General features: G+C 45.2%; 3 protein-coding genes, 9 long non-coding RNA genes and 2 pseudogenes across 39 annotated transcripts in view; 7 read left to right on the top strand and 7 right to left on the bottom strand.

Annotated features, from left to right (window-relative positions):
* Window positions 1-134,736: 134,736 nt before the first annotated feature.
* LOC140605547 (uncharacterized) lies at window positions 134,737-135,710 on the bottom strand. Its single transcript, XR_012008196.1, has 3 exons — window positions 135,610-135,710; window positions 135,399-135,517; window positions 134,737-135,100 (listed from the first exon to the last, which is right to left on the bottom strand). It is a non-coding gene; the product is annotated as an uncharacterized lncRNA (long non-coding RNA).
* An 88,479-nt stretch (window positions 135,711-224,189) lies between these two features.
* On the top strand, window positions 224,190-1,050,418 carry DPP6 (dipeptidyl peptidase like 6). Of its 4 annotated transcripts, none has more exons than XM_072776861.1 (26): window positions 224,190-224,521; window positions 702,543-702,657; window positions 725,052-725,150; window positions 777,083-777,177; window positions 796,557-796,631; window positions 860,091-860,143; window positions 889,600-889,681; window positions 928,356-928,476; window positions 955,014-955,168; window positions 957,646-957,743; window positions 971,932-972,055; window positions 973,694-973,732; window positions 978,518-978,625; window positions 980,582-980,673; window positions 981,459-981,506; window positions 983,149-983,267; window positions 1,015,430-1,015,477; window positions 1,027,651-1,027,749; window positions 1,031,610-1,031,679; window positions 1,033,929-1,034,123; window positions 1,041,493-1,041,547; window positions 1,043,799-1,043,910; window positions 1,045,528-1,045,586; window positions 1,046,253-1,046,325; window positions 1,046,425-1,046,498; window positions 1,048,526-1,050,418. In XM_072776861.1, the coding sequence occupies exons 1-26, from the start codon at window positions 224,471-224,473 to the stop codon at window positions 1,048,670-1,048,672; spliced, it is 2,406 nt and encodes an 801-aa protein (XP_072632962.1). In that variant the 5' UTR covers window positions 224,190-224,470; the 3' UTR covers window positions 1,048,673-1,050,418. The 4 variants fall into 4 exon arrangements, with proteins under 4 accessions (XP_072632962.1, XP_072632960.1, XP_072632959.1 ...); XM_072776859.1 differs by lacking the exon at window positions 224,190-224,521 and adding an exon at window positions 363,631-363,959 and having other exon boundaries at window positions 1,048,574-1,050,418; XM_072776858.1 differs by lacking the exon at window positions 224,190-224,521 and adding an exon at window positions 363,639-363,959.
* LOC140605003 (uncharacterized) lies at window positions 283,506-284,228 on the bottom strand. Its single transcript, XR_012007803.1, has 2 exons — window positions 284,045-284,228; window positions 283,506-283,896 (listed from the first exon to the last, which is right to left on the bottom strand). It is a non-coding gene; the product is annotated as an uncharacterized lncRNA (long non-coding RNA).
* Window positions 359,229-363,017, bottom strand: LOC140605001 (uncharacterized). Its single transcript, XR_012007801.1, has 3 exons — window positions 361,730-363,017; window positions 359,594-359,769; window positions 359,229-359,378 (listed from the first exon to the last, which is right to left on the bottom strand). It is a non-coding gene; the product is annotated as an uncharacterized lncRNA (long non-coding RNA).
* LOC140605366 (rRNA-processing protein FCF1 homolog pseudogene) lies at window positions 372,941-374,699 on the bottom strand (annotated as a pseudogene).
* Window positions 384,067-397,666, top strand: LOC140605002 (uncharacterized). The gene is made up of 2 exons (XR_012007802.1): window positions 384,067-385,091; window positions 387,233-397,666. It is a non-coding gene; the product is annotated as an uncharacterized lncRNA (long non-coding RNA).
* Window positions 584,873-690,411, top strand: LOC140604997 (uncharacterized). 6 transcript variants are annotated; one of them, XR_012007789.1, is made up of 7 exons: window positions 584,873-584,927; window positions 608,644-608,755; window positions 610,196-610,560; window positions 684,340-684,426; window positions 686,777-686,978; window positions 688,065-688,173; window positions 690,165-690,406. It is a non-coding gene; the product is annotated as an uncharacterized lncRNA (long non-coding RNA). The 6 variants fall into 6 exon arrangements; XR_012007793.1 differs by having other exon boundaries at window positions 584,881-584,995; window positions 690,165-690,410; XR_012007794.1 differs by lacking the exon at window positions 584,873-584,927 and adding an exon at window positions 604,616-604,815 and having other exon boundaries at window positions 690,165-690,411.
* LOC140604996 (swi5-dependent recombination DNA repair protein 1 homolog pseudogene) lies at window positions 1,011,405-1,012,101 on the bottom strand (annotated as a pseudogene).
* On the bottom strand, window positions 1,015,773-1,043,062 carry LOC140604999 (uncharacterized). 4 transcript variants are annotated; one of them, XR_012007797.1, is made up of 8 exons: window positions 1,042,958-1,043,062; window positions 1,040,491-1,040,550; window positions 1,031,202-1,031,311; window positions 1,029,744-1,029,888; window positions 1,028,607-1,028,720; window positions 1,019,785-1,019,873; window positions 1,019,273-1,019,407; window positions 1,015,773-1,019,099 (listed from the first exon to the last, which is right to left on the bottom strand). It is a non-coding gene; the product is annotated as an uncharacterized lncRNA (long non-coding RNA). The 4 variants fall into 4 exon arrangements; XR_012007796.1 differs by lacking the exon at window positions 1,042,958-1,043,062 and having other exon boundaries at window positions 1,040,491-1,040,740; XR_012007798.1 differs by lacking the exons at window positions 1,040,491-1,040,550; window positions 1,042,958-1,043,062 and adding an exon at window positions 1,032,581-1,033,782.
* Window positions 1,034,484-1,041,486, top strand: LOC140605000 (uncharacterized). Of its 2 annotated transcripts, none has more exons than XR_012007799.1 (3): window positions 1,034,484-1,036,858; window positions 1,037,900-1,038,038; window positions 1,038,435-1,041,486. It is a non-coding gene; the product is annotated as an uncharacterized lncRNA (long non-coding RNA). The 2 variants fall into 2 exon arrangements; XR_012007800.1 differs by lacking the exon at window positions 1,034,484-1,036,858 and adding an exon at window positions 1,037,037-1,037,788.
* Window positions 1,050,419-1,056,724: 6,306 nt separating the features above from the next.
* Window positions 1,056,725-1,076,410, top strand: LOC140604994 (uncharacterized). Of its 9 annotated transcripts, XR_012007785.1 has the most exons (7): window positions 1,056,734-1,056,855; window positions 1,057,267-1,057,425; window positions 1,057,776-1,057,863; window positions 1,070,170-1,070,321; window positions 1,071,862-1,071,940; window positions 1,072,634-1,072,745; window positions 1,073,432-1,076,410. It is a non-coding gene; the product is annotated as an uncharacterized lncRNA (long non-coding RNA). The 9 variants fall into 9 exon arrangements; XR_012007781.1 differs by lacking the exon at window positions 1,057,776-1,057,863; XR_012007782.1 differs by lacking the exons at window positions 1,056,734-1,056,855; window positions 1,057,267-1,057,425; window positions 1,057,776-1,057,863 and adding exons at window positions 1,057,031-1,057,266; window positions 1,070,843-1,071,005.
* Window positions 1,072,835-1,122,812, bottom strand: PAXIP1 (PAX interacting protein 1). Of its 6 annotated transcripts, none has more exons than XM_072776853.1 (22): window positions 1,120,084-1,121,596; window positions 1,118,653-1,118,787; window positions 1,114,214-1,114,257; window positions 1,111,903-1,111,966; window positions 1,107,392-1,107,554; window positions 1,104,419-1,104,532; window positions 1,099,313-1,099,951; window positions 1,093,449-1,094,106; window positions 1,092,906-1,093,000; window positions 1,090,022-1,090,117; window positions 1,088,980-1,089,117; window positions 1,088,200-1,088,321; window positions 1,087,628-1,087,812; window positions 1,086,541-1,086,584; window positions 1,084,603-1,084,673; window positions 1,083,261-1,083,363; window positions 1,082,124-1,082,292; window positions 1,075,359-1,075,459; window positions 1,074,262-1,074,396; window positions 1,074,100-1,074,175; window positions 1,073,954-1,074,013; window positions 1,072,835-1,073,293 (listed from the first exon to the last, which is right to left on the bottom strand). In XM_072776853.1, the coding sequence occupies exons 5-22, from the start codon at window positions 1,107,398-1,107,400 to the stop codon at window positions 1,073,277-1,073,279; spliced, it is 2,832 nt and encodes a 943-aa protein (XP_072632954.1). In that variant the 5' UTR covers window positions 1,107,401-1,107,554; window positions 1,111,903-1,111,966; window positions 1,114,214-1,114,257; window positions 1,118,653-1,118,787; window positions 1,120,084-1,121,596; the 3' UTR covers window positions 1,072,835-1,073,276. The 6 variants fall into 6 exon arrangements, 5 of the variants coding, with proteins under 5 accessions (XP_072632954.1, XP_072632955.1, XP_072632957.1 ...); XM_072776854.1 differs by having other exon boundaries at window positions 1,120,098-1,121,596; XM_072776856.1 differs by having other exon boundaries at window positions 1,121,138-1,121,596.
* A 495-nt stretch (window positions 1,122,813-1,123,307) lies between these two features.
* On the top strand, window positions 1,123,308-1,125,324 carry LOC140604992 (uncharacterized). Of its 3 annotated transcripts, none has more exons than XR_012007776.1 (3): window positions 1,123,308-1,123,684; window positions 1,124,321-1,124,351; window positions 1,124,606-1,125,324. It is a non-coding gene; the product is annotated as an uncharacterized lncRNA (long non-coding RNA). The 3 variants fall into 3 exon arrangements; XR_012007775.1 differs by having other exon boundaries at window positions 1,123,310-1,123,639; XR_012007774.1 differs by lacking the exon at window positions 1,123,308-1,123,684 and having other exon boundaries at window positions 1,123,950-1,124,351.
* Window positions 1,125,325-1,148,460: 23,136 nt separating this feature from the next.
* Window positions 1,148,461-1,153,433, top strand: part of HTR5A (5-hydroxytryptamine receptor 5A) — a 9,791-nt gene continuing 4,818 nt past the window's right edge. The window contains exon 1 of the mRNA XM_072776850.1: window positions 1,148,461-1,149,964. Coding sequence (XP_072632951.1) covers window positions 1,149,215-1,149,964 — 750 coding nt within the window. The 5' untranslated portion in view covers window positions 1,148,461-1,149,214. The remainder of the gene's footprint in view (window positions 1,149,965-1,153,433) is intronic.

Raw genomic sequence — 1,153,433 nt, 5'->3', positions numbered from 1 at the left:
ATGTCACTGGACCGGATGATGGCTTTGTATACCATTCTGGCCTCAGAATTCCATTTATTGTCGGTCCTCCTACACACATCACTAGGTATAGGTGGGTAGGGTACTATATACCTTTGGGACCCTCTGTCCAACAGTTCTCAAAATATGTAGTATTCTCTTTCCCCAGGGTGTGTTATCTACAAAAATGATCATAATCCCTTCTGGGGAAAGCCTGGGTAAATCATTATTGTATACAGTGGTTATGGTGTTCAAGATCCTTTTACCTGGACAGCAGTCCTCCCCATCAGTCAATCGACTTGGGTCTGAAAAGTGAGCAAAATTAACTTGGCCACAGCAACTTCTTGCAAGATACATCTATGAAGGCAAGGGAAACAAAAGCAAAAATGAACTATTGGGACTTAATCAAGATAAAAAGTTTCTGCACAGCAAAAGCAACAGTCAACAAAACAAAAAGACAACCTACAGAATGAGAGAAGATATTTGCAAATGACTTATCAGATAAAGGGCTAGCATCCAAGATCTATAAAGAACTTATTAAACTCAGTAGCAAAGACACAAACAATCCAATCATGAAATGGGCAAAAGACATGAAGAGAAATCTCACAGAGGAAGACATAGACATGACCAACATGCACATGAGAAAATGCTCCTCATCACTGGCCATCAGGGAAATACAAATCAAGACCACAATGAGATACCTCCTCACACCAGTGAGAATGGCGAAAATTAACAAGGCAGGAAACAACAAATGTTGGAGAGGTTGTGGAGAAAAGGGAACCCTCTTGCACTGTTCAGGTGGGAATGTGAACTGGTGCAGCCACTCTGGAAAACTGTGTGGAGGTTCCTCAAAGAGTTAAAAATAGACCTGCCCTATGACCCAGCAATTGCACTGTTGGGGATTTACCCCAAAGATACAGATGCAGTGAAACAGCAGGACACCTGCACCCCGATGTTTATAGCAGCAATGTCCACAACAGCCACACTGCGGAAGAAGTCTCGGTGTCCATTGAAAGATGATGGATAAAGAAGATGTGGTTTATGTATACAATGGAATATTACTCAGCCATTAGAAACGATGAATACCCACCATTTGCTTCAACGTGGATGGAACTGGAGGGTATTATGCTGAGTAAAGTAAGTCAATCGGAGAAGGACAAACATTATATGGTCTCATTCATTTGGGGAATATAAAAAAATAGTGAAAGAGAATAAAGGGGAAAGGAGAGAAAATGAGTGGGAAATATCAGAGAGGGTGACCACACATGAGATACTCCTAACTCTGGGAAACAAACAAGGAGTAGTGGAAGGGGAGGTGGGCAGGGGGGATGGGGTGACTGGGTGATGGGCACTGAGGGGGGCACTTGATGGGATGAGCAATGGGTGTTATACTATATGTTGGCAAACTGAACTCCAATTAAAAATATAAAGAAAAATAGAAACTGGGCCATGGATCACATTTTTAAAAAGATTTTGTTTATTTATTCATGAAAGACACAGAGAGACAGAGACATAGGCAGAGGCTGAAGCAGGCTCCCTGTGGGGAACCTGATGTGGAACTCAATTCAGGGACCCCAGGATCATGCTCTGAGCCTAAGGCAGAGCTCAATCACTGAACTACCCAGGCATTCCCCATCGATCACATTTTTTTGTTAGGGTGGCTTCTTTCAGCCTTTTGGTCATTAATCCTTGATTTCTGGCTTGATAAACCCTTGTTGGCTGCTGATCAATCTTGATCTGATGTATACTGTGTTCTAGTAACTACATCAATAGCTCTTTTGGTATCAGAAACTCTGACTGCCTCTCCGATCTTGCTACTACTTAAATAAAGGTCCCATCCTGCCCCTCGTGGTTATGCATTGTCACCTTGTTTCTATTATTTAGGGATCTCATCATCCCCATGAAAAATACTGAGCTTAGTTCTACCATCAGCTCTGTCTGACAGAAGATGATCACCACTGAGCTTCTTCATAATCCTAATGTCCTTATCACTGCACAGCTTATTGCTTGGACCTTTATGGTCATATATCCACGTTAAAATACCAACTTCTCTGAGTCTTTTATCCCTTCTGCTACCATCTGTCATGGGAGTTCTGGCATTAATGTCTAACTTGGTGTTAGAACTGTCTTACCAGCACATCAGCATGCACTCTTCGGTGTGCTGCTAGGATGCTAAACTCTGTGTCATGGTAGCATTCTCTCATAAAGAAACTTTCAGTGTCTAGCCCTATATTCTGGGCCTTGATTCAGCATCCTCAGGATTCTGACCTATACACATTCTGCTGGCACTTGCCAGCACCTGCTGACTAATTCCTATAGCTTACTCAGGATATAGTCCCTTTCTCTCTTGGCAGAACCAGAACTTTTCCAGCCATTGATCTATCCCTTACTATGGGTCTAGTGACCAGGAAGGAAAGTGTGTGTCAATCTGCAGATGGGAAGGAATGGAGGGGTCAGGGAGAGAATGTGTCACTTAACAAGGCAAAATCTTCTACATCATTTTTTAAGCAAATGCAGAACACTAGACTTAGCTGGAAAGATTTGGCTCTTTCTATAGACCCAGGGAGTCTAGAATTCAAGGTTTTTTCCATTTCATGCTCCCAGATTTCCCTATCCCAAGCCTCAGGGTCCCACCCTTCTCAATCATGGCCTTGACCTTGGCAGAACATTCTTCCTACAGTTGAAAATTAACCTTCTCTGGAGCTCTATTTATCTTATGAGTAAGTTCTGGTCCTGATACACAGATTTGTTTTCTGCCCTTCAGCTCATCAGAAGATGAAAGCCTTTTTTATATACTTCTAAAGAAGTCCTCTTGTTTTCACACTGAGTCTCTAATTGATGATTAATGACTCTCAGCCTCTTTAGTTTTTCTCCCATTCATCTGTCATCTCATTCCATGATCTCTGCAATTGCTCTTTCCTCGATACTTCTCTAATAACCGAGAAGCTGCATGTTGTGCCAGCCAGTACATTTCCTTCCTCTGGTATCCCATCCTGTTTTCACACAGATGATGGTTTTAGCAATTGCATTGCTATTGCAAACCAGGAGCTTCCTATGCTCTACCCTACCATAAATATAGTGCTTATTGCCAGCCCACTGGCAGATGATCCAGATGATCCCAAATTCCATTTTAGAGTCTGTTTCTTCAGACCACTCCAGGTATTAGATGTCATAGATCAGGCAATCTATAAAACAGATCATGAGATAGAGATTTTTATGAAAGGAATCTATTGGGTTATGCCCTTGAGATCAATACCCACAGAGGAGTGATGGATGCAGGAATGATAGCAGCAGAAGCTGAACAGTGACCCACATACAAAAGGGCCTCAGCACTCTGTGGGGAGCTCTGGAGATAGGATTGTTCCTCAGGGTTGCCCTAAAGGAAGGATAGAAAGTCAAGTGTCATTGGATGTAGGCTGTTCCCAGAAAGAGCCATGTCCTTACGTTAGAAGATGATGTTCATTTGAGAACAATTTCCAGAGACAGAGAGATTCAGGTAACAGCTGTCTATAGCCAACATTTCCAGAATCTGGATAAATTAATTATTCAGTACTAGGGGTGATAGATAGGACCTGAGAATTGCACCACAGAATCCAGAGTGAAATTTTAGGGAAGGGCTATCCAAGCAGCTCAATGGGTTCTAAAATTACTTTAAAAGTGGAAGAAGTAAAGGGGCAGAGATTTTAAGGGGAGGTTAATTCCAAATTTGGGGAGCATTCTAGGTTCTAGCTTAAATGTAAATATGACATTGGAGAAGTATGAGATTAGGCAATGCTTCAGCTCCCTGCAGACTAAAAAAATGTTAAAGGAAATCCTTCAGATGGAAGAAAACTGATGCCAGGTGAGAAGGTGAATCTACATGAAGAGATGAAGAACATCAGATATTGTAGATATATTAGCAAATACAAATTTAAAAGTCTTTTTCTTTCAAAAAATTCTTTAAAAATAAGTGTTTAAAGAAAAAAATGATAATATTTTGGGCAGTTTATGCAGAAATAAAATGTGTAAAAATAATAGCACAAAAGACGAGGAGAAGCAAATTAAAATATACCATTATGAGGTATTTACATTAAATCTGAAATGGCATATTATTTTTTGAAGGTAGACTCTGAGAAGCAAAAGACACATCTTTAAACTGTAGAACAATACTAAAAAAAGTGTAGTGTATAAGTCTATATTGGCAAAAAATTGACAAAAAATACTAAACTCAAGATTATAAAAGAAAAAGGAAAATATGGACAATGAACAGATAGACAGCAGCTTTAAATCCAACATTGTTTGCATTGCATGTGGGTGGTCTAAATACTCCATTTATAGGGCCGCCTGGGTGGCTCAGCAGCTGAGCATCTGTGTTTGGCTCAGGGTGTAATCTTGGGGTCCTGGGATTGAGTCCTGCATCGGGATCCCTGCAGTGAGCCTGCTTCTCCCTCTGCCTGTGTTTTTACCTCTCTCTCTCTCTCTCTCTCTGTGTCTCTCATGAATACATAAATGCTCCATTTACAAAGCAGAAGGCTGAGAGGTTAGATTAACAAGGAAGCATGGCAAATTATACGTCCTCTACAAGATACACTTCATGAAGAAACAGATATAAGTAAACAAAAGATGGAAACAAGACTGTCCCAATATGAATTATGAGACTACCAGAGAGCACTAATAATTGTATCACACAAAGTAGACTTGAAAGCAAGGGACACTGCCACAGGTCAGGAAAGACACTGAATAATAACACATATGTGCACATCCATTAAGAAGACTTAACACTCCTAAATGTCTATGCATGTAACACAACTTCAAAATCCACCGAGCAGAAACTAAGAAAACTGAAAAGAGAAATAAATAAATCTCCTATGGTAGCTGGAAATTCTAACTTTTCTGTCAGTGACTGATAGAGTAAATATACAGAAGAACAATAAAAATATGGAACACATGAACAGCGCTGTCAACCAACTGATCTAATTGATATTCATGCTACATGCCACCTACTAGAGGCAAAATACACATAACTTCAATCGTACGTTAAATATTCAGTAAGATAGGCTGTCTTCCAGGACACCAAACACCTCTCAATAATCTTTAAATGAATCATATCACCAAAAATACAAACTCTGAATCACAGGGAATTGCAGTAGAATAACAAGGATATATTTGGCAAACTCCTCCAATGTTTGGAAATTAAACAAGATACATTTAAATAACCCATAGGTTTGAAAAGAAAAAGAAAACACAAGAAAATAGTTTGAATTAAGTGAAGATGAAAAAAGCAAAATAAGAAATTTTGGGGGGTGGCCATGCAGGGAAAACAGTGTTTATAAAAGATTTATAACTTGTAAACAAAAGATTTAAAAATAAGTAATTGAATATTTCAACTTGAAAAGGTAAGAAGAGAGAGAGAGGAGGGAAAAATCAAGCAGAAGTACATATAATGAAGAACATGATAAATGAGTCCCAGCTAGTAGAAGACAACGGCAATAGCCTTCGTCCCTATCTGCCCAGTTTTCATCCAGAAGGGATGGAAAACAGGAAGTAAGAAAGAATAAAAGCACACAAAAACCACACCCTCAGGATAACAGAAAATGCTCATGCTTCAAAATCCCTATATTTAAAAGCAGGGAGGGTGCTAAATTCTGGGGTGCAGCCTCTTGCGCTCCTTCCCCATGCACACCTTGCCCCAAGGCCGACAAATCCTAAGGGTAGGGAGAGAAAAGAAAGGGGCTAGCCCCAGACCCAGACTGACCCCAAACGACAGTCATAAAGACTGACTCAGCCCTCAATCTGAAACTGCTAGAAAGCATCTGGAGTATCAGAAGGGACTTGAAAATATGCATACACTGAAGGGACAGTCTTCAAAATGAATGACTTTCCCAGGTAGGAAAGAACAGGCAAAGAAGGGAGACACAACCTTGGCAATTGGGTGGTGAAGGGGAAAAGGCGAAAGGGGCATTCCAAGGTCCTCTGCAAAAAAAAAGAAGAAACACAGCTCCTCTCCCTCACCACACACCGCTAAAAACAAATCCTCTGAACTCCCCAAACTTTGCTTCACTAAAAAAGAGGGCATTGTGAAACTTGGAATTTGGAAAACAACTTTAGTCCCACAAAGACAAACAATGGAAGTTTAACGTCCCTACAGGTTGCTGCAAAAAAACAAAACAAAAAAACCCCAAAGTTAAATTCAACACTCACCCACTAAGGTAGATTACCACCTGACAAATCATCACGGAGCAGAAGAAACTCCAAGTGGAGTTGCATGGACCCACATGAGCATTTGAGGACATGAATAAGAACCCTGAAAACTATGAACAGAAATGAACAAAACAAACAAAAAACTCCCAAAGAAAAATAAAACAAAAGAGGTTCATTCAACTTAGGAAATAAATGAAAGAAAAGACAAAGTTATCTCAAATTTTAGTAACGAGTTACAAGAGGTAGACTCAAATGAGAATTTAATGAGAACCATTGAAAAAAGGCACAAAAATGATAAAAATAATTTTTAAATGAGGTTTAAAAAATAAAAGCATCAAAAAATGTAGTAGAATGGAAGAACAGGCAAAGTAGGAAAATCATTTCTATTTGGGGGGCTAAGGAAGAAAATAGACAAGAGGACGAATTTTTAAAACTATAACCCATGAAAACCTTCCAGAAAAAAAAAAAAGTAAAGATTACTTCAATCTGTACCTTGAAAGAATTTATCAGGTACCTGGGAGCATTAATTCAGAATGATCAACTCTGAGACACATCCCAGGGAGATGTTTAGATTTCAAAGATAAAAAGTTTCTCAGCAAAAGATCAAATAATTTACAAAGATAAAAGAATTAGACTGCCATCTGATTCTTCAAAAAGGAACATAAAGGAAGACAAAAAAAAAAAAGCAGCATTTTTTAAAAAGTACCAAGACTACTGGAAACCTGCTTTCAACATACAGAGAGGTAAGGGAACTCTGTCTGTCAGTGCTTCTTGAAGACTTTATACAGAGTACAAGCTTCATATATCATCACAGCAACCGAATCCGGAACAATTTGTGGGAGAAAGTAAATGGTGATAGTCAAGAATAATAAGCTATAGAATAAATATCTATGAATCTGCAGTAATATAAATGAACAGAGAAGGGTCAGCTTTCTCTTGTACTGGAATTCTAATTAATACAATTTATTTCGTGGAATGATACAAAAGAAAATCAGCATTGAGCAAATACAGCAGCAAAAATTGTTACAGTCAAGAGTGATGAAGATGCTAAAATTAGTGGAGAAACCAGATATCTGCACTGATTTAAGGCACTTCCCCACAAAATAGTCACCCGTGACAACAGGAAAGATAGTAACTTTACTGTGGAGAAATCCGGCATCAGCCACATGACCAAAGTGAACATCACCAGTGAGAAGGCACCTTGATGCCTCTTCATATGAGGCACAGAAATTAGGAGAAGACATTGATATTAATATCAAAAAATGAAATGTTCAGGAATACATTTAACAAAATGCATATACTATGTATACACTGAAAACTACCAAAGGTTTTTTGTTTTTTTTTTTAAGATAAAGTTAAGAATAAACAAATAAATGGAGAAATATACCATGTCCCTGAGTTGGAAGACTCAATATTGTTTAGATAGAAATTGTCTCCAAAATTGATATATGGATTCAACACATTCCTAATCAAAATTCCATCTGGCTATTTTATACATTTGATAGGCTGATTCCAAATTTATATGAATATGCAAAGAATCCTAAATTGCCAAAACGATCTTGCAGGGGGAGGACAAAGTTGGAGGAGTTACCATAACTGATTTCAAGACTTACTGGAAAGCCACAGTAATCAAGATAGGGTAGCGTTGTTATAGAAACAGACATTCAGATCCATGGAACAGAGTAGGGACCAGAAAAAAGCAAACCTAAATAGTACATGAATTTTCAATGAAGCTGTCAAGGTAATGAAATGGAGGGAAAAAGGAGATTTTCAACATGTGATGTTGAGACAAACTGGATATCCTAATAAAAAAGAATAACCTCTAAGGAGGAAGCTAAAGCTATAAAATCTCTAGAAGAAAATACAGAAGTTCTTAGTGGCAGCAAAGATTTCTTATGTAGGACACAAAAGGACTGTTTTGAAAGCCCTGGCCCCGGATTTTCTTTTTGTAAAGCAGGTGCCTGGGCTAAGCTTCGATCGTGGGGGGTCTGCTCTTGGAAGGGGGCTTTCTCCAGTAGGCCTGCTGCCTGCCCTTGGCTAGATGGAGAGCCAGGCCACCCCTGCCCCCCATCCCAGGCTCCTTAGTAATCTTGGTTGTTTTTGATAACTGACCTTTGGGTCTTTTGTTTTGTTTTGTTTTTTTCTTCCCATGCTTTAAATTCCTGCTCTTATGTTTTAAATTCACCAAGACAGAGTAAGCCCATGATATTTTAAGCCTCTACGCCCCTGGACCCCAATAAAGAGCAGAATGTTAGGGCTTTGCTCGCCCTTTTTCTGAAACCTTGATTATGGCCCCAGATGTGCTGTGTAATTTCCAGATATTATAAGTAAAAAACCTTTTCCTTCAAAGTTTCCTGAAGGTTATTGTTGAGGGAGTCTTGCAATTATAATAAGAACCACAAGGGTATACACTTTATAGAAAAGAAAATTGATAACTTGGATTTCATCAAAATTAAATACTTATTGTAACTCATATATATAAGTATACATATATACACATATATTTCATATATATTTCATATATGTGTGTGTGTATATATATATACACACACACATAGGCTGATACCGACAATATATAAAAAACTCTTACAACTCAATAATAAAAAGCAAAGCAATACAATTAAAAATAGTCAGTAGATCTCTAGGATTTATTCATCTTGCATAACTAGCATCTGCTTTGTATGCTTCGGCCAATACACCCCATTTTGTCCGCCTTCCTCAACGAACATTTCACCGTTTCTCTGAGTTTGACTCGTTTAGATTCCTCATATAAGTGGAATTACACAGAATTTGTTCTGGGACTGATTTCACTTAGGATAATTTGTGTTCATTTGTGCTGCAGCAAATGGCAGAATTTCCTTCTTTCTAATGGCTGAATAATATTCCATTGTACGTAAATACATATTTTCTTTATCCATGTATATGTCGATGGACATGCAGGTTGTTTCCATGTGTTAGTTATTGTGGATGATGTTGGAAGGAACATGGCAGAGTGAGAATCTCTTTAAGATCCCGATTTCAATTCCTTTGGATATATACCCAGAAGTGAGATTGCTGGATCATATGCTAGCTCTATTTTTAATTTTAATTAACACCACTTATTTGCTTATGTTAATATGAATTTGCTTCTGTTAAGTGTTCTTATCACATAAAGAGAAAAATAAGGAGTGCAGGAGGAAATTTTTGGAGATGATGGATCTGTTTATAGCATTGATTGTGATGATGGTTTCATGGGTGTATGCTTATCTCCAAACTCATCAAATTGTATGTATTCAATAAATATGCACAGCTTTTTGTATGTTAATCATACCACAATAAAGTGATTTTTGGAGGCACCTGAGTGGCTCAGTGGTTGAGCGTCTGCCTTTGGGCCAGGTTGTGATCCCAGGTGCTGGGATGGAGCCCCACATTGGGCTCCCTGCAGGGAGCCTGCTTCTCCCTCTGCCTATGTCTCTGCCTCTCTTGCTCTCTCTCATGAATAAATAAATAAAATCTTTAAAAAAATAAAGTGATTTTTTAAAGTTAAAAGATTCATACACTTTGCAAAAGAAGATGTCTATACAATATTATATATTATGTATTCTACATATGTGGTCCATGTGTACTTTAGGAGGAGATGTTCAACATTATTAGACACCAGGAGAATGAAAATTAAAACCACGAGACTAACCAGAATTTAAAAGACTGACAGAACTAAGTGTTGACAAAGATGGAAAGCAAATGAAAACAAAGATGTGTAGCAACCAGTAGAGATGCAAAATGGTATATCTATGTCGGGAAACATTTTGACAGGTTTTTCGACAGTTTCTCATAAATTTAAGTGTGTATTTACCATATCACCCAGGAATTCCACCCCTGGGTATTTATCCAAGAGAAAAACATATGTCCACACAAAGATGGTGCCGTTGCTTTATTCGAGCTCATTGAGAACTAGCGAGAACCATCAACAGGTGAAGGATGAGCAGACTGTGTGACATCCCCGTGATGGGATACGGAATTCCTGCTCTGATCAGCAGTAAGAAATACACTACTGATGTACAGGAAATAATGATTATCAGAGGTTATATGCTGAATGGAAGGGGGCTGACACAAAGAACTACGTACTGTGCGATTCTATTTCTTGGACATCCTAAGAAAGGTCCAACTAACCCAGAATGGCAGGAGATACTTTGGCTTTTGCCAATTCCTGAAAGGAAAGGGTGGGAGTTTGGGGAAGTGGTGATGATTACATGGGTGTACCCATTTGTCAAAGCTTGTTGAAGTGCACACTTAAAATTAATGTATTTTATTGTTATGTAAATAGATCTCAACAGAATTGATTTAAAAAATCACACTTTTGAGGCAAGTTCAAAGCATGGCATTGAGTCTCACCCATGTGATTAGGTTGCATGAGAATAATAAAATCTTGAAAAATTCTGCAAGTCCAACTGATTTTTTTTGTTGTTGTTACCTTAAAAGGGCAATGAAACGACTTTGAAAATTTTCAGCCTCACCTGTGCTGAGAGCTGCTGTTAGAGATCTGACATAGCAAATGGAGATCAGCAGAGAAAGCCATTGGCTCATGGCAGAGCCACACCTTGGACCCAGGACTCAGGGCCAGGGTGACCATGCTGAGCGAGTGGAGGATGACAGTCCCCCCCGAGCCCACAAATGCAGGAAGTCTGACTTGGGAACAGAAGGTGTCCCTCCTTGATCATACAGGGGCTGGTGTTAGAAGTGGGGTGTATGTCTGAGCTAGCCTCACTGCAGAGATGGCCTGGCACTGAGCTGGCTTTCTCCTAGTGTCTGAGCCCTCGGCCAGCGCGGTGTTAAAATTCCTCTACCAAGAAGACTTCTGGATGCAGGAGCCAGACATTCATGGAGAGGCCAGATTTGCCTGCAGGGAACTGGGCAGGGCTGATGGCATAGAGTGGCCAGCCTGCAGGTGCCTGATAACCATCTGTCCCCTTCCTGACACTCTTCCCTGCCCACAGCAGGGTCAATTCTTCATCACTACTTGAGGAAGGACCATGTACCTGCCAGCTACATGCCGTAGCAGAGCCATAGCTGGGCCCAGGCTGTCTGGTTCCCACTGCACCATGACTTGTGGCCACCATGCTAGGCACCGGTCATGGCATTACATAGACAGTAGTCAGGAGGTCACAGTCTTATATCAAATGCATGGAGGTTCCCTGGTCACCTTCTGCCTTTATCAGATGCAGGTAAGGCTGGGGGCAGCAAAGCCTGGGAGACAAACGTGAGCAGATAGCTACATGGGGTGAGTGGCTGGCAGGTTTGTTGACCTGCAGTGCACCTGGGCCACACTGCTTTCCTAATTGACAGTTGGTAGCCAAACTCCTTAAAACAGAGTTTTAATTATTTCAGAAAGGACATCTGTTCTACTAACTCCAAAATTCATTGGGATGTGATAAGCCTGGATTTCACCTAATCATGTACATTATGCAGACAAAGAACTAACCCGAATGGTTTACTTTTCTTCTTCACTCAACTCCTGACACAGTGGCCAGTTCCACTCTGACGTTGTGGCAGTGGGCAGAGAACTGGTGAAGGTCAATTTCCTGGCCTTGGATGAGGGCAATCTAAAATCCATCGTGTGGCCAAGATGGGGAGGAGATGTTCTCTGAGCTATTACTTGTGTTTGTTGAGTACATAAGTACTCTGCTAGGATTTAGGGACTCGGTGCTAGCAAACATACTCAGCCCTCACCAATAAGCACTTGTAAAATTGGAATGCCAGCATTTTCTCTTTCAGACAATCCCCTCTAAACCAGGAGACAAATTGGGCCTATCAACTAAATTACCGGGAGGAATACTTCCACCACCCTTGTGACCCATCTACTAAACTCAGTATGGTAGAAGCCCACAGACTAACTTTGGGCAAAACTCTATCCCTAATGCCCATAACATAGCAGCTGCAGAGTCCCAGACTCTGCTCTTGAGTTGCACCTTTTGCACCACCCATAACCCAACAGCAGGTCAGTATTTATTTGAATGACCTACAGATCTGCAGAAGGCCCAGAGATGCTTCCAGAATATTAGAGAATTTACATTTGTGACAATGACTAAATTTAGTATAGCATCTAAGGACTTTTTAAATATGTGTTTGGTACCACAATTGGTGTTGAGATGCATTAGCTCATAGAGACCAAGTAATATATTCAAGGTTACTAAGCTGTTAAGTTGCACAAGTGAATTTGGCTCCAGCCGCACCTTTAATCATGGTGGTTTGAGAGAAAGGATGTTCAGTGGCATGGGCTGGGACAGAGACCACCAATGGCCTGCCTCTCACCCCTGCAAATTCACTCTGCCCACCTCATTTAGGGGATGGATGCTTATGATCAGACCATCAGGTAATGCTATGGATTTTCTTGGCAGATGACAAGTAGAATGATGAACTTCACCCTCCACCACACCTGGCTCTGTCTCAAGATCTGCCCCATTATTCTGTGTCCCAGGGGAATGCTCAGTTACTCTCAGAAATGTCACTCAAAGAGAAAATGCTGGCATTCCAATTTTGCAAGTGCTTATTGGTGAGGGTTGAGTATGTTTGCTAGCACCGAGTCCCTAAATCCTAGCAGAGTGCTTATGTACTCAACAAACACAAGTAATAGCTCAGAGAACATCTCCTCCCCATCTTGGCCACACGATGGATTTTAGATTGCCCTCATAAAAATGTGCAATAAACCAATATAATACAAATAAAAAATAATAATGTAGAACTGAAAGCCCGCTGTAGGGCAGAAACTATGTTGACTGGGCCATGGATTTGGCTGTAGACTTGAAAAATCCTCAAGTTCCTGTTTGTGCCTTTCTTTAATATTTTCTCTCTCATCTCTGTTTGTATTTTGTAGGCGAGCTTATGATTGCATTGATTCTTACTACATAAGGTGCTATTCCTCAGTGTGGACACATCTGGGTCATTCTCTTTCTACACAGCTTATATGAGTGGCTGTTTTTGTGCAAAGTATAGTTCCAGGCTTTCTCCAATTCCTCACCTGCTATCTGCCATTTTCATCATTATTATCATTGGCACCAACTTAACTCCCTAACATGATTTACTAAATACATATGTGTAGATAGCCAGAGAAAATCAGTAGTTATTCATGACGCATTGGCATATACAGATGATCATTAACTAATCACATTTATGCTCTGCTAGGGTCTTGATTGATTGAAACAAATAGTTTCTTGCTGAAGAATAAATACTATGAATGAGACTGTGCTGTTTAATAATGTAGGATCCCATGGTAGCACAAGATATGCATACATGGTTGATTAATATTTGCAGTTGCTAGTTTCATCCAGGGATCACATTTAAACTTCAGTGAACAATAAATGATTTACTCTGGGAAACTCTCATGGAGCAGGAAATTGGTTCCATATTTTGCAGATTTTTTTCTTCTCTTAGAGGTCTGCAGGAACATTCTGTATGCTCAATATTTTAGAATAGAATGTCTTTTGATTACTTTATACCCTTTATACCTAATAGTTCAGCAGTTCTCATCCACAGCCAACATTGTTAAGATATCATTTTGCTTCCAACGGCTATGGTGTTGCACTGATGGATTGCTTAGGCGATGTATGAGCAGATGTAAATTAACTATCAAGAGCAAAATGAAAGATTAACTTCATTGCTTCCCAGAGACAATATATTATGAGCATTTTCTTGATTTAATGTATTTGTCTGGGTCTTCTGTCTACAAAATTTTAAAAAATGAATATACAGTAACATATCATCTGTCTGGCATCACGAAATGAGTTATGTCATTAGCAGTAGCAGATTATTTCTTTCCTAATTACAAGGACAACCTTTAATCATTTTTTAAAAATGGAGAATGCAACAAAGAACAATATGAACATAAAAATCATCTATAATACCATAATTCTAGTAACTAAGGCAACAGTCTTTAACCATCCTAATATAAATTATTTTGATTTTTTTCCCTAGGCGGGCTACATATATGCACACCTGTGCATATAATTTACACAGAGACCTATTGTACATTCTACTTTATAACATACTTTGTGATTTAATACATTATAACTATTTTTCAATGTCATTCAATATTTTTTCCTCTCTTGAACATTTAAAGGAATACACAGAATTCTATCTTTGGAACTATCCTAACTTATTTAGTTAATAGCACATTGTTAAATATTCAGGTTGTTTTCAATGTTAGGTTGTTTGTATTTATATAATTATAAGCAACTACTCACTGAGCAGCACTCTGGTATATTTCTACACAAAAAATTTGATTATTTCTTTAGATGAATTATTATAAGCAGAATTATTATATTAAAGAGAAAATACATTTTAAGTCTTTGTTTAATGCATATTACAAACTTTCTTTCTGAAAGATTGCTCTGATTTACATTCAAACTAGCAGTGCCATTCCTTAAACCTTCTCTAAAGCTAGTTATATGATTTATTATGCCTGTCCTGGCAAACTGTAAAATATTTTTGCATCTTAACATTAGTTTAATTTCTATTTTTTATTACCAATGATGTTAATTTTACTTCTAATGTATATTCCCTTTGCTTTTAGCTTTTTTTTTTTTTTTTTTGAGGGAGCCTTCCTAAGAAGTATTATTTACCTATTTCTGTGTAACAGATTACCATATGCTTAGTGGCTTAAAACAACACACAGTCATTGTCTTGTAGTTCCCATGGGTCAGGAATCTGGCATGACTAAGTTAGGTCCTCTGTGAAGGTGAGCCAGGGCTGAGGTCTCATTTGATGAGACTCAGTTGAGGAAGGATCAACTTCCTACTCACTTGTGTGGTTTTTGACAGGATTTAGTTCCTTTCAGGCTATTGGACTAAGGGCCTCTGTTTCTAGTTGGCTGTTAGCCAGAGGCCTCCCTCAATGCTTCATCACATGGGCCATCTCAACATGGCAATCTGCTTCATCAAAGGGAGACAGTTCACTAGCAAGATGGAAGTTAGACATTTTATAATCTAACCATGAAAGCAACATCCCCTCATCATTGGGGAAGAGATTGACTAAGGCCAAGGATACCAGAGGCAGAGATCATCAGGGACCATATAGAAGATACCCAGCATAATGCACTACTCTGTTTTCTTGGAGGTATATAAAAACATAACTGGCTTTTAACTGGTACCTCAAACCTCTATATCTCATATTCTTAATCTGCAAAATTGAGATAAAAATATTAATCAACCCATGAAGCTATTATAAAGATTAAATGAAGTAATTCAAAAATCCTTAGAATAATCTCTGGCACTTAGCAAGTGCCATATCATACTTGTAGTTATTTTCATCATCATAATCATCATATCATCATCACCACCATTACCTTCATCATCACCGTCACTATCATCATCACATCCTCATCACCACCATCAACAACCTCATTCTCATCACATCCCCACTGTGTTATCACGTCCTCAAGGACAAAAGGTTATTGTAAGGTTATTAACTTCTTCAGAAATACTTAAAAAATACTTGCTAAATGTATTAAATAATGAGTGAATAAATGGGTGAAAACAAAAATCACTGTCATCTGGGGCTTTACAGGCAAATTCTACCATTTAAAGAAGAGTAACACCTATTGTTCTCAAACTATTCCAAAACATAGAAAGGGAAGAAAAATTCCCAGATTCATTCTATGAAGCCAGCATTACTCTGCTACTAAAACCAGATAGAATCCTCTAAAAAGGAGAACTACATCATCCTGATGAACATGGATGCAAAAATTCTCAATAAAATATTAGCAAACCCAATCGAACAATACATTAAAAAAATTATTCACCATGATCAAGTGAGATTTATTCCAAGAATGCAAGGAGGTTTAATATTCACAAATCAATCAACATGATATATCACATTAATAAAAGAAAGGATAAGAACCATATGATCTTTTCAATAGAGGCAGAAAAAGCATTTGACATAGTACAGCATCTATTCATGATAAAAACCCTCAACAGTGTAGGTTTAGAGGGAAGATTCCTCAACAAAATAAAGGCCATATAAAATAACCCATAGCTAATATCATCCTCAAGGGAGAAAAAATAGAGCTCTTCTTCTATGGCCAGTAACAAGAAAGGGACATCCACTCTCACCGCTGTTATTCAGTATAGTAATGTTAAGTCCTAGCCATGGCAGATAACAAAAAGAAGTAAAAGGTATCCAAATTGGGAAGGAAGGAGTAAAGCTTTCACTATTTACAGATGACGATACCATATACAGAAAACCCAAAAGACTGCACCAAGAAATTGCTAGAACTGACATACAAATCAGTAAAGTCACAGGATATGAAATCAACATACAGAAATCTGTTGCATTTCTATACACCAATAATGAAGCAGCAGAAAGAGAAATCAAGGAATTGATTTCATTTACATCTGCACCAGAAACAGTAAGATACTTGGGAATAAATGTAACCAAAGAGGTAAAAGACCTGTACTTTGGAACTATGAAACACTGATGAAAGAAGCTGAAGATGACAAAGAAATGGAAAGACATTCCATGTTCATGGATTGGAAGAACAAATATTGTTTAGCTGTCTATCCTATCTAAAGCCATCTAGACATTTAATGCAATCCTTATCAAAACACCAATGGCATTTTTTTGTACAGAACTAGAATGAACAATCCTAAAATTTGTGTAAGACTGCAAATAGCCGAAGAAATTTTGAAAAAGAAAAACAAAGCTGGAGGCATCGCATTTCCAGATTTCAAGTTATACTACAAACTGTAGTCATCAAAACAGCATGGTACTGGCACAAGAATAGACACATAGATCAATAGAGCAGAATAGAAAGCCAAAAATAAACCCACAATCATATGGTTAATTAATCTTCAACAAAGCAGGAAAGAATATCCGATGGGAAAAAGACAGTCTCTTTAACAAATGATGTTGGGAAAACTGGACAGCCACATGCAAAAGAATGAAACTGGACCACTTTCTTATACTATGCATAAAAATAAATTCAAAATGGATCAAAGACCCAAATGTGAGACCTGAAACCATAAAAATTCTAGAAGAGAACACAGGCAATTCTTCTCTGATGTCAGCTATAGCAACTTCTTTCTAGATAGATCTCCTGAGGCAAGGGAAGTAGAAGCAAAAATAAACTATTGGGATTTTGTCCAAATAAAAAGCTTCTGCACAGTGAAGGAAACAATCAACAAAACTGAAAGGCAACTACAGAATGGGAGAAGATATTTGCAAATGACATATCCAATAAAGGGTTAGTATCCAAAATGTACAAAGAACTTCCAAAATTCAACACCTAAAAAATGAATAAACCACTTAAAAAATGGGCAGAAGATATGAATGGGCATTTTCCCAAAGAAGATATACAGTTGGCCAACAGACACAGGAGAAGATACTCAACATCACTCATCATTAGGAAGTGTATTATTTAGATTGCCCATTTTCCTGCACTGGCCTTGTTGGGAAGGCCAATGGAGAGGCTAAGGCCCCTCAACCCATGCCTGGGTAGCTCCATTTTATAGGTACAAACTTTCACAGTCACAGCAAATACACAACATGACCAAGATCACACGGCTAGGTTGTGGCTTGGGGGTTTATGGCAGATCTGGTGCTAGACTTAGGATGCCTTCTAGGAAATAACATCTGAATGCCACTGGTAGGGACACCTGGGTGGCTCAGCAGTTGAGCATCTGCCTTAGGCTCAGGGCCTGATCCTGGGGTCCCAGGATCAAGTCCCACATTGGGCTCCCTGCATGGGGCCTGCTTCTCCCTCTGCCTGTGTCTCTGACTATCTCTTTCTGTGTCTCTCATGAATAAATAAATAAAATCTTTAAAAAAAAAGAGTGCCACTGGTAGCTGCTGGACAAGCAGAAAGAGAGGATGCAGCATTGCTGAAATCTTGCTATTTACCCTAAATATATCCAGCAAGGATCTTTACATTCAAGGATTCTCAATGTTTCTGTTTTCATAGACAGAATGGCCATTTAAGGACCCTGAGTTCTAGTTTTGACATTAAGTAGTTCTGCGGAAAAAAAAAAAAATTCCCCTAATTATTTGCCTCATGTCCATTTCCCCTTCTTTCTTATTTACAACCCTCCTTTTCAGTTACTTTTCTGTTTTTGTCTTGTTTTCATGTGTGGGTGTAGACATGTGTGTACATGTGCGTGTGTGCATGCTCCAAATGTGTTCAGCTAACCAGATGCCATTTCTCAGACCAAACTTGTCCATGAATGGTCAGGCCACTGCTGTGACCAGTGAGATACTCTTGGCTGGGAAGTGGAGAGAGGCTCCTTCAGGGAGGAACCGAGTTTGAGTGCATCTCTTCTGCTCTTTCATCTTCAGGCTTTTTGCTGCCTGGCAGGGGGATGAAATGCTGTAGTCCCTGCCCAGGGCACATGTGGGAGACCACGAAAGTACACACAGCTTAGATTTTTAAGGAAAATGGGACTATCACACCAGTCCCGAATTGCCCACCTCAGATTTATTTTATGTGGGACAAAATATGTCCTTATGTGTTCAAGGCATTATTAATAGAAGGTTTGTCTTCTATATACCCAGACCCTAACTCATCAATCGTGTGATCTCGATCAAGTGAATTCCCACTCCTACCCCTAAGTTTCCATGTCTGTAAAACGGGCTCTGTGAAGGGTGGAAAGAGGAAGCTGGCATTATGATTAGGTGATTTCAAAAGCACTCCTAGTCTATTATTTCATGGTTCTATTCAGATCCCTGGTATCCTATCTATTCTGAAGCCTCAGAATATTGATTCTTAGGCCTTTCCTTAACTCCCTCAAAGGTCCAAGTTTTAAGATAAATCATATTATTGTTATTATTAAAGATTTTATTTATTTATTCATGAGAGACACAGAGAGAGGCAGAGACACAGGCAGAGGGAGAAGCAAGCTTCCTGCAGGGAGCCCGATGTGGGACTCAATCCTAGAACTCTGGGATCATGACATGAGCCAAAGGCAGATGGTCAACTGCTGAGCCACCCAGGCATGCTGATAAATCATCATTGAAATAAACATGAGAAGAGATCTACTCCTTTAAAGAGCTTTTTTTTGCTAGGTGTTATTTTTAAGTGTGTGTGTGTGTGTGTGTGTGTCTTTCCAGAAAACTTTATTTTTTTTTAAAGATTTTATTTACTTATTCATGAGAGACACACACAGAGAGAGAGAGAGAGAGGCAGAGACACAGGCAAGGGGGGAGAAGCAGGCTCCACGCAGGGAGCCTGACGCGGGACTCGATCCTGGGTCTTGAGGATCACACCCTGGGCTGAAGGCGGCTCTAAACCGCTGAGCCACCTGGGCTGCCCACTTTTCAGAAAACTTTAATTCTTAGCATAATAAAACCTTATTCAATTGGATTCTACTAGATAAATTGTGTGGTAACTTAGAGTCTCAGCCAAAGATGACTTCAATTGTAAAACAAATTACTTTTTTGGGGGGGAAAAAGAAAGGATGCCCCAAGTAAATCAGCTATAAATAAGGCAAATTTATCTCTGCTCAGAACTGTTCTCAACTACTGTGGAGAATTTATTCACATAACTAATTAATGTACTAATTAGAAACCATTCTCATCCAGCTCATTACATTTTGCTCACTGACAGAATTTTGCGGGTGGGTCTCCATTCAGCGTTGGAAGGGAGCTGGAAGTAGGAAGGCCTCGTTCCTTTTGAGGTATGGAATTCACACCTCACCGCCCCATCTACCTGAGTCAGTGACATTGGCTCCTGGTTAATTCCTATGTCTCAGGTAAAAGATGAAATGCCACCCCTTTTTCCTTAAATTATTGGTATTTCAGAGTTTTCATTTCCTCCAGGTTATGACACTCTGAGGGTTTCTTGGGGACAAGAATCCAATAGTGACACCAAAAAGATACCAGAAGCCCTGGTTTCTTAATGTAAATGGTTTTCTTTTATATATATATATATATATATATATAAATTTATTTTTTATTGGTGTTCAATTTGCCAATATAGAATAACACCCAGTGTTTTCTTTCTCTTTTTGTGTTGCAGCCAGGAGGAAGAGAAACTGACAGGAGTACTGAAAAGCCAAGAGGCCTGTGAGCCACAGAAGTTTCTTCTCAGACATAGAAGTCCACTGGGGACAAGACAAATGCCAAGATTTCTCTGACATTCATCAGCCAGTCTCTTGGTTGTGCAAGACTCTAGGCACATCCCCCGAGAGTGAGAAACAGGTGTTCAGTCTACCTGAAAAAATGCTACACGAATGAGGGTTATTTTTTTTCTTGAAACTCCCTAAGCTCTGCGCCCAAACCCTAACTCATGAATTGTGTGATCTTCGTGTATTGTGCACAATGACAGGTTGTATTCAACAGGAGCTGGTGGAGATAGAGTGAGTGTAGGCGGGGGAGGTGGATCCAGTTGCCTGACCAGTCTATACCTTTGCTTCCCAGGTGCCGCTACTGGAGTTCAGTGATACCAAATTCTGAGGGTTGTGGGAAGCAGACAGATCTGCCATTTCCCATTTCAACCTGTGTTCTAGATCTTCTGAGGAGTGAAGTCTTAAAGCCAACAACTTGTCTCAATTTCTGCTTGTTTTTATTGGCTCATATATTGTATCTTGCTGTGCATCCTCTCCTACCCTTCTCAGACTTGGAGGTATCTGGTGACTCTTTGAAGGTCACATATAAGATTTCATCCTTCTTGTCGCTCCTTTCAACAGCCCTCTCTTCCCTTTGGGTGATTGCTGCCTTTCCCCCTCATTATAATTCATGCCAAGATCTGTCCGTCCCAAGTCCTATGGTCAACATCTTCCAGCTCGTACCTCAAACTTCCAGTTTCATATTCTAGCTACTGAGGCAGGAAGAATTGATCCTTCCTAAGACATTACTGACAGGCAGACCTTGTCTACCTTTCTCAGAAAACTCATTTATATTTTAGCAGAGCTCTCCAGTGCCACAGAGGAATGACTATGACATTTTAAGCAGGTTGAGTAGATGATTCTCAGGGTGAGAGCAGAGGGGCTATCTCTGCTTCTCAATACTCACCTGATCAATGACTGTGTACACTTTCCCTGCTTGTTAGCAGTGCTGACGATACAGCAAGATTGTCAATGTGAGTTCAGAGTTGATGTCTGCTGGGGCATTTGGGCCTCAGAGATCCTTTCATCTCCTCTTCCCATTCTTGAAATGGGTAAATGAGGGGTAGGGGTAGGGCTTACTAGGTTCCAGAAGCAGATGCCCCTGGGAGGACAACAGCTCCCCATTCTTGCCTGTTTTGTGGTATTTTTGACAGTGCAGAGAAGTTACTAGGGTCGTCCTGTTTTACCTCCTTTTTGCTGCATTGAGAAACATCTGAAATAAACCAAAGGTAGACCTTGAATATTCAGACACCCCAGTAGAACCCACTCTTTCAGGCCTGATTTATGCCTCCCTTCCTCCCAAGCACACATTCTAATTGCTCCATGCTTCAGGGACCGTCATCTCCCTGGAGCATCGTTGAAATGTATACAGTGACTTCCACAGAAGACATAACTTAAGAATTACAAAGTGTTCAACTAGTTGTTAGTCTTGTCTTGTCAATTAGATGGTAACCTTTTTTAAGGGCAGAGAGCTTTATCAGCCCCACTCTTCCTGGGTGTGGTAGTGCTGAGCTTAGCTCTGGGTCACCAGCTCAGTTCCACATGGTACCTGCTAGGGTCATGCTGCTCGAGCATGAACGGATGTGCCCCCTACCCCCATCTTCAAGTCTCAGAATGGGGCTGATTTGAGATTTCATTCTTTCACTGATATTGGGAGTTTCTTAGTGGAGAAATGGGGACCCTTTAGGAAGTGCTACAGAAAGAACGCGTGGTGGAAGGACTGTTTCCTACAAGCGAGGCCCACCGTGGCCTTTTGATGGGGGGAAAGAGAAAGCAAAAAAGACTTTCATCCTCGAGCTGCATTTAGATGCCTTTGGAGTATGGGGAAGTGTTGTGAGCTATTTCAATCCCAGAAAGCAGGCTTAAAAAGTGAAATAAATAATTGACCATTTTAAATCATTTAAACCACTGGTTCTTAACCTCTTTGGAATACGGAGCCCCTTGGAGAGTGTGATGGGTACTACTCATCCTATGTTGAAATAAATGCACATATATACACATAAACTTCTGCAAATAAATTCAAGAGATTCAACAGCCCACCAAATGACCATCCTCAGCCCCCCCGGCTCTGATGGCATCAGCACTAGTCTCACTATCCTCCCTGACTGTGCTCCCAGCAGAATTAAGCCAGTCAGACTGAACCCAAAGCCTCATAGGCAGTTTCTCATGGGAAAATGTTAATGTTCTTCAGCAGAGCATGGGGCTGGAAGAAGTAGCCTGTATTTTTCAGGTGCCAAAGTCCCATATGGGGATCTGAATAGCGTACTCATTTCTCTCAAGGACTATAGCAAGTCAAATAAAACAAATTGAAGCCAACCTGTGACACGTTTATGTGTGTTCATGCATGGACAGGTTTCACTTCCCCTGGAGAATCAGGCTCCGTACAATCAGTGTGATTTCAACCTCAAAATCCTTTGTCATGCTCTCCTCTCACATATTTCTGGTTTCTAGTTGACAAAGGAATAAGAATCTATTTTTTTCATTGTGGGGGAATGAATAGGGCTGGGAAAATGAGGTCAAGGATGTCAGTGGAATTGAAAGAGGGAGACAGGGACATCTTTTGTGTTAAGTAAATGACCTTCCAAGTCAATGGAAGCCTCCGGGAGTGAAATGAGGGAGTTTCCCCATCAGGAGCCATGACCTCTGATGAAACAGCACGGGCCACCATCCCATCCTGAGCAGGAACACCCTTCCCATTTCCAGGGCTTTCCGTGAAGATATTCAGTTGCAAGTCAGACTCGGATGCAAGTGGTCCTTTAACAAATGCATTGTGCAGTCTCAGCAGACCTCAAAGCCCTTCAGATGAAAATGTACCTTTACCTGAAGCCCTAACTTCCAAAGATGTGTTGCTGAGAATTGGGAAGTGCTGGGACACCACAGAGAGGCACTGACACCAGGACTCTGTCATTCAGAGCACTAGCTCCATGAAGTGCGGTTAGGGGATTGCTCTGGACTACACTCTGGCCCCCGACAGTGTTGGTGGTGGCCGAGCTGGTAGGGGGAGCTGCTTCTGCCTCGATGGTTAAATAAAGATGCCGGAATGAGGGTGTGAACATTAGGGAGTGGAATGCTACCAGCTCCAGAGGAAAGGAACATAGAAGAAGAAAAGAGGACAGCAGGCAATGATGTGCAGAGCCTCCTTCCGCAGGCTTCATCATCATCGAGATTGTCCTTCAGTTCATTCGTCCATTTCCTCATAGAAAAATGTCTCTTGATCTCCTGTTTTGTCTGGGTCATGCTGGTTTGCAGGGGAATTGCCATCTTCAACAGAGAGAAGAGATTTCCTGTTTCATGGAGACAACACTCCAGCGGGAGAGGAAGCTCTTAAGCGGCAAACTGCATAATTAGTCTTTCCTTCAGAATTTTCTCCGCCAGAAAAGCAATAAGAAAATTGGCAGAAAGTGTCAGAATGAACTTTTCTAGAACTCTAAAAATTAATCAAGGGCTTGCAGCAATCCTGGGAGCATTTATTCAAGAAAAATAGCCAAGCCTCTGTATAATCAGCAATCTGTATTTTAGCTTACTCTGTTCCACGCCCCCTCTCCCCGGCTCTGCAGTGGGCTAGAAAACCATCAGCTCTCCCCGGTGAGAATCAGTGGCCCCTAGAGTGGGCTCCATGAAGGGGGAAGCCCATCACAGTCTCGCCCCAGGATGTAAGAATCATTACTGTTGGACCACAGTGTGGTTTTCTGAAAGACACCACTGGGAGGGCTGCTTCGGTTTCACCTGATTCAGAACCTGCTTGGCACACCAAGCCTTTTCCCAGGTCCATTTGTCAAAAACATTTAGAGGCCGTTGTTTACCTATGAAGCTGATGGTGGCTGGGCAAACAACACACTAATCAGAACACTCAGAAGGAAAATCTGGAAAAAGAGATGTTCACAGAGAGCCCTGGCAGGGTCTTGGGAATCAAGAAACACAGGGTGGGAGTGAACAGCCTAGGGCTGTGAGCGCACTCTGGAAAGTTCTTAGGTCTGGGCTGACCTTGAGCCTCTCCCTTACTTTCTTGTTTCTTCACATGACTCATGGTTTCCTGTTGAAAATGGAGTTTTTCAAGTACTATGACATGGCAACTCTGGGAACCAGACTATCCTTACTCTTTATAGTCATTTTGTTCCATTCTTGCTTAGAGACTTTTCCACATACAGCCATTGGAGCCCATGTTCAGGTAGCTTGCTGGTCAGCTAATGGTTGCACAGATATTTTGTTAAAAGTTTGGAAACTGCAAGTCTGTTGGGCTCTGCTGAGTGTGTGTGTGTGTGTGTGTGCATGTGCACACATGCATGCCCCTGGGCACCTGTTGCACACCTAGCCAGGCAGTCAATAACTCTGTCTCAGTCTACGTTTCTTAGTGTGGAAGGGGCCCACCCAGAGATCACATATGCTGGAATGGGTTTATACTTGCCAAATCTAGAGAGATAGGAAGTGGATTAATGGTTGCCAGGGGCAGTAAGGAGGATGGGATGGGATGACCCCTGAGGATTATGGTATTTCTCTTCATGCTGATGAAAATATGCTGGGATTAAATAGGGATGATAGGGAATATATTAAATATGCTTGTGAATATACTTAAAATAATTTAATTGCACACTCAAAAAGGGTGAATTTTATGGTTTGTAAATTATATCTCAATTCAAAAAAGGCTATATGGGGCAATCTGGACTTGGTCAATGAGATATCTGCTCTGACCATGGTGATTTCATAGAGACTGGATTTATCATCCAGACTGGGAGACTGAAAACCAGTAAAAAATCCCATGGACAATGGGTTTAATCCCTGGGACATGAGGTGGTAGAGATGCATGATCTCTGAGGGGCAAGAAACAAAGTCTCACAAGTGCCCTAGATTCTTGCCCCAAGAGCTGTCCTGCCGTAGTGTGGGAAGTGGTGTAGCAGTCATAGACCAGAATCTTGCAGAGCTGAGGAGTTGGTGCAGGAGTTGGTGCAGGACCTTGGAGAGGTACTTTGGTAGATTACCAGAAATGGCAAAGCTGCAAATGGAGAGTAACCAGAGATCTACAAAAGACTCCTCTCAAATATTCACCAAAGAGCTAACCTGCACACGCACATGAGGAAGCTCTCAAGGGCTTGGATGGAAGCCATATGACTGGAAGTCACAGCACCCAGCACTCACACAGGACCACACTAGTGCCCATTTCCACCAAGGAGACTGGAAAGCTTCACAATACATCCGATATTGGGTGCACTACTCAGAAGGGTGTCCTTCAGTAGTATGAGATCACTAGCCCCATACTCACATACCCAACAAGTTTTCAAAACAAGACCTAAAAAGATCAAACTGCTTCCAAGGAACTTAATGCATTCTGGGGTGGGGGTGGGGGACTAAAAATATTTTTAGATAATTCTAACAAATTTTTAAATTATTTAATAAAAATATAATAAAACTTTTTAAAAACTTAAGTTATAAATAAAAATGTTCAGCTTCTTACAAGCTAAAATTCACAAAGCCTGGCATTCAAAGATTGTTAAGCATTAAAAATCAGAAAATCACATAATAATACAGATAATAATCAATCGAAACTAACCCAGAAAGGCATGAATGTTTGAGATAGCAGAAGGAGACATGAAAATCATATTTATAACTACATACCACGTATCCAAAAAGCTAAGCAGGAGCATAGAAATCACTTTTAAAAAACCCACTTAAATTTCAAGGAATGAAAACTCCAATATCAAAATGAAAAATACATAGAAAGGAATTAATGGCAGACTAGGCATTGCAAAAAAGATAAGAGACATTGAAAACACAGCAGCAGAAACCACTCAAAATGAAACTTAGAGAAAAACTCAAAAGAAGAAAATCAACAAGGCATCTGAGAGTTGCAGCACCAGCTCAGGCTGCCCAGTGTGTGTATTATGGGAGTGCCTGAAAGAAAGGGGCTGGGGGAGAAGCCTAGCTGGAAAGTGTTCAGGATAAGTCGGCAACATGGCGTCCAGGCTTGGTGGGTCCAGCTCTCCTATAGGACCTGTGAGCTCCAGCTCTCCTGCAGGCCAGAGCTCAGACCCAGCACCTCCAGACAGAGCTTCCTTCCCTGCCGCCCTGAGTCTCCTCTTCTCTCAGTTGCTGATTTAGGAAGGTTTGCCCAGACCAGCCTCTGAACTGATCCATGAGGTGCCTGAGTCTACTCCATATTTGTCTCCTTTCAGGGAATACCATCCTTCATGCTGAGCCCCTTTGGCCTGTGCTCACTTGCCAAAGGCACTGGCACTCTGCTCCTCTTCTGTCCTTCCTTTCTCTGTGCTTCCCCCCCCCCCCCCACCTAGTGAGCAACAGCCCTCTCTGCCTCTTCCAGCTCTTTGGCTTGGTGCTGGCCAGGGGGCTTGGGTACCTTGCAGCTAGGCATCAGGGGTAGACAGTCCCATGGAAGTCCTCAGCTAAGCCCCTTCCCTAGCTCACTCCCCACTACCCATGATTGTCATAGATTTGCTCTTGCAGAAATGGCCCTGGAGCCTCAGTTTCCATGTGATGACCTGGCATCACCTAGCCCTCTTCTGGCTACAGCCCTCTCTGGGAATGTGGCAGCTCCTCCCCCGAGTCATTGATTATTCCAGGGACAGATTATTAATTAGTAATTCTTACTCAGTAGTTATAACTTCAACACAACTCTGACTTGCTGGAAGAAGTACAGGATGTGGGCAGCACTTAGAGCAGAAAGATCTGACCCAGTCTGAGGACCATGGCCTGGGAGGTGATGCTGAAATGAGACACTTGGGACCACTGAAGGAAATAAATGAAAAAGGGATTTAGGAAAGGAAATGGAAGAGTCTGCAGCTTGGCTTTTCTGAGTAACTGGGACTGTGTGGCTGGAGGGGAGGAAAGGGGAGCCAACGTGAGAGGTCACATGAACTGGGCTCCTTGTGATAGACCAGAGTGCCAGGACTTTATCCTCAGAGCAATGGGACACGCTCTGAAAAGTTTTGGTTGACAGGGGGCAGTGGGGTCAAACAATTTGGACTGAACTGTAACAAGCTAACTGGAGAATGGATTAGGGATGGACAGCACTGTTTGTGACACCAGCACAGGATTCTACACGTCTGTACCAGAGCTACAGCCATGGAGAACAAGGAGGAGGGCCCATTTTGGAGCTAATTATAGGGGCCATCACCAAGATGGTCCCACCTCTTCTTTCTTCCTCACGATTGGAAATTCAGCTCAACAAAAGTGACAGTTCCCTGTGTAATGGTGCAGGGGTATGAATGAGACATGGGAATAGTACAGGCACCAGGAGTGAGCTTACAAAATGAAACTATTTCCAGAACTTTCCTGTTTGGGATTACTAATACATGAGAAAAACTGGAGACACCAAAGATCTTTAGAATCAAATGTCAAGGTAAGGGGGCCAACCCGAGTTCTAGAAACACTGACCTTCACTGCAGACAGTGTGGCCTTGGGTCAGAGAAAGTTTCCTGGAAGTTTTGCCTGAGTGTGGTCTGGATGGAGACAGGTATTTACATAATCTCAGGAAAGTAGAGCTTTGGTATTGAAAGCTTTATGGTATGGAAAGAATTTGGTATTTTATAGGACCACAGCCATCAGCCCATCCCAGGAAATCAGTATAGACAGAAGAGATTCTCGTTGAAATAAACATAATTTCTCACCTGTGAAGGGCAATAACATTTCAGAGGCAGGTGAACAAGAAGTTTAATGAAGCTATAAGTGTTTAAAAAGTCATAAAATCACCATTTCCTCTTCCCCCTTCACGGATGAGTTCAACTAGGGTTCAACCGCCAGGTGTACATGTGAGCACCAGGCCCCGGCCATGTGCCAGGAGTCACAGCTAACTGGGTCTGCATGCCTCCTGTTCCCTGGGGGTTTGGGTGTGGAGATTTCAAAGACCCTTCCAGAGGCTGATAGCTCTTCTCAGTTGAGCATTTCCTTGTTCCCTTGTGTAAAATCTACACATAGAGCTGGAGGATATTAAATTAAACTCTCACTTGATGGGGTCCACTCACCTATTTCAGAATATATGGTCAGTGCCCATGACCCAAAACATCTGTGACAGTTCATGTGTCAACTTGACTGGGGCCACAGGGTGCCCAGTTATTTGGTCAGACATTATTCTGAATGTATTTGGGAGGATGCTTTTTGCATGAGATTAACATTTGAGTTGGTGGACAGAGTAAAACAGATTGCCTCCCCTAGAGTGGATGGGCCTCATCCAATCAGTTAAAGGCCTGAATAGGACAAAAGGCTGAAACACACACAAAAACAAAGAATTCCTCCTGCCTGACTTCCTTGAACAAGGACATCGGCTTTTCCTGCCCTCACATATGAACTAAAACTTCAGCTCCTCCTAGGTCTCCAGCCTGTTGACCTTCCAACTAGAAGCCAACATTATTGGCTCTCCTTACTCTCCAGCTTGCACACCCACCCTGTAGATTTTAAGGCTTGCCAGCCTCCCTAAACCTGTAAGCGGATTCTTTATAATAAATCTCTTTCTATGTATATATAGGCTACTGGTTTTGTTTCCCTGGAAAACCCTAACACAGATTCCTGCCCTTGCCTTCTAGGGACTCTGAAGATCTGCTTCCAAAAAGCCTGGGATAGCATCCTTCAGCCTTCTCTCCATCTTGTCCCTAAGGGGAATGTGTTACTCAGTAGTACAGCCTGACCTTCAGCAATTCTTGCACTTCTGCATTTCTCTCTAATGTCAGGATGGGATTCTCCCTCCACCTTCCACACTCCCTGCACTGCCTCTTGGCACCAGCAGAGCCAACAAAGGAAACCAGAGCCAGCTGTGTCTTCTCTCAGCTGATTTTCCCCCTGGAATACTGAAGGATGCACTTTCCTCTCCATCCCTCTCCACTGAATGTTTTTATTTAAAAAGTACTTTTACTTCTTCCCCAAACATGAACCGGAGCAGCTTCCTACTGGCCCCAGAGTGAGACCTACTTGGCTTTAGTGGAGCAGCCTGAGAGCAGCCATAGCTAAGACCCCTTCCCATCTATGGCTTAGGTCTAAAAGGACACCTCCAGCCTGAAAATGAGAGGTTGGAGAACCATTTATCATTCAAATGGTCCTCAAAAGAAAGCTGGGGTAACAATCCTCATATTAGATCAATTAAAGTTTATCCCAAAGACTGTAGTAAGAGATGAAGAGGGACACTATATTATACTTAAAGGGTCTATCCAACAAGACCTAAAAATCATGAATATTTATGTCCTAATGTGGGAGCTGCCAAGTGTATCAATCAATTAATGACCAAAGTAAAGAGATACTTAAGTAATACACGAATAGGAGGAGACTTCAACACAGCACTTTCTGCAAATGACATATTCAAAGCACAACATCACCAAAGAAAAAAGAGCTTTAAATGGTACACTGGACCAGATGGATTTCACAGATATATACAGAACTTTGCATCCGAACACAACTGAATATACATTCTTCTCAAGTGCACGTGGAACTTTCTCCAGAATAGACCACATATTGGGTCACAAATCAGGTCTCCACTGATAGCAAAGATTGGGATTGTCCCCTGCCTATTTTCAGACCACAATATTTTGAAACTATAACTCAATTACAAGAAGAAATTTGGAAGAAACTCAAACACGTAGAGGTTAAAGAGCATCCTGCTAAAAGATGAATGGGTCAACCATCTATGACTTAGGAACAGGTAGAATCCAGGATGGGGTTTCTCTATTTTAATTGCTCTCTTGTTTCTTTCTTTTTTAAGCTATTCCTATGTAGAGACCTGTTGGAGCTGGTGTAGCCTCTGTCCTTGGAGAGGCCAGGGTTTTATTAAGGGGTACACATATAAGAGAAAATGAGAGGATTCATGCTCACGGCTGCCAGAGACCTATTGAAAGATCACATTTAGGAGAGCTTCTTGTGTTGACCCAGTGCCTTATTGGGATGGAAGGCACCCAGAGAAATTTAACCTGTTAAGTGTGTCCCTCTTCATACCCAACTTGGAATTCATTTATACTCTTAGTCATGCTCATCCTTCTTTGAAGGTGCCATGTTCTTCTTGAGACCATGGCTTCTGTTGTACTGTAGATTCCACCATAATTCCCTTCTTTCTCATCTTTTCCACATGGATTATTCTGGCATCTTGAAAATTAGTTGAAAATAAGGTCCCTCTGTTCAGTTTCATTGATTTCTATGTCTGTCCTCCATCCCATGTAGTCTTGATAGGACAGCTTCACAGTAAGCTTACAAGTCATATAGCATTCCCCAAGCTTCTTTTTATTCTTCAAAATTGTTTTGGCTCTTTTAGGTTCCTCTATTCCCAACATTTTAGAAATCCCTGAGTATTTTTTTATTTTGTATGATATTTTGTTTTTTGGCCTGTATGATCTCTATATCTTTAGTTGCCTGCCAAAAATCTTAGTGAAACTATTCAAAGCTTTAGCTTAAAAATATTAGGTGATTTGCTCAAAGTTAAGCTATTAGTTGACCATGTCCCTAGTCAGGTCATGACTAAGGTCACATTTATTTCGGGTACTGCAAGTATCAGTAGCAGAGACTAGCAGTTCAACTGTGTTAGGACCTCATTGCAAACATATTAGAGCGCTGAGATACTATTAGGGTTGCATTGTAACTTTTCCCCCACTTCTGCCAATATCCACCAGAAAAATAGAGCTGAATGACAGGTATATTAAAAAAAACTTATTCATAAATTGGTTTCCATTTTTGTGCCAGTGAGGGTATTATTAACTTTTATAAAATGGATAGGAGTAGCTGGACCATTTGATTGGTCAATAATAGCACTAAGCCTGGTGCATAAATCTTTATGAGCATGCAGGTAGAAATTCATTAGCCACATTATCCTCCTTCATACTGTTTCCCATAAAAAAGACAGAAAAGGTACTTAGGGAAAAGCTTGAACACTATTCCTATAACCTTTTTTTTCTCTCCTTTAACTCAATGTAAATATACTACGGGCTGTCAGCTCCTTATTGGAAAAAGAGGCTTAATAGCAGTTGCAATGTCAGGAAAAATAAAGCAGTGGGTTTCAGACTTGAATGTCACCATATCTTTGGAGGCAAGAGCAGGAAAGGAATTGGTGTTGGGCCAAATTGAAAATGTTCAGCTTCAGCTTCAAGTATACACCAGAAATGAAACAAGGGCTTATTAAGGAGTTAAACTCTCTGAGCAAAAATGTCTTTTATTTTGCTTATGAAAAATGATATGCAACTAGCATGGTGTTGGTTGCTAGGGCTAGGGGGCTGGTAAATGGGGCCATTGCTAAAGAAGCAGAAGGCAGAGTCCTCATACCAAGCTCATTCTCGTTAAAGGTATATTTCTCTCATGGAAATATCTCAGAAACAACACAGGAGAACAACACAGCTGCCACACAGCTGAGTGGACGGTCAGCTGGTATGGCATATACAACACATTGAATAAAATTCAGAGAATTGAGAGATGATTGAAAATCCATTTGAACAAAATTGGCTTCCTGGGTTGAGTATTAGACTCGACCTTACTTATAAGACAGCAGTGTTGAGGTAGACAGGTGGAAAGAGGGCCCAAGTTTTCACAGGTAGGTCAAGAGAAAAGATGGAAGGTGAATCCTGTTCCTTCATCTGTAAAATAAATGGAGCTAATGTTACAAGGTAGTGAGGCAGCATAGCAGTAGGGACAGCCCGAGGATGCTGCAGCCAAATAACCATCCAAATTCTCATGGGTTAAAGTGTAGTTTTATTCCTCATTATCCTACATGTCCACTGTGGTTCAGGAGGGGAGACGAGTCAGCATGGTCACTCAGGGACCCACACCGATGGTGCAGCTGCCACCTTGAACACTTTTATCTTTGGGCCCCAAAGACAAGAGAGCCTTGGAGGAGGATTTCCTATCAGCGATTCAGTGTTTCAGCCTGTCCTCACAGTGATGGGCTTGTAACTCATGGAGCAGGACTTATCACTCACCACAGTGGGGCCAGGAATAGAATACCATGTTTCTGGAATGTGGGAAAATAAAAAATATTTCAACAAAATTAGTGTTTGCCACAACTAGGTTCTGTGAGGATTGAGTAAGATAATACCTGTCAAGGGCTTAGCACCATGCCTGAACCATACTGAGTCCTCAGTAAATAACAGCTTTTATAGTTATTAAGGTGTGAGCCTGTGAATTTTTTTGGCAAATACTAAACCAGATGCTCTTTAATAACTATTTTACCATATTATTTTTTAATCTGTACAACTCTGAAGTATTATCATCATTCTCTTACAGATGAGGACACAGAGTATGAGCCCTTAAGCAATATCCCTGATGTTATACAGCTTTTACTGGCTAAGTATGGACTGGTGTCCAGGTAAGTTGGACTCCAAATGCTATTTTCACTATGTGACATAGTCTTTATAAAAGATCCTTTCAGTACTATGGTTTGTAGGGAATAGAAGTGTTTTGAGTTCTATAAGTGCATTCACTTTGTGTAAAAATAAAATTCCAACATCTATTCATTAAATATATATTCTATGTTACTAAATCTTCTCTTAGGTTCCGAGGCTTAAGACACAAAAGATCTCTGCCTGCAAGTTATCCAAATATTGATGGGAAAGATAAATAAGTAAACAGACACTTGCAATATTATGTAGCAAGTACCCTACCAGAGATGTTATTGATAATGTGCAGAGGAGGAACAATTAGCCCAGAATGGAGGCAGGACAGGGAAAGCTTCTTAGCTAGGTGACATATGGGCTGAGTCCGCAAAGTCTAGCACAAAGATAATTGGGTAAAGGACATGGGTTGGAAGCACACATTCCAGGCTGAAGCAGCCACGTGTGAAAGCATGGAACTTAGACAGCATAGCACAACCAGGATGTTAAGTGGTTGTTCATGGCTGTGGGACAGAAAGGGAGTGTTGGTGGCAGTGCCAAGAATTAAATCTACATAGATAGACTCTGACTGGATCTTGAAGGGCTTTCAGGGATGCGCTGAGAGATGTGGATTCTATTCTGAATCAGTAAGGATCCTTTCAATGATTTGAAACAGGAAGGTGACATTATTAGACTGGCATTTTAGAAAGAGCGTTCTACCAAAAGAGAGGACTTTGGATTAGAGGGTTCTGAGCCCGGATGCCTGGGTGGCTCAGTTGGTTAAATATCTGCCTTTGGTTTGGGTCATGATCTCAGGGTCCTGGGACTGAGCCCCACATCAGACTCCCTGCTCAATGAGCAGTCTGCTTCTTCCTCTCCCTCTGCCCCTTCTCTTGCTTGTGCTCTTTGATCTATCTAAAAATAAATCTAAAAAAATAATAAAATAAAAACAAAGGGGCTGGACTTGGATACAGTGAAATCCTGTATCCAAGCAAGAGCTAGGAGGCTTTGCAAATTAGTCTTGGTGAGATTTGATTTAGGTTTGAACTTAAGCAGTAGATTCAAAGACAGAATAAAGGGAACATATAGGAAGGTATAGCTCTGCAGCTGGATGGCCCTTCAGAGATGTTCCCAACCGAGGTGAGCTAGTCAGGCCTTTGTACTTCCTGCACGAGCCAGTCATCGGATGTGGGCAGGGTCACCCAAGAGAGGCAGTTTCCTTTGAGCAAGGACTGTTTAGCCATGCCACTTCTGCACACATACTCCTAGCAGCTGAAGGGACACACTGGAGGGATGAGAACCTATGGAGCACAGCATGGCATCCACCACGGCCATGGGATATTCTAGGCCTTGCTCCACATGCATTTTCACAATGCAATTCACTTGATCCTTACAACAAACAATGAGATAGGTGCTACTAGTCCTCTTATTTACAGCTGAAGAAGCTGAAGCAGGGGCAGGCTGAACTACTTCCTCATGGTTGTAGAGAACCAGCACTCACAACCAGTACTCAGGCATCCAGCTTGCACTCTTTCCCGCTCTCTGCTGAGCCAGGGGATACAGCTCTTGTGTCTGTCACCCACGTGAATGGCTGTGCAGTGTGGTCCTGACTCGAGTGGCAATTTTGCATCCCTCCCTCCCCCTATATCTTACTATGAAGTCAGCTCCTCTTGGATAGCACACACCATTTGCAGATTTTGTACTTGATGTTTCAGAGAATCTTGTGCCATTTTCTAAATGTCTAGTTAATTATGCATTTGTCAATATGCAAGCATTCAGTCTGAAGAAAATAATTGACAAAATAATAATTGACAAATCAACACATAACAGCAAGAATTTGAAATTACAGGAACATGTGAAAATGTAGACTTTCTGGACATTGAAGTAGGTTGGAAATAGATCCTAGGCATTTTCAAAGATGGAGGACGCAGCCACCAGGTGCCTAAAATAAAGTCTGATGACACTCGTACTAATACTGGGGAGGCTATGAAGTGGATTTCCCACATCTCTGTTGGTGGGAGTAAAGAGTGGCACCATTACTCTGAAAAAGTCTGGTTGTAACTCAGTAGATAAATCCCCGAAACACCGCACTGAGGGAAAAAGCCTCACACAAAGAAAAACAGACTGCATCATTCCATTTATGTGAAGTTCCTGAACAGATAAAACTAATCCATTGGGAAAACACAGACTGAATAGTAGTTGCCACACATAGAGGGTGTAGCTACTGAGCAGGAGGGATGTGGGAACTTTGCATGGTGGTGATAATGTTCTCTCCTCTTGATAGCAGTGTTCTGTATCACAAGTGTATGCATTTTGGAAAACAGAGAAAACACTATCAATATTTATACCTGCTTTTATATGGATACTTTGCTCCAATGGGAAAAATGTTTAATTCTACTTAGTGATAAGCATGTTGAAGTACTAGGGGAAGTGTGCAGATGTCTATTACAAACATATTAATATAATAAGATGATAATGGATAGAGAAATGGCTGGATAGATATGTGGTAAGGTGAGTATAATGATATGCAAAATTGGTATAACACTAGATGGATGTTTAATATGAAATTCCTTCAATTTTATTGTGTTTGATATTTTTATAATAAAATATCAGAGGAAAGGATGGAGGATGCAAGTGATTTAGGTTTGATATGCAGGTTTGTAAGACTTTTTTTCTGGGTAAAATGTCCTAGTAAATCTTCCACTACCATTCTTTAATAATCTGAGTAAGACAAGAATACCAAGCACCCACTGGATGCCCTCTACATGCTCGGCCTCCGTCAGGTGCATGGTACATACAATTATAAGATGAAGTGGTTACAGTCTTGCTTATCAATCAAGACCATTCAGTACCATAGCTTCTCTAACAGAGGGGAGGCCACGGTGCTATGGTAACAGAGAATGGCATTGTAGCCAAACTAATGAGTTTTATTTTGGACTGTGGTGTGAAGAATAAAAAAGAATTAAACTGGATGGGGAAGCAGACAGGAGAACAATTAGGAAAGAAAAGTCATTCCAGAGGAATAGTATGTGAGGAAGCATGAATTGTGTAAATGTGGAACAATGGAACGTGCAAAAACTTAAGATGATTTGGGACGATTGCTGAGAAATGGGATTTGAAGGGTAGGAAATGACCATATGGTTAAAGACTCACAGAAAGACAATGACATTTGCGTTTTCAGGAAGACATTGGTGAATGTCAAGAAAGATCACATGTGAATCACCTATTGCTTGAAGATTGCCAATATTCAGTAGCGTAAGGTAGCTGACCTCTTTCTTTGATAAATAAAGAAGGGAAAGCCTTCTCTATGGGGAGAGAAAAGTTTTAAAAAGCATGTGAATCCTTCCCACACATGAACTTTATTTTCATGAATTTCAAAGAAGCGGGGTGGTTGTACCACAGGCATAAGATATCATTTTGATGTATGAAACCTTGCTTCAAAGAAAATCACATCAGACTGCAAAACATGAGCAACCTGAAGTTGTATGTGTGAAGTCTCACAGATCCAAAACTCCCGTCTGAAGGAGAGATACTCGTTGCATTACCTCTCTATCAAGATTTGCTGAGTTGAGCAATTGAATGTTTTATTTGAATAAACATTCTAGTAATGTCAAGATGATCAATTTTAGATCAATCAGAGATGAAAATCAGAGAAAAATTTTAATACTAAGACTATAGGGAAACTTTTTTCCTCTCTACATTCTAGTTATGAACATCAAGTTTCATAACAAGACGAGCTGTGAAATCATGTTTTATTTTTGCTTTGTTTTTGTTGGTGGTACTACAGAAGCACTAAACCACCAGTAAATAGGCTTCCATTTGATGGATTGCCCCGTAAACTAGAGTTTACTATATTTGGAAAACATGAATAAAATCACTACAAGTAAGTTTTATGTTGTAGAATTTAAATATCTTTTTAATGCTTCTGAGAAAGAATGAAGTAATTTTAGATACATCCTGTCCCTCCCTGCCATAGTGCTTTCACTTCCTTAATGCAAGAACAGAAAACATTCTGAAAAATATATGAGCAGTTATGGTTTCCTGCATATTTAAAAGGAAACTGCTCAATCCATCAATGTATTCTTCCTAGGAGAATTGCCTGGAAGGGACAGCCCATGTCCTTTGCTTTTGAGAGAAGCCAGACTGGTTTTGTAAATTGACACTTACTTTCTAAGTCGTCTCTTTGGAAAGGAGTTTTGGTGACTTAGTGGGGACACTTAGTGGTTTTCCATTCTAGGAGGTTTTTACCTCTGATCCCACTGCTGCTTTCCTCTACTTGTCCATTCGCATCTAAATGTAATCTCATCAGCGCCAAAGGTATGATTGGTACCCTGGTCCAAATACTCTTCCATTCTCTGCTTTGAGGATCTGCCATTTCAGAAGTGAATTTCTACTATGAAAGTGACCTGATCCATCTAGACAGGTACAAATCTCCATGTGAAAGGGAGCCTTGAAACAAAAACTCCAAGAAGACTAAAGTATGAGGGATTTTTATATTCTTTAAACCACCCTATTTGCCACTATCTGAAAATCTCTAGTGAATGCAACATTCCTCCTAAAATGCAGACTCGAGAACTAGAACCCTGATATCCATGGGGGTATGAGACATGGACATTAAAATATCTATTTAAAAATTGCAAGATGGATCTGGCATGTCTTTTGAAGTCAAAAAGTAAGAAAGCGGGGGGAAAAAAACAAACAAGCAAGGATGTGGCTTGTCAAAAGGTCACAGGAACCAAAGTAGAAGAGCTCCCAATCATCAAACTAGAAATAAACTAAGAAACAAAATACTGATAGTATTTAATTAAAACTGAAAGTATAAAACCAACATTCGTGATCCCATTCTGACATAAGTAAATGATTGAATAAATAAGTATATGAAGAAGAGAAAACTCTTTCTTATAGAATTTCAATTAACAAGGAAGGAATTAAGGCAAAAGAAAATCATCATTACAACACTAGAATAATAATGGCTGAAGCAAGAGTCCCCATAAATGCTGAAATTAGTGAGAAGAAGTTTAAGGTGAAGTGGGATATTTGTAGTTTCATAGTACAGTAATCCCTAGCTCCTCCATGCACTACTTTGCTTTTTATGATTTACAAATCCTCCACAGTCAGCTTCAGTCTGGAAGCAGATGATTTTCCTTCCAATGAATCACCAGAAGGTCAGTTAGCAATGGCCTCACACTACGTCACATGCATACATCACTCAACTCCCTTTATCTCATCTCATAGGCATTTTATTATCTCATCATCAGAAGAGTGAATGCAGTACAATTAGATATTCAAAAGAGAGACCACATTCACATAACTTACATTACAATCATCATTGTAATTATTCTAGTATTAGAAGCTGCTAGTGTCCTACTATGCCTAATTTATAAATCAAACTATCATTGGTATGCACATAATTTGTCTAGTATACATAGGGCTCATTACTATGTCTGGTTTTAGGCATCCACTAGGGGTTTTTGGAATATATTCTCAGTGAATAAGGGAGGACTACTGTAACTCTCCCCAAAATTTGTTAATTATAAAAAGAAAAATAGTAACATTACAGTGGCATAACCTGAAAGATAACCCTCTCCCAACTGATCAACTTACTTAATTAGTAATAAGATGCATCAACATCATGTACCCCTCACATGATGCATCTATAAGCACATCATGGTAATGGCATATCAGCTTTGTGACATTTTCCCCCAAATCTATAACCTCAATGTAATCATGAAAAAAAATCATTTGAAACCCAATGCAGGAACATGCTATACACTATTTGATCATTCGTCTTTAACAGTGTCAAGGATTTCAAAGAAAGTTAAGGAGAGGATGAGGAACTATCACAGATTGGAGGGGATTATGGGGCATAACAACTAATTGTAATGTAAGACCCTGGATTAGAATAAGCACATTAGTGGGAAGGCTGATAGAATGGAATACAGTTCCAAGTTTAGTTAAAAATGCACCACAGTTAATTTCCTATCTCTGACAAGTGTACCACGCCCCTGGGAGACACAATAGGAAAAGCCGAGTAAAAGGTATATAGGAAGTCTTGTACTAGCTTCAAAACTTTCCGGTAAATTTAGAATTTGTTCAAAATGAAAACGTTTTTTCAAAAATTTAAAGCTCTGCCTAACACTAGGATGCTGTTTCTAACATCCATGTAACATGGATGGCTCATAATGACCTTAAAGCTAGTCATATCAACTTGGTGTTTGTTGCATGAAGAAGGCTCCTGATTCATATTTGTCAACTGTTTTTTTTTTTAAATTAAGTGCAAAAACTTTAATCAATCCTTGTTTTTAAAATACTAATTGGTTTAGTCCTCTATTTTAACCAAAACAGCTCTTTTTAAGTTCTGAGTTTATCATTCACTGTATTACTCCTTCTAACACATAAAATTAGGGAAATTTCAAATTATACCACTGGATTTTTATCTCATGAATATCATAAATATATATTATTCATGAGAATATAGTATATTATTATATGATGTGCATATTATATTGTAAATATCACATGCAGATTTTAAAACTTGGTACTTTCATTGGTTGGTTTGAGAAGGCAACACTAATGCTTACCTTGTCAGCCATTGTGTTTATGAAGCATGTTGTGATTACAGTGTTTTCACACATATTGTGTTATTTGATACAGAACTATGATATTGTGAGAGAAGCATGATAGGATGATCCACTTGAGAGCTGTGTTGGTCTAATACCATGATGGGCCTCCTAGGCATGCCCTCCAGATAAGTCCCTACATTTGTGTCCAGGAGAGCCCTGAGAAGCAACACTGCCATCATAGAATCCACACTTCTGATTGCATAAGAAAGAGTAAGCCCCTTAATTATGAAAACATCAAACTACAAATCGAGATCTGGAAGGGACCTTAATGTGGGATCCAATTTCTCACTAAGGAAAGATGAAAAGACAAAAGCATGGGATTGCTAATGAGCAGTTACTTCTGTCCATGTTTCCGCTCATGGGCAGCTCTCTGCTCCACAAGAGTCCAGATCATTTTTAACATGTCTAGCCATTGACTCAAAATGTGATTTCCTATCAGTATTACCCACTGGTTTTAAATTTCCTTTCTGGAGCTCTACAGTATGTTTAGTTCCCATTCCATGTTCAACCTTTAAGATATGAAGACAGCTAATATTTCTTCCCTTGTTTCCATATATTTCTTTTTCAGAGGGAATATCTCCAGATTCTTCAACCAATACCTTATCTGATATGGTTTCTAGACTTTTAAACTATACTACTTCACCTCTCAAAAACTCTCAAACACATGCAAAGCTTCTCTCAAAATGTGGCAGCTAGAAACAAATCTCAAAATTCTGTTTGTATTCTTATGGGCAATGTGGCTTCCCAAGACTGAAATATATTTCTATTTCCAGTAATCACATCATACTATTGAGTCAGACTGAGCTTGCAATCAACTTTATCTCCATGATCTTTTTCATAGGAATCAAGTCTTCTTCCCCTCCTTCCATACTCTTTCACTTGAACCCATGAGTTAAAAATCCATCAATATGAACTGGATTCAGTTGGATCAGTTCTCTATTGCTGTATAATAAATTGTCCTCAAATCTAGTAGCTTAAAACAATAATAAACACTTACTATTACAGTTTCTGTGGTACAGAAATTTAGAAGTGACTCAGCTAGTTAGTTATGGCTTAGCATCTTTCATAAAGTTGTAGTTAAGATGTTGCAAAGGGCTGAGTGATCTGAAGAGTGGCTGGGACTAAAAGGTCCACTTCCAAGATGGCGCCCTCACATATCTGGAAAGCTGGTATTCTACTGGTAGGAGGTGTCACCTCATCTCCCCTGTGATGCTTGAGTGTCTTCATGACATGGAAACTAGGTTTCCCCAGAGAAAATGTCCTAAGAGGATGACAGAAAAGCTGCCTAGCCATGGAAGTCCCACAGTCTCATCTTCACCATACTTTTTGTCCCACAGATCAGCCCTGTGAAAGAAGTCTGCACAACAGTATGAATAAGGGGAAGCAAGGACTGTTGGGGCCATTTTGGAAGATGGCTACCACAGTGACCCACTGAGTTCTTTTTTGAACCTATATACGTCATGAAACATACTTGTTACCTTTCTTAGACTGTTCATCAATTTGCAAATAACACAAAATTATGTATAACCTAAACTAGTGCTTTTAAAATTGTGCCCAATGAGCATCAAGGGCTATCTACAGGAATCTCCAGAGGTACTCCATGTCCACCACCAGGGAGAGGAGAAGTCAGGATACAAGCTCCAGACACAAGTGTCTGGCTCAACTTAAGCTATATTACTTCTATTCCTTTCCTATGTGAGAGTGTTATATAAAAACACGTCACCAGCAAACAGAGGTGACCTCTTTCTCTCTAATTTGGATGACTTTTATTTCTTTTCTTGCTTAATTGTTCTGTCTGGGACTTTTAGTGCTACGCTGAATAGAAGTGGCAAGAGTGAGTGAGCATCCTTGTCCTATTCCTGATCTTATAGTTTTTAACCATTGAGTATTATGTTACCTACAGGCTTCTCACTTTGTTGAGGTATATTCCTTCTATACATATTTTGTCTAGTGTTTTATCATGAAAGGATATTGGATTTTGTTAAATACTTTTTTTCTGCATCTATTGAATTGATCTTGTTCTTCATTCTGTTCATGGGATGTATCGTATTTATTGGTATGCAGATGTTGAAACAGCCTTGCATCCAGGGATAAATTCCACTTGATCATGATGTAAGATTCTTTGGGTGTGTTGTTGAATTTAGCATGCTACAGGTTTGGGGGATGCTACAGGTTTGGGGGTTTTTTTGAGGATTTTTGCATCTATGTTCATCAGGGTGACTGGCCTGTCATTTTCTTTTCTTGTCTGGCTTTGGTATCAGGGCAATGCTGGCCTTATAAGATAAATTTGGAAGTATTACCTGTTCTTAAATTACTTGGAAATGTTTGAGAAGGCCTGATGTTAATTCTTCTTTAAATGTTTGGTAGAATTCACTTGGGAAGCCATCCGGTCCTGGGCTTTACCTTGTTGAGATTTCTGATTACTGATTGAGTCATCTCAATACATTATCAGTCTATACACAATATCAATATGTTCATATTTCCTATTTCTTCATGATTCAGTCTCAGTATATTGTATATTTCTAAGAATTTATCCATTTTTTCTAAGTTATCCAATCTATTGGTGTATAAATGGTCATAGTTTTCTCTTATAATCCTTCTTATTTTTGTAGTATTGGTTATAATGTCTCCTCTTTCATTTCTAATTGTATTTGAGTCTACTTTTTTTCTTAATCTAACTATATTTTGTCAATTTTTTAAATCTTAAAAAACCAACTTCAGTTTTGCTGAACTTTTCTACTGTTGTTCTAGTTTATATTTCACTTATTTCTGCTCTAATCTTTATTACTTCCTTCCTTATACTAACTTTGGGCCTACTCTGTTTTTCTAGTTTCTTAAGGTATAAATTTAGGTTTTTGTTTTTGTTCTTTTTTTTTGAGTTGCTTGTTTCTTACTATAGGACTTTATTGCTATAAAGTTTCCTCTAAGAACTGCTTTTACTACATCCCAAAAGTTTTGGTATGTTGTGTCCATTTTCATTTGTCTCAAGGTATTTTTTGATTTCCCACTTTGTTTAGAAGAAAACCTACCGAGAAAACTTTTTGATATTGGTCTTGGCAATGATTTCTTGGATATGATATTAAAATCAATGGCAACAAAACCCAAAATAGACAAATGGGATTACATAAAACTAGAAAGCTGCACAGCAAAGGAAACAACCTACAGAGTGAAAAGGTATTCTTATGTAATGGAAGAAAATATTTGCAAACCATCTGCTGATGAGGGATTAAAACTCAAAATATTTAATTATCTCATGATCCAATAGCAAAAACCTAAAAAACTTGGTTAATAAGCAGGCAAAGGACTTAACATATTTCTCCAAAGAACACATGCAAGTGGCTACCAGGCATATGAAAAAGTGCTCAGTATCACTAATCATCAGGGAAATACAAATCAAAAGCACAATGAGTTAGCACCTTCCACCTGTTAGGATGGCTATTAGCAAATAAATAAGTAGATAAATAAATAAACAAATAAAATAAACAAAAGTGAGTATTGTTGAGGATGTGGAGAAACTGGAATCCTTATACACTGTTGGTGAGAAGTGTCCAACTCTTGATCTTTGCTCACTCAGGTCTTGCTCTCAGGGCCATGACCCCTTCATTGGACTCCACAGTGGGAGCAGACCCTAACTTTAAAAAATGCAAAAATGAACTATAAAAGAACACAAGGAAATGTGTTGGATGGATATGTTTGGTACCTTGCTTGTGGTGATGGTATCACAGGTAACATATATGTCCAAACTCATCAATACCAATATGTATATATTGAATGTGTGTAATTTTTTGTATATCAGTTATACTTCAATAAAGCTAACAAACCACAAGAAACCCACCTTAGATTAAAGGGCCGTTATGTAAAAATCTGCCTGAGAACCACTTTTGCAAAATTGTAAAAATACTGAGGCAGAATCAGATCAAGTACAAAGTGTAGAAATATGTCACAGAGTTTAATTCAAATTGAAATTGATTTATTGAATCAAGAGTCTCCATTTTTCTACCCATATTACTAGATTAAATCCACTTCTCTACATTTTAGTCACATTTACATCTTCAGGAACTTTTCCCTATAGCTGTAATGTATTTGAATTTTAAAAGTATTTTGAGAGAAGCTGGGCTTAACTACAAATCCTAGGTATACTACTCACCTAGATGTGAGGTCATCAGCAGGTGACTTCATCTCCTTTTCACTTTGTCTATTCTGTGTAATGTATGTGATAAGCACTCACACACATGTGCCCTAATTGCTTCTTAAACCCCCTGGAGAAGCAACTAGTTGTGAAACCGGTGTGTAGTGCACAAACATACTCCTCCACCACCCATCCCTTTATGACTTTCCTGGGTCTTGGACTCCTTTCAGAATTTTACTGAGGTCATGATTGGCTTTCCACTGAAAAATGCGGCTATGCACATGCAGAAGACCTGCACTTTATTTTAGAAAGTTTGGGGATCCCTGGGTGGCGCAGCGGTTTGGTGCCTGCCTTTGGCCCAGGGCATGATCCTGGAGACCCGGGATCGAATCCCACATTGGGCTCCTGGTGCATGGAGCCTGCTTCTCCCTCTGCCTGTGTCTCTGCCTCTCTCTCTCTCTCTGTATCTGTCATAAATAAATAAAATATTAAAAAAAAAAAGAAAAGAAAGTTTGTGGGCCAACACCAATGTCTGTGCTGGGAAACCCCACAGTGTGTGTGTGTGTGAGAGAGAGAGAGAGAGAGAGAGAGGGAAGGGGCGGGGGGAATCCCTGGGTGGCTCAGCGGTTTAGCACCTGCTTTTGGCCCCGGGGCACAATCCTGGAGTCCCGGGTCAGGTTCCTGGCATGGAGCCTGCTTCTCCCTCTGCCTGTGTCTCTGCCTCTCTCTCTCTCTCTCTGTCTATCATGAATAAATAAATAAATAAATCTTTAAAAGAGAGAGAGAGAGAGAGCTATAGTGTTTTGTTTGCCATGATTTGTCCTTGGTGAATCCATTCTGCTCTTCCATCATCACATTCTCTTGAAGTGCTCACAATTTCTTAAGTAACCTGTTCCCAAACAGTATAGATGTTAGGATCTACCCTTCCCTTTTAAAAATAATCAGAACACCATCACATCCTATACCTCAGTGTCTCTCCTCTCTCAGCTGCCAGCTTGTCCGAGGAAGCTCTACCCTACCTGTCTGTCCTGCCTCAATCCCTCTCAGCGATGTGGCTGGCCATCGTCTATCTGGCTCTGATGATTCCAACTCATTTGAGGCAACCAACCAGGTGTTTTCCTACCAGCACACCGTTCATGTTTGATCTCTAATTATTTATTCTACCTTTCAGCTTGAAATCTTTCTGCTACACAGATGGAAAAGCAACGCAAAATTGAGAGTCTGGATGTCATTTGTTAACTTTACAATGTAAACATTAAGTATGTCTCCTCCCTCCCTCCCGCCCTCCTTCCTTCTCCCTCTCTTCCAAGTATTGCTTCCCATTTTCAAAATCTCACTCAGTGGAGGTTAAGGGTTGGAATGAGGTGGGTGAGGGCAGAGAGCTCAGGGTTGGGGTTGCCTGCCTTCTCTTATTACAGACTCTTTTGGCCCTTTACTAGTGCACAGGGGTCCATCTTGCAGCTTTGTGATTTCATTGCCAAACAACAACAACAACAACAAACCTTGAGAAAAAGAGACCGTCAATGCAAAAACAAAGAGACAAAAAAAAGAGACTGTCAATGCAAAAACAGCAAAGAGGTTTTTGCTGTTTTTGCATCCATGGTTACATGCCATGTCAAATAAGCTGTGAAACCCCCCTCTCGCCTGCTTTACTGTCCCCCTGAGCCCCAGCCTTGAGGTGTCTCTCGGCATCCCGAAGAGCACCTCCCACGTGTTTATTCGCCAGGAGGAGCTCCTGATTCTCCACAACACAGCCTGGCTGTGCGTTCACTTCCCAGCATCTCTATCCCCAGTGCCCTGACTGAGCTGGTCCTGGACCTGCTGATGGCCCAGCCCGGCAGCTGGGGGTTCCCGTGCCCGAAAGCCACCTCAGGAGGACCCGAGTCCCTGTTCACAGACAGCTCAGCCTGGTTCCTGGACAAACCAGAAGGGTCCTGCCTCCCTGCCTGGGCCCCGGCTCTCCTGAGTGACGCTCCCTGAGGACTTGGGTTCCTGCGTCTCCTCTGTCAGCTGCTGGTTCTGCTCTTTCTCCCTCAGAAAGTTGAAAGTTTAGAAGGCCCCTGCTGTCCACGTCCCTTTGGTACTTTGTTTCCAGGGCTCCTGTCTCTGGCCTGTCAGCTGGGCCATGTCCCCACCCCCCACTTTACCTGCAAGGAGCATCTCCCAAAGACTCATCCTTTACCCAAACTTCAGAAACAAGCAAACACAGAGGAAAGCCTCCATGCTCCATACTACTTCACACAAGTGAGTATCTAGAAGGTTCACCTACTTAAAACTTATAAATAACCTACTTCTGGACCCCAACACAGACTAAGGAGACATGGGCAGCCCGGGGTGTTCCAGCAGGATCTCTGGCTCTGTCCTCCATACATGAAGCCCTGCCTTTTCCCAGCCTAGCTGAAATAGGATATTTGAAATGCAATCGATTGAAGGTCCAGCTCAACCCAAATTCCAGGACAGCCCCAGTGACCAAGGAAAGCAAGGAGGACTTTAGGAGGTGCAGTCCCATCAGGAAATGAAATATCAAGTCGGCACTGTTGCTTTTGAAGGCTTCCAGTACACAGTGGCTTTGCTGAGTCCTGGGCTTGCCTGCATGACCTCATCTCCTTTGGTCCACATGACTGGATGTCTGCTTTGCTTTTCTGATTCTAGGGGAGGGAGTGTCTGTGCCACTCCTCCTTGTCCCTTACCCAGGACAGAAGCCAGGGCATGGGTTCACTGCTCAGCCAGCCTGTTAAATCCTGCCTCCCAGGGGTGTTAAACCTGGAACCATAAGAGTGCTTTCAGCTCCCAGAAGTGGAAGGCCTGAAGCCACTCTGGACCCCAGCACCCCTCCCTCCCCTGCTGCTCTGCAGGTGGATCCTACTTTGCCCATCCACACTCCCTAACTCCCTTCTGCCTCACAGTTCTATGACCAGTAAAATGCACCACCTCCCAGTGAGATTCCAAGTGCTTCATGCATGGAACTGCCCTTTCTCTGCACCCTCTGGATCCTACTCTGAGTGACACTGAAAAATCCAAGGCCCTTCAGGGACGGTTTATGGGCTAGTTCTGGGTGTGTGAGCCTGGCCTACTGCAGCCCCACAGCACAGCACAGCTCACCTGCTGCTCTGGATTTTTCTGCTTGTCACAGGACGGGGCTCTGGTAATCTGCAGCCCTGCCAGCACAGAGCTTGCAAGCATGCTGGGCTCAGAACACCCGCGATGTTTCATAAATGCTGGCAGCAGTTGTTTGTACAGTGATCAGAAACCCACACTTTAAAAATAGTTTTGGGGATCAGAAATTCCAAATGCTTTGTCAATTTAAATTCCCTCATACTCTCGGGACACCTGGATGGTTCAGTTGGCTGAGCTTACGACTTCAGATTTCAGCTCAGGGTCGTGAAGTCAAGCCCCGAATCTGCTTGAGATCCTTTCCCTCCGCTCCTCCTCCTGCTCATATGCACATGCTCTCTCTCTAAAAATAAATCAATAAAACCTTTAAAATATATTTCCTGGTACTCTCAGGAATCAAAGAGAATTGAGGCAGAAAGGGTGAGAAGGCGTGGACAGTCACCATGTGCTGTTTTCCATCTCATGTTATCACAGATGGCCAGAGATTCCAGTCTGTTCTTTGACCCTCTCTTCTCCTCACTTCCTCTCACAGCTGGTTTCTGAGGCTGTTCCTAAATGGTAATGAAATAGCATGTCAAATAATTAAGCACAATTCCATCCAACTCAACCTACATGTAAGCACGGTAAGTTTAAAGCATAAGAAAAAAATAAATTATCTTTAACTCAAATTTATGAAAATTATAAAGAAATCTTTCAAAAATTTTTAGAGAAATTATATTTACCTTGTGATATGAGTGTGTTTTTATATGTTTGAAATGATATTAAGTGGGTGCCTCCAAACTTTAGAATATGGGTGACCAAGAAGGTCTCATAACGAACATGGACCTGCTTGCTAATATCTAAAAAGAGCAGGGTGTCTCAGAGAACAAGAATCAATCAGAAGATAAACTATCTCCATGTATATTACTATCAATAAATAGTATCCTAAGATAGTAAAATGCATATATATAATGTTGGACATTAAATATAAGACATTATATCAATATTTCAGATGGCTGGGTTTTTCAAAATTTTTATACAAGAAATATAGAATCAAGACTTTAGCTATAATATATATGCCACTAGTATATAATCCTGTCCCTTGAGTTTATTTTTGATGTTATAACAAGATGTATCTGGCAGTTCTGAAAACTAGACCCAATAAATATTTACTTGATAAAAAAAAAAAAAAGATGTCATTTGTTCAAATAAAGGTGCTAATAGGTGGTTAATTGGTGCATTGCCCTTTCTGGAAAACCACTGCCTTTACTTGTGACTTTCATGTCCAACATCCAAAAAGGGACTGACGTCCATTTTAATGGTCGACACACAGCCCGACCTTTAATTTTCCGCTCCCAAGGCATTTGAAAAAGGAACTCTTGGTGTCAAGAGATCTTCAAGATAGCTACAGGTCCAATCCAGGGGGAGCAAGGATTTCCAGTTAGGTTGCATTAAATTAAACCTTGTCAATTATTTGTCAGGTGGACTGTGCTTTCTGTGCAGCGGTGACATTTCTGTACTTCCGATGGCTTCTCAACAAGTCATGTATTTCAAAGGCAATTGGTCAGTGTAAGGGAAGGAATACTTCTAGGAGTAGCCTTGGAACACTGTTGAGATCAAGCCTAGAATGTTGACAGATGAGAAGAGAAAGAGAGACAGAAAGGATTCAGTTCCACATCACTTGGGATCTTGGAGCTGGGGGACCCCTCTCTTCCTGTAGGCAATCACTACCCTAGAGAGGCCACCCCAGCCCTGATGCCCCCACTCTAGCTTCCCAGGGTGTGGACACAGCTTTCCAGGCACTGGCTTCGGAGGCATTTTAATGTCCCCCAAACCACAGTAGGTCCCCACTAGAGCCCCGGCCTTCAGGCTGTTGGAAAGCAAGCGGGAAGAATAAGAGAGACATAAATGTCTGAAATGTTTGCAATGTTCAAGGAGCTTCGGAAGAAAGAGAAGGGGAATCCGAAAACTGTGTATAAGATCTACCTCCACGCCCCAATCCAGACCTGGGGAATGAGCAAACCAATCAAATTATTACCCAGAAACATCCTTCCCTCATCCCTCATCCCCCATCCCATCAGAACTCTCAGGCCCCATTTTCCATCAGGAATCTGCTGTGTTCTAGACCTAATATGGTAAATCAATCAAGTCCCTGAAATGTTACAGTGATCATGGCTCGTTGTATTTATGTTTCCTGCTAGCACTGCTTTTTTTTCTTAATGTTTTACTTATAATTTATTTGTGTTTTAATCCAGTGGTTTCAGTGATTTAGGTCAGTGGCTGTCAAACATCAGCTCGTTCCAGGATTGCCTGCAAGGCTTGCTTAACGCAGATTTCTCAACATCACCCCCAGAGTTTCTGCTTCTGGGATAAGGTCCAAGAATTTTGCATTCCAACACATTTTCAGGTGATGCTAAAGCTGCCCGTCTGGGTGCCATACTTTAAAACAAAACAACCCAACACTTCTTTACATCAAGTGAGGTCTATAGGTTGTGGAAGAATGCAGCAGATGATTATTTTAAGGGGAAATAAGCAAATATGAGAACTGGATATGATCCATTAATAAAACAGCATAATGCTAATTACTGGGCATTTGTTGTCAATTTTCATGCTAAGTGCTGGGCAGTTAACCAAAACCAACATATGGTTCTCCCATAAAAAACATCCAAACGGAAAGTGAGGGACCCCAGCTTTGGCACAGTTTCTCTGATCAAGCCCCCTCCAGCTTTCCAATGCCTTTCCTCTACCACGTGACCCGCACTTGCACCCCCACCCAGGGAGGGCCCCACAGCAGCAATCTATGCTCACTCTTCCCCTTTATTTTAATTTTTAAAAATTAAACCAGGTGTAGAATCTGGTGATTGATCAGTTCCATACATCACCCAGTGCTCATCACAGGTGCCCTCCTTCATCCCCATCACTCATCCCCCTTCCCTCTGATAAGCATCGCTCTGTTCTCTCTAGTTAAGAGTCTATTTCTTACCGTGTCTCTCTCTCTTTATACCTTTGTTTATTTGATCTGTTTCTTAAATTCCACATATGAGTGAAATCGTATAGTATTTGTCTTTCTCTGACTTATTTTGCTCAGTATTATACACTCTTGCTCCCAACTCCTCCCCTTCTGACAGCAGGGAAGCTAAGGCTCAAAGGCACCTGGGAGCCAGGTGGACCTGTGCCATCCCCCCCAAAAGCAACCTGGTATAATGTGTGCATGGTGTGCAAAATGGGTGGTGACACAGCAGGACAAAGGGCAAGACCACATTCTCACCCACACATTAATCACCTAAGATAAAGACTAGAGCAGTGTAGACTGACGAGGTCTTCCTCCCCAGGGAAGGAGGTCCTGGAGTGTGTGTGTGTGTTGTGTGTGCAGGTGCCCACATACATGGGTATATGCACTGGTGGAGTCCTTGAGTACTCGGGAGGCCAGTTCTGGGAAGACAGAACCACCCTGCAGAGCTCCTGCACTACAGGGTAGTGGGCTGCAGACAGTGGGGGAGGCGGTATCAACAGAGTGCAGAGAACCCACGGCCCACGGAGGCAGGACGTGGACCTCCGGTTGTGGGCCTCATTGCTGATTTTATTTTGTATGTTCTTAGTTTATACGTTTGAGAGAGGAGACTCATTGTCCTCTGCCCACTCTTCACTGTCTCAGTTTTAAAAGCCAACTTTATTGATCTTGGCTGGGGGCAGTGGTCTTCAAAGTGGTATAGTGCCTCTGGGCTCCTCTAGGGGCCTGTGGAGTCCGCACAATTGCCACAGGAGTACATGATGTCATTAGTCTGTGCTCTCATCCCATGAGTCTATTCATCAAGGTCCATTGCCAGGATTTCAAGTTCTATGTTGCAACTAACCTTTAAGGACTTACTGCTTGTCTCTTTTTGGGATAACATCAAGGGGAAAATACTCTCCATTTTCTTAGATGCTTAGTTCCCTCTTATCCTAATTTCGTATCCCTAAGTGGCCAGGCTTTCTTCAGTTTCCTCAACTGAAATACCATACTGTAAGAGACTGAATGTAGAAGCAGATATGGGAATCTGCTTATCCCTGGTAAGCCAGCTATTTAAAAATATTTTTTAAAGATTTTATTTATTTATTAAAAATATTTACAGAAATATAAAACTAGGGGATTCTTGGGTGGCTCAGTGGTTTAGCACCTGCCTTTGGCTCAGGGCGTGATCCTGGAGTCCCAGGATCGAGTCCCGTGTCGGGCTCCCTGCATGGAGCCCACTTCTCCCTCTGCCTGTGTCTCTGCCTCTCTCTCTCTCTCTATCATGAATGAATAAATAAAATCTTTAAAAAAAAGAAATATAAAACTCTACCACTCCTCTCACTATTTTGTTTTGGGAGATATAATTATTTTTTTCATAAAATAATTTGTTTATATTGATGTGGAATGGCTTTATCTTTATCATTGTTATTTTAATTAATTAATTTTTACTTTACTTTTTTTTTTTCAGAGAGGTAAGGGGGGAAAAGGCAGAGGGAGAGAATTCCAAGCAGACTCCCCACTGAGCCTAGAGCAGAACACAGGGCTCGCTCTCATGACCCTGAGATCATGACCTAAGCCTAAATCAAGAGTTGGATGCTCAACAGACTGAGTCACCCAGGCGCCCCTCTAATTTAAATTCTAATATATTAAATGCAATGGATTTAACCTAAATGAGCAAAACCTATTTGTTGCTGTGAGCCCCTATCCCTTCATGATCCACACCCTCACTGACATTAGAATGACTTCTCTTGCTGAGATTCACAATCATGTAAGGTCAGTGGAGTATTGTCATCCTTCAGCTTTTTGACTTTTGCTTCACCTCAGTATATATAAATGTGTAAGACCCATCCTAAAATGAAAATTACCCATGAGTTCCTCTTTCTAGCAAGATGGGGAGATACCACAGTTGTATCTCCACGTGGCAGCTGGGGAGACGGAGGGTCTCATGAGCCCTCCTGTCTTATGATGGGTGGCACTGCCCAGTTAAATCTGAATTTCAACAAAGAACAAAATATTTCATTCATTGTATGTTTAAATGTTGCGTGCGCCATACTTACACTAAAACACGATTTGCTGTTTTTCTGAAACTCAATTTTAACTGGATGTCCTGTATTTTTATTCGCTAAATCTGAAATCCTAGCTGCTTGAGAAGAGACATTTTATGGCTCAATAAGCACTTTTTGTTTATTCATTGTTTTTCCAAGTATCACTTCCATTGAGTGCTTCACACCTTCTAAGAAAATACAGAAACCAGTTTATTTTTAAGGGATCATGTGAAAGAATGCTTTGAAAAGCATGTCACGGATGGAGACTTTCTAGCACCTTTTTTTTTTTTAATCCTAGCGCAATTTGTTGTCAGGTGACGTGTCTCATATATTTATTTAGTTGCTCTGCCCTTAAAAACACGGTTCACCCTCTTGCTCATCCATATGTCTCTCACTTTTATTTTTTGCAAAGTTTCCACATCCCTTTGGCTTCAATTATGTAAATAGAGAGCATATATTTTGTAACTCATGCATTCATTCAATTTGAGGCAACAGGCATGGAACAGTGTGTGCCAGGCGCTTGGCTTGGGGCTGGAAATGTCAGCGTCAAACTAATGTTTGACACATTCTGTGAGTGGACATCACTTCCTGGCTCTCATCTGTGGGGAGACAGACTACAGAAATATCACAGGTCAGGTGGGGTAAATACTGCCAAGGAACATAAAGGTGGCTTCAGTCCTTGGCAATGCGAGGGCAGGAGCAGAGTCGGTACTTCAGACAGGGCAACTGAGGAAGGTCTCACCAACAGCATGAGAAGTAAGAGGATGGGCACCAGGACATGTAGGGAAGCTGCCCTGTAGGGAGAAGAGGGAACAGTAGGTGCGAGGGCCTAGACGGGAAAATGGTCATGGGCTTGAGAAAGGGCCAGGAGGCCAGGGGGCTGGCCCAGTGTCCAATAGGAAATGCAGTGAGTCAGCAGAGAAGGAAGAATGCATGGTGGGCGGCACGTATGGTGTGTCTTGGACCAGAATAAGGACGTGGCCTTTGCTGTGAGCCAGACGGGGGGGCACCTGCCAGTGGTGCTGAGTGACCATGCTCTGGCTGGGTGCGCCTGGGTGGAAGGCATGCTCTGGGCCCTGAGAGTGAAGACAGCGAGGCCAAGCAGCAGGTGGTTTCGACAGGAAACCACCCAGAAGAGGAGGAAGCGTGGTCTGGGAGGGAGCAGGGGACGGAGGAGTGGTGCCCAGCTCTGGCTGGCACCCAGAGAAAGGGGGGCATCACACGGGACTCTGGGTTCTCAGCGTCCACATCTGCAAGGATGGATGGAGCCGCATTTCCCGAGATGAGGAAGCTGAGACGAGGAGGTGGCTTGGTCTGGGGGTGGAGGGGGTCACCGGTGCAGGTTATACATGACAAATCAGAGATACTGGCGATGCTGGGCCCAGCGGGAGGCACGAGTTGGGAGTGCACCAGAGAGTGAGAAGGGGAGGCTACAGCGGGAGGAAGGACACCAGGAGGAGGAGTGCCTGACAACCACGCCCGGAAAGTGTTTCAGGGAAGAGCGAGGGAGCAAAGGTTACACGTCACATGCTGATGTCAGACTGAGTAACATGAGAACCGGAATAACCGCTGGATGTGGCAACAGGAGACCCAGTGTCCTTGACCAGAGCTGCACCACGGGGACTGCGGACAGATTGGGGCAAATTCAGGAGAGAATGGAGGGGAGCAGGTGGGCACAGGGACTCCAGACGGGGGTCTCGGAGTTTTGCTGCCCTGGGAGACCATGGCAATGGGGCCCTTACCTGGACCAGGGTATGTTAGGACTTCCCGAGGGACCTGCACAATTGTCAGCACAGGCACCCAGCTTGTTTCCGCTTGGGCTTCCTTCTCCCATTTTGCTTGGGGTGTCAGCTTTACATGGGTCTACTTATGGCCTCTCTGGCTCCCTCCTTATTTTTCTATCATAGAAGTTTCCTCTGATAAAATATTTGCACATTTTTAAAAAAAGATTTTATTTATTTATTCATGAGAGACACACAGAGAGAGAGGCAGAGACAAAGGCAGAGAGAGAAGCAGGCTCCATGCAGGGAGCCTGATGTGGGACTCGATCTTGGGACTCCAGGACCATGCCCTGGGCCGAAGGCAGGCCATTTAGGGATCCTCAATATTTACACATTTATTTGCATGTCTGCATCCACTTCTTGGAGGACCCAGACTAGCACGAGTGGTACCACTTCTTGACATGGTCCTGGAAGGCGAGACCGGATTCAGGATGGGTTCCCCTCCTCTGGGCAGGTGAAGAAAGGACTGTCCTAGTTTGTGGATGCAACACAGAGAGTCTCTGGCCCAAGGCTGCAGACTGCATTCTAATTGTGCAGTTTATGGTGATTTGGGAAAATGTCTTGCTGGAGGGAAATGCTGGGACAGACACAACCATGCAGGCATTTCAAAAGTATGGGTGGGAGACAGTGCCTACAGAGACAGAGGAGCTGGCTGGTGACCAATACCTTGTGGTGAGTCGCCATAGAAGGGTGATGGGAGATCAAGAGCTGCTACCAAGAAGTTCCTGGCTCCGTGCAAAGCCAGACAGCCCCTCTGCTAACTTATAAAGAGAAGGACAGACCGGAATGGATGGCAGGCTGTAGATTGCACAGCCTGGGCAGGCCTGTCATAGGAACCTCAGGGCTCTGGTGGGGAAAATCTGGAATTTAGAAATATGGGGCAGCATATGAGGATGGAGATACTGACTAAGCATCTGTTCCTGCAGAGAGACAGCCCTTCTGTTGTGTTGACCATGGCCACAGAAGCCCCTCTCTTTCTCAAGGCAACCGGAATCCCCCCCAGCAGCTGCCCCAACTCCTCTGCAGATTGCCCAAATAATAACCAAGTTAAATCTCAGGTTAACCCAGTTAGGGACATTCCGTGCCTGATAAGAGAAAGGCTATATGCTCAAGACATTGCAAAATTTAGTAGGTATAACTGCATGGGTCTAATTATATTTGGACTTTTTTTATGAATACAGTACACTCCTATAAATAAATCTTCTCTCATGATTTTCATAATAACATTTGCTTTCTTCTGGCTTCCTATATTGTAAGACTACAGTATAGAACACATGTAACATACAAAGTATGTGTTAATTGACTGTTTATATTATCAGTAGAGCTTCTGGTCAACAGTAGGCTCTGAGTAATTAAGTTTGGGGGCGGGGGGATCCAAAACTTATACTCAGAATTTTGACAGTGCAAGGGTCATCGTCCCTAACTCTGTGTTATTGAAAGGTCAGCTGTATATCCTGGCTGGTTGGTTCCTTCTGAGAACTCTCTCTTTGGTGTGTAGATGTCCATCTTCTCCCTGCGTCCTCACATGGTCAATCCTCTGTGTGTGTCTATGTTCTAATATTCTCTTCTTATGGACACCAGTCATATTGGATTAGGGCTCACCCTGATGTAACCTCTAATTGATGCAACCTCAAATACCCTTGAAAAGGCCCAGTGTCCAAATATAGTCATATTTTGAGATACTGGGGATTAAGACGTCAGCATGTAAATTTAGGGGGAACACAATTCAGCCCATTACCTAATTAGAACTTGTCTGCCATTGGGTTTTAGGAGAAACTAGCAGAACTTGCTTGATTTCCTTAAGCATATATCAGAAATTTAATTTTTCTCTTCATGTCTTTTGCCCATTTCAGGATTGGATTGTTTGTTTCTTTGGTGTTGAGTTTAATAAGTTCTTTATAGATCTTGGAAACTAGCCCTTTATCTGATACGTCATTTGCAAATATCTTCTCCCATTTTGTAGGTTGTCTTTTAGTTTTGTTGACTGTATGTATCCTTTGCTGTGCAAAAGCTTCTTATCTTGATGAAGTCCCAATAGTTCATTTTTGCTTTTGTTTCTTTTGCCTTCGTGGATGTATCTTGCAAGAAGTTACTGTGGCCGAGTTCAAAAAGGGTGTTGCCTGTGTTCTCCTCTAGGATTTTGAGGGAATCTTGTCTCACATTTAGATCTTTCATCCATTTTGAGTTTACCTTTGTGTATGGTGAAAGAGAGTGGTCTAGTTTCATTCTTCTGCATGTGGATGTCCAATTTTCCCGGCACCATTTATTGAAGAGACTGGCTTTCTTACAGAGGAAGACATAGACATGGCCAACATGCACATGAGAAAATGCTCTGCATCACTTGCCACCAGGGAAATACAAATCAAAACCACAATGAGATACCACCTCACACCAGTGAGAATGGGGAACATTAACAAGGCAGGAAACCACAAATGTTGGAGAGGATGCGGAGAAAAGGGAACCCTCTCACACTGTTGGTGGGAATGTGAACTGGTGCAGCCACTCTGGAAACCTGTGTGGAGGTTCCTCAAAGAGTTAAAAATAGACCTGCCCTACGACCCAGCAATTGCACTGTTGGGGATTTACCCCAAAGATACAGATGCAATGAAACTCCGGGACACCTGCACCCCGATGTTTCTAGCAGCAATGTCCACGATAGCCAAACTGTGGAAGGAGCCTCGGTGTCCATCGAAAGATGATGGATAAAGAAGATGTGGTCTATGTATACAATGGAATATTCCTCAGCCATTAGAAACGACAAATACCCACCATTTTCTTCGACGTGAATGGAACTAGAGGGTATTACACTGAGGGAAATAAGTCAATCGGAGAAGGACAAACATTATATGTTCTCATTCATGTGGGGAATATAAATAATAGTGAAAGGGAATATAAGGGAAGGGAGAAGAAATGTGTGGGAAATATCAGAAAGGGAGACAGAACATAAAGACTAATTCTGGGAAACGAACTAGGGGTGATGGAAGGGGAGGAGGGCGGGGGGTGGGGGTGAATGGGTGACGGGCACTGAGGGGGGCACTTGAGGGGATGAGCACTGGGTGTTATTCTGTATGTTGGTAAATTGAACACCAATAAAAAATAAATTTATTAAAAATAATAATAAAATAAAAAATAAAAGGCAAAAAAAGAATTTTAATTTTTAAGAGCTTTATAATATATGTAATTGTGTCAAGACAGACTCCGTTCACTATTTCACACATTTGTGGCTTGCAAGGTTTGTAACTCACTTGAGCCTAGAGAAAGATTAGATTAGTACACTGAAGATCAGTATTCATGGGCAGCAGAGAAATGACTGCAGAACGTGCTGGGAGTAGAGAGCATTGTACTAGATCTTAAATGGAAGAGCAGCTCCTTGGGAAAAGGCCACTTATGGAGGGGACAGGTGATAGGACAAATCCTTTTCATCACATCCGCTAACGGTGCCAGACTCTTCTTCCGTACATGCCTCTGTCCCTGTGCCAATAGTCTTCAATGTCACCGATGGTCTTCAATGTCACAAATGGTGGACATCTTCCCTTGCTCCTACCCTCATGCCTACAAAAACTTTGAGGGCATGATTTGAGTGATTAAATCATGAAAACAAACTAAAATATTAAATGTCTTGAACAACCTTAGCTAGTTTTTCAAGGAGGCAGGCACATATCTGAGCATCTCACCCATTTGTTTCCTGTTTAATAGTTGGCTACATTCTCCAGAGAATTATTCTATCCTTGGACTGTAAGTAGCAGATCCTATAACCAAGGGAGGGAAACCAGGCCATGGTGTAGTCAAAGCAGACTTTTCAAGGACAACTAGGACATTGGCTCAGGTATCGAGAGTATGCCAGTTATCCACTATGGTGTGCAGCTATGGTGTGTGCTGACCTGGGCTGTTCTTCACCATGAGGGCTGGCAATCAGGACTAATGAAAACAGAGCTAGGAGGGGTCCAAAGGCAAACAGCTCAGAAGTCATTAGAGCCTCCAATTACGATAATTAAGGCTGGAAATTGTAGCCATTTTTTCCTCAATGGCAAATCTGTTTAAAAAAAAAAAAAAAAAAAACAGCACTCCAGGGCTATTTAAAGTGATTTCCACAAAATGCTCACACCATATAGAATCCGATGTCATCAGGTCTGAGCTGAATGAGCTCCTGATGAGGTATAAGCCCAGAAACTCTGCAAAATTCAGGTAATTCTGTGTCTAACAGAAGAAACTAGGTTAAAATGTTGAGCTTCTATCTCTCACAAACTCATGTGATTTTATACATGTAAGATGTAAATTCAGGATTGAGGGAATTAATTTTTTCCCATATATTTTCTAGCAATTAAGAGTGGGTTTCAGGCATATGATAATGCGAGTTACATATATATTTAAACTGAGAGATATTTAAGGAACATCCCTATAGGGAGATATACTGTCATTGCCTATCAGTAGCTGTGTATTTGGACTCTGTTAGGTACTTCCCACTAGGCCACTGCAGATGCCGTATGAAGGTATACAATACCTATCATTATGACCATTTTAAATCTAATTCATGAAGACACACACACACAGATGCACAGACACACACTCAGACATACAGAGACACACACACATACCTATACGGACACAAACATGCCCAGAGACATACACACATCATATTTTGTATAATAATCTATTTCTAACACTCCAGTTCATAAATCAATAGTGTAAATGCTTTAGGAGTTCTCGAGGATAGAGGCTGTAACTAGGTGATCCTAAAAAAGAAACTGCTCTGTCTGGATGATGAGATGAGATTCTCTGGATGCAATTTCAGCCAGAATGCTTTTCCGTAGTAAGAGCTTTATTTACTGTGCCATGTGGAAGCTGGAATTTCCCAGCAAGAAACTGATTCCCAGCTCTGGACTTACTGGCTGGTCTTGGCTACTTCATTTAACCTGCATCAGAGAACAGTTAACTTGACAGCCCACAGAAGCCAAGAGAAGTTACTATTCGCTGACAGTTTTCAGCGAATAGTAACTTCTGGAAAGAAGAAATCAGAAGGATTTTTATTGCCCCTTGGCCAAAGCCCAAATACAGTGGTTTGGATTCTGTGGTATAAAGAAAGTGGGGAGAAGGTTAGCCTGGAGAGGAAGAGGAGGAAGGCAGGAGGAACAAGAAACCAGAACGAAGAGGAGCCTCCTCTCCAAGCTAGGCCATGGTCTGCATCTCCTAAACTGTCATGCCAGCCTTGGATGACTTCCAAAACTAGACCCCAGTGACAGCCTGTGGTTAGATCACTTACTTTGCAGTCCACACAGGTCACAGAGGGTCAAGAAGGTTTCCATAAATTAATGAGTATCATAGAAGACTATAAAGCCAGCCCCACGAGACAGGACCCCTACTATTTTCTTTGATAAGAGTACTGAGAACAATGGGAAGACAGGCAATCATCTTGCTTATGTCTAGAAACTCATATTTTTTTTAAAAAAATATTTTATTTATTTATGAGAGAGAAAAAGCTAGCGAGAGAGCACACATGAAGGAGGGGAGCAGCAGAGGGAGAATTAGAAGCAGGTTCCCCACTGAACAAGGAGCCTGGCACAGGGGGCTTGATCCCCAGACCCCGGGACCATGAACTGAGCTGAAGGCAGATGCTTCACAGACTGAGCCACCCGGACACCCAGTGAAACTTAGATATTAAATTTTTTCTCATTTATGAAGAGAACCATTAATGACATTGGCCTTGGACTTTGGAGATGCTTGACTTCATGGCTTTACTGCTATGCTTCTTAAGCTCCTGGAGTTCCTGTGTTCTTACCTAGATGCCCAGGAGCCTTGCTATGGGATAGGACCCAAATCGGTTTCTCTTTGGCAGGACTCAGTTTCTCTTGTTCTCCCCCCTCACACCACATAAAATCTCTAAGAAGCCCTACAAACATCCTTGTGGAGATGCCAAATTTAAGGTACCAGAGAGCAGAAACTAGACCTACTATATAGTCAGCGGTCATGAGTATATGATAGTAACTGAATTGCAACAACAGTAACTGGATTGGTCTAACGTACTGCTCCACGCCAGCACAGTGCTAGCCACTTTTCATAGCTTCTATCACGTAGCACTCACGAAACCGGCTTGACGTAGGGACCATACTTCTCTGTTTCACACGTGGAGGCGCCCGAGACATGACTAAACACTCAAGTGCATATTCTCAATCACGCACTTCAAACATACTTCACCAGGGTAATATCTCCTCATTAGAGAGACTTGAAGTCAAGAGCTGAATGAATAAATTAATGCATCTTTCTTGTCCCAATTAGGAGTTCCCTGCTAGAAAATGACTGTTTGAGCAACTCACACGAAGATTTAACAGTTCAAAATCCACGAGCCAACTATTATCTGGGAAGAATGTAATAGAGACAACAAATTGGTACGCCGATATTTAACTATTGGTGTGAATTTCAGACCTCAGAAAGACCTCGTTTTTAATATGCTTTTGAATCTTACCCCAAACCTCTGCCTACACAGCAACAGCTTTGACAAGGAGAGAACCCAGTGGGAGGAAGAGAAAGTCATAACGGGGAGTGTTTGTGCAAACTCCGACAAACGGTCCCACTCCGGCACTCACTTACCCACTCAGCAAACCGAAGGAAGCTTTTCCGGAATCTCTACTGTAATAATATTTCTCTCCCCTTTCATTAGAATTGAAAAAGTGAAAGCCAAATTGCAAAGGGATGCCAGCACATCTGATGCAGAGGTATCATTCAGGCTTCAGAATAACACGATGACTTTAAGAAGGTCGCAAGACAGCCTGGCCCCAAATGAGGGTGGTCTGAGAAGTAGGAGGCTCCTGTAAATCATAGTAATCACATAATTTGCCTACCTTAAGTATGATGCAATTAAATGACAAAAACCCCAAATATCAGCGGGGTTCTGCAAATGCCAGGAGAACCATGTAAGAGTTAGTGGAATTTAATAGCTATCTGCAAATCTATGCCGAGGATAAGAAAGAACAACTGTGCTTTCCCTCTAGAGCAACAGTCAATAAACATTATTGATAGTGCGGCCCCTCAGTTAGAATGCCTGAGCCTGCCTGCACCCCCATTCATGTGTGTGCACTTATTGAAAGAAATATGCCCTGTTTATGAGAGTTTCTCACATAGATTCTGGAGCAAGAATCTACATCTGGGTTGGGTCCCAGATCTGCCACCTATTTGCTGTCGACCGTGGTGGTTCATTAATCCAATCGTTGCCTTCCTTGCAGCATCTATAAGATGAGGACAACAATGATGATAGCACTAATATTTGACGTGAGAATTAAATTAATTAACACATTGAAATCTCCTTGAGCAGTGCCTGGCACAAAACGAATGGTACAGAATTTTAGCAATTATTGGAACTGTGTTATATAATTAGTCATATAATTATAATTATATATTTATATGTAACAATACAGTAGCAATTAAGAGTGGGTTTAAATATAGTTACAATAATTGCTGTTATATAATTAATTACTACATATTAATTAATACATCACATATTAATACAGTATAATAATTGCTAAAACTCCACAGCACTTATTCTGTACCAGGCACTGCTTAAAGTAATACATATACATGAATTATAATATTTAAATATGGTTGATCCTTGAGTACACGAGTTTGAATGGCGTGGGTCTACTTATACATGGATTTGTAAAAAATATAGTACAGTACTACATGTGTATTTTTTCTCTTATGATTTTCTTTTCTCTTACCTAAAGAATACAGTATATAATACATATAATTTACAAAATATATATTAATCAACTGTTCATATGATGACTAAGGCTTCCACTCAACAATAGGCTATTAGTTAAACTTTAGGAGAGTCAAAAGTTACATGCAGATTTTTCACTACTTGGGGGTCAATGCCTCTAACCCCTCACATTGTTCAAGGGTCAATCATATATTATATATTATAATATTTAAATATTTATGTTTTTTACATATTTATATATATACATACATGAAGGAAGAGACTTTTAAAGGATGCATTAAACCTAAATAGGAACACAGCTTATATGTTTTTCTCTAGCACTGCAATGGATGACTTGGATGCTCATTGGTGAGTGCACATTCTAGTCTGGAAACCATTTTTTTAGGTCAGGAACCTGCAAATGTTTTCTAGAAGAGGCTAGGTAGTAAATATTTTAACATCTACAGGTCACACAGTCTTCGTAGCAAATATTCAACTCTGCCATTGTAGCACAAGAGTAGCAACAGGCAATTTATAAATGAATGGGCTCAGGTATGTTCCAGTAAAACGTTATTTACAAAAACAGGTATCAAGCCACATTTGGCCCAAGGGCCACAGTCTTCCCATCCCTACCTGAGAGGAAAGAATTAAGACAAATATATGAAGGTTATAGGGAGTCAGGTTTCAGCGTATCATGAACAAAAATAACGCATCAATTATCAGCTCTGTTGCTAATGAACTTCCCAATACTGAAATTATTTAAGTAGAGGCTGGAGGAGAAACTCCCATGGGTCATTTTGTAGGGATTCTGAGTTATATGGGTGAAGTTAGACACAGAGACTTTTACAGACCCTTCTAAACCTAAGACTAATTATTTGTATTCTGATTAATGGTTGCCTTTTCACAAATCCAAGCATATAGAGTCAACTGATGTTTGATAAGGGCACCAAGAATACATTACAGGTAAAAGTTATTTTCTTCAATAACTGGTGTTGGGAACACTGGGTATCCACACGCAAAAGAAAAAAATTGGACCCTTATCTTGCACCGTATACAAAAATCAACTCAAAGTTTAAAGACTTAAATCTAAGACCTGAAACTAAAACTCCTAGAAAAAAAAAAAAAAAAACATAGGGAAAAAGCTCCTTGACATTGGCTGTGGCAATGATATTTTTGATAAGACACCAAGAGCTCAGGCAACAAAGGCAGAAATAAACAAGTGGGACTACATCAAACTGAAATGTTTCTGCACAGTAAAGGAAGTAATCAATAGTGACTCTTCAATTTGCACTCTCTTCTCTGTCTTCCTCTCAGTGGATATCTGAGATGAGCAGATATTCATGTATTCTATAGAAGCCTCAGATTTTTACTTTTTTTATTAGAAAAAAAAAAAACATTGAATTTCTTCAGGGCTACAGAAGCTAACTCTGCTTCCTTCTGTGCCCCCAAAACAGGCCTGGGCACTCTGTCCATAGTGTCAACTTTTGTTCTCTTGCTTTTACCTTTTCCTTTACCATTTCACTCTTGGGGTGGGAACCAATGTTCATCTCCAAAGATATAACCGTGCTGATAAGAATGTGGGATTCATGCTCCAAATCCTTATGAAGAGGTCTCTACTTTCTCTGTATCTGGCTGTCCAGGTGTCATTCTGATTGGTCTGAAAACATGTGAAGCTGTCTCAATGGAGGATGAGAATGCTCTTCATGTCAGAGTGTTTTATGAACTGTCAATGCTATAGGCTACATGTCTTTCAAGCTACATGTCTCCCGTACCTCAACCTCCACCTCAAATAAGACTATTGAGAAATATCATGTTTAATTACCTTGTAGTTTCTAGATGATGCATGTTCCATCTATGAACATTAAGTAGGTGAATGTTCCACTTCTGATGATAAACTTTTATATTATTGAGGCACAGTAAAAAGACAACATGGATGTCCTCTGATAATTATTAACCACCAAAAATATCATTTGCAATTGATTAATTGCCAAGTGTCTGCCAAACATTAGTTTTTGTCTGTCCCATAATATTTCAAAAAATGTGTTTCAATCCCTGATTTACTGATGAGAAAGTTGAGGTTTAGGAGATTAAGTGATTTCTCCAAGGTGACACAGCTGATAAAGGGCAGAGCTGCAATCTTTACTGTTATGCCTAAAAGGTGTCTTATTAAATCTTCAATCCAGAGAGAAGAAAAAAAAAAAAAAAAAGAAGATAGGCAGGCAGAGGAAAGCCATCATCTGTGATGTAGGAGTTAAGGAATGTGTTGGGATGTGAGAAATTATCTTTCCTCACCTAATCCTTTATGTCAAGTGCTGAATGTAATGCCTTACCATGGGTTGAAAATGATGATATATAGGATTTACTCTCTGATATAAGTCTGATAATTACAGTCCCAATTTTACCATAAAGAAAATGGGTTTCTAAAGAGATCAAGTAATTGTTTCAAACTCACAATCCTTATACATTAGAAAGCCAGAATTAGAAACTGCAGCTACAACCCAGACAGTGGGTTTCAACTTGCTTCATTTGTAATAATTTTTTAAAGGACTTTATCTAAGTTTACAGACCCTAAGCTCTAAGGAGATTATGATATGCCATCCTCTATCCAAATTAACTCACATTCAAACACTGCTAAAATACAGAGAGGCTGATAAAGTTCTGGTTTGACATTCATTTTCTTGAAACATCAAATAATGAATTATTTTAAATACTTTCAATCCCTTTTTCTGTTTTGTCATTTCCTTCCATATTTGTGCAGTTAGCCTCTTCAGAAATCCAGGTCCACCCCTACAGTCCTCAACCTCAGTTCATCATCATCCTGTTTGGAGTGAAACACACTGAAGGTGCACCAGAGTCATGGTGACACCTGCTAGTACCCACCACAAGTGGCTTCCAGACCACATCTGTCATGGTGCCATGTGAGTTGTGTGGAGTATGCAGTGGCTTTGCTGACTTCTCCTGTGGTCTCTGCTCTCCTGCCTTTGACTTTTGTCTTCTTATGACTTGTTGGCCCATATCTTCTTCCAGACCACTATGGGAGCATGAATTTGGGAGGCTGACCACTCCCCAATTAACTTAATTAGCATCTCACCATTTGCCATCTGCATATATGGTCTCTCATTTGCCCTCCAGTATCTTCTGTCACCCCTCCTATTTCTAGAGTGGCTTTGTCCCAGGTTTGCCATCTGCAGCCTCCTGGGGCATCCCAGGAAGTTACTTACCTACCAGCTGTCCTCGTCTGCTCCCATAAGGGTGAGCCAAATGGGCTCCGACAACTTTTTCCAACACTGGAATTCATGGTCCCAGATGAAATACATTTACATCTTGTAGGTTTATTTTGTTTGATTGTTTAGAGATCAATCATTATTGACTATGTTTTGGCAGTGCTTGGGCCCACTGTGTCTACTTGGTGCCACAGGCTGCCCGTCCAGGGAAGCGAGACAAGAACAAACAGCAGGTAGCTACGGGTTGTCAAAGCTGGGAGAAAGGTTAGATGGTTTAACAAGTTCCCTGTTTTAATAGCTGAGAAAAATAGGGATGCCTTGTCCAGATGTACACAACTACATTTTAGGAAGCTTAACTCCAACATTGACGTTCTGAATTTCAGTCAAGCAGAATTTATACAAAATAACACAGACTATATTTCCTTTGGCAAGATGGTGATACAGCTGTTGCCTGTATCTGGTGTCTGTCCTTTCTACTTTTGGAAACCCTAACATATTTTTAGTTCCCCAAAGACCCCACTTCTGACCCTTCAAACAACATATCAGCCTTTCATACCCCTTTTTTCAACCCTCTCTCCTTGCTAGAATGAAATCACAATATAGCAATACTGCAGTTTAAATTTGGGTTCCAGAAAAACCTTTGGCCAGCTCCTTTGTAATCCATTCCAAGGAATATAATGCTTAATCTCTTTCATGGTAGAAATATCAGACAGTGTGACCAGTCTGTGAAGATGAACTCTTTGTCAGAGAAGCCTTCCAATCACAATTTATAATTGACCGCACCATTTACATATCCTCATTAACATAGTTACTAACCCATGTGCACAGAGCTCTCCATCAGCATCTGGTAATAGCAAATATGCCACATGGAGAGATATAGGAGCAACTAGATGAAAACATTACCTAAACTTCAGCTCTGCCATATGGGCACGATCTCACTCTAACTGGAAAGGAAGGGAAATGTCATATCAGTAATAAAACATATAACTCTTGTCCTCCCTGTTGCTTCCTCCACGATGACACCACCATATGAGTAAAGCTCAGTTTGTAAGTATATCTTCCAAGTGTCATCAGGGCAATTAGCAGGAAAGACCTTGAGAGAAGACAAATTTGCCCTTTATTCAGGACTTAAAAAAAAGACCAAAACCCTTTCTTTGACTTGGACATGATAAAGAGATGAGGGTAGAGGTGTCAGGCTCTCTATTTCCTCAGCCTTTACATTAAAATAGAGGGACTTTGGGACCAGTTATTAAATCAGCCTTTGGAGAAAAGACAATGAATTCTAGAAGCCTCATCTCAGCAACCAGTGTGATTTCACGAAGAAAGGGTTATGCTTCACTAGCTTGTTAAGAATTCTTTGAGTTTCACTGTCACTTAATCAAAGCAACTGTAATGAAATTGCATACAATACAGCAGCAGAGCAATCATACTGCTTTCTAACAAGTTTCTCTGTGTCAAATTAAACTTCATTCAAAGGACAAAAGCATGTGATATTAGCCAAGTGCAAGAAATTTGAATAATGCTGCAAAAGGCACACTATTACAGAACCTAGAAGCTAAACTTCCCAAATCTGGAAAAGACCTTCAAGATTACATATTCAGAACTCCATATTTTATAGTAAAAAATTCCAGAAAGTCTGATTCACATCCTTAGGACACAGAGGCAGGTCTAGAAATCAGACGCTAACTCCAAGGACTCTTCCTCCTGCCCATGGTTGTCTTTCCCTTTCTAAATAAGAGCACATTTCCCCCAGGTTCTGTGGGAGTCTTGGTACAGGATGACACAATGTCGTCCTTCATACTAATGAGGTGAATAATGATACTGAAAATGATATTCTTCAGTTTGGTTGATTATACTAAATAGTGTAACCTCAGCAAAGAATGATAACAAGAAATTGATAACTCTGGATGTTAATTATATATATATAGTTGTTTGTTTGTTTGTTTGTTTTTTTCCAGCAAAACAATGAATGTTTTCTTCACTGAGGGTTCTCTTTTTGCTAGCAACACCATCATTGGGAGGTCATTTCAAATCTTTCTGCCTCAAATTTTCAATCATATTATCCTTCAACTCCAAATCATAGTAAGGACTCTGTGATCAAAATCCTTACTTTATGGATGGCAATGGAGGCCTCAGCTGGCTGTGACTCACCCAGGGTCTCATGGCTGTTACCATGTGTGTCTGAGCAGGTGACACATTTAGGACAAGGACATGGGTAAATAGACACAGAGATAGACTTTTCTGAGAATTACCTGCTTCTCAAGGACTGGGCTTCTCTAAACTTGCTCAAATAAATCGCAGGCTAGCACCTCATGGAGAATCACTGCTATACCGTCCAACTGACCCTTCTGTTCGGCCTCAATCCCGATGACCATCAGGATTTAATCATCCCTGGTTATTTAAACACCCAATGCTAAGGGTTACCATGGCAAACAGACTCCCCATAAGGATGGCCAGGATATTATTTCTTCCCAGAGCTAGCACAGTGCCCTTCCTACTGTGACAAGCTCTCTTGTACCAATACCCCCCAACACCTGCATGAATTTCCCAGGGCTAATGCACCCAGGTTCCACAAACTGGGTGTCTTAGTAAACAGGACTTTATTGTCTCACAGTTCTGGAGGCTAGAGATTAGAAATCAATGTGTCACCAGAGTCATGCTCCCCTGAAGCCTGGAGGGGAGAGCCCTTCTCCTCTTCTCACATTCAGTGTTTGCCAACTGTCCCTGGCCCTCGGCTGCAACCTCTGCCTCTTCCATCTGCGCTCACAGTCTCTCTCCCCTCCTGAGTTCCCAAACTGGAGTAAAGACCCACCCTTATCCAAGGTGCTCCTTTCTTAACTTCATGGACCATATCTGCAACAACCCTATTTCCCAATAAGGCCACATACTGAGATTCTGGAGTTAGGACTTCACTATATCTATTTGAGGGGGTACAGCTGGGTGTCGCTATGCAGAAAGGTGCCATCTCCATGCACCCTGTCTTCACAAGACACTGTTTTCCAGCCAGGCCAGCACTTCCTGTCACTCTCAGGCAGATCTTTGCCTTGAGAAATCCATAGTCACAAAGTGCCGCCTCAAGAGGGCAGTGCAGAGAAGAATCCAGAAAGTTTTTAAATCCAAGCTTGTGCAAATTGGCAGCTCATTTAGCAGCCGCTCTTCTAAGAAATGTGTTTAGGTCTGCTGCAGTCATGTGACAGAGGCCACCATGTTCCCTGCCGGTTTGCTGTGCCTTCTGAGTAGGGCACCTGCCAGGAGCTCCTCTTACATTGGCTGGGTGCACCACAGCTCACACTGGCAGCCCACATGTGATGGGATTGCACTGGGGTGGAAACTGAACAATGGTCTGACTCAGGCATTACCCCCAGGGAGCCTTCAGTGTAGAAGAGAACTCACATAAGGATCTGTGATAGGTTACGTTCACATGTACGTGCCTATGTTTTTGTTTTGTTTTGTTTTGTTTTGTTTTTGCCTATGGCTTTTATAGACAAAGTACTGTGGGGCCCAGAACACTGAAGGATTAATTCTGCATTCAGAGTAAGAAAGAAAACTAGAGAAATGCATTTTATCTGGATCTCAAAGGCAGGGGATGGTAGCAGAGGAATGTTCATTTTGGTCATGATGGGCAGGCCATTGTCCAACTGGACAAAATAGGTAAGATGGCTCTTTCAGGATGTGGGCCACACCCAACACAGGGCTGCAATCCTGGTGAGAAAGGAAGCACAGGGAGGGAGCCCCACATTCACGCCAGATTCCTGGTGTGGAGGAAGAGGGCCTGGGAAGGAAAGTGCTGTGTCACACTGGGTGGAGGGAAATGTGTGTGAAGCATGCTAAGGTGGCTGGACATGGTGGCAGGGACCAGATGAGGGATAAGCAGAGAGGGAATGCTAGATGTCTGCACACATATTCCCCGAGATCCTCAGTGAGCCCCAAGCTGTGCACGGGTCTACAGAAAGAGTAGCAAGGACAGTTATGTGGAACCTAAGTGCTGGGCAGAAATTAAAGACCACAGGATGTGAGGAGAAGTTGGAATTGGTACTTAGCACAAGAGTAGAGACCTTGGTGAGTTCTCTAGTGGTGACCCTAAAAAAGCCACTCCATAATAAAATGAGAAAAAATGGAATTAAACACTCCTTAACTAAGCCTAAGACCAAGCCCTAGCAAGAGAAAAGTGATCCACTTTTAAGGAATTTAACTGCCTCCAAACATAAAACCCAACACTCTTCAGAGGAAGATAACATCATACAGATGTACTACAATATATAACCTACAATCTCCAGCTGACAGCAAAGAAAACCTTCACTGGATATTATGATACACAGGAAAAAGTGAATTAAAGTAGAATGATGAGTTACTATAAATAGATAAAAATTTGATAGCTTGTGTATTTTTTGTTGATTTGCTAATCTTTTCGTCTGCTATTAAGCCCATCCAATAAGTCTTCATTTCCAGTATTTTGAAATTTGATTCTAAGCTTTTAAGTGTGACAGTTTCCTTTTTTCTTTTCTTCCTCCCTCCCTTCCTTTTCTCCTTCCTTCTCTCCTTTCTTCTTTCTTTCCTTTCTTTTTTTTCTTGCTGAAATGTTCCATCTTTTTACCTAATTCGACTATTCTTTCATTAAGTCCTTTAAAATATTTTATATAGCTATTATCGTTCTTGTCTGCCAATTCCAAAATCTGTGTCATTTCTGAATCTGCTTCTACTGTCAAATTTTTCTTTTGATTATAGGTCACATTTTTCTCCTTCTTCATGTCACACAATTATTTTTTTCTCTTGCGTGCTGGATATTGTGCAAAAAGAGCAGTAGAAACTGAGGTTGAGGACATTCTTCCCTAGTAAAGGCTCACTGTTTGCTCGGTCAGGCAACTAGGGTAAGGCTCTGCTTTCTTCAAGCTAATGAGGAGATGATCTGGGTTGGAGCTGGGCAGTCTCTAATGATTTTTGCTCATCTCCAGTGTCTTTAGAGTGGGATCAGACATCACGCTCCCTCCATAGGCACCTTTGTATCTCTACATCATACAGTTATGAGATCCTTCTCCCTGTTCCAATCCAACTTCCACTTCCTGCATCATTTCATTCAGTGAAAATCCCAAGGTGCAGAATTTTTGGGCCATAGTGCTTGCTCTGTGTTGTGGATCCTTCCCCTGCAGGGTCATTAAAAATTCAGCTATTTTCTCCTGAGCCTGCAATGTACCACTGCCTACTCAGTGCTCTTCCTTGGCTGTGTTTCCAGACTTGGCAAATAGCCTGCAGAAATAAAGTGACTGCTTACCTGGGAAGGCTTTGTTCCTGTCTGGAAGATAGTTTATTCTATTTCTTGGTATTCAATGCTCTTTTATCTGAAATTTGAAAATTTAACCTATGTTTCATCAATGTTACAGCAAGATCTTTTTTTTTATTTTTATTTATTTATGATAGTCACAGAGAGAGAGAGAGAGAGAGAGAGAGAGAGGCAGAGACACAAGCAGGCTCCATGCACCGGGAGCCCGACGTGGGATTCGATCCAGGGTCTCCAGGATTGCGCCCTGGGCCAAAGGCAGGCGCTAAACCGCTGCGCCACCCAGGGTTCCCCACAGCAAGATCTTTTACGAATTTCTCTATCCTTGCTAGATGCAGTACTCACGTGGTAGTGTCTTAACTAATGAATATCCAAGGTCCCCGAATTTGTCTTCAAATGTCCCCCAGTTCAATGACCATATAAGGAAGATGAGCTAAAATTGTATTTTCAGAAATCTTATCCTTGTGTCCTCATACATATGATTAGCAGATTTGGAGTTGAAAACAAGACTGGAAGGTATCGTAGTTTCTTAGTTTCATCCACCTCTGGGCCCTCTGCTGCTTGCTTTACCAGTTAACTGTGAGCCATCACCGTGTCACAGGACATGACAGGTCCAAATCCTTCACCACCTGCTAGTCTTCTAGCGACTGCTCCTAGGGCAGGTTAGTGACCAGCAAGACTGCTTCCTCCCACCGCCTATGGCCAGCTCTCTGTGGGCACAGGCCACAGCCACAGCATGGCCCAAGATGCAGAGCATGGATGGACTTCTTCAGTAGTGCTCAAGTGGTGAGTTATGCCACCTGGAAGTACTTCGGGCAATGGCGGGGAACAAATAGATACACATCTTCTTGCTACTTCTGATGGACTTTTCCAAAGCGTGATTTTCTGGGAAGCCTTCGACAGACATGCTGGATTTCTGTGTGAATGCACCTGTGAAGTTCCCAGCAGTGACTCTGCGTGTACCTACCAATGAGGTGGTGAGTGCATCCATGCCTTACCTGTACTTCTGCCCTTCCTGCTTCACATTCCTTTTCTCTCTCTGGAACTGCTTCTTGGAAACAAAACTTCTCCAGCTGATTGTTTCTTTTAGCTCTGGTTTCTGGAGAAGCTAGGTTAAGATCATCTGACTCATGCATTTTAAAGTCATGGCAGGGAAAGGAGGGAGTAAAAACAAATTGCACCACTCTTGATGTTGCAGCAAATATCTTCTCGAACAAGTGAGATACTGTTAGCTGCCAAGAGTTGTCTCAACCCATTCATGTGGCAAGAGCTCCTTCCGTCTCTAGGGGAGTAAGAAACACATTCCATTTATACACATCTTTGTTTTTAAGGTTTACAACAATGACATAGGTGAAAATCCAAAATTGGTATGCATCAGGGAGCAGAATTTGTTTCTCTTCTCTTTTTTTCTGATCCATTGACTTTCTGGATTTCTACCCCCATTCATTGAAAAGTTAGCAAAAAAGTGATAGGACAATATCTTAACAACTGAATCCAGAAGAAAGGCTTTCACTCATGAAACTGCCATGAGTAGCTGAATTAACATGCATCACGCATAATCTTTCTGAGCCTTGATTTCCTCATCAGATTAAATAAAGAGTGAATGAAATAGGTGTGTGAAAACTCCTCTCAGCACATAGTAGGCACTCAGCAGTGTCAACCTAATTTGAATCCCTGTGTTTATTTCAAACAAATTGCTTTGCTTTATGTGGCTTTTGGAAGGATGTCCTATTCCACCTCTGGGTACTAATTGCCTTTTCAGATTACGTATCTCATTAAGCTTTGTATATCTTCATTTCTAGCACCGGTAATAATGGAGTGCTCAGTCATTGTTATATTCACTATCCTGACAACATTTATTAAAATGAAGCAATTAAGTATTGTCTTAAATGGAGTTTAGAGGTAGGGCTCATTAGACTCAGGCTCATTACAATTAACTTAAATGATAAATGCAAAATTATTTCATCCCAGCTCAACCCTGAAAATTGGTTCAACTGTATTTCTCTGGAGCTGGCTTTCCTGCCTCACATAAGAGCAAAACTAGTTTGAAACATTTCAGTGAAACACAGTATTCATTAAAAGGATATTATTAAAAATGTAAAGCCCCAAATTGGCTCACAGGGGTTCCTGCACTGTTAACATCTGAACCCTGGCATACCTTACTTTGCAGGCTGCCACATAATTGGGCTCGGGGGCTCCCTTAAGTGGAGGTAAAGAAGGAAACAGGCCCAGCTTTAAATGGCCTGAGTGTTCATTTGCATTCGGCTGCACAGGCAATGAGTCCCCTTTGCAGGCAGTGGTAAGAGTGACAGGGCATAAGAGACGTCCCTCCTCCTGTGGATCTGCTTCGAGGAAGTCAGGGTTCTCTACCTTAATCGGTCATCGTGGAGAATTGCTCCCTTGCCAGGCTGCAGACATCGGGCCGAGTGTTTAGAGAGTTTTATTCTGTTCAGTTTATTCTGAACAGTTCTTGTGAAAGGAAATACAAGTAGAGAGGGATCCCATCCAAATTCTCCTCCCCACCCCAACTCAGCACATAGGAAACTTCTGGAAAGACATCATTCCAGAGTGACAGTGTGGATGTTAGGGTCAGATGGACTGTACGTTATTTCTGGAGGTGCCAATGGTTTCCTGTGTGATCTTCTAGACATTTACAGCTTCACAAAGCCTCAAAGCTTTTTGTGGTCTGAAAATGGAAATAATGTATAATCTTCCCAAATGTGGGAATAGATAAGATAATGAATAAAAACCCTTACTTAGCACAGTCTCTAGCACATACTACATGATAGACAAATGTTTCTTCTTCCCTTGACTTCTATGGGTTATATCAAACATTCATTATGGTTTGGAAGATATAATGTGGGTGCTTTGTATACTGGATGGTGTGTGTATTGGGCATTGTATGCATTGGATGCTGTATTGTATGCACTGGGTGCTGTAATATATGCACTGGGTGCTGTACTGTATGTACGAGATGCTGTATGCACTGGGTGCTGTATGTACAGGATGCTATGTGCCCTGGGTGCTGTATGTGCTGGATGCTATATGTACAGGATGCTGTATGCACTGGATGCTCTATTGGATGTATGGATGCTGTATGCATTGGATGGGTATTTATTGGATGTTGTATATACTGGATGCTGTATGCACTAGACACTGTATGCACTAGATACAGTATGACTGGATGCTGTATTGTATGTATGGGATGCTCTATCTGCTGGATGCTGTATGTACAGGATGCTGCCTTGGATGTACTGAACATTGTATGCATTGGACGTTGTACACTGCTGGATGCTGTATTGGGTATACTGGATCCTGTATGCACTAAATGCTGTATTGTGTGTACTGGATGCTGTATTCACTAGACATTGAATGCACTGGGTGCTCTATATACTGGATGCTATATGCACTGGATGCTCTATTGGATGTATGGATGCTGTATACATTGGGTATTGTATGCACTGGATGCTGTATGCACTGGATGCTGTATTGGATGTATGGATGCTGTATGCACTGCATGTTGTATTGTATGTACTGGATGCTGTATTACTGTATGCTTTATGCACTGGATGTTTTATGCGCTGGATGCTGTGTATTGGATGTACTAGAGTGTCTGGCACATGTGAATCTTGTATATTATATTTTATCTTTGCTTCTCTCATCTGGATGACTATGTGCTTTGGTTTTTGATTCAGATCATAAAGCCTCCCTCATATGGTCCCTGAAATCTCTCTAATAATCAGATGACAAATTAAAATATTTTTGCCTCTCAGGGATCATGATTTGAATGTGACCTAAGAAAAAAAATTATAGAAAATCTTGCTTTCTGACAACAAAACTGAATATGAAATAGGTTGTGTGGCATTCGGGTGCTGAGATGGGAGAAGAATGCATCAGCTAACAGAAAACCAGATATATCATAGTTTAAAATAATCAGGTTTAGTATTTTCTTTCCCATTAAAACCATCTGCTATTCAGTAGTCTAGGGTTTTGAATGAAATGGTTCAATAATGCTATTAGGGTCTCAGGGTCTTTGTATCTTTCTTCTCTGCTGTTATTAGCTGGCTGCCTTTTATCCTGATGTTTGCTGCCTCATTGTTACAATGATTGGTGGAGCCTGGGGAAGAAGCCTGTGCGTTAGCTCCAAGACAGGATGGGAAGGCAAGAATAAAACATTTATATCTCCCTAAAAAGGGGCAGTCTTTTTCCTCCACCAAGATTTGTTAAATGGATAATCTCTAAGCATCAAAAAGGGAATACTATATGGCCATACATATGAGACACATGTCCACACTATGGATCTGAGGAGTGACTGGCTCCTTGCAGTGGTGGCAGTGGCACCTGGCAGTCTGTGCTCAGTGGTGACAGCCCAGGGATACACCAGCTATGCTCTTTCATTTTGCATTTCATGTTCTTTGCATTTTGCAGTTGGAGGATCTAGCTGAGGAGAGGAAATGGAGGGAACACTCAGGGTATGGCAAAGTGTGCAAAGCCTAGGCTCAATGTCTGTGAGCATGTTGTGATTCAGCACAGAAACAGAGATTAAGCAGCTTCAGCCGGTGCCTTTGGACAATGGACCTGAATTCTTCATCAACACCCAACTGGGGGTGCCAGGAAAGAAAGCTGCTGCTGTAAAGAGAAGGAACAATATCCTCAAACCTGAGACCTTGGAAGAGGAAGCATATTCAGAATGCTGGAATAAGGATCTCTGAGAACCTGTGCCCCCCTAATGCAAACAAGAACACCGACAAAAATTGTCCAAAGAAACATTTTTAAAGCTCTGGACAATCCAAGGAGTGCTCATCCAAGAAAATGATGGGCTTTCACTCACTAAGAACAGCAACCCTGTGTGTTTAACTTGCACTGTACCACCCACCTCAACCAACAGCCCGAAATAGCACTATGTGTGGAAACCAGGAGCTCCCCAAGAAGCCCTTCTCAGAGAAGTGCCATCGTTTGGCCCAACTGGCAGCTTCCTTCAATATGTCCCCCAGGAGGACTTGTCTTATCTGGCCTGAGTCAGAGCTTGCTCAGTGCAAACAATGCTTTCTCTGGAGACCTCTGCCGAAAATATTCCAGCAATGTTTGACATTATAGCTGCTTGAGGCAGTGACAATAGTTAGAATAAACAAGTGGTTGGTGGAAAAACTAAAGGTAAAGCTGGGGAGTGGGATGGGAAGGCTTTGAAAAGGTCCGACATACCCCTGGGGATCAGGAAGGCCACACACATGCTCAAGGAAGGTCTGAGAGACTCTGATTTCCAGGGTGTGAGCCAGCAGGAAATGAAGGCTAAGGCGGGGCTGTGGGTGCCTGAGTATGGAAGGTGCTGAGGTGCAAAAGTGGAGAGACATGTTGGTTCAAGGTGTTCAAGGACATGATGGCATCTAAGGAAACCTCTGGCCAGTCATTAGCTGACCACTAAGTCCACAGCAGAGACTTCCAAGGCAACACATGACAAAGAATGCTGATGTCTTTGAATTAATTCCAAAGGTCCCCAAACAATGACGAACGACAACCCCTAGGATAAGACATCAATGACATATTTCCAGAGTTACCACATTATAATACTTAAATTGATCAGCATTAAATAAGAAATTAGAGAAAAGTGGTGGCAGGGACAAAAGAGGGCATGTTGCATACACAGGAAAATAAGCAGTCAGGGAACCTGCCCCCGAGGAAGCCCAGATGTTGGACTTCTTGAATGAAAAACTCACATCACTTATTTTAAATATTTTCAAAAAATGAAATGCAGCCATATCTAAAGAACTAAGGAAAATTATGAGAATACCTTATGAAGTAACTACAAATAGATACATAGAGATGTATTTCTTTTTTTAAAAGATTTATTTATTTATTCACGAGAGATACGGAGAGAGAGGCAGAGGCACAGGCAGAGGGAGAAGCAGGCTCCCTGTGAGGAGCCCGATGCAGGACTCAATCCCAGGACCCCATGATCACACCCTGAGCTGAAGGCAGAGGCTCAACCGCTGAGCCACCCAGGTGATCCCAGAGATGTATTTCTAAATGGGAATTCTAGAGTAAAACCCACGACAAAGGAGCCACCACAGGGGCCCAGCGATATGCACTGTTGGTGGGCTCACAGCTGCTTTATAAAATGGTCTGGCAGTTCTTCAAAATGTTAAACATAGAGTCACCATATGACCCCCAATTCCACTACTGCGTATGCACCTGCTTTGGCTCCATAATGAATTAGCTCCGGCTCTGTCACATAAACCAATACAGATCTGTTCTCTATTGTCACTGTAAGCCAGAAGCCCAGCACAGGTCTCTGCGGGCTCGCGGCACGCTGTCACCAGGGCTGTGCCCCTTCTCAGGGCTCCAGGTGACAGTCGCCTCTCCTCTTCCCCACACTTCCCTGACTCTGGCCGCGTCCCCTTCACCTTCCGAGCCAGACACAGCAGTTGCGTCTTTCTCATTTCATCTCACTCTGATTTCCTGCTCTCCCTCCTTCTTCCACTACTGAGGACCCTTGTGATTACACTGCACCTACATGGATAATCCAGGGCAAACTCAGCATTTTATATTCAGCTGATTTGGCAACTTTCGTTCCCCTTTGCTAGGTAGCAAAACATAGTCAGGGATAAGAACACACATGGTTTTTGCAGGTTCGGGGGCGGACATTGTTCTGCCTACCACAACACCCAAGATAATTGAAAACATGTATTCGTGCAAAAAATCCGTACAAGAGTGTTCATAGCAGAATTATTTGTAATAGCCAAAAGTTGGAAACAACCCAAATGTCTGTCAACTAATAAACGGATAAATGAAATGTGGAATTTTATTCACAGAATTGAAGGAAGTACTTACAGGTGCTACTGCACGGATATAACTCAAAAACGGTATCTATTTAAAGGAGCCAGTCACAAAAGGCCACATCCTGTACAATATACGGATTGTTCAGAATAGACAAGTCCTTTGGAGGAGGAAATGTAATAGTGACGGCCAGGTATTGGGAGAAGGGCAGCACTGGGGAGTGCTAGTCGATGAGCACGGGGTTTCTTTTTGGGCTGATCAAAATGTTCTGAGATTAGATAGTGGTGATGTTTGCATAACTCCGCAAATGCACTAAACGACACTGAATTCTACCCATTAAAGGAGTGTGATTTACGGTATGCTAATTGCATCGCAATAAAGCTGTTAATAAAATGTATGAAATCTCTGAGAGGACTTCCAGACCACACTGAATTCTGAGTCTCCCGGACAGATGCTCGCGGAGTAACTAGAAATGCCACTAAGCACTTGCTTGGCTCACATCCGCTGGGACTTGGCACTTGTGACTTGCTTCTCACACTCAAGGATGGGGGCAGGGCCCACACTGCACAGAGTTCAAGAGCATACGTTTTATTGTTGCTGTTGCTGTTTTATGTTTTGTTTGAAATCAGGCGAGCTAAAGTTCAGATCCCAGCTCAACTATTTCTAACTCGGGGACTCTAGCAAGTTATTTCACTTTTAGGTTTTCCCTCATCGTGAGATTGAAATCACTGCAAGACCTTCACGAAGCTGCAGTGTGGAGGAAAAGTCTGTACTTGTAGCATACACTCTCAGAAGAGGTGGCATGGCCCCCCAGGAGTGAGAAGGATTCTCAGAAGGACACGGAATCTCAGACATTACAATGGTGTGTGTCCCACTGAAACTCAGCACCCCCCCTGCCCCCGACGAAATCCTAGGCCTTAGCCATGTCATAAGGCTGGGAAGGCCAATCAGGGAATAAATGTCTAAAAAGGCGTCATTGAGAGTTGAAGGCTCAATGGAATCATTGAAATCAATGAAAATCATGATGGAGTCTCCTTCTCCATTCTTAGGCCAAGACGAACTATTGTATCCAAGTTACAGGCTGCGGGGCCACCTGGAGAACGAAGGGGCTTCTGCCTGCAGCCCAAATCCTGCATTTCCAGGAACATGCCATTTGACTTGAAATATAGAAACAGCAACAGAGAAAACAAATTCATCCAATGAGCATTCCTCTCCTTGTAGCACATCAATGAGCCTGTGGTTTCTTCTACTAAGAGGGGGACTGCGAGTGCTTATTGTCCCTCCACCATCCCTGGCTTCAGCGAGATGGGACAGGTGATCGATGGTGAAATCCTCCTCCACTTTATGGACCATGCAGGCTGGGTGGAGGTGACCTGTGGGGCACCCCTCCCTCCGAAGTCCTCATGGGACCCTCTGCTACATTCGGTGTCCTCTCTCTGTCCCAGGTCCCCAGGGCTGCCTCTCTCTCCCCATACCCCACTCAGCCAAGCGGATCCCAAAGGTCAGGTTGTAAATGCCAAAGATGGAACGTATCCATCAAACATAAAGAAAGTTAAATATTTTATTAAGAATCGGATGGCTGTACCTAGTGGGCATTCACATGTGTAAACCTAAATCTTCAGAGGTGTTTTTAGAGCCAAAATCTTCACTGTCCATTGATTATTTCATTTCTCTCTAACAACTTACCTCCAAGAATACCAGCGATTTGTGTAAAAAATTGAATGCAGTGTAAGAAGATGTGTCCTTTAATGATGTCATGTTTCCTTTAACAAATATTTGTTGAGTCTTAGGTGTGTGCAGGCATTGTCCTCGGTGTTGGGGTTACAGAGGTGAGCCTGATAAATACATCCTTGACTTTATGAGACTTGGATTCCTATGTGTGTGTTGGGGGGATGGGGGGTCAGAAATGAATGAATAAATATATATCACTAATCATGAGGTAAACAAATACTGTGAAGAAAACTACAACAATGGCCAGAATGAAACTTGGGCTCTACTTAAAATGTTCATACACAGCATCTCTAAAAAAGGTAACATTTGAGAGATGAGAGAACCAAGGAGTGTCTTCAAGGAAATGGTGCTCCAAGAAGGGGGAAGCAGGCATAAAAGCCCTGAGCTGGAGATGTATGGCTGGCGGGTCTGTAGGGTCTTCTGGAGGCCAGTGTAGGCTACAGCTCAAGGTATATACAAAAACTTACACCCCCACCCCAACATGCACGTCATTTCAGCTAATATGAAGTTATAGTCGATAGCATTTTATTTCACGGAATGGAGTCTTTTACTTGGTTTCTTTCCAACTCTCCAATTACTTTTTTTTTTTTTCTTTTAAGAGAGAGACAGAGTGGAGGCAAAGGGAGAGTGAGAATCTGAAGCAGGATCCACAACCACCACGGAGCCTGACACAGGGCTCAATCTCATGATCTTGAGATCATGACCTGAGTGGAAACCAAGAGTTAGACACTCAACCATGAACCACCCAGGCATCCCTCTCCAATTCCTTTTTAATGTCCCAGAATAGGGGTTCTCCAGAACACTGTAAGAACTCTGCATTCACACGTTGGAGACTCTGAAAATTCAGTGCCAGGTGACATGTGCATATGACATTTTAGGCTACCCACATAGAATGTACATACTCACCTACTTTTGGAAATCCTGAATTTGGTCTGGGAGGTCTCTTTCCGCCTGTGCAATTAGCCATACAATTTATGATTTCTCCATTAGTTCCTGCTTTCCCCACCTCATAAGAGATAATCTGATGTGTAATATGTATACTCAGCTCTGCCCTGGTGATTCTTGTCCTTCCAGTTAAAGGATACAGAGTTTTCTGGGATGATAACAACAAAATGTGCCATTTATAGTGTATATCGAGTGCAGAGCCCTATGCTAGCTGCTTTAAATGTCTTATTTTAGTAATTATCTTAGCAGTTTGTATCCTAGATATATTTTTAAATTATTATTTACATGTTACAGTTGCTAAAATGCTAACTAGGGATCCCTGGGTGGCGCAGCGGTTTGGCGCCTGCCTTTGGCCCAGGGCGCGATCCTGAAGACCCGGGATCGAATCCCACGTCGGGCTCCCGGTGCATGGAGCCTGCTTCTCCCTCTGCCTGTGTCTCTGTGCCTCTCTCTCTCTCTCTGTGACTATCATAAATAAATAAAAATTAAAAAAAAATGCTAACTAACTAACAAAGGTGAAGGACCAAGTGGGAGGCCAAACTAGATTGGATATTTGGGCGTCTCAGTCTTGAGCACTGTCTGAACATTGGCACGAAGCCTCCATGGGGTGGCAGGAATCGAAATGAGAGAAGCATCACCACCATCCTGATGCCCATGTGCCTCCCCCGAGTCTCAGACGGCCAGAGGCTGGCAGGTCTTATCTTGGGCATTTGCTCAACAGGTGAGCAGAACCTGGATATCCCCACAGAGCCGGGAGCAGAGGCTGGATGTACAGCAGCCACAGAGCCCAGGAAGGCTAGATGGTCCCCGCTGTACCCTGTCTGCTTATATGTGACACAAGTAAACTTTCTTTGACTTTAATTGTACCTGACAGGCAGTGACAAATATGTTTACTTTTGCTTTAGCAACACTTCAGTGGTATCGGGGAACCTTCGAATATGGCAGTTAAAGGATTCTCCACCCAGTTGCTATGAGAGGGAAGTCAGCTTCCTCCCATTGGTTTCTCTCTGACTCTGTCTCTCCTTGCATCTCTCTCTCTCTCTTTCTGTGTGTGTGTGTGTGTGTGTGTGTGTGTATCCTTCAACATCTCTAAGAGAGTCATTTTCTACTATTTTTCTTGTGTAATTAAAATACAACAGGTACTAATTAAATTCAAAAGTTCCATATGCTTGGCATGTAGCTATGTAATCTTCATCAAAATAGCATGTAAAACATTTCCATCACCTCAGGGACTATCCTTGTCACTGTTTCTGGTCAATCTCCCTCAGCTCCTAGAAACGACCACTTTCTGATTTCCATCATAAACAGTTTCTGCTGGTTCTTGGGACACAATATCAATAGAATCATGCAATTTTGTGTCTGACTTTCTTGGCTCAGTAGAATGCTTTTGAGATTCACCCCAGTGTTGCCCATGTCAATAGTTTTTGTTCCTTTTGTTTGTCACGATATATTTTATTACATAAAGATTCAACATTTTAAAAAAATTCTATTTTCCTGTGGATGGGTGAATGAGTTGTTTACCTATTTGGTCCTCTTTTGACTAAAACTACTCTTGGCCTTCTTATATTAAGAGTTATTTGAGGACATATGTTTTCAACAGTTTTTTTTTAATTTATTTTTTATTGGTGTTCAATTTACTAACATACAGAATAACCCCCAGTGCCCATCACCCATTCACTCCCACCCCCACCCTCCTCCCCTTCCACCACCCCTAGTTCATTTCCCAGAGTTAGGAGTCTTTACGTTCTGTCTCCCTTTCTGATATTTCCCACACATTTCTTCTCCCTTCCCTTATATTCCCTTTCACTATTATTTATATTCCCCAAATGAATGAGAACATATAATGTTTGTCCTTCTCCGACTGACTTACTTCACTCAGCATAATACCCTCCAGTTCCATCCACGTTGAAGCAAATGGTGGGTATTTGTCATTTCTAATGGCTGAGGAATATTCCATTGTATACATAAACCACATCTTCTTTATCCATTCATCTTTCGTTGGACACCGAGGCTCCTTCCACAGTTTGACTATCGTGGCCATTGCTGCTATAAACATCGGGGTGCAGGTGTCCCGACGTTTCATTGCATCTGTATCTTTGGGGTAAATCCCCAACAGTGCAATTGCTGGGTCGTAGGGCAGGTCTATTTTTAACTGTTTGAGGAACCTCCACACAGTTTTCCAGAGTGGCTGCACCAGTTCACATTCCCACCAACAGTGTAAGAGGGTTCCCTTTTCTCCACATCCTCTCCAACATTTGTTGTTTCCTGCCTTGTTAATTTGCCCCATTCTAACTGATATAATAAAATGCAGTATTTAAGGTGTATAATGAGATCATTTTGGCCAAGAAAACCACCAATACCACCACAATCAAAATGATGAACACATCCATCTCCTCAAAATTCTCTATAGCTGCTTGTAATCGCAGCTCCCTGCTGCCCCATCGCCATCCACAACCAATCACTGAAGGACTTTCTGTCTTTATAGATTAGTTTGAACTCCCTAGATTATGAAAAGGGAATCATAGATAATCATTTTATAATTTTCAATGATGGTGTTTTATAAACAGCCCTAATAATTACCCATAACTGTCAAGGCTCTACTCACTTAATTCCACACCCGATCATTCTAAGGCATTAGAACTCTAAACTACCCATAGAGAGTGGACTTCCTGCCATCACAACATGGGCTTCGTTGGGTCTAGACGTTGAGATGTTCACTCTTCTGTTATAGACTTGTCTCGTAGGGGAAAAAAGAAAAGAAAACAAATGTTTGTTCTTGCTTTCTTGGTACTTCCTGGCCAAACATTAAAAATGCAAAATGAAATTGCTATCGTCACATTATTCCCTTGCACGTTATTTACTAAATGGAGTAAGCATTTATCTCCTGGCAACTGTTTGGAAATGCTTTCTCTGTCCCCATTCCATCCCCTTTCTATTACATGGCATTTGTAGCTTGAAGAGCCTCTGTCTTTCAACATCACAAAGCACATGCTTCCCAGAGAACAATGTGTGTCTTGGCTCAGTGGACAGTGGCCAGAGTGTGAAGAAAGGGAAACTGCAGAAGGAGGCCACCTTTGAGAATCCCCGCGTTGTTGCTGTGTGCTGTGATGGGCCCCTCTTCCGCTCCTCTTCGCAGGCTTGTCTGTCCTCCTGTTCATCTGTCAACTAGCCCATGGTCCTCTACTGATTCTTAGTTCCTACAAGTTTTTGCACATGCGAGAGGCACAGCAAGAGAACCAAAACAAAACATAATAATCCTTCCATGACTTAGTATCAGCTTCATGACGAGGGGCAGACATATATAGCCTAGAGGTGGATGGAGACAGGTTCTATGGTGCTACAGGAATGAAGGAGATGCAATGATGAGATCATGGTCCTTAGGACTTTATGACCCCACATGAAATCTGACGAAATACCAAGAGATCATAGAATTGCAGGTGACGGACCAACATTACACAAACTCAAAAAAGATGGATGTAGAAAAGTCAGAATAACAGCTTATGAGGAGGTTACAGTGTATCAAGCGGGTGTCTACCTGCACAGATCAGGACCAACGTGTACCACGTTTGTGCAGGACCAATGTGTACCATGTTCTGGGGGAGTCAAAAGGAATGTCACTGGCTGATATCATCGCTCTGAAGGTTATGGAAGAGGATGAACCTGCTGTTCCAACCTCTGACCTTTGAGTGTGAGATGCCCCGGGCAGTATTCAGATGGACGCCCGGAGTGGCTGTCTTTGGACATGATGTTTTCATATTTGCATGAATGATTCCCACATGAATACAGTTACTGACGTAAGAAAAATGTATTACTTACAACTGAAACTGTGACAAATAAGAGACAATATTATTGGGGTGCCTGGGTGGCTCAGTGGTTGAGCATCTGCCTTTGGCTCAGGGCGTGATCCTGGGGTCCTGGGATCAAGCCCTGCATTGGGGTCCCCGCAGAAAGTCTGCTTCTTCCTCTGCCTGTGTCTCTGCCTCTCTCTCTGTGTCTCTAATGAATAAATAAATGAAATCTTTAAAAAAAAAAGAGAGAGAATGTTATTGGACATTTATTACACCAGATACTGTTCAAAGTGCTTTATGTATATTGACTTATAATTCTCATGACAATGTAATTCTCCTGACAAACTCGTCGGGAGACTGAGGCACAGAGAAACCGTTTCTCCAGCCTGCAGGAGCTGGAATTGATACCCACACAGTGCGTGTCCATCCGGAGCCCCAGCCCACACTCACCACGTATCAATCAGACTCCAGTTCAGATCTCAGCCTGCAAGCCTTTTAAGGTAATGCTGTATTTTCATAATTGATTGTAAATTGATTTTCTAGATTAGTTCCCAGGAGTGGTTCCCAGCTACACAGAAGGTATTTACCGTTGCCACCGTATATTCCCAGACCCTTTGTGTGGTTTCCATATTAAAAGGGAGTAATTTTAAATTGCCTCTGACGTTATTATATAGCAGACCGTAGTTTATCATCCCTGCTTTTCCACTTAGGTTTCAGTATTGTTCTACTTAAAAACCCAAGATTTCAACACTCCCGGATTTCATCCGCCTGGCACGAGGTCCCAGGAACATTTTACAAAGGCATAGCTGGACTGAGGAAGCTGGTCTCCCACAGGACTCAGGAGCATGGTCAAGTCCATGAGGATGACTTGCAGAAAGATGACCAACTTCCAGGAAAATAAAAGTTTGTGTTTCTTCCAGGATGATTTTGTAAGAACCTGCACCATTGCCTTGAGAAGTTTGGGAGCTTCCCTCATAGAAAATTGTGCAAGGGGCAATGTTTATTTTTGCAGGTTGCAAAGTAACCAGAAAAAGATCTTATTCAGGACTAACTTCTTTCCAGGGCAGCTCCAGTATTCACAGGGTAGCATCCATATACAGTTGACAGTTGGGGAAAATATCTTTCCCATATAAAAGTACCACCGACATTGGTCCTGCTGCATTGTCCACAATGTTCTCACTTAGACTTTGTTTTAAGCTTTTTAGGATCTAGGATCCTCTTGGGAGTCTGGTGAAAGTTACACACGATTTCCCTCTAAAATTCTTGTGTTCGTGTATCTAAACGCAAACGTGCACAGGGCTCTGTATTCAAATCCAAGAGTTTCAGCCCCAAGCTGAGAACCCTGTGATGGAGAGATCTTCCCTTCTATTAAAATTTTACTGTTTCTAGAAACAGGCTTTTCAAATGAAATCCCTCTGGCATGCCCTTCTGGCAGGAATTCAAAACCTCACACCTATCAGGGTAACTGAAATAAAAAACACAAGAAATAACAGGTGTTGGAGAGGATGCAAAGAAAGGGAAAGAAACCCTCTTACACTGTTGGTGGGAATGCAAACTGGTATAGCCACTGTGGAAAACAGTATGGAGGGTCCTCAAAAAATTAAAAATTGAATTATCTTATGATCCAGCAGTCACACTACTATTTACCCAAAGAATACAAGAACAGCAATTCAAAGGGATACACGTACCACTATTCTTATTGCAGCATTATTTACAATAGACAAACTATGGAAGCAGCTTAAGTGTCCATCGATAGATGAAAGGATAAAGAAGATGTGATATATATATATATATATATATATAATTGATAATATAATAGATGCATAGTATATATATCTAATAGATATATATATAATGGAATATTATTCAGTCATAGAAAAGCATGAAATCTTGCCATTTGCAATGCCATGGATGGAGCTGGAGGGTATTATGCTAAGCAAAATAAATCAATCAGAGAAGGACAATTGCCATATGATCTCACTCATATGTGGAATTTAAGAAACAAAACAAATAAGCAAAGGAAAAAAAGGAGGTAAACCAAGAAACAGACTCTTAACTCTAGAGAACAAACTGATGGTCGCCAAAGGGGAGGTGGGCGGGGGATAGGAGGAGATGGGTGAAGGGGATTAAGAGCACACTTAACATGAGGAGCACTGAGTAGTGTGCAGAATTGCTGAATCACTATACTGCACTCCTGAAACTAATATTAACACTGCATGTTAACTGTATTGGAACTAAAATAACAATTTAAAAAATAAAATAGAAAAGTCAAAAACAAATAAAAAATAAATAAAATGTAACCCCTGCAATGAGTAATACTCCAAAGTCTTTCTATGCACCACTGTGTCAGAGATTGGCAAACCAGGCACTGCTTGATTCTGGTGATGAAGAGTTGCTTCAGGGACAGGAAGATTACCTTCAGTCACATCATGAGAAAGGAGATGTCACTTAGAGTCAGACCCAGGTCAGCTTTTTATGATGGGGTCAGAGCAGAGGGCATCTAAGTCTGATCACTTTCCTTCACTTCCCTGTTGTCTTTCTTACTAATCTCTGAATTCACTGAGGTTGGAAGCTGTGTTTCCATAGTTCTTAAACCCAGAGTCTGATTCTATGTGCCTGCCGGGTGCTGATAATTCTTACAAGAGTTCTGTGAGATACCGTTCCACTTTTACATGTCAGTAAACTGAGGCCCAAAAAGATTAAATGGCTTGTCCAAGGTCACCTAATTCATAAATTAGGACCAATCCCACCCTGGTCCTTCTGATAACCCACCTCAGGTGTGCTCTGTCGACCTTAGAGACTCAAGAACAGGTAACAAAACGAAACCAACATCATGAAGCAGATATGATGTAGTGATGATATAATACACAGAGTTAGGGCAGATATAATACACAGATTTTCAGACTCACCTGTGGCTGCTGTGATGGGCCAAGACATTTTTCAAAAAACTATGTAAATATTATCTAGAATTACCAGTAAAACATTCAATTCTAAGCACTGTTATTTTTGCCTAAGACTAAAAGCTTTTACAGCTTTTAGTTACCTAAAGAGTCGATTATTAAGGGTTATTAAAATTAACATTCATAAATGAAAATGAGCCCAGTGGTGGGTCCCCCAATACCCTTATTCAGTATTCTACAAAGAAGCGTGGTTTCCATGAAATGTCTAGCGCTTCCAGAAAGCAGATATACCTATGGAAAGTTACGTTTCTCTACTTTCAGGAAGGACTCTGTAATCATTACAACAGTGTTGGGTTAATTATGATGTCCAATTGCTGTTATGTTTGCTTTGGTGTTACAAATTCCTATTACTTTACATTTTTATCAGTTCCATTTTTTAATAGTGTCTAATTCCCATAAAATGAGTAGAGATGAATGTCTGCATCAGCAATATTTGTGCCTGGATTTTACAATAAATAGACCTTAAGTGCATCCATATTGTAACTCAAATATTAATCACCATCCTCAAACTGTCAATAACAAATAATCCATGGAAATATTCAGGTTCAGTGGTTTATCATTATCTTTATTTTTTCCCCCCACAGAAAGTTGGATCTGCACTGGTTAGTCAACTGTCCCCACTAAACTGATGGGCTACGAGGAAAAAACATTTGGTTACTGCTGCATTAGAATATATGACAATGTATATACATATATTATTATTATTTAAATATTTTATTCATTTATCCATGAGAGGCACAGAGACAGAGGCAGAGGGAAAAGCAGGCTCCCTGTGGGGAGCTCGATGCAGGACTTGATCCCGGGACCCCGGGACCCTGGGACCACGTGCTGAGCCAAAGGCAGAGGCTCAACCACTGAGCCACCCAGGCGCCCCCATATACACATATTAAATGTCAGACTAAATGTACATGTGGTGCTGAGATCAATGTAGATCTGAATCATCTGAGTTTCATTGAGGCAGTAGATTTTGAGTGTTCTGCATTTAGGAACAGGCTGTTGGGTCGCTGACTAAGTGAGTGACTGGCAGGGAGGGGACCTTGCCAGAGGGTTAGGTGTGGCCCGAACCCAGAGCAGAGTGGAGACTTTCAGCCAAGGCAGTGGGCTGAGCAAAGGCTTTGGCTGGAAAGTGAGGTGTCTGCAGCACAGTAAGAGCATGGGCCCAGGGGAGAGATATGGAGCCCAGAGGGCCGTGGGGGTAAGATGAGGTCAGGAGGGCGCGGTCCCGCTGTCACATTCTGGAAGCTGCAAGTAGTCTAGAAGGGCCGGAGCAGCAGCCAAGGCTGCTCCCTCAAGCACCACCTTGTGCCATTCCTGCTTCCCGCCTGGACTCCCCACAGCCCTGAACCAGGGGGACACTCAGCATCTTCATGAACGACTGGCTCATTTGGGAAGAAAGTGATTCCTAGTGAAGTGAGCAGACACATCCCAGCTCATCTGAATGCCACAGGGCTCCTGGGGTGGGGTCTGAGCTCCGGGAGGCAGTTCTCTCTTTCTGGTGCTGGATCCAATCAGAAAAGAACACTCTCGTAAGGAAACTGCTGGATTTTCCATTTTTCACTGGAATCAGGCTCTGGAGATTACTTTCCCTGTGAACTCCAAATTCCACTGTGGCTCTGGTTGCAGCATGTTTAATTAATTGGAATGAACAAATGGTTAATAAGGCTTAGAGCCATATTGTTTATGAATTAGTTTTGAAAGTTCATAAAATATAAAGGAACATGAGCTACTAAAGATAAAAGGCCCATGTGTAAACCACTGAACCCAAGAAAAAGAGTTTGATTTAAAAAAAATTCATGAACAAGTGTTTGAATCTCTCCTCCATTGCCTCTCTTTCTCCTTCAAAATTAAGCATCAGTGGTAAATTTTGTGTTTATTTTTCCTTGTTTTTCTTTGCAATTTTACTAAATACATGTGTTCCCAAAACACATCAGCTTTATTTGTTTTGGAGCTTTTAAAATGATTTGATGGTATATGATGAAATCATATCACTTGCTTTTTAAAAATGTCTCATTTTTAATTTTTAAAAAGTAGGCTTTATGTCCAATGTGAGGCTTGGACCCTTGACCCTGAGATCAAGGGGTAGCATGCTTGACTGACTGAGCCAGCCATGTGCCCCGCTTGCTTTTTTCAAAAAAATTTTTTATTTGAATTCAATTTAGTTAACATATAGTGTATTCTTAGCTTCAGGGGTAAAAATTTTTTTTTAAGATTTTATTTATTTATTTGACAGAGAGAGAGCACAAGCAGGGAGAGTAGCAGAGAGAGAGGGAGAAGCAGGCTCCCTGCTGAGCAGGGATCCTGATGCGGAGCTCGATCCCAGGACCTCGGGATTATGACCTGAGCCACAGGCAGATGCTTAACCCACTGAGCCACCCAGGTACCAGGGTTAGAATTTAGTGATTCATTAGTTGCATATAACAGCCAGTGCTCATCACATCAAGCGCTCTCCTTCCATGCCCATCACCTAGTTACCCCATACCCCCAACCCTCCTCCCTAGATTATTCACCACAACCAAGTGGTATTTATTCCTGGGCTTCAGGGGTTCAACATTTGCATATCAATCAGCATGATACACCACATTAATAGAAGAAAATATAAGAACCATATGATCCTCTCCACAGATGCATAAAAAGAATGACAAAATACAATATCCTTTCTGGATAAAAACCCTGCACCATACAGGGATAGAGGGAACATACATCAACATCATGAAAGCCAAATAGGAGAGACCCACAGCGAGTATCATCCTCAGTGGAGAAGAATTGAGAGCTTTTCCCCTGAGGTCAGGTCCACGGCAGGGATGCCCACTCTCACTACTGTTGTTCAACATCACTGGAGTCCTAGCCTCAGCAATCAGACCACGAAAAGAAATAAAAGGCATCCAAATCAGCAAAGAAGATGTCATACTTTCATTCTTTGCAGATAATGTGATACTCTATGAAGAAAACCCAAAAGATCCCACCGAAAAATTGCTAGAATTGATACAGGAATATATAAAATCAACACATACAAGTCAGTTGCTTTTCTATACACTAACAATGAAGCAGCAGAGAGATAAGTCAAGGAACCGATCCCATTTACAATTGTACCAAAAACCATAAGATACATAGGAAAAAACCCAACCACAGAAATAACAGATCTGTGCTTTTTTTTTTTCCAAAAGGAATTTATATATGAAAGAATCACTCATGTGGCCACATATTGCTCAGATTTATTAATTTTTACTGTTTCATATCATCCTTCTGTATGAATATGAGTAAACCATGGGATATTTATTCATTATTGATGAACACTTAGATTTTTCCAGTTTTGGGGTTTTCCTGTTGTGTTGATCTTGCCATCACGGCCCATGCAGCTTGTCTCCTGGGCAATGGGAGTGTCTTTCTAGAAGCCATAACTAAAAACCTCAGCGCTCAGGAGAGAACTTGTCCATTCTGTCCTTTCCTCCTGAGAATAGTCCTTTGGGTCTCGATGCTCCTGGGGAAACCATGTGAGAAAGCACAGAACACATCCAGCACAAACATCTGAAAGCTTATCCTATAAGGACCCGTCCTGCAGATGACAAGGCTCTTCAGAGGCGCTAACATAGGAGACTATTGAGAAGTCACTTGGGAGGCCTATCTCACTGGAATTTTACTCTTAGAGATTCATTCCTTTGCATCAAGCAGCACCTTCTGCACTGCTCTTCCTTCAGCCCATCCAATTGGGGTGAGGGCAGCTGAAGAAATGCTAGGGTAGCAGGGAGGGCAGGGAGGAGGAAGAGAAGCACAGGGGAATCAGGCTTCAGCCGGACCTTCATGAGGACAAGTTTGTCAATAAGAGATTAATCATGGACATAAGCTCAGCGGCAGACATACAGACGTGTGACTCTTTGAGGCCAGAGAACAAGGGGTGTGGGTTGTGTCACCCTTCAGTCTGCATTTCCCGGTTATGGCGCATTCCATGTTAAGGCCTCCTTTGTCCTGAGTAAGAATGACGGACTGCCACACTCCTGGTCACTCCCTGCTCTGAGGAATGTGATTCTAATCTCTTCTCCAGGTTTGCAGGAATGTCTGCTTCTCAGCCTTTACATCTAGCTTGGGTGTCCCCTCTTCCTGGGGGTGCATCCTCTGATGTCACCTGCAATCTGCCCCCCACCTACCTCCCCCCCGCCACCACTTGCCACCTTCACGGACTGTGTCCTCCCCATAGTCGTCTTGTTCTGTCTCCCCCGTGTGCCTGGCCCCTGGTTGTGGGAGTTCAACTACCTTGCTGCCGCTTTGCACACGTACGGGATTTGGATAAATACGTGTTGAATAAATACATTTTTAAATTCTTGCTCTTGGGAGACCCACAGATAGCAGATAGGAGACCTCAATTTTTACATGATTGTTTGTACTGCAGTGTCCTGGGGAGCAGCAGGCCGTATCTACAGAATCCAAACTGAACCATGTGGTTTTTACACAAATGTGGAAATGTGGATTGCTGAAAACTGGTAACGAAGCAGGCTGCTCCCGTTTTCTGGAAAACTATGGATAATGATAAAACATGCTTCTCTGCTTCCGCACTTTGTATTATTTTTAGCCAAACCCTGACAACATGCAGATAAAATTGGCATTGTGTCAAAAGAGAGAGAGAGAGAGAGAGACAGAGAGAGAGAGAGAGACAGAGAACTCTGTTCTCTTGCAATTACTTGGAACAGATTTAGATACTAATGGAGACGAACATTGCTAGCAGGTACACAAGGCATACTGCCAAGAGAAGTCCATGCCTAAGAAACATTAGCAGCATCATTAAGAAGCCTGCTTTAAATATTTATGTAATTTCTTATTTTTAATAGAGGCAAAAGAATTCACAATAACCCAGACTACTCTCCTTTCTCAATACAGATAAATTTGTGGGCTTGTATATTAGAATAATGTAAAAAAGCTTTTATATTTACTTTATGCATGCAACCCCTATGTGCATCCATATGTATCCAGCTTCTAAAAATTATCATCTTGTGTGTGTCCTCTGAATAGTTGGCTTAGAGAATATCACTAGCTCTGATTTGGCCCCAATTTATGCACAGGGATGGATTTTTCCTAGGGCCAGTCTTAACGAGTGCCCCACGTAGGTGACTACCTGTGTGGTCCTAAATAGTCGATGGGCCCAAATACCCTTCCATTAGAAGAGCATCTTCCTTTAGATCTTGAGTTTCCAGCCTGTGACATATGGCAGGTAACATCATGATAGAATAATTCCATATATGTATTATAGGGAGATGAAACCAGGGAGGAGGGTTGGGGCAACACTGATAAATTTTACAAGAGCTGCTGCATGGTGCAGAGGTGCCTAAGCCACACTTTTGCAGAAGCAGAAATGGTTCTTACGTGTGAGATGAGAGCCCTAAATCTGACTCATCTGTGGGCTGCACCAAAATTATGCTACCATGAAAGGAAAAAAACATTACCCCTTTAAGAACGATTTCCCCTCCAAAAAGCATTGCTAGAGTTCAGAAACTTCCAGTGGAAGCTCTGGTTCTGGGAATAAACTTGGATAAATGATTTGTCTTCTAGCATCTTCTCTCTATATTTTCCTTTGAAGAGTCTGATGTGTGGATACATGTTGTATTTTTGTTTCTTATATGTCAAAGCAGAATAAGATTCCTTTCATCTGATTTACTTGTCTTTAGTGCAGAGTCACTTCTACCTGATTCAAGGTAGAAGAAAGAAATACTGAAATTCAGGGCGATCCCATTGCGTCTATATGCACTATCCTGTGTTACTGTTTCTTGTCCCTGCGCCCCCGTGCTGTGTCAGGGACTCTGTCTGGCATCATGCATCTCAAGCAGCCAAAAAAAGTTTCTCTTTGTGACTTTCCTCAATTACCCTGTTTTCTTGAGATTGTGAAGTTTCGTGGGTAAAATATGAAGCAATTAGCAAATTCATGATGGTGCCATTGTTTTCTGAAATTGCGAGGTCAAGTAGCCACTGTGAAAGGAGGGGGCTTTATTTAAAGGTTCATGAAAGGACTGAGGGCAACTATTCACATTGTACCCTTTGCCCACCATCTGGCTTGCCCATTATTCACTCAGAGCAGCAGAACGGCCTCCTGGGGAGCTAGGTCAGGCAGGGCCATGAAGAGGAAGGAAGTTATGGTAGACTTTCATGGTGTTCTGGGAATACCAGGATGTCTAAACAAACATCAGGACATCACGTTTAATATACAGATAGATCTATCCTCGGACACATGGCCAAAGAACTACCCAGTACTCCACAAGTCGTGAGCAAGAGAAAGAAGGAAGAGAAAGAGAAAGAAATAAAGAATTTTAAGTCATATTTTCAAATGTCAAAAGATATTTAAATTTTCTGGAGGGCTTGGAAAAATAGACTGTTGGGTCCTATACCCAGAATTTCTGGCTCAGTCTGAAATGGCTTCAAGAATTGGGATTTATAACAAGTTCCAAGGTGCTGGTAATACTGCTGGTCCAAGGCCCCCTCTGAAAACCTCTGATGTGACATATATGAACGTAAGGCTCTTTTCCCACAAAAAGATATGGCCAGTATCACTGCTAATGTGAAAGACTGAATGTTTCTGAGATTGGAAACAGACAAGGATGTCCACCCTCCCCGTGTGTGAGTGTGTGTGTGTGTGTCTGTGTATGTATGTGTGTGTATGTTTGTGAGAGAGGGAGGGAGGGAGAGAGAGAGAGTCTACTTAGAAAATCCCAAGGAATCCACAAATTACCAACTATTGATAGCAGGTGAGTTCAACAAAGCTGTAGGACACAAGGGCACTTCTACGTATTACCAACGAGCAATTGGAAACTAAAATTTAAAGATAATATCACTCAAATATTATTCTGATAAAATTACCAAAATATGTGCATTTCCCACACACTAAAAATTATAAAACGTTGCTGAAATTGTAGACAACCTACATAAATTAGATTTACCACATTTATGAAATGAAAAACTCAATGTTGTTTAAGATGTCATTTCTCCCAAATTGATTTATGAATAATCCCAATCAAAACCTCTCAGGACTTTGCTGACTTTGAGACTTTAATGGTATCCACAGTAAGCAAGACAAGGTGGTATTGCCATACCACCATATATGGGCAGCCATATATATATCATGGAACAGAGAAACAAGTCCCCAAATGTCTTAACATCCATATAATCAATGGATTTTGGGAGGCAGAAGTCCCAAAGTATTCTAATGGGGGAAAAGGTTGTCTCTTCAATAGATTCTGCCGCGAAAAAAAATAGATAAGCATATGGATGAAGATGATCCTTAATATCTACTTGACACCATTCACAAGAGTTACCTTGTAATCAATCATATCTCTAAATGTAGAAACTAAAACATGAAACTTGAGAAAGAAACCATGAGAGATGTCTTACTGAACTTGGATTAGGCAACGACTTTTTTTAAAAATTTTTTATTTATTTATGATAGTCACACAGAGAGAGAGAGAGAGAGGCAGAGACACAGGCAGAGGGAGAAGCAGGCTCCATGCACCGGGAGCCTGACGTGGGATTCGATCCCGGGTCTCCAGGATCCCGCCCTGGGCCAAAGGCAGGCGCCAAACCGCTGCGCCACCCAGGGATCCCAGGCAACGACTTTTCAAATAGGATTGATAAAATCATAGCCACACAACAAGGAAAGAGAAATTAGGTCTTACCGGAATGCACAATGCGGGTCCGACGGCCCGACTGGCTGCGGAGCCTGCAACTCAGCCGCCAGGGCCGGGCTGCCTGAAGCCAGGGAGCCCTTCTGAAGCCTCCCAGACACTCATTCGGTGGCCCCTGGAGAGGATGCGACTGCGCGGGGAGCCAGGTAAGGGCAAAGTGGGGCCCAGCAGGTAGGTTTTGTGAAGTCCCACAACTTAGTCCTCAGTGCTGGACTTCCTTGGCCCTTGGATTATTGCAAATTGTTGCTGCTGTTTAATAAGCAGGAAGATGTCTTATGTCCCTGTGGAATGTCCTCTCGCACAGGGCCCTGGGGACGGGTGGTATCAAGTCCTACCCGTACACCTGTGGCTATCGGGTGTGCGGACTTTGTTGTCATTGACTTCACACTGACGAAACCGGACTTTGTCCCGCACGCACAGAATACACAGGAGAGCCAGCAGTTTACAAACCGCTGTCCCAGGAAGAACTGCAAAGGATAAAGAATAAGAAAAACCAGAAGCACGATGAGCAAAACCAGAAAACGCCAGAATGGTGCAAACATTTGGCTAGCGTACGTGCTGTACAAGAAAACACCTTGTCCTTGCTGTAGGTCTGTCTCAGCACTACCAGCCCCAGAGGTTTAAAAATGACCGAGTATTTGGGAGAAGTTTGGTAAAATGCATGAAGTCGTCATCAATCGCAGCATGTCCCGGGCAAGCTCAGGAAACCCACACCTGCTCAGAAGGGGCTCTCGGAGCCATACAGCGTGTCACCAATGCGGCAGTAGGTGGCGGGACATCTACAGCATCTCAGGGACAAGTAAAGACTGCAGTTACTCCCCAGAGGATTGGCCTCCAAAGCCTGACCGTGTGTATCTACACACGCTAATTGGGGACAAGGAGGCCAGCTTCACCAAAGGGGACATGCAGGTCAGTGAGTATTGAGAATATGGACAGAAGCTACTCTGGGAGCTTTACACGTTAAACGCCAGCCATCTTCCACTACACATGGGTCCCGTGGATAAGAATCAGAGCAGGTGACACCACTGCAGAGGTAGATCCCCACCGACGAAGCTCAGGTTTTCCCAGAGTGGGGAAAGCTGGGAATTCACAGTGGATGTCTACACCATGCACATAGTTTGTCCAGATTCAGCGCAGAGCAAGCACACTGGCTCCTCTAGGTCGTGGTCTCCTGGGTCACAGTTGTCATTCTGATGACTTCTGCTGTCCCAGTGCTTCCCAGGTGAGCTCCCTCCTTCCCCAGCTCCACACTGCCCTGGGGACCGGCCCACAGAAGCAATCCCAGTGCCATCCCCGGAGCTGGCAGGCAGCGTTTGGTGTCGGTTCATCTAAACAACCAACTTGGGTATTGATCCCTTGGGTGGCGCTCGGAAAGCCTTCGCAGACCCGGCTGCCAGGAGCTGCCAGTCCAAGACCAGCCTTCCCTTTTGCCCTCACCTCTTCACACGCTAACCACCAGGGTCGGGCGCTGGGTCTCGCATCCCCAGGCACCCACAAGCCCAACTCTCAGGAGTATGCTGTCAGTCTTGCCGCAGAGCTTCCCACAATGTCAGCAGCAGCAACGAGAGTGAATAATTCATCCGGTTTTGCAGGCTGGGCAGCCCGCTATCTCTGGGGGGCCTTTCCACCCAAGTGCATTACGTACTTGAAGCACAGAGCAAACCCCACCTCAAATGATAATTCCTGGACTTGAATCTCCCTCCGTGCAGGATGCTCCAGGTGGGGAAGAAGGGGTGAAGTTTTCCACCATGCCACTGTCAGCCTCTTCCTGTTCATCACAGAGAGGACAGCAGCTTGCCAGTGTCCACAGCACAACAGAGTGGGAGGATGGGCCTCTGGGGTGCTTGCAGGGCAGTGGATTTCCACGCGATTCCTCCTGAACTACACCCCAAAGGTCCCTTATGAACTTTCCTCATGCCTCCAACTACTGTTAGCTTCTGGTGGTTAAAATATTTCTTCATTAGGCCCATAATGCACTGTATCAGCCTAGTAATTTTGGCATTGTTTCTCCTGAATGATACTATTTTTAACTTGAAAAATTAAACATATAGTACTAATTAAGATCCCAGATGAGATTGGCTAGAATTGTTCTGATTTTGGCTCTCTTACTGCAAATGTGCAAAGATAATGATAGCTCCTTTGTTTTCTGATTTGTTGGGGGGGGAAATGGTAATATCCTAATATATTCATGAAAAATTTGAAAATTAAGAAGATAATGTCTATTTCATTCTATGAATACTGGAGAAGAAGGAATATATATATATAGCAAAATTGGTGGTGTCGCTTAATGCCCAGAGAGACATGGTCAGCATTATTTTTGGTTGTATGGATTTTAGTTGTATGCATTTTAGTTGATGCCTATATTAGGCATCACACATTTAGAAACTGTTTTTGAAAAAAATAAAAAAGAAACTGTTTTTGTTGTCTCTCATTTGCACATCTGCACTTTCTTTCTGAATGGCTATTAATTATACAGGAAAGGTTCAAAGATGACTATTATAGGACCAAATGCAATATCTCTTATTGTACTCCCTAGCATAATAGCAGATGCCTTGTAAAGAGAATTTTATCCTACAGTTGGCTTACTGGAAAGCTGAAAGGACTGTAACATTTTTATGGAACAAACAGAGGTTCTATGAGATGTCTGCTTGGAAACTTCATTGTTTAATAATTGAAATTTGATAATAAAACGATATGACAAGTACTGGGCCAGGATGAGACTTGGGTGGAGAAGAGATTGGGGATCCTCTAAAATCAGACCATGTACATTGTCATAAATCATTTTAGTTGGTCACAGAGCAGAGTGGAGTACTTTATTAGGACATAATGTGAAGTGACGCTTTGGGATACCATGCAATTTCTTGAAACAGTTTTAAGACTGATAATGAAATAAAACAAATCAGTTCTGAGCTGGACAAAAGTCGATTCAGAACATACAATGGTGTTCTGCCTAAATGAAGCCTCTGGGGACAAAGGGGAAAGTCAAATCTTCTCTAGGGATTTTCAAAAAACAATTGTGATAGAAGATATGCCTTTTTTAGATTTTATTTTATTTACTTTTAATATTTTATTTAAATTTGGGGCACCTGGGTGGTTCAGTGGTTGAACATCTGCCTTTGCAAAGCTCAGGGGGTGATCCTGGAGTCCTGGGATCGAGTTGCACATCGGGCTCCCCGCATGGAGCCTCCTTCTCCCTCTGCCTGTGTCTCTGCCTCTCTCTCTCTGTGTCTTCATGAATAAATAAAATATTTTTTTAAGAAAAGAAAATAAACAATTTGACTTTAAAAATAGGCAAGAAATTTGGAATAGACACTTTATCAAAAATGATGACTGCCAAAAAGCACAGGGTGCTCCATATCTTTAAGTTGTGAAGGAAGTTTTTAGACTCTAATGACATACTATCATATAATTACCAGAAGGGCTATATGTTAGGAAAGCAACAAGTTTTGGTGAAGACGTGGAGCAATTTGAATGCTCAGGAACACAGCTGTTTCCATTTCTCGAAATACTGGCAGGAATATGAAATGGCACAAACCGTGTGACGGTTTCTTATGAAGTTAAACATATACTTACCCTAAAACTCAGTGGTCCCTGTCTTCGGCACTTTCCCCAAAGAGATGAAAATATGTTCACACAAATACGCATACTCAAATGTTCATGACACGTTTATTCATGTTAGCCCCAGATTAAATGCAACCCCAAAGCCATTAACCAGTAAGAAGATAAACTGGGATATTCCTCAAGTAGACTACTCCTTGTCAGTAAAATCAAACCAACTGCTGATACATGCAACAACAGGAATGAGTACCTAAAGCATCATATGAGGAAGCCAGTGTGTATACACATACACACACACACACACACACACACTCAATGATTCCATTTATATGAAGTAACAGAAAAGGCAAAACTCTTAAGATGGCTGAGCACCAAGCATTAAGGGAAGACTTTCCAGGGTGATGGAAATGTTCTTTCTCACGATTGTGGTGACAGTTATATGACTCCCTGCATTTATCAAAACTCATCAAACTCTACCCTCAAAATTGCCGAATTTCATATCTATTTTAATTCAGTAAGTCTGATTTTATTTAATTTTTTAAAGATTTTATTTATTCATGAGAGAGACAGAGAGAGAGAGCCAGAGACATAGGCAGAAGGAGAAGCAGACTCCATGCAGGGAGCCCGATGTGGGACTTGATCCTGGGACTCCAGAATCACATGCTGAGTCAAAGGCAGACGCTTAACCACTGAGCCACCCAGGCATCCCAGTAAGTCTGATTTAAAAAGTAATTAGCCTGGCTTGGTTATGCAGTTCATGAAATAAAACTGTTAAGCTCGTAGTTTTACAAGGCACTTCGCATGTCTCTACAAGGGAAGAAAGGAGGAAATGTGTCCTCAACATGCATAACAACCCCATCCGGTGTATTTAGGCAATCTGTATAAATTCCAAGCCCTTCTTTACCCCCCACCTTTGCTGTCTTCTAGTGCTGAGCCACCATGGGCAGTGGTGTGTCAGTGAGGGGCGGGTGCACGGATCAAACCTCCTCCCAGGAGAGCCTGCCTCTTGGCTCCCAGGATGTGGGCAGCATCCAGTGGCAGCACGTCCTACTGCAGGTAAACCTTCAGCACACATGCCCAGGCTGGGCAAGGGCCACAGGGCTGGGGGGCTCCTGCCCTCTCCTTGATGCATAGTCTACACTCCAAGTCTCTCCATCTGGGTTGTCTGAGACTTTTCAGACCTTTATTATGGTCTGAGTGCCTCATTGTCCAGTTCTGCTTCATCATTTTTATTTTTCACAGTATTACCCCCCAGGCACCCTCCGGTATTGCAAACCCCACCACCTGACTGCTTCAGAGCACCTGACCTGATGCACTTCCAGAGTAACATGGCTGTTTTTATTAGGAAGCGCTTGGTCTTATAAAAACCATGGGGTTCAGCAACCATCCTGGGATATCCGATGTGCTTACCCTGTCATGATACTTTGTGTGTGCGTGTGCACGTGTGTGTGTGCGCCTGTTTACAGGCAGGCACACAGGCTGCTGTTCATGCTGTGCATCTGAAAAAAGGAGCAACCCTCTTCCCCTCATAGGTACTTACATAATACTAAATGTCTGGAGTCAAAATGCCATTCTGTTGAAAGAAGTTTATGTATTTATTTATTTTTAAGATTTTATGTATTTATTCATGAGAGACACAGAGAGAGAGGCAGAGACACAGGAAGAGGGAGAAACAGGCTCCCTGCAGGGAGGCCGATATGGGACTCGATCCCAGGACCCCGGGCTCACACCTTGAGCCAAAGGCAGATGCTCAGCCACTGAGCCACCCCGGTGTAAAAGAAGTTTATTTTAAGCTATGGCCAAGTAGTCATAGAAAAGTCATCTGAAGAGAGGAAGAATGGTTAATGGGATGTCAAACAAAGAGAAGTCAGAGAGTCTGCCCAAAGTCAAATACCTCTTCCCTAAATCAGCTGCCTGTGAACTAAAAGAAAACCTCGTATCCACCACCCTATAGCAAGTGGCACTGTCTGGCTTTGGTCCCCTCCAGCCATCTTCTCTGCCATCGATTAGGTACTTATGTCATAGGACAAGCAGAGCTACTCGCCCCAGGCCAACTGCTTCCTCACTCTCTCTGGAAAGCTATGGGGATGAGAATGAATCCCCAAATGGCTCACCGAGATCCAACACCAGCTTGTGTGCGGGTGAGAGTGTACATGCAGGAAGACAGACACACAAATGCAAACTACCGCCTCAGCACCATATTGCCAGGCTAACAGCTCCCAAGGATTTGCTGAAATCCTGATTCTTCAGATTCTTCATCGTGTGAGACAGGACGGGACTTCTTGGGAAGAAAATTCACACTTGAGATAAAACGTATGCCTCTGACAAACCTAATGATGTTATCCCAACAGTCTTCTGCAAATGTGAGGATCAAGACGGAGCCCATAGCCATTCCTGGAAGGACGAATGAACCAGAAGCACAAGCCTGAATCACGGGAAGTGCCTGGAGAGGCAGCTGAAGCCAGATGGAATGCAGGAGACAGAGCAAGGGAGGGGGAAGGACGCAGGGGCGTCCCTGGGTGTACACTGTCCCCCACACCACCCTGCTCTCCGCTGGATGCAGGGGAGGCCAATGGAAGTTCAAACACCCAGGCCTCCTCTCCGCCTGGCTCTTGGTTCTGAACCAGTCACGACTGAGGAGGTTCAAGGAAAAGTGGTATGCCCGACCTAAACCAGGTTCCAAAAGTAGGCTTTGGCTCAGATGACTGAAAACTCCGAGGCTTGGGCTGCCATCAGGCATGACACGGTGATGCCATATGATGCCACCCCAACCTCGCGATGGGGCAGGTCCACCAGCCTTTCCACATGCTGTCCTCTCTGCACGGGTTCACTCCCTGCCCACCACCCCAGCCTGGCCTCCCTCTCAGCTTCACCCCAACAGGGAAGGGTGCATTTCTCTCCCCATGTTAAAAATATATGCATGTTCTGGGCCCACCACTGGTTTAAGTTAGATAATGTACCCATCCTTGGATCAAAGGTTTGAAGGAAGGTTTGATTCGTGTGAACGGGCTGATCCCAGGTGCAGAGGAAGGGTCACAGTTGACCTTGTCGCAGGGCCTGGAGGTGGGAGGCTGGCCCTCCAGAAGCTCCCAGGTAGTGGTTTATCAGACAAAGGTTGCATGGATGGTGGATCAGGTAAGTGGATGTTGTGACAAAAAGAACTGTCTAGAATATTCCACTGGTCTCTCAGTAAAAGAGGAGCTAAGGGCAGCCTCAGAGTTCCCAGGGTGATGGGGTGGCTCTGTACAAGGTAGGGCTCAGGCGGGATGGGGCCCCAGAGGTGGGGGGCCAGAGAGCGGAGTCAGAAGCAGCTGTGGTCTTTGTGATTCCAGAGCCACCGAACAGTAAGACACACCACTAATATTAGCTGGAAATGGGAGTCCCTCCCCCAGCACACACACAGGCACTGTGGCTTCCCTACAGCAGAGCCTTCAGGAACTAATGAACAAATTTCTGACCCTACAGGACAGAAAAGCCGTAAATACACACATAGACACAGATACATACACATGGACACACATACTGTACATACACTACACATATACACAGACACACAAACATACACACCCCATACATACACCACCTGCATACTGCACACACATCATACATACACCACGTGCATACTACATACAACCTATATACATATACCACACACACCACACACACACCTCCATACACACCCCCCCCACACACACACACCTCCATACACCACCACTGCCCTTTAAGACATAGCACCCGAAGCCTCTTGTCACCAGGACATTTGCAGGCAGCTGTGACTCCCAGATGGGCCTGTGATCACCCTGATATGTTCTTCGTGGGCACCCAGCTCCCCTGGGCCACAGAGCCTCTGGAGTGGAGACTTCAGGGATCCCCTGTTCTCCCCCTGACACGGCAGCCCAGCTGAAGAGAAGCCAGCCATCTGGGGGAACCGTCAGACAAGAGGGCTATTTTGCAGCAGCCCCCAGGCCCCAGAGACTCTGCACCCTTGGCCGCAGTGTAAGCCCATGGGATCGTCTCATGCAAAGGGAGAGTGTGACGGGCACGAGGGATTTCTGGCTGGTGATGTTACAGGTGAGACGGGAGAGACCTTCATGTTGATGCTGGGGTGGGGGAGAAGTATTGCACCAGTGCCCAGGAAGCTGTAGGCCCAAAAGGAAAAGAGCCTGACGTGGGAGGAGGTGGGGGGTTCCCCACAGGAGGCCAGAGGGAGTGGTCGGCTCCATGGGTGGGCGGATGGTGGAGGGGACAGGGCCTCGGTCTGGCTCCTTAGAAGGAGGCTGAGCATGGGCCCCGGACCTTGCCGTGGAGCCTCATCCACATGGGTTAGAGGGCCCCCCCTGTACACCCCCACTGCTTCCAGTCCTAGCTCTGAGCCAAGTGTTGTCACCTTACAGAAATGATTCCGGAAGTGGGGCTCATGAGCCAATGGCCAGAGTGGGAGGACCAGGAGCTGTGGGAGCCCGGGACTCTGCACTGAGAGCACATGCACTTCAAATCTTGGGTGAAGTTTATTTTCCATTGTAAAATCAATATATGCTCACTGTCCACTGCCTAGGAAGTACAGAAAGGGTGAAGAACAGAAGCACATATTAATTCCATCACTGAAAGGCAATTATTATTAATAATATATTTAAAAGACGATCATGATTAATAATACATTTATTTCCTTCTGGTTCTTATCCTATGCAAAGGGGAGATCACATTACCCCAAAAGTGCAGGATATGAACTTGTGCCTTTAACGAATTGCAAGTGGTACAATTCATTCAGAGGGGGAAAAAAAAAGGTATGTTTCTTTAATTCCAAAATTGGAGGTCTTTCCAGCTCAGGAGCATCGTAACTTCTTACATAGAAACACAACATCAGACACTCAACGACTTTCTAGAAGAGCCTGTGCCCTCAATTTATTACTGCCTACACAAGCAAAAAAATCTGCAAATGTAATAAACAACTCCTTCTTTTTAAATACGACTTAGCCCAGGATAATTACCCATGAAGCGATTCATTTTGAATTTGCCACAACCAGGGACAAAAGGAGGAATTACGCGAGTGTCCACTGCACTAAGTATTTACATTGCGAAGAGTTCCAGAACAATCCTGAGAACTTCCTCTGGCAGGGACTCCGGTGACAATCCTTTCAGAGATGGAAATCCCCCATGCTTCCTTGATCTAGGCCGTACCATGTTCATCAAAGCACTTTTCACCTGGTCTCCTATCGTGTATTTAGCTGCCCGCTGTCTGGTAGAGGCCTACCATGAGGAATAGTCAGATTCTTCGTCTGCTCATCCCCATTTGCAATCCCAGCACCAGGAAAGTGTCTGGCACACACAAAGCATTCTCAGTAGATACTATGCTGAGTGTTGAGTTTTTAAAATGATTTAACCTCCCTAGAGAATATTGCAGGGAGAGCAGGGAGGACGACCCAAGATTTTAGCATCATCTAGTACTCAGTTGGATCCACTACTTTAAGCAATTTCTTATGGAAAATACTATCTCCCCAGATGAGGCAGTCTTTTGGGCTTCTCTCCCTACCCCCCAGTGCCCCTGTTCTTCCTTGAAATGCCATTTAGATGGATGGGTGTGTGTGTGGGTTATTCTGTTGAGTTCCCCTCCCAGAGCCAGTCTCCATCCTTTCCCACAGGTCTGTGCTCCCAGGAGGAGGACACTACAAACTACATACCTGGGACCCCTTGAACTCTGTCTTCTGGTTGGGATTGGCCAATGGAGGGAGATTGGTAGGAGATAAAAAACACAGGAGGATGATGTGTTTACATATTTTCCTCCCATTTCTTCCTTTCTTGGCCACGTGGTTTTTCTGACAGTAGCCACATAGTTCTACCTCTTCTCTTGTTGGGCATCCCCTCTTCCATGGCTCCAGCCCCACTAGGTTCCAACAATTTCCTCCCCTCATCCTTTCCAGTCTAGGCTTGGTAACCATTTCCTGCTCTTGCTGCCCTGAAAGAGATTCCACTTCTTTTGTTGGATCTCTTAAATCTGCTCACCCCCTGAAAGAGACACATCTTGAAATTCTCTTCAAATCCTGAGCTTCCTGTAGCTTCTGTCTCCAGCTTCTGGATCCTCTCCTGGACACATAAGGAGCCTGGATGTCCTCATGGCATGAAGAGGAAGGTGTGTCCCCAGGCTCATGTTGTCTCAGACTGTAAGTACTGAGGAACCCTGGGACACACTTACTGTGCCTCTGCTACCTCAGCTGAGGCTGTGGTTGCTGTAACACATGGCCCCTTGCTGTCTTAACAAGCCCAGCACATGGTGGTCTTTCCTGCTGCTCGGACAGCCTGCCCTTCCTCCAAATGAGGCTGTTTTCCATGCAATTCCAGGTGGATTCACAGCCACCAACCCAGCTCCTCCTGGAGATCAACAGAAGCCTCGAGCCCCCCCCCACACACACACATCATGGGGAGTCATATTTTGTTTTGCTTTGTCCCCTCCCTACACCCAAATCCCACAAGTCTGTCTTCTCTCACATTTTCAGATGGGGAATGGAGTGAAGGCTCTTGGGCTTTCAAATATTTCTCAACCACTTGAGCACAGCATAAACTTCCAGGTCTTTGGTCTGGTCAGGGAGGTCTTGCTTACTTCCAGGTCTTAACCTTTTCCTCTCAGGGCTGAAGAGACAGGATTCATCCTTCCCACCCCTGTCTTGTTAGTGACTCAGTTTTCTATGCCCCATTCTTTACTCTCCTGGAGGTCCAATCAATCTCACCCTCTTCTTCCTTCAAGGAATTTTCTTACACAGTTATGGGAACTGCCACATCCCAAATCTGTGGGGCAGACTGGAGATTTAGGCAAGAGTTGATATTGCATTCCTGAGTCTGACTCCCCAGGTCAGCAGGTGGGAAACTTGAGCAGAGTTTTCTGAAGAATTTGTTAAGACAATTCCTTCTGCAGGAAACCCCAATTCTTAGTCTGGAAGCCATCTACTGATGGGGTGAGGCCCACCTCCTATACGGAGATAATCACCTTGACTCAAAGTCTGCTGATTTAAATGTTAATCACATCTTTAAAAATGCCTTTACAGCAACATCTAGAACAATGTTTGACCAAACAACTGGGCACCACAGCCCAGCCATGCTGACATATAGCGTTAGCTATCATGCTGACTTATTTAATGGTTTTATTTTTATTTATTCGTTGGGCAGGGGGGAGCACAAGCAGGGGGAGGAGCAGAAGATGAGGGAAAAGTAGACTCCCCTGCTGAGCAGGGAGCCGGATGTGGGGCTCGATCTCAAGACCCTGAGATCATAACCTGAGCTGAAACCAAGACCCAAACGGTTAACCAACTGAGCCACTCGGCTGTCCCTAGATTTCAGTTTTAAAAAGAAATCTCTACACCCAATATGGGGCTTGAACTCACAACCCCAAGTCCAAGAGTCACAGACTCCACTGAGCCAGCCAGGCACCCCCCTGATCCATGCATGTAGAGGAATTCCTTAACATAGAAATAGAGGACGATTTAGTAGGAAAAGAAAAGAGTGACTTTGATGGGGCTCCATAAAGACTGTTTTAGTTGGGGAGTTATTTTTTACAGGTTAAAAGAATAAAAATAACTTTCAAATTGATGTTTGTCTCTCTATATATATGTGAGAAATTCTTAGCTGTGAAAGGAGATCAAAGGGCAAGCCAAAAAAGAGATTTTTGTACTGTTATATTTTATTCTGCGTTTTCCCACTGGTTAGATTTACGTTCCTGAGATATGAAAAGGAGATGAATGTGTTCTTATTCATGTATGGGCATGGGTGTTGTCTAAAGGTACAGATGAAATGAGATGGAGCTTATTATCTGAAGAGGTGGAAGTATGTGTTTTGATAAAACTCTTGACTGTGATTTTTCCTTGTAATTATCAGATCAATATAAAGAAGTTGTGCAGCTAGGGTAATGAGAAGAAATGAATTTGTCAGAATGTATTGGGTTTATATAAAAAAATAAATAAATATTCACTTAGAACACTAGAGACTTTAGTTTGGTAAGCAATTATACAATACATTCTATGCTGCATTAATTTATTTGTTTATATTTTCTGGAACATTTATAAAGACTGTAAAATGATCTAAAGTATTATTTTGATAATACTTCTGATAAGTATTGGAAACTAAAACACAAAACCTGGAGAAAACATTCAAATACTCATATCCTACCAATTCTACCGAAACGTAAGAGCAATATGTCTTCTGGACCCAGTTCCGCTTTTAGTTCTCATCCACTCTTAGACATACTCATACTCAAGGACCACTGAAGGCCAAACTGCCTTATGAGGTTGTGTATCAACATTGTGAATGTGTGTGTGCATATAGGCACATGCTCACGTGCATGCATGCAGGTCATGGCAGGGACAAGAGACAGCTGGAGGAGGGCTGTAAGGATAGATAAGACATAGGGTGGGTACTAGGTCCAACATGGTTTTCATCCCCATTTCCTTCATTCTTTCAGGGAGACAGTATAATCTTCTTCTTAAGTGAAGATTATACTGACACATCCAAACCTGGGACGTCCTATGGTGACTTTGAAGCCAATTCTTTAGACAAGACCCATTAACCAGCTAGATCTTTGAGATAAACCCTTGAGCTCATATTACTTCTGAGAGAAGCATGATCGCTGAACTCAACTTTCCAATCTTCAAGCACTTGAACTCAATTAAGCAGCGGTGTACAAGATGTGCCAGACAATACTGATGTGAGCACTTCAAAATTGCATGTCACTGGGAAGTGTAAACCACACTTGAGTTGTAAAACAACAATAGCAACAAAGGGGGAGAGTGTTCTATCCACGTCATACAAGGAATGAATGACCTCAATGAGTGAACCCCACTTTTCACCTACTTAGTTTTACTCTTTCCATTGGGAACATTTTCCAAGCAGCTAATTATGAGCCTGGAGCCAAGGGAGCCTCAGACCTCCTCATTATATTTAGATGCACTTCTCCCTCATCTAGGTGAAAACGTGATTTTCACATAAAATAGAAAAACAGGGAGGATATTAAATTGTATGCACTCTGTAATTACAACCAGTATCATTGGGAAATGCTTATGGAGCACTTTGCATGACCATTATTGCAGTGACAGCACAGTGTTTTATTGAATAGATGTACTATCCTCAGTTTAGTTATTGGAGAAAATCTAAACTGATTTTTAATGAGTTCAGCTGATGTGGTAAATTTCCTATATTAAATATATAATTATCATATCCATTTATGCTGCATATTAAGCATGTCTGTCGTTATGCCATATTTCCATACATGTACCTATAATTTTCCATTAATACTAAAGTTAGCACCAATTTAACGTTAATAGTAAATCCTCAAAGAATTTGTTTTTCCAGTACTGTTCATGTCAACTCCTTTCTGTATTTCTCCATACTTCCACAGTCATTACTACTCTGTCGAAAAGATGAAATGAGTCACATTTGTTTTGACTTCAAAGTCCATGCTTTTTTTTCAACCACTTAAATTCTTTTTCATCCTACCCAATACCCTCCTGAGACTCCCAAGCACCCACTGGCCCCATCTTTCCCTTAACGATTAAAAATGCTAGTTAAAAAAAATGCTAGTTAATTTATAGGCTACCTATCCAGTAACCACCTACAATTCCAAAAGAATATCAATCAACAAACACTGAGCTTATTATTGTGTTATTAGAAAACACTTATTATTGAAAGCTACTAAACTCCTCTGGGAGATACTGAAAGGAAGAAATACACAGGACTCGTTCAGCATTCTCTCTTTCTGGATTGGACAGTTCACTGCACAGGATCCAGCGCTAGACCTTGAAGCCTAGGATCCAGGGTATCACAAGAAGGAAGGAGCCAAGACTTCTGACTTGCCATTTGGAGCAGATCTAAGAAGGAATGTCTGTGCTGGAATCCACATGAATGGGAAACACTTTTACTGTACTAAGCCACAGATTTAGGATGGTTGGTGACAGCAATTATTTTACCCTAATATGTAAATTTGAATCAGAAGTGGGGTTTTGCAGAAAGAAATGAAGGGAGGAAGGGAGGAAGGGAGGAAGGAAGGAAGGAAGGAAGGAAGGAAGGAAGGAAGGAAGGAAGAGACAGAGGGGCAACATAAACATCTAACATATGAGACCACGGCTTCATGATGCTCTGTCTGCATGAGGGAAGAAACACTTCTCTAGAGACATGGGTGTGTAACAAATACTCATCAAACTGCTGCCTGTAACAGCTAGGGAAGCAGATCACAAACCCACTGAGTCAGAGGCTTAGGGGAAATGAAGGGGAAAGAACTGGAGCCCTGGTGTGTGGGATTATCACTGGATACATTTATCAACGTGCTACCAGAAAAGCTTAGTTCAAGAGAAAATAAGAGTAGCAACAGCCTTGTCTGTGGAGGCCTGAAAAGACTCCATGGCTTCTGAACCCAAACAGTAAGGAGCAGGTCTGAGAGGTCTCTGAGTGCAATGATTCGGCCCCAGCCTTCCAGCAAAGACCAGAATAAGGGGCGGCCTTCCTTAAGCCCAAGCAGCACAAGGGAGCAGGAGCTAAGCCCAGAGAGGACAGAGAGACAACAAAGCAAAGCAATGTGGAAAACTTGAAAATGAGGTTGGGCTCCCCCCACAGTTTGGCTACTGGGGACATTGCTGCTATAAACATTGGGGTGCAGGTGCCCCTTCAGATCGTATGTGGAATATAAGAAACAGCACAGAGGATCATAGGGGGAAGGGAGGGAAAACTGAATGGGAAGAAATTAGAGAGGGAGACAAACCATGAGAGACTCTTAACTCTGGGAAAAAAAAAACCTGAGGATTGCTGGAGGGGAAGGGGTGGGGAGACAGGGTAACTGGGTTACGGACATGAAGGACAGCATGTGCTGTGATGCGCACTGGGTGTTGTACGCAACTGATGAATCACCGACCTCTACATCTGATGCACTATATGTTGGCTAATTGAATTAAAGTTTTTTAAAAAAGAAAATAAGGTTGGGGTGATTGCTGTGGGTACGGTTGCTGGTTCAAGGAACTGCTGAAACAAAGGGGTTGGAAGTTTAAGTATGGTTGGACTGAAGCATAGAAGAGTCTGAATAGTTAGGGATTTTGACCATTAAAACCAAATGAATAGCTAGTTCTGAAACTCAGCAAAGGAAAAGAAAGAATTCTCCAAAAAAAAAAGAAAAAAAAAAAAAAGAAAAAAAAAGAAAGAAAGAATTCTCCAGAGGATAGAGAGAAAGAGCATGGAGCACAATGGACAAGGGCTTCTCTGGAAGAAAGCAGGACTGAGGTCTAATCAAAGGAGACCCCCCCACACCCTGCTCAGGACCATGGTGCTCACGGTGCTGTCCCCGGCATTCGCACATTACCTGGACCAGTGACAGCTGTGAACCCCTCCTCCATGCACTCCCATTCCAGAACCATTAAGAATGCCTCAAGAGGGCAATATTTAACTCAGAATAAAGAATCAGAAAATCTTGGATCCTCTGTGACCTGTGCAAGGAGCACCACATTCTATAGTCTCACAACCCGATACTTCATGTGAGGCTGGTCTGCACAGCAGCAATATTGCGCGCTCGTCTCCAAATACGAGCAATGGGTTTGGAAACTGTCCACATCAGAGTCCTGGAAGGACTTGCTGGGTCCAGGACCTCGATGAGTAAACCACAAGTTGTTAGAACAACTAAGGACAGCCAACATAAGGGATGCCACACAGAGGGGGAGAAGATACAGGGATTGAGCATTGGCATTTGCAGAAGTCATTTCCAATTCGCTCTAAGACTACTCCCCTTCTCTGGCCTTGCTCCTTCTCCCAGTGGAGGAGGCCGGGTCTCTGGTCCAGCTCACTGTTCTCCTGCATGGTACCGTATGGCTCTGTGCATGATACTACCCAGGAGAACCAGGTACCATTTTTTTCCATTTCTGTCCTGTAACTCATTTTAAGATACTTTCATATAAGCATGATTATGCATGGGTTCAAGTTAGCTCCAATCTACACCTAGAAGAAGTGACTGGGTACCTGCCAGTGTTTGTCAGGAATCACCTGTCTGGGACTGAGACCGGCTGTGCTTTATAGTGACCTCAACGGTCAGGTTGTCAGACCAAGGCCCTTAACCTGAAGAAATGGAGGTTTGTGATGGTGGATTATTTTCTCTTTCCACAAAATCTGGCTTTCAAAACAATTTTCTCACTACAGAGAAAACAAGTCAGCTTTGAGGCTCTAAAGTCCCATCCTGGATGTCAAAAGCCAAACCCTGCATTTTTCTTCCTCTTTGCATTTTGGCTATAACAATCCTAAATCTCCATGAGGCAAATGGGTTCCTCTGGCCTGACACAGGAGGTCACAAATAAGGAAACATCAAGGGGAAAGCATGTGAATATTTCGAGTAGTATTATTCCTGCCATATAACTGGGGCATGCTCCTTCCTTCCCTCCACAGTGGAGCTTCTTGAGTTATTTTTCTGATTGACTAGCACCCAGTTATGTCCTCATCATTACTCTGAAATTGCTCCCACCAAATGTCACCAGCAGACTGCCAGACTGCTTGTTGCTAAAGCCGGTGTAGACTACAGGAGTCAGAATATGTCCACACTCATACTTGGGTGGCCTCAGGCAGCTGGAGGCCTTCTGAAGGCTTCTTAATAATGTCACAGTCCAAGGGGGTTGGGGGCTTTGCTGCACAGTCAGGGACCAGGCCCTTTCTATCTCGTGAAGTCCCCATGCTCGTCCTCCAAGGTCACTACAGATTAGGGACAGAGAGTAGGGGTGACACCTGGGACAATGACATGGGGTCAGGTGTCTAAGTGGAAAGCATCACCACATCTCCTGGTGTGGGACCCAGGAAATTTAACAAAAATCCCCTACCCCTGGACAAGCAGAGCAGGACTAACTCCATTTTGTGCTGCACCCGCCACCTCCTGTATGACCCCCACATGACCTGCTTATTGCTTAGGGCGCTGCCCCACTCTAGTCAAGCCGCTGGGCACACCCGAATCGGAAATCGGCTCAGTGATAGGCCAGTTCAAATGGATACTTTAGGGAAAAATGTAATTCAATCGGCCACCTGAGTGTGGACCGACAGGACTGTGCAACTTTCTGCGTATCCCATGGGCCACTGACCCCTATAAAGCTGCTACGCTTCTTAGTCTCGGGGTCCAAGTCCCTGCTCCGCAGTGTCGGGTATACTTGGACCCAAGCTCCAGCTTGTAATAAACCCTCGTGTGTTTGCATCGGTGTCGGCTCCTCGGTGGTTTCTCGGATTCGCGATCTTGAGCACGACCCTGGTGCAGGCGCCTGATGATCACGTGGCTCCCATCTAAAGGCAACGAGCTGGGAAACGCCGCTTGGTGAGCCCAGGAGAAGAGCAGATGTGCAGGTATCCACCAGCAGCCACGTTCACGGCCAGCTTTGTCTCGGGTCCTCATACTCCTGGACTTCTTTGCAGTCTTCTGATTCTGTTGATCTGATTCTCCTGAAATGCTCTCTTCCTGAAGGGTTTCGAAGGCTCCATACACCCTTGGGCTCTCTGCCTCCCCTCTGGCCATGCTCCATGGAGGTCCTCCTCGGGGTCCAGCACGTAAATGACACACTGCTCCTTTGCTCTGTCTCCCTTGGTGACCAAACCCACTCCCACAGCAGCTGCTGTGAGGAAGGGTCCTGAGCATGGCCCCAGCTCTGACCCCCCTCAAACCACAGACCCATACTTCCCATCACTCGGTGAGCACTTTCCCAAACCACACACACACTGTTCGCCCTCCTCGCCCTCCTCACCCTCCTTACTTAGTGACTGGCGCCTCATCCATGCAGCACCCGCAGTCACCTTTGATTTCGTCTTCTTGGCTTGATGCTTCTAATCACAAAGTCCTGATGATCCTGTCATATTAATATCTCTCTCCTCAATCTTTCCATATCCTGCCCTCTCAGAATCCTGGCTCAGGAACTAAGGCCATTTGCTGTGTTTATTTCAGTTTTCTCCTAGGGGACTCTTGGCTCGTGGTCTTCCTCCCCTCGCCCCCCCCCATTGTTCCCCACAATGCAGAGAGGTCCCATCAACCTTAGTCCTTAGCCCTGAGGATAAAATCCTGCCCTCTGATCAGGTCTGTCTGTAGGGCTTTGATTCCATCCCTATGCAGGGGGTTCCTTATAATCTCCAAGTACACTTGGGCCACAGAATTCTCTTCCCTGGCCAGACTTTGGTTGTTCTGAGGCTCATGTGCCCAGCAACTATCCTCCTTCTGCGGTCATTTTCTTTGATTGATTCCTGTTTGTACTTGGGGAGGCTGTCCCTGATCTTCCAGGGCTGGCCACGTGCTTCCTCTCCCACCCCCAGGTCCTCACATGGCTTTATAATCCTCATAACATCTCTAAGATCACTATCCTACATGTCTACCGGTTATGGCAGGTGTACTCAATAACATTTAACTGAATAAATGAACAAATCATAGCAAGAAGACAAGGGAGGAAGGAGAGAAGGTAGGAAGGAAAAATTAGGCGTTTAATAATCTGGGGCACATCCTGGTATAGTAAATCCTCATTATACTAAAAACCAACATAATACTGAACTACAAATCCTCCTGTAAGTAAACTTACAAATAAATTATGTGTAATTAGCATTAAAGAGCTTTATAGAGTGGTCCTGGGAATGTTCTTAAAGTGTATCTAAGCTCTAAATTCATTATTTCTGGATTATCTGTAAATGAAGAGACCCTCAAAAATCCAGGAATAAAGCCCTCTAATAATAGCCGCACCAAATTGGTATTTAACTCTTCCATTGAAGGCTGTTTTCCTAACACACAATTATCTATTTCATTAGTATTTGAACAGTGTCCTCTTTTTTTTAATCACAAAGATGGCTACAATAAGCAAATGTTATTCTTTTTAATCATAAGAAATGATCTAGAATAAAAAACAAATTAGAAAACTCATTTTCTTTTTTTTTTTTTTTCATCAAATGAACTCAGTGGTGACAGTCTTTCTGTTTGGTATGCCTGCATTACTAAAGAAACACAAGCATACAGACCGTATTTTAATCACCAAATAACATCATAATTGGCAACAAACAACTACGAGAATGCTACGTTTTTCTTTTATACATGGTCAGTAGGCAACTAGGATTCTTTCTGGTGAGTGAAATAAACAACATCACCATAATTATGGTGACTGATTCTCGCCCAGGGTAGAAGCAATGCTGAAACCAGCCTGAGGAGTAGCTAGTGTTCGGTGCACAAAGAGCCAGGGTTGCACAGCAAACCACCTGGGATGTGAGGGGCCCCTATAGGAGGCTGGGGGCAAATCCCGGGACCAGGAGAGGTACACACTCCAAGACAAGTGAGGGAAATAGAGAATCTGGGGTCATGGCACTGGGTAACAGGATACAGGAGTGCATGTGTGTGAAAAATAGAGAGATACAGAGAGAGACAGAACGTGTGCTCCTGTCCTGTTGCCAACCCTGCTTGGCTCTGGGATAGTCCCTCTGAAGGCTTTGTCCCAAGTGTGCATGTGTCCCATACTTCACAGGTGCAAGGCCTTGTCTGGTGGAGAATTTAATTTGGCACAATAGTCTTGTCAGTTAAAGTGGGTACTGATTGGTAGCCCATTTCACAGATGAGAAAATTTAGAATTAGGAAAGATAAAAAGTGACTTATTTACTTGATGAGGTTCACAGTGAAGACTAGAACCCAGAGATCTGAGCATCTTGCTTGGGGCTTTTCCCAATTTCCCCTACAGTACTCTCTTCGATACAACTGCCTAGGGCTCAAGCAGAGAGAGACCCAATGGTCATGTATAGGGTATAATTCGACAGAGATATAATAAGGACTCCATCATCCACCCAATAACACCTCCATCAATTAAGAAACTTCATATCAAGTCAAAAGACCACTGGGTATAGTGGTCAAGTGTACCCCCTTGTGTCTCATTAGCTCACTGTCCTGCTCCAGATTGGAGAATGGGGAAGAGAGAATCCATAAAATGCTTTTATCTTCATCCTTTCTCCAAACAAGTGGCATGATAACAGGGTAGCCCATGTGCATAAATATACATGCCAGGGTGCTATTACCAGACAGATGATTAGATAGGTAGATAGATAGCCAGATAGAGAGACAGAGAGACAGATAGACAGATGTTGATGAGGATTAGCTGGCTCTGTGGTGGGCTGGGTCCTGGACCAGCTGTGTGTGGCTAACCCAGAGGTCATGGGCAGAAGACCCAGAATCAATGTATAATTGACTCCACAAGTGGTCGGGCATCTGGGAGGACAAGGGCGACATTAGCCATCAGCCCTCAGGAGCAGCTAAGAGAAGTTAAGTGGGTGCTGAGATGATTTTTATCATATTTATAAAGAGCTCCCTCTGTGCTCTAAAGTAGCCAAATTATCCCTAGATTCTTTTCCTCCAGGAGTCTTCATTTTAAACAAGATTTCAAGGTACCTGGGATGTGATTGTTGGTCCTCTTGTCGATAGCTCCTGATGAGTTCATTTACATTTCCCCACGGTGATATCTGGGAAGCTCTATTAGGCTTCAGCTCAAAGGCATTTTTCTTATTGTTTGTTCCTTCCGTTCATCTAATTGACACATGGCATTTGTTCTGTATTGTGTTTTGGTCCCTGAGGGTAAAATGTCCACATTTCTCATCCAGTTAACCCAAAGTGTTTCTCATGAGCAAAGGAGGAGCAATTTTCCAAGCCTTTCCAAATCTCTGTGCCTGTGTTAACATGCCTGGATCACTGGACAGAAGGGACCTCAAAGTCAATAGTGAGGATGATCTGGAAAACTAAGTAAGAAGCTTGGAGAATTGAGAACAAATCTATTCTCATGAAGTTAGTAGTGGATCTTCCCTGGTGAAAGTGAATAGACTATTTTCACAAAGACTTAAACACTACATACCTTGGAAGCTATACTGGAGTTTAAGAAATAGCTATAGAATTAAATCATTTCAAAATAAATTTCAAAATTCACCTTTTTGAAATTCAGATGTTTCATCATAAAATAACCAAATTTCCAAGCTGTAAGAATCCAAGGGATATGCTCTAACTCACTTTGGTGTCTCCACCAATCCAACAGTGAATCAATCAATGAACATCTTTCCCTGTGGATGCTATAATGAAAGTATTAAACATGAATCCTGCTCTGAAACTTGGCCCCAGGACTTAGGAAGCTAGGGAGTCCTGACTTCTACGTACCTGTGGATGGTACGTAGATTCAGTGAAGGGAGATTCTACTGGAGCCGGAGACTGCATGGAAGAGATAGACTTTAACACAGGCTTACAAAACTGCACAACATTTGGCAAGGCAGAAAGAAATTGGTGAGGATTTGAGGCATTGGGGCTTGCCAGGCAAGTCATCAAGGTAGGAGCAAGCACAGTCAGTGACCAGGGGGTATATATGGTGGCCCCATATGGGATGGAGCTCACCTTTCAGCTCTCTGGCACATGATCATAATAAACCTTAATCTAAATAGTCAAGTATTGACAAAAGTATCGATTACTTGAGACAGAATCAAAGGCAAGGAGAAATCCCTATACCAATGAATCACTAATGAAATATGAGAGACACTCCTGTGGCCATGGATTGTTCCCTGATTTCAAGGCACTGCATATGCTTGAGATTTTTCCTGCTTTTTCCTTTTATCCTGACCGCTGGAAGTTTTGCACCCTGTGTGCACCACCCTCATCAATTTTATTCATCTGTGTCATTCTGTTGACATCTGATCATTTCTTGATCCATAACCACTCCCAGGAGTTGCTGAAATTAAAAATGGTATGATGTTCTAGAAATACAGATATGAGCACAGTGGTGCAGGTCAGGAAACTGGGAGTCATGGAAACTTCTTTCCCAGGGCCTGCTGTGCATACATAGGTGGTGACTATCCTCAGAGATGAGACTTAAGGAAGACAGAATGAGGCTGCTATTCCTACACCTCAAATTCTGCATCCCTGTCCAAGCAGGAAAGGGCAGCTGCTCCTGTTTTCTTCAGGGTGGCTGCCCCTTTCTCTGTGTGCCTCTCCCCGCAAAGAACATCTATGCATTTGGTGCACACACACACTTACTATACACACATGGAGGCTGCCATCCTCCGTCTATCCATCACCAGCTGCTCGGAAAGTTTGATCTACTGGTGGACTGTCACTACCCTCTTGTTGTGCTGAAATTTTGTCTCTGTACATAGTCACATTTTCCGTATTTTGAAGTTTTAGAATTAGGCGGATACACATTTTAAATGGCTGTGTCTTCTTAGTAAAGAGGTTCATCAACATATAATTAATATCTTTACTTTTAAAATGCCCTTTCTCCCTTACAGTATATATTTTTCTGCTTCCCCAAATGTATGCATTATTATTTTATTAGCTTTTCCTAAATAAAAATAAATTAGTGTTTGTCTGACATCTCTCTTCCCATCCTTTGGTTTCAGGTTTTTATGGATTCTTATGTTTTGTCTTTTTAACTTGAGAGTTGGGAGTCAATACTGTGATCACTTATATGTTTCAATTCATTTCTTCCATATTGGTTTTTTCTTTTTCCTACCTTTTCTGTATCTTTCCTTTTCTCTCGTGTTTTTCCTCCTGGGAATGATTGAGGTCTGTTTTTGTTGCTTGTATTTCTTCATTCAATTTCTTGCTTACAGGTTTGGATGCTATTCTTTCTAGATCTTTTGGAAGCCCTAAGAATTTTAGCATGCATATTTACTTTGAAAAAGTTTAAAGGGCAACCAGTATATTTGCAAATTAATCCAATTATAATGCTTTATTTATTTATTTTTAGATTTTATTTGCTTATTCATAACACAGAGAGAGAGAGAGAGAGAGAGAGAGGCAGAGACACAGGCAGAGGGAGAAGCAGGCTCCATGCAGGGAGCCTGACGTGGGACTCGATCCCAGGACTCCAGGACCATGCCCCGGGCCGAAGGCAGGCTCTAAACTGCTGAGCCACCGAGGGATCCCCCCAATTATAATGCTTTAACTTTGCCCATTCCTGACCAAGTTTCCAACATCAATGATTAGTTTCAAACTATACTTATTGCTCATTTTAGATTTATGTATTTTCCTACCATTTTCTTTCCTCAATTGGTCTTACTTGCCAGATCTTTCCTGAAGCACATCCTTTTGAACACTGCCATTCACGTTATGGCACGTAACGTGGTCTGCATGTTAGCACTGGTGTGCAAGCTGTTAAGTTACTGGTTGTAGCCTAAGAAGGAGCTTGATCCAGAATGCAAATCAACTGTGTCATTAACAACTCTGGTTATGGCTGTCAGCACATTCTTTTTTTTGGCAAAACTCTGGATGAAAGACACAGGTTGTTGATTGACACCCTGAAGCAAGCTCCTCACCTGTTCCTGGACTGACCTGTGCTTTGCAGCACTACTCTGGGAGTTCCACCAGTAAGTATCTATTAAGTGTTAAATACCTTCAGTTTTTTGTTTGTTTGTTTGTTTTTCTTTTACTAAGAGTTTATTTTTGTCTTCATTCTGGAAAAATAGTTTTGTTATAGAAAGAGTTGTCGACTGGGAGAATTTCTCTATTTGCTGCTTACGCTATTGAGAGACCAGCTTTCAGCCTAGAATCACCCTCTGTGGACAATCTGCCTTTTCTGAAAGGCGCACCTGCAGCCTCAACTGCTCTGCATGTCAGGCTGATGTACCTTAGCAAAGATTCCTTCTTACTTGTCCTGGTCTGAGTTTTTTGGGCCTCCTGCATTGGAAGAATGGCCTTCAGCAATTATAGAAATGCTACTTCCATGATCTTTTTAGATAATATCTATTTTCCATATTTTTTGTTGTCTCTGATACTTTGATGGCACGAATGTTAGGCCTTCTTAGTTAACGTTTTGATACGGCTCTCTATGTAGCAACAGGGCACTTTCTGTAGATCCAGCTTCCAAGTCAATATTTCTCTGTCAGTATCATTTAGCATAATGCTTGCTGTTAAGTTCATAGACAGATGAGAGTGGGTGGATTCTGAGGGGAAATATGAGGTCTCTGGTCAGAGAACAGCGTGTTTATCACTCACAGAGCATCTTGGCCCAAGCTCCCCAGAGCCCAATAGGATGAAACAGGTGTTCACCAGAATATTGGTCATATTGGACTATGTGTTGTTTCTTTAATATGCCCTTCCTCACTCCCCTTGCTGGTGTTTCTCAGTAGAAAACTTCTCTGCCTCTCATGTGGGTGGTGTCTTCTAGTTCATTTTAACTCCCATCAGGTACCAGACACTCGAGGAAGCCTGGTGCAGACTTCTTTATGGCTTTAGCACCTATACTTATGTCTTCCGCAGCACTCATCACAGTTTTCTAATAAACAGATGGTCTGTCTGCCACATTACAGTGTAGACTCACTGAGGGCTGGAGACAGCTTCTCCATCTTTGCACTCCTCATGCCTGTCCCAGAGCCTGGCACATAGAGCCTCCAGGTGTCTCCACTGCCCTCTTGCAATGATCATCGTTCTCCCACTGTATGTTCTTTATTATTATTTTGTGAGACTGTGGAAGAACCATAAAATGTTACATGTAAAAGAATATCTATTTTTCATTGTATCAATTTGTTATGTTCAGAGTTCATTTCATTTTGGCTCTAAGGACTGATACCAACTAGAATACTCTAGCCCCACATCCCCTTAATATCATGAGCCAGGACATGGTCAAGTGCCTAAGATTTCATTTCTTGGGAGGAAGGAAAGGAAAGGTAGTATCTGCCAGCAAGAAAGAAAGGGGAGGGAAGTACCAGTTGGGCAAGTGAAACACAGGTTTGTCATTCTGCTCTCCCAGAAGCAGCTCAGTAGGGAGAAGGAAAATAAGACAGACATTTCTTCCTTTCTGTCTGTGTTTTCCATAACTTCCATTGGTGAGTTCCATGAGTTCTGACTAAGTTGACAGAGCAGCAACTTAAGCTCATTTACTCAAGTGCACTGTGATTTACATAGTTTGATAACCTGTTGGCGCCTGCTCATTGATAATTCTAAGCCTGTACGTTCCTGCTGATTTTTACTGCAGAGGTGGAAAAGCATTAAATGGCAATTTGTTCCTTTAATTTTCCTGTGCAAACAAAGTTAGGGAACAAAGAAAGATGCACAGTGACTGCAAAATATCATTATTATTTTATCAACAATAATAATACAATACTCCATTAGAACAACCTCTTAGTAATAAATGCACCTAAAAGCCAGATAGTGAAGCAATGCAAGAGACAAATTTCCATAATGCTACATGAATTATTTTGCATGGGGCCAACTGCAGCCTACTGTTGCCTAACAGATTCAATGCAAATTTGGCAATTCTACATCTATTTCACCAGCTTTCAGAATGCGCACTAGCTATGACCAAACTGAGTAATACAAATGCAGGCTAATTACAGGCCTAAGTAGAATTCCTAGTACAACGGTACTAAGACTTCAGGTGTTCTTGCTGAAGATCTCTTGAAAAGGAAAGAATATCTCTCTTCTGATTGAGAGGTACAGTTTAAAGGGTATCTCTCTTTCTTTGATAAAATGCATGGACTTAAATTCACTCTAAGGTTAAGGTGATGAAAGGTGAGGTCTCCTTTCTCAGAGAAGGAACAGACTGGAGGGTGCACAAGAAGACCACGCTTGAAGTTTGAAGGTGAAATGTCCATGAAAGAATAAGGATGAAAAATTATGTCTTTATTGCCTACAAGCACTAACTGAAATTTAGCTATTCCTTCTACTGTGAATGTAGGCAACAGCCACAGTCCCATTAGCAACACCTCTGACTTCTTTACCACTCAGTGATTTTTTATATCACATTGCAGTTGCAAATATCTTCAGATGTTGTTCACTCTCAGTGCGACTTTGAAATTGTTACCCACAAGTTTTAATAAAAAAATCACATATGGTACCATATCAAATTTATTTTTGTTAAGTTTTGATAGCAGCAATTTCAATATAATGCATTGCCTTTGTAACTATATGGTTTTCTTTCTTTTTCTCCATCTTTTTTGCATTTAAAAACTTCATTCTTAGGAGGGTCTACAGACTTCACCAGATGGCCAGTAGCTCCACATCTCAAAAACATGGTAAGAACTCTGCCTTTGAGGTCATAGAAGAAAGGAAAAGGCAAAGATTCTGTTGATTAAGTTTTTCAACTTCACAATTTTGCTCTTGGCAAAAAAAAGCAGATGCTCCCTTATGAATACGCTAATGCACCATTTAAAAATCAATTCCAGGGTAATGATGGTGAGCACAATTTCCAAACAGAACCCCTTCTGTGTGGCCAGCTAACAATCAGCCAGAACCTAGACCTTAGGGGATGCCAGAGGCCTGAACATCTGCTTAGGGAAAATCACCTTTCACAAAGCAATAAAAGAACCCCATTTGGGCACTTGACAGGATGAGCACTGGGTGTTATACTATATGTTGGCAAATCGAATCCAATAAGAAATGTAAAAAAAAAAAAAAAAAAAAAAGAAAAGAACCCAATTTCCTAAGTAGGGATGATTATTTTGGTTGGTATTAAATGAGGATGAAAAACAAGCACAAAAATTCAGTGGGCAGCAAAAAAGACAATGACACCTCCCTTAGAATCCTTTTTCATTCTTCCATAAGAGGTATATGAAGGTAAAGAAACCACTTGCTCTTCCTACCTGCCATCTTAGCGAATCGCACTCAGTCTGTTTGGATGACTGTTTTGCATTATGAGTTCCCAGGGGTCTCCTTCTGATTTGGCCAAACTCACTTTTCATCAAACCAAATATAACATTTATCATTTGTGAGTGCTCACTTTGTGGTAGACACACTGCTGAATACATGAATGAATATTTATTGAACATATACTATGTGCCAGTAACTTTTCTAGACTGAGGATCTACAAGAATGTCAAGGCTGTGGGCTCCTCGACTAGGCTCACAGAAATCCCGGATGTAGGGAATATTATGGAGGAGATATTAACCAGAGAGAGGGGGACACCTTGGGCTTATGATACTTAAAAAAACATCTTGTTTGTTATCAAGATGGTTACAAGTCCACCATGTTTGTTCTAAATATCCACTCTGATGTTGACAAGAGATGTACCAAGTTCCCTGGTCAGTTTCCTATAAAAGACAGACCCTATAAGCCCTCAAGGGCAGCCCTGTCAGGACCCCCTCTCACTTCTGAGAGCTTTCTCTGTATCTCTGTTTAATAAACCTCTATCGCTTTGCTCATTTGTCGGCGAGATCCATTCTTCGACTCTGTGAGACTAGAACCAAGCTCTCCCATATCAAAATGATGAAGTGAACCTCAGCAGCTTAAACACATATTCTCTAATGATGTGATTTTTCTTCAGAGAATCCCTTGGGCAATGTGGCTGACACACTTATTTAAATGTCACGTAAGTCAACTCCTTAAGGTTGTAGGGTCACTGCCCAGCTCGATGCTCTGTGACAAGTAGATAGGAAAGGTAATGGAGTAAAACCTACGTCCTCTGGGAGATGGCTTTATCTCAAAGGACTACCAACATGGCATTGAGCACTTAAAAAATTCATTTTGGAATTATTATGTGTATATCTTCCTAATTATACCATAGGAACAGGGTTTCAATGTGCACCTGAAGAGGTCACTGCAAACACCCACTGGTTATGGGAGTCATTCCTGAGGATGGCACTCTTGTCATGATGGTGCATCCCCGAAGACGGGGGACTCCTCCCTCTCTCCAAAACCTGACACTCAACACGTGTTCTTGAGTTCGAGAAAGAGACAGCTAGTGCTTCACCATGAAAATGTTGTTTACCCATAGCTTAGCTGTGACATTTCTGGTGTAAATGGTACAGTGAGACATTAAGTTGGGGATATTCAAAGGAACATGGAAATTCTCAAGTTTTCAAGCTCAGACTTCTATGGACCCTACAGACTCTGAATCTGTAGCCACAAATATCCATGAAAACCCCAAGGAAGGAGCTAGTCAGCTACTCTGCAATGGCAAGTTGAGGTACATTGTAGCTTAACTTCCTTCTGGCTGATGTATGCTTCATTACACAACATATTGTCTCAATTATTATTAACAGCCAATACTATTTGGTGGTTTGCCTCTAAAAAGTATCAACACATAATTTAGAAAAATGGCATAAACCATAAGTAAAACCTTATCCTCTGTCTTGCTGCCCCAAATTACTGATTTTTACTTTGACTATTATTGTTAATATTTGGTACCTTCAAGTCACTTGGTGCCATGGACTGAATTGTGTCCACCTTCTTCCCCAAATTCCTATGTTGAAGCCCTAGCCACCGTTGCCATGGCACTTGAAGACGGAGCCTTTGGGAGGTGATTCGAGTTAGATGAGTTTCGATGGGATTAGCGCCAACATAAGAAGAGATACCAAAGAGCTTCTTCCCCTTCCTCTCTCTGCCAGAGGAGGAGAGCTACGAACACCTGCAGGAGTTGGTTGGCTGACCCTGGGCTAGCAGACCAGTGTGGTCAAAGGGTCAAAGGGTCAAAGGTTCGTAGCTCTATGACCATATTGCATCCCTGAGATGTTTGTGTGTGGTGTACACTGTATTAGAATGCACTTTTAGGTTCCAGGATAATGGATACTTGATACATCAGGTTCTCCAAGAGCTTAAGAAAGTGCTGATGCAAAGCAAGAGCTTTAGAAACATGGGTTGATTAAGTAACGCGAAGCAATTTGGATGAATGAGCAGGTTTTCTTAATTGTGCACACGTGCACACGCACACACGCACACACACACGTGCGCGGGGAATTGCATATTTAAGCCAAACCCCAAATGTGCACTTTAAAGCAGTCAAAGAGGCACAGTCAGTTCTTGTCATTCTAGAGTCGTCACAAACACCAAATTAGTGAACACTGGACTGTTCTTCCTACAGAAAACACAGGCTTAGATTCTGTGAGCCACTGGTCACATTTTTCACCAACAAATCAATATATAACCTTGTGTTATGTGTGATTCTGTTTAAAGAAACCTTGGTTAATAGCTGTTGTTGCTTCATTAACATCGAACTCATGGCCAATGACGCAGTAACTCAGCCTGAATGAAGTTCCTCTAACACACGTATTTTCCCCATAAGGCACATTTCAGCCTTCTTGCGTTTAGGAACTCAAGAAAGCACTTCAGAACAAGAATTAGGGGCCATTTTAAACGACAAAATCAGCAACAGCAAGCGCAAAAATGCAGAAAACATGTCACTAAACAGACGGTGAAAAACAAACACACGCATGTTCACAGGCTGAGAGCTGAAGTAGCGACCTGGTGGGGACTCACGCCTCCAGTCACTCAGTGTTGGTGGCTCTGTGTGCGTGTGCAAACATCCACAAAGGTACAGGGCATAATGATCGGGGGTTACTGATCCATGTCAGTGAATAGGCAGTTTCGCAAAACCGGAATCCGCAAAGAACAAAGGTCAGCTCTGGATGAATCACCTTCTTGGAGGTGAGGACCTGGAGGGGGGTTCCTTAGGCCATGTTTCCCTAAAAACCCATCCACACCTGTAACAGGGCGACCCAGGGCAAGCAGGGGGCTCTGCATTATGAGGCTTCTGCTCCAGCCCAAGCTCTGCCAATAATAATACACTGTACACTGTGAACCTCCGTGTCTTCACTTATAAAATACACCTGGACAGGGTGAGAACAGCATTTTGCATTTTTGTTGGTGTTCAATGACACATGCGCTTCTGACGCATGTTAATTCAGGCTTAAGATAGTGTGGTTCCTTCATCAAATGAGTTTGTTGATTCCCGGGATGCCTCACACAGTGGGATTTGCCACAAACACTGAGCCCCTGCAGGGACCCAGATCTCTACGCGGGAAGTGCAGAAACCCGTGGGAAGAATAGAATGACCTCAATCCACCCAGCTAGCAGGTGCTCCATCACAACCAGTAATTAAACGTTGGCCCCAATGGATGGTGGCTCTGCAAGGGGACAACTCTAGAAAAACAAAACAAAAATGGTACCAAGGACGACGATGATAAACATGGGCAGAGATCTGTTTTGAAAAATAAGAACAAAACACAAAGGAAGGGCAACTCAAAGGACTGTGTAAGCCACTCAGTAACAGAGGGTGCTTACAGGATGTTGTAGAACCTGCTGAAAACCGGCAGGGAGCAGCTGGGCCAGTGACAGCCAAGCCAGGACATGGAAATCAAATCTTTGTATGTAGATTTTTTACCATTTTTAAAAATTTTCCTTGACATGGTTTAGATTATCCTTGCCTACTAATAAATTACCCAATTTTATGTATGTATATTTTTTTCTTTTAAATATTTTATTTGAGAGACAGAGAGAGCACAAGCAGGGGGAGAGGCAGAGGGAGAAGCAGGCTCCCTGCTAAGCAGAGAGCCATGGGGCTCGATCCCAGGACCCCAAAATCATGACCTGAGCCGACGGCAGATGCTTCACCAACGGAGCCACCCAGGCGCCCCTGTACTTATTTATAATTACCTATTTTTTAAAGGAAAAGTTCTTGGCCCCTGCCATTGTGAACTGCAGCGTCCAGGGCTGCTGCTGCTTTCCACTCGCAAACACGTTATACTTAAACAGTTGCTTATTACGTGGCCCAGAAAAAGCATCACTAATCATTTGATGCTGCTTAGACCAGTGACGTCATAACCAGGAGGAGGAAACTAGGGACCTCCAGATGTTCCTTGATCTTTACAGTGGTGATGGGAACATCACATGTGGTTGGAAGACCCAAGTACTGGGGTGTAAAAGTGAAATGAGCAACGCTTTGATGAAGTTTTGTGCTGAGGAACTGGAAGGCCCTCACAAGGCTCACGAACGCGAACAGGTGTTTTGGAACCTGGTAGACTCCCTGCCTCCCTAACAGGTGGCTCTGGATCCTGGAAGTCAGGCTCTGTGTGGTCAGGAATGTGGAGTCTCGAGGCAGCTGCCAGACGCTCCCTCCACATGTCCTTCGCTGCACTAAGGGCTCCCCTCAGTCCGACCCAGTTCTTTCTGAGGTAGAGCAACGAACTGGACAAACAATTATTCGTGGCATGTGAGAGATGGGCCAGCCATCCCGCCCTCACTTAGGCTGTCTTGTGAATACTTGACACGTGTGCTTTCAACTTGGGGAGCTGGTCTGGTCTGAAATATCCAGTTGCCTTTCATAAAAATTGTGTGATAGCTGAAGTCTCTAGCACTCATTTCTTTTCCTGTAAGCCGCTTCACGTCTCCTTATGACCCCCCTCCTTTTCTGCCCACTGTCAGGAAACTGGATGCCGCCATTTTTTTCTCCGACTGTTGATTTGTTTATATGTTTTCTATTTGAGAAAAAACAATCTGTGAAGTCACAGGATGTGCACACATCATTATAAGGTGATATCTTTCCTGGAAAAATGTTGCTTTAGATTTTGTTATCTTTCAGATTGCAAAGGAATACATCTCTAATGGGGAAATACCAGGGAGAGAGAGAGAGAGAGAGAGAGAGATTCACAGGCAGAGCCCTACCCCTCACAGCTTCCCTTCTTGGAAGTTTCCAGTATGGCTACTCATGGTTTTCGGCTTCACTCAGGCCCCAGGGGGACTTCCTTCTTCCCGAAGAAGCCCAATTCGGGTGCTCACTAGACCTGTCACAGCAAAGCTCACTGTGCTGGCATCTTAGGTCAGATTTATGCACCTGCAGTGCTCGCTCAAGTGTCTACATTCATCAAGGCAAATGTGGGTAGAAAAGCAGGATTGTTTTGAGGAAGAAGCTCCCATCTTTGTAGGCTATCCCCCTCCCAAGAAGGGAGAAAATAGTGGAGATTCCAGGATCCCTGGGAGACAGGAGGATGAGGGATAGGGAGGTGAGGCAGCCAGATATCACTCCCCCAGAGGAAAGCCAGAATGAGGACAATAAGCCAAAACTTATGGCTTTTGTGTGTTAGCAATTTTGAGTATATAGTTACTCTCCTCAAAGTGAGAAAGTATTCCTGTAGGTCAGTGCTGATAAAAACATTCATTTGGAATGAATCTAATCTTAAATTTAACTTAACCTGTATTTAGGAGAATGCACATTATATTATCAATGCATTCCCTATCCCTATTATTCCTTTTCATTATAAAATTTATCTGACACAAATCATGATGGATCTTTATGTTTTCTAGGTTTTTAAGCATCTAATACAGCATGTAATCTCTTACGGTATAGAGAGAATCTATAATAACCACATTAACAAGGTTTGACTATTGTTATAATTCAATGAAATAGGTAAAAAGCATTTTTATTAAATTTTAAAAAATTTAGTCTCACTTTTAAAATCTGATTCACCAAGAAAATGATTCCACATCTTCATTTTCTCTTAAAATGGAAAAAAATACAGGTGGCTTTAGTTTCAAAGGCAATGTAAATTTAAGAAAGAATTATGAAAAATTAACACTGTCAAACTGCAATTTAATAAAGGAATTAGAAAAGAAGTGTCAAGGGCATTAGTGTTTATTGTGAGCAAAATAATGAGAATTGAATTTGGTGGTGTTGGTGGTAGCGATTAGGGCCCATAGAAGACTATTAGACTAGAAATGGGGATATTTCAATTCTTGCCCCTGATTTAACATTGGCTAGATCATGGTGGATAGATCTACAGACCACTGCTCATGAGCACCTGCTATATGGCAGGAAATGTATGGAGAATTTGGGTCCATCCATGAAAAGCAGTGATGGAACCCAAAACTTAGTGTGCCTACATTAGGGCCCCTTGTCTCAGATTCACATCTGTATGGTTCTAGAGTACAGCTAGACATACCCCCTTAGTAATGTCCAATCTCACATTTCTACGCACTCTCCACACAAACTACTTCGCATTTCTTATCTCCAGGTGTGTCCCCCTCCCCTGAAATCCGGATTTATATAACCCACTGCTTGGATGGTTAATAGGCATCTCAAACCTAACCAGACCCCTGATCTTTTATCGCCACCTGTTCCTTGCACACCCAACTGGGAGCCTGGCTTCAGGGTTTCTGCCAGAACATCCTTTAGCTCTTTGTTAAAAATACTGTGTCCTTGTGGCAACTGGGTGGCTCAGTCCATTAAGCCTCCAACTATTGATCTTGGCCCAGGTCATGATCTCAGGTCATGAGATCTCAAGCTCCATGCTCTTCGAGGAGTCTGCTTGAGATTCTCACTTTCCCTCTGGCTCTCCCTCTACACACATGCACTATTTCTCTCTAAAATAAATAAATAAATAACATCTTAAAAAAATACTATGCCCTCAGAATCCATGGATTTCTCCCCATCTACACCACTGTGACCCCAAGGCTTTGCCTGGATTCCTGCAACAGCCTCCTGATAGGTTATAATACAATTGCTCTTGAACCCCTACACCTAAATCTTAACACAGCAGCCAAAGTGACTTTAAAAAAAATACCAGATCTTGTCACTCACTGCTCAATACAACCAATAACTTAGCATCTCACCCAGAGAAAATCCAATAACTACTTGGTGGCCCTCATGGTCCTACATACCCACCCATCACCTCCCAACCTGATCACTCTCTTCACTCACTCTGTGCCACTTCCACCGACCCCTCACATTCCTTGGAGAGACAATGTGGTGCTGCCTCGGGGCCTTTGCACCTGCTGCCATTGCCATGGGCTCACTCCTTCTTGCCTTTTGGGTCTATGCTCAACCAGCATTTTCTCAGTGGGATCTCCTACCCAACTCCATTCATATCCCATGCCCTTTCCTCGTGCTGTTTTCCTTTACAATGTTTACCATGGTCTGACATAGAGAACACTACATGTATTTTTATGGTCTGTCTCTCCCTACTAACATGTAAACTATATGAGGACAGAGATTTTGGTCTGTTTTTTTCACTATTGCATCTCCAATGCCTAACACATAATAAATTCTTGATAATTATTTATTGAATTAGCAGACAATAAATGTATTGAAAAAAAATCAGTGTAGTTATATATTATCTTCACATAATATGTGTGTGTGAGACAAAGAGAGACAGAAATAGAAAGAGACATAGGATAGCTTAGACTTGCACAGGACAGTCAACATGAATTTTGAAAACTTGATTTGTACCAGAAAGCTTTAGGTATTATGATGATAGAGATGGTTAACAATCAAATAGGAGAGAGAATTTAACATATCTGTAGCGTTACATAATCTTGTTCCCAGGGGGCTGGGATGAGTGTGGCCGGGTGTACCTTCCATGACTCCTCAGAGGTAAGAATCTATCTTTTTCCCGAAGTAAGTATAATAATGTTCAGAGGTATGAGTGAAGGCCTGCTGGGCCAGCATGAGCAAAGTTCCTGTGTTATAACCACGTGTCACACATTGTCTGGACACAGAGTCAACCCACCTGCCCAGAAAGGAGAGTCTTGAAGCCATAGTGCAGACATCTGATTATGTTATGTGGGCCATACTGCAGGAGGTATTTGAGAACTACTGGTCAATTTAATATCATCTTAGTTTTTCAGTCATGAAATCCTCTTATTAAACAAGACATGTCACTAGGCCTAAATGTATAAAACAGTACAGGTGGGCATTAGAGTAGAAGTGGGAGCCCAGGGCTCACTCCTGCAGCTTCCCCTCACCCACTGCCCTGGTTTTGAAGGGCCTCATGGAAACCAGGGGCCCTTTGGATTGTCGTTGAAAATCACTGATGTAGATAGCTGGGGTTTTCAGTTCATTCATAATTTTCATATGTCTGATGTCATCTGGAAATGTCATTACTATGACAGAGTTAACAGCTGACTATGCCTGGAGGACTCCCCCTATGCTGGAGACCAACAGATAACCTGTCTAAATGACTTGGGCCCAGCCTGGCCATCTTAAGTGTTCATTCGGCCATTCACTCAACAAATACACCTAGACCTGCTGTGCACCAGGCATTTTGGTAAGTTGTTAGGGTATAAAGTAAAACCCCTGGAAGCTAATTGTATTACCTCTTGTTAAGGAAACAAATGGGCTGCTGTAGTAGAGCATGATGGACAGGGACTAACCCAATTTATACAGGTTGGTCAGAAAAGGCCTTCTTGAGGATGCATTCTTAATTCTGAGACTCAAGGTGAGGAAGGAGCCAGCTTTTGGGAGGGAGAAAAGAGCTTTGCCTTCTAGTTGGAGGGGCTGCATAGACAAAGTCCTCATGGCAGGAAGTGTCTGGTGCACATAAGGAACTGAAAGATGGTCCCTAGGCTTGGAGATCACTTAGTCTTTGACTACAGTAGAGGGGGGATCCTCACTATTATATGTTGGCAAAGATTGCAAAACTCCTTATCCTGGTATGTCCTAGATGTCTTTTTAAAAAATATTATTGTGTGGGAAATATCAGAAAGGGAGACAGAACATAGAGACTCCTAACTCTGGGAAACGAACTAGGGGTGGTGGAAGGGGAGGAGGGCGGGGGGTGGGGGTGAATGGGTGACGGGCACTGAGGGGGGCACTTGACGGGATGAGCACTGGGTGTTATTCTGTATGTTGGCAAAGTGAACACCAATAAAAAATAAATTTATTATAAAAAATATTTATTTATTTATTTATTTATTTATTTGAGAAACAGAGAGATATTGAGAGAGAGAGAGAGAGATATGTAGATGTGCTACACTTAAAAGAGGTCTGGATGGGAGGTGCCTGGGTGGCTCAGTTGGTTAAGCATCTGACTTTGGCTCAGGTCATGTTCTCAGAGCCCTAGGATCTATTCTCCAGTCAGGCTCCTTGCTCAGTGGGTGTAGGCTTCTCCCTCTGTCCCTCTTCCCACTCATGTGAGCCTCGGGGGAAGAAGGCTGTGATGTGCCTTATGGAGAAAACACACGCCCAGTGAGCTTGGTTCAGGCTGAATTACGGTGCCATTGGCCACGAATTCAAATTGATTGTGCATATTCAACATGGTGTCTTTAAACAGAAACACACACACACAAATGTTACTGACTGGTTAATGAAAATGTTGTGCCCAGAGGCTCATAGAAAACTCACCCTGTAGTTCTCCCAGGAGTGCGGTTTGGTGCACACTTAGGTCAGTGTCTAGAGACTTCATAGAACATCTTACTGAGGATTATAAGAGTCAACTGTAGAAGACTTGGCTTCATTGTATGTACCTGGGAAGAGCAGTATGCAGGTGGTGAGGAACAAAGCCAGGAAGACAGGAGAGGGCACACATTTAAGTGCATTAGATGTTTACATTTCTGTACCATTTTTCTGTATTTTTCCAATCACTTGAAATAACCCCTAGATGTGTAGATAAGGCAAAGTTAGAGTCAATGTCTTTTCAGTGAGTCGATGAAAAATCACAGCTCTCTGCACATGTGCCCTTATCCTGCTGCTATTGGAATTTTAAGCTGGAATATGATTATCTGCAGCAACCAAGCTCATAAAAGAACAGAAAATAAAATATGAACTGCCCCTAGACTTAGGAAGAACTGACTCTCCATGGGACTGATGTGAAGGATTTGAGAAATACCACTTTGGATATAATGTTCCTTAAGCTCACACTTTCCTGTGCAGTTGCTTAAAAATATAATTTCTTAGTTAAGATGAGCACCTACTATTTCAGAAGCCATATTATTACCTTGCCCACCCAACTATATTTATATAAATCAAAACTCCTAATAGTGGTCTATAAGACTTGTGGTTTAATCACTGCTTTACAACTCTCCTCTTAATCATAAATTATTTCAAACAAATGGAAGAGTTCAGATAACAATAGGCATCCAACCAGATATTGATCCACTCTTAATCACATTTTGTCATGTTTGCTTCTGTTTCTTCTAAGGAGATAATGTCATACAGTTAAACCTGAGCCCGTTCTCTCTGCTTGCCCTGCTGCCCCTTCCCAGGTGCAAGAGCCTCACGCTGGTGTGTATCTCATGACCTGGTTTGACATCTTTACTGCTTCTACATGAGATCATGAAGAACATGTAGCATGGTTCTGGTGTTTAAATCCTTACATAGATGGTACCATTCTCTACATTTCTCTCTGTTAATTTTTTTTTTTAACAAGCAACATTTTTAATCCACTCTGATAATTTCTGTCTTTTAATTAGTATACAGAGACCATTTACATTTAAGGTAATTATTGATATGTTAGCAATGGATTTGCCATTCTATGTGTTTCCCCTATTTCTCATTTTTCTATTTCTCTTTCCCTACCTTCCTAGGAGTTAGATGACACTTTTAAAGATTTCCTCCTATGGGGTGATTGGGTGATGGGCACTGAGGGGGGCACTTGACGGGATGAGCACTGGGTGTTATGCTATATGTTGGCAAATCGAACTCCAATAAAAAATATACAAAAAAAAAAAAAGATTTCCTCTTGGTGGGGCACCTGAATGTTAAGCATCTGCCTTCTGCTCAGGTCGTGATCCTAGGGTTCTGAGATTGAGCCCTATATGGGGCTCCTTGCTCAGCAGGGAGCCTGCTTCTTCCTCTCCCTCTGCCCCTCCTCCTTGTTTGTGCATACGCTCTCTCTCTGAAATAAAGAAATAAAATTTAAAAAGAAAGATTTATTCACAGTATATTTGAGTATATTACTCCCCATAGTTTCCATGGAGGTGGTTCTGGGTATTACAACATACGCACAAAACTCGTTGCAGTCAGAGTGCCCACGTCTTCCCACTGGGCGTGGAGCATAGGGGTCTCATTTCCCTTCAAGCCCCTCCCTCTCTTCATCTTTCAAATCGACTTGTCATAAGTATTTCCTCTATGTGCACTGAGCTCCACATCACATGCTATTACAGCTTTTGCTTTCATCATCAAATGGGATTTTAAAAACCTGCTGAGGAATAAGCAGGTCCGTTCTGCTACCCCTGGGTCTGCCCACACCTGTGTACTTTGTTCCTTTCTGGAATTAAAAGCCCATCTTCTGTTAGCAATCCCTTTCTACTTAGAAAACTTCCCCTCGCCATTTTTTAAAGGTGGATTTGGCTTTCCTGTGTCTGACTGTGCCTTATTTCCCCTTCATTCTTGGAGTATGTTTTCTATGGGCAGAGAACTGGCAGTGGACTTTTTTTTTTTTTTTAATCAGTGCTTGGAAAGTTGCTGATTCCTTCTGGCTCCAGCAGTTTGAGAGGGGAACTCTGCTCCCGCGGGAAGTGGTGTCCACCTGTAGGCAATGTGTCATTTCTCTCTGGTCACTCTCAAGGTGTTCTTTTGTCTTGGACTCCAAGGATGTAAATGTTAGCTCTTCTGTGGTTGTCCCAGGAGGCCTCAGCTCTGTTCATTTCATTTCCATTTCTGTCTGTTGTCCAGGTGGGGTAAATTCTATTGATGTTTAAATCAGGTTCTCTGAGTCAATCCTCTGTTATCTCTGCCCTATATCTGAGCCCATCTAGGGGGTGCTGGTTGGTTTGCGGGAGAGGTAATTGTATTTTTCAGTTACATATTTGTCATTTGTTTTTTTCATTCTAACGTTTTTTCATTCTGAGATTTTGGATCAACGTTTTGGATATCGTATTAAGAGACTGAATCCTAGTTCATATTTTGTTTTTGTTAGTGAACAGTTTCCCTGTTGTGGTGCATGCTGCCCAGGGCCCAGGGAGTGGGTATGTTCACCTTCCCACTGCCAACCCCCCAACATGAGGAGGGTGAAGGGGGAAAGCCGAGTGTCGATGGCCCTGCCCCCACCACTTCCTGCCTCTCACTGAAGCAGGTGCAGGCGCAGGGTCAGGCTCATGTACCCTGCTGAGCCGCTCTCACAGGGACTCAGAGTCTGATGCCCACTTTCCTGGGCAGGGTGTAGGGCGGACGAGCAACCTCCCTGCTGAAACCATGGCCAGGGCTGGTTCTGTTTTTTTTTTGTTTTTTTTTTTTTAAGATGTGGTGAATGGTTGGGGGGGACGGTGTCTCTCCCATTCACTGACCTTGTCAGATTTATTTATTTTTTTTTAAATTTTTATTTATTTATGATAGTCACAGAGAGAGAAAGAGAGAGAGGCAGAGACACAGGCAGAGGGAGAAGCAGGCTCCATGCACCGGGAGCCCGATATGGGACTCGATCTCGGGTCTCCAGGATCGCGCCCTGGGCCAAAGGCAGGCGCCAAACCGCTGCGCCACCCAGGGATCCCTGTTTTGTTTTGTTTTTAAATTCACAAGAGACACAGAGACACAGAGAGGCAGAGACCTAGGCAGAGGGACAAGTAGGCTCCCTGCGGGGATCCTGATGCGGAACTAGATCCCAGGACCCCGGGATGACGCCCTGAGCCAAAGGCAGATGCTCAACCACTGAGCCACCCAGGTGCCCTGGGTTCTGTTCTTTTTTTGACTGGAGCAGCACAGGCATTGCTAAAAAAGTTGTATTGTTCGGCCACCCTCTTCCAGGTCATTGGCTGGGGGACCAGGCTTTCCTTGGTGCTGTGTTGGTCTCTGCCTTTGGGGATTCCAGGTGCGGGAGCTGCAGCATCCTGTGTGCGGTCTATGGGTAGGGGCAGGAGAACCCAGGGATCGCCCTGCCCTGTCTTTCATTCCTCAGCTCTGGAGGTCCCGAGACAGCCCACTTTCCTCCTCCTGCCTTTCAGTCTCCTGTGCTTGTTTGCTGTGTGTTAGTGGGAAGGGGGGAGCCTGGGAGCTACGCGGCTGCTCCATCCCGATGGGAACTGTCAACAACGTCCCTGAGATTGGTGCTCACTATTACACATATAGGCTTATTCTTTCAGTTTAAAAACCAGTGGCAGTCTGTTCTATAAACACAGGGTTTTGTTTGTTTGTTTTTTGGTCTTTTTCCTATTCGTAGAGGTTTGCTTCCATTCCCCCAATTATTTCCTTTTGTGAACAGGGATAGAATGCATATGCTAGTAACAGGTGTCCTAAATGCATGCAAAGACTTTCTTGGGAGGGACGCAGGGAGTAGAATTACTGGTCAGTAATTTCCCCTTCTTCTCTGTCCATCTCTTTACTTGGTGGCTTTGTGATTGCCTCTACTCAGTCCCAGTGGCCCCGATCAGAGGAAGTTTTATATCAGTGCTCTAATTCCTATTCTTGGTGGGGGGTGTCAGGGATCTTATATATCCAGCCACTGAGCCCAGGGGAAGCCTAGCCCAGATTCTGATGAGCAGGAAATGTCAAATCCCTCCAGCTCCCTGCACGGGTAAGGAATCTGTGACTTTTTAAAAATCACTTGGTCACGGGAAGGGACCACGCCCACCCAAGTCCTTGGTGTAAAGCACTGAGCCTGTGAACACCCCACCTGCAGCCATGCTTCCCACTTTAGTTCCTTGATAGAGACTGAGCTCCCAGCTGCCTTTGCTTAGAGACCAGCAAGATGGTACTTTTGGCCTTAATTAAAGCTCCTATCTCTCGTTTGCTTCTGGTCCACAGAGATGTATATTTTGCCTAAAACTAGCTATGTCTCTTCCCTTTTCTCTGTTTATGTTTTATCTATTGTTGCCATGTTAGAAACAGAGGATGGGTTTGGGAGAGGAGACTCAAAGCATGAAGTTACAGAGCTCTCCTCCCCGCAAATACCCAACCTATCCCTCTCGTGTGTGATTCTCTTCTTTGCTCCCAGCGTGGTCACAACTCTGCCTGCTGGTCAGTTCCTAACTGTGCCAAACTTTCACACTTTTTGGTCCCTCATACATATTGTTCCCTCAGTCTCAACCTAAACTTAAGTCAGAGATCTTCTTTTTTCATATATATTTTATTTATTTATTCATGAGAGACATAGAGAGACAAAGACACAGGCAGAGGGAGAAGCAGGTTCCCTGCAGAGAGCCCAATGTGGGACTTGATCCGAGGACCCCAGAATCACGACCTGAGCCAAAGGCAGATGCCCAACCACTGAGCCACCCAAACACTCCGAGATCTTTTTTGACTACATCTAAATTAGGTAACTACCTATTACATCCAATATAAGGTCCTTGTTGTTTCTTTCTCATCCCTTGTGTTGACTTGTATCACTTGTTGCTGTTTAAATGTGTCATCCACTATGAAAGGAGCTTCATGATGGCAAGGGACATACCTCTCGACATCATTACGTCCTTAGAGCCTCACATGGGCCTGGCACATAATATGCACTCAATATATATTTCCTGCACAAATGCTGAGTGGGCTACCCTGGGCCATTACAAATCCATTACAATAATTTGTCTTTAATCATCATTAGTAGTAATTTTGATTGAAATGTGCTCCACGCACAGTGTTATTTTCAAATTTGTTCATGTGCAAAGTAAAGGCGGAAACATTAAGAATTAATGCTCCAAACCTGAATGCTTTAGATTGTGAAGTCACGAAACTTTATATAATGTTTCTCTCCCTTTTCCATTTTATGTCTGCTTTTCAGATTCTCAAGGCCATCAATGTTCTTTTCCTCTCCCTTTTTCTTCTACTAAAAAAAAAAATCCATTCTAAAGCTCTCTCAGTTGTTACACGTGACTGTGACAAAGACAGTAAAAGAACTTCTCCCTGAAGAACTGGGGGCGGCGCTGCATCTCTGACCACATGCGAGACAGGACACATGGGTGGAATTACACATGTTCCCAAGAGGGACGACACTGGTTCATGTACCTGCTGAACACGTTTGCCACATCTTGTGGCTCCCACCCATGCAACTTCACTGCAGACAGGGAAACAGGGTGAAACAAAGGGATACTGAGGTCACCAAAGTGATAATTACTGTTTTCTTTAGGACTGGCCAGGGTAGCAATAAAAAAAATTGCTTGCTTGTGGGGCACCTGGGTACTCAGTCTAAGCATCTGACTTCGGCTCAGGTCATGATCCCAGGATCCTGGAGTCAGGCTCCCTGCTCAGCGGGTATCTGCTTCTCCTTCTCCCTCTGACCCTCCTCCCCCCTGCTTGTGCTCTTTCCCTCCCTCTCCCTCATTCTCTCAAATAAATACATAAAATCTTTTAAAAATTGCTTGCTCCTTTAAGACTTCATGCTGTCCTTATTGGGTTATTCAAAATGCCAGTGCAGAAGAGCAAAAATTGTATGGTGTCAACATCCAACTAGTGTGCTTTCATTTAACCCCTTATAATTTCTAGGAGCTTTAGTTCTATCCCAAGTATACACAGGGTAATTTAACAATGATCACTCACATCCTACTCATTTACTTGCCTTTAAAATACATGCATATTGTCTTGAAAGGTGAAGTTCCATTAAATACACTGTATTTGGTGACATTTCAAGTTTATTTTGTCTATTGTCGGGGACAGTGCTGCTGGAGACAGTGGCCCACCACTGCACCTCAAAGCGATGGCTCCATGTCCGTCGTGCCACACAGAAAGGGCCTGGGTAGCTGGGAGGACAGGCACCACCGAGCTCCATTCCATCCATAATGCTCTCTCTCCCAATCAGGGTCTGCAGCCCTGACATCACTCACAGAGACAGTCGTGCTGCTGGCTTTCCCGTGTCCTCCACAGTGAGGAGCACAGGGTATTATGGAATCCACTGGACGGTTAGTCTCAGAAAACCTGAGACACAAATGTACAGCCAACTGTCTCCTGAGTGCTTGCTTTTGAACTTTTGGAACATGAGAAAATGGTATTGAAGCTGAATCTGCAAGTACAAATGGAGAGTGAAATTGGTTCTCCAGAGTCCAAATAGCACACTCTTCCTTCCTGCTAAGAACTAGTGGCTATTGAGCCATTCCTGCCTATTAACCGTGAGATAAAGTCCCAGCTCTGTAGCCAAGCATTCAGCGACCCAACCTGCCTTTTCTCCACATAATCATTTTTCTAGAATAAGATTGACCTGCCTGGTTTACCAAGACAGGCTGGGAGAAGTCTCTACCTGTCCCCCACCTCAACTTAAACGGTGCCCATGGCTTTGTCATAACCAGAACCACTTTCCTTACTTTTCAAAATCCTCCTCAATCCTCAAGGTAAAGCCCAAGTGCTGCTCCTCCAAGCGACCCTCTTGACCCCCACAGGACATGCTCATCTCCTGCTCCCTGGCATGGACAGCTTGGACGGTCTGCACCACAATATGACAGCAAACACACATGCTGATGGATATGTACCAAAAAGTGGCTCGATTAAACAGGGAGAATCCCAGATTAGATTTACCATTCCTCTCCTAGGAGCTCTCCCCCAGTGTCACCAGTATGCAGTTGTTTCCTTGCTGGGCACACAGAGATGACAATTCCTAACCCTCTACCATCGGTTCCTACCACATGACTAATTCCTGCCAGTGAAATTGCAACAGAGGTGAAGACGCCCCTCTATGAGGGCACAAGAGCCCCATGCATATGTAACCCTCCAACTTCCTGTCCCCAAGCAGTGGCAGCCTGGAAGCTACACATTAAAATGACAGAGCAGCAAAGTGAAAGTGGCTGAGTCTCTGAGTCATCGTGTGGCTCACAGAAGACCTTGAAGGAATTTAGAAAACCTCTATTGCTAAACTCCTTTTTTAGCAATAATTTGCAACCATAGTACTGCCTCAGGCTCTGGTCCTGCATCAGCCATTAACTAGATAACTTGGACCAGCCTTTGATCAAGTAACCCCAAATCCCTACTGCACAGCATTCCCTGTGTAGCCCCATATTTTCCTTACCTACTCTCCCAGGAAAGAACACACAGATTGCTCTCAGCTTCCCATCATCACAAACAATGCTGTCATGGGCACCTTTGTGGGTTTGGAAACAAGAGTCTTTATGACAAGAAGGATGGGATTTCCAATTGGTGGGATCACTTCTGGGGTGTTTGGTCTACATCGTGAATGCACTTAATGCCATTGAGTGGTACTTTTAGATTTTAAAATGGTGAATTTTGTGTTATATGTGAGGTGACTGATATGCTAAGTTACTTGACAATAATTTTTTCTCTTAAGGACTTGTTTTTTTTGTACTAGTGATTTGCTTAGTTAACTCCCTCCCTGTAACGAACCCAAAAGTAAACCAGCCCAGATTTTGCCAAATTAGGAAGGTTCCATCTAATGAAGCTTTTAGAATATAATTAAAAAATCATTAACCGGATTAGGAGTCTAGCAAGATTCCACCAATATCAAAAGAAAGTACAATGACTTTAATAAATGAAATAATTCATTTATTTTCTTGAAAAGTATATATGATGTAGAGCAGCTTTTTATGTCTCTGCACTGAAATATTCCAGTTTTTCCAATGAGTAGAGTGGCAATTACTTTAAGATAAACAGATTCTTTCATCTGAAGTCATAAGTGACCTATATATGTTGACCACCAACATCATATTTTGATATAAATTTCTGGGGAATTCACATACTGGAGTCAATAGAACTGTCTGCCCTGAGTATGCATGTCATACTGGGGAACCAGGTATGCATCTGGGTTTTCAAAAAGAGGGGGAATAAGACGATTGCCAGGGTGGATGAAGGAAGCTGTGGCAAATGTGGGAAGCAGCATGCCTGAAACACAGAGTCAGGGAGAGGGAAAGCGTGAGGGAAAGTCAGGAGAAATATGTGAGCTGGCATATATAAGGGGCAGAGAAAGAGGGTAGATGAAGAAAAATAAGTTCAAAAAAATTGGCACTACTCAATGTCACTTTGCTGAATTTAACTGGCATGGTTTCCACATCTAATTAAAATAGTAAAACCTAGAGAATGGACTTTGTCATATGAATATTTTATAGAATTTTACAAATAATAATTTGGTACACTGAGTTAAGTATACACAATCAATTAAAAAGGCACCTATATATTTTCAGGAGTGCCACATAATCAGACCAATGCAGCTGAATTATGACTGGGGATTTTATTAGTCAAGGAAAAAGGCAGTAGGGAGGTATTCATTTAATCACAGCTGCATGGTTTATTTAAGGCAGAGAAATGGAACAGATCATCATTTTCCAAAATTTCTTATTATATCCTCTGTGCAAATGTCAAGACAATTCACACGGCCTTACTGTGGAATAGATGAAGTAGTGGTGGTACACTTGCCAGAGCAAACACATACTGATTCCTTTTGCAGAGCATTCCCAGCAGCTTCTGAACACATTCTGAAAACAGTGGTGCAGAGCTGAGCACACTCTACCCCAGGCCGACTCCAGACCCTAGCACACATATCAGGGACTATAGTCCCGCAGCCCCGTGTGCCTGGGACTTGCTTCTTACTTTGTCAAGATTGATCAATGCTATTGCAAAAGAGCTACCAATTCAAATTGCCTTTTTTTTTTTTTAAATCAGTTGTTTGGAATGATCCCTTTCATACACAGAGCATCAATCTATCATACTTAAGCTATCAATAATTATCTGAAACAATCCTCTTTGGCTGTGCATCGACTGAGAGGTGAACTCACTGCTCTCGTTCTTCACGTGCAACATGAGTGCGTTGGGCTGCATCCCTTCAGAGGCCTCTTCTAGTTACAACTGTCATGTGATTTCATAATATGATAAAGTTACACTAAGGCTGTGGTTGTTAGGTAGTACCTCTTGATGAGTCTTAGCTCAGGGTTCCCCACAGAAATAGACTCTAAATCGAGGCTTACTGTGCACAAGTAGTCTGGGTGGAAGATGATGCTGGAAACACCATAAGCATGTGTCCGCCCTATTCCTCAAGAAACAGACTCCATGTTGGTGATAAACATGAGAGGAGAATATGTAGAAGATGTTCCGGAAGCCACCAGACCACCATGTGTGTCTGTTCCTGGTGAAGAAATGAGGGAGAGAAGCATGGAGGTGTTCAGGGTCTAAGGACATCCTTCAGGGAGCCCTTGACTGAAGGCTGGCCATCAGTGAGGCCCCACGTCTCCAAGAGCAGTCACCATCCCCATGGCAGTCCTTATGGGCTGGGAGGAGGTGGCATGAACGACCACACAAGTGCCAGGCTAGATTCCAAAGCATGGCTCAGGGGCCTGTCAGTGTTGCTCCCTGTAGCTGGAGGTCAGCCAGGGCTTTCTCATGGCTGTGGCATGAGACAGAAGCAAAGGATGCACTTAGTCTAGTTGCCAGCACAGGGAACTCCAGAACACAGGATAGAACATGTACCTCAAAGTTATCTTATCCTAGGTCGTGGGCTGGATATTTATCTGCAAGTCCCCAGCAGGCACATGGACCCCATGGCATATCCAGCCTGCTACACACCCAGAGTGCAGCCAACACAGGTACTTGCAGGTGGAAGGTAGGGACAGAAATGGCCAATGAGATATAGGCAGGGCACCAATGGAGCCGGCTGCCATTGCTACATGGATGTGGCAAAGGAGATCTGCCTGGCCTCACCCTGGATCCCCAACTCCAGCATCAAGGCCACTTAGAATAACCTTCTAAAGACAGCACAGGGGTAGCCCCTGTGGCCCAGTGGTTTAGCAGCTCCTTCGCCCCGGGGTGTGATCCTGGAGACCCGGGATCGAGTCCCAGGTCAGGCTCCCTGCCTGTATCTCTGCCTCTCTCTCTCTCTCTCTCTCTGTCTGTCATGAATAAATGAATAAAATCTTAAAAAAAAAAAAAAAAGCACAGACAGGATTTGTTACGTGTGGCAGTTTTAACAAAGTGAAAATACTGTGGATTTCACATTCCCCCAGCCGCTGACTTTTCCAACAAGATACAGACACCTTGGGATAACCCTCTTTCTTTGCAGCCAAGGGATTGCATTTATTCTGATCAGTGCCTACTGCAAGATTTTAATTGCCTCTTTTCCTTTCTTTATGAAGTGCATTGAGAAGACTATTTAAAAGTTAAAATAACAGGGGTGCCTGGGTGGCTCAGTGGGTGAGCGTCTGCCTTCGGCTCAGGTTGTGATCCCGGGGTCCTGGGATCGAGTCCTGCATTGGGCTCCCTGCAGGGAGCCTACTTCTCTCTCTGCCTGTGTCTCTGCCTCTCTCTCTATGTCTCTCATGAATAAATAAATAAATAATCTTTGAAAAAGTTCAAATAACAGGACTATCAATTGGGAAGACCCAATACAACTGGATGAGAAAACAAGGTACAGGACAGTTCAGTCTCCACGGGGAGCAGAGCCAGCATCACAGGAAGCCCAGGGAGCCCCAAGAGCCAGTGTGGGGCACACTCTAGGCACAGGGCATGGGTGCAAAGACATGAGTCTTCCACTGAAGAACCGATTCTGGACAGCAGCGTGTTTACAACAGCCTCTAATTGATAGTCATTATTTGCCAAAAGCAATCTTGGACTACTTCACAGTTAGCCTAGGCTTATATAATCAACTGGTTTTTAATAAATGGCTGATGGTGCCAAAGCAATTAAATGACAAGTTTGGCTGGATGGATTTGCAAACGCAAGACATACCTGCAGATGTAGCAATATCAGGCAGAGAGCTTTCAAACTATGTGCCTAGAGTTGCCGGAAATGTTCTCACGATATTATTGAATTTAGGAGTATTCCAGAACTGTCCTAGATGCCAGAGTGACAAATATGTGCTTGGGATGAATGTTCTGTAGAATGTTCTGTAGAAATATCAGCTCCATAGAATGCCCACTGAGAGTTCAGTAGGTGCCCAATAAATATTAATGAATGTTAAAACTAAATTAATCATGGAAACGGTGGCTGTTCACCATAGGAGAAGCTTCATTACCCCGAATGCATTTCTTTCAGTCGTGCTCCCAGACTGATGAGAATGATCTACACAGTAAGTTCACTTCACCCTTCCCTCAGATCCAGGGCTGAAGGCGAGACAGCCAGCATTTTAGTCACACGTTAAAAATGTCCCTGGCTTTTGTTCCCGCCTCCTTCTACTGTAAACTGGATGTGAATCTGCATCAAATGCAATTAAACTAATACTACCCTACTTTTCCGAGAGATATTACTATAGATATGAATTTTAATCAATAGAAATATAAAGCACAAACTGTAACTTTTTTGTTGTCATCATTCTGCCGCCTTCTTACTGTAGTGTGAAGAGTGGACAGTTGAAAGACTGTGCGAGATCAGAAAACTTTCAATCTTACTATCAGAAATGAGCAATTGTCATTCTAAGCCTTTTGTTTTTTTTTTTAAGATTCTACTTATTTATTCATGAGAGACACACACAGAGAGGCAAAAACCCAGGCAGAGGGAAAAGCAGGCTCCTCGCAGGGAGCCCAATGTGGGACTCGATTCCGGGACCCCTGATCACAACCTGACCCAAAGCCAGACATTCAATCGCTGAGCCATCCAGGTGCCCCAGCAATAACCATTATAATCTGATGGACCAACTCACAGCACTGGTGGCCCAACAGTGACATTACAGCTTCTTCGGAGCAAGTTAGCAGAAACCTGAGTGTCAGTCCCAGGTTAGACCTTCCTCCCTCAGATATCAGGTGTCAGCACTTGTGTGTTTTTACATCCCTAAAGTCATAAAAAGAGCAAAATATGCAATTGTTAAACACAGAAACAATAGCTGAATGGAGCCCACAGGTGCTACTGAGTTTAACTTTGCCAAACCTACATCATGTTTGACCTGATTTCCTCGTTCCTGGGAGGAAGGAAGCTGGAAAGCACGACCGAATTGTTCAGCTTTCACTTTTGAGAACTCCTCTATCACACTAACCTGGGTAGTCAGTGGTCGCATTATCTACCCCTCAGATTAGTCATTAAAAAATCGGGATGTGAATTGGGGACCCTACCCTTCCGCCATCTTGCCAGGGAGGGTATTATACTGAGTGAAATAAGTCAATCGGAGAAGGACAAACATTATGTGGTCTCATTTGTTTGGGGAATATAAAAAATAGTGAAAGGGAATAAAGGGGAAAGGAGAAAAAATGAGTGGGAAATATCAGTGAGGGTGACAGCACATGAGAGACTCCTAACTCTGGGAGATGAACTAGGAGTGGTGGAAGGGGAGGTGGGTGGGGGGATGGGGTGACTGGGTGGCGGGCACTGAGGGGGGGCACTTGACGGGATGAGCACGGAGTGATATGCTATATGTTGGCAAATTGAACTCCAATAAAAAAAAAAAGAAAAAAAATCGGGATGTGGGTTACAGCAGACTGCTTCTGGAATGACTCCCACCAATCCCACTGGGAGTGCGATGTTTATTGCAAAATGGTGGGATGTTTTGTGACAGTGCAGGCTGCAGCTATTCCACAACACAAGAGCCTAATAAACTCGATTATTTAGCTAAAGGGATTTCTGAGCCGTGCGGAAGGTACCACCAGGGTTTTCTTGATACTCACAGTATCATATGAGAGGAAAGAGATAAACTGAGGGAATAATTATTACACAAGAAGGAAACAGGAAAACCAGGACCAAAAAAAAAAAACAACAAAACAGACTTCTGGTTTCAGCGGCAACATGTAAAGAGCGTAAAAGCCATTGTTCCCAGCCTCACAGCAAGAAACACCTGAACACACTGAAAATCAATGACGCTTCTTGGGCCCAGAAGAGAGCTGAGCACAGCCAGCATGCAGCTGCCGGGGATCTGCAGAGAAGGGGGGGATCTGCTGACGCGGAGCAGGAACGCTGGACACACAAACAGGGAGGAACACATCCAGGGTAACTCTGATGAACAGCTAGAGGCCGAGAGTGGAGGAGCATGAGGAGTCGAAACTCCTAGGGGCCTACTCTCAGGATGCTCACACTTGTGGATTCCACATCCAGAAAAGATGGAGTTGACAACAGTGTCTGTGAGCTGCTAAGACGTGTTCCCAATGTTCCAGGCTGTGAATGACACCTGCCATCTGGTGAATGCCGGCTCCTGTGCTAAGCACCTTCCACCACCACTACTTTGGGGTTTCAGCATCTGTACCCGGAACTTGGCACTATAATGCCTACCTCAGAGCTTTAAAATAAATAAGGAAGAATCTTCCCAAAGATGTGTGCTAGAAAGTGCAAGGCCATGACTTAGGCAGCATCTGCCTTCACCACCAGGCTCTGTCCACTGCAGCACACACAGAGGCCCAAAACGCGCTTTCACATTCCTACAACATGACTGTCCTGAGCTGCTCTTGAAACTTCTCCCAGGGGCAAAACCCAGGAAAGAGGATAAGGGGCTTTACAAAGTGGACATCATTCCTGTTTGGATTTGGAGATACTGAAGAAACAAGGACCATCAGCCTGGGAACAAAATCTTTTAACTTTTAAAGGGGGCACCACCTGGGCCTGTGCTTTGATTAAGAACCCAGCGTAAGTTGGTGGGACAGGTGAAAAGACATGAACAGAAATTTCACAGGGGAAGACAAAGACATGGCCAACATGCACATGAGAAAATGCTCCGCGTCACTGGCCATCAGGGAAATACAAATCAAAACCACAATGAGATACCACTTCACACCAGTGAGAATGGGGAACATTAACAAGGCAGGAAACCACAAATGTCGGAGAGGATGTGGAGAAAGGGGAACCCTCCTGCACTTGGTGGGAATGTGAACTGGTGCAGCCACTCTGGAAAATGTGTGGAGGTTCCTCAAAGAGTTAAAAATAGACCTGCCCTAGGACCCAGCAATTGCACTGCTGGGGATTTACCCCAAAGATACAGATGCAATGAAACGCCGGGACACCTGCACCCCGATGTTTCTAGCAGCAATGTCCACAATAGCCACACTGTGGAAGGAGCCTTGGTGTCCATCGAAAGATGATGGATAAAGAAGATGTGGTTTATGGAATATTACTCAGCCATTAGGAAGGCCAAATACCCACCATTTGCTTCGATGTGGATGGAACTGGAGGGTATTATACTGAGTAAAGTAAGTCAGTCGGAGAAGGACAAACATTATATGGTGTCATTTGTTTGAGGAATTTAAAAAATAGTGAAAGGGAATAAAGGGGAAAGGGAGAAAATGAGTGGGAAATATCAGAGAGGGTGACAACACATGAGAGACACCTAACTCAGAGACGAACAAGGGGTGGTAGAAAGGGAGGTGGGCGGGGGGTGGGGGTGACTGAGTGAGGGGCACCGAGGGGGTCACTTGACAGGATGAGCACTGGGTGATGCGCTATATGTTGGCAAATTGAACTCCATTAAAAAAATAAATAAAAATAAAGAAAAAATTTGGAACATGTGTGAAACATTCAGTAAATGTTCATTATTTCTTTGTTAAAAAAAAGAAAAAAGAACCCAGCGTGATGGGAAGAGTAAGTGCACGTGCTCACGGGACGCCAACTGCTACCCTCACTTTGGGGATGATAAAACTGAAGTTGCGTGTATGTGTGTGGACAAACAAACTGAATTATGCAGATTTTCCGTCCAGACTATTCCCACTGAAACACCTCTATCTGGATAAGCCTAGACAACACACGGTTTGGCTCCGCAACGCAGCCGTGTTCCCCTGTGCTCCCGGGCGGCTATCAGACTCGGGATGCTAAGATGTTGCAATGCGGTCTCCGAGGAGCGGTGGCTCTTGCCGGATCCGTCTTCCTTAGTTCCCAGGGGTCAGGTTTCCACCTCTATCCCAAAGCTGCCTGATTCGGTCACGACTTCGTAGGCGCCAAAGGAAAAGAGCGCAGGAGCGGGAGACGGAAAGAGACAGGAGCGGGCCGCAGCGCGCGCGGAGAGGCGTGGACGCGCGGGCCGCCCCCCACCCCCACCCGCACCCGCACCCCCACCCCCCGCCCCGGCCGGCTTCCAGCGGCCCCGGGCGGGGCTGCAGCCGCTGGGGCCCGAGCCCGGCAGCCTGCGTCCGAGCGGTGGCGCCTGGCGGAGCCTCGCGTGCCACCTCCCGACCATCCCGGGAAGACTGGGCGGCGCGAGCGGGCGCCGGCCCTCCGAGGTGCGGGGTGCGCCCGGGGCCGGCTGCAGCCGGAGCGAGCGGGGGGCGCCACCCCGAGGTGCCCGCCGCGAGGCTCCGCCGGGGGCCGCGCTCCTGCCGTCCCACCGCGGGACGCGTACCTCGGCGCCCGTCCTCGGCGCGCCCGCGGCTCGCTCGGCCTCCCGCTGCGGGTCGCCGAGCCCCCCTCCGGGGCCGGCAGCTGCCTCTCGGGCCTGGGGTGGGCGTGGGGTGGGCGTCCCGCGCGCCCCCTGCGCCCCCTGCGCACACCTGCGGCCCGAGGACTCGCCGCGGGCGCCCGACCCCCTCGCCTCCGCCCTCGGCGCCAGGGAAGTTTGGAACGCGGAGCCGCGGGCCCCCAACTTCGGCGGACATGAACCAAACAGCGGGAGCCTCCAATAACGTCAGGTGTCCCCCGGGGAAGGGCCACAAGGTAAGGGCCCGCGGCGGGGGCGCGCGCGGGACGCGGGGTGCGGGGCGCGGGCTGAGGCCACGGGGCCCCTCGGCAGCCGGGCCGCGGGCCGGGGACGCTCCTGGAGAGCCGCTGTGAGAACAGGTGGCGCGCCCCGGACCGGAGCCCACAGTCGGCCGGGCCGGTGCACCTGCTCGGGCTCCCCGGGGCCCGAGAGCCTGCGGCGCTGGCCGGGGCTGCGTGGTCCCGCAGGCACAGGCGGGATTCCCCCGGTGGGCTGCAGGAGAGCGGGGAAGGTCTGCGGCCATCAGAGTGTGACCCTGGGGCCAGAGCTCCCCGAGGAGCGCTTCCCGGGCACGCGCTCTCCTAGGTGTCACGGACGCGTGCGTAATTAACTTTAATGGGCCACGCGTGCCTGGAATGATGTCCAGAAAAGTACCGACGTTCGGCCGCGGTGAGAGACTGCCGCAGAACCTCCAGGGTAGCCCAGAGTGTGTGGGGCCAAGACGTGGGAAATGTGTGCTTCACGTGCCCCCTGCTCCACGCGGAGTGTGTGTGCAGCACGGCCTGCCCGCTGCGGCCAGTGGGACCCTTCTCTCCCGAGGCTCACCTCAGGTTGCAGTCAGCTTGCAAGGAAATCCCTTGCTTGGGTCACACGGGGAAGCTGTGCAGCAGTGTGTGCATCCGTACGGTACTTTTAAAATATTTTTGAGTATTTCTAACTAAAAACAACAAAGAAGGCAAGTACTTTGGATCTTAGATATAGTATATAGCCTGAATCTCTGGTCTTTTGCAGAGGCTCGTGTTTATTAGCATGTTAGTAGAAGCTGGTTCTATTCGTTGCCAATTGCTCATATGTGGAGTTGGATCTAGTGATGATACTGGATTCGTTTGGTGAATGAGGGAGCCCCTGGTCTGTTGAGTTATGTAAGATGAGGATTTACACCGAATGCCTTTATATCAACTGGGTAATATTCAACATTTTCCACTGCAGTCAGACCTGGGTGAAATACTTCCATCAGCCAGCCGTATCTCTGATCTCTGTGCTCATTAAGTATGATTCGAGCAGTTACGCTTTTCACATTTACTTTATTTAATATCCATAGGAAATGTCTTTTTAATATGTAGTAGCTGATATTATAAGGTTTTAAATTAAAAATAATAAAGTTTCATGCATCGGCGAGTATGTGGTAGAGACATCTGTGGAGTTCAGATCATTCAATCATTTCTTTTAGAAAGTGCCTTGGCTTCCAGTGTTAAAGTGGCTTCTTGGCAGAATTGGCCTGCAGGGTATTGACACCGATAAAACTTTCTGGGAAGTATTCAACATTGGGAAGTGGGCAACAAATTCAGAAGGTACCAGGGAACCGGTTAGTCAGGAGTAGGCACCTAGCAGGTGTGCAACAAATGCTTAGTCTGTTGAATTCTACTGATACTGTGAATGATCACTGTCATTCATTTAACAAACATTAGAAACTCTCCTTAAGTTCCAAGAGCTGAGAACCCAAATAGTAACTTCGAGATTGCCTTCACTCTCTACAACGAAGCTCTGGTCATAGCCACCCCTCATGCTTTAACATTTTTGATGACCCTCTGTTGCCTGCAGTGAGATTATTACGATCCATCTGTTGGAGGAAGGACATTCCAATCTCTTTCCTTAAAGAAGAATTCACCGATGACGTTATAGTATGTGCTGGAAGTTTGTGGATTTGTGGTGCGTGGTTGTATAGAAGTTGGCATGGTGATGTGGCCGTGCTGGGGAGGGAATCCTGGGGAGACGAGTGAGCGAGCGTGAAGTGAACGGGGCACATGCACGTAGGAGGGGGGTTGGCAGTCAGTGCCACAAAGTAGGACACACCATGTGAGGCTTAGGTTACGATGGTTTCTAATGAAATATAAAACTCAATAATATCAGTTTATTAGAAGTTTGAACTAAGCTTGTTTCCATTTTACGTGAGGGTTCTCTGTGGGAGACTATCTGGGAAGAAGGACCTCACCCTCTCAGGAGAAGGGTCACTGCACCCACCTGCGTGTTGTCTCATTCACTTTTCCACTGCAGTGACAGTAACTGATGTTTGGCACATTGTTGTGATTTGTTCTTGGGAAGCCTTCACTGTCCTCGTCTTTTAGCGTGGCCACTCAGTGGTTGGGTTCAGCCATCACTGCTGCTTCCTGCCAGGTGCGCTGTAGGGTCCATGATCCTGATGATAGGGGTGGGTGAGGCTGCTAAGGATCACAGGGGTAACCCCTCCACTGTGTGCCCAGTGTGGGCAAGAGCTGGTGCTCCTGGGTAGGTAGGTAGTTCCAGGAGCCATGGTTACAGGGGTTGGAAAATTAAAATGCCCCTATGGGATTATGCATATTTACCATGTTGGTCTGGGGTTGGGGACAGTGGCTGGTGTTCACCAAGTTCTAGTATAGCGCTACGGGCTGTTCTGTAAACCCTTGAGGCCTACCAGTTGGAAGCTGCCCATAGACCAGTCAAGCCACCTACGTGGACTGTTTGCACACTGGTAGGCTCTGTCCACAGGGGCTTGCTGGCTTCTGACAGCATACTAGAGTATGGTGCTTTCTAGAAATTTATAAAGTGTCTTCCTTCTTTTCTTTCTTGATACAAAAATGGTATACATTTTATGATACTAATTATATAGATATACATGTCTGGTAAGGAAGAGAAAAGATGGTAAGAAAGTATAACCAAACTACTAAGTGTGATTAACATGGAAATAGGAGAAAGAATGACTCTTATTTTTAATATATTTTCTACTTAAGTTTTCTATAGTCATGATGTATTGTGGGTTTTTTTTTTTTTAGTGAGTGCTTAATGGATATATTCTGTGATAATATTACTAAAACAATATGAATGTTTAAAATTTTGATTTTTAAAAGTTAGGGACCATTGTATAAGGACTTATCAAAATCCAATATAACCTTTATAAGAAGAAGAGCTGCAGTTTTATTATTTACACAAAATGTTTGCCTTTCTTTTTTTCATATTCTAAGAGATACTGAAGTCTTCCATGGTGAGAGGTGCTGGGTGCTCAGTTGTGCAGATTAGACCATTTAAACTCCAATATGCCATACTTCACGTATCCCAGAATTACTCTTGAATCTGTTGTTTAAAAAAATATATTTTCATTAAATCTCTCCCAGAGTTGTTAACTTACGACTTTATCAGCACGTACACTTCCCTTCAGTGCTTTTTTGCAACTTGAAAGTAATGGCACATAAAAGCCGTTGCTACGGATACGGGGTAAATTAAAGTTTTAAGGTCATGCATAATTCCAGGACAGTCAACTTTCATATTTACAGCGTTGATCTGCTGATAAACTAGATTCCCTGTTGTGTGCCAAGCTCCAGTTTTGACTGTTTCAGGTGGGGCGTGTGTGTCACTGTTGCAGGGGGGGTCGGTGAGAGGGTGAGACCTCAGGCTGATCCCGAAGCCTGAGCCCTCCCCTGTCCTGGGAACGTGAGCTCTGCCTGCCTTTGCCACCAAGAAGCAGTTCCTGGGTCTCTGCCGTGATGCAGGGAGGTGGCCTGGAGATGCTCAGGGTGCTGTATGCGACTCTGCCTTGCGAAGGCTTCTGTGAACCTGGAGAGTTCCAGCGGGAAGGTGTGGCGGCCCCTTGCTCAGCGCTAGGCTGGCCTGCCACTGCCATCTGGCCTGCCTGCCTTCTGTCCCTGCCGGCCCTCCCGGTGGGGTACCTGGCCAGCTCCTGAGGTTCCCGACTAACAATAATCCAAGTACTTTAAGTTCTTTTTGACAAATTTCAAATTTTCTACTCCCCGCTTACTTGTCCTTTCTGTTCTTGTGCTGCCCTCACCATAAGGACGGGATAGCACACTTTGGCCCGTGGGCTCCAGTCATTTGGCCTGGGTCTCTGCCATTTTTCCTTTAGGATGAAAGAAAGAAAGAGAGAGAGAGAGAGAGAGAGAGAAAGAGAGAGAAAGAGAGAGAAAGAAAGAAAAGAAAGAAAAAGAAAAGAAAAGAAAAGAAAAGAAAAGAAAAGAAAAGAAAAGAGAAAGACTATTACCTGAACCCTTTTAGTTCAATGGGAATGCTTTTTTGTGAAGTAATCCTGGCTAGACCCTCCTGCCTTTTTACATTGACTTCATTCTTAAACGTTTATTTTTTCTTGGTCGTAGCATCCCAAGTTGGTAAGATTCTGGTTTCTCAGTCCTTTATAAATGGTGTTTCCACTGAATCCTGTCCTGATTGTTTTTTTCTCCCGAGAAGCACACAGTTATTGGATTCATCATTCCTTGAGTGAAATGTGCCCCTTTTCTCTGTCTACTTTCACCATTTTCTCCTTATCTTTGGTTTTCAGTGTTTGTGCATTAGATGCCTTGACGTGGCTTGCTTCATATTTATCTTAGGACTTTATAGATTATCTTGAATCTGTAGATTCACCGTGTTTGGTGAAATCAGATGTTTCTTCTGTTCACAAGCTCTTGGTGAAGCAGGAGAGCGAGATTCTTATCTCATGGAATTGAGGAATGAATCTCGAGGACAAAGGAGAGTAAGTAAAGTGTTAGAGTTGTATTAAGTGAGGATACAGGAAGAGCTCTCAGGAGTGAGAGGGCTCCTGACAGGGTTGCCACTGAGGGCTTTTGGGCCTGGTTTTTTTATTGACAACTTGGTGGGGGAGCCTGGGACCTGGAGACTCTTGCACCATCTGGGTTTGAGCCAGGGCTATTGATAACCACACCCTCAGTGACTGACTCCTTTGAGGTCTGGTCATTTGCTGTGATGGCATCTTAGCCACCAAAGAAAAATTGTCCCTAACATCCAGGGCAGGTTGGTCTGGTCTATTCCCTTTTCTCTTGTTCACTCTGGCTTAGCACTTCTGCCTGCCAGGAATAGTTTTAGAGCCTCCTCAGAGGTCCCCTGTCCCTCCCTGCCTAGACCTTGACTCTTTCCTTACTCGTTGGGATGACATTCACATCAGAGCCTTATGGTCCTCCGGATCTCGGAGATGCTCATGCTTTCAGACTTGTTTCCTCGGACTTCTTTGGATGCGCTCATTTCTCTTGCTCTGTTATCACATTCAGCCACCCTTCCCTGGCTTCTCCATCCTACTTTTGTCACATCTGGCCATTTATTTCAGATGTTGTGTTTTTAATTCTAGAAAGATTACTTCGTCCTCTCTTCATAGTTTCCATTTTTCCTGTTTAGATTGCTGTGTTTTCATTCTTTATAAGTACCTTTCCCCAGTAAGTAACAGGTTCCATTACAATAACCACTTTAAAATCTATGTCTTCGGGGATGCCTGGGTGGCTCAGCGGTTAAGCGTCTACCTTTGGCTCGGTGTGATCCTGGGGTCCTGGGGTCGAGTCCCCCATCAGGCTCCCTGCATGGAGCCTGCTTCTCTCTATGCCTACGTCTCTGCCTCTCTCTGTGTGTCTCTTATGAATAAATAAAATCTTAAAAAAAAAAGTAAAATCTGTATCTTCAAATTCTGACATCTCGGTCATCTTGGGATTGGTCTGTGTTAATTGTGCCACTTCCTTGAGGTCATATTTTCATATTTCTTTGTATGTTGATTGATCTTGAGTTTTATCCTTGGTGTTGTGAATGTTGAATGGAGGGATTCTGTTATGTTTTCCTGAAGATTGTTTATTAATTTTAGTGAGCCGGTAGGTAGAGTGGCAGTTTCCATGTATGTTGTATTCTTTTATCCTCATCTAGGCCACCTGGAATCTCCCCAGTACTTGCATGGCTCAGGAGCTACCAGAGATGTGGGCACCATTTGTAGCCAGAATTTCAGGCTCTCTTACTGATGTTCTTTTTTTTTTTTTAAGATTTATTTATTTATTTATTCATGTGAGACACAGAGAGAGACAGAGACACAGGCAGAGGGAAAAGCAGGCTCCATGCAGGGAGCCCGATGTGGGACTTGATCCCAGGACCCCGGGATCACCTGAGCCAAAGGCAGAAGCTCAACCACTGAGCCACCCAGATGCCCCATATGTAGTATTTTAAAACAGGATCTAGCTTCAGAGGTAAACTGAGCTCTAAGAGGCTACAGCTAGTTAATGAGACAGCTGAGACACTGACTATCATTCCCTGGCTCCCTGTCCCTGGCACATTCAATCATGCTGAGCTCTTTCCTGCTCTAACTCTGCTGGAGCACAGAGTTGGGGCATGTCTGCTATACTGTTGTACATTATGCAGGTTAGTGACTCAGCCAAGAGGGCACTTCACTAATATTTAACATCAGTAAGAGCACATCCAGGTCACAGTTTCTCTCGCCCACCTTAGCTCTTCATACCAAACAGGGGGCTTACTTGTTTGGCCTGTCATTTCTGAAAGAAATAGGAAAGGGAACCCATATAAATAAAAAATGTAAATTCTTTATACTGCCCAGAACTTAAATCATTCCAAGGAATTTGAGAATGTTTAATGTAATGCGTAAAATATAAATTGCTTTAATGACTTCCAGGATATTAGTGAAAACCTATTTATGTTATTTTGGTTTTACATTCTATTGATTTAAAAAAAATTTTAATTGTCCTCGCTTTCTCAGTAAAATACATAAAATGAGCATAAGCTCATGCATAAGTTAAGTTTCCAAGAATAGAGGGCAGTAAATGAGTAGTAATTGCTTTTCTGGGTAAACTTGCCAGATTACTACTTTTTAAGTCAAAAACTGTTCCTCAAATGCTGTATTTTAATTATCTGACATCTTGAAGGAAATAGACTGATTGGAATTTTGTAAACCCCCATGCTCATCTGATTTTTTTTAAAGATTTTATTTATTTATTCATGGGAGACAGACAGAGAGAGAGGGGGGGAGAGAGAGAGAGAGAGAGAGAGAGAGAGAGAGGCAGAGACACAGGCAGAGGGAGAAGCAGGCTCCATGCAGGGAGCCTGATGCGAGACTCGATCCTGAGACCTCAGGATCACACCCTGGGCCAAAGGCAGGCGCCAAACTGCTGAGCCACCCAGGGATCCTCTGCTGATCTGATTTTTAAGTGCCTGGAAATCTGTTTAGTTAGCAGAAATGGAGGAAAGCTCTCCGGCTCCTTGCTGGTCCTGTCCCCATGTCCATAGGGCCAGAGAGGGTCTGCATTGTTTTCACACCGCATATAATGTGCCTGCTCTTTCAGCATCTGTATCTGTCTGTTTTATGAAAATTTCAAATGGAGCATTCAGAGATCATCAGACATTTAGACATTCCTGTATGATTAAAAATTGTATCTGGCATAATGTGCATACAACAGGACAAGTTCACATTTTTCATAAAGGAAAAAAAGATGAAGATGTCCTGGGGCTTTGTTAAAATAGCTTTAAATGTATGAGTTCACATGTGGAAAAGCCCACCCACTGGAGGATTATTTACTGAGGTAGCAAGAATATAAAGTAGGAGGACGTGGTGACCACTCTCTGGACCTCTCGCCTACCCCCTCAGCCGCCACCCCACTCTGAAAACTAAGCCTTCAAGACCCTGTCAAGCTCTTCCTGGAGTTACGAAGGCATTTTAGGGCATAGGTATTACAACCAATTCTATAATAAAATGTATTTAATGTAGCCCTAAGCCAGGGGGGAGTCCTTCACACTTTAGTACAAAACAGACCTATACGACACGTATCTGAGATAAACTTGCAGCCTGAAGATGGAGGGTACTGTATGAAATGAGGAGATGATCGACAATTTGTGTGCCTTTCTCCATTCCCTACTTGTCATAAGTTTTTCGTGAGTGTTCTTACCTTCACGACAGCTGCCAAAGTAGCTGGATATGTTTTTATTTCTCCTTTTATTTTTTAACTGAGGAAACTAAGCTACATGATTGTATGCAAGTCACTTCTGGGGACAGGGCTAGTAAGACTGAGAAAATGTTTCAAACTGCAAATGTGTCAGTAATGAATAGTATGGATCTTTTATTCAGTAAGCTTCAACCTATTAATTTCCTTGATGCTAAGTATTATTTATGTATTTTGTAAGCATTGGCTCCTTGCTTACTATTTGGGGGAAAAAAGGGAACTGCCACTTTGATAGGCAGGGCATCACAGATGAGACAGGAAACGACAGAATAAAATACCCAGAGTGTTAGAAAATAAACAAAGCCAAATTTGGGATTGTGGTCAGAGAAAAGAGTGGTCAGTTCAGGTTAGTTGGGGAAGACTTTCATAGACTCATAGCTTCCTATTCTTACTATGTCTGTATGGTCTAGAAATAGCATGAAACTAAAGGCTTCATGCAACAACCTTTTTCTGCTCCTCCAAATGATAACCATGATCCTTGGCAACCAACAGACCCATAGAGCTACCACGTAGCATTTGCTGTATTTGCTTCCGGTGATTTTTATTTGAGACTGCCAAGAGTAGTTTCTAGTGTCTTCCAGTATATGGCCTCTGCAGCTCAACCTTATCTGTATACTTGTCAAAAGTCTGAGAAATCATAGAAGGACATGATCTAAGAAAAACGATAATAAAGCCATGCTTATCATCATATTTTCCCACGCTGTATTGGCTTTTGTAGTGTGCAGTGTTTCTTTCTTAATCCTATTCATCAACTGCCAGTTGGACATTTGTATAATGGAGATGCTATTCATTGCCTCATGGGCTATGTCTCTTCTAAAAGAAAGACCCTGCCCATAGCCTTGCCTCTCCCGTTTAAACATGGGACTTTGCCTTCTCTATCCAGCTGATTAGACCAGGGCCAAACATGTGCTCTGGGGGAAGAAATCCACTGGCTGAACTGAGCCAATCAAACAGTGTCTTTGGAAATTTGAACTACGACTTAGTCGTCAGAGGATGGAGGGCACTATATGGAAGGTCACTTAAACTCTGACAACCATGGATGGTCATGGGAAGCTAAGAATGACCATTGAGAAAAGGAGGATGGGGAGCGAGCAGGGGGTTGGACCTGATGGGCCCCTGAAGTATGCACATGGCCTCCCTTCCAGACTCTCTGGTTGCACTTCACCTGAAGCCCATCTGTACTTCCTTTTACTTCCCTTAGGCTCCTTTGGTGTTCTGAGATGCGCCACTATGTAAGATTGATAGAAAATAAAGAAACCTCTTTAATTCCTGACAAGAGTTCCTATGTTTGTTCTCATTCCCCATTACCACCAAAGAAAACTTTTTATTGTTGTTGAACAAACTTTTTGGTAAGGTACTTTGCATTTGAACTTTGCATCCCAAGAGGAATAAGTGAGAATAATAATAATAAAAAAAAAAGTCACTGAATTGCTTTCTAAGCAGGAGTGGGAGTGATGGCTCCTTTCCAGGTTATTATTGGACAGAGCTCGCCAGAGCTGAATTTATCAGAAAAATAGAGGATATCTGTGAGGCTTGTGGCAAGAGATAAAAGGGAACAAGACAAAAAGGATGATGTTGCTGGCGGCCAGGAGACATACTTTGGGGAACAGAATAGAAATGTTGCTGTGTTGTATCTTGCTTTTCAGAGAAGTGTCAATAAATACCTTTTGGGTTCACTAATATGTTATATAGCTAGACCTGGGGTTTTGTGGCAATTGGAATCAGGTAGCATTGACTATAGGTTCAAGAGAAGGGTAGGACAAGAGTCATCTGCCCAAGGGGAGCTCTGAAAATATCCATTTCGTCTATAATACGTTTGTTTGTTGTTGTTTTGTTTATTTGAACTACTTTTTATGGATTTGCTTTTTTTTTTCCTGCAACCAAGTAAGCTCTAACAAAAATGATGTATAATGTGTAAGGCATCTGCAGGCTTCAGTAAGCATTAGACATGATCCCTTCTTTCCCCTGAATGAGTTTCTCAGTGTTAGACTTAATGTGGTAGACTCATGGGACAATTGTGAAGCACCTTTATTATTTTTTTCCTTCTGACTGTGACTTGGAAACAAATATTGAGCTGGTTATGTTTTTACCTAGATTGTGAAGATACTGTAGTCCTTTCTGGTTCTTTTGTGTTACAAATAGAGTGATTTTAGAAGTTAAAATGCCCAGCGCAGGCTAATATATTATCAACTCCAAAACTGACTCCAAGACCGGCTTCCTTCTCTGCCAGGTTGGGTGTGCTCCAGGCCCAGCCCCTGCCCTGTGGAGGTGAGGATCATCTTCTTGTCTTTTTCCTAGTATGCCTAGTCTTCTCTGTACCCAATACCCCCATTTCTCTCTGCTCCAAGGATGGGTTCAGGAGGAGGAGGAGAAATGAGGGTGAAGGCAGAGTGTAACGTGATGCATGCCTTTGTGAGCTGGTGATAGGTCTCTCTGGATGTGACGCTTGCACAAAGCTGACCCTTTGCTCACAGGGGGCTTTTAGGGAGTTTCTTTGTATACCATCCCACAAGATATTGAAAGATGACCATGTTTTTTTCTTCAGCTGTGATGCTGTCCCTCGTCCTCAGGCTTCCTGTTGTCAGCCTCTGCTCTTACTTTGCTCTGTTGGGTCAGTTGGCTCTTGACCTTTTCATTCCTGTGGTCCATTTCTGTCATGAGACACACATTTTCCGCCAGCACCATCACCTACACCTACTGTGTCTACGCACTCCACTCATCACATGTGGCTGCTCAGAAGGTTCTGGTTTCAGCCTCTCCATTGAAAATTTTTCCAGGTGGGGTCCAGGTAAATACTGCTTATGCTTCCAAGGTCCCATCTCAAGCCCCCTAAGAGTTCTGTGACCCCCTCTCACTTGGTGTGTGCTGAGAGACAGCCTGCATCCTCTTGCACTTCCCTTTGACTCCCACCCAAAAGATGGAGATGCCGGGGAATGCCACCAACCTCTGTCCTGGGTGGAGGCTTCTCTCCGGTGGGTGATGGCCAATGCATGGCGATTTCACACCCTTCCATCATTTCCCTTACTAATAGTCTGAAGGCCACTTTCAGGTGTAGGGACACTTGGCATCCATTTTGCACACCCAAGTGTGGTGCCTGGGTTGGAACTGATAGAAGGAAGAGACTGTGAAACTTGGTCCTGTCTACTTGTGACTATCCGCACCTCTGAGAGTATGGGTCAGCCGATGAGGTGTGTAAGGAGTGAGCCCTGTCTAAGCTCAGTGCCTGCACTGGAAGAATGTATTTTGGCTTCTGTGATTTGAAAAGGATTCGTGGAAGAGCTGGGATTTCAGCGAGGCCACAGGGGGCAAAGCATTTTACACAAGACCATGTTTTTAGATGTTTTATCTAAAGAACACATCCAGGCTCATCAAAGTTGAATGTTTTCATTTTCTTTACATGTTACATGCTGCAGCTGCTTTTGTGCTCATGTGCATCCAAGGACAGAGGGGATTTCTAGGTGAGGTGGCCCTCTCCTCACTAAGATTCCCCTGTTAGGGTGCTTCTCCAACGGTCCCAGGCCTGCTAGCCACCTGGGAGTTCTTGTTAACACGCAGGTTGTGATTGTGTAGTTGTGGGGTGGAGCTCTAGATTCTGTATATCTTGAAAAACCCTCAACTGCTGCTAATGCTGCTCCTCCTCAGACCACACTTTGAATAGCAAGGTTCTGTTGCTTTTGCTGAGTATCACATACCTTACTACTACATAATCCATTTTGTTATATAGTCGTGCCAGATCATTACAAGTCTTTCATTTTGGGAAAATGGTCTTAGTTGTAGCTTGCACATAATGGTCTCTCATGTCTTTGAATTTGTGGTTAGAAATTTCAGTGCCATTTACCTGAGAAGGGCTAAAATAGGAAAAAAGAGGATGGGTCTCCCATTGCCAGCTATGCCATCCACTGGCTTTGGGCCATTATCAAGTTATCCACATCTCCAGAGTTAGGCATTCCTGTTAAACTTTGTTGTGTTAGGTGGTCTCCCGGAGTACAGCAAATACTAACATTATATTTCTAAACATGTTTTATACTTATCTACTTAGCTATATTATTTTCTAAAAAAAAAACATGGGATCTAAGTCTAATTTTTACACATGTCTTTTTATTCATGGAACAGAAGATGGAACCTTGCCTATAGCACACGCTCAGTAAGTATGAGTGATGATGCAGAATTTTGACAGTAGAGATATGAGAGTAGATCCACAGAGGGAGGAATCCATGAGGTTTTTAAAAGTCTCTAGCAAATTTTTGATACCAAATGGTGTTGACTTCCTTAAGTGGGAATATCCAATTCCATGGTAGTCATGCAAGTTGAGTTTCTCAGCCCTGACTTTGATTAGGGCTATCGGGGCAACCCTTGCAAGGTCCAACAGGATCAGCAGAGTGAAAGAGTTTAAAATGTTCTCATTATAAATACAATAAAGATTTTTGAAGAAACAAAACCTTTCTCTCTTTGCTCATACACTTCAGTGATTGTGTATTACTAAAACCTCCTGTTCTCTCTTTTTTTAAAAAAGATTTTATTTATTCATGAGAGACACACAGTGAGAGAGAAATAGAGAGAGAGAGAGAGAGAGAGAGAGAGAGGCAGAGACACAGGCAGAGGGAGAACAGGCTCCATGCAGGGAGCCGGATGTGGGACTCTATCCCAGGATTCCAGGATCACTCCCTGAGCCAAAGGCAGACGCTCAACTGCTGAGCCACCCAGGCATCCCCTTCCTGTTCTCTTTAAAATAAAATTCACTGAGACAGTATCCTACCACTTAATCTTTCTGAAATAGGTGCTATATTCTCACTTCAGGAAGTATCTAGTTTGATTCTTCCCATAGCAGAGTCCACTTAATAATTTGAAAAATCATCATCAAGCCATGAGTTCTAACATTATAGATTCCACTGGGTGATGGAGCCATAGTTGAGAAGAGTCAAGAAAAAAGATTGATGTAAAAGGCAAAATGAGCCAGTCATAGTCTTCAAATGATGGGTTATTACAAACAAAGAAATGTCACTCTGACATTTGCTAGCTAGAAAGAATACAGAGGACAGCTGGCAGGGCGGAGGAGCTGTACATACCTTCTGAAGTCCAGAAATTCCTACTTGATATCTTAGAGCAATGCAGTCAGCCAAGAATTCCAATTTGTCAAGGAGGGCAGATGGATCCTCATTTTCCTCTACCTGGGAAACTATAGCTCTTATTTTAAGGGATAGATTGAGTAAATTGCTGCACTAAATGTATCATTGCAGACAGGACTTTCAAGTGTAAACCTTACATCTTATCCAGCTTTGAAAACAGCGTGAAAGGTCTCCATCTATGTATTGAAAATTATGGGAAACTTTGAAGTCTTATTCTAGATGAATCTATCAGCTACTACACAACTTTGGGTTTACATCACTCCATTTGCAGCACTGTTGCTTCGATGGCTCCACAGGCACCCATTTTTTGTGGTATGTCTTGTAAAGTGGGTACCTGGAACAGATGTGTTGCTGAGGTTTGTGAAGGCAGCACCTGGAGGGCAAAAAAATGTGGAGATGAGTCAAAATTGAGGCCAGTGGAGCTCCTTCAGCATCATCTAAACATATTTCAACTTTTAGACTTTAAAGTAGGAGAATCAATAATGGGATTAGGGCTGCGGGAGGAAAGAAGTTATATGGGTTTGGGTGTGGTGTTATGGGAAATAAACTAGAAAATTAATAAAGGCTCGATAAAGCAATATCTAGACAGCAGTGACAATGTAGTTAGAAATAAATAATATACATTTGTTGTGGAACAGGAGTTCTGAACTTGCTTTGGGAAAGTGCTGTGACCTGCAAAAGGAAAAAGTATTCCTTGGAAGTAATTGAGGAAGAAAGTGATTAGGGGAGACAGTTTATCTCTTGATTAAGGGGTAGAGTGCTGTGTCTGCCAGGAAAGTATTTCACTTTGCTTAACCCTTGCTGTAGTCCTAGGAGGTGCTTTTGTAAATAAGATTAAGTAACTTGCCTAAGGTCCAATGTCCTATGAGAGGCGATCTGGGCTTCAGAGCTCACTGCTTCGTTCCAACACAACAATGGATAGTAAATGGTGGAAAAGAAGTAAATTAATCAAAATGGTCATTTAACAATTTGGTTGTTAATGGAATTGGCCTTTGAGTAAATAAAATTCTTTTACACTACAGGAAGAGTATCTATCATGCAGTAGCTGCAACCTAGAAATTGTAGCCCTGGTTTATTTGCTGAAAGACCATTTATTTTCAGAAATTGACCTCGTGTCCATTGATCTTACAACTCTTGTTAGTTCTAATAATTGGTTTTGCTGATTCCTGTGTATTTGATCATACCATGCACAGATGACAACAGTGGTATCTCCTGCTTTCCATACCTGATTATTCCTATTTATCTCCTCTAGTGTTCTTGCTGAGGTCCCCTATATGTTAGGAGGAGGGTTCCCGGTGAGAACTGCTCAGTATTCCAGCATGATTGGGGTACATAATGGTGTCCCTACCAAGGTAGAGAGGAATGAGAGAGGAGCAATGTGGGCACACACATCGTCATCCTTGTGATATGCTCATGTCCGTAGAAACGCCTTGTGCTCTGGGAGGAGATAATTTGGAGATTTCGATGTGGCAATCATCAGCTTATGGGTGCTAATTTGAATTGTGAGACAACCCTCCCGTTTCTGCTCAGGGATGTTAAGGGTAGGAAGGAGTGTCATATCAACACAAGAAAAGTCAGTCAACTTGCAAGTTCATGACTCTGCTCCATGAGAGAGATGAAGTTTCAGGAACACCATCTTGATCGAGCTCTAGGAAGAGATAGGGGACCGCAGGCTAGATGGAGGGTGAACACTTGCTTGCTTGAGTCAGGCATTGTCAGACAACAGTAGGAAAACTTCAGCTGGAATAGTTGGTGAATTGATGGAGGTCAAGTGCAGGCTGGTGGGAGGGCATGAAGCCCCTGGCGGCTGCTAATATGGGGAAAGGAGAAGGTTCCTGTCCTAATGAGTGAGACTGACTTGTATCATAAATAACTCAATGCCGTATGGAATTCAGGATTGGATCCTGCAACAGGAAGATGGACAGTGGTGGAATAACTGGGGAAATCCACACACATTCTTTAGTTAAGAGTACTGGAACAACATTAATTTCTTGACTTTGCTACTTGTACTATTGTACAAGATGTTAACATGAGGGAAGGTGCGTGCATGAAGGGTATTCAGGAATTCTCTCCTATGTTTGCGGTTATTTTGTTAAGTCTGAGACTATTCTAAAAGCTTTTTCAAAGCAGGAGCTTAAGAATTACAGAGAAGATGGGGCATTTGGGTGGCTCAGTCAGCATCTGCCTTTGGATCAAGGTCGTGATCTCAGGGTCCTGGGATTGATCCCCATGTCGGGCTCCCTGCTCAACAGGCACCTGCTGCTCCCCCTGCTTGTGTGTGTGCTCTCTCTGCCTCCTCAAATAAATAAATAAAATATTAAAAAAATAATTACAGAGGAGAGTGTACAAAGGAAATGGTGATACTGGTTATCATTACAAAAAAGTGCAAGCAGGAAGGAATATTCATGGAAAGTGGGAATGAGTGTTTAGAGAAGTAAAGCAGTGACTCCAAAGAAAATCATGTCTTGCAAACCAAAAAACAGCATTCTCAAAATGCATTCTTGCAGAGTTCTCCCATGACATAACTTTGTAAAATCAGGACTGAGGTCTCCTTGGTGCCAGTTATACCAATTCACAGCACATAATAGGCACGTAATCATAAGTCCTTATTACACACCTGTTACCACCCCCTTAGAGCTTGGGTTCTGAAGAATACTCTTGGGCAAAGCTTGAACAGACACAATAATGACAAGAGGGTAGTGACTTTAGGACCAGGAGCAAATAACCTTGAGAATATTGGGGTGGAAAAATAAGAGGCAGTTCTCTCTGTAGCTTGCTGATACAATAGATGAAGTGAGAATCTAGATTGGGAGTGAGCCCAGAATATGATTTTTTAGGTTGATTAATTCTACCTTCTGGTCCTCTGGGTTTCCATTTGGATTTTGATGGAAAGGTGTAGACTTTCAAAAAAGATGTTTCCATGGGATGGATCATAACCTGATGTCTCCCCATAACCTTGGATTCGGAGGAAAAGAAATAAATATTTCTATTCCTACTGCTACAGTAGGAATAAAAAAGAAAAAAATGAAAAATGATTGCCGTTATAAATTTCCTTGACATATTTATTACAATTCTTTCTTGAAACATTTGTGAGGGAGACATTGATGAAGCCTGGACCATTTTATATACTTAGGCATTTTCTCTGAATTGTTTTAGAAGAGAGAGTTTTTAGTGCAGATTAATGAATTATCTGTGCAAGTCAGGATAATGAAGCATTATGATTACTTCTGGGTCCATTTCTCATCCTGCCTGTGCAGATTGAAGTCTTCCACGGGCTCTGCATTGGCTACCCATTGCATTAGATTCCTGAAGTTTCCATCCAAGATAAGAAATAGCCCAATGATTTACCTGGAGCCTTCATTTACCAGGGAATTCTGGATCAGAATTCCCAGGGCCTCGGGACATTGTTTCTGCACCACGGAGGCAGGTATGGACTGGGACAGTGTTCTTGTGAGGTTCTTGTGAGAGTGAGACTCACTTGCTGTTCGGCTGGGCTGACTGTGTGAGAAAGGACACATAGTACAGCTACCCTGGGACTGGCCGTAGGTCAGGTGCAGACTCCTTACAGAAATCTTTTCCCCTTTTCTTTAGTCAGTCCATTTGAGAAAAGCCGGACATTGGAGGCTTGTTGGCCTCCATGAAGACTTCTCTGCTCTTTCCAGAGGATCTCTTAGAGACAGTAAATTTCTCCCCACATTCCCTGGTCCTCATGGAAAAGTCCCCCTGGGTCAGTGAGATGTGTGGAGGCAGGATAGGACTTGAGAGGACAGGAAAGGGTCATGATAGGATTAGATTAACTTTGCCTACAGTCTCAGGGTTACACTGCATCATACTTCTGCTGAGATATGGATGACACTTGTTGAAAATAACTTAAGCTCGGCCATCTTGTGGATATTTGAATTTCAGCCCATTTCTCAGATGTTATTAATGTTCTTTTTCAAATATTGAGATACCTAATCAGGTGATAAAACAGTAATTATTAACTATTTGAAAGTCATAAGCTACCAAAATAATCTGAAGAAAGATATGGATCGTCTTCCCAGAGAAGTTTGCCCATGTACTGATTAACACATATTTTACATCTAATATTGACTATTCATTCTAGAAGGAACAATCAGGATTTTTATTGATACTACTTTTCTTCCTAAAATCTGCACCACCTTTTCTCTTTCATGGGCACTGTGATATTTGGGAGAGGTTAGTCTCAACCCCATTTTTGGGAGAGGGGGTTCCATGATTCCTCTTAACCAATGAGAATCCTACTAGTCACCCAAAGTGACAAGTTCATGCCCGACCATTAGTCTGTGACATTCCCCTAGTCACGGTCAGCATGGCCCAAAGATCTTGAATGGTGAGGATCTAAGACACAGCTGCTCCCTCCTTTTGTTCACTGTGGAGGGTACATGGGACACTTACAATAACCTAGACTAAAGGGTTCTCTTTGTGATCATGAGGAAACTAACCATGGCACCATGATAATAAAGTTGTCAACCAGAGATAGAGGCTGGCAGAAGGAAGGGCCCCCCAGGAAATAGAACCTACAGCCTTGAACAAAACATGAGCAAACTCACCAGTAGGTTGGGACTTAAGCAGTTGCTTACATGAGCTCGAACTATCTCTAGCATGTAGGCCCTGGCATGTTGTGTTTACTCCTATTGGCAACAAAATTAGTTCCAAGAGACACCGTCATCCAGGGCTGCCTCCTCATGATCAAGGGTGCTACGAGTGTGTTCCCAAGAGGAGAGGGTGGATAGGGAGGGAAGCATGGCTGCAGAAGCTCCTGGTATGCCTTCCAGCTGGCCGTCCTGATTCCAGAGGGTGGAGCTGTCTGCAAGTGCCCTTAGTGGTAGGTTAGGGTCACTCTGGTCATTGACGGTTCTCCACCCAGTCTTGTGACTGACCTCTGTCTCTGGTCCCCGATGGTTGGGTCAAGGTCTTGAGACACCAGAGAGCAAAAACAGCTGAGCCTGAGTGCAGTCTGGCTTCCTCCACACCATGTAGATACCCAGGTAGACAGCCTCACTGTCGCTGTGCTCTCTGTAACTCACCATAATGTGGAGTGTGCCCCACAGGTGATGTGCTGGCAGTTTCATAAAGCGTTTGCCTCTCGTTACCTTCCTGAGCTAAACTTCACTGAAGAAAAAGCTGGGAAACCAAGAAAACCTTTTATGCAGTACATGTCAAGTGTGGTATGTGGCATGTTACAGACTCATAGAGCACAAAGCAAGGCACGTTTGGGTGTTTCTAACTGATATGCTTATTTATTTATTAATTTTTAAAAAGATTTATTTATTTATCTATTCATGAGAATATGAGACCAAGAGAGGCAGAGACACAGGCAGAAGGGGAAGCAGGCTCCATGCAGGGAGCCCGATGTGGGACTTGATTCCAAGACCACAGCATCATGTCCTGAGCTGAAGGCAGATGCTCAACCACTGAGGCACCAGGTATCCTGATTTTGTTTTTAAACTACATCCAGTCTATATTGAATGCAAAGATATGGACGTTGACAGTATACATTTATCACCTTTAACTCCTCAAACCCTATCAAAGACTTAAACTGGCAACAGAAACGTACATACTCTGATGATAGGAGTGTAAACAGAACAGCTGTTGTGGAAAACTATTATATTCTAAAGCCCAGCATGACCATACCCTCCCTATCCCAGTTTCACACAAAGGCACCAAAAGACACATACAAGAATATTCTTAGCAGCATTGTTAGAAGAGTACCAAATTGGGAACAATTTTTATGCTTATCAGAATAGGCTGGATAAATAATACATTGTGGTCTTTGACATAGGGGAAATAGTATAAAACAGTGTAAAAGAGTGAACCACAGCTACATGTAGCAGCATCCATGGATCTCACTGATCATATGACCATATGTTTCTAAGGAAAAGAATCCATAAGGTAGGTGTACACATACAATACAGGGCCTGGAAGATAGTAGTTATTCTATAAATGTTATTTTGTCATTTCTCTTGAAATTTAAAAGAATATGATAAGAAGGAATTAATGCTCAGTAAGTAAATTAAATGGGTTGTCCTAGATTTGTCTGTGTATCCAGCATGGCATTTATAATTAAAGCACGCCAACAAATGTTAACAAATGTATAATCAGTATTTTGCAAAGAAAATTGCCATCATGTAATCTAGCTTGTTTTGCAGATCCTAATCATCAGTCTCAATCTGGAAACAAAAATATGAATTCCCTAGATTTATCATAAATTTAATTGTAGAATATGGGGGTTCTGAATATAGAATTATATGATAGTAAAGATGACAAAGGATATTATTTTTTAATTTCCAGGGTTGATTCTACCTTGTTCATTAATATTTAGCTAGCATTCAGCTTGTAGTCTTTTATATCATTGAGAAGAATCAAATTGTTTGAAAGGTAGATATTTGACAATTCTGAATGCTTTAGTTCTACTTGTTTTTGAAGAGAATTAGTTTTGGATGATATATTGTGATAAAAATGACTTAATTTCAGGTAAAGATATGCCTTATGACTCCCATTTTAAATCTTAAACACCCACAGAGTTAAATTGCAGTGAAGCTCATAAAAATCACTGTCTATAATTGATGGGACACTGGGGTTCTAATGATATGCTTTAGGAGTCTGAAAAGATCTAGTGGTCCATTATTAATAGGCCACTCAAAAAAGGTCTGTGGGTTTTTCTTTTTCTGAAATGCTGAATTTCATAGGGAACAGGCAAGTGGAGAATGGTGGGAAGGAGAAATAAATTTTATTTACATTTTCTAGATTTTAATAAAATAATTTTAAGTCAGCCCTTAAAATAACAGGTCAAAATGGAAAACTGAATAAGCATCCTTAATTATTGGAAGATAAAATGTTTGTAGCATATAACTAATTCTCAGTCACCAGGGTGCAAGGATGAGAATGAAGTTATAGCTCTAATTCACAGGTGATCCAGAAATCTAAATAACAAATCCACAATAATCAGAAATAGACCTTTCACCATGGTTGCTCTTGTTTTGTTTTTGTTTTTTGCTCTTTAATCTGTGGAAAACATAGCTGGGAACTGGAATGAGCTTAGATCCTCAGCAGAATAGAGGGAACCTTGAAGAGTAAAGAGCTGGTTACCATGGATCATCATAAATCCAAATCCCTCTATACCTGGGTCTTTCTCTGCACTTTCTCCTCCCTCCTCTTTTCCATTTAAAGCCATTACTTTAATGGTTTTGCAGTTTATCAGCTCTAGTGCTCCTCTTTTGTCTGTCGTTGGGCTATAACATCCATGAGGGCTTGTGGATCCATCCGCATTGCCTAGAACAGGGTCTGGATTCAGTATATATTTGTTGATTTAATTAATCATGCACAGTTTTAGTATTTTTCCTATTCATTAATACCTTTCAAACATTTAGCAGGTGTCTTTTCATTTTTTCATTTCTAAAAAATTGCCATGCTCTGTATTTTTTAATTTTGAAAAATTGAATGTTATACTTGTAGTGCCCTGCAAATAAATCTATAATTCTAACGCAATTCTAATTTTGAGTTCTCTCATTAAGAAATGGGGGCAATATCCCTTCATTTTTAAAAGTGTTTCTTCTATCTTGAGTGGACCTTGATTGTTTTCTTCATATAGGACTAAACAACCAATATGTAGGATTGGTATCTAAGTCTTTATTATTATTTCAATGCAAAGTAGTATCTATGTCATATTCTAACTGAATATATTTGCTAAGACAACATTGACTTTTGTACATTTATTTTGTAATTGGCTATATAACGAAGTGACCTAGACCATGACTAATAGGTTTTCAGTTGGTTCGCTTTAGTGTTCTTGGTAGACATTTATCATTTTTACTTCTCTTTTGCAAAATTTATACTTCAATCTTTTTACATTAACCCTTTCCTTAGTAGTAGTGATGGTACATGGCTAGAAATACTAGTTAAAAGTATTAATCTAAGTAAATGAGCAATTACATACCAGTACAAATATGAACAAAGTATGCAGACATTGGGAACTAATTTGCAAAATAACATTTCAGATGACAAAAACACTATAAAAATGTTCACATCTCTAGTACTTAAAATATGTATGAATCAAAAGGACACTACTATTTTGGTCCATCAACTGGGCAGATCATACTTTTCATCCATACCAATGCTTTTCTCTGCGAAGGAAACAAAGCGTCACCACCATTTAGAGAAGTAAAATGTGTGCAAACAGTCTAGAAAAGTGTTTGATACTCTATGTAAATAAATAAATAAATAAATAAATAAATAAATAAAACTCTGGGAAGGGGAAAACATTTTGCCTTTTAGAATGTGTCTTGAAAAAACATTTGGGTCAATATACAAAAATGTTTATAAAAAGATGTTCATTACAGTAAGAAAAACAGCAAACGATACTCAAACAGCCATATTCCAGAGACAGTGTTCTTTATACAGTCAACATAGTCCATTGAGAAAAACATTAATTTTCATGTAAAAAATCATACATTAAGGGGATCCCTGGGTGGCTCAGCGGTATAGAGCCTGCCTTTGGCCCAGGGTGTGATCCTGGAGTCCCGGAATTGAGTCCCGCGTCGGGCTCCCTGCATGGAGCCTGCTTCTTTTTCTCTCTTTCTCTCTCTCTGTGTCTCCTGTAAATAAATAAAGAAAATCTTTTTAAAAAAATCATACATTAAGATATAAAAATTGCATCAGAAAAAGTTGATTTACTGTGGTTGTATTTATATGTTGTGTTTAGGAATAATTTATACTTTTTGTTTTCCTATGTGTTTACTTATTTTTTCTAATTTTTCTGTGTGTGATGATGATCTGAATTGAAAATGTGTTTTTATGGGAACCTCTCATGCATCTTGGGAGCCAGAGCAGGGCAGGAAGAAAAATACTTTTGATACATTAATGGCTGGTCTTCCTTAGGCTGATGAGATTCAAAGGGCCAACTCTTCTCTACCTTCATTAGATTTTCTTTTATGACAGGAAAAAGAAATTCTAAACGCTTCAAGTCTTGGAGAATAATTTCATCAAATCTACCTTCTAGACGTTCAATCTGAAAACTCCAAAGCTGTGTTACCACATTACAGTTTATGAGTGTAGTTCAGGGGATTTTTCATTCCCTTCTTTCTTATACTTTGGAACAGCCAGCCACTTTTCAGAAAAGCTCCTAGGAGAATTCTTTGACTCCCCTTTAGAATTCTTTTTAACTATTTTAAAGCATGGATCCACTGACCTTTGTCTAGTGTATAGTGAGCTATAATTTATAGCTGCCAATCGAATGACCTGTTCAAAATAGGACAGACATGAAGACTTTTCACCCATCATGGTGGTCTGTAGACTTCCTGGACAAAATTATTTTAAGTGCAAAAACTTTGCTAGAAAACAAGCCAGATGAGAAGAATTCCATTACTTTAGTGGTTTTGCAGTTTATCAGCTCTAGTGCTCCCTTTATGTGAGACCCTATTTCATTGTTTCACATGTTAACATGTCTGAAATCACATGCACTTTACAGTGATGGCATCTCATATGATGAACACTGGCCTGAGACAGTTGCCATTGCCTCATCAGGGTCCCGTGCTGTCCTAACTTTGAGTGCTGTGGATTATTGTAGCTGTTTGAGTTGGATTCAATTCACATGGAAAATGTCTTTGTGGTTTTTTTTTTAAATTTTTTTATTTATTTATGATAGTCACAGAGAGAGAGAGAGAGAGGCAGAGACACAGGCAGAGGGAGAAGCAGGCTCCATGCACCGGGAGCCCCATGTGGGATTCGATCCTGGGTCTCCAGGATCGCGCCCTGGGCCAAAGGCAGGCGCCAAACCGCTGCGCCACCCAGGGATCCCTCTTTGTGTCTTTTTAATGAAAACCTTCAAATGATACCTGGGGTAAGAACAAGAAAATGCCAGTGTTGTGCGTGGAGCTTGGAATAGAAGAATCTGGTTGTCCATAGTGGAGCAACCTTTGAAGAAATACTGCATCACCAATGCTCTGATGGTGCAGAAGATGATGCTTTGTCAGAAATCACAGGTAATGGTAGGGCATTGTGTCATAGCTTAATTGCCATGTTTTTGTGTTTAGTGTTTTTGTAAATGTCAACATAAAATGGTGTTGTGTCTTATAATCCGTGCTGTCCTAGATTCAGTCTAATGAAGAACATACTTTGTAACCACGCTTTTACTATCCTGAAATAAAATTCAAAGATAATAACGCTACCTATGTACGTAATTTAAAAAAATCAGTATAATCCTCTATCTTCAATATGACAGACAAACAAAAGGATATTAATATGCATTCTCAGTAGAAATGATTTGGCACAGCGTTTCCTGAATACATAATGAAGTAGTCAGATGTTTCTATCTACCTGTGGCGAACAACATTGGAGTTAGGAGAAATGAAATAATCAGAAGCTATTCTTTACAAGAGGCACAAGAAAATAAAAGGCGTAGGTACAGGTGGATGCTACAGTAAACAGTAATGCTATGATAAATAATAACAAGTAGAAATTATTTGTATTGATAAGACAAAGAAGAAAATTACCTTAATTGAGACGGAGATAGCACACCTTGGAAAATTATGAACTGTTGAAGTGGAAATAATGAGGGAGTGTTTTCACAGAGGAGCTGGGACTTATTTACGATTGTAATGTCAACATAATTGTCTTTGTTATGACATGGGGTGGGCTACTGACAATTATCATTGAAAATATATTTACCCTTCTGAAATTCTGAAAGTACAGGTGTGCATCCAGTTCTTTAGAACTTAAAAAGATCTTGGAAACAGTACACAATAGTCTTCAGAGATTAACTGGAAAAAATGATAATAGCGGAGCCTGAAGAGAATTTGTGTATAGACTCCTGTGGCTATCATCTGAGTGGGATGGGAAAAATAACAGCCAACTGCAAAAGAAATAACTTCAGTAGCTAATTTTCAAAAAAGAAATTTCTGTCACTGTGCTATATAATTTTAAAAATGTATAAGTAGGCAATAATATGGAATATTTTGAAAAACACATTATTCATGACATTTAATGAGATCCCTGCCTTTTGTGTCACTTCATCAATGTAATCCTATGGTTCCGAGTCTCCCAAAGGGAGTCTCAGATCTTGATGACCTCATTGCAATCCAGTCCATAAGCTTTGGTCCAGCATGCCCTAAATTATGCACTTTCCTACTAATTATGACACTGGAAACTTTGCTACTATGCTGAATTCAATGTATGGTGTGAATAAGTTACTCCACTGCTCGAGACAGTATCTTTAATCAGTTTAATCACCTCTGCCCATGGTAATGTTCTCTCAAATATTTGTACTTTATGCAACTTCTTGTAAAACATTTGCAAGAGGATTATGTGCTTGTCTCAGTCTTTTTGGGCTGCTATAACAAAAAGTACCATAGACTGGGTGACTTTTAAACAACAGAAATTTATTTCTCACAATTCTGGAAGGTGGGAAGTCGAAGATCAAGGTACCGGTAGATTTTGTGTCTGGTGAGGGACAGCTGCTTTGTTCCCAAAATGTTGTCTCTGTGTTCTCACGTGGCAGGAAGGGAGAGGGAGCCCCGTAGGGTCTCTTAAAATGGCACTGATCCCATTCATGCGGGTTCCATCCTCATGACCTCATCACCTCCCAAAGCCTCCACCTCCAAACACCATCACCTTGGGCATTAGGTTTCACTATGTGAATCCGGGGAGACATGAGTCATTGAGTTCATGGCAGTACTGAAGTATTGGCAATATGCCAACCACCGCGGTTTTTATTTATGGAGGCATTTGAAATTCATAGGGGATGTGGGGCAATTTCATTTTGTAGGATTAGTGCATCAGTTACAGAATAGCTATCATGATTCTTACCAATGTATTGAAAGCTAGTAGCAGCCCTAATCAAAGGTACTCTCACAGGTTTTCAAAACACCCTTATCGGAGAGCTACTGTGGTTACTAACCCCAGGGAACACAGAGTAGAAGGTAAGTAGGAAGTAGACAACCTGAGACCCCACTCCCCATCCATACAGGGCTGTGGCTAGGGTAATGTGGTTTTACAGGTTTTGATATCAGTGGGAGAGGGGATTGTGACCCAGGTTGTACCTTTCAATTCATTAGGTAATGAAACTTTGGGGAAAAACAAAACTAGACTTTAAAGTAGGATACCCCTCACTATAAATTAGGACCTGCAGCTTAGTCAGAGACTTAGGTCCATCCAAAATGTCAAGCTGCTGTTCTTGAAGAGTCTGGACAGAAAAGTTAAGGGACCCATCCCACAACCTTCTCTCTATACTCCGGGGAATGTTCCTTGGAATCAGCAGGTGAAAGTGACCTCTCATTTTTCTCATTATTTACTTCAGCATCTTAATCTGACCTGGATTGCCCAGGAAAATTTTTATTATTTGTTTTGGATGGCAACACAGCCAAGTATCTGCTAATTCTAATGGAAAATCACCAGGGGAGTGATAGCCAGTGTCTCCATAGATAACATGATGGGAAAGAATTATGGAAACACACACATACCACACACACACACAGAGCCATGAGCTCTACTTTCATCTGCCCGGAGAGAATGTAAGTCAAATTAGAAATATGTGATAGACAGACATATGTGGGAAAGATTCTAGAAGCCTTGCTTTTAAGTCACTTTTTATTAGTCTTATCAGGTCTAACACAAAAATGATTTATTATTAAAGTCAAGTCAAAAGCACTGCTTTAAGCTCCTTTCTAAAAAACAAGTTTGAAAAACTAGAATTATTAGGACAAAAAAATTATAAAACGATGTACATGTTTAAATGATCTAATTTAGCTTTGTTATATTTAGGAATGCTTCATTTGCTTTAAGCAGAGAAAGCAAGCATTACTCAGCAAGTGATGCTGCAACAATTAGCTTTCTGGAAGAAAATCAATTTAAAAGCTGTATAACATGTACACATAATGTTAAGTTCCAGATATATTAGGAAGAAAGCCATATAGAATTATAATGAAAATGGTGAATGAAAAATATATACTAGTCCCGAAGAGCAATGAGAGCTTTCAATTCATAATTTAAAAGAAATCCATGACAACAGAACAGAAATCAAAACATGAAAAATATTTAGAGCAAATATAGCAGCAATTTCATTCAACTAATGACTAAAGAAATGAAGTTTCAATTGATGCCAGTTTAACAATATTGAAATGAGAATAGTCAGTGCTGATGGCATTAAGTGTATGTGTAAGCATACAAATATATATATATATATACACACACACACATTCATACATATATATATGGCTATATGAGTGTATGTGCATACATATATATACACACAGACACGCACATATATATAACTATATGAGTATATATAGGTTTAATATTTATTACATATACCATATAGCATTTTATATACACACACACACATACGTATACCTATATGTACATATGACAAAATTTTGGAAATGACTGTGTATTAGTTGAACAAAAGACTGAAATATTATTTATTGTGAGATAAATATAAGACACAGGGACCATTCATATATATGACAAAAATTATAAATAACTTTTTCTCCAGTTCTCTTTTCATTCTTCTTGAGGTGTCAAAGACACATAATAACATCAGCACTCAGCCAGTGGGTGACTGAATCCTTCAGAGAATGTTGGAGTAGAAGTAGCAAGAAAAATGGAAGAACTTTTGCAAAGACATTGGGAATCGCTGCATTCCTGAGGACACGCATGAAGACTTTTTCCTCTCTGTATGTATATAGATATCCATATAGAATACAGATATAGGGATCCCTGGGTGGCGCAGCGGTTTGGCGCCTGCCTTTGGCCCAGGGCGCGATCCTGGAGACCCGGGATCGAATCCCACGTCAGGCTCCCGGTGCATGGAGCCTGCTTCTCCCTCTGCCTGTGTCTCTGCGCCTCTCTCTCTCTCTGTGTGTGTGTAACTATCATAAATAAATAAAAAAAAAAAAAAAATTTTTTTTAAAAAAAAAAAAAAAAAAAAAAAAAAAAAAAAAAAAAAAAAAAAAAGAATACAGATATAGACATAGATACAGATGTAGATCTATCTGCCTAGTGATGAGATGAAAACATAATAAAAGCTCAGAAACATTTGTCATTATTTATGTATTTCTGAACTTTATTTGATGTACTTCACTGTATTTATGCCTGCATCTGATTTTATTTGAAATCTTTTATTAGCTTAACATTTTTAAATAGATTTTGTGTGTGTGTTTTTTTTTTTTTTTTATCATTGTAACTCTCCTCAAAGTGAGGAGTCATGATGTGAGGACAAAGTGAGGACATCAAAAGAGTCATGATGACCTTCAAATTATGATCTATTCATTTATCGTAACTTTTGGGAGATGACCTTTGTCATTGTGATGTTGGGAAACACTCTTACTTTCGGCCTGTGTGGGAGTCTGTCACTCTATATTTAATTCAGTCTTCCAAATTTGTGGTTTGTAATCTAAATCTGTAGTCTGACGGTAACAAGAAAGTGAAGAGTGAATGATGTTAAGTGGGTGTTTCTGCATAAACATTCTTGAGAACCTCTTAGGTTCTCAATCTTAGGCCAATCTTAGGCCAATGAGGGGTGCTTGGGTGGCTCAGTCTGTTAAGCATCCAACTCTTGGTTTTGACTCAGGTCGTGATCTCAGGGTTGTGGGATCAAGCCCTGCCTTGGGCTCTCCACTCAGCGAGGAGTTGGCTTGAAGATTCTCTTTCTCTGTCCTTCCCCTGACTCCTGATCTCTTTCATTCTCTCTCTCTTAAATACATAAGTAAATATTTTTAAAAAACACTACAGGCCAACAAATGCTTAATGCCTTCTGTTTGCTGAGTCTGTGCTGACATGTGCCAGCAGGACACACTCACGAGGCCTTTGTGGAGCTCTGTGGTCTTGTGAAGATGGCTGTACATGCAACAATGAGAGGAATGCTCAAAAGAATATAGACTAAGTGAATAAAAGAAGATTGAAAGGGTTACCTGTTATATAAATTTTTATAAAATGCAGGTACAGTAACAAAGTGTGCATTGAAACTCAGAGAACCCTTATGTCTGCTTCTGGCCTCAGGCTGGCCATGGTTTATTGAAGGTTGTCCTGACTCTTTCCCTCCAAGACTTTTTTCTTACTTTCTGAAGCTCTCACACATCTAGCATGTCACTTGATTTTCAAAAAAAATTCTGTTAGGGAGGAAGGGCAGGTATTGATCTATCTCCTCCTCTCTAAAACAGAGGGGAAGTGCATGGAAAAATTTAAGCCACCTGCCTGAGGTCACATAGTTCCGTGGTAGCAATGCTGAGATACTGGCTTGCATGGACCTGGAGTTCAGAATTTGCTCTGTTGCAGGTGGCTTGGTGGGGCCACCGGAGTCCAGGTTTTAGAGTGGGGCATGCCAAATCTAAATGCCTCCTCTGCATATCAGGTTGCCCACCAGCACCTCTGCTTCCTCTCCTGTGATGAGATGTCAGAACCCTCCACACAGAGGTCACAGTGATGGGTCAGTGAGATGAAAAGGAATAATGGGGAGCTCCAGGTCCAAGCTCAGGGCTCCTGGATGCCTTCTGGTAGGGAATTCTTCCTGTAATGAGTCAGCTTGGACTTTATTTAATGGGTTTCATTGTTGAAATATCAAAATGGTATTGAGGCTCTGATGCAGGTAATGTTTCCAAGTAAGAATTCTATCTGTATTCCAGAAGTTTGACAGAAAAGAAGAAAAGAAAAGACAAGCAAACAGAAACACTGGCTTCTGGGTGATCTCTGAAATCAGCTCATATCCTGGCCCAGAGCATGACATCTGATTATCTCTCTTTCAGCTCAAGTTATTACAGCCCTTTACTCAATTATTGATGCTGGAAAATGCACTCAAATGTTCTATGATGGTGCTGCCTGCAGTTCCCTTGCCTGAGCAGAAAACAGGAGAGAACATCTTAACTCCTATTTCTGAAGATGAAACCAGGGTTTAAAGTTTAAAAAGTGTGCTAGCAATTGCATAAGAAGCCCCCCAGCCCTACCCCGACACACACACACACCTCTTTCATTCTAAATAATCTGGAAAGAAGCATTTTTCTGCGGCTGGAAATCCCACTGGCTCCACGTTTGAGATGCATGCAGAATCTGACCTCTCCCATCACAACATTGCTATTGTCCAGGCCAGAGCTACCAACACCTGCCACCCAGGTCAGTGTGGCAGTCCTGTGACCGGTCATCTGCCCCTCACCTCGTCCCTCTGTCATGCTCAGCAGGGCAGACAGAGTGGTCCCAGCAGAGTGGAGGTTGGTCCCACCACTCATCTGCTCCAAATCCTGCAAGGACAGAGGACCAGATGTCTCGCTCAGAGTAACCCAATCCCAGCAACAGTTCATGAGGCTCTCCTGGCCCCTTGGCCTTCACCTCTCCGCTTGCCCCACTGGCTTCCTCATCCCAGACACATCAGCCCTGTGACATTCCTCCTCCTAAGCCAGCGTGCTCTAGCCCAGGATACTTATCTGCTCATGCCCACCATAGGCAGACTCTTCATCCAGAGGCCTGAGCCCCTTACTCCCTAGTTATTTCCAGTCTTTACTCAGATGTTAACTTCTCTGCCCACTTGACTGGAAACTGCACTCCATTCCATGACATTCCTGTTTCCTCTCATCTAGCTCTACTTGTATTATTTTTCATAATACCATGTTTTTTTTCCATTTTTAATGCAGGGATTATGTTCCAAATTTAATATCTCTAAAATTGGAGTGCATCTGAACAATCTCTGCTGTCAGGGAAAGGTGGTGTGATATTGTTCTCGCTGCTCATCCATTTACAACAAAATTTGCAGCAAGATGGGGAGTTGGAGGATGGGCACAATAGGTGAGGGGAGTGGAAGGTACAGGCTTCCAGTTATAGGATGAGTTGGTCACAGGGATGAAAGCTACAGCACAGGGAATATAGTCAGTGGTATCATAGTAGTCTTGTATGGTGACAGATGGCAGCTAAACATGTGAACATGGGGTAAGGTAGAGATTGTCCAGTCACTATGTCGTACACTTGAAACTAATGCTCACGTTGTGTGTCAACTATCCTTCAACTAAAAATAAAACTCACCTCAAGAATGTCAGAGAAAATTCTGAGAAAATCCCACAGACATTAATGAAACATTCCTGACGGCACAGAAGATGATAACTCAGTAGAGATTAAAATGATTACCAATTTGGTCTGCATTAAAACGTGATTTAGAAGTGTCAATCTTGAATGTGAAGACATTTTAGGAATACCTTAACCAATTCGTTTCTTTGGTATTTTCCTTTTTAATGATTGGCAAGAAGGATAGATTGCAGTCATGTATAAGTGAGTCTGAAGTATTATTTCAATAAAATAAATCATTAGTGGAAATTAGTGCTTCTCATGTAACATATCACAGTGTTGTTTTTTTCTCAGTGGTTTTATAAAGCCATGGTCCACCTCCGTCAGTGATGTTTTAGACTTCATAAAATATATGATTTCCGTATTTTCTTTCTTTTGTTAAAGATTTTATTTATTTATTTATTTATTTGACAGAGAGATCGAGTGCCTAAGCAAGGGAAGGTGCAGGCAGAGGGAGAGGGAAAAGCAGGCTCCACGCCAAGCAGGCAGCTGGATGTGGGGCTTGATCCTAGGTCCCTGGGATCATGACCTGAGCCAAAGGCAGACGCTTAACTGACAGAGCCACTCAGGGGCCCCTATTTTCTTGACTATAATCTATCAATTTGATCATCATGAGTTAAGAGCCTAGCATATGAATAAGCCCCGGGAAAGAAGAACGGATGCTGTTGCTGTTGGAACACGGAGGCCGTACATCCAAATCAGACTTTCAGGGGAAGGCGATTCCCACGTGGGGTCTTGAGAGAGTTGCAGGGTTTGTTTGGAATGTCTTTCCCCCCCTTTCTTGTAGCTGAGACAAGCACATGTATTTGAGGTGTGGGAAGAATGATGTGTTTAGTTCCTCGCAAACAGTTTTTATGATTGAACAACAAAGTTCCTGGGTGTGTGTGTGTGTGAGAGATGGCCCTTCCTTGCCTTTGGTGATTCCAATCCATGCCACTAGAATCCTGGCCTGGCCCCTACCCCATCCCCACCTCGCCTGCCCTTGGAAGGCCTGTGGATTGGTTGCTTCCATCCCCAGGGCTACCTCCACCATCAGACCCTCCTGGAGGTGCCCTCAGGAGATGTACCTTTTCTGTCCTCTGAATTCCAAACACTCCCTGCCCTCCCCCAGGAACTTTGTTGTTCAATCCTAAACACTCCCTGCCCCACCCCCCACCGTCACAAAATGTAAATCATGCATTCATTCTCTCTGGGTCTGGCACTATTCAAGGCACTGGGGATGGATGCAGGGCGAATGAGGTAGACTGTATGACTCACGTCCCAGCCTGGTTCTGAGTTTCTCCAAGTTAGGGATGCGGCCTTACATATGTTTTTTAATTCCTACATTAATGCCCTCCATGCAGATGATGGCTTACCGGTCTTTATTCATTACCTGCAATTTCTGCACAACTGTAGCGAACATAAAAATCAGAGTGCCTCTAAATTATTTTTCTGTTTCGGGGGGAGGGGGTTGTTTTACTTATTATTTTTAGAATCCCTTGTGCTATCACGCATTGTTTTTTTAATTGAGAGATAACTGACACGTAGCATTGTATTAGTTTCAGGTGTATGACATAATGACTCAATATCTGTACGTATTACAAAATGATAACCACAGTAAATTTAGTTAACTTTCATAACTATGTCTAGTCACAAATTTTTTTTGCTTGTGATGAGGACTTTTAAGATCTACTCTCTTGGCAACTTTCAAATATACACGACAGTATTATTTACTATGGTCCGCATGCTGTATGCAATATCCCCAATCTCATTTATCTTATAACTGGGATCCTGGACCTTTAGACTCCCTGCACCTGTCCTACCCGCCCCCCACTGCCAACCCCCAGCAGCCACGAGTCTGTTCTCTGTATTTATGAGCCTTTCTCTCTCTCCTTTTTTTTCTGTTTAAATCCTCTTTTCCTCATAAAATCGGTTTTCTACTTCTGATCTTTTTAGAACTGCCATGAGTTTTGCTCTCATGGCCTTTTAGGAATGAAATGACTGCTCCTCTTTGTCGTGGTGATGTAATGTGGGTGGTGAGCACCCTAGTTTGGGGGCGGATATGGGGAAAGGAGGGAGAAAAGGTGGATAAAAACAGACAGAGATGGGAGCAAGTTTCCTTTGACTATGAATAAATACCACCATGGAAATACGATTTACTCCAACGAGCTGGGAGTTAGACTTGTCGTGATGAAATGTGACTTAGCTGAGAATTCCTACGGGCTTTTGATTTCCATCTTTTTGTACCAGAACTCTTTGTCCAATGGTGGAATCCTCTTGCCCCTCTCTCAGTAAGTAAGGATGGATGTCATGTGTCACATTCAGGAAATGGAAAGTTCTGTTAGCATTTGGCAAGCACCACTATTTCTTACCTTCGTGGGCAATAGAGGTACGGTTTAAAGGTCTAGAAGGGTTGTTGGAATATGCGCTGATGCGAGGCCTAGCATGAGAAATAAAGTGTCTGTCTTACATCCTAAATCAGCTTGCTTTCTGGGGGTTTGCGGCTTTTTCCTGAAAGTGCAAAATAGAGGAAAGGTTACTTCTTCAAGGCTTTAGCTGTTTTCAGAGGAATGGATGTGATGAATTCTTCCTCAAATGCTCCAAGGTGGAGCTTGCGTTCTCCTCCGGATGCCTCCAGCCTAGCAACAGGAGGAGAGGGGCTTCAGCCCCCCACCACTGTGTGCCCAGCTAACTCCCCTCGGCTCCGGGCCACTTTATTTCCAAATACCGATATTGATTCCTTCCCTGGTGCAGATCGATCCCGTGGCTTGAAAGAAGCCTCTGCCTGGAAGCTGGGGGGGAAGTGCAAGGAAGCATCTAACCCACCAGCAGCAGCAGCCAGGTGGCCTGAGACACCAGCTGCCACCTGCGGAAGAGCAGACACCTCCCTGAATGCTCATCTTTGTTCTTCTCCTTCCCTTTGAGTATTAACTCTGCTTCCTGGGGGCTCGAAGTCTCCCTCGTCTGCCCCACCCATGGCTACCACGCGTTTGGCCTTTACAGAGCTCTCCCCACTGTCTGCATCCCCTCCGGCGTGGCGCATGCCTAGTATGGGGCTGCGGTTCCCCAACTAATGACAAGCGACAGGTGCCTGCCCTTGAGCAGTCCGTAGCCCTGTGAAGGCTCAGTGCGCTGCTCCTGCGGCTCCATCCATGTCCTGCTGTGGACTCTTGCTGAGGCCGTGTGGGTGGCTCTTGGCTTTCCTGCTCAGGGAGTCGGGGCCCCTGAGGACAGTGTGCTCACCTCCGGGTAATGCGGTGATGGGAGTGCGTGGGGTGACACCACGAGCTGTGTTCTAGGCTGGGATCTGCGTCCTCTGGAGGCCGTGAGCTCTGCCGAGTGGAGTGACCTCTCGGAGCCACGCTTTCCCATCCCCTGCAGGTGCATGTTTGTTATTCTCTGCCTTCTCGGGGCTCTCATATGGATCACAGGAGTTCAGGGATGTGAGATCTTTCAACGAAAGCATTTCAGATGCAGGCATTCTTCCCATGTTGGGGCTTGTTAGCATGCAGGCTCTTCACTCCCGGGGAACATGTTTGCATCTCAGGAGAAATCCCTGGTGCCTTGTAGGAGTTGCCTTCACGGCGTCCCAGGCGGAGCACTGAGGAAGTGGATTGGTCTCCTCTTGGGGCCTTGGGTCACCTGTTCAGCCACCTTGTAGCTGGCTCACTGCACGACCAGAGCTAGACAGGTGCCACGTGTGTCATCTCCAGGCTGCAAGGCCCGGGCTGCATGCTATGCTTACTTCAGTGTGCGACGAACATGCCACCATTGCCTATGGGGACTCCCAGGCTTCTCACGTTGCAGGATGACGCAGAGAGGGCAAGACTGAGCCATGTGTGGTTAACCAGCCCCTCAGTGAGCCATGTAAGTTTTAATAAATCACATAAAATTCTAGACATGGATAAATCCGTTTTTCCTACACTTATTTTTTTCCCCTGAGAGTGATTCTGATACACAATAGAGCAAGAGGTGACTATCTTGGCCAAAAGGAATATAATTCTGGTGGTGTGAGGGGCAGTGGGAGTGGGGGGAGTGCACAGTGTGTGTGGCTCCTGTGTGGGCTCTGGGAGGAGGGAGTGCTCGTCCACTAGTGCTTGTCCCAGAATCCGCTGGACTGTAAATGGGACAGTCTGACTTTTTCTCACCCAGTAGCCTTTTCTCCTGTTTCTTCTCCAGAATAATCCACATGTCCGCCTGTCTTTGTTCAGCAGTGGGACATCTATCCTGGGCACATTTCTGATCTCTGACCAGGATACAGAACTACTAAGTGCTAATCACCTTTTCTGTTGAGAGTTTAAAAATTAACTTATGATATCATTAACGACAACAATGGAATGGTGGGAAGTTGGGCTGATGGCACAAATCACACGATATAAATGTGCACATCAGATCCAAGATGCCCTCTTTGGGTGAAGGGCTCCCCTGGCACATGGTGGGAAGATGGACAGCGCAGTGCCCCAGACAGGAGTCTCGTTCACTGGGCCTCAGCTGTGACTCAGGGCCACCATCTGTCCTCTAGCAAGGATAATAGGGCACCCTGAGCAGGTGGCTCCTGGTGAGTCAGGATGCCGGGCAGTCACTAGAATGGCCCGCAGTTACCCTCAGAAGGAGGCATGTTGCCAGCACTGGCTGATCCAGGGACCATGTGCAAAGCTGAGGGACAGGAGGCCCAGCGGGTTTCTTCTCGGCATGTGATAGTTCATGTGAGCTGTGCTGCTTTGCCCTCTCCAACACCCCCATTAAAATACAAATACACTTGCCGTGTGACACTCTGAGGGATTACTGGGGCAGACAGGTTCTTCTCCACCTGAGAAAACCCCATGCCTGGAGTGAGAAGGGGGCGTAGGAGGGCCAAGTTAGGAGGGTCAGAGAGGAGGCAGAGGCGGCCTCAGCTGCCGCTGGCCAGACACCCTTGTCACCTCTCCAGGGCCCCCTCTGGGGGGAGGCAGGTGTTCTCGGAGATGGGACCATGGAGGCCTGGGGTGTTTGAAGTGAGGACAGAGACACTGAGATGATTCGAACCAATCAGTGGTTTCCCAGACTTAGATACTAGAGGTGCCGAAACTATGGACGTTGCAAGCTTTCTACAGATGTGTGACAGCCACCTTGGTGCTTGTGCGGCTGCCCTGTTTGCTGGCTCCTTCTGCGGCCCCACCAGGACTCCCACCCAGGGACCATGGATGTCCTTGGGACTCAAGCCCCAGGACCCCAAGTGCGGATTGGACTCTGGAATCAGGACCCTGGGTGTGCACGGGCCTCCTGCCCCAGGACCCTGGGTGCGCACAGGACTCTGGCCCCAGGACCCCGGGTGCGCACAGCTGGGCACTTTGCAGCATCCTTGGGCATTGCCACTCTCGCCGGCGCTGGTTTTGAGTGCGTGCAGTGACCGCAGGAGTGACCGGCTCCAGGGGCAGCAGGGGAGGCGCAGAGGTCCGCCGATGTCCTGTGGGCGCCCGCATGCGGCTCTTCTGGCGTCTTTCCTGCCCCAGAGGCATAGCCCTATCCCCAGGCCTGGACTTCATTTCTCTCTCCTCATCTTCCCCTGGACTCTCCGCAGACACTGTTTTCTCTTCTCTCTGTACATCTTTCCTTGTACTCAGCAAAATGCTCATAAAAGAGCAACCGTGGTATTGATTCTATTTGTCTTCCAGAAGGAAACTGTTTGGTTTCTGCCATCCCCTCTCCTAATTCGATTTGGCTTTTCCAGCCAGGTCGATTCTTCCTAGGGCTGTGTTCAACTTTTAAAAACTGGGCCAGGGAGGGAAGAGGATCTTTAAAATATTTTAGCTATTTCCATGTTTGAAGAAGTTTACAGGGTTTTTTGTAGATTTGATTAATATTATTTCTGTCCTAGTCCTTTGCCCAGGCAACTCACTATAACCTTGAAGTTCAGCAAGGTTGTGGATGTGCGTGGGGTCTGAAGAGGATCCCAAGCTGACACTAGGTGGGGCTGGATTACTCACGCATAGGCGCCCATGGGAGAGTCTTCCGACTGGCGATTTGGGAAACTGAGGTTTCTAGTACTAAGCTCTGGAAAGAACCAGAAGAGCCCCTCGAAAATTAGGTTTTAGGAACAAATGAGTTGTGGCTCTGTTATTTTTTGCTGGATGCCAAAGCCAGAAGCCTGACTCCACCAAGAGAGGTCTGGGGTTAGGGCCAGAGGAGTGGTATGGGTTTGGGGTTCTTGGCATCAGCGTGGCCTCACTCAAAGAGGTGAGAAACCCTTCAGGTTGTGTTACTTCCAGCCGTTCACTCTGTATTATCAGCCTGCAGTGCATTTCAAGAAAGCCTCACGTGCACGGAAATATATAATATATTGCAAACAAAACAAAGATTTTTTTTTTTAAATACGGGAAAAAGTCCTTGTGTGAACCACTAATGGTAATGAAGATGAATCTTTGAAGGTTATACAATGTTGGGATCCTGGACCAAAGCCTAATAAAGATCTATTTTAAATCAAAACCGTCATTTCTACTGCTACCAAAGTTAGCTTTTCTGACATAAAAATCCCAAAGCACCCCAGTGACACTTCAGCAGAGGCTATAGAAATTAATCTCCAATCAGAACAAGGTAAACATGGGATCACTTGCAGAGCTTTCCCAAGAGCAGGCCAGAGTGAGTCACAACATCTGTTTCAACTTGAAGATGGATCATCTGTGTATCGCAAATGCTCTGTATTTCGCTTATCGTGGAGCTTATCACCACAAATGGGCATTCCAAGTTATTACTTGTTATTCTATATATTTTATTAAAAGGTATTTGTGGAAGGAAATTAATATACTAAAAGAACATCACAAATTCCTAGAATAAGGAGTGGCCCTTTTTTTCCCACAGACCTAGCTAATTTCTTCAATGTTACTTATAAAAATTAATTCTCATCACATATCATACCCCAAACTTAATTCTAGATAGATTTAAGTAGCTAAATATAAAAATAGAAAACAATACTAACCATGAAATTAAGAAAAATGGGAATAAGTTATTACCTGTTGTCTCAATAAAGAAGAACATTTTCAGATTAAAAGTAATAAAATGATCACAAGGAAAAATATTCTTAGATTTTTTTTCTAAAAAACACACATTTAAAATACCCAGCAGAAATAAAAGGAAAACAAACATCTGGTAAAATACAACAAATTCTGTATGCTAACACACTTAATATACAAAGAGATCAGATACAGTCATTAGTAAAATAGTCAAGATGTTAAAAAAGTTTAAAATCCTTATTAGTTAATGTTATGTTACTTGTAATACTGAAAAATCAGAAACAACTATTTCTCCCTGGAGTTAATGTTGACAACAGTATGCAAATCACAACACATTCACATATTTATGGTCTTGCTTCAAGACAAAGCTTACATAATGAAATCCCTTCTCTTCCCCCGAAGCTTGAAATAAGAATGAAGAAGCACAAAAGGGACCGCGTTTATAAGACACTGGGGAGCCAGGAGGGGACCAGCAGACACAGATCTTGGCAAATTTCTGTGAGATAGAAAGAAGATGGGATCATATTAGCAGACTTAGTAAAGGAAGTCATGGCCAGAGCAGGTGTAAGAGAGGCTTTCAGCAGAGGAGACTCATTTGTGGGGGAAGGCACTCTTTTTCCCTAACACCCCTGAAGGCCCAGCAGCTGCAGAGAGAGCATGCATGTGCACTAAATGACTGATGTGTATGGTGGACACAATGCAGTGCTCACCAAGCTATGCCCCGTCTCCCACCTGTGGACCAGAGGTCAGCTGCCCCCCTGAGAAGGTGGTATGTAGAGTGTGGAAGAGAACCAGCCACCCCATAGTAAGTGATGTGGACCAGCGGCTTCCTTGTGGGGCAGGGTGGGATCTGCAGCTTCTCTTGGTTCTCCCCCTGCATCCACGAAGCCCAGGTGAATCAAAGGTACAAATACACAAGACAAAACTACAACTTTTTGAAAATACATCAATGGTGTCTTTATGACCCCACAGGGGGAGGAGAAGGCTTCACAAACAAGACGCATTACAAATCACACGCATCGCAAAAGGTAGACATCACTGCATTGCGTTTAAAGGCATCAGTGTGTCATAAGAAATCATTTTTTTATGTGTGGGTGGAGGAAGCCACATACTAGAGAAGGTATTCATAACCCCTCTGACCGAGGTTTGCCAATCCAGCATATCTAAAATGCTTCTGCAAATCAATAAGTTAAAAGATACACAACTAAATAGACAAATGGACAAGTGGCATAATCTAGCAGTTCAAAGAGAGAAAACCTAAATGGCCAAAAAATATATCTGTGTGACCTCAAATGTTATTCATAGTCAGGAAAATAAAAGTTAAATGGAGGGTGGTGGCTTCTACTCTGGCCCATGATGTGCTGGAGTGAGCGGGAGCAGCAACTGTCGTACACGACAGGTGGAGGGGGGCGACCCCTGGCCAAGTCGGTGGTGGGGCGGCTCCAGAGCAGGTGTCATCTCAGGAAGAACTGGTTCCAGGACCCAGGGATGCAAAAACGGAGGTCTATGAAAGAATGTTTATGGAGGCATTGTTTGTAAAAGTAAAAATTTGGGAACAATTTCTAAACATATTAGTAGAGGACTGGATACATAAATGGTGGTAGCATTCAGGGAAATTCTCCAGTGAGAGAGAAAAGCTTCATAAATCGATATGGGTGAACCTACAAACACAGTATTGAGTGAAAGTAACGTTGCAAGGCCCACACTGTATTGTGCCATTCATAGAGTGTAAAACATGAAACAGTGGTATGCACTTAACCAACTAGATATAGGTTAAGGCAGCTAAATCTTTTTTTTTTTCTTTCAGTGTGTAGGTGAAATAAGCAGTGAATTTAGAATTGTGATGAGCTCTGCTTGGGAAGGCAGGCAGGGTACTCAGCTACACTTGTAATGCCTTATTTTTTAATGTGGGTGATGGGAGCAAGGCCCCTGTGATCTTTTCTGCTTGTCTGAAATAGTTCATACTTCAAAAAGAAAAATAAAGCAGAAGATAAAAAAATAATCAAAGAAATTAGAATATTTCCCAGAGCTGGGAAATGACACCTGTTTTCAAATTGGAATGGCCAACAAAATACAACAAATTAAAGAAGATTCATACTGCCCATAATATTCATATTTAATGTTAAATTATGGAAAAATATGAAGACATGATCTTAAAAGCCCAAGGAGGGAGGGAGGAGGGCCAGGTTGGGGGTTGGGGGAAGACGAGAGGGTGCCGAGAGAAATGCTTCATGAGAAAACAAGTTACCTCTACAGAAATTAAAATTTGGTGTTTGCTTATTAAAAGACTTCAATCAGAAGATAAGAGGTAAATGTCTTCAAGGCTGTGAGAGAAAATCCAGAACTGATGAATTGAGAATTTAAAACCTAACCAAACTTCCATTTGTGTGAAGGTGAAATGCACACATTTTCAGCCTTGTGACACGGGAAACATTTATCTCACTGTGAACCAATTGAAGTAAAGATGATTACGATCATAGTCCAGCAAAACAAAACAGAAATCTGAGAAGAGAGAGCAAGATATTTGGAGAGTAAGCCAGGAATACAGTAAAACAAAACAAAACAAAACAAAACAAAACAAAAAACCCCTGCAACACCCAGGATAACGATACAGAGTAACAGGTGGGCAACCTGGAAAGTAAATCAGGGCCTTTAACAAATCTTTTTTTTTTTATTTTTTATTTTTATAAATTTTTATTTATTTATGATAGTCACACACAGAGAGAGAGAGAGAGAGAGGCAGAGACACAGGCAGAGGGAGAAGCAGGCTCCAAGCACCGGGAGCCCGATGTGGGATTTGATCCCGGGTCTCCAGGATCGCGCCCTGGGCCAAAGGCAGGCGCCAAACCGCTGCGCCACCCAGGGATCCCCCTTTAACAAATCTTAAAATTAAGAAATCACATGTACGATCTTGGGGATTGATGAAAAGACCTATCTACTCCTTCTGGTTAAAAAGACGAGATGAGTTAACTTCATCAGTTCAAAGTCGTGCCGCATTTTACTGTTTCACGGACTCTGCCACCCTGTTGGTTGTAAGGCAAACCTTGAGTTCTGTGCCTGAAGACAAAAAAGTGCTGCCAGTCATATATGCGATTAAATTAATTTTAATTTCATATTTACTGAAATAATTGAGAATTATGAGCATTAAAAAATCATAGCTCAACAGGAAGAAGCATAATTAAAAAGGAAAATGAAGTACACTGGTTGAGTACCGTGGAAACTGTCACAGCAGGTAGCTCGTCCACGTGGCGGCGTCCACGCCGACCTTGTCTGCACAGCATCCTCTGTGCTGTGAGCGGCAGAGACTGTGCAGTGTGAGGGGACAGGGTGCTCCGTGCCTGCATTCGGAATATTTTCCCAGTTTTTTCTTTATCATCCAGACGATGTCCGTAGACAAACTCCCAATAGCAACTGGCAGCTTGTTGCTTTCTGGACCAGCGTCTTGTGACCTGGGTCACAGGGAGCTGGGGTTGCAGGGCTGATCCCCTCGCTGGTGCGGGTCGTGGCGACTGCACAGCACTGCCTTGTGTCAGGGATGTCAAAATGTTAAAAAAAAAAAAAAAAAAAAAAAAAGAAAGAAAGAAAGAAAAAATAAGAAAATGCATCTTAAAAATCGCTGAAGTGAATGTACTTGGATCCCTGTTGGTTGCAGGAGTATTCATCCAGCTTTGCTTTTGCTTTTGCTTATTATGTTTGATTCTTTACATTTGTCCCTCCACCCTGTTGTTTACATAAAAAGAGAATCCATTTGATCTTAAGGCTGGGAACATTTTTCTTCAAGTGGTACAAGTTTAATGATCCAAGATTCCATCTTCTCTGTGGTTCTAATCGTATCGTACCACTTGAGACCAGGAATAATTCCCATAATCCTAATATTTTAAAGGCTTTTAATTGATTTTGAAATACTCAAGTATACCAGAAGAAGGTTTATTTGTAATTTCAGAGCAGGATGTCATTAGTATGAGGAGCCGCTGAGTGGGATGGCAGGTTTCATTCGGGAGTGAACGGAAGAGTAAATGGAAGAGTGCTGTGCTCTTCTTTCAGGCGGGTAGCCAGGAGATCCTGTCTAGAATCGACAGGCACAGAACATAAGGTGATTCCAGCTACTATAGCAAATAAACCCTGAAGTGCTGATCTTTTAATGAAATATGGCTTCTTCTCCGGTCACTAAAAGTTAAATTATTTCTTTAGCACGAGGCCTTCGAGATGGCAAGTTGAGGACCCAGGTCCTCCCACCTTGCAGATTTGTCATCTCCTATTATTTGAGAATATTTTAATTCTTACCTTACAGAGGGAAAGGACCGGAGAGTTCTCAAAATGTGTCCCAGTCTGCTCTTCTGGGCCATGCCTGAGGATGGCTGAGACTCCTGCCCTATTCCAGCTCAAACTGAGCCCCGTAGCAAAGGTGGCTGGAAAGACCATGTGGCTGTGTGACCAGCAGGAAAAGGAAAACCAGTCTGGTGCCATCATACATGAGTTTCCTCCAAAATAGATAAAGAAACCATGATTCAAATTTATTATTAAAATGATAGTGGTGATAAAAATAAATCAGAAAATAGAAGAAAAGTTGGTAAGAGGAGGGGAAGGGTACCATTGGGGAGAAATATGTAGAATTCTCTACCGTCTATAGCTAGTGGTGGAGAGATTCTGTGTGAAGTGAATAAATCAAGAAACAGATGCACACGGTGGTCCCCCAGCTCAGGGAGGGGATGCTGGGGACACCAGCAGTGATGCCATCCACAGCAATTCTCTTTGAGAGCTTGGACAGAGGACGGTGTTGATGCTGGTTTTGGTGGTGATTCTGGTCAAGAGCGAGAACTTACCCTTCATTGTTAATTTTCAGTACTACTTTGAATTTTTATTTGCATGTAGCCAGATAACTTTTGTAATTATACAGTTAATCATAGCAACAGTGGTAAACACACAATCTAAAAAGTTAAAGCCAAGGGCATAGATCCACTTGAATCACAAGCAACTATAGACAAGGATTAAGAAAGACTATTTTTTCATAACTTTTATTATTACATTAAGAAATCATAATACTAAGGTGGGGAAAAACAGGATACAAAATTATGGCTAGACATAATCCCTTTTACATAAATATGATGCACTGGAGAAACTAGAAGGAAACTGCTATTGTTTTCATTTTTATTTATGATGAATTAAGAGTATTTCCTTTTGTCTGTATATCGCATGCACTTTGTGTCTAGAAAATTGAAATTGAATATGTTTTATTCCCAAAAGATAGATGAGCCTTGAAAGGAAATATGCTAACTTAAAAGTGGAGCTGTCTGCAGGGCACTCTGAGCTCTAGCTGGCTTTGTCTAACGACGGAATAATCGTTAGAACAAGGAACCCCAGATACATTGCTATAACTAAGTGTGTGATCCCACGTAAGCCACTTTAATGGGACCTCAGCTCCTCATTTGCAAATGATATTTCCATTCACAGTGCCCACAGCTCGAACATAATTTTTGTGTGACTGAAACACTGGTGCTGCTGCTTGATGTCAAGTAGCCCAACAACCACGAGGCCCTGGGATTGGAAAGGTTTTTCCACCTGCAGTGACAAGGTGCCTGCGAGATGAGAAAAGTCTTTCTCTGATTCAGTGGCGACTTTCTGTGGCTTTGATCCCTCAGCCCCATTTCTGTAGCTAGAGGCCCCTGTGAAACCCACCTCTATGGCAGGCACTTTGCTTTCCTTGTAATCTCCAACTAAAGACCCCAACTCGTTGTTGAATGCCACCACTTCCCCATCAGGATGGTTTGTGGCCACATGAACGTGCTTACTATATTCCATGTCATTTGTCCCCAGGCCCCATTCTTCTACTTAGTTATTTGTGTAGGGAGCTATTCGAGGAATAAGTGTGGGGGAGAATCATTTTTGTTATGAAGAAATTTCAGCTATAAGGTAGTACCCCTTGGTGGATACGATGTGTCTCCCCAGAATTCACATGTTGAAATCCTAAGGCCCAAGGTGATGGCCTACGGGAGAGGATTAGGTCATGGGGCTGGAACCCCCACAGATGGATTTTTGCCCAGATAAAAAGGACCTCCAAAGAGCTCACCCAGGCTTTCTCCACCATGTCAGGAAACCATGAAAGTATGCATGAGAGTCTTCACTCACCGGGACCCTCCTGTGCTGGGACTCTGATCTCGGACTCGGAGTCTCTAGAGCTGGGAACCAAAGCTGTGTTATTTGCAGGCTACTCGGGCTCTGGGGTTCTGGCATCACAGCCTGAATGGACCACCTCATAGAACCTTCCCTGAACTGCAGAACTGCTTCCAGTTCTCCAGTGTTGCCTAAAACTGGGTGCCACCTTGCCTACATGCCGTAGAGTTGGCATGATTATTAAACAGTAAACATTTAGAAAGCATTCCAGAAATAAAATCAGTGTATAAATATGCATAATGTGACCAGAGTGATTCAATATCTACGGTGGTGGAGAGAAAGTGCTGTTTTTTGCTTATTTGTATCTATTTAGCCAATGGAACAAAAATATGTTTGTAAGCTCTCCTACTCAGAAATATTGCCTTGTAATAAAATAGAAATTATAGTGTTCCTTTATGGATTACCTACTTTCTCACCCTCTTAACATTCAGAAAAATTACCTTTTATGTGTATCTTTAATATCAGGCTTTCTGAGGAGCTTACCACAAATCTTAGCAGGACTGAGTTGAAATGTATGTCCAACATGGTATTTTTTCTAGTCTTTAGGAAAGCTTCATTCAAGTGCTTTTTCAAAGGTTTTTTGAAGATGAAATCTTCGGAGAGGGCTTCCTTGCATTACCATTGAATTTAATAATTCTCAACACTAACACCGGAATCCCTCCACTCTGCAGCCAGACTCCTTCCCCGCATCTGTCCTAGAACTGCCCTCCTCCTTCAAAGCCTACTTAGCTCCTCTGCAGAAATGACAACTCAGATTTCAGTGAACACAGGTAGATTTAATTTGGGGACTCTGTGGTCTTTGCTCTGCTCCATGGAATTCTTGACGAAGGTAAGAAGCCAGACTAGAGGCCTGAAGGGTTTTGCCCAAAGACAAATTTGATTTATTTCTCTTCCTGCAACTATTCTGAGATTCCACCTCCCCTGCTGGTTCACGGGGGCTTTCCTGCCAGGCTTATGGTTGAGTTCAGTTGGTGGGAGGTGGAGAGACAGGTGGGTGCCATAGGTAGGGAGGCACTGCCTTTCTCTGTCTCCGGCTCCCTGCAAGCAGCCCTGGGCTGCAGCTGCAGGATGATATGCAAGCAACACAATTCTCCAGTCCCTGGAAACCATTGATTTACTTTCTGTTATTATAGCTTGTCTTTCCTAGAATGTCATATAAATGGGATCCATAGGATATACTCATGGAGGGGTGGGGAAAAGGGTTGGCTGCAGAGGAGCATGTGGGACCCTTTGGGAGTGGTATCTTGATTGTGGTAGCTGTTACGTGATTATGCACAATTGTTAACGCTCCCTAAACTTTTCCATACAAGGGCCAATCCTACTCTATGTAACTGGCACTTCCATATAGCCAACTTTGAAAAGTGAGAAATGACTTAAGTAATAATTACGCATGTTATCGCTGCAATAAGTTCCCCACTACAAGTAGAATGACTTTCAGAAGATGCTTCGATATCCCTGTTGCACGTCATGCAGGTTTGTAACCGTCATTAATATTTATAGGCTGAATCACTTCATCCCTCTTTATTTTGATTATGCAAGGAGATATTGAACAGAATGCGTTTGAAGAGAAACTCAACACATGCTTGTTTTCCACGACATTGTCCAACCTCTGCGTGGTTTCTCCTTCTTGAGTGTCCTCTTTGCTCACATCTGTAGCCGGTGTTGGGATGGATGACATCTGCAGGGCTTCCATGACCAAATTCCCACTCAGGGAGTCTTTGTCTTAAGGCCCAGCTAGTCAAAAGGCTTGTGATTTCTTTGGCAATACAATTCCTCAAAAATTTAACAGATGCCTGATGTATTTGTTTTCCTATCAACCTGTGTACTCATCTCCAGACCCGAAGTTCTGTCTTCACCTTCTGCAGTCCACCTTATCTCCATACTTCGTACCTCCCAGACTCTCTTGGTCTGTGGCAGTTGGCTGGAGATGGTGTAGAAGAGCAGGAAAGCAATACCTTGGATTAGACCTCTGGCTCAAGTCATTTTCTTCAGCTGAATAGCTTTATTAGGCTTTTAATGTGTGATGCCTTTTAGAACCTCATCTCTCCCCACGGGGTTCGAGACACAGGTGGCTTTTCCAAACCTTGAGGTCCCAAATTTCATGGTATTCTTATCTCCTTTTAATTTTGTTTGCAAAGCGTCTCTTTTCTGCACTCATCTACCTCCTGTATTAATTTACACTATTTTGTAGTAGATAAAAGATGTTGTTTTCTTGTGTTAGAGGGACTGCTTTTAAGAAAGCTCCTGTTTATGACTTATGTCTGAAGGCCCTTCCCTACATTAAGCACTGCTTCCCCCTCCACTTTGACTCCTCATCCTCTGGGGTCTCCTCTGACTTCCAGATATGCTCAGCAAGCAGAGCTGATAAAATAATTAGTATAGAATTTGTACACAGATATATCACATATGATTATGGTAAGTATGGTCCCACGATCCCACCAAACAATGCCCTTAAGAACTCACACATTATCCTGCTCATTTTTTTTAATCCCTTGTGACTCGTTTGCTGCCAGGACTGTAGCAGGTGCATAGTCAATGTTTGCTGAATGAAATTGTCTTTATTTTAAAAAACAAAACAAAACAACTTTGCCAATATGTGTAAATTGTTAAGCATGCATGCTTGGAACTGCAAAAAGAAAAAAAATGCAAATGCTGTGGTCCTCCTAGGAAGAGGCGGGCATCTAAAGCAGCAAACAGAAGGTGGTCGTACACCAAGTGCCCCAGTGTGTACGTCAGACTACCCATCTGAAGATGAGAATATCCTGGGAAATTGAAGTGCACAGTCATCTTCAATGAAGAACAAAGCCTCAGATCGTGTATGGGATTTGAGTGGGGAATTGGATACAGAGCGTTTTACGCTAAAGGAAAAAAAAAAAAACAGAGAAAAGTCATATTTGCAGATGAGCCCAGAAACTTTGGGGGAGGGATGGTAAAGCAAACTGCCCAACCAAAGTGGACATGCATTTGGGGGTGGAACTTAAGTTGCCTGAACTGCTCTACATTTTTCTAGGTATGGAAAATAGGCTGTCCTTTCTATTATTCTGTGTGGCCCCCTAACTCCAGTAGTTGAAACTATGTTTGTTGAAACATGGTCTCCCTTTGACCTTGGGTTTCTTTCTCTTGTTCAGTTTGGTCCCAGACTTTTAAAAAATTTTACAATTTCTTGTTCTTGAGTGCAGATTCTGAAAAGCTGCATTGCTATTAGGGATTAGATATGAAAGGTTTCTTCTAATAGACTTTCCCTGCTATGGAATTGATTTGTTTTTTACATTGGTCTGGAAAGGGTGTAAGTATCCTCAACTTCATTAAAAGTTCATCTAAAAGCTCCTGCCTATCTATTCTGCATATAAGAACGGCTTCCATATGCCATGTAAAATAGGAGAGAAAAATAGATTAAGCAGCCCACTATGTTCACAATAGATGTACAATTTATGGTTTCTGGTGATCCTTGTTTAAAAAAATTATATTCAGCAAAGAGAAGCATATGCCTCTTCTTCTTTTTTTTAAAAAAAAAAGATTTTATTATTTTTTTTAAATTTTACTTATTTATTCATAGAGACAGAGAGAGAGAGAGGCAGAGACACAGGCAGAGGGAGAAGCAGGCTCCATGCAGGGAACCCAATATGGGACTCGATCCCGGGTCTCCAGGATCACACCCCGGGCTGCAGGCGGCACTAAACCGCTGCGCCACCGGGGCTGCCCGCATATGCCTCTTCTATATGTACACACACACTAACACAAAACTTGAATTTTGATATACATGTGTTTGTTAAAATGACAAGGTAACTCATCAGTTGCTCAAGTGTATAAAATGTATACATTAGAGGCATTTGGAAAAACAGAATTCTAAAAAAGAAGGAAAATGAACGACTTCTATGATATTTACTGAGAAATTTGTGACTACGTAGTACTGAAGGCAAGTCTTGAATAGAAACAATCAGGAGACACAAATGAAAAAATCGTCAAATGATAGAACACCGTGAAGTCCTGAAGGCGAGGGACGGAATGTAGGTGTGGCGACTTTCCTGTCTGACAGAAGAAAACACAGACATTTAGGTCATGTGGATTTATAATTTTAACAAGTCAGGGAGGCCTGGGTGGCTCAGCCATTGAGTGTCTGCCTTCGGCTCAGGTCGTGATCCCAGGGTCCTTGGATCGAGTCTTGCATCAGGGTCCGCACAGGAAGCCTGCTTCTCCCTCTGCTTGTGTCTCTGCCTCTCCCTCTGTGTCTCTCATGAATTAAAAAAATTTTTTTTCTGAAGAACATGTAACAGTTTATGATAATATCCAAAATACTGGAAAGAAACACACCCACATCCACACCAAAAAGAATCTAAAATTGCGGGTCCGCCTTTAGCCTTTTGCTTCTGGAAAGCAGTGGGCATACTTCTCTGGATCCTGCCATGAGCCATGGCTGGGAATCCTGGACATTTAGGGAAACCAAGCATGGGGAGGCAGAAAGGAGCCGAGAAGTAGGCCAGCCCAGGACCTGGAGCCAAGCGGAGTGCCCAGTGTGAGTTCCTGGGGCTTTCCCTTTGCCCATACCTCCCTGACGAGGTCGTGGAGAGGCTGGCAACCTGGAAACAGCAATGGTGACACTCAGAATGCCCCCAGAACAGCCTGATGTCTTGAGTGGGACCAGAAAGGGGCAGAATTTGCGTGGTATGTAAGGGCTGCTGTGCTCCAGCAAATGCACATACACCTGCATCCCATCCCAAGTAAAGGCCACCCTGCGGTGAGACACCCCCAAATCTCACCACAGTGGTGGCAGAGAGGGCTTATGGGGAGCTGGGACCTTCCCAGTGAAGGGGCCATTGAGATCCCGTGCAGACTGGCCTCCACTGGGAGGGTGGCCCTCCTCTTCCCAGCCGGGAGGGAGGAGGCCCAGCGCAGAGCCAGGACTCTCATCGATGCCAGGAATGGGGAGACCCCACCCCAAGCGTCAGTGATAATCCCACGAGGAGCAGCAGAGAGTTGCTCCCTCCCTGGCCGGGCATCTTGGTGGCAGTGTGGAGGAGAGCCTGAACCCCAGCAGCCGTGCAGGTGCCACAGAGGCCAAGTGTGGAACCTGCCGTCTCCCTGCAGCCAGACAGTGACGGGGAGAGGGGGCGGGGGGCACGTCCTCTGCCCCCGAAACACGACTTTAATAAGATCCACTGTCTTGAAACCTAATACCCAGGGGTTAGGGATGGTGGAGAAGAGGGTGTGACCATAAAGGTATAGCAGGAGATGGAGTCGTCTGCATCTTGACCCTAGTGGTGGTTACAGGAATCCACACATGAGATTAAGTGACATTGCACCAATGTCCAGTTCCTGCTTTTGATACTGTGCTGTGTAGTGATTTAAGAGGTAACATTGGGAGAAAGTGAGCAAAGGGTATGTAGGACTGCTCTGGACCACCACTGCAATTTCCTGTGAATCTACAGTTATTTTAAAGTTAAAAACTTTTAAAAAGTACATGCTCAATATACATAAAAATAAAATAAAGATAGCTTATTGTTATTATATCACTAAATGTGATTAGGATAAAAATTTCCAATTATGAGAAGATTATATCCAATTTGAGGATATATTCATGTACAAAAATGGGAATATATATGAATGTGTATGTATGCATATTAAGTTTCCGGAAGGATACACAGAAACTTTGGGTATTGGGACTGATAACTGGGAAGAGGCTGGGAATCTGTATTTTATTTCTGCCTTTCTGTACAATTTGAGAATTTTCCCATGTGAACTGATTACTTTCATAATTGAAATGTATTACCCAAAGACCATAAAAGATGAAATGATCTTGAAAATGTATAATATTTAAAAGACTTGGTTGAAAATAATACTAAAACAAAATTGAATTCAAGCCATAGGAATCCCCATTTGGGGATAATTCTAACACAGGGTGTGTGGAACCCTTACATATCTTTATTCCACAACATACAGTTCCTTGGATTTTTTTTTTTTCAAGTCATCCCCAGTGTGTGGTGTTTTTATGTAGCTGCATTATGGTTGTGCATTTATCTTTATCTTTGTTATTTCCATGACTGAGTGATTAGCTCAACCAAACCGCAGGACCTTGAGCATTATAAATAATATTTTACTACTGGGGAGGCAGGAGTATGTCAAGCAAAGCCCTGTAAGGACCTGAGCCTTTCCCCGGGCTGTATTCTGGTGATTGGGTCTGTGCAGTTGCTTCTACCCCCGTTTCACTCACTCTGCTGGATTTCTCCCCTTCCTTTCATTGATATTTGCTATCTCCAGGTTCCTTTCCTTGTTAATGCTACTCTATATTCATTCCACAGAGCATTTACTGAGCATCTCTTGTGTGACAGCAGCATTCTGGGCATTGAGAGCACAGCCGTGGGAGAGGAACATCTCTGTTGGAAGGGGCGGATGTACCAGCTTGTGAACTGGGCTCCGAGGGCCACCACTCCCATGTCACCAGGTCTTGTTCCTGCCGACTGCAGCCCCAGTCAGAGTAGGAGCAGGAATCCGGCAGACCAAACGTGTTGACCATTTGCTTGGGTCATTCCTTCCAGGAAGTGGGAACTACTTCCTACAGCTTCCAGGAAGCCCATGCTTCCAGGAGCTGCCTGCTGTGCCACCCCGTGTGTTCCCCTTCAGGCAGTCCCCAAGAAGGGAGGCAGCACAGAATTATATTTTGGAACTTGCGCTCCATTTCATTGTATGTTTATGGGAAACTGAAATAGAACAAGGGAATAGGTTTGGGCTCCACGCTAGTGTGCTTGTCTCCTGGTTACAGCTTTAATCATCTATTAAATTGTATAAATTCTTTTCAAATATATTAATTTAACTCACCGTCAATGGATTGATGTCAGGAACTTTTTCAGTTTAAGCTGTTAGCCAAGAGCCCTCAGTGAAGTAAACAACTTAGAAATATCAAACTTTTCGCTGAGGCGGGCTTGGAAGGATTTCAAAGCTTTAGTCATTGGATGTCAGTCTTTTACTACAGCAAAAGCTGCTGCAAGAGCATCTCATGCTACATCATTCTTCTCTCTCATGAAAATAATGTGTGGCCACAACATTTTGTTTGTAATGAACAGTGGCACGAGCTTATGCCGGACTTTGATTAACATTTTTGAGATTTTTACAGGTTTTCTTGCATTTCCAAGAGCAGTTTGAGCCATAAAAGTCAAACCTGGGTAAACTATCTGCCCTTCAAGTCTTCCACCAAATTCAGTGAGAAGGCAGCCCAGGTGAGGAATAAGGAGAGAAGTGCAGGGCAGAGAGTTGGCAGGAGCACCTGCTCTTCTCATGCTGGTTTCCAGGTTGGGCGCCATGTGGATGTTCTTGTGCATGTGCTTGGGCACAGTGATTTGGGAAATCTGGAATGCATTGTGTTCAATGTGTCCACCATAGGGAGCATTTTACCTCATCCCAAAGTTAATGTCCTTATGACATAAGAAATAGTTTTGCATGATGATGGAACAATAGTTTCAGATACATTTCACATGCTTTGGCCAGAGAGTTTCAGGCAAAAGAGAAAATACAAGTCATTTCATTAAATACTGACTACTTTACTTCCATGAAATGAAGAATTGATTAGCATTTTTTAAGTAAGCTGTTCCGCATTCCTTTGATCACTTAGTGTCTGTAAATAAAACTGATTCAGATTTAACATTCTTTCTGCATTTTTGCAAACCATATTAAAGAAAAAAACTTTTATGGAATGATTTAACCCAACCTAGAAATAATTTGAACACAGGAACATTAACATTGAGCAGGGGCCAGGGGTCCAGAAATAAGTTGTGAAGCAATGACCCAGAGTGAAAGATTAAATTTGACCAATGGGATGCCATAAAAATATGGGGTGTATGGGGCAGATGTAGAGTCCTGTATTTAGTAATGATTGATTTTCTCCTAATAAGTGCATCACTGTTATTCCAAAGATAATATACATTTATGAGCATAAATGACTTTATTTCATTATACTGTCTTTTTGAATCATTTTTATTCTTCTGTTTCCGGGAGACTTCTATACTGGGGCAAAGGAAGCAGTTCACCATAGAACTATCCTAATCCCAAAGCCCTTTCTCCTTAGGTCCCTGAAGGCTCGTGGCAGATGTGGGGTGGCATTAGAGGTATGTGTTTGCTTAATTATCGACATGACACAGCAAAGGAGCATTTAGTCTTCCCTTGCCTGGTATGGAAAGCTTAGAACTCATCTTGGACCCTTGGCTAGAGATTTGAGCTATGGTTTTTCTGGTGGAGGCCTGGCATCTCTCAAGGTAATATAAAAAAAAATTGGTTTAATGATCTCCTAAGGTATTCCTCCCTCACAAATGCTTTAATGGAAGTGTGTCCATATTGCAAAATGGGGTTCACCAGAGTTGTTGATGGAAATGATCTCCTGATCGGATCCCTGTGTCTGTCCTTCATCCCTGACCCTACCCGTGTCATATACTACCTAAAAATTAACCTTCCTTTTGTAGAGGTGAGAGCACAATATTTATGTATGCTTAAGGTTTAACCTGAAATATATCTAAGAGGAAGAAAGGAGTCGTGCTCTCTAGTCTGGCCCAGAGATCCATGTGGCACACTCAGGGCTCTGTCTGCATTATACATCTGTCTTATAAGTAAGTCAACTAAGACGAGAATGCTACCCGAAATTCGCACTCAGTGAAATTCCCAGCATTCCATCTTACGTCTGGACTCACATATCTCCCACCAGCTGGACCTCAGGACACGGTGCCCGTTCTCTTTGTTTCTTACTTCAAGACCCGGTGGACCTCATCAGACCGCAGAGATTTCTAAGCCACACATTGTCTTAAGATATCTATTGTGCTTTCACCTTGTATCTCAAACTCTGGGTTTATTGGTTAATAACGTATTTCCCATCTCCTCAGAAATATGAAAAGGATATTGAAGAAAATAATAGCCAGTTAATCTCTTTCTGTGATAATAATGTCCACAGTGCTGCAGAAACTGAGCGACATGTTCAGTGCCACCCCCCGCCCCCGCCCCGAGATTCACTGTCCTGAGCCAGCGTTTCCTGAGTCGGTAAGAACATCCACTCTACTTGGTTATTCTAAAGATTTAATGATTAAAATAAAGAGCCTGACAGCATGTCTCTCATATGGAATTACTTGGATTGCTCATCACCTTTGGGTTAAGAGAGTTTCACAAACATTATCATGTCGGATTCTGAAGACAGTGTTAAGAACTGGCTAGAACAGGTGTATTTTATTTGCCTTTGTCAGTTGAGTAAATTGGAGTTCAATAATATTAAGGGCTATCTTTGGGGTGACTCATGAGCTACTGGTATTTACTAGAACTTTAGAACTTTAACCACCCTTTGGTACCTTTGCCTATTGAATAATTGTTGAAGACATAAATAACTCAGAGCAAGAAAAAGAAAGTGTGTCTTTTCATAGAGAGAGATGACATGGCAAACAAATAAGCAAATCGAGTCAAATGAAGTAGCTACATTTTAATGCTAAATTTTAATGGTTTTGTTATTCAGGTAGTAAAGGTGGAACATTTGTGTTTTCATCCTAATGAAAACCAATAGTAAGTGCTCTACAAAATGTCCCAGTGACCCAGTACAGTGCAGCGTCCTTGTTGGGTAGTGCCTTTGGGATCAAGAGATTGGTAAGGGCAGGGACTGCCTTCCCTTTGCTAAAGGGACGTGGAAGTGCCCCCCATTCTTGTTATGTCTTAGAAAACAGACTGTAAATAGTTAACGATGGTCATGAATCCAGAGGTGAACTAATGGAAGAAGAATGAATTTATTTCTGTCTAAAAATATTGCTTCTTGTCAATTTCCTTCCTTTATAATATAATTTTTAAGAAAATGCCTGACAAATAATTTAGTGACAAGTATGATTAATACTGATGCAGCTTTTAAGGAGTGGTGGACAGTATAGGAAACATTGTTTTAAATAATAACAGCCGTCTTCCCAATGTAATGAAAATACCTAGAAAACTGAAAGACTAAGCTTGCCCTCTACTGGAATTCAGAATTACACCACTGGCAGTTTGTCGAGTGTAGAGGAACAGGATCTATGTATTTTTGCTTCGCACGTTTTAAATTTAAGCCTCCTTTCACCAAATTGGTTGGTTCGCTTTATTATGTATTCTATGCATAGATGCGACTATATGAGCCAAATGCTTTCCAGGTAGAATTTCACTTCCAACACGTGATCAGGTGGTCCGCAGAGTCATCACAGCAGCGACTTCTGCTCTCTTGCTGATTTTGCAAAATAGAAGTAATCAGCTAACACATAATTAGGAGTCCTGGTAGTTTTGGATGGGTGTGAGGTGCTTAGTATAACCCCAGGAATAAAATCATGCCAGAAAACCAAAATATCAGCCAACAGTTGCTGTGAGCGTAGCCCTGACAGTTGAAAGGGCAAAGTGGGATTAGGGGATCAAGATGCTGGTCATATGCCTTTGGGAGAAGCGGCTCTCCCAGTCCATTGGCTCTGAGCATCACTGTTCCAGCCATTGGGGAGGTGATGATACCCTGGCACCTGCTACTGGGCCACTGCCAGTGGTGGCTGCAGGCTGAGAGACCCCAGGGGAGGTAGAGATCAGAAATGTGGATGGGCTGGCAGTCGACTTTAGGCACAGGCAAGCAAGCCTCTTATGTATCCTCTCCTTCCAACTCAGCACCATCGTATCCTCCTCTTTCCATATAGTCTCCAGCAGCCACTAGCTGATGCCCACATTCTGTTGTCATGCGAACGTTAATGTCTGTACCCGTCATCGTGTATGGACTTCGGAACATGGGAAATAGAAGTTTGCCATGCTGGAGACTAATACAAATCACCAAATCAAATATTTGCATTTGTGCCCCTGGCTCAAGGCTATTTCATATTTATTGCATTTGGCCAAAGGTTTAGAGAGAAAATATGTGCAATGTTATCTATCAAAGCTAGAGTGAGCATTTGGGGGTGGCAGGGGGAGGAATAGCATATATATATATATATATATATATATATATATATATATATATATATACATATACATCACCCTGCTATTTAGACCTCAGTATCTAAACTAGCAGTTTGCTCTGATTTTAAAGCAGCCAGAGTAAAGTGGGTTTAGAAGTTACAGGTGCCTCCATAAAGGACATTCTATAGCTTAACCTTTTCTAGTTTTCTTTAATAGTAGAAACTGACTCCTAATCTTTACATCAAGGTGGTTTTTTTTTTTTAAAAGATTTTATTTATTTATTCATGAGAGACACACAGAGAGAGGCAGAGACACAGGCAAAGGGAGAAGCAGGCTCCTTGGGGGGGGGCAGTGTAGGACTCTATCCCAGGACCCCCGGATCTCACCCTGAACCAAAGGCAGATGCTCAATGGCTGAGCCACCCAGGCATCCCTACATCAAGGTGTTTTTTTGTTGTTTTTTTTTTTTGTTTTTTTTTTTTTTTACATCAAGGTGTTTTATTGCAAAAATAGAATACTGGCATTTTCCCCAATTTATAGCAAAATAGTGAATTAAATTTGATAAACTGTTTGATTTTCTCTTAATACTTTTCATAAAATTTTGGCACTTGCCACTGCTTTGGTGTATGCCAGGACTCATCCCTGCTAGAATGTAGCATATCACAGTCTCAGTGAGGCAAAGTGCAAGTGTAGATGGGATGCTTTAAGCTTATCAGTGTTTTTTACTCAGGTCATGAATTCCAGAGCTCTGCTAGGTGAACACATCTTAGAATCACTCTGAATTCTAGCTCAACTATTCTTAAAGTTCAAATAGGTTGTGAAAATAAACAGTGTTTGGCTTTCTCTTTGCCTTGATGCTGCTGGATAGCCCCTGATCCACCTAGAGGGCAAGCATGGCTTTGGACGTGGCCATGGACGTGTCTGTGTAGCCCGGTAGAGAGACATAGTATGGCCATCATTGTTATTATTCCAGACCACCAGGGAAGAATCTGTTGATAAACAATGAGGTCAGAAGACAGGGGTGGATAGGGTTTCTTTTAGAGGATAATCACTTCTAAGCATTGGGAGGTTAAACAGGATTCCACCTCAAGGAAAATGAGAATGTTTGAGATATTTTCTTTCCCAAAATATGGAAGTTGTCAGTTATAAATAAATGGTACATAATTTTATATCTACAAAGAAGGTGTTTTTTTAAAAAAAATCCAGGTATTCATAGTAACTATCAATTGTTGACTGTCAGCTGTGTGCCATGTGTGCTACAAAGATTAATTTAGTATTGCTACAAACCTGCAAAGTAGATTATTACCTCAAGGTTTATTTTTTTGAAAAAGAATGCTCAGACTACATAAACAGCTTGGCTGCATTTACTTGGCCAAAAAATAGAAGACACAGGATTTTGACTCAGGTTTGTGAAATAGCCAACTTCATATTTGTGCCCCGCTATCCCTCCAGGAAATTGATTAATTTAAAACACTCTTTCTGCTCAGAATAAATAAATTTCAGCACCAATACAGAACCAGCTTTCTGCTGTCTTATTCAATGTATACAAGGCCAATGATAATCTCTCTCAATAACATGCACTTTCATAGCTCTTTGTAATTCTCATCTGATTCCACTAGCTGCATCCCAGGTGGGTATTAACGAAGCTAGCTTTGGAAGGGAGCTACTTGGAAGAAGAAAGGCAAGAGTAATCTGGAGCTTGAAATAAATAGGGCCAGCATGTGGACCCCAAAATGATCCCAGGACTTGAGAATCATGCCCCAGGCTAAAGGCAGGCACCAAACTGCTGAGCCACCCAGGGATCCCCAAGTCCCCACTCTTGAAACATTTTTTATTATATTGCTTCTACAGGGATATGCATTATTATCTCAAAAGTCAGAATATCACTTAATTTGTCACTTAATCATACTAGTAACATCCCTGACGTTTCACAGTGAAAGCCTCAATTCGCACATGACAAAGGATCTGAATAATTGAGGTGCTCTTCTTCCAGCTTTAAACCATCTTGTCTTGTTGACTGCCCACTCTGCTTCCTCACCCCCATTCAGATGCTAAGTTCACACTGCTCAAACTCATTTTTCTTGTGCTGAATGAGGCATTGAATTAAATTCTCTAAATACAAATTAAAGAGTATCTCTGTATTACCAGGAAGATTTGTGTCTTATTAAACAATACAATGGTTTGAGTCCAATGAGTGTGCAAGAACTACTCAACCCAAATTGGTTTTGCTCATATTTTAAAATCTTTTCACATGGCGCTTATGTATTCCACACAAATGCATAAATCTTGAGGCAACTAGAGTCAGCTGAAAAAAGAAACGTTCTAAGCATTTCCTGTGAATAAAAGATATTTGAGAAAGTAGGCTGAGAAAGAATGGGAAGGAACTAAAATGAGTAGCAGTAACTGATGAGCTGATTTAACACACTGCAAGAAAGGAGTGGACTAGCAATCACTTGTCATGTTTCCCAGCCCCCCTTTCTGTGAAAAATATTTACCTCGCTAAAGAAACTTCCAAATACAAAGTAACTGCTAGTGTATGTTCTTAACTGTATCTGTTCCTGTATGATTCCTTAGTTTCATGTGTATCCACGTTTTTCTTGGCTTCTGGTTGATGGCCCAGTGGGATGGACAATGAAGGATACTGGGAAAGGGAATTAATCATGAGATGCAGACAGGTGCAAGCAAGAGCTTAGTGCCTAAGCAGGGGGTCTCTGCAAATGAACGTCATACACAAATCTAAGTCTTCTGGTCACTACTGCAAATATGCCCTCCAAAAAGGTTAGTCCCAGAAGTGCCACTCAACCTGACCCATCCCGAAACAAGTTAGTATTGCTTCAAGGAGTATTTTATTAGTGGTTTAATTTGCATTATTTTCATTGTGCAGTGTTGTTCTTTTTTCTAATTTATCATACTTATTCTTTGCCAGTCATTTTGACTGAGAAATTGATCAGTAATTATAATTTGGTATTCTTGTGGCTAATCTTATTGTCTGTCTCTAGGTTTTTTTAATTGAAATACAGAGGTATTTTGAGAAATTTTTGTGTTTTCCATTCAGTCTTTTCCTTTTTGGTTTATGTCTGTTTACTCATGTTTAGAACTGCCTCTCTATTCTAAAATTATATACATTTTTAATCTTAATTTTCTTGTCATCCTTTAAGGACTTCATTTAAAATTTTTTTGTTCTTTGTTTATTTATTTATTTATTATTGGAGTTTAATTTGCCAACATATAGCATAACACTCAGTGCTCATCCTGCCAAGTGCTCATCCTGCCTCAGTGCCCATCACCCAGTCACCCCAACCCCCGTCCACGTCCCTTTCCACTACCCCTTGTTCAATTCCCAGAGTTAGTAGTCTCTCATGTTTTGTCACCCTCACTGAGTCTCTCATGTTCTGTCTCCCTTTCTGATATTTCCCACTCATTTTCTCTCCTTTCCCCTTTATTCCCTTTCACTATTTTTTATATTCCCCAAATGAATGAGACCATATGTTTGTCCTTCTCCGATTGACTTATTTCCCTCAGTGTAATACCCTCCAGTTCCATCCACGTCGAAGCAAATGGTGGGTATTTGTCGTTTCTAATGGCTGAGTAATATTCCATTGTATACATAAACCACATCTTCTTTATCCATCATCTTTTGATGGACACCAAGGCTCCTTCCACAGTTTGGCTATTGTGGACATTACTGCTATAAATATTGGGGTGCAGGTGTCCCAGTGTTTCATTGCATCTGTATCTTTGGGGTAAATCCCCAGCAGTGCAATTGCTGGGTTGTAGGGCAGATCTATTTTTAACTCTCTGAGGAACCTCCACGCAGTTTTCCAGAGTGGCTGTACCAGTTCACATTCCCACCAACAGTGCAAGAGGGTTCCCCTTTCTCCACATCCTCTCCAACATTTGTCGTTTCCTGTCTTATTAATTTTCCCCATTCTCACTGGTGTGAGGTGGTATCTCATTGTGGTTTTGATTTGTATTTCCCTGATGGCCAGTGATGTGGAGCATTTTCTCATGTGCATGTTGGCCATGTCTATGTCTTCCTCTGTGAGATTTCTGTTCATGTCTTTTGCCCATTTCATGATTGGATTGTTTGTTTCTTTGCTGTAAAGTTTAATAAGTTCTTTATAGATATTGGATACTAGCCCTTTATCTGATAGGTCATTTGCAAATATCTTCTCCCATTCTGTAGGTTGTCTTTTAGTTTTGTTGACTGTTTCTTTGCTGTGCAGAAGCTTTTTATCTTGATTAAGTCCCAATAATTCATTTTTGCTTTTCTTTCCCTTGACTTTATGGATGTGTCTTACAAGAAGTTGCTGTGGCCAAGTTCAAAAAGGGTGTTGCCTGTGTTCTCCTCTAGGATTCTGATGGATTAGGACTTCATTTAAAAATTTTAAACCATCTGGGTTTTACCTGTTAGTGCAGAATAAGGAAGAGATTTACCTTAATTCTCCCCCCCACCCCCAGTTGTCACAAAACCTTTTGAAGCAATGTTTTCTTCTTTGATTGGAAATTAACTTTAATTGTAAATTATTATTTATATTTATAGGGCTATGACTCAGAGACAAATCTTAGTTCATAGATAGAAATTTAGTTCCAAAAATTCCACCCCCAGTTGTCACAAAACCTTTTGAAGCAATGTTTTCTTCTTTGATTGGAAATTGACTTTAATTGTAAATTATTATTTATATTTATAGGGCTATGACTCAGAGACAAATCTTAGTTCATAGATAGAAATTTAGTTCCAAAAATTGGAAGAAATTTTAGGACACATAAGGTATTCTTGTAATATCCCAACCTCCTCTAAGAATTTTTTACAGATACCATTCATTAATTCAAGTATTTCTAAAATTTTGATAGAGAGGGCCTTTTATTGAATCAAAATTGACACCCCAAACCCCACAATTCTTACTTCTTACTCCTCTAAATCAGAGGTCAACAAATTTCTTTTGTGCATATTTTAGGCTTTAAGGCCTAATGGTCTTGGTGGCAAGTGCTTACTTGTTGTGCCCAAGATTGTGAATCCAAGAAACCACTGAGGAGCCGACACCGATGCAAGTACACGAGGGTTTATTAACAAGCTCGAGCTTGGATCCTAGTATACCCAACACAGCGGAGCAGGGACTTGGACCATGAGGTGGGTTCCAGCTGGGTTTTTATAGGCTGGTCTAGGGAACCTCCAGAAGCGGTAGAGGAATTCCTCAAGTTCTGTTTACATTCTGATATGGGGCTTTCAAGGGCATTGAGCTCTGTTCTCATTCTAATATGGGGCTTAACTGAAGTAAGGTAAAGTTCAGCTCTTATTCACAGGGGCCTGAGATGGCCGTACTTGTGCACTGAACTTAAGGTGGAATGGCCTTAATTTTCCCCGCCTCCACATACTAACATCTGTTACACAATAGAACAGCTGTGGATGGTATCTGAGTGCAGGAATGCAATTCTCTCCAACAACCTTTATTTATGGACACTGCAGTTTGAATCGTGAATAATTTTCACAAAGAAGTCTTCTTCTGATTTTTTTTTCAACAATGTAAAAAATTAAAAAACATTCTTAGCTTGTGAGTCCTACAAAAATAGGTGGTGGGTCAGATTGGGTCTGTGGGGTGTCATCTGCCAAACTTTGTTCTATATGATAGCACTTCACATATTTAGAGACAGTTGTAATAGACTTTCAAATAGTTTCTAGTTGGCAATAAGTATTCTTTTTTTTCAAGAATGTAATGTTTCAAGAATATAATGTTATATTTTCCAAAAAATATAATGTTTTGAATTGGCATGGGTATTAGTTCGTTGAGGTGACTTATCACACAGTTATATAAGCAACTGAACCATAAATAATAATATGAGCTCAAGAGTATTGTAGAACTCAACGAAAAATGTTTAAGTATTTATGTGTAATGTAGCATTACATTTTAGTCTGAAGTTTTTGTCAGTCAAGGCATAAAGAGTAATAGAATGAGGTGCTTAACTCTTATTTTTTTTTTTTATTAAAGTAGGCAATTCATCAGAAGAAAGTTTAGTACCACAAAAATTTTAAGAATTTAGTTTTGACACATAGATTCTTTTGGGAGAAGATACTTATAAATGTAATAGACAATGTATTAGGGATTTGTTTATTGTACAACTTGTTTTTTTTCCTTAAAATATGGTATATTGGAGATATTTTAATTATTAAAGTATGGATTTCAGCTGAAAAAAAAGGGTGATAAGATCTTCCTATAATATTTCCCCCATTCTTTTTTTGATGAACACATTTTAAGTTATGTTAATAGGAGTAAACAAGTGAATTCCTTTACCATGTGTAACTCTATGTATTGTTAATAATACTTTTTGCTCTAATACCTGTTGTCTCAGCTACTGTGTATGGCTACAGACTTCTTTTGACCAGTGTATTCTATAATCTTTTATTCTATACCTTTAATCTTTCCTTGTGGTTATGTTTTAATTATGCCATTTGTTTTATTTTTTATACTGTATATTTCTCTCCTGAGATTACTCATCTCTTCACTCCTTAGAACTATTTTTTCCTTTAGGCCCTTGACCCTGTGTTACAACAGCTGTGTTGGATTCATCGTCTGCTAATTCTAAGATGTTGATGATTTCAAGGTCAGTTTCTGTTGACTCCTATTCTCTTGAATATGCATGATATTTGACTATTTTATTGCATGTCTAGTAATTCTGTATTGTATACTAGACATTAGTTTGGTGCATTCTGAAACTACGGCTTTTGTTGTCTTCTGAGGATTATTGAATTTTAGTGTGGCAGGCAATTACACTCAGGGTTGATTACCTTGAACTTATAGAAGTTTGGTTTTGTACTTTATTAGGGTGCAAGCCTCTAGATGTGGACCTTTGGGGATTGCAATAGACACCTGAGATGTTTACCAAGTCTCTAAGTGTGGAAGTGTAAATTTAAATTCTGTTTTCCAAAAAATAAAAAATAAAAAATAAATTCTGTTTTCCTTCTGGTGAGCAATAACTGAAATCTAAGTTCAGCTTTTTCAGCCTTCTGAGTGCTGCTTTTCTACAGGGCTGTGTGGTGTCTTTTGCAGATATATGCAATTCACAATTTAGTTAATATATGTGGGGATTTATATGTAGTCTCTGGCCCTTCTCTATTGTGGCTCCTTCATTTGTGAGATTTTCCACCTCAATTTTCAGCTACCCTGGCATCTAAAGCCAGTAAGCCTGTTTTTTGTTGTTTGTTTTCCTAACCGTGCTGCATCCCATGTACTGGAGAATATCAGTGGGAGAAAGCTGTATGAACCTTGATCTAATTAAGTGAGGTTCTTTCCTTCTAGGGTTATCAGCTTATCTTTACTTTTAAGAAGCCTTGAGAATCATGAAATTGTATTACTTTTAAATTTTTCCTAGAGTTAACCAGGTTAGTCTGATGTATTTCTTTACCATTATTAGAATCAGAATTATCCAAACCAATATTTAGTTCTGAACTAAATTTAGTTCATGAACTCTCTCTTGAGCTGTTTCATAGTGTCGTTACGTCTGTCCTTTAAAGTTCTATCTTTGCTTTTTATATTTTATTTCTATATGTTCTTTGTGGATATTTATCTAATTTGGCTTTTCAGTTTTGACTGTCTCTTATTCTCTTGTCATGCTTTCAATTATCTTTTAAAACACATTAAGTCTAGTCATTTCATTTGATAATTCCATTCTCTTTCATATCCTGGGATATGATTATATAAGGGGAGGTGTTTCTTTTTATTTTAATTTATGACGGTTTATTTCTTTATGTTTATTTGAGTTTTTTATTGCATTCCACCCCACCTTTGGAACTTTTACTGTAGGAATCCTTTCAGCATGGATATTAAAGCACATTCCTGAAGTGAAGAATCTGTTATTCTATCAAAATATGGGGGGGCATATCCAAAATTGGATTGCCTTAAGTTAATGTTTGGCTTGATGTTTACGGGACACACAGTTAATGTGAATGGAAGCTCTAAACCCAGAGGTGTTTAGGAATCATTAGTAGAGATACACTTTTTCTTTTTTGGAATGCCATGAGAGTGAGGTTTCTTCCAGAGGTCTGTTTACTCATTTTGTTGGACATGGAAGCTTTCCCATCAGCTTTTATCTCAGGCATTTCAGACCGTGTTTTTAGGTGTATACAGGCTCTGACTTCTTTTCCTATGTTCTTGGAGAATTGTTCTCATCAGCTTATGAAACATCCTTCCTTGTGTATTGCACTGCTGTTCACTTTGCATTCCATTTTGTCTCATGGCAACACTGCCACGCCCCTCTTCTCCATTTTTGCATCTGCTCTTGTCTTCTTTACAGACCTTTATTTTCATCTCCCTTAAACCACTTAAATTGTCTATTATATTGGGTGAAAAGTCACAGTTAATTTGTTTTCCATTTACAAGAACTCCTCTGTATTTGATGGACCCATTGGGGGTCCATTGGTATGGACCCATTGATAATTACTGGAGTGTTAATATTTTGGACACATACCTCCTTTATTATTTTTGTGCTTCCTCCTTTTAATACTTCTCAGATGGTTATTTTTTCTCTTCTTGTATTATTATCTATTGCCCTATAACAATATCATCATATTTAGTGGCTGAAACAGTGCATACTTATTTTTCCAGTTTTCGTGGGTCTGGGGTTCTCACAGCTTACCGGCTCTTGTGCTCCGGCTCTCTCACAGGCCCGCAGTCCACATGTCTACTGTTGCCAGGGCCCTCATCCAAGGCTTCACAGGAGAAGGACCCATCCCTCAATCTCACGTGGTCACTGATGACACTCTGTTCCTGGTGGGTTGTTGGACTGCTGGGCTGTTTCTTGCTGGTTGTCATCTGGAAACCACCTTCCTTGCAGTGCAGGGTCACAACATAGTAGCTTCTTCAAAGCCAACAGGGAGCAGATCTCCTAGGAGGCCTAGTAGCACAACCTCATCTAATGAAGTCGCAAATGTGTAGTCACATACATCCCATTGCCTGCGCTGTATTTGAGTGTTAGAAAAAAATCCCACATCCTTTGCATTCAAAGAGAAGGAATCACACAAATGCATGAATACCGGGAGCTGACCATCGTGGTGACCACCTTAACGTCTGTCCATCATGTTCTCCATGCCCTTTTCTGAATTATTGTTTTCTTTGTCACTTTTTTAAAATGCTTTGGATTATATATATTTTGCCTTCCTGCTGGCACCCATATTTCCCCAACAGTGTCTAGAGCTGATCAGATGATTCATTCTTTTCCCAAATAAGTCAAGGTTATTTAATTCATACTATTACATAGGAAAAAGAATATTAGTGCAGATCTGGGGTATCAGATGTGATCAAGAGGTGCACTGACTGAAGAAAAGTTATTCACTATGGATTCCTATCTGAACCTACCCTAGGAGCAGCATACCACACATTTTATCACTTACCTCTGAGTCCACATATAAACATACCTGCCCTGTACCCCATTCTCAGAGGACCTCTGTTTGCTAATTATTGGAATAATTAATTTAAGTTCAAGTGTTAATGACTAATAATGGCACTTTATGTAATCATCCAAACCCCATTTTCAAAATAACTGAGGCCTCTGTGCCTTAATCCAAGGGAGCGAGCAATGGGAGGATTATTGACTCCTTAAGAGGATCAATCTGCCACACATAGAGTGCATTCTAAGGAAGGTGATTAGCCCCAGACAAGTCATGATATATAGAGTTGGAACTTCTTTAATTGAAAATGCCAAAACACAATTGTTTTCAAAACATCTAACCTACTTTGGACTTTCTATCACCTAATTCGTTGCCTCTCCATTTACTTTGCAAGTATAGGAAATAGTGATGAAAGTTATAATACATGCTCCAAATTAAGTCTTTTTCTGTTGCAAGGAAGATTTAAAAAAATGGAAATGATTTGTCTCTTACAAGACCACATTTTTAGGTTACAAACTAGACCAAAGCTTTCATTAAAAATTTTAATTGTTCTCTTTTCAAACTGGTTAAGCAAAATCCTTAGTATGTAGTTTTTTAGAAAACATTGTATACATAATTCCAATTTATGCTTATTAGTATGTGTGTCCTTAGAATTCAGAAATTCCCTCTCTTTGCTTATAGGTGTGTGTACGTGTGTGTATATGAAATTGCTGGCACTAGTTGTTATAGTCAATATTTAAAGTGCTAAGCTCAACATAAAATCTAAAATTCTATCAGAAAAGAGCTATTTCTACCACTTGAAAAATGTCCTATCTGCTCAGCCCCTGCTCACAGCTTTCTAGCTGTGACTTTGGAACAAAGCCATGATTCTTCTACCGGAAAATGTTTGGGGATAGACTTTGAATGTTAAGTCATTTGGGATGATGGTTTGTTTTTTTCTCTTGATGCTAGCTAGCATCCACTGTTCGTGCAGTATTAAGACATCAGTTAAACCAAAGCGAATGCAAAGTAGATATTATAGCTAGGCTAATGCTGATACTTAGCACATAAGCACATCTCTAGAATACTTTCTTATAAAGATGTGGCCGTGAAGATTTAGCAGTGTTGGATTTGCCTGGTAAAGTTCAGATCAGATCCGCACTGTACTAAACCTCACCGAGGACGATACCACATATTTGAAATCTGTGATCATTCAGATGTAGTCAAGGTAGATTGTCCTTTGTATAAATGGTGAACCGGTTCATGAAGTAATGAATTGTATGAAAATATCCTAGATTGGTTCCCAGTTAACTCCAGGGTTCTCTCTGGCTCTAAAATTATGGGGATGTGAAATTTTTTTTTTCAAGCACCATTTACATACAGATGTGCTTGTCCCACCTCATTCTAATCAGTCATTAACATATACCTGCGGAGGACAGCATCGGAGACACTCTGCCAGCCTCGCTCAAGCTGTGGGTTTTTCTGGGGTTTTTCACTTTTTGTTGCTTCTTCTTCCCCTCCCCCTTCTTGCTTGAAAATGACAAGATAATTTTCTGTGTGATCAGTTGAAAGAGACTCGTTTGGTTGGGAGTGAACTGATTTACTGTAGATGTGTGGTCATGATGTTGAGAGGAAGACAGGACACAGATGACCATCTGGGAAAGCCACTCCAAGGGGGTGGTCCTGCTGCAGCCAGGTGTGGGGGACGGTCTCTGTGTAGGGGGAGGACAGCAATGCTGGTGCCGGTGGAAGCATGGATTTCTGCAGAGTAGGTTGGCCATGGCTCAAGACTGGACACGTGCCCTCACCTCCTCCTTCCTGCCTTTCTTCCATAATTGCACCTCCATCCCTTCCTCCCCCAGCTTGCACCAAAGGCTCCAAATGACTGGATGAGTCATGTATCGGTATTTCCAAGAAATGTTCGCATCCTCTGGAAGCCCTCTCTGTGAGGACATGTCCAATGTGCTGTGTGAGGAACACATTGCACCGCTTCCATTCACAGTGATTCTCCATATGCTGCTTTGTAGGCCTTGGGTTTTTTTTTTTTTCCCTTCAGCTTTAAGCAGAAATGTTTAATGAAGATGAGATTTTTATTTCCTTTTCCGTATCCAGGAGTCGCTGAATGTGAGTGGGAAAGAACATGGCTTGATATGGTGGAGTTAATGGAGGCAGTATATAATTATCATTATCTGCGACAATTAAGGCAGTATCAGGCTGTGTTGTGACAGTTTATTGTGGTGTGTGGTGATGCAGTAAAGTGATATTTATACCCCCATGGCTGCTCTGCCATTCAGAATTTCATAACTATATAAATGCATTCCGTGGATAAAGCATATGTCTTCAGCATTTCCCTTACTGGCTGCGTCTTTAAACTGGGAATGTGGCCCACAAAAGGAGAATACATCCATAGAATAGATCAGAAAATGAAAAGTTGCACGGTGATGAATGAAATCCCCCGGTACCGTCGGGGTGTTGGAATCTGTAAGTACAGGACCTGAGGCCGGCGTGGCTGAGGCCCAGACACACAGAGGCTGGGCTGGGAAGAGAAGAGGGAGCAGGCACATAAGGAAGGGGCTCTGTTGTGGGGTGAATGTATCCCCTCAAAATTCCCATGTGGAAACCCTACTTCTGAGGGCACAGCCTTTGGGAGCCGAGTAGGATCAGATGCCTCCAAGGTGGAGCCCATGTCAATATGTTGGAGCCCAGGGAGCTCACCCCCTGCCATGTGAGGCTGCAACAAGGTGGAGAAATCTGAAGTCCGCAGCTCAGAAGCAGCCCTCCCCAGACACCAAATCTGGTGGCTCCTTCTTCTTGGACTTCCAGCCTCCAGAACGAGAAGAAATCATTTTCTCTTGTCTATAAGCTACCCAGCCCATGGTATTTTGTTACAGCAGCCTGAACAGTCTAAGACTTTACCTGACTCTTCCTCCAATTCAGACTCTGGAAACCTATCCCAACCTTGACTCAAAGCTGGAATCAGACAAGAAGTCAGGGAGGCTAGCATCCAAGGGAGCCCAGTGAGGCTGATGATCAGACGTCAGTGACAGGGGTGAAGAACCATGGGTTCCACAGGAGATGGCCTTCTAGACCATGGCACGCAGGAGAACGTGAGACACAAGAGGTAAAATCGGTGTTCTGAGCTGCATGGGGTAGAAACTCAGGGCCACACAGAGGATACTGGAGTTGTGTCTCTGCCATTGACAAGTGGGGCCACCCTGATTCCTGTCCCCACCAGGGAGACATGCTGGCCCCCGGTGATAGGGCTATTCTAGAGTTAAGCTGGCTAGGTATGAAAGCTGGCAGGGCATATGTGTTCCATAGTTACCACTATGTCAGGGTTGCTGTTGGTATTGTCATTGTCATCATACAAGTCAGTATTGTTATTCCAGGACACCGAGGTTTGCACCGTCTTCTGCAGTATATTTGGATTTTTAGAATTGGACCACTGTCTCAGTCTTAAGGAGTGACTCACAGAAAACCAAATTTCAAGGACTTTAGCGTTTGGAGGAATCTCCACCGCATTGGGGGATGTGGGGCTGTCCAAGGACCCCCCTCTTCCCCTCCTACTACCTCTTCACTCTCCTCCACCCTCTCCGTGTCCCAGGAGGCTGACGTGCATGGATGGCATCCTTGCCCTGTGGCTTCTCATGGGTTTGGGCTGAAGGAAGGTACTGACAGGAGGTGGAGGGCAGGGGAACCAGGGCAGAACACTTTTGCCCATACCCTCCCACCAATTCCCTGAAGACTAGCTCCCCAGCTACTAGCACTGTGCTTGGGTGGCTTTCCTAATCTTGCCTACACCTTTAAAAACTCTATTAAGCTTTGTCTCTTTTCTGGTGAGAGTGTGCCTTCTGCTTCCTGCAGTAGGTGCGGCTTTGGTCCTTGAAACCACATCCTGTCATTGTTTCACTGGCTTCCAAGCCATTGGGGTGATATTCCACTTCATTCTCTTCTTTCCTCATCACCAGAGACAGCTGACAGTTTAACCTTTGGCATTTGGATACTCAGACACACCCCTAATATACAAAGGAAGGGAAGAGAAATTAATGTGCTGTGCCTACGTATCCCTGTTTAATTATGGAGAATATGTTAATTTTTAAAAGCATTGCTGAGATGCTTAGTAAAGTAGCAGGTGTTACGAAATTGCATTTTTATTATCCTTCCCCGTATCAGACATGGAAATTATGGTCTCTCCCGCAATATCACCACTTGCTAAATGTTCCTCGTCAGTTATCACAGATAAATGCTTCTTTTTAAATCATATGTAGACAATTAGAAAGTTTTAGGTTAATTAATTTTCTATATTAGAAGAAAATATTTTATATAAATTAAAGGCAGTGGGATTAATGAGTTGCTGTGATAGGACTACTTTTTTTTTTTATTGAATTCTTCAAGATAGGCAGATGGCATAACCCAAAGGACAATTTGGTGGTAGCAGTTCTTTAGAGGAAAAGCTCTAAAAGAAAGCAATTTTTTTCCCTACACACAGAACAGTTCTAACACCAAATGTAGGGAAAGGGGTACTTTCCACAGCAACCAGTTCTTTCAAAGTCTGGATATGAGCAAGGTGTCCTACCACTCAATTCAGCTGGAGTCAGTGCAGACCCCACCAGTGAAGGGCTCAGTCCCATAAGTCCTTGCTCCCACAACAGACACCAGTTGCAAATCCCTAGGCTAGCCATATGTACTTCTCTCCAACTTGATCACAAATTGAGGGACTGTGACCCCCTTCTCAGGCTCAGTGATATAATGTAATGCCTCAGAGAATTCAGTGAAATACTTTACTTACATTTACTTATTTCTTACAAAGGATATAATAGAGGATACAAATGGACAGTCAGATGAAGGGCTGCGTAGGGCAAGGTTTGGGGGAAGGACAATGGCTTCCACGCCCCCTCCAGACATGCCACCCTCCCTGGACCTCCATGTATTCATCACCTTGGAGACTCTCCAAACCCCTATGGCCAGAGCTTTTTTTTTTTTTTTTTAAGATTTTATTTATTTATTCATGAGAAACAGAGAGAGAGAGGCAGAGACACAGGCAGAGGGAGAAGCAGGCTCCATGCAGTAGCCTGACGTGGAACTTGATCCCGGGTCTCCAGGATCACACCCTGGGCTGAAGGCGGCGCTAAACCGCTGAGCCACCGGGGCTGCCCTGGCCAGAGCTTTTTATGGAGTCCAATAATCAATAATGATTATTTTTAAATTGTGGCATAATTGATCTACAGCATGATGTTTCAGGTGTACAACACAATGACAAATATTTGTAGATATTTCAAAATGATCGCCCCCATAGGTTCAGTTAACATTCGTCACCATATACAGTTAGAGAATTTTTTCTTTATGTTGAGAACTTTTAATATTTATTCTCTTAGCAACTTTCAAACATGCAATTCAGTATTATCATTTATAGCTGCCATGCTTTACACTATATCCCCATGACTTATTTATCTTGTACCTGGAAGTTCGTACCTTATGACTCTTTCAGCCATTCTACCCACTTCTGATCCCCTACTTTTGCAACCTCCAATCTGTTCTCTGTATCTTTGAGCTTTTTAAAAATTTTTATGTTTTTAAGATTCCACATATAAGATCATACAGTGTTTGTCTCTCTCTGATTTATTTTCTTTAGCATTCTTTATCCATTCATCTTTCAGTGGACGTTTTGGTTGTTTCTATATCTTGGCTATTGTGAATAATGCTGCAGGGGTAAGGGGTGTGAGTATATTTTCCAGTTAGTGGTTCTGTTTTCTTTGGGTAAGTACCCAGAAGTGGAATTCCTGGATCATATGGTAGTTCTATCTTTAATTTTTTGAGGAACTTTCATACTATTTTTCATAGCAGCTGCACCAATTTACATTCCCTCCAGTGGTGTGTTAGGGTCCCGTTTTCTCCACAGCTTTGCCAGTACTTGTTCTCTTGTTACTTCTTATCTTTTCAATAATGCCTTGGTAGCAGGTGTAAGGTAGTATTCTCAGTGTGATTTTGATTTGCATTCCCCTGATGATTAGGGATGTTGAACACCTTTTCATGTAGCTGTGGGCCATCTATATGCCTTCTTGGGAAAACGCCTATTCAGATCCTCTCAAATACATGAAGTATTTTTTTAAAAATATTGTTTTGGCTATTTGGGTCCACTGCAGTTCCATCAAAATTTAAAATTTGTTGTCTTTCTATGGAAGAATGCCATTGAGATTTTGATAGGGATTGCATTGAATACACATGTTGCTTTGGAGAGTGTGAACAGTTTAATAATATTAATTCTCCCAATGGAATCCATGAGTGTGGAATATTTTTCCATTTCTTTATGTCTTCTTCAGTTTCTTTTATCATTGTCATAGTTTTCAGTGTATAACTCTTGTACCTCCTTGGTTAAATTTATTCCTATTTTATTATTTTTGATGAGATTGTAAGTAGGATTGTATTTTTAATTTCTTTTTGCTAGTTCAATGTTGGTATGTAGAAATGCAACATATTTCTGTATATTAATTTTGTATTTGCAAACTTACTGATTTAATTTTTTAGGTTCTAACAGTTTTTTGGTAGAACCTCTAGGGTTTTCTATATATAGTAGGATGTCATCTGCAAATAGTAAGTTTTATTTCTTCCTTTTCAATTTGGATGCATTTTATTTCTTTTTCTTCTCTAATTGCTGTGGCTTGGACTTCAAAACTATGTTGAGTAAAAGCGGAAAGAGAGCGCATCTTGGTTTCATTTCTGATCTTATAGGAAAAGCTTTCTTCTTTTCACCATTGAGTATGATGTTAGCTATGGGGTTGTCGTATTTGACCTTTATTATGTTGAGGTACGTTATCTCCATTCACACTTTGTTGAGAGTCATTCATTTTGGACTTGAGAAATACAGGGAAAGAGAAAGATGAAAAGAAGGGGCAGAAAAATTACTTAAAAATAGGATGGAGTTAATAGATGCAGTTGGGAAAGATGAAATAAAATTTTGAAATAAACAAGACGGGAGAAAGAAAGAAAGAAAGAAAGAAAGAAAGAAAGAAAGAAAGAGGGAGGGAGGGAGGGAGGAAGGAAGGAAGGAAGGAAGGAAGGAAGGAAGGAAGGAAAGAAAGAAAGGAAAGAAAAAAAAGAAAGAAAGAAAGAAAAAGAAAGAAAGAAAGGAGGGAGTGAGGGAGGGAGGAAGGAAATGCCTCTACCTTTAACAACTCTTGCTGACCTGCTGAAGCTGAGAGAATACAAAAAGGCTGTGATCACTTGCTCATAGCCTTGGCATTAATGTTGCATCTGATATGGGTTCTACTCCATCATCTCAACTCTACATTTCTGATTATGTGTCTGCCATCTTTCACAACAACCACTGACATGTCAAGTGTTACCTTCACTTCTGTCAGAGTGGGCTGACCTCACAAACCCAGGACTTCTCAGCTTTAAGTCTGGGGTTTTATCTTGTTTTGTTTTTACAAGTTATACCTAAATAATGCCTAAATGTTTTCTCTTAGGCTTTTTTCCCCCTAACTGTAATTATAATTACAAACTCAGGCTATGCTTATACTTGCAAAGGAAAACAAGCTAGCTTTGGTGGCCTTAACATTGTTTTATGTATTTTAGGTTTCTCCAAATATCCTAGCAAGTCATAAGTCAGTATTAATGCATTAGAACTGTTTGAAATATATTTATAAAACTTACACAATTAAAGAAGTTGAAAGCTAAACAACAAATGAGTAACATGCTACTTAAAATACTTATCCTCAAGGGTCAATGTTCTTAATGTTAAAAAATACAAATTAATATGAGAAAAAAATAAATAGCTGGACTGGGGGAAAACGAGCAAATATGATAAGTAAACAACTCATAGAAAAATACATATTTAAGAAGAGGAGTTTATCTTAATAATATTTAAGTAAGATTTTACCTCAAATGTTTTACTTCTACTTAAAACAAAGTTTTGTTAGCCAATCTTTTAACACAATTGGCATTTCATATTTTATTATATAGCCATTCCCATATGCGATTGCCTTTTATTTCCAATTTTTGTCTCTAAGTTAAAACTTCAAAACCTTCTAAGTGAAGAATCTTCCTAGGCTTTTCTTTTTCTTCACTCGTAGTCTTTTTAAAAACGATTTTAATGAGATAATTTTTGTACAAGAAAATCCACCCTTTGGAAATGTACAACTCAGTAACTTTTAGTATGTTTACTGGATTGTGCAACCATCACCTTAATCTTAGAGTATTTCATCACTCCAGGAAGAGTCTTTATATCCATTTGCAATGACTCTGGATCCATGGTCACCACAACCCTTCCCCTCCAACACACCTTTCATATCCAGTCCAGTAACCACTTCTCCCTGTCTGTAGATTTCCCTATTTTAGATCTTTCATGTGAATGGAATCATACAATATGTAGTCTTTCGTGCCTGGCTTTTTTCACTTAGCATAAAATGCTTATAAGATTCCTTTCTGCTGTAATATGAATCAGTACTTAATTCCTTTTCTGTCTGAATAATATTACACTGTATAGAAACGTGCCATTTCCTTTATCCATTAATTAGTTGATGGACTTTCTGGTTTTTCTCTCGTACTATAAATAATGCTGCTCTGAACATTTATGTGTAAGTTTTTGTGGACATATGTTTTCACTCCTCTTGAGTATATACCGAGTTGGAACTGGTGGGTCAAGTGGTAACTCTATATCTGACATTTTGAGGAACTGCCAGATTGTTTTCTATGGCAGTGGCGCCATTTTACATTCCCACCAGTAATATACAGGCTTTCCAATTTCTCCACATTCTTACCAACACTTACCATCTGACATTTTTATTGTAGCAATTTTTGTGGGCATGAAATGACAATTCATTGTATGGCTTTGAGTTAATATTATTTTTGTTGAAAAATGAAACAGTCAAACTTATTTTTAAATGTATCTGCCTGTGGCATTTTTAGCAGGGAAGAAATAATGTGTGTTGTATATATGCTTCTGCCATAGATCTGCAATGAGACTGGAAACTCCAAAACATGCAGGACTGACTTTCCTTGATGACTGAGACAGATGTCAGCTTACTTACAATTTTTCAGGTTTTCATTTCTTTTTGGGCACGTATAATCTCAGGCTCAGTGAAAAGAATCCTGGCAGGAGTCAAGAGATCTGTGTGTTCTCAGATCTGTAACTGGCTGCAAGATCTTATAAGCAAATCAAAACCCCTCTCTTTGCCCTAAATATACTTTCTGTGCCCATTACTCAGTTCTTAAGTGTTAGGCCATTTCTCTTCCACAGGAATTCTAAAATATAGTCTGCTCTGCTGGTTCCACAAAATAGATGTTACGTAAAGGAATTTCACGTTGCCTAAGGATAATAGGATTCTCATACATTTAACTGCTTTTATTTTCCAATCATTTGCTCATCTGCAAAGCTGCTTTATACAGATATTCTTAACATATAACAGAACTCTCAATAGTTTAAAACTTTTTACTCTTCCTCCATAAGGTATTTAATGCCAACAAAATACTGTACGAGTCACGAGGTCTTAACTATAATTGTGTAAGGAGTCAATATTAGCTGAGGGGTTGAAATGTGGGAGGGGGACTTGGTCTAGAATGTTGGGGAAGTGTGGCATGACAACAGATGGAAAATGCACGTTCTCTATCCTCTATTCCTCCAGTCATTATTGAGGGGTACACAGTAGAACACAAGCATTATCGTTCAGAGACAAGTGTGAGGAGGAAAAAGAGACTCTGAACTCTGTATTTTACTCCATTCAAGTCTATGACCTGACATAGAAGACCACCATGGCCTATCTAATATAAAGGATGGGGTCAGAATTTTTTTTTTCCTGAGAAGTTTGTGATTTCAGTAGATCCAGTAAATAACTCTGTTGAATTAAGCAAGGCCAGAGATAGAGGTTAACTTAAATAATTTCCTTGACACTTGGTCTATTTTGGCAAAATGAAACATTGCCAGAGATAAAGGTCTTCTAATTAAATTTGGAGGGTTGTTTATCGATATGCTTGGGATTTCTCAGATATCTTTTCCATCAATAGAGTAATGGAACCAAGTTGAAAAAAAAAGATTTATTTAAAAATTGTGTGATGTCAGCTCTTCGTTAAGAGTGCAGTTGAAGAGAGACAGGGGCATAGATGCTCCTTCATTCCTTGTTAATTTGTTCTAGAAACATGTAGTGAACACCTGCTTTTTAAAATTAAGATGTATTTATTTATTTTAGAGAGAGAAAGAGAGTGCACAGTGGCAGAGAGAGGAGAGTGGGAAGCAGACTCCCTGCCGCGTGCAGAGCCTGACCACGCAGAGCTGGATGCAGGGCTGGGTCTCTGACCCTGAGATCATGACCTGAGCGGAGACCAAGAGTCAGATGATTAATAGACTGAGCCACTCAGGTGCCCCCTTGAACACCTGCCCTTTATCAGTCACAGTTTGAGAGCAAGAGGATGTAAAGAAAAGTGTGACATAAGACACCCTGAATGTGGTACTGAGAGGCAGACATGTAAATGGAGACCTGTGATAAGTTGTAACTGCTATTCGAGCTATCAGCAAGAGAGGTGGTTAACTGGCCAACATAGCAATTTTAGTCTTATCTTATCACTGAGTTGATACGATGTGTAGTTTCCACACCTTGGTAACGTGCCAATGCATGGTTGTAAAGGAACAGGTGGGAAATGTGTCAGGTGTGAGATGAGGTGACGTCGGACCTGCCAGTTTTAGAAGGTTGTTCCACAAATGACACTTCTCTCTTCCAAACTACTTGCCACAATGTCTACATCCTTACTGTTCCTACTCAAAATTTGGGCGGGATTTCTGCATTGCCTTGCTGCTTTGCCTTTATAGGGCACCTTAGAGGAGGCTCATCCTGGACCTGGCAGTGTCATTCTCTGCTCGAGGACCTGGGCCTCGGCACCACAGTTCCCAAGAGCACTGGTTCATGTGGCTTTCACAGCTGGTCTAAAAGTGTCTCTCCACCTGCATCCCCATCATCCACCCCTGCTTCCATGTGTTGGCTTTCTGAATGCAGGTCTTCTGCTGGCGCTCCCTTCCCTTGATCCCAGGTCCCTGATGTCTACCTTTATATTGCTTGTTTGAGAGCTTTTCAGCAGTCCCCTCTAGTTTTATTTTTCCCTGGTATTTGCCTAAACACCCCACCCCCAAAGCCCTATATTTTATATCCCTTTATAAAAAAGATTTTATCCATTTATTTGAGAGAGCGAGAAGGAGCAGGGGACAGAAGGAGTGGGAGAGGCAGACTCCCGGCTCAGCAGGGAGCCCTATGCGGGGCTTGATCCCAGGACCCTGGATGGTGACCTGAGCCAAAGGCAGACGCTTAACCAGCTGGGCCACCCTGGGGCCCCTGTATTTTATATATATATATATATATATATATATATATATATATATATATATATATACATACATATGTACATATATATTTAATATGTATATATTTAGTATATATTTAAAGATTTTATTTACTCATGAGAGACACAGAGAGGCTGAGACACAGGCAGAGGGAGAAGCAGGCTCCAAGCCCAGTATGGGACTTGATCCCAGGACCCTGGGATGACGACCTGAACCAAAGGCAGATGCTCGACCACTGAGCGACCCAGGTGCCTCTATTCTTATATTATTTTATATTCTTTTATATTCTAATTAAATTTGGAGGGTTGTTTATGGATACGCTTGGGATTTCTCAGATATCTTTTCCATCATATTTGTATTCTTAATATTGTTTTGTCAATATTGTTAATTTTGATGTCTCCCACCAGATGCTGTAAAGATTTTGAAGACAAGGACTATTTCCTGTAATAAAATCAGTGTGCTTGGTATATCATTAGTGTTGCTACGTACCTTCAGTTACTTTTTAATTCCTAAATGCTTTCTCGAATCCATTGTTACAACTTTTTTTTTGTGTTTAAAATTAATACTGACAGATCTTTTTTTCCCCCCAGAATATTCCTTCCTGAAAATTTAAGGGTAAATCAAATTATATAGAATTAATGATATTTTTAATGCAGTAAGAAAGCTCATATTATAAAGAACATCAGCAATGACTTAATCTGTGAGTAAAAGAGCAGCTTGTGATAATCATAGTCACTCCCTTTTCCCTTGTACTAGGCTGGTTAATTTTATTAGTCAACAACTGGGCCATAAGGAGCATAGTTATTTGGTCAAACATTATTCTGGGTGTTTCTGGATAAGATTACCATTGGGAGTCAGTAGATTGAGTAAAGCAAATTACTTTCCTTGATGTGGGGGCGGGGGGCTCATGCAGGTAGCTGAAGGCCTGAATAGAACCAAAAAAGCTGATTAAGGGAGCATTCCTTTTTTCCTGACTGTTTTGAGCTTGGACATCAGTTTTTTCCTGTCTTTAGACTCAGATGGAAACATCAATTCCTCTTGAGCTTTTTTTTTTTTTTAAGATTTTATTTATTTATTCATGAGAGATACAGAGACAGAGGCAGAGACACAGGCAGAGAGAGAAGCAGGCTCCCTGCGGGGAGTCTGATGTGGGACTCGATCCCAGGACCCCGGGGTTACGACCTGAACCAAAGGCAGATGCCCAACCACTGAGCCACTCAGGTGCACCTCTTCTTGAGTCTTGAGTCTGTTGACTTGTGGACTGGAACTTACACCATTCGTTCTCCTGGGACTGCAGATCTTGGGACATATCAATTCATGTGACACGATTCATGTGAGCCAATTCCTTAATACACATTTATGTGTATATGTGTACACATCCTATTGCTTCTGTCTCTTTATTAGTCTGGAGCCAGACTAATAAAGCTGCCACGGCTTCCACTTTCATACACTGGGGATTTCATATGTTGGGTTTCCTGATGGGGGAATTCACCTGGGTGCAGTCAAACCTCTTGTAAGAAGTAACAAGAAAAGAACACTGATCACACGACATGACGAATCTGTTCTGTTGTATTACCTGATGTCAATTGTGATAATAAGTATTTTGCTGAAGTCTCAACTTAAAGCTACTTTAATCAAAGCAGTTGCTAATGCAAACTATACGTGAATTAAGAATGAAGCAGAAAGATGGACGAATCCAATGGCTGCACTTAGCAGGTTTGGAGAGAGCCTGCCAGGGTTACATAGATGTCCATGAATCAGCCGTAAGCAAAGGTAAATGGGATGTGGGCATTATGAAATACAGCAGGTCTATCTTCTGTAACCTAACAGAAATGTCGTGATGAAAATGGGACAAGCGTGCTCTTCTAGTAGAGTGGAAAGGAAACAGGAAATAAACTACAGAAAGTGAAGCTACGAGCCAATGTTGGGAGAGAGGTCAGGCCACCTCAAGTATTCCCTCATTTAATTTTTTCATAAAATTATTATCTGAAACTATTATGACAATGAGAATCTTCCCATTTTAAGCATTTTTTCCCTTACACTCTTGGCTTCTTTTCTTCTTCAAAATCCTTATTTATCTGCCCAGCTTTCCACAAGTCAACGGCTCAAGGCAGATGAGTTGCAAAGAGTGAATAATCGCCACCGGTTACTCAGCGTTGCTTTGCTCTTTTATTCTGCACAGCGCTCCCCCTTAATGCCTGCTTTTAGCTCCAATCATTTCCGTGGGCCTCTCTGCCAGAGGCAGGGCTCGGATAGGACGCAGGTGCCCCACATAAGTGATTTTGGCTGACAGTTTGGTGGGTTCTGGGAAGACATTCAGTCTGCTTCTAGATTTATTATTAACTTAAAATTTTATCCATGTTATTCCGCTTCCCATTTCCAGAGATAACTTCAAGGAAGTTATAACAATGGCAGTTTAAAAATATTTTGGGGGGCAGCCCGGGTGGCTCAGCAGTTTGGTGCTGCCTTCAGCCCAGGGTGTGGTCCTGGAGTCCCAGGATCGAGTCCCATGTCGGGCTCCCTGTGTGGAGCCTGCTTCTCCCTCTGCCTGTGTCTCTGCCTCTCTCTGTGTCTTTCATGAATAAGTAAATAAAATCTTAAAAAAACCATTTTTGTCCTGTTCTCTTGGTTTTCCTTCCCTTACTCCAGCATGTGGTGTTGGGCCAGGAAAAGGCAGGTGGTAGGGGAACAGTCCCAGCTGGCCGGTTCTCATTGGGAAAGAGGGAAGAAGGTTCCACATGAAAGAATGCCGCCTCACGGGAAGAGAAGGAGCCAACCTTTTTTTTTTTTTTTTAAGATTTTATTTATTCATTCATGAGAGAGAGAGAGAGGCAGAGACACAGGCAGAGGGAGAAGCAGGCTCCAAGCAGGGAGCCTGACGTAGGACTTGATCCCGGGTCTCCAGGATCAGGCCCTGGGCCAAAGGCAGGCGCCAAACCGCTGAGCCGCCCAGGGATCCCATGGGAGCCAACTTAATGTTGCTTCAAACCTGTTTAGGTTGGTGGTAATTTTTGTCAAAGGTGGGCTGGGTTTAGTGTAAAGTTCAGTAGTACTAAGATCCGTGTGGGTGCTCGTTTCTGGAGAAAAGCTGTCATTAAGAATCCTGACACAGAAGGTGAGTGCTTCTTAAACCCACAGGCTAGAATGTTCTTTTGCCTTCCACGTTCCTGGCAAACACCAACCCACGTTCTTTAAAAGCTCTTTCCAAGCATTCCAGCTTTGGTTCGCCTATTTCTTCCACCTAATTCTTAAGCCAAATCATCAGTAATAGGTAGTTCCCACGGGAAAACCAACTGCTTGTGTGTGTGCTTATTTATACACTATATATGATGTCTACTAAGTGCATGCTTGAAAGCATTGTGGGTAATTTACATACAATTAAATTCCAACTGAGCTGTTGCAATAGCTCAGAATTTTCTGCCTCACTGTGGGTTCAAAACTGGCATCTTATTCATTCCTAAACGCGATGTGTGTGTGTGTGTGTGTGTGTGTGTGTGTGAATATGAAAGAAAAAAAAAAAAAAAGAAAGGAAAAGCCTCTCAGACCCCTCCCAGCCTCTCACCGTCGCCAGGGCCCCTAGGCGAGGGCGCGCGCGCGCGTTGGGGGAGGCGCGCACCGCCCCCCACGTGTGTTCAGGCCTGATGCTCCCACGTCCTTCGAGGCAGCTCCAGCCCCGGCGTGTGGGGCGCCCTGGCTCCCCGTGGAGGAATGCCGCGGCGTGGGGAGGCATCCTCTGTCTGTTCTTGGCAGCGGCCCGGCTGGGCCAGCACTTGAACTTGACCACCTCTGCGTGCGCGCTCTCGGGGGCGCGCGTCCGTGTGTGGCCCGGGGGCGAGCCCCAGGTGGTGATGGATTCGTTCGGGCAGTGCCCGGGGTGGGGATGGGGGCCCCAGGGCGCATCCCGGGCAGGCTGGCTCTCGAGGCGGAGGAAGGGGGGCTGGCTGTGGGCGCGGGCAGGCCCGGGGGCGCCGGGCTGGCTGTGGGGAGCCGATGGGATCGGACGCGAAGACGCACGGACGCCCGAGGGGCCGCGCTGGGCGGAGGCCGGGGGCCAGGTGTGCGGCCGGCGCGGGGAGCGGCCCTGCGGGGCGAGGCGTCCGGTGCCAGGGAGCCGCGGCGGCGGCGCATTCGGACGCAGACCCGGGCGCAGCCATGGCGACGCACCGTGTGTCCCCAGGAACTCGCAGCAACATAATTCATCAGCGGCCACCGCAGCCCGCCCTCCGCCTGCCCCTCCGCTTCGCCGCGCCGGCGGCCGACGGGCTCGGCCTCCGCCTCCCGGCTCTGCCCTGCGGCCGCGGCGGCTCTCGCGGGGGGCGGGCGGCGGCGGCGGCGGCGGCGGCGGCGGCGGCTGCACCCGCGGGAACCACCTTGCGCACGTTAGTGGCAGCGAGCGCGCCGGCCACGCGCACCCCGGCCCCGCGGGAGGGGGCGTCGCCCGGAGGGGCCCCGGCTCTGCCCAAGCAGTGCGGGTCCGCGTCGCCTTGCCGCCGCCCGGGGCTGGCGGGTGCAGCCCAGTCCTGGCAGGGCGGCCGGTGTGAGCGCGCGCACACGCACACGCACACGCACACTCACTCACACACACACGCGCACTCACACACGCTCGCCCGCCCCTGGCGCCGCCGCCCGCCGGGGCCCCCGCCCTCGGGGACAAGTGCGGCCACCGGCGCGGCGCGCTGCCTGCGGGAGGAGCCCCGGGCCCCGCCCGCCGGGTCCCCGCGTGCGCCCCTCGGGTCCGCGCCGCTGTCGCTGGCGGAGCGCGGACGCCGACCGCCGGACTCGCACGCTGCCGGAGCCCGCCCCCGCCGCCCCCGCCCGCGCCCCGCCCGCGCCCGCTCCGGCTCCCGCTCCGGCTCCGGCTCCGGCTCCCGCGCCCGCTCCGCTCGCAGCCCGCCCTCCCCCCGGCCCCCGCCCTCCGCCCTCCCCTCGGCCCCGGCCCCGGCCCCGGCTGTCGTTGCGAGCGCGGCGACCCGCACGCCCTCCGCGCCCGCGTCCTCTGCCCCCCTCGCGGCGGCCGAAAAGAGTTGCTCGCTCTTGTGATCCGCCTGGGAGAGGCGGGGCGGGCCGGGCGGGGCTGGGGGGCCGGAGCCCGGGCCCCCGGCAGGTCGGCTTCTTCCCAGCCAAGTCCACCCTCCGCGGCCGCCGGCGCAGCCTGCCCTCCCCGCCGGGACAATGGATTAAGTTACTCTTCCCGGGGCCACAAGTCGGTGCAGACTTCGGGAGAGATGAAGGAGAAGGCGATGATCAAGACCGCCAAAATGCAGGGCAACGTGATGGTGAGTGCGGCGGGCGGGGCGCGCGGCGGGGAGCGCCCGCGGGAGGAGCTGCGGGGGCAGGTCCCGAGCCGCCGGGCCCCCCGCGACCCCCGCGACCCGCCCCCCCCCCAGCCCGCCCGGCGGCCGCGGAGCGCCCAGGGCCCGCCGCCCGCTCGCACCGCGCAACTTTGCGGCGTCGCCGTCCTCTCCCGCGGGCGCGGGGCTCGGGGCGCGGGGCTCGGGGCGCGGAAGGGGCGGCGGCCCGGGGAGGGCCCGGGACCTGTTGGGGTCAGCGAGCCTCGGGCACAGTCGGGGCGGCGCCGCCCGCTCCGCCCGCGCCCGCCCCCGCCCCCGCGGCCGCCGCGGCCCTGCTCCCCCGGGGCTGCCGGTGCCCCCCGCGGTGACCCCCGGGCGGCGGGGGCGGGGGCGGGGGCGGGGGCGGGAGCGGCGGGGGCTGCGCGAGCGGGCACGACTCTGCCAACTCGAGGACCCCGGGAGCCGCCCCCCGCCGCGCCCCCGCCGCGCCCCCGCGGGGCTCCCTCCGCCCCGGGCCATGGCCGAGGGGTCCGGGCGCAGGCACCTCCCGGCGAGGCCGCGGAGGTTGCCATCTTGTTCTGTGCACATCGTGCGTGTGTGTGTGTGTGTGTGTGTGTGTGTGTGTGTGTGCGTGTGTGCCTGTGCCTGTGCGTGTGTATTTGGGTGATGTTTTAACCCCTTCCGTGTTGCTGTGCGATGATTGGGAGAGGGTCTCGGTTTTCCTAGGACTCGCTGGTACTTTTTTTTTTTGGTGAGAGGGGGACCACGAGGTGGGGACTGGCATGCTACTTTTGAGGCTACAGCTGGAAATGCAGGCAGGCTGTCAGGGGCAGGGTCGGGAGTTGTTTGGGAAGGTGGTTTGGGTCCAGGGGACAGGGGGGAGGCGTGCGGTGGCCCGGAGGTGTGTTGGGGATGACCCAGTCAGTGATCCGTTTGGAGGTCTTGCTTTAAACAAAAAGAGGCGAGAAATGAAAAATTGATTGCAATTGAACAAATATCCAGCTGGCTTAACCACACCCACAGCAAGACACCTGTTGCCTGGCTGAGGAAGGAGCGCCGTCTGTTCGGGACTTGACTTCTGGCCTGAGGTGTGCATCACTCCATCCAGAGTAGCTCTGGGAGGGTAGTGACAGCACCGAGGAGCTTATTTTGCAAGACCTCCTCCCCTCCATCCCCAGAAGATAGGCCCCTCGTTCCAGGCACTTTGTCCACTGTGGGTTCTGCTGCTAACCTATTGCTTGTTGGTGAAAATACATATTTTTCCCTCATTTTCCTCTTCTTTTTTTAGTCATTGTGGTATTCAGCATATATATATATATATATATACACACACACATATATATATATATGCATATATATATTGGTATACACAGGGCAGAAATGTGTATGGAGTAACGTATTCCAATTAAATTCCCACCTGTACCTGTAATGCCCCTTTTCTGTTATGCCACACTGTGCTAGGTAAAGCCTACACGTTTAGGACTGGAGCAGAAGAATGAATCTGAATTAATTTTATTGGTAATATAATGACATATTACTAATTCATTACCTAAATCTGTTGTCAAACAGGTGTTTCTTCTCATGACTTAGGTGGTATGTTGGGACGTAGCAACATCTTTATATTACATCCAAAAACAAAAAAAACTTTTGACATTTTCCCTCCCACTGCACCCTCTCTGGGTTTGCTTCAGAAAATGAAGGCTGGAAGGAAGTTTTCACTCAAACTCTGAATAAGCAGAGTTCCTCGTTCTCACGGCATACCTTTCTCAGTGTCTACTCTAAGTATATTTGAACAAGTTGAACTGAGCCTAGTGAATTGTACAGCAGCCGGTCATATTTTTAGGCCCATCATTGGCCTAAAAGAAAATGATGTACAGGCTTTGTCACCTTTTCCATGTTCTGTCAAGTGTGGCATTGGTAATTCTCACTCTGTGGTCTGGTTTGTATCTTTCTCAAATTTCATGCTCCAACTTAAATGCACAGAGCTTTAATCGAGTGATCATTTCTCAATTAAATTGTGGTTTGGGGACTTACCGATTCTTAGTTGCTGGTCAGTGATTTTGAAAGACAGCCTGTCTTGGATTGGGTGACTGGCAAACTCTTTTCACTGGCAACTTGATGGGAATTGAGGTGATACTTTACGTCCCGGATGAGGACAGGGTGATTCACTTCTAGTGCTGGCAGCCGAGTTGCTGTACATTTGACTGTGATGGAGAGAATGTTTTACGGCCTGCAGAGCCAGTGCACGGATGTGCACACGGCCGCCCAGACACGAACTGCAGCTCAGTCTGAAGCTCTCTGGGCTCTCTGGATACACACGTGAGGTCTGAGGTTTAAAAGGCAGACACTTGGTACTGCCAGCACGGTCAGAGGTGCGCCCTGTCCAGCTGCAGCCGGTGGCAGAGGATGCTGGCTTCAGTCTCTTGTCACTTATGTTCACATGGCATGGCCATCGGGCACCTGTGACTTTTTCTAAAATCTTACTGGAGGCTTTGTTCTTCACACATCGCTTTAGAAGTTTCTCCTGCTGCCAGATGATTAAGAGGAGGCAAACTTATCGGCATACTATCCATTCCCATTTGGTGTGCAAAAACAAGTTAGGAAGAACCTAAGTGGAACCAGTTCATACCTTCTGTTTTAATTTCAGAGAAGAGTCTGTTTCATAAATTTTATTTCTAACATCGTAAAAATAAAATAAAAAAAAAATCCCGGACTAAGCATGGCACTTTCTAGCTGCAGTTTAATACTCAGGGATCAACATTTTTTCCCATCCTCTCAGAACAAAAAGTATTTTTTAAAAATAACCATATTTTCACAGCATTGACGTTTGAAGATCCGTGGGGAGGGGGGACTTGTGTATTTTCTCAGCCCAACCTTCTTTTGTTACTTATGTGTTGATACGGTGCTTGATCACTGTTTAAAGCACACTGGTTCTTTTGGAGAAGCATATCCTCTTGTGATAGGTTCTAAGACCAGTAGAAGATTTTATTATCAGGAGGATATTATTTCACGCTAAATTCCTCTACTTCATCCACAGGAGCTCTTCCCAGACATGGAGTTGCTCAGCAGGAAGTAAAGGGTGGTTAAAAATGAAAGCCTTGGGGACTGCCCTGTGCCCTGTGGGACAGTCTCCTCCTCCTTCCTTGGTATGTTGGTGGCTCTTCAAGTAGATGCTGGGTAAATGAGGCTTGGGTGGGCCTTTGGTGACCAGACTTGTGCCAGAGGAGGTTCAGAAACTAGATGCAGAGGATCAGAGGTCTGCAAGCCACGGGGACACTTGAGAGTCTCATGGTTGGTTGGTTTTGGTTTTAAATGAAAGTTGCAGCCTGGAAATGAACTCCCTGTATGGGGAAAGCTGCTGATTTTCCTTTGGTCCCTGGCACCAGTTTTAGGTCTTTGGTCACTGATTTGGAGAGATACCTGTGATACTAGGAGCTGAGGATCTCTTCAGATATTGCTGTCCTCTTCCTACTTTGAGTAAAAACTCTGGATCAGAACCATGTAAAAAGAGCTTTCTTTCAGGCCATGTGAGTAGTTCACTGATTGATTAGATTAAACGAATGACTTCCCAGCATGGTCGCCGTACTTGTAATAAGCCCAGGTGAGCAGAGAAAACTCTCTGACGTTTTTAGATAATTTAGAGGGATTTGTGTGGGACACAAGCCTCTGTGGCTGAGTGCTTCTTGGGAACAGCAGTACACGTTTGTGAGTTGATTTGCCAGGGTACAGCCTTTAATGATGCAGAAAACCCTCTGTCTGAGGGTTGTTGGAACACTGCTCCTCCTCCTTCGATGGACTGGCACCCTGGTGACCTAAAGGCTGTGGCATTGCTTCTAACGGTGAGCATTGTCATGTATGTTCCGGGCGGAGTTTGCCTTCCTGAAATGGGTTCCAAAAATTACTTCCAAGGTCTCAAGTTTTTGAGAATTCTCACTGCGTATCCCAGCCCTCCAGTGCCGAGGCTGACCTTTCTCCACTCCTTAGTTGTTCAGCATCCCCTATAGAATCATCAACCCTATAACCAGATTGGTCTTGGGATCTCGATGAATCCCCTGTGCAAGAAGAACATGGGTCCATTTCATGCGCCCCTCTTAGCAGATTTACAAGATTGGGAAGACTGCACATGTTAACTGCCAACTAGAGATACTCAGAGTTGGTGACGTTTCCAGGGAGCAGTCCCCAACCCCAGAGCGGGGTGGTCAGCTCAGAGTGTCTTAGGAAACACCTTGAGGAAAACTAGGGAGCAGGTCTGTGCCTTGTGGCACACTGGGACTTGGCTTTGGAGCGTGTAGATATGCTAAGCAGACCTCTCGTCTACCTCAGTCATTTCTCTTTTCTCTGCCCCGTCCTCACACTAATGACATTACTCAAAGTGTGTTCATCTTTTGCACTTTGAACTCCCTGTGTTGTTATTGCCAAGAGGTGGTGCATTTCCAAGCGTTAACATCTGTTGTCTCTCTGTGGTCAGTTGCTGTGTGCCGTAAGAACCGGGGGGATGCTTGTGTGACATGCACGGACAGGTGCACATTTTTACGCCTGGCACAGCTGCTTTTGTGAGAAGGGTCCCTGATTTTAGTCCTGCTTTTTTTTTTTCCTTTTGTTTTAAGAATTTCTTCAAGTTCTAATGCATCGGATGACACAAGAGAGAATTCCATGTGTGCAGTATTTTCCATTTAGAGCTACAATAAAATCAAAGCTTATGCTCACTTTAGGGGTTACCATATGTGGTTTTTACAATACCACTAAGCAATTCTCTGACACCAGCTGGATGTCCTGTAATCCAATTCAGTTCCATTGCTGCTAGCTAGCGGTAACATCACATCCCACAGGTTGAGGACTCAGTGCCAAGACTGCCACCATCTAAGACATGAATCTTAGGTTCAGGTACATCTGTGTTTCTGACAGATTGGGTAGAAATCAGAGGTTCCCATGACCCCCTCATTGGGTTCCATTAATTTGGTAGGGTAGCTTACAGAACTCAGGTCACCATCGTATTTACTAGATCACTGGTAAAACACTGATTTACTGGATCACACATCTACAAAGGGTGTGATAGAAAAGGAATGAATAGCCCAATGAAGAGATTACAGAAGCTGAGGTTTGGAAGAGTCTCAAACACAGGAGCTCATCTGTCCTCTTGGAGTTTGGGGTGCAAGTGCCTTGGCTGTGTTCTGGTTCCCCATCCTGGAAGTTCTCCAGACTCTGTCCTTTGGGTTTTTAGGAAGGTCCCATTACATAGGCATGACTCATTGAGTCATTGGTCATTGGTGATGGATTCCATCTATAGTTCCTCTCACTTGCCCAGAGGTCAGGGTGGGAGTGATTGGCTTCCCTGGCAACCAGCCCCCAACCCTAGGGGACTTTCTAAAGACCAAAGCTCCTGTGTGGGATCCTGCCAGACCTCGCCCTCTGTATCCCTTCACCTGGCTGGACATTGGTATATCCTTTAATATCGTTTGTGGTCAACCGGGAACAGAAGCTCATAGTTGAAAGGGACTGGTTATGAATAACAAGACACCTGTTCCCCCTTTATGGTTCTAAAGAGATTTCAGGAACTAAGGACAAAAGATCAAATATTATGGCAGAAAGGGATCTCATTGCTCTTACTACTCAGGAAATTCCAAGGGTTTTGGGAGCTGTGAACTCTGCATGCAGACCAAACTCCAGCTGACCCTTGAACAACTTGGGCCTCAGCTGCATGGGTCCACTTACACGTGGAATTTTTTTCCAATAATACAGCAGAGTGCTATAAATGTATTTTCCTCATGATTTTCTTAATAACATGTTCTTTAGCTTTATCGTAAGCATATAATGAATAATCCATATAACATACAAAATACATGTTAACCAGCCATGTCATCAGTAAGGCTCCTGGTCAAAAGCAGGCTCCTAGTAGTTAAGTTTTTGGAGAGTCAAAGGTCATAGGTAGATTTTGACAGTACAGGCAGTGGAACGCCTACCCCCTATGTTGTTTAGGGATTAACAGTATGTATTTTTTTTTTTATAAATCACAATATCATAGTTAAATAACTACTCAATATCCTTTTTTTTTTTTTTTTTTTTTGTGGGGAGAGAAGTAAGTTTACTCCAGACTTGTTTTTTCTTTTCCTTTTATTACTTTTAATTCAGCAATGAGGAGAATTTTGTGACCTCTTTTGGTTATAGAAGCCAATTTTCTTTGATTAATGGGACTGCATTTTAGAGCTCAAGAAAGAGCATGTCCCAGACCTTGTAGGACACATACATCCTGAGCCAAGAGTACAGAGGTGAACAAAACCACTCAGAATTCTCTTTTATTCAGTGGCTTCTCCTGAGGATGGGAAAGGGGGTCCATTCCAGAGGTGGAAGGTCTGAAAATCCATCTGGGTCCATAGGTCTTTGCATTGGCTGGAGGATACAATCCTCAGGGAGGTTTTGACAAATCCAAGGGCATCAGGTGGTCCTACAGGCAGGTGGTATTGAGGATGCTGGTTTGAGGGCAGGGGTTCTGAACCTTGCTGCACATTTAAATCACCAGAGGAACCCTAGCAACTACTGAAGGGTAGCTTTGGGCTTTCCACATCCCCACCCACACATACACACATGCTCACAGGGTGATCTGATGAAGTTGCTGTTCATTGTACCCTGGGTATTGATATGCTTAACAGTTTGGTGCAGCCAAGAGGGAGGCCCGCTGGACTAGATTCGAACTTTAAAATAAACAATGTCCTCAATGTCTAAGGAATTAATGCTACCATTTATAGGAAACCATTTTGGTTTGTGGAAAGGCACAATCAAGTCTGGTTTCTTCCGTTGTAAAACAGAGGAATGGGGAGAGAGGCACAGACCACAGAATAAGAAGGTGCAATGACACATGGGGAGAGAGAAAAGAGTAGTCACCAGGGGAAAAGCTGAGGGAACGCCCTGTGTCTTTGTTTTGCATCTCTCGCCTGGGGATGGGGAGTAATGAATGATGGAAGAAACTTCTTTTTTTCACATGCAGAGATAACAGCCCTTTTCACTGCAAGATTCTCTATGATTTGTCTGTGATCCACCTGGAGATGTATTTCAAACCAAATAGAACAAGTAGAACAAGAAGGGTAAAAGAGAGAACATAGCTTCTGGGCCAGCAGGTGGAATTCTAGCTTTTTCCATGAGCTAGAGAGTGGCCTCTGCAGGCAGCTCCCTGGACCTCTGTGTCCTCCTGTTTTAGATCAGGGAATTTGAAGAGATTGACTATTCCTCAAGTCCCTTTTCTACTCCCTCTCTCCAGCCAGGGTAGCCTTGTCTCCTCAACACTGACCTAAGGACGTGCTTGAAAAGTAACCATCCACGCCAGAACAAATATTTTGTTGGTGTTATCATTTCTTCAGCACGGACTTCTCTGGCATCTTCCGGGTCAGTTCACCCCTTGTCACTCTTGCAGTGTGTCCGTTTGTAAACCAGGAAAATAGATGGCATAGATTTATACCTATAAGTCACAAAATCTAGAGCGGTAATGCACACACTGTGACCACTCAGGCCGAACTATGTGTGTGCGCCTGTGGGTGTATACCTGTGCACGCGGGCGTGCCGTGCACACTTCTCAGATGTACAGTGCTCGCGGCACTCTTAAGGTGGAGCCAGGGATGTGGGGTGAGAACTGCTGTGGGCAGTCACTTTGATTGCTTGACTTCCTCAGCTATTAAGAGAACATCACCGCATGGTAATAGAACAGTGGTGCCAAGGATGTTCTGGTTTCCAGTTTGGTGTTACTCATCTGTGAAAATAGAAAGGGAACTGCCGACGAGCCAGGCCGGACAGTAGACCTGGTTGGCAGGGCACCAGCCATGGGTGGGGTGGGATTGGGTCTTGCCATGGGGTAGAACTAGGGCTGATCACATTTCCTTCATGATAATGATATTTGAAAAGTAAGATTTGCACAGAGAGGGAGGCAAACCAGAACAGATTCTTAACTCTAGGGAACAGGCTGAGGGTTGCTGGAGGGGAGTGGAATGGGGGGATGGGGTCACTGGGTGATGGGCGTGAAGGAGGGTGCGTGATGGGCTGAGCTCTGGGTGTTATACGCAACGGATGAATCACTAAATTATACCCCCGAAGCTAATGATACACTATATGTTAACTAATTTGAACTTAAATTAAAAATAAAAAAAAAGAAAAGTAAGATTTTCCTTTCTCTCCCTTTTTGCCCCACCTACTAGACTAATGCCCCTTGTGTTATTATTTTGGTTATGTATGAAAAACACGTGGTAAAACCTCTACGAAATGGGAACCCAGCTATGAACCTGGAATGACACCAACACCTGTTTATGGTTAGCTCTGGAAGCTAAGATTGAGTTTCCAGCGTGCATCCTTGACTCTGCACATCCAGCCCGATTTTCTATACCTTCTTATTCAGTTTTTTTTTTTTTTTTTTGAGGAATGAGAATTCGTGAACTTCAAGCCAAAAATCTCCCATTTTTACAAAAGGGATTCAGCTACAGACTAGATTCTCCATGCTCAGGCATGCACACACAAACAACACATTTTATAAAAGCTATAATTATTTATAACAGAAAACCAAAGATTTTTTTTTCTGGCTAAATACTGGTTTCCCAGAAATTTCTGTTCATTAGACCAAATCACATCCTGAGTAAACTTTTTATAAGAAGATTTTTTTTTTTGGCTCTTCTTTCTAGGACTCTAAATTATGCATGTGTTTTTTAAAAGAACCATTCGACTTCAAAACTAAGTGATAACAGTTTGCATAGCACCCTTGCAGATTATACAGTAATTTCACATACTCTGTTTTATGATGTTAGAACAACCCATTGTGCTAGCAGGACAAATATTTTTGTTTCATGGTTGGAAGAGCCAAGGCATGACAAGATTATTCAGAAGCAGAGGGATCAAGGGCTCAGCTGCTGACTGCTCCAGGCCAGATACTTCAGTCTACAGCATTTTCCTTCAGAAACCTCCTTCCCCACCACAAATGAAAAGAAACACAGAGCCTGAAAGCTGGAAGAGGGTCTGGAGATCATTGAGAACACCATCTCCTCTAATGCTCTGCTTTGTAGAATTTCCAGCCCTTTCTGGAACACATCCAGGGACTGGATTCGGGCTTTGTTGATGGCTTGTGTCTGTTGGAAGGGTGTTTTCTTACGGTCCTATGAAACCTGCCTTCATGTGACTTCCCATGGTCCTAGCTAAAGCTCTTGAACTGGGATCCCTGGGTGGCGCAGCGGTTTGGCGCCTGCCTTTGGCCCAGGGCGCGATCCTGGAGACCCGGGATCGAATCCCACGTCGGGCTCCCGGTGCATGGAGCCTGCTTCTCCCTCTGCCTGTGTCTCTGCCTCATTCTCTCTCTCTCTGTGACTATCACAAATAAATAAAAATTAAAAAAAAATAAAGCTCTTGAACTATATAAAGTCAGTTAACCCCTGCTTCACATGAGAGCCCGAGCTTTCTGAGAAGTTCACACAGCTGTCATGTGGTCCCTCATGGTGTCTTTGCCAGGAAAAATACCTCTCTTTCCTTCAACTCACTTAAAATCTTGATTGAAATAACTGTGCCTTTAATATATCAGTTAGAGACACCTTCTTTTTATCCAACTATTGCTGTTTTTTCCATTTCTCAGCTTCCATGAGTTTCTTCCTATTTTGTTATTTGTCTTCTCCTGTTTAAGGATGCCACAAGCAAAGGTTAGAGATTAATTTGCAGAGCTGTGAGTAAATCCGAGGTATATTCAACACACACAGACTTTTCAGAATGAAGCATGGTCTTTTATGAATATTTCCAGAGAGGGAAGGCTGAGGTTTAACCGGTGGAAAGCCAGGGTGCTCATGACCAGCTCAGGTTTGCTTACAGAAGATAGGAGCACCTCCTGCAAAACTTGATGACAACGGCACACCTTTTGCAAAGCAAGTATTATGTCCGTCTAGCTACTAGACAATGTCATCTTTGAAAGTCTCTCTCTCTCTGTTTGATATGGATGAAGTGGTTCAACCTTACCCAGAAGCAGTAAACTCCAGCTACTTATAATTAACCTCCTTGTTCCCTTGAGAAAAATAGGATACCCTGACAAAAGGTTATGTGTCCTAGGACCTGCTTGTGTGGGAGGGAAGAGGAACCTGTCAGCACACAGCAATATCAGGAAATGAGAGCTACCTACATTTTGGATTGCCACGCAAGCCACGGGGCAGCCCTAATCCAACCACCTGCAGACACATCAGCTTTCCTGAGAGCTCTAGAGCAGAGCAGCCCAGTCCTCACTGCAACATCGGTCTGATATGTGGAGCAGTACTTCTCTGGGCTCAGGGAATATTATGAAAATGCACTGAGCACCTCAACTATATTAGCATAACCAGGGGAAGGCAAATTACAATCACAATGGGAAAGCGCTCAATGAATAGTCTCACATCTTTTAGAGTTGTGTAACACTAAATTCTGGCAAAGACACGAAACAGTGAGAACGCTGAGCACAGGGGTCAGGGAGGGCAAGGACAGGCCCTAGCTGCCAACGTTGACGATGTACTGGCCCTTGTGACCCTGCGACAGCACTGCTGGGTTCATGCCCACAGGAGATCATGCCAGTGTGGATCAAGAGACGCGTACAGGGATGTTCAGGACTTCAGACTGGAAGCCGGTCAAGTTCCCGTCAGCACTAAGGACGTGTGACTGTGTTTGTGTGTTGATATAGTGAGGTCCTGGACAGTGACAGAGAGGAGGGACATCGTGCTCAAAAACACAGGGACTTTCTCAAGCATACCACTGAAGTGAGTACAAGATCCCAGGTCTAGAAGAATATAAACTGTATGGTTTACATGAGGTTTGGCGCAGGGAAACTGAGATGTCGTGGTCGGGGATACGGATGGAGGGTCCCTGCTAGACATGCTAATAGTCTGAGGAAAAGCAAGGGGACTCTTCCCATACATGTCATGTACTGTTACTGTGGTGGGGGTAGGGGCATGATTAGGAGGCGCGAGGTGAGGGGGTGCTTCTGGAGTGTGACAAGGAGTCTGGTGCTTGCCCAGAGTTACACAAGCTGCTTCGTGATGACATTTTTATGTCTATGTTCCCGTTGGACACGTTTTTCTCTACCTGCATGGCATCTTACAATGCTTGGGGACAGATTTTAGAGTGCATTTTGCACCTACTGGGTGAACGCACCGTGCTACAGTGGCAGACATAGACTACTGCTTCCTGTCGAATAAATTGGCAGCTGCTGGAGGGGGAAGGGGCTTGACACTCAGTGCCCTCACCTGCAGAGGTCCGTCGTGTCCCCGCATACAGTGGCAATCCTGCACGCTGCTGTGCGAGCCTCTAGCAGACCAGTAGGCAGCAGCATGGAGGGAAAAATGCGAGGTCTCCAGAAGTTGGGTGGGCCAGGAAGGATGAATGGAAGGATGCCAAGGCCAGTCCCTGGAGGAGAAGCCGCGGGCAGTGGAACGTGGGATCTGCCCAGGAAGCTGAAACACGCTGGAAAATACTAATAAGAGCCTTTGGGAACTGCTGATCGCTGACCCTGGGAGGAAGGACAGTGCTGTCCTCCGTGGGGCGTGTTGAGGCCCTTCACCGCAGCAGTACGATGTGCAGACAGGCTATGGGAAAACACGGTAATGAAAACTGCTCTGGCTTCTGCGAGAATCCAGGGTCTGACCTAACACGCCTCCTAGGTGTGCAGTCACCTCTGGCCATGTGGTCATGGTGTGTGGGCTTTGCTGCCTCTGTGTGTATTTTACTCAGATGCCCTCACTCGAGAGGAGTAGTTTTCTGCATTCTGAGTAGCTGGCTTTATGAAACCTCGGTGATGATTCATTAATTTACAAGCAGGGAGATGCAGAGCGACAAAGGCACTGGGCCTCCATGAATGTTCAGAGTTGCAGCGTGCAGAAGCTCAAGGAGGGGTGGAAAGAAGTGTCTTCTCCGGGGGCTGCTCCCCTACACCAAATCGGTATTCCCACCCGAGACTGTGATGTGCCGCCTTTGTGCTTACTAAGGGGAACTGCAGGCCAAGCTCCCAGGACAGGTCTGTCCCCTCCAGCCTTACCTCCCTCCAGAGCCTCAGCCTGGAAGGAACTTTCCTTGGCTGACCAAGAAATGGGACGGGTCCCCTCTCTTCTCACTCCACTGTTTACTTGTTTGTTTTCTCCCGAATGTTTTCCTCTGAAGGTGTAAGTTTGGGTTGATAAGTCTGCGGATGAAGGAGTGATTGATGAGTCACTGGTTTGGGGGAAGAAAAGGAGGCTGAAGTGGTCAATCTGGCAGACGGTATGGCAAATGCCATTTTCAATGCAGACTTACTTGAAAAATGGATCCGCCTCTGTCTTGGCTTTTGAAAAATCCTTCAAGTTCTCCAGGAACCTTGCAAGTAGCGGCTTTACAGTGTAATATAGTGTGGTGCCTCGCTGCTGGTCTGCTTCTGAGACACGTGCTGGGCTCAGAGCGCTCGAACAGTCATTAAAACCGAGGGTATTAAAATCATTATCATCACACGGACTCTGCCCAAAGCGTGTGCATGTGAGCGTGAATGTGGGTGAGTGGGCAAGCACGCGTGTGCTCCTGTGGACACGAATACTCAGGAAGCTGAACTTTGCATTTTTCTCATCGTGATAGTTGAAGACCATCCGTCATCATCAGACCACGAAAACAAATGAGACTAACCTGATGTGACTCTCTGTTCCATTCGTGAAGGTGAGCCCGACTCATCGCTCCCTGGAAAGACTCCCTAGGGAGGGGTTCTCGAAGTGTGGTGCCTGGGCGGGCAGCACCAATCACAGCGGCATCGCCTGGCAACCAGACACACCTCTGGGTCCACCCAGAGCTACCAAACTGGAAACTGGGAGCGTGGGGCCGGCATCTGACTCTCGCTGGTGATTCTGGTGCATGCCAGCATGTAGTTCTCAACTTACCCATTCCCAGGCTCTCTGGGGAAGGGACATTCATTTTGTTTTTGTTCTTAAAGTGTTCATTTCATCACGGATCAGTACCTTTATAAAATGCAATATAAGAATGGAAAAAAAATGAAAAAATAGAAGACAGACAGGGGCACCTGGGTGGCTCAGCAGTTGAGCATCTGCCTTCAGCTCAGGTTCTGATCCCAGGGTCTTGGGATCAAGTCCCACATCGGGCTCCCTGCATGGAGCCTGCTCCTCCCTCTGCCTGTGTCTCTGTGTCTCTCTCGGTGTCTCTCATGGATAAATAAATAAAATCTTTAAGACAGAAATAGAGGATAGACAAAACATAAACCCAAATTTTTTATTATTGGATCTAAACATGCAAAATCACTGTTAAAATTGCTATAACGCTTTCTAAATGGCACACTCTCAATTTCTGTACTTATCTCTGAGGGAACCAGTGGCTGGCAGTTCGACCCCAGGCTGCGGCCTGCAGACCATGCTCAGAGCAACCTTGCTAGCAGGCCCCGGAAAGCCTTCCTTACCGGTTCCTAATGTGGCCTGTTGTATGTCACGGCCCCTGGTGAGGAAATACAATTACAAACAGACTTTCCTCCTGACCCAGAAAAGCTCACCACAGAGTCAGAAAAGAAAGAAATTAGTTTTATTATTGAATAAACATTTGATCATACTGTGCGGACGGAAATCTCAACATCTGTCAGGTCAGGTTTGCAGCGTGGAGTGTGGGGACCAGTCAGGCTCATCTCCCCCCTGGAAACTGGGAGGAGGTGCTTATCTTTGCTCCATGATTACTTTCCAGAGATGTGGCTCCGGGGTCCTTGAGGAAGCATTTCTGGGTGAAGAGACTGGCCAGAGGCTTGGTTAGCCATTAAGAAGTTTTACATACCAGCAAGATTTGAAAAGGACTGGCAAAGTCTCTCATGAGTAAATAAATAAAATTTTTTTTTACAAAATGAAAGAAATTCTGAAGGAAAAAGGAGAGAGTGTCTCTTCCCTTGTGTTCCACGGGGGAGGCTTAATTTGTATTTGTCTTCATGCCACCCATCCCATTTTATCTTTTCTTCTCAGCCTCACCTATGGTTCGCTTTTGGGGAGCAAGCAGGTCTGTGAGTTATGACCACAAATAATTTTGCTTCCTAGTTTCATTCTAAATTTGACTCACAACTGAGTGCCCACACAGGTGGAATCGGGGTTAGAGAGATGGCTTTCATTTTTGACTTCGGTTATTAAAGAAAAATTGAGTATTTTCCTACTTTGTTCTAAAGTTTATTTTTGGCTATGATTTCTTAAAGTGGTTCTTTTTTTAGACATCTAGGAAATGTTAATTACTGCAGATAAGACTATTCTAAAGCCTACTACAAAGGCTTCCCTCCCTTCTGCTTTAGTACATATAAAGAGATAATGTTAAAATGCTCTTATGCAAATTTAAAATTTTTCCTGTTACATTAACAATGCTAATGACAGTTAATGCATTCTCAAAGCTTCTGTGTGATCCAAACTATTAAAGTGCTCAGAAATGTTTCAGGACCACCCTGCAGATATCTGAGAAGTAGAATTTTCCATGGAGATTAGTTCCTTGACAATGGATTCAGTTCGAACTTAAGGGATGAAGAAGAGCCGCAAAGCCAGTGTAGTGCCTTGGAGAGGTCTCTGTGGACAGAGGCCGAAAACCCTCTTTCCCCAGATCTCAGTCATGGGGGATGAACAGTCACTGCAGTACAGTTAGGAGGGGAAATTGTCCTTCACAAAGCAAGACAGAGGAAGGGGTGGAAAGGGCTATCATGGGGTGTGAGGAAGGGCTCTCTGAGGAAGGTGAGGGAGGGCTCATAGATCCATCATTGATCTATGGATGATAATGAAGAACCATCCTCTTGATGAGATCACCTTGCAGTTGTGCCAGGACCAGCTGGATCCAGCCCAGGAATGGCATTGTTGGGCTCAGTTGTGCTTTTGGGCCAATTAACGGAGGACACACCTCTGTGTTCTGGTCCTGACCTAGGAGTTTTCCTGCAATGCTTTGACAAACAACAGTTCAGACTGTGTGCAGATAGCTGTACTGGTCGCCACAGGGTCTTGGCATAAGTGCGGCTTACTGTGGAAGCTTTTCTGACCACTTCCACCTATCTCTTCCCTCCTTTCTTCCTCGAGCTCCTTAACAATAAACACAAACAAGGGGAGGCATGCCCAACTTAGATGACAGGGTAGTCCTCACAAGAATGCCATTCAGGTGACTTCCAGAAGTTCCCACATGGAGCATGTAGGGGGAACTAGAATTAAATACGGATTTCTCCCAACCCAGACGTCTTGTCCCCAAAAGAAGCAGAGAAGGAAACCACTGAATAAGCATGAGGCCAGAGTATGTGGTGCGAATTACGGGCCATCTAAGACATCACAAAGGAGAACCCTCACCTCACAGTCCAGCAGATGCTCCCTGTGTCACACGTTTCCTGATAAATGGTAACTCGTCCTCAAGTCAGAGGCTTCACAGCACCATTGGTCACACCCGGTTCATGCTCACGTCACCTGGTCACCGGGGTGACCGTTCGTGTCAGCTGGGTGGCTGTGCCTAGAGGAAACGTAGTCTCCTGTCTTCATGACAGGAGGTAGCTCTGCATGAGGAGGGAGCCTTCCACCGATTAACATGAGGCGCCTGCTCCCACAGAACCAGGAGGTGGAAGCTCTCGCTTGATGTTTGCATTTCAGAAGGCTGGCTCCCAGGCTCCTAGGGAAGCAGTCCCGGGTCATTAAGCAGCAAAAGGCCTCTCTGGTTCTCAGAAGGATACGTTTCAGAGAGATGAAAAAGTGCTTCCAAGGACACGTTTTTCTAAGGTGAGCGCTGTCAGAAAAAGGAGCGGAGGCGAGGCTTTCCCTCGTAGTTGACCCTTGAACAACAGGGGTTGGAACTGCATGGGCCCACTTCCGGGCAGATTTTTTTTCTATAAAATACAGTGCAGTCCTGTAGATGCGTTTTCTCTTCCTCAGGATTTTCGTAGTAACCTTTTCTCTAGCTTTCTTTGTAAGAGTACAGTATGTGTAATGCGTATAACATACAAAATACAGATTCATCAACTGTTTATTTTTTTTTAAGATTTTATTTATTTATTCATGAGAGACACAGAGAGAGAGAGGCCGAGACTTAGGCAGAGGGAGAAGCAGGCTCCCTGCAGGAAGCCCAATATGGGACTCCATTCCAGGACCCCAGGATCACGCCCTGAGCCAAAGGCCCATGCTCAACCACTGAGCCACCCAGGCATCCCTAATGAACTGTTTATGATATTGGTAAGGCAACTGGTCACCAGTAGACTATTAGTAGTTAAGTCTTTGGAGACTCAAGAGTTATACGTGGAGTTTTGATGCACAGGGCCTCCGCCATGGCCCCTCACCCCTGTGTTGTTCAAGGGTCAATTGTATTTTCAACTAGGAGAATTAGGCATCTTATTTTTAATTTGTGTTTGTCCTTTAAGCCAGAACATTGAAATGAGTAAGCTGTCCACCAGCCAGCAGAGCCACAGACACTCACTGAGAGTGACTGGATCCTGTCCCAGGCTTACAGAGGCTGAGTGCTTGAGATGTCAACATGATTTAGGCAAAATTGAGGATCAGGAGACGGCCAAGGATGCTGGCGCTTGATGGAACCATTCCTCCTCCAAGAATTTGAGAGCAAGAGACACACTCAACAGAGCGGCCTGTGCGGGCTTTCCACCTGTGGCCTGGAAGCACGGAGGGAGGGGCAGAGTCTGTCAGGGGCTGGGGAGCAAGGATGTGACAGGGCCCCACACCCTGTTGTTCCACCAGCATCACTTCCGAGCGCGATCACGTATTCAGTGCTTAGCACGTGGCCCGTAGTAAGGTAGGCACTTCACCTGCTTCGTCTCACTGAATTCCCATCACCGCCCTGGATGGAAGAGATATTACCTCCATTTGTCAAATGAGGCTCAGAGACGTGCAGCAGGAAAGCTGCCTCTGTCCCTGGGGTAGGAGGGTGAAAGCCAGTGAGCATCCAAATCAGATGTCATCTTAAGAGAAAGGTCAAGCTTCGGGTGTCACAGGCAAAGGGGCCCCTTCTCAATCTAAATAAAAAAGGAATCATTCAGTAAAATATTAATGCCTTGTTTACTGAGGCCACATGAAAGGCATTTGGAAATGCCTTTCTCTAATAATTCAGTTCTGTTGGCTATAATCCTACCTTTACTTTGCACTCGATTGCCTTAGCCTCTCACTGCATCATCTTTTGATTATTTATCCATTCGGTTAGGTTCCATGATTAAGGGTTTGTGTTACTGTTGGGGCATCCAGTACTTTAAAGTCTTTTTCTATTGCAGGAGTTCCCCAGCGGTGCCACAGCTGCTACTTCCTGGGGGAGAACCTTGGTCAGCAGGGTTCTTGGCCACTTTGAGAAGTTGTCAGGTGCCGTCTCTGGGATGAGCAGAGGGTTTCCTGTGGCTGCACATGGAAGGAAGTAAAAGGGCAAATATTTTGCTAAGCAGAGCACTGAATCAAAGTCATTCTTCACTCTGGTTCTTCTCCACCTGCTTTCAATTCTTTATACTTGGGTAGTTTGCGTGTTCCTGGTGTTCTCATCGGTGTAGACTCTGGCCCAGAGGGTAGGATGGAACTGAACTCCAGTGCTAGTGATTTCATTAAAAGGCTTGGTGGGTGTAGCAGGGGGGCTGGTGGTGACCATGACGGTGAGCATCTTAATTCTTACCCTAATCTTTGCTTGAACAACTGAGGGAGTGAGGCCCATACGCTCAGGATCTGTTGAGCATCACATATGCAGGCGTTGTGGCCAACAGGGGGATGCTTCAGTGAACAAAACCTGCCTTTCCCTCTTGGGGTTTCCGTTCCAGTGGCAAAATGGGTGTACAGCTGATTACATAATGAATTATTTAATTATGAGTCTAATAGATTCTGCAAAAAAAAAAAAAAGATCGAGACTGTTGGTGTTTCAGTGTAGGTATTATAGTCTGATATTGGATGATTGCACAAATGAGAGATTTTGAAACTAGTATCTATGATGTTAGTTATGATAGATGAGAAAGGTGATTCTCCTAAATTGTTGATCCCAGGCACAATGAAAATGTCACGATTAAGAGTATTTCTTAAAGGGAATTAAATCACTATGTATTGGCAATTTGCTTTGACAGGAAGTAGTTTACAGAGCAAGACATTTAAATGAGATTTTAAGAGGAGCTTGGGTATGTGTTGTCTGTGGGTCTTGTGACAGCGGTGTAAGACCTTTACTTGGGGAGAGGCATCAGGGCTCGCCGGACTCGGTGGGGCAGCTGCGAGAGGCTACAGGGGAGCAGGATCAACTCTGCAAAGTAGAGATTGAATCGTGACCTGGCCCTGGGACCAGACACTGGAGAGCTTAGAAAAGCTAATAATAGTGAAAGAACAGAGAGAAAAGCAATGGTGAAGCTTGGGTGGTGGAGGAACTTAATTCATAAAATGGGTAACAAACTAAGAAGATGAAAGGAAGGGTAATACATGCATTTCCATGTATAAATGGCATGTATTTTAGGAGCACCAAGGGCACTCAATCTCATTTTGTATGAAGAAATCTGTATCAAGGTAGAAGAAAAATACCATAGGCTTTTCTTAAATTAGTATCAAATCTCATTAGCTGTGACAAAAGCTAATATTTAAGAGCCCAGCAATCTGATGCCTTCTGTGAGCAGATCACAGCTGGAACTTGAGCTCTGGGTTCTCACGTAAAGAGGAACAGACAGCCAAGCAAACATCCAGAAGAGAGGCAGCCCAAGCATGAAACAGGAGAAATTGTGTTGGCAAGGAAAATTTGAAGCAAATGATGTTTACCCTCGGTGTATTGGTTAATTCCGTGTGTCCACTTGCCTGGACTACAATACCCAGATATTTGGCCAAACAGTATTCTGGTTGTTTCTTTGAGGGTTGTTTTGGATTACATTAAGATTTAAATTCGTGGGCTTTGAGTAAAGCAAAATGCTTTTCAAAATGTGGGTGGGCTTTGTCTGATCAGTTGAAAGCCTGGCTAGACTAGATAACTCATCACCCCTGAGCAAGAGGAATTTTGCTGAAGATGGACTTCAGACTTGAATTATAACATTGGCTCCTTCCTGGGTCTTTACATATACGTCTGTATTTCTAGGTATTTAGATATATATGTAAAAATGTTTATATACACAAAGATATAGATCTATATAGATCTACATATAAAGATCTATATATCCTCTTGGTTCTGTTTCTTTGGAAGCCCCTGACTAGTGTGCTAGGAAAATAGATATGGAGTAGAGGGCAAGGCAGGTGTTCATAAATATCTGGAAGACTTCATGGAAATAGATTCAGATTTATTTTTGTGTGACTTTTGAAAGATTCAGATGGCTCGATTGAAATCATAATCTGGCAGCATTTAGTCAAATAGAAGATAACAAATATGGATACGTCAATATAAATTTTTTTTGAAGTGTGAATGGACATGCGAGATGGCAAAATTTAGAACATTTATTTTACTGTTTATACGCTTATCAGTTGCACAAGCTGCTATAGAATCGATTCAGTGAGTCCATTGGGAGTTAGAATTATAAAGAATTTTGGAAGCTTCTTGTCTAGTAGTCTGTATTGTGAATGGCACAGAAACATCTGTTTTTTCTATAGAGGATGGAACAGCAGACTTACTAAAAAAACTGAAGGTAAAGTTATGGGTTTTAAATGGAAAAATCCAGACCACCTATATTGTGTGAAACCAGTAAGCACAGCTAGAGAAGAGACAATTTCTCGGATTAGTGACAGATTCAGTGTCTGGTTGCCTTAATCCTACTTACTTGTGGACATGGGTAGAAAAATGCAGATAGAGCATCATTCAAGATCTCCTTGAAGTGCAGAGGGAGTGGTACCAGACACAATTTTTGTGTGACTGCAGTTGCATAGTAAAGGCACAGAGCTTCTTACAGACAGATAATTTTATGCAATTCTTTTTTAAGAACATTGTATTTTTAAAAAAATAATTTTTTTAATAATAAATTTATTTTTTATTGGTGTTCAGTTTGCCAACATAAAACATAAATTCAACATATTTCAGATGAACTCAAATCCTGCACATCTTCAAGGATTTCAGTACAGGACTCCTTACAAATGCAGCCAGTCAAGTTGCTCATTTTTGGTGTGTGAATAAAAATGTGGATGGATGAAGATGCCTGCGTGGCTCAGTGGTTGAGCATCTGCTTTTGGCTCAGAGCGTGATCCCGGGGTCCTGGGATCGAGTTCTGCATTGGGCTCCCTGCAAGGAGCCTGCTTCTCCCTCTGCCTATGTCTCTGCTTCTCTCATGAATGAATAAATAAAATCTTAAAAAAAATATGGATGGATGAATATACTTGAAATAGATTACGTGTGTGTTGGTTAAAAAGCATCAAGGAATGCATTATATTTTGTTGTTGTTTTAATTCATTTGGGACTGGTATATGGTATGGATATTGCTTTATTTTTTGCCCCAGTGGTTTACCTAGAGATCTTAGATGATCAGGGGTCTTGCATGGACATGGTGGGGGGGCTGTCTCTGGGTCCTGTCGTGGCTCCTGCAAAAATCAGGCCCGAAGGGCAGCTGGGTGGCTCAGTAGGTTAAACATCTGTCTCGGACTCAGGTCATGATCTCAGGGTCCTGTGATTGAGCCTCATGTCAGGCTCCCTTCTCAGTGAGGAGCCTGCTTCTCCCCCTCCCTCTGCCCATGCTCCTGCACTTTCTCTCTTTCTCTCAAATAAATAAATAAAATCATAAAAAAAATCAGGCCTGAGTCAGTGCTAGCGCACCCCTCCATACATAACCAGTAGGGGCTCCTCATTGTGGGCAGGGCATCACAATGCATCCCGTCTGGGGCACCCATTTTCTCTCATTTGCTGTCTTGTTCTCATCGGAGGGATAGATGTGCTGGTATATTTTTCTGTCTTACAAAACTAATCTAAAATCTCATAAACAACTTGATGCTATGTACCCCTCCAGCCACCAGTCCTTCTCTTGTACAACTTAATAGCAAAATGTAGCTATTTCCATTCTCATTCCTTCTCCATATCTTCTCCGGTCAGGCTGCAGTCCCTAGCCCTCCAGGGACATCTTAACCTGTTAACATCACAGCCAGATCCAAAAGCCAGTTCTCACCTACCACAGGGGATGGCATCTTCTCTTTTTTTGGTCACTTTCTTTACTTTGCTCCTGGGCTGTGGATCTCTACATCTCTGGCTGCTCATTTTCTTACCCTGCCTGGCTTTTCCTCTTGCTCAGAGCTCAGGAATCCCACTTTTGCCTTTTTGTAGATGGTATCACTCAGTCCACATGGCTCTGAGCAGAATCTGTGTGCTGAAGGCTCTCAGGTTTCTAGCCCAGCCTCCGCAACTCAGATTCTTATACCAAACTTTTCCCTCTCACATGCCTACTGGGCTTTTCAAAGATGGCACAGCTGAAACAGAACTCTTGATTTGCCAACCTTAAACCTTTTTTCTTAGGCTTCCTGATCTCAGTGGAAAGATGTAGAATGATGGAACCATCATACAATCTGACATTTCCAGGTTGAACAGTTGGAGGGATCCTTTGTGCCTTCCTGCCCTTCGCACCTCACAGCCAGGCACTCGGTCAGCAGACTGCCCAGGCTGCAGGTGCATCCCGCATCTGACCCCACTCCTCCTCCTCTGGGACTTTGGCCTCAGGCAATGCCACCATCCTCCCTCCCTGGGCTAAACCCAGCCTCCTCCTTGGTCTCCCTGTCTCCACTTGGGTCAGACACAGATTACTGTCTTTACGGCCTCCAGAGTGGTCTTTTAGGCATAGATCAGACAACTTAACTAAGTAGCCTCTACATGCTAGGATAAAGTCCATATTCCTACTGGGACACACTTGTTTGCTGTAAATCTGTGACCCCACTTGCTTCCCGAGCCTTGCACAATCTTAAAAATAGGTGTCAAAACATAATACCACAGAAACTGAACTGGTGACAGTCACGTAACAAGACAGTATTTCTCTTTCTGTATTCTGTGCCTACAGAAAGAACTTCCTTGGACCTCAGCTTATGAATCTGCATGTTATCACGTTGGCCACTGCAAGTGAGGATCAACACAGACCACCTTTTGTTTATAGCATGACAGCCAGCCCAGGATCTTTTCAGTAACATAGTTGCACTGCTCTCACCTCCCTGTCGTGTCTCCTATTTGTGACCCTGGCTTCGCTGGGGACCCTGGAAGAATCAGCCTTCCTTAGCCTCACCTTTGTTCACCTGCTTTTTCACCCCCTGAAACTCTGTCCCTCTTCATGCTGGCTCCCTTTTTCTGGAATGTTCTTCCTCTAGATTTCCACACTAAAATCATTCTTTACCCTTACTGCCTGGCCCCCATACCATGACTCCTCCCTAGATGCTTGCTAACCCGGACCCAGTACTTTTCTTGAAATCCTACTAGTCATCGACAGGTTAGTTTTACATCCCAGAGCTGGAGTATAAGCTCCCCGGATGAGCTCTCCCTGTTTGCCTTCCATGTCCTTAGTGCTGGCACACAGTAGGTGCTCCACTGAATGTAGACGGGGTGAATAAATGTGGGCTTGGGGTTGTTCCAAATATGACATTTTAAAAAGTCTTTTGGACGTCTCTTTACTTTTTGTAAGTTTGCAGTTCCAGGGCAAAGAAAGTAAAAATTAGCGATGAGTTTGAACTTGAGGGAGGTGAGAGCAGTGCAGCTATGTTACTGAAAAGATCCTGGGCTGGCTGTCATGCTATAAACAAAAGGTGGTCTGTGTTGATCCTCACTTGCAGTGGCAACGTGATAACATGCAGATTCATAAGCTGAGGTCCAAGGAAGTTCTTTCTGTAGGCACAGAATACAGAATGAGAAATACTGTCTTGTTACGTGACTGTCACCAGTTCAGTTTCTGTGGTATTATGTTTTGACACCTATTTTTAAGTAATTGTCGTGTCGTGTCTCCTATTTGGATCAGACACCACTGAGTGTACTTGGTGTAATCATATCTATTAAACGCTTATTAAGGCGATCATGCCAAGCTGGATGCTGAACAGCCTATCCTGGGGCAGGTCCAGAGCCACTTATCTGAGAACCTTGGGTTCAGTTAGGAATTCAGAGCTTTTTGGGATTTAAGAAACTAACTCAGTGCTTGATTTTCTAAGAGTTAACACCATCAACAGTATCTGTGGTACCGCCTGTGAACAGACCATTATAATTGCCGCCAAAAAAACCCCACAGAAAACAAAAAACACTACACTTAGTCATTAAGTAGAATAATTAAAATTGTCAGTTGCTTCACATCAGTTCCAGTAACTTTTTCCCCCAAATGAGTTCAAGTCAGATAGCATTTTGTTCTCAAATGAGTTTCAAAGAGCTTTACAGATTTTGAAATTGTGACCTATATATCCTGTGATCATTGCAAAGTCAAGACACATACGCACTGGACTGAGATGAATAGATACCCACGTGTAGGAAGCAGGAGGAGGTGGCGTGGCCTCCGCCAGGAGGGGGTCTGTTGGGAACCCAGGGAGCCGGCCCTTCCGGAAAGAGATGCACTTGGACTTGCTCCCTCGCTGGAGGACCCCTCTGCAAAAAGCCAAATCCTCCCCAGCCTGGATCCAAATTCTCTTTCCCATTACATTTGGGCTGCCAAAATAGCTCTTTGAATTTGGTGCTTAGAAGGATTTAGAGATACTAAAAATTGCAGCATTTCCCACAGAGCTATTTGTAAGAAGAGAGCGGTGGGGGGAGAGAAGTGGGTTGTTGAAAATAATAGGGTGAACTTGAAAAGGAAAAAAAAAAACCACGAGGATTAAAATCAGGGCAGTCTTCCTCGTATCGAAATTCCTAAAGCTCTGAATTCTCCAGGGGGTTTTACTCTCATTTTTCTCAAGCAGTAGACAATGACATTTTAACAGTTATACATGTGTACACATGTGTGCACGTCGGTGTCCATGTGTATACCTACATGTATGTCTTATTTTGCAGGGAGGAGTAGCTGAGCTGCGAAAGCGCTCCTCCGCAGGTGCTCTCCGCGGCCTCTCCCTTGTGACTGTAAGCAGCCCCTTTGCTCCTGTTCTGAGGAAAAATACTCAACCTGTTAAATGACTTGAGAACAGATGAGGGTAAACATCCACAGTCCAGCTTTTGAGCATCAAGGTGTGTGTGGAAACCCCTGCTGTGTTAGCTGGTGGCCTCTGTTCTGGCGGGTGATGGTTTACTAAGGTTTTTTTTTGTTTTTTTTTGTTTTTTTTAAAGATTTATTTATTTATTTATTTATCCATGACAGAGAGAGAGAGAGAGAGGGAGGCAGAGACACAGGAGGAGGGAGAAGTAGGCTCTGTGCCGGGAGCCCGATGTGGGACTTGATCCCAGGACTCCAGGATCGCGCCCTGGGCCAAAGGCAGGCACCAAACCGCTGAGCCACCCAGGGATCCCTGGTTTACTAAGGTTTTTCTTTTGTACAGCTGTGTTTGGGAGTCATGGTCCATCTTCTCTTCAGATAATGGGTTTCAGCTAAACCCCTTGGTTCTTTCTTTCTTTTTTTTTTTCCTTGGTTCTTTCTAGTTTGTAACCTATCAGTTCTTCAATTTGATCCAGAGTGTATCAAAATAAAACAGATCCATTGTTTTCGCATGTTTTTATAAGATACGTTCCAGAGCCGTAGCCTCTCAAAATTGGGATGCATGCTGGTTGGAGGTTATTTGATACTGCTTCCCCTCAATTGTAAAAAGACTTTTATTGACCTTAATTCCTACATCCCTGTATCTCTACGCATTGGCCGTAGAGCTGTGGTTTGGACGAGTGCAAAGTGTGTGTTACCTCCCATCACTGGATAGCCATCTGTATTTAATATCTGGGAATATTATCCTAATATTATCCTAATAACATAAGGAATAATATCCTATCTCCCTTGAGCATTCTTTCCCCAGGGAAGAGACCGGCAAATTCAGTTTTGGGGGCCACTGTTACATTTTACTGTTTTAGACCTTTAGGAACATTTTGCAGCTTCTCAGGGGAGCCCTTTGCTACTGTGTGACTCGGAGTGATCTGAACTGCAGAACATAGTGAATATTCCATGGCAGTCTCTGAGTAATGGTGGCACAAGGGTTCAGCTCCTTCTGCAGGGTTATTATTTGCAGTATTACCGACATTTTCACATGTGAGAGTTAGGTCTCTGGAATATGGAGTTTCTTATGAATGCCAGGGACTATTGTGTCTCTTATCGTCTGAGCAGCCAGGGAGAAGGCCTGGATTCGGTATTCGCTGCAAACTGACTTCCTTGGCAGGGCCAGTCCTTGATCCTGGGGACTCACCAGTGGCCCTCACCTCCCCAGCTGGCTGCAGGTGTATCACAATGGCTCCATCAGGAGGGAGACTTTCTAAGTGGCAGAAGGGCCTTCTCCCCACCACAGGATTTTTCCTAACAGCTCTGCGGCGTTGTAACTTGCTGAGCATACATATGTGTGCGGTTCCATGAATTTAGTGTGGGTACAGGGCTGTGCTTCCATCAACACAGTCTAACTGAGGGCGTTTTCCTTACCCCCAAAAGAGACCTCATCCCATTTCATAGGCTTCTTTTTGAAAGTGCATCTTGGAGAAGTCACTTGTTCCTGTTCTTTATAGATAAAGACATCAAGCTCCAGAGACCACCTTTGTTGCTTCTTTCACAGGGTCTGTGGGTATGTCAGTTGAGGAAGCTAGGGACGTGCCTTGTGAGCTCTCATCCATTCCACGAATGTTAGGTTAGTATCAGGTTATGTTTTGTGTGCTGTGGCTCTCTTTTTTCTCTCCCGGCTCACCAGTGGTTGGGTCTGGACTCTTGCTTTTGCTTATGGTTTAAGGTGTTAAATTATGTTTGATATTGTCTAGCTAAAGTGGCTAATACTCCCTTTTAAATTAATAAATAAAATTATTTTAACTAATTCATTTACTGAGTTAATTAAATTATTGTATTATTTAATTGGTAAAGTGATTTAACTCTTCAACAGTGGAACCTTTCCTGTTTTACCTCTGTATTCTCCTAGAGCAGATGCATCGGTCCTTAGAAAGCTAGCCAGTAAATGTGTCGAGAGGAAAATACAAAAAATCCGGCTCAAGGCTCAAGTTGGGACCCCAAAATTTCAATTGCATCTTGTGAAGGATGCTCCCTCCCCCACCGCAGTAAGAACCTCCTGGGCATATGGTAATTGTGTTCAAGGTGACTCCATTGTAGAGGGTTGGAGATCAAGTTTTTGACCCATTTTTTGGTATTCTTAGGGGTGTCTAAGATGCCTGGGAATGACCCAGCCCCTATGCCTGATGCTGAACGCACCCCTCAAACCTGTCTTACCGGTGAGAGGTCAAGGTGGCCTGACTGTTCTGGGAGCTGTTTGATTGTGGGGTTCTAGTCTGAATGACAGATTGTTTTAACAAGATTTCTTTTTTTAAAGCTTTTATTTATTTATTCATGAGAGGCACAGAGAAAGAGGCAGAGACATAGGCAAGTGGGAGAGACAGGCTTTGGGTGGGGAGCCCGATGCGGGACTCGATCCCAGGGCCCTGGGATCACGACCTGAGCCAAAGGCAGATGCTCAACTGCTGAGCCACCCAGGTGCCCCTTTAGCAAGATTTCTGGTCAGAACATTTCATAGCTCTTTCTAACATTGAAGTTAGACTGGTGGAAACTAAGGGAGAAGCATCAAGAGTGAAGCTTGGGATGAGATCATCTGGAGCGCTTTGTGGAGGGTCGCTTCCCGGGGACAAGACTCAGGTCTGGGATGAAGGCAGCAGAAAATGGCTCCAGGTCACATGGAAGATCCTCTCCAGCCCCCGACCTGCTGGTGTCTGTGCTGCTTGGCATTCAGGGTTCTTCTGCTGTTTCGTGTATTGGTGGTAAGAAGGTGGTAAATGATAGGATTTAAGACTACAGACAATAATATATTTAGGCATGTGTTTAAAGGATCAATCCTTTAAAATTTTGGAAAGCAAAATGAGTAAACAAGAATAAATCCCTTACACAGGCCAGCAGCTGGAACTCAAAGATAAATTACATCTTTATTTATGTTCCCAAAAATATGTTATTGGATCAAGAGAAGCCTGGACAGTCTTCTCTCTCTTTTCCTCTGTTTTTTGAATAACCATCAGGGTTAGGAGGCAGCCTTTGGGCCACATTGGCTCTTACTTTCAAAGCTATAAAACATCATGCACAAATTTACCTTTTATTTTATAAATTTTATTACCATGTGTTAGAAAAAACTCCCAGTGAAATTTCTATTCTTCATTATGCATCTTTTGCTGACTGCGGTGACTTGTTTTGACATGATTCTTGTAGCTAAAGTAACCTGTGGATATGGGATTACTGACAGTTGCTGTCAGAGTTGAGCACATAGCTACTATCACTTTTCTTTTTTTTCTTTCTTTTTAAAAAGTTTTCATTTATTTATTCATGAGAGACACAGGGAGAGAGGCAGAGACATACGTAGGCAGAGGGAGAAGCAGGCTCCATGCAGGGAGCCTGATGCGGGACTTGATCCCAGGACCTCGGGATCACAACTTGAGCTGAAGGTTGATGCTCAGCCAGTGAGCCACCCAGGCATCCCTATTGCGTTGCTCTTCAAACTGGAATGGGCATATGGATCATCTGGAAATCTTGTTCAAATGTAGGTTCTGTTCATTCGGTTGGCTGCAGCCTGAAATTTTGCATTTCTAAGAAGTCCAGAGTGATGGGGATGCTGCATCTTCATGCCATTAAGTAGCATGGTCTACTTTAAGTAGCAAGGTCTGGTGGCACCTGGGGAAGGGGGAGACAGCAAGCCAGAGATAGAGACAGGACTCATTAATGCAGGGTTTCCTGCTCTTCCTTCCTCTCTTCCTGGGGATTAGGGCACATTGCCATCAGAGTTGGATGGGGGAATATATTCTGGGAGGAAAGACCTCGTTGGATTTGTCTTTCCTGCATTTTACCAATTTTTACACTGACTGAGCATGTGAATGTACATATAGTAAGAAATGTACGTGACCTTCAGGAAATTCTAAGCCCCTGGATATTGTACAAACAGAAGGCTGAGTCCAGCCGTGTTGGTGACCACATAGTCCCTCCAACTGCTGTCCTAGGGCCACTGAGCACATGGACTCCAGGTGTGGATACCATCTTCCTCCTGGACACATAGCTTCCATTCCAGTTATCTGAAGCTTCCAGGAAGACAGAAATAAAGCACTTCCATTAAAAAATCCTTATGAAACCTAGTGCACATTGTAATTCCTTTGTGGATTATGTGGGATTGTCCTGACCCCATGGGCTGAGCCTCCTGTTCCCTGGTGGGGTGGTACTTTTGTTTCGATCTGAATGTTACCATCATCTCCAATTGCATTGGGCTTCCGTCTGAGCAAAAGTCTTATTTACTTTGATCATTCCATGATGGCAAAATAAAGGAAAAATCTCCAAGGTCTTTCCAAAATGATTTGATCTCAGTTCTGACACGTTTCGTCACATGATTCAGAAAATTGCAGATTTCTTTACTAACAGCTCGTTTGATCATTTATGATGTTTTCTGTTTTCCTGGAAGAGTTATCTAAGACTAGGATGTATTTTTGACATTTCATTTGTTAGTTTTAAATGCATGAGAACAAACTACATCCAGTGCACTTGGCCCTCATGAGCAGAAGTACTCTGTGCACTGCTGCATTTTGGTTGATCCCCAAGACTTTGTGGCAAGAAATAACAGAATCCTGAACTCTTTTGCCTTATTTGTCTCTACAACATGATCCCAGGTACTTTGATTGCTGTGGAGACTGACAGGTAAAATAGAAGGAAATATCATTTCTAATTGCCTGTTTGAAGATTTCTTCATTATTTCTTGTTATAAGCTGTGGAAATAATGTATTGGTAAAGACTGCTTTCAGCAAAGATTTGCTTTCAGCAAAATACCCTTTGCTGTCTTAAAATGATCATAATCACTTTGGACATTTCTAAGTCAAAAAGAAGTGATAATTTAAGAAAAAATGTGAGTAAGTGATGTCTCTGTGTAACCAAGCAAACTGCTGCAGATCATTGTCTTCTCCACCAAGGATTGAGTGGTTGAAATCAGAACTAGTATGTGTCACAGGGAGGGTCTCAGGCTGGTCCCCATGTGGGACAGCTGCAGAATTCTTGGATTAAAAATAACATCTAAACCACAGATGGATTTCCTTGGTCTTACCCACCAACTGTCTGGGGTTGGCAAGGAAGCTGTAGGTCTGGCTGGGGGAGAAGGTGCTGCGTGACAACACTGTCATCCAGGAGCCAGGTGATCTGATCTCACATCCATCCCTTCTCCATCAGTGGAGAGCTGAGGGACGTGTTTCTCTGGCATGCTCCTCATGCAGTCTCCTGACTTTCATTTGCAGGATGCCTAGCTGGGGCAAATAAGCGCAAAGAGCATTAGCATAAGCTAGCTTCCATGAGAAGCCCAGCCTCCTCCTTAACCTTATTCATATGAGTTCTTCCCCACCATGGCCTACACATTTAATTCTAGGGTGAACTCTTACCTATGTGAACTCTTACTCTTATGCCTGAGTTGCATAGTTGTCTATGTTGATGGGAAAAATGTATTTAATATAAGGTTTTGTGATAGCAAATTATAAATGGTAATTTTCAGACGATTAGCACTGACATGAAATGCACTTCATTCAAAGAAATATACTCTCAGGGATTGGATGGCAGAGGCCAGCAGTCCAAACCCTTTTTCTTTTTTTTTTTTTTTAAAGACTTTACTTATTTATTCATGAGAGACACAGAGAGAGGGAGACAGAGGCAGAGACACAGGCAGAGGGAGAAGCAGGCTCCCTGCAGGGAGCCCAATGTGGGACTTGATCCCAGGTCTCCAGGATCAGACCCTGGGATGAAGGCGGTGCTAAACTGCTGAGCCACCCAGGCTGTCCCCAAACCCTTTTATTTACAAATGGAACCTTCATTCCCAGTCAAGGTTTTCCAGAGAAACAGAACCAATAGGAGATATATATATATATATATATATATATATATATATATATATATATATATATAAACAGATATATAACTGTGTGTGTGAGATTTAGGAGCTGTTGTTTCATATATTTTAGGTCAGAGATATCAAGCAGGGCTGTTTTTTTTAATGAATTTATTTTTTATTGGTGTTCAGTTTATCAACATACAGAATAACACCCAGTGCTCATCCTGTCAAGTGCCCACTTCAGTGCCGGCCACCCAGTCACCCCCACCCCCTGCCCACCTCCCCTTCCATCACCCCTAGTTCGTTTCCCAGAGTTTGGAGTCTTTCATGTTCTGTCTCCCTTTCTGATATTTCCCACTTATTTTTTCTCCTTTCCCCTTTATTCCCTTTCACTATTTTTTAATTCCCCAAATGAATGAGAACATACACTGTTTGTCCTTCTCCGATTGACTTACTTCACTCAGCATAATACCCTCCAGTTCCATCCACGTCGAAGCAAATGGTGGGTATTTGTCATTTCTAATGGCTGAGTAATATTCCATTGTATACATAAACCACATCTTCTTTATCCATTCATCTTTTGATGGGCACCGAGGCTCCTTCCACAGTTTGGCTATTGTGGACATTCAAGCAGGGCTGTTGATGTTGTAATTGCCTTTATTTGTAGATTGTTTGCACAGGTTACTCTAAAGCTGGCCACAGAATGGATGGGCTTTTTAAGACATAGATACACGTGCATAGAAAATAATATCTCTGGCTGGCAGAGGAGACTCTTCCCAGTAGTAATGGTGTCTGGAAGTAACACGATCTTATTAATACATATTTACCTCCTGCTGGAGGCCAAAATTCCTATCAGATATTCTACAGTGATCATGATTCACCTGCATCTCACAGAGGTCAAGTGGGGTCACATAAGGTGTAGGAAATCTGCACGCTTTGCTGACATTGGTGGCATCCTTTGGCCACCAGTGATAGCCAGTAGGCCTTCCTGTTATCACTGGTCATTAGCTTCCCTAAAAGAGGTTTAGAAGGGTGAATAACTGTGGCCTTGTCAGTGGGTTCATGGTGTTTGTGTTTTTTTTTTTTTCGGTTTTCTGTGAAGCAAATTTCTTTCCTCTGTGGGGTCTCCACAGGATCGGCCAAGAGAACCGTGAGGCAGCCAGCTTGCTCTACTGAGCACGAACAAATATCCTAGTGCCATTTGGAAATAATCCTGTCATATTTCGGTTGCTGGTAGAACTGATTTAAAAGGAAGAATCAAAGAAGGAAGGCAGGAGAGAGAGAAGAAGAGAAGGGAGAGGAAGGCGAGTGAGATCTGTGTCCTCTGAGGTAATGTGTGCTTCCAGAATGGGCCGAAAGGTCAGAGCTGGTGGTCCTTACCTCGGTTCATATCTAGATAGTCAGTCTTTTTTAGTCATTATTAACATTATGACAGGTGGAATCACCAATGTTGCTGACTAGGAGTCCCTTCGTAGATGAAAAGCCTAAGGCTTAGAAGGCTGCAGCAGTGGTGGTTGCTGCCAGGGTTTTGGAGGACCTCTGCTAGGCTGTGTCTTTCACAATTACTCAGTTCCCTGCTCTAGAGGTAAGATTTGGCCAGTATGTCTTGTATTGACACAAAATGTAGGAGAAAGTGATGTACTTCACATGCCAATGGAAGTGTTAGGAGCCCGCTCATGCTTTTCTGTGCAGGCGCACTTTTCTGTGTCTCTTTCTTCTGTCGAGAGAACAGAGATCAGTGTAAGCTCTCGATAGAGGCTGTGCCATCAGCCTGGGCCCCAGGGTCCCAGCCAGAGCACCTGCTGACCCGTGGCAGACATTGAGTGGGAGCAAGATGCCAACCTTGGTCCTGGCAAGCCTCTGGGATCCTGGAGCTGATTGTTCCTACAGCCAACCATGACTGATTCGAGACATCTCAGGGACCAACAGTCTGCCATCCTAAACTTAATTCTTATTGAAACATCTATATGGTCACATTTTTCCATTTCCAGTGATAAAGTGCAACTTACAAAACATAATGCAACTCAGTGGAATTAAAATTTATAAATTATAACACACACACACACACACACACACACACAGACTTGAGTCAAAAAATGAGGGCAGGGATCCCTGGGTGGCACAGCGGTTTAGCGCCTGCCTTTGGCCCAGGGCGCAGTCCTGGAGACCCGGGATCGAGTCCCACGTCGGGCTCCCAGTGCATGGAGCCTGCTTCTCCCTCCTCCTGTCTCTTTCTCTCTCTCTCTCTCTCTCTGTGTCTATCATAAATAAATAAAAATTAAAAAAATTAGGGCAGAAAAATCAATTGAGGGCAAGCCCAGTATCATTTCATCGAACGCGTTCTGAGAGGCATTTCCCCAAGGTGAGCAGCATGTGGGCTTGGCTTTCTGGAAGCCATTGTGAAGAGGGTACACATTGTTCAAGCTTATTAAACTAGTTGTTTTGGGCTCAAATGAGCTCCTCATGCAGTGGACAAAAGTAGTGAGAATGAAAGTATTCCACATACTTTATTAGTAGTGGAGCAGGCTCGCAACAGCCCCTGGGACCAAGGACTGGATTTGGGTGCATCACTTAGGTCTGCAGGCTCAGGAGAGCCTCTCCCCACCCTCCTCCCCACCCCGTTGCTTTTGGACCCCCCACATCTAAATCTTGGTTCCAGCTGGCTCTGACATGCCTGCAAGGGGAGAAGGAGAGCCATGTCTGAGGAGCAGGCTCTGGCCAGGCTTACACACCCAGCTGTATCCTTGGAGAGTAAACGTGAAAAAGCAAAGTGATGACAGGACCTCCCCTCCTCTCTGCCTACGTATGGCAGGAAACAGGAAGCCTAGAAGAAGGGGTGGTGCTGACAGCTTTGCCTTGCGGGCACTGCAACTCCAGGCACTGTTAATCCGGTTCAATTAATATCTTGGTCTCCAGTGGGAATCTCAAGTCATGGATGATTGCGATGAGCTGGGGCACCCCCAGCCCCACACAAACTGCAGACCCATGTGGGTTTCCTTTTTCACTGTTGACAATAAAAGCCACAATCCCAGCCAGCTGCCACTGACTTTACACTATATTTGTTCAGGTCTAAGATGCAAATTATTTACATGTTTCTCTATCTTTAATAGCATGGTGTGTCTTATAAAGAATGGCATGTCATATTTTAATTGGAAGTAATTTTTCTCTGTAAGTGGTCCATGCCATAATGTGGAGGATTACAGTCAATGATCCCAAAGATGTGATGAAATATGATAAAAGGACATTTGTCATAGCAGAAATGTCACCCAGTGTCAGAGAAGAAAGAATTCTGCAGGGTTTTTGGAGGGGTGTCAGCCAGACCCCGGCATGCCCTGGTGTGTCTGGCATCCAGCCTTTGGAATACAGCTAGGAATGGAAAGTCCACAGCTGGTACTCCAGGAATGAGGCAAGCCAGAAATCTCCAGTCCCCGACATCAGTGATTCTAAATGGTTGGGGACTCTTTTATCATTTTGACTAAACTGGAAGCTGCTGCTTAGAATGGCCCAAGCCACTTAATTATAGAAGCAGGTGCTGCAGATGGTCTTTGAATCCTCAGCAAGCAGAGGACAGGACGTCAAAGCCAGATGCTATCAACCAGCCAGAGAAGTGAGGGCATCCCAAATGGCAAAGGGACAGACAGGAATTGAAGATTGCCAGGCACAGAGCACTTAGGGGGCCAGAACTTGGAATCTAGTGTCTGTGTTGAAAAACATGGCCTTTTAAAAAGACCAGCTTCCTGAGACAAAGAGCAAGGTGAACATAGCATCTGAATACAGATACGGATTTATATATGTGTGTGTGTGTGTGTGTGTGTTTAGATGTAGATTTAGATATATATTTAAATATATACATGTATCTCCTATGTGTATGTGTCTCATATATATATACATATATATGTGTGTGTGTGTGTGCGCGCACACACACACACATGCTTTTCTCCTCCTTGGAAATCTTATTCAAAATTCAACTCTCTGGGCTCTTTCCAGCTTCTTCTTCCTCTTTAATAAGTCACTACATTGAGTGTGTGACTCTGATTTTGAATCCATGCTTTGGGAAGAAGGAGGACAGCTAGGGCCATGGCTGGTTGGTCTCTGATGCTGACGAATAATGGACCATCTGCCTGGTTGTTGGTCTGAGTCATCAAAGCCAGATCCAAAGAGCAGAGGGCTCCTGGGGCCAGGCGTTTCAGGATACTTCAAGTGTCCAGAAGCTGGTAGCATGGTGAAGGCAGAGCAGCAGAGAGGGCACTCCGTTGGCTAAAGGAACACCCAGGAGGTCTGCTGAGAAGTCAGCATCCTGGCCATCAGGATTTGGCAGGAGGCTGCCACAAGCTCGTGGTGTGGCAGTCAAGACTGGATGAGGGTGCCATCACTTTTGCCTGCTGAGATGGTTGGTCATCAGCAGTGTATTTCCAGGGCTAGGATGAACCCTGCTGACGAGCCCGGGCTGGCGGTGGAGCCTCTGGGGCAGGGTTGAGGGTAGGGAGAAAGGAGCCATTTACTGGGACTCTGAGAGAGCTCAGAAGCCCTGAGAAGACCCATCCAAGACCCTGCTAGCAAGTCCTGGTTCTGGTGTAGGTAGCAGTCTGGCATGTGGATCTAGCCTGGCAGGTTTCTTAATCCTTCTAGTTCTACAGACTCTGAAATGTGTCCTCATGAAGGGTAATGAAATGTTTTTTGGATATTTATGTTTGCTGCATTGTGTAAGTGCCTGGTATATGTCCACCTATATCAAAAGTATTCCTCGTGTGATGTGATGGTGTGGGTGGTGGCCATGGCATCTGTGGTCCACCGCTGACTACAGCAGGTGCGGTCTCTGCTTTCCCAAGGGTAAGCCCCTGACACCCATCGGACAGCCATTCATTACGGCATCTGTCTGCCCGCAGCCTCTCCAGGGGACCTTGGGCATCGGTTCATTCAGCAAAGTGGTTACCAGTTCCTGTGGAGCAGCAGCCATTCTTCTGGGTTTTTGACATTCACAGACCACATTCATTGCTTCTTGATCCCAACGTAATCTGTTACCTGTCACTGATCACATCCATGTTTCTATCTTGGGCTCATTTGTATGAGTAAATCACATCACAACAGAAACTGCTTAATGTGTGAGATTCTATTACAAATTGCTTGAAATCACATTTCTATCCTAATAGGAGATTAAAAGAGAATAAAACCACCCAAAACCCAACTTCTGTGTAAGAAATTGGATGCATAATAGAGGTGCCTTCAGCAGGGGGAGGGCGGTATCTGCCCTATGTCACCCGGTGGGCTGGGGTTCTCTCCACTGTGTTCGTGGTGTTTTCGGATGATGGTGTGTTTTATTTAGGTGGTTCAGATGTCTGGAATGGGGAGTTGGTGGAAGTTGATAGGTAATTGGTATTTAATCAAAGGACAAATGAAGTGTAAAACAGTTAGCTACACATTTTTCCTCCTAATCTTTTCCTTACCTATGATGCAAAACAAACAAAAAAAGCCCCAAAAACCAAAAACCAAACTACCCTGATGCTATTGTTTATTACAGAAATTGGTTATTATATGGACAGGGATTAGAAAAATAATTTTCTGTTTAGAATTTCTCCTTATACAGCATTCAACTCCATCAACTCAGAGCTGTTCCTAGGTCCATTGGAAAAATGCAGATTAAAAAAATTGTATTTGTTACAAAAATGTTTCCAAAACATTTGGAAACAAAAGTGTTTGCAGAAATGTTTTTATAGGAAAAAAATCATGTATTTTACTTAAAGCTCTCATTACAAAAAATAAATACGTGCATGTGCACATTTTAAGAAATTCCACTGTGAAAGTTTGTGCGGACCTCTGTCATGCTGATATGTGTCATATTCAATATCTCAGTGGGCACCTTCTGGTTTATCTCTGGTGCTGGTATACTTAGAATTTTGCATATCATGAATGAGATCATAAATTCTACTTCAGTTTTGTTCATTATAACATGTACTGGGAATGATGGGTGCCCCAGAGATTGGCAACTAGGTTACTGAGTGTGTGAGCAAGAACGACATCCTGTGGACTTAAAAATGATTATGTTCTTACATATTTTTATTGTGGATCAGGTGAGAAGTCTGGAGAGATGCAGAGCACAGAAAGGAAAAGTCACAACACTGTAATCCTACCACCCAGGAAAGACTTACCATAAATACCATATTATACTTTTTCCTGGGCTTTCTCTCTTATATATAAAAACCCTCCTTAGAAGGTCATGGTTGACAGGCCAGCCTGGTGGGTGAGTCTACAGCTAGAGGAGCTGTGGGAAAGAACAGAGGGCCTTTCATGAGGGCCCCATTGTCTTATAAAGACTGGCTTTTCCTCTAGTGAGTTAGGTGACGGGAAGGTTTGAGCAAGGGATGTGGTGACCAGACCTAGTTCGGGAAGAGACCATAGGTGGGCAAGGGTGGGAGCAGAGAGACCTCTCAGGAGTCCCTTTCTGCAATTTGGCCAAGACACAATTGATGGGGGCTCAGAGCAGGGAGATGGTGCTCAGGTGTGGGAGCAGGATCTCTAGTCAGCTTAGCTGTGGGGCTGAGATTTGGAGAGGGCCAGGATGACATGGAGATTTGGGCTGGAACCTGGAAGGAATAAGTGCATTTGGTTGGGGTTCCGTGTGGCACATGCTGAGTTGGGGTGACTGCCAGCCTTCGGGAATGAGATGTTGCAAACAGGTGGGGGCCGGGGGACCTCCTTTCAGGGACCGTCAGCAGGTAGAGGAGGTGCACAGTCTTGAAATAGATAAGCTGATGAAGGGAGTGGCTATGGATGGAGAAAGGCAGAGAGAATAGGACAGTAGGAAGGCTGTTGCGACATTTGCAAAGGGCTGTGGGGAAAGGCGCTGCGACGCTTTCCTGTGGCAGCAAGCGGGAATGATGATGGCCACAGTGCACCCTTGTCTGGTCTCTCAATTACTATTTTTTTAAATCATGGCCAACTGGAATTTTTTTTTCTGAATTATTGTTTGAGCTGTAATTAACTTGATTGTTAGACAATCAGTTATTAGGGTGAATTTTCATTGAATGTACTAGTCATTGGCATTACTTCTACTAAAGTGAATTATCTGTTCATTTTCTATAGTTCTGTGTCAAAGAGATGGTGTTTTAGTCTATCACAGTGGAAACCATGAGACATCTGTAAAGAACACAGCATGATGGGGGTGGCTATTTGGGAATATTGATAGAGTTCCTATCCTTGCATCATCTCTTGTAATTCTGCAATGAATGATTCAGGCTCCAGAACTTCAGTTTCTGGAAAGTGGAAATTTAGTGTTGAATAACTTAGTCAACTGTGAGTAAGCTGAGTGTTAATGGAAGGGAAGCAGTACATCTCTTGTTGGTCCCAGTGTGGAGCAACCAGTTAGGGTCACTGGCCAGCCTTGAAGTTAGGACTCTTGAGTGTAGGAGACAGTTCTATTTCCTTGTTACCCTTTTTCCTTAAAGCCAACTACCCTTCCCATCCCTTACCCGACTCCTCTGTCAGCAATACAACAAAGTGATAGCATCATTCGTATCCAGCATATGAAATACATAGTGACAGTTGTCACTTGGGAGTCATTGTCTTTAGGGAAGATGACATAGTTTCCATGCTTGGCCACCATTGCCTCTCCCTGCAAGGGCCTCGGTAGGATATGGTCCCAGAAGACATCTTTTAAAGTATGAAACATTATGATTCACCTGCCAGCTCTCACTAAATCCTCTAATATGATCAGCTCAGAAACCATTTGGTAGGCGGCTCAGGGAGGCACATGTTAGCATCTGGAATTGCCTTTAGAGCCTCGGGTATATCCTCGGCATATATTCTCTTGAATATCTTAAATCCTCAAAAAAAAAAAAAAAAACCTTCGAAAGTCATTCACTGCTGGCAATTGGGGTGAGCTTGATTTGGGGAAATATTTGCTGAAGTTGGCTTAGGATAAGCCAGCAATGGCAGCCGTGTTCTGCACACACAGCCTGTTCCAGAACAATGTGACTGATTTTCTTGTATGATGCAGAAAGCAGTTTTCAAAATGGAATTCCAAAGATAGTTTGAATGGTGGCGGCAGTAGCATCATGAGAATGAGCTTGTTCTGTCCCAAGGTCACTCTTACGCAGGAAAGGACATTCACCTGGATGTGCGCCTTGGTTCCCTTGAAAAGTCAGCAAGACCGGAGTCACAGTCATGAACTCTGGACCTTGCCGCGGAACCAAGAACACCGATTACTTACCGGACACTGTTTAAAATCACCACGGATGCATCCCATTGGACAAAAGATTATGTTCCTCAGTCTCTAAAAGAAAGTAGAATTCAGCATTTGAATGGATAAGACTGTCCATGTCACGGAGGAAAAAGGTCTCCACCCACTCAGTGCCTCCCAGGAGCCGTGACAGTGGCCACCCTAGTGAGCAAGAACATTGTTCTTTGTAGAACAAAGTAGTTAAAGTATTTCATGGTGGGGGGGATTCCTGTTTCAGTTTCCAGTGCGGTCAGCCATGGCAGAGGCCCTTCTGCACCTGAGCACACAAATTCTTTGTGCAAATGACTTTTTGCTGGACAACAATGGGTCAGAGCGCCACCCAGCTCGTGGGCTCTGCAGCCCACTGTGCCTTCATCTGCCAGTGCCTGGCCTGCTGGTCCTCGGCCACCAGGTCTCCCCAGGCTGGCTGGCGGTGGTACTGTGGGGTGGTTGATCTCACAACAGCTAGCCAGCAACTCTTTCTCCTGGTGTGGCTTCTGGTCGGACCCATACAAGGAACTCTGGGTCATTTATAGGGGACACGAATGGGAGCTGGAGAGGAAATCTTCTCCTTACTTTGTTGCTACTTGCCTTTGGTGGATCATTTCATTTATAGAAAGTATCGACCACCGACACCCAAGAGGGAAATGTCTTCTGATTGATGCGGGTTTTTTTTTTGCTTTGTCATGAGCACATTGAGAGAATGTCAGGGGCTGAAGGGACAACAGGTCGCTTTGTCTTCTCTCCTCTTGCATGAGATTGAGAATAACCCAGATGGAGGATCTGCCATCAGAAAAGAAGCATTGTTCATTAGATGTGCTCCGGAGCCAGGGGAGAGGTGCCTGGTTCCCTAAACATATAGCAAGCAGGAGATTGTCATGGTTTAAGGAACATTGGATGGGATCCCAGAAGCCTGGTTTCTAGTCCAAGATTTGCCATCACGGTCTTTGTCCTCGGGATGTACCTGTGTAAGCTCTCAGCTTCCTCAACTGTGAACAGGATTTTTTTTTTTTTTTTTTTTTTTTGGCGATGTGGCGGGAGGGTATTGGCTGGTGATCTGCAAAATCCCATTCAGCTTTAACGTTCTCTGATTCCATGAGAATTGCTACTCAGTTTGTCTTATGGCACATTCCTCTCCTTGCTCTATTTCTGCTTAGAACAGAGAACATTTTGGGAATTTCCAAAAAGGTAAGTGTGTTCACTTCTAGCCCTGGCCAATTCAAAGAAACCTTTGTCCAGGTTGAAAATCTAAGTTCCTAATAATTAGAAGGAAAAACAATACAAAAACATCCTTAGTGTCTTTATCAGCACAGGGAACCTTTTACCATCTTAAGTTAGTTTCTTCAGATGCTTCACTGAGTATCTGGCATCGAACCAGCCTCCCTGTCACACATTGGTCAGCAAAGAGGAAATGAGAATGTGATCCTTTCAGATAATGTGGAAAGCTTTTCTCTCCACCACCCCATGCCTACCTTTTGTTAAAATATTTTTAATGTCCCACATTCCCATTCTCTGTCTGGAACACATGCACATACACATTCTTGCGCACACGTACACACTCACAGTCGGGGTCTTGAAGGAGAGAATCTCTATGACAGTGCAGGTGGCAATACAGACACTGATTTGCTAAAGCCCCATTTTTAAAAGGAAACAGAGCATAGCCTAGGTGGCTTTCGGAAGCCAGGGAGGCAGGAGGACCCAGAACACTGTGCCTTTCAATGGATACTGGTCATCAAATCAGATGAGCCAAACCCTGGCAGCCCTGGGGATGGGATGCGTGATCATTCAAAAATGAAAGTTTTGCCATTTTGGCAAAGGTGCAGGAGACTGAGAGAAAGCCCTCAGAGGAGCACCAGAGACGGTGGGTGGGTGACTGGCCAGTGGCCAAGTCTGTCCTGGTGGATGGTATGGAAACTCCCAAGGAAGGGCTGACTTTGAAGACAGAGATAGCTGAATAAACTCATCACTTGCTGGGTTCAGTGGACAAGTGACGGGGCAGGCAAAGGAGAGAAGCTGACAATCCGTTTGGGGGACCCTGCGGGGGAGAATGGGCCAGGAATCCTGTGTCTGGGAAATGGTCCCATGGGGAAGACCATGTTGGCTTGGTAGGAGGAAGAGTGAATCAGAGGTCCTGAGGGGGCAGCCCTGTTGCCATGCCAGGCCACGAATCATGGCTGTAATTGTGTGATTCATCTGCCTAGAATAGACCACTGTCTGTAATATCAGTGCTGAACACCTGGCATCACAGCCCTTCCCATATCAGCCCGAGCCCACCCAGCCTGCTCTCCCAACTCACAGCCCAGACTAGACCCTGCCCTGGCCGGCCACTCTCACGAACACCCCGCTCATTCTCCAGGTACAAACAACAATAGTGAAATCTCACATGTTTTTGTTGAGTCTCCAAGGCCACCCTGGGAAATATGTGATAGTAGCTCCACTGTACAGATGAGAAAATCCTGAAACCCATGTGGCAAAGCCCCAGACTGGCCCGGGCCTACACCCTGGCTCTGGACTGCTCTGCAGCCCTAGCACCATGCCACGCTGTTCTCGGGTTCCCATAACTTCTGGCTTCTGCTAGAAGGCTGATCCTGGAAGACCTGTGGTGGGCCAGGCCACCTGCCCCTCCTGCACTGCACTCAAGCCTGCCATCCAGAGACAGCCTGATGTGTGGTTACAGGGCAGCCTCTGTCGGGATGGTGTGCTCACTGCATTGTCCCATGCTGCCCTCCAAGGACCTGATGCTGAGTGATGTTCATAGCCACCAACCTGCATGTGACAAATAACTAATGTGTAGGCTGAAATGTTACTTCATTTGCTCTTATTTGCAAGGACTCTTGTGCCACAGGATGCCCTCAGGTGAGGACGGGGCTAGGTACAGTGGAGGGGAAGGTAGGTGAAGCTGGTCTGACAATCCTGGCTTCCAGTTTTTTCCAGAAAATATGTAGGTATCACAACCAAGCACAGTAGGATGCAAGTTTTCTTTGGAAGCTTATCAACCACTGAGTGAAGACAATACCTAAATATGAAGATAAGCCATATTGTAGGCAGTGCAGAAGGAATCACCTAGCCATATAGGAAATACATTTTGTTTTCTTTTTTTTTTTTTACATTTTTAAATTCAAATTCAATTTGCCAACATAGAGTATAACCTCCAGTGTTCATCCCATCAAGTGCCCTCCTCATTGCCCATCACACAGTCATGCCAGCCCTCCACCAACCTCCCCCTTCCCAACCGTTTGTGTGTTTCCTAGAGTTAGGAATCTCTCATGGTTTCTCCCTCTCTAATTTTTCCCACTCAGTTCCCTTCTCTCCCCTTATAATCCCTTTCACTATTTCTTATATACTTTAAATGAGGTCAGATGACTCATGTTATGAATGGAGCATCAGTAAGGGGCATGGGCAGAAGAGGTGGTTGGCAGGCTCAGGATGGAGAACTTAGGCCAGATGCTGTGATGCAGACAAACTTCTCACCTGATTGCCTCCAGCTCCCCCAGGGAGCACAGCTGTGTGACAGTGCCCATCTCCTGCAGCTGGCTGTAGCCCCTATAACTGAGCAAGTGTCTCTAAGATGGGGGAGGAGGTGACATATGTCACTTCCAGTCCTGCCTCCAGAATCAGGAGAGAACACCTTTCTGTCATTCAGGCCCCTGCCTGTGGTAGCCTGAGCAAACTAATGCACCATCCAGAAGACAGTGCGATTCCTCAGGAAGAGGAGGATGCCTGGAAACATTGGGACTGAGGTTGACCTTAGGTTGGCTTTCAGGCACAGAGTGATTGGTGGTGGACCAGGACTCCCACGTGAGAGGCCCTAGGGAGGCTCTCATGAGTGATACCAGCTTTTGGGAACCATTTTGGAGGGTGCGACATGCTTGATGTCAAAGTATCTTGCCTCAAATTCTGGGGCCACTGAGGATAGACAGGAAGTCTAGAACGTCTCATGAGCCCCATGCTACTGGCTACCAAATAGTGAGGAGATGTGGGATTGTCAGGTTCTAGCTAATGGATGCCTCAAATGAATTTATTACATAAGAGCAGCCCTATTCCCTCTTAAATGATTGCTATAACGAAGGAGCTATGCTATCCAGGTCTTTGAGACGCCTCCTTTCTTCAGTGTGCTCTTTCATGTTTTTCCCCCTTCATTGCTGCCCTTGATCTGCATTTTAATTTGATTCAATCTGGTAGGAGGGTTCACCAGGAAATGTGCTCCTGGAGTGGCCTTACCGGGGGTTCCTGAGCTGCCTATTAGAGAGGGCTTCAGGTGGAGCAAGAGTGTACCTCCTCTGGTTAGGACAGGAGGGCATTTCCACAGGCTCCCTTTCTCTCTGACCTCCCTGGCTAGAGTGGCAAGTAGATCCTGAAGACTGTGGCATGTGCCTTGTGCCTGGTATCCGATCGACCTCCCTGTCTCCTCTTGTCTTTTACCTTCATCCTGTTCATACATTTGGCTTGGATGAGCAGCTAAGCCTTTCAGATCTGGGGAACAGGGACCTCCCCTTCTGTACTGAACTTTGTCATAGGGTCAGCTAACAACACGCATAAGGAACCGCTGGATTTATTCCTGGAAGTTTATTTTTTTATTTTTATTAAAAAATTTTTTTTTAAAATTTATTTATGATAGTCACACACAGAGAGAGAGAGAGAGAGGCAGAGACACAGGCAGAGGGAGAAGCAGGCTCCATGCACCGGGAGCCCGACGTTGGATTCAATACCGGGTCTCCAGGATCGCGCCCTGGGCCAAAGGCAGGCGCCAAACCACTGCACCACCCAGGGATCCCTATCCCTGGAAGTTTAGAGCAGGCATTCACATCCTTCTAGGATGAACGAAGGTTTCCAGGGTAGAGAACCAAGCCTCTAAGCCTCAACAGAGAAAAGCAAGGAAAACGACATTTGATCTTCCAGAAAACCACAGGAGTCTTTGTCTGTAGGTGACAGGATGCTAGAAAAAGCCTAATAGATGAGTTGAGAAAATGCAGCATTAATCAGAATGGGTGATAAGTTCATCACATGTGTGCATATAGTATCCATGGGCAGCCCCGTGGTGAGAACAACAGTGTGACTGGTTAGCATGACTTCCCCAACATCTGTCTCTCCTCTCCTGGAAATTCACTTTTTAGAGTCCTGTTTTCAGGTCCTATCCCTTGAAGAAGGAAAGCAAAGAATGGTGGGAAAATCCACACACACACACACCCAGACGCGAGTGTTCCTGAGGACAGGGAGCTCTGCTAGGTCCTCTGAATTGTCATGTTGCGGAGTGCACAGAATGCCTGATTGAATCTCATCACTGTGATGGTGGCTAGACATACTCAATTTGGCCAACCAAATCCTTTAATTAAAAATTCTCAGGCCGTACACACAAAAGCACTGTTTTCTGCTTACATCAATGCCAACATAAAAGTAGGTTTTCATTCATTTGTGTGCTCTTATCCTTCAAAGGTAGTTCCCCCACTCCCCCCAACTTTTACCAAATGAAATGCATTTTCCTGGGCTATCACTATAATTCTCTACAACCAGAATAAAAATACTCAGTAAGAGGAACAATGATGTCATTTTTGATAAAATGATAGTTCTATTTTTTATTGCCTAGAAGAAGGTACACTAAGATCATCATCCATTAAATTAGAAACGGAGCCATCACTCTCACACTTTATATATAGTACAAACTCATTATTATCAGTTAATATTGACTCAATGCTTAAAATGTTCTAGGTACTACAGAGTCTACAACTGTTAAGTTTTAGCTTTGTGTAATTCTCTTCTGACAGCCAAGAATTATTGTCTTATTTATTCAGCAAATATTTATTAAGTGCTGCTCTGTGCCAGAGCTGCGAGCAAAACAGACATGGCCCCAGGGCTCGTAGAGTACACAGGTTCACAGTCTAGTCTAGCAGTGAAGGCAGGCATTTAACAAACAATCACTGAAATTAGTCTTAAATTATAGCTGTGATGGGGACTCAGAGGTATGTACGGGATGATGAGAGGATGGCAATGAGGGAGGTAGATCCAGCTGTCGTTTGGGGAGCTCCTGAAGCCCTGGGTCTCTGAATGGCTCCGTTCATTGACTTGGCGTTTATTTGAAAGTACTGAGCCCTGTGCTAGATTCAGGTAGAGAGGAGATGGACAAGACCACGTGTTTATTCTCAGGGAGCTCCCCACCCAATGAGAAAGACAGGTATGAAAGCTAATAAGCACAGAGAAGTCTGTGACATCACTGCCCACCCCGCTGTGAGAGGTCATGGGCTGGCGCTCCTTGTGGAAGAAGCCCCAAGTGACAGCGACACAGGCAGATGAGCCGGTGGGATCTCCGAGGACGAGTTGATGACAACGTGAAGGTTTCTCTTCCTAAGCTAGAGGAAAGAAACATTACCATCATCCTATAACAAGGAGCATCATCAAAGCAGAGAACTTGACTTACAGAATTTATGGAAAGTAGAGAAATCTGGTACCTATTTTGACCTCCTGGCGAGGTAGCCAGGATGAGAGATGGAATGGCTTCTTCCCACAAATAAGGTCACGCTAACTATGAGTCAGGGCACCCTAGCTTCTTTCTAGTTCTTTCCATTTGGCTTACCAAGAGGAGCCTGAGCCAGTTATTGCTGGTGGAATGTAGAGCACCCATAGGAGGAAATGGGGGGAAGAGCACCCGGCTGTGCCACTTCAAGCTGACATGGACCCATCTTCCATGCTGACTGGAGGGTCAGCCTGAGTATTGGCAGAGGATAGGGAACACGGATTTCCATTTGCAAATGAACCCTAGGCCTTGGCCCCAGTAGGATTAATGCTAATTACACAAACAGTAACTTCTGTGTCCGGGCTGAGTAGACCAGTGCTGTGCAGTGATGTGGAGTCCGCAGGATGCTAAGAATTAGTGGTGCATGGCCATGCACTGAAATAACCTGTATGGGATTGTGGGACATGACCCAAGAAAGGTGAAGGGGTTTACTCCGTATTTGATTAGCTGTCAGTCAGCAGAGGAAGGGGACCATGGTCTGCAGCCCGACTGCAGAGTCTGTGTATCCATTTCCTCTTAGGCTCCATAGGACGCATCCGAGCTTTAGTGTGCAGACACGCCGAGGGCCATCCCCAGCACTCCGCCTTTAGAGAAGAGTGCCTGCCTGGCAGGGGCTGGTTGTCATCCCAGCTGCCACTGGAAGCAAGCTTCATGTCCACTTCCCTGCATCCCCAGCACACGTAGGATCTAAATAAAAGCCGTGTATTTGCTAAGCATATGCTGCTTCAAGACAGGTTATCTGGTGTCTTCTTTCAACCAGGTCGTTGCTCCTAAAAGTCTCCCAGAGAGAAGTTCTAGAGCTTCTACAGTCGTTATGGGTCAGGATTTCTGCATGTGGGAGAGATTCAGGGGTGCCAAAGATAGGTATGGTTTCTCTTCCGTGAGTGGGCAGATGGCATCAAGAACTTTCCTATTGCAGGCCAGAAAGTTATCCATGGGTGAAATAACCGTTCCACATGGATTTCACGCAGTGAGGTTTTGTGCACACTCAGAAGTGGGCCCCAGGAAATAGGTTTCTTCTGGGAAGGAAGTGAGCTGGTGTATATTAGGCGCGTCACACACAGCGGTGGTGAGCATGGAAATGAGAACTTGGAGTGTTGGAGCATGTTGTTGTCATAAACCAGCTGCTGTCGGTGCCAGATCTAGTCCAGTTGCTGAAGTACCTGTGGCCCCTGGATGCCAGGTGGACACACCTGGACAGAAGTGGTGTTTTCCCTCAGGCCAGCACATAAGCTCTTCAGCCCCCTGGCTTTCCCTGCTGAGGCTGGTCGTGAGGGGTGGTGGGTTCTGTAATGGAGCAAAGACTGGAAGTTGGGTGGGTGAGCTACTCTCTGTCATCCAGGCCAGAATGAATCTCAGGGTGGACGCTGCTGGACACAGAGAGCCCCAGGGAGCTCCATCCCTTGAGTGAATTTTTGCATAAAAGAAAGAGGAAAGGAGGAAATATGAGCTTACCACCTTCCTCTGCCCCAGCCCGAGTGCCTCTCCCAGCCTCGGCTGCCCATGTGTGCCACTCTGGGTGTTTTCCAGAAATGTGCCTTTCAAGGATAAGGTTTTCAAATTGTGTCAACCCTACAACTGGAGACATATTAGGCACTCAGAACGAGATGAGAAATGAAAACCTTTTCAAGATAAGATAGATTTTTGCCACTGCAGCCTCTGAATGAATAATCAGAGGAGTTTCCAGAATATGTTAAATAAGAATCAGTCTCTTCCTCTCTGTATCTCTCTTTTCTGTTTCTCCTTAACCACCTTCCCTCATGTTCTGAGGAAAACCCAGTTTCCATGAAGCCTTGACACCTCATATCTCGCCTATGACAGTGAGAAAAGGGGAGTGTAGCGATGCCGGGTACCTCTGAACAATACTGTGCTGGTAACAAAGTCCTCTGGTGGGAAGATGTTGATGCCACCGCAGTGCTTGTTTCCATAAAAGGAAAGCGTGGATGGCGACCCATCCCTGCCGTCCCCCGACACCCCCTTTATTAAATATCTTCATGCCAGGTGTCGCCCCGTGTCCTGGCCTCCCTACCCTCCCATCCTTCCCGGGCGGGCCTCTGTGTCTTCTCTGAGACTTACAAGCACCCTCCCTCACACCGCACACCTCACCTGCTGGTCAATGCCGAATCCCTAAGAGGCCCCTAAGCCTTTTCATGACACTGTGTGACAGAAAGCGCCAGTGCCCTGGAGAGCCAGAGAGTGTGGCACCTGACCCCCGGAGGCCCAGGCCCTCACTGAGTCTCTGGTGGGAGCCGCGCGTGAGGAGTGGACAGAGGAGTGAGTGTAGGGGTGCAGCTGCCCGAGGCCCCAGGGAGGGCAGTGGTGGGGCGCTGGGTGAAGGGCAGGCCAGGAACACAGTCTCTAACGTCAGCATCTGTGTCAGGGGGCGGTCCTGATCTGCCCAAGGGCAGGTCCTAGCTGCCTCCGTGACCTCTCTTGAGGCCACATCCCTGGGCCTGTGGGTGCCTGCCCCCAGCCTGGCTCAGCGGGACCAGCTCGGGGTGCTCCTGGTTCTGCCTCTCCCCTCCACCTCACAGACTTTATCTTTTGCCTGCTGCCCTGTGCAGTAATCACAGAGCACATGATGGACTGGCCCTGGGCTGGCGGTCAGACAGCCACTGGATGGATGGGCTCACAGCTGACCTGCTGGCAGGACATCATTCCCAGGCAGGGCTGGCCTGATGCTGAACTGGGAGCCAACCCTGAGTGAGACCTTGGCATGATTTCATAGCCCCTCCCTCCTTCCTCATATTGGCCTTCTGGTTCCCTTTTAGTCTCCCCCTTTTTATGTAAGAGCCTGGTTCTGCCCCCAACGTCCACATATCCCTTGTAAAGTTCTATGTAAAAAAGCCCAACGGTGATGATTTTATTAGTTTTGGAACCAAATATGAAAAGCTAAAACTCCAAAGAAGTGAATCTCTAATGGCTAATTTGTGGCACCCGACCTGGCAGCTGGGGAGATACTTTGAGGCAAAGAGACCTTCGTCATTCCCTCAGATTTGAGAAACAGATGTCTGCTGATGTTGAAAGTACAACCTGTTCAAAAGGTTGGAGCGATCATGGAAAGTTCAGACGTGTGCTCTGGACCCGGGTCAGGAAGCTCTCAGGGATTCTGAGGCCCAGGTCACGGCACTCAACGCAGGGGCCCCGGGCAGGGCTGGCCTCTGGCGCCTCTTGTTTCATTTACTTTCTAATGACTTGCCTCTGTTTTCCTTCCTTCCTGGTGTGGATCTCAGTTGCACCGCCCCCACCCGGGAAACCACACGCTCCATCCAGCTCCTGCCGTGGTGTGAATGAGCAAGGAACCCAGAAGCTTTTTTCCACGCGTTATTGCCAGAACCATGTGTCTGCCAGCCCCAGTGTTTATAAAAAAACAAAAACAAAAACAGAAAAGAATTGTGCTTCCCCATAAGCCAGCAGTTTTTATTAGGCACATAACAGAGTTTATATTTAATAATCTGAACACCTCCATACCCCTCGTCCAAGGGTTGCTGGACTGCAATTTTTTTTTACATTTTTTTAAATGTAGATTTAACTTGCCAACATATAGTATAACGCCCTGTGCTCCATCCCATCAGGTGCCCTCCTCAGTGCCTGTCACCCAGGCACCCCATCCCTCACCCCCCTCTCCTTCCGTAACCCTGTGTTTCCCAGAATTGGGGGTCTCTCATGGTTTGTCTCCCTCTTTGATTTTTTAAGAAAGAGAATTTAAAGGCGTGATGCGTGCTGGCTGGGGCCTGAGCCAAAGGCAGCCCCGGTCAAGACTGCCGCATCCTGCTCCTGGCCCTCGCCCTCTTCTCTGCAGACACTGGTCCAGGGCTCCCTGTTTAGGCAGATGAGCATCTGCTGTGTACGTGGACCGCGAGCCAAGTGGAGTAAAAGAGGATGCTGCTCCCAGCGTGTGAACAGTCCCCGGAATTATCAATTGAAACAAGATCGCAGGATAAAGCCCTGCCGTAATGAGCTTTGCCATTGCTTGGATTCCAGAACACCCCAGGCTCGGCTGTCTGGCCATGCTCCTGCCTGCTGGCGGCGGGGCTGGAGGAGGGGACCCGGCCCCCGCCTGGTTCAGTGACATGGAAGCGGAGTCCTGGAGGACCAGCGGCTGTGAGAAGGGCAGGGAGCAGGCCGTTCCGTCAGGGAGAGGAGAGCAGTGGTGAGAAGGTCTGCAGGCGTGTCCAAGGAGCAGAGTAGAGACGTGTCTCACTGTCATGTGGGCAGGGGCTCGGCAGTAGATGTGAAATGAGGCGGAGGACCAGGAGGCTGCAGATGGCACGGGTTCCTGGGGATGCTAACTGCATGGGGGTGACTGTCTCTTGTTTCTGGGAGATCACATGCTATGAGGCTGCGGACACAGGAACCTCCTTTGTGTCCTGGAGGAAACCAGGTGTGTTTCACCGCAGGCCCTTTTCCTTTGCTGTGTCTGCTGCCTGGGGCACAGCCCATGCCTGCTCTGCCCGTGACGGGTTCTTCTCTGATCACAGGCTCTGAAGGAGCATTGGGATGTTGCTCACACTGCCGGTCTGTGCTGCGCCAGTGACTGCGTGGTTACCATGTGCTCCCTTCTGACTGCTACGTTGCCATCTCCTTGTATGTCTGCTTGGGTGTCCTGGGTCCATCTCCTCCCTTCTCTGTTTTGCAGTTTCTGTGAGAGGACAGACGTCTCCCTAGGCTTCCTTCTCCCCCCACAATGAACCATGCCCCACACACTATTGCCACTGACAGATACACATAAGCATGTGAGAAGGCGGGAGACAGTGTCAGCATGGACCCCAACAGGGCAGTGGGGGTGGAGTGAACACAGCAGACATGTTTGGAGAGGGAATGGGTGATGGAGTGTTCATGTCCCCCCCCCCCATGTTCATGTTCTGAAGTCTAACCCTTCCCCCCATGTGATGCTCTGGAGTTGAGGCCTTGGGGAGGTGGTGCTAGGTTGTGAGACCCCAGGGGTCCCCCGGCCCTGCACCTGGTGCAGACTCAGCCGGGAGACAGCATGTATGTGCCCCGGGTCTGAGGCTTCTCAGGAACCACCCTCGCATGACCTTGACCTCACCCTGCAGGACCGTGAGAAGGAGGTGTCCATTGTCCATAGGCCGCCATCTGTGTGGTTTGTGCTGGCAGCCTGTGCTAGGCAGGTGTCTTGTGACACTCGGGACTTCTAGAAGAATGGAGACAGCCAGGGGGTCTGGAGATCCCGTTGAGCAGTGGGATGTGCTGGGCAGTGGGGTGGAAGGCAGAGGCCCTTGGAGGCAGGACCCAGGAGCCTCCCCGATTCTTCTTGACTTGGGGTAGCTGTGCCCTGAGGAAAGTTACGGAGCCTTGCTCCTGCTGGTGATGTTGCCGGAGTGAAGGCCTAAGGGTGGCTTGACAGCTGGTGAGCATGAAGGTCACAGCCCGTGTGACACAAGGGGAGTGACTGGTGACCTTGTGATGTCTGTCCTCCCCCACCCCCCTGCCCTGGCCTGCATTCCCTGTTGACCAAGCATTGAATTTTTATCAAATCCTTGTTCTTATTGACATACTGAAGTATCGATTCTCCATAAGGTTAGCACCTTCTAAACAGGGCACATCTGGATTTCGTGTTTCCCGGGCCTGTGAGATGGACCCCAGAGTCCAAGGTAGGACTTCTGCATCCAGCGAGCCTCATGTCAGAGATTCCAGACGGGAGTGAGGTCACCTAGGGCTGTGGCCGTGGCTGCAGTTCAGGGTTAAGCAAGCACCAGAGGAGTTGCGGTTCATAAGGCTGTGTTAGCAGGCAGGCTCTCAAGAAGGGGTGGGGAGTCAAGGCTGGTGGGTCTGGGCAGCCCCAGGGAGATGGGGAGAATTTGGGGCAGAGAAAGGGAGCCTTTGGGGCATGTGTGGAGGCTGGATTGTGGAGGAGTTGAATTTTTCCTGAAGAAAATGCTAATTTCCAGACAGGTGATGAGCAGATAGCAAGGCTGGCGGATTTCCCCCCCATGGGTCCAGTATCGGCCGTGTCTGTGCTGAACGTGTGCCACCCGGCCGGGGGACCCACATTGGCATGTAGGGAGTCTCTTCCGCAGAAGCAGCTTAGACCCTGCGCCTCTCCTGGGCACCCTGTCAGCCGGAGGAATTGGGAAGAAGCCATCCACACCATCCTCTGGAAGTAACCACGGCCCATTTGATGGATGACGCCCTTCAGGCCCACGTGGCCTATTGTGTCCATTGGCTCTTGTTCGGGCTGTTGTGGAAAGTGCCACAAACCTGGTGATGTTTGTAACAGAAGCGCCAAGCCTCGCAGTCGCAGAGGCCAGAGGTGGGGAGTGACGGCGTTGACAGGGTTGCCGCTGGGCCTGACAGGGAGGATCTGTGCCCGGCTGCCCCCATGGCTTGTGGTCCTGGGAGTTAAGGCTGCAGCATGTGACCAGTGGAGATGCAGTTCAACCCGTAGCACTCGCCACGTTTTTGTCAAACGAGCCACTCTTGACTGAGAGCACAGCCTAGTTCCTATGCTGTGGCCACACTATCTCCTGTCACCATCAGGTAGCACTTCTGTGGTCCAGCGATGACAAAGGAAGAGGACAGAGGCCATTGCTTCCGTCTTGTTTTGTTTGGAAACAGAAGCATCGCTATGTTGATGTGTGTGTGTGTGCACTCGTGTACCCGTGTGGCTGCGTTGATGACGCACAGACTGTCTCCGTGAATTTTGGGCATGTCACAGGAAGACCAGCAAGCCTACAACAGTTGATTCTAGGTGAGACTTCATGGCTTTGAGAAAACCACTCCAAAATATGAAGATTGACATTGAGGTGGATAAATGTGGCCCAGAGAGATTTTCTACTCTGTCTTCCTTACTGGGTTTCTTAAGGGTAAAATATGCACACTTACTAAAGAATATGTAAATTGTGACTCAAGGTGAAAGAAGCCTCCACCTGACAGTCATCTGTAAGACAGACCCTTTTGGCGCCGCTAAGCCCTCTGTGAGAGTGGGAATTGGGGCCGCCTAGAAAGAGCAGGGGCTTCATGTGCTCAAGCAGTATTCGAGACTGTCCAGGAAGACGTTAGGGGGCTTAAGGAAGTGGGTGTCATCAAAGACCACTGAATGAGTTATTTCAGTTCGTACTTGGAGCATGTCGTTGGATCAAGCAAAGTTCGAAGAGGATAACGTGTGGTCTGTACTCTTAAAAAGCTCACAGCTCACTTTCCATGTTTGTTTTTTTTTAAGATTTTATTTATTCATTTGTAAGAGACACGCAGAGAGAGGCAGAGACACAGGCAGAGGGAGAAGCAAGCTCCTTGCAGGGATCCCAATGAGGGACTCGATCCCAGGACCCCGGGATCACGCCCTTAGCTGAAGGCAGATGCTCAACCACTGAGCCACTCAGGCGCCCCATCTCTTCATGTTTTTAAAGATAAATTCAAAATATGTACAACGAAAAGAGTAATGTTTGAAGGAATGAGTTACAAGCATTAGCCGGAACTCATTTATGACCTGGTGCCATCCTGGCACTTGGAGATGCTGCTGCTCTGAGGCTTGTTCTCCGGGCTCCTGGAGCAAGTGACCCCCGCCCTGCACGCTTGCACCAGGAGCGGGGTGTGCTTAGACTCCTCATCATTCTTGCACACACCGATGGATATTTTGGAAATGCAGCTGTTAAGCACAGCAGCAGAGATTCAATAGGATAGCTTGGGGTCCTTTACTATGAGGACTGGAGGCTGTGAGGACGAAGCCCCAATGTGTGGCCTCTGCGGGCCATTTTCCCTGATGCTCCTGCTGTAAGGCCTAAGTGGACCCAGCCCTCACTTCCCTGCAGCTCGGCTCCTTATTCTCCAGGCACCAGGAGAGGGGTTCTTAGGACTCAGGAAAGGACTTGTGTGGCCTGCGGTCTCTGCTCTGCTGTGAAAGCCTGTTTGACAAAGGTATTTCCTAGACCGTGCGCTGGCCGTGTAGCCCACCGCGTGCTCGTGTAGATGTCTGCGGGTACAGAGCCGCGGGGGGAGGCGGGGGGAGACTGGTTTGGTGTTTCCTCCAGAGTGAGTGAGCTGATTTCTCCACTCATCTAAGGGTTAGAGACTCTTTTTGTTATTCCAGCTCTGGACTGTAACTCCCTAAACTCTGTTCCTTATAAGCCTTACTTTCCTATAATCACTTAGAAGAAGAATTCAGCGTCATCTGGCTAACTGGGGGAGGGGTGCGAGCAAACGCCCGAGTGTAGAAGCAGACCGCTCCTCTTGTGTGGAGCCGAAACTGTCTTGCAGTCGGGACGGCAGATGAGAGGAAACCGCACCATTTGGAGGGTTTCCGCAGGGTCTAGAGGATGCATGGCCAGCTCTGATCGCGGGGTTCGGTGCTGGATTGTTGCTAAAATGCAGTCACCCAGCTAGCCAGTCCTTCGTGCTCTGCCCCCGTGGGCCAGTTCTGAGAACTCCAGTGGCTGAGCACGAAAGCAGCCGTGTGGCCCCGCGGGGACACAGCGGAACAGTCATGACAACAGATTTGTTATGGAGACTTGTGATTTAGTCTCGACTCAGGTGGGAGAGGCGTTCCCAGGAAGTGTACCTGAGTTGACCTGGGAGTGAGGCCTAGGCTCTCATGGGGGAGGGAGAATTTAAGAAATTACAAAGAGAAGCTGAGGCTGGTAAGTTGCCAGGAGTTTGTGGGTAGCCAGGGGTGGCAGGGCCTCTGGGCTGGGGTGGCAGGGGCTCCGGGGCAGGCGGCAGCACACATGAAGGCAGAAGGCCCAAGAGAGCCACTGGCGGAACCAGCTGGAGGCGAAAGTGTGGGACGAGTGGCAGGTCAGAGTCGGACCAGGGCCCAGAGCCTGGATGTACAGACCATCCCACCTGATATAAAGGGATTTTGCAGGGCTGGGGAGCCACGGGGTGACTCTGAGTGAGGCGGTAACAGGATCTTGTCTGTTTGTCAGGATGTTGCTGTGGGTGCAGAGCAGACCTACGAGAAGTAGAGCTGGCAAGAAGTTTGGGAGCTTGGCTGCCCCCAGGAAGGTATGTCCAGAGTGCAGGTGGACAGGGGAGCAGAGGTGCTCTTTAGTGATAGACTTAAGGCTACAATTGCCTGCTGGCAGAGACATCTGGGCAGCTAAGCTTCCTATTTCCTGCTTTGACAGCTGGCAGGGTGCCGGCCTTGTTCCCTGAGAACAGCGAATGGAGATGGGGCAGGGGATGCAGGGACGGGAGGGCCAGACCCAGGCAGGTGACACTGACAGGATGCATCAGTAGTGGGATGGGAGGCAGCTGGTGGGATGGATGGAGTGGAACCTACAGAGACATGACCCCTGAAGACGCTGTTGGGGATGTTGGTGTGGGCACGCACGTGACCTTGTGGACAGCCTGGAGGCATGAGCCAGGGGACCCAGGGCACGACCATCACCAGGCAGGTGACACATCAGGGGAAGAAAAGGGCAATGGGATGTGATCAAAGTGAGTGTGGTCACAGGGAAGATTTAGGAGGAAGGAATGGTCCAAAATGCAGAGGTCAAGGAAGGCTAATGAAGATGCCTGTTGTGGCAAGAGCCTCAGAGGACAAGGTGGTGTGGATACCACCAACCAACACAGCGACTGAGCCAGCAGGATTGTGGCTAGCCACAGAAGCGTGAGAGGAACCATTGAGAAGGGGTGTGTTCGAGGGTGAGATGCTGTTGGATAGCTGAGCGAGCAGCCAGGCAGGAGGAGGGCATGTAGGACATGGTAGGAATCGTGTTTGAATACAGTGAGTGCTCCAGTGATGCCAGATTAAATCCAGTTTTCTGCCACTTGCGTTACTTCTGTGTAGCTACCATTCACCAGTAACCGGCATTGATGTTGTGAAATAGATATTATTGTCCCCACTTTACAGAGGATTTAAAGTAAGTCCCAGAAAGATTAAGCAACTGATTCAGTCATATGGGCAGTTGCTGTATCATTGGGTGAGTCTTCCTGGGATTCAAATCCAGATTTTAATTCTCCTTAGTATACAGAAATCAAATCAAATGTTTATTTATTTATTTTTTCCTTGAGAGGACTCTATCAAGAAGGGCAATTTGTTTTTGGCAAATCCTGGCTGGGATGTGCCCGGAATTTATTCATAGCTGCCGACCCCTGGAAGGGCTGGAATGTAGGGAACCGAGAGTCTGCGTGCCTCTCATGGGCATATTGACTCCATCTAGTGAAGAAAGGACATCTTGAAAGGCATATTTATTCCCTTACTACACTCCATACTTATTTTATTAATAGTTTATAAGTCTCAGCTAAATCTCTAGGGCATGATAAATCATATCCTTCACCATGAGAACTTGAAATGAAAATAAGCATTCAGTTATAACAATTTATGGCGAATGCTTAAAATTTGTATACCCCGCAATCTTTCAAGGTCTTGTCAAGTACAGAAGTCAGTCAGATACAATTTTGAAAGGCTTACTGTAGAAAGCTCTAAATCTTTGCATAGTCAAGTGTATCTTAATACAGGAGAAAATTATTTTTGTGAATCTTTTCCTAGAAGAATTTTCATGTTCTCTTTTATAATCTTACAATGCGGTGAGGTGGGGTAGAGATAAAAGCCCATGTTTATCTGTAGCTTGCAGCACTGAAACGTGGTCGTTCAGAAGCCATTCTTTGAAAAAAATAAAACCTAAAATATAAAAACTAAAATATAAAAAACTAAAAATAAATATTAATATTGCCATCATCGTGTCTCTATTTGGTGGTCTCACCTACTTCTCAAAACATTTGTTCATCTTCCTTTAAATTTCCAGAGTGCCCTCAAATCTCTATTTCATTTTATCCTCAAAACCTGCAAGAATTAATAAGGATTTGTGTTATCACTGCCACTTTTCAGATAAGGAAACTGAAAACAAAAAATTTGGGGTAATTTGTCTAAGGTCACACAGCTGGTTAGAGATAGAGAACTTGGGCAATGACAAAGATCTCCCCACATCTTTTCCCCCCTAAATAAAAGATGTCTAATCCCTCTGCTCTTTATCCTCAAAACACCATGTGTTTTCACAGAAGCTGGTTCAGCTGTGGTGGCTCAGAAGATATTTGGTGTCTAGGAGGAGATGGGTCTTGAGGAGGGTCCTCACTTTGCCTCCTCTGCTAACTTACTGCACCATCCAGGCAAGTCTCTGATTTTTTTCAGAGTCCCAGTTACCTCCTGTACAAAAGGACAGACCTGGGCTGGGAGTGGTCCGCTGATCACCTGGATTAAATTCTGGGATTTGAGATTTGTTGTTGTTCTGTGATTTATCAATCATAGTTCCTCAGACAAACAGAACCAAGAGGGTGTGGGTGCGTGTATGTACATAGATTAGAAATTTAGATGTTAGTTTTGCAATTTGATCTCCAAGAAAGGAAATTCTTAAAAAGAAAGATTTCTTTTAAGGAGCTGGCTCACACTGTGGTGGGTCTGGGGCCAGCCAGCGGCCTGGGAAGCCAGCACTGGTTTCTACGTTACGGACTGGAGACAGAATTCCTTCTTTTGGAAACTTGAGGTTTTGCTCTTTAGACCATTGGTGTATCCGATGAGACCCACTTACGCTCTCGAAGGTCATCGCCTTTATTTAAAAGTGAAATAGTCGTAGATGTTAAGCACATCTGCAGATTCCCTCCACAAAAACATCTAGACCAGTGTTTGACCACACAGCTGGCTACCAAGGCCCGGACGGCAGGGGGGTGGTAGTGGTGGTGGGGGGTGCATATCCCATTAATCAGCAGGGCTATGATGTGTGTCTGTAACATTTAACTGTCAGAACTACAGTGTGTGTCTCTTTGGGCGAAAGATACATAACTTGCACGGCACGCTGTCACCAAAGATGCTCAATCCTGGAGAATTTCCTTTCTTGAATGTCAAACTGCAAAGCTAACAAAATGGAAATTTCTGGCAAATTTAGTGTGTGCCTTCCTATGCCTGTTAGTGCTCATGTTTTGAACTTGAGGGGGTCTAGGCTTCTGCTTATAGAACAGATATTCCTAACTATTCAAGAAGGCCGAGCAGGTTGATATATGACAGAAATGATGTCAATCAAAGGCTGAATACCCGCAGCCTCCCCTGGGTCGGGCAGGTAACAAACACGAGAGCAAGGAGTCGAGAGTGGTAGGGGATGCAGCCTGGGGCTGTGGTGACCTGGAGATCACCAGCCTTCAGAGAAAATTCTACCCAAATGTCGCAGTGTGGGGGTGGGGGCCCCCAAGTGACTGGAACTCCGAATACTTTAAGAGAAGCTGTTATATGGATTCTTATGTGAAATTTAAGCACTTAAATGTTGGCAGATGATTTAGAAAACTTAGTTTGGGCCCAGTGCCTTCTGTAGCCTGCAGGACACTAGAGGTGGCATTGCCAGGGTTCAGCAGGGTGTGATCACATTCCTGGTGTCGGTGGGGTTGAGAAGGAGAACCACGTGCTGGGAAATAAGGCAGTGGGGTGTGGATGAACAGCAGAAACCCATCACAGACCTCTGTTCTTCATCGTGCTCTAGTGAGCAGTGGTATAAATGGCCCTGGTGGGCAAATACAATCTTGCAGGAATGAGTCATCACCACTGTCATCCTTGTCGATACATGTGGGTGCCTAGTACAGCCTACTTAGCACCCTCCATGCATTATTTTATTCAATGGCAAGACAGTCATGAGAGTAGGTGCCATTCCTGTTGTTTTTTCAGAGCAGAGAAAATGAGGCACAGATGATGTTCAGTGACTTGGCAAAGTCTACACAAGCGGTAAGTGGGATCTGCTCCCAGGAACTGTGGTTTCAGAGCCTATGCCCTTAACTAGTGTTCACTCTCAGATGTGGTCATTACATCAGAGGATAACCAGGGAGAGGGTAGTGCTGTTGAATGACAGATTCAGCTCTTCATTCTGTCCTGTCGAGGTCCCTCCAGACCGTGATCCCTCGAGGTGGCAGGTATCATTGTCCTGTGAGGATCTGCGGAGTCCAGCCAGGCTCAGCAGGATGGGGGATGGGCTGACGTAGCTGCTGGGGAGGGTGCTGCACTTTCAGCCTGTGGGGTGCCTGTTTCACAAAAGCACCTTTGCTGCAGCCCCAGTCTCAGTGTGGGGAGCTTGGGGGCTCCCTGGCAGGCGTAGACCTCCCTCTGCTTCTACAAGTCTCTCTGTCTGCAGCACTATGGCTGTCCACTGTGCCTATTACCTGTGTCATTACCTGTGTCTTTAAGGCCCCATTGAGGCCTTAAAGCTGCCGTATTATGAGAGCTCATGGGGTTTTCATGGTGCTAGAAAATAAAACAAATGAAAACTAGATGTTGTCTTAGTTCCAGGTTCTGACCAAGAAGTGAGAAGACAGCAGACTTTGGACAAGTCTGCTCGTAGGTTCTTGCTCATCCTGTGCCTAAATGGAGCAGGTGAACAGAGGAGGGAATGAGTTCCCAATGCTAGTGACATTCAATCAGAGAGACCACTGAACTGAGCCAGTCCAAGGATAAGAGGAGGAAACATGGTGATAATCATGATTTTGAGGGTCAGAGAACGAGGATTGGATTTGAGGGTCTTGTATGCCCCTTGCACTTGTGAATCCTCCCAGATCACCTCAAAAGCAACAGGCCGTCCAGCAGAAAGAGGCCAAAACTGCAGTGCCCTAGAGTAGGTGAGCAAGCTCGGGGCCAGGGAGGGGAGGACAGGCTTTTGTGGCTGTTCCCAGGGCCCAGTGGAGCCAGTCCCTGCCATTTGGAGATGATGAAAAACTCACGATTACCTGATTCCCAGCTGAGGATGTGGGAATTGGAGGGGTGGCCTGGTGAGATGTCCCCGTTCCTGCTGTCACACCCCTCGGTTTACAGAAGAGAGTGTGGGGCTGAGTAAGAGAGATGTGGTTTCTCACATGTAGCTCATTCAGGGAACTGCCAGCCAGCACCCAAAATCCATGGTTCTAACCAAGCTGGGCTTAGTCTTCCTACTGTCCTCTCTGTCTGGTGTATAGAAATAAAGAATTCAAAACAGCCTAATTTTATTTTCCATTCCTCTTTCACTGGGAGTAGTGTGTTAATTTACTTTGTCAACAAGTTCACAAACTCTTTGGTTAATAATCGTGGACTGGCTCTGTGCCTCACTGTAGTCAGGGCACTGCGGTAGCACAGAGGCCCCAAAGAAATAATGGTTCAAACACACTATGCGTTTCCTTCAAGCCCGTGTGATAGGTCAGCGGGGCAGTGGGCAGGTGCCTCGACATCACCTCTGCCATGTTCATCGCGTTTCTTCTGGTGTCCTGAAGGGTCACTTCATTCCACCACCTGCAGGTAAAGAGCTGGGATGACCCCACATAGGAGGGTGTGATGATCTGGGCACGCATCCTCTTCTGTTGGGCAGGTTCAGTCCTGTGACCATGGCTGGCTGCAAGGCCGGCTGGAAACTGAAGGGGTGGGGAGCCGAGGAAGGAGGGAGGGCTTGCCTGTGCCCAGCTACAACTCAGGGCCAGCCAAAGGCTGAGGGCTTTTGCATGATGCTGGGTACTTCTGTTTCCTTTGGGCACACTGCCTAATTTCTTTTTATTTATTTTTTTGTTTTTTTAAAGATTTTATTTATTTATTCATGAGAGACACAGAGAGAGGCAGAGACACAGGCAGAGGGAGAAGCAGGCTCACCTCAGAAAGCCCAATGCAAGACTCGATCCCGGGACCCCAGGATCACACCCTGAGCCAAAGGCAACGTTCAAATGCCGAGCCACCCAGGCATCCCCTGATTTCTTTCTGAACCCTAGAATCATCGGATGCAGCTCGGTGCAATCATCTTCATCCTTCCCACGCATGCATGGCTCCTCTCCATGCCTCCATCCCAGCCCCCATGTCTGGGGGGGTGCACATCAGCTGGATCCTTTGCTAGAGTGTGTAGAGAGAGAGGCCCTGTGCCCCTTTAGGGCCTCAGCTCAGCACCTGTGAACATGGGCAAATTAAAACAAAACAAAACAAAACAAAAACAAAACAAAACAAAAAACAACAGAAACTGCTTCCCAAGCATTTGGAATGCAGTCTGCCCTGTGCATGCACTCCCGCTCCCGCTGCTTGTAATAATAATATTTACCTGGTTGGCAGAGAGAGCCGTTGAGGGAATACATGCGCTCACCTGCTGCAGTGAGTTCAGAGATCCTCTAATGAAAGGCATTTGGTGGCAAAAATTAATTATGGCAATTATTTCAAAGTCAAGCCAAGAGCTTGGCCTCCTTTCTGTCCTGCTCGGGGCCCCTCTGATGCTGATGGTCAGGCTGAGAGAGTGTTAATAAGTTATGGCAGGGTTTTTTCTTGCTGTAGTATAAATAGCAGGCTCCTGACCTCAGCTTACTGGCACTTTATTGCAATGCCTTTTGTTCTCCTGGCACACAGCACGCTTGTTGTTACGGGTCCTGACCAAATCCAGGTGTTCCAGGGCTCGCTGGCGGGTGGAACCACAAACACTCAGCTAGGGTGGGATCATTCCTGTGACCATATCTTGGGGTGGGCGAAAATTGTTGCCTTTTTTTTACAGCAGCATGCTGAGGAGACAGGTGTGATTTGTCGAGACAATAAAAGAAACACAATACCTCCGACACTTGGGGTGGAAAGCCAGCTTGTGAACTTTGTCCCCTAGTTAATTCCCACCATGAGACCATTATTATATAGAGTTCATTTCCGACTGTTTTGGTGTCGGGGAGCTGACTGCAGTGAGATTGATGCTAACGTCCATGACAAATCGTGCTTCTGGGTATAATTACTATGCAATGTGGTATTTATTCCTTCACTTTCTTTTTTGTTATTTTTTACAATCCCCCTGTTCTACTTCTTTCTCTCTCTCTCTCTTTACGTGTATATTTAAGGCCTGAAATTGTGCTCTGTAAACTCCCTGGCATTGTTGGTGTCCAACGAGTTATACAAGTGCTTGGCTTGTTACACAAGTTATGCTGGGGAGGAAATAGATTGGACTGTCTTCATGGAGGCCTTCTGTCCTTAAAAAATCCTGTGTGCTTGACTGTGTGTGCACTTGACTGTGTGTGTACTTGAGTGTGTGTGTGCACTTGACTGTGTGTGTGTGCACTTGACTGTGCATGTGTGCATGACTGTGTGTATGTGTTTTGAGGGGTAGATACGGACAGTGGGCAGATATAAGGTATGTGGACAGATATAAATTACATGTATTTTAAATTGAAAATGACAAATCATGTCCCCAAATTTAAAAATTATAATTATTCTTTTATCTTCTGACTCTGTTAATTCTGCTTTGGTTTCTCTGAGTACCTTTTCCTAGGAGTAGATACTAAATGGGTGAAATAAGGCAATTATTTGTGTAATGTTATTCCAAGCTGCTCATAGGTACCTATAATTTTAGTTTAAGTATATGAGAAATATACTAATACATTATACTAATAATATATTAACAAAATATAAGATGTGAAGTGATTTTCATCATCCCCGCAGTCTTTGTCTCAGGAATTCCTAGAAGAAATTGCTGCCGTTATTTTGGTATGTAAATTTATGGCCTTTATGTGTATAGAATATTAATATAATATTTAAGTACATAGCAATATACTAAGAGATATTAATGTTTATACAAGTACATGAAAAATTTATATGCATATTTACATATATGCACATTTACATGCATATATATAATGCATATGCACATTTGGATATATAGAAGATATATAGGTCTAACTTTGTATGAGTATGATATTTTTACATAAATAGTAGTATACTGAAGTATTTTTCCCTCCACTTAAGTATCACCCAACAGCATGACTTGGTAATATCCATTTATTGACTTAGAGTTGAGGACTCACACGCACGCACCCTCATTCGTGCAACCTGCTGTGTAGTATTCTATAATATGGGGGTACATAGCCAGTAAAACTGTTCCCTTATGGATAGACATGCAGGTGGTTTCTGGATTTTTGCTTTGACCAACAATGCCACACTGGTCATCTTTGTATATTCTTGCTATAGATGTGTTGGTGTTCCTCCTGCAGGGACGCTGAGAAAGGTAGCAGCTGGAATATAAGTTAATATACTTGATATTTCAATGGAAGATGACATCATATTCCAAAGTGGTGGCACCAGTTGACAGTCTCAGCAGCAGAGTATGAATTCAGATGCACATTTTCCCTCACGTTTTCTGTAGGATATATTTTTGAAGTACCTGCTATGTTAAGGTAAAAATCTGGGAACACAGGTCAGCACTTGCGATTTTTTTCAGTCCATGGGTACCCCTTCTCACATACATGGAAGTAAGAGGGTATTGTAATGAAACTTCCTTCCTTCCTGTCACCTTTATTGTAAGTAGTGATTCTCACCAGAGCTGCTCTCCTTGGCATATGGGCAGTCATTGGGTGAACAGTTTTGTACATCTTCTTTGGAACTCTGTGACAGATTCTTTTGACTCTCTTCAGAAATTGGGGGCAGCAACTGATTCCTGGAAGATGGGTGTTTGGTTTTTGAAAACAATCAAAGCCACTTGGAGCCAAATCTGTCAAATGAGTTGCGTGATGGAGTTCTAACCACCAAAGATCTGGTGTCCTACAGATATGGGGCCGGCTTCTGGGTGTGTGTATAGTCTACCATTTGGAGGCATGGTTTTAATTTGTCAAGACAAATTGGTCACATTCTTTAGAGTCACACACCATCCGAGTCAGGCAAAATTCTGGGGGAAAAGCTGTAGGCATTTGCTCTTTGTGTCACTGTAAAAGATCAGTAATGGTTGGTGTGTGAGGGAAAGCAGAATTTGAAAAGTGTGAGCAATACTGAATTTTATTTTGTCACAGGAAAAAACAAGAGCAGTGTCTTCTCCATTGAGCTTAATGATTGATTGCTGGTACCTTAGGCAAAACACCATAGCCCAGCTCCCCCCCCCAGTAGCTCATTTCCATCTCCAGGGAATGGTGTGTGTGTGTGTCAGCTGTCCAGGTACCTAGTTCCAGGTAGGGGTCACTGGGTTTATGACCTACTTCCAGTGAGTCATGGGGTGATCTGAGAGCACATCATTGCCCGAGGACGTACATGGCTTTTCCCTTTTGTATGCCTCCAGGAAAAAGACCTGCGTTGTCATGAATGCGTTCCAGGGGGTGAGCACTACAGCCTCCTGGTTGGGCATGGCGGCATATTAATGAGGTAGCTGGAAAATTGTGCTGTGCTTTGAATTTCCATAGATGAGATTATCTCCAACATCCCTTTGATGACAATGAGCCTTTGAACATGGCTCAGAGCTATTTCTAAAAAGTCCCAGACTAAAAAGCGATTCTCCGAGAAGGAGAGGAACAGCTGCTCTAGGGCTGCTGAGAACAGTGCTGTTTGGCACTCAGGCAAGCCCTTTGTCCGCCAGGTTCAGGTACAAACCCAATTAGCGCGGCTAAATGTGCATCAGGAATCCCAAGGCTGAGTGCAGACCTCCTCGCAGCTCCTTTTAGACAAGAGGTGTTGGAGGAGTACACTGTGGCCCATGGAACGAGACTGGCCCATAACGGAGGATGCTTCTTTTGGGGATGTGCCCTCACTTTGTCTGAGTGTATCCCCACCTGCCCAGAGCATGTGGGCAGCCACTGTGTGCCATATCTCAAGGCTGGTCTGCTCTTTGTATGCCACACACTCAATAGGAGAGGTGCTTGTAGCCAGGGAGGAAAGAAAGAGGTACCAGGGCCTTCTCTCTGGGGACAGCTGCGCCCTGACCTTCTGAAGGTAGTTTAAAGGCAGCGCAGATGGGTCTTCATGAAACTTTATTTAAAAGAGTCTGTATGGATGACTCTAGGTCTCCAAAAAGAAAAGAGCCACGAGGAGCAGTGTGGGCACTGAGGATGAACGTCTTCCACATGGTGATAGTTTTGAAGACTAGCTCCGTGTGTTTTTTTTTTTAACCCAAAAGTTTATCTTCAATCCTTGTTCTGTTTGTTTTTTCCTACAGAATGTGATGCTAATGCCCACTTGTTCCTCTCTGAAGCTTGGCTCTCCCTCTCGTGGTCTCTTGCCTTTTCTGCAAACTGTCTGAGTCTCTTGTGCTTCTGAGTGCTTCTCTTCCTCTGCCTGAATTTCAAATGCTGGTGTTGCTACCTGCCTGTGCTCCATCCTCTTTTTTTTTTTTATAAAATATTTTATTTATTTATTCATGAGAGACACAGAGGCAGAGACCTAGGCAGAGGGAGAAGCAGGCTCCATGCAGGTAGCCCAATGCGGGACTCCATCCCAGGACCCTGGGATCACAACCTGAGCTGACGACAGATGCTCAATCACTGAGCCACCCAGGCGTCTCCTGCTCCACCTTCTTCATTATATTACATAACGCCTCCTTGTCATCTCTGTGGTTTTGCGTGTCCTTTGGTCTCATACCACCTCCACCATCCGTATGTCCAACACAACCCCTCAAGTGAGCTTGATTTTTGTTTTGGAACCTCCTGACCAACCTCACTAAGTGAAAGCCCCATGGAGAGACCTCATGCCCAACCTGTTATAAAGGAAGCCCATCACCTGGCCCTCCAAACGTTCTCATATCCTATCTTTTCTCTCTTGGTTAATGGTCCTATCATACCCCTAAAAGGAACCATCTAGAAGAAGCACCCTCTTTCATCTTGGGGTCACGCATTAAATTTTCTGATGATACAAACTTGGTGAGGCCTCACTTCTCCATGGAGGAAAATCATAGCAGAAGGATCTATAAGTTGGCGGCCCCTCGGGGTTAGATGGGACTTACAAGAGTGGGTAGATGTGAGTGGAGACCCCTGGATCAGTGACAGATCATATGGGGAAGATGCATGACAGAGAGGAACCGAGGAAGGATCACAAAAGCATCCTCTCTGGTGGTGGCACAAAGCTGCTCAGTTATTGGGGAAATCTCTGCATCATGAGGTGATGAGGTTGGAAAATACACATTCACGCAGGTTTCCAACACAACAATCCTCAGCTGTGTTCGTGATCTGTTCGTACCTGCATGTGTGTGCGTGACCGTGCGTGGGAGGCAGTGGGTCTCGTGTTTACACCCAGCACGTGTTCCTACAGTGTCTTTAGAGGGAACATCTGTCGCCCCTGCACAGGATAGAGAGGGGCAGACCTTCGTTGGCTGCCCTGCTGCCTCCCCCCTTCCTTCCTCTCCCCACACAGCCGTACTCGCTCTGACATCTTAATGCCTCCCTGTCCTGGTGCAGGAGAGGGATTGCATTGAATATTTCCTCACTGACTCCTTAAGGATGTGGGTCTTTTGTAAAGTACAAGTGCTCTTTGAAGAGGCACCAGACGGTAGTTTAAAGGCAGCGCACCATTTAAACCAAAATGACAAGGGTCTCTTTTGTCCCAAAGTAAGAAGTCTCTGGCTGGGGAGTTGACCCCAAGGAGATCTAGCCCTCAGAGATGAGCGAACAGAGAGGGCACCCAGGATTCCTTGCACTTGCAGAACTCTGCACACCCGGTGCTCCCTGGGGATACAGGTGGCTTAGGGCTTGTGTGTAGCATCCCAGGCCTGACACGCTTTTCCATCCCTGGTAAGCATGATGTGTTATGTCAGGTCATGCTCAGGTTCCCTTAAGGAGGCTTCTGCAGTTTGAACCCTAGTGGTTGCTGGGAGCCCCATCGGGGATACCGGGCTGGGGCTCTGATGAGGACCACATAACCTCAGCTGGACAGGCCGGTGGCCCACAGTGCACACCCTGTGGAATGACCCTTAGCTCCTCACGGTGATGGGAGAGGGATTGGTGCCATGTCCTTTCTGTGATGAGGCCATCGGCTGTGCCATGGGGATTGGGTCCCTGGCTCATTGAATGATGCACTGTCCTTCAGCTGTGGCCGTGCTCCAGTGCAGACCCTCACTGGGTGCCTCAGTTTCTCATTGTGGCCCAAGAGCACTGTGATGCACTGTTGTTGGAGCTCTACAGAGCCATCAGGGTGGACATGTCAGAGATATCCAGTTCTATCCTTAACAAACTGCCAGTGGACACAAGTCAGGGGTGTTGAAGCTTAGGGAATCAGAGAAGGAAAAGTTAGTTCAGGGACAGAAACACAGGATGTGTAAAAACAGCAGAATTATGGAGCTCATGGTTGAGGCTCTCTCCTCAATAAGTTTACATCGACACCTTAAAACCAAACCCCGAGCCTCAGAGAGGAGAACGATGGTGAGTTTTATTGGTGTTCCTGGATTTATCAAGGATGTTGGGCGGGGGGTCTTGTTAGACATCAGCAGGTGGAATTAGCCTGGCGGTGCCACCCACCCCGGTGGTCCACAGCCCCAGTCACCTACAGAGAGGCCACGGCCTGACGGACAGATGGACAAGCCACAGAACACGGGGGGCTATCCTCAGCTATCCTCCTCAGCTTGGGGCTGCTGGAAGTGTCGACAGAGGGCCACCACCTTCCAGGGAGCCTCACTTGGGAGCGAGTCTTATTTTCTTTTTGGTTTTTAAACATCGTATGCTGAGTGCTTACCTAACGCTGATTGATGTGGGACAAGACTCCCTTTGTGTCTGTGTCACAGGCCCCCTCTCCCATCCCCTAAAGCAATCATTCTCATGTTTTTCATGTGTGTCCTTTTTAGTCCGTTATTATAAAATAGAGAATGTCATGGATGTATGTTTTTTCTTGACATTTAATTCACAAAGCATTAATTCTTATTTGTAAAGGGTTTAGTCTCATGGGGTTATAGTATATTCAGTTATGCAACCTATAGCATGATTGAAGTTGAGAATGTTGTCATCTCGGGGAAGAAACAACATCCTCAGGAGTGGCCATTCACCAATTCCCTGCCCCTGGCCCCTGACTACCCTTTTCATTTCTGTTGATGTGCACGTTCTGGACATTTCACATAAAAGGAATCAACGATCGGTGGTCTTGTGTGACTGATGTCTCCTCAGGGTTCAGCCAAGTCGTGGTAGGAGTCAGAGCATCATTCCTTTGTAGGGCCGAATGTTGTCCCCATGTATATCGAAATACCACATTTTGTCAATCCATTCATCAGTCGTGGACACTGGGGTTCTCTCCGCTTTGCAGCTGTTATGAAAAATGCTTCTTTTTTTGCCCAGCGTTCCGTGTGGACATATGCTGTCGTTTCTCTTGGGTGTCCACCCAGCAGTGGCTGTGCTGGGAACTGTGGTTGGCCTGCAGAGCTGGAGGGGGCCGTATGCTAGCAGGCCCAGTTAGACACAAAACTCTATCCCTGCCAAGATCTAGCCATGTGTCTTGAATAAACACTGTGCAGATTGTTGTGAGCCCTTGGTAAATTTCCAGAGCTCTGAAAGAGTAGATTTTGATGATTTCTGCTGGTGCTCCCCTGGCCTCCGTGTAGGAGCGGCTCCATCGGGAAGCTCATACAAGGGCTCGGTGAATAATCTGGTGCGACAGCTTCCATGCTTGTCCTTATTTAGTGTTCATTCCTTTGCGTTTAAGCCCAGTTAATGTTACTTCCAGAATTGTGTTTCTAACTGGTGCCTACTCTACCAGAGACCAACTCATTAAATGATATTTCACTCCCCAGCTTGACAGCAAGACACCCCAGTTGGGGCACTTGTTGTAATGAGTGACTTTGCACTGAAATAGCGTTCCTTCCCCAGTAGGCTCCTACTCAACTTGTCTTCATTTTCCTTTGTCCATTTTTTGGGAGCTGTCTTCATTAAGATAAAATTTGTGTTCATTAAAATTTCTCAATTTAAGAAGACAGTTTGATGAGTTTTGAATAATGTAAAACACAGGCCTATAAGCACCATCACAATCATAATGTAAAATGTTTTATCATCAAAACCAGTTTCCTTCTGCTCCTTTACAGTCCATTCCTTCCCTCTATCGTCCAGCCTTGGGAGTCACTGTTCTACTTTCTATCATAGTCGTTCATTTGGTCTTAAACAGAATTTCATATAAATGGAATCATGAAGCCTGTATCCTTTTGCAGATAGCCCCTTTGTTGAGTAAAATACCCTTGAGTTCCATCAGTATTGTTGTGTGTATCAGTAGTTCATTACCTTTTATTATTATGTGGAATTCCACTGTGGCTCATAGAATAGTCTGTTTATCCCCTCAGCAGTAGGTGGGCATATGGGTTATTTCCCATTTTTTTGGCTATTTTTTTGAAGAAAGCTGTGGACATTCATGTGCAGATAATTTTGAGGACGCGACTTTCATGTTTTCTGGGAAAATAACTAGAAGTAGAATGAATGGTTGTATGGTCAGAGCATGTTTAGCTTTATAAGAAGCTGGCACATGTGGCTATGATGTTGAGTAGCTGTTGTGAATTTATTTGCATCTGTAACTTCTCTGGCAGAGGGACTGTGTGGATCCTGTGCGACTTTATTATTAGGCTGCTTTCCTTCCTGTTATGAATTGTAAGGTTTCTAAATATGTATTGTTAAATGTATTTTGCAAATAGGTTTTTTCCTGCATGTGGCTGGTTTAATTTTCTTAATGGCCTTAATAGTGTCTTTTGAAGACCAGAGTCTTTTAATTTTGATGAAGCTACTTTATCCATTTTTGCCATTTATGATTTTGCTTTTCATGCCCTGTTGAAGACATTTTGTCTCACCCAAGGTCATCAAGTGTTCTCCTGTGGTTGTTTCTAGAAATTGGATAATTTTTTTACCTTTAGTTCTGTACTGCATTTCATGTTAAATTTTATACATCATGTGCAGTTCTGGGATCACTTTTTTAATATGGTCATCCAGTTATATTTGCACAATATATTGAGATGATGGTCATTTCTCCATTGAGTTGTCTTTACTTGTGTCTTTGTTGAAAACCAGTTGGCTATTTATGTGTGAGTTGATTTTGACTCCCTGTTTTGCTCTGTTGATCCATGGATCTATTTGACTGTATCATTATTGTGCTGTCTTTATTACTGTAGCTTTATAAAAGGTCTTGAAATCAAGTTCAGATTTCTTCTTTAAAATTGTTGTGGCTAGTTTGGGTTCTTTGCATTTTAGTATAAATTTTAGAATGAGCTTGTCAAGTTGTACAGAAAATCCATCTGGGGTATTGGTTGGGATTGCCTTGACTATAGATAACTAGGGAAAACTGACATGTTAGTAATGTCAAGTGCATTAATATATTTGCATGTATGTATTTCCATTTACTTGGGTCTTTTGAAATTCTTCTGTACAGTGTTCTATGGCTTTCAATTTACAAGTGTTACACATGTTAAAAACTTATTCTTTGATTCATGTTTTAATAATATTGTAAATGGATTTTGAATTTTAAAATTGAATTCCACTTCCAGTTGCTTGCTCTTAATCTAGATAAATAGGACTTATTTTTATACATTGACCTTTTATCATACTACCTTGCTAAACTGACTCATTAATTTTAGTAGCCTTTCCATAGATTTCTTGGAATTTTGTGTGCTTCTTAGAGCACCTCATCTACCAATAAAGCCAGTTGATCTTGAGACTGTGATTTTAAGCAGGAAGTATGAATGAGAAGGTAATGTTCAGAAGCAGACTTTCTCTAAAAGAAGTACAGGTCAGAAATGGCAAGTCAAATGTAGAACATGAGGGCAGATACAACTACTCTCCTGTCCATGGTTCTCAATAATGTACTATATTGACTGAGGAAGGATCTGGAAAAATATGGATGTATGTCCCACCTCAGACAAACTAAACCAGCATGCTTGGGTGTGAGGTCCAGACATCAGTATGTTATAAAGGCTATTGCAGTAAATATCATGTGCAACTTGCATAAGTGCCACTGTATTAGCTCCATTAAGATGATCCTGACTTCTCCCACCAGAAATAGCCCACATGGTGGTGCGTAGACTACCCACATGTAAGTGTATGCAAGCAGGCAGCATGTCATAGGACTGTGTGATTCCTAAAACCTTCAAGTGTCCATGAATGTTTGCTGAACATGTTCAGTACTGTAGATTGGTGCCCTGGGGTTGTACAATGGAAGATGGGGGAACTTGGTTGCTACTTTGTACACTGGCTTGTTGTATGAATTTTATTGGGACATGTAACATCTCCAGTCATTGGTATTGTTGTAGTAGTCCCATGTGGAAAATGATCTTCCAAGGTTTAGTGAAGCTCAAATAAAATAAACCATGTAAAAGCATTTATAAACTCATGAAAAAGAGGGAAACTACAAATCTATTTAGGATATTTTTTTTTAATTTTTATTTATTTATGATAGTCACAGAGAGAGAGAGAGAGAGAGGCAGAGACATAGTCAGAGGGAGAAGCAGGCTCCATGCACCGGGAGCCCGATGTGGGATTCGATCCCGGGTCTCCAGGATCGCGCCCTGGGCCAAAGGCAGGCGCCAAACCGCTGCGCCACCCAGGGATCCCTATTTAGGATATTATATGCTTTTACATAAAAGAATGTACAGTTGATTCTTGAACAACACAGGTTTGAACTGTGTGAGTACACTTATCCATGGATTTTTTTTCAATAAATACATTGTGGTACTGCAAATATATTTCTTCTTTCTTTAGGACTTTCTTTCTTTCTTCCTTTAGGACTTCCTTCCTTCCTTCCTTCCTTCCTTCCTTCCTTCCTTCCTTCCTCTTTTCTTTTTTCTTTCTTTTCTTTTCTTTTCTTTTCTTTTCTTTTCTTTTCTCTTCTCTTCTCTTCTCTTCTCTTCTCTTCTCTTCTCTTCTCTTTTCTTTCTTTTCTTTTCTTCTCTTCTTTCTTTTCTTTTCTTTTCTTTTCTTTTCTTTTCTTTTCTTTCTTTTCTTTTCTTTCTTTTCTTTTCTTTTCTTTTCTTTTTTTCTTTCTTTTCTTTTATTTCTTTTCTTTTTTCTTTCTTTCTTTTTCTTTCTTGTAGGCTTTATGCATAGTGTGGAACCCAGTGTGGGGCTTCACCTCAAGACCTGAGATCAAGACCTGAGCTGAGATCAAGAGTTAACCTACTGAGCCACCCAGGTGCCCCTTCCTTAGGACTTTTTAAATGCCATTTTTTTTTCTCTAGCCTGCTTTCTTGTAAGGATACAAATTATATACATATAAAATATGTGCTAATTGTTTATATTATTGGTATGGCAACTACAGTAAGCTATTTGCAGTTAAATTTGGGGGGAATCAAAAGCTATTCATGTATTTTCAACAGTTGGGGGGCGTCAGTGCCCCAATTCCCTGTTATTCAAAAGTTCAACTGTAATTTATTTCCAAATTGGGATAGATGTAATGGTGTCTTCAGAAATTAGGCTGTGCACAGGTTTCAATTTTTTTGATGAAAAAAACACAGAAAAAAAAAGTGACAGTAAAATGGATATGTTTTCTCCTTTATAGTTCTTTCCATTTTATTAATGTAATCTTTCTATAGGGTTGAATCTCCTTGGCTTTCCTCCCTCACTCCAATTAATGGCAATATTTGTCACGTGAAAAATCAAGCTCTACTGTGGGATTTTGTGGTATGGCATGAGATATTTATAATTCATGGATATCTTAGAAATATTAAGCCATTGCTCTGACCTGCAATCCTTTTTAAACATTCAATAGAATTTAGCCAAGTAGGCATATCTACAGTGAACTATGTGGAAGTCCCATGGGCATGATTGGGAAGAAATTCCCTTGCAGCCTTGATACATTTTCTGCTTCTTGTTATATTATAGAGAACTGAAGTTTTAAGTAAATCCGATGAATCCATCCCCCCTAGTCATGGACTGGGCAGTAAGGATGGAGGTCTGGTGAGAAATCTGGCATTTATCCAATGAAATTATGGTAGCTCCAGGGTCAGCTAGCAGATGGGCCTTGGCAACTGACAAGGGTCACCCAGACAGGTCTCAGGGATGGCGGATGTGCTGTGGTGCACGTGTGCCTGTGTGTTTATGTGTGCATGCATGCACGTGCGCATGTGCACACAGGAGTGTGTAGCAGTAGCGCGGTCTAGTCTCCTGTGTTCTTGGGCAGATGAGTTGGTTGTTCATGTGCTCAGAAGATTCTCTCCAGTAGCTCATTGACTGAGTAAAGGCTGTGGAGCATTTATTGTCTCTGTGAAAAAGAGTAGCTTTAGTTTTGGGCAGTGTTCATTTTTCACTTACGAGCTTTACTGCTGGTCATGATCTACATTTGGTTCTACAGGACAGGACTTCTTAGGCAAAGGCTGGTGTATCTTCATTTCAGGAGCATTGACTGTTTTACCTGATAGGCCTTGTCTGGCCCACTTAGGCCTGTGTACAACCATCAAGTTAGTGTGTTGCTGACCAGGTTAGAAGGATTACCTTTGCTAGTCCAGTGATCTGGAAAGGCTTGGCTTGGAGCCTGATTGGCCTGAGACAGCTTCAGACCACTGGGTGACAAGTCAGTTTCCCTTAAGTGGTGCCATGGGCTTTTACTGTCTGGGGCCAGGCAGGAACCCTTGACCAGAGTGAAAGACCACAGCTTGGACTGGGTGGGTCAGGTGAGCCACTGGGGCCTCTCACAGTAGGCTTTGTTCAGACAGCAGGTTAATTCAAGGGAGTAGCTGATGCTGGGCAGGTGTCTTCATATTGCACTCTCGTGGTGGCTGCTGCATTTGCTTATGTGGAAGCATAACCTTGGAGCTGAGCATTTTCAAACATTCAGGTCCTAGAGGAGGAAATGGTTTGATGTGCTTGCTTCCTTCTTGGTGATCTCTCCCAACCCCAAAATGAAGGAGGGGGACTTGGCTAGATGCTTCTAAGATCCCCATGAGTTTTCAGACACATTTCCTAGTTCAGAATCATGAATGTGTGGAAATGTCTGCATGTGCAAGAGGAAGAGGGGACCAGACACACATGCACACACAGAGGCACACATACATGTGTACACGTGCACACGTACACAGACTGTTCGAATCAACTTCAGCAAGAAAATATTCCTCCTTTCTCTTAAGTGTCCCATTTGTCTCCCGAGCCTTACTCCAGCTCTCTGCCTAAGGGTCAGTTATAAAAAGCCCTAACATCAAAAAAAAAAAAAAAAGGCATTAACATCATGTCTTTGGTCTTCCATCCATTCTCACTCTGGGGGTAGTTGGTTGACACTCAGATCCAGAACCCTGTGATCAGAGACTCTGGTCTGCAGCTGCCCACTGTTTGCTTGGCGCTCGCTGTGCTCGTAGTTCAGCAAGAGAGAGCGGTGCTTAGCGCAGCAGACCAGAACTGAGCTCTCGTGAGGCTCACTAACTTGTCACTCTGGAGTATTTTTATTGCTGAAGATGGAGCTAATCCTTTCTAATGCACTGACCCATCGACCATGTCCACAGGAGGGGTTGCATTTGGATTAATACCTTTGAATCGTATTTTGGGGAATTCAATTAATTCAGCGTTCCTCTTTATTTAGCAAACACATAATACCTACTGTGTATCAGACATAGAGGAGGCTCGGGGGTGAGCGTAAGGCATGAGATCCGGGTACACGGTAAGAGGGGCAAGCTTGCTAGACTGGGACAATTCAGGTGCATATCCAAATAAAGAGAAGGTAGTGGAAGAAATACAGGTGTAAAGCAAGGATTCTTAGATTTACAGAAGGATTATTTCACTTATGAAAGGAGCCATCTAAGAGACCACCCTGAGGCACAGATCTGGAGGATAGATCTTTGAAAATAGGACTACAAAAAGCCTCACAAAGTGGCTGGAAACTTTAACCTATAGAGACTTTTCAGACTCTCTCTTAGAGAAATTTGACCAAAAGAGTATCTTTTGGGAAAATGGAGATCATTTTCCCCAGAGATCTTGCAAGCTTCAGAGCAAAGTCTCACGGGTCTGCAGGGAATTCAGGCAGCTTGAACTAAAAGAGAAAAAATACGGTACGCTTTTCCAAAAAATATTGCAATGGCAGTTCTATTCCTTTACTTGGCAAAATAAGCCACACCTAACGTTTTTCTGTAAGGCCTTGATCAAAAACAGTTCTCTTATACCTTTGACTCTTCATCAAGATCATAAAAACAAATAGAAGTCAAGATAATAATCTTCTTTCAATCTTCATTGGATATCCTTTAGAAACAGGTAAAAGTGATAGAATAGTGGAGGCTTTGGAGTCAAAATGCCTGAAAGCAAATAATGGGTCTCCTGCTCGCCAGATGTGTGAGCTGGGGCAATTTACACAGCCTCCCAGCCGCTGGTCCCTCCACTGTAAAATGGGGACAATAATAGAATCCACTTCACAGAGATGTGAAAATTAACGAGTTAAGGCCTGGAAGCTCTTGAGCGAGGGCTCAGCCTATAGAGGATTTTTGGTAAATTTCAGTTACCATTCTTCTTGTTTTTATGTTTGTGATAGTTATGGCCTTCAAGGTGCCAGGTGCTGGGGTCCCTTGGACACGGGAGTGGGGACCCCGCAGGTAGGGTTGCTGCAGCATGCAAAAGCCATGACTGGCAGTCGGCGTTTATGGAGGAAAGCAAAGCCAAGCCAAGGTCCTGTGGTAGGCAGGACAGGTTAGACTAGAAAGGACCTTTGGAGCCTGCGAGGTCTCGGCTCCTCACCGTGCAGATGTTTCTCTGAAAGCCAACAGTGAGGAAACCTGACCTAATCAACAGTGTCAAAACCGGTGCATTCCACTGTGTCAGCAGCCACCAGGGCTTCAGGTCTGGAATGTGGGGGTGTCACGAAGGCGCTTTGGTAAGCGTGCATTTAACATTAGTGATAGCAACTGGCCTTTTGTTAAAAACAGCAAGAGCTTCGACTCCGGCAGACAAATACCTTAGGAATCATTTCATAGTAAAAGTGAAAGATCTGATGTTGAACCAGGTCAGGAGCACGAGAAACCATTTTCACTGCAAATGAGGAAAAACTGTTAGCATTTTCAAAAGCGGAGCTGCCTGTGTTGGTCCTGATGGAGCCTTAAAGATCACGGTCCAAAAGGGCGGAGGGTAGCAGGGGGGTGTCGGTGGGGACTTGCTGCTGTCTGGGGAGGAGGGTTGTAAGTGTTGGAAGGGGAAGGGAGGGACGTGGGGGCTGCGAGTGGGACCTCCCCAGGCAGACCCTTCACCCCTGCCTCCTGAGCCTCTTACTTTCGGGCACTCCTGCCTGGCCATCGTGGCTTCTGGTTCTTTCTCATGTCACCAGTAGGCCTTAACTAGAGAAATCTTGGACTTTCCTCCCCTCTCTTCTTTGTGTTCCCCATTCTTGTTACTGCCCGAAGCCTGATGTGGCAGCAGGGGCTCAGGTGGCACCGTGGTGCTGTATTGTGGGGCTGGACCACGGCCGCACCTTCGTGGGAGGGGCCCCGGGAGATGTAGTGATGGGCTGGGAAGGAGCAAGTGGTGGTAGGGAAGAGGAGGCATGCACCGGTGGGTGACAGCCAGGGGCCTTCGCCACCATGGGACTGCCCTTCTCTTAGATCGTGTGTATCATATCACTCCCAGGTGCATCCATCTCTCAGTTATCAGCTCCTTGAGATAAGAGCTGTGGCTTGTTTATCTTAGCTTCCTCAGAGCTTAGTGTCGTTCCTTACATGTGTCATTTTACACACACACAATGCTACCTCCCTCTGCTACCCTCCGCCCTTTTGGACCCTGGTTTTTAAGGCTCCATCGCGACCAGCACAGGCAGCTCCGCTTTTGAAAATGCTAACAGTTCCTCTTCATTTGCAGTGAAAATGGTTTCTTATGCTACTGACCTGGTTCAACATCAGATCTTTCACTTCTACTATGAAATGATTCCTTAAGGTATTTGTCCACCGGAGTTGAAGCTCTTGCTGTTTTTAACAAAAGACGCCAGTTGCTATCACTAGTGTTAAATGCACGCTTACCAAAGTGCCTTTGTGACACCCCCGCATCTCAGACCTGAAGGCACGCGCGCACACACACACACACACACACACACACACACGGAGTTTACAGATGTCATTTTGGGCAAGGCTTTAGGTCTCTGAGTATTATTCACACACCCAAGTTTGTGGCTCAATCAGGATGGGAAACTTGAGTCTTTTAATTCTTAGGTCAGAGCCCTCTGTCCCACGTCTGCAGGGACGTGCTGTCTCCTGCCTCCTCTAGACGGTAACCTAAGGATTCAGGAAGTCTTTATCATAAAGGGCTAAGGAAGAGCCCTCCATAGAGCCGCATAGCTAGGTAACGGGCAGAGGTCAAAGCGAACCTTAGGACAGGTGGGAACGTGGGAGGGGAGGTGGTGGTGTGCCGGAGCTCTAGCTCTGCCGTCGCTGCCCTTCAGATCCTGGGATCCTGAGAAGCGCTCAGACTCCTCGAGCATAATAATGCTGCCTCCGAGCAGGTGCAACTGTCGGGGGATGGTTCTCCTCTTTCTGTTGCAGCGAAATGAACGTTATGGAAATACAGATTCCCGCTCTGCTGAGTTCCACATTTGCACACCTGGGCTGGGAAAGGGACCTGGAGTCAGGAGTACCGCATACTGATACCGTTTGCTGTATCTGTTCTTTCTTCCGTGAGTTCTCCTACCTGGGATTTACTGTTCTGAGATTCAAGCCCTCTTGATATAAACTTTTTAGGTGTAGCAAGGAGTTCTGATCCCATTTTTGGCTTCTGTGACACCCTACCCTGAAGAGTAAAGCGGTGATCCGTGGCGAGGGCATTTGAGGGGTTACCCCTGGAGTCTTGTCTCTGCTGCTGGTTCTGGGGCTGTGGGGAGGGAACACTGGCTCTGTGAGCCCTCCATGCGACAGGAGTGAGGGCCCCCATGGCAAAGGCTGTCTCCTTTGTTCTAGCAACCCCTGCTGAGCACCCACTTGCTGCTGCTGCTCCCGGGGCTGGTGCGGGGAGATTGGGGCAAGCCCGTCCCACTGTGCCCACCTGCCCCGAGCATGCGGTGGGTGTCTGCTCATGCAGGGTCCTCACTGCTTCCGATGAGAGCAGAAAGCCACGTTCAGAGCTCACTGTGCCTTCCCTGGGCCATGCGGATCTCAGGATGGGGTGGGAGACCTTGGAAGGGAACAGAGGGGCCCTGAGGAGGCAGGGAACTATGGAGCTGAGCCAGGTTGTCTCTCTGCTGGAAGGGGCTTCCTTCCTGCTCTGTCTTCCTTTCCTGTCGTGTGAGTCGCCTACACGGAACGTGGTAGCCCCAGTGCCAGCACATCACCCTCTCTGTCTCCAGCTCTACACGTGGAAGGCTGCTTCTGTCCCATGAGGACCAAAGCCACAGCTCCTCAGAAGGCCTAGGGCCTGTGGCCAGTGACTGTGTGTGTCCTCATTCCCAGCTTCACAGCCCCTGTCCTCACACTCTGGGTCAGAGGGCAGGAATCTTGCCTTTACCGCCCTGCCAACAAGGAGTTGCTAGCAAGGGGGCTGCTCTTTCTTTAGTCTACTTTTGCTTTTGAGAGATGGCTTTGACAGACACTCAGGACATCCATCCAGGGGGACCCCAACTGCTGTATATTCTAGTAGAGGTTTGATCAGAATAGCAGAGAAAGAAGGAGAGAAACTGTGTGACATCTTAGTTTAATGAGCTCTATGCCTCAGACATGGCATGTGATGATTTGGGGTGGAGGGAAAAATGAACTTCTCACATCACTGTGAAGTTGATGACTTTGGGATTCTGGTGTGATATATATTACTGAAAGTACCACAGTTGGAAAATCCTTTATTTCAAGTCCATGACTGTCCTTGGAGAAAAAAAAAATCTTTGTGGAAGAGAATAACTGAAAGACGTTAACAGGCCATTGATAGCTGTCTCACTTCCAGGCACCTGAGAAATCACAGAGGTAAATACTTCTCTCTCCAAGCAAAACACTCAATATGTTGTTTAGAAACTCTCCAAAGATGGAGAAAAGGGAGAAGCCCCCCACTCCAGTCCCCCTGGCTACACAGGCAGTGTCTGAGCCACCTCCCTTCTGCAGAAGCTCCATCAAACCCTTTCATCCCCGTCTCCATTGGAAACAGAAAATATACCCATTTGTCATTCTTTAAAGACTTCTTCGTGTACAAATTGCTTTTAAACTCATTCCATGCATTATGTCTTCCTCAGAAAGTCTCGTTGCTTCTGGTCTGTTTGTCTAGAAGGAGACATGAGTTATCTTACAAATGTTTTATGGACTCCTCCAAACTCCTTCTAGGACCTGTTCATCTTATTTCGGCAGGCCCCCAAACTGAACATGGTCTTTTTAATTAGGATGTGATCCAGCCAGGCATTTGCTTAGATCTTGCAGATCTGAAAAACGTGCCCTGAAGAAAAGACTGGGCAAAAAGAAAGCTCTGAGGTCCTTGTCTCAGTCCAAACTTGAGTCAGATGATCACCCAGAGCAGAGACCAGAGAACCACAGGGTTGAGTGGCATCTTGGTCAAGGTCGATGAGATACCACAACATTAAATTCAGCTGTTAGCCGGAGTCGTGGGTGAACTTTTCTTTTTAAAATCCTGCAAGTTCTTGATTTTTCATGCATGGGTGAATTCATACTAAAACTTCCATAGAGGATTTGAATTTCAGCAAGAAATAGCTCTTCTGAGGAAAACCAATCAGGTGGTGTGTAAGTTCTTGGGGCAAGTGGCATTAATGTTTCTCTTTATCCTATAGAACACCTTGCACAGCAATGGGCTCGCAGAACTGGAGTTCAAAAGCTTTGTCAAATCACTTAATTTAAATGAAACTTTAGAGAAAAAAAGAGAAAAAAGACTTATTATAAGTAATAAACACATTTCTAGTGAAGTCGCATTATCCCAGAGTAATATTTGTTTGGTTTGGATTGATTGGTTTCCTTTCTGGCAGGTGCAGGTTATTTAGAAAATAAACAGATTATTTTTTTATTTGTTCAGATGTCATTTATTGTTTGGTAAATGTCATAATGCACCAAGCCGTACATTTCATACTTTTGAGTTTCATGGCATCTCCCCTGTTGACTCGTTCATGATTCGAAAAGAAAACTCTCAACAACAAGGGTTGAGTTGTAATAAAAATTGTTGTTTTTAAAAGCTTCCCATTAATGCACTGCTCAACTCAAGAAGGCTCCTGGTATAGTTACCGTAGCTTAAATGCCCTTTCATTATGTTGAATTGCTACCTATTGGTCTCCCTTTGTGAGCTAGGCAGGTTTAAAAAAAAATCATCCCCAAGCAGGTATGTTTCATGTAGTCTTAGAACAAATCTCCTCAAGCTAATTCCTCCTCATCGGGGAGGAGGTGAGGAAAGACTCCCAATCCATCTGCAGAGAAGTGTCTTCTTGGTAATTGCCACATAGAATTAAACCAACAGGGGGAGGAAGGGATGAAGTCAGACAATCTTTTTTTTTTTTTTTTTCCTGCCCTTGGGAAACTAAACTAAATGTCAACCATGTTCCATTTCTGTTGGGCTTTGTTGCTTCATCTCCCAACCCCAGAACCTTGACTTTGGTCTGGGAGCAGCGGCAGGCGGAAGGGTGCTTGGGTCTAAGATCCTAGACCTTCTTTCCTGGGCTGGGTTGTCCCAGAGCCTGGCACCGAGTCCTGATGCTCTGTGCCTGGGGAGGACGGGCCGGGCTTTCTTCATCTGCCTGCCCTTGTACCATTGATTTGTTGTCTGATTTCAGTAGAGTCGAGGATGTAGGTGTGTAAGTGCAGCAAAAATAAAATGCTATCTGTCCTCCTTCGGAGCCAGTGGCTTCCGTCCAGGGAGCTGTTGTGATTGATGAGGGAGGCAGCATGTGGGGGGCTTTGTCCCCACCCAGGGTGGAGCTGCTCAGAGATATGAGCTAGGGAGAAGTGGGGGGAGGCACGATGGGACCACCCGGGGGTGCAGGGACCTGAACCTTGGAAGGCAATCCCACGGCAACCCGGGAGCTGCTCAGCAGCCACTCCCTAAGGACCCCCCCTCCGCCCCAGAGAATCCCAGAGAGTGAGGGTGGGATTTTCTCAGCGAAAATCATCGGTGGGTGATTCATAACTTCATCGTTGGTGGGTGGCTTTTCCTGTTTGGTCCTTCCCCTGTGTGGGGAAAAGGGGGGAGGATGCAGGAGGGTGATGCATCACCCTGAGGGTGGCCTGAAGCTGGTGGCCAGGAGGACGGGCGGCACGGGATCTCCCTGGGTGCTGTGCCCGTGGCCGTGGGCGCTCTGTCCCTCCTGATGGCAGCCCACCCCAAAGTGGATCCCGCCGTGTCCTGCAGCTCCCGCAGCCTGCCGGTAAGGGAGGGTGAGTGCCTGCGAGGGTGCATGTGTGCATGTGTGTGCACAGAGGCGGGACGTGGACAGAATCACCTTTGTTCACTTGGAATGAGGATGGAGGTTTGCACTCTGTTTTTAGTGTTTCACATTCTAATGGCAGGTGGCCTTTTCCAAACTTGACTGTCCCCTTATTGCTGGGGGGAGGGGCAGGAGGAGAGACGTCAGGGAAGACTTCACCAGGGGGCCCGGGAGGAGTCCGAGCTGGGACCTCCGTCCAGCCCTCACGCCGTCCACTGTCCGGATGGGCAGGTGCACAGGGGAGGACGTGCTCTTTCCTGGGGACAGGAGACTGGGAAATAAGTTTGGAGGACCTGGGCGGACAGTTTGGGGGAATGAATGAATCCTGGAAATGCAGTCTCCATGAACTCCACATTACCATGGAGATTGCGTTGCTTCCCTGAGCACCAAGATGAGGAGTCAGCCAGAGTTGTAGGTCTATGATGCATGGAAGCACTTGGGGGGCGGGGCTGGGGTACAGATGGCTGCTCAACAACTCCTTAAATGGGGATTTCTTTGCCCAGAAAAATGAAAGCAGCATTTTAACTTGGTGGGAGAGCTGGTGTGTATGTCCTGCAAGTCTCCCCTCCCCTTTCACAGAGGTCACCAGCTGGGGAGAGGGAGCCCGATGAGGCAGGGCTGGAAGTTCTTGAGTGTGGGGTGAGGTGCTCAGTGCCATGGGAGTGAGTGCCTGAGAGCTTGTGAGTATGTACATGTGAATGTGTGAGCCTGTGTGTGCAAGAGCACTCAAGAGTGTGAGTGTGTGCGGGAGTCAGTGAGCAGGTGTGCATGTGGACACTCAGGGACAGGAGATTCTCCTTGTCTTGAATTATGATAATCGTGGTGGGGGCCTGGGAATGGGGGACTGGGAATGGAATGGGAGACTGGAGATGGACTGTGAGTGGGGGACTGGGTGTGGGGGACTGGAGATGGACTAGAAGTGGGGGACTGGAGATGGACTGGGAGGGGGGGACTGGGAATGGGAGACTAGGGCTGGGGGACTGGGAATGGGGGACTGGGAATGGGGGACTGGAGATGGACTGGGAGTCCCCACCAGTGACTGCGTCCTGGTATGTTACCTACAGAATGACAGAGCTGGGAGCCTCAGATCAAAGTAGTCAACCCATGCACATTTAACACATAATCTCATTTTATTTCTTTATTTTTGGAAGGCAGTCTTCTTAATTTTCTCCTGGCTTGTTTGAGATGTCATTGCCGTGCTGTGTCAATATAAGGTATAGAGTGATGATCTGACGTCCTTGTTAATGTTGTGAGATGACTACCACGGTGGGTCCGTTAAGCCCTCTGTCACCGCACAGAATCACCATTTGTTTCTTGACACATTATTCTGAAACTCATGGAAGAACCCAGGAGGAAGGAGAGACTATTAAGTGATTAAGCTTTTGGAAAGATCATGTCGGAATCTTGTTTTAGGATTTTCCATCGTTTGCCGAAAGCTGATTCAAATTTTACGTCTGTTCTGGGTTATTAAACTTTTGAGGATGTTTTTGGGCACAAAATGTCAGGAGGATACAGAGCCCACGGAGAATGTGTGACAGTCCTTATAGCAGCAGGAGAAATGGTTTCCTAAACGCTGGAGAAAGAAGTCAGCATTTGCAGACCACAGATATGGAAGGAGAGCCAGTGGCTGACCTAAGGGCCAGGGACCGTGGCCAGTGCCCAGAACAGATGCAGGGGAGGGGGGAGGCCCACACAAGTTTTGCAAAGGTGATAGAGCTCACTGCTTTTTGAGGAGGGCATTGTGATGGTCCTTCCCTGCCTCTTCCCGTTAGGGAATCAGATACTTTAAAATATTTATTTGAGAGTGATCCTTTTGGTGTTGTTTTATTAAAAATAATAAAGAAAAACCTCTCAAGTTCCCGCTTATATCTTCCTGAAATTCAATTGTTTACATTCTTACACGAAAGTAAGCATTCAAGCAAAGCTATACAATTTCCCCTGTAAGTTTTTAGTAACGATTCTAATAAAAATAATTTATTTGTAATTTAAAAAACTGAATGCTAATTTTTTAAAAAAGATTTGGTTTTGGGGATCCCTGAGTGGCTCAGTGGTTTCGCGCCTGCCTTCGGCCCAGGGCGTGATCCTGGAGTCCCGGGATCGAGTCCCACGCCGGGCTCCCGGCATGGAGCCTGCTCCTCCCTCTGCCTGTGTCTCTGCCTCTCTCTCTCTCTCTCTGTGTCTCTCATGAGTAAATAATCAAAATCTTTTAAAAAAATTGTTTTTTGTTTTTTGTTTTCTGTTTTGCTTTGGGGATATTTAGTCTTCATGCCTGGGTTAAACTAATGTACGTTTACTGAAAGCGTCTGTGCTCTCGCTGTTCTTGTCTGAGCCTATTTACTTTATCCAACTGCATTGGTGCTCATTCAGTGCCCAAGGGACCTGTTTTGAGGATATAGCACCCATGAGTCATTTGTTGCCTATCGGCCGGCAGTCTGTGATGGACGTGCTGACTCCAGGACCTAGTCATGCCCGAAAGTTCTCTTAATCTGCCAACCCTAGAGCTGCTTCTCCAGCATCGCATCCCCAGTCCTTCTCCTGGCTTGTCCTCTCCCTCCCTCATTTCACATGTGTGTATATAGTCATATCGTTAATATATATATACATGAAAACAACATGCACAATAGGGGTTTTAAGAATGTTGATTCAAGTAGATGGGTGCATGTTGACTGAAGCAATGGATCCAACACCAAGATCGCGCCTGCCATCTTCCAAACACACTTTTAGGCTGTCCTTCTGTGACTTCCTCAAAGTCGACACTGACTTATTCATAGTTTATTTCACCTGAGTAAGGAATACTGCGTGGGAGTGATCCTCCCAGAGTCCAGCACGCCTCACGAAAATCTGCCTCAGAGACCCCAGGTTCTCTGACCGGTGTATTCTTTCTGGAATACCAGCTTCAGCAGCAAATTCCAGCAAACCACAATGGGCATCTGTAACACCGAAGTTGTAATTTTGAAGAGGAACATGCACCTGCTCCTCTTCTTCACTCTACCTGCACACAACTTACTTCATGAATCCTCCCGCCTTTGCTGGAGTTGGGCTGATCATTCTTTATTCCCCCAAGATCATTCTGGGGCTGGTTCTAGACCAGATGGAAAACAGATCACAGTTCACAGCCCATCATACTCAGCCACCCGGAGCATCCCCTCCCTGCACTCAGGGCAGCAGGTCATGCCCCAGTTCCAGACCATCTTTGCTAAGGCATTACCGGGCCCTGTTCTAGGGCCTCTTGCATAAGTGTGACGTCCAATCAGGGTCTTCCAGAAGGGGATTCTTGAAGAAACTTGTATCACAGCTGATGGGTCAGGGACTTGACATTGTAGAATCATGCTATATGATGCTGGAGCTAAAAGGGGCCTTGGAGATATATCTTTCAACTCTTTCCTCTTACAGGTGAGGTGAGGAGCTCTTTGGTTGATTGATGTGAATTCAAATCCAGACCATCTCACTAACCCCAGCTCGGTGTGTTTCTGCAGTGTGCTGCCTCTTCCCCGAAGAGACTCAAAGGACCAAAGTTCTAATAAGGGAATAAAAAAGTGTGATGGATATTTTTAGGAAACCAGTCCTTCTCTCATCCCACATACTAGCAACTTCTCTGCCTGCCTGTGGAGCCAGCTCCATCCATTTTCAATAAAACTTCTGTTATAATGGGGTGTGTGATAGGGCAGTGGATTGAAGCTACCTAGGGGCCGATTTTTAAATCATTTTTGTATCCAGCATTAACTTTATTGTTAGCTGTTTTAGGTAGATCTGAGGTAACTGTCGTGTGCTCCTTAGTAGAGTCTAGGGAGAGCCGTCTGTCTGATGAAGACCGACAGCGGGTTCAGACGTGTAGGAAATGCAGGGCTTGAGCGATTTGGCTGTATCTGTAATGGTCCCAAACATCTGCTAGAAGTTGCCGATGAGGCAGTGACCTAAACTTATTTCTCTGGTGCTTGTTATTTAAAAGCTCTCTCCTAAAAATCTAATTTCCTGGGAATTCTGATTAGTTGTGGAGTAGTTTTTTTTTTTTTTTTCTAAATGAAATCTCATCAAAAGTAATATTGACTTCAGGTGTGAATTAAGTCTTACTTTTTGTGTAGTGCTTATGAAAAAATAACATTTCCCCACTCACACTTCTCTTCCCTGCAGAGTTCCACTTAACTTGTTTGTGGAAGATGCTTAGAGGCTTTTAATTTGCCCTAAGCAGGCATTTGGCATTCCTCAGGTGAGATATGATCCAGCTTTAGAGCTGGTTACTTTCAACCTGCCTTTTCCATCTGAGATTTCTGGAAGCTTTGAAAACGCATGGTCCTTTAAATGTGTATGTAAATAATGGCAGGAATCAGCCCGAAGGGAATCTGGGAATCAGAAGGCTGCAGTCTCAGTGACGGTCAGCACAGAGATGTGATGTTGCACAGGTCGCTCGATAGAAGTCGCTGACAGAGCTCTTGACTTCCTAGCAGCCAAGGCAGGGTGGGAAGGCCCTTGCAGGTGCTGTTGCCACAAGTCCTGGATGGGAGCAAGCCATCCACTCTCTAAGCATTTCCTGTTAGTGAAACCCAGGGGATGATGTCTCCATGGGGTTCTTCTATGAAGAATGGAAGTCAGAGCCAACAGGATACAGTGATTTAGGGGATGTTGTGCTTGATAACATCCCCTAGCAGAAATATTTCATACTGCCTTGCTTACAGCGTGCCTGCAGCATATTGACATACAGCCATTAAATGTGATTCGGAAAAGGCAGGAAGAGGAAACAGAAGCACCAGATGGAAGATGTGGGGGCTGTCACTCCCACTGTAGGCCCACCTCCCTTCAAGACCCAGATGAAGTGTTATTTCCTCCAAAAAGCTGGCCTGGAGGGACCCAGGCCACGTGGATCATTGTCCCTGCAAACCTCTGTGGCGATTGTTGACCACACCATCATTAAACAGCGAGTGAGAGGGGTGTGATTCACAAGCGCCTTGGGGTCTGGGTGTCTACGTAGCAGTTTCTTCAAGGGCTGGGGCTCTGTCTGTGTCATGTGTTGTTGGGAATCAAGGTCTAGTTCATTTCCATGGCACGCGTGGACTCTTGGCGGTGTTGCTGTTGAGCTCACACGTGGCCGGGCTGAGGGTGGTGTTGGAGACCACAGCTGCAGGGTTCATGCCCGACCGTGTCACTGTGTTACCTGAAGCTGTGGGAGCTTCATGCCTACTTTCATCTCACATGGTATTGGTTTGAAGAAGAGAAGTGATTTAGGGTGAAAACAATCATGTTCAGGGTCTGGATAATTTTTTTAAATTATTATTTCTTAAATGTTTTCACTAGCTAATCAGTTCCTCTTTTCTCGGAAAGACATAGAGGTACAGGAAGCATGGGAATTTCTCCTGAGTTTTCAAGTCTCGTGTCCCAGTGTTTTTCTCAGAAATACCTTCCCAGCCATCCTGGTGCAGACAGAAGTGGTCGCCTCCCTCCCCCAAACACTGCCTCTGCCACTCCTTTGGACCTAGCCACTTAGGATGAACTGAAACAAGCCATTTTTTGGTGCATAAATGTTTCATAGCTACAATGTATTATAAATGATTTGTGGAGCTAAAATATAGATTAGAAAAAAAAATACGAACCAGGGTGTGTATGTTTTGCCTTTTAGACTTGTTACTTTGCTAGTCATTCGGGTAATTCCTTTAAGAGCCTTTTGGATGGGGATCCCCGGGTGGCTCAGCGGTTTAGCACTTGCCTTCGGCCCAGGGCGTGATCCTGGAGACCTGGGATCGAATCCCATGTCGGGCTCCCTGCATGGAGCCTGCTTCTCTCTCTGCCTGTGTCTCTGTCTCTCTCATGAATAAATAAGTAAAACCTTTAAAAAAAAAGAGCCTTTTGGATAACTTCTGAGTTTTCAAGTATTAAATCATTCCCAGTGGAGGTGATTTTTGCAAATGATCTGCAGACAACAAAAAGTAATTCGATGCCACAAATAATAAATAAAACATAATGAAAATGGGTATTATGACGATATGATATGGTTTCCAAAACACAGTTGTCCCACAAGGAAGGAAAATCTCTCCTTGGTGGTATCTGTGTGTGCTTCATAAATGTCCAGTCACTTTTGGACGTGGCCTGCAGAGTGAAACTACCCTCAGTGTGGCAGGTAGCGATGTAACTTCTAGGAAGGCGATGTGCAGCCCTCTCTCGCTCATGCCTGTAATCACACCAGCTCGTCCATTCCTCCAGGTGGATGACTCCTTCAGGATGCCCAAGTGTTGCACCTGTTAGCATATTATTAGGTGGCAGCTTGCACAGCAGTGAAGTCTAGAGGCTCCGTCTTAGTCTTCCAAGGTTGAACTGAAGCAAAACTTGGGCACAGAAGGAAGCCACGGCATGGAATATTGAAACTGCCCTGCCCAAACATCACCTTCACCTTGGGATGCTCACCAATCACCCTGTCCCCACCAGGCTGGACTTGGGGTAGCCGTCTCCTGTCCTGCTTTCCTGCCCCAGTGTTGGCTTCGGATGTGCTTACCTGAACAGAGCTGAGACCCATGCTGGGAACCGTTACTCTGATGCGGTTTTAAATATCCATGTCCCATTATCTCTGTTTCTCTGGTGAATGAGTGAGTAATATTCCTCCGTGTTGACAGAAGTTCCCTTTTGTTCATTGGAAACTGTAGGGTGCTGAGGTGCTGAGGAGTGGGAGCCGGGGCCTGTTGTGAGACCCGTTTGCCCAGCGTAGTGGGTGCCGTGTGAAGAGCTCTGCCTGCCCTTGCCCTCCACCAGGGCCTGGGCTGCATGGTCTTGTGCCTGTGCCGTGATCTTCTCAGACTCCATCATTGCTCTGCGACCACGGGGGAGAGCATGTGGTTTTGTCCCTTGGGCGTCAGCTCACCAGATATACAATTAGGCTGCAGAAGTTTGCACAGCTTTGAGGTGTAATGACCTCCTGAGGCCACCTGCCCTGTGTGCACATATGGGTCACCCTGTGGTCGGTGCAGAGGCTGCTAGATAGTTTGGCGCTCACTTCTCAGGAAACCTGTGGCTGGTGTCTTGTTCACTCATATCCTCTCTTCCCGTCACAGCCTTCTTGCCCTCAGAGGGGCCCATGGGTTTCTGGCTTCTCTAAATCCATGCAGCAAGGCATCTGGTGGTTGCCTTTGGCTTGGGTCATGATCCTGGGGGCCTGGGATCGAGCCCCGTGCCGGGCTCCCTGCTCAGCAGAGAGGCTGCTGCACCCTCTTCCTCTGTCCCTCCCTCCCTGCTCCCCGCTTATGGGCCCTCTCTGTGTCTCTCTTAAATAAATAAAGAAAATCTTAAAAAAAAATCCATGCAGCATTTGCTGTGTAAACCTATCAGTGTTTTAGGTGAGTATTTCCCGAGAGCCACCCTGTTCCATGTAATGCAAATCGAGTCATAATTAGGGGCAATCAGCTCCTTACAGGAGCCTTTTCTATAGTCATATTCTGTTCTACTTACTATTACTCTTTAATTTCAGCTTGGTTAGAGAAACAAGATTAAAATGCATTTAGAAAAAAAACTTCTCAAAGGCAGAAAACTTATATTCCAATAGTTGGGAAGATCAGTGGAAGTGACTTTGCTGTGTAATGTTTACAAATGCCATTATGCATTTAGCACCAAGAACTCCAGTGGATGGGAAGGGGAATAGGTTCTGGACGATGTTTCTTTGGAGCACAAATATATTTTGCGATTGTCCGAACCAGCCGGGAAAATTACCGAAGAACCTAAAATAAACATTGTTCCACCGGCACAAAATATTTTGACATTTTCATTTTAAATCAAGATGCTGGAATTTGATTCCCCCAAAGAGCTATAAAACGGAGAGGCGCAGACAACAGCAAATAGATAGGATTTTGCTTCCCCATTAATTTCATGCTAATGTGAATCAGGGACATCTAGAAAGGCTTTAGTTCCTTGTCTCCGGATCAGAAGAATCAGTGGCTGACAGAACCTCTGCAGTCGCTGATGCATTGATGTTCTGGATGACAGCTCCTGCCCAGGCCCCATGTGCTCTCCAGTGGGGAGGAACCCCCTCCTGCATGCACTCAGCCTGGGGCTTGGCCTTCCACTGCACCTGGCAGGCTTAATAACACGGTTCTAGTCTTTACATCAGAGAAACAGAGTTTCCTGACCATGGGAAGCCATTTTGCCATCAGTGTTTCATTTATTAAGAAGCATTTGCTGTAAGAGGGGAAATACTCACAGTAGCTTACATCTCCTTGGTATTAACAATCTGCTTCAGGAATCCTTCTGCATGTTTTAATTCACCCACTGCAAACAACTCTGGGACTAATACCAACTTCCCTGTCATAGATGGAAACCCCAGTGACCTGTCATGGTCGTGCAGCACCATAGGTAGGCCAGGCTGTCCACCAAGAGCCCAGGCACTGAACCACGCAGCCATGCTAGGCAGGTGTGCTCGCGAGCTCAGGCCAGACCCAGAGTGCTGACCCAGGAGAGGATGAGAGAGACCAGGACAGGCAGATAGATCACAGCTTTCATGAAGGTTTTTTTTTTTTTTTTCCGCCCACCATGGTCCTCCCAGGTTGCCCAAGAGCCCTGCCCTCTACCTCTCAGCCCTGCCCTACTTCCCCCTCACATGTGCCCTGAAGATCAGCCCACCCTGCATGCAGCCTAGCTTCAGATAACCTGCACATCAGCATGCAGGACCTGAAGCCATGCCTTCTTTACCTTAGAGGTTCCTGTCTGTCAAGATTTGGAGCGCTCGGTGACTCTTCTTAGAGATGGCTCCCAACACTGCGAGGAAGGTGTGGATCTCAGGGTCCTCATCACTGATGGTCAGAACTACATCTTGCTAGATTCCCATGGAGAGAATAGGACACTGTGGTGTTCAACTTTAAGCCATTTCTCCAGACAAATCCGTTAAAGGAAGATCCGTAGATAAAACCTCCTCTGAGACTGTGCTGTGGCTGATGGAGGTATAGACAGAAGGTCTGGAGCCCCATCCTCACTTGCCACCCAACCTGGGCCATCCCCGGTGTCCTGAGGGCTCTGCAAGGAGGCATCAGATAGTGTCTGAATGTCTTTGAGCTGGATGACCTCCAAGGCCTCTATTACTTCTAATGGGTGCTCTTTTTCCTGGTAATTACCATACTTTAGAAGTTCCTATGGATGGGCACTTGGGTGGCTCAGTGGTCTGCCTTTGGCTCAGGTCATGATTCCGGGGTCCTAGGATCGAGCCCTGCATCGGGCTCCCCATAGGGAGCCTGCTTCTCCTTCTGCCTGTGTTTCTACCTCTCTCTGTGTGTCTCTCATGAATAAATAAATAAAATCTTGAAAAAAAAAGTTCCTACAGATTGGCCTCACTTGAAATGTGGTTATAGACCATTCATAGGCAAAAATCCTGTATTTGAAAAATAAGTTGCAATAGCAGAAAGGAATCCGTATGATTTCTTCTCACTCCCCCAGGGTACTAACTGCAGGCGCCGATGAGGTCCCACTTTCCAGGGGCCACCTGGCAGCGGCTTGGTGTGGTCCCCACCCTGCGGGGCACCCAAGCGTTTTTGACCTGCAGGTTTCATGGCCTGTGCCACAGTGGGGCACCCGACACTTACAGATCAGTGTTATATATTGTTTCCCAAAATTGCTGCGGTATGAACTTTTAAAATATTTTTCTAAGTTTATGAAACACTTGAAGAAAAAAATACAGTTTAGATATTAAATTTAGCTGTCCTATGAAGCAGAGCCAGGTAGATGGATCTCATGGAGCTTGAGTAAATAATCATGTTTAGCACACTGCAGGTGTTCAACCTTCGAATATCATGGGCATTTATGAATTCTGGGGGGAAAAAGGGGTCTCAGTTGCATATGCCTCCGACTAGCTTGCTCCTAAGCATAATAAGTAGCTGCCCATGTAATAGAATTTGTGCATCATGAAAAGCAAGACTTGCTCCCAAATATCTCTTTATAGACCCGCAGCAGTGCCAGAGAGAGATCTGCATTGCTCAGCTATATGCCTCAAGGCCAAACATTTTCAAAAACACAAGAATTCCTGGAGGTTTTGGAAACATCTCATTCCTGGTTGCACGTTTGCCTCTGGCACAATACCTCATGATATACTAAGTATCCGGGAGCCTGAATAGCCCTGGAGACTTTGGTGCAGTATTTCTTAGTGAGTTAAATGGGAGGTTGGTGATGGATGGATCTAGATGAATAGAGTTGCTCATGTAATGAGAACTGTCACTTGGTGGGAGCTGTGTTGAGAAGGATTCTGAGGATTTGTCCCCTGGTGTTAGAGGAAGGGATGCTATCCTTGGTGGATGAGGGAGGAGTGATACCATGTGTGTGTCCAGTGGCCATCTCGGCCTTAGAGTTTGAGGGCACCAGCAGACCACCGAAGGCAGACCTAAGCCCAGAGTAAAGAGAGTAAGGGGGTGGGTTTGACTGAGAGATTTGGCCACAGGCCTTCAAAGGGAGGAGTATGGGTGACTAGAAACCTCCATGCGTGCCCATGTCCCAGTTCTGCCTGAGTCTGTCACTATCTTTCTGTTCTGCAAATGTCACGATAGCTTCCCTGGTGGCATTTCAGAGCCCTGAGTTCAGATTAAAATGGGCCATTTGGAGGGAGAAAAAGAATGGAATATGATTTTTCCAACAGGTTTTCAAGAAAGGAGAAAAGGGCTTTGGTTAATTTTTGAGACCTCCAAAAGGTTAGGTTATAACCAAAGGGAAAAGTGAGGTTGACGCTGACTTTACACGGACTGCCTTGCTCCATTCTATTCTGAGAGTGGACGTCTTCACTGATGCGGACCGACCACAGAACTCCTTATGGAGCAGTCTGACGGCCGTGGAACGGCATCCAAAATGCACTACTTGGATCCCACAGGTCTTTGCTAATGTGTATGTTCCAGATAACGAGATTGAAAGAAAAAAATTAAATCTATGTGAATACTCTGGGGATGTAAGTTTCAAACTATGAAGAATGCTTTAAGAGGCAAATCAGTATTATATGAGTTTAGCCATGCTTGAAATCAATAGTCATTTGACAGAAGCTGAGCTTGTCTGACGCCATCCTGACACAAAATGCCGTCAGTTTTTGGGATGCATTTGCTGGATGTATCAGTGAGATACTGCTATTTAAGTACCCCCCAGACTCGGTGGACTTAACACACCAGCCATTACTTATGAGAATCAGGCATCCATGCTTGGCTGATCTTGGCTGCGCTTTGTCATATGTCAGCTGCTTGGCTGGCTTGCTCCTGCTTATGCTGTGGCCTCTACCCTAAATGGGGCCTACTAGGGGAGTCTTAGCTGAGGTAGCTCTGTGCCATGTGCCTCTCCTTCTCTTCCTCCTGGGATGGGGAAGCATGACCTTTGCATGGTTGAGAAGAAAATGCAGGAAAGCAAGGGCTACGTGCAAGTGCTCTTGACCTATAGGTTCAGAACAGGCACTCTGTCACTTCCCCTCATTCTGTTGCTCTGAGCAAGTCACGTGGCCAAGAGATGGGGAAATGGGCTCCACTCCCTTTGCAAAAGGAAGTGCAATGTCAAATGGGCTATGGATAAAGGAAGCATGAAGAATTGAGACGATTAGTGCAATTTATTGGACTTGGATAGGTCTTGAGGTCTCACTGATGCTATTAACAACCTGTCTAGACCCAGTATATGCCTAAGAAGCCATTTGGATGGTGGTTGTAGTAAAGACATGGAAGGGATGGTCATGACTGACTTTTACCCACACTTTCAATGTTGTTTTTATAGACTTGTTGAGGTTTAAGACTCCTAAACTGGTATAAAGGTGTGGTTCTTAGAACTTTTTTCTGTTAGCCATTAATATATCAACCAACATTTACCAGGTAGCAACTAGATGAGAGGCATCTGTCATGTCTTGGCTCACAGGGAGAAAGTAGGAGGAAGACTAACTTTGTAGTCTCCAAATTAAATGTGAGAAGCATTTTAATGGATAGGAGACTACAGGCAGCCCCTGACTTATGATGGTTTGACTTACAATTTTTGGGCTTTACAATGGTGCAAAGGTGACATGCATTCAACAGAAACCCTACCTGGAATTTTGAATTTGGATCTCTCCTGGGCTAATGATAGGAGGTACAACCCTCCCCTGTGATTCTGGGTGGTGGCCGCAGCTCCCAGTACCCACACAATCATGTGAGTCAACAGCCAATACATGAGCAGCCATCTGTACCCACACATCCATTCTGTCTGTCACTTTGAGTACAGTGTTCCATGCATTATAGGAGATACTCGACACTTTATTGTCAAGTAGGCTTTGTGTTAGATGATTTTGCCCAACTGTAGGCTAGCATGAGTGTTCTGAGTACACTTAAAGTGGGCTGTGCTATGATGCTAGGTATATGAAATGCATTTTTAAAATTTAAATTCAATTAGCCAACATATAGTACATCATTAGTTTCAGATATAGTGTTCGGTAATTTGTCAGTTGCATATAACGCCCAGTGCTCATCCCATCACGTGCCCTCCTTTGTACCCATCACCCAATTACCCGATTACTCCCACCCTCTCCCCTCCAGCAAACTTCAATTTGTTTATCCTGGAGTTAAGAGTCTCTCATGTTTTTTCTCCCTCTCTGATAGCTTCCCATTCAGTTTTCCCTCTTTCCCTATGATCCTCTGTGTTGTTTCTTATATTCCACAGATGAGAGAAACCATGATAATTGTCTTTCTCTGATTGACTTATTTCACTCCACATAACACTCTCTAATTCCATCCATGTTGATGTAAATGGTAGGTATTCATCCTTCCTGATGGCTGAGTAATATTCCATTGTATATATAGACCACATCTTCTTTATCCATTCATTTGTTGATGGACATCTCAGCTCTTCCACAGTTTGGCTATTGTGGACATTGTTGCTATGAACATTGGGGTGCAGGTGCCCCTTCGGATCACTACATTTGTATCTTCAGGGTAAATACCTAGTAGTGCAATTGCTGGATTGTAGGGTAGATTTAGTGGTATTTTCAACCATGGGCAGGTTATTAGGATATACTCCATTATAAATTGAGGAGGCTCTGTACATACATTCCTTTATCATCATTTCAGGTTTATGTCCAAAGTGTGAAGATTTCCTAGGGCCATTAATGCTGAAGAAAGAGGACTAAGTTTCTGGGATTCAGGCTTGAATGAAAGCTTGGATAAAGCTTGAATGAAAATAAAAAAAAGTATACGTGGGGGTTTCCTGTGGCTTCAGTGGTAACTACAGTTTAGATACACAGAAAATGATAAATGATAAATGTAGTCCTCTAAACTCTGAATTGATTTTTAAAGAATGTTTGTATGTGGAGTTTGAAGCCACAGAGATTGCCTTTAAGAGCAAGAGAAGCCATTCTCTGCTCCTCTATCTGCAATTATCTAGAATCTTCCTATCAGCTTTGGAAGGCTTAAGACTGTGGTTTATTGGGAGAATTTTCTATGACTTTCTATTGGATCGAAATGTTAAGTTTTGTGTCTTACTTGTAACACATACAGAACTCAAGTGTAAGCTGCACTTCTCCCAAGCTATGCTTTCTGCACATTTGTCTCCTGTGACAGCTGCTAATGGTTTTAAAGAGGGTCGTTATGGTCTGTTGTGTCAAAAGATGTCATTTCCGTCTGCCTTTTTCTTTGTGCTCATGGTTTTCAAAAAGAGGGTACAATCAGACCTGAAAAAAGATAGAATTTTATTTTGTGACCTGCAAAAAGCAGTGTTGGCAGGATACAAATTCTGCTCTTCAGTATGTATATTAGCAAACAATTGAAGGGAGTGGAGAGTATCTGAAAAGGGTTATTTATTTTTTAGATTCCATCTTGGAGATCTTTTATCATAATTCTTACCTCAAGAAAATAACTTATTTGATTTGACTCCAGTGTAGCTCTAGCCCTGTGGGATAATCTTTGATGGCTATTTGTGCCATCTGGGAGGAGCCGGCTCTGTCCAGGGGACCCCAGTGCTTGGCATAGTTGCACATAGGGGAGCTCATTCTAGCCAGATGGAGGCAAAAATATTTGGTGATTAGCATCTGTGGTCAGACCCTGGGATACAACTTCTTCTTTTTTTATAAGATTTATTTATTTAGTAGAGAGAGAGAAAGAGGAGAGTGAAGGGGAGGGGCAGAGGGAGAGGAGGAGAGACTCAAGCAGACTCCATGCTGAGCTTGGAGCCAGGCATTGGGCTCGATCTCACAACCCCAAGATCACAACCTGAGCCAAAACCAAGAGTAGGATGTTTAACCAGATGTACCATCCAGGTGTCCCCCTGAGATCCAACTTCTGATTCTCTTTAAATGAAAGGAAGTATGTGAAGTCATTAGCATTAGTTAGTAGCTCACCAAAGATTCAGTTTGGGGGGCTGGGGATCCTTACAGAGAGGTAGGAAGAGTGGACCTGATATGAGGAAGCTCCAGGGGCCATGGCAGGAGGAGCCTAGATGGAGCAGCTGACACCCAGGAGTCTGGACCAGGTGGGTTGCTGTCCTGTCAGTAAGGATGGGATCGGCTGGAGCTGTGGCCTGTATGCCTGGGAAGAGTGAAGGGGACAGTGGGAGGTTTCCCTTGGGCTCCCACTTCACCTGCAGGTTGGATGGGCATTCTGCATTCCAGAGCTGTCGTCCCTGGAGCTGGGGCAGTCATCTTTATAGGCAGTGTGCTTCCCGAAGGGATTGGCTCCTGCCGGCCTTGTCTCCACAGAGGGGGTGGGACTGGAGGCTCCGGGTCTCAGGGGGTAAGGGTGGCCTTGGGTGGAACATGAGGAGCTGCCAGGCCTTGCGGACAGCCCGACATAGTCCTGTCCAAGGAGTTAGTAGTGAGGGGCCCCAGCAGCGCTCCAGACAAGGCTCTCAGGAAGGAGGAGTGTCTGCGCTCTCCGTGGTCCTGACATAACAAATAAACGATTACTAACAGCCGGTGCTTTCCCTTGATGCTGGGGAGACCCCAAAATGTTGGAGTTCAAGCTTTTATGACATCCAGTCAGTCGGAACTGGTCCCACCTGCAGGCCTCAGGATGGTCTTCGTTGGATGGGAAAATGAAATTAAGCGGCTGGAGGCAGAAATAGGTTTCATCCCAGCTTGTGTTATCTGTGCTTCCTTCCAGCTCCTTTCTGAGCATCGACAGGTGTGCTCAAGGGCTAAATTCGGCTAGCTTTGAAATCACAAAAAGGGCTCAACCAGGGCTGGTCTCTCCTGCCAGCAAAGCCAAGGATTACATAATGCCGACTCGGGGGCAGGCTTTGCAGCCGCATGGCCAGAGTTCAAATGCGGTCCACGCGAACAGCAGTGGGATGTTGTCCAAGTTAATTAACCTCTCTGTGCTTCCATCCCTCACGAGAAAACAGAGGCTGTGGTTACACCTCATACCTCGCCCATCATGGGGTGGCCATGAAAAGGCAACTTGTGAGGGTGCCTAAGAGAGTGCGTGGCACCAAGGATGCCTTCTACAGTTGTTTGCTGTGATATGTTCAGGGTCGCTGCACACATAACCAGGGACGTAGTCCTCTGTGACCCTGGTTGGCTTTGCTGGGTATTTGGCGCAGGGAACAGAAGCATGGAGCAGCCTGGGCTTTCTGGACAGGGGAGGGTCCTCCCAGAAAGGGGCCTGGGTTTTCAGGGTCACTGGTGCTGTCTGCCTGAGAAGACATATGGTTCTTCCAGAACTGCTGCAGGTTAGGGGATGACTCCCAGGCATCAGGGACTCAGGGCCGGCACCCAGGAATGTGAGTGGCACCCAGGGGTGCTGAACCCTGGTGAGGGGAGATGAGGACCCCAGAAGGAGCTGCACTTGACACTTGCTTGTTCACCCTGCCTTGCGCATTTTCACTCAGATGGATGGTTATTTGTTCCACGTGTAGGACAGTCCCATACTCACATTTGAGTGTAAATATTTTTCTCCTTTCACTATTTAGAGTGACTTCATATTTACTGTCATGGCTTTCACCACTTTATGTGCTTCCTGGTCACCCACCTAGCCTTATAGATGTGCACACTGAGCTCCCCACCTTGAGAAGGGCTCTCATATGTCTTCCAAGAAAACTCAGGCATCAGCATTTTTAGAAATTCCTCAGTCGAGCGACCAAGGATCATAAGCTCTTTGTTCTCAATCCTGTGAGAGAGAATTGGATAATGCAGTTATCCCCAATTTATGGATGAGGGAACCAGCACTTGGAGGTTAAGAGCTGTGTGAGGTCAGGTAATTAGTGTACTGCTCAGTGTGCAGCTGGGTTCTGGAACCAACACTTCTTCATCTCAGTGGCTTAACCCAGCAGGTGTGTCTTAGGGGCACATGGTCACCTGCCAGTGGGTGGCTCCTTGGTCTCTCTCCCAAAATGCTTTAACTCTTTCTTCTCTTCCCTCTGTGGCTGCATATCTCAGGGTCCTGCACTCCCAGAAGCGTGGACAGAGGATAGACGGGGTTGTACTTGGGCAGCCCAGCATGACGGCCACCTCTGCAGTCCACTTCCCCTGGGGCCAGCATGCAGCCACTTGTGCAGGGGCGTCCCCCTGTGTGCAGAAGAAAACAGTCCAGTCTGGTGAACGTGGGGAGTAGTTTCTACCACCACAAATGACCTTCAGGCAATGAAATCTAAGCAGTGGGAACCTTCATTATGTGGAGCCTATGCCCTCACTGACATTTTACTTTATCATTGCCTAGTCCAACTGCGCAGCCATTTATCTCTGCATTTTTTAAGGATGAAAAACTGACACTCAGAAAACTCAGGTGATTTGCAAAAGGCCAGGGCCCCGAGAAAGCAGGGAGCCAGATGCCCACACTCGCCTCCCATCCCAAAGTCCAGGCTGGTGGGGCTGGATGACACCTGCTGCCCGTAGAAACGGGTCCTAGAAGAACTGGGCCCAAAGCTCAGGCTGCTTGCCTGCTATTTAGTGCACTTTACCCCCACTACATGGCTTGGGTGTGTTGTGTTCCCATGTGGACTGTGGATTTAGAATTAAGCAACTCTTCACTGACTGGAGCTGGGAAAAACAACTTCTTGAGAGCCCCCGGAAGGGTTTGCCGTTGCCAAGTACAAATGCAGAATTTTTCTACTTCCTTTAAATCCGCTGGTACCTCTCCTGAGGGTCTTGTGTCTAAAAGCCTCGCAGAAGATTCCGTCTTTCCCAGATCAGCAGCTGCGGGGAGTACATAATAAGGACTATTACTTATAATAATAAATGTAAGATATGCACAAGAGGACTTGGGCATGTCAGCTCCCTCTCTGAGAAAACAGCTTCCACCACAGTTCTCTCTCCAGCACATAGCGGGTAAATTTCCAAACAACTTTTGCCCCCACTATCAATTAGTGAGGACTTTTCCGGAAACCAGGAGCAGAGGGAGGGTTTCTCTTACTAAGCTGCATTGCTCTTCACTTGCGCTGCCTCTCCCCAGTGGCTGTGTTTGTGCAGGTTGAGGCCAGCTGAAGCCAGGTCCCTGGGGAGCCCAGAGCGCCCCCACACGCAGGCAGCCACCACCTGCTTGTAGCATATGGTCTGAGCATCTCAGGTGCTCCAGCCTGACTAGCCAGCGCAGGCAGGGCTTTGAACCATGAGCTCATCCTCCTCGGGAGACAGATGGGATTTAGCCAACTCTCACCTTGGCCTGGTGACCTCCGAACATTGAGGCTTCAGGAGAATGCCACCGGCTTCCAGGTGCCATGTGAGTCATCCTGACCCCTCCGTCCGGCTCCACGGGAGGAACCCCACAGCTCTGCTTGGCCGGCCCCTCCTGCTGCTCAGATGGAGAGCGGGGACCCTGGGCACTCCAAGAGAATCATGGTGTTCTTTCTTACGCCCGGCCACAGTTCACTTTCAGTAATGACACTCTAGCTCGTTAATTCCTTCTACCCTTTCAGATGGAAAATGACAGCGTGTGTCTCTGCTGCTCTGCTGAGCCCCGAGCCCTCACAGCGTGGAGCGGCTGCCCTGCCTCGCCACAGAGGGGCTGCCACCTTCTCACCCACCATGGCCTCTCAGCCGTGTAAAGAGCTAAGGATGCAGCTAAATTGTGTAACGTGAGCATGAAAACACATGCAGTGTATGAACCATGCTCTCAGACGCTGTGGCAAGCTAGAACGTTATCATCAGGCCATTGTATGCAGCTCACCTGTCTTGTGTAGAGAAGGTGACATCTCACTGGCCTAAGGTCCCTTCACACCTAGACCAGGCGCATTGCCTGTGCATCACCTACGCTGTCTGGCCCAGCTAGGCGGGGTTTGGTGCAAGAGTGAAGAGGAGTCATCTCCTTTGCCTTCCAGGGTTTGTTTGGTATTTGGTATTTGGTTTTTCCTGCCCTGAGACTGCTTGCCTCTAAGGAGATCAGTCCAGCTTAGTTTGAGCAACACTGGACTTTTTTATTATTTGATTTTATTTTTTGCCTTTAGTCAGAAGCCTCTAAATAAAGACTACAACTCAGCTTAACTTCTCCTCCACGGTCTGGTTTTGCTGCCAACACCTTTCAGAAACAGAATGCAGCAAACCTGCCTTGGCAAACAGGCACGCGCTGCTTTCATCTGCACTATCAGGAGGACGTATAGGCGGATCCAGCTGCCACTCAGGGGGTCTTGGCATGTTGCAGCATCAGAGTCCAGAGAACCCACTGCCCCGCACCCACTCTTCCAGGATCACGAAATAATGGAAGTCAGAGCTGAACTCATCAATTAAACCAAAATCATTTATTTATCATAATGTCTCCTGCCTGCTGCCTCCAATGATTCCTCATGAATTAATGAGCCAATGTACCTGCATATCAATATCTCGTTTCATTTTAAACAGAAGGAAAGATGCAGGATTAGGTGTTCTTCTCAGTGTCTGTTTTTCTGTCTTATCGATCCAGGTAGCAACTCAAGATTGAACCAGGGAATGGATGCTCTCTTTAATTCTTTTTAAAAAAATGGGCTTTTATTTTTATCAGTGATGAGTGAAGGGAGCTTGGCTTGGGAAGATTTAGACTGAGGTCACTAAAGTGGCCCAGAGTTTGGAAATTTTTATAAAACCCACCACACGATTGGATTGGAACTGTGCTGAGAAGGAGCTTCTGTGCCAGACTTGTGCCCAGGTCCATTTGGTTTTGGCCACAAAACCCTTGAAGAATGGTATTTGGTTTTGTTTATTTGGCATTTTAAATGCTGGTACATCTGGTTCCCATCCCAGTCAGAAACAGTTGGAGCTGGAAAAGCAACCTCAGGAGCAGGGAGTGGAGTCACTAGAGCTGGGCTGTGCTGACCAGGTCTCCAGTGTACCACTGAGAACGCTATCAAATGTGTGCATTGCCTCTGTGTCCTTTCCAATTCCTTCTGGTTGATATGACCATCTTCCCTTGGGCCACAATAGCCCCTCCCCCCTCCCTTCCAGAAGAGAAGGGCCTGACAATAACTCCCTTGATCCAGCTCACTTCCCCAGGGCTTGCAGACTGCATCACAGAAGTTCCACTTGGCAGGCTGGGTAATGGTGGGGCTGATGACTGTCCTACTTTCTAGCAATGAGAAATGAACGCACGGAGCCTCCCATCTGATGCTAATGAGAGCTCCTCTCTTTAGCTGGTGTTTTCATCAGGAGACCCCACTGCTTGATTTGTAGTGTTTTGGACTAACACTCTGAGCGCTGTCTCTGGATCATTCCATAGCGCGGTAGGTGGCGGAAATCTAAGCTGATCTCGATAGGGAGTGATAAAATGAATCGTTTTCAAGTCAGCTGTGAGACCTAAAAAAATAAACCTCAGTTCATGAACTTTAAAAACTCAGAAATGACAAAAACTGTGTTTTTCTTTTTACTGAGAAAATTCTTTCTGAGGTAAAAGATGCCGATTTTATGTATTATTACTTCGACCCAAAGGATTCACTGTCACTGAAGGCAAATATTTGTTTGGAAACAGTGGTTGGTGCTGGTAGCCAAGCCCATCAAACAAAAAAAGCAGGTTTTTAAACAAAAATGTCATTCCCTAAGTGTGAATCTGAACAGTTTGGCAAACGTGTTCTGAGATTGTAACAGGAGGCATGGTGTGGTGATGTCCCTGACCCCACATGTCACCAATGAGGAAGCTGATGTTCAGAGGAGCTCTCACCTAGGAACTGGAGAGCTGGTCCTCACACCCCTGGGCAGTGGTTCTCTCTCTAGCATTCTCAAGTTGGAACTGTACAGGGATGATGGGAAGAATTATAATAATGGTGGAGCAGCCACTGGCAAGGTGGACGGTACTGTCTCCATTTCACAGGTGGTAAAACTTGGGCTTAGAAACACTAAGTCACCTTCCTGGCATCATGAAGAAGAAGACATGGTTGCTGGTGTGATACTGGGCTGATCCTACTGGAGAGCCAGTGTCTTTATTTTCTTCCCATTCTCACTGTACGAGAGTCCATTCCACTATCTTTAAGGCGAAACAAAGCAGAAACATTGCTTCCAAATAACCTAGTGATCAAAAGCTTAAATGTAAGAGCTAAGACTGTCAAACTTTTAGAAGAAAACAGGCAATGCAGCTTCTGTGAAATAGAACCACATGGAAATTCTAGAGCTGAAGCGTATCATCTGAAAAAGAATAACAGATCATAAAGTGTGGTGTTGGTGTAGGCAATGATCTCTTAGATGTGGCCCCCAAAACATGAACAAGAAAGGGAAAAATGGATTAACTGGACTTTACCGCAATTAAAAGCTAGTGCATCAGTGGATAGCATCAAGGAAGTGTAACGACGGCACAGAAGAGGAGAAAGTGTTGGCACATCCTATATCTGAGGAGAGACTTGTATCTAGAACATATAAAGAAGATTGTAATTCATTAATAAAAGGTAAATAACCCAGTTAAAAAGGACTGTGTATTTTGCACATCTCTTTATTTAAACCATCGAACAGTTTATAATCACGGTTGTAAAGTTCTTGCCTTGCTATACCATCCGCAACCCATCTCCCTGGCCTGCCTGTTATCTCTTGGCCTGTTTCTGTGGAATTATGTTCTCCTGGTTCTTGGTCCTGGATGTGTAATAACTTTTAATTGAATGTAGCACATTGCGGATTCTGTGTGGTTGAGAATAAGAATATTTTTCTATTCCTTGTAAAGAATTCGAGTTTTGTGCTAGGCGACAATTAATCTCGTGGCTGCTCAGTTCCGGCCTGTTGAGGGTTGTTTTCTGGCTTGGTGGTGGAGGTCAAGATCAGAGGTCTGGTCCCCACCCCCATGCAGTCCAGCTGCTGGAGCAGACTCATGGATGCTCTCCCCTGGCCTACACTTCTCTGTGCTGTGGGTTGGACAGTGACCCTGGGCAGAGCTCGCTGCCCCTTCCCTGTCTCTAATCTAGTACTTGGAAGCTAGTTTTGTCCAGTTTCAGGATTCCTTCTTAGTGGGAGGGTAAGTCTGATGACTCCTTTGTGTGTGATGACCAGAGCCACTGCTCTCTCCTACCTTATTTTGAATCATTCTGTTTTATATATATTTAAGTGCTTTGCAATGTTTAAATTCTTTTTTGGGAAGAAGTTCAAGATGAAGAATAAACTTAATCAAACTTTTGGTGTAGAATATTCCTTAGAAAAGCCTCAGGTTTACTTAAACAAATTTAGGTATATATATATTTAGAGATTAGAAATTAGGTAAAACCAAAGATAGTTAAATAAGGGGTACACACTTGAGTAACCTCATACCATCCTATTATATCACTTGGTAATGTTCAGGAAAACATTGTAAAATTCATATTTTATAGGCATAAGAAGTTAGAGTCCAGATTCCACTTGTAATAGGGTGGCACAAGGGAAATGATTTAGAGCACACTCTATTGTCTCAATCATCTTGTTTCCGGACTACGACTTCATATTCTCATTTCCTTTTCCTGCCTTGATGGGCATGGACTCTACCCTACTCCCTTGTGCTTCCATTCTTTTAGAAAATTCAGTCTACACAAGGGGCAGAATGTAAGTTCTTGCCCAGGGCCCTTTTGAGTAACTCTACTGTCTTTGGCTTTAAAAAAAAATTATTTGTTTATTTGAGAGAGAGAGAGTGCAGGGGGAGGGGTAGAGGCAGAGGGATAGAGAGAATCTTAAGCAGACTCCATGCTGAGCACAGGGCCGGATGTGGAGCTCCATCCCAGGACCCCGAGATCATGACCTGAGCTGAAACCATGAGTTGAACACCGAACTGACTGAATCACCCAGGAGCCCCTGTCTTTGGCTTTAAAGAGGGAAGTCTGAGTTTCACTCTGGTCCCAAAGTGTGAGGGAAGAGGGATTTTGGGCTGTTCACCCGCCGGCTTCTTCTGAGCCCCTTTGCCTTCAAGGTGCCCTCACCTCTTCACTCCATTGTTTTTCTTGGTTCTCTCTGGCCTGTGCACCTCACCTTCAAGTTCTAAAGCTGAAAGTCATTCTGGCAAGGTGTTGATGATTGAAGGTGGTTTAGTGTGTTTTGGAAAGTATCACTGAGGTAAGGAGAACCTAATACAGGAGCGGCCTTCGTCACTCCAGAGTCTTCAAATTGCTAAGGACTATGGGAATTTCTGAACTAGTACAAAAGGGCTGAGAGGTAGGCGCTCATCATTTTCCGGTGTGTCCCCTTTGCCATTTACTAGAATGTTTCAATTTTCTGCTAGCTTAAGGATTGCCTTGTCTATGGCTCTCTCTGTGTGATGTTTCACTGTCTCATTATTCTGGTCAAAATAATATGTGATTTAGCTATTCTGGTTCCATTTCCCAGTCCCTCACGTCTTCTTACTCTACAACCCTCTTATACTAAAAATGAAGCCTCCCTTCAAGTTTTCCTTGTGTCCCAAAGGATAATGAAACAATAGTTCTGGTCTTGAAGGAACCAGGATGAAGTTGTCATTAATGATCCCATTAAAGGTCAGACCACCTAATTCGCAACCTCATAACACCTACGTGGCTAGTGATGGATATTTGTAAAACTCATTCCTTATGGGGCTCAGAATATGCTTTTGGAATCATCCAATGTTTTGTTCAGACACTTGAACTTTAATAAACACAATTTTGGGGACACTTTCCCCACTGACATACTTTCCTTTGTGGAGTGAGAAAGAAGTTCCTGAATATTGGTTATTCTACTCAAACCCCATGCAATCCAGGAGTTGTGGACATCACAATCTCCTCTGCCCTCAATGTCTTCTCTGTCCTCATTTTACTTTTCAGCAGTGTTTGACATAGCTGACCTCCAACTTGAAACACTTTCTTGCGATTTTTTTCCTCTTGCTTTACTAGCCACTCCTTTTCGATTTCCTTGATTGGGTCCATCTCCTCTGACCTCGAAGTGTTGGATTACCTTGGAGTTCAAGCTCTGCCTTCTTTTTTCTGATGTATCTCATTCCTGGACGAGCTCATCTAAGTCCATGGACTTACCGACTATCTATGTGGTGATGATTCCCAGTTGTATGTCTCCAGCCTTGTCCTCACATTGAACTCCAAACTCAATTTTCAGAATTCCTGACTTCACCCAGTCAGAATGAAACTTGTCACCCACGCAGCCTACCAAAATTGTCCCTCTACCGTAGTCTATCTCAGCAGCACCACTGGCCACCAGTAGCTCAAATCAAACACTTTTGAGCTGTAACTCATTCTTCTTTTCCCTCATGCTCCATCTAATCCATTTGTTGAGTCCTATCAACCCTGTCTTGCACAGGTATCTCTGGTGACTCAGTATACCCCGCACCACTGCCACCATGCTAGTCCTAGCCACCATAGTCTCTTCCTTGGGTCACTGAAGTCATTCCCAAAAAGGCCCACCTGCTTCCCTTCTTCCCTCCCATAATCTATTCTTCATAGAGACCCAGAGTGGTCCTGTCACAATGTAAATCAGGTCGGATGACTCCCCTGCTTTATTTGGTTTCCTTTTGCACAATATAAACTGAAGCTGCTCTCCAAGATCTAAAGATGTGCATACCCTGTTCCTCCAGCCTCAGAAGATCTCTCTTTGCCTCACTCTTCATGCTCCAGCCATATTGGCCCACTTTCTATACTTCAGACATACCAAATTCATTTCTGCACTAGACTCTTTCTCTCTGCTGTTTTGTCTGTCTGGAATGCTCTGTAAAGGTCTGCATGTGGCTTTCTCCTTTCCGTCATTCAGACCAACCCAATTTCACCTCCTCAGAGAGACTTTTATTCACCACTCTACATAGAATCTTTCCCCATCCCTCACGTGATTTCCTTGTTCTGTTTTATTTCCTTTCTACACATGTATCACTATTAATACATTAAGCAAAGAAATAGTTATAGATTCACATTTCAGTTTCCCCTGTAGAATAGTGAAGGACCTTGTCTATTGTTTTTTTTTTTTTTTTTGCTATGTCTCCATTGTGCTCAATAGATATTTTTGAAGTCAATATCATATAAATTATTAAAATTTGAACATTCAGTTTTGAAAGTGTGCGTGTTTGTCTCAGTGATGCCAGGAAACTGGTGTGCCTGGTAATAAAACATCTGAATTAAGAATCACAAGGCTTGAAACCTGGCCAAAGCTTCGACGTTACCTCAGGTGACTCCGGGCTTCCGTTGGCTCATCTGTTAGATAGTCATGATGTCTTCTTTGTCTTCTTCATAGGGCTGGTGAGAAGATCAGATGAAATGAGGCATTGGTAAATACACAGAGGGTGATAAAGCATCGTCTAAATGTTAGGTTTTTGTTTATTTTACATGGAAATAGCCACTTGAAATGTTTTCTCTGGCAGTATATAAGAACAGTGTGAAGTGCATGTGAGACTATTGAGGAAACACTGATGTTTATGGCCATGGCATAACCGTGCACACCCAGGGGGCCAGCTGGGCACCCACTGCTGCACGTGGTGGCCGGAGCAGGGCAATTTGCAACTACCACACCCATACCCATCATGGTGCTGCCACCAGCATGTCGCCTGTCCACTTGTCCCCTGTCCCATTAGAGATTGCTTCCTTTTGGCATTGATCATGAACATCTGTGTCATACAGTTGTATCCACAGAGCCCAACACGGTGCCTGGCACCTGCTAGATGCTCAGTGATGATAGGGTTAGTGAGAGAGAGGGAAAATGGGTACTGGTGTAACAAACGGCACATAGCCCCTGTTAAGAGTGAACACCAGATACCCAAGTCGCCCATTTGGTGGTATTTCATCCGCTCTGCAGCAAGTCTAAAAAATCCCAGGTTTGGTTTTTTTCATGAATGAGTGGAAGCCAACACTTTGTGGAGCCTGGCAATAGGCAGCTGCCCCAGTGGCTGGAAAAAAGAGAACAGTTCACAAGTGATTTGAGCTCACAGCCTGGCCTGTCTGGGCTTCTCTGTAGAATGGTTGCCATGACACTGCATCACTCACGCTAGAGGAGAACTTTCCAGGCAGTTCCCATGCTAAGGGCACAGGGTGACAGTGATATTAAAAGAAGTGCTTCTTGCTCTTTATCCTCCGAGGAAATCAAGGTGAACTTAAACTCATTAAAGCAGGCTGAACACATTTGCATGAGGAGAATGTGGGTCCAGGCGGTTCCCTGCAGATGAGCTTCTCTCCTGCAGGAGAGCCCAGGAGCCCCTCCTGCGCCTGTTTGTTCTTAATTAAGAGGGATCCTTTGGGGATAAGAAAGGGTTTGTAATGGCATTCCACCACCACCTCACCCCTTCTTCAGTGCCACCTTCCCCATACCTTTGGGGCTTCACATCCGGCCCTTGACGCGAGTTGGAAGGCAGAAACACAGCAAAATGCAAAACAAATACAGTGCGCTGAGAAAACAATCTCAAAAGATGCTAACACAGATGAATAATGCAAACCTCCATCATGTTTGTTGTGGAAGATACAAATGTTTAATATTAATAATTGGCAAAGGGAAGTGGCTGTCACCAGCTGTTCGCACCTCATGGGTTCTGGCTGCGAACCTTTGGCAAGCTGCTGTTCCTCGCACACCCCATTTATTAAGAGCTTATCTTTTTTAAATTTAATTTTGTGAATAATGTGATGTTTAGAAGAGGGAAATGAATGTCCTGTGTGGAGTTGGTCTCCCCATTCCTCTCACCTCTCTCCAGGCTTTACGTGCCTCCGCCCTTTATGTTATTTCCTCTTCCTCTCCGCCTCCTCCTTTTAACTTAATTTTCAGCACTGGGCTTCATATTGAATCCACACAGTGCAACTGGCTTCAGTAGCAAATCATTTTTACTCCAGAGAGGTTTTATTACAGGGCAAGGAGGACGTATCAAGTGGTCGTATTGTTTTCCAAATCCCCCCTTCAGAGAACAGACTCATTAAAGAATTGCATCGAGAGGAAACACTTTTATAATGTGGTTGTCTACAAATTCTGAGGACGGCGCTCTTATTGATTTAGTAATAGCTTACAAATAATGACTCAAAATTAGTTCTTCCGAGCTTATGGTCCGCCCCCTCCTTCATAAAGCCTTTATGGAGGCTTTATGATAATAAACTGTTGCCAATAATAATAGATGATGTTCTGTAAAGTTCAGTCTTTCTAAGAAAAATCAGTCTTCCTCTAGGTCACAGAAAGTCCCTCTCGGGGAGCTTATACAAGGGTCCAGGCAGCCTTCATTTGCTCTCGTTTCTGCAGGCACCACTTCTACTGTGGAGTCTGGAATCCCACATCAGGTTGTTCATAGAATGCGTGAATTGTCCATCTGTGTTTCTCTTGCTGGTCACACTCTGGGCGTGCCCTGGTTTCACATGAAAATGTATGATGTTCTGTGCTGACACATCCACATGCATCTTACTCTTTCAGACACCAACTGTGCTTGTTCTGTTTACATTCTGAATTCTATGTCTGCATGTTTTCAGTTCTTCAGATAAAAATACCGAAGAGCTTCTGCATGGAGAGCTGGTAGACAGACTCTCCCTGATGATGTGGCACAGGGTCCAGGTGCCAGGGAGGAGGGCGGGGGGTTGAGTAAAGGCAAAGAGAGAGGCAGAAAGAAGAGAGAGAAGAGATAGAGAAGCTAAGCAGTGACTTTGAGCCCTTGTGGGTCTCAAAATCTAAACCTCCATGTTGCACATAGCTTTCAAGAGCATTAAAAGGTTAGCCTGGGGTTGCTAAGGTAGATAGAGACTTGGAATTGAGACCAGGTCTTCTCTGTTCTGATCCAGAGCTTTTTCTTTACTCAGCCAGCACTTCCATGCCATTTATTTTGTATTCTGAGCATTTCAGTGAGTATTCATTTAGTGCTGCCTTTTCTCCAACCCCGTGGTCAAGCCTCTGCAAATTGCAGGAGGTTTAAATGCTCTCTGACCTCAGTGAGCTCAAATTCTCTCTGTGGAGATAACTTTGCAGCTTGCAAATGGGTCAGAGAACTGCCTGCCAGCTCGTGGGGTGAGTGGAGAAGCCAAGAGAGGAGCGTGTGAGGATCCAGCGATGTCTGGGGAGAGGCAGAAGGTGAAGATGAGGCACTGAGAGAGTGTGACCCAAGGGAAGAGCAGACATAGCTGACAAACTCCATGGTCAGTGCCCTGAAGGAGGAGATGCGAGGCGCATGCTCCCCGCTGTCAAGGGTGCAGCATGGAGAGCAGGAATCCTCCCACCAAGGAGTCTGGGGTCCGCACAGGGGATGACGGAGATGAGAGGAAGAGAGGCAGCTGCCGGAGGGGTAGCATCCTCTCTGGAAGGGAGGGCTGCAGAGATTTGGGTAAGCACCCACACCCGAGTGCTTCCGACAGCCTTGTCCCGCTCAGAGAGAGCACTCAACTTCCCAGCCTCCTCGCTCTTGGTGAGGGCTCAGCCTCCAGTGAACACCTACCTTTACTACTACTTACTGTGCACCTGTCAGCCCCCAGCAGCCCCTCGAGGGAGCTCGGCCTGCCGCCCTTCTCTCCCTTTGATGCATGACAGCGGGAGGATGCAGAGTGAGCCCAGGACCCGAGAATTATGGCCACAGTAAGTTTCCCGTAATTTCCTTTGAGTCAGTTGCCACGAGTCCCTACAGAGTGGTGAATGCCAGCCGCCAGGAAGGCTCCGCGTGTGTGCAGCTCCGGGGCCCAGCGCTCCGAAGAGGGGTGACCCGGGGCAGAAGCCCGTGCACACTGTTTGGAGCAGCATCTCGGACTTGACTGCCTCCTCTTCACTTCCCTCCCGCTGCGTCAGAGGCGATGAGGAGAGGCCCAGAGAGGCCTACAGGGAGAACACAAGGTGCTTCCAGATGCCCCTGTAACCTTCCTGCATCTTCACATAACAGCGGGCAGCCTTGGTGGGGAGAGACCCGGAGTCCTGGAAGCAAGGCAGTGTCCCCTGTGTGTGATGGTGGGGCTGGAGACACATGATACTCTGAGAGGACTCCTGTTTCCTTCCTTCCAGGAGGCTGGAAAGAGATTGGGGTGTGGCAGCCCCATTGGCTCACTCATTCCTTTTTAAAGGCAATTAACCTTTGCACATTTATATATAAAGTGCTGTGCACATTTAGATTCAGTTTTCTCTGCTAACCCAGGGGATGGATCCTGAGCCTGTCTATTCTATTTATCTCTGGCTGCATAAAAGCAAGCCTCATACATAGTGGTTTTAAATAATTATTTTACTGGGACGCCTGGGTGGCACAGTGGTTGGACGTCTCCCTTTGGCTCAGGTCATGATCCCGGGGTCCCAGGATAGAGTCTCACATTGGGATCCCTGCAGGAAGTCTGCTTCTCCCTCTGCCTGTTACTCTGCCTCTCTCTGTGTGTCTCTCATGAGTAAATAAATAAAATCTTTAAAAAATAAATAATTATTTTACTGTTTGTTTTTTTAAAAAATAATTGTAGAGGTATTTCAGGCAGGGTATCTGTGGGCAGTTCTGCTCCATGTGGCATTACCTAAGGTCCCTTGAGAGTGCTGGCCTGTAGGACCTCCATGTGCCTTCACTCACTCTCTGGTGCTTTCCCAGGGATGGCTGGAAGCCGGGCCCAGGTGGTTACTACAGCACAGGAGCCCTGGGTCCTCGTGCATGGTGGCTCAGAGCCCCCAGAAGCAGACTTCCTATGGTCTCTGGCAGGAATTGTGAAACTTCTTCTGGCCCAGCCTTGGTGCTCCAGAATGTCACTGGCTGCATTCTGCTGGGCTAGCAAATAATTAAGGCTAGCTTAGATCTCAGGGGAGAGGATTGAGACCCTACCTCCCTAGGGGAAGAATCTTGGAGCCAGCAAAGTTTCCCACCAATATTCTTGCCATGCAGGTAAGATGAGAATGAACTCGGAGTATGGCTGTGAAAGGTGGGACTCTGTGGAGCAGGGGATGCCATGATGATCATAGTTCTTCTTGTGCTTCTCTTTTGTATGGAAACAAAATAATAAATTATTGTAACATTTGCCACCAGACCTTTTCTTAGTAAGAGAATGTACTTTCTTTAGAAAATTAAGTTTGAAGAGTTGCGTAAATATGGAAAGTAAGACAGTGAGGATGGTGATGCCATGATTGGGGGGGGGGATGGGGGAGCATTGTAGTTGCCTTTGAGAGGGAAGGAGAGGGGAATAACTAGAGGACAAAGGGGTGTGAGGGAAGAGCTGAGGAGATGGTGAGAACAGTGTGACTGTGCCGGTGAGGAACAAAATCCCAGGGGCAAGCTCAGAGGGAAGACCCTCAAGCACTGCCTAGCATGTGATAGGACAGCATGTATCATGTTTCCTGCCCTGAGCCCTCCCTCCTCAAATGTTAAGCCAAGTCTTGTAGGCTAACTTTTGCTTTGTATGAGTATTGTCTGCGTGCACATGGGGAGCATAAGGTTGAGGAGGAAGCCGAATGTCAAACCTGACCATAGGCAAAGAGACAGGAGTAGGGAAAGGGGCCCACCTGCAGAAGTGATGGACATGCCCTCCTGGATTCAGAGACATCTCAACCAGGGTTTTGGACTTCCACCAGGAAAGACAGAGAGGGCAGAGCTTGTCCTCATGAGACCTCACAGGGCAGGGAGATCCCAACTACCATCAAGTCTGATGTGGTTTGTGGTGTTGGCAACTGTCTGCCCGGGACCAGTTACCCTTCTAGGGGGTACGTCCTCTTAAAGCCAAGGCGCTAGATAATGGTCCTGATTGTGAACCAGGATGCCCTTTGACTCCACTGCATGATGCGCTAATCTCTGTTTCTCTTACAGCTCAGGACTCTGTGAGTGGACCTTTAGAGATTCCAGGATGTCAAGTGTAGATTTTACCAGTCCTGCCTCTGAGGCAGCAAAGGCACATTCTTCTTACCCTTGGCATCTTTTGAATCTTCATTCACAGAGTTCACGTGGAGTTGCAGCCCAGCTTAGGCACTGGCTAGTGATGTGGCCCCACACAAGGAGGAATGATACCTCCTGGAACAGGTCTGGAGATGGCTCTGCACACAGGAACACATGCATGTGCATGCACACAGACACACACATGCACACGCATGCAGATACATGCTGTTCAAGTCTGCATTTCACAAACTGTAGTAAAAGAGCATATTTTTTCACAACCATTTGCCTCACAAAAGCTTATAGGACTTTGCCGTGTGGCTTAATGGACTGGTACATTTGTATTTGTATTTTTTTTGTACTTGTATTCTTTTTTGTATTTGTATTCTTTTTTTTTTTTAATTAGGTAGGCTCCACACCCAGAGTGGAGCCCAATGTGAGGCTTGAACTCACAGCCCTGAGATCAAGACCTTGAGCTGAGATCAAGACCTGAGCTGAGATCAAGAGTTTGACACTTACATGACTGAGCCACCTAAGTGCCCCCACCTTTGTATTTTTAAATAAGAGGTTGTGATATTTTGAAGACGTACACTTCTCTGACAGTATATATATTGTTTTTCATTATTTAAAAATGGAGAAAATGATTATAAAAGATTTGTCTGTCTCTGTTAAAAATATATCCAAACAAGGGCACCTGGGTGGCTCAGTCAGTTAAGTATCTGACTCTTGGTTTCAGCTCAGGTCATAATCTCAGGGTCATGAAATCAAGTGCTATGTGGGGCACTGTGCTGGGTGTAGAGTCTGCTCCAGATTCTCTCTCTCCTCCCACTCTGGACCCCTCCCCATCCGTCTGCCCCTTCCTTCCCCACATCTGTCCTTCTTTCTAAAAAGAAAATTATAATACATCCAAACAGTTATTAGAACTTAAGACTATCCGAAAATTTTATCTGTACTGATTTTAGGTTGAGTTCTGCTCTTTTAAATGTTTTTCTGTGACCTTCGACATTCTGATTGTTCTGGGAGCTTCTGTTGCTTACATTTACTCAATCTGCTGAGCTAGGAAGTTATCCCACCAGGCTGCACAACTTCTTTTTCAGACACACACACACACACACACACACACACACACAGGAGAAGGAATAAGGAGAAAACATGGTATTTATCATTTGAATTAAAAGACCAAACCTGGCAAAGAATCCAGCTGTCAATCTACGAATAGTATCTATGGTTGGGTGGCCAATTCAGAGAATTTGATGAGTTGATATATTTATATACGAGCATCAGAAGCACGAAAACCACTTTCCTGTGCATTATTTTTCTTGTCACCCACAAATCACGTTGCAAAAAGATTGATGGTAATTGAATAAATTGCCGTGTGTACTTAAAGACTGGCTTGTTGGAGAGAGAGCAGATTTATTAGGTGATCAATTTCATTTTTCCTTTTATGCCAGTGCTCATCAGAACACTTCTTCCCCAACATCAGAAACCAGAAAAAACAGGCTGAGGCTTCAAGGGATGGCTCTGCAAGGTGATGTAATAATAGGGAAAAAACTGAACTGGAAATCAGGCTGCCGGGTAGAGATTCCACCGTTGGCACTCTCTGGTTTTAGATAATTTCTGAAATCCCTCTTGGCTTGTAAATTTTATGGTTTCACAATGCAGTTCTTGTTTAGAGGCTTGTTGGCTGACCCTTACCTATATAATTGTGCCATCTTACATGCCGAGTCCTGGCAGGTGGCCTTCTGCCCCTGTCCAGATGTGATCTTCTGGATGCTGCCCTTTTCACTCTGTTACTTTCCTGTCTGGACACCGAAGTCTGTACGCTGATATTTTGTAATAATAAGGTTCCAAATTTTTAGTTCTGTGGCATGAACTGGAGTTCCCCAGGTTACAAATATCACTCAAGGGCTCTTTGTAGATTAAGCACATGGCAGGACTTAAGGATACTTGCCTTTCCTTATCATCGAAAACTCGCATCACTCACAGTCCTGCTGGACTCCCAAAGTCGTGATTTGGGGGAAGGGGGGTGAGTAGTAAAAGAATATTGGTTCTAGGAAGCCTCTTTTAAAATGTTGATACCATGAGGAGTGACCATGGAGTTATTGGTGACATTTTGTGCCAACCAGATCACTTGATTATTTAATTCCGTTGTGGTTTCCATCTGAGAAGGGATGTTAGTAAGCGAAAGTCTTGAGGTGAAGGATAAATATAGTTCAGAAGCCAAGGAAAGGCCATGCTGAGTGTGTGGTCCGGGGACTGGGGAGAGGAGGGCAGAGCAGAAGACAGGTAGTCTAAGGGTAAGTGGGAGCCTTGGGGAGAGGAGTTGGGAGGGTCCTGGAGCATGATGTCTAGTGTGGACTGAGCCAGAGTCTCCTTTCATCCTCTAGTGCCATTTTGTTTATCCTTGTGGCAGTCCCCCCAGTCAGCGGTCACAATTAGCAACCCAAAATCCCCCATGGTTCTGAGCATGGCCACCCCTTCTTTAACACGGGAGATTTTTCAGTTCTCTTGCACATTCATTCTTCCCAAACATACACTGGGACACGTTAGAAGGTCAGGAAATGGTTGGGCCAAGGAGAGCTTGAAACAATAAAATATAAGAAGAAAACAGGGAAAGGCTGTATGAAAGCCAAAAAAAAAAAAAAAAAAAAAAAAAAAGAAGAAGAAGAAGAAAACAAGAGCAGTGCATAGTGGCTGGTAGAATGAACTCTTCTGTTGTGCAGCTCCTGTCTTACTGCATGTAGATTCAGTACATGTTTCCTGTGTTGCTATTTACATAGTATTTCTCATATTTCTCATAATAGATTTTAGTCACAAAGGTTGGAAAACTTCTGGACTTTTTTTGAACCGTGGAATGGAAGAGGGATGCCAAACAACAAGGGTTGAGTTGCTCACACTCATTGACATTGAATGTTCCAGCTCTGGAACATTCCACCTTATAAGAGTTTCTCTTCCCGGAGGCCCTAGGCCGCGTGGGAACAGTTTGATCAGAGAGATTATCCTCACAGTATGATTCCTGGTGACCCTGAGTTCGCTCTGGTGGAGTGACACAGGAAGTACACGCCTACATCACTAACCCCCAACGAAACACCAGGACACCTACCGGACACCAGGACACCTACCGGACACCAGCGTCCTTGGTTGGCAGGATGATTTCTGGAAGAATTAAGTGTGTTCAGGGGACTTCCCTGGTCAAGGACACCTGGGAGCTCACACCTGGTTTCTCATGGACTCTGCCTCATGGACCTTTTACTTTCTCTGGCTTTAATTGTATCTTTTTGGCTGAAATATGTCATCCTTGTGAATATATGGGCTTTTCTGAGTCCTGTGATCCTAGTGAATCGCCAGGCCTTAGGGTGGTCTCGGGGATCCCCCACCTAGATGCAGAGATAGGAACTGAGACCTGGCCAAGTTACGGAACCTGCTGGAACACGTACACCAAGTGTGAGCCTGGAATATGACTAGACCATGTGGTGTCAGGCTGCAGTGAAGGTTCACACCAAATGACTCCTTTTGTGGGGAGGCGGTGGGAAGAAATGGCCTTTTCTCCATGGTGACAGCAGTGATTTTTTTTTGGACATGACTTGTTTAAGTGTCATTGGCCGATTTCACTAGGGAAGAGCCACAGAAACTAACTTTTTTTTTTTTTAAGATTTTATTCATGAGAGACACAGAGAGAGAGAGGCAGAGACACAGGCAGAGGGAGAAGCAGGCTCCATGCAAGGAACCTGAAGGGGGACTCGATACCGCGTCTCCAGGACCACGCCCTGGGCTGAAGGCAGGCACCAAACCACTGAGCCACCCGGAGATCCCAGAAACTAACATTAAAAAAAAAAAAGATTTTATTTATTTTGAGAGGGAGAGTGAGTATAAGTGAGGGGGAGGAGCAGAGAGGGAGAAGTAGACTCCCCACTGAGCAGGGAGCCAGACATGGGGGCCTCGATCCCAGGACCCTGAGATCATGACCTGAGCCAAAGGTAGACAACCGATTGAGCCACCCAGGGACCCCAGAAACCAAATATTTTGCTCTACCTTAGTTGTCATCAATGGAGTTGATGGCATGAACTTGGTATGAAACAATAGGTCTTATTCTGAACTTTATCTTCAAAGGTAGTTCTTTCTGGCTTTTCTGAGATCTTTCAGCTGGACCTATTCTATTAAGTATTGACTTCAGTGATACTTAACTTTTAAAATTATTTTTAACTATTGTATATTGTAAATGAATAAGTTATCTTTCCTGAATCCACATGAATTAAAATCAATATAGAATTTGGATCCGAGGCATGAAAAGAAAGTTTACCGACTGCCTCCCTCCATTTCCCATGTCATAGTGGGACTTCCTCTTGTCTTTCCTTGTTTTGTTTGGGAAAGTAATACCAACAGGTTAATAATAAAAGCTTTGAAATTTAATTATTATGAGGGAGTTCTAAAGGAAATTAAACATAGCATGATTACTTTTAAAAAATAAGAATGCAATGCAGCGTCTTTGCAAATAATCTTTCCCATACTGCTAGCTCATTTCCCATCAGGAGGTAGAAAGGAATTTTTGAGACCTATCAGCTAATCATAGTGTCTGAATTTTTATGACCCTTCTACTTTTTCTAAACATTTTCATGTATCGTTAACTTCCTTGGTTCTCCCAGGTTTTGTGTCATCATGATCAGTTTCTAGCGATACCTGGTTTGAGGATTAATGCACCACACAGTGCATTCTGGGAGCCTCGGGTTTTCGTGGGGCGGAGGGGAGGTGAAGGAAGAGACCCCACATGGTCACGGTGTGCTCCCTCACCCTGCATGGATCAGAGTAGCCCATATTTTCCCTAAGAACAACGTGGGCATCCCCTGGTGTGTGAGGGGTCCTGAGGAGGACTTCCCTAGGACACTCTTGCTCCCAGAGAATCCATCCTGCTCTTAAAAGGCTTTAACTTTTCACCTTTTTACGGTCAGCAAGGACTTTCTCATCTGCATGCCATGCTGAAATCCTTAGCCTTTGATCAGTTGATTGTGGCCTTTTCAGAAATGTTCTCTGAAGAGGCAATGCCTCCCCGTAAATGTTCACCTGCTCTATTCTTTCCTGACCATAAAACTTGTCAACTCTGAGACTTCCCCCCTTTAAATCTACATTCAGCACATTTTGCTTTTGAATCTCAATAAGCATCTCTCCGTCCTGCATTTTATTTTATTTTTAAAAAAGATTTTATTTATTTATTCATGTGAGACACAGAGAGAGAGGCAGAGACACAGGCAGAGGGAGAAGCAGGCTCCCTGTAGGGAGGCCAGTGCAAGACTTGATCCTGCATTTAATAGACCTAAATGTAATTTTTTAAATCCATTTTTGACCTTTCATGTTTTTCTGAAACCCAGTGGAATTTCTCTCCCCACACCACCCTTATTGGAAAAGCTCTACATTTGCGTGATTTTGTGTCTTTGTCATTATTTCAGAGTACAAATGATTTTATATGTAGTAAAATCTCACCCTTCCAGCCATGTCCCTTCTGATGCGAGGACAGGTAACTTCCGTGTTTCATGTATTAAGTGCAAATCCCTCCAAGCTGACAGTATTTTCCCTCTTAAGTGCCGAGAATCTCAAACCTCAGAGCTGGATCCTCAGCACACTCCCTTTGTCCTGTCGCCCCCACTTCTTGGTTCCAAGTGAAACCGGGTCTCTGCTTTCACTAGACTCCATGCACAATGCTTCTCAACCCCTGCATTCTGGGGGGGTACCCCACATCTGGGTTCCACTGTGCTGTCCCCTTGGCGCAGCATCCTTTGGTCCTTTGAGAGCTGCTGGCGAGCTTGGGTGCCATCCTGTCCTCTGCAGCCCTGCCTTCCCCTCTCTGGGCTCCACTACCCCCACCCAGGGTTCACTCCCCACCCACCCTCCTGCTGTCGGCAGAGACCCCAGGGTTCCCCCTCTCTCCCCCTGTCTTTGGCTCACTTGGGCAGATGGCGTTTCCCTTCTCTAGCTCCTCGAAGTGGTGAGTCCCTCTCCATGCCCTCTCATCCAGAAGCACCCTCTTCCAGCCTCCTCCTCACACAGAGCTCTAGTAATTCCTCTGCCTCTCTTGACCTCCCACACAGCCCACTTGTTTCTTGCCATGGTTCATCCAGGACCCCGGAGAAGAGGGCGACTGTATGCCTGCCTTGTTGGTCCCTTCTCTTAGCGGTGGGTGACCCTTGCTGGGGCTGTGCACCCCGTAGATGCCTCCTTATGCACACTTGGGGGCTCCTTGTGCAGGGCCGGCACCCAGGTGCGCCCAGGCCTGCCTCTCACGTGCACAGGAGCCTGGCTCAGCTGTGGAGTGAGTACCTCATGGTATGTTGTTGACCAGAGTCCCCCCAAACCTTTGCTTCCTTGGCATGGTGACAGTCGTTCGCAGGCTTCCTTGGCATGGTGACAGTCGTTCGCAGGCTCACCTCTCTGCTCCTGGCATCTCCACGGGCTTGCAGCTCTCTGGCTGGGAGTGCTCCCTCTGCAGAGTAGTGCACATGCTTCTGCTCTGCAAGATGCACCCTACAACGCCCCCCTCCCAGATTAGAGCCGGCTCGCACATCCACGCACATCCACGTGGTCTCTGTGTACTCCCCTTGGTAGGGTTAGCAGTCAGAGTGCCTGCCACCTCCTCTCTTATTTCCGTGACTCATCCTCAAGACAGACAACACCACCCCCCTGCTGCCTTCACAAATGCCACAGTTTCTTTGTTCTTCATTCTGTATTTTGGGTTCTCTCTCAAGGAAGAAGGTGGTGAAGCAGATTCGGCTGCTTGTGAGGCTCTCCTGGTCTCTCCATCACTTCTGTCCCTACCATCCCTTACTGTCTCTACCTGCTTAACTCTCCTGCCACCGGCATGACTGCTGTGGTCAGCTCACCCCAGCTGCCCATGGCCCTGGCCTTACCGGGGCATGTTTCCCTCTGCAGGCTGTGAGGACGCCCCGGCCCACACCACAGCCATGCACACAAGCATGCGTGCATACACACCACATACATATCTGTGTACACACACACCTACACCACACATAGGGATACAAACGCATGTGTGCACATACTGCACACACATACACATGCATGAACACATATGCACATATGTAAACACATCTGTGCACACATTCACACATACACATGCACATACATACACTGGCATGCATGCACACATGCACACACTACACAGATGGATACACAAGCATGCACGCAGGTACACACATGCCACACACATCAATGCACATACACACACGCATGCATGCATGTGTACATGTGCACACACACTCTCCACTCTGTTCCTAGTCCTGAGGCCTGGCTCTGGGGAGAATCCATGGGGTTCACCGCTGCATCTGTGCTGACCTAGGGAATTTCTCTCTGAAAAACTTCCATATAGCAATTTTCTAACTCAAATTTAAGTGAGAGGCATGGACAGTTGTTATTTGACCGCAGGCCCATTTCTACCTTGGGACAGTGCAGTGGAAGATTGGAAATGTCTACATCAAAAAACAAGTTTTGTTCCCTGGCTGTTTCTCCGCTCCAGAGCTGTGTTTTTCTGAAATGTTATTGACATCTTCCAAATGGAATCAACCCAAACATCAGAAACAGTCTGCTGCCAGTCCTTCATCCATGCAGTGCTGCAGGGGACATGTCTCCTTGAGATGGCGGAAGCGTTCACCTGGGCGCCAGGCCCTGAGCCTGGTCTTGGCTCTGTAGGGCACGGTGGGGAAGCTGAGCCTCCCTTTCAGGGGGCTGCAGGTGTACATGCCTCAGGGACACGCCCACGAGGAGTGGCGCCAACATGTCTAATGACGCTTCTGTTGCTCTGAAGCCGTATATAGAATGTGATGCTCTGGAAGCACATGAGGTCGGGTGGAGGAAGTGTGGCCTCCGTGCTGTCTGGCAGGTATTAGCCTTGGTTCTTGTCAGGTATCCAGGCTCTTCTCTGACTCCTGGCTGGACACTGCCCTGTCTGCACGCCTGGGGAGTCTCTCTTTGCCTTATCATCAGGATTTCCCCTCCCAGTTGCAGTCATGCTCTCTGGAAACACCCTCCATCTGGACGACCTTGGTGGCTGGACACGTGTAGCCTGATGCATTGACAGTGGCTTTCCTTCTGGTGCGGTCCCCATCGTTTCCACCTTTCCAGCTCTGAAATCTTGCCGAGTATCTGAATGTCTCTGGGCCGTTTATACATAAGCAGGTTGATTCACATCCCGTCCCTGGCTGCCCGGTGGTCTGAGGCTGTCTGCTGGATGCTTCTGCTCAGTCCCCCACCTCAGAGGCCTAGCAGTGCTCTTGCTGGCTGTTACCTTCCCCTTCTGTCCTTTCTGCCCCCAGAGGGAATATGCCCCCCCTTCCTGCTCGTGTCCTGGGGTACCACCAACATCAGACAAGGTGGGCGCTGGGTCTCACCGACTCAGATGTTTTTGTAAAAATTCCTTCTAGTTTTATTGAGATTTAGTTGACATCCGGCACTCTGTAAGACATATAGCTTAATGATTTGGCTTAGAAATATTATGAAATGATTCTTCTAGTGAGTTTAGTTAACATCCATCATCACATAGATACAATGAATAAAAAGGAGAAGAATTTTTCCTTGTGCAGAGAACTCCGGGGACCACTTCTCATAACCCCCTGCCTGCATACCAGATGGCCCTGTTAACTAGTCACCACATCCCTAGTGCTCATTTATCTTATAACTGGATGCTGGTCCCTTTGACTCCCTTCATCTGTTCCCCTAAAAGTTTTGGGGAAATGCACAGGAAAGTCTTCATGTTGAGTGCCAGGCTTCTCTGGTCTTAAAGTTCCTGGGTTTTCCTCATCACCAGAAATCCTTCTCTTAGACCTTAGACCCAGACCTCTCCTTCTCATCTCAGACCCTGCAGCAAGATTTCTTAACGGGGGATTTCAGGGGATATTGGATGAAAGAAAGATTCTTTACCAGTGCCTAAATGAAACATAGCTTCCCTTCAGTTTGTCTGTAGGAAAAACACGAAGTAGTTTTGTCAGCACCTGTGACCAGCAGAAATCATGGATATTTTCATATCACAGTGACTATTAAAGATGTCTCAAAATGTAGGTTACTCTCCCCACCAACTCAGAACCACAGTTGTCCTAAGGTCTGGTCCTGCTGCAGAGTCTTTGGGACTGTCTGCCTGTGCTCAAACATGTGGTCAGAGCTGCTCAATCTCAGGCAATTCTGTTCTTTTTTTTTTTTTCATCCCAGCGTATGATATTTTCTCATCAGGAAGATTAATCCCAGTGAATAGTATTAGATCAGTGACTCACAGGCAATTCTATGCTCATTAGTCTTTCAGCCACAAGACTGTAAGTTGTGTGTTCTCCATTTAGGGTTAAGTCAAAACCTCCATTTGGAAAATCTAGTGTTTCTGCAGACTGTGATATCTTTTCCTTATGAAGTAAGTTCTGAAAATGTTCATTCTGCCTATAATTGTGTATCTTTTCAAAACAGGAGTTCCATTCTTCCGGGGGTCAAAATGAAAAAGTGAAAACTGGATATCCAGCTTGATGGACATGTTTCCTTGTCGAGGAAGGACTACCCCACCCTTAAATGTCATTAATTTAGTTCAGCAGGAAGAGACATTACACCAATACAACTTTAAAAACAATTATTAACTCTAACCTGTCTATGCTTTTAATGTATTATATTGTGGATCATTAGTTAATCAACGTTAAATTTATTTTTTGATATACTTACAACTCTATTTTATAATAATGAGTTTTCTTTGTAATCCAATGGATTTTACTTTATATATTTAAATACAAGATTCTGAGAAAAGAAACACAGGCTTTACCAGATTGTTCTAGATGTTCAGTCTTTGTCTCATTTGTTTCTAAAGAGATTTTTGTCTCCACCCTGTCCTCAACTAGCAGATTTGTTATGCAGGACAGCTCAGCTCCTTTTGCCTCAGTGCTCCTGTGTCTCTGAGGCAATCCCAGCCAGTAAAACCACCAATCACAACTAACTCCACAGGGAACCTGTGTAGGGAGGGACTTAGCTATGTCATCTCACAAAGGCATTAAATCATTTGCCCAGAACTCTATGAGTGAGGGAGATAGAATCTGAATCTCCAGGGGTTCTGGCTCTAGGACTCAAGGGTGTCTGATTTTTAACTGCTGTATTATAGGCTGTAGACTCACTAAATTATCTTTTGAAATGCCTACCTACCTACCTGCCCTCCTGCTTTGTCCCTCGGGTGTGCATACGTCTGCAGTTAAGAAAAAAGAAAATGTTTGTTCTTTTTGTCTCTGTCTCTTTCCCTCTCTCTCTCTCTCTCTTTCTGTCATTCTCTCTTTGTTCCTCTGGATGGGATTTAACTCTGCAGAGAAGCCTTTCGCATTCCCAGGCTGTTCCCTTGTCTTCCCATGAAGAAGGTCAGATGGAATCATCTCCAAGGCCTCGGAGTGTCAACATTCCCGTGTAAGTTCAGCATGTGATGGGTCTCCTACCTCACACCTGGTTGTGGAGAGACCCTTCCTCATGTTGACCAGCGTGCTGCATGCTTCCTACAGGCTCTAAATCTTCCCTATGAAGGGTGACTTGTATCTGCAGTCCTTTCATCTCTATATGTCTTTGGTGCAGTTGTATTTGTCACCTTGAATGATTTTGTGACCCAAACCCGTGGTTGCCCATATTTCTTGGTTGGTTAATTTTCTGGAAAACAGCACATTCATGATCACGGTTCTTTTTGGAAACCAGCAGGATCTTAACATAGATATCCTCCAGACTGGCTCCCAGTGCCTCTTTTTACTGATGTCCTTTCCTGTGCAAATAAGGACAAGCAATATTTATTACAAACAGCTTCATCACTTATTCTAGTAGGACATGGTTTCGAGATCCCTTTGCCATTTGAATAAAATTGATGAATTTGAGTCCGTTCATAGGCATCAAATAGTCCGTCTTTGTGGTGACACTGTGGAATATTTCTGCTGTGATGATACTGGTAGAGTGCTCACGGAGATGATTGCTAGGAATGATGGGAGCCCTGTGCTTCTAGTAGGAGTGTTTACGGCTGTATCAAGTGATGTCTTGTTAAGTGTGGGGCCAACTAAATAACCCACATTTGTCTACATGACTGTTGTCAAGCTAAGTTTGTTCCTTCCCAGAAACTGAACACTCTTTATTTTTATCTGAAGACAGAGCTGTTCCTGCTCAGATCTTTTCAGAGCAAGAAAGGGGTGTCTGCTGCTGGTAGTGTATTTTGAAGAGCGCACACCCAGAATGGACCTCAAGTGTCTCCTTGTTCTAACCCTTCAGGTTTGTAGCTGAGGAAACTGAGATCCATAGAAGACATGAGACTTGTCTATGGTGATACAGATTAGGGTGTGGGACAGGTTCCAGACCCTCATGGTGCCCAAGACTACCAGTGCCATGGACCCCTTCTCTATAGCTGTGGTTCCTCGAAGCAAATTGAACTGACTGCCTTCCCATCTCCCTCCTTTCGTGCATGTGTGTGTGTGGCTGTTGAGATCACCAGTTCCTCCTTAACCTGCTTTTGAAATGCCTCAATACACAAAACGCCATCTTGAAATGTCTGAGATTGTGAGAGCAGCGCAGGACAAGCAAGTCATCCTTGCATATGTCTGGGTGTACATGAGCCTCCCTCCAACCCTCTTCTGGGTGCTTGACATTCACTTCCTTTCATTTCTATTTCCATTCTCCTTTTCCTTCTGTCATCCACTTATTGGAAGGTTGCTTTTGCGTCATGAAGACTCAACCAGTAGAAAATTGAGAGGATCAGTCTATCGGTCCTAATAATAGATTTAATTCAAAGTCCTATGTCCATCCAATCCAAAATCAGAGAACTGACCTTTTTCTGAAGCTAAGACATGTACCAGTGGCCAATGTCCACAGTTTCAACCTGACCTGTTCCCACATCTTAGTTTCCCACCCAATCCTGAGCCCCCTGGATGCAGCAACTCCTTTGGATCCAAAGATTTTCAACCTCTGCATTTTGGAGGTCAAGTCTTTACCGTTTTTTTTTTTTTTCTCATGGAGAAGTCACTCACTGGATAATCATAAGCTTTGGTGGATGATGTATTCTTATGTGCCATCTCTGAAGAAGAGAGTAGAAAAGATTCCATTAGGAAAGAATTATGGTGTGGTAAAGTAGTGGATTTGCTCTGAGACTTGAAAATAAATAAGTAAAGCGTATAAGTTGCATCTAGAATTCATCACCTCTCATATATAGCAATGATACAATAATACAGTAATTACTGTGGCTCTCAATGTGAAATTATGTGAATCACTTCATTCATTACAGATAATGAACTAGTAATACAAGCCCGAGTGGTGTCTTCCTGACACTACTCATTTGCATTATTTTCTTTCTGCCCCCCATGAGAGCAAAAAAAATCTTTCTTCTTTCAATCAGGGATTGAGGCATCCAGCTTCAGTTGGACACTTTCTGTCTATAGGTACCGATCATCTAGCATGATGCTTTTATCCAGAAAGCATTTATCAATATAAACACAGCTAGAGAGGCCATATGGAAAACATAAAAGCATCAAGAAGCTCAGAATTATAGGAAAGGTACAGAATGGATGTTCTTAAATCTTAAATCTCGTCCATAGATACCCACAAAGATGATTTCCATTGATCGTAATGGTACTGCTTGCCTTTTTCACACCTTCCATGCAATATATTTATTAGCCATATTGATGATAATAGCAGAGCAACCCTCCTTGTCAAATTCCTTGGCAAACATGAAGTGTTAAGACATGGATAGACTGTCACATACATGTGAACCCGTTGACCCAAGGGACAGTGATGGCATGGCACCAAGGAGATTGATGAAAAGCCAATAGGTACTTGGTGAGTGTGTGTGTGTGTTAAAAGGAACATCGTATAAATTTTTAAAATGCTTTTTAACAATTCTCTAGAATGAGTGTTAATCACTGGCTCCAACGAGAAACACATTTGGAACTGAGCTTCCAATGTCTTGCCTACAGCGATGTTGAGGCCCTGAGTTAGGGTTTTTATTCTGTCATTTGTGAAATCATCCACTTGCAGGGTTCTGTTATTCAGGGGCATGTGAGATGTAGAAAGAGCCCGAGCTCAGATTGCAGACATGCAGGTCATACTCTAGGCACCATTTATACCCTTCTGCGGGAAGTAGGACAAGAAATGGAGAGCAGATGGCTTATCTGTGTTGCAAGTATTCTGCTCATTCAAGCAAGAGATATTTTCCACTAGGAAATAGGATTTCTGAACAGAATTGCCACCTTTGTAGTCACTTGGTGTACTTCCGTGTCCATGCAAGATCTGTTGTGTGTATTGAGATGGTGTGGTGACAGGAGGGTGCCAATGCTTGCATTGGTCTGCTCCCCCTACCCATGCTGTGTGCCCCAACACATAGTGACATTTCTTGGCCTTTAGAGACCCAACAGGCACATTTTTGGTGTGTGTGCCTGGTCATCAGCAATCTCAGTAAAAATGATATCCCAAGACAAAAGGAAATTGAGACACAATTTATTTGAGAATATTCCAAGCAATATAATGTTTTGTTGTTCCACCTCAGCCTTTTCCACCACAAGGTTGAGTTAGACCCATGAGTCTTGATGGAGACATTTGGAAATCCCTAGGCTTGGTGGAAAATCATATCAGTTGCAAATTCAGTGAGTAAGCTATATAGGAGCAGCTTCGAGTTGGTGGGAAGACGGCCTTCCTAGGAGCCAGTGAAGAGAGAGGTAACTAACCAGGACCAACTTTGACCCTGGCAGGTACCTCAGAGGCAAGATCTCAGTCTGTTTACATTCTGTGGATTCATTTTTCCTGCCAGTGTTCTCAAATGTTCACTGGGATGGAATCATTGTCGAAGCCAGTAGTGAGCATCTCCCAGGACCACATGGCAGGCTTATCCAGAGGCTTTGGTCCAGAGCCTCCGGTATTTTTCTGAGGTTCACAGGTAGCCCTTCAAGCAAATATTTATAGAGTTGTTTTTGAAGAATCACTGATGCAGTAATTAAAAACAAGGCTATTTTTAAAAATGGCTTACTAGGGCAGCCCTGGTGGCGCAGTGGTTTGGCGCCACCTGCAGCCTGGGGTGTGATCCTGGAGACCCGGGATCAAGTCCCACATCGGGCTCCCTGCATGGAGCCTGCTTCTCCCTCTGTCTGTGTCTCTGCCTCTTTCTCTGTGTGTCTATAAATAAATAAATAAAATCTTTAAAAAAAAAAGATATTCTCTTTAAAAAAATGGCTTACTAGGTGAAGAACTAAGTGAATAGCCAGTTGAATGCTGCTAGTATTATTGCTTGTATCCCACAGACTGAGAGAGACACTGCTTCTGAGCAGAGGGCAGGCAGACAGAAGAAAGTCTCTCCTTTCAAGGAGCTTGTGCCCTGGGGAAGGACATCCAGGGAGGCATCCAGCAGGGTATCTGTCTGGGAAGAGCCTGATGTGCACATGGAAGGAAAAAACAGTGTGTCAGACTTTTCAAAATGTTCTCTAAAATCATACACCAGTTTCATAAATAACCTACCGCTGGCTTATGGCTCACAGTCTCTTTAGAGCCCTGTTGTGAACAGAAGAGCACCTTCACCTCGTTGATGTCCCAGTGGCCACCCTTCGGAGCTCCTCCCAGTGGACTCCCATGCGCTGTCTTCCAGTCCATCACCTCTGTGAAGACTGAGATCAGCATGGCTTAGATGAACTTCCTTGTGATTGGAACACCTTCTCTGTCTGCCACAGGGTTCCCTGCATGGACCTTAGTATGACACATATCTTCTCACTAAGGAGCTTCTAATGGGGGAGATGAGACCTGACCAGCCATAGCAAATGCTCAATACTATGTGCTGTGTGAGTAAATGAGTGAATGGCCCAAGGTGGAGAGTTGTGTGTTTTATGAAGCAGGTACTTACAGGTGTTACAGGATTCTGCAGATTAATAGAAAATCATAGAAGGCCTCTTGGAGGAAGTGGCTTTTGAGCTAGGCTTTGACGTAAGGCTATGATTGTGCCATCTGGAAATTCAACTTCACAGCTTCCTGGGACGTGCTGTAAGTGTGTGACTCATCAAAATGCCACCAGTAAATGACAGAGGACCAGCGTGCATGTTCCTGCACAATGTAGCACTCGGAACTGGGTTGGAATCCCAGCTCTGTGATACCCATGCCATAGACCTTTTAAAATTACTAAGTGAGATGCTGTCTGTAAAACGCGTGATAGTAAAGTTCCCCCTGCTATTGAATCTGTTCTTATTGGTCAACAAAACCCTTTGTGGATCGAAAGTTTGTAAATAAATTCAGAGCTCATGTGGAGGTGTCTCCGGGACCCGTGGATGTCCTCGCTTCCCAGATCCATCGCACATTTGTATAAACACATGCATGTTTTAAAATGTGCCTGAAAAGGAAGATTTTTCCAAATTAGTGAATAACTTTACAAAGAACATGAAGTTCTTCCTCTCCAGGAAGGCTTGTGCAGACATGGCCATCGTATGGCTACTCTCTGATCCCCAATTCACTGCATGTTTCCTCGGAAAAGGTGTCTGCTGTCATAGCCGGGCCTCTTCTGTCTGGGTTCCTTTCTATCCTGGAAGGAGGAGGCATGGGAGGAGGGGGACCGATAGGTAGGATAAGTCAATCTAGGCCAAATGAAGCTGGTTTATAGTCCCGTCCACCTCTCTCTTTCCTCGTGGCTCCCCTGCTGCTCCCCTTCTTCATCGGCATCCTATTCACGGGGGCACAGTGGATAAACCAGGCTAGAGGTGACCCCCTCAGGGTCCCTTCTGAACCACAGAATTCTTGGCACAAAGCCATCCCTGGGATGTGTCTGACCTCCATGATGAATGGAAATTTGGCTCCTTCTTGGCCCTCCCCCACCCCCAGGAATATCGGAATCTTCAGTAAAGGAGAAGGCACAGTTATGGCTCATTTACTGACTTGACTTTAATCTATCTGAGAGCATTTAAGACATTTATAGAGCGGCGGTCTTCCTTTTCATAGGAAACAAAAGTCTTCTGAAAGGCTGCTCATTTCCCCTGCCGTCGTCAAATGCAGAAATGGGGTGATCTGAAGGAAGGGCTGCCCTTCCGCCTGCCGGATGAGCACACTTGCGTTTTGGAACTGCCATAGCACCCTCAAGTGGCAACGTCTCCGTGTGCTCAGAATCAGTGCCTTCACAGGACTCTTGGTTTTGTTTTGATCGGGCTTTGCTTTGCTTTGAGGCTTTGATTTTTGCAGGTGATTGAATTCACCAAAGGACGTCAGAAGAAAACGCGGTCAGTGGTCAACGAGTAGGATTTGGCAAGTTGTTTTGAAATGATAGGGACGCTGTCCCAAGGGTGCCATTGGTGTAGACTGAGCAAGAGAAGCCATGAGAAGAGATGAGAATTAAAGAAATCCGTGAAATTATGAGAAATATATTAGCCTATTTTTCCTCATGTTGTTTTCTTCCCCTGGATCAAAGAAAAGAGCAATCACGCACAGAGTCCAGACAATTCAACACGGGTTGTAAGACACAGGGACCGTACCCCATGAGCATGTTTTTCTTGTGTTCTTTTCCCAACGCCAAGTTCTAGATAATATCATCTGAAATGTTGCTGGCCCTTGCCTCAATTCAAAGTCCCATTCATTCACATTTTAGGGAGAATTCCTCCCATTCCCCCCACTGTGCAGGCTGGTTAAGATCAAAAGCACGGACCCTCCTGTGTTTCATCCCAATAAAAACATATACGTGTACAGAAAACTAGTTTCTTCCCAGAGACTCTGATTGCAAGGTTCTGTGTGTCCCTCAGAGGTGGCCTGTATTTACCTGTGGTCTCCCTCCTTGTTCTGACTGCTGGTGCCCCAGGCACATGCACCTGCTGCCTGCGGCCCCTCTGCTCCTCCTGGCTGCTCCTCCACCTGCCGCCTCTTGGCTCCCAGCAGCTCCGGTACGATGGCTTCCACACTGGCTCCCCTGACACCAAGTCAGGGTTTGCTTCTTAGGCGACCATTTAGGGCGGGGGTTGCATATTTGAAAGCACTTTGAGTACAAAGTGCTGATAAGCACGAGTTCTCATGTTTTGATTTGGTAAAGCCATGATTCTCTCCTCCCTACCCGTCCTGTTTTGGACCCACGCTGCTTCTTGGTGGCATTAGCGACCCTGGACCAGGAATATCTTCCAGAACATGTTTCTTTACTCCACACGGGAGAGGCCCCCGGGAGTTGGAACACATTTTCCTGCAGATGCTCCCGCTGAAGGAGAGTGTGAAAGTCGATGATAAGTCCACACATTTTCCCAGAGACCACAGCCAACCAGAGAATCCGAGGGTGGCGGGGGGGGGGGGGGGGGGGGGGAGGGGAAGCTTAATGATGTGTTTTGTAGATTATCAGCCATAGGCAGCTATAATTTTTCTGAAGGTGATGTGTGTAAGAGATTTTGGCTTCCCCTGTAATAACAGCTTGTTGGGACGCCTTGGGGGCCCTGTTCTGTGGCCTGGCCTCTCTGCACATCCCCACGCCACCGGGAGAGAGCCCACGCCCAGTGAATCCTCCCCCTGCAGAGGCCCGGGGACAGGAGGAGCTGTGTGACTCCATGTGTGAGGACACAGCTGCACAATGGTTCCTGATGGACAGGAGCTCAAACAGGGCTTTCTGTCTGGGGGTCTGGTTCTGTTCAGCAACCGCATGTTGTCAGGGTGCGGAGTTTGCATCACCTTTGTGTTCTTTTGTGTTGTGGCCACAGAGAATCCGGAAGGAGGCAGTGCCGGAGGTGGGGTGGGGTGGGGTAGTAGGGAGGGTTCCTCTTCCCACCATTCTCTTTTATTTTATTGTGGAGGAAAAAAATCCCTCCAGTAGCTATGCAGAAAACTGTTTACATCTCTTACCTAAGCAGACAATTGTCACTGGAGAATAGAAATTCTATATCGAGGATACCTGCGTGGCTCAGTTGATTAAGCATCTGCCTTTGGCTCAGGGCGTGACCCTGGGGTCCTGGGATCGAGTCCTACATCGGGCTCCCCACAGGGAGCTTGCTTCTCCCTCTGCCTGTCTCTCTGCCTCTCTCTCTGTGTTTCTCATGAATAAATCAATACAATCTTTTTTTTTAAAAAAAAAAATAAATTCTATATTGTTGAGCAAAAAGTAGTAAGGGACCGTGACAGAGCTTTTGGGTGACCAGGGAGGGTCTGTCACACAGGTGGTTCTCACTGAATGAAGAATGCATGTGAGAATATGCTTACAGAAAAAAATCTGTATAATTCCCTCTGGAAAACAAAAATGCTGTGTCTTTCCTCAAAGCACCAATTCAGTGAATAATATTCAGTTCTTTCCCAGCATGCAATGCAGTCCAAATCTAGGGTTATTATTATTTTTAAATTGAAGTGTAGTTGTTACATTCGTTTAGAGGTACAACATAGTGACTCAACACATTTATAACTTATGCTGTGCTCATCACAAGTGCGGTTACCATTGGTCACCACACAACACTATTATGACACCACCAACACTATTCCCTGTGCTGTACGCTTCATCCTCGTGACTCGTTCGTCCATGACTGGAAGCCTCTACCTCCCACAACCCTTCACCCATTTTGCCCGTCTCTCTAGCTCCCTTCCCTCAGGCAGTTGTCAGTTTGTTCTCTGTATTTATGAGTCTGTTTCTTCTTTTTGTTTATTTGTTTGTTGTTTAGATTCCACATATAAGATCATATGGTATTTGTTTTGTCTGACTTATTTCATTGAGTGTAATACCCTCTGAGTCCATCCATGTTGCCACAAATGACGAGACCTCATTCTTTTTTGTGGCTAATAATATATAATAATTATAATATAATTATAATATTATAATATAATATGATTATAATATATATAATATATAATTCCATTGTGTATATATATATATATATACACACACACACACACCACTTCTTTATCCATTCATCCATCCATGGACACTTGAGCTGCTTCCATATCTTGGCTATTGTAAATAAAGCTGCAGTAAACATGGGAGTGCATATATATCTTTTCAAATTAGTGTTTTTATTTTCTTTGGGTAAATACCCAGGAGTGCGATTGCTGGATCATAGGGTATTCTGTTTTTAACTTTCTGAGGACCCTCAGTATTGTTTTCCACAGAGGCTGCACCAGTTTGCATTTCCACCAATAGTGCACGAAGATTCCTTTTTCTCCACATCTTTGCCAACACCCATTTGTTCTTGTATTTTTGATTATGGCCGTTCTCCAGGGATATTTTTTAGGTCATTGAACAAGAAGGAAATACCTTTGTAGAACTCTTGCATCATATCTTGAGGAGTCAGATCTAATACGGCTTAGAGAAATGCCAAGGAGGTAAAAGTCACAGAAGCTGGGAATACTTAGTGAACTAGTGAACACGTGAGCTTCTCCAACATCCTTCGCTAGTTAAGGCTTTTGAAGAAGGAAAAAAAAAAAAACACCCAGAAACAGAATGCATTCATCTTAGCAATGCTTATTCCTCTCTCCAAGATTGGTGGGAGATGGAAGAGTCTGGGGATCACTTGCTTTGATTCTTCTCCTGCAGCTGTGTCAACTGATTTAGGAGATTACCATCATTGCACTTTAATCAGGAACAGAAACCAAGGGCTGGGTGTTGCTTAACTATTGAGATGCTCTGCACTTGCAAGATGCCATCATATCAAGTGGCTGTTTTTCATCATGTGGATCAATCCAAGCAGGCTGCCTTCCTGGGGATTCAGTAGCTGTGACTTCAGGGCCTGACATTCACAGTTTTAGATGGGAAGACTTAATAAAATGCAGATGTAATCAGTGGATGAAATGCTAGACTAGTACTTACTCTAAGTTTTCCATTAAAGGGCCCATCATGGTACAAGTATACCACTTGAGGGTCTGTGATATAAGTGGGTAAGTTGTTTGAAGGCTTGTATTTTATCTTAGCATACTCATGAATTTTGTATTCTAGCCCATATTTGGATTTAATGACTTTATATCATTTCTCTTTGAGTAAATTAAGTACTGAAAAAAGATATTTGGAGACTCAGAATTCATTTAGATTGTAACCAGCCATTTACATCTCATTCCAAGTTAAACCTGACATGGTGCACGATACCAGAGCTCTGAGAGAGAGAGAGAGAGAGAGAGAGAGAGAGAGAGAAATAAAGGAATCTTGAAACATGGATGGAAATAGAGCCTTTACTGCAGCTGCTTTTACCATAAGATGGCTCAGAAATCCTTCAGAGTCCTTTAAAAGCATTAATTTATCCATCCTTCCTCACAAAGATTGAAAAGATTCTGTATAAATGATGCAATTTGGGTATTGTTGGGTTACAAGGGAATGAAATGGTGGTGATTATGGGTACAGTGCAGAGGATTGAGGTAATAGGACCCATCAGGGACTCAGCTCAATCTAAGGAACAAATGGGATCCACCTCATCCTATTGTAGCAGAGAGTCAATTTTATTTTTGCTGTGGGTGAGTGAGAAAAAAAAAAAGCTGTTCAAATTGCAGGCTTATATGACTAATGGATTTATTTAGCCAACGGGCAATTTCTGTTTACCTGTCAAGCAAAATATAAATATAAGTAATTGTTGAGAGAATTACTTTTTTTGAGTTCCAAATTACAATGATCTGAAATGCAATTAGTAGTATAGACAAACCTATTTTCCCCCTTTATGAAAAGGAAATTGTTCAGAAATGGGTAGAGTGCAGGTGATAGAGTTACAGTGCACAATGGAGTGAATTACCCACGTGAAGCAAATGAGCGGCTTCATTTCAGTTTTATTGCTCCTAATATAATGTTTTCATTAATGAGAACCCACTGCTTCTCATATCTGACATAGTCACCTATACATGAATCAGGGGTTTGCAATGATATCTCTTGTATTCGCTCAAGACAATGTGAAGAGACAGACCACAGGCGGGGAGTTTACTTTGTTTCCAATGGTCAGGTGTCACACTTCATGTTTAGAATCTGTGTGGGTGCTGATAGTTATCCACAAATATCGAACTTGTACATTTGGTCCCAAGAATGTGTTAAAATTCAAGAGAAAGGGCGCCCAGGTGACTCAGTGGTTGAGCGTCTGCCTTCGGCTCAGGTCATGATCCCAGAGTCCCAGGATCGAGTGCCGCATCAGGCTCCCTGCAAGAAGTCTGCTTCTCCCTCTGCCTGTGTCTCTGCCTCTCTCTCTCTCTGTGTCTCTCATGAATAAATAAATAATATCTTAAAAATGTTTTGAGAGAAAGCTCATTTTTAAGTATACGTTTGTGTTCATAAAAATAGGTATGCTCCATGGAAATCTGGAGAAAATCTTAAGTGGTGGTGGGAAAGAAAATGGAGTTTATAATGAGCATTTTGATGTGCCTTAAAGGAGTAGATTCAGGAAAATTAAGTTCATAAAAGTCAGTTTTCTACTTAAATGTGTTTAACTTCATTGATTTTTAATTCATAACAAAGTTTTTTCTTATTACATTAAAAAAGCAGTGGGTCTAAACCAGAGGTACTGAGGATTTTTTAATGAAATCAATTTTTGAAAGTAATGCTTTTTAAAAAAAATTTCCTTGCAATTCTGCAGAGCTTGCCTGCCAAACTTCATATATTCTGGCAAGGTGAGAGAGGCTCTCTGCTAACGTGCAAAATCAAAATATCTCTGAGATAAGCCGCAAGAAGCATGGTGTCTTAACTTGGATCATGTCTTTGGTGTCTGCCTTGTTAATCCTCTTCTGGCCACTGCCTTCTTCCTGAGATGAGCCCTCAACATCTCAATTCAGGGGTGAATTAGCATTCTGAAAATGTCCTGAAAAGACCAACTGTACACCATTCCATTTTGAATTCAAGCTGCTCAGATAACCTCTATTTAAATGAGGAAGACAGGCCTTGTTCATTCTCAAAAACTTCTTACCCTCTGGAAAATTCTTGTTAAGTGTTTTGAATTGGTAAGCCATTTCCTGGGAAAAAGCAAACATTTGGGGGGATCTTCGAGGTCACCTTGGTACCATTTAGAGTAACATTCGAGTACATTATTCTAGTCTGGTGTTTGCTAAACTTGAGCATGCATCACTCAGGATGACCTAGTGGGCTAATTAAAATACAGGTTGTGGGGCTCTAGCCCTGAGTTTCTGATTTAGTAGGTTTGAGATGGGGTCCAGGCTTTTAATTCCAAACAAATTCCTAAATGATCCTTATATCGCTGGTCTAGAGATAGTTCTTTGAGGGGATTGAAAATGCCACTTAGCGCTCCTGTAATAAATAACTAGAGCATTATTGTGAACACATTAGTGTTCTAGTGCTTTTTAAGAGTCTTTTCCTAATAAAATTAGCAGGGCTGTAAATGTCTGGAATAAGCGAGAAATTGAGAAAAATACATTTATTCACGAAAGGAAGTCACTATCCATCTGGCTAGGTAATTTATAACATCAGTTCTGAGTCATTATAAGGAGTATTGACTAGAATCTGTAGGAAAGCGAAGACTGTTCGTTTTAGTCCATCATTTCATCCCAAGAACACAGCACGGTGACTGGTGCCCACTAGGCATTCCAATATTCACTGAATAAGTAGGTGAAATGCTTACAATAAACACTGACATTAGCTGTACCATTTTTCATGCATGGATTTGGTTTTTGTTTTAGAGAGCAAATGAGACAAGCATACTATATGACAAGTTGTTCCAATTCAATGGCTTATATATACAGCAAGTATTTATTCCAAGATCCATCTTTGTGCTGGTCAACTGTGATTTAGTGGATCTGCCCTGGGCTCAGCTAGGTGGCTGCACTCTATGTTCCCTGATGGCTGGATTGGATGGACTTCAGACCTGTGAGTTCAGGTCTCTCCAAGTATGCTTGTTCTGGAGGCCAAGCCAACCTGGCAGCAGCCACCCAGGACATATTCTTATGTGGCGGATCACCTGGGCAGGCTGTACAGATGGCCTGAGAGCTCTGCCTGCATCATGTCCCTTCATATTCCAGTGGCCAAAGGAAGTCACTCAAGAGGTCATTGTGGCAGTTTAGAATACCTCATTAGATAGGCTCTGGGATGAAAAAATATTTGCTGAACAACATTTCAATTTGTCCTAGTTTCGAATATGGAAATTATGACTTTTTAAAAGATTATTATTTCAGAGAGAGAGAGAGAGAGAATGGAGGAGGGGCAGAGGGAGACAATCTCAAGCAGACTTTGGGCTAGGCACAGAACCTGACACAGGGCTTGAACCCACGACCCCAAGATCATGACCTGACCTGAAACCAAGAGTCAGGACACAGCCGACTGAGCCACTCAGGTGCCCTGGAAATAACAGCTTCTTATCTCAAAGATGAAGCATGCCAACCTGGAAGCTTATAGCTTGGAAATGTAGCCACGCTCTTGAAACAGACAGCTCTTACTCAGACTGCCCCATTACACACTTGACGAGGTGGTTTGTCTTGGTGCTTGTGGGGTGCCTTCTGGCCACCGGTGCACATTTCTCTGTTCACTCAGGCGTTGATTGTTTGCTAATTACTTTTTATTGACGCTTTTCCAGAGGGTGCCTTAGCTCAAAGGAATGGTCTTAATTCTGGGGTAAGACAGTGAGAGTTTTTCCAATTCCTACCAGCAGGTGTCCAGGAAGCAGGTGACCCTGCTCCCACCCTGGCCTGCCTCACTCACAGGGGCTGCTGGCCCAGATGCTCCAAGGCAGCCCATTGTTGCTTGAAGCCTCTCCTCTCTTCCCTCTTTGTGTCTTGCAGCCAAATGCAGCACAGGGACCTGGAGGCCAGGCCAATTCACTGGGCTGGCCTTACTTGTTTGCTATTTCTGGCTGGCCAGCCCGTTCTTTCTAGGGTAGATTACATCAGCCTCACACTCCGGTTCCCTAAATTTTACTCCTATTGTACATTCTAGGAATGTGCCATATCCCTTTCCATTGTCTAATTGGAATCATTTTTAGTGGAGTCAGATTTTTAAAAATTCTCTGTAACTATTTCCATGGGCCTGCAAATGAGTATAATTTACATGGCAGGATTAAATGACTCAGCATCAACTCTTTCCACTATCCAAAGAAGACCCTGCATTTGAACGACCCTGTTTCTTTCACTCCTTTCCTATTCCATTGTTGTTTTCAAGTAAAAGCCTTAAAAACCTTTTTGGGTGACTTGATGCAAAATAGTAATAATAACAATAATAATAAACAAAATAAATTCAAAAGCCCCCCCATGAGGCTTGGAGCCCTGTACTTGCTAGCCTGTGTCACGTGCCTTGGAATCTCAAAATGCTTGCCGTTGGTCACAAGAGAGCAGATAAAAGCTTTTTCTTCTGGAACACAGTCATCACCTCTGTTGGTTAAAGCACCAAAGCATTGAATTGCAGAGGCTCATTAACGTCACTTTAATATTAAAGGGGATCAGATTTAACTTAATTCATGAGACTGGAGGGGTGCATGGTTGGAAAGGGCGAGGAGCTCTGGGGGCATTTGAGAGCAGAAATCACGTCCCTTTTAATCTAATATTACTTGATATATGAATTAAGGGAGTTCAGATAACGACATTGTTATGTTCAAATGATCACCAGGGACAAACAAACAACAAACTCTCTTCCAAATCTCATGCTCTCCAGATCTTAAGGGCCTTGGAAAAACACGTGGAAGTTCTTGTTGAGTAACTAGGACGTGAAAAGACAGAGGTTGGTGCCTCCTCCAGGAGGGAAAGCGATTATTTCCAAGGAGATAATATTAGAAATGAGATTTTATAAGTACTCAGCAGCAAGGAATTTGTAGAAAAGAAAAAGAAATACACAGCCTATTGGTATTGACCCAGAGTGAGGACAGGAGTGAAGGACAAGAAGGAGAAGGAGAAAAAGGAAGAGTGGGAGGAGGGCAGGTGGGCAGTGGGCAGATGTTAGAGGCAAGAGGGAGCACCTCTAAAGGAACAGAGGGTGGAGGGACAGCCTCCGCCCTCCACCACCAGGCTGGAACAAATATTTTCTGTGGGTTGACTCCATCCAGCTTTTTAGCTAAATCAGTGGCTGTTGTACCGACGTGACAATCATCTTGGTTGCTTGTGTTGATTGACTGTGTGTGTTTGTGGGCACAGGGCGAGGGGTTAGTCATCTGTAGTAGGTGTTAGCGCTGATGCCTACGAAACACACAGTTGCACAATGGCTGTATTAAGATGTAAATAAAAATGCCATGGGGAGCTAACAGTGAACTTTATTAATTTTAGGGTTAAAATAAATGTTTCCCTTTAAAACATTACTTGTCATGTATCAATTCAAAAAGCTCAAATTAACTTTAATTTCGTGTTTTTCAAAAACTAGGACCAAGCAACTCATTTTTCTTTTTTTTTATTATTTTTTTAAAGATTATTTATTTATTTATTTATTCATAGAGACAGAGACAGAGGCACAGGCAGAGGGAGAAGCAGGCACCATACAGAGAGCCTGATGTGGGACTCCATCGGGGTCTCCAGGATCACGCCCTGGGCTGCAGGCGGCGCTAAACCACTGCGCCACCGGGGCCGCCCCATTTTTCTTCTGCTGGACCTTTCCTGTTTGTAAAGTTTGTAAAGAAATCATGCTAGCCAGCTCCCCTTGTGGGTAGGCATCTTGCAAAAAAAAAAAAAATTGTTTTTAAAGATAGATATGTAGAAAGAGTTTAGTTGGGCATAGGCTTTGTATTTATGCATTTAACGCCATATTTTCTCAAACTACCCAAATATTTGTTTTATTTCCCCCCCTTGGTATGAGTACAAGGTGATAATACCTAGAAGATGCTGGTGCCCAGTGTCTTAGGGAAGGCTCTTCCATCAGCACATGCCGCTGGTTGTTTCATCGCTCACGTCTCAGCATTTGGAATGAATAAAAATCATAAATAGGGCTTTGCTCTCGTCCTTTTCCTCACAGAGAAAGAGGAAGTAAAGTACATGATATAATTCTCTCCTAGAAATAAAAAAAACCTCTTAGCTAATAAAAATCATGCTTAGCCTGCTGAACTCAGTATACTTTTGATATTTTTACAATGCTTAGCTTGCATGTGGATGACAAAGTTCCTTTCATTGTCATTTAAAAAATGACTACCCACCATATTTTGCAGCATTTGCCTAATTCCAATGACTAATCATATTTGTTTTGTAAATTGGTTCCTGGGAAAATAAACACACACCCCTTTATTTAATAAACGGGAAAAAATAATACACAACTCGATGGAAAAATAAGTTAGTGGACATGGGTGTAAGGAGTATTGAGGAATTAATATCTTGATATGCTATAATCCATGAAACATTTTCAAAAATAGTTTCCCATATTTACCCAATAAGCAGAACTGGGAATCTATTTCAATATAGTACATTCAAGATCTTCGGTGATTGGTGAGCGGAGGATATTACTGACCTGTGTCCTGAGGTGCACCTATATTTAAATGCCCATTGGGAAGTTCTGCTACTCTTCAGAACCTCTTCCCCTGTTTAAGAAACTGGGGATCTGAAAAGGTTTTTGAAGGCAATAAGCGAATTAATTATGTATCATAAACACAAAATGCCATAGTTGCAATTTTCTGCAACTGCATTTCCTCACTCAGCCCAACACACTGACGGGCTGACTCTTATATTTGGGACTTCCGAGTCCTGACAGTATATTAAAAAATACACTGCAGTTTGTAAAGACATGCTTAAGCCATGTGTGAAGTATGTACAAACATGCATACACATACTCACACTCAAAGTCTAGAACAGTCACTCCACCTGGAGCACCTCTCCCACCCACGCCCCATTTCTCCTGCTTAATTTTCAATTTGTTCTCTCAAACACAAATGTGTACTCCAACTTGTCCTCCAATTGTTTCTGAGTCTTATCGTTTCTTCATTTTATAAATGATTTTAAGTAAAACTTGCTTATCGTGTTGTCTAAATCATTTAGTTAGGATTTCTAACACGGACCAAATTGTGATTTGAATACCCACAAGCTGATCTGTGAATGATGTTCAAAAATGAGGGACACAGGGGCATCTGGGGTAGCTCAATCAGTTGAACATCTGACTCTTGGTTTCGGCTCAGGTCATGATCTCAGCCTCCTGGGATGAAGCCCCAGGTTGGGCTCCATGCTCATCACAGAGTCAGCTTGTCTCTCTCCTTCTGCTTCTCCCCTGCACTCTCTGAAATCAGTCAATCAATCAAAGCTTAAAAAAAGTGAGGGTCCCAATGTGCCTTCCATAGCTCAGTTTCAACCTATTATTGTTCATATGCATACGTCTATAAAGCATTGGGTATGATAGAAAAGCTACTTCCATATAAATACTGTATTTTGTATCAAATGTTAGTACAAGAAATATGTAATGCTGTTTCTTACAGTTTGTGTGACTATATACACAAAAAATTTCATATGTATATGAAAATATAAATTTCATATATATTATGTAAGAAAGACCCTAACAGCATCTATATTTAGCGAAATGTCAGGACATAGATGCTGCAGGGAGCAGCCTGAGCTTTCCTTTCAAGTCAGGCTGGAAAAGGCAGCTTCCTCCCATCAAAAGCACAGCTGGGGCGGGGGAGGGGGGATGACAGCAAGGTTTCCTATTTATCTAAATGTGATGACTTTTAAAGTTACATTTTATGGCTCTTGTAATTGCTGCCTCTGTCTTCAAAGTAAAGAGGGGCTGGTGAAACTCTCTACACCCCCAGGCCTGTGGGTGGGACAGCTGCCTATGCCCAGGCCTTTTGCTGGTTCAGGCAGCCTCTTAGCTATTGGGATGTTGGTTTTGCTTGTTTTCATGGTTGCACAAAGGAAACGTGTCTTTAAAGTACTTTAACAATCACACTTTTCTTCATAGAAGAGGGAAACCAAAGTGGATTCAACAGAAGATGGGAGTGGTAATACATGTTAATTAAAACAGGACTACCCACTAGGTTGAGACTTGGGGAGAGCTTGGAAGGGACTGGAAGGTATGTTCTCCCAAGAGCCTTATTTGCCAGCATCCCGTTTCTCCCTCCGAGTTAAGGACACTGCGTGAGGGAAGAGGCCATTTCAGGACCAGGCAGGAGTCTTCTCAGAGTCGGGGCTCTGGCAGTGATTCCAGGAGATCGTCTTGGATTCAGACCCAACAAAGGCTGGTGAGCCCGCAGTATGGCCTGCTGAGTGGCCACGGACTCGCCTTCTTGTTTTATTTATTTATTTTTTAAACCTAAAACAGATAGTCATGGGAACCTAGCTGGAGCAGGGTCACCGCTGAGTCCGGGAGGAATGTGATGATGCAGATGCTCACTCTGGACTGGTGCAGAAGAACAGCACAAAGGGCAGGTGCGAGCCCTCCACCCGTCCCCTCCCTCCGCAGTTTTAGGTCCTGGCCTCCGCCGAAGCTCAAGTCGGGACACATCTGCCCGACCTGGAGGGTCTGCAAACAGGAGGGAAAAGGACGTGGAGACGAGACGAGGAGGAAGAGCCCCCGAGAGCCTAAAGAAGGCCCGAGGAGCGGACTTGAGGAGGGAGGGGTTCCCGGAGGCCCAAGGGACCATCTACCCCAGGAGAGGGAGGAGAGGAGCCGCCTGCGCCTGGAGTAGGAGCGGGCGCCCGGGCATGTAGGTGTCTTTCCACACAGGGGCGCTGGAGCACGTCTTACTGCAGCAAGACGCGCGGATGCGCACCCGGAGCCCGGCGCCCTCTTTGGTGTGGTCGGTCCCCGTCCCTTCCTCTCTGTCGGGGATTGAGGGGGCGGAGCAAGCTTTGGAGAAGTTGCCGGCATCCCAAAAGCTTCAGCCTCTGCCTCTATTTACCGAAAATGAAAATGGAGTTCGCGACGTGCACAAGTGGGCTTGGGATGTGTAGGGAGGGGCGTTCCACCGAGTTGCTGGGGAGCCTCCCACCAGGCCTCCCCGGGCTTGCCTCCCGTGACCTTTCCTTCCCCTTCTGTCTGAGCCCGGGGGAAGGAGCATGACTCTGTTTTCGGAGACGAGCTTGGTTTGGGAAGCAAGCAGGGCTCGTCAGAAAGCGCTGTGTCCGAGCCATCGCCTTCCAGCCCCGCTGCTCGCCGTGCCTCGCCCCACCTAGCACCCCCAGGCCCGAGGGCTCCTGCCTGTTGTTGCTGCAAGTTAGGCAGGAGACGCTGGAAGGAGGGCCCGAGGGGGACGCTCGAGGCGGCGAGGCTGCAGCCCGCGGGGCCCGGCGTGTGGGCGCAGAGCGCAGCCCCGCGCCGAGGATGGGCGCCCCGGGGCTCGGCCCCTCCGCCAGTGCCCCCCAACCCTCCGCGCGCTCTTCCCGCGCAGCCGGGGCTGCCGCCGCCCGCCGGGCCCCGCGCGCCCGCGCCCCCGCCCGCCCCCCCGCGCGCCCGAGCCCGCGCCCCCGCCCGCCCCCGCCGCCGCCCCCCGCCGCCCCCCGCAGCCCCGGCGCCATTACCCGGCCGCGCCGAGGGGCCGGTGGGGAGGGGGAGGGGGAGGAGGAGCCGCGCGAGGGGCCGGTGGGGGGAGCGCTGAGATGCGCGCTGGCTCCTCGCCGGTCTCTAGGTGGTGCCGATTCCGGGGCCTCGGCATTTTCCCTCCCTTTATGGTTTTCGGCGGGGGGGGTGGGGGGGGTCCTTCCTCCAGCGCCGTGATGAGGCGGGCCGTGGCCGTGGCGAGGAGTTGACCGAAAGCGGAAAGGAGCGAGGGCGAGCGCGCGCCCCGACCCCGGCTCCGCCGAGCCGCCGGGGAGGGGGCGGAGGAGCCGAGCCAGGCAGGCGCCCGCCGCGACTCGAGAGTGGCGCGCGGAGGAGCGGCAGCCGCCGGCTTCTTTCTTCTGCGGCTGCTTCCGTCTGCCCCCGAGGGGGTGCGGGGCGGGCGCCCGCGAGGGGCAGGCGAGGCGCAGGACGCCCCCGGGCAGCCGGCGAGGGCGCGGGCGCGGGCACCGATGGCTTCGCTGTACCAGAGGTTCACGGGCAAGATCAACACCTCGCGCTCCTTCCCGGCGCCCCCGGAGGCCAGCCACCTCCTGGGCGGCCAGGGGCCGGAGGAGGACGGCGCGGGGCCCAAGCCCCTCGCAGCCCCGGCGCCCGCGGCGGCGCCCTCCCGGGAGCGCGGCGGCGGCGGCGGCGGCGGCGGCGGCGGCGCGGGCGGCCGGCCCCGGTTCCAGTACCAGGCGCGGAGCGACGGTGACGACGAGGACGTAAGAGCATCTTGGTGGGTGGGGGGCGGCGCGGGGCTCGGGGCGAGCGCTGGGGCGACGCGGCCGCTCCGCGTCCGCGGGGGTCGGGGTCGCCCTCCCGCCTCCCGGCCTCCCCTCCCCTCCCCTCCCCTCCCCTCCCCTCCCCTCCCCTCCCCTCCCCTCCTCCGCCTCCCGGGAGCGCCGCAGACCCGCTCCTCCGCGCCGATCTCGGTCACCGCCGTCCCGGAGCGGGGCTTGGTCTGCACCGGCGGCGGCCAGGAGTTGGTGCTGGAGAGAGCGGCGTCTTTGGGGCTGCGCTGCTGGGATGTGGGATGGCTGGGGGTGGGGTGGGGGTGTCGCTGGGCGTGTGGATGCCTGTGGTTACTCTACGGTGTTCTGCATCCTAAGGCGAGAATCCAATATACCTGTGCTTACAACTTGATTTTCCTTCCTTCCTTCCTTCCTTCCTTCCTTCCTTCCTTCCTTCCTTCCTTCCCTCCTTCCCTCCTTCCTCCTCCCCCCCCTTTCTATTTTCCTGCTTTAAGACTGGGGAAGATAAAGTCCCATGCTTCCCACCTGTCACTAGAATCTATGCATTGTGCCCTCCTCAACCTCCCCCACTCTGTCCCTTTGCTCCCATGGCCTCTACTTCTTACCTCTCCAGGACACTTTCCCCTCCAGTGCTGATAGTTTGGGTGGTGATTTTGGCACCAGGGACAAAACACTAGCGTCCGAGGCCCAGTGTCCTATTCCAGGCCCCAGCACAATTTTTACTGATGAGAATCAGGCCCTGCCTGTCTCCCACACCCAGCCTTGGACTAGCAGCTCTACCTTAGACCTGCCTTAGGAGAAAACTTCTTAGGGAGCATGTTTCTTACTCTTCTTCAGGCTAGAAGCTTGGGTTTCAAAGGTTGGATTTGCATATCACCTTAGTAACTGATGACTCAGACTGGACACTAGTGGGCAGCTTAGCTAGTTGAGTCCAGCCACCTCTGTTGATCCCTTCCAGCTATTCCCAGGGCCAGGGAGGACCACAGAGACAGACAGTTGCCTGCTGAGCTGTTCTCTTTCCCAGGAAAAGAGAAAAATCCCAGACCAGCTCTCTTGGACTGGCATGGCTGCTCTAGCCTCAAGAGATATGCAGGGCGTGTTGGGTTATAGAACCCATTGCAGGTACCTATGAGGAATTTCCCACCTGGGGGCACCTGGATCCTCACACAAGCTCCTCTCAGATAGCCTACCCTGACATGCCCAGGGCAGTACGTGCCCCTGCACTGAGCAGGCAGTTGTGGTCATTCAAACATGCCTTGCCTCAGGTCACACTACTTCACCATTTGGTTTTTCTTTAATAGTGTAAGGTTGGGGGGGAAGTGTTGACAACCTTCACAGGGACAATTCGGAAAAAAGCCACTGAGGTTTTGTTGTTACTGGACATTTTTTTTTAATTTTTCTTTTTAATGAATGGAGAATGCCAAGACTGACATGGATGATAAAAGTTTGTAAGGAGTGCAGTTTGTTTGTATACACACACACACACACACACACTCACTCACTCCCCCCACTGCCTGTATCAGATCTTGCATGAAATTTTCTTATTTTCTTTTGGATCGTTTCCAGACTCCCTTGGTTACACAGATAGCGAGCGGAGAGATGTCCCTCACTTCAGTGGGTCAGGTCCTAAGGGAAATGTGTGGATTCTTCAGACATCTGGTTCAAGGAACTGGAAGTCTTTGAGTCTTTGAAGGAGGGGTTTTATCGGGGCTGGTGAAAAATTCTAGAGGATTAAACTATTGAGAATCTTGGGGAAGACAATTGAACTGCAATGCAGACAGAAATTATGCACTTTTTGCCTTAAGTCTGACTTAAAACTGTCGATTTGTGTTATGCGCTGGAGAACATTGCAGTTTCCATATCATAGGCTCTAGGTGTCGCTAGGAGAAAGAAAAGGCAGTGGTTTCTGAATTTTGTTTCTGATGATCTCCGCCCATTTCTCTCTTTCTTCCATCTTAGTTTGGAGCATATAGTTCCAGCTCCTTCTTCTTGATTTGATATATGCCTAGAACTGTTTCTCAGATAAGCAAAAGGGTTGAACTGAGGAACACATCTGTTGATGTGGCTCTGAACAGTGCATCTGCCTTCAATTCAGAAAGCCCTGACATCAGTGTTTTTTCCTGGAAAATTCAGAAGAGAGAGAGAGAGAGAGAGTGTGTGTGATATGTAGACACGAGTATAAACATAGTTTCCATGCATATAGTGTGTCCTTATGAAATACATATAAATATACATGTATTTAAAATGTCTGATGACATCAGTGACAGAGCTAAATGTGGCATCAACTTCTTGAAAACTTTTGTGCGCTTTTCTCAGAAATAGCTATTCAAAACCGGAAAAGTTATGTCTAAAAATTTACAAAAGATAGATGTACGTCTTAAATTACTTTTCCTTCAGGAACAACAGCTGCATTTTGTTTGAGATACCAGTTTAAAAAGATAGTAGATGTAAATAAAATTGCTTTTCTGATACCAGCTTTTGTCAAGATTAAAGAATTTAGAGCAATCATTTTGCTACTCAAATATAAACCAGAAAGACGTGAGGCTAATTAGGGACGCATTACGTATTATTCTTTGTATGTTGGCTGCGACCTTTTAAAACAACAGATTTCAGCCGTTGGGGAGCATCTCATGGCTTGGGCGGGAGCTGTCCGAGGTACTGAAGCAGTCGCGGCAGCAAAGCCCCCGTCTTTTCGGAGCGCCCCGTTGATTGGGTGGGAGCTGTCCGACGTGCTGAAACATTCTCTGCAGCAGCCCCCCTCTGAGCATCCCAACCCTGGGGGGCTGGTGGCTTTACTCCTCTTCTAAGGCTTATCAGTCATCAAAAGCTGTTGTATGATACAGAAACAGCTTTTCTACCTTGATCACTGAGACGGTGATAAACAGCATGCCTTTCAAATCCAATGGGTTTTGGGCCTCTTGTCCATCCATCCAACAAGTGGGAAATAAAATGTAGCCCTGACCTCTGTATGTGTGTATGCACACATGCCTGAATATGACGGAAAGGAAGTATTCCCACCAAAATAAAATGTATGGTAGTCACAAGATCTAGCAGAGATAAATCAAATGGTAATATTTTACGGTTGGTAATTAACTAGTATTGCATTGCCCATCTGCACAAAACTACACGTGTAAGGGCCCCCCCTCCCCCCTTCCCAGAACCACAGAAAAGGCTGATTTGGGTGGGTCGGTTCTAAGACGTGGAGTTTAGCTCTGAAATAGAAATAAAGCCAGAATACTTTTTCTATTGGAGTTTCCTCATCAATCTTAAATTTATTTAAATATAAAGTCAATTACTTGGGCAACCCTCCTGAGGAATCAATAGCTATTTTGATTTAATATTCATTTTGTAGGTTTTAAAATAAGTTGATTCTTAAAGGAAATGTTGCTAGAAGTGACTTTTAATGGAATTTAGTGATTTCTAATAGGGCGTAGCTGTAACTGATTTTAAAATACTGGACTTTGTATCTCCCATGCTTGAGTGGTTCTGTTTTATTTTTTAAAAGACTTCAGAGGCCTTGGGCAGTAGTCTTGTTGAGTTTACATTAGCGTGTTCCTGTATTCCTCATTTTTGGTGACATATGATTTCCTAACAATACAAATGCGATGACAACAGGATTTTAAAACAGCAAATTGGCTGAAGCAGGCACTGAGCAATGAGCCCCTGCTTATAATGTCTGTCAGCCTGACAGGGCCAATTGCATCATCCCGTATCTTCAGCATGATGGTGGTTCTTCAACCAGCCCATCTTTCTCTTCACCTTGATTTTTCATTGGTATGATGTCAGCGTCCTATGAGTTTCTTCTTGGCATTTGTCAGCTTTAATATTTTAAGAATCTTGGCTCCACATATATTTTTATTTACCCTAATTACTTTCTCCTGCTCCAATTTTAATTTTTTAAATATTTAATTTCACATTATTTTCCTCATATATGAGAAAAAGGCTAAAACTTTCAACTACTTACTTAATCCCATTATTCTCATGACTGATTTGACAATGCTTAGTATTCTCACCTACAGAACAGTTATGTGGATATTGCAGGGTCATTTGGAGCTTTAATTTGAGGAGACTGGTAGATTCCCATCTCACTCTTCATAATGATAGTGCTACAAAGTAGGTGCTATTACATGCTGAGCACTGAAATCCATTCAGTTTCAGTGAATATATTGTTGCAGTACTAATGGTATCCCTTAATCTTTATTTCTCCACCAGTTCTTTCTTCTTCTGTGCCTACAGGCAGAAATGAAGACCATCTTCACTGATCTGTACTGCCAATGCTGGCAAATGTCTTGTTTTTCTTTTTTCTTTTACATTCCAACTTCTCAATCAGGTAGTTGGCAATGGATTCCGCTTACATGTCATTGACAATCCTCTTTCCCTTGTCTAGCTTGGTGGCAGACTTAGGTTCTTAGTCTTCTCACTGTGGACACTGCACACAAAATGTCACCAGAATTCTCTAAGTAACTTGATATAATGTCCTGTGTGATGTCTCTTTGGTCTTTGTTGTTACATCTTCTGCTCTTGGTGACCACCACCCTACACTTCCAACTTTTGCATCACATGTCTTTCATGGTGCTGCTTGAATTCATGCCCTGTCTCTTTCTTTCTGAAGTTGGTCTTTGAGTTCTTTGGTACATCATTTCCTCCTATTCTTAATGTGGGAGGGTGGGAAAACGTACACTCCCAAGATTTTGGTTTCCACTATTCTATTCTTTACCTTTCTTACTATCTAAAGATAAATTAGATCTCAGATCAATTAGAATGAAGGTAAAGAGAGCCACATATGTTTTACAGCTTCTGTTTTAGAAGATTCCTAAGTAGCTTTTTTTCCCTCTAATATACATCCACTAGCATTTCTTTTCTTTTTTTTTTTTTTTTTTTTTTTTTTTGTTTTTTTTTAGCATTTCTTTTCAAAATATTTTGCTTTTCTGTTTTACAGAATTGTAGAATTGAAAAGACGTTGGTGAGCACCATCTTGATCTCTCTTCCAAGCTTTTGTTCCACATGTCAAGCAACTAGATACTAGATTGTTTTTCTGATGGTGACAAGATTGATACTGGAATATATCCCTAGAATTCCCCCTCTTTATGTCTGATTATTCTAGATACATTTCCTTCTAATCTTTTTATTTGTAGTGATAGTATCACCATAACTTTCATCTCTCAGCATGGCATACAATGTATGTAATTTATATACAAATGGAATTTTTCAATATTTTTATTTCTTTTCTGTTACATTAAGTATTTCACTAGATAAGCTTTGAGATCTCCTTATGAGCTTAATGACATATAAATCTATATCCTAGCACCCTGCTGGATACAGTACTTGTTCTGAAAAGTTTAGTTCTTGCACTTTGGAACAAATTTTAAATGCATAGGAATTGTTTACCATGTAAGACAGTCTCTCTGTAAATGTTTTGGTAAAGTGAATAATAGCTGAAGTTTTAAAAATATAATTCTATATCTATAAAGAATTTGCTAAAATTATAATACATCTGTAGCAAGACTATATAAAATTTTGCTTACTGTCTCAGCACAGAGAATGTAGTCATAAGTAGGAAATTGTCTAGATTGAAGGAAGTAAAACTAGTGACATAAGCAGAGTCAGTGCTAGCTAGCTGAACGATGGGTGAAGCCAAATATAGCATCAAAAATACCTTGCCTCTGCATTATACCTTGTATTTTTTTAAGGCAGTGCTATATATACCTCATTCTGTCTTCATACCTACCTTAGCTAGGGAGGAAAACCCTAACTAACAAAGAGCTCATCTGTTGGCTTGAAAAATTAATAAGGATAAACCTAATTACTCTTCAGTTGGATGAGTCAGTTGTCAACTGTGAATGATACCAAACAAATATCAGTGTGTTAACAAGCCTTTGGTCTCTAGAGCCAGTCAAAAAAATATGTGTTTGCTTAAAGCCCAAGTTGTTTGTGGAAAGTGAACATATGTTTTCTCAGTGGATTTGAGTTTTGTGTAGCAGTAAGACATTCTGAAGTGGGCATGGAAGCCTACTTCATATGGCATGCTTTGTGTGTCTGTGTGTGTGTATGTGTGTGCTGTCAGCACACACTTTTAAATAATTTACTTGTATATGTTACCTGTAGATTTAAGGAGGTCTGAAGCGTTAGAATAACATAATATTAATTTATATTTTTGACAATGGAATCAACTCACTTTCCTACATGAGATTAATATTCTAACGTCGCTGTGTAGACAGGAATTTCTCTAGATGTTGGCTTTGGACATTTTTTCTTCATAAAATAGAGCTTTTCAATTTTGTACATAAAGCTTTTTCTTCTGTAGCGTCAGAATGATTAATGAGTTTAATTTTTGCAAGCAACTGGCAGGAGTTGCTGAGTAAGATGTACATGCTGATTGTATATAACCCCGTTCCTTTTAATTACTCTGACTATAACAATGCATTTATCAACTGCATGCAGAATGCTTCTCTGCAATATACAATATTGATCCCTTTCATAGAGCATTGCCTATAAAAATAATATGTACGGTAATCCTTTCAAAATTAAAATCTGCTTAATAAATTTAATGTTAAGGGCACTGAGTGCCTATGTGCCATATTATGATTTGCTTTCATTTTAAGCATGTGGGATTGATTTTATGTACATGTTGAGAGAGAGAGAGAGAACCACTCAGCCTTTTTGGTTAATGACTTTTGGGACATTTATCTTTAGAGTGATCTAGCATTGTGAAATTATCTGAAATAGAACATTTTAAAATTTTATAATCTCTAATTTTACAAATGAGAAGACTACAAGTAATTATGTGAATAATATTTGGCAAGTCACTTGTGTTCTCTGGACCTCAGAGAAACCCAGCCTTCCATTCTCTCCTGTGTTTTTAGTATACTCTGCGGTATCATAATTGAGTGGAGGAATTAACTTAATTATATCACTGAGTTTAAAAAGTATGACCAAGATGAAATCTAACAGTCTAAATTAATTTGATTCCAAATGAATGTGCTAATTGCCAAAGGGAAAAACAAACCATTTTGCCACAGTAGTATAAGATTTTGCCCTGACTTGGTTTCCCCAATGGTTTTATTTTTTTCCTCCATGTCTTTCTTGCTGTTTGCCCAGGAGCACAGGACATGTTCAGTTTTGCCCCATGAGTGAGGAAGATATATAGATACAGATGTAACTTTACAAGAAGACTAGAAGCGAGAAAGGCCTGTATGTCCAGATGGTAGAATTCCAGGTGGTGAAAACCCAGCTTCCCAGTCAGAGCATTGTGGGTGGCAGGGGCACAAGCAGCAGGCTCTGGGGACAGATGCTGTATATGAGCACAAGGCAGTGATCAGAACCCCAGAGGGAGGCTGGGAGGAGGGCATCTCCTGTGACTACAGATCCAACATTCTTGGGGCCTAAAACAGGGATTAGTCTGAAAAATGACAAACTTCCTTACACTTACCCTGCATTTATAGATAAACAACTTGAAGGCATTAACATCATCCCAGCAATTTGCCTGATAGTGAAACACACTCACACACACTTTTTTTTTTTTTTTTTTTTAATTCTGAAGGAACTTAAGGATTTTCTAGGTCATCACAGTTCATTGTGAAAGTCACTGTGTAAACTTCCTATAGTGCTCGGGTTTCATTTGATATCAGCTTGTACCTTAGATAATTTGGGGTCAGTCTTACCGTGCTTATGTAAAAATAAAAAAGTGAAATAGGGGACATGGGCATGTTCCCCAATATGGAGTTGAGAAGACCAATCAATTTTTTCTACTCCTGTTATTTACTGTTTGGGAAGATTTATTTTAAAGACAGAACTATTGGAATTCATACAGCAGCTTTCATGGAACAATGGGATAGTTGTTGTATGGCCCTTAATATGTTTATATAATTGTATGTATCCACCATACTTGATATATTGTACATTGATGTATCTGAGGGGGCATCAGCCAGCAGGAGAGGGGGCAGGAACGGGGTAAGTGAGCAGTGCATGGGAAGAACCACACACAAATAAGGAGATGGGGTACAGCCGAAATTAAAGGTAGGAAAATACCAACATCCAGTTCCCCTAATCATTTTCCCCAGTACACTCAATTTTTTAAACTTTATTCAGATCTTTCATATGCCTTGTGCAAAATCCCATTAAAAAATAAAAACAAATAAATATGGGACGCCTGGGTGGCTCAGTGGTTGAGCATTTGCCTTTGGCTCAGGGCATGATACCGGAGTCCTGGGATTGAGCCCCGCGTTGGGCTTCCTGGATGGAGCCTGCTGCTCCCTCTGCCTATGTCTCTGCCTCTCTCTCCCTGTGTCTCTCATGGATAAATAAATAAAATCTTTTAAAAAATATAAGAAACCTCTATAAAAGTCATGAGAGGTGAAGTTATCTCATCTCTTTGTGACACTTTTTTAGAGTTACAGGTGTTCACAGCCCACAAGGGAGCCCACCCCAGGGTGAACCAGCTCCAATTACTAGAGATACATTTTTCCCATTTTTTAATGTGAGAAATCATCTGATTTATATAAAAAACAAAATTTAAAATGATACAAAATATCAATTTCAAAACAAAAAAGTGAGTGTATTTAACCATATTCAGCTTGTAACAGAGCAAATGGGTAGGAGGAATAATTGATATGCCGTAGCAGGTTTCTTTTTTTTTTTTTTTTTTTAATTTTTTTTAATTTTTATTTATTTATGATAGTCACAGAGAGAGAGAGAGAGAGAGAGGCAGAGACACAGGCAGAGGGAGAAGCAGGCTCCATGCACCGGGAGCCCGATGTGGGATTCGATCCCGGGTCTCCAGGATCACGCCCTGGGCCAAAGGCAGGCACCAAACCGCTGCGCCACCCAGGGATCCCCGGTAGCAGGTTTCTATATGAAATGGTAGCAGAAAAAAATTGGTAAAGGAAGGCAGAGGAACCCTATCTTTTAGGAATTAGAACCAAGAGGCTGCATAGCTATCTGGTTCAACATGTTTAGAGAAATGTACATGATGGGAATCCAGGGATCTTCTACATCCTTCATTTAAGGTCCTGGTCAACTGTGGCCACAATGTAACACTTGTGTTGAGTTACTCTATGTACTAAGCATTTTATGTATGCATAGGCATTATTCAAATTTTGGATCTTTGGCAGTCCTTAGAGCCAGTCAATACTTTTGCCCCAGTTTCAGTCACTGTGCAGTTATATAAGGGCTTGGCATATAGACAGTTTGTCATTGACTGTACTAAATAAGGTTTGGCTTCAATGGAAAAGTTGATAAAGTTGGATCAACCAGATTGTAGTAAGGTGGGCCAGGCTGTGTCTTATGTTGGAAGATTAAACAGGAAGGATATTGGGGGATTTCTCTTTCCTAGATTGCACTGGCACCTTTCTTTTCTTTCTTTTTGGGTTTTGATCTATCCTTCTCTTTAAGCACCTGATCCCAGAGACTAAGCATGCGCTTCATAGTTGCAGACTTTCTTGCTTTCTTTACTTCCCTTTGTTCATGCCACACTCTTGTTTCTTTTGGAGATGCATTTCCTGACCTGTGCTTCCCTGTAGCCTCTGCTCACTGATCCTCATCTCCATAGTTCCTGAGGAAAGACAGAACTGCCTTCACATTTCTGCAGTAGACAAAGCCATGAGGTCCCCTTCCTTCCTTCTCATTTTGTTCTTGCCTCAAGGATGGCTTCCCCCTCCACCCACCGTTACAGGTCTTCTCAGGAATCTTCCTGAGGGAGATTGCTGTAATTTCCTAGGACACTTGAGCTACATTATAGAATACCTAGCTACTTTCCCAGATGAGCTCTTAGGTCTTCCTTCTCATGAGCAACCTATTTTTTTTTCCATTTGCAAATGTCTGCTCTCTATTGCCAAGCATGAGGGAAGTGTTCTTCAGGTGATCTGCTGAATCTCAAGTGAGTGCACTTGTTTGGAGCTCTATACTTGGGTACCCTCCTACTCCAGCGCACACTGACAACAGTGACAACCCAGAAGGAGTAAAGCTCAAGTACAGCTTACATGAGGATGATGGGTTTGGTGGAAGCATAGATGGGAGACGCCACTGGCTGGGAAGTGGAGGAGTGGAGCAGAGAAGTCACGTTGGTTTAGGTTTTCTCAAACTGGCACTCAAGCTAAGTGTTGGAAGAGGGCTGGCTTCTCACGTAGGTAGGCGTAGGGGTCGCCAATGCAGCTCTGCAGATACTTCCAGGTCCTGTGGACAGCTCTGCAGGGATTGTGCTCCTCTGCCCCTTTAGAGTGCAGTGTGCCTGTGCTTTACTTTAGCTAATGAAACGGGAGTGGCAGTGCATGTAGCACTTGTAAGTGGAAGCTTTAAGAGCCAGCACGGGAGTTATTGTTCCTTTTGCCATGGAAACAAACAATATTTCAGATAGCAGCTGTTCAATGGGAAAGATACAAACTTTGGTTTGTAAATCACTGAGATGATGTTACTACAGCATAACCTCACTGGAGCTGATGAGTACAGAGGGATGAATGTTAATGTGGATGAGTTGCCCTTCATTGTTTCTGGGCTTCATCATCAGCTTGGGCAGGGCTAATGCTTGCTAAACTTGCATAGATAGTTTCACTCTGCCTTCTTGTATCTCACAACTACTTAGTTCTCAACGATCTTCAGCTGGAGATTTCTTTGGGGGAATCCGATGTTGGAGGGCATGAGTCTACCTCTCCTGTCACTTACTTTATTTTGGGGGCAAGGGAACCAGTTACCTGAAACACAGTTGCACTGGCTCATGGTGCATAGGGGCCGGGGGTGCAGGGAGGGTAGGAGGAGGGGTGGATAGGTAGGTCCCTAGATAGCCAGGGCAGAAGCCAATGTTGGCCTGTAGGCTGTTGCTAAGGGTGAGCCTCTGAGCCAAGGCTCTGGGCCTTTGATGGGAAACCCTTCAAGTCAGAGAAGTCAGGGCTCGTATGGGGAGACTTGGAAGGTTCCCGGTATAGAAAGCAGCCTCAGCCCTGAGTCTGTCCTTGATGTATGCTGTGCTCTTCCTTCTTAGTGGATTCAGGATGAGGTTAATTGCACTGTGGGAACTAAAGAGTGTCTTCATCCGAAAAATAGGAAATGTCAGCAAAAACATCTAGCTCGTACTCTTTCTCCCCAATTAGCATCCTGCCTATGACCAGTTAATCTCCGGTTTGTATGTAGAAACATGTCATGGATTTCTCGTCCTTTTTTTCTAGATTTTTAGTTCCTCTCAAATTCATCCCCCAAATGACTGGTTATCTCTTAAAGGCAGAGGGGGACATCGTGAGAGACGGGGTGCTGTTACCATGGAAACGGGAGCAGGCTGTGATGAGCAGGGGCATCTGGCTTCCTCGTTGGGCCGCTGACCTCACTGAATACTCAATCACTGCTGCGCTTCCTCTTGGCTGTCCTGTGGCTCTGACGGGATCATATCAATCAGCAGGGCTTTTGTTTGCACAGGTACAAGGAGAGCACCTGAACAGAATCCCGATGTCCCTGCCCCTGCCTCCCCATGATCTTTCTCACTGTGCTGCTTCTGCTCCAACAGGTCTTTATTTTGCCATAGCTGAGGAGAAAGCAATCTTGCTCTTAAAGCCTTTTATTGCTCTTGGGGTTGATCATAGTGTCTCTGAAGCACGAGAGCAGTCATTTCTGGCCCTCGGTGTCTACCATTTCCTTTTACACCATTTTACTTACTTTAATGGACTCCTGGGAAAGGTTTTCCCATCATCATCCGAGATCTGCTTCCTATTTCCCATCCAGCTCATGGCTGGCCAGCCAAGTCCATTACTGTCCCCTGCCCCACATGAGGGCTGCCTGGCCCCTGCTGTGCTGGGAAGCATGCAAGGGCTCTTCACGTCTCTGGGAGTAAAACCAAGGATTCCTACATTGACTAAAGGTCCCACGATGATGTGCCTCCCCCTTCTCACCCTGTGGGCCTCCATGCTGGCCCCTCCATCTGCTGGAATGTTCTCCCCAGGTGTCCTTCAAAGCTTTGCTGCAGTGTTACTTTCTCAGTGACATCTACATTGCCCAATCTGTTTAAGATTGTAGTTCACCCTTCTCATCACTCCTGATAGTCCCAACTCACCTTCCAGCGTGTTGTATGAGTAATTTTCTTTTTAGGCCTGTTTTATTATTGTCCCTCCTCCCCACCCCCATAGGAATACTGGCTGAACTAGTATAAGGATCTTTGGCTGATTTGTTCTCTGATGCATCCAGGCACCTGGCACAGGGCCTGGTAGGTACATCCATGGTTCTCCGTGAATATTTGTCGAACAATGAGTGAGTGAATAGCATCCTACCTGAAAAGTCTCTCTTTGCTTCTGTCTGAATAATCAAGTTCCTTTAACTTTAGTTCTCAAAATTTCTTTTGAAATTGAAAGATTGTAGAATTAGTGCCCTGAACATTGTATGCGGCTGCTTACAACTGTCTGAAAATAAATCCTCTCCTTTTTGGGATTTCATGTATTGTTTGATTCTGAACATGTTCTTCCTGATGGTCCAACATAAGTCTATGCTGAGAAGATAAAACAGTTTTTAGGGAAACAGTAGGATTTACTTTGGGAGGACCTGCTTAAAATGTCAATAGTTAGCATTTGTAATATTTTGTCTGAAATTTTTAAAAAGTATGAGTTAAATACAAATTTTCTATGTGTGACTATTTTTACTGAGTATTTTTTTTTGTGGTTATCAGCAAAAGTAGTAGCAAAGACAGTCCCATTAGGGAAGATGCGGATCATTAAGAAGATAGTTCTATAAATATAAGAATGCGGTAAGTTGTTTTTGATTAGAAATCTGTATTATCTAATTATCAATTTAAATGAAAGAAAAAGACCACAGCAACTTTTTCCATGGTACTATGACCATCTCTCTACCTAGCAGGTAGAGAGTCAAATCAGAATATTTTTGAACTGTGTGTCATTAGAGCAACACTAAAGTTCCCTGACCAAAATGCTCTGTTGCTCTAGAAAAACTGTTTCTGCATTCTGTAATCTGGTGGAAACTGCCTGGGACTTTAGCTACCTATGATGCCCATTTCTATAATACAGTAGGAGTTTAAACCTGCCGTTTAGGAGAGGGCTAAGACAGGAGACCACACCCCCTGTGTAATCCTGACTCAGGTCTGTTCCGCCCAGTGCCCCACCCAGTGGCCCGGTGACACGCCCCTCCTGTGGCTCACTCAAGGCTTCACTGACACCCTTTGAGTCAAGTCTCTCTAAATATATTGTGCAAAATGAAGATTTGCAACTTTCATTTCTCTTTCCAGACAGGGTTGGAATGCAGATACGCATTGTGAGTGCTCTTGTATCCACACCAAACTGGGCTGAGCTGTTTAACAACACTGAGGAAGGCATACCAGCTGTCCCCTTGGCATATGGTCTGTGTTGTGGGCACACTTTGAAGGGGTGATTAGAAACCTGCAGGAAGGCTACATCCTTCACCCAAAGGCATGCTAATAAGCATGTAGAGTTCTAGAGTTGTTGGATGACACCAAAGTGCATGCAATTAGATAAAGATAATGCAACAGATAATAAAGAGTTGCATGGCCAGCTCTGATCACTGCATTGAATTAGTCAAAGTGCCTCAGAACGCTTGCGGCCAGAGACTCACAAAAGCCCATTTTCTGCTATCGTTACTTAGGGAATAGGAATATGAATTAATGCACCAAAGTTTCAAAGTCCAGCCTCCAGCTCAAGTGCAGGGAGAGAGAAGGGTCTGTGGTGTACATGAAAAGCCACTGCACATTCCCCCACCTGGCTCTCCACACCTGAGAAGACTCAGTGAGCCTTGGATGCCCACAGAGCTGACATTCACCAGAGAAGCAGCCCAGGCAGGGGTTCCACTCAGCAGGTCCACCTTCCCTCCCTTTGCGTGTCTGAGGAGTCAGAGATGACTCGTGATTTTAGGGGCACGGGGATGATCCCGGTATCTCCACACTCAGCCTCTCATGTGGGAGCACAGTAACCCGCTTATTGTTGGAGACACGCAGATAGCCCAGGACAAGGAATGAGGTCACTGGGTCTTTGGCAGGAGTCAAGAGAGGGAAACCTCCCAGATAAGACATCAGAGCTCAGCTGGGCAAACAGAAGCAGGATACAGGCGAGCATGGGGAGCAGATGGAGTTCAGCCAGGAAGATCAAGTGTGTCCCTTGAGTGCTGTGTCAGCCGGTTAATGCCCACCTTGACTAGCTCATAGAAGCCAGACCCCAGGCTTTGGTTTAGAGACATCATTTTCCAATTGTGCCTTCCCTGAGTCCTAGGGTTTCTAATGAGAGCCACAGGGGTGTGGTGGGGGATGGGGGAGGAACAGGAGACAGAGCCAGTGGAACTTGGCTCCTTCCTTAAAGCAACTGCACCTTTAAAATATGTACTTGTTTATATAAGTTCACATGAAAAAGTATGTTGGTATGACACGAGCTCTTCTCAAGTCACAGCCCAGTTATTCCGTAGATGCAGATACCAGTGTGGCTGCATAAGGAGCTGATGGAACCATTTACAAAAGCTTCACATGTAGAATTCAGTCAAGGACACACCTCACATCTCATCACTGCCTGTAGGAGCTGCATTTTCTTGTTTGGTGGCTGGTGGGTGCCCCCCACCCTCAGCGTCTTCATGGTAGGCAAGGTAGCATGGTGGGCAGGTGCACCTTCCTGGACTCAGACTGCTGGAGCTTCAGTAGTGACTTTATCCACCATTTACTCATCGTTTAACCCCCATAAGTCACTTCCCTGCTTTTGGACTTCAGCTTATTTATAAGACTAGGCAAAGTAGTTATCATATCTTCCTCACCAATTTGTTGTAAAGTTTGAGTTAATACATGAGAAACACTTGGAATATCACCTGGCATGCCATGAATAATTGCAATGGTATGAGGTCCTTATTGCAAGATGCCATTGTTCTGGAAAGGAAGGGCAGGCAGCTGGCATACCTTTAGGGCAAACAGAGGGGAGCAAGAGGTATGGAGAAGGAGGGAACATGGTATTATCCCTCCCCCCTCCCCTGTGATCATATATGCACTGAATATTAGCCATAATTTTGTGTACTTGACACTTACCTGTAATCCTGAAAGGTGGGTTAATTGAGTGATCTGGTTATGACAGTTGAACTGATGGGCTAGTGGTGCCAGAATTAATCACCATTTCCCTCTGTGCTCCTTCACCCCTACGTGGCATTCCTGGAGGAAAAATGAGTGTGAAACAAGATGTCCTAAGTCAGTCCCCCCACCCAAGAAGGTGGTTGATGAGGGAGTGCAGTCTGATCCCTAGATTAACTCCAAGGGCTGTCATCTCAACACAGAACACAGACTCCTTACCGGGATTGCTCGTGGAGCTCCTCTAGGGCCAGGCACTGCCTTGAAATTAAGGTAGGAAAGAGTTGTTGAGAAAATTACTTCTCTTGGAGGCCCTTTTATGATCAAGAACTTGAAATATACATGGTGAGTGCTCAGTACAGTGGTCAGAACAAGTCCAAGTAGAAGTCATGCAAGAATCACTGCTGAGACAGCTGGGAGGCCAAGGGAGAATGTAAACAGGTAGTTCAGCCTCAGAATTCCTAACAGGAATCCCTGGCAAGCATGGCCTCGGGAGCCAGAGTGAAAAAGTGTAGAAAACAGAATGGAAATGACCAGCTATGGATTTGCCTACAGCTATCTTAAAGACAACAAACATTTTGTGAACAAAGGTCTTAAACCATTCCTCAGAGCGTTTCTCAAAAGCTTCAGCATAAATGCCTCACTTTTAATGACCTCTCCATTAGCAATTATGTCGACAATGTAATGAAGTGGATGTTTTCATTTAAGACATTCCGAAGTCCCTTCAGGCTCCCAAAACCAGGCAGTTGGCCACCGAGTGTATCAGCTGTATCCTCACTTGCAGTGGTTTTGAAGTTCAGGTGGCACACTCTTCTCTCCCCAAAATGAAACAAACAGAGTCAGCATTTTACTCAGGGAGTCTTTGGAGAGTTTTCTACAAACTCAGAGATCTTTAGGATCAAAATACCCTGGAATTGGCTCATGGGGTCAGTGAAAACCCTGGAAAGGTAACTTGTACCGTAAAATGCCTGATGGTCAACCCTACTACATCAAACAGTGGAGTGTCGGCATGTGTGCATGAGCAACTGAGTCTGCCACCCACTCACTGTTCAGGAATCGATGAACCTTGAGTGTTCCAGGAAGACCTGGTTGCGTATCTGGTACCCGTTTCACTGTCTGGGTCAGTGTTACTCAAGGTCAGTTGCCTTCCAAACACTGGCATTCACAAAGAAGGGCCTTCTCAAGGAGGCATGCATCAAAATGCTTCAAGAACAGATAGATATATAGGGAAAAACATGAAAAATCTCTGGTTGACCCAGCTCACTTAAAGGCAAGATACAAACTTCAGTGATGCCAGGCTGGAAAGAGAAGGGAAAAATCTATGTCCATCTTTGAAAAAGGAGTTCTGACAGCCTAGCTTTTAGGGATGAGGGTAGCCCATATTTCCTTTTATGACACAATTCTAGCTCAGCATTGAAAAGTCTGAGCACATCTGATTGTTCTGAATCATCAGCTCTTGGCATGTTTCCTAGTCTTCATTGCTCCAGGACTGGCCTCTTCTCACATTCATGGAGCTCAAACAAAATCTGGTGACTGATAGAATATAAAGTTTCACTTAAAAATACAATTATGAATAATCTAATTTAATCTAATTCTTTTAACGTCAGTAATATGTATATATATTTAACTGTCAGCTTTACAGCCCCTTTGAAATAAGATTGGGCCTTTGCTCACACAGACCTCAAGGGAAACTACACATGGAGATCTTCCACCTGTCCTTTAAAAATTTCTGCTTGTGCAGACAAACATTCATGGCTAAAAAGTTTGGGAAACACTGAATCCTTAAAGCCCACCTTATTTGCTTTAAATATAAGAATTCCACACCTAATGTTAGCACCTAAAGTAGATGTGTTTATGGCAGGATTTCTCACTTGATTGCATCAGTCTGAGGCAGCGGCTGTATTTGGGAGGTGGAATATGTGTCAGGAGGAGGGGCTGTCCTTCTCTGGCTCCCGTGAACTCCTCTGGTGACTTGACATCACACCCAGGTTAAGAAGTCAGCCTATCTCTGACAGTACTAGTTTTCGGTAGCTGCTGTGACAAAACACTACAAACTGGGTGTCTCAGACCCGTAGACACACACCACCTCACAGTCCTGGAGGTCCCAAATCTGAAATCAAGGTGTCAGCAGGCCTGGGCTCCCTCTGGAACCTCCAGGGGGGACCCACTCTTGCCTCTCCCCTCTGCTGGACAGCTACTGTGCTGTTTTGCTGGAAGCTTTTAAGGGAGAGAGCCTCTATTTTTGTCCCCTCTTCCTGAAAGCCACCCTAATCCCTTAATCTGTTTGATGTCACTGTGACAGGCTTCTAGGACACCTTTTGTGCATGGTTTTTGGAGCATTTACTGCACCTCAAACAAAATTGTCTGTTTTTAATTTATTTTCCACTGGAATCTGAGCTTCTGAAAGACAAGGCTTGGGGCATGGGCCTTCAGGGGCCAGAGGAGGGTAGGAGAAATACGTGTCCTGATCACTCCTAGCACCTCCAGGATCTAACCCTGTGCCTCTGTGAGGCTGTGACTCAGAATTGGTCTTGTCTGCCTCTGCGTGCCATTCTACTTATTCATGATTTCCCCTAACAAGCAGTCCAGGATGGAAATGAGGACATAAATGATGCATTCCCAAGGCCAAACATGAAGAAGGAGAAAACTCAGAAACAGCCTCCTCAAAGGGCACCCCCAAAGTCGCTGGCATTTCTACATTATTCATTGTCCTCTTCCCAGACACCTCATTTCATGCTGTGACCAATTTAAAAGAAATGAGGTTATTTTTAAGATGTGTCCTTTCAAAAAGCAACAGCCAGATCTCCCTCGGGGTTTCCAGTTTCTTCCCAGGCAGTGGATAAAATTCGTGTTTGGGGACGATAAATAAAAGGGAAGAGTTTATCTGGGAAAGAAAGAAATGTAAAATGTCACGAGACATTAAAAGCAGCACTGCCTTGCCACACTTCTTGTCTGGTCTGTCAAATGAGTAAGTGTACACCTCGGGGGACGTTTCCTGCCACAGGTTTGCTTTCCCAAGATGCTTTCCCAAGATTTCAGCTGTCGGCTGGGACTCAAGATCCGTGTTTGTGGCCTGGCTTGTGGCATGGCACCTCTCGGGGCAGCTGCTCCATCCGAAGCCTCATTCCATGGGCCCTGCACCTCAGCCACCTGAACTCCTGGCTTTTCCTCCAGCATCTCGTGCTGTCTGGCCTCCACACCTTGGTGTGCATGGTTGTTTCCTGTCCCTCTTCCTTTCCACGGCTGGAAAACTCCTAGTCACCCTTCCTCGCTGATGGCTGACTATCACCCTTCCCTGCTGATGGATGGCCAGCACAGGTGCCGAGTTCCCTGCAGGGTGAGTTTTGGAGATTGGGGATAGGATAGCTCAGCGGTTCCATCCTCTTTGCTCCGTGTAGTAGGAATTGTACATGAAGTGTCCTCACCAAAGTAATTTCTGCATACGTCTGGTCTTGTCACTGGGTTAGAGACCTTCAATTGCAAGGGCCTGTCATATTCCCTTTGGAACCCCTTGTGTTTGAAATAGAGCACGCATACGTGTTTGGAATGTGGGCAGAACGTCGTGACCTGGTGGAAGATACACGTTTCTTTAATAATTTATAAAATGTCAGCACCTCTCTGCTATGTGAAATAGAAAATCATCAGAACTAGTAGAGCTGTAGGTAAAGGTGACTTTCAGATCACTGGTCCGGTCCAGACACTGGCAGACTTGTCTGGAAGAGCCAGATCATGAACAGTTTCAGCTTTGCGGGTGACAGTCTGTCACATGCACCGCACCCTGTGGGGGTGGCACAAGGGCAGCTGTGGACAATGAACAGGTGTGGCTGTGTTCCAGCAATGCTTCATTCACGAGGTCAACGGGCAGGGTTAGCACGTGGGAAGCAATTTGCAGACTCCCGAGTCAGAAGAGGCAGAGAGCGTCAGCATAGACATGGGTGTCACTTGTCTGCAGACCCAAGATGAGCTAAATCAGCCATATAGTAGGAAAATAAACCCAAGGGCTTGGAGCCATCTCCGGATCACACCCAGTGGCCCAGACAGTAAAGAATCTCTCAGCGGATGCGTCCTGACCAGAGGTGGAGCCGCCTCGGAGGCTGGTGGCCAGGGCGGCTGCAGAAGATTACCCGTCCAGGCCCTGGACAAGGTTGGTTTGAAAGGCTGCCAGAGGAGAGGGCGAGCGGCAATCACGTCAGACAGCCCAGGGGAGGCTCCAGGACCGGGAGATGGAGCCACAGGGTTGACAAGATAAGGGAAGAACCCGAGAGCATGTGCAAAGGGGAGTTGCAGAAGGGAGAGCCCACGAGCTGCTCTAACCTGGCGAAGGGGCTCAGCCCAGGGCTGGACACAGTGAGGAAACGTGATGTGAGAGGCGGGGCCGAGCAACTGGCACGAATACCATCAGCTGGACGCCCGAGTTCCATTTTGGGGAAATCAGATTTTTGTTTCATGTCTGCCACGAACATAAGGCATTGCCTTTAAAGGGATGGGGGAACGTTTGTCATTTAGGGAGTATTTTTATGAGGACATATTGATACGGCGCTAAGAAGGCACTTTGCAAACCTCTTTAAGTAATGCACCCCAAATGCCCTCATCTGGCTTCAGTAAAAAGCTCCAGGAAGACAAATAATCCAAAGCTTCACTGTGGGCTTCCAGCTCTAGGGGCCATTCCCCCAGGTTGACAGCCACGTGCCTTTTCCTCCCTCTGTGCTGTGAAATTCCATTAAACTCCCAAATGCCGGACTGTGCTCTTCTTCCTTCACGAAATGGCTCTGCCTTTGTGAGTCTGTGAGCTTCCTTTGCATTCATTGTGAAGGGAATTTGAGATACTGACATGCCCCAGGGACTTGGTTTCTTGAGGATTGGCCTTGCCTTCCTCCGTTCTGCACATTAGCACCTGCAACACAAGCTCCTGTGACTTGGCTTGGCGCCAGCCCGGGTGACACCCATGTCAACGCTCAAGGGCACCCCTCTTGGATTGGATCCCTGCGGAGCTGATAGCGCTGTTTGGGGGGGGGTGCTCTGAGACTGGCGCTGCCACCGTCCCAGGCAAGGCACAGGATGGCCATCCTGTGGTGTCTGTGCATGGCCGCCTCCGCTGCCCACTCCCTCCACGCCAGCTCCCCAGGTGGGTGAGCCAGGTGGAAGGTGTGCAGCTCCCTGAATGCACTCGTTTCTTCCTGCCTGTGGACTTTTACTCTTCTTCCCCTCATGACCATTGCTCTAGTGGTGGCTCACCCTCTTCCAGTTGTGAGTGATGGACACCTGCCAAAGCTACTTACACAAAACAGTCTGAAACACACAAGCCACTAGCACCACTGCGACGAAGGCAGTTTATGTGTTTTTTGGAACCGAAGTCATCACTTCTGCTATCTCTGGAACCAGGTGTTCCCAGAACAGAGAAATAAGCCCCCCACCCCTCTGTTGGGCCCTCTGAGGCCGGGCGGTGCACACATACCTAGGCAGTTACACCCTCTCCAGGCCGATATTTGTGAGTGAGGTAGCATTGGCGGCATGACAGGAAAGGGCACAGTGTTAGGACCAGGCCAGCGGGGACATAGGTAGCCTACCTGTCAGCACTGGGCCCCAGAAGTCCTCAGAGACACATCAGACAGGGCGGATCCTGAACAGAACCAGGTTCTGCTCCGGGTGGCAGGAGCCCGGGGGTTGGAGATTCTTCTGACCCGCCTGCATGAGAGCTTCTGAGTGGGCACCGGATCTCAGCCTCACACACAGGCAGCGATCCTGTACCCCACCTGCCCTGGGCATCCCCAGAACATCCATATTTTAAATGTTGGAAACTTCCATCTTCTTCCAAGGCACATCTTACTATTTCTGTGATCCCTGGGATAAATATCAACAGTAACCAGGTTCCAACTTGCTTAGGATCATGCAACAGTGCAAGGAGATGGACTCGTCCCTGCAGAGTAGAGCCCTCTGCTGGTCTGCTCGGAACTGGGGCACACAGAACAAATGGAAGGAGATGTGGGCCCTACAACCCACCAGCTTTCAGATGGAAACAACCACCATGAAAGGCGGGGCAGGAGAGCTCATGAGAAAGGGGTCCTCAGGTAAGGCCTGGGAGGCTGTGGAGTTTGGCTCTGTCAGGTGGGAGTGGCAGCAGAGAAAATGAGCAGCATGTGCCAGATGGGACACAGCAGACACTGTGCAGGAGAGATTTTACTTATGCATATAATAGACTTTGACCAGCCATCCCCTGGGGCCCAATGCAGGGCTGATGTCATGGGATACAGAAGTGCTCAAGAGTCTCAGTCTGGTGGGAGAGACAGTCAAGTGTGCTGGGTATGTCGTAGGAAGAGTCTACAGCGGCACCATCCAAGAGAGCCTTCTGTGCTGTTGGAAATATTGTATGTCTGTGCTGTCCATTCTAGCAATAGCTGCATGTGGCTGTCGGGCACTTGGAATAGGCCACGGAATTTTATTTTATATTACTTTATTTATTTTTTATAAGTGCATTTTCTTTTTTTAAAGATTTTATTTATTTATTCATGACAGAGAGAGAGAGAGAGAGGCAGAGACACAGGCAGAGAGAGAAGCAGGCTCCATGCAGAGAGCCTGACATGGGGACTCGATCCTGGGACTCCAGGATTACACCCCGGGCTGAAGGCGGCACTAAATTGCTGAGCCACCAGGGCTGCCCAAGGGCCACGGAATTTTAAACTGTAGTTAATCTCTATACATTTAAATTTAAGTGGCCACAGGTGGCTGGTGGCTACCATGTTGGGCATCACAGGCAGCAGGATCAGGATGAGAAGTTTGTATTCAAGTAATAGGAAGATACATTGATTAGTCATGTGTTTGAAAACCCCTATATTAATCTCTTTATGAGAGCAGGGGTTCAGCATGTGGCACTCCATGAATAAAACAGTCTTTGCCTTCAAATTTAACACATCACCTTGTCTTATTATTAACTGGTGGAGTATGCAGAGGGCCCTACAGGAGCAAGAAGAGAGACACTTAATTCTGTCTCAAGGGAGCGTTTCCTGGGAGATACGAGTGCCTATGATGACTCTTGACGGATTAATAGCAGATAACTATGGGAAGGAGAAAGATATTTCAGGCTGAGGTAATGGCCCCTTCAAAGGGACAGGGGTGGAAGGGAGCTCAGTGCACTCAGGTGCTTGGGTGGCCTGAGGAATGGTGTCTGTGGGGCCAAGTGGGCAGAGATGAGTCTCAGTGACAGGCGGGGTGTCCTGGCACTTGGCATCATGGCCCAAGATGATCTTTTCTAGGTGTTGGAAAGTCCTGGCAATTTGAAGCAGATGTGTGTCCATGTCTTCTTTAGGTTTTTTAAAAAAATCATTTCAAGTTCATCCTGGAGGCCAGATGCATAATGTTGGGAGAGGAACTTGGGGCTGGGTAGGCCAACACTCTTGTCAAGATGGCAGCAGGTGTCTCCTAACGGAAGTGAGGGGCAGAAGGGCAACCGGGTGGGATCACACAAACTCCAAATGGCGTTTCCTCTGGTTGTGACATGGTGCTGACTTCTGCTGCTCTATTTCCAGGGTTTTATAAATGGCTGTGGTGACCCTGGGAAGAAAGGGGGAAGCCAGAGAAGTATTTAAGAGGCTGAGGAGGAGTGACAGAATTTGATGATAGATTAGATGAGAAATCTCTAATGGTTGTGTGGTTGGTCAGTGTTGTGGACTGAATTGTGCCAAATTTATGTGGTGAAGTCACCCTAACCCCCAATGTGATGACATTTGGAGATGGGCCATTGGGAGGTAATAGGGGTAGATGTGGCCTTGGGTGTGGGGCCCTCATGAGGAGATTAGTGTCCTTGTAAGAAGAGACCCCAGAGAGCTTGCTCAGTCTCATTCCCTCTCTCTCAGCCATGTGAGGACAGCTTGAGAAGGAGGCCATCTGCAAGCCAGGAAGAGGGTCTTCACCAGAACCCAACCAAGCTGGTACCCTGATCTTGCACTTCTAGCTTCCAGATCTGTGCGAGAACAAATTTAAGCCAACCAATCATTGTATTTTGTCACAGGAGGTTGAGTGGTCTAATAGGTCTGGGAGAGACAAGAGAAGCCTGATGGACCTGGGATGGAGTTTAGGCTTTGGCATCATTACTCTGTTGGTGATATTTGAGCTATAGGAAGTGAGATCCCCTAGGAGAAACGGGTAGTACAGTGGGAGAAGCTGGCTGTGGACAGACTCAGGATGTTAGAGCGTGTTTGTGTGTATCCCGCAGATCAGAAGCCTAGGCAGGAGGACGCTGCTGTCACGGACTCCAAGAGGAAAACCGCTTTTTTAAAATAAGAAGGCAGCTCTGCACAGGCAAGTGCTATGAAAGCAGAAAAGAACCCAGTGCATTTGCATTTGACAGTGGTTGGTGGCCACAGCCCGCATGTTGGCTAGGTTGCCATGACCTGAACAAGGAGACATCACCAACTGGAAAAGACAGGGCTGGGGCGCCTGGGTAGCTCAGCGGCTGGGTGTCTGCCTTTGGCTCCTGGGATCCAGTTCCGTGTCGGGCTCCCTGCAGGGAGTCTGCTTCTCCCTCTGCCTGTGTCTCTGCCTCTCCCTCTCTCTCTCATGAATAAATAAATAAAATCTTTAAAAAAATTTTTTTTTTAAAAGGAAGGGGCTTCATAACATCCCAACGTGAGGCCGGGAGATCAGGAAGAGAGGAGCCTGTGAAGGAGTTTCCTGCAGTGACCGGAAGGGACCTCCTGGTGCACAGCAGCAGCTCCTGGCCAGAGCACACAGACCCAGGCAGTGAGGCCAGGAGAAGAGGCTGCCCTTAAGTGAAGGAAAGAATTGACACTTGGGCTTGTTGCTCGAGGAGGGCTCTGTCCAGGGGGCATGGGGAGCCTGGTCTCTCGATTGTCAGATGCTGAGTAAGTTTGGCCACTAGGGACCTAATTCACATCTAATTTGCATCCTCGGAGTTGGGAATTAACCAATGGGAATTGTCAAATCGCAAAGATTTTTTTGGTGTCCCCTGTACTTACACGTGCATATGCACATACTCATCCAAGTGAACATGTGTGCATAGATTGGCACACACATACCTCTTTTGTGTGAGAGACAAAAAGACCAGCCACGACAAACATGCCAACCCTAAGATCTCAGGTCCCGTGTGAAGCAAGGCGCTGTGCCGTGTGGTCCTCGTGCTAGGGTCTGACATCAGATGGTAAGATTGTGAAGGGCAAGGGCTGTGTGCCCAAGAGATGGTTCCCTAAGATCAAATTCTAGATTATATTCGGCACTGAAAATATGCTCAATCATTGTTTTTTTAGATATATCTTAAGTTAGCAATAAAGCTAAAAACAGAAGACTAAGTGAAGAGGACCGACTTGCTCGGGGTCTCCGGTGTTAAGACAATTTGTAAGGGTTGATACCTGGACCCAAATTTGTGAAGAAAGCACATTTTGAAAATGTGAGAATGATATTTATGTAAGCATTTGGCCCATTATTCATTCGTATCTTGATACTTCTTTGGAATACGGGGTTGTCACAGACCACTGATCATAATTCTCTTTTAATGATGCCGTGTTTCATAATGAATAAACATTCCCGTGTTTGACAGGGATAGATGGAATAGTAAGTCAATGTTTACTCTGTTTCTCCTTAAAGAGGTGTTTTCTTTCTTGTAGAAATGTAGCTTTGCAAAATGTCTGGTTATATGGAGGACGTAAAAAGAAATCTTTCTCGAATCTGAGGCACCTATAGATTCGGATAGCAGTTCAACTAAGCAGACACCAGGAATTCAGAGGAAGCAGTAAGAAAAGAAGGAAAACCCCTCCCTCCCCCAAATCCCATGCTGGGGACTGGCGGTCCCTGTTGTGGTGTGTCACACTCTGCACAGATTGGCAGGGTATGGTGATGTGCAGCAGAGCCTCTTGGGCAGGTCACATCCTGGCTTTGCCACAAATTAATAACATGAAGGGAAATCTTAGAGCTTCAGCTCACATTTCCCCTTTTATAAAATGAGCACATGAATACATTTATTCACAGGACTGGACAGTTGTGATGTGTCTGTTAATTTACAAAGAAGACCTGAAAACTTTCAGGTGTTTTATGTGCTCACTTACATGACATGCTACTAAGTGGAGGTCTTAGATTTGATGCACTTGCTTCCAAATTTCCCTTTGACTTCTGCATTTGCTTCTCCTCGGATTTGCTTTTCTTGAATAACACACTACGGTCATGTAGAATTCTTACAGAAAATAACCAAGGCGGTTCTCTTTATTAAAACCCATTTTAAACCAGAATGGCCCTCTATTGCCAGAAAATTAAAATCAGCATCATAGGGCATTATTCAAATATTTTGGTTAATTGAGAATGTGAGAAATCATATTTGTAGTGTTCATTCACACCATGTCTAATGAAGTGTGTTATCCATGGACCAATCTCTTGAAATTTGGCTAATGAACTATAGTATATAAAGAAAATATCATAGAATTAGCGGTAGATATTCTTAATGCTTTTAAACCATCCTTTGTGATAAAATGCAGGCTTCAGATATATACATGACATAGAATAGGAATGTTCTGATCTAAAGGCAGTCAAGAATAACATAGTATAAAATAATAGCTTATCTTACATGTGCATGCATGTTATATTTTGCTGATACCGACTCAATGATCTTGTGACAAATTTCAGTTTGAGAGGCTGAAAAAGAGTGAACTAATCGTGTCACTCAGGCTGTACAAGGGTGATCCCTCACAGGGGAGTTAGTTGTACTGGTTGTATTCACTGACTGTTGACATTTGTCTGGGGCTCGCTGGAAAAAGGAGAGAGGAAACGTTTGCCATTTGCCTGCTGTGTGCCAGGCGCTTTAATCCAATCTTGTTTTATCCCCGTAATAATCCCGTGGTGTAAGTTTTATTATTCTCATTTTTCAAATATGGAAAATATTGAATTATCTCAGAGAGATTAAGTGACCTTCCCAAAACCTCCTAGTTGCAAGAAGCAGAAGCATGATGAGAACCTGGAACCCACGTGTCTTCCCGTCCCCTGGCTCCCACCTCGGAAGATCACACCTTTACCCTTTTCTCCAGCTCCTCAGCATTCAGTAGACTAAAACGAGAGAACAAGTTTACAGAAACCTCCAAACATACATCAAAGTGGAGGGAATTATTTAATAAACTCGTTATACTCATTACCCAGCTTTGGACTTGCCAACACGTAATCAATCCCACCTCATCCATTTTACTGCCACTGTTACCTTGGAGCAAATCCCAAGTATCAGGTAGTTTTTTTTTTTTTTTCCACAAAAACATTTTTATCACCTTATTGGCCCTGATCTTGTGTGTGTCCCTGTTTTGTGCCAAGCCTTCACACGAACTCTGTTCTGCAATGTCTTGTGGATGAGTGTGTACCTCTCCTTAACAAACAAGAGTGTTGGAGGAATGGGCGGGGTTTCCTTCTTTCCTTAACATCCCTCAGCATTGCCAGGGAAACTCCAGCAAGTGACATTCATCTGAAAATTTCAGTCTCTTGAACACAGAAAGATCAGCAGCCTGAAGCCAGCAAATATCCCCTCCGTAGCTCAGTTTCCATCCACAGCCTGCCGTGCATGCGGATGGAGCAGAAAGAGGGTTCTGTACTAGGTAAGTGTGGACAGCAGAGGGCAGAGTGTACTGAGCGGATTCTGCTTCTAGGTTTAGCACCTGTGCAGTGAGGCTTGAAGAGGAAAAGCTCAGCCTAGGAGGCAGTATTCCTGGGCCAGAGACAAGAATGATTAGGCGGGGGAGAACTGGCCAGACAGAAGGGCTTGCATCAGCCTCACATCCTCCGAAGGCCCCTGCAGTTCTGCACATCATTTTCAAGATTTTCTTGAGAGGGCTCGTCTGTGAAGAATCAGAAGCTTCTCGATGGTGTTTGTTTATGTCACAGTAAACAGAGGCCTGACGGTTCCGACCATGCTGACAGCATGCCGAGGAGTGCTCAACAGAAACCTCCTGGGCTTTACTCACACCTAAGGGAATAATTCTGAGGAATATGCAGGATTTGATTCCATTAAGTCCTGGAAAGCTCTCTGACTGTGCACTTGTAGTGTGGGGGTCTGCCCTCCTTGCAGGCCCACGTTCCTGGGTCCACCAGGTCGTTGTCCACAGTATCACCCTCCCAGCATGGCAGGAAGCATGGGAAGAGGGCAGGAAGCTGCCTGCCCGGAGATGGTTGGCTATCCCTGGGCTGTTGCTTGCCAGTATAGTGTTGTTGTTTTTCACTGTGTACCAAGGGCTGCTGGGCTGTACTGAGTCTGATGTGGGTACGAATGGCCTATAAGCTGCACTTCCTTACTTAGGGGACTTGTCCAGGTGCCATGCTCAGGTGCTCAGGGGTGTGGATTTGGTTCCGGGTGGGCCAATCGGTGCAGATGGAGAACCACACCTGGTGGAAATCATCCCAGCTCTGACTCCCATCTGCACAGTACACGACTGCTCTTCTCCTGGAGACTCCAGGCCGGGACAGGAGCTCTGGGGGCCGCTTGCTCATGGGCCCTGCCAGTAACAGAGAGGCCTGATGGCTGTGAGTGGCTGGGGGAGCATACATTGGCTTCCCCTTGAGCCTCCTGCCTCTAGCTTGTCATCATTATGGGCTCACAGCTGCAGATTAGACACCTCAGTGTGGCTGCGCTCAGCTTCACAGACTAAGCTACTCCTCTGCCATCTCTCAGGTCCCTAAAAGGAAGAGTTCAGATGTGGAATTGCTAAGTGTGATGAACATGTTTCCCCCAGCCAGGGCCCTGCTCCACTCACAGGACCACATGGCACTGCTCTTCAGTGATCCAGGCTCTTTGCCTTGTTCTCTGATCTTCCATGGTCTCCTGCCCTCTGCCCTTCTTTGCCCTCTTCCCTCTGACCAGAATGGCCGTTCTTTGATGAACTACTGGCCTGCCTCCTTCTCTCCTAAATCTGTGCCTGAAAGAAAGTATTTTCAGAGCCTCCGCTTTCTCTACTGTCCATGATCTCTCGGCTATTCTATAATAACACCTTTGTTTTGTGCAGTCATTTGTTTGCTTTAGTACCAGCCATGCCCGCCAGCCTGTGAGAATCTCAAGGGTGAAGACTGTATCATATTTCTCTTTGCACAAAATAGGTGCTCAATGCAAATTGCCACGAATAACTGGGTGGATTTCAGTGAAGGTTCTAATATGTAAAGGCACTTTTTGGAAATAAGACCTTTAGTTTTGGCTGCAAATTCCCCAGCATTCATTAGATCTAGTTCCTGGAGTTAGATAAGGATCCTAAGGAGAAACTGGTGTTCATGGATAGGAAAACCATCTACTCTTATTTAACCAACCAACTACTCTTATTTAACTAACTAAAAAATGTTATTATTATTATTTTTTAAGATTTTATTTATTTATTCATGAGAGACACAGAGAGAAAGAGAGAGGCAGAGACACAGGCAGAGGGAGAAGTAGGCTCCACGCAAGGAGCCCGACTTGGGATGCGATCCCGGGTCTCCAGGATCACTCCTTGTGCCGAAGGTGGTGCTAAACCGCTGAGCCATCCAGGCAGCCCAGATGTTATTATTTTTAAAAAATGTCAGTTCTATACCAATTTTTCATAAGTCAGTTGTCTTAATAAAAATGTTGATTTTTTTAAAAAGTAAGTCTCAGAAAAATAGGGATTATCTAGGGAAAGAGAGGTGTGTATGTGTGCCTATAATTGGATAAAAATGCATAGGTAGAGACCTGGGGATGCATAAACCTAACAGCCACCCGTGGTAACCCTCGGGGAAGTAGGGCAGGGAGAATGAGGGTAATATTTTTTAATGATCTGTATTGCGTGAATAGTTAATTTATGCACATTAGTTCATGAATAAAGTAAGTTGAGGACAAATAGCATGGAAGCATGAGTCAAAGACAAACCATGACAATCAAGAAGAAATTTCTGTCTTCCTCGATGCCAAGGCTTACTCTAGGTCCTTAGTGTTTTTGATCACTGTGCCCAGAGAGGTGTGGGGCTAGACATATCCACCAGGGGATGAAACAGAAGTGGCCACAACAGTGCACGTTATGTCATTCCTACTATGTGCCAGGTTCTATTTTAAACAATTTTCAAACATAAATTCACTTAATCCTTATAGCCACCCGTGAAACAGAATTTATAGCTCCCATTTAACGCTCTAGGAAAACTGGGAAAAGAGAGGTGTAAAAGGCCAACAATGAATGAGTTATTGGTTTAAGAGAGAAGTGTTGTCAAAAATCGATGGGAAAAATATTATTTCATAAATATAAATTGTTTATTGATATATAAAAAATAAAATTAGTTTCCTTCCTCATTCTATACTAAAAAAAAAAAAAAAAAAACAGTCCTGAGGGATTAAAGACTAGAGTTTTTTTTAATGTTAGGAGAATATATAATGTTTTTATAGAATTGGGCCATGGGGGGACGCTTGGGTGGTTCAGTGGTTGAGCGTCTGCCTTTGACTCAGACTGTTCCCTGGGTCCTGGGATTGAGTCCCACATGGGGCTCCCTTCAGGGAGCCTGCTTCTCCCTCTGTCTATGTCTCTGCCTCTCTCTGTATCTCTCATGAATAATTAAAGTCTTTTAAAAAAGAATTGGTCATGGAAAGATTTTTAAAGCAATATATAAAAGGTATATATCATAAAGGGGAAAAATGAATATTTTTCCACGTGATAGAAGATAAGAGAGTGAAAGAGCAAACCACAGACCAGATGAAAATATAGCTGTACATAGAATTGATTTAGAATTAATCTCTAGAATATATAAAATCTGTAGTAATCACTAAATAATAACCTTATAAGAAACTAGGAAAGGTTTCAGATTTGGAAACAAGAATGGCCAGTTAACTTAATAAGAGTCCAGTCTCACTGGTAGCCAGAAAAATGGAAATAAAGATAACAAAGTGTATATTATATTTAAAAAATTTTAAGGTATCTGAAAGAAAAACAAAGGTGGATATAACCACAAGTCCAGTTTCAGATTATATTACTTAACTGTAGTGTTCAAAACAGTATGGTACTAGCACAAAAATAGGCACATACATTAATGGAACAGGATAGAAAGCCCAGAAATAAACCCACAATTATATGGTCAATTAATCATAGACAAAAGAGACAAGAATATGCAATGGGAAAAAGACAGTCTCTTGAATAAATGATGTAGGGAAAACTGGACAGCTACACTGAAAAGAATGAAATTGGACCACTTTCTTACACCATATACAAAAATAAATTCCAAATGGCTGAAAGACCTAAATGTGAGACCTGAAAACCTAAAAATCCTACAAGAGAGCACTGGGAGTAATTTCTCTGACATCAGCCATAGCAACATTTTTCTACATATGTCTCTTGAGGCAAGGGATACAAAAGCAAAAATAAACTACTGGGACTACATCAAAATAAAAAGCTCTTGCACAGTGAAGGAAACAATAAACAAAAGTAAAAGAAAACCTGCAGAATGAGAGAGGATATTGCAAATGACGTATCTGATAAAGGGTTAGTATCCAAAATATATAAAGAGCTGAAACAACTCAACACCAAAAAGATAAATAGTCCTGTTAAAAATGGGCAGAAGCCATTTCTCCAAAGAAGCCATCCAGATGGCCAGCAGACAATGAGAAGATGCTCAACATCACTACTCATCAGGGAAAGGCAAATCAAAACTACAATGAGTTGCCACCTCACATCTGTCAGAATGGCTAAAATAAAAAACACAAGAAACAATAAGTGTTGGTGAGAATGTGGAGGAAAAGGAATACACTGTTGGTGGGAATGCAAACTGGTGCAGCTACTGTGGAAAACAGTATGGATGTTCTTAAAAGAGTCAAAAAGAGAACTACACAATCATCCAGTAACCCCACTATTGGGTGTTTAGCCAAAGAGTATGAAAACACTAATTTGAAAGGATACATGCACCCTTATATTTATTGCAGCATTACTGAAAATAGCCAAATTATGGAAGCAGCCCAAGTGTACATCAGAAGATGAATGGATAAGGAAGATATATTCATTCTCTGTCTCTCTGTCTCTGTCTCTCTCTCTGTCTCTGTCTCTCAATGGAATATTAGCCATAAAAAGAATGAAATGTTGTCATTTGCAACATGGATGGAGCTAGAGAGCATTATTCTAAGTGAAATAAGTCAGAGAAAGACAAATATCATATGATTTCACTCATATGAGTTAAGAAACAAAACAAATGAGCAAAGGGGGGGGGGAGAGAAAAAGAGAGAGACAAACCCAGAAACAGACTATTAACTATAGAGCACACACTGGTGGTCATCAGAGGGGAGGTGAAACAGGTGAAGGGGATTAAGAGTACACTTACATGATGAGCACTGAGCAATATATAGAGTTGATGAATCATTATATCGTATACCTGAAACCAATATAACACTGTGTGCTATTTATACTGAAATTAAAGTTAAAAAACAAAGCAAAGAAATGAAGTACCGAATGCACACTAGAGTGTGGATGGATATTCAAAACCTTATTTTTGAAGGAAGCCAGTCACAAGGCCCGCATATCGTGTGGTTCCATTTATATGAACTATCCAGAACAGGCAAATTTAAGGACAGAAAATCGACTAATAGTGCCTAGAGCTGGAAGGGATGGAGGCGGGAAAGACAGCTAACGGGTGCTGGGTTTCCTTTTGGGGTAATGGAGGCATCCTAAGATTGGTTGTCTGATGGATGCATAGCTCTGAGTATATCAGAAACCACTGAGCTGTGCACTTCAAATGAAAAAAACTTAAGGCATCTAAAATTTTGATAATATGGACAAAGAGGCATTCACATACACTATTACAGGTAGGAGAAACTTGTACAATTACCCTTGAAAGCAATTTGCAAGTAACTCCAGAGTTGAAGTTGTTTGTATATTACACCCAGCAGTTCTTCCTGGGATACGTTCCCTAGACGAAACTGTCATGCCCAAGTAAGAATTAATGAGTGGAAATATTATCTGTAATAACAGGAAACAAAACAACTAAATGATTGTAAATAAAGGAATGCTATGTCACAGTAATGCATTTAAAACATGGAAAACTATACAGCCATTAAATGAATGATCTAGGTATTTTGGTTAATAAATCTCAAGACATCCCTTGGCAGTATGATAAAAATTACGTAGGTGGTATGATACATCTAGCTCAAATTTTTTAAAGATTTTATTTATTTATTCATGAGAGACAGAGAGAGAGAGAGAGGCAGAGACACAGGCAGAAGGAGAAGCAGGCTCCCTGCAAGAGCCCAATGCCGGACTCGATCCCAGGACCCCTGGATCACACCCTGATCCGAAGCCAGATGCTCAACCACGGAGCCACCCAGGTGCCCCCATCTAGCACAAATTTGAGTCATACGTATAGTTATTGCTTATTGATGCTGACATGTAAAGAGTAAAACCCTGAAATAAAAAGATGCACACAAACCCCAAGCTGTAGGCTACTGGGGGAGGGAGAAGGGATTCAGGTCGTGGTGGATATTTGGCCTCAATGATTTAATAAAGTTTTAATCAAAAATATGTATTATTATAAATGCAACCAAACGTTAACATATTAAACCATGAGTGCGTTTTATATTCTGCATATGAATATAATTCTCTATTTGTAATTTTTAAAAAGTGAAGATGAGTTCTGAAAGAAATACAGTAATGTTCATGGCAAATACTGTTGGTTTCAGTGGGAAGAGGGGGATGCCCCCAGCGTGTGGGGCGGCGTGCATGTTCAGAGGACAGGGTATGGTGTGTGGGGGCAGGCTCCTGACCATCGGGGGCCGTTCTGAAGCAGCACTGGTACGTGAGAGGCTGATGAGTGCCTGTCAGCTGCCACCAGCCCTCGTGCATCACTTCCTTTCTTCAGGCTCCTTGGGTTCGGCTGGCATGTCACAGGGAGCTGAAAGGGCACAAGCTAGGCCTTGAGTGGAGGGTCAAGACCCAGGAACCAGGGACCTACTACTAGTTCTAGGACATCCTAGAATTAAGAGTGTGGCCCTGAGCAGGTCCCTGTATTTCTTGCAAAAGACAAGCAAACCAAGAGATGCACGTGTTGGAGTGGCCAACTTGCCCTGAGTAACTTGCCCTGAGCAACTCACTCCCCCTGCTATGCCAGCTGATTCTTATGTTCCTTCCCTATCTTAAGTCCAGATAATGGAACTTCTGTGCATACACAACTTTGAAAAAAATTCAGTATGTAGGTGAGATGAAATAAAATAATTTATAGTAAAATAACATGTCCTCCAGCCTGGAAGTGCTTGGGCCCCCCAGAGTGTCATGTGCTGCAGTGAGGACATCGAAGCTCACTCCCCTATGCAAAGAGGAAGACTGGCTTTGATTGGAAATCAAGAAATACGGGACAAGGAAAGAGCAGAACAAACCAAAGCATTGGATTAAGTAATGACAGACTTGTTTAGAAGGTGAACAGAAATAGGGCCACAGTCTGTGGCCATAAAGGACGTGCCCTGGATGCGGATTGCAGGTGGTCAGGGCGGGGAAAGTGGGGGAATGAGGATCTCAGCAGTGAGTCGGGGCTTATTCTTCAGCGTGGTCTCACGCTGGGGTCTTCTGTGCTTGTGACACGGATGGGTGGGGAGGCAGCCTCCCTGGAGTCCCTGCCTGCTGGGGTGCACGCTCCAGCATCGGCGCTGAGACGGCCTCGGAGACTCCCTTGCCGCCTGGTGGGGGATGCACCACGGACTAGAAAAGAAACAGAGAGAAATTGTGTGATGAGACCCAAGGGGACCCTGTCAGAGCAAGTCTGGAAAAACAACAACTTCTCACACCCCACACCCCGCCCCCAGGAAGAAATAATTTCGGGATCTCATTTTTACACGGTAGATTTATCATGATTTTTAAATGCAGAGGAAACAGTGTAAAAATCTTTCTGAGCAGCCTTTTAAATAAAATTTATCGAGACCTCTGCCTTTTATGTTTTTCCTTCGAAAATAATGTTTGATGTTAAGGATGTTAACGTGCAGCTTAGGTGATTTAAGATCCTTCTGGATCGCCTCCCTGTTGGCGTGGTAACTGGGCCTCTTTGCTGAAACTGCCCGGTTTGAAGTTGGATATGCCATGATTTGCTAACTAGATAAAAACATGTAGAGAGAGGATACCAGCTCTGTCCCCATTCCTAGCTTGTTGGGTCCCCAGCCCCTTTATGTGGAGTCTCATGTGAACTGTGGGGTTCTTCCTTACTGAGTGGAAGACCTGAAATGCTTGGGGGTTTACTCCAGGGAGCCTCCTGGAGCCAAGGGCTCCGTGCACGGCTCTCCTGGTGCAGGAGGTCTGCATCGCTGGCCTCTACCCCAAAGCCTGTGGAACCCCCCCACTCCTTATGAGGGCTGAAAATACTCATTTTTAAAAGATATTGGGCAGCCCTGGTGGCTCAGCGGTTTAGTGCCCCCTTCAGCCCAGGGCCTTGATCCTGGAGACCAGGATCAAGTCCCATGTCAGGCTCCCTTGCATGGAGCCTGCTTCTCCCTCTGCCTGTGTCTCTGCCTCTCTCACTGTGTCTCTCATGAATAAATAAATAATATCTTTAAGAAAAAAGGTATTATTTATTCATGAGAGACAGAGGCAGATGGAGAAGCAGGCTCCCTGCGGGGAGCCCGATGTGGGACTCCATCCCAGGACCTGATCACGCCCTGAGCCGAGGGCAGAGGCTCAACCACTGAGCCAGCCACCTGGGCGCCCCTGAAAATACTCATTTCATAAATGCCACTTCATCAGGTAATTCATTTTCCCCCAAGAGATGTTTTTTTTTTGGTCAAAGTTGAGAGCAAAGGCCATGTGATGTGTCTTTCTTAAAAGTGACTCCTGAACCGATTTGCATAGGTAGGCATCTGCCCGCATAGACAGTGCCAGGTAGACCACAGATCATCCCTAAAGTTTTATAAAGACCCTGCCGCTGACCGTCTCCTCCCCTCACACCCTCATCCTCCCCAGAACTTACCCCTGGATGCATTCCCCTTGCATCATCGCATAGCTCATTTTTGCATCGAGACCGTAGATTTTAATTTACCTTTTCCAAGCCGGCACGAAGTGTGCTACAGGTGGATGGTGTCGATTCTCTTGAACCCTTTGGAAATTCTAGCACCACACTGAGAATGTGACAGATGCCCTGGGAAAATGCATGTAGGAAGAAAGATCGTAGAATAAGTTCATTCTTCCTTCATTTAATTTGCGGCTTTCTCCAAGCATCATCATGGATACACCTGTGAATGTGCATCCCCCCCACCCCCACCCCCGGCATCTTAGGCTTTGTTAACCTGATGAACACCTTATACCCTCCAGACAGAGCAAGACTCTACAGTGTTGGAAAATTTAAAAATTCTCTTAGATTATGGGGAAGATGTTGGGGGGGGGGAAGTGAAGCTGCTGAATGAGTCCCCAAAGCTCATTTAGTGACAAAGTTGTGGGTGTGGGCTGGTTAGGCTTGTTCAAGCGACAGCATAGTGTTTAGTTAAGGGCTTATAAAAATTAGAAACCAGGGTAGGATATAAATTAAGACACTCTGGAGGCTAGAAAGATTTGGGGATGGTTGTTGTTGTTGTGAAGATATCTAGCCAACTCCTGAAAAATAATGAGTGGTTGCCATAGCAACCATGCTTTCACAAGACACACGGAGAACATGAAAAGGATTGGAATCAAAGAAAGCCACCTGGTTTTAGACTTTAATTTTGGAGAAAGAAATTCACCCCAAATGATTTATGAAACAAAACCCCATTTTATTTTCCTTCAGAAATTATCATGGGAAGAAAAAGAGGTTGGTTTTCTTTCTCTTTCTTTCTTTCTTTCTTTCTTTCTTTCTTTCTTTCTTTCTTTCTTTCTTTTTCTTTTTCTTTCTTCTTTCTTTCTTTTTCTTTTCTTTCTTTTCTTTCTTTCTTTCAATTCCAAACACTGATGAGAATTCCAAAAGGAGTGGAAACAGGGTCTTTGCATCTGGAAGTGTCCTGCTGCCTCTGGACACCTGCTCACACCCCGGGAGCTGGATGCCATTTGTCAGCTCTCCTTAAGTGCCGACTCACAGGTTTGCATTGAACATCTGTTTCCTATTCATGATCCCATTAATCTATCTATCTATCTATCTATCTATCTATCTATCTATCTATCTATCTTTTTATCTATCTATTTTTTAAGGAGTTTATTTATTATGAGAGACACAGAGAGAGAGGCAGAGTCATGGGCAGAGGGAGAAGCAGGCTCCCTGCAGGGAGCCCGATGTGGGACTCAATACCGGAACTCCAGGATCATGGCCTGAGCCGAAGGCAGGCACTCAACCACTGAGCCACCCAGGCGTCCCTCACATTCCCTTTTAAAGGGTCTGTATCACATGGCCTGGCTCTCAAGTGGTTCATGTCCATTGAACAAAAAGCAGTCATGGGAACCTGGGGAGAAGACTCTGCAAGTGAGGATGGGGGCCTGCCAAGGGTGGCAGGGGGCATGGCTTGGGAAAGGTCAGTGGGGGCCAGCTGGGCCTGAAGTTTCTGGCAGAGGGAGTATTGTTATTATGGAGAAGGTGGGAGGGTGGTTCTGGGGTGGGCAAGGGTGGTGTGCAGGGCAAGGCACAGCTGGCCTGTGTGAGGTGGAGCAAGGGCCCTGCTGCAGGCAGACAGAGTGTTCAGGGGGGCGTGGGCAGAGACTGGCAGGTGAGGTGAGGCTGGTGGCCTTCAGGGTTTGGAGTCTGAAACAAAGGTCAGTGACAAGAGTGGCCTCCCTGTTGAGGAGGGGTCAGGAGTCCCCCGACCCTCTGAACGGGCCCTGCTGCCCTGGTGGATCCCTTGGTGCTGCCACTACACCCCCACTGTCTGTTCGACCCCTTTCCTGTCTACTCTTTGTGCTTGCACACGGCCACACACATGTCACTCGATGAGACTTGGTCCCCAGGGATTAGCAGTTCTGTTGCCAAATAAGACCTGGGGGAGGTGCCAGGAGAGGAGGGTAGTCTGGGGTCAGGTGAGACCCCAGTAAAACAGATCGGGCACCCACATTAGGACGAATCCAGGGGAGTTTTAAACAGGCAGCAAATGCCAGCTTGGGAGTAAGATGCAGAGAAGCCCCAAGGAATGACTTGAGACCCTGTTGCCAGCGCAGATGGAGGAGACCTGCCATCAGAAGCCAGAGGAGGAAGGGACACCAGACGTGGGGGCGAGCCCAGGGCAAGGGAGCTGGCATGGGGGCACCCTGCCTTCGCTGTGACGTCCTGCCAGCCCGCCCTGTGGCTGCAGTCACATGGGTGGGCAGCGAAGTCAGCTGTGTTGCAGTCCAAACGGACCAGCCTGCCAGGGCAGGGGGCAGGATGGAGCAGGGACACTCACCTGGACACTCCTCACCACATGGTGAGGACAAATGGTGCCTGGCAGCCCTTGAAAGTCCTTGTGACTTTCTCTCTCTCCTGAAAGACTGCAGCCAGGGCACGAGAAGGTGGGAAGGTGTGAGGCCCTGCAGCACCCCAAGACTGGTGCCCATGGGGACTGATCCCAGTTGCCCGGGAAGACCGAGTCACTTGCTGTGCTGTTGGGACACTTTTGAGCGTGGATGTGCCATTAGTCATGCCAGGGCAGTAGGCATATGCTTGGCTGGTCCTGGCAGCATGGGGATGTGCGGTCACCTTCTCTCTCTGCCTCCCCTCCCCACAACCACGGTGTCCCTGCCCCACGTGCCAGGAGGGGTGGGAGGACCGAGTGGTCCCTGTGGCATGGGATGGGCTGGCCTGCCAAAAGGTAAAGGTCAGTGGTGGGATTCCATCAGGCTGGAGTGAAAATCAAACTGTGTCAGGAGCAAATAATAGGTTCTGATGCTCTGAAGAGAAACAAGCAGACCTGCTTGATATGCTATTTAGAGACACACCAGAACCCGTCAGAAAGTGCCTTTCAATGCCAAATGCTAATTATAAGAGGGAGCATGTCTTTCTCTGGCTCTGGGTTGTTGTAGGAAGTGACAGCTCTTGATGCTAGCAAATGAGGGTGCATGTTATGTAGCCTGTAGTAATTTGGTGGGTATAATGGAAAATCGATGTTTACTTTTGAGGTGGTTACTGAAGGCCTCCTGGGGTCACCCCTTCCCTGGACAGGTCTCCATTTTGCTTCTTATTAGAAATCAGCCTGAGGCCTGACCTTTCCCTGAAACCCACTGGAAACCAGGCTGGACTCTACGATCTGCTTGGGCATCTCTGGCCTTCCAGGCATCTGTCCACGGAGCACAGACTTTAACTCTGAATGGCACAGAAGATCATGGATTTAATTGTCCTGAGGAGATGGTGCTAGTCAGGGCAGGAACCAGGTCCCCCCTGAAGAGCTGGGTAGCCTTCAGACCTCAAATACCACTAAATGAATGAAAGAACGAATGAATGAGCAAACCTTACTACGTATATACTTAGCACCTGCTTGGATTGCGGAATGTTGCAGAAAGTTCTTTTTGCCTCTTCTGTATTCATCTTCACTGCAATTTCCCTTTTGTGATGGTTTCAATCTTCTCACAACTTCCAGATTTACAGAGGAGGGAACTGAGTGAATCCCAGGGGCTTTGGGAAACGGCTCCAGGGTGCAGTACTGACTTAGTGTGTGGGCTCTTGGAGTTGTGCAGCCCTTTCAGGGAAGAGTGATGGGGAGAGCACATGATTTCAGCAGCAGTCCTCTGGCAGTGGCAAGAATCACACCCTGCCATGTTCTTGCGAGTGACAAGGTGTGCAGGAAGTGCCCAGCCCTCTGGAGGACGCCTCTGGAGGCGCTCGTTCACTCCCCACCCCCGCACTTGACTGCCACCTGCTGATGCGCACCCCACATCTGCAATGAGGGCTGGTCTAATCAAGCTTGCTCAAATGGCCCATCCTGCTGCCGCCACCCCAAATCCTCCTTCGTGAGAATTTCGAAGTAATGTCCAACATTCGTGGACAATTTCGTGTAATGTCCAACAATGCTTGGGAAGAAAAGCATTGAGATAAAGAACTTGCATTATGTGTAGCTGACTAGTTTGAGCAGCTAAGGGTCAGTTAGATTTTGTGCATCTCTCCAGTGAACTTGGCTGCTGCACTGACCTGCCCTAAGGGATGGGGCCCCCGAGGCCCTCCTTGGATGAGATAGGCCAGCCACTCAGGTGGCTGAGCTTTCACAAAGTGCTCAACTCAGATTCCCCCCTCTGTTCCTCTCCTCTCAGGTGCCAGAAAATGCAGAAAGTAGCCTGAGAGAGGCTTATGAGCTCCCGAAGGAGAGGCACCTCCCCAAACCCTCTCGCCAGCTCTTGGTCTTTGGCTCCTAGGGGCTCATGCCTCCCCACCTACCTTGGCTTATCCTTCTCTTGTTTTTCTAGTAATGCCCGAGTCACAGCTCAAAATGCTGAGTGCTGCTAGTCTTCAGGGTTTCTAAGATCTAGTCGTAGACGTCTATGGGAACATTTCACAGGATTTGGAAGTTTGAAATGGAGGAAAAAGGGAATACAGACCTCACCTTTTCTCACCAGCCCTGCCAGCCCAGGGCATCTTTCTATCGGGGTGATCCAGGCTCCATGCAACCCCTCTAGCCTGCCTTCCCTGGGCTGGCTGCAACCTGTTGACCAGTGAGCATCATCCACTAAGACCAGCATGAAGGTGTCCCTCAATCAAAGGCTTAAGAGGTTGTGGGGACGTGGCAGGGATGCAGCCTCATGCAACGTGTGGTTGCTTTCCTTGAACTTTGGAGTGTGAGCTGTGTTCTGAGGAGTCTGGGAAGCACACTGTCATTAATATGGGGCATCAGAGTTCGTAATGTACTTTCTTGTACCCCGATTCTCTTCCATGTGAGGCTGGGGAAATTGGGCCTTACCATGGAGCTGGAAAACATGCCTGCAGTTGAAATTTTTTTGAGTCACCTAATCTTGAGTCACCATCATATTGCACAACTGGAAAAGTCAGTGGGCATTTGCTGAATGCACAAACCCATTGGGAAGGCTGGACCCTGGAGCGAGGTGTCTCCAGGTGTGCTGAGGAGGAAGTCAGAGTCACAGGTCCTTTGCTGGACTCACCCTCTTGGCCAGTCTTGTAACACGGCTCTGGGGTGGTGGGGAGCCTCTGCAGGCCCCGAGCTTGGCTGGCACCATCACCTGAGATTGGAGCAGCCCTCTGCTTAGCCTTGTCTTGTGACTTCGCTCTCGGAAAGCCTGGGCTCCCTCCTGCCCAACACCCTCCTTCCACTCTGGGCTCCTTGGTGCCCGGCCTTGGGACCCATCAGAGGGCGACCCAGCCATGGTTGACACTGCCTTCCCTGACTTGTTGTGCACCTTGTCTCCTGAGACAGTTCTCATAGCTGCTGCTTGGCCAACTCCATCCCTTTAAGGTCACTGGTTTAAAAAGAATGTGATGTGTGGAACCCCGCCTACTGCTTACAGCAGTAAGAAAGCAAATGGCAGCATAATCCAGGCAAGCCCCCATCTATACACCTCCTTCATCTAAACCCTGTTTGGAAGCCCATTGGATGCTGTTTGGAGAAATCAAGTAAGAATGGGAGAGAGGTGACTTTATTGCAGGAAATGTATGCAAGTCTTTTAGGTTTTAACTGATTCTCAGGGCAAGACAGGTCATCCGGGTGACGTGGCTGCTGGGGAAGCTAATGCAGTTTAAGTCTGAGCCACTAGAAGTGCAGCCACTGCCAGTCATATCTGGAACGCTGTGGTCAGGTCTAGGAAACACATTTTTAAGAGAAATTTGTACTTTCCTGGGGAATTCCAGAACTGTGAGGTCTTATTATGGGAGCCACCAACTTATGGGAGCATTTACGTCTTAAGTAACAAAAATTAAATAAAATTAAAAGCTCCGTTCCTCTGACACCAGCCCTATGTCAGTGCTCAAGAGCCATGCCTGCCCAGTGGCTAGAGAATTAGACCTCCAGCACTTCCTACTTCTCAGAAAGATCTACTGGGCATTGCTGGTCTAGAGAACGTCCACCAGGATGGAGGGGAGTCTGCAGATCTTGTTGAGTGAGCTGTGATTGAAGAAACTGAAGCTGTTTATCCTGGAAAATTGTCCCCCAACAATCCAGGGTCTGTGCTGTGGGGCAGGGCTCAGATTTCTCTAGAATGTCTCAAGAAAGCTTACCTTGGACCAACAGGAGGAATGTGGAAAGAATGGGCTTTAGCTCGACCTAAGTTCAACATTTCTTTGAGACCTGTTCAAAAAGTGGAATGTGGTGTCTCCAGGAACTATGATTTTCTTTCATGAGACACTCAAGTAGAGACCGACGTGTAATGACCGGGGATGCCTAGGAGGGGACGCCTGCCCCTGGCCCAGGTGGTGAGGTGTCGTGCAAAGAACATGAGGTTTAGAACCAGGTCCGTTTGGCCCCAATCGACGCCTGTCACTTTCCGACTCTCTGCTCCACTCACTGAACCCCCAGGACTCTCCTCCACACCGATTGTTTCATCAGAGGGTTTCAAATAGTAAAGGGAAGAACAAACAAGGTGGTGCCTGATTCACAGCGGGCGCCACCAGCCGGGGCAGACTCCACAAACCCTCACTGGCAGCGCGTCCCTGCGGGTCTCATGCACCCACACAAGAGCCACCACCACACCCGGGAAGTCAGATTGAAAGGCAAAGAAACAAGAGCCACACCATTCCAGGGATAACCCTTAATCCTCTCTGATTTATTCTTTCTTAGAGAAATTCTTTGCAGAGTAGACTTGGGCGTCACTGCTAGCAACTGCCTTGTGAGGTCCTGTAATGCTGCGACTCTTAGTAAATGCTGTGACCCAGAAGTGGGGAGCCACTGACTGGGCGGGTCACAGCTCCTGTCTGGCTCTGAGGTAGCACAGCCCTTCTGTTAAGGTTTAAGGCCGAAAAAAAAAAAAAAAAAAAAAAAAGGTTTAAGGCTGCGCTTTTTATTATTGGGGCCAGAATGTTGGGTTATAGATCTTATAAGAAAGCAGCTTCCTCTGTGTCCTCCCCTCTATGCCCATGGTGGTGGGGCAAGAAAACTTTTCAAGTGTTTCCTGCAGGGATGCCTGGGTGGGTCAGTGGTTGAGCGTCTGCCTTCAGCTCAGGGCATGACCCCTGGGTCCTGGGATCGAGTTCCACATGGTACTCCCTGCAGGGAGCCTGCTTCTCCTTCTGCCTGTGTCTCTACCTTTCTTTCTGTGTCTCTTATGGATAAATAAATAACATCTTTTTAAAAAAACAAAAATAAATAAAGTGTTTTCTTTTCTTCCTCAGATTCTTCTAGGCCAGGGGCCGTGAGCTTGGGGAAAGTGAGTGCTGTGTGGGTGGTTGCCACTGGAGAAAGGCCCTGGGTGGCGAGCAGCTGGGTGGTCCCTGGTTTCCACTGCCAGGACCCTCACTGTCGGTGGGGAGGCAGGTGTCTGCTCCAGGCTGTGCAGTTCGATAGTATTTCTGGGGCCGGCCCTGGGGTCCTAAGTTGCTGATCCAGCTCGGGGAATACTGGAGAAACAGAGCCTGTGATCAGCGGGAGTCAGAGGGGGTGGGGGATCCTGGCTGCCCTGCTGGGACACTCCAGAAACTCCTCATGGCCTCCTGGGTAAGTCTCAGTCTGGCCTTACCTCTTTTGACTCAGGTCTGATGCTTGCTTTGGAGGCATAGTTCTTACAACAGATGCTCCACGGCTCAGCTAAATGCACTAGCTGCCACTCGGGAAAAGAAGTTTCCATGCGTCCTCCCTCCAGGAGGAGAGGGTGTTCCCCGGTTTGTGGGCAGCACAGAGCACACTGTGTGAATTGTCAGAAGCGTTCTGAAAGCCCTTCCCCCAGCATCGTGACTGTCTTTTTTTTTTTTTTTTTTTACTTTCTGCCTCCCACTTGTGCAGTTTGAGGAGTGGTCTGCCCCAGTGTTCAGGTAAGGCAGGATGCTCCAGAAATCTCAGGTCAGGGTCCCGCTCGGATGCGGAGATGCCGGGGCACGTGCACAGGGGGACTCAGGCTTGCTGGTTCTCAGTGACTTCCAGGACACCCGACTTACTTCTCCATAACCCAATGTAAAACTTGGGGGCCATGCTTGTGGGGACGGGGAGCCCTGCAAATACAGCCACCCGTGTACCCACACACCCACCTTCACATGGTGGCTTTTTATCCTGGGAGCATTTCAACTTCATAGAACAATTGCAAAAATAGTACAAAGAGCTCTGTCATTCCATCCTTTACCTCAATTACCAATTGTTTACACTCTGCTCCATTTATTTTATTATTCTGTGAGTGTGTGGATGTGCGACTGAAGCCTTTTCACTGAATGCTTGGAGAACTAGGTGTAGAAAGCACACCCCTTCCCTGTAAGGACATCAGTGTGTGTTTTCCAATAATAAGCGCATTTCGTTAGGAAGGCTCAGTCCAGTGTCCTAGTAGGGACTTGGTCACAGAACACACTCAGCCGACTCAGCGTCCTGACCCCAGCGGTGGTGGCGATGTACTCTGACGGGGACGTCGCTGGCCCTGTCCGGGGGTCCAGGCCAGGGCCGCCGCCGTACTTCATTGTTATAGTGTCTCTTTGAAGCATCTCCTTCATCTTTCTTCTTCCATGATGACGTGGATGGTTTTGAGGCGTGCCGGCTGGTTTTTCCGTCCACTGTCCATCAGTGTGAATTGCCAGATGTTCCTTCACAATCAGAATTTGGGCCAGAATCCCTCGGAAATGCTATCGTGTCCTCTCTGTGCATCGTATCGGGAGGCCCGTGACGTCCGTTTGTCCTGCCAGAGCTGCCTGTTGAGCATATTGCTTCGGGTCCTGCGTGCTGGGAGGTCTTTCTGTCGTGAGCTCCCGTGTGTTCTCTGAAATTAAGAAATTTCCATTTGTGTGGAAATTCTTAGAGACTGTATTAACATCTTCTGCTTCAGTACATTTTCACCTACTAGTTTTAGCATCTGCTGATGGTCCTCGCCTGAGTTGAATATATAGTGGTAGACCCACAGCCGCTTTTGACTTTGTTTCCCCTTTACATCTATTAGCTGGCATTCTAGAAAAATAGGGTGCACATAGGAATTTGCATGTGTCAGTTCATGCAGGAGCTAATTTGCTATGCTCACCTTCTCCATGTCTTTCCAATTTTAGCAGATGTGTGTTATGGCAAGAACCCCTCTCACCTTTGGGTCACACGCACACACGTGCATACGCATGTACCTGCATGCACGTGCACACACACACAAATACACACAGTCTGCTGGGACTGTGGCATGTCACTGCCACCTACTACACTTCTCTATCATGATTAATTCCTTCAGTCTGTGCCCTGTAACGTTCTCTCCCAAAGTTAGTAGATGTAAAGTGAGACAGAGAAACCGAGGCACAGACTAAAGTTCAGTCTCCTTATTTTAGCGATGAGGAAATTGTCATCAAGGTCACTTTCCAGAGTTCACATAGCTGGGCAGGGCAAGGCCCTCCTGGCTCCTGGCTTGGTTTTCCCTGTGTGCTGTGTTTCAGAGGAAAACATCCCTTGTGTCTTGGTGAAGGCCATGCTTTTATCTCTGTTGGCATACAAGAGTGAGTTTTTCCAAGGCAATTTCTAAGTCTGGAAAGAGAGATGGCAGGGATGAGAATACTGAAGAAACAATGAGTACCAAGAATATTCTCTGTGTGTGTGTGCTTAAAATCCCCTTAGAGGATCCCTGCTTGAGAAATAGGTCATTTGCATCATAATAGATGCAGGCTCATTCTCTGGGTCTCTTATCCTGGGATGCTTTGGGATACAAATCCATAAATGCTGATGTAAGGGGTGGAGGTAGGGGGAGTTCCCTGCAGGTGCAGCCAGACCTCTGCCTGCTGTGGGGCCCGGTTGCCTTGTTATGGAAGAGATGTTCGCTCTTACGGAGTTCTCCTGCTCCTGTAGGAGTTCTCCTGGTTTTGTAATGTCGAGTCAGTGAGGCTCGGGTCCGTTCTTAGAAAAGCTGCATGTTTCTGCTCCTGTTGTGTGAGAGTAAAGATTTGGGCTCTATGCTGGGAATGGCTTCTCTGATGATCTCATAGATGTGAAGAAGGAGGAAGGCTGAGAGGAGTTTGCGGAGCTGGAGGGGGTACAGGATTGTGTCTTTCCTTCCCTGGGAAGCGGCTGTTTGAGGGTCTCATCTCAAGGTCATTTTCTGGGGTCAGCAGTGTTCCCGTGTAACTGCCTGTGACACACACACACCAGCCCCACCATGTGGGAAGGTGCTGGGTGAGATTTTGTGCAGCACAACATGTGCTCAAGGCCCTCCCTGCCCTTTCTCCCTGAAAGGGGGCTTGTTCACTTGCCTTCACCATCCTTTCCACCTCATTCCTTCTGGCCTGGCTGTGTCTTCCCAGACTTCAAGGCCAGCTCTGTCTGAATCTGTTCGGTGGGAGACTCTATGCTGGTGAGAATGAGCTGGCACCCGTCCTCCCCACTGGGATTGGTCTCCTAGACAGTCTCACCCCGCACGATGGAGAGGATTAGCGTTTCTTGTGTCAGGCGTGGCACTAAATGATGCAGTGCTCAATCTCTGCAAGTCCATGGGTGAGGTAACCAAGGCCCAGGTGCTTAAATCACATGTCCAAGACCAGAGCTGGAATGGTGGGGGGCTGTCTGCATCCCAGGTGGACACCTGCAAGCTTCTGAAGGGTATGGGACGGGCCTTAGACCCTGAGCATATGGCAGGAATGCAAGGATGTAGCTTCCACTAGGAAGGCTTTCAGTAATTGCTTGGCAGGAATGATGGCCAAGTGTAGATAGAAAGGACGCGTCCTGAATGAGGGGCTCACCAGCCCTTCGATTTTGGATTCTACACTTGGAACTCTTTGTACCCGTGTAGGAGCAAATGAAAGAGTAACCTCTTTGTCCTTGACCAGTGCTTTCCCCCTAATTCAGACTCAATTCTAATTAAATAATAGGATAGAGAAGCAGTAGAAGGGGAGCTCTCCGCCCCTGTGTATTTGTCTGCCTTCCCAAGAAGCCCAACACCATACTGTTTTGAAGGGAAATAAGAGTTTTTCACAAAGGATGATGCGCGGCTCTGGCACTGCCATTTGTCTCGGGACACGTCTGACGCTGTCTAAAGGGCCAGCTGCAGTGACAGGCTTATGTTCAGCAGGGGGTGGGGAACAGATGGCTGGGAGAGGAGCCTGTAGAAGCAGATTTCCAACTGACATCAGGGGTATCGGCCCAGAATTCACCCCAACCCTCAGGTGAGCGCACATGGATGAGACCCCGAGTCAATGAGGGATGGGGAGCTGACTGGGAGGTTCCTTCTGGCTGCGCTCAGTGTTGTGGGTGGGGTTGTACTGATGTCAAGGGTGATGGGTGAACCTCTTAAAAGACCCTTAGTGACATGTATTAATGAGACAGGAAGGCAGAAGAGGTGTGGAAAGAGCATGGGATTTGAGTCGATCCTCACTATGCCATTTTATGTGCATGAAGATTTACACACCACGAAATCAATTCAGCACATGTATTTTAGTGAAAAGTTCTAACTAATTTCACATCCCCTTTTAGAGATAAAGAATGTTCCTCAGAAACATGAGTGAGTTGATAAGGTTGTCCAGTTTCCAACCCACCAATTCCAGTTCTAGAAAATGGGAAGAATGGAATGCCAACATGGGTATTTCTATATGAATAATTGTGTATCAATTAAATATTGTTGGCAAAATGAAATTATTAATATGGATGACATGCTGTGAGGCAATCTTGTTGGCTTGTTGTATTATAAAGTAAAATACTGTAGCTTGTGGTATTGGTACTGTGTCCATAGAACGAAATACTATGTCATTATTAAAATCATATTTTGGAGGAATTTTTTATTATGGAAGAAAATTTCTTTTTTTTTTAAGATTATTTATTTATTTATTCAGAGAGAGAGAGAGAGGCAGAGACACAGGCAGAGGGAGAAGCAGGCTCCATGCACCGGGAGCCCAACGTGGGATTCGATCCCGGGTCTCCAGGATCGCGCCCTGGGCCAAAGGCAGGCGCCAAACCGCTGCGCCACCCAGGGATCCCCTGGATTGTTCCATTTTAAAAGATCCCAAGGGGCAGGGAGAGACCAACCAGGTAGAAAGTGCTGTGTCGTGAGGATATAATCTCATTTCCAAAGGTGCACTTGGTCTCATCTCTCTTTGTTTTTAAAAGACTTTATTTATTTATTTATTTATTTATTTATTTATTTATTTATGAGAGAAAGGCAGAGACATAGGCAGAGGGAGAAGCAGGCTCCATGCAGGAAGCCTGATGTGGGACTCAACCCCAGGACCCCAGATCATGCCCTGAGCCAAAGGCAGATAGATGCTCAACCACTGAGCCACCCAGGTTCTCCTCTTCTCTTTATCCATTAAAGGCAAGTCACAAAATCCAGTCCCCACACGGGGGCTCCACCTTTTGCAGGAAACATTTCAGAGAATGTGTAGTTATGCTTTTAAAATCACCACAGAGTTTCCGGAGGTTCATCTAAGTGGGCCTGAAGTGGAGGCAGGTAATTAGAGGCGCTGCCATGTGGTGGGTGTATGAGCAGCACACACACACAGAGGCCTCACTAATGCACTCCGTTCTAGAGACAGACCTCTAGGGCCTCCTGCCTCTTGCTAGAGCCTCAGCTCCAGAGGGGATGGCTTAGCTTGCCACAGCATGAGTTGTCCTCCATCTTTGTGACAGCTAGAAGGACAGTGGCTGTCCATAGCTCAGCCGTACTTCATGATCCAGCTAGAGAAGGAGAGGAACATCCCTGTCATGGGAGCCACTGTCATTGCTTCCTTCCACAGAGGTACAGAGTTCTTTCACCTTCTCTTGTGGGGACCATAATGACACTTGCACTTGCAAACATCCACCTCTCAACACTAGTGTAAACAAAGCACGCCCCCAGACCCATTCTCTCCCCATCGAATTCCTGTACTCCAAAAGTAAATCATGCCAGGCTGGCCAGGCAGGCAGGAACTGCAAAGAGTCTCTAGATTTGTTTTGCAAACGGTCACATCAGCATTTTGTTCTAATATGCTGATAGTGTTGAAAGATTTGTGATTTTTAGGGGAATGGCAAAACATAACCACATATTTTGCAGAGTAAAAATGTGAATTCAATGAAATAAAATGGAAATTCACTTCACTTAAGGGAGCGGCTCATTTGACTCAAAGGAGAATGAGAGATAATCTTCTCCATTACCCTGGCTTTCTGTGAATTACAGCAATATCAGATGATGTTGGAAATAAAACTGGAAAATAAAACTTTATAAGCCATTCATTTACCAATAAGTAGCAAGTTCCAAATATATGCCAGGCTCCTGACACCGTGTTAACCACTTTGGGTACAACAGTGAACAACAAAACTCTTTGCCTTCATTGGGCTTGTATTCTAATGGGTAGAAATTAAAAAAAAATCATTAAACAGTATTGTATGTTGTTTGATGATGAATTCCCAGGGAAAAAAATATAGAGGATATTTTTTTGGTGGGGAGGAATAGCTTAAAATCATAAAAATTGTGGCCAGTGATGTCACACTGAGAAGTTGATATTTGCCCAAATAGTGAAATGAACCATGAGGTAGCTGAGAGAAGAGCATTTTGTGAATAGAGAAGAACAAATGCAAAGATTCTGAGGCAGGTGAGGCCTGGTCTGCACATGAGCAGGAGGGAGGCCACTGTGGCTGGAGGGAGGTCAGGGACATGAGGTGGAACCTGATCAGGTCATGCTTTTTTTGGCCATTGTTTAGGGAATTTGGCTTTAACCAGAGTGAATTGGGCAGCTACTGGTGGTTGTGAGGGGAAAGGTATATACTCTGATGAATGTTTTTACTGGGATCCCTTTTACTGTGTGAGAAGGGGGATTGGCTGGGAAGCTATTGCAAGAATCTTGGCAAGACTTGATGGTGACCTCCCAGGGTTTTGGCAGTAGACATACTGACGAGTATGCGGGCTTGGCAAGATTTGCTGATGGATTCGATGTGGGCTGTAAGGAAGATAAGGTTTAGGCTGAGCCCCAGGACATGTGGAACTGTCATTTTTCGGGATGGGGTACACTGTGGGAGGACCGGGTTTGGGGTTAGTTTGGAATTGGAAAGTTGAGATACCGTCAGGTGTTCCAGCGTATGGGTGAGTCTAGACTTTAGGGAGATATCCAGGGGTCCCTCCTGACTGGTGGCAGAGTCAGCATCACATTCCCTAGAGCAGGCCCAGTGGCCCCTGACAGCCATCTTAACCCTCACACCCAGCAGTTGAGTGCAGAGCAGCAAGGAGACCAGCCAGTGCCTTCGTTTCCTTGCTGGTGATCATCCATTGCCTCTGGAGTGGACTCTCCCTGCTGTTTCCACTCACTGTTTGACCGGATGCCTGCTGAGTCTTCACTGCACGCCACCGATAACATAGCCCTCACAACCCGCCTGCCTCACACCCTACGCTCCACGGACCCAGGAGAGGTCTCTCCGGGGAGTCTGCACCCCAGAGCCATCCTCCCCCTAGCTTTGCGGTCATGCTGTGGCTTTCTCAGTGTTTACCTTTCCTGCCTCGGGTGCCTTCCATTCTCTCCTATCTCCGGGTCAGGGTGCCCTCTGCCTGCCCGGCTGAGCATCCCGCCCACATCGCAGGCACATTCCACGCATCCCTCAGCTCAAGCTGGGATGTCTCTTTCTGGAAAGCTTCTTCTAGCTCCTCGAATTCGGATTGTTTGCTTGTCACGTGTGGTCTAGCGGCATCCTGTGCTTGCGTCTGCCATATCACGGAGCACGGTGTCCAGAGTGGCTGTGCAGAGTGACCACGCAGGAAGGTCCCAACGAGAGTGGACTGCTCGGTACTGTGTCTGCACCTCGCTGGCACTCAGTGAATATTGGTGATTTTATTCTCCTTTCTTCTTCTCTCTCCCCTCCCCCACCCTTCCTTCCTTCTTTCAACACAGGCATGCATAATCCCAGGCGGTGAAAGGGGTGAAAGGAGACGAGTGAAGCAAAGCATGGCTCTTGGAAGGGAGGTTGTAGGAGCAGCAGGGGGAGAGAGTTTCGAGAGGAGGGTAACCATGGTGAGCGGTGTTGATCAACAGCAAGGCCAAGAGATGCACAGTCAGAAAATCTCATCGCATTTGTAATTAGGACTTTGCTTGGGAGCCGCTTACGAAGAATTAGAACACGTGTGCTCTCACCTTTCCACTTGCCCACTCATTCATTTCTTCACTCATTCACTCAGTAAACATTTGTGTAAGGACCTAACTGGCTCTGGAGGGGGAATGTTTATCACACCAGAAATCTGAACAACCTGCATGCCTCTGCTGGGTGTGTGCAGCTCCCGTGGCCCAGGCCCCTCCCTCCCTGGTTTTCACCATGTGGACAGCCCAGCGTGCTGGGCCTTTTGTCCCTGCCTTGGCACCTACACGTCCCTGTGGCTGCAGGGTCACAAGTCATCTTGCCTTCCTGGGCCTGCCGCTTAGCGTGGAGGTGAGGCGTTCCCAGCTGATGGGCGATTGCCAGGAAATGCACCTGGCTGGAGGGGTGAGGAGGTTTGCTTTCTTGATATGTTTTTGGCTAGCCCTTGAGAAATTTTGCTTCCTGGACAATTTAGTCATATTTTATGAAGATCATTTGTCAGTGGCTAGAAAATTGGACGTGCCTGATAAATGGCCGGGGAGGACTAATGAGCCCTTCCTTCCATACTCTGTCAAAGTCAGGTGCGATGCCCAGAGTAGAACTTGCTCCAGTGATACTGGTGAATGTGTTCTGATGATTAAGAAGGCACAATATTCATATTTTAAAGCTCCTGTGACTTCTCAAAACAGCCTGCTGCCATGAATTTATCCAGTGGCTGGACATGGGACATGCCTGGGACTTTCCTGAGGGACACTTGGGCTTTCACACACTTCTCTGGATCTGGGCTGTCCGTGTGCCTGTTTCTCTGTGTTGCAGCTCCTCACCTGTGATAGTCCCTTCAAAACAGAACACCAAGAATAGGGATAGACCTTCACAGTAAGACCGAGGGCCCTTCCACTCTCCTCTCTGACCGACAATCAAAGATGTCAGGAGCCCGTAGGTGAAAGAAGGCAAGTGGGAGAGACAGGTGTGGCTCATCGCCCTTCCCTCGTTTGGTGGCATTGTTGATGTGGAGGGGTGGGCCACAAGTTCAAGGAGCATCTAACTCTAGGGTTCCAAATCCTGGCCAGGCGGTTCATGGCGGCAGGCGGTTCATAACCCCTGATTCTGTGTGGCCAGGGGCGAGGCCAGCAGCAGCACTCCACCCCCCTGCCCCCAGTCTCCCCAGCCAACAACCCTGTATCCCAGTTTCAGGTCTACTGAACCCATCGTATTCAACAGCTAAACCTTCAGGGGAAGTTTTCATTGTGAAGCGCACCTCAGCAGGCTCCTCGGTGTCTAGCTGTGACTCCCTTCCCGGTTCTGCTCGTTACCCCTTCTGCATGTGCACCTGAAGGCTCAGCTGTAACACATCAACGTGGACGAACCCCATAAACATTCATAGCTCCCAGAGATTCTGGCTTCCATCACCCCATAAAGGAGGGAGGAGGAGGATTTCCTGCTGTGGGCCTGCCCATCCTGGAGAATTGCTCTAGATGATTTTTTTCACAAAACATCCTGAGTTCCCCTCTCTTTTTTTGCTCCCCAAGTACCATTCCAGAAGGGCTGCGTCTCCCATAACGCTCATGGCTTTTGCCTGCCTCTCTTCCCTGTTAGGGGCTGAGTCCCTTTAGAACAGGACCAGAGAAGCCATGTCTGTTTTCCCTGTATCTCTTGCTGCTCACTGTGTCTTGAGAGGCGTCATTTCCTCCGCAAACATGCTGGTAGACAGTGACTTTGCAGCCCTGAGCCAAACAGATAGGGTTTATATTCGTGTGGCAGGGTCACACACACAATTAAATATATATTTTAAATTATAGGAATTGTCACAAAGGGAAAAACAGAAAACCTTGAATCATGAATACTGGCTCTGGCCACCTCCTGGCACCAGTTGTGAGGCTCCAACTCTGATTGATGTCAGTAGCTGCTGACAGATTGTGTTGTTTCCTTTGAAAAATTTTTTTAAATTTAAAAACTTGTATTTATGTTTATATTTATTATTATTATTATTATTATTATTATTATTATTATTATTGAGCCCTTTTCTTTGCTGGCTGGATGCCGCTGCATCCCCTGTAGTGGCCCAGGTGCTGGTAAGGGCATGGGACATGTTTGGGGGTGGTAAAAGGTGATAGATGAATGAAAAACAAGCCATGACCAAATGATGGAGACTTAGAGGAGACACGTGAAGAGTAGCCATCGGATGTGGGGCCCTGGCTAGGGGGTCAGGGAAGGGCTCTTATCTGAGAAGGTGATCCCTGAGCTGAGACCACAGAGTGATATGGAGCCACCCTGTGGCCCAGAGAGAGGCAAGTGTGGCCATGCAGGGAGGGGAGGCTGAAGGCTCAGGGCAAGGCCCACAGAGGCAACTCTGTAAGCAGTGCACAGAAGCAAGGGAACCCTGGATGAGGAGGTTGGGATGCCCATCTTGATGGCATGTGAGGAAGGCAGGGGGCTGTGTCTATGGCCTTTGCCCTGGCAGTCCTGGGCCCCCACCGATGGGGGACGCTCTGTGGTTCCTGATGCTGGCTGGTGGTGGTGGGGTGCCCGAAGGCCTTCAGTGTCTTGTGACATCTCAGACGCAGGCCCAGTAGACCCACCATTGGGCCTGTCAACAAAAGCGGGCTGAGTATCTGAGCCCCCCGGAGCTCATGGTGGGGATTTGAACCTCAGCAGTTTTCATTGCCTTTGAAATCTCATTCAGTTGAATTTAATAACAAATAAATAATGCATGAGAGCTGGGGAAGGAAAGGAAAATGAAAATAAAGAAATGCATTCACCCCAGTGCATAGAGGGGCACCTTGATATAGTGCTGCTTCTGTGCTCAGCAGGCCAGCTTGCTTCTGAGCAGATTTGTGACACCAAAGGGAGGAGCGTTCCCTCCTTCGGGACACTTGGGGTCTTCCCGTTGTCACCTGGCTTCTGTGGGTCAGGGATTAAGCAAGAGATGGGCAGGTGCCCCACCTACAGGCCGGTCTGCCTGTTGCTCATCCACCTCATGGCCATCAATCCTCTCCGAACCCCTGTTCCCTTGTGTGTAAAACGTAGATGCCTTTGCTAATTGATTTAGGCAACTATCATGAATGGACATAGAACAATAGGGTATTTCCATGGTGCTAATGTACCACCCCTGGGATTGCTCAGTGGTCTCAAGAGGAGGAATGTGACTGTACCTGAGAGAGCTGACTGTCTTTACCTGACCTGGTCTCTGCACCCCCAAGGACAGGACACACAGGCTCTCTGGGGTGCTTGTTCAAGTGCCCAGCATCGCCTGTGAAGATGTGCCGAAGCTTTTAATCTGAACTGAGTCAAACTCTGAGGTTCAGCTTTTAGCTCATAGGAAATAGAGGGCAGAGAATCCAGTTCATGGGTGCCAGAAGGAGACCACCCGAACTGTCTGGAGGTGGACAATTGTAGGGGACAGCTTTCCCATTCCTTCCAACAGACTGTGACGTGTGGTCTGGCAGGGGTGCTATTGCGGGGGTGTGTGTCCTGGGTTGAAACACGTGTAACACAGGCAACATGTGAGCCAGGGGTACATCCTTGCAGACGCAAATCAGCTCCATGAGCCATTTTGAGTAATGAGGGAAGTTGTCAGATGACAGTGACATGATATTAGGAAATTCTATTCGTTTTTTAAAAAGTACGGAAGTTTTTAGTCACATAGAAAAATATCCAGGGCTTGAGTCCTCCATTTTTTTTTTGAAGATTAATTTATTTATTTGAGAGAGAGAGAGCATATGAGTATGGGGAGGACCAGAGGGAGAGAGAATCCCAAGCAGACTCCCTAATGAGCACAGAGCCTGGTGTGGGGCTCGATCCCACAACCCTGAGATCATGACCTGAACTGAGACCAAGAGTTGGACATTCAATCAACTGCTCCACTTTAGCACTCTGATTTCTCCATTCTTAGGAGTTGCCCAGCACTCAGACTTTTTTTTAAGTTGCGTTCTAAATTGTTTACAGATAAAACGTCTTAATGTTTGTATTTACTTGAAAAAAATTTTTTAAAGAGATCAAGAGTTAATATGGAAAACAGTAACAGTTGTCAACATCTGGATGCCAGGTGTATGAAAATTAATTGTGATCGACTATGTATGCTATCTACTCTTCTAAACATTTGAAAATAATGTAGTTTTCGTTTTTGTTTTTTTTTAAGTTGACCACAAAGATTTTACAGGTGATATGTGCCTTTCATCCCTGCTAGGACATTATTCTTTTTTGGCCGGCAGAGATGGTAAGAATCAGTTGATCTGATTAACAACCCATTGAGCATCCATTGTCACTTGTCAGAGGACACTGATGGAATAAGGGACTGCAAGGGCATGTTTTGATGGCAGAACGAGGAGAGGAGACCCTTTGGAGGTCAGCGTCTTCATGGAGGAGGAAGGTCATCGATCGGGTGCACTGGTCTCGGATGCGCAGAGGGCCCACATCAGGGCAGGTGACAGAGGTGAGCTTCTGGAACTCTGATGGGAAGAAAGGAGCCTGCAAAATGCAGAAGTCAGCTCTTACCAGTTTTAATTCTCAATTGCTGTTTTGTTATTAACTGACCGGACGGTTTCCTATGGCTCTAGAGGAAAATGTGGGTAGTCACTTGAGTCAAAGTCGCCAGTGGAGGTGAGCATAAGTTTTTGAGCTGGGTACCGTCATCTGACTCTCAGGGCTCCAGCGAGCAGGGCAGCCTTCAGTAGCCCGGGCTGAATTGGGTTGAACTGATAGGCAGCTATCGGCTCAGCTGCTTCTCCTGCCACGTCTCCATGTCCTCATCACAATACAAGGCTAGTAACTGTGCGACTCTGGAAAATGTCAGAAACGCAAATGAGAAAACCCACTAAAAGTGCCCGGCACCCAAGGAACACCAGCCACTGTGATTATCCCCGGGATCTGTACTGCTGAGGCACCTGTCAGAGGGAATCACGATTAACGCCAGTGCCTAATGCAAAATATTTATTTCAGTTATTTTTTGAGTCTGGATAGTGCCAGAGGGAATAATAACAATAAAAACAAGCAGGTATTTTTTTTCTTTGTTTGGAAGCATGATTTAGTTGATGAAATTAGATGTCTCTTCTGATCTATGTTTTCTTTGTCCTTGGAGTGGACCATAAAATCCCATCTAAATATAAGGAAAGAAAATCTACTTGTGGTGTCTTGAAGGGAGCATATGAGTAGCCCCCAGCCTGATATTGTGTTGATGTAAAAGCAGGTTGTATAATGAAGGATAATTTCTCCACATCCCAAAATATCTTTAGGCACAAGGCAGGATCTTTTCCCTTGACAGAAAAATGGTGGAGCACACATTTTAGACTTTCAAAAAATGTTTTGTTTAAATTTCACTTAGGCCAGCCTGGACAGGGACTGGCTAGCAGAACCCGTGTTCGCCAATTCGCCTTCCTCTACTCCAAAAATTCTCCTTGCCTGCTGGCCGAGCTGTGTCACGAAGCCTAGGGAGATGGACACTGGGCATCATCTCTGATGCAAATGACTTCAGTGGACAGTAGGTGTCATACCGAGTGTGACAGAACTGTCGCCAACATTGACATCATGGTTCTCATCAGACACCCAGGCAACTTTCTCAGATCAAATGCCTGGTGAATTTAAACCAAGTATCACATCAGCAGCAGGGGGTGGATGAAGAAACTTAGTTTTTTTGTTTGTTTGTTTGTTTGTTTTGTTTTTTTTTAGCAAGGAATTGATTTGCAGTAGATAAAAGGAAATCTTTTAGACATTGGAAAACATTGCCACGAACGTGATTATCTTCACAGAATTCTTTGCAAGGATACTTTGCTGAGTTGAGCTCTGGAAGGAGGAGCTCAGATCGTTCCTTTCTCTGGTCAGTAACCAGGCACTTGTCTGACACGGCCCTGGACACGCCACCAGGCAGTGAGCAAATGCCAGATGACGTCCGGTTCAAGGGCAGACCCTCTCTTATCCATGGCAGAATCATCCCTTTGGTGTTATCTTGACCATGTCATTCACTAGCTGAATTATCTTGAGCTGGTTATTTAAACCCAGAAAAGTCCCTCACGGGCTTTAAGAACTTTATTCTAATGTCCCCCATCTGACGGGTGGCCTGGGATGTTTGTGGCCGTCACTCCAGATAGTAACTCTGCACAATGCACCTACCATTGTGTCTCCATAGCCGATGGGTGGGGTCGTGCCTGAGAAAGTTCACAGGGACTGTGCATTATGTCCATTGCTCCTGAAGACACTTGCTGGAGTGTGTCAGTCACAGTGGGAGGAGCTGTGGTTTGGGGGTGTCTGCAATCCGGAGAGATTGAATTCCTCAGGTTTGGTTGGTTGACTTTGACCAAGCCTCGGCTCTTCCCTTGTGAACCGAGGACGGTGCAAACCTACGAGAGTTATTGTGAGTACACAGCCATTCCAGAAGTTACACCTGTCACCTTCCTGGGGGTTGTGCAGTAAAACCGTTGTCACTGTGGATGGGGAATCACTGCATCAGGCCCCCCTACCCCCGCGGAGAGTTCACATTCCAAGCAGAAGGAAAAGGGTCTCTCTCTCCAGTTGTGAACAGCTGGATGTGAAAGCAAATGTAAAACCAGGTGTGCATTTCTATGACAAATGGTCAAATCCTTACCTTTTCCAAAACGTTCGATGTTCGTCACATGACCGCTATTATGGGAGTATGGTGTGTGCGCTAAATAAGACCTATATCCTTCGGTTAGTTGCTCAGGGAGATCACAAACTTCTTCAGTCTGGGACTGTCTTCTGCTTCAAGTACATGTTCTCCTTCAAAGAAGAATTGAATGAAAAATGGTTGATTGAATGAATAGATGAATGGACATTTATTTCCTTAATTTTTTAAAATATCTGACCTTGTTTTGTAAGAGAACACAATGCATCATCCTGATCAGCCTCTAGAAACCAGGCCCCCCACCCCCCCGCCCCCCGCCAATATTCCTCTTGTTGAGGAGACAGGAAATGTTTATGTTCTGGCCTTCCCTGCTCCATGGAAGCCTCTCAGTAAGTTTGTCCTCAAGCAACTCATCTATGATTGGCTTTGCTGATTGTTTCAGAACATCTTCAAGCAAGTAAGCAAGCAGTTCAACTTGTCCTCATGATAATAACATCTTGCAATTTTTTGTGCCATTCTGGGTGTGTTCCCACCCAGCCTTGCCTTCATTATGGTAGACTTACTTAGAAATTATGGGGGCACCTGGGTGGCTTAATGGTTGAACATCTGCATTCAGCTCAGGTCATGATCCTGGGGTCCTGGTATTGAGTCCTGCATCGGGATCCCCACAGGGAGCCTGCTTCTTCCTCTGCCTGTGTCTCTGCATCTCTCTGTGTGTCTCTCTTGAATAAATAAATAAGATCTTTTTAAAAATTAAATATGCCACTGTTTCACATTAAGAAACTAGTGGTTTCTGCTTCTGTCAGTTCTTATCCACCTCTCCTGACTTCTTCTCTACTTGTTAATCCAGCCAAATTTTTGTTTAATTGGTTACCACAATTAAATTACTTACTTAAGGTCTATCTCTCTTCCTTGAAGGAGAACTCACGTAACAATTCTAAGAAAATAAGGTAATGGGAATTGGAAAAACAAAACAAAAAAAATTCTAAGCTCTGACTGGCTCCAGGGCCGATAACAGCCCTCATTCTTGATCTTTTCTCATCTCCAACCCAAGTCGGTGCAGCACATCCTCAGAGTGATGACCTCAGGGCTCCCCAAGATCCTCAGGCATCAACATGACCTCTCTTCCCTGGCCTTTGCCATCTGTGGCAGCAAGGAGAGCCCATGGGAATCAATACATGCTCACTCAGAAGCATACATTGAAAGAATTGCTTGGTTAGACCGGCAGAAACTAATCTAGGCCACTCACTTCCCAAACTTTTCACCTACCTCGATCTATTAAGACATTCTGTTACTGTGTAAAATATAATAAATTGGTAAACATTACAATTTCACATAATGGTCACGAGTCAGTCACTCAAGGTGATTTATTGGGGAGATGTATATACAAGACACCCTGCTTTTATCTTTGAGGCATATAGGTTTATCTTTTAGGAAATACCTTTCTAGTCTTCGTAATCAGAGATTTTTTTTTTTTAAGGAGTGAGTACTACACCCCTCATCTATGTATTTTTATATTTAATACTGATATACTCTGTACTCCAGTGTCTGTCTCTTCTTTGGGGTAAGGGGAACCTAGGTTTTGGACTTACCTCAGTGCAAGTTGTTTAAAGAATGTTCATTCCTGAAAATGAGGTCAAGTTTCTTCACTTCTCTCTCCTCTAGTTTCTCTTGCCTTCCCGTTTTTCATCGTCCAACATGACTTGGAACCTGCCAGCTCACTATTCTGAAATGTAATGATTTTTGCAAGATGAACATCAACTGCTTTGAGCTTAGGAGGGGTGTGTATTAGAGACAGCTGCTTTTAATGAACTTACATTAACTAACTGACATCTGCTATATCTGACTTGCACAGTGGGGTGGATGGGAGAAGGCTGGCTGGGATGTAGGAGGTGCAGGTGAGTAGGTGGGTAGCAGAGCCATGCACAGTGTTTCTAGGGAAGGATTGCGGCATGGCCGAGAACATCCAGTCCTGGGTTCTGGGACCAGGCGTGGGGGTGTCACCAGTGTCTTCGACAGACTGCTTCAAGGGCTAAGCCTGCTGTGATCATGGCTGCTGAGAAGTATAGCAGTCTGAATGAGATTGAACGTGCCACAGATAGTGGGACCAAAGGGGATCAGATGCTTGTATCTGAATCTCAGGGGTGTTGTATGGAAGCTGGGAGAAAGGAAAAAAAAAAAACAAACAAAACCTGTGAGTGATTGTAAGAAGAAGAGCTAGTGGCACCTGCATCACAGATAGACAGCTCTTCTTAGAGATTTGGCAAGTTTAGATTGCATAACAAGGGAATACAGGTAGTTTTCTCAGACAGCTATAAATGTCTTCTTCCCTCACATCTAAAATGGCATATCACATGAAATGTCTTCAACTTCATATCTGAGATGGCAGGAAGGTGACAGTGCATTGACTTTTGGCAGAAAGTAGAAAGTTTCAAGATAGGTCTTGAAATCTGGGTGCTGTTGTTCCCAGGTGATTGCTGCCATTCTTATAAAGTATGAATACCTTCCTGAAGGTCAGCAGTCCTCAGATAGTAGGAAGAGGCAAGAGGCCTGTGGAGGTCATGAACCTTTTTTGGAGGGGGGCATGTGCCTTTTGGCATTTTAGCAGTCACATTGAGGCACAGTGTAGCAACCGTGAATGCTTGCCCCGGCTGAAGACCTGGCCCCCTCTAACAGTGTTTGTGCAAAAACACAGCAAACGTGGGTGTGAGTCTTTGGTGGGAAGTGAGACAAGCACAGCTAGAGGGGCTTTTGTAGGCTCATAAAGAAGGCAGAACTATTCCAACCCATGTTCAATATGCCTTTCTCAGAGAAATCCCACGTTAGGCTAGAAAGCTTTGATGTTATGCCTCCCAAGAAGATGTAGGGCTCTGCTTCAGTCCTTCATCCGACCTTGTAACAAACCCATCCAAATGTGTGCACACTGATTCCCTATTATTTCTGATTTCTCTGAAATAAAGACCAATGGTAAAATCTTAGTTTTATATTATCTCAGTGGGCACAGCACTGAGGTTGGTAATATCATACCCTTTCAACACATGAAGAGAGGGAAACTCAGAAGTATTAGTTAATGTACCTGTAATGGATTATTCCAGCATTGACTTGTGGAATTTTCTAGAATCTTCTTCTCTTTTACATATGGTGCTGAGTTAGGGTTGGCCAAGAGTAAAGCAGAGAGAGGTTTAGGAGATGAAATGAAGGAGCAGTTGGAGGTGGTGAGGGAGAAAGGGAGCTACCAGAGGGCCCCACTTTGCCTTTGCCCTTCCCTGACCTGTGTCCAGTTCTCTTCCCGGCTAGCAGTCCCACTGACCAACAGTCCAGGGCCACTAGATGCTGCAGCTCTCTTGTATAGACCTTTACGTCTCTGTTTTGCCTGCCCCACAAATGGTGCAGGTCTAATTCCCATAATAGATTCCAGGCTAATGCAGGTCTAATTCCCATAATAGATTCCAGGCTAATGCCTGGAATAGTCATGCCTTTTTTCTCCAACCTGGCTGGCGCATTCCAACTGGTGCACCAACTCTGGCTGGTGCATTCCCATGGCTCTCCAGGTTTTTATGATATGTAAGTATTTGATTTTTACTGTATATCATTGCATTCTGTTGACTTAAGATTTCCCCTTTTTAAATTATCCTTCCTGTGTTTTGTGTGCTCATTTTTAAAGGGATTTTCCTAAAACATAACCTTGAACTAAAGAGTGAAGAGTTGAATGTAATGGTGGAAAGTCACCATAGGTAGAAAGCCCTGTGCTTTATAAGAACAACACAGAGATAACTACTTATGAGGTAACTTCCTAAGTTGATTAGAATCTGTATGCATGAGAAACACTGATTTGATGAGAACTTGAAGGAGCCCATCTTGGAATGAAAAATTCACCATGAATAATATGCAATGGGCAGTCTAGGCACAGGTGTGTCACTTTTGTTGATTTTCAAAGAACCAACCTTTGCCTTCGTTAGTTAATTTATTGGTTTTCTGTTCTTATCCATGTATTTATGCTCTGTTCTTTATTTCCTTCCTTCGGCTCATTTTGGGTTAAGTTTTCTGTTCTTTTGGTGACTTTTTAAGGTGGAATGTTAGGGTATTGATTTGAGATCTTTTTTCTTATTATGAGTGTTTACAGCTAAGAACCAACTGTGTTGCATCACCTAAGTTTTGATAGATAGTATTTTCATTTTCATTCAGCTCAAAGGATTTTTTAAATTTCCCATGTGGTTTCTTCTTTAATCCATTTGTTATTTATTAGTGTGTTGCTTAGTTTCCATATATTTGTGTAAATTTTCAGTTTTATATTACTGATTTCTAGATTGATTCTATTGTGATAAAAAAAAGACCTTTGTATGATTTTAATCTTTGACATTTATTACAACTTGTTTTGTGGCCTAACACATGGTTTGTCCTGGAGAATGTTCCATGTGCATTAAGGGACATGTGTGTTTGCTGCTCTTGGGTGGAGCATTTATGGAAGCTTGTGGTAATGCATAGCAGACTTGGATTTCTCACACAGACATCCAACCAGAACATGTCAGTGGTGTGTCATCTCAACAAGAGCACAAGAACCAAATTCTTTTTTTTTTTCTATCTGTAGATGTCAAAACAAATATAAACATATATTATCTGGGCTCTTTGCTATTTAAATTGACCCATCATCCCAGAGACCATTCAACCAATGGCATTTCTCACCATTCTAGTAATTACTGAAAATAACCAGGTGTGGCCATTGTCTTCAACTGAAATATCATTTTATCTTATTTCCCATTTAATGCACTTTTGAAGTTTGCACATAAAGCTAAAGAAGGACACAGATTCAGAAAACACTGGGTTCACTTCTCTCAGGTGTCCATAGGTTGGCTTGAAGTAATTATCTTCTGGGAGCCCAAAGGTATAAAATAATGATTAGAAATAATTATTCCCATCACAGAACACTTCACCATCCCATCCCCGAAGTGCTGAGAGTGGCTCATACATTCTCATGTTTGCGTACTGATCAGAGGTGGTATGGCACAGAGGAGCAGTGTGAAGAGACAGCATAAGGCATTTCCCATCCTTAGGATCCAGAGCCATTAAAGCGCAAATTGGAATGGAAACTACACATAATCAAGGAAAATAAGTCAAGAGGTGGTCAACGCATATACAATGTGATCTTGAAATAATTCTCTTAACAAATATGCCTTCCCATCTATTACATAAAATAAATGTAGGTTATTGGAAAGAGATGTAGAGGAGATTATCTATCCTTTACTAGCAGAACAACTCTGGGCCTGTTTCTAGACTCTGTGAGCCTTTGTGTCCTCAGTTGTACAATGGGAGTTATAATGATACTTAAGCAATTTGCTATAATCATTAGCAACAGTACCTTAATGCAATTATAGTGCCTGGTATATATAATGTGCCTTTAGTGCAGAGTTGGATTTTTTACCACTATTTAAAGTTTTTACTTTAGGTTATGAGACTGACTCATGACCTTTAAGGTCCTGATAATGAGACCCTCCTCCTTCTAACCATTAAAACCCCCTCTCTCTGACCATCAGCCATTTAGTGGGCCTTAAACAAGCAGCCAGTGGCAGTTGGGGATAGATCCTTGGGAGCTGTTTTCTGTCCAAACAATCTGTGCCTGAAGCCTAAACCAACGAGACATACCAGGGTTATTTTTAACAAGGAAGAAAAGGTGTTTGAGGGAAGCAAACTACAACAGAATATAAACTATAACAGAATAACAAACATAGAAAGAATATGATCCCCAACCGACTGAATTGCCATCAATAATCCCCAGAGCCTATTGTGTTTGACTCCTATTAAGTAATGTCAGTGAATAACTGCCTGCCTCCTGTGCTTCTCTCCCATGACCAGAATGGCTTCTTCCTCCAAAGTGAATTTCAGGGCTTGCGTTGAGGCAGCTGCATAGTTCAAATGCAGCGAAAGCTCAATCTTTCAAAAAATATTTTATAATTTTATTTTATTTTATTTTATTTTATTTTATTTTATTTTATTTTATTTATTTATTTGAGAGAGATAGAGATTGAGCAAGGAGGGGCAGAGGAGGAGGGAGATATATTCATACAGGGCTCAGTCCCTTGACCCTGAGATCATGACCTAAGCAGAAACCAAGAGTTGACCACTTAACCAACTGAGCCACCCAGGAGTCCCTCCTTCAGCATGGGAGCGTTTGCTTCGAATCCTGCCCCAAGACCTCGCCCACCTTCTCCCTGCCTAGCCTCTCCCAGAGAAGCTCAGTCTTAGAACTCTTCCTTAAGCATTTGATCAACACTAACATGGAGGCATTTGCTCTTAAAATTGTTAGGGATAGGGCAGCCCGGGTGGCTCAGAGGTTTAGTGCTGCCTTCAGCCCAGAGTGTGATCCTGGAGACCCGGGATCGAGTCCCACGTCAGGCTCCCTGCATGGAGCCTGCTTCTCCCTCTGCCTGTGTCTGTGCCTCTGTCTCTCATGAATAAATAAATAAAATCTTTAAAAAAATTGTTAGGGATATGGCTCATTTTTTTTCCCCAACAAGAATGAATGACATTTTAAAAACTAGGCAGTATGATCAGCTTCCTTTTTCACCCTGAGAATTGTCTACTCCCAAACTAACCAGTCCTTTCTTAATGGCCCACAGCACTGTAAGTGCTGGATACACTAGGGGTTGAGTCGATGCACAATGAGGAAGAAGTGTGAGTTCCCTGAGCAAACCCTGCTGCATGCCTGCTGTGTGCTAATAATTGAGTGAGCTACCAGGAACCCAGGAGGCAGACATGGCACCTGGCCTCACGGGCCTCACCCTGTCTCTCATTTGCTCACTTACTAGTTGCTTATCTGTTCCTCTGACTCTTTTCCAGTTTGGGTATTGGTGTGAAGACACATACGCAGCAATGGGATGTGGAGTGATGTGGAAGATGGTGTCAGGGAAGCCCCTTTGTGCGCTGACACCTCAGTGAGGTTTAAAGGATGAGAAGGAGCTGGTCTCCTGATGCACCACAAACAAGAGGAGAGGAGGAGAGTGAGAATGAGGGGGATCGAGTGTTCGAGAGGCATCTCTGAAGGGCCTGGGAGGGAAGATACATGGCTTATTGTGGGACACATGAGGCCAGGGTGGCTGCAGCATTAGGAGTGACAGTGGCACATCAGAACCAGGATACGGAGTGAGCATTTTGTTATCAATGCCACAACAAGCCATTGAAGTTCTTTATGCTGGTAGTAGTGAAGATAGAGGGAAAAATGGCTCTACAGTCTTCAAAATAAAATAAACAGAATTTGCTGATGAATGTGATTTGTAGGTGGGGTGGGAGATTAGAGAATTCAGGATGTATCTGAGTGGTCAGGTTAATATTGGCACCTCCATCTATAATTGAGAAGACTGAGGGCAGGGCAGGTTCTCAGGGGTGAGCACTCTGCCTGCAGAGCTGGGGTACCTGGGAGAGGTCCAGGTAGCAGTGTCAACACTCTGCATGCGATAGCACTGAGAGAAGAGGTCCAGGCTGAAAAAAATGTGGGAGTAGTTGGCATACAGGCAATATTCGGAGGCAAATAATGACAGATCACACCTAGGGAAGGAAAGGCTGATAAAAAGAGAGAAGACCCTTGAGGTTCCATCAGAGGAGATGGGTCTGCTGGAGTTGGATAGATAGACAGAGGCCAAGGTGAGGACAGAAATGTGCCCATTGGTTATGGGCACCATGGAAGGCGTTGGAGACATTGAGAGGAGTAGTTTCCTGCCAGCTCACTAGGAGTAGTGGAGTCAAGGTCCGATTAGCATCCACTGAAGGGTGAATGGAGGCTGAGGAAGTAGGGACAGTGTGTGTAGACTCTAAGAGACAGTGCTGTGGACAGAAGCCAGGAATGAGGGGGGAGGCCTAACAGGACCAGCCAGAGACACAAATAAAATTTTCTGAAGTCCTTTCAAAATTCTACTTGCTTCTCCTTATATACTGCCTGCTTCTGAAAATTTCACCATAAAATAAAAAGTTATGCCTTAAGTTGTATCTTAGCTTTCCTTCTATTAAATAAGATACAGTCATGTCAGAGAAAAATATAACTCTTAATACCTATGAGATGAGGCATAGATGCCCAGGACAACCATTAAAGAGTTGTGCACCTTTGTGAAATGCTTACACTCACAGGTGCTGTGGGAAAACACTAAACACCAGAAGGACAATCAATCCAGATGGCATGACTTCCTTCAAGGACGTTACCATTCATAGGGCACCTGGGTGGCTCAGTGGGTTAAGCATCTAACTTTTGATTTTGGCTCAGGTCATGATCTCAGGGTCATGAGATCCAGCCCCGCCACCAAGGGCTCTGTGCTCAGTGAGGAGTCTGCTTGAGATTCTTTTTCCCTCTCCCTCTGCCCTTCCCCCTACTGTGTCTCTGAAAAAAAAAAAAAAGTTAATCATTCTAACCAGCCATTGATAGGGTTCACGCATTGGTTATTTTAGCAGTGGACAAATATGGAGCTGTGGCTCACTTTCTTTTCTTTTCTTTCTTTTTTTTAATATTTTATTTATTCATGGCTTTGTGAGGATTGGTTAGTTGAGTCCTACTATCATGTGGTTGCCCCAGGAATTCAATGAAAACTTTTGTCTTCAAGAACCAAATTGCAATTTTTATATGGATAGGACTTAGGCTTTCTGATTTTCAATGAGGCATTAAGTCTATTAGCTAGAGATGTGCAACTTTGAAATTCATTTTGGCTCAAGGAGAGGTAGCAGAATGATCTAGAAATTGTCAGAAATGTACAAAGTACATTTGCTTGGTTCACTATGCCCCAGCGAAACAGAGCTAAGTAGAACTGATATAAGGAGGTGCTGACCTGTAAGTAAGGTGACCCTATAAATTATCATCCAAACAGGGCATATGGAGAGGAGAGAGGGAAACTGTTAATATTCATGCTGAGAAAACAGGCAAGAACTTGGTTGGCCTGGGAGAAGTGGGATGCATGTCACTTTGCAGAGGTCCCTCATTTGTAGGAGCATTTTGGTTCGGTCTTCCCTGACAGGAGAGAGGAGAGATCAGTGACTGTCCTCTTGCTAGATTAGTTAAACACGTCCTCACAAGTTTGTTTCCAAGGTCAACATGAGTACAGTTTTCACGAGGTTGCATTGGCTTTTGTATACACAAATTTGAGAGGTTCTGCTGTTTTATCTGCCTCTCCTCTCCCCTTGCTTCGTGCTTTCATCTCTGCTTGGATTTACAGTTGGAATTGTAATTGAATTGTATTTATTGCAGAGCTCTGACATTTCAAACCTGGCTACAAAATGTGAAGATATCAGGAAAGGATTTGTATGCCAGAAAGAAGGCCCTGAGCTCATGAGGGTCACTCCAGCCTGCCTGCCTTCTGAACACCCTGACTCCAAGACTTTATCATTTGCATTTTTAAAAATTTCTATTTTTATTCTCCATTCATACCGATTTTCTTCACTTGTAAATCCCAAGCTGCCTAACATGATGTTTCCTGAAGTGTTCTCCTCTTCTCATCCTTCTTCCACCTCCTTGGAAGATTCCAAGCCTGGGGTTGTGCAGTTAAATTTAAAATAATTACCTTTAGTTCGTCATATCCCCTGTTCTTATTTTCCTTTGGGATTCCATTATTATTTTTTGGTAATGCCTTCCTTATTGCTGAACAATTATGCGTAATGCTAATTTCATAGTCGTACCCACTATAATTGATATGGTTTGGACATTCGATAGCTTCTGAGTTACATTGTTTAAAGCAATTAATATCTCAAAGCCAAAAACCAAAACCCAACATAATCCCAGTGATTGCTTGTGGTGGACACATTAAGAAAACACTTGCCAAGAGGGAAGGGACATTAAATATAACACTTTTTTTTTTCCTGTGATAGAAACACATGGGGAATCCCTGGGTGGCTCAGCGGTTTAGCACCTGCCTTTGGCCCAGGGCGTGATCCTGGAGTCCTGGGGTCAAGTCCCACATCGGGCTCCCTGCATGGAGCCTGCTTCTCCCTCTGCCTGTGTCTCTGCCTCTCTCTCTGGGTGTCTTTCATGAATGAATGAATGAATGAATGAATAAATAAAATCTAAAAAAACCCCACATGACATCTCCTTCAGGTAGCGCTATAAAATAGAATTACAATTGTTAGTGAGGAGATTAAATCATAAATAGGGCTTTATTCACATTGGAGGATAATAGCCAGAGTGTTGCTCTTCAGGTTGCTTGCTGTGTGTGAGGCGTAGATGCGAGTGACCCCTTTGCAGCTGAGCTCTGTTTGCAGGGACTGTCTTTGCTGCTGCCTCCTGGGTTTCTGATTGTGCTGGGGAGGAGGCTGAGGGTGAGAGGGGAGTGGGGACAGGGCAGCATCACACAACCCAGCTCTTTCTGAGGTTGAGAAAAGATCCCTTCTTTCCCTGGGCATAGTCCTCTGATGTAGGCCTAGCGGGGATCTATTTCTGTCCAAGAACAAAGGTAGATTTTCCCTTTCTGAAGCTGTTCCTTGTTGGACACTTGCTTTGGGAGATGCCCTCCAGCTCTGACATCCGAGCCGCACCAGTCCTATGGAAGGGCACCAGTTCAATTTGGAGGAAGAAGCTGAGGTCCTCGTCATATTAACACAAAGATAAGGGGCTCAGCATGAGCTTCAGGAAGAGGGGCGGGTAGAAATGACGGAGTAAGGGATCCAGAGAGTTCCTCCTCCAAGGGACCCATGGCCTATAAGGACAGAGCCATCTGTACAGTGTGCTTTCCCCCTGGCTCAGCTGGTGGTGACCCCCATGCATGACTCTGCATTAAGTCCATGAACTTTTCCTCCTGGAAGGAGCTCTGGAGTAGTATCCTGAGTGGTCTGTCACCCATTGGGTCCTATAGACTGTGGCTGTTGGTGAGTTGGCACATCTGACTGCAGCCCTGCCTCCAGACATTTAGCCAAAGGCAACAGTAGTGGGGACCGCAATCAGCATTTTCCTGCTTGGTCTCCCTGAACCTCGGAGGTGCAACAGCAGAATCACACACACAGTGTTAAGCAATTTGCCAGGTGACGATTTTCCAGGCTTTACTTGAATAACCCAAGAGGCAGCATATTCCTTTCTGGGCAGGAAAGCAGTAGTAAGTAGGCCGTGGAATCTTGCTGCTTCTCCCCCTCACTGAGGACATTATATTTTCATCATGAATCCTCAGATCTGTCTTCCCAACCCCCTCATCCCCCCAACACCTGGAAGGTTCTTCCTTCCCATATGCTGTCTTTAGAATTTCTCCAGCTTGGCGAGTGGTGGTCTTCTAACCTTGAACAAGTCTGTGGGAGAAATCATGGAAGCTGGAAGGGATCTTAACGCATATTTTCTTCACCCCATTCATTGGAATTGGAGTAACTAAGGGGCCATTGGGGGAGGCCATCTCCCAAGAGGGCACCTCCCACTGGCCCCTCTGCTTGAGACCTCTTTCTGCCATACTACTGAGCTTGTCTAGATAGTGGTTCCCTGAGGACCAGGGCTAGTTAGTGACGAGATTGTAGACTGGACTTTTGGTGGGTTTGTTTCTTTGTTTTGATGCTGAAACTGGGATCTAGAGTTTTGGAGTATTTTTTAAAATATTTAATTTATTTATTCATGAGAGACACAGAGAGAGAGAGAGAGAGGCAGAGACACAGGCAGAGGGAGAAGCAGGCTCCCTGCAGGATGCAGGACTCGGTCCCAGGACTCCGGGATCATGCCCTGAGCCAAAGGCAGATGCTCAACCACTGAGCCAACCAGGTGCCCCTAGAGTTCTTCTTTGAAGACAAAGCTGCTAAGCCCAAAGTGACAGGTGGCCAAACTTCATACCTCCAGCCCTCTCTCTTTCTCCCTCTACCTTGACCCAAACATATAGGCTATTTAGAGAGGTCACTTTTTAGACTTCTATCGTGAATATAAATAAAAATGTAAATATTGATATAAGTATGCATATGACTTCCCAATACAAATGAGATGAAACAAGAACAGACTATACAAAAAAGTGGCAAAGACAGCTCCATACAGATCACCCTGGAAAATGCCTGGGACAAATATTTCCAGTTCTTGTTGGAACATGCCACCGATAGTGAAATAATTCTTTTTGTAAAGTGTAGCAAGAGTCAACAAGAACACAAGCGAAGAAGCATGTTTTAATAAATAAATGAGCAAGCTAGGAGTCAGTAGGTAGCAGATTTAGAATCAGGGTCTAGAGGTCCTAACCCAAGGAAAACAACTTGACTTCCTGGGTCTAATATTTATGATGCGGGGTTGGAGGTTGGATGAGATCTTGATTTCCATCAGTTCTGCAGTATGGTCAGGGGTGTTATGTGGGAGAAAAGATGACCAAATAAGCTTGTTGGTTTCTGGATTCTGTGCAATTAAATTACTTATTTATCCCAAGACTTAGAGCCCATTTTAATCCAGTATGAAATAGGAAGCTCCCAGAAGAGAACATGACATGTCACATAGCCCAAACTTACATGGCCATAACCTCTTTTCTGAAAAATATTATTTATTTATTTATTTATTTATTTATTTATTTATTTATTTTATTTATTTATTTGAGAGAGGAGGGGGAGAGGCCATAAGCAGGGGGAGCAACAGAGGGAGAAGGAGAAGCAGACTTTCCACTGAGCAGGGAGCTCAACACAGGGCTCAATCCCAGGACTGTGGAACCATGACCTGAGCTGAAGGCAGATGCTTAACTGACTGAGCCACCCAAGCTCCCCCATAACATCTATTTTTCAAGGAGTGTATGTTCTGACTCATAGTACACTAGATCCATGTGCAGAACATGGAATAAATGACCTCAAATACCTTTCCTCCTCTGACATTCCCGGGCTATGACTGCATAGAAGAGCCAAAAATTAGGATTTCATGTCAGAAGTCCTCACTGCTAAATCACACAGAAGCTCAGTATGATTAGTAAGGCCCAATTGGAAATAGGTCATCTCCTTCAGCTGCTTCCTATCTTTTGTTCTGTAATTATAATGTGCATCAGGAAAGTTATCAAAATCCTATTTGGAGAATATTGGATTAGTAGAATGTTTGATTAAATCAATAATTGGAATGGTAAGGGACTTTTCTCATACTAATTACATCTAGAAGAACTAATGTTGTCTATGGGGATAAAATGTGAAGCTTTGTTCATTATGTAAATGAAGATAATTTAAGGAAAAAATATTTTGAAAAGGTTGCCTTTTGGATTCTGGCTGAGATATGTCTAATGGAGAGATACTCAAGGAGAAAAGGATAAAGTCTCACGAAACTTTATGTAAGTTCTAATTATAATAGAAATGAGTTCCATTCATCAATTGTATACTTCTCTGAAAAAAATGTTAGCCTGAAAATATAAAAATAAATTGGATCTTTCACTTTTATATAGACACACTTCTTTTTTTTTCCCAATAAATAAAACAATATCCTCAGAGAAAAGATAATGGCAAGCAAAATGTTCCGCAAATTTGGGTCAGGCCTTCTTTCATTCTTCCTAAATTTAACCTAGGCAGGAGAAATATTTTCACTTTCTCTGCATTGACTTCTAGGTCTTGACATTCTACTGGGTCACAGTATTCACTGAGACAGAAATCACTGAACTCAAACCTCCGCCACCCCTTGTTACCAGAGAATCTTGGGTCAGATGGCTGATTGAACTACTGGTTTTACTGCTGGCTCATCACTGATATGACTAAGTATCCCCCCCTGGATGGCTAAATACATTCTGTATACATGAGGTGAGATTTCTGGTTTTTATCCCCAGGTGTCCTCAAGGGACACAAGACGATAGTTGCTGCCTGTGATCCATCAGCTTGGCCTAAGGCACTGGGCCATTGCAGCAGCTCTGGTGATGGCGTCAGCATCCACGCCGTGTCTCTGAGCCGCAGTCCCCATCCTCCCTCCTCTGTTGTATCTGCCTTCCTCTCACTTCCTCCTAGGTTCCCATGGCTACTTACTCCCTTGCAGCAGTCTTGTAAAAGGCCCTCCCCGTCCTCCTTTCAGAGCATTTCATACTCTGCAGCCAAAAAAGGATGCTTAGGGTCTCAGTGGATTTCCATTGCCTTAAAGACAAAGTCCACATTGGCAGCAGCAAAATGGCCTTCGTTCGTGTGGCCCCAGCTGTCTGTGCCACCAATATTCTATACACATAAACCATCTGACAAAGCTCACCACTCCCGGTATAGACTGGGCCTTAGCAGGTATTTGCACTGTGTCCAGTGGCAATTCTCTTTTCCCAGGGTGGCTTTCCCACCTTTCTCCTCTAGCAGAAGCATTGCTCGTCATGCAAGTCCCAACTCACATGAGCTGCTCTATAATGCTTTCCTGCTCTGTGCAAAGCAATTGCTCAGTCCTCTGTGCCCCATACCATATTGCATACGGCACTTTGTATTGGACTCATGCATGTCTGTCTTTCCCTGGTTTATGAACAGAGAGAGGCAGAGAACATAATTGTAATAGGGATAATCCTCATTGTCATTGATACAGATGTTCAAAAAGGTAGCTCTGGGCCACGACTGTAGCAGGCTTTAAAAATGGCATCTTGGGCAGCCCCGGTGGCGCAGCGGTTTGGTGCCGCCTGCAGCCTGGGGTGTGATCCTGGAGACCCGGGATCGAGTCCCACATCGGGCTCCCTGCATGGAGCCTGTTTCTCCCTCTGCTGTGTCTCTGCCTCTTTCTCTCTGTGTCTATGAATAAATAAATAAAATCTTTTAAAAAATAGCATCTTATTTCATCTTTATTTTATTTATTTTTTTGTTTTTTTCATTTTTTTGTTTCATCTTTAAAATATGTTATTGTATCTTACCTCACAGTTTCAAGGAGATGAAATACAATGCCCAGGTTCCCAAGGCTGGTCAGCTGTAGATGTGGGATTGATCCCTTTCTACTGCTTCTGCAGTGCTCTCCTGTCTAATCATGTGTGTCTTGTCAGAGATAAGTCAGTGTATTTAGTGACTACAGAAATGCTTTTGAGTTGAACTGCTGAAGGGCTTTCTGTCAAGGGCACAGTCCTTTGTTAGGTGATAGTCCCAGGAAATAAGTGATGGGATGCCCATCCCCAGGGGCTCACAAGCCAAAGACAGGAGGCAGATAAGAAGGTTTCTTAAGAATGTAAATAGGACAGCACCCATCTTGCACACCGCTTCTTATTGCTGGGGATAAAAACCAGAAATGTTATTCTCTTTCAACTTCTGACTTCATTGTTTTTGTATGATTTGAGATCGATCAAAGCATCGATAAATCAAGAAAAATGTAGGTACTCAAGGAAAAGTCTTCAAGGGTGGGGTGCTTGTCAATGTGAGGCGGCAGGTGCCCCACTGTACCTAGGAAAGAATATGTTATATTCAGCCGTGGCTTTGAATCTCTGGGGCACACTTGATCTTTCCCTTCCATAAGCTCAGTGACTCATTCTCCCAGCGTAGACTTGGCATTAACCCAGGGAGGCAGAGAACCCGCTCAGTGGTACCCACAGAACCATGCAAGTCTCCTACAGGCTCCACCAACCTCCCATCGCCTCTGCTAATTAGGTCTACACCTCTGCTCAGCAGCCTGCTAATGTGACAAGACACACCTCACGCTGGAAGAGCTTCCAAACCCAGAGTTTATGGAAGCTAATGCTTGAAAGTTCAAAAAACCTAAATCAGTGTCACACTGGGCCTCATTGCAAATCAGTACAATCTGTATTTAGAAATGTTTCCTTCCTCAGGAGGCACTTCTGTGGTGTGTAGTTTCCAGACATCCCGAGGGGGAATGCTAAGGATGCAACAAAACAAGCCTAATTGTCCCTTTGCTGTTTTTCTGCTGGACACTCTTTTTAGGTGGGGCCTAGATTAGTCTTTCTGATATAGAAACCCAGGGAAGAATCAGAATTTTAATGCTAGAAGCCCCTGGAACTATGAACTTGTGCTCATTCCTCTGACCCCTTTGCAGTGTGTTATTAGATTCATTCACGGAGAGGTGGTGGAGAGGGGAGAAGTCAGCATGTGGTGCAGAATTGCTCAGGAGAAGGAGGCAGATGCTGTGAGAAAATGGTGTGATCTCCAGATTTGTGTGTTCCTGCTGGCTTCCGTCCTCATGACTTGATTCCATTCAATTCCGGGTCACATCCTGGCCCCATCCTGAGGTCGCATGGTCAGATGTGGTGTTTGAATCCGGTGCTGTTCCTCTTCCTCAACTAGTCTTGGAGTCTGGCCCCTGCTGGTATCTCCAACTTCCACGTTCTGTGAGCGCACACTTCCTGTGTGGGCATCTATTTCCTGTGAGCGCACACTTCCTGTGAACACACACTTCCTGTGTGGACATCTGTTTCCTGTGAGTGCACACTTCCTGTGAACACACACTTCCTATGTCGGCATCTGTTTCCTGTGAGCACACACTTCCTGTGAACACACACTTCCTGTGTGGGCATCTGTTTCCTGTGAGCACACACTTCCTGTGTGGACATCTATTTCCTGTGAGCACACACTTCCTGTGAACACACACTTCCTGTGTGGGCATCTATTTCCTGTGAGCGCACACTTCCTGTGAACACACACTTCCTGTGTGGGCATCTGTTTCCTGTGAGCACACACTTCCTGTGTGGGCATCTATTTCCTGTGAGCGCACACTTCCTGTGAACACACACTTCCTGTGTGGACATCTGTTTCCTGTGAGCGCACACTTCCTGTGAACACACACTTCCTGTGTGGACATCTGTTTCCTGTGAGCGCACACTTCCTGTGAACACACACTTCCTGTGTGGACATCTGTTTCCTGTGAGCGCACACTTCCTGTGAACACACACTTCCTGTGTGGGCATCTGTTTCCTGTGAGCGCACACTTCCTGTGAACACACACTTCCTGTGTGGACATCTGTTTCCTGTGAGCGCACACTTCCTGTGAACACACACTTCCTGTGTGGACATCTGTTTCCTGTGAGTGCACACTTCCTGTGAACACACACTTCCTATGTCGGCATCTGTTTCCTGTGAGCACACACTTCCTGTGAACACACACTTCCTGTGTGGGCATCTGTTTCCTGTGAGCACACACTTCCTGTGTGGACATCTATTTCCTGTGAGCACACACTTCCTGTGAACACACACTTCCTGTGTGGGCATCTATTTCCTGTGAGCGCACACTTCCTGTGAACACACACTTCCTGTGTGGGCATCTGTTTCCTGTGAGCACACACTTCCTGTGTGGGCATCTATTTCCTGTGAGCGCACACTTCCTGTGAACACACACTTCCTGTGTGGACATCTGTTTCCTGTGAGCGCACACTTCCTGTGAACACACACTTCCTGTGTGGGCATCTGTTTCCTGTGAGCGCACACTTCCTATGAACACACACTTCCTGTGTGGACATGTTTCCTGTGAGCGCACACTTCCTGTGAACACACACTTCCTGTGTGGGCATCTGTTTCCTGTGAGCGCACACTTCCTGTGAACACACACTTCCTGTGTGGACATCTGTTTCCTGTGAGCGCACACTTCCTGTGAACACACACTTCCTGTGTGGACATCTATTTCCTGTGAGCGCACACTTCCTGTGAGCACACACTTCCTGTGTGGACATCTATTTCCTGTGAGCGCACACTTCCTGTGTGGGCATCTATTTCCTGTGAACACACACTTCCTGTGAACACACACTTCCTGTGTGGACACCTGTTTCCTGTGAGCGCACACTTCCTGTGAACACACACTTCCTGTGTGGGCATCTATTTCCTGTGAGCACACACTTCCTGTGAACACACACTTCCTGTGTGGGCATCTGTTTCCTGTGAGCGCACACTTCCTGTGAACACACACTTCCTATGTCGGCATCTGTTTCCTGTGAGCACACACTTCCTGTGAACACACACTTCCTGTGTGGACATCTGTTTCCTGTGAGCGCACACTTCCTGTGAACACACACTTCCTATGTCGGCATCTGTTTCCTGTGAGCACACACTTCCTGTGAACACACACTTCCTGTGTGGGCATCTGTTTCCTGTGAGCACACACTTCCTGTGTGGGCATCTATTTCCTGTGAGCGCACACTTCCTGTGAACACACACTTCCTGTGTGGACATCTGTTTCCTGTGAGCGCACACTTGCTGTGAACACACACTTCCTGTGTGGGCATCTATTTCCTGTGAGCGCACACTTCCTGTGAACACACACTTCCTGTGTGGGCATCTATTTCCTGTGAGCGCACACTTCCTGTGAACACACACTTCCTGTGTGGGCATCTGTTTCCTGTGAACACACACTTCCTGTGTGGACATGTTTCCTGTGAGCGCACACTTCCTATGAACACACACTTCCTGTGTGGACATCTGTTTCCTGTGAGCACACACTTCCTGTGAACACACACTTCCTGTGTGGGCATCTGTTTCCTGTGAGCGCACACTTCCTGTGAACACACACTTCCTGTGTGGGCATCTGTTTCCTGTGAGCGCACACTTCCTGTGTGGGCATCTGTTTCCTGTGAGCACACACTTCCTGTGAGTACTTCCTGTGTGTACTTTTTGCAATGCACACTTCCTGTGTGCATTCTGTTAACCTTAAAAATAAAACCACCATTTATTTTACCAGCAAAAATCGAGTTTCTTTGGGAACAGCAGAGAATGGCCGACCCACACCAGCAACCTGAGGCAATACCACGGGCAATCAAAGAATAAAGATTAGAGGCTGTTTTCTAGAGGAAAGCGAGGCGTTGGGAAGGCTGCAGTAAACTCAAAGTCCATTGGAGTCAACTGGAGTTCCAAGTATAGTGACTTTTCATTGGCTGGGCTGTGACAGTCCCTCATAGGTTGGGCTGTGACCGTCCCTCGTTGGCTAGGCTGTGACCGTCCCTCGTTGGCTGAGCTGTGACTGTCCCTCATTGGCTGGGCTGTGACTGTCCCTCGTTGGCTGGGCTGTGATTGTCCCTCATTGGCCGGGCTGTGACCGTCCCTCATAGGTTGGACTGTGACCATCCCTCATTGGCTGGGCTGTGACTGTCCCTCGTTGGCTGGGCTGTGACTGTCCCTCGTTGGCTGATCTGTGACCGTCCCTCATTGGCTGGGCTGTGACCATCCCTCATTGGCTGGGCTGTGACTGTCCCTCATAGGTTGGGCTGTGACCATCCCTCATTGGCTTGGCTGTGACCATCCTTTATTGGCTGGGCTTGGGCTGTGACCGTCCCTCATAGGTTGGGCTGCGACTGTCCCTCGTTGGCTGAGCTGTGACTGTCCCTCGTTGGTTGGGCTGTTGCTGGAGGAGAAGGAAACTTGCCTTCCTCTTGCTGGGATAGTAAACTACTCTCCCCTGCAGGTACCCCTGTTCCTGTTGTGTCTGCAGTCTACGAGGAGTGCTGGATGTGAGAGCCCCCCCTGCCCCTCCTGAATCCCTTCTAAATGAGATTTCCTTTTATTAATCTTCACATTTCTTACCTGCATGCTCAGTCTGGTGACCCTGATCCTTTTGCCCCTGGGACATACTGGATTCCTCACCACTGGGGACCTGTGAACATGCTGCTGTCTCAGACTTTCCCTGTCTTATTTTCCCAATTCCAATACATCCTTCAGATCTCTCCTTCAATATTGTTAGTCTCCCTGTGGTGTGCTTTCATTAAGGCCTGTGCATTTTTCCATGTGGCACTTACTGAGAAGGATCGTTCATTTGTGAACCATCTGTGATGGTTCCCCCAGCTAGACTGTAGTAGATTCCTCCTGTGTTCCAGGAGAGCAGAACCTCGTCAACATTGTTCTTTGTCGTTCTGGTACCCACCACATGTTTCTTAACTGAGTGGATGTATTACAGCTGGGGTTTCTCTCCTTAGGAGACATCATTAAATTTAAATGTAGGCTTGGGGTATTTTTAGTATGCATCTTTTACAAGTGAAATTTGTGTAAACATGTACAACCTATCGATTTCTCGGCAAGCTGACTTCTGAGCACATTACAGAATCTTGACTCCAGATTTTGGAAAGTTGGAGAGGAGATTTCATTTAATTTCCTTTAGCACTGGTAGTGGTGTTTTGTATCCTTTTGTCAATACTTTTTTCAGATACACATCACTTGTGAAACTTCTAAAAATCCTTTCAAAATGCTCTCAGAAGCCCTTAAACACACTGCTTCTCCCTTACTCAGACACTTCAGACCTTGAGGACTGCTTTTAGAAATCTTGATTCATAATTCCTCAGAAACAGTTTTCTTGAGAAGGGTGAAGAACAGTGAAATGCTATTACCAGAACCCTGGAATCTTATGAAAGATGTACATTAGAGTATTTCCGGCAGAAATCCGGAAAACATTCGTCTACTACCCTATGCCTAGTACTAGAAGATTTGCAAAAAATGGTATAAACATAATATTATTCCAACTAGTGAGTGTGGCTCATAAAAATCCACTCACTAAAAATTAGAGCTCAGTCCAGTTGTAGAGCTGTGTGCTCAGTGAAAGTGCAATCTACCTATGGACGGAGGTATTAGGCCTGCCTTATCTTATTTCAGGATAAACCCATGCAACACATTGAAGCAACCTGGGAGAGAACTCTTGGGGGACGTTGGTTTTGAACCCTAAGTGTCTCCTTACACCTTTATTTCTTTTAAAGATTTTATTTTTATTTATTCATGAGAGAAATAGAGAGAGGCAGACACACAGGCAGAGGGAGAAGCAGCCTCCATGCAGAGAGCCCGATGTGGGACTTGATCCCAGGACTCTGGGATCAGGACCTGAGCCAAAGGCAGACACTCAACCACTGAGCCACCCAGGTGACCTCCTTACACCTTTCTGATGGTGTCTTACAGCCCTCTAAGTTGTTTACTGGGGTAGAGAAGTGCCCAGAAAGCATCCCTTTTTCTGCTCCCTTAAGGATTGCATCTCCTGCCTTCTTTACTGGAGAACCTCTGAACTGAGCTGTGTCTGCCTCTGGTTCGTCCAGCCTGGGGGCTGCCTCTTCAAGTCCCCTGAACAGCCCTTCCTTCAGTGAAGTCTCTGCTGGAAACTAGGCCTCTTCCCAATCATTGGCCATCTCTCTCCGCAACCCCCTCATGCCTTTATCTTTAAAATGGATCCAGATCATTTGAGACTCCTGATCCAAAGCTGTCACACAAAAGCAGAATCGGAGGGGTGGATGATCTTGGAAAATGGAGTGATCTTCGTGATGCCTGACTCCCATCAGTGCCTTGTCTCCAAACTCCATCCCCAGGGATGAAACGTAGTGGGTCCATAGAGAGCTGAGCTCTGAAGGATGGAGGTATGCTGAGAAATACATACTTCACGGAACAGGAAAGAGCCAGTTGGCTGGTGTCAGATTCTCTGCCAAGGGTCTGTGGTGCTTTTGACACAGAGAGGACGATGCTGGAGGAGATGAAGCAGCTGGGAGCTGGAGGAGGTAAGTGGGTGGAATACAATTATCTGTATTGGAAAGAGCCCAGGCCCCTTGGATTAACACATACCTTCCCTGTTGAAGAAAGTGCCCTGGGGACGATCCTGCCACCAGCTGCCGTGACCTCCACTTCTCCTCTCGCGGGGCCCTGAGCCAATATACATCACGTGGCATGTCGCTAGTGATTTACATTGAAAATGACTGTGGTCTGCAGGGGTGTGATCGATGTGGCTCCTTCCTCCAAGAGCAGTGGGCTGTTTTGGCTTCCTTGCCTCAATTTAGAATGCACTGTTGTTCTGAAATGGCCCCCAGGGTCTTAGCTGGTACAGTTTCTTAGCTGATGAGGGATTAGTCTACCCAAGCCCTGGGTCTCTCTCAGAGAAAAGAAATAGACTGATATTCATAAACCATCAACCTAGCTTCTGCTCTCCTGTCTGTTCCGTTTGAATCTATATCCCTGCTTTGCAAACGAGGTGTTTTTATGAACAGAAAATATGTGGACTTTACTGCTTCACTTAGTCTCTCAGAAGTTCATTAAAAGCTTGCACACACACCAATCAAGGATTTTTATGAGACACTGCCAAGATGTTTCATGCGTATGGTGCCAATAAACACACTTCTTCAGGAGGAACTGATACTATTTATGTAAAGAAGACGCTTAATTCAAGTGAATGGAAATAGCAAATTAGGGAATGCTTGATTATGGTACTGAAGATGCTTTTTTGGAATGAAGATATTATCTGGAAAGCCTCCAGATGCTCAAAGCTTGAGGAGAGCCTGGATCAGACAGGTAACCCCCTAAAATAGATTTGGATGAAGACTTTAATTTTGTGCCAGCACATCTCACCTAGAAGGCTCAGATCCATAGGAGGGAGGCCAAGCTCTGACCCCTTTAACTTGTCAACAGCTTGTCCACGATTGTCACTGGAGCTCTTTGGTTGTGAGGATCAGTACTGATCCTCTATGGGCACAAGCATATTGGATCAGCCATGCAACCAGTATCGTCACAGCGAAGACGTATGGCTGCAGAGCTATTAAAAAATAAATAAATAAATAAAAATAAATAAATAAAGAAATAAATAAACAAACAAATAAATAAAAGACTGGAAAGGAAAAAAATGTCACCATGTTTTTTGGTAGGGGCCATCTGCTACCAAACAATGAATCAGAGCCATTCATTTTCTAAGTTGGTTAGTTCAACACAAAGAACATTCAGGTCTGCCCATCAAGTGACTGAAGTGAACGGACAACTTCACTGACCAAACGCCTTATCGACAATGTGGGCCTGATGAGGAAACATCAGCCATCTGAGAGACACCTGAGCTGGACACACCTCCAGTTACAGCAGGGACAACCCAAATGACCATGAATTCCATTTATGTGGTGCTCTCCCTGTGTCACAGAGAGAGCCCCTCCTCTGATCAGTTCCAAGGGAGTGGGCGTGGCCAGACTCAGGAGATTTTTCAGGCTGTGGACAAGCTGGAGAGATTGTATGGCCCCCTCGCATGCTAAGGAGTTCAGCGGGAAGCATCTGTGCCATCAGCTGTCCACTGGCCTACTGTTTCTCCACTTCATCCCCACCATTCCAGGTACTGTTGACTCTGGACCACAGCCGCTAAGCAGTCCTTTGCATTCTCTTCAATGTTTCATGACCCTCCATGCAGCTCCCGCAGCCAATTGGCCTAAGACAATAACATTGCCCTTGGCATTGCCCTTGGACAAAGGAGAGACAGATAAAGATGCTCCTTTGTCCTCCTATCTGCATGACTTCTGAGCCATCGCCCTATCTCAGTATGCAAACCAAATTCACGCAAAATACTACACCTCTGTCCAGTTCCTACTTCCAGTTCTGGTTGTCCTCACCTATAGATTCCTTGACGATTCTCCTGAGTTCCGAGACCCAGCACTGACAAAATGCCCTGCGAAGTTGAAAGGGTCAAGGAGTAGTCCACAGGAAGACATCCACCAGATTACCGCCAACATGTGAATTAGATCTGCCAGTGGCTTTGTGGGGTCTTCCAACTCACCCATCATGCCCTGCCTTCTACACCACTCTTCTTTGATCTCAAATATGTACCTGAGGAGCCTGCTCAGAATTTGAACCCCACATTTATGCTTTATCTAACCCAACCAGAGATCTCTTTGATGATAATATGCTATTCAGAAAAGGGAAAAGCATATTCTGTTAGCACATGTCCCACATATAATAAGAGAGCCCAGATATCTCAAAGTAATTAAATTGATTCACACTGTTTGCTCTGTAGGATTATATATGATAATCACACAGGGACGCCTGGGTGGCTCAGTGGTAGAGCATCTGCCTTTGGCTCAGGGAGTGATCCTGGAGTCCCGGGATCGAGTCCTGCATTGGGCTCCCTGCCTGGAGCCTGCTTCTCCCTCTGCCTATATCTCTGCCTCTCTTTCTGTGTCTCTCATGAATAAATAAATAAAATCTTTAAAAAAAAGATAATTACACAAACACAGATAACCTTTCACTACATTATAGTTCATGCCACTTGCCCTGTACAAATGCAAGGAGCTGATTTTAGGAATACTTTGAAATACTGGGAGGATACAACCTTCCAAAATGCCAGCATATACACAATAACCTGAATTATTTACCTAGCATGATCTAAATCCATGGAGTTTTAGAAACAATGTTTTTCAAAGGCTCACTTATAATAATAACACAGTGATCAACCACAGTGATTGGAAGATTGCTTCAAAACCCTTATGGAAGTAAGCAGAGTATAAATAAATCAGCTGATGCATAAATAAAATGCTTGAAGCTTCGCAGCCTTCTGGTTCTCAGGTTTTTATATATCAAATTAGAGATGGGCCCCACTAAGTTTTCTCTAAAGTTCTTTCGATATAGACTTCTATGGCCTTTCTGTGGATTCTGTGAATCAGTTGGAGATCATTTGGCTGCTTTATTGATAGTCTTTGGTAAAAGTAGACTCCATTGTCCAGCTGAGCGCATGTCCAGGCACTGGAAGGCTCTGGGGTCATCTATAGACAAACCCTCACGTCCAGGGAGCATGGATGTGTAGGCCCTTCATACTGAGACAGTGAGATGCAGTTCTAGAAAGCCATAATATGGTCTTCCAGCACGTTGCAGCTGTACTAACCCGTTCTGGTGAGAAAGTGTGGCTTTTTGGGCAAGCACCAAATGTGCTTTATGACACTTTTTTCTTTTGTCCTCCGGAGTAAGAGTCCCTCATTTTGTGGAGAGATAGACATTGGGGGTCTTCCCTGCTTACTCTGGATTTCTGGAAATATTAGACTTTTAATTCTGTCTTGTTTCATGACTTTGCACTGCGCTCCACACACAGTAACTGCTCTGATAGATATTATTTCAACAGATGAATGGATGAATGGATGCATGTCTGTGGCACATGGTCCTAAATTCCTCAGGGGTCTGTGTGTGTCTCACAACACTTCCATTGCTTCTGCTTCTGCCAGAGGGAACCTTGATACATGTGCTGGCCAGGGTTGCCTATACAGCCCAGGTCATCATTGCTGCTGAGAAGTGATCACATTGGCTCCAAAGCAGTGTTTCTGTCCAGGCCCATTTAAAGGAGGTGGCTTATCCTCATGTCATGAAAATAAACCTTCAATAAAATATTTCTCAGGGGTCCCAGCAAGAAGACCCACATTCATGGCAACCCCAAAGGAGAGTAGTGGAGAGTAGCTGGAGATTGGCAAGGGACCAGAGAAATTAGTGATTATTGAACATATTTATCAATGGGCTTGTATCATGATGGGATTTGGATATCATTTATTGCCCTGCAGTTAGTAGGAATCACTTGCTTGCAGCAGAGCTAAAGGAGCTAAGCCTAAGGCCAGGAAGGGATGTCAAAAGGCTTGAGCCGAAATTTATGCAATTAATTAGGCATCACCTATTCAGAATACTCTTTTTATTTGTGGCTTAGAAGTGAAAGATACCATACTCCCCAGAAAGGTACAAAGATTACCACAAGATAAATTGGTAATGAGCTCATCCTTAATTCATTCCACATGTGCTCAGTTAAGTGGTTTAAATAAGTGATAAAGGTAGTTGTTTATAGGTATATCAGTAGAAGAATATTTGAACTTAAGTGAGATTAACACAACATACGGGATAATAGATAAGATGCTGTTGTTTGGTTGACCTTGTGTGATTTCCTTGGTTTGAGATTTAGGTTTGTAAACTGAATATATAAATCAAGGGGCAGATTCGCCGTGAACACAAATATAATACATAAAGACAGGCCTGGGTTTATTGTTTAAAATATATTCCCCAAAATGCCCCACAAAAAGTGGAACATGTAAGCAATGATTATTAGTCACTTCCTATGTTCTAAAATGGGGGAGGGTGGTTCTGAAAGCCACAAAGCATTCAGAAATCTCTCATTATATCTCATATTGAAGATACAATATTCATCAATATATGGGTAGTATTTACATACTACTTAGTTTGGTGCTTTTCTTGCTCAGATGAGCGACAGCTGATCAACTTCCCTTGGACTCTCACTGTGCTTCTCCCCTCACATACCTGAGAAACTATGGACATCACGTGGTGTGATCTATGTTCCTTATCATTGGAATTGCTACTTTCATGTTTGCATTTTTTCTACCTATTTTTACAAAAAAAAATAAGCAAAATATGAAAATAAAAATTGCATCGCCAATTATGTGTGTGTTTGGGGGGGGACCCAAAGATGTTGGTAAAACTGACCCACCACTGTGGGCCGAAGAGCATCACGGTGCGTTTGTCAGCTCTGAACGCAGCGTCAGGCCGGATGCACCTGCTCGGCCTTCCATCGTTGGCCGGTGCAGAATGCTCATGGCGTAGATTGTTGCAACGTCAAATGAACACTGGGACTCAGCCGGTCACTGTGGTGTGAGGTCATTAGCAGGTCGTTAGCAGGATGGTCTCATGCCTGCTTCCTGGGTAGACTTCCCAGTGGCACAGCGGGTGAAGGTGCTGGAGCAAAGGCTGCTGCTGCAGATAACCAGGCATCCGGGACAGATCGTGTGTGGGGCGCCATGTACATTGGCCTCGACCCACTGGTCGCAAGTCTTGGGGGTTCTAAATCGAGACTCCTTGGCATGAGTCTTTGAGGAATAGAACACATTGATTTAATCCAAATAGTGATGTTGTGAGTAGAAAGTCTTAGCGCAGGTGTGCCTAGGGAATGCAGGTTTAGCTCTCCCGTGAACTTCAAAACAGTTTCTTTTCTTTTTTTTTTTTTTTCAAAACAGTTTCATGCTTTATAGTTGAGGACACGACAGATGTTTAAGGAAGACAAAACAGAAAAGACAGATAATCAAGGAAGTTAAAAACAAGCAGAAAAAGCAATGCAAAAGTGACCCATAATCTCATCACTCAAAGGTAACCGCCGTTAATAGTTTCAGCAGATACTCCATGATTTTCTAGATGGACACCTGTCCACACTACATCTGTTATGCACATGAAGGTTCTCTTTACAAAGTGGCATTCCTCCGCTCTGTCACCTGTCTTTTTGCCTAGAAATAAATTATGAACGTGTTGTCATGTCACTAACCACATGTCTGTCATCATCCCCGGTGGCTGCTCGGCATCTATGTCTTGGGCTACGCCTAGACGGTATCATCAGTGGTTGTAAGCAGGGGCACTGCCAGCCTTCTCGTATACATTCTCTCTGCACATTTGCTCAGCGGATTTTTTTAAGGAAGTGATTTCCAGAAATAGAATTGCTGGATCTGCATTATGGTTTGTTTGTTTTTCAATGTATTTGCTCTGTTTTGGGAAATTCTCTTTTACAGAAGTCCTGTCCGTGCATGTTCTCAGCAGCTGATACAAAAGTTACAGCGCCTTTTCTAACAGAACCCACCTCAGGAGGACGTGTTGTCATCATTTTGTGCAGTTGCTGCCAAGCTCTTAGGTGGTGAGCCGTTTGCTAGCATGTCGTCGAGTCATCAGTAAGGTTGAATGTCTTCCATATGTCGGCTGACCTTGGTTTTCCCTTGCCTCTTCAGGTCGCTTATCCCTTCCACTTGATGCGATTTCTCCTGTTTTTCTGCAAGTTATTTTACTTCTCAGTTTATTTAGCTCCTGGGGTGCATCTCTTTTTCATATGTGGTGCCATCCCTTTGCCCGACTCACTCCTGTGTCTTCATGTCTTGGGGCCTCTACATGCCGGCATCACCGGCTGGGTGGCTTCAACGGCAGGCACTTCTCATAGTTCTGGGGCTGGTGGTTCAGGAAGACCTGGGATCTAATGAGGATCTCTGCCATGCAGAAGGCCACCTTCTCGCTGGGTCTTCACTTGACACAGAGCAAACTCACTTGTCTTCCTCTTATAAAGACCCTCTTGCCATCATGAGATCCTACCTCCATGACCTTGTCTAAACCTCCCAGAGTCCCCACCTCCAAATACTGTCACTTGGGGGGTTAGGGCTTCAACATATATGTTTGGGGGGATGTAAATATCGGTTATAGCATCCTGCCCATCGGTCCTGTCCCATCTTGGCCACCAGCCATGAGCTGGGGACAGGACAAGACCCAGGGGCCACTTCCAGCTCACCGTCCCCATCTGCTGACCAGTGTGCCCACACAGGTGACCTGAGCTGGGTGAGTGGGGCAAGTGGGAAGGCACCCTTCTCCAGGGGGAGCGGGAGGAGAGCGGGGATGGTGGGTGGAGCATTGGGCTTGGGCCAGGCTCTGCTCCTCACTGGCTGTGTGGCTTCCCCTGTGCACTTTATCCTAAGTCATTCTTGTCTTGGCTTGAAAGTGGAGTAATAACAGTTGCAAACGTAGATGTTAGCAGGAGAGTTCAGTGAGTTAAGGCAGTAAGAGCTAGAGTACTCAGGGCCTCACTGTATCCATCACGTTGATGGTAAACACTTGCTCGTTACTATAACCGCTTTAAGTTTTTGAAGCAGTGCTATTTAATTTATTTCGAAATTTCTAATGGCATGAAAGGAGACATTCTATTTTTAGGGTATGAATTTAAAACTCTTCCGAAATCTCTCACCTTCTCTCTCCTTATTTAAAGCATGTGCTAGTTGTTCTCGTGACTTCCCGAAGCCCCACAGAGCAGCCCCTGCTGCCCCAGCTGGGGCTTCTGGACAGACTGGAGGAGCAGGGACCAACCACCACGTGTCAGCTTCAGGAAGTCAGTCGTGGTTGTGTCTGGGACCCCTGGGGTTTGCACACTTACCCCAGGCTTTGTGCATGCTTCTGGGTATATCCTAGTGCTGTGAGGACATAGAACCCTACCATAGGACAGGGGATTCAGCTAGAAGGCAGGGGGTATTGCAAATTGAGTTTGGAAAGGCAGTACCAGGAGAGTGGTGCCTTCTCTAGCAGAACTCCTGATGGCAAAAGTGCCATGGGTTTTTGTACAAAGGCAGGTTAATGGCCTGGGGGCCCTCGCCACAGCCCTCTGGCCTCCAGGCCCTCCCATGGCCGTGGCCTATGGCCTACAACCCCCTCTCCCCCAGGGCAGCAGCACTGTATCAGTAGAGCATTTGCCATGCCTTCTGGAATAAGGCAACATGAACCCTGCTGTCCGTTCTCTCTATAAAACCCTACACATCTCACAGCAACCGGCACAGCCCATTACACCTCTGGCCCAGTGTGGAGCCTCTGGGCTGCTGGAGGACCCTGGGCAAACACCCACCAGACACCCAGGCACTCCCACTGCCTTGTCCTGCCTTCTGGCTGCCAGGGGTGTAAGTGCAGGGAGATGCTTCCCCCTCTTGAGCTCATCTGGTGCAGCATCCGGAGCTGGTCCAGAGGACATGTGTGGAGTGATTAAGGATGCCTCAGAACCGTAATATCAGAGGTGGGTGGGACTGACCCTTTTACAAACACAATTGCAAATCTTAAATAGCTCTAGTGACTCCAAAGTGCTCTTGTTGGAGGACCACCACCGTCAGCATTCAGGCCCCGTGCAGAGCAGGATTATAGAAAAAGGCTTAACTCTCGATCATGCTTTGGGCATTTGGAAAGAAATGGGTGGATGAAGAAACAGACAAGATTATAGAGAAATGGAAAACAATTTCTTTTCCAGCTGCTGGGCCAGCAATCCCGAGTGTCACAGGAAGTGGTAGTAGAGAGAGGACAGGGCAGAAGCTGCCACGGGGCCAGGGATGTATGGGCAGCGGAGTGCGGGGAGCAGCCTGTGCCCCCCACTAGTGTGCCTGCTCTGGCCCCGGAACATTCCAGTAGCAGCACACATGCCTGCTTTCCTGACAAGAACAAAGAACCCATGGGACACCTGTGTGGCTCAGTGGTTGAGCATCTACCTTCCACTCAGGTCATGATCCCGGGGTCCTGGGATTGAGTCCTGCTCCCCACAAGGAGCCTGCTTCTCCCTCTGCCTGTGTCTCTGCCGCTCTCTGTGTGTCTCATGAATAAATAAATAAAATCTTTTAAAAAAAGAACAAAGAACCTCATTTTGATTTGTGTTAAAATTATTTGCAAAGGAAAATTAATAAACATTTGATTAAAAAAAAACATAGGGGCTTCTTGTATCTCTGGAGATTACAACAAAATTGTCAGAAAGGTTTTGATACCAGAGTTCTAATTCCTCATAACGACCCAGCTCCCATGCAGATGCTCATGGGTCTGCTTTTGTTTGCTGCTCTGAGAAGAAAATGTGCCACCCGGACATTTGGACATGATCGTCTTTGATTTGGAACATTTTAGAGAGATTTAGTTCCTTGATGGCACGTAGACAGAACTCTGGAGAGGTGCCTTTCTTGCTTGACAAGACCCACTTGTCTTGCCCTGGGTGCCGTGGCACCACTCAGCTCAGGTGACAGGGAAATGTGGAGGTGACAAAGGAGGGCTGTGTTGCCAAGGGCTTGTCTACTGGTTGGCCAGCCTCAGGGACCCTGATGCTGAGGGTTAGGCATTTTTGGGGCAGGTGGTGTGGAATGCTGGAGAAGACAGGAGTGGGCCGTTTTGGCCAAGTGGGGTGCAGTCAGCCCTCGGGGAGGAGGACGGCGGGCACATGTGCAGAAGTCAGGAGGTCGGTCAGAGCCCGGAGAACAGCAGTGCTCTCTGACCAGCACCTCCTGCCGTCTTGGCTCTGGGAGGAAGGCAGAGATGGTCCAGCCTAACTCAGCACCTGAAGATCTAGAGCCGCTCTGTGTACGTTTATCTGGCGTTCTACAGACGCACCTTTGGGCCTCGCAGACACATGGAGGGGTCAGACCACTCGGCTTTCTCTGGCACCCTGAGCTCTTCCCTCATCTTCACTGTATGCGCCCGCCCCTAGCCACTCCCAGATCCCACAGAGTCCCAAGTCCCTGGAAAAGGAATCTTCTCTCTGCTGTCAGGAATGAGCCGAGGATTACTTCCAGGGTGGCCTCCACGGGCCCCGTCCGTGCCTGGGTCCTCTGTTTCCAGCACTTGACAGCCCCACCCAGCCCTCCTCCTGCTGTACTGGCCCTGGTCAGGTGCCCCAAGCTGTTCACTTTAGTGTCTGTTCATGCAAAGAACAGAATTTGAGGACAGATTCAGGCACCTGGTAATTCAAACTGGGGGGTCCAGCACCGTGCTTTCCCTCGAAATCACCTTCCTCCTCACCCTCTCCTTCAGCGCCAAGGAAAGAAACGAGGCAAGGTGCCCCCTCTTCTGCCTTTGCAGGTTCCCTCCAGGTGGCCACTGCTCTGCTAGGACTTCTGGCCCAGACTCACCAAAACCCGAGTTCCTAGGTGCTAGCTGACACCTCCGCCACCTGTACACGGAGCTCGTCTTTGCACCTTCAATGCCTGTCCTGTTCATTCTCTCCCAGACTTGATCGCTCTCCCACTGGTGCCTCACGAGCTGAGGGTCTGTTCTGAGCACACATAAAAAGTGCAGAACGTGATACAGTGAGTGAGCTGCCTGACAGTCTCCATGGGGCCCCCATCCCACAGATGCAGTTGCCCCTTTCATGGTCCAGATCTTACTCTTCCACCTGGGTCAGATGAACTTTTGCTCTGTGGAAGCGTAGGAAGAAAAGTAAATGATCTCAACTCCCTGCTGCGTATACAAGAGGAGGGTTATTACTTGTAGATAAAAAGCCCTTGGTCACACCAGGACTCTTACATCCATTGGTAAATACGGGTGACCTTTCAGGGTGGCCTCAGCTGGCAGCTAATGCTTTGCCAGCCCAAGGAGCCCCCTCCCTGCAGACCCAGCAGGCCAGAGGCTGAGTCCCTGCAGCTGGGGTCCGGGCGTCCGAGATGATTCCTAGAACCCTAACCTGTTAATCCCCCAGGGTTCCATCCCATCCTGGGAGTGGGTAGCTCCTCATCCAGGGGAGTAATCAGTAAGCACTCCTGGGAGTGGATTGTTAGGAAGCAGTTAAGATGATCCTACGGCCTGTGCTGGGTGCACAGTCGCTGTGCAGACTGGGCAGTATTTTCTTCTGAAGACATCGCACTCCCTGCAAGGACTGGAAGCTTCACTTTGTGTTATAGGAGCCCCCACATTCCAAATCGTGTGTGATTCTGTTGTTGCCCCTGGATGCTGGGTCCATCCAATGAGCCATGGATCACAGACTCGGACTGGGAAACAGAGGCTGTGGCCTAAGACGTTCACTTAAATGCTAGCAAAGTAATAGGTTTGTTGAGTATTTCCAGTATTTGTCTTAGAAAACCAGGGACACTGTCACCCTTTAACACCATGCAGTCCCAAGCTCTGCTCTGCGTTCCCCCAAAGCTCCAGTGGGCCCGATCCACAGGCCCAGCAGGCACGCTGCCACCTGTTGTTCCATGTGGGGTGATCTCCAGCCTTCTACCCACCTGCCCTGGGTGTGGCTCAGCCAGATGCCCCAAGGAGCTCTGAGACTTTTACCTGTGGGGTCAGCTGGAGGCCCTGTGGTCAAGCAGACCCCAGTTCCAAGAGGGCAGGCTGGGATGCTGAGCACTTCTGCACACCAGCATGGTGTTTCATTTGCAAGATCCAAAAGATCGGGCTGCCAGAAAAATGCGGATGAGCTGAATTATGGAAGATTGCTTATGTGACCATGAACCCCCCTAAAACGTACTTGGCAACGCCTAGCGCAGCACAGGTGCGACTCCAATCAGGGCAGTATTGATAAACCATCTCCCCAGAACATTGACCTCTTTGAGGCGACTCTCAGCTGTCGTGAGGAACCATTGGTACGGGTGCAGAACAAGAGAGCGTTCAGCTGGTGGAGTCGACCTTTGTTGGGTGCTGCCGGTCATCTTTGGTGGCACACGGTAAGAAGGGGAACTGAGGCAGCAGGCTACATAATCCTCATTGAACGTAGCCTTCACCTCTGTAAATGGCCTTAGAGCTCAGAGGAAACTCATGTACCGTTTCTCCCTTGCTCAATAAAATCTCCTTCCTGGACAGTGCTTCTTAGTAAGCTAACAGAAACTGGCACCGCTTGGTTTCTTGATCCTATTTATTTATTTATTCATTTATTTATAAAAAGATTTTATTTATTTATTCATGAGACAGAGAGAGAGAGAGGCAGAGACACAGGCAGAAGGAGAAGCAGGCTCCCTGTGGGGAGCCCGATGTGGGACTCGATCCTGGGACCCCAGGATCATGCCCTGAGCCAAAGGCAGACAGACGCTCAATTGCTGAGCCATCCAGGCATCCCTCTTGATCCAATTTAGACCTTGAATTCAATAGGGTTTTGATATACAGATGACCCCGTGGTATCAAAGAATTCCATCTGTCTCAAACTTAGCTGAAAGAGACCAGAGTCATCCAATCAATTTGTCTTTATGGATGAAGCACTTTTTGAAAATATGCTGCCCTTGTAGGTGGGGGGTGTATATGGGTGCTGTGTTCTGTACAGCTGAGCATCATTTCCCTGATGGCCAAGAGCGAGTTACCTTTGTTGTTTTGGAGAAGAATTTAAGAGGCCTGCCCTGGCTGGATAACTGTCTTGATCTGTGTGACTCTGTATTTGTTGGGCAGAGGAAGACTGGTGTTGGGGACGCCTGGGAGGCTCAGTGATTGAACATCTGTGTTTGGCTCAGGGCGTGATCCCGGGATCGAGTCCCACATCGGGCTCCCTGCATGGAGCCTGCTTCTCCCTCTGCCTGCGTCTCTGCCTGTCTCTCTCTGTGTCTCTCATGAATAAATAAAATCTTAAAAAAAAAAAAAAGACTGGTGTTAAATTCAAATTTCGATTCTTCTGAACATTTTTACTCCATACAGCAGTCGCAGTACTTCTGGGCCCACGTATTTTCACATATGTATGGAACATCCCCATCTACATTCTGAGCCCAAAAAAGAAGAAATCAGGTAGTGCCAACTCAGTAAGCTACGCTGCCACACATTCTGTCTCCCCATCGTGTGTGAGGAACCTGGGGAGGATGTGAAGCCAGAGTCCCGCACGGAGTGCCAGTTCCCCACCCAGCGTCTGTTTCTAGAAAGCCTGAGACCCTGAAAACACACGAGACAAGCTGTCTCTGAAGGGGGACTTGATTCTTAGATTGTCTTCTGCTCTGTGTTTGCTTTTCTTTTAAAACCATCCTCCGGGTTTATCTTTTCCATCATAATACACATGCAGCCGGTACATTGTGTCATAGGACAAAGCTCATAATTGAAAAAGGAACAGTTCTGTGGCCCTCCACCTCATCCCAGATCTTGCTCTGCAGAGGCTAACATTTTGAATCCTTGCTACTTTTTTTTTTTCCCTCTGGCATCTATTTTAATGATTGTCCATAATGCTCTTAAATATGTGTATGTTATCTATTACATTCCCATCATAATAGGTGCAGATCAACTCTTCTATATTACTTTTCACTCAATTTTACCTTGCGCCCCATGTCATCCTTTCACAATTGGTTACAGCTTCATGGGGTTGTTGCATTGTTGCTGAATAAGAAGTGTAATACTATTACATTCCCTTTCTGTGTATTCCCCCCCCACCCCCGGATTGGTAGTGTTCACATGGCTCTATATCCACCCGCAGCCCAGCCCCCTGGAGCCTTCCATCCTCCAAGTTCGAGTGGATGCACGCTCCGTAGGCAGCTGAGTAGCTGGGGGATCATCCTCACACCAGCCTGGGTGTCTCTTTGCCTTTCTCCTGTGTCAGAAGTAAAACCCAGAATGTTTACGTGGCAATCTTTCATCTCTCTGCTTTTGCAGATCAAATGAATAAGTTGAATTAAATCAAAAGGTAATATTTATGAGATACGAAGACCTGCCCTTTCCTCCAACAAAAATAAAATCTTTACTCCTCACATTACCTGATCTGCTTCATAAATATGACCTTGGACTCAAGGAAGCCGGGGAGACACTGAGGGTGTGAACGCTACTCCCACCACTCTACGTGCCATGGAGAATGGGGTGAAATCCTACAAACACTGTTTAATCTGTACACATTATCTACACTGGGGTCTCAAAGGTGGCTCAGTGGTTGAGCATCTGCCTTTGGCTCAGGGCGTGATTCTGGAGTCTTGGGATCGAGTCCTGAATCAGGGAGCCTATATCTCCCTCTTCCTATATCTCTGCCTCTCTCTGTGTCTCTTATGAATAAATAAATAAAATCTTTAAAACATATTATCTGCATTGGTCTCCACAAACAGGGCATTAGTTGCTCCCATCAGGTGGTAAATCACACATGGGGAAGGGAAGTGGTACCCAGTCCGGAGCACGCAGTAGCAAAAATAGGACTGGAACTCAGGTCTTCTCACCCCGTGTTCGGTGTTTGTGAACCCCTCCATCCTGAGGCAGTAGCCACAAGATCATCAGTAATGAAGCCACAATCCTCATGGACACGTAGTAACTCCTTGTAGGCCATTATCTGTGTGTGTGTCTTAATTTTATTGAATTTATTCATTACTTTTATAATGAACATTACAAAATAATCAGCATTTCAGATAGAAAATTTTCCATTTATTTTTATATTGGTATCAAACTCTTCTTAAAATACTTCATATATACATTTCAATTTTAATTTGAATACGGTTGACACATGATGTTACAGAACCATAACAAATAATACTAATGTTTGTATGGAACCACAAAGACCCCCAATGGCCATTCTGTGTTATTTAATGCGTTATCTTCTTGTGCTAAAAAAAAAAAAAAAAAGTAACTTATTTCCAGCATCCTCATCATCCCAGACTTTACAAACTCAGTATGAAGAGCCATTGGTTTTTCTCTGAAAAACTGTCTTTAAAGGAGTGACAAGCCCCTTCTAGTCTGTGGAAAAGTCAGCCTGAGAGGTGCCCTGGGCCATCTGAGGGGCAAAGGGCCAAGACAGCCTTTGTCCCGTAGACACTGCCTCTGTCATTTGGCAGATGGTGATGGGGAGGATGTGGGGAGATTTATAAGCTCATTTCCCAAATGCAGCATACACCAAACTGCGTCTACACCACACTTTGGCTTGGATTGAGGCTTTGGCGTTTCTAACACAGATGTTAGACTCGTTTCCAGAAGGCAGAGCGAGAGGACCTGGGGATCAGCTTACAGGCAGATAATTAATTAGTACTAAACCCACCTCTCTCTGTCATCTTGGCAATGAAATGACTCTCCTAGTACCATTCAATAGAGCACTTGCTAATACACTGCTTGGTCCCAGGAGGAGAGATGCCAAAAACATGGACTCACGTGACTCAGGCCTCCTTTTGAAAATGATCATACGTAGTGCCTACAATTCTCAGGGTTAAAATACTCATTGCTTTAAAACCAGCGAAGGCATATCTGTCAAGAACAGTCCAGAACTGCCTGAAAATGCTACAGCACAGCACTGCACCAACCTTCCAGTTTCCCTCTTGTTTCTTCTGCTTTGCCTTTTGGAGACCAGAGCCACCTTGACAACCCTTTGGCTCCAATTCTCCTTCCTGCCCAGGCCTTGGTGTTCTTTGGTCTTCCCCTCATATGTGGCCCAGGTGTTCCTAGACTCTTGAACCCGTGCACCGCACCTTCCCCTTCCCAGGTTGTCCTGGGTGCCTTGTAATCTGTGAGTCTTTCCTGGAGGAGGAGGCCATCCTAGGATTTATGGAATCTCCACTCCCAGTTCTGTCAGTGTGGATGCAGGGATCAGTCATGAGGGGTCGGTTCTCAGGGGATGGGAGCCTGAGAGGGGAAACTGAGGTGGCCATGCCCCTGGCACAGGAAGAGGTCCCATCGTAGCAGGGCTTCCCCAGGAAACAGCAGTGGTGGCACTGATCGTGTTGTTTGCTCAGGGCCAGTCTTGGGCTCCAGGAGCCTAGAATCAGTGAGAGGGCTCCATGACCCCATTTCCTTGATCTCTTTAAAAACAGATAAAATGATATAACTGCCCACAGGGAGGTTTTCTATGAACACCATAGGGCGAGTTTGTAGTAAGCAAAAAACAGGGCACATGCGATAGCCCCCCAGACAGAACACTGCACTGCAGACACAGAACCCAGTGTGCCGTCTGGAAATCCACGTCAGCGGGTCTGCAGCAGTGGGAACATGGGGTTTGTAGCCTCAGACGATACAGATGACACCGAAGCCTACCACTAACTGAACTCGCATTCTTTAGTCTTCCTCTGGATGAAAGGTTTTTATCATAATGGATGTGTCCTGGAAGTTGAGAGAAGGCAAACAAAAGCAGGAGCTAAAGCCAAACCCTTGGGTTTATTCTTTTGCTTTGGGTCTGGTTACTAATGTTTAGGAAGAGGACAGTGCACTTGGAGGACACATGTACCTGTTCAGAGCACATAGGCCCGGCTCTGTGAGTTTGGAGAGAACGCCTCTCCTCTCACGGGTGACCTTGGGGGGATGGAGGCTCAGAGGCCAGAGCTACCCTGTGACCCAGCGAGTGCACTACTAGGTATTTACCCCAAAGATACAGATGTTGGGATACCAAAGGGCACCTGCACCCCGATGTTCACAGCAGCAATGTCCACAATAGCCAAACTGTGGAAGGAGCCCAAATGTTCATCAAGAGATGAATGGATAGAGAAGATGGAATATTACTCAGCCATCAGGAAGGATGAAATCTTACCATTTACATCGACATGGATGGAACTAGAGGGTATTATGCTGAGTGAAATAAGTCAGTCAGAGAAAGACAATTATCACAATATTTCACTCCTATGTGGTATATAAGAAACAAAACAGAGGATCATAGGGGAAGGGAAGGAAAATAAAATAAGACAAAATCAGAGAGGGAGACAAATCATCAGAGACTCTTAACTCTAGGGAACAAACTGAGGGGAGAGGGTAAGGGGACGGGGTCACTGGGTGTTGGGCATGGAAGAGGGCATGTGATGGGGTGAGCACTGGGTGTGATATGCAACTGATGTGTCACTAACTGTACCTCTGAAACTAATGATACGTTATGTGTTAACTAATTGAATTTAAATAAAGTAAGTTAAAAAAAAAACCAACTCTGAGTCACACATTTTGCTACGAGGACAGGGAAAGGGAGATGTCAAATCTTCAGGCTTCAGACTTCCTTTTTTGTCTAAGTGAGAGACCTTTTACTTAGTTTTCTAGACCAAAGGCCAGAGCCCAAGCTGATATAAACCTTCCCAAAGAAGCCATGTGTTGGGGACAGTTGTCTGTTCCCGTGGTCGCCTCTGAAAAGCCAAACTGTGGAGCATTAGAGTTTTGTTTGGCCCATGAGAAGAAAGAGAGCACCAAACTGGTCTGCTTATAATTCGGTTGACTTAATCTGCTCAAGTGACAAAATAATCTGAAAATTACAGATATATAATTTTACCTGTAAACACTTATCCTGGGTATTTGCAGACATATTCTGGTTATGAATAGATTCTGGGGAAGGTTCCATTTAATTATAAATACACACATATATATATTTTGTTCTCTACCTTTCCCCAAAATACATTGGGGTTATTAACTCTGCCAGAAGCTCAGGAAGGATGGGGTGAAAGACAGAGGGCCTGTCTGGGGGGTAAGAGCCCTTGGTTGGGGGTAGGCCTCGCTGGTGGGAAGTGAGGGTTTGGTTTAGATCTGTGGTTCCCCAGATAGGGTCCTCAGTCTGCTTGTGGGCAAGGAGTATCTGCAGGTGGGCGAGAAACTGATTCAAAGATGAACTTCAATCCTCGGTTCTTATGGGATGAATGACCTGCCGTCCCGTGGATACCTTGCTCGTGTACAGTTGAGGGGGGCTAAGCGAGTGATGGAAGATGGCTGAGCTCCTGGATACGTAGACTAAGGTTGCACGCAGCTGCCATTCACCAGGGTCATTTCTGTTCCCTGGGTCTGGCTCCTGCTCAGCCCCACGCATGCCACGGGGTTGAAGCTACAGCTGGGAGTCAGCGTCCCCCTGCTTTGAGCTGGCCTTGGCCTTCCGTTGCAGTTGTTCTGTGTTTCTCTTTGTTTCTTTTCCATTTCGAATTGCCTTTTCATCGCCTTTCCCATTTTAGGTTTTGTTCCCTGCCTTCTTGTTCACTGCCCTCAGAGGCAGGAGTCTTCTTCCCTGGGCTCCAGAGGCCCTCCTCTCTGCCAGGAGCTTTTTGTGATGTCACTGACCATCGTCCCACTTGGACTTCCAGGTGGGAAAAACCCCAATGTTTCCCATCACCTTCCCCATCCATCTGCCTGGCTTGGCTGCCGCCATGAAGCGTCATATTCCGAGAGGCCAAGCCAGGCCTCCTCCTGACACCTGTGGCCTGGGCCCTGTCACGGTCCAGCCTGACAGACCACCTGCCGGGTCCTGGACCATCTGTGGCGTTCCTTTCTCAGTGTAGGTTATAGGTACCTCGCTTTTCGTGGCGTCTTCTGATATGAGGCCTTTAGGAGGCCGCCCTCCCTCCATTGTTCCCTGTCCCCGCTCGTCCGGGAATGAAGGCAGGGGACGTTCTGTCTCACATCTGTGATGTTTCAGAAAGTTCCAGAAAGCCAACAAATGACTGTGATTATCTCCACAATCCTATTTAAACCTCATCATTGTGTTCAACTCAATGTGGTACTTCACATAGACCATTACGTTTGTTTTACAGCTTCATTGAGGTATGACTTACGCTCCATCAATCCACCCTTTTACAGGGATAATTCAGTGAATTTTAGCAATTCACAGAAGTGTGCAAGAACCCCCTTAATCCAATTTTGGACCGTTTTCATCACCCTGACAAGAAACCTTACATTCATTAGCTTTCCATCTATCCCTTCCCTGGCTTCGCATAACTTTTAATTATTTTTGTCTCTATTTGCCTGTTCTGGTCATGCCATTTAAATGGAATCCTATAACACGTGGTCCTGTGTAAATGGCTTCCTTCACTTAGAATCACGTTTTCCGGGTTCGTCCATGGTGTAGCATGGATCAGAGCTTCATTTCTATTTATGGCTGAATAATATCCTGTTGTGTGGTTGTAACAGTGCATTTTGTTCATCCATCCGTCATTTGATGGATGTTCAGTGGTTTCCATATTTTTGTCTGCTCTAAGTAAGGCTGCTGTGAGCAGGTCTGTACAAGTCATTAGAGAACACGACCATCGGATAGCATAACAGGCGGGCGGGAGACCCCACGTAAAGGAGTGTTTCTATGGAAGATGCTGTACGACATCCTTTCTTCCTCCATATGGTCTCTTTTCTTGTCCAGTTCCTTCATTCGTTTTTCTCAGCAAGGTAACAGGAGCAGTATCTGCCAGTCTGCCAGGCACTTTACTAGGCTCTGGTGACACTTTAATGCGTCATTTTTTATGCCTTTAAATGAAATCGGGGATTTTATTCTTCAGACAGAGAACCTGTTAAATTTTTAAACTGTATTTGAAAACATTGGAGCCTCCTCTTCTGGACAGCAAACACTCTTTTAAAATAAGCAAAATCAAGAGACTAGGTTTTACTCCAGCTAATGGAGCTTCTCTTGGGGCTCTTGTGTAGTTTCTCTTGGTCAGTTTACTTTTTTTTTTAAGATTTTATTTATTTATTCATGAGAGAGGCAGAGACTTAGGCAGAAAGAGAAACAGGCTCCATGCAGGGAGCCTGATGCAGGGCTCAATCCCAGGACCCTGGATCATGACTTGACCTGAAGGCAGACGCTTCATCGACTGAGCCGCCCAGGGGCCCCTTTGCAGTATTTTAAAGAAGCTTTGTGTCCTTACTATGATTCAGCCCCTTCTTGAACACCTCCGGTTCAAGAGTTTCTTTCCTTCCAGGTCTTGATTTGTCTGAGGAGCTCTACAGCAAAACGCACAGCGGGGTGTGAGTCTCTGCACCTGCACACAGGTGCTCCGTGGGACGGGCAGTGTGCGTGGGGACACAGCTGTAGGAAACATCCCCTCGGTGGGGCTGTGTCTGGGCCTTATCACCAGGTGACCTGGCAGGGGGTTGGCAGGCTGAGGTGTGATGGAAGGCCCGGAGCCGGGAAGGAGGTGTGGGGCTGAGAAGGGGAAGGAGAGGTGTGGCACACGGCGGGTGGCCTGGAGCTCTGGTGTCCCATGGGTGGGCTGCAGCAGGAGTAGCCTGAGGAACTTCTGAGAATGCAGACCCTGGACACCCACCCTGAACTCCTGAATCCAGAACCTCAACAGGTGCTTTGAGGAGGCCTCACAGCTTGCAGGGGGTGCTCGGGAGCCTCCGTTCTTGAGAATAAGAATTGTTCACGCTTGTGACGGGGAAGGTTCAGCATCTACCACCTTACGCAAGCCTTGGCTTGCCTTCACCCCACCTGCGGCTAGAGGTCAAAGGTCAGCCTGTACCTGACCAAGGGAATGAATGTCTTGGCTGCAAATACCTACCCCCACCCAGCACTCAGCCAGGCTGTGGGGAGGGCGCGGGCCCATTAGACACGGGGCTGTCCGTAGGGCTCTTCAGAGGACAGCGTGGATGTCTAGTTCTGCGGGTGATTCGGGAGGGAAGGATGTCCAAAGACCCAGGTCTCAAGAAGTGTTAGTGTGCAAGGCAGGCTGTGTGTGAGCTGGCGCTTTCAGGAGTGTCCTTTCCCATGAAGACCCTGGGCACCACCCCACCTCTGCTTGGCTTCCTCCTCCGTGGCCATCTCATGAATTCGTTTACTCGGCAAGTGGACACATAAGGAGGGAGCACTGTTGGCCAGGCGCTGTGTTAGGTCCCAGCGCCACTTGATCCCTCTAGCACTGCTGCAGTCTGATGGGGGCAGGCGTTGTGTGCAGTCGTCTTCCTGGTTTACTGGGCTGACCTGGGCTGTTCTGGGCTGTCCTGGGCTGTCCTAGGCTGTCCTAGTCTGTCCTGGACTTTCCTGAGCTGTTATAGGGTGTCCTGGGCTGTCCTGGGAGGTCCTAGCATGTCTTGGGCTGTCCTGACCTGTCCTAGGGTGTCCTGGGCTGTCCTGAGCTATCCTAGGGTGTCCTGAGCTGTCTGGGCTGTTGTAGGGTGTCCTGGGCTGTCCTGGGCTGTTGTAGGGTATCCTGGGATGTCCTAGGGTGTTCTGGGATGTCCTGAGGTGTCCTAGGGTGTCCTGGGCTGTCTGGGCTGTTGTAGGGTGTCCTGGGCTGTCCTGGGCTGTTGAAGAGTATCCTGGGTTGTTCTAGGGTGTCCTGGGCTGTCCTAGGGTGTCCTGGGCTGTTCTGGGGTGTCCTGGGCTCTCCTGAGCTGTCCTACAGTGTCCTATGGTGTCCTGGGCTATCCTGGGCTGTCCTAGGCCCTCCTGGGCTACCCTACGGTGTCCTAATCTGTCCTAGGCTGTCCTGGGCTGTCCTAGGCTGTCCTACTGTGTCCTGGGCTGTCCTGGGCATCACAACAAGGAGCTATGGCTGGGGGGAGCATCACTCCCCAGCTTCTCCAGAGAGGCTCTCATAACACCAGTGTGTCGGTGAACAGCGGGCAGGAGTTTCCCAGACCAGCAGAGCCTCGCCTTTTTGACTTCCCTCTTTCCTGCGTGTCTGTGACATCTCCGCTGATGCTCCACCCCCCATCCCCACCCCCCATCTGTCTGGCCCCTTCTCTGCACCAGCTCTCCACCAACCTGCTTGCCTTCCCTCTTCTCTTGGGTGTTTCTCTCTAGAATTCAGGGCTCACAGCAGAAACTGCATAGAAGAAATGTAACCCTGAAGTAATCTGTGTGTCACCACAGGGAGGGGAGGACAGCTAGAAACATCTCTCGGGCGCACCTTTAACTGTGGTCGTTGCAAAGACAGGAAATTGATTTCAGTCTCCTGTAAAGGGGGAAGGGCCTTTCCTTGCTGCTCGGCATCCTTCCTTCCTCTTTCAGCAGCCAGTGACATCTGATATTCCGTCTCCCTCGTGTCACCCTGACCAGCAGCACCGCTCAGGTGGTTCAGCCACAGGTTCTGACACACGGGCCTAGAGGGGGGATGCTGGGCTCCAGGAACAGCTAGAGTTCCTTAGAAACTGGGCCTCTCCACACGATGTGCTCCCATGGGCTGGCTTCCTAGCACACACGTGCAAATGCGAACATGTGGGAACTGTTTTCTTAATATTTGCATAAGAGAAAATACACATTCCTTTACTCAGCAGTGTGGGGGCTGGGGGGGAGTCACTCACCTGTTCTTCCTGCCCATTCCTGCTCGGCCATCAAGGATCTAATAAGTACCCATTCAAAGCTCAACTGCGTTCTGGACGTTTGGGCCCAGAAGCCAAGAGGAAGGTATTTTCTATCCGAGACTTAAAACTAAATTGCAAGCATCTGTGTGCTTCTGCGCGGACCCTGGTGAGCAGAATCTCTTCCCAGGCACCCCTGTGTCTGCCCACAGCATGGGAATGCTCCTCAGGCAAACCAGCAACTGGGAGGCCACCCCGTTGTGCACGGTTTATCTCGTTCTCAGCCCCACCTTCATGTCGGATCATTCACAGCTATTCGTCAGTTGTTCAAGGGGCCCAGGAATGGTGGGCAGATAAATGAAAAGTAAGTCTCATAAAAGAAACCACCCGACCTTTCTGAGCTTAGCCGCATGGAAAAACTATTGCTTAGCAAGTGGCATTTTTTGGGACGTTGCTCACATTAGTGCCAAACTGTGTGTGTGCACACAGGGTGCAGGTGCCAGGTGAGTTCTGAGCAGAGCCACGTACAGAATGTTTTATGCTGATGTTTCCATTTCTTAATGTGAGCTTACTTGCTGAGGTAGTGTATTTTGCCTAAGGCGAATGATCACTTGGAAATGCGTTCATATTTTAAACCAGATCTTGAGGTTTTGGGAGCAAAACTCTGCATAAGCATTTTGCAGCTTCCAAGAGCGACTGGCATCCTGAGGGGTGTCAGTAGCTGCCCCACAGCTGGTGCTACTCTGGGATGGAGTGGGATCTGCTACGTCCCGGGAAATGCAGCTCCTTCTTAGGCTGTAATCCCCAGAGCATTTGGTAGCTGTTTTCAGGGGGCATTATTCAGGCCTTCCAGTGTTAGCTCTGGGTTGATAACAGCAGGAAGAATCTGGATTTCTCAGTGACTGTCCTTTGGTTAAACTGCTCGGTACATAGAGGCTCAAGTGAGATGAAATGTGTGGCCTGAAATCCTAGGGCCTGGAGCGAGGAGGGTGCAGACTCCCGCCCATGTCGGCCCACCCGGAGTGTCTGGGAAGCCTGCCAATGGGTCCCCCAGGGCTGTGGGCGCCACCTCCTCTAGCACAGGCCCCTGTGCCTAGCCCGGGACAGCTGCCTGGCTCACACCTGTCAGCCACTTTCCTCCTGCTGCTGCTTTCTGGGCCCCTGTCCAATCTTGTTTGGAGCCTTTATCAGTGAGTAAATCTGTTTCTCTCCATTAGACACAGTTGAGGCAGGGCAGACACCATGGACAGGTGGGCAGCTGAAGGTAACAGCAGGGAGCGCATCCCCCAAAGACGTGACTGGGAGACTGCGGCAAACACCTCCATAGCCCTGGGTCCTGAGCCTCTGAGACCATGGCAACCCAGATGGAGGGAAAGGAGAGCAGCCCGGGAGGCCTTATTATTCCTGCTCTGCGTAGATACACGGATCAATAAAATAAATGAGCTGTTTTATCTGGGCCAGCCATCTAATCCAGGGACTCGGAGACAGACACGTAAACACATCGATCACCTGTACAGCTTGCTGGTCTACCCTCCACGGAAAATGGGGAAGAGGGTAAAGAAAAAGCACTGTCTGTAGTTCTGGGCCTCACTTCTACTTCCGTCCAAGGAGGGGCAGTCTGCACTGTGATCTGTCCTCCAAGACCTTGGGCGAGGCAGTGATTGAAACCAAGACTGACGTGTCCCAGCAAGCAGCTCACCTCCAGGCTAAGCATGAGGCTCAGTTCTTCCAACAGAGCTGTTGGACGTGGCCTTTGTGTGGGTCTTTAAAGTCAGTAGTCTCTATCTTAAAAAGATTTTTTTTTTTTTAAGGGGCACTTGGGTGGCTTAGTCTGTGAAGTGTCTGCCTTCGATTCAGGTCATGATCCCAGGGTCCTGGGATGGAGGCCTGCATTAGGCTCCCTGCTTAGTGGAAACTTTGCTTCTCCCCCTCCCTCTGCCCCTCCTTCTGCTCATGCTCTCTCTCTCTCTCTCTCTCTCTCTCTCTCTGAAATAAATAAAATATTTTAAATTTTTTTAAAAAATAAGATTTAAAAAAATTTTTGACGTATAGTATTATGTTAGTTTTAGGTGTACATGTAGTGATTTGACAATGCTGTGCATTGCACAGTGCTCACCACAATAAGTGTAGTCACCATCCGTCACTATGCAACGTTATTATGATATTATTGACTATATTCCCTGTGCTATACTTTTCATCCCTGTGATTTATTTATTTTATAACTGCAAGTTTGTGCCTCTTAATCCCCAGACCTGAGAGGGCCATAACAAGCAAGCAGAACAAAGCCCGTCCTTAGCTGAGAGCTCTGTGACAGTTGAGGTCCAAGGAGGGAGGTTTCTGGAACATTGCCAGCCTCACTGTCTACCTTTTATTATCCCCCCCAAGAGAGTCCAAGAGTCCTCGCCAAAACCTGTGACATCTGAAAAGCCCCTGCCATTTCTTATTATTTCCATCCTGCTCTGAGTCTGTGTGTGAAATTGAAGTTAAATATAGTCTCTGATTCTTTAAAATGCAGAGCCTCGAGGATGATAATTTTTGTCTTGAGCATATATACCTCTGGTAAATTATTTCCTATTTCCCTTGTTAACATAATGAATGAAACAGGGCAAGCCCCATTATTTCACTTTAAAGAAGCGCTCAAGTATGTGACCCAAAGAGACCCCAAGATCAAGTCTCCTTTGGCTTCTGTTTCCGGTTAGAAAGGATGTACCTGTCTCTAACTGAGTCACACCCCAGTGTTTGTATAAAAACACCATGCCTGTCCCTTCCTTCCTTCTTTCCTTCGAATGTTTAATAATAATCACCAACTGTATATGCCCGGGGGCTCTTTACTATTTTGGAAATAATACAAGGAAAGAGTAAATAAATATCTCAACAAGAAGATATCAAGGAGTGATGCAAACCCTGATGAAATTTTGAAGAGTGAGAATGGAAGTGACCTCAGGGAGAAAGACTGTGAGCCGGTGTCATGTGGCAGCCTGCCCTGTGAAGAGGTGGACATAGAGCAGTCCAGGTGGACAGCATGGCCCTGGCAGGATTTGGGAGGTTGCCATCGGCCACACAGATCCCCTCATTGGCATATTTGACCATCCCTCTCGTGCCTGACCTCCCGGCCTTGGAGACAGTGCATCTCCAGCTCTTGGGCCGCAGCTTCGGAAGTTTAGAAGTTAGGATGGGCAGGGTGATTGGATCTCCATCAGCATGGAGACTGCTGTGGTTGGAGGCTTTCACAGAAGATGTTATTTACAAGTGTGTCTTCATCAAGAAATCTATTTTGTTTGTTAAAAATCCATAACAGGAAAGGAACTGTAGCAGAGAATGGGCTATTTTTGCATTGAAGAACACTCCTTAGAGGTAAGTGGATTTCTTGGTGGGTTATGTCAGGATGAATCTCAGATCCTAACCACTTCAATTTCTTTCAGAGGAATTCCGGCAAATGGAGTTTGTTTTTGACCTCATTAGAGTCCTGGTTAATTTATCACAATAACAATAACATCACCAGGGTTTGTGTTTGTATAACAAAGATTGTTCCTGGCTGTGCAAGCATGGGTCAAATGAAAGTGCTCATAACTTGTTTTAAGGAATGAAGATTCAGAAGAAAGAGTGAGACAGCTCTAAATGAAATACAGGGTTGGGATCTCTGCTTCTCATGGGGCTCTAAGATAGCGCACCTCCAATAGGGGCATCTGGGCCACGAGGGCTGACCCCAGGGATGACATGGACACTTTGTTCTTCATGTAAGGACCCTACAGCCACCCATGTCCCTAGCTGCTTTGCCTCCGCTCTCTGCTTCCTAAAGCCCAGCTCTTCCTCTGGCCTCTCTGTGCTCACTCTCTGGGTCTCAGCCTCTCTCACCTTCTCCCCAATCTCCCCCGCCTCCTTTCCCCATCCACCTTTATTTTTTTTAAAGCTTTTATTGTTTATTCATGAGAGACACAGAGAGAGAGGCAGAGATACAGGCAGAGGAAGAAGCAGGCTGTCTCTGGGGAGCCCGGTGTGGGACTCAATCCCAGGACCCTGAGATCATGCCCTGAGCCAAGGGCAGACGTTCAACCAACCACTGAGCAAGCACCCACCCGGGTGCCCCTCCCATCCCCTTCTGTTGTCTTTGCAATGAACCAGCTTTGCGACTAACAGCTGTCTCTCTAAGCTGCAGTTTGTCTGTCTGTCCCCCAAAGGGGGAGAGACAAGACATACATTTGAGTGAATCAGGCTTCCTCTGGCCTTGGGGCTCACCCAGGAACCCCCACCCCCCGCCCAGGCTGCTTCAGAGCAGCGGGGCTCCCCCACCCACGGTAGCCCTACACTCTCGTTCTGTATGCCCCATGCAGATCTACACACTGACTCTCACAGAGGAAATCCTTCTATGTGATGACCTACTGCTTGTTTCCTGAGAGATGTGGGCTGTTGCGTAAGATGCCCAGTTTCCCACACATGCCTCTCCATCATCCTTCTAGTCATAAATTATTTTTAAAATATATTTATTTTCCTTTTGCTCTCTCCAGTGCTCCCTGGGTGAGAAAGAATTATGACCAATGTATTTGAATCACACTGTTTTGTTCTGAATGCTAGCCTCACTGCCCATTCACTGCACGACCTTGGCACGAGTCTCTGAATTTCCCCAAGTTATAGTTTCCTCACTGGAGAATGGAAATCCCAAGCATACCAACTGTACATAGTTGGGGAGAGTTAGACGAGCTGACTCCTCTGTAGTGCGAGCCACGGTTCTTTGTTGGCGTTAAAAACGCACAACATAAAATTCACCATCTTTACCATTTTAAATGTGCGGTTCAGTAGTGTTGGGTACATTCCCACGGTCATGAAACATCTCCAATGGGTGGTCCACACTTACTGTGGAAAGACCTGTGTTGGAGATTAGTCTTTGGGCTTAACACACGTTTAGGAAGAACCTGTCATCACTGGTTTTGAAACCAAGACTAATACATGTTGGCACCTAAGAGTGAGTCTGCCCATGTTTACAGACCTGCCTGGAAATGTTTTGTTTAGAATTTTCTTTTATCACCATTTTTTCATTACTGTAAACCTGCCTCTTTGCAGATAAATCAATGTCCCCAAGGTTAGATGACTTATTTTTGTATATTTCATGGGGAATTTGGGGTCCCTGTAATGAAGATGAGGTGTTAATTTCCCACATCTCAAGTTCTCTTGGTCCCTTCCTGTCTCCTCCTTTCTCCTCCCCTCTCCCATCCTTCCCCTCCCCTCCCAACTCCTCCCCATCCTCTCCTCTCCACTCCTTCCCTTCCTACCACTCTTGTTAACTCATTATAACTTCTTCCCAATTTCTCTTGTGTATTTTTCTTCTCTCTTGTCCCCTCTCCCTTCATCTCTCCTAGAGTCCCTTCATCCCACTGCTTTGTGTTTAATTCAGTGAGGTTGAAATTGACTGTGATTTTGCCAATTGCTCAGAGCTTGATTTTCAGATAAAACCAGTGTTGAGCCAGGGCAGAGCCAAAGGAAATTCACAGCAGTGGTAGTTGAGGAGTGAAGGGGGCTGGTGTTCGTGGTGCTTTTGTCCACCTAACTACATCTCTGAGCTTCCTTTTGGCAAAACCAACGATGGAAATAAATTATTCAAGAAAGTTTCAGAGGCTTCTTGCTGGCTTCCAACCTCTGAAAGTATAACCAAACATTATGTTTGAGTCATTCATTTGCCTGTGGAAAGACTTCTGGATGAATTGATGTTCAATAGGGCAAAACCGCATTAATTTAATTTTTATTTATTTTTAATATCACATACGACGGAGTTATTTCCCAGTTAAAAGCCTGCACACTTGAATTATTAAGAATAATGCTTAATACTGCCTTGTACACAAAGCATGATATTACTGACCCATGATAGTGGGTAGAATGTTGGCTCCTGTTGACCTTTGTCCCCTGCCGTGACACTCATGGATGTCCCTGAAGGGAGGTTATCATGCATTATCTGGATGGGCTTGATGTAATTGCATGAACCTTAAAAGCAAAAGGATCCCACCAACCAAATGAGTTTAGAAGCAGGTCCTTCCAACACTGCTCTCTGCCTTGTCAGACCTGAACAGAGAATCTAGCTACACTGCACTGTCATTCTGTCTTGTGGGACTATGTGACAATAAATGAGTGTGCTTCAAGCCACTAGGTTTGTGGTGGTTTGTTACAACAGCAGCAGAACACTTGAGCATTCACTGGCAGATCGTTAGCTTATGGTTGAGGCTCTTCTCTCCTGTAGCAGGGTAGGTTTGCATTAATCTCAGCACAGATTTTTTTTTTTCTCTGTTCCGCCGGGGTCTCCTTGTCGCTATTTTATTTTTTTATTTTTATTTTTTTATAATAAATTTATTTTTTATTGGTGTTCACTTTGCCAACATACAGAATAACACCCAGTGCTCATCCCCTCAAGTGCCCCCCTCAGTGCCCGTCACCCATTCACCTCACTCCCCGCCCTCCTCCCCTTCCACCACCCCTAGTTCGTTTCCCAGAGTTAGGAGTCTCTATGTTCTGTCTCCCTTTCTGATATTTCCCACACATTTCTTCTCCCTTCCCTTATATTCCCTTTCACTATTATTTATATTCCCCAAATGAATGAGACCATATAATGTTTGTCCTTCTCCGATTGACTTACTTCACTCAGCATAATACCCTCCAGTTCCATCCACGTTGAAGCAAATGGTGGGTATTTGTCGTTTCTAATGGCTGAGTAACATTCCATTGTATACATAAACCACATCTTCTTTATCCATTCATCTTTCCACGGACACCGAGGCTCCTTCCACAGTTTGGCTATTGTGGACATTGCTGCTAGAAACATCGGGGTGCAGGTGTCCCGGCGTTTCATTGCATCTGAATCTTTGGGGTAAATCCCCAACAGTGCAATTGCTGGGACGTAGGGCAGGTCTATTTTTAACCCTTTGAGGAACCTCCACACAGTTTTCCAGAGTGGCTGCACCAGTTCACATTCCCACCAACAGTGTAAGAGGGTTCCCTTTTCTCCACATCCTCTCCAACATTTGTGGTTTCCTGCCTTGTTAATGTTCCCCATTCTGACTGGTGTGAGGTGGTATCTCATTGTGGTTTTGATTTGTATTTCCCTGATGGCAAGTGATGCAGAGCATTTTCTCATGTGCGTGTTGGCCATGTCTATGTCTTCCTCTGTGAGATTTCTCTTCATGTCTTTTGCCCATTTCATGATTGGATTGTTTGTTTCTTTGGTGTTGAGTTTAATAAGTTCTTTATAGATCTTGGAAACTAGCCCTTTATCTGATACATCATTTGCAAAAATCTTCTCCCATTATGTAGGTTATCTTTTATTTTTGTTGACTGTATCCTTTCTCAGCACAGATTTTTGCCTCAGCTGCTTCCTGTGCATGGACAGGTCTCCTTAGCTGAGGTAAAGCCATCTTTTCTGTCCATAGAGTGGGTTGAAATCAGTTAACGTTTTAGAAATATGTGATGAGATGCCTTCTTAGCAATATTTCCTTACCAAGTGAACTGAGTGAGAATGCAGGTTCTGAGTCACTGCTGGTCCCCAAGGACTGTCTGGAAACCAGTTGCATTCCCTGAGAAGTAAGTTGAAAGTGCAGAATTCTGTGAAGAATCCCATGTCGACTGAGTCAAAATCTCTGTGGATGGGGGTAGAGAACGTGCAGTTTTTAGGAGCACTCAGGCAATTCCTTGCTACCAACATTTGAAAACTAATGCTGTACTCCAGTGGTTTCTGAACAGCTGGTTGAGACCCAGTGGATCAGGACATCAATGTAGTGAGACAGTCTTTAAAAAATATAGAAGTGGGGCAGCCCCGGTGGCTCATTGGTTTAGCGCCACCTTCAGACTGGGGTGTGGTCCTGGAGACCCAGGATCGAGTCCCACGTCGGGCTCCCTGCATGGAGCCTGCTTCTCCCTCTGCCTGTGTCTCTGCCTCTCTCTCTGTGTGTCTCTGTCTCTCATGAATAAGTAAATAAAATCTTTAAAAATATATATAGAAGTGAATGGAAAAAAAAGATAATGCAAAGTGGTAAGGTTGAGCATGCTTTGTGAAACTGTGTGTGTGTATGTCCACATGTGTGCACAGAGTCACCATGTAAAACAGTTACATATATATATTTGAGAAATACTGCTGTCATCTGATCCTGTGATTCCCAATCCCATCTCATACCCTCCAGTTAACGGGGTTTTGTCTACAGAAATGTAACATCTGCTCCCCTGGCCTGCCTGTTACCGGAAAGAATGTTGCCAGGCAAGTATGGGGCTTTGACAGATGCAGGAGAGACTCTCAACGTCCTTTCATTCAGGGACCTGCTAAATATGTCAGTGGAAAACACTTCCTGTGCTCAGTGGAGAATAAAATTTCTTCGAGCATTTCCCAGGGACACATACACACTAAGCAGGTTCTTACCAGAACCTCCAGAAAGAACTGCACCTTGGAGTGGAGCTTGCTTGCTGTGGATGTAGAGAAATGGATGTCTTCTGTATGGCATGAAGCTACCAATTAATGCAGAACAATCACGCTACCTACGAGAAGAACCTTTTCCAGTTTAGCTTTAATAATGAGATCAAGGAAGTCTATATAGTGACAGGTAAGCTGATATGCTGCCTTAAATACAGGTTTCAGCGGAAGATAATATATAAGCAGTGATGCCTGTGTAGGTTTCCAGAGAAGAAGGGAGTAGTACAGTGGGTAGGAAGGGTGAGACTAAGCTGAGGGAAGGTCTAGAGTGTTTAGAGCTGGGGACTACGCTTAGATTGGGCCCGAGGCCCCTTACCAAGCACAGTTTGGAATCACTGGAATATGTTATGCTATGATTTTCCCCAGAAAAAAGAGCATTTTTGCAAGAAGCACCTCTGATGCCGATCCTTCAGGTTGGTTTTGAAGTGAAAAGCCCTCCCTGTACCCAACCTTGCCTGAGGTGCCAGGTAGTGGTGGTAATAATGGTGGTACTTGAGTTCTGGGTACAGTATTCATAGTACTTAGTGTTACCCTGAGATGATCCCAAAAATACCACTCTCTTCACCACGTGGCAGCGGAGAAAGTGAGGCTCAGAGAGGTGAGGTTAGCATACCTACTATCAGCTGTCAGAGCTGAGGCAGAAGCACTGAGGCCCTGCCACTGGGCCCCGGGTCTCTCCAGGAAACCACGGTGCCTGACCCCACACTGTCCCGCCTCTTCTGCAGACCGCAGTCCTTTGAAGAGCGCTCTGGGGTCAACTCAACTCGGGCCTCGGAATCCTAAGAGTAAATTTTAAGTCTTGACGATGCTTAACCCCTGCAGAAGATGGACTTTGCACATTTCTGCTCAATGAGCTTTGAAGAACAAAAGGTCGTTGCTAATTTGAAGATAAAACCTTTATATAGACAACATCCTGCAATTACTTAAGGGAGGTTAGCATCTACCATTTGATCAGGAAGCTGAGAAGTCTTTGTCGAGCAAACCCTGAAATGCCCCAGGTCTCACAGATCACCATGCCTCTTTTAAAGTGCTTTCATGCTGACCATCACTATTATTATTATTTTTCTTTGGCTGGTATCTTCAGCCCCTGACCACAAAGCCAAAAGCCACAGGAAGGCAGAAAAGTACAATAAATGGGCTTTCTCTACCCATCACTGGCAGACTGTATCCTAGTTTTAATAAGTCATAGACATTTGCAAAAAGGAACACTCTGGAAAACACTTTAAGTGAAGTCTCTGCTTTAGTGCTCTGCAGGAGAGTGAGTAGTAAAAAGGCGTTCTATTGATTACAGTGCTTTAGACACAGATATCCATGTATTTGAAGAAAGTCACCACCCACGGCTTTACCCTGAAATACACAGCAAATATGTATCTTGAATTTTACAACTTAAAAAGATCCCTGCTCATAGATGATCTCTTCCCATTCTGTGACTGGCCCTTTCAGTTTGTCAGGGGTTCCAGATTGAGAGGGGGAGGTTGGAGAGCCTTCAGAAGCCACAGAGAAGAAATCCTGAAGGGATGTTGACCCAGTCTTCTGGGGCAGGGGCCTGTGGGCTGTTTAAGATAACCCAAGGCGAGAGACAAGACTCCAAGGGGAAGGCTTGGCGGTGCCCTTGTGGAGGCTGTGTCATGGTCTTTTGGATGCCCCCAGCCCCAGCCAACAGTTTCATGTGTTCAGCCAGCACAGAAGCATCTGGAGTAACCACAACTAAACAAATAATGTGGAAAGAAATAGCATCCTGTAACCCACAACAGACGATTAGAAGGCCCCTCCCCTGTGCATTGGCACCTCATAAACCCTCATAAAGCCCCACGTTCGCCAGTGGTGACAGAGATTGAACTGCCTGTCATCCTGTCAGACAGTTCTTCTGGATGCAAATTCTAGTTGCTCTGAAGAAAAGTGGGGTATTTTTGCATGCCTGAATTTGTAGGTTACCTATAGAACAGAGAGCGGACAAAATGAGGGTGCAAGATGGTAGTGCAGGGTGCTTACAAAAGGCCTGAGTGAATGACGAGGAGAGAGTATGTAAATGGCCACTGCAGTCAGACTAGAACGTGTGACGCTGGAAATGGTTATTTGCATGTGAAGCCATCCTACGACTATTGATATTCCGCAGGTAAAGCCTTGACTACCTAGATTTCAGCCCTTGTACATGTAAGTGATTGTTATTCATGAATGTTGTCCCTGAAAAAAGCAAATGGTAGATTATCCATAGTGTTCTATAACCCAGAGGAGGCTATAAAGCTTTTGTTAATCGTGATTTCCCAACACCCCCACCAGCAGGAAGGCATCCCTGATGGTGCTGCGTCCTTTCCCCTAAATCAAAACTTTAGTTTTGCTACAAGGCTTATGTTACGTTTGAGTCATGCTAGGAATCAGTAACTTGCTCTGGGAAAGTGGTTTGATTCTATATCGCTTTCATCTTTTTGAAGTATAAACTCTACATTCATAGTTGTTAATTTTCTTTGTAGTCTCCTGTGGTGTTTTACACTATTTTGTGATCACTTGGAGAGTATTCACTTAATACTATGCTCATAAGGCAAAGATCAAATCAAGTTAGATTCTTCCATTTCTTTAAAAATTAGTAAATCAGTATGTTATTTTTGATAAAGTTTAAGCCAAAAATGACATCCCAAGTCCTGGTTTGCCAATAATGTCATATAGATTTGGGATCTTGCAAGAGGATTCTGGTTTAAACGTTGAGAAAACCTCTTTATGCAGCTACATAAGGAAGAACAGAGTACATTTACAAATACGGCTTATTAATAAAGGGTTTGAGTTAATGTCAATTTTTCAAAAACTTCAACTGCTCCTTTGACCCCAAATACTACAGTCCCTGAATATCCTAGTATTTTAGAAGTAGCATGCGTGACAAAACTACAAATGACCTGGAAGAAATATAATTAGTACGATGGAATCTAATTTTTTAAAAAAGCATTGTATAATGAAGTGTCAGAAACCTACATTTCCTTACCCATATTTTTCGGTGATGAAAAGTTTTTCAGGTGTAAGGTTCTCATGGTCTGCATCCAGGGGGGCAAATTCATCATGCCCACCTTTCCAAAATTATATAAATTCAAGTCCACATTATTTTTATCCACCATCAATTAAATATTAATCAGCTTTTCTTGGTTCTCAGCCCACAGGTTTTACTTACAAGACTCTAAAGAGGAAACTCTAGGAGCCCTGCCAGCTCAGACCCCTTGGCTTGGAATATTTATTCAACAATTCCAATTCCTGTAGCTGTGTGTTGCCCAACTTGTGACTTTTCTTAAGTGGCAAGTTGAGGAGACATCAGAGCATCAGCTTGCTGTGTTGCCACACTGACATGATCAATAGGCTACATACAGATCAGATACATTTCGATCCCAAATACGGAACACACACACCTTGAAAACTGCTTCTGTGAGACCCAATTCCAGTAAAACTTTTAGCTCATCAGATTATGACCATTTCTTTGTCTTGGCTTTCCATGCAGATAAAATAATGCTCTGTCTTCCAAATAGGAAGGGAATACCACTGGTCCAGACAGTTGGTGACGTGGCACAATGGGAGAGGCTCTCTGCACTGGCCTGTGCTGGTGCCAGGTGCTTCCCAGAGCTGGTTTCAAGGGAGGCGTCACCATCTAGAATAGGAATCACCAAGATAGCGCTAGCCTATCAGTATGAAGACCGTGAGTCCCCTGTCCTGTCCTGAAGAAGAGCCAAGCTCACCAAATCTAAACTTTTCTTTTATACCAAAGGCAGAAAATAGCTTATTTTAAAAATATATTTAGCGTATCAGGTGCTATGGTTTTGATTTATAAACCCTCATGTGGATCTCTTGCATCTCTATATGGACCTAAACTGTGCTTTTTACCATTCCAAAGAGGTTTATAGTGTTAAGAGATCATGAACACATGTCTCTCTCTTTTATTTTTTTTTCACCACTGCAGTCTTTAATCCCCATCACCTATGTCCCCGTCCCCCACCCCATCCTCCCTCTGGTAACCATCAGTTTGTTCTCTAGAGGTAAGAGTCTGTTTCTTGGTTTGTCTCTTTTTTCTGTTAGTTTGGTTTATTTCTTAAATTCCACATGAGTGAAATCATATGGTATTGTCTTTCTCTGACTTATTTCACTTAGCATTATACTCTCTAGCTCCATCCATGTTGTGGCAAATGGGAAGATTTCATTCATTTTTATGGCTGAGTAATATTCCATTATATATACATATATTTATTGTATTTATATATCATTATATATTATATATATTTATTAATCTATATATTTATATAACATATATATTACCTCTTCTTTATCTGTTCATATATTGATGGACACTTGGGCTGCTTTTTAAATTTGTAAATAATGCTGCTATAAACATACGGGTGCACGTATTCTTTTGAGTTAGTGTTTTTGTATTTTTCTGGTAAATAGCCAGTAGTGCAATTACTAGATCCTAGGATAGGTCTATTTTTAATTTTTCCAGGAACCTCCATATTGTTTTCCACAGTGGCTGCAGCAGTTTGCATTCCTGCCAACAGTGCAAGAGCACATCCTTATTAACACTTATGTTTTTGAATTTAGCCATTCTGACGGGTGCAAGTTGACATCTCATTGTAGTTTTAAATTGTATTTCCCTGATGATGAGTGATGTTGAGCCTATCTTAATGTGTCTGGGGGCATCTGTATGTCTTCTTTGGAAAAATGTCTATTCACATCTTCTTCCCATTTTTAATTGGATTATTTGGTTTGTGGGTGTTGAGTTGTATCAGTTCTTTATATTTTTTGGATCTTCACCCTTTATTGGATATGTCCCTTGCAAATATCTTCTCCCATTCAGTAAGTAATCTTTTAATCTTAATGCTTGTGTCAACTTTTTGCCAGTTGCCCACTGGACTCCCCAACACCAAAGCTTTCCTGGCCCTCACTGCTTTTTTCTTCCATTCCTCCTTCTCTCCTTGCTCCTTTTGGTTGAGTTAAGCTGATTTTCTCAAGCTCTTTGGTTCATTGATTTTACTTCTGCCTGTAAACCACCTTTCATTACTTTCATAATACTGAAATATTCTAAAACAAGAAAATCCCTAAAAGGCTGGTGTCCACTCACTACTTCTGTTTGGCCATCAGTAGATCTCCCGGTGCTAACACAGTGCTAGCACAGTGCAACGACAGGCAGAAGATGTGCGAGTGAGTTGAAGTCATTATTTATTTACATTAGGCTCATCTGGTAAATGGTGTCTGAGTATGAATTACCTAAAAGTGTCCAATCCTTCCCGCTCAGCCTCTGTCAAGGTAGAGGCATCTGAGAAGAGTAGCTCTTCCAGGTTGATGGTGGGAACACCCATGTGCCACCCATCAGCCTCCTCTGTGAGCACTCACAAGGCTCCCCATCTGTACGGGGCACTGATCTCCAGGGTGAGTTGGTCTGTCTGTGGGGAGAACAAGAGATAATTAAATCACCATGACAGTGGACCTAAAATGTCACAGACAGAGTTACTGCCTATCTGGCTCACACTTTTATACTCAGAATCTACCATGATGCCTGGCATAGAACTGGTGCTCAACAAAATAGGTTTAGAAAGAATCAGTGAACACCAGGGCTGGGACAGAAGTGAATGTGATAAACTCCAGGTCTGTCCATCTGCATGTTGCTTTTCTCTGGGAGGGATATTGAGATATTTCAGGAGGCAGCTGTCCATGTACTCCTCGGTATCCTGAACACTGCTTCATACTGCTCTGAAAGACCTATCTACTTTCTTGGCAGAAGATTATGATAATGGTCAAATCTCTGTTCCTCTGAGTAGATGCAACCAAACCTAACAATCAGCATTTACCCTTTATCAGGAATCATGTATAGAAAGCCCTGCCCCCCAATATTTCAGACACATGCTTGCCCATGGTCAAAGCCCCAAACAAGAAGCAAGAACCAGCTCAGGTCAATGGGGACACTCAGTGTTAGGCAGACTGATCATTTTGAGCTCAGACAAATATTAGCACTTGTCTTTCTCAGGGCAGATTATGACTTTTGATCTAGGCCATGTGAAGAAGAGGCAAACAGGGCTGCTTAGAAAACACCGTGTTTTTCACCAGGGAGGCTACTTTGTAGGCGTTCCTGAGTCTTTTCTCTGCCCTACATCAGTTTACAGTGAGGCACCTCTGCCCCCTCTAGTCCTCAGATGCTGAGGATGTCATGTGAAGCTATTGGTTGCTTTGTGCTGAGTGGCGAACTCTGTGGTTGTTGGAAAGCAGCAGTAAAAGCCAGGGAGTGTCTCAGATTGCAAGCAACCCCGGGCAGTGCGGCGGACAGTGCACTGCCTCAGATCTGCCCGTGGGAGCCCCACTGACGTCCTGGAAGCTGCACAGGGTACAGCTCCGACCCGTCCCCAGCAGGGATGAACACTTCCAGGCTGCCCGGAGTCAACAGATTAAAACGGTTTTGGAGGGTGAGTAAAAGGACACAGAACAACTTACTTAAAAAAAAAAAAAAAAGTTTAATTTCTTAAAAAAAAAAAAAAATCTCACCTAACTTGCTATGGGAGCTATGCCATGAGATAGTTGCATTATTTTACAAATAATGATGGGAATTCGACCGTGCATATTCGATGTCTTGACAAAGGCTTAGAATTTAATTGTAACTCATCTGCAGCAGATGCAGTGAGCAGCCTCAGAGCTCTGGGTGTTTACTCAGAATGCAAGTTTTATAGAAAAGGCATTTTAGCATTTGAGCCACAGTATGATGGTTAATTATAGTTACTATCACTCAGCTATCACCCAGCATCTTCTGAGCTGAGCCTCTGGGAACAGTGTTGAACATGATAGCTAATAGATGGAATCCTGAAAATAAGGTGTGTATGTGTTTTCTTGCAGACTGCGTAGTCTATCAGAAGCCCTATGTGACCAGAAGCAGAAGAGATAGGAAAAAAATCTCATGCTCTGTCGTGCATTCTTACAGCATTAGAATTACAGCATTAGAAAGCACTGAGGCGGTTGTAATCACAGACCACTCAGACGTGTGATACCCATTGTAGACTATCATCATAATCCTCTGTAATGAGAGCATCAGCCCCAAGCCAGCCTAATAGCACACAGCTTCTGGATTTTTAACTTTTGCCTCTCTTCACAGAATGATAAAACATCTATGGAAATCATTGCTTATTTCCAGGTGTCAGAATCTGCATTCAGGGCAACATGTAAAGAATTCTTTTCTGAAGAGTTACATGAGATTCAGGAAGATGTGTGTTTACACCACGTTAGTATCAAATCAAAACCCCATGAGTGTTTAGGACCTAAAAAGCAACAAATGACTCTGTAGCTGATTTTCAGTGATTCCTTAAAATATCACGCAGAGCTGGAATAAAGCTGTGGGTAAGTTTCCACCTTATGCTAATGTTATTTGATTTTTTTCTTGTATTAGCACCCTGCTCATTAGAAATCACTTCATTAGAATGAATAAATAGCAGGTAATTAGTGCACCTGATGCATTTCTGACTATAGGTAAACTGCTTTTCTTTCTGTTTGATGCTCTGAGTCATCTAAGGAGGGCCTGGGGTTATAGATATTCTTTGTCATTTACTTAGTGAGTCATGATCTCTCTTTCTTTGAACTTGTAATGATCAGATAATGTGAGTTTGAGAATAATGTGAGTGATTTTGAAATTACTTTTTAAGCAAAGATTTACATTCAACTGGGTAGAACCAAAACAATTTCTTCCCAAATTAAAGCATATGTGTAGTATATAAATGAGTATTTCATCTGCATAAACAAGAGCATATAAAAAACATTTAAATGATGAAACTCTAAGAAGCACCATATGCAGCTTGCACAGCCCTGGGCCGAAGGACTGACAACCAACTGTGTGGTTTCTGGGATTAATCTTTTGATCCTGTGCAGAATTGCTTCCAGCCCTTGACTTCCCATCTGTAAAGTGAGTGGTTCCTCCCAGAGATTTAATCTGAGCACATGGGAAGCAGATTACTCTGTGTTCCAAATTCACCAAATAACCTACCTAAATTGTGTCCACAAAAGTCTGATTAAATATGTTGTTCGTTATAGTTCTTAGTTGTTAGAGGACTCTCAACATCCTTAATGAAATCATACTCAGGCCTGGCTTCCGGACCCTGAGAAGTTCTTTCTGAGTGACATCAGATGTAATGGATCAGAGTCAAGTGTAGATATGTCCATGAACTGTAGGATACTTTGTATTTTCTCTTTTACAGACCAAGCTTCATTTTAGCCATTAACCTCTCCCCTGATCTAAATATTTGTTACATACAACACCCCAGAACTTCAGATGAACCCCTCAGTAAGCTGTGTCTGGAAGGGCATCCTCTGAGTGGGGAGGTGCTTTCAGATGTGTGGGGGCACCCAGGCTCCAAACTCACACCCATGTGGGCCCCGTTCACTGGGAAAAATAAAAAGACACCCGAGATTTCACTGGCCAACAGCATGATCCAGATATGAAAGTACATTCTAAAGAATCCAAGGGATTCCTTAATTATTTAGAGGTGAGGAATTTAAATGGGTGATGTAGCTCCTCTCTAGTTTCGACTTTGAATTATTCATTCACTTTTTTATGGTGGTTTTATGCTAATCACTCCAGGCCACTGTTAATAAAACTTTTAAAAATCAGAGACAGATGCAAAAACAGCTTCAAAGAAAGGATTTAAAAGCCTGTCAATAGAGGAGTGGCTGTGGAGCCTTTCCTCCAGGTAGCCAAAGCTGATTGTGGGGCTCGCTTACCTCTGAGGCCATTTCTTTCTAGGGCTCAGCTCTGGTGGTCCGCAGCCAGTCAAGGTCATGAGCATAGAACTTCAAAGTCTGGACTTTGGAGGGTGGCATGAGATAAAATTTTATCATACAACTAATTCGTGTTCATTTAAAACAATGACAGTCTTCCCATAATTTTGATAGCTTCCATGTATTTATATCGTTTTACTGGTAGCAAGTGGAAATGAGAGGGATTTCATTTGATTTGTTTTGTTTTGTTTTCTACAAACCCAGGACTGGTCCACCTGCCGTAGTCAGCAAAGTTTTGGAATCAGTGCTTTAGATGGCTCTGCTATTCAGACTGCGTGCCTACGGTGGCCAAATGACTATTTGATTTCAGTCCAGCTACTGCATGCTGAGTGATGCCATTTGATTTAACAGATGTTTGACAACAGAAATTTATGTACTAGAAAAGCTGTTCCCAAGTTTACTGGAGGAGGCAGAATGTTTTTTTTTTTTCACCCTGTGGACTTTCTTTTGTTGATTACAGTGACTTGAAACAACCCAAATCTGAATATTTAAGAATAGCCAAACTCAAGAAAGGCAGTGTGATATAATAGAGCAATGAACAGGATGCATGTTTTCGTCCAAAGTGGTCACCTTACTTTCCTTCATGCCATTTTTTCTCACCTTTTGAAATTAGGGAGATGTGTGTAAATCACATCAGCTTGATTTTCTATCTGGGGAGTATAATCTCATCTCTCAGAAAGGTTTTTTTTTAAAATTGTTGACGCCCAGGCTCCCCCCTCCCACTCCAGTTAAGTCAAAGTTGCAGTGGGTGGGGCCCCTAAAATCAATACATTTTGAAAAAGCTCCCCAGGTTGTTCTAGTGGGCAGCCAGGATCAAGAACAGTGATACCATCTGAAGGTCCTTTCCAGCTCTAACATGCTATATTCGAAGATTCTAATGATTACTTCTCATGGTAAAAGCACTACATAGTTTATATTGGGGCTATGGTAGTTCTTCTTCCATTTCTGGTCATTTCAAGAGATGATTAGTTGAAAGTGGTGGAACAGAAATTACAAGGGACTTACCCCCACCCCCCCGGAAGAGGCTTTTCAAGGTAAAGATGTTGAACATCCTTGGGTGTGGATGTGGCATCCTGTGGCAATCTGAATTTTTAATTCCCTAAATGGGAGATTTATGGTCCTAAGAACTGTGAACTCTAGTTTCAAGGGTATAAACCCAGTGAAAAGCATACTTTCCACTAAATATAAGCTTGTCCTTGTTGCTGCTGAGCTCTGAGCAGGCGTTAGGGATACAGAGATGAGTAAGACCCAAACCTTGCCTTAATCCATTTATAGTCTAGTGGAGGTGAGAGAAAAAGAGAGTGGTCGTGTGGTTTGGGGCCATCTAAATCGGATGTCTCTTGGCCATATGATTTTCTAGTCTGATAAATTTTGCCAATGCACACAAAGCTAGAAAGATGACTCCTCCCTCCTCCCCCAATTATTTTCCCATTTAAAAGTGTTTCTTTTTTTCTTTTTCTTTTTCTTTTTTTTTTTTTTTTTTTTTTTTTGCGGGTGCACGTTTCATTATGCCGTCCGCGTATCTTTGGGACACCAAGATGTCTGAGAAGCACGCATGCTCCAGCCCCACCCCCACAGATGCTCTGATGGCACAAAGTGTTTACACTGATGTTCAACAAACACATGTCTGCGGCTAAATATGCAAAGCAACATTTACACATTTCAGAAAAGAACAAAATACGGTGGGTTGTTTCATAAGTCATGACGCAAGTCGAAAACCCAAAATAAAACACTTGCTAACCTTTGATTCTTTTCCTGAACCGTCCAAATACAGCCTTCGTTTCATGATAACTGTGTCTCTCTGTCCCAGGATTGCCTCAAAATCTAACCCTCAGTTTAGGTTTCTGCAGGTCTTAGAGAGCATTGGTCTGGGTGGTTGGGTTCCTGCTGCAGCTTTACCTCCCTGGAGCTCATGAAATATGTCAGCCATTTCCTTTCCGTGAACCTTTGCTCTTATCTGTGGCGGGATGAGGTTAAATGGCTTCCCACAGGTGTCCTCCTAGTGTCCTGGTCATTTTCTCTAGTTTGGCAGGAAGTAGGAAAGACCTCTGTAGAGCTGTTCATCCCAAGAGGCAGTCAGACAGGATAGCAGTTTCTTCTCCTCATCGGATAATCCAAGGACCAGCCTACCAGGGTAGTGGAGTAGAAAAGACCTTGGCACTGCAGACAAATGAGAATTTGAATTTGGACTCTCTCATGACCTATCTGTATACTGTGAAGCAGGTTTCAACCTGTCTGGACCCAAATTTCCTCCTCTGTAAGGTGAAGTGGGTCATACTGCCTTACAGTGTTTGGGGTGAAGATTAAACTTGATGATATCCATACTGCAGCATCTGTGAAAATATGAGCACACAGTAGGTCCTCTGCTGGGATGTGTAGGATTACCATTCACTGTTGAGGGAGGCTGAGAGCAGCACTGGGCAGGGGGTTTGCTTCTCCAGTCTGGTGTCTCTGCTTGGTGGCTCGATGTAGGAGTGCCCCAGGGTTGCCGTGGGGCTTTCTGAAGAAGGAAAAGGCTACATCTTAGCCTCCCAAGAGAGTGGGGCAAATGACATCATTACATAGGTTGACATGAGCCCACTAATTCCCCTTCCCTCGAGCTCCTCCCAGTGAGGCTGTCCTTGAATTTGAATTTCTCTCTGTGGTCTGTCCTTTATCTTAGTGTGGGTCCTTTCACACAAACCAGATGGACTGCGTTCAGCTCTTGGAGGGAAACAGAGAAATAAAATATAATACAATTACAGTTCTGCTTTTTTAAGTCTGTATGGTTCAAATAGCCAGTGACATTTTGCAGCCAGGCATTTTGATGTCAGGTAGAACCAGCCATGGCTCTTCATTTAGCCTTGAAAGCTGTCCCTTTAGAGAAAGTTTTTTGTTTTCTTTTTAACCAAGACTCAAAAATTATTAATTTGTCTCTTTATTCGTGAACATTAAAAGCTGGAAGTTAATAAATATTTTATGATCCTAAAATTCAAATGCATATCAGATTGATGTTGGAGGATGAGGAATTGAGGGCAGGGAAGAGGCCTCCTCTTTCCAGAATTTGCAAAATCAATGTAAAGTGGGATTTTGCTAGCCTACCGTTGGCTAGAGCAGGATGATGGGACTCTGGTGTTGCCCTGGGATGTCTCTAGGTCGACTAGAAGATCTTGTGCCTCTTCCTATCTTCCCAGGTGATCAGGGCTGCAGTCCTGGGGGAGGAAAACAGGGTGATAGTCACACTGTCAGTTCATCCAGGAATGTCAGGACTTCAAAGAAACATAAGCAACTCTTCCTTCTCAGAAGGTGAGGGGTTCCTGGGCTGGAACGTATTTTTGAAAATTGGATGTCAATCTTGGGATAATCAGGCAAGTCCTTCTGTCTTCTGTTCAACCCCAACGTAGAGAGGGCTTAAGTACACACTTACTTCACACTGTGTAATTTTTTCTGCAAATATGTTCAGGAACTCAGCTGCAGTGTTGGTTTTCTTTAAAGATTTTTTTCCCTACCCCTAGTGAACCAGAACGGATTATTTGGGTTTGCTATCGATTAAACAGATGGACCTTTCTGATGAGCTGAGAACAGAACGAGGATAAATAGGGCCGATTTTTCTCCAAAGTACTAAAAACACACGAATTCACCTTGTGTGCTGGCAGGAACTGTTGCTTCTTAAAGAAAAAAGAAGACCAAGTAAGTTTTTCATGGGATGGTCCCCCAAAGAACTGTTCCTCACCAACAAAATCTTTGAGAAGACTGCATTAACTTGTTCTCATGTTGGAACCGAGAAAGTTTCTATTATCAGGCATTTGAAAAGAAAACATGCTGAATATTTTATAAGGGGAAACATTCATATATGAGCTGTAAATTCTCAGATGCTAACCAAAGAGCAACTGATAGGGTTGTAGAGAAGCCCAGGGAACAAACTTGTGAACTGGAGAGTCTGCTGATGTTTTATTATTAGCAGAATGAGTGGGGAGTCTGTGCTCTGACTGTGGATACCATTCTCTGCAAATGTTGCCTAGACTGAATCAATGATTGGAAAAATGAGCATGTGAAATGGAAACACACTTGTAAGGTTTTTGAAAAATTATAATTTAAATATGATTATTGACATCTTAATGAAGAAAAGGTGGATAATGATTCCTGATGGTGAGTATGTAGAGAACCTCTTTTGCAGGCAGATGGACTTATTCGGGTAACTTGAGTGGTTCCTTAATCACTCTTTCTCAGCTGCCTCATCTGAGATAGTGATAAGATTACTTATCCTGTGAAATAGTGATAAGATTACTTGTCCTGTGAGATTTTGTGCGAAGTAAGTGAGATCACAAATGTAATGTGCAGGCATAGGCTTTTTACTCTACTCTTTCCTTTTTCTGAGGGCGCTAGCCCATAATTAATTTGTAGCTACAGCATGTAGACTACAGGTGTGTGTGCTAACTAAATGTCCATTGAATGGAGGGTTGGGTGGATGGATAGGTATATGGATGAGTGAGTGGATGGATAAATGGGTAGATTATGGGTGGGTGGGTGGATGGGTGGCTGGCTGGCTGACTGGTTGGATAATTGGGTGGGGTGGATGGATAGGTGGACAGATGGGTAGGTGAGTGGATGGATGGGTAGTTGGGGAGGTGGGTAGATGGATGGATAGGTGAGAGGTTGAGTAAATGGATGGGTGAGTGAGTGGGTAGATGGGTGGGTGGATGGTTGAAGCTAGCTTAAATCTACTTTATTGTATACATTAAAATTTATGATTGATTATGAATCACTTAGGAATTCATCAAGTCTGTTTTTAATCACTTGCATGTACTTCAGTCTCATTGCTGATATTAACATTACCATATTATCTAAAAACATCAGAAAAGATTTCCTTTTCTCTGTTGTTTTTGTACTTGCCTGGCCCTCTAGGAATATATTTTTTTCCTCTTTAGGAATATTAACATCATTAGGTGGTTTGGCTATTAGCCATTATATGTAGGCATTATATATGCATTGTTTGTTATTCACCTTTGAATTTAAGATAGCCCTTTGATTTAGGAAGCTGAGTATTTCTGCTCTACAGTTTATCAGTTAGAAAAAGAAGGTAGGAAAAAAAAAAAAAAACAAGCGCTTAACCTAAGCCTTTTAGGGGACAGATGCTGGTAGATTGCTGTCCCTTAATGTTTAAGTATCTTCCTCCTGCCTTTAGCTTCAGGAATGCCGAAAGTGAAGTAAAGAGGATTTCGAGGAGCCATGTAGATCAGGATGCCTTGTCTGCAAAGATTTTAAAAGCATATGTAGCTGAGTGGAAATTTATCACTGAATTTCTTTTTAACATTGAACTTTTGGGTTTTTTTCCAGCTATAGAACGTGTTGATAGCATCAACTATTCCTTACAGAAACTCTGATTTCCTACTTGATGAGCTCACCTATTAATAACAGCTTTTCCCACCTTTAAAGTCCCCCAAATTTGATCCCTCAAAAGCTAGCCCATATCTTCCTACTACTTAACTGATGTTTCAGTTCCCCACGTTTCTCAGAACCAGGCATCATGTAGGCCCTCCAGGACATTCAGATAGAGACATGAAGAAGGCCCTAGCTGCATTTGCATTTGGCACAGGAATTTAGCACAAGAAAGTGGGGTTGTAAGGTGCCAGATAAGAAGAGGGATAAAGTGCTCTTGAAATACCCAAACAGGACAGTTCATTTTGTGTGGAAGGCAGGGAGCTTGGAGGAAGATCACAAAGAGGAGACACTTCAACTAGATGCTTAAAAATAAGTTCAAAAAAAAAAAAAATCCCCATATGGACCAAATGGAGTCCAGAGAGTACGGTGTGATTTGAGTCATCAAAACATGACATTTTATGGAGTCTTATGCAAACAAGCATATTGCACCCCAGCTAGTGAGATAGGTATCTAAGATGGAGAGTTGGAGGTACAGTTTGGGGGTGCCTAGGATGGTCCAAGGCCAGGTGCTGGGCACACCTGTATTAGTGAGCATTGAGGAAGTTGGGAGCTGTTGAGCTGAGGCACATTGATTATTTCCAGGTAGAAATTTGGGAGTTCATGTGTGTTCCCTTCAGAATGTTCAGTAAATACTAACACTTGGAGATAATTGTTCATATACATACATGTATATATGTATGTGTATATATATATATATATATACACATACACTTAGGTGAACAAACAAGAAGGTCTTAGGCATTTTTACCTTCTGTTGCTGTGGATGAGCTAACTGAGGATGCATATGTGTTGCGGAGAGTCCTTGCGCATGGCTATTTACATGCAAATTTCAACACCAGATTGAAAATGTTAGAATGGTTTTGCTATAAATAACACAAACATTATACTTTCAGATTCTCTTCAGTCTGTTATTGAGCTCTACCTGTCTGTGCAGACATGTGCTAGAAATCTTGGAGGTGCTGATAGAACCAGGAAAAACAGCATTTGCATGTGCAATAAATAGATGCCCATTGTACATACCAGTTTCTCTAGATTTGTTGTTTGATATTTTATTTTCTTGATTCTTCCTGGAAAAGCAAGGGTTGGATATTTGTTGGAGCAAAATTGAAATAGAGGGGCTGAGTTTTGTTTTGATTGAAGCCTTAAATGGTGGGTAAGATTTTAATAAACAGAAATTTGGTTGAGGGGATATGAAGAATCGGGTCAAATGGAGGGACACAGCCAGGAAAGCTTATGTCTCAGAACGGGGTGACACTGCATGTCACATGTCGGCAAGAATGGTGAACAAGTTTGAAGTGTGGGGTAGCTACGTGAGTTTGGGAGGTCTTAAACCCTGTGTCCTCACTGCTGGTCTCACACATTTGATGTCTCCCATGGGAAACAATTCCCATGGGGGAGGAATCCTCCAAGAATGGAGAAACCAGGATCTGTGAAGGAACAGGGAGAGATAGGTCCCAAGAGTAACATGCTCAAGTTCAAGCAGAAGTCCTAAAATCAGAGGGAAGCAAATGATGCATTCCTGCCTCCTGGGCAGGGTAGGACCAATCCAGCATCCCAGTGTGCTCCCGCTGTGTGTGGGAGCACCTCCAAGGTCTGGACTGGCCTTGAGTGCCAAAAGAGAAGCTTAGAGCCTAAGTCTTTCTTGCCTCTGAAGCACAGTGGTGGTAAATATGTGAAGTAGCAGGGTTTTTTTCCTAAAGGAAGACATTGTGCCCAGTTTGACTTGGCTCTGACAGCGTCTGGGAAAAGGGATTACCCATCCCAGAAGCTGCTTAACCCCAGAGAAGAACTGTCTGTAGGCCTGAGATACTGCTCACCTTGATAAGATTGGATTTTTTTTTTCCTTAAATGTTTGTCATTGTGGAACTGAGAAACCCACCCCATTTTCAGGTGCTGTAAGTGCTGGTGTTGTTTGAAAAACCAGGATGTCGTGCAAAAGCTTTTTATCCTGATGAAGTCCCAATGGTTGATTTTTGCTTTTGTTTCTCTTGCCTCTGAAGACGTGTCTAGGAAGAAGTTGCAGGGGCTGAGGTCATAGAGGTGCTGCTTGTCTTCTCCTCTAGGATTTTGATGGATTCCTGCCTCACATTTAGGTCCTTTCATGCATTTTGAGTTTATTTTTGTGTATGGTGTAAGAAAGTGGTCCAGTTTCATTCTTCAGAATGTTGCTGTCCGATTTTCTCAATATCACTTATAGAAGAGACTGTCCCTTTTCCATTGGATAGTCTTTCCTGCTTTGTCGAAGATGAGTTGACCATAGAGTTGAGAGTCCATTTCTGGGTTCTTTGTTCTGATCCACTCATCTGTGTGTCTGTTTTTGTGCCAGTACCATGCTATCTTGATGACTAAAGCTTTGTAATAGAGCTTGAAGTCCAGAATTGTGATGCGTCCAGCCTTGGTTTTCTTTTTTCAAATTCTTTTGGCTATTTGGGGGTGTCTTCTGGTTGCATACAAATTTCAGAATTATTTGTTCCAGCTCTGTAAAAAATGCTGGTGGCATTTTGGTAGGGATCATATTGAATGTGTAGATTGCCTTGGGAAGTATAGACATTTTTAACAATATTTGCTCTTCCAATCTATGAAGATGGAATGTTTTTCCATTTCTTTGTATCTTCCTCAATTTCTTTCATAAGTGTTCTCTAGTTTTCAGAGTACATATCTTTTACTCTTTGGTCAGGTTTATTCCTAGGTATCTTATGGTTTTTGGTGCAGTTGTACATAGGATTGATTCCTTGATTTCTCTTTCTGCTGCTTCATTATTAGTTTACAGAAATGTAACAGACTTCTGTGCATTGATGTTTTATTTTAAGGAAACAACAAAACCAAAAGGGAATCTATGGAATGGGAGAATATATTTGCAAATGACATATCAGATATAGGGTTAATATCTAAAATCTCTAAAGAATGTATCAAACTCAACACCCAAAAAACAAAAACTCCAGTTAAGAAATGGACAAAAGACATGAATAGACATTTCTCCAAAGAAGACATACAAATGGCCAAATAGACATATGAAAAAAATACTCAACATCACTCAGCATCAAGGAAATACAAATTAAGCCACAGTGAGATGTCACCTCATACTGTTCAGAATGGTCAAAATTGACAACACAGGAAACAACATATCCTAGCAAGGATATGGAGAAAGGGGAGCCCTCTTATACTGGTAGTGGGAATGCAAACTGGTATAGCCACTCTGGAAAACAGTATGGAGATTCCTCAAGAGGTTAAAAATAAAGCTACCGTATATGACCCAGCAATTGCACTACTTGGTATTTACCCAAAGGACACAAAAATAGTGATTCATAGGTGCACTTGCATGCCAATGTTTATAACAGCAATGTCCACAATAGCTATACTATGGAAAGAGCCCAGATGTCGATGGACAGATGAATGGATAACGATGTGAGGTGTGTGTGTGTGTGTGTGTGTGTGTGTGTGTAATGGAATATTAGCCATCACAAAGAATGAAATCTTGCCATTGGCAATGATGTAGATGGAACTAGAGGATATTATGGTAAGTGAAATAAGTAAGTCAGAGGAACACAAATACCATATGACTTCACTCATATATGGAATTTAAAAAATGAAACAGAGGATCATAGGGGAAGGGGGAGAAAAACAAAATAAGGTGAAGACAGAAAGGGAGGCAAACCATAAGAGATGCTGAGCTCTAGGAAACAGACCAAGAGTCTGGGGTGGGGGTCGGGGAAAGGGGGATGGGGTAACTGGGGGATGGAAGATGGGATAACTGGGGATGGGCATTAAGGAGGACACGTGATGTGATGAGCACTGGGTGTTATATGTAACTGATGAATCGCTAAACTCTTCCCCTGGAAATGTCAGAGAGGGAGACAGAACATGAGAGACTCCTAACTCTGGGAAACGAACTAGGGGTGGTGGAAGGGGAGGTGGGCCAGGGGTGACTGGGTGACAGGCACTGAGGGGGGCACTTGATGGGATGAGCACTGGGTGTTATTCTATATGTTGGCAAATTGAACACCAATAAAAAATAAATTTATAAAAAAATAAAAAAATAAACTCTGCCCCTGGAACTAATAATACACTATACGTTAACAAACTTAAATATAAACGAAATTTTTAAAAATGAAAACCAGTATGTCGCTTCTTCCTGATAAAGGCAAATTGTGGATATTTGTATGTACAGGACGAAGACACATGGAAATCAGAGTCTTGGTACAATACATCCAGAGGGTGAAATAAAAGGGGAGATTATCAGAAAAATCAACATTAAAAGATATGGATTTTATGTATAGAATTCTAATTATCTTTTTGAACAGGCAAATGATGTTTGGGGCAGATAAATAACATATGACCAAGAGCCCATATTTGAAGCATACAATTTGCTAAGCTTCGGCATGTGTATATATCCAGAAACCAACCCTACGATCAAGATAATGAATGCATCATGGCCCCTAACAGTTCCCTGGTGTCCCCGACTCTGGGCCCCACCCCAAGAAGCTAGCGATCTGCTTTCAGCCACCAAGGGTTAGCCTTTCTGAGAACTGTACACGTGGAATCAGGGAGTATGCATTCTTTTATGGTCGGGAATCTTTCCTTCCTCCTCCTAATGGATGTGTAGAGATACAACATTATGGCTTTGTTTCCACTTCCCTAATGAGGAATGTTGCTGAAAATCTTTCCATGGGCTTATTTGTCATCTGTGTATCTGCTTTGGAGCAATGTCTGTTCAAATCTCTAGTACATTTTATAATTGAGGTTTTGTTTTCTTATTATTAAATTTTGAGAGTTCTTTATATATTCTGGGTACAAGTCCTTTGGCTACTATATGATCGACAAATATTTTCTCCCAAATTGTAACTGTTCTTTTCATTCTGTTCTGACAGAAGGTTTTTATCTTGATGCCGTCCAGTGTACCAGTTGGTTCTCTAAGGGATCTTGTTTTTGGTGACATATCTAAGAACTCTTTGTCTAATAAAAGGTCACAGAGATTTTCTCCTGTCTTTTGTCTGAAGATCTTATAAATTTAGCCTTTATGTTTAGACTTTCCAGTCAGAAATTCTGAGATAGTTTTTATATATTATATGATGTATGGATTAAAGTTTTTTTGTTTTGTTTTTTTTTTTGCATATGGCTACCTGATGTTCCAACACCATTTTTAAAACAATTACCCTTTCTCCACAAATTAGGTCTATAATGACAGCATACTCGGTATAAAACCTTCCAGAATCACACTTCTGACATATATGAAGAGTGTTCAGTTACAGGTGCAGTAGCGCCATGGGTCTGACTGGAGCAGAATGGGAAACTGCCCTCTGCTACCAGACTGCTGGGAACAGTCAGAGCACACACCCAGACACTCATCTGTTGCTCTGAGTTTTACTCCTCACATTGTGAGCCCAATGTCCAACTGGATTGCTTTGGGAAGGCCGGGAAAACATAAGAGAAAGTGCAGGTGAAAGCTGCACTCAGAGCCATCACCATACTGCGTCCCCCTGAGTGCTGGGCACTTGCCACTGCAGTGACCTTCCTGCCCCTAATCTCCACAACTTCTTGTCCACTTTGCTGCTGCTAGGCGATATTTCTAAAAGATAAATTCTATTATGTCGCTCCTTTTGCATTTATTAGAAACTGGTTGCACAGCTAAAGGAAAGCCCTCTTCCTCCTGACTGGTACTCAGGGGGAACCCCCATCTCAGAATCTCTCAGCAGCGGAGGACAATCCTGACTGCTGGTGAAAGCACAAGGTAGCCCGGGCCGGGCGGGAGAGGGGGGGTAATGAAGCATTCCCTGAAATCTGCCTCTTATGCTCCACTTCCGGATCTATGATACCATGACACAGGACCATAGGAGGCACTACATGCTGACCCCATTCCGTCAGCTTTATCTATTGACAGTGAGGTACTCTAAGGAAGCCCTTTTGACATACCAATATTTCCATGCCAAGATGCCCATTTGTTCTGAATAAGAATCAATAGTGTTCAATTAATATAGATTATGTCACCAAGCAGTTAATTTAGAATGTCATTGCTTTGAGTTCATATCCTGACCTGACCTAATAACATTCACCTAGGCGGTGTGAATAACATTCACACAATAACATTCACCTAGGTGGTGTGAATAACAATCACACCACCAGGACAGAAAAGGGCAGAGGGCCTAGCCCCTCCACTGCTCAGATCTAGAGTTTCCTTCCAACAGGAGCAGCGTGTCCAGCACCTGGCCCCCTCCCCAGAAGCACGAGAGATGAATCACTCTTTCCAATGACATCATTGGCACCCTGGGCAGGAAGCAGAGTCGTTTTGGGTGTGATAGATGGACTCGGGGCTCAACTGATTCTTCCCACTGCTGAGGGCTTGGCATATGTACCAGAAAGGACATCTGTAGGTGTTCGAGCTTTTGACTGTCCAAGAGCATAGAGCCCCTGGGTGATATATGTCACGCTTATGTGTCCCTAATGCAGCAACATTCTTTTGAGCTCTCTCCTTTCCTTATATACAGACGTGGTTGTTTTGTGGCTTGATGCGTAATCTTTGGTCTGTTCTCTCACTCATGCAGAGGATGGGAGAGTGGATAAATGGTCCTTAGCATAATTCTCACTTCTTATATTTTAAAATCACGCTGGCAGTCTAAGCATTATACAACTGATGGGGTATGACAGGGGTAATCCGCCATCCAGGTGGTCACAGATTGTACCTAGAACATCTGCAGGTATGCAGATGGCAGGTGCATTCATGCATGAGTCAGGGATCTCCAGAGGAATAGCAGTAGTAGGGGCTAGATCGGTACAGAGTCTTATTGTAAGAAACTGGATTATCATCTCAGAGTCCCACGGTCTGACCAGCAGGTGAGTTTGTGGGCTGTGCTGTGCCAGTCTGAGACCAAACACTTGAGAACCAGGAGAGCAGGTGGTGTAAGTTCCGGGCCAAAGTTCTGCAGGTTGGAGACCCAGGAAGAGCTGATGTTTCCATTCAAGTCCCAAGTCAGGAAAAGACCAATGTCCCAGCTCATAGCAGTCAGGCCAGGAGAGTTCCTGCGTATTTGTGGGAGGATCACCCTTTATGTTCTATTCAGACCTTCAACTGATTGGATGAGGCCCACCCACATCAGGGCAATCTGGTTTACTCAGTTTATTGGTTCAGATGTTAATCTCATGCAAAGACACCCTCCCAGAAACACCAGAATAGTGTTTGGCTGAATATCTGGGCTCCCCTAACACAACTGACACATGAAATCAATCATTGCAGTGCATGTGGGCAGCAGAGGGGTCCCAAGGCTGTTTTCTTTTACTTTGTCTTGTGAATTGACTGTTATTCTCCAAGCTAAGGAATGAGTCTCAGCATTAGCCAAGACCTAATGAGTACGCAAGGAGCTGTTAAGGCCTGGTATTTGTTATATCTTCCTGTTCTGGACCTACAGCATCCTTTCCTGAGTTTCCCTGACAAAGCCCCTGATGAACATGACCTCATTGTCTGTTGGTCATCGTTACAATACCCCCAAATCCTTGTTGTGCTCTTCTACTCCCCTGGGCTATGGATTTATAGGTGACATTTCTGTGGGGTTTGCCCACACGAAGGGGCCTGTCTGGGGACTCCAGTTGTGATCATCTGAATGAAGTTTTTGGGGGGCTGCCTCACCTCCTGAGTCAGGACCTCAGCTCCCTCTCTCCCCCTCCCACCAAATTTGGAATCTTCTCCAGGAGCATTTGGAGAGGGTTTGCTGGTTATATTTTAGCCCAAACAACTGTACTGGTAGCTGAGTTAGACAACGTGCTTATTCCACTTATTTACCCATCATTCATGAACAACTTGGGTGTGAGTCTAGCACCGTGTTAATGATAGAAAAACAGACCTGATGGCATTTTTCCCTCCATGGCTGCTTTTGAGAAACTCCTCTGACAGTGCAGAGCCCCTTTGGAAGACAGGGCACTCTGCAGGCCGGGGGTGGGGTGCAGTCCCCTCTGAGGCCGCCCCGGGGTCACCAGGCAAGGGCTTTCCACCTACCCTTTCTGCCCACACACCGGACAGTCTGGCTTCATCATTCCAGAGTGTGGCCTGGACTTTGGGAGTTTTGAAAGTCCCCAGCGGCTCTGATGGGCAGCCAAGAGTGAGAACCACTGGAAAGAAAGGTGGAACACCCTGGGGTCTTCAGAAACCACTGGAGCCACTGAGAGGAAGGTCTGAGCATTTGTGGCTAGTACAGACGCCAAAGGTCAGTAGCCAAGACTACCGAGGCCATTCTGGGGCGTTGTCCTCCCAGAAGATTGCAAAACAGGTGCAGCGTAGTGGTTTCTGTCCAAGGAGGACTCCTATGAGGAAGCCATTTGCTCTCGTGGATTAGGTTGCAAATATTGTGTATTGTTTCTCTTGAGCTTTCTTTGGTGGAATAGTAAGCAATTAAAGGCAAATCAAAATGGTGCTATTATTATTTTAGTACCTGGGAAATGCTAGGTTGCAAAGTGTTTCACTTGTTGAATGTTAGTCTTGTCTTGACAGCAGCTGTGAGGCTCAGCATTTAAAAATGCTATATAGGGGGATCCCTGGGTGGCGCAGCGGTTTGGCGCCTGCCTTTGGCCCAGGGCGCGATCCTGGAGACCCGGGATCGAATCCCACATCGGGCTCCCGGTGCATGGAGCCTGCTTCTCCCTCTGCCTGTGTTCTGCCTCTCTCTTTCTCTCTCTGTGACTATCATGAATAAATAAAAAAATTTAAAAAAAAATGCTATATAGGGCAACCTGGGTGGCTCAGGGTTGAGCGTCTGCCTTCGGCTCAGGGCGTGATCCTGGGATCCTGAGATTGAGTCCCGCATCGGGCTCCCCTCAGTGAGCCTGCTTCTCCCTCTGCCTGTGTCTCTGCCTCTCTCTTGTGTTGCCCATGAATGAATAAATAAAATCTTTTAAAAACAATAAATAAGGGACAGCTGGGTGGCTCAGCAGTGAGCATCTGCCTTCAGCCCAGGGTGTGATCCTGGAGTCCACGGATCGAGTCCCACGTCGGGCTCCCTGCATGGAGCCTGCTTCTCCCTCTGCCTGTGTCTCTGGCTCTCTCTGTGTCTCTCATTAATAAATAAATAAAATATTTTAAAAAACAATAAATAAGTAAAATAAATAAAAATAAAAATGCTATCCAAGGAAGCCAAACTTCCTAATCTCCTTTGGATGGGCCTCACTGTCAAATATTTGCAGCAATCTTTTTAGAATTGGCTTCCATTTTTTTTAAATTGTGACTTCCCCTTCCTCCAACAAAGGGCACCCCTCAGACATTAGTGAAAGAAATGCAAGGTGTGGCTCAGCCGCTCTAGCTGGACGCTCTGACATTACCGAATTTTCATAATCAGCAGTGGAAAGGAAAACTTCAATTATAGTTGCAGGTGGTAGGGGAAACGATTTTCATTTTAGAGCTGGATTTTTCCTGGGACTTGGAGTTAGTGGAATGCTGGTCTCGGCTGACGACTGCCTAAAACATCATTGCAGTCAGGGCCTCATCCACATTTAGATTCCGAAAACCCTTCAGGCTCTTCTCCGGGACACTCATAAATAGGAAGGCACTGGGTTGGCGGGATGAAATGGGGAGCGTTGTGGCTGGCTCCATGCAGTGACTGTCCATCATCCCTGTCCTCTCTCGACTGTGTGTGAGCCGGGGCTAGAGATGGAGCCACAGCTGGGGGTGACTTCGAGAGAGCAATTAGGAAATGCGTGTGTTGTGATTCTATTGGATAGGAAAAGCATAAACTATGTAACTGGGTCTACCTTTAGGAATAACTTTTATTTTGCTTTTTAAAATAAATTTATTTTTTATTGGTGTTCAATTTACCAACATACAGAATAACACCCAGTGCTCATCCCGTCAAGTGCCCCCCTCAGTGCCTGTCACCCATTCACCCCCACCCCCTGCCCTCCTCCCCTTCCACCACCCCTAGTTCATTTCCCAGAGTTAGGAGTCTTTATGTTCTGTCTCCCTTTCTGATATTTCCCACACATTTCTTCTCCCTTCCCTTATATTCCCTTTCACTATTATTTATATTCCCCAAATGAATGAGAACATATAATGTTTGTCCTTCTCCGATTGACTTACTTCACTCAGCATAATACCCTCCAGTTCCATCCACGTTGAAGCAAATGGTGGGTATTTGTCGTTTCTAATGGCTGAGGAATATTCCATTGTATACATAGACCACATCTTCTTTATCCATCATCTTTCGATGGACACTGAGGCTCCTTCCACAGTTTGGCTATTGTGGACATTGCTGCTAGAAACATCGGGGTGCAGGTGTTCCGGCGTTTCATTGCATCTGAATCTTTGGGGTAAATCCCCAGCAGTGCGATTGCTGGGTCGTAGGGCAGGTCTATTTTTAACTCTTTGAGGAACCTCCACACAGTTTTCCAGAGTGGCTGCACCAGTTCACATTCCCACCAACAGTGCAGGAGGTTTCCCTTTTTTCCGCATCCTCTCCAACATTTGTTGTTTCCTGCCTTGTTAATTTTCCCCATTCTCACTGGTGTGAGGTGGTATCTCATTGTGGTTTTGATTTGTATTTCCCTGATGGCAAGTGACGCAGAGCATTTTCTCATGTGCGTGTTGGCCGTGTCTATGTCTTCCTCTGTGAGATTTCTCTTCATGTCTTTTGCCCATTTCATGATTGGATTGTTTGTTTCTTTGGTGTTGAGTTTAATAAGTGCTTTATAGATCTTGGAAACTAGCCCTTTATCTGATACGTCATTTGCAAATATCTTCTCCCATTCTGTAGGTTGTCTTTGAGTTTTGTTGACTGTATCCTTTGCTGTGCAAAAGCTTCTTATCTTGATGAAGTCCCAATAGTTCATTTTTGCTTTTGTTTCTTTTGCCTTCGTCGATGTATCTTGTAAGAAGTTACTGTGGCCGAGTTCAAAAAGGGTGTTGCCTGTGTTCTCCTCTAGGATTTTGAGGGAATCTTGTCTCACATTTAGATCTTTCATCCATTTTGAGTTTATCTTTGTGCATGGTGAAAGAGAGTGGTCTAGTTTCATTCTTCTGCATGTGGATGTCCAATTTTCCCAGCACCATTTATTGAAGAGACTGTCTTTCTTCCAGTGGATAGTCTTTCCTCCTTTATTGAATATTAGTTGACCACAAAGTTGAGGGTCCACTTCTGGGTTCTCTATTCTGTTCCATTGATCTATGTGTCTGTTTTTGTGCCAGTACCACACTGTCTTGATGACCACAGCAAATAGGAATAACTTTTAAAATAAGAAAGAAGATTTAAATTCATGTGCCACTTGCCATCTCTTGACTTTGAGGCCAAAGCTAGTGACTTAAATTTCCTGCTCTATTTCTGTTTCACTATTTACCGTAGCTCTCACATCCGATGGTGTGGTACGGATTATAAGGCAGCCTGGATCAAACACCTGGTAGATACTGATTTTTGTTTTGTTTTTATTTGGCACCTTGTCCTTCCCTGCAGTTAGTATCACCTGAAAGTGGAGGCGAGGACTCGTTCTCTTGGCGTGAGTTTGGGAGGGTTGAGTACGCCAGTGGCCTGATACGGTGTGGTGAAGGCACGAGGTCCGGTGCCCACACCAGCCGAGGCTGCACAGGGAGCGAGCACTGGCTGCAGACACCTGCGGGCAGCGTGCCCTACACGTGTGGGCAGCGTGATCGCGGACCGCTCGGTCGGGGCAGAGAGAGGCAAGCAGAAGCAGAGCTGACGTCGTGCATTCCTGGGTCCTGCACATGAAAGCTGCCGAGACACGGGGTCCAGGGTCCGAGCTGTCCCCAGGGCCGCACGCGAAGATGAGCGGCGGTGGCGCCAGGGAAGCGGTGTCTGTGCCCATCATGTTGTCACTTGGTGCGCCTTGGGCTTGCCCGGGCCGGGTCGGTTATATCTCAGTAAGGCTGGGGAGAGTTTTGAATCAAGCAGTGCTTCAACGTGGATGGAACTGGAGGGTATTATGCTGAGTGAAGTAAGTCAATCGGAGAAGGACAAACATTATATGTTCTCATTCATTTGGGGAATATAAATAATAGTGAAAGGGAATATAAGGGAAGGGGGAAGAAATGTGTGGGAAATATCAGAAAGGGAGACAGAACGTAAAGACTCCTAACTCTGGGAAACGTACTAGGGGTGGTGGAAGGGGAGGAGGGCGGGGGGTGGGAGTGAATGGGTGACGGGCACTGGGGGTTATTCTGTATGTTAGTAAATTGAACACCAATAAAAAATAAATTTAAAAAAAAAAAAAAAACAAGCAGTGCTGCAGGGACGAAGGGGAAAGGACGCCACAGCTAGGTCTTTCTGTGAGCACGTTCCCGTATTTCCGAGAAAATGCAAGCTTTTCCACTTGTTCCGGCCACTCTGAACTGGCTGCCCGCTCCCAGCACCTCTGGGGCTGACCCCGGGACCTGGTCCATCTCCGAGTGGACTCTTGCGAGGTCCCCGCGCCCATGGCTCCCCAACCTGACTCTCCCCCCATCACACACCCCTCCTGCAGGAGGGCAGTGTTGTTTTTTTAATGTATTTCTTGAAAGCAAGGAACAGGTCTAATCTCATCCCTATGTCCCAGAGCTTAGCTCAGACCCTGGGCTACAGCAGGCTCTCGAATCATCCCCAAATATCAACCACTACACACATGCATACACACGCACACACCCAGCAGAAGTTTTCTCCTGCTGTGGACACAGGTCGGCTTTTTTTTTTATGGCAGCAATAGATCACGAAGGTGACAGATGAGAATATTAAACTCAGACAGGCCTGGGACTGAGTTCTGACTTGACCATTCACTATTTAAGATATTTTTTTCTTCTTGAAAATAAGAGTAATAATATTTATAACCCTAATAATACATTCACAAGAGAGTTATTAAGAGCATTAGCTATGGAGATGATGTACAGCAGGTCATGTTTGCAGTTAGCATTTAGGGAGTGTGATTTTGCCCATGTTCTGATATTAAAGTAGATAGCAGAGTATGGAGCTAATGATTGGGATACACCAGGCCCCAGCTCCCATCACTGGAGGAGCAGTTTCTGCCACAGACTGTGGGCAGGGCCACCATCCGAGGCCGAGGCCATGTCAAGGTGCAGTGGTGTGGCCTGGCCCTCAGAGGTCATTCATTCTGTGGCTTCCTGACCCCCAGGTCAGGGGCAGGTCAGGACATGGGGTCCGGGCTCTGTGCAGCAGTCACACAACCGTCCCCAGCATCTGCGAGGGACCTCAGCTAGGACGAGGTTTCACCAGGCAGATGTGGCCAGGTGAGGTGCACAGAGCTGATAGATCCAGGGACCCCCGAGCACGTGCGTGGGTGTGGGTGCGGGAGAGCAGAGCTGGCGGTGAGCACTAGGAAACTACGAGGCTCTGGTCTATGAAGCCCAGGTGCTGTGGCATCTGCTCTCCAGGCAGGTGCACCAGGCTTTGCTCAGGTGGCTTCTCCATGCCTGTGACACTGAGGCCCTGCTCTGCACCCTCTGTGCCGGGCTATTTTTCTGCATTTAGGGAAACAGAGGAGGCTGTGGTAGCTGCTTGGGTGGGGGGTGTCTCGGGAGTGTTGGGGCACATGGCAAGGGCCTAAGTGATAGAAGGCTCCGGAAACTGCTGGTAATACTGTGAGTTAGATGGTGTTGTAGAAGCTATTAGCATGTGCAGGGACATGTCCCCTGCCCTTCTGGGGCCTGCATCCCCCAGAAGGAGTCCTGGAAGGGCATTCATTTCATTTAATGACCCCATCTCTTCTTCAACTGTACAGCTGGGATTCCCTGGGTGTGTGTGTACCTGTCCGATCAGCCCGCAGTGGAGTGTGTGGCACGCGGGAATGGCTGTGGCACGATCAGTGTCAGGCACGGAGTGTCTGGGGGCATCATCACCGTCACGGCACGCACAGGGTGGAAAGTTAAACGGAAATTGCTTTAACTGGGTGAAGAGGCGTCATCCGGGAACAGACCGCTTCCAAGGTGCATGTGCCGCCTTGGGGGGGCTGGTGGGAGGGAGGCATGGGCTTCTCCTCCCTTTTCTCACCCGCGATCCTTGCTTACTGGCCCAGCCTGCAATGGAACAGAGGGCATTTCAGCCTTGCCCAGAGTGACACTGAGAAGGATTGATTACTTGGTGACCCACGGGTGCTTTTAATATAAGGGGAGTTAATTATCATCATTAGCCTCCCTCCCCTGATGTGAACAGATGACAAACCCTGATGAGGCTCAGTTGAAGGGATGCTGCTCACACGTGGGGGCGCTGATTTCTGTGGACAGACGGAAACCACACGACTGTTGACACCCTTGTGGCAGGTCATCGGCAAGGTTAAGTGTGTGTGTGTGGGGGTGGAGAAGCATGTTTCTTTTCTGTGACATGATTGATTTTGTGGGAAAGCTTTGCCTGGAAGCAGCAGTGATCCAGGAGGCTCCTCTCCTTCTGCTACTAACTGGCTCGTGACCTTGTGCCCGTGTGCATGCGTGAATATGTGCACGTGTGTGTGTATGTGTGTGTGCGGTGTGTGCTGTACCATATACATGTAGGTGGTCATTCCCTAGAGTTCTTCACACACACACAAGTAACCAGTGCTTCATCCCAGAATGAGGATGTCACAGTAACTCTTTCCTGAGCTGAACCACGTTTTGTCCAGCACAATACCACAAGCAGGACGCTGATGTTGATGCAGCCGTGACATAGGACTTTTCCATCCCTGAAAGGATGACCCCTGTTGGCCTTTTGTTGCCACTCCCACCGGCCCACACTGCTCTTGAGCCCTGGCACCCACTAATCTGTTCTCCGCTCTGCTCCACCTTTCATTTTCAGAAGGTCCCATAAATGCAGTTGGCTATATGCAAACTTCCGGGCCTTCTGCACTAAGCACTTTTGTCTGGAGACTATTCGTGTATGCTCATGTGGTTCCATGCTGGAAGAGTCCTGAGGATCTGAAACCTGGAGTAGGGATCCAGGAACATCAGAGCTGGAGGGTACCCTTCACTCAGTGACAAAGACGCAAAGGTCTCGCCTCACAGATTCCTTATGGCTGAGTATCAACCTCTTAAAGTTTGCCAAAGCTAGAACTGTAGGAAGAGGCATGGAGATGCCCTATTAGCACTCGCCCCTCAGGGGACGCTTGGCCACCCCAACATTCACAGTCCCCAGAACGGCCATGACCTCTCTGCATAGTGTACAGGAGCCTGGGCTCGTGTCCCCCGGACATCCTGAGCCTCAGGCTTGTGAACATGTTTGAAGGACAGTTCTTAGAGAAGCAGCAAAGGAGCAAGACATCTCCCAGCATGAAATAGGATGCCTTAGTTGCCCTGGTGCAAGGCTGTCAGTCCTCACGCTACTGGTGGGACATCCCACCTGCTCTGGTCCTCCCCGTCCTCGGGGACATGTCAGCCTGCCAGCTCCCACCTGGCTTCCCTCTGACCCTGAGTCCAGGATGGCCAGGCCTCCTACCATCCTGGTCCCCTGGGCGCTCTCTGGGTTACCGCCATGCCCCGCCTCACGCAGACCCACAGCCCCCGTGACATGTCACCCCTGCCCCCCACCACTTGTCACCCCTGCCCCTGTCCCCACAGCGCGGAGCCCTGTGGAGGAAGTCTGCCAGAGACTGAGGAGAGAAGCCTTCGGTGCGTATGCCTGAACGTATCTGGTTTCAGATACATCGCTGACTTGGGGTCTCAACAGCTTTACAAAGTGATCTTTTCACATATGTCAGAAACTTTTCCAGGGTGTTTGAGCTGATGCAACCAAGTTAATTGAGCTCCTGGAGCTCAGTGCTGCCCCTCACCTGCCCTGCAGCCCCACCGACCCATCCAGACGATGACAGCGAGATTTCATAAAGTCAACCACGATCTCCGTTCATTTATGTGCCCCACATGCATCAGAAATTGTGGACATGCCCTCGTGAAACATAGGTGATGGGTCTCGCATGAGCAATGGAAAGGTTTCAGAAATTAATCACGGTGGCGTGATTAATTAATCAGGTGGCGGAGGCACAACATTGTGAACATAATAAAAGAGACTGAATCATTCACTTTAAAGTGGGTGATTTTTGTGTTACGCGAATTGCACTGGAATAGACGATTCTTGTAAATGTATGTGATGTCGCACCAGAGGTGAAGCTCCGAGTTTTCTTGCATGCGTGGCGTGTGGGTAGGGCATTCTTGAATGTATCCGACCAAACACTCAGAAGAGTCGTAGAGTGAAGAGGGAAAGGGGCCTGCAGATGCGCTTCTCGATGTCAGTTCCATGAAATGGCACATAATTAGAGACTCAAGGAAGGGAGTTTTGTATATTCAGATCAGGAGAATTTTATGGGGTGAAATATCGAGATGAAAATGTGAAGTATGTTGTTGGCAAAGCAACATTAACACACCCACATGGCGCACATGTAGATGCTCCCAGTGACGGTCTGCTGCTTCGGAATCCAGGGTGTAATCAAGCAACCCGGGTTAATCATTGTAACTGTGAAAACCTAATCATACACATTTCCTGACATTTTGAATTGAATTTGCAAGTGTAATGTCATTTGTTTCTATGTCATAAGAAGGTGCAGCCTTTGGAGGATGTACATTTTACTTTCAGATTTTATATAGTATATTTATCAATTTGCATGGTTTTGAAAAAAACAATATACAGAACATTCACACCAAAAACATACAGATGTCTCATTTAATATCAGTGCTACTAAATCAGACCAGTTTCCCAGTTTGGTTCTCTGTGCCTTGTCACAGTTAAATCCAGACACCTGAAGGTATAATGGCTCAGTCTGCCAGGGATGCATTGCTGCATTTATTCTCCAGGGAGCAGGACTCCAAAACTCTGGGTCGCAGTCACTGGAATTTGTAGTTGATCAGGTGCAAGATGAGCAAAGGTGACTTTCCCTCTAACTACAAGTTTGTTTTCAAACAGACCTGGAGGTGTGTACAGGGTAAGACCCAGAATAGAACTTCTGGTTCATATGTTCATTTTATAAATGAAGAAGCAGAACCCAGAGAATCTGTCTGTGAACAGGAATTGTGAAGAAAATATACTTTTGTAAAAGTAGCGTCAATTTTTAAAAACATTTGTGTCCTGGTTTAATTTTAAAAATTACTTTTATTCATTTTGTTTAAAGATTTTATTTATTTATTCATGAGAGACACACAGAGAGAGGCAGAGATACAGGCAGAGGGAGAAGCAGGCTCCCTGTGGGGAGACCAATGTGGAACTCGATCCCAGGATCACGACCTGAGCCCGAAGGCAGATGCTCAACTGTGGAGCCACCCAGGTGTCCCACTTTTGTTCTTTATTTCAGTGGCGTAACACAGGAAACAGGCACTGGGGAGTAGTTCCTCATTATTAAAAAAAATGAAAAATAATCACCAATATCCATATGTTGGTTACTAATACATCCAAGCCAGCCACAGTTTTTGGCAGCTGCTTGGAAAGAAGAGAGCCTCCCAGTACGTGAAGCCTCAAAATATCAAAAACTTTTACCACTGGAGCCCTTCGTGGCACCTGCAGGGATCCAGAAATGGGGGCAAAAAACCTTATTATTAGGTAAGAGTTGGCTAGAGAAAGTGAATCATTTTCTCGGACAAAAATAGAGCTGAACTCTGCTCATTACAGTTGCCAACCTCACAGTGTATTTTTTTTTTTCTGTCCATTATTTGAAAAGCCCCAGATAAGGAAAAATACCTGGGGCTTTGCTGGATCTCGATAACTCTGGCTGATTCTCCCATCTGGAATATGAGATGTGCTATTTATCACTACTCTATTCATATTCTACACTGCCCAACATAATAAATATTAAGCAAGTGCTGTATACTTACATAATTTGCAGAATTGATTGGCTGACTTAAAAGCTTGGTTTTCCAACAACAGAAAATGGAGTGCTTTGTGCAAAGGTTAAATGCACAGTTTAATTGGCAATTGTGCATGATAAACCTATGGCAAAGCCATCACAGTTTGAGGGGATGCATCTGAGAGCACAGTCAGGGAAACAAGTTTTCGGTTTTTGGCTGTGAAAAAAAAATGAGGTCCTGGAATTAAAGTGAAAAATGGGGCAGCATCAGACAGGATGCCTCTCTCAGCAGAAGGTTATGGTCTTCCTCCTACACTCCACCTCCTAACTCATAATTCAGAACATATTAGATATGCAGACGTTAAAGATTCTCTCCTGGCCTAAAAAATTTATCTGGATCTCCCAAACTGTTACATTTCAGAGAAATACACACACACACACACACACACACACACACACACACACAGAGGCTCATGTTACAATGTTGGATATGTTGGGCATTTACCATTTAAATGAAAGGAAATAGAAATCTGGGGAAGTTTTAGGAAGTTAATTTGGACTAAGGAAGAGCACTTTACAACACTGATTTTCCCAGAACTACCTAGCAGTTAATTAAGAGAATGCCTAGCAGGAAATTACATTGCAGGTTGTCATGTCCCTTCCCTTGGAAGGTAAGGGAAGCCTTCCACCTTGGGTTCAAGTGAGGATAGGAATCGGGAGCTGATCATCTCGCTTCTGGCAATGAGAAGAGGTCGTGGATAATCTTGTCCCCAAAGAGAACTATAAGATTTCACAGCCTTGCTGCATATCCCGTGCAGAAGTTGTCTCCGCCGTGCACCTGTTCATCTGGCTGGGTGCTGCCCACGAGAACATCCCCTCCTCACCTTTCCACGGAGCCGCCTATAGTTACAAAAGGCTGCCCCCCGGGCCTGTCAAAGTATTTCCTATCTGCCAGGTTTCACCCCCGTTGGCGTCTTTCTGTGGTTTTCCTTTGTTCTGTCTCTTATCATCTGAGGGTTTATAAAATGGGTAGTGGTGTTTCTAGTGGGAAATTAAAATCCCCTGGCAATTCCAGGAATTGCAAGCAAGTTGAAGTCAAAACCAGAAAACGCTTGTTCAGATCAGGTTAAAAAGGATCGACTGATACAAAGTGTACTTAATTTTCCATCCTGGTAAAACAATCTCGGAAGTATAGAGAAGCCCAGCTGCCAGCTAGCGTGAATTATGGTCATCATTCCTTCCTGTGAGTTCAGAAGGGGCTGTTTGCTTCTTGCCTCCTGGAAAAGCCCACTCAGGAGGCTGCGGTGCACATCAGTCATCATCATGATGCTAATGGTTGCAGTTGGTTCTGGAATGGAAATATTAAAATTGCATTTCTCATTCCTCTCTTGCCAGAGGGAGGGACAAGACAGTCAGATGGTGTTGACCTTTGGCCATTGATGGAAAATGTGAGCAGATAGGTGCTTAGACCTCAGTGCACACATCCCCAGGACGTCGGGGCCTGAGGACCCTGTAGAAGGCCATCTGCAACAACTCCCAGCTGCAAACTGGACTCTCTGGTTTAGTTGAGAAAACCTTGCAGCAAGAAACATCATTCCCAATATTGGGCCAAATGATGGTGAACAGGAATTGAAGAGATGGATAGCTGTGTCTCAGTGACCCTCTTTTCCGTAAACTTCTGTCTCCCCAACTGTTGAGGAAAGGTCCCTAACAGAGATAGGCCTGGAGAAGGGGGGACACTAAGGTACACCCCACGGGCCCTGCCATCCAGCACAGATCCTGCAGGTAACTCCAGCGGGCAGCAGGTGCCAAGGTGCTTCCAGGCTCTTCCTGGGGATGAGGCCTGCCATAGTGCCTCAGCATCTGTCAGCTGTCCCTCTGCTAATGGAGACCTTGAACCCTGAGGCCAGGCTGCAGAGTTGGGTTCTGGCTTCACTTTTTAATAACTGGGCGATTTAGAGCAAAATGTAAGGTAGTGATAATGGCAGCACCCACCTCATAATTGGGAGGATGGAATGAGTTAATGCCTCTCAAGAACTTAGAGTCCTGCCTGACATGTTATGAGTACACCATGAAGTTAGTTATTTTTATATGTAACCTCGGTGTGCTGTCTGGCACTTGAGGAGCACAGCGAAAAACAACTCACGGGAGTTGGTTAATTAAACTCCCAGGCTCCTGGGTGGCTCAGTGGTTGAGCGTCTGCCTTCAGCTCAGGGCATGATCCCAGGGTCCTGGGATCGAGTCCCATATCGGGCTCACCGCAGGGAGCCTACTTCTCCCTCTGCCTGTGTCTCTGTCTCTCTCTGTGTGTCTCTCATGAATAAACTAATTAATTCTCTCCAGACCCCAGCAGACTAGCCCTGTGCTGTGGGGAGGATCTGGGGATGGGGCAAGAGGCAGGGTAAGAGGCCTGAAGACTGGGGCTCCATCCAGGGGACAACAGAAGGGCCACCGCAAGTGCCTGGAAAGAGCCAGGTTGTCTAGGGAGGAGAGCACTCGCGTGGTGATGGTCCACAGTGGGAGCTGCAGGTGAGGCGCTGTCAGCCTCCCCCAGGGCACTCTCAGGAGGCAGGTTCCTATCTGTCTATCCCATTCCAGATCAGCAGGCCCTCGTGTCTCCCAGCAGGGATCTGACACAGGTGATCACCCAAACTCAGATCCACCTGCACTTCAGCCAAGTTCTGTAGCTGCCCCAGGGCAACCAAGAGAGCCTCCTCTCAGGGGAACCCTGTCTCGGATAAGCTGGCTCCCTTCCTCGGAAGGGCTGTCACTGCATGACCATCACCCGGTGTGGCCTGGGGGCAGTGGTGGGAGGAGGGAGCCTACCACAGCCAGACTGTCCTTGAGGAGAAACCGTGCTACTGGCATTACACGTGGGGGTCAGGACCCTCACACTTTCTGAATGGGGCACCTCTGGCTGCCTCTTTGGGTCTCTAGGCCTCACCTGCTTGGGAAGTGAGTGGAGGAAAAGTTGCACCTACTGGTGTAATGCTGGGATCAGACAAAGCTTTTCTAGAATTAGTTGTTAGCTTGTGAGGCTTTGGCCGACTTCTCCAGAATCTGGTGCTGGGGGAAAGTCTATCTGTGGTTTTCCTTTAGGCTCTAAGATGGGTAGTTCCAGGGCCCATCGTTTGTCCTCATCCTCACCTCTGCAAGCCAGGGGCTTCCACCATGGCCAGGGTCACCTGGTCTTCAGTAGCTGCAGCTCCCTTGTCCCGGCCCACCCTACCCTCCTCAAGGCCCCACCAGGCATGGAGGCAGCCTTGCCCTGAGGCCTTTATGCTAGAGCACCGCCCCCCCCTTTGGAATTTATGTAGGGCTCATGTGAAGGGATAAATTGATCTCCCCCGCCCCCACCCGTGCTCCCTGTTATATCGTGCCCAGCAGGTGCATTTGCAGACATTAAGGCATGACAGCCCCTTGCTGGCTAACACACGCCTCCTCCCCTCTGGTCTGAACTTCTGGAGACCTGGTGGGGTGGGCTGACGCGGCCCTTCAGGGACTCTGCGGAAACAGTGCAATCAGGAGCGGATCATGCAGGATGATGTGTGCATGGGCTGGGAAAACCAAAGGCACAGACCAAGGGAGGCATCAACTTTCCGGTGGCCCAGGTTGCGTTTTCAGAGGCCCTCTTCCTTTGTCACATATACTGCTAGGGTGAGCAAATTGGAAGGCGGTCTTTGAAGGTTGTTGACTTCCTCCTTTCCCCCACCCAAACTAAATTGTGCCTCTAAGTGGCAGTTCTTAGTGAATGTGAAGCCCCCAAGGACAGGTGGCTGGAAACACTGAAAGCTTTGCAGGCACAACCACTAATGAGGAACAAAGTCACTATTTATTTGAAATGGTTGACACAGCCCCAGAAGCTATCGGCACAGTTAACACATTTCAAATATGTGTTTAGGTTCTAAATGACAGGGATTTCAAGACCAAAGCCCTGCTGAAAATTCCAGCAGCCCAATTTATCCACCAAAGCATTAAGCCAGCATCCATTTTACATCAGGCTGTTTGAAATGGAGATTCGAGAAATTTGCTCTTGATGTCGGGCCTCCAGATAAAGACGGCTTGTGCTCTGGGGTTCTCATGACCTCTGAGGACTTTTTTGTAGAGCAGTAAGCAGCCCCAGCCCAGCGCCCGGCACAGCACAGGCGCTCCCTGATGTGTTCAGTGAGAGGAGCATGAATAAGTGAAAGAACAAATGGCCACTTTGATGTGTAGACGAGAGGACAGGCTTTGAGCTGGACGTGCCCAGGTTCAGGTGACACACGTGGGATCCTTAGCCAGTTACTTCAACTGAGTCTCCTTCTCCCCATCTGTGAACTGGGGATGAAATACTTCTCTCACAGTGTTGCTGTAAAGACTCCAATGAGCTACTCTGAGGTACACAGGAGCAGCTAAGTAAATATTGGGCCCAATGGTGGCCTTTCCATCGGAGGGGGGGCAGTATTGCATGGACCCACAGAAGGTGGAGAAGCTTAGAGCCTGGACCAGACAGAGAGGACCATAATACATGGTTCCCTTCTCCGGAGCCAGCTGAGGTCTGTTCACATCAAGGTCTCATCTGCCCGGTAGGCTGCTAACAGCTGGAGAGAAATGGCCCTTCCTAAAGTGTGGTCCGTGACCAGCACCCCACTTGGTCTAAGAGCCTCTTCCACATGCAGCATCGCAGCTCCCACCCCAGGCAGGCTGAATCAGAAGCTTCATTTTAACGAGATCCCCAGTGATTCATTTGTACTTTGAAAGGAAATGCTGGCCTACAGCCCCTCAACTATCCCTGGTTTACTGGGTTCATTGATTGAGGAAGTCCCCACAGCTGAGCCGAGTGGGGGGGACGCACTTGTGGAGATTTTTCCAATATTGGATTGGGTTCTTCGGCCAGCCACCAGACAACAAGGCAAATCTATAGAACTACATTCCTACTGCTTTTGGAAAGAGCAGCAGAGGGACTAGTCGTGGCCCCAGCAAACAGATGAACTCCCTGGGTGCTCTTCTTTCCTCCCCTCTGCCAGAAACGACAACAGTGTTGAGGTCATGTAAGACCTCCCAGTTAATAGCCAGACTATTTCTGAGAGTCTCAATGGCAGGAGAAGACCAGGCTGCTTGGCACCAGGGTCCCCGGGAGCCATCAGGAACCCAGCTAATTCCATGGGGCGGGGAACACAAGAAACAAAAGGTCTCAGACATAAGGGAATGGGTGAATCTCTTGGGATTCCTCCTCACCAGCCACTAGATCCCATCAGACCATAGATCTTACTATAGAGTCCCTACAAGATCTCTTTCTGGAAGAGTCGTGGACAGTTAGTCCTATTTGAAACTGTAGAGTCAAGTATATTGCCATATAAAAATCATAAGGTAGGGTTTTAGGAGGTCTAAGGTGTGCAGAGGCCCTGTTTTCAGAGGCAGAGGTCACTCTTGGTCCAAGGAACAGTGCAGGGGCTGCAGAACTGCCAGCTTTGGAGAGGGATCAAGGAGAATCCTTGAGGAGAGGCATGGAGACTCTTACAGATCCATTTTCACCCAGAAGAGGAAGAAAGGGTTTAAGATGACCATTTGCTTTCTTTCTTTTTTTAAGATTTTGCTTATTTATTTGAGAGAGAATGAGAGAGCACAGGAAGGGGGAGAGACGGGGAGAGGGAGAAGCAGGCTCCCCCCTGAGCAGGGAACATGATACAGGACTTGATCCCAGGACCCTGGGATCAGGACCTGAGCCAAAGGCAGACGCCCAACCAGCTGAGCCACCCAGGCGCTCCGATCCTTTGTTTTCAAATCACAGAACAGCCTGTAGTAGTCCTTTCCCATCACCCAGCCAGCCAGTGTCAGACCCCCATAAGGTGCCAGTCCCCGGGGTAAAGACAGTGTGTCCTCATTTCTCGCAGACCTGTTCTGGGTGCTCCCGTGTCCCGGGCAACATAGACTCGTGTTTCCTTTGTTGTTTTAGCACAGCTCACCTGTGTGTGCTACTGTCATTTCTACCAAATCACAAACTTCACGTATGGGTTAAGGCTTCACACTTCAGCTAAATCCAATCTGACTTAAGAGACTGAACCATGGAAGTGAAAATACACCCTGAAAGAGAAAAAGGAAAAAAGCCTAAGGAAACAGTGGAACATATATGAGATCTATACTAATTCTTACCAGATGGTCCATATTTCTGTGGGTTCTCTTCCCATAAAAGGGAATAGAAGCGCTTACCTCATTAAAGTTCTTCTAAGGGTGAGGGCAGTCCGTGTCAGGCTCTGTTGTTGGCACTCATCAAGTTTGAAACCCAAACCTCCACCTTAAGGAAATAGAATTAAAAAAAAAAAAAAAACCTGAGAAATTACCATTTGGTAACTACCCCATTTAGATACTTTTGGGCAAAGCCCAGACTGAAAAGGTAGAGGACAGTGTGGTTGTCCGCAGTAGCAGCTCACAATTTGAGGCTTTGCACCTGTTTTCCTCACTCGTTGACTACACTGATTTCATCAAACTAACACATTGGGCTCTAAAGCTGTGAGCAGCCCATGTGAAGTGACACTGGTCCTTGGAACTTTCAAATGTTGGTTTAGATGGAATTGCTAATTATTTGAGGACACTCCTCACCTCCCCGCCAACACACACACACACTCATACAGAAAAGTTGGAACAGGAGGGAACAGAAATTCAAATTGAAAGCATTAAGAGATTTTGCCAACTGAAAATCATGTTTCTGAAATGTTAATATTTATATGGGACAATAAGATTCAGTTCACAAGCACTCAAATCATACTCAATATTTTAAGGAAATTACATGTAGAAAGATACAGTTTTCTCTTTTTTTTAAGATTTTATTTTTAAATAATCTCTGTACCCAACATGGAGCTCGAACTCACAACCCCGAGATCCAGTCACACATTCTACCAATTGAGCCAGCCAGGCGTGCCCCAAAGTTACATTTTTCTAAAATAAAATAAGCCTATAAGCTATAAGCAGAGCTTATTTTTATTTTTATTTATTTATTTATTTATTTATTTATTTATTTATTTATATGTTTATTTATTTATTTTCAAAGCTTGTTTTTAGAGATGAGTGCATCTGTTGCCAACTTTCACTTACCTAGGTCAGTGCAAGCAACAAGACGTCTGTTAAGGAAACATAAAGGTAGTGAATGCTTGAACCTTCCGGGGGCCTGGGTTACCCCCTTCATCCCTTCTTTACTGAGATCGAGGCGCCAAGGAGGATCTTATCTTTACATTTTCCTCAGCCCGGGCAGGGATAGAGAAGCTGAAAAACACTGATGTGACCACTAAGGGAGAAGCAAGGGGAGGGGCCCGGAGGGTCTCCACACTGTCTGCTGGATAATCAATCTCAGAATTTAGGGCTGATGGGTTCAAAAGGAATCCAGAGAAGCCAGGTAGGAGGGAACGTGTTGTGATTCATGATACATTCTCACTCCGCTGTGGTTTCCTGGGTAGTGAAGCTTATTTCTCTGAATGCTCTGAACGTAGTTAATATAAAGAAAGAAGCAAAATAAATCAAGGAAGAGTGAAGCATGTCACATTGAAAATCCATCCAAAGTGGGTTTTCCTGTTTTATCAACAGAGAAATGAATTACTCAGGTGGATGTGTTGAGATTTTTGCTTTTGTCCTGGCTTGGATAGAAGTTTGGTTGGGATCCTGGGGAAGCTGGCCTCTTGCTTATCAAAGGGAGCAGAAGGGGTGTAGAAAGTGCCATTATCACAGTGGTCTAATCTCCCCATTCACACCCTGGGGCTCCTCCCCACATGCATCACCAAGTCCAACAGCCTTCCCTGCCCTTACTGCTACCCAAAATTGCCCAGACTTGCAGCTGACCTTCGAAGGGGCTTGAGACAGCAACTTTTTATCTTCCAAGGTAATTGAAATAGCATATAGATATAAAATCAAATCGTCCAACTAATTGATCAGTTTTCTTTGGAATTAAGGGCACTGCATATGTATTCACCTTTATGTGGCCTAATGCATGGAAATGTGAATTATTCATGGGCTTTCTTTGGGTTGCAGGAAGCCCTAATATAATGTAGCCTTTGTTTCCTAATGTATTTGATAGGCTCTTTGTGTATGATCACATTATATGGGTATAGCTGGCAGTAAATTTTAAATGATATAGTCTGCAGTTTTGCGCTAAGAGATGGTAGGAGGTGATTCATCATTTTCCTTGTCTTCCTGTTTACATGCGGACATATAATTCATGCTCAGAAACCATCTTTCAACTCATCTGGAAGCGCTCCACTGCACCACCACAGAATCTGTCTCTGCCAATCTGGCATTATAAATCACTTTTCTATTAAAGAGCAGAACTAAAAATGCAAACATACGTACTTTAAATATATGTAGCCATCTCTAATTCCCGGCAGATGAGCCAAAATTAAAGGATTGTCAAAAAAAAAAAAAAATCCAGTACTGGAATTTAGTGAATGAGTTTTGACTTTAGGGCATCAGAAATTTGCATCTCTATACGCATTTTGAAGAGATGTGCATATATAGATTTCCCAGATGGGTCTATATTTGGGGAGTGTGTATTTTGCAGAATTCTTGGTAACTAAATCTTGATTATTCTGAAATTTTATTTCCTAAGATGTTTTTCTCAGGCACTGTTATAAGACAGTTGAATGGCAGGAGAAAAAAAGTGAAGCCAACCGTCTGCCACCTCCTTGACCTTCACCAGGTTAGGGTTATGAAACCACCAACTCAGAATAATGGTCCCAGGACTGGTAGTGCTCCTCTTTTCCAAATAAATATAAAACTCCATTCACTGAACCACTTCCAGAAGCAGGAGAGTGATTTAGATGTTCCAGAATGATTTGCACCAGTAACTATTTCTTGCCCACCAAACACAACCATAGTGCTCTTGCCCTTGGGTATATAGTACTGGCTAGTCTAGCTGAGGTTAGGGAGAAACACACATGCTTGCTCACACATACACACACATATGACACTCCATTTGTCTGGACTTCTTGGGGAGGGAGAACTTCCCAGGTAACTGAAAGCAACCCATTTAAGAGGTTTTTGTTTAATATTGCAACTGGTTTATTGGAGTCTTCTGAAACTATATTATTTGCTTGCCTCCTCTCTTTCTTCTTTCTTTCTTTCTTTCTTTCTTTCTTTCTTTCTTTCTTTCTTTCTTTCTTTCTTTCTTTTTCTTTTTTTCTTTCTTTCTTTCTCTCTTTCTCTCCTCTTTTTCTCTTTTTTTCTTTCTTCCTTTCTTTCTTTTAGTAGGCTCTAAATGCAATGTGGCATTTGAACTCACAACTCTGAGATCTAGAATCACATGCTTTGTGGACTGGGCCAGCCAGGCACCCCCGCTTGCCTCCTTTCTTGAGCAAAGGGCACCAAACCCAATTTTGTTTCATTCTTTGGTTCTATTCGGAATTGTTATGACTATATGGGTCTCACTATAGACTGTCTGGTACCCACCTCAGAGATCACCTGGTCTTCTATGTGTGTCTTCTACTGGTCACATGCCAAGAACCAATTTGATAGGTTTCTATTATAAATTGTTTGTTGATAAGTCCTGAAGAAATGCCTGAGAAGCAATGTCTCCCTTCCTGCAGAGTCAAACATGAAGGTTTTGGTGAACAAGTTGCACCCTAGCACTTTGAGAAGCCCAGGAGCTTTTTGTTGGGGTGGGGGGCACCTTCTTTCTTATTTCATCATTAGTCCTGAGATAGTTATCTCCTAGCTGTTATGTGTGTGAACCACATGTGCAGGTCTCAGTTGAAACTAGACTTGGGGGCGCCTGGGTGGTTCAGTGGTTGAGCGTCTTCCTTTGGCTCAGGGCATGATTCTCCAGGTCCTAGGATTGAGTCCCACATCAGGCTCCCTGCAGGGAACCTGATTCTCCCTCTGCCTATGTCTCTGCCTCTCTCTGTGTGTCTCTTATGAATAAATAAATAAAATCTTAAAAAAAAAAGAAACTAGACTTGGAAGAGCATTGGTGGGGTGCCTGGCATGGAAGCAAGGGGCCCTACTTGTCACTTATGCTCCCCCTTCCCCATCTGACCACTTTATCCTTCATTACTTTCATTAAACAGACTATCTGATGACCTGATCAGTGACCTGTGACTCAGTGGCTTAGTTTTCTTTAACAATAAATCACAAGGTGGCTTAACTATTGAAAATTTTATTAAAACGATCATGATAATTACTTCATTACTCTCTGAGATTCCAGATTTTTTCTTAATTCCAGGGAAGCTGGCCACACGGAGGCATCTAAGAATTGCTATTAATGTCCACTGAATTTAAAATAGGGGTGGAGGAACAGTGTTGGAGGGAGGCCAGGCCCTTTTCAGAAATAATGGTCATAGCATAACATTCCCTGTTCAAATATAACTCTTCTGCATTAGTAAAAATGGTATATTAACTTAAGGTAAACTGAGAATTTAATTTTCCCTAAATTAGTTAGAAAAAGACGAAGAATCTTTACTATGTTTAATTTGATGACTATGAGGACAGAAAATCTTTTGAGGAGAACCTCTGCAGTGTGGCCTATGACCCTGTGCATTGTGCCCTAAATGCCCAGTTCTGTTTCCCACCTACCCTTCTCCATGAACCCACCATAGCATCCGCATTGCTCAGTCTTTCCTCAGACCTGCAAAAGTCTAGACACATTTTCATCTTTAAGCATTTGCTCCTGACCAGTCACCCCTGACTCTCCTCTTCTGCCACAAACCAAGGTTTTTTACATTTCCAAAGCACAACTCAAATTCCTGTGTCTTTATGTTCTCCAGCCCTTAATAGTTGAGCTGGGGATAAAAGAATTGAGCAGTTTGAAACCAAATGAAACAATGTCTTATGCCACAGAGAGACATCTTCAGTGAATTTCACCAGAACAGGAAGATCATCTTCTGTATTTTTCATCCACCTTATGAGCATCTGCCTCACTACCTTCGGGTCTTTGTTGATCAGTGCTTCAGGTTGAGGTTGAAGGCACACATGCTCAGTTGGGAACCTTTATATGGAAAGAGCTGCAACACCCTAACCTTGCAGGTCATAGGAAGGGTTTTGTCTGTTGTTGTTGTTGTTCATCATCTAGGACCTTAACACCTCTTCCATAGATGCTACCCTATACAATAATTTTTCTAGTAGTAATCCTTGAGAAAATTGGAGGCACCCAGTAAGGGTATGCAGCCCACATCTGACCCTGTTTCAATGAGAAGAGAGGCTTGGCTTTTGCTTCTCTGGGCATTAGATATGTTTGCATATATGAAGTTTGCTCCACATCCTGTTACAAATCCCTAGCCCCAAGAGATGCTTCTGTTGGTCAGCACGATGAGTGCATATGAAGGGCAAGTGGAGGAAATGCAGCCCTTCTGGACTAGCAGAGGCACGGACCATGAGGGCATGACTCCCTCACTGTAGATGTGTGAATGTTCTTCCTCCTCATCCATCTGTCTAGTTATTCCTCCATTCATACACTTTGCAGGTATTTCCTGAGTGTCCACTATGTGCTAAGTACCAGGGGTTCAATGGTGAGCATCAGTAGAACTGATGATATGTGATTAGAGAGATAAGAATAAAACATAATTGCAGAAGCAAATGTAAAGTACTGGCCACCCCCAGTGACCTGAAGCTGAAACAGGCATAACCACTGGGAAGGGCCTGTGATGGTGAATGTAAGCCAGACTTTCCTGAGGACCATGTGACAATAGAGATTGGGGACTGAGTATAGTGGAGAGAATGGGAAGAACATTCTAGGCAGAAGGAAGTGTGGGGAGGATCAGCCTAAGTGTTGCCAGGGTAGAGAGACCAAAGGAGGGGCTGGGAGGTGTCCTGTAGGCCACACTATAGAGTTTGATGTCATCCTGTGAGCAGTGGGAACCCATGACAAGGGCTCAGGGGCTGGGTAGGGTGGGAACACTTTCACATCTGAACCTGAGGGCAGATGGGAGGGGAGTCAGCATGGAGGTGACAGAGTGGCTGGGAGGCCACAGCCCTACCAGGCCCCTGATGGTGGTGGTTGAAGTGGAGAGAAACAAAGGACACTAAGAGACTGTATGATGTGACATTCACGTGACAAGGTGTGGGGATGCAGCAGAGGGGCATCTGGGACGACTGCTAACTTCTGTGCTCAGGGTGACAATATAACCAGACCTCAACAAAACTGCATACTTTAAATATTCTGAATTGGTCCCCAGACTGCTGCAATCGGCTGCAGAGCTTATCTTTCATAAAACATGACAGCAAATTAAGATATAATTTTTTATGTTTACCATGTACATTGAGCAAAATAACGAATAACCTGAAAATGAACGTTTCAGATTCCTTGTTTAGCTGTGATAACTTGTATAGTTTTTATTCTCAAAATGGAAACCACAAGGGAATCAGAGTCAGATTTCACAGTTTATCAAAACTAATCATCTACAAAAAAGATTCCTAGTAATATCCATGGAAATCATATCAGCAACATGATTTAATGGCATAAGAGGCCTTTGCAATGTATGATCAGTTCCTTAATTTTTAGTGTTTTTGAAAATATTCTGAGTTCTAAGAAGCATATAATGAGCAAGAAATGACTCAAACTTATCATCCTTTTTTGATTTTCTTCAAATATTTTATTTATTTATTCATGAGAGATAGAGAGAGGCAGAGACACAAGCAGAGGGAGAAGCAGGCTCCCTGCGGGGAGCCCGATGTGAGACTCAATCCCAGGACTCTGGGATCACACCCTGAGCTGAAGGTAGACGCTCAACCACTGAGCCACCCAGGTGTCCCATCCTTTTTAGATTTTTAGAAAAATGTGTTTTTATAGGCAATTTTCTGAAAGTAGTCCACAAACATTAAGAAGATAAGACTTCTGCTTCATCATACACATGTATAATGTGTACTATACATACATATAATGATACCACATATAGGCATGGATATTAGGTCCATGATTTTGAGCAAATTACGTTACTTCTCTTGGCTTCCCCTTCTTTCATAAGGAGGTAGTTGAATTGTATGTCGTCTGAATTCTCTTCAAAGACCTATTTGCACACCCAGGATCGTAACAGAGATTTTCACAATAACCATAGGGTGGATGCGTCCAAGTGTCCCTCCACAGATCAATGGATAAGGAGCAATGTGATGCATACATACAGTGGGATATTAATTACTCAGCCTTCGAAAAAAAGGAGATTCTATCAGATTCAAACACAGACATTATGCTGAGTGAAATGAGCCAGTCACAGGACAGATGCTGCATGATTCCACAGGTATGAGCTACTAAAATCGTCAAATTCATAGACTCAGGAGATAGAAATGTGGTTGCCGGGGGTGGGGGAAGGAAGGTGAGCAGTTGTTCAGCAGGTGTAAAGTCTCAGCAATGCAAGATAAGCATGTTCTAGAGATCTGTACACATGGCACCCACAGCTAACTACTGTGCTCTTCACTTAAAAATGTGTTAGGAGGGCAGATCTCCTATTATCTAATCTAACCACCACCACCACACACACAAGTAGAAAGCACCATTCCAGTTGTACCTGGGAGGCGTCTTCCTGGCTGACCCTCCTTCATCCTGCCCCTCTCCCCTGTTGCTAGCCAAGATCCCCAGCCACGCTAGGAGAGGAGAGGTCTCAGGGTGGTGGGGTCAGCTATGGTGGGCTGCCCTTGGAACTTGCTGGGTGCTAAGGGCCAGGAGCTGTCAATTGTCATCAGATGTTGGAAAACCCCATCACTTGTTTGAATGGACCAGCAAGTCCTTGGAGTTCTTCTGCACCTGCCTTTTGTCCCATGTCTCCTGCTGGGTCTCATTCACTCTAGTTCTGACATATATAACCTGCTTAGAAATTTCAGAAAGAAAATAAGTGGATGAGAAATCAATAACAATGTACAATCTCCCATCCGGAAATACCGGATCAAATAATACAAAATAATACAGGGATTTTTTTTCCTTATCCCACTCGAAACGGCTAATTCAAAAGACGGTTTTACAAACTTGCTAGCTCAATAGAATTAATAATCAAATAGGATCTTCTGATCAATAGTTCTCAAATTGTTCTGTGTAGCCCAGTAATTCCCAGAGAATACTTCAGGCTGAATCTGACACTCTATTTTGGAAACAATTCAGAGTGACTTCTGCGCCTATGAAAGATGCCAAATTGATAGTTTAAAAAAAAATCGACAGTTTAAATCCAATACTGAAGAGGCAGCGTATAATCAGCCAGTCGGTTCACTTTCTGGGATTCTTGTAAAACCACCTCCCAGGGCCTGTTTATTTCATTTCCACTTTATTTCATTTCATGTCCACAAAATGGACATGTGAAAAGCAACTGTGTCTTTCGAGTCAGGAGTGAAAGAAGTTGACAGACTTTTGTCATAAGTCATTAATTTTCATAGATATCATGGTTTACATGGTGGCAGGAGACAGGCGGTCTGGAGGGCTGAAAGAGGAGAGAAATGGGAACTGGGAAACGATGGATTTCTCTTCATTTTAACTAAGATGCTCGAGATGTCAGGTTCACTGGGGATAGAAGGAGAATTTGAATTAACATTAAAAATGATTTCAGAAAACAAGATATATTATTTTTAAATAGGGCTTTATATTTTTAAAAATACATTTTAGCATTTTAAAGAGATTAAATATTTTTCTGCTTTGGGAATTGAAGGTCATAAGGTCCTCCCCTCCCTTGGCCCACCTCCTCTCCCCCTTCCTCTCTTCCCCTCCCCTTCCTGCTCTGGCCCACACATATACACACATGAATATTAACCTCCTATCATGCACTAAGCACATGAAAAACTCTGGGAAGGCAAAAGGAACAAAACCTGGTCCCATCCTGAGTTACTGGTGGAGTTTTGCTCCACAAAGAACACCAATCAATGATCTATTTCTCACTGCTCACAGAGTTAGAAGATCCAGGGCAGAGAACTGGCACTACAAGTGGTTTTCTCTTGGCTCCCTCCTCCCTGCCTGCCGGGCTTCCTCATGCAGAGGGGTCCCTGCAGGTCCTTCCCACCTGGATCCTGCTCCTTCAGATCCCAGGGAAAATTCTTCCCAAGCTGGGAATTCGGGCCATCAGTGGTCAGACCCGACTGTCTTCTGGTCCAGCCACCTTACTTGACCACAGACTGGCGGGAGGTGCACACTGACACTCCAGCTTCCCTTCCTGACTTGATGTAGGGACTGGGAAGATGGCAAAAGCCACCTGACTTTCTGCCCCTGGTCCTTTCCCAGCCTCCTTCCTGAGACCAGGACCAGGGGCTGCCGTTTCCTAGAGACTGGGTAAGGGGTCCTGTAGATTTCCTGGTGTGTGTCCTTTCTGCCACTATAATGTTCATCAGAGTGTATATTGTCTGTTATAGGAACCTAACCTGTCCTATTGTTTTCTCATCTGCCTTCCATTTGTGGAGCTATTTTGGAAATGTATAAGCAGTTTAGGGAGTGAATTCAAGGTCTCTATGATGTAAGCTTTGCTTATTTCGTATCAATACTATAGCTATTTTAATTTATCTGAAGAAAATATTTCTTTTTTCTACTCTCCTCCCCCCCCAACACACACACATAAAAAAAAGTGGCAGGCACATTGCTCATCTATAGGATATTATATAAAGTGCAGAACCAAAGTAAAACAAAGCTGATTATAACATAAAAATCAATCTGAACTATTCTACCTGTGAGGGCTTAAAATGAGGACGTGTATTTTTGCACTACTGTAAAGAACAGTACTTTATCTCACCTATTCAATTCAGAGCAGAGTAATTGGCAGTTTCTTACCTTTGACATTTGGGAGACACCTTGAGAAAGAATTTGGATACCTCATCTAGCGATAGATTTTTTCTTGCATAGTGGGTCATTTCGTTATTTTCTACTCTGCTTCATACTCGGATATAGGCTAAACCTCATGAGTTCTTGATGGGTATCCTGTGCTCTGGGATTTTAATCTGTGGTTTCCTATGGATCACCCTGAGTCATGTCTTGGGACAGGTCTGTGATGCGATGAGAGACAGCTGGTGTGGCCTTGTCTCCTGCCTCTGCCGCTCCTGCTGGCCTGAGATGTTGCCTAGAATCTGGCGCTGTGAGTCGGCGTAGGACCCTTCCCGGCTCGGGCTGCGGGCCTGCCCAGCTCCATCGTTCTGAACACTCAGTCAAGGTTGTGTCTGGAGGGCGACGGGACTCCCCTTGAGGACCCCAGGTCCTCCCTTTGGTGCATCAGGCTGGATGATCAAAACTGAGATGCCAAGTGTCAGGATAAAGTCAGGCCCAGAGTCAGAAATGATACCCTACCCTGGCTGGGTCTGATGGCACAAAACAGGAGGTGCTCGCAGGGAGCAGAAGTGCTGGGGGAGACCCATGTGAAGTTGTCGTCGGAGCTGAGGGAAGAGGCTAAGCCCCTAACCAGGGAGCCCGAAGCCAGGGCTCCTCCAAATGGGCAGGCAGTGTATGTCAGGGAGCCCTGGGAGAGGGTGCCCTGGACCGCTCAGAGCAGATCCTCAGGCTCAGAAGGTTGGACTCCAGTCCTTTATCAATATGGGGCTCAATGTCAGGAGGACGCAGACGGGAGGCAGTGCCAGTGTAGCCCCACAGTGCTGCGAAGCTGCGGCCACAGGGTTGCACCAGCATCCCGGGCCTTTCTGACCAGGGGTAGGATGGAGAGGATGGAGCCTGCAGCCGGGCCGCATGCGGAAGCTGGGCCTGCGCAGTGGGAGATGAGGCAGCAGAGGCTGGATACAGGTGGGGCTGGACCCCGATGCTGTCACCGCGTGACAAGGTCTCACGGAGTGTGCATGTGATAGCACTCCATAGGATTCTTCACTGGCCTGAACTGTTTGGGCGACGCTCTTCATGTGTTATGGGGCATTTCCCAGGTGGTTTGCTCACAGCATCTGTAATAGCGTGAGACACAGGTTTTATTATGGAGTTCACTAGTGGTTCCAGTAACACAGGGTGACAGGCGTGCAGGGGTTTGTGGGTATACATCAGCCTGCCTGTGACAGGAGTTTGCATCTTGGCTTTTCTCTATAGCAGGTCTGTGCTGCTCACGGGACGCAGGGGAGGGAGGGGTGCTTCCGCATCTCTCTGGATGCTCAGATTTTCTTCGTAGCTCGGGCCACCTTGGCAACAGGCTGGCGGCCAGCAGGCTCGGACGGCCACACTCACCGTTGTCCCAGGTGGGCAACACCTGTCTCTGACAAAGGTGCCCTGAGTTCTGTGTGGAACATGGAGCACCTCCTGTGCTCTCTGCCTGTTCAAGCCTCACCCTAAGGCCAGGAGGAGATCTCTCTACAGGGGAGGAAACTGAGGCCCTGTAAAATCACCAGAGGTCCTAGCACCAAGACATGAAGGATCCAGAGCCCTCCAGGGTCTGCCTCCACTTCCTCTCCCCCTCACAGCCTCTCCCCCTCCCTCTGTTGACCCTCAAGCAGGACCTCTCAGCATCCTGCAGGCCCCTTTCCACAGGGCACCCCTGCCTTCCTCCCAGATCATTTCCCCATCACTGACGTGAGATAATGTGTCAGTGACCTATCACAGCTGGGAAGGAGGGACAAATCCTTCTCACTGAGGGCTGCCCATGCATCTACTCCTGAAGACTTGTCAATAGCTTATTTATAAGGTCCAGACATTTGAGCATATGCTTGGGCTCTGAGGCCTTCTTCCTAATCCACCCACCAGGGGGGCACGGGGCACATTTTATCATACAGAGATCAATGAAGCTACTGGTTTATTATGTCATAGGAATCACCTAGGCACAAACTGGTTTTCCAGGATACAGCACGACAGGGGCAGATACTTACCTCCTCGGGCAGGTGGAAGAGATGGGTGCTGGGAGGATGCGGGAGGGTGAGTCAAGGTGGAGGGCTGGGAGCTGAAAACAGGGCCAAGAACAAGTATGTGGTCCCACAGGTACAGTGATAACCAGTCAAGTGCAAGGAGGGAACCAGCAGTCCCTGGGGTCCTGGTGCTAGAATCTGAGGGTAACACACTTGGAATGATGATCCCCAGGTAGCAGAACCCCAGTCCCCAAGGGGGCAGTTTCGGGGATCAGGGCCTCAAGCCCAGGAATGACGATAAGCAGCACCAGAACTAGAGCACGATGTCCAACCTGGACCAGGATTAAGGGTGACCTGATAACTGTCATCCTCACCTTGGTTCTCTTATATGTCATGAAAGCCTTCTCTGGGGCCACTCAACGGCCTTCACGCGGTGCACCTGCACGACAGGGCTCTGGGCCCCTGGGTGTCTCTCTGGCTCTGTCTGTGCTGGGTCCATGGCTCTGCCAAGCAGGAGGAAGGCAGTGGAAGCCAGAGTCTGCAGAACCTGGCTGAGATAAACCACCCGTGACACGGAGGGGCTGCCGATGGAAACACAAGAGCAGGGGAGTTTGAAGAAGGCCCCACCCAGTGCTAGATGCTGAGAGGAGGCGCTGGGGATTGCCTCTCTAGTTATATTACAGATCCGTGAGCTTCCTGCTGGTGTCAGAAATAAGTAATTGCCAGTTTCTGGATTCTGAAGAGAGAAACATGGTGAGAATTATTTTGCTTAAAAGCTCCAGGATAAAACCACTGAGTATGGGGAGGGGGTCTGTGCGGAGAGGGGGTCCTTCCAGTTTTGGACTAGGGTAGTCTGTGAAGCACGAAGCCAGGAAAAGTGTTTTGGGCAAAGCTGGAACGGAGAGGGAAGCCGTTCCACTGACAAATACAGGTACAAATTCTGTGTAGCCATGGCAGGGCAGGGGCAGACTCCCACGAGCATTTGTTTGTTTGTTGATTCAATAATAATTTATTCATCACTGCAGGGATACAAAATATTTAGATAACACCGCACCTGTGAGTAAGGAGCATCTATGCTAATGAAGAGTAAAGCATGCTTGTTCTTGGTTGAATTGTATGCCCCAAAAGGTGTGTGTTGAGGGTCCTAACCCCCTGTACCTTAGGAGGGGGCCTCATTTGGAAACAGGGGAATTGCAGCCAGAATTGGTTACGTGACGTCACACTGCAGTGGGGTTGACCCTAATCCTACACAACTGATGGCCTCATACAAAGAGGAGATTTGGACACAGACACATGTCGGGAAACATCCATGTGAAGCTGAAGACAGCCGTCAGGATGATGGATCAGTCCACCCAGAAGCACCAAAGATGGCCAGCAACCACCGGATGCTGGTGCAAAAGGCCTGGAACAGATTCTCCCTCGGAGCCTCAGAGGGAACCAACCCTGGGACACCTCATTTCAGACTTCCAGGCCCTGGGAACTAAGGAAATAGCTTCCTGCTGTTTCAGGGGCCCCATGTGTGGCACTTTGTTACAGCAGCTCTCGCAAACTAATATGACACCCGAGAAAAACTGAGAAGGAACAAAACAGAACTTGAGTGCGGAACAGCTCCTGTGATGATCAGAAAGGTAGAGGACAGCAGGACCATGGTTGGGTTTACTGCACAAGAGCCTCATAGAGGCGTTGAGCCCAGCAGTTAAGGGAGCGTGGGGTGGGCCTGGGAAGAGAATGGGAAGGGAAGGGGGTGAATGTGTCAGTACTTCGTGTTTGGCCGCCCTTCAGAGCGGCCGGGGTGCCAGGTGCCCGGCCAGGAGCAGAGTCTGGACAGTGCAGGGATGTGTCCCTCCAGCAGGGAGCAGCTTTCAGGCAGGAAGCAGCAGACACAAGCGTGAGGGTGTGAAAACCAGCCCAGTGAGGACTGTTTGGGGAAGGGGTCCTGTTTGCTGGTGCTTCCGACGCTGGTCGGTGGGGGGGGGGCTTGTGCAGGGGGTGCTGCTCCAGTGTGGAGGTCATCGGATTTCAGTGATGGCCAAACCCTGCTCTCATGTGAAAGAAATAAACCCAGCTCTGAGCTGGGTGCTTCATGGAAACCTGCGGAGAACTATCGACCTGTAACATCTAACTTGCTCGGCACTTACCCCGGGACAGCCAGGGCTGGCATTCCTTCCGGATCCCAGCAGCCAGGCTTTTCCTTGGTATATTTTACTTCAAGTCTCCATTTCTGAGTCCTGTTTCCCTTGGCTGGGCTTGCCCTCGAGTGGCTTGAATATTATTACTTGAATGGACAAACCATCCCATTTACCCTCCACCCCCACCCTCCCACCCCCCATGAAAGCCTGTTCTCTGGAGAGTTCTCCTTCCCATGTGGGTGTTTAAAGAAGTATCACCTTTATTTCCTCATTTCTTATGTGATGGAATGAATTATAAGTGATTTATTGAAACTCAGGGTCATTTCAGAAACTAGATAGATACACAAAAAGCCGAGAGGAACCATAGAGGATTTTGGAGAATATCCAGTCCATCTCTTTGTTTTAAAATGAGCAGTCTGAGGTCCCTACTGTCTAGCTGACCTAGTCTGGGTCAAGGGGGTGCAGGCATCCCACACGATAGCTGACCTGGTCTGGGTTGGGGTGGGGGGACCTATGGGACCGCTGACCCGATCTGGGTGAGGAGGGGCCCGTGGGACAGCTGACCTGGTCTGGGTCAAGGAGGGATGTGGAGAGACCATGGAGCAAAGTGGACAATTCATGACTTTTTAAAATTCAGAAAAGCCTGGGTCGGAATTCTGTTTCCCAAACTCACTGATGGAAAAAGTCTCAATCATCTCACTTTTCTAACCCTTGGTGTCCTGATTTATGTAATGAGTCTCGTAGAGCTGCTTCAAGGGTCTGCTGAGACGAGACCCAGTGTCTGGGCCCTACCCTGGTATTACTTTCTTCTTGGTACCTGTTCTTTCACCAGGAAGACAAGTGTGATGCTGACACCTCGCTTATGGGATTCTTGTGAGGACTGAGTGAGTGTGTCCATGTAAACTATTTAGTGTTTGCACAGGTAAAAATTAGCAGTTGTACTTGTCATGGGTCTGTGTTTTGAGGGAGGACTCTGGCTAAGGAATTACCAAGTGAATGCTGGTGGGCTCACAATAATACATGAGTGAAGGGCACGGTGGAGTTGTGCTCACAGAGTTGTGCAGCCATCACCGGACAGTGTCAGAACGTATCCTCGCCTCCCTCTCCCCAACAGATGCACCACCATGGTGCTGGCCATCCTTCCCCAGCCCTTGGCAACCGCTCATCTGTTCTTTGTTCCTATGGATGGGCCTGTTCTGGATGCTTCCTACAAAGGGAATCATCAATCTACTGCCTTTTGTGTTGGCTTCTTTCACATGGCACAGTGCTTTCAGGGTCCATCCTCATGGGAGCTGGTGCCAGCACCCCATTCCTTTTTCTTGCCAAATAACCCTATTTTAAGTGTTCGAAAAACCTCCTTACCCTGTGGGCTAGTTCCACCACCGCGCTTGCCCCATTTGCCATGCCAGGAGCTACAGAATCCTTTTACTGCTTTCTCTTTTTCTTTTCTCCCTGTAGCGACCAAGACTAGGTGGTGCTTTAGAAATGTGGGCCTGGGTCCAGACTCCTGCATGATGTTGAGAGGGCAGGACGCAGGCAACAACTGCCTCCTCCTCTCCAGGCTCTTATCTTTAAGATGGGTTTAGTAGAAATCCCAAATTCACAGGGGTGTTTTTAAACCAAAGGATTTAACAAACCATTAACTCACATGAAATGGTGTTTGGTATGTCATAAATACCCTTCAAGGTTCAATATTATATATCATACTCTATTTTTAATATAAATATATCACATTATATATCAGCATGCAGATATGGGCACTTCATCCTTAACATTATTTAATACCTCAATTTATTATCAATCCAAGTGGCCAGAGACCTGAAGTAAACAGTTCTCCTTATAGTTTTATGCAGCAAAAATTTATATTTGTACCAACCATCTCAAAGTAGTTTATGTTCCTAGAGTAATTTTGTAGTCCTTAATGAAAGATTCACTTTATTCTTTTATTTTTTTTTTTGGTTTTTTTTTTTGTTTTTTTCACTTTATTCTTTTAAATGATCAGTAGAATTTTGGGGAAGATACAGCCCCCCCCCCTTTTTTTCTCATGAAGCCATTACTCTGAATGATGAGATGGCAAACAGTTAACCTCATGTTTGGCTGGTCCATCCTTTTAGTTTTTTCGTGTTTCTTTTTAAAAATTTTTTAAAAGATTTTATTTATTTATTAATGAAAGACACAGAGAGGCAGAGACACAGGCAGAGGGAGAAGCAGGCTCCCTGCGGGGAGCCCAATGCAGGACTCGATCCCAGGACCTCAGGATCATACCCTGGGTGGTAGACAGACGCTCAACCACTGAGCCACCCAGGCGTCCCTTTCTCTCTCTCTCTCTCTGTGTGTGTGTGTGTGTTTAAGATTTTATTTATTATTTATTTGAGAGAGAGAACAACACGAATGGGGTGGGACGCAGGGAGAGGGAGAAGCAGACTCCCCACCGAGCAGGGAGCCCAATATAGGCCTCAATCCTAGGACCCTAGGATCATGACCTGAGCTAAAGGCAGATGCTTCACCGACTGAGCCCCCCACGCACTCCTGGTCCATCCCTTATATAGATTCATGGAAGGTCTCAGCATTGCCCAGAAAGAAAGAAACATGTGGCCGTGTGTGTGTCCCTCATGTCAATACTGGTGGCAATCCTAGAATGGTTGATGTCACCAGTGCCTCAATTTCTGTTCTGTTGTCTTTTTTTTTTTTTCTTTAGTGCACTTCCTCAAAGGCCCAGTGGCAGAGAAGAAAAGGCCTTAGGCCAGTAAGAAAGACGGGAACAGGACTCTCTCCCCCTTCCCTGGAAAGTCTCTGACCACTCAACCCACCATAGGGCCCCCATGCTCCTTTCTCAGTGTTCCTGGCACCTGCCTGGTCTTATCCACTCTCCTGTCCTTCCAGCCTATGCCTATAAATCCTCAGACTCCTTCCCACTGAGGTTCAAATGCTTGAGGTGGAGCCATCCAAGCAGAGTGTAGTGGGCAAGAGATAGAGGAGGGCTGGCTGAGGGGTCTTGCCAGGAACGGGTGGTCGTCATGAGTGGCCACTACCCTTTGGAAGCTCATGTCTCAGAAAATCCCAGGGACATTCCTGATGGTCTTTCTCTTCCAAGTGGGAGGTAAAACTTCATGAGGACATTGCAGATATCTGAAGGATGCTTTTCCTCACCAAAGAATGTGTTATTTGGTATTTTTAATAGCACCATCTGTCAGTGAGGGAAAAGCTCTGAGTTGCAATATTGATCTTGTCACTTTGGGGAACAGTTTGATATTTAGGATTATAAATAACATTTTCATTTGCTCTGTTATCGTATTCAGGCTGTGCTTGACATCTGAGCCCAAGAATATCGTTCTTACCGAATATGAAGATGTGTACTTTTCCTGAGGTCTGAATCCTGAATGTGAAATAATATTGACATGTATGATTTACTCTGAAACCTTAACAATTCAAAGGAGGTGTAAAATTTTTCTGTCTTAATTAAATAGAGGACAGTGTGTGTTGACAATAGCAGTAACTGGCTCACAAATATTATACCCTAACTTTGGGTCAGTTTAGAGTACCTGATTTCAGCCTTACCATATAATAAAGCCTAATAAAACCACCACTATTATCATGACCCAGGTGAGCAAACCAACGCAGACCAAGGTGCCCACCGTCCTGTGGCTGCTGAAAGGCAGAGCTGGAGTTTGAACCCAGGCAAACTGGCTCCAGAACCCCTACTGTGAGCCACTCTGCTCAATTTATAGTTACACCTATATGTGTATAGATGCTCTTTTTATTATGCTTTTAATATCTTCAGTGTTTGGTTTCACAGGTTTATTTTGGTCCTTCTCCCTTGATCTTTACAAAAATCATTTAAAGGGCATAGGCCAAAGATTATTTTCTGCATCTCACAAGTCAAAAAACTTGGGGCCGAGAGATACTAAAGGATTTCCCCAACACCATGTCGTGATTAACAGCACACCCGGACTTGAGAGTACATCATCTCACTCACATTCATTTATCTCTTTGATTTAAGTGACATGAAAGTATTACCATTATTGTTATCAAAAGCTACTGTGGCTACATTTTAAAGATAAGATAAACTGTGTGTTTCACTGGGTAGTTGGGATGATAAAGAGAGTATGTGGAGGAGTTTTAGCCAGGTCTTTCCTAACAATCTCTGGAAGAATATTTTAAATGGCTTCCTTCCTTCCTTCCTTCCTTCCTTCCTTCCTTCCTTCCTTCCTTCCTTCCTTCCTTCCTTCCCTCCTTCCTTCCTTCCTTCCCTCCTTCCTTCCTTCTTTCCCTCCTTCCTTCTCCTTTCCTTTCCTTTCTACCAGGGTAGGGGGGCATGGACCATTGGAGCTCATTCTTCTATCTATTCCCAAGAACAATGCTCAAACTCATCCTCTCATGGGATAGAGCTTGAGATAAATTCCCATAAACCAGTTGTATTCTTCCCGAGGGTATCTAGTTTACATATGGAATTGAGATTTCCAAGAGAAACAACAAAGCTACACCCTCCATCCCCAAACCTGCCTTTCTAGTGCCATAGCTCTTAATTTCTTCTTCATGTATGCATTTTGATGTGGTGTAGAATATCTCAAAACTCCATTTGGCATTAATTTAGCTTGGATATTTTAAAAGGAAAAGGATCGACTCTTTGATATTTTCATCTCTATATTTAGATAAGCTTATGTCTACTGATGAATTCTAATAATATTTGAAGATACTCCCTATGTAGATTCTCATTATTATCATTGACTGCCTGCCACTCTTTGGAAGGCACATATTTGGTATATCAAGCACGTAATCTGTACATCAGGATGAAATAATCTACTCTTTGTTTAGTTGGCCTGCCCTGCCCAACTGTGCATGATGATTTTCGTCTGAATATTCCACAGTCTTCTGCCTTTGGATGAACTTTCCTTCTGTATTAAGAAAAAGAATAGAAAATGACCATTAATACCTCCAGCTTAGGAGCCTCCAGAGAGGCAAGATGATGGCATAGAGTGAAATAATTGTCAGAAGATTAGAAACATCTCGGTCCTATAAAATCATCAGTGTTGTAGCAGAAATTAGAGACGTTCAGATTCTGTGTCCCTAGTATCTACTGGTTGATGTGAATGTCCCCTCCATGTTCCAAGATTCAGGACATGGCTGCATGAACAAAGGATCTGATGTGATATTTAGACCCACTTTTCCTTTGGTTTCTATATGGACAAACTCTATTTCATCAAGTCCTGCTAGTTTATATAATGATTATTCCAGTATTTTCTTGTTAGCAAATCAATAATGATGGTTGTTTAATTGCTGCCAATAGATTTTTTTTTTGCACGATGGACACTGAAGTTTGACCATTCAGATTCATTTGAAAGGGACAATATTTCTGCCTTGAAAAAATGTCATGTGTTTGGTATTTCCATGATGTAGCAAGCCTGGACCAATACACCTCTATGTGAAAGGCTGTGACTTTAAAGAAGTCAACCTAGGAACAAGAGGCCAACTCATTTTCAGGCCGTCACTTTATTTGTTGTTAGAACACTGATGAAGCTTCATCGATAAAGATCTGAGTTTAAACTTCCTTCTTTATAAACTAAGCACATATTATTTTATACCACTGGTGGGATGCAAAGAAAACATTACAAAATAGAAAGTAATTCCACTGAGCTTGTATGTATACAGGTTATCTCTTTGTCCATTGGAGGAAGCAAATACATTCATAATTATGTTTTCCTTTAAATTGTGATTAATAGGAGTGCCTTCCTGCCTTTCTGACTTTGTCCAAATCATTGATATTCTTTTTCTTAAAAGATTTTATTTATTTATTTATTTGAGAGAGAGAGAGCATGAGCGGGCACATGTGGAGAAGGTAGAGGGACAAGCAGAGGGGGAGGAGCAGAAGGAGGAGGAGAGAATCTGGAACTCACTGCATGGACTACAGAGCCCAACTTGGGACTCAGTCCCACAATTGGAAGATCCTAACCAGAGCTGAAACCAAGAGTCAGATGTTTAACGCACTGAGCCACCCAGGGGCCCCCTAATCATTGATACCTTTAAAGATTCCACTCCACTCCCAACTCTTCCAAAAAGCCTTCCTCATTCATTCTAATATTTGATAATTCATTTCTCCTCAATATTCTATTATATTTTGACTTAATTTAGTACTACCCAGCACTTGATTATTGTATATTCTATTTTATTTTACCTAACAGGAAACATGTATGTTTAACCTGCCTCTCATGTTAGGTTTCAAGTTTTAAAAAATCTCCTGACTGAAAAGGTCTATCTCAAAACTCAAGAAAGGAGTCACCTGTTCCATTTATCTAAAAACAACTCATGGACCCTGCCCCTTCCCTGCCCTGGGCCCACACGTATTCCATACTATTCACCTTCCAGAATTTACAGAGGACGAAGTTCCTCATAGATGTTTATTAAATTTTTTGTGTGCAATTTAACTTGAAAAATAGAAGGCCACAAATTGAACAAAGAAAACAGATTTTCAGAGGTCCAGAAGTCACTCTTGAACGTCCAGTGTTTCAACCCTTAGCATCTGCTGCTGCCATCTCCCTCTTGAGGAAATTCTTCGAGTCAGCAAAAAGGCTCATCATTTCTGCATTCCCCAGACTGAAACCTCTGCAGTCTTATCCACTCTTACCACCTACTCATTATGACTTGTCTGACATCGATGTGGAAGCGCCCTGGAGCAGGCAACTTGACTTCACGTGGGCTTTATGAAGGTCCAGATACATCCGTAGTGCTCCATAAATAACAGAGTGAAGCAGAGACCAGACTGACTACTGACTCTGTAGTTTTTAATCCTTGATAACATCTATAAGAGGCATCTATCTATCTATCTATCTATCATCTATCTATCTATCTATCTATCTATCTATCTATCTCGACCTGGTCATTGCATAAAAGCAGCCAGTGAGTTTTTTTCTACCTATAATAGAGTAACTGACACCAAACTCTTTTCTTCCTGGCATAAGCAGCTATAAGACTGGTAAAATATGTGAGGTAGGGAGTACAGAGGCATAATCCTTGAGTCCTTGAGAGAAAAGAAGCATAGGGGTCATGGTCATGGATCATGACCACCAAGCTCTCTGCCTGTAGCACTTTCCAGAGGGACAGGAAGGTAGATCTCCTGCCAGCGATGGCCTCAATGACCAGAGATGGAAAAGGAAGAGATTTGAATTCTTGCCTAGTATGTTTTTAAGATTTACCAGCAAGTGCAGAAATTGAGCCTGTTATTAGCAGAAGTGAAGACAAATAATCAGTGGAACCTATTTGTCCAGAATTAGACACATACACTTAACAACCAATTGGATTTGGGGTAAGGTGGGAAGGCCTGAATAAAATCATTGGGAAAAATGAACATGAACCCCTACCTCTTACATAAACAATAATGCATTTTAAATGGGTGATATTCCTTTTTTTATAAATTTATATTTTATTGGTGTTCAATTTGCCAACATATAGAATAACACCCAGTGCTCATGTGCTCATCTAAATGGGTGATAATCCTAACCATAAAAGCTAAAATGATAAAACATTCGGAAGAGAACAATGGGAAATGCTATAATTTGTTTTTTTGGTAAAGACTTTATAGGCAGGAATCAAAACACACCTACCATAAAAATTCATCAGTTGGACTTTGTCAAAGTAAAAATTTCTGCTCATCAAAAGACATTGTTTGAAAATGAATAGATCTGTAACGGATTGAAAAAAATTACACTCAGTTCCACGTATCTGACATAGGATTTGTACCCACAATATTTAAAAATGCCTACAAATCAATCATTTAAAATGGGTAGGAGATTTGAATAAGCCCTTTACAAAAGGAGATATATAAATGGCCGATAAGCACATGAAATGATGCTCAACATCATTAGTCATTAAGAAATGCCAGTTAAAACCATGTTGAGATACCATCTCCTAACTTGCTAGAATAGCTATAATTAAAAAGATTGATGATACCATGCAGGTGGGGGGGTGGGAGAAATAGGTAAGGGGATTAGGAGTACACTTAACCATGATGAGCATCGAGTAATGCATAGAATTTTTGAATTATTATGTTGGTACATCTGAAACTAATATAGCACTAGTATGTTAGTTATTCTTCAATTAAAAGGGTAAAATAGGAAGAATACTTTTTTTTCCTGCACCCTCTGAATCTGAGATGGAACCTGGAGGTCATATTCCTTGTGTATATATACTGTCTCCTTTATAGGAGATCTAATTTTTCTCTGGGTAATTTATAAAATACTTTCTTCAGTGTTAACAATTAATAAATCTATTCTGTATATGTTAACATAGATCAATATCCATAGTTTTTACTAGTGCTTGCAATTACAGATGATTAATGCCTTCAGTTATTTATAAAATTTTACTTCTGTAATCTCTCCAAATGCAAAAAAAATTTTTTAAAAGATTATGAAAGGACACAGACCCTCATACATTGTTGGTGGGGGTGTGCAGTCAGTACGACTACTTTGGATCCCTGAAAGTTTCTCACAAAGCTAAGTCTGTAGTTCCCAACTGCTGTGCTCCTAGGTTCTTACCCAAGAGCAGTGAAAACATAAATCTGCAAAAAGACTTGTACAGGAAATGTTTAGAGCAGCCCAATCCATAATACCCCCAAACTGGAAAGAACCCAAATAACTTTCAACAAAATAATGGAAAAATAAATTGTGGTGCATTCATACAGGGAACTCTTCATGAGAAGTAAAGAAGATTGCACTTTGATGCACACCACAGGCAATGAGAATGAATCTCGAACATGAATCTCACATCTGGATGGATGAAGCCAGACCAAAAAAAAAAAATCCATTTTCATAATTCGGTGTGTGAGAAGTTTAGGGTCAGTGAAAGAGATCAGAGCAGTGGTTGCCGGGGCTGAGCAGGGGTGACTTGGAAGGGGAACCACGTAAAATTCTGGTGAAAATGTGATGAAAATGTCCTGTATCTTAATTTCATTATATGCATTTGATTATATGCATACACCCAAATAAGTGTATACAGTTGTCAAAACTCAATTGTATACTTAAGATCTGTGCATCTTTTCACATTTTCACCAACAGTGTAAGAAGTTTCCCTTTTTTCCGCATCCTCTCCAACATTTGTGGTTTCCTGCCTTGTTAATTTTCCCCATTCTCACTGGTGTGAGGTGGTATCTCATTGTGGTTTTGATCTGTATTTCCCTGATGGCAAGTGATGCAGAGCATTTTCTCATGTGCATGTTGGCCATGTCTATGTCTTCCTCTGTGAGATTTCTCTTCATGTCTTTTGCCCATTTCAGGATTGGATTGTTTGTTTCTTTGGTGTTGAGTTTAATAAGTTCTTTATAGATCTTGGAAACTAGCCCTTTACCTGATACGTCATTTGCAAATATCTTCTCCCATGCTGTAGGTTGTTTTTTAGTTTTGTTGACTGTATCCTTTGCTGTGCAAAAGCTTCTTATCTTGATGAAGTCCCAATAGTTCATTTTTGCTTTTGTTTCTTTTGCCTTCTTGGATGTATCTTGTAAGAAGTTACTGTCGCTGAGTTAAAAAACGGTGTTGCCTGTGTTCTCCTCTAGGATTTTGATGGACTCTTGTCTCACATTTAGATCTTTCATCCATTTTGAGTTTATCTTTGTGTATGGTGAAAGAGAGTGGTCTAGTTTCATTCTTCTGCATGTGGATGTCCAATTTTCCCAGCATCATTTATTGAAGAGGTTGTCTTTCTTCCAGTGGATAGTCTTTCCTCCTTTATCGAATATTAGTTGACCATAAAGTTCAGGGTCCACTTCTGGGTTCTCTATTCTGTTCCACTGATCTATGTGTCTGTTTTTGTGCCAGTACCACACTGTCTTGAGGACCACAGCTTTGTAGTACAACCTGAAATCTGGCATTGTGATGCCCCCAGCTATGGTTTTCTTTTTTAAAATTCCCCTGGCTATTCGGGGTCTTTTCTGATTCCACAGAAATCTTAAAATAATTTGTTCTAACTCTCTGAAGAAAGTCCATGGTATGTTGATAGTGATTGCATTAAACGTGTATATTGCCCTGGGTAACATTGACATTTTCACAATATTAATTCTGCCAATCCATGAGCATGGGATATTTTTCCATCTCTTTGTGTCTTCCTCAATTTCTTTTAGAAGTGTTCTATAGTTTTTAGGGTATAGATCCTTCACCTCTTTGGTTAGGTTTATTCCTAGGTATCTTATGCTTTTGGGTGCAATTGTAAACGGGATTAACTCCTTAATTTCTTTTTCTTCAGTCTCATTGTTAGTGTATAGAAAAGCCGCTGACTTCTGGGCATTGAATTTGTATCCTGCCACACTGCCAACTTACACTGTTGGTGGAAATGTGAAATGGTGCAGCCACTCTGGAAAACTGTGTGGAAGTTCCTCAAAGAGTTAAAAATAGACCTGCCCTATGACCCAGCAATTGCACTGTTGGGGATTTACCCCAAAGATACAGATGCAATGAAACGCCGGGACACCTGCACCCCGATGTTTCTAGCAGCCATGTCCACAATAGCCAAACTGTGGAAGGAGCCTCAGTGTTCATTTAAAGATGAATGGATAAAGAAGATGTGGTCTATGTATACAATGGAATATTACTCAGCCATTAGAAACGACAAATACCCACCATTTCCTTCAACGTGGATGGAACTGGAGGGTATTATGCTGAGTGAAATGAGTCAATCGGAGAAGGACAAACATTATATGTTCTCATTCATTTGGGGAATATAAATAATATTGAAAGGGAATACAAGGGAAGGGAGAAGAAATGGGTAGGAAATATCAGAAAGGGAGACAGAACATGAAGACTCCTAACTCTGGGAAACGAACTAGGGGTGGTGGAAGGGGAGGAGGACAGGGGTTGGGGGTGAATGGGTGACAGGCACTGAGGGGGACACTTGACGGGATGTGCACTGGGTGTTATTCTGTATGTTGGCAAATTGAACACCAATAAAAAATTTATTACTAAAAAAAAAGATCTGTGCATCTGCTGTATCTAAATTTCACCTCCATGGGGGGAAAAAGTGGGCGCGTGTCAATCTGTGTCTCCGTTCTGCAGGCATACCAGTGATACAACTGGCCCATTCCAATTCCAGAGCTTAGCTTGGAATGGGGTCACCCTGCGATTCACAGATAGGAATCTGGAGTCCTTGGGGGACTGTTGACTCATGGTGATGCTGACAGCGATCATTATCTGAGAGTGTTGGTGTTCATCCAGGAAAGCATGCAAGTCAAGGGTGGAGAGCTGGATGAAAAATGAAACTTTCTCTCTTTGAACGTGTTAGCAAGAGACCATTTTGTGGGTTTTGTGTGTCAAAGAGACAAGCATACCATTCATTTTTTGGAAACTAAATCAACTTCCTTTAGGGAAGCAGCTTTAGTTTGATAGAGGATGAAAAATATCAATTAACCTATTAATTAACCCAGAGAAACTATTAGCCAGGGAGATCATCAAATTGCTTTCTGAAAGATTACCTGACAACAGAGAATCCGCACAAATAATTGCCTCTGCAAATATCCTGCGTTCGTCCTCGCTCTCTGTCTCTGAGATATTGGAAAACGTTTAAATATCGAAGATTCTTGATGCTTTCCCGAATATTTTCTTTAGCTTGTGTTAGGAGTTACTTGGCCATGTTTTAGGGATTTTGTTTTATATTGTCCTCGCAGCGGGGAGGAGGGGACTTTTCCATGATTCCAGGCATTGGGCTTCTGTTCAGAGCCTTTTGTGGGGCGTTGTTCTTCTAGAATGTGAGGAATACTGTGGGGCTGTCCACAAGTATGTTCACTTATGACCATACACGTGTGCACAGAATTTTATATACGGTTTCCAGGAGGGTCCTTGGAGCCCTAGAATTTTGTCTCATATCGTCCAGGGGATCCCTGTCATCTGGACTGAGAACCAGTTCTCATCCTCTAAAGAAACACAACAACCTGCCGCCACTGACGAGTGGAGCACGGGGGGTGCTTTGCCAGGGTTTCAGTGCTGGGGGCCGGCAGGCTCGCAGGGGGCACCCAGTCTCATCCCACAAGACTTTGAAAAAGGCAGTGTTGGCTTCGTTCTTTGCCTGTGAATTCCGAGCAGGCGACAAATGGATTTCTTCCCTCTTTCTAATCTTGTGTGTGAACCATGGGAAAAAAGGAGTATTTCTCCCGAGTTGTAAAGAAATGCCCAAAGATGAATTCAGTAGGCTTTATTTAATGGAAAACATGTCTTGGCGGTCACTAGGTGCAGTCTTTGCTGGTGGCTCCTACCTGGCAAAAAGAAAAAAAAAATTGGTCTTTTGACTGAAAAAAGTGTGTGGGGAGAGGAAGGAAGAGAGGAGAGTGAACAGAAGTGAAGACAGAGGGATGCCTGGGTGGCTCAGTGGTTGAGCATTTGCCTTCAGCTCAGGGCGTGATCCCGGGGTCCTGGGATCGAGCCCTGCATCAGGCTCCTTGCAGGGAGTCTGCTTCTCCCTCTGCCTGTGTCTCTGCCTCTCTCTCTCTCTGTCTCTCATGAATAAAATAAAATCTTTAAAAAAAAGAGAAGTGAAGACAGAAGAGGAGGATGGGAAAGGGGAGCACTGCCGGCAGGTATGCCTGGAGGCACATGGGCTGTCAGCCTCTAAAGCTGGGGCGTCTAAAGCACCGGGATGGGAGTGCTGAGAGGCATGTGGAACATGCCAGGTTCAGGAAAGACAAGGCTCACAGACTGGGAGGACCTGTGGACAGTATGTGCCCAGCCTGAGCCTCAGTTTCTCGACAATACAGCAGAGCTGCAGAATGCATTCCCAGCAAGGCAGCAAAAGAGGAGGACCCAGAGAAGGTGTAAGATACCTGCCCAAACTGGCAGGTGGCTGTTTCATGAGATCTGTTTATCTCAGAGGGAAAATCTACCTTCCCACCTGGCCCACAGGTCACTGTTCCATCAATGGCATATGAGCAAATTTCACTGAAACTACCCCTGATCAATTGTTGCTGTCTCATCACAGCAGAAATCTTAGTGTGGAGGGGTTATGCCAGATTTAAAAAAAAAATCACATAAAATAAAGCCTGACTAGCTTACAAATGCTTACAAATGTCCAATAGAGTGGGTGGTGAGACAAACCATCCACAACCAGAGCGCATGTGGTACCCATTTCTCTGTCTCTTGGGCAAAATCAGTGGTCACAGGTGTCCTGAAGGCCCTCCTACCCCAGACATAATTAGGAAAACCTCAATCCCTGGCAAAAGGCTGCCTGGTAGCTCACTTGAAGAGGATTTTCATCTACCAAATTCAAAATAAAATGGAAATCAAGTTAAAGTTTAGAATACATCTGGTAAGAAGCCAGCTGAAAGATGGTGGAGGGAGAAGTGGCAAAGCACAGGGTGAAGGAGGGTGTTTGGGTTAATTAGTAAAGTAATCTCTATCGCCCTGTGCAAAACCCCACGTGTGCAAAGTGAATTTCAAGGAGGGTGGGAGTGTGTATCAGGGAGATACCAGCATCGTTTTCAGAGAGACCATCTTCTACCAAGAGAAAAGTGGGACGAGTCTGTCTTTCCTCTGCTGATGAGTTGAGCTAAAGGAACAGGAAGCAGCAGATCACAGGAGAAAGTTCTGAGGGAGGGTAGTGCTCACAGCCACTCTGTACCTTCACCCCTACAAATAACAAGTAGATGGAAATAAGCCAGAGCGAAGGGAGGTGGTGTGGCTGAGCAGGAGGGCAGTCGGGAATGTCTGGGGAGCAGGAAGGTGACATGACGATGGTGTTTGCCCTTAACCTGTGCCCGGTCTCACCATTGGGCCTGTTGAGCTATATCTGTGCCCTGACTTCTCTCAAAGTACAAGACTCCTTTTAAGTAATTTTGTTGTTGTTTGCTTTGTGCTGTCACAAAGCCACATCTAAAGAATCTCATTGCAACTCTGGGTATTGTAGGTGTGATTGGAGCTAAGTTTACTTATCTGTAGGTTGAGTTTGCAATTTAAAATCTGTGCAGTGATGACAGATGACACTGCCCATCATGAATTTTGGTGGAACAAATGGTGGCTTGTGCGGAGCTTCTAAGAAAAATCTAGGCAGAAAGCCTGAGTTCCAGGGATGTGACGGCACAATCTTATTTACCCAAGATGCTTCCCTTGGCCATTTTGTGCGTGGGGTGGTTCTGAGGATAGATGCAGGGCTTGTCTTGATGTGCATTAGCAGAAGGGCACGATTAGAAACCCCAGGAGTAGGGAGAACAGGGGAAAACGTAATCACATCTTTACCAGGTTAGGAATTAAACAAAAATAAGAGCTTCAGTGAGGGGAGAAAGCATAAATCATATTTTATTGAGTGTGAGGGCTCGAGTGTGTCTGAGGCAAGGTTCTACGGGAAGATTCAGGATGGGAACAGGAGGGTGTTGAAAACTAATGAGAGAGGAATAAGTGTAGGAGGAATTCATTATTAAGGAAAAGGAAACAGGTCATTGCAAATCTAAAGAAAAGGAGAGTGCCTAAGAGAACCATATGGACCAAAAAATGCAGGGTGTGTGAAAATTCCTGATGGTACCAACATGTCAGTTAGGTCTGCTCACAGTTTGCTGAGGGCAGCTGGTCTGTTGAGGGGGGAGGAAGGCATGTCGGGTACAGAGAGGGGAAGGCTGGAGGAAGACGGATGATGGGGTACAGCTGTAGCCCGAGTGAGCTCCTTGCCCTCCTTCCCCCCACGTTAGGAAAGAATTGTTGAAGGGTCCTATTCTGGAAACTGAAATCCATTTCCTTAGGGTCAGTGTGAAGCCCTGAAGGGTTTTATGATCATGGCAGAGCCCAGAGCAGATGTGAGACTACTAGAACTATTTGGAGGTTGACAAGGCAGCAGGCTTAGATGGATCCTATCCTGAAAGTGGAGAGGGAAAGAGCCAGTGAAATGTGAGATTGGGAGAGGGGGAGACACCCCCTGGGACTGGGGGCGAGGAGGCAGAGGAGAAGCAGCCTTGAGCCCTGAGGTGGGGAGCCAGGGGTGCAGGCTCCGGGGAGCCTCAGCTCTCTGCCTCTGGCCCCAGGCAAGGGTCTCACTCATCCTCTTCCCTTCTTTTTGTCTTCAGCCTCCCTTCCTACTAGTGCATGGCTGTCCAGCCCCTTCATAGAACAGAAACGAGATGCTTCCAAAATTTTTATGCCACAGTCCTTGAAAATTCTTTGGTTTCATGATGCTTTTACACTTAAGATACAACATGATCCAGTGGACGTTTATGGTAACAGGAAGAAAAATGCCTTTCAGGTGAATTGCAACACCTGGTTTCTACACCCCGTGGAAGCTTGCAGGATCATTTTACTCACGACCCTAACGTTGTGTCTGTTTCACTGCCTGTAAAATCGGAACAGTATTACCCGCTCCCTTCACCAGTCTTCCCAAGGACCACCTGAGGAAAATATATGAAAACATACTGTGAGAGGCACAAAATGCTTTATAACCTACACTGTTATTTTGGTAAGGATCAAGAAAAACTGTAATTGTGTCTGAAATGTTAAGAGTTGATAGAGGAAAGATAGAGTCTGCTGTGGACTCTGACATAATATAATTAAAGTCTGACTACAAGGAGAGAGATCACTTCCTGATGAATTATGAGACCCAATTTATGGAATAAATTATTGGACTGGTTTTTAAAAAGTCCAATAGTGGCAATAATTTATCTTGATTAGTAGAAAGGGTTCATAAACCATAGCATGCGGCACATTGATCCGCTCAGTGAGCGCGCGTGCGGGGGCACTGCACAAGCCAGACGCCCCTTGCTCTGCGGAGGGCGGCTCAGCAGCTGGGCGTGTTTCATCACGGTCGTGGGACTGAACGAGAGCTGGATGTTATAATGGAAAACGATCAGTCTGCCTGACTGGTGCAGGGAGATGAAGCCTGATATTTGAAAACACATTTCCTCCCAAGATCTTGAAAGATCTTCGAACCAGAGCTCACCCACACATCTCTATCCCCCAAATTTTAAAGCAAGTCATCACAGATTTTTGGTTTGGTCCCCAGGGGCTTGGCCTTCCCACACTCTTGCATTCAATTTTCCTTGCTGCTCAAGCCATAACCAAAAAAGCAGCGTGGAACCATGAGATGATCCCATCATGGTCCCCTCCCCCCTTCCACCCCCTGTTAGAGGCATCGCTGGGGAGAGAAGAGAAAATTAGGATCTTCTAGCCTCGGGTGGTGGGGAGCCGTTAGGAAGGGATCCAGCCCACTGATTCCCTTCTCAGCCTCACTTCAGGGAGGCCAAGTGTGTTTAGCAAGTGCCGGCTTAAGACTGAGGCGTTGGAGTATTCCTCTGTTTCCTTAACAGAATATACCCAAGGACATTCTTGCCCCACTTTGGGGGTGAAGGTATTTAAGTTTGGCTTTATTTTATATTTTCTTCACCACAAAGGTGAATAAGCACCTTCACATCTATTTTTTGAATATTAGAGTGGAGGATATTTTTTTCCAGGTTTTATTGAGAAACAATTGACATCTATCACTGTGTGAGTTTAAGGCATGTAGCAGGATGGTCTGATATACTCAATTGTGAAGTGATTATTGGCATGGGGTCAGCTAACATCCATCATCTTACATGAAGGAAGACAACAAAATTCTCCTGTGATGAGAACACTTATAATCTACTCTCTTGACATTTGCCATGTGTCCCCCAGCACCGTTAGCTGCAGTCAACACACACATTGCATCCCTAGGACTCAATGTGTCTTCTAACTGGAAAGGGTCACCCCTGCCTACCTTTCTGCACATGTCACAGGAGTAGTGGTTATAGCGCTCACCTTGCCCTTTCCAGTGAGCCCGCTCTTGGGGCCTGGACAGCCCCCCTCCAGCCTCACCCATCCAGACACCATTTCACCTGCCCTCATGGTGATGTACCTACTGTCACATGGACTCCTCCTGTCTATCCCCAGAGGGCACATCTCCCATTTAAAATACTCAAATGCAACACCCTTTGCAAAAGGAGAAATCAAATAATGTCCAGGTGGTAATTTCAGGCAAGAAAACTTCTGCATGAAGAATTGGCTTGTGTGTGTGAGTAGAGCAATGGCAGAGGGTGCTGACCTCACCTGGCCGCCACTGGCTAGAAGAGGTCCTCGATATCAACAACCCAAAATTCACCTGTTTTCATGAATTTTAGCTTCTCTTCTCCTCTGTTCCCAAGAACAAATATGAAAGGGCGAATCACTTGGTGTAATTTCTAGGTGGCATTTCCTAGTGTCGTGATCTGAAAGGCTGAGAAGTCACAGGTATTATTGACAATTACATATATTATTGGGAGAAATGGCACTAAGAGCAGGGATGAGTTGGAAAGGTGTTGAGAAGTGGGATGAACTGTGGTCAGAAAGTGCCCCACTTTGGGCCCCTGTCCAGATGACTCCTCCAGCCTCTACTGAAAGGCAGCTCGTGTTTTAGTGAAATGCAGTGAAACAAAAATTCAATGTTCGATGGCTTTAATGCAAGATCTTGTCTTATTCTCATCACAGCACAGTTTCTGCATTTATCATTCCTGTTTAAGAAATGGGAAAATGGAGGCTCAGCGAGATCGATGCTGCCCCCACCAAAATTGCAGAGCTAATCATCGTGGAACTGGATGGGTGCACGATATCTGGTAGAAAGAAAACAGGTCAGGGAAGGAGACTTCGTTATAGGAGTGTGTGTGTTTTACCTCATATTTCAAGTTTTTGTTTGTTTGTTTGGTTGTCATGCTTTACAAGAAAGAGCAAAGGACTTTGAATGTATCGCATAGGACAATGGAAAATGAGTAGAATCATAGTTAAGTGCATTTTTAACCTCCATTAGTAAATATTCAAAAAAAAGTGTTGATATGCTTGTTCCCTCCAAGTACATAGAGTGGGGCACATAGTTAAGAAGTGTTATAGATATTCTGCTATAACAAAACATGTGCATTCCTAAAAAAAAAAAAATCACCCCATAATGCAGAATTACACAACAAAAACTGCAGGGTTTATGGAGGAAATGGGGTTGAGGACAAAGCACATAAAGACAAGAAAGGAGCCTCCTGGAAATATTAGTACAGTTTTACTCGTGTTCAGGGATTAAGAACCACATCCAAACTATAATACGTATGGCGCTTTACCTTGAACAATACCTAGAGTTTGTATGGAGGAGCGAGCACCTGTGAGCACTCACGCAGTGGTGGAAGGAGGATTGTCTGAAATGGAAATTGGGTGTAACATTGTGACAAGTGACAGGTGGGTGTGACTCAAGACAGGCCGTGGATGGCGGTGGCTGCCGCGAGTGAAGAGTGTGAGTGTCCAGGTTCCTAAGGCTCAGCTTAGCTGCACGCATTCACCTCCATCTCCAGCAGAGAAGTCACACATAAGCAAACACAGAATTAGTGGTATGTTCATATTGTTCCCTGATACGTCAGCTGCATTCAAACAAAGTCACGTTTCCAAAACAAGCATTTTAACAGAACTGATGGCACCTAGAGGAGTTTACGATCCTGCTCGGAATAAAATATGGGTAAACAAGAAATTACTAAATGCCAAACTGAATGGATGTGTGTCTTGGAAAGGGAGGAGGGCACCTGGGGGGCTCAGTCGGTTAAGGGCCCAACTTTGGCTCAAGTCGTGATCTCAGGGTCCTGGGAATGAGCCCTGCATCAGGCTCTATGCTCAACAGGAGTCTGCTTCTCTCTACCCCTCCCCAGCTCATGCTCACTCTCTCTCTCTCTCTTTCTCTCTCAAATAAATAAATAAAAGTCTTTTTTAAAAGAAAGAAAAGAGGGGTCAGTGGGACAGTCCGGGAGGTTTTCTTGCAGGAGGTCTTGACAAAACACTCTAAGCAAAGCCACAGGAGTGGAGGTAAATGCCTAAGAAGGACAGGGGCATATGGGCTCAGGGGCAAATGGGAAATAAGGTCCAAGAAGTGATTTTGCGCAGAAGCTAGAGTGGCCATGGTGAACCTTGAGGGAGTTCTCCATAAGAGAGGTTTTTAGAAGTTTGGGTGTACTCAGTGTGTGTGGCATAGACTGGAATGAATATCTCCAGAACCCAGGCCACCATTCCATCCCTTCTGGTCTATCCTATTCATTTCCCATTCAGCAGTATTCACTGGTTCCCATAAGCACCAGACACTGTCAATAGCTAAGGTCTCAGCTGTGAACACAGAAGGCAAAGGATCTGCCCTAAGGAGTTTAAGCCCTGGTAGAGGAAACAGCAACAGAGTAAGGAAATGACAGGATTCCAAGTGGGAATGAGGGCTTGGAGTCAAGGAAGCGACAGGGAGTGATGGGTGTGTGTGAGAAGGTGGCTTCCAGAGAAGGGTGGCCAGAGAGCTCTTCTGTAAGGAATCAACACTTGAATATCGATGTGGTGGTGTCAGGTGAGGAGCAGGTCTTGAAAAGTTGGTCCAGGTGGAGGAGACACCAGGCAAAAAGATGCTGAGCTGTGGGGAGGCCACCCAGCGGGCTGTGCTAGCCAGGCTAGAGTGGAGGAGGAGGGAATGGTAGAGAAGCAGTGGGATAGGATGTGGGACCAGCAGCAGCCACAACCCACAGGGGCCTCAGTCTGTGCTCAGGAGTTCCGGCTCTGCTCCAATTCACACGGGAAGCCCCTGGATCCTCTTGGGCAGAGTGTGTCATGATCTGATCCACATTTTTTTTTTAAGTTAATTCTGTTTGTGTGTAGAGAATAGTCATTAGTAGGTAAAAGTGGAATCACAAAGACGAGGTAGGGGTGAGGTGATGGTAGGTTAGGCCAGGGTGGCAGAAACAAGCAGTCAAAAAATGGGGGGCAGGAGGGAGGGTGAGAGGAAGGAAGGATGGAAGGAAGGTAAAGAGACAGTTGGATCCTAGATATGTTTTGATATTAGAATCTTCAGAACAAAGCCTGACGTTGGGTGTGAACCCTGGAAGTATACAGTGAGGGTAACTGAAGCCCTTTGCCTGCCCCGCACCCGAGTAGACAGAGGTGCAGGGCTCTGAGATGGGGACCACCATGTGAAGGGGAGTGTTAGGGGATCAGTTGTGTCTCCTCAGAATTGAAGCCCTAACCCCAGGACTTCAGGACATGACTGGATTTGGAGATGGAGCCTTTAAGGAAATAATGTAGTTAAGCAAGACCATTGAGGGGCCCTGATATGATCAGAGTGGTGTGATTATGAAAAGAGATGTGGACAACGATGATGCAGCATGTCTGCATGCTGACAGAGGAAAGACCCCAAGGACATAGTGTAGTCTGGGAATAGGCTCACCAGTGAGGAGGCATAGCCAGGACCTGCAGCATTGTTGACTGCACAGTACTTTCATTCTAGAAGATCTCTGTTCCAATTTAGGAAGGAGTCGAGCAAACACAGAGGCTTGCTTAAAAATAATCACCATGTTGATAACCAACACAGCAGAAAGTCTAGAAGAAGAAACCTGTCCCTCTACCTTTCTAGCCATTATCGTCTGTTGCAGGAGAAAGTCCCCTGGAAGAATAAACATGATCGGAAGAACAAAAGGGAAAAAAGGCCACAGCAAGTTCAGTGTGACACACACTGAGTCCAGTCAAAGGAGGGAAGATCAGCACATAAGTAGATCCGTCTACTTTCCTCTTACCAGGATAGAGTCTTCACCCTCAAGGTCAAGGTTAGGAAGCTGGTCAGAACAAGTTCAGTTCTTTTTCTATATGAGAAATTTTTAATTCCATAGCTGTTTTTTTGGGAAAAAAAATCTAAGTAATCATCAATTCAATGATAGAAGCTAGATCAACCTCCCACAAGTTTGTACCTTTAGAAGATTGGGTGGAAGGAAATGCACACTGAGATGTGAGATTGTATGACCTTTTGATTAATAGGCATCCACTCTAACTGGGTGCTTCATTAATTCCTGTCTACACATCTATTTCTGCACTCCCTCCTACAGTGACTTCCCTGTGCTAGCCTCAGACCCAGTACTTATGGCTTTCCAAACATCCCCCCATTATGTTCTTTTTTTTAAGAGATCTGTGGGGACCCGTGTGAAGGGGGATGCTATAAATACAAAGAAAATAACTTGCATGGCCAACTAGAGCTCCCAAGAGGCCCTGCTCTTTGACACAATTAAGGCTCATTAAGGTTATGTTGTGCTGAAAAGTGGCCTTCTCAAGGAGTGTGAGATGTGCATTTTATTTAAATATATTTACACTGAGTTCAACTATTCCCCAGTCTCATTATGTATAATGCATTGACTAATGAAGAAATCAAAACATGACATGCATAAAATTCATAGCACAGTTTTCAAACTCTAAAATTTTATTTGATGGTACAGAGAAGCACCCGTGAGGTCAGAATGCAGCAGTCGTGGCTGTCACATGCAAGCAAGAACGTTGGCTTCAGAGTCACAAGAATCTGGGTTTCATCCTTATGTGACCTCTACCTAGCTGTTACTTTGGACAAGTTATCTCTCCTGCTAAGCCTATTTCCATTTGAAAAATGAGAAATAACAAAATCTATCTAGTAGGGTTTTATGGAAGATGAAAATCATATTACCCAAGACTTAGCATGCTGCCTGGACTAGAATGAGGAGGGCTCAGAGTGGTTGCGGTGATGAGGGTGCTGCTGATGGTGCACGGGATGAAGATGCTGATGGAGATGGTGATGATTATGGTGCTAGTGGTGCTGGGGATAATGATTGTCATAACAAAGATGACAGTGGCGGTGGGAGTGGGAGTGGTGATAATGATGATGAATGATGTTTAACTGAATACATTTTCTCTGAAATGAAATGCAGTTGCTGCCTTTTCAGATTATCGGGCAAAGAAGGCCCCTTAGGACATGTCCCAGCTTTGGCTTGTACCACTCAAGTCCTTGGTATGCTTATTAATAAGAGAATTTACATGAATTGGTTTTACAGAAATGCACCATTTAATAACCCCTCACATACTATAACCTCAAGAAATACAGATGTAGACAATTGTGTTATAATTTTTAGTATGTTTAATCATAATATTCAATATTACTGTACCATAGATTGTACTACCAAGTATTATTAAAAGCATTGTCAATGAGGGGCACCTGAGTAGCTTGGCTGATTGAGCATCTGACTCTTGATCTTGGCTCAGGTCATCATTTGGGGGCCCGGGATTGCACCGAGTGTGGAGCCTGCTTGGAATTCTCTCCGTATACTTCTGCTCCTTCCCACACTTGTGCCCTTTCCCTCTCTCTCTCTCTAAAAACAAAAAACAGGGGTACCTGGGTGGCTCAGTGGTTGAGAGTCTGCCTTTTGTTCAGGTCATGATCTCAGGCTCCCTGCATGGAGCTTCTCCCTCTGCCTCTCTGTGTCTCTCATGAGTAAATAAAATCTTTAGAAAAATAAAAAACAAAACACTGTAAATGGTAATATAACCAACTTACAGACAATAAGCTTAAAAGTATTGTTGTGGCCAGGAAACTTTGTTGGATCAAAAAAGGGAGATAAGGAAAATAAAAATACTTGATTTCCTTATAGTATATTACTCAGACTTTATTGTATTTTATTTTGGTCCTATGTTTAACAAGAGATAAGATAATGGGAAAAGCAGAGTTCTCTAAAGTGCAACATTATCTGATAGGCTGGTCAAGAGGAAGGCATCTGTAACTGCCAGACCATGAAGAGAAGTTACAGACTCGTGCTCTGTTCCCTGTACCAGGCCTGTGGGTAGCTGGCTAGGATGAGGTTTCAGGAGGACACTCCTGTTCTTAACTGAGATTCTGGGCTAATGGACTAAATGGGGCCTGACTTGGAGCTCCCAACAGTGCTTGCGGGTTGAATGAATGAATGTGCAAAAAAACAAACGAAGCAATCTTAGGGATGCCCTCAGTATTTGAGGAGGTCTTTGAAATCAGTCCGTCCTTTGAGGAGCTTGGAAGAGTCAAGGTCTTACTCACCAAGGCTCAGGCTCTGAAAGAGGAAACATGGAAGAGTATTTGTTCCTTCTGAACAAACACCTGGTCAAAGACGTGTTTCCCTGTGAGGCCATTGATTAACCAACAGCACTTGCTAGGTTTTCCATTCAGGACCACTCACCCAGCCACAAGTTCTCAAGGTGGGTCTGAGGACTGTGGGGCTACCTGTGACCTTTTAAGGAGGTCTAGAAAGTCAAAACTATCATCACAATAAGTCTAAGATTTTATTTGCCTTTTACATATACTCTTTCGTGAATATGAATAAAACATTAATTTTAAAGTCTGCATAGCAACTAGCCTAGTCAAGATTTGATACAGTTTGAAAGAAGAGTGTCTTCAATTATCAAAAAGGCAATGAAAATACCCTCCTTTTCCAACTACATACGTGTGTGACATCTTATTTCCTCCATATACTTAAACTGAAAGAATATGTTGCAAGTAATTGAAGGCAGAGGTCAGAATCCAGCATTCATATTATTAAGATTTGCAAAAATTTAAAGCAATGCCAATCTACTAACTTATTCCTTTGGAAGATATAGTTATTTGTCATAAAGTATGTTAGTTATATTAACACATATGGGTTCTTTTAAATAAACTCAGGAATAGGGGTACTTAAAATGTCATATTTAATGTTTTAATATTAATTTATTAAATATTAAATTTAATATTTAATGTTTAAATATTAAATAGTAAATATATTTAATGTTTTAATATTAAATAGTAAATGTTTTAATTAAACATTTTTAATGTTTTATTATTAAATACTAATATTAGACATTTAATATTAAACATAATATACATTACATTGAAATATATTATATTATATTATATTATATTATATTATATTAATTATATTATATTATATATCCCACATAAACAAAAGCTCATTGAAGTTCTCAATAACTCCTAAAGGTATAAAAAGGTTCAGAGCAGAAAATATTTGAGAGTCATTGGATTAGATTCTCATCTCAAAAATCGTCTTCCGGCCTGAAGTTTTTGGTTCTAAAACCTGCCTAGCCCTCACTATGTTCTCTGAGGAGCATCAGTGAGTGCCCTTGCCTGTGCCATCTCCTGGACCTTGTAGACAGACAGATAGCTCCATGAAGGGGGTAAATGAGACAACCCTGCACCGAGGACTCAGCTGTGGGGCTCAGACAAGGGGACTCTGGGAAGCAGGGTTTGGAGAAGGCGGCTTCTCCTTTGACCTCAGGTACTTTGTCTGTGATGCCACTCTGTGCCCTCAACAGGGCATGCTCCACAAAATGCTTCTGTGCTTTATTAAGAAACTTTATTGAAACCAATTATTATCTCAATAACCTAATTTTAAACTCACAACTAGGCCTGGTGATGCAAATGAGCTACATTAGAGCTTTTAAAATTGCTCTGTTTGTTGGTTGTTTTGACACAAGATTGGTGGTGTGGCTAGAGAAGGCCAATGGGCAGATAAGAAGATCTCAGGCGCTCAGTCCAGGGACAGCTGACTCAACCACTTCTATCCAACAGGACTCTGGACAAATCCTCTATTATGTGAGTCTTTATTTACTTATTTATTTTAAAGATTTTATTTATTTATTCATGAGAGGCAGAGAGAGAGAGAGAGAGAGAGAGAAAGAGGCAGAGATGCAGGCAGAGGGAGAAGCAGGCTCCACACAGGGAGCCTGACGTGGGACTCGATCCTGGGTCTCCAGGATCACACCCTGGGCTGAAGGCGGCGCTAAACCAATGAGCCACCGGGGCTGCCCCCATGTGAGTCTTTTTTTTTTTTAATAAAATAATTTTTATTGGTGTTCAATTTACCAACATACAGAATAACACCCAGTACTCATCCCATCAAGTGTCCCCCTCAGTGCCCGTCACCCACTCACCCTCACCCCCCGCCCTCCTCCCCTTCCACCCCCCCCCCCCCCAGTTCGTTTCCCAGAGTTAGGAGTCTTTATGTTCTGTCTCCCTTTCTGATATTTCCCAAACATTTCTTCTCCCTTCCCCTATATTCCCTTTCACTATTATTTATATTCCCCAAATGAATGAGACCATATAATGTTTGTCCTTCTCCTATTGACTTATTTCACTCAGCATAATACCCTCCAGTTCCATCCACGTCGAAGCAAATGGTGGGTATTTGTCGTTTCTAATGGCTGAGGAATATTCCATTGTATACATAGACCACATCTTCTTTGTGAGTCTTTAAAAAAATATTCTGCGGGACACCTGGATGGCTCAGTGATTGAGCGTCTGCCTTCGGCTCAGGTCCTAATCCCGGATCCAGGATCGAGTCCCACATTGGGCTCCTTGCAGGGGGCCTGCTTCTCTATGTCTCTGCTTCTCTCTCTCTCTCTCACTCTCTCTGTCTTTCTTGAATAAATAAATAAAATCTTTAAAAATAAATAAATAAATAAATAAATAAATAAATAATCTGCAATATTGAAATGCTGTCAGTTTTAAATCCCCTACCATGTGCCTTATGCTCTAGAAGATACTTTGCATAGATTATTGACTTAATTCTCAAAGACTCTCCCTAAGGTGACATTTGTGATTCTCATTCTACAAATGGAGGACTAAGGGTTGGAGGACCAAGCAGTGATCAGACCATGCAGGTGCTAACTGGGGAGCCTGGCACTTCCTCCAGCTGTCTGATTCCAAGCTCGTGACTTTTCCATGCACTGAATTCTCAGTGGTCAGCTTGTGGAGTTTCTGGGATGATTGCAGAAGCAGATTGCAAAGTGCCCATAGTAGGTCCTGGGCACACAGTAGGTGTTCAGTCCACCTTCGCTCCCTGGCTCGGCCCATCTCCTGGGTCACGTACTTTGTAGAATCCGTGTGCCATAAAAATGGGGTTAGCCACATAGGACCCAGGAGAATCTGTCCTCTGAGGGTCCTTGCTCTTAGCCATGCTCAGTGGGCGTTTGCTGGTGAATCTGCTAGTGTGGCATTGCAGTTAACGATCCCCGTGGTCAAGGATAAATCCCTCCACTTTTATGGGCTTTGACTCTTTTCTCAAAAAGAAGGAATTTGGACAGCATTACCTTAAGACTTATGTAGCCTATTCAAATCTACATTGTACTGTTGCTCATTTTTTTTAAAACAAACTTAGTAGTTCCAGGAGGTAATGGAGTTTCAGGATAGGAATGCTTATTCCAAATCCTAAAAGTACAAATTGGAAATCTATATCACAATTAAGGAAATGTGTTGTTTAAAAAAAGCAGTGAAATATATCTGGTCTTCATCATAATCCCGAGGCAGTTTTGTTCTTGTCCTTCTGATTGTGCCAGGTTGCTATTCTGGAATCTTGCCTTACATCAACATAGAAAATCTGATCATTGCTGTTGATGAACTGATAATATAGGAAAAAGTGATTTGAATAGATAGAAGGAAACAAACAGCTTTGCTTGAGGAAAGCAAAACACAATATAGGTGGGGTGTGGACTCAGAACCACAGAATCTAGCAGCTGGTGGGGGGCAGAGCACCATGCAGCTGCCTGGTCCCCCAGAGGCTGCACAGGATGTAGTCTGAAACCTCTAGTATGTTCAGGGCCAGAGGCATGTGATGTTTTTCCCTGAGAGAGGAAGGAGCAAAGACCCAACTTCCATTTGCGAAGTCCGTACTAACCCAAAGGGGAGTCAGGTGAAGGTGTGCTGATGCGGGGGAGGAGATGGTTTTCCCTGTGGAAACCACGGTACAGGTGTCCCCACTGCAGGCATGCCTGATGACGAGTTCAGTCCTCAGTCCCTGGCCCATGCACATCAACTCTCTCTTTATTGAAAACCCCCATTTCCAAGGAAAAGATGGACGTAGGAAATGAAGTGGAAAAGATATACTGCAAGCATAATGAACTCTAATTAAGGACTGGGTTCGTGTTCAACATCATAAGCTCTTTCATGGGAAGTTTCCAGGGTCCCAAGGATATCTGGTTATGTAATTCCAGCTCCGACAACTTTGTGTCTTCAGTAATCAGAGGGAAGACAGTTCAGAAATTAAAGCTCCAGAAATAGTCTATGCAAATTGCCTGTGTATTTTGTTTCTATTGAGTTTAGGGATTCAAAGCACTCCACTTACTTGTCAATCCAGATGGGTACCAGGGCTGTGTCTTCCTGGGGTAGCAGTCCAGGAGGGGGCGAGGAGGTAGTTGTGCCACTGGGGTGGCAGGCAGAAAAAAGTGTGTTGAAATTAGAACGGGTAGGTGTAGAATTCTAGTGTGATCCAGTATTGCTCAGAATACAGAACAAGAGAGGAGAGCAAGAAGGGAGAGCAAGAAGCAAGGACTAGTGGTGAAGGACCAGGGAGGCTCCAGAGAAGGCCCCAGGGTGGCCAGACCTTAGGATCTCAACAGCACACTCCCTCCATTCTTCTTTTGGGTGCTGGACAAAGTCCAACAGGCTTTCCTGTTTACAAGGCTTATACCTGCTCAGTGGCCAGGGAAGGCCACCATGCCCGCACATCCCTCAGAGCACGGACCTTCCTTGGCCATAACAAAAGGGTTGCAGACAAAGTCAGAGAGTCAGTGCTAAACACAATACATCAGGCTGCCACTCCCATAAAATGACCCAAAAATGTTGTCTCAAACATCAGATCTGGAAGCAAAGCCAACATGCCTCGAAGGAAAAAAAGTCCAGTGCCGTCAGACAGTATGATTCAATGAGACCTGGAGGTATTTTTCTCCCCAAGATTCCCTGCCACATATTTGCTCTTGAGAAGATTGACTTATTAACAAGATGTTTTGGGCAAAGTCTGTACCAGAGCCCTCAGGTTGTATCAAAGGGCTGCCACCATGGGTTTCCTGGAATGAAAAAAGTTCTCAAAATTCTCTCTACCTCTAGTATCTTGACATATATCATCTGTATCTCCCTCGATAGACGATTAGCTTCTTGAGAACAGGTACGCACATTTGTTCACCCGTGAATCCGTGACTGCTTCACACAATGCTTTGAACTGAGCTGAATGTTTCCAGAAGCATTCTCTGCCTTCTACTGAGATGGGCCTGCCGTCGCCCTCCATCTTCGACAGGACTTTCTTCTGATATTTACTTGTAATTAAATGGAACGTTCATCAAAGTAAAAAAACATGCTTCGCTTAGTACATTACCTCGGACTACAGAGAACGCACCTCTGCTACTTCAAATGGCCCTTTGAGACAGCTGTGAATTTAGTCTCTTATACTGTATTAGTGTAATGGAAAAGGACATTAATCCAAAGGGAGGCATTTTGTACACTGCCTGGGTAAAAATCATACGAATGTGATTTTATCAGTAGTACGCCGGCTACTTAAATTTCACCTAGAGATTTACTGCTAAGCACACACACAGGCAGCTTTTTCTTTTCTTACTTGAAATTTGATTTTGGAAATTCTGGGATCCCCAGAATTGAAGTTCATTTCCAGAATCTCATTGTAGGTAAGCAGTGCAAGGGGAGCTTGACAGGAGTGTTCTGGAGGAGAAATACGCCCAAGTACTTAAAGTCCTTGGAAAGGGGCTTAGGGAAAGAACCCCAGAGGGATGAGAGGTGGCTGTTAAGGTGACCGCCGCCCGCCCACTGAGGGTAATGGGCTCCCGAGCCGGCAGGTGCTCCTGTGGTGTCCCCGTACTGCATCCAGCCCTGAAACCCATCCTACCCTCAGGCCTTCCGAGGTTTCTGCTGCATGGAGCTCCCAGAAATTCTGCATTGCAAGACAGCTTTATCCAAACCAGGAGCTCGGTGAGATTCTCATGCTCTTAAGCACATGCAGCATTTTGTTTTGTTTCCAGCAGAGGCTCTTCTACCATTGCCCTCACAGAGGACTTTAGATATATTCAACCTAACTTACTGAGAGCGTAGGAGAGCTTCATTGATCTGTGGACACAGTAAGTCTTAGACGCAGCTCATCTCACACTCTCTTTGTCCCCAGGATCTTTTGAGCTGTATTGATTGAGTCTGACCCATTAGAGATTCCCCATATTGGAGGGTTGGCCCTCTTTGCTCGGCTCTGCTCCCGGCCACCAGCTGTGCGACATCCCTCAGCGGAGTGGTGGAAGCAGAACAGAGAAAGGGGAGCTCCAGATGGAAAGAGCTTCCAGTGGAGGATCAGGGCCTGAGGAGCCATCCCCCCAAGACAATAAAAGTCAGTGGCAAATACTCGCAAGACGTCCATTCTGAAGCATTTCTCTCCCCACTAAGATGACCATTTGCTTTAAAATTGTCAAGTGGCAATTACTCATATTTGGAGGCAGTGCTTTTTTTAAGAGAAAAAAAATACACTCTTATCCGTGGTTAATTATCTGCATAACAATATACCTTGTTCTGTAAGATCACAAAAAGGAAACAGAACCATTGTCTTCACCCTCTGTGGATTATTTGATCATGTCCACTTTCACGAATAAGCAGTGTATTTTGAACTACAATTCCATTTCTTTTCTTTTTTTTCCTTAAGATTTTATTTATTTATCCAGAGAGAGAGAGAGAGAGAGAGAGAGGCAGAGACACAGGCAGAGAGAGAAGCAGGCTCCATGCAGGGAGCTTGACGTGGGACTCCATCCAGGATCTCCAGGATCACACCCCAGGCTGCAGGCGGCACTAAACCGCTGCGCCACTGGGGCTGCCCTGAACTACAGTTCCAAAGTAAAATATTCACTGTGGTGTTTTTGGTTTTATTTTTAATGCATGAGAGATAGAGGGGGAAATGGCCTGTTCCTCGGAATGGTTTTTCTTGATATGCAGCCCGGACATCACAGTCAGACTGGCCCAAGTAGAATGACCTTGTCATTCTACAGCAGTGCTAGCACTGAGGAGAAACACTGCACCCACATGAAACAGTTCTTGGGGTCCACATGACTGTTTGCCCTGCGTTCCTGCTCCTCTCCGGAGAGCCAGGGAGCCGGATAACAGGAATTATCTGTATTAAGAGTTGGCTGTGCCGTGTGTATGGAAACCATGGCCTCGGGAGGTGGGATGGTCTGTGCACTTGCTCTCTCTCTGGTTTAGAGAGGTCCTGGGAACTCATAATGCTCAATGGAAAACACACAGCTTGGTGTTAACTCATCTCTAGGGACTTTTTCATCTGAAGAATTCTCTAGTTCTTTCCTGTAGCCGAAACTTCTCAGTGTAAAATGGAAACCTTATTCCAAGTACGTAAGTTCCAATCAGCATTTTGATGGGATTCCATGGTTCCTGTCCTAACAGTGTTATCGGGGCACCTGGGTGGCTCAGTTGGGTAGGCATCTGACCTTGGTTTTGGCTCAGGTCATGACCTTAGGGGTCATGATTGAGCTCTACACTCAGTATGGAGTCTGTCTGTCTCTCTCCTCCTCCTCCCTCTCCCCCATCTCTCTCTTCTCTCTCTCATAAATAAAATCTTAAAAAATAACACTCTTCTCAAGTCATAACATACCAATAATGATTTAACACCTGTAAATATGGCCACCAGTTTCCCCCCAATGGAGTAGGAGCCATTTCAAACTGTAGCTGGTCTTGAGTACAAGTCAAGTTTAGCACTTACTAAATCAGGGTTCTTTCATACACATAAGAAAAATATTTAATTCTTCAATAAGTTAAATTCAGGCATGCAACCTGAGATTTTTTTTCATGCCCTCAGGATCTAGAGATCAAGATCTGCAGATATGTTTTGATTTTTACCTTCTTTTCTAAGCATTTTGTCACCTACATGTACATTAGGCACAAAATATGGCTCCTAGAAATCATGGGAATAATTATAAATATCAGTTCTGAAGTCATTGCCTTTCTTGTATTCCATTACAAAACTCAGGAATATTTTCTTTTTAATTAAAACTAAACCTTTTTAAAAATCCACAACCCTTTGCCTCCATCAATCCTGCAGTGCTCCAGCATAATCACAAATCACTGAACCACATTCATAGTGAACATGATTATCCTAGAGCCAGTGTCAGAGACAGCCACAGATGCCAAACTTGCTCTGCCATACGGCTCGGGATCATGTGACTACACCTATGCATACCTGCCCCTGGCACAGTTTCCCGCCCAAAGCCAGCAGCTGTGTCTCCAGAAATGGAGATCTTAGAGGACAGACTCTACTGTGGTCCTCACACAAGTAAGTTTCCTGTCTTTTTATTTTATTTTTTTCCAGAAGGCATTTGATTTGGATCATTCTGCCCTGAGCCATCTGTTTTGGGAATTGTTACAACTGTAACTAAGTTAATTGCTCATTCACAGTATGTGTCAAAATTTCTAAAAATGATCGAGCCAGTAAGGCAGCTCCCATGTGCCTCGCACCTGATTTGGTCTGTGATCATGGCCATCGTTCCTCCCCCATCTCCCTGCTCTAGTCCAGCTTCTCCACATTTAACAGATTAGAATTCAGAATGCAATTTAGAAGCTCTTAGGAATCCAGGCTCTTGTCCTATGGCTCTCCTATTTGAGATTTGTAAGACCTTACTAGTGCTTAGGAGGTATCTGTTCAACCTAGAATGGAAATATATGATGAGCACCTCAGACTAACCTAGGAGTGATGATACTGGTGGTGGTGGTGGTCTTGCTAAAACACTGAAACACTTTTGTGTGGTATACCTATTTTGTTTCAAACTTATGGGTATTGTCTTAGAAATACATACTAAAATCTCATCAGTAGTTATTACTCCCATTTTAAAAATAAGGCAGCGTTGAGTCGAAACCACTAACTGATTTTTCTCAGGATCACACAGATAAACATGGTAAATCCTGAATTCAAATTTGGGTCTACCTGCTGTTAACGGCCCTTCTGCCTCTCCATAACCAATGTCATCTGGAGTCCCAATAGGGACAGAGTAGGTAAGGTTGAAGAAAGAAGGGAATTTCGTTCCTTTTGATGATTATTAGCATGGGATTGATTAGGAAATCATACAAATGAGGTCAAGAATTAAATTGGCCATGAAAAAATAAATAAATAAATAAATAAATAAATAAATAAATAAATAATAAATTGGCCATGAGACTATTGTTCTGACTTCAGGGATAAAAGAAAGTAGGTGCAGAGCAACCTACAGATGGCTTCATGTGGGGAGGGACACAGCCCTAGAGATACAGCCATCCATAGTCATTCTCACTATGTGTGGTATATTTGTTCTATAAAGAATTAGCAAATAATGGCCATTTGTTCCTAGCAGAAATATAGGGATAGGTGCCTACCAGCCTCTGGTCACAGACATTTTCATCACCTGATCAATACACAGCCTTCTTTTGTGTTTCTGTTGAGAGACACATAATTGAATATCTATTGTTCATTCATTCACATTGACCTCACTCGGGGTCAACAGCACTATAACTCAACCTGAACGAAGCTTATATTAGCACACGTATTTTCTCCTGAGGGTGTGTTACTGCCTTCTTGTCCTGAGGAACACTAGATAGCACTGTACTATGCTTTGGAGCCATTTTTAAATAGTGAAATCATCACTAAAAAAGCAAAAAAAAAAAAAAAAAGTGAAAAATGTGGCTCTAATGTGTCGATCCTGCAAATTCTCAGAATTCATCTGAACTGTTAAAAAAAATAAACCAGACTATGTAATAACCATTCACAGACAAATCAATGGAGTGAATACCTTGTAAGATCCATTGTTCCATTAGTTTAACAAATAAAATAGAAGGTGGAAAAGAGGAAAGAAGTCACCTCTGTCCTTGTGCAGCAGTTCTGAATCATCCTGGTGTAGTTTCCTGCTATGTTTACTTCTCCTCTATGAAAGGGAAAGAGCCTTGCTGGCCTGCGACATGCTGGCGACACACACTGCCGCTGTCATGCACACGAATTCCCTACAGGTTTGCAGAATAACCCGTGAGGAGGGTCAGTTGACCATCCCTGTTGAGCAGGTGAGGTCTTGGATTGGTGGACCCTCCGTGTAACTGAAGGAAGGGACCACTTGGTTCCATTCAATGGAACCATTCCATCATCCATAGATGATCAGTTCTTGAGACAAAGGCGGGGTGGGCTGTGAGCAGTGTTGGCCCGCAGCCAGAACCGGGTGCCCAGCACTCCTGTATGGGAAGCTCAAGCAAGGAAATACCGTGGCCACTTTGCATCTTGCTGACTAAGAAGAAAAATGAGCTCAGAACACTTTGAAAAACCGTTTTCACACTTCAAAAAACTCTAAATGACTTTCCTGTGCAGATCAGATGCCCTCTCTGAAGAATTTGCTTACTGTCTTGTTTTCCTAAGCAGCTTGAAGAAAACACCGACAGGAACAATGGTCTCAGTTGCTCTTAGAACACTGCATCTTACTAATATGAAAGTAGAGTCATATCCAGTCCTATTTGTCACAAATATGGCACTTGTATCTGTTTCCTCACATGACAGATAGGGATGAGCACCAACCCTGGGCTGTTAGGAGGTGTGACTTTTTAGCAGTTATTATAGAGATTATTCATCCAAATACGTGTTTTCACCTTCAGAGGGGTTGCGTATGAAGTGATCCACTTGTTCTATTACAGGTACTGTTGTTCCAAACGTATGTGGAAATATTTGAATATCTTCACATTTTTAAAAAATGTTTAATGACATTAAATGATAGTCCTTTAAAAAAAATTGTGTGTGCCTCTGTGTGTATGAGTATCTGTGTCTGTGTGTATATGCATGTGGTATGTATATTGTGTGTATGTTTTGAGTCTATTTGATTTGTGTACATGTGTGTGGGGTGTGTGTGTGTGGGGTGTGTGTGTGTGTGTGTGTGTGTGTGTGAAGATCTAATCATTTATAGGAGGGTATGGAGAATACCATTGTTGATCAAATCTATAGATTTATATAGGCTCAATAAATGACATATGTGACTATAAAATGTTGCCATTGACTTTCATTTGTGCTCCCCAAACTGACTATGGTTGGGATGTTCTTGAGTTAACCTTCATGGCACTGTTGCAGGGATAAGAATCTGGCTTTCTGAAGTGATGGTCTTGAAGGGCATTGCTTAATGGGTCAGATGTATATGAATATAGCAAAATTTAGAGTAGAATGCTATGTGTGTAGATTTTTTTTTAAAGTGCCTTGGTAGCATGAGCCTTTCTTACTGCGGTGATAACTGTGTTTAGATTGTAGAGTCTCATTAGTTTGATTTTTGAAATCTGAAATACACTTTTAGGAAACGATATTGATATATGCACTGAACTTTGAGAATGTAATGAGTGAACACATAGCTTTTAATTTTGTTGGGCGTGGAACACATTCCCTTTTTTTAAGGTTTTATTTATTTATTCATGAGAAACACACAGAGAGAGACAGAGACACAGGCAGAGGGAGAAGCAGGCTCCATGTAGGCAGCCCGATGCGGGACTTGATCCCGGGACCCTGGGATCACGACCTGAGCCAAAGGCAGACTGACGTTCAACCACTGACCCACCCAGGTGCCCCAACACATTACCTATTTAAAGGATGGCTTGTTGGCCAGCTTGCTAATTGCTCCTATAAAGTGGTCTAGCACTTAAATCCTTTGTCCTCAGATGGATTTAGCTTTAAATAAAGAACCCCACATGCATAGGGGGCGATCCTTTGGGAAAAAAAACAGTTCTAAAAACCTCTGGAGTAGATCATGCTTTTTCCTATTGGGATAATAATCATATTAGGCCATTGTTTTGAATACTAATGCTTGTATTCTGTTCAAAGCTTAGAACGTTTTCTAACTCTAAATAAGTGTTAAGAATAGTCAGTAGGATATTTTGAAGGAAGAGTTACATTTAGCACAAATGAAAGTAAAATAATTGTTTGTCCCCCGTAAGTGCATTTGAATGGGCCAGCAGCAGAAGAATCGCTCTGAAAGCCACGAAACTAGAGCAGGCCTGCCATTACTGTAAGAGATGTATTTATCCCTCTTCCTGTTATTTTAGCATTAGTGGGGGGTTTTAAGCTTCTATCACAAAGCTCTGGAGTATTAGACTAAATGCAAATGTAAATTGTAAACTTATTCCTTTGGGTTTCACCAAGATTTAAGTTAAGGGCTCAAGAAGTGAATCTTGCTGGAGGAGCTGTTCCTAAACACCCAATCGGCTTCTGAGGCTGGAGGAGAGGCCTGTGCAGCACGAGTGCAGGAAGCCCGTGGATTTGGGGACAGGGCCTGGGCTGGTGCTCTGCTCTCCACTTACTCTATGGCCTCTGAGGGTCACGTCCCTGCTGAGTGGGAGCTCCCTTCTTCTGGAAACTGTGCCATAACTGTCAGGCAGCTCCAGGGACTGGGCACCATGCGACCAGCACAGAGCATGGGCTCAGGTAGCTGCCCCATAAATGCTGGCTGCGATTATGCCTATCATAATTAATTAGTTACTAATTCAATTTACATTTGGATTTAATTAATACTGGAAATGAGTGGTTTCGTTACTCTATTAGCAACATATTTGCAGGCTGAAAACCATTTCTAGGAAAATCCCAGTATTGACCTTCTATTTCCTTACAATCGCCTGGTCCTAATAATGCAGTATGAGGGTCATTGTGAACTGATTGTTCACTCTGCGTCAGGCCTGTCCTGAGCCACTTCCCTATGAACATATGTGATTCTCTCAGCCATCCCATGAAGTAAGCACAGTTATCGTCCTATTCTTACAGATGAAGAGACTGAGGCAGGTCAAGATTTGGCTTGACTAAAGGCACACAGCTAGGAAGTGGTAGACATGTAGTCATGAAGTGATGAAAATGTAGTCTTAACCAGCAGGATTTATACTTGTAAATAGGCCTGCCACGTGGTGGGCTCTCCCTCTGCTGGGACCACTCCCCCTTGGGAACTGTGTTCAGAACCATTCAGGAGTCACAAGTGGGTCTCTTATTTTCACTGTCACAATTGGCCAATGGACACAACCATTGTTCATTGTAAACTTAGGTGATTTGTGACTGCTTTGTTAAAAACCAAGATAGCCACAAAGTCCAAAGAGTTATCCCCACCGATTATCTAGGAGAATGTGGTAGAAGGTCTTAGGATATTATGCTAAGTGGAGATGCATTTTGAATCTCAGCGTAGGATCTGTGGAATAAATATGCAGTTTGGCGAGGACCTGCCTTGCATTGGACCCGATGGATGGCTTTTAGCCCCAGAACTGGTCGTGTCAGGGACCCCGTTTTTACAGTCATGTTGCATACCTAGGGATTTGAACTCTTCTGGTGCATTAGACTGCATCCTGCTACCTGAGAAAAATGCAAACCACCTTCCTTGCCTGAAAAGAGCAAAAACCATACAGTATGGAGCTTGGAGCCCCACGTGGGTCTCTGTGACTGTATCCTTCTACACTTCCGTTTCCCATCTGTCAGATGAAGAGTCACCTCGCCTAAGGTTGTTCTCAGGATGGGTCTACATAAGTGTCGCCACTGGGGGAATCTGGTACAGGGTCTGGCACATTCTAAACCTGCATAATATTCCTTAGTTTCCTTTGCATTCCATGTGCCTGTGACCCCAACAGGTAGGCGTAGATCTGCGGTTGGCATTGGATGGTGGTACCCTTGCCAGGTGGTCTCCAGTCCATTGTCTGACCAGCAACTGTGCTGTTGTTGGTGTGGTTCTCAGGGTTGTCCTCCCAGCACGTATAGCATGTACCCCAGCCATCCACATAAGAGGCTTTCTCAAACTGCATGTAGGTGACGAGGCAACAGCAGCCGCCCCCAGGGGTGGGTTTGCATCTCTTGTGTGTAATTTTTATGAAGCTTTCTGGGTCCTTCCTTCCCTCTGTGTTCCACGTACCACAGGAGAGAAGCTGTGGGGTCTGAAGGATGTGCCCCCCACATCCTTCCGGGGGGGCTCAGCTCTCCCTAATTTAGACTCAAACCTAGGGGTGGGATGTGCAGCCTAGGGGCGTTGGTGAGGGAGGCTTCTGCCTGCTGGGTTTTCTCAGGTGCTTTCCTTGGAATTGCTATCAAGTCTTGTGCTTATTTGAAAGAATTCACACAGTGGCTCATTTATGGGAGTTAGGCAGTGAAATGAAGGCTATTCCCCTAGCCTTTCACAATAAAGTCAAACAAACAAACAGCTCTAACGTGAATACAGGCTGACTTCTCAGAGGTTAGAAGCCATCTTATAAGTGGTCAACTTATACCAGGAGGTTAAGTGAGAGATGTGACTCTCTGGAGCCCCATCTTGCTCAGGCCAGCATCAGAACACACTTCACATCTCACTCTGGCCCAGGAGCAACACCTGGGCACATCCATAGGGTCAGAATACCTACATCCTGTCTTCAGTTCCCACCCTATGGCAAAACACACGGTACTACTTTGCTCTGAAGCTACTTTGCTTCAGAGTAGGCTTCTGAATTGGGACCAGGCGCATTCCCATGCACCCCTCTGATCCTGCTCATGTAAAGCACTCACCTTTTGAATGCTAGAACCTGGCTCATGTTGCCCTAGATCCTGAATTTGACACAGTTGTATAATCTTGAGCAAGTGAGCTCAGCCATTGCTGCCTTGGTTTACTCATCGGTAGCTTGAAGATAATCATCTACTTTGTAGGGTTGTTTTAGGAATAATTGAGTTAATGCATAGGAACAATAAGAATGCCTGGTACTTGTTATTTGTTAGTAAGAGCTAGCATCCTCCTCCTCCTCCTCTTCCTTCCTCTCATCATCATCATCATCACATCACCAGCAGGAACTTAAAGCGTAGCTATAAGGACAAAGCAATATGCAAGGTTCCTTGGGATCCACAATGATAAGAAGGCATGGCTTTTTCCTTCAGGGAACTTACTCTCCATTCAAGGCAAATAATAATATTAATAGAAGGATAAATAGTCATTATTATATAGCTCATGTAGCACAGGGTACCATAGATATTCCTTGAACAAAGAGGATCCTAGAAAGCAGTCCTATAGAGACAGAGCTTGAGCATCCTTGGTGATCCTGGTATCTTGCCAGACAGAAGTTTACATGGCCATGTAAGACTCAGACTAAGTTCCATGCAACCCCAGGTATATGAGAGCATGATGAGCAGACATCGCCTGCCATCTACATGTAGGGAACTGGATATTGCACTGTCTGGGGTACGTGTGTTGCTCGCTTATTATTCTGACACCATGAGGACAAGGGAATTACTGCCTCTGGACCCAAATCACTGCAATCTTCTTGCAGATGCATGGCATGAAAATGGTATTTTAGGATTCAAAATTAATTTATTATGCTATGTAGAACTTTTTTGTTTCAAAATCTTTTCCAAACATTGCATCATTTCATCCTCAAGACATCGGTGTTAGATAAGCACCAAGAATTATTTCCATGCTTGACAGTTGAGGAAGCTGAGGCACAGACATAAGAAAATGTCTGATCATGGTCATTGGAGATGGGTCTTCTGCCTTCTGGGCCAGCTCATGCACCATGAGACCATGAGGTGCCTGTTGTAGGTGTATCTTTGCTGATTTATAGGCCAGTGGAGGAGCTGTTACTCAATTCTACCAGGACTATGAGACTCTTTGCAAAACAAATGAATGAGTCATGCAAATTTCGACCAATTGATGGTATTTCTGAAATTAAAAACAGCTAACATACCCAAAAGAACTGAAAATAGGGACTCGGATAGTTATACGGCAGTGTTTGTTGCAGCGTTGTCCACAGTAGCCAAAGGGTGGCAACAACCCAACTGTCTATCAGCGGATGAATGTCTAAATAAAGTGTGGTACCTACTCACAATGGAAAATTACTGAGCCATAAAAAGGTATGGAGTTCTGATACATTCTACAATATGGATAAACCTTGAAAGAATTATACTAAGTGAAATAAGGCAGACAAGACAAATACTGCATGATTCCACTCATATAAGACATCTAGGATTCATAGAGAAGGAAAGTTGGGAGAGGTCACTGGGGCTGGAGGAGGGGAAGTGGGACTTACCACTTGATGGTTACAGGGTTTCTATCTGGGGGCGATAACGTGGTGGGCACAGACCATGGGTGACAGCGGCACGCCATGAAAGTGCTCACTGCCACTCACCTGTACACTCAACACTGGCTAAACTGGCAGATTTTATGCTACATGAGACTTACATAACCACAATTTAAAAACACAGCTCCGTTTTCAGGGAGAAAATGGTTTTAAAAATGTGGGGAGATGGCAACATAAGAATATTACAAATTATGAGAAGGATGATAGGTTCTTACATTTTTCATGAGAAGTATTGATGTCACAACGCAGAGGTGATCTTAGTTTACTTTTAAGACTGATTATTCCTGCTGTGCTTTTATGAAATATATGCAGAGTACTGGCATGCTTAGAATATAGAAAAGACTGAGTCTGTAGAGTGATAACAATTTAACTTTTTGCAAAAAAACAAAACAAAAACTCATGTGTGTTTTTCATGCTGACAAATTGGATGATCAGAAAGATGAGGGGCTCCTCTTGTCAACTTGCGCATCGTGACATCCTCAAGCACCATTTTTCATGTTTTCCCCCATCCTACTGAAATATGCCTCTAAGAAAACACAGTTAACTCCTCAGTATTGTTTTTAAAGTACGTATGCTCTTGATCAGTGTGTGAAATATATTTATAGTTTCTATGCTGGAAAAGAACAGGTTCAATTTTCCAAGACCATGGACCCAAGAAGAGCATATTCTGCACAACAGGCAGGAAGATCGGGCGACAGGAGGCTGTTGTGTCTTGTGGTAAGGAAGAGGAAGTGACCTGGTTCCTGGCCATCCTCTAGCTTCGTCAGCAGCCTTGGGTGATATCTCCATCTTTGTGCACCTTGATGCAGCCATGAGTAAAATGGTTTGTGATATTTATTCCCCAGGCTTGTTCAGGACAGACACTGAGCCTTGGGGTGCTCGGCACCAAGAGGGCCGCAGGTGCCTCAAGCTGCTGTGGGACGTTCAGACCAGGTGGTACCATAGAATTCTAACTTAGCAAAGGCAGCAGGGTCATGTATCCATGCGATGGCCCTGCAAAGAGGTGGCCTTCGTCTGCAGAGCAACTTTTTGGAAAGCACATTCCTCTCCAGACAAGGGGATTACTGAGAAGACCTGAGCTTGAAAGCAAGGCTCTCCAGGGGCTGAGGGTTAGCGGTAAGAGTCCAGACTTCACTATGGCCTTGGGACCTGTCGAGCCAGTGTCCAGGAAGTACCTCTTCTCTCCTGCCCTCCCTGGCTTCAAGGCCAGTCTCCCATTGGCCACATTCCTGCCGGCTTTGCTCTTGGGGTTTCTTTGCTTTTGGAAAGTAAAACAATGAAGGGAGTTTGTCTTGTGAAAAAGCTTGTGATAGCCAACAGCAAGGCAGATGTTGTAATGCAGGAGGCCCTGAGGCTTGCATAGGAGAGATGTGTTTGGTGAGGGCTGGGTCTCCCCATGGGTCAGTTTTTGAAAATGCTTAAAATAGTCGCAGAGGGAGAAGAACAAACAATCAAACTTGCTGACACTCAGGTGTTTTAAGCTTTCAGAGTGGGTGAGCTTGCGCTTGTAAGTGCAGAGGAGAACTTCATTCCTCGTGGCTGGGTGGATTGTCTTAGACTCACACGGACCCTATGCAGTGCAAAAAATCCCCCAAGTTAATAGTTTAGGTCATCTGCTGTAAGCAGAAGTCATGTTGTTAGGCAGCTGGACAAATCTCATGCGGACCTATCCTCTGCCATTGTCATCTATTTTCCAAGAATTCTGTCCTATGGAGAAGACAAAAGAGCAAAGCCAGGAGCCGAGGAGTGGCAGGGAGCTAGGGAGCAGGGCACACTGTCTGCTTCCCACAGGGCCCATCTGCTTAGCTGGCTGAGACCGGCAGCTCGGCCACACTCATGAGAACTGGGCTCCCCAACGGGCCAGCAGAAGGGGCATGTGTCACTTGCCACCTTCCCTAATGAAACAGTAGCATCTGATGGAGTCGGACGAGAGGATCACCTGTAAACTGGAGGAGGATTGAGCGCTGAATTCTGTAGGCAAGGTTGTTCTGTAGACGTTCCTGCTCTTCGTGTCCATAAATGGCTAAGCATATTCAAGATGACTGGGCAGGATCCATCTTAAAAGTGCCTGAGTATTTTAGAGGATTTGACCACCACCACCACCACAATGGAGATTTTCTTTTGCAGAAAGTCAGCCTGATAAACATGGTGGGAAGACCCTCCTCCCAAGGGAACGTCTTGGGTCTTCGCCGATGCGCACCCTTTGAATGGTACTGCAGCCACTGTGCAGACCCAGGAAGATGGGGCCCTCGTCCAGGCCATGCGTGTTCTGAACTCATGGCTTTCAGAGCCATGAGAACATTCCTCTGACTTGGAGAGTTTGCTGTGCTGAGGCTTAGCGAGGCAGAGCTTGGTGGCAGTGGTGAGGGGTCATCCCATGTTCTTCCCTCAGTACAATCTAGCAGCTGAGCCCAGGAGATGGGGAAGGGGCGAGGAGAGGTGGTGGGTTAGCAGAGACCGTGGAAGTCAATCCAGGGCTAGGAGATGTGAGATACGGGGTGCCTCCTGCCCACATGGCAGAGGAAGCCACTGGTGAGGAAGGTTGGGGGGGGGACAGCCCAGCATCCAACAGAGCACCAGGCAGCACCTTCTCACTGCGAGGAGGGCAGCGGGGTCCAGAGGAGTCCATGGAAAAACTGGGACCTGCCCACACTCTGCTGCTGGCTCACGGAGCACCCTCAAAGCAGGGCTGCAACCTCCCTTGGCACCTGCCGTCTTCAGGGATTCCTCACAGTTGGGGAGATGATGGATGCCTCGCCACCCACCTGCTAGGTCTGAGCAACAGTGACGTCCCTTGTAAGGGCCTGGTATAGCCTTCCACGTGGAAGTCATGATTCACAGAAGCAGTTTCATCTGTCTGATGAATCCCTCCACGTTTGCTCCCTGCAGGTGGCAGAGAGGAGAGCCTCTGTAACAGCTCACATTTCAGCAAATATTTACTTCACACCTACTATGTCGGCACTGTTTAAACATGCTGCTGGCTTTCTGATGGACACCCAAAGACATAGAGCTCCACACAGATGGGGTGAAGTGACTGGGCAAGGAAGATCTTCAGCTGGAGACACAAATGCAAGTGGAGGAAAGAATGATGGTACAGCTTGCTGTGGGGTCACTGGACTTCCCCACTCCAGGGCTGACCAGGTCTCGCCGGGTTGTGCTTTGCTGGGGTTCAGTTCAGGGAATGTGCCAGGAGTGCTGACCTGTTTGAGAAGGGATTGCAGGGTCACAGAAAAGGGTGCTTCAGGTGAGACGATGATGCTGAATAGAAGCAAATGAGGGTCCCCTGGGAGGTGGTATAGTCGGCTGAGCATCTGGCTTGTGGTTTCGGCTCAGGTCGTGATCTCAGGGTCATGGGTTCGAGCCCTGTTTCGGGCTCTGTGCTGAGTGTGGGGTCTGCTTGAGATTCTCTCTCTCTGCCCCTCCCCCTGTTCTCTCTAAATAAATAAATAAATAAAATATTTAAAAAATATAAACAAGGGACACCTGGGTGGCTCAGCATTTGAGCATCTGCCTTCGGCTCAGGGCATGATCCTGCAGTCCTGGGATTGAGTCCCACGTTGGGATCCCTGCATGGAGCCTGCTTCTCCCTCTGCCTGTGTCTCTGCCTCTCTCTCCCTGTGTCTCTCATAAATAAATAAAATCTTAAAAAAAAATAAATACAAACAGAAGCAGATGGAGGAAAGAGAGGGTGTGAGCCCTGGTGAAGGAAGCTTATTGCAGCCAGGATGCCTTAGGTGATGGTCAAGCGGCTGCAATCAACTGAAGCAGGTAAACCTCCCAGGGGCTCAAGAAACCACTGTGCTCCAGCTCCAGGTGGAGTGTGAAGAAGCTCGGCGTGGGGCGCCCTGCAGATGAAGGTCACCAGGCCAGCCACAGAGCCCCTCCGAGCTGAGTGACAACCCCAGATCTGAGGCTCGCGGCCACCAACCTAACTAACTCAAGGTGGAAACCAGAAGCACTGGGGCCACCGACGTGATTCAGTCCGCACATTTCTTCACTGGCCACAGACATTTAGGGAGCACCTGCTGCATACTGAGCACTAGGCAAAGTGGCACACATGTAGCAGTGAACAGGGGGCTAGGGCAGGTGACAGAATGGAGCCCAGAGGGCGGTGGTGACTCACCCCATCTCGCACACCCTGCCCTGTGCACGCAGTGGATGGGCACCAGCACTCAGGTGGCGTCTCCCTCTCCTTTTGACCCTGGAGGGCTCCACCAGCATCCGAAACTTAGCTACTTCTGTTGGCTCCACAACTGTTCCAGGGTCCCTAGAACATGCCGTGAATCAGGACTCAGGGGTTGTGCGGGGCACATAGTACTTGGTCCTTTGGGGCTGCTGTGACAGCAGTGCAACCTGGGTGGCTTGTGAACAACTGGTGTTTATGTGTCCCGGCTCCAAAGGCTGGAAGTCCAAACCAAGGCACCAGCACATTCTGAGTCTGGCTCACAGCTGGCAGTCTTGCTGCTGTGTCCTCAGGTGGTAGGAGGGAGAGGGAGCCCTCAAGGGCCTCTCCTGTAGGGACGCTGATTCCAGTCCTGGGGGCTCCATCCCTGTGACCTCATCACCTCCCAAAGGCTCCACCTCCTCACACCATCACCTTGGAGTTAGATGTTAACACCTGAATTTGGGGGGGGGGGTGGACGTTATCGCTGGTCTTCCATGGGTACAGAACCTCGATGTCCTAAACCCTGACCTAGTCTTAGCCCATGAGCCACAAAGACGAAGTCCCTCCAAACAAGGAATCGAGGAGAGCCCTCAGGTTCTCAAGTATAATAGTTGGAGAATATACAACACGCGGTAGAATGACCAGCTGGAGAGGATGTTGAAAAATAAATGAGATGTGATCATTGCAATTTATCCCAATCGTTACAGAGGGGCTCATGAGGAAGCTCCACATGGGCACATCGCAGGGCCAGGCCAAGTACAAGTGCAATGTGAAGGCAGGTAACAAAAGTGTGTAATGAGCACAGTCCCTTGTTCCAGGCCATCCAGAGAATTAGTCTGTGTTGCTGTGGCCAAATTTGGTAAAAGAAAATGGATGCCATCTTATTGGTCAATACATTCTTTCAATCTTACCTTAAGAAGCAATTTTATTTTTTTTTTCTTTTTTATCACTCCCTACTGTTTTACTTCAGGCACTTGGTGTTTTTTGCTTCATTACTGCAAAAACATCCAAACCAGGTGTCTCCTTCCTACTTCATTTCCCACACTTCATTTCTTTTGCTTTTGCTTTTTTTTTTTCTTTTAAGATGTTATTTATTCATGAGAGACACAGAGAGAGAAAGAGGCAGAGACACAGGCAGAGGGAAAAGCAGGTTCATTGCGGGGAGCCCGAAGTGGGACTCGGTCCCAGGACCCCAGGATCATGCCTTGAGCTGGAGGAAGATGCTCAACCACTGAGCCACCCAGGCGTCCCCCCCACACTTCATTTCTAACTGTAGGTCTGCTCATGACCTCTTATTGCCAAATTTAGTTTCAGTTGCCTACAGGACAGAGTCTGCACCCTCAATGAACAAGAGCCTTCCCACTCCCTACCCCTCCACACACGGCACAGCACACTCAGCTCCTTATAGCCCATCAAGAGAAGCGTCTGCACCTTACTACCCTTCCTTTGTAGAGATACCCCACTTGCCAGGTCTTTGTCGCTGGTCTCCCGGGGCCACCATCCCAATGGGACTTCTTACAAAACCCTTTCTAGAACCACAGATCTCCTGCTCCTGCTGAACACCCTTGCCTCCATGTCCACCTGGATATTCTCTTTCTCTGTGTACCTTCCACAAGCCTCAGAGTCCTTCAAAGCCACATTGTGTGATTTTTGTTTCCCTAGTGTCTGAACAGGACCTGGCATTTGGTAGATGCTCAATAAATGTCTGGGAATTAAATGAGAGACAAAAAAAAAAAAATAGGTCACCAACCAGGGATTTAGTAATAATCCCCTGTTTTTAAGTGGAGTCAAAATTCAGCAAGTGGAAAACAGTGCTGGGCTTGAGAACCTGAACCAGTTTGCAATCATTCCCCCCAGCAAAACCTACTGTAGGAATGCCACCGAACCCCTAGAATGAAAGGGTCACTGCAGTGGAGACCCTCAGGACTTGATCTGCATCGGGACCTCTGACCTGCCCCTCTGTGCCACCAGACGCTGGGTTGCAGACCCACTAATGCTTGAGAAAAGGCTTCTGAGCTTATGTAAATTCCAAAACACAGGCCAGCGCTGCTTTGACAAATTACAATTAAGGTACCTCAAAGTCACACTCAGGTCATCTCTGGATGAAATTAATTACTATAAGGATGCACCCCGTCCTATGCCAGAAATGGGAGCTGGGAAGTCGTCACAAAGGAAGACCACTCCAGGGTCCAGCTGCTCCCAGCAGTCAGGCCCTGCTTCCTTCCTTCCTTCTCTCAGCTGTCCTCAGCAATTGTCTGCTCTTCATGCCCTCTGCCTCTACACGAGCCTGCCAGCCTGGCTGCTTCACTGCAGCTGCCCTGTTACCGTCGAGACCCCATGTGCTCTCTCCTGCAGCTTCCATCTGACTACTCACCACTAACAGACTCTCCACTCTTCTGAGTTCAGGTTGCTGAAAGGGAGAATCCTCTTGTCCTGACTCCCCTCTTCCAGTGGGATTGATGGCCATACGTTGGCTGTCTGCTTATGAGGCCACAGACCATGGTCCAATCACCCATGACATGGTATTCCTGCCTTAACCTACAAGGAATACCCGAAGGGGGCTTCCCCCCAGAGTAAACCTAGTGATGGACATTTAGGTTTTGCCAACTAGCACATAAAAATACTCCAGGAACAGAGAACCTATTTCATCCTTACCACTCCAGCATCAGAGAGTGTGTTAGACCCCATTCCTTTCTGGAGGTACAGCATAATTCTAGACTCATCAGAAGACCACACTCCATCTGAAGGCGAGGAGGGTTTCTGCAAGCTGCCGAGGAAGGTGGAGGAAGAAGGTATCTCTGAATCTAAAAGGGTTTGTTCTGAATTTCTTCAAGTGAGTCCTTTTGGTAGGGTAGGTCTGTTAACATGACCCGTTGACAGATGAGTTAACATAGAGACTGGGGTTGTCTTACCTTGACTGTATGTTTTAGTTTTATGAATGATACCAACCATGAAGGTTAAAGACATAATTGTGATTTTGAAGCCTTGGTGAAGAAAATATATCCAAATCAGATCCTTAATGGCTCCTCCCTGCAAATTTTACTATATCAGTTGTGTTCTTTTCTGCCTGTCATCCTACTTGGGGTGGTCTTTGAGAAATCACCAGTCCTGTTGCAGGGTCAGTCTTGCATCCTTCTTAGATGTGTTCCAAACCAGGCTCATGTCCTGGTGGACTCTGTTCTGTCCGAGGATGGTCTTTCTTTGCCAGTATTCATCTGAGCATCTTTGTAAGAGACCTACTTAATCATGAAAGTTAATTCACTCCTGGTGTGCTTTTTTCCCCCCTCTATTGTGTGAAGTCCCTTTGGAATATTCTCTCTCTTGATTTGGCATCGTGGCATATTTTGTAAATGGAAATGTTGCAAACGGGGAATTACTGATGGTTGGATTCTGAGGCTGATAGTTGCTGCTCTGGTGTCAGTTTGCAAAGGCTTTGGAAGAAGTAGGGGTGCACAGCAACCTCAGAAAAGGAGAGAAGCACATTGGAATGGAAAGAAACCATTGTGTGGACAGGCACAGTTTCTGTTTTGACTTTTCATAGAACATAGAGCATCTGCTTTCCTATATTTCACAATAGACTCCACTTCACCAAAGTCTCATTAGGTAATAATACCCTTACTAAGAGTTCTAGCTCCTTGGGTTTTTTTTTTATTAAATTTTATTCTACTCTCTTAATGCTGATAGACACCATAGGCGATAGAGTAAGTTAATTTCATGATGTAAATCTTGTTTCTTATTCCTCTTAGGGGGTGGTAGTTGTCTTCATGTGGTGGTTTTGTGTTTGGTAGCGAGTTATCTTTTCTGCTTCTTGTGGGGGCTGGTGGAGATCTGACTTTCCATTCAGTCCCTCATCTATTATTTCACATAAACTCTTTTATTATTAGTGTTAGAAGGTGGGGGAAGGACAGCAAAGCATCTCCCAAAGTGAGAAGGCATTCTGAGACCGGCAAACGAAGAGGCCCCTCCATAGATTTGATGCAGAGTTTTATTTGTGCTCATGCACTGCCAAGGGGTGCACGGCAGCTGCATAGTTCATCTCTGCAAAGTCTGGACCTCCCTTAGTCCACAGATGTTACTGAGTGAGGGGACACAGGGAAGGGCACTGCTGTGAGATCAGAGGGTCTGCATGCACCTACCTCACAGCTACTCCTTTATCAGATATAGGGGCACCACCTGTGTGTCAGGAAGGAGGGAAAGACCACATTATCTCTAACGGATTCCTGGGGGGCCCAGACAGGCCTCCCTCCCCATCCTGGCCTGGGCAGGCATTTCTGAGGTGTGTGTGTGTGTGTGTGTGTGTGTGTGTGTGTGTGTGTGTGTGTGTCAGCCTCTGGGGAACGGGAGCATGTGGCCCCAGGAGAAGTCACCTGTCGGACAGGAACAAGATAGAGGCTGGGGATGGGGTCGGGGTCATCCTGGCAGTGCTCCCTCATGTAGGCTGGGCCCCAATTCCTTTTTTATTTCCTTAAGATTTTATTTATTTATTCATGAGAGATAGGGAGAGGCAGAGACACAGGCAGAGGGAGAAGCAGGCTCCCTAAGGGGAGCCTGATGAAGGACTTGATCCCAGGACCCCAGGATCACTCCCTGAGCTAAAGGCAGATAGATGTTCAACCACTGAGCCACCCAGGCATCCCTGGGCCCTAATTCTTAAGGACCTTCACTTAGCTCTCATTTTTAGCAGAGGAGGCTCTTACAAAAGATGCCACGAGGCACATATGATCTTTGGTGCCCACTTGATGAACCGATGGAATCTCTCTCCCTCGCGGTCTCCACTTCCATTTCTGAAGTGTCGGAAGTCTTTCTTTCCTTAGTGGTCACTGCTCCCCCTTTCATCCTTCCTCCTTGAGAGCTGGTCCTCTGCAGGGTGGGACCCTGTGGGCCCCAAACTGTGCATCCTCCATCCAATGAGATGGCAGCTCTCAACCAAGGAGAAAGAGGTGGAGGAGCCCTGGCTGGAGGCTGGATTGGGGGTGGGTGGGCACAGAGTCCCGTGTTCTAGAAGACTCTCTCACCCCCCAGGGCATCTCCGCACTCAATCCGTCCTGCGCTCCTTGCCTGGGTTTGCTCCCCGCTCCCAGGGTGGCCCGTGGCCCGTCCCATGTTTCCCTCTCTCCGTTGCGTCTGCTGTGGCCATGGGGCCCTGTAAAGCTCCACTCTGAGTGCAAGCTTCTGTCTGCATCTCTGTGTCTATGAGTTACTGAAGGGGATGACCCAGTTCTGGCCTCTCTTGGCACATCATGTGGAGGGGGATTCTTGTCCTGCTGGTTCAATCAAGATGACACTTAAGTTTTCCAAAAATTCCATCCCCAGCACGTTATTCGGCTGCTTTCTCTGCACACTGGCACCGGGAATGCAGACAGGAGCAGACTGGCCCATAAGGTGCTCTGTCTGGCGAAGAGAGAAACCATTTGTTGAGGCTGTAGTCTGTGTCCACTGGCTTCAGAGTTTATCTGACTTCATTCTGACAGCATTCTACAAGCCATTGACCATCGTGTCCTTATAACAGCTGGAACCTGGGATCAGCAGCTTACACAAAGCCAGAAAAGAGCAGACCTGGGATTTGCAGACACACAATTCTGACCCCAAAGCCATTCCTTTAGTCGATGGCAGCACTTCCTCTTGCTTTGGTCCCGCCCCTTTGGAGACACTCATAGTGGGGCCAGGCGTGCCAAGGAAGCGGACAAGGCGTGAGGATGAGGACTTCACTCACGCCAACCTGGCACGTAGAGTGTGTGTGATGGGAGGGCAGTGGGGCAAGGGGCCGAGTCCACGGGGAGGTGGGAGGTGGCATCCAAGGCATGTGAGGATGGGAGGGGTAAGGGCTGGCGCAAGTGCTAGTCTAGTCCTTGGGTAGAAGATGTGGTTTCTATGACTCTCCTTTGTTAATGCCCTTGCCTTGAGGATGCCTTCTGAGAGAAGCTACCAGGTATCTTAGCTTATCATTGTTTATATGCATCCAATTCTCTGTGGCTATTTAAATGTCATTTATACTTATCCCCAGAGTCAACTCAGATGTGTTTTGGCAAAGTTGGTTAATAAGGATTTCACTGACTGATCCTTCCCTAGAAACCTTCTGCATTGATATGCTTATTTATTTATTTGGTGTTGAAAATGAAGCATGATGGGGCGCCTGAGGGGCACCTTCAGTTGGGTGACCGATTCTTGGTTATGGCTCAGGTTGTGATCTCAGGGTTGTGAGATCAAGCCCCACGTTAGGCTCTGCACTCAACATGGAGTCTGCTTGAGATTCTCTCTCTCTCTCTCCCCTCTCTGCCTCTGTCCCTGCTCATGTGCTCTCTCCCTCTCAAATAATAAAGCTTTAAAAAAATAAGAAAAGAAAATGAAGCATGAGAAATGAAAGATCTCAGGAGGGACATTTTACATCAGACATGTTCTCCTATCCCTCCTGACCCCAAATGACCAGGCCCAGGCCAGAAGGCAGGGAGGTGAGCAGAGGTCCTGAAAAAACAGAGAGGATGTGAAACCCACACCAGGATTGTCCAGGGGCCTCTTCTGGGCATCTCTGTCCTGAAACACCATTTCAGGCAATGTGGTGGTGCAAATACCTGAGCCGCTGTATGTTAACTAAATAACGTGAGCACATGATCCACACCTGGCACCAGACTAGGGCTGCATGAACAGCCCAGGACTTTCAACGAGGGTCATTAGAAACCATAAACAAGGCATCTGTCGAGCCTCAGTTGCCAAGGTCATCCTGGTGCATGAGGTGCCAGAGGAGGAGCAGACTGCACTAAGCAGTGACCGGCAGCGGATGTGGCCGACCTGCGGGGTGCTCTGCGGCCATGTTCAAACGTGTGAGATGGTCCAGGGGGAGGCATGACAGGCAAGGCCACCTGAATGGAATAAAGCTACTTTGGGGAGGAAACACGAAAAATTTAAAGCAAAGTTTCCAAAATGTCACACTGTGGAATTGAGGCTGCCGCCTAAAAGCTGGGGTGCGAAAAAGAAAAATAACTTGCCATCTTCAAGAAAAACAGAGACTACGTGTTGAAAGGATTTAGAGAACAACATGATACATAATAATAAATGACATGCATTTAAATAGAAAAAAGTAAATAAAGCAGGGTATGGACATAAATGTGAGTTGCTTTATTTTTTTTTAATTTTTAATTTTTAATTTTTTTTGTGAGTTGCTTTAAAAGCCCTTTTGTGTTACGGCAATTTTCAGAAATTCAATGACCAACCCGGCAACATCCACCTGAAGTCAAAGAACCTTCCAGCAGGCATGTAACTTCGGGAATACCTAGTTGAGAGTGTGGCATGCTTGCCCAAGAGGAGGTTTGACTCTGGTGTGGGTCCACCCCGGGCGCACTCATCAGACCAAGGGTTTCTATGACCTCAGACAAACGGTCCTTCTCTCAAAGCCAATTTCCTTCGCTATCAATAAAGAATTAAGGCCATGGTTCTGGGGCACCTTGGGAGGGTTCCAGGAGATGGTACGGTAATAATGCGGGGCTCCCGAGCACTCCCACACACTTTGTTTGGACCTTCTCCATCTGACTCACAGGTGAGGGAGCAGAGAGAGGCAGAGGAGGAGTTCACAGCACCGTTTCATTCATGGGTATCTACTCTCTTTCCTCCCTGCCATCAGCAAGCATTATATTTCTTGATGGGTACCTTTTAGTTTATATGTAGTTTTGCAGAACACATATTTTGTAGGAATGCATTTTTTGTTAAAGGGTTTTATGGTTTCTATGTGCATGCATCTGCTTTGTGTATATATATATATTTATGTAAATATAGTCTTACATATATGTGTATATATGTGTAAATATGTACAGTTCTTATTTTTTTTTGCCTCATGCACTGTATTCACCAACCGTCCACGCTACTCTGTGTGCATGTTATCTTCTAATCACTGCTTAGCATTGCCAGGTGTGCACCAGTGTGTCCCACACAGCTCCTCCACTCCCCCTACACCCGTCTCCTTGTACTTTCTAAGGCAGGACCCAAAGGGATTTATGTGTTACGAGGTTCTTCCTCCTATGACGCCGTGAGGCCATGAGAGAAGATTTCCTGCCTTATGTACAAGGCTCCCAGCACCCAGTAACTTCTCAGTAAATGCAGAGCTGTTGACTTCCCCAGAGGCTGGAGACAGTGGCTCAGGCTCTGCCTCCTGCGGGGATTTTAATCCCCGGAAGGGTGATACCCATTCCTTTATCTTGTAAAGGTTTGTGATCAGCAAGGGAAACATTTTCTAGAGGAAAAAAGAGTTGAAAATCACTCAAAGATGATGTATAATCGAATTCCCTTGAATATACCACATCATCAATTTATCTGAACAAATATTTTTGAGCACTTGCCCTAAGTGGTAGAGGTATGGATTTGACAGACCGCTGGAATGATTTCAGTGTTCGCTGAATCTACAGGAGATTCCTGCTTCTGGGACACTTAGACCCGTCCCATGAAACTGCCGTGGATTTGGAGAAGACGCTGTGGGATGTGCACACGGTGTGGGGGGAGCAGTGTGCTGCACGAGACAGGAGAGGGGCTCTGATGGGCATGGTGGGAGGGGAGCTGTAGGCTGACACTAAAACGGGTTAGGTTTCTCTGGTTTCTTTCCTTTTAAGGGGTTGGGGAGGTGGTCTCCTTTGATGCTGGAAGTTTTTTTCCTATTGAATTTGGGATTCCATATGAATCAATGTACCTTTAGTTGGCAGGTAACAGACTCACTCCAGGCCAGGGATCGATAAACTGTGCGGAGGGCCACACAGTAACTATTATACTTCACAGGCCACATGGCCTCTGTCATGGTGTCACTTCTGTCACTGTCATGCAGAAGCAGCTGTTGGATGCTACGTAAGCAGATGGGTAGAGCCTCATTCCAATAAAACTTTATTTAAAATATAGGAAGTGGATTGGGTTTGGCCCACGGGCCATAGTTTGTGGGTCCTAATTTACACGCTCACCCATTTACTCCATCAACATACATCTAGCAGGTCTGGGACGCCTGGGTGGCTCAGTGGTTGAGCATGGGACTTCAGCTCAGGGTGTGATCCCGGGGTCCTGGGATCCTCCATCGGACTCCCTGCATGGAGCCTGCTTCTCCCCCTGCCTGTGTCTCCGACCCTCTCTCTGTGTCTCTCATGAATAAATAAATAAAATCTTAGAAAAGAAAAAAGACCTTCCTTGACAAAGAGGGAATTCTAGAGGCCATCTCCAGATGGCCTTTGACTCAAGCTGCAACCTTGGCTCTTCCCTGGGTTTCCAGCCTCCTGGTCTGCTCTGCAGACTTCAGATTTGGGAGCCCCTACAATTGAGTGAGGCAATTCCTTAATATATAAATAATATAGAATAGCATATTATATATATAGTATCTTATTGGTCCGTTTCTCTAGAGAAACCCAGTCTTCAGGAAACTTACCCACAACCTCCCTCCCCCTTGGTAATGCTCCGTGTTTACTTTTTATTTATTTATCTTTAAATTGCTTCTTTGGATCTCCGCCGGGCTCTCCAGGGAATCATACCTTGCTGCCCACATTTTTTATTTTCAGGGAATTGTAAGTTAGAAGTAGCTCCTCTTACAGATAGTTAATGCTGAAAAATTCAAAATCTACAGAGATTCCACTCCAAAGACATTCAAATCTCTACCGTGCAGCAGCAGATCAGCCCATGTGCCTGTTTCTGTAGGTGGTTTTGCCATCTGCACGTAGTAGGGATTTGGTGAAGCCTTGCAGATCAGGTGTGTTTTTTTTTTTAAGGTTTTATTTATTTATTCATGAGAGACACAGAGAGAGGCAGAAACACAGGCAGAGGGAGAAGCAGGCTCCCTACAGAGAGCCTGATGCAGGACTCGATCCCAAGACCTCAGGATCACGCCCTGAGCCAAAGGCAGGTGCTCAACCACTGAGCCATCCAGGTGTTCCAAGCAGGTGGTTCTTGATGCAAAGCTGTTTTAGCTGATGGGCTTCTGGGGCAAGGTGGACAGACATCAGAGGAGTGGGAGATGGCATCAAGCTGCAGAGGATCCAGGCCTGAGAGTCTGCGAACAAACCTAATTAGCTGAGCCCGTGCCAGTGCCCTAGTCAGACGCACCTGGCACGGGGAGAGGATCCAGGCTAAGTCGGCACGCCCACACGAAGATGCCTCTCTCCAGAGGCACCTGCAAAGGGCTCTTCTGCCTCAGGTCCATTCAGTGAGGCTGATGGCAGATATGAGACACTTCAAACAGCCCCGGGCCACAGTGCAGGAGGGAACGGGAGGGAATAACAGGGCAGGACAGGCAGCTGGTGGAGGCCCCGTTGGCAGGCAGGCCTGCCTTGCGCTCTGCTTAGGCTCGAGCTGCCTGCGCCCTCGCATGCCAGTGAAGAGCTGGTTGGCCGAGAGTCAGGCACCAGCATAGTCCTTGCTCAGTGCATTTCGGCTCCCCCAAAAGAACCCAGATTCAGAGTGGAGGTGTGTCAGCTTGCAGATCCTTCTCTTCCTGCCCCCTTGGCCCAGGAGCACTCATCCCCAGAAAGCAGAGAAGGTACTGCTGTACACTTATATATGCAGCAGGTTTTGATCACACACCTGGATCTAAGTGCCCACTCTGCCGCTTACTACTGACTGTGATTTTCGAAGAATTTATGAATCATTTTCAGCCTACTTTCCTCATAAGTAAAAGGGGGCTAACAGTAAATGTTATAACTCTGTCCCCCCGCATCCATATTATCGAACCCTAGCAGACAGGACCTCAGATATGTGACTGTATTTGGAGATGGGTCTCTAAAGAGGTTAGGTAAAATGGGATCACTGTATGGGGCGGGGGGCTTTGGCCCATCTCACAGGGATACTTATAAGAAGAGCAGATGAGGACACAGACATATAGAGGGATGAGCGGTAAGGACATGGGGAGAGGATGGCTGTCCACACGCTGGGGAGAGAGGCCTCAGGAGGAGCCAACACCTTGATCTTGGACTTCTTGGGGGTCCAGCACTTTGAGAGAATAAATCTCAGCTGTGCCAGCCTTCCATCTATGGAACTTGGTTGTGGCCCTAGCAAACAAATACGATACACATCTGAGAGATTTTTAAGGGTTAAGATAATATGTAGAAACTTCTCAGTGTGACTCCTGGCACATGGACTGCTTAGAGTTTTCAACAGTCTGCTCGTGAGGCCTTCAGGGCGGTGCAGTATGGAGATCCTGGGCCCAAACTGCCCAGGTTTACATCCTGTCTTGGCCACTTAGTCTCTGGATAACCACGGGGTTCTCCCAATATCGATTTCCTTTTGTAAAACGGGGGAGATAGCAGTGTGTGCGTGTGGAGTTGCTCAGGTTGGGTGTACTGCACGCAGCGCAGTAACAGGTGACTGCTCTTACTGTCATTGTTAGCGGGCGCAGGTAGGCACCGTCCCTTTGCTAAGTATGCATGACATCAACCAAATATTCGTGGAGGAAGGTGCGGGGAAGGAGTGTGGGCAGGTGCCTTTTGGGGTTCTCCTGTTCCAGCTGGAGTCTCCCTTGACTCTTGGACTTATACTTCCCACCGTCTCTAGAATTTGGAAACCATAGTATTTATATGTGATGCTTTCCCGAAACTTATCTATAAATTCCTTTTTTAAAATTTTTTTTGTTTTTGATCTGCACTACTGTGGGGAGGACAGTGCACACTGGTTGTTAGCCTCTTCTCTGACGGAGGAGGTTCAGATGGGAGTGCTGATAATGCACAGGAGACTTTAGTCCCACTCTCCCTGGAACTGGGTCTCTGGATTTGGAGTGATACCCACTTTCTGCAGAAGGATAAGCATCAGCAGAGTGTCCTCTGGAGGGATAATGATTTTTAAATATGGATAAACTGTGGCCCATTGTCTCTGTGTTTTAAATGTTGCTTGTCATGAGAACATATAACACAAGATCAACTCTTTCCACAGACCGAGTGAGCACAGTTCTCTACAAGCACCATGTGGCACAGCGCCTCTCCAGAACGTTGTTGTTTTCCGTAGCAAACATTTCATACCCAGCAATTCTGTCTCCACCTCCCTGCAGGCCTAGCAACCACCATCCTGTCCTCTGCTTCCAGGACATGGACCGTTTCAGATTCCTCATCTATGTGGAACCACCCAGTGTTTCTCCTGCATTTGGCAGGAGAGCCTGCCCTTTCTCTTTTAAAAGCAGTAAAGTCAAGTATGCAGAAAAGTCAGCTGCCTGGGGACTTGATGCCAGAAAATCCCAGGGCAGGGTTCTGGGTGGCACAGTCTGGCCTGGCCCTTGACCCGTGATTCTCTAGCTTTTCCATCTAGCAGCTACAGAAAAGAGATGGGATGAATGGGGGGGTGTGGGTGCTGGGAAGGCTGGCCAGGCCTGCACTCTGGGGATCTCATGATCTGATGCCAGCAGGAGACTCTTTTGAAGTATCAGGTATAATCTTGCAGATGTAGGTGAACTTTGCTTTTAGCCATATTCATTTTAGATATAAAATAATACATAAGGTCCTTACTGAGAAGTAAGATGGAAGTGCCAGAGGGGGGTTTCATGTCCTCCTCCATCACACAACCTAGCACACCCAGGGTACAACTCACTCTCACTAGGTTAGACCCAGGGCTCTGGAAATGGTGACCAGGGGGCAGGGCCCAGCTCCCTTCACTTCTCCTTCTTCTGTTGTTGTCTCTGTCCTTGGATATCCATGCTGGGGAGTGGTTCTGGCCTCTGTGGATTTGCAACGGATCCTTTCAGAGATGCTAACAGATGGTGGGTTCAGATTTGATCCCCCTCTGGTGTTTCACTCAAGAGGAAACTCTGGAGGACAGACCAGCTCTGAGATGCTCAGGAGTGAGACTGAAATAGTAAAAGGGTATTTTGCAGCTGAGCCCACTGTGGTCCCGGTGTGGCCACTCTACTTCACTTCTCACTGAGTTCCCCCCATCCCCGCTGCCACAGCCACTGGGGTCCAGGTACATGGGGAAGAATGGCTGCTCAGCTCTTTTCACTGGGTCTTTGCTGCTGGGGTTCCCAGGGCAGCTTTGCTTGCCAACCTCATGATGCTGGAGTGGCTTCCGGAGGCCAGGGATGTGACCAAGTGGGGTGCGCACCCTCCACTTAGGAGCCTGTAGCTGTAGGAAGACGCCCCCGCGAGGCTTCTTGGCCTGGCACGCTCCTTGCAGCCAACGCTGATAGTAACTCACATTCAAAACCAGTAGCAGGACTACAAAGAGTTAGACAGGGATCCACACCATTGCTGTTCTCACCCTGGAAATACAGTGTCCTGTGGGGAAGTTTAAACAAAAGCAACAAAACAAAACACAAACCAGACCTTTACTGTGTGATGGGGGTTTAGGTGGGATTTTCCTTTTTTTTTTTTTTTTTTTTTATTCTTAGGTAAACCATACAAACTCCCAGCTGCCTATATTGATGTCTTAGAATCAGTGCCAAGTAAATACTTAGCCCAGAATTAAGTTCAGGCTGTGGTAGAGGTGACCGGGCAGTTCTGCCATGATCTGGATTCATCTGTCAATTCCAAAGGATACGGTGCCTTGGATTTCACAAGTGTGTTTATTTTTGTAAAGTGACTAGGGGTCAGGGGTGTTGGGAAGGAATTGAACAAGAAACCTACTAGGAAATAGCTTTTTCATGGAAATGCACCTACTTTGTCTTTGCTCAGATGCTGGGCTTTACAGAGATGCAGGAGGAAGGACTTTCTTACTGACAGTATTTATTAGTGCTGAGTGCAGGGATGCTGTGCTCCCCCAGGCCAGTGAATGCCTGTGGCCTGAAAGCCTTTGGGTGGAGGTAGAAGATCTGGCCTGGAAGGAGCTAGAGAGCACTCACAAAGGGCACTGCTCACACACAGGGGCAGCCCAAGCTCAGCAGGCTAAGCTGGTCTGTGTTTCTGGAAGGCCACAGGACATTTCCACCTGTAAACTAGTGGATAATCAAGCTTTACTCAGAGCTAATCAGCGCGGCCCACATTGCATTTCTCCTCCGCCAGCCAGCTTGTGTCCCCCCAGGGGCAGGGGTGAGGGGCAGTGCAGCAGGGTCCAGCAAGGTGGCAAGGAGACCAGGCAGGGACAACAGGACTGCCCTGTCTGTCCTGCTGTCTCCTTGAGCTCAGGACTCAGCAGGGAGCCTTGCTCCTATAAGGTCACCCCAGATGCTGTGCTCCTCTTTTTTTTTTTTAATTTTTTTTTTTTTTTAATTTTAACCGACAGACACCCTTGAGGTTCTGGTTGATTTTTCAGAGAGAAACCGGAGATTCTTTGAGTAAAAAGAGGAAACGTAGTAAGTTTCTGAATTTGAAGGAAAATAAAGGCCAAGATTCCCACATCTAGCACGCCTGCAAAACCCACCGGGCAAACGGGAAGGATGCCATGCCTCGGTGCCCACCGACCATCTGCCTTCTCGCAAGCACGGGCACTTAGGTGACAGAAGGGAAAGACACAGCCCATCTCCCTTCTGTCCCCTTAGCGGCCCCCTTCCGCGTCGGCGTCCCGGTGTGACCTGCTGCCCAGCACGGCTGCTGCGGGGGCACAGGCTCGGCCACCTGGGGAGGCCGGGCGGCGAGGGCGAGGGCGAGGGCGAGGGCGAGGGCGGGCGGAGGTCCCCAGGCCCCGGGGCCGCGGGCGCCCCCGCCGGGTCCCCTGCCCCTGCCCCCGCACCCCCTCCCTCCTCAGCCCCCTCCCCCTGGCGTCCCCTCCCGCCCCTGGGGCTCCCTCCCCAGCTCCTCCCCCTAGCCCCCTCCGGCCGCCCCTCCCCCGCAGTCCCCCCGCCCCCTCCCCACCCCGGCGCCCCCTCCCCAGCCGAGCAGAGGCCGGAGCATGCGCCGTGCGCCGCGGGAGGCGGGCGGCGGGCGGGAGCGGCGCGCATCACTCGGGTCCCCTTCCTGCACGGCGCCGCCAGTTGCCGGTTGCTAAGCAGTTACCATTGTTTCTGTGGCGATTGCGGAGGCTGTTGCTAATTGGAGAAGCCCCGCTAAGCCGCAGCATCTCCCCTGTTCGGATCCGCTCTCGGCTCCTTGCATCTAAAGAGAAAACTAGGCTGGTCTACCCACTCGCCCTCCCCCATCCTCCCCAAAATAGCCGTGTGATTTCGGAAGTATGGACTAAATCACTCCCCTCCCCGCCGATCGGACTCCCGTGGCTCGACTCACCGTCAGACCGCTCCTGCCCCTGTGCGGGTGTGCGCCCTGGCCAGGGCATCATGACTACAGCCAAGGAGCCAAATGCTCCGGGGAAATCCGTGCAGCAGCAGGAACAGGTAATGCTGCTTTCTGGAGTGTGCCTGTGCGTGCGTGCGTGGGGGATGTGTGTTTCTTGAATGATTTTCTCTTAGCGATGACTGTCCTCACCTGAGCCACAAAGCCAGAGGTGAAACAGGCACTGAGCAGAGTGCAGCCGGGGTCTGCCTTCTACCCTCCTGACTTCTATTTTTGCAAGATCCCCTGGTCTGTCCATACTGCAGGGCTCGGGAGCAAGCATCTGGCGAGGTAAACTTGGTGTGGGGGCACCTCTGGACAAAGGCCTCTTTCGGCACCAGCTGCCTGATTATGCATTTGTCAGTTGTGAAGGTTTCCAACTACTTTGTAATTCGGGGGGCTGGGGCAGGGAGGGATGGAGGAGAGGGGCGGCCCTTCCTCAAATTTCAGTGTATTCTGACCCTCCAACAGCACTTTGATCTGGTTCTAACTCAAGTCTAAAAAGGATACATGAGCAATGTTGAAAGGACTTTTCTTTGATACCTGTGTCCCTTTTCTGCTTCTTCTCCTTAAGTATCTCCGAAGGAGTGAACAGATTGTTGCTCATCCTGGGCATTTAGAGGGGGCACACTCTCCTCACTAGGAAAACTGCCCGGCTGGGACCCAGTGGGACCTCCATCAGCACCAGCTGAGAAGTAGCAGGCCTTGAGGGGCTGGCCGAAGGTGGCCAGGACCGCTCGGGTGTCCCCATATGGCACAGGGTGTCCGCTCACCCTGCCGCTCAGTCGGGCCTGCCATCTGCAGAGGCTCTGAGCCTCAGGCTCAGGAGTGAAGGGGAACCAGCAAGCTGTGTTTTACCACTCATGTAGATATTGTAATTCCCTTCTCGAAGATCGTGAGGGTTCTTATCTTTTAATCACTGCTTGGTTCTCCTCAGGCAGATCATTAAAATAGATCCTGGGAGACACCAGTAGATTCCCAGAGCAGTTTGCTCAAGCCTGGTAAATCAACAGCATAAGCTGATCTCTCCGATTTATTTCAGGGGTGTTGTTAGCCACCACTTGCTAGGATTTGGGCCAAGAAACGAGAGCCCATTAGAGTTCAGGAAAGCAAAGAGCCTTTTCAGGGATAGTGTGTGATGGTCTCGACATCAGCTATTCACAGACAGTATGAAGACAACTTTGGATCTGTATTTAGTGGGAGATTTTTTTTTTTTTTTGTCATTTCCTCAAAGCCCATTTTTTGATTAAAAAAAGAGAGACCACTTTATTAGTAGTATCATCACCATTACCATCATCTAAAGAAATTAAATTCAATTTTAATTTCTTCTGGGCAGAAGATTTTATAAATATAGAAGTCTAAGAATCCTACATTCACTAGGAGGGCTCGTGTGAAGGTTAATGCTTGCTGTAGCATGAACACTGGGAGGTTCACAACAGGCGAACCAACCCTTACTCCTTTTAAAAAATTCTACAGAATATTTGCTCAAGAAAAAAAGATGTCCACCCCAAATTACCATCCTGTGACTAACTGGGCTTCTTTTTATTCCAGTTCTTCTCCTCGCTAGGTATAAAACAAGTGTGCCTTGGGCTTGCAGGCTCCAGCAAGGACTCGGGTAGCATTTCTGACCACAAGACAGTGGCAATGATTATGGAGAAAGCACACTGCTATGCATAGATCCGAGCCCAAAGGTGGACACTCAGAAGCCCATCTGCATTATGTAGAAGAAGGCCCACGGCTCCTGTACAACTTACTCACACTTCCCTCTACATGTCAGGAGGGTGGAAATAGTTAATTAGGGTGTGGGTTTTGGAGAATGTCTAGGGTCTTGTTTGATTTTTGTACCTTTTAATCATTGGGACCCCCCTATCCTTGCCCCTGGGGCCATGGTGGAAGATGTGAATGGGCAGAGCGAGGAGGGCAGAGGCGGCAGTGGCCGTAGGGAAGAGTCAGGAGGCCCTCTTCCCATTCTCAGGCATCTTCTTGACCCTGAGAAGGACAGAGTGCCCACCCTGTGAAGCAGAACAAATTGATCAACAGCAGGACCAGGGCAGGAGAAGCAAAATGGGATGGAGTACAAAGATCTCACATCTAACATTAATGCACCTGTAGGGGATGTTGGCTTAAATCATAATAAACTGCTCAAAACACAAAGAGGTAAATAAAATACTTAGTCATGAAGACTATTTCTTCTTCCTCCACCATTTATCAGTTTTTGAAAGACATTTAAACTCTGTTCTGTGTGCTTAGACTGCAGAGCTCTGAAGGAGTTCTCCCATTCTTTATTGCATGTTGTCCTTCGTGCTAGTGGAGCTGTGGACATAGGTGGGTGGGGGTTTATAGGGAGGCCAGGACAGAGGGAAATACTTCAACAATTTTTTTTTTTTTTTTAAGAAAGAGAGAAAGAAAAATAAATGCCGGTTTGTGGTTTGGTTTAGTTTTTAGATTAGGGATCGTTTAACTGTATTGACGGACTTTATGGCAGAGGCACCTTATATCTTATATTGGGAGGCATTAATCTGAGGATTTGGATTTTCTGTGGCCTGCTATTTATGTCCAACACTCTTTAAAATTTATTTGGTTATTGCAATAGACTAACACTTAGTTCTTAGCAAACTAACAGAAGTATGGTACAGTTTCTTACCTACCTTGGGAGTTGGAAGGTGGGTAGCACCTGGAAATAACTTTTGTTATTACCAAGGATTAGTGTAAATTAATGAAAAACGAATCTAGGAAAAGATATAAAACCAAATTATTTTACCTATTAATTAGAGATTGCTGATTTTTCCCATTTGTCTGGCTAAAAGGCTAAAACACATACTAAATATAGAGGAATATGTAGAAGTTTTTTGTTTTTGTTTTTTGTTTGTTTTTTTAAAATGCTGTATAAACACATTCAACTCAAATGGGGAATAGACTTCTAGAAGACCACTTCCCTTTCTCTTTCCATTTGCCAAAATTTATTTTTAAGTGAGGTATTAACAGTCCAGAGATGTTTGGAAACAAAATATCATTTAAGCTGAATGAACTGAATTCATCCTTTAGCTCTAAAGCCAAGTAGATTGTAGATAGGCTCCTCAGGAAAAACCGAATCCATTCTGGCCAGCACCCTACCACACCAATGTACCCGGAGTGAAACTTAGCAGGTGAAGGAGAAAAAGCTGAGGCTGGTTTGGTTAAAATTTATTGTATGTTCTCAAATGAACTAAATCCTTCCTTAGAGAACCAAATTAAGTATTTTCCCCCCTGAAGTAAAAGCACAAATTTATTTTAAAATATACAGTCTTCATTTGAAATGACTTAAAATTGAAAAGCAGTGATCAGTAATACTGTTGAGAGTAAGAAAAGAGAGAAAGATAAAATCTCGGTGCTACCAGTGAACCAGGACACATTTTTGCTCAAATATGGAGCAGGGATGAGTTTTTAGTGGCAGATTCTGGTGTAGTGTGAATGGATACATATGCGTGTCCATGTGCATGTGCGCCCACACACAGGCCTCATGTATCACAGAATTGGAAAGATGCCGTAAGTGCACCCCAGGATCAGGTTCACTTCTCAGGAATCTTACAAATAAATGAGAATATGCCTTTTCTTAAAAGATCTCCAGAACACCTCCTTCTGTGTTCTCTTGCGGAACCTGGATCTTTTGTTCTGTGTTCAGTTCCAGAACCTCTGTAGCTTCTGGAGCCCTGAGAGCTGGCTGTCTGATAGCACTGGATGTGTAAGAGCTCTTTTTTGTTGCTTTTCACTATTCTCCGAGATGCACAAGGCCAACTATATAGCCCTGAGGTGTGTAATCACCTATTAAGTTAGGAGCCCCAGGATTTAGTGTAGATTGAGAGGTTAAATTATTTACCCTTTGTGATTATAATGCCGTTGCAAAGAGTTTTCTGAAGTGACTGAGAGCCCCAGGATCTAGTGTAGACTGAGAGGTTAAATTATTTACCCTTTGTGATTAGTATATGTGCTGCCGAAGTGAGCACCACCCTTTGTGATTATAATGCCATTGCAAAGAGTTTTCTGAAGTGAGTGAAATTTTGTAAACAGCACATTCTGTAAAGCAGACATTAAAATGCATAGAGATTGGAATTCTAAGAGAAGACACACCTTTCCAGGAGGACACATGTGATGATGACCCGGGAGCGGGACTTCTGACATCTTCTGCCCAGTACTCTTTGCATTCAATCCTATTGCTTGCCCCATAGTAAAATCAGATACTGAAACAAAGGAGCTGGCTTTGACCATCAGGAGAGTTAAATTTTTTATGAAACTATGTTACAGGGAAAGTCAATGTGAAACATCCATAGTGAAGGTAGGAAATATCAGAAAGGGAGACAGAACATAAAGACTCCTAACTCTGGGAAAAGAACTAGGGGTGGTGGAAGGGGATGAGGGTGGGGGGTGGGGTGAATGGGTGATGGGCACTGAGGGGGCCACTTGACAGGATGAGCACTGGGTGTTATTCTGTATGTTGGCAAATTGAACACCAATAAAAAATAAATTTATTATTAAAAATAAAAGAAATAGTAAAAGGAAACCCAGAAAAACAAGATTCAATATTAGGAAGTGCCAACACTGACTTACTTCTGAGGTGGTCCTTCCACAGCTCAAAGAGCGGCAATGGATGCAGTGGTGGTACTAGTGCACATTAAGTTTTATTCTGCTCGTGGTCTAAGTCATGTAAGGCCCTCTGGACAAAAAGGAGACTTGAAGGAACAGGACAAGAGTCAAAACCATAGGTTCTTAAGATTGTGGAGAAAGTTATCTAGGTCTCTGAAGAAAGAAACATTCTGGCTGCCAGTTGGGTCGATGTGTGGAAGAAGAGAACTCAAAAATCAGGCATCCTAGCAAGAGCATGTGCAGAATGAGATGTGCATGCTTAGGATCTCCAGGTAGGTCCTGGCGAGGAGGGGCAGTGGCCAGGGAGAGGACCAGGGGTGCAAGAGTGGGGAGCAGCACAGTCTTTGTGCAGAGGAAAGGTGGGACTGGTGTGGTGCTCTTCTTAGAGGAGGTGCTCTTCTTAGTCTTATCCCCAGAGAGAACAATGTGCAGTGAGGCAAGCAGCTAGCTTGAAGCCATAATCTACTTTGCTCTGGTGGTGACAGAAGTTCCCGTCTTCTGGGATGCAAGTTATGCCATAGACTAAATGAGGTCCATAAGCAAGTGTCACTCAAGAGGCTATGTGAAAACCCAGACAATCCCACATTGCCTGTATGCAAGGCCCAAATTCAAAACAAATGGAAAACAGATGACTTTTCTTTTTGAAAAATGGACATGTCATATTCTCATATTCTCTGGCTTTGAACACATTATATTACATTATACTGACATCACATTGAAAGTGATCCTGCCCCTCACTCTCACTACAGGAACTACCATGGAATGCTTGCCCAAGACCTTCAAACGCTTCACAGAGAAAACCTGAGGGACTTAGAGGGTTGGAGGAGGCTGCCCACTAACCTTTCACCAAAATATCATCCCCTCCAGGATGCCCATGGACAGTGTGAAGATGCTCGTCACTTGCAGTGACAAATGCCCACCATGTTTCTGCCTCATTGGGAAGTGCAGCATTATGATTTTGGTTCTGCACTGGGTATTTTTTGCCCACTCTCGTGAGAAAGGGCGGAACGAGTCGGTTCATCTAGGGTTCCGAAAGTTAGAACCCTTCCTTCTCTGAGGAAGAGATTCTAATCTGGGGAGGAAGTAGGTGTCCATAAGCATATAAAGATGGATAGTTGTTTGAAGCCCTGGCTTTCAAAAGATATTGCGTGGAGGTTGTGTCTTCTTGTTTCAGATATGGCTCAGAAAGCCAGAATGGACTGAAATGTTTTAATTTCAGGTCTGGGGTTTGGTTGCCTGGTGGCCTCAAAGCGTAGGAATGGGAACCACATCCGCTGGGTAGAATGTTTGTTGTAACACTGCAGGTGGCTGACATTCTCAAACCCTTTCTGCCTGGGGCCCTGCGTACCCCGTGAAGTGGGAATGGAGAGGGAAGGGGAGATGGGAATCGTTCAGGGAAAGTAGCCCCAGAGGTTGTGATCTGATCTAGGAAGTTCATTCCGAGTCCTCCTTGTCCCTCCATCTGTTGTTAGATTTTAAGACTCCTTCGGGCCTCATCCTGGGGCCTCCAATCGCTACTAGGACCCGCAGCAGTCCATTATTTGCTCACAGCTGACCTTTCAAAACCTTCACGTGTGCTCCGCCACCTGGACCTGGCTAGATGCCTGAGACAAGCCAATCCCTACGAAACATTTAAGGTTGTCAGTTGTAATGCGCTACTCACCTTGAGAGCATCCATAGCTTGAGCAACAGCTGTTGGTGATGAAACCCAGCAGAGCCGTGAATGGCTGGAATTTCCGGTTCAAAGTTATAGCACAGCCAATGGAAGAAAAAACAATAGGATGTTGTCTCACAATCATTAATGACAGATTAATTAGAGGTCAGGGTGAGGACAGTGTTGGCAACCCCTGAAATCACTGATAGGTTGCCCGTGTCCTGTTAAGTACCTCTTATTTCTGCATTTACATTAGATCTGGCCTCTTATCACTCGAGCCCCAAATAACAGACACTGTTGCAGCTTTTGGCTTCCAGTTCCGGGAGGATTTTGCGGTAATGGAGTAGAAATTCACAGCAATCCCTTCTTAGGAAAAATTGCCATGAGCGCACACATTAAGTCAGTGCTGGGGGCCAACTGTGATAGGGGTGTCCATTTATTTTTAATAGTGGTGGCTAGGGTGCCGTAGGATCCAGAACCCGACCCCCACCCCCCCACGGCTTTAGAAAACGTATTAGTGATATACTCGAGTCTTGATAATAGACTTTTCCATGACAATTTATATATTATCCCTTTACTAGTATCTGATCAATGTTTTTAGAGATTTAACTTCCTCCGCCAGAACTCAAGAAAAACCGCTTTCCTCCCTCTGAAACGGCATGAGACTCTGAGCATCATCTTAAGCTGCTACGTTGTTAATTTGGAACACTGGCTTCTAAAAAATGTCCGTGGGTGTGCCTGTGAGTGTAGGGAGGGGAGCCGGACCAAAAGGCACCAGTGCAATCTGCTCGATAAAATGGGGAGACTGGTGGTGGGAATGAGGGGGGGCACTTTCGAAACATTTTTGAAAGGTCAGAGTCTGTGCTCTGACTCGCTCGAATGATTCCCCTTGAATGTAATGGGAATTCATGCTCTGGGAAGGATAGATTCAACCCTCCAAGTCGGTTACCCACAGCAAGATGAACATCACAACCCCGAATTCGAAACATACCCTCTTGATTTTCTCTCTAGAAGTTAACATGCAGCAGAGCTACGTCACGGTGGTGACGTATGTTTTAAAATTAACGGAAGAATTTACTTCTCTATGTTGAAGAGGCAAGTTTTATTCCCCATGTTCGAATATTGGCAGTTGTTATGGGGTTTGCTCAGGGAATTCTGAAATATGACACTTGCTGCCTATCCTAAATCAGGTCTTCAAATGGGAGAGGGAAGGAAACATATTTTTAAATGTTAATAGCCCGCTTGATCCCCCATCCACTTATTAGACAGATGTCGGATCAGAGAAGGATTTTTATTTTGATGAATAGGAGACATAGAAGAGAAGCCAAATGGGAGAGAAGGAAGCTGTCTGGGACGGCTCAAGGTTGGGAGGGCAGAGGGATGGATCCCCAGGTGTGCTCTTGCAACCTGTGGGACAGGACAGGGAGGACCAGCGCTGACAGGAGATGCTTCTGGAGAACAGGAAATGCTTACACGCGAGTAGTTTGGAGCATGGTGGCCTGGGAAGTACAACCCTGGAAAGCAATGGAGAGTTAGTGGAATTCTGGAAGAAAGAAAAGAAATCTGCACTTAGGGCAGATTTGGGGGAATATACGAAACTGGAAGAATGGCCTGGATGTAAAAATGATACTTTGTGAGGGTGATTGTTCTTCTAGGTATGTTCTGACTGCCTGAGAAGAGTACTGGAAGCCTCTAGTTTTCAAAGAACTTAAAATGGTTTGTGATGCCCCAGATAGAATTCAAGTTTACTTAGAAGCAACAGGTACTTTATGGTATCGAGGTACATACACACATATGACTGTTAACATGTGGATAAATAAATGCAGTATTACTTGAAGCAGCTTGAAAATTTTCTAAGACTTGATATAATTAGGAAACCTGGCTCTGATTTTTGAAAAAGGAAAAAAATGCTCCATCCCTCCAATTCCACATCATAGGGTACACAGGTAAAGAGTGAGAACTTTGGTAGGCATGAACTGATCTGTCCTTGTTAAATATCATAGCCTTAATGCCTCAAACTCTCTTGCTGCATTTTATGGAATTTATCTCCTTCTTACGAGGATGGGGTGGACACTTTCCCTTCTCGACAAGAACCCTCTTTTCCAGAAAGTGGGAGAACACCAACTCGGTGGGTCTTCCTCCGGCTACCTGAAGGACCTGGGGCGGATCTCGGCTGAGGCCCTACCAGGAATAATGCTCATCACACTGGTGCTTTTTTTTTTTAAAGATTTTATTTATTCATGAGAGACACACACACACAGAGGCAGAGACACAGGTGGAGGGAGAAGCAGGCTCCATGCAGGGAGCTCGATGTGGGACTCGATCCCAGGACTCCAGGATTACACTCTGGGCCAAAGGCAGACGCTCATCACTGGGCAGTGTTCTGTGCTTAAATGTTCTCTTCAAAGCACCAGTGTGCACAGAGCACTGCTCTTAGCATGGACATTTCAAGCCATCATTTAGCAAGTACTTAACTACGTGTGTTGATATCACAATTATATTTGAATGGATGTTTTTTCCAGCATCCGGTGAGGGCTTGTGTGTCCATTCTAAGATGGGTTAGTCTAGAGGATCATAGAACATTTGACGTTTAATGCATTTTACAGACTATCTATCTTGCCCAGTGATTTTTGGACTTTTGTTTTAGTAACAAACCTTTTTTCCAAAGGGAATAAGTCAAATTCAACGTGTAAAAGAGGTGCAAACCCCCTAATGGCCCCCAGACATGTCAGCAGCAGATACTCCCCAGTAGTGGGCCCCTGAGACATGTTAGCAGAGCACCCCCTTCAGCAGTTTGGAGCACAGCGTACAAACCAGATATCTAATTGAGCAGTCTGATTTTACACAAGAGGAAATAAGGCTCAGAGAGGTTGAGTAAATTCACCGAAAGCACGCAGCTGGCAAGCTGCACAGTGAGAACATAACCATTGCCCTCTCCTTTTCTTTTAGTTCCAAATCAAGGAATCCCAGGTAAGACATGGTAAACATAATACACTAAGAAGATTAACACAAAAACTAATATGAAGAGAAAACTTCAAAGATAATAAAGTGAACAAATTAAATGCAAATTTAGGAATCCTTGTCTGGACTTCAGTTGAGAAAAGGCAAATACTTAAGGCCATTCTCTGTCTGCGTGTCTTATGGATAGATGTAGCTGTTCTTTCTTTTTATTGCACCATCTCTGGAGGCACTAGGGCTTTTGTAGCAGTTTTTCATATTTGATTAGTTATTTAATGAGTTGCTTTTGAAACAAGGAAAAAATGAGGATATAACAAATATTTTTCTCCTGATTTTTAAAAGTATCAACAATTAATAAATTCTGTGTGATTTGGAAGTATACAATAGGTAATTTCCAATCTCCTCTTACACTTGAATAACTTCAAAAGTAATAGTTATACAACAGGTGTGGGAAGACAGCTGTGAAAGAGAGAGGAAGCTCAGCACATCACGTGTACAGACTGGGGCCTCAGCCCACAGGAGGTCAGATGTTGAGACATCTGGAAATTGTTTGAGCTCATATGCTGAACCAACGGTGCATTGATCATTACCCACAGATTATAGATCCCTTTGGAGGATCTGATGAAAGCCATGGACATGCTCGCCAAAGCCCCATAACCTCTTGGTTACAGAAGGCTCACAGACACAGGCACATCCATCTGTAAATCCATCAGTGTCGCCTTCTGGCAAGCTAGCACAGTCGTGAGACACAGCAGTAGAATATGCTTACTGCTGAAACCTCATACAGATATAACTAAGTAGCTATCACCTCTGGGTGCTGTACTAGGTACCATAGAGGCACTGTACACAGGAAAGAATGGCGATGGGGTTGGGGATGAGTGGTCAGGAGGAAGTGGGTCTGATACCCCGACAGTGGTGGAGAAGGGAGCGGTGAACCATGTTGAGCCGTGACAGTTTAAAGAATGCAGTTGTCAAGCTGGAGAAATAAAGTGTGTCTTTAATGTTCAAGAAACTGTTAAATATTATTAGAAGAGATGATGGGATTTTGGTTTTTGATTTCCTGGATTACTCTTAAAGGCAAAAGACTAGGGATCGGTAGGTTTAAGTGCCTAGACAGCAGCTTTAGCTTGGTGCCCCCACATGTTCTTCAAGCCAGAAGTCTCTGCCACCAGCATGATGCCAGGACATGCACAAAGACCATCAGCCCGGGCTCTTTCCCTAAAAGGGCAGGTTTGACTAAGGGCCCTTCTACTTGATGTCAAACCTTTAATACCTTCCCTGTCACACAACCATGAGCCTCTGACAGACACAAACCACGTCCTGCTGCTTCTGTAGCTCCAATGCCAAGCGGAGTACTGGCCCCATCAATCCGTTTGCACAATGAGTCCATGAAGATATGAATTGCCTCCTCCTCTGTCAGCCTCCTCCCATGAATGACCCACAAAGTTAAAGGGTCTGTGGCTTCATTCATTCCACAAATGAACCAGGTTTCTGGAGCCCTAGAGGAGAATAGGACCCAACTCCTTGAGTGGCCAACCCGCCTTGCCTTCCCTGCCTCTTGGGACATCAGTGCCCATTTCCTTTCCCCAAATTCTGCCCACACCTGTTTTACCTGGAACCCTTCCTCCACCACAGAATCATCAGCCACGTGCCATGGCCCATGTGGCAGTGTTCAGTCCTCCTATTCTTAGCAAATATCCAACCAGGTGGGTAAACAAGCAAAGTAGCCATTCTGCACCTCCAACGCCCTCTCCCTGTTGCCAAGGCAGACGCACCATGTCTTCTTCTTCCACTGAGCGCTAGGATGGGCCCTCTAAAATGTAGGAGAGACATGCTTTGAGGGAAGAAGAAACAAAGTAAATCAAGATGAACAAGATGGAAAGATTTGGAACACTGGCTCCGTTTGCCCTCTCTTGAGTCTGGTTTGGTCACGTTTGTTGAACTTTCTTGTGAGGCAGGATAGGTTCAAGGGTGATTTTGGGGGTAACAGGTTGAAGTGCTTTCCTAAGGAGAAAGAACCTGTGAAGCTGTGGCTTTCATAGCAGGGGCCCTGAGGGTGCAGTGTGGGAGGAGGAGGACTGGGTCTGGGTTTAGGCAGTCTGGGTTTAAATCCCAGCTTGGGCGCTGACCAGTTGAGCAGCATCGGGCTGTCTGGGTAACCTTAGTTCCATATTGTGCAAGAGCTGACTGGCAGCTCCAGATGTCATGGGTGGCTAGTTCTGGTTTCATACCTCGGGCAGAGGAGGAGGCATGATGATGTGCTATGAGCCAGGTCAGCAATTCCACTGTCTACCCCCACAGGGTGGCTACAGGAGAGACATTGCCAAAGGGATGTGAAGATTTACGTCATGGAAGGTGTGCTTTTCCCCAACTGCTGCTGTGCTTGAAATTGCATAGTTAATAAGCCACACTTGAAGCAGTGAGTCTGCAGCTTTTGACTATTAAATTCACTTAGGCGTGGAGCCAAAAAGTTATGCTAAAGTACTTGAAGCTTGGTTGTGGATGATGAGTTGTCAGAAATGTTCGTATTTGCGACTTAGATGGTTATATAACTTAGTTCAGTAGTGATACTGACGTGAACCCGGAGTAGTCAAGCGCCTTGTGCATGCAGCTTCGCATGGGAAGCAGACTTTGTGCCCATAAGTTTATTAAAATTTTAACAGTGTGGCCAAGTTTTAAGATTACCGAATTTGGTTTCTGAAGGATTATGGTCCTTGTAATGAATGGATATATTAATAGAATTTTTTATTAGTTTATGTCCATGCGGTAATATGTCTTTTGAAAATTTCAGGTTTATGTAATTGTGTTTTCATTGCTCAAATGAGGAAATTGTACTTAAAGTAACAGACACTAATTGAATCCAAGGAACACACTAAAGAAAATAAAGATCCTTGTGCCCTGGAGAAGATGGCTTTGCACCTTTTGTGATGCTCATGGTAGCTTGCAGAAAATGCAGTCATCACATGAGTACCAAGGAAAAGAAGTACTAATCTCATGTATGGTTTTCACTCAGATCTTCATTCCATGAAAGAAATTCAAAGTATCTTTTAATCCTGTAGTAGCATCTGAGCTGATTCAGTGTCTTGAATTTTAGGAATAGAGAATTTAGAAAAAACATCAGATTTTAAATATTCAAACAGTAAAATTTTAGGACCTTTCCCTGTAGGAGAATCCTCATGTCTAGCCTCAAATCACCTATTAGTTGTCATTGAAATTACTCACAGAGATTGTGTGTTACACAGTTGTGTTTAGAAACGTGTGTGAGTTTTTACTACTGTAGGACTCAGTATCTGTCCCTCTTGGACTCACTCTTTCCATGCTTAAGAATGTCGATTAGGTTTGTTTGTTTGTTTGTTTTACATTACCTGGCAAACAGGTGTAATGATCTTAATAAGACCAGTATTGGGGGAAACATTCACAGTCAAGCCACAGATCAGTTATACCACATCGTCGACCACGCTATCCCCTGTGTTCTCCACATGTCTTCCAATCCCCAACTACCAGACCAGAAATCTAGGCAGATTTCTTTAAAAATGATTTGTACACCAATGGAATTTTATGGAAAGATAAACCCCTTGGCTGAGTTTTGTTGGGCAGCCTCAAGACTCCCTACTGCAGCAGAATTGGAAATCACTAATAGACACAGGTTACGCCAACAAGGTGGGGATGGAAGGATGTGTTTCTGCCCCTTTGTACATCAGGATGTATTATTTTATTTCTTCCTGGATTCAGTGGGTGAAGTGTAGTAACGATGCAATATTATTTGTCCCCAGTCACCTGCATGAGAATATATATTTGAGAAAAAGAAACAGCTTTCGTGTAATTGACCATTTCAGAGTTACATCATCTCTTAGCTTCTTTGTTGGCAGTTGAGTCCATGATATGGAGGATGTGTGCATACACGTGCACATCTACCCTTCCCACCACCCTGTGCTCCCCATCCCTCCTGTTCAGAAGGACGTCACTTTGGTGCTGCATCCTGCTCTTCATTTGGTTCCCTAGGCTTGCAGCTAGGGAAGGAGGCTCTCATGTTGGAGGAAAGTAATGAAGTATAAACACCCAAGTATTGCCTAAATGCGGTCTCTCTATAGCAGTTGTCATCATGAATTTCCTCAACAGTCCTACTGATGTTTTTAAAAGCAAAAATTACACCTGATGATTATCTATTTCATGTAAAAATACAAAGACTGCTTTGATGTTAGGATGGAAATAAAGCAATCATGTTCTGTTTCCGTTTTTTTTCACTCTCAATTTTTTTTTTTTTTTGCTCTAATGCAGGTGAAACTTTTACTTCCAAAGACAAGGATAAAACTCCTAATATTTCCCTGTATAATTTTAGTATCTAGAAAAGGGTAATAATACTATTTTATATTTGTGTAACACTCAACAGCACTGTAATAAAAACGTAACATAAGCAACATATTCTATTTTAATTTTATCAGTGGCCACATTAAAATTCAAAAGAGATATGTGGAATTAACAATAATAAATTTATTTAACCCAGTATATCCAAAATCTTATCATTCCAACATGAAACCAATATAAAAAAGTACTAATGTGATCTTGTGCATTCTTCTTGTCCATACTGTGTCTTTGCAGTTAGATGTGTATCTTATCCCCACAGAACACCTCAGTTCAGACCCCCTCCCTCTTATTTTTTATTCCTTTTTTATAGAGTTTATTTTTTAATGAGAGACACACACACAGAGGCAGAGACACAGGCACAGGGAGAGGCTAATGCAGGACTCGATTCCAGAATGCTGAGATCATGACCTGAGCCAAAGGCAGAGGCTCACCCACTGAGCCTCCCAGGTGCCCCTCCCTCCCTTTTTTTTTTCCCCTCCCTTTTAAATACTGGATCTCTATATGTGTCTCATGTCTAGCATTTGGACATGAGTAGCAGCTCTCTACTGCACTTGGTTGTCACACAAATTGCCTTGTGTCCTCTAATATCCTCAGTTCTGCAATGAAAGGATGGACTCATCCCCTGAGGTAAGAGGAGTTGTGTCTGAGTCTATGTTATGAAGGTAAACATTTACCATTTGTGCCTCTATTTGAATTTGCATTGGCAAATGTAGTAATTTCCTCAAGTTTCAGAAAAGGTAGTATTCTTTCATACAGATAATGAGAACTAACTGAGAAAAAGGTGGTTTCCATTCAATATAAATATTTATTGAGTGCCTACTAGGTGTTAAACACACTTTTGAGCCCAAGGATCCAGAGGAAGTACAAGAATATTAAATTTAGCAAATTTTGATTATGTGCTAGGCATTGTTTTCTGCATTGATGCAATTCCCACTGGCAGCCTGGATTAGTTTTTGCCAAAGAAAATAGGATGTGATTTTGCAAAGCCTTTTTTCCTCGTATCCTTTTCTACTCTCTTGAGCTGAATACTAGCTCTTTAATGGGTAGCAACCTCTATAATTATTCTCCCCTTCCCTGCAGATATTGGCACTTTGTTTGAAAGATGTTGGGGTCGGTGGTATGGAATTGTAGAGGGCTGAGAGATCCAGCCTCAGGGAGGACTGCAATCTTCTTCCATAGGCCCTCTTTTCCTTCCTGTGGAGAAGCCAGCTGCCAGCAGCTTCCACATCCATACCCCCTAGCTCGGTCCCTGCCATCTGTAGCCAGGAAAAGCCCATAGAAGGACTCTGCCTGGCCTGCCTAAGTCACAAGTCCATCTGTAGACCAGTCACCTGATTTGGGGGCAGCGGTACTATAAGTCCACATTCTGAATTATAAAACGTAACCAGTGGGGCTTCAGATGTTCATCCTGTGTTATGATGCTATGCATGTTTGTGATTATAGAAGGTAAAGCTTTTGAATGAGGAGAAGCAGAATAGCTTGGCTTCCCCTCACTGCCTTGGGCATCATAAGCACAATCTAAGTCTTCATTTCTAACCTCATCATGCTTTGACACTTTAGCAGGCAAACTATATGAGCAGAAGAGTCGACAACAGAAGCAAGACAGTTTTCATTTGATCTGAAACTTTGTGCCTGGTGATATTCTGTGCCATGAAGAGAACCATGCTTAACAATTCATTTCTCAGCTATGTTAACACAATAATGATGATGCCAAGCAGTATGCAGCCACTACTTTCAGGGCCTAAGTAGGGGAATTAGAGCAGATCCATGAAACTAGAATAGTCCAGATTAGATCAGAAAATTTCCTAACTCTAAGAAACTTCTTAATTCCAGGCATACTTGGGAAGATAGCGGCATTTATTGGATTTCACCCTGAAGAGAAAAGCGTCAAATCCTGAGACGGGTTTTGTAGGCAGTAAACAGTATAGCTGTAGTCTTTAAGATGTTAGAAACATAAAGCACGCTTGCATTAGCTAGTGGTGCCTACTTCCAATGTATATACTTGCGACACACGACTGTGAAGTTACCCACCTGGTTTCAAAAGTGATGCCAAAAATCAAAACCGATGATGTGTGCAAAATTTCATTATAAACTCTAGTACAGTAGCAACTGAGATGGTAGTACTGTGATCCCTCCTGGTTTATAGTTCACTGTGGAAGCTGGCCTGCTTGCAGAGAAAAATGGGCCCATTAGCCCTGTTTGGGAAAAATGAAGAAATTCAAAACCAAATAAAATGCCATTCTGTACACATCTTGAAAAAGTTTATAAAGTAGTTGAAGTATAAAGGACTATTATAAGTCTGACAATAAACTGTAAGAATATTGTTTCCTTTCCAACATTCACTTTTCCAAGATGGCCCTAACGTCAAAGTCTGTTCCAGCATTTAGGTGTAGTTCTTAAAAGTGGCGCAGTTAGCCTAAAGCTAAAATTCTGTAGTTTGTATTAAAAAGGAAAGGAAGGAAGGAAGCTATTTTGGCACCAAAGGCTGTAGGAAATGAAGGCTGCACATAAAGAGCGTTTGCTTGGTTGATTGCACGTGTACGGCATCCAGCTGCCATTTGGCATTTGGCCCGTGTTTGGGGCAGGCTCTGATCTTGGTGACGGATGATTTTGTCAAGCTCTACACAGAAGGTACATGTCTATTTTCATCATCAACTAACTTCTATCGAGCACTTGCTGCTTTTGGTCCCCCAACCGTGAAGTTTTATTGACCCATTTGCCATCTCTCGTATAAGTGGATGGAATCATCTTTCTTGACGGGAGAACTCCAAGAATATTACACTTGTCTCTGAACAGTTTGAGCTTGCCATGTTTACAGATTGCCGTGTTAGCTCTGCTCTTTTCCTGTGAGTGGTAGGCCATTGGGAGGAGGGTTGGGCATGCTGACATTAATTCCAGGATAATTTCCATAGTCATTGTAAGTCTCCTTTTCAGGTGACACCCATGAGTTTGTAATAGTTTGATTGCAGCTTGTTAAAGTATTTAATAGATGAAAGCAATTTGATTTAATTACACCAAAGATCTACAGGGTTGGGTATGAGTGATAGTTGAGAGGTAAAAATGAGATAATTATAGGTGAAAACTTTACAAAAACCTGTAGTATGACAAGTACACAAACATATATATTCATATTTTCCATTTAGTTAGGAGGATTGAGGACACAAACTAAGTACAATGTGCCATTTCTGCAGTTGGGACAGAGCTTTAAAGGAGGATCAAGTGGGTGGGGTTCCATGGGAGAAATGAAATATTCTCTTTTATATTTGGAGATATCCTACAGATTAATTAAATTACACTTACTATAGTAACTCTTGCTTAATAGTTCACATTCATCATTACCTTCCACTTATATAGCATGTTTCCTGGGAATATATCTATTCCTGGCCTTAATGATCCAATCCCTCATTGCTTGGTTTAACTATGTTTCAAATAACTTCTGAAAGTTGGGTTGGCTAATGAATTGTTTTTTTCTTTTTCATTCCTTTAGTATAAACACAGCTTAATAATGGCTGTATTTCTGTTTGCCTTTTTGCTTTACTTCTCCTTGGTCTGTATCAAAACTAAGCTTGAGATAGCCCAGTGTATGATCTTCTCTTACCAGTCCTACCAAACATAACCCCTTCATCTCCCTTGTATTCAGTCACATTCACATCTAAGTACCCCAGGCTGCCATACTCTGTGTCAGCTTTGTGAGTATTATCCGGCCAAATGGGTATTTTTTCCATGCAGGCATGGGGTTGTGTCTTTTATGGATGTTCTGAATTTTAACAGGTTGTAGAGACATCATGCTAACTAATATTGCATGAAACTTTATGGGTAGTCTCACAGGCAGGCATTTATTTGGTCCTCTAAACTCTGGGGGTGGGATTTCTCATTTTCATTTTCCGATGAAGAAATGGAAGCTCAGTAATGGAATGTGCACCGGGACCACCAAGCTGGCAAGTTGGCAGAGTCAGGGCTCAGATGTGGTCTCCTTGCCCCGTGGCCACTGCATCACCAGCCGTTTTGCTTAGGAGGGACCTAGAGCCTCTATAGTACATAATGTTAATCAGGGAACCTCTTTACGACAACAAAAAAATATTTTTCTCCCCAGAAGATTCAGGCTTGGTCTTGATAGTCTTGAGCCCCCACTGCCCAACATTCCCTCTAGGACTTGCTTTATAACTTTATTTCTGATACAAACATGGTTCTCATTATTCATGGTTTCAGCTGATCTCTTTATACACTGCCCTAGGAATCACTTTCAAAATCAACAAGAGGGTAGCTAGATGGAAATTTCTTCTGTCATGGAAATTTCATTTCCAAAGAGAGAGAGCAATATTTCTTAATTAGGCATTTACTCTAATGATTCAGAAAGAGCGTTGGTTGGTCCTGTTTGCTCTATTTTCATTTATAAACTAAAGATTGGAATGATGTTTTCATGATTCGTTGAGAACTGCACCAAGACTGTCATTATTCAACAAATATTATTAATAATCAGAAGAAAGACACTTAAATTTTCTGTCATACACACGTCCCTAAATGTTTGAGCCAAGGGCATACTTTTCATGTATTGGAATAACAAATATAAATTCTCTCTCTCTGTTACCTGAATATCTTACCTATGTGGAGCTTTTATTGTCAGGGACTGCCAAATAACCAGCATGCATCATTTTAATTGAACCTTAAACCTGACACGTTTATTGAAAAAAACGGATTTCAAGTTATTTTTCATACATAAAGGCTGCTAAGCCTATGCTTCATTGGTGAAGGCTATCTCAGATATGGATGACCTTACCTCCATGCTTCAAGGAAAAATAAAACCTCACTATCTCATATCCTTGAGATCAGGCAAAAATTGATCAATTAACTCTCCAAATATATATAATGAAGTAACTGTAGGGAATAAAACAAACTGAATTATACCCCGTGCAGCTCATCACAATGTGTGTGACCCTGTGCCACAGGCATCTGGGCATTCATGCCTTGGGCTCTGTCCACGGTGATGCCACCTTTGTGTGGCCTTAGTCCCTATCCAGAAACACGATGTGGTCATATCTTTGGTGGCTCCTAATTCATGTGAGACACTCTTTCATATTCTGACATGATGCCTGAAGGATAAACGTCAGAGCTCAAAATCTATATTTTGATGAAGCTAAGATGGAGGTATGATTATGATGAACTTCAACCTATGACCCCAAAAACATGATGTAAAAGATTGAGAACTCTGCCTAATACCAGTGGATTAATTGGGATCTCTTATCATTATAAGAGACTTCATCTAGAATCCAAAAGGCTCACAATTGCTCCGTGTTACATGTTTATAAAGAATGTATAATTCTGACATATTTTATTGTTGACTTTGACCTGTAAATGTAGAAACACTTTATAGCATTTGTCAGCTACTATAATCATCGTCATATAATGTGTGCAGATGTTGCATAGAAGTAATACCACTTTGTTTTCCCATCACAATTTTCTTTACACTTAGCTGTTCAGCACTCATTCATATATTTTTCTACAAGATATATGACCAACAAAATACTCCCTTGATTTCCATAAGGAAGGAATGAAGAAAGAGATGCATTTGGTCCCTTTGCTCTGCACATGGTATCCAGTGAGCCCCAGGAGGGGAGGCATAGCTAAGGATGCAGAAAAGCACGTGTGTCAGAGTTCCTGCTCCTAAGACATTCATGGTACTTTTAGAGAGAGAATACAGGGATCTGGGCTTCTTTGGTTCCATCCTGATGTTTTGCCTGGGGTCTGTTTACTGAAGATCATCGTTGGGATCTGTATGAAGATAGATGCTCCTGAGGAAGAAAGTTTTAGGCATCTGGGCAGCAGAGAGAATTAAGAGCAGAAATTTGGAATGAGTTTTAGGAGAAAATAGAAAAATGAACTAGTTTTGAATTATGAGGATAAAAAGCAGGTTCTAGGCTTTTTTAAAAAGTGCTTTATAGGTAAGACAACTGTATATCCCAAATTGCTTAAGATGGACTGTCCTGCTTCCTGCCGATTGCCCTCACTTCAGCTTTAATAGCGCTTCCTTTTACTCTCAACAGTGTCCTGATTTGGGCAATAAACTGTAGGGTCAACACATATATTGATGATGAATTAGCGTCTTAAAACAGCAAGAGACTATGAATGAAGATTTGGGTAAAATTAACTTCAAGCTTCCCTTTTCCTGAAAACCACAATCTCATATCTGTGTCAATATCTGTTTTTATTTGAGGGGTGGTGTCTGGCCTTATTTCTTGGAGGAAAAAGAACTAAACATTGCTCAGGTGTTATGAAGTTTTATTTCCAAGGCAAAACTGGAATTCAGAACTCAAATACATTGTTGCCTGTGCTAACATCTAGCCTGTATGAGGGGGACAGAAAAAGGGAGAGAAATAATAGGGCACGAACTGTATGCATCTCTTTTCTTCTGTGATGAGTGTGTCCCCTAACTGTGGCCAGTTACGCTGGATACGTGATTTGGTTTGCCAGAACAACAAAGAAGGAACATAAATGATAGGCCTCATGATAATTTGTAAAAGAAATCTCATTTGTCAAGACTATTCCATTTCTGTTCTGCCTTCAGTGGAGTTATGTGTTACTGTGAGTAATACCTGATGCTCTAATACTTTGAAAGCAGAAGTTCTGTTTGGGTTTGTTCCCTGGGATCCCTCTGATGGAGGTGGTTATTATTCATGTTGGCTGGGATAGTCTTGCCTAGGCCCATGAGCTGGGGAGGTGGGGGCAGTCATGGTCTCAGAACTGTAGAGCACCAATCGCCAGAGATTAAAAGGAAGGGGCACATTGTTTCTTCAGATAGCTGTGCTCCTCTGCTCTCACTCAGAGTGTGATGTGCAGTCAGGGTTGGAAGGCGATCTGTGGGAGCGGGCGCCGCTAATGGGGCATGTGAGACAGTCCCTGAGGGCCATGGAGTCCAGATGAGGGCATGAGAGACAGGAACAGCACGATAGAAGAGCTCATAAGAGCAGGGCCTTGGCATCATCATCGTGTTACATCCTAGAACAGGAGAAGTAAACATTCATGGCAGTGGAGAGCACAGAGGAGATTTCTGCTCTATTGGTGGAGCACTCACAGCAGTGGTTTTTGAAAATGAATGCAATGGATGATATGCATGTAAAGTGAAGTGGAATGAGGGAAGAAGCAGGGAAAGAAACAATGACGGCATGGATTTGTGGCCTTGCAGGTGCTCCTTATGGATCTGCCTGAATGGTCTAACATAGCAAGGGAAGCCTTGGTAATCCTACTGACTTCCAGTTAGTATCAAGTGTTAAGTAGAAGGAAGCTTTAGTAACCATGAAGTTCATTTGAAATGGGAAAAGTCAAGCCCATAGAAATAAAAGGTTTAGGGGGGCCTGGATGGGTCAGTGGTTGAGCATTTGCCTTTGGCTTGGGGTGTGATCCCGGGGTCCTGGGATTGAATCCTGCATCGGGCTCCCTACAGAGAGCCTGCTTCTCCCTCTGCCTATGTCTCTTCCTTCCTCTCTGTGTCTCTCATGAATAAATAAGTAAAATCTTTCTTAAAAATTAAAAAATAAAGAAATAAAAGGTTTACTTCACTGCTGAGTATGTATGCTAATTAGTGGTAGGAACTTGATTTCTCACACACCCACTGTCTCCCTGACACCAACTGTGTTTCCTAGAGGGCCAAAGAGGACCCTGTTGTCACAGTGTGGCAGAGACCCAAAGTGGACCCAAAGTGGACCAGGCCTCATCCAACATCTCAGGAAGGAGGTTGTCACATTGTGAACGTTGATAAGGTCTGGAATCATCCGTTAGATTATTTCTTCCTGGCAGCCCTGGTGGTGCAGTGGTTTAGCGCCGCCTGCAGCCCAGGATGTGATCCTGGAGACCCAGGATCGAATCCCACGTTGGGCTCCCTGCGTGGAGCCTGCTTCTCCCTCTGCCTCTCTCTCTCTCTCTCTGAGTAAATAAATAAAATCGATTAAAAAAGATTATTTCTTCCTAATTCTAATCAAGAAGTTTATCTAACTCTGTGTGGTAGCACAGCCAGCATTGCACAGGGTTAGAAACACTGAAAAAAGTATTTTTCCATGTGTACAACCCTGCACATAAGCTCTTGCTTCTCTCTGACACTTGTTATAATTTTTTCCCTATAATAATTTTGAACAAGAAGTCTAAACCACTGGTTTTAATTTTAGGTATGTCTTAGAGAAGTCTAGATGGTAGGACAGGGATGCTTTGTATCTGAGTTTGCGAAAATGTTCCCCATTAAAGCTTTGGTATAGACATTTGTTTTATTCCTGATTTCAGCACATCTGCACTGTGCATCAATTATAGTATTTTCTAGATCAGCATGGTCCAATGGAACTTAGTGCGATGGTAAAATTATTCTGTACCTGCGGTGCTCAGTGCAGTAGCTACAGGTGCATGTTGCTGTGGGTTCTTCAATGTGGCTAATGTGACTGAGAAATAGAATTTTTAATTTTATGTAGCTCTCCTTAATTGAAATAGTCCTGTATAACTCATGGCTGTGGTACCGTGTGGTACGGTTCTAGACAGTGATATCAGGTGGGGGCAAGAAAAAGATGAATTAACAACTGCCAGGCCCTCACAGCCTAGAGTGATAGGGAATGGCAAGGGGTAGGTAAACACATCACGCCATCAGAGAGGGATTCATGTTACAAGTCAGAACAAGGTCCTTCAGGAGCACAGACAAAAGAGCATGACTTCCCCGTGGGGTGGGGAGCATCGGGGAAATTTTGACAAAGAACCGATATCTGAATCTTGATGAATGAGCTGAGTCAATTCCACATATCAGAAATTAGCAAAAATAAGGAAGGAATTTTTAGCAATGGTGAAATGTGTACAAATTCATAGTGCTGTGAGAAAGCAGAAAGCTCTGAATTCTCTGAAATTTTAGGAGACATGTATATAGGGAAATATCAATATAATGTAGATATGTACACATGTATACGTGTATATGCTTTCCATCCACGGGGAGGTGAGCTAGCAGATGGCTTAGGTAAAAAGCTACCCCACACCGTTCACCTGTTAGCTGTTGTTCTGCCTTAATGTGCTGTGTGACCTTGGACAAATCAATCTACCATTTAGGCCATCAATCTCCTCCTTGAAAATGAGAATCATGACCTGAAGCGTGAGGCAGGGCTGGGAGAGCTCTATGAGTCCCTCCCTGTTGTAGCCTCAGTAATTATTAGCTTCGGTCCACTTGGTGCCTTCTGCGTTCACTGTCGTAGCCTTCTTTAAAGACCATGAAAACATTCTTGGCAATGTCTTTGGCAGTGAGTAGTTTTTAACTAAGGATTCTTGGCGATCCCCAAGAAGTTGAGCAGATTGCCTTAATGCTAATGGTGGCCCATCTCCTCCAGCTCACATAACAATCTTATACTCTGAGTGCCTGCATTGTAGCTGCATTATTCCCTTCCCTTTCAGGAATCTTAGGCCCCAAAGATAAATGGCTTTCTGTGAAGCCTGTATAAAGACTGAATGGTATTAGGAGCTGGCAGGCAGAGGTATGATTTTGGCGATTCATTCATATATCATTACCTCAATTGGAAGTGCTCGACACATAGGGGCTGTGTGAATTTTGTGAGAAGAATACAAGATTTATTTTTTTCCAGGACCTACCTGCTGGCAAGCTACAAAAGGTCTCTGCCAAGCCCTGAAGGATCCCACTTGAGCTCTACTAATAATAGGCAGATGGATAACTGGTAGACCAGGAGAAGAAAGATGTGTGCATGCATGTGTGTGTGTGTGTGTGTGTAGAAAGAAAGAAAGAACTCACCTTTGTAAATGAACCTCTCCGGCCCTTCAATTCTCTGTTCATCCAGGATGGTCACAATAATCTGTAGGGAAGCCAATTCTACAAGAAACAAAACCGGAGGGAGTTGCCATTGGATGGGAAGGATCCAGCTTTGGAGATATCCCCAGTGGGGAATGGCCATCAATATGCCACTCTCATGAGCTCTACCAATCATAGCACATCCAGAATGTTTTGTTCCTCTCATTTCTCAAGATGGACAGAGTATCACACGCGGTATGATTGTTAACTCAGCAGGCACGGTTAAATATAGAGCTCTACGGCGAAATTAATAGCCCACTGAAGAATAGAGCTACTTTTTCTGAAGGTCCATAAAAGCATACTCTCTGATATTTCCCAAATAGGGTTATTATACATGTGCCCAGCAAAATCCAGGATTTTTTTGTTGTGGTGGTGTACATATTAAATACCCGTGCTTGCACATATGTTTATTTGGGAATGGGCTAAACATATTCTACCTTTCATATTTCCACATTTGTATGATGGGGTCTGTTTTCAAGGATCATGAAAAGTAAGTGATGAAGGGATCAAACGTGTTCTTAAAAGGCCGATGGGCATTAAGGGCACTTGTTGTGATGAGCCCTGGGTGTTATATGTAAGTGATGAATCACTGGATTCTACTCCTAACAGTAATACTACACTACATGGTAACTCATTTGAATTTAAATAAAATCGTAGAGAAAAGTAATAATAAATAATAAATAAATAATAATAATGTTCTTTGTTAGGCCTTAACCTAGTGCTCTTCAAAGTTTGTAAGTGTGTACGAATCACCTGGTGGGTTTTGTCAAAATGTAGACTCTGATTCAGTGGGGGTCCTGAGATTCTGCATTGCTGACCCGCTCCCCTGTGCCGGCCCACAGATGACCCTTTACATGTGTGCACACACATTGTGTGCTCTGTGGGTATGTTGTCCACGTTCAGACAGGAGCCTTGGAGGGTTTGAAGCTATAGGACCAGCCAAATCTGAAAAATCTAGAGGTGCAGGTGTCTTACTCACAGATGCACGCTGAGGGAGCATGCAGACATTTTGGGATTCTGTTTTTTCCAGAGAGAAGCAAAATGAAGTCTTCCACTGTCAAGTCCTCTGAATAATTGGTTTCTCTCAAACACATTCTCAGGGTTGTGTGTTTGGCCCTTTCCCACTCACGGTGCTCTCCCAGTATCTGTGGCAGCGTGTTGGCAGCTCCATAATGGGAAACAGTGGCCACTTTGGCCTTGGCAGTGAGATGCTTATCTGGTCTCGGGCACTGGCAGTGGTGGCCAGTGGCCGGAGGCTGGTGGCGCATCGCTGGAACAGCTGGCCTGATTCTGCAGGAGGAGACGCCTGACTCCAGAAAGCTGATGATGGATGCAGCTGCAGCCAAGCCCTGTCTCATTAGAGAGGAGAGCGCCATGCCCCCTCGTAATGATTGCACATGTTCCCCTTTGGCTGTTTTAATAGTTCTGCTTGAAGCCTATTTGCTTTTCTTTATTTTTCTAGTGTCTTTGAGGGAAATCTATCTTATGCGATGTAATCCAGTTTGGAGAGAGAGATGACATGTCTGACTCTGTGAAGAAATATACATATTTCTCAGTTGTTTTTTTTCTCAGTTTAGTGGTGTTGGACTTCAATGTTTGATTTCTAGGCAGTCTTTAATGTGAGAGACAAACACGTTTATTTTCTATCAATTCCTGGAAAATGCTCTCAACTTTAAAGACCTCTAGACTGGTCTTGTCAGTATGAGCAACGTAGTGACAGTTTCCCTTCTAAAATTTGAGTGCTTAAATCATGAGCAGCTGGTAGTATAGATTAATGCTTTATATAGTCTGAAAGCTGAAGTCCCATGCTGCATTTAGATGGTGTAGAGCATTGATTTTTATCTCTCTGACAACTCTTAAGATACTGGCTGCCCCCCAATGGGAGAAAGTTGGTTCATCTCTACAGCACATATGTTGCCTGCTATAGAGAATATTGGTGAAACGGGTAGGTTTTTCTTGATTATAACACGCACCACAGATACGAGGAATGTTTTAGATCATTGTGAAAATTGGATTCAGTGAGACAAAGCTTCCTCATTAAACTCAAAAATTTAGGATCAGAAACAACACTCAATCTGCCATTTGGCCATTTACTCAACATCTGACTTTATGTTGTTGTAATTGTTAAGGTCGATCATCGGATCTACATCATATTTTGTAATGATTTCTACAAAGCCTTTTTTTTTTTTATAAATACGCTCACTCTTGTGGACAAACTGTTGCAAAACAGAAGAGGATGTAACTAAATACTTCAGCATCCTCTGTTGTAGTTAGAAATCCAATTTTTGTAGACTGTTTCCATAATACGTTCCCAAATTGTTTTTCTAATGTAACAGGAGAAATACATAGTAGTTTCAGCAAGGTGGAGCAATTTTCAGCTTTGCCAATCTATTATGTGCTGTGTTAGTTTAAAATATTCTGGTCATGGGACTATTACCAACACTTCATCTTGAGAGAGGATCTTAAATATGGACCAACTGAGTTTGCATAGAATTGTGTTTTGTTACTTGTTTCAAAAGGGAGTAACTGAAAGAGAGGAAGCCTTTATCAAAGATTCTCTTTTGAGCCATCACTTTCCCTGAACCCTAGAAATTCTCCTGCATCTTCCAGGGATGTTCCCCCGTGCCATACCCTCCAGTATGGGAAGTTTCAAGAGGGGAGAGTGGGAAGCAGACATAATAGGATAGTGATGTCAGTGCCCATAATAGTAGCTGTTACCTGTTCCTATCATTGTGACGCTGGAGCAGACACGCCTGAGTCCAGATGGCAGCATCACACGTGAGGAAAGTGAGGCATACTGAGTTTAAGTGGACGTTGGGTTTAGGTGAGTCACTGAGAGACAGACTTGGGTTAAAGGTGAATAGCCCGCCTAAGAGTCTTAACTCTAAACTCTAAGAAACACACTAAGGGTCACTGGAGGAGAAGGGTGAGGGGATGAGGTAACTGGGTGATGGGCATGAAGGGAGGGCCCGTGATGGGATGAGCACTGGGTGTTATATGCAACTGATGAATTACTGAACTCTACATCTGAAACTAATGATATACTGTATGTTGGTTAATTGAATTTAATTTATTTTAAAAAGATGAATGAAAAATGGAGAAATGCCTATTAAAGTCATTTACAGATAATTCAGAATACTGTCAAAATAAGCCTAGATGCAAATCCAGATCTGTGTTACTTCACAACAGCAACGAAGATTGTATCCATGCTATTTCACTTGGTCTTTTCCCCCATCATTTGGAAGCCCCCAAAGAATGTTAAATGGTTGTGTTTGGTTCTCTCATTCTGAGCTTTATGTTCAGGGGCCCTGTCATTTCATTTCTGCAGTTGCTAATTAGCTAACCTACCTTCTTGGAGCCTGGAGTGAAATATTCCTCACCTGAGACGTAGCCTCTGTATGCCTGTGGCAGCACATGCTCTAGAACGTTAGCAGTGGGCTTTGTGGAGGGGACTCCGTATCTTCAAAGAAGCCCAATAACATCGATAGGGAGCCAGTGATGCACAAATAGATTTCTTATGGACGAGGTGAACATTGAGATGCCATTGATCAGAATTCCATTTCTAGTTATCTTAAGCTTAAGAAATAATCACACATGTGCCAGAAGTTTCACCATCACGTCATTTCTATGTGGAAAGAACATAAGGAAAGGGGTGGCATTGTGCCATACATTTGAGGGCAGCAGGCGCATATGGCTGAAGGGATCCTGGGGATATGGAGCACTCAGCCAGCAGTGACCCTGGCAAACTAAGGAAATAACAAAGTATATTAGACCACACTCAGGTGTTGGGCAGCTTCATTTTAAATCTTAGCGGGGTGCCTGGGTGGCTCAGTCAGTGAAGCATCTGCCTTCAGCTCAGGTCATGATCCCAGGGCGCTGGGATCGAGTCCCACATTGGGCTCCCTGCTCAACAAGGAGTTTGCTTCTCCCTCTGCCCCACCCCCCTACTTTTGCTTGTGCTTTCTCTCCTTCTTGCTCTCTCTCAAATAAATAAAATCTTTTTTTTTTTCAATTAAATCTTAGATGAGAAGATGGCCTCATCCAATGTTCAGGTAGCTGAAGCCACATGACACACAGCACATAGAAAAAAGGCTGGAGAGAGAGATCTGTTTTTACCAGTCTTTGTCTCTAAGAGGTAATATAAATGGTTTTTGTCTAATTTCTCCCGTGGTGTCTTTCACACCTTTGCAGATGCTGTACAGAAACTCATATTAGTTTTGAAATGGGGGAGGGGACAGTGACGCCCACATTTATTTCACAAAGTCGCAGAGACTTTTTACTGGATGCTTTGCCTTTTTCCAAAGACTGCTCCTGTTTCTGGGATTATAAACCTGGATAGGACATTTGCAGATAGGATTTTACAACCTGCCAACGTGCACTCTGCCCCACGGCACACTCAGACCAAGACTGGCCTTCTGCACGATTCTGTGGGATACGTGGAGCAGTGGAAAATAGGGAAGAGGCAGGCAGGGGTTGTTCGGACATTCCTCGGATGTTTTTTCTGGGTTCTCACTGGAGCCTGGGATGGATCGGGTCACATGCCCCCGTACTTTTTAACTGCTGTCAAATGAAAATAGAATTGCTCATTGGGGGAATAGAATAACTCCAAGGCCATTTTGCAAAGCAGACTAGGGCAGATATTTTCCTTATTTTGAAGACTGAAGATCTAAGGAAGTAAGTTGATATCTTGAGGAAAAAAAAAAAAAAAGAATTTGCTACTGGCTATGTGGGTGGAGGACATGATCCATCAGAATCCGTCTCCAGTACTGTTGAAGATGTGTCTGAACTCAATGCCTGTGGACCCTCCCCAGAGACTGACTCCGCTCTCCTCGAGCCCCAGGGAGCACCTATGGAGCTGCCCCAGTACTCCCAGCCCCACGCCCTCCCACCTGCACCTGTTCTGCAGTTGGCTCACCAGGCTGACTGCCCTGCCGGCCCCTGAGTGCAGTGAGGGGCAGCTTATCCAGCTGGCCCAGGAGCATGGGAAGCCGTCCAGAAGAAAGCAAGTCAGGGCATGTGGGAGGAGGAAGGAATGAAGTTTCATTAAGTTAAATAATTAGGTAAAAACCTGGGGAACAGGTGTGTGCATTATGGGGAGCAGGAGAGAGAAGGAGCCTCATGGAGACAGGTGTGGATCATTCTCTGCCCCTTGACCAGAAAATGCTGGGGAGGTGAGATTTAGGGGCTCCTGCAAAGGTCCATTGGACATGGTGGTGCCCCTTCTGCAGCTCTTTGGAAGGTGTGTACTTTTTGGAAGATGTTACCAGTAATAATTTGGGCCCCAGGGTCCCACACTGAAATCTTGTATCTGCTGTCTGAAGTATAGAACTCTCATCCACGCCTGCAATGGAAAAGTTAGAGGCTTTGGGTTCTGTCCACACCTGCAGCCCCAGCTCAGACACTGGCTAGAGTCTGGTTGGGAAGATGGCAGGGGCTCAGGGAGTGTCCACTGGGACAGCTCTTACGGCTAGCCATGTTCTGCGGAAGCACAGATGTAATTATACAGTCTTTCCCTCCTGCCCAAGCTTATTTCTGCCTCAAAGTGTTTCCTTAAACTTGTATCTGTTACTTTTAGGTTTCATACACCAGAGCATCCTATTCTTGAGATTGAAGTGATTACTTCATTGTTTTCAATGCTTAACCACAGAAAGTGTGCACGAATCTACGTTGCATAAACGAAGGCAGAGAAACCACCTGAAGGAGTTGCTGGTGGAGATAAGCAGACATTTCCTGCACTGGCTATTTGAAATCGCCACATTAATTGCATTAGTAAAAAGCAGGGGGGTGGGACAGTGTTCATTATAAGGCTTCTGTTATGGTTTTTGCCAGTAAATGCAGGATGTGAGACCCACGCTGCTTTTACTTCGTACACTACTGATTCAGCCTAACAAGTGAAAGTGTTTCTTTAAAAAAAAATCTCCAATGCCACACACCTGAATTGTGAGTACTTATCATTTCACCGAACAAATATCAATACGTTGCCAGTTACGGGTTGTATAAATGACCATTATGATGATTTGTTGGACACACATACATTATTAACCTATAAACAATGTGTAGATACAGGCCGTAAACTATGACACTCACAATCCAAGTGGTGCCCATGGTGGGAAATGTTCCACGTGTTAATGAACAATTACTGTAGTAGACCAAGAATACAAAATCAATCCAGGAGGCTAATAAAATGGAGTTAGATACCGTAATCTGAGTGCGGTGTACTAGTGCTGCAACCATCAGCGTGCTGTTTGCCACACTGCATTTCAGAGATTGTGGGCTGTCCCTGAATGCAGGGGACATTTTTTCCTGAAAGCCCTTCATGTTTTGTGTTCTAAATTGGAATTCTACAGGTATTGGTGGGAAAGTACCAATCAATATGTTAATAACTTGTGTGTAGTTTGTAGTGTTGATGGATTTCAGTGAGGTGCTCCGTGGGATATAAGAAAACAGAACATGCTTGGTTTTTTGTTTTTGTTTTGTTTTTCTAGTCCAAACTGATTTAGTTTGGTAGGCATGAACTGAGCATCCATACCTGTGTGCTCATACAACAGGGAGCTAGCATTATATACCTCTCCAGCAGAACAAGTTTAGAGATCTAGAAGGAATTCAAAGTGATGTGCAACCTGGCCCTTTTGCTTGATTCGGCAAGCAAAGTGGAACTGCATTTGGATGATGGGAATTGTCTTTTTTTTTTTTTTTTAGATTTTATTTATTTACACACACACACACACACACACACACAGAGGCAGAGACACAGGCAGAGGGAGAAGCAGGCTCCCTGTGGGGAGCCGGATGTGGGACTCGATCCCAGGACTCCAGGATCATGCCCTGAGCTGAAGGCAGATGCTCAACTGCTGAGCCACCCAGGTGCTCTGGGAAGTGCTGTGTCTAAAATTACAAAATGCCTTTTCAATTCTGCCTGGAGGGCTCTTAGCCATGTTGCTTCCATGACAAATGTGATGTGAGCGGGAAACTAGCAGGTGCCACAGCTATGCTGGAGGAGGGAGCGGCCAAGGGTGCTGCTGCTCTGGGCTGCAGGGAACCCTGCCCCGTCCTCTAACATGGGCTGTGGGGGTGACCAGCATCTTTGAGAGCCATTGACCATCTCGTCCCACTCTATACTTTGGAGTACGATTCAAGATGGAGTGTAGAGTTACCTCCAGAGTGTTTAGGATTCAAACTAAATGCCAGGATCCCTCTGAGTTGTGGGGAAGACCAGACCCTGTGGGCCCGATGACTCAGGGAGGCTTGGAGGATGGCATATATGGACTAGAGGCTTGGAAAGCAGCAGGTGGGGAGGCGGGCAGGTGCAGGCCTGCCCTGCAGAGGGCCCATGCTCTGCCCACTCCAACTGACGGGCCCTACGAAGATGGCTCTGTGGCTTCCTCCATCAGGGAAGCCACTGGCAGCAAGTGGTATTAAAAGGCATGGAGGACGATAACTTGGTCCCAGGGGGTGTCCCGTGCTATTAACTGCAGAGTGGGTCCAGGGGGCGGGGTCAGGTTAAATGCCAGAGCTCCTCAGATCTCCTTCCGGAATATCCCAGGCATAGAAAGGCGAATCACTCCTACTACTTGATTCATCAGTTCTCCTCATTTCAAAGGTGAACCTGAACTTAACTTCTGCAAGGGGCAGGGGAGGGAAAATTGGCTGTGAGCAGTGTCAGGCCCTGTGGCCAAGTCAGTGGTTCTTCTGTCTCCTGCCATAGGACCCCGGTTTGCACAGATGGCCCAGGCCGGGACCCTGTATTCACGCGCATCTGCGCAGCACCTCTTTGGTCCTCTCCCTGGCTGGTCCTATTCTTTTTGTAAACATAAAGGTAAAATAAACCCAGGTGGAAGTTTGAATTGCAAGCTACTGAGTAGTTTTCAGTATTGCAACCAAGAAAGAAAAAGAGAAAGAAGAAAGAAGAAAGAAAGAGAAAGAAAGAAAGAGAAAGAAAGAAAGAAAGAAAGAAAGAAAGAAAGAAAAAGAAAGAAAAGAAAAGAAAAGAAAAGAAAAGAAAAGAAAAGAAAAGAAAAGAAAAGAAGCCAGTCAGAGGCCCAGGATTTGAGCATTTAGAACCATTTCCTAAAAGCTAGCCATGGGCATGGTGCTGTGCCCATGGCAGACACAGGCCACCAGGCTCCATAACTAGTTGTAAAGTAGGTCTGGTTGGTTCCGCAGCAGCCCAGCATTTCTGAATCTGGATAGCTCTCAGGGGCACGTGCCACACACCACCTCGCCCAGGCTGGTCTCACCAAGCCCCACACTCAGCAAAGGATCTCATGAAACCTACCCGCAAAGCGTAAAGGTCGGGGGTGTCACCCACTTCGGCGATGTTTGCATTTCAGTGGAGACAAAGCCTGATGTCCAGAGAGGAAGCAGAGACTATAGAATTTTAAGTGCCAGCTGGATGGTGGGTGTGTTTGTTGCCCTGAAGGATCTCTGAAGAACTGGGGACCCTAGTTGGGTGCCCCTGAGATGGTGCCACCTGTCCTGCCCTCGCCCCACAGTGTCAGCCTGGCCAGGGCAGGTGCATCTGGATGGCTCTGCCACGGCCTCTGTGTCTTACTAAGCACATATTCGTCCTGCCTTCTGGCAAATATTTTCCATATGGCCTTGTGCTTATTTTTATCCTGGATCCAAATTGTTTCCTTCAGAAGATGACATTCCTTGCCAAGATGTCACAGACAAAGGTGGATGATAAATTTGAAGTTGCTTTACATTTTTTGAAGCGCTCTAGAAGCATAGTTTTATTTTAACAACCGTCATTCCACATTCAGGTCCCCACTGGGCCTGAGAGGCCGCCCTCTGGGAGTCCTGCAGTCCCCAGGCCACCACACTTCCGCCCACCATATGATCTGCAAGGGTTCTCTCCAGCATGTGAGAAGTGCATTCGTCTGAGGGCCTTCTCCCTGTTGTGAAGGCAGATATCTATTGGATAATGAAGCTTAGTGAAGCCTCGAGAAGAAAGAAATGATCTCAGAGAAACCTAGGAGTCACCCATGATTCAGAGAAATTTAAAAATCCAAATGTACACTATGAAGTGAAAGTGGCAGTTGTAGGACCTAAATGATTCGAGCCCAGAGAAGAAAAGAAAAGGAGCAAGAAGAAGAGGCAATGAACTTGCCAGAGTCTGGTTAGCTCAGGCAGGGCTAGCGCGAATGTCTGTGCCTGTCTTGGCGGATATCCCTTTGGGCAAGGGTGCTCAGGTTCATCCTGTCATTTCTTCCTTTGCCATCAGAAAGTAGGACCACGGTCCTCCCTCGCCATCAACCGCCCTGCAATGTCCAGGCCCTTTGACGAACAGACCGCCCATTGAACCTCACGGGACAGCCACGCCGCGCACACAATGTCCCCTTTAACACTTATTCAGCACCGCTGCCTCTCCCCCTTCTCAAACTTGCCTTGTTTTTCCTCCTGAACATGATCTGAAAGCAAACATTTGGGGACTCTTGCAGCAGCGGCGCTGCCCTGCTTCTTCCATCGTGGCATTCATCCATCGTTCTTTCTTCCCCAGCCCGGCCTCACTGTTCTAGCTGAGGACCAGTGCCAACCTGTCTCCCCGGGGCTAGTAAGCGTCCGAAGTTGCTATTTAAATTCCACATTTCTAAACTTGCACCAGACTGGGTGTGAACAGCCAGATTATTTGTTTCCTTGTAAATAAAAGTGCTTGATTGTTGGGCTGTGTGGGGTCGGTCCTTGGTGGTCACTGCCAGCAGGATGAACATGTATAGGCTGTACAAAAATGTGGTTTAATAAAACATTCTGCTGCTTTTTCTTCTTTGAGATGTTATTCAGCAGCACGTGTTATGCATTGGAAATGCCACTAATTCAGAATCTCCGGGGAAAGGAAGGAGGGTGTGGGGACAGACGGCAGGATGGGGCAGCAGAGCAGGGGTGCAGCCTGCTTTATTTGCAATACAGTAGTTTGGTTGGTAGGGATGTGGAGTGGGGGAGAGGGGATGGCTGGTGGCCTGTCCCCGGGGGGAGGGGACTTCGCAGCCCTCTCAGCAGAACTGGTGGCTACCAAGTGGCCTTTATAAATTATAGGGCCCACAGGATAGGAAAACCTCACTTCCCGCAAGTTCCCGCTGTCAACAGACATGTTCTGCATTAACAGTCGGTTGGAACGCAGCAGTAATTTGCCCAAGAAGCGATACGAGTAGATCCTCTCAACTCCAGTCCTCATTTGACATGTGGTTTCTCTGACCCAAGAGCTCCTATTTGTTTTCATCATGGTAGATTAGGAACCTTACATTTGATGAGTTGAAACAGAAGCAGCCAGCCTCTTTGTGCCGACGGCGTAATGCTTTAACTTCCTGGGAATGCACCTGTTACGCTCGCCCTATGCTATGTGGTCAGCGGCTGACCGTTCTGAGCACCACATCAGATCCTCTTTGGAGCCGTCTTCGTTGATCAAGATTGATATGCGAAGATCACATGCTGGATTTGGCGGTTTAGAAGGACGTACTGTAGATTTTAATTTATTTTAGATAGAGAGCTGCAACAAAGTCCTAATGCCTTTAATGGGACAGAAATTAGCACTCTCTAATCGCTGTTACGTATCTTCTGTGAACTATTGTGATGTGTGAACCACTTAGCGATGAAATGAATCATGAATCCCCAGACCCTTGCCAGTCAGCTTGGCCTCCAAAGGCCCATCTGGATCTGTTCAGTCCTGATCCTTTTCCAGCTTCTGACGTGCTGCCATCAGCCGTCCTGCAGAAATGTCTTTAATTTTCTTGACCTTCACTCAAGTTGCCTGTTCACCAGCTGTGGTGAGTAATTTCTCCCTCTGGTTTTCAGGTGGTATATTTCCTTGTCCTTTGAACACCTAAAGACCCAAACTGCTGTCATGTGGTCTCTTGGTATAAAGCCGTCTTTTAAATAATACTTCCCTTTATTTCCCAGGTATTGAATGGAGAGGTATGGGTGATGTTGCTGACATGTATTTATCACATAGGAGGAGCCAGTTCATTCGCCAAGCATTTTAGACGCAGTATCCTCATTAACACAACAGACATCTCTATTCCTGTTAGTACACCCACCGTGCCACCAAGGGATGTGAAGGTCGGGCGGTGAGCTGTCTTGCTTGTGGTCTCTCTTGCTAGGACATGTGGGCATGAGCCTGAAATCCGGCGTATAGCCCATGTCCACTGCAGAAAGGGGGCTTCTGCTCCTGGGGGCTGAGGGTACGTGCTAACGATTGTTCAAACAGCACTTTCCTTCCCTTATGATATTTGGACTTCCTTCCATTTCTCGTTATGGAAGCATATAGATGGCATTCTCTAATGAATGAATTCATGGCTGTGAGCAGAGACACTGTTTTTAAGCTCTTTATTACTAGTAATAAATCACACTTAAATATAATTCCATTTTAAATTCTAATAAATGCCACTAGCCCCCTTTTAAGTAGTTAGAAAACACCAAAAATATGTTAAATTGCTTTTTTGAAATAACGGGGTTAGACAGTGAAGGTGTTACACGGTAGATGTGAATCTTTTCTCCATGTGTTTTGCTCTGCATCAGGATGCCAGCATCTGCTGGGGAAGGTTCTCGGGCTCTGTCCTCCTCTCCAGGTTTGGTGGCTGATCCAGATGGAGGAGGAGACTCAGGGCATTGAATCACTGTGAGGACTCTGTTCATTCAGGTTGTAGAAATGAAACCCTCAGTTGTAGGTGCCTTTTGAAAACTCTCTCTCCAAAGATCTGATGAAAAAAGTCAGAGGAAGGTAGTATGGAAAGACATCCTTGACCCCAGGGCACAGTATACTTACCTTCTCCGCTCCTGCCAAAGCGCACACGTGACACCTTCCCTTTTTTCCTGGAAGCAGCTGCATCACTTCAAAGTAGCAAAACTGTCCTGTTTCCTACTCAGTTTCTTGTTCCTTTGTTTAGTCTTGAGGTGTGTGTGTTTAACGTTTTCCCCGTCATGACATTTAATCGCATTAATTTCCAAATTCCAGGCATCGCAGATCTTGCCAAAGTGACCAGCTAATCCTGGTGCCTTCTTCTAGAATATAAATACTCGAGAACAGTTGTCGAGTCAGAAAGGAAGTCACTTCGGGAGTTAAGGGGAACATTTCAGTGTCTGGTGTGGCGTTCACTAGGGTTCAGGTGGGGATGATGTGGGCTCCAGCCCTGGGTGCTGTCTTTGGGAGCCACAAGCGGGAGGATCTTTGGGAGCCACAGGCAGAGTCATTACTTTCGAGATTCACTTCCTGAAGGTGAACCAGTATATCTGAGAGTTGACAGGGCAGTCAATGTTTCTTATCCAGAAATTGATGTGAACACTTAGCAACTTCTGTATCTTTCAATCCTTTGAGAACTGCATGGTGAATGTTTTGATTAAAGGAACCATAAAGGAATTGAACCAGGTCTTTCCTTCCAAGATTGAGGTGCCACATGACAGCATAATCACCATCTGCTTCTTGTAAGTCGAGGGTAGCACCACTGCCATGATGATGCTGGTGCCGAGATGGCAAACAGTTCACCGTCCGGTCTTAGGGTAAAACAGACGTCGGAGAGGGCACGTACTTATCATAGGATAGCTAGAAATCCACTTAGTAAAGAAACTAACATGGGCTAGAGGCCATCAGGTGGCCAGCATTGATGTGTTTTCACTTGGAGCAAGCTGTTCAAACTTCACCTTGCTATCATCTGACACATGACCGGGTCATTCAACTTTGCTGAAAACAACCACGGTGCATTTGCATCGGAGCAAAGGGAACGTAAATGGCTAAAATGAAATAGGTTTGTATGCCCTTAAGAGTGGGAGGGCACTACAGCTTCCGATTGCCTGAATGCAAGACCTGGTGTGTCACCTGGCGTGGTCATTACAGTGCCACATGCTTGGCAGCGAGTGGTGGTACTGGTGAGAAGACCAGGGCTCGGGCAGAGAATACCAGTTCCTCAGGAGGCACATAGCTAATATATAGTGGGTCCAGCTTCCAAGAAGCTGTCTCCAGGCACATGCGCCTCATCGGAGAGCATGTTCAGAAGCACACAGGCTGCTTCATGGCCCGGCACCGCAACAGTGCAGCCTCAGCCCGCCCTGGAGGCACCCTGGGTCTGTGTGGGGTTGTCTCTCTCGTGTCAGTGGATGTGTCCCCTGCAGGGAGCGGTTTCATAAATAAATGGCTCTGCTTCCCCTTCTAATGTCTATTAAAAGAATCAGACATCCCTAGAGAAAAGAAGATCAATGGAAGGTCAGGAGGAGGGACGATGCCTGGTGCTTGGTCCCATCTTCCCTTCTTCCCAAACCCCAGGCATTTGCATGAAGGTGACTCCCTGCGCCCCTGACTGCCCGTTCCCTGGCTCGCCTGCGTGCAGTGTTCTTCCTCCCACCTGTTAGCTCCCTTCTCTCAATGGTACACGGAGTTTGTAAATGCCTTCAGTTAATTTCCTGTGAGTGGAAGGTTTTAAAATGAGTCCTGCTCTCAGCTGTCCGGGCGTGGTATAAGGTAAAGGACTCAGGCCGGACCCCGGCTTCAAGGCACAGGAGATGCCCAACCTTGCGTGGATTGCTTGGCACCTCTATAATCTCCTTTTTCTTGTTTGTAAAAGATGAATAACAACTTCAAAGGGTTATTGCAGGGATTAAATCATAGAGCATGTGTCAAGTGCTTAATTTTTGGCACCTAAAGAAACATAAAGGAGAAATCGTCCAGAGCAGCCACTTGTTGGACACCCTGTTGCGTTTTGGATGATGACACTTGAGCTGTGCTGGTAGAGGTGGGCCTGGGTCTCCCAGGTGTGTTCTTAGTCCTGAGCGGTGTTGCCACATTTCCCAAACTGCTGGGCTTTTTGCTGTTCCTTCTTCTGCCACACAGACCCAGCTGTGCTTTCCTTCCCCTGTGGACTCCACAGTGTGTGTCCACGGAGCTAGCCGAGCCCCTCGATGAGCCCCTTCCAGTGGGTCTTGAGTCAGGGGGTCCGTGTCCTGAGTCAGGGAGTCCGAGTGTCCTACATCAGGGGATCCAAGTGTCTGGGGTGAGTGTCCTGAGTCGGGGGGTGAGTGTCCTGAGTCAGGCGGTCCATGTCCTGAGTCAGGGGGTCCAAGTGTCCTATGTCAGGGAATCCAAGTGTCCTCAGTCAGGGGGTCCAAGTTTCCTGCATCAGGGGGTCCCAGTGTCCTAGGTCAGGGGGTCCATGTGTGCTAAGTCAGGAGATCCATATCCTAAGTCAGGGGGTCTGTGTGTCCTAAGTCAGGGGGTCTCAGTGTCCTAAGTCAGGGTGTCCATGTGTCCTAAATCAGGTCAATGTCCTAAGTCAAGGGGTCCCACTGTCCTAGGTCAGGGGATCCATGTATCCTAAGTCAGAGGGTCCCAGTGTCCTAGGTCAGGAAGTCTGTGTGTCCTTAGTCAGGGGGTCCATGTGTCCTAAGTCAGGGCGTCCCAGTGTCCTAGGTCAGGGGATCTGAGTGTCCTCAGTCAGGGGGTCTGAGTGCCCCGCACATGCTTTTCCTGCTATTCCTGACTGCTGCAGGAAGAAACACATTCTGATTGTTTAGAGCAGGTCCACACTGACTTTACATCATTTCTGTTCAAGCAAAATACCTTCTCAGTGTCGTAAGAAATTTCCAAGAGTTGAAAGAGACATAGTTTTTAATTGAAACAGAAATACTTTAATTTGGGAGTGGGGAGGGCTGCTTCTCTCCACCGGGAGAGACCTCTGTCACCAGCTCTTCTTCTCAGAGAGGTAAAAAACCTTCCTCCCCACTTCCCGACACGGTGGTAAATTCACCGCAGATGAGAATCAGAATTCCATATGCATTTCGTGTTTACCAACTGCTCTGCGCTTCCTCGTGGTGAAATTAAATGCAAATAAAGTGTGTCTTCCTCTTCCCCCAGCGAGAGCAGCTCAGATTCCCAAGGATAAAGGGAAGACCACTTGGGTCTTCATACACGGAGTGGAAACAAAACACAGAACTTCCCAGCATCTCGTACCCCATGCACACTTCCAAGGGGAGATGTCCTATGTCCTGAGGGACCCCAAGAGGCATGACACCAAGCTGCCATGCTGTTAATCATACCACTCAGAGCACGGAGCTCATGCCCAGCTCTGGCGGGAGAGTCACTCTGAAGGCTCTAAATGCGTCACTGTGCCTCATGGGTCATTTATTTTAATGCAAAACAACAAATGACTCTTGGGGATGGCCCCTTAAATGTCAACTCTGGGATTTCGAGTAACTGAAAGTCGTTTGTCTCCACCACCCAAACTATCCTGGTAGTGTTGATCCGAGTCATATTGTTGCCTTTGCCCAAACCCAGTGAATTTGCATCGTTTCTCCTGATTAAGCCCGAGTCCAGGGGACATGCTCTGAGGCTGGCGTGGACCTTTCCGTCTTGGCTGGGGTTGGGTAAGCATTCACAGGCTATAATCTTGATCTGGGGTTTTAAAAATCTGAATGGTTGTGTATTAAATGAAAAGTATCTGACAGATAATCCCTAGCCTTGGATAAAACTGTGTTTAAAGAGTGCTGTTTTAGGCAGAAATTAGTTTTCAGAACATTAAAAGATTTCAGTGCTAGTATTTACAAATCCTTTCATATGCATGAAAAATTAGCAACTAAATCTGGCCATTAAAGCATAATCTTTATTTGACCAAAGCATCATATAAAAATGGAATAAACTGTAATTTATCTTAGCTGACAGCTAATTACCTGAAAGTCTGATTAAAGGGAAAACCAAGTTTACTTAATTAGTGTTTTGTTGTTTAGTCTGTAGACACATAAATATGCCCATCTCTTCTTCATGAGCATTGCTAGAAATAAATTACCATTTTTATTTTGTCCCATTCAAATGTTGCCAAACTGAGAGCAACATTCGAAGAATGGGTATTTCCGAACAATGGTAACAGGTGTTCGTGGACTATGAGCCCGAGAGGAGGGAGCCCGATAACACAAGGATGGGGTGTGTTCATGACTAAGTGGATTCTTTTTCCCTGGGGGCATCTTTCTGTCATCGGGAGATGAGCCAACTTGCTCAGTGAGCCGCCCCGCCAATCATCCTGGCGCCCTCATGGAGACCCAGGCATCCTCACTAAGCCCCCTGGGGCAGATGGGCTGGGGGGGGGACCCTGAGCCCCTTTGGGAAGCCTCTCGGTGGCTCGCTGTTGCTTGGGCCCGGTTTCGGTGGTGGTGCCTTTTTAGGGTTTGGAGACCTGGCCGTGAACGCGGTGGAAGGCAGGGGAGGGTCTAGCACACCCCATCCCTCCGTCCTCACCCACACATGCTGATGCCTCCGCCTTCTCCTGGCAGGTGCCATTTACACGGGAGGCATCCACGACACAACTCAGGTAGCATAATGAAATCATCTCCCCTTGCGAGGTGCCGGAAGTAGAAAGAAGCCTATGTTAAGTGATCTGAAAGGTGTAGGATGCTCTTCTTGAGACAGGGAAGATTTCCTTCCTTAGAATGGCAGACCTGCCAATAGCCAAGCGATATGGACACATATAATTGGACTAAAATACTGTTTTTAAAAAGCATTGCAGGTTTCAATCAAAATCTATAAAGAAATGAAAGTCTTAATTAAATCTGAGACTCCACTTCCCAGGCCTGGGGTTTCAAATATAATTTTTCATTCTCACTGAACACCCTGCATGATTAAAGTAGAACGTAAGCCGTGAAATAGTCAATTATTTAAAGGAAGGTATCATTGGTACGAACCCAAAGCAAATTAAAAAAAAAAAAAGAGGGATCCCTGGGTGGCGCAGTGGTTTGGCGCCTGCCTTTGGCCCAGGGCACGGTCCTGGAGACCCGGGATCGAATCCCACGTCAGGCTCCCGGTGCATGGAGCCTGCTTCTCTCTCTGCCTCTCTCTCTGTGTGACTATCATAAATAAATAAAAATTAAAAAAAAAAAAAAGAAACACACATCATTTTAGACTCACAGGAGGCGGCAGATGAAAGAGACACACAGGGCAGGTTGATCTCCCGAAGACTCGGGTGCCAGATCGCCACGTTTTGTGGTCCTCACTCTTCTCTGCAGAGTTGTCTGGCGAAATCGGAAGTTCTCCAGAAGAACGACTCCTGGCAATATTCCTAAAAATTGCAGAGCTGGAGATGTTAAGGGACAACGTTCTTGATGAGTTAAAGCTTCTGGAGCAGCTTCTGGAAGCAAACCTTTGCCCCCTCCTCTGCTGCGCCTCTCCTCCAGCCCTTGGCATGCTTGTGTCCTCCACCCTGCTTCCTGTTTATTCCACCCCGTGGCCGGATGGCGCTATGGGTATACGAGTAATGGGGTGGTGATGAGTTAACTAATGGAGCCCGTTCTTTGGATGCCAGTGACCATACAGGCCACCTGCTCTCTGCCATATTTTTCCAGCGCTGTAGGAGAATGTCATTGTCCAGTAAGTGACAGTGAGGCAATGGTGTGAGGAGTGTCCTCCTCCGCTCAGGACAGAGAGTACACCTCATTAATACCATCTTCTAAGCTGGCGGAGGATGGGAACGCACAGTGTCCAGCAGACAGTGGACATGACTTGGGAAACATGCCCTGAGACCGAAGCCAACCAGGAGGAAGACAACGCTAGGTGGGGGGGGGGGAGGTATCTTTGTTCCTCTCTGATGTCAGGTAGAGAGATGTTGGTCTCCAGTGCAGCCCACAAGTACTCAATTTACAGGCACGATTGCCTTAATATGGGCTTGGTATGCTAAGCTGTGAGTTGTCAGGGCCATAGTAAAATTGGAATTGTGTTTATGCGCTGTCTCCAGAAGATTGATGTGGAAGATACGGTTTTTAGAAAATAATAAACTTCTCATAATGTGCTCAGCATGTGTGACTTACAGCTGTATCCCTCAGAGTCAGCGCGCTCCTCTGAATGATGCCTTATATGGCGTTGACACTTCAAAGGCCCTCTGCAAAGCTTCCTCCCTCTCAGAGCACAAGAGCTGAAAACATGTGTATTGGTAAAGGTCAGAAGTAGAGTTCTGGCCATTTATTCTGTAAGCAGAATTAAAAACAAAAACAGTTTTAGGGCTTATTTATGGACCTTTTACATGGACAGCTCTTTGAGTCAGGAAGCTGGCAAGAGCTGCGTCCAGGTCCCCTTGGCAAGCGGGTCTTGATACTTAACTGTAAATACAAGGTGGTTCTGGGGTTGCTGGGTTGAGTGAGACACCACCTCTGCCCTGGGGAGGACAGGCGGATGCAGCAGGGGACTCAGGGAGATGAGCCCTATGACAGAAACAGCCATGGCCCCAGGCTCCAGACCACATGAGGTGACTTCCCCTAGGGAATATGAAGCAGGTGCCCCGTGGGGTGGGGTCACTGCTCTGCGGCTTGAAGGTCCAGGCCTGAGCAGTGCACCCTGCTAACCCTTCGGAGCTGAGGCCTGGAAGAAGGATGGACCCTGCTCGCCCTAGCCACACCTCCCTTCCTTCACCTCTACCACCATCTCATTCTCACTCCCAGGACTAGGGATGTCTGCTCCAGGCTCTGACCCCACACTTCAGGATGGAGAATTAAAGTTCTTAGCTACTAACATTATTAGTTATTTCACAGAGAAGTGGGGCTCATTGGCAACCTCCTTGGGTCTGAGGGGTCTGGCCTTTAGCTCAGAGCTGACCATCAGAGCCCTGCTGATGGCAGGATTGAAATCAGAAGGGGGGCCTGTCCCCACAGATGTTAAGTGGTAACCTCCAGGATCTGAACCCAGGTGTGACTGCAGCATCTGTGTTTGCTCACCCACTGGGTCTACATTCTTTGCGATGGCTGAGCCCCATGTGTCTCAAGAATGGAGGGTGCTGGGCGGTGTCTCACCTGGGCCCTGGTGGGTGCCCTGGTGTGGGGCGCTTCAGGCCGTGCCAGCTGGATGTGGGGTTAGGAGTGATGGCACCGGCCCACAGCCTGCTGATCCCACCTGCTCTCTGGGCGCCCCTGTCCACAGCTCTAGCCTCTGTTCCCACAGAACCGCCCCGACCCAAGTGGGGAAATCAGTCAGAGAGGAAGGCTGCCATCCGCCTCCATTTGTTCTTTAAAATTTGGATGTCTGTGGGCTGATTTAGGGGGTTAACAGGAAGAGAGACTTTTGCTTTTTGTTTTCATTTCAAGAACCAGAGGGCTGAACAGCATCCTTCTTGCCTCCATTAATTTCATCTTTAAATGTAAAATCTACCAACAACGTCAGGAATGTGGGTCTCCAGAGAGATGCTCAGACGTGTGCCCTGCAGCCCTGTCCCTGGGCCAGTGGCACCAGCATCACCACATGCTTCAAACCTGCAGCATCTCAGCCGCCCACCCCCACTCAGCTTACTGAGCCAAGATCCTCGGGTGATCTAGTTCCACGTAAAGGTAGAAGAGTAGTGTTAAACGCAACAGGCTGGGATCTGCCGCATAGTATATTCAGCAAAGCTTTTAGGACAGTTTCTTTTTTTTCCTTCCTCAGTTAAAAGTGCAGTTATTTCCTTGTAACAAGAGTTGGACTGCATGTACGCCGAATTTTTTGATTGATGTAGAAGGAAAGCTACACCTGCCTTCAAGTGGATGTGCCCAGTATATCAAGAGCCAGAATAATGACCCTGTGGGACACGGAAGGGCATCGGAGAGGATGAGCACACTGCGTTTATCTCCGGCATCAAGGAGCCAACCCATTATTCTAATCTGATCAGGGAACCGAGTGATTGGGGTGGGGTGGGGGGCACCTTTTACATTTTTTTCTGTGTGTTTCTTCTGACAAATGGACAGGCCTTTTGATCGGGCCCAGGTCTGATTACAGGGTCTTTAATGTAGAAGACAAAACACACCAGCCATCTAACCTGTTCAAATTGAACTCCAGCCAAAGGAAAGATGATTCTGTGCCGCACACGCACAATAGGCCTCCCGCACAGAACAGACGACTCTGACACTAACGCTGATTTAGGGGCAGGAAGCCTGCAGTTAAAATTAAGCTGGAGGACTGCGAGCTTTATATGAAAATGACAGGCAAATCTCTCGCTCCCAGAACACAAGTAATATGCTATTGTTGCAAGGCCTCTGCAAAGAAAATCCCCTTTTTAAGAAAAGTTTCATTGTTGCGTTTCCTCGCTCATTCTGTTGCACCTTCGGTGTCCAAGGGGGATTTTCCAATGAAGTCCGTGGGGGAGAGAGGGATTATTCCACTTGCCGCCGTGTATTTATTAAGCCCCAGCCATGTGTGGAGCGCTGTGGGAAGCACCGGGGATTCAAAGCAATAAGTAAGCCAGTCTGTGTCTCTGCACACCAGTCCTGGCTCCTTGTGATCAATAAAGTGGGATGAAATCAGCCGTGCCACATTCACTCCTGTGCAGGTACCTTCCCAGGCACGCTCGTGGGCAGCCACCTGAACCCTGCTCCTGCACCTCCTTCCCTAGCCGGGTGCTGGGAACACTTGCGTGTCCAGAAGAGCGGCTTCCCGCTTCCGTTCCTGGTCATCTCCACCGTTCCCAGTCCAGGAATCGTATCAGCCAGCATTTCTTGGATGTGTCACATGACAGGCACTGCTAGGTGTTTGGGGTACGTTTTGCCATTTATTGCCAAGCCCTGTGAGCTGGGCGCTGTCCTCACCCCCAGATCCCTGGTCCAGCCGCCCCTGGTTTGGCCCCGCTGCCGCAACAGCTCCAGAGCTTTCCTGCCTGCTTCCCTGACCCCTTCCAGCCGCCCTCTGCATATTCCTAGCTAGGATTTCACTAAAGTCACTTCTCCCAAAGGCAGTTGGCACTCTGACCTCTTTCGCCATCCATTTGTTTTTGATCGCTTTTGAGCTGGCTATAAATGCAATTGTGAAATACCTATTCTTTGTGTCAAATTTACTTGGCTCAAAATCACAACTGAGAGACTCCTTTCCCAGGTACCAGGAGTCCACTCACATTTCTGCGAAGCGTGTCAGCGTATGAACGCAGCACTGTTTGTTCCTCCTTCTGTCGCAGACATCCTGTTGGCGGACGTTCCTGTTGTTTCCAAACTTGTTTCTTCTGTACCATGCCATGAACGTCATTGCACAATATGTCGGTGCACAAACATATGCATTTCTATGGAGATTTGCAAGCTCTGGGTATGAAGTTGCCAGGGATTTTTCCTAAGTCCTCCTGCCAGTTTGCACTCCCAGCAGCAGGAACACATTTTGTCATGTCCTCTCCTGGTCAGTGCTTGCGGTGGTTCAGGTTGGGTTGTGGTTGTGGTTGTCTTTGACATTCTGGTGGGTGTGTAATGGGACTGTAATGTCATTTCAATTTCCGTTTCTCTCATGGCTAATATGCCCCAGCACCTTTTCAAATATCTGTAGTCTATTTTGGATACCGTCCTTCCTCAAGTACCTGTGCACATTTGTTGACCATTTTTGTTGCATTGGGCTGTCTAACACTCTCACCCCACCTGATGATTTGTAGAAATTCTTTATATGCTCACGTCATTAGTCGTGTGATTACAGATACCTTGCCTTCCCACACAGTGTTTCTCATGAGTGTCTTTTGAAGAGCAGAATTTTAAAATTTTGATGAAGTCTGATTTGTTAAACTTTGCTTTTTGTGGGGTGTTTTCTTTCTGTTATTGTTTAATGAAACACTTGCCTTATTCAAGGTCATGAAACTATTTCCTATGATTATTGTCCAGGAGATTGATTATGTATGTTCAACACAGAGGTCTGTGAGGGACCCAGGGTGTGATGTGAGGTAGAAGTCATGGTTCCTGATATTTCCACGTGGGTGCTGAGTTAATCCAGCATCATGATGTGGCAACACCATCATTTCCCCCACAACAGGACCGTGACGCCCTTATTAAAGTTTAGGAGACACGAGGCTGTTTCTGAGCTTTCAGTTCCACTGGTTTATGTGTTTATTCTCAGGCTGAAGTTACACTGTTTAGATTCCTACACCTGTAAAATAAATCTTCGTAACTAATGGTTTAAGTGCTTCGGAAACCATCCTCAAGACTGTATTTACTACTCTTCACTCTTTACATTCTCATAAAAATTTTAGAATGAACGTGTTGAACTTCACACGGTGTGCAGGCATGTGCATACACGTGGTTGGGACTTAGGGTTGAGATTATGTTCTATCTATAGTAGATGAAACTGATGAGAATTGACACGTTTACGGTATAAAAACTTCTAATCCATGAATGTGATATACTTCTTCATTTATTTATATCTTTCATTTCTCTGAATAACACTTTATTTTTTTAATAACACTTTAAAGTTCTCTGTGTAGAGAACCTGCACATTTTTATGAAGTTGATTCCTAAGCACTTACGGGTTGTGATGTTAATATACTCGCTTCTATTCTTTTGGTTTTCTATCTTTTTCCATTTCATTTCTCTTTCTGTTCACCTTCTATTTGTTTATATTACTGAAATGGAAATACAATTGAGACTGATTTTGTATTGACTTTGCATTTTCTTTGTCTGAATTTAAAACGTAATATTTCATGTGGCTTGTGATTTTATTTTTCCTTATGGTAAGAGGAAATTTGGATTTGCCTCCTTATCCTTATGGTTTGTAACCACATAGTGACAAACTAAATGCTTAACTAGTTGATTTGATGGCTGATGATTTTTGTAAGGAACTTCTGTCTTTTCTGGTTACTTTAAAAATTAGAACTTATGAGGCCACTTCTTTCAATGGTCAGACCATGCCAGCTAAATCTAAGACATGAAATGTAACTGAATCCCAGAGACTTCATCATTTTGTAAATTATAGCTTTTAAAACAAAAAGATAGTCTTCTCTTGATAATGTATGCACATATTCCTGCAGATGTTTTTGCACCACATCACATCTTGCTGAGAGTCATTTTGGTTGAATTAATGTAAGACTCAAGGTGCATAAAATAAAAAATAATTAAAAATCAGAAAGAATATAAACAGTGGAAGTTGCTTAGCAAATTTTGTTGAAATTTTTTGCTACTACATTAGCACCTTGTATTTTGAGAGTTAAAAAAATAAAGTTTATTGAGCTAAAGTTTCACTCAGACGTATTATTTAATGGAAAAATCATTGTAAAAATGAAAGCATTCTAATGCTGCATTTTATCATCCTCACTGTATATTTTAAATGAACAATGAACAGTGAATGTCAGACCTTAATATGTAAAACAGGAGGTTAAAGCAAAAGAAAAAATTCATCTAAAATTAAAATTTAAAAGCCACATTAGCTCTCCTTGATCTTATACCAAACATGTACAGTGCCTCTTTCATTAATGCGTTATCTTTAGAAAGTAGTCCGGGTTTGTCGGAATTGAAGTAAGATTCATTTAATCAGCTATCGTAGTTCATCTGTTAAATTACAGCACTTTGCTCTCCATTTGTAAAATAATTTTCAAACTAATGAAGTAAGGTCAATTGCATGCAGTTTTATTCCAGCCAAATTGCTGTTAATTGCATCAAAGGCTTTGGCGAGGTCAATAAATGTTGCCTTTTATATCCTCTCTTGAAAATGGCAGAAAATAAACTTCTTTTCTCTGTAATGCATTCAGGCTTGGGGCAACTCATAGCAGGTGGACTATTAGATTTTCATTACCTGATTTGAAAGTGTTCCATTTCTGAGGAATGGTAGGAGGGATGGGAAGTCACCAGAGCAGCTTTAGAACATTCATTGCAAGTTGTCTTTGTTACTCTTCACTAATGGTGGTGTTGTCTCTCGGACAGACAGCTTTCTACTGAGCACCTCAATAATGGTTGTGGGCTTTGACTGTTTTGAAGTTAATGGTAATTGCTCTGGACTCTGACACCCCTTGTCCTTTAACTTTCTTCACCACAAACAGTAAGTGTTTGTAGGTCAGCTCATCTCTATTGATAGTGTGAGGTGTGCAGGTTGGCTGACTTGGTGGGTCCAACATCCTGGACCAGGGCAATGAAGGGCAAGGTACCCCATGGGCGATCAGGATCTTACAGTGGCCTCATGAATTCTGCAGATCCATTCTTAAGACTTGATCAAGTTTTCAATAACTTTTATCCTTTGATCCTTTGATGCGTGTATTTTTCTAACCATCTCAGTTTGTGAACTGTTAACACCCATGTGTGCGTGTGCGCATGTGCATATGCACTTGAATATTATTTCTCTTGAAGCTCTACCTACCGAGCTGTGCCCTCCTCTTCCTCCCTCAACTCTAGGACCTCTATTCCTCTATTCCTCCTTCTCACTCTTTAGAGCACTCACTGGCTCCAACTGACATTGGAGTCTGTCTCCACTGTCTCTGCTCACTGGCCCACCAGCTCCTACAGGGCTGGTTTTGTCTTTTGCTGTCCCTTTGTTCCACTGAGCTATTCCAAGCACCTGGAGCAACACCTGGCATAGTAAGCTTTCCAGATTATTTGTTGAGGGAATGAATGTGTTCATGAATAAATAAGTACATGAACCATTAATATATAGGTAAGAACAGAACTCTGTGGGATAAAGTACGGGAGGCACTTCCCCCAGACACAGGGGTTGTTAGAGGTGGGCTGGATAAACTCAAAGAAAGTTTACTGAGAATGGTGGTGCCAAATAATCGTTTTGTACTTGGAATCATAAACACAGTATGAATTATACCTTTTCCTGTGTGGAATTCATTACCAAGGACATTAATTACCTGCCTATTTACATCCCACATTCTTACAACCATGGAATATTTCTTGAGATCAGCAAAAAAAGTTTCACGTATAGACTCTATAATTAGGTTATTGATCGTAAAAATGGCAGGTAACATTTACTGAGCACCTATTTTTAGAGACTGTTTTATGAAAGGGTAAACCCAGAGATATTAGCCAGTAACTAGTAAGTTGGTAGAGCCTGGATATGACCCGAGGAAATCTAACTCCAGGGCCAGCATTCCCAACCCTGACAGGTGAAAACAGTAAAGCTCAGATAAGTAGGTACTAAAGCTCCTGTGGCAACTAAATATGGAAGGCTTCTCAAGAACATAAATGCTGGCCTTAAACCTAGAATGTCCCAAACTGCAGGAAGGTGCAGAAAGTAGGAATGTCTTCCTTGGGCTTGTGGAGATGACATAACAGCTGCCTACAGAAGGGCTCTGTGCAGGGGAAACTGTTTTCTGAATGTGGCTTGGCTTCAAGATGTAAGACTTAGACATTGGACACTTCCTGGCTCATTGTATTGTGCCAATAATGATCCTCTCTTTCCTACTTCTTTGGGAATTGAAGCTGGCATGGATCTACTTGCAGGCTGCCATTCAGCAGTTGGAACAGTGGAGTACATTCACTTTACTTATCACTGAAATATTACTGGGGTGCCCTAGATCATGCTCTGCATAGGGAGCTTTCAGGGGGCTCTTGTCCATGGTGTTTGTGGGGAAGTGGGGCCACCAACAGACCCCCAATTCCAAGCCCCGTTCATCTCTCACATCTCTATACTTTGATCCAAAATCTTAAATGGCTTCCTTTAGTTTCTTCATTTTACAGTGCCAAATTCAGGCCCAGGTACATCCCTGTTTCTGAGTCCAGCTTGCTCCAAACCAGGACAAGATGATCTTTTAGAAACAGAGATTCGTAAGAACTGAGAACCAATCTAGGATGGACCTGAATAGAATAGGTCACACGATGTGTCGACACCTCCGAAAACACCTTGGTTTGGTGTTTTCCAGCCGGTCTTCACATGCCATGCCAGGTGGTGCAGCTCTATATTCAGAAGCTGAAAGCCCTGTAGACAATTCTTGCCCTGTTTATAAATAGCAAGACCTAATAGTGAGTTGTTTTCTTAGCAACCAGCATGTGTGATTTATGACCGTATTCCAGAAAAATTAAATCATATAACATAAACAAGTAGAGTTAGTATGAGGCTTGAAAATCACAGTAAGGAAGTAAGTGAGCAGTATAATTATCATCGGCTCCTGCCAGGAATCCAGCACTGATGGTCTGGGCTGGATCTGCCTTTGCCATGCATGGAAATTTTCCTGCGTGAGATAGAAGACTCCCCATGTATGAGATGCTGGATGCCGTGGGCAGTGGCATATTGAGACCCTTTGGTTGTGCCTCTTGTACAGAGTTATCTGATGGGATGCCAGGTGCCAGGGTGGGATCTAATACTTGTGTTTGATCATGATAACCAGCCAAGTAACAAGACGCTGCCATGCCATCTGCTTTAAGACACCAAATGAAGTGTATTTATTCTTCATGGTTTCTGGAATGGCTCTATCAGAAGGTGAGGGTGAGGTGCAAGTACCTTCCAGGGTTCTTCCTGCCTGTCTTTGTGAGGACATGTAAAGTCCTATAAAGGACCTATAAAGTCGTGTTGCATTGTTTGCATTATGACACGCATGTGGGATGGATATCAAATTCAACCAGGTAAAAATTCACCAAGGATAAATTAATCTTTCATGTAGATTTTAAAAAGAAAGCAATTTGAAAAACACCTGAGCAGAGAGACCTTGAGAGAGCCTGCTCACAAAACAAACAGGAAGATGTGGAATCTTAGCTGACCTCGTGCTTCAAATGGGTCAATCTTGAGACATAACTTCAGAAACTGCAATAAATAGGTGTTTTTACTTAATTACCTCAAATTAATTAATATTAGTTAATATTTGCATGGTTAGCTATTTTTAAATTTCTGCTGATTTATTCACCGTGATATGGCAGGTCCTTGGACATATACTCACCTGCATGAACTCATTTAATCCACACACATTTCTTTTTTTTTTTAATTTTTTTTTTTAATTTATGATAGTCACAGAGAGAGAGAGAGAGAGAGAGAGAGAGGCAGAGACACAGGCAGGCTCCATGCACCGGGAGCCCGACGTGGGACTTGATCCCGGGTCTCCAGGACCGCGCCCTGGGCCAAAGGCAGGCGCCAAACCGCTGCGCCACCCAGGGATCCCCAGTCCACACACATTTCTACAAACCAGGTGCTATTATTAACCTGATTAATAGATGAGTAAAAGAGGTGGCTCAGGCAACTTGCCCCATCATAGAGGGTGCCAGGCGTGGTGCTGGATTCTGAACCTACTCAGTTCTTCTCCAGGGCTCCTAACCTTTGCACCATGGTTTCCTGCCTTGATGCATGCTGCAGTGATTGTCTCACACCTGGAGGGCTGTGTTTGGTGGGGAGCCTTGGCAATCCAGAAGCCACTGGTCCCTGGGAGATGAACGCTAGATCTGGGATGGGTGAGGAGCAGCTGAAGGGTGCAGAGAAGAGTCACAGGATGTGATGCGATAGTTTTTCAGAAGCATGTGAACTAACTCAGCGTTATCCTTGCTTGGTGTTTTGACCTCAGTAGCAGTCCCAGACAGACTGGCATCAATCTGAGAGCCATGGGCTGCACAGACCTCAAGACAGTGTCTGAGGCTTAGTTTAGGAAGAAGCCAGACAGCATCTCTCAGGAACCCTGAGGATGGGCTCCCTGCACTGGGACTTGAGCCAGGGGAACACAGGATCGATTTCCAAATTATTTGCTATTATTATTTGGCATTTGATGCAAAGAAGACATATGCCTCCCTACTCACCAAAGAACAGAGGTGCCTTGAGCCAGCTTCACTCTCCTCTGCACCAGGGGCTGTTTTGGTGAGATGACTGGTCAAAGGCGCCCCAGTTGGATACTCACAGCATTATCTACTGACCAGCAGCAAGAGCATCAGTTGGAACTCCTCTGTAGTGCAGACTGGAGACCCGGCCCCCAGCCCTGACCACCCATCAGCACTGCATGTTGGTGGGATATACGGGGTGGTTCCTGTGTACATGATCTTTGTGGTCCCTGATCCAAGGCCATGGTGATCCATCTCGGCTGCACATCAGCATCACCAGAGAAGCTTCCAGAAGATTGAGGGCTGAGTCCTCCCTGCTCCCATACTGTACTGGAGGGAGTCCGACACATCAAGGATTTCCTGAGCTCTGCAGGTGGTTCTGGTGTGCAGCCAAGGTTGAGAAGCTGGCCACAGGAGCTTCTTGAGAGCTGGCTGTGAACTGATGCTCTGGGCTGTTTAGCCTTTTGAATGTATTTGAGATTAAGAAGAACTGTGTTTGTTACGAAACTACTCAGTATTAAATGGGAGCTATGGGTTTCTGGATTAGGAGGGTTTTTTTTGTGTGTGTGGTTTTGTTGTTGTTGTTGTTGTTGTTGTTGTTGTTGTTTTATGGCAATTTCATTCCGGTGGATGCTGAATTCTCCAAGGGAGGGTGGGGTGTTGCTTTTCGTGTTTAGGGAAATTGCTGAAGGAAACAGTTGAATGACTGAACTGTTCACTTATAAGGAGGTAAAAAAACAAATGTTGGGGTTGGGGGAGCCTTCAAGTTGAGGACTTCGGGTAAGTGGTAGGTTTGCATGTCTTGAGGGAGAAGATGGGGGAGCAGTCCTTGCCCATGGCTCCCTACATTGATCATTTCTCATCTGGGCCTGTACCTGTGACCACGGAGTCTGTGTGACTGTGGGGTCTATCTGTTGGTTTGCTTATTTGTTTTTAAAATAACTGTCTGTTTTTTAAAACTGCATGTTAGCTAGATTTACTGAGTGCTTCCATTTTAACTGTTGAGCATATTTGTTTAGCTAACATGTTTTCCTACCATTGAGTTACTACAAATTATTATACCTTATTTAGTCTGTTTATTACACATTTTAAATTGTAGCTATCTTGTGCCTTCTTGTAACCATTTTTTTCCCTGCTTGATTTTAATATTTTTAAATGTTATTAATTCCGTGGATGTGTACTTGCTTTAAAAATATAACTCTTCTTTAACAAGCTGGCAAGCAGGGAGTTTGGGCAGACAGGGTGCTGCTGTATCTCCTGAGCCCTGTGCTTGGGAATTGAGCAGTCTGTGGACTCCCTGTGCACCTGGTCCTTCTTCGAAGTCACTTCCTCACCTTAAAGACTGATCAGGAAATAGCAATATAACTAATAAATACAAACAAATCAGACTAATCATAGGTGTAAACTTTGAGCAAAGTTTATTGTCTTCAGCCTTAAGAAAAATAAATGATCCAGAGCATAATTTGAAGTTCCCCATATTCACATGGATCATGCTTCCATCTCCACCTTCAGCCTCTGACTGTTGGTCTCTTAGGGACAGGTGCACATGCACAGAGACACACTCAGGATGCAGGACACACATACTTAACCTGAGAAACCGTGGTTCAGCCCAAGTCATTTGGATAGTGACCTGTGAGCCCAGTATCATCTTTCTAGTCCTTGAATTACCCAACTTATTTATGAGCACAAGAGGAACCAGATCTGAGATTCATGGTCTGTACTCTGTAAACCTGAGGACGCTCACCAGGCTGTGCCAACAAACTAAAGAAAAGCAGGATGGGAGTGGAGTGTCCTCCATGGAGCTGCTTCCCTCTTCCCTGAGCCTGGTCACAGTAGAAGGTCAGCTGTGTGTCCCCCACTCTGACAGGATGAAGGACGTCACAGGACAGGCTTCTCTCAATTATGTCTTCACCCCAGCGTGGTGTTCTCAATCAGAGGCCACTCGATGAGTCTACCTGTGTGAGAAAATAGAAACAGGAATGTTCTGTCTATGAATTACAGTGGCTTTGAACAACCAAATAATTAGTTGAACTGGACTAAATGAGTGGCCTGTCATTTGGCACAGAGTCAGGCTGAGAGAAAGCAACTGAACTTATGTTGTTTCAGGAAACAGGTTAATTCAGGGATTAGTTATGCCATAGATTCGTGTGAAACCACATGGAATTAAAGGGCATGCCCGGTATCAGAGCATGGCATGCTCTGCAATGCCATGGCATGCCAGGGGTTTGCCAAGCTACATGGCCAGGCTCCCCCCAAAAGGAAAAAAGGAACAAAACCAAAGTAAACTATAGTACCTGCACCAAAGAACAGAAGATGGCTCATGGATCTAGCAGAGCCTATAAAATCCATAGGGCAAGGAGTGGTCTACACATACCTTTGGTCGAAGCTAAGAAACAAAAAACCCCAGAGAGACCACTCTATTGTGTCATACTTTCTGGGGAGAGATAAATCACTTTTCATGTGCAACGAGATCTAATAAAATGAAAACATGTTACTACGGGGTTCACATCAAATTGGAACAGAGCATGGCCCATAAATGCTCAGAGTTCACTGATTGCACAGAATTCACAGCTTGGATTCCCTAATTGCTCCAGCAGCCTCGCTGTTCACATTTACTGCCATGAATGTGGGGAAGTGGGGAAAGGCAGTGTTTCTCTGTCCCCTGGGGTAAGCGTGCGTGCTCCTGTGTTCCTGGCAGGACTCAGAGACTCTTGTCCAGTACCCGGGGCTGCCGTCCTGTCCTGGCTTATCAGCTGGACCAGAGCCTGGCTCTGAGCAAAATGGTCATGCAGCTCAGGCCATAAGTGTGTGTGCACTGAGGGAAACGCACACCCTGTTAGGCCGTGAATCAGGAAAAGGACAGTGTGCAAGGAAGTAGGGGCTGTGGCAAACGTTCCAGGACCAGGGGATGCCGGGAGAGAGTCCCTACTGCTCCTACCACGTACCTCTCCCGTGGCTTCCCTGATGGGAGGAGTCTTTCCCCAGCTCCACGCTGATTCTGTGCCTTAGCCTCTTTGTAGAATTGTATTACATCCAGTGACAGGTTGCATCGCCCACAGGACATGGTTCTCAACTTTGGATGCACAGTAAAATTGTGGAAAGAACTTTTGAAAATGCAGGTGCTGGTTCCTCTCCACAGAGAGCCTTATTTCATTGGTCTGGGGCAGGATTCATGCACTGCTCATTTGAAAAGCTGCCTCCAGACCCAGGTAATCCTGATGTGTGACTCAGGTGGCAATCATGCCTCAGGATGAATGACCTCATTAAGATTGTTTAGATCAGTAGGTTTCTTGAATGGGAGGTTAAGGAACTGGGGAATTGGATGGAGAAGAACCTACTGAAATGGTCACAGGGCGGGGAAAAAAAGAAAGTTGGGAGAACGGAAAGCAGCTGTGACTTCCCAGTCATCAAGATAACTCAGTTTTACTTGAGTCTCAATATAACTCAATCCCTGCGCAGCCTTAAAAGTGTCCCAGAATTGTCTTTAGGAACCGAGTTGTATGATGAAATTGTCAGATCAATTTACAGGAAGTTTGAATGTGTGTGGAAAGCTTTCTGATTTTGTAATTTTGCCTGAGCCGCTCTTCTGTGTGATAGACCCTCTTCTATGTCCTGTTCCAAGAGGACTCTTCTTTCCTCAGTGAGCACACAAAACCTCAAAGAAGGAGGTTTCCCAGAGGTCCGTACAAGGGATGGAGAGCCAGGAACTGCCTCACATGGTGGATCCTGTCAGTGGTTTCTCAGGGTTAGCCCAGGTGACAGGTAGTGACAGACATGGACGGGGATCTGGAGGCTCCTCTCTGAAAGGGACGCCAGCATCAGCCACAGCTCCACTAGTGTTCTGTTTTATTGACACTGAGCCACGTTGTGATAAAAAGAAAAATATGTTGTGCCCATGTCCACAGTATGTGTGATTTTGGACTGCATCATTTACCAAGTTCGAGAAGTTTTTTTCTTTTATTTTAAGCCTACAAGCTGGGCTCTCCCCCAAAGACTCTGACGAATTATTTCTGTATTCACATTTCTGGCATTTCTAATTTGATTGCCTCTAACAATTTGAAAAGCACGAATTTGTAAAAAAAAATATATAAACAGTTGTTGTAGGCTTCTTAAGTATTAATTTCCTTTTGAATCCCAAAGCCAAAAGTCTGGTTTTTTTATAGTAAACTTTTGTTTTCTTGACTTTCTCCCTAAAATACTGCTAGAGTTTCATTCAAAAGGAGGTCAAAGAGGAGTGCCATTGAATAGAAGAGGAAAAAAAATTTTAAGTATCAGTGTACATAGCAGGTGTACGAATAGATCCTGCTTCCTGAAACTCTGATTCTAATTGTGCAAGTACATACTTAGGTTGTTACGTAAAGTTTACTGTATATTGTGGAATGTGAACAGGTATTTGAAAGCTATGGCATGGTGGTGTTGGTTAACGTAATCTCACTGCCAACCTGTAAGTGTAAGTCAGTATGTGATGTCATATTCCCTGAGAAATACAGGAATCGGAAGGAATGAAAAGCCACCAGACTCGCTCATCTCATCACTCAAGCAGTGGTTCTCAAAGTGCGGTCCTCGGCACCACTTGGGAACTTGTTGGAAAAGTAGATTCACAGGGGTCCTATCCCAAATCCACTGAATTAGAAAGTCTGGGTGTGAGGCTCAGCAAACTGTGTTCTAACAAGCTGTCCAGGTGGTTCTTTCTTGCTGTGTGGCTGCAGAGGGATATCTGGCCACAGAGGATATCTGTGCAGAGGGTCCTTAACCCCGTAGGGAAGGCCCCTATGTACACGATGTCAGTAAGTGCCAGGGTAAGGTTTAAGTCTACAAGTTAAACTGTCAGTGGAGTGTTTGGGGTTTTCCTTCTTTTCACTTCTGTAGCTAAAATTTGTCACTGGTTTTGTGTCAGTTGTTGAATCCTCTCTCGATGACATTTGGAGGTTATGAACTGCTGTGGCAACCCTGCCCTCCCCGGTCTGAGGCGGTCTCACTGCCCTCAGCCCAGCTCTGAGCCACAAGTCCTGCCTTTTGGAGACACTCCACCTGACTTTTTTTTTTTTTTAATTCATGAGAGACACAGAGAGAGAGGCAGAGACATAGGCAGAGGAAGAAGCAGGCTCCCTGCTGGGGGCCCGAGTGCAGGACTCAATCCCAGGACTCCGGGATCATGCCCTGAGCCAAAGGCAAACACTCAACCACTGAGCCACCCAGGTGTCCCCTGTCCTGACTTTTGTGGCCTGATTTCACAGTCGTAGCTCCTCTGAGTGCAGCCAGCATGGGTTCACCGGGAGCCAGGCTGTTCCAATCCAGTGCATACACTGCTGGTCAGGTACTAATGATGTAGCAGATGTATGTTGCCCAAGCATCTTGAAGGGAAAGGCCTCTAGGAGGGATTGGAGTTTTTAGAGGAGCTGGATAGGGGTGCAGAATGGTCTCATGCTGTCACACCAACACAGGGAGATACTTGCTTTCTCTGTGCCGCCATCTCAGGCTGGGTCAGATTTTGTGACAAAGTAGAACCAGCAGTCGACTCTCGGGTGGTTGACAAATGGCATTCTTTTTTTTCGCTGATTTCAAACTTTGTCCATCTAAATTTGTCCTCTATCTTGTTTCCATATCCCTCATCTCTTTTGAGAAATGTTAGTTCAGCAACTTTAGCTGATTAATTAAAATCAGGTGATGGCCCACAAAAAAAAGCATTTGACCTTTTTAATGTGACTTACTTAGAGCTCTTCTGTTTCTTTCTGGAAGTATTAGATATAAATTCTTTCAAATACTCTTACTTTGGAACTACATAAAATACTAGAAGAATTTTTCTGCCAGTGTTTCATCCATGCTTATGTCAGTAAACACACTCCACTAGGAGTTGTTCTTTACGATACTGAGTGCAGAAATCTGATTAATTCAGCACAACTAGTTTCTTATCCCACCCAGTGCTGAAATATCTTTCAAACCTGAATAATGAAGTAGCTTGCATGTGCTCACCTGAGTATGCTGACATTCTCCTAAAGCACTTCTAGAATTCTCTGCATGTCTGTGCCCAAGTGCTGCTGCTGATTCAGGAGAGGTTTCAGCTGTTTGCCAAAAGAAATCCTCTGCCAACTTTGCATGAAATGCTGAAAGGATAAAGGATCCCAATGTGCTGGTGTCAGAACAGTATCCCAGTCCGTTCTAAAGAGGCTCAAGCCTCTGAAGGGACAGAAAGTGGGAACAGATGAGCATTTTGTGGTGCTCACCTGTGCTAGCCCTGGGGCCAGGTGTCCTGATTGGCAGGCCTGTGGGTCAGAGGAGGCCATGGAGACAGATTCCCTCCAGGGTCCCTGAGATGGGGGCCAGGGAGTGGGATTGAGGGACAGATTGCTATTCCTGATATAAAGGAGGAACAGCAGAAGAGATAGCCAGTGTGTACCTGGGCAGATACCTCCACAGAAGAACAAAGGAGCCAAAAAAGAATCTGCAAAATCAAGACCTCTCCCACTGCCCAGCTGAGATGCTGCTGACTGCAGGTACCCCATTTGCTGTGTAACGCAGTGGTTCAGGGAGAACCTGCATCCCTCCCTGAAGCCAGAGGCGCTAGGCCCTCCTGGTCGTGCAGCCGTATGGAACAGGTTATCGAGCCTGACTTGACTTTCTTGACTCCAGGCCTCAAGTGGACATTGTGTGTGTGGGGAGGAGGGGGGCAGAATGATGAGCACATCCCAAAGTGAGGGACGCCTCCCCCAGGGGCTAGTGAGGGCTGCAGAGAGACTTTGGGATGGGCCAGCCTCAAAGCCATTTGCTTAAGATCTGCCGGAGGCCAGCCCACGCGGAGGCTGCTGTTGGCTTTTGTGTTGCCGGGTCGCACTGGCCATACAGGGATCACTCCGGGTGTCCTGGACTTTGAAGACCACCGCTCTCCAATCACAGCCGAGCCATGTGAGACATCCTCCTCTGGTGACTCTAAGGGCACCTAGGCTGCCTAATCGGCAGCGAAATGATAGTAGAGCAGAGGCTCTCTGAAAGGCAAGGCAGGGCGGGGGGCCTTGGTCGGCACTCGCTGCTCCTGCCACAGGCCACTTTGTGGCATCACCTAATACCTGGAGGTGGTCGCACATCCTGTGTTCCTGGAGGCCTTGGGGGGCAGATGTAGCATTGACCCTGTTGGGTTCCCTAATGGGACATTGAACAGAGATGCCACAGGTGTTCAAAGGTGCTTTTTAATTACCTGCTTCCTGAGGAAGAAAAGGGAGATGCCGTGACTGCATTCAGTGAAGTGGTCGAGGCTGAATTTACAGACAAAAGCCGAAGGAAGTGGCTTTGTCTAGAATGGGAGTGGTTGGGAGGGGAAGAGAGAGGCCCTGGACAGGTGATGGTTGTGGAGCTGGCTCTGTTATTGGAAGTGTTGCTAGATGACCAGGTGACCGTGTAAGTCAGGCACCGGTGAAGCCAGGCCGCCACCGGGGAACACGCCATTCATAGATGTGTTCCCTAGACGGTGATGGCCCACCCAGCCCACAGAAGTCAGATTTGGCGGGACCCAGCATGGGGCACCCTGGCCGCCTCTGTGCTGGTCACCCCCAGGAGAGCCTCCCAGCCCCCCAGACCCCACATCCTTTCCCTGTCCCTGCCTATTCTGTCAACTGTACACACTCCCAGGATGGGCACAGAGTGACTTCAGGTGAGCAGTGAAGTTAAGGACAGTATTCGCCTCCAGCTTACTGGCATGGGACTTGGGAAATGAGGAGCCAGAACCAAGGGTCGCCAGTCTGTACTCCTCCCCCGATCATTCCCTTTCAGGGCCAGCCTTGGGAGAAACTTAAAAATAACTCTTTATTTTGACTTTATTGTTTTTATTTTATAGATGACTACTGGTGTAGATCCCCATGTCTTCATAGAAAGAGGAGGCATCAGGCTCCCCACAGGAAGCCTGCTTCTCCCTCTGCCTGTCTGCCTCTCTCTCTGTGTCTCATGAATAAATAACTAAAATCTTTACAAATAAAAAGTATTGTGATAAAACATAGATAATACAAGGCTTACCATCTGGCCATGTTTAAGTGTACAGTTCAGCAGCATTAAGGATAGTCTCCTTGTATGACCATCACCACCATCCCTCTACAGAACTTTTGCATCTTCCCGAACTGAAACTGTGTCCCTGTGAAACACTCCTCTGCGTCCCTCCCCTAGCACCTGGTGCCCACTCTTCTCCTTTCTGTGTCTCTGAATTTGATTGTTCTGAGTGCCTTGTGAGTGGAATGACTGGATTCCATGAGAAGAATCAAGCAGTATTGACCCATTTCATGACTGGCTTGTCTCAATGTAAGGTCAGCAAGGTTCCTCCATGTAGTGTGTATCAAAATTTCTTTCCTTTTTAAGGCTGTACATGCTGGTTTTTAACTGAATGACCTAAAGACAAAATTCCTGGAAGCTAGCCTACGTTCATGCAGGACATTGCCTGTGCTTCCAGAAACGTGAGTCGATCTGTCATGATCCTGATGGGGGCACATGAAAAGCCCATAGGTCTTGGAGTCAGACAGACTCTACTTGGTATCCAGGCCCCACAACTACCAGCGGCATGACCTTGAAGAAGTTGTTTTATACCTTTAGTGTCGTGTTTGTAAAATTAGGATAAAAGTAAACACCTTGTCATGCTGTCAAGCCGACTGGTGAGCTAAGGTTTGTAAAGCACCAAGTGGGCAGGCGACAGAGGTTGGCTTACTGAGGACCCGCTCTCCTGGTGCTGTGCTCGTATGTTTGCTAGGATTGCTCCTGAGCCACTTTGAGGAAGAGGCTTCTCTAGAATGTTCCCTATGGCAGTCGCCCTATGAATGCTCAAGCACGTACAGACCACACGGGAGCTTCCTGCTCTCACTGGGGTGAACGAACCCTGTGTCTTCCTCCCACACACTTTGAGAGAAGGGGCCCACATAATAGTTTGGATTCACTCTTTCAACAAAGTACTTACTGCATGACAGAGACGTTGAAGGCCCTGTGGGCCCAGCAGTGAGCGTTAGGGACCTGGCGCTAGGGGAAGGTAGGAGGCAGATATCCCTGCAGGGAACAAAGCTATCTTCTGGGAGCAGCAGGTGCTGTGAAGAAACCTAAAGCAGAGTAGCCGAATTGGGAAGAAGAGAGAGATTGGATGTGTGTGCAGGAAATACTGCTGCTGGGAGGTGATGTTTGAGCAGAGACTGCCATGAAACAGGGGAGCAGATCATGAAGAGGGCAAGAAAGCATTCTGAGCAGAGGTCAGAGCAACTCCGGAAGCCCAGCCAGTGGTGTGAGCACAGCCCAAGGGCAGGAGTTGGACCACAGGGCAGGGGACAGAGCTCTGGGCAGAGTGTAGGGAGTGAAGCAGCAGGTAGGACACAGGAAGGCTGTAGGGGCCACTGGTCTCTATCAGTTCGCCTTTGTTCACTGCACTTTTAGTACCAGCCTTGCTATGGACTGAATATTTGTGTCTCCCCCAAAATTCATGTTGAAGCTCTAACCCTCAGTGGGACAGTGTTAGGACACATACCCTTTGGGAGATGAATAACAATAGAGGAAGTTGTGAAGATGGGGCCCCACGATGGAATCCATGTCCTTACAGAGAGAGGAGGAGAGACCAGAGCTGTCGCTCTGCAGGAGCCATCTGCAAGCCAAGAGGAACCAAATAGGCCAGGGCTTTGACCTTGGACTCCCACCCTCCCAGACTGGGAGAAATAACTGTCTGTTGGCTAAGCCTCAGTCTGTGGTATTTGTTCATGGTAGCTGAGCTGACTGAGACAAGGCTCTTGTCTCCAGGTAATGCAGATCGCTTCCCAAGGCATCCATCTTTTCCCAGGACTCCCACCAACTTCATAAACAAATACCTGCCTTTTGATATACAAGCGCCCCACTGGAGTGAGAGGCTCAGATCCCCTCCTGCCCATAGACAGGTGCAGTCACCTGCCTGCTCAACTTGAAGGGTCCAGCCATGTCAGCCCAGCTATGTGTGGCCCATTCTCTTGCCCTGACCAGAGCCATGTCAGCCCCACCAGCTTTCTCAGAACCCATGTGCATTCACACTCAACCATAGAGTACATGTTGGACAGCCTTTTTGTTCATATGGTGCTTTGGGGACTCAGCCAGCATCAGGCTATTTGCTAGGCATGTGGAGATTGATGTGTGGTGAAGGGCTGGCAGGCCATGGACTTGAACAGATGGTGGTCATGGCTGGTGCCAACATGTGACCAGCTGTAACCATGCTGGAAGGCTGGGGCTGTTGATGGTGGTTCTGTACTTTGTCCCTACTTATGAAATTATTTTAGTGGGAAATAAATGTATGAGGGAGGCAGTACCAGCATGTGACATATCAGACTGTCAATAAATGCTGTCTTACCACCCCTGTGTTTTAACAAGTATTTTTAATATTTAGAATTACTTAATCTCTCATTAATCATCATGTGGTTGCAAGTGAGATGGGTTCTTTTCCTTGATGCATCAATACCAAGCATTATGGAATTAAAAACCTTGCAGCTTTACTAAAATGAATACATGAAGCACACAGGAAATACATTTGTGTCCTATGGAGGAGACTTCAATTCAACTCTCTGTGCATACAATGACCTCTTGTGGCTAATTGACTTGGAATTGGTGGTTTCAGATATCCACTCAGTAGCCCTGTGCTGGAGCTGGTCTCCCTGCCCATCAGCCCATAATGTTAATCTCTCCGGTTAATAACTTGCGACATGGGCCTCGTTAATTCTAAGAACTTATGCCCATACAGTAGGCTCTAATCCTCTGTATTAGTATGTTGCAATTTGGCTCCTAATTGGAGGATTTTCTCCTCTTAATGTGTGGTCCATTGGAATAGGGTGGTTTTCCAGCAATTTGCTTTTTGAGAAAGTCAGTAATTCTCTACCTTACCCTGGGAGGGACTCCACAATTATTATAAGAGTCTTACTTTATCTTATGTTAAACACCTTTGGGGACAGAATCATCAGATTAGTAATAACAGTTGTAATCACCATCAAAACAAAACAACGAATAGTTACCAACTATGTAATATGTGCTAAGAAGAATTATAAGGAGTTTTATTATATTAACTGACAATTCTCATAACAATCCTACGAGGTAGGTATTCTTATCCACATTTTGCATATGAAGAACTGAGGCTCAAAGTGGTTACATTTCATTCAGTTAGTGACTGAGCTGGGACCAAAATCCAACCAGTTGATTTCAAGTCCAAACTCTTAATCATTATTCCATACCACTTCTAGAACATACATTTGAATGAACTCCTTGTAGACCAGACCACTTGAGCCACCTGGGCACCTGCATTGCTTTGCCAAGTGAGCCAGAGTAGCTTTGCCCCCATATTCACCCCATTATTGCTTGTTGTAGAAAGGAGAACTTCATCTTAACTCCAGATTGGAAACTTAGTAACTGTATCTCCTGGACACAATAGAAATGTCTTTTAATTTTAAATAACCTTCTTCATATATAGAAATAGGGAATGGTAAGGTCTTTTAGGGGGTTGAAGCTATATCTTCTTTACTGTGTCGTCCCAAGGAGCCAGCAAAAGGATGAAGCCTCTCAAATATTTTTGAACGAGTGCTAGCCATTTTTTTCAAAACTGCAAAATTTTATACATAATTTTCTACCTATTGCCAGACATTTTCTCTCTATATATGTTATTCAGCATGTGAAAGTAGCCAAATGGAATAAACTGTTGCATTATTTATTTATTTATTGTATATTTTTTATTGGAGTTTGATTTGCCAACATATAGTATAGCACCCAGTGCTCATCCCGTCAAGTGCCCCCCTCAGTGATTTTAAAGGAAAAGAATTTCAGGTAGTTTTGTAAAAATAGATGATCAAACTGCCAGCAAAAAGTAAATAGATTTAAGGCCCTCTTGAAAAAATGTGTTGATTCAAGAAATGCCCTGTCCAAGGTCATGGAGACCCCAAACAAAGACCTGCCTGGGTTGCAACAGTTAATTTTTAGATACCAAATTTTGCTTTAGGATTTACCTAAAAAATACACATGGAAAATATGGAAAATACACATAGAAAGTTCTCTGTTTCATAAGAATGCTTCCTAACAAATATAGAAAGCATATGGCTATAGAAAATTATGATTTTTCATTTCCCAGTATTTTTCATTGGCAGAAGTCACCAATGAATGCTAAAATCATTGGGACAGGTTAGTGGGGATCAAGATTTCCCCAAAATCTTGAAGTATCATCCCACAAGAGAACAAAAAGAACAGCAGTTTTTTTTTTAAAGATTTTATTTATTTATTTATTTATTTATTTATTTATTTATTTATTTATTTATTTATGAGAGAGAGCACAAGCAGGGGACAGAGGCAGAAGGAGAGAAAGAGAGAGAGAGAGAGAGAGAGAGAGAGAGAGATGCAGGCTCCTGGCTGTGCAGGGAACCCAACATGGGGCTTGATCCCAAGACCCTGGGATCATGACCTGCGCTTGAAGGCAGATGCTTCACCGACTGAGCCACCCAGGTGCCCCCCCTAGGTTCTTATTAATTAAAAATTTAAAAAGTGAAATAAAATTACTTTTCTAACAAGAGAGATCTAATCAATACTGCCTAACCCAGTGGCCAAACTCAGTACTGCCAATGTTGGAACAAAATACGTGCTTTTTCATGGCATACAATAAGCAACTCTTAGCGTTCTTTATGTAATATTCTTGCCAAAAAATGTTAAAATGAATCTAATCAGATGAGTCCAGATTATGAGGTTTCCTAGAAGACTAGCGGCCAATTTTTTTTATAATAAATTTATTTTTTATTGGTGTTCAATTTGCCGACATACAGAATAACACCCAGTGCTCATCCCGTCAAGTGCCCCCCTCAGTGCCCATCACCCAGTCACCCCCACCTCCCGCCCTCCTCCCCTTCCACCACCCCTAGTTCGTTTCCCAGAGTTAGGAGTCTTTATGTTCTGTCTCCCTTTCTGATATTTCCTACCCATTTCTTCTCCCTTCCCTTCTATTCCCTTTCACTATTATTTATATTCCCCAAATGAATGAGACTATATAATGTTTGTCCTTCTCCGAATGACTCATTTCACTCAGCATACTACCCTCCAGTTCCACCCACGTTGAAGCAAATGGTTGGTATTTGTCATTTCTAATGGCTGAGTAATATTCCATTGTATACATAAACCACATCTTCTTTATCCATTCATCTTTCGATGGACACCAAGGCTCCTTCCACAGTTTGGCTATTGTGGACATGGCTGCTAGAAACATCAGGGTGCAGGTGTCCCGGCGTTTCATTACATCTATATCTTTGGGGTAAATCCCCAGCAGTGCAATTGCTGGGTCGAAGGGCAGGTCTATTTTTAACTCTTTGAGGAACCTCCACACAGTTTCCAGAGTGGCTGCACCAGTTCACATTCCCATCAACAGTGTAAGAGGGTTCCCTTTTCTCCTCATCCTCTCCAACATTTGTGGTTTCCTGCCTTGTTAATGTTCCCCATTCTCACTGGTGTGAGATGGTATCTCATTGTGGTTTTGAACTGTATTTCCCTGATGGCAAGTGATGCAGAGCATTTTCTCATGTGCGTGTTGGCCATGTCTATGTCTTCCTCTGTGAGATTTCTGTTCATGTCTTTTGCCCATTTCATGATTGGATTGTTTGTTTCTTTGGTGTTGAGTTTAATAAGTTCTTTATAGATCTTGGAAACTAGCCCTTTATCTGATACGTCATTTGCAAATATCTTCTCCCATTCTGTAGGTTGTCTTAGTTTTGTTGACTGTATCCTTTGCTGTGCAAAAGCTTCTTATCTTGATGAAGTCCCAATAGTTCATTTTTGCTTTTGTTTCTTTTGCCTTCTTGGATGTATCTTGCAAGAAGTTATGTAGCCGAGTTGAAAAAGGGTGTTGCCTGTGTTCTCCTCTAGGATTTTGATGGAATCTTGTCTCACATTTAATCTTTCATCCATTTTGAGTTTATCTTTGTGTATGGTGCGAGAGAGTGGTCTAGTTTCGTTCTTCTGCATGTGGATGTCCAATTTTCCCAGCACCATTTATTGAAGAGACGGTCTTTTTTCCAGTGGATAGTCTTTCCTCCTTTATCAAATATTAGTTGACCATAAAGTTGAGGGTCCACTACTGGATTCTCTATTCTCTTCCATTGATCTATGTGTCTGTTTTTGTGCCAGTACCACACTGTCTTGAGGACCACAGCTTTGTAGTACAACCTGAAATCTGGCATTGTGATGCCCCCAGCTATGGTTTTCTCTTTTAAAATTCCCCTGGCTATTCGGGGTCTTTTCTGATTCCACAGAAATCTTAAAATAATTTGTTCCAACTCTCTGAAGAAAGTCCATGGTATGTTGATAGTGATTGCATTAAACGTGTAAATTGCCCTGGATAACATTGACATTTTCACAATATGAATTCTTCCAATCCATGAGCATGGAATATTTCTCCATCTCTTTGTGTCTTCCTCAATTTCTTTCAGAAGTGTTCTATAGTTTTTAGGGTATAGATCCTTTACCTCTTTGGTTAGGTTTATTCCTAGGTATCTTATGCTTTTGGGTACAATTGTAAATGGGATTGACTCCTTAATTTCTCTTTCTTCAGTCTCATTGTTGGTGTATAGAAATGCCACTGACTTCTGGGCATTGATTTTGTATCCTGCCACGCTGCCAAATTGCGGTATGAGTTCTAGCAATCTTGGGGTGGAGGCTTTTGGGTTTTCTATGTAGAGTATCATGTCATCGGCAAAGAGGGAGAGTTTGACTTTTTCTTTGCCAATTTGAATGCCTTTAATGTCTTTTTGTTGTCTGATTGCTGAGGCTAGGACTTCCAGTACTATGTTGAATAGCAGTGGTGAGAGTGGACATCCCTGTCTTGTTCCTGATCTTAGGAGAAAGGCTCCCAGTGCTTCCCCATTGAGAATTATATTTGCCGTGGGCTTTTCGTAGATGGCTTTTAAGATGTCGAGGAATGCTCCCTCTATCTCTACACTCTGAAGAGTTTTGATCAGGAATGGATGCTGTATTTTGTCAAATGCTTTCTCTGCATCTAATGAGAGAATCATATGGTTCTTGGTTTTTCTCTTGCGGATATGATGAACCACATTGTTTTACTAGTGTTGAACCAGCCTTGTGTCCCAGGAATAAATCCTACTTGGTCATGGTGAATAATTTTCTTAATATACTGTTGGATCCTATTGGCTAGTATCTTGTTGAGAATTTTTGCATCCATGTTCATCAGGGATATTGGTCTATAATTCTCCTTTTTGGTGGGGTCTTTGTCTGGTTTTGGAATTTAGGTGATGCTGGACTCAGAACGAATTTGGAAGTACTCCATCTCTTTCTATCTTTCCAAACAGCTTTAGTAGAAAGGTATGGTTTCTTCTTTAAACGTTTGATGGAATTCCCCTGGGAAGCCATCTGGCCCTGGACTTTTGTGTCTTGGGAGGTTGTTGATGACTGCTTCAGTTTCCTCCCTGGTTATTGGCCTGTTCAGGTTTTCTATTTCTTCCAGTTCCTGTTTTGGTAGTTTGTGGTTTTCCAGAAATGAGTCCATTTCTTCTAGATTGCCTAATAGTGGCCTATTTTATAAACATAGATAAAACAAACAAACAAAAAAGCAATGTCTGCGTGAAAAATGAGACAGTCTGAAAGACAGAAAGATAGAGGGGGAGGATATATTAAATTAAAAGAGAGAAAATAGAAATAACAGCAAATACAAAACATTAACCTTGATTGGTTCCTTGATAAAAAGAAAGAGATGTAAAAGACATTTGGGGAAAATTAAGGAATTTCAATGAGGCTCTATACTCCTGTTAAATATTTTAAGTGTTGTAATGTAGGAGAGATGGTACAGGTTGTGGCAGTTTGGGAAAATGTCCTTACTAGGAAATGTGTGCTAAGGAATTTAGAGTGTTGTTTGCAAGTGACTTTCAAACAGTGTAACAAAAACAAGTGTGTGTGCATGTATGTACACAATATGTACAAATGCATGTACATATAGAGAGAGAGAATACGAGGGCATAAATGTAGTGAAGTTGTCAGCAGTTGGTGACGTCTACATGAAGCATATGCAGGTGTTTGGCGTTATCTGCTGCTGTCTATTCAGCTTTTCCTGAGCTTTGTAACTCTTCAAAATAGGAAGTGTTGGAGCAGGTGGGAGGAGACCATATCTGTGAAGCCGCTGGTGGGAAATGTCAGGCTGGGTCCTGGTAACATCACCGTCTCCTCTCAAACACCCTTTTCTTTAGTGATATATGTTTTATTGCTTTTGGGGGGTGCACAGGGAGCATCCATTCATGATTTTTCCTTTGTGCAGTAAACCTCCAGTTGTCAGAGGAGGATGTCTGTGGGGATTGGCAGGCTCTACCTTGCTCCTTTGTGAGCTGTGTCCTGTGCTGGATGCCTGCATGGGTCAGTCCCATAGTCAGTACCTGCCTGGTGCCAGCATCTGCAACTTCTGGGCATGTGTGGCCTTGGGTTTTCTAAAAAGGGGGTTTTATCTTAGCTTCCTCCCTGGGCTGGGTGGGCATTGTGTACATCACCTAGCAGAGATGAAAGTGGGCAGAGGATAAAGGCCCCAGACATACCACCACCACCCAGAGTCTACAGCAGTGTCCTATGCACCCATTCACCTCAGTGTCCATGCATATGGAAATACCCGGATGGGGAGGGTGGAGCTGCTATGCCCGTGAGGAGCAAAGGGAGGGGATTCCAGTCCTGGAGCTATGAACACAAGTGATGTGTTCAAGGTGGCCTCAGGGTTCCAAATCCCAAACAGTAATGATTCTGGTGGGATGGCCTCTTACACTCATACTCCCAGACTCTTGGCCTTTAGTACCACTAAGCCAGGCCGAGAACCCTGCCACTGAAGGCCTTCCTGAGGACTTCTCCTACCTGTGTCTTTTCTGTCTTTGAGTGTATAAGTATTCTGAAGGGAAGGAGGGAGCTAGAAGTGTTTTGGTCTCAAAATTTTGACAATGACCTGCAATGACAAATGTGTTTGTACAATAATTTATATATATATATATATATATATAATACATATATACAGCAGTTAATATGTATATTCAATATATATACAATACATATATACAATTAATATATATATTATATTCTATATATATATTCATTCTACAAAACCTGTGGGTGAAGCTGTCGGTGGTGCCTAAGCTCCTGCTTTATTTCTCCAGATAGGGAATACAATTCCTCAGACACTCTTCATGCATCACCTAAGACGCAGTGGCTGGATGATGAGCCAGGAAGGGAATCTGGAGGAAATTACAAGAAAACCAGGTTTTTATGTCAACGTGAGGGGCTTTTTTCTTTTGGGAGCCTGCTTTTTCATGCACTAATCTTTGCTGAAACAGCAGTGGAACGTCCACATGTGTGCCCAGACCACAGACTAGCTCACAGGTGACTCCCTGCCCTTGAAGCTATTTGCAGAGGCAGAGTGCAAGGTGGTCTGTGGCCAGAGCATAGGTGTCAGCAGGTGCGCTCTGGACCAGGGGCGTGGTGCTCACGAGCATCCTGCAGGGAAGATGGCTTCCCTGTGTTGCACGTTTCTCACTTTTGAAATGAGGGTAACCGACTGTGATGGGCTGAGTCCAGCCTGTTGCTATCAAGTTAGCAACCTAATGTAGACCTAACTGGCTGTTGAGCCCACCTAGCAGATATGCCTGGTTTTTTTATTTATTTATTTATTTATTTATTTATTTATTTATTTATTTATTTATGAGAGAGAGAGAGAGAGAGAGAGAGGCAGAGACACAGGAGGGAGAAGCGGGCTCCATGCAGGGAGCTGGATGCGGGACTCGATCCCAGGACTCCAGGACCGCGCCCTGGGCCAAAGGCAGGCACCAAACTGCTGAACCACCCTGGGATCCTCAGATATGTCTATTTTGTGGGCATTTTTATTCTCCGGGTTCAAAGATGTGTCCGGCATCTCTTTCTAATCAGTAGGATGGCGGTAATCACGGTGCTGATGGTGCTGATGCTGAGGACAGCTAGCACATCCTCGCTGTGAGCTATTGGTACTCAGTGCTCTTTGCACATTGTCCCTTTATTCATTAATAGGGATCAGAGTCAGTAAGCACCTGCTTTCCTCACATTCTCCCTTCCTTTCCCACATGTGGTTGGTGGCATCTATTTCTATATTCCCCTTGAAAATCTCAAACCTGCCAAACCATAAGGAGGGAGAATTATTAGCTCATCAGATTCAGTATATCCAAATGAACTTGGTGACAAAGTGGAACATAATTCACAGACTACAACTGTTATTAACATGTGACTATTTCTGGCAAGGCCCAGAGTGAATAATCAGAAAACTATTAATCCATTCTCAGGCTGAGGTTGAGAAGGTAAATGAGCAAATACTTGGAATTTTTATGTTATTGCCTTGAACTGTTGCCTTGCCTTTCTGAACTGAATACTTAGAGTCATAAAATACCCTAATCTCCTGTCCCTCACTGTGCTTCCTTTGGATCTTCCAATTAATGGAAGCACTTACATTTTAGTTTGTGTCTATTTTTAAAACATCATTGGATACTAAAGTGTTTCCGTGGATTGCTTCATAGGGCATGCCCATCATTCTTATGTATCAGATATAATGACTTCTAGTCAGTTTTACTATACAAAACTTATGTGCACTGTATGAGAAGATACAATGGCACTTTCTGGTCTCCAAATGATTTATGACTCAGCAGTTTAAAAAATGTTAATGGATTATTTAATATAATACCCATTTTTTACACCCAAGTTCCCTAATGAAAGCCTGCCCCCCTGCCACAGCATTGCTAGGTGAGGAGTCTCCAGTCATAATCCAGCAACAGGCATTAAGCAGCTGTTTCACACCAGATGCTCAGCTCGGGACTTTATCCATGTATCTCATTTTATCTTTATGTGTATTGAGTAATTGTCTTCATGTTACAGTTCTGGCCACAGTGCTGAACTAGAACATTGCTATGTGATGCTAGGACTCAAGTTCAGATCTCGGTAAGGGCAAAGACCATGCCCTCTAATGACAGAGATTGTGGCATCCCCTGTCCTTTGGGAAGATCATACTTTATGTTGGGAGACAAGGCATAAGGACGTGAACGGTCGAGGAGAGCTTAAAGCTTTTAACATTAAATGGCACAGGTGGCAGATTTGTGACTCTTGGAGGAGGAGATCACTGGGATCTGGGAGCTTTCAGATAACAGATGCCAGAAGAGACTGGCCTTGGGCAGACTCCTGGGTGCTGGGACAGCTCTGGAAGGAGCCGACTGGGAGGTATGGAGAAAGGAGGGATGGTGTCCAGAGGAGGCAGTAAGACCAGCCCAAAGGGGTGTTGAGAACAAGGTGAAAAGTCTGCTCAGACTCTATCACAGTAGCTCACTCTCCTACTCTAATTTGTCATCCACTTTTAAGAAAAACCAGTTAGAACAGATGAGCACATGAATTCAATTTTATTTCCGAGCATTGGAAAACCATGCTGACATTCTGAGTTATCATAATGGCTCATGCCCAAGTTGTTACTTTTTTAAGTAGGCACTGTCCATCACACATGTCGCTTGACACCTTCTACTCCGAAGACCTACCGCCACAGGAGATGTGTGCTTTGGTGTCATGCTCACAACCCATCAGCATTCATTAGGTCCTGCAGGGGAAGGAGCCGAAGCTGATGGGCGTGGATCTGAGTCCCAGGTCGGATGGTGCCACCAAGTTGCTGTGGGTTTCAGAAGGTTGTTCAGTCTCTGGGACAGAAGCTCTCATCTGCCCATTGCAATGCTCCACACTCATATGTGAAGTTTAGATGGGATCCTGGCTGGCACAGGTCATGACATGCCCAACATTATCATCTGCCCAACTGGGATTAGTTGGTAGAGTTTAGTTCCCTATTGACAGCACCTGTGTATAGATGCGCTTGCTGGACCAGTAACAAAATCTTACCTAGAAAGTGCTATCAGTGAGCAATGTATAGAGAAAGTAAAAAAAAAAAAAGTGGTGTTTGATTACCCAGTAACCAGGACCCTGAGGGGTAGGCAGGTGGAAGCCCGGGTCTCTCCAGCCTTTGAGTACCAGCAGCTTTGATGAGAAGAATGGATGCTTTCAAGTAGAAAGCAGGAGGCACCACAGAACCACATTTTATATATATATATTTCCCTTGACCATGGGCTGGTCTTCATGGAATGATTCTTCCAGAAAGGCAATTTTTTATTGCAGAGTAATGAAATATATTCATGAAAAACATTGCTAGTTCCAAATTCCCTGTTCGGTTTCTGTGGTGCTCTGAGGTATTTTTTAAATTAATGGGCTGGGTTGGCTCACGGAGTCTTGATTATTCTGTTGACACCTCTGTTTTGTCCTCCTTGATGTGACAACCAGGATCACATTACTTAATTCTAAACTGGGTAGTGTGTGTGTGTGTGTGTGTGTGTGTGTGTGTAGCTTTTCTTTCATTGCAATAATTTGTGATCCCCTGGTGCTTCTAATGCCCCATATGAACCAGAAATATCATCACACAGTAAGTTCATGCTGTATATGCTTCCCCGTCATTTCTCAGAACAGTTCTTTTGAAACACTGAAGACAATAATAATCTTCATATCCAATGGTTTCCAAATTAGATGGTCATCAAAATTACTTGGAGCACTTAAAGTGTCTGGGTCTCCCCCAAGATGCTTGAAGTCATTGCTTCTAGAAGTGGGGCCCGGGGGTATTATTTTTTTCTCAGATGATCATCCAGACTTGGGAACCACAGATCTAGTCCATCTTCCACTTTTTTCAAGGGAGAGAATAGCCCCAGAGACAGAAAACATGTCTTGTTATCCCTGCAGGAAGACTTTCCCCTCACACCAGAGCCTGTGAACTCTGCTTCCTCGCCCATGTCTAATAGGACCCTGGAGCAAGTGGTCCCCTCAGTGCGTGGCTTGGGGTGGAGTTTTCAATAAGCTCTTAGGGCAAATGTAGCTTATCACTGGTAATGGGAAGTTGATTCCAGGTGAAGAAAACATATATCTGTTGCCATTTAAGTAAACTTAAGATCATAGGACCCAGATAATTTATTTTTTTTTTTAATTTTTATTTTATTTATGATAGTCACACAGAGATAGAGAGAGAGAGGCAGAGACATAGGCAGAGGGAGATGCAGGCTCCATGCACCGGGAGCCCGATGTGGGATTCGATCCCGGGTCTCCAGGATCGCGCCCTGGGCCAAAGGCAGGCGCCAAACCGCTGCGCCACCCAGGGATCCCGGACCCAGATAATTTAATATAGTTTTCCATTTGTCAAAATCTTACATGTTATTTCTTGGTGATTTGTTTCCTCCTCAAACATATTCTCTACTACAAGCGATATTTCAAGAGCCCATTTCAGTTCCCAGAGCTCTTGGATTCTTTCCGGGCAGGAGGCCCGTAGTGTCATTAAGCTGGTTTGGAAAACTGTCGTTCACCCTGATGGATGGTCGTCCCCATGGTGAGCACTCAGCCTCTACAGGGTTCACAGCACCCTCACCTTAAGAATCTAATTTATGTAGAAATTCAGTAAATTATGTAGGAGGGCATTGTTGCTGATTTCAGCAATTCCAGAGCAACAGCAGGAAACAGGGAGGAGTGTGAAAGTCATGGGCGACATTGGCTGCTCTACCTCATTCCCCAACCGTGAGGCAGGGAAGTCAGGTGGATGGTGTTACCTTCTTGCAGGTGATGATCATGCCTTGAAATTTTATCTTTTTATTTCAGGGTGAAAACAGTAAGTTAGAAATCAGTAAATCAGTAAAATTGGGGCTCTCGGGTGGCTCAGTTAAGTGGCTGACTCTTGGTTTCAGCTCAGGTCATAATCTCAAGGTTGTGAGATCAAGTCCCACATTGGGCTCTGTGATCATCAGGGAGTCTGCTCGACATTCTCTCTCTCCCCTTCCCTCATCTCCTCCCTCTGTACTCATGTTCTCACTCTCTATATATAATATTAATAAATACATCTTTAAAGAACTTAATAAAATTGAGATGATCTCATCTACATAAGATGTGTTATGACTTCTAGAAAATTTTAGTTAAATTCTCATTCACTGCAGAGATCAGTGTTCTAGTAATTTTATGAAGTAGCCTTTGGTTATTTAATTCTGTTTGCACATGAAAATTAACCCTTTGTGTCTCCTATCAAACAATAACATATTTTACAGGATTTGTATGATGATTCATTTCAGTGTCTAAACATTTAGGAAACTAAGAGAATGGGGGATTTTCTTATTTTCAAAATTATGAGCAAGGTAATATCTTGACTATGTACAACATAATACATTGATTTTCCTTGCTTTCTGGCATTTCCCAAAATATAACTGGCAAGTTTATTCTTAGACAAAATCCATTTAATCAAAATTCTCATGGTAACTTTCTCATTGCTACATGTGAATGTTTCCTGAAAGGATTACATATCTAAGCTTTGAAGTGGATGAGTGATTATTACAAAAGCCAGATTAATAGAAGTTGACTTAATCTCTAAATACTGACATTATAAGAACCTTGTAAGAATAGTTATTATTGCAGATATATATGTTGACAGTGCATGATTCTAAGATAGTCTGATTTTTTTCACTACATACCAGAGAGTATACATTCAATTGCATGCCCTTCATGAGAGCTTTTTCTTTTTTAAAGATTTATTTATTTATTAGGGAGAGAGAGAGATAGCACATGTGCATGTGCATAGAGAAGGAGGGGCAGAGGGAGAGAGAAGGTATGCTTTTGTTTCATACACAATGTCACGTATATTGGTTCTGCTCCATCATAGAATCCTCAGGAGATGGAACCATGTCTTAGAATTTCCTGTTTCAACTAGTGCATCGAGCAGCGTGGACCCTTGGTTTCCACTGGCTGGTCCACTGACTGGTCCACCAGTTGTGTACTGGTCATGTCCTCCGTGGCCCCTCTAGTCAGCATAGCTTTGGGCATCACCTTAAGGCCCATGCATTCCAAATGTATGCTCCAGTTCCAGCCCATACTGGGCGTTTCTCACTATCTGCAGACACTTCTCTGGATGTGTGTCCTGCTAGGCTCACATCCTTTTTTTTTTTAAGACTCACATCCTCTTAATGCTGATTTTTCCCGAAATGCCTAATTCAGGGAACATGGCCTCCATCGATCTGTGGGTCAGGTGAGAACCTTCTGTAATTCGCCCTGGCCCTCGGACTTCAGTATCTCCTGGCTGGAAAAATTCGCCAGCCCCCTGACCAAGCTCCTGCCTCTATGCACTCACCAGGCCCACTCACACATCTCAGCCAGACCATATTTATAAGCAAAAATGTTTATCCTTAAAAACAGTGAGGGCAAGTGTGGGTGGTGCTGAAGGCAGGGTGGTGACCAGAAGCACAAGACTTAACCTTGCCCTCCCGCATGGAGGCCACCCTGACGTGCCGAGGTCTCAGGGACCAGGCTTCCAGGTGAGCCATTGCTGTCTCCGCCCGACAGCAGTCCTATTGCTGCAATTATACTAACAGAAGAGAGCAGACTGGCCATTTGTTAAAGAACTTGATATTCCACATCAGAAAATCTACTTTTTCATAAGTATTCAACTAAGGAGTTGATGTGTGGGAATAATTTAACCGGGACCTGGCTGAGCAAAACCCTCCATTGATCAACCTTTTCCTTTGATTAACCACACTTCTAAAGAAAGCCAGTGACAATAAAGCAGCCTCCATGAGCGAATTCACGTGATGAGGGCGGGAGCGGTTCTTGACCTTTCCCACGCACTCTGTGGTTGGACTTGAGTCCAGAGGGAAGCAGTCTGGGGCCTCCAGTTAGTGAGATCTTTGGTCATCGAGGACGGGCCTTGTTTTATTGACTTTATTCTAAGGGAAACATTGGACCCATTCAGAGTAAGAAGATTTTTGATAGAGGGTTGAAACTAAACAGTGTTTTTTGTTAGTCCTCAGTTAATTAGAAAATTAAATTAACCACAGCACTTGTTCCCAGAGCTTTCTGGTTAATTGATGTTTTACTGTATTTGGATTAGAGAAGACCCAGGAGGCACAGGTCATAATTGTGCAGAATTAGAGAATCGAGGAAAGAAATTGCAGACAAGTCACGGAAGTCCTGTGGCAAAGCCATTGTGTGCGGGAGTGCAGCCGGTCGGGGCCTCTGGAGACCACGGCTGTGGGTCGGGAGCAGTGCACAGATGATGCAGGAAATCAAAGCATCGTCTCCCACTCTTCCTCCCAAGAAAGTAAATCTAAGGGTTAAACCCTACAATCAGAGTCGTTTAAATGCTTTTAATTCGCATCTAAAACCAAAATGTGGGCACCTGGGTTGCTCAGTGGTTGAGCGTCTGCCTTCAGTTCAGGTTATGATCCCAGGGTCCTGGGATCAAGTCCTACATCCAGCTCCCTGCAGGGAGCCTGCTTCTTCCTCTGCCTGTGTCTCTGCCTCTCTCTGTGTATCTGTCATGAATAAATGAATAAAATCTTTATAAAAAAAAAAGAAAGAAAGAAAAGGTAAAACCAAAATGTTTTTCTTCCCTCATTTTCTGTGGTCTTGCAGTATGTGGACTGTATGTGATTACAATTGTGCAGAGCGTAGGACAGGCTAACCTCCTGAGAGGCCGAAAGCCATCACTGCTGATGGATTTAGATGGGACATTTTCAGTGTTAAGATAAAGCTTGAACTGTCCCAAATGTAGAGAGTCCGCCAGGAAGAGCATTACAGTTGGGACACTCCATGTCATAGCACCTAGTGTGTCAGTGGAACCTGTGCAATTCTTATAATTGCACTTGTCGTGGAAGGTTCTCAGGCCAACTCGGACCAGTGTGTGGACCAAGCCATGTTTACGACTCCGTAAAAACACTTACAGGTCACCCATGGGGAGGGCGTAGCAACGAAGGAGCTCCCAATTGTCATCCAGACTCTTGTTCATCCTGTCCGTGGACCTGGGGCTTTGGGGGAGGACGCAGGCGTGGGAGAGTTTGGCACTGGTTCTTGCACAGGAAAACGTTCCAACTGTTATTTCTCTGTTAGGACCTGGAAACTTTAGGCTTTACCTAAAGATAAAAATCAGGTTTTTACCCTGATTTCTTTTTAAAAAGTCCTTCCAACTTTTGGGTGAGACTATACTTTGCTGAACTGATTGATTTTTTTTTTTTTACAGATTAATAAGATTATTAATAACATTCATTCCTTCATAAAATGAAGAAAGTTGTAAGAACAAAATTTATGGAAGGAGTTATTGGTGTGGAAATCCTGTTGATATAGTTCTTCTCCAATAACAGAAACAAAACTTAGCACAAAGAAAAACACACACTCACAAAAACCAGACAAGTGTTAGAGGCAACATTTTATACTGAAAATGGCAATTTTGGTTTTGTTTTTTCGTTTTTTGTTTTTCTTTTAATTTTTTTATTGGAGTTCAATTTGCCAACATAGAGTATAACACCCAGTGCTCATCCCGCTAAGTGCCCCTCTCAGTGCCCATCACCCAGTCACCTCAATCCCCTGCCCACCTCCCCTTCCACTACCCCTTGTTCATTTCCTAGAGTTAGGTGTCTCTCATGTTTTATCACCCTCACTGATATTTCATTCATTTTCTCTCCTTTCCCTTTATTCCCTTTCACTAATTTTTATATTCCCCAAATGAATGATTGAACTGATTTTTTTGAGTCAACTTGATCAACCCAACAATAATAGTACAGATCCAATCAAACAAGAGGATAGATAAAGTAATAATGGCTTTGATGGCCTGTGTGTCTTATATGCATGTCATTCTGCTAAACCATTCATGTGCATTATATTCTTAAGACTCAGAACAGTTCCTGGGGAGATGCTGTGAGGACCCCTGCTCTGCAGGACGGTAGTGAGTCTCGGGGAGCTTTAGCGACATGCTCACAGTAGCAAGCCAGCAAGCAGCCCAACTGGGATTCAGCCTCTACCCGTCTAATCCCAAGCCTGCACTTGTGACCATGTCATTACAGTGTGGAAAAGACCCTTATTCAGGCCACTTGGGGCACTTCTGCTTCTGTGAGAGGGAGAGAGGGAGGGAAGGAAAGAAAACCTTCTCCTTAGCCTGGACTTTAGGGAGAAAGCTTGACGAGCCAGCACTTTGCCGGTGCGCAGAGAAATGCTGTGTGAGGCTCATATTCACACAGAGATAAAAATTCAGCCCTTTGTGGATTGCAGTGGCAACGAAAGGACATAGTGTAGACCAAAGAGCCTGAGCAGAGCCTTGCTTTCCTGGATGTTCCATGACCCATGGTTTCCATTTGCTAGTAGAGCACATACAAAAAAATATTCATTTGTGCAGAGACAGGACATTATAATAAACCCAGTAAATGTTCAGGAAGCAAGAATGAATGAGGATCCACCTTTAGAATCATCTACTTATTTTAGAACAAAAATGAAGCCACTTCATAGTTTTTTCCCTGTCTCTCTAGCGGTGAACATCCACTGAATGCTGGCAGTAGTGGCTCCCCGGAAGGACGGGAAATTTGCATGATGTTACATTCTAGCCTGCATCTTATGAAAATGGAGGGGACGATCTGCTGAGAAAGAAATAAAAGAATCACATTTCGGTTTTAATTCCTCTTCCATAAATAGCATTAGAAAAAGAGAGAGAATTCTAGAATCATCACATGGTTGGAAAATGATGTTTCCCTCCCCCAAAGAAAGGTAATATCTTTGTGATGAAGTAGTACCTGCATTATTAAGTAAAATATTACCCATGTTGTGTGCAATATGATTTCAGTGGAAGAAATTATAAGGGAATGACCCATAATAAATCATATGCTGCCACCACCGCATGCTGCTAATACCAAGATTAATTCTCCTCTGATGCGGAAGCTGCTCAAATTCTGATGGAAATGTTGGTGTTTCTGGGTTTTGAATGAGTTCTCATATATTTGTTTATTTTTAAGTACCCCTGAGACGCAGATGAAAAGCTGGCCAGCAGGTGCAACCCACACATTTATTTGCTTTGTGCTGTCTGTTGGGGAGCAGAGTGGCAGAGACATCTTCTCTAGTAAACAACCCTCTTTCCTCTCCTGTCTGATCTCCAGATATTTCTGGGTCTCAGTGCCTCTGGGCATTGTAGCCAGCCTTTGAGATAGAACAGTGTCAGGGGGGACCATTTATTTCAACTTAGTCTTTCCCTGAATGTACGTTTCTAGATATATCCAACAGTTGTGATGTGATAAAACATATGGTAATTCTGAACCAAAAAAAAAAAAATGTGAGTAAAAATTATTGCACTCACCCTGGATTTGTGTGGTGTGTCAGGTGTGACCCTGAGGGTGATAATGAGAATGTACTGAGATAGTGTGTTGAACACCAAACACTGCATGTGTGAGCTGTCAGTCTTCCCAGCGATGCCATGACATATTCATTATTGCCCTCATCTTTTTTTTTATTTTAATTTCAGTATCGTTAACATACAGTGTTATATTCATTTCAGGTGTACAATATAATGATTCAGAGGTTCTATACATTACTCAGTGCTCGTCATGATAGGTGTGCTCTTAATCCCCGTCCCCCCACCAACCTCCCCGCTGGTAACCACTGTGGTCTCTGTAGTTGAGTCTATACCTGTGCACTCTTGGTTTCTCTTGCGCTCTTTTTTTTCCCTTTGTTCATTTGTTTTGTTTCTTAAATCCCACCTAGGAGTGAAGGCACATGGTATTGGTCTTTCTCTGACTCACTTATTTCACTTAGAATGATACTCTCTCACTCCATCTGTGTTGTAAATGGCAAGATTTCATTCTTTTTTACGACTGAGTACTAATCCATTGTATATGCATACCACATCTTCTCTCCTCGTTCGTCAGTTGATGGACGCCTGGGCTACTTCCCTACCTTGGCTATTGTTGATAATGCCGCTGTAAACATAAAGGTGCCTGTATCCTTTTGAATTCATGTTTTTTTATTTTAACCTCATCTTAGAAGGTGAGGAAACTGAGGTGTGAATCATTAAACAGCTTGCCTAAGATCTTTCAACTTACTAGTAGTGTAGCCTGACTCAGTCCCAGACAAAGCTGACTCCCAGACAGGCACGCTGCCCCCTCCACACGGAGTCAGTCTTGTAGTTGCTTTGGTAAGTTGATGCAATGATACCATCCCCTTTTTTCATTTGCACTTCAAAGACTTCATGACCTATCTGAACACCCTCATATAATGGCATCAAAGTGATCATGGGAAGAAAACCATTATCTGTCATCATCGTATTTCTTTTTCTTTCTATTTCAAGTAAATGGGCAGCCTTCGTTTCTCTCATTCTCCTCCTCTTCTGGTTACGCTATTTTCATTTTGCAGTGAAATATCCACAATAAGGAGCAAATTCGGTACATCAGTGCCTCCATATGTCACTCCCGGGGTATCAAATTCTGGTCTCACAGAGGCATGACTCTTGGGGAGAAAATTGTATTTTGCAGACCCTGTTCATTTATCACTTCTGTCTTGTAAGTTCTCTTCTTAAAGCCAGCAAGATTCGGGAGCACTGCAGGTCATTTTTATACGGCACACTTGATTGCTTAGGAGAACAAATTTTAAAAGCGTTTCTTTAGAAGGAAGGATACTGTTATCCAGGGTGAAATATTTCAACCAAATACTAGAGAGTTCTTGTCTCTGAACCACCTGCCTTGGTGGGAGCTGCTCTAACAGGGCTTTGTTAATTGAATAGTATCTGCTCTAATATTTAACAGGGAATGGAATATTTAAAACTTCAACCCAGTGTCAGTCCTTTGTGATCAGTCTTTTAGGTGAGTGAGAGCAAAGCAACTATCAGAACAAATCTTTGGATTCTGGAAATTCAGGAGAAACTTTCCTATTTATTATTTATCTATTTGTAGAGTCACTATCTTTCTTTTCTGAAAGAAGAGGAGGGATTCCAAGGAAAGTTTACCTTTCAGGTAGTCATGCCCATTGTGGCTATCCTGGTGTCACTGATTTAGTTGAAATGTGTCTGTTGCATGCAGGTGCAACCATGTGACAGAGTGGTTCCAGAATTCAGGCATTATGATTATTTCTCTAATACTTTCTATAATTCTTTTATAGTTATACTGAATAAATCACGTAATTTTGCAAGGACTCCATTACCACTTACGTAAAATGGAGATAATTCTATCTTCTGTATTAACTTCACAAATTGTCAGAAGGATTAAAAGAAGTACTACCCATATTAGAACTTAGAGACACCCAAGTTCGAGAGCCAGTGTTACCTTGTTTATAGTTCTGCTGCATTCAACAAATACTAAGTAATTAAGCGTTTCTGTTCGGGGCTTTGTCTGGGCAAGGAACTATGTTTATCTTGTCATAGAATTGTTTGCTCCCAAACCACCTGGTAGGATTTTGGGTGCTGCGGGGGGTTTGACACTGTTGGAGGCCCAGGGGGCAGCAGGAAGAAAGCCCTTAGGTGCTGAATGTCTTCTGTTCCACCAGGCTCTGGAGTATGTGCTTTAAATGGCTGGAGGAACAAAATCCCTCTCTCCAAGTGGAAGGTGGGGGTGCTTCATGGAGAAGATTGAATTTTAACTTAGCCGTGAATGATAGATATAATTTAATAAGTTATATAAGATATATATTATATATAATGATATATATCTTGAAAAGCCCTTCAGGGAAGAGAGAAGGCCAAGGGCAATCATTCAGGGAAGCGTGGGCATGTTCGGAGGAGGCTGAGTGGTTCAGCTTGGAGGGTGTGCAGGGCATGTGTATGGGAGCAATGTCAAAACTTGCTAGAAAAAGCCATCCGGGGGTGCTTGCTGAGGGCTGTGAATGCTGTCGACACTTAAAATAATGGGAGGAAAAGGAGGCCAGGGAGTGGCATGATGTACAGGGAGCTGCTCAGGGCATGCTATACATGCCCTGAAAAAAAATAAAAGCCCAGGCAACCCTCTTTGGGGTAAATGCCACTCGGGTCTCCCTGGCCAAGGCAGAGAGTGGTAGGTTTGAGGAAGAGAAGTATCAGAGACACCGCTCTGATCACTCAGTCTTCCTGGAGGTGAAGTGGAAACCCCTTGAAAGAAGGCTTGACCCAGTGTTTTAAGCCTAGGTGAGGCAACTATGTAGAGGGGAGGCTGGAGAGTAAATTCAAGCTTTTGGAAATGTGTTTGGAATGAATGTAGAGTATATCTGAACCAAAGATTTCTCTTATGTCATCACTGAAATTATGAGCGCAAATGAGATCAGATAGGAAAAGAATTTTGAAAGAGAAGAAGGATGAAAACAGATGATAGTGCCAACAGAGGAGGAGGAAAAGGCAACTCATTCTTGGGGCAGGGAGGGGACTCTTTCCACCACGAGAGGTGGTCAGGGTAAGAAGGGAAAAGCCTCCTTGGACTTCACACATCAGAGGTTTGGGCTTCTGTTTGACGGAGATGAATTTGCAATGAGGTGTGATGCTCCGGATTTTAGGTGCAATTCTGATCCCTTCATTTTATTGAGTTTGATTTATATCCTCCTCTACACTTCTGAGCATTTCTTCCTTGCATCTGAACTCACTGCTCCTACACATTGATAGAATTCTGCTGGAAATAGATGCTTTCTGAGTGGAGTCAATGAGGCCTGGGGCCTCCTGCTGGAGAATAGGGGGAGGGGACGAGGACCGGGGTTAGGGTGTCCCCAGCTGCGGCTGCAGCATGTCTGTGCTGCCAGGCAAGGAGCCCCATGCTCCCTTGGGGCCCCTGCTGGTGAGGCACAAGGGAAGCAAGTCCAGAGCTGAATAAGTGGTAGAAGAAATGGAGTTTTATACTTTATGTTTATTGATTTATCTGAGTGGCTAAATGAATATTCATTTTGCTTCCTGTTGATTTTGTTTTATGAGAATCAAAGTAGAAAAGGGAGGCTTTTCTAAAGAACTCGTTCTGGGCTGACTTGTCTGTGAGTCTTCAAAGAACACCTCACTAGGAGGATTTCTTCCCATAACTAAACTCCAGAGAAGGATGGGAATACCTTAATTACGAGTATCTGCAGAAAGCAAGTTTCATCGACTCATAGGCTATAGGAGCTAGAAGAGCTTTTAGAAATCGTCTGGCATGCTTGTCCAATTTTAAGATCAGGATGCAAGGTTCAGAGGGGGGGAGTTGACTGCCAGCCCTGCATTTACCACACACCCAAGACAAAAACGTGCTCAGGTGAGGGCAAAATGCCCTCCAGTTAAAGGAAGGTGATGAGGTATGGAGTTCTCGTTTGCCTGAGACTTACAGCTCCTTGAACAGTTGGAATCTTAATTTATGTTTGATAATAATTACCTGCCAACACCCCAAGGATTCTATACAAGTAGCCTGGTAATCACTATTCCTGGTGAGTATGCACTGACAAGGATGCAGATTAAACTGGAACACTGAAGTAATGCATAACTCATGCCCAACATCAACCACTAGAAGGAAAGAAAGAAAGAAAGAAAGAAAGAAAGAAAGAAAGAAAGAAAGAAAGAAAGAAAGAAAGAAAGAAAGAAAGAAAGAAAGCAGAGGTGCCTGGGTAGCTCAGTAGATTAAGCATCTGCCATATGCTCAGGTCACAACCTCAGGGTCTGAGGTGAGCCCCATGTCAGGCTCTCCAGTCATCAGGGAGTCTGGCTCTCCCTCTCCCTCTGCGTCCCCCCCTACTTGTTTTCTCCCTCGCTCTCTCTCTCTCAAGTAAATAAAATCTTAAAAAAGAAAAAAAAAGGAAAGAAAGAAAGAAAGCAAACCCTAATATTTTGAGACCAAAAACTGGTCTTAGACAATTTATGTCCAAATATAGTGAGACATTATCACAACTGAATCTAGTCAGTTTGGTTGATTAAAGTAGCCAGTTGAGTCTAGTGGTCTCCACAAGTCATTTAGACTCTAATTGTCCTTGACTGATGACCTGAAATCTGAAACATACTCTGTCTTCTGGACGAGACAGTTCTAAACTGGAAGTCTTTAATTGAGCAGATTCTGAAAACATTCCCCCCATGTATTTGTTATCTATTGCTGCCTAACAAATTCCAACTCCAAAGCTTAGCGCCTTGGGATGTTGGCCATGTCTCTCCCAGATCCTGAGGGTCAGGAATTTGGAGGCAGCTGTGACATTCTCATGAGGCTGCGGTGAAACTGTGGGCCAGGACTACTCAGTCTCATCAATGGACAGGGGCTGGAGGGTCTGCATCCAGGTTCATTCACGAGGCAGGCTTCCCCCAGAGCAAGGGATCTAAGAGACAGTGTCCAACTAAGACAGAAGCCACAGTCACTTTTATGATTTGATCTTGAAATTAGTGTATCACCCTTCATTGTATCCTGTTGGTCACACAAACCAGGTACTGTCTGGGGAAACAACCAAGGGTGTGCATACCAGGAAGGAGGGACCTGGGACCATCTAGAGGCTGCCCACCACACCCCATGTGTGACTATATTAATTTTTCTTTGGAGCCATCCAAAGAATCATATCATCCACCTGAAGTCTTCTATTAGTTTATGATATGGGTTTGGTTTAGGATAAAAAAACAACCATCAGCCAGATGGGCAAGCAAGGAATCACTGCTACCTATAGAAGATACATCTTCATAGAGAGACACACAGTTGTAGATAATTGTTTTGAAATGTGTATAGGTATGTATGTGTTCATGTACATGTATATATACGTGTTCTCAGTTTCCAGAAGCAACCATGTGAATTAGGAACCATTGTTCCCTGTCTTTACAGATGAGGAAAGGGATTTGGAAAGTTTCATAACTTGTGCAAGGTCACACACCCATTAAATTATGTACCTTGTACTCCAGATCCAGCGAAAAAAGACATGATATTAAATGGGAGCTTTGCCTTTGGAGAAATGTGTCTCAAACTCAGTAAAGATTTTCAGTCTTAAATAACATTTGGTAAAGTGCATATGATGGATTTTTGCTTGTTTTTATTTTTGCTATAAATTAAAATGAAGATGTTATTCTTTGTCAATATAAAAAATATTATAAATTCCTTTAGGAGATGCTTTTTCCACGTGTTTGCCATGTCTTAAAACACAGGAATGTTTTCTAAGCTGACTGAGAAAGGAATAAATTCAATGCAATTGTTTTGAGTAACGTGAAGTGTGGGAGGTGTGGTCCCCATCCTGGTTTCTTAGGCTCAGTTTAATGGCACAATGTCTGAGCTGAGCTGGGCAGTCTGAGGGTGCTGAGCAGCGCTGCTTACGGGGTGGATGGAGAAGCAAGCCTGAACAGGTTCTGAGAGGCAGGACATGGGGGACACACCACATGACCTTGGGATCCACACACTGGCTTTGTATAACTCAGTTCACCTTTCCTGCTTGTCAAAATGAACATGAAAATGTTTTCCCTTTACCTCCCAGAGGTACTTTCCAGAGATACTTCTGGAAAGTAATATGAAGATTGGTACTTTGTAAACGGACTCGTAGTCAAGTACACAGAGGAATTTGGAAGTCTAGGAAGCCTTTGGTGACACTGCTACGCAGAAGGAAGGATTATCTGAAATACGATGCATAGCATCAGTGACGTTTTGGCTGAAGTTAACTCAGCTATTGGTACATTGAGTTTTCCGAGAAATAGGTATATATTAATAGTGGCTAGAGAGAAACCAGGAGGCATGCTATGATGTCTATACAGCACAGCAAAGCCCTCTGAAAAAATTCTTGCTAAATGTCACACATTATTCATCTGAGTTTTCTCTCCTGAAAAAGAAAACCATACGTTTACCAGTCAGCCTTTACATTTAAGTTTTGAAAAGATAAGTCTATAGTGTAGTTTCCAAAAGGTTTTAAAAGCAGATAACCATTTTCTTTTATGAAACACACTTTACACTTTCTGTTGTGCTTTGTAGGCCAACATTTTCTTCAGTTATCTCACAGTTTTGCAGCTCTGAGAGCTGGCTGTCACACCAGCCTGTGGGGAGTGGACACACGCACACTCACAGTTTGGCTTGGCTTTGAACACCAGCAGGTCAGCTAGATGGTCTTGTGAAGGTCATGGTGGATCAGGAGTAGACCTCTAGGTGGGTCATTCTCAAAACATGCTCTTCAGCCCAGCACCTTCAGCATCACCTCAGATGTTGTTGAAAGGCGAATTCTCAGGTCTCATGCTGACCTGGGTCAGAATGGGTCATCGTTAATCCTTAGGACCTTTTCGCAACACAGTTGTGTTTGAGCCTCAGGAATCAAAGAAAGAGCAAGATAAGGCACTTAGAACACCTGATATGGTTTCTTAGGGCTGTGAATCCGTGTCTTTTCCTGGGACAGAGAAGGAATGGGCAAACATATGGCATCTGTGCACTTCTCAACAGTGTCGCATGATTATCCACTAATAGCCTGGGCAAGCATCACCTTTCCTGTTGGTGCCGAATCAGCCATTATTATTCCAGCCTCTCATCTTTGAGATGAACTCAGATCTCCAGTCTTTATCTGGAGTCATATGTCCCATTAATTTTCTCTGTTCACTGCAGGCACAGAACAGACTCTGTACAGCAGACACATCCCGGGTCTCTGATATTTATAGTTTGGCTGCCAACTTCTCCTCCAACTGGAATTCCTGCCCACATTTCAATTTCCAATTTAAGTTGAGATCCTTTGAGAATATTTCTCCCAAGATTTCTTTTTCTTAATGGCATATAACTCTTTCTTTCTATGGCAGTGATTTGGTCCCTCACACTTCATTTTTGAAAAACCAATCCATACATGATATATCTTAACTGCTCCAATCTAACTGAAAAAGTTTTGAGAAGAAGACTCACATCTCAGATTTCTTTGTAATTTTTCAGTGTCTAGCCAACACTGAAAAATAATCATTTATGGTGTTTATTTTGATGCCCTTGATGTAGGTATAGCTTTCCCCTGTCAGGATTCTTCCAGAATGTGCCTAAAGATATTCACTATTGGTCCCTGTCTGCTCTCTCCATCTTCCAGCAGTGCTTCGCTATTAAGATACCACAAGCGTGTCAATCATGGAATGGGTGGTTTTGGTTTGGTTGGCCCACATAGTTGTTTTTCTTTTGAACTTTGATTTAAAGGTTGGGACAGTTCATGTACAAAATAAAACTTATGGCTTCTTCTGAAATAAATGAAGATGTAGATCCTAAGGATGCATTCCCATAGGAATTGAGGGGTATATAAATTCCAGGATATGATGGTTCCCAGTATTTTTTATACTGTGTCCAGTATGGATACTACTGAGTCCCTGTTAATCATCACACGCATACGCTATTGATTTTCTTATTTTGGAGACAGTTTTCCATGAGGACTGCTTGGTTCCTACTGTTGGCTCTGCAGTTTACTCATTGTATTTGAGCAACCATGCACAAGATATTTAACCTGTCTTTCAGTTTCCCTTCTGTAGCTGGGGGTAGTAACGGTACCTAACTCATAGGTTGTGAGGATTAAATGTGTCAACATATATCAAGTGCTTAAAATAAACCTGGCACACACTGGGCACTCAAGAAGTGCTTGCTGTTACAGCTATTACTATTCCTAGGACTAGTGGTGATAACAGGGATATCTACCAATAATATCTACCAAGGTTTCTTTTCTAAGTAGAAAAATTAAAGGGTGGATTAAGAAAGTCATGTGCTTCAAGAAAAATGAGACAAAGCAAATTCCTTTTAAAAAGTAAAGAATCTTGGGGCACCTGCATGGCTTAATCAGTTAAGCATCCAACTCTTGCTTTTGGCTCACGTAATTATCTCAGGGTCATGAGATTGAGCCCTACGTTGGGCTCCATGTCAGGCTCACCCTCAGTGGGGAGTCTGCTTGAAATTCTCTCCCTCTGCTCTTCCCTGCTGTTCTCTCTCTCTCTCTCTCTCTCTCTCTCTCAAATAAAATAAATAGGGGCTCCTGGGTGGCTCAGTGAGTTAAGTGTCTGCCTTTGGCCCAAGTCATGATCTCTGGGTCCCAAGATTGAACCCTATGTTGAGCTCTCTGCTCAGCGGGGAGCCTGCTTCTCTCACCCCCCCCCCGCCCCTTCTCCCCACTCCCACTCATCCTCATCCTCCCACTCTCAAATAAAAAAAATAAAATCTTTAAAAAGAACTCTTAGGGGATCCCTGGGTGGCTCAGCAGTTTGGCGCCTGCCTTTGGCCCAGGGCGTGATCCTGGAGACCCAGGATGGAGTCCCACATCAGACTCCCTGCATGGGACCTGCTTCTCCCTCTGCCTATGTCTCTGCCTCTCTCTCTCTCTCTCTCTCTCTCTCTCTCTCTCTGTCTCTCATGAATAAATAAATAAAATCTAAAAATAAATAAATAAATAAATCTTTTTTAAAAACAAAGAACTTCCCTATTTACATCTAATGTGTAAATTGAGCATTTCAGTGTCAAGGGGACGATTGATCAATTCCATCAGTTACCTGCTTGGGCCTTTGTTACATGGTGATTGGAAAAACAGGTGGATCGTTTATTTCCTTGAACCAAATCATAGTACTAGGTTTTATGGTTTGAGGTTTGTTTGTTTGATCTTTTAAATATAATCTTTTTTTGTTTTGTTTTGGGATAATTGTAGATTTTTAGAAAAGTTGCAGACGGTGCAGAGAATCCTTATGTATCCCTCTCCCAATCTTCCCACTATTAACAGTTTACTATTCGATGGCACATTAGCCAAAATTAAGAACCTAAGATTAGTATATTACTATTAACTAAACTTCAAAGCTGGCTTCACCAGCTTTCCCAGTAAAGAGTACTTTCTTACACGATACAGTCCTGAATGCCACGTTGCATTTGGTTGTCATACCAAATGTCTTCTGGTCTATGACAGTTTCTCAATTTTTCCTTGTTTTTTTTCCTGACCCGGAGTCATTTGTTTATATCAGTATTGTTATAGGCTGACTCATTCCTTCAAATTTGGAGGGATTTGTTGGAGTCCTAGTTCTTGCTCCTCAGAATGTGACTGTGTTTGGAGGTAGGCCCTTTAAAGAAGTAATTAAATTAGAATGAGGTCCTATGGAGAGAGGCCTTCATCCAATATGACTGGTGCCTTTAGAAGAAGAAATCAGGGCACAGACACTCACAGAAGGACGACCATAACTACATCCTGAGGAGGGGCCTCAGAAGCAACGAGTGCTACCCATAACCCGATCTCAGATTTCTGTTTGTTGGAACTTGCAGGAAATGTATTTCTGTTTTTCAGGCTGCTCAACCTGTGATGTTGGTTATGGCAGCCCCAGAAACTAATATAAGTATGGATTCATTTATGTTGATTTTATACTTTTTCTTAAAATCCAATTCTATGTTGTTTAAATTATTCAGATTGTCCCAAATTGCTCACACTTGGTCACTGGGAGCTCTTTCAAGCTGGCTCCTGTGTTTCTTTGGCATCCCCCCATTCTTTTGATATTTCAGCATTTCTTTTCTAATACTACAAGGGGATCTGGGCTTGTTACACATTTTTATTACCCTGGCCCTAGAATCAGACATGTCTCCAAAGAGTTCAGGTTCCTTATTTGAAAATGGCATTTAGAAGCAAAGATCTGTAGTCCCAGGTTTTAATCCTTTACCCATGGCACTAGCATCAACTTACTATGGTTCTGTAATAGTACCAGCCAGGAGGCTCGGCCCATGCCTGATAAACCAGGTTCTCCAAGTTGGAACCATGGTCGCTCTCCAAGGTCCTAATCATGAAAGGCTTTCTTGTGCTAGAGAAGAGAGAGGAAAAAACTGTAAGAATATCACATTTCAGCACATTTATAGTCATTCCCTGTTCATCTTGATGCTAATAAAGGAAGGAAGATATAGCACTTGGGTGAATAAATTCCGAAATCTCAGAATTTAATGAGTAGTACCTGTCTCTTTGCAAATCCATCCCTTGAAGAGGACAAGAGAGCCTCTTTAAAGAGAAAATATGATAAGACGCTGTCCAAAATGTTATGTGTGAACAAAGATCACAAGATTTCAGATTTGCCTAATACCGTGTCTTAGTGATGGCAGTTCAAGAGGAAATGTGTTAAAGCTGTGGCTTGAAGGGTTTAGTTTAGATATGCGCATTTCATGACAGGTAAGATTAGAGGAGTCTGTGGAAGCCGGTAATGAGGTTTATAGAACTTCCTTCTAACTCTGCTAATAAACAAGTGCAAGCAGGCTTAAATGTCTACTTGGGTTAAGATAATTCAGATTCAATATTTCATGGGCTGTAAATTTGAAATAGACAAAATATCAAGATTCTTCTGGTTTTGTGCACAATATTTGATGGTACTTATCTTTGGGTAAACGCTGTTGTGATACATTATACTTTTTCCTTTATCTTCCTAATACTTTGAGCTCTGATGATGGGGTAGGAAGCAGTACTGGTTATAATGAAATAACCAAACAGTATCTTTCAGTTAAAGACCTTTAATCAACAGATGTTAAGAGCAAAATGGATTCTGCATTTTTACTCCAGTGGATTTTTTATTTTGTGGCTAATAAGCATCAAAGTCCCATAGTGTGATATATTTTGTTTCTTCCCCTTTAAAAAAATTAAGTTTTGTGTTTTCCCTTAGAGCTTTATTCATTTGCCAGATTAAAAAAGCATTTAAAACCATTGTTTAACACATGGAAAAACACACTGATTGTTGTAATTATTTCTTTTTGTGAAGAAATAAGTGCACATTTGTTTCCTTGAGGAAATATAAAATTTTATAGTTGACTGTTAGGAATTAAGATGTTTGTGTCTGTAAGACCTGCTTGAAGTGGTTTTGAGCTGAGAATGTCTTCTGCCCCAACCCTGAGAAAAATGCCCACAAAATCAGATACCTCTAGGACTGGATGGACATATTCCCGAGTGGTCACAGAGGGCATCGCTCTCTTCCTTTAGTTAAAACCACTCCTATATAACCTTTATAAAGAGAACACTCAGTGAGGTATAGCAGAAGTGTCCCCGAGATGAACATTATAACAGACCCTTAAATGCATTTTCCAATTTTTAATAATTTACATTGCATCTCCCTTCTCTTCAGTTTAAAAGCTATAGTGGGTTTTCACATCTCCAGGAAATATATGATGATACTTCCTGAGTATCAGTTGCTATCCTGGACCTGTATAACTAGTCCTTCAGAAGCTCAGCCACACAAGCCAAAGTCAGCTCTACACACAGAGACATTTATGAACTCCATTTTCTTCCAGACTAAATAAAACGTTTTATTTTTTTATGTTTGTTTTATAGACCATCCTTATCTTTGAAGCATCTGGTTCTACTGCTTGTATAGAAAAAAATTAGTATCAATCATGTGCATTTGAATAATTCTGGGGCTAGTAAAACCATTAGCTAGACTCTTGGAGCAAGAGCATCCTTGGTAGGCTGGCCTCAAGAACTCATCTGGCTCATCCTTTTCACATTTAGGAAGCAGGTGTATTCAACACTTAGGCTGCCATAACAGAATGCTACAGACTGGTGGCTTAAACCAGAGAATGTTTCCCAGAGTTGTGGGCTCTGCAAGTCCAAGATTAGAGTGCCAGGTGGGGGTGGTTTCTGGTGTGTCCTCCCTCCCTGGCTTGCTGATGGTGGCCTTCATGCCATGTCCTCACATGGCCTTCTCTTTGTGCACCTACTCTCCTGGTGTCTCTCCTCTTCTTGTGAGGACAGCAGTCAGATTGGATCAGGGTCCCATCCTCATGACCCCACCTAATCTAGATCACCTCCTACATGAAGACCTTCCTGTCTCTGAATACAGGCACACTGGGGGTTAGGGCTTCAACATAGGGATGTGGGGGAAGCAATTCAGTCCATAGCAAAGGGTGTTCAGTCTTGTGAGTAAAAGATTTATTTCTCAATTCCCTGGAGCTCCAGAGAAAGAGAATGACACCTTTTTTTTTTTTTTCCACATAAGGAATCTTTTAAAGTTTTGCATTTCTTTACTCACTACATCCAGTGCAGATGGGTCAGGGTGGCTTCATTTCCTGACTTGACAGCTTCACCTGATTCTGCCCTGGGTTCTGTCCTACCAGGGGGTTTCTTGGAGTAGGTGAGTGCATTGCACATGCTCACAAGTGTAGCCTGCTTGGTGCTGCTGCTGTGTTTTCTGCCCCAGTACCTTACGTAACTTGGTTTGATGTCTCACGCGTCCTCCAAATTATAAACGCCTTCCTCATCTGAATTGTTCAGGTTGTCATTTTAGAATATTCAGAGAATATTCTAGATATTCTCTGTCAGAGAAGCATCACCTGGGAGTTTACTAGAAATACCAACTCTCGGGCCCCCTCCCAGGCTTCCTGAAAAAGAAACTGTGTTTTCATGAGATCCTCAGCTATGAAATGTGAATATAAAAGTTTGAAACACTGCTCTAGATCCATCCTTGATATAAATTAAAAACAGCTACCCACCTGCCACAAGCCAGTCACTTGTGTTGTCATTAAATTTCTTCTCAGTCTCTGCTACTTATCTTAAATAAACCGAGTCACATAGGCTTTTCCTCAAGAGATTCATTTCCCTAAACAGAGTAGCTGATATTTCTGGGTCTGCTGGTGTTTTATTCAGCTATTAGGAGAGCACAGGTCTGTTTCTGTGGAGCCTATTTCATATTACAGGAATCTTTATGATAGTAAGGTCACCTGTGGCAAATGGTAAGGCAAAATTGTGTAAAGTTGCTTATAGTCCATGATTTGTGGTAATTTTCAGTGACATCACCTTTTATTTATATGCTATTTTGATTTTCTAGATAAAAAATAGGGGTATTATTTACATCCAGTTACCTAAGGTCACATTTTAAGTATTTTTACTGTTAGACATTTATTTTGTATTTAGTACACACAAGGTTTTATAAATAAGTAGAAATCCCTCCTCTGTTTAATTTTTTTCATTGTTCACCATTAGAATTTTAGGAGTATGAATAAGGTTATGTGAGGCACATGCTTTCTTTGCAATTCCTTAAAAATATTCAGTAACCAATAATTTAAAATAATTGAAAACTGACTGCAAATTGAAATGCATATAAAGCAGATTTTCTTTTTTTCCAACAATAATGCATGCTGGTGAGCCAAGCACAAATAACCTGCTTTCTCATGAAAATTAATGCAAGGTTCTTCTAGCACCTACAGACGCTCTGCAGAGCACACTCTCTCAGCATTACTATGGTATAGAACTTTTAAAAAAGTCAGTGAGAAACAAAGCATTCAGTTTGTAAATGGCTTCATTTTTTTAAGCCATTGTGTCCATCATTTGTATTGATAGAAAAGCATTCTGCTCCCTGTAGCTGATGGTGCCTGACTCCATGGTGCTGTAGCATCCCACAGCTGGCAAAGAACTATTCTAAAACTTTGCTCCATGATTTGCAAGCAGTTGAATATTGGCTTCCAGTTTTTTAGGTGGGCAAAGGCAGCCTATGAATGTAGCTGAGGAATACTACAACTCAGACTAACAAAATTCAGATGCGCCTGACAAAGTAGAAGGAAGAGCTTTCCCCTCCGAAAGAAACAATTTTCAGCTCTTGAGTTTTCCTCTCCCATATCAGTTATGTGGTATAAGTTAACTAAAATTTAAAAACCAGGGGCATCTTGGGGGCACAGTCAGTTGAGCATTCAACTCTTGATTTCAGCTCAGGTCATGATCTCAGGGTCATGAGATGGAACCCCAGGCTGGCTAGGCATGCAGTGGGCTCGGGACTTTCCTTCTTCCCCCATCCCTCTCTCATCCTTCCCTCTCAAACAAACAAACAAACAAACAAAACAAAACAAAAACAAAAACAAAAACAAAAAAAAAAAACCTCTCTTGCTTTCAAGATAGTAGTTTCAATCAATCTTCTCAAAGTCTTTCTGTATTTAAGTTAATCACCCTTATAAACCCTTTAGTGGGTCTCGGCTTCCTGAATTGAAATTCCGTCTTGATATTATGGCACTTTAAGCTGAACCCTACTCCTTAGTACTGCCTTCCCTCTCTCTCTCTATGCCCTTTACGAAGGCTCTCTTCCAAGTTCCCTGCGTGGTATTTACCAAGTCTTACTCAGTCCTTCCTTGGAGCCTGGGTTAGTTACCTATGCCTGCAAAACAATCACTTCTAAACCTGGTGGCTTACAATGACAGTAGCCCTTCATTATCTCTCAGTTTCTGTGAGCCAGGAAATTGGGAGTAACCTGGCTCCTTGGCTTTTACTTGACCTTGACCTTGGCTGGGGCTGCCGTCTCCTCTGTGGGCTGCAGGACCCACTTCCTGCCATTCACTTGGTAGGCAGGTTGGTGCCAGCTCTTGGCTGGAGGCCTCTGTTGAAGAGATCTCCAGCATGGTGGCTACCTTGTTCCATAGGGGATGACTCCAACAGCCACAGCACAAGCTGTGATGTCCTTTATAATCAGCCTCAGAAGTCAGTCTGTCATTTCCACCATATTCTAAAGGCCACATATAGCACTGATTTAAGAATGGTATTTGGAAGGAGACCACACAAAGGAGGGAATGACAAGAGGTGTGGGTTATGAGGGCCATCTTGGGTGCTGGCCACTACAGAGCCTTTCTCACTCCAGCCACGCTCACCCTGTACCCCTCTCCACTCCTTCTCTGCAAACCTTCCTGACCTGCCCTGGATCAATGAAACTGCCTAGCACGTAGTATCCGTACCAATCAGGCACTGTGTGCTGCCTTCACACGTAGATTTGTCTCTCTAGATGAGTTACCCTCTAAGTAAATCACTCAAGGGGAAGGTCCTGGTTCTTAGAATATCCTTCACGTGGTCAATATTAATAAAGATTTCTTAATCTTCATTACCCAGAATTAAGAAGGTGAATCTGCTGTGTATAATACATTCCAAACCTTCAACACTATTTATCTTTGGCTAAAGTTAATTTGCATTCCTTATGCATCCTTAAATTTGGGGGTAGGAGTAACTATTGCAACAGTGCCAGGTTTTCTGGGAAACTAGTCTGATACTGCAGTTCGTCTAGGTGATGAGACCTCAGGCATACATGTCTGTGGGAAGCTGATGTCCCATCAAGGTCCTGCTCACAGGATATGGCACATCCCTGAGCAATCTCTGTTCCCTTCTGAATCAGTAAAAGAAGATTAAATTAAACTCAGTATGATCTTACTGTTGGGTTTCAGCCTAGTAGTTGAACTCTTTTAGAATGATAAATCCATTAGCGGTGGTGCTGGGCAGCCCTCTGTCATCTAGAACATTCTCTTCTTTGGCGAGGCCAGAGAAGCACGTTTTCAATATTGGAGATGCCAAGCCATTTTACCCATTAGAGATTTTATCTTTTGGATTGAGTTTGACATCTCCTCTATAGCATCCAAAAACCACAGTGATTTTGGATTAAGTGAGGCCAAGAATATATTGATGGGTTTGAACTGGAACATGTGGCTCTCTCCTGCCCTCCCCGCCTCCATTTGGGAAAAACATCCCCATGGTTATTTTGCGGCTAAATTCTAGCCTGTCAACATAGTTAGCCTATGTTTATAGTTACTAATTTGAGTAAAGAACAGTCAGACTGGATGATAGAAATGCAGTTTTTCTGCTTTCAAGTGCAGACAGTGACTTGAATAGACCCCAGGAAACATTCCCAGATAGAGCTTCTGGGAAGTGTGGTTTTCCCCCATGTCTTTCTGTATGCACACAATTCACGTATGGAATATCTTGAGCATCTCTTTTCTCAAGTGGACTAAACAGACTCCTTAAAATCAAGCTAATGGCGTCAGCTCACTTACCAATGCCTTTCCAGTTACAGATTGAGAGTCAGTTATGACCCAGATCATGTTCTGATGCAATCCAGATCACTGGAGGCTGATCCAAATGATAATTTTCTATATATGTCTTCAGAATTTGCAGCCCTTTGGAAGGATGTGAATGGAACAATGCCAAGCTGCCTGAACTAGCAGATTTCAGGATGATCTCCCACCAGTGATCTTTCAAACTGACTCAGTGACACCTAAAACTCCTCATTGAAAAATTTTTTTTCTGTCTTTGTGGTTATAATCCTTTTCCAACTTTTGTCTGTGTATAATTCACCCAGGGATGTTATTAACGCGCAGATTCTGTTTGTTGATCTGGTCTGAAGGCCCCATGTACCATCCATGGAGGTACTAGGATGCATAAACTCCTACAAAAATACATCCTGAACGGAAGAACCTTCACACAAGCTTACAACCACCTCCACAAGCTTTCATCATGATAACAGAAAGGGAAAACAGTAGAGGTGCAGTGCTTGTCACTATCGCCTTGAACGGATGTCAGGCTTGCATCTAGTAGTCCCTGGAAGGTCAACCTTTGTAAAATCCCAGCTCGTGATGGTAGGAGAATGACCACCCATTGGTCTGGGATGGAGAGTGGAGGCCTATCTTTGAGACTCAATGAATGCACTTTATTGACAGGGAGGGTATTTTTCCAGGAGGTACTTTCTTACCTGATTTGCCATTTTTTTGAGTTAGAGCTCGGAGCTTGGTTCTGGGTGTGTTTGCATTTCGCATAGCATTCTTGGAGGCTTGGTGGCAAGGTGGCCTTGGGTAAGAACAAGAACATCCCATTGCATTCAGATTTGTGCTTAGGGGCTCAGCTGGGGGGAGAAGGTGTGCTGCTAGGGGACACCCCACCCCAACATCCCATACTCCTGGTTCTGCTCCTTTTTTCTTTCTCTTGAAGTGGTGAGAGTCTGAAAGAAGGCCCCTGGGCAGATGCTGTCCTGGGGTCAAAGGAAGAGCCCTGGAGTTCCGGGGCACAGTGTGCATGAAAGTTTGCGGGCCACAGAGCCACACAAACCCAGGTTTGAAGTCTTGCTCTACCAGTCACTAGGGATGTGACATCAGTGCTCCCTCCATAGTCTGCACCCTCAGCTCTCATGGCTGAGAGTGTAGTGCTGTCTGATTGTCAGCAGATCTTTGGGAAGGACAGAACCCCTGCAGGTCTAGCACACTGCAAAACTCAGAAGCCCTCAGCAACTGTCATGTGGCTGCTGCTCTCACTCTGGCCCTCATACTCTACAGGGCTTCCCACAAGTCATTTCACATCTTTGAGTGGCAGTTTCTAGACCCGTGAAAAGAGAATGAATTGGACTAAATCATCTCTTCATCGTTGGCCTAAAGCCTTTGTTCTGTATGGGTTGTAAATTAATACACGAAATTCAAAGGATGCCACATGTTTTTGGGCAGTCGTTTATTAGAGGGAGCATGAATCCAGCTATGCATTTACGGTACTGCTGTGTGTCGTGTTTATGACAATGGCCCCAGTGCCCAGCATGTAGCAGGCATTCAAGAAATATTTATTTAATATTTGAAATAACTGGCTGTGTCAGTCACAGCCCCAGGAAATAGATGGCACGTTCCCAATGAGTGTTTGAAGAGATGTAATGAGAGACAATTTAGGAGCAGGCAGGGCTAGGAGAAAGCCATCATAATAAATGGTGAAGCATTCTGAAGCTAGAAGAGACAGAGGGAACTAGTACCCCTCGGCCGGGGAGTACATACCCTGGCTCCTCTCCCTGACTTCCTGGACTCCTCCCACTGGCCAAACCCAACAGAAACCGAGAGCATAAGGCAATGAGGCTGAGGCTGGCCACAGAGGTCAGCTTTCTGGGATAAACAAGTTGACAGTGAGCAGAGAAGCAGCTCAGAGGAGTCTGGCTGGAGTTTGACCAAGAAGAGGCCTTTGGGGGGCACCTGGGTCGGTTAACCATCTGCCTTTGGCTTAGGTCATGATCCCAGGGTCCTGGAATCGAGCCCCACATAGGGCTCCCTGCTCAGCAAAGAGTCTACTTCTTCCTTTCTCTTTGCCTCTCCCCCTGCTTATGTACTCGCTCTCTCTCTCTCTCTAATAAATAAAAGATCTTTAAAAAAAGAAGAGGTCTTTGTCACCTGTTATTCTTTATTAGGAAAGCATTTGGATACTTGAATACATAAATAAAGAATACAGAAAAAAATGAATGTAACAAAATTGTTGTCAAAGCAGTGTTTTACTGGTAAAGTGCATCTTGGCAATGGTTAATGAAATGGGAAACTGTGAGATGCCTACCTTAATCACTTTTACAAATTAGTTGCATTTGCAGCATGGCTGAGGCTTTTGACTATGTTGTTTAAAGCCAAATATGAGAAGAACTATGGAATGTGAGTTTATTTTCTATTCAAAAATCCAGGAAGCAAATAGGTTATTCAAAGGTATTGATGATATTTTGCAGACATCACACAAAGACATTCAGTGATGGGAAAAATAAGAGTTTTATCCAGGCAATAACAAGGCTGAAGAAATGTAGAGAATTCTCTCATCTCTTATTACTGTGGACTTATTGTAGAGTTATTTTATGGTCTTCTGTTTTTAGTATATTTTCTTACTATGGAAAGAAAATAAGCACCATGTTTCCCACCAATGTGGACACATATATAAAAATTTTAGGCTTCTTCCAACCAAAATGTAAAAATAATGATATTGTCTCCTATGATCTCCCACCTTGCACACCACTGGAAAGATACAGTGCACTTGTGCCATCAGCCTAGAAACCTCTCCACGTTAAAGACACAATATTTGTCTCAATTTACACAGATCTGTGTTCCAGGTTAGGGTTGTGTCTAATCATAAGAGAAAGTTGTCCAAAGAAAATCCAGTAGGTCATGCCTTAGTTTCCTGTTGCTATTGTAACAAACCAGTGGCTCAAAATCATGCAAACCATCTTGCATCCTGAAGCTCAGAAGTCTCAAATGTGTCTCCCCAGGCTCAAAATCTGGCTTACAGGGCTGTGCCCCATTTGGAGGTTCCAGGGGAGCATCTATTTTCTTGCCTTTTCCAGCTTTTGGAGGCATCCCACCTTCCTTGACCGGTAGCTCTTCCATCCTCAAAGCCAGCAATGGCCCCTCAGCCTATCTAACACCACATCACTGACTCCAGCTCTCCACCTCCCCTCCCACATTTAAGAATGCTAGGATTATATTGGGCCACCTGGGATAGCGTAGTCCCATTTTTCCCTGGAATGCTGTCTATAGTATACTATCCCCCAGGGTATTCTTCCTATTTTAAGGTCATTTGACTAAGAACATGAATTTCACCTGCTGTGCCACTTTCCCTTTGCCAGGCATAGTCACAAGTTCTGGGAATTAGGATGCAGACATCTTTGAGGGACCAGTAGTCTGCCTCCCACCAGAGAAAACGTGTTACAGTGAAGTAATTCTCACCCAGAACAGTTCTGTGATGGCCTCTGTAAGGACCCACCTCACACTGAGTTCTCTGGAATCATAATATAGGATGGTAAGATGCTTATCAGGGTACAGAAAACTGGATTAGGAATTAGGATAGAGGGATCCCTGGGTGGCACAGCTGTTTAGCGCCTGCCTTTGGCCCAGGGCGCGATCCTGGAGACCCAGGATTGAGTCCCACGTCGGGCTCCTGGTGCATGGAGCCTGCTTCTCCCTCTGCCTGTGTCTCTGCCTCTGTCTCTCTCTGTGTGTGACTATCATAAATAAATAAAAATTTTTAAAAAAAGGAATTAGGATAGATTCTTGATCTAGAAGTTGCCACTTGACAACTGTCTGATGTTAAGTAAATCTACTGACATCTAAAATAAATTTTTTTCCACCAGTTTTTCACTTGTAAAATGCAGGCAGCTCCAATCCATCATCCTTCTGAGAGTCCTCCAAGTTCAAGACCTCCCTTTAGGTGAGGTGAAGGTCATGAGGGGTAATTTGCTTTGTCATGGTTCTTGTGTTCTTGTTGATTTATAATTATCTCAGATGCCCATAAAGCTTTATGCACATTTAAAGTGAATTATTTCTGTATTGTGTAATTAAATGTAGATGAATTTCAGCTTAAATGATCAGATAGTTAACTTATTCTTTCCTTAAGCAGATGAACAGACTGACTCAGTAGCCAGTTCCCTGTTTCCTTCCTGCTCCCTCCCTCCAGCCAGTCATTGGGCTGTCTTAGGCTGGACTCATGGTCTTACCAAAGGATCAGGTTTTGAGTTGAACAGATTACAGTAATGCATCGTGGGTACCTTCCAGAAATGGGTTAAAAAGTATACTTATTTTTCACATTAAACCACTTGGGGACTACACCAAACAGAACTTAGAAACTCCTACAGTATATGTGAACTGGTAAAAAGAGCTGTCAATATTGGAGCATAAGCATTTTAGGGTTGGTATCTTCTGGATATAGGTACTTGTTACAGCCCTGAGCACACCTCCCTGCGGGGGCTCAGCCACTGCCCGGGTTCGGGCTCAGTATCCATCTATCATAAGTTGGGGCGACATCAGCTCTGTTCTGATGTGGGCTCACTAGTAGTGGATGCTTCCAGGAAGGTGGTGACCTCAGTTGGCTGGGACTTCTTCCTCCTCTTCGTTATAGGTTTATTTGAAAACAGTTGTGCATATTTTTTAAATAAATTTATTTTTTATTGGTGTTCAATTTGTCAACATATAGAATAACACCCAGTGCTCATCCCATCAAGTGCACACCTCAGTGCCCATCACCCAGTCATGCCCACCCCCTGCCCACCCACCTCCCCTTCTACCACCCCTAGTTCGTTTCCCAGAGTTAGGAGTCTTTCATGTTCTGTCTCCCTTTCTGATATTTCCCACCTATTTTTTCTCCTTTCCCCTTTATTCCTTTTCACTATTTTTTATATTCCCCAAATGAATGAGACCATATAATGTTTGTCTTTCTCCAATTGACTTATTTCACTCAGCATAATATCCTCCAGTTCCATCCACGTCGAAGGAAATGGTGGGTGTTTGTCGTTTCTAATGGCTGAGTAATATTCCATTGTATACATAGACCACATCTTCTTTATCCATTCATCTTTCGATGGACACCGAGGCTCCTTCCACAGTTTGGCTATTGTGGACATTGTGCTAGAAACATCGGGGTGCAGGTGTCCCGGGGTTTCATTGCATCTGTATCTTTAGGGTAAATCCCCAGCAGTGCAATTGCTGGGTCGTAGGGCAGATCTATTTTTAACTCTTTGAGGAACCTCCACACAGTTTTCCAGAGTGGCTGCACCAGTTCACATTCCCACCAACAGTGCAAAAGGGTTCCCTTTTCTCCGCATCCTCTCCAACATTTGTGGTTTCCTGCCTTGTTAATTTTCCCCATTCTCACTGGGGTGAGGTGGTATCTCATTGTGATTTTGATTTGTATTTCCCTGATGGCAAGTGATGCAGAGCATTTTCTCATGTGCATGTTGGCCATGTCTATGTCTTCCTCTGTGAGATTTCTGTTCATGTCTTTTGCCCATTTCATGATTGGATTGTTTGTTTCTTTGGTGTTGAGTTTAATAAGTTCTTTATAGATCTTGGAAACTAGCCCTTTATCTGATACGTCATTTGCAAATATCTTCTCCCATTCTGTAGGTTGTCTTTTAGTTTTGTTGACTGTATCCTTTGCTGTGCAAAAGCTTCTTATCTTGATGAAGTCCCAATAGTTCATTTTTGCTTTTGTTTCTTTTGCCTTCGTGGATGCATCTTGCAAGAAGTTACTGTGGCCGAGTTCAAAAAGGGTGTTGCCTGTGTTCTCCTCTAGGATTTTGATGGAATCTTGTCTCACATTAATGTTTCATCCATTTTGAGTTTATCTTTGTGTATGGTGCGAGAGAGTGGTCTAGTTTCATTCTTCTGCATGTGGATGTCCAATTTTCCCAGCACCATTTATTGAAGAGGTTGTCTTTTTTCCAGTGGATAGTCTTTCCTCCTTTGTCGAATATTAGTTGACCATAAAGTTGAGGGTCCACTTCTGGATTCTCTATTCTGTTCCACTGATCTATGGGTCTGTTTTTGTGCCAGTACCACACTGTCTTGAGGACCACAGCTTTGTAGTACAACCTGAAATCTGGCATTGTGATGCCCCCAGATATGGTTTTCTTTTTTAAAATTCCCCTGGCTATTTGGGGTCTTTTCTGATTCCGCAGAAATCTTAAAATAATTTGTTCCAACTCTCTGAAGAAAGTCCATGGTATTTTGATAGGGATTGCATTAAACGTGTAAATTGCCCTGGATAACATTGACATTTTCACAATATGAATTCTTCCAATCCATGAGCATGGAATATTTCTCCATCTCTTTGTGTCTTCCTCAAGTTCTTTCAGAAGTGTTCTATAGTTTTTAGGGTATAGATCCTTTACCTCTTTGGTTAGGTTTATTCCTAGGTATCTTATGCTTTTGGGTGCGATTGTAAATAAGATTGACTCCTTAATTTCTCTTTCTTCAGTCTCATTGTTAGTGTAAAGAAATGCTCCTGACTTCTGGGCATTGATTTTGTATCCTGCCACACTGCCAAATTGCTGTATGAGTTCTAGCAATCTTGAGGTGGAGTCTTTTGGGTTTTCTATGTGGAGTATCATGTCATCGGCGAAGAGGGAGAGTTTGACTTCTTCTTTGCCAATTTGAATGTCTTTTCTTTCTTTTTGTTGTCTGATTGCTGAGGCTAGGACTTCTAGTACTATGTTGAATAGCAGTGATGAGAGTGGACATCCCTATCTTGTTTCTGTACTTCCAAACTCGTTCTATGAGGCCAGTGTCACCTTTATTCCAAAACCAGACAAAGACCCCACCAAAAAGGAGAATTATAGACCAATATCTATGAACATGGATGCAAAAATTCTCTACAAGATACTAGCCAATAGGATACAAGAGTACATTAAGAAGATTATTCACCATGACCAAGTATGATTTATCCCCGGGATGCAAGGCTGGTTCAACACTCATAAAACAATCAATGTGATTCATCATATCAGCAAGAGAAAAAATAAGAACCATATGATCCTTTCAATAGATGCAGAGAAAGCATTTGACAAAATACAGCATCCATTCCTGATCAAAACTCTTCAGAGTGAAGGGATAGAGGGAACATTCCTCAACATCTTAAATGCCATCTACGAAAAGCCCACAGCAAATATCATTCTCAATGGGGAAGCACTGGGAGCCTTTCCCCTAAGATAAGTTGTGCATATTTTTAAGTACCAATTGACAAGAAGTTTGAGTGTTATGGAGCTAAAACAAAGGATGAGATTTTACTATAAAAACTTAGATGTAGGGGCATGTGGGTAGCTCCATGGTTGAACATCTATCTGTTTTGGTCTCAGGTCATGATCCCAGGGTCCTGGGATCAGGTCCTGCATTAGGCTCCCCACAGGGAGCCTGCTTCTCCATCTACCTGCATCTCTGCCTCTCTCTGTGTGTCTCATGAATAAATGAATAAAATCTTAAAAAAAAAAACAACTTAGATGCTACTTTAGGATTGGACTAAGCGCCTTTGCTACTACAGAGACATGAAAATGCTGAGGATATGCGGCTAGAGTTCATGTCATCTTTCCAAGACAGTCCCAGTGGTTACCCTATCAACTTTAGCTCTTCACCCAGCATAAAGCCAACCAGTGGGAGAATATCCAAGCCAGAAACTTACCATTTTGTGTTTTTTATTATAGTATGGAGTAGAGGATGGAAAATCAACCTGTTATAGGACTACTGGGGTCTATATTCATAAAAATAACTTTTGCAATAAAAACTTTTAGTTATTTATTTGGTTGAGGACTACTAAATACAATTTTGTGGGAATTTGCTGAGTCATGGTGATGACATGACCCAACCTCAGAGGAGTGCACAGTTCTACAGGAGAGAGAGTTAAATGTAGAAAGTCCATGGAGTAGTAGTAGTAGTCTTAGTAGTAGTCTTACTACTTACAGTAGTCTTACTCCATGTTGACCCTGGTGCTTTCCATGGGGGCAGGGCACGTCTCACCCTGCTCTCTGGGAAAGCTGTGGTCAGGATATATGGTCTGCAGGCTCCTATGTCGCCTTCACTATCTTGGTCCAGAGGCACACAAAAGAAGAAGGTCGTAGGGTCAGGGCTACACTGCTCTGGCTCTTTGGTTATAAGAGGAAGTGTTGGAGTGACATATGAGACCACTGAGAGGAGAATGTCTTTGGAAAAACATCAGCCAAGTGGGTTATTTGAAAAATGGAACCGTAAATACTCAAAAGCAATTTGTGTGAATAGATCATTGAACGCAAAATTCAAGGAGAATCGTTTTCTACGCTAGAAGGTGAACTGTTAAGAGAGTAATATGTGAGATTGACCAAAAAATTCGCACTTCCTCCAATAAAGCTGTTAACACTGTTCAACATCAAGAGGTTTATTTTCTTCAGAAATTATTTTGGTAAAGGTCCTTATGCCCATAAAAACACCAACCAAGACCATTCTAATATCTGTAAAAAAAAATTGTAAACAATTTTATTTTATAATCTCATTTTCACATTTTTTTCTTTTTCCCTCTGCCTCCCTTCCTTAAATGGATGGTGTTGAGATGCATTCATGCATTATTGGCTTTATCATTCATGTTCTCAAGTGAGGGATAAGTGCATTTCCTCAATGTTTTATATCTTCCTTCCTTCGAAGTAAAGTTACTTTTGGGAGTTCAATGATATGATACTCAAAGGTCGAGTGATTTGAAAGCAACTTCAGCCTTCAGAAGGGGCTAATATGCTTGGTTGAAGCATGGTGTACATGCTAACCTAATATTGCTCATCATTGTGGCAAAAGTATTATAAACATCTACAGATTTGAGTTTGACACTTAGATGTTGGTTTTCACCCATAACAGAATTGAAATAAAGCCTACTTTTCTTCTTTAGCTCACGTTACCTGCTGAATTCATCTTATGTCTCTACTGGGTGGTTCTTACAGGCCTGTCTTATGTCTTCAATTGTAAGCTGTTCCAGGTAGGAAGCCACTTGTCTCTGCTTCTGTGGCCACAGCAGCCTTTGGGCACCAGACATTCATTAGTGGTGGAATCAATGGGATAACCAGGGGTAGCTTTCTAAAGTTAACTCCTAAAGAGTTGATTCACCTTGGCCAAGATCGAACCAGCAGAGTATTTAATAAAGCAAACCTGAGCTATGAGTGGTATGGAAGATCTAAATCTTCCTATAAATCTAAATCTTGCTGTATCTTTTATTCTAAATTATGAGCATTTTGTACTTCATATTAATACTACAGCCAAGTAAATGCACTTAAAAGAAACCTAGATACATGCAGAGCTCTGTATTGCAAACTTTGAATAAGGATGATATGGCAAATGAAAGTGGCAGTTGAGAATTTGGTGTAACTTCTGTTGAGAGATTGTTGTTGAAAATGGGAAAGGATGAATTCTTCACAGAATTTCACAGAATACTTACAATATTATTGCAAAGAAACTTTGAAGTCAGAAATCAGCTGTGACTACTGGCCTCTACAGATAGAAAAATCATTCTAAATTTTTATTTATTCTGAACGTCCCCTTTTTAGCCTAGCACTCCTCAAACAAATTAGACATTTTGCTAATACAGAGTGAGTGATTGAGTATTCAGAGAAGCATCATGTTCCAAAGCTAGAAATAATTCTCAAGAATATCCAGCCTATATCCCCAGATGATGTAGTCCAAAAACATGTGATTTAGGTCTCAAGGACTTGGATTCGGTTCCAAATCTGCCACTTCACATCTGTGTGACCTTGGGCAAGTCATTTAACTCTTTGAGCTTCAGTTTCAGTTTCTTACCCTTGTTTCCATCAAATTCAGTGAACTCTGTGAAACCCATTTGAGCTTGTCAGCGGAATTCAAGCATGAGTAAATTAAAGCCTTTTCCGAAAATTTAGCTGAACAACTATAGGCTGGTCAGCTGGGTCTGGCACCTGGCTCTGCAGTCACCTACTCTCCACACCTTTATGCATTGAAGTCGCAGTGACTCTGCTGCTCAGGTGTTGGAGGGTTCCGACAGTAGATGGTAGTACTCTGGAGCAGCGTCCCTGAGGGACAGCCCTGTGCTGTGACTCCCTTCTGTAACCCGTTCTAGGGACTTCATCCTGTGAAGCGAAGCAAACAAGGCAGGTTCACAGCATATGGCAACACGGGGACTGTCTGTTCACACTTTATAGGGAAGATGTGGAATTGTCATCGTCAAAGATATGGAAACAAGTCCCATAGTCTCGAGGCTGCACTCGAGTCCTGGCCAAGATAGCGTTGACCCTGAGCACTTGGAGCCCCTGCTGGAAGTCGGGGGGCACTGATGTAGGGGCAGCAGCTCCTGCCATTTGCAGAACCTCTGGATGTCTCTCCGGTGAGGAAGAGTGGCACCAAACATCTCGGGCCGCGGGGGCAAGTGAGGGCAGGGCCTGCCATCAGCCGCTCAGGGATGTGGAGCACGGTGTTAGCACACCTGGCGTGACTGTGGTCCTCTCCAACGTGGAAGGAGTTCTAGCCAGGGCTGTGTCCTGGAACTTTCTCACAGTCCCAAAGCAGATGCAGTCACAGGCCTGTGTCCGTCACCCTGAACTCGGGGCTCTGGGCTGCTCCACTCACCCAGGCCCCGGCTGCGCCCACAGTCTCAAACCCTTTTAAACAGCCTGCTGCATCCCACCTCTGGCCAGTGTGCTTTTCTGGAAGCAGACAGCACTGTGCCGCTGGGTTCGCATAATGAGGCAGGTCACTAAGGAAGTGCCAGTGCTGTGGAGTGACTGCACTCCCGCTGACCTGAAGGTCATGACAGAGGTACACCGCAGGATTCTTTTCCTGTGGTGACATCTACTAAGGGGCCGTATTCATGATTGCCCACCCTGCACCAGGCATTCCAGACACTCTGTCCATGTTGCCTTCCATCCTCCCTTCACTATGGCATCAGGTCTTGTCCCCACACACCACCAGGAAAGCCGAGCCCCCGAGTGTGATGTACAGTCACCATTAGGGACTGAATGTTTAAGGGTGTTGAAATCTAATCCCCAAAGTGATGGCATCTGGATGGGGGCCCTTTGTGGGTAATTCGTGCCATTATAAGAAGAGGCCAGAGGACTAGTTCGCACTGGTCCTGCCCTGTAATGACGCAGCAAGAAGACAGCTGTGCGTGAGGCAGGAAGCAGGCTTGAACCTGGACCCCAGCCTTGTTGGCGCTCTGATCCCAGGCTTCCAGCCTCCAGAACCATGAGATGTTGATCCGTATTGTTTAAGCCCCTGGTCTATGATACTTTATCATAGCAGTGGAAGCAGACCAAACTAGTAATGTAAGTAGCAAAAGGTAGAGTTAAATCTTTTCCATTCAGGAAACAAGCAGTGACTGTCAACGAGGTGAAAACACCACGGACTCTGGTCCTACAATGATGGATCATGATGAGGCCCTGCCCCCGGCATGCGTGCTCTCTCTAGCACTCAGGAGGAGACGGGCCACCACGTTTCCAGACAAGGAGACACATCTCAAGAGGGAAGTGCTGATGAGATCCAATGAGAAATAACCGGGAAGAAAGAGTATGTTAATCCACTCTTGGGGGATAGGGATGGATGGGGTGTAGAGGGGCAGAGACGTTTGCACTGGGCTGTGAAGATGAGGTGGCTTTGACCATGTGGAGATGAGCAGGAAAGTTTGCCAAGGTTTGCAGGTGGGCAGGAGCCAAGGCCTGTTCCTAGGGAAGGATGGCACTCTGAGAACAGCTCCCAAGGATACTTGCTAGTAGCCAGGAGACATCAGGTGGGAAATGCCCATACGTACCCCACAGATGCAGGGGTACAGGCAGCATATGGGAGGAGGGAGCCTGTGTCCCACTTCGGGCTGCTGCAGCAAACCTAGGCCCCCCAGCTCCCATCCTGCACTCCTCTGGGGCCCCGCAGGAGACAGTCCTGCCCTGCAGAGGTCGCTTCGGCAACTCTTCAAGGCCACAAGTTCAGTGTTTTCAGATGGTTTTTGGAGTCAACACATAACATCAGGCTCTATTTTTCTTCTTCTTTTTTTTTTTTTTTGTTTTTTGTTTTGTTTTGTTTTGTTTGTTTTGTTTAAAGGTTTATTCATTTATTTGAGAGAGAGAGATAGAGGGAGCCCGTGAGAAAGAAGAGCAGAGGGACAGGAAGGGAGAAACTCACGCAGATTCCATGCTGAGCACAGAGCCCAATGTGGGGCTCCATCCCATGACCCTGAGATCGTGACCTGAGCCAAAGCCAAGAGTCAGACCCTTAACCGACTGGCCACTCAGGCGTCCCTAACTTTTTAAATTCAGTTCCTTTCAGTTGGTATTTAAGACCTCTCATTTCTTTCAGAGTCTGCCCCATGACCCAGGACAGGCTCCAGCTCCCCTCTTAGCTCTGTCCCCTGCGTGTGCAGGCGAGGCCCTCACTCCCATGTCCCAATATCAGTCCTGGCTAGAAACCAGATCACATCTACTGCAGGCCTCTCCACCTCTCCACTTCCCTGGGAAGGGAAATCGGGATAATAATAGGCGTGTGTCTACCTAAAGTGGTTTCTGCTAAGTACTTCAACGGATGAATCCCTGAAATAATGGTCCTAGCAGTTTAACTTCTCAGGTTAATGTGCAATGATATTTAGGTTCCTGTGAATTCCAGGTGCTGCGCTGGATGGGTTTCTGGAGCAGCGATCATTTGGTGATTCCCTTGAAAATTGCCTTCACAATGCTGCCGTTGTACAAGAACAGAGCATCCACACTTTCTGGAGGTGAATGTCCACACCTCCCCTTAACGGCAACCACCATTCATTAGTTCTGAAATCACAGCTCCGAGTCCCTTGCTTAATGTGTCTCCCAACATTCTGGGGGAAACGGGGGCTAATGTGGGAAGATGAGGTAATCCTTTATAAGGATACCCTTCTTTCTTAACATCTATCTGAGGACTTTGAGAAGAAAATATTTATACTCTTTTCAATTGGGAAAGAAAGTGCTCTTGCTAGTGTGCTTCATCCTGTTTAGATGAACAGCCTTTTAGCAGCCACAGCAGATTTTATAATCCGTTTGAGTTTTTACTCATTCATTCATTCACCAATAGGTTTGTTGATCTATTTAATGCTTATGTATGATGAGCTTGGTTTTAAACTTCAGTGCGCTAAAGCATGCAAGACACAGAAGTGGGCACAAAATGTAGTGAGTCTTCTGCTAGTGATGTTACTGATCATGCAAAATATTTCTGACGAGGGAGATAGAAGCTGCATGGGGTGAGAGCTGCTTCTTATGAACTTGCGCTGATACTGTGGATACATGAAGCCAGCTGAGGGCCAGGGTTTTGGCATTGGTGCTATTAAGAGTACAAGCCAGAATTCTGTGCAGGCGTGTTTCCACACCATCCTATAATATGCCAGTGAATAGAATTTTGCATCTGAAAACCTTCCATCGCAAACCCTTTTGTGTGTGTTGTGGAGAATGGAGAATATAGACTTGGAGTTTGTGTATCAGTCATCCATAGACAGTCCCACTGATATTTTCAATAGGTAGAAACCATTTGTACCTCATGATGTTCTAATCTCCTGAGCAGGAAGATCAAGCTTTCCTTAAAACCTCTTTGGTTAATAACCATCCAAAAAAACAGTTAAGGTTTCCCATCTGCCAGAGGGAAAAATCAGGCAGGAAAATAGAAGGTCTCTTCCAAGTTTCAAACAAACCAGTGTCAGCACGCCTTTCTGGCTGTATAAGTTATGGGATTAAAGAAAAGTGCATTGTAATCGATGAGTAAAACAGTTATTCGTTTAGGATGTATGGGAGACACTCTATGTATCACTATGGTATTAGGTTCCCCAGAGGGACTGCCTGTGTAATCAGGAAGGGGACAGTCTCCGCCCATGGCTACCTGGGTGTCACCTTCCCAAATGCTGCATCACCTCATTACAGGAGCAGCAAACTCCCTGGACGGCCTGTCAGTCAGAGACACGGCAGGAAACCTTATCTAACTCGGGTGGTTCAAGAGACGGTCAGGAAGGACATTTGCAGAGGTGTGGGCAGGGTCACGGGAGCGTCAGAGGCAAGGCCCCCGCCCCCCCGCCATGGTAGCAGCACCCCTGATGAGCACCAGCTCCGAGCCAGGATGGAAGGAGCCAAGAGTTCCCCTTGGGGCCAAGAGTTCCCCTTGGGCGGGCAATGCGATGGAGGCCGCCTCCTCCTACAGGCCTGGCATCGGGGGTGGGAGCCCCGCAGAAGAACTCCTGGCCCAGACTCCCCTCCTGCCCAGCCTTACCTACGTGCCTCCCATTGGCCCACCCCGAGCCCCTGCAAGAATGGGCCACCCGGCCCAGCAGAGAAGGTGCGGGAGGAAGCTTGGGAAGGTGCCACTGACCCAGCACAAAGCATAGTGGAGAGAAGGGGTGGCCTAATGGTGTCGCAGCTCCAGAGGCCTCGGTCAGGGTCCCAGATGGCCCAGGACAGGAATCTGCATGTTAAGGGGCCCAGGGTCCCAGCACACTTTCATTGTGTCATTTCGAGAATTTACACGAAGTTTTTTCGAGTGACTTTCTCACTGTATCAACTGGTTTTCTGCTGTCCTAGAGACTAGATAATTATTATTTCTTTTGTCTGAGAATCTTTGGATGGCTCCATGTGGAGATGTTGGTCCCATCAGGCTTGGGCCAGTTTCTGCAGTCGGTAGACTCGTGACTGTGGCATTTCTACAGGTTCGATGCATTCCAGTGCATTCTAACAAGATCCCCATGCTTGCTTCCTCCAGGTTGCCACCAGGTCCCTTCACCTGTCACTGAATATCCCAAGTCAGACAACTACTTCTGCTTTTCCTTTCATGTTGACGAGTGCCGCAGCTCCAACACACGCCTGGGGTCTCCTCGGCATAAACTGTGCTCGTGTTTCCTCAATACATTTTACCTGTGACAATAAAGGTGTCCTTAGGGTTTCTCTGACTGCAATATGTAAGGACAGTGGGTCGTGAAATCTAAATTTAAACTGACCTCCTCCGACTGACTTATTTCACTCAGCATTTGGGGAATATAAATAATAGTGAAAGGGAATAAAGGGGAAAGGAGAAAAAATAAGTGGGAAATATCAGAAAGGACACAGAACATGGAAGACTCCTAACTCTGGGAAACGAACTAGGGGTGATGGAAGGGGAGGTGGGCAGGGGGTGGGGGTGACTGGGTGACGGGCACTGAGGGGGGCACTTGACGGGATGAGCACTGGGTGTTATTCTGTATGTTGGCAAATTGAACACCAATAAAAAATAAATTTATTATTTAAAAAAAGTATAAAAGAGTTACCCATATATAAAAGTATAAAAGTACCCAACATGCATCAGAGTGTAATCAATAAATGTGTCTGAAAAAGGAAAAAAAAATTAGTTTAAACTGACCTGGTTTCAGTGGAGTAAAACATAAACAGTGTGAATCTGGTGTAGAGTCTGAACTCACCTGTCGCATTCCTTTTTTTTTTTACATTTTTAAAATTTAAATTCAATTCACCTGTCCCATTCCTGATGCGTGCACCTTGCGGGTAGCCGGGATTTGCTGTTGCCAATGCAGAACAGGTGTCAGTGGGAATTAGGTGAGACAACCTTGCAAGCAGCCTCCAGGCTCCCTTCCTTCCCAGTGCACAGGGGTGACTCTGCAGGAGGTAAGGCCCCGCCTGTGGGTCCAGACTGTGAGGTGTCCTCCTCACCATGCGCTCCCCCCCATGGGTTCTTCCTCCTGAGCCTTTGGGGTCAGCATGGTCTTTCCAGTGCTGCCTCGGTGCACCCTACCTTCTTCCTGCTTTTGCTCTTCCCCACCTTTGCTCACCTGTGCTGGGGCGGGGTTTCCATCATGAGCGTTTTCTAATCAAAGCACCGTTATCTTCTGGTCTGCAAAGTATGTCTGCAGAGAGATGATGAATTCCCCACTAGGTATCTGCGTCTCTCCAGCATTTTGTTAGATTTTGTTTGTTTATTTGAGAGAGAGAGAGAGAGAGAGCGCACACAGGCTGGGGGAGGGGCAGAGGGAGAAGCCAAAACCTGCTGAGCAGGGAGCCTGACATGGGACTCGATCCCAGGATCCAGGGATCATGACCTGAGCCGAAGGCAGACCCTTATCAGACTGAGCCACCCGGGTGCCCCTCTTCAGCCTTTTTGATCAGCACCGGTATAAACCATGATACTTGTTTATTGTTGTTGCTCTTGTGCTCATGGCTGTTCCTGAGAGGAGAGGTGTGTGTGTAAATCCTGGATTCCAAGGCTGTTAAGGGCTGTGAGAGAGTGTGGTCAGGGGCTTTGAGAGAGAGTGAGCAAGAACGCACTGGTCTCTCCAGCCAGGACCAGCCCCAGGAGGCAGGGACCACACAGAGCCGTGCTTTCCGTGTGGCTCTAATATCCGGTTCCTCCGTCCAATTACCATCTTTTGTTGTGCTTCTAGCACCTTTATGAAAAAATAAGCACCACCAATAAGGAAGATGAAGTAAATGAGCCAGTAAGACAGAAAATGGGGGTGTGCGTCCAACGGGCTGACGTGATGAATATCGATGGCCGTGTGTCAGTTGCTAAATGTTATTTAAAACGTGTTCTCGCCGTCTTAAAGTCCTGTGTTGTCCTCCTGAATATGGAAATACAATGATTAGAAAGCTGTTTTACCGTCCTGAGATATATGCACCATTGATTTTGTAATTTGTTGCTACCTTCTACTTATAGTAAATGGTCCATGATACATAAAAGAAATTTATGTCAGAGCTTTTCACGGAGAATAAATATTAGAAAGAAAATACGTTTAGACAATAGACTGGAGCAGTGGAATGGGGAGATCCTATGCTTGGGTTTGCGTAGTTCGTTTTCTCCCGGTAATTTTAATAGTTGCTATGTGAATATTTTACTTTTTTAGGGTATTTGATTCCATCTTGTTCTGATAATGGGTACATTTTAAGGCACAGCGGGGCCGAGTTACAGATCTGGGTCATTTGCAGTGCACTTTCTCTGGTGTCAATCAACAAATAAATGATTGCTTGCTGCCTTCTAGGAGTTATTAAAGGTGGCTTACAGCATCCTTCAGTGACGTCTTATTGCATTTTGGACTAAACATTAAATACGCGGCGTTGTCCACAAGGCAGGTTTCAGGGGTTCCACCCCACCGGGCCTCATGCCAGCCTCACTGTGTGCCCTCACAGTGCAAAACCCTCCCAGCTATTACCTGGCCTCGCTCCTGCACATCCCTCAGAGTAAATCCCACTTCCTCCTAGAGCCCTCACCTCCCTCTTGGTGCCAAATCAATATTGGCACTCCTCCCATCCTTTTATGCCCTGTAGCACCCTGACTTGCTCTCATCTCATGGTGGCATTGCAATGGCCTGCTGTCTCTCTCTCCTACTGGGATGAACACAGGGACGTGTCCCTTTCCTTCACGGCTCCTGATCCATGCTTATGCTCACAGTTGCTGCCCCCCCGCACACAGTCGACCTTTGCCACTGCAAGATAGTACAGTCCAAAAACTATATAATGTGCAAACCTAGAACCTGAATGAGCCCCTGTAAGCTCTCTCTGGGTGGAGAAAGAGCATATTGCCAGCACACCTGAAGACCCTTCACCTCCCCTCTCCTCTGAGCTCTGTGGCATCCTGGATTTTATGGAAACTCCTTTCTTGCTAGTCTTCTTAGACTTAAGTGTGAACCCTTTGCTTATACTGTAGACTTGACCATTTTTCAATTTTATATAAATGAAATCATTCATCATATATTCTTTATGTCTGACCCATGTCCCTTAAAATCATATCAGTGAGATTCATTCATGCTGTGCATGTGTACAAATGGATATTTCTATTGAAGTATAACATTCTGTTATATGGCATATAACACTGAGGTGGGCAAAATAAAGACTTCCCCAAAATGCCTGTGCCCTAATCTTCAGAACCTGTGAATGTGTTAGGTTACATGTCCAAGGGGGATTCAGGTTCCTGATGGGATTAAGATTGCTAATCAGTAGTATTTCTGTGGCCAATTAATTTCCCTGATGCTATGTATCTTTCCATTAGACTGAACTACATGAAAATGCCAGGATTAGGCTATTTTTTGATTACAGAAATACCTGTCAAACATGGATCCACTGAATAAACCCCATTCTAGGCCAGCTGTAGTTTAAAAATACTAGAGCTTTCTTTTTGAGGAATTTGATACCTAAATTAGTGAATACCTGCAGAAGACCCCATCCTTGTCAAGACTCTTGTGAACATTATGTTGTACCAACTGTCTTGGCTGGCGTTTGCTTCGGCTTGAATCAGCCCCCTCCAGTCACAGAGGGGGCTACACTCCAATGCTGATAGATAGGCGATGGCAGGTGTAGACTCTTGAGGATCTCCCAAGGTAATTGCTATATTTCACTCAGTTTTGCTGGAAAGAGAACTATACATACTGGTGGAAAACCTGATCTTTTCAAATAAAATGATATGTCAGATTAGCAAATGCATTGTTGTGAAATTATAAACCACCTGAGTAGTTAGAATTTCCACCTGGGTTTTGAGTGTAGGGTTGGCCAGAATATGCCACAAAAACTAGGGCAAGTGATTTCACAAGTGAGCACGGACTGCCTTCTTGGAGATCGAACACCACAGGAGTCCATGTGCTCGACTGGGTGTCTTCACCACCCGGGGTCCAGCTCCTTTGTTCTCAAGCTTGAGAGATACACTCAAACTCCTTTAAGTAAAACCGGAGATAAGATATCTCTTAAAGAAACAGGAATGTCTTATTAAACCTAAGGGGAAAATTCCTTCAGGCCTCGGGAGGAAAATTAAGTCAAGAAATGGAAAACCAGGAGGGAGCCCTCTTTCTTTGCCTTTTGTCTCTGCTTCTCCAGGTCACCAGTTCCTTCTCCTCGTTTTGTAAAAGCTACTCTATTACCTCCTGAATCCGTAGGCCAGGTGCAAATAGGAACTTCTCCTTCCCCCTCTGTTCTCAGGTGTCATGACAGTCAGCTCAGTAAACCTGGAGACTTTGGTCCTACACTGGGAAACCTGGAGTGGGCTTCTGGCCCAGGCAGTCCATCTTTGTGTCTGCAAAGGTGAGGGCGGGGCTCCCAGGGCAGAAACACGGCTCTGACACCCATGGGTAGGAGAGGATGGCAGTGGAGACCACTGCCACGCCTTACATTTTTCATACAGAAAGCTTCTGTGCTGTGCTGGAACATTCCATCAGGGTGGCAAGCCCCTTTGAAAAACTGAGCTCAGATTATTTCTGTGGCTGCCGTTAAATTGCTGGTAGTTATTGCCTTTGAGGCTTGTTTGAGTTACTTAATATTTATTGGGAGCCTGAGGGGCTTTTTGACATTGGGAAGTTGAGCTTGCAAAAATGCTGCCCAGTGGAGGAAATCCGTCTCAAAATTGCCTGTGAGTTCCAGTGAGTCTCCTCAAAGATAGCCCCTATCTGGAGAAGATTAGAACACATCGTTCTCACCCACACTGATGTGGAAGATGCAAATGTTCGATTTTAAATTCCACGACTCACTTCCATAGCCAGAGTCTCACTGAAAGGGACTTCCCTTGAGCCTGATATATTGCAAAACTTCCTCGACTATGATCAAGTCACAGCACCATTTGCTTTTGGTGATTTATGCACCATGATTCCTTTAAAGTATTATATCAGGGATCCCTGGGTGGCGCAGCGGTTTGGCGCCTGCCTGCCTTTGGCCCAGGGCGGGATCCTGGAGACCCAGGATCGAATCCCACATCGGGCTCCCGGTGCATGGAGCCTGCTTCTCCCTCCGCCTATGTCTCTGCCTCTCTCTCTCTCTCTCTCTCTCTCTCTCTCTATCATAAATAAATAAAAATTAAAAAAAAATAAAGTATTATATCAAAATAGATCCAAGAGAGCCTGAGCTCTGAAGGTAAGAATAACTTACATTTTGAATTAATTTCACAAAGAATCTATTAGGCACAGTCAATTACACTCAAGAGCCTAAAATAATTTGAGCTCTGGTGTTGAATTTAAAATTAAAAAAAAAAATAAAGAAATTTTAGAAGATATATAATTAATAGAAATTTGCTTGTTTTGTTTTGTTTTGATCTCCCAAAAGGGCTGATGGAGCAGGAGCTCGCTCTGCACACCCAGTCCTGCTGATCGGCAGGTATGAGGCTGACAGCTGCCTCTGTCATGGCCATACATGGGTCTCAAAGGACTGTGCCCTCAGGCAGTCACAAAAAGTCATATTGTATAAAATAGTCAACTTCAGAAGTTCCCAAACTCATAGAAGAAAAGGGGAGTTGATCCCCAAAGTTGACTTTGTATAAGGCAAATAGAGTAGGTGGCAGAAAGCCTGGAGGACTTGACTAGTGGGACAGGGAGGAATGTGGTGTGAGAAGTCAAGGGGAAGAGAGGCCCCTGAGAGTGTGTCTGACAGTCCTGCGGAGTACCAGCTTCTTTCCACTAAGATCGTAATGACTCATAATTAACTGCCGGTCCTCAGCAGTAGGGCCTGTCAACCAAATTTAATTTCTAATTAGTGAAATCAGTACAAGTTTTTGAAGGGTAAGACTCCCTCTGTCACCACCAGTGCCACCCCCCCACTCACACTACGTTGGTTGCTCCCATCTTTCCAAAATGGCTGCTCAAACAACCCCAGTCCTACAGCCAATCTCAGGGAGTAGGCATCAATGAGTACCTCATGACCCAGGTCCTATCCATTCCGTACACTCACAACTAGTGAAAGCATCTTAAGTACTTAGGAAACACTGCACAGCAGTCCCAGGGGAGGGGAGCATGTCAGGGAGCAGAACAGTCTCCCTGCTCAGAATACACAGAGCTTCCCTGGATGGTAGGCCCTGGCCCGGCCCCTCGCATGCTGGCTTGGATCTTCTATTCCAGCTGGAATTGTGAGGCCATATGAGCTGCTCCGTGTGTATCCTCTGGAAAGTTTTTAAACTATCAATGATCTGGTGATGTTCTAGAGAAGGCCTCTTTCAGTTTGGGGAGCTACAGAGAGTCTTCTCATCTTAGTATACTTCTGAAAGCTGCCTGGGTGAAGAGGAGATTGATTGGCTCAAGATGGACTATTGTGAAAAAAATAATTGAATTCATTTCCTTCCTCCCTGGTGAGTGGGCCATCTGGTCGACCCTGCCACCTTTAGCAAAGGGAAATAAAGTGCACAGTTGCCAGCTGTCCCCACCAGGGCTGGCAGGGCCTGGGCCTTTGCTGTCAATGCAGTCCCTGCTGTCCTGCTGCCACCCTGATTGCTCCTGCATCTGCAGATTCTTGCGCTGATCTTCTGAGGTAGCCGGGCTCCTTTAGGAAGAGACCTTAGTGAGACCCTTTCTCTCCTCACTTCTGCTGGAAGTGAGACCCCTCCCATCTCGTTAGCTGTGTGTGGCTATACATATGTTGTGGAAAACAAACATGCTACAAGGTGTGCCCAGAACCTTCGAGGTGGGTATTGCTTGGGGAACATGCTCTTCAACGTGTGGGGACATGGCTGGGGCCTGGATCACCCTATCGTAGGGACCCAACAGATGCCTATTTCTGCTCCTTAGAGCTCAGACATGGCCAAAAGAGATGTGATTCTCTGTGTTTATGTTCTTTATAACATATCAGAAACTTGATGTGCTTTTGAGTTCTTCCCATAGTGTCTGTTAAATGGTACTAAAGCATAATTTGGTAGTGAGTAGTGACAGCAGTAAATCGTAAAGCAACAGCTTACCTTTGTATAAATGCTATGAATTCTAGTGTGCTTCCAAACACACTTGCATTTGGTCCTAACACCCAAGCACTGGATTCCTTTTGTCTTCCACTTCTTCTTTGCTTTCTTTTTTCCACACCCTGGTAGCCTTCAGCTTCTCTAATTTCTAAATAATCACCTCAGACTTTTCTTGAGAATCTCTACTCCTTATCATAAAGCACAAGATGTGATAAAGTCAGCAAGGGGATTCCGTGGGAGAGAGGAAACTCAGGCCAGGGTGAGGCATGTGGGGTTTGAGCACTGATGGAGAGGGCCTGGTAGACATGCACGGTGACACCCCACCCCCCTTAATCCATGCACAGAATACTGCACATCTTCAATTATAATTTTAATGTATGAGTCTTCCATTTCAGTTGTACAATTGGCACATAAAATATCAAGCTCAAATCACAGATTACTAAGATAATAATGGTCTAAAAACATGAATTTTATACTTAAAACAACCTAGGAAAAAGGTTGAGTTTGTTTCTCATCCATTTGGTTGGGTTTGTTTTCTTTTTGCCTGAGTTAAGAGTAAGTGTGAGCAACAATTATATCACTAGGGACAAGGCAATTGCCAACTCTAGATGTCAGTTTGCATTACATCTGTTAGGACCGAGCGCTATTTATGGCATCATCAGTGGAGCTGGGCTTGTATTAATGCTTTGCTTTCCGCATCAGTCAACAATAGCTTTTCTTCCAGTGGTGCCAGCAAATAACAAAGTTACTTCTCATAAAGGCATTCATATGTCTGTTCTTCCATTCAACGTACAGTCCCCGAGCGCTGTGGTGTCCCAGTTCTATACCAGGCATCAGGAATACGAGCACACCAGGTAGCTTGGGGCCTGGAGATGACACAGGCATTAAAAACATAATTCAATAGTGCAGTAATGTTACAGAAAAGCATTTACAAAGTGTTACGGTTGTGTCCAGATGGAAGAACAATGAACTCTGCCTGCAAAACCAGGCATGGCTTCCCAGAATGTCAGAGATATGCCTCTGAGCCACGAGCTTTGTTTCTCACAGTTCTGGAGACTGGAAGTCCACCCTCCGGGTACAAGTGGCAGTGTCTTAAGGGCCCTTCCTCTTTAGGTTGCTGACAGCGCCTTCTTGCAGTGGCCTCTCACGTGGTCTTTCCTCCATGCGTGTGGGTACAGAGAAGGCAAGCTCCCTGGTGTCTCTCCTTATAAGGACACTCATCCTGACCTGAGGGCCCCATCCTCATGACCTCCTGTAACCCTCATTACCCCTCAGAGGCCCTCCGTCCATGTACCATCTCACTGGGGGTTTGAGCTTCCACATGTGAATTTAGGAGGGACACACACAGTTCAGTCCATGACAGCCTGACATCCTTCCTCCCAGTCCCATTCCTTGTGGTTTCTGTTCAAATGTCACTTTATTAGAAAATCTCTCTGACCTCCTTATATACAAACAGCTCACAGGATGCATTCCCTCCTTAGCCCCCCTCATTCTGCTTTTTTCTTCTCTTGGTGGGTTAGCCGTTTATTGTTTGTGTCCCATCCCTGCACCAGAATACAAGAAAGGAAATATGGAAAAATGAAAGCCATTCAGCTTGCTGGCTAGATAGCAGTGTAGTCTGTTTCGTTCACTGCTATACCCAAGGTCCTTGGGGCAGGGCTGGCAGGGGAAGTGCTGGATAGACATGTGTTGGATGGATGGATGGATAGATGGATGGATGGATGGATGGATGGAAGAAAGGAAGGAAGGAAGGAAGGAAGGAAGGAAGGAAGGAAGGAAGGAAGGTAGGTTTGATCACCTGGTTACACCAAATGGTTCACTATAGACATGCTTTTCCATTTTACTGAATCTCTGAGGTATGCATGGGGTACCAAACAGAGCAGAGAATGTATTATGGTCTCATTTTCACTATTCTAGGCAAAATCATATAATTCTGCCAAGAAATGCACTACTGAAGCTTAACATTTTAGGGGATAATTTATTAACTTGTCTTGTCCTTCATGGGAAGCAGGGTCAGTTCTACTTAAATTCTCAATAAGTCAGCTCCTGCAAGTTAAAATGAGGAAGTCGTTTGAATATGGGAAGCCAAATGAGATGTTCAAAGAAGCACATATAAATCCAAATTCTAACTCAAAAATCATCTCTGTGCTCTGGTTACACCCATGTAGAAATTAAATGTGCATATAGACCATGACTGGAAAGGAAAATGGGGAAAATGAAAAGCTTTGTCATCTTGGATTAGCAAGATTATTCATGATTTGTTTCCTCTTTAATTTGTTTCCTATTAGTATTGTTACAGTAGTGTTTGTGTAACTTAAAAAAGAAATTTCTTGTACTGTGAAAAGTGAAATTTGGCAAATGAAAATGGAATTTAATTAAAGAATGTCTGCTTTCATGTGGGTAAAATTGCCCTGCTTTTTAAATGCGTAAGAATGCTGCCTGAAAGGCAATATGGTGCATCTGTCTTCAAGAAATGGTGTCATTGGGGTTCATTCGGGTACCTTGGTGGTTCAGTTGGTTACGGGTCTGATTCTTGGTTTTCATCCAATTAATGATCTCAGGGCATGAGATTGAGCCCTGCTTCCCGCTCTGTACTGAGCATGGAGCCTGCTTAAGATTTCTCTCTCTCCCTCTCCCTCTCTTCCTCCCCCTACCGAAAGAAAGAAAGAGTGCCTTTGACCCAGAATCACTTCACTTGAGTGGGCTATGCTGTCAGTGCCTGTTTGGGTATCTATGGTACATCTCAGGATATATATATACACTGAACTGGTTTTCTGTGCATAGTATTTTCTTAGTCCAGTGAACAGGAGGAAGCAGAGTCTTTGTCCTCTTTCCAGAAGCCCTTGCCTCCCATTCATTTTCCACCCTTGAGTAGCAACTTCACAGCTTTGCATCTCTCTCTTCCATCCTATACATGTTCATAAAGCTTTTACTCTGATTGGACATTTTTAAGATCATTTATTTCCACCTTCCTTTCTGGAGGATTGGATCTCCAGGATCCCCGTTAGGTGTTCACCATCCTGCACACTTCCTGAGGAAGCCCCTCATCCTATTGTGGGGCAGTATTAATGGTTGGGAGTTTTGAAGGTGTACTGAAACACGATTCTACCTTCTGGAGCTGTACAGAGTAAGTTTCCTCTCTCTTCCATGTGATAGTTCAAGTGGATAAGACTTGAGGCTGAATGTCCTTCACATGACATGTTTTACAAACGTTTCCATCTTCTGGTTATCTTGGCAGACATTCTGACACCATCTAGCCTAGACCTGGACATCCAGGCCAGGACACATTGTAGATGTGTTTGGCCTGGTAAGGGGACCACTGAGTCTCAGAAGGACTTCTGTCACTGAAACATGGGTTCGTACACTTCTGCAAGTAAATCAGCTATGCTACTAGCTCATCGGAACTTGACACAAAGGAAAAGTCTTAGGCTTCTTTGGGCAAATAAACTTTGACCAGTGTATTTAATAGATGTGTTTAAAACATTTTAGAATTTTAGAATATTATTAAAAACAAGATTCAAAAGATATCAATTGTTTGAGCTGATGAAGATAATAATGTTAATTTTATCATCCTGGATCTTGAATAAGGTTTGGGGTTTGGTCCTGAATATTAAAATATTCTGGTTTGATTATTACCCTGGGATTTAATATAAGCAGTATTTGAGAAATGCCAACTAGGGAAGTGCCTTGGTGGCTTAGTCACTTAAGCCTCTGACTCTTGCTTTCAGCTCACGTCATGATCTTAGAGTCAAGATCGAGCCCCGTGTCACATAGAGCTCCACATTGGAGTGGAGCCTGCTTAAGATTTTCTCTCTCCTCTCCCTCTGTCCCTCCCCTTCCATTTGCACACACACACTCTCTCTCTAAAAATAAAAAGAAAGAAAGAATAAAATATCCACTAGGCCCTACAAGAGATTATTTGTACTACATTGTTCATATGAAGAGTACTACTTCAAGATTTATACTATTCATGAATTTGGTGAATTTTCAAGTTTCCTTTGTAAACTTGGGCAAAGGGAAAAAGCTACTGAATCAGTAAAATCTGATCAGTTCTCCTTTGTTATTTTTTCTTGCATTGAACACTATCCATTCAGAAATGAGAGCAACTCAGTATTGGTTTTTGTCATTTTTAAGTGCTAAAAAGCCACTTCTTAATAGATCAATTCTGGATAGCAAATAAGGAGATTGGTTGAAATTTCTAAATAACTATAAAATTCTTTCTGGCTAAGACCATAGTGGCCCTCAAATTTTTCTTAATTTGATAACCTAGAGAGCCAATATTGAATATTTGCATGTCAATTATTAATTATTTGCCATCCTACATTTAATATTACCTTTGATTTGCAGAAATTTGCCACGTTCTAATGAGCTTTTAGTTTTGGATGAAGCTGTATTTGGGTATTGCATTATCAACTTTTTTGAAGCCATCTCTATTCTAGTTCATCTTGACTTGAAATTAATATTAGTTATAATTATGGGCACTATAAGAGAGAGTATTTTGTGGTCTGTGTATGGGCAGAAGGAGCAGTAGACCATTTTCAGTGTGACCATATGTCTTTATTTGCCAAGGGGAATGACAGTTGCTCTTCTACAATTATGGTCATTATTATAAATAAAAACTATTGTATTTATTAATTATTAACTATAAATATTAACTCCTTTGTCTCTCAAGGAATCCCAGGTTGGAGTATAAATTATACAAGCACACTGATGTGAAAGGGATTGAAAGTTGATTTCAGCAACCAGTATCCCTGATTAATTTCCTAGATTTATCTGACCTTTAGCACACTTCAGCAACGTCTCCAGATTCTTTCTCCCATCCCTAACTCCTGCTGCAATGCAAACACAGCTCCTTGGAGGGACTAAAATCTAGAATACGTATAATTTAATTACCCAGTGAAGAGATCTGGGGAATCTTGAAATCTTGTATGAAGTTCTATAGAAGGAAGAAAGGGCTCAAGATAGTGAACAACGCATACAAGTTAGTTAAACTTGGTATGTGGTATGTGCTAAATAAACATTTGAATCTGGTACTCTGGGATAGAAGTTAACAGTGTGGGTGTGAATGAAAAGGAAGATGAGAGAGGATTTGGAGCTGGGAATATTCATCATACTTGGGTTTGATTCAGTGGAGATTAGGTTGGCTGTAATGAAGAGAAATGCCACAGTTGCCCTGTGCTATAGAACTCAGTGTGCCAGGTGTAGAAACATTCAGTTCTCAGAAAAGCTGTAAACATAATAGACTATCATATTCGTTCTTGAGATGAGGTTTTGCCATGGTACAGAGATGAAAGCAGGAGGCAGAAGGGCAGAAAAAAGAGCTACTCATAGCTTCAAGGATAAGAATATGCCTCATTCACTCTTTTGTGTCTTGGTTCTTGATTTAATTGGAATGTATTTATTTGGTTTGTTTTATATCCTTACTTCACTCACTCGGTTTCTCTTTTCTGTTGTTGTTTTTAGGAGCTGGTGGGGAGTAACCCTCCTCAAAGAAACTGGAAGGGAATTGCAATTGCACTCCTTGTGATTCTGGTCATCTGCTCCTTGATTGTCACCTCAGTCATACTGCTGACACCAGGTACTTATATTTATTCTTGGAAAAGCAAGTCACTACAGGAGAAAATGCACAGTTTTGCTTTGCAATTTTTTTCTAAGTAACTACCTGTTACCTAATTTATTTTTCCCAGGTTCTGATTCCCATTGTGCCATATGGTTAAGTGATTAATATGTTTCCATGAAAAAAATCCATTTTGTATGCTTTGAATTCATTGATGTAATTGTTGACTAAGTGTAGAAATGCTCGGTATATATTAAAATTCATAATTACCTATTCATGCTTGACAAGCTTAAAGACAGTGGCATTATAAATATAACAATTCTGTGGATCTCATGGAATTCATGGTTACTATATCAAAGAGGAATTTTAAAAATCATTAAAACAACATACATTGAGTGTGAACTAACAACAGAGGTACTCGAAATAACATAAGAAAGAGTCAGAAATCTTACAGGAAAGAAAAAACACACAAAAATTTTTAGCAAAAACCTACAGCAAAAATGTGTATACACTTGCACCATTGAATGCTTCAAAAATAGGTGCTATAGGACCTTGGAGGATAGAGAGATCCATTGTGAGGAAATTCAGGAGGAAGGTGAGATGTGAAGTGGGCTGTGATGAAATGTTAGCTTAAGGAGAGAAGATTTTTCCTGTAAGATAACTACATGGCAGTTATAGGAAACTACAATGGCCACATTCTCATTGTCGTATTAGATTCCTAATTGTGTGAACAAAAAAAAACACACTTCTAACCGCCAGTAAATAGACTGTACAGGTATTAGACCTTAAGATGGAAAAAGAAGTAGATACATTGAAATGGATAGATAGATAGATAGATAAATTTGTTTTACATTTGTACAAAAAGTGCAAGTAAATTATGGATATACGTTTAAACAATTTCAAAACTTGAATGAAAAAAAGGGTAATCTGTACTCTGAAACCAAAACTAGATAAGGGTATCACAAGAAATGAAAACTATTACCAATATCCCTTATGAATATAGGTGTATATACTATACATCTATATATACTAACAAACTGAATCCAGCAACATATAAAAAGTATATTATACCATAACCAAATGTTATTTATCCCAGGAAAGAAAATTTGATTTACTGTATGAAAGATCAATATAATACATACATATTAATAGAATAAAGAGGGGGAAGGAACCCACATGATCATCTCAATAGACACAGAGCAGACATTTGCAAAGCCCAAAATCTTTTCGTAGCAAAACACTCAACAAGCTAGTAGAACCTTCCTCAATCTGATAAAAAGCATGTATGAAAAACTCACAGCTACTATCATACTTAATGGTGAAAGATTGAAAGCATTTCCCTAAGATCAGGAAAAGACAAGGATACTTAGTCTCCCTGTTTCTATTTCACATTGTATTAGAGATTCTGGCCAAGGCAATGCAAGAGAAAAAGATCCAGATAGGAAAGAAGTAAACTATCTCTTCATAGATAACATGAACTTGTATATAGATAATCTTAAGGAATATACACACACACACAGAAACACACATATGCAGCAAGGGTGGATAATATAGGATCAATATACAAACATCATTTGTATTTCCATATATTAACAATGAACAATCCAAAATTAAATTAATAAAATGTTTCCACCTGCAATAGTTTTGAGAAGAATAATGTACTTAGACTAAATTTAATAGAAGGTGTACAACCTTATCCACAGAAAAAAACATAAAACTAATTGAAATAAATTAAAGAAGACCTAAGAAAACGAAAAGATACTCTGTGTTTATGGATTAGAAGATCTGATATTGGTAACATAGCAATACTTCCTGAATATATTTATAGATTCAACTCAATCTTTATAAAAATCCCAATTTCCCTTTTTGGATAAATAGGCAAGCTGATTCTAAAATTTATATGAAAATGCAAGGGGCTCAGAATAGCCAAAACAACCTTGCAAAAGAATGTTGAAGTACATGTACTTCCTTATTTTAAAACTTACTCTAAAGCTACAGTAATGATGGTACTAGCATAGGTATAATATAGATTAATGGAATAGAACTGAAAGCTCAGAATAAAACCATACATCTATGGCCAATTGATTTTTGACAAAGGCACCAAGATCATGTGATGGGGAAAGAATAGTCTTTTCAACAAATAGTGCTTGCACAACTGAATATCTACATACAAAAGAGCCAAGTTGGAGCCCTACCTCATGCTTTATACAAAAATCAACTCAATGTGTATCAACAAGCTAATAAAAGAGCTGAAACTGTGACATTCTGGAAGAAAACTTAGAGGCATATATTTACAATCTTAGATTAGACAAGCTTCTTAGATATGACACTAAAAGCATAAGCAACCAGAGAGAAATTGGATAAATTGGACATCATCAAACTTAAAAATGTTTGTGCATCAGTGGACAATATCAAGAAAGAGAGAAGACAACCCATAGAATGTGAGAAAAAACTTGCAAGACATATGTTCAGTGAAGATCTAATGTCCAGATTTTATAAATAATTATTGTAACTCAAAGAGAGAAATAATTTAATTAAAAACAACCAAAGGATTTCAAAAGTATATATCCAAAGAAATATAAATAGCCCATAAGCATTAAAAAAAGATGCTCAACATCATTTGTCATCAAAGACATGCAAATCAGATTCACATTATACCACTTTGTACACTTTAGGATTGCTATAAAAAGGGGGAAAAATGAAAAATAACATGTATTGGTAAAAATGTGGGAAAATGGGAAACTTCAAACATTATTAATTAGAATGTAAAATTTTGTAGACTCTGTGAAAAACGTTCAGTAGTTCCTCAAAAAGTCATAGAGTTAGCATATGACCAAGTATACCACGGGTATACACTCCCACGTGTATACCCAAGAAAACAGAAAACATGTTCATAGAGAAACTTGCATATGCCTGTCCATAGCACTGTTATTCATAAGAGCCAAAAAGGAACAACCCAGTTCCTTTCACCCAGTGAATAGATAAATGTGGTATGTGGTATTAATGTGGTATGGCCATACAGTGGAATATTATTCAACTATACAAATGAATGAATCTCTGATATATACTACCACATGGATAAAAGTTGAAGTAATTATGCTAAATGCAAGAAGTTAAACCCAAAAGGCCACATATTGCATGATCCTAGAATGGTCAAATCCATAGAGATAGAGTAGAGGTACATTAGTAGTTGCCAAAGTCTGGAGGTGGAGACAGTAAGGAGTGGCTGCTAATAAGTATGAGATTTCTTTTCTTTTTTTTAATGACATTATATTTTTAGAGAAGTTTCAGATTCACAGAAAAATTGAGAGGAAAGCACAGAGATTTCCCATATACTGTCTGTCCCCACACAACGTTGCATAGCCTCCCTGGTTATCAACCTCCCCACGGGGTGGTACATTTGATACAACTGATAAGCCTACATGGGTACATCAGAATAAGATGTCTTTTGGAAGTGATGAATATTCTGGAATTTGATAGTGGCAGTGGATTCACGACTCTGTTAATGCCTCAAGAACTACTGAATTGTACATGTTAAAAAGCGAAACTTCATAGTAAATGAATTCCATCACACTTTAGCCATTAGTTTGAACGATGGTGGGAAAATTATTAAAAACACTGGTGTAATCTAGGCATACACACACACACACACACACACACACACACACACACACACTAAAGTATCATAAAAACGTGCCTAACATTGAAGAGGTTTCGGTGGCAATTACGACAAAGAGAATGTGGCCCTCTCCCTGGGTGTTCGTTCGTTCTTTCTTTCTTTTAAAAGATTTTATTTATTTGTTCATGAGATACACAAAGAGAGGCAGAGACAGAGCAGAAGGAGAAGCAGGCTTCACGGGGGGAGCCCAATGTGGGACTCAATCCCAGGACCCCAGGATCATGCCCTGAGCCTAAGGCAGATGCTCTACTGCTAAGCCACCTAGGGGTCCCCCTAGGTATTCTTTCTGAGCATACCAGAGTTGCCTGAGGACCTGGACTTGAGATTCAAGATAGTACATCTGATGGATCAGGGAAAAAAGTGGAATCAGCCACTGAAATCTGAGTAGGGGAAGGGCGAGTAAAGGCAAATACTTTTTCTATTTTGTGATTGGCTGATGGTATTTCGCCTTCACCAGGGATTTCAGCAACCACATTTTTTTTAAAGGTTTCATTTATTTATTCGTGAGAGAGAGAGAGAGAGGCAGAGACACGGGCAGAGGGAGAAGCAGGCTCCATGCAGGGAGCCCGATGTGGGACTCAATCCCAGGACTCTGGGATCATGCCCTGGGCCGAAGGCACGCACTAAACCTCTGAGCCACCCAGGGATCCCCAATTACGTGTTTTTAATTAATGTGGAGACAATCCGGTCTTCCTCAGGATTCCTGCAGTACGTGTTCCTTACCTGTGTTTTCCTTTGAACAGGACTGTGAGGGAAGGATTACTGAACAGTTGCTTCTGTGGTTGTCCAGCACTGGCTCTGAGGCTTAGAAAGCAACAGCGCTTTAAGTAGTTTGTGGTGGCTCCCACCCTCCCAAGGCACATGTGATTGTTTGTGCCACCTGGAGTCCCAGGGCTCCTGCGGTGGTCACTTTGGAGTGAAATAAAAGGGCGCCCTGGAGTGCCTCTGTCCCCCAGCAGTCCAGCAGTGAGGCTGCATGGTAAACGTCCCAGAAGCCCTCCCTCCTTGTGCTCATGCAGCACACACGGAGAGCTGGCCCTCAGCCTTCTCTGCTGCACGGGGAAGCGTGTCCTGGTCTCTTGAGTGCAGCCGCCAACCCCGGGAGTCATTTCCACTGGACTCCTGTGCAGCAGCGTGCCCTCTGCAGTCACGAGTGTCCTCACTGTAAGCCGTCACCTCTTTGAACGCTGGCGGCCAGTTGTCAGGGGCAACGACAAGGAGTGGGCAAGAGGCACCTGCCGGTGGTGGGGCCCTGGTGAATCCCTGAATTCCAGAAAAGGCTTTGAAGAGCAGGAGTTCTTTTATTCTCCTGTTAAAATACAAATGTGGCCAAGCCTTGCCTAAGCCCTGAGCTCTGTTGGGCTTCTGTAGCCGGTATTTCTTTCTATGGGTTGTGCTGCTCAGGCCGTGTGTCCTGGGGTTGGGACAATCAGCCGTGCCCCTTCCCTCCCATTGCAGTCTATCTGCATCTGCTGTCCTGGGGTGCAGCGCTGGCTTTTGTTTGGCAATCGCAATTCTGTCTGGCGGAAAAGAACATCAAATCACTCTACCTGCCACTGGCTCCAGAGCTTTCTCAAATTCATGAACCTGCAGAGCATCCTCACTTCAACCAATAGTACAGACTATTGGTCCAACATCAACGCTCCCCTCTTGGGGGCTGAGAGCCTTGAGCTCAGTGCCCAGTGAAGTGTGAGCAAAGGAGACACAGATGCTCTTCCTGAGAGCTCAGCATCGGTTAAGAAAAAGACCGCAGGAATGGGCACAAGGAGAATCTCCCTTGTGTCGTGTGATCAAGTAGCAAAAACAAAAGAGAAGTGTGAGGCAGGGCTTGGGTAAGGCCTATTGAGTGGGGTTCATCCCTGACAGCCTGTGGCCATGGTTCTGGGTAGCAGTGGCTTCCCCTGGGGGAGGGATGAAGTACAGTCTTGAGGAGATGAGAGTCCTCGTGATAATAACACCTTGAAAATTTTTGTGCCATCCTGGGTGTGTTGCCTTGCCTCTGTTTTGATAGATGTACTTAGAAATTATGGGGGCACCTGGGTGGCTCAATGGTTGAGCATCTGCCTTCAGCTCAGGTCATGATCCTAGGGTCCTGGGATTGAGTTGCATTGGGATCCCCACAGGGAGCCTGCTTCTCCCTCTGCCTGTGTCTCTGCATCTCTCTCTGTGTCTCTCATGAATAAATAAATTTAAAAAATATTTTTTTTTAAAAAAGAAAGAAATTGTAGTAGGGACTTTTCATAAGATAATCTTTCCCAAGGACTGCCTGCTTCTCGTCTTATATTCTGGTTTGTTGAAACTCCAATCACCGCACCTGCTTTCTACTCGCCCAGAAAATCCATTCTGAACTCACTGGGGTCAGCCTTTTCATAGAAACGTCCCCAACGAATATAAATAATAGTGAAAGGGAATAGAAGGGAAGGGAGAAGAAATGGGTAGGAAATATCAGAAAGGGAGACAGAACATGAAGACTCCTAACTCTGGGAAACAAACTAAGGGTGGTGGAAGGGGAGGAGGGCGGGGGGGTGGGGGTGACTGGGTGACGGGCACTGAGGGGGGCACTTGACGGGATGAGCACTGGGTGTTATTCTGTATGTTGGCAAATTGAACACCAATAAAAAATAAATTTATTATTAAAAACAAAAAAGAAACGTCCCCAACTCACGTGGGCCCCCTTTCCAGGAAGAATCACCATGGAGGCGATGTCGGTGCCCAGGATCTTGAAGTGCTCATGGTGATCATTCTGAACGACAAGTACCTTGTTCCGTTGTGCAGTCTAATTACCCCCAGTTACGCACAATTTATGTTTTAAAAATCAAATTAAAAGTGTTGAAGGCAATCTTGCCTCCAAAGGGACTAGCCGAATAAGAATGTGTCCTTTTCAATTGTGTCATTCATTTCTCCCTTGCTAGTCTGTGCCCTTTCCTAAATTTCTCTTTGGCGTGATAGACTCCAAAGTTACCTTTTTTATTTTCAGCTATTAAATACGCGGCCTACCCTGGGTCACACGCAATGGCGTATGCCTTTTTTTGGCAAATACAGTTATTGCATTCCAATGCAAAGGCCTCTGACATTCTCCACTGCCACAGCGAATGTCGAATGCTGTAGGAGCTGAAAAATCCAGCAGGATCACGTTTGCATTGAAATAGCCCTGACAGTTGACCTTATGGATTTTCACATTAGAGAAGATGGACACCAGTTTCAGGTGGTGTGGAACGGAAAAGCCTCGGACATTTGAAAGTCACAGTGACAGTAGACTGGGCGGCGGCCATGCAGAGGTTATCAGAGTATAAGACTCATTAGTCTTTTGGGTGGGAGCAGAGCATAGAGATAATTTTTATGGAGTTGAAATTCCATCACCAGTGTAGGTCCAGTGTCTGTAACAGCTATGCTGACTCTCAGCTTATCTTTTTTTAATTTTCAATTGGACCCAATAGACTTTACTGAGAGGGAGTGAAATCTAGCAAATTGGCCATCATGGCTCATAAATTGGATTCTCCTATAAGAAGGAATAGGTACGAGCAAGTCAGACACTTAATCAAGTGTTCTGAATGTGCACCAGAGTCAAAATAAGATGAAATGGGTTTGTGTGGAAAAAAAAAAAAAAAAGAGATGTATTAAAATTACATTTGAGAGAATCCTTCCACTTCAGAGGTGTGACTGCTAGTTAACAAAGGAAGCTCTGTAATAACATTTCTATAGATTTTGTTTTTTTAATAGGCTATTATTTTAGGGTAGTTTGGGATTCACAGCAAAACTGAGAAGCAGGCACAGAGTTTTCCCAGACACCCTCTGGCCCCAGGCACACAGAGCATCCCCCCTTACCGATCCCTCCCTCCCCAGAGTGGCACATTTTTACAATGGATGAACCTGCATTGACCCATCATCCTCACTCAATGTGCATAGTTTACATTAAGGTGCACTCTTGGGGAAGCTCCTAGGGGGACTCAGTCCATCAAGCATCCAGGTTGATTTCAGCTCAGGTTGTGATCTCAGGGTCGTGGGATCGAGTCCCATGTCAGACTCCACACTCAGAATGGAATTTGCTTAAGTTTCTCTCTCCCTCTCCCTCTGCCCCTCCCTCCCCACACTCTCATTCTCTCTCTCTCTCTCTCCTCTTTCTGTCTCTCTCTCTCTCAAATAATCAAATAAATCTTTTTTAAAAAGGTGCACTCTCGGTGTCGTACATGCCGTGGGCTTGGGAGAATGTGTAATGACACACATCCATCATTACAGTATTGTTACAGAATAGCTTCGCTGGCCTGAGAACCCTCTGTGGTCTCTTCATCCCTCCCTGCCCCAGAACGCTGGCAGCGATCTTTTTACTGTCTCTGCAATCGTGCCTTTTCCAGAATGTCATACAGTTGGACATACAGTCCTTCTTTCACTTAGCAGTAGGCTTTTAAGGTTCTTCCCTGACTTTTTCATGGCTTGACAGCTCATTTCTTTTTGGTGCTGAATAATATTCCATTGTCTGGATGGACCACAGTTTGGTTTTCCATCCACCCACTGAAGGACATTTTGGCTGCTTCCATGTCTTGGTGATTATGAACAAAGCTGCTATAAACATTCACATGCAGGTTTTTATGTAGACATAATTTTCAACTTCTTTGGATAAATACCAAAGAGTGTGATTACTGAAGTATATGCTAGGAAGGTATTTGGTTTTGTGAGAAACTGCCAAACTGCCTTCCAAACTGGCTGCACCATTCTGCATCCTCATCAGTGATCCATCATTCATCATTCATCAGTGATGAATGACACACTTCCTGTGTCTCCACAGCCTTGCCAACACTTGGTGTTGGCAGCATTCTGGATTTGGGCCATTCTAATAGGTGTGTAGTGATATCTCATTGTTTGAAGCTAATCTTTTAAAAATTCTGGAATGATTGATTTTTAAACACTTATGTAAAACACATATATAATATTATATCGATTGATGAATTTTCAAACTGAACAGGCTCTTATAGCCAGTATCCAGATCAAGACACAGAATACAACCACCATCACAAGAGCCCCTAACCATGCTTTCTCATCACTAATCCTCCCAAAGGTCCCCTAATTTCTAACATCATAGAATAGTTTTCATGCTTTTATACTTTTTGCATTTCCAGTATTAATATAATCATGTGGTGTGCATTCTTTTACAATAGATTGTTTTGTTCAATAGAATGTTTATGTTTATGATATTTTAAGTTGTATTGATGCCCCATTTTTAGTCTACATATAATCTGTATATAGTCCCTATGATAATCGCAAAGTAGCTTAACAGTAATTTAATAATTTGTTTGTGTATCGTGACAAGTACATACACCTTACTGTTTCTTACTGTTTCTTTTAGAAATAGGTAGTTTGGCCATGTTTTCCAGGTATTTTCTTTGTTCTCTTTCCTGTATTAAACTCATCCCCCAAATCTGATCTCATCAGAGCTCATCTGTATATATGACTATGGCCAAGTGTCCTATCCGAGGATGCATAAGTTACTTGATAGGCTCTGGTATTGTTGCCTTGCACTTGGGCATCTGTAATTGTGTTTCTAGATTCCTTTGTTCATACCCACCTGCTAACTGCCGGATTGGGTGAATTGAGTCTACTCTGGTCATGAAATACATACTTGTTTTAGCTGCTCTTGCTACTGCCACCCTTGTCATCGTTTCTGGCTAAAGTTAATTAGTTAATGCTAAGTGAAATTAGGTCCCATAAAGGGATTGTGAAGATAGTATTTATTATGACAGTTTGGAATATGGGTGAGATTGGGGAGGACAGGAAGCATTGGTGGAAGGTTTTATGAAAGATGAGGAATATGAAAGTCAGATGCAGGAGAGATGAAGGAAATCCAAGAGGGAAGGTCACCACAAGGCATAATAATCCTGGAGCACTAGCTGGGCAGAAGGGCCTGCCTGAAAGCCCTGGATGGACATAATGAACGTAAGGACTTAAGGCTGAAAGGCGGCAGTGGTGACAGACTGGGATGCCAGGCACTGGATTTGAGATTGTCCTCTAAGGGTTCCTGTTGTCTGAAACAATTTATAAGTTGAAACTGTTTTTAGAATCTTTTAAAAATATTTATTTATTTATTTATTTATTTATTTATTTATTTATTTATTTATGATAGACATAGAGAGAGAGAGGCAGAGACACAGGAGGAGGGAGAAGCAGGCTCCATGCCAGGAGCCCGACGTGGGACTCGATCCCGGGTCTCCAGGATCACGCCCTGGGCCAAAGGCAGGCACCAAACCACCGAGCCACCCAGGGATCCTTGTTTTTAGAATCTGATAAAACTATAAATCATCTCATCATTGGAAAAAGGCATATATGTCCTCATAAACATTTTTTAAACATTTTTAAAAGATTTCATTTGTTTATTTGAGATAGAAAGAGCACAAATGAGAGTTGGGGAACACAGAGGGAGAGAGCGAAGCAGACTCCCTGTTGAGCAGGGAGCCCAATGCAGGACTCAATCTAGAACCATGACCTGAGCCCAAGGCAGACGTTTCACTGACTGAGCCGCCCAGGTCCCCATCCGCATAAACATTTGTTTTTTTTTTGTTTGTTTGTTTGTTTTGTTTTGTTTTTTTTTTGTTTTTTTTGTGTGTGTTTTTTTTATAAAGAACTTTTTATTTATTTATTTTTTTATTGGTGTTCAATTTACTAACATACAGAATAACCCCCAGTGCCCGTCACCCATTCACTCCCACCCCCCGCCCTCCTCCCCTTCTACCACCCCTAGTTCGTTTCCCAGAGTTAGCAGTCTTTACGTTCTGTCTCCCTTTCTGATATTTCCCACACATTTCTTCTCCCTTCCCTTATATTCCCTTTCACTATTATTTATATTCCCCAAATGAATGAGAACATATAATGTTTGTCCTTCTCCGACTGACTTACTTCACTCAGCATAATACCCTCCAGTTCCATCCACGTTGAAGCAAATGGTGGGTATTTGTCATTTCTAATAGCTGAGTAATATTCCATTGTATACATAAACCACATCTTCTTTATCCATTCATCTTTCGTTGGACACCGAGGCTCCTTCCACAGTTTGGCTATCGTGGCCATTGCTGCTATAAACATCGGGGTGCAGGTGTCCCGGCGTTTCATTGCATCTGTATCTTTGGGGTAAATCCCCAACAGTGCAATTGCTGGGTCGTAGGGCAGGTATATTTTTAACTGTTTGAGGAACCTCCACACAGTTTTCCAGAGTGGCCGCACCAGTTCACATTCCCACCAACAGTGTAAGAGGGTTCCCTTTTCTCCGCATCCTCTCCAACATTTGTTGTTTCCTACCTTGTTAATTTTCCCCATTCTGACTGGTGTGAGGTGGTATCTCATTGTGGTTTTGATTTGTATTTCCCTGATGGCAAGTGATGCAGAGCATTTTCTCATATGCATGTTGGCCATGTCTATGTCTTCCTCTGTGAGATTTCTGTTCATGTCTTTTGCCCATTTCATGATTGGATTGTTTGTTTCTTTGGTGTTGAGTTTAATAAGTTCTTTATAGATCTTGGAAACTAGCCCTTTATCTGATATGTCATTTGCAAATATCTTCTCCCATTCTGTAGGTTGTCTTTGAGTTTTGTTGACTGTATCCTTTGCTGTGCAAAAGCTTCTTATCTTGATGAAGTCCCAATAGTTCATTTTTGCTTTTGTTTCTTTTGCCTTCGTGGATGTATCTTGCAAGAAGTTACTATGGCCGAGTTCAAAAAGGGTGTTGCCTGTGTTCTTCTCTAGGATTTTGATGGAATCTTGTCTCACATTTAGATCTTTCATCCATTTTGAGTTTATCTTTGTGTATGGTGCGAGAGAGTGGTCTAGTTTCATTCTTCTGCATGTGGATGTCCAATTTTCCCAGCACCATTTATTGAAGAGACTGTCTTTCTTCCAATGGATAGTCTTTCCTCCTTTATCGAATATTAGTTGCCCATAAAGTTGAGGGTCCACTTCTGGATTCTCTATTCTGTTCCACTGATCTATGTGTCTGTTTTTGTGCCAGTACCACACTGTCTTGATGACCACAGCTTTGTAGTACAACCTGAAATCTGGCATTGTGATGATGTGATGGTTTTCTTTTTTAAAATTCCCCTGGCTATTCGGGGTCTTTTCTGATTCCACACAAATCTTAAAATAATTTGTTCTAACTCTCTGAAGAAAGTCCATGGTATTTTGATAGGGATTGCATTAAACGTGTATATTGCCCTGGGTAACATTGACATTTTCACAATATGAATTCTTCCAATCCATGAGCATGGAATATTTTTCCATCTCTTTGTGTCTTCCTCAATTTCTTTCAGAAGTGTTCTATAGTTTTGAGGGTATAGATCCTTTACATCTTTGGTTAGGTTTATTCCTAGGTATCTTATGCTTTTGGGTGCAATTGTAAATGGGATTGACTCCTTAATTTCTCTTTCTTCAGTCTCATTGTTAGTGTATAGAAATGCCACTGACTTCTGGGCATTGATTTTGTATCCTGCCACGCTACCGAATTGCTGTATGAGTTCTAGCAATCTTGGGGTGGAGACTTTTGGGTTTTCTATGTAGAGTATCATGTCATCGGCGAAGAGGGAGAGTTTGACTTCTTCTTTGCCAATTTGAATGCCTTTAATGTCTTTTTGTTGTCTGATTGCTGAGGCTAGGACTTCCAGTACTATGTTGAACAGCAGTGGTGAGAGTGGACATCCCTGGAAAGCCACAAACTACCAAAACTGGAACAGAAAGAAATAGAAAACCTGAACAGGCCAATAACCAGGGAGGAAATTGAAGCAGTCATTAAAAACCTCCCAAGACACAAGAGTCCAGGGCCAGATGGCTTCCCAGGGGAATTTTATCAAACGTTTAAAGAGGAAACCATACCTATTCTCCTAAAGCTGTTTGGAAAGATAGAAAGAGATGGAGTACTTCCAAATTGGTTCTATGAGGCCAGCATCACCTTAATTCCAAAACCAGACAAAGACCCCACCAAAAAGGAGAATTACAGACCAGTATCCCTGATGAACATGGATGCAAAAATTCTCAACAAGATACTGGCCAATAGGATCCAACAATACATTAAGAAAATTATTCACCATGACCAAGTAGGATTTATCCCTGGGACACAAGGCTGGTTCAACACCCGTAAAACAATCAATGTGATTCATCATATCAGCAAGAGAAAAACCAAGAACCATATGATCCTCTCATTGGATGCAGAGAAAGCATTTGACAAAATACAGCATCCATTCCTGATCAAAACTCTTCAGAGTGTAGGGATAGAGGGAACATTCCTCGACATCTTAAAAGCCATCTATGAAAAGCCCACAGCAAATATAATTCTCAATGGGGAAGCACTGGGAGCCTTTCCCCTAAGATCACGCATAAACATTTGAATGCACTTCAGGAATCTCATGTGCCTGGTCAGCCTGCCCACAGGCCTGTTAGGAATCAGCTTGAGCATTTGTCCAAAGCCCAGATATTACAATATATCAGACTACATTTGTCCCCCACAGAATGCCTCACTAAAATAACTCAAACCATAAGTGTTGCATTGTTTCATAAAAGAAGTCCAGGGGCACCTGGGTGGCTTAGTTCAAGCATCCATCCGACTCTTAACTTTGGCTTAGGTCATGATCTCAGGGTTGTGAGATCAAGCCCCACATAGGGCTTCACACTTAGCACAGATTCTGCTCAAGATTTTCTCTTCATGTGCCCCTCCCTCCATTCACCTCTCTCTCTTTCTCTCTCTCTCTCTCTCCAAGATAAGTAAATTAAAAAAAAAAAAAAAGAAGATTCTCTCTCTCTTCCCTCTGCTCTTCCCCTTCTTTAAACAAACAAACAAAACAAAACAAAAGGAGAAGTCCAGACACAGCCAGGATGGTTCAGTAGCTCAGGTATCTCTGCTGTTATCGTCAGCATGCTGGCAAAGTGACTGCACTGGCTTCACACATCACACCTCCTATCCTCACTAGAAAGAAGGGAAAATCACAGGACTTGCCTCATGTAGTTCTGTCTTTGTCTGAAACCAGCTGGGAGACAGCTTACTTGCCACAACCATCTTGCATGGCCTCCCTTAGCTGGAAGAAGTTTCCAGAAAGTCAGTGTTTCTAAGGGTCAGCCTCTGCAGAGTTGAAAAGAGTACAGTGACTCAGAGAGGCAGCCTCCTGTCTGCCACAACAAGACCCCTTGATTTATGAAATACTTTATGGATGCAGTCTACATGCCTTGAACTCAGTGAATTTGCACCATTCTTTAAATTGAAACAAATCTGAGAAGAGGGAGTTCTGACAGGTTTCCATAAAAGAAAGAATTAATTTACATGGCTACTAACCTTATAGTTAGTTGCAAACTTCCAAAGTCTTGAGAAGTGAGTCCCTGGGAGGATCTTAACAGGCTCTACTTTGACTTTTCATCATTAGTTCTAGGATTGCGAGGTACATCTTGGTTATTTATTGAATCCTTACACTAAAGAGCCATTTATCTGAGGGATGGCAGTAGATTGTTATGCGTGCTTGCATTAAGAATCTAAGCTGAGGCAAATGTGCCTACGTATTTATCCATAAAGGGACATTTTTCAAAGCATTGCTACATTTTGCATCCTGTGTTAAAGGCACAGTTGTATATAGACCATGAAAAAGATAAATCCCATCCTGGCACTCTGATTTTCTTTAGTCTGTTGCCTGGTTTGGATGAAAGCCCCTTGGGAAAGTTCAAGTGAATTTAGGGAGCCTTCAGGACCATCTGTTACAAGGAGCTGGCTAGTCTAATAGTTGCTATTTTAGGAAAGACTCTGGCCAGTCAGAAAACCAAAGACAGCAATTCAGGAGTCTCAGTTGAGTTACCAGGTCTGAGTCAAGAATACAGAAATAGATGATATAATAAAATCAGAGAAGGGGAGAGAAATTGCCCACAGTGAACTAGGCAGGTCAGAGCACCAAGGAGGATTGATTTCCAGGCAGCAATGGTCCACCTTCTCTATGAGACAGAGCTCTTCTCTTTTTTTTTTTTTTATTTATTTATGATAGTCACAGAGAGAGAGAGAGAGAGGCAGAGACACAGGCAGAGGGAGAAGCAGGCTCCATGCACCGGGAGCCCGATGTGGGATTCGATCCTGGGTCTCCAGGATCACGCCCTGGGCCAAAGGCAAGTGCCAAACCGCTGCGCCACCCAGGGATCCCCAGAGCTCTTCTCTTACCTTAAACCCTGCTGGAATAACCATTTATCACTTCAGCAAAAACAGCATATCCTCAAATGGCTATTTTCTATTCCTCAAATTCCAGATTATCTCTAAATAAACTCTGTGCTTTTTATATGAGGTACTAAAATGAGCAGAAATTAGGTTAAGAGATAATTTACATAACCTCAGATGTATTAGTCTTTTTCTCTCTTGCTTTATCCTTATCCAGATTCTTTTTTGATTTTTTTCTTAAAAATTTAGTGAATGTGTGATTATTGTGTTTTCAGAGGATGCCTTCTAAAGTTATGGGTTAGTTAGAAATGGAGAAAAGGTCTTAAGGGATCAGCTGGGTGAGAAGACACCCCCCCCCAAAGGTTCCATGTCCTAATCCCTGGAACATCACCTATTTATATGGCAAAAAAGGGATTGTTGGAGGGTGGTGGGTGGGGGGAGGTTTCCTGCTTTATGCATGAATCCTAAATGCAGCCACACATATCTGTATGAGAAGGAGGCAGAGGGAGATCTGACACAGACAGGGGAAAAGGCAACGTGACCAGGGAGGCAGAGATCACAGTGATGCAGCCACGAGCATCGATGGGGACAAAGAAGGGAGGCTTCCCTAGAGCTCTGTAGGCTCGGAGTGCACCCTACTGGCATCTTGCTCTTGGCCCAGGGAGACTGACTTTGGACTTCCGGTCTCCACAACTGTAAGAGAGCAAACGTCAGCTGTTCTGAGCCACCCCATTTGTGGTGATGGCTCACAGGAAACTAAAACAAAGGGAAATAAATGCCTTTTCCAGTCTTGCAGTGGCCGTATCTTACAGGTGTCTGAGGTGGGTGACAGAGCTAGAAAGAGGTGTGCTGGACATGCCAGGGTCCACCCGCTCACTGGAGAGTCCATGCCAGCCTCCACACCTCTCTGCAGGCCTCCTCTCAGCTTTAAAATTTGGTTCTTTTTCATCTCTGCCCACCAGGGAAGGATCTGAAATGTTTTCGTATAAATGTATATATTGGTGTTCTTAAAATGTTAAGTGGAAAGGACAGTACCCACCCCCTGCCTTGACCTAATTTATTTTTATGATTTTATTTTACATGCATGAAATAGATATAATCTCCACTTACAATTCATATAATTCTTGAGTCTTTAAGCCCAAGATCAAATGCCAGCAGGGTTGTTTTCTGATGAGACCTCTCTTTCTAGCTTGCAGGTGGCCTCTTCTTGCTGTGTCTTATGTTGCTTTTTGTCTTCGTGCATGGAGAGAGAGAGAGAGTGCGTCTCTTCTTCTTTCCTTATGAGAACACCATGTCTGTTGGAGTAGAGCTCCACCTTTATGATCTCATCTAACTTTAATTATCTCCTTTAGGGCTCTATCTCCAAATATCATCACATTGGGGGTTAAGGCTTCAGCATATGAATGGCAGGGGGTGCAGTTCAGTGCATAGCACCCATTCTCATGGACATCTTTGGGGGGCATTATTTTACCTACATAAGCTGACCTCCAGCCCCTAAAGATTCACATCTATCCCAATACAAAGTACATTCTCTCCATCCTAAGGTCTCCAGAGGCCCTGAGCTATTACAGGATTAACTCAAGGTCCAAAATCTCATCAGCAAAAAAGCCCCATATCTCATCATCTAAGTCACCTGAACGAGTTATGGTAAGACTCTGGGTGTGCTCCATTTTGCGACCTGTAGACCCAGTTTAAATTTCATTGTTCCTACTTTGTTGATAGCGAAGCATGACTAGATTTCTTCCTTCATTATGAGAAGAATCTACCAAGGAAATATGAGTATCATCTATAGTAGATAGCATTGATTGTACTTCTTAAAAAAAAAAAAAAAAGCCTACCTGGAAGTATTGATTCCAGAATCTACCAGCACCTGACACAGAGCACTTTCTCAGTTAATTTGCTGGCAGAGGAAGGGAAATGTTTCCTGTGTTTTCATAGCTTTTTCCTTAGACTAAGCCGCTGTCCACGGTTCATCAGTAATGGTACAAACTTAGCAGTGATTTGATGTTAAGCAAAAGCTGTATCATTGGAACTCATGAATTAATGGTTCAGACTTTGAATATCAGAGTTTCCATGCACCTGGGTGGTGCAGTCGGTTGAGCATCCAACTCTTGATTTCAGCTCAGGTCTTGATCTGAGGGTCGTGAGACTGAGCCCTGCATCAAGCTCCATGCTCAGTGTGGAATCTGCTTGGGATTCTCTCTCCCTCTCTCTGCCTCTCCTGATCGTGCTCTCTCCCTCTCGAATAAATAAATGAATCTTTTAACAAACCAGTTTCTTCGATTTCCATATGTTCCTCTGAGTGTTTGTATGAAAGCAAACAAAAATACCAGCTTCTATCGAAACAACATACAGATGTTCCCTGTGACTTATTCTAAATACCAAAGTACTTTTACTCTGAGCCCGGGCTTGGGATCTGCCTCCTCTGGGAGGCTGTATCTGCCCTGCCCACCACAGTCTTTGTCTCCTGGAGATTGAAAACCCTTGTACTTGACACCTGCCACAGCACACATCGCAGGGTGAACACTTGCTGTGTGCCACTGGTGTGTGTGTTCCTTGTTGATCTGTTTCAGAGGCTAAATTTTTCTCATTAAAGAAATGTGTCTGTAAAAAAATGGTTTTCAAACCGTTTTCTTTATTTACATAATTTTTTTAACCTGGAGAACATAGTGTTTTAGCAGGATCCTCATTAGCATTAGCTGCTTGATATTTTCTGTATTCTGTGATTTAATTAGCATCCCACTTGTGGATGGAATAGGTTGCACACATCCAGCTTCTGTGAACAATGTCAACATTCAGATTTCCCTGAGAATGTGGCTAATGCTAGCTTGACTAGCTTTCCATGCCTCTTTGGAGAAGCCTTTATAACCTCTCCGTAGTTTAGGTTTGCCTTCCATAAAATGGCTTTCCTCCCTCCTCTTTCGTAGAGGATCAAGAGTTAAACCTGTCAGTGTCCTCTGAAGACTGCAGAGCATTTTTAGAGTTGTCAGTTATTCCAATTTCTAACACGAGCAGAACTAACAAGAGACTTCTCACTAATCTGGATAGATTTTCTTTATTACTAAATTGGGTTTGTCAGTAGCTAACCTCCACTTGCAGTGATTGAAAACCTCAAGAGGTTATGCTTCACATTAATCCATTTTAGGGTGGTGGAATTTATTTCTAATTTTAAAAATCTCTAGAGAACATTCCAAAATGTTCTCCAGTAATTGTGCTACTTAACAACATAACGGTTTAACAAGCATCCGGCAAGGAGCGTGAGCAATACGCATTGTATTCTGACCTACATAGAGATAGCGGCCTCACTGGGGATTAGGGCATGCCTTTGCCTGCCGGTGAGCTGACCAGGAGGCCATGATAACTACAAGTGCTGTTTGGTTATCCAGCTTTCAGGCTGAAGGAAACTTTACTTTTCGGTCATCCCCAGATTACCTTCAGGGTGAAATCCAAATATAAAAGCCACTGGCCACTAATATCTCCACCTATACATTGACTTCTAGCTTAAGATGGTAGATGGAGCACAGAAATCTTTCCCTTCTGATTTCAAGCAGGTAGAAATGAGAGAAAATAAAACATAGCACCTACTGCTTCTCCTTCATTTTATCCCTCGTTCCAGGGAGTCCCCTGCCTCAAAAGTGGGTTCATATTCAGAGGGTCACCTGTGTTGGGCAAAGGGCTCCAGCCCAAATGGCCACAGGAGACCCAGACAGAGCCTCCAAGTACCCAGGACGTTGCTCGCAACCACATCACCAGGAGTCTCTCATGAACCAGAACACTTTCAGGGAAGAAGCTGAGAGTCATGGGGACCTGCAGGAACTATCCTATCCCCTAGAAAGCAGAACACCAGCTTAAGACACGTGACCACTTAATACACAGGAGCTCTTTCAAGCACTTAAATATAAATTAATAGGGAAAGCAGAAAATGACATTTTGGGTTTTAAAAAAATTATCAATATGATAAAGGAGCCTACAACTATAAGAGGAGACTATCTTGAAAAAGAGCTAATTAGGGGTATTAGAAATTAAAATATAATTATTTGAAATTTTAAAATTTAGTAGTGAGATGAAAGAAACATATAGATAATGCTAAAAAATTAATAAAGTGGAAAATCAAACTGAATAAATCACACAGATGGCCCCAAAGACATAAAAAACATGGAAAACATGAGAGAAAAAGCCAGCAATGTGGAGATTGGATCCAGTGGGTCCGCTTGTACCTGGAAGGAGGAACAGAATGAAGGACAAGCAGTGTCAATGACATCATTGCTGGCAATGTTCCTGATATGGGACTGACAATAGTACTGGCTGCAAAGCATGGTTTTTAAAGAAAATCTGCAAGTGGACATTTTGTTTTTCAAGTAGGTTCCATCCCAAGTATGGAGCCCAACTCAGAGCTTGAACTCACGACCCTGAGAGCAAGACCTGAGCTGAGAGCAAATGTCAAGTGCTTAACCGACTGAGCCAGCCAGGCACATCACGAGTGGATGTTTTCTAATGAAATTCCAGAATATCAAATGTAAGGAGAGGATCTGCCTTCACCTGTGGACGTTCCCCACTCACACTTCCTCCCACCCTAACACCAACACAATTTCCTGAGAATGTTACATTCACTGATGTCTTCATGCTCTTCCATTCCTTATAGCTTGGAGGTTCTTCTTATACCTCTTTTATCTTGGCTAGCAAGACCTTTCCCCAGGGAATTCTTTCCAGAATTCCCCCTACTTCTTTCTTCCTGGTCATGGCCCACCCTGCTACTCCTGCACTGACACTGTTGAAATACAGTTATGCTTTCCATTTGGCTCCCCTCCTGCTCCCCGAGCTTCTTAGAGTCTTCAGCTGGGATTCTTCAGGTCCCAGCAAGGTTCCTGGAGCATGATGGTCACACATACTTGTCACCACCTCAAAAGATTTTGGAAGTGCATCAAAACACAAATCAGTGATTTAGCCAGATAGCAGTTGAATATGTGAACAAGTCACCAAGGTCCAGGGAGGCCAGGGTGAGAATCTTGGGACCGAGCTGATTATTGACAGAGTCAAGTGTCCTGGCTTGAAAACAGCACTTTATAGCATCTATCATAATGCTTTCACCACAGACTGTCCCTATTTAAAAGTCACGTGTTTAAAATACCTTTTAAAAACAAAGTAATCGTTTAAAAAAAAGACATTTTTACATTAAATGTCTTGCAAAAAGAGATTTTCAGAAAGTGAACAAATTACCTTTTTCATCTTTAACCCGAAGTTTGTTTAAATGGAAGCCACGCCTTCTTTTCTCATTACATGCATGGATACCTCAAGAAGTGAGCTAGAATCTTCCTTAAATAGTGAAGTTACTTAGATTAAATTTATGTTTTAATAGGACTATTTATTTTCTGACCATATGCTTAAGAGGGGCACCTGGATGGCTCAGTCAGTGACATGTCTGCCTTCAGCTCAGGTCATGATCTCAGGGTCCTGGGATCGAGCCCCGAGTTGGGTTCCCTGCTCAGTGGAGAGCCTGCTTCTCCCTCTCCCTCTGCCTTGCCCTCTATTCATGCTCTCTCTCTCGCTCACTCTATCTCAAATAAATAAATAAAATCTTTTTAAGAAGAAGTGTCTCAGAAATTTTTATACTTAGCTTTTGTTTTACTTATTTTTTATTGAAATATATTTAACATACATCACTGTGTATGTTTAAAGTATGCAACATGCTGATTTGATACATTTATATTTTGCAATATAATTGCCTTTGAGGAGTGAGCTAATACCTTTATCAGGTCACGTAATTATCATTTCTTTTTTTTTAGTGGGAATAATTAAGATCTAATCTCTTCATAATTTTGATATTTATAATACAGATTGTTGTCTGTAATCACTATATTGTGCATTAGATCTCCAGGACTTACTTTTCAATTAGTTGCAAATATATTTCTCAATTACTAGATCACAGTGTAAGTTCACCGAATTGATGTCTAGTCATCTTTAAAATGTTCACTTACTGTTTGTTTTCCAAACGGAAGTGCATTGCATCTGAAGCTGTGTGTGCCTTTTCCTGGGGCTGCTTCAGTTGCAGGTGAAAAGGTCCCACAGGGAAGAATTAGGTTTGCTTTAACATGTTTTATTTAGCACCTGGGAGAGCTCCACATATAATCAGGCCTAATGAGAAGGTCACTTTGAAAGGTATCATTCTGTAATTTTCAAAAGACTTTTGCACACATTAATCCTTTTTGATATTCAAAAAATCAGTCAGTACACAAAGTAACATGTGACTCTTCTGACAACTTCAGTAATCGATAACATCCGGAGGGGCCAAAAGAAAGATATAGGAGATGTAATAAAATCCATGCACTCGAATCCTACAAGAAGCTTTAGGGGATTTCATTCAGAGAGTACTTATTTATCATGCCATCAGGCAAACGTTCTTGTTTTTCCCACCTGCCACAGCTCATGAAACAGAAAATTAAAAGAGGTAAAGGGTACTGTTGAAGGCAAGCTCTGTGACAGTCCAAGATGGGGAAGCTGGCTCCACAGGTAGAAACCAAAAAGAAAAATAAGCATAACAACCAAACATCAAAATGTAGAAGCAACACAGATCTGAAACACCCTCACCTGGGATGCACATAGACCTGCACGCCTTGATTAGCACTGAGGAGAGCCCCACACAGCAGCACAGCACAGAGCTGATGAAATGAGGACCCCAAGTCTTCAAGAGAAGTGCCCTGACAGCTGGCATCTTCTGTTCAAGAAGGCAGGAACAGAAATAAATCTAGATGGACGATGTCCATCGGAAATGGTTAATAATGTGATTGGCGTAGCAGAAGTGAGAGTGGTGTCAGGTACTGCCCTTGTGTGTTTACTCTGTTAGCTAAAACCCCAGAAGCTTCAACCTCAAGAAATAGGATAAACATTGCCAAGTTTCTAGTCTCACCCACGGTGCCATTAACTAAACACCTCCTCTTGGGGTAGATATTAGATTGGTACCTTCAAGGCTTACCCCAGATGTTTCCTCCTGAGTGGAGTGATGGAGATGAAACAAGGTAGAATCTTGATTGTTTGCAGACAGACGTCTGAGGTGTGATTCTATCTGAACAAGAACTGACTCCCAACCCAGACACAGCCAGGGACAAGTGAAGCATATGGACCTACGGGATGTGTTTCTCACCTTTTCATTCCCAGCACCCAACATGCTGCCAATAGTTGGCACTTAATAAATGCATAATGAATGATTGGTTACATCACACAACTGAGATCCTTTCTGGACATTTGTTGCTTCCTCTCTTCACCCCTCTCACCTTATTGTTCATAAATCAGTCTTGAAACATTTACTTCTGTTCCTAAGAAATACAATGGTTTATGTGTTCAAGTGGAGGGGGAGAAATGATGCCATGCTACTGTACCATGATCCTCTTACTGTAGTTTTTGATATTTTAATTAAAAACAAAAAGCATGAATGGCTTTTATTCAGCCCTTATGTTATGTATAGAAAGTATATGTTTTACCATATGTACTATTTCTGAATGGCAACAACAATATGTTATGGTCCTCTCTGGATTTTTTTCTTAATCCAAAAATAAAAGATTTAACCATTTGCCATGTTCCTTCTAGCGGAAGATAATAGTCTGTCTCAAAAGAAGAAGGTCACAGTGGAAGATCTCTTCAGTGATGATTTCAAAATTCACGACCCTGAGGCTAAGTGGATAAGTGGTAAGTCCTGAGTCCTGCATGTGCATGGGAAGCCACTTTTCCACAGTTTGGGTTTGGTTGTTCTCATGTTCTCTCTTTGACTGTGGAAGTGGATACATAAAGCCCATGCTGTGATAATCATCTTATTATCATTCTAAGAAAATGTGGATCTGGTAAAATGGGGCTGTTCCTTCATGAGAAATGGGTCCTCTGTGTCACCTCCCCGAATCATTTTTTCTCAGACGGAGATGGGAGATGTTGCTAAGCAACAGGACCAGGCAGAGACACAGCCAAGCTTCCCTCCCTCATCCTCTTCTTTCTTCTCTTTTGTACAGCCCAGGCTTTCACTCCTCACTAGATAGAGAGGCCAAAAGAAATGTAAAGGCTTCTTGTCTAATGTCAGCAAATGAAGAAACTACAGAGCCTGGTCCACATTTGAGGATAAATTTATTTTCCTCCCGAACTTTAGTCTGGATGTAATCTACTTTTCTTTTTGGGGGGAGTTTTTAAAACAGCAAAACAGAATTGGAGGCAAAAGGCAGTGTGTTCATTTTGTGGTCCAGGACATAATCCATTTCATCCAATTGTGGCTGAACTAATTTTCAAGTGTAGTCATGGGAGAAAAGGTGTGAATGACCATGCACCCTCCTCTGCAGGCTGTGGTTCCTCCCCTCTAAGTAGTCCAGCCAGCAGTACCTCTCCTGTTATCTCTACAATGTGGATTTCATTGAGGGAGCTTCAGTGGGATGCGCTTGAAAATTAATCCTCAGGTCAAAGAATGTTTATAGTGGAATGCTGGAGGTCTAGTTCAAATCCTGGTTTTTGTAATAAATGAGGTCCAGAGAGGTTAAGTGATTTTTTTTTTTAGGCCACACTGCTTGCTAGTGGCACAGATGTAGTTGGAAGCCTGTCTCCTGACTTCCCATGTAGTGCTCTTCCCCCACTGTCTTGTTGAGTGACACAGTGTTACTGTGTTTTCTGTCAGGCTGCTTCTGAAATGCTTCTCATGCTTCACAAACTCTCAAAAATCAACTAGCAATGACTCTTTGCCATTAACCTCCTACTAAGGCAATAGCTTCTCTTTTGTCCTCAACCATGGCCTCAATATTATTTTCTGATCCTTAGATTAGCTTATTTAAAGATGAGAGGGACGCCTGGGTGGCTCAGTGGATTAGCGCCACCTTCAGCCCAGGGTGTGATCCTGGAGACCCGGGATCAAGTCCCACATCAGGCTCCCTGCATGGAGCCTGCTTCTCCCTCTGCGTATGTCTCTGACTCTCTCTCTGTCTCTCTCTGTGTCTCACGAATAAATGAATAAAAGATCTTTTTAAAAAGATAAAAAAATAAAGATGAGAGAAATAGGTGGATCTCAGAGAGCATGTATTGTATTCAAAGAAATCAGGGAGAAATAGGAGCAGTGTGCAGGAAATAGCAGTTGGTGGTGCCCACAGAAACCCAAAACACGGATAGAGCCAAGGTCTTTTTGTTTGATGGAGGAAATAGTTTTACCTTTTGTGTTGAGGGAGACTTTGCACCTGCTCTTGATTTGTGGTTATCCATTGCATAGGCAGGAGGAAAGTTCCAGTAGCACACTCCAGGCCCAGTCTTGGGAATGAAAGGAGATTATTCTCTTCTGAAAGATTGCAAAGTCATATTCTAGAGACAGAGCAAACAATGGGCGACCAGTGGTAATCCTGACACAAAATGCATAGAGAAGGCATTTCACGGATGCTGTATAAACTCCAGTCTTAAAGAATGGCTAAGAGCTCAGTAAGAGAGAAAGCAGAGAATAGACCCCTGGGGGATGTAAGGCTAGAATGTTAGTCTGTGCTAAGTCTTAGTGAAAAAAAGAAAGTAGAGAGAGAAAGAGAGGAAAGAAGAGAAGGGGGAAGGGAGGAAACTTGGTAAAGGGGCAGAATCTAGAGATAAAACCAGTTGGAGACAAAAACTGAGTCATAGCTAAGAGATTCAGAGGAGGTCAGAGGAAGCCCTGCGAAGATTCCATGAGGTGCTAAAATAATATACTCACGTCTGTTTATTAGGGTGCCCATAGCTGCAAACTTGGCCTAAACTAGCATTCTATAAGCAAAAAATATTTTTTTTTAAAAAAAAGCAGAGATCTGGAGTCCTAAGAGCAGGTAAGTTTCTGCTGGAACCATGTTGGTTGTGAGGAGTTTGTATTTCTTGAGCTAATTCACACTGCAGATGAGTGGAGCTGGTCCAGAGTGTGCCGGCTGTCTGGCCAGAAGAAACAAGCTAACATTTCTTTATCCACAAAGTTGGGAGTTAGTACAAGCAATTGAGAAATGGCATCATGCCCAGCAGAAAATGCCCAGCCTGCCTGTTTGGCAGGTAAATTCTATTCATGAAGACCACCTACTATTCTAAATGAAGTGCCTTTGGCGTCCAGGAGCTTCCTTAGGAGTACTCTCCCTTTGTAAATGTCCACATTGAGGGTGACGTTTTGCTATGTAGCCAGATGGTCATGTCTCTCCAAAGACCAGGCACCATCCAGAGGGTAAGGGGACATGATTCTTTTTCTCCCCATCCTCCTTTTAGCTGTCCTCTTGCTGTTCTTTCCTGCATTCCTCTTCCTGGTCATTCCCTTTCTCCCTGCTCCTAAATTGGATGGATGAAGTAGTGTTGCAGTGGTTGACTGAATCTTTATAATTGATGTTTCACAAATACCGTAAATAATTTATTCATTTCTTTAATATCACAAATCTAAATGTGAAGATCCAAGGAAAGATTACCACAGTCATTGGATTATCGAATGATGTGAAGCTGAGTGCATTTTGAGATTATCATACCATTGTTTCATTCACTTAGTGTTTACTGAGTGCCCACCATGCAGCAGGCAGAGAGCAGGGCACAGGGAGCTGTTTTTTTACTGGTAGCCTTGGGAGTCCCCTCTGTCAGGACCATCTACTACCGCCATCACCACAACCCCTGAGTGAGTCTCCTTTCTCTCCTCTTCTTCCTTTCCCTTCTGTCTGCCTCTCCTTTCTTCATCTTCATCATCATCACCATCATCACCACCACCATCATCACTATCATCACGATCATCATCACTATCATCATCACTATCATCACTGTCATCATCACCATCATCACTATTGTCATGATCATCATCACTATCATCATCACCATAATCACTATGATAATCACCATCACCACTATCATTACCATCATCACCACCACCATCACCATCATCACTGTCATCATCACTATCATCACTATCATCATCACCATCATCATCACCATTATCATCAGTATCATCATCACCATCATCATCACCACTGTCAACATCATCACCATCATCATCAGATCACATTATATCACATCGTCATCATTATTACATCATCACCATCATCATAGTTCTTATCACCACATCAGCATAACCTACTGGGGGGTTCCATATCTTATGCTCTAGCCTAAGTGCTTTGCATGTATTAAGTCATTTAATTCTCACAACCATCTTTATTCCCATTTTACAGATGAGGTAACTGAGGCTTAGGGTTTAAATGATTTGGTCAGTATTACAGTTGGTAAGTAGCAAAATTTAGACTTGAACCTACATCTCTCTGGTTTTAATAAACTGTGCTACATTAGATAAAACCCAGGTTTCTGGTGGATATCTGGTTTCTTTCACAACCTCACTAGCTACATGGTGTGTTTTATCCAAGACTATAGGTTGTAAATATTCTAGAATTATTGCCATCCCTTAAATTCTTTATTCTAGGATCCCTTATTCCCATGTTGTGAAACTAACAGAATACCTAAGTGATAAAGAAAGTGGTATAAATCCCCATGGAGAATAACTTGATTTTTAAATTTTTATTATTTTTTAGTGCACATTAATCATGAAAGTTAACAAGTGTATCTTGGGTTTAATATTGGAGTTAATAGTCTGGAACCTAATACACTTTATTTATTAGGATGAAATTTATTGGGTTACAGTTAAATTTCTCCTCACTACTTTTTTATACAAGAGACTTGTTTTAATCTACCTTTTCTGAAAATGATTGGTATAACAGCCATCATATTCTCTGCTCTCAAATATTGGTTGCAACCAGTTGAGGTCTGTGGATCAGTAGGATGGACAGCATCCAGCACACACACTGAGAACCCCCTACAAGGAAGGAGGCCCACACTTCCCCAGACTGGCCACAATGCATTTGCTCCATATACTCGCTTAGTGGAGGGAATCCTTCCAATTTTTCCAGAAACACATTGCACTTCTCAGCCTTGTGGGTCCCTTGATGCGCTGTACTGAGATTCTGTGATGTGAGGAGGTCAGGATTTCACCCCAGCACCCACTGAAACTCCCCTGTACAGCCACCACTGACCTCCAAGTAGTTGCTCCCATGGTCACTTCTCAGACCTCATCTTACTTTACCTGTCAGCTGATTACTCCCTCCACCTGGGTAGACTTTTTCCCTTGACCTGTAGGTCATCCTATTCTCTTGGCTTTCTTTCAGTGTCATGGGTGGCTCCTTCTCAGGCTCTTGTGCTGCTTCTTGCTCTTCTCCCTGACCTTTCATGGTGGTGGGGCCCAGGGGCTCAACCTCTGCTCTTCCCCTTTGAATATTTGCACTTCCTCTCTCAGTGTTTTCATTGAGTTTCATGACTTTAAGTATCCTCCATCTACTGATGCCTCCTAAATGTACATCTCCACACCACACCCCCCGTGAAGTTCTCACTGTCTCACAGACATCACAGCCTTCAGCTTAAAAGCCCCAAATCTGAGTTCTTGATAAATTCCCCCAACTCGCAAAAAACAAAAACCAGAAAATAACCCCTGTCCTATCTACAGCCGCTTTCAGTTCAGTTCACGGGAAGTCCGTTCTTCTGACAGAACAGGCTAAGAAGCTTGGAGTCCTCCTTTGCTCTGTCTCTTGTACCTCACATCTGATGCATCAGGAACTCTTCTGCCAGCCCGCCTAACATACTCAGCACCCGTCTAGACCCAGTCAGACATTGAGGCTCGTGGCTGCCATGCCACAGGCACATTCTACATCAGTCCACTTGGAAGGATCAGGACCAGAGACAGGTATGCGGCAGGCAGGACCGGGAGCAGGGCTCTCCAGAGGCTCCTCGGATAAAGGCTCATGGTGCCAGGAGGCGGCTCACTTACATGACTAGGCTGGCGTTTTTCTGTTTCCAACTTCTAGATGTCTGGTTTCCTCACCCCTCTCATTTCCTCTCACTGTGTGCACCCCTAGAGGAAATATTCCATGCCCAGGACTGTGGTTACTACTCGAGTCCCTGAGTGTCAATTCTGTATGCAGCCCACTCAGTCTTCTGAGCTACCAGCTTGTGCAGTGCATCACAGTGTAGTGTGTGTGTGTCTCCCTGACTGATTTGCACATCCACCGGGATGTCTGAGGGACGCCTCAGCTGCAGGCGTCCGGCACTGCACTGCCCTCCCCAGGCTCCCATCACAGGTCTCAGGCTGGCTCCCCACGGCTCTGAGGGCAAGGCACACAGTCCTGGCCCCCGGGCCCTGCATTTCTCAGACTCTGTGATCGGTCTCTACTTCTTCCCACTTAGATGTTTCCGTCTTTCCTCTGCCTCTCTATCTCTCCAGGTTTCTTTTACTCTGAGCTGACGTGAGCTTCTTTGGATTGCCACAAGAGTCCATGTTCTTTCTCCCACAGGGTGGTTCATACCCAGGATGCTCCTTCTGCCCACACACCCCTCCTCTCTCTGGCCCATCTCTCCCACTGCCACCCTGCGAATGGTCCTGCCCTCACCCTCACTCCACCAGCAGGCTTTTCCATCCTGCCTTAGCCTTCTATGTTTAGGCTCCCTTGAATCCTGAACGTAACCATTTTTACATGCATCAAGTATAATTATTTATTCAATAGAGCGTCTTTCCTTCTCTATGTAAACTGCATAAGGGAAATTCACATCTGTTTGTGACCTTGTCGAGTGCCTGGTATGCAGCCACCTGGTCACACGTCTTCAATACTTTATTTGATGCTTAAACAACCTAGTTTTAAGGATAAGGAGACATATGGAAATGCCATTTTACATAGGATGGTCTTTTCTGATGAAGCGATTTTAAACAGAGACCTGGATGTGAGAACCATGCAGAGAAGCTCTCAGGGGGGAAGCATTCCAGGCAGCACGAAACAGCAACTGCAAAGGCCGTCTGGCATTACCCATGAACAATGTCAGGCCAGAACAGAAGGGCAGGGGGTGACAGCAGGGCAGACAGTGGGGCCAGATTCTGCGGGCTTTTGGAAGGTGGGTAGGCAAATGAGAATGCGGTAGAATTTAGAAAAACAGGGGAGTCCGCTTTGACCTGTCAGGGGTAATGGTCATATATTTTTTTTAAGATTTTATTTATTTATTCATGAGAGACACACATACACACACAGAGGCAGAGACACAGAGGGAGAAGCAGGCTGTATTCAGGGAGCCCGATGCAGAACTCGATCCCTGAACTCTAGGCTCACGCCCTGAGCCGAAGGCAGAACTTAACCGCTGAGCCATCCAGGCGTCCCAGGGCTAACAATTTTAGAAAACTGGGATGACATGGTGAAATTCAGCATGGACCTAAGTGTCGTATCAAATATTTTTATCATAAATGTATTATATATTTATTGTAGTAAATTAGAAAACAGAGTTGAGCACAACTTCTGAAGACGCTACAACTCACCTATAACTCCACCGACGAGAGATACCCACTGTTAAATTTTTATTCTTCCCTTTTCAGGTAATGTCATATGTGGGATCATACTAAGTGTGTTAAGGGGGGGGGAGTGTATAACATAGATCATGAGCTATTTCCATGTGATACATGTGTATTTCCATTATCATCTTAATGTAATGTCTGAATGGGGTCTCCTTACCTGAATGTATCTTAATTTGGCCCATCTTCAGATGCTGGATGGTTAGTGTGTGAGCAGAAGTTAAGTGACAGATATAAAAAGCCATCACAAATGAGGGATGATAGGATGTGATGTGCAGCTGAGCAGAAGTGGAGGGATGGCAGGAAGTACAGCCAGGTGTGACTCAGAGGTTAAAGAGCCTAGGTAACCGGAATGGCTAAAACATTGCACTGACAGGGAATTGGTTTCTGTGGTTAGATGATGAGTTCAGGGGCAGCCTGGGTGGATCAGCGGTTTAGCACCGCCTTCAGCCCAGGGTGTGATCCTGGAGCCCTGGGGCCGTGTCCCAGGTCGGGCTCCCTGCACGGAGCCTGCTTCTCCCTCTGCCTGTGTCTTTGCCTCTCTCTCTGTGTGTCTCTCATGAATAAATAAATAAATCTTTTTTTTTTTTAAAGAAAGATGATGAGTTCAGAGTAGAAGTTGACATTAGATAACTAAGTGGAAGTGCACTTTATATATTGAGGACCAGGCATGAAGCTAGGTGAAGAGATCAGAGCTGCTTGGAGAGATGTGGAAAGTATGCATCATTGAGGGGCTGCTAAAGTCTCTGGGTGGGGGGTGGGGTGGGGGAAGAAAGAGGGGACCAAAGGCCAGAGGAGGCAGAAGGAGAGCGCAGTGGTGGGACAGCAGGGAAGACACAGAGAAGGCGAGTTAGGAGTGCCAGCCTACCCGTTGTGTGACGGCAGGTGGACAAGGCATCCATGGGAGGTTGCCCATGGTGGCCACATACTTCCCGTGCCAGCAGATACCCTGTCACCCATCCTGTTTCACACTAATGCCAGAAAGAGGATATGGTATTTAGATATAAACAGCTTCTGCTGTCTGTACTTGTAAACAGCAGAAACTGTCTCCTCCGTGTCCGTGGAGTTGTCTCTCTGCACACGTGGTCCGAGGCTGCATGTACTCTCAGTAAGCAGGTCTGCCTCTTCTGAAGGCCGTCTGGACTACCTGTTGCAGGTGACTGTGAGCAGGCCAGGGCCGCCTGCACCCCTCAGGGAGCCTGCTGTTCCCTGCCTGGATCTTCCCAGCACAGGCATGCAGGGAGCTGATGGGCAGAGGCTGCTGGCAGGGCCTGGGCCACTTGTCTGCTGGCCCCAGGCAGGTGCCTCCCAGCCTGCTCTGTTCTCCGTGTGGCCGGTCAGCGTGAGCAGGAACGTGCCGAGAGACCACAGTGACCGGCTTCAGGATCTCGGTGTTTGTTTACGCTCATTTCCACTAATCCAGCCACTTGTGAGCAGAGAGCCCTCTCTGTCTCTCGGATGCAGTACCAGAAAGACTGTAAAATTGGAGAAAATTGCTTCCTTTGAATGTAGGGAAATATCAGCTGGCTGGTTGATACCAGAAAAGTATATGTTTTAGAAGGTAAAATTGCAGATAGAGCACAGGGCACTGAGCAGCGTGATTTCCATATTTACTTTTTCCTCTTCTCTTTTGTTATTCTGAAAACACAGATGGATATTTTTTTTTATAAAGCTCATAGGATTGGATAGAGGGGGAATTCAAGTATAAAATGGTCTGGGTATTTCTGCTTCTTTTTGAAAGCCACATTTTTTTCAATCAAAACCATTAAGTCACGGAATTGTGGAGCGTGAGGAAGGCCCTGAGAGGCCGTGGGTGAAGCCCGCACCAATTGGCCGGCAGTAGCCTCAGGGAAAAGCCCAAAAAGGACAAGTTGCCAAGACTAACGGTGTTGTTTAACATCTCGGTGAGGAGGTAAAGACAGTAATGTCACCATTTGAAGTCATTACGTAAAATACATACCCGAGAACATCACCACAGCGTATTAAAAGCCCCTAAGAAATAGATGAGATATAATGATAGCACATATTTGTGTAAACCATGGAAACCACCAGTTTTTTCTCTCTCTTCTGTCATGATTTTCAAGAGTCCACTTTTCCTCAGGAGAAGAGAACCCCAGTTGTCTGGTATTAGGAGGCCAGTTACGTCTCAGACTGTTTTAACGCAATAAAACCCATCCTCGCCTCTGCTCCCGTCGACTCCGCCTGCGGCCGTTGGGGCAGCCGCCTGTCTGCGTCGTTGCGTCTCACTCTTAGTGCATCTTCTGCATTCCTAGCATCTGAGCTGAAACCAGGATCCACTTAAGGTCCTCTGAATGTTTGTTGGAGTTACCTGTGGAGAGGATGCAGCATGTAGTGCCAGGGGCGGGAGAAGCCAAGATTGCACCAGGCTCTTCAGGCCCCTCTGTGACCTGGGCCCCACTGCCCCCGCCACCCAGGGCGTGACCAGGAGTCACATCTCCTCGGCTGGGCCACCCGCCCTCCCAGCAGAGAGAGGTGCCATCTGGATCTTGTAACCCCCTCACCTTTAGCAAGGGCCATGCCGCCTCCCTGGGAAGTTTAAATACAGCCCCCACCTTTCTGGAACTTGGTGCCAGCCCTTGTCCAGGAGCGAAATCCATCTCCACTTTGTGTGTTTGCGTTAGAAGAGGACAGGCTTTTTTTTTAACCTTTAGGATCTAGGAACTATATATGTAACTACATATGTACACACACACACACACACACACACGTTTTGTTTTCCTGAGAAAGGGATCGCAAGTAAGATTTTTCATGTTATTTTTTTCTCTGCAGTATGGTTGACGAACGTTTTCCAGGATGTGATTTGGTTGTGGCAGGGCTCTCAGGCTTTTAAAGACTTTTCCTGAGGAAACCCACCACACTCGGCACCCCTCTTTCCCTACACGGTGGTGCAGATGAGCAAGATATGGCTAGAGGCTCATGTGACACATGAGCAGGTGTTCTTCGAAGGCTGGATCAAGGTGCAGGGGGTCGGCAGCTGCCCCACAGCCCCTCCCCAGGCGTGGCAGCCCGCAGAGCAGGACTCACAAGTCCTGTTTTCTTTTACTTTTGTTCAAATTAAGAGAGCCTGTAAAGCTCCCTAAGTCTCAATTACTGCCTCCACTGAGCCCAGGGGTGCGAGTCCTCTACAGGCTCTTTCTGGAGCTGTCTTTTTAAAGCAAATCGGGAAGTTCCATTAATTAAAGACTCCGCATCCTTGACTGCGCTGACCCTCATGCGAGCACTGACATTATCATTTATTGTTTCAATTAAATTATCCCACCAAGTCCTTAACCATGTCAGCCTACTCTAGGCTAATTAATTATCATTGACATCTTTTCAAACATTGATCGCCTTCTTAATTAATAAAAAATGAATCACTTGCTCTCCTGCATGATTGAGTCGAATCCCCTATGACCCATCCATCCCACACTCGTGGCGTATCTCATTCTTCGTTCAGGTGTTTGTTTTCTTCTGTGGTCTTGTCCTTGACGGAAGCTTCTCAGGGCCAGAAGAGCGTAATAGTGACTGTGCCATTTCTCTCCTGGACCAGAGTGTCTGGCTTGTGATGAAGTCTCCATAAATATTAATCCAGCGAACAAATGACTGGGTGATTGAGCAAACGGAGTATTCGTGGAAAAGCTCTGAGAGTGGCTGGCTTGCTGGTTGATTGAAGGATAACCAGGTTTATTTCTCGTAAGTCTCAGCATGTTAAGGAATTACACAAGCCACTATAATGATAAATACACATTTGATCCTGTTTTCCTGCTGTAATTGGGGTATCTAATAGACGCTGGCGATAGCTGGTGGTACTAGACTTGATCACCCAGCCTTAGTTTCTATACTTGCCAATTACCGACTATAGGCAAAATGTACCCAACACAGTGCCAAGTTCTTTACAGATCCCACTTCAGTTGATCGCCCAGAGCCACCTGAGAAAGGATGTGGGTGTCATCGTGTCCATGTGGCCCACATACCTGCAAATCTTTCAGCCATGTGGGCTCATCAGAAGCATAAGCACGAAGCCATGTTGGATGGACAGAGCCTTTCCATGTTTTGTGTTTAACTTCCTGATCTCTTCCCGGGTTGACTAGCCCACCCTCTCGGGGTGCCCCACTGTGACCCCAGGTCACAGTTGTCTGTCATCTACATGCTCTCTGCTCCTTGTGTGGACACAACCAGTAGTCTGTTCCCCCAGATGCATGAAACCAACGCTGCTTGATGACAGGCTTTTGCAAAGGGTGAGGATGGTGAGGGAGGAGAGCCATGACGCACCCCCAGAAGGAGAAGGACTAGAAACAAGTTGCACCTCAGCCTCTTCTGAAGGCGTAAGAATGAGGCAATAGCCTCAGAGAGGTTTCCATTGACTTCCCTTTATTTCTTTCTGAGGAGGGCTTCCCAAACCCACGTGGCCTTGCTTTGCTGCTCTTGCTTCAGTTATAGGATCTTTGAGTTCATGCCCACAGCACCCCTGTCACCAACCAGGCAGGATTAGAAATGAATCAGCATTGCCTTCAAACTTTCTCTGCATCTCATGCTCATGTTGGAAATGTTTCAGGGCCTGGGCAGGTCGAATAACCAGGCTCCTGTGCTCTCTTTGCAAGCTGAGTATCTTCTAGGAGGCTGTCCTGGGTACTGGGATAGATCTTTCTAATATCTGGTGGTTGACAAGTGGTGGATATGGAGTTCATCCTTGTTTAAATCTCATCTCCTGTCTTATGGAGTGAAATGGGGGAAGTTTATGGAAATGGTCATGTTACCATCTGAGCTTTACCAAGTGGGTTCTGGCCTTTCAGATCCAAGTCCCTGACATGTGAGCCAAACTCACCTCTACTGCTTCTGACCTGGAACAGGCTGTCTCTCTGCTTCAAAGCCCCTTACTCACCCCCTCTTCTCTTTTGTGGGCTCTCATACAAAGAGAAGATTGGTGAGGACCCTGCATGCAGCTTCGTTCTGCAGGGTGGTCTCCTGTGCTTGGCAGTCTGCTCCCCTGTTCCTGCCTTGGGTGCTCTCTACACTTTCACAGCAAAGACCAAAAAAGCCAAGTTAAGAACTATTTCCAAAGACACATCTTTGGGACCTCTACCCTTTGCCAAGCAAGGAACCAACAAGTGAGTTAATTCTTTAACTTCTCCCAGGCCAAATGCTTAGATGGGGCTTCCATCCCCACAAAAAACAGAAACAGAGCAAACCTCAGAAATTTAAAAATTGCTGTATACTGCCTATTAATACCAGTTTTACAGCTAAGGGCAGGATCAGAGAGGTTAACTTATTTGCCCTAGGGCACACAGCTAACGAGTGGCAGATCGAGTCTCTCTGAGTTTTGTCTGAACTTCTCAAAAATTACCTTCTGGGGATTTCAAAAACTTGCCCAATATTCAGTGGGAAGTTGATATTTTATGAAATGAAGAGCCTTAGTATGTGCTTCGGGAGTCTGGAAGTGTCAGTGGAGGACAAGGCACGTCCCCTGGGTGGTTTAATCCCCTCTTGCTCCCTGTCAGGACTAGCCCAGCCCCATAGCAGGGCCCACAGCTCTGTCTGATGCACGCAGCTCAGCCCCTTGCTGCTGGTTTCCTGCAGGCCTGGCACCTTGAGCTTAGGTCATGGCAGAAAGGCCAGAGCATAAAGGATGAGTCTCAGCCCCATCGCACACACCTCTGGGCACCAAATACTTTTCTTAACACAGCTGTGAGGCACTAAAGACAAATGCCTAAGAAGTAAGCAGACAAATCTGAAAAGAATAATGTTGCTGGATAACTTTTTAACAAGAACTTAAAGGAGTTCTGGGTTTTGTGTCCTAACACTTTGCTGGTAGATTCACACTTAACTCACGCTAGCTGCTTGGGGGTAAGTTTTAAGTCTGAAGTTCTCATGGACAGATGCTCCCCATTATCCAGTTCTCAGGCCTGGCAACAAGGTGTATCGGTAGCCAGAGTTCAGGAATGCTTCTCAGGAGTCATTTTATTTATCTGCTCCCATTAAGTTGCCTCAGAAGTGAAACCCACCTCTGTCCACAAACCCCTGTGACCTGCATGTGAATATTCACATGGTGTGCAGGGGACCGAGACGGGGTCTGTGGTCAAGGCTGAGAAAACGCCTTTCCGGCTGAGGTGGCCAAGGAGTACGTGCACCACACACCACCAGTCTTTCCTGGTGTGTTTTCTTTGCCAGCTCCCTTCTCAGTGACTCCTCACATTTCAAATAGGTTTAAAATGCCTCAGTCAATTGTTCATCCTTAAGCCAAATTGTTGGGTTTTTAAAACTTAATTTTGGGTTACCATCTCCAAACAAGTAAAGTTAAACGGATTGCAAATAAAATTAGTGCGCTCATTTGCCAGCTGATGGGCATTAGAAAAAAAGGCCACGTTAGCATTTCCCTATAGTTCTGCTGGAAGCTGTGGGAAGCCTTCCTCCTTGATGGCCCAGGTCCCACCAGCAGCCCTCAAAGAAGTCACTAGGTGCCCACCAAAAGACAAGGCATACCGATAGCTAAAAAGAGATCTCTACTCCGCCTCTCCTCCCAGGCAGTCCCATCTGCTCCTTTGCTCCCCCATGGCCTTCTTTTTCCCTAGAGCCTCAAACTGACCCAGAGTCTCTGCCTCTCCCTTTTTTGAACCATCACTGGACAGAGTTTAAAAGAACGAAAACCTCTTTGCTTTACCTCCTTCCCATCCACCAGAATGTGTGCTTGATAAATGGGAGAAAGCAAATCGTCTTGGGAAGGGAGGTCATTCACTAGTTTTCCTTTCAGAGCTCAGGTTCTAAACTATCACCACCAGCCATGATGGTTCCACGTTTCCGGACTGTTCCATGGGAAGGCCCTGGACAGAAGCTGGGGGTTGTAACCTTGGGCTCCCGAGCAGAATCTGGCAAGCTCCCTTTCTCTGCTGACTCATGCATGACCTTAGCAAATCTCCTGCTAACATGTCTTTCCAGAACTTTCCTTCTGGGATAGGAACTTATCTCTTAAAGTCATTTCTTTCCAACCTCGTTAGCTCAAGGATTCTGTTACCACCTGAAACAAGAGCTAAGTTCCACATGGACTGCACTATGTAAAGCAACGTAAATAGATCCTTATTCATTCACTTCATAGATATTATTAAGCATTCACCTGGAACCCTGGTTGGTTAGATAAGGATGTAGGATCATAAAGACATATAGGGCATAGTTTGTACCTTACATGTGGAACATAAGGTGTATTGTAAAGATTAACTTATAAAGCATTAGCTTATTTTTATTTGCTTGATTATATCGAGGGCTGTTTCCTAACCCTAGTGCAGTGCCTAGAAAGTGCTCACTAAACAAGTGCATAGAACAAAATATATGAATTCACACCATTTTGTTCCAGAAAGAGATTTAGTACAAGTCAATGCAGACATCAGGTAGCCACAGAAGATCCTAATGACAACAAAGAAAGGACAAGTGCCTACAGTATGTGTTGGGCTTTTTTTCTAGCATTTTAAAGGAATGAAAATCCTCTGTGGACTGGGATACCCAAAGGAGGCCTCTCCTTCTTGCCTCCACCCTGCTCTCTTCCTGTCCTCATCCTGGTTGGCACCCTCCCCTCCCACCTGTTTCCTCTTCTGCCTAGACACCAGGGCAGGTGTTATTTGTACATTAACAGTCATGGAAATGCTTTGTGTCCAGGAGTGTTTCCATTTTACATGTGAGGAAATGGGCCAAAGGCTTCATCTGGGTCACATGGCTAGTATCACAGGAGAGAAGTGGTTGTTGGATTGTCTGTCTCCAAAATGTACAATGTGGACTCTTCCCTATGGGTGGTCCTTTAAGTGGGATGAAGATCCTGTTCTCATTTTCTCTTTCCCTTCTGCATCTGAGGCTTTGTTCTGAAGATAAGCCATAAAATCTCACTTAGGTATTGAGACTCATTCAAGACTCACCCAGAAATGGCCTTGCACTACCAGTTAAAAATCCACAAAGTTTCCTCCGTATCTGTCTTCTTCATCAAGGCCTGGTGTACTTGATCTGCAGGCTAACCTGAGATTCCTTTAGAAAATGGTGCTTTTTATGTCACCAAGGTTAGCGGAAGCAGCCCAGAAGTCAGCACAGGGTTCCATATGTGACCTTTCAGAGAAGTCCTTATATGTAGGACAGTGACCTCAGGGGTGTTGCAGGAGCCAGGCCCAAGAGAGGTCCCGGATGTTCTCTAGGCTCAGCTTCAGGGATGTTTCCAAGACCCCGTGGTGCTTTTGGGTCAAGTGTGACTTTAGTGAATGAATTGTAGGTTGAATGAGAGTCAAGAGGACAAAATGTTGACATGAATTCTCAGTCCATACTTTTGGTGTCACATGTAAGCATAGACCTGGAGCTTTCCATGGTTCTGTGAGTGGGGCACCCATTGAAGGCCTCTGGGGAAGTTTTATTTAACTTGATACAGAACAGTTGAAGTTTGATGGCCCATAGTTTCATTTTAATATGTAGAGAAAGAACTTAAAATATTCAGATTTATTTTGTTCTAAAATGGACATCCTTTATCTTCTGAATTGCCTAGAGAGGTTAAAATAGTTATAGTATATTGAGAGTCCTCTTACATAATGAAAACACAATTTGGTGATATGTAATCTTACTAGTTTTAAGAGATAAAAATGCCTAGGGTAGTCCACTAATTTTCCTTGTTGTTAGTATTTCTTGAACAACGTCATGATTTCTAATATTTAAATCTTTTTTAAAAAAGATTTTATTTATTTATTCATGAGAGACACAGAGAGAGAGAGGCAGAGACACAGGCAGAGGGAGGAGCAGGCTCCCTGCATGGAGTCCAATGTGGGACTCAATCCTGGGACTCCAGGATCACGCCCTGAGCCAAAGGCAGATGCTCAACCACTGAGCCACCCAGGCATGCCTTTTTTTTTTTTTAAAAAAAAAAAAAAAAGATTTTATTTAATGATTTCTAACAAATAAAAGAATTCAGGATAAGAAGTCCCACTTCTAGTGTTGCACATGGGCCATATGTGACTAATAAGCCCCTGCATATAGGCACAAGCAAAGGGCTGTTTCATGTGTGAGCAAGATATGTCATGGATCTGTAAAACCTATCCAGTTTTGTGGGTCCTTTCCACTATGGAGCTGCTAGACTTCTCTAAGGAATTGTAAACTGAGAGAAGCCAAGAACTGTAAGCACCATCTGGTAGAGTTCCTACATTACTTACATGGAAAGAGTGCAGCCCATGGAGGCAGCCCGTCAGGCCTCAGAATTCCCAATTCAGTGTTTTTTCTACCATTCCGTCTCCTCCAAATCAGTTGATTTCACTCATTCATTCATTCATTCATTTACTTATTTATTTGGTCAGTAATTGGAAAAGTGATGTAAGGAAAAATAAGGCACTTGCCAACTAGCAGGACACTGGGAGAGCTTAAATGCCATGAGTGGTCAGGAGCTCCTTGCTGAGACAGAGCAGCTTCCTCCCTTGGGAGCTCAACGAGAGTCCATGGGGGTGTCATTTGAACCAAAGGGACACTTGAACATAACTAGGACTTTGTCAAATACAAGTGTATGGTGGCGTAAGGTGGAAGTAGGGAATTCTGTTAACACTGCAGGAAAAAAAGCATAGAGAAAGAGTTGTGGTGCCTCTAGAAGCTGATTTGGGAGTTGGTTCCACTTAAGTTGGGAACATTCAGACCCTGTTAGGAAATGAGGCTGCAGTGTAGATGGGGTCAGACGGGGGTGGGGGGTTCTCTGCAGGTGACTCTTCCCAGCAGAGAGACCTGCGGTGAGACCTGCCTTGTTCTGATTCTGGGGTGATGAGAGCCAAGTGTCAGTATGGGCTGGAAGGGGACGTGTGTATATGTTTTTATGAATCATTTTCTTCATGCACAGTCCTTTGTAGGGCACAAAGGGGGAACAGAAGGCTTAAGCAGGGCTGCTCCCTCTAATAAGCTCAGGATCTAGCTGGGATGCTGAGTCATATGCACAGACAGCTGTGTACCTACCTGGATGCATGAAGGGGAAGAGGAGAGAAAAATCATTGAGCTCACAGTGCAGTGAGAGGGGATCAGTGGAGCTGCCTTTAGCAGGAGCTCGTTAATGAACATTGAATAAATACCTGCTGGAGAATATTGCCATGATTCAACATTTGGGAATACCCAATCCACCACACATATTTGTAGCAGACAATTTACTGGACAAAGTCTTAAATTTTCATAAGGAAGAATCTCTTAAGATTTAGAGATTTAACAGATATTATATATCTTAATTTTTAATGATATACCCATGATATGTTTTAAGACTTTCTTCTCTCTGGAACAAACACTGGCATGCTTCATTTATTTCAGGAAAAATACAGATATAACTGGACTTCTCAGATGCACTAAGTATAATCCCTTTTCTTAGGATCTGAGCCTGCAGATCTCCTGTCCAGAAGAAATGAATTAATTTTTGAAAAGTAGAATGAAGATGTTATGAACATTAACACTACAAGAAGTCACTCAATACAATTAACTTGACCCAAACGGGGGATATAGGAGCCCAGAGATTTAAGGTTTTTGCTATATGAGTAGATCCCATTACCAGGTATCAGATATTTATCCCCTAATTTTCAGCATTTTTACCAGAGGGTGATTCTCAGCAGTCAGTGTTCTCTGAGCACAGAGAGAAATGTGCACATATGGAGAGACTTGGCAGGAAAGCCAAGCTCACTTGAACCCATGGCAGTAATGATTTTTGACTCTTTTAAGCTTTGTGAGGGAGGCTCTTTAACAAAAGGGTCCCATCCGTCCTTATCATCCAGTAGTGCTACTGAGCAAACAGGGGGCCTGGCGTCTGCTTGACAGTAACTTGGAAGTGCATGCTGGGGAACAGGCTGGAAGTCTTCTGCAATGTCACTTCAAAACTTAGAAATGTACACCTGACACCCAGTTTTCTTCAAATGCCCAACGTAAGTCAACCCTCTGTGGTTATCTCTAAAGAACTTTGGTCGTGTTTCTAGTGTTTAGCCCATATTACATTTAGAGGATATAAAAGAAAATGTATCCCTGTCTTCAAGGAAGTAGTGTTGCAGCCCACTCCTCGTTCACTCCTCATTCATTCATTCACTCCTCATTCACTTATTCAGGATTGTGTGAAGGGCTGTCTCTGTGCTGGGCACCGTTCTAGGCACTGGAGATGAAGATGTGATGACAAACTCACTCCCTTGTGAAGCTTACGTTGTAGTCGGGTGGTGCTATTCTTCAAAGCATAAAGCCTGGGAGGGTGAGGGCCTCTGTGATCTTGAAGTCCAGCCTCTGCTATTATGGGTTTAAAAATAAAAACATAAAGATAACCTGTCCAGGTTCTAATCAAACTGTATCTGGGAGGCTTTTTTTTTTTTAAGATTTTATTTATTTGAGAGAGAGAAAGAACACAAGTGAGGGAAGGAGCAGAGGGAGAAGCAGACTCCCTACTGAGCAGGGAGCCTGATGCAGGATTTGATCCCAGGACCCTGAGATCATGACCTGAGCTGAAGGCAGATGCTCAACCACCTGAGCCCCCCAGGTGCCCCCTGAGAGACTTTTTAAGCTGGAGTTGAGACAGAGAAAGGGAAGGAGTGGGAACAGACTCTCTAAATGAGATCATCACCCATAGAAAGATGTTCCCACTGTGATGTTGAATGAAAAAAATTTGAAAATAACATAATATGCCCATTTTTCTTTTTTTAAAGATTTTATTTATTACTTTTAGAGAGAGAACAAGAGTGTATGAGTGGGAAGAGGAGCAAAGGGGGAGGGACAGAGGGAGAAAGAGAATCTCAAGCAGGCTCCCCACTGAGTGTGGTGCCCAATGTGGGGCTCCATCTCACAACCCTGAGATTGTGACCTGAGCCAAAACCAAGAGTCACATATTCAACCAGCTGAGCCACCCAGGCACCCCAATAGGCCCATTTCTCTTGAAAATAATCTACATTTCCTACATATACATGAGGGGGTGGAAATCTGAAAGAGAATAAAACAAAGTGATAGCAATGTGAATCTGCAGGGATTAGGATTATGCATGCTTGTTTTCTCCTTCTCTTATCCCTGACTGCTGGACCCACCCACTTTATTTTTGGCAGAAACCAGCAGCCTTCTCTGTCAGTCACAAGAGGTCTTCCTGTTCATTAGGGTGATGGAGAGTACAGACTATGCCCTCTCACGCTAATGAGAAGAGGGATAAGAGATGTTCTGGAAGGAGCTGTGGTCAGGGACAGGTGTGAAACAGGTCCAAAAAGGAAGAGCATCAAAGGCAAATGCCTAAAAGCAACAAAACAACAACAACAACAAACAAAGGCAAATGCCTGCTCTGTACATGTACAGAAAATGTCCGAATCAGGGAGATTGTCCTGGTTGCTACAGATCAGAGAACCCTCTGAAACTCTGAGGTAAGAAGGAGTTGGAACCCAAAGAGAACGAAAGCACGGTGAATCAGTTGGACAGATTTTAGCTGAAGGTAACAGAAATCCAGATAAGTGACTTAACCAACAAAGAAATTAATTTTCCCCACATAGAAGATACCAGAGATGGACGATTCGTGGCTTGTGTTACTGCCACAATCTGTCCTCAAGAATCCAGGCTTCTTCTAGACCAGATGACTCTGTGTAGTGGTGCCGCCATATGACTGTAGGATATCCAGCAGCATCCCTGGCTTCCACCCACCACAAGCCAGTAGCACCTCAACACCTATGTTGTGAAAACCAAACATCTCCAGACATTGCATACCATCCCCTGGGGCGCAAAACCACCCCCAGTCGAGAAGTACTGTTGTAGCTCCCTGCCCTGCCATCTGTAACATGTGGCTTTTATCTTCAGATGCTTTTTAAAAAGAGAAGCAGGTGGTTATGTATATTATAAGTAACAGCTTTACCAAAAACTTAGTAGCTTTCCTCCCTGGAGGTGGCTATGGACTGACTGCCTTGTTGTCTTACATGGGAGTGAGGAAGGCACAGAGTGAGGAAGGGAAGAATTCTTTGTTGGATGTGTTGAATCCCTGGACAAGATGGAGGTTCTGATTTAGGGAAGAAGAAGCAGAATGGACCCTCTGGACAGGCATTCAGCATGCCCTCCATGGGCAGTTAGAGGAAGAGGCAACCCGCGTGCCTCTATGTTCGCAATAACAACAAACTTTCGGAGGACAGAGCGGGCCCTCCTGGTGTTACACACGCTTGTTGGAGCACTACCTCCTGGCCTTATAGGACTGCAGGGTGTCTGTGAGCTGGTCTGTATTCTAGTACCCAGTGCAGCTGGAGTGCATGAGGAATGCGACAGGTTTTCATCCAAATTGCACATCACTGGCTGGAGCCAACAGCCTGGTGTGGCCAGAGCAGCCACAGCCAGAGCAGCGTGATCATGGAAGAACTCCATTCATTTTTCATCTTACTAGGTTACAATTTATTTTTAAGATGTTTCATTAGTCCTTTACAACACCTCAACCTTTCATTTATCTTTGCTCTTTTAATAAAGCTTTAATCCTGTAAAAAATTAGAGAACAGTGCAATGAATCCCCATGTCCCCTTAGTTCCAACAGTTCACAAACCACGGACAGTCCTTGTTTCACATATACCCTCCCCCGCCCCAACAACCGTGAAAGAAACCCACACGCCGTATCATTTCAGCCACCCACGTTTTGGTGTGTGTGCCCAGGGACGCCAAGACCACCCTTGGGCTTGCTGATGCACCAGGAGAACTCCCAGACCAAAATAGCCATGACTTTTCACAGCCAAAGGATACAAAGAGAAACCATCCAAGGGAAAGGCCTAAGGAACAACATCCAGGGCAACATGGGCACCAGCCTCTAGAACCCCCTCCCAGCAGGGCTCCGTGGGACATACCTTATTCCTCACAACAGGCTGTCACAGCCTAGCTGAACCACTGTCCACTGGGAGCCTCATTGGAAACCCAGTGCCCACGCATTTGGTCAGGGCTGTCCCATGCAAGCACATGCCCTGCATGGGGTGCTCGGAAAACCGCTGCTCAACAGGGCCCACACACACGGCCTGCAGAGCCAAGGCAGAGAAAGCCTCCCCTTCGGTTAGGATGAAAACATTCCGGCCGTAGGTAGTGGCGATGTGGCACAACTTTGTGCGTATACCACACAACGCTGAATTGTATTCCTTAAAATGGTAACAGCAATGACTTCTACATCATATGAATTCTGTCTCAAAAAAAAAAAAAAAAAAAAAGAAAATCCCACCTGGGAAGCCTGGGTGGCTCAGTCAATTAAGTGTCTGACTCTTGATTTTGGCTCAGGTGATGATCTCACGGTCATGGGATTGAGCCCTGCATCAGGCTCTGCACTCAGCGATGGGTCTGCTTGCAATTCTCTTTCTCCCTCTCCCTCTGCCCTTCCTGCCCCCTACCCCTCATGCTTACCCACACCTCTCTCTCTCTCTCTCTCTCTCTCTCTCTCTCTCTCAAAACAATCAATCTTTTAAAAAAATCCCAGTTGGTTCCATTTTTGATAAAGGAATAGTGGGAGATCATGTGTACAGGTTCATTTGGGGGCCAGGTTCCGTATCAGGTAAGGAGGCTGAATTATGCTCCTAGTTCTCACAGGAAGACCCTCTGCAAAGGTTTCTGCTGGGGGGAAGCTGAGCAGAGTGGTGGGTGCCCTGAAACGAGTGCTGGTGGTGCTGGCAGTGGGGAACTCTGGAGGCCGAGACACTAACCAGGGGCTTCCGTCACCACACAGCCAGACTTGAGAGCCTAGCAGGGGTGCCCGATGCATAAGTGGGGTCTTGCTTCCTTCTCCTGGTATCAGGGATGAGGGCAGCTGAGCTGTGTGTCCTCTGACCTTCCAATATTTTCTATGAGATGCTGACAGGCTTCATGTCTAAGCCCCCTCCCCACCCTGTGTAATTCGTTTGCCCTCTCCCCTCCTGCTTTCCATGCTCAGAGGAATACAGCCAGACTGGGTCAGAGTTGGTGCCCTTTGGGGGACTTTCTTTCCAGTGATGAAAGCAACACACCTATAGCATCCTGAGACTTTTGACTCTCCAATTTTAGAAAAGCAAGCAAAATAATAATAATAATAATAATAATAATAATAATAATAATGCCAATGCCAGTCTGTTCCCATGAAATAGCTGCAGGTCTGTTCTCTGGGAACATTTCACAGAACTTTAATCACATTCCCCCAGCGATAGCTGTGAAATTCATGCTGAAAGTCATATTTTTAGTTTTTGGAAAACTAAAAATTCAAATGTATTTAAATGAGCCAGGCTATCTTGTGAAAAGCTATCTTCCTGATGGGCAACACAGACTCACAGGAGGACCTTCTCTGTGGCAAGCGTGCTGGACTCCAAGCATGCTGTTGTGAGCACAGCGGCTGACGGAACCTTCCAGACCCCGCACAGGGAGAGTAGACCATGAGAGGTGGCGAGGGGCAGTGGAGGTTCTCCAGAGCATGCGGAACAATGGGATGAGGAAGATTTAGGGCCATTTTCACATTTGGGGCTGGAGCTTGAGTGACAGCTGGAAGAATAATGCTCCAGATGGCAAGAAGATCTGGAGTGGGGGAAGAAACATGGTACCTGTGGCACCAAAGTATGTCCTGTCCTCTGTGACTCTATGTGGCACTGAGTGGAGACAGGGCAGGTGGCACAGGCCTTACCGGTAGGCGTAGGTTGTGCCCTGACTCTAGAAGCCTTGAATAATGGGCTCAGGATTTTGAGTTTTATTCTGTGAGCATTTGAGAGGTGCTTGGAATATCTGAGCATGGCAGACCGGTGATCAAAACTGGGTTTGAGGAGGACAACTCTGTGCAGAGGGAAAAAAAAGCGTGCAAAACTAAGGCACAAGCTTGTGCAACATTTTTATTAGAGTCTCATAAAGATTGAAAGTCCTTGAGGCTTTAATGCTCGTGAAAGAAAGAAAGAAAGAAAGAAAGAAAGAAAGAAAGAAAGAAAGAAAGAAAGAAAGAAAGAAAGAAAGAAAAAAGGAAAGAAAGAAAGAAAGAAAGAAAGAAAGAAAGAAAGAAAGAAAGAGAAAGAAAGAAAGAAGAAAGAAAGAAAGGAGAAAGAAAGAGAAAGAAGAGAGAAAGAGAGAAAGAAAGGGAGAAAGAAAAGAGAAAAGAAAAGGAAGAGAAGAGAAAAGAAAAGAAAAAAGAAAAGAAAAGAAAAGAAAAGAAAAGAAAAGAAAAGAAAAGAAAAGAAAGAAAAGAAAGAAAAGAACTTGTCTTCCAAGGTTTCTGTCTGGTCAACAGCAGAATTGCTGTTGCCACAGATTATTCTGCTCCTGTTTGACTCCAGAAGGTCTGAGAATTCTGTTTTTTTTCTTGCTTCCTCTATTTCTTCTCTAAGAGAAGAAGCTGAGAATGGGTGGTGGGAGGTCCGTATCTCTGTCACGTTGAAGTCCCTTGACCAAGTAGACGATTACAAGCTCATCCTTTTGTGTGTGTCCTTATATTTGTTTATGTATTCGACACATAGTCACTGAGCATCTTCTGCAGGTGAGGCCAGGGAATGGAGGAGGAAACAGCACCAGAGTGATCTAGAACAGCTACACACATTGTCATTAGAGATGAGGTTCCAGTCCTGGTTTCCTGCTTAGAACCCGAGCCTCCCACACATCAGTCTCTTCATTGTACCTATAATACTGCTTTTCTCAGATAACTGGGGAAGCAGAAGACCACTTGTCTGAAGGCACACAACCTTGGCTGTTCTAAAGACCATTGGAGAATCCAGTTTGACTGCTAGATGCCAGCAGAAAGCATTTGGTCAAACCCAGCATGGACCACTTCCCAATAAAGGAGGGTTTCGAGCAAACTGTGAGACCAATAGCCGCAACACTTGAGATCAGAATTGTATATTTTGTTAAAATATTCCCAAGATGTTATAGAGAGATTCCACAAATGTCTAGTTTTTTTTTTTCATGAGGAGACAGGCTTGCAGATGTTCCAAGACTTGCTGAGTGTGTACATTGGTCCCTGAGGACTGAAATTAAAACGCTCCTGATTTATGGATTAATAATAGGAACAAGAAAACATTCATTTTTCTGAATTATCTATGCTTGCCAACACTGATGGGTTCAGAGATGTTTTCCGCTAGCCCATAGAATACTATTATTTTTAATTAGTTTTATTTTTAAATATATATTTATTTATTAGAGAGAGAGAGAGAGAGAGAGCACAAGCAGGGGAAGGTTGGCAGAGGGAGAGGGAGAGAAAGGGAATCCCAAGCAGACTCCTCACTGAATGCAGAGCTGGACTTGGGACCTCAGTAGTGCTTAGAGTATTTTATGGAACAGTGCCCTCCAGTGGCTACGGGCACAGGTGACCACAGGCACCATCCTGAGCTATTTTTCATCTAGCCAGAGACTTGACTGTAAGGCCAGCCTTCAGAGACTGGTCCCACTGCAAATGTATACATCGCATATGGGTAGCTAATAAGCATGAAGTCAGATACAGTCTGGCATGGTTACATGGGTGTATGATTTCTTGATCACTGACTTGTTCGTTCTCTTACTAATATAGGACGTTACCTTGAGTGTACATTTCGCTGCCTGTCGTTTGTAATAACATAGTGATATGACTTAGGACCGTTTGAGCGGGAGCGCTGCTGTCTGCCAAAGCCAGGAACCTCGATAATTATGTCTTTAATTGTAGTTTGGTGCAATTTGGAATAGAGAAGAGTACAAGAATAGATGAGTCAGGAGATCCACATACGAGACCTAATTTGTGTGAGATATTACTCTTGTCTTATCCTTCTTCTTTTGTCCAGAAGATCATTACAACCCTAAACTCAATACCACATTCCTGAAAAATGAAAACTAAATACTATCTCTAAAAATATTCTTTTTTAACTGAAAATACCAAGTTTGTCTTTTAAAAATGGAGGCAGATTGTGGTTAAGAAGATAAAACAGTAAATGGAGAATAGACACTATTGATTTTTTTTTTCTCCTGTGGAACTCTATTAAAATGAGATGGGTTTTTTTTTTTTTTTGAAACATGGGTTCATAGTCTTACTTCCTTAGCCACCAGTTACCTGAGACATGGGACGTGCGTATCTGGGGCCGTGTAGTCAGAGGTACAGTACCGAAAGGGAATTTGTAGCTTGGGAAACCAACCGCTTTAAGTATTTGGTGAATTGAATGGGGAGAAACCGTTCCATTCTGTCATTGCAGAGTTAGAAGCAGTGGAAGGTGCCTGGGCAGCATAGTCAGTTAGGCTTTGGACTCTTGGTTTCAGCTCAGATCATGATCCTCAGGGTCTTGAGCTCGAACTCCAAATAGGGCTCTGTGCCAAGCTTAACTTTCTCTCTCCTTCTCCCTCTGACCCTCCCCACCTTCTCAAATAAATAAATCTTTAAAAAAAAAAAAAAAGGTGGGAGAGACAGAATTAGAACCAGAGGACTATTTCTTGCCTACCAGGAACATTTTCTTTTCACTCCGTTCTAGATTCCAGCATCTGAAAAGCCTAAACGTTGAAGCATCATGTGAGACTTCCAACTCAGATCTACCCTGTTATGGTCTTACATTAGGATGGTACATTTGTCACAATTAATCAGCTCATACTGATAGATCATTATTCACTACAGGCCATACTGAATTCGGGTGCCCTCAGTGGTTACCTAATGTCCTTGCCTGCTTCCAGACTCCATCACGTTATCATGTTACATTCACGTATTCTTTCTCCTTATGCTCCTCTGGCCATGATAATTTCTCATCCATTTCTTGTTTTTGGTGACCTTGACAGGGGCCAGAGGCAGGCACTTTGAGGAACGTGGTAGATTGCTCTTAAATTGCAGCCGTTCTCATGTTTTTCATCATTAGCCTGGCTGAGGTTGTAGGTTCTGGGAAATGAGACCGCAGGAACGACGTGACCTTCTCATCATACCGTGTCAAGGGCATAGCTGTCAAGGTGACTTAACACTGGTGATGTCACCCTTCATCACCTGGCTGATGTCGTGTTTGCTGGCTTTCTCTGTGGAGTCTCCCTATTCCCTCTCTTTCCACTGTACTTTTGGGAGGAAGTTATTCTGCACAGCCCACAATTAAGGAATGGAACATGATATTCTGCTTTCTTGGGAGCAGAATATTTGTATAAATTACTCAGAATTCTCTGCACGGGAGGTTTGTCTATTTTCCACCCTTTATCTTTACGGAATCATCTATTGACGTTAATATCAACTCACATTGTTTTATACTTTTAAAAAAGTATAAAAGTACTTTTAAGTACTATAGAGAGACAGAGAGAGGCAGAGAGAGAAGCAGGTTCCACACAGGGAGCCCGATGCGGGACTCGATCCCCGGTCTCCAGGATCACACCCTGGACTGCAGATGGCGCTAAACCGCTGAGCCATCCAGGGATCCCCCTATACTTTGTATTACAATCCAACACTCCTTTTTTTTTTTCCTTCTCAAATGCTTCCAGCTTTGTCCATTGGGTGCACCTGCAGCTGACTCCTCTGCCATTCAAGGTGCCCTCGTCATTGTGGGGTTTTCCTGGTTTTTTTTTTCCCCTCTCATGCCTCCCTCCTTTTCCTCTCCTTCCCTCTTCCCTCTGTCCTCTTTCCTGCATCCCTCCTTCTTTAGGCCCTGTTTTAATTTCTGGTTCTACAAGATGCTACAGGCTTATCTTATACGTTCCCTTCCCCAGCCCTAGAATTAGCCATTTCTCCAAGTAGCCTTGGTCCCTTCTATTAGATAATAACATTAGAAACTGGATCTCATTAACACTGGGATATCGTGGCTTCTAGACCTTCACAGCTGGCCAAGCAAGGAAATACAGGTGTGAATACATGTATCTCTGCATCTATCACCTACCTGTCTGCCCATCTTTCTCTGTCACTTTATCTCTCTCTATCTCTCTATCAACCTACCTACCTATCTATCATTTAGTTCCATCTATGTCTTTATAAAGCCAAACATGAGTTCCTATTGATGTCTCTACCTGGGACACTCTAGCTGTCACTGATTGCTTCTCTGTAATTCCCTCATTAACGGTGAGAAACCTGACTCCTGCCATCTGCCACCAATTATCTTACTTTTTCTGCTCGAGCATGCATGTGCAGGGCTGCTGACCTGCACTCCTCTGAGAGACAGGTTTACCAATCTGATAGATTGTATTTGGTACAGCTTCTTTTTTTCATTAGCCTGCCCTCTTTCATTTTTTTATTTTTAAAAACTCATATTTTTTATTTGTCCCCAATACATTTGCCCTACTAAATTTTTTTCTTGCTCTACAAGATATTTTCTTATTTTGGTAAGATATGCATAACATATAATTTACCATTTTAGCCATTTTTAATATATAGTGTTGTGACATTAAGTGTATTCAAAACTCTGTGCCGCTGCCACCACCATCCACTTTGAGAACTTGTTTTTACCATCCCAAACAGAAATTCTGGCTCACTGTTCCCCTCCTCAGCCTCTGGTAATCACTTTTCTACTCTCTGCTCTGTGGCTTTGACTATCAAGTGTCTCATGTAAGTAGAATCAAATAGTATTTGTCTTTTTGCTTCTGGCTTATTTCACTTAGCAAAGCACCTTCAGGATGCGTCCACATTGTAGTACATGTCAGAACTCCATTCCTTTTTAAAGGCCAAATAATATTCCTCTTGTGTGTGTGTGTGTGTGTGTGTGTGTGTGTGTGTGTGTGTAGACCACATTTTGTTAATCTATTTCCTATTGAGGGACATTTGGGTTTTTTTCTACCTTTGACTGTTGTGAATAACGCTGATTGGAGCACTGGTGTACAAGTTTATATTTGACTTACTACTTTTTCAAATATATAAATCAGTGATTTTTAATGTATTCATATCTTCTGCAAGTACAACTGGAAATTCCATTCCCATCTGGGTGCTTTTTTTTCCTTTTTAAAAAAATTTAAATTCAATTTGCCAACATATAACACCCAGTGCTCATGCCATCACGTGCCCTCCTCAGTGCCCGTCACCCAGTAACTCCATCTCCCTACCCCCTCCCCTTCTGCAACCCTGTGTCTGTTTCCCAGAGTTAGGAGTGTCTCATGGTTTGTCTCCCTCTCTAATTTTTCCCACTTAGTTCTCTTTTCCCTTATAATCCCTTTCACTATTTCTTATATTCCACGTATGGGTGAAGCCATATGATAATTGTCCTTCTCTAATTGGCTTATTTCAGTCAGTATAACACCATCTGGCTGCTTTTTATTTCTTGTTATCAGCTAATTGCCCTGACTTGTAACTCCAGGATAATGCTGAATAGCAGTAGTGAGAGTGGACGTCTCTGGCTGTTCCTTATCTCGTGGAGAAGCTACCAATCATTCACTATTACTTATGACGTTAGCTGTGGGTTATTCATAGATCCCCTCTATGAGGTTGAGGAAGTTCCTAGAATGTTCAATGTTTTTATCATAAAAGATGATGCATTTTCTCAAATGCTACTTCTGCACCAATTGAAATTAAAATGCACTTTTGTCCTTTGTTCTATTAATATAGTGTATTGCCTTGATTGATTATCTATGTTGAACCAACCATGTATTTGGAGGGATAAATTCCACTTTGTCTTGGTGTATAATTCTCTTCATATTGCTGGATTTGCTTTTCTGATATTTTGTTGAGGGTTTTTGCCTCTATATTCCTAAGAGATATTATTTTGTCATTTTCTTGTGACATCTTTGTTTTTTGTATCAAGGCAATACTGGCCTCATCGAATGAGCTGAAGAGTTCCCTTGTCTTCTATTTTTTTTTGCCATTACCTCTTTAAATATTATGTCTGCCTTTTCTCTCTCACCTCTCCTCTTAGACTCCCATTTTGCATATATATTGATACACTTGCTGATGTCCCACAGGCCTCTGAAACTCTTCACTTTTCCTCATTCCTTTCTCTTTCTGTTTCTACTACTGGATACTCTCAATTACCATCAATTCTATCATGGCGAAATATAATAATTATTTTTCACCTGTTCAGCAATTTTTTCATTTCAGTTATTGTACTTTACAGCTACAGAATTTCCATCTGGTTCATTTAAAATAATTTCTCTTTAATGATATATTCTATTTGGTGAGACATAGTTCTCATTCTTTGTGGATCTTTAGACATGGTTTCCTTTTGTTCTTTGAACATGTCTATAATAGCTAACTTAAAGAATTTCTCCCCCCTAATATGTCTAATGCCTTTGGATTAGTTATTGACTGTTCTTCTCTATGTATAGAACATATTGTCCTATTTCTTTGTATGTCTCAAGATTTTTGTTAAACACTGGATATTTTAAATAATACAATGTGGCAACTCAAAATCAAATTGCCCTTCTTGACTCTACCTCAAGATTGCTAGAACTCATACAGCAATTTGGCAGTGTGGCAGGATACAAACTCAATGCCCAGAAATCAGTGGCATTTCTATACACTAACAATTAGACTGAAGAAAGAGAAATTAAGGAGTCAATCCCATTTACAATTGCACCCAAAAGTATAAGATACTTAGGAATAAACCTAACCAAAGAGGTAAAGGGTCTATACCCTAAAAACTACAGAACACTTTTGAAAGAAATTGAGGAAGACACAAAGAGATGGAAAAATATTCCATACTCATGGATTGGAAGAATTAATATTGTGAAAATGTCAATGCTACCCAGGGAAATGTATACATTAATGCAATGCCTATCAAAATACCATGGACTTTCTTCAGAGAGTTGAAACAAATCATCTTAAGATTTGTGTGGAGTCAGAAAAGACCCCAAATAGCCAGGGGAATATTAAAAAAGAAAACCATAACTGGGGGCATCACAATGCCAGATTTCAGGTTGTACTACAAAGCTGTGGTCATCAAGACAGTGTGGTACCGGCACAAAAACAGACACACAGATCAATGGAACAGAATAGAGAATCCAGAAGTGGACCCTCAACATTATGGTCAACTAATATTCAACAAAGCAGGAAAGACTATCCACTGGAAAAAAGACAGTTTCTTCAATAAATGGTGCTGGGAAAATTGAACATCCACATGCAGAAGAATGAAATTAGACCATTCTCTTACACCATACACAAAGATAAACTCAAAATGGATGAAAGATCTAAATGTGAGACAAGAATCCATCAAAATCCTAGAGGAGAACACAGGCAACACCCTTGTTGAACTTGGCCACAGCAACTTCTTGCAAGATACATCTATGAAGGCAAAGGAAACAAAAGCAAAAATAAATCATTGGGACTTCTTCAAGATAAGTAGCTTCTGCACAGCAAAAGAAACAGTCAACAAAACTAAAAGACAACCTAGAGAATGGGAGAAGATATTTGCAAATGACATATCAGATAAAGGGCTAGTATCCAAGGCCTATAAAGAATTTATTCAACTCAACAGCAAAGAAACCAACAATCCAATCATGAAATGGGCAAAAGACATGAACAGAAATTTCACCAAAGAAGACATAGACATGGCCAACAAGCACATGAGAAAATGCTCCGCATCACTTGCCATCAGGGAAATACAAATCAAAACCATAATGAGATACCACCTCACACCAGTGAGAATGGAGAAAATTAACAAGACAGGACACAACAAATGTTGGAGAGGATGTGGAGAAAGGGGAACCCTCTTGCACTGTTGGTGGGAATGTGAACTGGTGCAGCCACTCTGGAAACTGTGTGGAGGTTCCTCAAAGAGTTAAAAATAGATCTGCCCTACGACCCAGCAATTGCACTATTGGGGATTTACCCCAAAGATACAGATGCAGTGAAATGCTGGGACACCTGCACCCCAATGTTTATAGCAGCAATGTCCACAATAGCCTAACTGTGGAAGACACCTCAGTGTTTATCAAAAGATGAATGGATAAAGAAGATGTGGTCTATGTATACAATGGAATATTACTCAGCCATTAGAAACGACAAATACCCTCCATTTGCTTCAAGGTGGATGGAACTGGAGGGTATTATGCTGAATGAAATAAGTCAATCGGAGAAGGACAAACATTATATAGTCTCATTCATTTGGGGAATATAAAAAATAGTGAAAGAGAATAAAGGGGAAAGGAGAGAAAATGAGTGGGAAATATCAGAGAGGGTGACAGCACATGAGAGACTCCTAACTCTGGGAAACGAACAAGGGATAGTGGAAGGGGAGGTGGGCAGGGTGTTGGGGTGACTGGGTGATGGGCACTGAGGGGGGCACTTGATGGGATGAGCACTGGGTGAAATGCTATATTGGCAATTTGAACTCCAATAAAAAAAATAATAAATAAAAATAAAAATGAATATCTTCTTGGAAGGAAAAAAACAAATTGCCCTTCTCCCTGGGTCTTGCTACTGCTTCTTGTCACTGTGCATATTTTTAATGGCTTTCCTGAACTAATTCAATAAAGTCTATATTTTTTTCACGTATGGCCACTAAAGTCTGTACTAGGTTAGCTTAGTGGTCAAATAATGATTGGACAGAGGTTTTCTTAAATATGTTGAAGCAGTAAATCTCTCAGCTTTTGCCAACAAACTCTTTGCATATGTAAGGACACAACTTCAATACTTAGGCAAGCAGTTTACAACCTGCCATAGTCTTCCTTTCCCATTTGTTCAGAGTCACAAGGTCAACCAGAGTTGAAAGATCAGGTCATTCTCACATATTTCTTAGGCATGCATACAGCTCCACACATGAAAACAGCCTTCTAGATTCCCAGCAGTATATTCAAGTTTTTCAAAGTCCTCATGGAGATCTCATTCCCTAGCTTTTCCTTTTATATTTTTTAGTCAACTTCTCATTTTCCCCAATTGTTATCATCACCTGGGGCAGCTGCTATTTTAAACAATTGTCACTGATTGTTTTTGACAAGTGCCCCAGGGAAAAGGCTTTTGCAGTGAGCAAGCTCTGAGTCACATCAAATAAAAACAAACCCTATGAGTGCAGGTTTTCAGTAAACTTCCAGATAGGTGAAATAATGGCAGTCCTCTAGGAATGGGGCTTTTGGAGAGCCATGAAGATGTTCTTCCTCCTGTATCTTCTAAGCTGACCATTTTAATAGCTGTCCTGATTGTAAGGTTGATGGTTTTCAAGACTACCAATGAACTGGGGAGAGGAAGATGAGAATAGGGTGATTTTTAAAAAGGCCACAATTCTGACCAAGATTGATGCATTTTTCTTGATTAAATGCACTTCAGATTGTTGGGAGACTTTGGTTAATTGCATAAGTTTCCTCAATTTTTGCAATCTCATTGTTTTTATGAAGGAGCAGATTTTCAGAGGTCTTTTCTGTGCCATTCCAAAGTTGCTTTTTCTTCCATAGGATTTCACAGTTGTTTCTTTTCTCTTTTGTGTTCAAAATGACCTGTTTCTCAATTCTGACACATGTGATATTGGATGATACACAAAAGGATGCTTGTTCCCCATTAATGCTTTCAAGAATCTTCAGGGAAGATTTAAGAATGTTCACAATTTTCTGTACTACTAAGAGCAGTGTGTTTCTATGGAGGTGAGGGTTGAGAAGATTGAAACCTGTATTTCTCACATTTTTAGTACTTAGTAATACAATTACCTGGAAAAGAATCACATTAACACAATTACTTTGCAGCACTGAAGTGGCTAATATTTTGAGAGGGAATATCCTTTGAATAATAAAATGCATGCTGTCTTGTTTTACCTAATATATTGGAATAACATCATACTCAGTATTTAGCTAAATTCCTCCAAATAACCTATTTGAAAGCAATTTCTCTTTTATTATTTTCAGTATATAATACTAAAAGCATATAGCAAATAATGTCTTATAGTACCTGAAAGAGGAAGATATTTCTTTTCATTCTTGAAATTAAGATCTATATTTAGGATAGAAAAAGTAAGGTGCTGCCCCCTACTCCATTCCTAGGAGCTTCTTTTTGTGGTCATAGGATGACCATGGAGAAGCATTATCAAATGTTTCTTTCTGAACATTCAATTAGGAGGATAATTAATGTGTACTCATACATTTTCCCTTTCTAATAGTAATTGATACAGAGATGGCAATGATTTCTCTGGAAAGTTCCTCTGACAGCCTGGAAATCTGATAGCATACTTTTCTAGGCCTGGGCATTTTGGATTTGCCAAAATCTCCAGCAGATATGGAAATTGGCATTCAAGTGAACAAAATACACTTTTTCTTTCTTTTTTTTTTTCTAAGTCACTTTTTTCTTTGATGACCATTCAGTGTATGAAGTACCAACTGTATGCCTTTTATAATAAAAAACACTTTAGGTTGAGTAGTGAAAAAGGCCCTTGGTACTTATGAAATGATGAGGAAGTTTTTAAAAAATGATACATAGTACAAATGGAGAATATTTGGAAATTATAATCAAATTAAGAGTTTCAAAATAATATATTTAAACTCAAAGTGAAGATGTCACATACAGAGAAGTATTAGTCTTCAAAGACTTTGTAGAGAAGGCACTTAAGTCAGATCGTAAAGGAAGTTATGAGCATATATTAACAGTGACCTTTAGGCATTATGAACCAAGACTCTGCTGTGGACATTAGTGAACTATGTGTGGGAACGGCAAGCAGAAGCAGGACTGGAAGAGAGTTTGAGGTTCATGTCATCAACAACCCATCCAATAAAGAAATCTCTGCAATAGTTGGTCTATATGCTCAACAAATCTGTGTCAGAACACATTACTCAGTATAGTTCAGTACTCTTACTGAGGAAGATAGCAGCAGTTGTTAGATAGTTCTTTATAATATTAATCGATAATTTATCCCTAGAACTTTCTATCCTTAGGTCTAATTATATCTTTGAAGCAACCTAGAATCAATCTATTTTTTGACAGTTCTTAAAATCTTAGAAAATGTAGCGATTATTTCCCTCCCTGTTCAGTTTAAGTGAAAGAGCCTCAGGTTACAAATCCAAGAAGAGTGTTTCTGGCCACTATTTTGATATTTATTGTCTTTGTAAGCAAAGGACAGCCAACCTTCCTGAACTGCTACTCATGTATAGTAAGTGCTCATTTATCTCTGTCCAGGGCTGCCAGGGATTCAATCTATGAAAACCATCTTGAACTCTCACTTCCCAGTTTGGGATATTTCTCCACAACCACACCCTTTGTGAATTTGCTGGCTCTTATCTTAGGAATCCAGCTACATCTTGCTATGCCCCAATTCTCCATCTGTGCCTAGGCACTTGGACAGTGTAAATAGTTTTATCTCTTCCTTAAATCCAGTTAATGTGGGGCTGACCATAAGGGTTGCTTTGTGTGGTGCTTCAGGGATTGAAATTTGTTTCTCTACTGGGTGTGGCATCTGTAAGAGCTCAGACTCCTCCACTGAATACTCTGTATCTTGATAAAAGAGTCAGAAAAAAAAAATGGAGAGTTTCTCATAAGAGATTTTAGAGCTGACCATGAAAGAGGTGTGTACCTCTTACTTGCATTTGCCATTGGTTTGGAGTCAGTCAAATGACCCCATCTAACTGACAAAAAGGCTGAGAAATTTGGTTGTGTAGCTGAGGAAATATGCCAGACCTACAAGTAGTGTATATCACTTCTGCCTCTATTTGTGTTAGAGTTTAGGCACACAGCCTCTGAGGAATCTGGGAAACAGCCTGGTCAAAGGCATAGAAGGAAAAGTCAGTAATTATACTTTCCAAGCCTGTTAATCTTAGAGGTAGGTGATATTGTCAGTTGTCTATGTTACAGGGTAAAATTGTACAGGCAAAATTGCTTAAAATGTGGTAAAGCAGCATAAAAATGAGTGCTAATATCCTTTAAACTAACTATAACTCTGGGACACCTTGACAGTCATATGCTAAAGAATAAAGTTGGACACTTACAGTACATACAAAAATTACCTCAAAATGGATCAAAAACCTAAATATAAGAGCTAAAACCATTCAGCTCAGAAGAAAACAGTGGGGTAGATTTTCATGATATTGTATTTGGCTAAGGACTCTTAAATATGCAAGAACAACAAAAGAAAAAGTTGACAAATTGGATTTCATCAAACTTAAAAGTTTTTGTGCTTCAAAGGATGCCATCAAGATGGTGAAAGGCACTCCATCGAATGGGAGAAAATAGTTTCAAATCATGTACCTGATAAGGTACTTGTTTCCAGAATATATAAGAACTCTTACAGTTCAATAGCACAAAGACAATTAGTCCAGTTTAAAAATAGACAAAGGATATCAACAGACATTTCTCTGAGGAAGGTACACAAGTGGCTGATGAACGCATGACAAGATGTCACCAGGGGAATACACACCATCAGAAGCACAGTGAGATGCCAGTGCACTCCCACCAAGTTGGCTGGAATCAGAAAATTGGATAATAGCAAGTGTTGGTGAGAATGTGGAGAAGTCAGATCCCTCATCTGTCACTGGTAGGAATGTAAAATGGTGCAGCCACTTTTGAAAAAGATTTGGTAGTTCCTCAGACAAGGAAACACAGAGGGGCTGGGCTGTTTGCCCAGCATTTCCGCTCCTAAGTATAAACCCAAGGGAGGAATGAGCAGTGGGAGACTAGCTGCTCAGGTGGGTTTCCTTAGCTCAGCCTAAAGTAAACAAATGTTAGGAAGATAAAAATGGTCATGGTTAAGGCACTGACACCAAATACCTAGCATGTGTTATCTCTTTTAATTGTGATAGCCCAGTGGAGAAAGCAATATTATTGTCACTGATCGAGTAACTTATTTGGAGTCATGCATGTAGTCAGGCCCAAAGCCAGTTCAAACAAACATCTTTCTGACTCTGACAAAAAGGCCATACTATGTGTTTGAGACTTCAGAGCAGGTGAAGGAGCCCCAGGTCCGCATCAGTACGATTCTGTGCAGGAATCAAGTATGCTCTTCCTAACCCCACATCAACCGACTTATCAAGGAAATCACAGGATCACTGTACATGATGTATAAGGACATGAGTACAAAAGATCTGAGAGACTGGGCAAAAGGGAAAGCATCATATTGATTTAAGAAAGTATCAGATTTGACAAAATTCTTCAGCTTTTATTTTATTTTATTTATTTTTTTACTTTAAATTTATTTTTTATTGGTGTTCAATTTGCCAACATATAGAATAACACCCAGTGCTCATCCCATCATATTTTCAAATGAAACTGATTTGTTCAAACATTAGTTGGTAATGCAATTTTCCTCATGCTGTAGATAATCCTCATAGAATTTGTCAAAACGTTTAAATTATTGATACATGATCCTCTAGATGAATGCTAGACTCACGTTTCCCATGAACTGTCTGTCACACAATCATTTCCGTGATTCTTCAGGAAACTGGAATCCACTCATACAGTTGGTTAAGTGACTGATGAGAAAAGTTCAAAGTCATTGAAATATTGACAGAAAACTGGGTTTTTTTTTCTAAAATCATTGCACCCCATTCCTAAGCATTATGCATTTTTTCCTAAATGGTATATACTTTTAAACATAATTGTGGGGTTTTTTATTTTTTTCATAATTGTGTTTTAACTTTGATTGCTCAGTTAATGGGAAAAGCTTTAAGTCTGTGAGATAGGTTCTTTATGAAAACACTGTGAAATCTGTGTTGGTTGTCAGCTAATCCTACCACAGAAATGACTGTTTTTTTCCTCCTTCCTGGTGAACCAGAGTTTTACCATGTGTTTCTATATATAATGTTATATAAAGTACTTTAAAAGATGCAATATTATTTTTCATAATAGAATCACCAATATTTCTAATAGTAATGTTTCCTTCACACGTGGTAGCTTTCAGGCATACTACCACATTACTAAAGCTTTGAATGTAAAATTTATTGATCACCAGTGAGGAAAAAGACAATTATAAGCTGAAAATAACAGTTTAATCCTTATTGCACTGCAATTAGTTATTCCCATTTGGGGAAGAGGAACGTGTTTGTGGAGACTATGGATGGTTTTTTTGATAGATAGAACACCTCAGTGTTCAACCGCTGCCCTACAAGTAAAATATCACATTATACATTACAAAATAGAAAGTGCGTGTGATGGGAAGAAAGTGAGACCATCTTTTACGGTGACACATTCTTATGGAGAAGAGATGACCCTGTGGTCGCAGACTGTTGGCTGAACAGTCTCATCTGTTAATTGAGGCATTTCACAAGGACCCACACAGTCACAGATTTTGAGATGTCAGTCATTAGATTATAGACAAGGAGAGAGTCTTCAGTGGCAGTTGTATGAGACCATAGACTGCGATGAATTCATTACCGGTAAGAACAGGAACAAAAACTATATGTTTTGCAGTTTGGGGGTTGGCTGTCTCTAAACAGTACATCCAGAACTGCAATGTATTTTGTTAAAAACATTTTAGAGCATCCTTCCAGCACTTTACAGGTACTGACCCCGCCCCCACTAGTTTGTTCACCACTTTCTCCTTCCTTCTCTTCAGCTTGTGATTTCTTATCAAGAAACTTTCCCTGACAGCCAAAACTACTTCTTCAACACCCACACAGAGTTCCTGTGGTTCTTGTGTCAGATAGAAATATGCAAACATTCCAGGATGTGTGGAAGCAGGAGGGTTGAGACCAGACCACACTTCTCAGCCTGGGGAGGCACTCAGGGAATTGCATGCTGCTAAACGGAGAAAAATGAGTTAGGGCTGAGAGTCAGAGAGGCCTTAATGGTCTCCTAGGAGAGGTGCACCACGGAAACTGGGTCAGGAAAATGTGACTTCCGGGCGTCACCGCCTGAGTCCCGAACACAGGGCTGAGACCTCGCAGAAGAGGGAGCGACCAGGCACGTATCCTTGGGGAGGAATGATTATTTATCCACTTGTGAGGATCCTGTACTTGGATTTCGCCCATGGAGCAATGCATAAGGCCAGCAGCAGTATGAGAAATGTAAGATGCATGAAATACAAAAATTAAAAGTAAAACTGAAATGTTGATTTGGTAATAGTTGGATAGCAGAATAGAATAGAAACGTAAGCAGAAATCAGATTGTCAAGCCTGCAAAATTTGCTCTTTGGACACTGACTGGTACATTGCTGAGAGGACACAGGGCTCTGGTGTCCCTTTGGTGTAGTTTATCTTAGCACTTTGGTGTTGTGGGTGTGACAGTAACGTCTTTGGCTGTTCCATGGCACCATAATGGCATGCCTGACTCTCTACCTTCACTCACACACCCCAGACTTTTCTCTAGCACAATTTCAATTTTTTTCTTTTGAAATATTTATGATGTGTTGGCTGTGTGAGAACACATCAGAACATAAGATAACGTGATCTTTCCCCTCAAGGGAGGATGACACATGAGGTGGGCATCGTGGAAAAAAATCCGAAGACTGAGGGCTAGCGGAGCAAACATTGAATTTGGACTGAGGCGCTCACCTGTTTGCCTTAGCTCCTCCGGCAGTGCCAAGCATGTGAGAGGCACACCCCAGCCGATAGCTATTCCAAGATCTCAGAATCACAGTGTGGTTCCATTAAAGGGAGAGGGAACTAAATCATAGCCCACTCTTGACAGGGACTGTGGCATGTTTCCTGGAGTCTGGAAGGAGGCGTATCCATCCACACGGCTGGGGTGGGGGTGAGCGCATGGTAAGAGTCTGGCCCTAAGTATGGCCTTGAAAGTAGTGAGTTAGTGGATTGAATTGTGTAAGTCAACCCGGGACAGGATTTGGAAGGTTGTGTGTGTGTGTGTGCATGCTCACGTGAGAGTTGCTAATATTCAACTAGTTGACATAATTCTATTCTACAGAATAAATAAAAGTGTAACAATATTGTTTGGGGAGGAAATATGACTTTGTAGCTCCATGGTGTTGAAAGGAGGAAGGAAAGCCAGTTGGGGCACACTAAGCTGATCACTGTACGATTCCTGTTTAACCTACGGCGGTGTACACATGTAAATCACAGCCGCTGCGTGTACCAAAAACAAGTGCAAACAAACCAAACCAGGGGAACAGGAGAGCAATAGGGGCTCCTGGGGGGCTCAGTTGTTGAAGCATCTGCCTGCAGCTCAGGTCATGATCCCAGGGTCGTGGGATCAAGCCCCGCATTGGGCTTCCTGCCCAGTGAGGAGTCTGCTTCTCCCTCTGCTCCTGCTCTCTCTCCCTCTTGCTCGCTCTTTCTCAAATAAATAAATAAAACTGTAATAAAAAATGTTAAAAAGAAAAACAATAGAACATGGGCACTTAAAAATAAATCCATTCCCTAATATAGTAAACACACTGTCCAGTACAAGTTAATCATTTTCAACATCATTTACCCTGTCCCTCCTCTGTTCACCGAGGCAGCCCTAATAGAGATGTAGTGATGACCTTTATCAGCTCCACCCCCGTAGCCCCATCAGCCAAGAGGACAAAACTCGTTACTGACCCAGGATTGCTCCGTTTCCTTTGACAGAGACGTGTACCATTAAAATGAGTGCTACTTCACTCATAAAGACGATGACTCACCACAGGAGACCCGAAACACCATTCATTGATTTTGTGGATAGCTACGATAACATAACTTAAAGATTAGCTGAGCCTCATTGTGTACGTTTGTTAAATTACAACGCAGATCAATTTGTTTGTTTTCGAATGAGCTGACTTGTTGCTTCTTAAATTACAATCTTTATCAGTGGCATACATGGAATATAATTGTCAGATTTACAGTTCTGACAATTCAAGTTGAGTTACCCTCTTGCTTCAAATGCATTAGAAAGATACTTAAGAGATTACTTGAGATACTTGAGATTAAGTCAAGATTTTTAATTTTAAAGACTTCGGGTAAATATGGAAATTTGTTTCTGCCCACGCTAGCCTTATTTATCAGTGACAATGCCTGGACTATGCTGAATTGGGGAATAAACCAAGGTTCATATATTCAGGTTCTGTCACTCACCCTGGGGTGATTGTTAAAGCACTCCCTTGCACTTACAAGTGTTTGAGTTAGATGATAAATTGCACAGTTGTATTAGGAATATATGGAATTGAAGGACTGTAGTCATCCTTGATCTTCAGGTTACGGTTTTATCAGGTTCCATGTGTAAAGCATTCCTTCGAACTCTTGTGACTTTTCATAGGAAGGTTTCCATTTCCCAGATGCTGGATGTTTTCTGCAAATAAGTGTCTGTAGCACTTAATACTTAGTATTAATACTGAACCAGACATTGTTCTAATGTCATATAAGCAAGGTATCATTCCCATATCCATTGTGCTCAGATGGGAATACTGAGAGAAAAGTCGAGTAGCCTAAGTCTACCTCCTCGAGGTAGTTGGCTGCCTTCACATAATGCCTGCTGACAATCAGGTTATTAAAAAAAAAAAAAAAAAAAAAAGCCTGTCTTCTGTATTTGTCCTGGAATACAGCAGAGTCACAGAAGCCCTGTTGATGAAGTGTCCACATAGTTCACACTGACTCCAGTCCTTAGTGTCTTGATTAAAATCATAGCCCATAGAACCATGTGATGAGAGTTACTGATTCACTGAAAGCTCTGATGGCATTGGAGCCATGTAAGTAACACCTGCCACTGACCAATGACTTTCAGAATCCACTAATGATTTGGAACTTTTGAAGAATGATGGATTCTGATAAAATGCGGTGGCCCACAAAACAACATGTTTAATCTTCAAGTTGCTTTATTTCTAGACAAACTGGCAGCCAAATCACTTTTTACACTGTGTAGTGATTTTTTGTGTGTGTGGCCCATCTGGGAAATTTTGTCTGTATGTTGCACATACTGAACTTTAATCAAAGAAGAATATTTTTTAAGGTAGAAATCAAGAGGCTTATGATTCAAAGTAAAACAATCATGTGTCAAAGTTTTTATTTATTTCAGGAGTTAAGGAAAGAAGTAGTAAGGTAGAGAGAAATTAAAGACTGACATACATGTAGGCAATCAGAAACGCTGGAGTGAATTTGGTGCAAAATTGTTTTTTTTCTGTGGAGGTGGGGCAGGGCAGAGGGACCCAACTACATTTCCACCCACAGGATTTATTTGCATCTGTCTGGCAAGAATCCTTAGCATGGCTATCAGTTCTTGACAACTTACAGTCATAAAATAGCTCAAAGACAGTGATAGGAGTAGACACCTAAAGAGGCACATGGCCCAGAAGGCCACGCTACACAATGTGTAATATTCTACCAAAAGGATACCCAGTGGTCTTTTTGCCCATTTCAGAGACTTTTAAGATTTTTTTTGACACTTTTGATAATTCTTGTGATTGATTTGCTCTAAGAGAAGTTTACTAAATAAAAGAACCATTATATTGCCATCACTTTAAAACCCATCAAGGAGTCCTGTATTTTCATAAAATAAATCATACATATCCTTAAAAACGTGTAAGTAGCAAAGGACTTCTTCCTAGCTGATCTTGCCATGTTCTATAACCACCTAAACCTTTTTCTTTCTTTTTTTTTTTTTTATTTATTCATGAGAGACAGAGAGAGGCAGAGACATAGGCAGAGGGAGAAGCAGGCTTCCTGTAGGGAGCCCAATGTGGGACTCGATCCCAGGACCCCGAGATCATGACCTGAGCCGAAGGCAGATGCTCAACCACTGAACCACCCAGGTGTCCCCTAAACCTTTTTCTATAAAGCCTCTTTACTCATATACTTTCTTTTATGATAGATTCAGGTGGGAAAAAACTGCAAAAAAAAAAAAAAAAAAGCCTGACTCTACAGATTGTTTCTCTCCTTAACCATGTAAGCATATGGTCGCTAGTGTTATATACAGAAAAAAGTGCTTTGTTTTTGAGTAGGGCTTCAGTGTAATAAGCTATTTAAAAGTCTAAACATGACTCTGTTGAAGCACATAAAGATTGTTCTCCATAAGAATAATGGAAATTTAAGAGATTTTAAAAGCTTTTTGGGCAGTCCATTAATCAAAGACAAAATTGGGCAATCTCATATCTTATGATGAAAACTAGTGAAATTCAAATCCCCTACACATCATCTTTGAATTATAGCTACTTTTCCAGGTCGTTTCCAGGCTGGGATCAGTATTTGTTTGAAGGTACTTGTCTGTGTGATTACCCAAGTTATAAACTTACCAAGTTGTAAAAGAGGATATTGTGCTGTCATTTTATCATGATTTGAAGCCCACAGAATTTATAACCCTCCTTCTTCCATCTATCCACCCATTCCAGCCCCAGACAATCCAGCTCACAATTTTTGTGATATGAGCCAGAAAAGAAAAAAAAAACAGATTATAGGATATTCATGTTTTAATTTTTTGGAACGCTTTGGAAGCTCCTTTGGCCTCAAAGGCATATATTCATTTCAGCTGTGCTGCAGAGCCTGTGAGCATCTGCCCAAGAAACCACCAAAGCCTCCCCATCTCAACCTGCGTGTTGTGAGGGGCTGCACATCTGGCCTTCTCTGTTGGAGTCCCCGGCTGCACCATGCTCGGGCTGGATGTTCTGCCTGAAAGCATCTCCATTCATCGTCTGTGGGCAATGGTTCTTAGGTCCACCCCACTTTATTGTATGTTCCTAGGAATTAAGGGCTACATCGTTTTATTTCCTGCTTCCTTTTTATGAAAACTTAAACTTATGAAAAAGTAGAAAGGCTAGTGCAGCAAATAGCCATATAAGCTTCAGTGCATCTTAACACTTTTGCCATTGTTGTGTCTTCTATCAATTTTTTAGCTGAAAATGTTTACACATAAATTGTATCATTCCCGTGCCTCCCTGAATACTAAACATGTGTCTCCAAAAGTATACCCTCCTGACATCCACAACAACCTATTCTCTCCAACAAACATGGCTATAATTTTCTAATATCACTGAATTCCTAAGCCATATTTAGATCTCCTTCATTCTGGAAATATCTTCTATGAATTTTTTCCCTCCTCAGATCAAATTAAGGATCATAATTATACTTGATTATGTCTCTTGAGTTTCTGCTAATGTAGAACAGCTCCGAGTTATTTCCCTCTATTAGGCCAGTTGTGTTGTGGGCTCCTCCCCACCCTGGATTTAAACTGTTTCCTCATGGAATGATTTAGCACATTTGTCTACAGAATCTGGTGTCCCCCTGGTGAAGCAGGACTGTCAGGTGAATTCATGGGTGAAGCTCTGGTCCCCACATTCCCAGTCTCGTGCTCCCACCGAGACTGGCATGTTTTCCCTGAGTTAGTATTCTGGCATCAGAAAAATATCCCATTGGGCATCTGGGTGGCTCAGTGGTTGAGCATCTGCCTTCAGCTCAGGTTGTGACTCTGGGGTCCTGGGATCAAGTCCTGCATCAGGCTCCCTGCAGGAAGGCTGCTTCTCCCTCTGCCTGTGTCTCTGCCTCTCTTTCAGTGTCTCTCATGAATAAATAAATAAAATCTTAAAAAAAAGAAAAATATCCCATCAACTTTCTCAGAATGAGTTTAGCATCAATTGATGATCCTTACCTGCATCAGGTGATGTTAGTGGGGGCTGCGAATTGTGATCTCCTAAATTCATCATTCCTTCCACATTTATGAGCAGCAGTCTTCTGAAGGAGGATATCCCCCTCCTAAACAGGCTCTGTATCATCCCCCTGCACTACTGAAACAGCAGGATGAACCCTTGATTAATCATTTTTATTTTTTTCTCCAAATTTTTATTTAAATTCCAGCTAGTCAACATACAGCAATATTAGTTTCAGGGGTAGAATTTAGTGATTCCACACTTCCATACATCACCTGGTGTGTGTCACGGCAGGCGCCCTCCTTAATCCCCATCACCTGTTTCCCCTATTCCCTCTCACCCCCCGTGCCCCCCTTCCTTCTGGTGACTAGCAGTGTGTTCTCTGTAGTTAAGAGTCTGTTTCTTGGTTTGTCTCTCTATTATTTCTCCCTATGTTCATTTGTTTTGTTCCTTAAATTCCACCTGTTAGTGAGATCATATGGTATTTGTCTTTCTCTATTTCATTTAGCATAATACTCTCTAGCTCCATTCATGTTGTTGCAAATGGCAAGAGTTCACTCTTTTTGATGGCTAAGCAATATTCCCTTGTATGTGTAAACCACATCTTCCTTATCCATTCATTGGTCAGCAGACATTTGGGCTCTTTCTTTAATTTGGCAACTGTCAATAGTGCTATTATAAACATCGGGTGCAGGTGTCCCTTCGAATCAGTATTTTTGTATCCTTTGGGGTAAATACCCAGTAATGCAATTGCTGAATCTTAGGGTAGTTCTATTTTTAACGTTTTGAGGAAACTTCCTACAGTTTCCAGAGTGGCTGCATTCCCACCAACAGTACATATCCTCACCAATACCTGTTGTTTCCTGTGTTGTTGATTTTAGTCATTTGAACAGGTGTGAAATGGTATTTTGTAGTTTTAATTTGTATTTCCCTGATGATGAGTGATACTGAGCATCTTTTCATGATTCTATTAGCCATATGGCTGTCTGTTTGGAAAAATGTCTGTTCATGTCTTCTGCCCATTTTTGAACTGGATTATTTGGTTTTGGAGAGTTGACTTTTGTAAGTTCTTCATATATTCTGGATATGAGCCCTTTATCAGAAATGTCATTTGTGAATATCTTCTCCCATTCTGTAGATTCCCTTTTGGTTTTGCTGATTGTTTCCTTCACTGTGCAGAAGCTTTTTATTTTGATGTAGTTTCAATAGTTTATTTTTGCTTTTGTTTCCCTTGCCTCAGGAGACATGTCTAATAAGAAGTTGATATGGCTGACATCAAAGACGTTACTGCCTGTGTTGCCTCTAGGAATTTGATGGTTTCCTATCTCAGATTGAGGTCTTTCATCCATTATTAATTTATTTTTGTGTGTGGTCCAGTTTCATTCTTCTGCATGTGGCTGTCCAGTTTTCCCAAGACCGTTTGTTGAAGAGACTATGTTCTTTCCATTGGATGTTCTTTCCTGCTTTGTCAGAGATTAATTGACCATAGAGTTGAGAGTCCATTTCTGGGTTCTCTGTTCTGTTCCATTGATCTGTGCCTGTTTTTGTGCCAGTACCACACTGTCTTGATGATCACTGCTTTGTAATAGAGCTGGAAGTCCAGAATTGTGATGTCTCTAGCTTTGCTTTTCTTTTTCAAGGTTGGTTTGGCTACACAGGGGCTTTTGTGGTTCCGTACATATTTCAGGATTGTTTGTTCCAGCTTTGTGAAAAATACTGGTGGTTTTTTGATAGAGATTGTATTAAATGTATAGATTGCTTTGAGGTAGCATAGACATTTTTAATTACCAGTTTCAGAGTAAGGGCTGGATGTCATAGTTACCTCCATCTGTGGAAAATGCTTTTTTTTTTTTAACTTCTGTGAGTTCTATTATGGATTCATGAATTGTTTCATATATTCAGTGTGTTTTACTTAATTATGGTATTTTTTTTTGATGTTCAAATTTCACCAACCTCGGACCTGAGAGCCCTCCTACTGGCTATTCTGTGCTTGTACCTAGTGCCACGAGAGTGTTGTGTAACAAACAACCACACACCTTCAGTGACACACAGAATAAGCATTTCTCTTTCACACTGCTGCTTGTCAGCTAGTGGTTGGTGAGAAAATTCAGCTTATCTGCTGGCTTATTTTCTCCCGGGGCTGGACAACCCGCTGGCCACTGGCTGATCTGGAATGGCCTCTTCTCGATGACTGGAGAACTCAGCTATGCGCCAGGGGTCAAAAGACATAGCCATGGCAGAAACCAGGAGAGGGCAGCTCAGACTGTGCAGGTACTCTTCAGGTGTCCGCTTGCTCAAACTCCAGTGACCCAGTCAAGTCACACATCTGGGCCCACATTCAAGAGGAAGAACCTCTTGTGTCTAGCAAAGCTAGACACAAAGCCTGTGGGTGGGATGGGGTGAAGAATTAGGGCTATGTTTGCAGCCTGCTGTGGTCTTATGGTCTGTGTCCCCATTGGTCCCTGAATACTTGCTTCCTGGCCACAGAGCTAGTCCAGGTTCATTTTGTCCTTTGTGTACCTTGGATCTAGAAATGCCCATTTCTTTACTGTTCCTGTTCTTTTTAATGAGAATGGTGCCTAGAAACCCAAATCTGAGTATCTGAGATAACCATGCTTCTAGACACCTTCTGTGGACAAAACTATCACACAGATACTATAAAAAAGAAACAAACATGTGTCCCTATTGATATTTCTGATACAGATTTAACTGTACAGGGTTTTAGCTTTGAACTGAGTGTAATGATTTTAAATGTGGATAATCTGTTTTTTCTTGTATGTAAATTTTACTTTCTCATAACATTAATAGAATTACTTATGTGCGTAGGATCATGTCTGATTACACAATGCTGTGGTTAATGTGGAACTTGACTAAAGCCAACATATACTAATTATCATCTGACTGGCTATTTTAATTGTACACATCCTTAAGTCAGGGAACATGGCCAATTCATGGGCATACGATTTTGTTTAGTGGGAAATGTTATTTCTGGACCTTAATGTGGGTGCTAGTGATTACAGACCAGTTTTTTACATTTTATGACCATCATATGGATGTCCACTTTCTTAGGAGATATGTTGTATGCTTATGTGTTATCAGAAAACATGAATACAAGTAACTCATATCTGAGAAGAAAATAAAATAAGCAATATATAGGATAGAGCATTGTTTCCATTAGCGAGTATTTAAAGCTAAAAGGAATAGAGAAAAGGCAGATTTATTATGTACAGTATGTTTTTGAAATTAAAGTCTATTCCTCTGAAGCAATTCCTTGTAATACTTATATAATCAAGGGTGCTCTTCAGGACCAGCTAGCATGTACAAGTCATATTTGGCAATGAGGACTGCATATCTCAATGGCTAAGGAATCTATAGTACCATGAAGCCATACATTTTAAATTCTTTCATCATGGGAAAGACCTTTGAAATGTTTCTAAAAAATACATGACTGTAGGGGGCGATCCCTGGGTGGCGCAGCGGTTTGGCGCCTGCCTTTGGCCCAGGGCGCGATCCTGGAGACCCGGGATCGAATCCCACATCGGGCTCCCAGTGCATGGAGCCTGCTTCTCCTTCTGCCTGTGTCTCTGCCTCTCTCTCTCTCTCTCTCTCTCTCTCTGACTATCATAAATAAATAAAAATTTAAAAAAAAATACATGACTGTCAGGCAAAAATAAGTCACACCTGAAGTCAGCTGACATATGATACTCAGAGGAAATGACTGGAATTTTATCTTATTTTTGGAAGAGCGAGAAATACAACATGTTACATTGCTACATATTTTTGTATCACAATTTGGGGAAAAAATAAAATGAAAAGCAATTGTCTTACTTGTGCTAGCTACCAACACAGTTTCATTCCTTCTTTAATTATTTAGCTTTGAAGAATTACTGAAGTACACAGAACAATTAATGATATATTTTAAATGCAGCCTGCTGAATGCTTGACATATGAAAAATAAGTAGCAACGGGTGATGCTATGCAAGACTTTCTTTGGGAGATCATTTCCCAACAACATCACACTCTGTGTTTCTTAGAATCCCCATTGAGCCTGGCTTTTCAGTTTCACATTCCTGTCCTCAGAGCATCCAAATGCACTTTGCCTTCCCTCTGAGGCATCTTGCTGCACTGCAGTGAGGGAATAAAATAGCTATACCAGAATCTCATGAGGCACAAAAGGTATAATTTGCAAAACTACCATATCCATGCCTCCTTCCTCTGACCTCATTGACCTGGAGCAGTCTCTCTCACACAGCAGGTCTCCCTACCTTGTCATGTGCTGGTTACATATTTGGTGATCAGACACATGACGGTATTAATTTGGTGAATGCATCACGCATTTTAGCATCTATTTTCCTGTTAGCCACTACCTTCGGTTTTAGAGGTAGGAACTCAAGAACGTGTGGCCTCTCCCCTTGCATCAGGCTCACTCATGAAGGTGATGGTCCTAACAGTCAACAAAGAACAGCAGGCTGTATGAGCATAGAGAAGGAGGACTAGGGTGGAGCATAGCAGAGAGGAGCTAAACCTGCCTGGCAGAAGCATGAAAATCCTTGCAAAGGAGAGGCCTCTGTGCTAATAAGCCCAGATAGATCTCCCCTGGCACAAATGGAAGAAGGGCATTGAGGACCAGGCAGTGGCCTGAAGAATCTGGGAGGCATGGAAGGCACCACGTGGTTTAAGATGCTTAATGGGGGGTGGCAGCAAATTAAAATGGGAAGAGAAACCCAGGCCAGAATGCAAAGGACCTTGAATGTCAGGCTAAGGAGTTTGGCCAAAGCAGTTTTAGCCAAAAGACCCAGAAAAAAAAAAAAGTTTTAAGAGAGAGACGTGACCTCGGGTGCACAGAGCGTAGAACCAAGGGAGCTTGTGCCATGGGAAGGCCACTGGAGGCATCCATGGTGAAGGTGGTGGTGGTCAAACACAGGGCAGGAATACTGCAAGGCAAGAGGACGAGGTGGTTTGAGAAGCCTTCAAAGGGGGTATGCGCAGGTAAGGGATGGAATATTGAGGATGAGAGATGACAAGGAGGCAGAGATGACTCCAAATCTTCTACTGAGAGAAGAGCAGCAGCTGACACCTGCTGAGAGCCTGCCCTGGGCCAGGCACTGTGTCAAGCTCATCTCAGGTATTATGTACATATGGCATTGAATCTTTACACCTGCAATACAAGGCATAGATTATTATTTTACCTATTCTATAAAACAGAAATGATTTTTAAAAACATTATTAGGAATAGAAAATAAAGTTAAAAAGTAAACCTTACAAATCACTAATAAGATAAAAAAAATTATAAACTTGAACTCGCCTGATGAGTTACAAAAGGTATAAAACAAAATGTGGAAGATTAACCGGGGAGAATTAATCAATCCATCATCATACTATAAAATTTCAATATACTGTTTTTTTCTTAATAAAAGGTAAAGAACACAAAAAATAAGCTAGGAGTGAGGCAATTTAATGATATAACCAGCATGGTTAACTTAAAGACCGTATATATAGAACCCTCCATCTTACAATTAGAGAATATCCATTCTCTCAAGAAATCTTTTACAAAAATGAATCATGCATCAGGCTATAAGCCAGACTTAACAAATGTCAAAGAATTAGCAATACAAGTTTTTCTAACACATGTCATAAATTACAAGTCAATAACAAAAAGATAAAGAAGAGTGTTTCGCATACATTTGCAAATTGGAAGTTCCGAATAACTCCTAGGTTGGAGAAGAAATCATGATGGAAACTAAAAATGCATAGAACAAAGCAATAATGAGAATACTACCCATTAAAACTTGTAGACTCAAACAAAGACATAATTAAGGAAATTTATAGCACAGTTGTGATTATATTAGAGAAGTAGAAGTGCTGAAATTAATAAGCTAAGTGTCAAACTTAAAAGTTCAGAAGTGGGGATAATGAGGCAGGATAGAACAGACATTAATAAGACAGAAAGTAAAGGCGCAGTAGTGTCTCTGACCTGTGAGCCTGACACACGCAGGGAAAAGAATCAAAGTAGTTCGGCTGCAGGTAAAATATCTGAATTGAGAATAAAGCTGCTGCCCAACATTGGCAGTCCACACCTAGCAAAGAAAATGACCTGGCATAGCATAGGCAACCACACTCATTAGAGAATACTAACAAAGCCCAGAATGTCCAGACTGATATCCATAATGTGTAGGATCTAGAGCAAGATTTCCCTACTTACAAAGAACCAAAAAAAGGATCACACTTTCAACATAAAAGAAAATTAATTGAGTCTGACCCCAAAATGAAAAGATTGTTAAACTGATAGACAAAGATCTTAAAAATATAATTATGCTTAATGAATTAACATGAGCATGTTTTTAGTGAATGAAAATCTCAGCAGGGAAATGAGAATCTCTGTAGAAAAATGGAAGTAGTAAAAAGAACAAAATGGCAAATCCTAAGCATAAGAACACAGATGCTGAAACGTAAAAAATGCACTGGATGGAGTCTGTAGTAAAATACTCGTGACAAAGAAAAGACATAGTGGCTTTCATGATAGATCAATAGAAATTATTCAGAGTGAACAGAGGAAAAAAAACGATGCATAGAGCATCAAAGACTCTTAAATAATATCTAGTTTCTCAATATATGTGCAGTTGGGGTAACAGGAGAGTAGATAGATAAATAGGAAAAAATATTTGACAAATTAATGACTAAAGATTTTATGAAGACATGGATTTGCAGATACAAGATGCTTAACAAACATCACAGAATAAATACAAAGAAGCCCAATCAAAAGTGCATTGTAGTTGGACTGTTGGAAACCAAAGACCACAAATCAATCTTGAAAACGGAAAAAAAAAAATCCATAGGAAGAGGATGCAGGAAAATAACAATTCAATTAATAGCTGACTTCTCATTAGAAACCATGGTGACCAGAAGAAAATAGAACAAAATTTCAAAAGAAAAACATAAAAACTATCAACCTAGGAATCTGTATTATGAGAAAATATCCTTCAGAGCACTTGGGTGGCCCAGTCACTTAAGCATCTGACTCTTGACTTCAGCTCAGGTATTGATCTCTGGGTCATGAGTTCAAGACCCATGTTGGGCTCCATGCTGGGCATGGAGCCGACTTAAAAAAATTTTTTTTTAATTTTTTAAAAAAGAGAAAATATCCTTCAAAAAAGAAAGCTAATCGAAGACATTTTCAGGTAAAACCAAGTTCAAGGAATCAGTTGCCTGCAGATCCAGAAACCAGAATCTTAAAGGAAGTTCTCAAGAGGTAGAAAAGTGATACCTCATAAAAACTCAGATTCTTTATGATATATAAAAAGCATCAGAAATGTCAAATATTTGGCAGATGCAAAAGGCATTGTTTTCTTTTTTGACTTTTTCTTCGTAATCTCTTTAGAAATGATGTACTGTTACAAACAATAATTATGACACCTGCTGGAATATGTAAAGTATCTTGATGGAATACACATAACAATGATAACAACACAGGACTGGGAATGGACTGAAACCTTGATAGATTTCTGCATTTCATGAGAAGTGGTACATTATGAACTCATTGTAGACTGAAAAGTTGAGTATATATTCTAATCCCTAGGACAAACACTAAAAGAAACCCAAAGAAATACAGCTAAAATAGGAAAATTCAAATTCTGAAAAATACCCAACAATAAAATGAAAGCCAGAAATAAGAAGTGGAGGAGATGAGTGGAAACAAACCACACACACACACACACACACACACACACACACACACTAGACTAGATGCAGCCATATAAATAATCTCATTAAATGTGCATGTGGAACATTTACGAGGATAGACTGTATTATGGACCACAAAAACATATTAATGTGTTTTAAAAGACTGAAATCATGTACAGAGTATTCTTTGATCCAGTGAATTTAAATTAGAAAATCTATAAAAATAAGAGGGCCAGAATAACTTTATACACTTGCAAATTGAACAACATGTTTCTAAATAATCACTGGGCCAAGCAGACATTGTGAGAGAAATTAGAAATAATTTGAACTGAATAATAATGTAACTCAGGATATCAAAATTTGTGAGATGTAGCCAACGCCATCCATAGAGGGAAATTTTTAGCTTTGCTAGTTTTATTAGAAAGGACAGGAAATCAAGCCAACGGTGTATGCTTCCACCTTATGCTGGAAAAAGAAGAGAGAATTAAAACCAAAGCAAGTAGCAGAACAGAATGAAAAAAAGAATGGGATCCTATGAAATTAGAATAAAGAGTAGAAATGATATAATATCATTTGAATTAATGCAGTCTGCACGGTGTTGTTCATTCAGCAGCTGATTCCTGTGTGAGATGCCCTGAGCATCACACTGGCTCCTTATTACCACCTTCACTCAGAAAGACAGTGTTTCTCCTCCCTGTTGTGGCTCCTGCCTCTCCACCAGCCATCCCGTCCTTCAGAAAATCTACTTTTTCATTCACAGTAGGCACACACACGCCTTGGTGCCTGCGGATGTACCTCTACAACCATGCTGATCTCAAGTGTAGGTGTTTTATTATAAATTTCCCGAGGGGATATTTGAAATCTCGGTTGGTTATACTGAGGAGGGGTGTATGGATTCGAGGATATGCGTGACCCAGACACGGCCAGCTCCTCCAGGTGTAGCAGGGAAGGGTGTGGACTTACCTGGACTTCTCGCAGGATGCAGGTGCAGGTGTGAGCATGAGTGCAGGTACGGCTTTCACCCAAGCTCCAGATACGGGAGATTGCTCCCCTCCCTGCCAAATATTGCCTCTGCCTTTTGATAGCCAGTTTCTTGATCTGCTCTGTTTTGTCCACCCAGTGGTGTGTTCTACTCAAGAAAGCTCAAGAATGTCCAAAAGACCTTATGGGCGTGTGCACTAGTGCTTTATATGTCAGCGTGTAGAGGAGGAGAAAAGACTCAGAAAGAAGCCTTACGTGAGGTTACGTGGAGAGTAACTGAATATACTTTCCCAGGTTAAAAGGATCCTTTGATGCAACATGGAATCTATTTTTGTTAGAACTAGTTGGTTCCTTTGGTGAAGGTGTCCATCAGAGAAGCCTACCGAGTTCCTTAATGTTTCGTGTTTCTTTTTTTATTTCCTCTCTTGCAGATAAAGAATTCATCTATAGAGAGCAGAAAGGAAGTGTGATACTGCGGAATGTTGAAACAAATACTTCTACAGTGTTAATAGAAGGCAAAAAAATTGTAAGTACTCTCTCTAATGACCAGGATAATTTCAGTTTTCCCTCCTGCAAGTCAATAAAGCAGAAAATGACTTTAGGTTTCAACTTTTAGTAGAGCCAAGCAGAAGCAATCAACTTGTAATACTACAGCCTGAGCAACTAAAGATAATGTGGAATTGAAACCACGCTAATTTAATAAGATGAAAGCAGTTTCTTTCAGCGTGTGGGACATTTCTCAGCAGGTGTTGGAAACAAGCGTTGCATACCATATATAATCGGAAGAGAAAGTCCTAGGGCTTTAGACATTCACAGAACAATAGCAGTAATGCACAGAGAATACTTCAGGAGGACTTGCTCAATCTCATTTTTTAAAAAATTCACCTCCACACGCACAGGGAATATTAATTTAGACACTGACTTTGCTTGCTCTGATGACATTAAGGGATGTTTATGCTTTAAAATGAGTACTGAGTTGATATGAATGCCACTGCTCTGGAATCTGGGAAAAACCTTGGTGTCCCAGAGATTAAAGTAACATTAAGATTTGGAGTTGATGTTAACAGCTGAAGATATTTATTAAAAACATTCTCTGAAGTTATGTGCCAAGAATTAATTTGAGGAGAATTAACTTTTCTTCTTTTGCAGTATGTTTATGCTTATCGTTATAAAGAATAAACACCCAGCGTTATAACAGGAGTGCTTTGCTTTCTTGTCCAATACACACAGACTCTGAATCAGAACAATCATCACACGCCTCTCGTGTGAATCAGAGACATGGGAGTTCTGGTATCCTAGAACCCAGGCAGTAGAGGAAACCACAGAAAAGATTAGTCAGTCCCCTGGTTTTACAGATAAGAGTCCAGAGTTCAGAGCTGGTGAGTGAGCTTTCCAGGGTGCCACAACCAGTTGGGGACCTCATCCCTGTGGAAATGCCACTCTACCTCCTTCCCCTCCTCAAGAACATTTAACTTCCTAAATATTTTCATTTTATTTATTTTTGGTGTAAGCATACTTTTTCCTTTTAAAAAACCAACTTATCATGGTTTAGTATTGAATGGATCGTCCATTTACCTAGACCGCTTGCTGGTATAAGGGCAGCCTAGCAAGGTTGCATCATGGTGTAGTTCCCAAAATGATAGCTTTATCGAATTCAATAGTATTTGCAAAGTAAGACCCCCCCCCCAAAAAAAATGAATGTGCATGCACGTTTGTATTAAAAACTCATCTTTGGTAGAATTACTCCCCTAAGAAAATCTCATTCAACCCGCTTAAAAATACTGAAATTGCAGAAATGGTTTTGTAATATTAATCGAGTGGAGAAAATGATCAGACCATTGCTGAGGGTAAGTGCATTTTAATGTCAGCATGTTATCCCTACCTCTGTGAGGATGTCAGGTTAGTCAATGCCCGGCGCCCTGCATGCAGCTGCACTCAGCAACAAAATACAAGAATAGGAACTGTCTTCTCCTTCTCAAATCAATAGCTTGTGACAGATCATGTATTTCAACTGAGGTTGTTTTAGCCAAATAATAAGCTGACTTCAGAAAGCACCTTAGGTAAGAAAAAGGGAAGAGCTCCTCTGAAAATTGGTGGGCTGACTCCACACAGTACAATCTTTTTCTCCTTAAGATGTCATTATTCACTCATCTTACAAACATTTATGGAGCACCAAATGCACGCAGCCCGACTGGTATTATTCTGGATGGTGCCTAGCTTATTTTTGTCTCCAAGCAGCATTTAAATGCACCTGTCAACAAACCTCACAAGAAGGAGGAAGAAGGAAGTTGGTCAGGAGCCCATCACCCAGGGAAGCATCATCCAGGATGTAGGAGTCCCGTATTTAGGTTCTGATGAGCCAGTCATTTAAAATTCTTGCACTTTGGGAACCTGAGTGGCTCAGTGGTTGAGCACCTGCCTTCGGCTTAGCTCATGATCCCAGGGTCCTGGGATCGAGTCCCGCATTGGGCTCCCTACAAGGAGCCTGCCTCTCCCTCTGCCTGTGTCTCTGCCTCTCTCTCTGTGTCTCTCATGAATAAATAAATAAAACCTTTTAAATAAATAAATAATAAAATAAAATAGTTGTGCTGCAGTTGCGCCATCTCCAAGTTAAAGCCAGGGTTACTTCCGGCAGCCTAGAACACAGGTCTAAGTGAGATACACCGTGGACCATCCTCCCCCTTTGTGTTGTTTTCTTGAGCAAGTATTGGAAAAGGAAGCAGGATGCTGTGAGGAGTGAGTGTGCAGGATTGAGGGCAGCATCGAGCGGGCGTGGAGCTGTGGCTCTTGGGCGTTCTGTCCTCTTGCCTTTCCAATGGCTAACCAGGTGGTCTCTTCTTATTTGAAACCCAGAAGGTTGGAGATTGTTTACGTGATAAAACCAACTGGTTTTTGAGGTTGGTCTGTAAAAGTTCTGGAACTGGTGGAGAAATGGAAACGGAGCTGGTAGTCAGCAGGATTTGGAAATATTCCATGCAACCTTGACCTCTAACCTTGCTCCTTTCCTTCCCAGTCACACACCCTCACACACAAGGTCACATTGTCCAGGCCCGTTCTCCTGCACCTTCCCCTCAGGCCTCGGCTCGTGTGACTGGCCATTTTCCGGGATGGGTCCGTGGAAGGGAAGGCAAACTGACCCGTGGAAGGTTTTATGTCCGGCCAGCAGAAAGCCTTTTAAAAGAATTGGTGATTATAGATCGGCGTTCAGCGCTTGGCTGTAACCACGGGGTCTGCCCCAGTCCCACCCCCCATTGTTGGTGGGAACTGCACTTTGTTCAGTAGCAACAGGACATCAGGCCAGTTGTATAAGCCCTGGGCACCTCCGTGGAGCAGTATAACGTCACATGCTGGAACGTGGACATGAGTCACACGTGGTTCCAGAGGGTAAGGCTGGACCGGAGAGCCTGGGTGGCTCAGGCGCAGGGCTCCAACAAGATGAGTGCATCACCGAGTCAGCAGTACCAGGGGTAGACTCTGCACCCCCTGATTTTTTAAATTCCTTCTCTGTAGGCATTCAGGCTAGGGCTGCTCCCCAGACAGGGTCCTCAAAGCTTCCCGCTGGTAATAGGAATGATAGCAAGGGGCACTCTCTCAGGTTTTCAAAACTTAAGAAATCAAACCTAAACCGACTTTCACTTGAATCATATATTTTATATCCCAGGAATTCCAGGACGTTATATTTTGCTCTTATTTTAAAAATAATTTAAATGCCTAATGATGTATTTTATTTTTATGCTCCTATAAGACTCTTCTGTTAACAAATCAACAAATTATAAAAAGGTCTCTGTTTTGTTATGTATTCCTTTTTTTTCCCCTGAGAAATAAAATACTATAAATGTCTCTTGGCTCAAACTGAGTCTTTGGATATTTGGACAATGGCTGCCTGGTTCCTGAGAAACCTTATGAATCTTTTCTCTACTGAGGAGAACACTGACTTCTTTTTTTCCTTCCTTCTCTTCCTCTGTTGTCTATCTGTCCATCTATCTATCCGTCCATCTATTCACTTGTCTGTCCATTTACTTATCTATCCATCTGTCCATTAGTCCATCTGCTTATCCATATATCCATCTATCCATCCATCTATCTGTCCATGTATCCACCATCCATGCATCCATCCATCCATTCATCCATCCATTCATCCATCCACCCATCTCTCTCTCTATCTCAATCTCTTTCTTTACAGTAAAGTGCACTTAAAATGGACTTAATACACCTTGCTTGCTTCAATGGATTTCTTGGGGGTCTATAATTCTTATGGAGACTTAGCACCATCTCTCCAGTTCTTCTAGAACATAATAGCAAAAATTTTTCAGAAGGTGCTTAGCTGCTTCTTGAGAATTGAATATTTAAAACTGGAACAATCATTGGAGAGTATGTCACTCAAATTCTCCTTTTCTCTGATGAAGAAACTAAGATGGTCCACACACAGAACTCTGCTCTGACCTCTACCTGTTGTGCTGTAGATCTCACACACCAGCTCAGAGTAATTCTCTATATTGACCTATGACCTTCACACTTACCCACAGTTCATCCTTCTTAATTTTTTTTTGTTTGTTTAGGGGTGAGTGGCAGAGGGAGAGGGTGAGAGGGAGAATCTTTAAGCAGATTCATCACTGAGTGCAGAGCCCAACATGGGGCTTGATCTCATGACCCTGAGATCATGACCTGAGCCAAAATCAAGAGTCAGATACTCAACCAACTGAGCCACCCCACCCAGCCACCCCACCTCAGTCCTTGCTATTGATAATACCAGTGGTTAGGTTGATACAGTCATTTTGTATCACTTACATTCTTCTGGGTGTTTGGAAAGCAACTTGGCAATCCATTCAAGATTAGTAAAAATATTTATGCATTTCTGCTTATTCCAGGGAATTTTTCATAAGTAAAGAATCTAAAAAGTGAAAATATTTGAAGCTAGAGAAATAATTAAATACAAGTAGATGAAATATGTAGACATGAAGAGGATAGTTATGAAGATGATAAAATATGTATGACATTACCTTAAACACAGAAAAATGCAATATTATACTTACACTTCAATTAGCGACTGTCAGCATCATCTCTGTGTGTTGAAAAGGCTAGAAAGTGCCCACTGCGCTGTGCAAATAACTCATCTTGTTGGATGAAGAAAACTTTGTATATTATTTTTCTTGGTGATGATTTCCATAACTGCTGTTTCAACATACTTTATTCGATAATTTTAATCAGATTTTTAAAAATTCAGCATCATGTTTCAAAGAGATTAGACATCCTCCAACAATGAATACATAAGAACTGTGGACAGTTCCCGGAAGTACTTGGAAGGGAAAACATGAGAATAAAGAAAGCATCCTGTTGCTCTGCTTCTGTCAGGTTTTCTTACTTTTTATGTCTTTACTTGTTTAATTACTAATCTACTCATTTTAATTACTTATTTAAATTACTAAATTAACATTTAAATAAAAAGTCTTTTTGTTTCTTTAATTTATGCTCCCCTTTGAATTTATATAATCATTAGACTGTGGAATTTGAATTTTTATCTGTCTCTAAAAATTAATGAATTCTGACTCCTCACAGAGAGGGACATAATTACAAGTATTATTAGACCCATTGCAGAATCAAGAGGAATAATGGGTTCCTTGTGCTGCAGAGCAACTCCAGCCATTTGTTTGAGATCAGAACTGGAGACCACTTTTTTCCTTTTTTCCCTCATCCAGTGTGCTTGGCTTTCACAATTATTAGTTTTCATTCTGTTTCATTTAATTTCCATCAAGGGCTTCATGTGCCTGTGGTCTCACGATTGGAGGAGGAAGAAGCCCACCTGCCTGAGCTTCTCCTGTCTACCCTCTGCAGAGCCCTGCTCGGGCTCAGGCTGTCATAGGTGGGCTCCTGTAGGTGTACTCCCACACAGGTGGGCTCCTGCAGGTGGGTTCCCACAGAGGGGCTCCTGCAGGTGCACATGTGCCCCAGGTGGGAGGGAGCCTTAGCCACTGCCTTGTGGACCCACCCCCTCCTTCACTTGCCGTCATCCTCCTGCTCTGGATGACACGGGCCCCCCCAGAAGACCAGCAGCTGGACAGGAGCAGGCCAGCATAGCCAGCGTGCATTTCCAACCCAAGGCTCAGTGCACTTCGCACCTAAATACAAACCAGGAAGGGGAAATAGCCTTGTTTTTGTCTACAGTTGAAAAGACAAAACCTGGCACCCCGAAAGCCCACTGAATTGTTTTGTTTGCCCCACGGAGTGGTTTCTTACAAACTAGAAATCCGGGTTTCTGGCTTCTCTTGATAAATAGGACTATCTGGCAGCAGCGGGCTTCATTTTCCCACAGACAGCAAAATTTGGCTGGTGGAACAGGGTAGCAGCTGTCCATCCCCCACAGTGGCTACACTCGGTGACTATGAGCCAGATTGGCCTCTGGGTTGCGAAGCCTCTTAGTCCGGGAACAAAGCGATGGCACAGAGTCGCCGTCTTTTGCGTGAACATTGTGAAAAGCTGTGGCGCACACTTTGTCTCTTCTGTCTTTTATCCATGTCTGTGGGGTTCTGCTCATCCTCTGCCCTCTACACCTTTTCTCTCTTTCCCCCCTTGTGTCACAGATGCTCTTTCTATTCGTTCCTCTTTTCTTTCTTTTCCCTCTTCCTCTTCTTTTTTTCTATTTCTCTCATTAAAAGAACAGGAAACAAACTATGTTTTATTTATTTTGATTGCCATTTTTATTTCCTAGGCTATTCTGTTTTTAATTTTTAAAGTAGGTGAAGAGAATATTTTATACCTCTGTCTTTCAAAGAACTGAAAAGAAAGAAAGTAGCAGCATAATTTTCTGGCCCTGTACCTGCTAAGCTATGCAGGTTGAGGGCAGTCTGATGTAGCTTCTGAAACATCTGTACTGTGGCATTTACATTAAACAGGGGTGTCCTCTGAGCAAGGTCCTGGGCTAGAAGAGGTGGGTGGGTGGAGACAAGGATTAATGAAATACTTTCACTCTTGGGGACCTTTCCACCCAGATCTAAAAGAAGCAAGCATTTGCATGACATCTGTTCTGCAGTTGAGGCTGAGCATGCAGGGAGCAGCAGGTGAGAAGGAAAGCAGAGCCTTGATGTCAGCAGCAGATAGGGGGCTCCGAGAGGGAGAGGGACGTTCAGCAGCCCCTGAAAGGCGAATATGAGTTGCAGACATGTGGGAAGTAGCATCCTTGCTCGGCAGTGAACAGGCTGAGCAGTGAAAGCCTCATGCACAGTCAGGGTGTCAGGTCAGCCATCCCGGGTGCAGGTGGCCTGGGAGCAGCTGAAAGGCCGAGGTGTGGGGGCCCAGGAGAAAACAGGGAGCAGGCCATCCAGCCCCTTACTCAGTGGTTCAGTCTTTACTCTGAAGGAAACAGGAAGGTATGGGATTTTTGAGGACAGGCCTGTGTGCACTAAGAAAACAGCTAGATCGACATAAAGGGGATTCGGAGGAGAGAAAGACTGCAGGCAAGGAGCCCTGGGGACTGCCGCCAGCCCTAATGAAGCGGAACAAGGTCCAGGTGAAGGCAGTGACTAGGAGCACAGGAGGGATGACTGGAAGTCCCATCACGGAAACATAATTGCCGAGTCCAGGCTACATTTTGTGTGCGGGCCCATGAGGTTGCAGCAATAGCTGTGCTGTCTGGGGCGTGGGCACGGATCGCACTTACCACCACCCCAGTCAGGGGGCATGGAATGCTTGCTTCTTTTAGATCTGGGTGGCTTCTTTTAGATCCTGAGCTACTTCCAGGAAGAGGATGCTGCAAGGTGCACACAGGGTGCATTAAATAATAAGAGATATCTGAGTGCCTACGATGTAAACACTACCCACATCTTATTTAATTTAAATCCTGTGAGCTGCAGTTACTTTATTCTTCCTCCTTTACAGATGAACAAAAAAACGGGTTTATATGTAACTTTTTCTGAGTCACAGAACCGGTAGCTGAGACTCCAGGACTGAACTCTGCTTTGTGTAATTCCAACCTACCTCATTTCTAGGTCGTGTAGGGGGTCTGGCTCTGGCCCTCCTTCCTGCAGGTGTGCAGATGGGCCTGCCAACAGCCTGGGAGCCAGAAGGGTGCTGCAGCCTCGGGTCTGTGGTTCCTACCCAGGGATGCGAGCACACCGCTGCGTGGCCTGTAGGCCACTGCACAGCACCCCCAAATCAAGCTAATACATGAAAAATCCTGAGTCAGGCGAGCCTAACGCAGGACCTGCTGGTGCCCCCAAGTAGAATGACCAGTGCTCAAGGTGAGAGACTTCTCAGTGGCAGGTCAGCTCTGCTCTGTTGTAGCTGCATTTTCAGGCTTCCTCTGGCTCTCACCACCAGTGTGGGAACTCTACCTGCCTCCTCCCATCTGACCCCAAAGTCAATGATGTTTAGGTACATTCCAGGCCGGGATGTGGACTGTGGCTGCCTTCCCTGCCAGGACTGGTAGGCCCACAGGCACCCCCCTTCCCTGTGGGCTGGGGAGGGTGCTTTCCAACCCCCACCTAGCTGAGCTCCTGGCGGTGGCATGCAGTGTCCTCCTGACTCATTTAATCTTCTCAACGTCTGGCTTTGGTTTTATCATTACTAATCTTGTTTATTTTGTTCTTGTTTTCCTTTATGAAGAGATTTTCACAAAACAGCCTGTGGATATATTTATGCTTCCCGCACTCTTCATTTCCTTTCCATTACGTGGTAATTTGGAGCATTCTATCATTCTGTATCTCTTTCTTTCACTAATGGCCACCTTTCCTTCCCTGCATTTATAATCATGTAAATATTTTTCTCTTACATGAAAACAAGACACCAGCTCTTTAGATAAGTGTTTCACGGGCAACATGCCTACCATCTAACATGTACAGGGTTGTCGTGTACATAGACTGATATTTTTCAAAGTTGGGATAATATTATTTTTTTTTTAATATTTTATTTATTTGCTCATGAGACAGAGAGAGAGAGAGGCAGAAACACAGGCAGAGGGATAAGCAGACCCCATGCAGGGAGGCCGACACGGGACCCGACCCCAGGACCCCAGGACCACACCCCAGGCCGAAGGCAGGCCAAACCACTGAGCTACCCAGGAATCCCCCTGGGATAATGTTATTAAAAATTGTGTCCATGATTATGACTCAATAGCCCCAAATTATGCAAAATGTAAACCACACACTAGCCTCACCGGCGAGTGTAGGCACGAACATTGTATTTGCAGTATTGGCGGATAGAGCTCACTCGTGTATCAGAATTGTAATATGCCCTGTATCATGTACTCTGACAACAGCATTTAAATATCAAGAAATGAATCAATGAAACCCATTACAACTACAAAATAACAGAAAAATCCTTATGATTATATCGCAAGATGCTGGTAAAGCTTATCAGCAACTTCTAATAAAATTTCTGGGTAAGGTGAGAGTGAAAAACAGCTTAAATATGATAAAAACCATTTACCATAAGCCAACAAACAGCGAGACCCATTCTCAATGGCAAACAGTAAAACCATTTCGATTATAGTCAGGCCAGAGTACTTGCCATCACTATTCATATTTAATGTGTTCTTGGAGATGGCAGGAAATGCAGTACACAAGCAAAGGAAGAGATGGGAAGAGGAGCTAGAAAATGAGAAAAAAATGTCTCTCTTTTCCTGGTAACATGATTCTATCCCTAGGAAATCTAAAAGATATTAGTTTAAATAAACTGCAATTAATAAGAAAAAAATTCCCATATGGCTGTATACAAGAAATATGTAAATAAATCGGTAGCACTCTTTTCATGAACCTAAATACCTAAAAGTGTGACTAGTCCCTTCACAATATGAACAAAACTAGGGAGTCCTATAATAAATCTAAGGACAGCATAAGACTGCAAGGAAACTATAAAATCTTATTGAAGAGTTGAAAAAATTTAAAGATATAAGGTAATTTAGATAAGAAGACTATTAAATATATTAATTATCTTAAAATTGATATCAGACTTTAACACAATCCTAATTAGGATGATGGAAGAAATTTAATGTTAAACATTTGATAAAATATCTTAATTGCCATTTACAAGAGTAAACACCTGAATGTAGCCGTGAAAACTTTTAAATGTATGGCAATCTGTACTCCTTTGCCTGATACAAAAACACGTAATAAAGAATTGCAGTCAGCTCAGTAATAGTAACGGCTAACACTTTTGAGTACTTGTGATGCATTGGAATGACTTTATTGAATTTTCACATCAACCATGGGGCACAGATGTTATCTCCATTTTTTTTACAGAGGCACAGAGAAGGTGAGAAACTTTTTGAATTTCACATAGTAAGTGGTGTAAGCAGCATACAAATCCCAGGCTTTTTGAATCCATGATACAAGCCCCAAACCCTCCACGTTTGTCTGGGAATATTATGGATAGAAGTGCAAGACTACAGAATTCAGATGTACGTTCTAGTGTCAGTGAGGATTTGATACATGAAAAATGTGAAAAATGCTGGGGGATTGATGGCATTATTAGAAAACAGTGCCAGCACACCTACCACTATCTACACGGAGATAATGTCAGATTTCACAAATATATGAAATTAAATTCTAGTTGGAGTAAAAGTTTAACGTTAAAAAAAAACCTCATTGCTTGGTTTAGCACAACAGAGATAAATTTTCCAAAATATGAATTCCAGAAGCTGTAAAAAAAAAAAAGAGCCTTATTTAATTTTCATGTAAATGTCTTAAATTGTAAAAATTAAAAGGAAAAATCAATAGACAAATAGTAGATGATATTTGCAGTCCAGAGAACAAATGAAAGGCTAATATCTACAAACTACAGAGAGTTCTTCCAAATTGATCAGGAAATGACAAATAATCTGATAGAAAATGGACAGAAATATTGTAGGAGTCAACCTCAGGCAAACCTGAAACCATGGCTTCCTTTGCTTCAGAGATTTATCCTGATACAAATAGTCTTGGAGCAGATATTCAGGAATATGCTAGGTGGTTTTGCATCCATTACCTGCACCTGGTGAAATGGTGGACCTACAGCCTCTAATTTCTGCCGTCATTGGTGGCTTTGGGACTGGGATGGTCAGAAGTGCATGAAACAATTCTCACGAATGACAAGGAGCATAACCTTCTCAAAAGAGCATAACCAGACCCTCACTGTCTCACATTTTATCACTAACAACTGACTCTGTCAAAGAAGGTGACCCGTACTGATTTCTAAGTGTAGAAAGTCACACTCTTTTCTTATTTCTCTTGGTATCTTTATGTAAGAAACATCATGGCCACTACTATAACAACAGGGATTATATGTAGATATATCCATTCATTTATTCAGCAAACATTCATGAAGCATCTGGTATATGCCCATCCCTGTTAGGCCCTAAGGATACAGATATGACCAAACAAATTACATTTCTCTTCTTGACATTTGGTCCTGACTATGAGAATTTAAGATGATCAGAACTATCCTCCAAAAACAAACAACTATAAAACAGGACAAAGTAGGAGGGAAACAACAATTTTCATACCATAGGCAGTTCATAGTTGTGATCCCCAAGAGAAAGAAAGCAAATTAAATGAGCCCAGCTGTCACCTGAGAATTCTGCATAAAAGTTATTGCTAGACTTCAAGAGGAGGAAAAACTCAAGCCTTCTGTCTTGCTGAGTCAAGAAGACAGACCAGAGTTTGGGGCATGGGTAACATAATGGCTAAGAAGGGAAAGGTAACTAGAGAATGGTCAAAAAATCTGCATAGGGTTCCCTTTGAGACTTGGATTGATTATTTACCCTTATATATAAAGAGCAAAACACCACAAGTTAGGACAAAATAAAACTTCAAGTGAAGAGCAATTATAGGACCCCATAAAGTGAAAAGTTCCCAGAGCTCATGCACTGCCAGGAATCATTTCAGTTTCTCCAAGCCATAAGACATTAAGACCCTGAAGAGCAATCCCTTAGGAAGAAGAGTCAGTTAGCCCTAAAATGATGGCTACCTCTAGAACAACCTTCATAACATCTTAAAAATAGGGGTGCCTGACTAGTTCAGTCAGTTAAGCAGCTACCTTTGGCTCCAGTGATGATTCCAGGGTTCTGGGATTGAGTCCCTCATCAGGCTCCCTGCTCAGTGGGGAGTCTGCTTCTCCTTCTCCCTCTGCCCCTCCCCACTGATTGGGCTCGCTCTTGCTTGCTTTTTCTCTCTCTCTCAAATAAAATCTTTAAAAAATAAAAATAAAACATCTTAAAAATAAACTTTGAGAGAATGATGTTAATCCACATGTAATTAACTGCCTGTCATAAAAAGTCCAGCATTCTTCGAAGAAACATGAAAAATCCAAGACTCTATAAGAGAAAATTCAAAATATCTCGTGTTCATTTTTTTTAAAATTACTATCTAAACAAAGAAGCAGGGAAATGTGACTTATAATAATGAGAAAAATTAGTCAAAAGAAGCAGACCCACAAATATTAGAGATAATAGAATTAGAAAAACATATTAAAACTGCTGTGATAAATGTGTTCCAGATGCTCAAGGATATAAAGAAAACCATGAGCATGAGGATAAGAAAAATTAAAGTCTATAAAACACCCAAATAAAATTTCTAGAGATTAAAATCAAATTTAAAATTAAAAAAACCTAGATTAATGACAGACTGGACACTCCAGGGAAGCCAAGGGCGAAACCCTGAACTTTAACTGAGACAATAAAACGTCTCTGAAGTGGGGATGCCTGGGTGGCCCAGTGGTTGAGCATCTGCCTTCGGCTCAGATCGTGATCCCCGGTCTGGGATCCAGTCCTACATCAGGCTCCCTGAAGGGAGCCTGCTTCTCCCTCTGCCTGTGTCTCTGCCTCACATGAATAAATAAAATCTTAAAAAAAAGGAAAGAAAGAAAGAAAGAAAGAAAGAAAGAAAGAAAGAAAGAAAGAAAGAAAGAAAGAAAGAAAGAAAGAAAAAGAAAGAAAGAAGAAAAGAAAGTCTCTGAAATGAAGAACTGATAGGGAAAAAGTACTTACACAAAACTTGTCCCACACCTCTGTGACTTGTTAAACAACACAAAATGAGCTAATTATAGCTGTTATTAAGACCTTAGAAAGAGAAGGCAAAACAGACTTTTGAAGAAATAATGACTAAACTTTTTATATATTTTTTAAGATTTTGTTTATTTATTCATGAAAGACAGAGAGAGGCAGAAACACAGGCAGAGGGAGAAACAGGCTCCCTTTGGGGAGACTGATGTGGGACTCGATCTCAGAACCCCGGGATCACGCCCTGAGCCCAAGGCAGATGCTCAACCACTGAGCCACCCAGGTGCCCCATGACTGAACCTTTAAAATTTTAATACAAGAACTCAAAAAATCTCAAGCAAAATAAACATAAATAAAACCACACCAAAGCATATGATGATTGCATTACTAAAAACTAGTGAAAGGAGAACATTTTCATGGCAGCCAAGAACAGAGACATATTACATACAGAAAAACAACAGTAACAGCTCTTGCCCTATGAGACATTTTTCAAGTCAGAAGACAGTGGAGTGGCACCTTTAAAGCCCTGGGAGAAAAATAAAACTGTTGATGTAGAATTCTACATGCAAGAAAATGTCTTTCAAAACTAAAGATAAACTGGAGAAAAAATCTGAGAGCATTCATTGGCCACACACTAGCACCATGAGAAACTGAAAAGAAGTTCTTTGTACCAAGAAAGATTATGCCAGCTGAAAATTTGGATCTACATAATGGAATGAGGAATGCCAGGAATGGTCAACATGTAGCTAAGCTTTTGGTGAAAACTTAAAAAGAAAATGAATTAACTAATCCTGAAAAATATGTCTCTTTATAAAAGGGTCCATTAAATGTGAAAATGTCCAGCTCCTTTAAATGTAATAAACTTATGTAAGACTTCTAATTCTTTTCTCCAGTGCTACACATTGACTAAAAGACATAAACATATACACATAAAATCTTTGGAACATGTTAGAATTTTCTTGGCCAGGACCCACAGGCACAGAAATCTGATAGAATATGGGGTGGGAGGTCACTACTGCATGAAGGACAGGTTTCCTATATCATCATGTCCATAAGCTCCCCTTATTACTCCTAGAGGATTCAAAGGTTAGTTTTAAAAATCAAGACCCATTATAAGCCTTCTATGATATATACTTTCAATATAAAGACATGGGTTAAAATTACATGATTGTAGAAAGATATTCTATCCAAACACTAACCAAAGGAAAGATGGAATGGTTAATACCAAAGTAGACTACAGAATAGAATTTACTACAAGAAATAAAAAGAAATATTTCACAATGACAAAGGAGTCAGTTCTTTAAGAAAGCATAGGAATCTTGAAGGTGTGGGCAGCCCCCGTGGCGCAGCGGTTTAGCACCGCCTGCAGCCCGGGGTGTGATCCTGGAGACCTGGGATCAAGTCCCACGTCGGGCTCCCTGCATGGAGCCTGCTTCTCCCTCTGCCTGTGTCTCTGCCTCTCAGTCTCTCTCTCTGAATAAATAAATAAAAATCTTAAAAGAAAAAAAAAAAAGGAATCTTGAAGGTGTATGCAACTTAGCAATAGAGATATAAGATGTAAAGCAAAAATTTGGTTGGACCAAAACCAATGGACCCATCCACAATTAAAGTACCAATGGACACATCAACAATTAAAGTAGGAGATTCCAACAATCCTCTCTGAGTACTTGATAGAACATGTAGAAAAAAAGACTGGTGCAGATACTGAAGTCTTGAAAACACTGGAAACCAAGTGACCTAACTGACATTTGGAGATTACACCACTCACCAACAGCAAAGAACACATCCATTCTCCGTGTACGTGGAATATTCACCAAAACTGATAAAAGTCTTGGCCATTAAACAATTCTCAACATATCTCAAGCGCTAAAAACTGTACAAAGGGTAGTCTCTAACAAATACATAATTAAACTAGAAATCAGAAAAATATCTGGAATGTAGCCTGATGAATAAAAATTAAACAACCTGCTTTTGAGTGACAAATCAGCCAAAGAAGAAAGCAAGTAGAAATTAGATAATATTTTGAAGTGAAGGAAAATTAGGATGTATAATATCAAAATTTAAGGTGTATGGGTAGGCAGCACTTACAGGGAAATTTATAACTTTAAGTGTTCATAGTATTAGATTTAGGCTTACACCTTGAAAAACTAGAAGGAAAAGAGAAACCTAACATAATCACCCAGAAGAAAGGCAATAAAAAAAATTAATTGCATGGAAAAGAAAAAAATAGAAAAAAAAAAAAAACAAAAATAAACGCAAAACTGGTTTTTGGAATAGATCAATAAGATTGATTAAGAACAAAGATAAAGGACAAAAACCAGTAGTAGGAACAGAGGAAGGTCCATCCGTACAGGTATGGAAAGCATAATGGAAGGTATTTGTAATGGCCTTATATTGATCAATAAATTTGACAATGAAATGAAAATAAATGAAATAAGTCTTTGAAAGATACAAATTATCACAGTTCACTAAAAATGAAATAGGTAATCTCAGTAATCCTATATCCATATAAAAATTGAATTAATAGACAGAAAGCTCCGCATGTAGAAAAACTCAAGGTGTAAATGGCTTCTTCCCTGATGAATTCTACCAAACTTATAAGAAAATTATTATATTGGTTCTGCATAAACTTACGAAACTAACAGAAGAGGAGGAAGTACTTCCCAAGTTATTTATTAGGCTAGCACTGCCCCAAAATAACCTAACGAGGTTATTTCCAGAAAAGAATACCACAGACCAATTTCCCTGATGAACACAGGCAGAAAAATCTCAACAAAATAGCAAATCCAGTCCAGCAATACATAAAAAGCTAATACATCATGGCCAAATAGAGTTTATCCAAGGAATGCAAGTTTGCTTCAACATCTGAACATCAAACAATGTAATTTACTGTTTCGAAAGCCTTAAAAAAAAAAAAAAAGCAAAACAACATAATCATCTCAGTAAATGCAGAAAAGAGCATTTGAGATTATTCAACACTCATTAGAAAACTCAACATCCATTATGAAAATTCTGAGCAAACTGAAAATAGGAACATCTTCACTCAATAACAGACATCTACAAAACACCTGCCACTAATCACCGAATAGTGAGGAGTGAATGCCTTCTCCCTAAGATGGGGACAAAGGCAAGGTGTCCACCCTGGTGTCTTCTGTGCATGGTCGTTGCAGTTCTCTAGGGTGGAATGAGGTTATAAAAAGGAGCAAAACACATCTAGTTAGGAAGGGGAAAAAAAAGCCTCTTTTGCTGCAGAAAATTTGATTATATAGAAAATTCTAAAGAATCTATCAAAAAAATTGCTAGAACAATTAATGAAGTTTAGCAGGGTTGCAGAACATAAGGTCGGAGTCCCAAAATCAATTCTATTTCTATATGTTAGCAATGGAAAATTGGATATTGAGACATGTATATTTTCTATGCTTTATATATACAAAATATCAGTAATACCAAATACTTAGGAATACATTTAACGAAATATGGGCAAGAACGGTACACTGGAAACTACAAAGCATAACTGAGAGAAATTAAAGATTTCAAAGCCCTCCTTTGGGGCACCTGGGTGGCGAGGTTATTTCCAGAAATAACCAGAGCGTTTCCAGAAATTTCCAGAGCGTCTGCCTTTGGCTCAGGTCGTGATCCTGGGTTCCTAGGATTGAGTCCCACATCAGGCTTCCCGCAGGGAGCCTGCTACTCCTTCTGCATCTCTCTGTGTGTGTCTCATGAATAAATAAAATCTTTTTTTAAAAAACCCTCATTTCAGGGAGCTTACATTCCAGTGAAGGGGACAGGCTCTAAATAGGATAAATAAGTTAAATGTACATTATTGTAATAATGATTAAGTCTAGGAAAATAAGGGACGAGGGTTATGAAACATCAGAGGCAGCCTGTTGAGATTTCTAGACCTCATAGCCACTGAAGAGAGGCAAGGCCTCACTTAGGAAGCTTTCAAGAAGAAAGCTGACAGGCGACAATCTAGAGTATTGCAGGCAGGAGTGAGACCATCGCAAGGACCACAAGGGCCGCACGTGCCCGGCTTGCTCTGGGAAGGTGTGGACAGCAATGTGGCTGGGGTAAAGGGGGCCAAGGAGCCATACTTGGAGATGGGGGCCAGGCAGTAGGCCCACTGCTCAGTAAGGACTTTGACTTTCAGTCCACGTGAGATGGAAGCTGAAGGGGGTGAGTCGGGGCTGGGTGATGGTTCCTGTATTGCAAAGATGATCCTGACCCCTGGAGCTAGAGTGGACTGCAGGGGCCCAAGTCAGAGCCTGGGACACAGCTCGAAGGTTACTGCAGTGGCCCAAGAAGTAGGAGCTTAGACCTGGGGGATGATGGAGGGGTGGGGAACAACTGTTCTGAATGGACTTTGATGGAAGACCTGCTCAGCTAGATGCGAGCTGTGTGAGACAGAAGAGAGAAGAAAGGAGAGCTAGGAGCTTGGCCTGAGCGGCTGAGTGGATGGGGTTGCCGTGTCTGAAATGAGGAAGACCGTACCGGGGCTGGACAGAGAGGGGATGGGATGTGAGGGGCTCTGTTTTATCCACTTTACATTGACATGCCCACCTGACATTCAAGTGGAGACACCAGGGAGGTGGTGGGACATACCTATCTGAAGCTCAGGGTCAAGTCTGGTCAGGTTCAGGGGGTCTCGGACATGTGATGATTGAAATCCTCAGCAGGTACCCAGTTTTCATAGCCACGAGGCTGGGTGGTCACATAGGATGTGATTTCTGATCGAAAATCAGAGAAACCCCAGTTATTAATGTTGGTTGCTCTGACATTCAGAGGAAAGAAGGGAGCCAGAGAAAGTGCATGAAGAGAAACATTGAGGAGGTACAAGAAAGCCAGGCATGCATCCTGGAAGCCAAGTGGAGACGGGGTTTTGGGGAGGAGAAAGTGGTCAGGTGTGCCAAGAGGAGAGCTAAGAAATCATGGCATTAAGCACATTAGTGTCTGGTAACCTTGAGAAGAGGAGTTTGGGTTGAGTGGGGATGAGAACGTGGTGGGACTGAACTTCAGAAAAAGTAGGAGAGAAGTCAGAGCATAGCGCGTACCTTCAAGGAGATATGGATGGACAGTTTTTTAGAGATAAAATCCACATTGCCAAACACATACCCCGTGAGGATCAAATGTGCCCGGAGCAGGGGGGTATGAGCTGAGCTCCCGGTGAGGCAGCACCGCACGTGCAGAGGGTCAAGCTGAAGAATATAGAGCAGTGCTTCCTGCTGCCAGAGCAGGGAGAAAGGCTGCACTCACTCATCAGTAGTGAGGCTGTTAATTCCAAAAACGTTTTTGAAAAGCAATTTGGCAATATCTATTTGCATTAAAAAAAAAACTTGTAAATCATCAACCCACCCTTAGATATCTATCCTTTAAAAAGTTTTTTAAAACCTCACACACACCAGTCAAGAGACACGGGGAAGGGTTTTTATTACAACATTGCATATCGTGACCACCCTGGAAACGCATGACAGCCGCTCCTTACCACTGCACGGCTTCTGTGTCTGCGGGCTCGCCAGTGTGCTAAAAATGCGTTTGTGATGTCCAGACTCACACTCATGGTGCTTGTGCCGTCATTCCCAGACGTGTGTATAACGGCAAAAACATCTGAGTTCCAGATCTCGTGCTGCGAACAAGTGTTTTTTAGCAGGCGTGGCCTATGGAGTGCTGTGTTTTCCACATTTTTGTGCTTTTTCTTGGAGAGTATGCTGTTTGGAATGACCTGCCAAGGATAATGCCGAAATGCAAGAAGCCTGTAATGTGCCTTATGGAGAAAACCTGTGTTAGGGGAGCTCCGTTCAGATGCAAGTGATGTCTCGCTGTCCCTGCGAGTTCAGCGTCGATGAATCAACAGCATATATTCAATAAGATGTCTTTAAACCGAAACACACATGAGACAGGGTTACGTATGGATTCGTTGACAAGAGTATTGTGACCAGAGCCTCGCCAAAACCTGGCCCTGCATTTCCCCTCGGAACAGTTTGCTTTGGTGTTCTCTAACTCAGAGTTTGTGGAGACTTTCCAGAACTTTCCAGTAGCTGCCATGAATACCAAAAATCTTCTGTGACTGCCTTTTAGTAAGAACTGAGTGCGTAAATCAAGGTATAGCCACACCATAGAGTACTTTGCAAGCTCTAAAGACCAAGCAATCCAGGCTAAAGCAATTGTTGCACGGAGGAGAGATGTGTGTGATGTGGTGTCACTTTTCACCGTGCTTACCATCTGTGTGTTTGCACGTAGTCGTATGATCGTGGGTAGAGGTGGCCCACACCAGGCTGACAGGGCTCTTCCAAGTGGGTGTGGGGGTCTGCACCACAGGGTGAATGCAGGCAAGGTGAGGGAAATGAAAGGAAACTGCATTGTTGATGATACCATTTCTGTCAAATTGCCTGTGTGCCGTGAAGAAACATGAAGGAAGAACCATGGTTAGTCCTCTGCACACTGGCCAGTTTGTGGGTCAGTATCATCGTAGATGGTGAAAAGGCACCTGCAAAGTACTGTGTAGAGTGTGATGTTCTTTGGGAACCAGTCTGTTTCGTGTACGTTTCTGAGTGTGTACAAATGAGCAAGGGAACGTGTGTTTAAAGATACAGAGAGGAGGGGGTCTTGCAGGGAAGAGATTACTGGTTTTCATCTTTTCTTCCATTGATTTGTCTTTATAGATACAGCGAGTATTGCTTTGCTGTAACATAAAAAAATGAATAAAGTGTGAAAAAGTATCAACCTACTATATTATTATTATTATTATTATTATTATTATTATTATATTATTCAGCAAAGAAAGGCTACTGCCATCATTTAATATACTTTAGGGCATTCACCGCACACAAATTTCATAGCAGATTTTGAAAATGGCACCAGAAAGTACAGATTCACCACAAAAGTCTGAGCTATGTCATTTCTACATAACACTGTAAAATTCTTGTTTTTTTTTCTTTTAGGAATCATTAAGAGCCATCCGATACGAAATCTCACCAGATAAGGAGTATGCTCTGTTTTCATACAACGTGGAGCCAGTGAGTACCACTCTTTTCTGCCTATATATTAAAAAAAACAAAAAAACGTTTCTCTCTTTTGAGACCTTAGTAAAGTATTTCCCCTTGAACCATCATTCTTAGTGATCTTGGAATCCTGAAAAAAGGCCGGGGGCGGGGGGGGGGGGGGGGGGGGGGCGGCCTGAGTTAGTGTCTTTTTATGCCATACTGCCACCTAGGAGAGAAAATAGGTATAAAAATCCCTTTGGCAGAAAAAAATATATATATATCTCCTTTTCTGGGCAATTTCATAGGATTTTCCTGAGGGAGAGGGTGAGAAGTTGTCTTTTTATAAAGATTTATCTTACTCTTTTGTGCAATCATTTTTCTTCCCATTTTCTCAATCATACCATAAATTTTATCCTGAGAACAAAAAGCAACTGCCAGGTTCTCCCTAAACTAAAATAAAATGTTAATTATCTCCTAGCCATTGTAGTATTCTAGAGAAGACTTAAAATATCACTTTCATTATATAAATCCCTGTTTTTTAGCACTTCCTCTATGAGTCTCCCATAAAACTGCACCAGGATTTTCCATAAAATCTTACCCTGGGCTTTAGCAGCAGCCTACAACTACCTTTGTGTGTGTGTGTGTGTGTGTGTGTGTGTGTGTGTGTGTCTTTTTATTTTTTAACATGCTCATATTTTAAAATTCATCTTGGCTCTTTAATTTTAAATGAGGTAGAAGGTGAAATTTATTTGTATGAGTGAAGCAGATGTTCAGCTTACAAGAGATTAGCAACTTTAGAAATGTGCATTTGTAGAACTTTCTTCTCTGGCAGGTAAAAGATAGAGTTGCACTCCCATTCCAGTTCTTCTGAGACCATTCTGTCCAGAGTTCTGTGATGCTTCTCTGAGCTTTGCATTGTCAGTGCAGCTTGAATGGCTTCTTGGTGGGTTTGAGAGGTTCTTGCCCGGGCAGGAGGAGGGCAAGCTTCTTGAGTTATACTCCACAGGAGCAGCTGGGAGACTGGTTTACGTGGAAATCTAAGTCCAATCCTAGAATTTTCAGAATTTCTTCTAAGAGTTACTTAACTACCGGATGATTTACTAGAGATTTCCTGTTTTTTTCCTTGAAATGTAGATCTTTAAAAACAAACAAAAAAAAAAACCCTCTTTTCACTTTTCCATTTTCTCATTTTTTTTAATGCCCATCACATAAAAGTTTTCATTTTCCCCACTCACATCCTGTAGAGCAGCTGGTCATCTTTATCTGTTGGTTTGGAGATGGTTAGTGAGGTGGAAAAAAAAGGCAACCTTTAGCCTTGGGATTCTGTATGTTCTATACTCACCCCTACACTCACCTCTTTAAGCTTCAAGCACATGGATATATGATGGACACAGATCACACAGTACTTCAGATTCTTGCATGGAAGCTACCAAAAATATAATCTCTACACTTGAATAAGAGAAAAACTTAGTAGATGCTTGAAGGATTTTCATAGGGATGGGGTAATGGCGTTGTCCTGGGTTTCTCCAGGAGACACAGCCAACACCCAAGTGAGAAAAGCTTTGAAAGGGATGCCTGGATGGCTCAGCGGTTGAGTGTCTGCCTTTGGCCCAGGGAGTGATCCCAGAAACCCCGGATTGTGTCCCACATGGCTGTGTCTGCCTGTGTGTGTGTGTGTGTGTGTCTCTCTCTCTCTGTCTCTCTCTCTGTCTCTCTCTCTGTCTCTCATGAATAAATAAAATCTTTAAAAAGAAAAAGAAAAACATTGAAAGACAGATATCAGGTCATCTTACTAGAGCATTGTTTGACAATGGGAGCATCCCTATGATGAAATGGATTACCTTTATGTGGTACGGAGCTTCCTGCTGCTAGAAGCCTTCAGAACAAAATTGTATATTTGATCTCCCAAATCTTACCAAAGGAATCTTTGTTCTCCCAAATCTTCCTGCTTCTAGAAGCCTTACAGAACAGAGTTTTGAATTCGTTCTCCCAAATCTCTGCTCAATGGGAGCACGTGGGCTCATCCATGATTCTGTGGTTCTGCGTGTGGTAGAACTCGCCACCACTTTTCTTTGAATTTCCTCTGCTCCTTCTGAAAGAGTGTCCTGGGCTCCATTTCCAAGTGATGACTGTTTTGGTAAAGAGTGCTTTGCTAAATATGAGTCTTCTCCATGTAGAACACTGGCGATAAACAGGAACCTTGAGAGAGCCCTCTCTCACTACGCAGCCTCTGTTCGCCTCTGGAGTAGGATTGTGTTGTTTGTTTTCTCAACTGAAGGAAAATGTAAGAAATTTAGAGTGGATTTAGTGAACCACAAAAATAATGCAAGTATTGAAAATGTGTGCTATGTAAAAAATCTGTAGAATTGGATACTTTATCTTATTTAAGATTTTATTTATTTATTCATGAGGAACAGAGAGACAGACAGACAGACAGACAGAAGGCAGAGGGAGAAGCAAGCTCCATGCAGGAAACCTGATGCAGGGGACTCGATCTCGGTACTCCAGGATCACGCCCTGAGCCAAAGGCAGGCAAGCTTAAATGCTGAGCCACCCAGGAGTCCCTAGAATTGGATACCTTAAGCTTGAATCAAAGGCGTGACACCACCCCCCCCCCCTTGTCAAGTAGTGAGCAGTCCCCGTACGTACGACTGAGCAAGTGTTGTGTTCTGCAGGAAACATTAGTCCTCTGCAGGAGACTTGGAGTTAGGTGTTAGGAGTAACTTCCTCGTGAGTAAACTGAGATGCAGATATTTTTTTAGAAAAGAGGGTGGGTTGCAAGGGAAGGATCTAGGTCTGTAATACTGCAGTATATTAGTGTATTAGTGTTAGTATAATTATCCCTGGAGATATATATATATTTATATAAGAATATAGTTTCCATATTCAAATACATCTAACAACTCTAGCTAAAATTAAATAAGTTTCTTTACTGCAGGATGTTTTGAAACTTATATATTCTTGAGAGGGTTATACAGCATTTCACAAATGGGTTTTACAACATGTGATTCCTACCTAGTGGTAAGGAAACTAGAATTCTGTCTTTGGATCCGTGTTTATCACATTCTTATCTGTGTGCTTCAGTGGCAGCCAGGATACTTTCTTTCTAGGAACTAACTCACCTTTTCTTTGAAAAGATAATCATAAAAATTATTTCTGTAGGACATACAGAGTTAATTCCAATTACCAGGCATCTCTCATGTGATAGAACAAATGTATCATTTGCAATAAAATTTCAGTATATTGGGTTACAGCTCCACCCCCAAAATTCAAATATTGTACATTGCATTAGGAAAACTGTAATGCTTCTGATTGCTGCTTCTCTCTGCTGCTGCCCACAGTGCACTTGCAAGTCGGAGAGCCCCAGGCTCGAGAGTGTATCTCGAGAGTCTGCTGCCTCTTTTGAGCCTGGCTTCTTGCCTTAAACAAGGGGTCAGTGTGTATCCAGCCACGCTGCTGTAGGTACTGAATCTGGTAGCACATGGGAAGCACTTAACTGGCAAACCATAGATACTCTGACAACAGTGTCCCTCTCTTTCCTTAGGAAGATTTGAGCTTCTTCTAGTCCACGGTGAGGTCTCCAGTGATTCTTTTATTTAGAAAAAAACTAGGCCGTCATTTGTGCAAAAGAGATACGCTGCTTACATCACAGGGCCTGCACCAGAGCCATGCAAGCATGCAACCAATGCCTCTTGCACAACTGCCCCGAGGAGTTTCATGAGTGTAAAACAAAAAGTTTGGGCCCCATTAGGTAGACCTGGAAAGGCTTCTAGAAGGAATTGAAACTTTAGCTGGACTCAGAAGAGTTCTTGTGGCCTGAGTATGCATGGGGAATAAGAGGTACAGAGAAGCCCAGAGGGGCTAGAGGGAAGACGAGGCTTACCCATCAGGTTTGACTCCACGAGAAGGGTGGCCAAATCTTGAGCTGTTCACTCAAAAAGGGTTTGCTTTTGTTTTTTTTTTGTTTTTGTTTTTCATTTTTTTTTCAAGATTTTACTTATTTATTTATTGATGAGAAACACAGAGAGAGAGGCAGAGACACAGGCAGAGGGAGAAGCAGGCTCCCTGTGGGGAGTCCAATGTGGGACTTGATCCTGAGACCCCGGGATCACGACCTGAGCCAAAGGCAGACGCTCACCCGCTGAGCTACCCAGGTGCCCCAGGTTTGCTTTCAGGTGACTCTGGGGCATTTAACGACAGTTTACAATTTACAAGTAAGTAGCTGGAAAGATGGGTGTGACTCTTGTAATCAGTGTCTGGAATGGAGAGAACCCTAAAAGTCAGTAACTTAAAGGAGGAAAATACAACCTTGGGTGTGACTGGGCCAATTACAGGAAACACATGGAAGTGAAGCAGCCATGAGACCCGGTCTTGAGGAAATTCAATACATTGTAAAGGTGATAAAGGATAAACCTTCTAAGGAGTAAGAAGAGAGGACAGGAGAAAAGGCAACAAAGCATCTTATCTTGTAGGTAACAAGAAGGAAGTGCTCCTAAGAGGAGGGAAAGCCCTCACTGTGGCCTCGAAATGTTGCCGCAGCACCTGGGCTCAGCACCCAGCAGCTCTTTCTTCTCCCCAGGTAGTTTCACCCCTCCATGGCTCACATGCCCTCCACAAGATGCTAACGTCCCAGTTTATGTCTGTGTCCTGCACCTTTCCCCTAAGCTCCAAGGGGAAGGCTGTGCCATCAGATTGGTCACCATGGTGACCCAACTTGCTCTGGATGCCTTCAGACCTTCTGCGGAGCTTTGTGCACTCTGGAAGTCTACATGGGGGGCTGGCAGAGGAAGCACTGTCCCTCAGCCTCCGCCCTCCACCCCCAAGGGGTAGCCCAACCTGACGGGCGCCAGCAGCTGCACTTCTAGCTTGCATATTTTTTTTAAAGATTTTATTTATTTATTCATGAGAGACAGAGAGAGAGAGAGAGAGAGAGAGAGAGAGAGAGAGAGGCAGAGACTTAGGCAAAGGGAGAAGCAGGCTCTATGCAGGGACCCTGATGTGGGACTCAATCCCAGGACCCCAGGATCACACCCCGAGCCGAAGGCAGGCGCCAAACGGCTGAGCCACCCAGGGATCCCTGGCTTGTATATTTTTGAGCACAGAGAGCCTGCCTGGCTGTGTCCAGGGCCAGGGTGAGGCCCCCTCCAGCTGCTTCCATCTGAGGTTGCTTGAAGGTTGCATGTGATCAACCACATTGGCAGGGGCTGGAGTAGAAGCATTGGCTAGGGCTGTCCATGCAGAGTGGCTGGGAGAGAACAGGAAACAAGAACAGATGGTCCAGGAGCTTGGCTACTGGATAGTAAGCGGGTGTCTTGAGAACAAGAAGAATTGAAGGAGGGATATTTTAAGTTTAACCGTATGATATAAATTGTGTGTGTCTTCCTCTCATTTATTCAGACTGATTGCAGTGTCGCATCATTTCCCAGTTGTCTGGCACAAACTGGTTTTATTTGCCCATCTTTATATTGTCAGCTACTCAGAAAGGAAGATCTTTTATGGCCTGTCTCCCTCCACCTCTAGCACAAGACCAGGTCAGCTGCATACCTGCAGTTTGGGGGCAGTGACTCATCAGAGCAGCAGGCAGGAGAGCCGGGTGTCAGCCAGGCAGCAGTCCCTGTGCTGATGACCTGATGGCAGCCATGCCTTCCTGATTCTGTTCTTGTCACTGGGCTCAGCCCAGTCACGAGGTGAGAGGACTCCACAGGGAGTGAATGTGGGGAGTAGGGGGTCACTGGGAACCCTTCAGAGCTGCTGCCATCACAAGTAAGGAAGTGTGCTTCCTCGTGTCTACATGGCACTTGATGATCGTGCAGTTTGCTAAGGGACCCAGGACACCTGCCTGCAGAGTGTGATGACCTCCTGTCCTCCCCAGCCCTCAAAGTCCCAAGAAGTTGGGAGAAGCCCAGGGAGAGCTGGGCTGGGGGCAGCAACATGAACAGTCCTCACTCCTCTGCAAGCGACTCGCTGATGACCGAGAGGGGCCAGGCCACTTTAATTTTTCATCAGAGAGGTGGGGATATGGTGTTGTTCATTAGTGACTCGGGGATATCATGGTACCAATTATGGAAACTGGAATGGATGATAACCGCCCAGTCTGGGTCACGCTGCAATTAAACGAATCATGCCAGAAGATGCCTAGCCCAGATCCTGATAGATAGTGGATTCTCTCTCTGTGTAATTCCTTTTATTATTTTATTTTTATTATATTTTCAAACTCACAGCATAAAGATGTTACATAAATCCATGGAAGCACAGTATTACTATGATCCTCTTAGGAATCCGAGTGAAAACTTTTTTTCATGTCTATACACACACACACACACACACACACACACACACCACACTACTTTCAGAATCTCAAATTCATCAGTAAAATTAGAATGCAGGAGAAATCATTAAGCCATTAAATGTAGACATATTTCTCATGGCTTACTGGTACATAACTGTAAAGAGCTTTTCAAGTTTTCTGCTGGAAAAGGCAAGTGTACAAAGAAATATTATTATGTTCTTTTTGCACAGTGGCAAGTAATTGGCTCTTCTAAATGCAGATGGTGTTGCTAGAGGCGGCCTGCCGCCTAGTTTTCTGTCTCTGGCCACCTCCAGAGCCCCTGCCCACCCACGTCCTCTGCACAGAGGTCTGGGGATCGATCTGAGGGGGTGAGCAGCCTGGGGCATTTCCCATCACACAGAAGCAGAAGGCAGGGTTTCCCCTGAGTCTCTAGCGCTTAAAGCTTCTAGACCTTCTATCATCTCTGTTTTTCCTCGAGGTGGATGGTAGAAGCTGGTGTCACAACGGGAAGCCCCATGGTCCCCGAGCTTCCTGGACCCCGTTCTATGGCTGAGAGAGGTGTGTTGTCCAGCTTCTAGCACTTGCTTCCCTGTGCCTACAGGTTTATCCTGCTCCAGCCTGAGACAAGGGGATGTGAGGCTGGGCTTTTCACTGCAGAAATTTGAAGCAGTTTCACATTTGATCAATTTCTGCCCCCTTCCTGCCCTTGGAGTGAGGTCGTGTCACCCAGTTTTGCCGCCAAAGGGACCGTGAACCTTTATAATTCAGGGTAAGCCTGAGAAGCACTCAAACACAGGCCTGATTGGGCACGTTTGCTGAGGTGACCCTGCCCTGACCCTTCAGTGCACCTGTCAGCTGGAGCTACCCATCACCTACATCTAGGAGAGTTCATTTTTTAAAAATAACTTGAGACTTTATAAATATATGGGATCAGGGATAAATTATTGGCCCCATGGTCATGGGATAACTCTATTGCAAATTAATTTATGTAACAACAGGTACATGACTTCCTGCGCTGCAGCTAACACAGCTGTCGTTAGAGCGTGGTCTCATGGTTCACGGTCCCATTCCTCCTTCCTGAGAAGAACCCATGAAATATCTGTCCAAGGGTAACAAAAGGAGATATATTTCTTTTTTTTTTTAAGATTTCATTTATTTTTTTCATGAGAGACACAGAGAGGCAGAGACACAGGCAGAGGGAGAAGCAGGCTTCTGGAGGGGAGCCTGACATGGGACTCAATCCCAGGACCCTGGGATCACACCCTGAGCCAAAGGTAGATGCTCCATGGCTGAGCCACCCAGGTGCCCCCAGTTGTTCTTTTCTCAACAAAATGCAAGCATGGTTAAGGTGACCTGTGTGGTATCTGCACGTGTTGCTCTGGCAGCAGGGGAGAAACAGGGGGTCTAACCTCTCTGAAATAATCCATGGATCACAGAGTCTAAAGATTAATACTTAGGGTACAACCCCACAGGGGGTTAACATACTGGTTTGAACTGTGGAGTGCTGCAGAAGGAGGCTCTCGGTGCATCCCCACAGGTGGAAGAACCATTCCCAGGAGCCTGGAGCAGGGCGGGGCCTGCAGCGTGAGTGGCCGATGGCCCAGCGTGCTGTGGTTTGTGAGCTCCAGGAAGCCTCTCCTCTCCTAGCGTGGCAAGCTGGCTGCTGCCTGTGTAGCCTCCTGGTTGATCTCCTGCTTCTCCTCTTGCTCCCTGCCCGGGCTGGTCTCCATAGGCTGCCAGATGCTCCTTAGACTGAAATGTTAGGTCAGCCTCCTGGGCCGGTGGCTTTCAGCACAGCCGGTTGGAAGCCGGTTTGTGCCGAGGCCTGAGGCCTGCTGTGTCTGGCCACAGCAGCCTTCTCTCTGCGGCTCTAACGTGCCACACCCCTGCAGACCCCAAGGCCTTTGAACTCACAGCACCCTCTTCAGAATGTTCTGGCTTCTGGGAAAGGGCCCCTGCATGTGGTGGTAGAGGAAGGAGGGAGGATGTAATTGGAGACCGAGTGCTGTCTCTTAGGCAGAGTGCTGGATCACTGAGTTCCTTTTGATGCATTCTCTTAGTTTTCCCAAAAACTTGTGACCTAAGGCCGTTTGCTGAGAGTAGTGACAGAGGAGTGGGTGGCTTGGGGAGCATGGCTGGAAGGGAGCTGGTGGTCTCAGGCTGCAGGAAAGCCAGCCCCATCTGTCTGACTGCTGATGGACGGCGGGCTCGCTGGGGCTGATGTTTGGTACCAGCTGGGGCTGGAAACCTGGCAGGTGGGTGAGATGGGGAGCTAAGCTGTTTGGAAGGCGTGGTTTCTGGAAGAGCCACGGAGCCTCATGGGGTCATGGAGGGAGGCCAGGTGGGCAGGAAGGGGGTCAGAAATCTGCGATGTGTGTGGGGGGGTGAGCACAGGTGGCAGGAGGGCACATGCAGCTGCAGGATGGCAGGCCAGTGCTCCTGACACTGATGGAGGACACGCATGGCTGCGAACCACTGGGCAGGCATCTCGAAGGATGCAGCGAGTGGAAGGTCAGAGAAGGCAGGGCAGCTGAGAGGCAGCTTTGAGGAGACGGGCGGCAGCCTCGGTTTCCCCAGGTGAGTGGCAGCAGTGATGGTACAAGGGTCATTCCCAGAGGCCACCGGCCCCTGCAGGGTCTCTGGGTCATCCAGGTTCATGCATGAAGTTTGTGTCACTGAGAATAAAGGAAATGAAGAGGGACGCCTGGGTGGCTCCGTGGTTGAGCGTCTGGCCCAGAGCATGATCCTGGAGTCCCGGGATTGAGTCCCACATCGGGCTCCCCGCAGGGAGCCTGCATCTCCCTCTGCCTGTGTCTCTGCCTCTCTGTGTCTCATGAATAAATAAATAAAAGTATTTTTAAAAAGGAAATGAAGAAATGTGCGTGGAAATGGGGTTTGCTGAGTGACATGGTGAGGTATTACAGAGAATACTTAATTGCTTCTATTATGAACGCCCATCGTTGTCATGTGGTGAGGGGAAGAATGACTCAAATTCCTCCTGAAAGATGTGCTCCTCCGTTCCAATTTAGCAGCCCATTATTGTGGGTGAGCTCGTTAGCAACAATTATATGCGGAGACACAAAGCTGATTAATATTAGGACTGAGCTACCAGGGCCTTTTGAACAACAATTAAGGGCTCAGAGACTTTCACCAGAGATCATTATCTCTGCTGCTTGGTGATTGGAGCTCTTTTCTTTTCTTTTCTTTTCTTTTTTTTTTTTTTTTTGGTTGTTACTAAAAACTGGAAGGAATTCATTATTGTTGCGAGGTAGGACCAGTTCCATTTGTGATCCTGGGTTCCACCTGCCATGCAGGAAGATAGTTTAATAAAATGTTCCACAAAGGTACCATCCAGAGTCTTTCCAACAGTATCACACATGCAGCCATGTTCGTCAGCAGTAAAATTAGACATCCACTTCTGGAAACAGGTCAGGGCATGCTTCTGCTCAAAGGCAACTAAAGTTATTATGTTTATGAGAACAGATAGACGTTCCAGAATGTGATTTTTTTTTTGAGTTTATTATGTCTCCAGTTTCTTCTTAGTATTTTCCACAATAAGGAACTCACATGATTTGAAAAACTCCATGATAAACGCTCTGTGCGTGACACAGCAAGTGCCTTGGGATTTTGTATTCTGTTAAACAATAGGTTTTCATTTTCTAGCAGCCCTTTTCCATGTTGTTTTGCTCCTGGGTGTCACTGTAGGAAAAAGCCTTCGAAACTGGGAGAGAAAGTGTTCAGGGTTGCTCTGTCATGTGATAGTGCACTGAACATCACGGCTTGGCAGGTTTTATTGATGCATCTGCTACGATGGGACTTCCAGCCAAGTCAATAACCACAGTTTTTGAATCTGTAGAAATTAATGAGCAGAAGTGATGAGTTGCTTGAATGAGCCTTAAATTGGGTGCTGCCCTGGGCCTTTCAGCATCTCCCCTCTCCTGGACAGTGGCACCAATATAACAGACACCAAAGGGCTTGCTTTTGTGGGATTTCCTGTGTGTGTGTGCACCTGTGCACCTGTGCCTGGGTGGCATGAAGGGATAGCCAATGTCTCCACCAGAGGTGGAGAACAGAGAGCAGGAGTGAGCAGTGTTATTCCTGCAGCAACTCTGCAATCTGTTATATAATTAAGAAATTATAAACTGGAAAGATAGTCCTCCTTCGAGGTGGAAGGAACCCAAGCCAGGCATCGTTCCACAATCGAGCATCCCACCTCACCTACTCATCTGGGGCTTTGAGGATTCTGAATATTTTTTTTTTTGACTGCCACAACCACTACCAGAGATAATGTATTATCAAAAGAAGGATTTCATTTTCTTAGCATTGGAATGAAGAAATAGGAAAGGACAGAAATTCCTAAGTAGGTTTAGTGAGCACTTTGCTTGATTATATGATTTCCTGGATGAGGAAATAAGAAAGAGTTAGTAAAATCATCCCATAGTTTAATCTACATAATGTCACAATAATCAATTCTACTTGATTGCCCTGCCCCGAATGAACCAAGAGTTTTGACACCATTGGAGACCCCAGGGTGTTCTCAAAAGCCTGGTAAAGGGATGCTGTTGGCAAACTGCCCTTTGAGTCGTCTGGATTTAATTGTCAGTCATGTCCTCTGCTGATGGTCACCAGGGAGCCCAGAGTGGTGTTGTGGGGCCAGCATGCCCCAAGGAGCAAACGAGCCCTGTGCACCCAGCAACCTCAGGAGCAGGTGCAAGGAAAGCCAGGCTCCACTGGACGAGAAGCGAGCACTGCCAGAGGATGCACTTGGGCTTGTTTTGTGTACCTGGCCATAAATGTCACCTCTGCTTACAGTCTGTCTCCCCAGAAGGTCCCAAGGTGACCCAGGAAGTCACCACTGCCCTCCTCCTGACTGCCTGGTCATGCTCTGTCATAAGCCAGGATTTCTGGGTCTTCCCTGGGTGTCCGGTGCATCATTTCTTCCAACAGGGCAGGAAATCGGTTAATGTATCTTTATTGTTATTAGCTGGTATTTAGTCTTCATCATAAAATTTCCAAACTGAGAAGAAAAAACAGTCACTGACGAGTAATTAACCCAAGATTGTATGAGAATCCAGCAATTCGAGACCCCGTCCTCTGTACCTGCATTGACCATGGCATGTTTTTCACTAATAACTGTGTGTCTCTGACAAATACATTTGCAAAACGGTTCCATTAAAAAAAGGGAGGGGCTGCTCCCTGGAAGAGCAGTGGGGTGAACCCAAGGCCCCCACTGCCTTGCCGTCCTCAAGGACAGCTGCAGGCTCTGTGTCCTCCTGCTATGAACAAATGCAGACTTAGAGATACATGCAGCCACCTCCCAGGGTTCCGTCACCCCCGCCTGCCCACGTCCCTGCTGACAGCAGTCTTATAAGTGCTGGCTTTGAGCATCAGAGGTTTGGAGCGAGGGCAGGTGCAGTGATGCCTGGCAGAGGGTGTTTGTGCAGAGCCTGTGCTGCTCGGCGGTTCACAGCGGGACACACGCTTCTGTGGAGGAAGGGAGGGCCGGTGGGAGCAGAGGCAATGGCTCCGGCGACCTGCCCCACCAGGTTTCTAGATGGGGTAGGATGTTCTGCTATTGTTGTCTACACCTGCAGTGAGTGGAAGAGAAGGAACATCCGCACCCCTGCCCCGCCGGCGGGGCCCCCCGTCCTTTCCTCACCCCTTCTGCTGGGCTTCCCACCGACCTCTCAGCTCCCCTCCTGAATCGTTGCCATCTGTCCCCAGCTCGGCAGCCCCCCCACACGAGGTGTTCCTGTTTACTCAGCTCTCCCCCATCTCAAAACAAGACAAAGCTAGAATCCTCTCTCTCGATCTTATTAGTAGTCGCCTACGAGGATAGAAGCTCCCAGGTCACCCACTTTGCGTGATCCCCCTGCGTGCACTTGTCCTCTGTACCCTGCCTGGGGCCTGGTGCGTGGTCAGCCCACACCTCGGGGGCAGGGTTACGTCCTGTCCCAGTCCACAGCCCAGGAGACCCGGGTGCATGAGGCCATCTGCTTTGCCCAGTCCACAGCCTGGGAGACCCAGGGTCATCCTCTCCATGAGGCACCTGCTCTCAACAAGCCCCCCTGCCCCCGCCCTGCGATGAAGCCCTCACTGACCGGCCCGCACGGAGCCTGGCTGCCCTGTTACGGTCCGTCCACCAGCATGGGTTCGGTCAAGGAAGGGAAGAGCAAACCACCCCCCTGCCACGGGGCTCTCCTGGCCGCTTCAGCCTACTCGGGGCTCTGAGCACCGGTGTGTGCGTGCCCACTGGCCCACCGTGTCCACAAAACCTGTCCTGGCAACAAACCAGTCAGCTTCCAGGAGTTCAGTTTCTTAAATGCACTTTTTTTAAGCTGAGCCCATAATGCCTGGTTTCTGTGAAGTATCTTGTGAAGCCCTTTCTGCCAAGGAGACTCGTAATGTCGTAAATATTTAAGAATCAGCTTTGCAGCTGATGTTTATAATAATTCAGCCCAGAATTCATGCAGAAATGCAGCCTCTGGTGTCTTATAGTTACGATAGCCCTCAACCCATCTGAGATGCCTTCTCTGACATTAGTGTGGAAGTATAGGACATGTAGCATGATGAAAAATGGGGGTTTTCTTTTTTTTTTTTAAGTGTTTATAGTTTTTTGGTTTGTTTGGGTTCTGCTTGGTGTGCAGTTCTGAGTTTTAGGCCTGCGTAGGCTTGCAGAACTCACAGCCCCAGTTGGGATGCTGCACCGTCCATCCCCCCCAGAAAATCCCCTCGTGCTTCCTCTTTGAGGTCAGGTCTCCTCCACCCGTAGCCCCTGGACAGCCGCTGGTGTGTTTTCTGTCCCTGCAGGTTGGCCTTTTCTAGAATGTCAAATAAATAGCAACAAACAGTATGTGACCTTTTGAAAGTAGCTTTAAAGAGGAGAGTATTTTAATGACCAGATAGGGAGAAAAAAGTCTTGGGATTCCCTGGAATCACACTGCCTTTCCTGTGTGGGCATTTAGAGACTTTTGCTGTAAGAACTTACTTATTGCCTTGTGGAAACACAGGGCACCAGCTTAAGCTGTGAGAGATGCGGCTGAGTCCTTATTGATGACGTTGGAGGCCAGCAGGCCTTTGTGGACGGCGGCCCCTCTGTCCTCAGAAACTCCAATGTGATTGAGATAGTCACCCACACAGAACAAAACAGTCAGACTGGATGGAGCGGGCATCCTGGCTGGAGCTCTTAGCAGGGACCCCAAAGGAGGGGTTTTTGGGATGAGGTTCTGCTGCTGCAGGGGGCTGGAGATCTCAGCTGTGGGCAGGAGGAGGGACAGGCCAGGAGGAGGGAGTGGACAGAGGAAGACGGACAGGCCAGGAGGATGGACAGGCCAGGAAGAGAGAGAGGCCAGGAGGATGAAGTGGACAGAGGAGGAGGGACAGGCCAGGAGGAGGGACAAGCCGGGAGGAAGGAACACACAGAGGAGGAGGGACAGGCCAGGAGGAGGGAGAGGCTAGGAGGAGGGAGTGGACAGAGGAGGACGGGCAGACCAGGAGGAGGGAGAGGCTAGGAGGAGGGAGTGGACAGAGGAGGACGGGCAGACCAGGAGGAGGGAGAGGCCAGGAGGTGGACGGACAGGCCAGGAGGATGGACAGGCCAAGATGAGGAGTGGACAGAGGAGGAGGGAGAGGCCAGGAGGAGGGACAAGCCAGGAGGAAGGAGCACACAGAGGAGGATGGACAGGCCAGGAGGAGAGAGAGACCAGGAGGAGGGAGAGGCCAGGAGGAGGGACAAGCCAGGAGGAAGGAGCATACAGAGGAGGAGGGACAGGCCAGGAGGATGGACAGGACAGACGAGGAGGGAGCAGACAGGAGATTGCTCCTGAGCAAAGGCCTTGAGGTGGGATGAGTGCAGGGAGCAGAGGGAGGAAGGACTTTGTCTGGTGTCTTCCCTGGAGCCTCCAGTTCAGGGAGAAAGCACGGAGGCGAGGTTGCACGAAGCAGGGTCGGGGGCTGCCATGCTGTGGCTGACCCCTTGTGCTGCGTCAGAGGGGCCTGAGTCATGACAAGGGGAGGACAAGGTGGTTGAACCCTCCCCGGGGCTGCAGGCCCTTCCTCGGGCTGGCGTCCACTCACCTCCCTGGCTGCGGCGGCAGGACGCCCGTGTTGTGGTGCTGGCGACACAGCAGGACGTCTGAGAGCCTGGCTCCCTGGAGGGAGACGCAGAGTGGCCCTCCCTCCCCCACAGCCCTGCCTTCGTGAAGCCGGGGTGCCAGGCATGTGGGACAAGCGTGGACCAGACCCGGGCAAGGTGTCCAAGCAGGAGACGCCCAGGCCCTGGGCAGCACCCTCAGGCTGATGCTGCCGACACGTCCCCTGGGCTTAGGGCGCTAGAAAACTCGACCCTGCCTACGCCACGGCCCCGGGTTTGCTGTAACTCGTGGTTAAATGAATCTCAAGCCACCGTGCGTGCTGTCCTCTCTGTGTGCGTCTCCTTTGGACCTCGGGCCGCTGGTGATCTCTTCCGTTGAGATTTAACTGCTTTACGGAGGCTCCCTGGTGCCCGGGCGTCGTGTGTAGCTCAGCAAACCACTTAACATGCCGTCTTCCTGCCGCTGAGCTGCCGGCTCCCCACAGGCCGTTTCTCTTCGCACCCACAGATAAGAAATGATCAGCAAAAATGGGTTGGATAAAAAGAAGAACCAATGAAAGCCATGGGATCAAGAAAGAGGAAAATAGGAACCAGTCATCTAAGTTCCTGCTGAATCGTGGCCTTATTCTGCCTCGAAAGGCAGCGCAGGAGTTGGAGGATTGGCGGGTCTTGTACTTGTCATCTGGACACCAGCATTGGGCCCAGAGGGTCAGCGGTCACGCGTCACGTGCTGCAGCCCATCCGGCCACATCCAGGGGCCCTCTCCCATGAGCCCTCGTCCTCATCTGGCCCGTGTGGTACATGGCTGCCTGGTTCCCACTCAAACTGAATTGAGTGATCAGCCCCAGGAACTTGGAGCCCAGCTCTCTCCACGTCGGCTGCTATTACCATCATCTGAGACAAGGGCCCCAGCGCCCCACCGAGTCCTTCCCGTAGGCATCCCCTGTGGGCTGCGGGGGTGACTCTGCATCCCGCGGTCTGACCGTTGGCACATCCCCACACCGACCATCTCCCCTGTGCCTACAGACACCCCTTTCTGAGGGTGCTCCTCCACGGAGAGCACCTGCCCTGTATGCCCCAGTCCCCAGCACCTCATCCCCGCAGCCCACAGCATCACAGAGCTGCAGTGGACCTTCCTAAGATGCAAAAATAAGGAAGGTGACTCCAGAGAGGGGAGGCTGACTGCCCAAAGTCCTGTGACTCACTGGTGGTAATGTCAGGACCAAGATCGTCATTGTCGCCCGGGGCCATCTTTTCTGTTCCACCGGCATGTCTCCCCTCATCACTGCTTTGTGTGGGCACGTCCCAGTGGCTGGCAGATGGGACAGAGATTGCCTGCTTGCACGTGTGTGGGGCTGATCTGTTCCAGATTGTCTGTGTGAGGAGCCGGCCGGAGGCTTGGCACAAAATCCAAGGAGGCGGGATTGTGGATGGCATCAAGCTTTGCAAACACCCATAGGCAGCTCTCATCAGCCATAGTGGGAACGGAGTAGGGACCAGGCCTTGGTCAGTGATTTTTCCAGCCACACCTGTGCCCCCTGATGATCACAGAGAGCAGCTGCAGACAGATCCAGGTGGGGGATGCAGAGCACAAGCCTTTGAAGCCTTTGCTCCTGGCACAGGCTCACTCGCTAGGCCCTGGTGGAGAAGTGATGCGTTCTCATCAGACTTCACCAGTGCAGCTTCTCTTCACACCACCCCATCACTGCTTGTAACCAGGAGTGTCCCACAGAGGAGGGCGGGGTCTCACACTGGCCAAAAAGACTTGTTCTAGAAGATTCCGGCAGTGGAATTCCTGTGAAAATGTGAATTCCTAATCACAGAGAGGACACTGGTTCTCCTGGGTCCCTCCTGATTCCTCTGGGAGGGCATATGATGCTAGTTGTAGATTGTCTCCCTTCAGGAGATGATACCCACCTTAGATGTCCAGTGACCTCACTCACTGTTACAGGAAAGATGATCCATATGTTAGGTGTCCCATTCCTGAGACTTCCCTTGCCATCCTTATTAGCTTGTGCTGTGTTCTAGGACACCATCCAACAGGGCTTCTAGGACGCCATCTAACAGGTCATTCTTAACTGCCTACCTCAGACTCCGGAAGTTCACCAATGCTGAGCTAAACAAAAGAGCTAGCTTTCCTCTTGAGATCGAATATCCATGGGCCTCACCAAATTGATAATGTGTGCATTCCTTAAAAACTGTTCTTACAAATTCAATCAAAATTTTAATTGTGATTTTCAAATAATCATAGGTACTTGATCTCTGGGTCTGAAGCTCATAATCGGCCCTATTTGTTGTCTCATGGACTCTGACATACACTCAGTTACCCGGACACTCAGCAGACACACATATTCTCATGAATGAGCAGGAGGCTTGGTGGACTCTGATGTGCTAGTCAGGTCTTACCCAGCCATTTATCAACAGGGAACAGAATCTGGATGCACGAGACTCTGCCCAAATCTTTCTTTTAGCTGTCATCTGAGTGTGTGTGTGTGTTACTAGGCTTACTTTACTTTCTGTTTAATTCTCATGGGCTGGTGGGGTTGAGTGGGATGTAATACCAGCTTGTGGTGTTGTTTGTGGGATGTCATTTAAGAATTTGGATCAGTCCAGAAGCCCTTCTACTTGGGTTAGGATTATTGGGTGGTACAGGTGCCTTCACCTCTCCCTTCCTCTCCCTTTCTCAATATGAATATGTCCACCTGCACTGCACTCAATGTATTCTATGGTGAATAGGACTGTAGAATTTTGATCCTGGAGGGACGTTGACAGTCATCTATATCACTATACGTAGATCTACTTATTTACATCACTATATCACAGCTTCTCTAGGAGACAACTTTCTTGCCTCTTATTATAGGTCTGTTCTTCTTTCATTACAAAATTCTTTCCTTATATGCTACCCTCTCCCAAGGCTGAACAGTTGTGATTTTCACAAGCGTCTTCGCTAGATCGATTTAAGTCTATCTTGTAGGGCTTCATGTCTGCTGAATCTCGTTCCTCCCTCCACACAGCCGTGGCCAGTGGGACTCTCTGCTGGAGATGCTCTGTAGAGCACTTGAAATGCCTGAGGAACTCAGTTTTTAATTTTACACAGTTGTAATTACCCTAAGTTTAAATAGCAGCATGTAGCTATTGGCTACCACATTAGACCAGTTTCAGAGCAGCAACAGATCTATTCCTCCCTCCACTGTCACTCCATGGTCCTCAAATATTTGGGGATAGCTCTATGTATCCTTAGCCTTTCCTTTGACAGCTGAACAAGTGCTTTAGGATATGTATCCAGATTGGTAAGATCTTGGTCACCCTTGGTTCACTTGTTAAGTTTCTGAATTAATGAAGTAATTAGGAGAATTAGGAAACTAGTAATTGAGTTTTCTTTCTTCATGGAAATTTTATTCTATCTAATCCTCGCCTTATATAAATTGGTTTAGGTTTTGTGACCTTGGTGGGGCAGGGGTGTGCAGAGAAGGAAGACAGGACCAGGAAGGTCATGTTTTCTTTAGCTACCTGTCCCGCTAACCCCCACCAGCAATTGGAAAAAACAGCCTTTGTAGTTCCAAGGTATCATTGACTTAGAAAAATAAGATGTGCAAAGTAGAGCAGGTGGTCCTGCAGTGAAAGCTGGGATCATCACTTGTTCGGCAAGACAGCTCTCCCTGGTCCAGTAGAATGCCCCAACCCTTCCTTGTACAAGAAAGCACAGAGGGTGGAGATGTAGCAAAACCATTCTGCAGTGAACAGAGTCCAAAGAGCATGAGCCTAGGAACAGAAATCTAGGTTAAGTTCTGGGTTTTATTTTGATAAAAATGTAAATTCTTGTCCCTTTCCAGAGCTTCCTTTTCCTGCACTTTTACATCACACGTAAGCTAGAACATCATTTTCTGGTGTCTTTTTAGAACCCATCAGTATCACAGCATTCAAATTCATTGTAAACCAAGAGTATATTCCATGGTATGTTTTCACTTGAAATGGAAGAGCCAAGCTTGGCAAATAGACCTTCATTTGCTAATGAGACAGACTCTGTTTTTTACTCAAACCAAAACATCCATTCTGCTAATAAGTGTTTATTGACTACCTGCCCTGTCCCAGGCCATAATGATGGCCTCTACAAGGAGGAAGACAGCCATAATCAGTGTCACCCATTAGGCCACACGATGGGACTGATGACCCAAGAAACGTGCTGGGCCCTGGGGGAGAGCAGTGAAGGAGACAGGCTGAGATTCAGAAGCAAAATTAAAATGTGGTTGGTTTGCCTTCCATGAGACATCTTGGCACTTGCTAGCATTGAGGTTATAAACCAGAGGTGCAAAGACTCCAGCCAAGAGAACACTGGCAAGGAGGGGAGCCAGGCCATGGCAGCCACAGTCTCCCCTCTGATGCTCATTCACCATCACAGATGCCCAGGGGGAATTTTCAAATTGTAGGAAGGTATTTGGTTGAGAATAGGAGCTGCTGCTTGAGATTAGGATTAAGATAAAGAATTGAATCTTGGGTATAGCTACAGTAATGGCAACTGTGTTGGTCATGACAATGATGGTGGTGGTGATGGTGGTGAAGAAAGCAGTAACAAGGATGATGGCGGGCAGCAACTCTACTAATTGTGATGGTGCCAGCAGCCAAAATCATGGCAGTGGCAATGATTATCACATCAGAGTCCTGTTGTCATTGTTTCTTGGTGGCTTCTCTTTGGGAAGAGAGTCAGGAACAAAGGACCTTCTGGAAGGGGATAGACAAAGGATAGGCCATGGAGAGTGTGTGCCGGTCACCTTGCCTGCCCTGCTATATACTGGGATCCATGCTGCGAGGTTGGAGGCCACACTGTTGCATCAGCGTTTCTACTGCCAGCAGAGGAGGCCCCAGCTGCCCAGGTCCATTACCAGCTTCAAGCCCTGGCTGGACTTCTTTAGGGGAAAAGGCCATCCTGCAATGAACAGATTCGAAAAGGCAGGAGCCTGGGGGTTGAATTCTGAGTGTGAGGAGTGCGAGCCAGCCTTTGGTGTTCTCAGCCAGAGTGGGTCTGGAGGGAGTCAGATGAGCATGTGGGTGCTCTTTGATGGCACTGGACAGTCTGGTGAAGGTGACAGGTGTTTGGTGACTTTATGTGAAGAAAGACTGGCATTCTGGCTGGGAGGATCAGATGTCAGCTCCCATTGTGGAGGTACCGGGCTCTAGGGCCTCTGAGGACCCCCTGTAGACTGACTCACAGGCCTGAGGACAGGATCTGCCAATTACCTCACCTTCTGGATCTGAGAGGCCCCATCAGCGGTCCCACAGGAGGACAGCCACCATTGGTGGTACTCCCCAAACAGCAATGATAGGGTGGCGCTCCAAGATCCTCCAGCATGTCTGTTCTGTTTAAAAACATGGCTTGTAATGACTTGGAGCAGGAGGAAAATGAAAGGAGAAACAGGAAAAAGATTGGTTTAACATGTTACTAAAAATAGCACAGTGAGAAAATAAGACATTAGCCCATTTGATGTCCTTGGGATCCTTATCAGCACCCATTCCTTTACTGGGCGCGTCTCCATCAAGCCGGGAATACATATCAGGCACTCTTTGAGCTATAGGAATACAGCAGTCAACAAGACAGACCAAGTCGCTGCTCCCATGGGTCTCACAATCCACTGGGAAGAGACCACGAATAAATGGATATAACATGCCGGGGGGCGGGGGTGATGAGAGCTGGAGAGGAAAATGCAATTGCAGGACAGGGCAGGAAGGTGGGCTCCCCGAGGGAGGAGGACATGGTGGGCCCTTGAGGAAGTCACCTAGAGGCAGAGACCAGAGGAAGTGGCAAGGGAGGGTCTGAGGAGGGGCGTTCATGACAGCTTTGGCCAGTGTGCAGGCCTCTGGGAGGGATGGGGAGGTGTGTGGCCACGGACACTTTCCAGACGGAGTGCCCTGGGTGACATTTGAGTACTTCATCTGTAAACACACACATGCTGATGCGCACGACTGCCTTCCCCCAGCTGCTCAGTACACCCACAAACCACCCTGAACAGGATGGCTTCATGGAGGAGCAAAAAGGAGGGGAGGTTAATCCCACTCCAGGGGCTGAGGATCATTCTTATTTCCTAGTTCATGTGCCCTTTGACAGCCTGACCAGAGGGCCCTGAGTAGGAGAAGAAACACATCTCTCTCTCTCTCATCCTTGTAGATGATACTCAGGTTCCGGCATAAAACAGCACTGAGGGAAGCCCACCAAGTGTGGGACTGAGCTGGGCTGGGAGGAAGCAGCTAACACAATTAGCTGCTCTGGTCCCTTGGTTAACCATGTGATGTGCAGCCTGTGGGGTGTGATGCAGGGTGGGGGCACCTGACAGGTGGCACAGATACTGCAAGTGAATCATCATCCCTGTGCCAACGGCTGCCTTCATATCGGGCATGCATGTAGTTTACCTCACTCTATGAGGATCAGATATTAATAGCTCCAGTCCAGCTAGATTCTGATTTAATTGGCAGGAAGAAAGCAGAACAGCTCCAATCTTGACTGAATAATGATGCATTTTGCATTGTTAATAGTTCTTGGTGCATGAACACTACCTTGCTTGATCACAGGGCATAATTTCTTTTCTATGAATCTTTGAAAAACCAAATATGGGAAATCTTACTATTAAATTCGATTGTGCTCATCTGCTGTGCTGCCCAGATTATGAACTGATCTCACTTACTTAGATGGAGCAGTGATTGTCAGCCCTAGTAAGCTGTTTGTTTGGAATCATAGGCATGGACTTTAAAAAAAAAAATGATGTATCCTTTCTGGGCCCCTGAGTGCCACTGATGTGTAAAGGGAAAACAAACTGTGGACCCTGTGCTCGGGAGAACAGGCTTTTTTTTAAAAAAAGATTTTATTCATTTATTCATGAGAGACACACACACACACACAGAGGCAGAGATACAGGCAGAGGAGAGGGAGAAGCAAGCTCCATGCAGGGAACCCGATGTGGGACTTGATCCCGGGTCTCCAGGATCACAATCTGGGCTGCAGGCAGTGCTAAACCGTCGCACCACCAGGGCTGCCCAAATTTGTTTGTTTGTTTTAAGATTTTATGAGAACAGGCTTTTGCCTCTGGGCCCCAGTCTTTGAGCTAGCTGTGGAGCCACAGGGTGCTCCTGGCTGTACCCAAGGACTTGGCCAACCAGAACCTGAGCACCCTCAGTGTGTGTTACCTGGTTCCAGGCACCAGGGTGGGCATAGTGAGCTCCAGCAGAGGAAAAGCAAGCCTTCCTACTATTGAATCATGGACCTGAGTCCTACACACAAATGACTCAGCTAGTGAGCAAAGCAACATTGTTCACAACTGTACCATATGAATTGTGCTGAGAACAATTTAGTAGTTAATAACATCCTAATTAGACAATATGGGTGATCTGCACTTTTAAAGCAGCCTCCCTGTGGGCAGAAGAACCAGGAGAAGCTCTCGAAAATGTGCCCTTTACTCAGGTGTCTGGGTAGAGACTGCAGAAATGTTGCCATATCCCACCAACCTTCCAAGGCAGCAGGTTCTGAGGGGCTCCGATTCTTTCTGTGACCAGAAGACTATTCCAGGAGGTACACTGTTGCTATGGGTTTTCTAGTCCAGGTGATCCTTATGGATGGGGAGGTCGTGCCTCAGAAGGGACACCTCGGTGGATGATGGGTGGGAATTTTCACGTTGTGAAAGCATTCCACCAGCACTCAGCCATTCTATAATATGCACAGGTATTATTGCTGTTCCCAGAACCACATGACTGATCACTGTGTGTATGTGTGTGTCTGTCCCTAAATCTCTTGCTAGATTCAGGATTCTTGAAGGTGTAGACATACATCTTATGCATTGTTCCTTGGTGTTTGGCCCCACTGGGTAGGCTAGGTAAAGGATGAATGAGGGACACCTGGGTGGCTCAGTGTTTGAGTGTCTGCCTTTGGCCCAGGGCATGATCCTGGAGTCCCAGGATCCAGTCCCACATCGGGCTCCCCGTCGGGCTCCTGCTTCTCCCTCTGCCTGTGTCTCTGCATCTCTCTCTCTCTCTCTCTCTCTCTCTGCGTCTCTCATGAATAAATAAATGAAATCTTAAAAAAATGAATGAATGAGTGAAGAATGAATGAATGCCTTAAAGTCAGTCACCCTCCCCTCAAGTAGCAATGATTATCCTTCCACCTCAGGTCATCTGTGGCCAATGGTGAGAAGCTGGTTGTGACATTGAATTTCCATTGTGTGTGCTGCCTGATTCCTTGATATGTACTCATACCCACTCTTGCATTTTCAGTTAGCTGTCTTAATAGACATATCCGATCCCCAGCTTCAGGTGTCCTAGAGAAAGAGGATTTATTGTCTTGGCTAGCCCCTCCTTCCCGCCTGTGGCTCCTCTCACAGTACAGAGCACAGAGTATACTATCCATGGTAAGCTTCAGACTGATGAAGTTGGGTGAAGTGATTCTGCGGATTCCAGGTGGGGCTGTGTGGACATCAGATCTTCCCCAGCCTCTGGACAGGCCACATGAACAGAGACTCAGACCCCCATCAATTACTTAGACTGGGCTCCCAGACCCAGGACGAGGGCAGGACTTGCTTAGAAGGGCACCGTATTCGTAGTCTGATGGACTTGGTGTGTTCTTCATCCCCCAATTGCATAACTGATTTCTTGTGGTGTTGATATTCAAGTTTTCACTTAATTTTGATGAATTTATTATTTTATTTATTATTATTATTTTTCAATGTTGATGAATTTTAAAATAGCCACGTAATTTGGAATGTTACCAAAACAGAAACAAAGGAAGGGTTCCCTCCTGCCTCTCTTGCTCTACCCTCTCCTGGATCTGCCCACGCTTCCCATCTGGGCTCTCTCCGTACTTCCTTCCCCTGGAGGCCACCTCACCATTTCTTGTCCTATCTCTTCCTTCCTGGCATTTCCGGACCCAATGGTGCTATAGGGAAATGGTTCTGGACCCAAACCCAGGCATCCCCCTGCACTGCCACTTGCTGTAGCTCTCCTGTAAAGGAGGTGAATTAGATCCTTTCTAAAAGACCCCCCTGCCCATTCTAGGATTCTCAACTATAAGTGATTTTCATTAAGTATAAATTCTAATAGTTGTGGTGCTGGCTAAAGATGTTCTTTTCCACTATTACAGTGAGCTTTAAAAAAACATCTCTCCTCTTGCCAAACATCTATAGCTCTTGCCATAACATGGCCGAGGAGTCAGAGCAGCACTACTCATTAGATAAGTCAAAAGCTCTGTGTTGTCCCCACTGGTTCGGTGATGGCAAAGCAAGGCAAGGACGACCCAACTGCATTTTTCTCTTCCGTATGGTGCCTGATATGTTCTGACATCCAAGTGGAGTTTGCACTTTGGAACATTTTTCTTTGCATATAAAAATTGCTCACCCGCATTTAGAACGATGCGAGACTTAAACATTTCTCAGGACTTCATTTTAGTCATGGAAGGGAAAAGAGTATTTGACCCAAATTACAAAAACCACCGAAGTAAAACCAGTCCATTTTTTCTTCATGCTGTCAGTGAAAACTGCCAGGAGTGTCTCCTACGTGCTGAGCACTGAGCCTGGCGCATCTGGCAGGGGGGAGGGGGGGCGTGCAGCACCATCGGCGGAGCTGCCACCACTCCAATGGCAAAGCGCAAGGTTGAGACAACCTTGCAGGGTGTCCACGGTGTCTTTATATCCACTGTATACGAAGGTGTTGAGAGAACAGAAAGCAAGGGAATGCCTGGCGTGATGTGGATTAATATGGAAGAAACTTCTAGAAGGAAAGGAGATATTAAGCAGGCCTTGAGGGGAGAGTGGAGGAGACAGACACACAGTGCCTCATGGAGAATGCCAAAGAAACGTCATCGGCACTGAGCACTCGTTTGGTAAGGACAGCCTGGGAGAGCCAGACAGACCGACGAGGCCGATCTGAGCAACCGCAGGAAAATACCGGCATCCAGCTTTATGTAGCATGAAATTTATGTCTTCAGATTTTGGAAAACAAGAAAGTATTGTTATTGGTGTACTTGTTTTATTTTAGGATAGCTTTCTTTTTAAGATTTTTCTAAAATAATAAATTTACTTTTTATTGGTGTTCAACTTGCCAACATACAGAATAACACCCAGTGCTCATCCCGCCAAGTGCCCCCCTCAGTGCTTTATTTATTCATTCATAGAGACACAGAGAGAGAGAGAGAGAGAGAGAGAGAGAGGCAGAGACACAGGCAGAGGGAGAAGCAGGCTCCATGCAGGGAGCCCGACGCAGGACTCGATCCAGGGTCTCCAGGATCACACCCTGGGCTGCAGACGGCGCTAAACCACTGCACCACCAGGGCTGCCCTATTTTAGGATAACCTAAAGCATGAGCTAGAAAACAAAGCTAAGGCTAAAGGGTCTGTGAAGCTGTTAGCCAAACGCTGGCTGGTTACCTGAGGAACTGGTCACCACCGTTAAATCCGAACAGTAGGGAGGAGGCAGCCTGATCCTCCTGGGACTTGCAGGCAGAGGGACGGGCCGTGGGCAGGGCCGTGGGCAGGGCCGTGGGCCCCTGGCAGGAGTGCAGCTGCATGTGGTCGCTGTGACAGGTGGCGGAGCCGGGCTGCACCTGCCGCAGGGCTCCCAGCCCGGGCCGAGGCCCCATCACTGCCTTCGTGTGCTTGGGCCGCTGCCAAGGCGCCGCGGACTGGGTGTTGTCTCCCAGCTCGGGAGGCTGGCGGGTCAAGGTCAGGGTGTCGGCAGGGCGGCTTCCCTGTGCAGCCATGAAAGGGGATCATTCCGGGCCTCTTCCTGGTTTCTGGGATTTGCTGGCACTCTTTAGTGGTTTTTTGTTTGTTTGGTTTTTTGTTTTTTGGGGTTTTTTTTGGCTTCTAGAAGCATCACCCTGATCTGTGCCTTCATCTACACATGGCGATCTCTCTGCATCCCAAATTTCTGTGTCCAAATTTCTCCCTTTTATAAGGACACTGGTCACATGGTCTTAGGGCAACCTTGATGATCTCAACTTGATTACTTCTGTAAGGTCCTATCTCCAAATAAAGTCCCATTGTGAAGCCCTGGGGTTTAGGCCTCCAGCCTATCTTTCTCTGGAGGGGGGTGGGGGACACAATTTAATTCATAACCCATAGTTAAGGAAAAAATAGGAAATTTGGTGACTGTCTTTCTTTTAGACTTATATTAAAACAGTGAGATGTTTATTGACCAAAATCAGGACCATGTTATAGGCCAATGTTGTCAATAAATGTATTTCCTAAGTACACTGAAGTCCTGAATTTTACACTGAGTCCTGAATTTTACACTGAGAAACATGACTCAGTCAATGTTCCATAAAGCAAAAACCACTTTATAAGGTAAAAAGTAAATGTCCTGGTTGAAATGCTCCGACGTTGAACTTCTGGATGTAAACTGTGCAGAGCAAATGTTTTCTCAGTGGCTGTTACCGTTCACACCTCCTCCAGCCACGACGCACATCCTGTGCACGGTGGCGCAGGCATCCCCATCATCATCTGGCCTCCGCTGGCCACCCTGTGAGACCATCACATCAGCGTCCCTGGTGCCAGCAGCACAGCACTGGTGCACAAAATTAGCAACATTGTGGAAGGACCATAGGGACTCTGAAGACAAAGGCCCTGGAAGCAGCCGAACACAATTCCAGTAAAGTCTTGCCGGATCCCTGTTTGTGACTCAGGGAGGGACCGTATCGGTGGGTCATATGGGCTGCTTGCTTCTGTACATTTTGGAACTCAAAACTGAGAACACGCCAGCCGAATCTACACACATCTCTAAGTGAGCAGGGACAGGCTGGGGGGAAAGGGATGAATAGGGGAACACAGAGGGCGGTGAAGTCACTCTGTATGATCCTATAACGATAGATACCCGATGTCACATGTTTATCCAGCCCCACAGTACAGCACCAAGAGTGACCCCAATGCCAACTCTGGACTCTGGGCAAGGGTGGCGTGCTGGTGTTGGCTCACTGATTGTCCCTTAGAGAAAATGTGTGTGGACCGGTTGTGTAGCCCAGTCAGCATAAGATAATTATCCACATGACTCAATTTAAATCCACCATCTTACTATTTGGTTTTTTGGTTTCATGGTGTGTTTTTGTTTGTTTGTTTCAGAGCCTGTCTGATTTTTGGCTGAATTTTTCCTGTCCGGTTTGGGTTACATCAGTTTATTTTCCCATTTTCCCCCTCCATTATTGGGTTATTAGTTAAAACTCTCTGTTCTAACTTTTTCATGTTTGCTCTGGGGCTGCCGCAAGCATCTTCCCCATATCAGGCTTATCTCCAGTTGACATGATACCACTTTACCTGAAGTGTTTCTACCTTACAACAGCATTCTTTCATTTCTGTTATACCAACCTTTCCGATATTTTGTTGTACATTTTTCTTGTATATCTGTTAAAAACTCCACAATGCATTATTCTTTTCAGCTTAAAGATCCAGCATTTTCCAAAATGATTAAGAAAAAATAACATTATGTTTACCTGCCTTTTTCTTACTTCCTAATCTTTTTTATGGATACAAGTTTCCTCTGCCATCATTTATTTTTCTGCCCAAATAAGTTTCTTTAATCATTATAGTGCTGGTCTGCAGGCCATGAATTCCCTCAGCTTTAGTTTATCTGAAAAAGTCTTTATATCACTTTCATTTTTTTAAAAATATTTTTGCTGAATAAAGAATTCCAAGTTGCTAGATTTTTTTTCTTTTCAGACTTCTAGCATTTCATGGCTTTCTGGATTTGCTCAGCTTCTGATAACTCTGCTGCCATTCTTACCTTGTCCCTCTGTGTACATGTTTCTTTTTGTTCTGGATGCATTCAGGATTTGATCATTATCTTTGGTTTTCTGCAGCTTGCACATGAAGTGCATAGAGGTACTTCTTTTTGTATTTAGTCTGCTTGGGGTTCTGTGGAATTTATGGATACATGTCAGTTGTGCTTCATCCAGCCTCCCTTCATCTCATATTTCCTTCATCCCATTCTCTCTCTTTCTGGGATGACACCTATGTGTGCGTTAGACCATATGTATTCTAACAGCTCTGGATGCTCTGGTCTGCTTTTGCTTTTGTTTGATTTTTTTCATCATTCCTCATAAAAATAGTGTTAAAGAAGAGAAGTCAGACACAAGAGAAATATACCATAATGATTCCATTTCTGCAAAGTTAAGCAAAAAACTCATAAATTGATCTATGGGGGTAAAAGTCAGGAGAGGAAGGTTATCTTGGGGTTGGAATGGAATGGTTGAAAAGTGCACCAGAGTTTTATCACATTGAGGAAAGTTCTATTTCTCAGTTTTTGTGCTCATTACACTGGGTGGATTCACTGCAAACAGTCACTGAACTGTACGCATGATTTGTGTACTTTTTCTGGATGTGTTATTCTTAAATTTAAAAATTTATTTTAAAGTTAATCATCTCAATGTATCCTTATGAAAGTTGTAAATTTTACTTATGTGTGCAATTTTTTATCAATGTGTTTTGTTTATATTGTGAAGAAAGACTCTAACTTTATGTTTTTCCTACATGAAGAGTCCATTTTTTTTATCATGATTCATTAAATTACTCCATCATTTCCTGATAGTTTTTACTGCAGTAATGGTCACTGATCAACACCATGTATGATGGCTTATATTTGTCTTCACTTCTGTTTACCATATGAATCAGGGACCAGCTTTTAAATTCCATGAACATCTCTATTGGTATGTTTATTGAAATTGTATTGAATTATTTTAGAGAACTGACAACTTATAAAATTAAATTATCCCATCCTGCAGTAGGATAATAAAAAAGTAGGTAGGTCTTAAGTCTTCCAATACGATTCTATAATATTCACCATAAATGTCTTAAATTTTAGAATAATTAGTTGTATATAACTTGTAAAGAGAGTAAATTCTTTCATTTTATTCACACTTTACATGGATTGTTATCAGTGAATAGAAATGCTAAGGACTCTTTAATGGGAATCTTGTATTTAATAATGTTACCAATATCATTTTTAAGGCCAATTTGATGGATTCTCTTGAGTGTCTTATACAGACATTAGCAAATAATGACAACTTTGTTTCTTCTTTGCCTTACACATTTCTTTTGTTCGTTGTTTCTTTGTTTTTTGCCTGCCTTTCTGCACTAGCTAGTACTTCTAGCCCAGAGGTAGTCTAGAAACTGTGAGAGCATGATCTCTAGTCCTAGTCCTTACATACAGGGGATATATCCACTTTCTTCATCACTGTGATTTTCTGTGTGCTTTGATAGCTGCTGTCTAGAAGATTAATAAAGATCCCTTTTAGTCCTAGCCTTAATTTCTTTATTTTTGAATTATAAATCAGTGTTGGATTTTCAAAGGATTAGTGATTCTATACATATAAAAGTTATCATACATTTTTCTTTTTGTTTCATCTGTTACTAAATAAAATTCCTAATATTAAACTTCATTCCCAACATACCTTTTTAGATATGAAATATATTCTTTAGATACTTATTTCTGGTTATGTTTTGAGACACTTTCTTTTTCTTTTTCATTAGTTATATAAGCAAGAGGGTATTTATGCCATCAGGGCTTGATTCCACTGGGACTTGATACTGTTGTGGTTCATTGATTCCTTTTAAATTATTGTTTCAGTTAATGGTTATAGTTCTATTTCGGAGTTTTCCTCAGTTGATTCCAATATTTGTTTAGAAAATCATCAGTTACATCTGAATTTTCAAAATCATTATAAAGATATTCATCTCTTTTCATCTGATATTTTTCTAAAGTAGTTATGTCTTGTGTTTCATTCCTAATATTGTTTGACTCTTTTCTGTTGTGATTTTGATTGATTTTGACATAACATTGCATGTTTGGATCATGTTTAAAGGTCTATGCTTTGGCTTTTATTTTTTTTTTCATCTTTGGTTTCTCTCTCATTAATTTCTACTCTTTTGTACTGTATCGTTCTTTCCACCATCTTTGCATCTACTCTATTTTTAAATCTTTGAGATGAAATCCTAGTGCTAAATTTAGTCTTTTCTGAGGGAATGGGTATGAATCTCCCTTGGTTATTTTAGCCAAATCCACAAATCTCAGGATGGAGTGTTAGATTGCCATTCATTTCTAGATATTTCATATTTCACATTATAATTTATTATGCATGTATTATTTCATTTCCAAATTCATGCTTGCTTTTACCCAGGGCTTTTTGCCATCAATTCCTAATTCATCGCCAGGGAGAGAAGGAACTCAGATACGTTGTAAGCACACACCTGAGACTCCATAGGCCCACTGCTTGGTCAATTTTCATAGCAATGATGAGTTTCTAACCATTGAAGTAGAGTTCTGAAGCTATTTACTTGCTTGATTTTTATGACTCCTGATAAATGTTGACTATTCTAAAATTGTATTTTGTTTTTCCCGTATACCATGCTTTTTGCTTTTCTTGTTCCCTTTTTTGAATTTTTTAGGGTTGCTCCAATGTGCTCCATAGCTATTTTCTCTCTGATCATCCTGCACTCATTTCATGTGTTAATTTCTGGTACTTCATTCCATCCTCTTCAACACCTTCCAGTTGGGCCTGATGATCATTCTCGCTTTTTACACCGCCTGCACTCAGCCATGTCTCTGCTCACCGTGGGTGGCTGCATCTCACTCTTTCCTGGGTTCCGGCTCCTCTGGCAGACATCTCCATGAATGTCTGTGATGGCTCACTGTGTCAGGTGTTTGCTAGGCCATAATACAGATAGTACTCAAGCTAGAATTATAGATTGTTTTTCCTTTCCCTTTTGAAGATAATAATTCATTCTAGCCTCATTGCTGAGTATATAATTCTGCATACAGTCTAACTTCTGTTCTTTTGTAGAAAATCTTTTTTTTTTTTTTCTGATTGCTTTTACCCATGTCTTGAATTTTCACTGTGATTTATATGTGTAAGGGTTCATTTGTATTTGTACTGTTCCTGACTGGCTGCGCTGCTTCATTTTGAAGAACTATGTTCTAAGTCTAAACAAATCTGTACCAAATTCTCTTTATTCAAGGAAAATACCTTCTTGTGTTCTTTCCTTGTGGGGTGGCTTCTATGTGTATTGGACCTTCTTATTTTATCTTATGTAACCTTTAATGTTTATTTCTACCTCATTATCTCTCCGTGCTATATTGTGCATGCTTTGCTCTAATCTACATTCCAGTTCATTAATTTCCTTTCAATTATGTTTAATCTGTTGCATAATGGTCCCATTAAGTTTTTATTTCCGTGGATATATGTTTTGTAATATCTAGAAGTACTGTTGGGATCTTTAAAAACTTTTTGAGCGGAGAGTGCAGATTCTTTCATTTACTCTGCTCAACTTCAGGGTGGTTTATTTTTTTATGATTGATTATTTTGTATTACAGCTCTTCTTAAGTGAGCATAGTTTGACTGGGGTGGCCTGCATCAATCACCAAGGTGACCCTGTGAAGTGGTTTGCATGTGACTTTGCTGGTGCTGCAGGATTTTAACTTGCCTGAACTGTGTTTATGTTAATTTCTCCCTGTAAATTCCCTGACAACCAGATGGTGCAAATATAGATTCCATATATGCACAGGGCAATGGCTTTTGGTTCCAAATTCTCATAGGAAAATCCTCAATACCACCCACCCTACCTAGAGCCCTGGTTTGATAGAAAACTGTATTGCCTGTTTTCAATGCTGGGAGAATTATCTGGTCCCATTTAATCTTTTTATTTTCTTTTTTAGGGGGAGAAGGGGGAAAGGGAGAGGGGAGGAGAGAATTTCAAGCGGGCTCCACACCCAGCACAGAGCCAATACAGGGCTCGATCCCATGACCCCGAGATCACCACCAGAGCCAAGATCAATAGCTGGACGCTTAAACTGACTTCCACCCAGGTGCCTGTGTGGGTACTGGCTTTTTTTATGGGGTCTACAGTTTCAGCTCATGACCTCATTAAGACCCAAGGTACCTGTCCTGCCCCCTTGAGCTCAGGCCCCAACAATAAACCTGTATTCAAGCCTCACACCCCCATTAGCTGCCCAGAGTTAAGCTGAAATTTGATATTCTCACAATGAATTTTATCTTCATTTCTGACATCTAGAGATTTCCCTTATTTCAAGCTTTATGCATTTTCAAAAAGTTCCATTATGTTGTATCTATAAGTATTCACTGAGAGGGTGTTCCCTGTGCACTCAATACCATGTTGGGAAAACCCAGTGGCATCTTTATTCTCTGCATGTCCCTATAAGTGAGCACCCATACCTGACTCCCTGTCCCCTGGTGCGGGCTCACACATTTTGCACAGAGCATTTCTTCAAAAAAGGCATTGCATCTAGAACACAAGCTTACAAATCTGCTCACTAAGGGAATTATTTTGTAGCCATGTTTGTTTTGATCTGAATTCAGTGTTCTTGTTTGTTTATACAAGCATCTTTGTTTTCTCTCCTGTACTTGAGTGTAATACATTCTCCTACATTCCCAAGTAGCTCTGGTACGCCTTCTAGTATTCCTGTATCACAGTGTGCACACTCACTCACACATATACAAACACTCGCACGTGTGCACACACACACACATCAACACATGGCACAGCAGGCTGTTCACAGTCAGCTCACATGTCTTATTGACATATGCCTGTGACCTCTCCGCTGGTCTTCCCATGTTGTCTCCCCAGGCCCTTCCTACATTACCTCTGGGGTCCATGTTAGATGATCTCCATGCAACATATTGTAACTTACATACTTGTTTTCTGCAATCAGCCTTTACTTTCAGTAGATCCACTGATTCCTATTCACGGTGACATCGTTTTTAGAAATCATTACTCCTCTTTACATTCTCTTTGGAACACAAAAGCATCTGTCCTGACTTTTGTCTTCTTCTACATCATATAGAGCCATACAGGACTCAAGTGAACCTATCTATTCATTTATTCCTTTGCTTAGTAGGTATCCACTGAACACCTGTTAAGTTGCCAGTGATATGTTAGATGGTGGATGTACACTAGAGAACACAATCATCCCTGCCCCCTGGAAGAGAAAGAAAGTCCTGTCCCTGATTTCACTGCCACATGGTCCAACCGAAGAGATGAGATTTCTGTTAATTCACTGATGTGAGATGAGTGATGCCAGCAGTCACTGGATCTCTCTCAGGGAACAGTGTTGTAGTTCACGTAATTCCACAGGGTTTCCCCTAACAGACAGACTTGAAATTGGATCTTGACAAAAGGTAATTTATCCAGTCCAGAACTATAGATGGGAAGGCATTCAGGGGCGGGAGGCAGAAAAGAGGTGATTATCTACCCAAGGTTCCTTGGGATACAAAGAAGGTGAGGCTTCTGAGGAGGCGGGAGTACAGAAGTTGGGCTGGAAACAATCCCCTACCACTTGGAGGTACCAACTTGGGACAGTGAATTTATCCTCTCTTGTAGCAAATGTGTCCTATTTAATTGAAAAATCCCATCTTTGAGTCCTGCAGTGGCATATTGCTTCTTTGGCCCACATATGATCTTTGACATTGAGATCTCCCAGCAGTATTATATCAAGTTCTATATTGAACCCCAAGTAAAATCTATTCCAATTTGTTATATTATTTGCATTTGTGTGGTGTGTGTGTAGATGTGTATGCACACACTTCCCTTCACATCTCTCCTCTGGGATTTCTGTTAGGTACCCTTGTCTCCAGAGTGGACACTGATTTGTCACTCTTACCCACCATCTGACTGTTGTTTGACACCCTGGCAGCTTAGGTGGCATTGGACTCTTCTCACTGGATTGTAATTTCCAACTTTCAACCTCTCACCTTGGTAAGAAATCGATGCTGAATCATCTTCTCTTCAGTTCTTTCAAACTCTGAGTCTAAATGGTCTTTTAAACCCATGCTGGCTGCCAGTTAAATTCATTTACTGTGCGTGAGCCTGTCTGGTCACTTGCCTGAGATGAATTTGTATCCATCATTACACATTATAGATGGTTTCACACAGTTAACTATGCAGAAGGCCTAATGATACTGTGGTGGACAAAACTATTTGTTACCTAATGACTTCTGACTCACATGTGTCTTGTAAATGGTGTTACAATTAATAGTTCTTCCTCCACCATGGCTAGATAAGGTAGGATCTTTTTGATGAAAGACATGGGTTAGCTCAGATAAGTGATGTTGCTTTTTACACACACACACACACACACACACACACACTCACACCTCTTTCCCTCCTAGCTTGGGAGCTAGATAAAGACAGAGTCTTATTGGGGCAACTGGGTGGCTCCATGTTTGAGCATCTGCCTTTGGCTCAGGTCATGATCCCCAGAAGTCCTGGGATCGAGTCCCACATCGGGTTCCCCACAGGGAGCCTGCTTCTCCCTCTGCCTGTGTCTCTGTCTCTCTCTGTGTGTCTCTCATGAATAAATACATAAAATATTTTTTAAAAAGACAGAATCTTATTATTTCCATTGTTGAGGGGAGCACTTTACACAAAATGGAGGCTCCATAAATATTTGTAGTTCCCTTCCTTCACAAATTACCTCCTTGGATATCCATGAACGATGCTCTGTCTCTGGGTTCTAGAAATTCTCTTTTGCCTTCTTATCTCACATGAACATCCCAGAGAAGTTATTTTTCTTTCCTACCACTCAACCAATCATTCTTCACACATACAAGGTACCCTTCTCTCTAACAGCACGGCTTCTGCTGACACCCACGAATGCTTTATCTTGCGTGTGATTTTAATTTTTTAATTAAATTTTTCATTTTGAGATAACCGTAGATTCACATGCAGTTGTAAGAAATAATAATGCAGAGAAATTCCTTACATGTTTCGCCCAGTCTTCCCAAATGGTGACATTTTGCAAAACTGCAGTATAGTGTTACAACCAGGCCACTGACATTCAGATAATCCCGCAGATCTCGTGCAGATTTCCCTAGGTTTACTTGTGTGTGGGTGTGGGTGGGTGTGGGTAGTTGGGTGTAGTTCTGTGCAGTCTTACCATATGTATTGATTTGTGCAGTATCACCACAGTTAAGATACAAAATGCTTCCACCACAAGGACCTCCCTCCCTCCAGCCTTCCCTGACCTCTATTGGGTGTCATCTACTGTCCATCTCTATAATCTTATCATTTCAAAAATATTCTGTGAACAGAATCACAGAGTATGTGATCTCTTAAGATAGGTGTTTTCCACTTAGTTTAATTTCCTAGAGATCCATCTCAGGTATCAGTAGTCTGTACACTGTGCTAAGAGCAGTAGTTTATTCCTTCTATGGCTGAGTAGCTGTCCATCGTATGGGCCTAACAACAGTTCAGTCATTTACCCAGAGATGGACACCGGGCTTTCCAATTTTGAGCTACTACAGGGGAAACTGCTCTGAACCCGCATGTACAGATTTTTCTGAGAACATAAGTTGTCCTTTCTCTGGCACAGATACCCAAGAGTTCAGTGGCTGGATCATATAGTAAATGGATTTTTTATTTTTAAGGAAACTTCCAGCATTTTCCAACAAGGTATACCATGTTACATTCCCACCAGCGATTTAAGAGGGAATCAGTGTCTCCACATCCTTACCAGTATTTGGTGTTGTCATTATTTTGTATTTTAGCCACTCTGTTAGGTGTGTCATGATACTGACTTTTTAGATTGTACCTGAAGGTTTCGTTTTGCACTGCCCGTAAGCCAGGGGTTAAGGACTGCAGGTGTGGTAAGCCTTATTTGATAAAGGAAGTAAGTGGCTTAAATGAGCAGAGGCTTATTTAGGGTCACAGGGCTAACCAGTGGTCTGTCAAGAACCCTATGTTCCTGACTCATTGTTTTATGTGCTTCCTATTAACTAAGCTTCTGACAGATGACAAACTCTGTTATTCCTAAAATTATGAAGACCAGGGAGCCTGCCCCACACCTTCTACCTTAATGCTAGACCATCACACACATCAGAGGCTGTACTGCAGCACGTCCGGCAGCAGAGGAAAAGGAGCATGCCAGGCACCTGCATCCCATGCAGTGCACTAGGGGGAAACCACTTCTTTTCTTTTCATATACTTCTTATTAGCTGGGCCCTTCAAAGCCCCTCTCTGGCTGCAAACATCCTCTTGGCCTCCGTCTTCTGCGCCCCCGGGCTGTCCGCCACCTCTCCCTCCTTTGGGCCCTGCTCCGCCTCTCATTGGCCTCTCCTTTCCACTGCTCCCATCTCTGATCCCCAAGTATCCTTTACTCCCCTTGCTCCCCCCACCCTCCCCCTGGCCACTTTCTCTCTTGAAAGAAGTTGGGCTGACACAGGGTTAGCTTGATCACTCAGCTTCTTTAACTGCTTTTGTTCTCTTTGTTTATAATTTTTATTTTTATTTTTATTCAAGTTGGTTTAGTTATGGGAAGAATTGGAGTCTGTCTGAACCACATAGGGATGGCATGGACCTGGGACGTTGGGAGCAAGAGAGGGAGGAAGGTGGTGTCCATTCTGTATGCATTGTTTCTTCCCCAGCAAATGCTGCTATAGCTTTTTGCCAGGCGGAGCTCACCTGCAAGGGAAACATGTTTACACTCAATACAAATTACTATGCCTTGTTTTAAATGGTTTATTGTTTTTTACGGCTCTGCTCTTTTTTCTCTACCTTTCCTGGAAAAAAAAAAACATGTTATTCTGGACTATTTGGTGGGTGGGGTTGGGGGTGTGGGGGATGGTGTTCCTTTATTGCGTGTATTTAAAATAATGTCAGCAGCAAAGCAGTCAGTGGAAACTTTAAATGAAATTCCCCTGGGAGTGAACATAAAATGTTAATGTTTCCTTTAATTGAAGCGTTCTGAGATGTTAGCATTAACCATCTAGGGCACTTTTATTAGCTAACAAAGCAGAGGAGAGATGAGGGAAGGCCTTAGCAGCTCTAAAACTCTAAAAAAGTGTTAGACATTCATTGAGAACTTGCCCTTGACCAAAATTGCAAAGTGGGTGAAACATGTCCAGTATTGTCTCCCAGCCCTCGTGTCCACATGCCAACTTTGCATAAGTCAAACTCCTGAAGACTCAGTTTCCTCACCCATGATGTGAAGATAAGAATTCACTTCCCTCATGGTTGAGGTTTACCTGGGCAAATCCAGGTAGAGCCTACAAGTGGAGGATTTCATGCAGCAGCATCCATCTCAGGCACTGTGGGCTGCTGGAGGTGCCCTGTGGACAAGAGATCACTGGTTAGCAGTTAGAGCCTGTATTTCCATGGGGCATTTTGACTTTTCTGTACAAGAGAGTTTGCAGTGAGGCATATAGGACTGGACATCTGTAGGCCTAGGTTCTTACTCATCTTTATCATGAATAGATTTCTGGGACCAGAGAGCAGAGCCAAATAGCTTTCTCATTTGTAAAATTAGAACGCTGGGCAGGTGACCCTCTTAGCTCTATAATTTTAGCAATTATATATATTCTGTAAATGACAATAAATGTACCATCACTAACAGTAGGGGGGAAAAACACTGTAGGGCCCACCAAAGCATAGCTCATATTCCTACTCCTACAAATAATAAAATCCCTTTCTCCTTCGATTTATTATTCATCCTGGATGGCATTCAAATTTCTTTCTAAATGATGGTTATTGATTACATAGTGAATTTTAAAATATTAAAATCCACTCTCTCCTTCCAGTTTTTCTTATTGTAGTAAATATATGCATTTATCATTTCAACATCTGTGCCAATTCGGTGGCATTAAGCACATGCACAGGGCTGTGTATCACTACTACCATCACTACTATCCATACCTAAAACTGCTTCATTATCCCACACAGAGACTCCGCACCCACTAAACAAAACTGCCCATCCCCTTCCCCAGCCCCTGGTAGCCTCTTTCTGCTTTCAGCCTCCATAAATCTGCCTCTTCTAGCTTCTTCTATATAGACATGGTCATCAACCATGTTCCATTTCCTTCTGGACCTGGCTGATTTCACTTAGCAGGATGCTTTCCCCTCCAGACTTAGAGAATCTTCTTCCTGTGAGGAGATTTTTAAAAAGAGAAGTAGGCTGCCCAGTTCCTGGGATGCTTTAGGTACAGCCCCACACAGCAGCCCTTTGTTTGGCTTTCTCAAGGCTGGTCACCTCATTGGAAAGCCCGCCTGTCCCCATGCCATGGGGAGCCCCCCAATCCTGTTCCAAAAGATGCCAGCTATTCCCATCACCAGAGATAACTCTGTCTGGAGGCCTCAGGATTGGACCAACAGTCTCTCAACGGACCCCCCCCCCCCCAGATATTAATTCTGGCTTGGTATCCTATCAGCCAGGGGCTTTGAAAGTTTGTGAGCATGAGATACATCCCTGGTGGTTGGTGATGAAGCCAGTTCTCAGTTCCACCATTTAGACACTGATCAAGCAGGTAAAAACCTAGGAATCTGAATTTCTAACAACTGAATTGAATGCCCCAGTGTCTTTACAAAGTTCAGTACTGTCTGCTACAAGCAGCTCATGGTTGTCTGTGAAATTGTGAACTTAAGAATGTTCCAAAAACCCCCTTATTTTTCTTTTGATTTTTAAATGTTCAAAATTTATTTTATTTATTACTTTATTTGTTATTGAAATATGGTTGACACACAATGTTATATTAGTCAGGTCCCCAACATGGTGATTTGACAATTCTGTAGATTACTCAGTGCTCACCATGGTAAGTGTAGTCCCCATCTGTCACCACACCATGTTATTACAGTATTATTGACTGTTTTCCCACTGCTCTACTTTTTGTCTCTGTGACTTACTTATTTTATCAATGGAGGTTTGTACCTCTTAATCTTATTTATCTATTTTGCTCATTCCCCACCCACCTTCCCACTGACAACCACCAATGTGTTCTCTGTTTTAGAATCTGTTTAAGAGTCTGTTTTTGTCTGTTCATTTGTTTTGTTTTTAAGATTCCATGTATGAATGAAATCATATGATATTTGTCTTTCTATGTCTGACTTATTTCACTGAGCATAATACTCTCCAGCTCCATTCATGTTGTCCCAAATGGCAAATTACCTTTTTTGGTGACTGAGTAATATACCATTGTGTGTATACACACACACACACACACATACACACACGTGCACACACACCATTTCTTTACCCATTTATCTATAGATGGACACTAGGATTTCTTCCATATCTTGCCTATTACAAATAACACTATGGTAAACATAGGAGTGCATATATCTTTTTAAATTATGTTTCCTTTGAATACATACCCAGCAGTATTACTGGATCATGGTGTAGTTCTATTTTTAATTTTTTGAAAAACCTCCATGCTGTTTTCCAGAATGTCTGCACCAGTTTCCATTCCCACAGCAATGCAAGAGGGTTCCTTTTTCTCTACATCCTTGCCAACACTTGTTATTTCTTGTCTTTTTGATACTAGCCATCCTGACAGGTGTGAAGTGATATCTCATTGTGGTTTTGATCATTTCCCTGATGACGAGTGATGCTGAGCATCTTCTCATGTGTCTGTTGGTCATCTGCGTGTTGTCTTTGGAAAAATGTTTATTCAGGTTCTCTGCCCATTTTTAATTAGATTATGTTTAAGAGGAAGGGGGATTTGGTGTTGAGTTGTCTAAGTTCTTTACATATTTTGGATACTGACCTTTTATAAGTTTTGTCATTTGCAAATATCTTCTCCTTCCATAGATTACCTTTTTGTTTTGTTGATTATTGCCTTTGCTGTGTAGAGGCTTTTTAGTCTGATGTAGTCCCAGTAGTTTATTGTTGCTTTTATTTCTCTTGCCTCAGGAGACATAGCCATAAATATGTTGCTATGGCCGATGTCCAAGAAATGATGGCCTATGTTTTCTTTTAGAAGTTTTATGGTTTCGGGTCTCATTTATGTCATTAATCCATTTTGAGTTTATTTTTGTGCATAGTGTAAGAAAGTGATCCAGTTTCATGCTTTCACATATAACTGTCCAGTTTTCTCAACACCATTTGTTGAGGAGACTTGAGCATATTCTTGCCTCCTTTGTCATAGATTAATAGACCATAAAAACACAAGTTTATTTCTGGGCTCTCTATTCTTTCCATTGATCTATGTGTCTCTTTTTCTGCCAGTACCATACTGTTTTGATTACTACAGCTCTGTACTATATCTTGAAATCTGGGATTAGATGCCTCCAGCTTTGTTCTTCTTTTTCAAGATTGCTTGGCTATTCAATATCTCTTATGGTTCTATACAAATTTGAGGATTGCTTGTTCTAGTTCTATGATAAAGGCTGTTGGTATTTTAATAAGGATTGCATTATATTTACAAATCGCTTTGGGAAGTATAGACATTTTAACAGTATTTGTTTTTCCAATCCATGAGCATGGATTATTTTTCCATTTGTTTGGGTTATCTTCATTTTCTTTCATTAGTGTTTTATAGTTTTACAGGCCTTTCACCTCCTTGGTTAAATTTATTGCTAGGTATTGTCCATGAAATTGTGAGCATAAAAAAGTTCCAAACTCCCCTTTATTTTTGATTCGAAAGAAGAGAGGTACAAAGAGAGAGAGAATCTAAAAATGCCAACACACTAGGGTGAGGGTTTGGGAAGGAGGGATGGAGATGGAGTGGAGAGAATCTTCTTGTCTGGGACTCTTATGCATGAGTAAATCCCCCAGGGGACACTAGAGAATCACTTCCTCCTAACATAAGCTGGTTCTTTTATCTAGAACTATGCCCAACTAAGTAAACACAGTAAATACAAACAAAAAAGAAAATAAGCCTAAGTAGATGAAACTCAGTCTCTACATACCTGAGGAGTGGCAGTGTTCCCTTTGAGATGACCACACAGCAGAGAACATCCTGGAATTGACTCTAGATTAAAGATTCCATCACATTCAAAAGAAGCAAACACATACATTTCCTAATTTTATATTCCTAAAGATATGATTTCAATTTACAAATCCTTAACTTTTAGCAAAGAGAAAACACAGCTGCAAGTTGGAGACCTTGGGACTGTCTTTGAAAACTACCTCCATGTGGCTGCTGGTGTCACACCCTGGCTCCCAACACCAATTACTTGTCTGCTGCATGTTGATATCTCTCTGATAGAATGTGTTCAGTTTGGTTATTAAGAAGGCCCACTGACTCAGCTCATGGCACGAAATACACATTTCCCTAGGCTGGGGATTTGTACAGAGGACCCAGGTCTGTGGTTTTGGAACAAAGAGCCATCCAGCTGAGAGGACAGAAGGGGCAGGAAGCAGGTTCTTCATTATCTAATGGATCTCACTCCACACCGTGGCCCACATTGGAAACAGAGGCATCTTCTTTAGGAATACAAAACGTTTTGTTGGTGATTTTTGTCCTGTATGGTCAAGGATCCTGGAACTGTGGCGTCCAGTGTTCTAAGTATAGTACCATGTACCCCAACTTACAAATGAAAATGAACTTTAGGGTCATGCAGTTCTACTGGGGAAATAATGTAGCTGACAGAAATGTTAGACTCTCTAAGGTAAGACTTGCTGATGAGCACTGAAATCAGTCGTGGGGCTCTGTTTTATTGGACAGTCTCAGACAACTGTCAGGGGGCTTCACTGCCCACCACCACACTTGCCTGTTGGGGACTGCTCGGTGAACATTTGTTGGACATGTGCAGACGTATGCAGCACGATAAGTAAGTGAGTCAATATGGCAGGTACTTGTTACCTGAGTATCGTTAGGATGTAAAGTAATGAAGGCCTGCAGAAGTCACGAAGCATTCTGGTTAGGAGACTGGGGAAGGAGAAGTTTATGAGTGCTTGAAAATGAGGAATACAGAAGCTCCTAAGGTGACCAGCACACTGTGCCATGCTTTCTTTTCCATGGGAAGGAAAACTTGGCCCAAGTGGCTTACATATGGAGGAGAGGATCAGCATGGGTGACCAGAGCTGTGGGCCCTGGACTCAGTTTCTCTTTCCCTTTTCTGGGGCTTGGAGTTGCCTGCATTCTCCAGCTCTTTCCCTTGTACAGCTATAGGATGGCTGCTAGAAGCTTCTAGAGCCAGATTATTCTGGAAATGTATCTCATGGGAAGGGGTACATTCACTTTCCTCACAAGCAAAAAGGCCCTCAGTGGGCTCTTACAGGGCCTGTGCCCTTTGCCCTGAGGGCACTTGGCAAGATTCTTTGGGATGGAGATCTTAGAACAAGGTCTCAGGGAGCCCAGTCTCCTTGCAGGGAGTGATGCATGACTTCCTTCTCATCCTCACCTTTTCTTTGCTGTTCTACTGATTCTTCTGGAATTTCAAAATCGTAGCACAAAAAGGGGCCTTGGACACCATCTGGTTTGGCTCTTGGAACATTCTCGTATGACCCCTACATTTTGCTGATGTGGAAACTGAAGCCCAGAGAGTTTATGACATGCTTAGAGTAGCCATACAGTCGCTCAGGGCAGGGCCTCCAGACCTCCTGACAGGGGTTCCCCGTGGTTGCTATTCGGGGCCTGAGGACTTAGCGCATGCCTGCCCCCTGGCGAATGCTCTGTACACATGATCTTGTTCTAACTGCACTTCAGTCCCATCAGATGAGTTCTGTAATCCTTCCCATTTCACAGATGAGGAAACTGAGACCCAGAGAGTGTGTGCACTCTGCCCCAGGTTGCCCCACCAAGAGTGCTGCCACCAGCAGCTAACCCCTGTCCACGGTGTTCACCTTGTCTCCAGTCTTCCTCACACCTGGAGTAGGTGCACTCCAGGCTCATGTCCCCGGAGTCTGTCACCCACCACCTCATACTCATCTGTTGTATCGCCAAGCCAGCCTGACCCCACCTTTGTCACCTATCCGATTCAGGAGTGGGGGACTACTTCTACCCTTTCATTATACACGAACACAGAGAGTTCTGCTAATGAGTAGGATGTGTGTGCAGTACCTTACCTTCCACCAGCAGTATATGAACACCCCCGTGGACACCTGACCTGCGCTGCCTGGCCAGTGAAGACTGGGATGTGTGGTTCATGAGGGACCGACCAAGCAGCTTAGCACTGTGGGTAAAAACTCTTGAAAGGCCCTGACAGCCTTCAATGATGAAACTGTCAGCAGAGAGCCAACAGCAAGTGAGGTTCAGCCCTTTGTCTTGTGTGTATTTATGCGTATAGATGTGTGAGATAACGCAGCACTGACGTCGTACTCAGAATCACGTGTCCCCACTGCACTCAGAATCACTCGGCAGCAATCTAATAAATTAGATTCTCTGCTGGTGGGGGCTGAGCATCGGTACTTATTAAAAGGTCCCACAGGAAAAAATAAATAAATAAATAAATAAAATAAAAGGTCCCACAGGGACACCTTGGTGGCTCAGCAGTTGAGCATCTGCCTTTGGCTCAAGTCATGATCCTGGGGTCCTGGGATCGAGTCCCACATCGGGTTCCCTGCAGGGAGCTTGCTTCTTCTGCCTGTGTCTCTGCCTCTCTCTCTGTATGTCTCTCATGAATAAATAAATAAAATATTTTTAAAAAATAAAAATAAAATAAAAAGCCCCACATTATTCTAAGTGGAGCCAGATTTTCAAACCAGGTACCTTGGAGAGAGGTCCTCAACCCGTGTGCTCCCCCGAATCTGGGATGCCAGTTAATGTATCTGTAAACCTTTGTCAAAATGCAGGTTCAAAGCCCTGAGAATTCTGATGCCCTAAATCTGGGGTGGACCCAGAAATCTGCATTTTTTAACAGCACACTGGATGATTCCAACGCAAGTGAGTGGTCTGTAGACCACACCTTGGAAAGCTCTGTTGCAGAACTCAGCTCTTTAAAAGCCTTGAGTTGCCATCTGGTGTGAGTCCTGAAGAGTTGTACTCGCTAATCAGCTTCAGTATTTTTAGCTCAGGGAAAAACTGAACAGAATTCAGCAACACAGTCCAAATATGGAAGGATTCTTCCTTAAACGCTCATTAGAGGACCTTAAGCATATGGCAAATGCATAGTCAGTGGTGACTGATCACTTTTTGATGTCAGCCGCATCATAATCACCCAGCATCTGAGCGCCGTGCATGGGAATACCACCTCCCACTTTTCTAACCCTGCTTTACATTTGTATCAAAGGCAAAACATACTGTGATTCCTCCAATGTTTTTGGAATTGTCAAAACCAGAAGATATATTTAGAGCCCTTTTGTGTAGAACACAAAATTTCAGGACACACAGAATTGCCAATTAGGATGGGAGGTGCAGCAACAGTCTTAATGACGCAAGTAGGCTGCACTTTTCCCCTCTGCGTTACAATAATCTCAAGGATGCCTTTGCTCTGGATGAGTGTTTTCTTCTTGTGACACGGCCTGTAGAATCTTCTCTGTGGCACTAAAAGCAGTAACTATTGTCTATCAGCAATTAGAGAACATACTCCCATCCACTTTTCCTACTTAGTTCACATCTTTATTTGCAACAATCCCATGCTGACATAGAACCCCCAGGTAAATGGGGGTCATTAGGTACAAGCAGGGGCCTCCCTACATTTCTAGAATGACTAAATCTGCCATATGTGATTATCATCACGATCAGTCTTTGTAATATCTTCGTCATCTAGAATTACCAAATATAATTCCATTGTCACTATATAATTTACCACCCAAGCAGGCATAGAGAAAGTGCAGTGATCAATAATTATATTGGGGAAACAGGCATAAACTGTTTTCCCACACAGGACTGAGCCACACACCAGACAGTAATGTCTCAGATCATTTCAGTGAATTCCTCCCCAACCATAATAATAGGCAACTTTTTTTTTTAATTTTTTTTTTAATTTTTATTTATTTATGATAGTCACAGAGAGACAGAGAGAGAGAGGCAGAGACATAGGCAGAGGGAGAAGCAGGCTCCATGCACCGGGAGCCTGATGTGGGATTCGATCCCGGGTCTCCAGGATCGCGCCCTGGGCCAAAGGCAGGCGCCAAACCGCTGCGCCACCCAGGGATCCCAACTTTTTTTTTTTTAATTTAAGTTTTAGTTAGTGAACATACCATGCAGTATTGGTTTCTTTCTTTTTTTTTTTTTTTTCAATATTGGTTTCTGGAGTAGAATTCAGTGAGTCATCACTTACATGCAACACCCAGTGCTCATCACAACAGGTGCCTCCTTAATGCCCATCACCCATCTGGCCCATCCCCCACCAACATCCCTTTATCAACTCTCAGTTTGTTCTCTATACTTATGATGACTCTTATTAAATGAAATAAATGCTTTTTTTTTTTTAGATCACCTATACTTTCCCTTAGAACATCTTAAACTTTGAAATCGTCTAAGACTGAGAAATATTGGGACACTCATGGATGAAAATAAAATCTATTATTAGAACTGACAAGTGAACGGAATCCCACCCTATCTCTAACCTCCATGCTTTCAAGAAGTTTTAGGGTTTGTTTGTTTGTTTTCCTAAGGAGAGTCATTTCTAGATCTAATTTAAAAAAAAAAAAAAAAAAAAGCTTCCCCTTACTTTTTCTCCATGTCAGGGGAATTGAATGTTTTATCTTTTTAGCTTCTCCCAGCAACTGTGGCATGACATGGGCTATTGCTGAGCATGTGTCTGTAATATGTTTATAGTGTGTATTAAAGTATTCAAAGCCTCTCAGGCTGTTACAAGCCATCACCCTACACATACCCAGTTGATCCCAGCACTGTTCCAGCATGTGCTTTCTAGACCTAGGTTTACTTCTGACTTGATGGAAACTGGCCTTTCCAGCCCTTGTGATCGTATTTCCTCTTCCTGGCCCCATACTCACTGTTCCCTCTCCGCTCTGGCGCCCTCTCCACTCACCTCAAGCAGATATGTAGCACCTGCCAACAAGCATGATGTGTGACATCCACTTCAGGGCTTATAAGGAGGCACATGCCATGTGCCGTAAGGACCCAACTTGTGTGGAGAGGATGTATCTCCCCATCAATTCCCAGCACTTTGATTCCTTCTAAGAGATGTGGTCGACATGTTGGTTATTTTGTCTGGTCTTAGATTCATGTATCAGTTCCTTGTTGAATTTCTTCTAAAATAAGTTCCATCCCCTAGTTAACCTGAGAAAATAATTTATTATTCAACCAGTCAGGAGGATCACTCACAAAACATGGTAATGAGAGAGACCGTATATCCTGGTTTATCTGGAACACATTGTTCCAGACAAAGTTGATGCCTATCTTCCCAATTATCCATCACTTCACTTTCTCTGGCATTGTATTTGGTAATTCCAGATCAAGAAGACATTACAAAAACTGATCATGATGATAATAATATAATCATATATGCCATATTTAGTCATTCTGGGGTTGTAGGGAGGCCCCTGGTTGATCCCGATGACCCCCATTTACCTGTAGGTTGTGTGTCAGCACCAGATAGTTGCAGAACATTGCAGACCTCCAGCTGCGTATGGTGTCCAGTTGAACAAGATACACTGAATTTCACTCCCCATGCCAATGATGCAAGTCCTAGCCTGTTGCTCGCACAGCTTGATTCTTCAGATGAGGGTAGCCGAGGGGGTGGAAAACAAAGCTGGAATCGGAGCAGACGTGCATGCCCTTCGCTTCCCACCATACCTCTAGTAGCTGCCTATTTCAGAGGCCTGGGGGCTGGTGTTGCTACTGCAATGTTAAAGGCTTCTGATCTACAAACAATGGAGAAAAGCTGGGAATGGGGCTCCTGAGGAGACACGAGCCATCTCCGAGGTGGACAATTGGGAGGAAGCACAAACGTGACCTCCCATAAACCCTAATAAGACATGCGTGGAAAACATAGTAACACGAATGAGAATGAAACCTTCAGAAACGGTCATGAAAATGAGAAAGCAAGCCATGGGGAGTAGTGGTCGCGCAGGGTAAGAGCATTATACGGAGCCTGATGCAGCCAGACAGCGGGTTTCAGCAAGGGCAGCGCCCAGGAGAGGTCGCGCTCAGCTGGTGTTTGCTCGTTGGATTCCAGAGTCTTCTCAGGTCACTTTTATCCCTTCTAATGAATTGTCTGTCTTACTCACAAAGGGATTTGCTGCAAAGGGCTTTGTGAATTAAGAGCCGTAAATGTTTAGCTAAAATAACTGGGTACAGAATCCTGGGTCTCTGATGTACAGGGATGGAGGTCAGCTGCAGCAGAAAACCCTCAGTCAGGTGGGACCAAGAGAACTCACGTTTGTGGACCAGTCAGGTGGGTTCCCTAAGGCTCTGCTTTGGGGGCACTAGGCTGCTTCCACATGGGCCACTCTGCTCTCTCGCACTTTTCACTGAGATGTGGCTCTCATGTTCGGGAGTCTTGTGACCATTTGCAGAAAATCTCCAGCCCCTGCCTGTTTGTGTGGCACAGGCTGACTGGTACTAACACCCAAGGAACAGTGGCCCAGCCAGTGCACTGCACACACAGGTCTGCTGCCGCAGTGTACCAAGGAGGTATTTCTCCTTGAATAGGGGAGCCCTGAAACTTGCTGGTGGCTATGCTGGAAACAGCTGTTCCCTGGGCAGTCAGTGGTCTACACCGCAGCAGCCAGAAGGGCTGCAGCTCAATTGTGGCAGCCAATTCTTGAATCTGAAAGATCTGTAATGTGATGCTTTCTTTCTTTTTCTTTTTCTTTTTCTTTTTTTAGCTTATTCCCCCCCCCCAGCTTTATTGAACTGTAATTGACATATAACATTGTGTAAATGTAAGGTGTACAGTGTGTGCGGTGCATTGAGGCAATACACTTATGTGCCACAAAATGATTACCTCTGCAGCTTTAACAAACACCTTCATCCTGTCATATAATTACCATTTCTTTTTTGTGGTGATAACATTTAAGATCTACTCTCCTGGCAGCTTTTAAGCCTATAATACAGTATTAACTATAATCACTATTCTATACATTCAACTCCGAGAATTTATTCAACCTATAAGTGGAAGTTTATACTCTTTGACCTTAATGTGATATTTTAAATAATAAAAAATGTGTGTGTCACCTGGGATCTGTCCAGAAGAAAAAAGGGGGTGTATTTTACACACACATACACACATGTACACATGTCATTCAAGGAAAAACAATAACAGCAGCATAAAGGAATTTGGGAAATATTTTGAGCCCTGAATATATAAGTAGCAAATTTTGCCTACTAATTTATTAAGTTAAAATCATGTATAAGCACTTTGTTGAGCTACATAAACAAAGCATAAAACTTAACCATGGCATTTACATTTTTAAACTTCTAGAAATACCCCCCCCCCCAAACACAAACACAAAGGTTTATCTCAAAAAGACAGAAGAAAGTAATTAGGAGCACAGTTGGAGAGAAAAGGTGTTATAACTCAACACCCGTTCCCAGCACTGCCCAGGGTGGTGGGCTCTATACAGACAGTGCTCAGACAACTTTTGTTACCCAGCTGCTCTGCACACACATGCTGAGAATACCTGGCTGGAGCCCTATTGAGGGTTGGCTGGAGCCCTATCGAGATTCCTCGGCCTCAGCCCTGACGTTATATATCAGAGTACCCCAAGAAGAAACCTGCCAGTCTTCATAGTTCCAGCACCCCACAGGACTCTCATCATCAGTGATGTGTGAGGAACACTGGAGACTCTGACAGAAGCAGGCCAGGACTGAATGTGTCACCAATATTTTACATTTTAGAAAGAGAGTCCACCTCCATGAATGCAAAAAGGTGAGGTGGATACCACAGTGAACTTGAAATCACCATCGCACGATCACAGGGGCTTGTGTAGAGTAATGGCCAATGGATAAACAATATATTAGGACCAAGGGGTGGGGCTGGAGCTTCAAGGTGAAGATAAAATGGTAAGTCAGAAACTGAACAAGCCCATCTTCAGATAATCTGTGAAGAGTCACGATCAGGACCAGAGAAGCAGGAAGAAGGCAGGCATCCCTACAGCAGAAACCATAATGAGCATTTTGTCCTCCAAGTGGGCAGGTATGTCAGCTAGTGGACTATAAAGGCAAGGTGAACCAACACATGAATGGTGGTGAACAAGGAGGTCATCCAGAGTCACAGGCACAGAAGAATGAGGGCCACAAAGATGCGCAGGTACTGAGGGAATCCCCTGCCATCCTGGAGCTCTCTTCCTTGGCCCTGGGAGATCTTCAGGCAGGGGAGGGGAGGTAAAGGGGCTGATGGGGCTGGACATCAGGCAGATAATTAGAAAACAACAGGAGGTGTCTATCATGAGGCTGACCTACAGAGGGAACCAGGTTTTATTTCTATAGTTTTTAGGACATTGGATGTGTGACTTCATATTCTTACCAGTGATTTTTCAGCAGGAAAACTCTCCCCTAGCTCTAGATGTATTGTCTTTGGAATGGATGCCAGTAGGTCCCTCTCTGGTGCAGGCAATGTAGGAAAGTTGTGGTTATTGACAGGCCCTCCAACCTAAATGAGGAAACACAGGAGGGGAGATTATATTGCAAGTGTCTGTTAGGGGTTGATGAGACCCCTGAATATGGTTATAATACCCATGTACAGTGGGGTATTACAGTCCTTCCATCCACAAGCTTGTTCTTCCAGAGAGAACCAAAAACATGAAAAAGCACCCCTACTCAACTCTGTATTTGCTTCATCAAGTACCTCCCCAAATTTTTTTTTAAGATTTTATTTTATTATCCATGAGGGACACAGAGGGAGAGACAGAGATACAGGCAGAGGGAGAAGCGGCCTCCCCAGGAGGAGCTCTTTTTGGGACTTGATCCCAGGACCCCAGGATCACCTGAGCCAAAGGCAGACGTTCAACCACTGAGCCACCCAGGCATCCCCAAAAAGTTTTTTTTTTTTTTAAAGGAGAATTTTTTTTTTAAATTTATGATAGTCACACAGAGAGAGAGAGAGAGAGAGGCAGAGACACGGGCAGAGGGAGGAGCAGGCTCCATGCACCGGGAGCCCGACGTGGGATTCGATCCCGGGTCTCCAGGATCGCGCCCTGGGCCAAAGGCAGGTGCCAAACCGCTGCGCCACCCAGGGATCCCAAGTTTTTTTTTTAATGAAAGACCAATGACTGTGAAAATTCGGGTTTATCACATTTGGGACATGATGTTCTGAGTGCATTGATTGTGTAGCACCTGTGGGTGGCTGGTGTTGGCATGACCGTCTTGTATTTAATGATGTGGCTAGACAATGTTATTTTTCATTAACTGAATTCTGACCAACATTCACAACATTTCAAATGGTCCTCACTATGTTTTCAGGAATCAAAGGAGCCATATTCTAGGAGTGATGAATTCTATATAAACTGTTGGCCTTCTTCAACATCAGAATCACCTGGAAGACTTGTGCAAACAGATTGCAGGGGTCTGCTCCCAGGTTCTGCAGTTCAGTAGAATGATTTGTATTTCTAACAAGGTCCTGGGTGATACTGATGCTGACAGGGATCACACTTGCTGGAGTAGTTTCCTAGGGCTGTTGTAACAAAGTATAAAAAAAAAAAAAAATGGGTGCCTTAGAACATTAGCCATTTCTCACAGCTCCGGAAGCCAGAAGTCTGAAGTCAGGGTGTGTGCAGGGCCAGGACTCTCTGACCCCTGGAGAGGGGAATCCTTCCTTGCCCCTTCCAGCTGCTAGTGGTGGCTAGCAATTCTCAGCGTCCCTGGGCTTACAGACCCATCAACCCAATCCTCCAATCGCAGGGTGCTCTCCCTGTGTCTTTTCAGGCTGCACTCTCTGTGTGTCTGTCTCTTGGTCCAAATTTCCTTTTTCTATACTAGTCATATTGGCTGAACTCTTCACTCTTAATGTCCTTATTTTAACTAGATTACCTCTGTAAATGCCAAGTTTCCATATAAAGTAAAAACCTAAGGTTAGGATTTCAACATATGAATGGGGAGGGGGCATAATTCAACCCATAGCACTTGGAGGACCCTTGCCAAACAACCACTTAACGTTTTTTGATCATGGCACATAGTAGGACAGTAAGAAGTACATTTCACACCTCGAGCTAGGGTTCAAATGCACATACAGAACTTAAAAAGTTGCAAAATAATACTCTCACTGTGTGTTACATACTCTAATACAGTGTGGCTTTTTTTAAATTTTTATTTATTTATGATAGTCACACACAGAGAGAGAGAGAGGCAGAGACACAGGCAGAGGGAGAAGCAGGCTCCATGCACTGGGAGCCCAACGTGGGATTCGATCCCGGGTCTCCAGGATCGCGCCCTGGGCCAAAGGCAGGCGCCAAACCACTGCGCCACCCAGGGATCCCTACAGTGTGGCTTTTTAAAAATCCTATTCTATTTCCTTTCTTTAAAATGACCCATTACATTGGCTCTATGACCCAAAGGTTGACAAACACTTTTCATCAATATATTGCATACAGTAGATGCCCACTAAATATTTATCAAAAGTGTAAGTTAATATTATGGACTAGCCTGCACTACCAAGGGATGTTATACATACAGACCTCATAATTTTAGAGAAAAATCGGTGTTGCTGAGTATTTCTAACAAGAACATCTTTGCAAACTAGTGCCTTCTGTGACACTGTCCACGCGTTTATAAGCACTGCCCTTGCCCCAGAGCCCGAGAGCAGCTCCTCTGGGCGTGCCTTGCCTTCTGAGTGTTTGCAGGTTCTCCCAATGCCACTGGATGTGCCCCAGTGCAAAGTCTAAGCACTCTCAGCACAATGCCTCAGCAGCGCCCACACGCGGTGGCCTCTGGGTTCACAACTCCGCTGCCATAGGAGCCCATGGGACCCAGTTCTTCCCTGCCTCCCTCCAGGCTGGAGAGTCCTGAAGACCTTGCCTGAGGTCACCAAAAGCTTGTCCTGATGGTCGACTTTGTTGATCTCTTGCCATGTACTTCTGGAGAAACAAGCGTTGTCCTACATCTTAGCAGCCATGAATGAGGGGAGTGAGTGGGGCATAGACCCAGACAAGGGGCTTTGTGAGAAGTTGAGCTTGGCAGGTTGTAACAGCCATTGACTCTTGGTCCAGTAATTCCTGCCAGATACGTGGTGGCAAGGCATGTGCACACATAGTTGTAGTAACAAAAGTGATAAGGAAATGCGAACTCTACAAACCATGGCTAAGAGAAGCAAGAGAGAGAAAGGAATTTCCAGTATCAAGAAATTCGTTTCTGTTGTTGCAGGTCGGTCAGTGCACTTGACCTTCAGTGTCTTGAGAGTCTTTCATGGTCTTGATATATGCTATGACAGGCTTGGAAGAAGCTCATGAGCTGCTGGGGGCAGAAGCCTGCCTGGCTCGTAGTATGGATGAAGCCTGGGTTTGCTGGACGCAGGCACACTTGGCTTCCCCTCGTCACCTCTTTTGGTTCTCCTTTCTTCCCATCTTCTCCCTGTCCCCAGGACCAACTTTGGATTCTGTGCCGTTCTCTGAGGCCTTGATTTCAATTAGTTGACCGCTGGTCCCTCAGCAGGCTGGCTAAGTGTGGCTCTAGGGTTAATCTTCTTGGTTATTCCTGCCTCGCTATTGTTCTCTTGAGGATCGCTCCCTTAGGAGAGCCTTTCTGGCTGGTAAAGACACAGTGCTGTGGGGTGGGAGAAGCTTTCTTACCAGCATGTTATAGTGGGAACAATTTTAAGCTAAATGTGAAAAGACATTAGCTTAAAATTTGACAGCATGTGACCTGGGATCAATCAGTTTGTATCTCTGAGCCTCTGATTCTTCATTTAAAAGATGTAGAGAGGGGCACCTGGGTGGCTCCATCAGTTAAGTGTCTGCCTTCGGTTCAGGTCATGTTCCTGAGATCCTGGGATCCAGTCCCACATGGGGCTCTCTGCTCAGTGGGTCTGCTTCTCCCTCTCCCTCTGCCCCTCCCACCCACTCATGCTCTCTCTCTCTCTCTCAAATAAATAAATGGATAAAATCTTTAAAAATTAAAAATAAATAAATAAAAGATGAAGAGAAGCTGCTTTAGCCTGCAGGAACAGTTTTTAGGAGGGTCAAGGTAAAGGGTATAGAAAAACCTTTTGCAAATTTCTAAAGACCTTCCACAACATCAATAGGATTTGTGTATTTTTATCTTGCCTCTCCACAAGGCTGGTCCTACAAGGTAGTGCATCAAATGAGAAAAAGGAGACAGTACCTAGAGCAAGAAAAGAAGGAAACGTTGTGTTCTCAAGCAAAATCAGGAGTGAGTCAGCAGAAAGTCCTGGCAAAACAACAAAATAGAAAGGGTGGAGAAGGAGGAAGTGGGCCACCAGGACCAGTTTGGAAATCAAGCAGTGACCAGCCACACAGAAGACGGGGATGTGATAGTGGTAGGGAGGAAGCCAGTGCACATCATGTGTGCCCTTGAAAATTAGTTCAAAACAAAGTCCTCATGGATTGTTTCCTCTGAATCCCTCCCTGGCAGCACTGAAATAGGTTTCATTTGTTTCCAGAAGACAAGCCTCAGACACATAGACATGCTACTTGAATTGAAATGTCCAAGTGGAGACAGAAGGAAATTATAAAAAAAAGAATTGCGCAGCTATTTCTGGATGTCAGAGTTGCTCTCGAGATGAATCTTTGGAAACATAATTAGAATCACAACTGACATTTTTTTTACTATTTGTCTCGGAAGTAGAAGAAATGTGTATAGATGTAGCCTCATTTTTTAATGAGATGTTTTATACTCCTGTTCTCACCGTGACTCTCCAACGAAAAGCATCCTATGTGAAGGACACAGAGGATGACAGAAACATCATCCCTTAATAAGTCAGATGATGGGAACTGGTCACAAAAGAATGAATTATAGTGCACCAGAGATGGGTGTAGTGTGGAGAGCAGAACGAGACTCTTGAAGAGACTACAGGTTCAAAAGGACAGCACCATCTCTTCTCTCTTGAATTTAAGAAGTTTTGTAGAAGGCCAGTTATTCCAGGAGGAAAGAAGTGGAGCTATAAATACTGAATCCTAAGGATTTTTCATTACTTTTATATTTTGAAGGTGACAACCCTGCCTCCTATATTTTAAGTCTTGCCTAGATTGTTAACACTAAATTTTAAGTTCCATCTTGTGGGGAAGGAAAGGCATACAGCCAGGGGAAAACGAAGAACAAGTAGTTCATTTTTCCTATTTGTCTTGCATCGTAGAAGCTAGATATCTTTCCTTTTTTACTGAATATTTCAATGGTACCTGGTTATTTGTGGCCCTCTCGACATTTTTTAAAAAACCATTCTAACAAGAGGTTTAACTTTGTGAAAATAGTATCAAATAAGTTGGCAACATGTGTGGAAATATGTGGCGAGCATAGTCATTAGAACGGGGATAATGATGACCTTCTGCTTAAGGGAAGGAGAAGCCTCTCTGGGAAGGACTGGTTCCTTCAAGAAATGTTCCATCATCACTCACTCCAGTATCACAGCTTGTAATTCACTGAACTATAAGCCCTAAGAGCAGGAGCAGAGACCTAGGAGGAAGTGAGATACTTTGGCAAGATGTTGGGTCTCTGGGGTAGTGCCCTATAAAATACATGAATGAAAGAGAAGTTGGGGAATCAAGCAGAGGCTTGTGGGGGATGGGGGATGGGGATACAGGTGAAGGGGATTAGGAGCCCATTTATCATGATAAGCACTGAGTAATATAAGGGATTGTTGAATCGCGGTATTGTACACCCAAAACTAACACCGCACTGTTAACTATACTGGAATTTTAAGAAGAGATCAATAAAAAAGGCAAAATAAAAAATCAAGCAGGGCTGTATCTGGCATGAGACGTTTGCAGCATCTTGGGAAGGAAGGAGTATGGATTGTGTGTGGCAGGGAGAGACATAAATAACTCCTGTCACAGTGAGGAACTTGTCAGGTTGATGTGCTAAGGCTCGAACTCATTGATCCAGGCTTTGGTGGCTGTGACCTACACCAAGGTGCAGTTAAATTTAGTTCCCAGCCAGAGCAGAGAGAGTTGAGGCCAGAGGGGCAGCAGAGCTGGCTGGGAACTTGAGGAATTCTCTGAATGGAAAGGAGTCTTACTGGTCACCCAGGCCAGTCTCACCACACCCCACATTCTCGCTGATGCTCCAGCAAACTTGACTTTCATATCTTTGCTAACACAGGCTGGTAAGTCTTTTCAGTACTGGATACCTTGAATTACCCAAAGTTAGCATTGTTGGTCCTTATAATGTGTACTTGTCAATATTATTCTTCCCTTTGCAGCAGATGAGAACAGACCTGCTCACCCTTATTCATGAAGCTCTTTAAAACCTTAAAGATAGTGTTCCATCTCCCCTGTGGCTCTCCTCCAGGAAGACCACCTGCTGTCACTCCAGGTGACTCTCACCTAGCAGCTTTCTTTCCAGACTCCAGCCAACCCAGTCATATTCTGGTCTCCTCTAGAATATTTTGGCTTATTGGTCTTACTCCTTGGAAAAAAAGTAACACCTTCAACTGGACTCAATTCTTCAGATTTAAGGGGAAGAGTTTCTAGACAAGACATTCATAATTTCTTCCCCCAAAGACCTCACACACTGGTTAGCTCTTGTTTCAGCCACACTATTAAAGATGTGCTCATTTATTCTTTTTTGGTCAAAGAAGGACCTGGATGGAATACTCAGGGGGTGTCTTTGCCCTGAAGACCCACCTGATACTTAGCCATTCCATAGAGCAAGTCTTGGAAGGCTTCTTGGAAGCTCGGCAGCTGCTACATGGTGGGGAGATCATAGTTATGGATCAGGATAATGGATAGAAATAAGTACTGAGAGCCATAAATTGCAGATTTTTGGAAGAATATGTCAAGACCAAGATTTAGGAGCATACAATGTAAATGGGACAATTCACGAAATATTTTTTTTATGAAATATTTTTGAAAAAAAATGTGCTTCTTTGCTCCAGCTCTCCCCATATCAACTGAAAGGGGGGGGGGTGTATCAGGTTCAGAGTTAATTGTTTGATCTCCACTGCCTTCTTAAAAGTGATCAGGACACAAGGAGACTGTGGGAGGCATTGGCTATGTCTGTTACCTGGACCATGAGCTTGATATCACAGGCGTTCACATATGTTCAAGCTCATCAAATTGTACACAGTGAATATGTGTCCTTTGTATATCAATTATACCTCTATAAAGCTGTTTTTAAAAAGGTTCTGAGGAAACAAAAGGAACATTTATAGGATATTGCCTTCATGAAGTACCTGTCATGGTCCACCGAACCCTGGCTTAAAGTTTGAGGGTAGATTGCATGCTCTCTCCCAGAGGACAGACCATTGTGCTGGTTTCCAGTAGAACTGGGAATCACCATGTCAGATGTCACCTAACGAAATTTCCTTCAACAGCTCCCCCAAATTGTAAGAAGATAGACCCTCTGGGTCAACGTTTCATTTTCTCCAAATGTAAACCCAAGAAATCTCACATTTTCCTGCTTCCTTTTAGAGTTTTTCTTTTCTCCTTCGGGTTTTTAATTTTTGGCTCATCATCACTGATATCACATGCAGATAATTTTTCTTCTTTTTCTTTTTTACTATCCAATTTCCAAATCTTGCTTTCTTTTCCCTGCCCAGTCTTTTTCCTGTTTTCATCTTTCCCAGTTCCCAGTATTTTTAGCCCACATTCACTTCTTATTGGATCTTATTTCTTTAACCATGTGTCCCAGCCATGGTGGTCTTGATCCCAGCTTGGGAGAATCTTTCTTTGAGCTCATCTATACCCTTTGGTATGTTTAATTCCCTCTATGAATAGAATATAGGATCAAATAAGAAAGTACTTGTAGATGTCCATTGGATCCGCTTGGTAGTCTACACGCCCCTCCTAGAGTTCCCCAGCAATGGCTGACCAGCCTCTGCTTGAATTCCATGAGTACTGGGGAGCTCACCACTTCAAGGAACTATGTCCCATTCATGGGACACTCCAACTAGTAGAGTAATTGTGCTGACCAGGAGCTCAGTCCAAAGGGCAAAAATCTGAGTTGTTTTGTGTCTTGTGCCATCCCTCAAAACTGGTCAACTCCAATTCTGCTATATGTAATGGGCTTCCCATTTTAGAGGAGAGAGTTTCATGGATTCACTACAATGTTAGTAGCTATATCATCTAGTCCTCCTCAAGATTTAAACAAGAGAATTCTTTACTGTTTTTTTCTTCATGGTTTATATTTCCTAAGCAAATACAGCTCTTACCTCTCCTTTTTGTAAGAGAGAAATGAGGCTAAGAACAGTAAAGGAATTTGTCCATTAAGTGAGTAGCAGGCTGAGAATTGAGTAGTAGCTGCACTGTTGTATTTGTGTCCTGCTCCCAAGCCACTCCAAACCACCATTCCACTACTGCTTCCAACTCAGTGCATTGTTAGGAAGAGACTCTTGTGGCAGTGAGGAGGTGGGAGCAGGAGGCTGGCAGGCCAACTGGAAGGTCATTGCAGTTACTCAGACATCCAAAACTAGGCCAGTGTTACTGACAGTAGAAAATGTGGTGTGATTTTAAGAGACATTCCAAAGTTATAGAGTCCAATGAAACTTGGAAACCAATTATACATAGAGAGTAAAAAACAGTAAGGAATAGAAATGGTTGAAGCTAATTCTAATATTTTTCTACTGAGAAGCCAGGTATATGGATAAATGTAAAGAGACTTCTTTAGCAGAAAGTAGCTTGTGTGGTTTTTAAACGGTTGAATTTGGGATAAAAGTTTTGGGTAAAAAAAAAAATCCATGCAGAGAGGCCCAGAACTCAAAAGATAGGTCAAGTCTAAGAATGCAAATTCAATAAGAAGCTGCATAGGAAAATTAGTTGTTCTTGGGGTTGAGGGTCCATTTCTGGGTTCTTTGTTCTCTTCCACGGATCTCTTGTGTCTGTTTTTGTGCCAGTACCATACTTTCTTGATGATCACAGCTTTGTAATATAGCTTGAAGTCCAGCTTTGTGATGCCACCAACTTTGGTTTTGTTTTTCAACATTCCTTTGGCTATTTGGGGTCTTTTCTGTTTCCATATAAATTTTAAGATATTGTTCCTTGAAAAAGGAAAGGCTCTTCAACAAATGGTGTTGGGAAAATTGGACAGCCACATGTATAATTAAACTGGACCATTTTCTTACACCAAACACAAACTCAAAATGAATAAAAGACCTAAATGTGAGACAGAAATCCATCAGAATCCTAGAGGAGAACACAGGCAGCAACCTCTTCAACTTCGGCCACAGCAGCTTCTTGCTAGATACATCTCCAAAAGCAAGGGAAACAAAAGCAAAAAATTAACTATTGGAACTTCATCAAGATAAAAACTTTCTGCACAGCAAAGAAAATAGTCAACAAAACTAAAAGGCAACCTACAGAATGGAAAAAGATACTTGCAAATGACATATTGGATAAGGGGCTAGTATCCAAGATCTGTAAAGAACTTATCAAACTCAATACCCCCCAAAACAAATAACCCAATCAAGAAATGGGTAGAAGACATGAACAGACATTTCTCCAAAGAAGACATACAAATGGCCAACAGACACATGAAAAAAATGCTCCACATCACTTGGCATCAGGGAAATACAAACCAAAACCACAATGAGACACCACCTCACACCAGTCAGAATGGCTAAAATGAACAAGTCAGGAAATAACAGATGTTGGGGAGGATGCAGAGAAGGGGGAATCTTTGTACACTGTTGGTGGGAATGCAAGCTGGTGCAGCCAGCTTGGATTCAAGCTGGAAAACAGTATGGAGATTCCTCAAGAATTTGAAAATAGAGCTACTCTACAACCCAGCAATTGCACTACTAGTTATTTACCCCAAAGATACAAATGTATTGATCCAAAGGGGTACCTGTACCCCAATGTTCACAGCAGCAACATCCACAATAGCCAAACTGTGGAAGAGCTGAGATTTCCATAAACAGATGAATGTATAAAGAAGATATGGTCTATATATATACTTACCAATTACATAGACATGGATGGAACTGGAGGACCTTCTGCTGAGCGAAATAAGTCAATCAGAGAAAGACAATTATTATATGGTTTCATTCATATGTGGAATATAAGAAACAGCACAGAAGATCATAGGAGAATGGAAGGAAAACTGAATGGGAAGTCATCAGAGAGGGAAAAAAACTATGAGAGACTCCTAACTATAGGAAACAAACTGAGGGTTGCTGGAGGGGAGGTCGATGGGGAGGTGTAATTGGGTGATGGGCAATAAGGAGAGCATGTGATGTGATGGGCTTTATACACAACTGATAAATTACTGAACTCTACATCTGAAACTAATGATGTACTATGTGTTGACTAATTGAATTTAAATTTAAAAAAAAAGGAAATGAAAAAAAAAAGCTGCATAAGAAAGCAGAAATAAATGAGATCTACCAGACCAGAGGTGTATACCAGCAAGCCCCACAAGTGTCAGGTTGGTGCCTGCAATCCCTTGAAGGAGTCTGCCACAGCAGAAAAGAAAGGCAAGTAGGCTGGAGGGAGGAGGGCAGGGGGACACAGAGTCAGTGACCTGTCGCAGAGTGAAGAAACGAGAGCAGCTCCCATCACCTTTCTCATGCACCACAAAGAGACAGAGCAGATGGCAAATTAATCAGATGCCATCATGTCTGGCAGCTGGAAATGCACTTGGAGATCACAGTTGGAGGATGTTAGAAGTGCACTGGTTACAGGTGAATAGAAAGTGTGGCACTGCAGACTTTTCTCATGAAATGCAGTGATCGTTAAAAAGGAGTAGTTCAAAAAAAAAAAAAAAAGGAGTAGTTCATGGAGGATATGACCAGGGATTTTTATTTTTAATGTGTGAGATTTGAGTTATATTTTACAGATTTGGGAGAGGGAACAGCAGAGAGGGAGTGGTGAAACATATAAGGCAGGGTCTTTTACAAAACAAATAGGCAGCAGTCAATGAGCTTCACCTAGAAGCAGAAGGGAGTGGAGTGGAGTGGAGACCTCAGAGGTTAGTCTAGGAACCTCTTCTTCCTGCAGGAGAAGGCTGGAGGGGAGGTCTGCAGTGAAGCCCTAGGGGTAAAGAGTAGGTGTTAGATTGGAGAAGGTCTGAAGAAGTTAATTCAGTGCTATTGGAGGACGGATTGAACTGGAGCAGGTGGTTGAGGGAGGCAAAGAATGGAGGCAAGGAAAACTTCGTTTTTAGCTCAGTATACTGGGTGGGTGATGAAGCCACCAACTCAGATAGAAAATATCAAAGGAGAACTAGGTTTTAAGGGTTGTTGAAGAATTTATTTTGGAGAATATTGAGGTTTTGGTGCATGTGATGCATGAGGTGGGGATGTGTAAGTGAAAGTCTGTATAAAGCTACAGGAGTGAACAATTTCGTAGAGGAAGAACATATGAAGTGAGTCTGCATGAGCGTGCATGGTGAGGCTGAGGCAGTGAAGACCATAGACAAATAAAAAGTATGGCTCCATAGAAGCAAGGAAGGGAAAAGGATAAAGTGTGTGGGCAGATGTTTCAGAATAGAAGAAAGAAACCAAATGTGAACTCACTCCATGACAAACCTTTGACTGGTTATTTTTATTCCAATTATTAAATGCCAATGGCAACTATTTTTCATGATACATTAGAAAGAAAATCTGCTAAAACTGCTTTCCCATCTTGTGAATGGTGTTTTGGGTAACAAGTTTTTATATATTCATTTTCCAAGGGAAGTTTAATAGTGTAGAAGAAACCGAAGTAACTCAAATCCATGAACTGCTAAAAGTGCACTCTTAGAAAAATAACTGAATGCAATCTTACTAACTTCCAACTCTACTTTTCTCCATAATCAGAAGTATTTAAGGGCTATTTCAAAGAAAGAAACATAAATACAACAGATAGAGACCAGAGGGAAAGAAGACTTTATCTTTCTAAGGAACAAATTCTTTTAGGGACATGTAGCCTGTTTTTATTCCTTTCAAAATGAGGCGTTTGCTCTTTAAAAAGTAGTTTCTTTTGCACCTGTGGTTCTTTGGCTCCGGGTTGAGAAAATATTTTGTGAAAGAGAATGATACTTGTTTGTTCCATCTTGGAGCAAAGAGAAAATTGTCACATCACCCCCCACCCCCCCGCCGCCGCTACTTTTTTAAGAGTAGCACCTAAATCCTAAGTGCACTTCCATTTCTAAGGATCCCATTTGCATTAATAGTTCACTCTGGACGGCTTCTTTCACATGCATACTTGGCAGGTGCAGCATCTCGTGTTTTACCTATCTCTTTTTGATTGTGTTCCATTTTTGTTTGAATCTTTCTAATTAGTGATTCAGTTTTCCAGATATCGCAGGACATTTTTCCATCCATACATGTTTTTTTTTTTAATCTCTTTGCCCCATAGTACACATAGAGAATTGAGAATGGGTAATTTTCTCATCTTCTTATCATTGCCCTTACAAGATTATTTTAATTTGGTCTTCTTTTCCTCATTGGTTCCACTCAGAAGATACTCCCCGGACTGAATTTCAGAGTCATTTAGTGGTATGCTTAAAGACGTGTGCAAAGACCAGCTTCTAGGTATTTGTTTGGGAACGGTATAACCAGAGAATGAATTGAAATCACTGTTTCTGGAGGGATTAAAGAAATATTCCTTCAACACTCAAATTTTGTGTACTTGTGTATCTGTTGGTATCTTGGGTTGTTTTGGTTGACAGCAATCAACTTGGACTTTGAGTTAAGAAATATGTTCTTTGTTCAGACAATTTCTGATGTAGTGATTAGAGACAGACCAACCTCAGGGGAAATCTTGCTTGAGCTTCGTTTGAATTCCTTAAGATTCAATTTTCCTATCTTCAGAATAGGATGATAATACCTAATTGAGTGAGTTCCTGTATGCTGAGGAGCTGCCACACCACCCAATAACGTAGTATGTGCTCCATAAACACTAGCCACTCACACCCTCAGATTCATAGGCATCACCACCATCATCACTGTTCTGTTGAGTCATTTCCAAGACTTCCTTCAAGGTTTTTGGTCTGTGAGTGGTCTCCCCCAACACCTTACTTACATACTGGAATGGTTTTGATGAGGAATTTGTTTATCTGTTTGTTTTAGAAGTCGCTGGAGGTTTCTAAGGAGGGAATCCAGTAACTTAGAAGTCTTTCCACATCTGTACCTTTTTTCTTCTGGATTTGAACTAGATATACCACTTACCTATTACTGTATAAGAAACTACTCAAAACTTAGCAGCTTAAGACAACCAACATGTATTATCTTAAGGTTACTCTGGGTTGGGAATTCAAGACCATCTTATCTGAGTGGCTCTGGCTCATGATCTGTCATGAGTGTCAGCCGGGGCTGCACCATCTGAAGGCTTGACTGGGGATGAAGACTCTGTGTCCAAGACTCCCCTCATGTGGCTATGGGCAAGACGCTTCAGCTTCTTGTGGGCTGTTGGTGATCTTATGGGGAGGAACCGTGGATGCTTACCCCGTGGGTTTCCCCTTAGGGCTGCTTTGAAGTCCTCACAGCATGGCCACTGTCTTCCCCCAGAGCAGTGATCTGAAGGAGAACCAGCAGGAAGCCACAACACCATTTACAACCTGGTCTCAAAAGTTTCACACCATCATTTCTGCCATCTTTCACTCAATGAAGTCCCTTGGAATTAGGCTCCACCCTTCTTTCCCCTCCCCCTCCTCCTTTTTGCCTCTACTCCTACCCTCCTCATCCTTTTGCTTTCTCCTGTGCCCTTGCTTTACAGCACTTTCTTAGCAAACAAAGGTCACCTTTTGCCTGCCTGGGCCTATCATGAAAATGGAGGGAGATAAACAGGATGAACAGGTGCTGTGGGAAGAGAGTTTAGGCACACCGTGTAGCACAGCACCATGTGCCATGACTGGAGAAATGCAGTGTGTCTGTCGAGCTTCTATTCTTGCATCTAAGGAAGCGGTCCAGCTCAGAGGCAGTTTAGTCAAAGCACAGGGCCCTCGGATGGATGCTGTCTGAGCAGTAATCTGTTTAGGATGCAGCCCTCCCTTCTTCTTTGGGGAAGCAGTAGAAGGCATCACTTCAGAAATAGCAGAGCTAGGTGTGCATGCTCCTTATTGGATTGCCGTGGCAGGTCCATGAAGTTCTCCTTCACAATTTTGTTGTTTACTGGTTATTTACTCATAAGGAAAGCAGCATTTGGACACATTTCCCTCATCAGATGCCCACTCACATCCCTCCAGCAGGCCCGGCCCCATATTTCTGGTTCAGGAGTCTCAAGATCTTCAGAAGCAAAGGTCTTTGGAACTTAAAAGCTGATGTTTACTTTTGTATCTGAATTCCTTTTCTACAATAACTGTGATCCACTATGATTACTCTAAATTAATCCAGGGACCCCAACTAGGCAGGGAGTCACTGAGCTTAGACACTCCTGCCTGTTCTCTTTCTCAGGCTCACTCCATCAGCACCCCAAAGCATTCCTCCATTCCACATGCTTCACCCTGGATCTGTCTTCCTTGTCCTTACCAATTACCTTTGGGAAGGTGGTTTTAAATGCTGGCCACTGAACATTTACCGACACAGGGTGCCGACTCTCAGAAGTTAAACAGGGTGAAGAAAGGGAAGTGCAGTACATTCTGACTTCAACCCAGCAGATAACCCATCACATTCCAACACTGAGGAGGGTCTCTACCCAGAAAGCTGGAGATGAAGGATGCCACGATTTCTTGAGCTGCATGTCCTCCCCGTGTTTGGTTATCCCTTGCATTCCATTCCATTACATTTATGGATTAGAGAATCTTCTCCTGGCTCAAGAGTTTTAAGAGAGTTTTAAGAGAGGAGTTTGGAAACAGAGTTTTTTGTTTGTTATCTTAGTTTTAAAAGCCATGCTCCCCCAAAATAAATTTAATTTAATTTATAATACTTTAATTTAATAATTAATTAATTAATTTAATTTTTAATTTAAATTTAATTTAATTTAATTTTAAAAAGCTATGCTCCCTCTTGCAATGAGTTCTTAGTTTATTGACCAGTTTATCTCTGTAGTTAAAAGATGCATATTCCATTGTACAGAAGGACAGGAGTTTGCCCAGTTAAGCCCATCTTGGTTTCAGTATTCACTGAGCATACACAATGGGATTTGCCATGATTTACAAGGAATGCCCACAGTACGTGGGTCTTATGGTCCTGTTGGGTCTAGCTGACTGTGTGACAGTCTCTGGTCATGTCCTCACTCATCCTGTGCTACATGTCATTGAGTTGGAAATCTGTGCCCCTGATTTACACAAACCAGCTAGCTATGGGGTTGATATCAAGCCTCTGACTGCCCTCTAAACAATGTACAAATGAAGAAAATAAAATAAACAGATATGCAAATTAACTTTCTAAAGTAAATTAAAGACTCTGCCTCTAGGTCTCCTGATTAACTACTTTTCCTCTACAGATGTTTTTTAGGGTAATTTGAAAAATATCATGGTCACAGCCTTTATCTCAATGCTTGCTTCTTTCTTGTTTTTTATTTTTTATTTTTTATTTTTGTCTTGTCTGTTTCAGATATACCAACACTCCTACACTGGATATTATGTCCTGAGCAAAATTCCTCATGGGTAAGATTGTTCTTTCATTTTCTTCTAATGAGAAATATTCAGAACAAAAAAAGAGTAGAACACGGAGTAGTTGCTTGATTCATAGAATTAAGGGCAAGATGTGGGGCAGCTTGATTTTGACAGTGAAGTGTCCTGATGTTGTGGGGCTTCCATGGCTCCTCTTTGGCTAACTGTATCCAGGGTCTAGGGAGGTCCCATGGGTCCAGTCTCTTGCCCATTTATGAAGCCCCCATCTCCTGTTCTGGTTCCCATGGTTTACCCTCAAGGTTCTGCAGGGCAGGACTTTCCCTTGGTTCTCTGTAATCAGCCGTGGCCCTCCCAGGCATGGTGGATAACCCTAGGACTCCCACAGGGTCTGGTTATATACGTAATAGAGTGGCACCCCTAAGCTCACCTGGTCTCTCAAAAATGCATGATTTGGGACCCAAAAGTGTGTGTGGGAAGGAAACATGAGAGTATGCACGATTTTCATAAGGTTTTCAGTGCTGGGTAGATGTACCCACACACAGAGATGTGTTATCAGAAGCTCATCTCCAGAGTCCAAAGGCAGTAAAGACACTGGTTAAAGTTTGCTGAAGCCATTTATTGAGTCAGACACATGCAGGAACAGCTGCAGATCTAGGAATGAGAGGCAGGGATGGATGGCCTTCTGTTTCCCTGCCCTCCTGCCCTTCCCCCTCCCACCTCCCCTCCCCCACTCCCAGCCTCCTGGTTCTGCTCCACACCTCTGGCACTTCTTTCATGGTACTTTGGAAGGGTGAGGGGCTCAGGAAATGTTCAGAGAAATCGAATCGTGGTGCTGCCAGTGTTGTATGGGTTGCCTATGGATATTTGAGGGAAGCATCCTCCTTTTCCTGAATTCAAACAAGCAGCAGGAATTGCTGAAGAGTGTTGTTTCATAGGCGAGCACGAACTGACATGAATGTTTATGACTGTGGCTGGCTGTTTTCTAGGAGAAAGATAGAAATCTGGAATTCATTTGGCCTTCAGACAAAGGAAAGATGTATGTAGATATGCAGCAACATGAGATTAACAGTTTCTGTTAGACACGTAGACAAATCAAGTTCAAAGAAACGGAAGATGAACCACTGTGGTAAAAATTAAGTATCCATAGGAATTCTTCATCTAAAATGTATTTTATATAGAAACTCAGATGGTTTCCACTAAGGAGGAATTATTCTATTATTTTTTCAAGTAGATCTGCATCTTCAAAAGTCATGGCAGGCAGGAGTATGATTATGCCTTGAGATTTATGTAGCCCTTGTAGGACAATGGAATGTGTTATAGATGATAGATATTTTGTTCCATCTTCTATAAATTTCTAAAACTCAAAACCTAAAAGCATCTTATGCTTAACATATCATGTTAAAACTTTACTGGGTCAGTCAGAATTTAGAAGAAGTAGATTGGGGGACCCCTGGGTGGTGCAGCGGTTTGGTGCCTGCCTTTGGCCCAGGGTGCGATCCTGGAGACCCCGGATCGAATCCCACATCGGGATCCCGGTGCATGGAGCCTGCTTTTCCCTCTGCCTATGTCTCTGCCTCTCTCTCTCTCTCTCTCTCTCTCTGTGACTATCATAAATAAATAAAGAATAAAAAAATGTTTAAAAAAAAAAAAAGAAGAAGAAGTAGATTGGGACTACCTGAGTCTGCCAACCCAGGTGCAAACCAGAGGGTGAGATGGTCTATGTTGACAACCTAATTTTAGTGATGATGATAAGGATGAGGATGATCCTCCAGAGAGGGTATCAACAGATAATAGGCTCCTTTCAGTATGTTAAAAATAATCTCAGTAATAATAATTGCCATCATTTATAGATGGACTTTCACACGCCTTTACCCCAACACAATAGCCTGCAAGAAAAGCATTCTGACCCCTACTTACAGTGAGAGCTGTAAGGCGTAACTGCCCAGCATCCCCCAGCTTGTGTCAAGTTGAGCTGGGATCCCAGGGCCAGCCTGGCTGACCTTGAACCCCAAGCTATCAAAGCAACCCCCTTGAGTTATGTGATAGCTGTAAATACCAGATTTTTAGTGGTGTTACTTTATTTCTTTTCTGAGAACTTTTATATGATTAAAAGGTGTAGCAGATTACTTGTTACGTTTACTGGAAAAGAATCTCTGGGGGATAAAAAGGTCTATGGCCCATCCCATCACCATGGGAATTGACACAGCATCACCAAAACTGGCATTGCTCGACCACCCACCTCTTCCTCTTTGTCACAAGATCATTTATGGGAAAATAAATCAATTAATTTCATATTTTGTCAACATCTTCTCTATGTTAATGAGATAGGGGATAAGCCTTCAGGCCTCAAGTTTTCACTGCTCCTGGGATGCCTCAAGTGGTCACTTCTGCAAGTGCTCCACCAGATGGCAGGAGAAGGACGCAGCCCACATTTTCAGGCTTATGCTCTCTGTAGATTTGGGGTAGAGAGGAAAACACAATTGTATTTTTAAAACAAAAATAAGTCTGTGTTAAATTATTGGGATTTACATTACTTATACAAAAAATGAGATGTCCTTGGTGCTTCTGAAAACATAGATCTGTGCATTTCTCACATGTTCTCACTTCTCTGTCCTCGCTTCTCCCGTGAAGACTTCGCAGTAAGCCGGAGGCCATGCGAACTGTGGAATGGATTATTTGTCATTTATAACTTGAATTTTGTCTTGGCTTCAGGCTTTCCAACTAGTCATGGAGAAGGGTCGAATTAATTTTTCAATGCATCTGAATTCTGGTTTCCTTCCTTTTTGCCAGTGGCAGAAGAATTGGGGGAGGATATACCCTTTCTACTGTGTCATTCACAGGCCAGAAAGAGGCCCTCCCTGTCCTGTGCGCTTACTTCGTCCTTCACAGTTGGACCTCTGCCCATGGCGGGAGCCCAGCTCAGTCCTTCTGCATGAACTGGCTGGGGTCGTGATGGGAACCCAAGGCAGCAGGGTTTTCATCTATGCAAATGTCTAAAACATTTGGGAGAATTTGTCTGATTTCCATAAACTAAATATTCAAAAATGGTATTCTTAAAAGACATGTATCTTTTACACAAATCTGTTTGTTAAGCCAGATCTAGAGCTAGTTATTCTTAACATAAAATGTTTCACAAGTTTTTACATTAGAAAGTCAGCAAAATAAAATAATATTCTGCAATAGAGAGTATAGCCTGCTAAACATTTTCTTTTTTTATATATAAATTTATTTTTTATTGGTGTTCAATTTGCCAACATATAGAATAACACCCAGTGCTCATCCCCTCAAGTGCCCCCTCAGTGCCTGTCACCCAGTCACCCCCACCCCCCGCCCACCTCCCCTTCCACCACCCCTAGTTCGTTTCCCAGAGTTGGGAGTCTCTCATGTTCTGTCTCCCTTTTTGACATTTCCCACTCATTTTTTCTCCTTTCCCCCCATTCCCTTTTACTATTTTTATATTCCCCAAATGAATGAGACCATACAATGTTTGTCCTTCTCTGATTGACTTATTTCACTCAGCATAATATCCTCCAATTCCATCCATGTCGAAGCAAATGGTGGGTGTTTGTCGTTTCTAATGGCTAAGTAATATTCCATTGTATACATAAACCACATCTTCTTTATCCATTCATCTTTCGTTGGACACCGAGGCTCCAATAGTTTGGCTATTGTGCACATTGCTGCTGTAAACATCGGGGTGCAGGTGTCCCGGCGTGCTAAACATTTTCTATCAAGGAAATAGAAGTGTTTTCATGGAAGTATTTTTGTAAACTTGGCTGTTTCTTGGCATTTTTCTGACATGACCTTGTTCTGGAATTAAATTCTTTTTGGCTTGAGTGTATATATATATATATATATATATATACTTTAGTATGATTACAATCTCTCATATTTATTAGGATCATCCTGAAAATCATATGGACTGGTGAAAATTATTCCTTTTATGACATAAATCAATTTTAAGGAAAATCTGGCATATCTCTTAACTGGGTGGCATTGGCATTTTGGGGTTTGGCAAACAAAGTAATAATAAACACGAAGAAACATTTGAAGATATTTTTATTTACATGCCAGGCCACCTTCTAATGGACATTGTTACCCTAAGTTAGCTTATTTATTGGTATTTTTCAGGCATCAAGCATAATTATACAAAAATTGAACTCCTTTGGAATTCTAATTGACTTATGAAGTCACATTCTATATCTGTGCAAATTATAAACTGGGACATAGATCCTTCTGCCCAGAATTACTCTCTAACTTTATAGCTGGGATGCAAATGAGCATTCCATTGATTTAGAAAGTAGATAACTGGGCCGATCATACACACACAGTACCCAGCACCTTGCCAACAGCATGATGGAAGACTTAAGAACGGAAGCCCTGTGGTCACAGAGACCTAAATCTGAATCCTCAGTCCACTGCCAACCTTGACAGTTGTACTTCTACAGATCTCAGTTTCCATATTTTAAAAAAAGATGATAATGCTAGTGCTCACCTCATTGGCACATTATAAGAATTAAGCGAAGTAATATATGCAAAATGCACGGCAGAGAATTTCCTCCTAGTGAACATTTGGGTATGCTGTTAATATGGTAGTATGAATCCATATGTATCTGTAGTCTCTTGAATAAATATTACTAGACTTTACTTTCTAGCCAGCTGAAATCCTTTTTGTTACAGGAGAGGAATGATACATCCCTATAAGAATACAATTTTCAAGACTTGTTCAATGACAGTTGGATAATTATAATGCCCCTGTGATGTTTCAGTGTCTCTCTTAAAAGAGATGTCTGTAGCCTCAAGTATCTATAATTCTCAGCGCTCAGTACATTCTTTCTTGTGCCATCTCAATCAGACCTGCCACAATTAATGTTTAAGGCATTCTTGTTTTGCCTCCAGTGGAAGCAAACCTGACGATACAAGTCAATAAGTATTTATTGAGATGGCTCTGCGAGTAACAAAAGCATGGTTGCCATCCTTACAAAGTTCAAAATCCTGTTGAAAAAAGAAGACGCAGACTCTGTAACAATATATAATCAAGTGGCCCGAGTGAGTATTGTAAACACTGAATGCAGAAGAGATAGTTGTGGGCATCAGGTCTCATAAAGGAAGCCTGGCTGCAGCTGAGTCTTGGAATTGAACGAGTTATTTTCAATAGATGGAAACAGAGAAAGATACTCCAAGGCAGGAGGATCGTTAAGCAGGCTTGACCTTCGCAATGAGCCAGTATCTTCTAGAAATTAGTATGGTTCTAGGCCAGATGGCAGCACAGGTGTTCACGTGAGTAGAGAGAGGGCTGGGTAAGATAGGCCCGCAGTGCAGGGAACCTGAGCACTGCCCTCATATGGTAAAAACACTGGGATCCTTGAGAGCAGATGTGTTGAAAATGGCAGGCTTGAGTGAGTTTCAGGCGTATGTATAGAGTAAACTGAGGGGAAGGGGAGGTTTGGGGCATGGATTCAATTAGGAGGAGACCTCGTAGGGGGTAATGAAGGCTTGGATTGTGGCAGAGCCCAGTCGGCGTAGAAACCACACTCAGAGTGATTGCGGGCAGCTGGCGTTCTCTCGCAAAATGAAGACAGATTTCCAGTGGGTTTTTTTTGTTTTTGTTTTTGTTTTTGTTTTTTAGATTTCCAGTGTTTATTGCATGTCCCTCTAATTAAATCTTTGGGGCAGCCTGTGACACACTCTGGCTCTGCCCAGCGAGCTACCTCCACGGCTGCCAGAAGTTGCATGAAGAAAAAAATGTACTAAGCCAAAATGAGGAAGAAAGTGATGTCCTTAGAATGTCACCTCATGTGTCTCTGCCATGGCATCAGGGGCAGGGAGGGGGGCATCTGGCTCTTCAGGCTCCCACCAGGTCTCCAGGAGGACTAGGTCAGCTCCTTCTCCCTCCCTCCCTCCGGAACACAGACCTCAGCAACAGGACAGAGTCTAGCTCCTTTACCCTCCCTCTTTCCCTCCCTCCCTCCAGGACACAAACCTTAGCAAGCATTTTCAAGAGAACATGACCTTAGAGTCAAATAGATCTGGGAATAAATTCCCAGGCAGCCCCTTTACCTGTGTAATCACAGAAGAGTTACATTGCTTTCTCCAGGCCCAATTGCTCCATATATAATGGAAATAAAATCCCTGACTCATAGGGTTCGTGAAAAGGTTATAAGAGATACTGTAGAATGATGAGGTGGTACATTTAGTGTGTGGGGAGCCCTACAGGCTCTATTCATGGAGGAACCAAGAGCTTCCATAATCTGGCCATGTCTAATTAACGCCCCCCTTCCCTGTATTTGGACACAAAATAAATTTCGTCCTTAATGTCAACTCTGATCGATTGCAATGGCTTCCTGGAGCTCTGAGTGTAAAAGTAGTCCAGAGCTACGTCCGGACTCTATGGGAAAGAATGTGGAGATGTGCGCTTTAGGCCTGCGGGGAGCCAGGGGTTGGTGGGAAAGGAACAAAGATGCGTGCGATGCCTCACATGGGCCAGCCCTGCTCCTGTGAATGGTCATGTCAGTGGCATGTCCAAGTGCTGTCCCCAGCCAGGGAGTGCTGCTGTGTGCCTATGGCCCCACGTGCGTACCAGAGACTTCCTGCTTCCTATGCAGCTGGCCTCCACATCCTCTGACCTTCCATGGCCAGCATCCACACCCCCTCCCCAAAGAGCCCTCCTCCAACTACCCGCCCTCCTAGATGAGCATCATCCCATTTCTCATGGCAAATTGCTGGTCACCTTGTTGAAGTTATATGTATTTTTTTTTCCTGCATGGAACATTTAGAAATGTTTTTAATATGCATTTGTTGCCTGGCACATCCCACCCCTCATCCTGAAGCCTCAGGGAGCAGGGTTTCTCTGGCAGTGGCTTGCCCGTGTCTGCACCCCTGGGCACTGGTGCCGAGGGACAGCTTGACCATGCAGAAGGGGGTGCCCCGCAGTCCATGCTCTCTCCCCCACGTGGAAGCTCTCAAATGCCAGGGCTGATCAGTTTGCAGGAGAAAAGCCATCAGCCAGAGGCAGAAGGAGCCAGTTTCGACCATAGTTTCCCAGCGGATCACTTGCTGCCCCACAACCCATTTGAAAAAGAGGCGACAATATGCATGTACTTCTTGGATCCTGAACTGCACGCTCATGTCCTGTGAGCCATTCCCATCATGGGAGATATTCCTCGGACGTTGGCTGACATTTGGAGGAAACCCACTGATTAAGCAGTGTTGTCTGGGAAGATGGTGCGAGCCGGGAGGCCCACCCGGGAGACTCTCCAGGAAACGAGAGTCTCTGAGGACGGGGCCTCTGGCCTTCCAAGTTCTGATTTCAGTTTGGATCTGGGGTCCACTGGGCCTGCTGTCCTCACTAAGTGTCGTGGGAACTGACGAAAACAAGTGACTAACGTTTCCCCTGAAACATTAACTTCCTTGTCCTCTTGACCGACGCAGAGACGTAGAAGCTGGTCTCAGATTAATGGTGGGGTCGGCCGTTTATTTAGTGACGTTCCGCGGAGGCTCCGCTGTACCCAAGTCCACACCAAGGAGGGAGAGGAGACGGAGCCCGCCGTGTGTCGCCGGGCTCCGTGTCGCCGGGCTCCGCCAGCAGCCTGCCGCGCTGTCCAGCGTGGGCTCCACTAGTGGGACCGGCGGTGAAGCCGCCCGTCAGATCCCCGCATTTCGGGTCTGTGCTGCGCACACTCTCCTGCAGGAGGGTCGCGGGCCAGGGCTGAGTCCCGCAACATCAGAGGCTCGTGGGCTGAGCCCTTCCACTCCGAGTCCGCCCCCCGAGGAGCTGGCCGCTCCCTGAGGTCAGCCGTCCTCCTGCCCACAGACGAGTCCCTAAAGAGAAGTGTCCCAGCCGCCGGCCCACGGCTGTCGGCACGTGTGCTGTGCTCGTTCCTGCCACGGACTGGCTGAGCGGCCGGCGTGTGCCCGAACCGCGCCGGCCACGGGCGGACGTCGGGAAGCCACGTGCATCCTCACTGTCTCCTTTATTTTGTGTCATCTCCGTGGCACCTCTCCCCTCTGTGCTCCAGGCTACCCCGACAGAGGGCTGGCCGCAGAGCCCCGCCTGTTTACACTGGCAGCACTGGCGTGGGGTGAAGGTCCCGGCTCCCCCGGGCAGGAGGGCGGGCAGCGGGAGGGACAGGCCCCGAGAGGACTCGCGAACAGCAGTCACACGGATATATAGTCACGGGCTCGTCGCCGTGTAACTTACCTCTAATAAAACTCACGGTTTAAATGATAAATTTCCAGTAAGTTTTGGTGCCACAGGTCACGGTGCCATCACAGGGGCACCTCCGCGCCAAGGCAGGAGGCGGTCACCGTGCCCCTCAGCCACGCCCCGCGGCCGCCCTGACAGCCAGGGATGTGTCGTCCCTCCCTGTCGTCTCGCCGTTCCCAGAATGTGTTACGCATGGAGTCAGGTCCTGCAGCCGGTGCGGCTGGCTGTTAGCGAAACTGCCTTCCGCGGTCCCCCACGTTGTTGCCTAGGTCTGTGCTCCACACTTGTGGTTGCTGAGAACGGGCCTGCTGCGTGGCCACACCGTCATTAGTCCACGTGCTCACCATTTGACATTTGAGTTGTGTCCAGCTTGGGGCTTTTTTGGATAACACTGCTGTGAGTGTTTGCCCACAGAATAGCGTATGGAGATGTTTTCATTTCTCGTGAGTAAATACCTAGAAGTAGAATTGCTGGACAGTAAATGGAGGTTTAACTCGATAAAAAACTGCCGATTATCCAAAGTGATTGTACTATTTAGACACACACACACACACACACACACACCCCTTTTAAATTAATTGCCCATCCTCACCGTGCCCCTGCACATGACTGGCCAGATTCGCCAGTGCCGGTGCCTGTCCTCAAGCTCCCCCTGCCCCGATACAGGCACAGGGGGTGAGCTGTCCAACCTGGCTGCATGTTTCTTTGTCCCCACGATTGCTGTCCTCAGAGCATCTATGAATGATGGGTCCATCGGGCGGCACGTGGTGGGTGCAGTAGGGAATCAGAGGTGAGAGGCAGATCACAGCCCCCCGAAGAAGCCGCCCTGTCCATGTGCATAAGCTTCTGGGCATAAACCCCCTTGAGATGGCTTATTTCTCAGACAGATTTCTGGGAAGGGTATTTTTGTTGTTTTGTTTTGTTTTGTTTTGTTTTGTTTTGTTTTGTTTTCCAAGAGCTGGCTATCTTAGAGGAAGGAGCATGAAAGGCTGAGATCCAAAATCATCCCAGTCCTGGGCTGGATGTGCCTTTTGCCTCACAGCTTAAAGGCGGCATACAGGACCTCCCGTGCCTGGACAGCCTGGGGTCTGTGCTGCAGACCTGTTTTCTGACCCTGGGGCTCCCATCCAGCACTAGCAAAGACCACAAAGTAACTTCTGTTGAGAGGGATTTGTAGGCTTTTTCAGACTTTCCTGTCCATTCTTTTATTACATCTTCACTGCAACCCTATGGAGAAGATAGGCAGCACGGGCCCTCCCTGGGAGGTGATTGGTGTGCAGTACCACCAACCCAGAGCATGTACACTTGACTAAGAGGTGTTTCCAGAGCCACTAACCATGCACAGTACAAAGGACTGTGTGCTGTTGTACTTCCTCACTGGGAAGGCCTGATTCCAGGGCAAGGGCCCGAACCCGATGGCACCAGTATTCAGTGGAGATGACGCAGTCGTTCATTGTGTTGAGGCTTTCCAGCTCCCCGGGACTCGGCTCAGCCAGCAGACACTCAGGAGCAAGGTCGACACACTGCCCTGGGCCAGGTGCCCAGACTGAGAAGAAGCCTTGCAAAGCACATGCTTCTGCCTGTCTGCACGGAATTCAATTTAACCCCAGCCGGTAGCTCTCTGTTTTCTACATCCTGCAAGACGGATGAACACACCCATAGGGAGAAAGTGGGAGCACTAAACCTGTGGAGCATTAACCTTTTTTCATAAACACAGAAGTTTGGACACCAGGTTCCCAGTGAAGGGCAAGTTATTTACAGCTGTCAGCCTACTGACTCGGATTCAGCACCTTGTGGCCCTAATGTAAATTTCCACTGACTTTGTGAAGTGCTCAGAGTGGCTATCGAGCAGTGCTCACACACACTTCCCCCGGGCCCCCCACAGAAACAGCCGACACGGACCATAAGGTAACATTTCTTTTTTTTTTTTTTAAGATTTTATTTATTTATGCATGAGAGACACAGAGAGGGAGGCAGAGACACAGGCAGAGGGAGAAGCAGGTTCCACACAGAGAGCCGGATGTGGGACTTGATCCTGAGACCCCAGGATCACAACCTGAGCTGAAGGCAGATGCTCAACCACTGAGCCACCCAGCTGTCCCCGTAAGGTAACATTTCTTAAAGGAGAGAAAAAGTCCAAACCCAGGGCTCATATAAGCCCTGCATATCATGACAGGTGATAGGAGAACTGGAGTTTCTCACCCAGTACTGAAGCTACCCACCTGTGAAGGTCCTACTGGGAGGCCCATCGCCTTGGCCACCGCCCCCTACCTGGGCATGTCTGGTGTGGCCCCAGCCCCTGCCCGCCCCTTTCCCATGCAGCCCGCCTCAGAGGGCAGCCCTTGGTGCTCATGCTTCATGTATCATCCTGTCCCAGAACCACAGTAGTTCCCTGCTGCCAACCATGCAACATCCAGACACCATGCTGGGCTCCATCCACTCTGTCCTTTGTCCATTTTTTTTCCAGATTCTTCTTCCCAGGACACACCCTTTGCACCAGGGAGAAGCCATGCCCTTCATCACACTTGCTGTGTTCTTGAGATCTGCCTGTTTCTTTATTCTCCTGTGCAGATCTGTACAAACCCTGTCATTGACAGTCCAGCATAAAGGCCCAAGTTTCTCTCTGTATCCTTATCCCTTATCTCACGTATGAATGAGGGAGGAAATGAATGAATGCGTGTGCAAATACACATACACGTCAGTGAGCCCTTATCACATTTGGGACTGAGATGTACAATATCATTTTGTATTTGGTACTCACAATGATGAGGGGGCGTAGGTCATTTCTCCACCTCAGAGATGAGAAAACTGAGACCCAGAGTTGAAGCAACTTGCTCCAGGGCTCACCACTAGTGGTCGACCATGGTTTCAACTTGGTTCTCCTGCTCCAGGTGTAGCGCCCTCTTTGTAACATCACCTTCCATGGCATCTCAGCCTAACTAGAGTCCAGCTGAATTATGGACTGAGTGTCATGTCATTCACTTTATGTAGGTTCATTCTTCCTCCTTGTGTTGAGTGTGATTTAAAGCTCATAGACCAGGGGCGCCTGGGTGGCTCAGTCAGTGAAATGTCTCCCTTTGGCTCAGACCATAATCTCAGAGTCCTCAGAATGGCCCTGCGTTGGGTTTCCTGCTCAGTGGGGACTCTGCTTTTCCCTCTGCCCCTCCCCCTGCACATGCTCTCAGTCTGTCTGTCTGTCTCTCTCAAATAAATAAATAAAATATTTTTTCTTAAAAGTGAAGCTCATAGTAAGGACTGCATTGAGTAGCTGTGAGACTGGAGATGACCCAGTGACCAGCATTATCAAAACAGGAAAGAAGCCCAAGGTGGGGACGTTGCCCCGTGCCATTGCTCACTAAGTGAGTCTGCACGTCCTGTCTGTGAATGATGTTAAGAGACACTCCTGCAGTTTATGTGGTGTTTTTTTAAAATGTTTTAAAGATTTTATTTATTTATTCATGAGAGACACACAGAGAGAGAGAGAGAGAGAGAGAGAGAGAAGCAGAGACACAGGCAGAGGGAGAAGCAGGCTCCCTGTGGGGAGCCCGATGCAGGACTCGATCCCAGGACCCTAGGCTCATGCACTGAGCCAAAGGCAGATGCTTAACCATTGAGCCACCCAAGTACCCCTATGTGCTGTTTGACATCAGTCAGAGAGTAATCATTGGTGCTATTTTCCTGTTTTGATAGGAAAAATGAAAGATATCTGAAGCAAATAATTGGCCCCTATCAAAATAAAGTTTCACATCATTACACATTACATACAAACATTCTAAGAGGTCAGACGAGGAAATACCTAAGGGGCCCTGTGTGTCACCGTGGTCTCAGACCACAGCTCCAGGCGAGCCCTGCTCCAGCCCTCGTCAAACCAAACAGCCTGTCAACTGTCAAGATAGCTGTAACAGCCTGGGGGAGGAGCCCTTGGTGGTTTGGAGGCAGTGAAGTGCCATTTCTTGGTAGAGAATCACCCCTGAGGGTCTGACCCATAAGGAAGTGTAGGGCTATATGCCTCGGTGGAGGTGATCTTGATGAACCTGGGCTGAAGGTCACGGAGCTGGGTTCTCTGCCAGCCTGCCCCCCGTGTAACTGGCCTCCTTCTCCTTGTTCCTAAAATTTGGCTAAAGGTAACTGCTCAGGTGGGTTGTCAGAATCATCGTAGGGCTGTGGAAAGACAGAGGTTACACAGATACATTTGCATTAAAATTCATATTTATGTGTTTTGAATGTACATAAGGTTAAAAGTAACCACCCTCCATTGCCCCCCACCCAGAACCCCAAGGGAAAGGGAGAAAGATTGTCTTTTAAGAGTTGCTGAAATCCTGTGGCTCTTACTGCCACAGCTCCTGCAGGCATAGTCCAGGTGTTCATCTGAGGTTGTGTGGCTCGGGAACCTAACTGTACCCACAACTCTCATGATTATTTTGTAGGAAATGAAAATCTGAGCAGGTGGGCTGAACCCTTCTGAAGACATTTTGGGTGAATCAAAAGGTCAGTGTGCAGATCAAGAAGCCCAGAGGGGCAGAAAGACAACAACCACCCCGATTGCCAGACGAAAAGCTGTCCTTGCCACCTGGGGCTGCTTCAAGCTGCCTGCCTACCCTGTCCGGCTCGCCAGCTACCTTCTGATCACAATTTCACTCAACCAATTCATTAACATGAGCACTCAGGCCAACTGGCCTGTGATATTTCTCATCAAAAATTAGCAAATTAGGGGCGCCTGAGTGGTGTAGTCTGTTGAGTGTCTGACTCTTGATTTCAGCTCAGGTCATAGTCTCAGAGTCATGGGATCAAGCCCCACATTGGGCTCTAGGCTCAGCATGTAGTCTGATTGAGTTTCTCTCTCCTTCCCTCTGCACACACACTCTCTCTTAAATAAATAGATAAATACTTTTTAAAAAAAAATGAACAAATTACCTTTTTCGGTTACATCAATTCTGAACTTGGCTAAGGTGCAGCTATTCCTAAGAGATAGATAGGAATCCACACGCCAAGCACATAGGGTGTCTATGGGTGCCAAGCTGATGGCCAGGCCCCACCCGTAGTAGCCTCTCCAAGAGGTGTACTCCAGGCATCCAGCCTTCCTGGAGGACAATGCAGCACTGCCAGTGCCATGTCTGATTCCCTTCACTGACTGGCTTAGCCTGGTTTCTTTCAGCCGTCTTCATAAAACACACCAAGCAGTTTGGGTGCAGACATGGGTAGGGGTGTTACATCCTATCATTTCCTCATTAACCCAGTAAATATGTGCACAACAGGAAGGCCATAAAAGTTTATGTAACCAAAGTCAACTAAAAGTTATAAAAGAAAGATGTCCTTAAGAGAGAACCATTGGTTCTTACCACCCAGCAGTAAGGAGTGCATACAGGCCTTGTTGATGAGGATGCTATAGGTAGCTATAGGTAGCTATGATGCCCGACCTCATCTCTTCATCCTCAGCATTTCACGGATGCCAAACAATGTGGTGTTTGGCCACAGGAAATGTTTATTTCAGTGTTTAGGTGCCTTCAGTCATCGCCAGCTCCTTGTTTTCAGCAAGATTCCCATTTCATCAGCGCTAACCCAGGTAACTTGGGTCTTTAGCACCCACTGCTATTTTTGGTGTGATTTGGGACCCAGAGAGAGAAAGGCCTTCTGTGAAAGCGATCTCATTATTATTTTGAGTTCCCAGATGCACTTATCATCTTCATGTGGACAAAACAATAATTGACTGTAGTTACATCAGATTGTCTCCTGATTTGTCACCAACATAATACCGGCCACTAAATAGCATTAGAATGGAAGAGATAATGTTTGCCACAAAGCAGAGCACTCGCTCTTGGGTAAAAGTTGTTTTTCCAGTCTATGGAGAAGACTGACAAGTGTGTGTCTTTGCACGTGTGTGTGGGCACGCATGTGTGTTTATTTGGGGGAGGAGAAGAATTCTTCTAAAAAGAGAAATGCCTAATTTAAGTCAAGTGCTTTCAACCCCTCGCCTGCCCCTCAGTGAAAGTCAACCTGAAATAATCTCAAATCATCCATTTGTCATAAGAAGCCAGAGCTGTGGGAAGGCCATTGCTGCCCATACAGTGGTCTGTAAAGTGAAATGATACATGAAATATTTTCTAACTGATTCCTGCAGGCCTATGACAGTGACCCACAGAATTTAAGGAGCAGACTTTTAGATGGGGGAAATGCCAAGGATTCTTGTGAAGAAGACTTGTCCAGATTTTCAAGGTGTCTTTCTTTTTATCTACCAACAGGTGGAACTATTTAAGGAGCCATGTTTTTTCAAAAAGTTATTTCCTGAGCCCAGAAATTTTATTCGGTCATAACCAAAACATGGATTTCAGTTATATAGAGGTTTCTCTGTCAGAGACTGTTGTGAGCGCCTGGACAGCTTTCAGTAGGCCTATAGTGTAAAGACTATCACATCCCCCTTTACGTATGAAAGACCCAGGTGTGGGGAAGGAAGGGTGGTCCAGGTCCAGGTCAATAGCGGAGCTGCATTGCAGCTGGGCAGTGTGGTCCTACGGTCGAGGTGCTACTGTCCTCTGCAGGTCAGCGACCGCCATCGCCAGACTCCCAGGTCAACACAGCCTCCAAGATCGCCAAGGGAAAGATTTCTATACTAAAGAAGTTAACTCAGTCAGTGTTAAAGTTATAAGAAGAGAAAGCAAGTGTCTCAAAGGATCTGGAGTAATAGGACCAAGGTCTACAGGAATAAGAACAGGGTTCCAAGAGAAGGACTGATGAGATGTGTAGTGTTGATAGATTCAGTTGTGTTATAATTAACAAATATCAATATTAATTATAGGAAATGATCAGTAGCTGAGCATAGGGGAGCCATGCTCCTCTCTGCCCTTGTGAGGCTACTGTGTGTGCTTTATTCCCATGTGGTCTTTGTTGAAGAACCACTTCCCCTACGAGGCCCGCAGATAGATGATAAACAATTTTTGTTGGCATAGGTGTTCAAACCTCACTCTGTAATCCTTCTTCGGGATTTGTGTGTGTGTGTGTGTGTGTGTGAATTCAAAGGAGGTTTTGCACAATGTAGCAAAAGAAGCAGCAAATCTAGGGCAGCCCGGGTGGCTCAGCAGTTTAGAGCCGCATTCGGTCCAGGGCCTGACCCTGGAGACCTGGGATCCAGTCCCATGTTGGGCTCCCTGCATGGAGCCTGCTTCTCCCTCTGCCTGTGTCTCTGCCTCTGTGTGTGTGTGTGTCTCTCATGAATAAATAAATAAAATCTTTTAAAAAAAAAAAAAAGAAGAAGAAGAAGAAGCAAATCTCTTAGTCTCTGAAGGTGTGATGATCTTGCATGCATGGAGACGGTCATGCAGAATTCATACTTCCCGCTTCCCCAGGGAGGGATTTAGGAGGTTGACAGTGACCAGTTAATTATCTGTCCTTAATCAGCCAAAGCACATATCCTCACAGAAAACCTGGTACTGTGGGTGGATTATGGGGAAAAAGGAGATCGCTCTAATTCTCAGGTTTCCTATGTGGTGGGAGAAACCGCACACATGGGCAGACCAATTATCATACGAGAAGCTTCATGAATTCTGTGGATAAAGAGGTGTTCTATTGAAAGCAAGAGTAATAACATAGAACCCAGTAAACACAGGGACAGCCCCTGTAGGCTGGGACCATTTTCAGACTTGAAGCAGCAGGGCTCTCAGCCCCCCTGGGGCTGAAGATGATTTAATATTTGGTATCACCTGTCCTTAGCACTACAGAGCACAGAGTAAATAAGGCTTTGTCTGCAAAAAAGCTTCTCCTTTACTTTTGACCACACGTAAATGCAAACAACATGGAAACGTGAGGTCACGGGTTATAAAATGCCTACCGTGTGGCAAATACAGAAGGTCCGTGAGGCAAATACAGAAGGTCAGAGAGACAGAGGTTCCTGTAGTCTGCAGGCCTCGGGCATGAGGACAGGAGGCACTGGTGCACTGTGGTGGGCAGGCAGGAAGATGGAAGAGCGAGGAAGGCACCGCCTGCACTCTGCACCCCTGGCTCCTGAGGCACAGCCGGCTGAGGGCGACCATCAGGTGCCTGTGTCCACTCGGCCACTTATCCAGACTGAGAAGCAGTCTCAGCCTGAGGCATGGCCTCCTGTCCCAGCAGCGCTGCCTCCAGCCTCATCCTGGCCACAGTCCCCTGCACCGTGTGGCTCTTTCACAGGCTCATCCCTCTGCCTTGAAGACTGTCCTCCCCAACCCGCTCCTCCACCCACACTCACCTCTAGGAATCACAGCTTGGACGATTATTACTCAGCATTCTTATCTCTCCTAGATTGTTGCATCCCTGAGGAAGCCTCCCCTGACCTGCCCAGATGGGTTAGCTCCCCCGACTCCAGCCCTCCCCTGGGCTGACAGCAGCAGGGCTGCACCTGTGCATCACTGGTGACTTCCCTGGGTCACTGCCCACCTTTGAGCCTCTCAGGCTTGACACTTAGTATGACTCAACAAGGGATTCTGGAAAGAGTGGGTGGGAACTACAGGCAAAGACAACAGAGCTACTTCCACTACTTTCGGGTGTCCTCAGACCCCCACTGATACTACAGAAAATGAAAAAAAAAAAAGTGAAGGTGTAAACTCCTGTGGAGCAGAGAAGAGGAGGAGACAACCAGACTTTGAGTCTCAGCACAGAGGAGGGGTGGGGGCTGTGCTGACGAAACATAAGGCAGTTGATTCCCAGGCCAGGCATGACCCGGCTTCTACTGAGGACCCCAGGTGGCCCTCGGCACCCGTGGCAGAGGTGGCGCTCTGCTAGGGCCACCACCCAGTGGTGTTTGTCCTGGTTGTCCTGGTTGGCTGTGGTTTCCATTCTGATGCATCAGATCTTTAGAACATCACCTCTGATGAGAGGTGCCCCCCTCCAGGTGCTTTTGGAAGCTGAGGAGGGAGTGTGCAAGAGAAACAAAGACGATTTGAAAATTGTGAGGCCATCCGAACCCCAAATTCCCTTCGACAGGTCCTCAGGAGACGGGAGGTTTGTTTCCCAGAGAGGACAAAACAGAGGCTCCGGAGACGGGAACACGGGGAGCATTCTGAGGTCCGAGTCAGGGATGGAGGTTCATGTACAGCGGGCAGTGAGACCCCAATTCCCCTTTCCTCCTCTCGGATGAGCAGCAGCCGCACCTTGCCCACCAGGGTCCTCACCCTAGGGACTGTCCCCAGAGGATCCCAATGTCAGGGACAGAAAGGGCCAGGAAACACTTCTCATGCTCTTCAGAACTGCCCATCTGCTGGTCAGTCCCAAGCTCAGAGTAGAATCACCATTTGTCTGGAATTCCTCAGGCAAGGAGAAGAAAATGTGGGGACAAAGCCTCTTATCAACATCCTCACGGAGAGAATGCATCACTCTCATGAGACAACCCGGAATGGTGGTCCTTTAAATTTCAGAACAAAGAGCTCCTAGAAATTAAAAACATATGACAGAAATGAAAACCCAACAGCAAGGCTTAAAGACAAAGGTAAAAACATTTTCCAGAAAATGCAAGAGAGAGAGAAGCAGAGGAAGGTGGAGAGAGGAAAAGGATACAGAAAACAGAGGAAGGGTGGGAAGATATAGAGGACCAGCCCAGACACGTAGATGCACGGTTCGGAGCGGGCCCACTGCGCCTGAGCCCCGGTGTCCTCCCCGCCCCATGTGCCCCAGGGCCCAGCACACCCCCAACGGGACTCACCTCGCACAGTGTGGAGGCTGCCACCCATAGAGCCGGGCCCACATAGGACAGGGCCAGCCAGGACAGGGCGCAAGTGTCTGCAGCACGGTCCCATTGGGAGTGAGGAGGCAGTGCAGGTCCCAGTGGAGGGTCAGGGGTGGGCAGTGGAGGGTTCCATTAGAGGATCCCAGTGCAGGTCCCAGTGGAGGATCCCATTGGAGGGTCTGGGGGAGGCAGTGGAGGGTTCCAGTGAGGGGTCCCAGTGCGGGGCAGGCACATCAGGGAGGCTGTGGACAGCCTGCTGGGCCCCTTCCTGTGAGCACCCAGTCTTCCCTCCCAGTTGGGCACAGTACTCGTGCTCAGTCTCTGGCTCAACCTTCGCAGTTCACAGCTGGGCAGGGCAGCCCTGGAGAAAAGGCTGGAATGAGCGAGTGGGAGGCAGCCGAGGGCCTCTCCGATGAGGATGAGCCCAGGAGGCTTCATCCTGCATCCACCCGCGAAGCCCAGCTGGCACCATGGACTCTGTCCTGGAGCATCTGCCTCAAAACACAACTCTGAATAACGAGCTTGTTTCAGGCCTGATTCTGAAAATAAGCTTTCAGGTTGGATTAAAAAAATGTGGAAGTTCTAAATTATGCCTTCCGAGTGGAAAGGGATGACAAAGCAGATGGAAAGGGATGACAGAGGGGCAAAGCAGCGGAAGGGGAGACAGGACTACTCGGAGGGCAGCCCCCAGATCATTAGTGGGGTCTTTCAGGCCTTTCTCTGCAGACTTCGAGCTCCTGAGCTAGTGTGTTCTCTAGGGGAGAGGTGGGGGAGCCCCGGGGGTGGGGCACGGAGCCAGAGCTCAGGGCCCCACCCACGCCCCGCCTCGCTTCCTGGCTATAGAATCTGAATCGGTTTGGCTCCAAAGATCCTATCTGTCTTCATCTATCCTGTTGGGTCCTTTATTATTACTTTCCGCTCCCCCTCACCCCCACCCCGCCAAGCTGCTGGAGGCGTCATGCCGTCTGGCTCCTCCATTTCTTTGGTCAAATTTATCCTTGTGAAGTTTTGTTTTGTTTTGTTGTATTTTTACTACCAACATACACAGTTACATTGGTTTAAAATAATTCCTCAAAGGGCCTCATTAGTGTCTTCGGGTAACAAACCCAGCTCTTCCTGGTCAGAAGGAGCATTTGTCAGGGACCTTGGCACACAGAGCCCGAGACCCCTGCCTGCACCCGTGTGGATCGTACGTGTGGTCAGGCCCCCGGGGCTGCATGGCAGTGCCCTGCTCACCCGCCTTCCCCGAGCTCACCCCGGGAGTCGTGGGCAGCCCCACGAGAGGCAGTTCATGAGAGGCAGATGCCAGGCACTTAGCTGGGCCAATTCTCAACCGTTGGTTTATTTTTTAAGACATCTGAAGAGCTTATAAAAGTGTATCTCTCTAGGATCCATCCAGAACTAGGCATGATCTGGTCAGATTTGGAGGAAGGGGACAGAAAACCCAAAATAACAAGGACTCTTACAAAGTCCAGCTTGTTCTCTGCCTCATGTGTGGGGGACCCAGGCTGGAGCCCAGAGGGCGAGGGAGCCAGCCCCACTGCCTTGTTTCCAGCCTGGTGGCCTCCTCCTCAGTCCTTGGTGGCTGCCCCGGGTCTGGCCATTGCTCAAGACTTTCAGCTAGCCAGAGAGAACACAGGGCGGAAGAGCATGCCCCCTCCATCGTAGGACGCTTCCTAGAAGCTGCACATACCACCTGCACTTAACCAAATGGAGTACACGACCTCCACCCTCAGGGAGGCTGTGACGTGTGAGCAGACCGGGGCCAGCCGTTGGGTGCACAGAAGAGATGTTACTGAAGACAACAGAGGGGACAGGGCAACAAGATGTCCCTCTCTGTGCACAGCGCACCAGGGACAGAGACCAGGAACCTGCCTTCTTCAGTGCCTCCCTCAGCACTCAGGATGCAGGCAGGCTCTGGACAGGTTAGAGACGCATGAACCAGCTCCCTCATGGCATGCATGACGCATTCTCACACACCAGACTTGCAGCCTGCTGAACGAAGTACTGACAGCGCCTTACAGAAGTCATCTAATTTACCCTCAGAACCCCCCAAGAGGTGGGCTTTGTCGTCCCCACTACAAATGAGTCCAATGACGTCTCCCTGGCCCTTAACCACTCAGGTATCAATGATGGATGTGCAAATAAAAAAAGCCAAGATCAAGTAATGGGAGATGTTCAGGGAGAGTGGGAGAGGGCTACTACAGGGGGAAGAATGAAGGAAAGCAAGAGGTATCCATTGAGAGGGGATTGATTGATTGCTGGGAGCATGTTGCAAACACAGGGAGGGGATTTTGCTCTTTATATAGATGTGCAGTGCCTGCACCTTTCAGATGACACCACGAAGATCCCTTTGTCCCAACCGTCTTAAACCCCACTCTGTACCGTACTTTCTACTTATTTTCTCTGTACAGCACTCATGCTGGATGTTCCAATCCAGGTACTATGACTGAATACCAAATTACCCCCAAAACTGAATGATTTGAAACTGGCAGTATTTGTTTTGCTCATAAATCTGCCATTTGCTTTGGGCTCAACAGGAACAGCCCATGCTGGCTTCACTGGGTGGCAGCCAGGGCAGCTTGGAGGCTCCGGGCTGGACTTAGTCAAGAGGCTGGCAGGTGATGGTGGCTGTTGGCCAAGACCTCAGCTGGGTCTGCTGGCTGAAACCCCTCAGTGTGATCCTCCAGCTGGCCTGGGCTGCCTTGCAGCATGGTGGCTGCATTCCAACAGGTGCACTTGCGAAAGAAGGGAAACAAGGAGCACGTTATTGCCTTCGTGACTCAGCCCCAGGAGCCTGGCAGAGGAATTGGGCTGCCTTCTGCTCGTTGATGCCATCTGAGGGCCTCAGTCAGTTTCGAGGAAATAGACTTCATCTTCAGGGAGCATCACGATTTAGAAAAAGCATTTGGGACCAGAAATATTGCTATGGCCATGTTTGGGAAACCCCATTTGTACCACAGGCCAGAAGGTTTTGCTGAGTCTTCTCTCTGCAGTTTATGCTTTGAATATAATGGGTATATTGAATATGCATTTTTTAACTATACCACATATACTTGGTCCTGAAATTCAGATGTGGACCTTCTTGAAGATCGTATACATAGAGGTTGTCCAAGTTCTCACCATGCAAAAGGCCATCTTCCTCATCTCAGCTGTCTGCAAGCTTAACCATAGGAATGTTCCGAGTTGCTTCTTAATATGTGAGACACAAAGCTTTCTGTCCTGTATGGCCTCTGCATAGCTTGCACAGCTTCTTACAGCCTAAACCTTTCATGGGAAACCTCCAAACTGTCCTATCGTTCCTTGTAAATATCCCAGCTGGGCTCTTCCCAGCTCCTCTTGGAAGAGGCGACTGAAGAGAAAATATATATTGGTTATGAAAACCTTTCAGAAACAGTAAATACAAAGGTTTTAAGTATAGGAAGAGGAAACAACATGTGGCTTTCCCCCAAGTCTGCCAGGATGCTCGCTGGTGGCTACCAGAGTGTTTGGGGACCTGCAGAATTGTGAGTTTATAATGAAACATTATAAACTTCTCATTCTGTTTGTTTGTTTTTTTTGGGGGGGGTGCATGCTCTTGAAATTTGACAGTCTGTCCATCTCCCTGTTGCTTGATGAACTGCTAAATCTCAGAAACTCAAAGAAATATTGTTCGTATTATCTATGAATGCCACCTTATCCCAAGACTTTATAATCCAGCAGTCTTTTGTCCAGTGCCATCCAGCAGGACGGCATGGGGCCCCCTTCCCAGCCCTGCTCAGGCTGGCCACCTGCTACTGTCTCCTATGGGATGATTGGCCCTGTGCAGGTAGGCAGGGCAGGAATGCCAAGTCAGGGAGCACATCCTGAGGAAGCATCCAGAGCTTGAAGGTGTGGCACTAAATCACTAGGAAGTGATGTGGATATAACCTTAAACCTTCATGTTCGTAAGGCAGCTGCGGCCATGGCCAGAGCTCCTCCTCCCCCTCCCCGCCCCCTCACCTCCTGCTCTTTCCCTGTTTCCCCATTCTTCCTCCTCCTCTTCCTCTCCTCCTTCTCTCCCCTTCCCTGGCTTTATGGACATGTTGTAATTCATACACCATGCAGTTCATCCATTTAAACCATACAGGCCAGTGGCTATATATTCCCAGAATTGTACAGCCATCCCCTCATTCAATTTTCCAACATTTCATCACCACCACCACCACCACCAGCCCCGCCAAATATGCTTTGTCATTTGGCTAATGCTCCAGACCCTGCCCACTCCTGTCTCATTTCCTGCTTTACTTCTGCTTTACCAGAGGTTATTGAGCCCATGCCTACAACTGAGGATACAGTAACAAGTACATCACAAGCCCCTCTTTACTTAAAAGAATTTCTGTGTGACTTTATTTAGCACTCGTACTTGTGATCATAAGTGTTGAAGTGTCCCCTGAATTGGATGGGGGAGATGTCACAAACATTTCAGAGTGAGCCACCCCATCATCTTTCAGTGGCTGGAGTGACTCTGCAGCAGAACTTCTCTATCAAATATTTCCTAAGGAAGGAACGTCTGGTACACCATAGATATGGAGACACTTCATAGTTAGTAATGGTAGGATGTGTTGGCCGCCCAGTAAGGGTTGATGCCTACGACGATTCCTGCCCTCAAGAAATTAACCATGTAATTTAAGATTAAGTGTAAGAACTGATACCATGACTAAGTTCTACATGAATTTAAAGGTATCACTGACCCTAACCAATCAGCAGGTGGTGATGAGATGAGGTCCCACGTATGTATCCATTCATCCATCCATTTTACTCATTATTCAGTTAATATTTAAGGGCATCTACAATGAGTCAGACACTGTCCTGGACTGGGAGTGTGTCTTATATTTTTAAACTACCCGCCATGCCAAGCACATAGGAATACTCAGGAAACACATTCTATTTGATGTTGAAATGCTAGTTTGGGGTGTCTTTAGCCACAAAAGGGTTAGGAGCCAGAAAAATAATTTTTAGCTTTACTTTTCCAATACTGTTTTTGTTGGGAAGTTTTCCAATCCCTTTAACCAACTTAAAAAGATAAGTGAATAAACTTTGCTGTAATAATTTACTCTTCAAAATCCAACATGACTGATGCCCTGTTTTGTTTATTGCTCAAATAAGCAAAATTAGAATGAATTGCTTGATTATTTTGAGATATGGTAAGTCCAGATCATTTTATTCTTCCTTAATCATTTTTTCTACCAGTCCATCTCCTGGAGATGACTTATCCCAGAGCCTGCCATGGATCTTTAAAATAAATGAATAAAGTTTTAAAAAGACAGAAAATTGGGGGGGGGGGGCACTAACCGACCACAAAACAAATAAAAATATACCTTTATGCATTACCGTATATGCACATGCATGCACACGCGCACACATGCACACATACACACATACACACACACACACACCTAAAAAACAGCAGAATAATCCAGTTCATGAGAGGAAATCATTTGATGGCAATGACCTTCATGCAGAGAGCATTGCTAGCGGTCCTCGGTGCAGGAAGGAGGAACCCAGGACTTCCCTCTTGATGGGAGCATGTGCTCCACAAGGAAGCACCACAAGGTGGGTACTGTGTTTTGCAGAGAAAGCTTCCTCGGGGACTACTTTTGCTCTGCTCTCTGAAGGTCTTTCTACTTTGTTCCTTAAACCAGTTGGAGATTTTTTTTTTTCTCCCTCGGCCAAAGCAGGAGATTCATCTTTAGTCAAAAAGTGATCAGCTTTGTGTCCTTGAACAAAGCACTTCCCACTCTGGGCCTCAGTTTATCTATGAAATGAAGGGTATATTCATATCCTGGGGCTGCAATCACAAATTACCACAAACCGAGAGACTTAACACAATAGAAATTCATTCCCTCAGGGTTCTGGAGGCCAGGGGTCCAAATTAAAGTGTCAGCTGGGCTGCCACACTCCCTCAGAACCTGTAGAGAAGGATCCTTCCTCTCTCCCTCCAGCTTCTGATGGACCCTGTCAGTCCAGTCTCTGCCTCCATTGTCACCTAGGCTTCTCCCACTATGTCTGTCCTGTGTCTTCTCCTCTTCTAATAAAGGAGATTAGGATTCAATTTGATTGGGGCCCGCCCTAATTGAGAATGGCCTTATTTTAACTTGGTTACATCTGCAAAGAGCCTATTTGCAAATAAAGCCCTATTTCCAGATGCCGGAGGTTAGGAAAGCAGGAAAGATTGGAATCATGGTTGAGAAAGTGACTGTTCAAACCCAGCTGACTAGAGTTGCACTTGGCTTCGTGCTTTCTCTGCTAGTTTGCAGTAGCCTAGATGTTTATATGAAGGGGTGGGCTAAGCATAAAAACCCAAGCTGGGCACTTGCTAGGCTGGGGCAGAGAAAGAATTATGCAAGGAAAGCCATTCAGTGGGAAATTTGAGCAGAGGATAGATGACCACCTGGTGAATCATTGAAGAAGAGATCCCACAGGGGAGGGAAAGTCGAACAGACCACCCTGAAATCCACTGTAACTTGAAAACAAATGAATCTTATACCATCTTATTCCCACGCAAAATATAGGTTTATTTCATAGAAACAAGTGAGCAGGGTTGAGGATTGAGGTCCCTAAACCCACCCCCACATAATACAGGAATCAAGGTGTTTCATTGCTGAATTCTATAGTAAATTTATCCTCATGTCTGATACATCATTGGACCTTTTGTTAAAGTTACATATACATAGTGGTTTGCACAATCAACTTAATTATTTACCAGTTTACCAACGAATAAAGTGGCATTATTGAATATTTACTCAGTAAGCTCTCTACTACCTGTTTTCACATGCAGTAGATCATTAAATCCAATCCTGTGAAGGAAGCATTTTTATTCTCATTTTATACATGAGGAAACAAACTTAGGTTAAGTTTCTCTATTACCCCACACCCTACCGCTGGTTAATGGCAGAATTCAGAATTACATTTATAGCCTCTTAGAGCTCTTTCCACCACATCCGAGCTTTCCACCCTGTGTGAGGTGCGTGCACTCTTGTGTTTACCTAAAGATAGACTGAGGCAACTCTGCAACTCACTTCGGGCATTTAACTTACCAGGGTTCACTAGCTAGGAAAATAAAAATTCCTTCTACAGGGTGTGTTAGAGTTTATAAAGTAACATTTCGCTGTTTCTCTTCATTTTCACAACCATTCTGTGGGGGAAAGGATAACTATTATCCACCTTCCTCATTAAGGCTAATCCGAGTGACTGATCTGTGTGACATGGGGCCGGAGCTCACACTCTTCCCCTTAGCATTTGCGGTCTTCATGCTGTAGAAATGTGTCTAACATGCTAGCGATGAGGGGAAGGGAACATATGTGAGCTCTAGAGAAGGAGTGAAGGTAACAAAGGTGGGATGCACGTATGGTCATCCTGTTGCTGGCCAGGTGCTCATGAAATCTTCTGGGGCACTTTGTCCACTTGGAGATTGCATTTTCAGTTAGTTTTTAGGGCATTTACACTTACTAGATTAGAGGGAAGCTAATCTCCCGCTGTTCCCCATTATCCCAGACACCTCCTGGAAATCATTACCTAACCAAGTGAATTCCAATATTCAGTGAGAATGTGGAATTTGAACATTTCTTACCCTGTGCTCCAGGCTTGGAAAATTCTAGGTAAACCTAGACCAAATGAATTCATTAGGTTTGTCTTTAAACAGGCGAAAGGCCTTCCTCTTAGAGCCGCCCCCATAACCCGTCTGTCCTTACTCATCTGCATATTCAGATGCGTGTATTGAGTCCCTGTGCCGTGCTAAATATCAAAGACTTTTTCAGTGTGTTAAGAGGGAAATTCTCTCACTTCCATTTCTTTCTGATATTTTTCATAACCAATGAGATATAAGCTATTCCTTTTTTTGGATTTTTTTAGCTTTCTATTTTAAAGTAATTTTGGGCAAAGAAAGGATTGCAAAAACAGGACAAATCTCTTCTATCCCTATCCCGACTTCTTATACTCTTGAAATATTATTAGTTTGCTTTAAAACCACAGTGTGATTATCAGGAACAGGAAATTAAAATTAGCACTGTGTTACTAATTCAACTTATTTGAATTTTACCTATTTTTCTACCAATGCCTCCTTCCTGTCTCGGAATCCCACGTTCCTTTAGACATTAGTTCTCCTTAATCCCTTCTAGTCTGTAACATTTCCTCAGTCTTTCCTTGTTGGTCATGACCTTGACGCTTTCAAAGATTATTGGTCAGCCATTTTGTAAAGTGTGCCTCAATTTGGTGTTTCAGCTGGTGTTTTTTTGTGATTGAAGTGAGGTTTTGCATTGTGGGTGAAAATGCCACATATATGATGCTTTTTTTCTTCCTTCTTTCTACACTTATTAATTGGAATTCCCTCATGAGGAAGAGCTGCTTTATGTATTTGATTACTTATGTATATTAGTATGGATTTATGGGTGTTGATTTTATTCTATGGGTTAATCTGAGACTGTTTTTAATTATTTTGTTGCTCAGACTTATCCAGCTTTGGCCCTGAGAAACTCCTTCAGGCTGGCTTCTCCATTCTTTGGACTAGGCTCTATCTTTTTTGAGTATTTCCTTACTCTCTGGACCCATAAGATGTTTCAGATTTATCTTCTATTGTCCCTGTTCCAGCTCAGATACCGTTACGTTTCCTAGGAGCCCTATTTACTTTTATTGGATAATGGTGTTTAGAGACCAATATGAGCACTCAGTGTGCTCATTGTTATTGGAGGTCATTGGTTCTAGGCCTGTGAACAGAGCAAGGGCATATATGTGTGCACAGTAACCCCTGAATACCCATATATCTACTTTTTTGGATGTATGTTTACATATTAGAAATCATGAATTTGGACTAACACCTCTGATTCCAGGCCAACATCACAGAGTTCATTTTCACAGAGTTGGAACAAATAATTCTAAGATTTGTATGGAACCAGAAAAGACCCTGAATAACCAGAGGAATGTTGAAAAATAAAACCTTCCATGTAGTTTTGTGCTTCATTTACAATAGTGTTTTGCTCTGTTGTGGTGTTGTTATTCCTTTTTGGGTTTCCCTACATCCTGACTGTTTTTAATTATTAGTTTTATTTTTGGAGCATGCAAAAAGTATGTGAAACTCTACTATGGTCTAAGACTGGGCATTATGCCAATAAATATATCCAGAGAAGTGCTTCTCCTTCCTTATCCAGCCACCTCATGACCAATCCCTCCTTCTTCCCACTTGCCCCCCCCCCAATACATAACTAACCTCTGGTTTTAGGTTTATGCTTCCTGTATTTTTTTTTTTTACAAGTGAGGATACATGTATATTTTCTTATATTTTTTTTCTTATACAGTGGGTCACATACTATAGTCTGTTGAGCTTTGCATATTCCATCATGAAAATGACTCTGTGCCAGTTTATGGAGGTCTTCATTCCTTCTTACATCTGTACCATATTCCATTGTATGGATGTACTATAGTTTCTTCAACCATAAATTGTTTCCAATGTTTTGTCATTACAAAGCTGCAGTGAATATAACCTTCTGAGTATGTATTTTTGTATTATTGGAAGTATATCTTCCCAGAAGTGTTCTAGTTCAAGAGTTAAGTATGTATCTTATTAGGTCTTACCAAGTTTCCCTCTAAAAGGATTGCACTAGTTTTCATGCCCACCAGCAAAGTACAAGGGTGCCTTTTTCTTCAGCCTCACCAACAACTTTTCTTTCTTTGGGGGAGGGGAACAGTTTCATAGGTGAAAAACGATAATTCAGTGTCATTTCAGTTTCTATTTCTATAATTTTGCATTGCTTGGTCCTTTTTAAAACCTGTGAGGACTTTTTATAGCCTTTTTGTGAGTTGTCTGTTTGTGTCTTTTTCTCATATTTCTATTTTTTTTCAGTCTTTTGTAACCTCAATATTTTAGGGTATTTTTTTTATATATTACAGATATTAGCTATTTGTCCATGGTATAGGTTATGAATATTTTCTCCCAGTTTGTCAGTTGTCTTTTGTTTGTGATATTTTTGTTATGTAAATACTTTAAAAACGTTCATGCAGTCAAATGTATCACTCTTTAATAGCTTCTAGATTTTGAGTCCTCCTTAGACTTTCCCTACCCACAGTTAAAGAGGAAATTGCCCATGTTATTGAAATATTTTGAAACGTTAAAAACATACAAATGGTAGGTTTGTTAAAATTCATTCGGAACTGGGAATATTGAGACCCCTTCCTTATTCTTCTAACTGCCCAGCCGTCCCACCCGAGTCCTGTTATTATTGCCATCCCTTACCTGGTACTTAATCACCCCATCTTCGGGCTTCCATGATCTCTTTACACCCAGGGACTCCACCTAAAACTACTCTAGGGTATGGGAGACTATCTTGCCTTCCCCAGCACTTTTTACTCTTAAGTGTATTCTGTTTTGTTCTGGTAGCATTATTAAGCAATTACTTTAGAATTCTCTGCTGATTCAAGCCCAGAATCAGTACCTACACTTTACTTCCCTTCCTCCTTGCCTCGTCTCCCTCATTCAAGCAACTCCTAAAATTCAGCATCTTCTGTTTCCAAAGACCATTCAGCCACAGCCTCTCAGTAGATGAATGAGTGCATTCATAGCCATGCCTTCTGCATGAGACACATCATAGCCACGTGAGAGGGTATGCACCTGACACACTCTGGCCTATGCAGCAGAACACAGATAATACAACACCTGAAAGAAATATAAAAATGAATCTTTTCCACGTGTTGTAGACAAAAGTAGCTCCAAAATATACTGAAATATTTCATACTTATAAGTGTTAAGTTTTCTCATTCTTTCATTATGACTCATTCATTATGACATTTATATAAGTACATAAGTAGGATTTTGTTGGGGATCGTCAGCAGTTAAGTGCCTGCCTTCAGCTCAGGGCATAATTCTGGAGTCCCAGGATCGAGTCCCCTGTCGGGCTCCCTGCATGAGCCTGCTTCTCCCTCTGACTGTGTCTCTGACTCTGACTCTGTCTCTGTCTCTGTCTCTCTCTCTCTCTCTGTGTCTCTCTCATGAGTGAATAAATAAAATCTTTTTTAAAAAAAGTAGGATTTTGTTAGCATAGTATTTTGAATATCAATAAATTAATGAAAAATCTAAGTGATGTTTGAAAGGAAAAAAAGCTTTCCCTCAATCTTCCCTCTCCCCTTACCTTTTTCCCTCTCTCCCTCCCTCCCCCACAGTACAAACCAAAGGACGGAATCTGTCCTCAGGCTGCTGGTTTTGGAAGGTCAGAATGACCTGGCATTCTGCCTAGAAAAAGAAAGTGATCCACCAGGAAAGCCCAAGATGGAGCTAGAAGTCGTGGGGACTTGTTACTGCATAGCTATGCATTTCCATTTTTAATGTTGACTGGTGTCGATATTTTAATAATTGATCTACAGACCTCTCTGCGTGTTGTCTTGATAAATATTTACTATTTGGGTTAAGCAGTGATGGACCTGTTTCAGCTTCATGTAAATTATGTACATCTGAAGAAATCTAATGGAGGCTGAGACATTATTTAATAACACGAACTCTTGAAAATCATATAATATAGAAGGGAGTAAGAGCATTTTTGTTTCCTACTATGTTGATTGATTGATTGATTATTTATTTTCTTTCAGGGATCCTCAAAGTCTAGACCCACCAGAAGTGAGCAATGCAAAACTGCAATATGCAGGCTGGGGTCCCAAAGGCCAGCAGCTGGTAAGCCAATCAAGCTCAGTGACCGGGTTTGAATTTGATTTTGTTCACACATCACAGAGCTGAATCTGTGATGCTCAATGTCTGTGTTTATGTCACTGAAATTTGGGAAAAGTACACAGAATATTTGCATAAAATATTATTTTATGTAAAATGGACATTTTTTTGTTGGGGAATTATTTTGAAGTTGGAACATCACATGCTTTGGTTCCCAGATCCAATGCCCTGAAAGTGGTCCCTGAGTGTAGCTGTGTGTAGATGACAGCCTTACCGTGAGGTCAAGGTGATAAGTCTTGTCAAAAGGATTATAAATAGAAATGAGTAGAATCGTTATTGAAAGCTTCTTTTGTTTTGCTCTCAGAAGTCTGGCTCTGTTCTTCGGAGGATTGTGGGGGTTCTTTTATTTGAGAAAGTAGATTTGCTGGCCCTTGTGAGGCCAGGCTCCTGTAAGTGATGTCAGCATGAAGCCAGCGCAGCCTCATGGCTCCACTGATCAGACACCCACATGGATTCCCACTTAGGTTGGCGAAACCAAGATGTTTCAAGAAACAGTGAATGGCAAAGCTGGTGTACAGCAAACAACAATTAAGAGACGAGGGCTCTGGTCCTGGGTGTTATCTAACCCTCAGCTGTCAGGCTGCAGTCAGCGAGCCCAGAGGTTGAGTGAAAGGCTAGGATAGGATGATCTCTAGGGTGTGTCTCAGCTCCAGCCTCACCCTAACTTAAAGCTGGGTGAGAGATGTCAGTGCTGCTTCACTTTCTTTCGGGAGATTGTAGCGGCCTCTGCAGGAAGCCTCTGGAGCATGAGATCGGGTGACACAGCCGGGCTCACCGTGTCTTTGATGCTGATTACATGAAGCTGAATTTTAAAAACTCTTTTCCTAAAATAACACAGAAAAGGGTTATTTTCAAAAGCTTGGGGTGAGATTGTACTAGACAGTCTGTGTTCTGTCTCAGAAATTAAAATAGTCTTGTTTTTCCCAATGACATGATTATATTCCCTTGGTTGCATATTAGTTTCATTGCCTTGAAATGGTCTAAAGACACAGGAGCATTTAGGTCACAGAACTGTCCTAGCTATTACTAAAGGACCCTGGCGCCAGACACGCAGCCATCGGGATTTAGCTAATGAGTCAGCCAGTGAAAGGAGGTCAGGAGGCTTCCAATCCCCAGTGGCAGGCAGACACCAATCCCCAGTCAGTGCGAGGAGATGAAGCTCACCTTTCCTGAGAGGCACCTAACTCTTACACGGGGAGAACCCGCAGCTTCCAGGAGGGAGCCCAGAGTGTTCAAGACTTAGTCTCCAGCAGCTGACGACATCCCTCTGCACTCATGACTGAAGTTGTTTCTGGGAAGCAAATGGTACCCACATCCACCAAGTCCTTCCGTACAGGTGACCTGGTGCCCCGCAGAGGCTCCCCTTGCTCTCCGTGATCCTTGGGGCATCTGCTGCCCCAGCCTCACTTGCCAACCTCCTCCCACAGCTCGAGGAAGAGCTCAGGGTAAGCAGCCTTCTTACAGACATCAGGAGAAGGACACTGACTCCCACACTGGTTAGCATCTCTTTCCGCAGTCCCACTGCCTTCCTCCTTGTCACCCAGTGATTATCACTAACCTAGGGACTCACGCCTCACATCGGCACACAGGAGAGGCCAGACCTTGAAGCAGAGGCCGCACAACCTGATCCTACCTTCTGGAAACGGCGTGCACTTTACAGAAAACTCACCCCACAGTTTGCCAAAGGGGGAGGGATGTGTGTGCAGGCATGACATGAGGGCTGCGGCTGGACTTCAGAGGCAGATGGGGCTCCAGACTGTTCACCCTCCAGACCAGTTACCTTCCCTGCCTGAAGGCACTGTTGCCTCTTGGATGATTGAGTTTATACTCGTGTCCTGCTTTCTGGGGGTTTGGGGTGGGTGTGAGTGATTCCAGAGTCATCACACTTAACTCCTTAAAGAGTAACTGGCCACAAAGCTGAGTTCACATCAGCTTCTCTGAGAGGCTGGGCTCATCTCCTCAGGAGTGACACGAACTCCTGTTGCTGTGATGTCTTGCTGCCACTGATGTGTCTCTCCTCGGTTGAGGATTGATTAATGACCTAATACATTTTTGTGATCCTCAATCACTTAAACACTATGTAGTCAGGTGGAGGCAAGTAGCCAGGGTCTGTGTGACTGATGGTGCGGGAGGTTCAGCTCCCTTTCTGCTCCAAGGAGATGAACATTCAGTCAAGTGGTAATTGCTAATATTTGGGCTTAGTACCAAAACGTACTAATGTGCTCATGGAAGTTTTGAGTTTCTAAACTTTTTTTTTTAACTTTAGGGATTTTATTAACAGATCTTGTACCAAGTATAGCAGGCAATGTATCTCGCCTTTGGAAGCGTCCTCCGTACCCGAGCAGGGGTCAGCACACTCTTTCTGTAAAGGGGCCAGGTAGCAGATGCTTTAGGCTCTGCAAGCCCACATGGCCTTGGTCTCAATGTCTCCACTTTGCTTTTGTAGAGCAAGAGCATGTGTAGGCGATATACAAAGACGTGGACATGGTTGTATTCTGATAAAACTTTATTTACAAAAACGGGTATTTGGCTGGAGGGCTGTGGCTGCTGACCCGTGTCTCCAGGGATCCTGTGCTCTCCTGACTGTCCTCCCCCCACCCAGGAAAGCCTCACCCTAGGGACCTGCACCCTGGTCACAGCGACCCCTGCTGCTCACTCTCTCGGCAAAGGAAATCTGCAACCCCTGAGCAGGCCATGCAAACACTAACAGCATCCTCATTGACATTTTATTTTAAAAAATAAATACTGCTCCCCAAAGGAAATCTCCTCTAATTATAATGAGTCAGACTGAAATGAGTAATTCTCCTTCGGGAGCAGAGAGCACAGCTGCAGCTTGGGATCATCAGAGAGCTTTCCGAGCATCATCACCTCCTCGTTGGGAGTGACTGGGCAGGATTTATCACCTGTGATGTCAAGGCACTTGGCCCGGGGACCCTGTCAGCTCAGGGACCCTGCACGCAGCACCAGGAACTGGGCCAGCGGCATGTTGCCTCGTGCCTCTCTGTGGCCGCCAGTTAGTGGCTTTTGCCCATTTGGGTGACTTCTGTTGGACCCGCAGATGACATCACAGGTGATAAATCCTGCCCAGTTGGCCCACTGTTACAGGAAAGGGGAACGCAGACGTGGGGATGCCTCCATTCTGCCGGGATGGTGTCTGGGATGGTGTTGGTCTGTGAGCTCAGTTGTTCATTGATGGAAAACATGGTTGCTTTCAGAATTTGATGTACCGGCTGAGCCTGAAAACAGAAAAATGGATTTGGCTAGATTTAACAGAATTAAATGAGAAAATACATGTAAAGTGTTGAGGACATGTCTTCTTCCCCTTGCTCAGCACCCCCATCTTTCTGTGGTCGGTGTCCATAGTCATTGGCAGTGAAAACAGAAGTGACTTCACACTTTTTCCCCAGGCTGTGACTCTCTTCATTTTTCCTCTGCCGATGAATCTCTGCCTGCATTGAGAGCTCCTCTGAGTTTCTTTTTTTCATCTTTCCGTGACTCCCCATCCCTGCATGTTTGTCTCTTTATGTGCCCTCTTGTCTCTGCTAACCTAGAACACGATTGAGTTGTCTGTCTGGAAACATCCTTTCCTTTCCTTATACGTCATCTCTGCAAGGACATTTCACAACAACAGATGCCGAGGGCAGCTGCAGGGCCTCGTGTGCATGTCTGGCACACACCTGGGTCTCCGCACATTAGCATGCAAACATGGGGAACTTAGGAGGCCAGTTGCATAATGACGTTTTCCTCTGGAGCCGGGGGCCGTGGAGACTTCTGCAAATATGACTGCATGGCACTGGACGACTTGCAGGATTCGAGGCTGACATGTTTGCTGGTGGCTCAGATGATCAGAGATGGAGAAAATGGTTTTCTCTTTGGTTGGCCTACTACCACAGTGGTTATACATGGACAGCGTTGAGAGGGATATTTAATAAGCCTATTGGGAGTTCTTTAGTGTAGACGTGGCTCCAGCATGTGACAAATGAAGAGCAGGTAAAGGAGTCTGGGGACGCTGCCAGAACCAGAGCTGGAGCTGCCCTAGGCGCACAGGTGACCAGGTGGGGCTGACAGTCCAACAGAAGAAAACTGAGGAATACTCACAGGCTCTGCTGTCCCTAGTGGGAAAGGAAGCCGACTTACTCCCGGGCTCTGGGGCCACATGGGGTTGTGGTGTGGATGACCGTGAGAGATGCTCTGTGTCTTCTTGGAGACAAGAGAATGCAGTTGACTGTGTTTCCCTAAATGGGGGGATTTCAGCAGCACGTTATGAACAATTGCCTTGCATCCCTGGCTCGTGAGACCTGAGGATACTTCTCCAGGGCAAGTCACAAACAGAATAACTAACCAAGGACAGTGGAGGAATGCACTTACGGGGCTCCTTCATATGTGGTTCATGTAGCAGCTCTCCCAACAAGGTCTCAGGGCAGCCCGGACTCTCGAATGTTCGCCTGGTCCCAAGAGTTTTCAGGAAGGCAGATGTGACCAACAGTTGCTGTGGCTGGTCAGCCAGCCACCTGCAAAGAACCGGAAGGCCACTCCTTTGTGTGTGCAGTTCTGGCAGTCCTTAGTCACTCATCTATTTACTGTTTCAGTGAATTCTTACTGCACACATCCTGTGCTCTGGACCCTCCACCAAGGTCCTCAAGATGCAGAGGAAAGGTGGTTCTTTCCATGTCACAGACAAGGCATCTATCCCTGCATTTACCTGCTGGAAGCAGCTGCCCCTGCTTTCTGCCACCCTGCTGTCCCCACTGCATCTGTGTCCCCTCCACATGAGCTCTGGGTCCCGCGGGTGGCAGGGCCGCAGGAGGTGGGTGACCGCCCCACATGGGTGCCAGCCTTGTTCAACCAAGACTCCTGGGCCCTCCGGGCTTGAGACAGGGATGCCACCTACACATCCTCTACTGGCACATCCACTGCTTGCTGGTGCTCCTCCCATCAGAGCAGTTCAGCGCCTGCAGATGCCTCGGCCAAGCCCCTGAAGGCCTCCCTGCAGCCCCACCTGCCAGCAGGCTCCCCTCCCGGGATCCCAGCAGTGCCCCTCGCACTCGGACCCCGTTCACCAGTGTTCTCTCAGAGCTACCTGCCTGCTCAGGTCTGGTAACAGCCTTGGCTCTCAAACGACTGAGTCTATTCTAAGGAAACAAAGCTCTAAAAATCCACTTCTTGTGAGTGTTTGGACATCAGGGTTGTGTCCTGCCTACTTAGCACCATTTTACTGAAGGTTCTTCCTAATGCGTCAAAGCAAAAGAGAGCGAGGGTCTCACTGGCCAGCACTGACTGCTAGCAACCGGGTTATCCATCCAACAGTCACTAGAGGATCCAGAAGAATTCAAGCTGATGGTTTTTGTGCTCATATTGGGTCACTTCAGAGCATTTAGGTTTCTGCTGCACAGAAAAAAATAGTATTTAAAAATAGGGGCGCCTGGCGTCTCAGTCAGTGAAGCATCTGACTTCAGCTCAGGTCATAATCTTAGGGTGGTCGTGGGATCAAGCCCCACATCAGGCTCCCTGCTCAGTGGGGAGCCTGATTCTCCTTCTTCCTCTGCCTCTCCCTCTTGCTCATGTTCTCTGTCTTCCTCTGTCAAATAAATAAATAAAATCTTTAATAAAAAAGTCTTTAAAAATAGCCCATTGGCGCTGTAAAAATTCATGCGACTAGAATGTCAGTTATTCAGCATAACATAGATATCAGATGAAGAGATTGTTCTCCAAACACCAAAATGCTCTGGTAAAATGGAATAAAGAACACATAAATAATTGACCTGAAGATTTCCTTCGGGTCCCTCTTCGGGGTGGGCGTCTGCAAAGACGCTGGCAGCCACAGGGAGGACCACCTGCCCCGTGTGTGATAGCAAAGTGCAGACAGAAGAGACAGATGAGTGGCATAGACCCTGCAGCCCCAACCTGCCCCCGGGGATGGGCAGGTGTAACCAGGACACCTGCTCCCGAGCTGGGAGAGAGATAGCACGAGCTCAGGAACAACTCAGCTTTGAACCCAAGGGCCCTTGTCTGCAAACCAACCTCCTATTCCTTCTCAGAATCTGAAGGCCCTGATTTGGAGCCCAGAAAGAATGGAATGTTTATTTAGTGTATCCTATTTTTACAGACCAGTAAAAACAAAACTTCTAGCCTCAAAAGGGCCACATTCAGATCCTGATTCTGGCACTTACCAAAGGTATGATCTTAACCTACTTAATGTCTCCAAGCCTTGCTTTTCTCGTCCGTAAAAATGGTGATAATGACATGTGTCCTGTAGGGGTCACTGTATGGATTACATTAATTTATTTAAAGTACACGGTATAGAAACCAGAGTAAAGAAAACACTCAGTACATGGTGGCTCTGGTGGTTATTTCCTACTTGGAATTATTACTTGGCTTAACCAAAATGTAGAGAATGAGAAAAAAAATAAGGATTTCATCAAATGAACGTTTGGTGTGTGTCTAGTGGTGAGTCAGGCCATTCCCGGTAAAGCAGGGAGAAGCAGGCATGATGTGGGGTGTGGGTGGGCATCCAGAAGGCTCAGGCTCCCCTTCAGTGCTTCTCCAGCTCCTAGGAGGTGAAAGATGCTGTTTGAGAAAAATGTATCCCCCCATCCCTGTCCCTCTAGGCCTGGAGCTCCTAGCAGGTCTGTGTGTGTTGATCTCCTTAGAGAGGCCATTAGCGGGTGACAGCAATTGTCCTGCTCCGATGCCACTCCAGAAATTGTCCTTTAAATCCTTTAATAAGGATTAAAGAAGCTGGGCATAAGATCCCCAGAACTTAGTCATCTTCTAAGGGGCAGACTGTATCCTTGAGACCACTGTCTCTCCTTCCCCCCACCCCCAGCCCCTGGTAATCACTGCACTGCTCTTGGTTCCCATGAGTTCAGACTTTTTAGATTCCACAGGAAGTGAGATCATACAGTATCTGTCTTTCTCTGTCTGACTTATGAAATGGTAATTAGGTGCCAGGAGGGAGGCGGTAATATTTCAAGAGAGTATCAGATCACCTTAAACTTACACAAGGTTATGTGCCAATTATATTACCTCAGGGATGCTGGGGGAGAGCCTGAGGTCCACCTGCTTCCCTGCCCCGTGCACCAGGCCACCCTGTCCCGGGACCACAAGCAGAAACAGATGAGCCCCCACCCCCCCCCCAAGGGCACTATTGCTCACCCAGTTCTAAGTCACCAAGGGGGCAAAGCTGTGGTTTATTGACATTGACAAGTCCAACGAGGGGAGAAAGATGGATCATTCTAGCAAGAGGAAATTATTTAATGAAATGTCGTAGACATGGGGAGGACCAGACTGAAGTGACATCCCATTAATAACTTATAAAAGCCTCTAATCAGTTTGGGTTAATTTGGTATTCATTGTAAAAACATTCATCATGAGCACTGAAGTCCATGACAGTAGCCAAGAAATTAATATCACCGGGATGGAAATTGCCGTATGTATCCTCAAATAATGGATGGAGCGGTTTAGTGAGTGATTTACTAGCTCACCGAGGGTACCCTTCAAGTTTAGCACAATATGCTATCTCTTCGTGGCCCCGTGGGACTCAGCCACTTGATGTGCACTCAGGCAAATACGCTTGAGTTTTTGTACCTTAATCTCAGCAGATGGGGCCGCAGAGCTGCCTGACAGTCACAGTTGAAAAACGAGGCAAATTAGGAGGTGGTGGGTGGGACTTTCTCCTTCCACCAACAGGCTCTCAGAAGACACGGGGATTTCCATGCACAAAGAGAACTCATAACTGTGGGATTTTAGAGGAAGTAGGGAGGCCATGTAAATAGTAAAACTTTGGAGTTTTAAAACATTTTTGTCCTGCTGTACAAATACAGGGGAGGGTGTGAGAGAAAATTCATTCTTAAGATAATACGAAAGTATGTAGTTAAGCATCATGTGTTTGCACAGAAGTCCCTTCTCAATAGAAGCCAGAGTGGTGAGTAGAAACACACTCATGACAGTTGTCTGTCATAATAATTGTTTAAGCCTTAACCATCCCAAGTGTTTATAAGGAGAGTGATTTGCCAAAGCATGGCCATTGACGGAGTGAACTGTCATACAACCACAACCACTAAAAAACTGTAAGTAGACTGTATGTGAACATGGGAATATATCATCTACTGATTAGTATTAGGACTAAGAATAAGGTGTTTCATATCTGTTTGGCATATGGGAAAAGATGATTATTTTGGCCTGGCCAAACATGCACATTTTACCCACTTCTTTTTTTTTTTTTTTTTAAGATTTTATTTATTTATTCATGAGAGGTACAGAGAGAGGCAGAGACACAGGCAGAGGGAGAAGCAGGCTCCATGCAGGGAGCCCGATGTAGGACTCAATCCCAGGACCCTGGGATCACTCCCTGAGCCAAAGGCAGACGCTCAACCCCTGACCCACCCAGGTATCCCACATTTCACCCACTTGTGAAAGTTTCCTGGGTACAGCAGCATTATATATTTATTAAAAATGGAGGGAAAAAGAAAATTCATTGTCAACTCTCAGGTGTAGGAATTCCACTCAGGAGGCATGTGCTCCATCCAGCCTCATGCAGCGTAGAACACGGCAAGTTCTGGGAGGTTTAGTTGGGGATAAGCCAGTCCTCAGGGATGACAGTGCCTTTAATTCGGTTAACTGACGCAAAGCACTATGCAAATGTGTCCTTTCTCCTGGCTCTGCTGCAGACCCTGAAGATGTGTTTTCCAGAACTCACTTGTTAGCCAAAGCAATTAAGAAAAAAGGTGGATTTAGGGTTGAAAACCAGGCCTGACCCTGTTGTGCATGTTGGTCTGGAGCATAAACTATGTTTCCTTCCTCATCAGAGCTCCCCTAATGCAATTGTGCTAGAAGCAGTGTATTATTTTCATGAAGAATCTAATTTAGAAGGATGCCTACATCCATCTTGGGAATATGAGGCCAGAGAATTTCAGGATAACCTATCAAATAGAATTTAAAAACAGGACTACGACACTACATTAAGAAAGAGTGCATTTACTGGTAGCTTCCTTAGACAATGTAACCAGACAGTTATAAATTAAAAGAATCTTTTTTGACCTACGATGGGGGCACCAGGGTGGAGGCCACAGTCCCATCTGGAGCCCAGTGAGGACATCCCCCATTACATGGAGAGAGTGGATTCTGGCCATTTGGAGATTTTTCCAGAAGCCTGAGTGGTGCTCAGCACCATCTGCACTGCTAAGTGTTCTCCTTCATGTCCGTAATGGGCTTTTTAGATCGTCTTGCAGATTTCTCCCATTTGAGGGGAGGGAACACCTCTATTTCATGATTCCTAAAATGTTTCACAGTTGGAGAAAGTAAAAGGAATGTTTGCACATCCTCGTCTGCGTAGAATAACCATGGCTTCTTCTTCCTCTAAACTTGCCACAACCTCATCAGGGCCATAGACCCCAGCAGTTCAACATGGGCCTCTTGGTTTTACTGTTCAACTATTTCGGTTTGGAGTAACTATCTCCCAGACCATACAAGGACAAAGAATGTTGTTCATTGCCTTTTGATCGCCCACAGCCCACCACTCTGTATCTAGCAGAGTACAGGTTTTCAACAAATACTTGTTAAACGGATGATACCCAGAGGGAAAGCAGAATTAAATGTCAGATCCCAAGTTCTTGGAAATTGGAAAAACCTGGTGTCCTAACCTAAAACTTTTAAGATCTAACCGCTTGTCTGACACTTGATCGTTTCAGCAGATATGAGCAGCGCTATGGAAGGAGTTTGGGATCTTCGAGTCAGACTTCTGTTTTTCTTAAACTGTCTGTTATGCAGTGAATCTCTCAAAACAAAAATGTGAGTCTTCACTAATTAAAACATTAGACTGAACTTTCTGACCAAAGGGTTGGAACCCTTGGCTCTCCATAGGCATTTCAGAGGATAAAACCAACTCTGTGCTTATCCCACCAAGACACCAAAGGTGACTTTGTCCTGTTTATTTAAACGTCAAAGGGAAGACTTTCTGACGTGCGTTCCCTATTTACCCTCCAGGGATCGCGTCTCCACTGATAGACAACACGGAGATACTTAGTGCCCAGCACAGACAATGTTTAGCTCACTTGAACAAGTGCTTTCAAGAACTTTGGAGATACTTTAGCAGCATCTGAGTCAATTACTTGCCAATGATCCTTCTGCTTGTTCTACAAAACGGACTTTGCAGGACTCCTTTGTATCATTTTGCCAGCCTTTATTGGTTATTATTAGTCAGTTACAAATACTGGAAAGTCATAATACTTGACTTTTTGAAGGAAACTTTCATGACACCAGTGTCTTTCTACTCTGATGTAGTTGTGTTCACAGTCCGTGAGGTTTTATGTTGCTTGTCGGATGCCTAGGGAGCATGGATCTACTCATGACAGTTTGACTTTAAATTTACCTTAAAAAAATTCCCTATAATTTCAATATAAACTTAAATTGCATTCTAAAAGGAATAATACTACAAGGGAGCATAGATAATCGAGGAATCAATTAAAAAAAAATAACAAACAGATCCTGGGCTCCTTGGTGGCTCAGTTGGTTAAGCCTCTGACTCTTGATTTTAGCTCAGGTCATGATCTCAGGGTCATGAGGTTGAGCCCTGTGTCGGGCTCCTTGCTGGGCATGGAGTCTGCTTACGATTCTCTATCTCCCTCTTCCCTTCCCCACTAAAGAAAAAAAAAAAAACAGCAGGTCCTGTTTTATTTATTTTTAGACCGTGTTTTCTTTTTATAACCTAGTTCAGCTACTTCCACTTATAAAGAGCATAGCAAATTAGCAAATTGATTTTTCTGTTTGTTCTTCAGTTTGGAAACCTAATCATTTATCTGAATGGTTTTAGTTTTTACTCTAATGGCTTCAATGGCCATTAACATTTGGAATTATGTTTTTAATTTCCTGAGTTGGGCCTGATTTAATGAGTGTAAGTTATGCATGGGGGTGAGCCAGGTCCAGGCTAGCATCCTTATATGACCTTGCCACTGAGGCTCTGTGCCTGCTGAGCAGGGCTCTCCTGGGTTCATTCACCGTGCACCAAGCCTGCAGTGCCCCCGCCCTCCGCAGCTGCACCCGGGCTCTGCTCACCTGTCACCTGGCTTCACCGGGTTTCTGCCAAACCTTCCACGTGTCGTGTGTGGCGGTACCCGCTTCGCAGCCAGAGGCAACCCTGTCTGGTTTGCTGCCCAAATCAGAGCCTCATGCTCGACTCCCCCACCTTCTTCTTCCCTGTCTTGATCCATCAACAGTCCTGGGGGTTCTGCAAAGCCAGCTTTGCCTCTCCATTCCCACTGTCACCTCACACCTGGGTTCCTGTAACAGCTCTGCCTGCTTGTCTCCCTCCTGGAATCCACCCCATCTCCAGAACCTTCTCCATTCTGCAACTGCGCGACTACATCAGCTTTCCCACGCAGAACCTTTCTGCTGTCGGTTTTAGGGAGAAGGCCTAAGTCCCTGAGCCCTTCCTGGGCGTGCTCCCTGCCGTCACCCCACCTGCCCCAGACCCCCCCAGGCTAAGGATGGTTAGAGCACACCCTTTCTCCCCTGCTCAGCCAGCCTCCCTGCTGGTTAAAGCCATATTGCCTTCCAGATCCCAGCTCACTCCTGTTCTCCTACATCCTCCCCCTGCAGCCAGCACAGAGCTCAAGACCCTTCTGTTTCATCTCCTACTTGTGCCACCCTCACCGTCATCAAGTGTCACCCTGGGCAGGTATGTCCCATGCACTTACTTTCTTCCCCAGTGGACCATAAGCTCCCTAAGAACCTCTCCATCATCCCTAATACCTAGCCTTGACCATCGGTGAGCACTGAGGCAGAATGAGGGAGTCAGTCCACGCACGCAACTGCAACAATCAGTTCATGCAACTCAATTACCTTTCCCAGTAGAGGCGTAAACCCCCAGCTCATTGGTCCTATTTTCTTCTGTTTTCACCCTATGGTTAGCTGACCTGCTGTTTTAGGCCATAACGAGTGGCACACCTCCCTTAACTCTGGGCCTTTCCGGCCTCCATAATTACCCGTGACATCACTTTCAAGCTCAGGTGTAGCCAAGTTCCAGTAAACTTCCAGATTTCCAAAGAAATTACATATAGTTATGTAATTAATTTTCTCCATAGCCATACAAACTCATATGTTTTTTTAAAAAAATTAGGTGAGAAATGTGAATATTTAATGAAATTTGGATGAGTGAAATGTCTCCTAAAGTTGCTACTTGCTATTTCCTACAAACCTAATCACCGCAGGACAAGGGTCATGGTGGCTTAGTGATTTCTGTCTTAAATTTCCTGTGTTCTGCTTTATAAGATTAGCTGACTCCAAAATCTTCCTTCCAAAACACACAGAATAATAAAAGAATAACAAGTCAGTGGAAAAGGAAACCATCTCTTCTGGACTGACGACGCACCATGGAGCCTCGCTGCACCACATCTCACTGGTACATATGCAGTGCCGGGCATCTCCCTGTTTCCCTGGTGAATCGTATCTGGGCTGGAAATTGGTGTCAGAACAGAGCCAGCCTGTCAAGCAGCTGGGGCTGCCTTTCTCCTCCTGGGTCATAGAGACCCAGTGCCAGCCTATTTGTGATTTCCCAGTGAAGTGGCAGTCTATAAATCCTTCCTTCCAATAACTCTGAAATTTTATTGGCCAAAGGTTCAACAGCTTGATAGACATTTAGTGAAACAGATTGTTAGGACAGTGGTTCTCAGCTCCTCTGCACTAACTTTATACCCCAGAGGCTCTGATGTGTTTAGACCCAGGTTGGGGTGCACCTGGGTGGCTCAGTGGTCTTGGGATCGAGTCCTGTGTTGGGTTCCTGCATGGAGCCTGCTTCTCCCTCTGCCTGTCTCTGCCTCTCTCTGTGTGTCTCTCATGAATAAACGAATAAAATCTTTAAAAAGAAAAGAAAGGAAGGAAGGAAGGAAGGAAGGAAGGAAGGAAGGAAGGAAGGAAGGAAGGAAGGAAGGAAGGGGGAAGGAAGGAAGGAAGGAAGGAAGGAAGGAAGGAAGGAAGGAAGGAAGGAAGGAAGGAAGGAAGGAAGGAAAAGAAAGAAGAAAGAAAGAAAGAAAGAAAGAAAGAAAGAAAGAAAGAAAGAAAGAAAGAAAGAAAGAAAGAAAGAAAGAAAGAAAAGGAAAGAAAAAGAAAGAAAGAAAGAAAGAAAGAAAGAAAGAAAGAAAGAAAGAAAGAAAGAAAGAAAAGGAAAAAGAAAAAGACTCAGGTGGCCCAGGTGTCGATTAAGTGAAAGCTCCCAGGTGCTTCTTATGTGCAGCCAGATGTAAGCATCACAGGTCCAGATGCTGGCAGGCAGGGGACCAGGTGGCCTCTTACATAAACTTTGAAGCCTCACAACCACATTCCAACTTCAGGACAAAAGCAAGAATTTGTAAGATTATGTTTTTAACCACCAGGCCTTTTAACAAAGAAGGGTGTTGCATTGAAATTGTCAGCCATTAGGACATTTCCAGTGAAACCATCCCTCTGAGAGGCAGCTGGACCCCATCAGACTCACAGCACATCCGGGAGGTTGCTAACTGCCTTGCAGATGGATTGCCATGTTCCTGGCCCCTGAATTTAGTGCCAAGTTGGGATCAAGATGTCTTAAAACTAGTTTTTCTTTTCCCTCTAACTGTGGGTAAGGAGTCATTGCTCACATGGCCAAATGTTTTACACAATATTAACCATTTTGAGTGTGATTTTCTCCAATCAAACCTATACACAATAAAGTATATTTAATACCTTAATAATAAAGTTTATTACAAATAAACGACAGCCTGAAGTCACAGAAGCACTGGCTTCAGGTTGTCACTGTATGGCTGCATAGCTCGGGACATAGACCAAAGAATACACCAACCCTTCCCTTAGGGCTTCCAGTGCCCCAGCCTCCAGGCAAGGCGTTTTGTGGGTATGGCCTTTTTCATTCACCATATCTCCATTCAGCAGCGAGAAAATAGTTCAGAAAATGTGCATTACGTTTTGCCCAAGATCATGACTTAGTGATGGTATCAGAACTGAAACCCGAGTCTTGGTGCCCCTGCTGCTTTCTTTGTGCTGAGCTGTATGTCTGGGCTCAGTGTCCTCAGCTGAAAAGCCGGAATGACTTATCTCAAGACCAGATGAGTTCATGTCTACGAAAAGTCTTTGAAAATCTTTTAAATGCCCTGCAAATACAAAGTGTTATTATTACTGTGAATGATGAGGTTCGTATTCACGTCGCCCAGAACCTTTTTTTTGCAGAAACCGACTGTCTCCTGACATGGCCTCAGGTGTCATCAATCTAACACCCTTACCTTCGTCCCTACTAGCACCCTGAAAGTGGACCCACCTGTGATATTTCCATACAGAATCTCTGCAGGTTCCCTAAATGACCTGTCAGAACCCCAGCTCAGACACCAAACCCCAATAAAATATTCCTCCCATGAGAGACCAGCTCGTTAGTCCAGGAGGACATAAGTCACATGGAGTGAGTGGTGCACAGAGCTCTTTTAGAGGGGGTAACAAAGAACAGGCTGTATGTCCCCTGCCCCACGGGGTGACATTTGTTTTTACTACATTTACATTTTTTGTTTTGGATGCATTTTTTAAAAGATTATTCATTCATTCATTCATTCATTCATTCATTCATTCATGAGAGACACAGAGAGCCCAATGTGTGACTTGACTCCAGGACCCCAGGATCATGCCCTGAGCCGAAGGCAGACGCTCAACTGCCGAGCCCCCCAGGTGCCCCTTCAGATGCTTTTTTATATGTTAATGAAATGCTTTATTATGAATACACATGAAGTGCAAAGAATAGTAAAATGAACAGTCATACCTTCCATGCAGCAAGAAGCACAGCAGGTGAGTGGGGCTGCACATGCCGGGTCCCCTTCTGTGTCTGCCCCCTCCAGACGAACCAGGCCTGAATTTTCTCTCTGCTTCCCTGCTGCATTTACAAGAATGTTTTACCACATATTTGTGACTCTCTAAATAGCATATCACTTATGTTTTAACTGATGTAACCGTTGCCATATGTTGCTTATACCCCTATTGCCTGAGTGTGGCCCCCAGCCTTGTTGGTGTTCTGTGTATATTGATACATGGGCTCTAATCGAGTCTTCTCAATCGTACAAACCTATCCCAAGGCCTTCATGCAGGCTTCTGTCTGTGGATATGCAGCTTGTTTCTAGTTAGTTTTTAATTTTATTTGTGGTGTGGCTGTACATTTATGTGCGTCCTGTTGCACATTTGCCAACATGTGGGTTTGTATTTGCATATGTTTGATTCCTGACGAGGTTAATATCTTTTGTAAATATAATTACCACTCATGTTACCTCTTCTGTAAGACACCTGTCAGTGTCTTTTATCTGTTTTTCTCTGGGGTTTTTTATCCCTTTCTTATTCATCTGTATAATTTCTTTATATATTTTGAATTCTGTGTCCACTTTATTATTGCCAATATTTTCTCACATCTCATACCTTGTCTTTCACCCTGGTGTTGATAGGCTTAGGCGGGAAAAGATAATTTCAGTGACATCAAATTCGTTCATTTATGGCTTGCATTTCTTATGTCTTTTTTAAAAAGTCCTTTCCCACCCTGAGGATCTATTCTCCTACCTTATCTTCTAACATTTTTATAATTTCATCTTCACAATTACATCTTTAATCCACTTGAAAGTGATGTTGGGGTATGGTGTGAGAAATATTTTTCTGCAGGAATAACCAAATGTCCCGGAACCACTTACTGAAAAAAAATATCTTCCCTTCCTTACTGGTTTTTCAGGATGCCTCTGACATTTGTGAACTTGTGGGGTATGAGTGGGTTTGCTTTCAGACCCTCTGTGTTCCAGCTGGCCTTTTAACTATCAGGGTAGCAGAAACACACCTTCCCAATTATGGTAGCTTTATGACAGGTGTGACATTAAATCTATTACAGAGTCTGTATCCATACGCTGTACGTTGATGTGTCTGGTCCCCCGACCATGTTCTTGGGAAATGTCTTGGCTGTCTTTGGCCCTCTGTGTGCAAGAGCGTGTATATGTACATGTGTGCAACACACACAAGAGTTTAAAATAAGTTTGTTCAGTTCTTTTAAAAAACACTTTTGGAAGAGGGGCACCTGGGTGGCTCAGTTGGTTCAGCACCTGACTCTTGATTTCAACTCAAGTCATGATCTCAGGGTCAAGAGATCAAGCCTCATGTCATGCTCTGTGCTCAGCAGGAAATCTGCTTGGGTTTCTCTCTCTCTCTCTCTCTCTCCCTCCACTCCTCTGCTGTTCACATTCTCTCTCTCTGTCTCTGTCTCTCTCTCTCTAAAAATAAATAAGTCTTTAAAAAAAAACACTTTTAGAAAATTAGTTGGAATTACATTAAGTTTATACCCCAACTGAGGGAGAATTTATCAATGTCAGCTACTGGATTTTCCAGTACATGGTAGAGTAGCTGTTTTCTTTTTACTTTTTCAAAAAAAAATGTCTTTTTGCTAAAGTTTTATAATTTCCTCCATAAATTGTTTCCAAATGTGTAGCTTAAATTTATTTCTAGGTATTAGGTATTTTCTGGAACTATTTTTTTTCAAATGTAACTTTCCTAATTGATATTTGCTGGTGAATAGAACTACAGTTCTCTTTTTATATTGAATTTTTTAAGATTTTATTTATTTATTCATGAGGGACACAGAGAGAGAGGTAGAGACACAGACAGAGGGAGAAGCAGGCTCCCTGTGGGGAGCCTGATGTAGGACTCAATCCCAGGACCCTGGAGTCAAGCCCTGAGCCAAAGGCAGACGCTCCACCACTGAGCCACCCAGGCATCCTTTTTTTTTTTTTTTTTTAAGATTTTATATGACTTAATTTCCTATGATTTTTCTTTATTTGACCTGCTGAGAAACCATCCTTGCAACAATACCGCCTGACACTATCATCACATCGCTTGGCAGGGATGTATTATTTATTTACATTATCAAATTCACCTTTATTCTTTCCTCACTGGCCCACAACACTGGAAGCAGTACCACTTGGCAGCAGTGCATTCCTAAACCCAGGGACTCATTTCAATGAAAGGGCCTGCTTATTAGGTAGGCATCCAAGAGGTCGAGAACATTTCATATTAATTTCATTAAGAATTTCATCAAAATGAACATGTGAAACTTAAAAGTCCTTCAAAAGAGGCTATGTCCTCACACTCCTTGCTTATTGCCCCTCAGCTTGAGAAACATCCATCTGGAGTTTTCTTTGGAGGAGGAACGCTCAGTGAGATCTGTTGAGCTGCCTTTTAACAAACGCTAGCCCTCCTTAGGAACAGTCCAGCACAGATGTAAGTCCATCAGCAGAACCACAGTGAACAGTAGGAAGTGTTCTGGAAAACTCTCTCCTGCCTGGATGTGGGGGGCGGGGGGTTCATCCAGGACTTGGCTTGTAGACATCACACTCCTCCCGTGGACTCACGGTGACCTGAAAGCACAAGAGCTGTGTCTGTGGTGTCATGGTGACCTCGAGACCCAGTGGGGGGTTGCGAGCAGGTCCCAGCCCCCCTCGCCCCCAGCATCCTCCCGTGTGCGTTACCCCCTTACGGCTGACTTCCTGTGCATGTTAATCTCATACCTGAAAAGAGAACACAGTCCAGGGCAGAAAAACCCTGGTTCCATTCGCTTGGATCTTAAACCCCCTCATGGGGATTGGCCTCTTATGAGCCAGACTCGATGAGTAGTGTCTGAGCACCTTCTGTATGCCACCCAGCCCGCTGCCTGGGGGCCGCCTGTCGCCATGTTTCCTTGTGGTTCTACCTTCCTGCATCATTTGCACCGAATGGATTAGCAAGGCCAGGAAAACCCAGAACATTCTTCAGGTCTTTGTTTCAGAACGTAAGGAGTTCTGAGGCAGAAATGATTGCTTGGTTAGGATCCCACGTACCAAGCGACTTGCAAGTGTCTGATGCAAGCCACACACTTTCCCACTACTCCAGCAGGGCCCCCTGAGTGACCACACAAAGCACTGTGCGTTCAGCAGATGTCTGGGATGTGGTTTTCGGGGCCACGTGAGCATGTTAAGGAAGGTGGGGGGACACAGTAAGGAGGGCGTTCTGTGTTGGTCATCCTCAGGCTCTGCCTCATAGACGAGAGGCCAGGCTTTGACGGCTCCTTTGTAACAGAGAGAGTGCAGACCGCAGGTCCCGAGCTTTAAGTTGTCCTGGGTGGAATTACTCATAAATTCTGCTTTTTCAGTATTAATTTTGCATTCACCACATCTTCCCTGCCAAGCATGCTGGTGTTCTGCGTACACTAGTGATGCAGAAGTTCCTCTATCGATGAAACTTGTTTACGTAAAGAGGAAGTTCGTTGGAAAAAATAAATTATAGGACCAGTGATACCCCCAAACGGTCCAAACTCATCAAGGTGCTTGGTGGTTGGGCAGCCTCTGGGAAGCATATCCAAGGTGGGAAGAACCCAGGGTTCACAGCGCCAGCTTGGAACAAAACCCAGCCCTACACTTCACAGGGCCTTGTGAGGCCCATGACTCCCCGAGCCTCGGTTTCCATATTTGTAAACAGGGCAGAAAGACCTCGAAAGTGTGCCATAAAGGCCACTAAGACAACTCGTGGGCAACCTCACTTGATGTCATATTGTTGGTTCTGTTCCCTTCCTTGGCCACTGACATGGAAGGAGAACCTAACAGTCTCTTGAATCTGGGCCAAAGATAGAATAATTTTTGCTCCAATGGTGAGAAAATTATAAGACGAAAAAACACAGGCTTTGGAGCCAGACGACCCTTTTAGCTTTCCTTGACCTTGAGCCTTCTGAGCCACTTTCCTCATCCACAACGGGAGGGTGAAGATTCCTGTGTTGCATAAGTAATGGGAGAAGCTGAGGGACTACGTGTAGTTAAACCACCAGGAGGTGATCGCATCAGATACACAGCAGGCACTCAGCAGACCACAGTGGTTCGTTATGGTCCGTGGTCCGTGTTTGGGGTCCCTGCGGTGTCCCTTCCTTGTGTGAAAGCCCCTGGCCTTCCAGGTCCTGTTCTTGGGTGCATGAAACACTGTCGTTCAGGAGGGTCATTCTCTGGGGTTTTGAGAACTTGGGTTTTCCAATCATAATTTAGGATTCTGGAGCAGCAGCTGAGTCTCATCTCATTAATTCATTAAAGGTTCAGGGGCGGAAAGCGCAGCTGCTCACCATCCTTTTCTCCTTGGGATACATTCATTTGAGCGTTGTTGTCTCCACTCTTTCTTCTCCTGACAGTTACATTCCACCTTTCAGGGGGCGTTTGAGGATTGAAGGGTGGTCATTGGGTTCCCCTAAAGGGATGTTTTAGAGGCAATGGTCTCAGCAGTAGTCTCCGTACATTGTGGCAAAGCTGTTTCCCCGCAGCGACCACCACGCGCTGCAGCGGGGACACTGGCCTGTCTGGGAAGGAAGCCCACCCCCGCCACCAGCCTGGCCGCTGCCGCTGCGGTTCCCTGAAGTCTCCCCGCCAAGTCCCGCCTGCAGGACACCAAGTGATGTTGTGCAGCTGACATGTCTCCTGATGTTATAGGAGTTTGAAATTTTGCTTTCTTAATTAACATTTTCATTTTGCAAAAATTTTGGAGTGCACTGATTTTTCAGAAGGTCTAATTACCAAGCTCACAGCAGGAGGTCGGCTGCGGATTAAAATATTTCATCATGGGCTCCCTGCTGAGCCCAAAGATGTCCTCATTCAGGCAAGCCCGCCCCCAGTCAGCGGGGGGCCCCTGGCCAGTGGGGCTCACAGAGGCAGGGTGGTGGGGTGGGGGGCTCTTCTGAACCAGGCCTGGGCTAGGGTCCAGTAGGCCATGTTCCCAGAGAGTCCCCCACCACACCTGTCCTTAAGAGCACTGTGTGTGTAGGTGTATAGACTGACATGTGGCATCAGGTAACTAGAGCCTCTCCTGGCCACCCCCCCCCCCCCAGCTCCAGGCCCAGAGCTCCCTGTCCTGTGACCTGTCACAGCCATGTGGCTCCTATGTGTCTAGAAGACTCTGGAAGGTTCTAGCTAAACCTGAGCAAAAACAACTCTCCGGAAACACCATCCCCAGTGTCATGGGAGTAGTTACACCCAGACATGCTTGAAGGCTTGGGTACAGACACATATGTCTGTGTAGAAAGACAGGGAAATTTGGGGTTTATATACATTTTCAACATGACTGACATAAATAATGAAGATCAGCTTTGGGTTCCTTGGGGCCCCCTGGCCCTCCCCACTCGTGATGAGCTGCCTAAACCCTGGGCAACCAGCTGTCTCAGTTTTTCTGGGACTGAGGGGTTCCCAGGATGCTCAGACACTCGGTACTGACACAGGGGTGTCCCTGGACAAACAGGGCAGTCGCTCACCCAAGGGCATGGAGCCCTCCGTGCACCCCTCCCTGGGCATCAGGTGAGCCCGCACTGCTCCACCCCTTCCCCCAAGCATACCCACCCATACCTGGGCCAGCGTGTGAGCCCATTTGCGCGGCTGTTCCCCCACCTGCTGCCCCAGTGCCTAAAATAACTGAGATTTGCCAGCTCGGACAATCCAGGAGACTTAGATCTGCTGTTTTGTCATTAAGGGAGGCTCTGGGTCTGTCTGCTGTGAAAGGCTGCGTGGGGAGCTGCTGCGGGCTCCATGCGTGGGAAGGCCCGAGTGAGGGGCCCGGGTGGTTGCAGGACGAGGGGAAGGCTCAGGGGCCCCGGGTGACATACAACAGAAGAGGTTGGTGTGGCACCAGCTCAGGAAGAAGGAACTCGGCACCCTGTGCTGGCCTTGGGCAGGGCCCATGCTCGTACAAGCTAAAGGGTGACAGGAGGCATTCTGGCTCGGCCTGAGGGAGATTCCTGTCTGTGGGGACGAGCACACAGGATGTCATCTAAGCAAGTCAGGACGGTTTTAGGAACAGGTCTTGCCTCCTCAGCTTTAAGACAAGGCAGTGTGCTAAGTGGTGGCTGTAGTGCAAGGAGGTGACAGGGGGTGCCAGGTTGCACGGGAGCCACCTGGTGTTCCCTGAAGTTGAAGAAGGTGAGCTAAGTAGGCTCCTGCATGAGATGGGGCAGACCTGGGCCCTGCAGAGCGGGACGGGGACTCGTTGCTGTGGCCTGTGTGCTTGCCCTGCTTCGAATCTAGGCTCCCTAGCCCCAGAGCTGCTCTCCTCTGGAGATTTAAATACCCCAAGACACATGACCCAAAATGCCAGGTGTACCCTCGCACTGTCTTCCCTCAGCCAGGGGCTTCCAGGTATGGCCTGCACCTGGTGGCTGGGTCAGGCCTTGTGTGCAGAACACCCATCCCTGAGGGTCGGGTCGGGCCGTGTGTGCAGAGCACCCATCCCTGAGGGCCAGTCAGGCCATGTGTGCAGAACACCCGTACCCAGGTATACCTGGACAGGAAGAGCAGGGCTGCCCCCAAGGCTCCCCTGCACTGTCCCCAAGATGTCCTCCTGTGAGCTGTGGTCTGTTTGGCAGCAGAAACAGAGGTGCCCAGTTAGGTCTGTTCACCCCAAGGGAGCACCATGTCATGAGGGCCTGAGGGTTCTCTTCTTCTCTCTCCATCTCCAGAATGTTATTTTGTGCTTTTAATATAAATTATCAATTCATACAGGGACTCGTTTTCAAACAGAGGTAATAGCAGAAGAAAACAATGTCAAGGTGGAACAGGGGTAATGTTGAAAGTAAAAGATGCCACCTCTTCCATGAAGGCTTCCGTGACTCACAGGCTCCCAAGGCTCTGTCCACACCCACCTTATGTGGTAAATACTAGTTTCTAGATCCTTTCCCATAACAGAATATCCTACGGGCATTAGGGTGATGACCCACTTGTTATTTTATCCCAAATTCTCAATCCTGGGGCCTGGCACATTTTAGGTAGTTAATTAATTTTTATTATTTATTGATTTTCCCATTGTAAAAGTAACACAGAACATAGAAAAGTATGTCACAAAAAAAAGGAACAAAAACGTTCTTATAATAGTACAAATAGACCCAGTACCCACAGATAATTACTGTTAATATTTTAGTGTTTTTTTAATCTTGTTTCCAAGGGTAAATGCACTCTATACAATTATAAGAGGTGTTATATCCCAACCTTTTTGCCTATTATAATGCAATTAGCATTTTGTATCATTAAACATTTGTACACATAATTTTTAATAGTGATACAATATTTCATCGAATGGATTTATAGGAATTTAAGTAATCATTTTCTTGTTGGATATCTAGACCATTTATAATATTCCATATTAGAATTGATGGAGTAGAATGCCAAGGGCCTGATGTGTTCCTGAAGTGAAATTACTGAGTCAAAAAATATAAACTTTTTTGAGGCTCTTCCAATATAATTACAAGTTGATTTACATGGGCTTACTCACTCGTTCTTGTGGCATACTCACCAACATCAGATCTTATCATTTAGAAAAAAATATTGATGATACAATGATTTTTAAAAAATCTTTGCTAATATAATCCAATTGCATGGCTATTTAAGTCAGCAGATATGTAATTACACCTGTGGCCGATTAAATTAGCATGTATTTAATAGTACATTGATTGTTTTCCATCAGTTTTCCATAAATTAATACTGATCCAATCTTTTCTTGTGAATTACCTGGTCTTGGTCCATTCATCTATTTCTTTTTAAGATTTTATTTATTTATTTGAGAGAAAGAGAGAGAGTGAGTGTGCAAGGGAGGTGGGGAGGGACAAAGGGAGGGGGAGAAGCAGACTGCCTGAGAGGCAGGGAGGCAGCGCAGGACTCAATCCCAGGACCCTGAGATCATGACCTGAGCCCAAGGCAGATGCTTCTCCAACTGAGCCCCCACTCCAGGCACCCCAGCCAGTTCATCTCTTATTGCCTTCCACTGGGTGAGAGATGGGTGACAGAGGGGTACAGGCAGCAGGGACAGGGTGTGTACGGCCCTAGCACCAGCTACAGTGCAGTGAGCAGAAGTGCCAGGCGTGGTAGGCTTCTGAGCCAGATGCCCTCGTCCTCCGTGCCCAGCCTCCGGGGAAGGTGCTGATGAGCAGGAACAAGCTCGAGAGGAAGACATAGGAGCTTCAAATACTTAGAATAATTCTCTACGGACTAGATAATGAGCCCTGTGGCGCTGGAGAGAAGATGGGCTGTTTCTCACGTCACCGTGGAGAAGAATGAAGCTCCAAGCCTGGTGGCCGGGGAATGTCAGAGGGGATGTGCATGAGTAGGATGAGTTGGCCTGTCTGGGAAGGGCGTCGGGGGCACCAGCACACCCTCTCTGCAGACACCCGCCCCCCTTCCTGCTGCACACCTCCAGCAAGCTCAGGCTCTCCAACTAACTTGCTGGGATGAAAGTCCATGGGGAGTGGGCCCACCACGCTGACAGCCAGAGGTCATGCATGTTTGGACGGCGTGCAAGAAGGCCCAGAAACATACTGGGGAAAACAGTGCACTTTTCCACACCTCAGGGAGATCCTGGGAAATTCACTTCTTCAGAGCAGAAGACTGCTTTTGGCAACCGAGGAGGCAAAGCCTGCTCAGTGCAGCACAAGAAGGTTTATGAGGCGACAGAGTGCCAGAGACAGGGAACTTGTCCCTTCTCTCCATGCTCGTAGAGAGTTTTCTGTTCACTACACTTCTGTTTCCCTTCAGACCCGCTTCTGTAAAGGCCCAGTGGTCCAGTCATTTTTACCCAGACAGTTCTCAGAATTGTTGTAGACAAACCCACCTGCTGCATGCATCACCACCCCTGGAGGGCTTGCTAGGAGCCCCTGCGTCTGGGACAGAGCCTGAGAATTCATATTCAAATGTGTTCCCAGGTGCTGTGGATGCTGCTGGCACTGAGCCGTCCTTGGGGAATCACGGGCATAATGGATCAAGCGATACGGTTTTCTAATTCTGCCATTTGTGGGCATGGGACCTTGGCCAAGGCTTAACTTTTCTAAGCCTTTCCAAGGTGTCTGGACAAGGAGAGGCCACAGATCACGGACCCTAAGAGTGGCACTGCCAGAGTCCTGGCTCTTCATCCAGTAAGATGCCCCTTCTTGGGCAAGTGTGATCTTTCGGAGTCCTACTTGCCCTATCCTTCTAAGGGAAAAGTAATCCATAGTAATACCTGTCCAGAAGATTAAGAAAATTAATATTTGGAAGTGCAGAACAATGGTCGGCTAACAGTAAATGCTATACTAGGAGTATGAAATAAACATAAATATATACAAAGCATTGATCACTGCTTGGCACCACAGTGTGCCCTCAACACATAGTAGTTACTACTTCCAGAGTCATTGGTATGACCCTACTAATCTGCAAATGCTCAGCACCAACAATCTACAAGGTTCTGATGTGGGCATCAAAAGAAACCTGTTCTTGGACATTACATTTCGTGGGGATTTAGCATAGAAGGAGATTTTAGTAGCGGGGGTTAGGGAGAGGCTCCGCAGAAACGCTCCAGAGAGCAGTGGGGCAGCCATAGGTTCTCTGCAACAGAAACACCGGGCAGTGGGCTGGCAGGAGACCAGTTCAGGGCATTCGGACTCGAGCTAAGCCAAGAATTCTGGAGGCCAAGAGGAGCCAGAGAAGGATGCTCAAGGAATCCGTTGTGGCAGCATTTGATTTGCTCAGGCTGATGCAGGCTTATTCTAGGGTCTTCGCTGTGACATCAGTACTTTACCCACCAGATCATGCACCTTCTTATCACTTACCCTCATCTCTACAGCTGCCAGCCTCCGAGGTTTGTAGATCTCTGAATTGCATCAGATGCCGCTGTCAGTGAGCCAGGAAAAAAAATCAAACCCTGAAAGCTATTCCTTGAAAAATGTAGGGATGAGATCTCCTCCGTCATCCAGAATGCCGGTTGCATGCAGCACAGGAGCTGGTGTTCGTTGTCTGCCACAATTATTTATGTGGATATAAATATAGATGTATATAAAGATATATATCTTTTTAAGCATGGATGAGGATGTGTCTGGACAAGACAAGGAACTCCTGGAGGATAAAGACTTGTTATTTTCCACAGTATCTTAGATAAGAAAGAGTTTTGTGGAGGAGGGAGATGGGCAGAACCTTGGAAAGAGGGTATCTATAGCAAAAAAAAAAAAAAAAATAGTGTATATGTTCCCAGTATTTTTCAATTATAAGGGACAGAATTCCAAGTGAAACTAGAATAAACAAAAAAGAAAAGTGTCTCACATGCCAGGAATAGGCAGGATTGGCATCAGGCAAAGCTGTATCCAGGTGCTGGAGCAAATCCTCCGGTGCACACCTGTCCCTCCCTTACCTATCTTGCTTTCTTGCATTCCTTTTTCCTCCTGCATCTCCCGTCAGGTCAACTTCTTTTTGGAGTTTATTTTACTCTCTCCCACTGACAACAGACATTGTCCGTGAGGTCAGGAGTACAAATAAACCCTGGGACCTCCTCATCTGTGCCCTCACACCCCAGGACCCAGAGGCAAGAGGCTGTCAGCCTCAGAAGTCCATCAGGAAGGTGCTGAGAGAGAACCTTGGCTGGTCAGCGTGTGCCACACACCTACCACCCAGTGAGCATTGCCGGGGCCACAGGGGTCGGGTCCTGGGGGTGAGCCATGTGCTGTGGTGGTGGTCAGGGCAGGAGGTGGCTCTCACAGGCAGCCCCAGAGCCACTGGAAGAGTCAGGGACGGCTGCATGCTAGGCCAACAGAGAATGGGGATCGCCACCAAGCGGTTTGCCCGAGCATCCCAACCTGGAACAGAAGCAGATTGTCTCCTAAGGGCAGTGCAGCGAACACAGCTGTCCTTGGGGTGGTGGGTGAGCGTTTGCCCAGAACAGCTGCAGCCGCGACAGGGGTTACGGCACAGTGATGATCGCCGTCATCTGGGACGACGGAGGCAGTCTCCCTCAGGAGGGGTCGGAGGCCCTCTCTCCCGCAGTTGGCCTGAAAGCCTGTCAGGTGTCCTTTGTGTGGCTTTTCAGTGTCCCTCTCACGCTGAATCCTTTAAAGAAACATAACCCGATTAGTGCCATTGGCACTGATACCATGATGAGTGACGTGGTGACGCTTCCCGGGAGTTGGCAGGTCGAGGTGCCGGGGACACACCCGCCCCCTGGGGACCCCCAGGCCCACCCGGCTCCAGCCAGGGGCTGCCGTGGGCCGCTCAAGATGTGGGCAGTGGTGTCGCGGAAGATGGAAGAAGGAGGAAGGAGCAGAGTCTTGCAAGGCCCAAGGTCGTTCAGGGTCAACGAACTGCTTTCACGGTGAGGAGACGTGCTGCTCATCTCACCTGCGGCCTGAGACGCAACCCACCCCAGCCCACGTCTGCTGGGACCCTCTCTATAGCCGTCACCTAAGGTGGGGTCGCGGTTTCCTCACTGGCCTGCGCTGGCGTCTGTCCTCTTGCATGTGTCGGGGCCCGAGAGGCCCCCGTGATGCCTCTCCTCTAAGCCATGTCTGGGCAGCATCACACACGGGGACTTGCCCGCACGGAGGCTGGTGCCAGCCCCCACTGCCGTGGTCCCTCGGCTGAACTACCGCACTGGGGTCCCCTGTCCACTGGTCACTCCCTGGGCCCACACAGCAGTGGTGTGGTTGTGGAAGGCACGTTACACGCTCATTAGGGGCATCTGACACACAGTGACCCTGGAGCCCTTGGGTCGCTGTCCTTAGATGAAAGTGCAAAGGCATTAAGGGGGACACAGGGCCTGCCTCCGCTCTCCCTGCCTCTCCTCTGCACCGTCCGCTTTGGTCAGCCCCCCTCGCCTCCTGCGCTCCTCACTGGGTGCGCCCACACGCCTCTGGGCACTGCACGGCCCTTTGCCCCCCTTGCCTGGCCAGCCTCCGTGCACCCTCGCGTCCCTGCTTGGATGTCACCCTCAGAGCAGCCCCCCAATCCTAGGCCGGGGCCGCATTGGGTGCTGGGCCCCTTCCCTCCCAGCACTTTCCAGCCTGCGGAGCTTCAGGAAGCCCACACAGGCCATCCTGAGTGGCCCGGAACCCCAGAGCCCCACAGCAGCAAGGGGAGTTTGTTGGCTGCTTGCACACACTTGCAGGCAGGCGAAACGCTGGCAGCCTCCCTGATGCAACCCCAGATGCAGTAGGAGCGTTGCCTCTAGTGAGCTGTGACCCACTGTAGCCTGGGCGTGGAGGTCAGTCGCATCACCACAAACACAACTGAGCTGTCAGATGCTCAGGAATGTCATTTTATTTTGAGACTTCTTCTCAGCCTTGAAAAAAAAAAATCACACATCCAAAATCTCTGGGTTAAAATGTATATCCAGGGAGGGGAGGGTGAGAGGATGCGGAGAGACTTTTCTGGGCAGATGACTTTGAAAAAAAGAAGCTTTTCCCCGGGTTTAAAGGCTGTTTGCAGGGAGGGTTGTTAATCTAGGGTTTTCTCTTGGTTCTGGTTGGCATTTTGAACTGATGGAAAAATGCAAGTCCTCTCTGGTAAGAAGGGTAGTTTTAGATTATCTCTAAGATTCTCTCTTTCCTGGCACAGAACTCTGCCCCGTGGAGTTGAACCCTGCGTTAATTCGCTGAATGGATGTGGGCTGTGGGGGCGGGGAGGACCCTGGGTTTTGCTGGGTGGTGTGTGTGTAGGTGGCGCCACCTGCGGGAAGGATCGGGTGGGCTGATGACACTTGGTCTGCTAACCACAGGATACCTAGAAATGTGCTTTAGGATCTTGGAGGTTTCCTCCCATAAATTCTCTCCACAGGTGCAGCCAGTGTGGTTCTCTGTATTTTGAGGGTGGGAACAGTTACATGATTTTTGTCATGTCCCACAGCGGTCTGGGCAAGAACCAGGTGCTCTGAATTTCAGGCTGGTGGATTTACTGGGAAACATAATGTGTTGTAGTCGCTGCACAGATCAGATGTGGCCGCGCACGGCACGTACTCTGTGCCCAGCCTGGTGCATCAGAGATGCTCAAGTGGGTGTTTGTGAGGTTGGTGAGGACGTCCCCAAACCCCAAACTGGGTAAGAATTATCCCGAATCTTAAAACCTCTCCTTGACCAACAGCCTTGGTTGGCGTCCCTTCCACCCATCCATTCTCCACACGGGGTTCTATAGCATATCCTAGTAGAGGATCCTATATAGTATATGTACGATATCCTATATCCTACGTATAGTATATCTTAGTGTATTATATAACCTAAGATAATAGAGGTTCACTTCCTTACCCCACTGAGCAGAAGAACGGCCAAAATACAAGTGACAGGAATGCAAAACAGAGCAAGTGTAGAATTTATGTAATTTGGAGAAGAAACAGTAGTTCCTGAGCATGAGCCCTGAGTGGTGGGGGAATGGCCCTCCGAACCTGGGGGCATTGCCGCAGGGATGGCAGTGAGCACATGTGAGCCGTTACCCCTCAGTTCAGAGGCAGCTGAGCACATGGTCTGGAAGGGCCCCTTACACCTGTTTCCCACAGTCTTCCTCACAAAATCTACCTACCAGAGTCCTTTCTGATGAGCTTCGCCGACTGCTTACCGTAGGTGTTCTACTGTATCCGTCTCTGTCCCCCTCGGGGGGAGCACACCCCATTCTTAGTGATGTTCGATATTGTTGCTGTTCAGTCTTTGATGATTTGATAAACAAAATAGTCTCTCTGTAATAGGATTTCTTTTTGTTATTAGTGAGTGCAGACACTTCTGTATCTTCTGGGACTTTGTGTGTGTCTTCAATATACCCATTCGTGTCCTTTACCCATTTTTTTTAAAGATTTTATTTATTTATTCACAAGAGACATAGAGAGAGGCAGAGACACAGGCAGAAAGAGAAGCAGGCTCCCTGCAGGGAGCTTGATGGGGGACTCGATCCCAGGACCCCGGGATCACACCCTGAGCCAATGGCAGATGCTCAACCACTGAGCCACCCAGGCGTCCCTACTCATTCTTTTAATTCACAGTGAATGTGGTCCATGCTTTCCACTCATAGGAATTCATTCTAGGGAGATATTGGAGATCCAGGTAAATATTTTTGTATAGAGATGCAGCAATAGCATTTTTATGGTAATGAAAACAGAATCATGTCAAAACCAGGAGCATAATAAAGAAACTGTGGTGTATCTCCTAAAAGGCATTATCTCAGAGATGCTTCGTGATGTGAAAAAGCAATATTGATATAAATTTTAAAATGGCAGACAAAATCACATAGGTGGCATGACCTTAGTGTTATTAAAAACTAGATTTTGTGCCCACCTACCAACACACACACACACACACACACACACACACATCTGGGAGGGAATAAAAAATACAGCAACGTTTCTTTCAATAGTCGTATGTTGTGTGTACATGTGCTTTATAGGATTATGGATGGCATCTTTCCTTTCTTCTACGGATGCTGTATCAGTGGTGAATACCTGAGGCCCAAGGTTGGTGGGCTTTGCTGCCTTCACAGACCCGCCGATAGTGATCTTACCAGCCAGTTTGTTCTCCAGAGAAACCCAGCACCACTCTGCTGTGTCTGGTGTTGGTGTACCTCCCTTCTTATAATGACTCCATAATCACTTCATCCAGGAAACACTTGGAACCCCCCACCATCATCAGTTTCTCCTGACATGAACCCAGGGAAGATGGGGCATCTGAGGAGCCTGAGGGCTGCTCCGAGACCCCCGTGGCAGTCTCATATCGATGGTGCAAACATTCTGACTTGAACGTCGACAAAAGGCATGCTTGCCGTCAGCCTGATACCAAAGAATATAGATGGGAACTGCTGGCCACAGGGCAGCCAGCGTTAGCTGAACCTCCTCTGTGGGATGGCATTCAGCAGTGCCCCCAGAACCATCCAGCAGCCGCTACCTCCCAGTCCCCATGGCCAGATGACAGCTCGGTAGACAGGAGCCCAGAGGTGGGTGTGGAATCCGCCCTGCTTTGTGCCCCTCTGAAGCCTCGGGCATAGCTTCCACACCCCACGGGGAAGTACCCAGTGACAGGAACCATGCACTTGGGGAAATCACAGCTACAGCTTCCACCCAGTACACAGTTTTCCTCGTCCAGGTGCAATGTATCAGAAATAGTTTTGCCTACCCTCAGGGTCTCTACCTACCCACACCAGGTGTCCAGGGCAACAGAACCAAATTAGCCAAAAGTCAAATTCTGTGCAGACAGACCAACCATGAAGGTCCTAATGGCCCCCAGCACAGATTAAAAAAAAAAAATCCATTAACCACAGTTGGTCATTCCAGCTTGCTGTCATGGGACCTGTTGATGAGGCCATTCAACATTCAAGGGACCGGTGGTGTCACTTATTGTACATCTAGAAATGAAAACCATATAAGAGACACAAACCTGATCAGCCTCCCAGGGACATATTGGCCTCTCCCGCCAGCATTTTGCTTCCTCACCAGAGTCTCCTAAAAGATATGTTGACCAGGCTGCAAGATTTAGAGACCCAATTTCTGTGTTCTGCTGACATGTTTTATTTGCATGTAGTTCCAGCGATGTGAGTTAACTACGTGTAGTATGCCCTGTGGGATTAGGGTGACCTGCAGCAAAGATGACCCGGTTTGCTTTAGGAATCCATGACTTCCTTACGATTACTGTTGAACCCTGGTAAATGTAGTCAGTCCTGAGCCCCATGCAGACCGTTCTGTGTTTCACTCTGTGAATCAAATTTCATATCCTATATCATGGGATCTTTTATCCTTATTTACTATGGGAGGGTTGGCAAAACTGTGCTTGCTCAGGAAATAGGATATGTCAAGTGAAAGCATGGGGGAAAAGCAACTAGTAGATAATCACTGCTGTCAGGATGGCTTCTCGGAGATTAGGAAAGTCCGTACACTGTGCCGACTAAAGAGACCTAGGATGATGTGATCCTTGAGGGTTTTGAGCTGCCGAATGGAGAACCCATGTTCCCCTGTGATGCTAACATGTTGGGTTCACTATGAATGTTGAAACATCTTCTCCTGATCTGAATATTCATGAGACTCTTAGGTTGAACAGTGTAGACGCTGGAGGAAATCCTAGAGACCCCAGGCAACCTCAAATTTCATAGTGAAGGATGTGTGGTTTGGCGAGCGAGGCACGTGAAGCTGGCCAGCCAGCAGTCTCAGATAGGATTTAGGTTTCTGCCTTGGGTCCCAGGTTCCTTCCAGCTCGTCATTCTGCCACCACCGGCATTGCTGTCTTTTTTCCCAGCACTGAGCTGCTCACACACTTCCCCATTGGCCTTGAATTTCCAGAACCAAAAGCTGAGTTGCACCAAATTACAGTAATTAGCTCATCCTTGGTTCCTGAGATAATTAGCTCCCTCCTTAGCTGTATATGTCACTGAGAGCTTTATTGTAACCACCCTGTGCACGTGTGGATATGTGTTTCATTGTCACCTACTCGGAATCCATTTTAGAAACACTGAGGGTATCAATTAGCCCTTGGTACCGAGGTTCGCAGGAACAGAGGTTGGCCTCTACTGAGCTCAAGTTTTGTTAGCTTTTCAGATTCCAAAACAAGTCAAAGCCTCAATTAGTCAAAATTCAGCTAAGTCATATACCAAATGTTGGGTTATATATACTACTTGCATGGAAGAGTTATCCCAACACACGCAGCCTCAAGGAAGACGACCCGGAGGATGGATTAGATTCCATCCAATTCACTCTCGTACAACGACACCAACAGTTCCAGGCAATGGAAACACATATGATGATGATCTTAGGCAACACAAGTAATTGTCCCTTACTCAGTAATAATCCCTCCTATTGAGTAAGTCAGGAAAGCAGAAAAACATGGGAATATTTCCCTTTTAAAGACTGAAGTCATAAAGATCTTTTCTTTGATTCAAGAATTCACCGTGAAAATCTATTTAACTGAAAGTTCACATTCCTCCAAAGAATTCCAATTAACTGAACTTCCACAGAATTTACTGTAACCATAAGTGTCTGAGCCATATATAGTCGAAAGTGCTGATTGAAAAATCAGCCTCATAAAAATGTGAATGTTTTGTAGGAAATCGTGAATATACCTTATATTTCCAGTCCCATTGGGTTTGTACTTCACGATGTCTCTGCTTAAAATCAGGGTGCGGTTCGGAGCGAGGGGTGTGCTGACTCTCTGTGTGTGGGGCTCTCACCTTCTTCTCCAAGGATAGCACAAAGAACTAAAATGCCCAGAAATGAGGGAGGGGATTAGACTTGGTGAGTTAAGACACAGTGAAAGCAAATTTGTGGGAGATGCATGTCTGCCAGCCAGTTGTTTGAAAACTAATATGTGTACTTAACAGAGCACCGCCAGACACGTCATCCTGTGAAGGATGCTGCAGGGGGAGAAAGGAGCAGGAGACGCGTCCCCACCCTGCTGGAATTGGAAGGCACTGTGGAGAAAGACATGCAGGTCCTGAAGGGGGGGAGCTCTGGGCAGCAGCGAAGGCAATGTGGATGGCACCATCAGAATGTGCCAGCAAAGTCCCGAGGTCGGGGAGGCCAGAGCTCCACGGTAGGCACTCAGAGAGTAGGGGAGAGGGGCACCTGGGTGGCTCAGTGGCTGAGCATCTACCTGTGGCCCAGGGCATGATCCTGGGGTCCTGGGATCGAGTCCCACATTGGGCTCCCCGCACGGAGCCTGCTTCTCCCTCTGCCTGTGTCTCTGCCTCTCTCGGTGTGTCTCTCATGAACAAATAAATAGAATCTTTAAAAAGAAATCAAGCAAGCAAGCAAGAAAGAAGAGAGAAGTTTCTACCAGGCCTGGTCTCACAGGGGGCGTTGGCTGGGCTGAGAGGAGGCCCCAGGAGGTACAGCACTGGCCTCACGTGGCAGAGATGAGCGGGGCCCTGAGGACCTCTGAGAGGGGAAGTGACGCAGGTGGGCTTTATCCCTCAGGCTCAGAGGAAGGAGGATGTGGAGCAGCAGGTGCTCAGTGCATGCATGTAAAAACCCACATTAATGTCACTAGGGTTTTCAGACAAGAAGGAATCAAGCCCCAGGACAACTGTCTGACCTTTGCATCGGAGTGCTTGCCGGCGTGCTGTGGATGGAGTGGGATGAGCCAACCACTGCAAGAACTTGATTCAGGGAGAGTTTCGGGCCCACAGCCCCTCTGATGACGGTGCCCTGCAGCCTGGCCTATGGGGGGGACCTCACGTGGGTGTTCCTGTCCAGTGGAAGTGCATGCGGCCTTTTTTCCGTCTGCCTCCTTCACAAACCCTGACGTGTCCCAGGCTGCCATCCTCGGTCCTCTTTCAATCTGTCCATCAAGGATGGCAGGCTTCCTCTGCCTCTAGCCTCCTACCTGCCTTTTCGCCGCATCCAGATGATGCCCCGCCACCCATGCCTCTGAAGTCACTCTACCTCTTTATTCCTGATATCTCAGACTTTTTAGATTCCCTGATTTTGATCTATAAAATTCCCACAAATTCTGCTTTCCAAAAGTCTCCTTCTTCAGTTGTGAATCAGTCAGCGATAGCCTTGTCCCATCACCTGGGACTCTCCGCCCTCCCATGCTGGAGGAAGAAGGCAGATCTTGTGCCCCGGCTGTGGTCTGGATGGTCTCCCGCCCCCTCTGAAGGCTCCATGGTGAGCTGGAGGTCCAGGATGCCAGAAAACCTTCTACAGCTCAAGTTTCTGTGAAATTAATTGAAATTTATTCCATTAAAAAGATTAACATGTCCAATTGTGTGCAGAGGTAGTGCGGCCACCAGAGTGGAGGGGAGGGCAGCAGGGTACAAAGGAGATGACACGTAGGCCTGGCTCCACCAAAGTGGAGGCTTGTCAGCTGAGAAGTCAAAAGGAACCCAGAGAGGAAACTCCGGGTACCAAGGCCCTGTCTGCTTAAGCCGTGTGCACAGGGAGAGAAAGTCTTTAAAAGTTGTTCTGCTGGAGCATCTGCCACCAACATAGGCTCTCACCGGTTTGTGCACTGACAGCCCTCCCTCCATGGCCTTTACTGGTGAGGTCTCGGGGGTGAGTGAGTCTTCAGGGGGGAACAGGTGCCACTCGGCCAGCAGGTGCTTCAGAGGGTCCCTCATAGGGCCAGGTCCCTCTGGGTGTACCTCTCCTGCCTCTCAGGGCCCCGGGGGTCCTGCCGCTTCTCTGTCACCATATCCACCAGCTGCTGTGGCTGAGTTCTGGGCAGGACAGGAGATGGACCCTCCTCAAGTCTGGGCTGGTTCGTCACTTCTGGGAGGAGCTTACGTGTCTCACTCCCATCTGTACGTGGAAGCCGCTGCCACTGGCCCGAGGGCCATAACCCAGAGCGGGCCCCACCCCACCCCACTTCTGATCTCCCTCATCTCTGCCTGGATTTTGTGCTCCATCTTTCAAAAGCCTCTCCACAGGCAGCCACATGTGTGTCGGTGAGGAGAGGCAGGCAGAGTGAGGGCAGCGGACATGAGGCCTCCCGGGAGAACGGAGCCCAGCAGAGCCTCCCAGGATGACCGGGACTCGGGCAGGTGGGTGAGGAGGAGAGAGGAGGTCTTGAGTAGGAAGCACCTGGAAGCTTTGCCCGTGGGGTATATTTTTTAAAGCTTTCTGGAAGAAAGAATCAAGGGCAGGGCTCCGTGCCTGGGATCGCAGGGTCGCAGTGGTGATGGCAGGTTTTGTTGGCTCGGCAGCCTTTCCAACTGACCGAAATCCAGTGGCCTTAGGCCCCGGAGCAGCTGTCAGGTGCAGAATCTGCCCAGTGCCGACCGGGCACCCACAGCGGGGAAAGCCATCCTGAGACAGAGGCTGGCAGCCTCTTGACGGAACAGATTCTAGAACCTGGGCTGATAGGATTTGGGAGCTAGCAGGGCCTCGGGGCCGGCAAGTCCAGTGGACATACAGCGCTAGACCCGGGCTTACCTGAATAAGCCCAGGTAAGGGGGCACCATGTGATGGCTTCTGTATCTGCTGGGAGAATCTTGATGACAGTGACACCATGACATCTACCCTGTCCATACATGTTCTTCTGCAGGAGAGAGAAGTGGCCAGAGGGAGGGTGAGGATTTGCTGCGGCTCAGACAGGTGTCCATGGTCTCTGGTTCATTTCTGGTTAGAAATCACATCTTTTGTTTATTTAACAAATCGCTGTAAAGAGGTGGCATGCCATGGCTGAGGAAAGCACAGATCTGCCTGAGTTCCTGAGCTCTGACTTCCCCTGGTGACCTTGGGCCCGGCATTTCACATCCTCTTGCCACCTGGTTTGAACCCCTGCTGCACCACTGACCAACGAGCTGTTGGTCAAGTTACTTACTGTCCCCCTGCTTGTGTCTTCATCCTCAAAACAAGGCCAGTGCCTCATCCATAGCATTATTTTTAAAATTAAATTGTTTATAAAGAATTTGGAAAATGCATGGCCAACATACACACACACACACAAAAAACCCAAAACAAAACAAACAAAAAAACTCAAAAACCAAAATGGATCGAAGGCCCAAATGTAGGAAGTAAAACTCTAAAACTCTTAGAAGAAAACATGGGGGTAAATGGTCATGACCTTGGATTTGGCCATTCTTAAATGTGACATGAAAAGCCTGAGCTACTAGAGAAAAAAAGAAAAAAATAGGTAAATTGGACTTGATCAAAATTAAAAGCTAGTCTAGCTCAGATGTCACCTCCTCTGTGAAGCCTATCCTCATCCCTCCAGACAGAATGGGTCTTGATGGTGATGACCGTGACCACACTGATATGCTGTTGAGGCCCTACTTTGCATCAGGTGCTGCCCTTAAGTGCTTCAAATTTGTCCTCTTGTGCTCCACATCCACCCAGGGTCGGGTCCCATTACCATGTCTAGTGACAGGTGAAGAATCTGAGGCACATGGAAGTCCAGCAGCTGACCCAGGTCACATAGCACATCCTCTGTGCTCGCACAACCTGGTGGCATGGACCCCTCGTGCGGCCTGGAGCTATGTAGGATCCGGATTCCCATTTCCAAACACAAACCCTGAAGACCACCTTGCCCCCTGGTGTCCCCGTGTGTCATCGGACTGCCATAACTCCTGCAGAGTGGGAGAGATAGGGAGACTGTCGGGCCCGAGTCCTGGAGGGCCTTGAACCCCAGACCAGGCGCTTAAGCTCCATCCCACAGTTACCTGAAAGCCACTGCAGGTTCCAAGAAACACAATGAGGTAATAAAGATGGTGCTTTAGGAAAGATGATCCGGACTGTAATGTGTGAGATGAATGGGGGAAGGGGATGACAGGAAGCAGAGACATCTGCGCTCTGCAGGTGGCACCAGGGTAGCATCAGCCCTAGCAGCCTGAGTTAGAAGGCAGGACGGGAGCTAATGTCTCTGCACCTTGAAGGAGGGGGTGGGGGGGAGGAGGGCTGGGGTGGGCACATGGTGCTGGGAACCCGTGATGACCCCAGCAGGGCGCGGAGAGTGGGGTGCTCAGCTGCTCGCCCCCATGCCTGCCGTGGCCCTGTGTGGCCACCCTCGGCTCTGTCCCCCCAACCCCCCGACCCCACCTGAACATCTGGAGATCGTCAAATGTCTCCTGAGCAAAATGCACCCTTCCTTCACACTTGTTTCTTTTCATTTTCCTTCCTTTAAAAATAAAACCAAGGTGATAAAAGATTTATTATCTATCACAGCAAATTATGCTCACTCAAAATATTAATTGGCTGCAGTCTGATTTGGTTCAAAAATTTATTACAGGCTTAGAAGACATAAGAGAAGTTACAGTTTAGTAATACATCTTTCCCTTAGGCAAACTCCTGAGAACAGCTACTGAAGTTAAATTATGATGTACACTTATGTGTCTGGAAGTTTTCCAGCTCGTTTCTGGTTGAAGTGAATGCTTGAAGCACCCGGAGCCCCGAGCAGAAAACTGACACTCGGTGGTGCTTTCGAATCTACCGCTGGCGAGAGCCACCTGGGGAAACTGCCTTTTTTTTTTTTATTTTCGATAAAAAACAGCTAACATTTCCACCCTTTGCTGTTCTGTGCCAAATACCCCCTCTCCGTGGTCTCTTCAATGACGTCAACAGTATTTTTCCTAGAGTCTGTTTGAGAGATCAACACCTGGTGTGAGTCCTGGTCCCGGTCCACATGGCTCAGTTTCCATGGATGTCGGGCATCAACGTGTCCCGAAGCCACTTCTGCGGGTGCAGAAGGCAGGGCTGCAGGGGCACAAATGCAGAGCACAGCCGATCGGTACCTCTGAGAGCACCAGCATGTTGTCGGCTCCTTTTCTAGCTCAGAGTTTCAGGAGACATGAGGTTTTCCGGGGCCATGGGGTCCTGATGTTGGCCGCACATTGGAATCACGTGGGATGTTTTTTAAAAATTCTGGTTCCCAGCTCTCACCCTTTGGTACTGCTCATGGGGCTGGGCTCACAGACCAGACAGTGGGATTTTTAAGCACCCCCCCACCCCGGGTCATTGTGGTGGGCATCAGAATTCGAGAACCACTGACTGAGACCATCCCCTTCCTGCACAAGTGGGTCACCACCACCCAGTGTCTCAGGAATGGCTCTGCCACATGTCACCCCTTCAGCCAGACCTGGGTTCACTCAGTGCAGTTAGAAGCCCACCTGGGTGTCCCCTGGCTGGTGTCTGCCTCCACTCCCTTGTGAGCACCCTCAGATGACGGTGCCAGCTACACAGTCCCTGTTCACAGCCCCACTGCCTTCTCGTCACCAGAAACCTCCCATCTCACCGTACCACTCCCCTCCTCAGGCTGCCATCTAGGGCTCCCCACTGCTGGAGGGATTCCACGACAGGGGACAGGCCCTGCCGTCCCTGGGCTCCCTCCACCACCACCTTGCCCCGATGGGACAGTGCACGTGGAGCCCACTGACACCCCATGCCCACCTCGGCTCTGCTTCCCTCCTGTGCCGTTTCCTATGTGCTTCAAGCTTCTCGGCCCATCTCCGTCCTGCTCTTCACGAAGCCTCAGCGTGAACAGCACTTTCTGCACACCCTGTCACTTGCCGCAGTGTGGGTGAACCTTTAGGCTGAGGGAAAAAGCCAATTGCAGGAGGACCGATGTTGTGTGATTCCATTTACATGAGGTGCTTAGAAGCATCAGATTCGTGGAGACAGTTGGCAGAATCAGAGGGTGCCAGGGGCTGCGGAGGGCTGAAGGTCAGGGTCTCGTGGGCACAGAATCTCGGCTGGGGACGATGGAAAAGTTCTGGAGATGGTGGTGGTGATGGTGACACAGCAAGGAGAATGTACCTAATGCTACCAGATTATCACATAAACTTGGTCATGGTGGCACGTTGTGTGCCATGTATATCTTTCCACAATAAAAAAAGTTTTTTGAACCATTTTCTCAGTGACTTCTTTGACCTAAGTTAGGGAACCCTGTTACATGTTTCTGCTCCACCTGACCCCATCAGAACATTCTCCTGGTAAAGTTTGTCTTCTTTACCGGATTTTAAGTAGAATGAAAGCACATTATATGTCCCACTCCATTGATCACTGTGTCTCCTGTGAGTGGCACTTAATAGGTGCCACTAAATAATTTTTGGTGAATATTGAATGAATAAATGCCAGATTTCCAGTTTTTCAGCCCCTCAATCTTAATTGCTAGGAACAATGCAACGGTTAAAATAGTCAGTGCAGTTTGACAGGGAAGTACCTAAGGTATCAGACCACAGGTTGTCCAGTCCTGGAAGATGAGAGCATGGGGCAAACTGTGTAACATTGGAGTCTCTGATTAACCAGAAACATAATAAATGAGTGAGCCCAGATGATCCCAATAGCGCCGTGGTTCTGTCAAATAAATGCACCAGGAAAAAGCAAATCACATCACCAACTTCAGATTTCTTAAGAGCACCCTATTTATAACCATATCCTTCATTAACACTATGTTTTCTCTCTTCCCAATTAGATATTTATCTTTGAAAACAATATCTACTACTGCGCGCACGTCGGGAAGCAGGCCATCCGTGTGGTCTCAACGGGGAAGGAAGGCGTGATTTACAACGGCCTCAGTGACTGGCTGTATGAAGGTAAGGTGCACGGGGCGGGCAGCAGGAGGCGGTGACCCTGCTGCTGCTAGACGGGGTGTGGTGGTTGTTTCCTTTGACTTCAGCTGTAACTGAGTCTCCGGTTTCATGAGGTTGTGCTGCATTACAAAGAGAAGCTGTTGGTGCTTCGGGGAGCATCAGAAGGTCGGTGGGAGCCCTCACCTAGTGGCCAGGTGTGTGGGGCTTTCCAGAACCCAAGCTCCTGGCAGAAGGGGCAGGAGGCGCCATCCTGGGAGGTTTGCAAATGCAAAGGCTTATCCACGCCCTTCCCAAGAGGTGGAGTACCTTGTGTTGCCTGGGGAGGGAGAGCTGGAGAAGAAATAACAGGTAAAGCTTTCCAAAGAAGCCGGTCTAGGAAAAAAAAAAAAAAAAAAGAAGCCGGTCTAGGTGATTTGCCGTCCCGGGTACATCCTCCTCGGTGGACATTTTCTACAACTGTTTTACTTCTGGCGCCAGAGTTCTCTAACTGAATGCATTATTAAATAACTAAAAATCGAGCGGGAAGCTCTCTTAAACATTTATAATCCGTCTCCATACTAATGAGACTTTTGTCCTGACAGCAACAACATGTATTGATTGCTATCACGTTCCGGTCACTGTTGTGAGCACTTTCTTATCTGTTGCTTCGTTTAACCGTCTGTCTGAGTCCTCTGGGGCTGCTCTAAAGAGCACTGTAGAGCAGGGGCTTGCACCACAAGCATGCATTCCTCACAGTCCTGAGGGCTGCAAGTCCACAATCACAGTGCCAGCCTCGCCGGTGGCCGTGGAGGAGCCCTCCTCACTCACAGCTGTTGTCTTCCCACCGCACCCACACGTGGCAAGGAGACAGGGAGAGAGATCTGGTCTCCTTGTCCCCTTATCAGGACACTGATGCCATCATGGGGGCTCTCCCCTCATGAGCTCATCCCCTCCCAAAGACCCCACCTCCTAACATCATCCTGCTGGGAACTTAGGCTTCAGTGTGAATTTTGGGGGACATAACATTCAGCTCGTAGTATCCCTCACAACAACACTGTAACAGGAGTGTCACCGGCATTCCCCAGGTGAGGCAAGAAGAGCTAAAGTGATGTGCCCAAGGTCACACGAAGTTATGGAGCAAGTCCTAGGGAGTACCATTGTTCAAGTCCAGGGCAACTCCCTTTCTCCAAATCCAGGTGTGGGTCAGGATGTTTCTGCACCAACATTGGGCCGGTAAACGGCTTTTGTCTTCTGAGCCTACCTGCCTGAGACCACACAGCCACGGTGACAAGGCACCATGCTAGGCCGGGTCGGAGGGCAATCAAGGAATCATCAAGCCCAGAAAAGACTGTTTTTTCCTCAGTGCTGTGTTTCCTCCAGCTGAGACTGCGTTGGGGGCTTTATGCAGCACAGAGCATAGAGCAGAGAGGTATGTAAGCTCAGAATCCCTCACCATCATCATTTCACTGAGGTCTCTGAAGCAAAAAGTCCAACAACTTGATTCGTAATTTTTAAAAAATATTTTATTTATTTATTCATGAGAGACACAGAGAGAGAGAGGCAGAGACACAGGCAGAGGGAGAAGCAGGCTCCATGCAGGGAGCCCGACGTGGGACTCGATCCCGGGTCTCCAGGATCACGCCCTGGGCTCAAGGCAGCGCTAAACCGCTGAGCCACCCGGGCTGTCCGATTCGTAAATTTAAAAGAAAAAGTTGAGATACCCGTTGTATACAATGAAATGCACAAGCATCAGAACACAGTTTGATGCGTTGGACAGATGTATATACTGTGCACCCCTGTCAGGACATGGAGCATCTCATCATCCCCTAGAGGTCCCTTGAGCCCTTCTCCATCCCATCCCCTCAGCCAAGTCTCCCTTCCTGATGCCATAAGTGGGCACCCCCCTCCCCGGGGTAGTTTTATTCTGATGTGGGGCAAGACTCAGAGCATTCAGGATTGCACTCAGGGTCCCAGTTTTTGAAGTTGCTTTCTGGGCCCCAAGAGAATCAACCTGAAGGCTTAATTGTCGTATTGTCCTTGGCCCCGCATGACGGTGTCATTGGAATAAAAAGACAACCAGCCGGTGTTCACTGTGGTCACGCTTTGTGTGCACATCCAGCCCCATGAGCAGCAGGCCTCGAGTTCCAGAGAGGTCAGTGCACAGCAATCTAAAAGCACCCCCCCTGAAAAAAGAAGAAAAGTCCTGGAGTCCTGGCGGTAAGAGTCTACACAGCTCTAGGACTAATCTCTTTAAAAAAAAAAAATCCATAACCTGAAGATTTAAAATATCATCTTTAGTATCTTCCTAATAAAATAAAAAGCTCATTGCTTGGCGAGTCAAGTTAAGCTTCAGCTTGAGCAAATCCACTGAAAGGAAATTTTTCTTCAAGGCATTTACACGAAATTGTGTTGGTGCGATAACAGAGCCCCAAATATTTTAAATCAATCATAGCTGATGTGGCAGCTTAATCTACTTACTGCTGTTCCCTGGAAGGTTATAGATGTTTGGATTTCTGGAGTTGGGCCCCCCACCACCCAGAGCCCCAGGGGAATCTTGGTTCCTGTTTGAATAATGTGTAAACTTGGAAAATTGTCTTTTTCCTAGTCTGTGATTTAACTGTTTTACTCCCAGATGCTTCCAAAAAAAGAAAAAAGAAATTAATTAATTTGGGGCGGGGTGGGGGTAGGTTGGGAAGGAAACACCCTGAAAGTGTTTCCAGAGGGCCTGACGTGCTTGGAGATATTGGTTCTGAGGAGAGGCCGGGCTGTGTCAGTGGGAAGCAATCCTGCAGGCCATGGCCTGTCGGCAGCAGAAAGCAGAACGTGGTATCTATTTGCAGTATCGTTTCCCTAAAGGGGTTTACATACATTGAACATTTCAGAATGCTGACGGCTGAGGGAGAGAAGAGGTGGGAGACGAGGGGGCAGCCAGACACCTGCACTCCTTGACCAGAGGTGTGCACCCACTCTGTGGGAAAATCTTGTCCAGGAGCTGAAGCAACCCACGTGCTGCTAGGGACTCAGCGCCGTGTGCCTCCCTGATTCGCTGGAGTCATCGACTGGCACGCGGTGGCCACAGATGGATTTCGATAGCAAAATGCAATCTTTGTTTTATTATTCTGGGCAAATGTCAGGCAGTGACACAGAGTTTTGACTTTAGTATAAGATCTAAAACTGCTTAATAGTGTCCTACAACTGTTTTAAGGGTTTACGGAAGCTGGCTATGCAGGAACTAAAATTAAGATGTTCCTGGAGTTTTTTGAGAACTCCAATCCAGGATTCTGTTAAGAATTCACACTTTTGTCAGGTTTATATGATGGTTTCTAGGGTTTTTGTCTTCCCCATCATCAGCATACACCCGGGGCATGCTGGTACAGTGCAGAATTGGTGGCATGTGATTTTCTAATGAGACTTGGGGTCATTCAGGGTTTCAACCCAACTGCGCGAATCATCCATACCTCTACTGCCACAGAAGTCACAGGCATACCCCCAAATTAAATACCACTATTCACTGACATGCCCTTGTCATGAAGTGGCTTATACCCCAGGGGAACATGGGATGTATGGGGGTCACTTGAGAAGCAGGCCTGCCCCCAATGTAGAGAAGTCTTTATCTCCTCAACTCCCATAAGATACTGGTGAGGGTGGGAGGGGCAGAGAACTTAGCATGCAGCCTGGAGTCATCCGGCTGGGGTGATGGGCCGCACCAAGAAAGTGGCCTGAAGGGTATTTACTTAATACGTGGTTTGGTGTGGCTGAAATCCCAGGGCTGAATTTTAACCCGAACTCATCCAAAGGTACTTGGAAGTTGTGGCAAGATCCGAGGACCCAGCTTGGCCAGGTAGCCTTGGCTGGTGGACGTCAGCAGGAATGATGCTAGCCCTCCTCTAGCTTCCCTTGTGTGTGTTCCTCTAGCTTGGTTCTAGGGTCCATCCAGTCTGGCATCACCTGCGTGACAGTGACCAGATCTCGGGAAAAGCCCAGGCAGGCTGCAGCGCCTCCTGCTGTGCCCATGCCTGGTGCCCACTGTTGTCCCAGCCTCCCATTTCCAATAGCCCCTGGCGCTCCCACCTCCTCCCTGGAGCATGGCCCCCATGGCACTCTGTCCACCTAGCTGGGAGCCCCCAGGTCCATGCCCCCTGCCCCTCAGTGCCCTGTGCTGACTCCTAGTGCCCACCTGCAGGACTGGTGTGGAACAAGTGGGGATGTGGCTGCCAGGCTGGGCCAAAGAGGCCCCCTTCCCACAGCTGCTGTGGACGGAGGTATGTTAGCACATTTGTGGTTGGTCCAGCTCAGAATGCTCTAGAAACACGGTTCCCACTGTGGTCTGGCCTGCAGCGAAATCAGGTAGAGTGTTGCTGGGCTGCCTCCTTCCGTGCTGCACACCTAACACCTAAGCCTGGTCCTCACCTGCTAGGTTCAGACTTGGCGTCCAGAGGCTACAAAGCCAGGACAAGACTCAGGCCTGTTCTGCAACTCTTGACGCTGTTTCCTAGAGCATCTTGTACAAGGTCACCACTAATGACCTGGCAACTTTTTAAACCAGTGAGGTACCCTGATAGACATGCATGAAAGGTCAGGTGGGCCCATGTAGATAAATCAGAGTCACTCAATGACTCGTGCCTTGGGTGTGATTCATGGTTTGGTAAGTCCTCGGGGAGCTGTGTCTGCCATGGGGTCCCGTGCGGTGTGATGTGTCCAGCACCCATGTGGTGCACATCACAAGCCGACCAGGCCACCTGGGACCCTCTGTGACTGTCAGTGTTCCGGGGCACAGTCCTAGCCTCAGACGGTAAGAGGGGAGCTGCGGGATATACTGCACAACATCTTGTTGCTGAGAAAGTGTTTCCAATGCCTCTTAAGCTATTCTTTCAACTTCTGGACATGCATTTACGTCATGATCTCTCGCGATGCATACGGAGCCACTCTGGCGTGCAGATCCTTGATGAGGTTCGTTGATACTAACCGTCTCTGCAGTACCTGGTTAGGGCACTTCAGCTGCTAGCAAGCTGCCCTGGTGGTGGATCGAAGAGAATTTATGCAGCCATCGAACATCATTCAGACTGGACCGATGGTTTTAAAATAAGTTATGCAGCCCGTCGTTCAATGGACTTGAAATTGTGCTCAAGTCCATATGTTATTATTCAAACTATAGATTTGTAGCTCGGCTCCTGGTGCCGGGAGCCCCGCTGTTCCACCTACTATCACTTTACCCTATAATTTCCCCAAACTGGAAACACAGCAGCTGTCAACCCCCGTTTCTCATCTAGCATTGCCAGGAGTCAGGAGCATTAATGTATCGTTGATTCTTCCCCGACATTGGTTTTGAGGGCTATTAAATTCTATCCACTCCTAAGTTATTGTCTGTAGTATCTTTATGCAGGAAGTGCGTTTGGAGTTCCAGATCAGCCTGGGAGGGATCTGTGTACTGATATGAACATCTCCTGGGCAACCCTCCCTCTGCCTTGCAGTTCCCCGAGCTGGACTCCCGTCCCTCACTCCTTACCGGCACACCTGCCACAGAGATAGTGGTTTTCTTTATGGGCACCAAAGTCTTGTGACTCGGTAAAAAAAAAAAAAAAAAAAAAAAAAATCACATTTCATGAGTGCTGGTAGAAGTTAAATACTTAAAAAAATTATATTCCACTTTGTCTGTGACTTCTAAGGGAGTTTATCACATGGAAGTTATGATGAAATTACCCCAAATTCTGGAAAAGCCACAGACCTATGAGGTGCCATATGGCAGAGCATTGGCCAAACCCAATAGCAGTCATTGTGAGCAGTAAGCTTACTGCTCTCAGTATTTAATGTAACTAAAATGAGCACTTTTCCTGCCTCACCCTAGTCTCCAGCTCCATAAAGTATTGATGACTTGGACTTGGATAGCATCTAAATATTACCTGCAGAGAGACACGAGGAAAAGCTACAACTGTTCACTACTCACTCAGCTCTGGCATCGCTAGGGATGGGGTTCGTTCTGCATACACCGTCCTCATCCACAGAGGGATGCCTTCAGGCTTCCAGATTCCAGATGGTGGTCCACGGCAGGGGTTGAAGGTGTGAGGCACACAGGGGAAACTAAGACGGCCAGTCTCCATCTGGGCTGGTCTGAGTGCATCTGCACCCGCCATGGCCTCAGGCCTCCCTCAAATTCCATCTGACTGCCCTGCCAGCCTGTCACCCACACACACAGTTCTTATCTGGCCCCCTAGACATAGGCATTCTAGAAACTGTCCTGAGGATGTCAGCTTCCCAAGGAAGGCAGCTGGTCTCCCTCCCTTTGCCGTCATCAGGACTTCCATGCCCACAAACGTCCCTCAGCAAGTATAACAGCCTGATGTGAACCTCATTCTAATTATGTTTCACTGTTTGTCCCCAAAGATGAAGGAAGTAGGGGTGACACTGGGGATGCTGGCGACACTCCTACCAGGAGATGAAGGCTGTGGGATTATGGCTACCCAGGCCCTGACCACCCCCTGGTTAATGCGAGTTGGAGTTACCCACTGAAGGAGTAAGAACAGGAATATCTGACTTTGATTGAGTGCTTCCCGCACGCCATGCTGCACGTTTAATGCATCGCATCCTCCACGGGGGGGCCTTATGAAGAAAGCACCACATTAGCCTGTGTCATGGCTGTGGAAGCTTTGCCTTACCAATGTTAAGTGACTCCTCTGCGGTCACACAGCCAGTAAGTGGCTCCAAACCCAACCCCCCAAGCACATGCCTCTTGGGGTACTTTCTACGTTTCATTTTTCTGCATATGTAAGTAGGCTTGGATCGCTGCTCAGGTTAAGCAGACCATCACCTTGGTGTGGCCTGCACTTGGCAGGAGCCCTGAATGCAGCTGGCCCCATGCAAGGCGTTCCTCAGAGCACAGACTTCCAGCCCAAAAGGCCTGAGTTTGAGTCCCCACTCTGCCCCTCAGCTGCCAGTTGCCTTGAAGAACACATGAATCTTTGTCCCTCGTCTGAAAACTAAGAGCTCGGATACCCCCCTCAAAGAATTCTCTTGAATGCCTGTTGGATGAGCATATCCATGAAAGCACAGGCACAGTAACACAGCACCACACAAAACCGCCAGCACCTAGTACGTGTTATTACACACCAGCACGTGGGTATGAAACATTCCAAGAAGACAAACCTTCTGCCTGCCTGCCTGCCTGCCTGTCCCCTGCGGCCGGCAGCTTTTGACGTCTCAGATGTGGCAAGTCTCAGATGCCTGTGTGCCCAGAATAGATGGTGTCTACCATGGAGGGAACAAAGGTATTTTTTTAATGAAAAGCTAGACCCATATACCTCAGAGCACAGCAGCCTCCAGAGCCCAGGTGGCCACCATGGCTGTGCAGCCCAGCTTGGGATTTCTCCCAAGTGACGGGGAGGGCCTTCCTCACTCATAATCTCCCTCTTGTGGGCTCCTTGTTCCCTAGACAGATTTTCACTACCCCCCTGATCACCATGGCGACCAGTTATCTTGGAGTGTAATTAATGTAATATTTTACTACACCTGTGCTACACCTGAGCCCACAAGCCAAGAGTTGCAATTTTGGCAGCAGTTTGGTTGTGGGGCTGGGGAGTTATTCTAGTTGATCTGGGGGTAATCTTCTGATAATCTGGGCAAGGCAAGGTGAGGCAGCAGTACATGCTGAAGAAGGAAGTTCTCTGCCTTGGGGACATCTGGTTGGAGGCCCGTGGCATCTAGGATGGCAGCCAGGGACCCTGCAAGGGGAACACAGCTTCAGCTTGAGGAAACAAGAGCAACGTGGTCCAGAGCCTGCCCTGCAGTCAGTGTTAAGGCAGAGCTCATGACTTCTACTTTGGCAGCTCAGCATTCTCCTCCCCAGACTTAAGTCCCATCCAATGAGACGGGGAGGAGCCAGGATAGGCTAGGTCTCTGTAAATAATAAAACACACAAACAAAGCAAACCAAACACCACCTTCTGTAATTCAGAACAACACAGAGACTCTCCCACCATGATCACACATGCCGCTATATCAGAGTGTGGTTGGGGTGGGGGTTCTGCCCCCCATGGGTCACCACGGTCCCGGGATGCTGGAAATGACACCGGTAGGCATTTCTGTTCACAATTATTGTCCATAACTCACCAGCAGAGCCCAGGAAGTACCATGCCAGCTACTGTTCAGAGCAGGGAAAACCAGACAACATGAAGAAGCAGCTTTAAAGATTCTACCTCTGGGCTGCACTCTTGCAAAGAGCAAACCTCAAATCTGGGCACCAGAGCAAAAGAGGAATTAACTGCAGGGATGCTGGGATCTCTTAAAATCAATGAGAAGGTTAGAGGATCAGATTCAGAAAGCATCCAGAGAATAACAGGGATCCCACAGGGCCAGTCTATTCAGAATGGATGCTAGGAGGTGGGAGACGTGAAAGGAGGACAGTGGGGAGGGGTGCACTGCCTGCCAGGGCACATGTGAGGTTAGCGAATTTCTAAAAATAAAAATTTTCAATAGAAAATTCTATTCTCTATTCTATTTTCAATAGAAATGTGAGAAACACATTGGACCATCCATATACCACTGAGGCAGGATATTCCAAGAAATAGCTAGGGTAACTTTTTATCATTGCAGACTCACCATTTTGCATCCTTAATGGCTAATAGCTAAGAGGAATAATCAGAATCACCATCTTGTGTGATTTCTTGATTGGTTTCTTTTTTTTTAAAGATTTTATTTATTCATAAAAGACACAGAGAGAGAGAAAGGCAGAGACAGAGGCAGAGGGAGAAGCAGGCTCCATGCAGGGAGCCCGACGTGGGACTTGATCCCGGGTCTCCAGGATCACGCCCCGGGCCAAAGGCAGATGCTCAACCACTGAACAACCCAGGCGTCCCTGTGTGATGGTTTCTTTGGGAAGGTTGACCACCTTGCAGTCAGCTCTGTTCCTCTTGGGTCTCTGTGAAGTCTGTGAATTAGTGCACACGGTTCCCAATGAGCAGCTCTTGACAGCAAACCTCAGGTTCTCAGAGTTAGAAGCTAAATCTTTGAAAAGCCAGCAAAAGCTTTGTTAGTGTCTTAGAAAGACGACTGATGATTTTAATTTAACATGAGGAAATGATCTGCTTGGACTTGTGAAATCAGAAATAAGAGCAGTGTAAGGGGGAACGTTCTCTCAAAATATAAGAAGAGTACCCACTGGTCTTGCAAAGTTTTGCTGACAATTACCTAGTCCTGAGAGATTTTGATAAATAATATACGATATCCAGTGCTTATATGTTTTAAGTTTTTTCGTTATGCATAAGTTGTGAGATTAAGACAAGCCCATCTCCATCTTTTTGTTACAGAAGCTTAATGAAATGTGAGTGTTTGTGGCTAAAATCCTTGATGCCCTTGGGAGCTCCAATTCCTTTTAGTCTCTCTGTGTTCTTACATCACTGGGACGTTAGACTATATTTACTCTAATAGTGAGAGTTTTATTAACACAGTTCTATGAAAACTCAAGTTGCCAGTGCTTGAATGAGGACAGTCAGGCTCCATGCCGGGTGTATCTGAAACAGTTTTATTTGAGACTCAGACACCCCATCCAAACTTTTGCATGTGGCTGTCAGACTACTTTCCTAACCTTAGTTAGGCCTTAGTTTCTTTTCCCTTTTCTGAAAACACTGCTGGAATGGATTAGATAACTCTAAACTCCCTCCTATCACTAACATTTTCATACTTAAATATCAGTCCTGTAAACACATGTGATGACATAAACTCTGTATTCAAGCCAAATGACTTCGCAATGAAATATTTACCTGTAAATATTTACATGTACTTAGTGAACCTGCTGGAGCAAAGGTCTCTAGTCATAAGCAGTGGGGACAGAGCTCAGGGAGTGTCCCCATCTCCTTCCCCTTTCCTTTCTCCCACACACAGGGCACTTGTGCATTAGGAAAAGCTTATCCAGCCATTCTGATACCTCTCTACGCTCTGGTGAAATTATCTGCTGTAAAGGATTCAACTTGATTTTCTTTCTTTCACCCCCATTTTCCTTTCCTTATATAAAATTAGCATTACTAGTATAACTTTTTGCTGTGCTAAGAGCTGCCCTTAAGAAGGTACAGGTGGGTGAAATGGCCCCTCAGCTTCTCCACGTTGGGGTAACCTGACCTTGGAGGCATGAGGAAGACTTAGTCTTGTCTGTCACTGATTCTACAACAAGTGAACAGAAGCAGCTGACTGGAGGAGTCAGGTTTTGGGTCAATTCACATTCTTGCTTAGCTCCCCAACCCTGGAAGAGGCCGTCCTGGAAGGTCAAACAGAGGGAGGTCACTGTCATCATGTTGGGTTGTCCTAAACTGCTTCTTGCATTGGGCAGAGGTCCAACACGTAGGCCTGATGTCTCTAATGGCACAAGCTGTATCTCTGAGCCCCAAGCACACCCCAGAGCCCAGGGACCCAGCAGTCTCTAGGGAGGCAGAGCATCTACTCTCTCTCTGCTCAAGCTAATGAATCAGAGTACATTCCATGCAAGGACAAGAATTGTCCATTCAATGGAAGATGGGCCCAGGAACTACTGGCTGCTGGCTGTACCCAAAGAAAATGTGACCTTTCAGCTTTTAATGAGAAAAAAAAAATCCAGCCAGCATGTTGTTCTTTTTATAGGAATAAGGGCATCTGGCACTTACTTTATTAAAAGAAAAACCCAGGCCCCTGCATGGACACTAAACCTGTGAAGTGTTGGGATTTTAAATAGATGTTCCTGGGAAGGCGCCCAGCCAGGAGGCTGCTGCATCACATCTTGGAGGAAGCAGGCTCTCCCTGGCCTTCAGGACAAATCCTCTAGACTATGGAAGATTCGAGATCAACTTATTCTCTGCTCCACACCATCATTTTTTTGGACTCTTTTATGTGTTCAGCTCAGACTCTCTTAATCACACTCTGGCCTCCCTTTCTCCCAATCACAAGGTTCTGTTAAAGGTCAGCTCTCCCCCAGCTCCACATGGTTGCCCCCCCAATCCTGGTGCCCATGTCTCCAGACAGGTATGAGGACTGTGAGGAATTTGCATGTAACAAAGTCCATTCCATAAGGAAGATAGTCTAAGGCTTGGCAGTGGGCCCCATGCCACTCATTTATTCAGGAATTGGATGCCAAGCCTCTGCTCCGTGCCGAGCATTGATTACTCACCATGAAAACACAGTGCCCGACACAGTACAGGCCTTTATAAAGTGAAGGAAAGGAGAAGATGAGGGAGGGATGTGAGTCAAACCCTCCCCTCATGGGATCGACATATGGCAGCCATCTGGGAAGCTGGGACTCTCCTGTGAAGCAGCGCTTCCTTGCATCACCAGGTGTGCATTCATGCATTTATCCTGCACCGAATCCCCCCAGGCTCCTCGTGGCAAACAAAGATGCTTTATGATCTGGATCAGCCTGCAAGAAGTTTACATAATACAAGATGGTATTTAATCAAGTCCTAATTATGTGGTACAAGTCTTCAACACAATTTAGACACTTTCGGAAGAATGACATAGTCTGGTTTAAGACCACAAAAACATGAAAATCAGAAAACCAAGCAGCAATTTAATGTATTAATTCAAGAGCTAACTCTTTGAACTTTTCCCCAAACGTCCTTCCATCAAGATATCACCAGTACATAGTCCCCAGGCTCTTCTCCCATTTCTGTCTTTCACTAGATCTTGCAAGATGACACTCGCATAAGCCTGTTCTACTGGGGAGACTTAGCGTCACCAGGGGATAAGATGATGATGAGAACATTTGTGGCTGTCTCCCTACACGGTCACCTCCCTAAGGATGACTCATGATAGACAGGCAGGGGGTGTCTCAGGGTTCCCCTTCTGGCTTTGATAGACAAATCTTTCCCTCCCATGTTCCAGACCATGGGAGGTGGCTGCCACGAAGCAATACCCTCCGGTCGGGCTCTGTGGCTCCTCCCAGCGGTCAGCTGCTGAGCACGCCTGACCTCTGGCTTCTCCACCTGCCTTGGCACTTAGGGGGCCCTGGCCATGGTGTCAGGGATCCCGATAGGCTCTGGCACTTAAGAATAGAGAGACAGACCTCAGCATTTGGCCTCTCCTCCCCAAAATACTCAACATGCCAGAAATTGACCCTTATTCCTAAGACAAATCAAGGTTTCCATGGATTCTTCAGGGAGTGTAACCTATTATACATTGGTGGCCATGCACATTAAAACAAAATAAAGCCAGAAATGAGAGAGAAATCATCATGAGTGGTTATGGCTGAAATTTGAGGAAGGTGAGGCCATGGTTTTCCTAACAGCCAAGCTGTGTCCAGTGGCTTTCCTAGCTCAGGCTTTGTGGGGTTATCTCCAGCACGTGGGGATGCGGGCTCTCTCTATGGGCCAGGGTTTTATAGAATTACTTTCATTTCATTATAGCATTTAACTGAGTCTGGAAAAATCATCATTAAGGGAAAGTAAAGCTGAAAAGGGAATTGAAAACCACATACCAGAGAGCTTTGGGGATCCGGGGAAATAAACTTTGCAACGTTATGGGCCTCATTGACTGTGGCTCACATGGCACAGGAACAGAGAAGGGACAGGTGCTTTCTGCCCTGAGATCTCCCCAAGCAGGCTAGCACCCAAGCAGAGGAGAGTCCTAGAAGAGGCGGGAGTCCATGTGTGTGTGTGTGTGTGTGTGTACACACTTGTGTATACGTGTGCATTCATTTGTGTGCATATAGACTCGCACTTGCTTGTGTGTACATGTGAAAGAAAGGTGGATTCCAAGTAAGTTGCTTAATCAAATACCTACTTTAACAAAAGTGTGAGGACCTAGGGTTTATTTATGCCGAATGTCACCATCTCCTGGGATTGCTGGGCCCTTACCGCACTGCCCTTCCTGTACTGCACACGGGACCCCTCTTGGCCAGGATGTGGTGTGGCCCAGGCTTGCAGCGGCTTAAACGGCCCACCCACACGTGGGGCCCAAGGCACCGTCCGAGGCCTTGGGCAGCCCACCCCACAAAAGCAGCTTGAAAATTTTCTACTTGGAAGACTCCAGCTGTAGAGACAAGTATCTGTGCCTTCCCCCCGCCCCAGCACAAACAGAAAGAGGACGGGAGAAGCCACAGGTTAGCAGCCAGTGAGCTATAAGGAAAATCTGTTCCACCCACCCGGCCCTGGAACAGAAACTGAAACCCTCAAACCCGGACTTCGTTTCTTCTGCCCTGCGGGGAAGGGGACACTGCCCTCTGGTGGCTGGCCCAAGCAGCCGGGGTGTGGGGACCAATGCAGGGGCCCTGGGTGTGCAAGCGCTGGGGTTTGCAGGTCTCTCCGATGAGGATAATGAGATGCTCACAGTGTGTAATATGCAAATCACACGCCGCTGATTAGCCAGGGAGGCTGTGAGCCTTGCAAGGTAAAAGCTCTACTTGCCTCCTGGCTTGACATTCACCGATTTCTTTTTTAACCCCCCATTTAATTCTGCTCCCGGCACCTTGGATAAAATATTTAGAGGCAGAAAAAAAGGCAGCAGATGCAAGCAGGAATAAATAAGATTTTCTGTATTTAGAATGAGGCCATTTATTTCTGAATACAGATCTATCAGGCATGTTATTTATGTCTTTTGCGATTTTCTAGCACCAGATTCCTCGGGGTGCTTTGGTTTTCTCCGATGTGCATAGTAGTGGGGATGTTGGGACCCTATTACCAGTCAGAATCCATGGGGCCACTTTATTTAGAAACGGCCCAAGCCCCATCCCACTGCATTGCATTTTCGTCTGTGCTTTGCCTCCCTCAAAGATGACAGTCTGCAATACTGATGTTACTGAGGTAGATGGATTCTCCAAACGCTGGTGCCTAAGCTGCCAGCCTTGTGAGCAGCCCGGCAGAGGCTGTAGCCTCGCTCTCTGCGTGGCCAGCCCCACAGTGTGGTGGAGAGAGTGGTGGGCCCGGAAGAGAGACTAAGCCAGGCTCTGCCCCCATCCTGGGACTCTGGGTCAATAACTCCGTCTCCCCTCCCCCAGTCCTCAAAGCTGGTGTTGAGTCCAGCTTCCCATGCTTCCTTTCAGCCAACTCGGTCAACATCCTCGGGCCTCAACCACCTCCTCTGTAAAATGGAGTGACAGACGCAGTGGCCCCCAATTGGGGCCACCAGGGCCATCGAGTGTGCTGTGAATGTCCAGTCTCTAGTAGGAAAGACTTGATACCAGGCTGACGGCACCTGCCCTGCCCATCCCACCAGATCCTGTGAAGCTCAGAGGACACAGGGCACCTCAGCACCTAGTTGGGGTGCTGGCTGCCTGGGGGTATTGTTATCTCCAAGGAGAGAAGAAGAAACTGGGAAAAGGATGAGCTCAGGGCACAGGTAGGCAAGGGTCTGTGAGAGAATCCAGAGAACATTCGGCACATCAATGCCGCGGAGGATCCGGCAGGACGTGGTTCCACTGGTCCTCTCTTCAGGGGAAGGCGCCTCCCTTCTGAGCTCCAATGGCACAACTTAGAAAAATCACCAAGAGTCATTCCACTCTCGGATTAGAATCCTACAGCAAGCCGGACACCCCCAGCCTTTGGACCAGGACCATGATGCCCTCCCCATGAAAGGAGAATGTGGAGCTCCGAGTTTGCAGTGAGGACAGGATCTGTGAGAAGCCAGCCTGATCCCTCGTCACCAACCCCCTGGCCTGCCTGCTGCCCTGAGGGCAGAAGTTCGTCCCACCTACACTGCACTGAAGAGCTGGGTTTCAGGGGCCCCGTCCTGCTTCGTCTCCATTTGCATATCCCAGGGCCGTCCCAGGGCATAGAGATGTCTTCTTCACAAATTGGACCAGAAATCACAGGCTCAGAGAATGTGGCAAACCCGCAATTGCACAGAAGTGGAAGCTGAGCCTCCAGCAAAGTTGGTGCCCTGGTCAGAGCCAGGGGTTTGGAGTCAGGCAGCCTCAGGTGCCAGTTGTGTGAGCTCGGCGATCCAGTCCCTGTGGCCGAGCTGCGGTGGCCCCACCTGTGCTGTGGAGAGCGGCAGCCCCTGCTGGTGGCCCCAGGGTGACCGTCACGGCAGGTACAGCGGTGTGCATGCTCGGTCCGTTCTGGGGCACTCAGCAGATTGAAGCTATGAGTACTCGTGTTGTCACTGTTAGAAAACGCCATGCATTAGGTTAAAAAATGGGACAATTTCTCTCTTCTGACACTGAGTCAAGGCCCAGCATCCTTGTAGGAGTCAGCCTTCATCTCTGCTTGTTCATACCACCCTGCAGAACGGGGAACAGTTATCCCCGTTCACAGCCTTGGGAATCTGGTGACAGGGCGTAATTTATCGGTCAACACTGGTCATGTCTATATGATGAAGGGGAGATGTGTCATAAAAAGCAAAGCACCTCACACCCCAGAGGCATGATTGACATTAACAGTATAGCAGCTGCCGTACGGAGCATCATGGTACCAGCGTGGATCAGTTTCTCATCTTTCTGATTTGTTGATTTATTATAATAAGGAGAGTGAGTGGATGGAGGCTGGGGGCCCTCAGCTAACCGTGCTGTTTGGTTTGCTTGGGTGCTGGGTCTTGTATGAAGAGAAGACCTGGAGCTTTCTCGAGGAGCGAGTGGTGGTGGTGGTGTGAGGAGCCACAGAAGGGGAGTTGTGGGGGCCCAGCTTGGCCCTGAGTGGGGAGGCAGGTTACACAGAAACCGTCCTGCCCATCTCGACAGCGTTCCCTCCTGTTCCTGCCCACACTGTGCTCCTTGAGATCAAGTGGACCCCAGAGCTCACGTGCCCAACATTCCCAACATCGGCAATGTCAGGCAATGTTCTGGAGAGATCATCACCCGGTGCGTCATGTACCCTACAGCGCACTGGGTGGGGCAGGGGTGGGGGACATCACGTGGCAGGCCATGCATCAGGGAAAGGGCAGCCCTATGACCTCAATGATTCACCAGTTCCCCTCCACACTTGGTCTCTCTTGGGTGAGGGATGTGAAAACGGAGGGCTTGAGGGGTTTGTTCGGGACCACCGGCCAGCGCCTGGTGGGAGCATACCCATTTCTCTGATGCACTACAGCCACTCCTGGCAGCAGGTGGGGTCGGCGAGAACAGGTCTGCAGTGCCAGCATTAATTCTGGATTGCCCGTGGCTTCCAAACTTCAGGTCACGCCCCAGTTGTGCAATCGATTTAGTGAAGTAGGGTGGTATTGAAGAGGACAGAAGCTTTCATGGGAACGGGTAATCCACTAGAGGGCAAGTGGGAGAGAAATGGTAAGAATGGGAATGTTGCATGGAAAGCTGGGTCATGGTCCCACACAGTGGTGGCCATCGTCACTGACCATTGCAGAGGATGACCTCACCCAAGTGGTGGATGGCAAAGGGAAACTTGTCTGCAGATGGACAGCCTTTGGGGAGGGCGGGGCGGGGGGTCCATGTTCCCAACACAGGGCATTCTCCTAGGACAGGTGATGGAGCTGTAGCCTATAGAAGTGGGGACATGGGGTCAGTTTTCTTTCAGCTCTTGGACCCAGCCAAGCTCCTGAGCTCCTGGCTTCTCTGTCACATCCAGACTCAGCGGTGCTGTGGTTCTGAACAGCAGGACGTACAGAAGGCAAATGAGGGTGGGAAGAAGTGTAAGAAACCACTGAGTGGTAGGAAGGTGACTGTGATGCTCTCGGGGTGATGCTGGCTGCAGCGGGGAAGTGAACCCCACACGGGTCAAGGCTGCCGAGTGTCAGGAGTGTGTTTCTGGCACCTTCTGATCCTTCCTCACCCTCTGAAACGTAGTATTATACACTGGTCTACAAAGGTGCACCCAGGTGGAGGCCCCCTAAATCTGTGGTTTCTGGGAACCCAGCAGGTGTTTCTGACTTGTTGGTACCTCCTGTGCATCGAATCTGTGGAGTTTTGCCCCTCGGGCAGTAGACAGGCTGCACTCAGGCCATGGCCACATCCTCCCATTCATTCTGTCCCTTTCTTCAATGCAGCCCCCCATCTGGGAAGGGCTGTCCAGCGGAGGCACATGGCCTGGGCTTGGGGTAGAATAAAGCTCTCGTGCCCATCTGGAATGGGTGACCTCACGCCCTTAGCCTAATGCACAGTGCAGAGCTGCTTCAGTTAGAGCGATGGCAACAATCCTGGGAAATTCAGGGGAAGGACACAGGTGGGGACAGGGGTAAGCTGTTAGGAACGGCCTGGCCCCTGCTGGGGGATGGGCCTAAGTGCCCCCCTCCCACCTCTCCTCCATCTGCACCCCAGAGACAGCACAGCAGCTTACCCTCCCCGTCACCGATTCCTGGGCCATTTCCCCGCGGGCAGGATGTGTCTGCATCAGTCAAAAGGCAGACTCTTGTTCTTTGAACAATAGAACCAAGAATCATTCATAACTTGGCTGTTGTTGGGCATAGAAACTGTTCTGAATGCTGTTTATAATTTACAGTTAATTAACCTTCCTCTTTAAAAAAAAAAAAAAAAAGAAGAAGACGCTTAAGATCTAATTTCCTGTCTCATACACGTTGTTTTTGATAGCCATTGTTTCCAAAATATGTTTTCACTGATATTAAGAAATAATTACACAGAATATCTGAGACTGATTAAGGGGACTCTGCTCCGTTAGGATTTTCTTTGAAAATATGTATAATAATGAGCTTTTCTGCAGCATATTGTAAGAGGAAATATTATTCTCATGACACAACTTTAAAAAACTCAATAGATAACAGAAATGTTACATATCATTTCAAGGCTGTAATTTGCTTTTTGGTGAAAAACCCTAACTTTCAGAAGAGGACAAAATAAAGTCAGTACTTTGAAAAAAATAAAAAACCTTCATAAATACAAACTGCGGTAAATCTCGTTCGGTAGCTAAGTCACTATCCCATTAAAATTCCAATTTCAGAATCTCAATCATTTTTTTAACTTTCTTGTGAATATTAACAGGATGATCAGCTTTGGCAAAGGGCCAAGAAGAAAACCATAACTGTCTGAGGAAATCAAAAAAATCATTGCAGGGTTGGTAATATATTTTACCGAAGATAGTAACCCAATCACTGTATAGATTATTAAATTAATATCAAAGTCAGTTAGCATATTACAGTGGAACATTCTCTCTCTCTCTCTCTTTTTTTTTTTTTTTTTAACATTGAATGCCCTTTGGGAGCTGAATTTAAAACAGTGTTTGGCCAGTGCCGGGGTGCAGGTGGCAGGCTGCGTCCGGGGCAACTCTGTAACGGCATCTGATCAGATGACCTGAGGTCCATGGGACGCATCACAGTCCACATTCACCCTCGTGTCATTTTCAGTGTGTTCCCAGGGTCCAAAAGCACAGGGCCCATCCAGGGGTGCCGTGGGGCAGAGGTAAGGGAGTGGGGTGGAGACAGGAGGACACTGAACAAACGTGCTTGCAGTCAGTATTTTGCACAGATCCACCCTCTCACTTACTGTCTGTGATCGGAGCACACGATTTCACCTTTGCCCCTTCAATTTCCTCCAGGAAGAAAGCCAGGATAGTCACGGTCGGTCCCCGAGGTGGCTGTCTCGAGGATTAAGCGAACATGTGGTGCAAGGGCACGTGGGCGATGGCCTATGTGGTTTGGGCGGAAGAAAGCGAGAAAAACCATGTCGCCCAGTGTCGGCCTGAATCAGCCCTGCCTTCCCAGCCATGATCCTCCGTGTTTTTATTATAAAAGAAACGTCACAAGGACTTGATGGGGGCAGGTGGTGGGGAGCAGTGGGTGTTTGGGTTGTTTTGTTACAGAAGAAACATAATTTTTGCAGAAACTTTACAAAGTGTGCCAGGAGAATCCCAATGACCTTTCCAGCATGTCGCTGCAGCTTGTCCCAGGGTGTCTGGAATAACCCGCTGGGACCTTGTAGGGCCATTTACCCTTTGGCCCTCCAATGACCAGGAGCCACGAGGGTGATCCATAATGAGGGTTCCCCAACCTCAGGTCTGTTCCGTGACCAGATGCCCAGGCTCTGCGGGCACAAGCCCAGACGGCTCAGCAATGTCTCCCACTGGGCCACTTGGTCGCTCTGGTCCTAGGCTCATCTTCTGTTTGCGCTGCTTCTGCTCCCTCGGTTGGCGCTACCATCTGTCCCCGTGACACTTACAAGGCACAGACACCAGTTACTTAGAAATAATAATTAGTCTAACTCTTACAGCAACAGCCCAGTGAGGTACACACTGTCATCGCCCCCATTTACAGATAGGGAAGCCGAGGTCACACAGTGACGGGGCTGGTATTTGGGTCTCCCAAGCCCAGCTCCAGTGTCCATCCTCCTGAGTACCGCACACCTGACCACTGCAGGGCAGGGGACTCTTCCCAAACACCCAGTCTCCTCCTTGGTTCCTCTCTGGGAAGCCCTCGAGCATGGTCCTCGCCCACCATCCCGGCCCACTTTGTGACACTTGCAATTGGCACAGGTGCTGCTCCTGAACAATTTAGGTGAAACAAAAGAATGAGGTCTGGCCAGGCAGCACCATCCCTCCCCATTCACCTCTCATCCCTCCAGGGAACAGGTGTGGCCTCTCTGCTCCCTGCCGGGTGTTTTTGTGACCCCCCCCCCCGCCCCGCCCCAGCAGGGACGGGCAGAGGGTCTGCAAAAGCACCTGCTGAACGCCTCCTGCTCCACACGTGCATGTTCCCTCTTTTCTCCTGCAACCCCCACCCTCCCCCTTTGTGGCTTAGGATGATTTTTAAACATACACAAAGTCATCATGGAGTAGGAGTACCTGCACTTGGTGGCATCAGCACGGAGGATGAGGGAGGGCACTTTGGTTCAAGTCTTGCTCTTATAGATCTACGGTAAGATTCTTTGCTCTTTCATGGGTCAGATCCTTATGGCAGAAGCCCGTTGTCTTTTCCATCCTTCAGACCATGCGTCGTGGTGCTTGGATAGTTGGTAGCCAGTAGAGTCACTGGGACAAGAAATCTTGGACATGCAAAATAGGGATGTTGACCCCACAGCAGGGCTCGTGATTCCACTCATTAATGCCAGCATGTTTAGGGCTTTCAAGTTCACTGTTCTCTGTCACCACCACCAGCGCCCCCCCCTCCCTCGGGCCATGACCCTGTGGCCAGGCCTACTTTCAGGCTCTTCTAAACTCATACGGTGTTCTAGCAAATGCAGCCTTGGCAAAACTTGCTTACTGTGGGTGGTGATTTTTTCAAGACTTGGGAAACAGCATGGCGTTCAGTCTGGCAACAGGCCTTCTAGAATCTGCTCTCAGGAAGCCCTGTCAACATCCAAGTCAGCGCCACCAGCCATCGGGGTGGGGAGACAGGCTGTGGCATGATATCCACGAGCCCGTGAACCCATGGGCACGCCCGGTTGTACGCATGACCAAATATGCTGTACATCACCATGCAGTTAGATATCTATTCAGGAGGGATGCCTGGGTGGCTCATGGATTGAGCATCTGTCTTTAGCACAGGGGGTGATTTTGGAGTCCCGATATCGAGTCCCACATCAGGCTCCCTGCATGGAGCCGGCTTCTCCATCTGCCTGTGTCTCTGCCTCTCTCTCTCTCTCTCTCTCTCTCTCTGTGTGTGTGTGTGTGTGTGTGTGTTTGTGTGTGTCTCTCATGAATAAATAAATAAAATCTTTAAAAAAAAATAGATATCCATCCGGGATATCAAGTGCTCTTGTGATGAATGGGATACAAATTGTTTTTTAAGGTTTGTGAAGGAGCTCAAACTGAATTAAAGCACAATATCTGCCTCATATTTCTGTAGAAAGGGGCACAGGATGACCTCATCTTAATCACATCTGCAATGACCTTCCAAATTAAGATCACATTCCTGGGGACCAGAGATTAGGATGCAGCATATCCCTCCGTATCATATGTGAGGGGGACACAGTTCAACCCACCACACACCTTTAGGGGGAACCTGTGACCTTCTGTTCAGTAAGGAAACCCCTGAAAATAATTTGGAAGTATATGTCATGTGTACTGATAAAGCTACATGCCTGTAGTTCCAAAATGCAATGCATATCCCATCAGATATAACATATTTGCCAAATTGGTCATTCTGTTTTTTTCAAAGATTTATTTTTGTATTTGAGAGAGAGAGAGAGAGAGAGAGGAGGAGGAGGAGGCAGAGGGAAAGGAAGAGAGAATCTCAAGCACACTCCCTGATGAGCACAGAGCCCAACAGGGGGCTCAATCCCAGGACCCTGAGATCATGACCTGAGCCGAAACCAAGAGTTGGATGCTTAACCAGCTGCTCCCCGCCCCGTGCCCAGAATTGGTCGTTCTTAACCAGAATACACACCAAAGCTTTTGCAGAAAAGACTCCTGTGTCCTCCCCCCGGCCCCAGCAAATACAGATTGCTCTGCCAGGAGTGGAGCCCTGGCATCTGTCCTGAAAAGTGGGCACCATCCCCATGTGCTTCCCCGAGAACTGCCCTAGTGATGCCAGGCTATCTCCATGGAACCGTGTCGGGGCCCCTCTCATTGTGCATGTGCCAAACACTCAGGGATATGTGAGAATTCCTCTTCTTTGCTGGATTGGCCTTTATTACCTTGAGCCCAAAGAGATTTTCGTCCTTCCAGATAAGCCCTCAACATTGTTTGTTATGAGGAAATAACATTCAAAGAGCAGAGTTGGCTCCTTTAAGATACGGTGACAAGAAATGAGGAACGTTGGCCCAGATCCTACTATAAGTGTTAAGCGTGTGGATGGATCTTTCTGCTGCTTGAAGGAGTGGCGGTCGTGACTCGTTAATGGCTCCAAATGTACTTTTCTTGTTTGATTCTAAAATGGTCCCTGGACAGGACAGGTGAGGTGAAGGCCAGGTGCAATGTCTAGTTTCTCCAGTTACTTAAAATAGCTCAGAAAGGCAAGCTGCTTGTTTTGCTGCAAGACAAGGGCTAGTCAGGTAATTTAGTTGATGAGATCGCTTTTGTTCCTCTGCAGAACCCTGTCCTTAAGCTGCATTTGGTCCATGGCATGTAAGCCAACCGCCTTATGGAGCCGGAGATCTTGGAGAAACTGTTTGCAGAATAGAGACGTTCATAATTAACACAAAAAGGTCAACAGTCTCATCGGCCTGGTCCTTCTCCCCTTACTTACACTCAATTATGTCTTTACTGAGCAGCTAACACAGAGAAGAATAAAAATGCCAAGGAGCAATGCGTTACAGGGCATTTGGGGAAAGTAGGCAGCTCCCCCCACACCCGCCCCCGGTCCTGTGTGACCTAGCCCCCGCAGGCCAGAACCCCTTCCCGTTGTCCATCATCTCGCCATGGGATGGGAGCGAAAGGAACTAACATTTGCCAACACGCATGCCAGATGTTTGTCATTGCTGAGCTACGTGGTCTCTGAATTCCCTTCCACCCAGCATGTGCTATATAGTCTGAAGTGACCCTTTATTTTTTGCATTCAGATTCTCTGCACGGTGCATTGAGCATGGTGGAAGGGTACTGGCATTTGCTGATGGAATTGATGGAAACAGATGACCCTCTGTGCACGAAGTCAGGCCAGGCCTTCACCCCATGTTCATTCTCTCTCCTGAGGGCGAGTCTGGAAGCGGGATGCACACAAAGAGGGGTGGGAATGGGAAGCTGGCTCCCTTGCTGGCCTGCCCCCAGTGGCCTGCCGCTGCCACTGAGTGTTGGGGGCCTATCCAACGTGGGCTTGGTGTCACTTTGCACAAGGATGTGCACTTGGCATCCCTCCCGTTTCAGGGGATTGCTCTAGGTCCGAAGAGAAGAACAGAGTCATCTCTGTGGGGGTTGTAGTGGTGTTTTGTTTTTGTCAAAAGCTGCTTCCTCTGTAAAGCCTTGGTACAGCCAGCCATTCCTCTACTGGGATAATCCGGAGCTGGCCGCAAGTTCATGCGCCATGAAAAGCCACTGATTTTGGGCAGACTCTGCTTCCTTCCCTGCACCCCTTCAATTCTGCTCACTCTCTGTGATTCCACTCTCCTTGATTGGCTCCCTCCCCCCAGCCCTGCAGCACAGAAATGATTGAGCAGAATCACCGCAAATTGCATTGCAAATGGTGCCTATTTTTTTTCCAGCGGACCATCTGCTGGAGTCTATTACTCACCATCCAGTGCGCCAAGCAGAGGAGTCAGGTGGCTGTGTGTACAGTCACTTCTGAATCACCTCATTCCAGACTCACACCTGAAAGTCACTTTGCTGGCTGCTGGAGATGCTGGAAACTTACAGGCTCTGGAGAGGTTGCCTTCTTCCTTCCTTTTTTTTCTTAACCTCAGGAGACCTTTGGGTTTCTGTACCCTTCCTTGGGATGCCCCAAGATGGCAGGACTCTGGAGGTGGGGCTGTGAGGGGTGGCTGCCAGGCCCTCTTTGGACAGAGGGGCCTTGTTCAGGGGCTAGGGACTCTGCATCCTTCATCTATTGTCCACTAAGCCCCAGGTTTGGACCTGGTGCACATGCGGGAGACAAGAGTGCTGGGTGTTGGGTGACACTTGGCCATCTGGTGACCAGCCAAGTAGCAAACCCACATTGCCTCGAGTGTGGGGTCCTGGCAGCAGCTGGCAGCCTGCAGGAAAACATGTGGAAGGCAGGGATATGACAATACACTCACTGTGTAGGTGCCCATACACTGGGGCTCCCCCCACCAGGCCAGTGAGCCCAGGGCGGAGGGACAGCTGCGCCTTCAGGCAGCCCCCACACCCAGTATCAAGGGTTGGCAGCCTACCCTACTTGCTGGCCTGGGCTCGATGGTGAACACCTCCACAGCTGCAGTACACAGGGTCCCCAGGACATAGCCGTGAGCCCCAGTGTCCACCTTGCAGCCATCTGATGCCCGTGGTGCTTCCCCTCCAACCCTGCCCCCTGCCACACATCCTGGCCCAGCTCCCTCCTTTTCTCCTTGTCCCATGCCCCCCACCATGACCCCTCCTTCTGCTGTCCCCTTGCCTTCGTTCTAATGTACATTGCTGTCCCTTGTGTCACGTTAACTCACTTCATTTTCTCAGCTGATTTCCGGGCCCTCGATGGCCTTTGTGTCACCACGGGCACGCAGAGCCAGTGTATGGCACACACCTAGTAACAACCAGTTCAGTGTGACTTATATTCTGTGATTCTATAATCACATTGACCATTAATGTAAAGCAAATCTGAGGGGGAGTTCATTTATAATACAAATAGGTGGTGTACAAGGCAATCCCTTAACCTAAGAGCAGTTCAGCACCGAGGTGGGGTCTCTGGTCCCCAGTGATGGGGAACACAGGGCTAGCTGAGGACAAGGCATGAGCCCATGGCAGCACATTAACAAGCCCTTGAGGCAGGCAGAGGGACATTCCTCTAGGAACTCAACTGCCTCCATGTTCATACTGTGCTGAGGGCGAAAGGCCATCTTAGCCCGACCCCCAGGAGCCTGTAGGTCTACTTTTTTTTTTTAATTGGAGTTCAATTTGCCAACATATAGCATATCACCCAGTGCTCATCCCGTCAAGTGCCCCCCTCAGTGTCACCCAGTCACCCCCACCCCCTGCCCTCCTCCCTTTCCACCACCCCTTGTTTGTTTCCCAGAGTTAGGAGTCTCTCCTGTGCTGTCACTCTGTCTGATATTTCCCACTCATTTTCTCTCTTTTCCCCTTTATTCCCTTTCACTATTTTTTATATTCCCCAAATGAATGAAACCATATAATGTTTGTCCTTCTCCGATTGACTTACTTCACTCAGCATAATACCCTCCAGTTCCATCCACATCGAAGCAAATGGTGGGTATTTGTCATTTCTACTGGCTGAGTAATATTCCATTGTATACATAGACCACATCTTCTTCATCCATTCATCTTTCGATGGACACCGAGGCTCCTTCCACAGTTTGGCTATTGTGGACATTGCTGCTAGAAACATCGGGGTGCTGGTGTCCCCGCGTTTCACTGCATCTGTATCTTTGGGGTAAATCCCCAACAATGCAATTGCTGGGTCATAGGGCAGGTCTATTTTTAACTCTCTGAGGAACCTCCACACAGTTTTCCAGAGTGGCTGCACCAGTTCACATTCCCACCAACAACGCAAGAGGGTTCCCCTTTCTCCACATCCTCTCCAACATTTGTGGTTCCCTGTCTTGTTAATTTTCCCCATTCTCAGTGGCGTGAGGTGGTATCTCATTGTGGTTTTGATGTGTATTTCCCTGATGGCCAGTGATGCCAAGCATTTTCTCATGTGCGTGTTGGCCATGTCTATGTCTTCCTCTGTGAGATTTCTGTTCATGTCTTTTGCCCATTTCATGATTGGATTGTTTGTTTCTTTGCTGTTGAGTTGAATAAGTTCTTTATAGATCTTGGATACTAGCCCTTTATCAGATATGTAATTTGCAAATATCTTCTCTCATTCTGTAGGTTGTCTTTTAGTTTTGTTGATTGTTTCTTTTGCTGTGCAGAAGCTTTTTATCTTGATGAAGTCCCAATGATTCATTTTGCTTTTGTTTCCCTTGCCTTCATAGATGTATCTTGCAAGAAGTTCTACTTTAACATATAAAAACTCCTTTGGAGATTTCCTTTGTCTCTAAACCCCCAAGGTACGCGTTGGTGATCACCCCCCAAGCACATGGCCCACCCCTACACATCTGACGGGTCTCATGACTCAGGTTTAATTAGGTGGGAATCAGTGACCTTTCCCCAACAATAGCTACCCCCTCATGGTCCTGGAAACCCTGCTTCCAAAATTCCGTAGAGAGCGCGCAATCCCCAAATCCCTCCCAGCTCCCAGGTATATAATGAGCCACCCTTCACAGGCCCAGGGTAGCCGCTCTTCCTGCCCACAGGTCCTGGCCTTGGGCTTTAATAAAACCACCATTTTGAACCAAAGATGTCTCAAGAATTCTTTTTTGGTTGTCAGCTGTGGACCTCACCTATATTCCAGAACTTCATCACCCAGCACCCTGACTTGGTAACTTAGAAGGTGTTCGAGGAGAATAGAATTAATTGTTCTTTCCGGAGTAGATATCAGACCCCACAAAACTCATCCATAGCTAACTCTAATTAACCAAGACAGAATAATGGGGGGGGGGGACTATGAGAATTGTCATTTCCATTCTAGTCCTGTTGAAGATGGGGCCATGTTGCTTCTGTGCCACAGCAGGTGAATTTCATCATTTCTTTAAGGCTGAGGAGGGTGCTGATGCTTGAGCACATTCTCCTTTTGCACAGCTGCTCACGAGGGGGTGCATGTGCAGGCACCAACCCCCAGGCATCTTTTGCAAGCTGACCTGGGATGCAGCCTCCTGTATAGCTTACTTTCTCCCTTGGTTCTGCCTGGATGTGTCCTGCTTCCCTGTGGATTGATTTCCTGTGGTTCTGCTTTTTTAAAGCATCTTAAAATCATAACCCACAGTGGTGCAATAATAATAAGATTCAAAAAGCACATGTTGGGCTGATAGTGTTCAAATGTGTGCAAAAAATAAAAATAGAGTTTTCCAGACAATGAGCTTCTGTTCAGTTGGACCATGATTTATTGGGCTTCACCGTGCTGGGGTTTGGTGGTCAGCACCAGACATTCCTCGAGCCCCCATGGAATGAAGGCATACCCAGGACACGGTGAAGACCACTCAAAGGTTGCAGAAGATGAATGTCCCCAAGGGGATTCATGGTTTGCTGACCAGCTCGCAGACATGCTCACGCAGCACTGTTTCGCACTCCATGTGTTGCCTCTCTACATTTCCCCCTCTTTGTTTTCCCCTAGAGGAGATTTTGAAGACTCACATCGCCCACTGGTGGTCCCCGGATGGCACGAGGCTCGCCTACGCCACCATCAACGACTCCCGCGTGCCTATCATGGAGCTCCCAACCTACACCGGCTCCATCTACCCCACTGTGAAGCCCTACCACTACCCTAAGGTAGGCGAGGGGTAACGATACAACAAATGCTCCGCCTTTTCCATCAGCATCCTCCAACCCAGGTGACTCCAGATGTGGAGCTATATAATCAGACGTGTTACCAGCAATGCAGTAAACAGAGACGAGATTAATTATTCCCTATTACATTGCATTAAATTCCCATCTTTGCCGAGTTGAATTTGTTGGCAGGTTTATTCTATTTTAAATAATTGAACTACTGTTAATCATTTGTCTAAGCTTCATTAGAACCAAAATAAATACGTTACCTCCACCTGTGATGCCATGGCAACAGAAACTCCCACTGCCTGCTCCTGGGGCTCTCTCTCTTCAAATACCCATGTTAGAACATGGCTTCTGGGCGGTCAGAGGGACCTCTGTCTGCCACTGGTCCCCTGGGTCTGGGCCGGGCTGTTTTGTGCTTGGCCGTATTCTGACCTGTAGGCTCAAAGTGCTTCCTGGACCAGTTGTTGGCACAGAGAACGGCAAGGGTGCAGTTGAGTATGGAGGGGGTCCACATGTCTAACCCTCACTTTGTTAGCGAATTACACCATCCTGGCATGAAGGGAGGACCTGACACCAAATTTTATGCAGCCCACTCAACTGGAGAGACACTGCTGTCTGGCAGGATGGCTGCGGCCGCCCGGCTACCCACCAGCTTCACTAGACCCCGCCAAGGCCCGTGGGCCAGGCAGACGTGAGCTGCTCCCTGCCTGCACCTGCCTGGTGACAGAGCGCTCGCTTTCCCATCTGGGGCTGCCTTGGAAGGACCCCTCAAGCCTCTGCCAACGAGCATGGAGCCACAGCTCCCCAAACACCAGACGGCTTGGAGAGCTGAGGCCACAGGCCTCATGTACTAGGAATACAAGACGTGCCAACCTGCAGTTGGCAGCAAGAGGGGCAGCGATGTACAAGTGAGGCCAATGAGGTGCCCAGAGCCCCAGGCCAGAGAAAAGAAACACCTGGTGTACAGTCACCTCAGGATCCATAGAACAAACATTTATTTCTCAGAGCCCTGGAGACTCGGAGTCTGAGGTCAGGGAGCCAGTAAGGTGGGTTCTGGTGAGGACCCAGTTTCTGGCTTGCAGACCCTGTGTCCTCATGTGGCCGAGAGCGAGTGAGCTCGGGTGTCTCTTTCTCTCTGTATGAGGGCACTAATCCCATCATGGGGCCCCACCCTCATGACCTCCCCAGCCATAACCACCTCCCCAAGGCCTCAGTTCCAGATACCATCACTGTGGAGGTTGGGGCTTCGACATAGGAATTTTGAATTGGGGAATGGGGGACTCAGACGTTCAGTCCACAGCACCTGGTGATCCTGAGCCTTTCCCGTAGCTTTTTGATTGGTGTGGCCGCTATCCAGGGAGGTCCCAGCTCTCAGGGCACAGCCTTCGTCTCTGCTGTTCTCCCGTTCTGGGAGCGTCTACATGTCAACACACCGCATGGGTTTGCCTGTGGACAAAATTGTCTCAATCCTTTTTCAGCTGGTCTGGATTGAATTTAACTCTACATCATGTGTAAGAGTCCAGAATTTTACTCAGAAACCTTTAAATAATGCTGAAACCTTTAAATAATGCCCAATATTTGGACCCTTCTACTCCCCACTCCATGTGCCCAGTGTGGCCAGTGGCTGCCTGACTCATCAAACCACCCAGAGATGCAGTGGTTTCCCTGGTAAACCTTTTTACAGGGGTTTCCCCAATGTAGGAGTCATGACCCAAAAGCCATCTTGGTTTTCCAGTGAACCCTGGGCTAGGTGAAATCAGAATTATGATACCTCAGATGGTTCGTGTTTTCATGGAAAGGCAACGTATGCTGGCCAAGAGAATGCCCAGAATTCAGGTGCCCCTTGTCTATCATACCCTCTCCTATGTCAGAAGCATGAGTTGGTGAACCTGCCAGACTCCTGCCCCATACTGGCAAACCCGACATGCATGCATGTAGGGTACAGAGGAAGTGAGAGTGTCTGACAGACCCAGCAGTCCCGCTGATGCGGACTGACACATCTTCCCCTTCCAAGTGGTGCTGTTCCCCTAGAGGAGGGAGCTCGGTGCGGGGAACAGTGATGTGGAGCAGAACTCACCCAGCCCCTTTTCCAGGGACTTCCCTTTACCCCACGTTGGGCCGTGGCCAACGTTCATCTGGCCTGCCTCACCACCTCTGGGCATCACCTCCAGGAATTCCTCTCCTACCCCTTGTCTGGTTCCTTTTCCAGAGCTCATGATAATAATCAGAGGTTCTGGGAGGAATGAGAAGGGAGTAGGGTTTCTGGGGAAGGAATGGCGCCGGCCCAGTTACCTCTTGCCCTCCGTCAGGTTCTGTGCATGGGGGACCTGCTCTCAGCTAGTTGTGCTCAGGAGTACTAACCCCAAAGCCCCCCGAGTCCTGCCTGGGCATCTCCTGGGGAGGGCGGGCTTTGCCCCAGTAAGGCGCCACCCCACAGGAAGGCTCACTCACACCTCCTCCCTTTTACTTCACAGGCTGGCTGTGAAAACCCCAGCATTTCCCTACACGTCATCGGCTTAAATGGACCCACCCACGATCTGGAGATGATGCCACCGGATGATCCACGGATGAGGTCTGCTTCCTTTTCTCCATTATGTTAAAAAAATAACAATAATAAGATGAACATTCATTTACATGGTCTCTCCAGATTCATTTTACTGCTAATTTAAACATCCAGGAAAAAGGTAATGTTTTCTAAAGCTTTCATTACTGCTTCATGATTTGGTTTTCTGCAAAGGAACCTCCTTCAAACCAGTACTGCTATTTCTTAGTTAATCGGGAGCAGAGCACCCTCCCGGGGAGGCTGGGCTCCTTGGGAAGGGGCACGTGTGGTCCGCCGCACGCCTCCACCCGGGCACATCAGCTCACAAGGGAGGTGCTAGAGAACACCCACTGAGTGAATGGATGCAATCTCCACCCCCCATGAAAATACATGTAATTGGGTCGTCCTGTAAATGGCACCCCATTTAAGAGCAGTACTTCAGAACTTTACTTTACTTTACTTTGCAAAGCTTTACTTTGCCAGCTCCCGAGACTCGTGGTAAAGCCTATATTCCAATAAGCCACATCTCCTGGTTGGTGAGATAGCCTGGGAGATGTTGAGACACATTGACAAAGGTAACTGTCCTGTTATCATTAACATCGGGTTTAGGTAGATTTTTTTTTTTAATCAATCAAAACAACTGAGTAGGATCTCTCTAGCCAAAGTGCTCTGAATATCAGTTTCATCCTATCCCAAAGTTCAAACTCAGCCTGGGGACTGAGGATACTTGCAGAGCCTACTTACGTCATCCTTCCATGGTGAGCTATTGATGGGAGGCTGAAAAAAGAGGAGCCCACTGTACAGGCACCAGGACCCACTCATTGATAGACCTTCAAAGTCTAGAAATGGGTCAAGTCAAGCCAAGAATGACTCGTTCTGAGACTCCATAGAAACCCACCCCAAATTTTGCCATAACTCTAACCCAGGCCTTTACTATAATTAGTAGGTTCGAGCAGCTTCTGGAAGGGCAGGTGCTGTGGCCCCAGCCACTGAGGCTCCTCCACAGGCTCTGCCCAGGACTGGGTGCTTGGGTACTTGGTACTGCTGGTCTTCTGTGAGTGGGGTGGTCTCCTGCAGTGACCTCCTTAGTGAGACCCGTCTGCTCACACCTCATAAGCTTGAGCCTCTGCAGACTTCCACGGAGGTTCTTTCACTTTTCCTGCTCATTAGAAAGTAAAATGCTGCGGTCCTCGGGCAGCACAGACTCCTGTGCTCCATACATGGCTCCTCGCTACCTGTCTCCCTGCCCAGGATGGGTCTCCTCTGCATTCCAGGGTCACAATGTCCCCAGAGGCTATGAGCTGGCCCCTGAGAGACTGGCCCAGGGGTTCCCAGTGCCTTCCGTGTGTGTGCTGGCCAGTAGGGAAGGGGAGGAGTTGAATCAATTTGGCTGATGATGCATTTGCTGGGGCCGAAGAAAAGTTCGAGGTGTTGCTTTGTCTTCTCTCCCGAAGATTCAGTGTTTGATTGTTTTTCTCTCAGCCCCCATCCCTGCTAGGCCCTCCCGGGGCCTGGTCCAGCAAACTCTCTGAATTAATATGGAAAGTCACCTGGAAAATTTAAGCCATCTGTTTGAGTTAATTGAAAATCTCATTTAGTCAATTTGGTGATGCTGTTTCCGCAGGCTTGATTAGCTTCAAGGACAATGAAAAATTAGCCTCCATCAGGGCTTGAAGTTCAGATGCTGGTTTCGGGTTCTCTGCTCTGATTTCATAGGCAAAATGCAATAATGCTCCTCCCGTGTGGTATAAATCTGTAAAATGGAAAAGTCACGCTTTCTCATCTTCCTCCTCTGTCGCACATCCTTGAGGTTTTTTTCCAATGGGAGCCCAGGTACATCAGAAATCATAGAATAAATGTGAGCTGATGTTTATCGAACATTTCCTTTGCCAGCTGTCAGTGTGAACACTGCCAGCATAGCGGGGAACAAAACATGGAGCATGTGATGTAGGGACGGCAGTGTAGATGGAGCAGATCATTACCAGCAGCTGGATCATGTGGGTGTGAGTCGGGCCACCAAGATGCATGCAATGCAGGAGGTGGAGGCCCAGCTAGTCTGCAGGGCGACAGCACCTCTCTCAACCTTGGCACTAGGACATGTGAGGCCTGATGAGTCTTTGCTGTGGGGGGCCCACCTTGGGTTGCGATGGTCCCCGGTCTTGGCCAGATGTCCCCACATGGAGAACAACTGGTTCTCCAGAGTGAAGGTTCTTGAGCCAGCTACCTATGTTCAAATCCTAGTCCTGGGGCCTTGGGGACAGCACTCCATCACCCATCCCATGTAGAATGGAGATATGCTTTACCTACAGAAGTGGCAATAGATGTCAGGTGATATTGTGCGGGCAGACACCCTGTCTCGTAGCTGTCAACGCCACCCCTCAGCTTCTAGATCTGAGCCCATCCTCACTGTGGTTCGCATATCCAGCCATGCCCAGGTGCCAAGGCTCTGGGCAAAGTAAATGAGCATGGGTCCAAGATTTTGTTTAACTCCTGAACTAGTTAGGAGACCGGGGAGCTGTCAGAACCAGTGCAGAGGTGCTTGCAAAGCTAGGTGTGTGTGAACAGTGAAACAGAGAAGTGTCAGGGGAGGTTTACCAGGTTATAGACCTAGCAGGCCCCTCAGCTTGACCTCCAGGGATAGCTGATCCACCTGCAAACACCCAGGAGACCCCTCGGTGTCGGCAGGGTCTCCAGTCGATCAAGAGCTGAACCCAGGCTTGCACTGGACAAGTACTCAGGGATCTCGTTGCCTCTTCACAGGCCTCAGATGAATTTTGAGAATCTCCAAATGGCCTTGCAAACCGGACATGGTCAAAACAGACTTCCCGAGCTCCTTCCAGAATCCTGCTGCCTGTAGCCTGGCCGCCATGCTCAGACCTCTGACTTTCCTGTCTCCCCTCCACCCTGCAGGATCCTCACCCACAGAACCAGGCACCTGATCCTGCTGGCGGCCAGGGCAAGGTCCAGGAGCAGGGACTTGGGCCTGCTGGGTGCCACACTTGCCCTCCAGTCTGGGGTGGTACCTAGAACACAGGAAGAGCTCAGGAAACCTGTCAAATAGGCCCGTGAACAGAATGTGTAGCCGGTAAAATCTGACTTCGATTGGATTCTCAAAGGTTGAGATTTCTTTGGTTGGTTGGTACCTTTCTAAGAACCAGCCCTTTGGAAACGTTTGGCCATTGATGGCATCCTGCCATCTGGGATATAGGATACTGTGGGGTGGGAGGGGACAGCACTTCACCTCTGTCCATCTTGGGTTTTCAGGTGGGACTCCTTGACTAAAAGGTAGATGAACAACAACAAAAAAAAATCAAATAGTTGATTCATGTGCGTGCAGCATATCAGATGGTGAAAATCTGAAAAGTAACAAAGCAGCAGTTCGGATCTGCCTCTTACGTAGCACCTTCGGGCAGGAACAATAAACATGCGGAGAATTAACAGGATACAGGAGAGCAGCTTCAGGTTTCCAAGGACAGCAGGCCATGGGAGAGGAAGGCGTGTTTGCAGATCCCCTGGTGCATCTCTGGGCCAAGAGTCCATCGTCGCCAGTAAAAGGGGAATTTGTTTCCTGCCTTTAGACAAAGGGAGGAGCTTTTTTGGGGGGGGTTTGCTCCTTCTTAATTGCCTTCGGCTCAGAATAATTTTTATGTCAAAAAGGCGTATCTTGGGGCAACATATTCTGGTTTCTTTCAACTAATCCAGGAAAGGTAAAAATGAGACACACGTACCGTGCAGAGGAGTGTAGATGGGAAGGGGACCGACGCCGTGCCCCCAGCAATCTAGGCAGAGAGAGACGACACAGAAATACATCGTGTTTAAAAAAATTCAGTGCCACAAAATAGATATTGATTCTTTTACGAGTTTTGCAGGAGGATAGGGGAATCCCTTTGAGGGCAGAGGGCCGGCAGGGGAGGGTTTGGAGGCACAGCCAGGATCTGGGGAATTCCAGGATCCAGGCTTCCAGAGGAGCGGGGAGCACGGGGCCGGGGTTCGGGCAGGTGGTCTAGCAGTTCTGTGTTGTGGACTCAGTGGTAAAACTGTGACCCCGGGACCATGTCTATCTTTCCTCCCCTCCCAACTGGGCTTCTAGATTTGCTTCTAGATTTGCTGGCCGGTCTTGGTGACTCTCCAGGGCACAAGATCAGCCCCCCATGGGCTTTCACACGGCTCTGGCTGCCCCCACCCCCCAGATGGAGACACTGAGGAACGCAGAGGTTAAGGTGTCTGGATCCACACAGAGTGTGAAAGCAGGCACTGGGCCCTGCGCCAGGCGGCTGGACAGCCTCCAGAGAGCTGCGGAGAATTCTGGTCACTGTCAGCAGGCCGGTCAGGAGCCGTCAGGGGGAAGACATAAAGCCCCTCATCTGTCAGCTGTCTAATGTGTTGTCGGCTCACTAAGCAGCCTGACCTCCCCACCGAGGGTTCTCACATACAGGGAAGATTGAATCCGGGCTTCCGGATCTTTCTACAAGCACTCACTGGCTGTGGCTTTGTGCCACACACTGCGTTATACCCTGGGTGGCCTCTCCCATCTGGTGGCCCACGGTCCAGAAAGCCAGGTCCGTGGCCGAGGTGAAGCGTGGAGGGAGCCACAGTGACAGGTGCCAGGGCGACAGCCTCGCCAAGTGGTTGGGTGCAGGGTTTCCTGAGCCACGTTTGAGGCCGTCTTGGGAAACAGGAAAGGTAACGGGGAACAGCAACTGGCGGAGAAAGGGGTAGGGGCAGGGCGGCGACGCCTTGGGGAGCTGAGCGGGGGATCCCAAGCGTGCCCGTGGGTGGAGAACCTCAGCAGAATCATTTGCGCGGTGGGTCCTACAGTTTGTACAATTTCCTGCAGAAACCCGCTGCACGGATAAAACGCTGGCTGTTGTGTTTTGTGGGTTTCCTAGCGCCTCTCTAGAGCCGTGAGAGGGGTGCAGCAGAAACCCGCAGGAGCAGTCTAGAGACATGTCCACTGCGCCCACACGTTTTTATTCTCCAAATCCCGACTGCCCGGGGAGGGGCCCGGTTCCAGGATCCCCAGTGCACTGGGCTGGGGTGCGGCTGGGTGCTGCTTGCCCTCCTGCTGCCCCTTCCCTGGCCTGCAGAAGGCTCTCAGTGTATTTTCCTCCACTCCAGCTTGTTCATTTGAGCCTCCAGTCGCGAGGATTCCGATCTGCTTACCTCATGGACGGCCGCTGCTGGGCAGTGCCAGGCCTGGCTCTTTTCATCGACGTGTTCGTTTCTACCACAGTCCCTATTCCCATGCTCCCTGCCACATAGACACCATTATTATTTTTTCATGAGTCTTTGATTTTTTTATTTACTGATATCAACTACTTTGTTCAAATGCATTTTTTTCTTTAAATTGTGTCTCTTCCTTATTGTTTTTAATTTAATTCCAGCGTAGTTAACATACAGTGCTTGTTCAGGTGCACAGTGTAGTGACTCAGCACTTCTGTGCCATACTCAGTACTTATTGGGACAAGTGTGCTCCTAATCCCCTTCACCTGTTCCCAATCCCCTTACCCCCTTTCCTCTGGTGACCAATTGTGTGTGCCTTACAGCTAAGAGTCTGGGGTTTTTTTTGTTATCTCCTGTTTTCTTTGTTCATTTGTTTTGTTTCTTAAATTCCCCACGTGACTGAAATCATGTATTAATCTTTCTCTGACTTATTTTGCTTGGCATAATTCTCTCTCAATCCATCCCTGTCCTTGCAAATGGCAAGATTTCATTCTTTTTATGGTTGAGTAATATGCCATTGTGTATAGACCACATCTTTATCCATTCATCGGCTGATGAACGCTTGGGCTGTGTCCATAGCTTGTCTATTGTAAATAATGCTGCAGTAAATACAGGGGTGCATGTATCGCTTTGAACTTGTGTTTTTGTATTTTCTGGGTAAATACCCAGTGGTGCAATTATTTTTTCAGGAACCTCCACACTGTTGTCCAGAGTGGCTACACCAGAGTTCCCACCAACAGTGCACAAGAGTTCCTTTTTCTCCACATCCTCGCCAGCACTTGTTTCTTATATTGTTAATTTTAGCCATTCTGACGGGAGTCAGGTGATAGCTCACTATGGCTTTGATTTGCATTTCCCTGATGATGAGCGGTGTTGACATCTATCTATTCATGTGTCTGTTGGCCATCTGGATGTCGTCTTTGGAGAAATGTCTGTTCATGTCTTATGCCCATTTTTAAATTGGATTATTTGTTTTTTTGGACGTTGAGTTGTATAAGTTCTTTATGTGTTTTGGATACTCACCTATTATCTGATATGTAATCTGTAAATATCTTCTCCCATTCTATAGGTTGTATTTTAGTTTTGTTGATTGTTCTCTTCACTGTGCAGAAGCTTTTTGTTTTGATGTAGTCCTAGTACTTTATTTTTGCTCTTGTTTTTCCCTTGCCTCAGGAAACATTATCTTGAAAGATGTTGCTACGGCTGATGTCAGTGAAGTTACTACATAGGCACCTACTTAAATCTATTTGAGTCCCTCTCCCATTAATGTTGGTAGAGGCTGCATTGCTGTTTGTATGTGTGCATGCTCATTTTACATGTGTGGCATTGTGATGTACGTGGATACAGACATATATGTTTGTGTGTGTGTGTGTGTGTGTGTAGACCTGTTTCTGGTCTTTTTTACTCAGCAGTATGTAAAGACCTAGCATATTCCTGTGTGTACATGCAGCTCTCTGCTTTAACTGTGCACATGGTCTAGATTTCTGCAATTCCTAGGAGCTTGCATCCTCATGGCCTCCTCTGCCACCAGGTGCCTCTTCCATATCCACCACTCATGATAAGGAAATGCAGCCTTCTTCCTTCTCAATCTATACAAAATAGGGACTTGCTGGGAGATCAGTACCGTGAATCTAATACAGGTCTTTACTAAGAAATAGAGGGAGGACAGAAGTCACCAGAGCAATGGAAACATCACACAAAAACAGGATCATTGTTGCTCATGACCTCAGCCTCAGTCCCTTGTTACTAATAACTATACTGCCACCACCTTGTCTCAACCACCATTACCTCTACCAACACCACGACCACCAACACCTCCATCACCAACTACCACCATCACCATCATCACCACCATCACCACCGCCATCACTGCCATCACCACTACCAATCACTATCATCACCACCACCACCATCACCACTGCCACCCCCATAACCAACCTGACCATCACTACCATCACCACCACCAGCATCAGTAGCATCACCACCACCACCACCACCACTGCCAATCACTAGCCCCATCACTACCATCACCACCACTACCACCATCACTATAACCTTCATGCCCTATCACCTCCATCACTTGCCTCCACATCTCCTAGTCACTGAATCCCTTCATATTCAAAGTATATAAACTGTTGAATGAGGACTCCACAGTCCCTAAGGTAGCTCTTCCCTTACTTCCTTCTCCCTCATCCTGACAATTGGCCCTGCATTATAGCCAGTCTCTACGATGGAAGAGAAAGATAACATGATCTACTACTCCATTGAAAGTAAAATTATGGAAGTATACATCAAATAGTAATTTGTCTTACAGTCACCACATTTTTATATTCTGCAAAATGCAACCTGCCTGCAGATATTTTTCTACAATTATGTGATGGCTCTGAGGACATGCTCAGATATGGAGCTGTGCGTTTTATCCTGGGCAGCATTTGGTATTTGGTGGTGTTTCAGTGGGCTCAACACTGCCTATTAAAGAACATAATTTTTTTTTTAATTCTCAAAGTATGTTTTCGCTCTGGATTTATTCATGGAATGAACATTGCTGAGAAAATGCCAGAGCTAATTGCAGGCTCTTTATTTCACTAGATAAACAGACCTTTTGTTCCCTTGCCCTTAATGGCCACACAACTGTTGGAATCTTTGACAGAATTTGGAATACCAAGAACTGACACGGCACACTAATCCCTGTGAGAGAGACAATGCCATATTAATATTTTATGGCAAACAAATGGACTAATAAAAAATTCATATACTGGTTACCAGGAAGAGTCAGCATATTTTGATTTGAAGGCACCTTTGGCTGGAGATTTGTGGGAATGTTGTTATGTTTTCTCAGCCAAGTTGTGCTTTTCAACACACCCTCTACCCTCATCCTTCTCAGAGTAGGGCAATCCTTATGCTGCCCTGAAATTAGGGATTTGTCTCCCCACAGACTGTGAGCTTCCTTACAGCAAGGGGCTGGCTGTCTGTGTTGCCAGCACCTGGAACTGTGTGCACACCACACTAAACCCTACCTCGGTGCTCTTGGAATGAACACATGTTATTCACTGGTGGATAAAATGCTTTAGAATACAGAGAAAATGAGTAGCATTTCTTCCAGAAATCTTTGCTTCCTATTAATATTTTCATATCATGTTCTTTTTATTTTATTTTTTTATTTTTTCTAATTGGAGTTCAATTTGCCAACATGTTCTTTTTAAAATGAAACTTCTAAGATCCTCAAAATATGGTCATTTATTTTCTGTGATGATCTGAATATTTCAGCATCTCCCTTCATCTCAATAATGGATCAATACTTGTGTCTTTCAAAGCCCTGCTCCATTTCACCTTCTTCAATCATCATTCTGCTTTAAATCCTGTTTTCTCTCCTCCTTTTACTGCAGCCAACTTCTTATTCCAGAGCACCTTATGGCCTGCCCATATGTTTATTCCTTCAGAGAACAGTTAGTAAGGGCAGAGATGGACATGGAGATCCGTCACGAGATGACCCTTGGAGCTGGTGGGTGCTTCTAAGAAGTTAAAATCAATAAATAGCATTGACTTTATCATAAACAAGTCTTTCATACTGAAGCTGTCACTAAATCTCATTTTGTTCAGTATTTTGTTTTTCCTGGAGTTATAAGTTGTTTTATTTTTCACTTGAACTACTCCACTTTATGTTACCCTCATTATTTTCCCTCAAACTCTCTTAGATATTCTGTTGCATTGCCCTTTCCCTCACACCTATCTTCACAAGTACTCTCTCCTGCATACCCCAGTATGGGCTAATTATTCTCTACCATGTTTGCAACAAGGCTGTTCCCGGACCCCCCACTACTATCCCGGGTTAAAGCCACTGTCTTTTGGACCATATGTCACCTTCTATCCTGATGACATTCTTATTAGATATTAAATTATTATATAAACTATTCTGATCTTGTGTGATCACAAAATGCTTAAACCATTGTGATTTAAGACCGCATCCACTTATAGATACACTGGCCATTCCATCAGTAAACAATCTACAGCCTGGTCTCTAATTAGCAATTCTTGGTATAAATACTTCTTGCAGGTCTTCCTTTTTAAAACTGGTTATCTTGGCTATTTTTTCCATTTCTTCTTATATGTGAGCTTTAGAATTGTTTTTATTAGATGATCTCCTCTCGGTAAAGAAACCCAATGGTCTTTCTGTTAGAATGAAGTTTGGTCCTTTACAAAGCATTCAGTATTCACCATATGTGAAGCATCTTGCAGGTGCTGAAAATACAGAAATGAGGAAGGCAATGTGATCTCTCCCTCATGAAGCTTCAATAGAATCAATTCAGACCTTCTCAAATGATTCATCATTTTAAAAAGTATTTTACCTTTAGTTTCCTATTCTGGGAATGTGGTATGTTTGTATTCCTTCCCCTTACATGTCTCTTCCTGTTTCATCATGGTGATGTGTGCTGCCATTTGTTTGTAATACGCTTTGAAAATTTGGTATATTTATGATTTTATGAAACAGTCACCCAATATTTCTTTTATAATATTCTTGTCACTTAATAATTACTTCTGATATTTACTTCAAATTTGTAATCAAATTGATACTGGTTTGGGACTGTGAATGATTGATTTTAGGGATTATCTTCTTACAAGCTAAGCTTTTAATTTTGAGCCTTTAAATTTTGAATTGTTTTCAGTGTAGGGTATATTCAAATAGGAGATATTGCTTGTTAAAAACACTGAAATGTTAAATACCCCTTAGACCTAGAACAGTAGGGAAATTTGATATCAGCCTAAATTTTGATCATTTATCAAAACATATTTCCTTATTACTAGGTTACGGTGAGATTTCTTTTTCTTCAGAACTCAAAGATTCTATTAGAACATATTTTGGAGCTCCTGGGTGGCCCAGTTGGTGAAGCATCTGCTTTTAGCTCAGGTCATGATCCCGGGGTTCTGGGATTGAGCCCCGCATCAGGCTCTCTGGTCAGCAGAGAGCCTGCTTCTCCCTCTACCCCTCCCTCCTGCTTGTGCTCTCTTTCTCATGCTCTCTCTCCCTCTCTAATAGATAAAATCTTTTAAAAAACATATTTAGGCATTTTATTAACTTCCCCAGAATATGGAAAATCCTTTTCACCTGCATTTAGATCCTGTTCTACTCATGTAGACATCTCATCCCTAAGTTTTGGAGATGGTCCTCTTCCCATCATTCTGGTTTGTCCGCAAGAAGCTCTGACATCCTTGGACAGGAGGACAGTCTGCGTTCCTTCCTTTCATCTCTGTGGCACCTTCCTCTGCCTTCTGAGGGAGCTTCCCCAATTTTCTTCAGTTTCTCTGAGCCCAGTTTCTCTCACCTTCAGATGCGGTTGCCCTCTAGTCTTTTATCCCCCCCTCTTCCATCTCAGCCTGTATTCTTAGGGTTCTGTTCTGCTTTTATGTTGTCAGTATAATCCCCCCTTCCTTCATCTGTGTCGTTTGGTGACTTTTGTTGTCTTCCACCTCAGGAAGGAGACATCCCCCCACCCCTGACATCTGGCAACAGATGCCATACGAAGGTTATTTTCGACTCTGAACTTTCAGGTGCTGCTTGAGCCTTCTCAGATGGAGTTGGGAGACAGAGTCTAACCTGTATCCATCTGGTGTGCCTCTGCTGGGCTGAGTTGAGAGTTTCCTTCCACCTTCTTTAGATTTTTGTGTGTGTGACATTCTTAGTCAATAGGTGTCTATGAAAAATCATGATCTTCTGTGACACTGAGGTAGCAAAGGCTTGACTTCCCCAATTTCTGGCTGGTATAAGGTTGGTGTTCCCGAGGAAAGATAATTAAGACCCGGGGAAGGAGAATCACACTCTCCTGCTCGGCTACTGCTTGCCTCAAAGTGTGAAGCACAGATGGGCATCCCATTGTTTGGCTTCATGTACCTGCATCTGTGGTGTGGTTGTTGGAAATTTTCAACATTCACATTTCATGGTATTGTGATTTTGCGCCTCCTTTGTGTCTTTATAGGCTCATTGACACAAAGTTGGTTAAAGTCTACCTCAGATTTGCTAAGCGGTTGATACTGTGTGCTAGAAATCTTCACACCAAAATGGGACAACCAAACAGACCCTCCCCCTAAGTCATCAGCAGGACCCTGATGGACATGGCCCTGGTCCTTGACACTAGCCCCGATGTCAGAGTCTGCGCTGTTTCCTGCATGTAACCATTAGGCTAACAACTTTGAAATTACAGACAATGGAAAATGTGTAGGGAACCAGGAGAACTTTGCTTACCTACTCTGGATTTCTCCTTAGAGAAAGTTTCAGAAGTGGGTAAAGTTTGTATTTTCCCTTCTATGAGCATATGGTGTGACTAACAGACCTTACGTAGTGAAAGAATATTATTCTCTCCAGAGTGGTACTTTGTGAGGTTCTGTATCTCATCGGTCCTTGGCAATGCTTTATCTTTATGACTTGACTTGATATTTTTAAATAACCAGAACCTATTTGGCATGAAGCCTTGTCATTGATGCTATTCACGGGATGAGGAAATGTTGGTTCGAGAAGAGATGTTTCTGTACAAGTAATGAGATGGGTGTGAAGTCCTGAAGGGGACTCAGACTGAAGGCTCCCAAGTGCTTTAACAAGTGGGAACATGACTAAAAGTTCTGTAACCACCTAACGGGGAAGCAGCACCACTTGCCTACATAGAGATATCTATGTCATCTTTATGGAGTCCTTAATAATTTTTATTGTTTAAAGAGTTCTAAAAAATATTGTCATCATATTTCATCACCATAAAATCTCTAAGGTGCCATCAGCTTGTTTGAAATTCCTATTACACGGAAGAGGAACTGAGGATTCAAGTTCCATGCAAAGTGGGGTGTGGATGCAAAGCCCACAGACCGCCCCCCACACTGTGACACTGCACCTGCCCTTTGTCAGGGCCACTGCCAGTGTCCACTTGGCAAAGTGAGTCCAGGTTTCACTGTCCTGATTTGTGGTGTGATTATTTCCTCCTTTCTACGACATGCCTCATATCACAAATTAGGAAAGTAAAAGAAAGACTTTAATATTTGGTCTATATGAATACTGTGCAAAAGAACACCATAAGACCTAGAAAAACACATAGGACAAATGAATGTTTCCAACAAATGGAACAAAAATGGAGTCTTCCCTAACCAGTGTGGAGGTTGTGGAGGGAAAAGTGGTCATTCCAGGAAATCTGGCTTTTTCCTCCTTGATTTCATCCAGATGACATCTGTTTGCTGGTCACTGTACCTTCCCACACTACCCTCAGTATGAGCATCTGCATCCAGCAGGCCCCACGGTCCAGGAATACAGGACTCTGTGTCCATCCCCACGGCCCTTCCTGCTAGCTGTCTCCAGCATCTATCGAACAGGGACCCAAGGATCATCTATGTTGTTATTTAAAAATAAGAAATATTATATGTGAAGCAAGAGCTAGGCATAGATTCTGAGTCATTTTTAAGGGCCAAGCTAAATAAATGTTTTCATGCCTACAAATATTCCAGGAGTTGATCAGACCTGACATTACAAACGGGCTCTGAGCCCTCAGGCAGTGAAGCAAACACAGGACAGCATCCACAGAGGAGCTGCTGAAAGGCCACACTCCTTCTCCGAGCAGGAGCCTGACAGCATTGTGTGAGAGAGCAGATCCTGTAAACACACAGGCCTAGGTCCCTGGGCCTGTGGGCCTGCTAGCAGATGGTGTGAACAGACACAGCCCTATCTCAAAAATCACAGCAATTGAGAAGGTTGAAAACCACAAAAGCTGGATTATGCCTGAATGACATCCTCACCAGCCACATCCCTGGTGGGTTGGCCAGGCCTTCGCTGGGCAGCTCCAGGGCCTCCCCCACTCCTCACACAGGAGTGGCAGCCTGAGTCAGCTCCTGACTTAGGTTAACATATTTGAAGATTTGATTAACCGGTGGATTTGAGAAATAGGGAACACAGCAATTTAATCTCCTCCCCTCGTTAACCAAAGCTTTGTTGAAAGCACCTGGTGATTTAGGCCTTTCTGTTGAAAATAATCATTGGGTATACGCCTGGTCCTCTCCAGCCAGTGAGGCATTGTCTAGTGAATGTGCTGCCGTCTTCGGTGATAAAGGATCTTGTAAGACCACAAAGTAATCATTCTGAACAATAGATCTCATTATAGATATGGATGGGGTAGGTGATGGAACAGGGTTAGCTGGCCTCTAGAACATTCTCAGAATTCACCTAGGGATAATCTTTCGTGCGCTTGTTTGTCTTTTCTTGTTCCTCTTTAGCATATTTTTTTCCCTAAAAGCCCGATTTTGAAGGGCTCTGGGTGGTTGAATTCATTGTCAGCAACCCCAGCACCCCTCGTGCTAAGTACAGGGTAGCCTAGAACACCATGGTATTTTCAGGTTTGGATAAAAGCAGGCATGTGACATCTGGGATATCCAACCAAATCTGCCCAATGCCCAGAGCCATGAACCAATTTCCCTAATTAGCTGGCGAACGTCCCTGGGTGTTTCGCCTTTACAGGAGAGGGAGCCCCGAGCCTTCCTCTGCGTGCCCCAGGTGTTTTTCCAGCAGCTCACACTGAGTGAGTGCCTCTCTCTCTCCAAGCCCTTCCTGGCTCTGGCTCTGTCAGCCCCTCATGCGACCCCCTTGCTGCCTCCAGCGAGCCGGAGTTGTGTGTTTGCCGGGACCATGGCATGAAAATCAAGGCAGTGGGTCAGCGCTAGCTGCAACATGACTCCTAAAACCCACAGAGCAGGACCCAGATGCCATCAGCCTGTGGGCTGATGGGACAGCTGCTCTTGACAAGTGTGCACTTTACACGCAGCCCTCAAGGGTTCCAGGGGCTTCTGTGTGGCTCACTTCACTGCCTCAGTGAGCTGGCTTCCCATCAGAGTCGTGTTCTTGAGAAGCCCCGTCTCAGAGCCTCAAGTGACGTGTCCATCCCCCGTTGTTGGCCCAGCGCCCGGGGCTGGGATGTGCGGGTCTCCTGGTTCCCGTGGGGTCTGCTGATGCACTCTGTTTGGGTGTTTTCAGGGAGTACTACATCACCATGGTGAAATGGGCCACCAGCACGAAGGTGGCAGTGAACTGGCTGAGCCGGGCGCAGAACGTGTCCATCCTCACCCTCTGCGACGCCACCACTGGGGTCTGCACAAAGGTATGGGAGGCGGCGTCCCTGGGGTCTGCACAAAGGTACGGGAGGCAGTGTCCCTGGTGTCTTTGGAGCGTTGGAGGCTGGGGGCTGGCTGGGTCCCTGTGCTTGGACTCCCAGGATGCAGGCTCCTCAGGAAGCTGCGCCAGCCTTGGTGTTGGTGCCACCTGGTGGTGAATCAGACACTGCTGCAACACTCGTGGCTAATGCAATCAGTGACCCAAGGGGCCCCAGGTTGGGACCTGGTCCGCAGATGTGTTCTTCCCCTTTATCTGGGCCCACTCTATCCTGTGTTGAGCATTCCCCTTGTCCTCCAGTTGACATCAGAGAGCGGAAGGGGTCCCTGGGGCCCCAGCCCTGCAAGCCCGCTTCCCCTTTTTGTGAGCTCTGTCCTCCATCTGACCAAGCCGGGGTTGGGGGAACCTGGGATGGGTTGGCCCCTGGGTGGGCTGGCTTCTATCTCTGAAAGTCATCACTGAGGCCAAAAAGGTTCCTGGGGAGGGGGGTGCTCCACACTTGCAGGTCTAGCCCTAAGAGGTAGATCTCCTAGTGCTAGGTAAAAAAAAAAAAAAAGAAGAAGAAGAAGAGGAAGAGGAAGAAGAAGAGGAAGAGGAAGAGGAAGAAGAAGAAGAAGAAAGAAGAAGAAGAAGAAGAAGAAGAAGAAGAAGAAGAAGAAATAATCAATTAAACCCCATTAATACATCCAGGCTGGTTTCAGATACATTCAGGAGTTTCAGAAACTCCTCCTAGGACCATAAGTTCCTCTTTCCCAGAGAGGGAGGCGAAAGGCAGGCAGGGCGCCTTTGCTGTGGCTGGGGAGGCCCGAAGGCAGCAGCTCTCATTGCACCAAGCACAGGGTTGAGGGGAGCTGAGTGACCCAATGGCCTCAGGTGGGCCAGTGATGCACCTGTTGTTCCATATGATTGAGAGCAGATTGGGAAGGAGGGAGGGAGGGAGTGAGCAGACACACAGCCAGGGAGCCAGGATGTATACCTTGTCTCGTCTACACCCAACCTGTGTGTCAGCATGGGGACCCCTTCCTGACGCGGATCTGCGGACAAGGGAAGCCCTTTCTGGAGGCCAGACCAGTGCCCGGAGCAGGCCCCCCACTGCAGAGCTGTAAAACAGGTGTTTTGGGTATTGTTTTGTCCTCCATTAGGCATCCTTCCATGCAGCTCTGGGAGACCGACTCTTCATGTACACTTTCAGCCCCTTTGGTTTTTTTGGGCTACCAGGATCATCACCCAGAGCTGTGAACTGGAAATCAGAGAAGTATCCACACACACCCACAGGAGCACATATAAGTCCCTGCAGCGCCGTAGCCTAGAGACTTGCTCCAAAATGGGCTCCTGTGTGGACATTGTCCTAAGGATTCCTAACCCATGGATATGTTCTCATTGCTGGGGAAAGTTGTGTTTTCTTGTTCTGGGACACTTGTGTTGGGCTGGGAGCCATAACCGAGACCTGGCGGAGAGCGGGGTGCCTCCTCCCCAGGCAGGCCTCGGCTCTGTGTGTGTGTGTGTGTGTGTGTGTGTGTGTGTGTGTGCAGCTGCTGTGTAGGGGAATCAAATTGTTTCTGCACTGCTGGTCACAGACAAAAAACAGGCAAAAAATCCTTTCCCTAATGCTCTTATTTCATTTCAGAAACACGAGGATGAGAGCGAAGCCTGGCTTCACAGACAGGTAACTCTTCATGTCTGACTCGTCACGTTCTCCGTTTACACCAGCCACCAGGTCCGCCACCACAGGGTGGCTTTCTGAGTTCTCATGGCTGGGTGGCTTCTCATGGTAGATCCCCAGGTGGAGCTGCCAAGCTTCCTGGCTCTGGGGTGTGGTGGGGGCCGCTTGGCCCTTCTTGCCGCCACTTCCCACGATGGAACCACAGAGCCACGGGCAATGGCCTTGAGCTCTCTTGGCGAGATCTCAGTTCTCAAAGTGACAGCCTCTTGGGAAACTAGGACAAGTCCATGAAAGTCGCCTGAGTCTACTCTACCACAGCCAAAGGAAAGGAAAATGTGGCAGTGGTCCCGTTTCTGTCCACACATGCTCGTGGGTGTCTTGTGGGAGGCGGACCCCACTGCCATTCAGCCTGGGCCTTCCTGGGGACCTGGCCTCCTGGCCCCCCTGGGTTTCCCGTCCCGACTCAGGCCAGAAATGCATGTGAAACAGACTCTGAGGTCTTGAGATTTGTGTGAGAGGCTGATGGGGGTGCCCTCTGCCCCCATCACAAAAGAAAAGTCAAACTGCCACAGAATCACAAAGCTCTCCACACTATTTTTTTCTGTCCTTGTTGCTCTTTGTCTCACAATACACCCTGGCAAAGAATAGGTGAGAGAGTTTTACTAACTTCCTTCCTTCCTACCCAACCTATGGGCACCAACACTGCCTGGAAATGTGTGGGGAATGTCGCACCAGGTCAGAGAGTCAAGAACCAAGGCGGAGCAGACACAGGCATCCCACTTATGGATGTGACAGGCAAATGCAGCCTGACAGGGACCCTCCTCTGTGTTTAGAATCCACCATCCGTCTCCACCTTCCATCAGTCATTCCAGGAGGAGAAGGGGGGCAGCCTCACAAGTGGGCATGATCGGTTATTCAATAACCCCTCCTCACCCTCCTTGCCCTCCTCACCTGCCTCACCTGGAAGAGGACTAGCCCAGAGGCCCACTCCCGTTTCCTACATGTATGTCTGGGTGCCAAGTCCCAGCCAAGAAAATAACAGGAAGGAGCATGTGCTGGAGCACTGTGTGAAGTGTGAGCTTGGGGAGGGGGCTGGCGTTGAGCTGTGGAGCTCCTCAAAGCCCCCAGGGCCCGAGACAAGAGCACAGGTGTCGGGTACATGTGTGACACCCTTCTTGTATCAGATAGAATGTCTGGGAGGCTGCCGTGAGAGACTCAGGAGAGAATCCCTTACCCATACGGTCGTCTGATCTACACATTTGGATCATACCAAGCAACCCCCTGGGCTGTGTGGATTTCAGAATGGAATCAGGTACTTCACCCAAGCCCCTGGTCGGCAAGCGCGAGAACATCCTTCCTGTTTGTGGCTGAACGATACTCTGTTGAATGGAGAGACCACCGTTCATTGATCTGTTGGTGGGCTTTGGGTTGTCTCTGCCTTTTGGCCATCTTGAGCGGTGCAGCTAAGAATATTCCGCAGAGGGACAAGAACCAGAACAACAACAACAAAAAACACCCATTGTGTGAGTCCGTGAATATGACATGTCCTGAACAAATGAGTTTGCAGAGACAGCTGTTTGCTGGCTGGTGGGGCTAGGGACAGGGGACAGGACTAACAGCCTCAAGAGCATGGGGTGATAGAAACGTTCTGGAACCAGACACAGGTGATGGTTGCACAAAGTCGTGAATACACTAAGGGCCCCTAAATTATTTGCTTTTATTAAAATGTCTTGTCTTATTTTATGTGAATTTTGCCCCAGCACGTTCCTTTGAAAAATGGATCTTCTAGAGCAGCAGCTCTTAACAATCCACAGGGAGGAAAGGGAGATGAGACATGCACATGCATCCAACGTGTGGCAACCAAAAGTAAACCTCAAACATGTCCAGCAAGTGTGTTCGAGTGTCAGAGGTCTTGGCAGGGCTGGAGCAAGGAGTGGGACTTGGAGGTGGCCCAGCAGTGTGGTGTTCTCAGGGAGCTGGGGGTGCACGGCGGCTCCCCTGTCCTCCTGCCGCCCCTGGCTGAGCGTCAGGGTCCGGAGGCCGCATAGCCAAGCTGCCGTGCTGGCCTCTTTGTCCGTGCTGCAGAGGGGCCATAGAGACACCATCAGCAACGGGGTGTTTCTGTATCTATCAGCGGCACGTCTTGTCATCCACCTGAGGACACAAGGTGGACACCAGCTACGCTCCAGATGGACTGCCCGGATGCGACGTGGGAAAATCAAGTGAGCAAAATCAAGTCAGCACTTAAAAAGGAGCATGAATGTGTAAATACAGACTTTAAGGCATTCACTGACAAACAGCTACCGTGTTTAAGACAGCCACTGAAAAAAATACGGCATGCTGTTTTGAGTGTAGGATGGCAGGTCCTATAAAGGAATCACTTCCTCCAAAGTGGTGCTTTCCTGGGTCTGGTCCAGTGTGTTCGAGTGTCAGCGGTCTTGGCGGGGCTGGAGCAAGGAGTGGGACTTGGTGGTGGCCCAGCGAGCCGCCTTGCCCGGGGAGTGTGGGGAGGCCCTGGTTTCTCGGGGCATCCCTAACAGAGCTCCAGTGGCGGGAGGAAAGTCCAGCATCAGCAGTGTCTCCTGACCTTTCAAGGAGAATTTCAGAAAGGAATTTCTGGATCCTGCCTTTCAAAAATCATCTATAGTGTCTCCATGTCCTTCGTGATACTGTGAGGCCCTGGAGGGTGGATTAGGAACATGTTCAAGGCTTATAGCTGTCTGCCTGCTGCTCCGGGCACAGGCGCTGCACCAGGTGGAGCAGGACACGGTGTCATTTGGGAGCCCCAGAGTCTGAGAAGCCCAATCGACCTCAGGGATTCCGTCTGCTTAGATCTGCGGTCTTCTGGTCTCCTGCTCTGGGAACAGGGGGTGGGCTGGAGCAGACCTGAGCCTCCCCACCTCTCGTCTCCTCCCCATCCTTGTCGAGGCCGCAGCATGGACCCCACACGGATCCCCATGAGCCAACAAAGGAGGCGAACATGTATGTGTCCCATGAGTGGAGGCCCACCCAGTTCTCTCTGTCCTGGGAATATTCTAGAGGCCCTGCTCCTCCTCCCACATACGCACATGCCATCACCACCCGAGACCTCACAACATCAGCCCTGATGCTGATCCACAGGGATTTTCCGTAAAGCTCTGGAACCCATCCTCTGGTTGAAGAGTTGGTCTAATGGGCCAACATCTGATAGTCTTTCTTCTTTCACCAGAGTTTTGGTTTTGTGATTTCAAATTCCAGGCTGGGAGATCGGGCAAGGTGAGCATACCAAAACCACTCTCTGGAAGGAACTGGCAGATGGGCTACAAATGCTCATGAAGAGTCTCTCCCCAATGAGAAGGACTCCTCCTTCACCAACCTGCTTCACCAAGTGGTGTGGGCTCCCTGTCCTACCCAGAGAGACTAGAACGTTCCCCCAAAACCCATGAGGGCCAGAGGTGGGATTAACACCTGGGGCCCCTTCTCAAAAACCATCGCACTCTCTCACCAAGAATACATTTACTGCCCAAGAAACAGGGTCTCCGAGAGGCTTGGGGCTGGTGCGGCACGCTCCCTGGTCCGTGTAAAGATGACATCAAATGGTGAGGGGCCTTCTCAGTGTGAAAGCAAAGCGTCTGGCCGGAATTAATGATTTATTACCTTTATTCAGAGTATTTTTCTCTGCCAAAAGTGCAAACGTTTCCCTCAGAAAACCGAGGCAGTATTGCAGTATCTGCCCTGCAGTTGGCAAATAGAAGTACGTTGAAAAAGCCAGTCACCGCTCGTTTTCCCGTTCCCCCGCTTTTAAATACCACGCTGCCAGCTCTAAATAGAAAAATAAATATTTGCAGATTAAAGGTTTCATTTTATTGCAAATATTCATGAAGATTAAATGTCATTTTAATCACATGTTAGTTTATTTCTCTGGGCACATCGCATTTGCGTGTACGCAGTCACTCATTGCCGGGAAATGTGCGCTCCCGGCGCCAGCTGGGGCCTATTTACCATTTGTTCTCAGCCTGCGTTAGCGTGGAGCTCCTTGAATCAGAAAATATATATCGTAGCCAACTAATTGGCGTTCACGGATGGAAACTTCCAAGCTGGAGCTGCAGAGATACCGGGGTGCTGCTGTAGCAAAATGCCTTTTCCATGTTGAGGCTGCGGCTAGGCCCCAGGGCAGGTGGGGCTGAGCCGCGCTGCGCGGTGTTGGGGGCCCGCGCAGACATGGGGGCAGCACTCTGCAGGCCTCAGCTTTAAATCCAGTCTGGAATTCCTTCCCCAGAGACAGCAGGTGCTGCCCAGCCCTTCCCGTGAGCCTGTGCACACAGGTCCACTCTGTTGACGCTCCATAGACGAAGGGATGTCCTTCTGTCTGCCTCTGCTTATTCCTCGATCTTCCTCTTCTCCCTGGAGGTGGAAAGTTTGGTGATTCCCAAGGAGAGCAAAGGCCCCCACACACCATTTATTCTTTCCACTGTGTCTCTCATCAGAAATTACATAGAAAATCCATTTCAAGGGACAGCTGGGTGGTTCAGTGGTTGAGCATCTGCCTTCAGCTCAGGGCGTGATCCCAGGGTCCCGGGATTGAGTCCCACATTGGGCTCCCTGCGTGGAGCCTGCTTCTCCCTCTGCCTGGTCTCTGCCTCTCTCTCTCTCTCTCTCTCTCTCTCTGTCTCTCATGAATAAATAAATAAAATCTTTTTTAAAAATGCATCTCCAAATGTATTTCATCGTGATAAACCTCTTTAAGACAGAATGAAGCCTTTTTTTTTTTTTTTTTTGTAGACGTTAATCCTTTGCTTTCATCCCCAGAATGAAGAGCCGGTGTTCTCCAAGGATGGCCGGAAGTTCTTCTTCGTCCGAGCCATCCCACAGGGGGGACAAGGAAAATTTTATCACATCACCGTGTCCTCGTCCCAGGTAATCACGACAGTTTCTGAAACTGTTGTGCTGGTGACAGCCCCTGGTGGCAAGTGCTCTGAGGACCCTTGGCATCTGCAAGGACCCCGGGGTGAGCCCCAGGTCAGGAACGGGAAAGTAGGTTCCTGAAGGCAGGGCAGGAAGGGGCCCTCGCAAAGTCCAGGGGTCTTGCTTAGGGCAGGGGGCTGAGTTAGCCCTTTCTGTGATGGCTCAGAGATATGACGATGACACTGCTGACAATGTCACAGGAGGCTGTAGGACCCGAGGACTCAGGTCTATGACTTTGACCAACAATCCTGTGCCCTCAACCCTTCCTCCCCACTGGCTGGGCTGTCCCCTCACCCCCAACCCCAGGGCCAGGGGCCCACTGCCTTCATATGCAGCCCTCAGGTTGTGATCCCAGGGTCCTACATCAGGCTCCCTGCTCAGTGGGGAGCCTGCTTCTCCCTCTGCTACTTCCCCTGTTCATGCTCACTCTCTCTCCCTCTTAAAAAAATGATAAAATCCTTAATAAAAAAAAAAAAAAAGCCGAGAGCCGGGTGAATGCCGTTTGTCCGGGAACGGTCACCCCAGGGGAGCTGCCCACCTGCGGCTCAGATGCTCCCCTGGCACTGAGTTTTCGGGGACCTCGGCCCTTAGCCAGAAGGTGGAGAGAGGGCATGGCAGCTCCGTGACCGCAACCCTCATCTTCCGGGTGTGGATCCCATTGCTGAAGCAGCTTAGGTCATTTGGGAGCCAGGATAGGTGAATAAGATTTGATTCCAAATAGCCAGCGACAACCTTCCGTGGCCAGTAAGTAGAAGGCTGGTGTTCAGGTGGGGCCGGGAGGGGGTTTCAGAAGAAGCCCACCGAGGGGCCCCCACCGAGGGAGTGGAGGGTGGGGGTGACCCAGGCGTGCTCGGGCTCCAGCACCCCACTACCACCACCGGACCCGCCCCCAGGCCCTTCCTGTTTGATTTGGCCTCGCCCTGAGTTCATGTGCGTGATCGGCATTACTGAGCCCCTGAAACAGTCCTGCAGGACAGGGCCTGTGCCCAGGAGGGCCTCCCGGGAGCCCCCAGCCCCCGCCCTCCAGAACCCCTGCCCCCCGCAGGCTCCCCCTTCTCCCCGGACCCCACAGGCCCCACCTGACTCACTCACCAGCCAATTCCCACCTCCTCCCTCGGCACCTGCCACTCACCCCACCTCTTCCACGTGCCCTTCCAGATCATATGCCCCCCCCCCCCCGAGATGGCCGAGCCTCCCTCCTTCATGTTTATTGTCAGGATTACCTACTGGGGAGAAAGTAAGACCCTCAGTAAGACCCCCTCAGACCATCCTTGTAAATCATGGCAGAGAATGACAGACAGGTATCCTCCACTCCCTCCTCCCTCCTCCTCCCTCCCCTTCTCCTTCCCCTCCCCCTCCTCTCTACCCTCCTCCCCCTCTTTCCTCCTCTCCCCTCTCTCCTCTCCCTCTTCCCCTCCCACCACCCTCCCCTCCTCCTTCTCCCCTTCCCTTCCTTCCCTTTCTTCCCTTCCTTCCCTCTGTTTTCTGGCCCTGTTTACTCCCTTTCCCCATACTTCTCTTCCCTCCCAGTCTCCCCATAACAATGACTCCACTAATGACATTGACAGATTTTAAAGAGGATCCTCGGCAGCCCATGCAGCACTGATGCCTCTCTGACACCTGTGTCGTGGTTGGAGGCACTGGCCAGCACCATACCGGGCGACAGGGACTCTGCTGGTCTCTGTGTTGCCAACATTCAGGGAAGGGGAAAGGGCTGGGGCCTGGGGGGGTCACTGAGGCTCTGGAGCTGAGCTGGATCCAAGCCCCCCTCCAGGGGAGAAGGCGGGGCGGGGGGGGTGGAGGGCAGATGGCACCCCCACGGAGAGGCTCCCCACCCTGCGACGCTGGGCCTGCAGTGTAAGCGTGGGCCGGGCTTGCCAGCGCCCCCATGTCCTATCTGTGTTCCAGCCCAACAGCAGCAATGACAACATACAGTCCATCACCTCTGGAGACTGGGATGTGACCAAGATCCTGTCCTATGACGAGAAGCGGGATAAGATGTGAGTAGGGCCCAGGGCCGGCCACTGCTGCAAGACGCGGCCTCTACTTCCCGGCAGACGGGTCTCGCTGGGTCTGGTTTCTCAAGGGCCCCACTTCCAAAATCGCCAGACTCTGATCAGAGGTAGCTGAGCAGCCAGCTCGTGGGGTGAGTCGGGGTGGCCGTCTGTTTGCTGTCAGTGGGCTCCAGGCACCGTGCACAGTGCCTGGGTGCATCATCTCATTCCACACGGCAGCCCCATGGGTGCTTTACTACTTCCCTGGTCCAAACACAAGTCCACTGAGACAGAGAGAGATTAAGTCACTGACTGCAGCTACTCAGATGGTATTGGGGGACTAGGACTCGGCTCAGAGGGTAGAGGCCTGGCCCTCCCCTGATCCTGCCACCAGAGTCCACATTCCCACCCGCGCTCCCAGTGGCTGGTGAAAAGCACGCCCCTGACGTCATGAAGCTCTACGGGATTACCTGGACGGGTCCTAGCCCTCCTGGGGCTAACAGTCTTGCAGAGAAATTCCCCACCTGAATCAGGGGCCATGCCACCACCATCCTGACCCCCAGCCCTACCCCACCGCCCACCCCCCTCTCCAGCCCCACAGAGCCCTGGCAGCAGGTGTATGGCTCTCCCTGCCCACATGCACACGCCCAGGGCGCTGGGCCTGAGCCAGAGGATTGGTCCTGTCCCCATGCACCTCGTGTACCTGCACGGACAGAAGTCCCCAGGAAATGTGTGCACACAGAGCAAGCCCCCCCGGAGCCCACTAATCCCTGTTGGCCTGGTCTTTGCAGCTACTTCCTGAGCACCGAAGATCTGCCCCGGAGGCGGCAGCTCTACAGGTACGTGGGGGCCCCCCCGGGGCTCACCTTGGCAGGGCAGTGGCTGGGTCAGCTCGCCCCGAGCCCCAAGGGGTAGGGGAGGCACCACGCAAACCCTCCATGGGGTGTCTCTGTACAGTCCCTGAGCCCAAGGGCAAGACCTGTGGAGACCACCGTATTTGAGGCTTTATTTTCTTTTTCTGCTTTTGTCAAACAAGCTCCCTGCCTCGCTTTCTTGTGTTGGTCAACGGTGGTCTTTCCGTCTCTCGGCTCTCCAAATATGAGTTGAGGGTTGGTGGAAGACAGGTCTGGTCAGGTGGTGCTGGAGGCCGGGCGGGGAGGAGGCCGCATCTAGTCATCGTGGCCGACCTGCCGGGACCGCGGTCAGTTCAGAACCTCAGAGAAGGTGGAGCAGGGAGCCTTCTGAATCCTGGGACGGAAACTTCTCCCAGGGCCTGTCCTCTTCAGGGTTGAGTCCTGCCATCTGCCTCAGAGACTATTCCCCCTAGAGCACGTGTCAGGCTCTGAGGCAGGATCCCCGGAGGTGGACATAGGGCAACTTCCCTCCTTGATGCTTTCCAGACTAGGAGGAGGTGGCAGCTGGCTGTGGGCTACTTGCACACCTAGGGCCCGAGAGGGTGACTCACAGTCTGGATGGAGCCGACGCCAGCTCCCCTCCCCGTGGCAAGGACCCGGAGAAGCCCTGTCGGGCAGGTGGACCAGTGTGTCCCCCCACCCCCAGGGCATATGCTGAGGGTGTAAAAGGGCGGCTCAGGGGAGTCCTTTCAGAGGGAAGAAAACTCCGGCAAATCCATGGGGTCACAGGTTCACTTCTCCCTGTAGTCATGCCGGTCCGCCAGGATAACTTCCATCTGTCCTGTCACCCACAGAAGGGAAGGTGACCAAGGCAGGCCACCTGCCCTTTCTCTCTGCCCTATGCATATGCTCGAAGGCCGTCCTGTGGCACAAACCATCCTCTGCCCTATAGACAGCTTTCTTGTGGGACCTGGGCTTAGCATGGACGCTTCCCCTGCATGGTGCTCAGGCAGGGACTCCCTCCAGGTGTGTGCCAGGACTCTGCCATAGCTTCCTTTTTGGAAACACATTCAGGCCTTCTTGGCATGAAATTGTGCTTGATCAGGGTGGTCCTGGGGTTCCTGCACCCCTGGCCCCGCCGAGCGAGAAGCACCACCTCTCTGTGTAACTCTGCGGGGGGGACCAGCCCCGGAGCAGCCAGAGTTTGGTCCAGCCCACATCCCTGGGGCTCCTGACTGGTGCCGGGCCCTCTGAGAGAATCCTGAGATTCGGAAAGCCATCTCCTGTTCTCCAAAGGGCCTGGGTGCAAAGTCCTAGATAAGAGCACCAAGCACAGTGCCCCCTCATGCTGGGTCAAATGGGCCCAGATAGAAGCACAGGTGCACAGGTGACCGAGTGTGCACCAGTAGAGCAGGAGCGCTGCGAGCTCTTCCATGTTGGGGACAGGAGGGTGATAACAGAGCAGAGGATTCGGGGGTATTCCCAGGGAGACAGGAGAGAGGTCCAGCAGGCAGCGTCAGGGAACCCAGAGCACCTGTGGGAGGAAAGCAGCCAGCTGCCTGTAGGGCTGAGCTGGGGGCTTGCAGCTCATCCGCTGGCTCATGCTGCGCTGTCTTCACTCCCCCAGCGCCAACACGGTGGGCAACTTCAACAGGCAGTGCCTGTCCTGTGACCTGGTGGAGAACTGTACCTACTTCAGCGCGTCCTTCAGCCACAGCGCAGATTTCTTCCTGCTCAAGTGTGAAGGTAAGTGGCAGGACTGCTTCGAGTTCAGTGCCACTGACACGGTGGGCAGGTGCACCTGCTGGCCGGGGAGGCTATGGCAGGAGCACATCCCAGGTCAGGGGGGCACCCGCCCAATAGCTGGCTAGGGCTCCCGTGAGTAGGTCGGGTGCAGTGTTGGTCTCCCACCCTCCCTGAGGGTTTTTACAGCCCACCGTGTCCACAGATGCTGTGCCACTTAATCCTAAAGGTCATGTGCACTTCCTGCAAGCAGTTCTGGGAAGCAGGAGGGTGAGCTCTCACACCTTGATGAACCTAGGCTATTTATAAACATAATAAAGGAGTTTCAAAGATCAACTTCTATGTATGCATATGTGAGGATGGAGGTGATATAAAAGAAGTCTCAGAGAGGAAAAAAAATTATTCACCTGTGACTTAATTTGTGGATAATTTATCCCAGAAAGTTCCTGAACACACCTGTCAGCACACACAGGCACATCCCATGGTGGACAAACCAGTATCTTTGCTTCTTGTCCTCATATCTCAGATGGATAAGGTATGAACCCATGAAAAAGTAAGTGCTAATAAGTATGGTGGTTACAAAGTATGTGTCCAGGAAGAGCCGCTGAGATCACCTCGGAGGACAAGAACACATCCCAGGAGGAACCAGCCAGGGCAGGAACAATTTAGTCCTGCAAGTTGTGGGTGGAGAATGAGGAGATTTTGCTAGAGCACTGTCTTTGTTAGCCTCTGCCAGCTGCTCATCCTTTTTATGAGTGTCTTGAAAATCTTGAAAAGCCTTACAACAGGATGACTCAGCCCCTCGACCACCACAGGCTCAGCCCCAGACGTTCTCCCAAGGTAATGGAGAAACACATGGGGGGCCTCTGAAATACTTTAGCCCCCTTAAACCCCTCAAAGGTTACTGCACCAGACTCCTCTGTCCTGTGCGTGCTGGACGCAGACAGCCAGGGGCTGACGTCACGGGGCCAGAGCAGGAAAGAACCCGAGCATCAGTCCACTTCGTTAATGGACAGGAGGTTGGTGGATCCCTGACTCCTGGTGAGTCGTGATGCACAGGGACCAGTGTTGAGGTCTCCTGGATACAAGGCCAGCGACACCTGCCGCCCCGTAGCAAGATCTTTAGGAACTTACAACTTGGGAAAATGTGGAAGTTTATGCGGCAGAGCCCACACCACCAGGAGCTGAGACGACAGCCTGATGGGAGCCACCCAATCCAACATCCACAGTCTTGTCTCCAGGAGAAGGAAGGAACTTAAAAACACAGAAATGTCCTGATAAAATACAGAAGGGAGAAATCAAAGGGAATCCAAAGAACATCCCAGACAAGGATACGTCATTTAAAATCCATTTAAATATTTAGTGCGTTGCCTCATCTTAAGGGTAGCATACACTAGCCCTCTTGTCTACAAAATATCTCTGTAAATACTTCATTTATGATAACCTATTTTCTGGCTAAGTAACTTGAATGCCCACATTAACCTTGTCCACCCCAAAACCTAATCAAAACCTCATTTTTAAAAAGGGATTCTCTAAAATGACGTAAATGTACAAAGACAAGAACAGCCAACCTTCAGACCCAGGGCATGGTGAGGAGGGATTTGGCCACCACAAAAGCTAGTCAGGGTCCTGTGGTCAGATGCCAAGCAGCCTCCACTGTCTACCACCAATGTGCAGCTACCTGCCGTGGGGTGAGGCTTCAGGAGACAGTGACTACTATCTGAGCATCGATCGCTTGGGGGTGTTGGGGAAGAAGGATCAATCCTCATGGATGAGGTGGCACTTCAGATGAGGTGAGGGCATGAGTCAGAGTGTGAAGTGCAGTAACCAGGAGAGAGGAAGAGGAAGAGGAGCACTGAGATCACGTGGAGGGTCCCCCTGGCCTGTGAGTCCCTGTCCATCCAGAGGAGCACTGAGATCACGTGGAGGGTCTCCCCCACCTGTGAGCCCCCACCTGTCCAGCAGAGACATGCATTGAAGAAGTCCAATTAAACAACCAAAACTAAGTCTCAATAATTCTATTTACCTCGTATTTCTCAGCAGAGATTAAAGTAGACTCAAATGTGTAGCCCACAGAAGCATGTATTAAACTTCTTCCCCTGTGTCTTTCTTTGACACCCCAAAGCTGCTTTGGAGACGCCTATAAACCTCTGACCAAAATAACGTCCCCACTCTTAGCTCTAGGGGCTTTCCTTCTCCACTCTTGCAGCGCTGGGTGCAGTGATGTGGCCCCTAAGATGTCACAACAACAAAAAATCCTTCCCATTTGGGCTGAGGAAAATGTGATGACATTAGAGGTTCTCGGGGATTTAGGGGAGGGGAAATCTGTGAATGCTCCACATTCACAGCAGCTTGGCCCTGGCGCAGGGAGTTGTGAACCATTCAGTTTGGCCGGAGGAGGAGGAGGCTGTAGTCCGGGGGTTTAGAACTAGGACAGGCTGGAACTGACCATGCAAAGCAAATGCTCAGTCAGAGCAGCCACAGGCCGTGACACCTCGGGAGTCCACCAGGCTGGGGACCATAGGGTAGGATTGCGAAATTGCGACCTGTGCACCTTCCATTGTGATGGGTTCTAGTAAGGTCGTCTGCTGTGGCCCTGTCCCCTTAACCTACATGACAGTGTTTGGCCTGGGAGCTCCATCCCAGCTGATTGTCACTCATCATTTGTCTGCAGTGAGCGCTGCTGTGTAACTAGGCCTTTGGTGTATTATCCTTCCCCTGGCATACGGGTAACCTCCACCCTCATCATCACAGTCCTTTTCCTTAGGCTAATTATCCTGTGCTGTCTGCTCTGATGCTTCCTTAACATTTATTCTGTGCCTGCTCAAGGCTTGTCATTTCTATAATTCTTTATCACTCTTTTTTTAAAAGATTTTATTTATTTACCAGAGGGGGGGAGAGAGAGAGAGAGAGAGAGAGAGCAAGTAACCACAGGAGTGGGGAAGGGGCAGAAGGCGAAGCAGACTCCCCCCTGAGCAGGGAGCCTGACGTGTGGACTGATCCCAGGACCCCGGGATTATGAGCTGAGCCAAAGGCAGACGCTTAACTGACTGAGCCACCCAGCGCCATTCTAATTCATTTAAGAATTTTTATTATGTAAAAAATTTTAAAGGCATAAATTATTTTTTCTACTTTTGCACACAATAGGTTAAAATAGCGTAGGTAAAGAGTCATGTCTGCAATGCTCACATCCACTCCTAACCTAGTGAGGCCCCTTCCACCTGTGCCAGTATTCATATCTACAAGACAGGGATTCAGGTGATCACTGCGTACATGCATGAGGAACACCAGATACAGTAGAACCTTGTGGAAATTCACCCACCTATTTAATATATAGATGTTTAGGTTTCTCTCCAGATCTCTAGGGTTTGGCAGTGAAGCCAGATGCATCCAAAATACTGTTAGGATGTAACATTTTATAATGGTTTTCCCAGAAATATCACCAAGGTTTTGGCTTATACACTTACTGGTCTTCTCACAGACCCTGTAAGATGGATGATGATAGAAATACCTAATATTTGTTCAGCTCTTCACAATTTGAGAAGTACATTCTTTATGTTTTATGTTTCTATTCCCATTTCTGATTCCTTGCAGTTTCTGCTATAACACAAAGAGATCTTAGAGTTCCACACGCTGAACAGACTGTCTCACACTTCGGTGCTTTGTCTCTGATCGCTCGGTGAGCACCTGTACCTTCCCCAGAGCTTTCTTGAGGCAAGGGTTGATTTTTATTCACTGTCACTGTTCCTCAGCTATCCTGGGGCACCTGCTCAGAAGCCTGGCTGTGCTCCTTGCAGAGCTATGACATCCACCTTCGAGCCTTGGACAACCCCAAGATCATGTTTAAGGAAAAAAGTACTCACACCTTCTGTATTCATTTCCTGGGGCTGCCATAGCAAATTAACACAAGCTGGGTGGGCTTAGAGCAACAGACATGGATTCTCTCACCATTCTGGAGGCCAGAAGTCTGAAAGCAAGTTGTCTGCAGGACTGATGGCTCCTGGAGACTCTGAGAGGGGACCGGTTTTGTGCCTCTCTCTCCAGCTTCTGGGGCTGCCGCAATCCTCGGTGTTCCCAGGCCTGTAGAGGCACCACCCCGATCTTGGCCTCCGTAGGCATGTGGCCTTCTCCCTGGGTCTCTGGGCCCTAATCTCTCTCTCCTTGTAAGGACACCTGCTGTGGGTGAGGAGTCACCTTACTCTAGTCAACTTCTTCTTAACTTGATCATATTTCCAAAGCCCTATTTCCAGATAAGGTCACCTCCACAGGGACTGGGGTTAGGACTGCAACATATCTTTTGGGGAGGACACAGTTAACCCACAACACCTCCCTTGTGTGACCCAAAGCACCTTCTTGTGTAAGAAAGAGAAGAAATTCTGTTGCTATTTTTCTCAGAGACACAAATTTAAGGGCAGCCACATTAGACTTTGTGACAGAGACTGATCCTAATGGCTTAGCCACATTCTAGAAGGAATGAGAGGGGCTGCTGATGAAAGCACTGGGATCTAAATCATATTTTTGGAAAATAAGACAGGCATGATAGCAGAAGTGTATGTTTTCTCCAGAAATTCTTCTTCCATGTCAGAAGGCAAAATGAATACTCACATCACGTGGAGCTTTGAAAAGTTGTTAAGGTTTCCTCCTCCCCAGCTGAATTCAACTCCGAGAGCCACTGAGCAACTGAATCAAAGCACCCCGTTTACATAATTTGAGTTTTACAATCATAGCCTCTGTTTAGAGAATTGGATTTTTCTCTTCAAAGTGAATCCCACAAGCATGATTCATTTCCTTCGAGTTTGTCAGAAGGACCTAGTCTTATTTCTAAGAAACACCTAAACTCCACCAGGAAAACGGGACCTGTGCATGAAGCAGGCATTTACTGTTCCATACCAAAACAGTTTTATTATTATTTTTTAATTAATGAATGAACTTCTTTTTCTTGGAACCCAGGATGGAACTAGAGCTTTTCTTCCTGTTCTGAGTGAAAAATGGAACAGCCTGTGTTATGAGTCCTGCTGCAGTTCTGGCCTCCAGCCCCCTACAGTGTTGTGATTTAGGAGCTACTTCTCGATGGTTAAGACATTTGACCATAGATTCAGACACTTAATTTATCAAGCCAAACTTCTCTCTCTTGAAGTCAAACTGAAACAAAATATGATGACGTAAGCTTAAAGTAAAGCAAGTGACTCTTTCCTGGTTACTGTTCTATGAAATGCTTGGGGCTTTGTCATCACTCTCGGGGCCATCAAGAGAGAGAAATCACAGAAACAGAGAGCAGTGAAGGATGGAATCAGACAGACCTAGCTAGAAGCTGGGCTCCTCCACACTAGCTTTGTGACTTGGGCACACTGGCTGGCCTTGCTAAACCCTCCATTTCCTCATTTTGAAAATTAGGGCAGCAACACTACCTGTCTCACAAAGTTGTTATCAGGATTGATGGAGATAATGAGTGTAGAGTGCTTAGCATGGTGTCTGATGCATAGCAAATGTGTAATAAATGACAAGTAATATTGTTGTGACCACAGTCACCATCATCATCATTGTCATCTTAGTAATCAATGAAGAGTGTCTTGGATGTCCACCAGCTACTGACTCGGCGTCTAGAACATGAGGCTAATACTACAGATGGTTCACTTCTGCAAAATTAACAAAGCAAATCCCTTACTCACTGTTTCCAAATGTGAATGATCATCTTATACCACACTGGGCTGGAAGCCCTGGATCTGCCCTTTCATTAGCAGGGTAGAAAGTTCTAGAAGTGACTGTGATTGCCAAATCACAGAACCTTAAGTCACCCCTTTGTTAGGCATGGAATTGAAGAACCTGGTGGTTTCAGGAGTACATATACCAAAGGGGCCCTCCATAGCCATTTTTTGGCAGAACTTAGGAAGGAACCATGTGTTCTAACTTCAGCCCTGGGTAATTTCTCTCTCTGTGCCATTTCCCCTCTGCCTTTACTCTGTCAGATTCCCAGTGCTCCCAGATACCACATCCTGACCCTGGGGGTTGTAACTGAGGGAGGAAATGCACACTGAGGTGTTATGTTAGTTCTCCCTGAGTTTTAGTCAAAACAAAGCCATGAAGGGCAGGGATGAAAAATAGGAGTCAGGCTCACAGGCCGACCCCACTTCACTGGAAGTCACTGGCTGCAGTGCTGTGGACTCGAAGGATACTTTGGCCAAGTCCAAGCTCAGTGAGAGAGAACGTCATGAACGATTGGTTGGTCATGTCTGCCACACGCAGCAGTGAGGCAGGAGGTGGTGCCCACATGCCACATACCTGTCACTGGAAGCAATGGAAATGCCTACTAATCTAGACACCACTACAGAAATTTTCTCGAGGGGAGCTTGTTGCCCAAGGTTTCTAACTGAAGCACAGCTGTTAGTCATACATCTTTTAGAATGAGGAGAAGATAGCTTTAGATCCCTCCAAAATGGCCCAGGGCTAATGCTGGCTGGTTCATACCCACTCCTTCAGTGTACATTTCTAAGCAGATGTACCCTCTTCCACCCTGGCCCGATGTAGGCATTAAATATTCTCCTTCATTGAAATTATTTCAAATAACTATAAATAATGGGCCAGGGCTAGAAAAATAATAAATAATCTGTATCCTCATTGATAAAACTATATTATTAGCTTCAGACGTATAGGTTGGTATCAATCCCCTGCAACAAGATTTGGAAAGGGAAAAGTACATGGTTTGCTTCTACGAGCTACCAAATCCCCTAGACATCTCTTACACCAAGTTTCCAAGGCATTAACCTGGGCTGCCCTTTCTAATTTTGAGTTTGTCCAAGTGTATGTTTGGAACCAAGTTTGAGACTCCTTGGAGCATTGCTGGTGTGTTTATGAGGAAGAACATCTGTTTAAACTCTCAAACATTTGGAGCTACTCCCTTTGAGGCTGTGGGTACCAAGAACAAGGAGAGGGATTCTCAAGGCAGGTAATATCATAGTATAATTTACATGAATACTTTGGAAAATGCTAAACTCGTCAGTAAATGCTACCAGACTCTAAGCAAATCACTCACTAGGAGCCCTGTTGCTCCTCAGTAACAACCAAACAAGTATCTCCCTTGGGAGGGAAACTTCTCAGTTTCCCACATGATGCCTTCTCCATCATCAGGCAAGTGTGTAAGCCATGCCAGCACCACGTAACAGGGTACTTTCCACAAAATGGGAAGTATTTCTTGAAAATGTTCTCTTTGAAATGTCCATTGACAATAAATAATATCACTCAGTGCAATAACAGCTCTATGACCCACACTCTCCTTTCATGCCACTGTCCCAACTCCAGCAAGTAAGAGTTGCTGTGTTATGAGTCCCTATACGGGGACTGTCCCTATACGGGTCAAGTTTCCTTCAAGCTGTCTCTCCAACCAGCCACTTTGCTCCTGACCACCACATCACATTTCCTAAAGTGTATTTTTCTTCAGAATGGCTTCCTGAGCACTTACATTTCTCTCTTTTCTACATTAATGGTAGAAGAAATATAAAATCAAAAAATAAATAGCACCACTGTGTCGCTGAGAAAGGGGCTTACCAGCAGACAAAACATTGAAGAGTAAGGGATCCCTGGGTGGCGCAGCGGTTTGGCGCCTGCCTTTGGCCCAGGGCGCGATCCTGGAGACCTGGGATCGAATCCCACATCAGGCTCCCAGTGCATGGAGCCTGCTTCTCCCTCAGCCTATGTCTCTGCCTCTCTCTCTCTCTCTGTGACTATCATAAATAAATAAAAATTGAAAAAAAAATATTAAAAAAAAAAAAAACATTGAAGAGTAAGTAGAAACAGATCACGTTTAGAGTGAAAGCCAAAGCCTAGGATATATAGTGTGATTGATGAAGGACATGATTACCAGGAAAAAAAGAAAAGTAAAAACAGTCAATGAAACTAAAAGACAACCTACAAAATGAGAGATGTTTTCAAATGGCATGTCTGATAAAGGGTTAGTATCCAAAATATATAAAGAATTGATACAACTCAATACCCAAAAAACGACCCAGTTAAAAATGGACAGAAGACATGAATAGACAGTTCTCCAAAGAAGACATCCAGATGGCCAACAGACACATGAAAAGGTGCTCAACATCACTCATCATCAGGGAAATACAAATCAAAACCACAATGAGGCATCACCTCACATCTGTCAGAATGACTAAAATAAGAAACACAAGAAACAACAAGTGTTGGCAAGGGTGAGGCTTATAATGACCCCTCTATTCAGTTTTTCTTTTAAACTAAAAAAATTTAGGAAAGGGCATATGTTTTGTTGAGTCAGTTTATTATTTTATCTCTTTTTTAAAAATTAAGCTATTAATTTTAATTCTGGTATAATTAACATGCAGTGTTTTATTAGCTTCAAGTGTTCAATATAGTGATTCAGCAGTTGTCTACATTACTCAGTGCCTGTCCTGATGAGTGTGCTCTTAATCCTCCTCACCTATTTTCCCCCCTCCCCTCCAACCATCACCCCTCTGGTGACCATAAGTGTGTTCTCTGTAGTTAAGAGTCTGTTTCATGGTTTGTCTCACTTTCATTTTGTCTTTTTCATTTGTCTCTGTTCATTTGTTTTGTTTCTTACATCCCACATATGAGTGAAATCATGCGACATTTGTCTTTCTCTGACTTATTTCACTTAGTATAATAGGCTCTAGATCCATCCACGTCATTGCAAATGACAAGATTTCATTCTTTAACATTCCACTGTGTGTAACATTCCACTCCATCTTCTTTATCTATTCATCCATCCATGTACACTTGGGCCTCTTTTATAACTTGGCTATTGAAAATAATGCTGCCAAAAACAGAGGTGCGTGTGTTTTTGTAGTCTTTGAATAAATCCTCAAGAAGTGGAATACTGGATCAGATAGTAATTCTATTTTTTTAATTTTTGGAGGAACTTTCATACTGTTTCCACAGTGGCTGCACCACTTTGCATTCCCACCAATAGTGCACATACATACACACACACACACACACACACACACAATTCAAAATGGATTAAAGATTTAAGCATAAGACCTGGCCCTGTAGGGATCCCTGGGTGGCGCAGCGGTTTGGCGCCTGCCTTTGGCCCAGGGCGCAATCTTGGAGACCCGGAATCGAATCCCACGTCGAGCTCCTGATGCATGGAGCCTGCTTCTCCCTCTGCCTATGTCTCTGCCTCTCTCTCTCTCTCTCTCTCTCTCTCTGTGACTATCATAAATAAATAAAAAATTAAAAAAAAAAAAAAGACCTGGCCCTGTAAAACCCCTAGAAGAACAAACGGGGGAAGTTTTCACGATGTTGGTCTTGACGGTGATTTCATGGACATGACACCCAAAGCACAGGCAACAAAACCCAAAATAAACAAGTGGGACTTCGTGACACGGAAAAGCTTGTGCACAGCCAATGACGCCATCCATAGAGCAAAGAGGCAGCGCACACAGGGAAGGGGGCAGAAAATACTTGTAGATCCCTTGTGCTGGCTGCTGGAGAGCTCCAAGGGAGGCATATGGCCCACAATGTAGGTCCCCAGAGCACACACTTGACATTCTAACCTGTTTCCTGGATGTCTTCTCTCTCTCTCTCTTTTTTTTTTTTTTTTTGATCTTTATTTTTACATTGTTCTACTTTTCCCACCTATCCATTTTAAGCTAGTTTTATTTTTATCTCTGCATTTATATCTTTCTTACCTGCTTTAAATCCTGTTTGCCACAGACCGGGGGCAGATGCCCATCATATATGAGAGGGTAACAGCTGGCCAGCTGACTGACAGACAGACCTCACACTGCTCCTCGAGCTCCGGAGGGAGCCTGCAGTCAGGCCAGAGATCCTCAAGCATGGTTAGCAGCCTTGGCCGCCCCTTATCAAGGGCAGTGTTAAAGGGACTTCACTACACAAAACAGATAAAAATGATGTCGTATTGGCATTATATTTTATTAGTTCAGAAGTATAGAATGGGCTTTGCAGATCAATCCAAGAAGTCACTGAGACTGTCTTGATAAATAGTAAATTTGGAACTGATTGATTCGAGAATGCAGGTCAAAGTGACAGCCTTGAATCCACCAGCTTCAGCAGCACAAGATCCCAGCCACACTCTCACTTGCTGTGCTTCTGTTTTAAAGCCACTGCTGGAAGAGATGTCTGAGAAGTTCCTAATGTTATTTCGCTACCTATAAAACTATCCACCCACCCATTCTCGACCTGTTAGATGTCTCACAACCTCCAGTGTCTAAGCCCATGAACTTTCTCTGATCCATCCTCTTAGTCTCTGTCTTCGGGTCTCTGAGAGCATTTCTTGCCTCTTTCATGCTGTTGTGTCTTGTATCTCTCCCTCCTGGGCACTAAACTCCCCAAAGGCAGGACCTCTTTCATTGGCATCTATACAGAAACCATATCACAGCCTGAATATGTGTGGAGTTGACACGTGAATGCTCAGTGAGCCCAGTGGTGCTCTGGGGCAGTGATGGGCATCACGTGTATAGGAGACGTGGAGACCAGTCCAAGCCCATGGACCATCCATCCCAGCACATTTCTGCTCACATTTGCTCGACCTGTCCCAACCTTCTTGGTGCTCTCTGTCCCCTCACTTGGCCTCAGTTTCCCCTTAGCACATCTCACTCCTGTTGCTGATATTTTTGCAGATGTGTTTCGGTGCCCGTCTTGCCCATAGAATGTCAGTTCAGTGAGTGCAGGGACTTTGTCTTACCCACCATTTTGAGCCCAGTACCTGGAACAATACATAGTGCATAGCAGTACCTGGAACAATACATAGTGCAATACAATACATAGTCTCAATAAATAAGTATTTTTTGAAGGAATAAATAAAAGCTACACTAAATATACTTGGAGGCCAACATAGACTGAATTCAAAGTCATAATTCTACTCTAGAACTTCCCAGAAAAGAACTCATGTGCCCTTCTTAAGGTGTTGTGGAAGCTACCTCTCATGATGTGGAAAACCAAAATATTCTTTAAGACATTATTTCCTGCCATCACTCATAGAAGTGCGCTTACAGATTTCCTTTTTTAGGCAGAAATGTTGTAAACAAGGAAAGAGGATTCCAACATAAAAATAATGCAGAGGAGCACCTGGGTGACTCGGTTTGTTAAGGTTCTGCCTTTGGCTCAGGTCATGATCTTGGAGTCCTGCGATGGAGCCCCTCATCGAGCCCCCTGCTCAGCGAGGAGTCTGCTTCTCCCTCTCCTCCCTGCTATGCTCTCTCTCATTATCTCTCTCCCTCAAATAAATAAAATCTTTTTTAAAAATGCAATATGCAATTTTAAATCATATTTTTACATGCACTAGATTGGTCTGAATGAATTTTCCAAGTCATGATAGACCTTTTTAGCAGACTTTACATGTTTCTTCAGAGAGAAGCACTAAGGCCTGTGGATGAAGTTTTAGGGAACTGTGTCTGTAACCCAGAAAAGCCATGAAGGGTTATAAGCATCATCCTATGGTTGTAACTCTACATGCCCTGAATGTACATACAGTAGAAGTTCTTCCTAGGAGCTCTCCAGGTAGAAACTATGTGGCCAGTGATGGAGATGTCTTGGGAGGAACCCTTGGAGTTTTGGGGGACTCTATGACCTTGTATTCTTGCCAGTGTAAGAGTTGGTGATTGTTCTTTTCTAATGCAGATGCAGTAGCGCAATTATAGGGAAACTCCCAGCATTCAGGCAGATTCGGCACCTTCTCCAAACATCTGGTATCTCTGGCCACATACAGTTCAATACTGAACACATGGAGAGATCTGAAGTGCATTCTGTATCCCATCACCAAAATCCATTGGATCTGTGACGTCAAAATCTCGTATTAGGCACATTTTATTCAGTTGTCTTTTTTAAAAACGTGATGATTGTCAGCTAATGGGATATGGCATTTATGAGATTCACCAACAGCCAGTGAATCTCAGGAAGTCACACCTCGACTGTCCAGGGTAAGCTGTACTTTGCTGCCTCTGCCTCACCCCATGATGCCTTGAACAGGACGTGATGCCTTGGACAGTTCTCTGATCATGTCAGAGCCTCGTTCATAATCTGGATTGTTCTCTTAAAAAAGATCCTTGGACAAAGTCAATTTTATTTTTCCATCTAGAGGTTATTAGTGAAAACTTTGTTTTATAGGTGGAGATAAGGAAGTGTTGGCACTGGACTGAAAGAATCCTCACCCTAAACCATACTGCTGGCATATTTTGACCACCAGCAAAATATCTATCCATCTCTCCCACCCATGTTCTAACAGTAGGTGCTGTTTTTGTTTTAAACCAGGGGACATTAATTGCCTGGTAGAGATGAATTACAAGTATTAGATTGGAAATGTATAGCTGGCTCCCAACAAAAGTTTCCATTTTAGATAAGACATGAAAAGAATCAATCCTAAACTTAATTACTGATGCTAGTGGAAAAGAAAAGGAATAAGGGAGACCAGATGTTTCTCTGGCCATGAGTTTCTGCTCCTTCCCTTCCTCACTGTTGAAGAGAACACTTACATACATAGATGCTTGGTGGCACAGGGAGGGAAAGTCTGTGAGTGAATCCCACTATGCAGATTATAACGGGGAGTGGTGGGGCATATGGGAGGGGTGGAGAGAACATCACGAGTCTGAAAAGAACAGCTGCTCCTCAACTCCAGTCAGTTGTCACCATTCAGAAACTGGTTTCTGGATCTTAAAATATTTCAACAGAGCTTAAAAACTCGTATTTTTATATAAAAATCAAATTTCTGAATGTTGGAAACCAACTAAAATTTGAAACATGTTCCTTTTGGCTAAGCAAAGCATTAGCAGGGGATATCTGAACCACAGGTGACCGGCCTCTGATATCTACTCGAACCAATACACTGGATGGCCAAGGGGAGTTTCTTATTGGATTTTGGTCCCAATTATGAGGTTCCCTCTTGGTTAGCACTGAATAACCAAAGCTTAAATAGCCAGAGGCAAGCCATAAGAGAAGTGGATATGTTTAAGACTCAAGGATCCAACCCTGAACACTCATGAATCCATGATAATTTTTAAAACTGATCTGTAGGAATATTTAGAAAGTACTTGTACTTACTTCATACTGTCCAACGCGGTTGAATAAGACCGTTTTTATATTAGCAAATTCTTCCCATTAGACCATACATAAATAGTCGTCAAAGATGTAAGGTATTTATCACTTACTCAGCTAACCATAAATTGATCTTTCTTTGCTGCTTCAGGAAGCTCTTTGGCACAGTCAGTGCCTGCCATCATTGACTTGAAGCATTGATTCATGGGAGGAAAAAAGAAAGTTATCCCAAAACGAACCATAGTGATAGCTAATTCCACTTTTCTTGCTTTATTGCTGAGGAAACCAAGGCACAGAGCTGTTAATGACTTAGGTAAACCACAGAGCCAGTCAGTAGTAGCAGCAGCACCAGACCCCATGCCATCTGGCCACCATACTGGTGTTTCTGTGAACACCATTCTTCTCACATGTGTCCCAATTAACATAATGGCTGGCCATGGAAAGTTTTGTGTGCTTGGCACAATGTACCCAAAGCAAGAACCAAAAAAAAGAAGAAGAAGAAGGAGAAGGAGAAGAGAAGGAGAAGGAGAAGGAGAAGGAAAAAAAGAAAAGAAAAGAAAAGAAAAGAAAAGAAAAGAAAAGAAAAGAAAAGAAAAGAAAAGAAAAGAAAAGAAAAGAAAAGAAAAGAAACCTGGAAGATTTACTAAGGAAAAAGGGGAATGACAAAGCTCAGAAGACACATTTTCATTCCCAGAAGTTTTGTCCATTTCATGCACACCAGTTACATAGGTTCACAAACAAAATGGATCATGTTTGTGTGAGAATATACAAGATGGTGGTTTGGGCCACTCATCTTACTACTCCTACTACTAATGGTAGTAGATGCAAATCTACCATTAGATTTGCGTGCTAATGATGAGTTGCTGTTACAAAAATGAGTCAACAAGAGACCTACAATTAGGAGTTTATCCCATATCCAACATGTAAATGCATGCTAATTATAAGAATGGGAGCTACAGTAATCATTTAAATTGTAGGTGATCCCAATCCTGTACATTCCGCACTCAGTATAGTGGAGAGTTTAATACCTCAAACATGGAACAGCAGTTGTCTACTTCAATGCTGTCCAACAACAAAAGAGCCAAAATGGCAGCAGAAGGTGGGGCAAAGGCAGAGAGGATCAAAAAAATTTTCAAAAAAGGAGCAACACTTCTTACAAAGCACTATCTTCAGGAAATGTGGTGCCAAAGAAGTCAGCAACTTTTTTCTCTCCCAAGGAGACAAAGTAGGATCATCCCTGTTCGTAAACAGTCATATTCAAAGAAAAATGAGCTGAGACATCTGGCTAAATGTTATATTTGCTTTCACTTCCACTAATTTTTTTCCCAAAAGAAGGTATTAGATCACATTAGACAGCTATTGGATGATAATAAAGTGCTCTAAACCACCTTTTAAAAAGCCACCTATTGTATACTTTGTTGCTGTCAGTCCCTACCTGGACATGAATCTAAGGAATTCAGAAACAGTAATATCCATCCTGCCTGGTTTATTTCTCAATAGAATCATTAGAATGTCAGGGAGCAGCACCTTCACCCTCTGCCTCATGTCCTTAAGACAGGTTCTGACTTTCACCTTGCCTTTCACCTTTCACCTTTCACCTTTTCACCTTAATCCAATACAATTATCAAGCAGCTGCTGTATGCCTTAAGGTGCTAAGGAATCAAATAATTGGAGGTCCAGCCTTGAGGCACTTGTGTTGAGGGGAGGAGTACCCTTACCAGAAATGTCATTTCATGTGATTAGTGCCATTACTGAGATGTGTGCAGGGGGGTGGGAGGACCAGGTAATCCTCTGTGTGCTAAGAACTTTGCTGGAACTGACTGTATTTATTTGAATAAGGCGTCGTCCTTGACCTTGGGGAAGTCACGGATGTGTGGTGAGACTCTACCTAACAAAAATTCATAGATTTAGGACCTGAAGCCTCCTCTAAAAGTCCAGTTCACTGTTTTCTTTCTCAGTATCAGAGCCACCACCCATTTTTCAGGTAAAAATGTTAAGACCCTTTATACATCTTATCCAAAAGCACATAGTTAATTAGGGGCCCAAGCAGGGCTAGAATCAGGATTTTTTCCACACCTGAATTCTCCAGGTGCCCGTGAATACCACTCTTGCTATCTCTTGTGCACGGGAACAGACTAACATTTTTGCTGATGGTTTTCCTCAAATGCTCCCTCCACAGACATGTATACTGAGCCCTAGTGAAGCTCTAGACACAAGAGGGCACTGCAGCCCTGCATGTTAGTACCTGCCTTTCTGGGCCTGCTGTGGGGTTGGTGCAGTATGGGTCACTTCCCAGAGTCTGCTGCCCGCTTCAGTGTGTAAATCACACCACCTGTCCTGAATCTGTCCACCACCCAGTGGGGGCCACAAACAGTCATCCAAACCAAGAAAGAGGTCTTTCTCCAGTGCTCACTATCTACCAGATACCAACTGTAGGTTAGGCAGGTGATGGGCTCTTGAGGGCCCTGCCCTCAAGTAGCCCAAGGTCTAGTGACATTAACCATTCGTGACACCCGTCTAGGGAACAAGCAGGGGAAGGGAGCCAGCAAGAGCCTCAGCTGGGATGGGCTACATCACCCACATCATAGAGCTTACTCTCAAGAAGACAAACACCCTGAGCTGGAGAACAATAAAGGGCAGAATGTAGCAAATTACTTGAGAAAGACTATAAATGCTATAGGTAGCCAGGAAACAAAGCATTTGGTAACTGGTAAAAATGGGGAGGAAGAAGAGCAGGTGGACATTCACCAAGGAGGAAGCAACAGGAAGTGGCTTCCTTGTGCCTTGGCTGCCTTAGCTATGAAACTGAGATAATAGTACCTGCCTGTTAGGGTTGTGATAAACATTAACTTATTTGTTATTCACAAAGCCCTCGTAGCAGAACCTAGTGGTGGTGGAATGGATGATGTTATTGTTGATGATGATGATGACAGTGTTATTGATAACTATGATGATGGTGATCATTGGTGATGTGATTGTGATCGTGATGACGTTGATGATGATATTGATGACAATGGTTCTGCTATTCATTGTTAATGATGTTGTTGAGGATGATGACAATATTATGAATGATTATGATGGTGATAATGGTGATGATGATGGTGTTGCTTCTTATAATATTGCTGTTTTCCATCATTGATGATATTATTGACGATGATGATGATGATGATGCTGTTATTGATGATTATAATGATGGTGATAATGGCGATGTGATTGTGATAATGATGACATTGTTGATGATGGTGCTATTGATGACAGTGGTTCCATTATTCATTGTTAATGATGTTATTGTTGATGATACTGATGACAGTGCTATTGATGACTATGATGATGATGATGGTGTTGATGATGATGATGGTGTCGATGATGATATTACTGTTGTTGCCCTAGGTCTGACTCATACCTGAGAGGTGGGGCCTTCAACTATTGTCACCTTTTCCCTGTAATAGTGGAGAGTAGTTCTACCTCTTGTTTCTGATGACTGGTGATGAGAATTTACATAGAAGTCAGTTATTTTTTTTAAAGATTTTATTTATTTATGAGAGACAGAGAGAGAGAGAGAGAGGCAGAGACACAGGCAGAGGGAGAAGCAGGCTCCATGCAGGGAGCCCGACATGGGACTGGATCCCGGGTGTCCAAGATCAGGCCCTGGCCTGTCAGTTATTAATAGCTATTGCGCTTCTATTTTGTGCAAAAACTAGGCCAAAATGACCAAACTTTATCACAGACTACATCTGTAGATAAAGGATTTTTATTTACTTTCTGGGTATAAGAAGCAGTTGATTGTGGTCTTCATGGTTAGCAGAAGTGGATATTGAAGATCTGGGTCAGGATCTGAACTTTTGTATATGGCGTGGAAGGTGTGCACATCTTCATACTGATGGCAAGAGGGAGTCTGTCCTCAGAGCAGTCTGTCCTCACCCCAGATAGACCACCTCAACTGTTTCCGAATTGTAACAAAATGAAGAAACATGCAGATGATAAATATTACTTTGCCTGGGCAGCCAAACCCCCACACTACCCTCAGATCTTAAGCATAGCATCAAACTTCTGTCTCCCTTGAATTCCCAGTTGCTACTAAAGGCTGTATACATTATTAATAATTATTAATAACATCTTCCATCTATTTCACTCTTGCAATGACCAAGAACTGCAAAGAACATCTACTTCATTTAGTCCTTATAAAGGGCATAGCTGTCCACATTTTACATGTGAGGAGACCACAGCTCAGAAACTGGGGTCACGTGGTTTTACATGAGTGAGCTCAGACAAGATGAACACTATGCTTTTAACCAAAATAAAGTTTTATGTAGCCATTGCAAAAATGATCATCATTTGTGGACCTGGAAACAGAAGAGCCCCTTTTTTCTTTTATGTGATTTGGAGCCATTGTCTATATACAGTCACAGCAGGATTCTAAGGAGAGCACACTCAGCATAACTGCCACAGGGCACAAGTGCCCAGAGGGAGTTTGTTCTGATGGTGACCTGCATCTGTGCCTTGTCACTGGCCTTGGGGAATCTCAAAATTAAGCTAAGTAACATGGATATGAAAAAGTTTCTTTGGGGGAGGGGAAGGAGGGAATGCCTTATGCAAACAGGGTCAGTGTGTAGGGTATGCGGCTTTTCTGACAAGAAAGCAAGACCTACCTCTAGGTCCCTATTGTGCATTGAATTTCACCCCCGCCCTCCAAAAAATATACTGAAGTCCTAACCCCCAGTACTTTCGAATGTGACTTTTTTTGGCAATAGGATTGCTGTATATGTAATTAATTGAGATGAAGTCCTCCTGGAATAGGGTGGGCCCTTAATCCAATGACTGGTGTCCTTATAAGAAGAGAGAAAGAGACAGACACAGGAGACAGAAGATGCCATGTGACAGCAGAGGCAGGTAGTGCAATGCTGTGTCTGTAGACCAAGGAGCACCAGGGGCTGCTGGCCACCACCAGAAGTGGAAGGAACCTCCTGAGCAAGTCTCAGAGGGGGCCTGGCCCTGCTGACACCTAGGTCTGAGACTCCCAGCCTCCAGACTGTGAGGCAGTGAATTCTATTGTCCTAATCCCACAAGTTGGTGGAAATTTGTTATGGCAGCCGTGGGAAACCTATACAGTCCTCAAGTAGAGACTCCTCCAAACCCTTCCTCAACCATCAAAAATCCCACTCCAACTTATTACCTCAGAGCAGTGGTTCTCAAAGAATTGCGCACGGGCTCAGCTACACCTGCACATTCACAAGTCCCATCACAAATCTGTGAATTAGAAACTGTGGGGTGGCACCTGCCAGACTCTGCCTTCTGGACCCTCCCCATGATCCTGGCACAGCTGGCATTGTTGGATAGGGAGTGTGTGAAAAGCCATCTCCTTGCTTCCAGGATGTGCTTCTCACACTCTTGGTAAGACTCTCCCCATCTCTGTAAAATCTTATTTAAAGCAGTGGTTCATCTCGATGTCATTGGTGTCTCAAAATCCGTGAAAAATAGTCAAGCACAACGCCCCTCCACTACACCTGTGAATACTGTCTTGTTTAAAAAGCTGCAGCGGAGGTAAAAGCAATGCCTGGTGCCCTGTGATTTTAAAGAAGCTGTCTCCTGGCCAGGGGGAGTGTCATGAGCTCCTCGAAGCACACCATGTGACCTTCACAGATGCTCCCTGGGAAGGCTTACACCCCCTACACCCCCCACCCCATCCCCCGGTTCACGTCTGAGGCGCCCACGTCAGCCGAGGCCCATCCTCCGGGCCCGCTCCTGCTGAGTTACTGAGGCCTTCATCTCTGCCCCTTCTGCTCGCCTTGCGGGAGGTCCCGAGGCTCTGCTGCTAAGATGTACCCCTTGCTTAGTGAGGGGACCCCCCGACCGAGGGAGGTAATGCATTCGGTTGGCTTGTTTCCTTCTGTCTCTTCTGGAAGTCTTTTCCTACGTAGCACGCCGATTCCCTCACCCCCGGTCCCAGCCCGCTTGGGGAACTGAGCCTTCAAATAAAAATAATGTGCAGCTGGGGGGCTGGTATTGCAGAGAGAACATCTGTTCGGTCACACTTTAACAACACAGCTACTAAAGCAGGAGAAAGTTAATTAAAAGTGTCACTCATGTGGCTGTTCAAATTACATTTTCTACTTCTTCTCCACAGAGCATTCACGGATGTGTTAGAAAGTATTTTGTTGTGGTGTTCTACATCATTAATTTTGTTTAAGTTAGTCTAAATTGCTCACTGACATGACAAAGTCGAGGAAACTGGGGGGAAGAGATTTTATTTTTATAGTTTTTAAAAATAGAGTTTTAGTAACACACTGTGGGTCAGTGTGGACAACACACATTCATATGCATGCATGTGAGAACATACACACACACATGCACAGATACATGTGCATACATACAGGTGTGCACACTCCCACACATGCATACATGCATAGAGATGCACATGCATACATACAGGTGGGCACAGTCATGCACATGCAAGCTCATGCACAGACGTGCAGATTCACATACACACAAATGCACACACATGCGCTCATGTACATACACACAGATGCACATGCATGCATACAAGTGCATACAGATGCACATGCATACATGTAGATGTGCACGCACTCAAATGCATGCACACAATCCTCACATGCACACACACAAAATTCACTCTGTTTTTGTAAAAGTATCACTGCTCTTTCTCTTCTCTCCCCGGTGTTGCTGTTTTCTAGAACAATGATTACCCAAGTTCCAACATCTGTGTTCATTTCTTTTTCTCACTTCTTTTTCTGTCATTACCATCCCAAAGCAAAGAATGACTTTTATATTCAAAAATTCCCCAAGAGATCTTTCTGTTTTAATAAATGTGTTAACATTTATTAATGTTAACATTAAAAAAAACATAAAAAAACATATTAAACATTAAAAAAATGTTTAGTCAAAGGTGCTCCATTTGCTGGGAGCCTGATGTGCCATGCTCCTGAAAACCTTGCCCTCCAGGGCTTGGGGTTTAGCTTGCTGAAATGGTATATGCTCACAAAGACAATAATTCAAGGAGAAAGCAGTCAGTATAATAAAAGCAGTAAAATAATTATTAAATAATTCACAGGGGCATCTGGGTGGCTCAGTGGTTGAGCGTCTGTCTGCCTTTGGCCCAGGCCATGATCCTGGGATCCGGGGATCGAGTCCGGCATTGGGCTCCCTGCATGGAGCCTGCTTCTCCCTCTGCCTGTGTTTCTGCCTCTTTCTCTGTGTCTCTCATGAATAAATAACTAAAATCTTTAATAACAATAATAATTCACAAAATTGAGGACTTCTGGCTGGAGGATGTTGGGAATATTTTTAGACGAATAGAATGTTGGGGCAGAAGGAAGTTTAAAGATCCTCTAATCCCAGCATTTTATAATGTGTTTTAAGCCACAGGGTCCTTTATTCAAAAGGAAGCTCACTTGGATGTCCAGCATGGAATTAGCAGTTCTCAAGAGGCTCTCAGGAACTCCCTTTGAAAACCTCAGATCCAGTTCTATTGCCTTATTTTGCAGATTAAATAAAAGTGGGGGCGAAAAGGTTAAGTCACAAGAAGAGTCCACTTGAAGGAAATAAAAACCAGTGGTAGCGAGAGCCTGTGTGTAAGTAACAGCATGGGAAGTGTGCTTGGCTTCCTCAACTCGACATTTTGGAAGTATCTCTGTGCAAGACACCTGTAACACCGGCCTGCCTCAGATACTGAATAGCTGTAAACTTATCCAATGAGAGGACAAGTGCTTGGAAGACTCTCAAATGCCCCTTAGAATATGATCTTTCTGTGGCAGATGCCTAAGAAATCTAGAACCCTTTCCTTGCTAATAGGCTAGGCTATGGACAGTTGATGCAGCTGACAAACTTGCAATTCCTTCATTACAGAATTTAGCTCTAGATTATCTTTTTCACTTTCTAAAAACCAAAGCTAGTCTTTAAGACAGACAACTGGCAACTTTGGGGTCATTCAAAAGAATGTGCCAAGCCTCTGAACTGAGTCCACCCAGCTTCACAAGTTCCCAGGGGAAGCATCCAATCAATGAATTCTGTACCCATCATTTAACCAGAAAATATCAACTGGCCACTTACTGTGAATAAGACACTGTACATGTCCCTCCATGGGATATGAAGTTGTGTGTAAGAGAGTTTCCTAAGTGCCAAATATAGAAGACGAAATGAGACATAGGTATTCCGTTGGCGCTTGGATCAGAACGTAATCTGAGCTTTGGCTGAAACTCATCACAGGACCTCCGGAATCACAATGAGATGACAAGCATTGTCAATCAGTCTGAGAGACCTGGCGGTACCCAGAGCTGCCGTGGGGATCCTGGCTCAGCTAAGCTGGGCACAAATGCAACAGCCCCTGTACACTGCCTCATGTTTCCCATAGTTTGGCTACTCTGGCAAAACTAACAAAGCTGAGCTCCTTCCTTCGTACTTGGTAGTCTGTGAATTATGCCAAACCTCTCAAACCTTCACCCACAGGGCATATAAAGGATGCTATGTCTTCAACACAGGTGATCCCTGAAACCTGAAGCTGTCTGACTCAACCACCCTGAGACACTAGCTGAATTTCGAGCCCTTGTGTCAGACACCAGCCCTGAGTGTCACTCCGTCTCCAGAGCAAGAGTTTACACATGACCGTGAAAAGTTAACATGACATGTTTCACCGTCGTTTGCGAGTTGATTTCTGTGAACCCCACTGAGCAATGCCACGTAGGCTTCAGCATGGAAGTGTGATCTCTTCCGAGGTCCCAGGACACACAAAATTCAGCTGAAGCAAAACCCAATGCTGTGGGGCATGGCAGGCAGGCCCTTGAACACCAGGTTTGCCATGTGAGCGATGGCAAGCTTTCAAAATCAAGCGGCAGCAAAATCTGTGTGCAGCATGGAAGTGCTTCTTGAGGACAAATATTTTGACATTTTAATCATCTGCGGTGGCGCTGGGAGTTTGGCCAGCCCCCCATTTGTCAGTACGATGGTGTCACCTCAGTGCATGAACTCTGTGTGTCGGGCTTGCACAATGCGTGAGCTGGCAGAGAAAGAGATGCGGATTTCGGGCCCCCGCCTGCCAGAGCCTTCCTCTCACTCACCCTGCTGGCGGCTGTTCTCCAAGGCCACCAACGAGAGCTCACGAGAGGCGCGGGGAGGTGGCGGCGCTGCCCCAGCCCTATTGTCCGCACGCCATGGGTTTAGCCCTGCTTGGAAATTATCCGTCACATAAACATCCTCCGAAGAGGTAGAGGAGAGGGATGAAGACCAGCACGGTCTCTGTGAATTTTTCCACTTGTTCTGATGACTTTTTCCTTTTCCAGTGTTGTGTCCTTTTTAATTACTTCGTTTCAATCTGCGAGCGTCTCCTTTGCCCCACCTGGGTGAGCAGGTGTAAATTAACATTCTGACGGGAATGGCCCTGAAAACCAGAAACACAAACCTGGAGATGGTTCTGGTTGCAAGTCTGTGCTGCGTGATTCACATCTTTACCTTTTGTAACTTGAATGTTCTGCCTCTGGCTGCACGCACAGTATATAATCAAAACTACCATCCGTGTTGCTTGCGAATTCCCTTGCTTTGATTTATTTATTTCCCCTTAGGAACAATCTACATTTGGGAGTCATGTATCTAACTTAAGCCACAATGGTCTCTGTCCCTCCCCGAAGTTTCTTAAGAGCCCATTGTTGTTTTTGTGGCGGTTGTGTCTTTGTGAGCAAAGGCTGAACGAATAGAACTAGCCTCCCCTGGCTGCGAGCACACGGCCCTGCACCTAGCTTTGAAGATCAGCACTCTTGGGGCTTGTCCCAAGGGCCTGCCAGGCAAGACACGGCTTACCTACCAAGGACTTCAGAAATATCAGGACAGGACAAAGAGAACCATCATAAATGTGTCTGTGTACATACACACATGCCCCGTGCGCGGGCGTGAGCATCTGGCAACAGGCATGCAATAGACACGCACGTACAGATGTGGATATTGACTATTTCCCCCAGGCACAGAGAGGAATTTTTTTTTTAATTTATTTATGATAGTCACACAGAGAGAGAGAGAGAGAGAGAGGCAGAGACACAGGCAGAGGGAGAAGCAGGCTCCATGCACCGGGAGCCCGACGTGGGATTCGATCCCAGGTCTCCAGGATCGCACCCTGGACCAAAGGCAGGCGCCAAACCACTACGCCACCCAGGGATCCCCCAGAGAGGAATTTATGGTGAAATCTAACTGTATGGTTTCAAAAGTAGGTCCTGTGTCCCCATACGAGACAGAACTGGCCAGACCCCGGAAGGGTTGGCTGAGAAGGAGCAGAGAAGTGATCCTCACTCTCCTCTACCCTCCTTGGCTTCCACTTCAGGTTGGAGATATACTTTCCTTCATGGGTCTGATTCCCCCTCTGCTAACTGTCCCTGTCTGCACGTCAGAGGGAGGCTCCTGTCTGTAGTTCCCACCTCGAGAACAGGGCATGCCAGCCTCACAGAGTGCCAGGAAACTGAGGCAGTGTCTCTCCAGCACTCCGCACAGTGCCCGGCTGATAGGAGGGCCACAAGTGCTGGCAGCTGCCTCCATTACTCTTGCTAAGAGCAGACCTTGACAAGCCTGTCTTCTGCACATGAGACCCAGAAAGGAAGAGTTGCAGGTGCACAGCTGGAACCACGAAGTGACCGGGGGCACAGCTGTGCCCAGAGCAGGCTTCCCGAACATGTCCCTACACGTGGGAGTCAGCTTGCCAACCTGTGAACCACGCGCCTCCTGGTGCTCGTGCTTCCTGTGCAGCATCAAAGCACATTTTGGAGCGTATCTGTCTTATGTGTGTATACTGGACTCTGAGTCCCTGACGGCAAGTACTTTGTCTATCCCTGACTATTTCCCCCAGACCTGGCAGCATGCCCCGCACGTGGTGGCACCCCTATATATGTTTGCTGAATTGAGTTACATGCAGAGTTAAGAGACCATGAACAGGAGTGGTCAGAAGCATAGCAGTTGAGCAGAGTCCTCTAAGGTTCTGGTTGCCTGTAAAGCAGAGAGCTAAGACTTTCCAGATTTCTTCACCCGGCCTGTGTGCAGATAACAGAGAGACAGTGCCTTCCAGGCAGCAGTGACTACATAGCCAGAGCTTCATATTGCACAAAGCAACTCATTTAATCAGTGAGCTGCTGGCTGGATGTGCATTAGATTTTTCAGAAGAAGAGGAAAGAAAATGTGTGTAAAATTTCAGTGAAACCCTTCTTAAGGTTCATTAGTAAAACCATTCTTGTTTAAAATGGGCTGAAGGATGGCACCTGGGTGGCTCAGAAGTTGAGCGTCTGCCTTCAGCTCAGAACGTGATCCTGGGGTCCTGGGATCGAGTCCCACATTGGGCTCCCCACAGGGAGCCTGCTTCTCCCTCTGCCTGTGTCTCTGCCTCTCTCTGTGTGTCTCTCCTGATTAAATATATAAAATCAATCAATCAATCAATAAAATGAATGGGTGTAAGGATCTCCCTTTTACCTATAATCACTCCCAAAATCATGCATATGCTGTGTTTTTGGCATGTCCCTTCTTTTCTAAAAGAAATATTAGGTAAACACTAACCCAGGCCTAATCAAAATACATAAAGTCTAAATATTTTATTCCAAATTGAGAATCTCCTACTTTTCTTTATTTCTTATGAGAAATTTCTTTGTAATGTAGGTGTTTTCCTAAATTATCTGCCAATTTTCAGGAGCCTCACCATCACAGAAATCTGAAAACCATTTGGGTCATCTTAAAACGCACATAGAGCAGTGTTTCTGGACCACCGGGCCAGGGGAGCCAGCATGATAGCAGTTGGAGGAAGAGAGCCCGGCTCCTGGGTCACAGATGGCTGCCGGCACAGGGCCACCTGGTTCCCAGGAGAGGGGCTGACCTTCGGATGGGATCTGGAAGGTTGGAGGGGATTAGTTTAGAATCAATAGGTTTAAATTATACATAGGGGCTGCTCTTTAACTTCTGTGTTCTCCTGACATATAATTTTTCTCTGTTTTGTTTCTGTTGGGCTATCCTAAAGAATATTCGATATTACAGTAGTGGTGCCTGTGGCATGACTATGATGTGGCTCTCAAGGAGGAGAACACAGTGCAGACCCAGTAGATGGAGACAGCTACCCTTGGCACTTAGAGAAAAGGTGGGGTGGGGGGGGTGGCTAAGTACCCACAGAGGGACGAGGACCTGAATTATAAAACACAGGGATGCAGCATGGTCTTAAGAGAGCCTTCCGTAGCTGATTTAAATTTGCTGCCTTGATCTGTCATGGCCAAGTATGTGCTTACCAGGTCTTTGTTCATCAGCCGTTAATCCACTCAGCAAACATGCTGTATATGGTGCTGACACCCAAATTCTGAATAGGCATAGGGGGTGGGGGGGAGACACAGATTGCCAGCCCAAGGATTTCAGGGAGAGTGTATGTGTGCCTGCCTGTCTGTCTGTCTGTCCACTGTTTGTCGGGGGTGTGGTGGGAGCCTGGTAGGAGCAGTTGCATTTTTTTACAATTACAGTTCAGTATGACAGCTGCTACCGTTGGTGCTAAGGGCACTTTTCTGAGTGACTTTTCGAAAGAACACCGGAGAAGCATCTGCAGCGACTTGGTAAAGAGCTGAACTCTTAAATGGCATAGGGACGAGCGACAGTGCAACTGCAGCAGACGAAGGGCAGGAAAGGGTGGATTGCAGGCGCTCACAATCACACCCACATAGTCACACGTGCACAGTCACACCCACATGCACACACAGTCACACACGCACACAGTCTGAGCCATACACACACAATCACACACACACTCACACTCATGCAATCACCACACACAGTCACGCACATACACAGTCACACACACACACACACACAGTCACACACACAATCACCAGTCACACATGCACACAATTACAGCCAATCACACCTACACACATAATCACACCCACATAGTCACAGGCACACAGTCATACACAATCACAGTCACACTCACACGTAGACACACAACACAGCCACGCCCACAGTCACAATCACTGTCATACACACATAATCACACCCACATGCACAAAATGAAAATGTCAAATAAGCATGAAAAGATATCCCACTTCACTCAAAATTCAAAATTTTTAATTAAATAAATACCACGATAGAGTAACTGCCCGTCAGAGTGGACAAAAACAAATATTTTTCTAAGTTCTAATATAGGACTCCCCCCCTTACACCATAAGTTAGAAAGCACAGAGACAGTATGTACGGGTGCTAGAGGGAGTGGACCGCTGTTCCCAGTGTCTCACATACACCCCACCCCTTGGAGACCCTCTCACCACCATGTGACCCTCAGCTCCCCCTCATGGAAGCTCCCCTCAACTCTGCTGGCGGAAGGCACGAGAGCCAGCATAAACCACAGCCGGGCCTGGACGTTTTAGGGGCCCCCCTGCATCTCCCTTGCTCAGTTCCTTTTTGGGGTGAGCCAGTATGTTCCAGACGAGGGCGGCAGCTCCAGCCTGGATCCCAGAACTAGGACGCCACATAGCCAAGAACCCAGTAGGACTGCAGCTGACACGCTCACCAGGATGTAACATTAGCAAGAAATAAACTTCCATTGTTTTTAAGCACTGAATGCAGGGGTTTTGTGTTTGAAACCTCAAGCACGTCTAGTGAAAGCTGACCATGAGACCTCTTAACAAAGCAACTGCATTGCTGGGAACTCACTTAACTGGCAGACACAGTCTTAGCTGAGTGCAAAGACTTGAGTAAGAGGGTTTTCTGCAAAAAAAAGGGGGGGGGGTTTCCTGCAATATCACTTATTTATGGTAACAAAAAGGAAAGGAAAACAGCCTAAACTTCCATCAGTGGAGAGGGCACCAAATAAATGATAATTTGTCCACATAAGAATATTATACATCTGGTAAAAATAGTTTCACAGCTTTTTAAAATTACTTATATAATTGTATATTACAGCATTTACCATTCTGCGATTTTGTATTTTCATGCAGCATGATAGTTTACAGTTCTGTCCACATCAATAGGTGTGTATTTGCTCACTCGTGTGCCTTGTGATCTTATCTTCTCTGTGGGGAAGGCACTGCATCAGCCTGCCCCCTCCTGCTCACAGCAAGCCGGCCACTGTTGCTCATAGTTGCTGCTCAGAACAGTCTACAAGTGTGCCTCCTCGTGTGCGTGCGTGGGCCTCTCTCTGCAGCGTTCCAGGCCTGGAGCTGTCGGGCCATGCAGCAGCATCGTCAATCAGAGCTGCGCCGACTCATGCCCCAAACACTTGCTACCTCACACGCTGCCATACGGCTCCATCCCTGGCTGCTGTATTACACCGTATGTGGCATAGACAGGATTATGAATGTGTACCCTGTAGCAGAATTACCTTTTAAATGTGCAAGGAGGTACCAAGGACTACCTTTAAAGTAAAAGTTGCCTCTGGGAAGGGAGCAGGCTCTGATCAGGAAAGGATGGGCAGGTGCCCTCAAGTCTGTGGTTTATATTTCATTTTTTTTTTTTTAAAGGGATCCCTGGGTGGCTCAGCGGTTGAGCACCTGCCCCTGGCTCAGGGTGTGATCCTGCAGTCTCAGGATCGACTCCCACGTCAGGCTCCCTGCATGGAGCCTGCTTCTCCCTCTGCCTAACATCTCTGCATTTCTCTCTCTCTCTCTCTCTCTCTCTTTGGGGGGGGGGGTGGCATATAAATAAGTTTAATTACCTACTACACCATTCAGATGGAAATGTAGGGTAAATGGATAGAAACAAAGGTCACAAACTTAGGAGACAGGCAGGCATTTTTAGACAACTTTAGGTTTACACATTCACCAGACTGAACTAATTCTTAACATTTAAAATAAAACTTTAAAACATTTTTACCACAATAAACAAAACAATGTATTAAAATTGACTTCCAGAAATGACCCAATTACTTTGTAAACATGATTTAATTTTCTTCACATTTCTTTAAATGTCAAGTTTTCTCTGGCAAATTTATTCAAAATACTAAATTTTCATTTTAGAACTTATTTTACATTGCAGAGTGCCCTAAATTGACATTCATCAAGACACCCTTCTCTAAGCCCTAATGGTTTCTACCTTCCTTTTAAGATGTATTAAGTAAACTTGTCATTCTCAAAAATATTCCGGAGAAAAAATTATGAATTAAACACTCATACATTCTTCATTTCTGTTATAGTGTAGCAATTTATCATCTAACCCACAGTGGTCTATCAACTGAGTAAGGCTGAGTTTCTTGTTTTCCTCAGACATAGCTCACTGCAACTCATAAAGCAACAGCTGGCTACAGCTTCTCCACTTCTGTATTCACAACTGTAACTGAGACAGATCATTCTTTGATCTATACATTTTGACCAGTGTTAGCCTCCAAAGAAGATCTTTTTCTCAATCTGCTTCACCAATTTTGCTCTTTCTTCACTTAATCCTTGTTTGGAAAGATCCTCATTCACAAAGTCACTCTGGAGATCACTGCGTAACTCAGTATCAAGAGATTTAGATTCACAAGCACTAATACTCTTGAAGGTATTTTTCAAACATGTTCTTTCTTTCAATTGACTATGTGTTTAAAATTTTCTTGACATTCTTAACAGTTTTCCTCTATTGAAGGTTCCTCAGGAAAAGTCTGATCGTTTTCTTCATTCTCTACTTTAACACATTTTACCGCACTATAACAGGAATTAAATGAAAATCTAGTTTTCCTTAATTGTTCTCTAAGTGTTGCACTCATTGGTTGTTTTCTTGAACTACTTGGACAGGGAGATGGTAGACTGGCACAGGCCCGTGCAGTGCTAGGTGAAATCACGGCTGGGTCGGATGGGCTTTCCATCTTGAAAATGAAATCTTGGTTTACTTCTTGAACCCTATAAAGCTGTGTGACTAGAACCAATGACCACTGAGTCCTAAGGAACAAGGAACAGGAGCACAGATAAATGTACGCCCGTCTGTGTCATTTAAGCAGCGAACTGACCCTTCCTCCACCATCTCCCAGAGTGCTGAAAACACCTCTCTCTGTGTATCTTTCATGAATAAATAAATAAAATCTTTTAAAAAACAAAAAAATTTTTAAAAAGTAAATAATTTTTTAAAAAACGGGGGTTGGTGGGATGCCTGGGTGGCTCAGCGGTTTAGCTCCTGCCTTCGGCCAGGGCATGATCCTGGAGTTCTGGGATCGAGTCCCACATCGGGCTCCCTGCAGGGAGCCTGCTTCTCCCTCTGCCTGTGTCTCTGCCTCTGTGTGTGTGTGTGTGTGTGTGTGTGTGTGTGTGTGTATGTCTCATGAATAAATAAACAAAATCTTTAAAAACAAAACAAAACAAAAAACTAAGGCAACAGGGTGCAACCTTAAGATTTGCTAAAGCTTCCAATTTACATGCAAGTGTTTTTACATTATTTGAATCTATTCACTTAAAACATCTACTTACCTGTAAATACGACCATGTACACATGGAGAAGCAGCGTAAGACATTTCAGACACATTTAGGTTGCTTCTGGGAAGCGAGAGTCAGAAGGGTGTTGCATGTGTAACTTTCTTCCTTTCGTTAGTGTTTGCATTTTTTTTTTTAGAGACATATCAAGTTCATGAATTAAAAATTGAGGAGGGATGAGTTTCGAGTGTATGGATGAGATGAAAGAGTTCAAACTCTCAGAACCTGTGTTTTCTCATCTGTAAAATATGGTTAGAAGCATCTACTTTGTAGGGCTGCTGTAAGGGTTATGATTTATTCATATTAAACATCTTGCAGAGCACCTTTACATAGTAGGCACTAAATAAATAATAATTGTTTACATTATTAATAAAAATGTAGAATACGCTCTGTTTGCAAATTTACTCACCCTGAAATGTACAGTGAAAATAGATGCAATTTCTTTATTTCTCAATAAGTGATCTGTTCTTCCACATGAGCTCCCTACGGGGGTAAATGGATCTTCGAGCCAGGAAACTTAGTTTGATTCAATAATTTAAACCCACAGCCATGGTTTAAATCCTTTCAGTAACTGCTGTCTCTTTACATTTAAACACCTAGACTCTCAGATCACTGCTGCCCAGCTGCCCTCTCCCCACCTAGGGGATACACAGTCAGATTTAGCAAATGAAAATGCAAGACATCCAATTACATTCAATTCCAGGTAAACAACAAATAATTTTTTTTAAGTGCTAAGTCCCAAATACTGCACAGGACACATTTTTTTTATTTATTTATGATAGTCACACAGAGAGAGAGAGAGAGGCAGAGACACAGGCCGAGGGAGAAGCAGGCTCCATGCACCGGGAGCCCGATGTGGGATTCGATCCCGGGTCTCCAGGATCACGCCCTGGGCCAAAGGCAGGCGCCAAACCGCTGCGCCACCCAGGGATCCCAGGACACATTTATACTAAAAAATAAAACCAACGAACCAACACTATGATCTTTATCTGAAATTTGAATGTAACTGAACATCCTGCATTTGATTTGGGGGATCCTATCTAGTGGGAAGATGGTGCAGGGGGAACAAGGGCCTCTGGGCCTCCTGGACTTTGGATGTGCACTGGGCAGTTTCTGGGTGCATTCCCCGGGCGGTGGACAGGTTTGAGGTCTGTGGCTGGTGTGACCCACAGTCTGTCTCAGCTTAGTCGGGGCCTGCCTGAGCCAGCCCCATGTTGCTCCTCAATGGTGCTGAGGACCCTTTTGTCTTCCTGGCACATCCTCTTTGGGCCCTGGGCTGGGACCTGCACTCTGCAGCCACTGTGGCAGGGTCTCTTGGCCCTGAGTGTAGTGGGATCTATGGCAGGGTCCCTGGCTCTCAGTTGAACCGCTTGTCCTATGGCCCCAGAGAAGCACACAGGACTTATGATGATCCCAGGGCAGCTAAACACCAGCCATCCCTCTCCTCAGACAGGACATGTCCTGTAGCTCAGGTGTGGCTGCTCCAGTGAGCTCATAGCGTCCCAGGGTCCCCAGCCTGAAGCAGGGAGTGGGCAACACCCTGGTCACAGTGTCCCCGCTGTGGACTTATCTCCCCCTGCCCACCTGCCTCCTCTCTGCCTCCATTGTTGCCAGTCCCCCAGGGCCAAGGGGCAGCCCCTCTGCTCCCCGCTAGATGCTCGGTGATCACCACTCAGCACTCACTCCATGAATGTGTAATCAAGCAGCAACTCTATTACAAACACCATCCAGATGCTAGAAATAATGGCAGGAAGACCTCTCTTCTGGAGCTTACACTCTGATGCAGTTGAAGACGAGGAGCAAATACTGAAAATCCAAGTCACAAGGTCCCCGGAATGTGGCAGTGAGCTCTGTAAAGGGGAAAAGGAGTGGGGTGGGGAGGGGCTGGTAGCATGGTGGGGTCCGGCTAGGAGCTCTTTCCCGGGGGCTGGTTGGAGGAGGCGTTTCAGTAGAGACCTGAATGAAGAAAAACAACACCATGCCAGTGTCGGGAGCAGAGGGAGCGGAAGGTGCCCTTCAGCACCTGCAGAAGTCTCGCTGACTGCAACAGGCTGCATTCGCAAAGCGGGCAGAGGGGAGGTCAGAGAGGTCACCTGCCTCAGAGTATACTTCCAAAATGATACAAAAAATAACATGGAAAGCCCCTTTGGCTTTCTGGACTCTTGCTGGTGAGAATGAGGACATCGACCGACTGCAACCAGGGAGGGAGGGCCAGTCTGCCCGGAGCTGTACCTTCCCTCACACCTCCTGGCCTTGGACCCCCCGATGGCCTCCGATCCAGGAGCCGCAATCTGGCCTGACCTTGGAGGGACACGAAAACATGGACAAACGTTTGCAAAATGACCCTGCTAGGCTAGTAAGTGTTCACAAAATGTTACAGGAGGCCCGCAGAGGGGACGACCTCTCTGGGCAGAACCAAGTGCGGGACTGGGCCACTTTAGCCACTCACTCGAACTCGATGCACTGCATGGGATCGGTGTCAGCACGGGGACTGTGGAGTGACGGGGCAGGTGGACCATGGAAGGCTCGGCGGGATGCCGTCTGTGGTACTTCAGCAGTGGGGATGTGGGGAGTTCAAACCGGGTTCAGGGCTAGATAGACAGCCTGCAACAACCCGCGGGGCCAGTCTGGGTCCTGGGTCCACAAGTGTGCAAGCCATAAGGAAGGCTTGGACTCTGCTGTGTTTCAACAGCACTAACGGAACTCTTTCTTTTCTTCTCTGGCTTCTCCTCTCTGCCCACCCAGGTCCTGGCGTCCCCACGGTGACCGTGCACAACACAACGGATAAGAAAAGTAAGTGCCTTTGCTCTTTTCTGAAATCTTCCCGTCCCATGGGAGAAAGGAAGCCAAAGCTCTGTGAGGGAATCCGGCCTGCTTATTCCTATTTGGAGACTCAGAGATGGTGATGTCCCAGCGGCTCCCCCACGATCGCCGGTATCCATCAGTGTGATGGGCCCTCAGAGGCCAGCCGGATGCCCCGGCCCCACAGGTGCTGAGGCCCGGAGGCCACTGCGGCTGGACAGGGCCCCATCTGCGGCCTGAGCAGAGCCCACGGCCTTGGCTGCGCAGCCTGGCTCTCCCCTGGGGGGCCAAGTCTCAGGCACCCCGTGGGTGGGGGACCCCTTCATGGCACAAAGGGCTTCCCGTCCATGCCACTGCAGGGGTGAAACTCTCCAGAGTCTCTTGAGGACCTCCCAGCATATTTGTGCTTGAAGGGACCCCATGCAAGTTGACACGCATCCTCGTGTATGTAGGCGGAGGATCAGAAATGACGTGTCTGGTCCCAGGCAGACTCTCAGGAAAGCTGAGAATAAAGAGAACGTGCCCTCTGTCTCTCCATTCCTTGGTCCTGTCCCCGAGGAACCCTCTCAACCCCCTACTACTTCCCACTAGGGTACCACATGCCCTGCCAGGACCCTGCTCTGTATCATGCCTCCAAACAAAAAGTCAGACCTCAGACTTTTTGGCAGGAGTGACTCTGCACATCCCTCCATTATAAAGGCAGACAAGTGTCAGAGACTCTGGTTCCTGTCCCAGTGGTGGGGCTTCAAGTGCAGCGGTCATGGGGCAAAGTGTGGAAGACAGGGTCTCCACTGTTCTGGTTAAAAAGAGGCCAAAAGGTTCAAAAATACATAAAACAGACTGATTTAGGGAGACAGTATTTAGAGAATAATCCTAAATGATGACGATATTTCACAAAACTTATCAAATAATCACTAGAAATTCAAAAGTCAAAGATAACACCGGGAATCGATTTTAAAAATCACTTAAAATGCAAAAGTCCAAAAAAGGGGTGTGAGATGGATACAAAACCCACTCTAAACACTCGCATGGCCATTGATGGGGAGGATGCCAGGAGCAGGCTGCATCGGCCTTCCTGGAGTCCTCCTGGGGAGGGGGTTCTCTGGGTGCAGAGGTGCCCAGCCCAGGCCTCATCTCCAACACAAGTGGGGAGCTTTGTAGGAGCCTGAGAGGTTTGGGGGTCTGGCCACGTGTCCAGTAGGCACAGGGTGTGTGACATGCGACTGTCTGGGCATCCCCCCTCCTGGCCACAGGCTGCCCACTCTTGTGGGCCAAAAGGCTTGGAGCATCGTGGGGAGTCTGCCCGAGGGATCGGCCAGGACGCCCACCACAAGGCAGGTATCCACAGACACAGCCCAGCATGCCGGCCCTCTCTGAAAAAGTGTTCATGCTGGAATCTCTTTAGCAGTGATTTTCACTGTGAAACATGGAACTATTTTGCCAAGCCTCAACTGGAGCATCTCTTTTCCTGAAGAAAACAGATACTATTCACTTAGAGGATTTGTTAAAACATAAGAGAACATAGATCGTGGTGTAGATAGACAATGGGATTTTACTCAGCCATTCCAAAAGAATGAAATCTTGCTGTTTGCAACCACGTGGATGGAACTAGAGGCTATTATGCTGAGAAAAATAAGTCAATCAGAGAAAGACAATTATTATATGATTTTACTCATGTGGGATTAAAGAAAAAAACCAGGATCATAGGGGAAGGGAGGGAAAAATAAAATAAGATGAAATCAGAGAGGGAGACAAACCATCAGAGACTCTTAACTCTGGGAACAAACTGAGGGTCACTGGATGGGGGACGGGGTCACTGGGTGATGGACATGGCAGAGGGCATGTGATGGGATGAGCACTGGGTGTGATGTCAGATTGATGAGTCCCTGACCTCTAGCTCTGAAACTAAAAAGAAAAAAAAAAAACCAAGAGTATATAGATAATTTCCTGATATTTTATGAACTTTTTCCCTTCTTAAAAATCTGAATGGGATGTGTGGGCAGCACCATTGTGTACCTGTCAGTGTCCTGCTCTAGACACTGCCGTGTCACAGAGGGTGTCATTGTGGGGGAAAGCTGGGTGTGGGGTGCATGGAACTCTAGGCCTATTTTTGAAACTTCCTGGGAATTTAAAATTTATTTCAAAATAAAAAAACCTTTAAAAAAAAATCTCTAGTAAAAACACAAAACTAGCTCTAGATGATTCCCCCCCTGCCCCCCGCCCTTTTCTAAGAAAGTAGGTTTGGGTCTTCTTAAGAAAGCCGTGCACTTAAACACTGTCCCTCGCTTCTTTGGAGGATGCCGTTAGGATTTCTTCCGAGTCGGGTGATGATGCAGCGCCTGTTTCTGAGGAGGCTTTGTGGCTCGCAGCTGTGCTCAGGCCGGGATGCGATCACGCCCCCGGGGCTCCCGAGGCCAGGAGCCTGAGCCCAGGCACAGAGTCCACATCACGGCTTTTCCTCGGGCTCCCGTGGGGATGAAGACAAAGCAGGTTTATGTCTTAGATGCAGAACAACATCAATAAGACATTTTGTTTGTTCTGTTTATAAACTGGGGCAACGTGTGTGTGGGTCCCCTGATCTGAAAGAGGGTCTGGGTACGACCGCGCCATGCGCCTCCCTCGGGCAACACAGGAGAGCTCTCTGTCTGGGCTGTTTCCCCTGATTCTGCAGGGAAACCAGACGACCCCCTTCTTGCCGCTGGGTTGGGGGATTAGCAGCACAAAAACCACCCCACCCACTCAGTCCTGAGACACCAGCGGCTGTAGTTGTCGTTGGGGAGCCCCCTGACAAACCAGGCGTTTGCAGACACATTTCACTGTTTGGGGTTCAAGAGCCACAGTCGTAGGGGATTCCCAGGGGAGGGGAGCCCCATGGAACAAGGAACAGAAGTGCGCAGTTGGCACGTGGTGGGACATTCCGGTCTGACCATGACCCCGAAGGTGACCCCTTGTGCTCCATTCATCTCAGTGAAGTGCTGATAACCGGGAACTGGCCGACGTCTATACTGCGTGGCGACGCATGGCCTTCTTTCCTACCACACGTGTTTCACAAGCCTGCTCATGTGTGCCGTCGCGTTTGAGCCCCGGCCCTCCTGCTGACTCATTCGCACTCTGGGGAGATTTCACCCCTACTTCCCAGTTGCTGCATCTCTAGTTCTTACTGTGGCACAGAGTTTTCCGGAATACTGACGTAAGGCAGCACGCTAGACGCAGAACAATCCTGCAGCTGAGCTGCTGGTGGTGCCCAGCACCCAAGAGGAGAAGAGGCCTGTGTCGGGGTCTGATTTACATCCAAACACGATAGTGCGAGGGGAAACAGGGAGGCCTCCCCCCTACCCCCCGCAACGGTCCCTGCGGGGCCATCCTGCCTCTGCGTCCTTGTGCATCCAGACATCACACTGCACAGAGACTCCCCCTGAAGTGTGACAATCTCGTGTGTCTGCAAGGTCCCGGCCGCACACTGGAACACCCTGACAACAGTTGCCCTCTGCACGTTCCCGGTCTGCCCCGACGGCTCTGCGGTCGTCAGGCCCTCCCGGCTGCCCCAACGCTTGTCCTCTTCTCACTTCCACCCTCGAGGGGAGTCGTGATGCAAAATGGCCATGGGCCTGCTCTGCAATGGAAAGACAGAGGGTAAAGCTCCGGGGGGCCCTGGTGACTGAGACAGCCCACGCAGGCTGGCTTCCTGTGAGGGCCGGCCACACAGCCCAACTCATTGCATCCCTCTTGCTGGTCACAGCTGGCTGCACAGTATCCCAGGAAACGGCTTCGATCCCAGCTCCTTGCCTTTCAGATGAACTCGGGGATCCGTTGCCACTTGGTGACCGCTGCTGGGAGTGCCACCACTGGAATCTGAGGAGCTCCATGTATGGCCCCCAGGGCAGCCCCCCACGGAAGGGTGATCTGTCACCACTCTGGAGCCTGCAAGTTCAAGATCGAAGTGTTGGCAGGGTGGGGGCTGTGCTCCGGTCCCACCCCTCATAACCCCCCCAACACCCTACCCCCCACTTCTGGTGGCTACTGGAACTGTGGGCATCCTCGGTGTGTACAAGCATCACTGTTCCTCTTCCCACGGCCTCCCCATGTGCGTCTCTGAGCCCAAACTTTCCCTTTTTATAAGGACACCACTCATACTGGATTAGGGCCCCTCATGGCCTTAGCTAAACGTGTTTCTTCTGCAAAAACCCTAACTCCAAATACAGTCGCCGTCACAGGTCCTGGGTGTGGGGATGTCAGCATCCTTGGGGGACATGGTTCGACCCACAGCACAGCAAAACAAGGGTCTATGATTCACTCACACAAAGTCCAGGTCATGAGATTCTGGGAGTGAGCTGGGGATGCAATTTCCTTCTAGACCATGGCCCATCACCTTCACATCTGCTTCTGGCTGTGTGGACAGGAAGAAAGAAAAAGAAGATTCTGTGGGATTTTTTTGTACTAAGGCCTTGCAGTGGTATGCGTTGTTTCCACTGGTCAGAATTCCCTCGTGGGGACCCACCTAGATGCAGGAGAAGCCGTGAAGGAAGGGACAGACCGGTGAGTGCCAGGCGTCACTGTCACAGGGAGAAGGAGGGTCTAGGATGCAACTGGCTGCCTTTGCTAAGTCCCTGAGAGGAGTGACTAAGTGCTTCATTATTGGCCATTTTGTAGAAGTCACTCTGCAGAAGCGAGCCTGTCACATCGTCCCCTGTACCAGCCCATGGTGGTGCTCTGCACAGGCCCCAGGCTGAAGACAGGTATGCTCGGTGCCAGAGGGGTCCCTATGAGGAGGGGGGAGGACCCGCCTGCCAGGGAGGGTCCTCTGACTATGGCCGGGAGCACCAGCGCCCAGCCTGATGGTGCAGGAATGCAGGAGGAGAGGTGTCATGGCACGGACCCCACGGAGGGGAGCACCGAGGAGAGACATGTGCTTATGGGGGCACAACCCTGGGGACCTGCCCCTACACCCCGAGAGCCCAGAATCTGCTGAGGGCACAGAGGACAGAAACGTCAAAACAGACCTAAACAGGGGGGAGAAGCCTTGGAGGCCTGTATTGGTTAGTGCCTGGCGTGGGCAGTGATATGAGTTCTAGATCTTTCTCAGACCGAGAGTCAAGGTTGGAAAGGCCTAAAGGGACTTGTGAGCCTTCATCTAATGCTCCGAGACAGTCAGTTGCCCACTTTCAAATTTTGTAGAGATTTGAGATTTGGGTTATTTTTGTGATTTTTTTTTTTTAAATTCCTCATGTTCCCAACTCTGCTGTAGGAATTCCCAGATTACAAGTGACCCCTGTTTGGAGGGGTAGGAAGGACGCGGGGGCTGAGCAGTGGTTCTTTTAACTCACTGGGTGTCAGGCTGCCGTGCATGTGAGGGCTCTTCTCAGGAAAGGAAGGAAGCCTGTCTTGTTCTGGGAATCTGAGATATGGATTTTAAAAAGGATGTTACGTAACAGCCAATGGAACCTTTTCGTTTTCAAGGCTGGAAGTGGGAGACCCTAGGAGGTGCGGGTCTCAGGCGAGGCACAGAGCTCCCGGGAGGAATCTTCCTCCCGCCCAGAGTGGGCTCATCTTTGAGGATGGTGTGTGGTGAGCCTGACCCCATCCCCGTCCCCCGGGGCTCCCTCTGTCTGGGACACCTATGGTCATCTCCATTCCCTGTGTCCTCAGCAGACACAGACCCCACAGCCTGGTGGTCTGATATGACACACATCCCCCAAGGGCTGTGGCGGGCCCCAGTACCATCCAATGGCGCACGATGAAGTTCCTTGCTCCTCACCAGTAACCCATGAGGGGAGCAACCCGGCTCCACTTCACAGATGACAAAACTGAGGCTCGGGTTGCAGGATACCGATAGCTAATGTAAGATTTCTTCTGGAATTCTGACACCTCGAGCAACCGTGACATCCACAGTGACCAGGCCGGCATTTATGAATCGCTTGCCATGGGCCCACTTCATCCTCACGTGACACAGTCTACTGTCACCCCCATTGTGCAGTTAAAGAAACTGAGGCCACGTGTGCATGCACACACACACAGCTAGGAAGCCATGGGTCCAGTTTCCAGCCTGGCCCCGTCTCTGGCCCACCATCCATTGGCCTTGCCATCAACATGGCAGATCCAGTTCTCCATCCTGTGCCCACACAGATGGCCAGGAGGCCAACGGCTGTGCCCCCAATGGCTGTGCCCCCAGACGTCCTCTCACCCTGCACACCAGGCCACCTGAGCCAGCTCTGGGTGAGTGCCTGTCCCCTTCCCCACTCAGAGGACAAGAAGATGCTGCTTCCGTGGTCTTAAAGGACTGCACTCTGACATTTCACCTGCTGGTGATGGCCATTCACTGCCCCATCATTGTTGCCGGGCTGGGCATCCATGACTTTGAACGTGATGGGGCAACCGACCCACCCCTGGGCTTCATACATGGAATCTGGCATGTGCCTCTTTACAGCAATGTACCAGATCGCACTGCCTCGTCCAGAACCCAGGCCTTGGCTCCCTGACCCCAACTACTTATCCCTGACTATGGGGGCCCCTCTCCCAGGCCCCGGGACACAGGACCTGGAGACCACTGTGCTGTCATCATTGTCTAAGTAACATGCTGACAACCGCAGATTCTCTGATCACTGCTCCGGAAATCAACCCCGGTTTAGTCAGCCTCTGCACCAAGTCCCTAGTGGTGTTTGAACCCCATGCTGGGTTTCCATGGGGCAAACAGAGCTACTCAGCCACCTCATGTGTCAGGAAGGCCATTCTGACTGGCTGTGTAGATAGAGACCGGCACGTGGGGGCCGCGTGCCTGCAGCCAGGGCAGGAGGGCCCTCCGTGCCTCGGGAAGGTGGCTTTGGGAAAAACTGTGGGAAGCCTGTGCTCCTTGATGCTGACAGGCACAGATGATAGAGGCTGCAGGGTGGCTGCACGTCGGGTGAAAAGGGGTCCCTGCAAGGTCAGGGGCCTGGCTCTGGGCGGATGGTCGCATCCATCCCGGCCCTGCTCGGAAATTCGAAATTACTGTTTCAGAATTCTTTGTCCTTTCTTCACTTCCCCTCTGACCCCAGAGCCACCCTGGGAATATTTGACTTCCTTCCCTTTAGAAAATCTTATCTACAAGCAGAGCCTGCGGGGTGTTCGCAGATGTGACTCTGAATTATTTAAAAGCTGTTTCCTTAAGAACGTAATTATGGCTGGGACCGCAGTATACTCGTCTGGTGCCCGGGTATTCAAACAACTTAGGTGCTGAGATAGAAAAACCAACAAAACCACAGTTAATATGCGGCTGGTTTCAATGTAGGAATGAGAGGGAGTGCAGCTCAGTTGTGCGGACGCCCCATCGGCAGCCACGGCGCCCCGACCGCCAGCCCCGCAGCGGCAGGAGCAAGTGCAAGTGTTGGTGGAAGCGGGCGTGACCAGTGTTCACGGGTGGCACCCCATGGCATATTCTTGACTGCGCACGTGGGGACCCCAAGTTCCCGGCTCCCCAGGCCCGCTGCCTTACCAATGCTCAAGGGCAGGATTCTCTTCTTCCTCACACAGACTTTTATAAAGATGCAAAACCAGGTCACTGCAGGTGACATCAAGGCGATCCTTTCTGGAGGTTAGACCAGACATGAGCTGCGTGGCACCCAGGGCCTTTGCTCATACAGGGTCCCCGCTGCCCTGGGGCCACGCCTGCCCCTCCTCGTCTTCTTCCTGAGTAGCCGCCCACGGACCATGGCCTCTTCTGTCGGCCGTGCATGCAGGTTGGGGCGGAGACGGCAGTCGGAGAGTTCAGGAGGTGTCCCCCAAGCATGAAGTGACCCGTCCCATCAAACCCTTAGTTGTCCGTGTTTCTGCAAGTTCCTCTGGATCCCCAGGGCTCCGCACACAGGCAGCCTCTATGGGGGCAGGGGATCAGGTTTTCAGATGGATCACATTGGGCCAAGACATGGCATGTTGGGTGGGTGCGTACACGGAGGGAGCGAAGCGCCGCGTGCCTTCCAGCCATCAGGGTACCTGCCTGGCATCCTTCCTCGCTCCATCGGAGCTCACTGCCACCCACTCACCGCTGCACCCCAAGCTAAATGGCGGCGTAGTTAATTGTGGGGAGGGGGCCGCATCGGCCCTGTTGACACATATCCCTGGTCCTGAACAGAAGCCAGTGGCTGGGAGAGGCTAGAGGTCACTTCACCTAGAGGGACTCTGCCTTCAAGCTTCTTAAAGTCCTGCTGAAGACAAAAGCAGATCTAGCAACATGAACAATTATTACCCAGACCCCGTGACACCAACTCTAACAGCTAGACGGTTGGTGTTCAGAGAAAGGACATCCAGGAGAGGAAGGAGTCCAGGGTCCGTGCCGGTGTCGGCTTCTGTTAGATGCTGGCCACATGTCCCCACATTCAGCCAAGTGGAGGCTCCCCCAGTGCTGTGAACCAACACGGTCTGGGAACAGCCCGTGGGCCAGGCCGCTTCTGCCTGCGGGGACACAGCTGGGAAGCCAACCTCCGTGAGCGGGCCTCTGCTCCCATGGTCTCACTGTGTCCAGATCTGATAATAGCTAATTCCACCAAATATTAGAGGGGGCTCACATTTAATTAAGGAGTGGCCATTTGTATGCTCCAGACTGGAGGTCCCCATGGCACCAAAGTCAAAAGAAGAGTCCTTCGGGAACATGCCAATCTTCTCTTATTTCCTCTGCTGAGCCCCTGCCTTCTTTGAATGCAATTATGGGAACAAATAAAATGGCTTAACTCAACTCCCCTGTGGACCAGCCAGCTCTCTGCTGATAAAACCAGTTGTGTGGGCAATCATTAAATGAGAAATCTAATATTTAACTAAATTTAATAGTCTGTTGCTTTGGTGCCTCTGTGAAGGGTGGGATTTCAACAGAGAGGCGAGCTATTCAAACGCGGTCTGCAGGGTCTGTGCTCGATTAGCACACTCGGTGCTCCCGCTCGATGCCGGAGCTCCGGGCTCTGGAATTGGATAGGCTGCATGTTCTCCGTAACACCAGGCAGGCCCAACTCAGGGGGCAGCAGACCCGCACTGCAACCTATGTTTGAACTTTCTCCTTCAGGATCGGCCTTGGAGATCACTGAGTGTCAGAGATGCAAATGCAGCCGAATTGTGTTGGTTCTCTCTCATTTTGAGAGCTGCTGGTCCTGGTTGGCCTTGCCACCAGCAAACCTCCCCTGGTGGAGGGTGTCACCTGCACCCCAGGACCCAACACGTGGGGCTGCCTCTCGGTAGCAATGGGCCATCCTCGCTCCTATGCATGCCGGCTGACTCCCCTCATCCAGCTTGACCTACATTTGCACACCCCCAGCCCCTTACCAGTTTCCACCTGGGCTTGTTTCACAGACACACAGGGAGGGAAGGATGGCGGGCTCTCCGAGGGTGGAGGCTTCAGGCGACCCCAGGAGATCTGTGCACGGGCTCCCACATCACCAGTAAATTGCGTCCTGCCCCCGGCATGAACTCAGTATTAACCTGTGCTTGTCACGAGTCCTTCAAGTACCGTCAGCTTTCCGTTGGTGTAACGGAAGTGTGCTTTGGTTCCATTGTGGGTTGTCTTATGCGGGGAGCAGTGCATGAGAGGCTTAGATTGCATCAACTCTTGCACCCCAGAGGCCTAAGTAGCCAAGAACCCCCAGGCTCCTGAAGGACCCAGGAGGACCCCCCTCTCCCAGTCCCTCCCAGCTTCTGGTCCAGCAGAGACCCTCGAGGGGCCATGGAAAAGGGGCCAGGTGGCAACAGGGAGAAAGACTGGAGTGGAAACCCAGACTCAACTCCAGTGTAGGCACATCATTCCTGGAGTGTGGATCAGATTTCCACATGTAAGCAGGTGACTGGAAACTCGTGTGGTTTGTCTCTGGGATGAGACCTAACACTGAAGCCTTGGGAGCTGGAGGACAGGGAGAGGCAGTCGGGGAAATGACCACAACTCTTACCGTTGGTGCTAAGAGGGGTACCCGACATGGGCTTCTGTTTACGGAGGTGATGTTTGGCCTGATGGAGAAGGAGCCAGGGAAGAGCGTTCCAGTCATAGGGAAGAGTGAGTGCCAGGGTCCTGCGGCAGCAAAGAACTGGAAAAATTCTACTTTCCTTCTAGACTTTCCTACTTGCCTTCTAGACTTCCTGCCTTACCGTCGTGACAAGAATACAAATAGGAAATAGTTTCCATCTCACAAACCAACTCCTGTCTGCTGACTGTGCATGCCAGCAACTGTTAAAAGGCCGATGGCATTTATTTTTTTAAGGTTTATTTATTTATTATTTTAGAGACAGAAAGGGAGAGAGAGCTCAGAGGAGAAGAGAGGGGCAGAGAGAGAGAATCTTGCGCAGACTCCACACCTAGCGCAGAGCTCCACATGTGGATCAGTCTCATGACCCTGAGATCATGACCTGAGCCAAAATCAAAAATCAGATCCTCAACTCACTGAGCCACCCAGGTGCCCCAGGGATGAGGACATTTAGACTCAGCAAAAATGAATGCTGTGTAGGGTCTCTGAAGAGTCCAAGCTAGGGTGTGGGGCAGGCCGTGGGGCGCCCCCGCCACCCTGGGGCAGCATGTGACCACGAGGTCAGTGTGCCATCTCTCAGCCACATTGCCGGGCCTCAAAGTTGAGGTCAAGTCTGCCTGGACCTCAGTGCACATCCCATGCAGACGCAGCTGTGCCGTCCCGCTATCTACAGAGGACACCATTTCTCGCCTGCCATGTGGTGTTCAGAATCTCCCAAGGCATTGGTCTGAAGGATTTTTTTTGTCTATAAATCTCCCGATTTGAAAATTAGTTTTACCATTTCCCCCTCACCTTTTCATCAAAGCTAAATTTTCAAATATGTGTCCAGCAACGTATTAGACATTTTTTTGTTTTGTCCTATTTGCTCATCACACGTCCTGGAACTGTCGCCGTCTCCTGGCGATGTGGACGTTTGCCAGCCCTGCGCATAGACAGTCCCTCAGATCCCTGAGCACCATGGGTGGCCGCGTGTCATTCAAGATAAAACGACTCAGTGCAGGAGCTCCTGCTTCTGGGTCAGGTTTGGCCTTTAGGTCCCATTGTGGAGTCACGTAGGGAGTCCGTTGTTCTTAAGGGGAGTTATTACGGGGATGGTTCACTACCCCTCTGTAGCGCTGCTTGTACTGCGAATTTACTCTGTAAAATATTCATGAATGTCTCGAAGCTGTTTAAGGAGCCAAAGGCAGCATTCCTTGAAGACAAAATTTCCTTCCATAATGGGCCACAAGGTGTCTCCACGTGTAGGCTCAGAGTGAGAAGAAGAAAGGCGGGAGGTTTTTATTATATAGATGGTGACGTAGGGGGAAGGGCCTTTTCAGGAGGAAATTAGTGAAGTGGGCTGACGAGGAGCATTCGTGCACCTGGAGAGGCGCCCAGTGGTGCCCACGTGAGTGAAGACTCCTCTCTCTGACTGGGAGGGAGAAGCGCTAGTCCCACTGCAGTGTAAACTGTGCTCATGTGGCCTTAAACTGCCAGCTGAGGTGATCATCCAGATTAAGGTGTCCTAAGCCAGGTCACATTATGAGCCAGGTAAGAGATCCGAATCCACTTTCCCTGCAAAATTATAATAAAGAGCACACTCCAGCCTCCACTCTTCTACCCTTCCTTGGTTGTTGTGGCCACTGTATTGGAAAAGCATCTGTCCTAACAGATATGTGATGTTGGTTTTCCAAAACCAATAAAACATCTCCAGACCAGGGCTCCCAGGGGGCTCGGTCGGTGAAGCGTGTGCCTTCAGCTCAGGTCATGATCCTGGAGTCCTGGGATCAAGCCCCACATGGGACTCCCTGCTCCATGGGGAGTCTGCTTCTCCCTCCTCCTGCTCATGCTCTCTTGCTCACTCTCTCTCTCTCTCTCTCTCTAATAAATAAATAAAACATTAAAAAAAAAAAAAGAAAAGAAAAGAAAACACATGCCCAGACCTATACGTGTGAGAAATGCCATGAGTAACGACAACCTATGGGCGGTGGGGGAGTCACCTGATATGGTGGAAAGAATGTTCCGTCTGCCCCAACCTCCTGACTTGGGACAGGGCATTCCACCTGGTCTCGGTTTCCTGGTCTGTGCACAAGAAATAATCATCATCACCCCGGGGCCTGACCTAGGAATTGGCGGTCTGACGCATATGAAAGCCTGCGGCTTCAGTAAGAAATCACTGGGTCTGACTGTGTGATTTTTCGTTCTCTCTCTTAGAAATTTTTGATCTAGAAACAAATGAGCACGTACAGAAAGCCGTACATGACCGACAGATGCCCAAAGTAGAATACCGGAAGATCGAGGTTGACGATTACAGTAAGTGCCGCATGGTCCCCCCGAAGCAGCCCGACCGCGCTGGATTGACTGTGCGCACCCGGGCTCCCCCGCCACCCCCTCCCCCATCCCCACCCCCCACACCACACTCCTGCGGGGCCTCCAGGCTGGAAACGCTTCCCAGCCTGCAAGGGGGAGGTTCAGGCAGGACTCAGGGGGAACACATCCTGCGCTGAGCTTACTGTGCTCAAAACCAAGAAACTCTTCGAGCAACAGACCAAGGAAAGTGGAGCATATGATTTCTCTCCTCAAGAGGCTGACATTTATTCTCTCCTCTGGGGGAACATGTCATGACATCATCCGGAGAAAACAGACTTCCTCTGGAAATCCCTTTTCTGTTCCATGCGATATTTGCCTGCTTCATTGTCTAAGCTTTCGGAGCTGAGCATGGGCTGAGGAGGCGTCCTTGCATCCAGAGAGATGTACGGGGAGGGCTTGGCGTGCTCTCACAGCCCTGGCCGCACCCAGCTCCCTGCCTTGCTTTGTGCCCCTCTTTGTCTCGAGCTGCCCACTTGCTCGTCCAATAAGCTTTCATGAGTGCTAACACTGTGCTGGACCCCAGTGGGCACTGTGCCCCAGATACTGGGTGGATGTGGACTCCGATGCCCAGGAGGGAAACAGAGTCCTCATAGCCTCAATCCCCCTCTTTGCAGATGGCTCACCAGTCTACCCAGCCCACCCTGGGGTCCTCACTGCCCACCAGTGGTTTACCCTTGGAGATCCCACGTGCATAATACCCCAAACACGTCTCACTGTCTTTCCCCCAGAGCTCTGCCCCATCCCCAGACTTCCCTACTTTGGGGGATAACACCCTTCTCCTACACAATGCGGGTTCTAACCTTGAAGATCTCTGGGTCGTTCATTCAAGTCCATCCACGCATCACCTCTGAGGTTGGCATGTAGGTTTCCTCTCTTGGCCAAACTCTGATGGATTGACCATAACTGCTGGAGCTCTTTGTTGAAGAGGAGCAGAGTGTCACCAGGGGTTGATGGGAGAGTGTTGAGATTGATTACTGATGTCTGAACTGCAGGGTGGTGGGGGGGCAGGGTGGTTGCCATGTGAGACCATCCCTAGAAGCTCTTTTTCTACCTGTTCCCTCATGGAGGGGCAGTGGCTCATCACCTGGACCAGTGGGCCCAGGGGCATTATTAAGTATCCCCTTATAAGAAAGGACATAGTGACCTAACAGCCTGTGACCCCCCGAGGTCAGGAACCAAGGCTCACCACCCCCCCATGAAACAGAATCAGACTGACCCGAACAGCATATATGGCAGAGCTGCATCCTTTAGAGGACAAAAAAATAAAATAAAATAAAATGGCCCAGGGACTCAGAACAGAGCATTAGTGGACTGGGGTCACACACAGTTTCCCAGGAAGGTGGGACCTGGACAGGCTTTAGATCTTGGAGTGGGCTTTAGGTTGGCAGGCAGGAGGACAGAGTGCAGTCCAGGGCTGGGAGCAGCATGAGCCAGTGCTCACTGGGGGGTGAGTCAGGAGACTGACCTGGACTCACAGCCTGGGGGAGAGTCCTGGCATGTCGTGGACACAGAGGGACCACTCACTGGGAAGAACCTTCAGTCCATCCATAGGCCACTTGCCAGAACACCCTGATCCTATTATTGAGCCCTATGGAGTCACACTATGTTAGAACTAATCTACACATTCCTAGAGATGCAGGTAGGGTTACATATTCACCTCTGAAAATCAAGAAATATGGAGTACAAATCCCTGTCCCCTGCCCTCGGGCGTGGAGGCTTTCTCTTTTAAAATACCCCAAGGGTGATCCCTCCAATGAGGAAGACAATGAAGGAGATGAGTAAGGAAGAGTCTAGGGGCGGGAGAAGAAACAAACAGGCAAACCACAAATGGGGTCTGCAATGATGTGTCCTGGCCAAGAAATGTGGTTAGGGCCATGGGCGGTGGGGGGGGGGGGGGGGGGGGCGTCTCTTCCCACAGATCCAGGGGTCATTCCCACCATCCTTTCTCCTAGATCTCCATGAGATGCACCAGATTCCACAGGACACACTCAGCCCTGGAACGACGGGCAGGTGTGGGCGTCCAGGGAGCTGCAAGTCCAGCAGGCAGAGCTCAGGCATGCTGATTCACGAGAGGGAGAGAAGCTGTAAATTGAAAAGAAGCAGTAAATTAAAAAGACATAGAGAAACTAGGGCACCCACGGATGCTGGCCATCAGTGCTCAGGGGAAATTGTAGAGCTGAACATGAGGGGCAGGAAGGTCACAAGTCTAGGCAGAGCATGAGAACACACAAAGGTGGTGGGAATCCCAGCTCTAATCGCGAAGAGAGCTACTCTGGGCACTTCAGGGGGTTCTCCCACAAAGGAGCGGTGTAAAATGCAGGAAAAGACCTTTAGAAACAAATAACTCTCCCACCTTTGCCATGTGAGGTTTCCTTCCAGTCTGAGGCTTCCTTGGTAGGTGGGTGAGAATGCAGGTGCTGGGAGAGCAGGTGTGTGTGGGGACTGGGCCCCTGAACATCACACCACCTTGGGGGCCACCAAAAATCCCAAACCTGTGGCCCCACCGACCCATCCTGTTATGTTCTGTTGTTTCATTTAAAGCCACCAGAGGCTGGACAGGTGGCTCAGTGGTTGAGCGTCTGTCTTCGGCTCAGGGCGTGATCCCTGGGTCCTGGGATGGAGACCCACACCGGGCTCCCCACAGGGACCCTGCTTCTCCCTCTACCTAAGTCTCTGCCTCTCTGTGTATCTCTCATGAAAAAATAATAAAATCTTAAAAAAAAAATAAGTAAAGTCACTGGAGGCTAAGGCTTTCCTTAGGGAAGCATCCGTCTTCAGGAAGGGCCCCCTGCCCTGGATGCAGCCAGTCGTGGCTACGCACTGCCCTGGGCTTATCAGCGGCAGAGAGCAGCCCTGACCATGTTTTATGGATAACGCAGTGATAGAGCCCGACACCTGCCGTTCTGCTGGTCCCTGGGCCATTGATTCAATTTGCAAGCTATTAACATTCACCCAGAATCAGTAATGAGAGCCTGGTCGGCAGGCTGCGGAGCCAAGCACCCCAGCCTGAGACGTATCTATAGTAATCGTACTGAAAAAGCTACTAATTCCAATTTAATTGCTAATCTGGGTAGTAGTTACCATCAATAAACAATTTTTTCTAACTTGGGCAGGAAGGTTTGTTTTGGGCGGCGAGGGACAGAAGGAACTGGTGAGGGAAGCCCCTGCCTCCCAGCCTGGGTCCCATGCTGCCCGAGCAAGATCTGAAGGAGCTGGCACAGCAGCCCCGTTTCCCCCCAGCTGCCCGTAGCTGAGGCCCTGCAGGCAGTGGGATGCCAGCACCAGCCTGCAGACATGGGGGGCCCACCCCGCTCTCAGCCTCTCCCTCATGGCTGCGGTCCGCCCCCTGAGCTCACCCCATCCCCGTGACCCCCTGATGCCTGTTCCCACTTAACTGCATGTTGCAGCAGTGCTGCTGGCAGAGACGCAATGGCGCCCTTGGGATTTCATTTCTCCCCGCCCGGATTTCGGCCGTTAACAAGTGTTCTCGGCATTCCAGGCTTTCCTGCAAAAAAGGAAAAGTTTCAGCCCACTCTGCAAGATTGAATTTGCGCCTCAGATGGAAAAACAAGGCCCCAAGATGGCTGAGCGATTTGCCTGAGGGCACTCAGCCGGCCAGAGTCCCTGAGGTCATCATCGGGGCCAGCTCCGGGGGGCAGGTGGACCCCCGGAGCCTCCTCCACAGTGTCCTTCTCCCAGGCATGCAGGAGCACCCCTGACCACTGGGGCACCTCGGCCATCGCCCCTTCCTTCCTGCTCCGTGGGCCCCTCTAACGTGCTGCCCGTGTTCTGCTTCTGCCTAGACTTGCCCGTTCAGATCCTCAAGCCAGCAACCTTCACCGACACTGCCCACTACCCCCTGCTCCTGGTGGTGTGAGTATCGATGCCTCTTTCTGGCTCGGGCTGGGGGAGGGTGTTGCTGGCCTGGGGACTTGGTGACCCCACCAGAAATGAACATCCAGACTCTTAAGAAAAAGACAAGCGTGAGACCTGAGGTTGCAAAGTAAGAGTGAAGCCAGGTTAGGTGGCCAGCAGGTAGCAGGCCGTGAACGGAGCTGGTGCCCCTGCCCCAGCCTACCTCTACTGTGGGGCCTGGAGCCGGGCTTCGGGGGGACGGGCTTCGGGGGACCAGGGGGCGCTACCCAGGCTGCAAACAGGCTCAGAAACAGACGGACAAGCTGATCTGGAGAGTCAGGTGGCCGCTCGCATGAGGGGGGCGCTCAGCTCCCCCAGGGTGCAGGCCGCTCCAGTGGCAGAGGCAGGCACGGCGGGGCATGGGCCCGGCTCCCCAGCGGGCTCCCCGCTCACACCAGACCTGCCGGGGCCTCGGCAGCTTCAGCCACCGTGAAACGGCCTTGAACGCGGTTCCTTTGCCAACCAAGGGTCAGCTCAGACATTTCGTGTGTTACTCAAGGAGCCCTCAATTGAGATCATGAGAACAAGTGTTCAGAGCTCTGTCACCACCTCGGAAGGGGTCGTCCTGACGGGAGAGCCTGCCCTCACTGGGGTGCGCGAGATGAGAACTGCCCACCCTGAGGGTTAGACAAGTGTTAACATGGGTACGCAGAAGTGATTTCAAAGGCAGACGCCAGCCAGGTGTTTCACACGTGTTCTCTTCACCTCCACGTGTGCTCTTTCATGGCCGTGGAGCATGAGAATACTAGGCTCTGTCACTGCCCCCCTGGGAGCCGCCACTCATGTTCACTTGAAAGAGGTCCAAGTGGAGCAGAGGCCTGTGCTGGGGTTGTTTTAGGGACACCATGAAATCACCCACCTGCATCAGCGTCAAATGGCCTGATGAACCTTCTCCTGTTGCCCGGCTCCTGTCCTGGGGATTCGGTCCCTCAGCGACGGGAGGGCTTCATTATGGAGACGCCCTGGTGTAGATTCCAATATCTGATTCGATTTTGCAATTAGCCCACTTTCCGTACTGTTTGGACAGGCTTGGCACTTTGCCAACGACCACACACGTGTGTCACACACAGCCCCTCACACACCCCTCACACAGTCATACACACCCCTCGCACACACATTCATCACATACCCCTCACACATACATACCCTCGCATACACACACCCCTCCCACACACACCCCTCACACAGTCATGTATGTCACTCACACACACATTCCTCACACATACACCCCTCACACACATTCCTCACACACACACCCCTCACATACACGCCTCACATACCACTTGTACACACACCCCTTACACAGCATACACACCCTCACACACACATTCCTCACATACCCCTCACATACACACCTCATACACATACTCCTCAGAGACACACCTCATACATACAATCCACACGTACCTCACATACCCATCACCACTCACACACACCCCTCACACCCTCATATACACCCCTTACATATTCTTCACACATACATGCCCCTCACATACACACACCTCTCACACACACACTTCACATACCCATCGCTCACAGTCCTCACATACACCCACCCCACACACACCCCTGGCACGCCTGTGCATACATACACCTCACACACCCCTCATACATACACTACTCACACATACCTCACACACACTCCTGCATCCACACTTCTCACACACATATACCTCACATGCCTCACACAAACCTCCCTCACACACCCCTGCATACATACTCCTCACACACACACCTCACACATGTCTCTCTCACACACACCACACACCCCCTGCCTGCATGCCTGCGGTCCCCAGCAGAAAGCCAAGATGGCGGTGGCAGTGGGAGCCATCACCTCCCTGAAGAAAGGGCCGGCCAGGTCGTCTTCAGTTGGCTGGCTCTCAGCATGGGGCCTGGCCGTCTGTTGCTGTTGCTGGGTGAGAGGCTGGCCTTCCGTGCCCGTCCTGTCCCACGAAAAGGAGAAGGACTCTACTACCATCTTCACCTTCACCCGTCAGCGTGCCGGTGAACGCGCAGGCCCGAGCCTCCACGCGGGATGGCCAGTCTGCGGCCCTGGCCGATTTCGGCGGCATCCATGCTGCACCGCGGCCGGAGTCAGGCTGGGCGCCGTGATCGGGGAGCCGGGACCCCCGGGCGTCATCGGGGCCCGGCGTCTGTCGGAGCGGCCAGCACCGCACAGCATGCTGAGGCCTCGGGCTCTCTTCCAGGGACGGCACCCCTGGGAGCCAGAGCGTGGCCGAGAAGTTCGAGGTGACCTGGGAGACGGTGATGGTGAGCAGCCATGGAGCCGTGGTGGTGAAGTGTGACGGCCGCGGCAGCGGCTTCCAAGGAACCAAGCTCCTGCATGAGGTGGGGCGGAGGCTGGGCTCCCTGGAGGAGAAAGACCAGATGGAGGCCGTGCGGTGAGGACCCCCACGGGGCGCCAGTGGGAGAGGCAGTGGGGGTGACAGCCCCTCACGGGTGTGCACGCTTCACACGCAACCCGCTCACACTAACAAAACTCTACGGGCGATTCCGAAGCAGGCTTCGCGGGGACTCCAAGTAACGTTCCCCCCGGGGCTCCTGCGCTAGTTGCCAGGGCAGGTAGCCTATGTGTCTAGTGGATGACAACATGGTGCCGGGCCCATGACTGGGACTTGCCTGGCTCCCCGTGCTGTGGTCACAGACCTGGGCCGGCGTCCACACACGTCTTGGCCATTCCTCACAGAGGGCAGGGAGGGAGGGAAGACGGGAAGGGGGGGTGGACAATATGGGTGGGGACGGAGCCAGATGATGAGGCGCTGCTTTTCTGAGGACACGATCCCTGACGCATCCAGGGGGCCAGTCAGGAAGCCCTACTTGGCCCATTTTTGTCTCGTTCCACATCTTTGTCAGTCAGAGACCAGTACAGAGCAGATAGAGGCTGAGCACCAAGGGACAGATGCTCCAAATTACTGGAGTTTTATAGTTGCTCTGGTAAAAAAGACATCAAGAGCCTGTTCCAGGCCGGAGCCTGTTCCAGCGCTCGTGCTCAACAGGTGGCAGTGGTTTTCACGGTCTGCCGGTGTGGTGGACGGCAGCGTCAGCATGACAGCCATGGAGAGATAGATGCTGCAGAGTAGCTCATCCAAATCTGCAGACTCCCGCCCCATGGAATGACAGGAAGGGGAAGGGGACCCAAGTAAGGACAGTTAGCTTCCCAGGCAGTAGAAGTGCGGGACACCGGCCCCTGGGTCCCCGGAGACAGTAGAGCACAGTGTGCAGGTGCTAAATACGTGTCTCCTGAAGGGCTGCAAGGAAGCGTGGTGTCCCATCCACCCATTCCCATGGCTTGTGTGCCTTGCAGGCTTGACACCTTTCACTTCACTGTCTTGTGACGTTTCTCTCTTGTTTTTGGAAAGATTGGTGGCTTCTGGTAGGTGCTCAGTTAAATAATTTTCAACTGGATGAGATGATGAGTGAGTGGATGAATGGCCCTCTCTGCTCAAGGGCATCGTGCGCTGATGGAGCAGAGATGAGGCGACATGCCCAGGGCCCTGTGCGGGTTACAAAGTACGAAGGAGGAGAACCTTCTGAGGACCCATGGTCCGGGAAGATACACCTGCTAGGATGCCTTTGCCTGGAAGTTCACACGCAGGCAGACGAAGTCAAACATGCTTTAAATATAAGGAGCTGTATTGGCCCTGGAAGTCCAGAGTGATGGTGGGCATTGGGGTTCATTGAGCCGGAGAGCCAGCAATGCCACCCAAGGCCCAGGTTCTCTCCATCTCTCTGCTCAGCCAAATGTAATGGCCTCATCCAGAGCTGATTCTCCTCATGCTCATGGGATGGCTGCCAGGAGCACCTCAGTTCATGCTTCTTCATTCATCCCCTCCAGCAGGTTGGGGAAGGAGCCACTTCCAGAAACTTCCAGAAGGGAAGGGAGGAGCCTCCCCAGAAGCACCCACCAAACCTCTCCTTACATGCCCCTGACCAATCCTGGACCCAGAACCCATGACTGGCCAGAGAGGTGTGGGCTGTCACCCTGAGACCTAGGAGGTCCCCCGGACCAGTGGAGCAGGGAAAGAAAGGTGGACAGTTAGGGCCCCTGGGGCTCTGTGCAGAACGGGGAGGACATGGCAGGGGTCCTCAGCCAGTGGTGTTCCCTAAAAGGGGCAGGGGTCCTGGCTGGACTTGGAAGTAGGAGTGGGACTTCCATCAGTAGCCACGTGGGGGCTTGTGTTGCAAGACGGCAGCAAAGCCTTCCTCCCTCAGTGTCCCCCTTGCCCACCCTGGTCTTACTCCCCCATGGAGCGTGGGGCGTGGGGCACAGAGCCTCTCACCCCAGAGGCCCCAGGCAGAAGGACGCCGTGTCCTTCAGGCACACCCGAAGCACACACCCCTGCAGGTGCTTGGCTGTGTCTAGCCGCTCCCCTCCGAGCACAGGAATGAGAGAGAGCAAAAGGCTGTTTCAGTCATGATGTTTTCTAAAAATAAGGAATTGATCTTGCCATCTGTTCAAAAAACAAGGCAGAACTTGTCCCGGAAAGACAGTGAGTAATGTCCACCGTTAGGCCACCGAGGCTCACAAGCACAAGACTCCGGAAGCCCTTCGAAAATCTTACAGCCATCTCAAGACAGGCGAGGAGCTGAGGCCCAAACCATTCCAGCCACACAGAGCTCTACCAAGCTTTATTAGGGTCTGGCTCTGTATTTTCATTTCAGAAAGAAATGGCCCTGTTTTATCAGATGTCTAAGAAACCACGAGGCTGGCCCACCATGCTAATGCCCCCAAGGTCCCCGGCCCTCTTTGTGATTGTCCTGGAGCCCTCTGGGTCAGCTCCTGATGTGCAGCTGACATGAGCAAACCCCCTCCCCAGCCCAGCCACTGTGTATGGGAAGAGGTGTTTGGGTACAGGGTGGAGCCACACTCACTTGGAGCATAAGCTACAGAGGCAAACAACCCTGCCTGAAGGGCTTCTGGGAGGAGGTGACCTTTGGGCAAGACTTCAAAGGATTAACAGGGATCTGTCAGGCAAAAAAACAGGAGATGCCAATTCAAAGCAGGGAAGATATTGTAAGGGCTTGAGGTAATACAAAGGCACCATTGTTCAGGGCTCACTGAGCACCAGGGGACCACAGTGTGAGAGGGCAGAGGAGGAGGAAGATGCATGGGGAGGTGAGGGGGATGGAGGAGGGACAGGTGCATGGGGAGGTGGGGGGTGGAGGAGGGGCAGGTACATGGGGAGATGGGGGAGCGGAGGATAGGCAGGTGAATGGGGAGGTGGGGGGGCAGGGGAAGGGGCAGGTGCATGGGGAGGTGGGGGCAGGTGCATGGAGAGGTGGGATAGGGCTAGATGGCAAGACGCTGCCCACAGCATCCTAAGGAATCTGAACTTGCCACGTACGCAGCAGAGTTCTGCAAAAGACTTTTTAAGCAAAGGCGGTGGCAGGGTGAACTTTATTTTTCAGAACTGGAATTCTGGTAGCATGTAGCAAGTTTGATGGGTCAGTGGCCTGACAAACTGAGTAGTTAGAACAGAGGTGAAGAAGAGTGAGCATTTGCAGGGCCGTGGGTGGGGTTAGGGAGATCCGAGGAATGGTGAGGTGTCTAGGCCAGCCAGATAGGAGCAGGAGCCACGACAGACCCCAGAAGAGACCTCGGCCACGAGGAGGGAGCTCCTGACAGGAGCTGTGCAGGGAGGGAGCCAGGACCAGTGCCCTGACCACTGCTCCCTCCTGCTGGCACTCCCTGTGGGCCGAACACACCAGAAGCCAGAGGACAGGGGAGCCGTTGTCACTGTTCATACTACTCATCCCCGGGGGCACTGAGTGCAGTGCAGCCTGTGGACAGCGAGTGGAGGGGATGCAGAGAGGAGGCAGCCCACACAATGACAAAGGAGGAGGAGGGTGGGGAGACCGGTCCTGGCCTGGGGGCTACGTGGGTGTGGCCTCGAGGCTGCCAGGTGGGACAGCTGCCCCAGGCCTGCAGTGGGGAAGCTGCAGGCCTGAGAGGGTCAAGGCTAGACCCTCCAGAACAGGGGCACAGTCCCGGCCAACCAGGCAGGAGCACAGCCTCGGGGAGAGGGCGCATCAGGACTCTCGGCAGGTGAATGACCATGGAGTGGGGCATGGGGCTCTGCCTCAGAGCCGGAGCCAGCGAGGGGTGAGCTGTGCAGAGCTCAGACCCATCACAGTGACGTCCCCACCCATCCCACAGAGCACGACAAAGGCCCTGGCAGTGTTTCTCCTCCCACCCCCGTTGGCTCCTTTTTCTTCCCAAATCAAGCCTCTGTGAGGCTCTGAGCTTCCCCTGCTCTGAACGGGCCGTGGCACCTGTGTCAGCTTGGATCCCCAAGGTGGGTGCCGGGGTGAACGTAGCACAAGGTTTCGGTGGGGGTTGTCTGTGACGGAGGCCCGGGCAGGAGGCAGGCCCTTGTGGCTGCAGTGGACTCTGACACTGCAGTGGAAGGGTGAGGATGGAGGACACGGGGCAGAGGGTGGGGATGGGGGTGCTAGGGTCTGAGAGAGAGACAGCAGAGGATCCCATGCAGGCAGCGGAGGCCCAGTTGTAGGGCCGCTGCTGTGCTCAGTGGCCGGGAGCACAGCTTGGGATCCCGCAGACCCTGTGCGGGGGGGTCAGAACTTGTGATCACTGGTCAGGGCAGGTTCTCTCAAGGGAGATGGGAGGCCACGAGGTGCGCAAACTTGTGCCCTGTCCCCCTGCCTGAAATTCCACATGGCCCCACATACAGCCCTGCTTATCCAGGACCCTGGGCCGCCACCCGGGAGGTGTTCCCTTGACCTCCTGTCCACGCAGTTCTCACTCGCTCTGACCAGCTCATAGCTTCTCCTCGGGTTTCATTGCTTGTGTGCTCGGCTGCATCACCACCCAACAGGCACACATCCCATCATGCCATGTCATCAGTGCTGCCACCATGTCACCCTGTTAGCCCATCTCCCATAGTAGATGGCACTTCTTGAGAGCTGGAGCCCTGGCACGCCAGCACCTCTGCACACCAGCCTAGAACTCAAGTGCGAACTCAAGGCAGGCTCTGTAAAGACACCCTGATGGATTCTGCTTCTGCACCAGCTTGACCTCAGACCACCCCAGTAATAAAAAGTGCTCCTTACATATGAAATCAGGTCTCCTTAGTCTTGGGATTTCACTGTCCACCAGGAAAAAAACAAAAAACAGAAAACATCATATTTGCTTGGTTCACTGGTGAAAATACAGCTACAAGATAATAAAAATAATTTGATTTGGAAAAAACAACCACCCCTGGAAGACTCCAGAGTATTTTCGAAATGAGGGTCATTGCCAAGATTTCTGGCATTTAGATCAGGAAGTGAGTCACCAGGTAATTAGATGAAGGGGTTGCCAAAGACCCAGGGCCACCCTCACACTTGGAAGGAGGGCTGAGAATGGAAATCCAAGGTATTTTATAAGTTGGAATGGAGACCTTTGTGGTGCACTTGGCTCACACCATGCTCCATGGTCCCCACACATGGCCACATGGATCACAGCAAATGTGATCTGGACATCAGGCCCTAGGGCAGGATCCTCATGGGACGCAGGGGATCAGTTGTGAAGATAGCTGACTGAGCCAGACCAACCCACCAGATGTTCCCAAACGTGCTTCTGCATATCAGGGGTTTGGGGCACGAGGAGACAGTTGAGGAACTTGGAGATATGTCTGCACTGATTCCAGATAGGTGGGAATACCCACAAAGCTCTGGAGCCCAGGAACGTGGTGTGTGTGTGTGTGTGTGTGTGTGTGTCCATGCGTGCATGTGCACCTCCACATCACACTCCTGGCAGGTGTGATTTGAAGCCGGTCAGGTTATCCTGTGACACCTGCACAACGTGTTTTTGTTTTTTTTTTTTCCAAAAAGCAAATTTATTAAAGTGCTCTATTAGTTTCCTGGAGCTGGGACACCAAAGTCAAGGTGTGGGCAGGGCCTTGCCCCCTCTGAAATCTGTACGGGATATTCCTTCCCTAGCTCTTGCAGTTACTGGGTGTCTTGGCTTGCAGACTCATGGCCACAATCTTCCTTCTTAACATGGGGCTCCTCCTAGGTCTCTGGGTCTCTTCCCCTCTAAGGATGCAGTTACCCTGGATGACGGGCATTAGGTCTAACCTCATCTTAACTACTTACATCTGATAACCTTATTTCCAAATACGGTCACATTCTGAGGTTTTAGGGGTTAGGACTTGACCATGATTTTTGGAGTTTGACCCATAACAACTGTTTAAATCAACAGCAGCAGAGGCCTATGCCCTGTGCCTGCCCCTCCCCACAGTCCTGCTTGGCGGAAACAACCACTCCCAACCCTGCAGGAGCTCCCAGCAGCTGAGGATTTAGCAGTTCTGCACACACACACACACACACACACACACACCACCCCAAAATGTCTGGTTAGATCAGTCGTTGGGGATGCAGGACCTCCGTAGATACTGCTCAGCACAGAGCTGGTGGCCCACTCCATGCCCCAGCTTCGTCTGCATTGTTTGGTTCTGGACATGACGTGTTGCTTGTCTTTCACTTGAGAAGCTCTCCACAGACCTACTCATAACATCTCCCCCTTGTACCCAAATCCTGCTCATATTCCTGCTAGTATTTCAGTTCAAATGCTAAAACATTCTCCTAATCTGTCAATTCCAACTTTCTTCTCTTTCCTGCCTCTGTGGGGCTGGTGGCCTCTAGGCCCACCCGGATGTTCTCTTACTACTTTCCTCCATTGGGGAAAGCCAGGGACGGTGTTGCTCCAAGCTGGGCCCTTGCCCCCGGGAACTTATGTCCACTCACCTTGGACGTTGGCCATAGAACAGCTGTTCTGATTGCGGTGGACGGCCCGCATCCTGGGACCTAAGGGTGGGGGGTGGAGGGTGGTCCTTAAAGACCTGGCTCTGAGGGCTTGGTACCCAGATTTTTACACTCCACTCAGGCTGAGAAGGGTAGTTATCAGTGATGAGGGCTCCAGCCAGCCAGCACAACCCAGAAAACAGCCACAAGGGAATAATCATGAAGAAGTAGAAACGGAAGGACCAGGGCTCTGCAGGGAGGTGCTCTGGCAGGGGGTGCATATGTCACAGAGACCCAGACAGCAGCCAGTCATTTGCCAGCAGGTGGCTGGACTCCCACTGCTGGATTAGGGTCCAGGAACCCAAAAGATTGCTGTCATTTTGTGGGGAAACAAGGGACGACCCCTGAGGAAGGGTGACAACGGCAAGGCAGGACCCCAGCAGGGCCAGCTGGGGTGTCGAGTTGCCCGTGTCCGAGGCAGGAAGCACGAAGCAGGGGTGAGTCTGCCGCCAAACAGGTACAAGCCAGGGACCACTCCCCACCCCAGCTCTGCCCCCTGTGGAAGCTGAAGACAAGGGAGATGGCAGGTGGAGTGGGAGGCCAGCACCTGGTCCAAGCCCTTTAGCACAGAACCAAGCTGACCCCGGACAGCCCTCCCGGAGCCGGGGGTGGCTGGGAGTACCATGGTCCGCATGAGGGGCCGACTGTTGCAGAGTAGGGACCCAGCAGGGCCTGTGCTCCAGAATGGCATTGCCTCTGGCACTCCTGGCTTTCCCTAGGCGAGTTTTACAGACCTGGACAGTTACGGCTAGGGCACTGGGAGGCTTTCGGCATGGACGCCCTGCCTACACACTAAACAAAGAAAAGCAATGAACAGTTATATCTGAATTCCAGTATTTCCCTCGATGTAAATGGGGGTTTTCTTGCTTGGAATGGTTGTGGAGCATGGCTCTGGGCCACAGGGCAACTATGCCGCACACTCACCCTACCTCTCTTCTTTGGCAGGATGATGCTGAAGGAGCAATACATTGATAAGGCGCGTGTGGCCGTGTTTGGGAAGGTGAGCCTGCTCCCAGCTCATCTGAGCACCTCTGACTGAGAGCGCTGCCCTGCCCTGTCACCCAGGCCCCATCTCATTTGTTCCGAATGTCTCTGGTCTGATGGCAGGAGAGCCATTAGTTTTTTGCAAATGAGAGTTTGGACGCTGAGGGAGTCCAGCAAGGGGGGCCCTCATCTGACCTGCTCGTTTTTTTTGTTTGTTTGTTTGTTTTAAGATTTTATTTATTTATTCACGAGAAACACAGAGAGGAGAGAGAGAGAGAGAGAGAGAGAGAGGCAGAGACACAGGCAGAAGGAGAAGCAGGCTCCATGCAGGGAGCCTGATGTGGGACTCGATCCCAGGACTCCAGGATCAGGGCCTGGGCTGAAGGCAGCATTAAACCGCTGAGCCACCGGGCTGCCCTGACCTGCTCGTTTATCAGAGTCTCTGTCTACATTATCTGGAAGGAAAGAAAACGGAGCCAGGTCCTGTGAGAGCACTGGATCAGGCCCTTTGTTACCTGCCACATGCCAGCCTGCCCTGGTGCCAGGTGTGTCTCCCCAGGAAACAGGGGCAGGCATCCTAATTTCCCTATATCCCTACGCGCAGCAGCCACATTAATTTGCCAGGTTCACTGGCATGGAAAGAGGGGAGTAGGCGGTTCATGTTCTGCAGGGTGGCCCATGTCCACATCTGCTGGTGGTAGCTCATGTCGTGGAGGCCCAGGGCTGCGAGTCAGGTCCGTGGGGCCACCTTGTACCATCCAGGCACACCCGCCCCCATCCTTAGACAGCCTGGATCCATGGCCTCTTGATCTCAAGGAAGTGAGGCATGGACGGGTGGACACAGATCCATCTTCCCTCCAAAGGACCCATCAGAGCCTAGGCCCTCCAGAGGCACCTTGCAGTGACCCCGTGGAGGCTTGAACAGGTAACTCTAGGACTACTTGGATGCCATTGCCTCTGGAACCCCCGCCCAGGGTACATCTGAGACGTGGCACTGCCCCGGGGGCAATCCCACACATGGCCTCTGGGGACCCTCCCCCCAGAGGGAAGGAAGCAGAGGGGAGGCCCAGCGGCCTCTCTCCGAGGCTCAGGCACAGACCACGGCACGGGCACCGAGTCCTAGTGCCCAGTCCATGCCGGTGGAGACCCACTCACTGCCCGGGAGGAGCTTGGAACCAGTAGGATCATTTATAGGTGTAAGATTGGGTGTCAACGTCTGTCACGCATCCGAGCCCAGCCAGGGAGGTAACTACCCTCAGCCTGGGCCTCTGTCCAGTGCTCGCTCCTCCTCAAACACACCTGTAGCCTTTTCGACTTCTTTCACCTGGTCATATGCACTCACGGTCCCTTTCAGGGCTCGAGAGCTCGTTACTTCTCAGCCCTGAATAACATGCCCTGTATACCGCATATGTGAACATTCACCTACTTCCAAGTTTTGGCATTTATGAGAAAAGCTTATCTCATCCTCCCCGCACAGGTTTCTGTGTACACATGTTTTCAGCTCCTTTGAGTAAATACCAAGGAGGTTGATTGTGGGCTCATTAAGACAAGACACTCCTGTTCTGTAGGACGAACAGAATTCATTTATGATGTAACCAACACACAGGTCATAAAGGGTGCACGCTACAGTGAGGCTGGCACAGTGTGGGCTGCACAGTCTCCATCGGGTGCGCGGCATCTCCACACTTGACTGTCCCGTCCAACACACAGCCCAGCACACACCCCTGGACACACATACATGCACACCCCAGGACACACACATGCACACCCTAGCTCACACACACACATGCACACCCTAGGACACACACACACATGCACACACGTACACAACCCAGCAGACACACACATGCACACCTCAGCACACAAACCAGCACACATACAGCCCAGCACACACACGTACACACACACATGCACACCCCAGTGCACACACCTCAGCGCACACACACCAGCACATACACACCTCCGCACACACACAGCCCAGCATACACACATGCACACCCCAACACGCACATGCCTCAGCACACACACACACACACACACACACACACCAGCACACATACATTCAGAGCCCACTGCCGCGGCTCCCCCTCACACACTAGCTGCACATCCCATAATACCTAGTTGGGCAGATATTAGCCTCTTGGCGTGTTTACTGTCCAACAGAAGCTACGTGAAATGGTTGCTGAGTCCCTGATCTTACATCTGAGGCTGCTTTCCTGACAGCATCACTGACGCTGCGCCCACTTACCGCTTTCTGTCTCCTGCAGGATTATGGCGGGTACCTGAGCACCTACATCCTCCCGGCGAAGGGTGAAAATCAGGCTCAGGTTTTCACCTGTGGCTCTGCTCTCTCTCCGATCACGGACTTCAAGCTGTACGGTAATGATCTTGACTCCAAAGGCTGGGCCCCCTGCCTCCCCCACCCCCGACCCATGTTCCCACCTGCTGCCCTTGCTCCATGCACCCCCTCCCCACAGGGGAAGCCATTGGGGCAGGGGAGGGAGGGTTTCAGGTCACGTGTCTGATGAAAGCGGCCAACCACCAATGTCCGCAAGTCACATTCCTGACCCACGAGACCAGGAGCTAGACACTGGCCTGGGGTCCTCACAGGGCCAGAAGAGCCTCGGTGTGTGCGGGTAGGGGTTAAGTGAGGAAGGGTGGAGTGGCTGAGGGGGCCGCCGCTTGGCAGAAATCGGGTGGCGACCTGGCCGGCGCCTTGCCTTCCTAACGGGCAAGAGTCAGCGACCAGGGCCAGGGTATCAGGATGGCTTGCTGTAGGGACCAGATGGGCAGGCCTCCCAGGTGTGGGAACCGGGCCTCCGCCAGGCCCCACCATGGCTCTACCATCACGGTTTTGGGATTGGAGGCTCCCTACCTTCTCCTGGAGCTGGCTAGCTCTTTTTCTCTAAATGTGAATGGTTTTGTGACATTTGTGCTTTTCTGAAAATATGTGGTGAGGTGTTCCTTGTGGGCTCTGAGAACTGGCTTTCAGGTCGAGGTTATGGGGAGGCCAGGCTGTGAACCCCAGCTATGCTGCACAAAACAGACTGACTGATAGGATCAGAGGTCGAGGGCTTCTTGCTGCCAGTCTGCTAAGCCCTGCTGCAGGCCTACAAGTACCACGGCCCTGGCCACACATCCCCCCATGCCCACGTGCCCCATCTCTGCACCTGGGGCCCCGTGGGGTCCAGCAGCCCTCAGCCCGCCAGCTCCTACAGACTTTTACAGAGAGCCCTGATGCAAACTCAACTGATAGTCCTTATAGGACTATAGAACTCTCTTCATTCAAAATGTTCATAATTTAAAATTAATTTCCCCATGGGAATACATGTAGCATGGTTCAGATTTTTTAAATTCAGTGAGACTTTCTTAATCTTTTCAATCATGCTATTTCAGATTTGCCTGATTTGAATGCACATAAATGTACCAGCCTACACCTTGATTGGTCACAGAGTCCCAGACAGGGAAATCCTCCACTGTGTCTTCCCCTTAATTAAGGATGTCCCTACCATTTGCAGAAGGCTTCTGAGCTCCTTCCTTCCTGACTTCCCTGACAGGGCAGACGCCAGGTCCTCACCCAGAACCTGCACCTAGAGCCAGGGCTTTGACTAGAAGAGGGCATGCCTGGCTTTTAAAATTAAAAAAAAAAAAGGAAAAAACAAAAACAAAATCTGCTTGCTTTGTAGGATTTGTTGCCTTTCCTATATGTTGAAACAAAGCAGGGGGGAAGGGGGGATAAATCCTGTTTATTGAGGATTCAGATTTTCAGATTGTTTCACTTGATTGAGGTTTCACTGTACAGCTCAAAGCCCACCCACCAGCTCTAGCATATTTTTGTGTTACGCTGGTGCCGTCTGATGACCTGGGGAAGGACCTGCAGGTTGAGGGGTTTGTCCTGCGAGTGAGCCCCCCACCCTGTGCCAGGGGCGCCCCCTGTGGCTAGCGGCTCTGTACTGACCTATACCGGTAACCCGGCCTTCCTCTGCTTGTGTCCAGCGTCTGCGTTTTCTGAGAGGTACTTGGGCCTCCATGGACTTGACAACAGAGCATATGAGGTATGTTGGGGCGCCCCTGCTGCCCCACGGAACTGGATGACATCGGTCCTGCCCCCTGACCCAGCTCCGGGACCTACACTCCCTCCCTGGCCCCACTGCCCTCTCCCTCTCTCTCCCCCGCAACCACCAAAGTCACTTGGAGAAAACCTTCCACCAGGCTGTGAGCTGAGGGGACCAGAGCCTCTCTGGGGCCCATCTGGGTCCCCTTTCTGGCACCTAAGGGGCAAAGAGGGGAGTTAGGAACATCTTGGGATAGACAGAGGATCTGTCCCAGGGCCCACAGTCGTTGGGCATGGATGACTGCTGGTCCCCTTCCCCAAGGCTGGTTCTACTTTGGGAAAATAAGCCATTGATTGGGGGACAGAAAGTGCCCTGATGCCAACTGCCATGTCATAGCAGGTGGCATCGTAGCATTGAAATGACTTGGCACAGTGTCACATGGAGTGTTTCTTCGGTGGCTGCGGGGCAGGGGCCGCTGAGGCTCTGAGACGTGCCATGTGTTTCCCTCCCATGGCAAGCCCCCAGTTGTCTTGAGGGGGACAGTCCCCCCTGGGGACTGTTGCCACTGTCCCCAGGACACCCAGCTACCTTCTCAGTCAGGGTCCAGTGCACTCACCCGCGGCAGAGAGGCCCCCTAGCTGTGTCCCCTTGTCCCCACATATGCAGATGACGAAGGTGGCCCATCGAGTGTCAGCACTAGAAGAACAGCAGTTTCTGATCATCCACGCAACCGCGGACGGTAAGGACCACCACCGTTAATGCACAGCGTCACCTTGATGGTGTGAATGGCTCTAACCAGTACTTCCCTCTTTTTTTGTTTGTTTTTTTTTTTTGACAGAAAAAATCCATTTCCAGCACACAGCAGAACTCATTACACAACTAATTAAGGGGAAGGCTAACTACAGCTTACAGGTACAGTATTTGCACATCTCCCCTGCTCCACGCCTGGAGAGAGATGTCCTTTTCACGGAAAAAGAACTGATTGGTATTCAGTTCATCCCAATTCTGCAGACACACCTGTGTTCCAGTTGTAGAGGCGGGCAGGGGTGCATCAGGCCAGACGAATCTGCACAGGCTTATTTTCTCTAGTAATTGGTGGTTGTCGGGTTCTGCGTTCGAGCCATGTGCAAACCCCTTTATAACTCCACCACTAACCCCCGGCCTCCACTCCAGGCAACGAGCAAGGCCAACACGACCAGCACAACGCCACAGTGAGGCTGGTGGTGTAACCTGGCGGTGAGGACGGGGGCTGTTGCTCCAGTGTTGATAAGAGCAGCACTCTGGGAGGCGTTGGGGGCTTTACAAGTGCAAGTCCTGAGCCTTCTCCACTAGTCTCCCTCTGGATAGCACCACACATTCACTAAATTCTGGCAGAATGTTCCAGAATCATCTGTGGCTGAGCAGCAGTTAGAGTGCTACTCTTCTCATGAAACCACCTCACAGCCCTGTTTTCACTGGCATCAGGAACCGACCCAGCGCCTCACGTCTGGGATCCTTGTAGCGATGCACAATGCTGCTTCTAGAAACAACCTCCATTTCCTTCCCCGGCCACAGGTTCCTTTGGCAAAACACACGTGACCCCAATGGTCTCTTCGGGTCTAGAGACCAATGGGAGGTTTCCTTCATAGGCACACGTCCCCCCGACAGGGCCAGCCTTGGCACTGACTGCTGCCCACCTTCTGTCTCTGAGCTCCTGGCCTGTTGGAGGGTCACGTGCGGGCTGGGCCAGTCTGGGAGAGTCTCCTGCCAGGAGGCAGTTTGGCCTGAGCGTTGATGAATGGGGAAGGAAGGACTTAGCATGTCACCTTTGAGCTTGCTTCTGAAAGCCTTGACTCATGTTCGACAGTTGCCATGGTTTTGTTAGCTACGTGTTAGGCATGTCATGGGTTAAAAGGCAAACTTCCATGTGCTAATGTGGATCCCTCCCCAAGGCATAGACCAAGCTACATCAGCAAGATGTTGAGCAGTATGCATTGTAGGCCACACCGGAGACAAGGAAGGGGGCCATAGCCCAGTGCCAGGCTTGCAGGCACAGCAAATGTCTTCACAGATTCTCAGTGAATGTGGATCAGGGATCAAGTCCAGCAAAGGGCAGAGAGACTGGGGATCTAGACTGGAAAAGACATACATCCTACCTGGTGTCCTTTTGTGGGGTAGACGTTTTTCTAAGTAACAGCTCCGTCATTGATAAATAAAATAAGGGTGAACGCCATCCTCTAAAGATATAGAGGAAGACAGTCTTCAAAATACAGGAGGCAGCCTGGTATCATGGTGAGAACATGGGCTTCCGGGTCAGTTAGACTTGTCGTGAGTCCCTGCCGGCACAGGTACCTGTGTGTGGAAATGTGTGGCACCTCCAGGGGCCAGGGGGATCCGTCCTTACATGTGGTGGTCGTGTGCCACCATCCTTTAAGCCCTCCCCATGTCCTGGCCTTATTCTAAACACTTCACAGGGAGTCTATCATTGAAACCTCACAAAACTTTATGAGCTGGATTCTATTATGATGATCGTCTCCACTTGACACACCTGGAAAAACTGGGGCTCGGGGAAGCTACCTGCCCACGGTTACAGGGTGAGCCAAACGCGGGTGCAGGGTGTGGAGAAAACACAGAATTCTTCCCAGGTCTTTGGGGATCCTGATCCCTGGAGCCCGGGGCAGGAGCCTCCATGGTCCTCGAGTGCGTGTCCATCCATGCTGCCAGTCCAAACCAGCAGATCCAGGCTGTATACAGTCTGTCGAACAAAGTGTTCTCTAACTTACTGAACCCAGAGAAGAAGGTGCTGACGCCTGCATCGCCGTGGTTTAGAAAATTCACTTTGTAGGCTACCCTGGAGCCGTGTGCAGGGCCCTGGCCGTGCTGGGTTCATGTCTTATGAGCATCCCCGGGGCCCACGGGGGACCCCACCCGTGAGTAAACTTTCCCTGCCTTCCCCACAGATCTACCCAGACGAAAGCCATTACTTTCACAGTGCCTCCCTCCACCAGCACCTGTACCGATCCATCATCAACTTCTTCGTGGAATGCTTCCGGATTCAGGACAAACTCCCCATGGCCACAGCAAAAGAAGAAGAGGAGGAGGACTGAGCACCACGGGGCTCCTCCTGGAACAGTGTGTAGCCGGGACCCCGCCTCCCCGGCCCACAGGGGCTGGCTGGGGCGGGGGCAAGAAGTGTGACTTCCATAGCATGTGTGTCTCGCGTCCCAAAGGCGGCTTTGCTTCGGAAAACAGCTCCTTCCCGGGCCGAGACGCGTCATTGCTCACGGGAGGCTCCCATGCGCCCGGAGCCACTGCAGCATCACCCTCTTCTGGTCCCAGAGTGACTGGTGCATCCCACGGCCCCTCCCCAAGGAACAGAGCAAAGGATGGACGGCAGTGAAGAAATTGGCCCTCAAACCCAAGCTATCGTGCAGTAGCGTTAAGACCCACCCTCACTAGTGTGCGTGCCCACATCAGCAGCATCCGTCCTGTCCGATATAACCACACCATGGAAACAACTATAGCACAATTATTTTAACACTACTTGGTCATAGATCAGCTTGCTCCTTTCTGTAATTAGGAGACTCAGCATTTCAAGGGGCTGTACAAAGTATTACTGTAGCTATGCTAATGGTTAACCTTATGGAATTAATTCGTATTTTTCTATGGTTTTTATCTGACACTGTCTCTGGTCACGGGGTTGTTTCACTGTGCTTGCCTTCTTTCTTGCTTTCTTGCTTTCTCCTTCTTCTTTTCTGTTTCTTTTTGGCTTTGTGTTCTTTGGTCAGTGTGTAGGCTTTGCACTTGTTTGGATAAAGAAACGGATCAGAAGGAACTAACTGCTCTCTCCTCAAGATTGTCTTGAGACTTTGTGGAGAAATTTCAAAAAAACTGAAGGGAAAAAATCATCTAATAGCATTCACTAAAAAAAAAAAAAAAAAAAAAAAAAAAAGAAAGGAAAAACAAGAAAATGCATAAATAAAACGTCTTTCCCACAAAGCTGCATTAGGATTTGGCTTATATTCACAAGATTTACCTATGTCCTGGAGCCCATCCACTCTCCACTTGATAAGTTGTTGAGGCTTTTCAGATGGCGTTTGGTTAAAGAAATGTAAAAACACAAGGAGTTGACTCCATCCCTGAGTCTGTAGCGTGATCAGGGGACAGGCGTCCTGTCGTCCCGGGACACAGGTGCATGCGGTTGCCTGGCACCCTGGGGATGGTGAAGTGGCCTCAGCACCTCCTGCGCGCAGCCTCTGGCCCAATGAACAGCCACCCCTGGTGTGTATTTCATTTTGTTGTACATAAAGACAGGACTGGCGCTGCCGTCCACCAGCCCCCACCATGCCGCCTGCATGCCGACCCCCTGTGGCTGACCCGCACTCTCCACAAGTGCTAGTCTGAGACACATCCATCACTGCTGTTTCCTTTGGAGCTTGTTGACAACCTGAACGTCAGTACTGATGTCTCCAGCTTCCGGTCCTGCTGGGGGGTCCTTGACATCCTGTCAGCAAAGAAGATTTGTCCGTGTCGCTTTTTGGTGTTTGGGGGTTCGGGTTTCATCTCCATGAGTTCTGGATGTCAGCTGCAGCTGGTGTGATTGGAAGGTCTCCAGTGCAGGATTTCTCCAGGCGAGACATCGCCATTTCTGGAAAGGACCAACGCATGAGCCACGGGAGCAACTCTGAATGCTACGCAATCATGCTTTCGCTGTTTCGATGGGCTTGACCGAATGCAAAGCCAACTAGGTCTGACGGGGGAAGCCTGCTCCAGCCACGGGACCTGGCAGGGTGGAAGTGAGAATGTGGCATGGTAGCGTTTGTTCATCCATGGAATAAAACATTATTTTACCACTCGGATAGCTCTTTTCTTGCTTACCCTCCACCACCCCTCCTTAGAAAGTGTGCAGAGCTTTGCTAAGGTACCTACTGAGCCCTCACCAAGACAGATGCACATCCCCCAGAGCCTGATGTGCAGCAAACACAAGCCGTATCCAGGGCTGGGGCATCGATGGTAAGAAAGGTGGGACCCATGAAGTATATCAAAGTCCCAAATCAATCAGAGAAAGTGGGTTTGGGCTGAGTCTTTTGGGTTTTAGGGCAAAGACACAGAGATATCCCATAACAGTAATGGTAACGTTGGCGCTCTGTTGAGTCTGAACCATTGCCCCCCTGGAAAACTTGAGAAAAATGTCCAGGTGTGGGGATTGTTCTGCGGCATCTACTAGGATCTGGGCTGCCACCATGCCAGAGGTGTGGGGAGCAGGCTTTCTCCACACAAGCCTGAAAACACACCCATCTCCCTTCTGCCTCACCTGTAATGGAAACCTCTAATGGGCAGTCCCAGAATGATGATTTCGTGGAAGGCTGATTGCCTTCGGGAAGCTGCTGTGAAAATCCCAGTGTCACACAGAAGCTAGACGGGCATTCCAGAGACTCCGCCAGCCCCCTCTGTTAGCACATCATGGGAGCTCCTAGGATAATCACCGGGGAGCCAGGGAAGCCTGGTGGGAGACGGATGTGCAGACAGGAATGTCCAGGACATATATAAACGCTGAGCTCGGACCCACCAGCCACAGTTGCCAGCCGGGAAGCCAGGCCACAGTCCGCAGCTGTCAGCCCCAAACGGCCAGACTTGGTCAGTAACTGGCAGCTGCCCTGGCTCTCCCCACCTGCCACTTAGGAGCAGCAGGAGAACCACGCACATTCCCCGGACCCACCCACCCCATAGGGACCTGCTTCCAGTTGGCCCTCCGTGTCCCTGGGGCTCATCCCCCCTCCCCTCCCCGGGCTCCAGCCACCCCTGGACCAGCGGCCCCCACTTGCTTTCCCCCAGGTGGTGGTGCCTTACTCTGCTTGGGCTGCCATCACAGAACACCACAGACTGGATACTTCTGCATCAGAAATGTAGTTCTCACGGCTCTGGAGGCTGGGAGTCCGAGATGGAGGCACTGGCCCCTGGATTCCCAGCCAGGGCTGTCCTCCTGGCTCACGGACAGCTGCCCTCTCTGGCAGGGGCAGGGGTGTGGGAGGGCACTCTCTCTTCCTATGGGGGCACTAACCCCTGCATGGGTTCCCCATCCTAATGACCTCATCTAAACCTACCTCCCAACTAACCTACCTCGTAAACCACCACATTGGGAGTGAGATTTGGGGAGCACACCCTCAGTCCCTGGCGGGTGGTCCTGTTTCCTTTCTTGCTGGCAGAAAGTAGGTATTGGAGAGGAGTTGCCCAGGGGTGGTGGGGCCCCTGGGATCAGGAGGATGGAAGGAGGAGAAGGTGGGGAGACAGCGGGGAGTGGGGGGGGAGATGAGGGAGGAGGGAGGGAGGAGGTGGGAGGAGGGAGGGAGGGAGGGCAGGGGCCTCCCAGAGGGTCCAGATGGGCCCTTCTGCAAACCACAAGCCGCACAACTGCCATTCGCCATCAGCATCTCATCAGATGGGGGGACCTAAAGCCGAGGAGACAGGGAGCCACCCCCAAACCCAGGGGCAGGCAGTGCTGCCCTGTGTGCCTCTTCCCGTGCTGGGTTTTCTGCAGGGATCAGCTCTGAGGGCCAGGCCTCCAGGCCTCTAGGAGGCTCTGGGGCGTCTGCCTCACCAGCTTAGGAGTCCCAAGCCTCCGGCCAATATGGAGCCAGACTCAGGGGAAATGGGTGTGGATGTTTAGGCTCCAAACAAATGGCCAGTCCACAGATGCTCCCAACTCCTGTGCACTTCACTGAAGTTTCAGGGAAACTGAAATGCAAGCACGAAGTGGCTGCTCCCCCAGCTCCGCCCTGGGAGGCTGCGGTAAACACCCTGCCTCCACGTCCCCCCCGCACCCCGTTCCCTGAGGTCCAGGCAGACACTGCCCATGAGGTGGCTCCCACGTGCCAGTGTGAGCGCCCTCACTGTCAGGGCCCAGAGACCTGTAACCGGCACTGCGAAGTGTGTGTCAGGGCGGGTCATCCAAGACAACCAAGCCTTTGCACGGGTCAGCTGCAGAGGAGTGCGTGGCCGCTCACCTCAGACAGCAAGGACCACAGTCATAACAGTGACCATTTACCGACAGCTTGCCGTGTTCCGGGCCCCATTTCACGTGGATTCACACGCCGTCTTCACACAACTAACACATTAATCCACAACATCCTATGATGTTCCATTCTTACCTACATTTTGCAGAGCGGGAAAGAAAAGGAGCAGAGAGGTGGAGACAGCAGCACAGCATGAGGGAAGGGCAGGTGTGCCACCACTGAGCTCCCCTCCCCGCGTCCTAGGCCAGGGGTCGTCTGGGTCTGGGCACACGTGACCTGTGACCTGTAGTGACTCCCGTGCATTTGAATGATAGGTTTGGTTTGAGTCTTGGTCTTACCGCCTGGTTTGTTTTGGGGGAAAGAGAACAGGGGAGGTCCTCTGCCCAGGTGCCTAGAGGGAAAGCGACTGAGAGGCTCTAACTCTGAAAGGAGCTCAAGTGGCAGCCGACGGGGCCCCCCATCTCCTGAGAGAGAGGCAGGTGAGGAGCTCGGGAGCTGGGGAGGCCCGGTAACTCCTCCATGGGGCCTGGGACCACCCTGGCAGCCCCGCCTCTACAGCCTGCGTTCTGCAGACCAACACGGCCAGACCCAGGGCCACGAAGGGCCCCGGAGGGGAGGCTCCGGCCTGGATGTCTGCACAGGCAACACACACAAGCGGGGAGGGCGCTGGAGCCGCCCGGTCCACGGGAGCTCGGGTCCCAGCGCCCGGGTCGGGCTGCCTCCCACACACCCTGGGCGGGTGTTCTCAGAAGGCAAACGTACTGAATTAAGAGGGCAATGGGCAAAGCCCGTGACACACAAATCACTTTCATCCAGGAGACCCCAGGGGAACTTGGTCAGGGAGATTTCACTGCCAGTATTCCTTACAGGTGGGAGCACATTTTTAAAATAAAAATATAGATGAAGCAAATCCGTTGACTAAGAAAGAAACAGACCCAATAATGTCTCCCAATTTTGCTTTGAACACAAGAAGACTGTTGGAGTTTAATGGTTCAGGTTATATTAAAAGATGTATGGTTTCTAGGGGTGCCTGGTGGCTCAGTTGGCTAAGCGTCTGCCTTTGGCTTAGGTCATGATTCTGGGGTCCTGGGATCAAGTCCCCACGTTGGGCTCCCCACTCAGCAGGGAGCCTGCTTCTCCCTCTCCCTCTGCTACTCCCCCTGCTTGTGCACTCTTTCTCTGTCAAATAAATAAATAAAATCTCATTTTTTTAAAAAAAGAGAGAGAGACGTGTGTGGTTTCTAAATAACCATTTTTACAGAAATCTTAACTATTGTGGAAAAGTCAGAATGCTGATTTGCTGAATAAGCTGTTCATGTGCTCAAAGAAGGAAGAGAGCCCGTCGAACAGAATATAGATGACCGTATTGGAGGTGTGTGGCCAGCCGAGTCTCCACAAGACAACTGTTAGAAGTGCCGCTCTGCGGTGTCTGCTGATGCCCGTGGTGTAAACACTTCTGCAACATCAGAGGGTCAACTTGACATCCCTGAAAGCGGAGTTGGGCAGTGATGTGAGACAGTCCTCCTCGCAACACCTTCTGTTAGGACCAGTGGGCTTCTCTGGCCATGGAGGGCAGAGGCTTCTGGCCAGAAGCCTCAGGTGCAGCCCCGAAAGCAGATCACCAGCCGTGGTGAAGCTCTGTGCAGGCTGCCGCAGGAACATCGAGGGGCTTCTGCAGGTTCCTGGCAGGCCTCAACAGATTGCCAGGTGGTGCAAGGGGCCTGTGGCCTCCACTATCCCCTGAGCCCTAGGCAACATCTCCCACGTCCATCAGGGGTTCGCACATGAAGCTCAAGGTCTTTATGACCCTAATGACAAGCACAAGTGTGGGCTCAACGTCACATAATCGAGCCCAAGCAAGAGGCCAGTGTGAATCTGACTGGTCATGACAAGCAGACGCAGCAGAAACTTGCAGTTTTCCTGCCCGGGCCTGTGGCCCCAGCTCTGGGTCTGCAGCGCATCCCCCCACCGAGCCCCCCATGACACCAGCAAGTCATGATGCTTGTTTTACCTACAAATTGCTTTCCACATCATCTTGTTCCTCTGGCCAGACCTTGTGCACCAAAACCAGGGTTTTCCGTAGTTCTCACAGAGCAAAGGGAAGAGCAGAGGCTCGCCTGCTTCGTCCCATGTTACGTCAGTGCCTCACCAAGCCACGCCCCAGACACAAGGGGACTGCTGACAAGTAGCCAGAAATGTGACAGCTAATTGCTACATTTGGTGATTTACTCATTTTCCTTAATACAGGAAATTTCCCTAATACAGGAATCTTCTACTAATGACTCCCCCTAGCAAAGACCATCACAGGGATGAAGGGCAGGGAGCACCAGAAATCAACCCCCACTAGAAAATGGCAATGTGACCTTGACACGAGGTGGAGGGTGGCTTTGCCTTGTGCGGACACCACCCCTTGGGGCCAGTGAGACACCAGCACACACACTCGGGCCTGGGCTGTCAGGGAGGCCTTCCCCAGCATCACAGGCTGAGGGCCAGGGAGAAAAGGTGCATCCCTGGGGGAGATGTCAGCTCGCCAAGACTCCTCCCGGAACGTACATGTCTCCAACATGCCCACCAACCGTGGAGAATAGCAGCCTCTCCTGTGGCTTCCCGAGCGTCCAGCACACCTGGTTCCCCAGGTGGGACTGAACTGGACTGGAACCCGGCAAGGTCAAGTGGGCAGGGCCAGGGGCCTGAGTCACAGGGAGGCTGGTTGCACCCCGAGGACCATGGAAGGCACCCCCTTGTGAATCTGCTACCTGCTAAAAATCCCTTTTTGGCACTTTCCTGCCCTAAAGCAAAAACCCAAACTGGGCAAACTGCATTGGCCGTTGCCACTGTGTTCAAGCACCGAGCTGGGGACAGGGTGCTTGGCAAGTTTGGGGTGAACTAGGATGCACTGTTCATCTCTCTGGCCTCTTCCTTCCTGGTCCGCACATCATACCCTCTATGCATCATCCTGACGCCAACAAAGTCCATCTGTCCCAGGCGCAGCAGTGTTGCTCCAGGGCGGGAGGCGGAGATGCTGAGCCCTCTGTACCACTGCCTCATCCCGCCCCGTCCCTGCATCCTTGCGAAGCCTCTTGACTTCTCTGGGTCCCATTTTTCATAGTAAAATAGAGTAATGGCATCTGTCTTGATGGCTGTACAAGGCAGCTGTGAAAATTCAGCAAAATGTACGTGAAGTGCTTTGGAAGGCACGAGAGGCCGTGGAAAAGCGCAAGGAGCAGGACAAACTCCAGAGAAGCTGCCCTTGGAGTCAGGAATGGCCGAGGCTCTGGGTTGCACCTACCACCGTCCCCCCCACACACACACACCTGAGCCCTCCTCGGGTCCAGAGCCTCGAGGACCCACTGCTCCCACTCCGCTTCAGCTCCCGTGGCGGGGGGCACAAGGGGGACAGATGTCTCTGCAGGGTCACCATTCCTGGACTCTAGACATGGGAGGACGTTTGTAGGCATCTGGACCCAGGGCCTGCCCCCACCCCTACCCCTACCCCAAGATTCCAGGTCAGGTGGGGCAGGGCAGGCTCATGGGGAATTTTGGAAGTCCATACTCTGATGAGCAGGCCAGAGCCTTCAAGTTGCGCCTTAGCCCTGTGACAAAGCAGCTGTTTCTGAAACACCTGCATCTGTTGCCTGTCTTATGGACAATAATGGAAAGCATTCATAAGACTCAGGGTGGCCTGCGTGACCTCGGGTCCACAACCTGAACAGCCACTCTGGTCACCTGAGGCCGGGGACGCTGGAGCAGCCAGACGGGCTCCTGACCAGGACGTTCCTATAAATGGCTTTTCCGGCTACATCCCGCAGTCTTTGGGCAACAGGTTTCTAGGGCTGGAGGGGGGGCCTCTCTTCCCAGCAGGGAGTTCAGGAAACAGCTCGGGCCATGGGCAGGCCACGTGGGCTCTAGGGCTCCAGTCCATGGGCGACACGATAGCCAGGGTCCCTAAGGGACTCTGGTCCTGCGAAATGGGCGCTCGGTGTGCAAGGCCCTCCCCGTGCTGGTTGGTCTCTTCTGCTTCCCGCCCGGCTGCAGGCGCCCGGCCACGTCCAGCCCACAGGCCTTGAGAAGCCCGTCACCTGGGGGCAGGACAGGGCGCCGGCGCGGAGGACGGTGCTCTCCCCGCCCCCGCCGCAGCAGCCCTCCCTCCCTCACCCCTCCCCGCCCGCCCCAGGTGCGGAGCAGGATCCCTCCCGCTGGCTCCGCCGCGCGTGGACGCCGCCCGCAGAGGGCAGCAGAGGCTCACGCTGGGCCGCCCGCCTGCCCACGGCGCTCTGGTAAGTGGCCCGCGGGGGCCGGGCCGGGCCGGGCCGGGCAGGGGGCAGGCGCCGCGGAGGGACAGCCCGCCGTGCGGGAGCTGCGCGCAGGCCGCCAGGGCGGGGAGCCGCGGGGCGCGGGGCGGGAACGCGGCGCTGGGCCCTGTGCTCCCGGGGCCCCGCCGGCGGCCTCCCCACGCACCGGGAGCCGGGGCTGCAGCTGTGGCAAGAAGCAGCCAGAGACCGGGGTGCCCAGCGAGGCCTGCGGAGGAGGCACCCGCGGGCGGCAGGTGCAGCCGGGCGGGAGGGGGCACCTGCGCAGGGCCGCGGTGGCGCGGTGGTGACCACTTAGACCGGGCCTGCCTGCGCTAAGAAAACAGCTGTGGAGCGTTCAAGAAAATGCTCAGGATCACGGAAGGGCGTTGCTTTCAGGTGAGCCTTGACTCGCTTCCAGCCCCAGTGGTGGACGCCTAGGGCCCCAGAGCACCCGGGCGGGGCTCCACGGGCAGAGCCGGGCCTCGCGAGGAGAGGGGATGCCCGGATCACCTGAGGACCCACAGCCCCCGCCAGTTAGCCACTTTGGAAACTCAGGTAAGGCCTTTGGGGAAAGTGGCCACCTTTGAGATGTTAAAGTATAGCTCCCCTGGGAGCCCGGGAGCCAGGACCACAAACGTTAACCATTAAATTGTCCTTAACATTTCCCTCTTTTGGGGATCCCTGGGTGGCGCAGCGGTTTAGCGCCTGCCTTTGGTCCAGGGCGCGATCCTGGAGACCCGGGATCAAGTCCCACGTTGGGCCCCTGGTGCATGGAGCCTGCTTCTCCCTCTGCCTGTGTCTCTGCCTCTCTTTCTCTCTCTCTCTCTCTCTCTGTCTCTGTCTCTGTGACTATCATAAATAAATTAAAAAAAAATTCCCTCTTTTGATCAATGGTCTTTCCTCAGAAAGCACTGACCAATCTTAGGTTTTCCTGTCGTCTGGTGCCAGAGTGCCCGGCTGGTCTCCCCTGGGCCCATCCAGTCCCTAGTGTAGGTATGAACATGTATGTTTTTTCACCCAGAGTTCCTTGGCAGGGGAAACTTATTGTAACGTAAAGGGTGGGAAGCTTAAAAGTGATATGTGTTTTGTATGAAGTCCACCTGGGGAGCAAACAGGGCACGTGCTTGGCTTAGATCATCAGGTTTTGCATTTGTAAAGTCTTTGCGACAATGATTCAGAGTAAACGAATTCTAATAAGTACAAGTTGAAGGAACTGACGTGATATTGCGGTAGACTTAAGGAGGAGAAAAATCCAAAGAATCCTTTACATGCACTTTGATAGAAAGGTGGGGAATGTATGATTATTTGTGAGAGAAGATGGAGCATGAGCAGTGAGTAAACATACTCATAACGTACATTCCTTGGTTACTCTGGGGCTGAGAGGTAACATCAGAAGGAGACCAAGTTCAGCCCCTGATGTCTGGAGGGTGTCTCAGGATAGGGAGAAGGGGCTGTGGGTGCACTCTGAGAGCTGGGATGACCTGGACAGGGCCGTGGGCTTGTGACTTGCTGCCCAGTTTTATTTATATGGGTTCTTTCTTCCCGGGAGTAGTTACTATAGGTGCAGCAAGTGGTGTTAGCCATGGAATAGACTCTGCCTTGCTCAGCAAGCAATCATGTGATTATAAGGAGAGGCATTTCCATGGGAACAAAAGAAAACATAGGTTGATGGTTGGAGCAAATTATAAAGGCAGTATCTGAGTCCCGAGTGCTGCCAGTGAGATTTCCACATCAGTTTCCAAGTATCCTCCAAGATGAAATGGGTGCAGGGAGCAGCATCTGATGGATTTTTCTGGTTTGTAGGTTCCAATGCCTCTGGTGATCCTTTTGAGTTAGTAGCCCATAGAGCAACAGGCCCTAAGGCTGTCTCTACAGGAGCTGCTGTGCCCCTGAGGCTCCTGCACCTGCCGATCCATGAGCATGGAATATCTTTTCATTTGTTTGGGGGCGTCATCAGTGTCTTTCCTCAGTATTTTATAGTTTTCAGAATACAGGTCTTTCACCTCTTTAGTTAAGTTTATTCCTAGGCATCTATCCTTTTTGATGAAATTGTGAATGGGATTGTTTTTTCTTAATTCTGTTACTTTGTTATTAGTGTGTAGAAATGCAGCATATTCCTGTATATTGGTTTTGTGTCTGTGACCTTACTGAATTCGTTTATCAGTTCTAAGTAGTTTCTGGTGGAGTCTTTCAGGTTTTTCTATATATATAGTTTCACGTCATCTGCAGATAGAGTTTTTGCTTCTTCCTTACCAATTCAGATGCCTATCATTTCTTTTGCTTGTCTGATTGCTGAGGCTGGGACTTCCAGTACTGATGAATAAAAGTGGTGACGGTGGACATCCCTGTCATGTTCTTACCCTTGGGGGAAAGGCTTTCGGTTTTTCCCCATTGAGGATGATGTTGGCTGTGGGTTTTTCATAGATGGCCTTTATTATGTTGAGGTATGTTCTCTCTAGACCTACGTTGTGGAGGGTTTTCATCATCAGTGGATGTTGTACTTTGTCAACATCTTGATTTTTTCTTTATCTATTTAAGTTATCATATGGTTTTTATCCTTTCTCTTATTGATGTGATGTCTCGTGTTGGTTGATTTGTAAGTATCGAACCACCCTTGCCTCCTAGGACTAAATCTCACTTGTTTGTGGTGAATGATTTTTTTAATGTATTGGATTTGTTTTGCTAGTATTTTGATGATTATTTTCATCTGTGTTCATCAGAAATATTGGCCTGTAGTTTGCTTTTTTGGTGGCGTCTTTACCTGGTTTTGGTATTGGGGTAATGCTGGCCTCATAGAATGAATTTGGAAGCTTTCTTTCCTCTTCGATCTTCTGAAATAGTTTGAGAAGAATAGATACTAACTCTTTAAATGTTTGGTAGAATTCACCTGTGAAGCCATCTGGTCCTGGACTTTTGTTTGCTGGGAGTTTTTTGATGTATTTATTTCTGTAGTGTTGGTTGTTATTGGTCCTCTTCCATTTCTGGTTTTGTTTGAGTTCTCTCTCTCTCTCTCTCTCTCTCTGTTTCTTTTTTGATGAGTCTAGCTGAAAAATTTATCAAATTCCTATCTTTCCAAAGAACCATCTCCTGGTTTCATTGATCATTCAATTGTGGTATTTTTTATTTCAATTACATTTATTTCTGCTCTAACCTTTTTTTTCCTTTCTTCTGCTAGTTTAGGATTTTGTTCTTTTTTTCTTCTAGTTTCTTTAGGGATATGGTTAGGCTGTTTATTTGAGATTTTTCTTGCTTTCTGAGGTAGGCCTATCCTGCTATAAAATTCCCTCTCAGAACATTTTTTGCTCCATCCCAAGGATTTTGGACCATTATGTTTTCATTTTCATTTATCTCCATAGATTTTTTGATTTCCTCTTTGATTTTTTGGTTGAGCCATTCATTGATTACTGGCAAGGTATTTAACCTCCATGTATTTGTGGTCTTTCCAGGTTTTTTTCTTGTGGTTGACTTCTAGTTTCATAGTGTTGTGGTCAGAAAAGACATATGGTATGACTTTGATCTTTCAAATTTGTCAAGGCTTGTTTTGTAGCCTAATATGCAAAACATTCTCTCATTCTGGAGAATGTTCCATGTACACTTGAAAAGAATGTGTATTCTGATGTTTTAGAATGGAATGTTCTGAATATATCTGTTAGATCTATCTGATCCATTGTGTATTCAAAGCCACTCTTTCCTTGTTGATTTTCTGTTTTTGAGGGTTTTTTTGTTTTTTGTTTTTTTTCTGTTTGGATCATCTATCCATTGATGTAAATGAGTTGTTAAAATCCTCTACTATTATTACTATTGATTGTTTCCTTTATGTTTGTTACTAGCTATTTTATGTATTTGGGGGCTTCTATGTTAGGTGCATAAATATTAATAATTATATCTTTTTATTGGATTGTTCTTTTTATGATTATGTAGTGCCCTTGTCTGTCTTTCTCTGCAATCTTGTTTGATTGATTGATTGATTGATTGATTTATGATAGTCACACGGAGAGAGAGAGGCAGAGACACAGGCAGAGGGAGAAGCAGGCTACATGCACCGGGAGCCTGATGTGGGACTCGATCCCGGGTCTCCAGGATCGCACCCTGGGCCAAAGGCAGGCGCCAAACCGCTGCACCACCCAGGGATCCCTGCAATCTTGTTTTAAAGTCTGTTTTGTCCAATATAAGTAGTGCTACCCCAGGTTTCTTTTTCACTTCTTTTTTCATGATACTTTTTTCATCCTTTCACTTTCAATTTGCATTTGTCTTTAGGTCTCAGTTGAGTCTCTTGTGGGCAGCATATACATGGGCCTTGCTTTCTTATCCATTTTGTCACCCTGTGTCTTTTGATTGGAGTGTTTAGTCTATTTATATTCAAGGTAATTATTGAGAGGTATGTGCTTATTGCCAGTTTGTGCTTCCTACTTTTCTTACTCTTGCTATGGTCTTTCTACTCAAAAGAGTCCCCTTTAACATTTAAGGTTGGTTTAGTGGTCATGAATTCCTTTAACTTTTGTTTGTATGGGAAATTATTTGTCTCTCCTCCTATTCTGAACAATAGTCTTTCTGGATAGAATATTCTTGGCTGCAGATTTTTTCTTTCAGCACTTTGAATGTATCATGCCACTATCTTCTGGCCTACAAAGGTTCTGCTGGAAAATGAGCTGAGAGCCTTATGGGGTTTCCCTTGTATGTAACTAACTTACTTTCTTTCTTTCTTTCTTTCTTTCTTTCTTTCTTTCTTTCTTTTTCTTTCTTTCTTTCTTTCTTTCTTTCTTTCTTTCTTTCTTTCTTTCTCTTTTGGTGCTTTTAAAATTCTCTTTATCACTACTTTTTGCCATTTTAATTACTATGTGTCTTGTTGTGGACCTCCTTAGGTTGATTTTTTTTTTTTTCCTGTGGGTGCTCTGCCTCCTGGATCTAGACTTCTGTCCTTCCCCAGTTTCAGGACGTTTTTCAGCTATTGTTTCTTCAAATAAATTTTCTGCTCTCTTTCCTCTCTCTTCTCCTTCTAGGACCCCTATAATGCAAGTGTTATGCTTGATGGTGTCTCTGTGTCCCTTTAGTATATTTTCTTTTTTTTTTTTTTGTTATTTTTCTCTTTCTCCTGCTCAACTTGATTGCTTTCCATTGCTGTCTTCCAGGTCACTGATGTGTTCTGCTTCCTCTAGTCCACTATTTCATCTAGTGTATTTTATTCATTTTATTTTTTTAAGATTTATTTATTTATTCATGAGAGACACAGAGAGAAAGAGAGGGAGAGACACAGGCTGAGGGAGAAGCAGGCACCCTGCAAGGAGCCTGATGTGAGACTTGATCCCGGATCCTGGGATCATGCCCTGGGCCAAAGGCAGATGCTCAACTGGTGTCTGAGCCACCCAGGCGTCTCATCTAGTGTATTTTAAATTTCAGTTATTGAGTTCTTCATTTCAGAATGGTTCTTTATGTTTTCTATCTCTTTGCTGAGGGTATCCCTGTGGTTCTCCATTCTTGTTCACAAGTCCAGTGAGTATCTTAAATTCTCTGTCAGGCATATTGCTTTTCTCTGTTTTGCTTAGGTCTCTTGCTGTGATTTTGTTCCAGTCTTTCATTTGGGACATATTCCTCTGTCTCCTCATTTTATCTAATTCCTTGTGTCTGTTTCTTTGTGTTAGGAAAGTCAGCTACATCTCTTGCTTTTGAAAATAGTGGCCTTTGGAAGAAATCCTGTAGTGCCCTGCAGTGCAGTGTCCTCTGTTCACTGGAACCTGGTGCTTCAGGGATGTCTCCTGTGTGTGTTGCATGTGCCCTGCTATTGTGGCTGAGCTGATTTTTCCCTTCATCTGTTTGTCTGTAGTGGCTCTCTTTGCCTGTTGTGGGCAGGGTTAGGTCCCTGTGTTACTAGGTGGCAAGTCTGAGGCCACATTAGGCTTGAGTCAAGTCAGACCAAGCATCTGTGAGATGCAGCAGCACCAAACTTCAGGGCACTTGCCCTGTGTTTTCCCCAAAGAAGATTTTCTTGGTGAGTGGGACTTGTAGTCAGACTGGCTGTCTGCCCCCAGTGCACTGGTGAGGCTGCAGTGGATCTGCGATGTATGGTTATCATTTCCATTCCCTGGAGTGGGAGTGACTCTGGAGCATTGCTGGCCTCTGTTGGGGCCCCCTGCACACTGCCAGGCTTGTGGTACTGCTTTGGATGAGTTCTAGCCAAAGAGGTGTTGGAGGAGAATGTGGCAATGGGGCACTCGTGGTGCCAGCAGAGTTGCTGGTCCTTAGGAGGGGACTTGCATCAGCCCAGGAAAGCTCACCAACACAGGGATGGAGGGGCAGGTCCAGAAGTGCGTGGTGGCAGGGCATGCTGTTAGCCAGCTAGGTGGAGAGTGTTGGTGCTGTGCTGGTTCCCACGGGTGTCTGTGTGTCTAGACTGGGTCAGGGGAGGGAAGTGGCACCCACCACCTCTTTTGTTGTTGAAGTCTCCCGAAGATCCCTGCCCTTCCAGCACATGTTCTGAGATTAGTAAATAAATCTCGTATATCCCAGGTATTTTCAAACTGCTACTTCTATGCTGTATCTCAGTGGGGCTCTTTTTTGTGCTGCCTCTTTAAGGGCAGGAATTCAGTTTCCTCTAGCTCTCCTCACTCTCCCAGAGCCCTGCTCCCTGAGTTTTAAAGTCCCAAGTGTTAACCCCACTGATTGTAAGAACTTGTGAAGCTAGGCCCATCAGGTTTTCAAAGCCAAATGTGGGGATTTGTGGGATATGTCTTCCTCTTGTGGGTCCCTGGTGCCTGGGTGGGGTCTGCTCTTCTCCCCTCCATGCCTGCAGCTTCCCTCCTATGTTCTATGGACTGCCCTTCCTGCTTTTTCCCATGTGACCTTGTCTCTACAGTTAGCTGTAGAGTCTGTTCTGCTAGTCTTGGTTTCATTTTCTGGGTTGTGTACCCTGATGTGGGTGTTTTAGTTGTATCCATGGGAGAAAGTGAGCCTAGATCACCTACTCTGCCATCTTCCCTCTCATAGCCTATGCACGTGTATTTTTAAAATTTATTTATTCCGATTGTAGTCATCATGACCACATATGAGATTTTTTTAATAAAATAATTTTTTATCGGTGTTCAATTTACCAACATACAGAATAACACCCAGTGCTCATCCCGTCAAGTGTCCCCCTCAGTGCCCGTCACCCACTCACCCCTACCCCCCGCCCTCCTCCCCTTCCACCACCCCTAGTTCGTTTCCCAGAGTTAGGAGTCTTTATGTTCTGTCTCCCTTTCTGATATTTCCCACACATTTCTTCTCCCTTCCCTTATATTCCCTTTCACTATTATTTATATTCCCCAAATGAATGAGAACATACACTGTTTGTCCTTCTCCGATTGACTTACTTCACTCAGCATAATACCCTCCAGTTCCATCCACGTTGAAGCAAATGGTGGGTATTTGTCGTTTCTAATGGCTGAGTAATATTCCATTGTATACATCGACCACATCTTCTTTATCCATTCATCTTTCGATGGACACCGAGGCTCCTTCCACAGTTTGGCTATTGTGGACATGGCTGCTGGAAACATCGGGGTGCAGGTCCCGGTGTTTCATTATATCTGAATCTTTGGGGTAAATCCCCAACAGTGCAATTGCTGGGTCGTAGGGCAGGTCTATTTTTAACTCTTTGAGGAACCTCCACACAGTTTTCCAGAGTGGCTGCACCAGTTCACATTCCCACCAACAGTGTAAGAGGGTTCCCTTTTCTCCGCATCCTCTCCAACATTTGTGGTTTCCTGCCTTGTTAATTTTCCCCATTGAGATTCTTTTCCAAAAGTTCCCCTTATCAAACTTCTACAACTTTCTTTTTTATTTACTTTGTCATAAGTTTTCCCTCTCTAAAGAACCAGTCTTGTATCAGAACAAAAATATTTTCTCTCAACAGAAGTGTATTCTCAGTCTTCATACCTTTCTTACATATCTACTTTCACTACATACAGAGTTGATTTCCTTATTGCTTCCAGAAGTCTTGATTCCATTTAGCAGAATTTTAACTCCAATGAATTCAGCCCAATTTATTGATTTAACCTAGCAAAACCTCAAAGTTTAAGGTTACCAAAGATTTTGGAAGCTATTTAAAAATTTCTGAACCTTTTCTTTAAAACTTAATTTACTCACTGTTAACCCATGAAAACTTCATGAGACAAAAATCAACCATTATTTTAAGTCATTTTGGCTGACAGATTACAACAGGACAACATGAATAACTTCAGGTAGGATATCAGCTAATTATCTGTATTATATTTGATGTTGATAGCACCAAAAACATGTCTATTTTAAACCAACCTTGAATTAGCTTTAATACTGAATATGCTGCACCTGTGTCTGCTAAAACATTATTCAGTTTGTTCTGTCCTGTCAATTTTACCTGGGGCTCCTGTGGGTTGTTGGAGTCCAGGGGAGTCCTTGGGCCCCTTCATCCTGGTTTGGGAAATACTCCAGTTTGAACCTCATAAGGAGATAGCCTATCTGGCAGCTCTGGGTGCTTTTTGCTCCTTGGTAGTGAGAGTAGGAAGAGCAGAAGCCAATGGTGGCAGAGGTGCTGAGGATGCTATAGGGGCCAGCTGGGTGAGCAGCCCTGGTAGTGGTTGTACAGGAACCAGGAGGAAGGTAAGGCAGAGGCCAATTCAAAGTTGGGACTAGCATTTCTTCATTTCTGTCTCCTGTCTTTGCCTCCTGCAAAACAAGCTTTCTCTCCATTTGCTTTTCAGCCCTCCGCAGGAGGCAGTGGTGTAGGCAGTAGATTGGGTATCAGCTCTGGTGCTTGTGCTTATGGATTTAGGATTACCAGTGTCTTCCTGTTTTCCTCCTCCTTTTCCTCATTTTTCTGTCTATTGAGAAGGGGGTTGGCTGTATTGGGTTTTGTCCATCCTTCTTTCTCAGGACCATCTTTTACATGGGGCATCCTTCTTATGGAGCGAATAAAAGCCTAAATGTAGGGAATTTCATCCTAGATCATATATAACTTTGAAAAACATTTGAGTTAGTTTTTATCTTCTGAGTTTTAGAAAGTTTTTACAAGTGCTTGCCTTTAAACTAATTAAAGAGAGCTCCTTTACAAATTAATTTTAGCAGTGCCATCCTAAGGTGGAGAAAATATCAGTTATTACACATAGACACATATATACAAACAAAGATACAAGCAAAATTTAGCCTTTGTTTCACAAAATATTTGTGGAGAGGACATTAAAGACCCAATTTCCAAACAATCTCCCTTTGATTAAAACAAATCCAGTCACAAGATAGCATTATAATTTATGGATCCATTAATTAGTTATTTTCCTAGTTTTTGATCAGAACACAGATGGTTTTATCCAAAGATACCAAAAGCTACAGCAACAGAGGGCAGCCCGGGTGGCTTAGCGGTTTGGCACCTGCCTTCGGCCCAGGGCGTGATCCCGGAGACCTGGATAGAGTCCCACATCGGACTCCCTGCATTGAGCCTGCTTCTCCCTCTGCCTGTCTCTCTCTCTCTCTCTCTCTCTGTCTCTAATAAATAAAATCTTAAAAAAAAAAAAAAAAGCTACAGCAACAGACAAACCAAATGAAGAGCAGAGTGCCTCTTTGAATGCTGCTGGTTCCTCCCCAAAAGCTGGGGGCTTCATAGCTTCTGGTTGCATAGTCTTACAGCTGGCTAATTGTGTACACAAGAAAATTAACTCAGACATGTGAAGAGAACTCCTTTTGGGCCATCTGAGACTCAGGTTATCCTGAGTAGATTTTCCCGTTTTCATAAGGACTTGCAAGCAGAAACTCCATAGGTGCTGGGCATAGAGAGCTTGTCAGAGTTCCTGTAGGCACTTGTTGGTTTTCTGGGAGCTCTTCAGCTTTTGAAACATGGTTCCCTACTCCTTTTAGTTTATTTTTAGAATAAGGCTTGAATTAGATTTAAGGATGTTTAGCGTGGTGGGTCCAGAAGGTACTGCTTATAAGTGTTCCTTCCAAAGCGCTGTGATACACTCCGCTACGTGCCTTGGTTTCTCCTTTCAAGGGACCAGCAAGGGTTCTTGGAGCACTGGATGATCCATCCTTATGTGTGTACCTGGGGACAAGCCAGTTGCTAGTTACCTTCTGAGATGGGAAATTCCTAATGGAAGCACTGCACATCTTGAAGACTGCCATCAGACACTTCCTTTAGGCTTTCAGCCACCCGAGAATATTATTTGGCCGGGAGGAACAAGTGTCCCTTTTCTTTGAGGCTGAATGACTCGGGCTCTCATATCTAGGCAGAAAATGTGCTCCAGCCTTCTTTAATAATGCCAGTTATTATAATACTGATTTAAAACAACCAACTCCTGGAGGTTATTCCCACTTGGAGAACATTACTGGTAACCCTTAACAGCATGAATAAAAGGACTGTCACTTCAAAGTGAGGAGGCTGGATATTAGGGTACAAAGGGCCCGTGCTGGTACTGAGCACAGAGTTCCTGACAAACCCCGGGCGTTCTCAGGTGAGTTGCTCTGACATCCTCCAACTATGTGAAGAAATGTTGAGGTAGAGAGAACGAACCTTTTTAAAATTTTTAGAGAGAAAGGAAGAGAATCATATTTGAGCCCCAGTTAAGACAGCTGCCCAGATACTCAGTCTTCACAGAGAAGCGTGCTCTGGGGAGGGAATGTGTGGTGCAGGGTAATATGGCTATTGTTGGGTTTTTGTGTGTTTTTTAACATAGTTACAAACCATCTTGAGGATGGATATCCCAGAAAGTCACAGACTTATGTTTTAAGTATGTGTAAGGCTGTATGACTTTAATCTTATGGAGACCAGGGAGATTTTTTTTCCCTTGTATTTGGAATGCTTCTTTTTTTTTTCTTTTGTTTTTTGAACAAAGCAGATGTACAGTATGTGCACAGGACAGAAATAGAGCCCATGCTTTGGGGTTTTGCTGAGTCTTTATGACCCGGGGTAAGTGTTAAGTATAGCTTCCCTGGGAGCCCAGGAGCAGGATCCACGAACATTAAAGTTGAAAATTTCCTTTAATTTTATCAAAATATGACATGTAATCCAAAACTGGGATCATGTTCATTCTATTGCCTAACGATGCCAGATTATGATGACGATGAGCAATAATCAGACATCACTCCTCTAATAGGGAAAATCTGAAAATAGGAATAAGCTGAAATAAAAACCAAGTATTTTACATGCACTTGTAAAATATAGTTTACAAATGATAAGTCCTGACTGAAAAAGAATCGGGACAATTGGGACTGTTAAAAAGACAAGCTGAGGGCAGGTGCTACATGCATGCTCCATTCTACAAGCTTGGCTCTCTGGGGTCCGGTGCTGCAGTAAAATCCCATCTGAAAAAATAAAGAATATGGCTTGGGAGGGTCTGCAGAAGGACAAGTACAGTTATTAAATAAAATCTTAACAGTTGCAAGTCCATGGCAACACAGGTGGCATGTGGAATCCTGGCACACCTGGCAGAAAGCTGCCCTGCTGCCCCTCGTGCTCTCATCACGAGGCAGGTGTTGGCATTCATCGTGAGTTGGGGTGAGATGGAGCTGATTACTGGAGTTTAAGTCCAAAATCCTGGAAAGTTGTGCTCAAGGCATAACCCAGTGGGACCACCTCTGTCTCTCAGGGGCACGGTGTCTACCCAAGGCCAAGGCACCACTGTTTGTTGGTGTCAAGGTGGACCAGTGGGTCTCCGTTAGAGATGTTATAATGTCCAAGGTAACTTCCTTCAGGAGCTTAGGAAAGCCCATCTTTTCCAGTAGTTCACATGGCAGGGTGGCTGCTCGCATTTTCCCAGAATTCTCCCTCCTGGCTGGGCCAACCCAGCCCTTTCCTCTCAGCTCTGCCCGGGGATTCTTGTTATTGGGGCTGGACCTGCTGGGGTTGTCGGGGCTTACCCTGGAGGCCACAGCCCAGCCTGGGGTGAGGGGCAGCACGGGGTCCCCGGGACGAGCAGGGTGCCAGGGTCACGCTTTCTTGGTGTCCCCTCCCCAGGTGGGACTGGACGCGTGCAGCACCCCAGGCTGAGAAGTCGGTGGTGTCACCGTCAGGGGGAGTCATGTTCTGCTTCGTGCATCGGCCCGCGCAGGTGCACGGCACCAGGAGCACAGGTGGCCTGTCCCATGGGGTCACTGGTAGTCAGCGGCATCTGGGCCCTGGGATGGGCCGTGCTCCTGCACTGCGGGACTTCTGCGCTCCCGGGAGTGCTGCGTGTCCTCAGGGAAGGACGCCACCTCCTCCCCACCAGACACAAGCCCCCACCCCTCCTCTGGCACACGGTGCGCATGACCGACCGTCTCTGTGAATCGGATGATTCTAGTCAGTCACCTAGTCCCTTTGTGACTCACTTATCCCACTCGGCATGATGTCCTCGGGATCACCCATGTTATAGCAGGCGTCAGGATTTCCTCCTTCTAAGACTGAATTATAATTTGTGTGCATGGGCTACATTTTGCTTATCCACACACCAGTTGATGGGCACTTGGGTTGCCTCCAACTTTTGGCTCCTCTGAATGATAATGCTTTTGAACGTGGGTGTAGAAATGTCTCACTAAGTCCCTGCTTTTAATTCTTTTGGGTATATCCCCAGAACTGCTGGATCATGAGGTAGTTCTGCTTATAAACTTCAAGGAACCCCCATACTGTTTTCCTCGGTAGCTGCACCAGTTTGCATCCCCCCAACAGTGCACAAAGGGCCCGATCTCTCCATGTCCTCGTTACGTTTTCCTTTGTTGGATGGTAGCCATCCTTATGGTGTGAGGGGCTATCTCACTGTGGTTTGGATTTGCATTTCCCTGATGACGAGGGATGTGGAGCATCTCTTCACATGCTTACTGGCCATTCGTACATCTTTGGAGAAACATCTATTGAAGTCCTTTGCTCATTTTAAGACCAGGGTTTTTTGTTATTGTTGTGGTTGAGTTGTAGGAGTTCTTTATATACTCTGGATATTAGCTCCTTATCAGAGGATTTGAAAATATTTTCTCTCAGGGGGTTGTCTTTTCACTTTCAACAGTTGTATCTTGATACACAAAAGGTTTTAATTTTGATGTGATCCAGTTTACCTGTTTTTTGTTGTTGTTGTTGTTGCTTGTGCACACAAGTAACTTCGTGCCTCTAAGGCATTTTTTTTTGTCCCGGATCAGCGTCTAAGGAAACAGAAAAAGTTCAAGGACCAGAAATAGCTTAGAGGCCTTCATGAGTGGGAGGACAGTCTGCCATGAGAAACAGGAAGGAATTCTGTGTGGCTGCTGGGGATGAAGAGTGGGGTGGGGATGTCACAAGGCTTTAAGAAAGACTCCAAAATCACAACTCGGGTACTTTTCTTCTCTTAACAGGAATGTGACAAGAGTACGGAGGGCAGCAGGGAGAGATGAGCCAAGGAGGCATCTTAGAGACCTTGTTCAGATTCAGGAGGGAAGGAGACAATCCTGACGCCAACGGGATGCATGGCTGTGACCATTCATGCAGCGGAGTCAACAAGAGCGAGGTGAGGTGTGGACAGGCGGGCAGGCCGCGGGGCTCCCGGGGAGTAGCCGTCTGCCCCTGGGCGCGTGAAGGACCGGGACGGGTGCCTGCGTGATGCGTGGTGGCTGGAACAGATGTGCCTGCGGGAGTACACACTGTCGCGGGCAGGTGTGCGGGGACAGGGACAGCCAGCCTCCCATGAACGCAGACCTTCTTCATCTCACGCTTTTTGATTCAGCAAACATCGGGGATTTGGGAGGGCTTCCCAGGAGGCAAGCACTCGGGTTGGAGGAGCTTTTGCCTACAGCCTACAGGACGTCTCCCGGCAGCCCTGTTCACTCGCAGGCCGCGGGATCCACGGAACATGGTGCTGCGTGGCCAGCACTGCTCGCTGTTCCTGCTGCAGTCACTGGGTATTGGCAGGATTCAAGCCTGCCCAACTTTTCATAATAAGAACAAGGACGCATAGGATTCCTTCTGCTTGCCTCTCGACACCTTGCACCTACGCAGATGGAAACACACCTTCTGATCTGTCCGTGGCAGGGAATGGAATTCGTGACTCCACACAAAGAAGCAATCTTGGAGTTGCTTAGACAGGCTGTTGACCTCCTCATTGGCCCTCCTGTTTCCAGAGTGAGCCCGTACAGATGGCCACTGACATGACAGCTACACCTGGTCACTGAGCACAGAAATGCACCTCATGCAGGTGAAGAGCTGGATTTTAATCTTATTTAACATTAATTTTAACTGACACTCATTTCGTTAGTGGAAAACACTCATACTTAGGATAACCTGGAGTGTAAATTTTTAAACTGTTAAGTGGTATGAAATCTAAATACAGATAAACTATTTCTAATGAAAATTTACTGTCAGAATTGAGATGTGCTCTAAGTGTAAATAAAATACAGTGTATTTTAGAGACAGCACCAAAAAAATAAAAAACACCCACCATTGCAATAATTGCAATATTTTGTAAAATATTGATGACTTGTGGTTGGAACAGTGTCTTAAATACCTGGTGTTAAATAAAATTATTTAAAAATTAGAAAATTTTAAAATTTTACTGTGGCCATTAGGAATTTTTACATTGTATATGTGGGTATATTTGTTAACCTTGAGCCAGACAAAACAGGATTAAGTGAAAGACTTCCTTTTCTTAGGAGAAAATAACTTTTTAGATCAACTTCTCTAAGAAGCATTTACTTGAAATCTCTATCCTACGTTCGTACATAACTCCCCCCTGAGCCACCAAATCCGTGCTCAGCAGCTGGGCAAGCCAGTTGGCTGCAGACAGCTCCTGGAGTGTTTCAGGATTATTTCTTGGCAGCTTTTGAAAAAAACCACTAATTGAAAGGTTAATCAAATCAGTCATACTTGCATGTTGGTTAAACAAACACCCTGTCTCCACTGAAGACTGAACAGATGCAGGGCTCTGCACAGGCGGCCCACTGAATCCATCGCCGTGTTTACTTTCCTTCCAGGGTGTGAGCAGTAGGGCAGCATCCTGAATACCCTGCAAGCAAAACTGTGTTCTCAACTATGAAACTCTTTCTCCCTTTCAGAATTTTGCAGGATCTAAGATATTTCATAGCAACAATGATTCCGTCTGGGATACGTGAGAGGAAATGGCTAGTTCTACAGGTAAGTTTAAAGTTTGCTCAGGTACAAAATTATCTTCAAAGCAGACAAATTTGGAGGTACAATTTGTTAAAAATACAAGTAGATGGCAGAATGTAGTCCATCTAAAAAACAAATGCTCTTAGGGCATACTTTAAAGAGCTCAAGATAAATACTTCCGGTAGCCAATCAAATATGCCTGTCACGCTGAGTGTGCCTGTAGGTGTGGTGTGCCCACCCGCTAACCAGGCAGCTCCCCAGGAAATCCCACGGAAAGCCAAGGTCAGGGCAGAAACTTGGAAGATAGTGATCCTTGCATTTAAATGATGAAGCATGAGATGATTCCCCTTCCACTTGGAGAAAGAGCTCCACACGGTCCTACCCCAGCAGAGCCAGAACATGTGAAGAAGTGACATCCCGAGTGTGTGACCATCACCAAAGCCCTAGAGGAACACTGAGAATTCCCATAACGTGGACTCATGTTTATTCTGTGCTTGTGTCTTTCCACCTATATTCAAGAATTAAGGAATTATCGAGTGGGTCACAACTCGATAGTTTGAAAGTTTGAGTGTAAAAGTTTCTAGGGAAGATATTTCAGAAATTGTTATGGAAGCAAATTCAGTGTCTCAAGAATATGTGTGCCTGATGAGCACAGTGAGAGCAACTCTGCTCTTAAAGACATTAATACACTGAACATAATAGTGTATTAACTGTTAGCAGTTCCCGACCTTCTGAGAGGGTGGCCTCCGACTGGATCCCGCAAGAAATGTAGGCGCACAGGATCTGGAATGGAACTGGGACAGACACGGGGTCTCGAAGGCTCTGCTTGGTAGGTGCTGGTGCTGCTGCTCAGGAGTTTATTTTGCCTTGAAATTACTCAATTAATGCAAATCATAATAAATTATGCAAAAAAATCAATTCTAAGTTCAAAAGTACATTTATTTAAAATGTGGGCAAGATATCAATATAAAAGAAAAGAGTATAAGAAATAAAAATAATCAAAGTACAAAACATTTCAAATCTTTAACATCCATAATTTAGAGATAGCAAGGTCTTTATTTACACCATTTTATTTGTAGCCGAAGTTCTGTTAACAGTGTTTGAAAACATTTAAAAACCTGGCAAATGAATCATAAAACCTAATGTGGGCTCATAAATTCCTATAATACAAAACATAATTTATGTTTCCTCAGAATAAAATTACACATCTTAATAAGATGCAGTATATTTATTATATTTGTTTTCCTGCTTTAAAATGCCTGCCTCCTAAAGCAGCTGGAAAACACGGGCGTCTGAAGGGGACGACGGACGCAGCCAGAACTCGTCCCAGGGCTCCAGTCACAGCGCAGTGTCGATGCCATCAGTTAAATTTATATGTAGGCTTGTTAAGGAAAGCACATTTCAAACACAATACGAACTAACAGCCCGTACGGGGGGGGGGGGGGGCGGGGGGGGGGGGGCAGGGATCCCAAATCTAGTTAGTTAAGTACCTGACGGCATTTTTTTCACTCACAGGGAGCTTTACGGATGCCCCTGCACTGAACTCCCGCAGCCTGAGCGCAGCAGACCCTCTGCGGTGGTGGGACCTGGCACACATGCTCGGAAGCGATTCTGCTCTGCAAAGCTGAGGCCCTGTCGTGGCTGATTCTCTTTTCAACTACGAGGTACAAAGCGCAGGCTGCTGGCCCTGGAGCCCCCACCACAGACAAGTCCTCCCTCCCTGGATCCTCCAGAGCACCTGCCAACCCCTGCAGCTCTGACCCATCCTCCTGGAACAAAATTAAGTCAGGCTCCTTTCTGTCTCTAGATGGAGAGAAAAAAGGTCCCTGAGAGGACACCCATAAATCACCCCAAAGCAGTTGTTCTTTCTCAAAGTAGTACAGGATAGACATTTAGTATTTTTAAAAACTCTGGAAGAGACAAACTATAAAGAAAATGCTTCTATAAGCACAGTCTCTGCAAAAACTCAACAGGCCTTCTATCACACAACACATACGGCTTTGCTATCAGTGGTGTGCGGCTTTCGAAAAGGATATGATTCATAGTCCAGTGTTTGTGTGAGCACTCCAGTGAGAATGAACTCTGCATTGTGAACATCTGAAAGGAATGAAACCAACAATGTGAAAGTAAATGTGCTGCTGTGTGTACACACACACACCAATAAAAAGAGCAATAAGCCATACCTATTCCTCTGGCAAAATATTCTCGACATAAATGAAGGTCATTTTCACAGGATATTAAAATTATTTCTGACAAACTCTAAGGAAAAGAAAAGGAGGTTATTGGTTACTGAACAAGGAATGTCATTGGGCAGTGACAAAATCAGCAGCCTGTCTTCTACCTACCTTATTTTGCTTGTGCTCCACGAGTTTCCGGAAAGATGGTTGTTTAGACAACACTCGTCCTCCTGCACATTCCACGATCGCCTTCATGGTCGAAAGACTTGGGCAGATTCCAGGTGTGATGTAAAAATATTTCGCCTAAAAATAAAAATATGTGCACATTTTTAAATGCTTTGAATCTTGGGGGTATGTAATTTTTCATAAATTCTACTGGCAGTTTTTATAAAATGTATAATTTCATGAAGTTACAGAAGTACCAGACCCTGCAAGTTCCCAACGTGAGGTGGGCCTGGAGGGACCAAGGATGCCAATCTGAAAAAACTGAAGCATTTTCCTGTATCAGGTAAGGCTTGTGATTAGTAGAAGTACCTGGAACCTCTGCCCTAAGAGACACGAAGGATCCCGTGGTATCGGCAAGGACGCTACATCATCCACCTCGTGTGTCAAGCGAGAGGCGGCTGAGAACCTGCATGACCTCTCTTCAATACCTGTGTGCTTCGTGGGCTCAGACCAGGAAATGATCCTGATGGTGGAGATCTAACTCTCCAATGTCTGTTCTCTGAAGTGCACCACAAAATACTATGTTTTAAACTGCTCATAGAAAAAGAACATTTAGAGAACTCAGACTATTTTAGGGAAGCTCCATCGTAACATTCTCATTTTCATTCCTAAGCTGGTTCCTTGAAAAGGGTAAAAGCAGAACGATACAAAAATTTTTTTCAAGCTGTTCTAACAAATATTTAAAAGTCTTCTGTCTTAAATTGTTTAAGTATACAATATTTTTCCAAGAATCCTCATTTTGCAGCTGAGCATACATTTAATGAGAAGAGCATGAAGTAGCAAAGATTTGTGAAAAGCAGAAAAATCAACCTAAGTGTCTCTTACCAATTAGATTATTCATAACACACTCCCTGAACACCCAGACACTTTGTTGAGCGTGTCTAACAGAATGAAGGGCAGTGCTCTGGAGGCACGCTGGGCCTCCCCAGCAGAGACCTCCAGGAACACGACCAGCTCCCCGGGGCCAGTGTGTGCTACCCACTTAGTTACTGTCCCTCCCACTGTGCTATGTGTTGGCATACAGGGCAACTACACTTTACCTTGAAGAGGGGGGAGGTGTGCGCCCTTTTCAGGGACTCTTCCAGACTGAAAGAGAACAGCACTTCGGCTTCAGCGTCTCGGAGGAGGTAGTTCTGCTCATCTGGAAAACAGAGCCACCGGGTCAGAAAAGTGCAGACTAGAGGAATACTGGGTACAGAGTTCCGCCCTAGAGGTCTCCCCACAGGTCAGGGGCATGTGTCGCTCACGGCTCACACTTCCCTGGGAACCTCAGAATACTGAGATCTCACACCCTCCCCCCTGAATACAGCCAGACAAAGGAAAGATAGACTGCCTTCTCTGCAGCATGTCTTAACCTCTGGGGTCATACACTCTTGAAAACAAATGGATGGAGAACCGGGGACCCTCTCTACTGCCACACCCTGCCACCAGTTCATGCGGTTTCAGGGAGTTCACAGTCCCAGCGCCACCAGCTCAGAACCAGCATCACATCCACGTGTGTATGATGACCACAAGTCTCATCAATTAGACTCACTGAGCTCATAATCCATTACACTTTATAGATCTAACAAAAATATTCCTTTTAAATATATGAAAGTAGCAACTCAGAATAGTTTCACTAAATCTTGAAGCCTTAGGAGAATTTTAATTAACTTTTTCAGAGTTCTCATGGTAACACCCTAAGAAATGTCCATTTACCAAAAGTCAAAGATCACAAAATGTTTTAAGTGTCTTAACCAAGTAGCAAAACACAGAGGCCTCTCACCCGATGACACAGTCACCTGAAGTGGAGCACAGGGAAGTCTGGGGGTAGGGGCTGGCCAACAGGGCAGCCAACAGGACACACAGGTTGGGACTTGCAGGCCACACACTGTTTCTGCTGAACATCCTTCTTTTCATAAAGCAATGAGGCTTTAAACATGTAAAAAACATTCTTAGCTCACAGGCCACAGTTTGCTGACCCTGAGCAAAAAACAGAGAATGAAATTCTTAACTGCTAGAAATACAAGATCATTTGATCAGCCAGAGAAAGCTGCTCTGCTGTTTTAAGTGAAAAAATGTGTCTGAAAACAGAAATAAAAAATGAAAAGTAGTCACATGTGAAATATCTGAAATGTAAATTTCTAGGGCAACCATTTAGGCCCTGTCAAGAACTGGTGAGGAGGCCCCAGGCACAGCTCCGACAGCTCCATCACAGAGGAGATGCTACGCTTGGCCTTTAACAAGGAACAGGGTTGCGTTATGTGCGTAGGAGTCTGTGGAAAGACTCAACCTGAAAATGAAGCTTTTGCCAGCAGCACAATAGAAACGAGTATCCCAGAAAGTGATTATCTGTAAAATTGGTATGTAAAACTACATAAATTAGAGGTAAATACAAAACTATGCCTCTAGCACATCTTGAACAATTCAGATCTGAAGCAGTGGGGGCCATGGTGGGGCTGGCACAGGCAGGCGAACGGATGGTGTCATGCTGGCGAGGCGGTGGTGGCTAACTTAGGAGACTGGCTGCACAGAGTTGCAATCCGATCCTCGCTGGGGGGAGAAAGGGTTTACAGACATGGGGCAGAAAGACCAAGGGGACAGGCTGAGAGACCCTGAGGCCAGCCCCAACAGCCCTTGCCGTGCAAGTGGGGACAGTGTGCACATCAAGGACAGCACGACAACCACCCACCGAGAACACTGACAATGGAGGCCACACAAGGAAATGAGGAATCCAAGGACCAGTAACACTGCACGGTTTTCAAGTACTTCCCCATAAATGACATGTCACTGCAGAGGCCGGCATGTACCCCCTGCACCAGGGAGCACAGCACACGCCCTGGCAGGAGCAGGGCTGTCCTGCCCCCAGTTGGGGGGCAAGGCGGCACAGGGGGGAGCGGGTACATCCACAGAGGGACAGTCTATAGAATAACCAGCCTAAGTGACAACGTGGCAACCCCCTGCATGGTTCTGAACCGGACACCCTGGCCTTGAGGAACACCCCTGGGACCATCAGGCAGAGCTGAATGAGGTCCGAAGAAGAGACAGCAGCAGTGGCCCTGACTGATAGCTGTACCACAGCCATCAGTGTGTCCTGTCCCACAGATAACACACACACATCGAGGTGTTCAGGGAGGATAGCGTATCGCTTTGGTAATGGACTCTTTCATGGTTCGGGAAAAAGCAGTAATTTGTACCATACTTGCAACTGTTTGGTAACCTGGTGATGGTTTCAAATAAGAAAAACGAGAAAGATTATGCTTAAAGATTGGTAAAGGGGATCCCTGGGTGGCTCGGCGGTTTAGCACCTGCCTTTGGCCCAGGGTATGATCCTGGAGTCCCGGGATCAGGTTCCACATTGGGCTCCTGGCACGGGGCCTGCTTCTCCCTCTGCCTGTGACTCTGCACCCCCTCCCCCCGTGTCTATCATAAATAAATAAAATCTTCAAAAAAAAAAAAAAAGATTGGTAAAATGCTAAAAGATGAGTAAAAGAAAGAAATGACTCTGAAAGCAAAAATTCAGACATTAACTACCAATCACACATTAAGGTAAGTATTCTTTTTGAGAAATTAAAAAATAATCCAAAAGTGTAAACTTTTGGCAAAAGAGTATCTTTAAATGTGTATTAATAACAAATGATTTACGTATACCAACAAACTGATCCTAAGGTTGAGATGGGAGGAGAGGACCCAGAACAGCCAACCCAACACCAAAGGACAAGAGCTGAGCTGGAGGACCGCTAGTGCCCGACTCACGTCAGTGCTGAGGAATCAAATCCATGTGGCACCGGCAAAAGAATCGAACGGGGAGAGAGCACCCAGAAACCCACATAAACTACATATATGGGTCTTTAACAAAGGAACAAAGGCAGTACAACTGAGCAAAGATCACCTTTTCAACAACTGGTTGTCCACATGCGAAAAACTAAATCTAGACAGACACACCTGCACAGAAATTAAAATGGGGGGCCCCTGGGTGGCTCAGTAGCTTAAGCATCTGCCTTGGGCTCAGGTTATGATCCTGGGGTCCTGGTATCGAGCCCCACGTCAGGCCCCTTCTGAGCAGGGAGTCTGCTTCTCCCTCTGCCCCCTTCCCCTGGCTCATGCTCTCTCATTCTATTTAAAAATCTTTAAAAAAAATTAAAATGAGCACAGACCCAAGTGTAAACTATAAAACTCCTAGAACATCGGAGAAAATCTAGATGACCCTGAATATGGCAAGGACTTTAGATACATCACCAAAGGCACAATCTATGGAAGAAATAATTGATAAGCTGGACTTCATTAAAATTAAAAACTTGTGTTCTGGGAAAACAGTGTTAGGAGAATGAGAAGACAAGCCACAGACTGGAAGAAAATGGTGGGAAAAGAAACATCTGATAAAGGACTGCTTTCAAAATATACAAAAAGTGCCCTTGAGATTTAATAATAAGAAAACAGCCCAATTTAAAAAAAGGGCAAAAGGGACGACTGGGTGGCTCAGTGGGTTAAGCGTCTGCTTTCGACTCAGGGCATGATTCCGGGTCCTGGGATCGAGTCCTGCATTGGGCTCCTTGCAGGGAGTCTGCTTCTCCCTCTGCCTGTGTCTCTCTGCCTCTGTGTGTCTCTCATAAATAAATAAATAAAATCTTAAAAAGGTGGTGGGGGGGCAAAAAGTCTGGACATGTCACCAAAGAAGATAGAGAGATGGCAAATACACACATGAAAATATCCTCTGTGTCATTATCAAACTGCAAATTAAAGCAAAAATGAGATTACCACTCTACCACTGTTAAAATGGTGGAAGTTTAAAACACTGGCAACACCACACGCAGCAAGGATGTGGAGCAACAGGCGCTCTCTTTCCTTGCTGCCGGGAGTGCAAAGTGGTACAGCAGACACAGAAGACAGCGTGGTGGATTCTCACCAAACTAAACGTGCCTTTACCACACACACAATCCAGCAATCACATCCCTTGGTACGGACTCAAAGGAGTTGAAAACTTACATCCACACAAAAGCTACATAAGAACAATGACAGTGACTGTATTCATAATTGTCAAAACTCAGAAGGAGCCAACATGCCCATCACTTGGTGAGCAGATAAACTGTGGTCCAGGCAGACAGTGGAATGTTGCTCAACGCTATGAAGAAACCAGCTCTAAAGCTGTGAAAAGACAGAGGAAACCCAGGTGCATCTCACTAAATTGAGGAAGCCACTGTGAAAAGGCTATGGACTGTCTGAGTCCAACACCATGACACTCAGAAAAGGCAATTATTGTAAACTAGAAAAATTCTCTTAAATCCTGATATCTGGGGCGGGGGGGGGGGGTGTGTGTCAAATGTGGAATGTTTGCTATTTACTATTTATTATTTACTATTTACTATTAAATGTTTACAACACGACTAAACCACCTTCTAACAGAGATCAATGGTTATGCCATAAACAAATCCAAGTCAGTCAACCAAAACTTCATGAAATATAAACTGCTATAAACTTTATAAACAGATAAAAAAAAATCATGTTTCATAACCTTGATAAATTAAGTAACTCAAATTTCAGTGAAGGAACAGACTGTCACATTTTAAATTTTATAGCGCTTCTACAAAATTGGGAGCTAATATATATGTTTATAGGAATTGTTCCTACAACTTTTTTCTTCTGCCTACATTTGTTAGGTTTTGTATTTCACCAATATCTTTTTTTTTTTTTTTAAGATTTTATTTACTTATTCATGAGAGACACACAGAGAAAGGCAGACACACAGGCAGAGGGAGAAGCAAGCTCCATGCAAGTAGCCTGATGTGGGACTCAATCCCAGGACTCCAGCATCACGCCCTGAGCCAAAGGCAGATGCTTAACTGCTGAACCACCCAGGTGTCCCACCAATATCTTTTAAGAACAAAAATTATTTTCAATTGAAAAAATTTCTAAGTATTAATATAGTTATCCTCATTATATGTGGATTTTACATTTGGAACCTCAAATCTGTATTTGTGGAGTTTTTGCAGTCACTTGCAGAAACACATAGCAGTGGCAAACCAGAGCCTCCAAATGCGTGCCCTTTCCCAGAAGACGTCTGCCTTCATTCAATATATACTGTAAGAAAGTTTCCTTTCTACGGTCTGTTTAGTATTATTATTTTTTTACATATTTATGCTTTTTGTTGGTGACTCTGTAGTTTCCAATGCCCCAGCATGGACTGTGGTGCTGCGGCGCCCCCCAGGGAAGAGGCCATGTTGTGCTGTATGGAGAAAGCACGAGTTATGATGGCTTCATTCAGCCCCCAGGTATGCACAGCTGGCCCGGAGGCCAGTGTGAAGGAGGCAAGAATAGATTCTAACAGAGGTACACATAAAACAAGGTTTTACAGAGCCCTACAAATGTAGATATTCATCAGTTGATTAAAATGTGACCAGGGCTTGCAGGAACCCAGCCCTGTGTTTCCTCTGAGAGCAATGGCTCAGTGTTCTAGAATTTGGGGTCTGTGGCTACTCTGTAGAACAGAAGTACCACGAGTAATGAGAATTGACTATACTACTGTAATTGGAAATTTATTTTCATATAATGATTCTTTCCTATGATTGATTTTGATCCAGAATCATGGAATTTTAAGTTTGGTTATAGCTTTGCTTATAGCTATGGTTTGTTATAAATAATATATGTTTATAATAAGATAATTTTCTGGATCATACTTTCTCATCTGTATATTAGACTACATGAACTTTAAAATATATATACCTTTATTAATTGTTTTAAAGACTGAATTAGGTTTAAACACCAGTGGCCAAGAAAATAACATGGATCTGAAATACTTCAATTTAACATTAACAACTATTTGTCCCTATTAGGGACAAATTAGGTTAGTTTTGTGGGTCAGAACAGTGTAAGGCCAGTGGGGACCTGGAGGGTCTGTGGGTCTGGTGGATCCATATCATCCCACTGCTCCAGGGGCAGCAGCAAGGGGGGTGCGGCCTCTGGGGTACATGGCTGGCATAGAAACATGGGTGTGTGTGTGCCCTAATCAGAGGCTAGTGAGGTCACAGCCACAGGATGGGGGGAATGGAACACAGGGGAGCTAAGTCTCTGCACCACTGTGGTTGGGGCTTAAAAATCAAAACCAAGAAATCAGACTGAGATTGTGGTGAAGCTTGTCACAGGGCCAAACCCCTCTCTTCTCACTCCCCCCAGACTGGTGGCCAAGTGGGGGCTGAGCACGTGCATGTGGGAGTCACAATGCCCTGGGAACACCCACACACAGAAGGCACTGCCACTGCTGCTCACGCTAACTTACCTAACAAAGGTGCGTGTCAATTTTGGCCACGTAGTTTCTGTGGAGAAACAGACTGGACTCCCTATGTAGTAAGGTGTGAAAACACTTGGGGACACTGACAAAGGGAAAACCCTTCCTATGCTGTCTGTAAGCCTCACTGCCTAGAAGCAAGCCACTCTGAGGGCTCTGAACGGTGAGGGGTGGGCGATGGGAGGGAGACACCCATCCCTCTGACGGAACCTGCCATCAGAACTGCACCAAGACACTCATGGACACCACTGTGTGGGAGAATCACACTCTACAGCCAGTGTCCAAACAAGGTGCATTGACCAGGAAACAAAACAGCAGTGGCAGAGAGCTTATTTTCCCCTAACGCTGTCCAAATGACCACAACCTTTCCATTTCATAGTATGATGCAAAAATATCAAATTCCTTCCATGTCACAGCCAGTTATTTGTCAATTCAATGGTGAGTTCTCAGGAAAAAAAGCAAACTAGATGTTTCTTGGGATGAAAATGGGGGGGGGGGGTCAGTTTTTAGCATGAAAAACTAAGGCAGTGACACCACCACCTACCAATAAACTTCTGACACTTGAAACACTCCTCCAGCCACTCTGGGGTCACGATGTGCTTCACCACAGAGATAGCCGTCAGGAACTTCACCGTGCGCGTCACTTTGCTGGCGATGAGGTGTGTGCATTTCTGCGCGGACTCGGCAACCTCGCCCCCGAGAATGTAGAGCTTCTAAAGGCAGGAGCACAGAGCAGAGATGAGCGCAGGGGTACGGGCCACCCAACAGCGCACAGACGGCACAATGGTGCTGACGGTGCACGTGTCTGTAATAAAGTCCACACAAACCCCGATAAAAAGAGCACTTCTCCGTCAGACACCACATCCCTAACAGATAAAGTGCCCCAGAACCAGGCAGCACATCTCATGAAAGGTGTGAATGTGCCCAAGCTTATAGCTGAAACGGGTGCTGATGAAGCACAGTGACATACAGTCTCTGGTTTCACAGACTCCTAGCAGAGATGTGATGAGAAGACACGAACAAGTGAACAAGAGGTCAGTGACTACACCCAATTGTAAAAGTAAAAAAATTAAAAATTGCACTAAACTTACAACAGCATTTGTAACTGTTTCTTTTCCTTTAAAAAACCGAAAGCACAACATACAAATCAAACACGATGCAGGCCGACTTGAAACCGCAATCCTCGCCCCACCCTGCCCATGGGAAGCTGCTGTTCCAGGACGCGTCTGTAAGGTCGCGTTCCCACCTAGTATCCAAGCACACACGAACCCAACTCCCCCAGAGCCCTCCACGCTGTGGCCTGTGGCTTCAGTGGGAGACGCAGAGTGGCAGGCATACCCCCTACGCTGGGGGTTCTAGGATGATGGCGCGCAAGCAGGCTTGCATATTCACGTGACTATAAATATGGGTCTTGCTCTAATCACCAGTCATATTTTCTATTAAAGTGTCTAAGTATAAAACTAACTATAAAAAGCACAGAACAAGCTGAAGACTCATTAACAATTTCATGACCACTTGTTATTGTAAGAAATACAACTACTTTATAAACATACGCTGTAAAGACTGTGGTAAAAGGGTATTCCTGATTAAATGTTATTTTAATAAACTGCTATCCTAAAGCAAATAAACACAGAAAAGCACAAAGCTAAAGACCCTCAGAGAAAGCAGAATATAATTTTACCTTAATATATTGTTGGACTTGGACAGGCTCAAACCCCGTGAAAAGCACAAAAGGAGTCAATTCTGGTGTTAACTTTTTAGTGGGAGGTGGCAGATCTTCGATTCTATAAAATAAATAGAACAGAAAGGTGACTTTACTTAGAATAAAAATGTTCTTTAGCCAACAAGGGATTTTAATAGTTTTAACAACTGTCCAGAGCTTTAACCATGTGGGGATTTTTCTGTAAAGGAAAATGAGTGGTACCTGTCTTTTCTTCCCACCATTTACACAGTCACCCCTTTTACCCAGCCAGCGTCCCGGGAGCTGCAGCCGAGTCTCACACGCCCTTTACTCACCCCCATCTTACACCAAAAGGCTCAAAACAAGCCATCTGACTTAAGCACACATTTTAAATTCAATCACTCAGTCTTTACATATCCTTAAAATTTTCAATTCCACTGAGCTTACATTTGAAATCATCCAGGTAAAATAATTTTTTAAGGTTTATTTGATTTGATTTTGAGCATCCAACTCTTGATTTCAGCTCAAGTCTTGATCCTGAGGCCATGAGATCACGCCTCAGGTCAGACTGTGCACCGGGCACAGAATCTGCTTAAGATTCTCCCTCTCCCTCTGCCCATCCCACACTGCTCACGCTCTCTCTCTTAAAAATTTATAAAGTCACACAATTAGGATGCTACTGAATACTTCTGTAATTCACAGACTGTAATGTGGGGTGGAAGGAGTATGATGCAGAGCAGCGGAGAGACGAGAAGGTTGTGACTGCACAGGGCAGCCCAAGCAGGTAAACTGTGGTTTGCCAAGTCCAGCTCAGAAATAAGGGCTTTTCCAGACTCATGGATGAAGAAGAAAACTCCCTAGTTCAACCTGTATCTGCTGTGCCTTACTAATCACATAAGGCAGGACTTCATTACTGACCCGTACTGGCCAACCAGGTTTTTAGCAGGTGAGACCAGTGCACCACATATGTCCTTCCAAAGGGGTCTTGGCCCCTGCCCACCTGAATCACAGGGCGTGCCCGGAGGGCACAGTCCCATACACACTGGCACAGCCAGCCCACCCAGGCCTCCCACCTGCTCTACAGCAGCTATACTTTAACTGAGGTTCTGATAAAGTTTTGCTTTAAAAAATAAAATTAAAAAAAATGAAAAGATTCTTTTTTTCTTTAATAAAAAAAATACTTGTCTACCCACCTTTATATCCCAATCACAACAAAGTTGTGAAGCAATAAACAAATCCAATTTATTGTGAAATGTTCAGAAATTTCCCCAGTTGTGACCAGTTTCTAAAACAGCCCTGTAAACAATAACCAAGCACAAGAGACGTATGGGACCATTCATACCTGGCTCTTTTGGAAGAAGGCTGGATGTTGGTCACTTCATTCTGTTTCAGTTTGGGAGGTAGTCTCATACTCTGTAATTAAAATATCACTCACTTTAATCACTCTCACAAGTAACACGGGAGCTTCCAAGAGATTTATGTGTCACATAACCAACCCCTCTCCTACATTAATTCATGCTCTCCACTGCATCAAAACCAGCATTAGCCCAGAAGAGTGACAAGGAAGTCTCCATCCAGGAGCAGGAGGGCTTTCCAGAACCTCTGTGTACCTCTCAGCCTGCCTTCCAGGCTCCCCAAGCCTCCCGGTCCTCAGATGCCCTGAGGAGGTCTCCGTCTCCCCCACCCCCCCATGCTGCACATGCAGTCCTCCACCTTCAATACTGCATGGCAGTTTTTACTTCCAACATGTCTTGTGTCCCACTTTGGAATTTGGAAAACATTCTCACTGCAGTTACATTCCCTGGAAAACGACTACTCCTCAAGCAGAAATCCTGCCTATAGCGGTTCACACTGGGCAGATGAGCAACACTGCTGAGCGCAGGACCAGGTGCCGCAGGGTAGCTTTCCCAGAACTGCTTCCAGAGACACTGTGTCTATTTTACTGTGTGAAACCACTACCTATCTTATTAACTGACCATAACACTTTCTAAACACAGCTGCTGTATATAGAAGACCACAACAGAAGGCAGCACATCTACAGAAAACACCTGGGACCTCCTCGCCCAGTCACACATGGGACCAGGCTCTACTTTCTCTCACTGCCACTGTGACCAGGAGACCACCCTCAGCTCTCTGCAGCCAGCAAGCACTCGCAAGTGTCCATACCACGACGTGTCAGCAACAAGAAACCCAGAGCTCTGTAATTGCTGACACAGAGCCACAGAGAAAGAGGGGTCTGGGAAGGGAAGAACTCATGACCACGCTCCCAGCCTCACCTTAAAAGCCACTCAACATTTCTTTCCTCCAAAGGAATTAGGAGAATATTGGCTTTTGCTGATGTGTCAGGGCTGGTCATGTTTTATTAAAATCATAATTATGAGTTTAAGCAAAGAAAAACAAACCCATGTGAGCACATGATCATGAGCATGAAGGAAAGAGACTGTGATGATCATCAGCGGCTTCCAGGTTAGATCTGGAAAACAGCCGGGCAAGCCCTCAATCAGAGCACAGGCTGAGACGCTACTAGGGAATCCTGACAGGAGCCCTTTCCTCAGTTGGTGTTTAGGGGACACAAACCCTCAATCTCCTCTGTAGCTCTCAGGGATGCACTGAACATCAGTGGGCACGTGATACAGAAGTCCATTACTGAAACAACCCAGGTGGGTACATATGGTAACACGCACGAAGCCCTACTACCACCAACAACGAAACCATAGCTGCCCTCATGGTGGCAGGAGCGTCAGCAGTGACCGTGAGCAGGAGACATGTTCTACAGTGTGACATTACTGAGCTGTGACACGGAAACACACCAGAAAATACAATGCACGTGCCACCATCAGAGATGGCCCCCAGCTACACAGCATCCGCTGGCACTCACACCTGCTCCTAGTCCTGAATCAGAGACCTCCCCCAACCTGGCCAGGCCAACCTCATCTCCTCTGCAGCCCAGAATGAGTCGGAGCTGCTAGGGCTGCTTTCAGGGCTCCCAGCCCGCACAGGTGACAGAGACAAGGTGGGCACTTGTCCTACTTCCTCCTCCACTCTCTGCTCTGAAGCCAACCGAGCTTCTCTGTGTGTAAGTACCTACGAGGGACAATACCATCAACTGAGGGGGGAAAGACCCAAGGTGTGCTAAACACTTTATGAGAAGCGAGAAGATACAACTTCATTTGTTATGCTGACAAGTTGAAGAGTTTTTAACTGACAAATACAAATCTATACCCACTGCGTGTTTCTAAGATGTGACGGCCTAAGCGACTGGGCCAAAGACTCAACCTACCATCAGCAACTCTGCCGACACCTTCAGTGGGACTCTCCAAGCATCTAGAGAGAGAAACAAGTTATTTTTACAACAACATACTGTTGAATTGGAAAAGCCTGTTTGTGAAACCCTTTTCTGGGGTTAGCCTTCAACACATAGGTGGCCTCATGGGCACTTATCAAGGATGCATATAAAGACTGTGCTGATGCTTCCAGTACAACGGCAGGTGAGGGAGTGCAGCAAGCAGCTCTGGAGCTGTGCTCAGGGAGTTCAGTACCCAGCATCCTCTAGACGAGGAGCATAGTGACAGGGGCCTAAAGCAAAGCTGTTCCATGGCCCAATCTGGGGGCCACCGGCCATGTCTGGGAGCCACAATCCCCTGTGGCAACAGGAGCCCAGCATGAAGGACACAGCACGTCCCTCCCCCCGCCCCCCCCCCCCCAACAGCCGAACTAAATGCTTCGGGGAAGGACAATGAGTCTTTGCAATGCTTTCATTTCAAAACCGAAGGCAGATGGGCACATATGTCCCAGGGAGGGAGATTATGGCTCAAAATGAAGAACTTTCTCATGATTAAAGCCATCCAAAAATCCAGTTGAATGAGCTTTTAAAAAGCAAGCATATGAAAGCAAAGCCTGAATGATCATTTCCTTGGGTGCGTTCAGTTAAGCATGTGCAGCAGAACCAAGTGCTGTAACGGACCCCAGGAGCAGGAGGCCACACAGTCCAGGAGCAGCAGCAGGCATGCACATGCTTGCCCAAGGTCCAGCAAGGGCAAGGGGAGGAGTTGGGGTGCTCACTTACAAAAGAAGGAGAGAAAGCAGGGCACATTCCATGGGGTGGGGGTGTTTTGGAGAAGCCCAAGCTGGCTGAAGAGATAACAGTGCTCCCCCCAGCTGTAAGCATCTACTATAAAGGTGAACAAGCACAGCAAACCAGAAGGAACCCCTGCGCAGGGTGGAGTGGAGGGGGGGTGAGGAGACAGGCAATGATGTCAATTACAAACAATGGGAAAGCTAGTGCCGCGACCATGCCTCAGGTCAGAAAGAAGCGGAAGGAGCATGTGTAACCCTCTTCGTCTGACAGCCCGTGAAACTCCACTTACCCAGAAGATTTAAAACCAGATGCTGCGTCGGGGCAAATGGCTCCTGCAGATTGAACGCCGTGTAGCGGCCGTAGTGCACCTGCCTCAGCGCCTCGAAGTTCCCCAGGAGGATGTCGCCAAGCCACTGGGCATTCACACAGGGTATCCTCCACTCCTTGGCTTTTTCATACTTTAAACCAATTGGTCTTTTTTTTTTTAAAGAAAAAAGATTTTTTTTTAAATGTTAGACTTGTCTATTGTTCAAAATAATGTTTATTTTCAACAACATAGAAATACCAGGGGTATCTTAGCACAGGTGATGATAACCTCCAGCTGGTCATTTCAGGACACGTCCCAGGGCTCCTGCTGGGTCACCAGGTCATCCACTACTTCAAAAGGTTTACCTTATTCCCACTACCTAATTAGTTCTCATCTCCCTAATTCATCTAATTTCCTTCCAGTGTTTTATAGACACTTCTGCTATCACTGCCCTTGTTCTAACAAACATCGATTTGCAAACTCCCAGCAACACCAGGCTGTGCTCAGAAACGCAAGAAGGCAGTTCGCCATGGGAATCCCAGAGCCGCACTTACTCTTTGCAGATGAGCACCGTGTTGCTGCGGCACAGGTAGCCTGTGTACTTGGCGCCCGCCAGGCAAGCCATTAGCTTCAGGTCGTCTCTGTCACTGTCGACAAATCCAGTCACAGAAATAATCTAAGCACAAAGAGAGCAAATAAGGCCAAAACGCAGCAGTGATCTAACCCGCAAACACCTCCTTCTCTGGGCCTGCTTTATGCGCATGTATTTTCAGCCTCCGCTGGACATTTCTGCACAGAGGCCGTAACGCCACTCCGACGAGCGTCAAAATCGGCACTTTGTGGTAAACAGGGTTCATGCGGAGCCATCAGAGGGAGAGCTGGGAATCAGGACACCAACTATGGGAACGCCTCTCTTGTGTTAACAGGACACCGTTCAGATCATTCTAACAAAACTGTTTTACTAAGCACGTAAACACTCAGCCAGTTCTTCATTCTCACTGATGCCAATTTTGAGAATGTCTGAGTGAGAACCTACAACTATGAATCAGGTCCTGCCTGCAGGGGCCACTCCCGGTGCAAGGCGCCTGCTTTACTTTTGGATTTTAAGTAGTGTTACAGATTTGAGAGACGTGGTTAAATTCTGCTCCACAGGAAACTGCCGGTTTGAAGGAACACAGGAAGTGAGGTACTGGCGCCACTCGGGCCCTCTGGAGCCGGGGCCAGGCGGAGTGCACCGGGACCGGTACCCTGGGGCCCACGTGGGAGACAAAGGCAGTGTGGGGCCACTTTGAGGGAGGAGGAGAATGAGCACGAAGCAGAGGGGTGTCCCTTACGTGCTGGGAGCATGGCTTTCCTCCGGGGGGGAATGCCACCGGGAAATGCAGGGCACGATGAGGCGGCACCAGTTTCTTCTTCTTCAAGACCGTGTTCAGCCAGTGCGCAGTGACACATCTCTTCCTCTCCCTGATCGCCTACCAAACACAAAATCACAGGTTTGCTGTGCCGGGGTGTTTGCAGCTGCAGGATTAAATACCCAGTTGTCAGGCTGTATAACTACAGTGACACCTTTACAGAAGCCCCATGGGGATCACGTGACACAGAGCACCCGATTTACCTAAGTGACAACACAGGAGCAGGCTGACTTCCACACAACTATGAATGTGGCCACCTACACACCAATAGCCTGTGACAGGGACCAAAGCAACATTTTACAATGGCCTCCAAAATAACTTCAATTGTGGCATGAGAAGTCTATGATCACCAAATTAACATTTCCCTTCAGAACACAGAAGCCCCAATGAGAACAAGTTCGGAAAAAATATAATTACCCACTTAAAAATTAACCACAGAGAGAAAAAAAAAACCGTCACGAGCATGGCCACATTTTTAGTTAGAAAGGGGATCCAGTATATGGTTACCGTGTTTAAGAGGAGTTTGTGGGAGGCCATTCACCACACACCTACTGACCGCGGTCTATCCACTAATAACCACATTGTCAGGAAAGGAGAAGAGATGGCACTTCAGGGGATGGACAAGGGGACCGTGCCCCAGGGGGCGTTACAGACGTTCAGTCCAGCCCTGCGTACATAGCCCCACAATAGTGGGAAATCCTGCAACCGCCCCCCATTCAGTCAGTGCAGCTTTGAAGCAAGCCAAAGGCCTGTGTCCTTTCCTTAACACTACCAGGGGTGTCCTGAACTTTCTCCATCCACAAACATATCCGTCCCACCAAAGACTGATGAAAATTACTAAGAAGGCACTTCCCTACTTTTAGAGGTAGAAAAAAGTTCCTCTCCAGACACCGGTCTCTAGAATCCTTAGACGGTCTGTGAAAAGGGACACTGCTGCAGTAGCAGCTGAGGCCACGCTACTCACCTGTGCATACATACTGCTGACCTGACTCTCACACAGAAGGTGTGTACACCGGCTTGAGAATGTAGGGTCCACAGCACCGCCATGCATCTGGATTATCTGGACACACACAAGACCCAAAGTCGTAATCAACTTCATGGACTCAGGAGAACAGAGAATTATTATTTCAGATTAGACTGCTATCAAACAAGTCCACTGTTTATTTTTTACAGTGTATTTCACCAAAGTGTAATATGTGTATATGTTGGTTGTATTTACCAGGTTTTCTACCCAGCACCATGAAATAAAAATGAACTCCAGCACTCATTTAATCTGAATTTCCAGAAGGAAAGAGATGAGAAACACAATGTTCTCTTTCTGAAACTGGGTTTTCTCCACCTGGCACTGCTGATGTCTTAGACCACCTGAAGCTGTGCTGTGAACTGGCCGCGCTGCTGACTGTACCCATTGGACACCAACAACACCCACCCCCCCAACGTGTGACAACTAGAACCATCCTCACACATGGCCAAACATGCCCTGGCAGGCAGAGCAACCCTGGTTAAGGGCCCTTATTAAAAAGAAAGAAGAAAAAGCAGTATGAAGTTAGTGACTACTAAGAAGGGGCATTTCATGGTGATCATGAGCTGGGGGAGGGCCTGCCCCAGGTCTGACCATGGGCATTGCGTGCAGGCCAGCGCTGCTGAGAGTCCAAACAACTGTGCACCACAAGAGAGAGACCTGCACTATGATAAAATTTCTGCCCGCAAAACCATCCTGCTTCATTCATTTTTTATATTCAGTTATTATAGCAGTTCGTCTACAGTTTCATAAGGCGTGACAGAAACACCCACTTCCCACTCCACTGGTTCTCGCTCCCCAGCAGAAGCCACACCGCGCTCCTGCCATGTCTTCTGGAAATCACTAATGTAGCCTACCTGCTCCGCATCTCCTGACCTCCTACCGCCTGGAACACTCCTGCCCCCAGCCTTCCTCATCTGGCCACATCACCATTCTCGTTGGAGTGAGTCTCTGGGATTTAATTCCCCGAAGCTCGGACACTGGGTCGACCACTGTACGCGCCCCTCCCCAAGGCTAGTCCAGGGCCAAACTCCCTCCCTCCCGCCTCTTCTTCCCTTCCTGAGTATCTCTAGGTCACTCTCAAACTGCCCAAAGAAGGACATCGTGGTGGTTAAAACACTGCCCACAAATCCCCAAGTGCACCTCCCTTCAGAGCTGAGCCCAGGCCCCTCGCCTGGGAACCTGCTGGCCCAACAGACTATGATGGAGTGACTACGTGCGGCTTCTAAGACAGTCATGAGACACGCGGTGGCTCCCTCCTTGCTCTGCCTTAGGTCCCGCACCCTGGGAGAACCCAGGGCTACCCCAGGCCTAGGGAGGGGCCTGTGCAATGAAGCCTAGAGGCCCCCTCCACCCACTGACAGCACCTCAGCAGAGAGCCTGAACCCAGACACCCTGTGGCACCACCGGCCGTGTCTCCCACCTATGAGGGAACAGCAAGGTGACAGGTGTTGCTGCTCCAAGTCACTAAGGTGCAGCAGATGGTATGTCACCGATCAGTATGTCATCGATCAAGCACACTGAGAGGCCTGGCAGCACCCTCTCTACCTTGTGCTGCCCCTGGAGACCGCTCTTCCTGCTCCAGCTGAGGCTGGCTCCTCCCCACACTCACTTTCATATCTGTCTGGCACCTCCCTCCACTCTCGGCCTAACACTTCCCTTCCTGTCTCTGCACAGAGGGAGAGCTGATGGTGGAAGTCCGAGGACACCGCCCTTTCCAGCGCCATGCGTCACACAGACTGGACATGCCATTTTCGGCCAGCGTCACTTTTCCTGAGAACTCTGAAGACACCACTTGATTACTTCCAGCTGCCCATGAGGCACCTGACGCATGACACCCTCCTGGCCCCAAGCTCTGAGGCCCCTGGCCCGAGACTGGCCCTCGTGCTGCGTTCAGCCAAAGGATGATATTCTGTCTTACAGCTCTCCTTGTACCGGCCATCCTGCCTCCTCATACCCTGGACAGATGGCTATTTCTCCAACTGATACACAGTTTTCTCAATCTTGTACATTCATCAACGTCCCGTGTCTTACCGAATGCTTGGCACAGAGCAGGGTTTGAACAACAGGAACACTCAGAGGGAAGCACATTCAAAGTATACTGGAAACATACTTAAACTCATTTTTTCTTTTAAATTTGAGTCTGTTTTGATTTGTGACACTGAAGAGCAAAGTATTTTTTTCTCCTTTTCTTTAAAGGCCACCATACAAAATAAGCAATACAAGGACTACAGTTCACAACTAGAGACCTTCCCAGCTGGAGTCTCTAAGATTTTCCAGCACTTGCCTTTAGAGACAGAAATGATGAAGGCACATGGAAGCTGACGGTTCCTATTCCAGGGCACCAAAATCCTGGTCTTACTCTTACGTCCCCAGTTACATACAAATAGCTTGTACCCCTTTGAATCTGAACTGAAAAAATCTGAAGAATGATAAAGTCCAACATTTCCCCTTACAGCTAAACCAATAATGAAGCCCAAAAAAGTGGTTTGCCTAAGGTCACAGAGAATATGAATAAGAATGCCTGTAATACGGACGTCTGGGTGGCTCAGCGGTTGAAAGTCTGCCCTGGGTTCAGGGCATGATCCCGGGGTCCTGGGATCAAGTCCCACATCGGGCTCCCCACAGGGATCCTGCTTCTCCCTCTGCCTGTGTCTCTGCCTCTCTGTGTCTCTCATGAATAAATAAAATCTTATAAAACAGAATGCCCATAATACTTTCAAAACACAGATGTGCATGTGTCAGGGCAGCCAAGTGAATGAAGCTCAGGTTATATTCGGAGAGGAGAGTCTTCAGGACAAAGTTTACTTCTTTAAGCACGACTCACCCTTTTCCAGGTGGCCAGCAGCTGCTTATCAGACATCTGCTCTGGATAATCCGCAATCGCAAACACACATCCCAGTAAGAAGCCTTCTTCTGGAACTGGCACAAATTATACAAGAAAAGTAAAACCCCATGAATATGCGGACGTGCACAAAAACTAAAGTGTTCATTCTGCTGAGTTTAATCTGAATCTATGAAGTGAATCACTCTTGACCAGGACACATCCACCAGCAGCCTGAGTACTACACTGGAAAGACTGCTATGAATACATTAGCTGTACTGTCTATATTCACAACTAAAAATGAAACCAACAGAGTTAACGTCTGTGTCAGCCCTCGGGACAACTCTCCTCCTGGAGGACACTGACATGCACTTCGAGGGGGATGCCGTCCCCAGCTGCAGAGACCATACACCTCCTCCATAACCAAGTCCTTCATTGGGTGCAAGATTCTGATGTGAATCCTCACCCCATGCTCAAACCCGCTCTCTCAGCATTTAAAGAAGTACGAGACTTTCAGGAAAGGCAGATAAATTCCACACAACTCACTTTCTACTGCTGGGTCGTGTCCGAAGAGCTGGTGCTGTGGTTGCTGTGGGGCCTGCAGGGGTGGCTGGGGCTGGTGCTGCTGCGGAGGCTGCTGAAGGGGCTGCTGCAGAGGCTGGTGCTGGGGCTGTGGGGGCTGTGCCTGGTGTGGCAGGGCCTGGGGTGTCTGGCTCTGCACGTGCTGCTGCTGCTGCTGCTGCTGCAGACGCTGGAGCTGTTGTTGCTGCAGTAGGCTGTGCTGCTGGAGCTGTGCCAGCTGCTGCTGCTGGAGCTGGTGCTGCTGGAGCTGGTGCAGCTGCTGCTGTAGGGCGTGCTGCTGCTGTGGCTGCAGGGGCTGCAGGGGCTGCTGGGGCCGGTGCAGGGGCTGCTGGGGGAAGGGCAGCGGCTGTGGGGGGAAGGGGTGTGGCTGCTGCTGAGGGTAAGGCTGCTGGGAGATCTGCGGCTGCGGCTGGAGCTGCAGGAGCTGCTGGGTGGGAAGGTGCAGCACTGGATGCGGTGGCGGTGGGGGCGGTGGTGGCTGTGGTGGCTGCTGTGGCAGGTGTGGCTCCGGAGCCACCTTCACCTGGCTGAACAGCACTGCGTTGGCATTCGCGTGGCCCTGCTGGCTGTGATTCACCTGCTGCTCTAGGTTTTTTGTAGGTGCAGAAAGGGACTGTAAGATCTAGAAAACAAAGATTAGGCAAAATCATCAGCAATCATTACTGAAATGTACTAACGTTCCCTTAATTGAGAGAATATGAGCATCTCCCACATTCCCTTAATGTTTAAAGAAATAGGAAGCACCAAACAGCAAGCTTCAAAAACAATACAGCATTTTATATTTACGAAAGCATCACCAACTTCAATAACGTGAATTCCTATTTTGAGACCACCAAAACTTGAAAAGAAGTAAAATAGAATAAGCTCATGACTTAGTACAAACATCACATGGCTGATGTGTTTTCTAGAGCACAGTGACAGGGCTGCCCCAGAAAAGGTGAGAAAAAACAAAAGCATCCTACTTACTCCCGGGGCCTTGAGTGGGAGTCCGGGCACCGCCGTGCGATGTGAAGTGCACAGGGCCTCACCAGGACCCTTTCCCCATCTGCAACATTCCACAGACTTCTCCTAACCCAAGGATGCTCTGGGGAATGGCAAGCAGGAGCCTAACCTCGGCTCCTTCCCAACAATGAAAGCTACCCAATGAGAGGCAACAAGAATTCTTGACTACTACCCAAGTGAAAGCACCCGACACGGACAGCACGTAACCCCACCAGAACACCCGGCCCCTCCTCATCTGTGGTCAGCAAGCCCTGGGCACTGGCATGCTCTGTCAACAGGGGACAGAAAAGACACCAACAGCAGGTTTGCTTAAATGGTAAACGTTCCTCCAACTGGAAAATCATCCGTGTAGCAGGCATATCAGCCTTCCTCAAAAAGGACGTGGGGCTCTTTAGGTGGCAAAAGTGTTTCAAGCTAGAGAGAAACCCAGCTAGCAGACTGTTTCCCTTCTAGCTCATTCTGCTTCACAAGGACGAGTACTCCAAGAGCTCTGTACAAGCTGAGGGGTGGGAGGGAGTCAGGAGATGCCAGAGCCCCAGATGGTAGGTTATTTTCTTATCCTGTACGGTGCTGAATAAAACAACAACGAGGAATTTCTACAAGGAATTTCTTCGCAATATGCTCAGAGCAAAAAGGAGAAACCATTTTCTCATGGTTGAGAGAACTGTAACAATCAAATAGATTTTACTAAAACTCAATAAATATAACTTAATCCTATTAAAGGCACACTTGGCCATTTACATAAAACTCTAGAAACTCAATTTTAATATAAGGCACAGCTATAAGAAGATCTCAAACATGATCTTAAAATATCTCTTCCATCCAAGTAGACTCCAAAATGGAAAGGTTTTATAATTTGCAAAGGTAACACAGACTCCAGATTTAGTGATGAAACAATGGGGCCTGAAACTGAAGTGGGTCAAACACCAGCGCTCAGTACAGCTGTCCGTGCAAACACCTCATAGGTAGGACCTCTTTATCTCTGTAAGTTCTCCTCATTCTTCAAAAACTCCTCAGTGGAGCTCTAAACAGAAAAGAAACTTTTTAAACAAATATGTAAATAATAGGGCAACAATTTCTTCTCTATGCTTACAAGCATTTAAAAAATACCCTGTAAAGAGGAGGTAGATTGACCTCAGCACACACCACACCCAGATGGCAGGACACCAATCAAAGCCTCACACCTCCACACAATCACACGTGGGGCAGGGTGGCGAGCACCTGCTTGTATTTCTGTGGATCAAGCATGAGCCTGTACACACAGTGCAGGTCAGTAACAGGGGCTGCTTCTGGAGTGGAAACAGGAGTTAGGGGTGGGAGGGACTCTATCACTTTACAGTAGGGACCATTTGAATGGTACATACTTTTACTCTCAGAAAAAACCACCCATGTCCTGTCTGCCACAATGAACAGGGTGGAACCAGTCGTTTGCCCCGGGGCTCTTGCCCCTGCATCCCCACACCCAGATCAAAGGGGGGGCTCTGGTAGGTCTGAGGGACCCTCATGTACGCTCCACAGCCTGGAGCCCAAGGCTAGTCCTCTCAGCTCCCATCTCAGAATGGCCAGGACGACTCTGCAGGGGGCCTGGAGGGCAGGGGCACCTTCTGTGTGGTGATCACAACCTGAGAAGCTGGGGAAAGCCAGGCTGTGAGCACAGGGCAACTGGGAGCAGATGGAGGTCAGGACAAAAGCACTGGCCTGAGTGAGATGGACAATGGCCTGGAAATTCGGGCACCTGGCGGGCCACCCAGTGAAGTGACTCTCAGGACACCACCTGGACTCATCAGCCGGCTTTTCAACCCTCTGATCTGTGGCTGAACATGTTAGTCCCGAGGAATCAAAGAAAGAAAATTCTTAGCTGCTTAATCACGTAATTTGCCATTAAGTCTGAATTTTTCCTTCATATAATACTATGATAATCTTTAAATTACTTATATATTGAGTGGCCCAATACATAAAGAACTACAATACAAACATGGCTCCAAACCACTAAAAATCTGCAATTTAAACAGATTGATGGTTAGCTATGTTCTTCTCCCAAGCCCTGATCTAATTTTAAACTAAATCTGTCTTCTATTTGTAACATTTCAAAAATTCATTTTCTTCACATCTGGCAGCAAAACGTCCCATGTTCTTACACTGTGGAAAAACTCTCCGAAAATCTCTTCACAGCTGCTCCCCCTAGTGCTGGGCCCGGCCGTCGTAGGGGGGTTGGGGGGTGGGGGCTTCCTGCCTCGCAGCACCCTGTGGGCAGCACCTGGGGTGGGGGCGTCAAGCCTCTCCTGCAGGGTGCGTCCCTCTCCCTGGTGTGATCATGTCTTTCCACCTCTCGCAACATTATTCCATATCCAAATGCGAATTTAGGAAGCGTGAGATTCAAGTTGACATCACAGAGTACGGTGGCAAAGGCCAGCAGGGATCCCAGAACTGTCCACAGAGCCCACGGATGAAGAGCAGGGAGCACGTCTGTCCATCCAGTCTGAACGCTCATTCCTGATCCCTCAACTCCAGGAGGCATGAGGGCTCCCAAGGCTCCCCATGGACTCAACACTCTGGCCCACTGAAGTCTCAAGCCTACCGGGAGGCAGGTCCCCGTGGGCACACTTCACCTGTCTGCCTACACAGGACAGGTGTGCCTGCATAGCCCAGCGTCTCCCCCTGTGACCTCCCCATCACTCCCTGGTTTCTGACAGGCTGCCCCCCAGCTACCTTCTCCCGATCGCCTCAAACCCCTGGCTTTCCAGTGCTTTCTGCCTATCACCTCCACCCCGACAGCCCCCTGGTACAGGGACACAGCTCACGGCTCTACCACCCCTCTGCCCCGTCAGGGGTGCTGCCGCCCATGGGCACCCACCGCGCTCTCTCCGCCTCCTGTCTCCTCCTCTCACCTCCGGGGACCCCACGTGAGCACGGGCACCACCTGGCCCTGCCACACTCTGACCACCTCATTTCAGGGACCTTCTCTTCACCCCGAGCCCCTCACTCCGTCACCTGCCAGTGTCCTCCACATCAACTCAATGACCTCCCGGGCCCAGCAAGTCAAGAGCAAATGATGGCACAGGGGTCGTAAGTACATGAGGAGCGAGCCCGTTGAAGGCACCTCACTACAAAAGAATTTGCTGCTCGGCCACCAAGCACTTCATCATTCAGACTGCAAAATAACTGGCTGGCTCCTCCACTTCTTGAGAAATGCCAGAAGTCCCATTTTTATAGAGAATCTCATGATTTTGGTAAATAAATTCAAAAAATTGTTTGGACCAAACTAAAGGTGTCAGGAAGAGGGTGGCGTCAGTTGTGGTGTGCAACCCTGCTCTCCCTCAACCTTTATCTCCAAAGCCAGCACGCCTCCAAAACTGCTAATCCAACTACGTCAGGCTCTGGCCACCTCTGCCTTCCTTCTGTCTGTTCATCATCTTTCCCACCCCTCCACCACCTGCCGACCTGGTCAGTTCCACCTTCCTCTTCACAACTTTCCAGGTTATGGTCGCAAACCTAAACCAGGTCCTACCCAGATCCAACAATTCGGTCTTCCCAGGATCTGTGTATCAACTATTCCAGAATCTTCCATTCTCTCCATATCCAATTTCCTCTCTCTTCTCTGACACCATACACACATTACCTCATCCCATCTTATTTTTCATCCTTCGGATATCTGAGGAATGGGCTTTCTTTTCTTGGACCTTATTCTGAACGACACAACCTTCCAGTGTCTCAAGAACCACGTACTAGCAGTTACTCACTGCTAAGTCCAGGGAGGGAGGAGAGGAAGAAAACAGTATTTTTAACACGCCATCTGTAATCAAGAAAGACTTTCTAAAACCACTACCACAGTCATACTCAACAATGACAATGTCACCTGCAGTAAGAAAGACATACTTGGTCACCCTTCCTAGAGCCCCAGAGACACACTCAGAAGGTGACCACTTTCCCTAAGGGAGAATGGTATGGGCCCCCGGGGACAGATCCCTACAAATGCCTCCAGCTCTCCCCGCTACCTCAAGTCTCATTATTCTTTCTTTCCCTACAACACAGGAAATCCATGCCTACTTCTAGGTCCTCACTGCCGCTGCCCCTTTTGTCTGGAACTCTCTCCCAGTCCTCCCCATGGGCCTTGTCATTCACACCCCCTCCTTCGTGAGGCCCTCCCTGATCACCTCTCCTAAATAGCCTCCTTCCTCCAACGGCTATTATATGACCCCTTAAGGACTGTCTTCAAAACACCCAGACCAGAAGCCCTTTTGTTCATATCTGTCTTGTCTTCCCCACCTGAAACGAGGGTGGAAGACTTGTCTTTCTTCTTTGCCACCTTGTCCCACAACCCACACAAATGTACACCAGGCCGATGTACCTTGACTACTTCCTTGTAGTCTTAAATTGAAAGACATCTACCAAAACTTTTACAGTCCATTCTGCATCAACAAGCTCCAGTCATAAAACTATCAGTTCAGATTCAGGCTTCTGTAATGAATAATTCATGTTTCATTATTCATCTACCATCAAGTTCATAATAAAGCAAGAAAGGAACACCTGGTCAACTTCACACCTCTCTGTGGCCACTGCTCATTTTAGGCTAAGTAAGAGTGGAAACCCTTCCTCCAGGGCGAGCACCCCTATCACTGGTACCCTGCTGGAATTTCAGAGACCATGAACTATACGCACGCACGCACACACACACACACACAACTGTAAAACAAGTTCCCACACAAACACTGCTTGTAAGTTAAGTGTTCTGAAGAAGCAGAAAATACCAAACCATGTTGAAACAGACTGTAAAATCCAACTCCAACATCTGTTACTTAAATTTCTGTTCTTAAAGAGTGACTTACATGTGCTACATTTGACGGTCGGCTAATCTGCTGAATATCAGCATTATTAGTAATGTTTCTCAACGTCCGCACAGCAGGACTCCAAGCAGCGATCATTTCTGATCTTTCGGAACTTTGGAGGTTTTGTCCCGAAGCCATGAGGTTACCCCGGACCTCGGGAGGTAAGATGTTGCCTGGGACTGGCGGCACGTTGGCACATAAGTTAATTAACCCAGGCTCCTTTCCCGGGGGCAGTCTGCGTTTTGCTGAGGCCAACTGTGGGACTTCGGCAGGGGTCCAGTTTAAGTTCCTCTCTTGTTTCTCAGGTGATGAATCTGAAGAATCATCAAACATCAACTCCCCTTTAGATTTTTCAGTGTTTGATTTGGGTGAAAACTGCTGGTCCCCTGAAGGAGAGCCTTCTTGAGAACTGGCAGGGCTGGATTTTCCATCTGTACTACCCTCATTTTGGGAATCCTGTTCCTCATTCTCTACCTCCTCCTCCTCCTCTTCTTCTTCCTCCTCTTCCTCTTCATAAATAATCAGTCGAGGATGATAAAATGCTTCATCCTTTTTGGTTTTCTCAGATATGCAATCCAGGACCCAGTCAGGGGTAACAATTTTGATACTTGCTCTCTTTAACGCGCATTCGTATTTCTCCTACAAGTAAAGCATAAACACACACAAAGTTGTAAGTTTTATCAAAGTCCCTGAAAGTGTGTATTTAAAAACAGAACTTTAGGACAGGCATGCAGCTGAAATGTTTAGCACCTGTGACTGTCATTTCATACGCAGAAAAGCTTAAACTCCTTTCAGATGCAGGACTAGAGCCAAAACGAATCATGGATCTATGATCTCAGGAAGGCCTCATGCCTGCAATAGTAGTTGTAAAAGATTTTGTTTAAAATTAACTTTTACGAAGGTATTTTAGCAAAAAGTAGAACTACCAATCCCATGGGAACTGTCACCTAATCTAGTTTTTATTTATTGACAACCTGTACAAAGCTGGAACTGCGGCGCAGAGTTCCTCCAGGATATCAGACACAGTCAGGAAGGCTTTCCTAAGGAGGCGTCTAGACTACTGAGCTCACTTCACAGGGACATCTCAGACCTAATGAGGTTTACGATTTAGCTTCGGAGAGAGAGAAAACACCAAGGAAACTGCGATGCAAAGCCACCATTGAGTGATGTGTAATAAGCCTAGGGAAGGGCCCTAGCCCTGTGAGCTGTACCACGCACTCCAAGATGAGGCCTGGCGGGGGCGTCAGTGAGCAAAATGTAGTGAAGCACACACAGTGAGCACACAGAAAAGGTGTGCTCACGGGCAGGGGTGGTCCTGCAGGTAAGGGTGTAGACAGAACGATAATAATGGAAATAATAATGGAAATATGCAGCAAAGGTAATACGCAAATATTAGCTCTAAACAGTAGCTCTAAAATAAACGTAACTGTGGTTCACTTAACTAAAAATCTCACACCCCTGCTTCTAGAGCCTAGGCTGCCTGCAGTTCTCTAGCAAACACATAGTCCGGACCCTGCGCTATAATCCGTTTCCTGTGGAGGGGGCCCAAGGTGCCACTGCTGTTTATGGTTGGCTGCACAGGGGTGAAGGGGTGAAGGAGTGACAGTCTGCAGGGCTGCACCAGAGGGGCCGACACCGGAGGAGCTGAACAGAGGATCACTCTCAGTGTGGCATGGGCAATGGCAGCTCTGTGGAGTCAGGACCCGCCTCCTGAAAGGAGTGAGATCCACCCATGTCTAAGGGATTTCACTTTGTTACTTTTGAGAATATTCTACTTTAAACCTTTTTAAAACGTTAGTAAAACTTGGTCATGGGAAAGTACACGTGAATAACAAGTAAAGCAAAAAGAAAAATGGACATAAAATCATGACGACGTGATGAGAGGTCACCACAATCAACATTTTTAGTGTCCAGTTTTAATTATTTTTGTTATGAGCAGACACGTACATGTACATACATGTATATTAAGAGAAGCACCATGTTGTCACAGAGTAAAAATACTTTATAATGCATTTTTACTGACTGTATTACAACAACCTCCCACATCAATACGTATACTTGTACACAGGCACTTTTAACTTTTTAATGTACGTTTTCAAACAAAGCCAAAAGTGGGGACAGGTATGAGATACATCCCCAGCTCCAATAACTGGCGACTTCTGCAATCCTGCCTCCCCTGGCTCCTCTGCAATGTTGTTCATGCATCTCTAATGATAAACCTCCACCACTAGGGCATCCACGCTGGCTGTCAAGCCATCCCACACCCAGGGCTTACCCACTTGAACCCAAGTGCGCCACTCTGCTGCATAGCTGTACAATCAGGCAATCCTCTGGTGTCACGGATTACTGCTTAGTTATGTGTGGTGCCATTTATTCTAGTTGTTTCTAATGTTTATTTAGTGTTTTGCTACTCTGAGGAACTGAAGTTAAATGTCAACACATATATCCTAAATTGTTGTAGAAGAATTCCTAGGTTCCAGTATGAAAGTATGGAAAGCACTTTAAGGCTTCATTATCTATAACTACGTCCCCCTTCCAAGGCTATGCCACCAACTCTGTAGGACTGTGTTGATTCACCCACACCCCACTGCTTACCTACTTGAAACTACATTGTGTATAAACCATGATTTAAGTAACGCATTTTCTTATTAAGATACAAGTGTTTTTAAACTTAAATGTAAAAGCATGTGGGAACTCTTAAATGCTTAACTCAATAAAACTACTTATCAACCAGTAACATCTTTCATTAAGATATAAGCGTCTATAAACTTACGTGCAGAAACACATGAAGATGGCCGCACGCTTAACGCACTGACACTAAGCCACGCACCGGGTGAGGTGTGCAAGAGCTGAATTTCTGTGCACCCGAAACTAGCACAGCACTGTATGTTAACTAACGGGAATTAAAATAAAAATTTTTTATTTAAAAAATTTTTTTATTTTAAAAAATTTTTATTCCTTATTCTAAAAATCATTCTGAAATATTTAAGTATTAAATGTTAAATCAATCCTCCCACAGTAAACATAGATAAGTTTTTATAGCAGACTAGACACTTTTAATTTGACTACCTGTTTCAAAAGAGCCACAGAGCTGTCTTAGGAAAACATCAAGTCCAGATATATACCAAAATATTTATAAACTACATAAATAATGCAAAAATTCAAAATGATCCAATAACCTACATACAAAATAAGGTTTGGATATTATTTTCCAAGGTAAAAAGATGGTTGTTGAGATAAAATATGAAATATTTTAATTCTGTTAATAGCAAAAATAAAACCACTGCCATGAATAGCAGTTGCAGAGCATTTTAGACATCAAAGGGAAAATGCCACACTTAGTGCTGGGAGCCACCGCGGCAGCCCTGGGCTGTTGTCTGCACAGGGTGCTGGCACCGCACACACCACGAATGACCTACAGCAAAGCAAAGCTGAATTGAATGCCTTTGCTGAGGCTAATTTACCAGCTAAGTCATTCTAATTCTTGGATCCTCAAAATTACAAAGTATTAAATGTTGCGGACTCAGGCACCAGCAGCGAGGCCTGGCAGGGCAGCTGGTGTGGTTCTGTCACATGGGCACACTTCATACACCGAAGCCTGCAGCGGCCACAAGCCAGCCCTTCCCAGTAACGACGAGCATCCTCTGTCCTGTTGATTTTGTTACTAAATCCCTCCATTCTTCTCCACTTAACTGAACATTTTTAAAAATTCAAGAGTATGAAAGGCAGTTTGCCATTCAAACATTTTCTTTGTTCATTAAAAAAAAAAAAAAAAGGAAAAAAGTATTTGAAGAGATGCAATTGGCTTTTGTGTGCAATCAGCAGATCTGTCTGACAAACCCACCCCACTCATATACTGCTTCTTAAATTTATCATTTGGCTCCTCAGAAGTATTTGCTCACAGCTATAAAAGCTATAAGGACTTTGTTTCCCTTCAACTACCACTTAAATAAAATTTTAGCCATAAATTTACAAGATACTAATATAAAATAGTATAACCAAAGATATACTTCTCTTAAAATGTACAAAATATAATTTTTTACTCAAATTTTAAGACTCAAATCTGAAATTTTCCCAGTAGACGTTTCTTCTTAGGATTGTGTGGCGTACTACGTTAACAACCACACACACCAGCTCAAAATCTGGTGTCAAGAAACCAGCCTAACCACACTTAGGGATGAGCTCTGCTCAGTCTCAAAGTCCGTGGGAAAGGGGTCTCCTGGGCAGGACAGGTTTGTACCAGTCCCAAGCTGCATACACGAGGCGGTGCCATGGCTGGGTACCACACACACCTCTCTCCCCACGCAGCAGTGCATCCACATGGGAAACAGGATGACAGCGCTGACTTAGACTGAAGGCAGTAAGGGATCACGGAGGGGAGGCGTGGAAAATTAGCTCACCATAAATATCCTGCCCCTGACTCTCAAAGTTGTAAGTAACTGTTCTTGGGAGGAAGAGTTTGATTTCCAGAAAGCAGTGGTTCTCACATTCTCATGCGCCCCAGAATCACCAGGAGGGCCTGACACCGATAACTGGACTCCCCACACCCTCGCCGGGTCCTGATTTACGAGGTCTGGGGCAGGCATACAATCTGCATTTCTAACAAATGCACAAGACAGGCTGATGCCGCTGACCTGGGGACCCCACCAATGCTCAGAGATAGGAACCCTGTAATTACCAAGATAAATGAGCTTTCTTATATCCTAAATATTGAAAACTTCACCAAATACACACTGACAAAGTTATCCTCAGTACAAGGCCTTTTTTAAGACTGTGAAGGGGAATAAAAATACGTATTTTCCCAAATAAAAATGAAGTTTTACTAGATTTGAAAGGAAACTCAAGGGATTCAAAAAACATTCCCATTTTCTCCATGAAATAAACCCCAATTTCTTTGTAGGTAGTGGTCACATCTGGCTTAGCATCGAAATGATAATCATCTGACATCCTCTGTGGAATGAAGCCGGGTGTAAAAAATACAAACTAACAGAACCAGCTTTTGTACATGGAATCTAATAATTAATTCAGAGGAAACTCAAAACAATATTTGATTACTGGAAATACTTAAATGACGTACGAGAAGGAAAACGTACATGAAACGCTTACCCCTTTTGGTTCTGGAACAACCAGATGTGTGCATTTCTTGTTGAGGTGCAGCTGGCAGTCGCCCCCGTAGAAAGTGAGCAAAGCCCACAGGGCGCTCCTGTCTGTGGACGACACCTGAGCGAGAATGACACACCAAGCTTCTGTCACACATTTCAGTCTACACAAGTCTATTTAATATTAAAATACACTGTAACGTCTTAACAAACTCTGCTGTATCTACTTTTCTCTCTTATTAAATGAAACAAACCTAAGGGTATTAGTGGGAAAAATAGCAGATGAGCTTTTAGCTATTTGCTTATCATGACAAAAACTTTCATTCCTATCAATGATAGTTCTATAGACATCTTTTTTGCCTTGTCACCAAATGAATAGAAAACACATATCCACACTCCAAAAAATGAATGGAGGATTATTTCAACAAAAGCAATAGGGAAAAAAAAAAAAACAGAAGGAACTGGTGCACCATTCCATCCTTACAACTGTCATGTATTAAAATGTTTAAATACAACAGCAGTATCAAAATCATTATGGAATTCCTTACTCATTAACAGATAAATACTAATTATGAAATGGATAAAATAAAAAGACAAAAATAGTTATTTGTAAGCTCAGGGTAAAACATAAATATTACTTAACACATAAAAGGAAATAAGGCAAGCATAAAAGGAATAATTCTTATGCTTGCATAAGTGATGAAGTTGACTCCAGAGAGAATGGCTCATGTTGGAAAAGAGGCTTTCACTATAACAAAAATAGCTACCATTTATTGCCTGCCTACTATGTGCCAGGAACTGTGCCAAGTGCTTTGTATATACTCCTAATCCTTATAACCGCCACTCGAAGTAGGAATCATTAGACCCATTATATAGATCAGGAAACAAACTTACAAAAATTACAGCTGATCATCAGAAAAGCTGGCTTTTAAAACCCAGGTCTGTCTAAACCCAGGCCTACTTGTGTTTTCCCACTGTTCTATCCTTCTCTAAGGGTAGTTACTACCAAAAATAATTTTTTTTAAAGATTTTATTTATTCATAGAGACAGAGAGAGGCAGAGACACAGGCAGAGGGAGAAGCAGGCTCCCTGTAGGGAGCCCCACGTGGGACTCGATCCCTGGTCTCCAGGATCACACCCCAGGCTGCAGGCGGCGCTAAACCGCTGCGCCACAGGGGCTGCCCCCAAAAATAATTTCTAAAAAATAAAATTTTAGAGTCTAAGAGACAAAAGAAATAAGAAAAGGTGTGTTAATTAATTCTAAGATTATCATTTAACAAAGTCTGCTTTTTTCCTGGTAATTTATATAGATTGAGGGTTATAGTAACTGTTAAGAATTCTGAACTTTGTCTCAAATTAATTCTATAAAATATTATAAACAGTATTTTTTAGAACCTGCCATTATTCAGCTTGCCAGAACTCTTAACATTTTACATCTACTTTCATCCAGTGTACAAATGTTCCTAGAAATTATTTTGCATTCCACACTACTGTGACTGCTAACAAGAACACATTAATTTTATAACATCACCTTGAAAAATCACTATTTTATATCTCTTTAATTTAGTTAGTCACTGTCACATTTCAGAAGATTGGATCAGAAAATTGTTGTTTTTACTAGAGGCTTTTCACAAAAACATTTATCTCCTGCAGCATTTGGAGAGGTGAGGTTTAATTACAGGATAATACAGACTACTCCAATGAATCGTTAGATCATCTCTACTAAAAACAAAATTAAAGAAACATAAGCTCGACATGCCTTCTCTGGAGAGCTGCAGCCGCAGGTCAGTTACATGCAGCCCCAGCTGTACTGACCGCAGTGAGCCTAGTCCATGGCCCTCCCCAGCCTGCATCACAGGCCTGGGTCTCAACAGGCCTGGAGAAGTATATTGCTGTGGAAAGAACATTGGTTGGGAGAAAGGGAGACCTGGAACTGATACACGGTCTCCAAAACTAGTTCCTGTCAACTTGGGAGAACTTCCATGAATCAGATTCTTCATCGATGCACATCTGGGTTAAATTACTTCAAACATCCACGCCAGCTCATTTAATGAATCTGTATCAGAATAATAGTTAAGAATGCTCTTTCCACACCAAAATGTTAATAATAGTTATCTAGTGGTGATGGAATTATGGGGACATTTGTGTTTTCATTTTTATACTTTTCTGTATTTTCCAAATTTTCAAGAGTGTTAATTTTATAACTGGGGGAAAGTGCCTTCCTTTAAAAAAAAAAAAAAAAGAAAAAGAAAAAAGAGCAATCTTCTCATCATGGCTAACAAAGCCTGGATGTGATCTCGATACCTTAAGACCAAAACCCAACTCCTTCAGTGGTGAGTCAGGCCATCCTGCCCGCGTGGCTGCCGACCACCTAGAGCTGTTCCCACACACGTGTCTCAAACCTCAGCCATGTTGGTGGGACACTCCTCAAACACACTATGCTCTGGCTCTGTGCCTTAACCACCCTCAATTCCCACCCCGCTACCACTGCCCCTGGACTCCCACAGCAAGCTACACAAGCATCTACAGGCTGGGCACGCTCCAAAAACTGCATGCTTCCTCTGCCCACTATGCTACGCTCTTAAGAATGTGGAACAGAGGATGGTCACCTCATCCACGGCCCCCAACTGAATAAATGCTCCCTTCATACCAATCAGGAACACCCTTCCTTCTTGGGAGGTCTCACACAAGTAGGACCCTCCTTGGTTCTAGGCCCCCTGAATTTGTCCTTGTCCCATAGTGATTAGAAACTATAATCATCCTGATTAAAGATGGGGGTCTCACTAAGAATCACAACTTAAACATCTTTGATAGTTCTCACAGTACCTAGTACAGTGCAAGGCACATGGGTAGGCAGTCAAGAAATATCTGTTGATTGAGATACAGAATGGAAAGGGCTTTTATTTTTAGTCCTCAAGATTTAAATTACGACCTTGGCCAGGCTCTCCATCAGACTCTCAACCTATCCCCCAAAACCTACCCAGCACATTACAACAGGGCCCCAGCCTGCATCAATACCGGGTCAGGAGAAGGCAGATGGTGTCTGTGCTTCTCAGCTTCTGCTGGCACAAGCTCCCTTCCCTACCTCTCCCTGGGAGAGCTCTGGAAGACTCCAACAAAGAGCTCCAGCTTGTATCAACACCCTGACGGGGAAAAGACAGAAGGTCACGGAGAGCCACCAAGCAAACAGTCCTTTTGTAAAGGTTGGGGGGTCCTGCCTGGGGTGCGCATGTGTGGGTGCAAGTGCTCCAGTGTTCAGAAGAAGGTGCAGACACCCAGAGTCTCTGCATGGTGCAGACAGACCATCTTGATGGCTCCGTCCTGGTACCATCTCCACACTTCGTACCCACTTTTACCTTTGTGTGTACTACAGCACACAGTGTGTTCACATGTCTGTCTTCTCTTCTACAATGTACATTTACTGAGGGGAAGACCTCCTACACCTTAACTTATGTGCACCCCTCGGCACTGGGCCTGTCACGAAAGAAGTATTCATCAGGTGTCTGTTGCACCAAATCCCCTTAGCTGCATGATGTGCACCTTGTGTTAATTCATCTTAAAAACTAAATTAACATGTCTTAGCAACCACACAATATCAGTGTCCCCAGTGCACTTTTCTTAACCAGGCTCTCAGCATGTGAAACACTATCGAGCAAAATTTTGTCCATCTTTATCTGATCAATCATCATGAACTCAAAAGCACAGCTTTTTATTATGTGATCCCATAACACGCTGAGGATTCCGATTCATCATCCTGAGTGATGTACAGTGTACTAAGTGATCCATAAAGATCATATGGATTCTGGGTTCCAATTTTTATTATCTAATGAATTTGTTAAAAGGACATAAAAACACTATCAAAAGGTCCTTCTAAATTCACCTTCTGTCCAGCACAGACCCAGCCACTGCCCACAATGAGTTTCACACCTAGATCATCTCTACAGGCTGGGCCGCTTCCCAGACCACACCGCCCAGGGAAGCCTGCTCTCTACTACCTGCTTCTTGCTGCCTTCCCTAGGCTCTCCATTCTCCTCCTCCCTGCCCCTCCACGGACTACACCTGTTGTCTTCTCAACCCGGAACCTGAGCTCCACATGGACCACCAGGCTGACATGACAGCCACCAGGGCAATCAGCCATGCTGTGTCCCTGTCCATCATCCCTGCCCTCCTCCTCTCCCGGGTCACAGGCAGGACCGAGGGGACCCACGAAGCTATGCACAACTACCTACTACAAATTCGTGCTCCACATCTTTACCTGAGGGGCTGCTCTTTCCCAGAACTAAAAACTAATTACATCTTATTTCATCCTTGCTTTCTAAAAATATCACCCTACTCCTCCCTCCGGTATCAACCTCTATTTAGGCTTAAGTCTCTTTTCTTCCCAAATCTTCATAGCATGCTACCCCAGGTTCTCTTCTTGAGTATGTGCCTTTCCACCTTCCTCTACGTGCAGCTAATTCTCTGCCCTCATGCCACATCTCCACGGCCCCCTATCTGGACAGCTGATCCACACCCCACACTTAACATGTTTTCAACCGACTTCACCATCTTCCCTGAGAAACCTGGCTCCCACTTCCCATCCCCAGCAGTGATGCTAGCTGGCACTTCCCCTGGGCTCCTGGTCTAACGGAGGACATCACCTCAGTTTTATTTATCACATAATAAAACAAAAACTGGAGGCAACTCCTGTAGGACTTGGCACAGAGGGGCACTGAGGGCACTGCCTTCTCCTTCGTCCCAAGTCACCAAGCCCTGCTGATTCTTGTCTGGGAACATCAGCAACACAGCAACATCCTAAGTCCAAACCTCTGCTTCAATTCCAGTACCACACCTCTCCCTCCCACCGAAACTCCCATCCCCTCCCTGCACTGGTGTCCTGCTACTGCTCCCAGACCAGGTGCCCCTAAAGGACTGCAGGGATTTTAACTTTGTTTTTCTGTTTTCCAAATGTCCTAATGCAAATATGTGTAATCCAAAATTAAATATTAAGAAAAAGGAAAGCATCCTTCTGGCTACTTTAGGGAGCTCAAACTCCAACATCTGTCTCAGTTCCCGAGCTCACCATCCATGCTCCTTTCCTCTGCACAGTGAGAAAACGCCTTTGTTCCCCGCGCCCTCCTCCTCTCTTTCCATGCAGCTCTGCCATGAATGCACCCCTCCTTCCCCACTTTTTCAGGCCCCTCACATCTGACATCACACACACACACACACACACACACACACACACACACACACAGGCTTTCCTGACTTTGCTGTCCACGCTCATGCCTGCTCTCGCGAACTCACACTGAGATCAGGCCCACGGGACTTAGCACATCACACAGTAGGTGTTGTGTGTACTATAACCTTTACATTGTGTATCTAAAATCATGTTCCATTTATCATACCCTTTGTTAAACGTAATTATTGTTTTTTTCTAAGACTAAAAGTCTTTTCTAATACTAAACTCATAGTTAGTATTTAATAATAGCTAATCATCAAATTTAAAACCCTGAAATCATCATATACTCACATATTTCTGATTTTTTTTACTTATTTCCCCAAGTCAGGTCTGCTACATATCATGTCATTGTGACCTTGCTCCCTGAAAACACCTCGGGACTCCCTGCCCTAGCCTCTCCCTCTCTCTTCTCACTCAACTTGAACCCTCTGGATAGGGAGCTCTGAATTTCTGAACCCGTCAATCCAAAAAACAAAAATGTAATTACACGCAAAATGCACATTTTAACCAAAGTATATTGCGTTTATGCATTAAGGAATAATAATAATAAAATGTCTTCATTTTTAAAACTTTCCTGACATTTATTGTACATTTGGAACATACAGAGAAGTATAAGGGAACAATGAGACTCACATACAGCCACAGCACCCATCATTAAAAGCTTTTCATTTTAGCCAACTTCAAAGATCGTTATCATTATAAATACACATTTATTGCAGAGATGTGAAAAGCAATGAAAAATACAAATACCAACAAAATTCCTGTTCTTAAAAGAGAAAAAAAGCCAGGATTTCAAGGCTCCCTATTAAATGAATAAAGCAAAAACAGTAAGAGAGAATTTTATAATTTCAAAGAACTTCAAGAATTTGTAAGAGATACAAACAAAAACTGAGTCACCCTCCCTGAACCTGCTTACTGTGTGAACAGGGAAAGGGTCCAACTGAGACAGGGCGGTCGCTGCTGAGCGAGCTCCACATCAGCACAGAGCACAAGGCTGTGGCTTGCACCCTGACCTCTCACTTATCGGCCCTGAAGGCCCTTTCCTCAAGACTTCCACAGGATGGGCCACATGCTCCTGACCACGGTCCCCATGGGCACGGGTCCGAGAGGGCACATAGCAAGGAGCACTGTTGACCGCACCTATCCCCATCCTCACGCTAAACACATCGTCCTATGCGATTTCCAAATCTGCTGAATTTGTTACAATGGTTTCTACAGGCTGAGGGTTTCCTGGCTGACAGTGCAGGGGACACAATACAACTTAGAAATACTGAATATTCACCTTCCCACTAGTTAGATACCCTACCGCTGACATTCTGGTCCCTCCCTTCAGACATGTCTCATGTATTTTACTGGCTTACTGTAATGCCACACACCTGTTACGGCCTGCTTTTCTCCCCCACTGAAAGCTTTTACCACCTCTTTCCGTACTTTCATAAAGCAGCAATTCAAAACTGGCTACGCAGTTAGGCCATCATACAAGGACATAGAACAGGTTTCTGAACCATTTCCAAACACAGGATGATCTGATTTTTCCCCCAAGCTTTCCCTATTCTACATAATGCTCCACTGAACACCATTATCCATCAATCTGCCCTTATTTCTACCAATTTGGGATAAATTTCTAAATGTAAGAGAACTGGAAGAGAAAACAAAAGGAGTATTTTAGGGCTCCCAACACTGTTACTTCTGTAGAAAACAGCCACATTATCTGCACTCCTGCCAGCAGGGAGGGGAGCTTGTCTGCAGGCGTACCAGCAGCAAACACAGGGTCACAGATTCGAGAAGTGGAAATTCTCATTTCAGTGTAGTAAAATATTCATGTCTTAGATTATAAAGTGTGTAAAATGTTTTGTCACACTTGTAATTCCTCTGTAGTAAGTTGTAAGTTCGTTTTTCTGCCTTATCTGAGATTTTATTTCTCTTATTGATCTAAATGAGCCCTTTATTTAAAAAATCATTTACCTTTATGACTGAATTTTTCTTGTCATCTTAAAATAATTTCATTTTTACTATTTTTTGATATTCAAATTCCGTATCTTTGTAACTCTTTGGATTAGAAAGACCATTTTCACCCATTAAAATTTTAAATCTTAAGACTAGGCATGGATATTTAAATAATGATAAATGTGTCAAAAAGTCACACTGAATATGCAGTTTAGAAAAGAGCTTCTTTAAAACTGGTTCACCAACGGGTCATAAATCCAATCTCATAAAAACCAGGAACTGTTATGTGTGAATAACATGAGATGGGTTGTAACCATACTTACCTGGGAGAGACACGCAGTGATTCCAAAAAAAATCTGACATGACTCTGGAGAAAAACCATTTACTCTGTTTGATAGTTATTAAGATTCCAATTAAATGAGATTAGTGCAAGCTGCATTTTGCTAAGACACAATCCACCCCCCCTCCCTCCCACTGGATCCACACAGGAAAGAGACTTAGATTGACCAAGGTGACACAGGCAGAGCAGAGAAAGGAGCAGCAGGCAGCACAGAACGAATGGGTGGTTCTGTGAAGCACATGCTCTGATCCAGCATCTCCACTCACATGGCCAATAAAGTGGGCACAGCACAATCACAGGGAAGCCATCAGACCTCTGAGCTAGCTCATTGTACACAATCAAACACACACAGATAGATTTATACACACATACGGCACAGCAATTATTTTAAAAGCCAATTAAAAGTCTTGAGTTTATCTGAGAAAGAAACATTCGTGGGACTTCTGTTGTACAGTACAGAATCTCTCACAAAAGAACTTGAGTTCTAGTCTTATAACCACTGCTAACTTTAGGAACTTGAGCAAGACCAACTCTGAGCTTCAATTTTCCCTTTGTTAAAACAAGAGTCAGAAAATACAGTTATCAACCCTCCCACCTCTGATTGTTAAAATTCATTCAGAAGAGCTGACTGGGTGCCCGCCACTGTGCCTAGAGGCACAACCTCTAGGTGCCTGTACTCTACAAACCACTCAAAGTAAACACAATGACTGTTTTTAAAGAATTTCTACAATTCAAAATGGGTTAAAGCATTACTTTGTTCTCCAAACAAGAGAAAAGTATCCTCCCTGAAATAAGAACTAGAACAACAGACAAGACTGAAAACTCCACTGCGATCTAGAAGTCCTTTACATAGCCCTGCTGAGAAACCTCACAAAGATGGGAGCCTGCCCAACTACAATCTGCTCTGCAGGCCCCAACATCATACCTTCAGCCCCATCCGTCACCCACCGTCTATCCATCCTCCTGCCTTTACCTTAAGGGTTTCCTACTTGCAAAGACCTGAGGAAACATCAACAAAGTCAAGTCTAGAGTGTTACCCCCAAGCCTCAGGCCCTCCTCCTTTTGTGTCCCTTCAAGCTGCTCTCCAACAGGCAAACAGAACTGTAGGGCAATGATGACTTCTCAAGAAATCCTGTGCAGAGAATAAATGATCCAGAACAAGAAGAACTAAGCACTTATCTTCAACCCCCACCCCCTCCCCAGCTTTTTTCCTGTGCTTATAAAGACAACTACTCCCAAAAATCCACGCGAATGAAAACTAAAAACAGGAACTGATTTAACTCTTTAGATTATGAGCAATCTTAGAACGTTTGAGTTGCAGATACTGAAGTTCTGCACATCCTCCAAGAACTGCTTACAAAGGGATGTTTTCTGTGTATTTGAGGCCACCTATAAATATTTCATATAAAAAGGTTCCCTCCAGCTGCATCAGTTCAATAAGTAAAAATGCACTCACAGGAACTGTCTGGCATAGCTACAAAACAAGAGGGTGAAGAACATCATCCCCTGTTGGAGTCTGCAATTTTAACATCACTGTATGTTAGCATGTGCCCTTACAGGAAGTGACTTCCACAAGCAGGTTACATGTGGAGTGACTCTCCAGTGAGGCTCCACACTGCCAGAGTGAAACAGAAGCCGTGACACTGTTCAGGACACTGAACAGCAGCTGACATCTCACACAAAGGCAGGAAGGCCTGTGCTCCAGAGCCACACTCAAGAAATGATGAAGTGAAGGACACAGGCATGGGAGGGAGCTCCTCGAGGGCAGCAACGAGGTCTTCTTGACCTCTCCTGTTTTAGTACCCAGGCCATAGCAGGTGTCAACATGTGTGTTAAATAAACCTTTTATCCAACGTAATCAAAAAGAATAATGATGCATGTAACAAAACTAACAATGTTCTGCCATTCTCTTTCCCTATCTACTGTCCAAATAACTCAGGGTTTGGTTCAGGCAGACTTAAAATTTTAGAAATATTCTACCTAACTGGACATCACAAAAGCTGTCTGTTCCAGAGACAAGAAAACTGAGGTCCAGAGAAGCAGACTGTCTGAGATCATAAAGCCCACTCCCAGGACTAGAGCTTGTGCCCCCAGGTTCCAGCCCAGAGAAGCTCCCCCACAGCTGGTGCCCTTCCCTCCAGGGGAGATGACATAAAATCTGACAGAGAGTAGAAAACAGCAGGGACAGAGATTGCACACACACAAACTGCCCTAACTAATGAATCCACTTAGTCACCATGTGAGTCTTAACCCAGCATTGTCCTTCCCCTCTCCCCTTCCCTCAAAAAGGATACGGCAGCAGAGCTCCACACTGAACGGACAAGATCACCCAAGATGGCTGAAAAAGAAAATATGAACTCAAATCAAAAAATACTTTCAATTTATAATCAAATGACACTATTTCACCAACATTGCTCCTGGAAATTAAAAGCACCCAGATTATAAGTATTCAAGTAGTAACAATATCAAAGATTAGTTATCAACGGTCAAGGTGATTGGAATTCTGCTATAGAATGAAACACTACCAGATATATTTTAAATTATTACATACAGAAACTTAAATTTTAGGTGTACACACATTGCTGCTTCAGCATCTACACCAGCTAGAAACTGTCCTCACAGCTGGAAGGACAGGGACCTGAGAGCCATCTCCACTCCCTCCCCACCCCAAGTATATCAGCCACTGTCTGGTTCCTTTCGTCAATCTTGAATCCAACCAAGTGGAAATTCACAGTTGTTTTTTAGTAAATCCCAATAGATATAACATTTGCAAACCATGAAGAGTATTTCTGTCTGGTAATTTTTTATGAACTCCAAAATTCAGATTAGTTATAAAACCTTAAGCTTCATTACCACCTTTTTCGATAATTAACATCTTTGAAAAATTATCTTACATTTCTACATTTAATTTTTAAAGTTACATTCAACTATGTAATGCCCCATTTAGCCAGCTGAAACTTCCAGAAACTTCCACCCACTTAAATGTACATATCTAGCTATTATTCATGCATCAATTTATTCATCAAATATTTATCGAAAATCTATTTTGTGCCAGAGATGGTGCAAGGCACTGAAAATATAACAATGAAGAAGAAAAATGTAGCCTTTGCTCTCATGCAACCAGTGCTCCAGCCTAATGATCTTCACACTAGCTTTGTCACGTACACCTTAAAACAACTTTAGAAAACAAAATCCCCTCATCTTTTTTCAGCAATCATTTGACACCAACAATGTGTCAGCCTAAGTTTATAACAGTGGGTCTTCCATGAACAAGGTGTAGGACTACCTGATATTTTATAAAATAAAGATTGGCTCTCCTTGGGACGTTATTTTAATGACAATGATTTGGTTATTTGGCAAGCATGCTAACCCACTGGATGAAGTGCCCCACGCTGAAAGAAATCATTTAGTGTTACTTTCCATGCATTCTATCCAATGTGTCTTCACATTTTATTTTTTGATGATCCTAGGATAACTTCAGTGAAACTGAAGGAGGCTGGCCAGCATCAGTCACCCAATATTGGCTTTGACTCTCATCATCACGGGGGCCAAGCTGTTATTCTGCACAGTAACACCCAGAGCCCTGTGGAACTCCCTGGCTGCAGGGCTGAGCACCAGGTGGGCTTTCCAGAAACCAGCATTTCTATTCATCCCTGAGTCTGAGTATTCAGAGCCTCAGGCAATGCGCTGTGCTATGATTTGGGCAGGTTAAGGTGTGACTTTTCTCGAGAACACTGAGAGAGGTGCCTCTGAGTAGGAGTGTGACCACAGAAGGAAGCAGACACTCTGGAAAGGCATCCCTTCCAACTATCACACACCCTGGTAAGTGTCCCTCTGAGAACCTGAGGGAGGGAACAAGTACAGGTATCCCCGTTTAAGCATTTAGGGCTAGTCATAATGCCCACTCAGAGCGGATCCACCCTCAGACCCTCATTCAGAAGACTCTACATAAAATAATGGTGAGTCAGGTGCACCTGGGTGTCTCAGTGGAGGAAGCATCTGCCTTCCGGTCAGGTCATTATCTCAGGGTCCTGGGATCGAGCCCCACATCTGGATCCCTACTCAGTGGGGAGTCTAGTCTCTCTCCCTCTCCCCTCTGCTCCTGTTCTCTCTCACTCACTCATGCTCTCTCTCTAATAAAATCTCGAAAAAATAAAAAATAATGCCAAGTCTATAAGACATACCAGTAACCGCAGAAATGGAGAACTAGAAAAGCATAGTAATAAAGAGGGATTTATCCCAAAGGCAAATAACAGTATGCAAATAAGCCCGCTGTAAGTCAGCATAACTATCATTTCCAATGATGTCCTAAGGCCACTGAGAAAAATATTTCCATTTAAAAAAAGTATAAGTTTTGGAAAAAAAAAAAAAAGTATAAGTTTTGGTGCCTAAAGATGCAAATTTTAAACATCTATACAATTCAAATATGTAAATGATACACTGTCACTGTGCATAAAGATGATTTTTAAAATGCATTTGTCAGATTCAATAAGTTAAAGGCCAAGGAAATCTGTGCTTATAGAACCAGGCCTCTGCCTCAATCAGCCAAATTCGGCCTAGGAACTCGAGGGTCTAGCAGCAGCAATCTTGGGGTACACACACACTGCAGGACAAGCTCTCACAACTCCATCATCCCGTCATGGGGCACTGTAGTCCCTGGACAGGACAGGCGCTGTCACAAATCACAAGCAGCCTGGAGCTGTGAAGCAGATGAAAGATGAATGTGCCTGGGGCCTTGTTTCAAGCTACTACAGGCAAAGGGGAAGAGGAGGATGGGGATATATTAAGTTAGATTGGCAAAATGGTGATAATTATAGAAGCTGGGTAATAGGTATTTTATGCAGCCTTATTACAGCCTGACTTTTCCAGAAATACAACGTGTAAAATGAAGAAGACTGGTTTTTTTTAGCTCAGAATTCTAGCAAGAACTGATCACCATTTTGAAATGTTATCTCCCAGCTGGCGACCCAGCCTATGAGCTCTGGGGACCAGTCCACATCCATGGCAGCCACTTCACATCTGACCAGTCCCGGCAGCTCACCTTTTTACCCCATCCTTGTGGACCTGTGCCCAAGGATCTACACATTGAAATACATATTATTTATTTTCTTTTCTTTTTCTCCTTTACGTTTCAGTTTGGGCAATTTATACGTAAATATAAATGCACATCCATGTGTACATATGTTCTAAACTATGTGTTCTGTTACACGCAAATAAAGAGAGAGTAAAGAGGGTATTACAAAGTGCTTGCTGCAAGAAGGGATTTGAGTGTCACCAGATTTAAGAACCACTGCTCTAAATGGTCTGGCAACAATGACTCTGGCCCCAACATTTGTCAGTAAGGCTGCCCTTTTAAGTTTCACTCTGCAACCTACACAATCTACATGAAGTCACTGTCCTGAGACAATGGGCTCCAAGCTGCTGAGGAAGTGCAGACACTGTCCCCATGGCTAAGGAGAATGGAAGCAAACCAGAGACAAAAGTAGGGTCCCAGGGAGGTAAGTGCACGAGCCCACAGCCCACTGCCTGTCATGAGTCTGTCTCTCTTACCAAGTGGGGTCAAGTGAAGGGAGCAGGCAACCTGCTGACATGTGGGCTTCACACAGGAGCTGGCCACAATGAAATAAGCCATCTAGTGCAAGATCGTGACCACTCTATTTCAGTGCTGCAAATTAATAGTTACTCTGACCGAAACAGCCGTCTCTGGAGAGTCTGGTTTCTGAGAACCTTCTCGTGAGACAGATCTGCTTTCAGGTTTATTTTCAAAAATCAGATTTCTAAGCCTGCAAGGCAGTTTCAGACCCTGGGTACCGATAAGGTACAGACTTCCCAGGGCCGGTCAGCTTCTTTGTATCCCAGCCAAACTTAATGGCAATCTTTCCTAACTCCTAGCCTCTCTTGTTATTAAACCACAATCACTTTCATACTGATTTTAAGGCAAAGTACTTGACAGCCTAAAAAAAGAGTGGTAATGGAACTGAACTATTTTAAAACAAATAAATAATACCTATGATTAGAAAAAAATTAAGGGACCAAAACTACAAAATTTTATTTCAAAACATGCATTTAACATCAGGCATTTAACTATGAGCAGCAAGAGAACAGCACAGTGTGCAGATCAACAAAATCTGACCATGTCACCTACCTGAGCCGAGGCCTCCACTTTCTAAAATAAACCACCCAGAGTCAGCTAGATAGTGGTACCAATGATGGCCACCGGGTGGACAGTGTCCCAGTCATGGTGACCAATGTCAGAGAGCAGTTAAACAGCACAGCAAACCAGGACAGGACTCCCTCCAACATGTCTAGGTGGAAATTAAGACCACTTGCTGTAGTAGGGATGGAAGTGGCCTGCTCGAGTTGTCACGTCCTGACAAGACTGCCCACTTGGGATCGAGCACACTGTCTTAGGAGTCCCCAGTGCCCAGCGCTGGAAGATGACACACCCATTTCCTGGACACATCCTTGGCATAGAGAGCTGCAGGCAGAGATGAACCGGGGCCACGCCATAGCAGGTGCATGAGCTGAGCAGTTCAGAGTTACCTGCACGTGCAGAAACCTTGCCACAGTATGATTTAATGCAAAGGGCCTTATGCTGCAGTCGGATACTGGTGTGTTCAAAGAGCTCTGATGGCCTGGCAGCTTCCCATACAAGACAGTACTTCGGCAAGACCCTGTATCGATTTCAAGGCACACGATGAAGTGTGTAAAATTAATAAGATTTACTACTGACCTTAACTACAGGTAAATCAAAGACTTCACGAGCTTCTCCAACCTCAGGGTTATCCCCGTCTTCTGAGATTATGTGTGAGGCTAGCGCATTGTAGGATACTTCCTTAGCTTTCCCAGCTTTGAGAAGCTGGATAACCTTCAAAAAACCACACAAATTAAAATGAAAAACATTGCATTTCATTCCTGATTTCCACAAATTGTTGTGAATGAAAATGCTAATAAAAACATACCATATTCACCACACAATTAATAACCTTTTACTGAGTCATATGCAATCAAACATTTGAGAGCAGAGGAAAGCAGCAGATCCCAATCCACTGACCAAGTGAACATGAAGGCTGTGAGCTGGGCACTAGCTGGTCTCTGTCCTGAGGACTGAAGATCTGACAGGCAGCCAGGACAGTGCTGAGAGGGCAACCAGGCTCAACCCTCAAGGTTTAGGAACAGGTAGTTTCATCACAAATGGGAAAGTTTCCAGAAAAGGAGCTAAAATGAGCAGATTCTTGATGAATTTAAGGACTTAGTGAGACAAAAATACATGGGCTGTTGGAGGGGAGAGAGGGTAGCAGCATTCAATACACCGGACAGGTGATAGGGTCTAACAGTCATGTGCTACACACACATGGGTTTTATTCTCCTATAGAAGCGTCTTCTGGAGCGACACAAGGGTTTTCAGCAGGGAAATGGCCTGACCAGATTTGCTGAAATAGATTGGATTGCGTTTGAGATAACAGCAGGAATCCAGGGTCACAGACCAAAGAACTATCACTAGGGGTTAGGAAGAAGAAACAAGTGCCTGGGAGAGGTAGGAGTGCAAGAAAAAAAGCCTGGGGACACAAGAATAGCCTCCACTGAGGAACATGTTATGAGCACACAGGCGAGGAAGAAGAAAAGTACTTTAGTCTGGGGCACATCCTTCTCATGCCAGGTGGAAGGGCTAGGAAAATGCCTGGGCCCCCACCAGATGGGAGTCAATGGTGGCCAAAGTTCTGAGAGTGAGGTCCCCAGGTGCAACGCAGTAAATAGACTGGAGGCTACTCACAGGCCAGAGACTTCAGGGACAGGTGCAGGTGAGGGCAGAGCCTGAGAAGCCCAGGTGCGCACCACATAGGAAAGCGAACTGATGCCCACAACGCTTAATTTACCCACAAGGTGGACAACTTTTTCAGGATGTTTTATTGACCATCCAGAGGTAGCAACTGGGACCAATGCTCAGTATTTGTTTAGTAAGTGAAAACCAGTAGGTGTAGCCACACGTCACCTCCAAACTTCTTTAGTTTTCACATCCACTCGACTTGACCCACAGAAAATGGTACCCTCCTCTATCCACCCTCCAGTCTGCATTTCCAACCCTACCACATTTTTTAGGAGTCATGAGATTTCAATCTCTCCCTTTCCACCCAAGAACAAAGAAGGCCTCGCTGGTCCTCACATGCACTCACACACCTCCAGGCTCCTTCTCTGCTTCCTCTTCCTGACAGATCACTTGGAACCGTCCAAGATGTCTTCACTTCCTGCTCACTCTTCACCCACCGTCGCCTGCCTTTTCTACAACTCTGCTGAAATACTAATTTTTTCATGGACTTGAAGGGTGCCCAAACTTGTAGCTTCTTTCTAATCTTCACACTACTAAATCTATTACTAGATTTAGCTCATGTCACTCTTGCACTAGGTGTACTGATCACCCTGGTGTGTTTCAAATACATCAATGCTTCTGTTCCTCAGCACACATTTAACACGAAAAACATCACCTTACCCTATTAATTTCAGGGTATAGCTCAACACCCCACTGATACGACAACTACTTTCAAAAAGTTCAAGGGATCCCTGGGTGGCTCAGCGGTTTGGTGCCCACCTTCAGCCCAGGACGTGATCTTGGAGTCCCGAGATGAATCCCACATCGGGCTCCCTGCATGGAGCCTGCTTCTCCTTCTACCTGTGTCTCTGCCTGTGTGTGTGTGTGTGTGTCCCTCTCTCATGAATGAATAAAACCTTAAAAAAAAAAAAAAGTTCAGTGGTGCCTCTTCCTAAGCACCTCACATTTATAATTTAAAGTCTGTCCTTGCCACACCTACCACCCTACACCACCATGTCTTCCGGTGTGCTCCCCATCCCCAGCAATGAAGGGTTCTTGAGAGGAATCAGTTCTTCTCATCTTCAGTCCAATGCTTTAACAGGTGCTAGATGTTCAATACACATGAACTTTCTGAATCCATATTTATAAGATTCAGGGAATCAATGTTCTGGCTCTAAATCATTTAGAAAATCTACTGTTTCACATCAAAGTAGTTTGCCAAGGACATTTTTAAGCACTTAGATTTGACTCATAGTTGAGCAAATATGGTTCCAATTCAGCTCATTCCAGGTTTTAAGTAACATTTGATTCAAGTCCCCCATAAGAGCCAAAGTCCTAAAATGAAATAAAGAGAGTAGGAAGGAGGTGGGGGAGAAGGTTGGATAGTGAAAGACAGGAAAATTATCAATACCGGAAAAAGCTGCCACTGCTACAGGCATTCATCATGATCTCTATGGGTTCAACACCGGTTTACCTTTAAATTCAAGGACCAGTCTCTTCACCCTACAGTTACAACAGAACAAGGGTCCACCCTGAAAGTCACACAAGGGAGTTTAGTTTACTAAGATACAAACAGACCAGCCTCTACAAGGTCAAGACCAATCAACCTTCCATAATTCTTTCCATGCCAACCAAGATCATTGGTTAAACATCTGTCTCCACTCTTGAGGACGAAGGTCTGATCACCTGGCTCCAAGTCTCTTCACCTCCAAGCTTAGCCCTCATAGCATATAAGCCACCCCAGGTAATTTTACCTGCACAAACTTTAATAAAAAGAATGTTGTGAAGATTCACCTGAAATAGATATTCAACTAAAATTCACTTCCACAGTGCAAGAGTAACACCCTGACGTTTAAACAGATGTATTACGGGGTGGGGGGGGGTGGGGTGGGGTGGGGTGGGAGTGGGGGGCTTAGAAAAAACTGTATCTTTTGGTATGGGCCTGTTCAATGTTCACAATTTTAGTGCTACCTGGATATCTTCCACATTTACTGTTTAATCCCAATTAGGAAAATCAAGAAATAGGAATTAGAGGGTTTCAAACGAAGCACTTCCCACATGATTGCAGCTGCACAGCCCAGCCCTGTGAGCTCTGGTGGCTGGCCACACCAGGGGCTGTTCACTACACCCCAGCAGCCTGGACCTGGGGTTCCCACCTGAGCTCCATTCCCTTCACCTTGTCCCCACTCTTGGGCCCCCTGTTCTGGGAGCACAGGCACATGGGGTGGGCAACAGGAAGGATGCTCCTGCTCCAAATCTGCCTCAGAAAGAAGCAAAGTAGCAACTGGCTGAGGTGGCAGATGGGTTTGGGGGACTTACCTATGCGACAGGATGCCGGACCCCCACCAGGCAGAGGCCCGAGACGTGGCCCCCCACCCCATGTCCTCCCCTCCTCTCTGGTCAGGAAGTAGCCCCCTCTACTGATGGTCCCAGTAGGGCATGACCCAGATCTCCACGCCTCCCTTCATGCTCCCTCTAATCCTGGGTCCTTTAGAGCCCCCGTGTTCCAGCCTCCAGGCCGCGGGTCTAGAAGTCGGCCCCCAGGTCCCCTGCCGTAGGTCCCCTCGCTGGGTCTGCTTCGGAAGGTCGCTCCCCTGGGCTCGCCGGTCGCAGGTCCCGCAGGACCCCCACCCCGGGTCCTCCACCTGCCCTCCGCGGGTCAGCTCCCGAAGGTCCCTCGGCCGCCCCCCAGGTCCCCTCCCGCAGGTCCCTTCCCCCGGCCCCTCGGCCCCTCGGCCCCCCAGCCCCGGGCCTGCTCGGCGCCCGGCGGCCCAGCGTCGGCGCAGCCAGGCCGGCGGCCCGGGCGGCGGGGCCCAGACGTTCTGCGGCCAGGCGCGCGCCCGCGGCGGGAGCAGGGACGGGACGGGGACGGCGACGGGGACGCGGCGGGCGGAGGGCGCGGGCGGGGGCGGCGCGGTACCTGCGGGTCGATGTCGCCCACCGCGTAATACTTGACCTCTCGGAACATCTCCTCGGGAACTTTGGGCGCCGGGTCCGACATGGTCGCGGCGGCCGCAAGGCTCCGCGGCGGCTCCCGCCCCGCCCCGCGGGGCCCGCTCCCCAACCGCGCGGCCGGGGCCCGGTCCTGCGAGTCGGGCCCGCTCCCCCGCCCTCCGCGCCCCCGCCCGCGCCGAGCGGCCCAAGCGCGGGAGCCGCGCGCGCCCTGCGGGACGCACCATCCCGCCGGCCGCCGAGGGGGAGCGCCGAGGGCCCGGCCGCCCGCCGGCGCCGCCCCCCACCTCCCCCGCGGCTCGAACCTCCGCGGGCACGGCCCCCACGAGGCCCGCTCCACACACCCGGAACCCGGAGCCGCCGCCGCCTCGAGAGGCGGACCCCGAGGACGCGGACAAACGCGCCCCCCCCCCGGCGCGGTCCGAGTGGGCCGGTCCCGGGAAAGAAGGGAACGCGGAGGCCCCTCCCGTCAACACGCGCGGCCGCTCGGGCTGCGCAGGCGCGCGGCGCGGGGGGCGGGGCTTGCGGCCGGCGGCGGAGGCGATGGCGGCGCGGGGCGGCCTCGGGCCCCGGAGGGACTCCTGTCGCCGCCGGCCGCCCGACGGGACCGAGGTAACGCCGCAGCGCCCGCGGGCGACAGAGGTCGGGTCTCGGGCGCTCGGCCCCGGCCGAGGGGCGGGCGCCGGACGGCGTGCGGGACGGAGGGCGCCGCGGCTGGCCGGGATCCTGGGCCTCGCCGGTGGGCGTCTCGCCGTCGCACCCGCAGCGCACTCCTGCCGAGGGAGGCCCTGCCCCCCCCACACACAGCCCCCGGCGGCGGCCCGTCGTGACGTGCGCGTTCTGACGTCACCCTGCCGGCGCCGCCCTGACGCGTCCTCTCCCTGATGTCACCCGGCGGCGCCGCGGAGCTGGCTGCTGTCACCTGCTGAGTGGTCAGCGTTCTCGAGTCCGTGCGAGTGCGGTTGGTTTTTTAAAGACCCGGGAACCTCCGGAGTTCCGTTCTGGGGTCTGCCTGAGCTGTGCGGTCTGCGGGGACGGGCGCTCGGGGCGGAGCAGGACGGGGTGGTGGGACCGGGGAGGACGAGGCAGGATAGGGAAGGATGGGGAGGACGGGAGAAGACGGGGTGGTGGGACCGGGGCAGGACAGGGCAGGGTGGGGGAAGATGGGGGGGATGGGGGAGGACGGAGCAGGACGGGGTGGTGGGACCGGGGCAGGACAGGGCAGGGTGGGGGAGGATGAGGATGAGGAAGGACGGGGAGGACGGAGCAGGACGGGGTGGTGGGACCAGGGCAGGACAGGGCAGGGTGGGGGAGGATGAGGAAGGACGGGGAGGACGGAGCAGGACAGGGTGGTGGGACTGGAGAGGAGGCAGCAGGATAGGGGAGGTTGGGGAGGATGGAAGAAGATGGGGTGGTTGGACTGGGTAGCCCAGGAGGACGGGAGAAGAAAGGGAAGGATTGGTGGGGGTGTTGGCTGGCCGGGGAGAACCAGGCAGAACGAGGAGGAGGGAGCAGGACAGGGAAGGATGGAAGAAGATGGAGCAGGATGGGGAAGGATAGAGCGGCCGGGGAGGACAGGGCAGCTGGCTGGAGGGCGCCTCGCCGGGTGCGTTTGGACTCATCACTCCCTGTGTGCTTGCAGCCAGCACATTCCTGCGATGAAAAATAAAAACGTGAGTGCTTGTTTGAATAAGAGCTGCCCTCCTTACTCTGAGTACCTGACAACTTATTTGATGTTGGTTACATTTTATGTTCAATGTTAAGAAAATGGGAGTGTAATAAATCCCTTGTATAAAGACTGAATCAAAATTAGCTGGCCCTGTTATAGTATGACAGGACTCCTTTAGCTCTCTCCTTCTCTGGTTAAACACAAACTGCATAATTTTAAAAGATGTAAAGCATACCAAGCAAGTGTTTTGTTTTCTAGGTTAGAAAACTTGTCCGGTTTAGCAGAACAAACCTACTCTGCTGGGACTCAAGAGTGGACAAGGAGGATGGAAGTAACATCTGTATACATCTGCTCCGTGTAAAATGCCAACCTGTCATCCCCAGGGAGGTGCATGGGCCCATGGTGCACATGTGTGCACCTTGCACCTGCAGCAGGAGGGCCAGGCGTCAGCACCCAGGAAACACTCTCAGGGTGTGCTCAACAGGGCCACTTTGCCAGGGACCAACAAATAAAAACCTCTAGACAAGATCAATTTCACATGGGTGCTAGATGCTCTGAGGAAGTCAACAAGACTGGCATCCTGAACCCACCTGCCAAAGGACTTGAGAAGGCAGTTCAGTTTTTTAAAATTAGCCCTACGACTCATAAAAATGATTCTCGCAAAAGGTTCACTTCTTAAGATGTCCATACGCAAAATTATGGAAGAAAAATACCATGTTGAGATGGCTGTATTTTCTTCACAAATAGATATTTCTTGTTGATTTTTGTGGCACTTAGAAGATGTCCCAGATTAGAGATAATAGTATCTTTTGATTAAACAGAAGCTTTGCACTTCACTTTGATGCACGTACTACCCTCAGATATGATACTATTAATAGTTTTACACTCCTTCCAGCAAAGTTCAAACCATGGTCATTTCGCTGATAATCAGCCTTCAGATAACAAACAGATAATAAACAGATATTGCTTGATGCTTATATGGTAAATAGGGTCATACATTTCTTGTTTTCTGTTTTGCAAGTTCGATGGCCCAGGGCTACAAAAAAGTGCAGTGTGAAATTGAAAAAGCAAAACTAGAGCTGAGAATACTTCAGTCATACTGGTGGGAATTTGAAGTGTTATTGAGAAAAGTATTTACAAATGGCTTTTTTTAATGCATCTCTATATAGTATAGAACACTCAGCCTTGTTCTCATATTTTGTTCAGTTCGGATGGTCACACACCCCTTAAAGTTAGATATTAGCACTGTTTAGTAAACCTTTCATCTAGGTTTATAGACTACAACATTTAACCTTTCTCATAAAAGGAGATACTTACGTTAATGTTAGAGGCACAAACAAGCCAGAGTCTTAGAGAACCTGGGAACCCCAAGGGTGTTGTTTATGGGAAAGGTTTGGTCAACTCCCACACAGCACAGTTGCCACCAATAGTCATCTAACTAATGTATAAAAACTAGAAAACACAAGGAAAAAGTAAATTACCCCAAATCCAATCCCCAGAAGCAAACACTTAAAGTTCTTCCAGACATTGTCACATAGAAAGATATTTCCTCCTTAAAAAAAATTATACTACACATGCTCTTCTGTTGCCACTTAAAAAAGAATTGTCCTTTCTTGTCAGTACATATATCTGCATTATTTAATGCATATGCAGTACAGGTTTTTAATGTACCTGAATTTAACCAACTGTTGCACATTTGTTTCCAGTGTAACAATTACAATGCTGCAGTGAAGCAGTTATCTTAAAAATATACATGCATGTGTGATGTCCTGTATACTATCCCACTCTCAAAGTTAGAAAGTATGTCCTACACCTGTCTCCCATCACTCTGAGCACAGTGCCTAGCATGCGGTATATTAGCCAAGAGGACTTAAATCAGCAGTTCTCCACTATGGGCAGTTTTGCCACCCTGTCCAGATGGTGTCCAGACAGACAAAATGTCTGGAAACATTTTTGATTGTCAGGACTAGAGGTGGGGCACTACTGATATTTTGTATAGAGGCCAGGGAGCTGCTAAATATTGTACAATATGCAGGACAGCCCCCACAGCATAAGCCTGTGCAAAATGTCAACAGCACCACTATGGAGAAACCGTGTTTAAAATGATGGAACAAACTACATTCCACTGAATTAAGACATTGAGATTTTCTTGCACACAACTAGGTGGCTTGCTCAATTAGCTTTCCTCCAAATGGGCACCTAGGGCTTCTGTCATTCTGTGCCTTTGCTGTCTGAGAGCCATTTGCTTTCAGATATTCAGACCGAAAGAAAGCTCACAATATCATGCAGGAAGTTCTACGGCCTGGAAAGAGCATCACACTTCTGCGCCCAACCACTTCCATTAGCCAAATCCTAGTCTTGTGACCCCCACCTAAACTGCAAGGAAGGCTGGGAAGTGTTGTCTTCTATTTATCTAGGAAAAGGAAATGGGATCTTTGGCATCTTGCCGACTTCTGTCCCTTTTTTTTTTTTTAATTTATTTTAAAAACTACAAATTAAGATTGGAGAATGCCAACATAACACAAAATTGTTAGATAATCTCTTTAAATACCATGTTTGTGTATAGCTGCTCAATAGGTATTTGTTGAATCATAATTTTTATTTTTAAAAGATTTTATTTGTTTGAGAGAGGGAGAGAGAATATGAGGCAGACTCCGCACTGGGCACAGACCCTGACGCGGGGCTCAATGCACAGCCATGAGATCGTGACCTGAGCTGAAACCAAGCCTAACCAACTGAGCCACTTGTGCCCCAATAGTGTGTTTTGTTTTTGTTTTTGTTTTTTTTAAGCAATCAGGTATTTATTGAGGGCCTGCAATGGACCTGCTGGTTATCTTACATCATCTTCCCACCCTCAGATCTACACTCCATCCTTCACCTTGTTCTCTGTCCCAGGACCCTGACCTGACTGGGTTGTATAGTCTCCCTCATACACTGGCTTCCAGGTGAATTTGCTGAAGAGGGAAGCCCAGCGGAGGTTGAGATTAGGCTGTTTATTTCCCACATTCCACATCAAGTTGGCTTGAGCTGGCAAAGTAACTAACCTGTCCTGCACAACCTTCTCCAACCGGGGTCTTGCCAGCTTGCCTTCCTCTCTTTCTTCTCTTTGGACCTAGGCTCCTCCATTATCCACACATCCTGCCTACACCTTTGTGAGTAGTACATTTAAAAACCAACTCGCTCAGATGACCCTGATTTGAGCGTGCTGCTTCAGTTGCAACCCTAGCTGGTATTATAGACATGAAAACCCGATGGGAACAGTGGGAAACGTTTTCTTTCAAATACGATACTATGTCTGCCCTAAAAAAAAAAAAACACTTACAGGTATCTAGGATACCCAAGCCAGGCATGAGTGGAATTAGTGAGAAATACAGAAGATATTGAGAGAAGGGGTCCCCATGTGCTTAGATAGCTAGGGAAGACTTCTTGTGTGGAGTGGATAAGAAGTAATCCTCAGGGAGATCACAGATGAGCGGCGTGAGGTCAGAAGGCTGGTGTTACTGAATAGAAAGTTGCACGTTTTAGATATTAAGTCATTGATTATTTTATACGAGTAAAAAAATGGGGAACAATACAAAATAAATAGGTTATGTTTAGTGTATGAAGATCTTGGACCCCCACCAGAGCAGACTGTTGCATTTGAGGCATAGAATCATCCTGTAGCTGTGGGAATAGGAGAAAATAGCCTGTTAGCTATTTAAAGTGAAGTGGTTTGTGACAACCTGGTTGCAGGATTAACTGCGGCATCATTTATGTCATGGACTTTGAAGTATGTGGAAATAAAGTCGTCATTGTGAGTAGTATTGACCGTTTGATGTGAAGCACTAAACAGCATTAACATGCCAAGAAATTAGAACACATTTGTTTATAGTAATTAAAATGAACGAGTTCAGCATTCAAATTTGGGGGAAGAATTATGCCCCATCAGCTGCTACTAGCGCTTCATGGAAGCCACCTTGATCAGATGGGCTACATTTAATTTCTCTCTGTGTTCACGGGCACCAGCCACAGGAAGTACATGCTGAAGCAAGAGAGCCCTGGAATTTGGAAGATTCCCTACAAATTGGGGCCACTCGCCTTTGCAGGTGAGATCAAGTATCTATCAAAGAGCTCCTGTTCATCAAAACTCTTCTGGGTGGTGGCTTTTGGGAATCTCAATTGGCTTACCTTCACAGGGTGGGTCCCATGAAAGGGCCTTGACCACAGTGCCCCACGCTCTTGTCGATTGCATGTAGCTTGAGAACATCGTAAACAGGATGGGGAGTCCAAAGACTGCCAAGAGGATACCTGCTCAGATATTTTTAGGTGTAGAAACAGCACTGCCAATGAACTACACACCAAAACCATTATGCTATTACTTTGAGACTTTCTCCAGAGGTTAGAAACGAGTATCCAAAGCTCATCTGGACTGGCATGACAGTTTAAGATTATAGAGAGAGCTGGGTCTCTGCAAAAATATATGCCTAATTTTATCTCATGGTTCACCAACTAATTAAGACTGTAAGTGAGGATCTGGTTCTGAACTCTGTCGCACTGATAAAGATTTTTTTTTTTTTTACTGATAAAGATTTTAATACCTTGACTCTAATTTGCTGAGCCATTCCTTCTCTTTGGGTCTATCTCCATCTTCAAGGTATTGTGAGTCAACCTCACTTCTCTAATAGGATATTCCGACGATGAGAAGCCTGAGGCCCAGAGAACTTAAGTATCTTGCCCCTAGTCACAGTTACTCGCAGAATTTGGGCTAAATCCATCTTTTTGGATTTATTCTCATTTATTCTTTAGAAGAATTAAAAGGAACAAGGTTTAATTTCACCTATAACAGAAGCAGGAAAAAAGGTACTCTCTAAAAATAGTATTCGTGGTATGGAAAACTTAGCTTTGTATCAGTTAAATAGTCCACTGATACATATTTTTGTAGCTAACATCTATTCCTCCTTTGGAATTGGCTGACAACGAAGAGATGATAGTTATATCTAAGTTCAAAACTTACCAATTTTAGTCTTGTGTCAGTTTTAATTTTCTGATTTAATTAGTTTCCTAATTAGAAGGGGTTAAATTAATTAACCTCATTATTTACTATATATTTAATGATTTCTCCTCTATTGGGAGTTACTTAATTTTCAATAATTGGAAAGCTTGTGACAAGAGGGAATATTGCCAAGTTTTATACTTACTGCTTGATGATCAAGGCAAGAACAGGACAGGCTGAAGGGGATTTTAGGTGAGGTATCAGGTACATGCAAAGGCCATTTCCTCCTTATTTTGAAACATGGTAAATGTAAAAACAGGTTGAGATTCCATAATTTCTATCAAATTAGAACTCAGTGGATATGTCTTGTATTTAAAGTTAAAAGATATCCTAGGACATAGGATTTTATAAGAAATAGCCCTACCACATGATCTTAGTTAAGGACAATAAAATAATCATAAAGCTTTGAATAATGCTAGATAATCATAATGGCTTTCTGAAATTACCACCCATATAAATGGCACAGTAAAATATTCAGATTTTCCTCAGACTTGTTAACAGACTACATCAATGACATTTGAGATGACCCAGTAAAACCATGACCTAATATCCATATGGCTTGTGGAAACCACATAGGCCTGTTCTTTTGGGTGTATGTATGTGTTTATATAAATAATTTGTGGATAGCTATGTTTTAAAGACATGATACAGACACACACAAAGATTAAACAGTTTTTCAAAGAGCAAAAATGAGACTGGATCTGTAAAATGGCTGGATTTTTCTCTTCCCCACTTTCCAAATACATCCTCATGTAGATTGGAGTGATCAGTCCTATGCTGTGCAGAGAGTATCAGAGACAGCACATGGCTGTCCACTTACCCAGGCCTCTTCATTGCCGCCTGTCCATAGCACAGCACTACCTGGCAGAAGCTCAGGTCCGCCATAGGTTACATGAGGGAAGCTTGGGGGCACGGGTGGTGGTGGTGGTACAGTTTTAAACGCAGATCTAACATATTTAGAAAAATGAAGTGTCTGGTTATAGGAAGTGCACTTCTGTTGAGCAAACATTTATTGAGCATGAGGGAGCACGGCAAATAGGCATTGCTAAGCCATCAAGATGCCCCCTCAGAATGAGAGACATTCTTTTTTTTTTAAGATTTTATTCATTTGAGAGAGAGAGTGCATGTGTGCACAGGGGGAGGAGTAGAGAGAGAAGGACAAGCAGACTCCTTGCTGAGCATGGAGTCCAATGTGGGGCTCGATCCCATGACCCTGAGATCACAACCCGGGCTGAAGTCAAGAGTTGGATGCCCCTGACTGAGAGCTGTTCCCTAAGCAGCATATTAAATTCCAACATGAGTAGCATAGGGTCCTGGAATTCAAGCAGGGAGATGCCATGGGGACTGGGGTGATTAAGGCTCTGGCAGGTAATAAGGAGAGGAAGAAGGCACCCATTCCTGTTTGGAGCAGCAGCCTCAGCAGAGGCCCAGCCCAGAACCAACGTGGCAAGACAGCAGCTCCTGACCCAAGGAGGAAGGGGCTGTGGGGCAAGGCTCTGGAAGACACAGAGTGGAGTGGTACACAGTACCACTGTAGTGGATCAAAACCTTTAGAGCAGAGCTGTGTAGGAAGTAACAATGATCACCCACAGTTCTCGTGGATCAGAATCTATCTGTTATGAGGGTGAAAACTGAGCAGTAGGAGCTGGTCTTCCATTTGATCCCATTTGGAAGATACCTGCCCTATCAGTGTAAAGCAGGCATAATACCATACGAGTTCCACAGTGCTTGAGAAGTGCTGGATGCATAGTGCTCCCCTTGGGGGACCCATGCTGCCCATGGTGTCTCACTGCCCATGGGGCACAGTCCAAACCCATTAGCCTGCCATCAGTGAGCACCAGGACCTCCTATACTCCTTGTGGATGCCCCATCATTATCCTCCAGAACTGAGCACCCCAGGCCTGTCTCTGCTACTTGCCTTCCTCCATGCTCTCTTCCCACCAGACTGAACTGTTTGACTTGCCTCAAGCATGGCCACGACTCCATGGCTCTCTGAGGTCAGTTGACCTCTCCCTGTGGAACGACCCTCTCCACTCAACGCACCAGAGCCGATCTTATCTCTTCCTATGGCCAAGATCAAACCCCCACGTCTTGAAACATCTCTCATGACTTGACATAGAATTCTTTTGGTCCTTTCTATTTACAAGTAAATTATGTCAGCAGAGGCTCTTTGGCGTGGATGGAGGATGACTAAGCCAATCAAATAGGAGAGAGTTTATCTCAACCCAGTGTGATGGCTGGTGTGATATGTCTGTGAACCATTTTCAGGGCAAAGGATTTAACAGGGTAGGGAACCTAAAATGTGAGTGCTTGCCTTCACCCCAATACCTAATATTTAAAATACCAAAAAAGACTTTATTTTGAAACACTTCTTCATCTCATATCTCATCCCCACCCCACCCCCACATAATCCCTCCACTACTAATTAAAATAAGTCGTATTTCCCTTAACATGTGTTTCTCCCCCACACACACACACTGTTTAAAGTGGTGCCTGATGTCAGGTAGACACATATTTAAAGGGTGGATGGGGACACCTGGGTGGCTCAGCGGTTGAGCTCCTGCCTTTGGCTCAGGGCGTGATCCCTGGAGTCCCACGATCAAGTACCACATTGGGTTCCCTGCATGGAGCCTGCATCTCCCTCTGCCTATGTCTCTGCCTGCCTCTCTCTCTCTCTCTCTCTCTCATAAATAAATAAAATATTAAAAAAAGAATGGATGGACGTGTTTTGAATGAATTAATATCATCGCTAAGGATTCTTCACCCTAGTTTGGGGGCACCACTAAAGACAGTCATCACTGGGCAAATTTAAAACAAAACTCTTCTCATGAAGTCGCTATGTTAGTGGCTATTGGGTTTTATTTTACAGATGGGGAAATGTTCAGAGAGGTTAAGTCTTGGGTCAGAAAATTTTTGTGTGTGTGAAAGGCCAGGTAAAAAATATTTCAGACATCATGATCTGTAGAGTCTTTTTTTGTTTTCTTTACCTTGGCAGTTGCAGTGGGAAGGCAGCCGTAGACAATGTGCTTACCAATGAGCAAGGCTGTGTTCCAATAGAACTTTACTTGCAAAAACAGGCAGTGGGCCAGATTTAGCCTTTGGGCCTAAGTTTGCTGACGTGGGGTGGGGGGTAAGGGAATCCAGGGTTACAGACTTGAAAGTGGAAGAAACAAAGGCTGACACCCAACAGGTGTGAATGAAGCCACCGGCCTCATGGCCCCCATCGGCACACTTTCTGCTTCACTGTGATAATTCTGCTCTCGGGAGGTCTGTCTGAATGCTTGACCATCAGGAAAACAGGGGGATTAGGGCTAATTAATTAGTCCAGACTTTGAAATCCAGAGAGAAAAGGGCCTCATATTAAGTGCAAATCATCATCCTAAGTAATATATTTGTGGCACTTTCATTAAATTTTCTCTCAAATCTTGAAAAATATGTATCTCCTGGCTGCCAACATTTTCATCTTAGCATAATTATGAAGCCTCCCCAAATAATCATTTTTCAGTTTGTGATACTCAGTGGGGCACAATGCCAGCTGCTGAGACTTGACCGAGCTGTTTGAGACTTATTAGCATGGCACAGGTGAAAATGAGTAAAGTCTTAGTGAAATTCGTTCATAGTATATTGAATATAAATGCCTATTGTGTAGTGACACTCGTGGAAAAAAAAGAAAAGCACTCATCTGAAAGAAGTTATAATAATTCACTGTCTGCCAAGATAAATATAAGGATTTTTAGGCACATTTTCACAAGATATTTCACAAGATAAAACTATTTTTGTTACCAAAAAAAAAAAAAAAGCCAGACATTTCAACACGTGATAACTGTTTTTATGGATAACATGTTCACAAAGAGAAAATGGTGGCAAAATTAGGTATGTGGCTCCTTAAATAAGTTAAAATACATTTTTTTCCATTTCCTAACATGAACAAATATTTTGGACCTTAAGCTTAGAACAAATCTGAGGACTATAAATCTTAAAAAGTGTCACTCTTTATTTATGACATTCTATTTCTAGTCAATTCTAAATTGTTAAATTCTAAATTCTTACATATTTTTCTAAGATATTAATTAAAAACCCAATTAAACCAAAGTTCTAACACTATCCTCTGTTTCCTAAGTAGAAAGTATCTCACTCAATTTAAATCAGCTCATCTTCTGGAGTGCCTGGATGGCTCAGTCAGTGCAGTGTACGACTCTTGATTTCATTTCATGGTCCTGGGATCGAGCCCCACATCAGGCTCCCTACCCAGCACCGAGTCTGCTCCTCCCTCTCCCTTTGCCCCTCCCCATTGCTCATGTTCCAGCTCTCTCTCTCTCTCTCTCTCAAATAAATAAATAAATCTAAAAAAAAAAAATCAGTTCATCTTCTCCCCTTAAGCACCAGCTGCTACTCGCAGAGAATGCAGGAAGTACCTTGCCCGTTGAGAGTATGGAGGCTATAGGATGAATCAGAAAGAAAGTTACAGGAAGGAAACAGCTGGTGTGCTTTGATTGAGTGGCACCGACTATTTCATTTGTAACATCAGAAAATGCACTGGGGTCAGCATTGAGGGTATTGATACTCATCTGCTCCTGTGTTGCTCACATACTCAGTAGAGTCTGCTGCATACCCATAGAGAGAAAGGAAACCAAGCCCATGACAAGCAGAGAGGAACCTCAGTGAACACAGAACCAATCTATTTTCAGAACCCTTTGCATGGGCAACTAGTTTCAATGATTAATTGATTTAATAGAGTTCTGGATCATTCCAACATATTTCTCAGTGGGAGAATTTACTTAATCTGTTTGCCTGTGTGTGTGGGAGCTCTGAGAACATTCACAGGAGTACAAAAAAAGTGTTGAGTGCCATGTTCCATTGCTATAGAAAATTTTCACGTTTTGGAGGGTAGGGGTCATAATATCAGCAACACCGAATTTTTACATTTTAAGCTTTGTCATTTGTTTGTTTCCTTCCATTTATCTACGTGTTTATTAGAATCAGAGAAAGGAGCTTCATTTATACCTTCTTTAGCAGTGATATTTACAGGAAGATTCATCAGAGATTAGCACACTTGAAACTCAATCCATCGATGTTTGCCAGGTTGCCACAATGTGTTGTTATTCTAGGCAGTCCCTTCTTGGAACCCATCCTAGGAACGATTGCTTATATCTTCAATCAGATATTTTCAGATATAAAAGTATTAATTCCAGTCTTCTTGATGCTGAATGAAGGTGCTAAGATGCAAATAAAAATGAGAGGCTTTGCTGGGACTTGAGCAGGGTCACGCCAAACTTTCCCTCCTCTCCCTCCTCCATACTCTCTTCTCAGTTTTCTTCCATGGTGCATACTGATCCTCTCTTCATCTTGTGTGACTCAATGTCATCCCTCCTCTTCACATCTTAAGTGCTCAGATGGGAGGCTTGGAGAAGTTGGGGTTGGTAAGGTAAAACATGCCAGAGGAAGGTTTAAATCAGGAGAAACAGGACTGCTTTTGCCTTGTAAACAGCTTTGAACTACAATTAAGGACAGGTGCTTTCATTTCTGTAAAATTGAATCCTGATTCTTGGAGAAAGATTGCTGGATCACACATTGTTAATTTTAATAGGTCCTCCTTTTCTTTTTTAAGATTTTATTTATTTATTTATTTATTATTTATTTATTTATTTATTTATTTATTTATTTATTTATTTATTCATTCATGAGAGACAGACAGAGAGGCGCAGAGACACAGGCAGAGGGAGAAGCAGGCTCCATGCAGAAGCTGGGTCTCCAGGATCACACCCTCGGCTGAAGGCCGCGCTAAACCACTGAGCCACCTGGGCTGCCCAGATCCTCCTTTTCTATTTGGGATTATTTCCTCCACAAATTAACTTATATTTCCTCCAACAATTTTCGTTACTATCAGCAGTGTGTAAGGTACCTGACTCCCTTACACTCTCATCAACTTTGGATGTTATGCTACTTTTTTTACCCATCAAATTAGAAAAATGAAGATGATTTTAAAAAGCAAACTATAGCATTTCCCTATCTGCGCATAAGATTAAGAGCCTTTTCATGTCTTAATTTGCTGTTAGCACAGCAATTTTCTCATTTTTAATTCACATTCTTGATCAGGAATGCTTTGCAAATTCAACCCTGGTGAGATGTCCTTGGAGGCAAGCGTGTATGTGTTTGTGTACATAAGAAGGTGAGATACATATGTGTGTACAAATTCACACATATACATACATATATACACATATATGTGTGTGTGAAAGACATGTAGCAAGATGTTTACATTGGTGAGCCCAGGTTATAAAACATGCATTCTCATTATTCTTTCAACTTTTTCGGAAGCTTGAACATTTCTCAAAGTAAAATGTGGGAGAAAGACGGCCTCTCCAGTTGGGAGTGTGGTATATCACGTGTCTCTGGGTTTTCCAAGACTCGGACATGGGTTGCCTGACTTCTTCACCTGTCACTCTACATGTCCTCTGGTTTTCAGCTTCTCACTTCCCTGGTCCCTGATCTGTAGGGTGTGTCAGCCCTCAGTGTTCATCTGTCTTCTACCACTGCCCATGAGCTAAATACAAGCAGGTGTCCAAAGCGTGGCATACATTCTCCAGTAGCCAAGCCTCTCTTTATGACTCGCATGGGAGAGCTGCACATAGAGGGATCAAGTAGAGGTTACAGTTACTGAGCAAAAGCTCTGCAGTGGCCAACAGTCTGACCTGCCCATAACTGAAAGCCCTGCATACTGAGAAAACCCTCAGGTAGGAGCAAACTGAGGCAGTTGATCATCCCAACAACTGCGTCCTCCACCTCTGTGAAGGAAGTTACTCTGATGCTTGGTAAAAGAGTAAAGAAGAGTGTCTTCAACGGACAAGAGAGACCAGGCTGAGCTCTGAACACGGCAAAGACAGTGTAGGGTTCGTAGCGGAGGAGCAGCGTAGGGGTCAGGGGACAGAAACCACGGAGAGAAGACATCGAGGATAGGGGAACCCTTGCTGACATGGCCAAATGGGAGTCTTGCTGGAGACAGCCCAAGACTTGGACATCGAGAGTGGGGGACGAGCACCTTGATCGGGTGTCAAGGGCAGGGGTGGTGACGTGATTCTTGCTAAGACCAGGCTGGGCAGATCCAAGATAGGACTAACTGAGAAAGAAGGCTCCCAGGAGCCAGCCAAAGCTCTGTAAAGCAGAGGGTGTCTGCCACTTCCACGCAGCCAGTCAGAGCTCAGACCTGGATAGGTGGCCGGAGGACTGGCACTGCCATCCTGGAGTGAGACCATTCCAGAGGGGGACGGACCGCACCCACGACGCCGAGACTAGGGGTAGGAGAACCGGTCAGTGTGGCCCTGCTCGAGCACAGCCAACTCCGGTCACGCTAGGGGTAGTTCATGAAGACTTCAGAGTGCAGTTCATCGATTTTCTCAAAACCATTAGCCACTTAACCTACCGGAATTATTGTATTGGTGTCACCAAGACCCAAAATCCTTCAGCGACTCCTGAAGGTTTTCCTGGCCACAGGACAACCAAGACCAGCCTTGCACTTAAGAGATCTCACAGTCTGGTTAAAATAATAGGAAGTGGTTTTCATAAACATGTTAATTCACCAAAATTGGTCTCTTTTTTTTTTAGAGGTCATTTACATATTGAGGGTAAAGGCCATGGAAGAGAAGTTTTGTGACCTAAGTAGAGTATATGAAATGAGAATTTTTACATGTAACATCATCGCAGGCCTCCAAAAACACTTCTTCCAGAAAGATCCACTTTTATTTTACCTCAAAAAGGCTCTGTAGCTATTCTTTGGAAGCTGTCGTTGTAGCAACTACCTGGAGATGGACACAGCTACACACAGCTGGTCCAGGTAGCTTCAGAGTCCGACAAACAGCTGTGGGCAGCAGGGGTGAAGGCCGAGACCACCACAGGCCCTGGTCTCATTTAGTGATTGGCTTGAAAATGCCTGTAACTCATAAAGCTTAATGGGGCACAGAGAGTGTGGCAGGGGCCCCAAGACAAGGAAGACACAGAAACTGCACCTGCAGTCGTACCTCCTGTACGACAGGAGTTCTTGGTTCTTGAACAAGACACCCTGACTCTCTACTGAGCGCAGGCGGCAGTGTGAAGCACCGGCCTGAGCGGTGCAGCCTCGCTTCCACCCTCAGCCCCAGGTGAAGGCACCATTTGGCAGATCCGCAGGATGGAGCTCACGCCCCTGACATTAGACGGTAATGCTCCCTGAGCAGTGAGATGCACTACTGTCCCCTGAAATGCAGGGTTCCTCATGCCAGCACAAGGGTCAAGATCTTGAGTTTTAGAAATGATGAGCGCTAGAGTACATAGTTATTTAATAGCACGGGAGGGGGGAGGGAAATCACATGATAGAGCAGCAATCATCTCAATTTCCCCCACTTAATTGGCAGTCCCAACCCCGCTCTGTCCTCTGCTCTACAGACCAGAAAGCTAAATATGAGATGTCCTAGCTGCTTTTGCAGCAAGCATTGGCCATGTTACACAATTCTCGAGTAGAAGGCTCCTGTGGTGGCATTCTGGGGGGGGGGAATCCTCATTCTGGGGTCACCAGTGTAGGTGCGGAGTATGCAAGCAGAGCTCAGCAGATCGTGGCACTCCTTCGTTAACCTCCTCTTTCTCCTGGTAAATGGATGAGATGCTTGGATGTGCAGCAGGCAATGTGCGAGAAGGTAGGTGGTGAGCCAGCCTGCAGAGGACAGTGGGGTGCAGAGAGAGAGCTGAGTCCTGGGTGAGGCTGCTGTCGCTGCTCTAACCCTGGGCCACGGCCACGTGGTAATCCCGATTGGAACCCCTGCTCATCAGGCCCTCAGTCACCTGTAGCGAACCACATTCTTGGTTCCCTACATCATTTCTAAATGACTATAAAATACTACCCAGAGCAGCAGATGGCTGACATAGGCATATGGCATTATGATCTTAAAATTTTATCATGACCTACCGAAGTAGGGCAAAATTTAATATTGCTTAAGGGGAGAGAAATCTGTGACATCCTCAATATTTTTTAAATAAATGATTTTGTAATAATTATGGGTTTTCCATTCTGCTGAAGGTAACTGTTGCTGGAGGAGGTAATTAAAGAGAATACTTCAAACTGGAAGATAATGAGCTACTCTTACGGTTGAATCTTTTTAATCTTTTATTGAAGCATAACGTATACACAAAACATGCACAAGCCATACATGTGGAGCTGAAAGAAGCTCACAAGGTGGGCACAGCTATGTGGGCAGCAAGGACTAGAATACTACCCCCTCCTCATCACTGCCCCACCATGGCTAACTATCCTGACTTCTGATGCCCTAGAGTCATTTTCCTGTTAATAGATTCCTATGAATGGAATCCTATATTAAGTGGAATTCTGTGTCTGTCATCCTTTGCTCAAGATCCTGAGAGATCTGTCATAGTTGTACATAGCACTGTCCACTCATCTTCAGTGCTGTGTAATATTCCACGGTGAATGTGCCAGTATACCCAGGGAACTATCCACAGATAAGGTGATATGCCCTGACTGTAAAGTGGAGATATTGGTTCAATAGGTTGTTATGTGGAACTCGGTATCTGCGGCTCAGAACTCATGTGAGTCCTTGGAGAGCAGTGCTGGCCGAGACCCCGCAGGCGAGAAGGACACATCCACATACGCAGCCAAGCAGCTGCCCTCCCTCTGCACATGGTTGGTTCCCATGTGAGTCAGTTTGGGCCACTAGGCAAGTGGTTGGTCGATCCCCTCAGTGGATGGTACCAGTTTGGGGGTTCAGGATCGGTGTCTGCTATTGGCAAGGTAGATACTAGGCAGTGACGGTAACTACACCAGGCTTGATAGGGAAGAGTCTGCACTGTTCTACCTTTCATGGTTTTCTTCCCTTCCTACCATGGCTTCTCCATGCAATTGTTGTCCTGCACTGGATCTGCCAGGGATAGAGGCTGTCCCCAGCTGGCTGGGCCACTCTGCCGTTGGGACCTCAGGACTTCATTCCACGTGGTTGCCCCCTGGAGCACGTTAAACGTAATTTAGAAGGAGATAGAGATATTCCCATTTTGGATGTATTCCCTTTAGTTTATCCACATGCTGCTTTCACAGGCCACTTTCTTCCCCATATTGCACCCTCCAGGCCTTTAGATCCTGCTCACCAGTCTTCATATATTCCTACTTTGGGTCATTTCACTTTCCACACAAAATGGATGATCTGATGCACCCCCCAGAGCTCCATCTATTCGGAAGTCAAAGCCACCTCAGAGTAGGGCCATGAGCAGCCCCAGGTCTTTCCTCTGGCTTGTGCCAACACCAAGCTGACCCATCTCTCTGAACCACTCTCTGCTTTTCCCACACCCCATCAGCTAGTCATGCAGCTTAAGGATAGGTGCTCACACATCAATGACAGGTGACAAGGTGGCCTAGGGGACTGGCTTGTGGAGCTTAATTGCATCTTTTTTTTTTTTCCATTTTATGCTGTTTTGCTGCTGGGCCCACCCAATCTTGTGGGTGGTTCTGCAAGAATCAGGTCATGGTGGTTATATCTTGTTCTATCACCACTTAATGCCTCATGCTCAGGTGCTCTGTCTCTGCTGAAGCCTAGCACATCACAAGCTGCTATTCCAAAGGTATAATGCTTTCTGTGCACATGGCATGACCTTGTATCGGAACCCTAGGAGTTGACACTGTCACTCTTGTGTTGGTGTCCACTACAAAATCTACATGCAGTCTTTTCCCATTCCACGTGCATCTAGTACCATAAGGTTTGCCATCTCAGGGCCCAAGCAGGAGAGTTACTCTACCTGGCACCGGGACCTCTGGTAGATTCCTCTCCTGCACTTAGCTCTAACCACAGCTGGCAGCCTTTTCATGTCACTGGGTATATGAATCAGAGCAGTGCTCTCAAGTGTAGAATGGATCTCCTGTGGCACTAAAATGTCTACCATGAACTATGCTTCCCTTTTAGTGCTGGGAAGTCCCAGATGCAGTACTTTTTCTTTTACGTTGGAAGGAATGCTCCTGCCATGTCCCAGACAACTGGATCCCTGACATCTTCCCTGATACAGCCACTGTCTGGATCCTCAAAAGGTTTATTCCCTACCTGTTACAGCACACATACTTTACCAAGGACTAGCATACCACCATCCAGTTCTATCGATATTCTGCACTAACACAGTGGGCCATTGTCACATTCTGATGAATGCTGACAACAGCACTTCTCAGTGTTGGTCTCAGGGCTCCTTTACAGTCTTCAGAAGATTGAGTATCCCAAAGAGATTTTGTTTACATGAGTCATATCTATGTATATTCACTGGAATATAAATTGAAACAGGCAAATTTAAAACATACTTACATATTAATCTGTTAGCAATAAAATGATAAACCCATTATATGCTTTTTGAAGATTATTTATTTATTTATTCATGAGAGACAGAGAGAGAGGCAGAGACACAGGTAGAAGGAGAAGCAGGCTCCCTGCAAGGAGCCCGATGTAGGACTTGATCCCAGGACCCCAGGATCACACCCTGGGCCAAAGGCAGACGTTCAACCACTGAGCCACCCAGGTGCCCCAAACCCATTATATGTTTACATAAATGGCATGTCTTTAGGAAAAATAACCATATTTTTGAAAAAAATTTGAGTAGCATTAACATTTTTGCAAATCTTTTCAAGACAGCTGGAATCTCATATCTGTTTCTGCATCCCATCTGTTGTGATACATTATTTTGGTTTAAGTTTATGAAGAAAATCTAGCCTCACAGAAATATATAGCTGAAACGTGGAAGAGTATTTTAATAGTCTATAATAGATAATTATGGATATTTTCCTGTGGTGGTATATCAAAACTCAATATGTGGTAGTTTCTTAAAGGTTTGTTATGAGGTAGAATCTGAAATCCATTATACTCTGTTAGATTAAAGTCCATTGGTCTATTTGGCCTTTTGAAATGGATCCTCTATCCCTTTATGATTTTGTAGCATCATGGACTGGTCATTGGCTCACTGAATTATCCAGATCTTTCAGATGTTGACATATTTCATTACATAATGTCAAAAACTCACATTTGTTAATACACCACCAATCTCATCAGAAAGGTCCTTAAGTATTGGGAAGCTGTCAAGTTCACCGTGGTGGATATGAGTTTTCCAAAATTCTAATTTTCACTTGAAAGCTCGCATTTTATTACGAGTAACAAACACTATCAGTTGTTTTGCCTGACATGAAGGTTCACTTCATTCGTTTTGAGAAAATATCTGCCAAACACCCAGGACTCAGTAATGAAAGTTTATTATCTGTCAGTAGTTCTTTCAAGTAAAAATGATGTTTCATTTTTTAAAAAAAGCTATTATTTCAACTCAAACACTCACACGTGTCCTTTTCCTTAAGACAATCATCTTCTTTAGGTGCATATGGGAAATGCTGTATGCACACCTTCTAATGTGTTACACTGACTTTTAAAAACTGTGTATCCAAAGGCCAAGATTTAATATTAATAATATATAACTTAATATATTGATTATAATATAAATTATATTACTATAATTAATGTAATTTAATATAGTTAATTCTTAAGAAAAATTCTTAATACTTAAGTGAAACTGGCATTTTTTTCTTTTGTTTCCTTCCTGTTGAGTGTAGGGCAGGAGTGCCAGTGATTACTGCTATAATTCCATTCCATTGCTCTGATCTGTGCTCAGGTGCCTACAGGTTGACTCACCCATCACTTTTGCACCCTCACTGAAACTGTCAACTCAGTGAAAAAGGCAAACAGTATCTTAATGTTTCTATAAAAATAGTTTTGACCTTGTAGACCTCCTGAAAGGGCCTGAGAGGCTTCTTGGGGTTTATTGACCATACTTTGAAAACCATTAATCTAGATGATTCGGGGTCCTTCAGACCCTTTCATGAAGGAAAGAAGAAAGTTAATGTAGCCCTGGAGCAAGAACATAGATGCTTGCCATTGGCTGTTTCAAGCAAGTATGAGCTGCTTTGATTGTCCTGTCTGATGGGAACAGAAAATAGCTCAGAGGCCAGATCAGTGTCTGCATACCAGGTACTGAAAGCTGTGTTAATCCACTCCAGCAGATATGCCAGTTCAGCTGGACCTGCACAGGCTGTATAACTGTGCTAATAATACTTGATTAAGTTTGTGGTGGATCATTGTCATCTGCCAGGATCCAACTGATGTTGTAGGGATTAAGTAGGTAATTGCATGCGGGTAAGACAGGGGAGGTGATAATCTCTGCCATTTCCCTTCAGCTGTGTTGTTATCTTGGCTGCCGGGTAGGGGAGGAGTTTTGGAGTCTCCCTCTTGGCCTTCCCTATAATAATATATTTTATCACACAGGGCAATGAACCAATGTGGGGTTCCGCCAACTATCATAAATGCATTCTAATTCTATACTTGGAAACTGGAGAAATAACCACTAGGAAAGGTCCACTGACCCAGTGCATCTACTCTGATTGACCAGGCCTCCATTTATTGGCTGGACTCCAATTGCTCCTGCTCTGACAAGGAGACCATAGTGGTACTTTGGATTCAGTGTCAATTCAGAATGTGTCCAACAGTCCTCAGAAGGTCCAGATATTTCCTATCCTCCATGCACAGTTACCTGTGAATATAGCTGTCAGCTCTTTGAGGGGAGGACCAAGGCTATTTCTACTGAGTACACCTAGTACTATGTTGTAGGGTCATTCATCATAGGTGCCTGCCTTCTCCTTCAGCTCATAGGTTTTGAGCCTGAGAAGTGGTTCTGGTGTGATCCCTGGGCAGAAGAGTGTGGCTCTTTTCTTAGTGTTATCTACCATCAGCCTCCTCATTGTCCATGCTTGGTTTGTTTTGAGTGCTATACTCTTGCTGATGAGGTATCTATCTAGGCTCCATGGTTGCTGTGTTCCATTCACAATCTCCATAGCTCACTGTGAATGGGCGCCTCCTGCTGGTCACTCCGACCTGGTCATTTGTTGCAGTAGTTAGGGGAGAACAATATTATGCGAGAGCCCCGACTTCCATGACCCTGTCCTGATCTTATTTTATAAGATTTCGATAACAATTTAGCATCTATTTATTCTTGACTTCACCTTCTTCAGAATAATTGTGCCTTTTTTAAAAAAAAAGTACAGCATCACTGCTCTGAGGTTAGACATTTTCTTAATTTTTATGTTAGTGTTTCCACTCAGTTTTAATTATGCCTACATTAGACATGAAAAACAGTAGTTTACTTGGGAGATCTTTTTTTCCTGATTTTGTTCTCTCAGAAAATATTTATAGGGCCTAATACATTTTAGTCTCTATTGGGTGTGATAGGAAAACAACAATAAAGAGAAGTTGTCTGACATGAGGAATTAATTATTCAGCCTAATGAATTGGCTGTGACTGGAATAGTCAACCAGTTCATGTAGTTCACTCAGGATGACATAGGATGAGGGGCCAATAGTTTGTGCTCAAGCTAAAAGGGTGTAGCAGGTGTTTTACTGCCCTGGTGCTGCTTTGAATGATGACCTGTCACTCTTGCTATCTGTTCTCCCTGACCAAGTGTATGTGCGTTGTCCTATCCTGATGGACCCTGAGAATGACCCATAGTTAGCAGTCTCCAAACTAGGCACATGTACTGCAGGTGCACGTAAGGCAGTCAGTGGGGGTTTAGGCTGAAAATAACTTCTATTTGTACCCTTTTATCCTTTGAAAAAGGGAAAAACACACTCTATCATATATAATCTAGAACTAGCACATTTCTTCTTCTGGTCATAGAATGTGTATGGAGTTTGAGACACTCTGAATGAAGCATAAGATCTCCACCAGCACCATATTCTTCAGCTGTCAGTATATTGTGACTTGCAGTTGTTTTCTACTTTTAAGTAGACTAGATGAAGAAAAACTGTACTTCTTATATACAAACAGGGGTAAACAATTGTTTTAAAAGTGTGAGGACCATGATCTCTTAAAATGTAGCCTAGGTGCATGCTATTCATTCTATCCATGATCCATTTCCATTTTCTTCTTGACAACACAGCAAGCTTGGATTTTTGTGGCCATTGTTAAGCATGTGGAGAAGGTAAGCCTTTAAAAGACCATGCAGAATGGCTCCTCTGGTTATTTTTATCTTCTATCACCTTTGGAAAAATTGGTTGGGAATAACACTGAGTACTTTAAATTGTTTTGGTCTTTCCATTACCATTAAGTGGTCTCTTAGGTCTGCTATGGACTGAATTGTATCCCCCCATTCATATGTTGAAGCCTTAACTCCCAATGTGACTGTATCTGGAAATAGTTTTTAGACAGTTAAAGTAGGTCATGAGGTTGGAGCCCTTATCCAACAGGACTGTGGCCTTAGAAGAGAAAGATCTCTCTCTCTCTCTCTCTCTCTCTCTCTCTCTCTCTCTCTCCAAATGTTTGCAAGCCAGGAAGAGAGCTCTCATCAGAACCTGGCCATGCTGACACTGTGATCTCAGACTTCCAGAACCATGAGCAGATCAATTTCTGTTGTATAAGCCACAGTTTGTGGTATTTTGTTATAGCAGTGATTAATGAAGACAAAGGCTTAGCCTATGTGGTTAACTGTTGTGAAATCCTGATTATTAGTAGAGTAAAACATGCTGATCAAGAGCACACACTTGGGCCACACTCAGGCTCAAATCTCATGTGATTTTAGACAAGTTCCTTCATTTCTAGGACTCCATTTTATAAAGTGGGAATAATAGGGACACCTGGGTGACTCAGTTGGTTAAGTGTCTGACTTTGATTTTCACTCAAGTCAAGATCTCAGGGTTATGGGATAGAGCCCACATTTAGGCTCTATGCTGGGCTTGGAGCCTGCTCAAGATTCTCTCTCTCTCTCTCTGCCCCTCCCCCTTTCTCATGCTCTCTCTTTCTCTCTCTCAAAATAAATAAAATAAAATAAAATAGAGATAACCGTTCCTTAAAATTTGTTTGAGGTATGATCATACAGGGATACTTATTTGATGCCTGGTTTATTCTTTTTAAGATTTTATTTATTTATTCATGAGACACACACACACACACACACACACACAGAGAAGCAGAGACACAGGCAGAGGGAGAAGCAGGCTCCATGCAGGGAGCCCGATGTGAGACTCGATCCCAGGACCCCAGGATCACACCCTGGGCCAAAGGCAGGCACTAAACTGCTGAGCCACACAGGGATCCCCATGAGCCACCCAGGGATCCCCCTGATGCCTGGTTTATAATATAGATTTTGTATAACAATAATGCTTTAATGATTTATGAATCTTATAAAATGTAATAGTTTAGGTGGGTAGGAAAAATGTTATCCCTCCCATCCTTGCAAGTAGGGCAGAATAAGGTCATGTTCTGCATTTTCCAGTTTTTCTCATTTTTAAACTTGTAATTAAGAATCTTAGTTTGTAGGGACATCTGGGTAGCTCAGTGGTTAAGTGTCTGCCGTTGGCTCAGGGCGTGATCCTGGGGTCCTGGGATCAAATCCCACATCAGGCTCCCCATGGGGAGCCTGCTTCTCCTCCTGCCTATGTCTCTGCTTCTCTCTCTCTCTCTCTCTCTGTCTCTCATGAATAAATAAGTAAAATCTTTTTTTAAAAAAAGAATCTTAGTTTGCAGTTAAGCTCCTACTTATATCAAATAGACGCATACCTTCTTGTTATAAAAAATGTACATTCAACATTTTTCTATACGCCAATCATATGGCTGACTCATGAGTTCTGAGGCACTTCAACAGACAACAGAACTTGCACCTAGTTATTGCTAGCATGGGCACATACTACATTTTATAAAGATGTGTTTCAGTAGATGGCCTGTAATTTGTCATTGTGTCTATAAAACCCCCATGCAGTGTATCATCTTGGTTGTATTTTTTGCATATGTCTTTTGTTGGATGGTGTCTTCATTTGTGAGAGCTGCCATAACAAAATACCACCCACTGAGTGGCTCAAGCAACAGTAATTTCCTTTTATTTATTTATTTTTTTAACACAGTTCTGAAGGCCATAAGTTCAAGATCAAGGTGTCATCAAGTTTGGCTACTCTGGAGGCTTCTCTCTTTGGTTCACAGATGGCCACCTTTTTGCTGTATTCCTGTGTGGTTTCCTTCTGTGTACACACATTTCTGGTATCCCTTTGTGTGTCTAAATTCCCTTTTTCTGTGAAGATACCAGTGCAACTCACCCTAATAATTTAAGTTCACCATCTTTTTAGAGATCCTATTTCCAAATACAGTCACATTCTGAGGTGCTGGGGGTTAACACTTCAACACAAGAATTTTTGAAGGAGACGGGAACACAATTCAGTCAGTAGGTGGTAAACCAAGAAATTCTACTCCTCAAAACTGACATTTCAGGGGTGCTTTATGGCAGGTGGGAGTTCTATACCTGTTTATATATTTTTTTCAAGTTAAAATTATGGCCGTGCTCTAAGATTAAAAAAAATGAAATGTTCTGATTTCTCTTTTTGTTTCTTAGAGATAAACCAGAATTTCTCAAAAAATTTGGTTCTCCTGGAAATACCCCATTGGATTTCTTCTTTGTGAGAGCATTTGACTGCATTCTTATCTATATGACACTCCAATTTTTACAAAATATCCTCAGTTATCCCTTGCTTGGCCCCTTATTTGACAGCCTTCTACCTAACTGTCAATGCAGACTGCTAGCTGTTGCATACAGCGCCAGTGAGGAATATGCTTGCAATCCATGATGCCTTTTAAGATCTGTATCAGGAGATACCATCATCAAGGTCTGCTGCCTACTGGATATGCAGGCCACCCTTATTCCAGGTCATGGGTCCCTAAAACTGAATGTAGAATTGTTCAGAGTATTTGTTTCAAAGATGAAGATTCATAGTTTACATCTTATTCCTGTTGCTTCTATAGCTTCAAGAAGGTAAATGTTCTCTGAATGAACACAAGTTTTCCCCTCAGCTAGAGCCACACACAGTAGCACTGTACACAGGAAGCCACCATCAGCTGTGCCTAAGGCATCTTGGGTGAAGCAGCTCTGTGAATAATCTTATATTTAATGAAGAGTATTTCCATCAACATTTCTTTTTTTTTTAATTTTTTTTAAAATTTTTATTTATTTATGATAGTCACAGAGAGAGAAAGAGAGAGGCAGAGACATAGGCAGAGGGAGAAGCAGGCTCCATGTACTGGGAGCCCGATGTGGGATTCGATCCCGGGTCTCCAGGATCGCGCCCTGGGCCAAAGGCAGGCGCCAAACCGCTGCGCCACCCAGGGATCCCTCCATCAACATTTCATAACAGCGGGCGTCACCCGCTGGGTCCCAGTGAAGGAGCTTCTCTCTTCTCGGTGCATTCTCCTGATACTTATTGCATTCTGTTAGAAATTGAATCTTGTAACAAAACATATTCCTCATTTTTAAATAGTTAAAAAAAAAAAAACCTTGGCTAAACTTGTGGCCAACCACTTGAATGCCTAGGATTCAATTACATGCACTTTAAAAATTCTTAACACCATCTTATATTCCTTTCTATCATATTGTCTCTCTTATTTTAGTTTATCTTGTGATACCATGTCTCCCTCTGTGGAGTGCTTTCCATCATAACTTCTGGGTCGGAGCTTTTGATCTTTTCCCAATTACTATGGATGTGTATATAGTTGTAAGTGTGTATGTGGGGAAAGAGTTAAACACGCCCTCTTTCTTTCCAACAAGACGGATTTTTGTAACAACTGGTACCCAGTGTTGCCCCTCAAAGGAAGCAAATCCAATGGGGACCACTGAAAAGACTGCAGCTTCTCTGTGATTCTGAGGACATAGTTGAAACATTGTGGTTCCCTCAGCCTTCTCTAGGAAGGACAGTAAATGCTCTCTTTCTTTCTTTCTTTCTTTCTTTCTTTCTTTCTTTCTTTCTTTCTTTCTTTCTTTTTTCTTTTTTGCCTTTCTTTCCTTAAAGGAAAGCTACCCCTTAGGGGGAAGCACCAGGTGTTGTGTAGGAAGGACGCAATCATGTACTGTCATCTTCAGGAGAAGAAAAGCCGCCGATACCATCTTAGACGCTTGACTCCAACACGTATACGGAATGTAAGCCCCCGTGGAAAGCTGAGAACCCACTGCAGGTATGCAGACCACCCCTGGAAGGACGTGGATGGGTGGGCGGGGGTGGGGGGGCCCGAGGAACGTTTCCAGGAGGGTTCGTTGGTAACCTCGATCCACCGGGGAAGCGCTCGAAGAGAGAAGGACCGGGGCCGGTACCGAGGACAGCGCCCGGCCCCGCGCCCAGGTGGGCGAGGCGGCAGCACCGTGGACAGCACCAGCGCGCGGCGGGGAGAGGCGGGGAGAGGCGACCTCATCAGCTGACGCCGTACGTAGGCTGGATCCCCACTTCGAGGAGGCAGGTCTGGATGGGCGCGCCCGCGCCGCGGCCCCAGACGGGGAGGGGCTGGCGGGGAGGGGGCGATCGCAGAAGGCAGGCCCCACAAAGGGGGCCCTCCGTGCCCCCCGCCCCCCGGGCTCGGAGTTGAGGCTGTAGCCTGCCGCCGGGGCAGCCGGGCGGGTAGGGAGGCGACGAGGCGAGAGTACTGCTCTGACGCACCGGCGCCCGGACGCTCCAGGGACGCTCCAGGGACGCCCAGCTGCCGCCCGCCCTGGGCACCCCGACCACCGTCCCTGCCGAGGTGGGAGCCTGGGCACGCCAGCCTAGGAGGGCCCCGGCCGCCAGACGCAGCCCAGCGTTCTCCGCCCTGCCCCGCCGTCTCCCACGGCCGCTGCCCGGCGGGAGGCTGGGGCCGGTCTGGTCGACCATCCCCAGGAGCCCTGCCGCCAGGCGGAGGCTGCAAACGTCCAGGGTGGCTGTGCGCGCCGGGGCCACCGTCTTCCTGAACGCCCCTCCTGCACACCCCCTGGGCTGGCCTCCCGACCCGACGATGGATTCGCCTGTGAACCTCACCTACTTCTCCCTCTTCACCCCGGCCCCTTCGGAGACCAACCACAGCAGCCTCGGCACCGGCTCGGAAGACCCGCGCCCCAGCCCGCCGCTCCTCTCTGTCTTCGGTGTGCTTGTGCTAACCTTGCTGGGCTGTCTGGTGGCCGCGACCTTCTCCTGGAACCTTCTGGTGCTGGCGACCATCCTCCGTGTGCGCACCTTCCACCGTGTTCCGCACAACCTCGTGGCGTCCATGGCCATCTCGGACGTGCTGGTCGCGGCTCTGGTCATGCCACTGAGCCTGGTGCACGAGCTGTCCGGCCGCCGCTGGCAGCTGGGCCGCCGGCTCTGCCAGCTGTGGATCGCGTGCGACGTGCTCTGCTGCACCGCCAGCATCTGGAATGTGACGGCCATCGCGCTGGACCGCTACTGGTCCATCACCCGCCACCTGGAATACACGCTCCGCGCCCGCAGGCGCGTCTCCAATGTTATGATCCTGCTCACCTGGGCGCTCTCCGCGGTGATCTCCCTGGCGCCGCTGCTCTTCGGCTGGGGGGAGACCTACTCCGAGGGCAGCGAGGAGTGCCAGGTGAGCCGCGAGCCCTCCTACACCGTGTTCTCCACCGTGGGCGCCTTCTACCTGCCGCTCTGCGTGGTGCTCTTCGTGTACTGGAAGATCTACAAGGCCGCCAAGGTGCGCGTGGGCTCCAGGAAGACCAACAGCGTCTCGCCCTTAACGGAGGCTGTGGAGGTGGGTGTTAGGGAGATCCTTGTAAATACTTCACTGCGTTCCTTCAGGCTTTCACTCCAAAGTTTGTAGAAAGTGAACTTTTTAGTTTTCTTTTGGGGAGAGGGGAGGGAGAAAGGGGAAGCCGTAGACTGGGAGAAAGCATCAGAGACTTTGCACCAACGTGCTCAGCATCACAGAGCAAATAATGGCCTTTACCATCTCTGGTGGATTGTGTCCATATATAAAATGACTACATACCCCCACAGGGTCCCACGTGGCTCTAAAATTCTGTGATTCCATAAAACCCTTTGGAAGGTCTGATGAAGTCAGTTGTCTGGGGCTCCACTAGATAAACTTTGCAGCTTGCTGCACCTAGAGTGGAGTGCTCAAGGAGGAGTAGAAGGGACAGATGGTGACGTGATTTGGCAGAAAGATGGCTAAACATCAGGCAAAACAGATTAATGTTTTAGCCCAGTCTATTTTTTCTTTGCAAATTAAAGCCACCAATTCTGCAAAAACATAGTATCTCCTGGATTACAACCTGCTATTCCACTCATCCTCCTCCCCTGAAGCAAGATTATCAAGATGTTTAGCTATTTTGGAGCCTGGTTTTGTTATTTACTTCCACTGCCTGTGGGGCTACTTTCTGGGTCTATCCCCAGGCCTATCAGGCTTTTGTATGCAGTGGGGGGATCACTTGTTGGCCTTTCCTAACAGGCTATAGCAGGAAATTAAAAATCTAAGGCAGACAATTCCCCAGCTCTTTACAAGTGGCATTTTCAGCAAAACAATCTACAGCAACTGTGAGGGCTCTTTTCTTATCCTCTCTCCACCATGCTTGCCTGTTTTGTCGTTAACTGTTTAATAACCCAACCCGATGACTCCAGATTCAGGAAATATATAACAACTGGATATGGGGATTGTTCTCCCCTGAGCAGCTCTCATTGCCAAGGTGATCCCTTGAACCTAATTCACATATTCAAGTTAGATCAGAAATCTACACAGCCTCATTTTTCTCTTATTGGCTCTGGGATAACATAAGTTCAATTAAGCATATTAAACACATACTATGGGCTTGGTGCAAGGAGCAAAGAATGATAAAGACATCATCTTTGCCCATGAAGAGCTCCCTCTAGTGAGGGACATAGACACCTATTGTGAGTGCTGCAATATGATTGTGTTTTCCAGATCAGTAGCTAATTCTAACAATAACCAATCAATCAAGCTCAGAGGGACCAGAGGTGTAGATAAGGGGGGAGAGAGTGCATCATTCTAGAAGAAGGGAAAGGGGGTCAGAGGCTACCTGTCCTTTTATCTAGAACAATGGTCTCAACCAGAGGTGATTTGACCCTACAGGGACCATTTAGAATGTCTGGAGACTTAATTGATTATCAACATTTGGGGGAGAGCCAAGGGATGCTGGCTCTGTAGAGGCCAGGGATGCTGCTACACATTGCATTATGCACGGGACAGCCCCTGCAACAACAAAAAATTATTCAGAGCAAAATGACAATAGTGCCAGATTTGGGAAACCTGATCTATTAGATCCTGAACAAAGAGGGCTGATGGCTCTGAGCAGTGGCAGCACCAAACTGCCTGGAGCTTCCACATGTGTGAGAATCCACCCCAGCTCTGGGCCAGGAACAAGAACAGCAGCCCCCTATGAAGACCCTCCATGCAGGGAATTATCTATGTAAATGGTTTGCAGTCAATACCAAACACAGCTTGAAAAGGAAAAGCAGGGCAGCCCTGGTGGCTCAACAGTTTCGCGTTTATTTTAGCACCGCCTTCGACCCAGGGTGTGTTCCTGGAGACCCAGGATCGAGTCCTGTGTCGGGCTTCCTGGGAGGAGGCTGCTTCTCCCTCTGCCTGTGTCTCTGACTCTCTCTCTCTGTGTCTCTCATGAATAAATAAATAAAATCTTAAAAAAAAAAAAGGAAAAGCAGTCAGGTTTGTCATGTGGAGCTTACTATGAAGTGATGCAGGCTTTCACTCTCTCTGCCATATAATGTTAAGAAAATATTCCTTGGTGTTGCAAGACCTCCAAATGATTCAGAGCTGCACTGTTACTGTGAAGGATGAATTATAAACCAGGTTTCCTGATTTTTTTCTATGGTAGCAGGTGCTAAAGTTTCTAAATCCAGTTCTACCACCAACTAGCTGTGTTACCTAGGGAATCCCAACACTTCTTCCTTCTTTGTCTGCTGAGTTTTCTTCAAATACATACTGAGAACCTAACCTCTCTCAGACACTGAGATGGGAACTGGCAACATGAGAGATGGGCCTTGCTCTGGGCAAAGGATGATGAAACTACTACCAAAGATCTAGCATAAAAGGGTAATGCTGAATCTATTGCTTACTAGCATGGGCCAGAGCTGTGCTGGCCAGACACGATCACTTTGAGCAGAGAACAAGGTGGATCTTATTTCTTTAATAAAGATTTTATTTATTTATTCATGAGAGACAGAGAGAGAGAGAGACAGAGAGAGAGAGAGAGAGAAAGAGACAGAGATACGGGCAGAGGGAGAAGCAGGCTCCCTGCAGGAATCCCGATGTGGGACTCAATCCTGGGACCCTGGGATCACGACCTGAGCTGAAGGCAGATGCTCAATCCCTGAGTCACCCCGGTGCCCCCAGTGTTAATCTTAAATGGAATTTTTGGGAAGCATGGAGTTCAGTTACTGGAGGACTAAGAGAGGGGGAGGTGGGTTGACATCATCTTATAAGTCTCTTTTTTCTTCTTTATTTTTAAATGTTATTTAAATTCAATTAAATAACATATACTGTATTATTAGTTTCAGTGGTACAGTTTAGTGATTCATCAGTTGCATGTAACACCTAGTGCTTATCCCATCACGTGCCCTCCTCCATGCCCATCACCCAATTACCCCATTGCCCCACCTCCCCCTACCCCCCTCCAGCAACCCTCAGTTTGTTTCCCAGAGTTAAGGGTCTCTGATGGTTTGTGTCCCTCTCTGATTTTGTCTTATTTTATTTTTCCCTCCCTTCCCCTATGATCCTCTGTTTTGTTTCTTAAATTCCACATAGGAGTGAAATTATATAATTGTTTGTTTCTGACTGAGTTATTTTGCTTAGCATAATACCCTCTAGTTCCATCTACATCATTGCAAATGGCAAGATTTTATTTTTTTGATGGCTGAGTCATAGTCCATTTTGTGTGAGTATATATACATACATATACATCACATCTTCTCTATCCATTTATCTGTTCATGGAAATCTGGGCTCTTTCCACAGTTTGGCTATTCTGGACATTGTTGCTATAAACATTGGGGTGCAGGTTACTTTGGCTATTCAGGATCTTTTCTGGTTCCAAACAAATTTAAAATGTTTTTGTTTAAGTTCTATGAATCACTATGCTTGTATCCTTTGGGTAAATACCTAGTGGACTTGCTGGATCATAGGGTGGTTTCTATTTTTAACTTTTTGAGTTAAAAGTTTTCATTTGTGTGGATCCCTGGGTGGCTCAG

Source organism: Canis lupus, chromosome 15 (genome assembly GCF_048164855.1).
Source record: "Canis lupus baileyi chromosome 15, mCanLup2.hap1, whole genome shotgun sequence".
NCBI classification, from domain to species: domain Eukaryota; kingdom Metazoa; phylum Chordata; class Mammalia; order Carnivora; family Canidae; genus Canis; species Canis lupus.
This window is presented reverse-complemented; position numbering and strand designations above follow the sequence as displayed.

Coding starts and splice junctions, on each gene's coding strand:
- DPP6 (XM_072776858.1), top strand. CDS start 363,705: ATGGCTTCGCTGTACCAGAGGTTCACGGGCAAGATCAACACCTCGCGC. Junction 1,031,680..1,033,928: donor TACCCCCTGCTCCTGGTGGT/GTGAGTATCGAT, acceptor GCTCTCTTCCAG/GGACGGCACCCCTGGGAGCC. Junction 1,046,499..1,048,525: donor AGGCTAACTACAGCTTACAG/GTACAGTATTTG, acceptor CCTTCCCCACAG/ATCTACCCAGACGAAAGCCA.
- PAXIP1 (XM_072776852.1), bottom strand. CDS start 1,122,727: ATGTCGGACCCGGCGCCCAAAGTTCCCGAGGAGATGTTCCGAGAGGTC. Junction 1,118,788..1,122,646: donor TGGGCGACATCGACCCGCAG/GTACCGCGCCGC, acceptor GGTTTTTTGAAG/GTTATCCAGCTTCTCAAAGC. Junction 1,084,674..1,086,540: donor TGTCGGCAGAGTTGCTGATG/GTAGGTTGAGTC, acceptor TTTTAATTACAG/AGTATGAGACTACCTCCCAA.